Here is a 1,153,433-nt window from a genome sequence, read left to right on the forward strand (position 1 = left end):
CTACAGCTCCACTCATCTTCCCTCCGGATGTGAGCACAATGGGATTGTTGGAAGTAAAGGGGGAGGGATGCCATTTGGTAAAGACCTGTGCAGGAAACGGAACACAGTATGTGGAAAACATACTTAAGAAAGAAATTAGGATCAAGTGGCAAGTCTAGCATTTACCACAAAGCACCAAGCTGATTTTTCATAAAATAAAGAAGTCCCCGAATTGAGAAATATGTGTGTCTTTTAGATTGGATTGTGCAGTGAAGAGTATCAAGAACTAAGCAATAATAAATCATTGGGCTGTATGTCAGAGTAAATGGTACAAGATAAACCCCTGTTGGAATTGTCAAGAAGGTGACCTTAGGAGTTGCAACAGAGGTCCTAAAAAAAAGATAGAAAACAAAAGATCAATGTTTTCTTTTTAAACGCTGAAGGAAATCTATGTAGGCTTTGTCTTCACTCAGTTTTGTTTATTTTCTGTTTTAATTTTCTGTTTATTAAATGAATTATGGCCCTATCTAGGGAACACTGCATGACAAAATTATTGAAGATGCTGGTGGTGTAAAGCTATTTGTAGCAAATGAATTCCTGCTGTGTGCTATTCAGAACATTATATTGAACCGGCTAGAGAGGAGCATTTGAATATAGCTCTGAAGACTTCAGCACTGCCTCAGTTAGCTTGTTTTTCGTATTTTCTCCCCACTCCATGATATTGATTCAGAATGCATCATAAACTGGTGCAGAGACAGAATGACTTTATGGATGCTGGGTTCAGATTTGGAAACAGGTCAAGGAAAAGCAACAGGCATAAAATCTGCTGATTCTTTGAACGTATCAGCTCATCCCAGAAAGAGCTAGCAGAGATGAAGATCTCTCAGCACTAACACTTCCTTGAAATTTGCAGCATAAAGAGAGATACAGTGTATGTACTATAGATTGTGTTTCTTCTGAACAGGGACTAACATATTCATTTATTCAAAGCAGGTTGCCTATCCTATTCCTGAAGCCTTGGGGTAGGTGAATAATCAGAACACTAAAATCCACTGGTCATCACTGCCCTGCTCCCCCCAAATCCTTAGGTAAGTGGTTTCTGGAAAGTCAGGCATTTTTGAACTCCTAAAGAGAATGAGTTCCAAAATGGGGTGAGGTCAGAAAAAGAACAACTTTGATGTGGCATTCGCTTCCTCCCCACATACCCATTTGGTATATAGAGGGCAACACCAGAAGGCTGCTCTTGGCTAACTCTATAGATGGGATACAGGAAAGGAGGTCTTGTTTTATATCTTCTTGTATAATATCTAGAATGCTGCTGCAACATCAGGGGCAACCCCAGTTAAGACAAGAGAGTCTCCTTTGTATACACCACCAACATTCTGTCAAACTCTAGGGTGACCAAGAAGCTTAGAGAGCAACACTGAAATAGAATAAGGAGCCCCAGCCCATAGTTTCCTAGTTGCTGATTGAGCTCTCCAGGCTGTAAGGGCAGTATCCACTGTGAACATCTGCAAGAGGGAAGCCTGTATGCATGAAGGCTATACATGTGGATGTCAGGAACTAAGAAATTGATGTGTGTGACATCAGGAGTGAGACTAGTCAGTACAGCCTTGCTCCTCAATCCCACATAGCTTCAATGTATGAGTGGTTCTTCTGGTGGTAGTTATTGTTTCTCCATACAGTCCAATATGGTCTGAAGGTCTGATGATCAGGCAGAAGGTTTTCCTTATCACCTAATACCTGACCCTTTTAACTGGAGATCTGGGGTCTGAACTAAGGCTTTCTACATGCAAAACATGAGTATTACCACCGAACAGGAGTTCTTCTCAAAGAAGGAGAACCCAGGTTGGGTTCCTGTAGAATAAGAGGTAGGGCTAGTAGCATGCTAGATTCTCAATCGTGAGGGACACTGGAAGCAGGTAGCAGGTTTAGCTTTCATAGCGTTGGGTGCCCTGAGAGTGCATCTGTTAAGTATATCACTGTACTTGGTGACACTGTTGTCAGGAGAGCAAAACCTGCCCTCCACCTTCGGCACTGGTGGTCTGGTTAACTGCTTGTACACATAGCATGCAGACTTTTCACTTCATACCACATACCGTATTTTTCGCTCTATAAGACGCACCAGACCATAAGATGCACATAGTTTTTGGAGGAGGAAAACAATAAAATTTTATGCTGCTCTTCAAGAAAACCTTTCAAATCAGCTTACCATTTTATATATACTCACACAATAGAAGTATGAAAAAAATTACAAAATTTTCCCATGGAAGAAGACATGACATTTCTTTATAAGAAAATCACTGCTCCTTTAGTTGAAAAACAGCACAAAATGGGTTCTTCTCTTGGCTCCTGGGAAACCTTTGGTATAAAATAACACAATTTCCCAGGGATGGATAAATGTTGTATTTATTTATTTTTGAAAACCAAAACCACCATACAATAGCAGGATCCTCCCTCCAATGAGCTGTCCAAGCTATACAGGACCATGATGCCATACAATACCTGTTCCTTTTGTTGGGGTAAAAAGGTAAAGGTAAAGGTAAAGGGACCCCTGACTGTTAGGTCCAGTCACGAACGACTCTGGGGTTGTGGCGCTCGTCTTGCTTTACTGGCCGAGGGAGCCGGCGTACAGCTTCCAGGTCATGTGGCCAGCATGACTAAGCCGCTTTTGACAAACCAGAGCAGAGCACGAAAACGCCGTTTAAGACAACAATTTGAGCCTGAGAAGATATGATTGGGGGCAGGGGAAAGTTAAGTGCAAAAGCAACCGGGCAAAGTACATGGACCTCTCCATTAGCTAGTTGTTTCTTGGTTTCAGTAGCTGAGCAGCATGAAGGGACTAAGTGGGAGGGTAGCATATGGCTGATAGAAAGCATTGAGAAGAGAAGGCAGGGGGGACAACAGAAATGTGGAAGGAAATTTCCCTTCTAGTTAGCATCACCATCTTTTCTAACAAAGGCCCTGTGTTGTTAACAACTGCATGCCACACCACAGGCAGAATTTTAGTTGCTATAGCTCTCTCAATTCTGTCTGAAAATACCTTAACCTTGCTCAATGTCTGCCTGTCACACAGCTTTCAAAGACTGCTTCAGTCATGTCAAATTACACCCCGGTCAGTTACACACACCCACCCTCCAATCATGTGCACACACAACTTTCCTGAGTATTGCAAGCACAAACTCATTTATTGACACACAGTGTCTTTTCGAGTCTCAAAGTACGCTGGATGATTCTTCACTATTAAACAAGGCACAAAGGATGAGTAGTACTAGGAATGAACTGAGGAATTATAAGCATTTGTCTTACCAAGTGCATTTAATCTGGGGGGAAAAAGAAAGAATAGTCCGGTATTCAGAAAGCATTTGAATAAATGTTTTTAAAGAAACATAGGCCCCATTGCTTTAAAGCAATACTACTGAATGAGTTCTTTTGAAATCTGTACAATATGCGTTCCTCACAGTTTTGTGAAGTTTTTCTACTTGAATAGTAAAGGACTGGCAATTTGGTGAGCTGAAGGGCTCTCCTTCTCTCCAGTCCAGCTGGAGTGGAGACAGGTGCCGTTCAGCCTCTCAAATGGAATCTCTTTTTGGTCTCGTTCCTGTTCTCTCTGTCATGAATGCTCTCCACACCAGCTCACTCCAGCATCACATGACCACACAAGTGACTACTGGCTCACTGCAGCAAAGCCTCTCCATAACCAGTTCATTTTACATTGCAGAGCACACAAAGCAATGGCTGGAAGAGGAAAGACACCCAACAAACCTCTTAGCATTTGCACTGTGACTATTCTCTCAACAGTGGCTAGTCTCTCAACAGGAAAAAAAAAAGATAGATCAGGGAATTATAATTTATGTAATGCTTCCCTTTGCAAGTACTTATGCCAAGCCACACTGTTAGGGTCCTGAACATATAACCGCACTCAGTAAGCTAAATTTGTTCCCAGTCTGCAAAGAAGAGGAGAATCAGGTCCCCTCTGTACCATACATTAAAAGTTGAAACATAGCACTTTAAACAGTCACTGCTTTCCCCAAAGAATTCTGGGAGCTGTAGTTTGTCAAGAGTGCTGGGAATTTTTAGGAGAGTCCTAATCCCCTCACAGATCTACAGCTCTCAGAGTGGTTTAATAACCAATCCTTCACAGGGAACTCTGAATTGTAGCTCTCTGAAGGGAATAGGGGCCTCCTCATGAATATTCATCAAAATTTTAGTGCAAATTTCTCCTAATAACTACATTTTTACCAATGTACACATTTTTGCAAGCAATTTACTCATATATTGTATTTTTGTATATTTTCACTAGCATCTTCATTTTTATGCACACTTTCTCCTAGTATCTGCACTTTTGTAAACAGTCAATGGATAACCGCATTGCAAAATTTGGATAAGTGTGTTTTTGAAGGTTAGTGGTTTTGGTTTGCATTTTGATTTGGAACATGTGAATTTGATAGGTTTGACTTTAAATGCATACTGGGTCAAATTTCTCCTTCATCCCTACTCCAAACTGTCTTTAGTTATTCTCTTCAGTGTTTCCTCTAATCTCCTTTTCCCTTCTTCGATTCGTTCTATAAACCTTATCTTCAAAACTATGGACAATGGCACCAACTCGCCTTATGCATAGATCTGAACAATTCCTTTCTGCTATCTCCCCACCAGTCAGTATGCAGTATCTCCTGATATGTTTCCATTTGGTATGGTATAAACATGATAATAATGCCAATGTATTTTCTTTGTAAAGAATGTCATATGCATTTATGTACTTCTCAATAAAATGCACACATTCTCCAATAATGAAAGTGATAAGAATGTTGCTTGGTGTAGTGTGCCATTTAATCTTTTCTGTGTCATTTCTGACCCAAGTTGGTGAACAGCCAGCAAAAAAAGTAATCTACATTTCATTGTTTAGTTCATTCATCTTTCCACATCAGATTTAAATTGTTTGCATTAATTACTTCTAAACCTCATGGGATCCAAGTCTATGTTCTCCTCAGCAAAACCAGGAAAGATAGTGGCTTGTGCAGTCAACAAAGTCAAACGAGAAGCCTTTTTTTCCAGTCCGTTGTTTTTTAAAAAAACCTTCTTTGTTAAATACATTATAAATAACTATATAAATAAACCTTTCTTTTCTCATCACCACCTGGATATTGTGTTATCTTGCACTGAATGCTCAGAAAAAGTTTAAACTTCATTGTAGGAAGTGTGAAATCTTTTAGCAATATAATTCCCCATGTATCCTGAAGCTGAATAAAAGCAATTCCTTTGGCTAGAGCAGAAGATATAGATATATTGATTTTTGTTTCTAAACAATGCTAAATATATTTTAACAGACAGTAAGCACGTTTTGTGTTAGTGAAAGACTTAACAAATAAAGTTCGTTTGTTTTTAAAGCAATAACACACTCCAGGGTAGCAGAAATATAAATTAAAGTCAAAGCTGTTTTTAAGTCATAGAGGCCATTAGATTGGCTTGGCAGAGGTTTCCCAGGGTCTAAGGCCACTAGCTGAGGCTCCAGTACTTTGGCAACCTCATGAGAAGAGAAGACTCCCTGGAAAAGACTCTGATGTTGGGAAAGATGGAGGGCACAAGGAGAAGGGGACGACAGAGGATGAAATGGTTGGATAGTGTTCTCAAAGCTACCAACATGAGTCTGACCAAACTGCGGGAGGCAGTGGAAGACAGCTCTGGCGTGCTCTGGTCCATGGAGTCACGAAGAGTCGGACACGACTAAACAACTAAACAACAACAACAAATGTAGTCACATATCTAACCACCTATAACTTCTCCAGAATAAAGGATACAGATGTGTTTGAAGGTGGGTGAGCTACAACAGCGGGCAGTAGGGGTATGCAAGAGTTCCTCCTACCTTTTTATTCCACTTGTTTTTATGATTAAAGACTACTTTCATTAAATTATGTATTAGTTAAATCATATTCCTTTGATTATCCGTTCACTCAACTTGTATTTGTTTTGGTACTTACACTTGGTTGTATCCAATGTAGTGTCAAAGTGAAAATTCTGTGAGTGCAAGAATTTCTGCCAGCACAATGGAATTTTATCTGCTTCTCCTCCCCCTGTGTGCCCCTTAAATCAATTCTTGGGGGCCCCCTAATGCTCTGGAGCAAATTGAGGGAGGGCATGGAGTGTGCACATGGGTGGACAAGAGAGGGGGAAAGTCCCATTGTGCAAGTGGAAATCCTTGCACTGATGGGATGCATCTGTTGAATACCACCCATTCATTCTCTTTCTCCACTCCTTTCCCCTTCGGTTTCATTGGTGGTGGTTGTTTTGTCCATTTGTCCTTTTGTCACAATTGCAGAATGACTTGGACCTTGTGTTGCACAAGGACACATCTGGGAACAAAGGGCAGCCTCCAGAAAGGATGTTCCTTTTGTGTGTGCGGCACATGTCACCCCACCATGGCAAGCAGTGTAATACGCAAGAAGTTATGAGAAAACAAAATGGCAGCTGTGAGAAGCTTGGCTGAAATTTGCTCCACTGCCATCTGAAACAAGGAAGCCCCTTTCCCCAATTTTTTTACTCAATTCATTTCAGAAAGAATAAATCTCAACACACCCGATTTAGTTCTGTTCACTAATTCATTGTGAAATGATTGCACACATCTATGAGGCAAGAGTTTGCAGAGTCAGGGAACACTTCTTCACACAGCACATAGTCCAAACTAAAGAATTTGCTCCCTTAGAAGGTAATGATAGCCACCAACATGGAGAACTAAAAAAAAAAGGCTAGGACTATCAATGGCCGTAATGGCTATGTTGTCCACTGTCAGAGGCATTATGCATTTGAATACCAGTTGCTGGAATCACAGGTGGGAAGAGTGCCCTTCTGCTCCCTTTGTGCTTGCAGGCTTTCCAAAGGCATCTGGCTGACCACTGTGACAACAGTGCTGTACTAGATGGACCTTTTGCATGAACCAGCAGGACTCTTATGTTCAGTTTCCATCCCACTTTATCAGGTATTCCCCACCCACTTTGAAGCTTATCTTCGGAGCAAAATAATTGCTTTATTTTTAAATGAAAGTTGGCATTTTCAATGTGCCAAATTATGTGTCCGTTTCCAAATCCAGCACTCAGGCTGCAGCATAGTTAAAAAGCAGGCAGTCCCAGCTTGTAGTAGCCATTCCTTAGTGCTCAATATATTAGATTACTGAGGCTGCAACCCTATACACTCTTATCTGGGGGAAAGTCTCGCTGAATTTATTTCTGGGCAGACATGGATAGGATTGTCAGTCTCAACTTATGCCGTGTTTGCATTTCATCGTGAAAATTAATCTCAATGCAAAGTGGATTTAATCAGGGTTGCTAATGTGGAATAGATGGCAATTTTTTTTATTTATTGTTAAATGGTTTCCCAACCAGCCAGCCTAAAAGGTCCTTAAGATGGCTGACAATCATATTAAAGTTGTCTAAAATCCACTTTTAAAAACCACATTAAAATCGCCGATACAAAAGCAGCAAAAAAGAAACCATGCAAGCAGCATTAGTCAGTCAGCTAAATGCTTTATTGAACAGAGAGGTCCTGCCCTCCAGCTTCCTAAATCAGCAAGCTAGCCACCCAGTCTCTTTAGAGCAGGAAGACTGTTCCACAGAAAAAAGGCCCTGTTCCTTCATTGCCCCAAGGCTTCTTTATTTCCAAAGAATGGTCCTTGGAATGTAGCTTTGCTTGATTATCTTAAAGCTGAAGTATGGACACATATGGAGAAGTTGCACCTTCAGGCACTCTGGTCCCAAACCACTTTGTTGGGTCTACACCAAGGAAGCCAACATGGTGCCCTCCAGATGCTGCACACTGCAACTCCCAACAGTCCCAGCCAGAATTGGCCAATGGTCAGATGTGACTGATGTTGTTCAGGGTGGGAAATGGTGACTTGGACTCGGTTCTTCAACACAGCAACACCTCCCTAGCAGTGTACACTGCGCACTGAAGTTAGACAGGCTCTGACATTGTGCATATGGCATCCAATGTGAAAAACTTTTTTTATTTTTTATTTTACAGACTTTCCCGGAAGGATCAGTTGTGGGTTCAGCTCCTCCCTTGGGCACATGGCATAGCACCAATTCCATGCTAAGCATTCTCTTTGCAGTGGTTTTACTTTTCTGCAGTGACTCCCCATTCAAAAGTTTGTGAGATACAGCCAGAAGTATTGGGTTCAGAGGAAAATAGAAGGAAACAGAAGCAGGCCTAAAGTTGTAAGCCTTTGATCAGGATTGGAACTGCTAGATTCCCATACATGAGGAAGGTTTCTCCTTAATCCTCCCAACTGCAGCATCATTCAGACCCTATGTGCACATTCTGGGGACCAATCGTGTGAAGGGGTGCACCATACACCTCCCAGTCTGAACCTCCCAGCCTTATTGACTGACACTAGAAATGCAGCCAAGGAACAAAAATATCCACCAAGTGCTCAAAATAGTCTAAGTGAATCCAGTGTCTGATGCATTCAGAATCACTCTAGTTGTGACAGCTTTGTATTACCTGACAATTTTAGGTGTTTATTTTCATTTTTGTTCTCCCAGTTAGGAGACGGGAAAGAGGCAAACATAGAGGCTTTTGAAGTAAATTACTCCTCTGATTTATTTCTGCCTTGCTTCTACAGGAGGCAATGTTGTTGCTATTTTTCACCGTATTTTGAAACATTAGAGACTTAAACCAAGCATTTTAGCTCCAGAAAGCTTCACTCACAGAGAATCAAAGAGTCATTTATTTCCTGGACACTAAACTCCTTTCTTACCTGGCTAAGAATGAATGATCGCAAAATACCTCCCAGCTCACATGTGAGGGCTATGTGGCTAACATTTACCAGAAGATACAAGTGTCCTGAAAGCAAGTGTTTCATTTCTGCAATATAGCGGACCTATTCACACCAACCAAATTGGCAATTTGACAGCATGTTGACTGAATGAATCTAAGTGGCTTTGCAGAGTACAGTAAGGCTAAGGTGGCATTGCAAACTGGGTGTGTGGCAGATCAAACCCACACCCGCTTTGCTACATGTTTGAACTCTGCAAGGATCTAGTCAGCCCATATTTTCAACAGGTCGGTTGAGTGGTTGTGTGAATTAGCCAGAGTTGGCCCACCTCAGGCCAGTGGTGTGACAGGGATTTGCACCAGCTTCTCTTGAAGGGAGGAACCAATGCAAAGTGTCACTGGCAGGTAGGAGGTCAGATCCATAAAGGATTTCCTCCCCATGTCCAGTGGGGGAGACTAATTATGAAATTCGCGGCCACATTGTGTGGTGGCAGCAGGGAGTTTTGCCTCAAGTGCTGAAATGCCTTCCTGGGGAATTAGCTCATACAGCGTGCTAAAAAATACTGCTGTGCTCCTTTCCAGTGTATGAGACCACAGCCACACGCAAGCCACATAATTCTAGAAAAATGAAGATAAGACACTAGTTTTAAAAGATGAGAAACCCAGTGATAGGTTCCTAGAACCAGGCCTCCTTGTAGCGGATGGGAAGTCAGTGCAGTGCTCCCAGTATCTACCCAACAGAGCAAGTCTAGCAGGATACAGTGGTAACTCGGGTTAAGTACTTAATTCGTTCTGGAGGTCCGTACTTAACCTGAAACTGTTCTTAACCTGAAGCACCACTTTAGCTAATGGGGCCTCCTGCTGCTGCTGCACCGCTAGAGCACAATTTCTGTTCTCATCCTGAAGCAAAGTTCTTAACCTGAAGCACTATTTCTGGATTAGCGGAGTCTGTAACCTGAAGCGTATGTAACCTGAAGCGTATGTAACCCGAGGTACCACTGTACTGTGGTCAACGGCATTGAAAGCTGCCTAGAGATAGAACAGAAGCTGCAAGGGCAACCTCCCCATCTCTTTCCCATCTAGCAGGATGGCTGATTCAGCCCCCCTCACATCTGGAATACTCTGTCCAGTTCTGGGCACCACTGTTTAAGAAGGAAATTGACAAACTGGAACATGTGCAAAGGAAGGCAACCAAGATGATCAAGGGTCTGGAAACTAAGTCTTATGAAGAATGGTTGATCAAGTCGGGTATGTTCAGAATGGAAAAGGGAAGACTGAGAAGAGATATGACAGCCATCTTTAAATATCTAAAGGGCTGTCACATGGAAGATGGAGCAAGCTGGTTTTCTCTTGCTCTAGAGAGTAGGACTCAATCCAGTGGATTCAAGTTAAAAGAGATTCCCACTAAACACCAGGAAGAACTTTAAAGGGAAGAGCTGTTCAACAGTGGAACAGACTCCTATGAGATGTGGTGGACTCGCCTTCCTTGGAGGTTTTTAAACAGAGGTTGGATGGCCATCTGTCCAGTATGATTTAGTTGAGATTCCTGCACCTCTGAGTCCCTTCCAACTCTACAGTTCTATGGAGAGTATTCTCTGGAGCCATTATGTAGCTCCACATCTCACTATTCAACAGCAAAGCCCTCAGCACTATTCACTGGCTTGTTCTACTGAAAAAACTGACAGACCATTCAGGACTCTTTCAGAATCCCTTAGTCTCTAGAGGTCGGCTATCCTAAGTGGCCCCTCACCACTGCAAGAAGGTCTGCCACTACCTTTTGAAAATTGCCACCCTTTCACAGCAATTGGTTCCCCATCAATTCCACCTGTCCTGTTTTTATTTCCACCCTTGTTTGAATTGCACTGCACTGCGCTCACAAGCAAGGACAAACAATTCATGATTCAGGAGACCTGTGATCTGATTTTGGGTGGTTAATCCTACCCCCCCGCATCTTCCCCAGGCCACACAAACAAACAAACAATCAAATGTTTTATTATTTCTACCCCCCTCCCACCTGGCTGGGTTGCCCACACTAGGGATGTGCAGGGTGGGGTGGGGGAAGCTAATGGAAGCTTACTTGGGAGGGCTCTGATTTAAATCAAGGCTGTGAAATTGGGAAGAGGAGTTAAAACCATTTCCTCCAGCATCATAGCCACAGCCCAATTCAGGCATCCTATAGCTACTTTCAAATCTCAAAAAAGGTGGCTCTCTTGCATTTGGCCCTTGGTTATATTGGGATCTCCGCTGCGACTGAGCTGATAAAGCTCATTTTCCTCCAGAATCGCCCCCCGACGAATAATTAACGACCTGAGCCTTTGATGAGGCCTCAGGCACATTCCCGTTCAGCAGAGTTTCCAAAGCAGCAGAAGTGATGAGATTTATGGCTACATGCTATGCTTTATTACTAAGCTACGCAGAGAGCAAAGAAAAATACATCCTCTCTCTGTGAGAGCAGAGAGCAACTGAACAAAGGAACAGGAAACCACTAACGTCACATCCCGTCTTCCATGAGACTTCCAACAGCCTGGACTGTCTCTGGAATGTAAACAGAGTCATGTGACTCTAAGCAGCTGCACAGTGGCAAACAGAAACTAACAGGTTACACCATCACTTTTAATGTGTTAATGTTAAGGTATCTGACTGGTTATGTCAACTTCTTCAATATTATTAAATAATGACTGAGGTTGTCATCATGATATACATCACACCTTTACAGGGCAGGTACAGTAGACATTCTATTCAAAAGTAACTCCCACTGAGTTAAATGGAGCTTATTTCTAGGTAAGTAGGTGTAGGATAATAGACTCAATGGCAGCTTGTTTTCTACATGGAATTGGAAGGAGACACCCATGTTACCTGTGGATATTATTGTTAAAGATAGGAACATTTTATTTTTTAACGGTTTTAAGAAAATTACATTTTTGCATATTTTGACAGCAGGTTAGGGTTTGTTTTTTTTAAAAAATGTACCCTGTAAAAATGTACATTTTGATATGAAAGTCAAGAGCTGCAAAAAATTCAATACAGCTCTAAGGATTAATTATTGAGGTTTTGGAGCTGACTCTCATTTCTCACTCTGCATTTTTGTGTTGCTGCATAACCTCATACATATAATGCATTAAGCTGAAAGTAAAATTGTATTACATTATGTGTGACCCGAGTACAAAGGTTCATATCACATTTTTTCTTTAACACTGCATTTGTGATTATGTTTCTGATTATACAGTCTTTTAATAAAAGTCAAATTACTGATATGACACATTCAATGCAAAGGTTAGGTAATTAATTCCCACATCATGCCACTTTCCTTGGCAGCTTTCAAACATTACTATGAGTTTATTATATGTGCTGTTAAATGGCCAGTTCCACGATGACCTTTAAGTTTGTGAATAGTTGCGTTCAATAGGTCAGTATTTTTGTATACTCTAGTACAAATCCTGTTCCAGATTGTGTGGCTTGTGGCATTTTACCTTCTTATTACATATTCTCTCTCTCTCTCTCTCTCTGTGTGTATACACCAGCAATACGTATGTGAATGTAGTGCCTTTTACATAATTCAAAGAGTCAAGGATAAACAACCAAAAGAGCAACAAACAACTTATCCCTATTTCCCCCCTGCATTATGAAAACACTTAAGAAAGTAAGATGGACCACAAAGAAAATAACATGACAGGATCCAGTGAGGCAGCAATAGAAATAAAATGACTCGAAGATACCAGCAAATAAAATAATACATGATACATTCACAGAAGGACTGAGTATTGATATATTTAATGGATTTGATATATTTAATGAAAGGCCACCAAATGGTTGCCAAGACTTCCATGTCCATGGCTCCCCAAAGACCTTAAGATGGTGGGCTCCGCTCCCCCACTCCCCAAATAGCAATATACAAGGCTTTCTTCTACCAGCAGTCCAGTGTAATTGGCCCTTCCAGTCTTCAGGTATCACTAAACAGGCAGTTACAATATATCAATAGATATTTCAAAATTATATCAATAGATATTTCAAAATTAGATTAGCAGTAGCAGCTGAGAGAAGACAAAGTGTAGGATCTGATTCTACTTGTCGGCCACTAATTAAGCTGATTTTCTGCAATACTCTCTCCCAAATGTGTGCTTATCTCCCAAAGGCGCCAGTAAGGTCCAATCTCTCTGCACTCCCTCCAACATCGGGTGTTGCCTATGTTGTGAATACGCACCAATCAAATTGGATTATTAAACCATCAATGAGTAGTTCTGAGGGAGTTTTGCCCAATATTGGTGGAAACCAAGGGAAATTACCTGGTGAACCAAAGATTTTTCTACAAAGCTGGCTCTAGCTCCTCACCCAAGTCTCATTCCCAGATCAACCAGACCCACAGAAAAATCTATCATAGTTCATGTCTTCTCAGCTTTCCTGTGCTCATCATAATGATCCACGTGTCTTGGGATGACCTTTCCGTGGCAGCTCATAGGTTTGGGCTGCAGCACTGTGCAGAATTATATTTCGTACGTGTTATATAAAGGGTGTTTACCCTGTATTAACATTGGAATAAATATTTAAACTGTAATGCACACAGCCTGTTGAAAGTGAGCTACACTAGCAAAGTGACCAAAGGGTCACTTAGAACTGGCATTTTTCAAATGCATCTGGGAACATTTCTGCTATTCTGTTGTCTGCAAATTCAGGAAGGCATTGCTCAGACTCTAGGTGGTACAACACAAAACGTAAAACATTCATTCCTTTCCAAGTCATTCCAATAGTTACCCATTCAACCAGAAGAGCAGAAGTAGACTTTATTTTTAAATGAATATCATTATAATGAGGGAAACCAGGCAGCTATAAGGCAGGGCACTGATCAGTAAGACCCACTATTAATATACATAGGAAATGTATTTCCTGTTTAAATCATTGGTTCAAGGTCAACTCTAAGCTACCCTCAAGGTTGTTGTGGGGATAACATACAGGGGAAAACCTTGTAGAGCACCCTGAGCCCTTTGGGGACAGTGCTCCAGGTTATTAAACCTGTATCCACAACAGATTTTGTCTACCCATTGTACAGTGGTTATTGGTAATTATTTGTCTGTTCCAGATCCAGATATGACAATCATAAAAAGCCTGAAACTTCCCAATTCAGAATATTCTAATCTCCTTTGCTCAAGTCCTTCCAAAATCACTACCTGTGACCACCTTATGAAATGAACAAAATGCTCCCTACAATGGATACTTGAATCAGAATTTGGCAGAGGTCAAGGCCTAAACGCATAGGATATTATGCAGTTGACTAGTGAGTACACTGGCACACAGCCTGCCAAAACAAATTACTGGAACAAGGGTGTGAACAAAATTATCTGGCGAGTTACAGTATGGTATCTCCTTACACATTCTCAGTAGTGCTATATGGGGAGCAATATTAGAATTTTGGATCTGTATTTGTATTTGAGTGTTCATGCACTCCAATACAAGCATACATTGTGGAGGTACAGCTGCACATGACACATGGTAAAGAATCAGGTGGCAGTAGGAAAAAAAGGCAGAAACTATATGGAAATGGGACCCAGCAAGAACAGGAATTGACCCACTGGGACTGCATTGAGACTTATCCAAAGCTGTATGTTCAAATCCAGTGCAAAAGCAATTACGAGAGCCTTGTTCCTACAGTAGCATTTGTATTTCATTAGTAGAAGCCCACAGTCAACCAGCCATATGTTACACAAACAAGATGCATAACCCTACAGTTATGAATGTCAAACGACAAACTGCTAATCAGGGAACCATATTGCGAGTTCTGAATTTACCAAATACTGAATTAAAAAGTCATAAACACCTCTGCGAAAAGAAACAAGCATGCCTCTAAAGATAATTTATCAGGTCTGGGAAATTCATTGGTCATTGCAAATATTTGACTCAGCTTTTTGTTTTAACCCTGTTGAACAATGCAAGGTCAAAAACAAGTCATGAATGCCTTTTGGAGAAATGTTTAATAATCACCGAGATTAATGATTTTGCTCCAACCTACAGCATCCTTTGTCTACTCAGATTGTTAAAATCAAAAGTCACAACATGTGCTGTTCATCCATGCAATTAGAAATATCTGATGCTACCAGACCCATTTCCTTTGTGATATTTTTATAGAGCTGGAGTTAATGCTGAATATAATCGCCATCCAATCAATGGTATTGTGCTTTGTCCAATGAAAACCACATTCAACATAACTGCTGCTAGTTCCTGTTTAAAGTCCTAATCAGAGATGCTGCCAACATGTAATCACATTGCATAATAAATTGTTGTAATATAAAATGAGTAAAGCAGATTCTTCTTTGCACACCAAAAAATGTAGTGCTTTAAACACAGTTATCAAAGGGTTTATTTTTAAATGTCTCAAAGTAAGGGCCAAGTGGCTATAAATGTGAGGGCTGAGGAGAACCAGTAAACCCCACAGAGTCTTTAATGGATTTATATGGTTCATGTTGGGATAGTCTTCATCAGGAAAGAAGAACCAAGGTGGTGTCTGTTGAACTCTGTTACCAGAGATAATTGTTCTTGGTTAACAGCATAAACTCTCTCCTGTTGAAGAAATTATATTGCTTTTCCACCAGTTATAACCAGCAGCATTCTGTGAGGGTAGTGGAGTGGCTAATGGGAAGGGGTAAGATGGCAGTGAGGTTGGTGGCAAATGGTCTGCCACTGCCACTCCACCCTGTCACTCATGTATTCAGAATGTGGCTTGCAGATAATCTGGTCAAATAGCTGAGACTGACCTGGGTAGTTGCAGATTATCCTGTCATAGTCTCATTGCTGGGCATCAACGTGCAGAAGTCAGTGGAGTGGGAGGCCAGCCAACCAGAAGAGTCACTGAGGTGTATTTGTCTAGAGGCAGATTCAGCATCCAAAATCAGGTCCAGTCCCAGGGTTGGGCAAACAGCAATCTGCATAACCAGACAGTCCAGGGGTCAGGGAACCTGATGATCATGGGGTCAAGATGAGCAGGAAGCAACAAGGTAGAGCCAGGAACTACAAGCATTGTTATCAGCACCTGACTGCTGCTAGAAGCTGTGCTTAAGAAGGCTGAAGCCAGCTGGTTCTCATCAGTGCCTTCTCTGTGTCCTTGAAGGCTGATCAGCTGCAGGTGGAGTCACTCCACCTTCTCCCCTTTCAGACTGCTGTTCAGAAGGCAAAGCTGACTCCTGGCTCATATCCTTATTTTCCCACCATGAATTTTAATGTGCATTTTATTTGTTGTATACGGTATACGATCAGATCACTTGGTAGTTCCACCGCCCTCAGAAGTTCAGGAAGTTGTGAGCCAGGAGAGGGCATTCTCTGTGGCAGCCCCTAAGTGGTGCAACTCCTTCCCCACAGAGATGCATCTGTATTCCGCCGAAGGTTTTGTTTGACAAATGCAGCAGTTCTTCTGGATTCAGATAGGCAATGTAGACCAATAAAGTTGCTCTTTAATAGGTTTTATTTACAGGAAGAGGAAAATAAAGAGCAGAGAAAACAAATGGCCCCATCCCTTCTTTTTTTGGGCAGGCAACAGGTCAGACTTCCACCCCATCTATCATATGGTCTTACTATAATAAATGCTGATTTTAGCAAACTTATTGACGCCTTTACAGAACTCTAGTGCACAAGCAAGTCTAAGTAAGGCCTGTGACTGAGTACCTTTGAGGGCATCCAAAGGAGTTAACTGCACAGTATCACTTCTTACTCCTTGTGATACAAATATATTCTGGATTTGTTCCCAAACAATCTGACACCTTCATTATACAGTTATTGTCAAATGCTGAAGACACACTTCTTTAATCTGGCCTTTGACACTTGAGATGCATATTCTTGCGATTTATTTTAGACTGTTTTTAAAATATATTTTACATTGCTATGTTGTGCTTAAAGTGCTATGTTAGGACTTTAGGGTGAATACTAGTAAATAATACTAATACTAATAGTACCAATTATTATATTTTTATTGTTAGGAGCCAGCCTGAGTGGTGCATTGGCACTGGAATGGCGGGATAGATTTACAAAAAATATAAGTAAGTAAATAAAAATGAAATGTCATAGGACACAGGTTAATATCAAGGATTTGTTTTACAAGGGGAAACTGTAAAACAGGTCACATAGCAGCTGTTGTTTTCCTATTCTTCCCAACAGAGATTCTCTTTTGCATTGCTTGGGGAGGGAATGAAGCTCCCTGCTCATGAGGTGTATGAAGTTTGGGTGAGAGTATATTATTCGTTACCGAAACATCAGGAACAGATGTGGATTTTAGTCCTTATGGGTGGTATCCAACAAAGTCATACTCAGAGCAGACCCACTGATATTATGTAAGTAGACTAATTTCAATGGGTCTACCCTGAATTCAGTCAAATATCATCATATGACTTACTCCAAAAGCCTCATGTTGGCATCAATTTTGAAAATCCAGCTAAAATATATACACATTTCACGGTGTCTACAATCTAAGTATAACACTGGAGACCACAGGAGGTTTAACAAAGGAACAAGTAGATGTTCATTATGCATTACTTATCCTCCCTGTAAAGAGGTAGAGGCAGATTGTTACAGTCCAGCTCCACTTATGCTAGAAGTCTCTAGTCAGATCTTCAGCACAACTGATAAGATGGCTGCCACCTCACATAAGATAATTTTGAAGCAGCTGTGAACAGTATGATAACCAAGAGCCAGGACATGCCAGTTGCCTAGACACTATTGATTTCATTTCTTAAAACGCACAGCAGTACAGAGAAATCTAACACAAGTTGTTTCACAGAGCGGGGGTGGGGAGATTTGAAGTCTTTTCTGAAGCAATTTCAAATCAAACACAGGCAGAAGGATTGACTTTTGCTCAAATAAATTGTAAGACAATCCGATGGTATGGTGAGGCAGTTGTGACATGGCATGCCTTCTAGAGTGTACTAGGGTGATCTGACTAAGTACTGCCCTGGCCTTTGGCCTGGAGAATGCCAGGCTTTGTAGCTTCTCTGAATTCAGTCACATTAGGGACCTTCCTCTCCTTGTCAACAAGGGGCAGTTGGTGGGAAGTTCTATACATGCTCCTCACCAACCTTCCTTCCATGTTTCCCATTCCTGATCACATGAATTAACACAGTGAATTAACAGTGCCATTGTCCTGGAGGATGAAAGAGCTTTGAATTCTCCCTGGCATCTGCACCAACTCAAAAAGTCTCTGCAGGATTGAGCACCTTCAGGTAAGAGCTCTAATTAGTTCTGTTTTTGCTCTGCTGACAGGTGATGGAGTCATTAGTCAGCTAGTCTATGAGATGCAGAATCGATGCTATCAGATGAGTCCCATAGTGCAACATTTACTGGGTTGCACCAGTTTAAGCTGGAACTGGGGGCATCCCATGTGTTGATTCTTTCCCATATATAGAGAGATATTAAGAAAACCACCACATGTAAAACTAGCACATTGGATTTGATACCCCCCAGAATCTGGAGTGCTTCTCCCTCTCTCAATCTCTCTCTCTCTCTCCCACTTTTCCAATACCTGTTTAGGAAACCATGGAAAATTACAGTCAGCTTCATTTTATATGCCTGTTTCTACGAATACTGGGCCAAAGTATGTGGCTTGGACATTGTCATTGCTTGTCATTGCTTTTGGAGGAAGAGTGAAGCCGTGCAATGAAGATAGATTAATCTTTCAAGGTAGTCATCTTTTCCCAGCAAGAAAGTCCCTTAGAACACCACTGCGTCATGACATGGCATCATTCCCATGGGACTCTGTCCCAAATTATGAAGGGAATGCCTTTGGGTTGTTGTGTCAGCCAAGCTGTTGCCTGAAGTGGCAGCAAAGACTGTGCCTGTGCCTGTGTCTGTGCCTATGTCTTTCTGTCTCTGTCTCTGTCTCTGTCTCTGTCTCTCTCTCTCTCTGTGTGTGTGTGTGCGTGTGTGTAAAAGTCCTTAGCTGCCTCATCTTTAAGGTAAGCCGCCCCCCACAGTTCTTTGAATTCACCTGTTACCCTGAAAACGACCAATAATCCCCTTTTATTGAAGATGAATTATCCTGTGAAAGTGGTATTTGGCTTAACCTCAGTGACGGTCTGAAAAATCATTTAAATAAAACTATGTTTGCCTGAACACCTTTTCTGGATTTGTCTGGGTTGCAGAAGCATCCTACATCAGGAAAAGCAGTTTATGAATTACCCAGCACACTTCAGCTAACTATATAGGGGAGGGGGACTTTCGTAACATACAACCAGTATCCTACTGTAGTCCCATAGCAAAGATGTATTTAGTTCACAGAATCCATTAAATTCTGTAATCATGGCCTCTCAGCATTGCTGCATGCTTGTGTGTACAATAAAAAGTGTGTGAGATTAGGTTTAACATATCACATCCGGCCACGCCCCTGTGTGAGGGAAAGCATTTTTAGAGCATTGTTACTAATATGTGGGTCACTAGAAGAATTGTGATCTCCACAACTTTCCCTTGGAGGTAAGCTATTGCACAATTTTAAAATGAAATTTACAGCCTTTCCCAATCAGTTGTGTCAGCAGATTTAGTTCATCTTTGAGGCCCAGCAAACCTGACAGTCTATTTGTTATTAGGGTAATAAATAAACAAGAAACTTGTCAGAAGCAAAACTGGCCTGTGTGCCTATGTGAGATAAATGCTGCTGTTGAGGAGACAAATATTTATGAACTTGGAGGGCAGTGTTGTCAACCTAGCTAAAAATCTTACATTTGCCATTAAAAGCTAAATACATAAATAAGCTATTTTTGGCTTCCATACCCAAAAGGAGCAGAGATGAGTTGACTAATAAGAATTTATCTGTAAATTTCACAGTAGCAGGTGGAGCATAATTCAAATGCTACAACTCTGTAGTCTTGGCTCCATAATAAAATGCAATATAAATATTCCTGAGTAGATTCCAGCAGAGATTCTGTTTTAGCCGAGCAACTGAACACTGAGTTTTTGCATAAAAATAGGGTTTGTGCTGAATCTTTGAATCAGTATTTCAGGTAATTCTCACTATTCATTCACTACAGCTGCATGATAGGAAGAATAATGTGCACAGTATGAAAAGCCCAAGATGCAGAAGGATATCAGACATAGTGCTATTGTCCTCTCCTTGTCTTCTTATCATTGCTCCTGGACAAAGTACACCCTGGCATCAAGCTTCCAACATTCTCTCTATGGTAAGCTCATTGTTAGTTCCCTCTGTATGTTTTGGATTCCAGTCCCCAATATCCTTGCCCATTGTCCATGCTAGCTGGGGTTGGTGGGAGTTGGAGTCCAAAACATATACATGGCTCAATACTGGGGACAGCTGCTATACACATTTACTAGGAAGTAAGCCCCATTGAGTGGGATGCAGGTGGCGCTGTGGGTTAAACCACAGAGCCTAGGACTTGCCGATCAGAAAGTCGGCGGTTCGAATCCCCACGACGGGGTGAGCTCCCATTGTTCGGTCCCTGCTCCTGCCCACCTAGCAGCTTGAAAGCACGTCAAAGTGCAAGTAGATAAATAGGTACCACTCTGGTGGGAAGGTAAATGGCATTTCCGTGCGCTGCTCTGGTTTGCCAGAAGCGGCTTAGTCATGCTGGCCACATGACCCGGAAGCTGTACACCGGCTCCCTCGGACAATAAAGCGAGATGAGCGCCACAACCCGAGTTGTCCACAACTGGACCTAATGGCCAGGGGTCCCTTTACCTTTACCCTTTAAGCCCCATTGAACATAGTTGTCAGGGAACTGCCATCTGAGACTAAGGAGGTGAAAGGGCTCATGGAGGGTGAGAGAGACCATTCAGCGGAGGAGGGGACCAGCAGGGGGAGAAGTGGAGTTCCAAGGGAAAGTGAGTCGGAGGGAGGGCTCAGAGACACTTCAAGCGGGAGCAGCGGGGAGATTTCAGGACCTCCTGTAGGGACACCCACTCCTCGGCGGAAACTGTCACGCCGAGAGTCCAGAAGACGCGTTTCCGTTAAGGAGCTTTTATGCTGGAAGAAGTTCCGTAAACGCCCACTGTCCGATTCAACGAGCGATTGATGGAGTCATGTTTAAGGAGCTCCATCACAGACAGAGGTTTGGGGACTTAGCCAAACTCTGAGGGATTAGGATTTTACGCACAAGCAGCTCATCATCCCATCACAGCAATCGGACAGTCCCTGAAAGCAGCTTGTGCAGAGAGGCATCATGAGTAACCCAGCCGGAGCCGGAGGAGCAGCAGGAGCTGGAGAGGGTCCAAGCCTGGAAGAAAGGTACAGAGTGTTGGAACTCCAGCTAGCAATGCAAACGGCGAGGCTAGAAGAAAGGAGGGCGCAGGATGCAGAAAAGGCAAAAGGCGCTACACTAGCAAGAAAGATGCCAGGAATGGTGCAGAAGTTTGGGGGGGACCCCAGGAACTACCAAGCCTTTAGGACAGAGATGCAGTATGCTCTTGAACTGCAGTTTAATGACTTTCCCAACGAGGCATCGAGAGTGGCGTTTGTGATTGGCCATCTCGAAGGAGGGGCGAGAGATTGGGTCAGACCCCTGATGGCAGGGAATAGTGACATGCTGAAGGACGCGAGGAAGTTTTTTCGCGCCATGGATTTGATGTTTTCCAGCGAGATTGAACAGGGGCTGGTGCGCAGACAATTGATGGCGTGCAAACAGGGGAGCCGATCGGTTCGTGAGTACTGGACTGAGTTTACAATGTTGATACATAGATTGGGGTGGGACCTTTCGGCGGAACCCATTCAAATGCTCTTTGAAGAGGGGCTTTCTTCGGCGGTGAAAGATGAACTTTCCCGGGCGCCCAGGGCGGAGTCTATGGACCAGCTGACCAAATCAGCGCTGACCATTGGAGCACGCCAGGAGGCAAGAGCCTTGGAGAAGCGGGAGGGGAAAGGAGAGCGTTGGAGGGATTTCCGCATTCCAGAGATTCCAGAACCAAGTTTCCCGCCAGGAGAGCCGATGGAAGTTGGAACAGCGCGCGCGCGCGCAGTTTCAAATCCCAGTGAAGGGAGGAAGAAGGAGGGAAAGAGCGCCAAGAAATGTTATCTCTGCCAGCAGCCAGGTCACTTTGCCAGAGTCTGCCCGCAAAGAAAGGAATGGCAAGGGATGGCTGGAGCTGTTGGGGGGAAGGAGGAGGAAGTCCAGGAGCCAGTAAAAGCCAACGCCTGTCTGCCTCTGTCAGGGCACTGCAGACAGGCCAAGGAGCAGTAAAAGTGCCCACTCCGGAATCTCCAAGACCAGCCCTAGTAATAGAGGTGTTGCTAGAGCTGGCAAACGGATACCCACTAAAGACTAAGGCGCTGCTGGACTCAGGCAGCTCCTGTAATTTTATGAGCAAGGAGTTTGCAGCTGAACACCAGATACAGACACTCCCTTTAAGCAACCCCCTGCAGGTCACCACGATCGATGGGAGGGAGCTGCTGGGAGGAGAAGTCAGCCTACAAACCGTCCCAATGGTTATGAGGGTGGCCAGGCACACTGAGAGGATAGCGTTCAATGTAGCCACCCTGGGAGGGGCTCCAGTCATTTTGGGAATGAGCTGGCTAGCGTTGCATGACCCGCTAGTGGGCTGGCATCAGAGAGTGGTCTCCTTTGGGTCAGCACATTGTCTGGAACACTGCAGAGAGGGAAAGGTGCCAGAAGGGGCAAAAGCCTCTCTAGCAGGGACGGAAGTGGCGGACAAAGGGAAGGTGCCCAAACAATACGCTGACCTGAGCAAGGTCTTCAGTGAAAGGGAAGCAGATAAATTACCACCGCACAGAGACTTTGACTGCCAAATTAATCTGGTCCCTGGGGCTCAGCTCCCCGTGGGCAAGCTGTACGCCATGTCAGACAGGGAAATGCAGGAGTTAAGGGAGTTTATTGATAAAAACCTGAAGAGGGGCTTCATCAGAGAGTCCAGAGCGGTGGGGGGGAGCCCAGTGTTTTTTGTGGACAAAAAACACACGGATAAACCGAGATTGGTCGTGGACTACCAGGCCCTAAATGCCGTGTCAGAACCAGTGACTTTCCCCATGCCCAGGATTGATGACATTTTGACCAGGGTGAGGAAAGGAAAGATATTCACGAAACTGGACCTGAGAGGAGCATACAACCTGATACGAATAAAGAAGGGGGATGAATGGAAAACCACCATGTTCACCCCTTTGGGGGCGTTTGAATATCTCGTTATGCCATTCGGATTACAATCAGGCTCCGCCTGTTTTCAATCGCTCATGAACCACGTACTGGGACCTTTGCTCTACAAGAATTGCGTGGCCTTCCTCGATGACGTGCTGATATATTCAGAGAATGAGGAGCAGCATGTAAAGGATGTCAGGGAAGTGCTGAGCCAGCTGCAAGCAAACCAGTTGTGGGTGAAATTGGAGAAGTGTCAGTTCCACACCAAGGAGGTGGAATTCCTGGGGTACCGCTTATCAGACAAGGGATTAGCCATGGATCCAGGGAAGGTCCAGGCGGTGCTGGAATGGAAGACACCGAAAACGAAAAAAGATGTGCAAAGGTTCTTAGGGTTTGGGAACTTTTACCGTAAATTCATCAAGAACTTTGCCCACTTAACGGCTCCCATCACGGACTGTCTAAGCAGCAAGAAGAAATTCGTTTGGACGGCGGAGGCGGAGCATGCTTTTGAGGAATTGAAAAGGGCATTCGCTTCGGAAGAACAGCTCCTGCATGTGGATTTACAAAAACCCATGAGAGTGGAAACTGATGCCTCAGACCGGGCGGTGGGGGCGGTGCTGCTTCAGCCAGGGAGCAATAAGTCGGAATGGAGACCGTGTGCCTTCTTTTCGCGTAAGCTGAACAAATCCGAGAGGAACTACACGGTATATGACCGAGAACTACTCGCCATTCACGAAGCGTTCCGGAGATGGAGACACTTACTAATTGGCGCACAACATAAGGTGCAAGTGTGTACGGACCACAAGAATTTGGAGTATTGGAGAACGGCACGGGTGCTCAACCAACGACAAGTGAGATGGGCCCAGGAGTTCTCCAGATTCCATTTTGAAATTTGCTATGTGCCAGGTCCAGAAAACATCAGAGCGGACGCTCTCTCTCGCAAACCTGAATATTTGGAGGGGGAGGGAGCGCCGGAAGAGAGACATATTATCCCAGAGGACCACTGGGTGTGTGGTGCGGCCTGGGTGGGGCAAAGAGAACTGGTAGAGGGAACGGTAAATGATGAGTACGCCCAGGACAAGCTCAGAGGTCTAAGGAGAGAGGGAGAAGACCCCGGGGGTTTTGAAGAAAGAAACGGGGCATTGTATTACAGAGGGGCGCTATATATACCCGAAGGGGAATTGAGGGGGAGAGTACTCAAACAGCTGCACGACAATCCCACAGCGGGGCATTTTGGGCAACACAAGACCATGTGGTTGGTGACCAGGGAGTTTTGGTGGCCCAAGGTGAGGGAGGATGTACGGGAGTATGTGAGAAGGTGTGACCAATGCCAGAGAGCCAAAGGAGAAAGGCGGGCACCAGCGGGGTTATTAGAACCGTTACCCACACCAGAACGACCGTGGGAGGCGGTGTCGATAGATTTTATGACTGATCTGCCCAAATCCCAGGGGAAAACCGCCATACTAGTCGTAGTAGACCTGTTAACTAAGATGGGTCACTTTGTAGCTTGCTCACATGCAGTCACGGCGGAAGAAACAGCGAAATTGTTTGTAGAACATATTTTCAGACTGCATGGCGCCCCCTTGAGGGTGGTTTCCGACAGAGGGAAACAGTTCACGTCCAGATTCTGGAGGAAACTTATGAGCTTATTGCACGTAGAGGTCAACTTTTCGACTGCCAGGCACCCTGAGACCAATGGGCAGGCGGAGAGAGCAAACGGTATTCTCCAACAATACCTGAGGTGTTATGTCAATGACAGAGAGAACGATTGGGTCGAAAAGTTGGCACTAGCGGAATTTGCTTACAATAATGCTGAGAATGTGTCCACCGGGATGAGCCCCTTTTTGGCTAATTATGGGTGCCACCCCAGGGCGTTTCCAGGGGAAGGAGGGGAAAGATGGAGTGTTCCGGCCGCGGAACTTTTTGTAGAAGAAATGTAAACGATCCATCGTCAACTCCAACTCAACTTAGAAAGGGCCAAGGAAGAATATAAGAGGCAGGCAGACAAGAGCAGAAGGGAAGGTGAAACAATTAGGGTGGGGAGTCGGGTCTGGCTATCAACCCAAGGGTTGCCGTTCAAGGGGGGTTGCAAGAAATTGAGACCCAAAAGATTGGGACCATTTGAGGTCATCCAACAGGTCAACCCAGTGGCGTTCAGACTCCGGTTACCGAACCACATGAAACTGCACCCAGTATTCCACAGGTCATTACTGTCACCATACAGGGGGGAAGGTGAAGGGGTATCCACACGGGGGCCAGCCATAGAAGAAAGGGAAAGCCGCAACCATGTGGCGGAAATCATCGACTCCAGGTGGAAGGGTAATCAGGTGGAGTATTTGGTCGCGTGGGAAGGGGAACCGGAGTCGGAAAACACCTGGGTGAAGGCAGAGGAGGTCCGTGACGAGATCTTGATCGAAACGTTTCACCAAAGGTTCCCCAGGAAACCTCAGCCAGTAGCGAGGTTTCGGAGGGAGTACTTTGGCACCACCGACGACGAGGAGGAACTGGAGGGATTCAGGGAATCGGAGTTGGAAGGAGGAACAGACTCCGATGAGGAGGAGTACTTGGAAACCGGAGACAGCAAAAGGTGGAGGGAAGTGTTCGAAACTTCGGAAGATGAGGGAGGTTCCTTCAGGGGTTTTGCTCCCTCGCCTCCCGCAGAGGAGGGGAGGGAAGGGGGTGAAGGGGGCCCTGGAGGGGAGGTGGATGTCAGGGAACTGCCATCTGAGACTAAGGAGGTGAAAGGGCTCATGGAGGGTGAGAGAGACCATTCAGCGGAGGAGGGGACCAGCAGGGGGAGAAGTGGAGTTCCAAGGGAAAGTGAGTCGGAGGGAGGGCTCAGAGACACTTCAAGCGGGAGCAGCGGGGAGATTTCAGGACCTCCTGTAGGGACACCCACTCCTCGGCGGAAACTGTCACGCCGAGAGTCCAGAAGACGCGTTTCCGTTAAGGAGCTTTTATGCTGGAAGAAGTTCCGTAAACGCCCACTGTCCGATTCAACGAGCGATTGATGGAGTCATGTTTAAGGAGCTCCATCACAGACAGAGGTTTGGGGACTTAGCCAAACTCTGAGGGATTAGGATTTTACGCACAAGCAGCTCATCATCCCATCACAATAGTGGAACTAAATTCTAAACAAATGTGCATAGGATTGTAGTGCAGGACATTGCACTGCAATTGCATAATTCACCTAAATTAGTTTGCTGATATTTTCCCCTTCCTTCCTTCCTTTCTCTTCCCACTCATTCCCTTTTCTGAAGAAAATTCTAAAAGCTGAAATGATATTGAGATATCATTACACTGTATATTGAAACATTTTAAATTAAAACATCTTTTGACTTAATATCTCCCTGTTTCTAAAGCTGTTGCTTTTGAGAGAAACCTAAGGAGCTGCTGTATAAATCACTGCTGTCTTCCATATGGGATTGAGACCACCAAGATTAAACACCATCCAATTCTGCTTCTATTCTCACACATGGTAGACAGAACAAGATCTCAAAGGGGTTTGACTGAGCCACTGTCTGGCAGCCTGGGTGGTAGACAATATATTATTTATCATATTCAATGGAATGAGGTGGGCACGGAAGCTACTTAGTCGAGCAGCTGTGAACCTCCAGTCTCCTCCATTTCCCAAACAGGTAATTAACTAGAAAGTCATTTATAATAACTGCTGACATCTCTAGAGATCACAAAATGGTCAGTTAAATTTGCAGCATTGTTGTAGTGATATGTTTGATGACTACTCATCTTTTGAATTTGTTTGCATTGCAAAAAACACATATTTTTGTATTTCTGATGTTAAAAGTTTGATATGCAAGAGAAATGATTCATGGCTTGATGGTTTGGGATAAAAATAGGTAATGAAATGTCAGCTTTGGTGGCTGCTAAATGGAGATTATTTTCAAATAGTTTATTGTTCTAGTGAGTGGCCCTCACAGTTCTATAACTTGATCCTCTGAATCCGGGCTTAACTGAATCTTTGCAAATTTGCATGATAACAGGATTTAAAAGAATGCTTGCAGGACAACCATTGTATCTAACACCATAATAAGAGCCGTTAAAGTATGACCACTCCAGTATACTAAAAATTCTGATTATCTAATTATTTTGGATGTCCCACTTGACTGCTGATAAAGTTGTGGTATATTCAAATTTCAAAAGCAAAATTTGTGTATGTTCTTTCTACAAAACACAGTAACTAGTTTGAATGTAATAATTATTTACAGGAGGAATAGTCAGACCTCTGCTATACTTCAGTGAAGTATTATGTCTTTCAGGGGCGAAGCTAATTTGCTGATGTCAAAAGACACTACCAACTGTAATCTTAATTTTTTTTGAAGCATTGGCCTGTTACTATTTCCACAGAATTCACTATTAATAACTTCAACTAGGTCAGCCATTCAACAGTCTGTGCCCACCCACTACCACAGAATTATCAGGAGATCCCACAGCTATTTTCCAGATCTTCCAGATCTTCCAGATCTTCTAGATCTTCTAGCTTCAAATAACTCCAGAAAGCATAAATGCAACCCTATGCATATTTTCTCAGAAACAGATCCTATTCCATTTAACAGGATTGAGTTGCAGATAAGTAGGTATGGGATTGCATTCTTGATTTTGGTTCAGAACTGGAATAGTGTACTACATTCTGCTATCATCTTACTTCCCATGATGATCCCACCTTCATCATTCTCACAAAAGCCCCTCCAGCTCACTATGTGCAAGCAGAATGAAGCTCCTAAACTTCTTTTATGTACTAGAACATATTTTTTGTTTCCATGTTTTCAAGTTTGCCTAATTTAATTGGTTTTTGCCTATTGACACAGGAAGCACATCTTCCTTCTTTGCTGAACATAAAATTAGCTTTCACTGCTGATTCGTGTTTGTTTGGCTCTGTATAAACTCTGTCTAAATGAGTTTGTTCTTTCGAAAGCAAATATCGCTCACATATTTTGAAAGTGCAGGAAAAAATGGTAATCTCCTTTCTTCATTCTCCTTAGTATACATTAGCATGTATTTGCATGATTTATTCATTTAAAACTGTATGTGTTTATTTGTATAGTGGCTCAGCAAGCTTTATCACAAAAAGGAAAGACTAAGTTTCAGTACCATTCATGGATTATGGTCTTGGATTTTAGCCACAAAAAAGAAATGATTCTGAGGCTTTGTCATTGCAGTAAGAATGTTTCCAAGCAAGATGTTTTCACTCTTTTAGTAGTACTGAAGTTTAGCCCAATAAAAATGAGTCCCTAAGGTGAAACCACAAGGCAAAGGAACTCCTCCAGAGAGACTGTGAGTGCTTTCTCTACCAGTGATATGTAGGTCTTTATTTCAAATCAAGGCATGGGCTGAAGGTACATGATTCATGCAACTATTCCACCTGGGAACCCAAAATTTAGTGCCTTCAGCTCCATGGAGAAAGGGATGGAATCTAAATAAATAAATAAATAAATAAATAAATAAATAAATAAATACGATCTAATTAAATAACAAATTATGTCCCATCTACATAAAAACTAACAATAGATTGAATACCACTGATGCTATACATTACTACAATAGAGATGACGTTTGAGTTTTAATTGATTAGATAACACTAATTATGTTCATAATTTTAATAAAAATGGGCGTTGAGGCAAATGAATTAATAAATCTTATATCCATCGTTTTACTATTGTTGATTAGATTTCTTTTCTTCCAATAATGTACACTTAGGAGACTATCTAAAATTGACATTTTGCTCAATTCATCAAAGGGTACAGTCAGGGTAAGTTAGCTCACAAACCTTTCCCCCTCTGTCCCCATCTTCATATTTATGTTTACTTCCCCTTAGAGTTAACCATGCAATTTCTGGACTGATCTGTACATAATCTCTTTATAAATTGTTCAATTACCCCCACCTCCAGAAAGCTCCAGTGCTTCTATTGGTTCACCACCATTCTTGGCTCAGGACCCAAACACATCTTCCTCTTGCACATGTGTAATCACTGACGCATGTGTTTGTGAATATGCACTAACAAGATCAATAGTATGACATAATACAAGGCACCTCAGAGCACAATAGTGATCATGTCAGGTCAAACCAGTATCAATCTAGTTAAGTAGACCATGCCTGACAGCGGCCTTGAGACAATTTTGCAATGTCCACCATCTGTCATTCACAACTGAAGTCACAATTGTTTGGTATTCCATCCAATATTCTGAATTGAAAGCAATGCTTTGATTGACACAGTCATATAGCTACACATTCGTATTAATTCTATTCATTTTTAGGAATAGGCTAATGTGTTTAATGGGCTCCATGATCACTGCAGATGGTGAGAGCAGTCACGAAATTAAAAGACGCCTGCTCCTTGGGAGAAAGGCGATGGCAAACCTAGACAGGATCATTAAAAGCAGAGACATCACCATACCAACAAAGGTCCGTGTAGTTAAAGCCATGGTTTTCCCAGTAGTGATGTATGGAAGTGAGAGCTGGACCATAAAGAAGGCTGACCGCCGAAGAATTGATGCTTTTGAATTATGGTGCTGGAGGAGACTCTTGAGAGTCCCATGGACTGCAAGAAGATCAAACGTATCCATTCTTAAGGAAATCAGCCCTGAGTGCTCACTGGAAGGACAGATCGTGAAGCTGAGGCTCCAATACTTTGGCCACCTCATGAGAAGAGAAGACTCCCTGGAAAATACCCTGATGCTGGGAAAGATGGAGGGCACAAGGAATCATAGAATCATAGAGTTGGAAGAGACCACAAGGGCCATCGAGTCCAATCCCCTGCCAAGCAGGAAACACCATCAGAGCACTCCTGACATATGGTTGTCAAGCCTCTGCTTAAAAACCTCCAAAGAAGGAGACTCCACCACACTCCTTGGCAGCAAATTCCACTGTCGAACAGGAGAAGGGGACAACAGAGGACGAGATGGTTGGACAGTGTTCTCGAAGCTACAAACATGAGTCTGACCAAACTGCAGGAGGTAGTGGAAGATAGGAATGCCTGGCGTGCTCTAGTCCATGGGGTCACGAAGAGTCGGACATGACTAAATGACTAAACAACAACAATGTGTTTATCAGAAGCATATAAGAAGAACCCTGCTAGGTCCATCTATCTAGCATCCTGTTCTCACAGTGGCCAACCAGATGCCTATGCGAAGCTTGCAAGCAGGATCTAAGTACAACAGCATTCTCCCCAGCAACTGGTATTCAGAGACATAGTGCCCCTGGCACTGGCTGATTATATATATGTAACAGTTTTTCAGGAGTAAGACCACTATTCTGAATTTTCTCTTGCTAAAATCAGCAAGAGGGTCCTGGCTGGGCTCTCAGATGGCATATAACGTAAACAAATTTCGCCTCTAAAATGTGATTTTTTTAAAAAAATAAAAGGATGCCCACCCAGCCTCTTTTGTTTCTGCTCTGCTTTTCCTGCATAAATCTACTCCTCTAATGTGACTAGCGCCATATATTTAATATCCTAAAGAGCTATTACCACCTCAAGTCCATTCTGGAACTTCTTTCAAAGATTTGAAAAAGTGCCAAATGTGACATATACATAGTGAAGTTAAGTGGAAAATGGAAAAATCTGTAGCACTGCATGGCACTGTGTTGAATAATTGACATTAATTGCTGTTTGGAGCAGGAAATCAGTAATTTTCAATTGATGCTAAATGGAAAAAATCACTTAATGACAATTGCTATTAAATTGACACAATGGTAGAGAAATATAGTTTTAGAAAAAGAAAGATTTGGTGCATAGGAAAAATGGCATTAAGAAGGATTTTTCCAGTAAATGAATTGATGATAACCAGACTCACCAATATATCACAGTAGTATCTGATGTAGCTCAATAGCACAGTCATTGTTCTGGCCAATGTTTTAGTCTACTTTCAAAACTGAGCCAAGTGCTACAACAAAAGGTAACACTGGGCAGCTTTAATGGACACAGCACAAATTGCTATGAATCAGCCTTAAAGGGTTGGCCTTAATGGATGGAGTACAAGCTGCTGTTTGTGCCTTGGGAGCATTCCACCTATAACTGGGTTCAAAGCCAGCCCATCCATGAGGTAGACTGAAGCAGCCACCTCAAGAGGCGGAATCCAAGAGGCACCTCCATGGGCACACACATCCCACCAGAGAAGTGAAGAGAAGCGGCTGTGGTGACTTCTGGAGTCCTCCCCATGACCTTGTGGGGTTCTTGCGAGATCTCACTAGAACCTGGAAGACACACCTGCCCAACCCCAATAAGTGAGGCCGGCAGGGGCAGTAGCTGGTGGCAGGCGTGTGAAGGTCTGTTTTGCTTCAGCTGGTGAAATAGGATGGGTCGCCCCTGACTGGGTCACAGTACTTCAAAATGAGCCTATCATCCCTGTCAATCCCTGAGCATACCCCAGGCTGGAAGAATGAACAATTCATTTTCTATACAGTTGTACCTTGGTTTTTGAACAGAATGTGTTCTGGAAGTCCATTCAACTTCCGAAACGCTCAGAAACCAAGGCGTGACTTCCGATTGACTACAGTGTCTTGCAGCCAATTGGAAGCCATGGAAGCCGCGTCGGATGTTTGGCTTCTGAGGCAAAGTTTGCAAACTTCTGGGGTTTTTTGTGACGTTTGAGTTCCGAATTGTTCGTGAACTAAGTTGTTGAAAATCCAAGGTACGACTGAATACTGTAAGATTGGAAACTGTAACAACTCTTGCTTGGAGAAGGGGCACCTAAAATTAATATGCAAATCTATGGCAACCAAATGCCTGTGGAGAGAACTCCATGTCAGGCTGCATCACCAAGCTTTTTGGGCTTATAGGCACTTTAGAACTACACACATGCTCAAACCAAGCACACACCAAAACTTTTTTCAAGACTGATATCAGCAGGAGTGTGGAGAGGTCCCTGTGGGCAGCAGGGAAGGCCTCTGTGGATGCAAGTGTGCCTACAGCGGCCATGTCGGTGACCCTGCATTAGTGAATGCCCATTGTCTGATTGTGATGATAATATGCTGCAGTGCTCTTAAGTGAAGTCTAGCAGTAAATACTCCCACGCTTTATAGCAGATCTAATTCTCTATGTCAGTGTGCTACAATCTGTCTTCTGGCCTGCCTCTTCACAACATCTGCTGTAGTTTGTGGTAGCAGTTTGATTTCATTCCCATCTCCATGCTTTCCCCCCACTCTAATACAATATGCAAAAACAATACAAAAAGGTACTTTAAGATCACAATACTACAAGAAGGACATCACAAAGCAAAGCTATTTAACTGAGAGATTACAAACTTTTAAATAGAAGGCAAGACAAATGCTTGCCTAAAGAAAAACATGGAGCTCCTTTACAGAAATCCATGTCCAAAACATATGAATAGCACTAAGTCTGAACTGAACTCTCATTTGAAAAATGGAGGATGGGAATAAGAAAGGTGAGAATAATTTAAAAGGATACCCAAAATCAATCTGGTAAATAATACTGGAACTAATGTCTCAGTTATCCAACAGCAACCCCCCCCCATATATATTGGGCAGGAGGGTAGTGGAGTTGTTACTAGATTTGTTTAGGTACCTATAAAAAAGGTAAAGGACCCCTGACAGTTAAGTCCAGTCGCAGACAGCTCTGGGGTTGTGGCACTCATCTCACTTTGCAGGCCGAGGGAGCAGGTGTTTGTCTGCAGACAGTTTTTCCGGGTTATGTGGCCAGCATGACTAAGCCGCTTCTGGCGCAACGGAATACCAAAACCAGAGCAGCGCATGGATACTTACACTTTTTGGTGTGCTTTTGAACTGCTAGGTTGACAGGAGCTGGGACGAAGCAACGGGAGCGCACCCCGTCGTGGGGATTCAAACCGCTGACCTTCTGATCGGCAAGCCCAAGAGACTCAGTGGTTTAGACCACAGCACCACCCGCGTTCCTTTTAGGTACCTATATATGTGTACCTATAAACCTGTATTCTAAGGTGGAACAATCCCATTTTACTGTTTGAGGTGAAACAGGAAGTGCCATGCTCTCACTGCACTGCCACTCTGCCACCTCTGCCACCAGTGGAGAAGCAGCACTGACATTAGTGCCCATTTTGGGTCAGATGGTCCCAATTTCTGGTGCGAGCTCACCAAAATTACACAAGCTCTCATATGACTTTGATGAGATTGTACCCCAAACCAGCATGATCTTACTTGAAATCGGCACCAATGCAAGATCCTATGTAGATTGTGGTTTTGACATGTGGAAGGAAATGGTGAACTCCCTGACTAGCCCTTAAACCTAGCTGTGAAAATGTATCAACACATTATGGTGTAAATCCACACAATGCTTCTCCATGATCATTTTACTTCAGGCTGGATAGCTCAGTTGGTTAGAGCGTGGTGCTGAAAACACCAAGGGATAGCTGCATAGTCCTGCATTGCAAGGGATTGGACTAGATGATCCTCAGGGTCCCTTCCAACTCTACAAGTCCATGCTTCTGTCATTCTAAGACAAATAACCACTGTGTGCCAACCCTTTCACTTTTATTTACATTCCTTCTTTTATGGGTCTTGCTCACCTCTTGCTCCCATGAGAACTGGACATTGAACCTCAATTATTTGCACGTGAACTTTTCATCTTCTAATTCTCCTTTCAGTTTTGCTTGGTTTAAATGCCAACCCCAGAACGCCATATGAGGCTTGTGTCCACCTATCTTTACCTCTCTATTGGTTCATGTTGGAAGCATGTGGTCCAGCCAACCTGGGGTGTGTAGCCTTTGTCAGATGTACAAACTAGCTACGGCCTCTTTCATATTTGTGTAAGTGCAAAACCATCTTATTCTTCGTCAGCCATTTTTTGTGAATAAATATGATACTTATAACTATGTGTGTGATCATTGTAAATTCCCCTAAACAAATAAGATAGTGTTGTTGCTAAATTCCCCAAAAGTAAACAAGGTAACTTTGGATACGTCCCAAAAAGTAAGTGCTCAAGTTACTTGACAAAAGAAATTCATTCTCTCTCTCTCTCTCTCTCTCTCTCTCTCTCTCTCTCTCTCTCTCTCTCACACACACACACACACACAGTCTTGAATACTGAAGGACGCTTCAAGAATTTCATTTTAAACTGCACAGCTTGGAGTTCACACATGCCTACTCTCCTCATGCTCTTGATGTTCTGCAAATAAACAAAAGAACTACCCCAGTAGTGAGTGGGTGAACAGAAAGCCTTACATTGCATGGGAGTTATGTAGGCATAGAAACTTGGAAGGGGGTGGTCTGACAACATCTGGAAGATACTAGGTTGTGACAGGCTCACCTACAGGAGCATGGCTCCCATTGTTTTTATGCAGCTGTTTGCCCATGTTCCAACACCTGGAAGGTTTAAAAAATGTTATCTGAAAGAGCCCCTGCTATTTACAGATTTCTGCAAAATACACCCAGGGCTGCAGTCAAGGTTTTGTCTTTATTTTAAAACATTTTTAGGGAGTGATAAAAAAATTCCTGATTAAGCTTTCTAAATAAAATGTAAATGGCAATAGCTCCTTTAGGAGCACATGGGGGTTTGTTATTTCTCTTTTAATGTGCTTTCCCCCCCACAGCAGAGATGCCACAGCCATTTAGACTGTGCTATGAAACCCTCCCCCCCCAACTAATTTCTGCTTCCTTGTGCCTACATAGAGCTAGGTCCGCCACACCTTTAGATGCTTAATTAGTAATTTCTCCTGACAAGAAAGTGTGAGTTAGCTATATAATATTTCATCTCATATTCCACTTCTGAGAACATAAGGAGAGCCTACTGGATCAAGCCAATGGCCCATCTAGTCCAGCAAAATGCCCTCACAGTTGCCAACCAGATGCCTATGGGAAACCTGCAAGCAGGACATGCGTACAAGAGTACACTTCCCTTCTGTAGTGTCCAGCAACTGGTATTCAGAACCATACTGCCTCTGACTGTGGTGGCAGTAAAGGTAAAGGGACCCCTGACCATTAGGTCCAGTCGTGACCGACTCTGAGGTTGCGCACTCATCTTGCTTTATTGGCTGAGGGAGCCGGCGTACAGCTTCTGGGTCATGTGGCCAGCATGACTAAGCTGCTTCTGGCGAACCAGAGCAGCACACGGAAATGCTGTTTACCTTCCCGCCGGAGCAGTACCTATTTATCTACTTGCACTTTGACGTGCTTTCGAACTGCTAGGTGGGCAGGAGCAGGGACCGAGCAACGGGAGCTCACCCCATCACGGGGATTCAAACCGCTGACCTTCTGATCGGCAAGTCCTAGGGTTTGTGGTTTAACCCACAGCGCCACCCGCGTCAGTCTTGTGGTGGCAGAGTATATGCTTATTTTCTAATTTGGTGGGATTATTACTAACAGTTTCTATCTGATCTTTCCTCTGGTTACCCATTCCTTGGTTACATCTAGATGACGCAATTGTTACATACCTTCTGTAGGACTGCCTTTGATTATGCTCCAGAAGCAAAACAGGATTGGAAAACAAAACTAATCACAGGAGCTAGCGAATGAATGGAGTCTTAGCTCCAGCCCAAAGGAATGGGAGACAGTGTTTCACTCTTATCATTGCCCATTGCTACAAAGTGAAATTAAGTCAGTCCAACTTGGCTCTTGAGTTTCATGAGAAAAAGTGTGTAATGGGCATAGCTGTCAACTTTTCCCTTTTCTTGCGAGGAATCCTATTCGGAATAAGGGAATTTCCCTTAAAAAAGGGAAAATGTTGACAGCTATGGTAATGGGGAATGTGATACAGGTGTATAAGGTTATGTGTGATGTAAAAGGTAGAAATAGATTTTTCTCCCTAAATAGTAGAACCCAGGGCCATCCAGTGAAGATGACTGCTGGAAGGTTCAGGATAGGCAAAAGAAAATTCTCCACACAGTTAAGCTATGATATTTACTCCCTCAAGATGCAGTGGTGACCACAAAGTTAGATGTCTTTAAAAAAAAAGATTTAGACAAATTTATGGAGGATTATTAGGCTATCTGCAGCTACTAACTACAGTGGTGATGTTCTGTCTCCACTGTCAGAGGATCTGCAGGTATGGGGAGTGCTGTTGCACTCAGGTCTGTTTGTGAGCTTCCCATATGCATCTGGTTCAGAAGAAGATGCTGGGCCAGATGTGTGGCCTGATCCAGGAGGGCTCTTATGATGCTCTTCACTTTTTAAGATTTGGCCATCAACTTCTACCCCTCTTGGGCTTTGCTCCCCACTTTTCTTCCACCTCCACCCTGGAGATAATCTCTTCTACAGCATTTTCAAGCATTTCCTCCTCCAAATTGATTGAGGTCTCTAGGATCACATGCTAAAAGCTTAGCTCTGTTCAAAGTGCTATAAAATTACCGCAGCAGTAGCAGCAAATGACAACAAAGTGCCTTCCTGTTCTATCTGTTTCACCCTTGGCCCACATCATCCCTCACAGACTCCACCTCCACAATTCCCTGTTTCTGTCTCCATCGACTGGCACGCACTGCCCAAATTTTCTGTTCAATCCACCTTTCACAAGGTTTATCAAAAGTGGCGCTGCATTCCCTAGTTACTTTTACACATGACTATGCCAGCCCTAAGAGCTTGATTCTTATTAAGAAATCTAAAAGGGTGGGATTTATGTCCTCAATTTTAACTTTAATAATAAAAAACTGGTCAAAAGCCATTTCAGTCATTTGTTAAAGCTGCTCAAAACTGTGTCTGCCAGACAGACCCCTTAAAATGACTGCTTCCCTCTTTCTCCCATAATAGTTCCCATTTTCAAAGTTAAATCACGGGGGTATAGTATCATCCCAATGACAGAAGGGACAGTAAAAAGTGGATGATTCCCTCCCCCGCAAGGAGTGCTTCAGAAATGTAAAGTAACTGAAGATCAGTACCTTTTCACTGCTGGCCAGGGCTTTGATTTTGGAAATGCAGCATTTTGCTGCTTCTGTGCCCAGGATCAGAAGCCTAGAGCTTTCTATTTTCTCTGCTCTGACTCAGTGGCTTCCTTTATTTAAACCATGTCAGACTTCAGTTCAACAAATCTAAGATCTCTAGGCACAGGCTACGTGACATACAAGAAATGGAGCAACCTCTCGTTGCCATTTTGCACTGAGCACTTTCTGCATGTCCTCTGCTGAGATACTTCCCCAACAGTGGTGTTAGCCTTACTGTGGAGTCACAAATAAGCATATATTTCCATGAATTTGTAATTGTTGTTTGGCAAACTCTTTTGAGTTTCCTGATGCTCATATATTTTGCAACATACTCTGGTTTGGGATAGATGTTTAATTACTCTATTCTACTATACCTGGGACATTAACCATCATTTTACTTTGGACCCCAAACAACTAATTCTCCAGTTCTGACTACAAAGCATGGGGCCAATGTGGTTTGATCCATGCCTGCCCCGCTCATTATGAACTACAGCACTTCTATATATTCAAAGTTATAATGCAGCCTCAAAATGCCACTTCAGTACAGTGCGCTTTTGAAAAATTAACCTTTTCATTACACTTGGGTCTGAAGCAACCTGCAACCATTGATAGAAAACCTTTATGTCTTTTTAAGTGCATCGGAACTGAACTTTCTCTGGCTGGGATAGTCAAAGTAGTTACAATTTATTTCCTCATTATCGGATGTAATTGCTCTATTAATATGGAAATAAGGCTGTCCTCTATAGATTCATCAGGGTGTTTAATGCAGTAAAAGTAGGAGAATTGTTTAGGTTAAAGCAGAACAAATGAACATGTTATTCATTATTATATCTAGGGTAAAGATCAAAAGAAGATTTCTATCTGCAAGGGTGAAATTCTGGAAAAAGGGTTCTTTCATCAGCCATGGAAACAAAGGCTCCCATTTGTTTTAAATATGGATGGTATAAGTGCAGAAAAAAACATTTAAAGATGGGATAGGGTTTTATTTTGCTTCATTTATAGTTGGGAAGAGTAATTGTTGTCCTCAGATTCTGAGTTGTTTCTTGTGTCCTCAGAGGACTGCCTTATATGTTACTTTTTCTGACACTGAGGCTCAAACCAGTGTTTGAATAACACATGCAATCTGTAATGCATAAAAGGCAGCACATGTGCTTCTTCCAGCACTAAACTCTCAACCTCTCTCATGAGCATCACAGAACCATTCTGAGAACTTCCCATGTGTAGACTATGAACAGTTCAGTGAGTGTGAATTTCCATGTCTGCTCTAATGAATAGCAGTTTACCCTGTTGAAAAATCAGATCTCAAAACAAATGCCTGGTTATGAAAAACTTTTTGTCTTGAAGATGAAATGTTATTCAATATTAATGGGTGGAGGATTTGATCCTATATAAATCCTTATACAGGATGATGGATATTACATGGTCACCTTGGAATATAGTCCATGGTGACAACCACACCATACATTTAAAGCACTCTCTTACCACTTTAACAGTCATGCCCCCTCCCCCAGAATCCTGGGAACTGTAGTTTGTTAAAGGCGCTGAGAGTTGTTAGAAGACCCTCCACAGGGCTACAATTCCCAGCACCTCCTGTTCCGTCTGGGGATTTCTCTCTCTTTCTGGATAGGATTAACACAACTCCACAAAGCTCTCATACAAAGATTTATTGAAGAAAATCAAGGCACATGTAGAAATATTACTCACATTCCAATAGGCTGTTCTATGACTCTGAATGAAGATTGCTAGAAGCTTTTTATGAAGTTCTCTGTGGAGCTCTGTAAGGACAAAGTGAATTCGCCCTTTTTCTTGGGTTTGCCATAACTAGACTGCCACTAGATTGCAAGGGAGGAAGGGGGGTTTCTTTCCACTCTGGCCAGAGCCAATAGAAGGGAGGTCTTTTCCTGCTATCTGACAGAACCAATAAAAAGTAGAATATTGTGCCTACATTTCCCATTCTGCCTTGGGGTCTAAAAATGAGGAAAGGCACTATCTTTTCTTAAAGGAGCAGCAAGAGGCAGCATTGTGATTCCTTCTACCTAATACTAATACACAGATTTTCTATCACTAAATAACTAAACCCTGTGCGGGCAGAACACCCCCAACAAACTATATTTCCCAGAATTCTTTGGGGGAAGCCGTGACCATTAAAGTGATATAGGAGTGTTTCAAATGTATGGTGCAGATGTGATCCACATGATAGGTCCTCCAGTACTTGCAGCACCACTACAAGAAATGTAACATGAATTACCGGAGAGAAGAAGCAAATCCAAATATAGGAGTGCTGCCATTAGGCAGAGTGAGGTGCCCACCTTGAACAGCAGTTGCTTGGGAACAGGAAGTGGCAGTGAGGTGCTGATGAACATAGCTGGGTGTGCTACACAGCCTGTCCTGCAGCCCTTAAGCTAGTTGACTACCGTCACCTGCAGTGTGGAACATTGTCCCATCACTGGCGTTGACATAGGATTGACTTCTTTATGTGGAATAGAGCAGGAAAGCCATCCTGTTCTTTGCCTCAGGCGGCAAAATGCCCTGGTTCACTTTTTTGGTGTTAGATGTACAATATCATTTGCAAAAGCAGTATCTTCCTTCCAAGTATGACATCTACCTAATGGTAGTGTTGCTATAGACTAGGGTTTGGTTCACATCAAAAAGGCCTTCCCTTTAGTATTGGTTTCATTAACCAGAGATCCAGAAAGTTGTACTGCAGAAGAGGGATACAAAATTGTACAGGAGAGAGAGAGAGAGAGAGATTTTCAGCCACAAGGAAATGGCTCATTTGGATTGGATCACATATTGTAGCCTGGCAAGTCTTCTGGTCTGCATTTGGGACTGGGGATGGACACAGTCCTGTGTGGCAGGACAACTGAATCAGCACCCTTTGCCCCCATCTATATTTGGGGAACTGCTTCTGTGCTGACAGCACTTTTAAGCAAGCAGCCACTGCTTACATTTGCACACATCCTGAAGATGTTATATAGGCTCACTCATGGTTTCACAACAGCAGCTCATACTATTAGCGCATTAACATAACACCAAAGCTGTGAGGCTGGGTGAAGAGAACGAGAGAAGTATCAGCTTCACACTACAGCCTTGTTCCTCTGCTTCTTCAACTCTCTGTGACTCACATTTGAGTCCTGAAGTCAGACACATAGCTCTCGGCTGTCACTTTGCACCTATGAACAATCTCTGTGTATAATAATTTGTAAAATGCTTTGGGATTAGGCTGGATCGAATGTGTAATATAAACATCAACTAGAGTTTTTGCCTTTGGGACAGCAAAGGAATCTAAAAACAGAAACCTGAGGCCAATAAATTAAAAACTGAGTCAAGCACCTGAGCCTGTATTTAGATACCCAATGGTAATCTGAGAAGTGTTACATTGTGGGCTGGAGCAAAGAACTTCCAAATTTGTCCTTCTCCATCCTGCTGTACAGACAGGTTTTTAATTTGCTAATAAGGGTGATTTTCATCCCCCTCAGCGGCCATAATGCTTGCATGAGTTATCATATAGTGTCCCCAAGGAGCACTGGGAGCATTTGCTCTCTTTAGAACACTGTACAAAACAGAGGGGGGGGGGAGAAGTTCCTGTGTGATAAAAGGGTAGCTGGAAGAGCAAGGAAATCTACGTATGTGAATAATCAAGGGTAAACAAACCTTTTTGTCATGGTCACCACCTCAAATGCCTGCAAAGCTGTATCACCTTGGTGCTGGTATTTTTTTTTGGGGGGGGGATTGTTCCGATTCAGTAGAGCTGCTCTTACATCCATCATTCTCACTTGTTAGCCAAGCCTGGTTTGGTGTGTGTGCGTGCGCACGCCTCCCACTGTGAGCCCATAGCTTGCTTACAGGCAACAATGATTCCTTTCTGCCCATCCAACCATCCTTTTGGCATTCCCCACCATGTTCTCAGCTGCTGTCCCCTTATGACAGCCATGGGGAATTGGATCTGACTGGTGGGCTAGTTCCTGGGATCTCCCATTCTTGGCTGGCCTTTCTGATGGATGGGCGGGGCATTTCCCTAAGCTTATGGTCTGAACCTTCCTAAATCCCAAGCTCTGCTTTCACCATCTCTGCTAGCCTCTCACTTCCCCAGCTTCCTCAAAGTTATCAATTCCTGATTCCCATTCCCTCCATTTTCCTATCCTCCTTTTACCTTGCTTGTTGCGTCCCCTCTTCTTTCCTCCTTTAGAACAAGGTCCTTTATTCACCATGCAGCTTTAGCCAGTCTGGCTGCCTTGCCTTTGTATTTTCTCCTCTAGGCTTCTCTCATCACCATCTAGACAATTAGCAAGGGGATTTGCTTTATGGGATACCAAGAGAGGCAATCCTCACCTCACAATCTTCACAATCATCAGTCATATATTCACTCACTCACTCACTCACTCACTCACTCACTCACGGTAACCATGTGTCCTACTTTACAGAGGTCCTGTTTCCTCCTTCACCATCACCATCACCATCAACTGTTCCTATAGAACCCACACTATGATGCTGTGAAGTGAATTTTTTTTGTGACCCTCCCAAGCCCCTTCATTTGCTAGTTTATATATCGCTCTAGGCCCCCTGCTGTGATTCTGTGATGAAAAAAGGTATTTGTGGACCTCCCCCAAACTCTGCAAAATGTTCCATGTCTACTTTACACTTGAGCCTCTTCAAGCCTGACCACGAGTCAATGTGGCTCTTGGCCTGAAAGAGGTTAGCCACCCCATGTAAGGTCAGGCACAGTGAGAAGAAATCCCAATGGCCTCCTTTGGAGCCCAGCTCTCCTAGATTTATTTTACTATATTTTTTTTTGACAGATTGACAGCTAAAGCAATTTTCAACAACAAAAACACACACAATAAAAAGCTTCACGGCCACAATAAAACCACCACAAAACAACCATGAAATACTCTCACTGTGTAAACACTTGGTTATTGCAGGGCCAAGAGAGCAGGTTTATTTCTTTTTGGTTCTCTTTTGTACTGTGTTTCCTAGACAGCTGGTATAAAGGGCCCTTTAAGAGTCCTACATGCCTCTTTCAGTGCCATCCACACACCAAACGGTTGGCTGCATAGTTTAATTTGAAGTTCATTTCAGTTCAGTGAAGATCATTATGGTTTACTGAAATTCGTGGTCAGCAGGTGCAGGTCAGCAAATGGAGAAACAACAACTGGAACCATACCAGTGTGGGGAGGGTGGGCAAGCAGTGCTTTCTGTTAATATAGAAACATATATAGGAAGCTGCTCAGTATGCTAGGTCAGATCCTTGGTCCATCTAGCTCAGTATTTTCTGCAATGGCTGCCCAGAATTTCAGAGAAGGTCCTACATGAGGTCTCTGGGAATTGATCTCAAGACTGCCTGAAGGCAAAATTTGCGCTCTGCAACTGATCTACCACACTTTGCCTGAGCAAAATTTTTCCCGTCCTTTGACCTACAATAGCAGCAGCACATCTAAGTATAGGATAATTAAGGAACATTACTATTATCAGTGCTGTTTATGGGACTACAAATGAGACATTTCACTATGAAGGCATAGATGATGATAATAATAATAATAATAATAATAATAATAATAATAATAATAATAATAATTTATTATTTATACCCTGCCCATCTGGCTGAGTTTCCCCAGCCACTCTAGGAGGCTCCTAATCAAGTGTTAAAAACAGTACAGCGTTAAATATTAAAAATTTTCCTGAACAGGGTTGCCTTCAGATGTCTTTTAAAGATAGGATAGCTGCTTATTTCCTTCACATCTGAAGGGAGGGTGTTCCACAGGGTGGGCGCCACTACCGAGAAGGCCCTCTGTCTGGTTCCCTGTAACCTCACTTCTCGCAATGAGGGAACCACCAGAAGGCCCTTGGCGCTGGATCTCAGTGTCCGGGCTGAACGATGAGGGTGGAGACGCTCCTTCAGCTATACAGGACCGAGGCCGTTTAGGGCTTTAAAGGTCAGCACCAACACTTTGAATTGTGCTCGGAAACGTACTGGGAGCCAATGCAGATCTCTCAGAACCGGTGTTATGTGGTCCCGGCGGCCACTCCCAGTCACCAGTCTAGCTGCCGCATTCTGGATTAATTACAGTTTCCGGGTCACCTTCAAAGGTAGCCCCATGTAGAGCATCTTGCAGTAGTCCAAGCGGATTTGAGTTAAGATAAATTAAAAGGATAACCATGGGGGTGGAGACAGTAAGCAGTATAAAAATGCAGGGCTTGAGGGGTTTTTTTGGGGGGGGGAACTGTGTGCAAAATCAACACAAATAATGTTAACTATCTTATAAAATAAATTGATGTAAACAGTGCTTTTTTTCTTAAAAAATGTTTAGGGGTACTCTCATTTTGACTCAAGAAAATCACCACTTTATAGTTCAAATCGGGGAGAATAAATACAGTAAATGGACAAAAGTACAAAATGTTTAGGGGTATGGATCCCCCCTGAAAAAAGCACTGGATGCAAAAGCAAATGCCAAACACACCAGGATATCTGGTTGAGAGACAATGGGTTCTATTGTCATTATGGACCCAATAACAACGAAGGGTATTTTGGGTCCTAAGGTAAAGGTAAAGGGACCCCTGACCATTAGGTCCAGTCGTGACTGACTCTGGGGTTTCTGCGCTCATCTCGCTTTATTGGCTGAGGGAGCCGGCGTACAGCTTCTGGGTCATGTGGCCAGCATGACTAAGCTGCTTCTGGCTAACCAGAGCAGCACACAGAAATGCTGTTTACCTTCCCGCCGGAGCAGTACCTATTTATCTACTTGCACTTTGACGTGCTTTCGAACTGCTAGGTGGGCAGGAGCAGGGACCGAGCAACGGGAGCTCACCCCGTCACGGGGATTCAAACCGCTGACCTTCTGATTAGCAAGTCCTAGGGTTTGTGGTTTAACCCACAGCGCCACCCGCATCCTATATTTTGGGTCCTAGTTCTACAATAATATAGTTCTACAGCTTCTGTTGTCCAATGAAATTGTTGGGAGTTTATTGATTTTCCCTGGTTGTAACTGGAAGGCTGTTTGGTGGGCAGCACTTGTATCAACTCCAGATTCAATTTAGAGACTGAGCTTAACATGAATAACCCACTGGGTTCTCAACAATAAAGGGACTCAAATATTTACAACAGATAGGGACCCGGAAGTTTAAAGGATGCTTCAAAAGATGGAAATGCATTTTATGTTGTTTGAGATAGAGCCATCTCTGAATTGCACTTCAAAAAAATTGCAAGCATCTTTAAGGAGCATTTGCAAGGGCATAGATAATTGTGTGCAGTGTTTAAATGTAGACAGTGCATGCTCACTAGTAAACTTTCATCATCTTGAATAATTTAAGACAATATGTGCATTATTATCTCATTGCAAGTTAAAGAGAAAATTTGAGAAATGAGTAGATCCCTGCTTGGGGCTGATGACTGTGTAATGCTCTGAATGATTAGAGGTGTTCTTTGGGGAATCCGTGAGGAGTTATTCTTGTATATTTACCAGAAACTGGGGTTATTAAAGATGCTGCTTTCTCTCTCTAGAAAGCTGCAGAAAAACAGGAGCCCCGGAAAACGAATGCAGAAGTATTTGCTAATGTTTCAGAAAATGGAATTATTAACCATGACACACTGACACACAGAGGCTGCTGGATGTTGCCAACTGTTCAGTCCACCTTGAAATTATGTTTAGTTGCCTAAGTTGTTTTTTTGTTTCATATTCTTTGGAAGAGGGAATTTCTCTGTGCTTGAACCCAAAATTACTTAGGCTGTGTCTGTCCTTTTTACTGCTGTTTGTGATACCGCGGCAGCGGCAACAGCAGCACACACAGTTGCTAGCTAGGTAGCTTATTATTGTGGTCACACTCCAGCACACAGCTTACTTGTTGGAACTTTCCAGAAATATTGCACTGCAGTCATTTTCCTCGCCGTTATGCTAATGGAATCAGGAAAATCAATTGTCCTTAAGGAACAGGGGAATGAGATGTGCTGTAAATGCCACAGGATGAGTGATTGGTTGATTGCAGGGATGGTGATTCAAACGCGTCTCATCTCTACATTATCCTGATGAATTTTTATGGCCCTGCCTTTTCTCTCTCTTCTTCTTCTATAGCTGTGGAGGAAGGTTTATGGCTTGCAGCTTTTTAGTTGATTGAATGCAGCTGGCATTGTTGCAGTGCAGAACAAATAGGTGCTTTTTCTTTATGGCCTTAAAAAAATAGATGGAAGTAATTGCACACCAACATTTTTGCAACAAAAGCATTATTTTTTTCTTTTAAAAAAATTGCAGATATTTTATGAAATTATATGGGTTCTCTTTGCTGCTAGGAAAAAAAACATAGCAGAAGAAAAGGTAAAAATTCTAAAGGATCATGACACCATTATATATGGGAAAGATAGCTGATGTTATTTAATTAATTAATTTTCATGTGTTGTTTTCTACTAACAAACAAAGAAAGGTTCTCCAACCTTATCATGTGTGGGTTTGCCCTTAGTATTTTTCTGTAACTATTTCAGTCATTATAGGCAAGGTAGTAAAGATATGTGATTCAACTCAAATCATAATAATCCATATTGCATACTGTACCTGGTATTATAGGGTGGAATTAAATAACACAGGTGATTGACTTTATGAGGGCTGCTGACAGCTTAAGCAGGGCATCCAGGCTCCTTCTATTTGGGTCAAATTAAATTGCTGATAATTTATTCTTCTATTCATTTCTTTGTACACCACATGTGATGCTTGGGCTGCACATAAGAAATCTCTGTTTTTAGGAAGAAGACCTTATGTAAGAGGTCTTCTTCTCTGCTTCACATAGCATTCCTATCTGTAATAGCCTTTTTTTTTTTTTGAGGTGGCAGTATTTTCTGACCCAATTTCCAGCTGTGATGTGTTCATAGCTTTGGACTTCCTGTGGCAATATTTTGTCTTCACCTGAATTTATTATTATTATTTAGTAAATTTAAATACTGCCCTTCATCTGAGGATCACAATAGAAAAACACAAAAATACACAACAGAATAACAAACAAAACATTAACAATACTTCAGCATTATTTAAGTGAGAATCCAGAGGCTGGCACATTCCAGGATTGCCTCTCATACACACATGTACTGGATTCTAGGGCTTCTGATGGACCAAACTGCTAAGAAAGGTACTTACCACTATGTGGGCTAATATTATCAGTGGTTATTTCTCGTTCTGAGGTGCACAATGTGTTTTCTGTGATCCATGAGCATAGCTGCTTGCTTCCTCCCAGATTTAGAGGCATGAAAATCTCATGGCTGTACCCTCCTATAAAGTGAGAGAGCTTCCTGAGAATAAGGAATTATGTGGACACTGTACATCTTCTTTTTGTCAGTTGTTCAATAACAAGCAGAGGGGGTTTGTTTCCAATGGGCCCATCCTGCATATAAATCTTTCTCCCATGCGCCATTAATACATCCATAGCTTTGTGTGAGATAATTCTGGTTTGTGAGAGAGAAACCATTTACTTCTATAACAGTCATATCATGAATGATGATTGCAATGAGCATGGCACTCGGATTTCTGATCGAACCTGCAAATAACACTGTATTTATGTTTAGGTTGGAACTCTTTTTGGTCAACATTCATTCATTCATTCATTCATTTCAAATTATTTTGATCCTCCTTTTCACCTAAGTAAACTCTCTCTCTCTCTCTACACCCCCCCTCCAATATAGCAAATAAAAACACAGCAGCTCTAAAACTATTTACCTATGAAAAAGGTAGAGATCATTTTTATAATTCCTACCAGAACTAAAAGTAAAGAAATAACAAGGTGAGAGCTGTTTCAAGGAAGGCAAAGGATCATGGGAAGAAACCACTTAGGCCTTCTCCAGTCATATTAATCTCCTGCACACCTCTCATTAATTTGGATGAGGCTTGTGCAGGAGACATCTTTGGTGGAATGCTTCTGATATATTGAGTTCCAGTCTTTATTTCAACAAAATTCTACTATCATAAAACACGGGGAAGGGGGGAAGAAGCACTGAAATAGCTGTCCTAATTATCTACTCTCTAAATCAGTGGTGGCACCATTGACTTAATTTCTTCCTGGTGGTGGGTGAGGGAGACAGAGAGAGACACAGACAGAGAAGGTGTGGCCCACAAACTTTTGGTTCTGACTCCACCCAATTTAGCCCAAGCCCACCCACCTTTGGGTCTAGCAGATTCACCCTAGGGAGTGTGCCCCTTGACAGAAAAAAAAAATTGCCTGCCCCTGTTCTAAATAGTCCCAAAGCCAAATAGATTTGCACCATGATCCCAATTATGTTTACCCAGAAACAAGTCCCAGTAAATTCAGTAAGACTTCCTTCCAATTAAGTATACAGGATTGCATCCTTAAACTTGTAGAAGCATGCAAACAACAAGGTGTTAGGAGGCCCCCTCTTGCTTTGTCAACTGTTTCTCAATGACTTGTGGGGTTAGTAATTCACTACTTTTATAAATTAATGGTGATATAAGAATGTAAGCACTGCCTTGCTGGTCCATCTAGTTCAGCATATGGTTGCCAACAGCAACCAGAGAGATATTTCTGGAAGCTTAATTTCATAAGCAGATCATGAAGGTAACAGCCACACCGTATTCCTGGTTCCTAGTATCTGGTAACTCCAAAGGCTACAACATCCAAGTCTTGAGTTTTCATTTACCTATTGATGGGCCTATGCTCTATGAATTTGTCACCACTTGTGGCCTGACTGTGGCTGTATACAATGTTACCCACACCCCAATCTCTGAGGGTCGAGAGACTTATGGAGTACGAGCACATATCCTGAGTTTGGTTTCCTTGAATGAAACTGGTCTCATGCCTGAAGAGGAAAAGCCTGTCCTTTTCTTTTGGAAGCACCACTAGCTAGTCATTTCTCTGGCAACACATCTGGATTGGGTCAGCTTTTTAGCCATGCAAAAATATACTTAGCAAACTTGGCCAGAGTTTTGCCATTTCAGTAGTTCCTTCTACTACAGAATTTCATCTTACAAATTAAGCCACAGGCATGGATGAAATGGTTAGAAAAACACTGGGGCCTAATTTGAATAGTAGAATGTCTGGCATCTGGTGGGCGGGGCTTTTGTGTTCTGCTCCAGAATCAGCCCCTCCCTTCAAGTGTTCAGTTAAGTTCAGTTAGAGAGACCAACTGTCATTCTTGCTTCTTGCCTCATGATGTTGTTTTAGTTTCTCTCAGACAGTTTGTTATTGTGTTACAATTTTCTTTATTATTAAAGCTTTGTTTGACATACACATGAGCCACTTACTTTGCTGAAAGAAAAGAAACTCTGCTGGAAAATGGTGGAATATCCTAAACTCGGTAAGTGAGGGCATATTCCTAGTCTGACAGGAAGATTTATTTTTTAAATCACCCCACCCTCCACAACAGAAACCCATGGATGATATCCAGACTAACTGCCCAGGCCTATAAAACTTTTTTATTCTCAAGCCTCCCAGGCAGTAGGAAAAAACCTCAAATATTTCACATTTGTATATCTGAAAGCTGCAAATGTTTTGGATTGGTTTTACATGCATCGTTCAGATTTAAAACTGTATTCCAAGGACTGGACTTGATTCTTACTTCATAAAACATTTTAACTGTCGGCTTTTAATTTTGTATTATGGTATAATAAAAAAAAGAATTCCCTGGATGTCTAGACCCAGGTTTGGGGTAACGACTGTTTGTTGAGAGAGCCCCAGCAGAGATTTAAAATCATAAAACGTGCAGCAAAGTAAAGTGTGGAAATATAAGCTGTTAGACCTTTAAAACATTCCCTTCTAAATTGCTTCCAAAGTTTCCCACTTCCCTTAGCATAGAAAGGGACCACACGTTTGGTACTTTACTTACAAGCTTTGCTTACAAACTCTTCAAAAGTCAGATTAATGTGTTTTTCCATACAGCAGCAAGAAAAGACAGGCAGTTTAACTTATTTTTAAAAAGATAAGAGTTTCTAAATTATTTGTATAGAAACACAAAGATGGCTTGCTGAAGCCATGCAGTCTAAGCTTGGAGTATGCAGCTTAGACCACCTTATTGGTAGAGTTCATCTTGTGGAAGTGAGAGAACAAAGAGTTTGGTAGCCCTTCCTCCCAATGTAATGGGCTGTGACCTAGCTAAGCTTTGCAGGACTGGTTATTCTATGGTCTTAACCCCATTCATGCATTAATTAGATTAATCATGTTGGTTATACAGGGTGAGTCCTTAAAAAGAGGCCCTGTGAATACAGAGTACACATGTTCCACAGGGCCTCTTTTAAAAGATGCACCCTGTATAAGGCTGTATATGTCCTACAATAACTTTGAATCATGTTTTCTTTGCATAAAACATACACTGGGAAACTATCAACGTAGGTGAAATAAATGGCACACATAGCTTGTGCTTCTATGATTCTGAACCATCATCAGCAATTCTCTGGAAAGCAGCACAGGTGAATGCTCTTCAGGCTTACCTTAGGAGAGACAATAATATCATGCTTTTTATTCTGTCAGATCGGATGACACATAGGATATTGATGACACTAACAGTTGTAAGGATATGGGAAATGATTTTTTTCTCTCTTTCATTTTGCTATGCCTTCCCCAACACAATCTTATGTTTCTTCTGTTTTCTGTCATAAAATGATGCTAAGGGGAAAATAGTATTTTATATTTTATTTTCTAGATATTATTATTTGCTGGTTTTCAACCTTTGTTGTTGTTGTTGTTGCTGCTGCTGCTGTTGTTGTTGTGTGTATATAAAATCTACTTTGGACTATCAAGAAAAGTTTATGGTGGTGGTGAATTTAAAGAAATAAATATTTTTAAAATGTAAAATGTTCATTTAGACAAAGGCACCTTTTAAAAACAAAGCACATTACCCATCCAAAAGTTATGCGCTTTTGTATTTCATCAATTTCAATATTAAGAGTGAGGAAGATTTCAATATAACACGTGAGGAAGATACCTGCATGTGATTAATCTCTTCCATTGAAATATGTAGGTTTGGGCCAAACAACACATTCTGCAGGAGATCTACGGTTGATCTCCTAACTCCTCTGCCCCCAGCTCTCCCTGAAATGCTGTCATGGCAGGCTGTCAATTTGTTCAGAGCAGTGGTAGGCAGGAGGAGGGAAGAGGTATAATCTCTACCTCCAGAGGTGTTTCTCTGAACAAAATGGCATCCCTTCACTACTTTACTTTGTCAATGCAGCAAGCTGCTTCGCCTACAAGTCAGACAGTACCTTAACCTTGGATGGTTTGGACCCATATTTCCTATAGGTAAGACTGAGCAGTTAACCTCCCCCCCACCGGTAAAACAGTGGTTTCTGTACTCTAGGCTGCGGACTTTTGTAGGGATATTGTACCACACCAATGCTGTGTGTCAGGGAACTGCCATCGAAGGAGCAGGAGGTGAAAGGGCTCACAGAGGCTGAGAGAGAGTATTCAGCTGAGGAGGGAACCAGCAGGGGGAGAGGTGGAGTTCCAAGGGAAAGTGAGTCGGAGGGAGGGCTCAGAGACACTTCCAGCGAAAATAGTGGGGAGGTTTCAGGACCTCCCATAGGGACACCTACTCCTCGCCGGAAACTGTCACGCCGAGAGTCCAGAAGACGCGTTTCCGTTAAGGAGCTTTTATGCTGGAAGAAGTTCCGTAAACGCCCACTGTCCGATTCTACGAGCGACTGATGGAGCCATGCTTAAGGAGCTCCGTCACAGACAGAGGTTTGTGGACTTAGCCAAACTCTGAGGGACTAGGATTTTACGCACAAGCAGCTCACCATCCCATCACACTGTGTGATTAAGAATAGAGCAACTGATTATAACTGAGTTGTGCTGGTGCTAGGCAGCATCCTATGACATTTGAAAGTATCTCATTAGCAGTTTATGAGCAGAGGGCTGTATGTATCCAGTGTGCCTACATGTGGTGCCATTCAGCAGAGTATCTGAGAGAAAATCTTGTTTCCTGAGAATCTTTGTTTTCCTTTCTTTTTAAATCAAACATATGTCTGGCCCTCATTCCCATGAACAAAGGTTTTTAACTGTGAAAGACAAACGACACACCATGTGGTAACTTTTTTTTGTGTGTGGGATGCACCACTTCAGACAACAAGTGGAAGGATTGCCTGATCAAATGCTCCACCGTAGGAAAACTCCAAGCAACATCCTGCACAGAGAAAACCCAGCCAGAGGAAAGGAGTCTAGGTAATGAGGTTGACAAAACTCATTATTACTTGGTTCAGAATATGAATTATAGCTCATAATGCTTCCCTGTATTGCAAATTGAGCAGCATTCCCCCCAAAATTCATCCCAACCTCATGGTTTGAAGTGTGCAGGGTTCACAGTGGACTTTGGAAGCTTATTCCAATCATCCAAATCTTTATTACGGTCATAGATCAGCAGAAGGTAAAAGCACCTCCATATGTAAATAAAACATGTTAGAAGTGCAATAGAGTAACTGCAGAAGTAGAGGATACACATACTCATATTCTCACAGTAGACAAGCATAAGATAAAAGCACACAACACATGTAAATCAAACATTCAGTTTTAGAGCTGCTGTGTGGCACATACCACCCTCTGACGTATGTCAACCATAGCAATACAATATCTGGCCATTGAATGTGTTATATCAGGATTTATATCTTGGAGCAGTAAGGAGATATAAAGCTTATTGGAGGAAGCATTTGAATCTCATGTTCACAATCATGTAATAAAAAGTGCATTGAACTTTTCAAAGTTTTGAACGGACTCACAAGAAACGGGTTTGTTCATTTTGGAAAACAGCTTAAATTATCCGAGATCATTTTGAACTGAGCTGTGGGGAGTTTTTATATCTCTAGAACTAAGGCAGCCTCCCCCCCCCCCCCAAATGAGATGGACAAACATTCAAATATGCAACCCAAATATGTATTAATGGTTTACCATGCAATGAGCAAATTGTCTTGCCAAGGCCCACAGTTTAAGGCTAATCTTATAATGTACATAATTGATTCTTTAAAAAGGCATTATTGTTGTGGATTGCCAAGGGCTTGTGTTAGTGAGGTCGGTAAAGTATCATGCTTGATTTTGCAGACTTTTCATGTGGCTATTTTTACACAGAATGCAACCATTGTGTCTTGAAAGGCAAATGAACTAGATTCATGAGAGGGACATTGATTTTTTTTTTTGGGGGGGGTACTCAGTTTTAAAATACAACTAAATGCAAAAGATCAGCTAGATATCTACTTTCTTCTTCTTCTTCTTGTCACCCAGTATCTGAGATTGTTATGCATATCCTGGTACATTAAATCACAGTAGCAGAGAGAAGCATGGTGATAGATCTTGCTGTGCATATTTAATATAATACACCATGTCAGCAGAATTTGCATTAATTATCAAGGGGGTAACGACAACCGATTAGATTTCCTTCCCCCAAAAAGTTGCATAGACTTGGTCAATGTGTGTATTATAAATGTACAATAAACCTGATCATGTGATTTGTTGAATCAGGATTTACCATATGTAAAGCTAGGTGTATATTACTGTGGAGGAAGGGAATGTGCATGTGCAGAATCAATGCAATGGACAAAATGAAATCAGATTGGCTTTGCAGGCTTAAGGTGTCTGTTGTGCTCCGCTTAGCTGGAAACAATTGGCTTTTGCAATTGTATCCTACTCTTCTTCTCATGAGCTAACAGGGGCATTCACAGGGTGGCCTCCCATCCAGATATAGCAAGGCCTAAGCCACCAGAACTGAAGCAGGTGCCTTCAGACCATTCTTACAACTATTAGTGCAACTTCATCTGCACTTCGGAAGACATGGATTGGATCAAATTGACACTAAGAACACTACTGCTACTTCATCTTTTCACCTGTAAATATGGATAATGCATCACAGGGTAGAGGAGACAATTCATCCCCCAAAATATGACTCTTTGATTGGAATGTATTTGTGGATCTGCATTTTCCTGTTCTAGCCAGTCATGACCTACATGTGTGAATTATCAGTTGAGGTCACCTTTGCAAGCTTCAGAGGCTGGTTTATATGTGGCCTTTTCAATAGGTTCTGGTATAGCATTTTCCATATACATGAAAACATGGTAAATACATGACAATTGACATGATCTCAGATTTCCTATGGCTACATGTCATGTGTTTATATCATGGAAACCTGTCTGCTGCAGTGACATGTTAGAGACTTCACCATGCACAATGTTATATACCTCTGTTGTGTTTTTGTGTCTTTCCTTTCTCACTTTTTCTAAACTAAAAAGCCCCGAGCACTGCAATCTTTCCTCACAGGAGAGTTGCTTTAGCCCTTTGATTATTTCCTGGAATCTCTTCCAGCTCTACAATATACTTTCTGAAGTGTAGCAACCTGAACTGTACACAACATTCCCAGTATGACTGCACTGTAGTTTTGTGTAAAGGCATTGTAATCACAATAGTTTTACTTTTGATCCTTTCTCTAAAGATATCTAACATGAAGTTCGTCTTTTGGCCTTTTCCACAACTACTGCATACTGGGCCAACATTTTCACTGAGCTGTTCAAGGTAACCTCATGAACCATCTCCTAGCCAGTCACTGCTAACTCAGACCCCCATTAGCATGTTTGAAATTCGGATTCATGTATTTTTTTTATTTCAGGAGTTGATAGATTCCTTTCTATTTCCACTTCTCTTTCACCTTGCCTTCCTAGGAAACCACCTAAATAAAGAAAAAAAATAGGTGTGTCAGTTGTGGCTCTGCAAAATGACTTTCTTTTTGCTTGCTATATGCAATTCAGTTTTCCTGTGCCATTTCTATTGTCACTGTAGTCCAGCATAAGGGGCCCTGACTTTGGAAGAAAGCTTGAAGAAATTATAAGAGAACAAGCCAGGATTGTCACAAATGGCATTGAATTGATGTACTAAATGGCTGAATCTTTTTATTGCACTATGTGTTCCTTCCCCCTGTTTTTGTCTCTTTTCTTTCTCCTTTGTTATCTTCAGCTGCATCAATTTAATTGCTACTTTTTAAGCTAAAAGTCTGATAAATGGAAGTATTTTTTTTAAAAAAAATGAGAGTTCATCCTGTATATATTGCAGATGTCAACCAACATGGCAAAGCATAATAGCCACATGGCAATTAAGAAATAGTGGTGGAATGTTCAGACAAAAGTAAGAACAATTCTTTGTTAAAGGTATTTAAAGTGTTGCACTAGTAAGTCATTGTGAGTATGGCAGTGGTTTAACACAGACAAAAAAAAGGAGATTAAGAAGCAACCTTTCACACCGCTGACCACGTATAAAATCCACAGAAGTTAAAAAAACCAAAACACCACCTGCTCAAAACCAGTGGCAGAATTGCACCATGAAGCCTCTGAAGAAAAGGTACCGGTATTTGTATTAATCTAAAGGAATCCACTAGAGGGTGCAAGTGAGTAAATTATATTCTGCATGCAAATGTGCTAAAATGAAAAATTGCTTTTTGTCATAAAGCAGTTCCTAGAGTGAAATATGAAATGTACTAACCTTCTATACCTGAATTGCCTGGGGGCTCTCCAACATATTTGGATAATCAGAGGTTCGTGCAAAAGGAAAAGCTGTTTGCCCAGGGTTACATTAACATGGGTCTGCATAGAGGATGCATTGTGAGCACCCCTCTCACCTGTTAGTTCTGCTCACTTGCCAACTTTGGGTTGCAATCCTGCATGCAGCTCAACAACACATGTCAGTCCCATTGAAATAAATGAATCTTAAGCACATGCAGCTGTGTGGCAATTCCCCCCCAGGGGGGAGGATCTGGCAAAAAACCCAATCAATCAATCAATCAATCAATCAATCAATCAATCACATAAAGCGCAATCTGTACTGTTGCTCATAACATGGATGTCCACAACTGGAAAATGGAGCAGAACCATTGTATTGTGACAAAACCCATACTAGCTGATTTTTTAAAATGTCAGTGCTGGGATGGTGAAATAGCATGTAAGATCTACCCTACGGCATCAGTGCCATATCATGACAACACTTGCATAATATACTGGAGTCAGTGTGCAAGACTGGCAGAGCTGTAGCAATGCTGGTGCTGTTAGTGGGACTGCCCAAGTTGTGCTCTGAAGATTCAAAATATGTGTTGGTGTTGTTTTAAAAAAGTCGTATTATATCTGGACAAAGAGAGTTGCACTTAAAAAAAAAAAAGACCTACTCTAGATAATCAGTAGGCAAGATGCATCAAGGAAGATCATGTTGCCATTTTAACAGCATTCCCCTTTTCTGCATTTACAATGCTCAGTTTCTGTGCTATATTCTGATAGTAACTGTAGGTTACGTTTAGATCTTTATTTTAATATAGGGGAAATGATTCAACCGGATACTTCTTAATTAACAATAAAAACCCATCTATGAACAATCACAGTATAATGACATTCTTAGCTGAAGGAAATTTACAGATGTGTGCAGCTTCTGCCAATACAATAACAGCTAGCATTAAGCCAAAGAGTTTACTGTAGCAAGAGAAACCATTTTATGTAGAAATGCAGCAGATCACCCCCCCCACCTCCTGCTCCTAAAGCAGAGATGGGCAAACTGTGTCCCTCCAGATGTTCTGTACTACAGCTACAACAAGTTCCATCCAGCAGGGGGGAGGCCACTAGGTGGCGCATCGGAAGATGGCTGACAATAACATCTCTCCGACCCACACGAGGTAATTTGGAGGCTATGATGGGGGGTAATTAGCCTCCTTAACCCCCCCAGGATTGTGGGGGGGACGGCCCTTGCCTGCTGTGCCCTATACCACCCCCAAATTTGTGGGGGTGGGGGCACTAGGCACAAAGCCCTCCTGTGGGATTCCGGCACTCCTGGACGCCGTCCCTGATTCGCGCCGCTAGTTGCAATGATCTTTAAAAGAAACAATTTGGACGAGATTAATTGCACATGCTTCAAGGAAAAAGGGGAGTAAAGACTGCTGACAGAAGAGATCTCTGATAACAAGACAAGAATAAAATATGAGAAAATACGTCAAGATACGGTATGACAAATGACTGAGGGGGGAGGGGGGAGAAAACCTGCCTTCCTTTTTTTCATGTGATTTAACAAGAATCCCCTCCCCTAACGAGTCAGAAATTAAGGACTTAAGCTGTGGATTTAAGGCTGTGTGGAGATAAACTTTCGATCCAAAGCAATGTTTCAAGATGAAGCTGGAGAGCTAAGAGTTTTGGAATGACGCAGTTAAAAATGCCGTCGCCATTTTGGGAGGCATTGTTGGAGCTCTTGGGTCTGGGAGGAGAAAGAGAGAAATAGAGTTCTTTACATATCGTGGATCAACTCCTCGGTGGGACTTAAGAGCGACAAATGCCAAAATTTACGATGGAAAGAGTGATGTTATCTACGAAGGAGAGATATGGAAACCATCTGGACTTAGTGGAGGAACGGGAAATCCACACAGGATTATTATACTTGCTATCGGCTTAAGGAGACTAACAGAAGAGATCGTAAAGGAAAAAGAGAAATTATATGAATAAGATATGATGTGGAAACACCAAGATAAGACTGGATAGAATTATGAACTTTGTTTGGACTGATTGGGACTGATTTGGACATTAACGCAGTAATAAGAAGATGATCTGAATCCCCCTTTGGATCTTGAAGTATGGGTTCCCCCAACAAAATTTTAAAAATTGGCTTTGTAATTTGGAATTTATACGATGTGATTTAATTTGATGTGATTGGCCAGTTAATAAAAATTATTAAAAAAAAAAAAACAAGTTCCATCCAGCATGATCGACGGTCACTGATGATGGGAGTTGTAGTCCAGTAACATCCGGAATGCCACAAGTTCTCCATCTAAAAAACAATCCAGTCTTTGAAGAAACCAGGAAGGACACATTCACAATAAATTCACATAAAATGATTTTGCCTGTTTGAAAAGTCTTTGCTTAATGCTATTTATTATTGTTTTCAATGGACTTAAATGTGCCAAATGCTGTGTGCTGGATTAGGACCAATGAATTAGCTTTACCCTCTGATTTAGCTAGCCAATTCCATAACTAAGCATACAGTCATCTGGTCCATAACAAGCAGTCCTTGTTTAGCATAAGCCTTCTACCACTTTAACACCTATGGCTTCTCCCAAAGAATCCCAAAGTTTGCCCTTCACAGAGCTACAATTTCCAGCACTCATAACAAACTGCTGTTTCTAAGATTCGTTGGGGGGAAGCTATGACTGTTAAAAATGGTATAAGAGGAATTTAAATATTTGGTGCAGATGCTACCTGCGTCCATAGACAAAAACCTAGCATGTTTACTCAGAAGTAAGCCCTACTGTTTCTAACAGTCCTTACTCTCTAGTAAACATGCTTAGTGGGACTTTGGGGGTGTGTATGTTGTGGCTGATTTTATTATGCATGAATCGTGGTATACGGCACAAAGTGCATGGATTTAATTAATACGCTGTTAATACTAAGGCAGGTTTGATTAGTGTCAAGACAGGATAGAGATGACTATTGGACAAGACACACAACTTCCAGTCTCATGGCAATGCAGTCTGGTGCCTTCCACATGTTTGAGCTCCAACTTTCACAGTCCCAGTCAGTATATGCTGGCTAGGGTTGATGGGAAGGTTACTCACAATAAATAGAATAGATATTTTCCCTCCTGTGGTCATCTTGATGATGATGCTCAACCACTATGGTCTCATGCTTTAATAATACATCATCTTAGGCATCTGAGCTACTGAACAACCATTAAGAAGCTTTAAAACTTACAGACATCCCTGCTTGCTCCCCTGAATTGGCAGAGGAACAACAAAGCATAGCTAGCATGTTACATTACTTTTGTGTTATCTTTAGGTATGTGTAGATACTCTAGAGGTAAACTGGCTTTCAGTTACCACAAATAACCTCTTCTTTCTCCCTTTGGGCCATCACAAAGGCATGAAAACCATGAGTGGAAAGGTCATGGGTGGAAAAAAGGGGAGAGGGAAGAATGAATGAATGCTTTTATGCCATGTGATGGACCAAAGGAAGAAAGAAGTGGTTGTTATGTTGTGCATTCTAATATCATTTATTCTGTTGCCTTGCTTCCTTCAAGTTAATGAAGTTTCCTACAAAATATGATAGAAATTTGTTCCTGGTATGCTAATGGTATGGTAATGGTGGGTCAGTGATGCTTCAGTGAAATATTTGTTGTAGTGGTTTTGTTCCACCAGCTAATCCATCATGTGGTCCATTTTGGTTAAAATGGTTGAGATCTCTGTGGTTCAAGATAAGCTAGAGACAGGCCGGTCATTTATGGGTCTTTAACCTCCCTTAAATTGATTAGGTGACAGCTACCATATAGACTACTAGCCATTTATAGCACAACTGTTCCCTTCAGTTAACTATAGATTCAAGAAGAAAGATGTAGTGCAGACATTGGATGCCATGATAAGGACAGATCCTGCTCAGTTTTACAAATAGTGACCCATATGCTAGTGAGGCAAAGCAGCTGATAGGCACACCTTCTTCAGGGCTGTGGACTGCAGGGTTTGCACAAAGGAAAATGGCTTCTTTTCAAGCATCAACAGCACCAGATGGTGCCTTTTGTAGCACAGCCAGTATGGCCTGGGCTGAAACAATCAAGAGAATGAAAGCTGCTTGCAGCTCCTGGCACCTCAATTCCATGGTATTTGGATTTGTCTAAAATAAACTGACAATGAGACAAATAGACCCAATATTATGGAACACATTAATAATGTGTTCTGTTAAATATTTTTTTTTTGAAAAAGTGAATTGTTAAGCCTATTAATAACTGCTAAATGACAGGAAAAACCCAGCTCCAACTATTATGTGGCCATATGGCTATGTGGAGAAATTAACATTTGCCACCAAAATGTCATATATCTTTTGCCCATCCTGAGGCTAAATTTAATAAACTCACTGTCACCAGCCCTATCACGAAGTTTGTGAAGGAAGAACATGCTGCTTTTCTTTTGGTTGAAACTTGCAGTAGAAATGACTTTGTTGAGTGCTTCCATGTTGACGATCTCAGAGAAGCGCTCAAATGGGACAGGCCCAAGACCCACCAGACTCCACATCCTGTTTCCTACAGTGGACAATCTCTTATACTATTGCTCCCTAGCAGTTGGTATTCAGCGGCATACGCCTTCTAAACCTCAGAGCAGCCATGTCAGCTAGTTGCTGTCACCACATCTTCTGGTACCAAATTCCACACTTTTATTATGTGTTTTGTGAAGAAATCTTTCCTTTTATCCTTCATCTCTTGCTAATTTATTTCATTTGATGATCCTGAGTTATATGCTTCCCCGAAACTTGCTACATTCCCATCTCAGTGACCACACTGCTGCTGTAGTGACGGGGGCACCACTGCCTCAGAACCTCTCAAAAGCCACCACTGTTCTAAACTAATAATTCCCAAATACATTAGATTGTTCTGGGGTAAATTTTTGAATACAGAAAACAAAAATAAAAATGAGGAAAATATAGGAGTCTGAAACAGTTCAGCCTTTCTTTTTAGAACAATGTCATTCAGTCCTCTGAATAAATTGAGAGCCCCCCTAAACAGACTTAGGACTCAGCTATACAGCTTCAAATAAAAAGTTTTAAGTGTGTTGTGAAGGGCAATATACAAAAGTGACACTAGGTGATGATGGTGAGCTATGGCAAATGGTTCTGGAGGCGGGGACTCCTGTGCAGGCTGGGATTCCTCAGGTTCAGCCTCTGAGTCCGAATCCTAGGCCATCACAAGATGTCTTCTAAAAGTTTGGTAGTTATTTTTCTCTTTGACATCTGATGGGAGGGCGTTCCACAGGGTGGGTGCCACTACCGAGAAGGCCCTCTGCCTGGTTCCCTGTAACTTGGCTTCTTGCAGCGAGGGAACTGCCAGAAGGCCCTCGGCGCTGGACCTCAGTGTCTGGGCAGAAGCTTATGGGAGATGCTGCTCTGAGGAGTTTCACTAGAGCACTATCCTGTTATATTCCAGAACACATCATGGATTTATACCAACATCTTCAAATGAGCAGAGCATTCTGCTGCAGAGCATTGTGTTGCCAAGATACATAGGTTACATTATGTACATTACTGGTGAGAAAAGAAGGGTCATATAGCAGACTCTTCCATTGTAGTGCCTTGCTGAGATGGCATTTCAAAGTAGATGTTCATTGTAGGAGACTGACTGTGATTTTCAGGCAAAGCCAACATAGAGATGGGAGACAGATTTTGAACAAAATTCTGAGAATGAAGAAGCCATTTTGTCTGGAGTAAGCTAATTGGAAAGCTGTTTCTTGTGAGATAGGGCTCTGGAGAAATGGTGATTTTGTACCTTTGGGAACTTTTCTCTCACTTTGGTCTGCCTTTTCCAGTATTATTGAATGCTTTCTAGGCACTTTCCTCTTTAGGTAATGCACTTAGATTTGTAATTAGAAAAGAGAAGTTCATTATCAATTCATATGAAAATATTGTGTTTGTGCTGTTTTTTAAAAAGATATAATCACAGCATGACCATTTAGAGAAAACAAAGGATATGACAGTTCCCCACACAGATTACTCACCTATAAACAGATGGATCCTCATGGATCTTTCCCCCACTCACTAAAGATCAGTAAGAAGACATCAGTTTTTTTATTTGTCACATGCAGAGGTGTTTCCACTCCACTGCGGTTCGTCGTCTGCTGAAACCTTCTGTGTCAAAATTACTTGACTTACATAACTAATTATGTAAATTATGTCAGCATGACTCTATTCCACACTATTCATCTCAGTGTAAAGGAATGGGAAGGAAAAGGGGTGATGCAATCAATTACAAATTGTTTGCAGATGGAAAGCAAGAACATTAGTGAATACTGATCATATTCCTTGCATTGATTTCTGTTCTGAACAAGGGATAAATAAATGAACACTGGCAATTTCTGCTCCTATTTCTGTTTTCATTTGACTTATCCAAAATACCTACTCTTTACGTCCATGTGTGCACATGAGCACAGGCATCAGCAAGACAGTGTGGAGAATGGATGGCTATGTGCATCTCCTGTATTACACATCTTTCCCTTGGATGGCGCCTGCATAACTTTACTGAGCAGAAGAGGAGGGTCACATGAGGACTTGGGAAAAAGTGGCAACAGGGTTCAGTTGAGCCCCATGGGGTTTGCTCTGTGCAGGGACATGGGACGTACATAGCAATACCGTATTTACTCTAACGTAATGCACACCTTTTTTTGGCCAAATCACACCATGAAAATTAGGGTGTGCATTAGATTCGATGGCACATTTACATTGACCAGCAAATCCTTTTTTGGTTTCAAGGTTTTCAAAATGGAAGTGTGCATTAGATTCAATGGCACATTAGATTTGCGTAAATACTGTAGATTGCATCCCTGAATATCCCTTGAATGTAGATTTTTAAAAGAAACATTAGTTAGAACTTTTGAAAAAATAATATTGTCTTACTAATACAATTTAAGAGCATTTATATATATTTTCCACTTCACCATCTGCACTGTCTCTACCCCCTCCTTGCCCAGTGTCCAAATCCAAGCCTAAATTACTCATGCGTTTTCAGATTCTTTTGACAAAGGAGGAAAAACATTTTTGTATGTCAAAAAATGACATTTAAGGGCAATTTGTGACACACCCACCCACCCCTTGGCATTTGTGTACCTGTTTTGAATCATGAAGCCCTGTGCTTGTTCAAGTGACCTTGCCATGCCTCCCATCAGTACATGATAACATACAGTATACTATTTACTATAAAGCATTTTGTTGGCTTTTGCCATCTCATGCATCACAGTGCAACGTCAGCCCATTTGCTACATGGCATCTGATTTGGCACAGAGATCCATTTACAGAACTGTTGCCAAAGATGGAGGCAGAAGCAGCAACAGCTTTGGCAGCTCATGGGCAGCTTGACTGGAAATGTAGTTGGCGATGAGGGAAGGATCTGGCCTTTTTTGATAATTTGCTGAATGTGATCTGATGATGATGAAGTCTACCCAACTGAAATTGCAAATTTTAATATGACAAATGGAACCATGAAAATTTGGCACAGCCTCTTGAGTTTAGGCCACCATTTAAAGATTGTAGAGCATTTTAGAGAGCCGTTTAGAGACTTTAGACTGAACAACCTTCAGGAAATCTTTGGCTTGTGTGCAATTGGGGAGATAGAAGTGCTGCAGGAGACTCACCCTCTGAATCAGAGGATAGTTGCAAGACTGTGGCATCTGGCTGGAAGGGCCCTAACTGAGGTACTGGTGGTTCTCTCCCCACTCCCTGGAAGGATCCTGAACCTCATCCTCATCAGAGTCCTCTGCCATGTACTGCAGGGTCCCCAAATTGTAGATCATGACAGCATAAACTTGTTTACTAGGGACTGCATATCTACAATGTGTGTGTTCTGTGTATTTTTATGAATTGAATGTAGTTTTGTATGAATGTGTCAATTTTATCTACGTCAATGATTTTAAATGCAAGGTCACCTGGAGACTTTTGTTTAACAAGCTGCTAACAAGTCTATATAATAATAATAATAATAATAATAATAATAATAATAATAATAATAATGCATAAGAGCAGTTATCCAGCCTTCTGCTGTTCCTGCAACTTTTGAGTTTGGGGCAATTGCCTGTGGCAGTGAAAAGCAAGTGTTCTTTATGTTTTTGTTAGCAGGCCTTTGATACTGGGCATTTGTTGTGAAGACTTCCCCTGCTGTCATTTCCCAATGCTAGAATTATCTATTTCCTTTTGCTTTCTCTCATATAGCTTCCATTTTCTCCTTCCAGAATCCTGGATGGTGTTTGGACACATAGACATTTGATAATGCCCTGTAGACTCTTGTAATAAGGGATATATGGTTTATGTCATCAAGACAAAAGAACAAGAAGGAATTAAATTGGATCTAAGAAGTGATTTGTTTTGCCAGAAAGGCAGTGTGAATTGGCAAGCAAAGACAAAGACAGAGTGATTACCTATGAGGTTGGAAACATACTAATCAACCTGAGCAAAGCAGCCTCAGTTCAGGTTGATAATTATCAAGTGTTTGACCTCCTTGTTGACCTGGCCAAGGAAATAAATCTACACAAGTTGAAATCTACACAAGGGGTGCAAATAAGGAGATTACAACATGCAGCAGGAAAACAGGGCAGTTTGCAATTCAGAGGCACACAAGTAAAAGTGAATTGTTTAGAATAAATACTCCACAGTTAGAGGAATGAAAAAGTTAGGAATGGAGGGGGAGATGGAAGGAGGCAAAACAAGCAGCGGGAGGCAGGGAGGAGTGAAGGAGAAGTAGCGTTTATGCACATCTCCTTGAAGACGGGGCTTCTAGTAATGGGGTTCAAACAGAGGAAGGTCTGACAGATAACATTTGAATTAATTCAACATGGAACAAGCAGCTGCACTGAAAGAATATATTGGTCTCATGGAACTGACAGATTTGTCTGGAAACTGGAGGTAAAAAAAACCTACTACTCTCCATTGTGAAAAGATAATGGAATACAAAGCCGTTTCTTCAAAAGTGGCTTCAAAAGCTGCTCAAAAATACTGTTCATTATTATAGACATGCTCCTGTATTGTGAAAGAACAGTCTTTAAAAGACGTGAACTTTTTCTGGGCCAACAGGAGAGAGGAACTGAAAAACAAATGGGACTGTGCCTTTATTTTAAATGTGGACCCCAGGTCTACCTCTGCTTCCTGCTGCTGCTGTTGCAGCTCCTCTTCTTCATGACTGCAAGGGAGTTGCTATTCCTGCCCCTCCCTCTCTTGTCATCACCCCCAGGAATTGATCTGGCTGAGTGTAGGTGGCACATGGCAGATGCTCTGCATGGACCCCAAAAGCTTTCTTTTCTGCCTCTGCCAGGCCAGCTGTACCTTGACTCCAACAAGTCACAACTGGTGACTGAATTGGGCGGCCCCCCAGACTTGGCTACCGGTCCCCAGCGGTCTGGCAGAGTTTCCAAGCACCCAACTTATTTAAAGGATTATGTTGTCGGACATGTAACACTGTTGGTCTAATGGAAGTATGTGAAATGTAACCGATATGCTTTTGTGCCTAATTGAACCATTACATGTAGTGCTGTATATAAGGAAACCATTACAATTGTAACTAACGCCTTATCTTGGTGAGGAGAGGTGTTATGTATTGAAGTTCTCACCCTGGGACAGCAGGGGGATACTGTAGATAGTTATGCAAATAAGGGATCAAAAGTGACGTTCAGTGATTGGATAGTTTTAGAAAATTGTTACAGTTATGTTGTACTAAAGCTCTATATAAGCAGGCTGACTGAACCCTTCAGTTCAGTTCTGTTCTGGCCTCTGAATAAACAAGAGCTGTTTGAAGAATCGCTGTGTCGTCTGATATGTTCACCCACAACTTAACAGACTTAATAGACAGAAATGCAACCTGGACCATTGCTGCACTATCTCTGACATGGAGATCTCACAGGGAAAGCTACACTCAAAGAAGCTGAATATTTACAGGTGCCAGTAAATTATGTTTACAGGGTGCTACAACTCCAGGAAGAGCAGGTGACCCTGCTAGATTCTGTGATGTCTAATGGCTGGAAACTTGAGCAGCTACTAGCATCAGATCTTCCTGTCTCTGTGGGACTGAAGCCCAGGCTGAATTTCTGTGTGTCACCATCCCTAAGGAGATGCCTAATACTCCACATGGCATATGAGCCCAGTGAGAAGGGACAAGATCTTGAAGGTGTGAGGCTCAAAGGTGTAATTGCTCCCGTGCTGAACATTGGAAAGCTTTTCTTTCCAATTGTTGCACAAATAAGCTTGACAACATGATGAAGTCACCGGTGTTAATCTGGATTTTGAATCCTTTTGAGGTGATGTAGGTGGAGCAGGTTGCTTGTGAATGCCTGCTGTGAGAGGGTTTGTGTTGCCTCAGGTGTTGACCTGTGCTGATCTTAACCTGTCAGGGAACTGACATCGGAGCGAGAGGTGGAGGCAAGGCTCCCAAGCGATGCTGGAGAAGGGCCCAGCAGGGAGAGAGGCAACTCATCGGCTGGGGAAGGAAATCAACGTAACACCAGGGATAAAGGGGGGCAGATGGGGGAATCAGCGAGGGGGCTCCAGGACTCCTCACCGGAGACCAGCGGGGAGAGCACAGGTCCTCCGCTACCCACACCCACCCTGCGCAGAAGACTTCCGCGCAGGGAAAGTAGGCGTAGACTTGGCGTCAAAGAACTTCTTTGCTGGAAGAAGTTCAAGAAACGCCCACTGACGGATTCTGCTAGCGACTGAAACAGTCACGAAGTGAAGGGCTGTCCAGACAGAAAAGGTTTAACCAGGCAACCTAGCCAGGAGTGGCGGCAACTTACGCACGAGCAACCCCTATAACCATTACATAACCCTACAAAGAATCAGCCCCACTCCAGGTCCTCCTGCTGAAGAGATGAAGCCTTTGGGCATGCAAAGGTGGCAGTTGGCAAGCACAGTGCTTTAGGGATGCTCGATCATAGCAGCAGAGTCAGGCCATTGTGCCATCTAGGTCAGTATTGTCTACTTTAGGGATCTGCTTTGAGCATGCCCCAAACGTGGATCTTAGCGTGCAGGAATTCTTATTTTATACCATTTTTGTCATGTGACAAAGACACATTAGAGCAGAAGCAGCAAAGCAGGCTGGGAAGTGCTGGGACTGCACAATCATTTGGGCCTACTAAAGTTATTCAAGCCTAACTGCTAACTGTTGAGTCATTCTGACATGTGACGTAGTAGCCAGTTTCACTTTGTGCTCTCTGTAAGATTTCAGTGAGAGTCTGTCTGCCTCAGCTGTGAACAAAGTCAGTATGTAATCTCAGCCAAACTGTTTGGAACCATGTTGTTTATAAAGAAGTTTATTTTAACTCAGTAAAGCTTTTATTCTTTAAAACTCTGCATTATTAATTTACGCTGCGCGTCAATCCCCCCCCCCCGAACCAACAATGAATGCACCAACACATCTCGCATTGGTGGTTTATTCCGTTCTGTGTTCACACTTTCCCCCTCCTGAAGGCATTTTGGTGTATAGTTTAGACGTGTAGCCAGAGCCAGCTCTACCATTAGACAGAGTGAGGCAGGTGCATCAGGTGGATGATTCTAAGTGTCATGAAAGAGCAGCAAAAACTTATTAATTCATCATTACTCTGTTTTCTGCCAAGAAGCAGGAGATTTGTTTCATTTTTCATTTTTGGTTTTTTGCCTCAGGTGCCTAAATAACCTGGCTGGCCTTAGGTATTATTATGCAACCTGATTTGTGTGTGACATTTGCTTTTCCACATCAGGTAGCAAAATGTCTTGGGCCAGCTCTGTGAGCAGCATATATTTAAAACGTAGAAATCAGTATCCCAAAGCATATCCCTCTTGTACCAAAAGGCCTCCAGCAAGGATTGTAAAAGCATAGGTGGAGAATAATATTTTAAAAGCAAAGCCACATATACATTAATTATTAAAAGCAAATTAAAATATGGAACTCTTAAGACCTCAACATCCAGCTCAGCTCTGGCTATCAAGCGGCAGGGTGGAGAGGAAAACAATACTATGGCACATCTATTGTGGTGCAAGGCAAAATATTATAAAAACCAGAGTTTGGCACCCAGTATTATAAATGCCCCAAAGCAACTGAAACTGTAGAAGAAGCTCCTGGGAAATTGCAATGGCTAAGATACAGCCAAAGTATGTGGAGTATAAATAAGTAAATAAATAACCTTCTAAAATTCACTGGGGTATAGAGTCAAATATTTATTTCAATGATATTTGAAGTGGATATATATATATATATATATATATATATATATATATATATATGCACGCCTCTAGGGATAAAGCAAATAGCTCCATTTACTCTAACCGTTTGATTAAATTCCCAAAGTAGCAAAGTCACTGGGCAACACTAATAAAGTTTGTAGCTATGTAAGCTAAAATAATGATTAGCGTAATCAAGTCTAATGCTTCAAGGCATAAGTTGATCATCTGTGGAAATCAGGAAGAAAATTTTCTTTCCCCGTTCAGCAATGGATAATTTGCTTGGCATGTTCTGTAGCTTTTTATTTTACCGCCTTCCAAGCACCAGGTATTAGTTACCATTGTATTAATGTGGCTGCCTCCCACTGATAAGAATAACTACAACAGCAATATGTTGCATCAGAAATCATATTTAGCCTATGCTAATTGTGTTTCTAGAATGGGCAAACCAAAAGCTAACAAATGCTGTTGCTGCAAATGCAAGTAGGAAATAAGGCTCAGTGCACTGGAGGATATGAACAGAATTACCTAGTTAATGCTATCCTCATCCCCACCCATGATATGCTGATAAGAACTAGTCTTCCCCTGGCTGGTTCTCATACAGTATGCATCAGGGGAGTTGAGCCTGGTGCCTTCCAGACTCCAACTCCCATCATCCCTGACCATTGGTTATGCAAGCTGGGGCTGATAGGATTCCCTTCAGCGTCTGGCAGAGAGCAACAGACACAGTTTGTCACCGGCTGCCTCTCCTTGGCTATCAGAAAGGGTATAAAAGGTAAAGGTAAAGGGACCCCTGACCATTAGGTCCAGTCGTGACCAACTCTGGGGTTGCAGCGCTCATCTCACTTTATTGGCCGAGGGAGCCGGCCTACAGCTTCCGAGTCATGTGGCCAGCATGACTAAGCCACTTCTGGCGAACCAGAGCAGTGCACAGAAATGCCGTTTACCTTCTCGCTGGAGCAGTACCTATTTATCTACTTGCACTTTGACGTGCTTTCGAACTGCTAGGTTGGCAGGAGCAGGGACCAAGCAACGGGAGCTCACCCCATCATGGGGATTCGAACCACTGACCTTCTGATTAGCAAGTCCTAGGCTCTGTGGTTTAACCCACAGCAGCACCTGTCTCCCTTCAGAAAGGGTATAGCATTTATTAATTTGAAACATCTGCATAGCCATTGTTCAGCTCAGATTTCAGAGCAGTGTACAACAATATGCATGTTCTCACAAAATCAAATAACACTGGCAGCCCCACCAAAGTAGGGGACTGCATCTGATGTGCTTCCCAAAGGGCAGCGGTGTCAGATGGCCCTTTACTGCTTGAAGAGTTTTGGGATCAGATGGTACATCTCCAAAATCTCAGTATCTTTTGCTCCTCCTAAATCAGGCCACATTTAACACATTTGACTTTTGATCTCAAGTGTTCATGTTGAATACCAGCTGGGCTGTGTCTCACAGTATTATTCAGCTGACAGTAAAGCTTCTTTTAGCAAAAGGGGGAAGGAATTTCTGGCAGTTTCCCCTTCTGAGCCCTCCTATATCTTTGGCAGAGGACTGGGAGGTATGGGTGGGGGCTGCAATGGGAGAGGGAATCACTGGCAGTGGCTACCATCCTTCTACTGACAGAAGCCTTGTTGTCAGCTGAGCAACATCACTGGATATAACCCATTAACTGTAGTATGGATTTTTTTTTTACAAGGGTATTCAACATTATTTTAAAATATCAAGTAAGCTGGAGCTTGGGTCAGGGGTGGGAGAAATGTGGTTCCTCAATTGTTGAACCCCAGCTCTCAACAGCTACAGCCCAAACAACCCATGGTCAGGATGACAGGACTTGTAGTCCAACAAAATTTGGAAGGCCACATGCCTGGCTTAGACAATTTAAAGCATGTAGATAAATAAACATGCTTTGGAAAGGCAAGGATCTTGCCATCAGGCTTGCCATTGCGAGCCCCTTCCTTGTCATTAGGAAGGGGCTTGCAAAGCTGGGCTGCCACTACTGAAAAGCTGTCTCCCTTGTGGCTGAATAACCACAGAGAAGGCAATTGTAGAAAGACTTTGACAAAAGGTAGTATGACATGGGCATCTGCTGGTAGCGGCCACTGCCATTATTTTCTGAAACCAAGCAGGCATATTTTGCAGGTATGTTATTCAAGATAATTATTAGAATTGGGGAAAGTGCAATAAACCAGGCAAAAAACACGACGGGGGGAGGAGGAGGATCTGGATTGTGAATCTGCCATAAAGAGAAAGTTTGTATGGCTACATGCTATTTTCAAGATAGAGAAAATATTGTGAATAAACCTTAGTTTCTATAAGGACCTTTGAAAATTTAAATCTTTAGCCCTTTTCTTTTCTTTTCTTTTTTTCTTTTCTTTTCTTGGAAATACACAACATATGAGGCCAATGGCCCATCTAACCCAGCACCCTGTTTTTACAGTGGGCAACCAGTTGCCGATGTGAAGCCCTCATGAAGGAGCCTTGTGGAATGCACACTCCCCACTTGAATTCTAGCAAAATGGTATTCAGAGGCCACTTGTAAGTAAGAAAGGTTGCTTTCATTTTTCAGTGTGCAGAGTTGTTAGACCAAGGTTTGGCAGTAAATATAAAACTGCTGTATAATGATCGAAACAAATACCAGATCCTTCATTTTTTATTCTTATGTATGTGGTGTACACTAATGGACTAAATGCATTCTTAAATACTGCTGCCAATTCCTCCCCCCACTTTCAATGGGACGTTTATGACTGCCCTTTGTTTAAGTGCACATTAACAAATAATGATGTTTCAAGGGCTATTAAGATAATCATCTAAGTGCAGAAATGGCATTTGAGGCTATCGCATCTCAAAATGGCTGAACAGGATGTGATGGGTGCAGGCATCTTTGCACTCTAAAAGTTAGCAAGCATACCCAAAGGAAACAAAATGAGAACATTGGAAGCAATTTGTATGTTGTGCACAGAAGCTGTCTACACCCTCCTAAAAGAGAGTGGAAGAAAGGCAGAAGAGTAAAAAGAGCACTGCTTTTAAAAAGAGCAGGAATAAAGAGAAGAAAAGAGTCCAGCTGATCTAAAATGAAAGGTGCAAAATGAAGGGGATGCAGAAATGAACCAGCTTCATAATGAGGCAAACTAAGTTGCTTTCCTCAGGCAGCAGCAGAAGAGGTGGTGGCAGCAGCCCACCTGCCACTGCCCTTCCCACTGCCTCCTGCCCTTCCCTCTCCAAGCTACATTTTGGGGTCAGGGCTGTGCTCAGACTCCGAGCTAAGATGTGCAGTGTGTGGTCTATCCTTTCCTCCATTTTCTTCCACTGCACTGCTTTGCCCTTTTCCTGGCTTCTTCCAGTTGTTTGAAAGGAGAGAGGAAAAGTGGGGGGAGAGCAATATGGTGGTAACAAAACTAACAGCATGATTGCTGTGGCAAAAGAAGCATTATTGTTGGTGTGACGACATCCCCTATCTTGACTTACCTGGGGATGCTAGCTGCAGCAGAAATTGTGTGCCTGACTGCCCATCATCACCTGCACAGACCACACTGTGTTTTGGGCTGGCCAGCTGCAGTGGCAGGAGCTGTGGTTCTTGTCTAGTATGATTGGTTAGCAGTCACCTGGTGATAGTAGCAGTATGCTTTGTTGTTCTCCCTGTGCTGATGAGTCAGCCCATTTACACCAGAAGCAAGTTAGCTGGTTAAGCAACATTACTTTGGGTCAAATCAGGCCACAACTTTACTGATTACAGGTGTAAAGGTTTTGGCAAAGGCATTGGGTATGACCATTGACAACCATCCCACTTGCTGGATGTACACCTTGTAGACATCAATCAAAGGTGAGGGGGTCCTATGACATACATCAAGTAAGAACCCCAACTCTTTCCGGACCCCTTTAACGTGATACCCCAAAGTCTGGAGGGGCAGGCAACAGCTACAACATTTTGTGGCATTGTGGACAGTGCCAGTGAAAAGGCTCAGCAGCAGCAACCACCAACACTCCCTTTGGAAAAAAGAAATAAGCTGCACTATTGCCACCGCTGAAGGTGAGCATCATCTTTTAAGACACTGTTGGATAATTTTTCTTCCCCAGGATAAATCTGGTGAAACGGTACCTCTCCAACCCCATATTTTCTCTAACCAGAAATAGGTGGCTAATTTTGCGAGGCCACTTGCACAAGCTCTAGCGCCATACGACTTTTGCACAAGGAAGAAACCCCGGGGCCAAATCCATCCTTATTTTGACTGCCAAGCAACAAAAGAGTAAGCATGCAATCGTATAAACAGATAGCTGATAGTAATACTCACTGAAAATAGTGAAACTGAATTTTGAGTAGGCTTGTATAGGTAAGATTGCACTGTAGTCCCTCACTTGGCCAATGGTGATCACAAGCACCATTGTAAATGTTGTGTTTTGAGATTCTGATCATAAGATCTCTCTGATCATAAGTTCTCTCTCTCCCTCTATCACACACATCTTTCTCTCAACCTTCCACTCTAATATGTATATATTTCTCTCACTTGGTAAGGTACCAGGCACTCACTGCATGCCCCAAATTCTGCCAATATCTTATTACATGCACTAGGCAGCCCCCCAATACAGTTAGTTGTGATTTTTTAAAAATCGACACAAATACCAGGCATATGATTCTCTTCTTATCCACGGCATTTGTTTATACCATAGGAAATGAGCTGATGTTTTATTTTGTTCCCAGAACCCTTCAGTAGTAATCTGTATCAAGCGAAGTAACAAAATTCACAAGAAGCAAGACTGAGCTCAGTCAAAAAGTCATTTATGACTCAGTTCAATGCTTCAGCTTTCTAAGGGCAGCAGCAAATGTCAGCATGGTTACAGTCTGGAAACTCATCACTTGACATCAGGAAAGAATGGTGACCTGCCCAATAATGGAAGTTCTTTCTCGCCTTCCTTGATGGAATGGCACAAAGCAATGTGAGGAGTTTACTGGGCTTCACCTTGGCATTTGAAGAAAGAAAAGAAACGGTCTCTGCCCAAACTGTGTTAAATTAGGGGCCCCATACAGCCCTGCCTGCGAAAAGCAGAAGGTGCAGGAAAAAGGAGCGGCGTTCCTGACATAAAACAGGCCATCTTCTGGAGGGGGAAGGGTTAATGAAACATTGATGCCCTTTGTGGGAAAAGGAGGCCTGAAAGCTGGCAAAGCCACTTGTCAGGAAAACTGAAGAAATGAGAAAAGCTCTCATGGAGTGTGACTTTTTGTCACCATTAACCTCCTACCACATGCTAAAGCAGATGGGATTTCTCTGAGCTTTTGCCAAACACTGAGTTCATAAGAGACTGGAAATAAAAAGCTCAGCACCAAATGCAGCCAATGATAACAGCGAGCTTATTCTCGCACATTTCAGTGCTTGTAAAATAAAGGCAATTGCTCCCAAAGTAACTGCAAGTAGCAAGCCTCATATCAGCTTTGTTCTCACAATCTTTTTTCTTTCTTTCCCCTAGTCCACAATTCAGTTTTTAGCACTGTTCTCCACTGTCTAATGGTGCCCTCCATGTGTGTGTTTTTTTTAAAAAAAATGGACCCCAATTCCCATCATTCCCAACTATTAAACATGCTGGCTGTGGCTTATAGAAGTTTTTGTCCAATAACTTGTGAAGGGAACCACATCAGCTACCCCTGCTGTAAGGACCCATAGTGGGCTTATATTCAAAGTAGCACTAAGTCACTCATTCCATGAGCTCAAATATTTCTGCTTGCGCAATGGAACTTCCTCTCCTTTCTTTCCCCATGCATTCCCCAAAGCTATTTTGGGGGGTCCCCACGCAACTCTTCAGAGCAGATTTGGGAGAATGCAGGGCATGTGAAGGGGAAGAGAAAGGGACAAGTTCCTCTGTGCACACGGAAATCCTTTCACTAATGGAACAAGGGGATTGGATACCTCCAGCTGAGTCCTGCTAAACTTGTTGGTTGCCACACTGTAGTGGACTGTCTTTGGCTTTAAAGGTTGGGTAGGATGACACCCACACCGAAACATGGAAGGTTACATTCAGGGCACACAAACCTCAAACAAGGCATGCAAAACCTCAAGTACTGAAACTTATTAATGCAAAAGTGTGTAGCCTCATGTAACCAACATGCTTAGCTCTACTTAATGTACAAAGGGGTTAAGACTATAGAGTAAGCATTCATACCAGATCTAGATAGGTCACACACCCTCACCTTGAGAAGGGTTACCAAAGCCTTTGTTTATTCTCTTTCACCATGTTAATCCGGCCAGAAAGGACATCTGAGATAAATGCTCCAAGCCTAGACTGCATGGCTTTGTCAAGCCATCTTTGTGTTTCTATACAAATAATTAAGAAACTCTTACCTTTTTGAAACTAAGTTAAACTCCACGGCTTTTCTTGTTGCTGTATGGAAAAGCACAAGAATCTGACCTTCGAAGCATTTGTAAGTAAACAGTTTTAACTTACCACATGTGTGCTCTTTTTTTCTGTGCTAAAAGAAGAAGAACAAAATGGGAATTTTGGAAGGATATATAGAAGGCAATATTTTAAATGTCTAACACCCCATATTTCCACTCTTTACTTTGCTGAATGTTTTGTGATTTTAAATCTCTGCTGGAGCTTTCTCTCACTAAGAGAATATTTGCCCCAAACCTAGATCTTAGGGACCCTGGGATTTCTTCTTTTGTTCTTTTAATCCAGTTACAACCAAACATTAAAATAGCAACTAAAAGTGGGATTAAATGCTTGGCCATCTCAGTGGTGAACCACCAGTAAACTCAAGACAGGTAACTGGAACCAAAAATCCACACCTCTTCTAATGTTTTTCCCCAAAACAATTCTCCTAGGTCAATTCAGTCCCTCAAGGTCTCAGGAGGTAGGAACAAAATAGTAAATGTTAGCCATGCTCCCATGGTCAACGGATACTCAAAAGATCCTGTATTCAAGACAGGACACGTCATGTATAGAAGGCAGGATTAAAAAATAAACAGCAAAATGAATAAAACATGCAGTTGTAGTCATGGCATGATTTATCACATTAACTGTCCTGTAAATATGAGAATAAGTGGAATGAGCCAAATGCTGCTTCTTTATTACCCAGCTTCTGATAATTATACTTCACCATTAAGCAGACTAAAAACCAATTCATATGATCATTTTTTTAAGATGACAGAGTTGTCTAGCGTAGTAAGGATGTGGTAACTTGATTTATTATGATATAGGGTTACTTTTCTGAAACCAGTTTGCCATATGAATATAGATGTGGAAAATCATCTTGCCTCAAAATCTTGCCTGAATCTCTATGTACCGTAATTGCCTTAATTTAAATATTAAAAACTCAGTTTTTCTGATGTCCTCTCCAAAATCCCAGGGTTTACTTCCCCACAAAGTTTAATTTTACACAGTGTAAAATTAAACTCCTTCTTCTCTCCCATCTTTAGCTGCTGTCTTCATTTCATTCAGTCGCTTCCTGTTAAAAAATATACATATATAGAAAAATATTCACAAATACTTCATCCATGTGAATGCAAATAAAATCAATAAATGTGCTGCTCCCACATCAGTCAGAACATTTAGCTGTCTTTTTTTCTGACTCAAAGAACAGAAAGAGGAAGAATATCTAGAAACCCTGACCCAATGAGAATTGGCTGCTATAGAGATATCAGATGGCCACTGCAGTCTTCCAGCTATGCAGAGCTCTAATGATGCAATAAGTGGCTTGATTTAGCAACATACTTCGTAGGGCAAACCTGTCCTATCAATCCTAGTATCAAAGCTCACTGCAGGTATACAGATATGTAGATTGTTTATTTATTCCAGTTCTATACTGCCCAATAACTGGTGTTCTCTGGGCAGTTTACAACACACATTTTAAAACCCAAACTGTAAAACATCTGCATGTGAAATCTAAAACAAAATAAAACAGCAATGTTTAAAACTGATATAAAAATGTATGACAGAGGAAATGGCATTAAAAGCACTTTTTCTAAAAGGTCTGGGAGAATAAAAAGGTCTTCGCATGATGTTGAAAAGAATTCAAAATGGGCGCCAGGTGAGAATATCCAGGGAAAGCATTTCACAATGTCCCTCCTTTCATCTGTTCATTTGAAATATTTACAGCCTACCCTTTAGCCTAAGATTTCAAGGTGGGGAACAATAAAACTTTCATTTAAACAGCAAACTATTCCCCAATAAAAGCAGATAAATTCACACTTTAGTAGCCAGTGGCACCCGCTTCACTTCATTTAGTGGTGGCACCCGGAGAAGGACCCCAGAAGATGAATAGATATATGTGAGTAGGTCTATATTGGGAGAGAAATTCCTTCAACTTTTCTGGCCACTAGCCCCTTGTCCCAATCCTTCCTTTTTTGCTATTCCTACTTTCATGGGCACTAGTCTGAAAACTAGTCTGAAAACTGAAAACAAGGGACGCGGGTGGTGCTGTGGGTAAAACCTCAGTGCCTAGGACTTGCCGATCGTCAGGTCGGCGGTTCAAATCCCCGCGGCAGGGTGCGCTCCCGCTGCTCGGTCCCAGCGCCTGCCAACCTAGCAGTTCGAAAGCACCCCCGGGTGCAAGTAGATAAATAGGGACCGCTAACTAGCGGGAAGGTAAACGGCGTTCCGTGTGCTGCGCTGGCTCGCCAGATGCAGCTTGTCACGCTGGCCACGTGACCCGGAAGTGTCTCCGGACAGCGCTGGCTCCCGGCCTCTTGAGTGAGATGGGCGCACAACCCTAGAGTCTGGCAAGACTGGCCCGTACGGGCAGGGGTACCTTTACCTAGTCTGAAAACAGAACATCTTAAAGACTCGGACAAGTGTCTTGCTCGAGGAATCATTGGGTGTATCCACACTTCACTGACCAACTAATGCTGGGTCACAGCAAGTAACAACTTGATTGTTCCTGGACATAATTTTGTCTCATTACAAGAACTCATTGTGTGCAATTGGTTCCCAGAAAATTGTTTCCACAGACTCTCCTCCATCGCTGTTGCCTATCATCTTGGTTCCATTTGTTTGTTAAGAGTGCTGAGAGTTGTTAGGAGACCCCTATTCCCCTCACAGGCCTTCCATTCTTAAAGTGGTTTAACAGTCAATCTCTGGGGAACTCTAGAAATTGTAGCTCTGGGAGGGGAATCATACTTCTCACTGTTTAAAGTGAGATAGTGTATGACACTGTTTTAAATGTGCAGTGCAGATGGGGCCTAGTTCTCACTGGTGGCTTGTACTGCTCCAGATTTCAGGTATGACTAACCTGACTGAATCCTCCTCCAGACAAAATGTGTCCGCTTTTACCTATCAGTCCATTTCCACGTAGTTTGCTTCTCAGAATGTAATCACTGTGTAGATGGCAGCTTTATGCTTCTCATCTCCCTAGTAAATATTGCCTTTGGTCTTGTTCCAAAGGAGACATATTCTTGATCTGCTCATCCTAATCTAGCCAAAGCCCCCAACCACTCTGCCCACTTGTCTCCCACATACAGGCTGTATGTGACATCTTTGGTGATGATGGCTGTAATATTTGAAATGGCAAACTGTCCAAAATGACACGAAAGACAACTGAATCATGGAACAAGAACTGACGCTGTGCAACTCTTTTTTTTTTTTTTTTTACAAAATGGCTGCACCACTAGGTTTAACTGCCCTGCTGCCTGTGCCCATCCACCCAGTCATTAAATCACAATCAGCAGAGTAGTAGCGGTTGGCAGAGAGGTCAAGCCATAGTGAGATAATGGGCTAGCTCACAAGGCCACAGCAATGACCTGCTGGTGTCAGGGTCATTGTTCTTCCTCCCAAGTACTGCTTTACAGTACAATGGATGGTAGAATGAGGCTGTAAAACTGAACCTCCAATGGCCTCCATAAACCCATCCCCTTCAGAAGCTAAAATAAAGTGGACTAAATGATCACTTTCTTCCGGGCCTCACCTTATCACATCCCAGAGCCGAGAAAGTACTCTCTATACACAAATAACAATTTATTCACAGTTGTTTGTATAAAGTACAAAATAACCAGAGGAAGCTGATACATTAAAGAGCCCCAAATAAGTGAACAAGGCAACCAGGCAAATATAGGGCACAAGAGAATATGAAAGTTTTAGCTCCATATAGGCATAAGCCTATGCTCTCACTAAGATAATCATAAATAATAAACTTTTCATTTTAATAAAAAATGTACTTCCAGAGAGATAAGAATGCATTGATGTTGTTTCTACTAAACAGTGCTTGGAATATTAAGAAACTGTGTTTTATAATTTAACTACAATTGTATTTTACATCCACAGAATGTTCTTAGTTCCTGTTGTTAATTAACATACACACACACAAATTGAAATGAACTGCTGAATGAGAATTTGGTAAATTGCTTTGATGCTGATCTCTCACTAGGAAATGATTTAATTCCCAGGTATTTTGCAAATTCAGCCTAGTGCAATAATTCTTGGGAGCACTTAACATTTCTATATAGTTGGCCAAGGCTTCATTGCCAAAAACTCTTTCATATAGATGGTAATATTGAAATTCCATTAATATTCATTTCAATTATTTGGGAATACAGCTAATAAACTATTCTTCTACCTTGTCCTCAGATCCAGCTGCAGTCAACTATTGGGTAAGGATTTGGCATGGATTAAGGAGTCCACCAGAAAGGCCTGCCCATCTGCGCATAACTCTGCATCCAGCGTTTTGGACTTAAATCAGACAGGTGAATGAATATTAAACCATAGAATCATAGACTCGAAGAACTGTAGAGTTAAAAAAGGCCCCAAGGATAATCTAGTTCAGCCCCTGCAATGCAGGAATCTCAACTAGATCATACATGACAGATGGCCATCCAGCCTCTGCTTAAAAATCTCTAGTGAAGGAGACTCCACAACCTCCTGAGGGAGTCCATTCCACTGTTGAACAGCTCTTACTGTGAGAAACATCTTCCTGATGTTTAGTGGGAATCTTATTTTTTGTAACTTGAAGTCATTGGTTTGAGTCCTACCCTCTGGAGCAGGAGAAAACAAGCCTGCTTCATCTTCCATGTGGCAACCCTTTAGGGATTTGAAGATGGCTACCATATCTCTTCTCAGTCTCTTCTTTACCACGCTAAACATACCCAGCTTCCTCAACTGCTCCCCATTAAGGCTTGGTCATCTTGGTTGTCCTCCTCTGCACATGGTTCCAGCTTGTCTATATCCTTCTTAAATTGTGGTGCCCGGAACTGGACACAGTATTGCAGGTGTGGTCTGGCCAAGGCAGAATAGAGTGGGACTATTACTTCCCTTGATCTAGACACTATACTTCTGTTGATGCAGCCTAGAATAGCATTAGCCTTTTTTGCTGCTAAAACCTTTAGAACCTTTTCACATGTACTACTGGCAGTTCTGCTGTCCCCCATCTTATATTTGTGCAGCTGGTTCTTCCTGCCTAAGTGTAGAACTTTGCATTTGTCTCTATTGAATTTATTTTTAATACCTATATACCTGCCAGGAGGTAACGCCCATTGAATTTAGACTCACTTTTGAATAAACATACATAGGACTGGGCTACATGTCAGTAGTGGCAACAGGCAGAAATGTCAGTTCCCTTTCCATTTTTTCTGTTTCATGTTCCTTCATTTCTATCGTTTGAGTTCTCACCTGTGAATTCAGTACTTTTGCATGTATGGTAGCTGATCCAGTCAAAACTTTCCTTTCCTTGATGAAGCCAAACTGTAAGGCCATTAGCTGAACCCAAATGATATTGGATGCAGTATTTCAAGGCCTGTAGGGCATTATTTTTATATTTAAACACATAATTTCCATATATAGACACATTTCCATGGAGCTAACGTGCTCCATGATGGAAAAGTAATTGTTTTTATGGACATAATTTTTCATATGGTGAGCTGGAGTTACATGTAAAATCTGAAGAAAGCCCAAGTGGTTTATTGTATTGCCACAATGAGCAAAGTGAGATCATTTATAGAGCGAGTCACCATGACCTCTTTGGAAATGTACACTTTAGGGAAGCACCCTAACTTTTATTAAAGAACTGTCGTCCTACTCATCCTTATCAAACAATGTGTGTTTTTGCAATGAATCCGCAAACGGAGCTTTGGTGTTTTAATGACTAGAAATCATGAATATTAAACCCAAGAAAAGTTGACAGTATTTAAATGAGCATCATTAAGAGACACATAAATTAACAGGATTTTTAGTTCTTGTGGAACTGCCGTTTCAATGTTAATTAAACAACTGGAGTGCTCTTGTGCATTCCCAGCAAACTGTCCCTAATGTGCACTGCTGAATATCATTATGGGTGGCTGACTTGCTGTTTAATTATTTTCAAACTGATATTTTCCCCCCTGCTGCTGCAGTAGTTTTATGCTTGTCTTGCATTCAGAAGGTGATGGGGCTTATTCCCCAAGGAGTCTGTCAGTTTGATCTACATGTGGTGCTTATAGCGAAATACCCATTTTTGTAACTACTATAACATGCACATATAACATTGCTCCCTAACCCTACTGAAAAAAGGCTTGATTACTGACTGCACTATCTTTGTACATAACAGCCATTTGATGACTTACTGGGATTTAAGCAGACATCCTCCATCACAGTGGCAATCATTACTCATTCCATTCTCAACACACAGGTGATAAAGAATCTGAATTTAAGAAGTGGGAGGGAGAGGGAGAAGTGAAATAAGCTAGCATCAAACTGATTGATCTCCTCTTATTATTTCTCACATATGAGCTGAAATGGTATACTGACTGTTGAACCAAACCCAAGTAGCAGAACCCTTCATTGTTTGGATGCTCCCATTCGGTTAGCTATGTTATAAATGTGTATGAGCAAACATGTACAATGATCACCCATGTGCGATTTCACACATACTTGTCTGCACTCTTTAGACTTGCTTGCGAGTGATTGTGTACTGTAGGTGAACACATTAGCCTAATTTTGCAGGGGTTGTGGGGATTACCCTCATTTGAAGACCTCTAAAATGGTTGTGGGAATCATATGATTTGAGGGTGTGTATGTCTGTGTGATTTGATATGATGACCCAACAATGCCCACAAGTGACACCATCAGTTTCTATACTGGAATGGAGAGCATGGAGAGTGGAATAGGGGTATTTTAAAATGAAATATAGTTTCAGAAACTGAAACTGATCCCACAAAGTGCATTGGATGCTGTCTCAGACCTATCATAATAATGGCGAAGCTGGCATGGAAATGAGTGGTTTTATCCTCTGAGTGTCTTGCAAATCTGTCACAGCAGGCCTCTGGCTATAGAGTCCCAAATACTAAGCTAAAAAGGTAAAGGCAAAGGTACCCCTGACCATTATGTCCAGTCGCAGACGACTCTGGGGTTGCATGTTCATATCGCTCTATAGGCCGAGGGAGCTGGCGTTTGTCCGCAGACAGCTTCCGGGTCATGCGGCTAGCATGACTAAGCCGCTTCTGGTGAACCAGAGCAATGCATGGAAACACCGTTTACCTTCCCGCCGGAGTGGTACCTATTTATCTACTTGCACTTGACGTGCTTTTGAACTGCTAGATTTAATCAATTCTGAATCAATTCTGAACAACGCAGAATTGCTCTACTGGATGTCTTCTTGAGGACTCAAATTACAACTACAAAACTCTCATTTGGGTTAAGCTTTGATGCTAACTTTAAACCTGCTTTCAAACTCTGGTTAGAATACAAACTCTAGTTGGTAACAGCTGTGAGTTATATGCGTTCAGATGCCATGCTAAAGCATAGAGATTCAAATAAAGTTAAGGAAACCAACCAACGTTTCTGGAACCTTGCTATCAAGCTCAAGTTTTTTTGTGTGTATTTTAATATCTATGAATTACTCTCAGAAACATTTAAGTTGGATAAGAAGAGGGTTTTATGTCCAGAAACTTTTACCTACTTATAATTAATATGTTCCTTAAATATAGAAACACCTTGGGTAAAAAGGGCAAATTCGTGGGTGAATTTATGCAGGCTATAGAAGTGTGTAATGGAAAATTAATTACAAACACCTTGAACTAAATGACTCATATTTTTGTTGTGTTATAAGAATTACGGATTTTAATAATATGCAGTCACCCACAGCAATCACTTTTATCCTTGAGTAACCATTACAAAAGTAACTCACTGGCTATACTTAGACAAACTATAGTTTAACACAGTTTTAAGGAACCTTTGTGGCCTAGTATATACCACAGAGCAGAATGATAATATTCAGCTGATTGGGGTCTTATTGTGAGTGTGTTGTAATGGATGGATCATTCCCTAGTAAGGTTTGGGCTGAATTTCGCATTGCAGGGGTGGAGGATGTACTGAAGTGGTCCGCCCTTGGATAATTATGGTATATGATGGATTCCTGAATGCTCTGGGGGATTTTCTGGCTGATATGGATGGTGTTTCTGTTGAGACTGTGGTCATAATGTGAAATAGTAAGCGATAAGTCTTCAACACAATCACTCCTGAGTGTCCTCGTGTTCAATAAAACAGGAAGTTTGACAGGTAGAGTACAAACGGTGTAAATCTTGGTGTAAACCTGGCCAAACACATGTGAGGTTCCATAATTGTCCCTACCACGCGACAGTGATGGCAAAAACTTACTGCTCCATTACCATTGCATCTGCAGTTAACAGTCTGGAATAGTTTTTCTGCGTGGTGAATGGGCTTTTGTCACCTGGCCAAGAGAGAGTTGCTCGGATACCCTCAGCAGCTCACAAAAACAATGCTGAGAGGCACTTGGGGGCAAATTTGCTCAGATTCAAAGAGTTGGATTTCACAATTAGATCAAATTCAATGGATGTATCCAATATACTGTCTGTTCCATCTGTTCCATTGCACCCTGATAATGCAAACAAATTGCTTGAAGAAGGGCAGCTGACCACTTGCCCCCTTAATCGTTGCCTATGTTGGCTTCTTAAAGCTAACCATTAGGAACTGCCTGAGTAGATCCAGGGAATGATCAATTCTACATTGGAGGGGAGTCGAGGAGGCACCATCTGCCTTTAATGAGGCAACGGCTATGAGTGCCCATTTCTAGCTATGGCTGGTCTACCAGCTGTAGCTCCTTTTTGACAGAGATGGCTTGACAATGGTACTCCCTGTTGTGATAACTTCCAGATTGGCTTATTGCAATGTGCTCTTCACGGGGCTATCCTTGAAGACAACTTGGAAACCTCAACTGGTTCAAAATACAGCAGCCAGATTATGCCTCTTTATGCTAGCCTTTGACACCTGAAATGTGCATTTTCAGGACCCACCCTATTCCTGTGACTATAAATTGTTTTAACTATTTTTAGTATTGAATTTTAAATTGTTGCAGCCTGCCCTGGGACCTGATGGTGAAGAGTATATACAGTGGTACCTCGTGTTAAGAACTTAATTCATTCTGGAGGTCCGTTCTTAACCTGAAACTGTTCTTAACCTGAGGCACCACTTTAGCAAATAGGGCCTCCCACTGCCACCGCCACACAATTTCTGTTCTCATCCTGAAGGAAAGGTCTTAATCCGAGGTACTATTTTTGGGTTAGTGGAGTCTGTAACCTGAAGCATCTGTAACCCGAGGTACCACTGTAATAAATATAATGATAATATCATTATCTATGGTAGCAACAAAGAAAAGAACAAATCTTTTGTCTGTTGTTCTATGTACTTAATAGAGCTGAGATGCATTTCGCCTAATATATGAAGAATGTATATTGTGTGGATTCAAAATATTCTGGTCCTGTGGGCTTCAGGATTATCTTTCACTCAGAAATAAGACTGTGGAAAGTTTTAAAATGGTTGTCAAGGAGACATGATCAAGCATTTGTTGAGGTGGGAAAAATGTTTTGCAGGCATACATCAATTTAATTAACTAAAAAGTTGTTCCTGAATGTTCTTCCTTCCTACCTACTCATAGATGCCCATATTAATAGAAACAGTTGATAGATGTCTTTAGGGGAACTTCCTATCTAATTAGTGGATATTTCATACTGCATCTTGCCAATAGAAACAGAATTAAAATAATCTAACAAAACTAATTATGAGATACTATGAAACATCTATCATGTAGCAAAAGCAGTTTTTGCTCTTAATACAATATATTGATTAACATATATTTGCACATCTGTATTGTAGTGCATCAAAGCCTAAAATTATGGCAGAAATAACATTTTGTATACTTTTTCCTATCTGTGCTTAGGGGAATATTGCTGACCAATTTTGTCTCATAGTTCTAGAGCTTCAATTGTTGACTCAAACTAAATTTCATCAAAATGCTGAACGGGTCCTAGAAGTGCTTTTATGTTGGAGGTTCATATTCTTTCAAATCACAAAGTACCAATGCTCTATAGCAGGGGTAGGCAACCTAAGGTCTGTGGGCTGGCTACGGCCCAATCGGCTTCTAAATCTGGCCTGTAGACGTTTCGGAAATCAGCGTGTTTTTACATGGGCAGAATGTGTCCTTTTATTTAAAATGCATCTCTGGGTTATTTGTGGGGCCTCCCTGGTGTTTTTACATGAGTAGAATGTGTGCTTTTATTTAAAATGAATCTCTGGGTTATTTGTGGGGCATAGGAATTCATTCATTCCCCCCCCCCATATAGTCCGGCCCACCACATGGTCTGAGGGATGGTGGACCGGCCCATGGCTGAAAAAGGTTGCTGACCCCCTGCTCTATACAACCAGTTCTAAACTGGGAATTGAGCTGTTCTCGTCTCTGCCATGATGTCGTTCTCATTTCAGCTTTTCCATATGAAACTCATTGACCTTATTTTTGAACAAAGATTATGAAATTTGGGGAGCCTGTGGTGTTAGTTTTCTGGAAATTTGAATATTCCAACACTGCTTTTGCTTTCCAACCAGTATATTTAAGGACCTAAGTAGCTTTATCAACTTCTCTTTTGTTCCACTGTTCACTTTCCCCCTTGTACAGGGATGTGGCCTTACTTGTGAAGCTTGAAGCCCAAATCAATTGTGTGGCTTGCCCACACTGTCCGTGGTGCTGATCTGTTGCTCACGGAGCTGCTTGCCTGCAGTCAAAAGTCAACGTTAACTCATTCTTCCCCTAAATGGCAATCAGTTATATGACTGAGTGTGGAGTGAAAAGTACAACCAAACCACAAATAAGATGGGGGGTGGGCAGAGGAGCTCTAACTGGCCAGGGAGTGACCGACTGGCTGGACCCGCTTGCTGCAATGGGAAGATTTGAAGTGCACATGAAAGAAAGAGTAGGAAGGATGTCTCAATGAGTGACTACCAGCACCAGCTGAGAAGTGCTGGTGCTGCAGAGAAGTTCTGCAGAGAAAATTAAGAAAGGAAGAAGGAACAGAGCCGACTGATTTGCTGTGTGGTGCTAGTTGGTGTGTAGGATGATGAGGCAGGCCTGCAAAAAGTTCTGAGGGATATTATAAGTCTGATAAAGACCTCCAAGAGATACGGATACCTATGAAAGGCTTTAAGGTGCCGTTGGAAGATGGGAGGGGAAAGGAAGACCTCTAGTGGCTTGTGGCCATGAGAGGGGCCTGGGGAAGAGAGGGGAGCAGGTCTGCTAAAGGCCTTGTGTCCTCTTGTGGAGGTAGGGAGCAGAAGGTTGCCCAGGAGTGGCCCAAATTGCTGAATACTTAACTGGCCTGGTGACTTCATGGCTTTCCTTTATAGCTTCTCCCTTCCACCTTTTGAATAAGAAGGCAAGATTGTGTTTAAAAAAAAATCAAGGAGGAACAGTGAGGAAAACAGACACACCCCACAGCTCCCCTCCCTATTCTTCCTTTACCAACCTTCCTTTTCCAGGAGTGCAGATGTGGAAGGGACATGGGCTGATATTGTTGTTTTGGCCACTTTAGGATTTGAAAATCTGAAAGGATTTAGTAAGGTTTACTAAACTAATAGGATTTTTTTCTGCCTGATTTTTGTGATTGGGTCTCTCTGTGATTTTGCCCATTGTGATAGGTCAGGAATTTGAAACAATAGCAAAGCATTATTGTTATTGTTGTTAAACAACTACGAGGGTTTTTGGATGTGTGGATCTGAGATGAGTTTGGCACACTGGATTTGAACTGATTTCCTAGAATGGAACCTCTGGTTCATGGGCTACTTAGTATACTTGTTCTAATAAGCTGCCATGTCTAGGTCAGTGACTTCTGAAAAACAGGCCTTTGCTTGTTATTGGCTCTGATATCAGTGCCTGCTCAGAGCATGGAATCTTACACCTATAAAGATTTAAGTTGTACTCTCATCTGAGAACCCGGCCTGGCACGGCATGTATATACTCATACATGGAGGAATGAATCAGATGCAGGATAGAACCTAGGTATTTTTAGAGATCATTTGAATGTGATAAAATAGTAGCCATGATTGAAATGCTGACATTGATGAGTCTGAGCTATAAAGGAAAGACTGAGCTAATGATAAGATTGCATTATACATCCAACAACACAACTGTACTGATGATAATAATGTGTGAACAATCAGTCATAATCAGTGTGGCCTAAGATCTCTTGAAGCAAGAATGACAAGAGTGGTTCCAACTGAGTTAAGGGTGTGCTATAGACCTGCAATCTTGGACAATATACCAATCTGCATTATGTTATCATGAATGACTTTAATTTTCCTGATATAGATCTGGAAATAAATAAAAGCCACCAACAAAAGGAGACCCCAACTACTCATGTGTGTGATAACCAATCCTGTTCTCCATCATCTATCCTCCTACTCAACCAAGATGAGATGCTAAGTCAAAATTGGTTCCAGGAGAACAGCAAAATCATGAGAGAAAAGTGGTAAATTGGACATAACTTTGGCTCACATAATCATGAGTTGATCCAATTTCATTTAATAGAAAGGTCTCCTGGAACAGCTACCGAGTTCAATTTCTTAAAAGATATGCCTTCTGAAATATAAGAAGTCAACAAACAAAGTAAATTTAGATTAAAATCTGGCAGAAAAATGGATTTTTAAAGAGTATATCAGTACTGTACATAACACCCAAAATTTAGATATTGGGTTTAAAAGTATCTCCTAGAAAAAACTTCACTTATTACCAGACCATTGGTCCATCTGGCTATACATTATCTATACTGAGTAACCCTGGCTCTCCAGGATTTCTGACAGGCTACTCTCCTACCTGGAGATGCCAGAATTGAACCAGGGACATTCTGCATGCAAAGCAGATGCTTTGTCATTGATCAATTGCACTTCCCTTTCGGATTCTTATTTGTGCTTTTATGATATATAACACCTCGAGGTGGCTTGCACATAACAGTGTCCAAAGTGCACATTAAAAAAGAGGGGGGAAATGCTGTGATGCCTAAAAAATTATTTTGGCATGATCTTTTGTAGTCAACAACCTACTACATCAGATGGATGGAATAGACTCTGAAGATGCGAGGTGCATATAGACCAGACTTCCTCAACTTTGGCCCTCCAGATGTTTTTGGCCTACAACTCCCATGATCCCTAGCTAGCAGGATCAGTGGTCAGGGATGATGGGAACTATAGTCTCAAAACATCTGGAGGGCCGAGGTTGAGGAAGCCTGAAATAGACATTGGTTGATATACATAGACCCATAAAGTAAGACATGAATGTGAGATTTACAGATAACAGAAATGTAAAGCACATATGCACACCCATAGCTGGCATGCTAAAAGTGAATGCAACCCATTTGTTGGACTATGAAACATGAATTCTAAACAATTCCCAATTCCCTGAATAATGCCATTTATAACAAATGGGAAATTGTTATTTTGGAGGAGATGTTATTCCATCTTTCCTAAAAGTCATGAGTTAGCTTAGGAAAGAATATGTCAGGGATTGGGAACCTTTGCCACATTCCCTTCTGGGTAACCTTGCAGAATCAGATACAAAAGTAGGTGGAGCAAGAAATGTATAAGACATCAAAGGATGTCAAATACATTCTTCTGGGGATCCTCTGAAAATGGTGTAGTAGGTGCCACTGGAGTTTATAGAGGGTAGGGGTATCAGAAAAGTTGTCTACCCCATCTGCCACAGATCACAGATCACCAAGTACAGAAGAAGACTCTCCATCCATAAAATCTAGATCCAACCCAATGACCAAAAACATTGGAAGCAAAACAACTTGCAAATGACATAATAAAAACAGGCTGGTTGTTGCTCCAAATTATGGTTCATTCTTGATGTTGATAAACTCAAATTTGTATATAATGTCTTGAGTCCACTATTTTAGCTACAGATTAATAACTTACTCCTGAAACATCTATATTATAGTCTAGTGTATTTCTGACAAGCCAGTATTTTGATGGCACAGAGTGCTTCTAGACAATTTGATTATTGAGCATTCATCCTGATTTGTTTGCAGACAATGTTGGCTAACAATAACAATATTTAATGAGCAGTCATTTGAATTTGTTGCAGAGAGAATAGATGATGTTGCACCAAAGTGTTACCCCACAATTTGCAGTGTCACTTTCCTTACTGCAAAAAATTCCAATGTTTGGGAAGTGACTTTGTTGCACAAGACCTCTCAATCAACTATAACTGCTAGGGCTGGCCCAAGACATTTTTGCACCTGTGGTAGACCCCCAAATGGCATCCTACTTCCCACCAAGGAAGAAAGGGGTCAGAGGTGCTCTACATCAGGAACAAGGGGAAGAAAGATTGACATCTGCATCTACTGCCCCAGTTGCCTCACCTTGCTTCACCTTGCCTCATTGGCAAGGTAGAAATATGTAAAAATAAAGATTTACATTGGGATTTGCTGCCTCTGTGGATTCTGGCACCTGTGGATCCTTGCTGGTCCTGATAATTGCACAACCTCAATATGTTGGTATGTGACTGAATCCCACCCCAAAATAGCAACAGTCTATTGGCTTCTAGACTCAGAGACATTTTCCCCAGCTAGTGGTTTCATTTTAAGATTGACTTTTACCCCCCCCAAAAAAAACCCCCAATGACTTGTTTTTTGGTATATTTATTTTATACTATTCTGCCATTTGTCTTTTTGGTGTTTGTAATGTGTTTCCCCTCAAACAAATCAATTTCACAAAAATAATAGAAATACAAAAAGCAGCACAGTATAAAATGCATTTTAATCTGTGTTTTATTATTGTAAACTGCCCTTAAACAAAATGAATAATAAATAAAATTTCACATAAAAACCATGAAATAACTATATAACAGATATGTAAAGATGTTTTAATAGCTCTACTGAAGTGATGCTAATAATTTTGTATGGAAGTATCTTCATAATAGCATTTCTGATCACTATAGCTCCCATTGTTTTGCTGTTTTCATAACCACCGTTCACTAACTATATGGGTGCTGGTTATAAGAATCCAGTTTTGGTGTATATGCATTAATTATTTCAGCTAGTTATGTAAATATGCTGTTTATGCATTAATTATTTCAGCTAGATGCAGAAATATAGTGCTTGTTGAAAATATATTCCATCATCAAAACTACAGAATATGTCATTGCCTTTAATGCTGTTTTCCTGCCTGTCTGATAGGTATATCTATTAATTTCCATATATGCTTAGTAGAATATATGAATTTCAAACAATATGCCATTTCACGTATTACTCGGAATTTTATAGAACAGTGATTTGAGAGAAGAGGACTCTGGGAGTCTTGATTTGTCCTTCTCTGTGACAACGGAAACTCAGTATGACATCTGAAAGTGTCCTAAACTGCTGCTTTCTACAGTTCTGATTCTAGAAAGCAACCATCCACATACCTAAGCAAGCATGTTCATCAGACTCCTAGACATGCAATCAAATGTTGTTTTCAATTACTTTTCTTTCTTTAAATTTTCTAATGTTTGTTTCCCCCTGTTTTTAATGACAGGTCTAGTTAAAATAATATTGCATCATTTAGCTCAGGTTACTAGATAATTAGGGTGTCTTTAAAAGAGATTTCCACATCGAAGGTAATGGAGACAATTTATAGTAGAACAGATGGTTGGCCTTCATTTGCCTGTTGACAGGTAGCGTGTTGTCAGCACTTCAGGTTGTTATCATACAGAGAACAGCAGTTCAGTATCTTAATTGGGACCCTGAAGAATACACTGTGCAGCTATTGTTGGGCATTTTCAGACATAGGAATCTATGGAAAAGTTTATATATCTGTAAATATATAAATTTAACTTTTGAGATCCCCCCCCTTTCTTTTCACCTTAGTTTGACTTTGAACTTAGTAAAATTGTTTGCATTTGCCACAAGCAGCACTGTAGTTCAGATCTAGACGTGTCCAGAGTGCCCTTTGTTCAGATAATGTGGGATCAGTTTCAGTTTTAGTGGCCTGGTGAAGTGTACAGAGTGCTTGGGGGAGTTTAGCCTACCATATGTGTTCTCAACCCTTGTCTATCTTGGCTGGTAAGAGCCAGCTGGAGAGATTCACTTGGTGGGTCCAAAAAGCGCTGGCACAGTTCCTCCTCAACAAGCCTTCCATAGTCCTAGAGGTTTGTGACAACTATTGTCAAGTCACAAATATCCCCTTTCTGGCCAAGGTGTCCAACACTTTGATGGCCATTCAACTTCAGGTGTGCTTGGAGGAAGCTAATTATCTGGACCTATTTCAGTCTGGTCTCCTATAACCTGGTTTTCTTATATCCATGCCTTCAGAAAAAATTGTAACCCCCAAGGGCACATTAAGGCCTCCTTTACAAATGCAGCAGAATTAGGAGATAACATGAGGTGACATAATTATGGTATGTACCATTTCAAATTTCAGGTGGGAGATACCCTTTCTGAATAGTCCCTGGTATAAACAAACTTCCTGAAAGTTAAATAAAATAAAGAATTCCGCACCAGAGAATAATATACTAAAGACTTCTCCCTTATAACATGGTAAGGTAAAGGGACCCCTGACCATTAGGTCCAATTGCGGACAACTCTGGGGTTGCAGCGCTCATCTCGCTTTACTGGCCGAGGGAGCCGGCGTACAGCTTCCGGGTCATGTGGCCAGCATGACTAAGCCGCTTCTGGCAAACCAGAGCAGAGCACGGAAATGCCGTTTACCTTCCCGCCTTTGACGTGCTTTCGAACTGCTAGGTTGGCAGGAGCAGGGACTGAGCAACGGGAGCTCACTCTGTCCTTATAATATGGAGGAACATTTAAAAATAGGATTCTATGCCTGCCTTCTGAAGTGGACAGTGCATTCTGCCACCTCAGCAGCTCATTCCCACTTTCCTTTGCTACTTATGTAGGCCAGGCTTTGAGGACCTCATTCTGCTGAAAGAAAACATGAAACTCAAAAGAAGGACTTAACTTGGAAAGCAGCTATATAGCATACTTTATTCACATTTAACTGGCCATAGTAGGGGGAAGGCTATTTGGACATATTTTTTGTAACGTGGGTAATAATGTGCATGGCACTTGACTCTGACCTTCATCTCCTCTCTTCCCAGACTGGCACATGTGCTGTTTGTGGAGAGGCTTCATGGCTCAATACATGGAAGAGAATGTGCAGTGGATGGTTGTTAAGTGCAATATACAAAAGGCTAGTTTGAAAACGCATACATTTAAATATCATATTAAAGTCAGAGTGTGTTTGTTGTTATTTACTTCACTTATCAAGGCAATTTATACCGACTGGAAAAGACAGAGACAGCGGAGGTTAAATATTCAGGGTGGGGATTAAGCTGCATGAATCCCCATTAAGGTTAATGGGAGTCACACTGCTAAATCCCTAAACATAGCATGTTGAATAGTCTGCCACCCCTGTATGCCAGGATTTGGCAGGAACTAAGAAGTAAACATCAGTGACAGCACTGGAAAGGCAGCTCATTGGATGAGTTAAATGAAACTGCAATTTTGCAAGACAGTGAGAAACCGGTTTTAATAATGATTACATTTGGAATCTGAAGTACACTGAAAAATATACGAGAGATTAAGACAGAATCCTTTGCTTCTCTTCCTGCATATCTGTCGGCCTGCTTCTATGCCAGCCACTAGAAACAAATTGGCCAAGTGGGTTTAAAACTTTCCAGTTAGTAATTTTAAGTGCTGAAGAAGAAGAAGAAGAGTTTGGATTTGATATCCCGCCTTTCACTCCCCTTCAGGAGTCTCAAAGCGGCTAACAATCTCCTTTCCCTTCCTCCCCCACAACAAACACTCTGTGAGGTAAGTGGGGCTGAGAGACTTCAAAGAAGTATGACTGGCCCAAGGTCACCCAGCAGCTGCATGTGGAGGAGCGGAGACGCGAACCCGGTTCCCCAGATTAGGTGACTACCACTCTTAACCACTACACCACACTGGCTCTCCAATATGAGCTTCGAAGCACCAACAAAACATCATGTAGTTTGAAAGGAAGGGAAAACATTTTACTGACATAGATCATTCAGTTCAGGTTATAGAAAGTTAGCTAAAGAAAAGCAAACATTCCATTTTCATCATTAAACTCAATCCTTGGACTAGGTCAGGTAAAGTAATTGGATTAGAAAGTTGAAGTATGCAAGACTTTGAACAGACCAAGCCCATTGTGTCATTCAAAAGCTTGCATGCTCTTCCCCCAAATTCACTACAAATAGCTCTATCTATTCATAAGCACTCACAGTCTTTTGTCTGTATCACTCGATTCAAATAAAGATAGCATCTTACCAATTTTGTCTCTCGCATTTTCCAGAACCTACACAACCACGACCCTCCAGCTCAGAAATTTGGGCCTTCTGCTTTAGAGCTCAAGTGAGATCTCATTATGAAATAATTAAAGGAACACAAAGACACAAGGGGGGTAAAATGATACTTTTTATTGGACCGGCATCTGTTGGTGAGGGAATGAGCAAGCTTTTAAGTGCTATTCTTCATGCAGAGTTCACTGGGGTGAAAAGCTTGAACTCTCTCACTAACAGATGCTAGACCTATAAAAGCCATTTCCTTACCTTTCTGGTGTCCCTCATCCTCTGGGGTCAATGTAGCAACAGCATTCTATTTGAAGCCATTAAAGAAAGGCTCATATGGCCCAAAACACACCACTGGATTTCTGCTGCTTTTAAAATGCTATCTTTTTTGCAGCATATAAATGAAAAGAATTTGGAAGTTATGCTGTCCTCTATGGAAACAGATCAAATTCTTATTTACTTGAAAATAATCCCCATCTTAAATGGGATTTAGGGCCAAACTATAGTAGTTAGAGTGTCAGACAAGAATCTGGGAGACCAAGGTTCAAATCCCAACTCAGCTGTGAAGGTCACTGGGTGACCTTGGGCCAGCCACAGTGTCTCAGCCTGACTTACCTCACAGAGTTGTTGTGAGGATAAAATAGAGAGAGGGATGGCCACTTTGATCTCCTTGGAGGAAAGATGGAATATAAATTTAATAACAAATAAATAAAAAGAGCCACAAAGGAAGCCACTCAGAGTGGGACCACAGTCGGGGTAGAATGTGGTTCACCACACTCGGAATACTGCACTTCTAGTCATCACACTTTGGAAAGGATATTGTAGAGCTAGAAAAGGGCAACTAAATTATGATGAAGAGGGAGAGACTCCACAATGAGGAAAGATCACGACACCAGAGGTAGTGATGGACCCTCAACTGGACAGCTGCAAAAGTCAATTAGACCAATTCACAGATAAGACTATCAGTGGCTAGTAGTCATGATGTCTATATTACTTCCAGTATCAGAGAAGGTATGCATCTGAATACTAGATACTAGAGATTGTGACTGGGAGAATGCTCTTGTGTGCATGTCCTGTCTTTGGACTTCCCATAAGCTTCTGGTTGGCCATTGTGAGAACTGACTGCAAATGATGCAGCAGGGCTATTCTTATGGTCTTAACCTCCCTACTCCCCCAACTAGTTGCTCTTTGCCCTGGGAGAAAAACAGCTACTGCATGTGTGATAAGCAGCTGCTGGTGTGTGTGTGTGTGTGTGTGTGTGTGTGTGTGTGGTAATTTTCATTGCTACAATGGCAAGGTGTACCCACACAACCACACCCACAATCCCTGATTCAGTCAAGATCCAGACTAGGGCTCCTCTCCCTGTGGCAACTATTTGTTAAAGATGCTACATATATTTAACATAACATAAGATGAAGTTATGAATGCAGAAAGGGGGAAAGCGAGCCATTTAAAAGATATCAAAACAAAAATGGATATACAGGGTTTTTCACTAAATTTGGGTAAATGTCTCAATAGGGGTTGGGGCAGAGAGGTTTAACATAACTTGTGGAAAAATGGCCTTGGTATTTGTAATCTTAAATGGTGTCATGTTGGAAATTCGCTTCATAAGTGAACAAATTCAGGTAGCTGCAGCTGACAAAATAAAATGCCCACAAATTATTTTCATCATTGCCAAATGTTTAAAGGCGTTCTGCCTGTTTTCTCAGCAATGCTCCAAATCCCTAGATCCGTAATGTGTAGTAAGTAAGCTTTCCTTCCTTCCTCCTTTATTTTGCTTTGTGTATTGCAGTGCTCAGATATTGTGTTAATATTGATAAAAGGTGACAGCTGAGAAGTAAGTGCTACTCACAATTAGCAAGAAACAAGGAAGAGAATAGAGAGACTTCCGGGTTAGCGCCATCGGCTAATGGCGGATTCCCTCCGAGCTCCGGAGGGAATCGGCTCCGCAGGATTGGGTCTTGACCGCTCAGGCGACGAGGGGACCCTCAAAAATCACAGGTGGTGAAGCCTGTGAGCCTGGTGACTCGGCGGGCACCATTTGCGCCCCCCCGACCTGTGAAGGAGCCTTTTTAAAGGCTTCAGAACGGGGGATGGGGTGAGCGGCGCGGTGCTGAGAGTCGACTGCTTCTCCTGCGGAGTGAAGCCGCATTGCCATGGTCGGAGAGCGCTGACTTCTTCTTGTGAGCAATTGGACTTTAAAGCAACAACCCGTGAGTAGTACGGAAATTGGAAAGAAAAATTTTTCTTTTGAATTAGGCACGATCGGGGAAGGCGCAAACAGGAAGTCCGTCTCCCCGTCTTGTAAATAATCTAAAGCAAGGACCTGCTAACTAAGGTCGAGAGAACCCTTTCTTTTTTACTTGGTAAAAGACATTAATTTCACGATTTGGCAATATAAGAAATCTTACTGGAGGATAAAGAGCTAATTTTGGGAGCTGAAGTGCCACCCCCCCCGGACCCGGGAGTGCTCCGCGAGAGAGCCTGCTGATGAGGTATTGAAGAGTTTGACAGCTGTCAAATTAGCTGTCAAGACGGGAAAAGAGAACTTTGTTTTTGTTGCTTCTGCTGGCTATATTTGTTACAATTTGGTTACAATTTGTTGAAAACAAGGAAGAACTGTTACAAACTAACTTGATTTTTGGATTTGAACTGGAAAGAATACTAAGTTACCAAAATCCCTCTAGAGGGGGATTTGGGACATTACAAGAATGGCTGGAGGAGGGAAAATTCAGGCTGGGTTGGACAGAGTTTTTGTTCTCTTGGGAAAGCTACAAGGCCAAATTGATGTTTTGGCTACAAATGTTGCAACTCTGAACTTAACAGTAAATAACATCACTGAATTTGATAAGGATTTGACTCAGGAAGCCCATGCAGCTGGACAAAAAGAGAAACTTGAGAGTTTTGAGAGTGTGGAGAAGGAGATATATGTTGTTCCTGAGGAAAAGGAAGGAGGAGCTGTAATTTTGCAGATGACAAAGGAGAGCCAGAGGCCTGACATGATGGCTACAAAGGAAAATAAGAAATTGATGTTGAAAATCTGGTCTGAATTGGAGATTGAAGAATGGAGAGATCTCCTTATGTGGAGATCTGAAGACCCAAGGCTTACAAATTTGCTTAAGGTGGAAGTTGGAGCTTTGGGGACATTTGGACTTGAAAGGAGTAAGAAACATGATTCGGGCTCCACTTTTAAGTATGGAGGTCTGGCTGGAAGAAACATGGATCCCGTTGGGCCAGAGCTTCTCCGAGATCTGGTGTTTAATATTAAGGACTATCAAAAAAGCCGGCAGAGAGGAATTGAGAGAGAATTAAGAGCCTCGGACGTGAGATCTCCAGGCTGATAGTAGACTAAGACTGATGAACATTTGTTGGGGATTGAAACCGGGAAAGGGGGGGTGGAGTTTGGGAATCCAAAGGGTGCATAATTACAATCTGTTTTGTTTTTACTTTACTTTGTTATTTGTATGAAAATTGGGGAATTCGTTGAAGGGAATTTGGGTCGACGTTAGAAAAATGATTTAAGAATGAGTATTGATGTATAAGTATTGATGTTTAAGTTTGGATAAGGCAAAATTGGTTTTTAAAATGAACTAAATAGAAAAAGGTTAAAATTAGGGATAAGAACTTGCTGAATTAACATTTTGAATTGGAATATAAGAAGGGGAGGTGTGGGGAAGTCAGGGAAATAGGTTATAGAAAAATAAGGATTGTGAACGTTATGTGTTTTTAAACCTTTTTGTTTTTTCTTTTTTGATTCTTTTTTAATGTATTAAAGTTGAAAATTTAAATAAATATCTTTTAAAAAAAAAGAAACAAGGAAGAGAATAAGCAACAAAACAAAACCTTGCATTCACCTTTGGCAACATCTTATTTGATTGATGACTCTGTCACATTAAAGCAAGAAAAAAATGACACAAGTGAGGAAAGGTGAATAAATACGCAGACATTACTCAAGATGACCCAGGGTAACATAGATGAACATTCTGGAATCTAAATCTGTTACACTAGCATGCTCTGGGATGTTGCATACACATGTGTAACTTAAATATCTGTCCATTGGTGCCACTGTGCACATCAGGGCTTGCCTGTGACACTTTTCTGGCTGATGAAGAGCTTCAAGCACCCACCCCCACCCCCAATCAAGGGACATAGCACCCAAGACCAGCCAAGTTATTTTGGCATCTGAAAATTCTGCATGCACCTTTGCCATGACCCCATACCCCAAGTTCTCACATGCAGAGTCCTCCATGAAGGAAACAGACTACCTGAACCATACTGAGCAGATCCACTAGCACCAGCTTCTGTACCAAACCCTCCAAACCCTGAGGCTGCAGCTTTGCTGCTGATGTACTGAGGAATGGACTGACTTCTCTGATGGTCAAGAAAACACTGTACAACTCTCACACACCAACTCCCCACTGCCCTAAATCCCACTGCCAAGAAGAGCCAATGGCTGCACCAAAGGACACTAGCCTTCTAATAGGCAGTCGCCTCACTCTGCCTAATGGTAGAGCTGGTCCTGTGTGATTTTTGCTTATGGCGAATGACATATTTCCTGCAAACCTAATCTGGAATTTCTCACATCACTGCTCAAACCCACACTGTGAACATAGAGAGGAGTTGTGCTGGTATACAAAATCCTAGCTTCTGCTCAAGGGAAGCAAGTCAAATGCCTCCTATTCACCATGTGCAAAGAGTCACAGGGAATCACCAGGCATCACTGAGCAGGAATGAAAAAATGCTGCCACTCAGCAACAATGTTTAGGAGAACACACACACACACGCACACACTTTTCAAACCAGAAATTCTCATATAATTGGATATAAAAATGTGTATATTGGGAGAAATACTTCATGAGGCTTTTAAAAAAATGCAAAGTCATGTGCGAATATGGAGAAATGAGCTTAAGAATGGAAAAATGACAAACCAGAATTGTCAGATTTGCCCATCTCTATGAAAAAAAGAGAGCTTCTTCCGTAGTATAGCACCCCCAAATGGGGTGAAGTGGGGAGAAGCTTGCATCCTCCTTTCACTGCCTGCTACAGACCCTCCAAGTGTCCCTATTTTCCAGGGATGTCCCTGATTTAGAGAAGCTGTCTTGGTTTCTTATCCCGGAATGTCACACATTCCTTAGGATGTCCCTATTTTCATTAAAGAATTGTTGGGGGGTATGGAGTTATCCGCCCCCCCAAGCTGTCTGGAGGCAATCCTGCATAGGGAAGTTTTTTAAAAAAATGTTTAATGTTTTATTATGTTTTTATATATGTTGGAAGCCACCCAGAGTGGCTGGGGCAACCCAGTAAGATGTGTGGGGTATAAATAGTAAAATTATCATTATGGAATGGGATGTCCCTATTTTCATTGGAGAAATGTTGGAGGGTATGCTGGTATGCTCTGCTCAAGATCAGAACCAAACATCAGGTGGTGATACGGAAGACCAACAAACATGGCAAATGCCCCACACAAACTCAATGTGTGGTGCAGATCGAGTTGTAGAATCCTTGGCAACATGCTAACCTTTCTCAGCCGGGGAGCTGATCTCGAAAGGGATCCCTGAAAGTAAAGAGCTATTCATTTCAAATACCCAGGGGCATCTTAGGCATCATGATTTGTGAATATACCCTCAGTGACCTCGAAAAAGAAGCTGTTTTCAGTAAGCAAGAGGAAGACATGAAATCTACAAATATGCACAGCAAACGCCACAGGCTCTGCAAAGAGCAAGCTTGTGACTACCACATGTGTAGATTTTTTATCCCTTTAAGCTAATATGATGTAGCAAAGAAGATGTGAATGAGGGAACTCCAAGCCCAGGTAAATTCAGCTCACGTTTGAAAGGAGGTTTTGCTTGTTGATTAGGTAATCCTTCTCAAGGAAATGTGTGGCACCAACTGCTTTTCATGCTAGATTAGTGCTCCCGTGGTCAATTTGCTTTTACTAATGTCAGGGCCCTACGGTGCAGGTTCATCTGTCGCATAGCAACTGCATCAGCAGCAGTGGAGGTAGCCATGCATAAAAGATTACACATGATGGCAGGGCACAAGTGTGAAGATTTTCAAAATTAGATACAATCTCAGCATGAATATGAACTGCCGAATTGACATGGAAGGTTTTTTTCTCTCTCCAAGTCATCAAGTTTTCCATATTTATCAGTTAAAAGTCATTTAACTGCAGTGCACGTAAAACTGAGAAAATTCAGAGGGCAGTCATTTAGGTGGAGGAAAAACCAATAAGGGAATACAAATAAATGTAAACAGAAAGGGCCTATGCCTCTCCTGTAGCATGCTGTTGACAACAAGGTCTACTTGTGGTGCATTGCATTACAGATCTCCATGGCAGGGAAGATGTTTGAAAACATTTTCTCTCCCCTCCCTCCCCAAGAAGCTTGATCTCTTCAGCTGTTCCCAATGATTAGCAAGAGAGTAAGTTACTTAGATTACTTCAGTTACAAGCGGCACTTGACTTCAGTATGCAACTGCTCACACTGAAAACTGCATTAACATTGCAAGCTTTTTACCAGCATAGCTTTGAATACTCTCTTTTCCATGTTGTTGTTGTTTTTTTTGGGGGGGTGTATACACACACACACACACACACACACACACACACACACAAACACTATTGTTGGAGCACTCAGCCACAGATGTTACCTTGTTTATCTGCTGACACAGAGCACAGGATCTTCTTCCACTTGACTTGAAAGAAAAGAAACTATGGAATTGTGGCACAAACACGGATTACGTACTGTAAGTTGAAGCGACCACTCGATCTGGGACTTCTATAGTGTTCAAAGGTACTTCTCTTCAAATGCTGATTTATTATAAATATATAAAACAGGTTGCTTTACTATTTGGGTGGCCACATGTTCAGTACAGTGAACTTTTGGGGTATGCAGCCAACGATTTATGTGTATTCCAGTTCACCAGGATCAAGGATTGCTCCACTCCAGGTCTTACAAACTTTAAAGGCTAGGTGTTGAGGCAGCTGAGGGCATCGATTTCTGGTGGGCTTTATCTCATGCCGAATGTTTGAGCTTGTTACAAATAATGTATGTTGGCCATTTTAGTTTATTCCAAGAGTACATCTTACAAACTATAGCTTTGAGGCCCACCCTTTCTCATTTCTGTTTGCAAAAACAGTTGCTTGAAAAACAGCTACAACTGCAAAAAATGTAATAGTTTTGTGGACTTGGAAAAAAGATATAGAAAAGAGGTTGGCAACCAAAACCAGCAAGGTGCTGGAGTCCTTAGGAGGAAAAGCTGAAGTGTTTCGGGGGACCCTACAGCAGAGATCAGACTGAGGTAATTTTTTGAACTAGTCACTATGTATGGGGCCATCCAATGGAACTGACTGGCAGGACACTTGTTCGTTTGACGTGTAATTTATGTTCTTGCTATCACAAGATGAAGTAATGTCCACTAACTGAGTTGGCTTTAAAATGATTGGATATGTTTATGAAAAATAAATCTGTGAATATTTATTGATGGCTTAATAAAGTTTCCATTTTCAAGAGGAGCATAACTTTGAATAACAGGCCCTGGGGAGAAACAAGAGGAAGGCTGTTTTGGGAAGCCACAAAAAGAAAAAAGGGGGGGGGAGCTTGAAAATGAGGTTGATATCATTTGTATGTATATATATCCTAGCAGATACATATATTGAGTTTATAAGAATATAAATACTACCATATTGTTGTGTCCATGCTATATGAAAATATTGTGGTCAAATCTGTGCTTCCTCAACAATGTTATTTACCCTCCCCTTTTAATCATGTAAACTATATTTTAAGACAGCTGTCCTCAAACTGGTGCCCTCCTCCTGATTTGGACTACAACTCCCAACAGCCCAAGTCCCAGTTGGGGGAAGGTTGTTTTGATGGATACAATGGAAAGTCTGCTATTTCATACTAAACCATGAGCTACTGAACTCCTGAGACTTGGTTGTTTTTCTGTAGTAGAAAAATCAGTAGAATAGGCTTATTTTTTTTCTAAGAAAAGAATTCAGAATTATAGTGGGGTTGAATTTTAATGAACTTTGAAAAATAATAGAAATTGAATCTGAAAAGGTGGCCTTAAGAATGTGCTAGACCCATCACCAGTTGTTCTAAAAGAGTCTTATTTTTATTTTGGTGTGTTTGAGTTCCTCTATATTGGCTGCACATATTGCTTTGATTGGAAGGACAAAAGACTCTGATAACTCTGGAGGGAGATTGTGCCTGTTTCTCTCTCACACAAGAGCAGCAGACTGCTGAAAAAAGGAACCTGGGAGGTAAATCAGACTAATGAAGCAGCTCAGGTGGTGCAACTTGCGTGGCTTCGTTTGTCACAATGCCTTGAAAGCCGTGTTGCATATGGCAGTGAGAGTATGGAAGGCTAGGATACGTTGGGCGGGGGAATCTAAGAGAAAGCTGTTTCATCAGTTCCTCTGGGCTTTGGTTTAACTAGTAGTAAGTAATTAACTCCCTTTCTCATGAGTTAGAAAAGTAGCAGCCATTCCTGTCCCTGGACAAATTTGTATTTGGGCGAGAAATTATATTGTGACAGTTGCTGCTAAGGTACTTTTATTAGGACAATTAGAGCTGCTTTTACTCTGGGGTGAGGAAGGCATTGAGACAATGATGCTTGCGCAAAGAAAGCAGTTTGTTAAAAATGGTGTTTTACTGCAAAGAGAGGAGGGCTTTCTAGATTAATTTTTGGATTACACAGATTTCCCAAGGATAAGCAGCTAAATCATTCTCCATCTCAAAGGAGGGCAAGGCAGGATCTGATTTGGCTAATCTAAAACAGCTTTCCCCTGGGAAGGTGTCAGTAATCTTCATGATTGGTAGATAAAATAATTGAAGTTCTCAGGGGTTGTGTTTGAATGCTAGGGACATTTCTCTTTCGGAAGCGGTTTATTAAAGTGACAAAGTCGCACTTCAGTGTGGCTCAGCCCAACAGTCTCTCCAGCACAACTAACAAAAACATCATTTTCCCATTTGGATTTGAGCATGGAAAGTATGTGGGTTGTTTGACAAGGTGGAGGTAGTGTGGAGAGGCAGCAGAAAGGAATGTAAAAGCCACAGTTCTACAGTAAAGGGAAACTGTCTGAGCTCATTTGAAAAATAAGGAAGACACCAATCTGGAGACATGGGTTGGCCATGTGTCCTACTTTGTAGAATAGAGTCTTCCATTTGAACGTCTGGCTAATACAAGTTGGACTTAGGACAGCAGCAGCCTTGAAGTTCCCCATCAACGTGTTGCACCTGGAGAACAGAGCAGGCACACAGCTAAGTCTTCCCCACCATGAGGAGAAATACTGTATTTACATTTAAATTATAGTATATAATGTTGCTTCTGTGCATATATTTTAGCATATGCATATCTGTGCTGTTTCTTGTCCTTAAAAGATAACGCATGTGTCCATCCTAGGAAGTACACAAAATACTGTTTCTTTGGTCCAAGTTGGGGGGGGAAATAGCCCCCAGGACTACTGCAAAACAAAATACCGTGCTCCCAAAATAAAGCAATTATTTATTTATTTTTGCAGATGAAGAGTCATTTAGGAAAGAGTATTGCTGGGACAGGGCCCCATTTGAAAGAGACTGCTTGCTCTCTGCCTGCTCAACTAAGAGCAGGATGAATGGTCTAAATATCAATTTGCTCTGAGGAGGTACTGTGTGGAGTTTGCAGAAAAACAATTGTAGAAAATAACTTTTGGTTTGGATCCAAGAAAGTTCTACCAACTGGAATTAATAGACCTAAATTGATCTTGACAAAAAAAAAAATCCAAAGAAAAAGAAGCAATTATACCATAATTAGTGGTCAGTGTGGAATGGCCCTAAAATTGACATTGTACCAGAGTGCTGTTTGTTGTGTAGCATTCATATTTCTTGGGATCTCCTGGCTATTCTAATTTGTTGTTTCATTTGTTCTAAGCCCTAGACCAATCATGTTTTCTGTGAGTGATCCCCTCTTTGTAGGGGGTGTAATTTCCCCCCTTTCTTCTATCTCATGAAAAATGCCCGTGCTCTTGATATTTTCTTACTGCACTCTTAACTTTAACATCTATTGCATTATATGGGCTATCAGTTAAGAGAAATTTAAGTAAAAGGAAGTGTAGGGAACTTTTCACATTTCCAGTGTAATATGCTAAGGGGAATAAATGATCTCCCCACATGGAAAGCAGCCAGAAGATTGTGAAAAAAATGAAAAATGTTATGCCCATTTTGGTTACCCAATGTAAGTCAGTGGGTGGACTGAAGATCAAGATTTCTGAAATTTGATCCAGAAATTGGGGGCCAATCTAAAATACCACATTCAACTCTGGAGACACCACCAGGTGGCTGAATAGTGGTTTTCCCCCACACCTGTCAGAGTGTACCTGCAGGGGTGGAGAAATCTGGCCCACTGGGCAAAAGGGTTCACCAACACCATGATGATGTCTGCTTTCTTTTCAGTATCTTTCCTAATATTCCCTTAACATGCTATCTTCTGTTTATCCCTGCTATTGAATGCTGAGTAGATGTTTTCAATGAGCTGTCCTTCACATACCCCTAATACCTCTTTCCTCCTGGAGAATCTCAGCCAGTTCAGATCCAATCAGCATGTATACAAAACTGGATCATTTGCTTCTGGGTGCATCCCCTTAGACTTACCCCAGTGATGAGTTGCAGTGAAGCTTCACCATATATTGCATTATTAGTATACCTATATTGGGACTGCGATTCTTATCAAAGTATCTACATTTCAGCGAAGGTGCAGCTTACATGTGGGATTCAGCTCACAGCTAGCAGGATTTCATTATGATTTAGAGGGTTTTGGTTTTGGAGTGGAATTCATTTTAATTAAGTCCTCTGTGTCTTTTTCATCTTTTTACTGTGTTTTTCATAACAAATAATGTATTCTAGTTGTGTAATAAGTGGCAGTGGCATTGCTACTGTGATATTTCAAATCTAATGGGATGATTAGTGAATGCCAGTTACACAACCGGAACTGAACCTTGTGCATTTTAGGCAGCAAGCTGAATGCGACAAATGCATTATACTGGCTAAAGCTAAAGTATTTTCTTATGGCTTGTTTGCCATTACAAAGTTTTTCATATGAGGAACTGTGATGCATGATTGTGCTGCTAATCCTGGCCCCTGAACTTGTATGATACTGCATACAGGATGATTATAATCCCATGCTTGTTCATGGCAGAAGTAGAAAACCTTTGGACAGCATTAACATGGAACGCCGGTCCCAGTTTGAGAAAACAATTGTGCTTTCTTGGTAGTGCTAGCATCCTTAAACAATAGTCCCATCAGAATAGTTCCTAGGATTAGGCTTTATGGCCCAGGTGCTGAACCTATGGCAGGCTGTAGAACTGTAACAGATTTCAGAATTCCTACATTTGACCCTCTACGTTCAGAATGGAGAACCTGTGACGCTCCAGTTGATGTTCAACTCCCATCCCCATCATCTCTGAGCTATAGCAATGGTGCCTAGGACTGATGGGAGGACCACAGGTTCACCACCCCTGATCTACAGCCTTATTAACTTCTAAACATGTCAAACAATTCCATTTGAGAAACAGGCAAGAGACTATGCAGTGGTCAGTTGGCAACTTTTATGAAAGCCACAATTGTCTCTGGATATATGTTTTGTTCAATTCTCTTGGGAAAGACCTACACACTTTTAGACTTTTCTTTTCATCAGAGTATCCTGGACTAAGCGTGTGCCAAATCAGCTTTCTAGGGAAGGGCCCAGATTTGCCTAACAACAAAAGAATAATCAGCTAGCAGCTTTTATAACACGTACCTGTCTTTCTAGTTAAGCTCTAGTGAACTCTTCCAATGGCAATACCTCTGTTTGCACATAGCACAGAAAATGGCGTGTCTTCCTTCTCATGACATTTTTGTTACCTGCAAAAATAAATAAATTTTCTCTTAGGTTAAAAAGTGATGGTTTTGTGTATTTGGTTAAAAAAAGAAAAAGAGAATTTCTGGCAAGGACTTTGGTGAGAGAGCCCCAGCAGAGAATTAAAATCACAAAACATGCAGCAAAGTAAAGCATGGAAATATAAGCTGTTTGGCCTTTAAAATATCCCCTTCTGCATCGCTTTCAAAGTTCCCCACTACCCTTAGCATAGAAAGAGACCACACATTTGATAAATTAAAAATTGTTTACTTACAAATTCTTCAAAGGTCATGTGCTTTTCCATACAGCCGCAAGAAAAGACAGGCAGTACAACTTAGTTTCAAAATTGGCAAATGTTTCTAAATTATTTGCATAGAAACATAAATATGGATAGATAAAGTCATACAATATAAGCTTGGAGCATCCACTATAGACATCCTTACTTGTTGGGTTCACATGGTGGAAAAAATGAGAGAACAAAGAGCTTGGTAACTTTTCCTCCCAAGATGAGAGGGTATGACCTAGCTAAGCCTGGCAGGACAGTTTACTCTATGGTCTTAACTCCATCATACATTAGCTAGAGTTAAGCATGTTGGTTATATGAGGCTGGATATATCCCACAAAAAGTGGGAGATGGACACTCCTCACCTACCCATTGAAGTCAGTGTCTTGAATATATAGGCTATAGGCCAATTTATGAAGCCACATAGTAAAATGACACTTGTGTCCTGGACTTTAGGAAAATGTTATCTCTGGTCAGATTGGCACCCTGCACATTTTGATTCAAAACTTGCCATCTAGCAGGGCTAGATTCCTTTTTAAAAAAGAAAAGAAAGAAAGCTCAGGTTCTGGGCCCCCTTGTAGACATGGGTCCTTGTGAAATTGCTCCAGTTACACCATGGATAATCTGGCCTTGCCCATCACTCCGGATGATTGGCCATGTTGGCTGAGGCTCATGGCACTTTGAGTCCAACATCCTTGCTTGTAAAAATGGTTTGCTAAAGTTATTGGAATTCCATTTTGGTAACAAGGAAATGCGTACTATACTCTGCTTGTTTGCTGTTGTATTTTTCTTATGCTATTTGTGCATCTTCCACATCCTTCCTATAAGAGTGTATCCATTCTGAGTAGATTTCCCCCCTACTTCACTGAATTTCTTGATTTATCCAGCTGAATTGTCCAAATTATAATATATTTCTTTTTGAACTCATATGCAAATGGGAAATGAAACAAGAACATATTATGGATGCCTTATACAGAGTAGAAAGAAAAATAGCCTTCATTTATTTTTGTCAGGTAATAGCATTTTGCTGCTTGAAAGAACAATCATGCTTCCCTTTTTATCATGTTTTGTGTTTTTTGTCTATCGTACCTTTTCAGCATAAGAATACTTTGGTATCTTCTCTTACCACATGATATTTTGCTCTTGCACTGAATATTCCATTGTGCAATTAGCATTTGCTAATTAAACAATACAATTTTTCAGTATTAATAGCTCCTATATCTTTTTTCCTCAGTACAGATACCCTAACAGTACAATCCTATGCATGGTTGCTTGGAAGTAAGCCCAAGTGAGTTCAGTTGGATTTACTCCTAGGAAAGTGTATATAGGACTGCAGCCCTAATTTCTCATTAACAATTTCACTTTACACCAATGCAGAGTCCATAGCCTCTCCATCAATTAGATGTGGGAATTCTGATCATTCTGCTGCTAGTTTATGGAACAAAACCAACAAAATCCAGCTGTAATCTCTGACTGTGGCAATTATAAAAGTGTGCAATTTCATTCATCCAAATGGCTGGGACATCTAAAACATTAATATAACATTTTAGATAGCAGTGCTTCTAGGGACATAGTCATTTGTGGATACATGGGGAATCACAGAATTATAGAGTTGGAAGGGACCCCAAGGGTCATCTAGTCCAACCCCCTGCAATGCAGGAATCTCAGCTAAAGCATCCATGACAGATGGTCACCCAACCTCTGTTAAAAACCTCCAAGGAAGGAGAGCCCACCACCTCCCAAGGGAGTCTGTTCCACTGCCAAACAGCTCTTACTATCAGACTGTATAGAGATTCAATCCAGTTTTAGCTACATACAACAAAGACCCCTGAAAGGAAATTCACATTCCCTATGCAGATAAGCATTATGATGCAGATTGACACCTGTTGTTGCCGCCAGGTAAGCATGCATAGGATTGCAGCCTAAATCACCCAAGATGGTTCTGAATTTGTTTCCTCATTCTACCCTATGCTTTTATGGATTTGTAGATTTGCAGCATTTGGTGTGTGATGTAGATATTAATTTTCTTAGTAAGCGCAAGCTACATCTGTTTTTGAAACGAGATAAGCATAATTTAAGTGGCTGAAACAATGAGTGAATCATTGTGAATACTGCCACAGGAGAAAAGAAATAAGCAAAGCGGATTCAAATGCACAATTCATGGCAAATTGGTACTACGTAGACTCTCCACTGCATAGTAGTTTTGAAGTTCTCTCTAGTAACCTCTGATAGATTGATATTCCAGCTTGATATAGCTTTTTACATAGTTCGATAAGCTCAGCTCTTGATCCCTTTCTTTTCGGGTTCATCTCTGTATGAGCTTATGTCTCCTTCCATCTTATGGACCCCAACTGACTTTCCCCTCCTCCAGCTAAGGTGCCCCCGTAATCAAAACCATAATGGCAGTAGCTGAAAAAGCCTGTTATGTTCTAACCATAACACATGTATAGGGAAAGCAATTGCAACAAAAATATTCAAATATCACATAGTATTTTGGCATCAAGGGGCTATTCCATGTTCTCATACCAATATAGCAAGGGATGCACTCCTTCATGCATGTGCCTACATGCACCTATCAAAACCACCAACAAATACCAAGTGCTGAAAGAAGTGCCAATAGAAAAGACCAAAAACACAGAGCAAGGTGCCACAAACCCATCTAAAGACAGGTGGTCTAGACAAAACTGGCAAGATGAAGAAACAAAAACACAGGGCAGGCAGAATCTTGGGTGTGGTAATCGTGCAAGCAAGCATAGATGCAGAAGACATAATAAGGCACAGTAGGAGCACTGGGTGGCTGAGGGACTCGTGTAGCCAAGGCCCTCTTAATGAGTTTGCAAGGTTTGTACTTACTGCAAGTCAATCATATCAAAAGGGCATGATGCAAGTTTAATAAACCAACTCAAATAAAAAGTATTGCAGTTCCTATCTGTCACAAGGTCACCTTTGTTAATTCACGGTTGAATGGTACAGGGTGCCGCAGCAGCAGAGCGAGGGTCCATGCTCAAGATGTGTAGTGCTGACAAGAAACAACTGCACTTCATAATAACAAGCAATCCTGGCTGGGTAGTCAGAGATTGTTGCAGTCAATAGTGTTCATAAGAGGCCATGGTTACAGGGCCTGAATCGATGAAGGAGACTTGCTCAGCACAAAATAGTGTATGGGAATCAAACTCCTAAAGATTCTTACTGGCAGGAATAGAAAATTTGTAATCTAGACAGAAAATGTAAGTACCAGGTGAGCTGATGCTAAAGCAGCTTTTTTTAAAAGAGAGAGAGAGAGGAAAAAGATCCACAAAGGTATTTAAAATTTCCTGTCTAATGTTTCCAGTCCATTAGACTGTCTAAATCTGTCCATCTAAGGCACCAAGAATATTCTGTAATAAAACAGCTGCACCCTCCTTCATTCTAGCCACTGCAGTGTCATTTCATTATATCATCAGCAAATCTAATATAGTCATGTGTAAACCAAAGCAGGGGATGGAACGATGCAACTGACGTTGAAATTTCAGATGCTGTTGGTACACATACTTCTTGGAAAAATGATCTTAACCTTTAATAACAAGTTGCTATCTGATTAGTTCCAAAGAAAATCCTATTAAAGAGACATATGTACAAACCCCTTTTCTTGTTACAAACTAAAACGATTCTCCCCTTCTAATCGAATTCATGGGCATTTAAGCTTTCAAGGGCTTAATGGGGTCTCATGGCTAGATGGCACATTAGAGAGAGTAGAAGATATGCCATAAATGTATTATGGAAGCTTTTACTGGGAACCTCTCCCACGTCACAAATTAGTGCAGTTTTAATCTTCTCCTAATGCAGATAATAGAATCAAATGCTTTACCAGAAGAACATACAATGCATGTGTAGTATTGAATGACATTCCACCCATTTCCTATTTTATTGCATTTCCAAAAATAGGAAGTGACTTCTATAATTCTACAATGCAGAGAGAAATATAATAGATGTATATGTCTGCAAGGTAGCAGTCCTACACACACTTGCTTGTAAGTCCCAGTGAACCTAATGGGACTTGCTTCTGAGTAGACCTGCAGTTCCCAGAGTTGCCTGTAGAGATTGAATGGTTATAAAGGCTTTGGTCCTAAAAACTCTTGGAGTTGGTTTGCACGGTGTGGTGAGCGAAATGATGGCTTAATAAGATTATGTGAACCTGAAGCCTTTGCTCCTCCCTGCTTCTTTTTACTGCTGTGCTGTCCTGAGCAAAAGTTGGCTTAGCATGTCTTCTGAACTGGGACTTGTGGTTAAGCTCTCTTCTCACTAACTGCAAGCTGTAGCCAAGAACAAACCTTGGCTACAGCTCACAGCACATGAGAAGAGACCTCAATCACAAGTCTGGGTTCAGTCAACACTGAGTTCAATGTGGCGCAGGAGTGAAAGAGACCAGAGAGGAACAAAGCAGCAATAAGCTCTTCTCATGGTACCAGTAAACCATAGCTTGCATTATTGTATCAAGGAAACCAGCTCTTATTAAGGAGTAAGTCCCACTGAACACAGTGGAATTGGTTGGCATGTAAACCCGGACAGGATTGTTCTACACACCAGTTTAACTTTGTGGTATAGGAGAGTATATCCCCTAAGTGATATAAGATTATTTTATTCACTTTATGAACAATAATGAGAAGGGAATTGTGCTAGTAGTTGTTTTTTTTAAGCAGCATTTTAAGATTTTTGTTCTGAATATGTGAGTCATGAGACACATTTGAGACTTAATTTTTTTTTATTGTAAGGGGGGAAATTCAGGTTTTTGTTTTAAATTAGAACATAAGAACACAAGAGCAGCTCTGCTGGATCAGACCAAAGGTCCCTCCAATTCAGCATCTTTTCCTCACAGTGGCCAGCCAGATACCTATGGGGAGCCCACAAGCAGACTGCAGCCTACCTCATCTGTTTACCAGAAATCGAGTGACTGTTTCTATAGCCTTGTTGCTATAACTCCATTTTCTGGCATCCAATGAAGTAGACTCAACGTGTATGAAATCTTACTGCCTTATAATATGACATTTGTCTCTAAGGAGCTACACAAGCTATACATTTTTTAAATATATACAACCACTGCCACAGCTTACTACTAGCATTTTGATTGTGTTCTTAATGTTATATGTCCCGAGACTTCAGGGATAAGGCAGAATAAGATTCCATAAATAAATACTGCAATTTTATCCTCTTAGAATTCAATGAATGTTGTACTTTTAAGAGGGCAGGGGGAAAGAGGTGTAAAAATCGTCGTCCCATTGGATCCCAATAACTGTCACTGAATATGACATTTTAAATTTCAGCAACATTTTTGAATGTTTGTAATTATTTTTACCCTACTGATTTTTTGGGGTGGGGGTGGGGATGGGATTCCTTCTGGGATATTCTAGAATGGCGAAGTGCTCTCCTTCTACCTTAAAGTGCCCTAGGACTAAAACTGGGCCTGGTGTCTGGCATAACTGGATTGAATCTTAGCCTGACATACCATTGTTCCCTCTCTCACAGAAGAGGGATAGTGGTGGTTAAGCCTTGCTAGAGTGAACTGAGGCTTAGCACGTAAGCATAGCAAGCCTGGATAATTGCTGATGACCCATCAAGTTGAAGAGCATACCCTCCTTTCCATGGAGACAGTGGTAGAGGATTGGGCATGGAGCTAACAAGATGTAACAGGTAAGAAATACTCTAAAACACCAGAGAACATTCAGCAAAACAAAATAATACCCTTGATGCTACAGAGTGAAGTCTAATTTGTATGGCCTTTGATGCCTTCTGTCTGTGGGGACACACTGAATAACTGTTTGCAACCATGACAGAGTGCTTTGATAATTGCATTGCCAATGGGCCAGCCCAGAAAGTAAGTAAATGATGCTGCCAGAGGTCATGTGACTCAGATGTGTATGGTACCTAACCCCCCTTGGTAGGTATTCAGTCTTCTTGTGTGTAAACAAACACTGAGGAGAAGCTATGTTGTCACTCTCCAGGTTAGAGCTCTCCACAAGGCCAAATTCTGAAGTGGGGAGCCACCCTGAGTGATTTAAAACCTTGCACAATCAGCAAAGTTGGGGACTGTCCAGGAGGGGAATTGGGGACACTGTGCTCCAGTCATCACACTATTATCTGAACAGTCATTTCCATAGGGACTACTAGCTCAGTGATTTGATCCCATGACTCATGCTGTGGCATGCCATCAAACTGTTTTGTCTTGTAAGCTGTTTGACTCTCTACATGAAATGGCTCTATGAGGTCATCTGGGGAATTTTAGGTGAAGCAGTGTTAAACTGATGTTACTCTATTCCATCTCTCCTTTTTGTCTGCTTCAAGTGAGATGCTAAGTTTGTGTTTGGAAGCAGTAATGGGCTGGAACAGGGCCAAGGAACTGAAGCTTGCACTATAAAAGATTGAGCTATTGTTAGTGAGTGGTTTGTCTGATTTGAAAACTGGTGTTCAGCCTATCCTAGGCAGGACTCAAAGATCAAGCTCGTGGATTGTGGGTCCTTTTTGATTTAGCCTTATCTGGGGAGTCAAGTGGTTTCAATGGCATGATATACCTTCACTAGCACCAGTCACCTGAGACAGTTTCTGAATAGAGAATGCTAAGGCACATGCTCTGGCAATAGTTAATTTTAATTTAATTTAGATTACTGTAATGCATTGTATGTGGGCTATCTTTGAAGACCCCTTGATTGAGACAAAGTACAGAGGCAAGATCATACACTGGGACCAGTTGAAGGAAACATATCTCATCAGTCCTGAAACTAAAACACTGGCTACCACTGCATTTTTGAACACAAATGTTGGTTAAAGCCCTAAATAGCCCTTTAAAGCTGTAAATAGCTTGAGACCTGGGAGGCCGCCTGCTCTTGATGGGGTATTTCTGGATCCTTTGTTGTCGTTTGAGGCTCAGGTAGCCTCAGTGGTGCAGAGTGCCTTTCACCAGCTTAGGCTGGTGGCCCAGCTGTGCCCCATCTGGATAAGGATGGCCTAACTTCTTTTGTCTATGCTCTGGTAACCTCTAAATTAAACAAGGTAAAAGGTAAAGGACCCAAGGGAGCCGGTGTTTGTCTGCAGACAGTTTTTCCAGGTCATGTGGCCAGCATGACTAAGCCACTTCTGGTGCAACGGAACACCGAAACCATTTACATTCCCGCTGGAGCGGTACCTACTTATCTACTTGCACTTTGATGTGCTTTCAAACTTCTAGGTTGGCAGGAGCTGGGACCGAGCAACGGGAGCTCACCCCATCTCGGGGATTCGAACCGCCAACCTTCTGATCGGCAAGCCCAAGAGGCTCAGTGGTTTAGACCACAGCGCCACCCGCGTCCCTTAACCTCTAAATTAGATTACTGCAATGCATTATATGTAGAGCTGCCTTTGAAGATGGTTCAGAAACTTCAGCTGGTGCAGAATTTGGCAGCCAGGTTGCTCACCTGGGCAAGTTGGTTTGAACATATTACACCGATCCTGCCCTGGCTGTGCAGGACCAATTCAAAGAGCTGCTTTTGACCTATAGAGCCTTAAATGGCTCAGGACCACTATACCTCAATGACCGCCTCTTCCCATATAAACTGATCCAGACCCTATAATCACAATCTGAGGTCCTTCTTTGCATGCATCCTCCATGAGAGGTCCAGAGGGTGGCAACATGAGAGTGGGCCTTTTCTGCAGTGGCTCCCCAGTTGTGGAATGCCCTTCCTAGGGAGGTTTGTCTGGCACCTTCAATATACATCTTTAGGCACCAGAAAAAAATGTTACTCTTCAACCAGGCCTTGGGCTAATTAATAGTCTATGTCCTTATAAATATATTTGTGGGAGGTGTGATAATAATATTAATGATTATTTTCTATTACTTATACCCTGCCCATCTGCCCCAGCCACTGCAGGTGGCTTCCAACAGAATATAAAAAACATGACGAACCACCAGACATAAAAAACTTCCTGATACAGGGCTACCTTCAGATGTCTTCTGAAAGTTGTATAGTGGTTTATCTCTTTGACATCTGATGGAAGGGCATTCCACAGGCTGCGCTCTACTACTGAGAAGTAGTTTGTTTTATTTCTGTCCTTGTTTTTATTATATACTTTGTGGTTTTATTCTGTATTTTAATGCTGGGAACCACCCTGAGATCTTTGGATGAATTACAAATTTTAATAATATTAATAATGAATAAAGTGTTAAAATCATCACCATAGGCCCTTTTCTCAGCTTCTTAGATATTTGTTACCATCTCTTTCCTTTGTTTCTTTTTAATATTTGTCAGCTGCTCTGGAAATCTTTTGTCTGAGAAAAAGCTGCAGTAAATAAGGGAGGAGAAAGAAAGCAGTCTATTGATTACGTTGTCATTTGCTGAGATAGCTTCAGCGTTCATCCAGCTTTCATTTGACACTCAATAAAAGAAGTTTAAAAATGCATGTTTGCAAGTTTAATTAACTTGTTGTTCATAGAACAGAAATCCTGCAAACACTTTGCTATGTAGCCACCCGCCACACACCTTCACTCAATACTCCCAACAGCTATTCTGGAATTTGAGCCAAATGTCCTCAAATTTTGGATTTTAAATTGTTTTCCTACACTGCATTGAGCACCCGCTCAATTGGAAAGATGACTAAGAAGTGGTCTCAATAAATAAAAGAAAATATATAAAAAACAAGGTCTAGAAGACAATATTAGCGGATGCAGTGTTTTGTGCCTGTTTAGGGGAAATGTTAATAAGGCAGCATGCTTTTTCACTCATGCCTTGTTTATACTTCCTGCATCTCTAGCTTTAAAAAAGCATAGGCAATTGATCAGGAATATTTTTACCTACAGACATTTACTACCATTATTCGTATTTATTTTATACTACATGATTATTATTTTAACCTGCAGAGTATACCCTTTGTGGTCAAATAATAGCATGTATTTGCAATAAAACCCAGGCAGACAAAGACTCTCAGTACACATGTGATGAGCAAGTGCAATGAAGTGAGCCAACTGAAATTTAGGACATTGCTTACTAATATGAAAAGTCTCTAGAAAAATGAGCTGAGAGATAAATAGCAGGAATGAAGCGTGTCTGTGTGTTCATTGATATATGTGCAAAGTTTGAAATAGTTTCTGTACCTGATAATAGCCATTATCCTGAGCCGTGGCTGGCTGGCTTGATGGCTTCTTGGGGTAGCAATATGCATGCCCCCAAATGGTGGTAAGTAGAACTGGTGCTGCAGTAGAAACTCTGCGCTGTGGAGAGGTGGTTGAGTTGCACTGGCATAGAGTTTCATATGGGGCTTTCAAGAGGATAAGTGGTGAGTTGCTGAAAAGCAGAGGAAACTGGGCAGCTCTGCTCCAGCCACTGTCCTCCTCACACGACAAAGTATATACAGTGGTACCTCTAGTTACGGACTTAATTTGTTCCGGAGGTCTGTTCTTAACCTGAAACTGTTCTTAACTAGAGGTGCACTTTCACTAATGGGGCCTCTTGCTGCCACTGCGCCCCCGGCACACGATTTCCCTTCTCATCCTGGGGCAAAGTTCTCAATTCGAGGTAACTCTTCCAGGTTAGCAGAGTTTGTAACCTGAGGCATTTGTAACTCGAGGTACCACTGTATACATACAAGAGTAAATGTGTGTGGCATATATCTGTCTGTCTCTCTGTGTAAAAGGGTGCATTCAGACACCACACTAAACGGTAAATTAACATGGCATGAACAAGCTGCAACAGGTCTCAAACTCTTTGTGGCGATCACACACAGGCCCCCGGACGTTTGACGGTCTATTGACTCTGTGCCGCCACTGCGATTGCTTTTTCCGCTGCTACCACCCCGTATCTCATGGGGACCCACGGAGTCCAGTCAGTTGTTAACATAAACAAATAATCAAGTTTATTTTTAAATGCAGGAACAAGCTTATGGTTTCAGTTAGTTTTTCTTGACAGTTTCTTAATCATAGTTCCTAACAACTCCAAACTGATTATTCCAACTATCTATCTGACTCCACCTAACAATTCCTCTCACTCTCTCACAATACAACTCTACCAACCCACACCTAAACCTCCCTCTTCCTTCTTCAACTCCCAAACCTCAACTCAACTCAACTTTTATTCCCCCCTTGCATTCTCACTGGCCAATCACATCACACCCATTTTAACCCTTTCCTTATGACCCATTTGAGGAGGCAAACACCACACTCTTCTCTGCTTCTAACAATACCACAAGACATTCAGAAGTTTTTACTCCCATTTTTGCTTAACCACCACCTGTCATGTTGTCCAAACTGACAAACCATGGTTAATGGGACACAACCGTGAGCAAGTGTGAAGTGGGATGCGTGTGTTTGCATGTAATGTGTGTGAGAGAAAGAGGGAATGAATAGAGGAATAATATATTTGCATGGGCTTTGACTTCTCTCCATGGATTGCTTGACCTGAAGCTTGCAACTTGGTTCAGTTCCCTGGGAGATCTTCTTTACATAGGTTTTGAGTTCCTCAGTACTGACCGATTGTCCTTCAGACTTGAAATTCTCAGCTCCAGTGTTTCCTGTCTGTGAAATGAGTACATGGATTTCCAGAATTTCCTTTGAATGCTTAATTCCTTGATAACATGCTGCCAATATTTGTGTTATACATGTGGCTATGTAAGCTATGTATGCTTACTGGAGCAATGCAATTTTTGTTCTTGATTTGTTTGTGTGACATTGCTGCAAATTATGAGTGTTACAAACAGTATTTTGACCAGTCCACAAAGCCTGTTTGCAACAATTAAGATCTTTCTAACTTATTTCTGGCTAATATGGAATCACGTGACCTGATTGAACAGCTGTATAGGTCAACTAGATTTTGCCTTTCCATGGATATGCTTCAGCCATTTTGTTTGGTTTGTTCAGTGGTCAGTCATGAGGACCTGATAACTTCATTGGCTGGGTAAGTCTGCAATGTTTGATGGCGTTTCTATCAATTCAGATATTTAGTGAAATATTGTGATGGTAGTAGGATAAATGCCTGCTAATAAACTGCTCTTCACAGTAACCAAGAATGGAGCTGCCCAGGGAATAAAAGCTTAGCCGATGTCACTGTAGCAGAAACGCATTCTTGAAGCGTTAACAAAGGATTTTTGGGACCAGTTGCCAGGTTCTTTCAGCTTACACCAAAAATGCATTTTGTTGTAACGCTTTATATTTGGAAGTCAAACTCACAGCGTGAGCTCAGCTATTGCTCTGAGAGATATATGTGATTATCCAGTGTAAGATTAGAAAAGCTGATTTGGGGATTCATAGAAAGGAAGCATGTACCTTCTCTAAAGGTTAACTTTGAGTTATACAAAATGCATTAAAGATGAATGCTCTCTGCCAGTATTAGGACTCTTCAGAATTTCACAATGAATGAGCTACATGTCATCAATTATTTACGGAGGGCTTCATAGTGTAGCCGTTCCAAAGTAATATCGAGATCCATGTATCCTGAAGGTTGCTGGAATGGAAAGAATGTTGCCAGTGATATTTGGTGAAATAAGTACAGTAGAAAGGTCATCATGAGGAGGTGTAAAATTACAGGATATCTTGGTCATGAAATTCAGCTGAAACAAGATAAGAAATTATTAATCTGTCCTCGGAGTGAAACCATGCATTGGCAATTCTATAGTGAACTGAATTTCACTTTGGTTTTTGTTTTAAGGGGAAACCTGAAAGGGGAGGAGGATGGACTAAGATTTCAGAATTTCCCCACAGTATAAATGTTGTTTTGACAAGGTTTTAAGTTTGATCTGGCAGCAGCTCCTCAAAGAGTCCCCCCCCTTTTACTTATACAAATACAGAGTTTAGTTTTCTTTCTTGCTCCTTTCCTCTCTGTGTGTGTTTGCCTGGAGCAATCAGAAGTAGTACGTTTTCCTAATAGCTATTCACATTTAGTTTTCATATTATTGCTCTTCAAGGTTTGCAATGGTATTTTAGTTTTAATTTGACAGAAATTAATAAGTAGATGGGGAAAGAAATTGTACATCATGCCTGCATGGCAGTAACTGTCACACTTCCTAATTTGTTAGACAATAGGAATAATCTACCACTTCCAATTTAGGCTCAGCAAAATAAACACATGTATATTAATGATCTTCAAATATTTCTGTGCAGCCAAGCATGTTGCCTTTATATAGAACAGCATCAGATCAATAATTAGTGGCCGTACATTTTAATAATTCAAAGTTTTCATTAATATTGTTTTTGTTTTGTGCATTTTGCATTTTAATGTTTCACAAATTCAGGAAACTTATTGGATTTGAAGGGAAAACTATTAATAAATAAAAATCACTTCATTTTGTGTTAATGCCGCTTACCCAATGTACTATGCAAATACCCGGTAGAACCTCTTTTTATAGTAATGGGAAGAGGCTCACCGAAAGCTTGCAGAAGAAGTCCCATTTAGCACCACTTTGTTCAGCATATTAGTATTCTCTGTGGTACTTAATTATTCACTGTTTTAGATTTTAAATTAAAAATAAATACTATGCATGAATGATAATTTATGTTGAACAATGGGGATGCTCTCTTCAGTCCAACATAGAGTACATTTCCTTAAGGTGTGAATTCTGGTCAATGATATCTTCTCTTGACACATATTCTGATTGCTAGGGATTAAAATGTATTTCTAGGGATTAAAATGTATTTCTTAAAGCATTAAAACAGGAAAGATGGGGTAGGACAAGCTGCAATGGCTAGACTGTGAAAGTTGGCACAGACATTTTAATTCTAATTACATGTGGGGAAGACTTGTTTCCTTCCTTAGGTGGGCAGACAACAGTTCAGAGTTTCCGTGCTGTGTTGTTTGCTTTTTAAAATGGGTTTCTGTCCTGATAGAACATAATGCAAGCAAAATGTTTCACTACATTCTTGAAAACATCACCTGAATCAGCACACAAAGTGTCTCTGTAACAGTGAGAGCCATTCATATAACCACTTTTGAGCCGTGTTTTCCATTTGGCAATTAAAGTGACTCTTTATGCCAACTCAGAATTTAAAGGTGAGGTAGTAATGCAGTTGTCTGAATGTTTCATCCTGAGTCCAACCCTTAATAGTGAACCACTACAAACACTTCAAAAATATTGTGTCTAGCACTGCAATAAATCAGTGTTCCATGACCATGCTGGGATATTCAAACCATTGCTTCCACATTGGGTCCAGGATGACAAAAGAAATAAGACTGCAATCCTATACACATCCAGGAGTAAGCTCAAACAGAACTCAGTGGGGCTTACTTCTGAGCAGACATCTCTATACACTGTAAGTCTTAGAATTAAATATGTGAGTTAGTCCTTATTTTCTGTTTAGTAGAGAATTTTGACACTACCAGATTTCCCCAATAAAGGGCTGTGATTAGTAAATTTAACATTCGTTTACAAATAATAATAAAATATTTCCCAAAATGGGAAATAAACTTTCTAAGAAGTGTAACTATCTACAGCACAGTTTGTTACATGTACCAAAGGAGGCCACACAGATTACCAAGGATGCAATATAGAAAGCAAGTTATGTTCTGCAGCACTCGCTGCAGCACTTCCTGATGAAAATGGGGACATTCTATTCAACAACACCACCCCGCCCTTCTAACTTGGTTGCTCCAGCTACTCTGGGCAGCTTCCAGCATATATAAAAACATAATAAAACATTAAGCACTAAAAGCTTCCCTATACAGGGCTGCCTTCAGATGTCTACTAAAGGTTGTATAGTTATTTATCTCCTTGGCTCAAGGGTCGCATAACTCCATACCCTCCAATATTTCTCGATGAAATTAGGGACATCCTAAGGAAAAGCAGGACATTCCAGGATCAAATCAGAAATCAGGATGGCTTCTGGAAAATAGGGACACATGGAAGGTCTGCACATCTACACACACACACACACACACACACACACACACACACACACACCCTATACCTATCTCTCTACCCGATTTCTGTTCAGGTTACTTGGGAGCAATGTTTACTGGATTGCACTGCCGATGACTATTACAATGGCAACAAGGGACAGATTTGACAGAAAACTATGTGCAGGAGCTGTTATGTGATGGTTTCATTCTCTCCGTAAGGACAGCATGGTTGGGTTTATCCCCATTGCTTCACATTCAGAGAGTTTAAATAAAGGGGGGGAGGGAGGATAAAAATAATTCACTATTATCTCAGTAACATGGTCCTGTTAACTGGGGCACCAAATCTAGTGATCTGGTCTTAAATTAATAGCAGGGAACCAAAAATGTGGGACATTAATAATCCTCTTTATATATTAGGGTCATGGATAGCCTTTTCTCAGTGTCTCCAAAGTTTTATGCAAAGCAGTGAAAAACTTCAGTTGTATTTTTTAAGCTTCCTCCACTTTGAATTTTAAATAGTTTGTAAGCTGGTGATTTGCTAATATGAAAAAGAAATGAACTATAACACTAATAGATTGAAAACAGGGCCTTCTGAGTGAACTCCACATGTGAATATGCTTTCCCAGCCTGTTGGCTATTGCTATAACGCTTAGAATCTTGGGCTGCAATCCTATACCTGTTTACCTGGTTGTAAGCCTGGTTCTTGAACGTGTGTGAGAAATGGTTTTACACTGTATTTCTACTTACTTTGGCACCTTCTTGAGTTCTTTTCCTGCTGTTTACAAGGAAAAACATCTGAACAAGGCTTAAGGCACCTAGTTATTTGAAAATGTGTCATTCTTTGGAAAAGGGAGCAAACTATATTTCCCCAGGAGCTGTATGATTCCGGCCTTGGGTTGGGTGGTGGACCTAAACCCTGAACAGATGTCCTTGGAAGGGAGGGGCCACCAAGTAGCACTTACTACTTCTTGGGAATTTTGCTTGGGATCCCTGCACAAGTAACTAGTCCTGAGAATGACAATTGTTCCATCAGGGTTAATATGAAGTAGGCCACTTCTCCAAAGCTCTTCTGCTATGAACAGTGGTGTGACAGCTAGAAGTACACCAAGTGCAGGTTTCCCATTCACGATAAGCAAAAAAGTATTGCATATCTTTTTGTTCACCTGTAAAAGTTGAAATAACCTCTGCGAGAGACAAAACAGGAATCATTGTGACATTTACCATGCAGAATCCTGAGGAGAATGCAGCTCTTGGTACAAAGGAACGCAGTAAGCACTATTAATCGGGAGAACAGAATTGTCACTTTCCAATACAGTACTCATTTGCAGAACTTAATTAAGTTACGTACAAATTGTAAATAACGCTAAGGCTGATTTTTTAAGAAACTACCAATGTAAACAAAAAAATCCCAGTTCAGGTTGGTTTAGAACTGGCCAGGTGGCTCCTAACAACATCTTAATTTCATGCAATCTGTTCCAGTGCCAAATGGTCCAATGTTATATTTATAGCATCAAACACCACACTCAAAAAAGTCCTCATCATTCTCAAAGCTGAAGTATACTGTGTGTAAAGAATATGAGCAGTAAAATGGGATATTTTTTCCCTTATGGGAAAGTGTTCTCTTGTAATCTTTGCCGATCTGAGAAATGTAACAAGTACATGAAAATTACAAGCTGCTATCAAAATTACTGAGACTAAAACTGCCATTTTATCCTGCATTAGACCCATTTTACCATTGTTAGAGGAATACATCTCAGCAATTTTAAAATTATTTGAGTCATGACAGAAAGACTCATAACTGCAATATTTATCTTTCAATTTCAGATTAGGATGTTCCTTAAGGCTTGGAAAGATGACACACGATGGTGTTTTTTTGTAGGTATTGCAGAAAAGTTTCACTAGTAAGTAATGTATTGAGATTGGAGCTACTGATGATGTAGGATTTAATTTTATCTGTTTTGCATTCATAGTATAATAAATAAAAAAAGACTTTAGCTGTTGCTGAAGAGCTGTGCCAGCTACTAAGAGAAATTCAATTTATAGTTGCATATTTTTTAACAGTGAGCTTTAGAATGCATTTGATTAAATTCTGCTTTCCCGTGGACTTAATGAGAATTTTAATTCTCCAGAGGTTTTCAGCAGACCCAATGGTAAAATGAGACTATCGAGTCTCAGCGAGTGCAAGTAACTGACTTCTTTGAACATAAATAAAATCCATAAGTGTGCCTGCATATATTACAATATTGCTGTGATACATATTGGCAGAACAATAAATAGCACAAAGATTTACAATCTATTCACTCTTCCCCTTTCTCAATATAGAAAAAAACTCTATTGTGTATACTCTCCAGAGAGCCAACATGGCTCCTCCCCCCAGGAATCCATTATTAACAGAGTGGATTAGGTGAATTAGTTGGTTAAAAATATGCAAAAATCATAGAAGTTACTACCAGTGGCCTATCAAATGAGCTATCTCGGGTGCATGTTGTCAAGACTGCTTATCTTGGATTAGTATACCCTTGAATGTGATTTAATCATCATTAGCCATCTTTTGTTCACACAATCTGAGCAATTAAAGTGTGCAAGGAGGCTGATCCTTTCTTTCAAATTCTTTTCATGTATGTCAATTAAAGGATTTTCAAATTCCTAGGTTAATCATGGTATTTTGCCAGTGTTGTAGCATTGATTGATGATATTTTGGCATTCTACCAATTTAGGATTCAAATATCTACCTGAGTTCAGTGATTAACTCCGTTTGGTGCACCTGGCCTCGATTGCATCTCAAGTAATTGCCCCCTGCACCCTCAGCTGTACGCAGCTCCAATTTCTCCTCACCAATAAGACACAACAGACATGTTGGTTAACAATTGCCGTGCGAGTGCATGCTGCAATTAGGGTTTCCACCTTTCCCCCCTTATATGAGGAAAGCTTACCTCCATCTCCTTATTCTGCAGTTGTCAAAGGCAGAGAGAGCCACACAAGAAGAGTGTAGCAATCGTGTACAGTTTATGATTGCCAGAAATAAAAAAACGGAGAGCATGATTGTGACAGGGTGATCTTTGTTGTTGACTGACATGTGATTTGAACTCTCATTTAGCGGTGGCATGGTGGACCACCACAAAACAGAAAACATGATAAAACCCAGGAGTGCCTGTCTTCTAGCTCCTTTGCTAATTTCCCATAATAAGATAAATCCTTTAGACCAGTCTGCCCCAACCATTGGTCCTCAGATGTTGGACCGCACACACCACCATCCCTGGCCACTGGCCATGTTAGCTAGATGGGAGTCGGAGTCAAACAGCATCTGGCCACCTGCCAGGAGTGAACTAACAATAAATCGTCTGGAGTAAGTGAACTCTTTATTAGAAGAAACAGGATCTGCTTGGGAGTGCCAGGCCTAATGAACACAGCAACTCTTCTTCAAGAGGTCTTGCCTCTGTGAGGCAAGTTGTGGAGACTGCCTTCCTACAGCTACCTAAATCTCCTCCTGTAATGGGTTTTCCCCAGCGCAATCAGAGACTACATCATTGTGTCTGCCTTTGCTCTTACCACTTCATACCCCTCCTGGTCCTGGGAGACCAGAGGAGTGGGGAGCTTGTTGCAGCAGGAAGGGGAGACACCCTTGCTTCTTCACTAGCTTGACTCGTCTCTGCTTCTTGGCCTCCATTCTCTTCTGCTTCCACTTCTGATTTCTGCCACAGATTCTCCCTGCTCACTAAACCCTGTTGCCTCTGGTAAGATTCACCTTCTGTTGTGTGGGCGGGGCGGTCCCTCTCCTTACCTGGCCGATCCCCTGGCAACGCCTCCCAGGCGGGATTGGGCGATTGGCTGAGGTAAGCGGAGACCTCCAGATATCCAGCCTGGGGAGGGTGAAGCCAGCCTGAACTACTGGGAGCTGCACTGGGATCTGGGGGGCTGTGCGTGACCACGCAAAAGGCCCCCCATTTCATGGGGGGAGTGGTCATTCCCTCTAAAACTCATTGTCATCCTACCACCAGTCCCTGGGCTCTTGAGTCTTCTTCTCTTCAGCATTCCCCAGCTGGTGCCTCCCACCATTCTTCTGTCCAGCCAGTCCATGATACCACCCAATGTAACCATGTCAGCAAGTTGCCTCAAGCAAGCTCACTTAGTGTGGCTCTACACATCATATCCGCCATCCATGGCATATTTCTCACCCCCCAGCCATGCCGTCTATTAAAACTAATTGTGTGATCCAATATCGTCATGCATAGAGTTTCAGCTGCAGCAGAAAATTACTGTATAATTTTGTTCCAATAAACAGTGCTTCAGGATCCATCTTCACATGGCTTTAATCAGAAATGTATCACGCCAGTTCCAAATGGGAGGGCTTTTCCTAAGTGTGCATTTTTAGTTCCTGCAAGAGATTAAAAATAACTTTCCCAAGCAATAAATTGAGCAAGACAGTAACAGGACTACAATCATAGTGAATTCTAGGCAATGAAATATTAATGCTACAATGTTAAGCTGGGGGGAAATCATACAAAATCATTTTGCAGAGCTCTGTAGATCAGATTAACTAACATTTTAACTACATTTTAATGGTCAGTGTTTTCACCCACTGTCCTGCTCATGTCTATGTGTACGTTTCTTATTAGGAGCATGGGATTTTCCACCCAAATACATAACAGCTTCCGGAATCAGAGAAAATGAGAGTATATACGGCCATAACTGACTAAAACAAGGACTCATGTGGAGAACAATGCAAGAGAGCTGCTCTGCTCACATTGGAGTTTTTTGCAGAAATAGAGAGGGGAACTTTTATTTCTAAGGAGACAGCATTTCCCAGTGGAAGTGAAGTGAAATAAAAACAGGTGGGAGGGAAGGGATGTTGACATTGCAGTTAGTGCTTGATCTTTGCATACCCCAAGGACCTACTCCAAGCGTGGGGAATCTTTGGTTTTCCAATGTACTATAGTTCCCATCACCTTTGGCCATTAGCCATGCTGACTGGGGCTGAGGGGAGTTGTAGTTTCTCAACCTGGCCAAAACTATCCAGCGGAAGGGCTTTACTTCAGGCAAGGAAATACACCAAAGTCAGACCCAGTTTAAAATTTCTGTATGCCGTGGCTTAATATACGCTGTATGAAAGCTTGCTTGGTAAACAGGGAATGTATTTATAGATTTGTTATATTTTTATCTCTTCCTTTCCCCAAAGCATCCATAGTAGCATAGACTGTCCCCCCCCCCCATTTATCTTTACAACAGACTTGTTAGGCTGAGATATGGAGATCAGCCCCAGTTAACCTTCAGAGAGCCTTATGGCCTAGCAGAGATTTGAACACAGGTCTCCCCAGTGAAACTCCAAAATGTCTGCGCAGCTCAATTTTGTAGAGCTGGGTCAAATCAAATGTTAACAGGACAAAACATAGTTGTAACTGAAATACAAATTATGAACCTTAACGTTGACGCTGCTCAATGTGCACTTTGGAACTTTAACTTTGCCTACTAATCAATCTGGATAGGGTATCTAGATTATAAACTGTGTCTGTGAATGATCTTGTCTTTTTACATATGTGATTACATGTGTGGTTTTATGATTGCAAGCCACTTGGTGGTCATGTTTTTGTTAGGAAGCAGATGTACATATGGCGTATTTAAGAAATGTTACGTTTACTGAAGGTCTGACCTAATTGGGTGCTTCTTCATAATTATAATGGAGCAGTAGTGACATCTCAAAGAAACCACATGGGGTTAGTTGTTGCTGTTGTTTCTGCACAACATCTAATGGCATAACTACAATATTGACTCAACACCTGCATTGTCTGACTTACACATCCCCTTTATATTGACAGACAACCAGTGCCGTTATTTAAGCCCTGGGTTCAAATGCTTCATGCTTCTGGTCTCAGTTTGTAACCTCACAGCTGTATTCTGATCTAAGTGACATTTCTGGGCACTCTTCAGTTTTTGCTCAATGTGTGAACCATGCATGTTTTTATAACATATGTAAATATATTTATGATTGGGCTCATAGTTGGCAGGAATTGCCAGCATGTGAGCTCCTCATCTCTCTAATGGATTCCTAAACTTTGCAAGGAGAACTCTTATCATTTGTAGATGTTAGATTATCTACAAATAGTCTGGTTATTCTGCTTGATTGGTGGTGGAGGGTTGCTCTAAGCAAGTCTAGTCTGTCTTTTGGTCCCTTCCAAATCTATAATTCCTTGAAAACAATTCTTTATTCAGTATGTGTCTAGTGCTGCCTCCAAAAGGACTTGTGCAGATTTTGATGGAGCAATTTTAGCATAATCAATCTTAATGGGCACAAGCTACATCCAGAAATATATTATAATAGGAAAGTGTCATCTCACTTTCAAAGTTATAAAACTTCCTCATGCAGTTTCAATTACCCAAGATCCTGCTCTGCTCATACTTAGTTAAAAGTGACACTAATAGCAGCACCGTAAATTAATCCAGTTGGGAAATCTGAGTTTGAATTACAGAAAAGCTGTGTCGTACATAAATCTTTGCCATTGTCTTCAATGTTCTATATAATGGTGAATTTTGGGGTTTGTGGAAATGGAATGTAGAGTGTATCTCAGCTGCAAGTGTCACCTTTCAGGAAACTATGTTAGCTGGCAGTGCTTTCGATGTAATTTAAAAATAAAACAATTTTATGAATAAGTGGACAAATTATGACCTTGTCCTCCGGAATGCCTTCACTGGGCCAATCCTATGGTCCTGAGCCCCAGAGGCAGTGATGCTTGTTGCTAGATTTGGCTTGCAGGCTACCTTACCATGTTGCCTTCTCCCAGTGTGTTAAATACTTTGAAAGGCTCCTAAATCCTGACCGAGTGAGCAGGCAGAGAGCCTGCCAACTCTGGTCACACACTCCAGCAGCCGACTTGTGTGTGCATGTTCCACTCTGCTCACACAACGTGTTTGAGTAGGCAGCAAGCAGGTGTCAGGTGAAGCAGTGAGCAAAGTAAGTGTTGGGAGGATAGAGAGCTGTGTGTGCCATGGGGCCTGCTCTGCACCACTGAAGCTGCAGCTACCTTGCTGCCTTCAGGTGTTGGGGAGGGCACTGCCCTGCTGCACATGTTGAAATATGATCCAGCTGCCCATTCAGTTGCCTTCTATATGTAGAATGTGGCGGTGGCAGGGGGTACTGACTATCCTTCACTTCAGGCAGCAAAAAGCCTTGCCCATTTCTGCCTGCAGCAGTGGGGCAGAAGAGACCCGTCCCCCTCCAAATATCTGGTTAGGTTGGCCTGACAGAACACACATTTCTGAAAGGCTGAGAAACAGGTGGGTAGATCTTGATGCATGGCACCTTATACTAAGAGATGAGAGCCTGAATCCCATGTGAGGGCACTTTGGATTTGAGTATCTTGAACCACGGAGCCTCATGCTGCAAGTCAATTTGCTGTTGAAACTTGGGAGAATTTTACAAGTAATTGACACACGTGTTTGTTTGTGTGTGTGTGTGTGTGTGTGTGTGTGTGTGTGTGTGTATGTAAGAGAAAGTTTCAGAAACACAAGCTTTTTTTGCGCCTAAAATAAGCTCTTTGTATCTCGCCGTAGATATTGTGTAAATTTGAAATGCTATAAGTAAAAAGAGCAGTTGCACAAAACTTGGTGGGGAGAGGCCTGTTAAAAAAGCTCTGCTCCGGATGCATTTCAAGAGCAAACAGTTCCCTCAAATTGTGTGTAATAAATAAACCAAACATCCGAAGGACACACAGTGTGCTTGCTTGTTCCTGCTCTAGAGTGCTTGGCACTTTCAGAAAATGCTTGCTCAGTGTTTGCCTTTGAATAATGAAACAAAAACCTGATGGTCAGCAAAGTGAAGTCATTAAGAATAAATCAGCTCTGTTTCCATCCAGAAACAGCTTAACGTTACACTTTGCAGTACACCATTGCACCCGTTCTCAGCTCTCATATTGATTCCCCCCCACCCCTCCACAGCAGTGAACATACAGAATCAGCAGGCTCTCTCCTGCACTCAGCCACATTAAAAAACAAAACAAAGAAGCCCTCCACATCTCCCCCATCTCCTGGCTTCCGGTATGTGTACGTGCAGCTATGACACCTGGTCCTGACCAATGCATAAACATGCACAAGGAAGGCAGGAGCTTGCTGATTCTGCATGTTCATTGTGGGGAAGATAAAATCAGCAGGGAGCAATGACCCGCATCCTTTCTGCAATGCACAGTTGTACAGAATCCCAGTAGAGATTAAAAAAAAAAATCTCGATTTATTTTTTTTGCCAAGTACACATTGAAACTGGAAGGTCTGAATCCATCTCTGAAATTAAAAACAACCTCTCCATATTTTAAAATTAGCTGAAGTCGGAGAAAAGCATCTGTTTCCCAGAAAAATGCTGCTTTGGCTTTTTAGATTGATATATTTTGTGGCATTTCTGAGAAAATTCCTATGTAGATTCTGCAGTGCCTAATTTCCATTCAGTCTAATTTTGTTTGCCATGACTGAAGACTAGTGGTAATTCCATTTGCATTTGAGATTTCTGATAGACATAATCCATTAGGGTTTCAAATGTTTGAAAAGAGTCTTTACTTTCACACCTCTCAGCCAGCAGTGTTTTAACAGCAAATGACAATTCCTCTATCACTCCTTTAATTAGACACTCCAAAAAGTGAGGAATAGCAGTAATGAATGTGAAAGTCCCACTATTAATAACTCAGCAACTAGCTGTATATTTAGACTTTTAAATCTTACTAAGTTAAAGATCAGTAACAAGTGCTTTTCACAGCCAATGGTTTCTTCAGATTCCCAAGTAAGCTGGCAGCCTGGTATCTATAAGTGTTATGCTGACACAAATGCCTTTTAGAACTTTGCTAGTTCATAAACTCCAGATTAATATGCGTTCTAGGGACTCAGCTACATTGGTAAAGAAAAAGTGCTTGATATGTCTTGTTTATGCATTATAACACTGTGACACCTGATGGTGCTGTGGAGTTCCGTTTTTGCTAACCCGATTTCTCATACAAAGTTTGCAACGCGTTTAACTGGAATGCTTCTTTGATGTGTCTAGATCCAGTCTAGGTTACAGATGGAGCTCAAAAATTTAGAGCTCTTTCCTGCAATACTCTGAAAATTTTGCCCATTAAAAAGTAAATCACCATACATATACTCAAATCTGCAACCAGATTATTTGACTAGTCATTTCAAATCAAGGAACCAAATTCATCCTTCCTTTGGTCTCTTTTCTCCCCAGTGTTCCAGACCTACAAATCTGTGTGACTTATCTGCTCTTCAGTCAAAAAGCACATCTATCTCTGTTTCTAAGCACTGTGTGGAATTGTTCCTCCTACACAACAATTTCAACAACTCATCCTTCCTACAATTCCCTGCCTTCTCCTCACTATTTTTTCCTTCCTTCTCCCTTGATTCTCCCATTTGGTTCCTGCTTCAAAATTCAAGTGTCTATGTTTGTCCCATTTCATTGACCTATTGTGTGATCTGGGCCCTTGCTCCTCAGGTACCTTCCTCCAAGCTTTCCAGGTATGTGTTTCCACACCTTTCTGCATCCTGCCCGTGTTGCCACATTTTTCCCAACAATGAATTGCCAGTCTTCTGTGTCCAGTTTTGCCAGCCAGACTGATATACATTGTTTGCTTCATAATTTCCAAAGGAACTGGAAATTCCTTCCTTCATAGAATCTGTTCTGCTTGCTGATGTTCTATGATGGAAACTTTCCCCTTGGCAGTTAAAATGTTTGTGAACATTTCGGGACACCAGAAATTCAGAGACTGGCTGGATGGGTTTTACATGGGACAACCAGCTTTGAGCCAATTATGCAGAAGATTAATTGTGTATCATAAAGAATTATGATGCAGCTGTGGATAAGAGGCAGGATCCTCCTGCTGCCATCAGTAGCTCAACATTATAGTGTGCTCCTGGCAACATATACGATGCTGGAGGACAAAGGATTACCGTGAACAATTAATTAAGGGAAAAGCAAATGAACTGTTCCATAATATTAATTCTCAGAGTCAGGGAAGCATAGTGCCCCCCCAAATAGAATGCATTACCAATATATTTCAAGATTCTTTCAAGGCCCATGCATCAGACAATATGGTTCAGTATGAATCTTCTAGGTTTAAGGTGGAAAACATTTGTCATATAAAAAAGAAGCTCACAGTGTTGTAAACACGCTGTGAGATCTCTCTTTAGCATTAATATCCATCTCTAGCAACCCAGAGAATCAAACAAACTTGCCATTGGCACTCCTCACTCACTCTTTTACCCGGTTGCTGCTACTGGTATCACCCTCCGTCTGGGTAGCAGGGCACCCGTCAGCTGAATGCCTCTGACTGCAGGAGGCTGCACTGCTTCCGTCTTTGTCACCTAATTGCTTTATTTCCCAGTTGGATGAGGAGGTGGACAGCAGTAGGAGATGGGCGTGCATGAGAGAAAGTGGGGCAAAAATGACATAGTATTTGATTGGCTGATACACTAGACAGGTTTGGGGGAGTCCTTTGTCAACATGTCCTCAGTAGGTCCCTTTCTTGTTTGTCACAGTGACAACTGCTCATTTGTTTGTCCTCTCCCAAAGGGCCCAATTTGCACCAGCATTCAAAGGGCAAGGCATGTAGAAGCTGTTTCTCCTGTTTCTCCTTGATGTCACTGTTGCTCCCTCCCTCAGAAAGGCTGATGAACTGGCAGCAGCATCAGGGGCAGCAGTCCAGGAGTTAGAAGTTGGCTGCCCTGCTGTGGACTGGGCCTCGGTAGGTGCCCAGTGATGCTGACCTCTGATAGCAGCACAGATGCTCGAGGCAAAGCTGGCAGTGTGTTCATAGCACAACAAGCTCTTCTTTTTTGTATTTCAGTTGTCTTCTGATACTTCTCTAAGCATAAAAAGTGTTTAAGCAGCAGCAGGTGGAACCACTATTCTAACTTCCTGGCAGGTGGGTTGCTTCCCACCTCTCCCTTTCAGCAGGCAACAAGGACCCACCTGCTTGGAGGTTAGCATACTGGCCCTACATCACCGCTCCCCCCCAGGAAGCTACGTCTGGCATCAGGTAACAACTTGAAGGAGCCAATGCTCCACCAGACAACTTTTGTGATATCCATCAGTTTGAGGACAATAAACTTCATTGTCAGTGCACAATATCAGGTTCTTATTGACTTGTGTATCCTACTTTGATTTCTCTGTCTGTTTATTTTACAAGATTTATCTACCACTTGATTGTAACAAGACCTTGGGGTGGTTTACAAAAAAGGAGGTGGGGACAATAAAAATTTCAGTAAAAGCAATTCTTTACAACATTTGAAGTGTAACAGTGTATGTCTTAGTACCCCACACTGGCAGCTGTTGCTTTGCCCATACCTTGAGAATCAGTCATTTGGTTGTTTTATCATGTCCGCTTGAAAATATACTGGAAATCTCTAACCTTTGAACTAACAGCACTCTTCCGACATGCTTGATACTTGAATGGCAATGTTCATGCCACACCATTGTGATTAAACCAACTGAAGGGTGTCATAAGGTTTTGATGCTAAGAATAGGCTCTAGCTGCTCTCAGTAAATTTCACTGTCTGCTTTTTTAAAAAAACAACTTCAGAATAGTTTGACTGAAGCTAAAGGGACTACCCAAGTAAGGAATCCACTCATCCTGGGGGCGCTCTCATTTGGTAGAGCACGATACTCTTCAGGGTCTTTGGTTCAAGCCCCACACTGGATGAAAGATTCCTGTATTGCAGGGGTTGGATTATAATCCTTGTGGCCCCTTCCAACTCTACAAATCTATGATTCTATGAATACCCATAAGATTATGTTGTCCCATATAGGCTTAGCTTTCATGTCTCACAGTGCTTCTTGAACGTGGGTCCCCAGTTGCCATTGCACTACAACCCCCACCATCCCTAGCTAGCAGGACCAGTGGCAGGGATGATGTCCAACAACAGCTGGGGACCCAAGTGTGAGAAACACTGCCAGCCTTCCCCCAGAAATAATCCTGCAAAAGCTCTTCACATTTGATACTTTGGTTCTATCACTTGTGCTATGCATGTATCCTGTAATGTGTGACCTAGTAAACATATTTTTCTTTTTCCAATTGTATATCGTGTGTACCTGCATGAGTTCCACTGCAGTCCTGTGTAGTGTGTACACATTGCGTAAACATGGAGGAAAAGCAGCAGGAAATCTTCTCATGTGTTACAAGATAGTTCACACAGTGAACCTGCTAACGTTTGAATATGTGAAGAGGCTCTGCGATTATTCTAGGGCAATGGACTTGTTGACGTCAATCTTCATTTGCTTAGGTGGCTTAGTTTGAGATGGATGCTATTCTTCTTCGTAATGGTGCTGGAGAGCTAGTACTATTTCATTAGCTAAATCAGCACAATGGCCCTGCATACAGGCCAACTTAGAGTAAGAACTCATCAATACTTGTCCCATGCCTAGAAAGCATGGGTCCAAGTGGTTTTCTGCTTGACCCACAGTTTCTAGGCACAGGTCTGAGTGGTTTTCCCCTTGCCTGTTCCTTTGCCATGGAGAACCCACTCTTTAGTGCTAAATTGGAGCGAATGTGAATCTGGAAGAAACCTGTATTACTGTTTGCTCCTATTGAGTGTTAAAGAGCAGTTTTCCCTGGGCGGAAGCAGTGGGACAAGAGGAAGTGTGGATGAGCCCTTAGCAGATATTTTTGACCAGAGTGGAAGGACAGAAGGCTGTTGAGTTGAAAACTAGGTCTAAGACTTTCTTTATTGAGTTTTTTAAATTGCACCTCCTATTTCTACTCAAGGCAGTTTACAATATGCAATTTAAATCCCATATATAAGCCAGAGAACACAGATGATGTTAAGAGTATAGGAGGAATAGAGAAGCATTAGTTAATCCTACATGGAAAAAGGTTTATGCATTTGCTTACTATTTTTGTGAGGTGTTCTGTTTATTGCTGCTTTGCATTTATTTTGAAGCTGTCTTAAATAGTCACCCACACCATTCATTTTTGAAAACAAAACAGGTGAGATCATGAAGTGTTTAGAATTATGCCTGTCTTGGGATATTTAATAAATTAAACCATATTTCCATACATACTTTCAAACTGGCTACAACTTGTATTAGCATCTAAAATTTTTGAAACACATAATTTCATTTTATTTTATGATGTCCTTTTGCTAAGCTCATAAAAACATACACATACATACATACGCATGCATAACCCTCATAATCTTATTTATAATAATGTTAGAGAAGTAATCTTTTGCTGGAATTCTGTTTATACCTCAAAAATTTCCCCTTTAATATTTTTCCACCCCCTCTTCTGTCAGCATTCCTAATCAAACAGTTGCTTCACTATATTTATTTCCTGTGCAGTCAGAGCAAATATAAGTCCAGGATGATTTGGCATTGTGCAAGAAACTGAAGTGTCTGATTCTGATTAATGATGCTATCCATCTCAGAAGATAGTAATTCTCTCCTTCAGAGCTTAAGGGGGTGGGGGTGGGGAATGAGAAAACCATAGAATTCATACTTCACTGTTTTTCTGGAGCATTTTTAGCATTTCATAAGCTGCCGGACTGTCACTGTGACTGTGCCTTTTGTGCTAGAATATTTGGTGGCCATTCCCCAATGTTACTCCGGTCACCAAGAGCAATGAAGAAAAAACGATTCCAGACAACCGTAATCAAGCCTCAAAATGTCTACAAAACTCCTAGAACAGTAAGAGGCCTTCTAACTGCATGCCACATAAACACCTATTATTGTTCCTTCTTCCCTGCTCTATTATTGTTCCATACTGTCTGCTTGGATTGGCAGAAACTCTCCAAGGTCTCAAGCAGGCGTCTTTCACAGCCTTCCTACCAGAGATTATGGAAACTGTATAAAGTCTTAGGATATTGAAACTAGAACTTAGGGCAGGGAGGAAAAAACCATGTACTCTACCATTTGGCTTCAACCCTTCCTGCATCTGATTGCAATTTTCCCCCTAAAGATTGCTGATGTGTCCAAGCCAAACCACATGACACACAGGCACTGGTGTCCGACCCATAGATTCAGTCTGTGTGGGCTATCTGCCTCTCCTCCTGATAGGAGCAGGAACGCATCGTCATAGCCACACAATTTGAAAACAGTGACCCTGGCCACCTCTGTTGCCAGTTCTGGTTATTCATAGTATTATAGAGTTAGGAGAGATATTGGGAGACCATCTCTTGCTTGAATATCTTCATCTGAGAGCTTCCCACCTCACAAAGCTGTTTGTCCCACTGCTTTATCAGTAGTCATTGCCAAAAGTTTCTCTTAAACAGCTTTAAACAAGGTGTTGGACACTTGGGCCCTCCAAATGCTGCTGAACTACAACTCCCATCAGCCTCAGCAAGCATGGCCAACATCAGGGGAGAGCTGTACTTCAGTGACATCTGGTGGGCCAAAGGTTCCCCATGCCAACTTTAAACAATCCGAGTTTCATGTACCCTAGGGATTGCCCTTTTCCATCTGGCCATTCTTCAATGTTACTTCAGTCAACTAACCTTTAAAATCTGGGGAGAGGGCAGCAAACAAAGAGGGGCAGTTTGGCAGGGACTTGAGATACGGACTTCTCTATTGTTCCACCACCATGCAAAACAGATTACCTGCTGAGATCTGTGAAAGTTATTGCCTGTTATTTGTAAAGCATTTCAGTTTAGGCATGCTGTTAAACTCAGTTTTAATTAACATGTTTGATTTTGGGTAGCTTCAGATTTATTATTTTTTTGGTATGTTGGGAGTTAAGTTTTTTTTCCCTTTTAAAGAAATTAGTTGAGTTAAAAATGCTACAGACTCTGTCCATGTTGTCAGCTCTGGACTGCTCACCAGTGGCATAGGCACACTGTTGTTGTTTAGGCTCTCTCCCCCATCCATGCTTCAGTTTGTGGTGTATGTGGACATGTATTTGCAGGTACTAGTCACACTTCCCATCATTTATCTCAAATGCAGAAAAGCAAAAGTAGATGCTCCCCCATTAACACATGGCAAAGTCTAGGAATATTAGAGACTGAATCCTATGTTCTTTAACCAGTCTAAAAGGCATGTTCAGGGATGAAAACAGAATCAAAATAACTAAAACAGTTCTAATGGAAGTGTCTTCACAGAAGACAAATGTTTCTAAAGCAGGTGTTTTTACAGCAACCTTCTTAAAAGTGTGGAGAATAGAACTCTTAGGCTCCACCAGAAATTTTAATTGTTCCAAGCTTGTAGCCTTGCCCACTGCACTGCGGAAGCTACTAGTCTGGCTGGATATTTTCATGTTTGTGTCTGGGGAACAAGCGGTTGTCTCTATGTCGCTCTAAGAATTTTATGATAGTGGTTATTTTAATTCATTTGGTTTCCTACGCTGCAGCTGAAAATGAGGTGTGGCATGCATAGGAAACTAAAACAAAGGTGGATTGCTGGAAATAGTCACCTTTTCTTGCAGCCAGGAGACAACAAGATCAAAACAGAAAGGGTGGAGAAAAGCAGGCCTGCTGTTCCCCAAAACTGTCATCTTTGGGGCTGCTGGCTACCACTATTGGCAAGCAGTGATTGAGGTTTAGTTTTGAAATGCATTGATTTACAGACAGTTCCACTGTTTTCTGGTCCAAACAGGCAGAGTAGGGAGTTGCATTTCTTTGAGGTAGCCTATCTCACTTGGGAAACAATTGCCCTTGAGAAAAATAAAAGCAAAACTTAAGCTTCACCCCCAGTGCTTGTGTAACCATAGAGCCCTGAAGCCAGTGTAGTTTTGCACTGTTTTATATTTAACTTCCCTAAGCGCCTAAAACTAAATGGAGCAAGTTCATGGCTGGCACATCACATTGAATTACCTGTTTGGTTTATCTGGTCAAAAGAGCAGCAGAAATCCCTCTGCACCATTTGAAGGAATCTGTCAGCATTTCCGTTATGAAAAGTCCTGCCTCTCCTGTGCTTTTAATTACTTTGAAAGAATTTACATCTGCATATAAATGCAGTTTAATATATAGCACAAGCACATTTTATTTCTAATAATGAAAAGGAACAGTTTTGCAAGCTCAGACTTATGTTTGTTGCAACCACATTCATTTGAATGCCCAGGGGTGAGGGATGGAAACCCAAAACACTTGGATAATCTATGGTTCTTCTCTCTCTCAGGAGGACCACTGAAAATGAGAATTCATTAAAATGTTGGCAAATATTTAAAATTCCCATTGACTAGCTCTGAGGGAGAGCTGCAGTAAAGACTGTCTAGGGGAACAAAAGAATATTTCAGACTAGTTTAAAATCAGTAGAGTAGTAACCATACAACTGTAAGATGTTGCAACACATCCAGTTTTATTTACATCAATGCTTACATTACTGAAACAGAATGTGAACTCAGCAGAGGTTAGTGTATCTTTATTAACATTTATGAGCAGTGCCATGGGCTGGTGTGGTTGGGCACGGGTTGAGACCCAAGTTCCTGACTGAGGGCCAGCACAAGAACCCTGCCCGGGGTGATGATCCTTTACAGCATGGCTGCCTGCATTCTGGTCCAGAGGAGGCAAATGAGTGACCAACAGAGCAAGCAAGGCATGTGTTGCTAGGGATGATGGGAGTTGTAGTCCAAAACATCAGGAGAGCACCAGATTGGCAAAGGTTGAACTACACCATGCCATTATTCATATAACTGTCTTGGCCTAGGAATACAATAAAGACACATTTTTGATACCTGTGCAAATGTTCCTAGACCAAGGTCATCGCCAATGATCAGCCAACTGTTGCTGAGCAGGAGGCATTTCAGGTACCACCAAACAGCTGATCGGTGGTGCCTGCAAACCCAGCCAAGTGGCACTTTTATGCTGCCCTATACGGGCAATTAAGTGTGGTTGGGCCAAAATGGTCTGACGGGACCAGTTAAGCTTGTGGGTCAGAGATTCCCCACTACTGCTTTAAAATAAACATCCACAATTAAAAAGTACAACAATCCCATTAAAACAGTATAATCATTAAAACAGTTAATTAAAGCAGTTTCAAGTCATGAGATCAGTAGAATGGAGTTACAAGAGCCCCCGCTTAAGGGTGTTGAATTTTTTAACTTTTCAAATTCCGAAAATGAGGATCGCTAAAAAGTTGTAACATGATTTGAGAATCCGAAACATATATTGGTTAAATGGATATAATTTACTTTTGCTTGTAAGCAAAATGTGTGTAAAATTGCATAGAAATAATTTAAAATGATTTCCAAGTAATTGCTGTTATATTATATATATTAATATTTGTTATTGTTATTCAGCATTACCTGAGGTTTTCATAAGGTAAAATTAAACTTCTTTGCTTGTCTCAAAGCAGTTTATGTGCTTTTTTATCCAACGTAGACTTACCAAGATAAATGTCCAATCACAAAAACAGCAAATGTGACTTCATCACACCCAGAAACATATTTTGAAGACCGCCTCACTGAAATTTGCAAAAAAAAAAAAAAGTTCCAGCCTTTAAAATCACACCCCCTACCTGCAAGAACTAAATCTCCCTCCCCCACTATTGCATTGCATCCTGTCATGCTGTTAATCTGACCTTGGCGGGGGGGGGGGGGGGAGGAGGAAAGTAGTGGAGGCAGGTTGAGGGCAATTTCCCCTTGCAAACTGAGCCCATCCAAGGGCAGTCTCAGCAGCAATACCCATATTTCTCCTACCGTATTACCTGTTTTTATGCAGCCAAAATGGTACTCTCCATGCAAAATAGGAAACAAACAGGCCTGGGGAGACCACAATGTTTGCAGAGCTGCAGATGTAGGAGGGACTTCCACCAAATAGTGCAAAATGGACTGATCATACTAAATGGGCAAAGAATGCAGACTTATTGGAAGGAACAGAAAATGGAGTGGGTGGAAATATTCAGAAGCACCCTGCCTTCTACTGTGGAATCAGGGTTAGTAGCCATTGGTAGCCCTGTGCTCCATCAATTTGTCTAATCCTCTTGTAAAGCCATCCAAGTTGGTGACCATCATGCCCCTAGTTTAACTATACATTGTGTGGAAGTACTTTCTTTTGCCTGTACAGTCTCCCAACATTCAGCTTCATTGGTGGTCCATGAATTCTAGTGCTATAAGCATTCTCTCCATCTACTTTCCCTATACCATATATTACCATCTCTCTTACTTGCTTTTTCTCTGAACCTAAAAGCTCTAAAACAGCGGTTCTCAACCTGTGGGTCCCCAGATGTTGTTGGACTACAACTCCCATCTTCCCTGAGCTTTGGCCTTGTTAGCTAGGGGTGATGGGAGCTGTAGTTCAACATCTGGGGACCCACAGGTTAAGAAAGGCAGCTCTAAAGGCTGTTAACAGTCCCATTTAGTGGCGTAGTGTGGGAAGGGCCCTGGGTGCACAATCGGGGGGGGGGGGCACGAACCAGGAACAACCCAAGACCCCCCTCGCACCCTGCTGGCAGCGGGGGCTGCAGATCACCCTCTGTGTGTCCTCCCATGCCTGAAACGCCCAGCTGCTGCTTCCCCTTCCCAGGGTCAATCCTGATTCGGGGCAGAGTGGCTGCAGCACCCGGTTGCAACTCAAAAGCGACTGTGGCGCGCCCGGCTGAGGCTCCTCCTTCCCTGGGGGCGGAGAGCGGCTGCCACACACTCTCCTGGACTGGGTGCACCCCTGCCCAGGTGCCACAGCAAGCTCCCTCTGTGCCCCTTCCCCCAACCCGGGCACTATTTAGATATGTTCTGCCACTGGTCCCAATGAGCATTCTGGCAGCCCTTTTCTGACCCCATCCCAACCCTACAATATCCTTTTTGAGGTGAGGTGACCAGAACTGTTCATATAGCATTCCAAATGCAGTCACGCCATAGATTTGCATAATAGCATTATATTGGTGGTCTTATTTTCCACTCTTTTCCTAATGGTCCCTAGCACTGAATTTTCCTTTTCCACAGCTGCCACGCATGGGGCAACATCTTCATTGAGCGATCCACTACGACTCCAAGTTGCTGTTCCTAGTCAGTCACCGCCAGTTCAGACCCCATGAATGTAGATGTGAAATTAAAATTATTTTTGCCCTGACATGCATTACTTTACTTTTACATACATTTAATTGCACTTGCCAATTTATTGCCCAGCAATTTACTGCCCAGTTTGGAGAAGCCCCTTTGGAGCTCTTCACAATCTCTTGTTTAAGCCACCTTGAACACTTTATGAACAAGTTAAAAATCACAGGTCTTAATACTTACCTTGGGAGAATCCCCTTTCTACATCCCTGTTGGAAGAATTGTCCATTCGTTCCTATTCTCTGCTTCCTGTTTACTTAACCGGTTCCTGATCCACAAGATGATCTCTCCTCTTATTCCTTAACTTACTTGGGAGTCTTTGAGGAGGTACCTAGTTGAAAGATTTTTGAAAGTCCTAGTGTACTATGTCAGCTGGATCACGTCTGCTTGCTGACACTATTGAAGAACTCTGAACAGATCTGTGAGACAGGATTTACAATTTCCACATCTGCCAAATTTTCAGAGACAATCTCAACTTTAAAATTTGACAAGATGTTTCATTGATGATGTCTAATCCAGCTTAAATTGGTCTAATAGGCACAGGTACGGAAATTAAATGATACCCAGGTAACACTCAGAAGAATGGCTTAAAAATGACAACTTGGTTTTATGGTAAATAACTTTATTACTTTCTTGACTCTTCCTTACATTGCTGGGCTAATCATAGACTTAATATGTTTGAAAGCTTTGGCAAAAGCAAGGCAGTACAATCAGAAGCTGAAGCAAGAATTTTGCATATGGAAAATTAGCATCAAGTGCAAATGTTCTTGCAACAGAACCAGTATATGAAAAACCACTGTGAGAATGACTCACTGATGGACACATTTGTTGTTGTTTTCATGATCTTTTGCAATGTGTTTGCTGGTTTCCACAGCCTTGTTTAAATTCAAGCAAAGACCTTTTTGCACCAGCTCTGTAGGATTTCATTTGCGAGTTGTACATTTAATTCTCCACAGCAGATGGTGTTGAGTGGGTGAAGTGCTGTATATTTGCGACAGATTCCTTATCCTACAAAATTAATTAAGTGCTTCATACTGAGACTTAAAATCAGAATTGTATTATTTGTTAAAAGCTAATTCATGCTTGTGGTTTTTAAGGATGTACACAACACAAGATTTGGTGTTTCGAGTATTTCCTTTAATTAGTCAGTAAATGCAGCCATGTCTTCTAGACTGAAATGCTACTGCTGTTGTAAATTTGAAATTCACTTGTAAATAAGTGTCATATTTTTGGCTGGAGTATTAGTTTTTCCAGATGTTGCTATGCAGAAGGTTGCTAAGGAAATCAATCAGTGTTCAATTATACGCAGCACAATGGAGCTCTCAGAATGCTTGTTTTCCACAAGCTTCCATATCCTACAGAGTTCTTTGAAATAAGAAATGAAAATGTAAAAATATAACTTCTTGCTTTTTACAGAGAACTTACCGTAAGTCTGCTTGAAAATGTTTGGAAACGGTCAATACCAAATACATGGTTAAAGAGCACCACCATACTATTAGGCAAACAGGCAACTCATCTAGCCAAATGTATTGCCTACAATAGTGACAAATACCGAATCTCAGAAAAAGTTTAGGAACATGAAAAAGTAGCAGGATTTAGTTTTCATCACCCATTCTAATCTCTCCTCGTCCTTAAACATTAGCAAGACATCCTTATGCTCAAGATGTGACTATAGTAATCTTGGCTAACCATTCTTGGGAAATACACACACACACACACACACAATCTGGGTGCAGAGCTTCATATTAAATATACATTTTGGACAATCCTGCTCTAATAACTGAAGTAAATTATAGGCACTCACATTACTGCAAATATTTATTATAAATGTAGCAATTTATGTCAGAAATAGAGCACCAAAAGCTGACATCAGGGCCCTTAGATGAAACGGGTAGGCAGGAAGCACTGAATGAAGACAGGGAAGAGCTGATTGCAGAAAAACTGGTGGATGTGAAGTACTCTTATATTCACTGCAGAAGTTGTTGGAAGGATGCCCATATCCAAACTATTTTTTTTTTCCTGGTAGTGCAACTGAAGTTGTGTATCAAATACAAGTGACAGGATGAAATATCTGACAAGTTAACAGTATCCATTTTCTAGAGCTCTGTGGTCATGCAGATGTTGTTATTGAACTATGAACATACCTATGCATCATCACAATTAAAATCAGTCTCCTTACCTAAGGAAAGTGTCAGCTCCAGGCTGTGGCAAGAGCAGGTATCAACAGAAATCCAGCAAAGGTGAAGTCTAGAGTAGGCTAGTTATCACAAAGGAGTCAGCCTACATGAATTATTGACAGCTCAGTCATAGTAGTCATCAGAGAGCAATACCTAGTTTTGTTCCGATGCAATGGAAACTGGGACCACCAAGCAGCACTGATTAGACTGGAAGTAAGCAAGGTTGGGAAGTAAAAGAGAATAGTGAAGGGTACTTGTTCTCTGTCACATTTCTGTATCTAATGCTTGAAACTTCTAGACACTGAGGGTCAACAGGAAACAGTGAGTTTTCATGAGAGTAGCCAGATTTGATGTTCCCTCAGGAGGTTGTCTTCAGTGAAAGGTATCTTTGCCTCTTGAGCAACTATTGTAGCAATTCTTTTTTTTAAAAGATCTGAGAATGAGAGAAAGCTGACTAGAATCAGGGATTCCAGTAGTCATAGTCCAGAGGGCACACAATTATGTCTTCTTCATAAGGAAAAAAGATCAATATTTGGGGACAATATTGCAGTTCCCAACCTCTGGTGGACTTGTTTCCACTAATTAGCACCCATAAAATACAGTGGTACCTCGGGTTACATACGCTTCGTTACAGACTCCGCTAACCCAGAAATAGTACTTCAGGTTAAGAACTTTGCTTCAGGATGAGAACAGAAATCGTGCTCTGGCGGCGCGGCAGCAGCGGGAGGCCCCATTAGCTAAAGTGGTGCTTCAGCTTAAGAACAGTTTCAGGTTAAGAACGGACCTCCGGAACGAATCAAGTACTTTATCCATGTACAGTGGTACCTCAGGTTAAGAGTTTCTATATTCCACTCTCCCTGGAATACAAGCAACCTCCTTTCCACACATAATCCACAATCATCATTTGATCAGTGATCTACAATGCACACATAAAGTAACTTGATGCTCTTGCAATGTTATAATGAATACTCAAATTTATTTAAGACGGCCGTAAGCTGCAAAAACTCATCCCACAGCATGAAACTAATTATTGTCACCACTGTTAATCTCTTGCAAAAAAAGAGAAATATTTGTTATTAGTAAAAGTCCTGTATAACTGCACACCATCAAGCAGATAGCTGATATATTATTCCAAAGCTTGGCCATGAAGAGCAGTGCTGCAGTTTTATGTATTTCCAATTAGCAACAGAACCTGGAGAAAAGATAAATGTGGAGCAAATTTTTGTATTTATGAGATTCATATAAACCTCTAGGAGGCTGTCCGGGCTATAAACAAAGTGGAGAAATCTGTTTAAACTCCAAATGAATGTCAAAATATTGTGGTACTCTTTAAAGCAGAGAAGGGGAACCTGTGATACTCCATGTTGCTAGACTCCAACTTCAGTCGCCCCCGACAGTTGGTCAACTGATAGAAGTGGGAGTCCAAGCGTACTTTGAGGGCCATAGGTCTCTCATCTCTGCTCTAAAGGTATCCATGGGAAAGTGCTGAAATCTAGGACAACCTAGAGGATCATAATTCAGCAGACACTACTGCTATGCAAGTTCCAGTAGGGTTTAGAAGTATGAGGGAAATGAACTGATTTCACGCAGCCACAGTGTCCAATTATTTATGCGCATTAAGTAAAGGTAAAGGTACCCCTGCCTGTACGGGCCAGTCGTGTCCGACTCTAGGGTTGTGCGCCCATCTCACTTAAGAGGCCAGGGGCCAGCGCTGTCCGGAGACACTTCAAAGGTTGCTCAAGACAGTACTGTAGCAGAGATGCTGAACAGAGCGATTTCCCTCTGGACTCCAGATGCTTACAAAATATACAAACACTCGGGGATTCAAAATGGATGGCCAACTGGCAAATGGTCATTTAAACTATTTCATGCTATTTGAAGTGATTCATTGCTTCTTTATACAGGTTGGAGATTATCACTGAACTGTTAAGACGACTACATCATTTGAAACAGGAGTTCCAGGCGTTCTGGCGTTCCAGATTAAACTTGCTTTGGCTTGTTTGTTTTCTAGATCCCTCTACCAGTTTCTGTATACTAGAGCCAATGCATCTTGTGTGTATGGCCACTTAACCAAGGATACAAGGCAGGTGAGTCAAAAGTCTAAACGTTACCAAGTGCTCTTGATTCTTTCTAAAGAATTCTTTCTTGATTCTATCTGAAGAAGTGTGCATAGACACAAAAGCTCATACCAATAACAAACTTAGTTGGTCTCTAAGGTGCTACTGGAAGGAATTTTTTTATTTTGTTTTGATTCTTTCAGTAAGCTTAGAGACTGATTCACTCTTGAAATTCTAATTCCAGGCCATTTAAGGTGCTGTGATTATAGGTTGGTTGATCACTTAAGTGAGTTCTCTGATGCCATTCAAATCACCAGGTTTACTAAATCCTGTGAAATTGTTATCAGCAACATCTTCATTGAGCTATCCACTACAACTCCCAAGTTGTTGTTCCTAGTCAGTCAGTCAGTCAGTTATCAGATTTATGTTGTGGTTTCTCATTGTCAGGATATATACAAAGGAGGTAATAATCATCAGGGGCTCAGCCTGCATTCCCTTCAGCTTTGACGAAAAGAGAGAACTGCAGGAAAACCAGTGAGGTGGAAAAGAAGCCATTCAAGAGGCCCAAGTGGATCATGGATACTCTCTGATCCCTACAAACACTTAAAGGTTAGGAACAAGATTTGGCTGCTATGATTCCATTTTCACTGTTGTCCCTCCCACATTTTATTTTCCAGCTGCCACACAGTATATTTGTTTCTTCTGACTGGATTATTCAGTGGCACTCTCTCCAAAACTGTGATTACTAAGTAGGAAGTACTATTTTTCTATTCTGCACTAGCAATATAGTTAATCATTAACAAAAGCCATGAGAAATGCCTTTCACTGCTAGGGCTTCTATGGTTATGACCCGCCCTTTGCAGACAAGCATCACTCAGACAATAAACACCTACAGCTACATCATCACAGCTCCTGAGGAACAGACACTGTTCCACCTTATCCCAAAGAGAATCTGGTTTTGGTTGGCAGCTTATAATTATGAGACAAAAATGTATACATTCTAGATGAGGAAGAGAGACTTGGGCATTATGTAGGAAACTGGCTCTCTTTTAATTCCTATAAAAACATCCCTGGAACTATTTGTCTACAATTTGGGAGGCTAAGGCCACTCTGGAGAGACTTCCCTGTACCTGTAAATTTCATTCACTTTTTTTTAAAAAATGGTAAATTTGTTTAGATGTTTTTAGATTCTTGCATTACAGTTAAGGGGAAAACACACAACTTTGTTTTATACAGAATGGTTTGGATCTCAAAACACAGATTGAAGCAGAGCAAGTACAGAAACAGACAGATTCAAGGCAAATCTTAGTGCCTGCATACACCACTAGAAAGTGCATTGTTAACTGCATGCATGGAAAAGTTATAAGGGCTGGAAAGATGAAACCAGAATTTAAAAAATGGGATCTACAGGATTAAAAACTATTAAGATATATGGATGAAGCTGTGGTTATGAAAACAGCTGAACACTTTTAAAAATATGGCAAGTCCATAGCCATTCTACACACTTTCATTTATTGTCTGGACAATTTAAATACAAATAATTCAAACACAACAAGGTTATGAAAAAAAACATTTACAATACTTTCCCTCAGAAATGATCTAAACTAGCAAGTTAAACATGAAGTAATACATTATAACTAAAATATACAACTGCCTGGTCCTAAGAAAGATTTTTTTATTTTAAATTTCAGATAGTAAAACACATTGTAGAGAAAAGATTCTGACATGCCTTCCCCACTAATGCTTAGAAATTGCATCAAAACTTTCCCAGCAAACTGCGCTCATTCACAGCAGATGGTGTAGAAAGGTTTTCCCCAAACATTGAATGAGGGCATTTTCTGTTTTTTTGTTTTGTTTTGTTTGAAATTTAAAATCATTTCAAAATGTACATGAACTGATGACATTTAGGATGCACAGCCTTTGCTGTTAAATTATTCTTGTACTACAAAATGTTTGCTGCTTCAGTGTGGAAAATAAATAAATGAAATAAAACCAGTATGTAGTTTACATGCAGTTAGTGGGTATAAGCATGGGGCGGGGAGGGGGGGGGGAATGCACAAAATAAGCACAAGTTATAAAGAACCATAACGTTTTATTACCATTAAGACTAAACTGGTATTGAAAAAATTGTATATAACAAGACAAGAAAAGCAATAGCAAATTTAACTATCAACTAGATTATGCATAGCGAGTAACTGTTTCTAGTACTCAGGGAAGAGCATGACCTTTTTTTTCTTTTAAATATATAACCATACAAAGCACAAACATACGAAAAGGATCAGTGCACTGAACATGGGAGAGGACTCCCTCAGTCATTTTGTTCCCTTAGCTCTGTTTTCCCCAATCTGAATTACATTAAAATAAAGACCCAGTTGTTGTTGTTGTTTTCTACTGTGCAGTAAGAAAAAAAAATAATATTCACGACAAACATGACAATATATCAAACAATATTTCTACACAGATTACCTTGATACCTCTTGCCACTTAAGTATCATTAAGAAAACATTTTAAGACATATACAAACGAAACTAGCAAAGTGTTACAACTTAGAATAAGTTAACTAAAAGGAAAAAAATAACTTCTTTTTATATATATATATATATATTTATATTATATATACACATACACACACAACAAAATGACACAATAATATGCTTCTTCCCATAGTTTAAGTAAACAAATAAGTAGACTAGCCAAACTAGCAATATTTGATTTTGGCATATGCGTCACATCAGCAATTAAATAAATAAGTGTTTCAAGCAACGTAAAGAGTGTTTCAAATGTGCCAACACAGCCCAATTTATATCAGTATGGGCTAGAAAGTGAATCTGAAAATTCTTAACAAATTTAAAGCAAATGTACTTTTTCCCCTCTAAACACATTACATTTAACTATGATACTAAGATATGTAAATAATTTTGTAGCACCTACTGCTCAAAGAAAGGAACTTTTTGATTAAAATTAATTTTTTTCCAAAACTTTTGTTCTGCTGATATCCCATACTGATGACTTAAAGAAAAACCATCCTGCAACTCATCTCCTTGCTTTTGGGTTTTGACTGTGGGTAACTGTGTGCCTGGGAAGAACACTCTCCCGTTCTGTATTTAATATTTTTATTACATGCTATGAAAAGATACGAAGATCATCTGTTTGTAGCCCATCCTTCAAAAAACAATCTACTTAATCCAGTTTAAAACACACATCTTGATCTCTAAAAAGTTACCAGTGCAGTATGAACATGACAAAGTTGTCAATTTCCCCTAAATTAGCCAGTCAAAATATTTTTTTTTCTCAAATCCAGATTCTCTTGTAAAAATTCTTTATATTTTATAAAAATAGATTTTTCTTGAAACCCATTTTCAGCAAAGAGACCACCTCTTTGGCAACATTGTTAATGTTATTTAAACTGTTATGTCATCAGGTATCCCCCCCTTTTACCCTATCCCTAACAGAAGACTGTTTAGTTCACATGATATAAAATAAAAAAGGAAAAATAAAAAAGTTGCAAAATTATGTTTCTCTTTTTTTTTCATTTTGCAATTTTTATTGTTCCTCTTTAATTTATGTTGGGGGTTTACCAATCTGATTGGATCAAACATTTTGGAAAAAAAAGAGAGCAAAATCTGCTAATCCCATTAGTCTGTAAAAATGGTTTTAGATTTTTTTCATTTATTTATTTATTTTTCAAATGAGTGAATGGTCATCTTAAAAAGACCCACCTTCAAGGAAGGTAGTAAAACTAGCTGGCCGGGTAAAAATCCCTGCACATTGTTATCTATGTATATTATATTCAACAACGACAGCTATGAAAGAACATTCAATGCATCAAAGGTTTTTTGTGTTTTTTTTCTAAGCATTATAAAATCCTTTCCTGTTCACAGGATATCAACGTTTTAATACTTAGGCAACACTGGCTTATAAAAGTCCATGGTTGAGTATAAGCCTTGAAAGTTTTTTGTTTGTTTGTTCGTATATATATTTATATATATATATATTTATAATAATTATTAAGGATATGAAATTCAGGATTTATGGGTTTTATTGGTTTTAAAGGAAACTTGCAATACTCTGTCTCCTAAGCGATATCCGTTAAGGCTGGCAATTGCCATGGCAGCTTCATCGTAGTTGGTCATGGTGACAAAGCCAAATCCCTTGCACTTGTTGGTGTTGAAGTCGCGAATCACCTTGACGTTATTGACTGCCCCAAAGGGGCCAAAGAGCTGCCACAAGACACTTTCGTCGGAGTCAGGGGACAAGTTGTAGACAAAGATGCACCACCCAGTCCCAGTGTGGCCAGGGATGTTCATTCCTACAAGGCTCGTCATCCCATCAATTGTGATCGGAGAAAACCTATCAGATTAACAAAGACAAAAGACAAAAAAAGAGAGGAGGGCTAATCTACAGATCAGTTTTCAAGCATACGTTACATAAAACCAAGACCAAGAAAAGAAAAAGAGCCTGTTAAATTCTCTGCAGTGAAGAACGCACATTCAGCACACGGCGTAACGTTTGGTTTAAAATGCACTACTAAATGCCTCTGAAACAACAGCTGCTGAACTCAATATAAGGAACTGAAATTGAGTGTGTATTAGTGGTTCCCTTGGAGAACTTGGCTGCACCCTGCAATCAAATGAAGTCTCCTTTATGTTGTGATCTAGTACATGTAGAGTAGGTTGTAGCTACTACCTTTATTGCCTGATGAAAGCTTAATTGGTTTGATCAAAGGTATCTAAAGGGCTGCCACATGGCAGATGGAGCAAGCTTGTTTCCTCCTGCTCCAGAGGCTGGGACCCAAAGCAATGGCTTCAAGTTACAAGAAAGAAGATTCTGACTAAACATCAGGAAAAACTTTCTGACAGTAACAGCTGTTCAACGGTGGAACTAACTCCTTCGGAAGGCAGTGGACTCTCCTTCCTTGGAGATTTTTAAGCCGAGGTTGGATGGCCATCTGTTATGGATACTTTAGATGAGATTCCTGCATTGCAGACTTCTAGACAAAATGACCCTCGGGGTCCCTTCCAACTCTACAATTCTATTGTATTCACACAGGCACCAGTGAATTACCAAGTACCTTTATTTGAAACTACTGAGACCCTAGAAAAAGCATTGCTATCCTGTCTAAGATGTTGTGTGCAATATGAATGTGTATTACATGTGTGAGTTCTGTCTCTTTACATAGATATATTTAAATCTGTGTGCGGCTAGCTTAGCTGAACCACAACTGTTGACCCCCACAGAGGGCAGCAAGCACTTTTGTTTTCTGTAATTTACTAGACTTATTACTTGCTATACTATTAACATGACAAGTTATGAAAACTAAAGACTGCTTCATGCAAATCTTTGTCCTACATGGATATAATATCTAGGTCCTGGTAGTCAGCAGGACACCCTCCAATTGTTGTGGACTCTAGTATTTGGGAGGCCCAGCCATGGTGGTGAATGGTCAGGGATGATGGGAGTTTTAGTTCACATTAGCACCCTGATCTAGATGGATTCCAGTGTCCAGAAACTATATGGTAGCTGCTTAAAAACTTACCACATGGTCACCTGAAATCACATGGGGAGGTAGTATTCAGTAGCATGCAATTTAAGCCGATTTTAACTGGTGCGCCACAACCACCCCAGAAATCAAGGGAAGCGGGGAGGTAAAAAGGAACAAAGTTTAACGCTGAGATTATTCAAGCAAAACTGCTTAACCGCCCTAGTTTAAGTTCATCCTTTCAAGCACCAGGTGGTAAGTTCTGAAGTGACCACTCTCAACTGAATCTGTGCAGGAAAAATAGGTACTGTTACAGTGGTACCCCGCAAGACGAACGCCTCGGAAGACGAAAAACTCGCTAGACGAAGGAGTTTTTTGTTTTCTTAGCCGCTTCGCAAGACGCATTTCCCTATGGGCTTGCTTCGCAAAATGAAGCTTGCCCCGCAAGCTCTGGGGATAGCAGGGGAAGCGCAGCGCGTCTTCCCCGCTGTCCCCAGACCTCTTTTGAAGCAAGAAGCGGCGGGGAGAAGATCGCTTCTCCCCGTTGCCGCCCCCTTGGTTCAAAAGGGGTCCGGACCCATTTAAAGCAAGGGGCGGCGGGGAGAAGATTGCTTCTCCCCGTTGCCTGCCCCGCAATCTCCGGGGACAGAGGGGAAGGCGCGCGCCTTCCCCTCTGTCCCCGGACCCCTTTTGAACCAAGGGGCGGCAACGGGGAGAAGCGATTCTCCCCGCTGCCCATTCCCTTGCTTTAAAACAGGTCCGGGGACAGAGGGGAAGGCGCGCGGCGCTTCCCCTCTGTCCCCGGACAGTCTCCATAGGAACGCATTGATTGATTTTCAATGCATTCCTATGGGAAACCGTGCTTCGCAAGACGAAAAACTCGCAAGAAGAAAAAACTTGCGGAACGAATTAATTTCGTCTTGCGAGGCACCACTGTACTTCTAAAGTGCAGCAGGAATGTTTTTTACCCTGCCAGGAGTACAATGATCAGAAAGACTTGGGGAATGTATAAAACAGCTGAAAATCTCTAGATGTTGGGGAGCATGGCTGCCCCACCCTGTGTGATTTCATAAGGCAGACCAAGTGCTGGTTCAAAGCTACAATCCAGAAATATTGCGTGTGTGTGGTTGCACCTACACTGTGCGTATTGACATGCAGCATGAAATATTATACCTGCAGTCTGTGGGTGGCATCTATATTTCTGATACCTACACCCTGTAATAAAAAGCTAGACCCCAACCCACCTCACACTGTCCTTTTAAGAAAATATCTGCACCCAGAAATTTTCATGTCATTAACTAGGAGAGATCAATTCACATCCAAAGGAAGTCAAAATTTTATGTTATTTATGCCCCCCTCCGTTTTATTGTTGTCCTGATGTATCAATAAAATCTATTTTTTGAAAAAGCAAAAGCACATCCAAAGCATCTCCCTCCTTGGGCATGTCCCCTCCTGTGTCTGCCATCTGGAGGAGAATGGCCCCATTCACACCTCGCAGGAATGTTGGCAAATGCTAATGATCAAATTCTCTTCTGTGGATGTGACAAATGTGGTGTCAAGGAGAGGGGGCTTCCCCACTGGTGAATTTCTGTCCTACTTGGAAATCCACAGAGTGCCTTGCAGCCCACCCCATCTCAAAGACTGGAGTGGGTGGGCCTGTTTTGTCACACCCTACTTTTTCAACATGGATGGATCACAATTGGACATGTGTGCACACAGCTGTGTATGTTCCATGTCATGATACGGTGAGAGGCTATACATACAGCATTTTTGGATTATAAATGTAAGAAACAGTCCTTTAACCTCTGTGCTGATGTATGTGGATTATGAACAGAGAAGTCATACTAATGTAACAGTTTCATGCCATCAGGACAGTATTTTCAAATTTCCAGTAGTGACACTATGAAATAAAAATCAGAACAACCAATTTAACTTAAAAGAAGGCAAACCACAAGCTCCAAATTACTGGAAACACTTGTCAAACCTGCAACAAAGAAAATAAGAGGCCTGATTAAGGTGCACACAGTTACAGCGTTTTATGAAACTTGGGCAGCTCCCTTACCTTTCTAAACAATACTGGGTTTGAGTCACATTTTCAGTGACAATTTCACACTATAAGCCCAGTGACACCAAATCTTTGTTATAATAAACTCTGATTGAGTGAGACTTTTAAAGAGTCATTTAACAATACACTTAAGAAATCAGAATGCTTGTAGCTGTTGCACCTAAACCATCTTAGAAGACCTGTAACAAAAGAAAAAGTAGAACATGCACACAAAAATCACACACTATTTGTGTGTGTGTGTTTGTGCATGGTGTTAAAGAAAACGAACTGAAGTCCAAACGAAAAGACAGAAAACATTTGGCATGCTGGTGGGGGGGAAAAAAGGAAAGAATTAAAAACAAAATAAAGTTAGTGATTAAAAAAAAAATTATAGCACCAATCTGTGCCAACATGGACATCTGGCAATCTGTTCAATTCTAATTACCTCTTTACGCCATAGGCCATATTAAGCAAATTGTCCAGCCTGAAAAGAGAAGGAGGGTCTCTGGGTTAATGTCTCACAGATGGCAAGATTGCTCAATGGAACTTTTATTAATAATGCTCCATTTTCAAAGAAGAAATTCGTAACATCAACTCCTGTACATCTAGCGGGTCTAATGAATCAGCAGCCATAGAGCTGCTTTTACTTCCACAATAAACAAATGACATTTAAAAATGTGCTGGTAATGAAGAAAGGTAACATTCCACCACCTTACAATTTGATTCATCACAGAAGAATTCCCTTGCGGTTTTGCTTCTGCACACTATATTAGCCTGAAATTGTAACTTTTGCTATGATTTCCACTATTTACCTTTCCATTGTCATTAAACCTGTAAATAGAAATAATAATAAAAAATACGCTGGTGGCAGCCGTTTAGGATTGTACTAGTATTGTGAATTGTAGACATTTTTCTTTTGTTGGGAGAAATTATTTTTGATGCCTAAAAGCCAGAGCAGATTATCCTAACATTTTTCAGATCAGATCATTAAACAAAGTTGACAATGTTTAGTATGATGGGCAGTCACAATGTAGCATGTATAAAGGCCTCCCCAACTTTAAAAATACGGAGCTTTCCATATTAATGTATTAGGCAAATGGGTTTTTGTTTTCCAAGGGGTCAGGGTTGTAGGCAAAAAATAACGAACTGAAATTAGCTACATTGTTCAGAAGAATTAACTTTAAAATAAAAATGTAACATCCATCACACTTCATCAGAAAAACCAAGAAGTGTTCTGTAAATGCTTTAAATGTGAAACAATTTGTGAATATTCTGTTCAGAAATCTGTATCTGCACAGAATGCTAAACTGTGGTTTTGTTTTAACCTTGGTTAGTTTAAGCAGATATCAATTTGTCTCAACTGACAAGTAAACAAGGCATGGCTTGTTTCCCCAGAACTTGGGTTTACATTCCAGCTGCTCTTGCCTCCACAGTTCGGCAAGCATGTAGGAAAGGTGGCCAAACAAACCATCATTAGGCAAGACTGTTGAGAGAGAGGACATAACATTGAACCACAGTTAAAACAACCTAGGATTTGTGTAGTCAACAACAAACCATGGCTTCACATTGTGATGGTACCAGAAAAAAACCATGGGCTGACACTCAAACACATCCCACTTTGGTTAAACTAACCATGGTTTAGTATTATGTGTGAGGGAGGCCACTTTATATTTATTTCTATCTATATATGTATTATACTCAATGAACAGATACTGAAATAAAACTGTGTGTTCTTTGCACTTTATCTGAGCACTTCAAAAGCAGGCATTTAATGCCAATAGGTACTAATGCTTTCTCTATGGAAACCAATCCAAATGTAGAAACAAGTTTACGCAAAAGCCTGCCATGAATAGGGAAAGTCCCCATAACGGTAGTTCATAAGCAGGGCAACTATACTGTGTTAAAGACATCTAACAGGTGATCAGTACTGTCAACTTTGATTGCCAGAGGAAAAGATCTAGTATATAACCTGCTTCCTGCACCTTTTGCTTAACAAAATATGATTGCTGCATGCTAATCATATCCTGGGGCACATGGCAACAAGTACATAGGTTTTTTTTACTGTAACTCTAGTTCCCTCAACTGGGGCTTTTATTTTTTATTACCCAACTGCTATGTTAATCTTTTGTATCTTTTGTATCAATGCACCATGTATAAATGAAAAATGAATTCTGTTTCTCATTTTTATGTGGGGTAATAATTCACACATATTCAGTTTCTTGTTTACATGATTGTCCTATCATTCCTTTGCCCGACAAAATCTGGTCAAACCACAGTTCTGTCAACTCAGGAACCTGCAAAAAGATGGCCCACCGAACTCCCAGTCATAAGATACTGAAAATTAACCTATAACTTGGTAAACAACAATAAAATAAATTATTTGGAGAATGTTACCTGAATCTCTGAGCTTGGTGGTGGAGAGGTCCCGGATAGCGTCTGTTGGGAGACTGGTACAGCTGGGAAAGGAGGGCTTGGCTTGTTTTCTGACTGGGGTTATTAGCAAACTTCACAGTAATCGGTTCTGTAGCACCACTAGGCTTCTGGCCATTTAGTCCCTTTATGGCTTCTTCTGCCTCTATTCTCTTATCAAAACGGATAAATCCTACACCACGAGAAACACCTGTGAAAAGAATATTGCATTTAAATAAGCAAAAGAAGAAAGGGAAAAAAGTTTCAAGAACCTACTACACAAGGCCACAGGAAGTTACGTAACGCCACAGGAAATAAAGTGTTGCATGCATTGTTGTTGTTTAGTCGTGTCCAACTCTTCGTGACCCCATGGACCAGAGCATGCCAGGCACTCCTGTCTTCCACTGCCTCCCAGAGTTTGGTCAAACTCATGTTTGTAGCTTTGATAACACTGTCCAACCATCTCGTCCTCTGTCGTCCCCTTCTCCTTGTGCCCTCCATCTTTCCCAACATCAGAGTCTTTTCCAGGGAGTCTGCTCTTTTCATGAGGTGGCCAAAGTATTGGAGCCTCAGCTTCAGGATCTGTCCTTCCAGTGAGCACTCAGGGCTGATTTCCTTCAGAATGGATAGGTTTGATCTTCTTGCAGTCCATGGGACTCTCAAGAGTCTCCTCCAGCACCATAATTCAAAAGCATCAATTCTATGGTCCAGCTCTCACTTCCATACATCACTACTGGGAAAACCATACCTTTAACTATACAGACCTTTGTCGGCAAAGTGATGTCTCTGCTTTTAAAGATGCTATCTAGGTTTGTCATTGCTTTTCTCCCAAGAAGCAGGCGTCTTTTAATTTCGAGACTGCTGTTACCATCTGCAGTGATCATGGAACCCAAGAAAGTAAAATCTCTCACTGCCTCCATTTCTTCCCCTTCTATTTACCAGGAGGTGATGGGACCAGTGGCCATGATCTTAGTTTTTTTGATGCTGAGCTTCAGACCATATTTTGCACTCTCTTCTTTCACCCTCATTAAAAGGTTATTTAATTCCTCCTCACTTTCTGCCATCAAGGTTGTGTCATCAGGATATCTGAGGTTGTTGATATTTCTTCCGGCAATCTTGATTCCGGCTTGGGATTCATCCAGTCCCGCCTTTCGCATGATGAATTCTGCATATAAGTTAAATAAGCAGGGAGACAATATACAGCCTTGTCATACTCCTTTCCCAATTTTGAACCAATCAGTTGTTCCATATCCAGTTCTAACTGTAGCTTCTTGTCCCACATAGAGATTTTTCAGGAGACAGATGAGGTGATCAGGCACTCCCATTTCTTTGAGAACTTGCCATAGTTTGCTGTGGTCAACACAGTCAAATGCTTTTGCGTATTCAATGAAGCAGAAGTAGATGTTTTTCTGGAACTCTCTAGCTTTCTCCATAATCCAGCACATGTTTGCAATCTGGTCTCTGGTTCTTCTGCCCCTTCGAAATCCAGCTTGCACTTCTGGGAGTTCTTGGTCCACATACTGCTTAAGCCTGCCTTGTAGAATTTTAAGCATAACCTTTTTAGCATGTGAAATGAGTGCAATTGTGCACTCATTTTGAGCATTCTTTGGAACTGCCCTTTTTTGGGATTGGGATGTAGACTGATCTTCTCCAATCCTCTGGCCGCTGCTGAGTTTTCCAAACTTGCTGGCATAATGAGTGTAGCCCCTTAACAGCATCATCTTTTAAAATTTTAAATAGTTCAGCTGGAATACCGTCACTTCCACTGGCCTTGTTATTAGCAGTGCTTTCTAAGGCCCATTTGACTTCACTCTCCAGGATGTCTGGCTCAAGGTCAGCAACCACACTACCTGGGGTGTACGAGACATCCATTTCTTTCTGGTATAATTCCTCTGTGTATTCTTGCCACCTCTTCTTGGTGTCTTCTGCTTCTGTTAGGTCCTTACCACTTTTGTCCTTTATTATGGTAATCTTTGTACAAAATGTTCCTTTCATATCTCCAATTTTCTTGAACAGATCTCTGGTTTTTCCCATTCTGTTGTTTTCCTCTATTTCTTTGCATGCATTAAGTTGGCCTTTAAAGAAACCTATTGCAATTACAACCGTTTTATTTTGTTTAAATAATTCACACACTATTTATGTAATCTCTGCGCTGTTTACAAAGATACAGCCTTAATAACTCCACCTATATACGAACATTTATGGTCCTATACACAGTTAGGTAAAAAAAAAAAAAGTTTAAAAATTGATATAGTTGTAAACATATGGCTGTTTTCCCTCTTATAAATGTGGAATATCATATTTGTCGAAATGTTTTTATGATGAAACCATGTTTATTTCAGCCTGAACCAGAATTCCCTGCCCCAATTCCAACTGATCACACATTTACAAGACTTCCCCAAATTACTGATTTGTCCCCAACCCACCATTTGGAAATTACAGCTGAGTATCAACCTCCCCTCCCTTTGTCAGCAAATCTAAATATGCAATTTCCTTTATATATATTCCTGTGTAGAAAAAGTAGAGCGAAAGCACTTGAGAGCTTTAATTAAAACAGCAAATGAAGGACTTTCCAAACAAATTCAAGTTTAGAAATGTGCTTATAAATAAAACGTTTTTCAACCTGTGACTTGATCAACCAGAATTCTTGAGGTGATGATGCGCCCATATTGCGAGAAAAGCTGCTCTAGCTCTTTCTGGGTCATCGTTTTTGGAAGGCCGCTGACATACAGATTAGCATCTCTGATTGATGCCGAACTTGGACGGGCATAGGAAACCTAGGAGTTAAACAACACGTGGTTAAATAATGTATTATGTTTTAAACATAATAATCGCCTGCTGATCAGACCAGTGGCCCATCTAGTCAAGCATCCTGTTCTAACAGTGGCCAAAAACAGATGCCTGAAAGCAGACAAAAACACAACAGCACTCTGCCCATTCTCAGCAAGTGGTATTCAGAAGCAATGCCTCCGACAGTGAGGGAGGAACATCACCATAGTCCTCCATGAATATGTCTAATCCCGATTTAAAACCATCCAAGTTGGCCATTAAATGTGGGAATGAGTTCCATAGTTTATGTGCTTCATGAAGAAGCATTTTCTTTTGTCTGTCTTGAGCTTTCCAACATTACTGGATGTCCTAAGTTCTGGTACTATGAAAGAGGAAGAAAAAAAACTCCTCTCGACCCACCTTCTCCATGCCATAATTTTATAAACTCCAGCCATGTCACCTCTTAAATGCCGTTCCTCTAAACTAAAGGCTATAACCTTTCTTCATAGAGGAGTTGCTTGATCCCCTGAATAATTCTGGCTGCCCTTTTCTGAACTTTTCCCAACTCTACAATATCCTTTTTGAGGTGAGGAACCAGAACCGTTCACAGTCTTCCAAACGCAGTTGCACCAGGGATTAGTGCTTTTTCAAAGCTGCCACACACAGGTCGACTATCCACCATGACCCCAAGGTCTTGTACCTGGTCAGTCACTGAGTTTCTCGTGAGTTTTAAGAGAAATTAAGACCTTTTTGTCCCAACACGCATCACTTCACACTTGCTTACACTGAACTGCATTTGTTATTTTGCCACCCATCTTTTTTGTTTCAATGACCTTGAACAATTTACTGTTATCGGCAAACGTGGCTGCCTCACTACTCACCCCAATCCTAGATCATATGTGGACAAGCTTAAAAGCACAAATCCCACAAAGACCTTTACATCACACACTTGGTTAACAGACTGTTTTCAACCTTTTGAGTTCCGACAGCTCGTTTAAAATAACCTTCTCACTTGATTCTACCTGCTCTTACTATAGAAACTGAGAAGTAGAAAAAATGTTGAGAACAAAAGGAAAGCTGGAAATAATTTTAAAACACATGCAAGGATAAGGTCCTTAAATGCAGGAATAAAAACAGTGACTGAAGATAGGCAGATTAATGTGCAGCCTCCCACACATCAGCTTTGTAAATTTTCCCCTTTGGGCTGTGGGTGTATAAAATGATTTACTGTATCCAGCACAAGCTGAACGAACCTGGTATGTACAGGTTCAGTGTTGTTTTGCTTTAATGGTTAGAAACAGATGAGGCTTTCTACAGAGAGATATTTTCTCTTTATGAATTCATACTAAACTGGCAGGATCTGCCCTGATTGCATTACAGAATAACTAACGAAACATCTGCTTAGTGAACCCATTCTCAGCATCATGCTATTTTCAACTCAGTTCTAACTGCCCCTCAAACTGGAAAAACATCCAGCTGATGCTAGTCAATACATATTAAAATATTATGCAGAATTCTAATAATGCTTTAGGAAAATACAACACATTTCGGTGAAAGAATGATTTAATATTCATTTTAATAACTGCAGTCAACATACAATGTATGATTTATATATAGAGGTCTGTTTAATTTGTCAATGTTGTTTCCTATTTCCACCAGCTCCAGTTTGAAAATATGTATTTTTCATCTTACAAAAAGCCATTTTGCCAACCCATTCCTTGTACTGCTAGCAATTCCACACAGAGTATAAAGAGATTAAGCTTTCTGGCACACTATAATACTCGAATATACAAACCCAACAACTTTGTGAAGCTTTTCACTTTTGTCTAAAACTAAGTATTTAAAGTCTAGCTTATCCATAAATTGCTGTATTACATTCACGCAACAGCATGTGTGGAGGGGGTTCAAGTCAGTAACATGACAAGCAACACCTATCTCTCAAAAAGGCAACTGATAGATGCATGTATTTTCTCCACTTCTAAAAACAGATGAGTCAACAAAGAAAATATCGGAGAAAACTAATATTTGCCTCCATTAGAAGATAAACACGTTACACATGTTTACACTGCAAAGAATTTAAAACCACATTTCAATATTTAGGAGTCAGACATAACTTATTTTCTAAAGTATCCCAGTGCATATAAATATAAATGTTAAAAAGAATTGTGATAAAAGGGAACAAACAATTAGAGGGACTGGTTATAGTGTATGATAGTGGTCTTCAAATTTTAGGTTCAGGGAACATTGAGTCTTTCACAAAACTCTACAGAGGCATAGGATACTGAGACACAGTGTCTTCAAGCCCCATCAGCTATCATTCGTCATCAGCAAAGCCTGTGATGTGGCAAATGTACACTTATCCACAATGGGTTTGTGAAGATAACATTTCCTTACTTACACCTCATCCCAAATTGTTTTGGGGAAAGAGCTACTGCTCTCTTCTTTTATTTCCCCATGCAAGGTTGTAGGTGGATGTCAAAGATATATTGGCTATTCCTCTTGTAATACTTGCACAATATTATTACCCCAGTCAACAAGTCCTCATATGCTGGAAATGGGCATATCTGCATGTGAAACAGATTATAAGAGTTGGGTTGAGGGGCCATTAGGTAGCAAAGGTTTGGAAGTCAGCCTAACTTCAGCATTTTAAAAACACCTGTGTATGCATAAAACTAGCTGCAATAAACATAAACATAGCTTGTCAAAAACATGTTTATTTTTATCAAGTTAATTCCTATTTTGTTTCTGCAGTGATTACAATTTTTTTAAAGAGGCTTACATACAAAATACAGCCATCAGTTCTATTCCTTTGTGGGATGTAATCAAAAAATCCCAATATTTAGTCAGGCATCAGACATATGAAAGACTGCCTGCAGTGATCCTGTAACTGCCTACTCACTGGATTTTCTTCCTCTAATCTCACATGATCTTGGAGATAAGCACAAAAATGTACTAGGCCATGTATTGTGAGGAAGGATTGGGGAGCAAAAGGAGAATTAAAAACATACTGGTAAGGCGTATTAGCAGCAAAGTACTCACTATATTTTTTCTGGCAATAAAACAAATGAGCCTGGCTACTCACCACCACCACCAGTGTAGGAATATTGCCGGGGTACTATGATTTGCAACCTAGAGGCAATGGAGTGTCCAGGTAGAGTTTGATTTTATCTTGAAAAAAATTAGATTCGTCATAGCAATGTAGCAAACACCTACTGTTATCCCCTAACTGTAATGACTTTCTGGCTCTACTATATACAGACTTTTTCAAATCTTCTCAGCATTTGTGTGAATGTAGGATTACATGGCATGCATCTGATAAAGTGTGCTGTAATTCACAAAAACCGATGTCACAATAACATTGTCTAAGGAGGCAAAGGTTCTTTTTTATTTTAACTATACCATACCAACACAGGTGCCACTCAAAATTTCATAGCCTAAATAATACATGCTATTTTTTTTAAGTCCTAGTGTTTCTATATAAACTGTGTTTGTGAACATAATTTCATGCATTCATCTGTATATAGTAAAACTACTTGTTGCCATTGTAGTGTCTTCAAAATATGTGGATCATAAAGGTAATGGTACCCCTGACCGTTAGGCCCAGTCGCGGACGACTCTGGGGTTGTGGTGCTCATTGCGCTCTATTGGCCGAGGGATCCGGCGTTTGTCCGCAGACAGCTTATGGGTCATGTGGCCAGAATGACAGGACTGCTTCTGGCAAACCAGAGCAGCACACATAAATGCCGTTTACCTTCCCGCCAGAGCGGTACCTATTTATCTACTTGCACTTTGACATGCTTTCGAATTGCTAGGTGGTCAGGAGCAGGGACTGAACAACGGGAGCTCACCCTGTCGCGGGGATTCGAACCGCCGACCTTCTGATCGGCAAGTCCTAGGCTCTGTGGTTTAGACCACAGCGCCACCCGCATCCCTATATGTGGATCATAGGTTTGTCCTAATTCTGACTCCTAAGACACATATAAGACCGCAAGGAGTGGAGGGGGGGGGAGAATGGAAAGTACTCATTCAGGTGACATGCACAAATACATCAGATGTAAGACTTGAGAATGAAAACTACATGTATTCAAACTTCAATACCCAAGCAACCTGAGCTTTAACTTTCTTGGAAGCTGTCCTCTAAGTCTAATATTCTAATAATTATACGAAGCAGCTAATGTCTCTTTTACATTCAATGTTACTAGCCTCATGGTACTCTTCCTTTTCTCGTTTACCAAGACAAGTTGAACACTGGAAAAACAGGAAACCAGGAGAAAGCAAAATGGACAAATCTAACTTAAATAATACAACCTATGCTTTATATGAATGACAACAAAACATCCCAAAATCTTGGAATGTAAAGGACACATTCCTAACGCTGGAATTTTAAAGTTTTGTTTATGGTGGGTAAGCACCTTCCTATTCACATAACAAGATAATTGTAATGGCTAAAGTCAGGCATAGGCAAACTCCGGTCCTCCAGATGTTTGGGACTACAATTCCCATCATCCCTGACCACTAGTCCTGTTAGCTAGGGATGATGGGAATTGTAGTCCCGAACATCTGGAGGACCGGAGTTTGCCTATGCCTGGCTTAAGTGTTAAGTTACTACAGGAAAAGGGAAGGAGGCAGTAGCTCTGTCTCTTTTAGCCATACTGGTCACCATCCAACTTGTGGAGGGTGAATGTCTCAATTGCATAGCTTCCTATACTCATTGGGGTTCCCTGTCTGTTTCAGTACCCTGGAAAGTCAGGGTTCTAGAATGTGCAGGACAGTGTCTGATAAAGTGGTGGAAGCAGCAGCAGCACGCAGAGCTGCATGAATGTTCCTTGCTGCTCCCTTCACTTACTTGAAATGGGGGGGGGGGACATAACTGTGGAATTTAAACACAGTGGTAACTGGGTAGTTGTGTAGATCATATTAAAGGATGCAGATAAGAAACAGGGCTTCAAATAAGAGCAGGGTAGGTCAGAAGACCGCACTGTAGTTCAGCTGCAGAGACAGCAAATAGAAAGGTCTCAGGAGACAGCTGCAAATAAAATCTTTCACTCCAAAGAGAGGTGGGAATTATTTTCTAAGCCTTGTAGCCATGCAGCGTCTGTGTGTTTTGCGGCACCAGAAGACAGGGATAAACCTCCTCTCCCCACATGCTGCAATCCCAATAACAGAGCCCCCTGAGCATGCGGTTAAGGACAAACAAGCAATGTAGCTGCACACTATGTATTAAGCGCTAACATGCAGTTTGACCAATACATCACAACTGGAAAGAAGAGCCTAGAGTAGTAGTTTGACAAATCCTAAAATGAAGGCCAAAACACACATTTATTTACTAAGTGTGGTTAGCAACTGCATATTTTTTAAAAAAATATATTAGATACCAGGTGTGACGGTCATTTCCAAAAGGAGGGAAGATTTAGCCCTTCCTTCCCGAACCATGATTCCCAATGATAATCAGCCCCTCTTGCCCACAGAGTTACAAGGCATAGAAAAGTACAGTGGGAGCTGTTTTTCAGACAGAGCAATCCAAATACCTTTATGCTGGCATAGAACGCTCACTACTGCCCAGTGAATTTGTGTGTGTTAACGTCCTGCTGGAAGGATCCAAAATGAAGTGTTGCAGGGAGGGGCTCAGTAGGTAGTGCATTAAACTTTTAATCTTAGGATTGTGGGTTCAAGCCCCATGTTGGGCAAAAAGATTCCCACATTGCAGGGGGTTGGACTAGATGACCCTTGTGATCCTTTCCAACTCTACAATTCTTTGATTCCCTCCCGCATATATTGAAGCTTCTATATTTATAAAGCCACTTTTTAAGGCTCATTTTCAGTGGTCACTCTAGATGGCACAATTACTTCTGATCGTCATTCAATTTTCTGCCATTTTCTTATAACATCTATGCTCTATTCCAGATGTGGGAGGGATGTATAGATACGTGGATGTACTATTTAGTTAGAATCATGGGTCTGGAAAGTTTGTTGAAATGTCTTTTAAAAAACAAGAGGGATCTCTGGGAATGCACGCAGCCGGAGCCTTTTCAGGAGCTGCCCTAAATCCCTCCACAATCCATCCAGCAAGAACACAAATTATATAAGCTGTCTGCAAAGTAGGGATCGGAACAAATTTGGGTCAGGACACATTTAAAGGCGAATCTATCAAACCTGCGCTTTCCAAAACAATATGAGAACCAAAACACAACCATCCCTTGAAATTCACACTTAACCAAATTTTGTGATATAGTTACCCAATCAAACAATGGGTAGAAATCAATATAGTGCTAAAGAGACTATTCAGCTCAACTATTTCTGCTTTCTTGACAAAGCTAACTCCCCTCTCCTCTCCCTATATGCTGTTCTGGGGCTTCCTCTCTCTTCCCCTTCCCAAGCAACGGCTATCAGTTACACCCTTTGTATATTTATTCTGTATCTGTTAACTCTGAACTTCCACAGAGCGTAAGTACTAAATATGTTGGAGCTTAGTAAGTGTCTTGCTGTGGTACCCATGGAGGCAGCACAGAAAAAAACCGAATTCATGTGCAGACAGTACTTTCCAGAATGCTTTGTTTACCTTTCATAACAAGCTGCACAGGGGGATTATGTAATTCAAGTGAAATAGGAGCATCAATAACTATTAAGTCAAGATGTTCTAGGGGATACAGATAATGCTTCAGGATATACCTAAACCAGGAAGTTCAATGAAAAGGAAAAGAAATAGATCACTCCATTTGTCACCATTTGCTCTTGGGTTTCATCAACTGCTTGAGGTGAAATACGCTACAGGAGTTGGGCCATTTGATCACGTCACCTTTATCCTAATGTAATGTTTATTACCATGTTCATTATTAATATTTAAGTTGTGCCAGTCAGTAGCACAACTAGGTAATTTAATATGGAGGTGACTAAGTAGCTTCTGAGGGTGCACATTAAGGAGTGTAGGTAAGATGCAAGTGAGAGAGAAAGATTAGACTTGATGAAAAAGCAACAAGGAAGGAAGAAGGGAATGTGAAGCATTATGTACCTAAATGAATGGATGCACAACAGTTCAGGAAGGGTTCTACAGGGGAACACAGAGGAACCTAAAGAGATCTGCTCATGTTATGCATATTTTCGGGATTAAAGAACCCTAAAATCCAGGTGCTTGTTTTCATGCCTGAAACACCAAACTGGATGTGGCATTTATAGTTTCCTGCTTGGCAGGGGGTTGGACTCGATGGCCCTTGTGGTCTCTTCCAACTCTATGATTCTATGATATAATACACCATGAATATTCCTTCTTGTACAGCGTCTTTTTGGTAACACCGTTAACTCTTCCAAATGGGGAAATGTTATTGTTGGGGAAGCAAAGAATTCCCCACTTACCAGAGAGCTACTTTTGAGAAAAGTGAAGAAAAATGTGCTCTTAGCAATTTAAAAAAATGTGTGAATCCAAATATATGTGAGAAGCAAGATAATAATCAACTCACTCCTTTCCTAAGGAGAAAAAAAGACCAAACTGGATCCTATTAGGAACATCATTATCAGTATTACTTATTGCTAGGGGCTGTGTCCCTGCTTGCTTCATTCATCACCCCACCCTCAAGACCTCACCAACCCCCTCCACTAACCCCTTTAGGTCCACAAAGAAGGTCCTCAGATGATGAACACATGGTCTGGGTAGGTTCATGTGTGAGGAGCTGGTCCTTAAGGTACTGGAATCTTGACCAGCACTTTGAACTGAGTCTGGAACTTAATTAGCAGCCAACTGTGCCAGGATTAGTATGGTATCACCAGATCACCTAGTCTGCCCTCTGAATCCTGCACTATGTGCCGTTTCTGAACTGTATTCAAACGCAGCCCGAAGTATAACACATTGCAGTAATCTAAAGCAAGAAGTTAGTACAGTGTTTATAATAGAAGTTAGGCTACCCCTGTCAAGACAGCGTCATAACTGTGCCACCAGTGAAAGCTGATGGAAGGTACTCTGTGCCACTGAGGTCACTTGTGTCTCACAGACACCTGCTGTGTCCCTAAGCACCCCCAAACTGTATTCTTGCTCCTTTAGGAGAAGCTCAACTCTATCCAGAACAGGTAATGAAAAACAGATTTGTGTCTCATCTGATTATTGATGACAACACAGTCCAAATCCCTGGATGAGCCCAGCCAGTGGTTTCATGTAGATGCTAAACAGCCTGGGGGGACAAATCTGGTCCGTGTGGCATCCCACACTGGAGAATCCATGGGGCCAAGCAGCATCTCCCAACACCACTCTCTGGAAATGGGCATCTAAGTAGGGTAGGAACTATTTTAAAGTGGAACCACCCACTCCCAAATTGGACAGCCACTCTAAAAGAATACCATGGTCAATCAACACTCTCCCTGTTTCTCATCCATCCCTAACCCAACAAATACAGAGCGACCAAGGCAGTTTCTGTGTCAAAACAAGGCCTAAACCCCAATTTAAATGGATCTAGAAAACCAGACGGGATCCAAGAGAACCTGATTCTGGTTAGCAACCACCCGCTTAAGGACTTTGCTCAGTAACATCAGATGATTAGCTTTATATTGCTATTTTCACATTAATTTGCTATTCTAATTCAACATCAAATGGATTAGAATAACTGCTTGGCTGAAGTTATTCAGTTGGTCTGCCATCTGGTAATTCAGTCCTAGGGCTTAGAACATGGTAAGGAGGAGGCAAGAATTACATGAAGCCCTAAAGCAGGTGTGTCTGAGCTGAATTTATTTTAAGCTAGATATAAAACTATGATGCAGGATACTAGCATTATAATTATTTAGACATCGCAACTGTTTATAGGTTAAGAGATCACACTATCTTCAGGAGGGGCAGTTAACACTAATTCACATGGACCTCACACTGAGCCAGTGTAGTGTAGTGTATTAAATGCTGGTTTTGGCCCAGATCACTCTCAGGCTACCTACTTCACAGTAATGGTGTGAAGATGAAATGGGGAAACCCCATGTATGCTGCACTGCACTGAGATCCTCAAAGGAAGGATAGTGTGTTATTACTAGGATTCTTTTCATGTAAGAATCATTTACCACGAAACATGCCAAAGCAGTTAACAATAAATAAAAACAAACATACATCAACTATAAAAAGATATATAAATACAATTTCCAGTTCAATGCAGATAAAGATTAGGTAAAAACTTTCACTTGAAAGGCTTGTGACAAGAGGAATGCCTTTATTAGGCACCCAAACCACACTAAAGGTATGATTCCTATATCATACCTCCTGATGAGAAGACATGCGCAGGGTATAGTGTTCAATTGGGTATGTGTGGGTGAGTTAATCTTTTAGATACCCTAGCCTTAAAATCTCCCAGTGTTTGAAACTCCTATTGTTCTAGGCACATTTTGTGACTGGGAATTTCATTAGTATGAGCAGTTTCTGAGCTCTGGGTGCAGTACTGCACCTAAGGTATCAGATTAAAACTGCAGAGTGGAAGGAAAGGAGGACCATTTTCTGCCTCTCCACTTCTAGCTACTCTTTGAAGACTGGAAGAGACCCTCCTAAAAATTTAAGGGGGGTGGGCAGGAGAAGGACTAGACCATGTGAAAAATGAACACAGTATTTTAGCTGCAGTTCATTCATTTTCAGCTTTGCATTCTTGTTATTAAAAAAGTGCGCCTAGACATTCTGTTGTTCCACCCATAACCTAGGTTTAAGGTGCCATTTAGCTCCTAGCTTTCATATCTCAGTTTCTAACACGGGAATCTCCTAATGATAGCTCCCAATGGCTTCATACACGCTAAATGACACCGGGGGGGGGGCAGGATGGTACCTTGCAGCAACCCACTGCCAGGGGGCTGAAAAACCACCAGTCTATTCTCTGAAACTGACCTCAAAGAAAGGATCAGAACCACTGTAAAATAGTAATAATTTATTATTTATATGCCGCCTATCTGACTGGGTTTTCCCAGCCACTCTGGGCAGCTTCCAACAAATTAAAACACAATACAACATCAAACACTAAAAACACTGCTCATCTCATCAGTTCCGGACCACATCGTGTTCAATGGTATCACGCACCATTACAGGGTCACACATCCCTTGTACTCCTGATAAAAGCCATACGCTAGGGTGCTCACTGTTGATTCAGTCCCCAAACCAAGCCTGATTCTTGACTGGAATATGTCAATAACTCATATCGCTCAATAATACTTGTTACTGTCCTGTCATAGCCCCCTCAATCACCTTCCCTCAAGAATTGGTATTTGTGAAAGGGCAGTGACTGTCACAAACGAGGGGGTCCAATGTAGGCTTTTCCAGGAGTGGTTGAATCAAAGCATCTTTCAAAACTGCTAGGACTATTCCATCCTGCAATGATGTGCTGACCACACCCAGGGCCACCCGGTCAACCTCGCTTGGCGTGCTTTAATAAGCCAAGAGGGAACAAGGGCTGAGGAAGCAAATGGTTGGGTGCATTGTTCCAAGCATCTTGCACACATTTTAGGTGACATCAGCTGAAACCTATCCATGTCACAGCAGCCACTGCACTGGATGCCTCACTGGAGGCTGAAATAAATGTGGTGTGAAGATTGTGACAGAAGTGACAAATGTGATAGTTATATAGATCTCTGAGTACAAGGTGGACGACAACTTTGGGCATGCTGTTATTTTTCAGTGCATGGTTGGCACCTGACAGTTAAACTGTGAGACCTGACTTTGCAATCAGCTCGTGTGCACAATGGACATCTATCACGGCAGCAAAACAGACAGGTGCCAGCGGTCTCACATTGTGGACTCAGCCCCACCCCCACTCCAAAAGCTACAGCTTCCTCTCTGACAAAACTGTGTTTTAAGAAAATTTGAATTAATGCATTTCTTCCCTGGCCTGACCTCCCCGAGCCACTGCTTTTATACTGGTCAAAAATTCTGTCTGTGTTCAAACAAAAGGTTTATAACTTCTCCACTTGTTATGCCTCCAAAGATGAAGACCAAAAATTTAAATGTTGCCCAATGGCCAAGATGTTTGAAATTTGATTGGCATAACAGGGTGACCAACACCATGACACACACTATGTCAAAATAATTTCTGTAACAAGGGTATTTGAAATTTGTGTTGTCTCATGGGAATGTTCTTATATATGGTGATCATTATTCCATTAAAAGTGTGATTATTTGCTAGCATCTTCCTTTTTCTTAAATGCTTGTCATTGCAAGAGCTAGGGCTGCAGATAGATGCTCTGGTTATCTACAGTGGTCTCTGACATCATGTCAAAGATGACACATGAGAGAGTTTAAAAACCTAATTATACCGGACACTGGCAATGTATTTCCTTTTAATGACAACCATTTATGTGACAAAATTTAACTACTTGCCCTCGTGCAATTACTTGGCCTATTGCTGAAGTGGAAGGAACAAAATCACTCACTTAGGTCACCCAAAAGCAGTCACTTAAAAAAAAAGCAAGCAACAATACTGTTGATAGGCAAATGACATTAACTAATGCTAAAAATGTCAAGAATATTTATATAACTAAGCATCATAGCAACTATTACTGATTGTAAAAGCAACTGTGGTCCTGACAAGCAAAACTTACACAGTAACTTATTTTGGCAATACCATGGGAATAAAATTCGCAAGTGGGTTAAAGCAGCACAGCCAACAGAGCGCTTCCCATTGGTTATTGCAAGGCGGCAATCCACAGCCCTTATCATCAACTAAACTTTGCCATTAACTTCAGTGGGATGCGAATCACACCACTAAATCTGCAATTTTCTACTTCCACATCCTGAGACAAGTATGGTAGAACAGCTATGGTATTCAAACAGCAAAATAATAAAATTTATTTCCCTGCCCTCTCCCTTTAATAATAGGAAATGTTTGAGAAAGAGGATTCCCTCCTTCCCCCGACACTTTCTACCAATTACTTTTCCCTACATTGGTTTCTAGGGCTACAGTATGTCTCAAGAATTCAATTTTGTTTCCCCCCTGCTCCCAAGCCTTGTACTTCCCGTGTATTTTCTCACTTGACTGTTTGTGAACATTATTTCATTATTTCAAGTTTGATCTCTCGCTCTCACATCCCAATGCATTCCTGTTTGTGGTCTTTGCTCTTCAAGCTCCACCCATGTCAAGTGTGCAAACATCTTCTGCTCCCTCAAATGCTGTGCCCCTTTATCCACTGCTGCCCCTGAAGCCCGGAATGGTGCTAAATCCACTCTACTTCCCAGTGGGGAGGGGTTGCAGTGGACCACATGGCCACCCACTCCCCTCCGGGGGCGGGGGACGAAGTCCCACATCACCCAGAGGTTACCGGCCACGTTATTGTCCAGCCAGCCAATCTGTTGGCTGGGGGGGGGGGGCGTGGGACGTGGCCGGGCCCCATTTAAACTGGAGAGCTTCCTCTTGGCTCGCTTCCTCGATCTTCCACCTGCCCTCCCTAGTTTCAGGTTTCGAAATTGGCCTTGCTATGGACATCGGTTGGTTGCCGTTGAGGGGCCTGGTAGGAATTTTTCCACTTGGCAAATTGGCATGGGTCATTTGGTTTTTGCCTACCTTGTAGCAATTGTCACAACTTTGTTAGGGTTGCGGTTAGGCATTGGTTGGTCTTATGATGGGGGAGGTGAGGTGTGGCCATCACCTGCCCCTCTAAGCTTAAGGGTATTCTGTTAAAGGAATTCGGGGGGGGTGGATCTTGTCCAAAGCCCGGGGCAGGGCTAGGGCCATGCCACGACCCTGTCGGGAACCTAGGGGGAGCTTCAGTTGGTTTGCCTCAACAGGGCTCCTCCTACCAGTGGTTGACCCTTACAGACTCCCTGCGTGACGGGTAGGAGTCAGATATAGTCGGGTCAATTCCAATGCCTAAGCCAATACCGCTCACATTCTGTAGCCAATAAAGCTGTGGCCTAAATTTGCCCAATAACCATTAACCGAATATACATGTTCTTGTGTCTTATTCATCAACGAGGGGGTGGTTTTGGGGTCTCAACATGCAACATCTCATCTCCTTCAAATGACTTCTCAAAACCCAGCTTTTCCATTAAGCCTTCAGTGCAATATCCTACTGTAATTAAGACTAAGCATGTGCCACTGAAATGTAGACCCATTCCTTCTCTCTCTCTCTGCAGCTTGACCAGCATCAGATTTCACACCTTGGAGTAGAAACCTATCCTCTTATACTTAGAAGTGTTATGCACACTGTCAGTGCAATAAAATAAAAATAAAGATTTCAGATTCGTTGATGCCATTTGCGTTGTTTCATCTTCTAGCCAATCAACTTTGTAATTCAGTACCAGAAGTATGATAAAATGTAAACTTTATTAAAACTAAATAAACTGTCAGAAAATAGTGACAGTTGTGTAATTACACTTTTTATCGTGGTCATGGATGGACAGAAGGAGCCATCTTAAAACTAGACAATATTGTTCAGCGGCTGTATTTCTTCAGGAAGTATTTTCATTGTTTCATTCATTCATTCATTCATTCATTCATAATTTTACATGAAGTTTAAAATTATGAGGACACTGTAAACTTACAGCACTGAAATGCCTCTGAATACCAGTTGCTAGGAACCAGAGGTGGGCAGAGGGCTCTTGTGCTCAGATGCTGTTTGTGGGCTGCCCACAGGCATCTGGTTGGCTGCTGTGAGAACAGGATGCTGGTTTACAAAGGCCACTGGCCTGATCCAGCAATCTGCTCTTATGTACTATGATTATAACAAGATGACTAACTGTTATCTCATTATCTAGCACAATTTACATACAGATGTTTTATCCTGGTTCTGTAATTCTACATGCAGATCACTAACTACCCTTGTTTTGAGAGCAACTTTAGTTAATCAAACCCCACCACAGTTTAATCAAGCATTCTACCAATCAGAAGAAATTAAGCAAGCTCTATGTCCTTATTTCACACATCTATGGTGTTTTAAGTACCGGTAATTGTGGTGGTTCCCCCCCCCCCCGTTTTTTTAATTATATGATAACAAATATAATTCTTTGACATGATCTATATAAAATTGTATCACTTCAAACTGCAGTTAGGTGATCCTGCTGTCCCATTTTTATTTTTTTTAAAAAAACACAACCCTGCCCACAGAGTGTTAGTTTTTGAGGGAATTCTAGCATTCTTCACAATATATTTCCCCCCCATGTGCAGAGAGAGAGAGTTTAGGCTTTCTTTCATGTGAAGAAATGCAAAAACAAATCCCTGTCTATTTATTGTTTTCCATATTCAGTGCACATGTGTGGGAGGCACTTTAGTGTAGGAAACAAGAAGGTTTAAAACAAAGAAGCAGTAACATTTCTAGGCCATAATAATAAAATAAGTAATTGTTAAATTATTAAATTTCAAGGTGAAGGTGCCCCATTTAACACCAAGGAGAACAGCCTGTCATTTTACAAAGCAGATACTAAGAAGAAAAGAAAACCTTCAATGCTATAGGAAAAATTACGGATGAACATAATCCTCTCTAGTGTGTTTACACAGATCAGAACATATCACAATCGAAAAATAAACAAGGACACAGAACGAGTTATACATAAACAAATGAGTTGAAATGGCTGAACATTCTCTTTTACTTTCACACCCTAACCAGCAAAACAAACCTTTAGGGAAGAGATAGGATGTTTTTTAAAAAACTTATTTAATGCTTCTTACAGATTATTTCATACCTTTGCACAGCACAGTTCTATTGGGTTTTTCCTTTATTATTTCTTCGCTAACCACCTTGATGTACCCTGGACCAAAATCATACCCACAGTCTTTAAAAAACAATAACTATCCAAATTTGATATGGTAGACATATTTGAATTAAAAGAAGTTTAGTCTTTAGATCAAGACCACCCCTGCCCCTCAAAATACACATTTTACTTTAAAGAGTAAAACAAGAGATAAACACCATTAAAATATAATGTTTTTTTAGTCATTAACTGGTTAAGTATGAAAACCTATTTAAATGCGTGCATCTAAAAGTGGATACTAGAGTCCTAGTCAATAAATTCTGGGGTTCTAGGATCCTACTTATCATGGTTTCTCCCCACCCTGAATTTGAGTCTATAGCACTATGATAATAACACGAGAAAGCAACTTATAAAACAGCAAAGATGACCAAGCTTTCAAGCAGAAAAATAATACGGAAAGTGAACACGGCACTAAAAATCTCTACCTTGAGGGTAAATTTAATGCAAGTTGGACTATTTAAGACACATACAATCTATTTTTCTTTCTTTCTTATAAAAGTGGAGGACCCCCCTTTTTTTTTGCTTATGGGCTTTCAGGTGAAGCCAGCAATTTCTTCCTTTAATTTGGAAGCAGACAAGGAAGCTGCTGACTCAGTACTACACTGTAACGATAAGAATATTTTTGTTTTGTTTCCTCATATTAACTCACTGAAGCAAAATGTGTAGTAATTGCAGGGAATCCTATAGTAAGCATTTTCTTAGTGTAAAAGATATCAAATTTGATACTATGTTAAGTGGATTTAGAAGGAGTATGCTAAAAATAGAATATATATTAAATTACTACAACGTACATGTAGCTATATTATGAAAGAATTTGCATGGAGTTTTTCTCTCTGAAATCAGGAAGACATTACAGCCCAGTACTCTAGTTCCCCCCATAAAGAACTACAGTACCAAAAATGCTAACAGAATGCAGACAAATGCTTTAAGATCACTTGATCTTGAGTTTCCTTCAGAATGTTCTGCTTTCTGGAAAACAAACTTAATACTAAAAACTGGTACCTGATCATCATTTACTCTAGGGTAACTACAGGTGCATCTTGACAAGAGCATCAGTCGTATGCCCAGTTATCTCATGGCAAGATAATGATAGCCAAAATAAGCAACCAAACCCCATGTAGTAGCCATTTCGTAAAAAGCCTATTTCCCCCCCTAATTTGCTGCTATGATTTTTGTGGATGACTCTCTAAGCGCTGTGCTTTTGACATGCTGACTTGAAATCCTGTAATAGTCATTTAAAGATTTTCTGCTTGTTTTTTCTTTTCTTTTTATAAACAAAAACAATAGGCAGTTTGAAAAGAAGAAGAAAGTGCCATCTGCTATACACCTTTCTTTTGCTCCAAAGTAAGAGCTAGTTGCACCCTTTGGGCTGTGAAGAATGCAACATTGATGAGATAGCCAGACACTGTCTTAACTACACTCTTCCTCCTGAATTTAGCAAAATACTCTTTGTATTCTCTTACCTTTATGGTTTTGGTCTGGAGTCTGAGTCCATTTAAAGTGTTAATGGCTTTCTCTGCATCCTTTGGATCAATATAGTTAACAAATCCATACCCTAAACTCTGCCCTGTTGAAACATAAGAAACAAAAAAAAAAGGACTCAGTATTCTTTGCAGCACACGTGTACGATTTCCAAATGGGGGAATGAAATCCTTTTTCTCTTATAAACTTTTCCACCTAACACTTCCATTCCAATCCAGAAAGCATACCCATACAGCCAACACAGCTTTCAGGAGGACTGCTTAGAAATATTTTTATCCTGAGAGTCTGTGATTAACAGGTGCTGATTCTTCTAGATTCCATAGTGCCCTTAAAACTAGGAAAACTAAATGAATATATTAAGAATTTACTAGTGGCCACACTTCCTGAAGCTTTTCCCTACAGGAATCACATTAAGAGAATAAAAGACAAGAGAGAGGTAGCAGCAGGATTACATGCAGAATTTATAAACGATTTGTGTTATTTTAATCAACAGACAGAATTAAAAAAATAAAAATTAGTTGTACAAGCAACTCAACTGCAATTTAAAGTGAAATAAATGAAATGCTTAAACTAAAACACATATCAGTAGCTAACCAAATTCTTACAAATAAGAAACCTTTCTTTAGAAACCCTGCATTTATTTTACCTGATTTGGTTGAAAATAGTATTTATTTACAATATTTATATACTGCCTTTCAGCAGGGAAGGGCTCTTATTAATAAGAAGCTTAAAGAAACAGAAAGATATCTAAAAATCAGGATGAACTCTAAAAATGAACATGTAAAAGCCAATAAATTAGCTTCTATGTTACTGCCTTGTCTGTGACAGCACATACACCATCGGAAATGACATAATATCACATGGCAGGATAGATGATTACTTTGTGCTCTTTGCACTGTGCTCATGTGGTGATGCTAGGAAGAACAAAACAGTAAAACTGCTTCTGCATTCGGATGGCAGGAGCCCATTTTAGCAGCCAAAATTTCAACAGCTTCTGTTTTATTGTCGTGTTTCGTGTTTACGTTTCACAGATCAACTCAGGGATGATCTAGGCCTTGCAACGCAGTAAGAACATTTGACCAAGGAAAACTTTTGTCACCCCCCCTATAATCTATCAGAACCCACCCCTCGTTAATTCAAAGGTAATGAGTATAATTACAGTAAAAATGACAACCAACACCAGTCAACACCATGCACATGCAGCTTACAGGTTTGCCCAGGTTCATATTCCGTTCTTCTGCCTCAATATATACAGTTTTTCATTGTTTTACATATGCTATGTCCCCCCACAGGAGGCACACACCATCTAATTAAAGCGTACCCCCCCCCCGGTCAAAAAATATAGGAACTGCAGCTTAACCCTTATAGCTCCCATATCAAACTACGGTTCCCAAGGTTCTTGAGAGCAGTGGTGGCAAAGTGCTTTTAAATGTAGGGTGTGTACACAGACTAAATGCCCCTTTATCTCTATATATAGGATCCCCCCCCCAAATTTGATTTGATTCAACAGCTTTTGATACACACAACTGATTTCAATGTACATGGAGAAACTGGCTGACTAAACGATACGCGGAGGCAGCTTTCCTACATCTAGTGGGAGATCTCCATCTTTTTCCATTATGAGGCAAGAGAATGAGAGACTGAAATTCAGAAGGAGATGCCATGTTTTCTGCCTGTCTTAACACTCTGAATTTACAAAATGCCTAACAACCCACTGGGGACTAGATGCGGACAAGGCAGTGAAAACTGCACCCAGGCAAGATGAAAGGGCGAGTTTTCAGGTTCAAACTGAATTCGGACAGGGAACTTTAAAGCATGAACGAAAGGTAAGTGTGAAACAGCCCTGAGTTACAACCAAGGAAACCTGGATCAAATCTCACTAGGTGGCTAAACGTCCCTCTCCCCCCCCCCACCTTACTTCCTGCAATATGGAGTTAATACGAACCTACCTTGCAAGACTGTTTTAAAGGCTGCAACAAGATAATTTACGTGATTGACTCCCTGCTAGGATTTCTAAGCACTGCCACCGTCATGGGATGCATCACTGTCTCTTAGCAACCTCTCTTCTCTTCCTCATTCAGGGGAATTATGCTAAGGTACAAGGCAATGATACGTGACGGGTCTCATCATGCACCACAGATTTCCAGCTGATAACCACAATCAAGGTGTGAAGAACTTGAAGTACAAATTCAGAGGAAAGTAATCATGGTTAGAAAGTCCTGTCAATGGGAACGTCAGCAGCCAAAGCACTCTACATGCAGTGGGATGAAATTCAGTATCTACTTCCTTTGCTACTGCCGTCTCGGCGCAAGCAAAGAGGAACAGAAGCGCTGGTTCAACTTCCAATCAGCTGCAACATTTCTGCTGCAGCGGAAGGCAAATGACATTTCCCCTATGGTGACAGCTACTTAACTAATCTTTTAATTAAACTACGAAGTGAAGAATTTGTCACCTGCCTCCTTTAGAACATCTGTAGCATTCAGTAAAGGGTGAAGAAATAGTTTTCACACTTCTACGCACTCATGCCATAGTTTCCAGTGCAATGCTGTGTAGCAGAGAAGGGAAGATGGAAACATGGTAATTTTGCTGCCCATGAATCGGAAATGGTCAAACAAGGAGTGCACAACAGCTCAGTCCTCTATTAGTGTTCTCTATCACCAAACTTCAAACTTATTTTTAAGCATGCTCTCTTGTAAACTCCCAGGAAGAGAGAATGGACACGGGGAAGAGAAGAATTGATTGTCCAAGAAAACAGAAATAACAAGTGCCTGCCATTTGGTTTTTGATCTCCCGCAGCCTAATGAACTCGCATGGAAATCAAACAGTAGTGTTCATGTTTAAAATGGGCTTGAAAAGGCCTGGCTTTTGTTTTTCTTTTAAAATAAAGGAGTAATTTTTTTGTTTGCAAAGATACAATTAAAATTATTTAAAAATCGCCTGCCCTTCAATATTAATCCAATGGGGGTGGGAGGAGTGGGCAGCTTCAAAATATCTTGGACCTGCACTGGTCCCAATGAAATGTGCAAAAATTCCCAACCGGTGCTACAATGTAAACTCTCAAGAAGAAAGAATAGGAAGACTAATAGAAATAGCAAGAAAGGTCTTCTCAATATCCTGTGGTTTCTGCAGTTGGAACAATTTGGACAGTGCAATATTGAAGGAGTGTAAATACAAAAAAAATGGCTGCTTTCAGGAATAAAGTACATGTTAAGGTGAAGCCCACATTTCTTTTTTAAAGCAAAATCAGCTTAGACAAGCTGTGTAATAGGGAAAGGAAGCTTGCTTAATTCTTTCCCCTCTGGCTATTCTGTTTAAAACCACTGATTTCCTGGTGCTTTTCACCTACAAGAGGGGTGGGCAACCTGTGACCACCCAGATGTTGTTGGCCTACAACTTCCATCACCCCCAGCAGCCTACATCTATATTCTCTCTCTCTCTCACACACAGTCATATGAACAAAAAGATCAATTTGAGGAGGGTGATTTTGAGCTGAATTATCAATAATTAAGTAGGCCTATATCTTCCCTGCCTTGCAGCCCGATTCCTGAAAGTATCTTGTTTTAAAAAGACATCTAAAACTGCCAATGAAGTAGAGGCAGCAAGCATTTTGCACGGGGGTTCTGTTCCTGACCCCTGTGGGCATGGGCAGAGTGTGCATAAGCCCACAATGTCTTGGGGCCTCTTCTGGGTCGGCAGCAAGGAGCATGTGCACGATCAGACACATGTTAGATGGTCTCTGCCTGTAATATGTAATTTGAGCCTCAGTCCAACTTGGTCCACTTGGTTGCCATCTTAGATGACTAGTAATTTTTCTTTGGTGGTGAGTGAGCAAGAAAGCCGAAGTGGGATCAAGTATCCAGTCCCTTCTTCAGCTACTTCCAGCATTTTTATGCTGGGTGTGGAGGAAAGTACTTTGACTCCTCCATGCCTAATGCAGAAACTGAAAGGCCCCCAAAGGGAGGATGAAACAATTGGGGCCTTCTGTGGGTGGAATTCAATGTTGCACTGTAAAAATAATTCAGCTTGCAGATGGAATGATTCCCCCTCTCCTCCCTGCCCCCTAGCTGCTCTGGGGGTTCCCCTGACCTCCCCAGAGCCATTTCTGCAGGGGTGGTGGAAAGCCCTGTTGCACAAGAGGTCCTTGCATGGGACTTCCGCTGATAGGGCTCATTAGGTGAATCCTGCCCTGCGTTTCGAGAATGGAAAGATCCATGCTTTCTACCCAGCCTAGAAACCAAGCAGGCTGCTGGTGAAGCTATGAATCGTTCCATCCTTCTGCTGGCAGCCCTTTAATGCTTCTATACTGAAGACAGAAGAAGTGAAGCTCTTTCCTGTGTGATAAGAACAGAAAGCAAGAGGAAAAGAATGCGCCTTCGCTCCTCTGCCGGCTTGCTGTTTTCCTACGAAACCCAGAGGACTTACTGCGGACTGGGTGTGCAGGAAAGTTTCACTTCCTGCATATCCAGCACATAAATGCCAACTTAGGTTGATGGCAAAGGGATTGAGTGGTTTTGTGCCACCACTTGCCACATGATTGGTTTCTATGCTGGATGTACATCTAGCACAGGTGCACAGTGGGTGAAGGGGTACAGTAATCTATGCAGAGTTTTTTATGCTGAATGTGCGAGAGCTGAAGCCCTCTCCCGTAGAAATAAAATGGCATGGATCACTTCACCTCTCATCTGCTTCAAGGCTGGATGTGCAGGAAGCAAAGCCTCTTTCTGCACGGTCAGCACAGAAACCAAGTGGGCTGTCAAAAGAGGCACAGAGTGCTGCTCATTTCTAGCTTATAAAATGTTTTATTCATCCACTATTTACTCATAAGAGGGACTGGCAAAGGAGGAACAGAGTGATCTGTCCATCCTCCTCTGCCCTGTTATATAAAAAGCAGATGAGTAAAACATTTTGCTGGCTAGTAAACCTTAACAGAGGTTATTTTCCAAGGCTACCTTAGCTTCATACGACATGTCACAGGATTGACTGCCTTTAAGTATTACCAATTGTAAGGATGACCAGACACAGCCGTGTTTGGATCAGAAGTAAACAACTCGATTAAAAAGAGACCATATACTGAAACTTAAGCACATTAAGAGCCTGCTAGATCAGGAAAGTGGCCCATCTGATGAAGCATCCTGATCTCACAGTGGCCAGCCACGACCCCTATGAGAAACCTGCAAACTCCCCTGTGAGGAAAGGTTACAGCAATTGAGGCTTCAAGCCGAGAGAAAAGGCAACCAAGAGGCAACACAATAACTTTGGTTGCTCTTTTCTGAACCTTTTCCAACTCTACAATATCCTTTTTGAGGTGAAACAACCAGAAGTGTGCACAGTATTCCAAGTGTGGCTGTACTACAGATTTGCATAATGGCATTATGACATTGGCAGTTTTATTTTCAATTCCTTTCCTAATGATCCCTTAGCATGGAATTTGCCTTTTGCACAGTCACCACATATTGGGTTGACATCTCCTGCTCCAGAGGGTAGGACCCAAACCAGTGTATCCAAGTTACAAGAAAGGAGAATCTGACGAAACATCAAGAAGACGGCAAGAGCTGTTCAACAGTGGAACAGATTTCCTAGGAAGGTGGTGGTGCACTCTCCTTCATTGGAGGTTTATTAGCAGAGGTTGAATGGCCATCTGCCATGGATGCTTTAGTAGAGATTCCTGCACTGCAGACCGCAATTCTAGGCACTCATTTCTAATCAGTAGTGTCAGTTCAGACCGCAGGAATGTACATGTAAAATTAATACATTTTTGTCCTGACGTACATCACTTTATGGTTGCTTAGACTGAATTGAATTTTCAATTTCACCACCCATTCATTCAGCTTAGAAAAATCTTCTTGGGGCTCTTAGAAATCCCTTTTTGTTATAACCAACCTAACCATGTAGCCTCAACAGAAAACCTGGTTACCTCATTGCTCACCTCCATCTCTAAATCATTTTAAAAGCCCAGGTCCCAATTCTTTCCCCCTGTGACTGACTCCACTTTTTACACCCCTCCATTTGGACAACTCTCCATACAGTCCTACTCCACAAGAGGGCCTCTCCTCTTAGTCTATGACTGTTAAACTTAGTCATGGGTCTATGGTGATGCTGAAAGCTTTTTGAAAGTACAAGTACACTATGTCAACTGGATCGTTTGTACAACTATGACAGCATTAGTTTAAGAGGTAATGTTGTTTGGGACAGTCCTAGGGTGCAAATAGATAAGAATGTAGGAGTCCCCCGTTTTTCAAAAGTAAACACAGCTGGGGGAAATTAGATTGAAGCTTTCCTCCATCACTCCCCCATCTAAACTGCCGCTTACAAAGGTATTTGCTGCAAGTAAGAAAATACATTTTTTTGCAAGTAGGAAAACATCCACTGCACATTTTCCAGTTTCGTAACAGCTGTGGATATGGGGAAATTAACCAGTCCTCCCACACCAAAATGACCCCTCACACAGCAGTTCAACTATCACGCAAAAAGAGATAGGCCCCTTTAAAGTCATTTGGCTACTACAATTTAAGTGAATGTTAAATCTTTTCCTTGCCTAATTCCTTCCCCTCTCCTCTACTATTTCCCCTGTGGGGAGACTAAGTTCCTCAGGGTGTATTGGTGTGTTATAATATGTTGTACACTGCCCTGTGACTGTTTGGTGAAAGGCAATATAGAAATAGCCAAACAAGCAAACAGCTGATGTGGAAGAATCCAACCATAATAGCTGATGTGGAATGAATTGAGTTAGCTTCACTAGGAGCTCAATTTATATTCTTCACATAAAATTAAAACAGTATGGAGCTTGCTTCATGAAAAAGGACCTCTCAGTTGTTATCACTGAAGTGTTTCCATAACAGATAAAGTAACTACAGAATTTCAGCAAAATATTGCCATCCTTATGTTGCAGAACACTGTATCCTGCTAATTTTGATAAATGGAGTGGGGATCTTGGAATACATGACAGCATGAAGTTTGCACAGTATTCCCCTGAAGTGGGAAGCACCCTACCTTAAAGCAAGGCAGGCTGACAGCTACAGGAAGTCAGCAAGCATCAGTGATGATGACTAATAACTGATGATTCCCTATAAGAATCAGGAAAATCATCTTAGGTCAAAAATTGTAGTAAACTGTAAGTAAGATGGAAAAATATATTAAAGCTTTAAATGCAAGGAAATGTACTCCGGAAAGTTGCTTTTTGGCTGCCGAAAAACATTTCCTTCAGTAAATGAGAAAGGTCAGTAACAAATCTATAACAAATGCACCAACATTATCTTGCGAGTATAATGCCATTTACAGTTTCTGGTCCTGTGCTCTTCTCTCAAATCTGTTTTCCAGCCACAGCCCTAAACTGCTTTTGTAATATTCAAAAAACCAATAATGGATTGTGCTACCAAACTTGGCAGGTCTAGTGATGAAAGCAAATTGGTTTATATGGATATGTCATATCACTGAAATGCTGGAGTACTGGAGTGGTAATTGTGCTAGCAGGTGTAAAAACTGCCATTAAATACTTAAGCCAAGGCTTGAAAATATCACTGGGTATTTGAAGATGATTTAGGTTTTGGCTAGGAACAATTCTGCAGGACTGGTTACTAAGCCATGATTTAAAGGACATACTAATCCAGTGGTTCTCAAAGGGTGTGGCAGGATAGAATGGCAAGTGTGGTGGGAAGATTCAAGGACAATCAAAGAAACATTTAACCATTTCAGTGTAGTGTAGTATAATATATTTTTAGAATTATTATTTGCAGGATATATATTATCAAAACAACTGCAAGAGAATCACGTGATACTGCAAATTCACACCTCTCATTGAGTTTGTATACATACCTAAGGTACATATGTAAGAGGTTCATTTATAATTATATTTTGGGAATGATTCATGTTATTATGTAGCTGCATTGTTTTATACTTTCTGGATGTCCCATGATCGTAATATAAAGTAGTTGTGCTCTACATTATAAATCAAACACTGCTAGGAGTTGTTTCGTTTTCCAATGTGGAACAAGCAAATTTCTATTCTTAAAGTGTGGCCCAGAGAAAAAAGTTTGAGAACCACTGTCCTAGCCAATATAGGATAATATATCAAAACAGCTTTCCAGATACAATAAAAGAATGTCCCTTAGTTAAAGCATATTTTGTGAGATCTACAGATGAAGGGCGGTATACAAATTTAGCTAATCATCATCATCATCATCAGCTTATGTAGATATCCGGGCATTAAGTGGTAAATTAATAAATAATAATTAGTTGCGTGGTCAGCTGGAGACTAGAAGTGGCCAACTTCTGCCAACAAGAGTCTCATGTTAACACATTGCACTCCATGTAACACTATGCAGACACTGGAAGAAAATGTAAAAAATATGTTTGTGGAAAAGTTCTGTTTTGCAAAAACAGGACTGCTTCTGACCAATATAATAAAAGAACAGCATTGTAAGAGAAAGAATACTTTGAAAATAGAATGGGCCAGAGGACTCTAAGGGTAGCATTCAATGTTAGTTTAAAGTAAGTTGAACCCATGTATTTTAATGGGTGTGCTCTGAATTAGCTCTTACAGTGGGGCAGAGTCATCTATAAATAAGGAAAACAATGTTGGAAATTCTGAATACAACTATATAAATTATATATTTTGCTCCATTTGTTATAAACATTTAGAATGTACCATAATGCATGCCCTAGAAAAACATCAACAGGTTTGCCCGCCCCATATCTTCGTCTGTAGCAAAATAACAGCTAGCAAAACAGTTGCCTCCCTACACATCCGACTTCTTTCATGAAACCAGTGAGCTAGACAGACCTATCCTTGCCAGATGTTATTACTCCTAATCGCTTCTCCTTGATACTAAGAAACTAGACTACAATTCTATACACATTTACTACGGAACATGTTCCACTGAAATTAGATCATACTGTTGGGTAAACATGCACAGGACTGTGTTGCATATCTGCATCTAGGAATGCAGGAATACTCTTTGAGAACCCACCATGGCACTCCTACAATATAGCAGTATTATACAGAGAAAACAAGTGGGACAGGCTTGATATGTCAACAAATTGTAATAATGAACTGATGCTTTTAAACATCATGCAGGAATTCAACTGTTCATTTTCTTCTATCTGGACAGCCCATGAATAGAAGAAAATACAATGAGAAGAATCATGCAAACAATTCATGGTATGAAGAGATAGCAAAACATCTCAGGACCGCATCTCCCTATATGAACTGACCCAGACCCTGCGCTCATCAACTGAGGACCGTCTTCATATGTCCCCTCCATGAGAGGTCTGGAGGGTGGCAACACAACAGCAGGCCTTTTCTGTGGTGGCTCCCTGCTTGTAGAATGCTCACCCCAGGGAGGCTCGCCTGGCCCCTTCTTTACATATATTTAGGCGCCAGGCAAAAACATTCCTCTTCTCCCAGGCCTTTGGCTATTTAAACCACCTATGGTTTTTGAAACTGTGGGGAGGGTATGTTATGTATATGTTATGTAAAACACTATGTTATGTATTTTTATATTTTTATATTGTAGTAGTAGTAGTAGTAGTAATAATATAATAATAATAATAATAATAATAATAATAATAATAATAATAATAATAATAATAATAATAATATATTTGTACCCCGCCCATCTGGCTGGGTTTCCCCAGCCACTCTGGGCGGCTTCCAACAAAGACTAAAAATACATTAAAATGTCACACATTAAAAACTTCCCTAAACAGGGCTGCCTTCAGGTGTCTTCTAAAAGCCTAGTAGTTGTTTTTCTCTTTGACATCTGATCGGAGGGCGGTCCACAGGGTGGGCGCCACTACCAAGAAGGCCCTCTGCCTGGTTCCCTGTAGCTTTGCTTCCCGCAGTGAGGGAACTGTCAGAGTGCCCTTGGCGCTAGACCTCAGCGTCCGGGCAGAACGATGGGGGTGGAGACGCTCCTTCAGGTATACTGGGCTGAGGCCTTTTAGGGCTTTAAAGGTCAACACCAACACTTTGAATTGTGCTTGGAAACGTACTGGGAGCCAATGTAGGTCTTTCAAGACCGGTGTTATGTGGTCTCGGCGGCTGCCCCCAGTCACCAGTCTAGCTGATGCATTCTGGATTAGTTGTAATCCGCCCTGTGATCCTTGGATGAAGGGAGGTATAGAAATTTAATACACAAATAAATTACATAAATTGCCCACTCAAATGTTGATATTCTGGATACAAGAAATAGATCAGCAAATACCAAATACATTGGTTTATGCACCTTTTGAAAACACACTCAGTCATCTATCTTACACACATATATAGGCAACTCCTAACTTGTGCAGGAGTTCCGTTCCTGGCCCCTATGCACATCAGCAGAAAATGCATAAGCCCACCCTGGTCATCTTCCGGGTCAGAAATGACCTGTGTGTCTGTGGTTATGTGTCAACTGAACGCACACAAAATGGTCGCCACCTGGACTCACATTTATACTGAACCATAAAATCAGGACAGCAAGACTGCAATCCTAACCTCCCTTACCTGGGAGCAAGCCCAAATGTAAGTCTCAGAAGTGAACGTGCTTCTGAGTAGACATGGTTAGGATTGCAGCAACTGATGGTTTTGTAATGGGCCATCAGCCCCTTCATAAACATTGTCCTTAAGATGCCACAAACTCTTGTTTTTGCTGCAAAATAGTAACAGGGCTATCCCTCTGAAAATGCATCAACTTTGAAAGGGGATACAGTGGATGATGAAACAAAAGAAAAAGTTGCACAAAATAAACCAATTGCAGGGGAACAGAAAATGCCAGGTCAAAGTGCAAAATGTCGGAATGGATTGAGGAATATTCACACATCCTTAATACGTACACACACATGTGAGAGGCTACAGAATTATTTTTGGAAATGTACTAAAAGCCATAGCAGCCTACGTGTATTTGAATTCTGCAAATACTAATGGGGAACAATAGCAATTATTCTGCACTATAACTGGATATAGAAGACATAAGGATTCAAGTGGCATTTCTAATGGGAACTCTCCTCTTTGGGTTGCTTCTGCCAGCTACTTAAATTCTCTATAAACATCTGATCCATTTTGTGCATCGTTTGCTGAACAAACAAAACGCAACCATTTATAAAATATAAGCAACTTGCAGAATAGAAATTGGAAGGCAAGCTCCCTCTTCATCAAATCCTATAAAGGTAAAGGTACCCCTGCCTGTACGGGCCAGTTGTATCCGACTCTAGGGTTGTGCGCCCATCTCACTTAAGAGGCCGGGGGCCAGCGCTGTCCGGAGACACTTCCGGGTCACGTGGCCAGCGTGACGAAGCTGCTCTGGCGAACCGGCACCAGCGCAGCACACGGAAACGCCGTTTACCTTCCCGCTATAAAGCGGTACCTATTTATCTACTTGCACTTAGGGGTGCTTTCGAACTGCTAGGTGGGCAGGAGCTGGGACCGAGAGACGGGAGCTTACCCGTCGCGGGGATTTGAACCGCCGACCATACGACCGGCAAGTCCTAGTCACTGAGGTTTTACCCACAGCGCCACCCGCGTCCCTTATCAAATCCTATACAAATAGTTAAATAGATTTGGAACACGTATACCAAAAGCACTGTTTATGTAGACATCATGAATTGAAAGGTAAAAGCTGAACAGGTCTTTGTGCCCTATCTACTTCTACAACTTAAATGGACACAGTCCCCAAACTGGAAAAAGTAACTGGGGTGGGGTGGAAGCAACACAGACTCTACAGATACCTCAAAAATAATTGATAAGAGAAATCACATCTATCAATAATGCACCATCTTAACAGAAATAAAACTGCTATTTAGATGTCATTAAAAAATATTAAACTGCAGAACTTTAAGCAGTGCATGTTTTGGAAAACAGTGTTTATGTTTGTAGGAAGGGCAAGATGCATCTGCAGAAAACAATGAGGGCAACAGCAAAAGACACATTTATTTTGAAACATGAACAAAACCAAGTGCAAGCACCTGGTTTTCTTGAAGTCCATAGAGCTAGGTGTAATCTCACCCTCTGGTGCTTAGATTTTTAGAAAAGTGTTTGCAATTTGATCATTTGACAAAATCAAAACCAGAATTAAGTTCTTAACCCGAGGTACCACTGTATAAGTATATGCGATTTCACTGATGGGCATGGTGCCTTGGAATGTAATACCTGTGTAAACAGGGGGCTGCCTGTACTTCAATTCAGCTACTCAAGACATCAATTAAAGGCAAACCTAGGTAATATATATTAAACTCATAAAACATTACCCTTGGACAGATCTCCAAAGGGCAAATCCCCATCCCTACTTCCCCCCTGCCAGAATCCACCCTTCTTTAACTCAAGGCTAGTTAGTACCTCAAATAACTATCGATGTATTTCAAGATACTTGTTTTATAGTATACATTATTTGAAAACCTTCACAAGATACCTAAAGCCAAAAAGAGAGGCAAAATAATTTAAAAAGAAGTAGCTTCTGAAATTTATTTTTTATGTCCAGGAAGACTCTTGTCAGGTTCACACATTCACAGGAAGCTGTATCTACAAATTCAAATTTGTAAAGGATCTCATACTTGGAGCACTTTGAAAAACCTTTAAAGCTGTGCTGGTTGGTGGGGAGGGGGGAAGAATCAGCATAGGAACCCAATTCACAGAGCTAAGTAAAAAGGACACTAACAATTCCTCTTGTGTGGCTAGGTACAATAGAGAATCAGTTCATTTTAAACTATAGGCATCTGCCCTCAAAACTGTCGGGAGAAATCAAATGAGGAGAACTAGTGGAAAATTTAACTTTCTGAATACTTATTCATCCCCAGTCCACAGATTTTAATGTGCAACTGCAGATGTGGAATTTTGCACATTAATCTGCCCAACGGGTGGATGATGGTGGATGGGCAGAGAGGATATGGAAGATAATGGGGTTTCCTAAGGAGAGCCCAAGTTCAAAAAGTGAACTTTGTGACCAAAAGGTAACAGATCACAACTGTCAATGGATCAGGACTGCCATTGAGTCAACTATATCTGAAAGGTCGCCATGTACACGGAGCATGAGGTTCAGTGAAATTTCTGGAAGGGTCTGCTATCCTTATGAAGACAGCATTTTCTGAATTCTCCTTCACTTCTATTTAATACTGTTGTAGAAAATTAATGTTTAAGTACTTGGCTATTATTTGGTAATATTTCTGTAAGGTTTTTTTGGGTTTTTTTATACTGGTAAAATGCCAATCTTAGAAACACTATATGCCGAGCAGTATGTGAAGGCCATATGGGGTTGGCACTAGCACAAAATCTATCTCTAACAAATCAACAAATGGGAAGGAAAAACCTCATAAAAGGGGTATTTTTATATTTCCTGGTCCTCGTTTATAACACATTTTATTCTTATGAGCACACCTGGTATGCAATCAGAGCTACGTTTAATTACTTCCAAAAACAAAAAGAAGTGAGTTTCTAGGTGCATGTATTTGGCAAATATCTGGTATTTCTAGTATCTTGTTTACAAAATTGGAAGATGGGGAATGACACATGTAATGTGCCTAATAGTGATCAATTTGAAAGGGATTCAAGTTTCTATTTCCTAACTAGTCCCTGAGGAGAAGATAGCATGAGAGATAACCATCTGTATTTCAAAATGAGGCATTTAATCACTTCCCGCTAGTTCACATCAAATCTTACCCTTCTAAAAAAAGACAAGGGAAAAAAAGACTGTGTACAGCAGTTCAAAGTCTTAAGTATTCTTCCTCAATAAAGCTGACCATTCAGAGCAACTGGCAGTGAAATGACAGGGTGCAGGCAAAGGTGACAGAGAGATCCTCTTTTCAATCAAGCCCCTTTAGGAAAGTATTCCATAGAAAAGGGGCTACTACTGAAAAGGCTGATTACCTTGTTGCCACTGTCTGAACAGCCGCAATTCAGAACACAAACATAAAGGCCTCTGATGCTAATCGTTGGGCATGGGAAATGGGGTCCTGAGTCATAAAAGGCTTTATCAGCACAACTTAGAAACAAATTGACAGCCAGGTTTTCTTGATGGCATTAATTGATAAAATAAATGAGGACTGCACTGATTCTTTCTGATTAGAGGTTAGGGCACATCATCTTATCTGCTCAAAACACAAGGCACACGTTAAAAGAAAATGATAAAACAAATACTAGAAGGGCACTTAAAAGACTTCCACAAAGCTGAGTCTAAGCACCGCTAAAAACCTCTTCTTGTGAATGAAATACCTCTTGCCCTGTGCGGAGGGCTATCCCATCAATCTCAAGCAACGCAAGGGAGAGCGGTACTCAAAGCAAAACAAAAACGTATTTGAAGTAAGAAGTGGATAGGAAACAAACAAACAAACAAAAAAAGTTACTACAAAACCAGCAAATGAGTCCAACACTAACAAAGCAGCAATTAGCACAATCTGTTTGAGAAGGATTCATGTGACTATCCAGGGTGGGCAGATTGTTCTTTCCAAGCAAAGTACATAAATTCAGAAAATATTAATTTCCCCTCCTCCCATCACAATGAGAACATTGAAAATTAGAACAGAAAAAAAGCTACATCCTAAGGAAGGGTAGTAAATCCTACACACACAAATACCATGGTTCTAGATTCAGGTAGATAGCCGTGTTGGTCTGACGCAGTCAAAATATATTAAAAAATAAATAAATAAATTATCCAGTAGCACCTTAGAGACCATTTTTTTTTTATTTTTTAAAATACATTTCAACACAAATACCATGATAAGCCCTAGAGACTGGAGCAGACCCTGCAGTACAACAGTGAAGTGAAGGTGTCTGTCCTGTTAACACACTGAAACGCCATCCCAGAATTTTTATTTCTGGTGGAGGTAACAGGGAGCTTGTGGGGAACTATACTGGATCCGGCTGGGCTTTGCAAATGTGCTAGTGGTTTTATTTCTGCGCAAATATGGTACTGAATACACTGGGTTTTTAATATTCAGAATTAGGTTGGCGTGCATGTGACATTGGCTGGTTACAGGGGTCAGTAAACTTTTTCAGCAGGGGGCCGGTCCACTGACCCTCAGACAGTGGGGGGGGGGGGCGGACTATATTTTGAAAAAAATAATGAAAGAATTCCTATGCCCCACAATTAACCCAGAGATGCATTTTAAATGAAAGCACACATTCTACTCATGTAAAAACATCAGGCAGGCCCCACAAATAACCCAGAGATGCATTTTTAATAAGAGGGCACATTCTACTCATGTAAAAACACGCAGACTCCCGGACTGTCCACGGGCCAGATTTAGAAGGTGATTGGGCCAGATCCGGCCCTTGGCCCTTAGTTTGCCTACCCATGGGCTACTACCAATCCCTGGATAAGTGGAAGTTAAGTAGCCTTTCAAAGGTGTATTGGTACCCTAGGAGTTAGATGGGAGAAGAGGAAAGAGTGCTTATTGCTAAAATGCTGGATTCTGATATGAAACCTAAAGCCTCCCTGAAACTGCTGGGGGAGGTGTCCCTCCTCCTAGGAAGATGCTTTTAGCCATGCTTGTCTGGTTCCATGGAGGCAAGATCCACCCAATGAATAATGGTCTTTTACAGGAATATATTTTAACTCTCTGCAAATTTGCAAATCAGGTGTTAATCGCCACCACCCCAATTTCATATTTCACTTAACACTGGGATAGTTCTATGCAGTTTAAACCTATCAAACTACATGTTTAAATACATATAGTTAGAGAAAATGCACATTTCAATGCACATTGTGAAGCATTTTTCTAAAATAAAAAATTTATGCGGGAGAAAAGCAGGATTATGGGTAAAAAAAAATGTAATGACAATGCCTGGAAACAGACAGAGCAAACATCGTATCAACCAAATGTATTTTAAAAATCCAGGTATCAGAGAACTGTTCTTTTCTACTTCTTGGTGCTATATGACATACTACAAATATTGGGTTCAATGATTTACCAAATGATGGTAGAACACTGTATGGTCTATGTAAATGAATTTTATGACACACAGACGTGTATGACACACACACACACACACACACTTGAAGAAATAATAACTCTTCCCCCCAAAAACAAAAACAGTGGATTAAGTAGCAGAAATAATGCACCAAGCTAAAAACATATTTAGTAACTCTAAGCTTCACAGAACCAACATATCCATATTTCAGTGTCTCTTCTTTGAATTTCTGCTTCATGGCTATAGTGCAGCAAAAGGCAGGCACTGTTAAGAATGTAATAGCAGCCTGCTAGATCAGACCACTGGTATGTATCTAACAGTAGGTGGCCGGATGCCTTTGTGAAATCTACAAGTAGAGTAAAAGCGACATCACTCCCCAATTGTTTTGCTCCCTGGCAACTGGTATTCAAAGTTACGCTGCCTCCAAACAGGGAGGTTCCGATTAGTTATTACGGTTAGCAGCCACTGAAAAAACTAAGAAATTTGTCTCAATTCCCCTTAAAAGCTATTAAAGCCAGTGGTAGTCACAGTATCTTGTAGCAGCAAATTCCAGGAGACTTTCCTTTTCTCATCCTGACTCCACTGCTCATCAATTTAACTGGGTGACTCTGACTTCTATTATTACACCAGAGAATGAGAAATCAGATATACTCACTTCCTCTATGCATTCTTTAAAGGCCTCCTCTATCATGACCCCTCCTTAGATATAATTTCTAAAGTGAAAAGCTTCCAAGTGCTTTAGAAGCCCCCGTGGTAATTTTGGTTCTACTACATCCCCTTCGTGTTGGATGGCCTTCTGGCAGACATTTATTTGGTTGGTGGGACAAGGGAAAGGCATTTTTCAACACAGAATCCGAATTATGGAATACTCCCTTCAGAGAGGTCTGACTTGCCTCACCTTTGTTCACTTTTAAGCAGGCAATGAAAACCTTATAGTTCTTGTTGATTTCCTTCTCTCTCTTGATTTTTGACGACATTACTAAATATAATTTTTAAGATAATATTGTACACAATAGTCTAAATGTAGCTACACCATCCATTTGTTTTAATGTTTGACGCTTTATTATGTTTTTATATGTGTTGCAAACCACCCAGAGTGGCTGGGAAAACCCAGCCATATGGGTAGGGTATAAATAATAAAATTATTATTATTATTAACAGCAGCACTACAATACAGGTAGTATTAACTTCCATCCCTAACATGGAAATTTCCTAGTTCACTAAGTACGTATTTTCACTGAGCTATCTACCATGAACTCATGATCAATTTTTCCATGCAGTTAATTATTTAATTTAATTTACACAAATGGATTAATTCCTCACAATGACTCTTCGTGGCATTCTAACATCCAGTTACATAATGGGAAAATGTCCTTGTAGAACTCTTTACAGTAGGACTGGGAGTCCTGCCCAGCGACTCAAACCATTAAAAAAGAAAAAAATCTACCCACTGCTAGATGGAAGCTACTTCATCACATCATTCAGAATAAAATGATCTCTCCCCCATAGTTGAGGAAAACAGATGAAAACCAAAGCAGATATACCACTTTGCCCAAGGGTTTGAGAGAACCAAGTGGTGCTGAGCTCCAGACAAAGAATCATACTACACGTTGTACTTTTATGTGCCGCATCCAGGTCTCTGTCTCTTGTTTTTCTTAAATTACTATATTTTTCGCTCTATAAGACGCACCAGACCACAAGACGCACCTAGTTTTTGGAGGAGGAAAACAAGAAAAAATATATTCTGAATCTCAGAAGCCAGAACAGCAAGAGGGATCCTGCGCAGTGAAAGCGGCAATCCCTCTTGCTGTTCTAGCTTCTGGGAAAGCTGCACAGCCTGCATTCGCTCCATAAGACGCACACACATTTCCCCTTACTTTTTAGGAGGGGAAAAGTGAGTCTTATAGACTCACAGCTGCGAGAGCCCAATGTTATTAGGGTTACAGTTTACCCCTTCCTTCCCCACCACAATCCCCTGCAAACTGGTGCCTATTGGAACATTTTTTTCTAAGCCTGATATCCATGCTGAGGAAGAAGGATTTTCAGGTGTGCATGTGTGCCATGTCCAGAGAGGTCAGGAATCCATGCACTGTGACCTCAGCAATTCTCTCCCTTCCCCTATGGCTGTAATTAATTTAAAACAACAACACCACCACCACAAGAGACCTATCTGGATGCTGTGCATTAAGCACCATGCATGGTAAGGTGCACAGTTGCACAGATTTCCCCCTCTAATTCATGCCTCAGCCCTGTGTTTAAGCACTAGCCTGGTAGTTACAGGCAACTAGGAATTACATGTAGGTGACTGAGTGGACTGACAGCAGAGGAATGGTGCACCCTGTTCCTCTTCTGTGCCCAGCACAGAACAAAGAACTATCTCCTATATGTCCAGTATAAGAAGGGAAAGGAATATTACCAGAAGGATGAAGCTTTCTTTCTGTCTGTCCCTCTTCTGCCAGCCTCCAGCAGGCTATGGCTATTTATTTACTACAGGCCAGCAACTGTCATGGGTTTATCTACAAGGGTTCCATAGGTTTTCAATTGTTAAGATGGTACTACTTCGCAACTGATGCTTCAGGTTATATGGAAAAAATTAAAAAGTCCTGAATACAAGGAAACTAGATCAACACAGGCATAATATACTTCTTAGGAATGCACAGAAAACTGACTTGTATTTTAATTATTGGCCAAAATACTCTGGCACTATTGCTTATCTGTAGGAAGAATCATATCTTGTTTATCATACATGAAGAGTAATATAATTTAGGAAAATAATTTGCTTCAATTCGGTCTGTTTTTAAGCCCTAGGTTTCAAACCCCACCCCACCCAAATGAGAAAAGTATTTCCTCTTTCTGATATTGTACCTTCTCTGTGCAAGACAGTTCACTGACTCAAGGTTCCATTGTTTTGTTTTTGTTTTGGAAGAGCAGCTGATTAAAACTCACAACTGGGTTATTGGGCAAAATATGCTGCAGCTTTGAAATGATACAGCAGGGACCAGTTTCAGTGTTAATTTAAAATGCTAGAATTAATTAGGTAGTGTAAATGAAGAATTTAATAAGCACACTTTACAACTAGAAGTTATGCTTTTATTAAACATCTCTGCCAAACAAAGCTAAACATCTTTGACCTATCCTGACTTCCTTTTCTTATGGGCTCATTCTTTTAAAACTCTGAAATTAAGACATTTCCCCTATTGCAAACTCTGTCACAATTAAAGTTTGTCCCAAGTTATAGCAAATATAGATCACTAGCATTTTATGCCTGCTCCAGGAAGCTACTAAACACAATTGAAGTTTACAATTTTGGTTTTGAAGTCCAAATTAAAGGCTGTCTCAGAAGCTGTCATTCCCAGTCAACTTGGTTTGATATACTACCAAATTAGCATTTTTTCTGTAAAAGAATATGCTTGTTTAAAAGCATATTCAAAAGCAATGCGCAACATTATGAATTAGATTCTAAAGTCTACCTACCTAAAAGCCAGCATGAAGACTCTGAACATTATTATTAAGTTAACTGAAAGCTGGAAAAATATTTTAAATTCTGTTGTGTTAGCACCCCCATTTTAGGTACTCCAGCAGGTAGATATTTGGGATTTATTCAGCCCTACAATAGCCATTTAAATACTTGTCTAAAATATCAGAACTGCACACACCCTGAATTTATCATCAAATTATTTTGGATGTTAAGCGCTAGCCTATTAAAATCTACTTCCTTTGCAGAAGTGGAAGTACTGAGGTTTTCATTATGCCAGTCACTCTAGACTATAAATACTGTGGGTTATAAATATGAACAGTTTCATATAGTACAGGTGTGAAACCCACAATATAAACTAATTCCTCAAAGAGAATGCACATGGCCATTCCAACATAAAAGCCACTGCAAGTTGTTTTGACATAAGAAAGAAGTTACACGAATGCTTCCAGCACCTATCAATACATACCTTCAACACCTATCAATATATTACCCAAACATGTCAAACTGTGTGTGATGGGATGATGAGCTGCTTGTGCGTAAAATCCTAATCCCTCAGAGTTTGGCTAAGTCCCCAAACCTCTGTCTGTGATGGAGCTCCTTAAACATGACTCCATCAATCGCTCGTTGAATCGGACAGTGGGCGTTTATGGAACTTCTTCCAGCATAAAAGCTCCTTAACGGAAACGCGTCTTCTGGACTCTCGGCGTGACAGTTTCCGCCGAGGAGTGGGTGTCCCTACAGGAGGTCCTGAAATCTCCCCGCTGCTCCCGCTTGAAGTGTCTCTGAGCCCTCCCTCCGACTCACTTTCCCTTGGAACTCCACTTCTCCCCCTGCTGGTCCCCTCCTCCGCTGAATGGTCTCTCTCACCCTCCATGAGCCCTTTCACCTCCTTAGTCTCAGATGGCAGTTCCCTGACATCCACCTCCCCTCCAGGGCCCCCTTCACCCCCTTCCCTCCCCTCCTCTGCGGGAGGCGAGGGAGCAAAACCCCTGAAGGAACCTCCCTCATCTTCCGAAGTTTCGAACACTTCCCTCCACCCTTTGCTGTCTCCGGTTTCCAAGTACTCCTCCTCATCGGAGTCTGTTCCTCCTTCCAACTCCGATTCCCTGAATCCCTCCAGTTCCTCCTCATCGTCGGTGGTGCCAAAGTACTCCCTCCGAAACCTTGCTACTGGCTGAGGTTTCCTGGGGAACCTTTGGTGGAACGTTTCGATCAAGATCTCGTCACGGACCTCCTCTGCCTTCACCCAGGTGTTTTCCGACTCCGGTTCCCCTTCCCACGCGACCAAATACTCCACCTGATTACCCTTCCACCTGGAGTCGATGATTTCCGCCACATGGTTGCGGCTTTCCCTTTCTTCTATGGCTGGCCCCCGTGTGGATGCCCCTTCACCTTCCCCCCTGTATGGTGACAGTAATGACCTGTGGAATACTGGGTGCAGTTTCATGTGGTTCGGTAACCGGAGTCTGAACGCCACTGGGTTGACCTGTTGGATGACCTCAAATGGTCCCAATCTTTTGGGTCTCAATTTCTTGCAACCCCCCTTGAACGGCAACCCTTGGGTTGATAGCCAGACCCGACTCCCCACCCTAATTGTTTCACCTTCCCTTCTGCTCTTGTCTGCCTGCCTCTTATATTCTTCCTTGGCCCTTTCTAAGTTGAGTTGGAGTTGACGATGGATCGCTTCCATTTCTTCTACAAAAAGTTCCGCGGCCGGAACACTCCATCTTTCCCCTCCTTCCCCTGGAAACGCCCTGGGGTGGCACCCATAATTAGCCAAAAAGGGGCTCATCCCGGTGGACACATTCTCTGCATTATTGTAAGCAAATTCCGCTAGTGCCAACTTTTCGACCCAATCGTTCTCTCTGTCATTGACATAACACCTCAGGTATTGTTGGAGGATACCGTTTGCTCTCTCCGCCTGCCCATTGGTCTCAGGGTGCCTGGCAGTCGAAAAGTTGACCTCTACGTGCAACAAGCTCATAAGTTTCCTCCAGAATCTGGACGTGAACTGTTTCCCTCTGTCGGAAACCACCCTCAAGGGGGCGCCATGCAGCCTGAAAATATGTTCTACAAATAATTTCGCTGTTTCTTCCGCCGTGACTGCATGTGAGCAAGCTACAAAGTGACCCATCTTAGTTAACAGGTCTACTACGACTAGTATGGCGGTTTTCCCCTGGGATTTGGGCAGATCAGTCATAAAATCTATCGACACCGCCTCCCACGGTCGTTCTGGTGTGGGCAACGGTTCTAATAACCCCGCTGGTGCCCGCCTTTCTCCTTTGGCTCTCTGGCATTGGTCACACCTTCTCACATACTCCCGTACATCCTCCCTCACCTTGGGCCACCAAAACTCCCTGGTCACCAACCACATGGTCTTGTGTTGCCCAAAATGCCCCGCTGTGGGATTGTCGTGCAGCTGTTTGAGTACTCTCCCCCTCAATTCCCCTTCGGGTATATATAGCGCCCCTCTGTAATACAATGCCCCGTTTCTTTCTTCAAAACCCCCGGGGTCTTCTCCCTCTCTCCTTAGACCTCTGAGCTTATCCTGGGCGTACTCATCATTTACCGTTCCCTCTACCAGTTCTCTTTGCCCCACCCAGGCCGCACCACACACCCAGTGGTCCTCTGGGATAATATGTCTCTCTTCCGGCGCTCCCTCCCCCTCCAAATATTCAGGTTTGCGAGAGAGAGCGTCCGCTCTGATGTTTTCTGGACCTGGCACATAGCAAATTTCAAAATGGAATTTGGAGAACTCCTGGGCCCATCTCACTTGTCGTTGGTTGAGCACCCGTGCCGTTCTCCAATACTCCAAATTCTTGTGGTCCGTACACACTTGCACCTTATGTTGTGCGCCAATTAGTAAGTGTCTCCATCTCCGGAACGCTTCGTGAATGGCGAGTAGTTCTCCGTCATATACCGTGTAGTTCCTCTCGGACTTGTTCAGCTTACGCGAAAAGAAGGCACACGGTCTCCATTCCGACTTATTGCTCCCTGGCTGAAGCAGCACCGCCCCCACCGCCCGGTCTGAGGCATCAGTTTCCACTCTCATGGGTTTCTGTAAATCCACATGCAGGAGCTGTTCTTCCGAAGCGAACGCTTTTTTCAATTCCTCAAAAGCGTGCTCCGCCTCCGCCGTCCAAACGAATTTCTTCTTGCTGCTTAGACAGTCCGTGATGGGAGCCGTTAAGTGGGCAAAGTTCTTGATGAATTTACGGTAAAAGTTCCCAAACCCTAAGAACCTTTGCACATCTTTTTTCGTTTTCGGTGTCTTCCATTCCAGCACCGCCTGGACCTTGCCTGGATCCATGGCTAATCCCTTGTCTGATAAGCGGTACCCCAGGAATTCCACCTCCTTGGTGTGGAACTGACACTTCTCCAATTTCACCCACAACTGGTTTGCTTGCAGCTGGCTCAGCACTTCCCTGACATCCTTTACATGCTGCTCCTCATTCTCTGAATATATCAGCACGTCATCGAGGAAGGCCACGCAATTCTTGTAGAGCAAAGGTCCCAGTACGTGGTTCATGAGCGATTGAAAACAGGCGGAGCCTGATTGTAATCCGAATGGCATAACGAGATATTCAAACGCCCCCAAAGGGGTGAACATGGTGGTTTTCCATTCATCCCCCTTCTTTATTCGTATCAGGTTGTATGCTCCTCTCAGGTCCAGTTTCGTGAATATCTTTCCCTTCCTCACCCTGGTCAAAATGTCATCAATCCTGGGCATGGGGAAAGTCACTGGCTCTGACACGGCGTTTAGGGCCCGGTAGTCCACGACCAATCTCGGTTTATCCGTGTTTTTTTTGTCCACAAAAAACACTGGGCTCACCCCCACCGCTCTGGACTCTCTGAGGAAGCCCCTCTTCAGGTTTTTATCAATAAACTCCCTTAACTCCTGCATTTCCCTGTCTGACATGGCATACAGCTTGCCCACGGGGAGCTGGGCCCCAGGGACCAGGTTAATTTGGCAGTCAAAGTCTCTGTGCGGTGGTAATTTATCTGCTTCCCTTTCACTGAAGACCTTGCTCAGGTCAGCGTATTGTTTGGGCACCTTCCCTTTGTCCGCCACTTCCGTCCCTGCTAGAGAGGCTTTTGCCCCTTCTGGCACCTTTCCCTCTCTGCAGTGTTCCAGGCAATGTGCTGACCCAAAGGAGACCACTCTCTGATGCCAGCCCACTAGCGGGTCATGCAACGCTAGCCAGCTCATTCCCAAAATGACTGGAGCCCCTCCCAGGGTGGCCACATTGAACGCTATCCTCTCAGTGTGCCTGGCCACCCTCATAACCATTGGGACGGTTTGTAGGCTGACTTCTCCTCCCAGCAGCTCCCTCCCATCGATCGTGGTGACCTGCAGGGGGTTGCTTAAAGGGAGTGTCTGTATCTGGTGTTCAGCTGCAAACTCCTTGCTCATAAAATTACAGGAGCTGCCTGAGTCCAGCAGCGCCTTAGTCTTTAGTGGGTATCCGTTTGCCAGCTCTAGCAACACCTCTATTACTAGGGCTGGTCTTGGAGGTTCCGGAGTGGGCACCTTTACTGCTCCTTGGCCTGTCTGCAGTGCCCTGACAGAGGCAGACAGGCGTTGGCTTTTACTGGCTCCTGGACTTCCTCCTCCTTCCCCCCAACAGCTCCCGCCATCCCTTGCCATTCCTTTCTTTGCGGGCAGACTCTGGCAAAGTGACCTGGCTGCTGGCAGAGATAACATTTCTTGGCACTCTTTCCCTCCTTCTTCCTCCCTTCACTGGGATTTGAAACTGCGCGCGCGCGCGCTGTTCCAACTTCCATCGGCTCTCCTGGCGGGAAACTTGGTTCTGGAATCTCTGGAATGCGGAAATCCCTCCAACGCTCTCCTTTCCCCTCCCGCTTCTCCAAGGCTCTTGCCTCCTGGCGTGCTCCAATGGTCAGCGCTGATTTGGTCAGCTGGTCCATAGACTCCGCCCTGGGCGCCCGGGAAAGTTCGTCTTTCACCGCCGAAGAAAGCCCCTCTTCAAAGAGCATTTGAATGGGTTCCGCCGATAGGTCCCACCCCAATTTATGTATCAACATTGTAAACTCAGTCCAGTACTCACGAACCGATCGGCTCCCCTGTTTGCACGTCATCAATTGTCTGCGCACCAGCCCCTGTTCAATCTCGCTGGAAAACATCAAATCCATGGCGCGAAAAAACTTCCTCGCGTCCTTCAGCATGTCACTATTCCCTGCCATCAGGGGTCTGACCCAATCTCTCGCCCCTCCTTCGAGATGGCCAATCACAAACGCCACTCTCGATGCCTCGTCGGGAAAGTCGTTAAACTGCAGTTCGAGAGCATACTGCATCTCTGTCCTAAAGGCTTGGTAGTTCCTGGGGTCCCCCCCAAACTTCTGCACCATTCCTGGCATCTTTCTTGCTAGTGTAGCGCCTTTTGCCTTTTCTGCATCCTGCGCCCTCCTTTCTTCTAGCCTCGCCGTTTGCATTGCTAGCCGGAGTTCCAACACTCTGTACCTTTCTTCCAGGCTTGGACCCTCTCCAGCTCCTGCTGCTCCTCCGGCTCCGGCTGGGTTACTCATGATGCCTCTCTGCACAAGCTGCTTTCAGGGACTGTCCGATTGCTGTGATGGGATGATGAGCTGCTTGTGCGTAAAATCCTAATCCCTCAGAGTTTGGCTAAGTCCCCAAACCTCTGTCTGTGATGGAGCTCCTTAAACATGACTCCATCAATCGCTCGTTGAATCGGACAGTGGGCGTTTACGGAACTTCTTCCAGCATAAAAGCTCCTTAACGGAAACACGTCTTCTGGACTCTCGGCGTGACAGTTTCCGCCGAGGAGTGGGTGTCCCTACAGGAGGTCCTGAAATCTCCCCGCTGCTCCCGCTTGAAGTGTCTCTGAGCCCTCCCTCCGACTCACTTTCCCTTGGAACTCCACTTCTCCCCCTGCTGGTCCCCTCCTCCGCTGAATGGTCTCTCTCACCCTCCATGAGCCCTTTCACCTCCTTAGTCTCAGATGGCAGTTCCCTGACACTGTGTAATGCAAATCAGTCACAATTTATGAAACTGAACTAGAACTCAACGGCATCCTGGAAACCAAGTTTTGGGGTATAGGAATCTGGGTCAATACCTGCCCTGGAATGTCCCAATCTCCAGATATTGCATAGAGTATTTCCAAACTACAGGGGATCTCTATGGATATAGGCCAGCAGGTGCTTGCCTCAAGAATTTCAGACTCAAAGCCAGATTGAAATCTAAGGCAATGCAGAAGAAACATTGTAAGACCAGGGATTCTCTCGAAAAGAGAACAAAAATGTACAGCTCCACAACCTCAGTTACAGCCCAAGACCTATCATTCCTTCTAAATTGCTGGCAGAGAAGAGAGAACGCTCACATGGAGACTAGCAGGAAATGCTTGAGCATAGCTGTCAATGTTTTCCCTTTTTTAAGGGAAATTCCCTTATTCTGAATAGGATTCCTCACAAGAAAAGGGAAAAGTTGACAGCTATGTGCTTGAGTGAAAGGCTCTACCCGATTCACTGTCTGGTGGCTCTTTGCGAAAGAGAATGGATCTTGGGGCTCATGAGGCTGCTTTGCCATTTAGCTTATGAGCTCAGGCCCCCGCCAAAACAATGCCTGCTGGCTCTTCCAGAATCTTGAGCTCTCCATGCTATATGGAACTGGTTCCCAAGAATGTTGCTCAATGGCCCCTAATTGATACCATGCAACTCCAGCTCCAGCTGAACCTTGCTTGGCTCTTAGTACAGCTGGGACAGGAGAAGCATGGGCCAACAAGTACCAAAAAACAAAATTCTTATGAAGGCTCACTATCAAGAGGAGCAATGCAACTTAATAATTAGCAACTTGAGTCTACCTTGAATCTCTTCAGATTTATTCTGTCCACTGCTGCATTGCCTAAAATGTAGTGCAGCTGGTGACAGTGTCACCAGCTCAGTGGTACAGCACTTGAGATGCACGCAGAAGATCCCAAGCTCAATCTCTGACTTTGCCTGGTAGACAATACTAAGCTAGATGAACCGATGGTCTTATTTGGGATATAGCAGCTTCTTGTGTTCCTTCCAACAAAGTATCATTCACAAGGGAGACAATTCATATATAGCTCACATATGTAGAAGTAAACATCCTATCAGGAAGGATGCTGATGTTGCAATAATAATAATAATAATAATAATAATAATAATAATAATAATAATAATAATAAAAAATTTTATTTATATCCCGCCCTTCCCAGCCGAAGCCGGGCTCAGGGCGGCTAACAACAATAAAACAGTACAAAAGTACAACACAAACAACACTCTAAAATCATTCATTATAAAATTAATTAAATTCAAGCCACTGGCCACCATTGGGCCGGAGCTCCGCGAAGATTGCCGAGGGAGGGAGTCAGGCTGTGCCCTGGCCAAAGGCCTGGCGGAACAGCTCTGTCTTGCAGGCCCTGCGGAAAGATGTCAAGTCCCGCAGGGCCCTAGTCTCTTGTGACAGAGTGTTCCACCAGGTTGGAGCCACAGCCGAAAAAGCCCTGGCTCTAGTTGAGGCCAGCCTAACTTCTCTGTGGCCTGGGACCTTCAAGATGTTTTTATTTGAAGACCGTAAGTTTCTCTGTGGGGCATACCAGGAGAGGCGGTCCCGTAGGTACGAGGGTCCTAGGCCGTATAGGGCTTTAAAGGTTAAAACCAGCACCTTAAACCTGATCCTGTACTCCACCGGGAGCCAGTGCAGTTGATATAGCACCGGATGAATGTGATCTCGCAGTGAAGACCCCATAAGGAGTCTCGCTGCAGCATTCTGCACCCGCTGGAGTTTCTGGGTCAGTCTTAAGGGCAAGCCATCTCTCTGTCCACAGAACTGCACAGCGACTAACAAATGCAGTTCTTTCTTCACTAAGATGCTGATGAGAAGGCCAGGTGCCATACCGCTTGTGCCGCACATTATACTTTTTTGAATTCAGCACATTATATGGCAGGGCTTATTTGCTAAAATATATACTAAGCATTTAACATCTGAATCTCAATAGAAACACAAATGAGCACTGTTCACCTACTAGACCCATAAATTCATCTTCCATATAACATAAAACTTCCCTTTATCCCACAGGAAATGTTGTAGCCAAGCAGAAGTGTACACAATCCAGTTAAAATTTCTATCTACTGTACATTCCCCAATCCTCCATATGATCTTCTTCGGTCTCTATTTTCCAGCTCTTCCAGCTCTGAATCAGCTTCAGTTCCATTACCTCCATTACCTGCATCCCATCTCCTTTGGGGTTTTTTCAGCCCTGCTTCAATTTTCTCATCTACTTGCCTTCAGCCTTTTCTATCATCCTCTGCTTACTTCTTGTTAGCATGTCTACAGGTAGATGATATCCATTCTCATTGCTTTTCCCACTAACTCTATATAGATATTTTTGGTCACTCTTCGAGATACCAGTTATTCCTTGACTCCTTCTGCTTTTTTCTTTTCTTACACTCAAGCAGCCTCTAAATCTCTTTCAATGTCCTGTATTCAATTTCCTATTTATAGCTGGGATGGAGATTCCCACGGATAACCCCAATAAATTTTTGGCTCCAGCTTCAGTTTTTCATGGTATATATAGGATGACACTCTGAAGAGTCTCATGAGTTTTGGAATTGGGTTTTGAAATGATGTACAGGTCTATTAAATGTGGTAGAGGGAGGTTTAATCCCTAGTGTGCACATCTAAATTCCACGCACAGCTCTTTAGTCTCTAATTGTTCTTCATTCTCTGATCACCTCTCTCTTAGATAACCAAACTTCCCCTTTCCTAGTCCTCTTCAGCCACCTCTACTCTACTGTGTCACTTGAAGCCTTTACAGTGGTTCCTTATCATGTTCTATGCTTCTAGTTCTTACTTTTAAATCTTCTCAATTACTGCACTCTCAACTAGCTCTTCTCATCTGCATTTTCTTGCCTTCTCCATGATCATCTGAACCACCACTGTTCCCCTCTGCAGTCTCATCATTATTCCCTATGTCTACAGGTCTTCTGTGTTCCCCCTGAAGCTTCATCACTGTTCCCTTTGTCTACAAGTCTTCCCTGTTATTCAAGTCATATCCATTCCTGCTTCAGCTGATTTTATAATACCCATTCTTTCACCAAACCCTTTCCTGAACCTCCCTAACTTACCAGCCCCTCCCAAGACACCATTCATCCTTGACCACATGCTCCTGTCAATTTAATACAGTTCCTAAACCCTCTGGATTACAAGGCTTGCTTCTTCACAATGTGTTGTATATTATTATTGTTACCATGAAATAAAGAAACTAAAGCAGGAAGTTTGTTAACTCCTCTGCACATTTTGGGAGCAGTCATCTCTTCTCAATAACGAATGAAGCAAACAAGATGAGCTGTTTTACCAAGCCAATTGGGCAACCCTGTCTTGTTAACCCCAACAAACTATATTACCATACTGTATCTAAGCTGTACCAAACTGTCTATAGAAAACAATCCATAATGATGAACTAAACTAAACCAACATAAGAACCATATTTTAAAGTGGAGTAGGGAGAGGAACAGGATGATAACTTAAAAGAGAATACACATTTTGATTACAATAAAAGAAACTAAAATGGTCCTAATTTTGAAAGGGAGCTGAAATTATGAGTTAGTTGTGTGACCTACTTGCAAACAGGTTCACCTCCATGGTTCCAGCCCTTTCTGCGTTGATTTAGAAATTCAGTCCCCATGAGAACCCCTGCATCTACTTCCACCACCTAGGCCTCATGGTACTACATTCACAGTAAACATCTATACGTATTCATTGGGCAGTCTGTAGGCGTGTTGGTGGGAGCGCTGGACTGGCTCCACCGCTATATCCACATATTGCTGACATCCCCACTGTCTTACCCCTCACCCCCTTGGTAAGTAGCAGTGTAGCCTGGAGGTGAGGTGTGCAGCAGCGCCCCTCCTCGTGTGTTACATCAAAGCTATGGTTAATGCCTGGTCATATGCATGATACTACTTTCATCTAGGTCTAAGGCATCTCAGCTTCCTCATTTTGTAATTTCACACACAGGCACTTGTGCGATTTGCTCTTCTTCAGAATATCTAGCATACCTCATGTCACTGGTGTTGGATGACTGAGGGAAGTATCGTAATGAAACATGGACACATGATTTCTATATTGCTGGGCAATGTAAAGTGTTTTTATAAAAAAGATGCAGTAAACTTTGGCAACTTGTAAAGACCTTGTCAGAAGTCAAAAAGAAGTCCACGGCATGCAAGTCCCAATCTCAAGAAATAAGAAAACAATGAAGCACTTTACCTGTAATTTTGTCTCTCACAAGCTTGCAGGACTCTATTTCACCAATGCTCCCAAAAAGGCTCCTGAACTCTTCCTGGGTCATATTCTGGGGTAAATAGTTGACTATGAGGTTTGTTTTGCTGTCATCTGTAGCAGCCCCCGTCTGCATAGGGGAAGGGCAGTTCCTACTGTTACTGGCAGGTCCATTGGTTGTATTGGATGTTGGGCCATTTGACACCTGAGGCTCCATGGTGCTAATTATCTAGAACAGAAAGGAAAAGGGAGGGAAATACCATCTTAAAAGTCTGAGATACAGTTGCTATTTTTAAAAAGATACTTACAAATGAATACGTAGGTAGCATTCATGGCCAATTTAAGACAGTTAACAAAAAAACCCAGCTTGATTCTTCTGCTATTGTTGTAAAGTAGGTCATGCTAGTCTTTGGCAGAGAACACATACTAAGATGCAGAGGCAAATAAAACCTCCCCGTCTATTTTTTCTCCTCCTTTTTTTGTTAATGAAAAGCTAATTTCTCTTTTCCTGGTGTAACCTTTTTCACAAATGTGTATTTACACCACACCAATTTAATTGATTTAAGGTATAATGACTATGATTAAAATCATAGTTCCGTTTAAGAGGAAGAGTCCCATATAGAGGTAGAAACTGAAAAGGTAAAAATACATTAGCTATTTAATTACTGTTAACACCCAGCGCTGTGACAGGTTTATCTAGGGCATTCAAGCTACAGAAAGATGTGACTGTGATCAGCTTGAAGCAATAACCTCTCAAGTCTCTACCGAACACACTTACTTGTATCACTGAAAGGCCTGGATTCTTCAGTTACATTTATCACCAAGGGCTTCTTTTGATTTATTCTTACACTAAAGGCCTGAAACTGCAAATACTTAAATATTTGAGCTAATGTTGCACAAGTAAACAGCCCCACTTTAGCTGAAACCGGAAGAGCCTCTTCATTTTGTTTGTTTGTTTGTTTAAAAAGGGGGTACAAGATAGGGAATGTAAACTCTTATTAAGCCAACTTCTCTTCTTTTAAGGATACGCAAGCTTTAAAATCATATAGAATTATTCAACATGATTCATTAAGACATAATAAATTACCTGCTAGATCAGACCAAAGGCCTATCTAGCTCAGAATTCTGTTTCCCAGTGGCCAACCAGAAGCCTCTGGGAACTATGCAAGCAAGACGTGTGTGCACTAGCCCTCTGAATAAAATAGCCGGCGTGAAAAAGTACTTCTTGTTGTCTGTCCTGAATCTTCTATCATACACTTATGCTGATTGTAATCTAGGGATGTTTGCTTTTCATAACTTGAAAGAAGTGGGGATTGGAAAAAGGGAAATGCTATCATTATTTCCTTTTACCAACTGTGCAAAACCAGTGTCCTATCTTCCACAGCAGATGGGAAAAAGAAACTGAAAGAGGAGGGCAGAAAAGTTGTGCACTCTTTCAGTCTTTTAAAATGATTCAAATGGAGAGCTACCACCTCTAGACCTAGTGACCCCACCTGGTCCTAAAGATGCTTTAACTTTATTTCTAAGAACAATCTCTCACTGTTCCATCACACTATTATTGGGTATGCCATAGTGAGTTATGGAAGCAAACTGATGCATTTAACAGTTCTATTCTTATCATAGAAGAGAAAAAACAAAAACATGGTTCTGAGCATAACCTACAATTTTCAAATGCTACAGATTTCAAAGTTGTCTCCTTACATAGGCCAATAGCAATGAAAGTTTGGAAATAAATTTTACATATGAATAAATGAAAGGAAATTAGTTAGGCTTTAATTATGCAAGATATTGTGCAAAAGGAACATAAAATAGTTGGGGGCATACTATTGATGACACAAACTACTCTGCAACAACCAATTAACAAATTGTATTTGTTCATAGACAGGTTTGTGAATGTAAGGTGTAGGCTGCCTTGTGTGAAATTCTCACAAATATTCACCAGGACTGCAAATGTTAGGAAGCAGGAAGCTACAGCTCTGTCATCATCATCTTTTGATGCATGCATAGACACAACCTTTGCCTCATCAGAATCTTCTTGATGCATAGGAGTAGGAGAAAAATCATAATACTTATTGGGCTCCCAAGGAATCCTTAGTCATCAATGGATGGTTACCCTTTGAACTGGACGGCCACTTTACAGGAAGGTTCAATGCATCTTTTGAAATACAGAACTACCATCAGGAAGATGACACTTCCTCTTGCAAAAATGGCTAGGAGAACAATTTTCTTACAAGCCTTAGGGTCTTTGGGGGGGGGGGGGACTTGCAGACTTGGTAGAAAAAGTAAAGACACGGGGGTGGGGAAGTTAGGCAAGGCATGGGTCCCAATCTGCCCCTCCAAAATATACACACCTGCCTAATATGATATCATATGTGACATCAGGTTTGGGGCAGAGGCCCAATTGGGCCAGCTGTGTGACGGAGTTCCCTGTGGGGAACTTTATCATGCAGCCAGTATATGCACAAAGCAGGGTTGAAGTCACCACCTATCAGCTGGTGGGCAATGTCTTCAAGTCTGCCGGATAAAATATGCAAACTGGTTCCCTGTAGGAAACTCTAGCACAGCTGATCCTTGCAGAAAGTAGCTCTGCCAGCCGTGTGTTCAGCACTTGGAAAATGCCAAGCAGAGGGCTGGCACAAACCCTTACACTGCGGTTCCCAAGTGCCTGGCAACCAGCTGGCTGTTGGATGCTTGGGAAGCACTGGGCAAGGGACTTGGGCAGGTGGGCAAGCTGCCTCGCAGGGGTGGAGACCAATGTATAGTTATGGCAAACTCATTCTCAACCTGCCAACTGTTATGCAGCCAAAGCAACACCATTCATGCAAATAACATTGTCTAATGTCAATGGCTCAGCAGGCATGGAATGCTGACTGGCAGGGCGAGGATGGAAAAGGGAAAGGGGCTGAAACTGGGTGAGGACACAGCTGGCTGTGATCTTAGGCAGAAGCACTCCACATTGCAGTATTTTGTTTCATGCACCACTTGTAATCAAAAGCTTTTCTCAAGAGCTTTCTTGTTTCAGAAAGACCACATACATGATATTGGAAGTTGTGGAAGTAAGGGGGGATTTAGCCTACTGCTTAATACCCTGCTTCAAATTCTAAGCGTGCTAGCAAAATCAAAATACGATTATTCTCAGTGTTTAACTCGATGTTAGTTTTTGAATTTCTGGAATGCTATCTTTGCTTTGGTATTCTAGATATAAACACAGGAAGCACATATACCTCAAAGTGCAGTTCTGAGAACCAATTTGTAAAGACCACTTTGCAGACCTAAGCACAGTGGAGCTGGCGGTGCAGGAGCAGGTGGCAAATAATGACAGACACAAACTGTTATTGGATTAAATTGGGCCACAACTTCATGGACTACAGGGGAATCCTGGTTATGCAGGGGAGTCTGTTCCTGGACATGCTCAAGTCCATTCCGCCCCCACCCCCCTTTTGGCACTGAAAACAACACACGTGTCAGGAGTCACACGTGTGCTGATCATGTGCAAGTGGGGAGGTGTCTATACAGTGCAACAGGTATGGCAAAGGCACTGGACATATATCCTTATGATCTAGCAGTGCACGTTATAATAGCTGCAACAGGCATAAAAATCATTAAGTGCTCCACCAAGACCCTCAGTAATTTTCAAGCCATCTCTTGGTGGTGGTGGTGGTGTTTGTGTTGGGAGCCACTGATGTAGAAGATCAAGGTAATGGCTCCATCTTACTGTCAGTACACAACCAAAATACATAACCAACCTGAATAATTTCCACATAAATCAGAACAAGATCGAAAATAAAGACAAAGCCAACAGAAAGAACCTCCCTCAACAGAAAACGCCCACCCAAACAAAAGCCCAGCCTAAGAGTCTGTTCAGCAGCTTCAGCTTTTGTAGCTGAAATCAGTCAGGGTCACACCCTCCCAAGTCAGGTAAGAAAAGGCCTGAAATGCAGGGAACAGGTCTCCCAGGACTCACAGCCATTCAGGAAATTTCTGCCTTGGCTCTTCCTCCTACAACTGTATGTTCATGGAACATGGAAGATTCAGAAAAAGGCTATGGCAATGAGAGCTGCTGCTAAAGCAACATTCCCCGCCTGCTCCCACCCACATTTCAAACCTTAAATCTCCATTTGTATTCTAGAGTCCCAATTCAACTGAACATATCCCACCCACCCCAGTGCTCACACAGCTGCATCAAGCAGATTTCAAATCTAAATACTGATGGATGCTGTGGACCAGCAAAAACAATTCAAGAAGCAAAAATCCGCATTCCTTTAAATAAGACAGACAGGTCAACAGTCAGCCTGTATATACTTCATGTAGAGTTGCCACTTTTTGACCCATGTTTAAAGAGCTATCTGTGCAGAACATAAAGCTGTTCCTCTCCTATCCATTGTCCATCAACAAAAAGTTTGGACTAAAAGGTGAGAAGAGGAAATTGAGCTCCTTTTGCCTTATGCAAGTGCTGCACCTAAGCATTAGCCTCTAAATCTCTGCCCTTTCCTAGAACACCCTTCCTTTTTCTTCAAACAATGCTCAGCAATAAAATGGTGGGGCAGATGCAGCATGCTGTTCCACAGAGCATCAAGGACCAGAATATTGTAATTCAAAGCCTAACACCCAGACACACATAGAGCTCCTGATAAGTGGGCTTTCCTATTCCCAAACACACTTCATGTTGCACACTTGGTAGAGCCCATCCCTCTCTATTTAAGTTAGCAAGAAAGCCTTCAGGATGCACAAGCATCATGTGCATATTGGAGTTTCCAAACCTAGATGGAGCTGAATTGGGGCACTGCTGTGCACTTTGCAGTAGATGGAATCTTTCAGAGACAACACACCATTGCAAATATGCCTGAAATCTCACAGGATATAAAACTATATGTCTGGAACCCTGCAAGGGAAGAGTGGCTTGAGGAACAATCACTTGGAATAGTATAATGGCAGGTGGATAGGTGGTTCTCCCTGTTACTCTATATCCACCCTATTATTCTTGCCTCTTCTGTTTACATTCCCTCTTCCCGTTATCACAACTTATTTGGCAAAGTGGTGGTATCAACAAGGACAACTTAAATTACAATAACCTTTATTGCAGCTTCTAAACTCAGTTGCCCCATAGCCTAAAGAAGACGTTGCCAATGTGGCTTATTCCAGACGTTACTGGACTACAACTCCCACTGCCCCTGATCAATACAGGGAAATGTTCATTTTCTTTAAAAATGTTAATATTCCCAGATGTCAAGCAACATCTGGGTATTGAACTGGAAAGAACCTCACATTGTAGAAATAAAATCTATTAAATCCCAATCTGACTAGTGCATGTACATGAAAACATCTATTTTCAATAGGAAAATATGTCTGAATGAGCAACAAAAGTAACCCTCCCCCAAATTATTAAAACAAGTTTGACAAGCATTCACAAACTAGCAATTTCTAAGTGAGCGAAGGGAACTGGGAAATATGGTAATAAAATGGAATCACTTTCAAATTGGTTGGATGGGTTCTGAAATTAAAAGGGAGGGAAAATACTCAAAGGGACTCTGAAAGTTTATAATGGCAAGGAAAGTCACTGTGGTAAAATATAACTTATCAAAAATTCATTAACTATAATTTCATATTATTTCTAAATGTTAATTAATGAACAGACTTAGAAAATTATTTCATAAAATAAACACTGATAAATAATGCAGCATTCTGTTGTCAAAGGCAATTCTTTCATTATCATTCCAACATGCTTTTGCATGTCACAACAAAGTGTCAGAGGGGACCCATTGCAAACTTAAGACTTGTAGAAATGCACTCCTTTAAAAAAATTATTTTCAACACTGTGCTCTATTCTGCAATTGCAAACTACAGCATGTATAGCATCGTTTCAGAACCTGACTTGTAGCTGAAAGATTATGGTAGCTAGTCTACGCATTTAAAACAAAATACAAAACACAGTTATACTCCAAAATATATATTTAAAAAATTGTCCAGTAACACCTTAGAGACCAACAAAGTTTGCTCTTGGTATAAGCTTTCGTGTGCATGCACACAATACCATGCACACGAAAGCTTATACCAAGAACAAACTTAGTTGGTATCGAAGGTGCTACTGGACACAAAAAAAATATTTTTATTATTTATATATTCTGACTGTGTCAGACCAACACGGCTACCTATCTGAATCTACAGTTATACTCCTTTCTTGATTATCTGAATCCAGTCTGAATCCCTATATTAACTCAGTCCAAGTTACAGCTAATAGACAGAAAACCCATGTCCAATTAATCAAGTATTTTAAACACACACTAAGTAATTAAGTTAATATGATAAACTCAATCCAGGGGTATTAGTTCCACCGATCATGACTTTAGTAGTGTCAATTGCCGACCTGTGGCCCCCTGCATGTTCCTTTTACAAAAACACACACACACACACACACACACTTCCTTCTTGTTTGTACAACACCTGGCATCATAGAGGTCTCACTCCGACTATACTTCTAAAAAGCTGAAATGAACTTTGCCAATAATATTGCACTGGGAGATTGTATTCAGATTCCAGTAAATTAGGTGGTGAAATACTCCTAACTTTTTGTGCCACACACTTTGGCAGCTTCTTGATTCTTCCTTTGTGGCCGATAGGGATGTGGGAGAAAATGGATTCAGTTTGCATTTAAAAGCAAATTTACCCAATTCACATTTTTTGAAATAATATGCAAACTATAACACAGCCATCCTCCACAATTCACATCTCCAATGTTTACAATATTGTTCTCCAGTCGTGTAATATGTAAAATAATGCCTACAGTGGGGTACAGTGTGCATATAAATGCATTTATTAGTGAAAAATACAAATACTTTGCAAAAAATATGCATGTTAAAAAGAATCCATGCAAAAAATTGTATATTGGGAGAAATTTGCATTTTAAAAATCACAACCTGGTTTGAAAATGTGAAGAATCAAACTTAATATTGCAAAAAAAATAAGAAGCCAAAAATTAACATAGTCACCCATCCTCAGTTGCTGGTATAGGATTACTACTCCAGGAAAAGAAGAATTAAAAAGTGAGACCCCAAATCCTTCATCTTGTGCAGACATGATAAACCCTTATTTCCACTAGCCAAAATGTTAGAAGAATACTAGAAGAAAGCAAAAGGATATACTGATGATCCTTGTGATCAAATCACATCAGACAGTTAATGTCTTCCCTCTTACCTCCAGCCAATCTCTCATGTCACACTTGGACCAAAACACAAATGCCCCTCAAGTATAAGGGAACTCCAAATCCAAGGTTTTCATGAGTGTTGATTTGAAAGGGTGAGCTACAACACAATCTCATACATGCAAACTCAAAAGGAAGTCTCAATAAGATCACTGGGGCTTATTCCTAGAGAAGTGGGCATAAGGTTACAGCTTTAAACAAATACTTAATTTCTTCTATTTAAAACATTGGGATAAATGCTTAAATTTGTTTAGATTATGCAATCAACGTCTTCTTGTTATGCGTTAGCTATTGCATAGTTTTAGTATTTTATTGGAAGTAATCCTGATAATGTGCTTCAAGGACAGGGCATAACCTCTTAATAGATCAATCAATAAACTTATTCTTGTTTAAGTAGGCTGGTATCTGAAAAAACGCCATGGAAATAATATAAAAGCTTATCTGTGGGACCTTCAAAAGCACATTTTCTTCTCAATAACACAACTGCCAAGTTTCAATGTCAATTACTATTTTTTATTAAAGCTTCTGTACTGCACAACAAGACTTGCTATTATTTACTTAATAAATACATTATGAACTCAAAATAAAAGGGGAAAACGAAGTTTCAGAGTATCTCTGCCTCCAGGCAAATCCAATATCCCCGAAATAAATCTTTAACCCTCTGCATTTTGACACAACAACCTGCAAAAATGTATGAGGGTATCATCAACATTTTCCCAAAGAACCTTGGTGAAAAACAGAACTTCTTAGTTGCAGAAATAACTTGTCAAGAAAAATTAAAAGCTTCTGGTCTAACGGATGCTTATCAATGTCTAAATTTTTGAGTGACAAAACGTTACAACTTTTATATAAAACATAAGATTCAGCCTGTAACATGAGTAAGTTAAAAATTGGCACTTTTATGGTTTCATACTACTGGGCACCATAACAGGCAAAATACCTGCATAATAACTGAACTATAAATAACAAAAATATATTGAAGTTTATGTTTTAAACGTTTACAGGGTTTTATATTGTATTTTATGGGGAAGTATGCCTTCATATAATTGTAAATTGCTTTCTAAAATCATATATAATAGTGTCAAAGGCCAGGGCAAATAGGTGCATCTTCAGCCATGATATACACTGTGTAACAGATGCACCTATTCTAGGCAGAAATTCCACAATTTCAGGGATGCTAGAGAGAATCTTCTCTCCTAGGCTAACAACCCCCAAGATTTTGAGGGCATATGAACCACTTAAAATCCAAGAAGATCTGTAGGGAAAGAAGCCATCTTTCAGCTATTGGGACCTAAGTCATTTAGGGGTTTAAACATTAGCATGAGCATCTTAAACTGGGCCAGGAAACAGGCAATCAATGCAGCTGTTCTAAAATAGGGTTTATAAGCTCCAAATGGAAACCGAGCCAGTAATCTGGCTGCTACGTTTTAGACCAACTGAAGTTTCCAGGTCATCTTCAAAGGCAGCCCAAAGTAGGTAATACCAAGTGCCTTGAATTGGAGCAAGAAACAAAGGGGAAGCCAGTGTAATTTAAGCAAGACCAAAGTAATATGGTCAGGAAAGTGAGCAGTAGAAATTATTCTGGCCAAAACGTTTTGTACCAGCTGGAGTTTTTAAACACTTTTCAAGGACAACCCCACATGTAGTGTGTTTCCATAATCTAATATGGATATGATTAATGGCTGTGTAACAATGGATGATCTGCTTTCTTCAGGAATGTGTGCGCTTGTATGCTACCCAAAGCTGGGAAAAGGCATTCCTAGATATTGCAGCTGCCTGTACATCCAGAAACCCCTCTAAACTGATCCTTTAGAAAAAGTACCAGAACAGGTTGTATTTCTGATCCTGGACTCGCATTTCTACTTTTGCATTTCTACTTCTGTCTCAGTTACATTAGTTGGTTTTTGACATACTGCATGAGAGAAATGGACTGGTTTGCACATCATATTAAATCAAGAACAAACTGTATCTTAATGTACATGCTTTTGAAAAGTTATTGCTCTGCTTCTGCTGCGCTGCCAGAAACAAGCCAGAGTCTGGTTTGTCACAACAATCCAAATCCAGGCTCTTGGTTTGTTTCCATCAAACCGTTGGGTTATCACTTTTGGTTTGCAAGTCTGCCTGGCTTCAGATGCAACAAGCAAAGACAACAAGAGTAGGGTCCAGAGCAGAACGAGTGTGTTCCAGCAGCAGACTGCACACTCACATGAAATGACCGTTTGTTTTTACTATACTTTAATGTGGTGCATGAATTAGGCCAGTGATGGCCAAACTTGGCGCTCCAGCTGTTTTGGGACTACAATTCCCATCATCCCTGACCACTGGTCCTGTTAGCTAGGGATGATGGGAGCTGTAGTCCAAAAACAGCTGGCGGGCCAAGTTTGGCCATCACTGAATTAGGCCAATGTCAATTCCAAAAAAGGGAGAAGCATATGCTTATGGCTATGAGTTTCTTTAAAAAGCATCCTAGCATAACGTTAGGGCCAAAGAAGACTTGACGAGATCTCTTGCTGGTTTTTATTTTTCTGTAGTATAACACAAGTCATTGAAAAGGGAGAATCCAATCAGAGGGGCAGTAGCTCAATGGTACAGCCTGTGTTCTGCATTCAGAAAGTCCCAGAATTTTAAAGGATGGCTGTGCTTCAGTTTGAAAAGTGCAAATTAGGTAGGTCTGCCTTTAAATGAGAATCATAGATCAGTGTCCCAAGTGTCACTGGACTGCATTATCTAGAAAGATACAAGACTATAACTGTAAGGTATGTCCAACTTACTGTATGCTATTAGGGGCCTGCAACTATTACCTTCCAAGTGTGAAAAATCCAAGATTGCTCTTGATGTGTAAAATTTGTGAGAATTAGAAAGCAAAAATTATGTGCCTTCTGATAATCACCAGTGCTCCATAGCCATATGCAACCTATCCTTACATAAATGTTTCTGAGCATCAATAAACTTATTTTAGTCAAAATGCTGACAAAATTCACAATAAAAGCCTGATTTTTCACCAAGGTGTTGCTCACAGAAAAAGAATTATCCCAGAAACTATGTATGTGACAAAGATGTATTTGCCAAATTTACTCCAATATTTATTATAATTAAACAGTGTTAGCTATAAATCCCTACATAGACTGCACTCTTGAGCTAGTTCTAGCATAACCACAGAGCTTTGGCTTTTAAAGAGTTTGTTCCAAGACAAAAATAGCACACATATTTTTAATTAACCACAGCAAAAATGACCACTTTCTGTATAGTCTCTGTTCCTATTAGCAAACAGATATTCTTGAATTGTTGAGTTTGCTGCACTCATCATAGGTGAGAAACCCTTTTCTGTCCAAGGTCAACATTTCTTGGTGATTAACTTCTTGGGGGGTCACATGCCAATGATGAGTGGAACCATCTCTCTCTCTCTCTCACACACACACACACAGTCATGGGCTGGTCAAATCAGGACAATGCAGGTACAGTGGTACCTCAGGTTAAGAACTTAATTTGTTCTGGAGGTCCGTTCTTAACCTGAAACTGTTCTTAACCTGAGGTACCACTTTAGCTAATGGGGCCTCCCACTGCTGCCATGCCACTGGAGCACAATTTCTGTTCTCATCCTGAAGTAAAGTTCTTAACCTGAGGTACTATTTCTGGGCTAGGGAGTCTGTAACCTGAAGTGTCTGTAACCTGAAGCGTCTGTAACCCAAGGTACCACTGTAGATGGTTTGTGGGGACCCTGGGGAGGTGCCCGACTTGGGGGAGCCCGACAGTGAGGATACTGGGAAGGAGCCAAGTGGAGGATCCCTCAACCTGCCCGCCTTGTCTGTCCCTGAGACAAGAACCCCAAGCCCGCCCTCCCTCTTCAGCCCTGCTTTCATCTCCAACACTTCCTCTGTGCCTCTAATGCCACCCATCTCAGAGATGTCAGTCACTGGGCTGAGCCCTGCTTCTCTAGAGGGGTCACACACACCCATCACCTAGATTCTGAAAGTGGCCCAAGGAGGCATGAATAGATGGAGCAGAACCTATCTACCAAAAAACTATCCCAGAACTTCAGGCTTGGGGGGCGGGGATGGAGAGGACACCACAGAATGCAGGAAGAGTAAAATCTTCTCTTACTATCTGCTCCCTCAGAAATTCCAGTAGCAATTAAGTTTTTAAAACTGCCTGCCAATGGCAGCGTAAATGCCATGAGGGGGCGAAGCCAAGGAAGATACAGTGCAGGCATTAGCAATCGTGCCACTGCTCTCTCAATGTGGCTGCCCTACATGTGTTAGAAGCTGCTGGGAGTGTGCATGGGGTGAACCTTCTCACAGCTCACATACTTTTCTGCTGTGATCTAGTTTGCATTCAAAAATAAACTTGCCTTCTAGCCAAGAAATTCATTTTCTGTTTAAAATTACAGTGGTACCTCAGGTTAAGAACTTAATTTGTTCTGGAGGTCCGTTCTTAACCTGAGGCACCACTTTAGCTAATGGGACCTCCCGCTGCCACCGCGCCGCCGGAGCACAATTTCTGTTCTCATCCTGAAGCAAAGTTCTTAACCTGAGGTACTATTTCTGGGTTAGCGGAGTCTGTAACCGGAAGAGTCTATAACCTGAAGCGTCTGTAACCTGGGGTACCACTGTATTAAGCAATCTTTTGCTGTTTTTGTTTTGTTTAACTACAGTGTTCCTTATACTTCAAGCAAGTATCTGCAGAGATGAGAGGCTTAAGAATGACATATATGATCAGAATCACAATGCTGAGAACTTCTATCTTTAAAAATAGGATTTTATGCTTTGCTTCCAGTTTGAGGCAGTAATACTTCTGAATACCAGTGGCTGAAAATCACAGGAGGGAAGAGTGGTCCTGCGCTTGCTGGCATCCCATGGGCCCCTGGTTGGCTACTGTGAGAACAGGATGCTGGACTAGATGGGCCACTGGTCTGATCCAACAAGCTCTTCTTACGTTCTTATGATCAGATCTCTCATTGTTTTAACCTCATGACATCTCTCCAACAAACTATGCACAATGGGAAAGTGAGCTTTCAATTTCCGCCACCTATCTAAAAAAAAAAAAAATAAATAAATTTCAGAAATGTATGAATACATAGGCCATCTCTGCAAACACTTTGCAAATGGCTTAGCCTGTGACCAGCTAGAAAATGCTGGTTGCTAAGGAGGCAAGAGGCAATCTCGGTTGTGAGTCTTGGGGTTTTATTAAGTTATTTTTCGTTTTATATCTTTATGTTACTATCTTCAGATAGATAGAAAAGAGCAAGTAAGTAAGTTAATTTTATAATGGTTGCACCATAACCTATCCTCATACAGGGTCAGTGTTGCTTTCCTAAGTACTTGGGGGACGATAATTTAACTATCTGTTGTAATCTTCTACTGCTAGGAAATAAAGGACATAAGGGTCATACTTCAATGAGAAACAGTTTAATAGCAGAACATGTCATTCATATATTTAGATTTCAGATTTAATTCCTCCAGTGTAGTAGGCCAGGGGGAACACCTCCCTCCCACCTCCACCAGAATAACAACCCAACAAAATTCACCGTCACAGAATAAAGTGATGATTACGAGGCTAAGTATGTTTCAGAGGACATAATCAAGGGATATTTGCCGTCAAAGTCAGAAAGAAAATATACATGTGCCAAGGTGATAAACCTCTACTGCCAGTTGCTGGGGACAAATAAGAGGTTGACAATCATTCTGTCATGTTTGCAAACATCTTTGTGACACGAGACTGGCCACCATCACAGACAATGCTATTCTAAACAGACCTCTAGTCCAATTAAATTTTATCGGAGAAAATGGGTTTTCTTTATCCATAGTCAAGTATGAATGGGTGGTGAGCCCAACACCATGGATTGTATCCAAGTAAACTATGCTCAGAGAAGGCCATTACTTTCAATGGGTGTATTCTGAGTAGGACTGGATACAACCTTGAGGCAGTACACATCCACAAAGCAATGGGCAATGCTAATGATCTATTTCTGCTCCCCCGTTACCCAGTCCTAAAACACACTTTCATTTGATGACACTGAAAACAGTGTGATTAATGATAATGTATTTGATTCTGTACAAGTAACTATCTTGAGAGAGAAAAAGAAAAAGTAGTGCAGAACAACATCAGCAGTGATTTCTTAGGAAGGGAATTGGGGCTAGAGTAAAATTTGCAGAAAGCAGTGCAAGCGTATAATGTCCGGCCATCTAATGTTTGAGTCGCTCCTTTAGTGGGTACTTAATACTAAAAGCTGGAAATAAAAACATACTACTTTCTCTCACCAAATACCTGGAAATAAAAACATATAATCCTGTCTCACAAAATACATATCTTTTTATCTCCTATATCCAACCTTAGAATGGATTGTGGCCTTTAACAGGCAGGCACCAATTACCAGTTTGCAACAGAATAACAAACCGTTCCTTGGGAAAGTATTTACAACCAGTTTATCTGGCAGATCTAGGATGAAGATAGAAAGTATTTTAGCGTTTCCTACTTGTGGAAGAGGCATGGCCATCTAAAGTGCTAATTCACTGTAAAATAAATAAAGTCTCATGTATGGACTGATGTGAGCATGGTTGGAAGGGAATGAACAACTTTGCTGAAGCAGCATCTGATAATGCTCTGGGTGGGAGCTCACTTGAGACTCCCTTCAGTTCCACGATGAAAGGAAGGTAGGACATAAAAAGATATATTATTAAAACAGATCCTTAGAAATGAAACATTTGATAATACTGAAACGTTTGTTTTACATGTATGATTCTTTGGATATACAAGGGTGCACACTTTGACATGTAATCTAGGTCTGAAACAGGGGTCAGCAAACTTTTCCAGCAGGGGGCCGGTCCACTGTCCCTCAGAGCTTGTGGGGGGCCGGACTATATTTTGAAAAAAGAAGAACGAATTCCTATGCCCTACAAATAACCCATTTTAAATAAAAGCACACATTCTACTCATGTAAAAACACCAGACAGACCCCCAAAATAACCCAGAGATGTATTTTAAATAAAGGGGCACATTCTACTCATGTAAAAGCACGCTAATTCCTGGAGCATCTGCAGGCTGGATTTAGAAGGCGACTGGGCCGGATCCAGGCCCCGGGCCTTAGTTTACCTACCCATGGACTGAAACATATTCACAACTATTTTTAAAGGGGGTGGGGAGAGCTGAAATGATGGAAAGTTTAGAAATCAAAATTTAGAGGGAAAAGGTGTGCCAAAATGTTAAATTGTGGAAGAAGCTGAGAAGAGGGCACAAATGACACTAAACACTTCATGTAGTCAGATATTACTATCACTGATATTACCACTACCTGGATGAACACAAGGAGTATTTATTTTCTACTTCTATCAGTTGAACATCATGGCACTGTTACTCAAGTTCCCCCAGCAAAACTATACTACTAAATCAGTTTACATGTTTTGTTTACAATTAAGTAGTATTTTTTTGTTTTGTTTTTAAATGTATTTTTATTAAAGATTTATTGGTTTACAAAAGTATGTGCAATGTCTCTTTCCAAGTTACATTTTCTACAGATCAGTTGATATGTTACATGTTTTGCCTTTGAAAACATTTCTGGTGATATATGGTTATATTTAGAAGTTTTACACTATCACACCTGTAATTAAAGCTGCTCACTAAAATTCCAGCAATATTTATTTAATAGATGACATTTTTAAAATACAGTGCCTCAACTCCTTGAACAGAAAAACTAACAGTGACAAAAACCCCTTCGGGGAAACTGGTGGAGAGTGTTGTGATAGGGCAAGCTGCAAGCATTCTTGGATAGCACTTCTATTGAGATCCATTTCTATTTGGGTCATGGTCTGTCCATGGAACCTTTACAGAGAACACAACCGGGAGGTGGGGGTGGGATTGCGACCTGGTTCTCACTTCTAGACCTTGCTGTGGTGTTTGGTATCACTGAGCATGGTATCCTCAGCTTGGCTAGAGCAGCTGACAGAATGAGGCATACAAGGAGCCATCCAACCATCTTAGGGACTCTACTGTGGATTTGTGTAGGCTTCACTCCTTAGCCTTTTCGTCTCCCGAAGATATCCCGCAAGGCAGAGGAGTTTTAGGATTAGTTTTCCTTCTCCTAGGTGAGCTACCTTGCCAGGTTGACAATCCCCATCTACCACTCGCTTCCATCTACAGCACATGCGGAAACTGCTCTGATGGGATTTTATCAAACTTGACTGTCTCATTTTTACCTCTGAATCTAGTCTCAATGCTACTTTTTATTTCTTTATTAGACGTATCAAATAAATGCATCTACCCTCCAATATTAAAACATAAGATCTAACGCTTTTTAAAAAGGAAAACCCTCACATTAAATTCTAAAAAAAGAACTGCCAGCAAATAAAGGAAACTTTAAAACCAGGGATCAGTGCACTAATATTATATTATACTGCTTGGCAAATGCCTGCGGGGAAAGAACTGTCTTCAGCTGGTGGCACAAGACCAATAAAAAGAGGCTAAATGCATCTCCTGAGGTAAGGAGTTCTGCTATTTAGGTACACAAATGGAGAAGGATCTTTTCCATGTCCCATTGCAACCAACTGTGCCTAGGTCATTGCTGCGACATGGAGAATCCACTCTAGAAGGTCTGAAGGAATAGGCAGGATGGTATGGGAGGAGAAAACCTTTAGGTAACCAACATTCAAGTCACTTGGGGCTTTTAAAAGGTCATCATCAAGACTCTGAATTGCAGTTGCAGCAAAATGAAAACCACGTCCCAACAACAAACTCCTCCAATAAGTTTAGCTGCTGCATTTGAACAAATTGGAGCTTCTGTAGACTCTTTAAAGACAGCCCCATTTAAGGATGTGGCAGCTATCTAGTCCCGAGGTAACTAAGGCATTTCTCAGCAGTCTGAAATGCTCAGGAGCAGGTGCAGCTGAATAAAAGAACAATACATTTTTGGTGCTTTGAGGTGCACTGTGTACCATGGTGAAAAGAACACTAGCCAAAGCGATGGCATGGTATACACATGGTCTAAGGGTCATGACTCCAGCATAGCTCTAGGTATGAAAAGTATATTCCAAGGGCAAAAAATGCACAAGATCTGCACAGAGATACCAAACACCTACTGCTGCAAGTTTTCAGTTATTCTAAAGCTTTTGAAAGACAGACAAGATGGTATATTGCTAAACCAGCAAGTTTTGCAAAGATGAACTTAAGTTTGCACGTGAATAAAATACTTCATTGTTGTCAAATGTCAGCAGCATGTAACCACACAGGCGAATGCTACACTGAAGAACAAACAGCAGATGACATATTACAAATGGAATATACTTCCTGCATAAAACTCTAAATGACCGTTCAGTTACAGTCAGCTGGACATTTAAGGCAGTAATAAAGCCTTCTCATATATACTTTGACAGAGGAAAATAGGAGCACTTGTTATGTTATGTTATGTTATGTTATGTTATGTTATGCAAACAAGGTTTCATTATTGTGAACAAGTCAAGCCAATAAGAAACTATTTTCAAATATAGGTTATAAATGTGTATAGTAATTGCCATGCAAAATTTCACCCTGAAAATATTAAAGTATACAAAATTCATTATATTCTATCAAAGCCAATATCTGATTCCCAAGACAGCTGAAGTTGTGACAGTCAAATAGGTAAACTTGAGATATTCAAGTTTAAACTACAGTTGTATCCAATATAACCATACAATATAAATGGTGTTTCCTTTCTTCCTATGTGCACCTCATCCTACAAAGAAATCTCAGATTAAAATGGTAATATAGATTATAGGATTATTATTATTTTTAAAAACACAAATTGGTTACCCTAAATTAACTGAAGGTTCCTCACCTGAAGTTGATCATGGCACTGATTACTATAACAAATTAATTGTGTAGAGAACAATACAGATTAAATTCTGGTTACAAAACAGCTCTGCCCCTACAGGATTAGTAACACCTAGCAAATGGTGGATGATGTTCAATTACTGTCCACCTGCATTCATACTGTCTACTACTTTGTTCACAAATTGAGAATAATCTATCTGTTCATTTCAAGTGTATAGGACATGACAATGAAGTGATAATACAGAGAGCTAGCTATGCCGTTATGTGCAACTACAGCCACAGAAGGGCAGCTTAGGTCTGGTCTGCATATTCAGCAAAACGAGGTGACAGAGACAGGTCACAGGATGGGCTACAGGTATAAATCATTTTTTTTTAATATTAAAAATCCCCCTATGCAGAAGTTTCTCTGCAGGTGGAAAACTAGCATCTTAGGGCCTGGGACTCCCTATCACCTGCAGGTTTAAGTGGGTACTGCCTCATTCTACCATCTCATTCTGTTGCATGTGTATACCAGGACTTGGACCGCTGGGATGCAGACTGAAGCCTTTTAAAGACCAAAACTGTGGTGGAAAAATATTGCTTCCTCCTCCTTCACTAAAATGTGTTGCTAACTCACACCTCATGATTTCCACACCTAACTAAACTTCCAACTAAAGTTGTATAAGAAACACAGTGTTAATTTCAGCTTTTATTTTCCACTTCATCAAATATTCAACTTACAAATATTTTTTTCAGAACTAGTGCTGGCAAAGAAAAGATACTAAAAATATACTCATTTTACGGAAATAGCAGTTCTACTGTTAAATATATGCCACACTTTCTGAATGATCAAACATGATGTCAACTCATTAACCACATTCAAGATTCTCTGAGTAGGTTAAACTCGCAGTAAAGTTTTTGAAGTGTTCCAAACACATATGCTACTATGCAGAGCTACTGAATTGGTTCCTTCAAATGGGCACATTCAAAGCCGTTTTAGTTGCAATCCTAAATACACTTAGCTAGGAGTAAAGATGTAATCCAAACCCCTCTTATTTGGGACTAAGCCCCACTGAATTCAGTAGGACGTGTATTGATGTAGCCATGGCTAGGACTGTGCTGCAGGTCAAAATGATTTCAATGAAGCTTACTTCTGTATAGATATGAATAGGATTGCATTATAAGTTTGCCTTTACAATGCATGAATCTGTCTAGACCTGGCTAATTCGCTACAATAGCTGTTCTTACAGAAAGAACAACTGATGCTCCAAAGCTGTAGCCCTCCTTAAGTAGGATTAAGCCTCAATGAATTCAGTGGAGCTTGCTTCTTAAAAGACTCCTGCAATGTTTCACTCTAAAAGCTGCACCTTAACAGCACACCTGGCACACATTAGAAAGAGATATGGATATTTGTGTAATCAAAAATACATGCATTTCAACAGCAGCACAGCAATACAAGCCAAAAGAAAAAGGGGGGAAGAGAGACATCACTGTATATATTAATTATAAAATTATAAAATATAAATTATAAAATCTACAAGTTCAAAGTTAAAACTGAAAATGAGCTGTTAAAAACTGCTCACTGCATTCAAGCAACGTTTTGTCTGGATCCCATTTCTATTTCTGAAATACCACCTTTGTTTCAGACTAAATGTAAGAACAAAACCTGTAGATAAAGTTGGACCAATATGTTATACCATTGCTTCCCATGCCTTTTGTGTGGGATGCTGTTGTCTGGTGGATCGGCAGCTGCCAGGCTGCAGCCTCCCCAGCCAGTTCTTGCAAGGTCCCACAGGATCTGGCAAGAGTACTAGGTGGGCAGGATGGTCAAGGTCACTCTGTTACGCATTCTATACTTTGTGATGACCTTGGGTGGAATGGCATTGGGCAGGATCTAAACATAATGAAACCTCCATAAGAGGTCTTGGGATGGGGGGGGGGAATAATCAAGCCTAGATCAAAAGGGGCCCGCCCCCCCCCCCCCGCTGCCCAGTGGGAACCCAGATGCCTGGTCTACACCACATCAGAGTCTAATGCTGGCCAACTCTCATGGGTGCTTCCCAACTGTCTAGCAGCAGTATTTATTCCAACATTGATTCAAACAAAGACCAGATCCTTGCCCGACTGCCACGCCAACACTGCTTATCTGCTGAATAATCCAAAATAAATAAGTGGCCTGCTTCATCCCAAAAATATGTATTTGTTGCGCTCATTCCCACTGCACTAATGAGCCGCAACTGCTGCACTAGGATTACCTTCAGTTCAATAACTAATTCAGTACTAAGAAATGCTTACAGTTGGAGCATACATTGAAGGCAGCACCAAAAAAGTGCCAGTGTTAGATGGATGGTGGCAGAAGAAAAGACCACGTATGCTTCTTCTTTGACTTTATGAGCAGACAGTTAATGTAACACATTTTAGATGGTGGTTCAACCTTCAAAACACATGTCTCTTTCAACTCCCAATAGCTGGTGGGCATACCCTGTTCTAGCTTTTTTATTTTATATGGTTCAACCATCTCCCTTTCTATTCTACTTGAATGTTTCACCTTAGCTCAACTACTAGCACCTTTCAAAATATCCTAAAGGTTGCAGAAGATTTTGGAAAAGGTATCTGAATGTTTCAGTGGGCATTTCTATCTGACTCCAGAGGGAATTAAAATCTAGAGTCTAGGTCTGCAGGTAAACAGAATACTGTAATTCAACTGTCTTTAGGCCCTGATTTTGACAGGAAATTCTGCAGTTAGGCTTCTTAAATTTCACTGAGGTCACTAAGATTTAAGCAGCTTGAATGCAGAATCACAGCCTTTGTCTTTTAAGCTTGTGATAAACACCAGACTGATTTCCATTTTTATATGCACTGACAGGAAGCTTTCAAGGCCAAATGTATGTTAACACAATTCTCATATGAAATATGTCTAATCTTAATTATCAGCGTGCTTTAGTGATGATAAACATTAACAGAATAAGAATACCCTTGTATTCCACAAAAAGTAGAACACAAGTGTAGGGTGTTGTTTTTAATGGAAAAGCTGTTTTAGGGTTAGGTTTTTCTTACGACAACCAATATGTCTTGAAATCCATGGGGCAGAGGCTTCTGTAATTCTTATGTAAGCTGATAATACACTAGGGTCTTAGTCATTAAAAGGCCAGCTCCAGTTAGAACTAATTGGTGGGGAAAGTTATCCCACTACTACTTACTTCTATGTTAATTCCAAAATACCTTTGTTAGAGAAAGCGATGGAAAAGACAACACACTCCTTTATTAACTATAATTCAGCTTGGAGAGTTTTTAAACAAGTTTGACTGCTACACTTCATTTTTCACAGCTCTTTCCCACTGCTAAGTCTGCTTAAAGAGGGCACTTTATGAAGATGGAGCCAGTCTGCTATTTTTCAGGTGCAACCTGGAGAATAAATACACTAACCAGCAGAGTGAATATCAAAAAGGCTATTCTGCAAGGCCAACTTACATTACCAGCCAGAGTGAAGTACTGCTTATTGTTAAAATACAAGTGAATTTCTAACATTGCCTATAAAACTTCTAGGTTACAACGCAGGCGTATTTCTGGTCAATATTCCAATCTACAGGGAGTTAGAAATTATGAGTGTCTACGTATCATATCAATCAAAAAGCAAATATGCCAAGGGCAATGCAAAAGTGATCAGAATTTAAAGGTGTTGTCTACTGGAAAGGATCCAGTGGTATCACAGTCCAAAGCCAACACTCAGAAACACTTAAGCACACACAGAAGCGCTTTGCAAGGATTTTCCTTGAAGTGTTACAAATGACTACAACTTTTACATTCATGTGCATCAGTTTCAAGTAAACAGGCAAACAGAATATCCTCTGTATCATCAAGGTTTAGGATCACTGAAATGGCACACAACACATTGGATCAACACCCAATCCAGTGCTCCTGCATGTGCAGATAACCACATATGCCCACAGCATTGTCTCTGCTAGTTTTAATGATACAAGCTAATTTAAAATTAAGTACCTCTTAAGAGGCCAGACCAAGGACATCTCATCTGCCCATCACGGTAGAGTACTGGGCATAATTGTGTTCACCTTAGCAACAAAGGAACATTTCAGCATTTTATATATGTTCTCATTCCCAAATATAGCCCCAGCCAGCCTTGCATAGAGCATTTCTAAAAAGCATGTTCAGCCTTTAACTGACCTTGTTTCTTCAATGTTCTCTCTGCCTTTTTATCCAATTTAATTAAGGGTTTCTCGCTGCTTCTTGGTATTTCCTGGCTCTTCTAGATTACTACTTCATATTAAAAGGTACAGTTAAGGGAAGAATAATGGATGGGAATTATTCTCAGTTTCCTCTTTACTTCTACAGGGCCCCATGGGCACAAAAGCTGTGCCATGGCTAAAGCAAACTAATGTAGTTATTAGAGAAAATAAATAGCCCTGGCCATGGAGGTAATTCTTAACGAATTAATACATAAATGATTTCTAGTTGTGGGAACCCCATCAAATTATTACAAATATTAAATATATGTTCGCCATATACAGCTATACGGCTTTTTAAAAACACTGCTGCTCCAAAACTATTGTCAAAACAATTAATAAGGGATTGTTTTTGCTCCCCCATGCTATCATTTAAGAAGAAACATAGATAATAATTAAAGCAAAAAGCATATGAAGTCAAGCTATTGACACTTCTACTACACAAATTCAAAATTTGTCCATTATCTCTCGTACTGGATAGGTACATTCCCTCCTCTGTTTATCCCTTCATTTTTCCTTGACAGCTTAGTTTACACAATTTTTGCAATGGCATATAAATTTACTACCTCTGCTTTCTTTTCTTCAACTCTGAAGCTAGTGACCTATAAGTCTTCTACACTTTAAGGTGTTTAGGAGATCGCCTGAAGGAATAGCTAAGTAAATTTTGAACATTGCTGATAGCTCTCCTGTGCATAGTAAATCTGTGTTTAATGTAAACGAACATATTCTTCACTGGTTATAATAAACTAAAAATACAGGATAAGTTTAGCCAAAATACTTTTTAGAAAGGGGTGAAAAGAACAAATGTTTTCACTGAATTATGTATTTTTCTACCATAGGATTATGTACATCTCATGCATCCTTGTCTGTTCTCACAGAAGACCAAATGTGTTTCGCTTAACTAAACCAAAGCAATAGAAGCATAAGTGCGCACATGCTCACATGCATAAACACGCAGACACATACACCCCACTCACTCATCTACCTCTGAGAGAAGAGCAGAAATGGCACAAGATGGGTAATTGCCTTTCCAAAAGGTACTGGCCAATTTTACAAAATCTGATGCCATCAGTGATTCAGCCCTGCATAAAATTTCTTGCAATTCTTTTCTCCCTAAACCCCAATGACATTGAAAAAAATACTGCATTGCAGTATTTGCCAGTGTATCAGAGGGTATTCTGTCAGATGCCCCAAAGTCAAACCAAATAAGAAGGCATATAATCACATATAGTAAATGCCACACAACAGAGAAACTGAAAAGTGTGACAACGATGCGAGTGCAATTAAATATTCAAGCTGTACTCCATGCCCACTCTGTATCTTAAGGTCCTGGATTATGTACAAAAATATCAAGGATTTATATACTCCTGAAGTTACTTTATGTGGGTAATCATGCACAGCCTAGAACCATAACCTCTCCACAAGGTCATGCATACGCAAGGCTTAATATTGCATATGTAGTAACTCCTAACAAGCTTTCCCAGTGACATACTAGGCATTCAAAAGTTTTTAAAACATCACTTATGGGGAAAAACATGTGGAAGATTGAAAAAAGAAAAGAAAAGAAAAGGTATTAGCAAAAAACAATTTATTAAGATTCCATAACACTGAAAAAAATAATCCATTGAAGTTTGAACTCTTCTATGCCTATTAAGAACAGAATATAACCAAGCCCACCACTGGAAGCATCCTTTTGTTGTCATTCTTTTCTTGGTCACCCTTTTGTTGTGATTCTCTAATACAACATGTTAGTTCTTCCTTTACCAACGCAGCCAAAAGAGGCAACAAAAAGAAAGGAGTCAAAGGAAAGATGTCCACCTAGAAGAGCATCTTTCTACGTAACGTGCCAGTTTCATTAGTTATGTGCACTGCAATAAGAATAATTATAAATTAAAGGATGGAGTCAATATTTAAACAATCCATAAATTGGACTATTTGTCCTGATAGAATTTTGTAAACTATAGATATTTAAATAAAATGCTTCACACATCTCACCTGCTTTAGGTATCCAATTAAAGGTTCAGTGCAGAAACAATCATAAATAATCTGCTGGTTTTATATATTTTTCTTCTACAAAGGTTCTATTCATAAGCTTTCATGTTATCCAAGAAAATCTTATGTGTATAAGCTAACAGTAAATAAAGAGCCACATATACATAGAAGCTATGGATATTACATCCATCTCTGGCACCAAAAATCTAATAGCTCAATGCCAATGAGATATATGTAAGGAGGAAATGAAAATCTACACTAAAATTGTGTAGAGTAGATGAAAGGAGAACCCTAAAAAAACACCTACCAAAATGATTCAAGAAAACAATAGAGCTGTATGCCGATACTCTTTGAGAATGGGGAGGGAGACACTCAAGTCTGAATGTGGAATGAAGATTATGAACATAATACTGCATCTGAAAATGATTTTTTAAAATTCATCAGAGTTTCCATATATGAACCCATACAACTTTCTTTTCCTATATAGTGACATGGTCAATTTCGTCTACCCTGAAGTCTCCAAAAGAATTAGTTAAGGAATGAAATCCAAGCAGACTAAATTTCTCGTCTTTTAATCCTTCTAAACACTAGCATTTTCATTCTAACTGATCATTCAAATTATGTGCCAAAGAAAGGGAATGCGAAATTTGGCAAGCATAAAAGGTGTGCCCCTGTATTTCTGGTATGCTTCTCTTTTATCCTTGCCATACATTCCGGGCATGTGCATCCTTAGCCTTCTGTATTATATTTACCATCACCTGCCAACCAACAAAGTCTTCTAATGCTTTACATGCCTATTACTTTCTTTTAAGAGATGCTATGCTATTATTTTGTGCCCGACAACATATGGCACTATAAAAATTAGCAAGATACTTAAGTTTGTTCTTAACAACACCTAGCTTATATTTTTGTATTTTAAGTACTGCTTCACAAAAGACAGATAACGTATTGTGATAAAAGATCTGTAAGACTGTGGAAATTAAGTTGGGTAGGAAAAAGAGTAGTTTCATTATATTTGAAATCTGTGATTCCATGCATAAACTAAATGACAGGCTGTATTTGCATTAAATAATGATTCCACTACAGAACCATGGCATTTCATAAAACACACAACAAACAGCACTTCCACATAAAAACCTTTACTTAGGGTAAGTTTGTGCACAGTTCTCACCCTGACATTTGATGAATACTCTAAGAGAGCATTTGCAAGTCTGCTAGTTCCATTCAGCATCCTGTATCCTTATAGTGTTCTGCTTCCCTTGCGCCTTGTACTTTCTTGCACATGCAATTTCACATCAGAAATAAAATGGTTAAAGAGCCCCCACCCACCATATGCGGAAAAAGAACAGATGCAGAAAAAAAGGATTCTAGAAATCACTGTAAGCTTGAGCCAGAAATGTAATTAACACTTATTTATAAAGAATAATTAAAGTTGTGACTGCCACAAAGAACACCAAAGATAATTGAGGTAGCCCCAGAATTTTTTTACGCTGTTTGCAGTATTCCCACATGACTGCCACCTGCTCCCCCACTCAGCTTCCCCAATGCTCGTTTCCCCGGCAACCTTTCATTGGCTTTTCCTCCCAGCTATCGCTTTCAGTTCGGCTGCTCAGTCTAATCTTATTTGTTTTACACCCATCAAAACAAGCAGCTAGACAAAGAAATCCTATAAGAATAGGGAAAAGACCATAGCTTTGTTTCCCAGTTTATAATAAATATCCAGAGAGAGAAGAGGGAACGCCTGCAAAATGTTTAATTGAAACAAAAGTAGGAAGAATGAGGTGAATGTTAATGCCTTTTCCCTCCCTTCTGCTGCCCCCACCTCCGTGATTTGCTCTGTTCTGAAAGATTCAAAAGTCCATATTTGATAGAGCCATTTTGCACAATCTATAAGGAAAGCACAAGAAACAGCGAAGGGGGTGGTGGGGAGGGGGGGGAGTAGAGAGAACAAGTCATGTAGTTTCTGCTTTTTCTCTGCTGGAAGAATGCTCCAAAAATAGAAATACTACTATCACACCAATGGATTTAACTTCCTTCGGCAGAAAAGAAAGCACCCTTGTTTCACAATACCGTTTGGATTCTACGGCAACAGTACATGCAGTCATTAGATTTCAACTTAGCAATCGTGTAGCACAAATGAAGATTAAAAGGCGTCTTGTGCTGGGGACACACTACAAAAGCACCGCGACTGTCAGCGGAGATCATCCAAATGCATGCTCACTGGATTAAACACTCAGTGCCACGACACTTGACTATATTTATATAATAGTTGTACATACACATTACATACACAGGTGCCCCCATTAAAAGCCAAAACGACCTGTAATTTTATTTATGGCTCACAATCTGCCACCCTAAACAAGCATAATTCACAAGGCATACCAACTGCACCAAGCCTATATGGACAGTTTGCTGCCGGCATCCACTTACCATTTTCAAGCCATTCCACTCCATCTGTGATCACAAAGATGGACCCTTACAGCCCCGCACAGTGTCAAAAGCAAAAAGAACGTTATGTAAAAGCTGACATTCCTTCTTACAGAACTCCTGCCCAACGATGCAACAAATCGGCATATACTAGGCGCTGGTACACATACAAGCCGCCTCCTCTTTTTATGAGGTCATGACAGGAAACTCTTTGAAATACAATATGCAGCATTTACTGAAGCTCCTATAAATCACTCTCTTAAAAAAAAAGGAAGGAAGGAAGGAAGAAATACCATGCCTACTGCGCAATACACCAAACCAAAAAGTATCAGTCCCAAGGCAATTGCCTCCTTATTTTATTTTTTTTCAAGGATTCCATTTTGCGTGTGTGATGCCCGCGTGTGAATGTGGGGGAAATAACCACCCCAGCCCCCGCCTTCAGCATTTCTGTTGGCCACACGCAGCCTCGTGCTGGAAACCAGCCTTTTCTTTATTCCAAAAGAGAAATGATAATGACCTTAAAATGGCAAAGTACATCGCGGCTGCCCTTTATTAAAAGCGAGGCAAGTATATCAATGCGAGAGAGAGCAGGAGAGAGCGAGAAGGAAGATAAATGAAGGGAGAAAGACATTTAACAAGCGAGCCAGCGGGAGCAAACTAAACTCATGTGACAACACAGACTGATCAAAATGCAGACTTGGGGAAAGCTATATGTTCTATACACAGACTATGAAAGACTGCTGTAACAAACAGATTTTAAAAACTACTAATACCTACCATAACCATTCTTAATGGCAAATAATAGGTCTTGCAAGGCTTCAATTCCTCTAAGGATTTGATATGGTTTCAGGGAACTAAATGTGTTAGAATGGTATCTTTTTTTAGAAATTAAAAATCAAAATCAAAAATCCACAAAACACACAGTGCTGTTGTAGGGTGCAGCAAAATGAGGAAAACAAAACAAAAACCCAAGCACTGTGATGAAGCCCCCTGATTTTAAAACGTAGCTAACAACTGAATAGAGCCTTGATGAAATTGGCTAGCAGCTTCTCCTTTTTACATCCATTTATGGGACCATCTGTCAGCTGAAAGCAAGATCCGATTGGCTAGGGAAACTAAAGGAGGCGTTGCAACATCAGGTGCTATTGAAATTAGCTACTGCCAGATTGACAATGTTAATGATTTGGTGACCTCTACAACAACAGAGACCAGATTTCTGAACTGCTGCTTGTGTCTAGTAATTAAGGGCCAGTTTAGGAACATCACACATGCATGGATTTTACCCACACCTCTTTCCCCCTTCCTCCATCAGTCACTCAGAGAGAGGGGCAGTTTCAGGCCACACCTTAAGAGTTTCCAGCACTTTGACACTCAAGTGTTACACCTCAGCCATGCTCCACTGACTCCATCCTCTCACCTCTTCCATGCAAGGCTGTGAAGTCTAGACCATTTAAACCACCTTATCTTTCTCAACAGTTGCTTTCCAGAGAAATGCATATTTAATGATCTGCCTCTAGGCTTAAAAGATATGACAAAAACACTTTAATGCGCATCTTAACTGTATTTATTTATTGGTGCTATAGTGTTTAGTCTCTACGTAATTCCCGAAGATCTGCCCATAATAAAGGACGTTCGTGTATTTTGTAAATTTGATTTACAAAATTACAGTCACAGGATATTTCTCAGGACAAAAATTTAGTCAGAATGTTCAGGTAGAAAATGGGGGGGGGGGAGAGAGAGATTTTAGGGATTTGTTTTAGGGACTGTTCTGTTCTGGTTTAAGCCAAAAGACAATAATGCTTTTCTACACTATACAAGAGAGTATTTTTAAGTCTTGCTATGGTTGTGGAAATTTCTTTGCTTATTTGTATCTGAGAAAATAAAAATCACAAATGTGACACAAAATGTCTCAAACTTTTCACTGTCCACCCACTTAGTGAAAACACTTTCGATAAGGATATTTTCATTTACATTTGCAATAAAAAAGAGTTTGTTTCCAAACGCATTCACTATTCTTATGTTTGCTTCAAGAAGCCTAGTCTATAAACTAGAACCTGCTCATACTATAGCCAACTCAGATTAACAATTTTACACACACGCAAAATATGCTCTCACTGAATGTTCTGAGCAAAACTATTCTGTGTGCCATCTGAAATTGGCTAAAATGTTTCCAAGCTATTAGAAACTGATTTGTTTATCAGTTTCTAATGCAGCCACATCTGAGTAAAACACTACCATGGGCCATGCAGCATACACATCTTCCACTGAGACCACAATATTACTATACAATGAGCAAACATAACCCATAACGAAAATAAAGGAGTGAAAACTGAAATAAAAGCAACTCACTGAAAAAGAAAATTGTACACTGTTTAAATAACTGTAAGCTTCCCTTTTGCTTCTGGATCTGATTGCTACTTAAAACTAAGAGATTCAACTAACCCATTTCAAAACTTAAAAACATCAAGTAGTACGACCATAGAGTAAATGGCTGGGCAAGAGGATGGTGAACCCCAACTGTAACATGCAAGTTTCATTTGTAATAGTGATTTTGAATTAATTTCTGAGAGGTTAAAAAAAATTAAATGGGGTAAAGAAATCCTTTCTCCATCCTTTTCTCCGTCTCAACGCACTTCATTAGCCACCGTTTTTTAAGTGTCCAGAATCATTATTCAGCTCTTTGTCTTAAAATACAATTGCAGATACAAGCATAAATTGGCTGTCTTGCCACCCTAAAAATCCATGCATTTTGTACAATGTGCACCAACACTGAGAACCACATAAGAAAAATAATTAAGAGAATTGAAATAAATAAATAAATACTAAAGCAAGTGGGGGGAAAAACCACAAGGCAAATACACCAATGTCCACAGAGGCCTCTCTCTAAAGACAAAGGCAGAATCCTATTGTTGGGGCTGGGGGAGCAGTCTTATTATCAGATTTCCAATAGGACCATTCATCTTTTGGGGGGGGGGGCTGACCAGTGCATCACCAGCAGTGACACAATTTGTAAAGCATCAAAATTTTCAACAAAGTCTCTCAACCATAAACCGAGAGAAGCCTCCAAGTGGAGATGCTATTTTCATGAAACCCCCTTTATCTCCCCCTCCCCCCAAAAACTTGACTCAAAATGCAGCTAATCTATTTTCAAAATGAAACCACACGAGTCCTTTTGCCCTCCCTCTTCTTCCTTACCATAAATGAGCAGTTTCTTGACTCATTAATGACAGTTTCCCTTAAAAGAAGTGATCTCATAGCACTGTGTCCCTCTCCACCATGCATACATCCCAAAGGTTGCGGGTATCTTAGCATCAGGAACCGCCAGCAAGCTTTCTCATACAGAGTCCAGATGGACTATACTAGAAGCCAATTCAGCGTTAATAACTACCTACACTGTGCAGTTAAGAAGGCTTGCGTGGCATAATGTCCTAGGCAACAGCAGCTGATTAAAACCACAAATAAAAGAGAATCCTGTTATCCAAAATGATTGATGGGAGGTGTTGTTTAAAAAAAGAAAAAAGAAAAATAAAGCAAAGGATTTCTATTCCCCCCCTCTTTTTTCCCCTTTTAAATCTCTCACTTTTGAGGATGGAATCTTTTCTAAACATATGGAGAAGAAGAAGAAAAACCAAACACTGCCCAGAAGATGTGACAAAATATTACCTCATTATTTAACAAAGCAGCACTAAGCGTCCTGGTGATTTCAAACATCTTGCCACAGATTTTGGTTTTAGAGAAACGGAAAAGAGAATCCTTTGCAAATCCAGTCCTCTATCAGCACAGGGGAAGTCAAATTTCCTGCACGCAACAATGTTTTCTCCCTAGATTTAACACATTAAAACACCTAGTCAGTGAGCTGCATTTTCCCTCTTCGCATACAGAGCAGACTCACTCCTGTAACATGTACTGCTCTCTTTTGCCTGCTACTCCAAAGCATGGTTGTTACTTAAACTGTTCTTTAAAGTAACAGTTCACTCTCTAGCCACCAGGTGGGCAGCGTGGAATGATTCAAAATGAACATCTTGAGATTGCAACTGAACAGCTCCTAACTGTGGCTCCTTATACAAATAAAATGCCAAGTATTTATAAGGGATAAAGGTGTGGCTTGCATGATTGTATCATCTGCTTTGTCAATGAATCATGTACAGCTTTTGTGGGGGGGGGGAATAAATGAGCGATTTCAAAAATTACTTACCGGGGTTCCCCCACCCTCCTCTAAGAAAACAAGGCATCTTAAATGAAAAGCCCCAATTACCACTTTTGAAAGGGTTTAGTAAAATGTTCATTAAACTTCAGCACTGTCCCCTTTGCTCAGTTTAGAGGAATTCTACAACAATCCCATTTAACTCGTCTAGTTGCTTGGAATACAGTAACCCTGCAATTTATGTGCATTTTACCTTGTGCGCATTCAGCTTTACCTGGTTGGCAAGCAAATAAATAAATAAATAGGGAGCAGAAAGGGGGTGGACTTCCAGGAAAACAGACTTTGGCAATCCACCCACCATTGAATTCAATGTATTTTGACTACACACAATTTTGGCTTTAGATGCGATCACTGGAACATGACCCCCACGTAAATTGCAGGTTTAGTGTAATGTTTGGGTGAAAAATTTACAATGCCTACAGAAAAGCCGAGCATCCTAGCTTTTATGCCACTTGCAAGTTCTTGCTTGATGTTTATAGTCCTTGTGACTCAACGGATAAGCTAAAAGTGATGATTAAAAGTGATGATTAAAAAGCACCCTTGATTTTAGGTTGTGGTACTGGGAACAAAACAGTACCTTTTCTAAACAACTGCAAGGCTCCGTTCAGCTATCTGCAATTCAGATTTGTGTATGACATTTCATGGAGAATATAAAGAAGATACAGAAGACTACACGGATACTATATTTATTAGTAGCAGTAGTTGTAGTAGTAGCAGTAGTAGTACTCCATAAAGTTTAAAAGGACTGCTCTCTGTCCCAAGGAACTTAAAATCTAAACATGAGCTCAGAAAGACAGCAGATGGAATGAAGAGATATTGAGAATAACGTATGTTCATTCAGTTGCATATACTTCACCTTAGGCTGTGTACACATGCAACCCATTTGTAGCACCATTTCATTTTTCTCAATCCATAATTGTCCTCAACATGCTGTTTTTGATCTACATTTAGTCCTGCCTTCCACAAGGGTGGGTGTGGTTACTTGATACACATTGGTACCCATTTGAAAACCCACCATTGTATACGCCCACCCACAACATCACTAGGTAAGTGTGGATACAATCCCAGTGATGCAGATTCAATGATATTTTAATTTGGGCATGAAACAAGTTTTTCAAGAAGAGCTTTTCAAGGGCAAAAAATATGCAGTGGATCTAGACAGCATGTGGACTACGTAGAAAAAAGAAGAACTTCCATCTCCATTAATTCTAGAATGTCATGTGTATACAGCCTTAAGTTTCAGTAGGGGCTGGAGATTTCAGGAATTCTGTCAAAAGCTTAACAGAAAACATTATTTTTGGGGAAAGGACTAGGTAAGATTCAATACGAGAGTGTGCTGTAATGATCCAGTCCATATGCACTGGCAGACTCAACTGTGTGCTGTAATCTACACTTGGACAATTCATAGGAAGACAGCTTCTGAGTCCAATGAATGATTGCAAGACCTAGGGGACTGCTGAGCAAAAAAGTCTACAGGGCCTCTTCTTGGTACCTTAGGGATGCAGGAGTATGTGGCTTATTGCAACTAAACTATACCCCCTTAAGGAGAGACACTCCCCTTCCCTACTCAGCTATAACGAAGATTTCCATTTCCACCCCCATTCAGCAGGCACCTACCTAAGATGTAGCCTAGGTCGGTTGCCAATTTTAGAATGTGGCTTAATAAGCTGCAATATGAATGAGCCTCACACACATGCATCCACTTTGCTGCTTCTTTTGTGCAAGCAAGGAAACAAGACAGGGAGTATATATATATTGCCCATATGTCCATCTCTGGACTTACACTGATTCACCAATTTGGAGGTCCATATGGAACTCCTTGCCGTATTGATTTGGCTTTTCACTTTCCTGAATCATTTGGTGTCATCTGTAAACTTGGCCACATTGCTGATCACAGCTGACTACAGTGCATTTATAAATTAATTAAATATTTCTTAATCAGATAGGTCAAACAGGCAAGTCATTGTTTGTTTCTGTATTTCTCAAACATTAATATTGTTGTATGTAATAAAACAAAACAAGCAAAAATAACAATGGTCCTAATATAGATCATTGTGCAACCTTACCACTAATCAAGTTACCTCCATTATAAAAACTATCCCCATTTTCTCCTATTTTCTGCCTCTGGAAAACCAGCAACACAATGGCAATCTAAATTGGGCTACTGCTCTTTTCTCAATACTAATAAATCTACTCAGGTGACTTCGATTTTGAAAGCCTAAATATGAAGGTACAGAACATTGAAATCCAGGTATATAAAAGGCTGCATCCAATTAACTGTCCAAGCAGAACAACTTTCACTTGTGCAAGAGGATGCTCACTCACTCTTCCTGCCCCTGAGCCTCCACACTCACCCAGATCCGCTCTGGGTTTCTCTTCAATCCTCCAGAGCAGATTTGGTGGTAGGGATGGATACCTGGGAGAAGGCAAAGTTCCACTGTGCAAGCAAATTTAACTCCCCTCACATAGTGACTTAGTTAGATTCAACACAGAAAATTCCAGACTCAATTGTGGTGGTTGAAGAATATTTCTCCTAATGTTATCAAAATGTAGTGCAGTTTCCTTTGAGAGGCATACCCTCACCTGACACAATTAGTATTTCCCAATGAAATAAATGATGATCCCAATCATTTTTTCTTCACATAAACTTCATCACCTTTCTTCCTGCCTGCTATTACTATTTCCCCATATTTACATTGAAAATAAATATATCCCTTTTCCAAGGAAGTATTGATATACACATTTTCTTCTGTTCAATTAGGTCCCTCTGTTAACCTCCCAAACATTAATTTTAAAGTGTAACTTCAAAGCATAATTACTGTTTTGAATAAAATATTCATGGCTTCCTAGATTTTCAAGATTTTTATTATCCTGTTTGTTAAGAGCACTGTTTTATAATGGAGCCAAACAGCAAAGGGAAAGTGGAGGTGAGCAGACATAAGGCACATTTTTAAGAAGCCGAAATCCCCAGAGCGAAACGCAGCCAATCAATATCAAACAACTGACATACCACCATATGCCGTACTGCACACCAGACCAATGTGACTGAAACAGATCTCCAACAAAAAGAGCAGTACTCTCATTTTCAATCTATTAGTGAGGGAAGAAAGCTTTCATGTGCAAGGAGTCAACACTACAGATCAGAATACGACTACACACCTTTCTCAAACCCAATTCAGATGTTATACAGACCCATCAAATAGATCCTCAGCTTCAAAATATGCAGGCAAGTATGTGAACACACCTAAGGCGGGAGAAGGAAGGAATGTGTCAAATGCCATACTGTACCCCATTATGAAATAGAAATCCTGTTAAGATTCCAAGCTAATTGTAAGTTATTTTAAAGATGTACTGAAAACTATGAAAACCACTTTGAAACGACAAAATTATGCAGCAACCACATAAACTAGTACAGTGGACACTCGGGTTGTGAACGTGATCCGTGCGGGAGGCACGTTCGCAACTCGCAGTGCCACGTCTGTGCACGCATGGGTTGTGATTCAGCACTTCTGCGCATGCGCAAAGCGCGATTTAGTGCTTCTGTGTCGAAACCCGGAAGTAACCTGTTCCAGTACTTCCAGGTTTGGTGCAGTGCGCAACTCAAAAACACGCAACCTGAAGCGTCTGTAACCTGAGGTATGACTGTACAGTGGTACCTCCGGTTGCGGAAGAAGAGGAGGAGTTTGGACTTGATACCCCGCCTTTCACGTCCCTTAAGGAGTCTCAAAGCGGCTCACAATCTCCTTGCTCTTTCTCCCGCAGAAAGGGATCCGTTCCGGAGCTCCTGTTGGATCCCCAAGTTTCTGCAACCGGAGGGACTGCTTCTGCGCATGCGGCGGTAGAGCACTTCTGCGCATGTGCGCGTGGCGAAACCTGGAAAAATACTTCCAGGTTTGCCACGTTCGCATCCTGAAGGATATGCAACCGGAGGTGTGCATATCCAGAGGTACCACTGTACAATTAACGGACACTACTACAGAGCAGTCATTTGGAAGAGGAATATTTTTTAAGGCAATGATCTAGGTACAAAAAGTGGCTCAGAGGACCTCTTGTGTAACCAGTTTGTGACATAACACTATTAAAGCTTTAATTGTATAGTAAAGAGTCCTTTGAAGAAATTCTGCAACTTGCCTGCATCTCTGTTCCTCAGGAGTTCCAAGCTGGTTCTGCTCTAAATCTGGGACTCACACTCACATAACAGGACATAAAACTCAAATGGGAAGTCTTTTTCAAAACCCCTGAGAAGGATGAGCCTTTACCCACGTGGAAACAATACCATTTGGGTCAGAAGAAAGCAAGCAAGCAAGCAAGCAAGCAAGCAAGCTCTGATTTTCTTTTATCCTCCATTTATTGAAGTCGCTTTTATTCCGCCTTGAATAATAATTCTTTTCAAAGGCAGCTTACACAATTAAAACAATGGAACAGTAATAAAACTACGATTAAAACTGTATCGAGTAAAAATAATAAAGAAATCAACCACATATATCAACATTAAAAATTTATAGAGTCATTCACAAGTCACTCATTAAAAACCTTATGAAATAAAAATGTTGCCAGAGCCCTTCAAATGAAGAAGATAGTGGGCGTGGTAGATCTCCCTAAAAAGGGAATTCCTAAGCTGACCTTCTTTTCTCCACCTCCCCTCCCCGAGTATAAACATTTCACATTTTCAAACAAAGAGGTTTCTTAGAATATTCTAGCAATGAAAGACAATTGACATTAACTGTAGAAAAACTAGCAGCACAGAGATCTACGCTGCCATATGCTACTAACTTCCAATGGAACATATTCCAATCCAGAAACAGATTTATGGTTCTCCCCACCTGGCACTTCCCCTCACGTTTTTAAAGGATTCTTCAATGCAACAAGCCCTCTCTCTTAATATCACTACGTACTTTGTTTACCTGTGTCTAGAGACACCCTGCTCTGTTCAGATAAAACTTAATTGTTCTTCTGACACTGGACAATAAGGGACCTTTAAACTACCCTAATAAACTAGCAGTGCTTTGTTTTTAGAGTTGTTTCGGAACAAAAACAATTGCACCAGATTACCTGTTCCTACACTGCACTGGGCGAAAAATGCGGTATTTTTAAAATCCTGCCAATTTATAGTATGACAAGCATTAAGGAAATAAACATATAGTTTAGGCGAGGCAATCCTGACTGGCAGATTCACGAGCAGGAGGGGGTTAGGAAGAAACACAGCTGCTGGCAGAATACTTTTGCTAGCGGAGTCTATCAGGTACGAAAGAGCAAGACCTACTCACAGATAGGTCTGCAGGACAGATCTACTGCTGGCTTTCCTTTCACTGGGGCTTCCTAGTGTTAGGCCTTGAAACAGACCTTTCCAGAAAAGGGATAGGATCCCTTGGACCCAAGGCCCCTTCGTTCATTGCAGAAGCCCTAGGATAAGGTTCCTCCCTCTACAACACCTTGGAGTTGGCATAAAAAATAATGCCTGCCCCCACACCATTGGAGCCAACGTGGGAGGGGAATTTAAGAAAGAAAAATCGGCATAAAAGAAGAAAGTTAAGTGCTGTTAGACGAACACTATCCCTGAGGCCAATTTTTAGTTGCTGTTTTTAAATTAGGTCTCACTGTTCTAAAAACCAGCGAAAAATAAAAATAATTCAGTAATCCCAGGAAAATCCCATTTCAATTACACTCACATATATTACTACAAATCCTACTAAATGTGAGCCATTCTATTCTGATCCTGAATTACTGAGTTGCGTATAGCATGTAGTGATTTTAGCTCTAGTGAAGGGAAATTTGGAATGTTCATTTACACAACCCAACTGACTAAATTATAATCCTAAACAGTGATGTGGACTTTTAAGAATTTGAAACAGAAAATGTTATGATTTACATAATGATCTAATTTAAAATGTTTATTTTACCTGTATTTAATCAACAAAGCAAAAAAGCTCAGTCAGTAGGGCTATGAGGCTCGTAATCTCAGGGTTCTGGGTTTGAGCCCCACAAAGGGCAAAAGATTCCTGCATCGCAGGAGGTTGGACTAGATGACCCTCAGGCCCCTTCCAACTCTACCATTCTGATTCCATGAACTTTGCAACTGCCAGATATTTATCAGCAATTGGCATCCATTTTCCACAAAACAAAGCACTGGAAGAAGGATCACCTCCACATCACTGAAAAATTCAAAAATAGCAAATATAACAACAGGAATTAGAAATGAATTCACCATAATTTCATTCCAGATACTCAGCAACTCCTTTTTTAAAACAGTTATCCTTTTTTTTTTACATTATCACTACAGTCGAACCTCCGTTTATGTAACCCTCTGGTTACATAAACTTTGAGATGTGCGCGCAACAAACCCAGAAGTATTTTACCGGGTTTCACTGTGCATGCGCACAAGCAGTCCTCAGGTTGCGGAAACCTCGGGATCTGACCCGACCTCCGGAACGGATCCCGTCCGCAACTGGAGGTACCACTGTATACAACCATCTTGTTCAAAAAAACTTAAAATCAAAGTTGTAAAAAACTTGCTTTAAGTCGTTCTCTCTAGGAAACGCATACATTTGTTGCACAGGTCCTCAGGCATGCGAAAACTGGTATGTATGTTTTCAGTGCCTTTATATTCCTACCACCATCTGAATAATAGAAGGGATCTATATGCTATTGAATGATCTTGTCTTCAAATATTTACAAGTAATCCAATAAAAATAATTTCCAAGTAAAGCTTTGAATTTCTTATAATACATTTTTTATACCACTTTAAATGTGCTTCATTGATTTTTCCTAGTCTAATATTTCAGATCAACTACTTCTGGCTATTGGGGAAAAATGAGATATTTATACAGCACATAAAAAACAAAGATGGCATACTTTTTTAGTTTTGTTTGCTAAGGCTTCAATAGCACACACATGTAATAGGAATAAGCTCCATGGTGCTCAATGGGACATACTTCTGAATAGACATGCATAGGGTTGCACTGTCTGCTTAACTTCATTACATGTTAAATCAGATCTCAATCTATTTACTGCAAAACTGTATTAGCATCTTTATTTGCTATCTCCTCCATTTTTAAACTCTGTTTTCAATCATTTTATGGTTTTGTTTTTTACTGTTGTTTGATGTAAGTGCTTATGAATGTCTCCTTTGAGACACAATGTGCGCTATAATTGATATAAATGAATTAGAGAAAATGAAAACTTTCCAGTTCCAGTATTTTCTGGAAAACTTTCAAAGCTGGAAAAAAGCATGTTTGATGCAAAGCCCCATGAAAACAACCAATCTCAAATATTGTATGTGATAAATGCACACATGGAGAGGAGGCAACTGCAAAGTGTGGATAACTCAAACTGTGGGTTACAGTACCACAATAACTCTCCTGACTTTTTAAGAGAAGTAACAGAGGCACAAACCACTAAAAGCCATACGAAGATTACTTTTAGGCCATATTTTAAAACATGTTTTATTTTGTGAACTGCCCTGAGATCTACAGGTATAGGGTGGTATACTACCGTATTGGCTCGAATATAAGCCACACCAGAATATAAGACTCACCTTTAAAATTGGAGGGTGGGGGGGGAGAGAATGTAAGCCACTCCCTTCCTCGCTACTCCTGGCTGCATACTGGGGGGGGGGTGCTGTGTTACTGGTGGCCTTTTCCCTTCCTCGCTCTCTCCCTTCCCAGCCTTGGGGGAGGGGACGACGGACTTGGCGTGGGCTGGGCACCGCTTTGTCACACTCCTGCCACTGTTTGCCCCACGCTCCTGGCTGCATACTGTAAGGTTGCGAATATAAGTCGCACTTTAACTTTTCAGTCGGAATTTTTTTTTGGGGGGGGGAAATGTGGCTTATTTTGGAGCGTATACGGTACTACTACTACTACCTTATCCATAAAACTATATTGTATTTTAAAGGGCATTTCAAAACAACAGTGAAAATTTAAAATGTTGGCCTAAAATGTTGACACTCAGCTCTATCTGCTGATGGATGGCCACACCGACTCGGCCCTGAACACACTGACCAGATGCTTGGAAGCTGTGGCTGGATGGTTTCGTGGGAGCCGATTGAAACTAAATCCTTCGAAGACAGAGGTCCTATGGCTAGGTCGGGATGGCATGGGGATGAGGGACCAACTCCCTTCTCTTGCGGGGGCCCAATTAGTGCCATTGCCTTCTGTTAAGAGTTTGGGTGTAATCCTTCACGCCTCCCTTTCCATGGAGGCGCAAGTTACAGCAACAGCCAAGGCGACATTTTTCCACCTTCGCCGCATCAAGCAGTTGGTCCCTTACCTTTCCCGCCCCGACCTGGCCACAGTGATCCATGCGATGGTCATCTCCAGGCTTGACTACTGTAATTCGCTCTACGCGGGGCTGCCCTCGAAGCTGACCCAGAACTCCAGAGGGTGCAGAATGCTGCAGCGAGGCTCCTCACGGGGTCTCTGCCACGGGAGCATATTCATCCAGTGCTTTTTAAACTGCACTGGCTCCCGGTGGAGTACAGGGTCAGATTTAAGGTGCTGCTTTTGACCTTTAAAGCCCTTCACGGCCTAGGACCCTCGTACCTACGAGACCACCTCTCCCGGTATGCCCCACGGAGAGCCTCAAGGTCCATAAATAGCAACACCCTAGTGGTCCCGGGCCCTAAGGAAGTTAGATTGGCTTCAACCAGAGCCAGGGCCTTTTCAACTCTGGCTCCGACCTGGTGGAATGCTTTGCCTCATGACACCAGGGCCCTGCAGGATCTGATTTCTTTCAGCAGGGCCTGTAAGACAGAGTTGTTCCGCCTGGCCTTTGGCTTGGAGCCAATTTGATTCCCTCCCTCCCTTTCTTTCTTTTTCCCTTTCCTTCTCCTCCTGCGATGAGGCTACATTTTAATGTTTTAATGTTTCCATATTTTAATGTTGTATTTTAATGTTGTTTTTAAGTTGTAATCATTCAATTTGTTTTTATTATTGCTTGTAAGCCGCTCTGAGCACAGCCTTGGCTGGGGAGGGCGGGGTATAAATAAAAATTATTATTATTATTAAAATGTGGAAGGATTTCAAAATTGCCTGATGGCTGGAGGTCTGTCATTATAACTGCTCCCAATTCACCACCCCCACCCCATAAATGCTGGCCTTTGGTGGACCACTTAATGGGAGGGGGGATTGCTGCCATAGCAACTGTAATGCACTGTACTAGATACTGTGTGATTCTTAATTGCATTTTATTGCTTCTTTTATTCCTTATATTCTATTGTATTGCATGACAATTTGCATTCCCTCGAGTGTTATAAGATTGAGGGGTCAGTCTGGATAACATCCATGTGTCCCTTCCAGGACTGTGATGCTGTGTCCATGATGTTTGGAATCTAACAGAAGCTTATGAAGTAAGTGCATGAGAAAAACGACTCGGGAAGAAGAAAGCAGCCACAATCTGCTCTCCTGCACACCCACAGCTAAGCCATCGTTTGATTTAACATGCAAACTAAGGCTCAGTTTAATTTTGGTCAAATAAATATATTGGGCTAAATCCAATGGTGTCTCTCCAGGGACCATTCAGGGAAGATTTAGGGGAGAGACGGGGGGGGGGAGGCTAGGGAATTACCTCCCTCCACTTTCCGCTGACAGAAGGCTTCCACCAGCAAAACGACACAGCTGGGCACAATCCATTTACAGTGGAACCTCTACTTACAGATGTAATCAGTTCTGGAGGTCCGTCCATAAGTCGATCCAGGTCGCTGGTAGAAGCACTGCTGTGCGCAGACGCATTCGGCAGCAGTGCACTTCTGCACATGTGTAGACGGTGGCAGCCGCATCTGCACGTGCACAAACAGCAGAAGCCGCTTCTGCGCGAATTTACTTCCGGGTTTGCCACGGTCACAACTTGGATCGGGCCCAAGTAGAGGCAGTCGTAAGTAGAGGTTCTACTGTACTTCCATTCAAGTATTTCAAAGAATAGCATTCATTTATTTCTACTCAACCATACAGTGGTACCTCGGGTTAAGTACTTAATTCGTTCTGGAGGTCCGTTCTTAACCTGAAACTGTTCTTAACCTGAAGCACCACTTTAGCTAATGGGGCCTCCCGCTGCCGCTGGAGCACGATTACTGTTCTCATCCTGAAGCAAAGTTCTTAACCTGAGGTACTATTTCTGGGTTAGCGGAGTCTGTAACCTGAAGCGTATGTAACCCGAGGTACCACTGTACTTATAAACGTACTTACTTTCATAAGAGATGCCTGTAGAAAAAACAGAAATAACTCAATAGCATTTAATTCAATTTTTAAATACAGGATACTCATATAAACACAACAGTTCCGTTTCACCTTTTAGAAGAAAACTGCAAAATATTTTGCATAGCACTGTGGCGAAGGTAAGTAATCCAGGTAAGTAATGCCTCTGAGCAGCAAGGGAAGTTAAAGCTTTTTCCAGGGTTGTTATTCTGAGGCCTTCCATCCTTACTTTATCTGGCTGCAGAGGTTGCAATCCCAGGGTTATCATGAATTAGCACCTGTCTACATAAACAAGGGTGTTTCAGCCACACTTCCTCTCTAACATTCTTGGGTCACTGGCTTCACATTTTATAGTACTGTACAAGCAAGGTATTAATTAACACTTGCTCTGTATGCACTTATATGCTGTAACATATGAGAAAGTCACATACCTCCTATTATGAGAAAAATGTGGAAAAACTTAGAAATGTAGCCACGCCACATGTTAGAGTAGAAGTGGGCATGCATGACTTTAAACACCCTGCAAAAAAACTTCCAGAAATTCCAGTCCTGGGGATTACTTTCAGACACACAAATGCCCTTAAAAGCATTGCAGAAGATGGAGCAGCAATGGAAACACTAACTTTGCTGAAATGTATGACAAACTGGGGAACTGATCTTGTGAGGAACTGATTGATGATCCACTTTCAACTCATGTCAACTTTAGTCCCTGAATGTCCAAGTAAATCAGAGATTCAGTGAATGCACTCAATCTGACCTCAGCATTTTTTAAAGGAAATCAGCTACAAAGAGAAAAGAGAGCTCCAATTCTCTGTCTGCTTTAATTTTTATTACAAAATCATAATGTTTTACAAACATTGTCATCAACATTTATTATAGCAAATATGAGAAACAAACTTGGGTGTCTCCATGGATATGTTTTTCTGAGTCCTCTATGGACTCAGTTCTGTCTACTTTCCAAGGCACACTGAGGAACAAAATCTAGTCTACTGTATAAAACAAGTAAGTTTCAGATAAGAAGCCAGCTTCTCTGTTTTTATCCAATCTCATTCTCCCTCCGCAGACATTCAAAAAGAATGTGGAAGGGCTCAAACTGAGGAAGGAGATGTACACTCTGCCACTGCTCCCACTGTTCCTGCACATGGCAGACTTGCCTGCTCCATGCTCTACCTTCCTATGTTGAGCTTCTAAACAGGTTCAGCTAAACATACTTGGTAGCTTCCCCAAGATCTGAAACCCTAAGTGTTTCATATTGTGAAAAGCCTTTCTGCTTCATTTGGGGAGGCTGAGAGTGGAACAGGTACCTATGGTTTGAGCCCCGTAAGACTACAGATATTCTCAAAAGTGTTATGGGTTAAATCATTTGAAGAGAAATTTAAACGTGCCAATTTTATAGAAAAATTAATGGTGAATAGCATGGAGAAAGTGAAATTATTCATCACTTATTGTAATACCAGAGCTAAGATCACCTAGTAACACTGACCGAAATCTAGCAACAGCTTTAAATTATGAGAACTAAATGGAACGTTACGTTCGGAGGCAGTATAGTTCTCAGTACCTGATCCTGAGGACATATAGGGAATGGTCATTGCCAACATGCCCTGTTTGGCGCTAACTCCCTGCCTATTAACATTTAGCAGGCACCTTATTATCTTGCTTTAGATGCCAGCTAAAAACTTTATGTTATCAAGTAGCCTGGGACATATAATTTAGTTAAGTATACTTATTTTTAAATTCTGCAGATTTTATCTGTGTAGTATTGAAAAATATTTTCCTGTTTTATTAAATGTTCATTATAAGTACGTTCCATATATATATATATATATATATATATATATATATATACACACACACACACACACACGGTTTATAACATTTCCTAAATTAAAATATTAAGGTGAGGAACCTGAGGCCATTCGATGTTCGTTAAGTCCAAATCCCATCATAAGAGACAACTTTGGGATTGGATCTTCTGGACAGAACCCAGAAGGGATTTTCATTTAATTAGGAAATCCAGATTCTTACCATGGCTCTCATTTCTGAAAACAGCATTTCAGAGCATATTATTTGACCCAACTCATCCCTGGTGCCTTAAGACACGCCTTTATAGAGCTAAGATTCAAGGTGATGCCCATAGCGGTCTTGGATAGCCGCTATCCTAGGGTTCCATATGACAGACTCAGCATATGTGGTCAACCAAAGGTGGAAGACATCAATACCTTATATGTTAATCTGCCCTTTGTATAGGGATCAAAGAGATCGATTCCTGAAACTTTTGCTAATTCCTGGAAGCAGGTTTACTACGTCAGAAATGGTTTACTTTCTTTTGAGTGACACTTACAGATTTGTGACACATAAAGTGACTGTAAGAAATATAAGAAAGGGAGAGACAGACAATATTGCAATAAGTTGCATTGGAGATTTGGAGGTCTAACTGAAAGTAAGATAGGTATGAGCTAGCACATTACACTAATGAACTCTTGACTCCCTTTCCTTAAATCCTTGATGCCTTCTATTGATGTATGCTGTATGTTATGGTTTGTAGTTTGGCAAATTGTAATGAAATTGTCATTGCCTTTGGCTAATAAAATAAATTCTTTGGTTGGTTGCTATCTAGGGTAATTTGTCTTACTACAGTCCAAAAATGAATGCTGCAATAGACAGACTGATCTAACCCAGTAGGACAGTTCTTGTGCGCTTAGGTATTATCAACAAAATGTTAAGGTTTCATTCCTCAGCTGATCCACGTACTGTACAGATATATCCAATAACATAAGCGTGGGTTCAGGTTTGCAGTGGAAACTCTCATCTACTTCTAATGAAAGCAGTACTCTCACTACTACTTTTAATCGGCAATTAGGGGTAACTAGAAAATTGTAAGCTTCCATTAAACTGCAATTTGCAAAAGGAAAAACACTTTGTATGGGCACATATTTTGTAAAAGTAGAAAAGAATATTTTGCAAATGTTTATAGAGCGTGTATGCAGCTGCCCTTTTTTATACAATTGACTTGCAAATTATCCTTCCTTTAGATGTGTTATCTGTAACATTTTTCTGCGCCTTTTGTAAAGGGGGGGGGGAATAAGTAGCAGCTTCCAAATAAATATATATTCTTGGGAAACTGTCAATTGCGTTTTGATAGGTTTGTTGCTCTTTCATAGACAGAAGCCGCATGCCTTCAGCAGGTGAAGTTATTCCCATCACTGCAACAAGGAGCAGCTCCATCAGTTGATTTCCGGTATGCAGCTTTTAAAGGCACTGAGAAATTGTCCATAAACAGCAGTCCCTGATATTACCATCTATATTGCATATACTTGAAAACATCTGACATATATTAATTTAGTGAACATTTTAAGGATCCTGTAATGCAGATCTTGCAGATGGGAGGCCGAGACAGCATTTCCATTTGCAAAGGCCCCTGAAGATGCGAGATTCTAACCTGCTCAAATTCTTAGCCACCACACTACACTGAGATTTTCATTATCCACCCAGCATCGACAGAAACTTCAACAAAGCAAAAACCAGGTGCTAAACTGAAGAGCAAGGGAGGAATGGAGACCACAGAACTATAATCTATACCCCAAGCAGCAAATGTGGAGATTTCAAATACTATATGTTGTGCAACAGCAATGCCTTTATTTTAAAAGGGGGAACAGGGCTAACAAGGAAACGTCTCTTAAATGACACTTGGATTGAATTGTTTTCATATTTGATCTTGAAGTAAACTTTACACAGAATATTTCAGAGGGTTGTCTGAACTTCCCTCAGGAGCTGGGAAACACTGATTTACTCAGAAGGCCAGAATCCCAAACACACTTCCAGCGGTCTAAGCCACAACGTGCAGTGGAGTTTACCTGCGAGTAAACATGCTCTCACTTTAATATTGTAATCCTATGCTTACTTTCCTCGAAGCAAGCCTCACTAAATTCAATTCAAGGTTAGTTATAAACCTGAAATAAATCTTTGATCCGCCTAGGGAGTAACCTCCACTGAATTCAAATGGGACTTACTTTTGAGTAAGATACTTATGCTAGGGTTATCTCCAAAAGCAAAGGAAATCGCCAGCATGGAGCCCCCTCTGCTCCTGGCAGAAATTTGTGGGGGGGGGGGTTCCCGACCTACAAAGGGGGCTGTTCTAATCCGCAAATACCTGAGCGGATGAGATCCTGGCCGCATTCTGATCCCGGCAGAATCGGCCCTGCTGCACGAGGCGTGGAGGGGTGGCCGTTACTTTGCCTTTCAGGCGCATTTTCCCCTCTTTTTCTTGGAGCAACGGCCAGGAGAAAGAAAGCGAGGGACGCGCTCTCCCGCCCAGGAGAAGGCAACCCGCCCTGGGAAGAAGAAGCTGAGCTCCGAAGCCTCGGCGTCTCAGCAGCAACGCCCGAGCACGACGGAACGCTCCTTCGAAGGCGGCAGAACTTTCCAAAGCGCGCCACGTGACGGCGGCGTGCCAGTAAAGCGCAACGCAACGTTCCAAGCGCGCGCAGCTCGCCCAATGGCAATGCAGCGCTGAGCCTGGGGAAGCGGGAGTCGCTGACACGAGGCAGAACAGGCGGGCGTTGCAAGCACTTACGTATCTTTGGCAGGCGTTCTGAGCAATTGCTTTGGGCGTTAGATTTCGACTTGACGGGGCTGGATGCAGCGCGCGGCCTCTCTTTCTTTGTTTGTTTAGCTGGATCCAAAAGCCCTACAGCAGTATTATTATTTTTTATTAAATTTATATACTACCCTTCGCCCGAAGAAAATAGGGCGGTTTGCAATATTAAAAAATGTCAGAAACAGCAACTACTGCCCCGTGTCCCATCATGCCATTGCCACGCTGCTCAGAGGCACGGTATGTGCATGGAACTAAGGATACAGACGGAAAAACATCGGTACCAATAAAGCAGGGAACTTAGGTTGGCGAGGATCCCAATCAGGGCATGTTGTGAATTAACCCTGAAGGATCTACCAGAAAGCACGATCGGGGCAAAGCGGGTGGGAATGTGTGACTAGGGCTGCGCACTCAAGCAGACGGGATCTCGCGCAGGACAGTTCCACGACCAAAGCTTAAACATACAACGCAATTCGGGGATTTCGCCCCCGTTGCCGCCACGTAGATCGGCGATTGTGCAGAACTCCCAAAGAAGGCCAGACCTTTCCCGCGCTCCCCTGGCGCCCTTACTCCTGCTTGTGTGCTAAGAGGGATGGGGGAGTTTTCAGGCCAATCCAAAGGCTTTGCTTCTAGGTTTCTATAAATACTAGAACGTGGCTTTTGGGGAGGAGCTCCTCATAGCCGCAAAATACGAAATAAGCCCTTAAAATTCTCTCCCAGCAGCTAGAGCGCTTATATAGCACCGATGGGAGGACTTTCACACATGCAAAACACGGGGTTCTTCCATTTACAACAATTGGACAGATACTAGATAGTGGGGATAGAAAACGTTTGAATGCTGTTAGAACTTGTGAATTTGGAAAACAACATCTTTGCATATGGCACTCAAGGTGTGTGCTCGCTTACTTGGGTAGCAAACGTCACTGAACACACAGGAACTTATTTCTAGCTAATTTTGCCCAAGTACATTTGGGCTTGTCAGAAAATGCACGTTAAAAGGTGATTAAAGCAAAACATACCGAAGCTCCAGCTGTCAAGACAGCCTGTAATTCTAGCCCTTGTGTTTGAACAGAAAACATGGCTGCAATATACAGTATAGCCAGTTGGGAGAACAGAACAAATAAGAATGGGCAATATAAATATTTTTTTAAGTAAAGAAATGAAAAAAAAATATATATAAATTCATGGAACTTTGAAGTGTCAGGCATAGCACTAATGGCTTTAGCCCAAACGTAGCAGAGTTTTCCTGCACAGCGAAGAAGCTAGTTGAGGTGGAAATGACTAGTCAGCTAGACTCAGAATAACTATTTACAGGATTTATTAAAAGGAAAAATAAAACCAGCAGAGTTTCTGCATACAAAACAAAGCAAAATAAATCCTTTCTTTCTCTCTCTCTCTCTTAACCACACACAGCACTCCTACTCCTAACACACCCCACATCACACTGTGCTAGCAATCCCTAGATAACAGAGTTGAGTGCTGGTCGTTAACCAATCAGAGTAAGTAGCTTCTAGGTCAAGCTGACCTTGGCTTTCTGCCAAGAGTAAATTGACACTGCCTTGAGTTAATTGTGTGAAGCCAGAATCTGTAAGTTTCCCATGAGAACCAATTAACAGAAACTCAACACCCCCTCACAGATTCTGCTGGACAATTAACATCAAATACACCTATGTAGGAGATTATTTTTCCAGCAAACCTAAACCCTTACACATTCGTTTGTTCTTTACCTTTGCCAATGGTTTAGTTAACACATCTGCTACATTTTCTTCACTTGATACATAAGTACAGGTGATTACATTGTCTTGTACACAGCAACGCACATTTTGGTATTTTACAGAGATATGTTTGGAACGCGATTTGAAACCCTCTGTTTTACTTAAGGTTATACAAGCTTGATTATCAATGTAAACTTGTACTGGTTCTCCACAATTTACTTTTAAATCTGTTAACAAATGCTTGAAATAAATCACCTCGTTGCACAATTCACTCAACGCGGCGTACTCTGATTCCGTTGATGACACACTTACAACGTCTTGCTTGCGTGACCGCCAGCTGATTAAACCTCCACCGACCATTATGACTAGTCCTGTGACAGATTTTCTATCCGGCAAATTTCCCCAGTCACTATCACAGTAGCAACTCAACATTTCATCCTCTGAAGAATTTAATTGTAACATATAGCCAATTGTCTGTTTGAGGTATCTCAGAACTTGTTTTACCCCTTTCCAGGCATTTAGTGTGGGTTTTGAGACCAATCTACTTAATATGCCTACTGCATAGCTAATATCAGGTCTGGACCACTGTGCTAGATACAATAAACTTCCAATTACAGAATGATATACATCAGGATGTTCAAATTCAGGACTCTCGTCTGTATGAAGTGTTTTTATGAAACCTGGATCCATAGGCACCACTGCCCCTTTGCAATCCTGCATCCTGTATGTAGTCAGTAGTTGTTTAACTTTGTTCTGCTGACTAATTAGGCAGCTGCCATCTTGGGCCCAGCACACTTCCAACCCTAGATATGTCCTAACCGGGCCTAAGTCTTTCACTTTGAACTTACTGGACAATTGCTTGGCAAACCTTTTAGTTTGTTTATCTGTTTTGCAGGCATACAATACATCATCTACATAAATCAGACAAAACTCTTGATCACTGCCTGTACCACGTACATAAACACAATTGTCAGCTGTACTCTGCTTGAAACCAAATGACACTAAGGCCTCATGGAAACATTTGTTCCAAGATCTTGCAGCCTGTTTAAGACCATATAGAGCTTTGTTTAATTTCAACACTCTATTGGAACCTGTCTCATAACCAGGCGGTTCGGCTAGATACAGGTCTTCTGATATTGATGCATGTAAATATGCAGTCTGGATATCAAAATGGTTTAACAGGAGTTTTCTCTTTGCTCCAAGCGTTAAAATCAGCCTTACACTGTCCCCCTTAGCAGTAGGGGAAAAAGTCTCGTCATAATCTTTTCCAGGCCTCTGAGAGTATCCTTGAGCCACTAAACGAGCTTTGTATTTGTACTCTCCTGTCACCAGAGGTTTAAGTTTGTACACCCACCTGCAGCCTACAATCTTTGCCCCCTCAGGCGCTGCTACTGGTGTAAAAACCTTGTGCTCATTCAGAGAGGACATCTCTTCCTCCATTGCCTGCTTCCAGAGCTCTGCCTCCTCTTTTGGTAACTTTAACACCTCCTGAAAACTCTTGGGCTCTGCAATTACACTAAACACATTTGCAGTATCTGGAGAAAAACGCACCGGAGGCACTCCTTTGTTTTGTCTTTTAGATCTTCTGGGAGAAAATTTTTCTTCTGACCCACTTTCCTCCTCAGAACTACGACCTCTCTTTTGTTGCTTAGCAACTGGTCTCTGGCTAATTCCACTTTCTTGAGAGCTCTTATCTGAACTTTCCTCCCTCTCAGACTCTGATTCTCTATGTTTACCTTCAGAGTCATGAAGCTCCTGGGAAGGTTCAAACCAAACCTCAGTATTGGCATGTAGTCTCTCCCAGCCACTATGTTCACAAAAACTGGCATTCCTGGAGATCACAATGCCATTTGTCCCTTCAGCAAAGCGGAAACCTTTTCCCAGCTCCTGGTAACCCACAAACACTAACTGTTTGGTCTTAGGATCTCCCTTCTTCCTCATTTGTTTTGGAATTAACACCCAGGCTTTTGATCCAAACACATGCAAATGGTCAATTTTGGGTTTTTTCTGAAACAGTTTAAAGTACGGGGTTGTACCTATTGTTTGATGAAAGAGCCTATTTTGGAGATAACACGCAGTGAGCATGCTCTCCCCCCAATAAGACATGGGCAAATCAGCATCATCAAGCATGGCAAACATCATGTCTTGTAAAGATCTGTTTTTTCGCTCTGCAACGCCATTCTCCTCTGGGGAAAAAGCGTTCGTTTTTCTATGCCCAATGCCACGCTTTTGTAACCAATCTCTAAAAGCATTTGACATAAATTCGCCACCTCTGTCCGTCTGAATCCTTCTGAGTTTAGTGGACAGAAATCTTTCCACAGATGTCACCCAGCCTTTAAACTTAGTGAACACGTCACCCTTATTCTTCATGGGAAAAACCCAAGAATAACGCGTGGCGTCATCCACAATTGTTAATGAAAAACGCGATCCACCCCTGCTTACAGCAAATGGACCAATTACGTCCATGTGAACCAGCTGTAGCGGTGACTCACTAACTCTGTCACTTCTGGGGTAAGAGACTCTGTGGGTTTTAACCTTTTTACAAACGTTACAATCAAGGTACTTGTTACAACTCTTTAAATTACCCCCATCAGCCAATTCAGACATTTTTAGTACACTTTTCCAGCCAGCATGCCCCATTTTCCTATGCAATAAGTGCACACAGTTGTCATGTATAGCTTTGTTATTCACTGCAGGCTGAGATTTACTGACTACTGCTGCAACTTGAGATCCTGCTTTAAGCCAAAACAAGCCTCCCTCTGACTTAGCAGTGCCTAAAATCTCACCAGCCTTCTTAATAATGCAACTGTCTCCTTCAAAATACACTTTAAACCCAGCTTTTAGCAAACAATCTACAGACATCAGATTGCTCCTTAATGACGGCACACAAAGTACATTTTGCAGGCATTCACGAAGACAAGGAACAAAAACTGCACCCCCCGAAATCACTTCGGAAGTACTTCCGTCTGCTAGAGCCACCTGGCTGCGCTGTGCTGAGTTCTTGGAAACAAACAATTCATCTGAATTTACGATGTGCTGAGACGCTCCCGAATCGACCACCCAGACAGCTTGTTTCTCATCAGCAATCTTGACCTCCGCGGTCACCAGCTGAGCTGACTGTTTTTGTTTGAAGAATTTCTTTTTACACTGCTGCTGTTGCTGATCTCGCCTCTGCTCCTGCACCGGCCACTGAGACTTGACCAACTCCGGACATTGTCGTTTTAGATGCGCTGAAGACCCACATCGGAAACAACGCCTAACAGCAAACGCAGACTCCTCACCGGTACGCTGCTTTTGCTTCACCTCTGGCACGGCATGAGAACTCCTTCCAAACCGCCCACCTGTAGAAGCCTCTGCAGCCAACGACCTTTCTTGCCTCTTCTGCCATTCTTCAATCAAACGCCCAGTAACGTAACTGATTGATAAATCACGCTCCTGTATGCCTTCTAGAGACAAAACTAAATTATCCCAGCTTTCCGGGAGAGAACTCAAAATAATAGCCACCTTCTCCTGCTGGTCTAATGCACAGTCTCTTTCCTGTAGCGCAGCAAACTTTAACTGTAAACTGTGTAGGTGTTCCTGCATTGTAACCCCAGGCTGTAACATTGCCTTGTACAATGCCTTGCGAATGAACAGCTTGGAAACCGCTGTCTCACGCACATGGAGTTCTTTAAGTGCTTGCCACACACCTCTAGCTGACTTGATTCCCCTCACATACGGCAACTGGGAATCTTCCAGCCCCAAGACAATTGTGGCCCTTGCTCTTTGGTCTTTATCGAGGTCCTCATCATCAGGCTTCGCAGGAAACTTACTCACCACTTGCCAGAGATGATCCCTCTGCAGCACTGCCTGCATGCGTTCCGACCACAGCAAGTAATTGGAGTCATTCAGACGCTCAAAAGCCATCTGAACTGGTTGTGAGGCCATCTTGAGAGCGATGTCCCTGGAACCCGGAACCAGCTACTCACGACCACCGAGAGAGAAAACAGGAACCACAGCACCCAGCACTCACACGCTGCAGCTGTTGTCCTTGTGTCCGCTGCGTCACCAGCTCACCACAGTCAGGAACCAGCCAGTGTCCATCTGCTGCACCAACAGGAACAACAACTTCTGGAACTACTGGAACCAACGCCGTTGATGCTGACACCACCACAACTCAGGCTGGCAGCACAATACCCATAACCTCATGGAACTTTGAAGTGTCAGGCATAGCACTAATGGCTTTAGCCCAAACGTAGCAGAGTTTTCCTGCACAGCGAAGAAGCTAGTTGAGGTGGAAATGACTAGTCAGCTAGACTCAGAATAACTATTTACAGGATTTATTAAAAGGAAAAATAAAACCAGCAGAGTTTCTGCATACAAAACAAAGCAAAATAAATCCTTTCTTTCTCTCTCTCTCTCTCTTAACCACACACAGCACTCCTACTCCTAACACACCCCACATCACACTGTGCTAGCAATCCCTAGATAACAGAGTTGAGTGCTGGTCGTTAACCAATCAGAGTAAGTAGCTTCTAGGTCAAGCTGACCTTGGCTTTCTGCCAAGAGTAAATTGACACTGCCTTGAGTTAATTGTGTGAAGCCAGAATCTGTAAGTTTCCCATGAGAACCAATTAACAGAAACTCAACATAAATTACATTTGGAAACAGGTTGCAGCCCTCAATTTACCATGCAGAAACAAAATGCAATTCAAAGTTTCTGCAACAGAATAACTCTCACAATCTTTTCATCTTCATTTGAAACCTATGAAAATAATAAGAGTGGTGGATTCCCTACCCTTCTTCATTTTTCCTTAGACTTGAATATCTCTGCCCAACAATCAACAATATTGTAAAATGGGAAGTTGAGGTGTCAGACGCTTAGGCCTTCCCTAACAATTCCCAGAGAGTCTCACTGGAACCAGGACCCCAGAAGCATATACTAAAATACATGGCACTTATCCTATTAATATTTTCTTCTGAAGCCATTCTTTAGTTTTTCAACATTTACAAATACCAGATACTCCTGTGATTTCAATGTCTTTAACAGAACCCTGCTAGTACAAGTGATCTCTGAATTGTCTCTGAAAGCTAGAAAGTGGTAGAATTATCTCTACCAGTGTACCAATACTAAATTGCTACTTTGAGTGTTGCTATAATTCGTTTTAGTGGGGTTTCTATCACAAAGTGAAAATAATCTAACATTCATTAAGCTGTTTAAGATTTCCACAGGAAATTTCAACATTGATCTGATCTGTCTGGATGGGATTAGGTGGCACTACTGACACTTGATTCTGTTAATTGACTTTCACACTGCTCTGTATTATCATTGAAACTAAGGAAGGTACTAAAGACATTTTTACTCCCCATGCCCTGTACTTGAACAAAGGCAGATTAGCATTAAATTACACTCAGTGTGTATAATATGAAAACCCATCTGTTTCTAATATTAGCATATGGACGTCTGATCTTTGGCAAAACCTGTTCAGTCCAAATGGACTCAGCTTTTTTTATAATAAAAAAATAAGAACAATCCTGGTTGCATATGATTTATATGATGATAAAATACAAAAAGTGTCCAATTCATTATGTAGGCTGTTTTCAGTTCATTAATAAACACTTAAATACAAAAATTGGATTGTTATTAATAATATGGTTCTGATTGGTTAAGTGTGTACAAATAAAATACATGGTAAAAGTTTCTAACATGTGCAGAGCTGTTCAGTCAGTTTGAAGGAAATGTTCATTTCCCCTAGCTCTGTGAGAACTTCTAATAACTTTTTAAATATAAAAATACTCCCCAAAAGAAAGAAAGTGTCTAGAAGTGTTATAAAGCATTATCTTTGTCACCAAAACTGATGAACAGTCATCATAACACAATCTAAAACAATACTAAAAATAAGGAAATGTAAAACGAATTGTAAAGAAACAAGTAAAAATATCAAGAGTATCAACCGCCCATCACAACACCTTCCGGAACAGCCAGGTTTGTCCTGCTGAAGATACATCCCCAACCAATCACTGCTCTGCAGGAGAGAGCAACCTGCAGATATCAAAAGGGTATCAAGCCATGTGTTATGATGTTGGAATTGGGCTTTTAGTGTGATGACACCTGCCCTTTGGAACTCCCTCCCATTACATATCAGGCAGGTACCATCTCTGTAGTATTTTCAATGCCTGTTGAAGACTGCCCTTTCAACAAGTTGAGCTGTTTATCCCCATTAAACTATGTTTATCCCAGTTAAGCTGTGTTGCATTTTATTTTATTTTTAAATATGTAATGGTTTTAGCTGTCTGTATGTAAGCAATTGTTTTACACATGTTTTTATTGTATTGTGAAATTGCTTTGAGATGCTCATAAGAAGTGTTCATAACTTAAATAAATAAATAAATGACAAAACCCAACAGAGATTGAGCTTGCTAAATTGAGATGGGTGTTGATTGCCAGATGGGTGTTCCTCATGCATTCACATTTAATCAATTAGTCTGAATTCCATCATTTTTTTTTAACTTGGTAATTTCCTGTTTGCAATATCTTACTAAACCCCTGAAACAAATATACTTCAGTGACCAAAGCATTTCAGCATGTGGGCACCACTACTCTTAGCAGTTTTAATGACAGACATCAGACAGACACAGAACACACATGCATCTTCCTATGTTTTAGGGTAAGTGAAACACAAGATATGTAATTTTGTATACATTCAGTGTGGTTAGGATTTTGGACAACACTTACTGCCATGAGTTTGATATTAAATTTCCAGTCTAAAACCATTCCCACTCATAGTGTGTCTCACATGTAGGAATCTGATAGTTACCATTTCCCCCCGCCTTTCACTTGCTGAAACTATTTTTTAAAATTTAATATAGATTTGATGCTTTCACATTTCATTTCTTCTAGTACAGTAGTGTTTTCCATTCAAAACAATAATAACCACACACACCAATTATTAATAGAGCAACTCTTTCTACATAACCTATTTTGAAATATGTCCAATTCAAGATACATCCCTTTGACAATGCATCCTTCATATTTACTGCCTGAGCCATAATCCAGTTAAACCAAGGTTCATTGATTTGGGATTATAATGCGTCAAAAACTGTTGTTATTCTCAAACATCATTTCTGCAATAACCTATTTAAAATTATTGCAGAAGTAAGTATATCATACCAAAGTTGTTCACTGTTTAGAAATGAGTTACTATTCAAGTAGTAAACACTCATTAGCCCTCTAAATATAGTTATAACTTTCATTTAAAATAGAACAGGTTCTATTTTTTATTATCTTTTATTATCTTGTTGCTCCAGATTGAATGCTTCATATTAATAATTTTGGAAAATTAATGATTTTAATGTTAGAATAATTTTGCCACAAACAAAATAGCAATCTTCTTAAAATTAGTAGTAGAATGAAAACTTACATTGTTCGCAGGAAAAAGTCTTGTATGTGTTGTATGAAATTCTTAATCAGTTGCAAAGGTTCATTGTATATATGAACTGAAAAAAAACACCTGTTTTTACTTTGTCTATATAGCGTCCTCTGTACCTGAGCATGTAATTTGTGTTACTCCGCCCACAGACCGCCCTGTTTCTTTGTCCTCCAACAATAACAACCTCTGGAAGAAATGGATATGAATAGATCTGGCCCAATTTATAGAAAACTGCACACTCAGAACAAAAATCCAAAAGCAAAATATGAACTTTTGCTAATAGTATCTCCTGACTAAGTGTAGAATCTGAAATTTGACAGTGCTGTTAGAGTACAACAGGCAAATTATTTTGTGAACTTACACCCCAAATCATTTTGTCATTTAGATCTACTTCACATTTTTTAAAATTGAGACTAGACAACGGAGTCTTAAAATAGCTGTTTGGTAAGAAAAGAAAGAATACTATGCACATTTTTAAGATGTGCTAGGGAAGCTTTTATAATACTCTTTTTTAGACGACAACGATAGTACCATTACTGAATAAAAGGGATGGCAACACCTGTCTTTAAACATTCAGAATTTCCATTGATTCTGGTGTGGGTGCATTCATTTTTAGATAGCAGATCAAAACATATTTATTTGATCGGGTCTTTGGGCATGAGAGATGTTGAAATGTTGCAGTACAGTGGTACCTCGGGTTAAGAACTTAATTCGTTCTGGAGGTCCGTTCTTAACCTGAAACTGTTCTTAACCTAAAGCACCACTTTAGCTAATGGGGCCTCCCACTGCTGCCGCGCTGCCGGAGCACGATTTCTGTTCTCATCCTGAAGCAAAGTTCTTAACCTGAGGTACTATTTCTGGGTTAGTGGAGTCTGTAACCTGAAGCATCTGTAACCTGAAGCGTCTGTAACCCGAGGTACCACTGTATGGATTTTAACTCCTGCTGTTTCACATGTGGCTACGGGTTTTATAGTTTTAACATGTTTTATTGGTTTTTTATTATTATAATATTTTAGCCTGTAAATATCCCTGAGATTCTCCAGCAGTTTGGCTTCACTCTATTGTCTCTCGAGAAAGACAGAGGCTAAGAACTGTTGTGAGTTTAGATGGGGAAGGTAGACTGTATGCCTGAGTCCCTTCTAATTCCTGGATCCATCAAAGGTTAAACTTTAATGGGGGATCCCATTGCTGAAGTAGGCAGGCCAGCTTCTTGGCAGTGTCCTTAAGCATGGGTTGTTAGTATAATATAGGAAGTTGCCAAAGGACAAATGGGTGGGCCCCTTCCCTCACCTGTCTGGTAGTGAGAAGGTGAATAATGAGAGCTGAGTGTGTAAACTAAACTAGAAGCAAGCTTCAGGAAGGAGCTTGAGAGTGAAAGCCATGATTGATTTCTGCTTGAATCCAAGGCTGTGGCTATGGGGAAGCAAGATCTTCTGAGGTGTTAAAGCTGTGAGCCCTTAGGCAGTGGCGAAGCTTCATGCTCTGGCACGGGGGCAGGGGCGGAGAGCAGGCGGGGGGCTGGCACGCATCCTGGGGGTGTGCTGCGCCGGCCGCAGGGGAATGGTGCCCAGCGTGGGCAGGGGGCAGCCACGATGGCGCCCCACCGGTATCGCGCTGCCGGGGGCAGTGTGCTCCCCCTGCACTCCTCTTCCTCTGCCAGTGCCCTTAGGCTCAGCTTGTATATACAGTGATACCTCAGTTTTCAAACATAATCTGTTCCGGAAAACCGTTCGACTTCCAAAACGTTCGAAAACTGAAGCATTTAATTCCTGAAGCATTTACTTACAGAAAACTCAATACGGAAGCCGTGTGGCACGTTTGACTTCCAAAAAGCGTTTGAAAACCAAAGCAGTTACTTCTGGGTTTTCGGCGTTCAAAAACTGAAACGTTTGGCTTCCGAGACGTTCGAAAACCAAGGTACCACTGTATGTGTAAATAACCACATATCAAAAAGACACCACAGTTTCTGCTGTCCCTCATCCCAAGGAAACCAAATCCTGGGTTGGAATCCCTGGAATCTCATACCGCTCTGAGATTGGGATGATGTACAACAATACACATAAACAGCATCATAGTGAGAAACTATATCATGAAGGGGCGTAGACCCTTTAACTCTAAATACTCACCTGGGATTAAGTTCTGCTGAACTCAATGGAGCTTACTTCAGAGTAACTGCATAGGATTACATTGTAAGACTTGTATGATGATCTGATTCTCAAGAGCAGTTGTTGTGAGCAGTTGTTCTCAACAAAAGGGTTGTTGTGAGCAAAGCCAATACAGACCGAATGAACCTTTAAAACACTTTTAAACAACTGAAGGGGATAGCTTTTATTGGACATACTAGATTACTTTGTCTTCTAATGCCTCTTCTTTCAGACACATGCAACAATGCTTCGGTGGAGGATACTACCGTTTTCTATATTTATAGTCTTCACAACAGGAAACAGGAAACTAAATTTATCAATAGCTTTTATTAAATTGGCCCAGAAAATGAAATCCCTTTTATTGACAGCATTCTTCAAATTGCTCTACTAACACACCACCCTTTCATATAAATTAGTACCTTCAGTAGCTGTCCCATTGCTGCTACTGTCCATGCTGTGAAAAATCCTGGCTGAATAGTTCTCAAGTAGCAAGTGAGTCAGTCTGCAGCTGCAGTAATGCCTGTAATGAGCATCTGAACATATCTTAGAATAGCTGCAGAGGCACTTTCAGTTTGTGGCAGAGATAGCATTCTCTCCCCACATGTAATTATTCCTCTGAAATAACAATGCTTCTAGTCTCTCAGTTCTACACACAGAATAGCTAACCTGTGGTCACTGTTCTCCAACTCCCATGATCTCTAACACCATGCAGGCTGGGGCTGATGGGAGGTGGAGCTGAACCTCATCTGGAGGACTTCAAGTTCCCCCTCCTGTTCTACACACTTACTATTGATATAAATTAAATAGGCATATGAACAATAATCCATGTTTTTAAAGTGTGAGCTATTTGGCACGTGTTGATTAACACTGATAGTTATTATGAATTACAAGGGAGTGTCTTCAAACCTTGATGAGAATCTGTGCCTGCCCTTTCACACTGAAATAGCAAAAATGGTTTTTAGGCATACTAATTTGGAACTAGACTGAACAAAAAACTATTAGTGAGTGAAAATAAAAATAATGGGACGGAATTTTGCCAACATAAGTTTTTCATTCTTTCTAGCAATATGATAAAAATGGAACTGCGGAGGTAAGAATCATTCCAAACCTTTTGTGTGGTTGTGAAGCCTGATATTTAAGCTGTTCCTAATCAAACAGTATAACACCTGCTGAATGCTGCAAGACAGATTGTACTTAGTAGAAAATAAGCAGTTATTTGAAGTATAGGTGTGAAAGGTATCATAAGAATTGAATAGGGACCATATGTGAAATGTGTGCTAAAATGTCAACAGCAAAAACCATTCTAATCTGCTATTATAGGATCATGCATTTTAGTTGTTCAACAGAAGTAGGTCAAAATCCTTAGCAGATAAATGTCTAATCCAAGATAAACATTAATAAATCCAAAAATAAGATTAAGTCTTTACCTTAAATACCCAACAAGCCAACTGAAGCGAAAACCTTTGTCATTTCATAGTGTGCCACTGGCGCAAATATTTGGACCACTCTTTCAAAATATAGAAAATAGGTGTTGTAGAAATGAATTATGTTATGAAGACAGCCATTGAAAGACAAGCAACAGGAAAACAAATCTGGCACAACAGGTTTCACTAGACACCAGCCAGGATTGCTTTAGGTTTGTTCCAAAGTTATCTTCAGTCTCTGCAGAGTCACAATATGTGGTGACTGACTGTGCATGTCGTTGGTGTTAAGAGATGTATGCAGGCTCCCTTAGCCCCACAGATATGTCTGCCAATAACCTATCGGTCATGGTTATAATGTATGCAATAATAACACTTATGTTCTTTAGAGCATCCTTTGCCCTCCTGGTGGCTCCAGATATTTAGGATTACAACTCCCACCAGCCCCAGCCAGGAGTTGGTGAAGGTTCCTTTAAAGCAAGGGTAAGCAATCTAAGGCTCGGGGGCCGGATCTGGCCCAATTGCCTTCTAAATCCGGCCCGTGGACGGTCCGGGAATCAGTGTGTTTTTACATGAGTAGAATGTCCCCTTTTATTTAAAATGCAGCCCTGGGTTATTTGTGGGGCATAGGAATTCGTTCATCCCCCCCCCCATATTGTCTGGCACTCCACAAGGTCTGAGGGACAGTGGACCGGCCCCCTGCTGAAAAAGTTCGCTGACCCCTGTTTTAAAGCATTGGTTGCTTCTTTTGAAACCTGGCCTTTTGACTATATTGGACTACTACCTGCCCGTGGCTGCTTGTTTGCAGTCTCTGGATCTATGCCTGCCCTGGATTCATTCAGTCATCTCTAGTTCTTTGGACTGACAGCCAGTATCTCAATGCAGCACACACACACACACCAGGTTGCAATATCTGACCACTTGTGGTTATAACCACAATGGGAATAATAATAATAATAATAATAATAATAATAATACTGCAATAATAATATACCAAATCATAGTTTGGACTATTCCACTAGAGGCACAACCACTTCTGCTGTGTTGTTAATGTGAAAAGATGAACAGGAGATACACTGGGCAGTTATATGGACTTTTGTGTATACATTCAGGCTAGATACCAACACCTCAACCAAGTGTCATTTTGTTGGAAACTCTTATAAAACATAAGACTGTTGTTGTCCTGTTGTACTGCCTGGGATGAATTACTTTTTTGTATAACTGCAATCTGGTATAACTGCAAACTGGTAATTTCTGTGCTTACCCAGCCATGAATTTATATTTTTCTGACTTGTTTGGAGGCAATCTATATCAGGAGACCATTTTGCTGTTAGAGAGGAGCCACTAGAGAGGGTGTTGGTTTAATGTATCCATGCAGGTCGAACATAGCACCTCCCCTGTGTACACAGTTTACTTGGTTTTAATTATTTTTATCTTGGAAGGTTATGATCAGTCTTATGATTTTTGGAAGTTGATTTAGACTCTAAACATTAGAGTCTGACTCTTCAGAGTAAATATTTTTACAGTATTATTCTCTCAGAAGAAAATAAATGCAAAGGTAATCCTGGAATTTTTCATTTTTTTTGTTCCCTTTTGTGAAAATGCAGATTGTAGGTTGCTTCAAATACAGTAACATAGGAATATACAAAGCCATCTTATACCAAATCAGGCCATTGGTCCAGACACTACATTGTGTGGTAGCAGCTCTCCAGGTTTCAGGCAAGAACACTTTCCCAGTCCTACCTGGAGATGGTGGGGCTTGAATGAACCTGAGACCTTTTGCCTGCAGAGTAGATGCTCTACCACAGGGGTAGGCAACCTAAGGCCCATGGGCCACAAGTGGCCCACAGGGGTCGTTTAACTGGTCCACGAACCACCCATGAACTGAGCCGCCTGCTCGGCGAGTCCCCATGCTCTGCGCTAAACCGGCGCAGCACAGCGCGGTACGGGGACTCGCTTCCGCGGTACCGGAAATCGCATCTGTGCAGATACCAGAAATCGCGGATGGGCGCACTCACACACACATGATCCAGCCCATGGAGGGATCTCTGCTGGAGTGAACCAGCCCAGGCGAGGTAAACCTTGCTGACCCCTGCTCTACCAGCCCTTCCCACATGTCAGAACTGCTCTCTCTTTACCACAATACACTCCTACAGAAACATGATGCTGTATGATAATCTAAATTAATGGTGCTCTTGTTGTTGGTTTTAAAAAAGTGAACAGTGGACTCTCCTTCATTGGAGGTTTTTGAACAGAGGTTGGATGGCCACCTGTCAGGGATTCTTTAGTTGTGGTTCCTGGATTGCTAGGGGGATTGGACTAGATGACGTTTTGAGTCCCTTCCAACTTTATGATTCTGTGTTTATTGACCACTTTTGTAACTATACACAAATACTATTTCAAATAAGGATTCCCTTATAATAAATGAATCTATTTTAGTGCTTTTGATTTGCCTCTGAACAGAGCAATGTGTTTGTTTTTTCTTGTTTAGCCGTAAGATTCATGCTTGAAATCCTTCAACTCACTTGACCCACATGCTAAAATCCCAGCAGAGCTGACTCAGCTGTTCATCTTCCCCACATGGACGTCACTTTTATTGTGTGTGGAAATGTTTGTCAGATAAAAATCTAAAAAGAGAAGACCTACATGATCAGCAAGAAAATAAAATGCACGGTTTTGACGTTTATGTCCACGTGCCATGTTAAAATTTACTTTCTAGAAGGCTCAGTCTCCAATAGGACATTCCAACTGTGAGCTACGTGTGACAGAGCAGGAACAGGATAGGATAGCTTCTAGGCACTCTTGAGACAGTGGAGCACAGCGCTACACAGGTGGGGGAGATTAACATTAGAGGAGTTATATTCTTGTGCTACCAGAATGCCCATGAAGCATTCCCAATGCCAAAGCCAAAAAGGGCAAGAGCAGGGGAAGAATAGAGCTTAAGAAAAATTATTGGCTTATTTAAAGCTTGTTTCCAAGCTCTGCAATGTATAATATTACACTTGCAAAGGAGACAGTATTAAAACATTCCTATTGGAGTCAAAGGACAGGCCAAGATGGCTTCCCTCTACCCACTTTCTGCCCTCACATTGTGCAACAGAGGATGGGATCTTGGATAACTCCGAAGCCAATAAACTCACAAAGCTGTATAATTCAATAAGGTATATGGAAAGGGTCTACATCTGTCAGTCCACACATGTCCACAAACTTAGAGCACCTAAGCAGAAACCAGTTAAAGGGCATTTTGTACAAACAGCCAAGACTTCCAACGAAGAGGGAAGGACAGATTATCAAGATTTGTCATGTCAATTGTGCATAGCATATTCCTGCACCATGATTGCTAATCATAGCTATGTGACAGATATATAAGTATATAAATATTGAATGGCACTGCCCATCAACTTTGGCTGGGTAGCGACGGTGGCGATGGCAGGTGTGAGCAGGTGGGGGTAGCAGCATAGTGGGTGGGGTGTCCTGGATTTAAGGGGGCCCCAATGTGAGTCATGTGCATGGCTGTCACGCTCGGCCTCCTCTGCCCCCTCAAGAATGGGGGCTCAGGCCCATCCCAACAGAAATGGGGGGCTCATGGGAGGGGCTGAAGACACCTCAGCCCTATAGAGTTGATGCCTATGACTGGAGTTTAGTCCCCTAAACCCAGGGCCAGATTTAGGTTTCATGAGACCCTAAGCTACTGAAGGTAATGGGGCCCTTTTATGTCCAGCTGTCTTTTGTCAACAACAAATTTGTGTTGAATATATGCTATATGGTAATTTATGGACCTAATAGGTATCTAAAGCCATTTGCACCTGCGGAATGTAGGCACCCTATACATATATAGAAACGAGCAAACCAATGGTATTTTTAGGGAGCAGGCTAGCAGGTGGGGCCCATTACCAACATCATAGGAGTCTACACAACACAAAACACTATTGCTGTATGTAGGTTTTATTTTATTTTATTTTATCTTATATTTTGGAAATGTACATCCAGGTTTTTTTCCCTTTAAAATTTTTGGGGGCCCCCAAGAGAGCGGGGCCCTAAGCTATAGCTTGTTTAGCTTATACATAAATCCGGATTCCTCAGCCCTACAGAGTTGGCGCCTATGACTGGAGTTTCGTCCCTTAAACCCCAAGCACAGGGTGTATTCGGAAAGGGTTATCGTGCAGTTCGGGTGATGCGTGCGAAATTCCTGTTGAACTCAGTAGGGCTTAACGTCCGAGTAAGCCTGGCAAAGCTTAGGCACAGATATTTAACCATGCGGCTCGATCCTGTGGCATGTTTACTTGGAAGCAAAACCTCCACTGTGCCTCCCGTGCCAGCGTGCCTTTGGACATGAGCCTTCCTCAGAGAGGAACTGGAACTGGTCGCCGTCCCCTCTCTGGGCTCTTGCTAACCCCTTTCCCCTCCCTCGCGCCGCTCAGCTTTCCAGGAGGAGCAAAAGAAAAGGGGGACTCCCTTGGCTGTGACGTGCGTTGCCATGGTGACGTCCGGACAGCGTCTCGCGGAGGGAGGGGGAGGGAATGAAGGGATGAAAACAAACATGGCGGAGAGGAGCAAGACGGCAGAAACGGGTCAGTTATTATTCTAGCGGCAGTCCCGGGCGGCGTGGGGTTGAGGGGAGGGAGGCGAGGGAGGCGAAGGTGGTAAGAGCTGGCTGGAGTCTATGGAAGCGAGCCACGGGCGGTGGAAACAGCCCCCGTTTAGGCGGCAGGGAGGTGCGGCCTTGGCGGAGGGAACCACCGAGGGAATTTGGGGCCCCGCTGAGGCTTTGGCGGGGGACGACCTTGGGGGACAGGAGGAGCTGTGTGAGGCAGCCCTGCCCAGAAGGCAAGGGAAGCGTCGCCCTGCTGGAATGCGGAGGTCGGGAGGAAGCCTGCTCATAAAGGGGATATCTGAGGGGTCAGACCCCCACTTTGGTGAGGCAGAAAAGGAGGCCCCCACTAGCCTAGGCACAAACACCCAGCTGAGGAGAACGGAGGTTTAGGGCACAGGGAGGTTTAGGGCACATTTGACAAGGTATGAGGTAATGGTGGTGGGGAGTCGACGAGGGCCGGAAAACAGCCAGAAAAGCAATTCGAGGATCCGCTGGGATTGCAATCCTGTGCAGACGTACAGGGGAGCTGAGCAAACATGTTTAGGGTTGCTCCGTCCTTCAGAAATCGCAGCCCAGTCTGGAGGAGTTTGATATGTTTAACCCCAGAGGAAAGCGTTGCTGAAGGACTTGCTCCTTCCAGATGTGCATCAGATTGCAGTCGTTTTTAAAAGGGATCATGCTGACAGTTAAAGTATGTAAGAGGAAGGAGGTACTGAGAGGTTAAGGTTTGCCCTCTGAAAGGGTGCATGGCTCTTGGGGCTCTTATACTGATGTATAAATTTATGAAAATCCTACTGATGGGGATTAAGTTGCTTGCTATCAAGTAGGGTGTGAAGTTGCAAACTTTTATAGTGTCAGACTAGGGCATTTTGAATGAGAGAAAGACATCTTGCTCTGTTGGGTGCTGCATATAAATATGCAGAGAGGTGTGAAAATTAGTAAAAGCATGAGAGGGAGGAGAGCTGTTCACACAACTTTGTAAATCTCATATTTAGCATCAGATCTATTTTGCACCATCTTCACGCTTTGGGAGCAGTGCCTCCTAATCATACCTATGCTGCGATGAATAAAATGCATTTTGACCCTTCTGAATTCTAGTTTTTCTCAAAGGCCCCACGTATTTCACTAATTTAGTACAGTTTACATTTCTAGATGTATACTGTATTAGAATGTCAAACTGGCAATCCTTGACATGTCTATTTAGAAATAAGTCCTACTTTGTTCAAAGGTTAATGTCTGCAGGACTGCACCCTAAAGAGCTTTGTTCAGATCTTACCTCACTGTACATAAAATGGATTTTCATTTTTTGTAAAAAAATATCTGAAGCAAGGGGGAAGAGTTGGGCCCTTAAAAAAATTATATTGACATGTGCAGTAAATGTAGAGAGAGTCCCATATTCCAAGAGGATCTAATCTATTTTATCAAGATAACACTTCTTTTGTGGGGGTATTGCATTTTCCTTGCAACAGAATATTGTGTTTTGTGTGCGGGAATTATAGAGGTTTTTCCCCAATACCATGTAAATTGTGAAAGCTGTATATAGAATGCAGTTGTATGAGTGTCACTGGGACCTCTTTGACTGTGTCTAGGCCATTATTGTAGTGCAGTTTCCCCATTCATTGCTATTATGTGCTTTTAAATAATTTCCTTCTCATTCTACTGAGGTAAACATTGCCCTACAGTGCCCATTAAGCCTAGCAGTGTTAACATGACGCTTTGGCACTTTTTGTAGTTGCTATATAACAGGACTATTCTCCTTCACATCTGGAGGAATGTCTTAGAATTTCATTAACTTGAAGAGGGGGTAGAAGTTTAGTTATCTGCAGTTTCTTTAGATTTAAAAAAAAATTAAAGCGGAGAACAGTCTACCTGCAGTGCGGTCACACTCCACCTCAGTTATGCAGGGATGAGTTTCATGATGCTGTCTTTTAAAAGAGACTTGTGGGAGTACTGCTTGAAGCCTAAGTTTTTGGTAGCAGCTCACTTTCTTTTATCATATGGAAGAGGATTGACATTTTGCTTGTGGAATCAAGACTTTTATTTATTTATCTGAAGCATTTTTAACCTGCTCTTCAGCCAAAAAAGGTTTCCAGATAGACTTACAAAGATCAGTAATATGACAGTCCCTGCACTCAGGCTTATCATCCTAATGACATGACACAAATGTGTTTGGAAGGGAGGAGGAAAAAAGCAAAAGTCAGGCAGAAGGTTTTGTAAAGACCACTTGAAATGGAGATAATGTGAGGAGTGGGAAACTTCAGAGCAGAGCTAATGGAGTGAACCTTTTTATTTCTTTTGCATCATGGTGAAATGTCTGCTGCTAGATGACAATTGATAGAAATAGGAGCTGGCTTGTCAGCAGAGATGATGGTGGTGTGCTTTCTCTCCTCTCCGTCTCTGCTGCAGCCTTTATAGCAAGAATAGTGAATCTATGACTCTAGATGTGGTTGCACATCAACTCTCATCAGCACCAGCCAGCATATCTAATGGTCAAGGGTGGTGGGAGTTGTAATCCAACAACATTGGGGAGCCATAGGTTCTCCATCATTTCAGGAAGATCTAAAGAAGATCTTCTTGGTTTGATACGTTGTTAGGGGAGTCACCTTCTTTGTGTATTACTACTCTCAATGTCTACTACTGGTAGTCTCCTGGACACCATGTCTCCTTATGTGAAATTGTACCTTGTTACCTTCCTTAGATTTTGTGTCCATGTATTTTATAGTGTCCATGCATCACACAGAAACACAATACTAGCTGGTATCTGTATTGGAAATTGATTTTAAGTATATGCTGTTTTTATTTTAAGATAGATAGATAGACAGACAGACACACACACACAATTGTTTTTAACTATTTTTATATATGTATCTGTTTAAAATATTTTTATATATGTAAATATGCTTTATTATAGTGTAAATTTCTTTGAAATACCACATAGAAAGCATATAAGGAAATAAATAACAATAAAATGATAGCCAGAACTAGGATTTTGGAAACTAGTAGTGTAAACAGCACAGTGTGCAGGGATTATAGACTGGTGAGAAGAAGGGACAAAGTCTGGATTGTTGCCTATAGGGACTGACATTCTTATTTATCCCTCTCTTACTCAAAACAAAAAAGGCCTCTTGTGAGGCCAGTAACAGTCTGGGGATCTAATTTTCACCAAGTAAGTAACTTTTAAAACCAACTGATTTTGTAGTTGCAATAGGGGTAGTAACAACCATAGGAAATGTGGATTTCAAAGTAACTGACATCTGTCCTCTTGAGATGCTTTCCAAACCTGTTGGAACTTTTCAAGCCACACATTTACCCTCCCTTATCTTAACGTTTCATTGTTCCTTTGAAGTGGTAAATTCTGCTGGCTAGATTGTTTTGTTGTATAAAAACAACAGCAAAGAGTCTTGTGGCACATTAAGGACTAACAAATTTATTAAGGCATAAACTTTTATGGGTTGAAGTACACTTCATCAGCTGCATCAAATGGTATCTTTAGTTGGTAGGTTCTGTCCACATGGGTGTAGAAAAAAGTAACAAAACTTATACCACCATATTCAAGTGATATAATATAAATTATTGAATTTGGCTATTCAACAGTGGGATTCTAAACTGGAGGAAAAGGATTTTATACTACCTGAAGATTCTATTTTATTCTCAGAGGAACATTTTCTCCAACTTCTAGATAAAGCTACTGAATTCAGTTTTCTTTTATGTACTGGTATGTGGTGTTGCACGCCACCCCAATTGCTGAGTGGTGCAAGATTCCAGGGGTTCTCGGCCCTTACCCAGGGTTTGTGTTTCCTTTTGGAAATGAGGCACAGCAGAGACCATGGGTCTTTATGAGACATGGTTTATTACACCTTAAGCCTGTGATGGAGGTGTTCACAGCATTAACACCCCAAATGGGTCTTATTTCTTCCTTAGTCACAGCATGGCTCGCTCTCTGTGCTTGCTGCTTTGCTTCTGGCCCACATCGCTGCAAACTCATCTCTATACTCTGCCTTTTGTCCTTCTCACTAACTTCAGTCTGGGGGAGCAGCCCCACCCATTTGCTGTCTCTCATGGAGCTCCTTTCCTTTGTTTCCCTTGTTGACCCATCCCCCAGGCAGTCACCTCATGAGGAAGCTAACCTGGCTTGTATTTTAACACTTGCTGGATTCAGGGGTTCAGGAAGCTAGCCTAACTTCATTATCTTTTAACACTTGCGGGGTTCCAGGGATTAGAGGGGTCTGGCACATAGGCATAGGATTTTTGTTAGGATTTATTTTTTTTTTAAATCACAGGTAAAGATACCACCAAAGCGGTGACATTACAAGGGGCACGCTTGGGTTGGGAGGCTGGCTTCTGCTGTTGGGGGGGCATAGAACCTCAGTTAACTGAGTACTTTCAATGCTTTTCAATAATTTTTGTGGCTCGGGGGAGAGGGAAGCTGCCCCGCTGCACTCCCTTGGTTATGCCCATCATCTGGCACCCACAAACTCATAGCAATACACCCACCCACGAACACACACACACACACCCCTTTGTATATTTACCTGCCAACTGAGAACAGCATTACATGCATCTGATAAAGTGGGCTCTGATCCACAAAAGCATATGCCATAAAATTTAGTCTTTAATGTGAACTAACAAAATTGTTGTTGTGGCTACACTAATGCAGTTAGCCTGCTGGAAGTAATGTTATAAAGGAATCTAAACTGGATAATGCTTTGTACCTACTTTTAACATATTAAGGTTGAGATCATATTCATTGTACATGCGAGTAAGTTAAATTGACCTCTGGGATTTACTTCTGCTTGTATTGTTATCATTTGCTGATCCTAAACAACATCTTAAATTAGCTTAGGGCAAATACTAAATTCCTCCTTCCCTTGAAACCCTTCTCTTGAAAATATGACTATGGAAAAGGGAAGTGGACCTTCTTGCTGCTGGAAAGCAGGCCCTTACAGATTATCCAAAGGGAATACAGTGGTACCTCGGGTTAAGAACTTAATTCGTTCTGGAGGTCCGTTTTTAACCTGAAACTGTTCTTAACCTGAGGTACCACTTTAGCTAATGGGGCCACCCACTGCTGCCGCGCCACCAGAGCACAATTTCTGTTCTCATCCTGAAGCAAAGTTCTTAACCCGAGGTACTATTTCTGGGTTAGCAGAGTCTGCAACCTGAAGCGTCTGTAACCCGAGGTACCACTGTATAGTCCTTTACAGAAAAAAGATCTCCCACCCTTGAATTAGATGTGGGATGGTTCATAAGTCCTGCCCAGAAAAAATAACCTCTTCAACCATCTCTCCAATAGCCTTTTCTTTCCACTTTACTTTACAAGGATAGGTAGTCTACACAGGATTGGTGCTAGGTCTTAACCTCTGAGGCACAATCTGGAGGAATAGTGTTGGGTCAGACCCTGTAAAAAATATGAAGGGTTAACTTACTCAGAGGAACCCTACAACAACTGGCCCTTGAAACAGTTTCGTTCAGATTGTTAAAGAACACAGTGTTTCAAGCTCTGTTCCTGAATACCATGCAGACTTAAGCACTTCTCAGTGTTTTCAGTAAAGTACATTTTAGGATAATTTGCCCTGTCTTTTTGCTATTTTAAACCACTTTTCTTTTCCAAAGATTAAGGAAAAGACTGGCGATTGCAGACTTTGGCAAGAGTAATAGTTTAGCAATAGCAGTTCTTTCTGATTTAGTCCTATTAAAGTCTACTTTGCTGTACACTCTCTGTAGAAGGAAATGTTACATTCTTTGTCAGATTAGACTACTGTAGTTTGGATCTTTCTTTTACAGAAAAGTGCAGTGATGTTATAATAAGTATGAACTAGATAAAATAAAACACAAATGACCAATTTCTCATTAAAGAGGTGCTAGGTTTGTTGCAAAGAAACCATGCATTATATTTAACTAACTTGGTTAAACAAAAACTAACAGATATCAAAGTCTTTCCAAATTCTAATTTGAAGAGGATATAAAAGTAATCAGTCTCAGAAGTATTGAAAGTAATTGTGCTACACTCTTGCTTTTACTGATGTTGAAAAATAATTTTTGGTAGAGCAATTGATGTTGGCATCTTTGCATCAGGTTTGGTATTTGAGAGCAAGCAAGTAGGAAAATCACCACAGTTTTCTTAAAGGAAATGCTGTGCTTTCCATAGATATGAGCTCCCAGATAATTTGCCTGGGTTTAGGGATGCTTTCAGAATTGTCTTCATTTGGAGTTAGTTGTGCTAGCAAAGTGGAGCCAATGCATTAGAAATCCTGCTCTGTTTTGTTTGTTTCTATTTTTTTATTTTCTTACAAGCACCTGCTATGCATGCACTGTTTGCTGCAGCTTTCAGTTCCTTCATGTTTTATTACTGCTGTGCACACATGTATTGATAAAATATTGTGTGATTGTGTATATGATTAAACCAAGATTCTAGTTGTATAGTGTTTTACCTATGCACATGTGCACAAGGAGCATTTGTGAAACATTAGAGAAATGAATTAGGTAATCCTCTAATTTCTAACCAAAAGCATATGTGTTCATTTTAAATTAACAGTTGATTTTCCCACATAATTGAATATAAATGTAACTATATATTTACACGATAAAAGCAGTGTGTCAAATTAACCCAATATATGCTTTTCTGAAATCAACATTCCCAGTTAGGACACTGAATCATTTGAGAATGTGAGTTCTTGATTACAAAGGGAGAAGAAAATAGTAGTTAATGTAAGTAAGCAGAGGGCTGCATGCTGCAGCCATAGGATGGCTGACCAGCAGATGGAAAAAGAGGTCTCCCATGGCCTTACTTATTTGACCATGATTTGAATTCTAGCAATTTTATGCAGTGATATGGATGAACCCTATGTGTATTATTCCATTATCAGTGCATTTGGTTAGAACAAAATTCATAGGATTCCAGCATAGTGGTGCACAAATGCTTGGATCTATTCCCTTATTACAGTACACTAGCCACCATCAGCAGTCCATTGAAGCTACTGTGCATGGCAGCTGTTAATTTTAAAGCCCATTGTAGGAGCTCTGTTTTAATGTTTGTGTACCACCTTATCTAGTGCACAATTCACTGGTTGAATTTGCTGGCCATCTGATCTGGGAGATGGTGATCAGGTTACCACAGTGTCTTGCTGTGGAAAATGTTTATAATATATGATGTGACTGTCTCTTTAGGGAAAGCTCTGAACTTCATGCTCTGCAGTGCAACTGTGGGTCTATTCTAAATAATAATTAGCCTCACACATGCTGATGGGGTCCTATGCAAAATACAGTATCTAATAAGGCCTTGTTTCTGGACCACCTGTTATTGGGGGGTGTTGAGGCAAGGTAATTGCCATTGCCAGATCATTAGCTCCTGAAATCTCATTGCTACTGGGAAATGCTGTTTATCAGATACTATTATAGAATATACTTGGAAAACATCATAGCATATGAGTGAGTATTATGTTTCATCACCTGTACAAACTATTAAAATTGCAAAGGAGGATAATCTCTGTGTTCTATTTTGGTATCAAGTTTACAATAATATCTAATTAACTTATTTTTATTCCAACAGGTAGTGACATAGGAATAGATGAAATTATCACAGGAAACTTAAACAAATGCACCGCTGTTCCACCAGGGTATTTTGGACAACCAAAAAAGGGACATCTCATATTTGATGCCTGCTTTGAGAGTGGTAAGTAGAATGTTATTTATAAAACAATAAGATGTTGCAGACATCTATGAACTTGCCAGCTTACACCACAAAACGTTTATAAACAGTGATAACCAAGAATGTCATACTTTGTGAATTGATTTCAATTAGTCTATGTTTTGGATGTTGCCAATGTATACATCATGTGTTGAATGTTGCTTCAACATGCATAGACAGACTTGTACTACGGTGAACATAATCTAGAGATATGGAACACTGATGAATTATTCTGGCCACTGTCATCATCATTTCATTTCTATATACTTTTCTCTATCTGTTACTCTTAGGCCATGACAAAACTTCAAGAGAATAAATACATCAGCAATGCATTGCTATCCTTCATATGTCCATGTATATACAATTTAAAACAGTTTCATAATCACAAATAATACAATAACCTCAAAATAATTCTTTCATAATTCTTTACTAACAGGAAGAAAGTGAGATGCCATGTCACCCAGCAGGTTGTAGCAGCAGAGTAAATCTTTTTAAAGACCCACAGAAAAGGATGGGTCAATCCTTAGTCCTAGATGTTGGCAGGAACAAGATAAAATTGGTTTTGTCCAGAATGGTTTTATCCAGTCTTTTCTATATAAATATTCACAGGACAAGGAACATTGTTCGTGTTTTGTAAACAGAAAGTCCTAGGTTCAATCCATTATATTGTTGGTTTAAAAAAATCAGAGGTGAACTCTCTTTCCAGTTGCAGTACTCATTAGTGGTCTAGAATGACAAGTATAGTATAGGACAGATTTCTATGTCCACAGGGAGTAGTGTAGTTGACTGTTCTTCAGCTCTCTAGGTGTTATTTTGCAAGGTGTTTTCCATTTTGACTTCAGTTGACATCTTTGAGAGATATATGACTAAAATGTTTTGCAACTCTGAACACTTATTAGTGTTTTACTTGTGAGGTAGAGGTTTCATGAAATTATTTTTCTGACATTTAGTTTATTTCTTCCAGAAAACTCTTGCAGTTTTTAAAGTGGAATGTTGTCTCTTTGCCCTATTTGAACATAATGGATTGGGGGTCATAAATAAGTATTGGTTAGGTCATAAGTTTTAGTTTTGATACTTCTGCTCAGAACAAAGTGCTTTCAAAATACTCCATAATGATGTTGAAAATAGTTGGCCTTTGTAAAGGTTCATTTTTTTCCAGCTTGTTAACTTTAAAATGGTAAGTAACCTTCAATCATCTTCTAACTTGTATTTATCCATTTTATCTATATAATAGTAAAGTGATAAACAATGTTGCACATTTAAACTAGTTAATACAGCTAGATGCTGGTATAATCTCTAGAATATTTTTTGTTGGGCAGTACACATGACAAAGTTAACTAGCTATATTTTTGTTTTGAAAGCAATTATAATAGAAGCAAAGAATCTGAGGGACCAACAACAGCAAGTAAATGTTCAAAGTGCACCCTTTCCTCACCCATTGTGGGCAACAAAAATGTTATCCACTCCCCTTTTTGTACTTGCTCTAGATATCATTTGGTTCCTATCCTTTTTGAGAAGTAGCATTCTGTTACATGTGTTTGCATGCAATTTTTAGTCAGTATTAGAACTGTGGATTCTAGAATTGTGGGGTGTCTCTTGTTCATAGCTTTGAACTCACTAGACAATCTCAAGCACAGCCTTCCCACCCAGCATATGCAGAATTATTGCAGCTGTTTGAGGAGTGTTTATATAAATTATCCTGAGCACTCAGAAATACTGTATAAACATCATATGTTGTTTGAAATTTTCATGCAGGCACTACCATCCATATCTTAGTGGGCAACACTCGAAAAATAGTTTTGGACAAAATTGGTTATTTAGGTCTGAATAACTGCATAGACTTTTCTATGTATATATTCTCACACGTTGTTTAGTCGTTTAGTCGTGTCCGACTCTTCGTGACCCCATGGACCAGAGCACACCAGGCACTTCTGTCTTCTACTGCCTCCCGCAGTTTAGTCAAACTCATGCTGGTAGCTTTGAGAACACTGTCCAACCATCTCGTCCTCTGTCGTCCCCTTCTCCTTGTGCCCTCCATCTTTCCCAACATCAGGGCCTTTTCCAGGGAGATATTCACACATACACACATGAAAAAGAAGCTTATTGTGGGTAGCGTCACATCATTTTGACTGAGTGTGTCCTAACGATAATCATTTTTAGCTTAAAATGTTACATCAATGCCTTTGATAGATATCCTTATAGTAGTATGTTGAAGAAATTGTTATGATGGTTCACAAATATTGCAACTGCTACTCAAGGAAATTGTTTTATAACTACTTTTTTGTAGCATCTCATCCTGTTTCCAGATGCCTGATGTTTTATTATTTCAGTGTAAGATAGAACTTACACTGTTGTTATATAATCTCACTTTGTGTGTATCATAGAATCATAGAATTGTAGAGTTGGAAGCAATCTTAACTAAAGTATCCATGGCAGATGGACATCCGACCACCTGCTTAAAAACCTTCAATGAAGGAGATTCTACCATCTTCTGAGGGTGTCCATTCCACAGTCAAACAGCAGGATAGGATGTGGAGGATATAGATCTAAACTAGATATTTGTCATAGCCTGGTTCAATAAAATTTGAGACCAATGAAATTTAAAAGAGATTCCAACTAAACATTAGGAAAAACTTTCTGACAGTAAGAGCTGTTCAAGAGTGGAATGGGCTACCTCAGAAGGTGGTGGACACTCCTGCGTTGGAGGTTTCAAACAGAGTTTGTATGGTCATTTGCCAGGGATCTTTATCTTTGATTCCTGCATTTTAGGGGGTTGGGTTATATGGCCTTTGGGGGTCGTAAGTAATTCTCTAAGTGAAAACTGGGGCTCATGTAAGCACCATGAAGAAACACACATTTTGCATCAAGAAATCCATAACACACTTCACTTGAAAACACATACAATCACAGAAATAAATGTGCATGTGCAGTTATTGTTATTTTATTTGGACAATTTATATTCTACTTATAGTTAAACTCTTAAGTGGTTTGTGTGTATATTGATGGTGAATATTCCAATAAATATAGCAATGTTTATTTTGAATTGTTCATGTTCATTTGGACTGTGCAATATATTTGTGCCTATGTATAGCATAATAGATACGGTGGAAGCTAATTAAAAAACTGGAAATGGGGAAGGAAATGTAAAGATTGGTTGTGACTCAGTCTTCATTTAATTTTAGTAACTACCTGAAAGATGATAATATGCTATTAAAATCACTGCTCATAAGTATTTTATGAGACATATTCTGGCAACACTTGTGTAGGAATAAAAAGGGGGAAGAATAATGCTTTTATTTTAAAATTCCTAGATAATGAAAACATTTGTTCAGGAACTGCTTTTTGAAAAAAATGAATACTTTATAACCTTTTTGATATGTTAAACCATTTTCTCTTCTCCTGAAATTGCTATTTGTATCACCACAATCAGACCAGAGCACTGAATTTATTTACTCATTTATATTTTTTTATAATAAAAGCAATAGACCTTTCCCTCCCCCTAACCGTCCCCACAGGGGCATATGAAGGGCTATCTTTCCATGAGAGCAGGGGAGAAGAAGCAATGTGACAGCTTTTTCTTAACATGCAAGAATTATGCATGCTATGGTTATGTTCCGCTTGGTCTATTGCAATGCACTCTGTGGGGCTTTCTTTGAAGGTGACTCAGAAACTACAACTAATACAGAATGCGACTGCCAGACTGGTGACTGGGAGTGGCCTCCAGGACCATAAAACACGGGTCCTAAAAGATCTGCATTGACTCCCAATACGTTTCAGAGCACAGTTCAGTGTTCATGCTGACCTTTAAAGCCCCAGCAGGTAATACCCGTCCCACATAATCGATCACATGATGTGGCACATGCGCATCATTCAAATGGCAGTGCCCATGAACTGGGGGGTGGGGGTGGCCCCCTCAAATATATTATTGCGAGGGCTGAAGGGACCTTGTCCCCTAGGAGTTGGCTGCTGTGCCTGAAGGAGAGCTTCACTCCCATTGTTAAGTCTGCACATTGAAATCTAGCTCTAAGGACCTTCTGGTGGTTCCCTCACTGTGGGAATTGGAGTTACAGGGAACCAGGCAGAGGGCCTTCTTGGTAGTGGCGCCCGCCCTGTTGAACGCTGTCCCATCAGTTGTCAAACAGATTTAAAAAAACTACACAACTTTCTGAAGACATATGAAGGCAGCCTTTTATCAGGAAATTTTAAATGTTTGATGTTTCACTGTGTTTTTATATTATGTTGGAAACCGTTCAGAGTGTTGGGGCAACCCAGAAAGATGGGCAGGGAATAAGTAGTAGTGGTAGTAATAATAATAATAATAATAATAATAATAATAATAATTATTATTATTATTATTCTATTGTGGGTGATTCTTTTTTTAAAATGATGCTGGTGTAATAATTTTATGTAAACCATTTTGTGATGACTACCTGAAAAGTGCAATAGGAATTCTTCAAATAATGAATAATAGAAAAGCATACAAAACCATTAAAAGGCTGTATATAAGAATCATTAAAATGACTAGCTACTTAAGTAAATTTTAAATAGCCACTTAGACCTATCAACATAAAAAGTTTTTAAGAGATGTTCAAAAGTCAAAAGTGAGTAATTGGGACCCAGAGCATGACTTAGTTGTCTGCAGTCTACAGATACATTTTGGGCAGGTTTCATGAAATAAACAATGGTCCATATTTTCTATTTCTTTAAATTATATTGGTTAGAGAACCTATTTAGGAAGATTTGTTGCTGCAAAATCAGCAATTTTACTCTATTTCAAGATGAACATGCTCTGTAATGAGACTCAGAGGGAAATAATTTATTAACATCTTTCCTGATAAGCTCAAAATTCATTTGAATACAAAATGTTACCTTTGAAGCATAATATTCCACTGGTTAAGCACATAAAATTCCTCTGATTAGGCACATAACTCTTCACGTTTGCCTTTATTGATTCTGTTCAGTGGTCTAATTGCATTCTAGGTTTAGCCTTTACCATGCTAATTTTGATTTAGGGTTTGTATTTCTTAAAAACAAACTGGGTGCACACCATCTATTATAGCTGCATGGTCTTGCTAAAGCTAGTGGGAACTTTGGGATCAACTATAATGACACAAAGTGGAGGTAAATTACTACAATATATAAAGAGGTTTTTTTTATATGGTAGCATTTTGCAACAGATTAATAGTCTGAATTGCACCTAGGAAGAATTATTTGTTTTCTGTGGTGTCTGGTGTAATTGGACTTTTGGCATCACAAACACTGTGTATTTTAAAGAATTGTTTTTAGTGTGAATGTATTTACTTGGTAGTCAATCCACCATTCCTGCTCCCTGGAAGTACAGTTGGAAGCTTGCTCATGTTGAAGGTATTTTGTGTCCAAATTAAACATTATTATCACACTTGTTCATAAACCACAAGGTAATTTGTGTCATGTCTATTTCATTGTTGTGGTTTCATCTGCTATTGCACCATCAAGAACATTCTTTTTCTCTTCTTCAGTGCAAGTGTCATTCCATACTCTCCAACATTTCTCCGATGAAAATAGGGACATCCTATTCAATAATGATGACGACAATATTTATACCCTGCCCTTCTGACGGGGTTGCTCTAGCCACTCTGGGTGGCTTTCAACACATATAAAAACATAATAAAACATTAAACATTTTTTTAAAAAGTTCCCTGTACAGGCCTGCCTTCAGGTATCTTCTAAAAGTTCTATAGTTCCTTATCTCCATACCCTCCAACATTTCTCTGATGAAAAAGGGATGTCCTACCATACCCACCAATATTTCTCCACTGAAAATAGGGACATCCTAAAGAAAAGCATGACATTCTGGGATCAAATCAGAAACCAGGATAGCTTCCAGAAATCCGGGATTGTCCCTAGAAAATAGGGACACTTGGAGGATCTGCCATTCATGGGACTCAAGCAAAGCCATTCTTCGCATTAGTAACTGAGTCTTGTTATTTTTTTATCAGCAGCTGCTAAGCCTCTTTGCTGTTTCTCTGTAACTTCTCAGCAAATATGTTTGAAGTGTACAATCCATTTCCCATTTCCCATCACAGGTACTTATTCTTACAGCTTTTTAGTATAAAGGTGTTTCAGTGCTCAGATTCACAATATGAGTCTGGGGTTTTCTTGCAACTTGACAATTAAAAATAGTACAGGAAGTGACCACACATCGATTCCTGTATGATTCAATGCACAAAAGGGGTCTTGGGAGTGGGGGCGATGTGTGTTTGTGTGTGTGGCTTTGTGTTTGCAAGTATATAGGAAGTGCGGTAATTTTCTGCACCATTTAAAAATGCATTTTTACTTAATGTTGTGGAGGTACCATACTTTGAAGCTGTATGGTATTTACTTTGTTAAAGCAAGATAGCAGTATTTAGTTCACTGTATAAGTGCTACGTGTAGTCAAACTAGCTTTCTTGATAGCTCTGTAGAATAAACCACAAATCTAGGTTTTTTCCTGAGGTCTGGTTCAATTGGACAGATGAAAGTGCACTTCAGCAAATTGTGAACTGGACTGAAATCCGCTGACATTTCTACATGTGAGTGTTTAAATCATTAATATGTATTTACGGATGACACGACTAAACAAACATATAGGCACTTTGCAGTTAATAATAATAATAATAATAATAATTTATACCCTGCCCATCTGGCTCCAAGTGTCCCTATATTCCTGGGACATCCCTGATTTAGAGAAGACATTCTGGTTTCTGATTTGATCCCAAAACGTCCCGCTTTTCCTTAGGACGTTCCTATTTTCACCAGAGAAATATTGGAGGGTATGGAGTGATTTAACTCCCAAGCTGTCTGAAGGCAATCTTGTATAGGGAAGTTTTTTTAAAAAAATGTTTAATGTTTTATTATGTTATTATATATGTGGGAAGCTGCCCAGAGTGACTGGGGCAACCCAGTAAGATATGTGGGGTATAAATAAAAATTATCATTATGGAGCGGGATGTCCCTATTTTTATCGGAGAAATGTTGGAGGGTATGATAAGTAGGCCCCAGAAGCTGCTGCACAGTGATAGAATTCTACAAAGTTCTACCCTAGGCAAGTTTTGAAAGTGTTCTAAATTGAAAGTTGGTATTTAGGATTTCTGTTTAGCAAGATTTTGAAGCTAACATTGTAGCTGTTAAAAGACTGTTTATTTATCATTTTTAATTGGATTTTATATTTGTTTTATTATATTATTAGGCATCACAAGACTTTGGGGCAGGCTTTGCAGTAAATATGAACAGATTATTTTACCACTGTTGTTGTTGTTGTGCCCCACCTTTTCCCTTGACAGGCTGCTTCCTTGAACTTTTTTTGGAAATGTGTAATAATTTCCTGAAGATAGAAGTCAAGTTAAATGTAATCCCCTGTCTCCATGTTGTTGTTGTTGTTAAAATATAGGCACTCTGTTGTTTTTCCCTTTGCTATCCTTACATAATCTTGCCAGTCTTTCAGTATTTTCAGATATAATTCCTGTGTGCTCAGAATTGTTTGCATTTTTTCTTTGAGCAAATGTGGGTGCTTTTATCTTATCCTACCATGCTATCCCCTCTTTTCCTGTTTTATGTTTGGGATCAGCTGATGATAACAATGTTTTTCCTTCAAATACTAATGTACGGGATATATTGTGTTTCATTTTCTTTGTAAGAGCTTGTGTTCTCTGTTGATTATATTACTAGCTGCTACGCCAGTTCCCTACATGAGGTTGGTCAGCTCAGGTAACCTCATAACATAAATCTACAGTTCTCAGAATGATATAAACCTCATATGATATAAATCCATGGTCAAGACAGCCAAAACTGCTGCTGACATCAGCAAGGAACTCCATCAAGGTAGGAAGAGGATAACTAATTCAAGACTCTACCAGTTGCTATCAAGTCAGCTGTCTGTGCAAAGAAATATATGGCAGCTCTCAACATTACTACCTGCTCTTTTCCTAATTCTGAAATCACCCAAACTCAAGCACTTTATGCATAATTTTCTTAAAGTTAAATAATTAAATGGGGGTGGGGTGGGGGTGTGCCATGTAGCAATATGCCCTCATAGCTCTGTATGCTGGCCCAACTGCACTGGCTGCCAATTACTGGTAGTTTCTGGGCCCAATTCAAAGTGCTCATGTTGACCTATAAAGTCTTACATGGCTCAGGACTTCAATACATTAAGGACCACCTCTCTCCATACAAAACGACCTGTACCCTGCACACAAGTTTGAGGCCCTTCTCAATGTTCCCCCTCCCCAAGAGGTTCGGAGGGTGGCAACACAAGAGAGCCTGATTTCTGTTCTTATCCTGAAGCAAAATTCTTAACCTGAAGCAGTATTTCTGGGTTAGCGGAGTGTGTAACCTGAAGCGTATGTAACCTGAAGCGTATGTAACCCGAGGTACCACTGTAGTGCTAAGGCCAGAAGGGGTTCAAATTGACTAATGACCTGTCAAGTGATAGGAACATGGCAAAAGATTTTAAAATCTGCATAAGTAGCTTGTGGGAGACTGGCAAGTAATGTTATCACCATTAGATAATAAATTGTCAAGTAGTTCAATCACAGGTGGCAGGGATAGGAAACCAGCTAGTGAAGCTCTTGACTTCAGTCTCTACCATCATTTGAAAATGGTGACGAGGTGCAGATTCTTTGGGAGCAGCAGTAGAATAAATCCCACAGAGTCAATATTTGGGTCCAAGAGGTGCCTGAACTGGCTCCTCTTCTCTTGGACTGAAGGATACTAAAGGGGCTTGCAGATGTAATCTCAGAGCCTCTGTCTATAATCCTGGAGAATTCCTGGAGAACAGGTGAGGTCCCTGCAGACTGGAGGTCCCCCATGATATTCTTGCAAGGAAGCTGGTAAAATGTGGGCTGGACAAGGTAACTGTTAGTAGCTGGTTCACTGACTGAACTCAAAGAGTACTCATTAATGTTTCCTAATCATCCTGTAAAAAAGTTACAAGTTGAGTGCTGCAAGGTTCTGTCCTGGGCCTGTTGTTCAATGCCTTTATAAATGATTTGGACAAAGAAATTGAGGAGATGCTCATCAAATTTGCAGATGACACCAAACTGGGAAGAGTATCCAATGCTGCAGAAGACAGATTCAGGATTCAATATGACCTTAACAGATTGGAGAACTGGGCCCAAACTAACAAAATGAATTTCAATAGGGAGAAATGTAGGGTTCTGTACTAAGGCAGGAGGAATCAGCTGCACAAATATAAGATGGGGGGCACCTAAGCTTACTAGTAGCACATGTGAAAAGGATCTATGGGTCTTATCAGATCACAAGTTTAACATAAGTCAACAGTGTGATGCAGCAGGAAAAAAGCTAATGATATTCTAGACTGCATCAATAAAAGTATAGTGTCCAGATCGAGGGAAGTAATAAAAGGTAAAGGGACCCCTGACCATTACGTCCAGTCACGGACGATTCTGTGGTTGCGGCGCTCATCTCGCTTTATTGGCCGAGGGAGCCGGCGTACAGGTCATGTGGCCAGCATAACTAAGCTGCTTCTGGCGAACCAGAGCAGTGCATGGAAATGCCGTTTACCTTCCCGCTGGAGCGGTACCATTTTATCTACTTGCACTTTGATGTGCTTTCGAACTGCTAGGTTGGCAGGAGCCGGGACTAAGCAATGGGAGCTCACCCCGGCGCGGGGATTCGAGCCACCGACCACCTGATCGGCAAGCCCTAGGCTCTGTGGTTTAACCCACAGTGCCACCCACGTCCCTAAGGGAAGTAATAGTCCTGCTCTATTCTGCCTTGGTCAGACCACACTTGGAATACTGTGTCCAGTTCTGAGCACCACAGTTTAAGAAGGATATTGACTGACTGGAACATGTGCAGAGGACAGCAACCAAGATGATCAAGGGTATGGAAACCAATTGAAGGAGCTGGGTATGTTTAGACTGGAAAAGAGGAGACTGACAGAAGATATGATAGCCATCTTCAAATATCTTAATGGCTGCCACATGGAAGATGAAGCAAGCTTGTTTTCTCCTGCTCTGGAGGATAGGACTCGAACCAGTGGATTCAAGTTACAGGAAAGGAGATTCCCACTAAAAATCAGGAAGAACTTTCTGACAGTAAGAGCTGTTGGATAGTGGAACAGACTCCCTCAGAAGGTTGTGGACTCTCCTTCCTTGGAGGTTTGTAAGCAGATCCAACCTCTGCTTAAAAACCTCCAGTGGTTCTCGGCTCAAGTGATGGGCTAGGCAAGGAGACACAGACATTCTTGTGGGTGGACTGGGTCTACTTGCATCCTTGGATATTTCTGATGGGGATCATCCCATCTTGCAAGCTGAAATGCTTGCACTGACAGATCAATTGCCATTGCACTACATTAAACTTCTCCCAATGGGTTCTGCTTCCAACTAAATACAGCTATGGGATGTTTTATAAGTATTAATGTGAGCTTTACATGTATTTTATGACTTATTGCTATTATATGCTTTGTTCCATGGTCAGTGCAATTAAATAAAAATAAAATGTAAATTAATTTTGACTTTGCTTTGCTAAAGTTCATAGTACTACTTTCATAGCCTTTTGCCTTACTGTGTTGTCCTTGGTGCTGAAGTTGCTTTTGCCTCTAAACAGCAAATTGTATTTATAGGGCTATAGAATATGAGATAAATCTAGCCGGTCATAGAGATTGGAAAGGAAGATGGAGGTTACATAATTTTAAAAAAATTGATTATGACTACTAGGCTTCGCTTCTAAGCCTTGTGTATTTTTGGACTGTTTGCAGATCTATGAAGCTACTTCTGTTTTGATATATGACCTTGCTTGTATAGATTGTAGATCAGATTTTTTTTCTCATTTAGTACAACAGCAACTAATTATGAGAATGACAATGTGTCTTTCATTATTTTAAAGCAGTCACTGAATTACAAAAAAGAAGGTTTAAATTAAAGTGAACTTTACTAAGGCAATTTTGCTGTGAAAGTGATACATTCAATGTGGAAGCGAGACAGAATTTCACTTTTCTCCTTTCATGATATGAACACAGTTTTCTAAGACTGGCATTTCTTTCTTTCTTTTCCTTTCTGTTTTTTAACCTTTCATGCTAATGTGGACTGGATGGTAGACCAATGATTTTTTTTCCTATGGAACTGTTTTGACATTCTTAGTATTTTTGTAAATATCAAAGAAAGGACAAAAACTGCAATTTTATTGCATTAATATTAATAATAATTTATCTGCCAGGAAAACATTTAAATATCACTTGACATTTACAGAGAAAGATTAATGTTTAATTTGCCACAAACCCTGAAATACATTGAAATAAAAGAAACTGCTTCTGTATTTGGTAAAAGGAAATAACAGAAAAAAGCTAGTCACTTGAAAATAGTCTAATCATAAGGGAGGACCAAAATATCTTTCAAAATGTCAGTATTTTAAAAGTATATGGGTGGGATGGAGGGCAAGAGGATCTCACTAATGTGATAAGCATTTAGAAATAATGAAAAATATCACATAAGAAGACCAAAGGGGATACAACTAAGGAAATAAATTGTAAATATGATCTATTATGTAAAGAAACCAGCCAAATGTGACTATTCCAATGCCATATGATATTTTAAACTACAATGCAATATATCAAGCATCCAAACAAATTTAGCAAAACCAGCAAGAAAATATTCCATTATAAACTCCTGGAACAGAGACTAGGGTGCAGATAACAAGAAGGGTCCCTTATGCGTCTGTTATTTAGTCTGTGCTATGACACTTCACCCCTAGGTCACCTCATCAAATCCCATGGCTCTCTGTACCACCTGATACTTGGTACGCCCAGAACTTTAGTCTAATCCAGTTCTGTGTCTCTAGCTGCCTATTGGATAATTTTCCTTAGATATTTCATCACTTTGTCAAGTTCACTATGTTCAACAATGAAATTCTTATCTTTTCTCCCAAGCCTCCCTTCTCTTTATACTCTGTGTATCAATTAATATCATGACCCACTCTGCTAAACATGCACAAAGCCTTGGCTTTGCCCACAGTTCCTTTCTCTTCTTTGTTCGTTATATTCATAGAGTCATGTCACATCTTCCTTTTCAGCACTGCAAAAATACAGCCTCATGCACATGTCATCTTTCACATTGACTGGTGTCCTTCTGCTTTCTTCAGAGGAAGCTTGTCAGATGGTTAATGGGTGCCCCCATGTCCTGTGCACACCCAGCCAAGGAAGGCAAATGGCAGATAGTTAATTCTTTCTTGACAAAAACATGCACACCTATACAGCAGCTTCTAAGGTCTACCACATGCGTACACAATTTTAATGTCTATGTAGCTGTTTTCCAGGTTTGTGCCTGCTAGAGCAGTTGAAGCAACAGTGGGACCCTGCCCCCCTGCCCCAGGCTTCTGTACCCTTGTCTGATGGAGTGCACACATGCAGCCTGAGACTTCTGCACAGAAATCATTGCTGTGCTTCCCTCTTCAAGCCCCTCCTGGTTCTAAGAAACAACTGTCATGATCCATTCCAGATAAGGAAGACACTCGTCTGATAGTTAACTCTTCATTAGCAAGAGGAACACTGCAGCTTCCATGGTGCTCTGGATATACACACTCACACGCTTCTAGCCTGAATGCAGCTGTCCACAGGTCTGGGCCCTATGAAGCAGTTGCAGCAACAGTGTGGCACCACCTCCCCTCCTCTGGCTTATATACCCTTCTCTGACAGGTTGCGTGCCCACAACCTGAGACTTATCCTGCATTGAAGTCATCCATGCTCTTCCCTTTTCCAGTCCTTCCTGTTTCTAGGAGACAGTGGGGTGAGCGAAAATCTACTGACCCTCGCCTGAACCATCCCTTCTTCCTCTGCCACATTCTATGTGCCTTCTTCTGCCTCAGACTGCCCTGATTCTCTCTCCTTCCCCAGGCTCTTGTCTTGTGGGTTGTGTGACACCTCATAAATCACTGGTCTCCTCTCCTGGGTCACTCCCCTGGTCCCCTGCCTCCACCACACACTCTTTAGAACCCTGCCAGTCCCTGACAACAGTGGGGCTGGATACAGTTGAGATTTGACCGCCCTGCCCCTCACCTGAACGGCCTCTTCCTCTGCTTCCAACCCACCCTGTGCCCCTAGCTCCATCTTTGACTGCTTGACCTTTCCCCTTCCCTTCCCTGTCCCCTTCCCTGTCCCCTTCCCCAAGGGCATAAAATGGGAAAGCAGGAATGGTGGGAGACATGTTGAATGTCAGGGATGAGGGGGTAGTCCTACCCCTGCTTTGATGGTTGGGGTGAATGAGTAGTAGAGCTAAATCAGGGACCAAAAAGACAAATGAACTGGCAGCTGCTTTGCTTTCCTTGGTTGCTGCGGCCACAATTCTGTGGATCCATCCTTTCACATGTTTAATTTCCATCTGTAAGGATCATGGGCAGTGGGAACAGGGCTCCAGGAGGTAGTTGATGGTTTGGAGAGCTGGCATAGAGAATGGGCTACCCCATTCCTATAAAAGTCAGGGAGCCACATTCTTTTTTAAAAGTACCTCATTTATAATTCTCATCAAACAGTAAGAACAATAGGAGTGTAAGATAAAAACCAAGGGCCTTCAGCCATTTTCTCCAAAGGCCTGTGAAAACAGATAAACTTTAACTTGACAGAATACCCAAATCATAGTTGCTCCCTATACCTTCTGGCTGGGTGCCACAATTTTATTCATTTATTTATATAACAAATATAGTGCCTATAGTGAAAATCTTCAAGCAATTTCCAAGAAAACAGTCTGTTTTATCACACAATTGCAGCATTTGGAACAACTGGTCCCTTTTTTCAGCAACTTAGCTGCATGTTCTGTGAATACTTACTAATGTTTCCCCTCCCTTTTGTAGGAGTGTTGGTGGTGAAGCAGTTAGGCTTTTACTAGGAAAACAACACTTTGTAGGACCCCAGAGGGGGAAACAAAGTGGGATAGGAGCTTTTAGATGTTGACTTTCAAGATTTTGTCTCCATTACAGACTTGGCTGTACTTGGTTCATAAGAATGTTTTGTGACTTAAGAGCAACAGAAAGCTCCAAATATACTCTATGCATCTCAAGAGAGCATGGTGATAATGGTGACAGTATCTGCATCCCCCATAGGGGACAACGCCATCTACTTACGTACACCAAGAATAGCTTTTTTTTTTTGGTACAGATGCTTTCTGAATAGTGGTGTATATAGTGAATATGATTTTTTTAAAAAGTTGTATTCCTTTTTATAATTTTGTTGTCTGAAAAAATGGATTTGACTGCTTCCCATCACTGTATTTATCTTTTTTCATGAGTAAAAAAATGAAATGTGTCACATGGTTCTCTGGGAAATTTTTTTAAAAGACTTTTTTTGAGAAGTTTCCGCTTTCACTTAGAATATAATCTATATAATTGCTTCATTTTATCACCTCAGTTTTGTTATCTTTTCAGTAGCATTCAGCTGATGGCCCATTCTAGAATGAATATTAAAGTTCAATGCTTTTTTAAAAAGTTTATTTGAAAACATAGATTAATTCTGCTTGGCTATCTTGAGCACAATTTCAGACTCCGAGCTCTGTAAATGATGTATGTATTATGCAATTCTGCACATTTGTTCCCAGGTTGTTTTTATTTAAGGGTTTTGTATAGATTGAAATGCAGCTGCAAGTGTATTAATGATTTTCTATTGCCATCTTGTCCAGATTTTTATTGTTCAGATGAAAAATAGTATTTTGAGGCTTTGCAATGTATTGACAAAAACAGAGGAGTACTTTATATATTTCTTTTGAAAAACTACTCAAAATTGCCTTGGCTACTTCTATTCACGTGTATTTTAAAGAATGGATTAACTGTGAGCTTTCAGTTAAGGTTTAATTCTTTTTTCTTCTGTTCACCATGGTGCTCACTTTTCTCTATTTAGTCAAACCAGAATTATATTCCTGCAAGCAAGGCACACAATAGCCAAATGTTCTAGGTGCAAAAGAGGGCATCTGACCTTTTGTTACTAAGCTTTGACAGGTGCAACCTATTTTTGTCCAAATGGTGTTAATTTGCGTGTGCAAATTCATCCCCTGAAATCTGTATTCTGTATAGCAACCACAGGGGAATTGATCATAATCATGAATAGTGTAATGGACAGCTGAGAGAGATAATTACTGATATTTCAACACATTCATGCCTGCAAGTTGGATTTTTGAGTACACTCCTGTTTTCATTGCTTGTTAGGGAAGCTGAAGTTAGTTATTCATTGCTGGACAAAAAAAAATGGTGTCTGCAAAAGTTCATGTGCAAGGAATAGCACATTGTTACAAATTAGTTTCCTTTACCATTTCTGGCAAACTCATTACAAAGTAATCGTGACCTGTGTTGAAGTGCACTTCCTCTGGGACCAATAACTGTAAATAAGCAGGGCTGCAAGCTGGCTGATAAGTTGTTGTTCTGAAGATAACAGTCCTTTTTAGCAGTGTGTTTGACCTTTTTCCTTTATATTGCCTGAGGCTTGTCAAAGACCCTCAAGGTCTATTTTTCATCTTAAAATTCTCTGTAGAAAAGCACAATGTGTGGTTTAAGAAGATTTTAGGATTGCTTAACATATCTGTGTTTTCTTGCATTTTTATAATAATTGTTGGCATACTTAAAAACTCCAGCTAGCATTTACTGGAACAGGATTTCTTTTGTCCTGAAATGCAGCCTTTCTTATTGATCTAGGATGCACCCTGTTTTAGTATTTGATGAAGAGTTAAGTTCATATTGTAGGTTAAATAAAGTGGTAGTAATCATGTGTGTGTGTGTATTCCTAGTGACATTCATCTTTAGAATTAGTTTACAGTGTTTGTATTTTAAATATGTTACAGAACATTATTCTGAGGAAGTTGTACTTTTGAATTCCAATATGAACTGACCTGATCCACACCTCAGAGACTAATGTGCAAATCAGAGTGCAGTTATCCCTCATATTTCACATTTTCCAGAATTTTGTAGTGCAGTTATTGACTCAAAAAGTACCAAAATGCATATGAAATGCATATTATATGATAAAATACATTTAGAAATGTAAGAAATGTTCTTAAATATTTATTTAGACACAGACCTGTATGCAGTTAGGAGTAAAGTTGAACTTAGTCCTAAGTAAACATGCATAAAATAGTACTATAAATTATTAATCTCTTATTGCAGAACAGATTGATTTTTTTTTTTACAAAAAATTCTCCTCAATACAATAGACATATGGAATAAAATATTAATCTTTTAATACATATATAGTTTCTGTTCAATAGTTTTTAATGTATTTCAGTAAAATAACTGTATTTTATTCTGTTCCGGGTACCATTTTTTTTACAATTCTTTTAAAATTAAAAGATGAAAATTAAAACATAGTTTTAAAAATCCCACTATATGCTAAACAAGATTTTATTTAAAAACTACTTTCTAACTTTATATCATAAGCTTAGTATAGGTATTCGTGATCCTTTCAGTTAATTAATCTAAAGTTATTGGCCACTCTATTTCTGCCACCAGCAGAATGATTCTTTATTACGGGTGATGTTTATGGGCGCAGCCAAGGCGGGACAGGGGGCAATCAAGTAAAACAACAAACAAACTTTACTGAGGTTCTGCCCCCCAACATAAAGCCTGCCCCCCAACATAAATCCTGGCTATGCCCATGGCAATGTGCTGAACTTTGTCATTACTTTTCTTTTGAATATGAATTTACCTAACATAATGCTCAGATGTACTACAAATTAAATGTCATTTCCTTCAAAAGTAGTTCTGCTGCCCAGAATGTAAGACAAGGTTCTGCATGTATACAGAATTTGCTTTTAGTTCATCTATCTTGTCCAACTCTTGGACAGTAATAATAGTGTAAGCAAAACTAAGCACCAAATGATACTTTTATGACTGCGAAAATGTGAGTCAAATCCAGAGAAGAAGGAAGAAGGATCTGTGCAATCCTTGACTTTGTCTTGCCAATCATTGGGAAGTTTTACAATCCAAGTATGCCTTAGCTTATGTGAAGATGGAATAATTTTTAAAACCTTGTAGCTGACATGACATCTAAAGCTTTCCTCCCACAAGCCACCATGTTAAATGCCAAGTAGCTAACTATTTCAAGTGGTATTGGAATTGGAATTGCTGACCCAATTCTAAATCAGACTATGGGGAATTTCATTACAATTTATTATTGGGCATTCTGGAAACATGAGGCACAAATGGTAGTTTATTATTATGCTTAATTTTTTTACCATATGTCAGAAAGAGATGGTGCCCTAAGGATCCAAGCCTTCACGTTTTGTTCTGTTAGTGGCATATCCAGCCAAGGGAGGTGGATGTCCTTTGCTCAAAAGAGTAGACTAGAAATAACCCCAACTTTTGTTCACACCTACGCTCTGCCTTTCTTTCATATTCAAATCCAAACAGTGGCACTCCTGCCATTATCAAGAGTGAATTTACTCTACCTATTCATTACTTGAAGGAGACTCAGCAGGAATTCCCAAAGGGGAGGGGACAAGGAGGTTACCAGGATATAAGTGACCAATCACCAATCCCTGGGTGAACGCTTTGCTGCAGAGTCATGGTCTACATGCTCAGCCCCACTCCCCAATACCCCAAAGGATGGGGGAGAAGTACACCCAATCCTTGGCTAGGAAACTCCTATGTGAAGCAGCTGACATGGCCAGGAGGTACTCCCCTGTATACAATGAATAAACTCATCTGCCCTCACTTATTAATTGGCTCTTGATTTGCTGATCTTATTTTTCAATAAATATAACCATTTGCCAATATGTTGGCTCTAGAGGCTTCTTCAGGAATGTGTGGGCTGTCCTGAGTAAGGTATTGTGAACATTGTTATATCGTAAACAGCTCGTCTGGAAAGACAAATACACTTTATTTTATTTTTTAGAAATGAAATGTGCTCACAGCCAACAGTTGTGGATTAGAATTTTCCATATAACTTTATTGAGTCTTTTGGTAGAATATTTCTCTAAGAGAGGTATCACTGATCAAAGGGCTTTTCTGGAATGTGTTAACATAGCATTCTGTTTTCTAATATTTTTTTAGGTAACCTTGGACGTGTGGACTATATTACTGAATTTGAGTATGACCTGTTTATCAGACCAGATACATGTAATCCCCGTTTTCGAGTCTGGTTCAATTTCACAGTTGAAAATGTGAAAGAATCTCAGGTAAGTGCAATTTAAATGAGAATGAAGTAAACTTTTGCTTGACAACCAGAAATGTTCTGAATATTTAGATAGCTCTTATTTTCTGGCTGCTCTGTAGCTGAATTAGAGATGGCCTGTACTATATTGTTGCTATTTAGACATGTTAATTTGACAAGCAACTTGTTTCCCAGGTGGTAAAATGTGTCTCTCTCATATATCCTGGGCTGAGTAAGATATTTGACTAAAAGATACCTTAAACTGGGTCTGAAGATCTCATGCTATGGTTACTGCTAATCTGTCACTCCTAGCTGCTTGCCTCAAACCAGTGTACCAGCTGTCTAGGAGATAAGTTAACTGATCTACTTTTAAACCAGTTTTTCCTAATTATACTTCTGTCTGTTGGTAACTAGCTTGTTGTACTCCAATATTATAATGGGTTCCTTTTATGGTTCACCTCTTATCTCTGCCTTGGTTGTCCCCTAACGAACAGATATGTGAATTCACAAACAGCCAAAGTACATGGGCTGTACTCAGTTCCTTTGTGGGCGTGTTTGTGCTTGCCTCCAAGAGAGTTTTCATTTTGCTATGTTTAAGATTTAAGACACCATTTTAGCAGAGCACCTAGTTGAGCATTTTGCCGTTTGTTATTGAGCACAGATGAAATGTCATCTTGGTAAAAAATTCCAGTAATGTTTTTAGAAAGGAACTATAAACAATTCACATATGGATGCCTTTGTGAACTTTTTTTATAATGTTTTCTTTTTGTACAGTTACTGGTTGTTTTAGCTTGGGGGTTTTTTATTTAAAAAAACCAATATTTTAATAGAAAGACACCATTTTCCTTAAGCTTCCAAGACGTGTAAGACTATCCTTGCACAAATTCTTGTGAAAGATCAGTTGCATGTGGACAACCTTGCCTTCATGCTCATCTAGTAGCTATACATTATAGAAAGTGTTTCTGTGGTTAGTGGTGGAGGCAGATCATAGGGCACATGAGTTAAGGTTAAGAAATGTCTCCTTGGACTGCACAAGAGCCAAATGATTAATCACAATGTTGGCAAGACAGCTTATAAAATGTTTTGTTCCTGATGGACAACTAATTGTAAGGGGCGAAAATGGGAGAAAGATGTTTGATTAGAGAACAAGAGCAACACAGTGTGATAGCATAAATAAAACCCAGGAAAATGTGACAGATCTTAAATATTGTCATCTGCTTAGCTTGTAGAGGTCCTTCAGTTGGGAAAAATTCCTCCCTGGCCCTGAATGCGTCAACCATAAAACCATAGCAAAGTCAAGCAAAGCACAACACAAGTAAAAGGGGCGCCAACCATGAGATAAGGGAGGGTGGGTGGAAGATCCTAAAAGCCCATTGCGGTCGCTACCAAAGGTCAGGGCAATTTTTATGCCCAGGGAGCAGACCTGAATGAAGTCTTCTAGGAGTCTTTGTCAGACCTGCCCCCAGGCTCCACCCCTTCACCCACCTATGATTGGCCAGTTGTGCCCAGTGGGCAAATTTGAATCTAATAGGTGGTGGGAGAGGTTGTTGCTTCTCCCCTCAGCTGTTGGAGCCTGGGACTGAAGAGCCTGGGACCACTAGATCGCAGTGGGGCTGTGCCAGGCCATATATACCACTTCACCTTCAAGCAGGTGAGTGGATGTTGTCCAGATTTAACCCAGTGATACTACTTTGTTTTTATTCCACAGTTCTTTACTTAATGTACATTTTGTCAGTACTAATATGGCCCAGCTGTTTACAATATGTAGTTCTGTATACATGTATGTCTGTGCATGATTTTGTATCATTATGTCTTGCCTGAAAAAATCCCATAACTAAAATAACATTTTAATGGAAGAATTATTTAATAATAATTCCTCTTTTATATGACTATCCTATGTTACAAGAAAAAAATCATGAAATGTGTTATCAAAATTTGTGTTGCTGCATAGATGATTGGTCCCATTCCCCTGTTTTGTTCCTTAGTCAACAATGATGAGATTGTAAAGCCATGAGATGATTGAGTACCTGTCTCAATGAGCACCAAGATCTCATGTAGAGATACAATATATATCTAGAGTTCACAGGATATTTGTTTTCATGGTTGTATACATGAAAAAGAATGGGTTCACTATTAACTTTGACTTGTGAGGTCTGTTTTTATAATATGTCTTCCTGCAATCTGCTTTTTTTATCTCTAAAATTTCCGTTAAAATGAGTCCTACATGAATATAATGAAATCTTAAGCATCTCTCAGACTGGGCACCACCAGACACTGCAACCTTAGTGTATTAAATAAATGCTACAAATTGTTGTATCAAATGGATATGGTGTGTTTTTTATTAACTATATTGTGTCATATAAGAAACATATTGTAAAAGTCTCTTTGGTGTATTCTGAACAGGTTGTAAAATCATTTTAAGTGATTTATTTAAGATTATAAAATATAATTGCACCTTCTTCATAACCCCCTCCTTAATGGCATTAGAGCTGCAGTCCAGTTCATAGTTAAGCATGTTTAAATGTCATTATTTCAGTGTAGTAGGTCTTGATTAACTTGATATAACATATTTACGATAAACTAGCTTATTGATGTTACATTTATTATTGTTATTGAAGTGGCACAGAGAAGAATGTAAAGAAAGCAAACTATGTTTTCAATATCATTAATCCACCTGTGATACCCGTATACAATTGTATGGTCTGCTACAGTGATTTGATGAGATTCTATCATGAAGAGTTTGCAGTCCTTTGACAAGGATAGTTTTGCATAGATTTTTGTTTGTTGCAAAGGGCTCCACAAGATCCCTTTACAACTCCAAGTCTATAAGCGTTTAATTGCAAAATTAAACCTACAAAGAGATTACTTAAAAGAAAAACATTTTCACAAATATACTGCCCTGGGTTTTAACATAAGGAAGTTTCCTGCCCCCTCCTCCCCTCTGCATCTTATTTGTGCCCTTGAAACAGCTGGTAAACAAAGGTCTCTGTGCCTAAACTGACTTTTACAGTTATTCCTGGTGTGGCTAGAGAAAAGTGTTTCTCCCTCTCCCACAACAGTAGAACATGTGGACATCCAGTGAAGCAGAATGTTAGAAGACCTGAGATGGTCAATCTAGAGCATCATCTACTCTGATTGCCCATCACCAGCATGTGTCCTGACAGATTGCTCTAGATTTGTTTGCTTTGTTTTCTTACCAAAAATTTAAGCTGTTTCAAGCTGAAATTGAAAAGTGTTTGGGAATAGTTTCTGTATATTACATTCCTATATTATGAAAAACTGTCCTTTTATTACGTCTCAACACTGGAGGATGGACAAACAAACAAACAAACAAATGAATGAATGTAATTAGGTATTCATTATGAGCAGTTTTGTCCCTTGTAACCTTCTATTCCTGAATTTATAAATGTTGTATATGATTGCATTATTTGTTTGCTACTCTGTGTGAAATGTAAATTAAATGCAGAATGAAGCAGTGATATCTAAGAATCTTAGAGATGCCTCATATTTTATATAGAAATATCAGTTCCATACATACACCATTGTTGTAAAATGAGTAACTTTGCAGTTGTGGAAACTTTTGCCTATTAATATTCTTCCAAGTAGGATCCTTTCAAGTAGAGACATTTCTTTTGAATCATTACAATGTAATGCATAGTAAGCATTTTATGTAATGCTTCCTTAACATGTTCCAGCTTTTAGAATATAATTAATATGGATTGACATAGATAAAATTGTGTTAAATTTATACACTTAATTTCTAATGTCTATGAAACCATCTTAGTTGCCAATTTTTTGAAATTACAGCAAGCATATTCATACTTTTGATTGTTACACTGATGTTTCTTGAGTAGAATCTAAATAGCCAGGTGTGTTTACTTACTTAATATGATGACATCTGTCAATCAGAATGTCAAAATTCTAAATAGTACAAACAAGAAGGATGCTTTGTTGTAATTATCATTATATTAGTGATGTGACACATTTAGTTTTGCTTCTATTTAGGAACTTATTTGTAGCATGCTTTTCAAGTCACACTTGTTTTTGGCAACTGGCAGACCTCAGGACAAATCCAGCATACAGAAAATACTGCTACAATATCCCACTTTAAGTATTCACAATTTCTCTTTCTCTTTTCTTACTACTTCTCTCATATTCTTCTTTCTAGGGGTTTGGTACCACCTATATATGAGTTTTAGAGTCTTAATAATGGCTAAAGTTTTCTGAAGCATTGACCTTAACTATGGTTAATTCTAACCAGGCTTCATTATTATTCAAAGTTTGAAATCATGTTTGAAGAATAGAGAGTGGGAGTATGTAGCTATTACCCGTAAGTGCCTTACATTCACTTTGGATCAGAGGACAATTTTTAGTGGTGGGGAACCTTTCCTTTCCTTTTCCCCCTTGAATCTGCATTCGACTTTGGACAAGTCTCTGGGAGCTGTGAGCCAGCAGTGGGTAGAAGTGGGGCATATTCCAGGGGAAATTGCCTTGTGGGCCAAATTAGGACCCATACTAAGCTTAATTTGGCGCACTGGCCAAAGTTTTCTACACTTAGCAGATACATCTGCTGGGTCAAAAGTCCTTGCAATCATGGAAGGGCACCATTTGGATACAAGTCAGTGACTTCTTTTTGGGGTACAGCCCTCAGAAGAGGTTGTCTATTTATCAGTATAATTTTCAGTTCCCAAATGTATAATATTACTTATGAAATATTTAGTTTATTTAAAATGTAAAGTTTCTTACCATTTTAGAAGGATAACAGCTATCATGAATATATATATGCATTATTCTTATGCTGTAATACACTTTCAAGTAACACCTCTCCTAATGTACATATAGTCACAATATTCTAACTTTAAAATAACGTGGAGAAGCTTTCCCCTTTTTGGTAAATTGCAAGGGCTTATACAAAAGGGATGTATTTTATTGCAGAAAACTTAACATGGTATCACCACAGGGTTTTTATTTTTTATTTTTTTAATCATTTCTTTGACATTTTTGGCTTACACAACAGGGTGCCAAACATTTATGACAGCTTACAGTGGAAAAACAATATTGCTTTTAGTTAACAACGTTAGCTATGAATATATATTGACAGCATTTTCACTACAGATTTGTTACCAACATAATACAAAGCAAATAGCATTCAATATGTTGGAATACTCAAGGGAATTAAAGAGTTTCAAAAACAAATTTATGGTATTAGGTGCTGAATGTTGAAATCTAATGAAAATGCAAATCTAGAAGCATCAGCAGAACATACTTTATGCAAAGGAATATAGTTTATCCAACTGATAAAATTAAGATTAAGCTGAAAAGAATTACTTTAGAATATCTCTACTTGTTTTAGTAAACTAAAGAGTGAAAATCAGCATCAATGTCTGAAACTTTCTTGCTGACTTTTTAAACAGCCAAACCCAGGTGAGATGAAAACGACAGCCAAAACAAGCCCTCCCCCATTTTGTTTGCAAGGTCTTGCATCCCCCCCCCATTAATACCATAGGGCAGGCATCCTCAACCTCAGCCCTCCAGATGTTTTGAGACTACAATTCCCATCATCCCTGACCACTGGTCCTGCTAGCTAGGGATCATGGGAGTTGTAGGCCAAAAACATCTGGAGGGCCGAGGTTGAGGAAGCCTGCCATAGGGGAAGCAAAGCAACTACAGAGAGCCTAAAATGCCGAGTACTAGCCAAACATTCTGAATGATGCTCTGCCGAGGCATGGAATCCATATGTGGTACAAAGAAAGATACTGTGCTGCAGTATGTGGTGTGGTCTTAATTCTAAACTATCAAGTGATCTGTTCAAGATAGACCTTTTTCCAGACCCAAATATCAATATGACCATTAAGAAAAGCAGAAATTAATAGTTTCCTAAATCAACATGTTATTTGCTGGATAAGGTTGGAAGATATTCTGTTTACAGGATAATGCCTCCCTCTAGACTTGATTGACAGGGTCTTTTATCTCCTCTTCCAGGGGATAGTAGTGGTGCAGGGTATTTGTCCAGATATACCCTGCTTATGTGAGACGCGTTTGGTGCTGTGGGTTAAACCACAGAGCCCAGGACTTGCTGATCAGAAGGTCGGCGGTTCGAATCCCTGCAATGGGGTGAGCTCCCGTTGCTCTGTCCCTGCTCCTGCCAACCTAGCAGTTTGAAAGCACATCAAAGTGCAAGTAGATAAATAGGTGGTAAGGTAAACGGCGTTTCCGTGCGCTGCTCTGGTTCGCCAGATGTGGCTTAGTCATGCTGGCCACATGACCTGGAAGCTGTATGCCGGCTCCCTCGGCCAATAAAGCGAGATGAGCGCCGCAACCCCAGAGTCGTCCACGACTGGACCTAACGGTCAGGGGTCCCTTTACCCTTTACCTCTTTACCCTGCTTATGGTTATGTTTGGTCTGGTATTTTCTTTGGTGAAAATCCCTTTGTTTGAGCCAATATGTTGAATTTGTGCATGTGCCTCCTTAGTTTTTCTTTCTAGTGTTTTTCCTTCTCTTTTTTTGTGTATATTTGGGACCATATATGGTTATTTAACTACCATCTACCTTCCTCCTCGTCAGTTTCCTTAGGGGCTTTTCCTTGTCCTTCTCTGAACCTTTCTCTTAAAAGTAAAAAAGAGAAGTTAATTTCCTTTGGGGGGGCATTTTCTGTTAGCCTTGGTACCCTTTTCTTCCCCCTCTCTTTCTCAATACTGTTTTCCCAAGCCACTCCGCGACTGGCTAATGGAAGGCAGCTAGCGAAACTGATATTTCTTTTCCCTTCCTCCTCCTCTACAGCTCCTGCAAAAGACCTCCCAAGTCCTGAACAGTTTGAGTTGCATGGGTTCCTCTGCCCAATTTCAGGCACTTCCTCCTTTCCGCTGTAACCCCATGCAGCACAGCCAACATTAGTCAAGAGATCCCCCACAACCCCCTGGAAAGTTTTTTTAGGGGATGCAAATGAAAAGGCGAGAAGAGGAATACAGTATGTTTGTGCAAGTTGCTTTCCACTTGCATAACTGCTGGGTGCAATCCTTAAAATTTAAAATGTCTGGATCAATATCTATTTGGACACCCCAGTCTCCCCAATTATAGTTGATCAGAGACCCATCATGGAGCTTTCCTACCCACAACATCTTTGACATTTGCGCAGATGGATATGCTCTCATCCTTGAGTGTCAGTTGAGCAGTGTGCACACAGACGAAATCTGAGTGCACCTAATTATGTATGAACCTCTAGATTACTATAAAACAATATAGCCTATCAACCACTTTTCTTACACAATATGTACTTGATGTTAATTTGGTTTGTGTTTGTTCAAAACACTGTCCTCATATATATGGTACTTTACCAAGTAACATAAGCAAAATGCCATGTATTTGCTAAGCTAAATACAGACCAGGGAAAAGGCAAGAGGAAAAAGGAGGAGGATCAGAAGCAAAAGTAAGAAGGGATTGTGGAAGGGAAGGTTTAAAGCTCATCTGCTTGTGATTCCTCCACTCTGCTGCTTATCTGACAGGAGAACAGCTGACACTGAGGAAAAGGAGTCTGGGGTGCAGAAAAAAGTTAATATTTTTACCTGAAGCCCCACCTCTACTCCCTGCTGCTCAGTGGGAGGGTATGTGGTGGATCACATAAGATTAGGCTGGTCAGAAGCAGCTTGCAGAATGCAGATTGAACATTTCTAAATGACAGATAGAAAACGGGCATATTTCCTGATGGCTATGTATACTGAGTGTAGAATGTATAAAGCTCAAATGAGATACAGTGGTACCTCGGGTTAAGTACTTAATTCGTTCCGGAGGTCCGTTCTTAACCTGAAACTGATGGTGTTTCCTGCTTGGCAGGGGGTTGGACTCGATGGCCCTTGTGGTCTCTTCCAACTCTATGATTCTATTATTCTATGATTCTATGTTCATAACCTGAAGCACCACTTTAGCTAATGGGGCCTCTTGCTGCTTCTGCGCTGCTGGAGCATGATTTCTGTTCTCATCCTGAAGCAAAGTTCTTAACCCGAGGTACTATTTCTGGGTTAGCGGAGTCTGTAATCTGAAGCGTATGTAACCTGAAGCATATGTAACCCGAGGTACCACTGTATACATACTCTCTAAAACCTGCTAATGATTGTGCATATTGACTGGAGAATGTACAAAATGCAGTTGCGATGTGCAGATTCCTCAAGGCTTGTTGGAAATTATGTATATTGACTGAGAAATGTGACAAAATTCCTTCTTCATGGACAGATTATATGCATATTCCCTATGAGGCCTGGTGAATATGCACAGTGGTTGGATGTTGTGCAGATGAACTGTTCAACATACATTATATACCTTCCCTCATATTATCCAACCCATCATAATTATTGACACCTTTCTAGTTCATAAAATTCCTTAGTTCTGTTTAGTTCTGTGAGTTTTGGTACAGTAAGGTGATTTCTTTGTGAGCTACCCATAGGGAATTAATATTTTTTTAATAGTAAAACTATTTAATAATCCAACATCGGGAACCGGATTTAGGGCTGTTTGGGAGGTTCCACTGCACAGGGTGCCAAGCCAAGTGGGTGCAAAATAATAAAAACAAAAACACAAAACCCTGTATTTATACAGGTAGCTACTGAGAAGATCCATAAAAAACTGCACTTAAAGGAATTATTGTGAAAATAAGAAATATTTAGGGAAGGGCACCAAATTTTGTCATCGCTCAGGGTTCCATATTATCAAAGTCTGCCCTTGCAACATAGTCACTATAGTTTACTGGTACTATCCTCCCCCCACATACCATACTATGAACTACATTGGTATCTTCCTTTGTTTATGCTTCAAAATGTTGAGTTTATAAGTGAGGGAGGCTCTTTTTTCCTTGGAAGAATGAAGTCACAGAATTCAATAGGACTTTTGAGAAGGCTGTTTCTAGACTGTTGGAATTAAACTATTGGTACCGAGAAATATGCACTTAGGAAAGGCCTCCTCCCTGATGAGTTATCCCCCTTTTCAGCAGAAAACAATTACTTGGAATTGTCCCATGAGTGACTAATACAGAGGCTGAGAAGTGAATATAGTAAATAAGAAAGATAGTAAATATAGATCAAAACATCCTCATTTACTGTCAGAAATAAGATAGGAGCAGTATTAAGGCACATCGATGAAACAAACCAGCACTTATTCACGGTGAAATCTGTAAAGTGTCTTCGATTGCTCAAGGGATCTTTAGATATAGCATTATTTTCTCTGTCTTATGGATGACTTGACCACCTTTGCTATGAATTTTTCATGATTTTCCTGACCCAGCATCTCTTGCCTGTGGAGAGAGTAATACAGTATTGATTTGGGTGTTAGATTTCTACCTTTTTCTTTTCTTTTGCGACAACAAGATTTTGTAGCCTAGAAACCTCAATCCCTGATTACTCATTAGAGAATTGAGCAGTTCTTTTTAGATCTAGAATGAAAAAGAGAGGTTTGAGTGCTTGTGTTGTAGGCAGTCTTTACTGGAATTTCAAATGATCTCCGTGCTAAGGTTTAATGTTGTTAAAAGCTTCCTTAATTGAACCAGGAGTGCAAGGAATACAGATTAAAGAGACAAGACCTCTATCTGACAATTAGAATGTTGTGGGTGATGTTTGTGAACATGCTCATTTAAAAGCATACCACAAGCTAGAAAACTAGGGGGGAAAGGCTCAACTGCTGCATTTTTTCCAGTCAATGACTTCTGCTGGCTTATTTTCTGTGCCTCTCAGGCATATTAGAAAATTGAAAAGAGTCCATGATGCTGCCACTTTTCAGCTAAATTGTTTTGTAAGAGAAAAGGGAAAAAGCCGTATCTTACATCCCATGCAAACTTACTGTCAGCATTGCCATGGAAACAAGATTTTTAAAAAGGAGTTAACTGAAATTTAGCAGCATTTTCATTTCTTTGTGATTCATACTTCATAAAAATGCAAATCTCACACTAATACATGTTTTACCTTAATATTTTATACTACCATTTAGATTTAACTGATCTAATGTTTTGCTTAATTAAATTTTGAGCTTCTTTGAATGCTTTACATTTATATTTTTTAAAAGTACTCTGGTCCTATCAAGCTTCAGATTTTGACAGTGTGACACACTATTTAAAATACTGTCATTGAGAAAATCATTCGTTTCAACCTGTAATCATAAGCAGAACAAAGTATTGTAAAAGCATGACTGATTTTTTTTGCCATTATAGTCTTTATTTATGCTGTTTTATCAGATTAGAAAGTATTGTATTACTTCAGTTTCTTTCTCTTTTGTTTCATTCCATGCTAAAGAAGAAGAAGAAAAATAGTCAAACTTATTTTTCTTTTCTAGCAATCAAACCGTGTGTGTGTGTGTGTGTGAATGAATATTTGGGTGGGCACATAACGACTCTAGCAGATTGATAATATTTTGAACTGTTTTCTGATATCTTTTTCCACAGTGTGGCTGCTTGGTTTACCAGATGCTGTTCAAGGACATTCCTCATATGTAAACAGATTATCACAAATAAGGCAAACTTCATTTTTAATCATTGCCTTTGTGGTTATCTATAAATGGTGCCTTCAGGTGGATTGATGCTTCTGTTATGCCTGTAAAACAAGGGGGGGGCTATATGTAGCCCTTCAGCTATTGGACTACAACTCCCACCAGCCGCAGCAAGCATGGCCAGAGATCAGGGATGGTGAGGGTTGCAGCCCAAGAACTACTGGAGGGTCATAGTTTCCCAGTCTTGGTGTAAAAAATGTTGACCAAGTGTAATTTCCAACATCCTAAACTAGCCTAGCCAAACATTTTCTTTATGTGCTTTACTATTGTATGGAATGACCAAGGAATACTAGGGGAAGGTTGGGTTTGGTATCTAGAAAGATATAGTTTCATTGTTATGGCTCATATAGTCCCAGTGCAAGAGCATGAAGAATGACAGCAGAGACCATTATTTTAAAAGAGTAGTTAATCAGATAATTTCTTTTTAATGAATAATATAAACAGACAATTGGGAGCCCTTTAGTTCCATTACCTAACATTTAGTTCCATTACCTAACATCTTTACACTGTAGTAGCAATTTGGCAGCATTGATTCAAATATCATGTATAGACAGAGTGTTTATTTTCTAATATATTTTTGTAACCTCCTCTATAGAAAATATTCATCATGTTTTGTTGTGTATTTTATGCATTGTAATAACAATTTTCAAAATCTGTCTGCAGAACAAACTACCAGACTCCATCCTTCCTTTAAAAAACCCACACCAAACTGCCAATTATTCTGCCAAAAATGAAATTCAGAACTCAGGATCCAGTTAGATAGTGGCAGGGTACCCAACATGTTGCACTCCAGATGTTGCTAACTACAACTTCCATCATCCCTGATAATTGAACGTACTGGCTGGAGCTGATGGGAGTTGCAGTTTAACAACATGTGAAGGGCACAACACTGCTTACATCTGTTCTATGGCATTCAGACTTGAGATAAGTAGATAAAAAAATGTCAGATAGGCAGGTGAGAACATGGTTAGCATTGCACTGTTATACAGTCATACTTTGGAAGTCGAACGGAATCGGTTCCAGAAGTCCGTTTGACATCCAGAACATTTGGAAACCAAAGAGCAGCTTCTGATTGGTTTCAGGAAGCTCCTGCAGCCAATCAGAAGCCATGGAAGCCCTGTCGGGTTGTCAGGTTCTAAAGAACATTTGCAAACTGGCATATTCTATTCTGGGTTTGCAGTGTTCGGGAGCCAAAGCATCCGAGTACCAAGATGTTTGGGTTCCAAGGTATGACTGTATATCTAAGGAGCAGTGCTTTTTTTCTAAAAAAAAAATGTTTAGGGGTATTCTCATTTTCCTACTCATATTCCTACCCATATTTGGCCCCTCAATGAGGCCAAACTTAGATTCACAAAATGTTTAGGGGTATGCATCCCCCTGCATCCCCCCAGAAAAAAGCACTGCTAAGGAGTAAATACAAATAACTCCAGTGTATTTTATCAAACGCTTTATGAGCATCTAGTGAAGCAATCACACATGGATTCCACAACAGTTTTCCATAATATACTGCATTCAGCATCTTCTGTATGAGATCTGCTATATGTCTATGTTTAACAAAACCTACTTGTTCTGCATGGATTATACTACGTAATATATTTGCCAGTTGATATTAGCTAGAATACTAGTAAATGTTTTAGCATCCTGCCCAATGCATGAAATGTATCCAGAGTCTCTGAATCTTTATGTGGTTTCAATATTACCACTATTCTAGACTCTTTCAAGGATATCAGGACAATTGCCCCGTTAGAATGCTGTTAAACATCCTGCCCATATTGGGGTCCCCCCCCGCCCCAATATTTCAGAATTTTTTTAAAATAAAATTTATCTGTCAGATCATCTATATCAGGGGCTTTATGCAGTTTAAACTTTTCCATATATTTTCTAGTTGTATACTAGCTTTCACAGAAATTAAAAACCTTTTAAACATGGCTGCACTGTACATTTATATAATGACACTAAAAAAAAATATTTCTAGCCCATTTCCTAATCATTTGCAAAACTGAATTTTCCTGTTTCACTGGTATAGCAGTGAGCTCTGCACTATGCCTGCAACCTCTGTTTCTTTGTGTAGTAACAGCAAATTTAGACCTTATCAGTGTATATATGAAGAAGGGAAATTTTCTTGTCCCATGTGCATCACTCTTTATTTAAGGAAGGAAGAAGGCTGAAGCGTGTGATAGAAATTATGTAGATTAGCCACCATAATTAGCTCAGCATATTTGCATGTTATGCTAGTTATCTTGATTTAGGGGTTGGGTTATGGCAACCCTACTTCAGCTGATTAAATAGTGGTTCTTTCTTGAATAAAGAAGGCAACCATTTTGAAGTCTTGAACTAATTTAAATAAAATTACACTGTTTTACAATGTTTATCTTCCTAGTTTCTTTTCCTCTGAACATGTAAATTACGGCTCCTTTGGCAAAGTCTTCGTTGTTTTTGCTTTTATAAAGAAATGGGTGGGAGGAAGAAGAGTTAATTATGGGGTTATGTCCTCTTACTGAAAGGTTAAAAATTGTTCCTCACTTTCATTGGAATGACAGATTATAGAGCATGAGAACAGAAGACAATAATTTTAGCTAGGGGTTGTAATTCTCAGGAGAATGTAATTCCCAACACAGAAGGAAAACAAATTAGGATAATATTACAGTTGTGTGTATATTTTTGGGATCTTAGTATCCATTCTCAACATACACACCTCTCATATTGCTGAAAACAGAAACCAAGAAGATTTGACTATATCCTATATACTCCTACAAAGTTCCTAGCAGTAGTATTTATGTTTATAGTTTTTGTGGTTTTTAAATTATCCACCAATATTCCTAAAACTGGGAGTCTAAATGTTTCCAAACTGAGCCTCTACTTTAAGAATGCACAGACTGATGGAGACCCAAGCACCATGCCACTCATCTGAAAATCCTATAGCTAATCTACAAAGAGTTTTCTGGGTCCTTGGGAGAAGAGGTGGGAAAAAGCATGAATTGAAATGAATTGGCTGCTGTTGGCGACCAGATATATTTTGCCTTTGATACACCTCCATTATTTACTTATTTAAAATATTTTTATGCCACTCTTCTTCAAAGGTATGAGGGTTTCCCCCAATAGGCACAAAGAAACAATCATATCAAAAGTAAAATACAGTGAATCACTTAAACTACATTATTAAAATCCTATAGAGAGGCAGCTAAAAGAAGTGAATGCCTCTCTAAATGCCTGGACAAAAAAAAAAAGTTTGGATCTGGCACAATGATTCTAACATTGGTTCTAGCCATAATCCTTTGGGAAGGGCATCCCAGAGAATGGGCAGTAGCACAGTACAAGCTTCCTCTAACACATGGGAAAGTGTTTCCATTGAATTCACAGGTGTGTTGGTGTAGAGAAGGCACTTCTTCAGATATCTGAGTTCTTTTAAAGGTTATAATGGTAAGTACCAAGAGATTAAGAGTGCCTACTGATGATCCCATCCCATACATACAGTCTTGTGAATGATGAAAGAAATGGTTTGAGTTTGATTCTAAAGTTACACACTGGGGCTTTTCTACAATTCCTCTCCCATTTTTGTTGGTGAAAACAAGTCATAAACTTGCTTATAATTTTATTAATTGGATTGGTCCTATAAAAATAGTCTTCTGTTAGGAGCGAACCAGCAATAAATCATACGGAATAAGTTATCACTTTATTAGAAGAAGCAGGATCTGCTCAAGAATGCCAGACCTAATGAGCACAGTATCTCTCTTCGGCAGGTCTTGCCCCTATGAGGCAGTTGTGGAGACTGAAGGTTCTTGCCTTCCCACAGCTGCCTAAGTATCCTCTTCTTCTGGGTCTTTCCCAAGCAATCCGAGGCTACATCAGCATGTCTGCTTTTGCTCCTCCTGCTTCATACCAGGGAGACGGGAGGGAGGGGAGTTTGGTGCAGCAGAGCAGAGAAGACACTCGTGCTTCTTTATCTCTGCCTCATAACCTCTCTCCTCTCCTGCTTCCATTTCTGATTCTGATTCTGGACTTCTCTCTGCCATAGATCCCTGTTCACTAAAACCTGTTACCTCTTCAGGTTTTGACACCTCTTCCTCCCAGTCTTCTCTCTGACCACTCATCTTTGTCCCACCATCAATCCCTGGGCTCTAAGCCTTCCTTGAGAAGAATGGGGGTGCCTCCCACCATTCCTCTGTGTCCAGACAGTCTGTGACATCTTCTAATGGAATGACATGGCTGCAAACATTTGCTAAATAAACTAGTTCTCTTTAAAGCTTTTTTCTGGCTGTTTTCATTGCAAAGTCACGAGTTAGCTCCCCAAAGTCAATTTCTTATGAAAGTTCAACTCAATAGACAATATAATGATGAAGATGAAGATGATTTATATCACCTTTTCCCCAGGCCAGAACTCGACTTTCAGATAAAATAAAAACAACTAAAAACATAGAAAATAATAATTAAAAAGCAATTAAATATGAATAGAATTAAAACAAAATATACTTATTACAATAAAAACATAACAGTACCATCCCTTTCCTTCACAGGCGTTAGTTCCCAAAATAACTACTATAGTTGGCTTAGTAGTTCTTGCCCCGTAGTAAACTCCTGCAGTTTTTACAAGGAAACTTATCAGAAAAATCTGTAGGATACTTGTGAAGCTTCTTTCAGTTCTTCTGGAACATAAAACAAATGTTATTGATTACTCTGAATCTTTGCAACAGCTTTCTTTCCATTTGTGATTCCCACCAACTGGTATAAATAGATCATTTTGGTTTCTCAGTAGCCCATGCTTTTTTGCAAATATTTCGTTTTGTATTCTTTACTTTTCAAATTCTCTGTTGGTTGTTTACGATGTAATCTGTTCTTATTTGAACACATTGAAAAACAGATGGTTTGCTCTCTATATCGTGTATGGCTTGCTCATATGTTTTAAGTCATACCTAATTTTGATACAGATATAACCTGCTGGTTATCTATGTCTGGAAATTCCCTAGTTGTCCATTTCTATTTTGTTAATTTCTAGTTATAAAACTTTCTTATATCTATCTCAAGTTTTATACATACATTGATCACGTAACTGTGCCCATTTTAATGTTGTTTTTCTGGTGAGTTTAGACAACCATAATAGATTCCTGGTGTAGTTCTCAGTATAGACCCTTCTGTTGGTCTAAAATATTTATTTGCTTCTTTGAACAACTGATATTCACTACAGGACTCCAGCACTGTAGTAGCTAAATAAATCGGGAATGCCCAACGCCCTTTCTTTTCATGTCTTGTAGCTTACATTCTTGTCAGCTTTAGCTCTTTTCTCATCCCAAATGAATGAATTTGTTTCTGGTATTCCTCTGTATCTGTTTATGTCAGACATGTATATTACTATAGTATCTGCATATAGTCTCAACTTGTGTTCAGTATTCTGACTTGCTATTTCTGTAATGCCTTCATGTTACCTTATAACAGTAGTCACTGGCTCTAATGCACCCTTTCTGTGTGCCTCTTTCAAGTGTAGTTTCCTGGAAATTCTTCCATTAATTAGTAACCTGGCAGTTGGTTCCACATACATTAACACTATCTATCTGCAGAAACTGCTGCCAAACATCCGGGTTTGCCATACATCCGGGTTTTCCTTGACATTTTGCCGATTCAGCAAAATTTTCCCCATATACCATTTTTGAACCCCCAAACCAGGACATGTCAGGAATTTTCCTGATGTATGGCAAGTCTATTAATAACACAAAGTTTTACATAGCCCTATATACCTGGGGAGGGACGCGGGTGGCGCTGTGGGTAAAAGCCTCAGCGCCTGGGGCTTGCCGATTGAAAGGTCGGCGGTTCGAATCCCCGTGGCGGGGTGCGCTCCCGCTGCTCGGTCCCAGCGCCTGCCAACCTAGCAGTTCGAAAGCACCCCCGGGTGCAAGTAGATAAATAGGGACCGCTTACCAGCGGGAAGGTAAACGGCGTTCCGTGTGCTGCGCTGGCTTGCCAGATGCAGCTTTGTCACGCTGGCCACGTGACCCGGAAGTGTCTCCGGACAGCGCTGGCCCCCGGCCTCTTGAGTGAGATGGGCGCACAACCCCAGAGTCTGTCAAGACTGGCCCGTACGGGCAGGGGTACCTTTACCTTTACCTTTATATACCTGGGGACTAGTATACCTTAAAAAATATTCTCATATCTTAACTTATATAGCCTTTATAACCTCTATCACTGCAATATGCCGGATACCATGTTATCAGGGGTTCCATTGCATATGATATAGCAGTCGATCCCATAGAGTGGTGGCAGCAACCCATTGGAATTCACTCTTGTTACATATTGGACGGACACCATCTCTCTTGTGTTTTTGGCACCTGCTGAAGAGCTTCCTCTTTCAACAAGCATTCTAAGTTTCTGTTTGTATTCAAATTATTTTTAGATGTTCTGATTGTCTTATTGCTTGTGTGTTTGCCATACTGGACTCCTTTAGAAAGAAGGGCAGAAAATAAATAAATAAATAAATAGTTTTAGTCTTGCTGATTGTTGTATTTCCTACCTTAAAGAATAAATAAACAAAAAATCATTGTTCTCTCCCCCCCCATGTGGTCTTTGTGTTTTATATAATTTATATATTCACTGATCTCATCCCATCCTGTCAGGTTAATTAACCTATCTTCTTAGTAATCAACATATTTTTGTACGTTTTATTTATATGTATCTATACAATTTAGTTTATTCCATGCTTCTTTCACTTTAAATTTTACTTTGTATGATCACTTATCCTTACAAATCTTTTCTAATTTGCTTAGAAAATGTATCTAAAATTTAATCTGGGTTGCACATAAACCTATATTAGATGCAGGAGTTAGGAGGAGTTGCATCTCATTTGATAACATTTGATAACATGTCCTTGTAATTCTGTTGCTGCCAAACATTTTGGATGTCTAAGTGCAAGCAGATAAAAGTTTTTTGGCTTTGAGGGAACTGAAGTTTGTTTTCTTGGAAGGATAGGGGTATGGGTAATCTATTTTACTAACAGATAAATAAAATTTCTGATAATTAAATTAGTATCATTTTAGATCACTCAAGCAATTTGTTGGGAGTAATAAATTCTGTACTGTTTTTGAACAAAACCATCAGCCCAAAGTTGTAATTGATGTTCAAGGACATAACTTTATATCTTAAATTCTAAGGACATTGTCATATTCTGCAGAACTTGTCTTTTTGCCATTTTATTTGGAAATTTATTTCCCTCAAGGGAAGAGGCATTTAATTGACTGAGATGTCCAGGGTTGTTGTTGTTGTTGTTATGAAAGCTAAGGATCTAGACCTCCTGCTTGGTGTGTGTGGTGTGAACATGAAGATAGAAATCATTCAAATTGAATGATATAACTCAGTTCACCTTTAGTTCACCTGGGAACTTATGGGAACTTCTTTCTGGTGCAATTCAGAGATTTTTCAAAACATTTCAGTTTACTTCATTCAACTGAACTAGTTTGTTCCACTGTAAATATTTGCCAGCCCTACTCAGAGTAGACTCACTGAAATTAATGAACCTTATATAGTAATGTACATTAATTACAATGGGGTTTTTCTGAGTAGGACTAGGATTGGATACAACTTTTAATGAACCGTTGTGAACCATGCATATACAATAGATGACAATATAAAGTAACAGAGGGATATCTGCATTTATAAATACCCGTAGCATTAGTTTCATTCACATGCATTTTTTGCTATTGAATTTCCAGATTACATTGATAAAGCACAAGATTGTACATGCTACTATGTTAGAAGAAAGATAAAGTTTGCATCCATGCCTGCATATGTGTCAATTTAAATAGGTACTTAACTGCCAAGGTGATACAATTGAATTTGTCAGTATGGTAATAGAGTAGCTCAATAATAAAAAGTCAGTCCAAGGAGAATGGGACAAATTTTGCAATAAGTAAGCTGGTTTTAGTATTAGAGATTTATTTTTCTAAATGGTAAATGTGGAAAACACACTTTCTTGGTGTGTGCTTGGTGGCTGAATTTCTATACTCATGGGGATTTCTTTTATCAGACCTTCAGCACTTTGCTGCTGGGATCAGGTTTAAAGGAAAATTATTCCATCTATACGGTAATGTATTCCAAACCAACATTAAAAATAAATTAAACTGAGACAAGCAAACCCCTTGGGTAAGTTTTCTTCTAAGTCTAATGTCCCTTTCTACAGTCAACTTATGCCCTTCGGTAGCTGTACACACTTCCTGCACTGCTAGATGTGACTGTGCCCTCCCCATTTTTCCATTACACAGACTGCCGAGCTTAGCAGTTTGTGTTGACTCTGAAGTAACTTCGATCACCAATTGCATCTCTGCTTTGTGTTAACATTTTGACTGTGTGTGTTCGTCAATTTTCTATACTATGCGTGCGTTAGCAGGTTACACAGCTTTTAAAACCGCAGTGCTGTGGAACATAATTGGATTCTTCATAAATAGTGAAGAGAGAAAGTTCTAAGAAAAACTAGTTACCTTTGAACTACATTTTTAAAAACTTGAGTTATGTTATTGCTCACACAAAAATAGTGCAATCTTAGTGTATCATTTTTACCACTAGAGTGGAACTATTTTTATAACCTTTTTGTCTCCACTTTCCCCTTAAACTAAGATTTTGTTCTTACTGCATGGAACTGAAAGTATTAAACTACCATTGCCCTTGATTTAGTTTGCTGCTTCTTCATGGCAGAAATTGCCCTTCATGCATAGCTGAGCTTGTAATGTGTGCCCTAGATGCTGAGTAAACGCTTTTGCTCTCTGTCCCTGGCTTACTTATTCAGGCAGTCTGAGTCACCTTCAAAGCATCAAGATTATGTGTGTATACACTGTAATAAATAACCACCTGTACCAGACTAATGCAAATTGAATTCATTGAAATATAGCCTCTTACACAAAAATTTATGTTTCTATTATAATTTTTATTATATAAAACAAGTTGAGCAGTAAAAATAGAGATCTAAATTCATGTTTCAAAAACTGTTAAACAATATAATCCTACTAATCCTGTCTTTTTAACACACACATTTTTTAAAATTTTAAATATAAGTTGTAGAACATTTGCAGAACTACGAAGGGTATTCTTAAACATAATAGTTTAAGTATGTTCCAATAAACTGAGAGAAGATTGCTATCACATTTCTGCTTCTGTAACTTCAGATTTTTTTATTTTAAGTACCGTATTTTTCTGTGTATAAGACTAGGGTTTTTTTTACCAAACAATAGGGGCTTGTCTTATACATAGGCAGTGCTGAGGGGTGTTTTCTTAATTTGGAGTGCCCCAAAATAGGGGGCATCTTATACACGGAAAAATACGGTAGTTATTATTTGTTAAACTTTTATATTGTCTATCTACTGCATTGTCTAGGCAGTTCATAACATGAATTATTGAATAAGCACGAAGACTAAGGTAAACAGAACTATAGAGTATGGGATGGTTCAGTAGACTTCTACTTCCAAATGAATAAATGGGGGCTAAAGTAAAGGTCTTTGTTTGCATCTCAATATTTTGGTAAATGCAGAGGGAAAATAATTAGAGATTTTGTGAATTTTCTATAGATTGGCTCTGCTACACAAACTCCATCTGTCTTCCAACTTTACATGGACAGTTTCCGTAATTAATATTAGAAATCATGCATGTTCAGCTTTGATCTGAATCTTGCTGCACTTTCTGCTGTGTGATTTACTACTTTTGTTACATTTAGCTAAGCGATGTGCTGAAGCAATTTGGTTTATGGGGTATCCCCCCTCTATCCCCCCTCCTCTCGCATTATGCAGTGATTTGCACAAATGCATTAACAACATTCATTTTGGTTAATGAAAAGGTCCCCAACTGTAAGTAGTTAGGTGCCTGTATATACTTTTTATTTTAAATTGAATTTACTTGTTCTGATTCTAAGGAGCAGATTAGAAAATTTCTAAACTATAATATAAATAACATAGCAAAATGATACAACAAAGACAGGCATTAAACATGTTTTAAACACAGTGGTAAATATGCAGGCTTTGAATTAACCTTCATTTCATGCTAGTTCAGGATTATTGAATTAAACTACTCTTTAAAAAGCTGTTTCTCCTGTTCAAAGTAATATACAGTATATCCCAATTAGCATTCTTCCATTTTGGCTGCGAGACTAAAGCTGAAAAGATGATCAAAAGCAGTGGAACAAAAATGCTCAGAATCATAGAATTAAAAAATTGTAGAGTTAGGACAAAGCCCAAGTGCCATCTAGTCCAACCCCCTGCAATGCAGGAATCTCAACTAAAGCATTCATGACAGATGGCCATCCAGTCTCTACAATGTATTATAACACACGAATGCACTTGCATGTGTGAACAGTGCTGACTTTGTCCCTATAAATCTCAGACATTTCCCATCTTCCCTGCATCTTATTGTGATCACCAATCCTGAGAATGAATGACAAAGGTATTCCCAACCATGGTGAAGGGGATGCAGCCTAGACCAGTGAGACAGGTATATTGGTTGTTGAATAATATCCTCCGTGCATAAATCCTAACTTCCTGTCATTTTATTTATTTATGTTGCTGATGATATGATGCAAGATTGCCATTTTATTTTGCCTTTACAATCTAATTTCCACGTACCAGTGGGGAAGTGAAAGGTCATGCTTCCATTTCTCTCTCAAGAGTTCACTTTGAAAACTGCATGGGCATAAGAAAATGTATCCCTTTCATTTCCTACCGTCTTTCAGATGTCTAGAAGTCACAAAAGACAGTTTCAGTTACACTCCCAAAGCAGGTAGTACAGTCTGTATTATACTGTGCCCTTTGCTAGTATGTAAATATTTATTTTATTCAGTTCTCAGGGATAAGCAAGTTGTTGGATAAATTAATGATGAAAAATATTTCCACCAGAGTAACATACACAGAAATACAAATGTGCACACCTCCTTTCCTTTGAGCTGGTGTTACAGACACCTTTTGGAAAGCAAGGGCCTTCCAAGCCTTTGGCATATATAGATTTCTCTGCACCTGCAAAGGGACTGCTCATAGCGCCCATCAGCTAATCAGAGAGCAAACCCATTTAAAGTCTGATTGCAGGCATGGTTCAGATTCACTTCCTGCCTGTAAAGACACATTTATTTTCCTTCTGTACAGCAGCAGTTTGAATCAGCAACCTGTTGATTGATGCCAAGGGGCAGCCCCATCAGGTGCACTCGATCCCAGCCATGCCTTTGCCTGTCCCACACCTGACATCACATATGACAGGTGGGCATGCTTTGGGGGGGGAGCTTCAGGAGCTTAATACTGTAAGTTCCCCACTTCTGATTTAAAGCCCTGAACATATTGAGACCAAGTTGCCTAAGGATTGCCCTGCTCAGCTTGGATGGGGCACTGCTAAGAGTACCACATGCCCCGGAGGTACATCTCCAGCCTTCTGGAGCAGTTACCAGCCAAGATTAGACAAATCCCTACTGTTTTGATGTTTAGGCAGCCATTTAATATAGTTTTGTATAAGAATGCTTATTATTATGGAATAATAATTGAACTATTGTAGAAATTGTTTTAGTGCTTTAGTTCACTGTGTTTGTAATCTTATGATTTTGTTTGTATTTTGTTTTACTGTATAGCACTTCAGAAACTTTTGATTGTGAAGCAGTTTATATATCTGCAAATAAATAATATTTATTTATTTAGAAATATAGAGGGCTGCTCTCTTTCCCTCCTTTGCCAGCCCCCAGTGGTAATCTTTGTGTGCTTATTTATAAGCCTGACAATAAGCATGAGCCTATGACTTGCATTTTGACATGGGTGATCTGGTTCAGATCTGAACAAGCACATAGAAGTTTCTGCACAACTTCAGTGATTGGATGTGGCAAACTGGGGTTTCTTCCAGCTTTCTCTTTTCTGTTTGTGAATCAAGATCAATATCACAAGACACAGCAGCTGCAGAGCCATGGTCATAAAGAAATGGGCACTATTTGGAAGAACTCTTTGGCTTACCACTCCTTGGATTTTTCACTGACAATATACACAATTATCTTAAACTAGTTTTTAGGATTTAACAATTTACAATCCAGGTATTGACTTCTGGATTTGTATTTAACCACCTCAGATTATTTCAACGAAAGTAATTTACAATTCTTAACTACTACGATTTATTACTCTTCCAAAATAATTATCTCAAACTCTCTTTAGTCTAAGTACCAAACGCTTAATCAGGAGCCCTAAAAGAAGTCCTAAAATCATAAAAGAAGTAAATTGTATGCTTGAGAAGTATTATACACTTCTTGTGTTTCAGCCCAACATTAGCCCCATGCAGGTGTTACCAGTAGGTAGTATGGATGCATGAGGGGAGGATGGCATAGACAAGTGTGCAAGTTTCAGCTCATGGAAGGTGACATCTTTTGACATCTTTAACTCATGGAAAATTACTGAAGTGAGGAGCCTTTTGTATTCATGTAGGCTCCCATGTATTTTAGAACCCTGATTTTCCAGATTTCTAAAATCTTCAGAGAGCCTCCACAGATTTGGAATGTCATATTCCATGAGTTAAAATATGTCACACTGATGCGGGGTGGAACCCTTCACCTATTTATATTTTTCCTATTGGTAATTCTTGCATAGGGCTGTGATCTGGGATAAAAAAAGATTATAATATACTGCTGCAAGATTATCACCTAAATGAGCAAAGGAAGCACCCTGTAATGCAGTCTTTCAACTATTCCACATGGTTATTGATGGTTTTCATATGCGGAATTTTAGAATTATGCTTAGACAATATATTGTTATGAATTCATTTTAATGAACATAGTAGAGTGTGCTTATTTTAGATCCAAGAGGGGCATCACTTTTAGGCAAGCAATGCTCTGATAGTCCCTTTCAGAATGACTGACACCCATATGCCCCCAACTAAGAGAGTTTGTTCCTTAGTTTAGGAAGGTTTCAGGGCACTCTGACACTTGAAACTTATTGCTGTGAACTCTGTGTTGAATTGTGGTTATTTCAGTTCATGATGAGTGCTGTTGTTTAGTTTAATGTTGTTATTTGTTTATTAATTTATATTCTGCCTTATCAACAAGTGCTCAAGACAACTTACATTCAGTCACATTATAACCATGTGTGAAGCAGGCTGGGCTAACCTTGGGCAGGCTGCCCAAGGCTGCTAACTCAAGTATCAGAAGCATTAATTGTCCACATGCTTTAAAATAATGTTTCCTGTTTCTTTCTTGCATTTTCAATTATTTTAATGTTGCTGAAAATGACAGCATGCATATTGGAATATTTTCAAGGTTTTTCTATGTAGACCATGCCCTTTTTAAAACACAGCTTGCTCTTTCAGGCTATTGCTTTAAGTATACCTTAACAACCACAATACCATCCTTCAGTTCCTTGAGAATGATGCTTGTTGACTCACAAAAGTATGAGGAGTTTATATCAATATAGTATGATAAAAGCATATTCTTTATGGATGACATCTGCGGTTACCTCATCTTCTTTCATTAGGAGTGGGTATTCATTTAAAAGATCAGATACAAGCATTCAGGCTTATCAAAGAAAGTGTGTATAATTTCCTATTGAACTGCATCCTTTAGCTAAACATTCTACTAAATCATTTTAAATTTCATGTGATTATTCCCACTTAAAAGCTCAAACCTTAGTTTCATACTTAGATGTCTCAGCTATTGTTACCTTTTGATATTACTACCTCCATTGTGGTCATCTTCCAAAGGAAGTGTTTTAGTTCTGACCACTCTTGTCAAGTGGCAAAATAAATAATATCCTAGAGTTTTCTGTTTATCTTTTTTTTGCCAAGGCCTTGAGAAACATACTCTCAGAGTTAACATGAAAGGAAGATTTACCAAACAATTCTTCACTCTGGCATTTGGTCCAATCTAAATTTTGATGAGAACCTTTTCCAGGCTTTTTGTGGCAGCGCAGGCAAATTATGGCACGTTTCCCACCAAGAGCATACAATTTCTTTTTGTGATTCTTGAATCTAATTTTTCTTATAGTCTAGTAAATACCAATGAAACATCATGGAGGTAAATTTTTATTATAGGTTGTTGGATTTGTTATAAATTAAAGTTTTAGGCAGAATATAAGGAAGAAGCACAGTGTGCTCTGATTGAGGAGGGGCTCACTCGGATTGAGGTGGGTTCATCAGCTGCATTACTTCCACGGTCCTTAATACATACTTCTTGCTAGTTTTCTCAGTGTCTGGAAAGCACATGGGAAAGTGGGTTACATATCAGGGTATGAGAATCGCTGGTGCCCAAGTACTGACACTGGCTGTGGGATAATTCCCTTTGTTTGTTGTAATCTGACCATTTCCTAGACACAAAAGCATTTAAGGTGGATATAAACCAACTAACTAACTGTTTATTTTAAAACCATAAGGTTGAAGCTGGTCATTAATTGCATTTAAATTAAATCAGTTTTGCTGGAAGCCCAGTTTCTATAAAAACTGGATTCTATAAAAACAATAGCGTCAGATCCAAAGAAAATAGAGATAGTTCAGTATGGAAGATATGGAGTACAGTTGCTACTGTTCTGTTGTCAAATCTAATAATACCTGGTAATTCAGCCTTCCTGTTTCTTGTACCTTAGTTTGGTGGTCCATAGATGGAAAGCCAGTTTATATGTAGCCAAGGTTTGAGGGCTATACATATAGCAATATGCAGAAGCAAACCCACCATACATATACTCTTCAGTGTCAATGACCTATGCAAATAAATGTCCACATGAGAATGCTTTACTCATGCAGTCTATCCATCTTTTTTTTCTTGGTTCCTGGACTAACTCTTTAAAAGTCATTAATAGTTTTGATGGACTCAGCAACCATGGAAATTGCTTTCTCATTCGAGAAATGAATTATCTCATTTTAGACGTCAATACTATCTTCTTTTGCTGTGCTGATTTATCACCAATGACCACTAGGGAGTGTGTCACACCAAGTCATCTTTTCGCTGCACCTATGCATCCCCTTATGCAATACAAAATTAAAGTTAGCATCCCAGGTTTCCTTACAAGGACATAAATAACATTGAACTTAATGGGGTTTACTTCTGAGTAAACATGCATAGGAATGGGCTGTAAGGCTACACTGTTTTAAGTATGAGCCCGATTGAATGCTGTGGACTTACTCCTGGGTAAACATACGCAGGCCATGCCACATCAACTGGTGGATATTAGCAGTAAGGCCTAAAAGATTTAAAGTACAAACATGTATTTTAAAATAACCTACGAGGGGGGAAATCCCCTGAACCGTTCAACAAGGAGTGAACATGCTCAGTAGGCAAAGAACACTGAATCAGTTGGAAAAGAAAAAGGGAGAATGGCGTCAGCTGGCAGTCTGGCTGGCAGTGCCTGGTGAGGAGGAGAATATTGCTACAGCAACCTCAGAGACTTCAGAACACTGGCTGGAGAGGCTGGCTGGCTAGAGAAGCTATCTGACAGGAACACATAGTCAAGGAGTATGTTGGTGGTAAGGATGAGAGGACAAGGTCAGTGGTATCTCTTGTCTCTTCCTCTGTTGCCTCTTGTTCCATTTTCTTCTTCCTCTTTTTCCTCCTCCAAGAGGAAAAGTATTCTGAGAGCAAAAGAGAATGATTACTGTAGTTTACATTCTATTGTATGAGGGTCAGACTCTGAGTGGTTTACAGCACCCCATGCAGTATTGTCCAGAGGTACTAAACCCATGTTTCAGGTTAGAGGCTGGGCTGAATCTGATAGAATAGCTTCCCACAATTCTGCAATGCACCATGATGCAGGTCGGACTAAGAGAATAGTATGCTACAATCCTGCAGTGTAGTTCACAGTTTAAGCCCTGTTGTGGGTGGAGAGAGGGGAGGGGGGAGGGAGAGACTCCACTGTTGATCTTGCTGGTCACAGGTGGTCCTGTGTCTGGCCAGGGGCGTATGGGGGGTGGTGGTGACGGAAAAGTTGGTTCCACAAGTGTTTCTTTTTACTTTTTTCTCTTGCCAGCAAATGGTTAAAGAACGGCAGCCTCTGATTGGCTATGGTTCCAGGAGGGAGAGTTTAAAAGGAGAGGTTTTGTAGGGAGATAGAGTTAGTTGGGGAGTTTAAGGTGGTTGAGTTGAGGTGGTTGAGGAGGGAGGTTGGGAGTTAGGTAGGGAGATAGGATAGGAGTCAGGTTGGAATACAGAGTGTTAAGGAGGGAGAGTTGGTTCTGGAGAAAACATCTACTCCGAGTGTACAGTGAAGGACTGCGTGTAGTGTCCTGCAGGAGTAATAGGACCGGATCTTGCTGGGAGACTGAAGGTGAGACAGGAAAAGTAGGAGCTGAAAAAGATCAGTCTACTTAGGCTTCAAAGTAGTCTGGAGGAGAGAGACTTCTGAGGAAATAAGAGACTCCCAAAACCCAGTGAAGGAAGGGCTGTGTGGTGAGCCCTTAAGACTGTTACTGAAAGTACCTCAGGAGCGGGATTTGTTAAAGGGGTGGGTGGTGAAGGAAAGTACCGCCTTGGAAAGGAACCAACCTATAAAGTCGAAACCTCTGAAAACGAATTGAACTGAACTAGCATATTACAATGGTACCTTGAGTTACAAACGCCTCAGGTTACAAACTCCACTAACCTGGAACAGTTACCTTGAGCTGAGAACTTTGTCCCATGGTGAGAATGGAAATCGTGTGCCGGCGGTGCAGCGGCAGCAAGAGGCCCCATTAGCGAAAGCACGCCTCAGGTTAAGAACAGTTTCAGGTTCGTAACTAGAGGTACCACAGTATTATTGAAGTAACCTAAGTTTCTCCACTTGTATTATACTACTTTGTTTTAAAAATAAATATTTATTGTTTATTTAAAGAACACCTGCTTGGGACTCCCAACTTATTGGTTATCCCCCTCACAAAGATCCCTCACAGGATACTCTGGGATAGGTAGATTTTGTTTTTAGCCTTCGGGTAAAAGGTTGTTCAGTGAGGTGGGGGCAATATATTTACCGCTCACATTGGTGTGAGCGGTAACTGAGGTGCCTAGCCTGTTGCAGGGGGTGACCTGCCCCAGGTGCCACCCTTGGGGTGTAGAGTGGTCAAGGGCGCACGGTGCCCATACAGGCTGCCGCTCAAGCGCTGTCTGTACGGGCACTACGTGTGCACTGCCAGGCAGTTTGCCCCACCCCTTGGCGCTCCTATCCTGGGTGCAGGAGAGGCTTCCTTTGCCACTGTGTCTGGCTTCTGTGCCCCGTCAAAAATTTCCCACATCCTTTGTGTTGCAGTAAAGGTCAGTTTAATTTAACTGGTCCCTCAGACCACTCAGTACAAATTGAGGACTCAGTTGTATGCACCACTGACCTATGTTTAAACTGGTTGTACCTTAAATGTCCAAAAACAAATAGTAATTAAACTTTGCACATAAAGTGAGACCTGAGTTAGAGCATCCTGTCTTTGATGTCAATGTTTGTTTTTTCAGCTTTTTATCACTGGTTCAAGTGGCACATGCTCACCAGGGATATACTGCAGTGAAGGTGGAAAGAATGCAGTTGTTTTCATTTAAACTCTCTATTTTTCTTTGGGTTTTTTTTTTTTGCAATATATCTTAACTTCTATTTTAATGTCTCTGAGGCATTCATTTGTGACAGCTACAGAAGCATGCACCCCGATACCCACAAGTGCAGGTAAATCTGCTGTAGTAATATATTTTAATTACAGATGGTGAATCAGAAGTAATTAATGTTTTTTGTTCAAAGGATGGTGCAGAAATTCAAAATATGTGATTTTAGGCTTTTGGAGTGCAGAGTTTGTGACATGTTGCTATGCAAGATAACACTATACCCTTGGTGTTAGATAAATTAATACAAAGAAAATGAACTTAATGGGGCTGGAAAGGGGGGAAATGTGTGCCCCTCCCTTGTATATCACACAGATGGAATGATCATCCTGGGATTGTGATGGGGGACAGTAATTGCATTTTAATTACAATGCTGATGGCTTGTGCTTCCTACCAGATGGAAGGCCCTTCTAAAATAGCAACACAATAGCAACCCTCTGCTTATTTTCTCCTCTGATGCTGGCTAACATATACTGACACAGGACAAAAGCTATTATGTTATTATTTGATCAGAGAGACTGTCAAACTTCTAATACATTTCGTTTTGAAGCAAATATATTCTCAGCATAGAAATTAAAAGGGCATTTCTTCAATTTTCAGATTTTTTTTAAATCTAGGAATTATCTATTGCTTTTATTAGCAGCATCCCTATTTAATTACACTAGTTCTAGGTTGGTAATTTTTTTTAGATGGCAAGATTGATGATGGGGACTGCCTTTTTGAATGGAAAAGTAGTTTAATGATTCCAGTATACTGAGCAAGGTGATTATACTGGCTCAGAATTTTAACATGCCAGGTTTACTCATATAGCTGTTGTTTTGGGTGGTTTCATAATAGCATTTAGTTTATGTTTTTTTCATAATAAATGTGCATTTATTTCCTACATTCCACATATCTTGGTTTAACTAATTATTTGGATGTAGGAATGCACACTTTTTGAAGAGCCATGGTAAAGTAAGAATGGCCATTATAAAAAGCATTATATTTTATTCAAGTCTCCAAACTGAAAAGTGGGAGTAAAAATAACCTGGCTATCACAGATCATGTGAGGATAAAAAAAAGGGAGAGATTATGATTACGTGCCCTTTTTAGTAAGCTTTATTACCTACGTCTTCCTTCTGGGAACCTGTTATTTAGTCCAATGTAGCCTTTCGTCACAGTCTCTTTACTTCTGAATTGCCTGTTCCTTAATTTCCCTAAGTTTCAGGTTCTTTTTTCATTCATCAGCTGTGTGAGGTTTTAATCCTAGCAAACAACTTTTGTTAAGTGAAGCTAGACTAGTTTTGTTCCCTGGACATTGATCCAAGTGGGAGAAACTTGGATGCCACCACAACGGCTTAGCCAGTTGGTGCCAGAGGCTTCACAGCTGCAAATGCAATATCATAGAGATTTGGAGGTGGCAAGAAGAAGATATTTCACATGAAAGTTTGGTTTCCTAAAATAAGGCCTAGTACAGGCCTTGCAGACAACTTCGTTGTCCAGAAAGTGGGAGAAGCAACAAGAGGAACAGCCATTTTAGATCTGGTCCTAACCAATGTTGATGACCTGGTTAGTAGGGGAGAAGTGGAAGGATCATTAGGCGCGAGTGATCATGCTCTTCTGAAGTTTACTATACAGCGGAAAGGAGCTGCCAAGCATACTAGGACTCAATTTCTTGACTTTAAGAAAGCCAACTTCATAAAACTTAGGGAAGTGCTGGGTGAGATCCCATGGACAGTAATACTAAAAGGAAAGAGAGTTCATGATGGCTGGGAGTTTGTTAAGAGGGAGATAGTAAAAGCACAACTTCAGGCAATACCAATGAGACGGAAACATGGAAGGTGCCTAAAGAAGCCAGGGTGGCTATCTAAAGAACTTTTAACTGAGTTAAGATTAAAAAAGGATGTGTACAAAAAATGGAAAAGGGGGGAAACCACCAAAGAGGAATTCAAACAAATAGCCAGCATGTGTAGACACAAAGTCAGAAAAGCTAAAGCACAGAATGAACTCAGGCTTGCTAGAGAGGTTAAAAGCAACAAAAAAGGCTTTTATGGGTATGTTCGTAGCAAAAGGAAGAACAAAGAAACAGTGGGGTCACTCAGAGGAGAAGATGGTGAAATGCAAACAGGGGACACAGAAAGGGCTGAACTCCTCAATGCCTTCTTTGCCTCAGTCTTCTCCGATAAAGAAAACAATGCCCGACCTGAAGAATTTGGAGCAAATGATTCAGCAGAGGAAACACAGCCCAGAATAATCAAGGAGATAATACAAGAATACTTGGCTAGTTTAGATGTATTCAAGTCTCCAGGGCCAGATGAACTGCATCCAAGAGTATTAAAAGAACTGGCAGATGTGATCTCAGAACCACTGGCAGTCATCTTTGAGAATTCCTGGAGAACAGGCGAAGTCCCGGCAGACTGGAGGAGGGCAAATGTTGTCCCTATTTTCAAAAAGGGAAAAAGAGAGGACCCAAATAATTACCGCCCAGTCAGTCTGACATCAATACCAGGGAAGATTCTGGAGAAGATCGTTAAGCAAACAGTCTGTGAGCACCTAGAAAGGAATGCTGTGATCACCAATAGTCAGCATGGATTTCTGAAAAATAAGTCATGTCAGACTAACCTGATCTCGTTTTTTGACAGAATTACAACCCTGGTAGATGAAGGGAACGCAGTGGATGTAGCCTACCTTGATTTCAGCAAGGCATTTGACAAGGTGCCCCATGATACTCTTGTAAAGAAGCTGGTAAAATGCGGTCTTGACTATGCTACCACTCAGTGGATTTGTAACTGGCTGACTGACCGAACCCAAAGGGTGCTCATCAATGGTTCCTCTTCATCCTGGAGAAGAGTGACTAGTGGGGTGCCACAGGGTTCTGTCTTGGGCCCGGTCTTATTCAACATCTTTATCAACGACTTGGATGATGGACTCAAGGGCATCCTGATCAAATTTGCAGATGACACCAAACTGGGAGGGGTGGCTAACACCCCAGAGGACAGGATCACACTTCAAAACGACCTTGACAGATTAGAGAACTGGGCCAAAACAAACAAGATGAATTTTAACAGGGAGAAATGTAAAGTATTGCACTTGGGCAAAAAAAAAATGAGAGGCACAAATACAAAATGGGTGACACCTGGCTTGAGAGCAGTACATGTGAAAAGGATCTAGGAGTCTTGGTTGACCACAAACTTGACATGAGCCAACAGTGTGACACGGCAGCTAAAAAAGCCAATGCAATTCTGGGCTGCATCAATAGGAGTATAGCATCTAGATCAAGGGAAGTAATAGTGCCACTGTATTCTGCTCTGGTCAGACCTCACCTGGAGTACTGTGTCCAGTTCTGGGCACCACAGTTCAAGAAGGACACTGAGAAACTGGAACGTGTCCAGAGGAGGGCAACTAAAATGGTCAAAGGCCTGGAAACAATGCCTTATGAGGAACGGCTAAGGGAGCTGGGCATGTTTAGCCTGGAGAAGAGGAGGTTAAGGGGTGATATGATAGCCATGTTCAAATATATAAAAGGATGTCACATAGAGGAGGGAGAAAGGTTGTTTTCTGCTGCTCCAGAGAAGTGGACACAGAGCAATGGATCCAAACTACAAGAAAGAAGATTCCGCCTAAACATTAGGAAGAACTTCGTGACAGTAAGAGCTGTTCGACAGTGGAATTTGCTGCCAAGGAGTGTGGTGGAGTCTCCTTCTTTGGAGGTCTTTAAGCAGAGGCTTGACAACCATATGTCAGGAGTGCTCTGATGGTGTTTCCTGCTTGGCAGGGGGTTGGACTCGATGGCCCTTGTGGTCTCTTCCAACTCTATGATTCTACAATGTGGAAAGTAAGATATGATGTGGCTTTATGTGTCTGCAAGCAAACTGTGTGTGCACAACTGCTGATACTCTGGTGAAATTACCACCCAGTTCTTAGGAACAATGTTCAGGTGGACATACAACTTTTCCAACCATGCCACTACTGCACAACATGCTTAGACATCTCAGCGTTGTGCTCCGTGCTTAGCAGTCTCAGCTACAGCAATGATTTTGTGCTTTCTGGATTCCATCAGGAATGATAAGATCATGGCCTAAATTTCTATATTATATACAAATTTGTTAGCCAGGAACAGAAGAATATTGATTTTCCAGGAATGACCTTTCAGTCAAAATAAATTATAGTAGCAAGTACATTTATTTTCTTGTATACTTATTAGATTTGTATGTGGTTCAATAGTGTGATTCACACTAAGTAATATTATTGACATGAAAACAACACTTGTAGATTGAAACAAAAAAAGCTAGCTTTTCAGTATTAGGATGGTACTTGACAGAAAGGTAAGAGTTAAGATTATTAAAGCAAATTAATGGAACACATGATTCACTGAACATTTCTCTAATCATTCATGTTCAAATTGTTGAACTGTTGAAAGGTAGTCTGTTTATTTCATTGAATATTGAATATCTTGTTTGTGTAGAAAACCATTTATATCTTGATTCACTATGCATTGAAGAAAAATGTTTTAGGATTTATTGATTATTTTAAAAAGCACCAGCAAATTTCTAGGTAAATTTAGAGTATTGACTTTTCACAATAAAAATGGCAATTACCCAGTTAAAATAGAATTCATCCCTTTTGCAGCTTTGTGCAGTTGAAGAAGGCATGAGTGGAATGGTGATATGCATATAAAATAAACATCACTATCTACATGCTCCTGAGGTTAACACAAACAGCCTTTCCCAGACAACTTATATATGTTAATGAATTTATTCAAGTAAAAACCGATGATAAAGAGAACAGATGACTCAATTGTTAAGAAAGCTTTTGGTTCTTTAAATTAAGTGTGCACAACATATGGCACAGACTTGCATGGTGGCCCAACAAGTGCTGGATAACCCTTGCCTGTGCCTGTGTCATAGTGTGGGTTGTCAGCGCCCAGAGCAAGGCAAGTATTGTGCCTCCTCTGTGGCAACTCCCCCAACACACAAACACATCCCTCACACATCCCTACATATTGGGGTAGGGGGAAAGCCAGGCTCCCTTAAGGCTGCACACAAAGTTCTGGAGTTGTGGTGCTTCCCCTGAAAAAGTGCTGAAGGACTTTTCCTAGCCACATTGCCGGGGGATGGCCAAAGGGTGGGGGGAGAGGAGGGGTTGGGGCGAGCAGCAACCTGCCTCCACAAGAGGGTGTGAGAAGAGGAGAGGAAGTTAAAAAGGGGGGTTCCTTCTGCGCCACCTTATATGCTGTTCGGGTGCCACTGCACAGCTTCAATTCTGAGGCAGAAGCAGGTCTCCGTAGCCAGGGTGGGGCAGAGTGGAAGAGAGCACCCCCCACCAGAGAAGGAGGGTGTTGAGTGGCTTCTCTCTCCCCTCAACCCCTGCCCAGTCCATTAACTCCCCCCTCCAAAGAGAGTGAGGGGGCAACGGCTCCTACACCCCACACCCATTCAGCTAACTGAATGGGTGCCACAGCCTCTTCCATCTCTTAGGGATGGCAGTTTTGAGCGGGAGAAGCATAGCCTCAGCTCTCACCAGTCACTGCCACTGCCACCAGCTATTATTTCTCCCACTCTCCTCCCCACTTTTATATAAGCATAAGGCAAGGAGAACAAAATGAAAGATGGAGAAACAGAATGAATTGGCTGCGGTGAGCAAGGGCACATCTCTCCATCATGAGCCCCTTCTTGCTCTGTTTCACCCCTGTTACAATCCTTCCTGCCTACCGCTCCCAACTTTTGTTCTGTCCCCTATCTTTCTGAGCCTAACTAGCAGCTGCTTCCATTATAGAAGAACCTGCAGTCCCTTGCTTACAAGTACAAACCCAGGTCTAGGTCCTGGCCTTTCTGCCCTGCCATTGGCTGATGAAACCAGTGCTCTGCAGAACTGGCTGTGGGTGCTGCTGAGAAAATTTCTGAGGTACAGCTGCAGTTCAGAGGCTTTGAGGGCTCAGATGAGTGAGAAGCACCCTAAGAATTTTGTAACTGCGTCTGTGCCCCTCCCATGCTCTGCATGGAATGAGCAGTCTACATAGAACAGAGGAAATACTGATGCCTTGTACACAATCATACTTCTTGATATTCACAACAAAAAATAGTTCCTGGTTATCAGATTACCTGAAATTTTAGGTAATTGTGTTTGCTAATTGCTCTTGGGGGATTCTTAGAGGCAGTAAATCAGAGGTGGATAACCTTTGTTCTATGAAATCAATTGAGGGCTGGAATCAATGCCCGAGTTGTTGATCAGCAAAGCTACTCTCCTCCTCCTCCTCCTCTTCTTTTTTTATAATAAAGTTTTATTAACAACAGTTTTGCCAATTATACAGATGCCAATTAATATCAAAATAATTCCAATTATTTCCAAATTTATACAATGTAAACAAAGTGGTTTCCTGTGCTCCTTGATCAATGTTTTTTGTCCAGTTCTTATATTGCTGCAGCATATTTTTTATTATTATCTAATTACCTTTCAGTTGGTACATTGGTACCTCGGGTTACATACGCTTCAGGTTACATACACTTCAGGTTACAGACTCCGCTAACCCAGAAATAGTACCTCGGCTCAAGAAATTTGCTTCAGGGTGAGAACAGAAATCATGCTCTGGTGGCACAGCAGCAGCAGGAGACCCCATTAGCTAAAGTGGTACCTCAGGTTAAGAACAGTTTCAGGTTAAGAACAGACTTCCGGAACGAATTAAGTACGTAAACAGAGGTACCACTGTATATTAATCATTTAGATAACAGTTGCATTTTTAGTGATTATTAGGAGCGTGTCAGAATTCAAATGTTCACAGGCAGACTGCAGCCCCGCCCCCTTTCCTGAGGTGAGGTATGATGTAAGAGGGGCAAGTGCTTCCCCCTTCATTCCTTCCCTGGTTTTGTGCCTTTCCTTCACCTTCTCCCCGGCCTTCCTTCTTCTCTCTAGAACTTCTATTCATCTTTCTCTGTCTCAGCTTCTTCAGGAGCATCCCCTTTTCCTCTGGCCACCTTCCTAGAATTCCAGCTAGCTGGGAAGTTACGACAAGATGTAGCACAAGGTGCATATATATATATATATATAGAGAGAGAGAGAGAGAGGCCTCATTCCTCTTCCTGTTTCACTCTTATTGCCATTTAGTAGTCTGAAAAAAGGGCATATGACTGAAAACAATGAATATAAAAATAATGTCTCTGTTACGTAAGAGGAGGATAGTATTTAAGCAGTTCAAAGCTGACAGATCCCTTAATCAAAACAAATGGATTATTTTTATCCTGCAACTGCTCATCTAGGACAAATAGACTATTCTTAGTTGTGAATGTTAATTCATTATCTTTCTTTTCAAACTGTACATTGTAAGGAATGTTTGGAGAAGTTCCCATAGTATAATGAAAATAAATATTTTAAGGAGAAGGCAATTGTTTCCATTAATAGCATAAATATTATTATTATTATTATGTAGCCCCTGATAACCTGAATCATCAGCAATAGTTTATTTAGGCTATAATTCTGTATTATCCTGAAAGTAAGTCTTATGCTTTGTTAAGAGTACACTTTTTACACAGTTTTTTTTAGTCTGTAGTATATGTGCACACATATGGACAAGCAGGTATGTTTAACAGTTTACTGAATTGAAAAAAACTGTGATTCAGACATCAGTGATTACATAAATCAGTGAGTAAGTGGAATAATATTCTTGGTAGGCTTGTATTTCCAAGCAGACATATAACATATTTGGAATTTTGACTTCCTGAGGATTTAAAAAGGCCTTTATTTTATTTTATTTTATTTTCTAGTCACGTTTCTTACACTATGGAACCAAGACTACCTTGTGCTTCTGAGCAGGCAGGGGAAGCAATCTCAAAGGCTTACAATCACCATTAACTCCCATAGCCATTGCAGATATTAAATGTAGAAAATTCAGATTTTACTTTATTAGGATATAGCTACACTTCTTCGTCAGTGAAATTACGTTTAAAAATCCTATATCTTTTTAAAGAACAGATTTCCATCTCTTGAGTAAGTTTTTAAAATACCCCGCTTCTGTGCATATTTTATGCTGTCTTGCTTAACACCACATAATAATGGATTGCTTTCTTTGTTGAGTATAATTTGTTTCTTCCATACTTTATGAAATCTTGAGACAAATAGGAAAATGATGGGAAACAGTAAAGATACACTTGCAGTAAACTGATGTGTATTCTGACACCTAAAGTATTTTGTTTTACAGTAGGTTGGAATTTTTTATTGTAAGTAACATTGATATAATAAATTTGAAAGGGTATAAATCTAAAGAATAAGCAAATAATAAAATACATCTAGGGAATGGGGAAATGGATACATTTATATTGACTAGAGATACCTGATATGCTAAAATGGTTTTAATTGGGCTGTCTGCACTACTACATGTGCCACATAACACCTGTTTCACATTTGTGAGAAACCAATCATTTAATGTGGCAGCACCTACACTTTGGAACTCCCTTCCTATTGATATCCAGCAGGTGTCTTCACTGTAATTTTTGGTACCTGCTAAAAACATTATTGTATAGACAAGCCTACCCAGATGCTTAGTACTTTCAATCAAGTGGTGTATAATTTTTATGAAATAAATAACTAATATCAAGTTATGCTGAGTTCACTGATGCCATGAACTACATAAATAAATATAAGGCAGTGGCACCATCTTCACAGTACCACTGCCTTTAGCCATGCCGTTTCTTTTTGAATCTATATATATATCTGCATTTAAACACTTTAAATGGTTGGCATCCATTCTCTAAGAACAATCTCCTCCCAGGTTTAATGGAAAGGCCCTATTACCTCCTTCTGCTGGCAACAGTATGATTATATTTCAACCACAGCCTTTCCTAAAGCCTTGTAGCTTTCACAACCTGTTATAAACTCTCCAACACTGAGCCCCAGAGATTCTCGTCCTGAAGGTCAGTCCCTAAAGACAAATTTGTAGCACCCAAATCACTAAACCTATGAAAGAAAGGCCCTCTGTCTTCCACATACAGCAAACAATCCCATAGAACATAAGCAACCATTTAGAGTAAATTCTGCTTACCCTGTACAAACCACTCCAAGAAGCACAATGCTTCCTCAAAACTGAACAGACTAACTTGTCTCTGCTGGCCTTTCAGTTTAGAAAATCAAAAATCCTCTAGTTGTGAATAAAATAAGAGTATCATCCTACCTGTAGACCCTATCTCCCCCTGTCTTTGTTTTTCATCTGAGTCTGTTTAACACAACTTTAAATATTCAAACAGGACAGTGACGCCACAAGAAAAATGTCCCTCTGTCCAGAGACTTCCTGGCCAGAATAATCTGCCGTATATTTGCATTCTACATTTGTCACAGAATTGTTTACATTCAGTTATAAATTTCTGTTGCTAGCTATTTCAGCTAGGAGGAGCCCAGATTGTTGAAAAGATGCCATTTTGTGTTTGCCTGGCTGTGAACTAGAGCAGTCATAATTTTAGTTGTAAAAAGGACAAATTGGTGCTAAAAAGCATTGAGAGATAATAAACATTAGCTCCACAATTCTGTGTTGCTGTCATATTCTTAAAAATTGGTTATAGTTTGAAAATGCAGAACAAACTGATATGAATAAATAGTAGATACTAATCATTCATATACATGATGCATCTTATATTGCAGATACGTTTTAAATATTCAGCTCTTTCATTCTGTGAACAGAGTGGGTGGGAAGAAAGACAAAGTTTGTGTTGCTTCAAGTAGATTTCATAAAATGTCACATTTCAAATATATCAAACTGAAAAATATGTCACCAGTGGAAATAGAGGTAGCTGATTCTAAAGAGCTCCTCATAAATCATAGGACTGGAAAGAATCAACAGCAATCTGTTCTAGATAAAGGTATACCAAAAATGGCTCCCAGTTTTGCAGTCTATTCCTCACACAACATGGGGGGTGGCATTTTTTCCACATACACTTTTGTATGGAAGGAAAATAGGAAGGAGAGACTTTAATATCAGTTCATACACAGATGGCTTAGCACTATTTGTGCATGGTCCCAAGACCTCATGTGGAAGCTTATTCATATATAGCATGAGGAACATGTTGGCGAAGCACACCCCTGCACCCACAGCCAAACTGAGCAGGATTGCATTGTTCACTTACCAGCTGGTGAATGGAGGGTTCAGTCCTGCAGGGTTCTGCTTCACCAGTGCACTCCATGTGAGGAGCAAACTAGTGAAGTAGCTCCCTGCAACAAGCTGGTGAGCAGAGTGTTCAGTCCTGCTCAGTTTGACCGTGTGTGCAGTTTCCCTGCTGGGAAGAGGCATGTACAGCTAAAGGGCTACTAGAAAGCCCTCTTGTAAACAGTTTCATGCTGCTCCTTCTGTAGACTCCATGTGTCTTTCTTCCTTCCTGCTCACTGCCCTGCCCCTTGACTCTGGATTGTTCCTCGCTGCTTGATCAGGGGCAATCTGGTGAGGCACTTAAATAATATTTACATTGAAAAATTAAGTAACTTCATTATGTATTGGTGCAATAAATGGCAAGAACATGTAGAACTATATACACCTTTAAGAATACTGAAAACAAAAGAGGACAACAAATCTGTATTATGAAAATACCATAAATATATCTTTGAAAAACAATATTAATTGTGGCACATAAATGATCACATCACCTGATTAATCTGTTGGGTGTGTTTGTATTACCAGCACTGCTGGAAACTTTGACACAAATATAGATGATCAAGTTGTGATGCTAAAAGAAGAAAACAAATGAGCAATTTTAGATCAAAACTGATGCATTTGAGAAAGAGAACAAACAGATAGAACAAATATTCTGCAAAAATGAATTGATTGTTCCCTCCAATATCACCACTAGGATGGAAGCCAGCAATAACATTGATTTGTTTAATCTGGTCAGTCCCCTGTTATTCAGGATAAACCAGTTTTATTTCAGTGCATGTTGTTATTATTATTTTGTGAGTTGCTCTTAATGTTTTAGACCGTGCAGAGACCATGAAATCAAGAACAATAGCCATGATTATGACCGTCAAGCTTTTCCTTTTTTACTATATTCTTTTTCATTTTATTATTGCACTTTGACTGAGTTCCATTTCAGTGATCTCACCTGTAACAATGGACTTTCTTCACTGGGTTTCAAAATACGGAGAAAGATAATGGGTGAAAAATTACTGTGGCAAAGCAGTAGTATTGGCTTGTAAAATAGTAAAACAAATGCCTATGGTTCACAATCCAGATGTTTTGATCGTAACAAGGTTATGCACATGAATTCATCAATGGTAAAGTTTGTTAAATTCTCATTAAATTGTGGCATACTGTTCCGCCAAGGCTGATACATTAGTCCCCCCCCCAAAAAAATCCTGTTATATGCCTAGTTATATAAATTAAAAAATACAAGTAAAATGGGTGCAATCACTATATAATAAAGGAGGGGGAAGAAGGAAGTTATGAGGCAGGGCCCAGCAGCTCTGCATGGATTCATGTGTCTGCCTTCCTCATTCTCCACTCGTGGGCGTTTGAGAGGTGAAAGGCATGCTTTCACTCAATTTTCATGCCTCTCTGTGAAAAACTTGATATTCAGTAAGTGCTACAGTAGGGACTGATCATTGTTCTCTTTGCACATGTACAATCCAATAAATGGAATTCCCCAGGCAAGCACTCAAGGAGTAACATTTACAGGTAAGTGGAATCCTGCTTATTACATTACAGGGAAGAGTATTTTATCTGTCTGTTTGGACAGTTTGAGTTCCATAAATAAAAGGGGCCTGCTTCACAAAAAGAATGCATTTTTATTGCATTCTAAATGCCAGATCCAAAGTTCATTTTTGTTTGCAAATCTTGATTCTGGGCATATTGTTCGTTGTGTAATATACTGTGATAAGAGCCATATGCCTGTTCAGCACAAGTGCAGAGGTAGACCAAAATGTTTTTTTAAGAGACATAAACGATATAACAACTTACAGACCAATTCTTAAGATATTTAGTCAAAAAGAAACTCCATTGCATTCACTCTTTCTGTGTTAAGTATATTTCACATTTCTGCAACTATTTTAGATGAACTATTTTCATCTGGCAATACCTGTATTCAGAAAACCTTGTTCACACTCGTTAATGACATAAATGGGAACTAAAATACACATTTTTGTCCTGCTTTACATGTCAATAGTGTGTCATCACATAATTCTTGCAATAGGTATGCAGAGATGGGGTGGTTTGAACTTTCAACTAACATTAAACATGTTTATATTTCTAGTTATCATACATTGTGCAAATTCAGCAAAAGATTTTTTAGTTACCAAGTCAATAGGCAGTATAACAACAACAACAACAACAACAACAACAACAACAAACAAACAAACAAACAAACAAACAGCTACAATAGCTGCAATAAGTGTCACATTTTGGCCAGTGTGTCTTTATTCATTTTAGATTAGCATTTTACCTTTCAGTTTGCAATTCTGTATGTTTACTTGAGTACAAGTACCACTGAAATAAGTGAAATTACTTTTGAGTAAATGAGGATCAGGCTACATGCATGTGAATGTAATTCTCATTCTATCAATTCTGTATTAATTTTTAAGAAAAGAATTATTTTTTTATGAGAGCTCCCATAGATAATCTGTTCTTGCTGTACTTTGCTGTAGAATCATTAGATATTTGTTAGGAGAACAGAGAGCCACATAAGGCTGCTTGTGTGTTGCAGAAGGTAGAATGTTTGTTCATTTGTTCATTTGTTAAGCAAAACAATGCCTTTCCTGCCAGATGAACTATAATGCACACTCCCAGATTATTATTTTTTAAAATTACTTTTCTAGCATTTGTAAATCTAATATATGAAACAAAATGTATCCTCCCTATTTGCTTTGCAACAAATTAGCTTGTACCAGCCTTTGAGTGTTTTTGCCATTAAATGAAGTTTACTATATAGTTAAAGACTGCAGAAAGCTGAAAACAAGCACTTTTGCATTTCCCCCCTAGAGGCAGCAAATTGTTTCTGACATGGGGCTGTCGAGTGATTAGTCAAAGAATCTGGCTGCAGCTGTATCAGAGATGTTCTCCTGTCTTGTTGACACTTTGTGTTGCCTCAGGCTGGTGATTCTTTGCAGCTTTTCCATCATCTCCCACACTTCATTTAGGGAGGAAGCACTCAATTATTTCTGCTTTGTGCTTAGCATCTCCAGTCTCCATGTCTATTAACTCCTGGTGACAGCAGGAGCAATTCTAAGCAGTGACTGCATGGTTAGTTGCTGCAAAAGGAGTTGAAAATGTATTTTGCACTGCCATGTGAAAACAACTTAAGAACAACATACCCACTTGGCTTTTGGGCTCATTAGACATACTTTCTCGGGGGTATACTACCACAGAGGCTAACTTCATAATAAGGAAATACTATTGCCGCCGAAACTTAATTTTCATCATTTTTGTTAAATTCCATTCCAGTCAAACCAATTTAAGTTAACTCGTTTAGACAAATTTCACATGGAATTTCATTGAACTGGTAAGGATTTTGAAGGTCATCTAGTGCAATGTCCTGCTTGATGCAGGACCTGCAATACAATGTGCAACTACAGTATCCAGTATTCTGTAGAGAATATTGTTATGGGCTACTCTAATCTCTGCCAAGCTGTAGCAAAATTCCAGGGGTCTTGGTAGTTAACCAGGGTTTGCATTTCTTTGAAATAAAGCACAGCAGAGACTACTTTCTGTAGGAAATATGGTTTATTTTGCATATATTCTCCTTTTTTATTTTCATTTTCTCAATTTACAAATATTTTAACAAAGAAAAAAGAAATTACACAATCAATCCAAAAACATCTTTCGAACCCTCTTTCTGCAGTTAATTATGTTATATCTTTTACCACTGTATATCCAGTTCAAGCCTATTTACTAATTTTCCTTTTATATTCCTTTTAATTTATTTATACTGCACTTTTAATGTTAATCCTGCTAATGATTTGTTTACAATAATTTTTCAAATAGTCCATGATTTCCCCCCATTCTATATTAAATCATCTTTCTTCTTGATTTTTTATTCTTCCAGTAAGTTTCACCATTTCTGCGTACTCCATCAGTTTTAGTTGCTAGTCCTTAGTTGGAACTGCTGCTTCTTTCCAATTCTGGGCAGATATCATTTACTGCAGATATCATGTCACTGTTTCTACTACCTCCTCAAACCTCTTTAGTCTAATCTCACACTCCACCCCTGTTAACAAATCTCTATATGTTGCCCAATCATCTCTCATATTCCTTTTTTTCAACGATATGGTTTCTGTGAGTGAAATCCATAGTGGTATTCTCCTTTCCAGCAAGTTTTTGTATTTATCCCGCACTATATTTCCCCCCCCCTAACTGCATGATTTATGAAACCTTTATGAATTCCAGTTTTCCCATACTACAGATATGTATGCCAGCCAAATTTGTTATTGTGTCCCCTAGATGTAATACCTGTGTATTTTTCAATGTTAACCACTCATTTAACCAACAAAGATGATGCCTCATAGTATAATCTTAAATCTGGCAGGGAGAATCCACCTCTTTCTTTAACATCTATTTAAAGTTTATATTTTATCCTTGGCTTCTTCCCCTGCCAGATAAACCTAGAAATGCCCTTTATGACTGATATCCTTCCCATTGACAAAAGTTTCATCCTTCCCCATATTTCAAGATTTTTCTTAATTTCTCTACAAGTTTTAACATAGTTGTCTTGAAATAGGTTAATATTTCTTGCTGTTAACCATATTCCTAGGTATTTAACCTTTTTCTCTACTATTAGTCCAGTACTTATATGTAAATCATTCTTTACATTAGCTTTCTCATTCTTCACCAACATTTTAGTTTAACTCGTATTTATTCTGAAATCGGCTACTTCTCCAAATTTCTTAATATCTTCCAGTGCCTTTGGGATAGATGCCAATGGTTCCTCCGCAGATTGCATCATGTCATCTGCAAGAGCCTTCAGTTTGTAGGCTTGTTGCCCCACTGTTATCCCTATTTTACACATATTTACATCCTGGATTTGGAGTGAGTGAATTCAGAATGGTACACCTCAAGAGTGTCTCTTGTTGCTCCTCCCATAGCTTCAGCAAGCTTGGGTGCAAAGCAGCTGCCTGTCATGCCCCCCAATCTCTTGGTGCAGCCTCTTCCAACTACTGTGCATGTAGTTCTGACTTTAAAAGCCTCAGACACACTTTTCCTGTGGTGACATTACACCCCCTGTTACCCTGGCATCTGCCTCCTCCATGCCAGGATCCTGTTTGACTGATGGCTCCCATTATCAAACAAACCAAGACATCATAAGCCTTTCCGAGCCATCACCTGGGTGAACTTATGAGGAAGCTGGATGGTGTTTTTCATGAATTTAAGAGTTCAAATTCTGACCCTTCACTGAATGTAGAGATTATGGGGGGTCTGCCCCCCAACTCATAACCAGTGCTATTTTTCTAGAAAAATGAACATCTCCCTTGTTCTCTTATAATAGCAATGGCACCCACCTGAGATGTGCCAGAACTGAGTTCCAGTGAGTTCTAGCTGGAAAAATGCCCTGCTTATAGCAATATAATATGCATGTGCTGTAAGTGTGGTTCATGAAAGAATGCACTGAAAGCAGGAGAATTATATGGATCACTGACAGAAGGAACCACAGTATCCAACCTGGTTTATTTAAAATTTAGGCAACATTTCTGCTGTTGAAATAAAAACACAGTGGTTCTGTTGTGGATAACCAGAAAGTGCTTCTTCACCCAAAAGGTCTATATGAACTTTAATGTGCTTTGACAATGCTGCTGGCTTTAAAGCACTACCTACTATCCTGTCAAAGGAAAAGGAGGAGTTCACACATGAGTATCTTCCAGAACAAAGCACTATATTCCTCGTGCTTTGGATCAGTTAAATTTTCTTACACCTTTTCTTTGTATAAATAAAACATTTCAGATGTTCAATTAAGATAAGTACCCTTGATTTAAAACCTCAGCCAGTTATGTGCTATAATTATTCAGAGCACTGTGTTTGATATTTCTCACAATTACTTTCCTTTTGTGCTCCAAGTGAAATTACTGGTAATTTCTGGTTTCTCATTTATTTAAAGGACAAAAGCATGGCTTTGCAAAGCTGCCTTATAAAGAGACTAATGCTTTTACTTATTAACAACCACCTCCTGTTGAGTCCTCTGTTTGAGAATTGGAAAAAAGCACAAGACTTGTGTATCATTCATGTGATAAGCAGCACAAATGGGAAACGGTAGTATTTTGGTAGCCCATTCTGCATTAAATCTGACCAATTCACAAATAGTGCATTTGCATAAAGATTGACTGATATTTTACTTTTAAAAAAAAGGAAAAAGAATTAGCCATAGGAGCCTTTATTGATACAATTTCTTGCACTAGAACTAAAAAACCAGTAGAGGTTATTGCTGTGTCTAAAGTGTTGCAGAAATACACATTATGATTTCAAGATATACATTTATGTAATAAAAGAGAGTGATATGGCTGGCACCATGAAGTCCAAATCACCTGGATAGCTATTACAATGATTGTTTGGATTAAATGTGCTGCCTTTTATCTGGGGTAGGGTAGGAAGAGAATTGCTGGATATCCGGCTCCCATAATCAGCAGGGGAAGTTAGTCTTTTTGAAGAGTTTTTATTTTGTATTTTATTTTATTCATTTTTTAAAAACCTTTATATTATATATATTTAATTTAAAGTGCAGTAGCAGGGTATTGCATCATACCATATACAAAGCAAACTATTATAATAAATATATGTGGATACGTGCTTAATAAAAGAGTTTGAAATCAGAGAACTTGTAGATACACAAATAAGATTTTTCTTTCCTCTCATATACTGCCTTTTGGCTCAGGGAGGCCCTCAAGGTGGTATTCAGATATAAAGCAGTGTCATGTCTAATACAAGCAACACCCATAATTCACTGTCCACTGTTCCCTTGTTAGGAAATTGTTCCCAACTGTCAGGTACATGCTGTGCTAATTAAATGAAGTATCTTCTTTCTTTCTTTTTGCATTTCATGAGAATTCTCAAGTTTACCTCACTTAGAAGGCAAGAGCATCTTGCCAAAAATATAGATTGAAATGCCGCCATTTCAAACAGTGTTTAAGCTCTAGCCCTGCAGTGGGATAATTAACTTGATCACCGATGTTACAGAAACTCATGCCTATGTTATTGTCTTCTATAATGGCACCCAGGTCCATGCCTACACACTTTTGTGGAGGTCTGGTGGAGTCTTCCTATTTTTAATCATATGCATATGAACCACCCCAGCTCCTGCCAACCTAGCAGTTTGAAAGCACGTCAAAGTGCAAGTAGATAAATAGGTACTGCTCCGGCGGGAAGGTAAATGGCGTTTTGGTGCACTGGTCTGGTTTTGCCAGAAGCGGCTTAGTCATGCTGGCCACATGACCCAAAAAAACTGTCTGCACACAAACGCCGGCTCCCTTGACCAGTAAAGTAAGATGAGCGCCGCAACCCCAGAGTCGTTCACAACTGGACTTAACTGTCAGGGGTCCTTTACCTTTTTTTTTTATATCGGTCCACAGTATAAAACATCTGCAGGGGGGAAGTGTGCATGCCTAAGCCTTTTCAGCAATATTCATAAGGGTGGGTCTGCAACACAATATTGCTGTGTACCTCCATCCCCATGTTTTATAAGTCTGCAACTGAGATAAGGTAGTCCTTTCCTTGATAGAAATGGATGACTTGAACTGTAGGTGCTGCCATAGGATTTGGATTGTGATGGCCCATTCAGAATCTAAGGGCTGTCACCAGAGACTTCGTTGCCTCTTTAGCCTCCAGACAGTAGTGTAGCTGGGGGGGGGGCTTGCACCCCAGAGCCCAGCACGCTGTTCCCCAAAGCAGCGTGGCCTGGGACTGGTCTTGCAGTGCGCCAAACTGCAAAATTTGCAGTGCTCAGAAGCATGTTTGTTATTTTGGCTAGCTAGTTGGGTAGTTACAACGTTTGTAGAGAAGACTGGAGCAAGTTAGATTAAATAATATGGAGTATGAGGAGGTTGAAGTGGACATTAGTATTGTTGACCCAGAAATAAACATTGTAACGGTGAATGAAGAGTCCCCTCCAGGAATGCTGGAATAGAGGAGGGTAGACTCCGCCTGGGTAATGGCCAGAGAGGAAGCTGTGCACATCTGGACAGTGACTCAGAGGCAGAAAGAGAGTACTGTTTAGTGGGAGGTGCCAGGGGTTTGGTGGCAGGTGCTAGGGGACGCAGCCAAAGTAGAGGGCAGAGAGATGGAGAGGATTGGAGGCAGTGGCTAAAAACTTTAATATCAGCCCATCAGTTAATTAAGGACAATCAACTCAGTCCGACTGTAAATCTGGAGAGGAATGGGAGAGGAAAAAAATCCCTGAATTTCGTGCTGAAGAAGATGTTTGTGCATATTTGAATTGCTTTGAAGTGACTTGTGAAAAATACAATGTGCCTGAAAGGGAGTACAACCAGATCCTTCGCTTGCAGAAGTTCTGCGGGAGTTACCCCAAGAGGATGCACAGAACTATCACAAGTTTAAGCAGTTGGCGTTACATCAATTTGCTTTAGTCAAAGACCAACTGAAGTTCAAACTTTGAAGAGCATTCCCTAAGCTAAAAGAACCTATTACTGCCTATAAGGCAAGGATTAGAAAGACTGTGAATCTATGGACTCATACAGCTGGTGTAACAACTCTAGCTGAATTTCATGATTTGATAGTTAGAACAATTCTGTCAATCACTCCTAGAGGAGGTGGGTGAGTTAGTCCAGGCTCGAAACCCCCAGGATTTAGAGGAATTGGCCATTTTTACTGAGCAGATTATGGCCAAAAGGAGCAGGCAATACAAGTCTTGTTTTAGTAAATCCACAAATGAAAGTTATATTCCTCAAAAGGAAATCTGGGAGCTAAGCCAAAAAACTGCTTAGATGAGACCTGGTCCAGGGGCAGAGTTGGAAACTTTTCTTGGGGGGAAGAAAGGTTTTCAGCCAGTTCTTCTTCAGGTGCGGTGTGTTTTTATTGCTGTCAGATCAGTCATATAAAGAGAGACTGCCTTAAATTACAGCAGAGACAATTAATAAGGCCAAGAGTGTAACTCACAATGGAGGTGGTAGAGCTCAGAGTCCTGTTAATTCCCCAGGCAGCTTCGAAAGCTAGGAAGATGACTATTGAAGAGAAGAGCCTAATAATATGGTGATGAGAAAAATCACTGAACAGTCCCATATACAGTGATCTGATTGGGCCACAACGGCAGCAAGAACAAGGGTAAACTATGCATCTGGTACCGAAGTGGCCTAGCCTGATGCAGGTGGGGGAGTGTTAGAATTGCTTCAGCTGTAGTAATGAATCAAATGGATTGTGTGGATGTTTCACAACTTATTCCTCCTGAGCAGCAGGCCTGGTTTGATAAATTAAGAACTGAATCTGTTATTTTGGGCAGAAGTGTGATCATTAGGGGTTCTATGGACTCTGGGGCTGATATCAGCTTGGTTAATTGCAAAGTGCTTGAGGGTTTAAAGTGGGAACCAGCCAGCTTTATTAAAGTCGAGCCCTACAAAGGCCAACTTAAATGGGTGGCTTTTGGTAAAGTGCATGTGAAATTTAGAAATTGGGAGGGTGATCTCGTACTCTTGGTTCATCAGAAGTATGGATATGATTTTGTCATGGGGCAGATTTGTTAAAAGTTAGTAAAGTGATGCCAATTCGAACGTGTTCACGAGTCAAAGCGTCTCGGGGAATTCGGCAATAACTTAAAAGGGAGCAGATACTCAGCCACAAACAAGAGTTACCTGTAATCAGATTGTAACTTCTGAATTGTTTAAAGTTGCAGAGCAAGAGGGTCTCAATCCGATGACATGTAGAGAAAGGGCTGATGTGATGTTCCCTATTTCAATCCAAATTGTAAATAAAGAAGAACTTTCTGGATTGGTTCTACTGGTGAATGGTGGGGATGATATTGGTGAAATTTAAATGTCTGATAGCTGATTGTTTAACAACAAGGGGAATTTGGAAGGGAGTTACGATGTTTTAGTCATTATTTGCCACTGTGCCAGGTAAATCCAATTTGATTCCACATTATATTGGTAATTATCCTTCCATTAGAATGAATGTCTTTCTCTTTAAAAGAATTGGCAGTTTTGATCCTGTATAAAGCTATAATCGTGTCTATTGCCACTAATTATAGCCTTTAAAAAGGGGGGGAGGGGCTTGTGGTGATATCACCCCTTTAAGACTGGTTTATGGGAATAGGTTAGAACAGGCATAGGCAACCTTGGCCCTCCAGATGTTTTGGGACTACAACTCCCATGATCCCTAGCTAACAGGACCAGTGGTCAGGGATGATGGAAATTGTAGTCCCGAAACACCTGGAGGGCCAAGGTTGCCTATGCCTGGGCTAGAACCTCAGAAATAATGAGCTTACATGCAGCTGTGTCCCCTTAAGGCTTCAAAGCCGGTGTCACAATGTAATTTAGGTGGAAGAGGTTCATGCCCATGGTCTATATTCCCATAAAACCTGGGTTGGTGGGAGCTCTCAGCAGCCAGCCAACTGAAATGTCTATTTGGGCTTTTGACAACATTTGCTTCCATTGCTCAGCCTACTGAGATTTAAGTATAAGCGTTTATGTTAATTAGCGGGATAATTTAGTGTTTGTTGTTTTCTTACCTTCTGAGCCATTTTAATCTGTGTAATTATTGGGAATTTTTCTCTCTTGTAGAGTTTTGCTTTAGTAAAGTCTGTGTATGATTTTATACAATGTGGTTTGGTTCGAGTTCTTGAATGCTTTAATTTTCAGATCAAGGTTCATCCACCACACCCCGTTTCAGCATGCCCCGCCTCCATGGAGCAGTGCACACCTGCCCAGGTGGCAACCAGGGCTCCCTACGCCACTGCCTCCAGATATAGACATAGTTGAAACATTCGTCAACTAAGTGACGAGTGAAAGAACTCTGGATTCTGTCTTTCTGGTCACCTCACTCCCAAAGCATCACCATTAGTTATAAGATTGAGCATCAATGGAAAGAATTACTGAATCAGTCTTTTGGCATGATGAGGAGTTAATAAATTCTGTCTTTTCTCAGACATAGAGAACTGTGCTGACTTGACATGTGCATTGCATGCAAGATGGACACAAAGTAAAGGAAAAGTAGTATGATGAGATGGCCAGATCTATGTGTTCCGGGGTCATTCAAAGTTTTACTATAAGGACATTTGTAAACTTGATTTAAGAGACTTTCACATGAACAAATGGGAAATTCTGGCACGTAGAAGGGACATCTGGTGTTACAGACTCTAGGCTGGCAGACAAACCTATGATGAGAAATGAGTTCGTACAGCTCCACAAGAACTATGAGCATAAGAAGTAGAATGCTTTTGAACTTCCTAGTGAAGTTTATAAATACCATACTATAGCAGTTCCTGCACATCCAACATTAACTCTTTCAGCCACACGTGGAAATATGATACAAAAACTATCCAAAAAGGATGGTTGTCTTACATACCTGCCCCAGAGTGCCTGGGGCAACCTAGTCAGATGGGCAGGGTACAAATCATCATCACCATCATCTATGCAGTCCTAAAAACTGGACACTTACTGTGCAATCATATGCATGTTTATTCAAAAGCAAATACTATTTAGTTCCATGGAGATCATTTCCAATTACCGTATTTTTCACCCTATAGGGCGCACTGGCCCATAGGACGCACCTCGTTTTTTGGGGGGGGAATGAATAAAAAAAATTTATTCTCCTCCCCAGCCACGGGGCTGGGGCGGGGGAAGCCCGAGCTTCCCCCGACCCCAGCTCCCAAAACAGGCTGCTATCCGCAAGCCTTGCGAGCCCAGCGGCAACTCCCGCCGGGCTCGCAAGGCTTGCGGATAGCTTCCTGAAGCCTGGAGAGCGAGAGGGGTCAGTGCGCATCGACCCCTCTCACTCTCCAGGCTTCAGCGAAAGCCTGCATTCGCCCCATAGGACGCACACACATTTCCCCTTCATTTTTGGAGGGGGAAAAGTGCGTCCTATAGGGTGAAAAATATGGTAAGTGTGTTTAAGCCTGCAGGTTCAGTTAAGATAGTTTCCCAAGTTTAAATTTACTTTGACCCTCATTTATGTATATAGCTTTGTAGTGTGTACCTCCCCAGTATGTTCCCAATTAGCCTACTTCCACCATATAGCCATCCTATTTTCACCATATACTATGACTTCTAATGTGAATTAATATGTGCTTCTATGAATCACATATGGAGGGTAAGGCTTCCATTGGCTATTTGTCATAATGACTGTGTTCTGGCTCTATCATCGGGGCAGTATATTTCTGAATAACAGTTGCTGGGGATCATAAGTGGGGAGAGTGCAGTTGCACTTAGCTTCTGCTTGTGTGCTTCCTATAGGCGTCTGATTGGCAAGTACTACCACCTTACTGTACACTTGTGAAACATGGACCCCTTACAAACACCATCTCCAACTCCTTGAAAGATTACATCAATGGTGTCTCCAAAAAAATTTATGTATCTTTTGGGAAGACATGTGAACAAATGCCAGTGTACTGGAAGAAGCAAAGATCGCCAGTGTCGAATCAATGATTCTTCAACATCAGCTTTATCGGACTGGTCATGTTGTTCGGGTGCCTGATTATCGTCTTCCAAAGCAACTACTCTATTCCAAACTTAAAAATGGAAAGTGTAATGCTGGTGGTCAACAAAAGAGGTTTAAAGACTCTCAAGACAAATCTAAAAAAAAGTATAAACACCGACAATTGGGAAACACTGGCCTGTGAGTGCTCCAGTTGGAGAACGTTTACCAAAGGTGTCATGGACTTTGAAGACACTCAGACTCAGGATGAAAGGGAGAAGCGTGCTAAGAGGAAGACAAGTTTGGCAAACCCTCACTATGATTAACTCCTGCCTGGAAACCTATGTCCCCACTGTGGAAGAATGTGTGGATCCACAGAACTGGCCTCCACAGTCACTTATGGACTCACTGTTAAGACTGTGTTCATGGAAGACGATCTTACTTGGCAACGAGTGATCGCCAAAGGAGGAGGAGGATTGGCCACAGGGAAAGCAGATTGTTGGACTAGGTGGGCCTTTGGCCTGGCACAGCGTGGCTTTTTTGTGTTCTTATGAAAATGTGCCATGAAAATTATGCCTTGAAAATGTGATAAAATGTTTTGTTTTAAAAGCTTCCTCTTTGGAGAGCACTCCCTTTTTCTTAAAAGCCTAATAACTAATGAAACTGAAAACTATTGGGAGATTATTATTTTCTTGAGACTTCTGCAGAAGAATATTGTAGCTTTAATTTCTTAACATAAATTGTGCAGACTATAAATAGATGAATATTAATTAGTCTTATAGCACCCTAAATACTTCTATGGTATTGGAGATTTTAATAAAGGAGATATTTTTTATAGAAAAGGCAAAGTAACAAAGCTTCTTTAACAAATTATCCTTGGGAGATTGCTAGAGTTTTAATCGGTTTCTTCTACTTAAACTCATTTTCCCAGCATGATGTACACTATCTGTGGGAGCTTTTTATAAGAAACTCACACTATGATTACAGAACCAGTTATTTCAAGTGAAAACATTGTGAAATGTTACCATTGTTTGGGCAGTTGGAACTGAAATGATTGAGTGAAGGATGATCGTTATGCTGTAGGCTAATTACATGGCTAATGTCTTTGCTTTACATATCAATAGATACTTTCAGAGACAAGCAATATCTGTGGCTCCATTATCAGTCAAATACAATACACTTAAATTAGCTACCATTTAAGAACACTTAAAATAAGAGCTGGCTACTACTTAGTGATGATGTTGCACTTGACATGTTTTTTTTTGTTCTTGTTGTTGGTCTATAGATATAGCATATGGGATATGGAACAGTTTTGACATAAATAGAGGAAATACTTTAAAATATTTTGTGATTAGTTCAGTCTTTAGTTTTTTATAATAAAAATAATCATTCCTGGATATAAGTAGATATAAAAAGGTACCTAATATATATTCTATTTGGCCTTTCCTAATTGATTTTTGTATGATCTGTAAGGTTTATATCCAAATATACAATGAAATATACTGGAGATGTGTCGGAGATGTTCAGTAGTTAGGTTTTACTAGATATATGCTTTTTGTTTTAGCCAAGTAAACTCATACTAAAGGTATGAAAAAGGTAATATTTAGAGCCTTGTCCTAGTGTACATTCAGTTCCAGTACCATTTCCTTCATGGAGCTGCACTCATGTGATGCTCTTAACAGTTGATAATTAATTTGCAAAACACAAGAATATAAATTACCCCAGTTCAATGTATCAGTTCTCTGAGGAACAAACATCCAGATTATGTCAGAAGAGCAGTGATCACAGGCTACCGTTAAGACTGCAGTCCTGTGCTCACTTAAATGGGAATAAGTCCTATTAAACACAGTTGGGCCTACTATTGATCAGGGATGCTGTTAGGTATTCTAAAGACTCAGAATATAGGCCCACAAATTTGCATAAAATTTGCATATGCCAAAGTAAACATAGAGATACAAATTAGGCTGACTTTCGGGGAGAAAAGCATTAGCTCTTGATATCAGGGCTTACTCTGAGCCAGGGGTCAGCGACCTTTTTCAGCCGTGGGCTGGTCCACCACCCCTCAGAACATGTGGAGGGCCAGACTATATTTTGAAAAATAATAATAAACGAATTCCTATTCCCCACAAATAATCCAGAGATGCATTTTAAATAAAAGCACACATTCTACTCATGTAAAAACAGCAGACAGGCCCCACAAATAATCCAGAGATGCATTTTAAATAAAAGGACACATTCTACTCATGTAAAAACCACACTGATTCCAGGACCATCCGTGGGTCGGATTGAGAAGGCAATTGGGCCGCATCCAGCCCACGGGCCTTAGGTTGCCTACCCCTGCTGAGCTATGGGGTGCCAACAGGATTTTATGGGCCCAATACACTGTGTGTGGAATGGGCCCTCCACCCAATCTTATGGCAATAATTTTATGTACATATTAAAAGTAAGTATCTTACTTAAGAACAGCCTTGTCGGATCAGACCAGTAGTGTCCAAATTTTTTCCAAAGAGGGCCAGATTTGATGAAGTGAAGTCAGACCAAATATCATTTAGTATCTTATTCTCAGTGGCCAGCCAGAAGTCTGAGTGGAAGAGCACTCACTGCATTTGTGATTTCCCACAACTGGTATACAGAGGCATTGTACCTTTAACAGTGGAGGTAGAACAAAGCCTAATGGCTACTAGCCATTTATAGACCTATCTGGCATGAATTAGTCTAATGCTGTTTTAAAGCAATACAAGTTGGTGGCCATCAAATCTTGTGTAAGCAAATTCCAAAGTTTAGCTATGCACTGTGTGAAGAAGTACTTTCTTTTGTTTGTCTTGAATCTTCCAACATTCTGTTTATTTAGGTGGTTCTAGTATTATACTACCATGCATTATTTCATAAAATGTTTCTCTATAACTAGGTCTTTGGCTGATTAAACAATCTATGACTTTTAAAATGTGTTTGTGGGAGTGGGGTTATTGGTTTGTTTGTGAGGTCTTTTTGGTTATGTGTTTTGTGTTCTCATTTTGTATTTTTATGTTGTGAACCACCTTGTGATATTGATATGAGGGGTGGTACAATCAATCAATCAATCAATCAATTTCCTACATTATCATATCCCCCCCTTATTCCCCCCCCCCCGCCCATACCTGCCAGCCAGGATCACTTATGATACAGCTTAATTTACACAGGGGATACATTGGCATATCTGCCTGTTGTCAGTTATCCCAACATAGCTTTCTGTTTTCAGCTGTTAATGCTTCTTTCAGCAGTTTATCCTGCTTCTAGAAGTTGCATTGTCTTCACTTTGGCAAGTACCACTTTCATAACAATAATCTGAGGCTGCTTTTTTAGGACTACTCCAGAAGACTGTGCTATCATGATTACAATACCTCAATTACCTTTCAGATTGCAGTGTTGGTATTCTTTATAGCAATGTGGGTTATGCTAGCTGGGTTACAAAGTTTCACAAAGAGCTCTTGTGTTATAAATGAATGAGTAAATTTCTACAATAGTTTTTGTCATATTTGTTTCAATATCAGTACTAGCAAGAAACAGAAACTTGTTTATGCTTCGCCTTAATATTGCCTCTTGTTGCATCCTATCTGGGCTGTTTGTCGTGTTTATTTACTTATTCATTTTATTATATTTTGTCTATTAAAACTAAGGTCCTTAGAGCATGAATGTTCTTTTAGAAGTGTGTAATAATATATAAATTGCTGCTGTGAACAGTTTTCACTGTAGCAGCAGCAAAAATAAATAAATAAAGGCTTAGTTTTCAGGCAGACTGCTCTGAAAGATAGTATCTTGTTTTTCAAGCACATAAACACACTTAAAATACTTGACCATATGCCATCGACTATATTCTTCTAATTTTAAATGCCACATCATCCCTCTTTACCTGTAAAGGGTGTAGCCCCCAGAGGTTCTCAAGCAGATAAATGTTTCTCTTCACTCTGTGCACATAATGAAATGCTGAGGTAATATCCTCAAAGATTAAAGTTTCCTCAGTGAGTAACTGTTAGTTTAGAAGACTATAGAATTGCTGCAAACACACTTTTACTCCAAGTTTTGTCCGAGTGTGGCAAAGCATTTTCTTCTTTACTTTGAAGCAAGCTTAAATAGGAAAAGATTGGGATCTTGCTGCAAACCTCTAACAGGTTATTTTTTTTGTCTGATCAGTACCAAAGGGGATTCATTACTTAACTTTGAGGATTTCAACAAAATAAAAGCAATTATCCATTTAGTTTCCCCTTCACATAGGTCAAAGATGTTGGGTTGTCTTTTAAGTCTAATTTGATTTTGTTTTTATTCATTCAGCCAATTTAAAGTCCCCAATGACCCCAGGAGTTATTGGGAATTTGTATGTTAGTATTTTTGACAGAAAACACATTATTGATTTTCTGTTTCACAGCTGTTTTTCTTTAACACTCTTATATATTTGCCATCACCAGCACCAATATTTTAGAATACAAGCCTGTATTCAGGGCAATGCTTGATTTTTATTCCTGAATCACATCCAGTAAATTTCAGCACCTAAAAAATAATAGATAATTGTGCAGCTATCTTTATTGCCTTATACCATTACTAATAATTGAAACAACCATAGGCCATAGTTAAGACATGGCAGCATTTTCTGTGTAATTGAGCTGTATATTTGAAGATCTGATCATGTGAAAAAATGGTTAAAAATCATTTTTCACTATTTTGTTTTGCATTAAGATGACCTCACAGTGTATTTAAATATCTTTAGTCAGTGCTATCTTGACCATTCAAAGCAATAACCTATATCCATAAATAACAATGTGACTAATTTGCATGTATTTATTATCTGGTATACAATATTACTGTTAGTATTGATTTGCCTGAATAGCAATAGTCACATTGGCTTGTCTGGAAAGTTGGTTATTTTCAAAATCTTGAGAATAGTTCTGGTTACATTTCAAGCCAAGCCAATGATTCTCCCCCAAACCCCTTCCTGTTAAAGACTTACTGGCCATTTTTAGTAGAGAAGTAGAGGCATGAAGGAACATGTTGTGTAGTTGGGAGATGTGGTCCTCCTGGGCAAATGCAATGGTACTTCTGGTAGCTGGTAAGTCCCTCGCCCCATCCTCCATTTTTGACCTGTGCCCTGAGCCCCCCCCCAAGGGGTAGATCACTGCCAGTTTTTTATTTTGTGAGTAGATCACAGTCTCTTGGGAGTTGGATGTCCCTGTTCCAGACACACTGCTTCTCTTTTTTCCAACCATCTGGCCTCTTTTTCTAGTCCTCAACTGCTCTGCAAAACTACTTTATATTGTTAAGGAATGTTTGTGTTCCTTTCATCAAAGAAGTGAGACTGCAAAAAAATACTGACAGCTTTGTGTTTTGTTCATTTAGAATGTTTATGAAAATTCCATGCTATCTCAATAGCTTATCACAAGTGTAACACAATATAGATGTCTTATGTCTTTTTAAAATAAATTTTAGTTCCTAGGATGAAGTGTGATTAATAATTATATGGCTGTACTATTCTTTTAAATGATCAATTTACTTTATATTATTGTTACCTTAACTCTATACTCTGGATTGCTTAAATTCTTATTTTGTATCTTACGTTAAAGAAAAATAATATTTATAGCAACATGTATGTACTACTGAAAAGTATTTATTTCTGCCTATAAAATTCTGAAGTAGTGATAATGCTAAGACCCAGGTCCCTATCAGCCATTACACAGATATATAGCTCTTCCACCAGACTTACTGCTAAGAAAACAAAATTCATGGTAGATTTCATACATTGTTTTACACTAGCTGTATGATTGCCTGTGGGGGCCCTGAAGCTACTCACCCCCAAAATTCACCGTTTCTACTGATTTGCTGAGGAATCTTGGGCATTAGACTGACTGCTATCTCATGAGCTTTACTGGGGAAAATAACATGCTTTTAGAAAGCAGGAAGACTCTAAGACCTTTAGAGATAGTCAGTAAGTATTATTTACTATAAATTATTTTAAAAGTTGATTCAGATGTTTACTTACACAAGTGCAAACATGCAGAGGTATATATAAGCAACTTTCCATCACTGTTTTGCAAACTGATTTTAGTATATATGCTGCTAAAGCTAGCACTTGCAAACTGATTTCATAGAAACTCATTATCAAGAAATGAAGGACTGTATTCAACCAGTGGCAGAGAAAGCCTCTCGGGCACCGGGGGCGGAGTGCCCGGGGTGGGGCGAACCACCCATAGGGACGGGGCGAACAGCCAATAGGGGTAGGGCATGGTGCCCATAGGGGCAGGGTGCGCGGTGCCCATAGGGGCAGAATGGGGCGCCGCATGCTCTGTGCTGTGCCATCATGTGCTGTTTCTGTGGGTGCTGCGTGCCATCCCTATGGGTGCTGCACGCTATGGGTGTATGCATCCCATAAGCTCCTGCAATCTGCTCTGGCATGTTACACAGGTGACATACTTTGTCTGGGTAATATGAAAAATGCTGGTAGTGTCATCAACTGCATATGATTTTCTGTCAAAGTGTTACTAGGCTATTGTGAGTACAGAGCAGCAAATAGGTTTAGGTTGGTTTGCAGATAAATCATGTAATGGATTCCAAACAAATAAAACATGCTCACATTTGGTCTCAAAGTAAAAAGGTAGAGAATCACAAGTATACAGAATGATTAATAATAATTACAGTTTTATAAACTAGGTGGCTACATTTTTGCATCTGCATTTTCCATCTTTAACATATTCACTTCTAGTGCAGGGTATATTTTGTACCAGCTGTTACATTGCAACTGAAAAAATGCAAGTTTTTGTTTTTTAAAAAATATATATAAGATGTCTCAGTGACAGATCAACTGTTTTTATTTTGTTCATATAAAATGTGCATCTTACTTCTGATAAAGTACTTAGTTTTAATAAAAATAACATAACAATCACATTGAAATGTGGATCATATTTAAAAATGACTTGTTTTCCTTGCATAATTCCTTCTTCCATCCTGGCAAAGAATATTGAGGCAGATAGTCTTTATACTCCTTTTTACTATTAAAAATCCCTGAAGAAGACTCATCTATATTTTATACAGAAGCACAGAGAAACAAAGTGCTCACAATGAAGCATGAGTCAAAGAAAAACTGTTTGGGAAAATAAGTCAGCCCACAAGGTCCACCAGCAGCCTTGACCCTAAGGCACTCCCAGAGGCAATTGTGAAGATGCTAACTGCTCTGGAGCCAGTACACATTCAGCTAGAGACATAGTTTAGAAAGCCCCTAGAGACACAACTACCATTGCTGCTAGGGAAATATTTTCCAGGTGTTAATTCTGTAAAAGAGAAAAGACTATTAAAGCTGCAGTGTTCAGTGCAAGGATATGCCAAAACAAGATCTATACTCAATTTGTAGGCTTGTACTAATTTACCTTGTGCCTGTCAAGCTATTTCAAAAGGGTTCTGCATTCCAGTGCATGCCCATAGCTTTTATTGAGCTCAGATTTCTGTAGCTGTGGTTTGCATGTTCACTAAGCAGCAATATGTAGTGCTTAAATTAGACATTGTTCCATACTACTAAATATGTTTCAACAGTGTATATTTGTTTGAATATAAATAATAATTTCCTCTGTGTGAAGACTGTTTGACTTGTGTTGGAAAACTAGAAATTATTTTATTTGGTGCCTTTAAGATGAATCTAGAAGTCATCTATCAGGGGTATTTTAAGTTTTAAGTTTGTAGCTTTTCAAGTCTTTCCTTGGAAGAAATGCTTTCCTTTCCCTTCAGTTGCTTTCAGTTCACTGCTGGCATCTAGTGTCTCCCTACAAGGTTTATTCAACTTCCCATGGCCTGGCACACACACTTCAGACTCCCATCAATTTCACAGTTTCAGCTGTTCATTGTGTAGTATTTCCATTTTTCATGCACTTCTGTATTTGGTATGCAGCAGTTCTTTAGGTGTAAAAGATTTTGTCTACACAATGACCTCTGTACATATAATAGGATTTTGCACTCACTTCAATGTTGATGTAAGATCTTGGAATGAATGACCCATACTTACATGAAATTTTTCTCTCCCCCCCCCTCCCGCCGCCCCATAGTGAAGACTACCCAGGAGTTCCTATACCTTTGTTAGCTATATCTAGCTATAGCTGATGCATAGAGTGATTTTCAGTCTTGTGTTTTCTTTTTATTACATAACCAGTAATAGTTGAGAACTGACAGTGGAAGAGAGAGGATAAATACAGATGACCAACATCCTCAGTATTGAGAATTGATGCTGGTCTACTCCATCAGTGCAACTGAGAGACCAGCAACATTTGGCCTCTCTTTGAACTTTTCCATTCTACCTGGTCATTCAAGCGACTTGTAATTTAAAACTTATATTTGCTTATTTCTTCTCTGTCCCAATCCATTTTTCTTTTACGTCATGCCCTTTATTACTGTAAGCCTGAAGGGAAAGACTGTCTTGTTGGTAGTGATCTGGGAACCCTTTTTGTCTGAAAAGCTGGATAAATATTATTATTTTTTTGATAAAATTTTAAAAAATACAATGTGATAAGCTTTCTGTAGTTGCTAGGTCATCTGCATTAATACACATTTGGTGTGATTATTCATTTACTGTATTTATTTATTGCCCCACATTCTAATGAGTAGTATAGGGTTGCCATATTTCAAAAAGTAAAGCCCCCCAAAGTGTTGAGCTTTATTTATTTATTTTTACAAAAATGCCAAAAAAAACCCTGCGATTTTTTGATTGACTTGCCTAAAGTCCAGGACAAAGCGCTGGAAATCCCCCCCCATGTCAATTCTTCCATCGATCCCGGTGATGTCTGGGAAAATCCGGACATATGGCAGCCCTAGAATAGTAAAGGTTGGGCTTTACCAAGTGATAAAACTTTCCTACATTATTCAATGACATCTGTGTAAGTGAGCATTTGCTGATGATGTTGAGTCCTCTACGTTACAAAATTTCATAGCTAGATTCATCTTTTAAGAAACAGCTTGCCTTTTCTGGGTTTTCTCCATGGTTTTTAGATTTCAAAATAGCAAATGTTTCTTTTTTTGAAAAATACAAATACTTATCGTTTTTGTGAGATGTTCCAAAATTGTTTTTGTTTTTGTGCATTACTAAGAAACTATACTGTGATGTCTCTAAGCCTATTAGTTCACGTGGTGTGTGATGAAGCTGCTGGGTGGAGCATGGGTATCCAACTCAACTTGTACATTTAAATGCTTTCTGTCAAACACAGGTGTCTTAACTTAATTACGAAGGGGGAAAGAAGAAAGGGATCATCTATAAACTCCCAACCAGACAATCCCTTCAGGGAATGTATATAAATTCTATATAATACAGAATTTTTTATTATATTCTATATAATAGAGGTTAATAAAAACATCTCCTCCTTGAGACCCCGAGGGGCCACCATTTTTAACTTCAAGATCCATTATATTTCTTTTCTGAGTAGAGTTATGTGTGTGTATCAATAAACACCTTTTTGTCCTGGGTCTACAAAGTGAGCAACCTTGCCTTAGATTAAATAAGAACTTAACAACAAGAAGGGGCCCTCTGCCTTATTCCAGAATTCTGATTTTGAACCACTCCACACTTAACAAAATCCAAAGCTCTGGGCCCTCTGAAATATTTATAGAGTGGAACCAAGCTCCATTTAAACTTTCAGATCAGTCAGTGTTCCTACACTGGGTTTATATATTGACTTGACATTCAAAACACTCAACTTTTAATGATATTATTAATTTTTTGCATGTTAAATAGCTCCTATTTCGTCTGTGTCATTTGTAAAGTGAAAGCAGTTACAATTGTTAATGAGTAATATGAGCCTAGACTGGTATCATGAGTATTACATTACTAACTAGTGAAAATGTTTAGAGCATTTAAGAATTTCTCTAATTAGTTCCCAAGTAGCCAATTCCATTGTGAATTAGTGCTGAAACACAGGAAGATACAGCTTTGCTGTTGAGTAATCGACACAGTGAAGTGTAAATTTTTAAAAATGTAAATCCCATGAAGAAGAGCTGAAATATTTCTCTGTAATCCTGAAGAATGTAGTTAAAAGATTTTGTCAGATAAAAGTTTCCAAAACCAATGTCAGTGGCATTTGGTGACAGGATAAATAAATTCCTATATGTGATGGTGAATAATATATGTTCATGGTTCATTTCACTAGTGTATCTTTTGTGAACTTCATCCTAAAAATTATATCTTAAAACTAAAGAGAATCCAGTACTGAACAATTTCTTGTCAACCAAGTATTTGAGCTAGAAAATGAAATACGGTATTACATTACCATCTACATTTTGATGTAACAAGAAGCCAGGAATGTGTTGCTACTGTTTTCAAATCATGAAAACATTATAAAGTTCTCTGGAATATCAATTGCCATTTACAAAGACTAAGTAGAGTAAGAACAATAAATATTACACAATGATGGTAAACATTTTATTTTGAAGTATGATTTGTAATGTTTACAAGGGAAGTTTTAATGCCCCCACCCCACCCCATGAATGGCATTTAGGACACAAGTAAGTAGTATTTTTCACTGAAGCTCATTTTCAATAGGAAAAACATTATACAATATAAAATATATTACAGACATAGTATACCCTCCTGCAGATATCCACTGTACCTAACTGTGGATAAGGCAGAGTAGGCGAGGGTCTCCACTGATTATAAATACTCCTGCTCTTACAAATGAGGTTGGAATTATTAGATTAATTAGGTTGGAATTATCACTGCCTCCTTCAAACCTCTCAAACTGGTATGGGTCAAAGACTGTGGATGTGTGTGGTCCTTGTGTTGACAGGGGTAGCCTTCATAGCAAAGGGAGCCAGGTAGATGAGCAGTTCATTTTCCTTCAGTCTGGAATCTAAAGGTGGTGGGAGGATGTGGTGAGGCCTTACACCTCATCCAACAAATTTCCAAGGGCTCTTTCAGCATGAAGCAGAGCTGGTTGTTCATTCATGGGTAATTTCTTGTAAGAATATATTGTCCTGATGGTTTTACCTTCATTCATGATATACATAAATGTACTTTGTGTTTTATATTGTGATTTTATGTTGTAGCTGCCCTGAGACCTGTGGTTATAGGGTGGTATACAAATTTAATAATAAGAATAAGAATAATAGCAACAGCATTACCTTTAAAGAGACTGTTAAATGCTTGCTGGATAAAACAAGAACAAAAAATTATAGGTAATTATAGATCAGCTAAGTGGACCGGAATTCCTGGCAAGTCATATACATCAAACAAAATAGGAATTAGTTGTTCCTTCGTTTTGTTAAGATACTGCTCCAAACCAGTGTACACTGTCTTTAAGATTAATAGCCTAATCATATCTGGGTTTACATTAGTCTCATTTATTTAAATGCAACTTCAGTAAAATGAACTTAGTCATACTTGGAACTTTATTGAATAGATACCAGCATTATCATTACCCCCATGTTTTGTTTCATGTTTCTTATTCTTTCGCCTAGTGTTTGTACTGCTTTTGGTTCATTTCATTGTGCTTCTTCAGATACCATTCAAGTATTAAGGGGGAAAAGAAAAATAAATGTACTGGTTCAAAAAACAAGATGGGACACTTACAAATAAATTTACTTATGGATAGGCACTTCAACCAACTGTCTATCCAAGAATGGGCTTATTTATTGCACGGGAAATGGGGGTGCTGGAGCATGGACTCCAGTACTTGGACCTGTCACAAGTACTTGCATGTGGGAGCTGTAGCCTGCCACATGTGAGTGAAAAGAAGTGACAAACATATTGAATCAATGGTGCACTTACATACGTGTTGTACTGATGTTGATGCAAGTAGAAAGAGGAGTCTTACATTAGATCTTCCATAGAATGAAAGGCTAAGTGTTGTCTGTGGCCCCAAACATTGGATTTTTTCTTTTATCAATATGATGCTCAATTGATCATAATAGGAATGCCTAATGCCCCTGATATTCTTGCTTAATTTCTCATACTTCCCTCCCCTCCCATTCTCTCTTAACTATTATACGCTAGGAAAAGGCTGCATGAATGACCTTGTTGCAATATGTATGAGGTGCCCAAGTGGTTTAAATCATTGTATGTTGATCTTACATATAGCCATTGCATGGGAGTGTTCCCATACTGTTGTGCTCTACTCCATTCTATGATACTATATACTGTAAAATACAAACTTTTCTTGTTGCCATAAATTTGCAGACTGTTGACACTTTTTAATGAAATGTTACTAAGTACCATAATAAATGGACCATAACAGTTTAATGAATAAAAACTAATTATAATTTTGATTCCTTTGTGAGGGGAGGGTATTTTAGACTATCTGAAAGCAAATCAAGCTCTGAATACCTTTTACTTCACATAGAATAACTATATGAAGAAAAATCTCTTATCTGGGCAGGCTGGAGTCACTTGAACCTTCCCCCACTCTTACATATTTTTGTCTGTCATTGTAGTAGCAGTGACTTTTCACAGTGACATCCAACCATCTTTGCACACTGTAGCTGTCTGCAGTCACTGAAGTGTGCCTTGTCTGCTTTTCATGGCTTGATTTAAGAACTGACATACCTGAGTATTGTATTGATTTTAGCAGTCTACTTTAGTCTATATTTGGAACTTAAATACTTTCAAATATCTTTCTTTCTTTGATTACAATAATACTGAGTAAGTGCAAATTTGGGCAGTGGGGAGGAACAGAAAATGCAAAGCAGAAGCTAACATTCTATCATTAATTCACCCAATTTGTTTTCTTACAAAGTGTCAAATTCAGCTTCCTGGCTTTTGTCAGTGTCTGTCACAACTCTTTTGGATGCTCTTCTTGGAAATTCAATGCAAAAATAGAAAGCCAAAAGACTTGTCTAATCCCAAAGTGTTTTTGTAATTCAATGGAATTTATATATTACACTGGATATAGATAAGTCTTTCTTGCCTTGAGGAAACTTTCAAAATGAGGATATAATATTGAATGGAAAGACAACCAAATTAAACTTATTCTGCACCATTAAACTCTAATGATTAAGGCAGCAATCTTAATCCCATTTACCTGGGAGAAAGCCCTATTGAATTCAGTGGGACATACATCTGAGAAAACATTTTTAGGATTGCAGCCTTAGATGTCATTTTTTCAACGAGTCATTCCAGAGAAGGATCTAAAATACTGCCTAACCTGGTTTTGGGGAATGTGTTTCAGTTGTGACCTGAGGATGTGGATAAAGTGCTGTGGGAGTCTGGCGCACTAGTTGCGACTTCATAACTTCTTTTGTCTAGTGAGAGGGACTGACTGGCTGAGTTTCAGAGGTAACAAGTGCCCTGTTACCAGAGTGAGGAGTCCAAGTCACTTCAAAGGAAATAGTTGTAGGACCCCTCATGAAAAAAACTTCCTTGGACCTTCAGAATATTTTTAAAACAATTTTTAAAATAAGTTTTCAAATTATTACAGATTAAACCAGATTTAATTTAATATAATTTCTTAATAAAACTGGTTTCCCGCCCCATTACAAAATATGCCCAAGATTTTTCCCAATTTGCTGAGTCCATTGTCACTTCAGTCTCTAGGTGACATCATTTCACTTGCCGTTGTTTTCCATTCTTCAGCTGCCCTTTTTTTATCACCTTACAAACAGCAACTTCCATTTAATCCTTAATATATATAATCCATCATGCATGTGCAATCCTTTATTTTTTCCAGACATGGTGTGTTTTTACAAGTTCAGTTCCTTGTCTCATACATCCTTCCCTGGTTAGAGGTTTCACTGCAGTGTTATCTCTTCAAGGCTGCATTCCAGTCCGGTAATAGCAAACAAGCAGGCAAAACCAAATATAGAGTGAATTTTTCCAGGCTCTGTCTCTGCCATTAATTTCCCTTCTGTTCTTCATTCTCAGTCTTTCTCAAATTCAACTTTTTTTGCAGGTCCATACCAGTCCAGCTGGTGGTCACTTTACCACTGCATTTTTCCTCCGCCAGCACCATGTCTGGAGATGGCGATAAATAACACCCATTCACCTTCAGTGGGGGGGGGGTAGGCATAGCAAAACTATAGTAAATTCCTTGTAAAACATAAATCTGAAGCCCATCCCCCCTCTTTTTCAAAGTACCAGATAAAATAGAAACTGCACACGTCTCTTCATTATGTTGTTGTATAGGGGAGGGCAAAGGAAAATTGAACCATCCTGATAAGAAAAACACAAAGCACCCTGCCTTCCCCCTTTCCTTCATGGCTGTTGTAAGGATTTTAGAGCTTAGAAAAACCATTCGAGAATCCATCCAAATACCTTTACAAGTCCCAATTCTGTTGGCATCTGATTTATTGCAGCCCATTTGTATATCTTGCTTTGGGGCACCTCTGAGTTAATGCCAATTATCCAAATTGTGGAGGAACCTTCCACAAGTCATGCTGGTAATGGAGGCTTATCCACTGCAGGAGCCCAGGTCACTCCCGTTCTGCCTTCTGAAGTGACAGACACAGGATTGCATGGTGCTGCAGGATGTGGACTTCCCAGAACCCCTGGAGAGTTTAACAGGAGGATTTATGCCTCATTTCCTCCCTTCTTCACTGCCTGAACTCCTTCACAGTCCTGGAGGGGCTGCAAAAGGCATCTGGCATGAATTGGGGTTTTTAGCCGAAAACGGACCTTCAGAATTCTAACAACAATTGACTGGATGCCAGTGTCCCTTTACTAGGCAATATGGTGGAGTGAGTGCTTGCCAGCCAACTCCAAGCACTAATGAAACTGACTTATTTGAGCCATTTCAATCAGGATTTGGAACTAGAACTGCCTTGATTGTCCTGATTATCTGATGCCCTGATGAATGACATGTACCAGGGAGGAGAGAATGGTAATTTAACTCCATGATTTCTGCTGGATCTCTTGGCAGCATTCAGTACCACTGACAATGGTATTCCCTTGAATAAAGACTGTTTGGAATAGGGGCACAATTTTCCAGTGCTCTACTCCTACCTGGAAAGCAAATTCCAAAAGGTAGAATCTGGATACTTTACTTCTGCCCCATGACATTTATATTATTTTGTCCACCACATTGCTAAAAACTTATATGAAGCTTCTAAATGTGCTTCTCAGAGGATTTGCAATGGAGTGTCATCAGTATACAGCCAGCTCATTCTCTTGCAGCAGAGTCAGGCCATCCAGTGTTTTTCTATATAGAACCTGTATACAATTTGTTTTATGAAAGGTCAATTACATCTGTGCAGATGGAAGCCATTATAAATTACCACATTAGTTGGAAGCTTCACATCTTTTCATCCAGTGGCCTTATGTACACACTGAACATTGAGGGGGAAACAAAATGGAATTTCTTTAGAAGAAGATGAAATATCTGTGATCAGTGTGTATAAGAACTGCCTGCCAGGAAGTAATGGCATACCAGCCAAGTCCTGCATCAGATTGCTTGCATTGTGATGTAATAGTTTATGAGCATAAATGTAGAAGAGGAGATTATAAGAGGCAGTGGAAGACAGATTATTTTATTAAATGACCCTTTATATGGTTGGTCTATAGCACAATCATAAGGTCATTGTGAATTTGAGCATGTATATTTGCGCTGACACAGTGTTAAACTGTTTTATCCCATAATAGCTAAGGTGGGCAAAATTCAGTGTTGATTTGTTCTGTGTCTCAGGAAATCCTGTTGGTTTCAACAAGAGTCCCACAAGTTGTAAATCAATGCCAAATTTGGAGTAATTGGATGATTAAATAACTACTTGGAGTAACGTGTCATAGAGCCCCTTGTGCAGCCTTTCATGCAATGGCAAATTCCATGCATCTTGATTTATAACCATGGAAGACGCAGCAAGTTTATGGCAATGTGCATGCAGTAACAACAACATTTTATCCAAAGTGATGATCACTGCAGTATTAGGTATACTGTTGGTTGTTTTTTTTTATAAAAAAAAAATCTGATGTGCACTGAAATAAATTAGAATAGCTTTTAAAATGGAACAAAATTACATTTGTGAAAAACGGGTAAAAATATAATCAAGCACAGTAAAAGCCATAGGAAGTTGGAAGTTTTAAACCTTCCCTTTCACAATCATGATGGAAATCACCCCCTTAGGAAAAAAACCTATTAGCAGCAAAGGGGCAATCATCACAGAAATCCCAGGAGAGGGAAGAATGAGCCAAGTGAGGAAGCATAACCCAGCAGGAGAAAGAAAGGGGAAGACTAACACTTCTGGGTTGGTGCCTCCGGCAATGGCGGAGCTCATCCGATCGGGAGGGACTTGCTCCGTGAAAAGCAGGGTCTAACCGCCACGGCGAAGGCGGAGACCCATAGAAATCACAGGCGGGAGAAGCCTGTGAACTTGGGATTTGGCTGGCACCTTTTGCGCCTCCCCTACTCGCGGGGAAACCCTGTTTTGGGGATCCGGAGCGACGTGGGGTGAGTGGCGCGGTGCTTTGAATCGACCGCTTCTTTCACGGAGTGAAGCCGCATTGCTGCTGCCGGAGAGCGCTGACTTTTTCCTGTGGACATTTGGACCTTAAACAACTACCCGTGAGTAGACTGAAAAATTTGGATTTTCAAATATTTTAATTTGGCAACGAAGCGGGAAGGCTCAAAACAGGAAGTCCGCCTTCCGCTTTTGTAAACAGACTGAAGCAAAGACGTTACAAACTAAAGTCTCTGAAAGTTTTTGATAAAGGACTAAAATTCCATCGACTAAAAATACAAAACCCCCTTGGAAGCAGGAGAAGAGGGGGGAAGCCGTGAACCTAGGGAGAACCTGCAGGAGAGAGTGAAAAGCAAATTACCACTGCTCTGAACCTGGGAATGGTCTGCCTGATGACGTTTGGGGAAGATTCATTGACAGAACGGATTTGACAGTTACTTAAAATTGGAAAGATACTGTTTCCATTGATCTCTTCTGAGTTTATCAAAGGGAGGAAAAAAATAACTGAAAATCGAAACTGTTTCTGTGCTTGAAAGAATTGATACAAGTTGAGACTGTTTCCCTCTAGAGGGAGCATGTGAAACTGTTACAGGAGTGTAACAGGGTAAGCTCCAGCTGCAAGATAAAGTTTCTGAGAATCAGAGATTGACCTTGGACTATTCAAAATGCTGATAGGAGAAGGTATTGTGACTGTATTATATAAGATAAATCATTCACTTGAACAGCTGCACAAAAAGGCAGATGACATGATTTCCAAAATTGACAGCCGGGAACAGAAAGTGACCAATTTGAATCAAAAAGCAAGCAACAATACAGAAATAATTTAGGACTTGGAACAGGAATATACCTTGGTAGGACAAATGGTGGAGGAAAAGGAGAAGGATGCCATTGCGAAATCTAAGGTAGTTCAAGCAGGATCCTCAGTTCTACAGAAGCAAATTGAGGATTATAAATTGAGGCCTTGCATGATTGATTCTAGCAAAAGCCAGATTTTGAGGATTGGACCCTGGCTTGGACTAAAGAACGAAAGTTGGAAAGATCCCTATATTCAGGGACCAACTGACTTTTGGGACATGGGTTTGGGCCTGGAGGAACTTGAAGCTTTGGGGGCCTATGGATTTGGAGGAATCCTGAAATACGTCCTGAAATACCTTATGGACTTTAGTTTCAATTATGGAAACTTGGCTGAGCTGTTCAGAAGGAAGAAAAGTTTTGTTTGGTTGGAGTTTACCCGAGATTTACTCCTGAGTACTAAAGAATACAAAGAAGATCCGCAGAAGGGACTTGGAAAAGAATTAAGAGCCTCGGATATAAGATCTCCAGGTTGATGGACTACATGGATCTGACGGAAAGGACTGGCAGAATCCGAAACCAGGGAAAAGAGAGGGTGGAAGAAGACTGGGAAGTTAAAGTTCATATTTAGAAATTTTGTAAAATTAATGACTGTTAGAAAAACTGTGGAATGTTTAGGGATTTAGTGAAATGTTAGAAGAAGTTAAGTATAGATAAGTAATTTAGTCTTAAAGGGAAATAAGGTTAAAATATGTTATTTACAAGATGATAAAAAACAGAGAAAGATGGAAAGGATTTGCTAAAACAATTAGAAGAACTGGAATACAAAAAGGGAGGTGTGAGGAAGTCGAGGAAACAAGGAAATGAAGGGTAGAATATGGAAAAGGAGAGATGTATTTTAAACTCTTTTTGTTTTAAGTCATGTGTTTAATCTAATGGGTTTGGGGTAGGTTTTATAATATTTGTATACTGTATTGTATTGTGGTGTTTTTTCACTTTTTTCCCCTCTTTCTTTCTTGTCTTTATTTTTCTTTTTTCTTCTTTTTCTGTAATCTTCAAAAGTAATAAATATTATTTAAAAAAAAAAAGAAAAGGAAGGAGAAGGGAAGAGTATAAAGAACCTCTGGTCCCACCCATTGCCATTTGTGGCCTGGTTCACAGCTGGTAGATTACCACCAAGAGAATTTTGCTCATAATAGGAAAAGGTTCCCCAATCCTGCTGTCACTGCTGTAGTCTTTCCAAGGCTCTAGAAGTGGGTGTTGGCAGGTCAGAAACACAGGTTACATGTACAGTCCAGACCCTGACTGAGGAGCATTATGGCTTAACAAGGCAGTAGGGCCACAGCCTTATTTCTGCTGCTCACACCAGCTGGGGCGGAAGGTGAGTGGACAGATAAATGGCTGCATGTGCATGTAGACCTATTGGACCTGATGGCATCATGTGGTGGCAGTGAGGCTGGCTATGCTCCTTCCACGCACCCATCCCTAGGGATTTGCCTGCCCCAGCTGGCACTGAATGTTCTCGGATTCACTAAAGTGGTGTGGGAGTTAGTTACTATCTGTTAGTTTTTTCACAGTGGGATGTAAGCCATAAATCTATAATATTTTGCCCATTTTTAATCTGTTTTGTGGGATGTTAGAAATGTTCTCATATTGACTGGAAGATGAATTTTCCTTCTATCACATGACTTCAGAGATTAGGTATAGGGCCTGTGTCATTTTCTGGCAAGGCCCTTACATTTGCAGCCCTCCTGCTCATGCCAGCTGGGCAAAAGCTGACAGTGGGGGAAGCAGTTTGCTTTGAGGGTAGGGCTGAGCTGACTCCATTGCTGCTGCATGATGGCCTCAGATTTAAATGGGACAAGGAAACCTTGATAACGTAATAACATTTGAACCCTTACAAACCAAATTCACCAAATATTTTCACCAGTATGGGCTTTACTTTGCAAGAATATTTTTTTTATATGTCAGTAGTTTTCACCAAAATTAGAAAGAAATATATGATTTGCTGTCTTAATAACTTGAAAATAAGGGGTCAAAGTGTTTATTTTCAGCAGTTTTAAATTTGATGTATCTGTGACGATTCTTATATGCAGCAAAAAGCTCAGTGCCCATGATGGAGCAAACAGTTCAACTCCTCTGCAGAGTGATCAAACTGTTGGACTGGCAGCTCCAAGAGCTTGCTTTGCCTTACATTGGCAAATATAAGCATCTCCCAGAAACAGAAGCAGGAATGAGGGGCTACAATGCATGTATTCACTAATTAAAAAATAATAATGGGCAGGGCAGTTCAAACCTCTTGCTGGGAGCAGTGAAGCAGCATATTCAAAATCCTGCTGCTCACAGCCAAGGTGAAAGTTTCAATGTGAGTTTTCACCCTTTTTTGCAGCATCAGCACCAAGACCACACTCTTAACATCTGTGGTGGCTTTCAGTTGGGCTTATGGGGTGCTGCATCACATACCTGGAAGGAACTGTCTCCCGTGGATCTAAAGTTTCTGGTGCCCAACCCTGCCCTGAAACACCCCAGGTTGGGAGTAGTTTCCACTGATATCATCATCAGCAGAATCACTGGTGGTAGATTCCTATCTGTGTGGTTGGGGTCTCTGCTGTAGTGGAGCCTCCCCCCCATCCCACCATGGTACTTCTCTCTGCTGGGCAAAGTCAGCAAAGAGGGGCCTGTGCACTAGCCTCTCATCGAATGGTGAGGGGTTAATTATCTGCCCTTCATGCCAAGGCCCCAGGTTGGGTTGCAACAATAAATCACAGTATTAAAAATAGTGGTAGAATAAACCCCTCTGCCAGTCTTAGCACCCAAATGGGACTGTAGGGAAGGAGGAAGTCTTTCAGGTATTTGGTGCATGAGTTGCTTAGGCCTTTAGACGCTAACATGAGCACCTTGAATTGGGCCTGGAAATGAACTGTGTGTGTAAGTCCTGTGGGTGTTTGGAGAAGTTAGATTATATAAATGATCTTTCTTTGGGTGGAGAGCATAATTTGGCCTTCAATAAACCTCAAGCAGGGGCTGATTTAACTGATGTTATTCTTCAGTAAAATTTTAATTTCTGGTATTATTATGCTTGATACAACTGTCAGAGCCAATGACAATGCTATCCAGCTTTCCTTTGCACAAAATGCAACTAATTTCTGTATGAAAACAGCAGATGATACTTTCAATGCTGAAAAATATAGGATAAAACAAAGCCATTTTCTCTGTGAAAAGTAGCAATTATGACCTCTTTGACTTAGCACTTACTCTACAGAAATAAGCAATTGCCATTTGGCTCTATTCATTTTGTACTTGTTTCACACTTTCATAAGATGTATCAGCAGGCTTTTAATTATCCTGCAAATGATTCTATTAAGAATTCTCCTTGCATATTAAATGCAGGAGACATTGTTTTAAGCCTCCATTACCTCCAAGTATAATGTGTGGAGACACAGAAAAATGAAATTATTTTGCTAAATGAAAACAACCTAAGCAGAAGAAATCATTTTGAATAATGACAATTTGGGTTATAGTGTCACCATTCCCTATCTGTTTGCTCTGATGGAATGTTTAAAAAAATGTGTCTATTAAAAATAAGCAGCGACACTGTCTAAGTAAATGAAATAAATCAGGAAGATTTTCAAAGGGAATAAAAAGTGTCATTTATGATGGTTACAGCTTATACGCCCACTATGATTCTTGTACTGGTACATTTATATTCTCTCATGGTGGATAACATTATTACTTGATCTGTCAAAATGGAGTGACAGAATTTCTGAGTTTAGACAGCTTATTTAAGAACAGTAAAATTCTATTGTGTGTTTTCTAGCTTGCCTCAAAGTACTATTAGTAAGAAAACAAGAAATGAATAAAACCAGTAATTGTCCAGAACGTTGTTTTATAAAACTGAAAACAGAAAGCACTAGCAAAGAAAACTGAAAATCATAGTGTTACCCACAGGAATTTGCCAGGAAAGCAAACACACATTTTCATTTGACGTGATATTATTTCAGTGGCCCCTGAGATCTAAATTATAACACTTTTCCTGTGGTTGTAATGAATTCGTTAATGCTTGATGTATTTTTTAAAAAAAACCAACCACATTCTCTGGATTATGATATACCTACAGTATCAACAAGGGAAAGAGCCTAAAGTTGGGTATCTCTTGACTGGACCCGATTGACAGTTGACATGATTAGTCCCAAGAGCATGCCTCTGCTGAGCACAGCCCATGCAACTTCTTGGGTATACACTTGAGTTCAGGGCAATGAAGCAAGGTGTGTGGGTGGTGGGTAGGAGAAGTCTCTAATGCAGATGGAGGAAAATGTATGATGAATGAAGTCAAGATGAAATTAGACCCCAGTATCAGCCTACACCGTGATGTACAAAGGAGGTAAAATACTAATAATGATTTTTCTCCTTCACTGTTACATTATTTCAGGTTTGTGCAGTGGAGTATTTCTGAGTGGTCACAGAGGGGCATTCTTTGAGGGTAATGGAAAGTAAGTGGCCTGTCACTTGCTTTCCTTTTGTCTGAGACCTTAATGGGTGGGTATGATTAGCCTTGAAGGACACGTGTCTTAAACCTAATCCCCCCCCGCCCCCATGAATCCTTTACTTCATGAGGTGGACTGCCCTCTAGCACTCAGAAGTTAGTTCAAGTGAGGTGTAACTGGGAATAGGATTTTAGCCTAAAATACTATGGAGAACTTGATAGGACTCAGGGTACTTGCACCCTCAGACATTTGACCTCTAAGGTAATTTCCCTTCCCTACAAAGATGCTGCTGGGTTTCCTTCATAAGCAGGAAATCTAGCAGCATCTTCAACAGTTGGCCTCTGGAAGAAGAACATGGAACAGGAAAGAATGCTAGGCAAGTTGAAGTGGGAGGAGAAAATGTGAAGGTAGGACACGCTGAATTTTTCAACTTTCACATTCCAAAAATGAGGGGTCCTTAAAAGTTGCAACATGAATTGGGAATTCAAAAGATATTTTGGGTAAATTTATATAATTAGTTTTGCCTGGTAGGTAAAATGTGTGTGAAATTGCATAGAAATAATGAAAAATGATTGCCAAGTACTTGCAGTTATATATCATATATTAGCATTTCCTGACATTTTCAGAAAGTAAAATTAGAATTCTTTGGTTTTCCGAAAGTGGTTTATGTCCTTCTTCATCAAATGTAGACCTACAAAGCTAAATATTGTCCAATCACCAAAATAATAGCAGATTTGAATTCCTCATACCCAAAAACATATTTTAAGACCCCTCACTAAAGAAATCTTCAAAATTTAAGTTTCACACTCTAAAATGACATGCCCACATTGCGGGGGTGGGGAGTGTTTGTTGAAGGTATGAGTGAAGAAGGAGGGAAGATGAACAAGGGAGAAAATGAAGGTATGAGCTCTCAATCCAGTTCCTAAGTATACGTTGTGACTAAGGGTGTAAGAAGGCAGCCTTCCCATTCCACTCTGTATTTGCTGGGTGCAAAACTATTTCCGTTCTGCAGCACTTCATCTTCTACCCAAAACTATGTTATTCACCTCATTGCTTATTGTGGCAAATTTATGTAACTTAGGTAAGTTACATTGTCATCGCATTGCTCCACCCCATTCATTTCAATGCAAATTGTGCACAAATTGTTTGAGGACTGCTAGCAACAACAGTAAATACTAATCATACTCAGCTGATTGCCATTCCAGACATGGGACAACTGTGGCAAACATCAGCAATTTCTGTACTCATTTCTCGTTTCCTCAGAACTCTCCAACTTCCCAGCTGTGACTGGCATATGCTTGCATGTGGGTTTGCACTTATTTTCATTCATCTTAAACCAGTCCAAACCAATATGAGAAAACCCTGTCCTATATATTTACGGTGGACTCATTCTCCTAGCATGACTTCTATCAGCAAAATAAACAAGGTGGAAGTATCATCAGGCTCAGAAGAACCCCAATATTGTAAGTTCCTTTGAGCTGTCATGGCAAAACAAAAAAGCAACTAGTAAATTTAAATAATAATAATAATAATAATAATAATAATAATAATAATAATATCCTGGAGAAAGGTATGGGTAGCAGGCAGGAACCTGAGCAAAAGCAATCCAGACCACAGTTTTGTTGCAGGTCCCACACATTAAATATTTGGCTTATTTGGCTTCTGGTAAACTTGAAAATTAGAAATGAACATAAGTACACAGGAAGAATCTGCTGGATCAGGCCAATGGCCTACTAGTCCAGCATCCTGATCTCATGGTGGCCAACCAGATGTCTGTGGGAAACTGGCAAACAGGACCTGAGAACAAGAAGAATCTATGTTCCTTTGACTTCCTGCAACTGGTATTCAGAAGTATTACTGGCTCCCACCATGGAGGCAGAGCATTGTGATTAGTAGCCACTGGCAGCCTTATGCTCTATGAATTTGTCCAATACTCTTTTAAAGCCATCCAAGTTGGTGTCCATCACTGCCTTGTGTAGAATCAAGTTCCATAGTTTGATTACGGGCTGCTAGTTGGTATTCCACAACTTCAAGAGGGACCTATGAATCTGCATTAGCTTACTTAGCCCCCCATGTTGGGAACTAGGAGACATCAACAAAAAATAGTAGTACTTTGCATTTGCTAGTGGCATATTGGTTGCCTCATGTAATGGAAAAAGCATGAAGTCAAACAGACCTCTGCTATATTGAGTGAAGGCTGAAGTGTATGCCGCATTGTGCAGATTCACTGAGTCCTCTCTGACAATATGGTTATAAACAAAGCTGACCCCACTATGCATCAGGGTGAAGCAGTTTGTTTTGGGTGGCATCATGGGTTTGTATGGGTATAACAGGCAAAGTATCTGTTGCAGCTAGGCTTTTTAAAATGTTAGTCCAAGTTGCAGGAGGCAGGTAGTGCAATCTAGGCTCTGCTTTTGGCAGCGAAATGGCTTGGACTGGCCTAGGTTAATTTGTACCTCTCTCAGGTTGCTTTATCTGCATTGGTTTATCTGTATCTGTCTCAGCTTGCTTTACAGACTGCAGTATGGGTCATTCTTGTAAAGCTTATGTAAAGATTGTGTGTGTTGCTTTCCACAGAATGTGCTAGAAATATAAATGAATAAATAGAATCATGAGGACTCTTACGTTTTCAAACAACCATATCCTATCGGTTTGTTGAGTGTAGTTATTGAAACTTTCACTTCCTGGATTAGTCAACTGTGTGCATCATTCAATCACTGTTATCTGAGGAAAAGTGCCAGGGAAACAGTTAAGTCCACAATTTTGAAATCACTGTGTGGGATAAGCCAAAAGGTCATAACAGAGGAAAATGTTTTCCTGAGCTTTTACCCTGGCTCTGCTTCTGTTAGAATTCAGAATGTTTTTTTTTTCTTTGATGATTAGCTTGTTGTTGTTTATGGCAACTGTGCACAGACCTTGCCTTCTGTCATTGAAATAATGGACATTCTAAGGAAATGGGGGGGGGGGGAATCCAGTATCCATTAGCACAGCAGATAGTCTTACTTGGCGAATAACAGAATTCATGGTAAAAGTAAGCGACAACAAACATAGTATAGACTTTCTTTTTAAAAGCAGTGTCTTCTAAATATAGATTATAGTAATTTACTTTCAAACAACTCATTTTAAGCATGTGACATGTTCATTAACCCCAGGTAGAAAAATTATTGTGGTGCATTAATTTTTCACCAATGAAGACATTACTCATATTTGCAAGTATCATTAGTGTCTGCCACCGAGGTGGAAAAGTCTTACTGTCTCGGTCCAAATGAAGGAAGCATTTGAATGTTAATGAGAATCTGTTAAGTTCTGTGGGTTATCAGCTCTTGCACACTTTTATGCTTTGAATCTTAATTAGAGACCTCTAAAGCACATCATTAAAGGTATTATAAAGAACAAGGATAAATATGTAATCCTTTAGTGAAATAACATTTAAAAAATTAAAGGATTTGGTGCAGCCGTTCTTCTGTCCTTGTGACCATATTCAAAGTGGGGGTATGTAGATTTCTCCATGGAACAAATGTATTCTGCAGGTTTTTTATAAAAATAATAATCTGCCTCTCTTAGTTTTGATGGTGACTCCATCTGTAAAAGTAATCCAGCAAAAAGCAGAAGCATCATATGGCAGCAGTTTCTGACCCAGCCTGTTACTTGGAACAAAGAAGAACCAAAATACTCATTGGCTAATGCCATCAGAATGTAAACGCACACAAATGGTCAGATGCCCTTCTTGCTCTCACAACTAATTTAGCAGTGCCTCTGGTTATGGAAAGGATTCAGGAAGCTTTTAAAGCCCCTGTGAAACCCAACAGATCAAGGAGTTAATTTCTTTAAGTAGATTAGGGAATATTTAACCTGAATACTACAACAAACTTATGCCAAAACATTCCTAATGTTTAGTACTACGCTGTGTCCACAGTTTTAAGTTGCTTTAGTTTTTCCAAAAGCAAGTAAAAGATCTAGAGAGAATTCATCACAGTCACTTCAAAATACAAAAAGAGCAATGCGATAAATTAAAATATACAGAATTATATTCAGCATGATTATGTAGTTTAGTTTTGCACTTAAATGAGCCACACATTTGTTGGGGGAAGGAGGTATCAAATAAAAACTCCTAGATACTATAGTCTTTCCTAGTTGGTACTCCCAAGTTCTTGACTATTTTGCCAGGTGTCCACAATATCCTTCTTGATACAGTGGTACCTTGGTTCTCAAACTTAATCCTTTCCGAAAGTCCGTTCCAAAACCAAAGTCTTCCAAAACCAAGGCGCGCTTTCCCATAGAAAGTAATGCAAAATGGATTAACCCATTCCAGAGTTTTAAAAACAACCCCTAAAACAGCAATTTAACATGAATTTTTCTATCTAACAAGACCATTGTTCCATAAAATGAAAGCAATAAACAATGTACTGCAGTCACACAATCAATCAATCAATCAATCAATCAGTCAGTCAGTCAGTAGCTGAACTGGGTTCCACACAGTCACAAAAAAGAGCCACAAAAATGCAAAATAAATAGCAAAAACAGACAGACCTCAGCGTAACACTCAAAATAGGAGTGTGGCACTCAAATCGGAAGCACAACACTCAAAACGGAGCACGTTTGGCTTCCAAAAAAAGTTCACAAACCGGAACACTTACTTCCAGGTTTGTAGTGTTTGGGTTCCAAGTTGTTTTAGTACCAAGGCGCTTGAGAACCAAGGTACCACTGTACTGAGTAATCATTGGTAGCAGGGCAGCTGGTACACTAGCAGAGCTCCCAGTCTGTCCCTCATTCCCAATGTTACAAACATGTGTCAAAAATTGGACATAGTTTGCACAAGATAGTGGGTGAAGGAAAAAATGGTCTTGCTGAAGTTATAGAATAGGAATTAAAATGGAAGGTTGTTTGTTGGATAGGGGCTTTCCAACAGTGCTCAGGCAAACGTAGCTAAATGTTGAGTGAGGAGTCCACCACCGTGTATTAGACAGTGTTACTTCTTGTTGTAATCTTTGCCTTGTTTCATTAATTACATGCATAAACACCTTTTTTCCATTCTATTTGCATTGCCTTTTAAAAAAATTAACTGAATTAAAACATATTTTCCATGAACTTTCCACTATATCAGCCAAGTAACTTCTTTAAGAAGCAAAACCTTAGCTATAAATTTGCAACAATAATCTTGTTTAGTAGAAATAATGTTTTACTGATATTTACACAACACAAAAGTTGTGTATATCACTTTCATTTGTTTTTCTTTCAGTTCGGATGAAAAAATTATACCTCTCTCTAGACAGTTTTGTTGTATTATTTAAGCACTTTTTGTTTTTGCTGAAAATTACTTTGGTAGGATGAAATTTACCGCTTTGACTGTGATCAGGGCCACAGCTCAGTCTGTAGCATTCAGTGCTGACATGCCTATTTCCTACCTGTCAGAATGAAATACTAATGGTAGGTCCTATCAATTCTGACATTGCCTTCTTATATTTTATATCCAAGGTCACTTTCTTCATGTTTACATTTGACATGGAAATAGAAATGAAACTATACAAAATTTTAAAGCAATGTTATGCTGGTAGCTCTTATTGCAACAATTGCTGTTGTAGGCGATACAACCTTTGGAGAACACAGTGAAACTTTTGCTTGTAGGTAAACAACAGAAAACTTGAAGGATTTTAAAACATTATTATTTAATAGATATCCAATTTTGGACTTCTCCATCTATCATAGTATGTCAATAGCTAAATAAAATATTTGAAAAATTAATAATATTAATATTAATATACCACCCTATACCCAGAGGTCTCAGGGAGTTTCACAGAATAAAATCAAAATATAAAAAACACAAAATAAATAATCAAAATAAAAACAATCCAATAACCCCCCCAAAAAACTCCCCCCACATTTTAAAAGCGCATAGGATGCCAATCAAATGCTGAAAAGCATTTCCCAAGTAACGCCCTCTAGGAATGACCATCCAAGTAGGACTGGAACCACTGCAAAGCAGTGCCACCCACCCCTAGTTCTGACAGTCACTCCAGAAGGATACCATGGTTAATGGTATTGAAAGCTGCTGAGAGGTTGAGAAGAATTAACAGGGACATGTTTCACTTCTCTCTCTCTCTCTCTCTCTCTCTCTCTCTCTCTCTCTCTCTCTCATCAGAGATCATCATACAGGGTGGCCAAAGCAGTTTCTGTGCCAAAACCGGGCCTAAACCCCGCTTGAAATGGATCCAGAAAACCAATTTCTTCCAAAAGCACGTGGATCTGGACTGTGACCACTTGCTCCAGAACCTTGCTCAGGAAAGGGAGATTAGCAACTGGCCAGAAGTTAGTTAGGTTTTCCAAATCCAGGGAAGGTTCCTTAAGGAATGTTTTTACCACTGTCTCCTTCAAAGAGGCAGGGACCACCCCCTCTCCTAAAGAGGCACTGATGACCTCCCTGGCCCAGCCAACTGTTCCCTCCCTGCTGATTTTTATCCAGTGTATTGTGTTTTAAGTCCTCTAACAACAAATTATGCAAATATGAAGATGCTATATTTTTTTAGGTATAGAGAGGTCAGCCTCAGATATCTGAGATCTCAGAACCTTTGCTGTTTAATCATTTTTCATTATTGTTGTGTATCATGTAATATTTATTCTACATTTGGCCCAAATAAGGATGCATGTTTAACAGGAACAGCACAATTTCTTTCCTTTGCCTACTCAGGGGTATTACATAGAAAGCATTCTAACATTATACTATCAATAACCTTAGCTCTAAATTACAATGTCTTCCTCCTTTGCAGATCAAGATGTAATTTAGCATGGGTGCCAAGTTAGCCAAATCGTATTTGGGAAATGTCTAATAAGAATTGTTATTTGTTATGCATTTATTTAGTTTTGACATGAATTGACTGTCACCTACCTTCCTCCCTCTGAGCAGTTCACAGTTTTTCAAAAAAGCAGTAATATATAAGTAGTAAGTGATATATAAGTAGTAAGTAATATATAAGCTATCAAATAAATGTAAACAATAATATCTATAAACTATTGTTGGGGAAACTAGTGTTGGCTGAACCCACAGGGTATTGAGCATTGAACCCCAAATTTTCCCCAACACTAGCATTAAATTATTCCAAAACAGCATGAAAACCTAGCCAAGAATAATTTGTTCCAAGGATTAAAAAATACCAAAGCATAATTTTAATAAACCTGGAATAATTAAAAGATTTTCACATAAAACCTAAAAGATTTTAAGTGCCATGTAATCTTCAGTGGGGAGGGCATTCCATAACCAGGGTGCCAACACCAAAAAGGACCTCAATTTAGCCACCTGGCTCACCATACTTGGCAGTGGAATATAGAACAGGACCTCTGATTAAGATCTTAATGTTGACAGATGTACATAGGAGGAGGTGATCTTTCAGGTAACCTAGCCTCAAGTCATTTAGAGCATTAAAGGTTAATACCAAAACTTTGAAATGGGCCCAGAAATTGATTGGAAGCCAGTGCAGATAACAAAGGTTGAATCTGGCTAGTGCTGTTGTGTTTTAATCAAAATTATTTGCATGTTTTTAATAGATCGTATAATTAATGTGTGTGTGTGTTTAGTTGTTGTTTTTATTGCCCCCCAATGTTTTTCTTCTCCTTCTTCTTCTCCTTCTTCTTCTTCTTCTTCTTCTTCTTCTTCTTCTTCTTCTTCTTCTTCTTCCTTGATACATTAAACCAGTAGTATGATTCAGTGGGGTTCCTTCAGTGGGGTAAAGCAATAACATTCAGGAGATCAAGTCTTCCAAGTGTTTATATAGAATTATTGAGACCAAGATATTCCATCCCTTCACACATTGCTTCTTTGTTTTCTTTCTAATACACATCTTCCTTAACTTCGTATACAGCACTCAGTTTCTTCCTTCTCCCTCAATTCTACAGGCAAATCATGGTTCTCCCAAACATGCCATATGGGTTCACAGTCTAAGCTGAATGAGTGTAAAGACTGAGGCAGTACCTGCACAGAAGCATGGATCGTATTGCAGTGCACGTGCATGGAGTCTGTCCAAAGCAGCACAATTGCAGGTCTTCTAATAATAGCCTACAGTTATGGATCAGATTTTAATAGCCATATTTTTTTTAGTATAGGTCCTACTTAAACTCCCATCACTCCTATTTCAGTTATTCATGGTTTTCATTCAATTGTTCTTTTATGTCACTAATTTTGAGAAGGCTCTAATTATAGCTACTATTCTTCTTTTTCTTTTCTTTTTTTAAAGAAATGCCTAAATGCATACTCAAAGGGGCTTTGGAAGTGCACAAATGAGAATTAGTGATGTGATAAGCAGGCATCAAAAGCCTGCTGGGGCTTTTTCACTCACCAAATCTCAAATGAGAATTAGAATATTCAGATGCTAACTAGAGACCTGGGAAAGAAAATCAAATGAATAGGATTTTATATAAATAAAAGATAATAGAGATATTTAATTGTGTGGATCGATGCAGTGTGTCAAGTTATGCCACATTTTATCTTTGTTTCAACAGAGCTGTACTTTACTTGGAAACACTGTTTTTTATAGCACAAGGAGACTGGAAAATAAAAACGAGGAAGTGCTAATAATAGAATGTGTAGGAGTTAAATTGGTGAAGGTGCTGCAGAGAACTGCTTTGTTTTAAAACACACACATACAAACGCACAGTTTCGACCCTTGTTATATTGTAAAATAGTTATATTATAACAAATTACACTAATAATGTATTTATCAATTAAAGCAGTACAGATTATAGAGACACACAGTATATAAAAAGCCTGTTCTTTTCAAGCCTTGGTTTTCTTTTTCCTTTTTAAAACTTTTCAGTCTGCTGTATATTTTTAGTAGCTGCCTCATATTATTGTTAATGCTTTGATTTTATTGCATTAAAATAGATTAAAAAATAGTGGGGCAGTGATTCATGAGTGGCATTAATACACACACTTCATCTGAGTGGAATTGTGCAGGGCATACCTGTCTGTGCTTCAAGATGAGAGAGCTGGCAGGGTCTCAAGGTAAAGTTAGCTGTGGTTGCAGAATGTCTAACCTCTTAAGGGCAAACTCATTACCCTTGCCATTTCTGCACAAGCCTTCTTAAGGACCAGATATGTCACTGCTGTAGCGATTTTCAAGGCTAAGAATTTGCTGTAGGATGCTTTAAATCCCTGCCTGATAAAACATTTAAAGACTTAGATGCTTTTTTCTTTTTCTTTTTTGCTTCTTTGCTCCCTATAAAAGCATTTGTCCAATTCCCATTATTTACTATCCCTGTAATCTTTTTAATGCATTTTATGTGTTAGCATCACTTTCTACAACAGTATGAATAACGCCCTGTTTGGAGCGGCCTTAGGGCCAAACTACATACTACCTTAAGTGGGGCTAGCAGTGTCCTGGGGACAGGGTGCCGCAAATTTGCTTCAGGAGAAAATAACTTAGAGGAGGATTTTGGACAGAAAAACACAACAAGAAAAGGGTTAAAATCCTCATGGTGTGGTCCTGATCGGGAACACACACACTCATCATCAAAGCTGTAATTTAGGAATGAGGCATGGTGGGTCCTAATTGTGTTTTTAACATACAATATACTTTGTACCATCAATGTAGTCAGGATTTGGGGAAGGGGGGCAGAACCAAGTTATCTGTGATGCAATCGGTCAGTTAGTTAAACATTTTTATTTATTTTCTTGATGGGGGGGCAGCTTCCTCCCTGCGCCCCCAAGGCTATGCCCATGTTTTGTCCCTGAAGTTTGCATGTCTTAGGAACAGCACTCATCTTCTACTTTAAAATTGTTTTTAAAAGTTGAGTATGTTAATTAATGAAAGGAGAATACTGCTAAATGAAGTGCAAAAAACAGTGTTCAATAAAAGTTCCTAAAATTAAGTAAAGGAAGAAAACTGTATAAAAATGAGCAATGTTTTTAGAAGTACTTAAAGGTGGCACTGTGGTCTAAACCACTGAGCCTCTTGGGCTTGCCGATCAGAAGGTCGGCGGTTCGATTCCCCGCGAGGGGGTGAGCTCCTGTTGCTCGGTCCCAGCCCCTGCCAATATAGCAGTTCGAAAGCACGCCAAAAAGTGCAAGTAGATAAATAGGTACCGCTCTGGCGAGAAGGTAAACAGCATTTCCGTGCGCTGCTCTGGTTTCGCCAGAAATGGCTTAGTCATGCTGGCCACATGACCCCGAAAAACTGTCTGCAGACAAACGCCAGCTCCCTTGGCCTGTAAAGCGAGATGAGTGACGCAACCCCAGAGTCGTCTGCGACTGGACTTAACTGTCAAGGGTCCTTTACCTTTACCTTTTTAAAGGTCATTGCTTTCTCTGCCTGATGCATTTCCAAGTAAGAGGATTTCTCACCTTCTCCCCACTATAGGCCATAATGTCTTCAGGCAAATGCCTGAATAGGCCTTGTGTTGAGTGGAATTTGTTTCTAAGTAGGTGTGCATAGGATTGCAGAGTTAGCCATATAACTTTTTTCCTCCCTGCCTTTCCATATCACAAACATTTACACTCACATAATTCCTTATCTTTCTTTATCTTCTTTTTAGCTCTGCTTTTCTTATCCCAGTACACCTAATTTCTCCCTAATAATAATAATAATAATAATAATAATAATAATAATTTATTATTTATACCCCGCCCATCCGGCTGGGTTTCCTCAGCCACTCTGGGCGGCTCCCAACAGAGTATTAAAAACTATCTCCCTTCATTGTTTTTTATGTTTGAAATGCTTTGTACTGAGAAAACCCATCGGATATTTTGTTTATTTCTCCCTTAGTAATTTATGTGAATTGCTTGCAAAATGGTTACATCATTTATGATTGCACTAGCAGGGCTTTTTATCCATATATTTTAGGGCTTACCCCAATTCATTTTTGGTTTGTCTTGAGAAAAGTGGTTGCAATTCTCTATGGTAAATTTCTCTCAGATTTAGCTTATTAGAGAGAATAAACATTTTGTACATTCTCTTGTAACCATGAAAGTAGCTATTATGTAGACCAATATTATACTCAGCTGACTATCAAACAGAATTTGCAGTACTTGGTTGCTTACATATTAAAAGATTAAATCTGCAATACCTAAAATGTTGTGCTGATATCTTTGGACATAGTTTTCACTGGGACAGTTTGTTTGATGTCACAGCCTTAGGGTGATATCTGACTAAATCATACTTGGAGTAAACATGAGTAACCATCGTATGCAACTCTTAGTGTTAAATTAAACATAGGTCTTCATTCACAATTGCTGTGAAAGCTTCCTGTCAAGCAATCTGTGTGTACCAAATTATTATTTAAGTATTCCTGCCCTATGTACTGATTTAAAAGCATGGAGCATTAGTGTCACATAGCCCAGGGGGTAGCTCACACCAATGTGAAGCTGTTCAGACGCTAAACTGGCACATGCTGAAGAGGCATTTAAGCATTATCCTTGCTAAATGGATTGCATGGACCGGGAAGAGGTTTTTGGTGGGAGTCATGGTGGGAGTAGCATCTTATGTGTCTCTTTGTTACATCAAGCAGGCAGTGGCCTAATTACAAAATCTTTAGCACTTCAAACACCTAGAATTCAATACATTAAGCAGCAGGTAGTGACAGACTGCTGCAGTGATCCAAGATGCGATCATCACTTACAAGCAACAAGGGCTTGAAGTTTAACTCTTGGCCACTTCTTTGAAAGTGTTTCAGGATGAAGTCTTTATAGTAGGATGAACAGTTATGTTGGGAGAAAAGGTCCACTCTGTGTAGTCTTGTCTATAATAATGCTTTTGTATAATCATATAGCTATATAATATAATTTGAAATCAATTCACTATTACTCACATATTTGCCATTGGGATACAGTAATGGCTTGCAAAATGTATTTCTTTGTAAGTAGCCATACTCCTAAAACAGAAGGTTGCAATTTAAAAATAAATTATCATCAGTTGCCTGATGTGGGGAGTTGCTGCTATATAAACATTTTAAAAAACAAATATTTTAGTGGTTGAGTTTATGGATGGTCTTAGTAGCCTGTCTTCATATGCTTCAGAATGTTTTGGAAAATAAAAACACCTTTTATTCCAGGCAGAGGGCTCTATTGTTCATAATGCATTTTAAATGCACATGTAGCGTGCCTTCTACTACTTTTTACAATGAGACCCATGTGTAATTCAATGGCTATCAGAGCCAATGACTGTAATCAGTGGCTCAGCCAAGCCTCACAACAGAAAAGGATATAATGGGGAACAAAATATATTGAAAACATGGTTATTACATGCTTTCCACTGCCCCCCCCAGCTAAAATTCACTTGCTAAAAGAGTTCCTCTTTGATTTATAGTGATTAGATACAATTTAAGTTGTTTGGGATTAAGGATTCCCCTTCCCCCCCACTTCCTAGATTGACCTACCATTTGCCCATTCTAAAGGAAATGATAAGGATTGAATATTGCTCTCTTGCATATGACATGACAGCCTATATTCATTATGTGAATGATTAAAATTCACCCAGGTATACAATTTAAGACAGGGTAAGCTGACTTTTCCTGTGTACCATAATCATATGAAGACATTGTGCATACTTGGGAGCAGTGCCACAACGATAGAAGCTCAGTGCAACTTATAAGTCAGTGCTTGAGCTAGCAACTGATGTGTGTGGGGGTGTTTGGGTGTAAAAGGATCTAAGTAAGTGGTATCCCTGTAAAACAATTAGGAAGCTGGAATTTGAGAGGTGTCCATCTTCCAAGAGGGAAGGCATACATGCTGGGGCACTTAAGAGGGCATGAGGCTTCCAAGGGAATTGAGGAGTAGTTTAACTGAAGAGTAGTTCAATTGACTATTTAATTACTATTAAATTGACTTGTTTATTTAACAACATTAAGGTGCATGTTGCATTACAGGGTACAAGAAGTTAGATCTCTGCCTTGTGGAGCTTAAAATTTAGAAAAGTTCACTGGGTACACAACAGAGGAAGAGGAAGGAAGGAAGTTGAGGCAGAAACAAATGGAAAAAATATGTGATGGGTTTGTTTATATATTGTTATAGGCTACCCCAATCTCTGCCAAGTGGTACAAAATTCCAGGGGTCTTGGCACTTTACTATGTGTTGCATTTCCTTTGGAATGAGGCACAATGTAGACTGTGGTGTCTTTAAGATATATGGTTTCATTTACACATCTGAGTCTACTGTGCAGACAGGTCAGAGCATTCACATCTCAAGAGGGAGGGAGTGCAGCATTAGATTCCAGAGTAGCCAGAATGCCACCTCAGTGTCTCTGACCCAGCTTGTCTCAGCCAGCCATTCCAAGAGTTCTGCCTTACCCCCACTTTAAGCCTCTTGCCATGATTTTTCCTGCAGACTACGTCACTGTCCACTGCCAACCTGGAACTCCCCCTCCCAGTTTACACCATCCAAAGCTGAAATCCTAATCCCGGCTGTGGTCTCTGCTCAGCATTCCCTCATAGGAGGAGGGACTCACATTCCTCTGCTGCCCAACTTAGGGTAACTGTTTTGCCCATTATCTTTCTTTGTACTACATGATTCTTCTCTCCAGCTCTTCTTCTCAGCCTGCATTTTTACACTGTTAACCTGTCTGGCACCCAGGTGAAGACACCCAGCATTTAGTAATTCCAAATATTTAGTAATCTTTGCCATTTGCTAATTATGGATGCCTTTGCACCCACGGAATCCACAACCAGGCATCAAGGGCAGCAAGGGACAAAGGACTGTGTCTTTTGAGAGAGAAGGAGGTGCTGAGGGTGGTGCAGCTGAAGCAGGGAAGGCTATGTGCAAATAAATATTGGGAATTCAAGACCAGAGAGATGAAGGAAACAAGGCCATGGAGCGATTTGAAGCTAACAAGGAGCTTGTGTCGAATTCTAGGAGTGCACAAGAAGGCAGTGTAGGAGTTTTATTGGAATAAAGTGTTCCAGTTTTATGTTTCGTTTATCTGTGTAAGCCACCTTGGGATTACTTTGACCAAAAAGGTGGCACACAATTTCTTACATACACACTTTACTAAGATTTTGTTAAATGTTCTCTTATGTAATGGTAATTCTTTTCTAGGGGCTTCTATCCTCCTCTTCCTTCTGTGGGAAGAGATGAAGGGAGTGAATGCTTACTTCCCCCATTACTCTCCATGATGGAGGTGGCCTAAAAACCATTCTGTGCAGATCGCAGCACAATGAGAGGCTAAGTCTCTGTCATTTCTCACCACTTTTCTGAAGTGTGGGGAGAAGAGGAATAATAGCTTAGCTGAACACCCATCTGCTCAAGACACAAATGAGCCTCTAGGACCTCTCAGAAAACAGACAGAAAACATCCCCATCCCCATAAAACACCTTACTAAAAAAGAAGAAGAAAAAAAGTGAAACTGTACTTTTCCCTTGCAGACTTTAGTATGTGGTAACTGAGCAACTGAAATTTCTGTGACAACATCCTGGGATTTTCTTTCCTCCATTATGAGACTGGTTATAATTTGCCACCAAACTACAGTTTTAGCTACAAAGCACACTTTCTAGCATCATTATCTGAAAGCTAATAGCCTAGTTCACAAAAAGGAGACCAGCGATATAAGTTTTCTTAGCCATTAAAGTGCTATTCACAATCCTTTCAGAAATCACTATTTTATTTTCAGAGTGATACAATATTAATGCCTATCCGCAGAATGAAGAGAGCTATCCCAATTCACACAGAAACAATTTGCTTCATTAAATTTATATTACATAACTATATGGAGGAAGGAGATACACTAAGTTTCCATATCTACCTATACTACCTATGTCTGCTTACTGACATGCTCCTATTTATTTACTGGGTCTGACCTTGAAGAAAGTGGCCAGTGAGTTGTCCAATATACACTGAAGTAAATTTGTTCTTAGATTCTTGAATCAAAGGAAATAGCTTCCTGCCTGGAAGGCACTCATAAGATTAATTATGAATGAAAGTAAGAGATTCAAATGGTTCCTCTCTCACATGGGAAAGGATTTATGCCACTGCTGAATAGTAAATGATAATTATTGACTGACTTCACAACTGAGGTCAAAATCTTGAATAATATAATCCTTTTTTCAATCAACTATGCAAGGAAGTGGATGCTACCTTAATATTTCCTGAGAGACGTGATACAGCTAAATATTTCTGAGCCATATAAAAAGGTAGAAAGAATTGCAGAATTATCTAGGATACTTTGGGTTCATTTTTGCCTAATCAATTGTAATTTTGCAAGAATCACATGCCAAGGAGAGCGAAGTATGATTTATAGTTGTTTCTGTTCGACGATATGCAGGCAATTTGTTTGCTAGTGCACATGCTTTGTATTCAGAAGGTCTTAAATTCAATCCATGGAGAGTCACTACCAGTCAATGCAGACAGTACTGAGTTGGATGGATCAATGGTCTGATTCAGTGTTAGGCAGCTTTGTATGTCCCTATGTAATTATAATCCCATCTCCATCCATACCTCAGTTTCCCAACAATTTGAACATGTGATCTAAATGCGGTGCTTTCTTTGCATACTCTTTTGTTCTTTTCTTTATCCTCTCTGGTCTTATCCAGTCTGGCTTCCAACTTTTCTGAATAAAACTGTTGTTTACTCAGGTTTCCAGCTATCATCTTCTGAATATGGAATAGTTCTTACTAAAAGAACTAACCCCTTTTTGTTTTGGCAAGCCTACTCAGGCATGTAATTTTAACATGTAATTTTATTATGTATAATCATTTTTAAATTGTATTTTGTATTTATTTCTATTTTGATATAATTGTATGTCAACCTGCTTTTAATATTTGCTCTAATCTGTATCTAAAAAAATTGAAAATTTGTTTATTTTTATCTGTATTCTTAATGAATATTTTAAATTTGTTCTTTGTAAACCACTTGGAGGTTTTATATCAAGTGAGCAATATAAAAATGTAATTTAAAAATAAATGAAATAGTAAACTGTCTGTGGTCTGCACCACTTCAGACAGCTGTAGGGGCTGCAATTGCACATACCGAATGTTCTTCATGCAAAAATAATAATGAAAACCTGACACACGAAGAGCTAGATTTCAGGGGAAAGGTAAGTGCCATGTTCTTATAAAATAAGTTCTTTTTAAAGTTCTCTCACTCACATCATGCAGCACACATAATCAGTTGTTGGAAACTGATTTACTAAAATAACAATTGTATCCAACTGAATCATTGCATGCACAAAGTGACTTCTGCAAGTGCAACAGAACTTCCCCTCCTCCTCCTCCTTTCACATGCCTCCCCCCAAAAAAACTACTATGGGTTTCTTCCCAAGCAGATATAGGGACAGTGCGGGGGGCATAGGGGGTGGGGAATAAAGGGGAGGAAATTCTGTGGGGCTTTTGGAAATTGCTCCCCACGCAGAACAATTCAGTTCAGGGGTCCTCAAACTATGGTCCGCGGGCCAAATCCGGCCCGCCACGTCCTGAACCCGGTCCGCCCAGCAATTGCAGAGCCCGCTGCTGTCTTAATGGGTCTATGGCGAAAGGAAGTATGGCGTCCCGTGCATGAGTGCGACCTCTGTATCTGGTGTCCGTTGATACCATGAGTGGTTGGTTCATTGGTTGCGGGGTTGGGGGGCGATGCATGCGTAAGAGGAGGGATAATGCAATCCTGCACACGCGCAGCAGGCGGGCTGGCTGGCGCTTTTGCGTTCTCATCTCTCTGTGATCCATGACTGAGAGTTCCTTCAGCTGTGCTGCGTAAGGTGAGCGACTTGGGTGAGGCAACTGCGGGGGGGGGAGGTTGGCTGCCCCCCTTTTTCTTTTCAGCCGTTACGCTCTGAGGCCGGACAGGGAAGTGGCCATTTTGGGGCCAGGGAGCCTCATTCTACTGCCCAGCAGAGCAGATGGGAGGAGGCCCTGCCTCAGGATTGAGACTGGCAGGTGCTGAGGCATCTCTCCTCCAGCCTCCTTGGTCGGGGGTCATCCAGCAGTTGCAGGAAAAGCCAGCAGTTGCATTCCCAAACAAAACATGTTGATTTACTAGAAATGTTGCAAAAGGAGTTTCAAATCAGATTTTAAGAGCTTCATCTCCATGAACAGGACATACAGCTTTTCCGGAACCCATGTTCTGTTGATATTGAAATTGTTGATCCGATTTACCAAATGGAATTGGCCGAACTACAGAATTGTGACTCTCTGAAAGACGCATTCAAAACAAGCAGCCTCACTAATTTCTATGCATCTCTTCGCTCTTGAGACATAATCTCAATTCTTAATCTCAGGAACCATGCACTCAAAATTGCAACCATCTTTGGCAGCACCTATGTCTGTGAACAGACTTTTTCCTGAATGAAACATCTGAAATCTCCAACCACATCCAGACTAACTGGTGAACACTTGCATCACTTGCCACGACTAGCAGTGACAAATATGGAACTGGATATTGACCATCTCATTAGCCAAAAGCAGACATATACTTCCGATTGAAATACTTATAAGTTTATGTTGATTAAAATTGTTTTTCAATTTAAATATTGTATTGTTTTTCCTGTTTTTTGTGTGCTCCACAAATAAAATATGTGCAGTGTGCATAGGAATTCATTCATATTTTTTTCAAACTATAGTCAAGGCTCCAACAATGTCTGAGGGACAGTGAACTGGCCCCTTTTTAAAGAGTTTGAGGACCCCTGATTTAGTTGGATACAACCCATTGTTTATACAAGCGGGGCTGGCAAACAAATGTGTGAAGGGTTTTAGGCACTTCGCTCCACTCCCCCCCTTGTTTTATTCCCTCCCCAATATTCAGTCAGCATTCTATGCCAACTGAACATGCTCTCTGTTTTTAGGGGTTGGGGTACATTCTTTGGATTTCTCTCTGAAATTTTCTTTTACTTTTTGGTACTTCCAGAAACCTTGGGGTTCCCCCAAGCTCGCTGCTACCTTCATCTTGTGTGTGGTGCCATTTTAGGTACAGAGGGACCTGTACTCAGAGAACTTAGCTCTCTGTTAGTGAAGTATACATGATGAATCCACTTACTTCACATTGCCAGCTCTCCATTAAGAACAACTTTTTGACATAATATTATTTAATTTAACTGCTTTCAGTGGGCAGTAGTTCTCTGATCCCAGTCGCCAGAAATATTGTTAATAGCTGCTTCTACTGATATGTTTTTGGTCTGTGGTCAGAGAGCTTCACTTTTTTGGTGGTGGTGGGAGACCTAAAGCATTCTGAAATGATACTGAAAATCATTTGCTGAGCGATAAGAATTTTTCCTATCTATAGCCTACCCATATAGAAAATTCTGTAATTGTACTAGACATACTTTGGAAACTTTCCCAGAGGAATAATAGATAAGTTAACAGAGCACTTTTTAATTCTGCAAAGTGCACTCTTCCTTATAATTTACTTAATATAAAAATTTAATGTACTGCAGTTTACTGAACAAATTGCATTTAAAGTATTTTAGAGTTAGCAAGGGAGTTCTGCTTTGGTGCCCAGTTGGACTTTATGATTTGATTATCCAGATAACAACAAGCAGTAACAGAGTTCTCTCAATAAGTGGGTATGGAGATTGTCTCTCAGTGATGTTACTACTAAAGCAGAATTAGAATCCATAAAAGCAGGAAGAAAATTGTGCATGTCATGTGTGATTTCACACACTTTGGCTTAGATTCCTAAGGGAAATTCCATATGACTAAAGTCTTTTAGAGATATTCCCTTTGTTACCTCTTCCTCATCCTGGGACCAGATTTGAGGGAGGGGTTTCAACAGTAGTAATATATATAGTTTCATGCAGAGTGTGATATTCCAGTTCAGTCCCTGGCATCTCCATCTAAAATGCTCCTAGGTACCATAGCAGGCTAGGGGAGACCTCAGCCAGAGATTTTGAAACACTACTAACAATCAGTTAATGTATAGGCTAAGTAGATCAATGGGTGGAATTGGTATTAGACAGTTTCAAATATTTAAATAAATGGGTCAGTGATTAGGCACTTTGGCAATGTTTAAGATGGGGAAAGTACTGTAGGTTGTTGCATTATGAATGGATAAACCAGTTTTTCCCCACTGGTAATAACTATATTACTTAATACTTCATTCAGTGAGTATACTAGTATAATGTTGAATTTACTCCAGGGCAATGTTTCCCAACCTGTGGGCCATATTCCAATGCGGGTTGTGAAGCCTGTCTAAATGGCTCACAGGCTTTAGAAGTAAACCCCAAATAATTATTGGTTACAATCCTTAACTGGTATGATAAATACCAACTTTGTTTTGTTGGCATATTATAAAGCTGTATTGACACTTGTAACTGATCATCAAAAAGTCTGAATTTTAACATTTGCAAACTGTTCTCTGGAGGCTGGCAGCAGAGCTGGTCATAGTTCACCGCAAGTTGCTTACCATCAGAACTGAGCTGTAGTAGTAATTCAGAACAATACCCTGTACAAGCACCTTGTGGTGAACCATCACTGGATCTGCCAACGAGATTAGTTAATAGTTAAGCCAAGGGTGATGGAGCTTTGCTTAGTTGAAATAAGGAATAATATATCAACATTACATATCAATAATTATGTGAGACTATCTCTGACAACCATCAAATCCTGCATTGACTTCCCTATTGGCAAAATACAAGTTCAGGCACCCCATTGATACTTGCTAAAATGACTTTATCATGAATTAAACTATAAAAGATAGCCACAGTTAATTATATCTAACACTGCTCGTTTAAGCATTTGTTTTTTGAATACATTGTTATAGCTTATGAAGCAATATTCTGCAATCATATGGTTGGTGTACTTACATTCCCATAAACAAAACTGTGAATAACTTTGTAAGTACTATAAATATTTCAACAAATTCCACATGAATAGGGATGTTAAATATTTTTTTGTTTGGATGCCTCATGTAATGGCTGTGAAATAGGCAAACACATAGTTAAAAATTAAATGCAATGTCTACCAGAGACCCACGTTCCAAAATTCATGTGTCAATAAAGTGATGAATCATCATACCAAGTACATCTAGATTTGTGGGTCACCATCAAAAAAAGTTGGGAACTCTTGCTCTACAGAATGCCTTTGACAAAATAATTATTGGTGTTTGTGGCATTTGTCAAGTGTAAAAGGCCTCTACAAAGTACATGTGTGTCTTCGTTGACACTCAAATAATAGCAGTTCCATGTACAGACAGTTGTTTCAGTGTCTGTCATTTCCACTCCTAGTCACATAGCCTCCATCCTACATCAGACCTGTTCCTAATGCATATGCCCTAACCTGGTGGTTTAAGCATAACTGTAGGCCAAGAGCCCAACTTTGTATCCTCTTTCTTTTCCCCATATTCTATTCCCTTCCTTTCACTTGTCATTCATTCTCTGGCATCATTGATGTATAGAAATAGGCATTTGCACTTACCTCATTAACTGTAATAGATGGCCAAGGGATCTTTAGGCTGTTAAAACTTTAGGAAAGTCCTGTGCACATTTGCACACAGGGTTCTCTCCTGCAGATTCCCAGCTTGGCAGCATTTCCAGGAATGTGCATGACATCACATGTTACTGTCTGGTCCCATAGGCATGTCAGGAAGTTCTGCCACACTGGAGAGCCTCAGGCCACTTGAGCACTCATGGGGTTTTTCTAAAGCTTCAAGCGCCATAAAGACTTCTCAGTCACTTCATACACTTAATAGGGTAATTAACTCATATTAAATAAGTTAATTAATCTACAGTTAATAAGGCAAGCACAAACCTACCCTCTTCAAGGACATCTTCAATATCCCCCCATCCCAGTCCTGATCCAAAGGAAATTGATTGCCTAAGCAAGATGTAAATCAGTAGGCCTCAAGTTTCGGAACAGGGCTTATCCACAATTGCTATTTGTTGCGCTTCAGCTTTAAAGAGTGGCTTTTTGTGGGGAAAGCTCTGGGGTGAAAAAAATGGTACGGTACTCGGGCAGGAAACTTTAAAGCACAGCCCCCTGCCCAGAACCTGCAGGGCAAAAGCTAAGTGTGGATAAGCCCTAAGGCAAAGAGAGGTTATGGTCCTTGTCCAAGGTGCTGAATGCTTGTTCAGGACTGTAGTTAGCAGTCCTGCAGCTGAGGCAGAAGATAAAATTTGTCAGCTGAGTCTTGCAGCAATTTGCAGAGCTATACAATCTAGTTTGGGTATTCAGAATGGAAGACCCACCCCTGAGTGTTGCAACTGGCCATTTTCTAATAGTTCTTGACTGTTTTCTAGGCTCTGGCAACTGGTTTGAGGGACACTCATCAATGTTTTTTTTAATCCTCCACAAGGAGTCTATGACCGAGTCATAGAATCATTGAGTTGGAAGGTGCCCTGAGGATCATCTACATATTATTAATATTAATATTTCCTATTCCATGCTTTCTACCAAAGGAGTTCAGTGGCATAGATTTTTCCTCAGACTTCAAGAGACAGGATGCAGGCTTTTTTTTGTCAGTGGATCCACATGGGAAGGACAGCAGAGTGGATTCATCTTCTCAGGGCTGCCATCATAGGATTCTGTAGCTGAAGAATTCCTGTTTGGGGACCACGACCACCCCTTTCAAATGGGTGAAAAACATTAGTTGAAAGATTTGGCTGTGCTCTAGTTTCGTGAGTGTTGCTATAATCAGGCCCCAAACACGGTGCATAGGGGCTGTCATCTCCTAAACACCCCATTTGCCATTCACAAGCCTGGCAGTTATGGGGATAACTTAAAACTGCTAAATGTCTGTTCCATAAGTGGTAGTTATCCTGGCATGGCTCCATAGACTAATAGGTTTTGCTTTCAGAGTAGGATGTGGTTTGTCCTAGTTTTCAGCAAGCCTAAATGGTCTCTGTCTACCTAGGTATGCCTGAGCTCTCCACAATCTTGATGTGAAATGTGTGCTCCAGAATCAAATTTCAGATGTTATAACTTTTTTTTGTATGTATGGGTGCTTAGTGATTATGAAAATTCTTGTTTCAAATTAGATGCATTTATTATTTTTCAGTACATGTTGTGCTGATTGAGCAGTGTGCATTTGATTTCCAGAGGGCGAGTATAGCAGCCTTTACCAAATAAATAGCTGCACCAGGTTTAGAAATGGTTTTAGCTGTCCTCCAATGAGCAGCAGGATGGATAGCACTGAAGTGGGGCAAATTGCTTAAAATTCTTAAAAGTGACATTTTTGTCTCCGTTCTGTTCATAAAAGTTCAGGGTAGTGTGATGCAATTTTGCTGATATGGTAAATGTTTGACAACCTGCTGGTTTCATAGAATGCATCATTAATATACATTAAATTCTTCTGACATGCATTTTAAACACTTTCTCTCTTTTCTATACAGCTGCTTACTAACTGCAATGCATCCTTCTTTGCCCTCCTCCTTCCTTCCCCAGCCAATATTTTTCTCACTTATCTCCATTGGGAAATTAATATTTCTCAACTTCTGTACATTGAAGACAGCGCTCTGAAAAAAGACTTTCAGATGTTTAGAAATGTCACCCATTGCAAGAGCCTTTTGAATTAATATCTACGCAAAAGGTGGTGGAGTGAAGGGTGAACAGATTGGAGAGATCACAGCCCAGTAAATTCTAAAAATCTGTTCTCCCTTTGTTTTAATGGAAATTTCAAAGACTGGATAGCAGATCAACTGTGAGATAAATGTGAGGTGTGAGCTAGCTCAGTCTCTCCCCCACCCCATTCGTGCTTTTCTGCACATCTTCTGTACGTTATTCAGGTACCATTGCAGAGAAGCCTCTTATCAAATTTATGCTTACAGTTGAAAATGACACACCTGCCCAGTATCTATGGTAACAAAGGTTCTCTTCAGTCTCAGCTTTCTTACTCCTCTTTCATTAAAAAAAAAAATCATCCAGAAATAGTAGCATTTAATAGCAGTTTTAAATCTGTTTTCTTTTTTTTTAAAAAAAGTATTGCCATTTCTTAGTATCACTTCAAAAAGGATGGGATAATCTTTTCACTTAGAAGCATTTCAGTGCTGCTTAAAGAAGTTTGCATTTATCATCTAGATTGTTACAAAACAGAAATGTGCTCAGACATGCTCACCAATGCAAAACCTAGAGAATAAACCAAAATCTCTATAGGCCACCATCATAAAAAATCCATTAGAAATTGAACTTTTCTGCATAGTAGAAGCAACTTGAGTTGCTGCGAAATTTTGCCAACAGCAAATTTGCCAGGTAAAATTGGAGATTTCTCCAATTCTGATAAACCCTGGTAGGTGCAAGCTATCATTGCAATACCAGCTTCTGGGGAACAGTGCAGTTACATTTATGTTCCACTTACGGTCTTCCAAAGGGCATCTGTATTGGCCACAGTGGGAAAAGAATGCTGGACTAGATGGGGCTTTGGTTTTGTCCAGCTGGGCTCTTCTTACGTGTCTCTCTCCTGCGAGTCAGGAAGTAATCCTAAAAACAGTTCCTTGGCAAAAGCTGTAATTGTGTTGTTATTGTTCTTTTTTTGCAATACACTCTTTCAAGGATTTTTGTTATAAAGCTTAATATTCTTTAGTTCTGTAGTGATTTTTTACCGGAAACAAAAGCTTTTAAATGGTTTGATGTGTGTTCCAAAAGGGAAGCAGATATAAAATATTAGGGCAAAACAGAAACCTAAAGCATAACCTTATGATGATGGAGAGTGCTTCTGTCTTTGCTGTACATAGCTCCATTTCCATCAAATAACTGCAATTCTTGTTCTTCAGTAAACCCATTTCTTGGCACAGTCCTTGAGCGTAGAGTTAGAGCCAGAGGAAATAATGTCATATACTGATTCCTCCTGGTGATATAAGAGTCCTTGTAACTTTGTCTAGAATCTTTTTTTAAGGGGGGATTTAAATGGTCAGTTATCAATTTGCACCCCTGAGGTGTGGCATAATAGTTGTTCCAAGAAGTTATTTATTTATTTTATTTGTAAGTGCCTCAAAGTAACATACATTAAAACCAATTAAAACAAATTCAACCAGTAAAAGTCTCAAACGACATCTATACTGATAGAAGATGAGTCTTACTGATCTTGCCCAATATTATTCCTCTCACCTGTTACTTGAAGGGGGTTAATTCCTCACTTTGACAAAATGGTCTTTAGGCCAGATAAGGTCCTTGTCCACAACATTATTTTTTTTCTTCCATAGTGATCAGGAAATAATTTTACCCTCATGCTTAGCTAATTCTACTCATCCTCAAGAACACCTTTGGTATACCTTAGGTATACCTGTAGAGCACTTTGCTTTTGCTTTTGTTTAGTTTGCAGGAAGTCTGGGGTCCATTTATTTGTTTGGATGCAAATGTATAGGAAACAAATTCTCTAAAACAGGGATGTCCAGCAGGTCGATCGGGATTAACTGGTCGATCCCCAGGAGGTTGCAGTCGATTGCTGTTGATCACGGGCTCATTTTCCTTTGCTTTTGCCTAAGAGCACCTGGCCCTGGCCCCTGCTTGGATTTTCTCCTGATATCTGTAACGGAAGACAGAGTTTTTCACAGCGCTGATTTGGTGAGCGACTAATCATGTTCCCCCTTAAAAGTCCCCCCCAACTGAACCCCCCCAACAAAATGGGCATAAAATGGGGCATTCCCCCTCTTTAAAAAACTCTCAACAACTTTGACCCAGATTTTAATTCTGAAAGTAGATTGCAGTCCCTCGGGAGTTGGCCACCCCTGCTCTAAAACTACCATTTCTAGCTGGTTAAATGAGTGCATGTTTCAGATAGCATAGGCAACCAGCTACCAGGAAGTTACAACCCATAACAGGAAAGCCATCCAGAAGTCTTGGAGAACAAAAATTCATGGTAAAGCAATTTCCCTCTTGGGAACAACTGCAGTAGTTTTTTCAAATTCTATCCTCATTTTCTCTTTTGTTTTAGCAAGAATAATGGTACCTTGTCCACATTAAACACAGTGGGAGTGCTTGCCCATGACTTCATTGGAGACTAAAATGAAAGTTTTATTATAAACCAGAGGAAGCTTTTGTGTGGTGTTGTAATGTGAACAGCTGTTTAGGTTGAAGATAATTTAGGTCAACTGTTCTGTGGTGGGTTTTTGTTTGTTTGTTTGTTTCTTGGTATTGCAACACTTTCCCCCCACTGCAGAAATTTGTCAGAGAAATATATAATCTGTAAGTAAAAGTGTTATTTTGCTTGTTTGTCAAATTACACATTATGCTTAGCTATAATATTTCTTAGTAAAATTAACTTGAAGAAATACAATTAATTCTGTTTGGAAAATCCCCTAGGAAAAAGCTGTACACAGTTAACTATGATTTTTGATGAAGGTGACTTCCTTATCAAATTCTGTTATTGCACACTATATTAAATGTCCGCAGCTTTATAGGTATGTGTTTCAAATATTTTAATTATCACCCTTAAAGTGAAGAATAGTACAAACCTACAGTTCCATAAATATGGAGCCTGTTCTGATGTACTTCGTTTTGATATTGTTTTTACTTAATAATCATAATAGCACATTTGTGATCAAAAGAAAGTTAAAGCTCCTGGTGTTACTTTATTTTTTAATTGTAGGCTCACATTCTTCTAAGACCTGTGTTGCTTTGGTCCTTTGTTTATCTTGTTCATCCCTATTTTTCCATCCTAGGCACTAAAAGGCTATTTATATAAATCTGAGCATGCTTTCAGAGCATAGACTAAAAGCAATTTTGAACTTAAAATAATTTAGTGCTTTGACACTGGCCTGGTTCACATGTAACATAAAGCTGAAATATGCCTTGGGGCAAATGAGCAACTTGTGTGCATTCCTGGAGTGAAGATCATGACCACAGTGCTTTTTTCCTAATCCTGCTTCTATGTTATCCTGGACTAAGTTAAAAGTTTGGCTTCGCATGGCATATGAACCCAGGTTCATGGTTTGTCTCACTCTGGACGAGGTTTGTTCTTGGCTTAATGTGTGTGATTTATTGAAGGGAGACAAATCACAAGAAAAAAACTGAACCATTGTAGAACTGTGCTCCAAGCCCCATGGAAGTAAAACAAGGAACTGTAGCCACCTTGGAGGTTGTATCAACAGAATAGGGAGTGCGGGACATAAAGATTTTGATAACTAAATAATACTACTTCAAGGAAGTATGAGGAAACAGGAAAAGGCACTTCTGTTGAGGAGCAGAGGATCTATGGTTGTTTCTCAGTAGCCATCTCAGTTCAAGAAAAATGTAAATGGCAAACCTTCACTTATGAAAACAACAACTGCATGAGAATGACGTTATAAAATGAACATGAAAAATATGCTAATAAGGATAGTATGAGCAATAATATTGGAGGTGTAAAAGTTATTTAACTACATATTATGAAAAATTAAAATTCACATCGGCACTTAAATGACTGAAAGTGCACATGCTTCAACAATGTACAAAAATACACAACCTTGTTTTTCTTCTTCTTTCCTTTGCTTTGCCAGCAGACCTTCTTTCACCATGGGAAGAGAGGAGGAGACTGGGCAGCACAGACAGAAGGCACACCACCAAATTGATACTCTGGAGGAGCTAAGCAAAGGATCTGGCTGTTAGGATGGGCTAAGTGGAATAGACATTTGTTTCTAAAAAAAGAATGTCAAGAGATAATTCCTTATTTTTGCTAAAGGGAAGCACAACTTTTCTTGGCCAACTTTTGGCTGAAATGATAAGCATATTACAGATGTTTACTTTCTCATTTTTGTTTTCATGGTCAAAAATAAAGATCTCTCCTATTGATATTCTTCATTTTCTCATGTGGTTATTTTTAAAACTAACATACAATAAAAAAATAGACAAACAATGTCTATTTGTGGAAATCTTCATGGGACACATCTTCTTCAATGTCTTTTCCCTCAGGATTCTGTTCATGCTATTCTACACCAGAGACCTCTTTCAAACCCTACTCTTCCTCCTGCATTACAGGTGAGAAAAGAGACTGGGCATTTTATTTTTATTTATTTATCTATTAAATTTCTATAACACCCTTCATCCGAGGATCACAGGGCAGCTTACAATATAAAAACACAAAATTTCATAACATAGTAACAAACAAGCAAAATAATGCCCTCATCACCAGTTTAAAAGGCCATATATTGCTTAATTAGCCAGAGGCTTAGGAGAAGAGAAATGTTTTTGCCTGGCACCTAAAGATTTGCAATGAAGGTGACAGGCTTGCCTCAGGGTCATGTCATGCTACTGTTTCTTGTAAAAGCAAGCATCTCAACATTTGAAGGCAACAGACAAGTTTTCCTGGTCCCAACAACAAACCCAACTTCCAAACAGCCTCTCTGAAGAAAGTCTTGTTGGTAGGCAAGACAAATGGTAAATTTATAAAGACATTGAGCTGGCTTATTATCATTATTTTAAAACTTTTAAACTCCAGCATATCCAGATATGCTACAGCTCCATTTCAAGTACCTTAACATTGAATAGACCTTTCTCTTTTCCCTCCAAACCAGAGTGTAAAAGGTCAGAGACTTCAAACTGTGTCACCCCACTCCACTCTTTTCAGGCTTCCTGGGACTTCTTTTTTCATTTTCATAACTGTATTTTCAAGATTTCTTGTCAAGAGAGATAATATACGTAGTCCTTTATCCTTCTTGCTTTTCCTACAATGTCTCCAGGTGAGCAGACATCAAGGATGGTCTCTGAAGGATAAGGGATGGGTCAAGAAATGCAGCTGTGCAGTAGCTCAGACTCAGTCTGATTTATTGGAAGTGTTTTTGTTGAGGGTGTATGTAAGCAGTATATTAAGGCCCACATCTTTGTTGACCACCTCAAGCCTTGCAGCACTGTCTCTTACCTTGTGCCCACTCACTGTCAGGAGCAGAGTAATTTTCCCCACTGCTGTGCCGTCTCAAATAGCATAGCTGGCTGATCAGCACACATGCTATAATTATGGGTTGGATCTTAATATATGCTACATGAAGGAAATTTATGGAAGGAAAGTTTTGTATCCTTTTCTAGATCCAGCAAAACCCCTATTCTCAAAAAGCTGCTCTGAAAAGTTGGTTAGGCCTTCCTCAACAATGTTGGATGGGGTGCAGGAAGCTGTTGGGGGATAGATAGAGTTATCCAGAATTGGACTTGGGTCCTAATGATAATTAAACTCCCAGGCAGCCTCTTACACCTCATTTCAGAACTACCCTTTGACTTCCTGGGGAGGCCTTTTAAGCGGTCACAGGGAGCTACAGGGAAACAAGAGATTGAAAACTTTCATTCCTTGAACTTGCTTAAGTTACCTTATCCATTCCTGTACCTGCTTTTTTTCTTGCATTATTCATTACTTGCTAGATGCTGGCTGTGTAGCCTCCCAATCATATAAAATTATCGTTCCAATGGGTAGTTTTGTCTTGTAGAATTTCAGAGTAAGGCAAGTTTATGCTGTTCTGCAAGTACTTTGGGTCCTATGGTGCTTTTGCAGACCATCTGAACTGGGCACAAAGGTTACTAGCTGTTGTGATACTGTGTCTTCTTCTGCACCAACTGTCCTAAGGAAGGGGTTCACTGCTGGGTTTATGTGGTACAAGACGTGGCATCTGTTGAAGACCTAGATCCTGAAGTGTATTGTCACTTGGCTATGATGTAACCCAACTACTGTCAGCCATTTTCAAATTATCAAATGACTTCCAGCATGTCCTGCTATGTTAGTCCTTGGAAAAGTTGACAGGGACAAGACGGCTTCCTCACCTACAATCCTTGAGCCATGATCTGAGTCCATGTTTATGACCACTGACTAAATTCACTATTTGTGGGCTGGTCTACATGTAAGCTGTGATCTGCACCTCATTGGTCTTCAGTCGGGTCTTCAAGCCACCACAAAGGCCAGCTTAGCAAAGTTTTCCTGGAAAGGTAACAATGGGAAAATTCCTTCAAGGAAGATAGTGATAAACCAATGAAAATCAGAAACCTTCTCCTTCATTATACAAGCATAGGAGAATATCCACTGCATTGGAAGCATAGTGCATTGAGAATCTTCACTTTCCTGTCAAGTGGTTGCCACTCTCATGGCTGTTTCCAGTCTACCAATTTCTCCTGGTTATTGATATGTGGCTTTTTTCTCCTTCATCAGCTGAACATAACCCTCAGGCATTGACCAGCAAATATAGAGGCATCAAAACCACCAACCAACAGATAACAGCAAATATAAAGAAGGAACTATAACACAATTGCACGAAAGAAATATGCCAAAGGAGCATTAAAATACATCAGTATACGTAACTCTGCATAATTTATCAGCGGCTGTTAAATCAGCTGGACAAGACTACTCAAGTTATACCTTCAAAGGTTAATCGAAAGACAGTATTTTAGTATTTTAAAAGTAAACACTTTGAACTTCAAACTAATCGAAGTTTTCAACAGACTTCAAAGGCAGCCTCATCAACTCCAGCCTGGAGGTTGCCAAGACCTGAATGCCAGTGACCAATTTGACCTTCTCCAGGAGCAGCCACAGACTCACCAGTATATGTTGCTGAAAGGCATACCTTGTGATAGATGCCAGCCAGGTTTCAGGAACAGAGTTTAGGTCTAGGAGCAGCTCAAGAGTGTATATGGGAATACAATCTTCTACTGAAACTTCATCTTCTCCCGTGTTAACTAGAAGAACTGTCATCAAAATCTCCATTTTGTCTGGATCGAACCTTACTCATTCAGCTCCTCCCTGATTTCAAACTCTTGCAATTTCAAAATTGCAGTATGTATAAAACTGAGAAGTTCTAAACAGAACTCCACAAGCTCCTTGATTCCCCATAGCTGCACTAAAATAGAGCATGGTCTGTTGTAAATAGGATTTAATAAACCGAGGAGATGTCAACAATTCAAAGTTAGACTGTCTAAACTTCTTCTGAGGGCAAGATGTTGGTGCTCATAATGCACAGCCTTAGAACATAAGCAGTATCATTGCAAAGAAAGGATTTTCTCTAGTTCCCTGTAAATGTTTTGCTACCCACTGTATACATATGCCCTTCTCTATCCAGATATGCTCGCTTAAAACCTATTTAACTGAGTGTGTGATTGCAAACCTTAGGTTATACTGTCATGAACTCAAAATTATATGCCTCTCCTAGCTTTTAATAATAGCTGTTATGTGAATCTCAACTAATATTGTGTGTGTAAATGTATTGTTTCGTCTTTCTTCAGCTCTCCTTCATTCACCATATGTTTTTTCAGGCAGACTTGCACAGATAAGATCACTTTCATTCTCCCTTTCTAAGCATTCTTAAAACAGTACGATTGTTGTCATAGTGATACTGTAATATCATGAGAATGGGGATGAGTATTGTAGGAGGAGGAAGAAAGGAAGTGACTGACTTGTATTTAAATGCATACACAAACAGGATTACTGACAATTTCTAAATAAACTAAGATAACTTATGAACACATTAATGGTAAATTAATGTTTGATTAAATGTGCTTTTAATTTTTTCTCTTGTGAGAAAATTATTCTCTAGATAAAATGACATAAATCCTTATCTCTATGTGAAGACAGTGCAGTAATTTCCAATTAGAAGCACGCATGAGCTGCAGACAAACTCAGAAGCTTCTATAATGCCTTGTTAAATCTCTTCCACTGTAGTTATAGGTGTAATATCAATAGAGATAACATTTACAGGGTTAAAAGGTAAAGCAGGAAGCAGCTGGTTTATGATTGGTAAATGCAGCCACAACAGTTGGGATCTATAGAGACATGCAATTCCTTCTGCCCACGAACCAGAACTTCCTCATTTTTTGACTGCATCAGAGACGGTTGAATGTCACCTCTGAAACCTTATTGTTATCTTGCAAAGTTCCCTGAGCAATCTTCTGGATCCCCACCCTAAAAAAAGAAAGAAAGGTCATTTAATTTTCATTCTAGAACATCTGCTGTTAATTCAAAATTAGGTACAAAATATTTCAGGGGCTATACATGTAGGGGTTTCATAGCCAAGTACAGTGGTACCTCGGGTTAAGAACTTAATTTGTTCTGAAGGTCCGTTCTTAACCTGAAACTGTTCTTAACCTGAGGTATCACTTTAGCTAATGGGGCCTCCTGCTGCTGCTGCGCTGCCAGAGCACGATTTCTGTTCTCATCCTGAAGCAAAGTTCTTACCCCGAGGTACTATTTCTGGGTTAGCGGAGTCTGTAACCTGAAGTGTCTGTAACCTGAAGCGTCTGTAACCCGAGGTACCACTGTATTGGATTGTATAAGTGGGGAAGAAGCTAAGTGACCTATATACACTTGTTTATTTGTTGCATTTCTTCATGGCTTTCTTTACAAAAATGCAAGGATGCAGTGTACATTTTGGCTACTGCCCAGCAAGGCTTAACAGAATAACAGAGCCTCCACCACAAGCTGGGCCAGCTCGGCACCTGCTTGCTCCTGGAATGCCTGATTCCAGAACTTTCCACTGTCTCCTTCATTGGGGAACACACTGGCCGCACTTCCACTCACCTGCATGTTGGGTGCATGGAAGCAGAGCTATGTGTTATCAGAGTGACTCTGGCATCTCAGAGGCCAGTGGAGGGAAACCTCCACCCAATGCTGCAGTACCCCCAAACAACCTAGCACAAAGTGGGGTGGATTGTTCTGTAAACCATTGAGATGATTGGTCTATATTTTTCTGTTGATAAATACTTCTAATCTTGGATAAACCAGTAAATTTACCAAAGTACTTACGTATCTGTTACATGCAGATGTTTACTGTTTTCATTTTTTTGTCCTTTAAAAATATATACTGCATTGTTGATGAACAAAGGTTTGAAAGTGAACAAATAAGTATATTGCATCACAGATACTATTCATTCTTTTGAAAGTAGCATAGGATATGGAAAGATGAGACAAGGAGCATCATGGAATTGGCTTCTGCAGGGGCTGTTCTACAATGCAATATCTATGAATTTTCATTATAAACATTAATACATTTTTACCAGTTTTCATGTCTTAAGCCACCAAGGGGCAGCATGGTGCAGTGAATACTGTGTTTGGATTGGGTGTGAGAAATTTAGGTTCAAATACCTGATCAGAATATAGATGAGCAGATTACTATGGTCACAATCCAGAGTTGCATTACTGGTTTTACATGCCCACTGGAGTTTGGGGCTTGTGTTTCTCAGAAGCTAAATAGCAAACTGTGTTTTTAAAATTTGAGATAAGAATTGCAAATTACTTTGAATTTTTAATATTTTATTGGGAGCTGCCCAGAGTGACTGGGGCAATCCAGTTAGATGGGAGGCATATACATAATCCATTATTATTATTATTATTATTAGTAGTAGTAGTAGTAGAAATGGCATGTCTTGAAAATATTATCTGATGCACATCCCCATAGTACTGAGGCAGTGTAACTGCTGTACCTTTACCTAAGTAAGCATAGTTTGTTGTATAACAGTACATTCTACTCTGATTGGCAACAGCTTTCCAAAGACTCAGACAACTTTCTGTTCTAGTCCTACTATCTGAGATTTTTTTTAATCAAGTTTGAACTTGGGATCTTCTCCATGTGACATATACGCTCCATCACTGAGCTGTAAACCTTCCTTCTTCTTCAGCTTATTTAGTCCTTTTAACTGCATCAACATAAGTATAGTGTCCAGATCAAGGAAAATAATAGTATCATTCTATTTTGCCTTGGTCAGACTATTTTGCCTTGGTCAGGTTTGAGCAGGGTTTCCCTGAATTACATTCTGATTGGATCCCAGAATATCTCGTTTTTTTGTCCAGTGCTCTGGCGTGAGTTAGCTGGTTCACACCAGAGTACAAGACCAAAAGACACACATTTTTTGGTCTTGCACTCCTGCAAGAGCTCAGGACACTCCCCCCCCCTCCAAAGAGTGTCCTGATATTGAAAAATGGGATGATGGAGGATAAGCAATTCTGTGAGATCGGGGATTTAATCTGAGACCTCTATGCAGAGCATGCACTCTATCTACCACAGAGCTACAACCTTTCTGAAGCAGCTATGCTTACATTCCAGTCTACCGTTCTGCATATGGGAATGCATATCGAAAATCTGTTGCAGCTCATGGACCTTGGGAAACACAGATAAAAAGGAAAACAGAGAACTGTAAAGGGCAGAAACAACAGAGCAATATGAGGCTTTGCAAGGGCCTAATCCAATGTAGGCAGTTTGACACTGTGCTTCAGCGTGATGGGAGAGGCAGAAAACGCATCAAGTCACCCTGCTTTACCTCATTATACAGACCACACACTGAACTGCTGTACACTTTTATACAGTTTGTTCTGGAACAACAGAGTAACTTTTTTATTTTTTCCTGACAAATACAGATGTGGTCTTTTACTCTGCCCTGTGTTACAAATGCTGTACAACTTAATTGGGCATTGGCAGAACGCTTGCTTAAACGCTTGCAAGAAATTAGTAGAAATCTACAGGTTAAGAACAGTGAGAAATGAGAAGGCAATGTTTTATGTGAAAATTAGATACAAATAAATAAACTATGTGAGCATTGGTATAAAAGCAGGAAGCGATATCATTACTAATCAATCTTGAACATTCTCTCTCTTGCAGATGTCGATACAAAGTTATGTGCTACAATAATTGTAGTGTAGGCTCTCTGGTAATTACTGTTGTTCATTTGGCATGTTTGGAAAAAAGAAAGAACGAAATAAAAGAGTCTTGCAGTCAGCAGCTGCAAATCTCTAAGGAACAAGCAAAAAGATAGCAGAAGGGTGATAGTCATCCATCATTCCTGACAATTTCACAGCCTAGAATAACTTGACAGAGACCCAGAACAAAATGTTATTGAGAATTGAATGCTGCTAAGCTGAGTGAATTGACTTTCTGATGACGAAGTGGGACTTGCTTAAAGTGGCTGGTCACGTTTTTGTTTTATTTATTTATTCTGCGCTATACCTGTTCCTCTGTAGTGGACATTCTGGAATCTCTTTCTGGCCCAGGGTCATTTTGGGATGCCACATCTTTGCAGGGAATTACCTTCTAAAAAAAAGTAGGGCTGTCATGCTTAATCAATTGCATAGTTGATTAATGATCTCATTTCCACCAATTAATCATTCAATTAAATCTAAATAAATATGCATGTTAACACAAGCTTCAATTCACTGTTAGAAAGAAAAGCCTATACTGATTCTTAATACAACAGGAAACTGAAATAGACTCAAAAATAGAAAAAAGTGTTCTTAATTCATATCTTCACTGATTAACATTGACCCCACAACTCAGACAAACAACTCAGACAAACTATAATATGCTAGCCATTATTACAACAACATAGTCTAAATCTAAGACAGAAGTTAAGCATGATTAAGGCTAAACATTTCAATGGGTTAAGCAAGTTTAAGTCTGGGTTGAATTCACCCCAGTTTTTTTTGTTATTTACCATAATGGATAACCCTGGCTATTATTTGAAAAACACTTTAACGCAAGTATGAATATCCACTTTAGCCTTAGTTCTCCTCTGGTAAAAGGAAAATGGAGATTTTCAGGAAGATTATAGGGATAAAATGGAATTACAAGGCACTCTGTACGTTTAACTTGTATCTGTTAGTGCTATTGCAGTAGTGGAATTTTAGTCCACTACATGTGTTAATCACTTTGCCAATGCGTAATCGTATTTGCGTAATTGGCAATACTGCTTTATGAATGGTCACTCCAATTATTCTACATACATTTAGTATTACTGTATTTCTTTAATTTCATTTCTCTCTGGCATCACTGCTAGCATTTCTCTCTCTCACTGCCAAGTGTACCTGTGTCTACCAGCTGAGGATAATGCTGCATCAGATGAAGTGGACGATAATACACAAACGCTTATGCCATAATAAATCAGTTAGTCTTTAAGGCTTGAAAAGACTTTCTGTTGTTTTCACTTTGAGAGACTGACAAAGGTAGCCCTCTGGAAATTGCTTTTGAAACTTGTTTATTTCAGGCTTGGCCAACTTTCAAATTCTTGAGGGCCACTCTAGACCAGGTGGTGGAACAATCCAAATCCCTCACAGATGGTCAGGCTTTATAGCAACATTGGTTTGCTTGGTAGTAAGTGCTTCACAGGTATGTGCTCAGATAGCATTAAGTCATTGAAGGGAGGGTGGCTGCAAACCAATGAATTTAGCAAAATACACTTTCAAAAGGCAGAACTGACAGTGTTCTTTGCCTTTCATAATATGCATGAGAGGAAAACAATGGGTGGTATCCACTGTTACTCATACTCAGAGTAAACCCATTGAAGTCAATGTATTTATTGAAATGCACTTATAAACCACTTAATATTTCAAAAAGCTCCTAACAGTAGTTCTTTTATTTTAGTAACTCAACTCTGGTTATGATTTAGTTGGCTATCACCCAATAATGTAAAAAAATACACTGATCCATTGATTTTTGTACCATTGAAGCTGCTTAAAAAACCCCCAACTACTACTATATCTTGATTTGAAATTTGTTAGCATTACTTAGAGCCATATACATTTGTTTTAGGGGTTAGATCCAATGTAAGGCTCACCATCTGTCCATCTCTGATTTATTTAATACCAATAAGATGTTAGGTGCAGTGTTGTTGTTGTTTAGTCGCTTAGTCGTGTCTGACTCTTCGTGACCCCATGGACCAGAGCACGCCAGGCACTCCTGTCTTTCACTGCCTCCTGCAGTTTGGTCAAACTCATGCTGGTAGCTTTGAGAACACTGTCCAACCATCTTGTCCTCTGTCGTCCCCTTCTCCTTGTGCCCTCAATCTTTCCCAACATCAGGGTCTTTTCCAGGGAGTCTTCTCTTCTTATGAGGTGGCCAAAGTATTGCAGCCTCAGCTTCACGATCTGTCCTTCCAGTGAGCACTCAGGGCTGATTTCCTTAAGAAAGGAGAGGTTTGATCTTTTTGCAGTCCATGGGACTCTCAAGAGTCTCCTCCAACACCATAATTCAAAAGCATTAGGTGCAGTACAAAACATATAAATCCCTAGCTACAGTGATCATCATCCAACACACAGGACATTGTGTTTGTATACACAATATGTGTATTGGCACGTATATACATCATTAATACAGTTTTCTTCATATGTTTTAAATTCATTTTAGGAGGAAAGCACTTCCTCAGATGAAATAAAGTTGCTTTTGTGTTCATGCAGCTTTTAGGAAAGTTTACTGTTAAAAATTGCCATTCGTTCAGAAGCTCATGGTAGCTACACACATTTGTTTGAAGGCAATAACACATTTACTTATCATACCTCCAATAAAAGTGCACATTATTTTTATTACCCATCTATCTGAATGACTGGAAAATTTATGCCAAGCACTGCCCTATCTGAAATGACATATTTCATGAGTTTATAGTTCAAAAACTTGCACTGTAAAAAACTATTGTCTATTATAAATATATGGGAAAATATGGAATTTGATCAGGATGAATGGCAACTTAAGCTTAAATCCAAAGGACCGCAAGCAGAGTTATGCTCATTCAGTGGGCATTTCCTACCTTCTTCCCACTATTGAAGGTTGTGGAACCTTTTCTAACTGTGCATGACACATTGCAGGGGGCTGCAGGTGGTGGAGGAAATTGGCAGAAGTGGTCACACAAATGCATAAGTGGGATTGGTATCACAAGTTGCTCTTTGGATCCAAGTTGGAGGAAGCCTTGTGTTTAGCTGAATGTATTTATTAATATGCCTTTACACATTAGATTAGCAGCAAATGACTATGGAATGTGTATACTGTGTCAGAAATGTTCCCCAAAGCTCAGCTGAAAATTTGTACTTTTCTTTTCTTCAAAAAGGTTACTGAAATACATGAGATGTTGCCCTAACAGACTTTGACAACAGAAAGCTTTGAGACTGGTTCATTAAGTCCTTGACAAAGGCATTTGTGGCCAAATCGAGTTGGGCTTGTTACAAAAATAAAGAGCCCATCCTTTTTCTTGGCATCTGTGAGAAATGTATTTCTTTTTTGTATGCTACTCTTCAATGCTTCCCTTTTTCGGCGCGTTTTACTAAAATGTGTGTGCCTGATAAGTGTCCTAATCCAACTCTAGGCATATTTTAAAGATGTATTTATATATGACTAGTTGTACCAGAATGTGGATGGCTATTAAAATTCAAATATATACTCAGCTGAAAGCAATGCAGTAAGGATGAACAACATCCATATTCAGATGCATATGCCAATGCACACTTGAATCTGAATCAGATTGACGCCCCTAGTTCCTGATCCAGCAAGTGAAAAGCATATTGATTTCCTTAGCAGGATTGGGGTAAAGGGCTGCAATTTGCTGTAAACTCCTCTTGTGTACCCCCTGTGGAAATGAGTTGTAAATTGTGTGAGAATGTAACTTGTGCTTCTTGAGACATGTTCAAGAGGATTGTAGAATATGAAAAATTCCTTGATTCAGCAGAAGTGTCTCATACATGCATAGGTCCTAATCTGGGTTCACACATGCATTTCTGGCCACATAACTGGCAAGAGTGCAGATGAGATGTTAAGGGAAAACAGAATGGGGGCGGTCTAAACAATTACCTGACGAGGGCTATGCACATGCAACTGGTTTTGGATTGAGCTAGGGAAACTGTGTGAAATACCTACATATAGTTCCTCATACAACTGGGGTGTGTGTGTATATATGGAAACGTCATTCTACGAGTACAGAAACATGCCCCTTTCTGGACCATGTACACAACCTAATTATAACATACTTTCAAAATTTGGACTGAAATACTCCCATAAAAGGTAATCAGCATTTCAAACTGACATATAAACTAAAATGACAAATTAAATTGAGACATGAGCATTATTTTCAGAATGCCATTGCAAAACAGAACCCCCCCCCAAAAAAAAAACCCCAGCCAAAGGGTTATAATATATACAGTACTGCTTGCAAACTGTAGTTGTCAAATATCTCTGTTGAGGAAAATACAAACTGGTAATATAGAGTCAAAGATTAAGTGACCACATTTAATTTAAATTTCGAAAATAAGTTTAGAATCCACTACATTTAAGCATGAGTTTTCTATTTTTGCTTGTGTTTGTATGAAAATAGTAAAATACACTGGAGTTTGGGCCAATAAGAGTTAGGTTTTTGAAGCTGATTACAGTTTTCTGCTGTATGCAGTGCAATGTGATTACAAAGATAACTGTGTAAGTTGCCTCTATCCAGTTTCTCCCACTGCAGTTCCCTGTCCCACATCTCCATGATCCTCCAACTCTGTTTGGGAGTGCATTGGCTGGAGTGGAGAGGAGCAACTGGGGAATTCCCCTTATGTGAACATCCTTATGCTGCACAGCACTGGGTACCTTGCTATATTTGTGGAATGAATACAGTGATTTGAACTATGGCACTAAGTGTTATTCTACCTCAATACACGGAAATGGAAAAGACCTAGACATCCTTGTGGTATTTTGCAGTATTTTGCCTGTAAAGAATAGAAAACATAAGAATGGCCAAAACCTGTCCTCAGATATACATTGTATTTGACAAATATGGCTATACGTTTTCATTTCTCAAAATGAAATCAAAATTAATTAATTCCAAGGCTAATACATATCAAACACTGACACAAGCAAAGTTCCAAAAGAGCTCTACATTGCATACACATTTTTATCCTAGCAAAGAACAAGGGCAATTCAGTTGTCTTTGCTTCTTTACCCCTTGGGATGACCTTTCACAATAAGAATTGTCAGTGCCTTATTTATAATGGCAGATCTCAAGTTTGATTCTGGCAGGTTTTGATCACTTGATGGCCCAAAAGCTTTCAAACACAGAAGAATCTGATGCTTTTTTGGCATCCTGCAGTGTGTTTAAACCTCAAAAGCAACTTTTAGTCCCAGAAGTGAATTACTGAAGTGGTGTAAACAAAACACGAACGTCACAAAATGATGAAAATCTCATACAAAATATCTTTGTCAGATGGATGACAATTCCACATTGCCTGAAAGGCATCTGCAACAAATGTATATTCTGTAAATAAAATTCTGATTTACCAAAGAAAGCTGAAAACAAACAAGCAGAAACATCAATAATTTAAATGATTATTTGTTTATGAAACACAGAAAGCTGCACAAAACATCAAATATCAATTATTTATCACTGCTCATTGTTCTGTGACAGCAGAATTTTAGAAACATACTCTTGGGTCACATTAACATATGCAATATAACAGGTCACCTAGAATGACAGACTGCTTTCACAAGACTTGCTTGAGTTTGTTCTTGAATTCCCTGCACCTGCATTAAGCTTATTCAAACATTAATGTTCTGTTTCGCTTTTTAACAAAAGGTTATGCCTGCAATTATATAGACTGATATTGCTCAAATATTGTGCCCCTTTGTGTTCTGTTGCGTGTAAGGTTGTGCTGAATGTTCTCCACAAAGTATTTTCAGCATGAAAGGGAGGCTTTCCAGGACAGTGGAAAAGTTTCTCAGAATACAGAGCCCCATCCCCATGCAGAATACAGAGCTCCCTTCCTCCTTTCAGGCCTTTTTTCTCTAGCCATGACTTGACCAGCAGCACCAATTTTGACATGAAGGCATTTCGCCCATTTGCCATTCTTCCAAGTGAGATTGTCATTGTAGCAGCTCAGATGTGTTTACATGACAGCATTGCCAAGGGCAAACAAAGCTAGTTCAGAATGATGAAAATGTTTATTTATTTATGGTATCACAAACGAGAAATGGGGTGTTGAGCAGGGACAAACATTTGATCACCTTGTCGGACAAAGAATGCCAATTAAGATCATGTCTGTCAAGAATGCCATTCTACCTATCTTGTGCTGAGGACAGGGCTTAACATACTTTTAAAATGTATTGACTAGTAACTTCCACCATTTCCTTGATTCTATGTAGGTCTGGGTGAGGAAGTTTATTTACCTGAGAGGAGGGAAATAGCTTTTAGCAAGCTCTCTGGTTGCTGCTCAGACAGGGCCTGAGCCTGTTCGCTTTTTCTCTCCTTCTTAGCTTGTAAAGGTACCCCTGCCCTTACGGGCCAGTCTTGACAGACTCTAGGGTTGTGCGCTCATCTCACTCTAGAGGCCGAGAGCCAGCGCTGTCCGCAGACACTTCTGGGTCATGTGGCCAGCGTGACAAGCTGCATCTGACGAGCCAGCACAGCACACGGAAACGCCGTTTACCTTCCCGCTGGTAAGCGGTCCCCATTTATCTACTTGCACCCGGGGGTGCTTTCGAACTGCTAGGTTGGCAGGCGCTGAGACCGAACGACGGGAGTAACCCCGCCGCGGGGATTCGAACCGCCGACCCTGCGATCGGCAAGTCCTAGGCGCTGAGGTTTTACCCACAGCGCCACCCGCGTCCCTAGCTTCTTAGCTTGTAGCAGGCACCAAACAACTTGGCACATAGAGGGGACTATCAGCTAGATAAAATACCGTGTCAATTCCAGAACTCAAATCAAAAGATTTCACGTTGTCAAAATAAGAAATAGCAAATAAAGCGAATAAAACAGTTCTAAATAATTCTATCCTAGGCAGTCCTACAGACTATCGACAACTTGCCATGCTAGGCAAAGACACAGATCAACCTAGTAACCTTTATTTCCCTATGGTCAGGAGAAATAGATTGATGTGGGGCCAGGCAACTACAGATTAGCCTTGGGTGGACTTCTCTGGCAAGAGATCCTTGATTTGTATATCTTTGTGTTTGGAAGTAAATATATTGGGAGATAGTAGGAATATTTCCTCATTCCTTCCTGCTAGACTGAACTTTGATTGTGTACTTTGGGTGTGACCAGCCAACTCTTATGGAATGGAGTTCATAGTTTATTGACTCCATTCCACATATGGAAATAACATTAAAGAGGCAAGTCCTGTACCTCCACAATGACCAGTGATCAAAGCTTCTGAAAGCTGAATGGAAGTATCTGAGCTGGCAAGCACTTCCTCTCTTGCAGATTATTATAGCCTTCTATTTTGGTCATGAAACATTAACACAGTAGTACACTCCCTTTAGAGATCTGCCATCCTTTTTATTCTGCAAAAGTGTTAAAAACGCACAACAGATTGATCCTGCTCACACACAATTACCCAATACTAGCGTCCTCATTAAGCTGGTGGAGCAGGGGCACAGAAACACCTCCTTGCCAGAATAATAATAATAATAATAATAATAATAATAATAATAATAATAATATATGCCACTACCGAGAAGGCCCTCTGCCTGGTTCCCTGTAACTTGGCTTCTCGCAGAGAGGGAACCGCCAGAAGGCCCTCGGCACTGGACCTCAGTGTCCGGGCAGAATGATGGGGGTGGAGACGCTCCTTCAAGTATACTGGACCGAGGCCGTTTAGGGCTTTAAAGGTCAGCACCAACACTTTGAATTGTGCTTGGAAACATACTGGGAGCCAGTCTAGGTCTTTCAAGATCAGTGTTATGTGGTCTCGGCGGCCGTCCCCAGTCACCAGTCTAGCTGCCGCATTCTGGATTAGTTGTAGTTTCCGGGTCACCTTCAAAGGTAGCCCCACATAGAGCGCATTGCAGTAGTCCAAGCGAGAGATAACTAGAGCATGCCCGTGAGACAGTCTGCGGGCAGGTAGGGTCTCAGCCTGCTTACCAGACGGAGCTGATAAACAGCTGCCCTGGACACAGAATTGACCTGTGCCTCCATGGACAGCTGTGAGTCCAGAATTCAGCATCTTGGGTGCTTACTGGAGCCAGGCAGACCAGTAAGGTTGGGGGTACTTGTGCACACTGGCAAGAGCACCAGACTGGCTTCACTCATGTGTTCACAGAGTCTTGACCTCACCTCACTGCTGCCTGTCCCACCCCCATAGTGCAATCCTGCTGCCAGATGGCTGGCTCTGCACTCTCACCTCACTGCACCAGCCACTCCTGCCACTTGGCTTCCACATTAAGAGTCCTAAAATGGTGCTTACAGTACTACTTTTTTCAGACTTGAATGCATTATGCACAAGTCTTTTTCCCTGGGTGGGTGCTTTCTCCCTTGAACTCTTTTCCTTGGAAATCCCACCAAATATATCCCTTCAGAACTATAGTAAGTTGAGGTTGACTTCGTTGACTCAAAACTGGTTTTGGTGTGTTGATGCTGCGTTTGTGGCTTTCATACTGCAAATTCATCATTTGGGATTTCCTTTATTGCTTTGTTTTATCTAGTGTTGTACTTTACATTTTGCTGTTGTCATTGGCTGTATTGAAACCTTTTGGAAGGCCAAATAGCAGGTTACAAATATTTAAAATAATTCATTTAGCAGTCAAGCTTAAAGAATCAGATATCCACGTTTCTCTTATTTTCTTCTGAGCAGATGCATGCTCAAGACAGAAATTTTGCCAAAAAAACCACCCAGTAGTGACATTACAGTACATAAGAGATTTTAATTTTAGCACTTAGAAAGAATAAAATTGGCTCAATGCAGTTAGATTTTCCATTTTTATAAATCCCAGGGCTGCTCTAAGGTTACAACAGATACTATAAAGTACTGATTCTATGCCTTAATATAATAGGTATCATTTATTATTTGGGTGACAGATAGTGGGAGGGAATAGTATGGACAAATTGCTTGCTGCTATAATATTTTTATAAGGCTATAACTACATTAATATTCAAATTACAACTGGTATAATAGCATCATTTGGTGCTTAGGAGTTCTGAATATGTCAGCTTCACTTGCCAGTTTACTTTGGAAGCAAATTAGTAGTCAAGTTGAGCATCAATCAGTACCTATCGTCGCAATGCCTCCTTTCATCAGAAAAATATGGAAAACAGGGATATAAGAATAAACATTGACAGGTTGGGGGACATCATCAAAAGCAATTTGGTATGAACTTGGGTATCACAGGTGTGAAAATGAATGTGTGAAGCTTCTTATATTTAGGAATTCTGGTCATATGCTATATGTTTTACCCTATTTAAATACCAAATCTGAAAGGGGATAAATCTTTTGCTACACATTGACGGTGAGAGGGCATATTATTACCTTAGCGGTTTGCTCACCCACTGCCCCCTGCTTAAGCAAATGGACAAGTCCCATTGGTTCCTTTCCTGCTGCCTGGTGAGAGGAGTACAGTGGTACCTCAGGTTAAGTAATTAATTCGTTCCGGAGGTCCGTACTTAACCTGAAACTGTTCTTAACCTGAAGCACCACTTTAGCTAATGGGGCCTCCCGCTGCTGCTGCGACGCCGGAGCACGATTTCTGTTCTCATCCTGAAGCAAAGTTCTTAACCTGAAGCACTATTTCTGGGTTAGTGGAGTCTGTAACCTGAAGCGTATGTATGTAACCTGAAGCGTATGTAACCTGAGGTACCACTGTACAGGGGAAGAACGGGTACTCTTTTTTTCTTTAAAAATCAGGACGGCTGTACAAATGCCTGGTCATAGGAAACTAACCAGCTAATTAATACTACAATTATGCAGATAAAAAACTGTTGCTTGGTGACACCAGCTTCATTATCACCATTTATTACCAGCATTTTTGTCTCCAGTTAACAAAGCAGATGGAACCTGCTACTATCAATGGGAGTGAGGACTGCAGAGACAGACAGGCAGGGTAGCCAAGTGTCTATCACCATAACACCCTTTCTGAGGGTGACTAGGAGTGGATGTTGTGGTGGGAGGGTTTTTTATTTTTATTTTGCCACCATCATCGCCCCAGATAAAGGTCTGTGATAAGCTATAGCTGGTGTTCGACCATATTTGTCACAAATCTGCCACTATCACTTGAGTACTCTTCCCTGTCATTTCTTTGCCAGCATTCCTCAAATCACATAATAATTAACTTGGCTGAGCTCCACTTCCATGGAGAGAATGTTCAGGAGCAATCATGTAAATGTCCCTGGCTATTTCTCTGTTCCAGAAGTCGACCGCAGGTTTGACAGGATCAGCAGCTGGTGTGACAGGGAAATCCACAAGACCAATCAGAAAATCCTTCTGATCCTTTAGTCTTTTGGGTGGAGCCATCAGAACAGATCCCCTGCAAAGTTCTGGGATGCCAGTGATCCTAATTCTGACCGGATAACCATCTGTCCATGAAAACAGAACTGTATCTAAGCCTGTATCTAGATCACCCTCATCCTATCCAGCACCAAAAACCTAGTCCAGGCTGTGTCCAGCTGAATGTGTGGGGCCAGAAATCACCAATGCTGGCGAATCAACAACAATGAAAACCTTTGAATTTTGTTGTTGATCTTACAACTGAAACTAGTTTTCTGATATTAGAATAGTAATGCTATACAACAACAAAAATGCATTGTTCCACTACCATTATCAATGAAATTTGAAATTAAATCTTACTTTTTTTACTATTCTGTAGCATGAAAGAAGATTACAGGAGACCTAAACTTGAATAGCAAAGTCTGTGATTAACCTTGTAATAGCAATAAAAGCCATTCAAAATACAACAAAATATCACCAAAGGCCTTCTTGTCTACCGCTGAATTAAACCCAATCCTGTGTTTAATTATTGGAGACTCTCTTATTTCTTTTTCTTTTTTTAAAACGAAAGACATAATCCCTGTGATGCTACCAGTAATTTAGCTAATTTGCTTTTCTGGAGACCATCTGTTTTCCCCACATTCGGCAATATAGTAATAATTTTTTGTTCCTTCCTTATGTATCAAGTCTTCCTACTTCCTTCTTTCAACATTACACTATGTAGTGCTCAGTTTCTCAACAGTCATGCAACAAAGTGTCCATTGGCACCTTAAAAGCTAACACATTTATGATGGCATAAGCTTTTTTGAGATAGAGCCTACAGCATCAGATTTATAAAGGGATATCCTAGCTGGGAGAATTATATACACATTGATAACTGAAGAAACATACTATTTTGACATTCATTGTTTTAAGACCACACAACCATTATATATCTGCCTTCTGAGATGCATCTTATAGAAGGAGATGTGAAAAACCAGAGGATGTAGAGAGTCAAAGTTATAGCCTGCTCATCAGGGCAAAAAGTAGATAGGATCAAATGCAAGGGCCATACATTATTGCCCTGTTGCAAATCTTGGTGTTGCATGATGACTAAGGAGGCTGCAGTTTCATTGCAAAAAGGCTTTCACTAGTCAAATAGGGAAACAGTAGGAGATAGAATGAGGAAACAGGAACCGTAAGAGCAAATCTATTCTCATCACTATGTCTTGTTGTTGTAGTATAGTCATCTTAGTCGTGTTCGACTCTCCGTGACCCCAAGAACCAGAGCATGCCTTGGAAACTCTCACTTTCTTCTCCTTTTTTATGTCCATGGAGTTTTCTTGGCAGAATACTGGAGTGGTTTGCCAGTTCCTTCTCCAGGTGGATCACATTTAGTCTAAACTCTCGGCTATGATTTGTCCGTCTTGGGTGGCCCTGCACGGCATAGCTCATAGCTTCTCTGAATTATTCAAGCCCCTTCGCCACAACAAGGCGAAGGGGTCACTATGTCTAAGGGACCACAAAACGTTAACTGAAACAAACGTGTAAGCTCCAAGGCTGGCAGCCCAATTATTTTCACCCAACACAGGTAGATGCACAAATGGCTAATTTTGTAGCACACACTGACCACGTCACAAACAGACACAATTGGGCATTGTCAGATTCTATTTCCATACTTTGATTTACAAATCACAGGCATAGGCAACCTCGGCCCTCCAGATGTTTTGGGACTACAACTCCCATGATCCCTAGCTAACAGGACCAGTGGTCAGGGATGGTGGGAATTGTAGTCCTAAAACATCTGGAGGGCCGAGGTTGCCTATGCTTGACATATCACATCTGGTAACCTACCATAAAAGCATTGCTTCATTGGTAAAAAGACCAAAACTGTGAAACCTTGACTGATAAAAAGTAAATAGAGAGACTGCTGTTACAGTGTTGTCACTCAGTTGTAACAAGAGAACAGTTGTGAAGAATTCAAAGGGTTTGGCAGTTTTTATTGCATCAGATTATTATAAGAAACAAGGTTAGACCACTACAAATTCTCTGTAGGCCATGGATTTTCAGTTTGCAAATGAAGGTCCTGTAGCTAGAGTGTGGTAAGGCCAAAATTGCATAGGATGACATTCATTTTCATGTTCCAATAACTTCATGTGAGGAAGCACTACAGATTGCCTTATGGAACAATCCCCCCTCTCCTCCCAAAGGACAGTGTTCTGGAGGTTCTTCTGACCCCACTCCCTAGCCTATTTCAGGGTTGGGGTGCCAGGGTTAAAGCCCCACTGCACAAGGAGAAAGCCTTGCACACGGCTTCCATTGACAGGGCTGGTTAGGTGAATCCTGCCCATGCATTGAAAACTCTGTTTTTGTGCACAAAATTGATCTGGACTTCCTTTGTTGTATCTCTACACACAGTGGCACTGCACACATATATATTGTCACGTATTAGCAGCACATTATTTTTCCTAATACTTTTGGAACAGGACTCCCCTGATGCTGGTTATTGTGAAGGAAGGAGAATTTCATCAAAGACATATCAAAGCAATATTATAAAGAGGGGGGAAATGCCCGTGATGAAACATTCTGTCTGTACAACAGTTAATGCAACAGAAGTTCTGTCCCATGGAAGGTGAATCATGGAACCCTACCCAGTATACAGTTTCAATTGCAATGTTAACACTCCTGAATCTGTGGTAATTTCTTGCTAAACTTCATAGTGTTGCTTCTTTCTGCATAATAATGCTTACCCTTAAGAATGGAAACTTGAATCACTCAGCTGCCTTCTCTTGAGGATTAAGATATCAGCAGATTTTGCAAGTAAACTTCTAAAGCAGCCAGCTGTTACCACCCACCTGCAGCCATAATAGTGATTGAAAAGAACATGGATGCCTAAACATGGATAGCTTCTCTAATTATGTGGAAACTGAGAAGTTTAATGCATGACCATACTTAAAATACTACCAAGGTACGGAATGTGCATTGTGGAATTTAAAAGTTATAAACCAAAACAAACCACACATGGATTTTATACCAAGTATCTTTCAATTATTGCCAGAACAAAATAATCATTTCCAAATACTAATTCTCAAAAGTTTATACATAAGAATGCACAAAATACAATCATCTGGCTATATTTTGTTAAAGGAAAGATAGCTGCTTTTTGCCATGTTTACGTTATAATGTATTCAGCTAAATACAGTCATTCTTCCCTGTCTTATTTTTGGGTTTTTTCTCCTCTTAAAGCATCTTTAATAGGTAGTCCAAGAAGTAGGGGAAAACATGCAAATATGTAAGCTCTCCTCTTCATTGCCATTTTAAATGAGTTCAGTAGCTACCTGTGCTTTGACAACTTAAACATAACAAGGCACAGGTGCTCCTGATTAACAAATCAGCTAGGGCTCTGTACAGTTCCCTCCACAGGTGGGAATGAAATTTCTTGCCCTGACAGCAGACAGGCTTTAAATATTTGTTAACTGGTAGGGGAGGACTAAATGCCATAAATATTTAATTTTTTTTAAAAAAAGAAGCAGCAGCTATGTATTATGTGAAAGGAGTGATTCAACTGGATATTTAAAACTGTAAATATTGCTGGCTGAACTAAAACTGAAAGATGTAATGTTTACCAGTCTTTCTTGGCAGGTTTGTACAGAAGTTTGATTTATTTGCACAGTCACAAGTGGTACAAAAATTGGTTAGTGGCTGTTATTATTAATAGGCACCATGCTTTGAACACCCAGAAAGTACAGTAAGCCCGTAACCTATGCGGGGGTTATATTCCAGGGATCATTCCTAAAGCCAAAATTATGTATAGTCAAAGCACATTGGTTAATGGTGGGTAAGATTGCCAACGTCATTTTTCCTGGACATCTGCCCCCTTTCCATTTTTTTTAAAATAATTGTGAAGGTCATAAATCCAAATGCATCCAAGTGAAATGTGCCTAAGTTGCAGGCTGTATAAAAATGGTATTATCTACCTTTGACAAACGTTCACATGAAATTTAACACATACAGGATTACGTTAATAGCTCAGTTGTAGAGCACTTGCTTTTCACAGCATATCCAAACAAGACTGGAGAACACTCCTTTCTTAAACCCTGGGGAATCAATGCTAATTTATGCTGAATAGGGTGAAAGAACCATTTGTCCTCCAGATGTTGTGGAACTACAACTCCCATCTGCCTTAGTCAGCATGACTAATGACTGAGGATGATGGGAGACGCAGTTCAGCAACATTCTGAGGGCCAAAGGTTCCCCACACCTGAAATCAAGGGCTTTAACGTCCCTCTGCCCTCAAACATGAAATAATGTAGCACATGAAACACTATCTGCACTGCTTGGAATGGGATGGTGGTGCTTATCCTGGAAGATAGGGTAAGTAGTCGTTGGTACAGGGCAGGGGGGTTAATTCAGGAAGTTTGAGACATGCTACTTTATAACAGAATGTTTCATTATGTTTTTATATATGTTGGAAGTTGCCCAGAGTGACTGGGGCAACCCAATTCAATGGGTGGGGCATTGTTGTTGTTGTTAAGCTGGTTAGTATCACCAATATGATGCAAGTATTGTATTGCTGAAATAAATGCCAACTTTGTATTGCATGGTTTAGTATCAGACTGTCACAATTAACCAAAAAAAATGTAAAGAAGGAAAAAGTGCTTATGTAAAGGCAGCAGGAATATTTAAATTGCCTGCAAAAGGTGTGTGTGTGTATGTGTGTGTGTGTCAAATCTAGCAGCTATTTATTTTATTAATGTCAGCAAATGTTTCCTTACTATATCACAAACTTGTATTACACTATTTCACTTCAGGATATATTTGTATACTTTAGTGAGCAAGCTGCATATTTTCTGTTTCTGTTAAGATGTGCATTGACGTTATTACATTTTATATACCGGTACTTCACTTGATGGACTATCTAGTAGAGTTTTACATGTACTGATAATATGCCAAAGCTCCCTATTTTAATTTTAAACCTGGGGTTTATATGTTACATTAGACTAGGGGCATAGTTTGATAAAGTTAATCACTGCTATGAAATGATTTTAGGTAGCATAGCTTCCTGAAAGGACTGAAACTGCTTGCTAACTGCACTTTGAGAGAAAGTGGTTGAAGCTGTATAATTATACTTTTTCAAATATTTATAAATTCACTGCTTAACCTAGTTCGTTAAATTTACCCAAAACAAGTAGCAGAGATGTATGGGCACCCACTTGGTTGAGGTGAGACCATTCTTAGTGTCTGCCACCTGTCCTGTGTTAGTCATTATCCACTTCGTAGAATTAGAAAGTTCCTTCATGCCAACCTCAGCATAATTGCATTAAAGTAATAGAGGCACTTTGTTAGTTTAGATTATTCACCATGAACATCAGGTTTAACTAACCAATTTGCTCCAGCTTAATTTGGTTTTATAAACAGAAGTCAAATTAAACAGCTTCTATTTTATTTAAAATGCTTCTAGTTTACAGTTTGGAATGAACACATTTTTACTATTGAATATTAATATCAAAAACTGCCATATTGCTATTTTGGGAATGTAAACAGCAGAAACACAGCAATTGTACTACATGGACATCCTGCCCATTAAAAAGTCAGCTTGAATATAGCAAATTGAAAACCACAATTAGTTAGTACGTACATACCGTATTTTTCGCTCTATAACACGCACCCAACCATAACACGCACGTAGTTTTTAGAGGAGGAAAATCCGTAGGCATGCCACCCGTAGGCATTCCCTCCATAACACGCACAGACATTTCCCCTTACTTTCTAGGAGGAAAAAAGTGAGTGTTATGGTGCAAAAAATACGGTAATTAGTACATACATCAACCATGGGGAACCTGTGGCCCTCCTATGATGTTGGACTTCTAGTATCCCTAACCATTTGAAATGCTGGATGAAACTGATTTGGAGTTGGAGTCTAACATCATCTGGGTATATATGCTGGCTGTCCTCATCAGCAGTAAACAAACCTGTCCACTTGGGAAGGTGGAGCAAGAATTCCAGGTGTATGTGAATACTTAATTCAACAGACCCCCAAGAGCCCCAGTTTTGCCCTATTGGCAGTCCTTGTTTTTGGTCAGGTGCCCCAGGGTTTTGTTTGAATTTGGGGCACCCTGCTTTTGGGCTGCGACAGCAGCATCGGAAGGCGGCATGAGGGTTTATTCCCAAAGCTTCATTAGTGCTTAATAACCTTTGGGATGGAGAAGGTTGGATTCTAGCACCCTGCAGAGCCCTCAAGCTTACTGCCCTGTTGGTCTCTCCTCTTCCCTCTCCTGAGGCCACAAATGAATAAGGTTGCTTTGCTTTACTGACAATGCCAACATAGCCCCTTCACCTGGAGCCTTATTAGAAATGGACTAGAATAAACTTTGGGGAATGAGTGCGCTTCCTTTTTTTTTCTTATTCATAGCTTGAGACAGTTGTTGGCATTTAGCATATTCTCCATGGGCCATAGATACTTCATATTCTTCATCTTCTGGTTAGAACCAGGACACCTGACACAATATCTATGCCATCAGGTGTAAGGCTATGATTTGTTTTTTAACTGGAATGTCACACTGTGCCTGACATAGCCTGTGGTGTCTTATTAGGTAGGAAAGACTCCCCTCCCCCCCCCCAACTGGTGTTTTGGTTTTGTGGTAGATATTCCCTTGGGTTTTCTTTCATATCTTGTTTCTGGCAAGAAATACACTAGAGGCCGAGTAATAATAAATGTTCTATTTTTTTGCAGGTTTGCTCATAGCTCCTTTCTTGTCTTTCCGTTTTCTTTTCTCTTTCTTTTCCCAACTGCAATGATTACCAGTAGAATACAATTAGCAACTTTCAGCCGTGCAACGAGAATGCTGGGAAAATTAAATATATAAGCAAAAGCATTCCACATGCTCCTGAAGGATTTTTTAAATGATTGTCTTGTTTATATTTCAAAATTTGGCATCTGGTTACACAGCTCTGACATTGGTGATCTATGTGAAATATATTTAATAAACAACTGAGATTCTCCCTCACCTTGTGTCTTTCAGAGAGTCATTTTCAACATTGTAAACTTCAGTAAAACAAAAAGCCTCTATCGGGATGGAATGGCTCCAATGGTGAAATCCACAAGCAGGCCAAAATGGTAAGTTACCACACCAGTTAATAACTGTGGTTTTGGAAAAAGCTTTGGCAACAATATATCTTGGAACTGCTGCTCTTTGTTTTATTTGGTTAAGCTTGGATAATCTTTGTTTTCTTTGTATATACTTCAGCTATTGTGCTATTTCTCTCTCCACAACAGAAGCTAGTTGTTTTTATATTATGGCTTAACCTTGTGAGTGGCAGATTTGGCATAGGAAGGTAGTTATACAGCCCATACCAGAGTCAGAGACAATAAACAATTTTCCTTTGCACTTTTGCATATTATTTGGATGCTTTGCTGGTAAAGGTTGTTGCAAATTTTCACCAGTAGTCTCTTATAGTAAGATATGTGTATACAATTTACCTGATAAATGTGGAGGAGGCATTTGAGAGGTTAGACACAACAGAACAAGCCTGGAAAGCTAGATAAGATCAGGTTGCCTTGTTTTTGTTTTACTTCATGCCACCCAAGAAGAGCCCAATTAATTGGGATTTTAGATGTTGAGATCTTGCTACCAAAGATGTCCTTTGTAAATTATCCTCTTAGAACTATGAAACTACTAATTTTGGATGGAGTAAGACCAGTAAAGTACCACATATGCAGGCATATGAACTATTATTGTTCTCTCATCCATTCTGTTCCCCAAAATCTTATTTGTAACAGTTTCAAGCCAAATACATCAAGTACACCAAGCACCTTCTGAATCTTTCTATTTACAGAATTAATTTCTAATTTTTGCTGTTAATTAAGTCCCACTGATTTCCTCTTCATTATTCCCCTGATATGGTTTCACATTGAAACATCAAACTGTAAAAATCTATGTAAAATAGGCCTACAAATATACAGACTTTTCTGTTGTTTTAAGGGATATTCTTTCACATATTCTCCAGTAACTTAAATATTTCAGTGTTTCAAATTGTTGTTCATATGTACATTAAAACAAAGATTGCTGTGCTCCTGAGAAGGAACTTTTCCTTGTTCTTCTTCTTTGCCTTCAGGCATCTTTCCTACTATATACAAACAAGCTGACTAAATCAGACCAGTTACAATTTCATCAAACAGTGACAAGTATCAAATACTGCAGGGGAAAATAAAAATAAAAGGCAGAAGGGGTACCACTCAAATAAATAAAGCTATTTCTGCATGCACACAGAATGGCATAGCTTCATTTGGCAGCTATGTTGACTGTAATCTGTCTATAGACGCCATGTGCAGAATTTATTTTATTTCCTATATGGAAAGGGGTATGGCCATTTTCCTAGATTTGTCTGGAAATGGTTGGAGCATAACTAATGCCCCTACACTTCAACAGTCATGGAATATAAGATACATTTTAGAACTAGATTAAAGCATCTAGAATTATGTTATTATTTACTTACATAAAATATTTTAAAGCCACACTTTCATATAAACATCACAAGGGGGTATACAGACTAAAGACACACTATTATGATAACAACATTGAGCTTCCAGTGGTTCCACTCCTATAGGCATAGGAGCCAACTCCTAGGGGCTGAGGGGTTTTCGTCTTCCCCAATAAAATATTTAAGGGGGCTGGACCCCCTCCCAAGAGTTGATTAGCATTGCCATTCAAATGGTGTGCATTCACCACATAATATGATCAGTTATGTGGGGCAGGGCTTATCTGCACTCCTTACTCCAAAATTCAGGTTGGCACCCCTACCTCTGGGAGAGCTGTTTGCAATATTTAAAGCAGAGCTTTCCAAACTTGTAATGCTGGCGACACACTTTTTATACATGCATCATTTCATGACAGAGTAATTCAGTTTTACTAGCAAACTGGGGGTTAAGCAAACTCCTTTCCAGCCCCGGCGGGGAGCATTCGTGCGACACACCTACACGCTGCAGCCGACACACACAGTTTGGAAAGCTCTGATTTAAAGAGCCTGAACTGTAACCTTTTCTACAGTTCCAGTTTCCTGTGTGGTTCTGGAGAATGAAAAGGTACAGTGGAATCGTCCTCAGATTCTGAGGTGGATGGAAGAGCCATGTCAAAAGACTCCCATCAGGTTGAGGGGCTCCCTCGAGTTGGGGTGACTGCTGTAACATCTGTATCAGAGTCCTTCTTAGACCAACCGGGGACATGACAGCCCCAGGAACTTCTGTGGTCTCCTTGTGGTTGCTGGTTGCTTGTGCAGAGGTTGTATATGAGAAGCACAGGCTCAAGCTGTTTGACTTGTTGACATCTATTGTTAGTAATATATCAAATATATTGCAAGCCACTAAGTGACAAATACTAAATATCATTGTATGTTATCAGATGCCATCATATATATTCTGAAAACTCATTGTTAGGGGTTTTATGTCAATTATGTCAGTCAGAACTCATGGCACTAAACCACAACTTCTGTGAAATAACATAGTGTTGTGTCATATCAAGCTATATTGGTTGCATTTCACAGCAGATAAGAAAGACACAATGAAATGGGAAAGATGCTAATTTAAACCAATGAGATGTGATGTAACTTGTCAGGTAAAATTGATCAAAATGATTTGCTCATTAAATGGCAAAACCTTAGGTCTTTTTTTCTTGATGATTCCTCTTACAATTGTCAACAAACTCTTATTTTTCCTTTTTAAAGATGTGAATATGTTTTTTGGGGAAATGCGTTTATGCTTTTGTGGATCTCTTTTGTGAGTTGATACAATAGACCTGTGTATACTGCCCTTATTAGTGATGTGTGAGCTCACACTAGCTTACCATAGAAGGCACTCCCTTGTTCTTTCTAGGAAAATTATCAAAAAACTGTTAGGGTCTTATAGTACTTAATTTTTAAAAAAAATAAATCTAGAGATCAGCCCCAGTCCTCTATGCCATCTCCATACTTCCCAAGCAAGCTTGTTTTGCAAATGAGTTGAGAACTGGGAGTGGAGATAAAAAATTAAAGAATAGTCCAGTAGCACTTCTGAAGAAGTGTGCATGCACACGAAAGCTTATACAGTGGTACCTCGGGTTAAGAACTTAATTCATTCTGGAGGTCCATTCTTAACCTGAAACTGTTCTTAACCCGAGGTACCATTTTAGCTAATGGGGCCTCCTCCTGCTGCTGCGCTGCCGGAGCACGATTTCTGTTCTCATCCTGAAGCAAAGTTCTTAACCTGAGGCACTATTTCTGGGTTAGCGGAGTCTGTAACCTGAAGCATCTGTAACCCAAGGTACCACTGTACCCAGAACAAATTAGTTGGTCTCTAAGGTGTTACTGGACTATTTTTTTATTTTTTATTTTGACTGCATCAGACCAACACGACTACCTACCTGAATCTGGGGGTGGAGAGAATTTGCTGAAGATAGGAAATGTCTTAATAGTTCTCTTTTTAACTAGCCAGGTTGCTCCTGAGCTTGCTTAGGATCAGTAGTTCCTACTAGGATGCGTGCAACATGTAATTTTCAATGCTTTCTGTATGAATTGGGCAGAGACACATTCTGAACCAACAGTGTTCACATTTGCTGCCACTGCTAGTTACTGTTGGGTGTGGTTTTCCCGACTCACCTAAGTAGTTTGGCTTGTCTGAGCTTTCTCAAGATAATTTTCAGAAGAAGGTGGGGACTTTCACACAAGTTCCCTGAGAATGCTTGGAAGGTGTTGATGGGCGAGAGCTTGAGCCTAACTTCTTCTGCCATCTTCCACCCAAGGAAGCATACCATTGTGTGGAGTGCGGGGCAGGGGGTTGATTGTACAGAGATGAGAGAGATGGCAGCAAGAAACGAGCTGGGAACCAGGAGCTGCACCAGAAGATCAGAGTCAAGAGACAGAGCCAATAGTCAGGACCAAGGTGTAAGTAGCAGCAAGGAGAAAGTCAGAGGCTAGGACCAAAGGACAAACCAGGAGGCAGAATCAAAGGGCCCAAAGAATACAGGATAACAGTGTTGCTCCGGCAAGGCTCAACTAGAACTGTCATATATTCCTTCCTGTCCAGAAGAATCCAATGGCCAGCCTCACCAGACAGTTCAGGGCTTGAGGGCACTTTGCTGCCTAGGTAGATGCTGAATTTGATGGCTCAGCTCTTGAGGAAGCTACACACAGATCTAGCTTAAGTCCCAGTAGCTCCTCCGACAGGAGAATTGGCCAGTTTAAGAAAAATTAGATATTCCTGAGCATGTTCAGGAGCATCTTTTTGCACTTGCAATGCATAGGATTCAAAATTTTAGTTTCTTAAACCCCCAGCCCAATTCATTTGGCTGAGATGTATTAGAAACTACAACTGCTATACAACCTGGTGACAAAGGATGCTCCTAAGCATATTCAGGAACACATAGGATTTAAGAATAGGTCTACAATATGCATCCCTTATATTATCCCATTTCCCCTCCCTTGCTCTTCCGCCTTGTTTCAACACGCCCTCCTTCCCCCCTTGTTCATTTTAGTGTTTATTGTTGCTCCCTAATTTCATATACTAGTCTCCACTCTTCCAAACCATTAGTTTTACTTCATAGGCTCTAATACATTAAATTTTATGCGTTGCACACACATGCATTGCCATTCCCCTGATTCCACAAGGTTTTGCAACTTTTCAAAGTGAAACAGAAAAGTGACTTGTTCAGTAAGCAGCAGATTTTCTAAATGATGAAGTGAGCAAGCACTCTCTTTGGGTAGGCTAGCTATAACTCTTGATTATTCAGCAAGAGCATTGCCTCATTGGGGACATTAGTTTTCAAATTGCGCTAATCTTTTTAAAGTAACAACTGGCCACTCATCACCTTAGGTATTCCAGCAAAGATCCTGTGCAAAACTCTAATTAGTATTTATGAAACAGCAGCTCGTCCCTGTAGAATAATAGCTGTAGCTGGCAAATATCTATTTGACACCTGTTAAGTCTTCAAACATTCTGCATCTTAATGAGGAGAGAGTGCTAGGTGAAGTCCAGACAATTCAGAGGTAAGTGATAACAAAGAACAAATCAGCAGTGGTGATGGTTATTCTCTGCAGGTGACAATCTTGTAACAAGCCTAGCATTAGCAAGTGACATAGTCAGGCATATGCTGAGGCCCATTGACCAGTGGGGCCTCACAACTGCTTAGAGATGAGGATGAACTCCAATCTTCTGCCATGTTCTGCATGCTGTGGCCAGGCTAAGCTTTCTATGTGCTTCAGAAGCAGTGTGTGAAAATTGCTTCTCATGCAGCTGTTGTGTACCTATACAACTAGGAAACGGGAACTCATTCGAGAAGCATCTGCAAAGTGTAAGAGAATGAGAGATTTCCCTAGTGGAACGTGCAATGACATGAGGGCCACTGAGGCAATATCCAGTTTTCTGTTGGGAAAGCTGACCAGCTCAACTGTGGGCCACGTATGTTCACCTGAACTTCCTCTTAGGGGAAGGAGGCAGTGACTAAAGTCACCTCTGTACCTGCAGTATGACAAGGAAGGCGAAGGAGGGCCCTGCAGTTCTCTTGCCCAGGGTATTCAACTCTCTGAGAAGCTTCTCAGGTGTACATTTGTCAATAGTTATATCAGTCAGCAAATAATAGGACTTTAACTGCCTGAAGAGAGAATTTATAACTCTCTACTCTTTATATATAACATCAGGTTCCAGGCTTCTGGCCTTGACAAAATTGTCACTAGTGTTCCTTTTTTATATTTCATTCTTCAAAATGGCTGTTAAACGTGGACTTGTCTTTCTAGTCAAGCAGTGCTTTGACATCTATTACATCTACTACAAAATTATTTTAGACTCTGCTGTAGCATTTCTCCCTGTAGTGGTCTGGGTGCTGGAGAGCTTCCTGTGGAGTAACTTAAATGTTAATTTATATAGATGTCAGTAAACTTGTTTTCCTTTCACATCAGGAGGGTTACTGTTTGCATTGCTTTTCTATAAATCTATCAAATAAAATGCAAATGTAAAGAGCTGTATTTCATGTTTTATTGATCAGGAGGAGGCAGAGTTGTGACAGCATCTGAATTTTGATTAGCTGTAACTTCCCTGTTTTAAAGTTTATTTTTGGGTGTAGACTGCAGTCACCTCAGTTTCGTGGGCAGGTATGCCTTTGTCACTTGCATTCTGTAGAAGATGTTATTGGAGGTTAGGTCATTGTGCGTGGGAAAGTGAGAAGAAATCTAGTAGTTAGTGACCATTATGTTAGGGGGGAGAGGGGTTTCTTAACCATAGGGGTCTTCTGGCTTTCTCTTCTTCCTTCCACAACTCCCGTGCTCACACCAGCCAATGGAGTGAATGGGCAAAGAGGCCTGTACTCCCTTCTTCCTCAGCATGTGGAATATACTAGAGTAGAATGCACAGTGAACCCTGGGAGATGTGATTTCTGCAAGGCATTTGACGTTTCTCAGCCACTGGGGAGAAACAGCATCTCCCAAGATTCCATACATATACCTCCCTAGTAGCATTTCAGCTGCTGAGGAGGGAAAGAGACTGAAAAAGGGGAAACTGAGACCTCTTCTTCCCATTACAGCTGTTGCTAGAGCAGAAGCCTAGCAAGGTGGGTGGAGGGAGGAAGAGTGGGAGGGAGGATTAAAATGAGAATTGTAATGTTCATCTTCAGATTGAATACGCATTCCTACCTCTCATTCTTTCCAAACTCTTTGGAAAAAAATACAATTGTGAAAACTGGTTATTTGTATAATTAGCATTTGGTAACATAAGGGATTTTTCTCTAATAAATAAGAGGGATTCATAAAAGAATCACTGCCAAATTTCTGGGATGACTGATATGTGTTGGCAAAAGTTACTTCCTCTGATAGTGAAGTGGAAAAAGATAATAGGAATTTTTAAACTGCAGCAGTTTTTAATCACATTTTAATCACATGCCTAGGTACACAACCCTGTGAAAGTTAAGTATGTGCTTCGTTAAAGTGCAGGACCTTTAGCTAGAACCTGCCCTTATATTCTATTTTAAGTGAATGATTAAGTGTTCTTACCTGGGGGAACTGACCACTATGATTACTTCACCTGCTGGTTTCTGGAAATGGAAAAGTGGATGAATGTTAACAGTCTGGAATGATGAATGCAGTTCATTTAATTCAGTGGTCCTTCAATGTTTTTATTTGGATATTTTTTGTGGACCGTAGAGCAGGAAGTACGCAGTCCAGTGTGGGGCCAGCCAAGATAAAAATAATACACAGAATCAATATTGGATTGAAATAGCCCACAACTTTTATTGTTTACAGATGTAAGTAGGCTTAGAGGAAGGCGTTAGGTATGCATCAGGTGTCAGTCAGCCCATCTGCTGACTGATAAGAGGTTAGGTCAACCCTGGGTAGAGGGTCACCCTGTGATGCATCACATTGGGGTGAGCCCAGCAGGGTTGCCACTTGGAAGGGTGCTATCAGCCCCTGTGTGGACTCCCAGACAGAGATACCGCTTCCAGGATCCCTTTAGCGGGGTACCTAGTAAGCTAAATATGCAACTCAATGCTTTACCCACCAAAAGTTATGATGATTGCTATGAGGTAGGCGATGAACCTGTAGAGCAGCCCATTTGTCTAGAGGGAATGCGGCAACTGAGGCTTCCATAGTAAGGTCTGCCCACTGTTTGCCCACTCGCCTTTGGGCAGGACCTATAAGAAACAGGGCAAATGATCTGAGTGGGCCATGACCAGGTACGACATGGCTTTAAAGGAGATAGGCAGTGGTTTGTGCAACATATGTATATGAGAGGTAAGGAGCATGAGTGAATATGGATGTCAAAATGGTATGTGTTTGCATGAAGAATGTGAGTGGTGTTTATTCATGAAAGAAATGTGTGAGTACTGTACTCACGTGTGTGTAAATGTATACAGACTACGTATGACAAACAAAACATTTTCAGAGCCCTCTTCCTTCAAAATCTTCACATCCATTAAGTTGCACAAGGCATGATTTATAATAAGTATAAGCTGGGGTACTGAACAAAAAAACCCACAATGCTCCCCGCATATAATTTGTGCCTTCCAAATAGATATGAATGAATAGCTGAAATAATAGGAACTGTATGAGTAGGTTAAAAAGACTATTTTGCTAGTAATTGCAGTTGGCAACAGTGAGTGCAGAGCCAGTGCCCATGAATATACAAAAGGGGAGATCATATATGTTCAAGGAAACATTGTCTACTCAAGCCTTCCATTAGCTTCCCACTGGAGCATGAAGTAAGGACATTCTCTGCAGTAACATTGCAGCACATCCCTAGTTAACAAGGGCACCCCCCTTAAGATTACAGAAATGTGCATTAAGAGTAGAAAAGTCTCGGGGTAAGTGAAGGCAAGATACAGAGAACACACCATCGTTTTCACAAATATCAGTTTCACATCATGCCTTGAGCATGAATCAAATGCTTGGGAAATTTCTAAAAGCTGCTTTCATCTTTATCACTTATTTTCTTAAGCAACTGTTCTTCTAAGTAGCACTCAAATATAATTGTCCTGGTGCTTCCCTCAGTCTGTCCCCATATTCACTGTGCAGATTGATAGCAATAGAATTTTTGGCAGGGATTCTAGAACTTGACAATGATGTTCTAATTATCTAATCCAATATTTGTTTTTAACTTTCTTTTCTAAACCAATAGTTTTATTCATTTTGTAAACTGATTTGAGATTTTACTACAGTCAAGCAGTATATAAAAGTTGTGAAATAATAAAATGATAAAGATCTCCACTGTTCACTTCAATAGCCTTATTTTGGGGCCAGAATCCTTTTTGTGCATGGGTCCTGAAGATGTTATGGCTCAGTCTGGGTGTGGTGATCACTCCTGGTGTCCATCAGTGACTTGTGACTAAGTGAGGTTGGGGAGCCTGTAGTCATGTGCCAGAGAGGAAGTTTAGCCAGGTTCAAAATGGCTCTTGAAAATACCATGGCCATGAACTTGTGACACTGGGCCTCAAGCAACTGTAGGTTGGCCCAGCTACCTGCTTCTGCCTACCTACTGCCTCCACAGCTGCAAGGGCCTGACTACTCCATGCCTTTGACTGTGGTGAAAGTCTAGGTCACTGGAGACAGGGCTGCCATGTACAGAGAGCTGTTTAGGTTATCAGGTCCATGGTTACGTTTAAAGAACCATAATAATGGAGAGCAGAGGCCTTGAGGTTGCCCATCACCAACACCTGGACAGCAGACTGAGCAAGGTCTCCTGCACATAGTCTTGTGAGGCCAGCCTTTGTTGCATTGCAGTGCAATGGCAGGCAGGAGTGCTTTTGAATTATGCTGGGGGACTAGATTTGGGTTGATGCCAGAGGATATGTTATGCTTGTATGCACAGAACACCAAGCCTTTGTTCATATGTAATATTCCATACCATCCAATTTTTCTGATTGAAAACCAAGATGCATATCTTCTGGGATGTGCTTCCAGGAGAATCACATGACCTGCACCAGACTCTTGCCCCTCCACTTAAAATGCTTTTTTCGGGACACAATCTCACATTGTGTTCCCAAACAAGCATTTTGGGGTGCTGCATGAGATTGCGGCCACCCAAAAGTGCTTATTTCAGGGTCAGAGAGCAGCGCATGAGCATGTGAGATCGTAGCACCCAAAATGGCTGCCACAATCTGGTGTGAAAAATCAGGCAATTGGCAGGTATGATATTCTATTATTATTATTTTTCACTGCTTATTTAGCTGGTGATTCACTTGTTTTATGCTTTCATTATTCTAGTTATTGTTTAATTGCATGTGTTTTATTTTGACAATGTTTTAATAAACTGCTCTGAGGGTTGTTGTTTTACAATCAAGCTGTATATGATTTGTATGAAATAAATAAATCAGAATAGTATTTGTTGCTAGACAACTCTGGACATCAGTTGCTGGAAAAACAAGGTGTAGTATTTTTTTAAAAATCACCCTAACACAAAACAGGAATAATCAAGATTATGTAGTAGCACAGACTAAAACATTTACATGGGTGGCTGAAAAACCATGTAAAAGTTAGCAAAAATCCAGCAGAATATACGGTAGTCTCTTATGGTAGATCTTTTTCTTAATTTTTAAAAATCCTGCATGCATTCTTTGATGGGAGATAGTCCTAAAGCACGCCTGTAGTGAGAAGCATTAGATCAATGTAGTTCAGGTGTGATGGACGTAGCACCAAGTGCATTGCTCTCAGTGGACAATATTTCTGAGATCTAGAACTGCTGTATACTGAAATCCTCCTCTCCCCAATTAAAGCGTCTGAAATGTGGATTTTAAACTTTACAAGAACAAGAGAATCTGATCCATTGTTCATGCAATCCCCAAGGCCACTATTTCTCAAAAATGCCTGCATACATTTTACTTCCTCAACAACAATAAAAAAATCTATATAATTACCCAGCATATGAGTGAGGCTGGCTCAGAAAATCAAGCAACATGGGACCTACTTTATGCAAACACTGCATATTAATCATCTTAATATTTATAAGCAATTTAATTTGATATAAAATTGCAATTGTGATATATTCTGTATACAAACAAATGAGTCATTTCTACTGCTCAACTGAAGAACTATAGGCTTTACATACTAGAGAACAGTCACGGTGTGCAGGGAAATAATGACTTGCTTTGGAGAGTAAAACAAAATACATAAATCTATGCTAGTGCTCTGACAAAAAAGTGAAGAAGAAAGGAGGAGGAACAGAAATACTAAACTGGAAGAGGAAAAAAATATTTTTAATTATAAGCTGCCAGCACCTCAAATAATGCCAACATATCCTTTTCCTCCTCTTCCTCCTCCTCCTCCTCCTCCCATCTGACTGGGTTGCCCCAGCCACTCTGGGTGGCTTCCTACAGAATAAAAACACAGCAAAACATTAAACTTAAACAACTTTCTGAAGACATCTGAAGGGACGTTTTTTAATCTCCTTGACATCTGATGGGAGGCCATTCCATAGAACGTGTGCCACAACCGAGAAGGCCCTCTGCCTGGTTCCCTGTAACTTCACTTCTCACAGTGAGGGAACTGCCCAAAGGCGCTTGGAGCTGGACCTCAGTGTCCAGGCTGAATGATGGAGAGGCTCCTTCAGGTATACAGAGTTGCAGCTTTGTATATCTGCTACATAGATAGCATTTCAAAATTGCTACATGGGACAACAGTTACTAGACGGTGAGCTAGTTCTGTAAAGTGACTCATGACTTGGATGGGGGGATTTTCTATAACCTGCTACTGCTTTCCTGTTTGCAGGTGGGCAGGAAGGCTCTTGTTGTATGGATGAAATCCCTTGATGAAATCCCACAGTGAGCCAGTTCACCACTGATGCAATCTCCACAACGTGCACTAGTCCTTTGACCAACTGATTTAGAAACTGAAAAAAATTACAGGATAGTGGTAGCCACTTGGCAAGCAGTTATTGTGCAGTGCCTCTCCATCTGAATATGACTTCAGTATAAAGAAGTAGCATAAAATGAATAAACGTATTGGTATAGATCCACTGGCGGAGGAAGAGTGGGGCGGGGGGAGCGCACCGCCCCCGGCACCATGATCCTGGTGGGGTGCCATCGCGGCTGCCCCCCCTGCTCTGGGCACCATGCCCCACAGGAGGTGCGCCACACCCCCAGGACGGTGCGCCATGCCCCTGGGACTTGTGCCACGCCCCCGCCTGCTCTCCGCCCCCGGTGCCGGAGTATGAAGCTCCACCACTTTATAGATCCATGCCATTATTTTATTTATTTATTATTAAAAACTGCAGGTCGATGCACCACTTGAGGTGTGGGCAACTGGCATTGCTTTGCTGCTCCATCCTTGCATCAAGTAAGGCTGGTAGCGGCTAGAACAAGAGTCTTTATGGTAGTGACCCCTAAACTGTGGAGCCTTCCGCACAGCTACGTAGATTAATATCCCTGCCAGGATTCAGAAGGGAATGTGAGATTTTGCTTTTCCAGCCAGCTTTGGGTTGGTATTGTCTCATTTTCTCTGCTGACTATATTGCTTTCTTGTATGGTGCCTGTGTGTTTTCATCCCTTTGGTTAAGAACAGCTCCAGGAATGGGACAATGTATGTGAGGGAAAGGATGGAAATCATTTCACTCTCAAACCCCTGCACCATGGCCATGATCCATATCGCCCCCTCCTCATTTGCTTTAAGTGAATGATGACATCCAGCCACTGATCTTGCAATTTGTTCCCATGCGACCAGATGTCAAACTTTTTATGAAAAATATTGACTTGCTTTTGAGACCTTTAGGAAGCTATGAATGTCCTACCTTCAGGTTCACCATTTAGGGAAGATGGAGTGTAGTCACTGCCCCTGTGTTTCAAGCCATGATTGATTATTTCTCCAGCACCCATATTTTCAGCCGCCTACCTGTTTCTTGTATCATACAGCCAAATGCACAAATTCCTTTGCTTTATTTTTAAATGAGGGAAGTTCCTTTTGCTATGGCTTCACCACACTGTTTCTGAATCAGTGATTTAACTTTTCATCTTCTGAAGCATTTGCATCTGCTTTACAATGTGACTGTGGCCTCTTGCCCCTATTCCTCCGGTTCTTTCTTACACACATCCAATGTTAAGTCTTCTGTTGTAAGTAAATGAGGTTAGTACTGGGTTTAACACTTCTTGGAAACACTTTACTATTCTCTCTTTCCCTGTATAGAATGAAAAAAATAACCACAAGGAAAGACTGCTTGCCTCATCAATTTATATTTGAAAATAAGATAGTAATATGACAGAAGTTCATGTTCTGCAAATGTCACATTAAATTTGTTTCTGTGACATTGTGATTTGCTCTTTTAACCAATCTGAAAGCAAAGAGCTTAGCTTGCTTATGGATTCAGATACACAGAAGCTTTCTTATGTAATTTAAAGAACCTCTTTACATCTTTTCCTATATAGCAGCATCATCCACTGGTAACCATGGGCCACACTTAGATCAGAGTATTTTCTGATTATTTGATTTTCATACTTTCATGAATGCACTGCAAGTGTGTTATTTGCCTGTTCTGTAAATGTCTTAGTCTGGGTTTGGCCATCTGAGTTCTTTCCACAATTGCTCATAATAGCAAACGTCCGTTACAAACACATAATATGGGGTGCAGACCCTGATATTGGTGTAATTGTGCTCCTTCCTTTTATCGTCAATGTTATTGTGAAATTGTGATATAGAACATCACTGTGAATTTCTATAGCCACAACAAATGAATCCAGTAAAAATCAGACTAAATGAATACTTTTAAACAAGTCAGAGCACATTGTTTAGCCAAAGGTTTGACTAAACAAATAGGCCTTGTGATGATGAACATGGATACTTGATCAGAGCTTTAGAGGGTCTAAAGTTGTAATCCTGATGTCTGCTACTAGTGAGTAAACCTCATGAAATTCATTAGGACGTATTTATGAGCAGTCATTTCTGAGCCGTTCTCAGTTAACTTTCCCCATCAAAGCAGTCACCAAGGCAAATGTTTCTTACTGCTTTTCATAGTTTTGTTCTTTCTTTGAAGAGTTGCAGCTTGCAAAGCTGCTGCTCTGGGGCAAAAGAACACCACACTCCTGCTTCAGAAGGTGAGCTTCTGCACGCCCATCCAACAGCACTTTTAGCAAGGACAGCTCTTCAGTGTAGCACTTCAGCCCACAATCTTCTTTGGCTCCTATTTTAATCTGAGCTGGAAGAACTGGCTGTTTTCTAATGCTGGCTTCTGCTTTGAGGTAAATATTAGTAAACCCCCCCCCCCAAACTCCTCACTAGGCCCTGAAGCCAGTGACCTTCACCAGCATCTTTAATTGACATGAATGTGAGCAAAACACTCAGTGTCCCTATGTATTTAACAGTCTAAAAACCACTGTGCTGTAGAGGGAAATGAGAGGACCTACTGGGAAGGAGCTATTCAGACAATAGTTAGCCTTGAGAATCCACTAGGGATGTAATTTACTTTAACAGGAGAGAAATGTTCCTCTTCTATAGTTTATTTGCCAATTCAGCAAAGGCTCCTAATTGAACATGCCTATGTTTTGTTGCATGTTTATGATATGATGATCATTATTTGGTTTGACCTAGTAAAGTACTTAATAAAGAATAGCCATGAGCTCAAATTATATTCTCTAGTCCTGATGCAGCATACAGAGGAAAAAGTGTGGATTAAAAAAAAAAATTAAGCTGTGAGCATATCCACAGTTGAACAAAGAATGAGAGGGGTGGCATGGGTGAAAGTAAGCAAGAACAAGAAGAAGAAAAAAAGGGGGGATTTTAACATCCCATGTTTTCCATTAGGGGTGGGTGGGTGGGTGTGCTTGGATTCATTGCAACAAACTCTCAACTTCTGAGACTGGATGGGCTACAATCCTAGAAAAATCAAATCAGGGATCACAGTCAAGTTTTTAAGCAAAAATTATGATCTCTTTTAGCTGTGAAGGCTACTATTTTTCTATTTAGGATAGTACAGATTTCATGTGAGCAGAAAGGAGAAGAAAGGATACATTCTTATTACAGAAAATTGAGGGTATACTAAGGCTGGTAATGATATTTTATGAGGCATTTTTTCTATATGTAAAAAAATGAAAAATACACATGCTTTCATAAATATTCAGACTGAGGGTACTACAAAGATTTAACTATAAAAATATTATGTTCAAGATACTATTCAAAAACTTTAATAGTATAGGAGAACTGGAACTGGCTGAGAGTAGCTCTGAGACAAGTGCAAAGTTTTCCAGGAATGAAGCCAGACCATGTTTGTCTCATAATTAATATCTAGTTCCACGAGACAACAGAATTCTCACTCACTTTTACATCATCTCTGTTTATGTTGATCTAGATTTCAGTGGTGTTATCACATTACAGAAAGTGTTATCCCCACAATCACTAATGGGTTACCAAATCAAATGTGAGCTTTTCTGAAGCATTCTCCATGGCTATTTCACAGTGCTTGGCTTATTCCATCCATTCTGTGGTGGGTGCAGGCAAGATAATTCACTCATATTTAAATTCTGGACTGATTTGCTGCCAGGAGGTGCTCAATTTCAGTTTACAATAGATAATCAAGCTCATAAAACACAAACACAATTCAATTTAAATAATTTTATTCTGAAAGAAGCAGTCCAAAACAATGATAGAAAATATCTTACATTCTTCCCCAACCCTAAATATTGGCATTCCCCAGAACCCATTTTAATGTTCTCCCTTCAGCTCTATTAGAGGGCAGATATCATGACATCGCAGTTGAACAAAGATTATGCCCATGCAACTCTAATGACAGGCACAGACAATCTCAGCCCTCCAGATGTTTTGAGACTACAATTCCCATTATCCCTGACCACTGGTCCTGTTAGCTAGGAATGATAGGAGTTGTAGTCCCATAACATCTGGAGAGCCGAGTCTGCCTATGCCTGTCTAATGAGTTTGAATCCATTGGGCACGTTCTTCTATACTGCCCATTGTATTGTGATACCCAAAGAGAGCTAATTCAACCATTATTAAGGAAATTACCTAGCCGTTTAGAGGAAACTTACATTAAATACCTTCTTGCTGATTACGTTCTGGATATTATCAGGCATGTTGTGAAATTCTGTTTTATGGCAACAAGCACAATACAGGCTGTGGTGGGACAAACTCCTTTAAGCTCATTAAAATTTCCACAGCCATAAGAGATTGCTGCATTCATATATGTTGCCAAACTACATGTTGTCCATGTTTGCCAAATTTTGTCTGCAGTATTTCTTGTGCATATATACACTATTAACTGTACATTCACACCCATGGGGAGCATCTATATTTATTGCACAAGAACAGACCTTCTGCTCATGATTTGGGAGGAGTTTAAAATGATTAATGCAACTTTTAAGTAGCTAGGTGATAGGAATTTTCTTATATGAATCTAATAAGCCCTCTAGGGGAGGCAGGAGCTGATGATGCATAGAAAAATTGAGTTATTAAAATATGCTTACTTTAGTAGCTTATTTTCATTTGTCCCAATCCAGAGATAAACCTGCATAAGAGTGGGTTGTCCACACTCTATTGTGCTATTGTAAATTTGTACTTAGCCACCAACTGATGTTAAATTCCTATTTGAAAAGTTTCTGAGTCCAAGCTTCACTCCATCTTTCCCATTCTAACCCACTCCATAAAGTCTTGACCTCTGTCATCCTCTATTTTAAACCATGGGACCTTGTTGAGCCTTGTAAAATCAAAATAATATTGTGTGAGCGGAGTCTTTATACTATTTTAGGTTAGGCATTGCTATACCCCCTTCTTTCTTGAACCTGTAAAGGGTTTTATGAAGTAGCCAAGTTCTCTTGTTTGCATGAATAAAATTTAGTAGATCCTTCCCCCCCAATTATTAACATGAGAAATGGGTATGCTTATTGGTGAGACTCAGAATAAGTAAAAAAGGTGTATTAATAGCAACATTTTTGTTATAGAAATTGTCCAACCATGAGGATGTTAGCTTTGATAATTTTTTAATCTTAGTTGTTCAATCTTTTATCGAGGGAGTAAAGTTCCATTTTTCTAGTTTGGATGGATTCTTAGGTATATTCACTCCCATGTATTAAAAGTAGGCATTACAAAGTTTCAGGCCAGATGTTTCATGCCAATGCAGTTCTAGGTTTGGCAGGGTGAAGTTGACAGTGAATCCAAATACCTTGCCATCTATAGCAAGTTGGTGCATTAACAGCAGGTAACGAGGTTTCAGAAAGGAATACTAAGCATCATCTGTGAACATATTGATGAGTTTTTTCCAAATAATTCAAAACCTTTTACATCACCATCTGCTTTTAATACCTCAACTAAGGGTTCCATGGCCGGGGGCGGGGGGTGGAGCAACAGAGGAAACGATGGTCCCCCAGCCAATGGGAAATGCCGAAGAGTGTTCCTCATTCACCAGAACTTGGTCCAGTGTTCCATAGTATAAATTATGCAGCATATCAACCCAGGATGCACTAAAACCAAAGGAACATAGAATTGTAAAGAGATATTGCCGGTTTAAATGATCAGATGCCTTGACTGTGTCCAGCATCAGGAGAACAGTAGGTTCTAGATGTGATTGCCTCCAAAAAATTGTATTGATAACCCTTCTAATAGGGAAGGCTATTAGATCTTTGCTTTATGAATCCAACTAGGTCATGGTGGACATGGTTTGGCAAGGTTTTTTGAAAGCCTACTGGCCAGTATGCCTGTAAATAATTTAGTATCCACATTAATCAATGAACAGATCTATAATGGGTTCTCACCCCAACTGTTTGGCATATTCTTCTCCCTGTTGCTCTCATTTGCCTTCAGCATGACTGAAGACAGGGTGTGTATCCATTCAAGGAGTGACAGGGGGTCTGTTCAACTGTGGCAGGACAAAAGTGTAGTGAGTCCCTATCAAAGAGATACAGTTTGTAGATTATGCAGCCTTAACAGTGCACTCTGGGGAAGCCCAACAGAGGCTCATCAACTGTTTTGCCCAAGTCTGCAGGGAATTTGGACTTGCCATCAGCCTTATGAAGACCAACATCCTGGGTCAGAACATCACCAGCACTCCACACATCAAAATTGGTGATAGCATGCTTGAGGTGATGGATGATTTTGTGTACCTGGGTTCTATCATAATCAGCAACCTCTCCATCAATGCTGAACCAGACAATTGTATTGGCAAGACAGCTATAGCAATGGCTTGACTCTCTAAAAGTGTATGGGAGAATGCCTTGATGATGTCACCATTACCGATTTATTTCATTTTTAAAGGCTGTGAGCTGAAGCATCATGAACATAAACTGAACTTTGCATTCTGTAGTTGCCAAAGCAGGTGATAAATTAAACAAATATCCTAATGTATCTACTTGCTTTACAAACTGAATGGTTTTTCTATTGAGGGGCACTGTATAACTGATGAGCCAAATAGAAAATTTAATTTCTGTTTGAGTATCTTAAAGAGGTTGTGGTAGTACTCTACAACACCTTGTGAAAAAGCAGGTCAAATATTTTTGCCATTTTGCTACAAGCTTCCATAAGATCCAAGGTGAATGGTTTTAAATAAATTATGTGAAATATTTTCTTTTAAAGTTGAGTGGCTATGAGGGCACTTAAATAAAAAATGTTTGAATAATGTTTTTGAAATGTTGGATCTTATGGAAACTTGTAGCAAAAGGCAAAAATCTTTGACCTGCTTTTTCTTCAGGTTGTGTAGATTACTATAGTAACCACAGAAATTAATTTTTATCTCTGACTCTTCAGTTGTACAGTTAAATCTGGCCATCCTAAATCTTCCCTTCAGTTGGAAAAACCACTCAGTTTGTAATAAGTTTAAACTGATACATTGAGGACACATATGAGCCAATTTTACTTTACTACTATAACTTCAAATATAGAGTTTATATGTAATTATGAAAAATCAGATAGCATTGTCACATTTGATTGGTTTTCCTATGAAGATTTATTTTTATCCTAGCAAAGGAAGGATTTCTATTAAAACGAGGAGAGAGACTTACAATGAATAACTGTTATAGCTCCATTTGGTCTAGAACAATGAGTGTCTAATTCAAACTAGCAAGGAATGAGTGTTAACATTTTCAAAAGCACTTTAGTGACTTTGAAGTCTAAGTTCCATTGAAGTTCTGGCTTTCTGTCACACACTGAAAGCACTTTTGTTCTCTCAGTATTTACTTGAGGGTCAGGAGAGGAAATATAAGCAGTGCTTTTAATACTTCAAAATGAAAATGCCTCTTAATGCTTTCAATAAATAAAAGGAATGGACTGGTAAAGTGGTGGTATTCTTGTTGAGCCAAATTACAAAAGGCTCAACATTGTTCACTGTGGTTGTAAATGAGTAATATCACGCATTCTGTTGTTGCTTTCAGCATTGTTCATAGTGTATACCCTTCTGTGCTCACTACCCTTTTCAACACAGCTGTGACATGCAGCTGTTACTAGAAAAAGTATAACATGACAGCTGTGTAGGCAGATGTTGAGATGTGAAGGAAACATCTCAAATTCTTCAGGGCTCATCCTGGAAAGAATTGATATCTTTAGAGAGGATACATCAGAAAAGAGTGTGATTATTTAAAATGCTCAGGATTTTTAAAAATTCAGTATTAATGCAAATTATGGTTTCCAAATAAATAGTCAAATGAGTCACAGCATGAATCTTTCTCTACAACTAGTAACCTTTTAAATATTACTATTACTTGACTTCTCTTTCATTGTGTGTTTTGACTTGTACTTTCTTGGGCATTCTTGTTTGCTTTATTCTCTGGTCAGGAGTACCTTATTCACTCTTTGCAGTCTCCTTGTGATACATGGTCCCCAAAACATATAACAAAAACCTCCACATAGATGGCACAATGTGAAAAGATTTTGCCTTCAGGCAGTTGGCATCGATTATTGTGCTTTCTGATCCCTGAAAGTTCTCTGATGGTATGATTTATAAACGTTTAACATTAAAAAGTAAAATCTCATCTATTCAACTTGTATCCCATTTCTCTCCCCTATCTGGTGACCCAAAGCAGTAAATACATTACATAAAAGATGTGAAATAACCATAAAACTAACAAGATAGAATTATATAAGATCAGCAATTATGGCCTATGCAAAATCCAGTATGCTTCTATGCATGTTCCAAGCCCTCACAGATCTCGCTTTGAGCTAGGTAGAATAGGAATCAGAGCTTTGCCTGATGATCTCAGAGAGCAAGGAAATTAATACAGTATGACTCAGAGATAAAAGTAGATCTGTAGTTGATCTATGTTGACCTCATAAAAGGTGAGCGACATAAAACCTATAGTGTGAGATTCACCCTAGGAACCCTGTGGGTGGAAGTCCTACACAAAGACTTCCACATATGCAGTGTGGCTCTCTCCACTGCTCCCTCCCCCCACCAGTCCTCCCAAAATAGGATTGGGGAGGTTGAGAGAGCCCCAGAATAGTGCGCAGTGGGAGATGAGGGAGACTGTTCCATTTGATAAGCTGAAATGCTTGTGCAGGCAGAATGTTTGTAACAGCATGAAGTTGAGTTCCATGGATTGCTGTTCTTTGACTCAAACTTTCTTGCTTCAGTGAGCAACCTTGCCACTAAATTCTACCCCAACTGAAGTTTCTATATCATCTTCAGAGGCAGCCTCACGTAAAATGTGTTGCTGTAATCTAACCTAGAGGTTATCAGAGCATAGACAACATAAGTTAGGCTAGCTCTGTCCAGATAGGGGCCCAGCTGGGCCATCAGGCAAAGCTGATGGAAGGCACTCCATACCACTGAGGCCACCTGAGCCTCACGTAACATCAAAGAATCCAGAAGTAGCCCTGAGGTCCTTCAGAGGGAGTGTAACCCTACCAAGAGCAAGCAACCTCCCATCCATCCATCCATCCAATCTAGGGAACCACCCACTAACAGCACCCCAGTCTTATCTGGATTCAGCTTCAGTTTATTGCCCCTCATCCAGTCCATTGGTGAGGCAAGACAATGGTCTAGCATATCCACTGCCACATCAGCAGTTGTAAAGGAGAAGTAGAACTGTTTCCTTCAAAAGCCGCTTGATCTGGTCTGCAACCACCCACTCAAGAAGCTCCCAAGAAGGGGAGATTGCCCAAAAGGGCAAGATTTTCCAGTTCCAGGGAGGGCTTCTGCAGAGGAGAAAAAGTGCTGAGAGCCTAAATCTCAACAGGAAGTGATCTGGCCATGACAAGGGACAGATGTCAATATCCCCCGCTTTCAGATAACTACCGGTATATTCCTCTCCAGCTGAGAAAACAATGTCCAGAGTGTAACCTGCATTGGGTTGATGACACGTTGGGACAGCCCTATGGTTGTCATGGCGGCCATGAAGTCCTGAGCCACCCCAGAGCTGGTCACCTTGGCATGGAAGTTGAATTCCCCGAAACCAGTAGTCTGAGAGTCCTCAACATTGCCTTTGAGACCAGCTCTGTTGGCTCAGGCCGGGAGACTACTGGACAGTGAGGCAGCTGCTAAACCAGCAGAATCCCTAATCTGTCCTGAATATACAACTCCAGGAACACTCTAGACCTCCCCTCAACTGGACAGAGAGCCTGCTGCAATCTCACAATGTATCCTTCTTTGAGTCCAATTCTAATCCCTGCCACCTTACTCCCAACACAGTCATTATCTATATTATCCTGGAGTCCTGGCTGTCTATTAACCCTGCATTATATGGTAGCCCCCCCCATCCCGTGACCCCTATAACTGCCACCCTAGTTTTCTCACACAGTGGATAAACTGCTTTGAGAGAGGTCATATTTTCCTGCTTATTTAGTTTGTAAAGGATAGCATCTGCAACAACATCCATTTCTTGCCAAAGGGCAGCAGTGTGATTTTTCCCATATAGCTTTAATACGGACAAGGCTGACACGATGGAATCCCTACTTGTAGAGTTAGTATGTCCAGCTGTGCTGAGAATTGCAAACGTTGTGTAGCATTGCGAGAATATATTAAAAGACATATTGTACACTGTCTTTGAAATGTATCTGAGATTATGCATGACTCATCTTCCCGAGTTTTAAAAATAAGAACAGGAATAAATTATAACGGCATATGGTGCAAATGGATTTTGTAGTCCATAAGGGAAAGCTCAAGATCACAATGAACGAAAACAGTAACATTCAAAGTGTGTCGTTGAAAAAATGACTGCAAGTTAAATATAATTTCTCACTAAGTATATGAGAACCATACAAGCACAATATTGTGTCCTGTTGCTTATCTTGCCTGTTTTGCGGCTAAAGAATGCAATGGAGAAAACTTATCTTTTATCACAGTTGTATCCTATTGTCCTCTTAGAAGCAAAATGTGGTGTGAGGGAATGGTCTCCCATTTTACCTGGTGGTGGGTAGAGCACTTTGTTGCTCGGTTTTTCTTTTGACAGGCTGGCTTTGATTTCTCTCCGATTTACTTTCCTATTTGTTGAAGTTACCTGTTAAATTGTTAAATTGCAGTGGGAAACTTTGTCTGCATTTTACAAATTCCCAGGCACTCTGCTTAAATACAGTTTTCACCCACACAGTTTCATTTGCACAAAAGTCATAATGGCAGAATATCAGCAGTTCCTACATAGCTGACAATCCAAACTTGTAGTTCATAACTGGTGGCATTTCCCGAGAGAATGTCAGCAATTGGCATATATATCTTTTGGTCTCACCCACTGCCACCCATTTTAACCTCTTAGTACAGATGATTGCTTGTAGGACTTTAATAACTTGTTGATTTTTGTGGAAGCGGAACAAGAGAAACTATTCTAGAAGAGTATGATGGAAATTAAACTGCAAATTTAACTAATCCGTGTACGAAAGCAGCAGGGAATAATGAATCCCCAGTAAAAATATCTGAAGAATACCTAATTGAAAAGCAGGGTTACAGAATTAGATTTACCACTGAACATTCAAATGAATAGTGTTACAAGTTTTTTGGGGGGTGGGGTGGGTAGGGCGAATGCCTGGGCCCCTTCTAATTACTGGGCAAGCTGAGTTAAGTTCCTGGTAAGGTGATGGGCCATTAAGGAAGGAGCTCTGTGCAAGACAGAAAATGGGTGGGGCCCCCTCCCTCAGCTTGTGGGTAATTAGACATAAAAAGCCAGAGTTGTGAGCAGGTAGTGAAGTGATGTAAGCTAGAAGAAAAGTAGCAAGCTAGGAGAAGAGAGAGACAGAGTGATGTAGATTTTTGTTTGAATCCAGGGGAGCAAAGCTATTGGGGAAGCAAGGCGCTCTTGGGGTATTAATGTTGTGAGCTCCCCCCCTTCATTGTTGGTTCAGGTTATATATATGTGTAAGTAAAGCACATATCATAAAGACACCACAGTTTCCACTGTGCCTCATTCTGAAGGAAACATGAAACCTGGGTAAGTGTCTGGAACCCCTGGAACAAACTGCTCAGAGATTGGGGTGGCATGCAACAGTATTCTTGGGCAAATGATGGTAGTGGCTTCTTCAATGCTATTTCATTCTTCCTATTGCTGCTTTGTCCTGGAACAGCACTGCATTTAAACTTATCCAAAGACATATGTAATTGCTTATTTGTCTTAGCACATATGTTTTCATGCTTCAGAAAAGGCAGATTTTTTTTATAGCAGTGCTGCTAGTCCTTGGAGAAGTTTGATTGACAGTTAGAAAAATGAATAACTTTTAGGAGAAAATCAAAGAAATTTTGGTCCAGTTTGCACGCAGCATTAAACCAAACCACAGCTTACTTCAGACAAACCACGAACTGTAACCAAAGTTAGTTCTTGGTTTACTACTTGTGTTATGTCCAAATGTGGGTTCGTGGTTTGTTTCCCCCAAACAAATCATGAGCCCACATTTAGACACAACACATTTGCACTAAGCCATGGTTTGGTTTAGTGTTATATGTGAATCAGACCTTTGCAACATTTGCTTGTGTTTGTAACTACTCCCACCCTGAACCTGCCATACCATTTAAAGATCAACTAAGGTTTCCCCACCCCACCCCACCCCATTTAGTTAAGCAAAGGGAACTGCCCATATAATCAGCTGTTTTAGCTGTTACTTTCAAAATTATCCAGAAAGTATTGCCCCCAAAGCATTGGCTTATTAAGAAGGCATTTGAGATCCACTCAGTGACTATTTTCTGGTGTGCCTGCCAAATGCATGTTGAGTTTGTTTTCTTAAGCTTTTGGTGTATACCAGTGACGGTGTACACAAAATAGGGCTGTTAATTGTACAGTATGATCTTATTTAGCATGCTTGAGATGTAGTGATCTGAATTACGCTGTATTTATTATTTAAACATTTTGTGTTTTATACTCTGCACTCTGAATGCTGCAATATCAATGTCATACACACCCCTATGCATGGATTAGATCAGGATGGGAGAACCTGCGGCCATCCATGTGTTGTTGCACTACCAGTCTCTTCATTCTTCTGTTATTGTATCTGTTCATATAGTATACACTTGTTTAACCCCTTTTTGATTGGTTAAGGGGCCCTTGAAACACTAACTTAGTCACGTGGCAGCTGCTTTTTATTACCACGGAGGCTTGTAGGGGCTGCTGCCTATTGGGACTGTTACAGTAAAAGGCAGAGGGATTGACAGTAGGGAGAACTAGAGCCAATGGCCAATGGAGCTTCAGATGACTTGTTAAGCCAATCCTTGACTTGGTTTAGCATGGCAGGCAAAAAAGGACCAGGGAGGAGTAAGGTGCCTTTTCAGGAGCCTGCACATTCATGCAATCCGACTAAACTGAAGTTTGGCTTCTGCATATCATGTGAACCAACACAGTAATGTGTTTCTTCATCTGTGCTTAGTTTTGTTCATTCTTAACAAAAAAAGCAGCTGGGTGGTGGAGGATGGGGATTTTAAAAAAATGCTTTAAACCCCTCCTCCAATGCAGAGTTCCTTCTTAAAATTACTCTGTTCTCTCCCAAAGAAGTTGTTTGCAGCCCATTTTGGCATTTTTTGATGGCAAAACAGCATGGGAGGAAGGGGGTTAGCCTCAACACTGCAGTCCTCATGTGGATTCCTCCTCACCCCCACTGCCGTTGGTTAAGTAATAATGAGCTAAACATGTAAGACGTGCTACAATTAGTTTGGCCCAAAGGCACAACAGTGGTGCTGATCATCTAATTTGTTCTAAATAAAGCTACAGCTTGACTAAAAATATCCTTCTTTTTTCCTGAAGAATCATAATAGTATACACATCTCTCAACCAAATCCACAGTTTTAATTCCTAAAAATAAAGGGTAGCTCGCTGTTCATAACATAATCCATTAAATAGGTCTTGAACAATTTATTTTCATAAATGTTTAACTTCTTCAATATTATTGCCAATAGACAATGGTACATATATGAAAAGCTATATTCAGAATAACATTTTTTAATTAATTTCCATGAATGAGGCCCTATTAGATATTCATTCTTACAATGTTGTATTGTGTTGTGATGCACTTCGGCGAAATTAACTTGAAGAACTGCTCTTTGCAATTTTAATATTCCACTGGGTTTTCCATTCTAGAAAAACTCATTATTATACATGTACAAAGCTGAAAAGAAACAAGAGAGAGCCATATTGTGTGAATAACAGTCAAGGAAAAGAGACAGCTGGCATGATAATTTTCTAATAAAGCTTAGAAAAGGCTGCTGTGTCTTGGAGAAAAAAATGAAAGAGCTTTAATTTGAGTGTTCTCTTTGTTTGGATTTGCTTTGTACTAAAAAGTTTAGAATCTTATTCACACCTTTTATGAATGCTAACAAAAAACAAATATACCTTGTCAAAACTTTCCAGCAGCCGTGTGTACAGAAAAAAGGGTGGCGGCAAGATAAAACAAGTGTCTCTCTTTGTTTGTTTGCGTACATGCAGGGGATGGGGCCTTCCTTGTACTGTTTGGCTTTTAAAAGAAAGATATCTTCTTTAACTCATGTCTGTATCATGAAAGCCCTGTGCAGATGGCCCAAAAGGTAAAGAGGTATGAAATGAGACTATGTTGATTGGAACTTATGCATAGGGGCCTCTATACATACCACCCAGGCTCTAGTACAAACAAACAATCAGTGCTTTGCCAAATGACTGGGAGTTCAGAACTTACCAGTACGTTTGTAGGCACACATTTTCTGACCAATGAATGGAGATTAGGGGCGAAGCCAATCCAAACTGTGTGTGTCCCCATTTGTGTTTTGGGCTTTGGTGGCAGGTTTGTGGTCCCACTCTCCACTTTTTGTAGTCTTTCATTTGACTGCTTGTTCCCGAAACATAGCTAGAATGCAGCCTCCTCACCAACGAATAGGCTGTGCAATGATTTTAAGGTTCTGGAACCAGGATGTAAAGCGACACACACAGGCCTAATAAAATACAATCACTGCCAAAAAGAAGGGCAAGAATCTGGATGGCACCGTGTTGGCTACCTCTGCATTAGAGGTTGGTGCTTCCTCATTGCCACCTTCTCCCCCCACCCACCCTGAATGAAGACATATGCCAGTATTTGGATGCAAGGTCCTTAACTTTACATTATTACTTTTTAATTCAGTGAATTTGTTATTTTTTAAATACAATAGAATGTTATAAGAATACAAAAAACCCCAGATGTAAATTAAGTCATACTTGCAACTTTATTAATCAGTAAAGATCTGCAACAAGCATTGAATAACTAACACTCTCCAGAACCGCACGGGTACCCTGTAACTCACTGGTAGCCAAGAGGTTTCACCTCAAATGCTGTGGACTCCATCTCCCATAAGCTTTAGCCAGCATGGCCACTGGTAATAGACAGTACTTTTTCCCAAGGAGTACTCAACAGTACACAGTACCAGCACCTCTTTTTGTTAAAAAGAGTGGCGCTTACTGTAACAACTTCATGGTGAGTACTGACACCTATTCTAGGAAAAAGCGCTGGTCATGGACAGTGGGAGTCAAGAGTGCAAAGCATCTCAAGGCACCACATGGACTGTTGCTGCTGTAACTTGACGAGATATGCCACTCTCCCTCAGTGTACTGGATCACACTTTATTGATCCATGCTTTTCATCATTTGCTCACCTTAAAGGTGAGCTGAGGGAGCACTTGGCTGCTCCCCCTTCCCCCTGCTGGCCAGCAATTGAGATGTGAAGTTTGCTTCATACCATCAGACAAAATCCGAGGTACATGTGGGAGTCTCTTTTACATTTTCAAACATACAGCTTCAACCTTAAGATTTGTAAATGAAATCTGGGCTTCTCTGGATTTCATAATGGGAGCTGATGAACTAAACATGGAGCCTAAATGCGGTCCACGGCCACATGCAGTCCATGGCCACAGTTTTATGTATAGCATCCAGTTGTTTGTGTGTGTGTGTGCGCGCACTATTTGGCATCCATGGATATGCCAACACTTTGCTTTGTACGTTTGTACCTTCTGCTGATAGAGCTTTTATATTCTTCAGCATCCAAATAGTTAAATGATTTTTTTCTATTATTCCTGTTCAAAAAAATACGATGGTTATTTTTAAAATGATAACATAATGCTAATTATTGTGCGGTTGGGAGTGCACCTCACAATGTTCACTTGTTAATAGATAATAAATTGTAACATGTGAACCACAAACCATTAGTGGATTCAATAGATTATGAAGTACAGTTTAGAACCTTGTATTTACAAAATAGTGGTAGTTTCTATGGACCTTTTCAACACGATAACTTTGTAAAGAACATCTGAATTCCAGAAACTGCATTAAAGCATGCAGCCATCTGTGGAAGGAACCAGGACACTCAATTGAGGAGACAAATTAACCCATTAGTCCTAGTTTGATTTCCTGGAGTGTATTTGAGCAAAAAAACAGTGGAACTGACATTATCTCTGAGCCATCTCCTAGTGATGAATCTAATGAACCATCTTACACAGGAAGCTAAAATACACAGTTGGTATTGTATTGTCTTCTGTGACATCTAAAGTTTGAGTCATTTTTGTTACTGTAACTGTTTTCCTGAATTTCCTGAAATGATGGAACAAGGCTGTGAGATCGAGTCATTTATTTGAAATATGGGGGCTTCTAGCCTGAGGGATTCTGAATTCAGAAATATCTTTGACAAACTACAAGCATTCATCTGTCTTAAGGGTTCTACTTCAATAGAAGTGCATTGGCCTGGGCTGAAAGAGGCAAGTGATGTTCAGACATGAAATTGGGTTTGACGTTTCACAGAAACCACTTTTACTTGGAATAATAGCACAAATCCTTTCCCTGCACCTTTGCTTTTTGCCGTTGCCCTAAAATTTGTGCAGCTGTTACTGTGTTGTACACTGCTAAATCAATACTGTATATTTTTGCATCCAATTTTGAACTTTGACTTTGAATTGCTCTTTATGTTCAAGGCACAATCAAGTGAAAGCACTGCACTGACCGTAGACACTCTACCACTTGTTACAGTAACCTGCATGCTGGTAGCTGAGCTAAAAGGTCTAGCAGCCTGAGTCACTGAGTGAGAAAATTGGCTTGATTCCTGCTTCTCAAGGTTTTTATGAATTTTAGTTATTTAATGTATGTGTGTACACACACACACACATCACTTCATTGCTTTTTTAAAAAATCAACCCTCAAAGTAGTTTACAAAAAGATAAAACAATAAAATCACTATTGTAATTTTTAATGAGAGAATGTCCCCCATTTACATGAAATGTGAACCTTAAAATATGCAATATAATACAGAATACAACCCATTTAAACAGTTTTACAACATGTTTAAGACAGAAATTATGTCCTGAAAGTGAAAGTGACTGGCAGTCCCCTTCACTTTTGTGTAAGCCAGCCTTTCTCAACCTTGGGTTCCCAGGTGTTGTTGGACTACAACTTCCATCATTTCTAGCCAGCATGGCCAGTGGTCAGAGATGATGGGAGTTGTAGTTCAAGAATATCTAGGAACTCAAGGTTGTGAGATGCTTCTCTATGGCTTGAATTATTAAACTGTAAAATTTTCATCATATCACACAAGATTCCAGATTCTATTTTAAATTCTACATGTTGTTACTGCTTTAACACGCTATAAACATTTGCATACATGATGACCACTATCTTAAATAAAGCTGAATACATAAGTCTGCATTTGCAGGTGTTGTATTCCAAGAAGACGGTGGCTAGGAGACATGGTGGCCCCTTTGTGTTTCAGCTGCCATGTTGTGGGTGGACAACACTCTCATTTTGCAATGCCACATCTCACAAGTTGCACCAGCGTAGAGAGAATCAAAGTCCCCGCCCCCATCCTGGCATAAAGAAAACTATTCAGCCCATACAAACCACTGTACTAGTGTATCTGAAGAAGTGTGCATGCACACGAAAGCTCATACCAAGAACTAACTTAGTTGGTCTTTAAGGTGCTACTGGAAGGAAAAATTTTTTTTGTTTTGACTATGGCAGACCAACACGGCTACCTTTCTGTAACTGAAACCACTGTACATGAATGACATACCGTACAGTGGTACCTCAGGTTACATACGCTTCGGGTTACATATGCTTCAGGTTACACACTCTGCTAACCCAGAAATAGTGCTTCAGGTTAAGAACTTTGCTTCAGGATAAGAACAGAAATCAGGCTCCGGCGGCGCGGCAGCAGCAGGAGGTCCCATTAGCTAAAGTGGTGCTTCAGGTTAAGAACAGTTTCAGGTTAAGAACGGACCTCCGGAACGAATTAAGTAATTAACCTGAGGTACCACTGTATGGTAATAGCTTTCATGTGGAGTGATCTGAGAAATCCGAAGTGTGTGCTCATATGTTTTAGTTACTTACTGGCTGCAAGCTGTGTTGAGTACCTTGTGGCAGAAAAACAGGATATACATAGAAACATAAACTATATACATTTAAAATGTCTCTCATGTGATGATTGTAATGTGGGTATGTGACCATATGTGCTCTTTATGCCTGATGAGTTAGTTTCCTATGCTTTTGATGGCTGCTGCTTCTGCATGAGGTTGTGCTAGTATTATTAAAACTCTCTTGGCTTCTGTACAAATTACTCCGATGTTTCACTTGAGGAGGAGCCCCCTCTTTTGCTTTGAATTTAATTTTACACAGGATTTCAGTGGCAATTCTAATCTATATCCATATATCCCCATCACTTTGAACCTTGTGTACCAAGACCAGGTAAGAGCTAGTTGAGAGCTGCAATTTGTCTGCTGCAGCCAGGTACTGTGCCTTTTAAAATACGTTTTCGGGCCTCCCCTGCCCCCATCCACAAACACCTTATTTTGCTTCTGAGCCAGATATCTATGCAAGCGAAAGCTACAGCTTCATGACTGATAGAAAAAGTGGCAAAGATTAATAAACTTCATGGATGGCTTGCAGTATATCAAAAGAAAAATGTATACAGAACTGCACCCATATTTTATCGTTGTTTGAAGGTATCCTTTCCTTAAAATGGTTACAAATGATGTAATTTGCACCATTACTGCTGAAACTGCTGCTCCAGATATGTTTCTTGTGCATTAGATTTTTGAAACTGGCATATCAGGAATTTTGTTATTATCATTCTCAGGTAATACTAAGCATCAGTCACATCACAGTAAGGTATTGATAAAAATTGGAACCTGAAAATAGAATGTGGGGTTCTGCTTTGCTGGCTTTGATGGTAGATGTAGCGTCTCTCCGACAGATTATATAGTCAATTTTACTGCACTGGATTAGATGATTCAGTCACTCACAGCCACAGGCTTAATAGCATTTCTGTGGTGAAGGCAAACAATAACTGTTTTGAACTGGTGCTGGTAACATATATTAAAAAGCTCTGACATTTTTATCCTAAGAGGACTTATTAATAATTTAATACATATTTCATACAAAATGGACAATGGCTATGAAAATGCTTTCCCCATCAGTGATTGTATTTTGATTACATGCCATGTCATGGTTGACTTGAATAATATTTGGTTACGTTGTTTCTTCTTGATTTTAGCTTTAAAAATACTGCATCTTTTAGTTACATATAAGGGACCCAATATAAAACAATATAAACTTCAATAGCTAAGGATGGCACACCAATAAAGGATAGCGGAGGTGCAATAAAACAAGGATTATTTAAGATGCCTGAACACCTTTGCATTATGACTTGACAGAAGCCCTGGGCTCTTCAGCAAAGCTGTGAAGATCTGAAGGTAGCTAGTGCAAGGGTGGGGAAAACTGTGACCCTCTCGATGTTGCTAAACTACATTTTTCATCATCCATGACCATTTGCCAGGTTGTCTGGGGCCGATGGGAGCTGGAGTCCATTAACATCTGGAGAATGACAAAGTTTCCATTTCTGAACCAGTTTTATTTCAAGTAAACATTCCACACCAGCAACAGAAGGCATGGCTTCTGCCTTTTCCCTCAACTCTCCCTCTCTCGCTCCGCTTGCTATTGCTGTAAGAAGACACAGCGATTATGTTGTCAAACTGGTTACCATTTTGCATATTCTGCCTTGCCCCTGACTTAGCATCATTACAGGGCACTGTGAGGAAAAAATGGTGGCCATCATGGGAGCCAACTCCTAGAGGCCATGAGGGCTTCAGCCCCCAAAACAAGATATTTGAGGGGGCAGGGACCCCACAAAGTTGATGGGCATTCCTATTTAAATGGTGTGTGCGCACTGCGTCATGAGATCGATTATGTGGGGCTGGGCTTACCTGGTCCCCCACAATATTTTATTCAAGTTGGCACCCCTTGTGGCAATCACCAAAGTGAGCAGGCCAGGGGGAGGCAAAAATATTTTATTTTTTTCAGCATTTGATGGCACACCATAAAATGAAATTCTCTGGACAACTTACAATCAAACAAACAATGCTACTTAAATGTAGCAGAAACAAACAAAACCAAATGAAAATACTTTGCAAAATGATCTTTTTTTCAGATGTGGGGTATAAAATTCTCAGAAATAGTATAAGAAAATATCTTCTCTGGCAAATTTCAGCTCAGTTCTAATTGGAGCATTCATTTATGATCATTTTAAGAATAGCACAAGATGCATAACTGAGAAAAGGCAAGAATATTCAATAGCAATAGTAGTATAGCGAAACCCTACCCTTTCCCTCACCACAACCAACCAACCAATAAAGCCAGCCATAGTTGTTAAAGAGCATTGAAGCCGGGACTGGGGAACTTGCGGCCCTCCCAAAGTTCATTGGACTCCAACTTCATCAGCTCCAGCTAGCATAGCCAATGGTCAGGGATGATTGAAGTTGTAGTCCAGCTACAACTTGGGAGCCACAGATTCCTTATCCCTGATCTAAGCAAACACAAAAAGCAAAGGATGCTATGTAGGTTCTTAAGAAAAACGGCAAAATCTATCATTGGGTCATGCCTTTGTTTGATGTCACAAAGTAGTAAGCAAGCTTTTGAGTTCTCTAGAAAAATTCCTCATGTTGGATGCTTAGCAACTGTGTGGGCAGAGGTGAAAATGGTTTGATATTGAAACTATAGCCTTTTTGTTTTTTTGTTACAGTCCTAAAATGAAGTGTACAAGAGAATAGCAAACCTGATTGGGTGAAACTTTAGTAGGTCATATGCAGATTCCAGGTTTCATCTAGCATTCATGATACAGAGAAATATGGTCATTTTTATATTGACAAATCTGGAGATTAACTTATTAGGTGGTGAATTAGTTAGAAAAAAAGGCAGTGAAAGCCAAATTGGATAGCATTACCTAATGGATAGGGAAACTATAACCATAGCGTTGCCATATTTCAAAAAGTAAAATTTCTGACACCCATTTTTATACCCCCAAACCAGGACATGTTAGGAATTTTCCTGACATATGGCAAGCCTACTATAACCATCAGAAAACAAAGCCCATTTTCAAATGGCAAAAATTAATTTTCCTCTGGTTAGCAAAATTTCTCTGCCCACAATCACCTGTAAAAGGTTGTATATTATGTAATTGCCAGGAAGTTGGTCATAGATTAGGAGATTTGAATGTTCATTTTAGATTATATTGCACTGCAATGTTTGATTAAGAGTATGCAAGTGCTTACATGGTACAAGTTGAATTTTACTACAAAGCAGCATTGTTAAATACAGCTAGAGCCAAACTTAATATGATTGCATTCCGAAGTAATTCTGTACTCAGTGCATATAACAAGAGTTTAAAAATTGGACTGTAAAACACATTTAGCTACATTTTAATTAATGCCAGTCTGCATAACACTAAGCAGTACTTGCTATGGTTTACACTGGCCAAAGAATGAAAGTAAATTGGTGCACATAAAAAATACCCTGTTTTGCTTCGGGAGCAGGAAGGTAAGAGTACTGGAAAAAAATTCTTTTAAATTAATTGCACTCTTCACATATCAGTCTCTGTTTGAAGAGTGGAATACACATTTAAATAGGAGATTTTTAAAATACCTTGTTATGAAGGCTCTTCTATGGTTAAGAAATATGCATAGATACTCCTAGAGGAGTTGGTGGTGATCAAATGTAGTTTGTATGTGTAGCTTGCCTAATGAGACTAGTGCTTGTAGGATCCATTTCAAAATTGTCCCCCTTTTCCTGAAGGCCTTTCTGGGTTTTAATTACAGTATCACATATTTAGAAATTGAGTTTGTAGGTGCTGAAACACTTGGAGTGAAACATTTTTTGTGGCATACAACTGTTTCCTTGAATGATAATGAATGTGTTGTATATAATTTTTTTAAGTGTCTTAATCTTACACTTTCTTACACTTGCATTCATACCTTGTAGGGGGTATAATCAAACTTTATGAAAACCGGGATAATTTAAAAGAATACATACAGCTTTCTACTCCCCCACCTCTGTCTTTATACATTAAGCCTTTTTAATGAATTCCCATGGTATTTGTAGCTCTATAAAAATAAACCTTTCAATTTTGCCATACAAAGATATTTAATATAATGGCCTCAAAGTATATAATATACTTAACATTAAGAGAACTCTTACTGTAAACTGTCATCATGGAACTGTATGCCAAGAACCCAGCTGGGCTCTCTTCCAGAGTAGACAAACTGGAAATAATGTTAGCAGGACAGGAGTAAGATAGTTTAGGCATTTTGGTGAGGGGCTTGATGCATATAGTTGTGTTGAATTGTCAGAGCCCTGAGTAAAATTTGTGAGGCTCATGGGAAACTTGAGAAGATCTAGCTATTTAACACTTCTCAGTGCAGTTTACGGAGACATCTACAGTCTGCAACTGTATTCATTTTAGATGCAAAAGAATTATGTTAGTAAAGGAACCTGCTGAGAATCACTTCCTGAGTCCCTCCAAATTGTGCCAGATGACAGCAGCTCACCTTTCTTCTCACTGCTTTGGCTCAAAGAGGAACCAGTCTGGTGGTAGCAAGGGAGCTGCTGTGGCTACATTTGCTCACTAGCTTACTGCAGAAGCAACTTGCCTTGTAGGGTGGACTCACCACAATAGTCTCCTGGCACCAGGGTCGCTGCCCCTTACAGACAGTGGGGGTGGAGTTACACATGGAACTGGATTGGCTCACCCACACAGCCCCAATCTTACCCCTCCCAGTATGTGGCTGCAGCACTGCTGAAGGGAAGCTATTGCTATGGCTCCACCATACTGGCCAAGTCCCTCTTGACTCACCCTCTAGCATTTGTTTCCCATTGTATGGCAGCTTCTGCTATGGTGGAGCCAAAAGTTATTTCCAGAACTTTTTAAAATTGAAGTTGGGAGCTTCACAAAACTGCTCCTCACAAGTCTTTCTCAGCAGCTACCACTCGAATGTGTGCACTCCCAAGTACTGTCTGTGAAAATGCAATCATTTTTTTCCTTTTGAGACCCCCGAGTAAGGGCAGGAAGCACAGCTCTCAATTGGATTTGACCTCACAATGATGGCTCCTGCCAGCAACCAAGGGCGTTCTTTCTTTACTTTCATTCCTTTTATGGTTCTCCCCTTCTAAATCACTGAAATGTATCCCCAACTCTGCATCCAGTAAACAAGGTGGTGTTTTGGCGTGGTGGATTTTAGACCTTCCCTAGTTCATGCTCATACTCCTTGCTTCTGCTGTCCCATTGACTCTAGGAGGCGGAAGCAGGCAGATAAAGCAGCAATGATAGCAACTGCTTCTACTCCTCAGTGCCACTAGTGTGGGTCCAAGGAGCAAGTAAGTAAATGTAGGAAGCTGCCTTATACTGACTCAGACTTGGTCCCTATAGCTCAGTATTGCCTACACTGACTAGCTATGACTCTCCAAGGTTTCAGACAGGGTTCTCCCTCTGCCCTACCTGGAGATGCCAGGGATTGAATCCGGGACCTTCTGAGTGCAAAGTAGATGCTCTACCAATGAGCCCTTCCCCGTAAAGTGGAAATGGCAAAGTGGAGCAGGAGCAACAGCAGCAATCACTGCCAACCTAGGAGAGAAGACCATCTCATCCATTCAGTTGCCCCAGTGTGTGTAACAGTGTATGTTCAGGACCCACAATAACCTGAAATTGGGCCTGTCATTTTGCTAGTCAAGTTTATCACAGAGTTTATGAATATATGACATTTCAGGGCTGGGAGCCAACGAAATAGACCCAAAGAGTCCCCTGAATATATGTCACCTTAACAATTATATAGCAGTCCCTTCTGCTATTATTATTACAATTTCTCTGAGGAGGAGAGCTGACCTTGCATAGCTAGGGAATAATTTCAGATTCAGGATGTCAAGTGTAGTAAATTCCACACAGGTGATTTTGGTTCAAAGACTTAAAGCACTGATGTGAGTTTTCCAAGTCCCCATAGTAGTTCTCTGTCAGAAGTGATCTGGTGATTGCTGCTAACCCATCATACAGTATTTCTCAGTCTGGAATCAGTGTAAAATTTATGTCCAGTTACTTCCTAGTGATATCCAGATGCAAAAAATAATAGACACTCAGATGTGATTCATTTTCTCTACATCCCTACATGAATTTAAAAACACTTTCATAATAAAGTTGAACTAATGCTGTTAGGCAGCTCTGTGATTCTCATCTTCTCTGCTTCCTTCTTCCTGTTATCCTTTATGCTGCATTGGCAAGGTTACACTTGCATATAAAAGGACAAATTCTCACCTTGACAGCACAGTACCTACTGAGGGATGCTTGAGGAATTGGATCTTTGCAAATTCCTATATGAAATAAGACCTGACCCACAGCTTTTGGACTACTGTGCAGTTCAGACCACAGCTATTCACTGTTTTTCACAGTTCTCTTTGAATATTTATAAACCATCAAAACTTGCAAATTACCATAGTGTTGTACAACAACAGATAAAAACAGTTTTCCAAAGAAAAATATAAGATTGTCAACTTATCCTTCTGGTAAAGCCTGTAGAAAATAGGAGAGTTTTAAAACATCCAGCAAAATCTGTGAAATGGTGGAGCCTATCTAACTTCAAGGGGCAGCATGTTCCACAAGGCAGATGACATGGCAATACAGTTCTCAGCAGTTTAAACATAGCAAAATAAATCATTTAAATATATATTGGCAGGGTGGTGGATTTTTTAAAATAACAGATCAGTACTGAATGGTTGCAACCGCTCTACCAGCTAGAACTAATAAAAGGTGCTTCTAGCCACTGGGGGCACCTGGCCTTCCAGTGACAAATTTGGACCCCTAGGCTGCATACCTGCTGCTTTACCAGGAGTGAAACTTCTTTAAAAGTTCTTTAGGCTTCTTTAGGAGTAGCCGTCCACCCCTTCACACAGTGAAAAATTAGCCATGCTCAGGACCCAACCAGTCAAAACTCTTCTAGGCTTAATAAGCCCAAAGGGACAGAGATCAATGGGGCATGTGGTGAGCCATAGGGATTCAAGCACCTTATTTACACAATCAGGTTGCATAAACTGAAAGTGATCCCATAGCACATCACAGGCGGTGGCATTAGACGCTGGTGGGGACATCAGTAACAAGGTCTCTCAGTGTGCCGCCAGTTGGTCATAGTGGTTCTTCACGGGTTCCAGGGGTCATTTCCTCACAGTCAGAATTGAGCAGGTTGCCTTGTCAATTCTACTTGCATGCACACACCTACCCCTTGATTTATTCCTTAAGAATATAATTTTTACCTTGGGGACCAGGCAAGGGCCTAGAGCCAGGGACCCCTGAATCAGGTTTTTGTCCCTTGCACCCCCAGAAAAAACTGTTGGTTTCCTGTACAACCAGGAACAGTGCCAGGCTATTAACCAGCAGCCTTTCTACATATCCTTCACTTTTTGATGAAGCAATTTGTTTCCTCGGAGCTCTCTCCACTCCTGCCTTGTGCCCTGTGGACTTCTCATCAGGAGCAACACACACTTTTCCTCTTGGGCACTGAGCGGGAAGGGATGTTGATGATTTTTCTGAAACTCTCAATGGGGCGGGATCCCCCCCCCCAGGTTATTCATTAATTACTAGTCCTGAGGTGCTTACTTTCTCCCTACTGAAATATCACTTCAACTCACATTCCGAAACTATAGAACTGCTATGGATACTTTGATCAGAGTGGTATGGTACAATGAGTATATGCAAAACCTTGTTGCAGTTAGAGGAGCTGTGTTTCAGCATCTCCCTTTTAAAACTTTCCCAAATATATACCATCTGTTCCACACTAGATACATACTGGTTTGATCAAATTAAAAGGCATGCCGAAAAGGAAAATAAAGGTTTCTTCAAGCTGTAGCACTGCTGTATTATGCTGTGAGTATTATCACCAGTTAAGTACTATGAGGGTGAAGGTGAATATAGTGGAAAAAAATCATATAAAAATTCAAATTAAGGGTGAGGAAAGCACTTGAAGCAGGTGTGCTCAACTATGAAATCCAAGCAGGGCTTCTCACAGAGAACAAAATCAAAACAGGCATGGCCCTGGCTTTGGGGAGTAGCAGATTTTAACCCTTCATTCCCCACTGTTGGCCAAATATAAAACTCCCAAAGGAAAAAATAAATACAGATTAATTATTGTATATAGAGATAAAAATGTAGCTTTCTATCTTCAAAATGGATTATCTAGGAATGGAAGAGGTATAAAATCACAGAATCATAGAACTGTAGAGTCTAAAAGGAGCCACAGGGTAATCTAGTCCAACCCCCAACAATGCAGGGATCTCTTCTAAATCATCCGCAGTAGATCGTCATCCTCTGCTTAAAAACCTCCAAGGGAGGAGAGACCATCGCCTTCCATGGGAGTCTGTTCCACTTACAAACAGCTCTTACTGTCAGAAAGTTCTTTCTGATGTTTCATTGGAATCTTCTTTTTGTAACATGAATCCTTTGATTCAGGTCCTATCCTCTGGAGTAGGAGAAGCCAAGCTTACTCTGTCCTCCATGCAACAGCCCTTTAAATATTTGAAGGTGGGTATCAAGTCTCCTCTTTTCCAGGCTAAACATACCCAACTCTCTCAGCCATTCCTAATAAACCATGGTTTTCAGACTCTTTAAATCATCTTGGTTGCCATCCTGTGCACACGCTCCAGCTTGTCAATACCCTTCTTAAATTGTGGTACCCAGAATTGGGCACAATACTCCACATGTACTGTGACTAAGGTAGAATAGAGCAGCACTATTATTTCTCTTGATCTGGACACTTATGGTAGTGCCCAGGTCAAGGTAGCTTATGCCTACTTGCACCTCTTTGTGCACCTATTAGTTCTGGTGATGCATTTTGCTAACAGGCAAGTCTAATCATAGTTACTATCTCCTTGAGTTTAGAACAAGTACAAAATTCAAAATGTAATGTGAGAAAATATCCTAACCTTTAGTTTGAATATGGTAGGATTATTTTAGATTCTACACCTCAGGCATACTTCTTAAGAACATATGCTCCAAAGTATCTTGTTTTCAAGTCGATTTTTTAAGGACCAATCTAAAATAGAGCTTTAGGCATATGAAACATTGTCAAACTAATGGGAGAGGCTATGAATATTGTTACCAAGACACCTAAAAACAGGGTCTACTGGAAAAGCTAAAGTTTCATTGCAGTTTTCTCTATAAATATGTTGCATGCCATATCTAACTTAGATTCTACTTCCCGTTAATTTCTGTTCTAATGGTATTTTCCACATATTTCAGTTGGATAAGAAATTCCTGACCTAATACAGGTATACTGAGAACATAATTTCTCCTTGCCTTCTACGTGATTGTATTTTCAGTGGTCTCATCTTGGTTTAGTCCACAGTATCTAAATGCAGGAGAATGGATTGGCAAGGAAATGGAAACATCTGTCAAATTTTTATCTCTGCCTTGAATTATTTTTGTGTTAATCATTCTTCTAATCTTGAGACAGCTTGCTTGAGGCTAAAGTCTTTACCTTTAAAAATTCCATCTGCCTTACTTCAGGACTTTTATATCAATTGACATTCTTAGAGAAAAGCACAGTTTTGGAAGATTTTGTCAGGAACTTCAACAATAAGGAGCTATAATTACATAAATTCAATGTCACTGTATTCTGAGTGATGGACAGAGCAATTGTAAGCATATTTACTCAGAAGTAAGTTACAGGGATGCAGGTGGTGCTGTGGTCTAAACAACTGAGCCTAGGGCTTGCCGATCAGAAGGTTGACGGTTCAAATCCCCGCAACGGGGTGAGCTCCCGTTGTTCAGTCCCAGCTCTTGCCAACCTAGCAGTTTGAAAGCACGTCAAATTGCAAGTAGATAAATAGGTACCACTCCAGCAGGAAGGTAAATGGTGTTTCCGTGCGCTGTTCTGGTTTGCCAGAAGCAGCTTAGTTATGCTGGCCACATGACCCGGAATCTGTATGCCGGCTCCCTCGGCAAATAAAGCGAGATGAGCGCTGCAACCCCAGAGTCGTTTTCTGGGCTTAACAGTCAGGGGTCCTTTTACCTTTACCTTTAAGTTACATTACATTCAATAGGATTTCTCCACTAGTAAGTGTGCTAAGGATTATTGGCATCCGTCTTTTGGGAGACCAGGGAGGCATGCACATTTTGGGGGTGAAGTCAAACTGTTGAAAGATTGCAATGCCTGCTGTGACTGTAGAGACCAATACGAGAGAGACATGTTTTGTTGCAGGTGGGGCAGATGAAGGCATCTGGTTGTGCTGATGCAGATGCACCATGACATTTTTTCTCTCTGCGCTCCTGGAGAGGAGAGGTCACCTAGGTGCTGCAAATGCAGTAAGAATTCTAGCCATAATAATTAAACAATTTCCATTCAAGAACAGGAAATATTTAAGCCTGAAGAGAACCTCACCCCCAACTTGGGAAACACTCATTAAGCCTCCAGTAGTTGGCCATTTGTGAAGTAATACCTCTGAAGCAATTTTTAAAATACTGTATGTTTTATGCAAAACAATAATATATACAGTTGCCACCTTTTGTATCTTTCGAAAAGCATATGGGCACAAAACTGGACATGACTTGAGAAAAGTGTGATTGGAATCTCTGGTGTCAGATCTCCTAAACCAGGCTTCCTCAACCCCGGCCCTCCAGATGTTTTTGGCCTACAACGCCCATGATCCCTAGCTAGCAGGACCAGTGGTCAGGGATGATGGGAGTTGTAGTCCCAAAACATCTGGAGGGCTGAGGTTGAGGAAGCCTGCCCTAAACCATCACTATAACCTAGGATTCAAATGAACTGCAGATCCAGAAGCACCCAATGACTATAAGCATGGGAGGTCTGTCTTTGGGGGTAAACCCCAATCTACAATGGAAGTGTCAAGCTCTTCCAGCTCACATAGCCAGTTGACCACCATTACTTTTGTCTTGTAAAGATTTAGCTTCAGCCAGCTCGCTATGAACATGCATTGGATAAAATACCAGTGCCTGAATCATGAAAAAATAGAAGCACAGTTAAGAATCATCAGCATTTGGGTGAAAACTAACAGCATACCTTGTAGGAATTTCACAGGCAGTTTGTAGAAGAGAAGGGACAAGGTGGATCTTTTGCGGGACCAAGAGGGAATTTTATAGGAAGATGACAAGCCATTTGGGACCTGCTAGCAATGAACAAGTAGTGTCAAGAGCCATCCAAGAGCCTCAAGCTCCTGCAGTTATAACACCCATACATGAGGAATCAACAACACCAAGAGCAACAAAATGGTTTGGGAAGATTGGTTGGCATTAAAATAAAATAAAATAAATAAGACAAGACAAGCAGCCAGTAGTGCAGTATCCATTCCATGTCTGAGACACCTGTAGAATTTGATCTTTACAAGTTCTAATATCAACTGATCTGATTTGCACCTCAGGGAATGATTTGCAGGACAGAACTTAAAGTACAATCCTAGCCTAAAGTGCATTGTCTACTCAGAAGTAAGCCCTAATTAATTCAGTGGGCCTTAATCCCAGGTAAGTGAAGGTGGGATTAAAGTCTTAGTTAATCACTGCACTTCTCAGTTGTTCTCATTTATTTCTCAGCTCATAGTCTAAATACAGGAGGATAAAATAATATAAGTATTTTAAGGTGGATTTTCATGCTTTTATGTGTATGTTTTAATAAACAGTAGATTATTACAAAAATGGAACAGAATGAAATCATGGCTGAGCACAAGCACTAGTGACACAGACTGAAAAAGGACTGATTCAGCCATGGCTAGACTGGTTGATTTATAGCAGGGATGTCCAACAGGTAGATCACGATCTACTGGTAGATTCCTGTGAGGTTTTGGTAGATCGCGGTCGATCTCTTGCTCCCTTTCCTTAGTGCTCCATCACCCCGCCCTCCATTGTTGTTTGATCTGTTTTCATCCATAGTGATCTTTTTGTGAGTGACTTTACCCCTTTGTCCCTTGCCTTTAACTCCCCCCAAAAAATGGAAGTCCCCCCCAAAGTTTTTTCCCCACCCTACAAAAGCTCAACAACTTTGAGCTGATCCCCAAAAATGGGGGTAGAAAGTAGTTCACAGTCTCTCCCCTGATTTATAGATTATCTATGAATGCCTAAAGCTGCTAGGCAGCCACCTGCTAAACTACTTTGTCCCAAAAAGGAAGTTTGGGAATTGACAATATCTGACTAGGGAATCCATATCCAAGTTCAATTTTTAAAAAATAAAAAAATAAAAAGAACAGAAGCTGAACAAATCATTGGGAGTGTTTTCCTATCAAAATATACAGCCAAATGTCACTCAATCTTGACCCTACCTGCTATTTCAAAGAGGAGGTGCATTCCATCAGTCAGAGCATATCTCTAAGCAGGAGACAGACTGGAAACCAAGTCCAAATTTCATTCCCTCTTCACAGTGCACAGTATAGAATATTGTAGTTCAGAATAGAAATCAGGTTTGTTCTTTCTTTCTTTCTTTCTTTCTTTCTTTCTTTCTTTCTTTCTTTCTTTCTAGACTTTGGCTAGTTCATAAAATATGTTTTTGAAAGTTAACCCACCTATTGAGTGGCATATGCTGCTTGGGTTTTGAAAGAAGTGCCTATCACTGGAATTGTCACATATATTAGTGTTAGTTGGCATGATGTTCATACATATCTTATTAAGCTCTTTGCTTAAAGTCTTTAGATTTCAGGGATATACTTGACAGCCCCCAACTGTTGGACATTCTTGAGGGTTTCACATCAGTGGAGAACATAGTGTTACATGACAGCTGCATCTGACTAGGAAATTTAAAAGTAGTTTACTCTCCTTGCCTCTTTTGTAATGGCCACTGCTGGGTGGCTTTTGTGAATGCCGGGATATATAATTTCCCAAAAAGTCGGCAAATATTTATATTCGTTAACCTGAATGATGCTTAAATGTTTTTCTTTTTCCTCTTTCCTGCTGTTTGACAGCCAAAATCCAAATAAATAATATTTGGCTATAATGTAAAGCATGAATTGTTGACTTGAAAGTGGTGTGCTGTGCTAAGTTAAGCCTTCTGCCCCACTCTCAATAATGAAAGTTGAATCAAGAATGGAAACATTGTATATTCCTTCCTTAAAGTTGTAGCTAGTTGGTTGCAGTGTGTCCTCAAATGTCCCAGAGGTCCGTCCCCACAGTTGGAGTCAGTAAGCTCTGGGGCAATCAAAATAACTTTGCTGGCGGACTACTAGAGGTTGCAAGGTAAGCTGCAAAATTAACCTCCTTTGCGGCTTGCACTGTCACATGGTAGGCACAATTATATGTGCTAACCAGTGTTCTGTTGGCTTTGTCGGTGTGAGACCATTTATGCTTTAGTCTTCATCTAGCTTGCATCATATCCCAAAGCTCACCAGAATACCAAGGAGCCAATCTCAATCCACAATGCTGGAGAACAGACTGGAAGCAATCTTTATCAGTTGCCTGCTTCATCTTGCTATTTCCAAGCAAAACCAGATCAGATCATCAGCTTTCTCTGCTGAAAAATACCCAGAGCATTCAGGAACACATTATTTTCCCTCAATCTCCAAGAGAAGGCTATTCAAATGGGCCCACCACCCTTACAAGGTATTTATTCAGGATGTCTTCCAGCTCATCCTGAAACTGGTCCGTCAATGTAGCCTCACTGAGACATGTAGGTGACACTTATTAATAACATAGTGACCAGCCTTTAAAACTAGAGAGCCAATAAATTAGAGTGGGGAAGTTTTTATAGAATTCCCAGCTTATGGTGTATCTATTTTTCAGTCTGATATATTGTATGTATTTTAAACATTCCAAGACAGAAAACGTAACACTCAAAGAATTATTTAATTATTCTCACAAACACATGACTATTTCAGAATATCACTAAATCAAATATGCTTGCCATTCAAAAGAGAAAATCTGAAAAGGCTACAGAATTATGTACATATACATGATTTTTGTTTAACTTAAAGTATGAAGTCTGTTTGAAAGGAAATCCCGATAACAAGGCACCCTAATTGTTTGCATCTTGTGGACTTTAAAAGTGTCAGAGCAATTTAGCCTTTAAAGAACTACATAAAATATTTTATCACATCTTTGCCTCAGTAAGTTTAATAAACTACACAGCCTTCAGGGACTAAGCTCCTTATAAATTAACTGCCTTCAGCTTACTGAACAAGGGTCTTTATCTCCTGTCAGCTTAATTATGTGTTTAATTTTATTTTTAACATTTTTAAAAATGACCCACACAAAGAGAAGCCTAGATTGTTTAATTAAACAAATGAATATAGTTATATCTAGCATGATCAAGGTACTAATTTGTCATAGCTATGTTTTATTCAAAGCTGAAATGCCAGCCCATCCTATCCTGTCCTATCCAGTTCACCCAGTCCAGTCCAGAGTGGCTACACCAGTCCGTTGTAAAGTTTATCTATGCTCCATTACAACAGTATGTTAGAATTTTAAATTAATTTCATGGCCTTCTTAATGATAATTATCTGCAGGTTTTCCCATATGACTTTACATTATGGTTTACATATGACTTTACATTATGGTTATTTCAGATTACCACATCAGTTTAGTGATATTTTTTAAAAAGGTCCTCATCAAACTTTGTCATAATTTTATTGCATGTTTCTTCCAATAAACACATTTTATGCAATTTTGCCACTATATATTTTAAAAGTGATTTCCTCCCAATAATTGTTATTTTCATTAATACATGTCTTTTAGATACCCATATTTAAACACATATTTTGGTTGGACAATTGCACCACTAAATTCAGATTGCTCTATACTTCCCTTGACACAAGGTAAAGGGACCCCTAACCGTTAGGTTCAGTCACAGATGACTCTGGGGTTGCGGCGCTTATCTCACTTTATTGGCCGGGGGAGCCGGCGTACAGCTTCCGGGTCATGTGGCCAGTATGACTAAGCCGCTTCTGGTGAACCAGAGCAGCGCACGGAAACGCTGTTTTTCTTCCCGCTGGAGTGGTACCTATTTATCTACTTGCACTTTGACGTGCTTTTGAACTGCTAGGTTGGCAGGAGCAGGGACCCAGCAATGGGAGCTCACCCCATTGCGGGGATTCGAATCGCTGACCTTCTAATCGGCAAGTCCTAGGCTCTGTGGTTTAGACCACAGTGCCACCCGCGTCCCTTGACACAAGGTAGTTTACAGCAAAATAAGGCAATCCAAAAACATGATACACAATAAGGAAAAATATTAACAAAAATGCTTAAATAATAAGTGAAATTTAGTGGCACACTGTTACAGGTGTTCTGTCTGCGCAAGCATTGCAGCTTGCCAGATGGGATGAATCTCCCCTCTCCTCCCCTGTGTGCTGTTCTGCCGGTTCTCCTGATCCCCCTCCCCCAAGACAAATTCTGGAAAAGAGGAAGGGGAAGCCCCATCACACAAGCTGATGTCCTTCCATAGGACTCCTGGTGATGGCGCTGGTTATGTGAATCCTGCCCAATATAGTTAGTAGTATCAAACTTAAAAATGACCTCCCATCAACTTCTAATAACCTGATATGAAAGATCTGGGTTTATCCCATGTAGAGCCAGCAGGGCTCTGCTGCTGTGGTGGGACTTCTGCTTCTTCTCCCTTTCCTATTTCTCCCAAATCTGTTCCAGATGCTTCCTTTCCCCTCCAGAATTGCTTTTGAATGTGTCCAGGTGGCTGAAGGGGAAAGAAGAGGACAAGGGAGCCTTGTTGCATGCATGGAAGTCCATTGTACCAGTGGAACTACAATGCTGGATAGCTCCATTGATTACAGCATAGTGCTGATAACGACAAGGTTGCATACAGTACATCCCAAGTTTTTACCTAGCATCCAAGTAAAGAGGCTCTTCCATGGAGCCTCACACCAAGCCCTTCATTTAACCCAGGAACCAGCAGGACAACCTCATCTGCTGATCTTAATATATGCACAAGTTTATATGAGAGAAGCTTCTTTCTCACATATTTGGGTGTCAGGTAATTCAGGGCTTTAGACATCAATAGAAACTCATTGAATAAGGCCAGGAAGATAAGTAGCAACCAGTGCAATGGTTTGAGAATAGGAGTTATAATGTGAACCGAACCTAGTTTATACCCCATCCCTAATTGTAGACCTGCTAATTACCTGGCTTAGAAATCCTTACAAGTCCCAAGTAATCTGCTCAGCACTTTTACAACATGTTTAAGGCAAAAATTATGTACTGAAAGTGAAAGTGTCTGGCAGTCCCAAATAATCTGCTCAGCACTTTCCAGAGGAAGGGGGTATGCAGATATAATAAATAATAGTACTTATGAAGTAGCAAAATGGGCATGAGGAGGTCACATATTGTTGGAATCAAGATCTCATCTACAAATAACTAATTTCATTCCTTTGTCTCTGGTCCAAAGCAGACTGCTTATTGTACTTAAAATATTTATGTGCTTTTGAATTATTAATTTCACCAAGGACATCTGCATTTTTTAGCTACTAAAATAAGTACTTTATCTCAACAGAACAGAGTATTATAATAAATCTATAATGTAAATAATGTTTGACTGAGGAGAGCAGGGATATTGGTGTGAACAAAGACCTCAGCCATTATTCCTTTCTCAGAAAGTGTGTGACTGAAGAATAGAGATCAAACTGCAATTGTTTCAATCCTGCTTCTTTCTTTTTTATCATTATATTATTACCGTCTGTTGTTAAAATAAGGTGGAATATGACTTAGATAATTTCCCCAACGCCCACCTTAGGAAAAGCTGCTGCTGCTGCATCATCATCACTGTTGTCATATTTTCTTCTTTGTTTAAATTAGACTTTTTTTTTGTTTGGTTGCTGAAATTAGACCACCTTCTTTGTCTTTTCCTCTGCATGTGAGTCTTTGGTGATGTGACCTTGAAGCTGTCATCCAGCCTTAGTATGCATAGCAAATCTGTAGGTAGCAGCTATTTTATTTCCCAAACAGAAAGATAATCAGAATCAGTCAAGTGCATAGCATTTAGGCATTCCTTACTAGAGACAGAAGCTAAAAAGAGGCTGATGTCCCCATGAATAAACTAGAGAACAAAAGAATTAAGATTATTCTGAATTGCAGACAATGAAATATATAAACACAAAATAATAAATATGATCAAGTATAAAGCAAATAAGTTCAAAAATATGAAAAATCTAGAATGACTATATAGCCTTTCTTTCTGTCTAATATTGTTGCATATGCATCCATAGGGATACTGCAGATCCTGTATAATGAAAGATGCTGTTGATTCAATCTGGCTTGGTTTCTTGGGGATATGATGGATTCTCTAAAGTAGTAAGCAACTGACAAAAATAAAAGCATCTCATTGGTTTTGAATATATTTGTTCTCAGTGACCACAGAAACTGTGGCGGGATTTTCCTATCAATTGATTTTTGTAACTTTGTGGCTTTGGTACTTTTGGAAATATTGCCATTTTTCAATCACCCTGAAATAGAATTGGGAATTAATTGTAACAATGGGATATATTGTCTCTGTTTATTGACTTATGAACACACTGATATCATGCGTTTCCATCTTGTATTTTTGGTAGTGGTTAGAATGTTGGACTAGGACCAGGGAGACACAAATTCAAAAATCTTTCTTAGGTGACCTTGAATCAGTCACTATCTCTTAACCCAGCCTACCTTACAGGATTGTTGTGAGAGTACAGTGGTACCTCGGGTTAAGTACTTAATTCGTTCCGGAGGTCCGTTCTTAACCTGAAACTGTTCTTAACCTGAAGCACCACTTTAGCTAATGGGGCCTCCTAATGCCGCCGTGCCGCTGGAGCCCGATTTCTGTTCTTATCCTGAAGCAAAGTTCTTAACCTGAAGCACTATTTCTGGGTTAGCGGAGTGTGTAACCTGAAGCATATGTAACCCGAGGTACCACTGTACAAATGTGTGAGGAGGGGAGAAGAACCATGTAGCCACCTGAGATAAGGCTTTTGAGCGGCGTGGGTTGTTTTTTTAAAATAACTTTTATTACATTTATAAATCCTGATTATTATGTGTTGATATATTGTTTGCTTTTCAGAGTGATCCTAACTTTTGTCCCCTAGTTGCTTATTACTATTTATCACCATTATTAATTTACTAATCACCTTCTACATAATTACCTCAAGGTAATATACAATAAAAACAGCAAAAATACAGTTAAAAACATAAAAAGCAGATATATTTAAAACAATAAAAAATAGACACTCGTGGCAAAGACCCATTTATCCAGTTGTGAAAGCCTGTAGGAACAAAAATTTCTCCAGTTGTTTCTGGAAAGTGCAGGTCGTGGGTGCCTGTTGTATCTTGAAGGGTATGCAGAACACAGAACAGAGACAGCCACCCAGAAAGCCCTACTCCAAGTAGGTTTCTGATATTTTTGGGCCTTAAGGAGAAACACTCCTGCAGACTACAGTGATCTACTGGCTATATAAGAAACCTGCTGGCTTCTATCCTCTTGGGTTAATTTCTACTGGAGGCCATGTTGTGTAGACAATATTGTAGACAATAAGTAGTCAGTGTGGTATGTATGGTGGAGCCGCCACCCAAACACCAGCATTGCTGACTTTGCTGGGTGGTTTCACCAGCAGAAGATGTGGTTTGGCTCCATCAGTGCTTCTGCAAAGCCCCAACCTCACTGCCCTCCTACCCCACCCAGGTATTCTGCAGTGACACGTGTCAGGACTCAAGAGAACAGCTCTGCCCCACCACTCTACTTGCTACTGATTGTAGAGATTCCTAAAGACAATGGGCCTGCTTGTTTCTCAAATGTAATCATTTGTTTCAAGCTGCCGTTTTATATTCACTATGCCAACAATGAGGAACTGGATTATGGATTTCCAGTAGAGGCTTCCTATTTAGAACTCTTCTCACTGTCTTGTTGTTGGTTGTTTCAGTCATTACATTGCTTTCTCTCATTAATTTTATGTTTGATTTACACACGTCAGTATCTTGGGCACCTGATCTTTATTGCTGGACTATCTGCCAACAGTTGGACTTATTACCCCTTTCCTTGCAGATGTTCACTGCCTTTACCTGACCTTCTCATGGCTGTGCTATATACAAAAGCAAACTCATTCTCTGAGTGTGGATCCTTATGTAGCCAAAACAGCATCATCCACATACAAAAGAGTGCAAGAAATATTTAGAAGAAGAAAAGAAAATCTGAAGGGGAGGAGAAAAACCCATGGTGATTGAAGATGCTTAGTTGCCATAAGAAAACAACTGGATGTCAGGGAGATGGAAGAGTAAAGGAAACGGGAAATGTAATAGAATATCTTCAAAAAGGGCATGGCTGACTTACTGAACCGCTAAACAATAACACTTCACACTGCAACAGTTTGCTGTGGGTCCCCCTTGTTGCATCTATCTAAATTATTTCATTCATCTTGTATTACCCACTTTCTACTACTGCCTCATGTCTGGCCCAATTTCATCCACATCTTCTCTTCTTTTTGCTTCCATGCATTTGGGGAGGCTGTCCTAAAGGCCAGTCAGGGACTCAAGGAACCCTTTGCATTAGGCTTGCTCATGCACTTCAGTTTTGCTACTCTACCATTGCAGACCAAGGGATTGGGGCTCATCCTCATGGTTATATGGGGAAAATATACTCTGACCTCAACTAGAAATGCTTTTTAAAAGTCTGCCAGGAATATGTATAATGTCTTCATGGAAGAAATTTAGCAAAAGTGGTGATTATGATAATTGTTACGCAGGTTTGGGAGATGTTTTTGTTTAAATTGAAAAATGATTTATGTCCTAAATGGATTAGCATATAATGAAACAAAATTAGCTTTCTGTTTAGCATCTACAGTAATCGTGTGTGTGTTTAAAATGTGAATGTCAATTTTGTTTGTATAATATCGGACACATCTTAGACCATATTGGTTAGATTTGTCATATCAAGTTATGCTCACGATGTGAAAGAAATAGTAGTTTACTTCTTGCTTGTAGGTAGGAAGCTATATTACTTCCTTTGCTATGCCGCACACTCCCATTCTTTTAGCAGACTAATGTTGAAATCCTATTTGTACATATGTGACAGCCAGCCAAATTGAATCCATTGGAGCTTGCTTTTGAGCAAACATGCACAACATCAAGTTGCACTCCTGCCACTTGCTGTTGATTGTAAATATTTAAGCTCTTTTTACCTGGTTTGAAAACATGTATAAGGAATACATGAAAGATGAACAGAGTCACATGTGTCTGCTGCCCCTGTCTTACATATGTTGGTCACTTCTATGTTCACAAAACCAGTAAGCCCATGGAAATCAAAAGTAAGGCAAGGATGTTACCTTGTTCTTTCTGCATGCATTCCGTATACATAATTTCACAAGCCGTGAAAAGTTTTGAAGATTCAGATATGAGCACTCAGAAAGTGAGTATTCCTACTGGAATGCTCACAGTTGTGTGAGAAGGACTGTTAGCCCAAATCCTGGAAACACCAACGGCCTTTAGGACACAGAAATGTGAAGGTACCTTTGAGCACCCACAAGCCTAAATAGTAGGGATGGGGCTCTCTGCTATGTGTCTGCCTGTTTGCAGGTCTGCTTGTTGTCATCATGCAGGTTCAGTTCCTGTCAATACTTAGTCGGTATAGGTTCGGCCCATATTGGAAATGTTGACCATGAACTTGACTTGTCAAGATTTAGACCATTGAACCAAAAATGTTGATCTCTAGCTCAAAAAAGGCTTGACTGATGTTGACTCTAATGCAAATCATTTGCCCCCAAGGCACACAAGAGCGACACAGAGAAAAATGGTGTGCTTTGAAACTTCTTTCTGTCTACTATATATTTTGGAAAGTGCTTTGTCTGTTTGTCCATCTGTTCAGCTGCCTCTTGAGATGTCATTGCCCAGGGGTCAGCAATTTTTTTCAGCAGGGGGCTGGTCCAGTGTCCCTCAGACCTTGTGGGGGGCTGGACTATATATTTTTTTTGGGGGGTGAACGAATCCCTATGCCCCACAAATAACCCAGAGATGCATTTTAAATAAAAGCACACATTCTACTCATGCAAAAACACCAGGCAGGCCCCACAAATAACCCAGAGATGCATTTTAAATAAAAGGACACATTCTACTCATGTAAAAACACGCTGATTCCTGGACTGTCCACGGGCTGGATTTAGAAGGCAATTGGGCTGGATCCTACCCATGTCATTGCCAAACAATGCACACGGGTTTCTGAGGTGGAGGCAGCAGTCACCATTAATGTCTGGATGGCGGCTGTCATTTTGAAACAAGGTGGTGGACCAAAACATCACTTTGGCATGACTTTATCTGTTGTTGTTTTTTTGGCATAGGTTTGATTACTTCTCAAGATGTTGCCAAACTCTGCATGAGTGTTCCTGAGGTGGGGGCAGCAATCTTCATTGATGTTTGGTGGCTGCAGGCCAGTTTGATTCAAGATCAAGTGGACCACACTTTGGTGTGACTTCATCTGTTTTGGGGTATAAACCTGGCTGTCTTTTGAGATAGCATTGCCAAACTTGGCACAAAAGTTCCTGAGTGGGGGCAGTCTTCAATGGCGTTTTGATGCTAGCTGCCATTTTGAGCCAAGATCATGACTTTGGCATGGCTTTATCTTATATTTGGTGTGAGGGGTCTAAACTCATAAATTACACTATCCATTTAAAAATCACAATATTTTTTGCTTTTAACAAATTTCTGGGCCACCCCAGGCACTTACTACTAATGCTGTATATTCTGTAATATGATATGTACTGTACTTGCTTTAACTCTATGAATGTCACCTCCACAAAATAAATAGTATTGCTCCCGCCATATCTGCATTATTATAAACATTCCTTCACCCTCCAGTCCTCTTCACTTCAAGCAGCCACCTCCTCAGTGCCCACTTCTTTGTTTGCCTGCAGGGCAGAGACAGCCAAACAAGCAGCATTCATTGTTCTTCAACTTAGCCTTCTATTATTTGAAAGGATTACCTAAAGTACCAACTACATCCACTGCCCCATCAACTGCCCATGCCTCATTTCCCCTGCTCAGAGGTGCACCATTAACCCTTTAATTGTTGGATCACTTCTGTAAAAAATATTTTATTGTCTTGGACTGCAACTATGTCTGGCTGGCTTTCCAAGTCTGCGTCCGCCATCTCCTTCCTGCTGCACTGAAAGTGTTCCATCCTACCAGAAATACAATATTTCTAAGCAGATTTAATGTTAGTGTAACGTTTTTAGTTTACCAAGCTGCACTGACAAAACAACCGCTTCCCAAAAACAAAGTGTATTCAGTTATTTCCTCTTTTTTTTTTTTTTGGCTTTGGCAAATGCATCTTGCTGATGGCTGACAGTCACATCAGCAGTGGAGAGAATCTGCATTAAAGGAAACAGAACAGACAGTTTCCAATACACATTGTAATCACGTCAGATCCAGCGGGAACCACAAGAACAATGACAGCAAGTCATGCATAATTGTGAGCTTAGGCTTGGCTATTGAGAACAGCAACAACAGCTTTGGGGTGAAAAGTATATCTGAAGATTGGTATCAAATCATGAGGTATTGTGTGTGAGGTATGAAACCAGTTTGTGTATAAGTGTGCAAGCTTTGATGGAGCTTACTCTTCTGCTCACCTGCTAAGTACTCACAAAGGGTGTGAGCTTTTGTGAGTGCTCAGTAATATGCTTGCAAAAACTCAACTCTTTGGGGGTCATACATCAGGCAGCTTGCGTATCCATAATGAGAAGGGCTTTAGGGAACCAGAAAGCTTGTTCACCAAGCAAGGAGCATATGAACTTGGCTTTAACTGCTATCTCTATGTTAGTGGGACTCCCTGTGTTCTTATAGACAAATTCCTGGAGCATAAGTACTGGTCATGATGGCTGTATTACCTTCAGTATCAGGGCTGGCATGCAGCTAAATACCAGTTGCTAGGGATCACAGGCTAGAGTGCTACTATACTTACATCCGACTGTGGGCTCCCATAGGCATCTGGTTGGCCACTTTGAAAACTGAGTTCTAGACTTGAAGGCAGGAGAGCTTTGGCTGTTCTTAACACCACCAGTCCACTGCTGTACCACAGTAAAAGGCTGCTTACTATTGTTTACTATCAAAAAGGCCTTTTGAATAATGAATTTTGGAAAGGACCCTCTTTTTCTTTAAATGAAGACTGGACCTTCTTTAGATAACAGGGTATGTGAATGGTGCTGAAGGAGAAATTTGGACCCAGGGGTCAACTGCTCCTATTGGCCTTTTGTCATTGTAAAAAAACCCAAAACTTTTAGAAACACCAATAAAAAAAATAGTTACCATCAAATGCAATATTAGCAATGAAACCAGCATACTCTGCACACTATGCTCACACCAAATCTCTTTTTTAACATTATATATTTAACCATCAAAACCTTGTGGGTTTGATGAAGCAAAACTGATAGTCTGAAATATGTTATCCCTTTTAGATTTGAATTCTTATAAAGACCAAAGGGATTCTGAGCTCCCCGTCAATTTCAGAACAGCAAGGCCACCTGGAGCTTCTAATTAACCAATCCTGTTGGGGACTAAATTTGGGAGACGAGGAACCTGCTCAGCAATGGCCTGGGTGGGATATACCAATGTACTGATGCATTTCTGCCGGGCATCTCAAGCATACTTAAGTTTAACAGATACCAATGTATATTTTCCAGTTGTTAATAAGAACAAGAAGCAAGGAACCTTGGAGCAGTGGGAGTTATTTGTCAGGATCTATTAACAAGAGCTGAGACTTTATAGAGAAATCATTTGAGAAGGAAGCCATTGGTCCCCTGCAGAGAGGCCAATTATAGAACACCACAGCAGCAGCAGAATAACAGGGGAAAAGAACACGGAGTCCAGAATCCATCATTGTTGTTAACATTACGGTTAAGTGTTGCTCCTATTAACAAATGTAAAATACATGTGAGTGTTAAGGGCTGCCAGCAGGGTGCCAAGCACTGGGAGAAAAAAGATGCAATGTCACCTGTATTTTCAAATACATTTTCTCCAAAGTGCAAGTAGAGTTATGCATCAAGTCGTGTTAATAGGCAACTATGATGGATTTGTGATAATCTTTGCTGGAATGCACTGTGTACAGCCCTCATATATTTTTTTCAGAATTTCAAACAGACTTCCATTGAGTCGTTCACTTTCCCATTAACTGAAGGCTTTGTGTCTATGAGATTTCATCTGAAGTTTGCTAGACCTGGTAGTGGATTAGTAGCTCTGTATTTAAAAACATGGAGATGAGCATAGTAGCTGCATCTTCACATTAGTTTTACTCAAGAAAACTAACCCATTTCCCCTGTTCAAAAAATAATATGAGTTGGTTCATATTAGTTGGTTCATATCAAAAGACCCTAGTCTTTTTCTTGGCTTCACTGCTGATTTTATTTTAATGTATTCAGCATAAAGCATTTTTTGGGCCACATTAAAATAGAAGATGTCCAAAGCGGCATTTAAAATAATAAAAACACATCAAATCCATTAAGGAAGAAAATTTGGGGGATGCGGACAATTTGGATCCCTTCCAATTGGGATTCAGGCCTCATCATGGGACTGAAACTGTCTTGGTCATGCTGGTCGATGATCTCCGGCGGGCTAGGGACAAAGGTGAGAGCTGTTTCCTAGTTCTGCTGGATCACTCAGTTGCTTTTGATAACATCAATCATGACATCCTTCTGGACCATCTGGAGGAGCTGGGAGCTGGGGGCACTGTTATACAGTGGTTCTGCTCCTTTCTCCTGAGCTGTGTCCAGAAAGTGGTGGTGAGAGATGAGTGTTCAGACCCCTGGGCTCTCACTTGTGGGGTGCTTCAGCATTCCATCCTCTCCCTCATGCTTTTTAACATTTATATGAAGCCGCTGGGAGAGATCATTAGGGGGCTTGGGCTGGGTGTTCATCAGTATGCAGATGAAACCCAGCTCTACTTCTCTTTCAAATCAGAACCAGTGAAGGCGGTGAAGGTCCTGTGTGAGTGTCTGGAGGTGGTTGGAGGATGGATGGTGGCTAACAGATTGAGGTTGAATCCTGACAAGACAGAAGTACAGTTTTGGGGGGACAGGGGGCGGGTGGGTGTGGGGGACTCCCTGTTCCTGACTGGGGCAACTGTACCCCTGAAGGAGCAGGTGCACAGCCTGAGAGTCATTTTGGACTCACAGCTGTCCATGGAGGTGCAGGTCACTTCCAGGGCAGCTGTCTACCAGCTCCATCTGGTATGCAGGCTGAGACCCTACCTGCCTGCAGACTGTGTTTCCAGAGTGGTGCATGCTCTAGTTATCTCCCGCTTGGACTTATGCAACACAATCTACATGGGGCTACTTTGAAGGTGACCTGGAATCTGCAGCTAACCCAGAATGCGGTAGCTAGACTGGTGAATGGGAGTGACCGCCAAGACCACATAACACTGGTCCTGAAAGACCTACATTGGCTCCCAGTACGTTTCCGAGCACACTTCAAAGTGTTGTTGCTGACCTTTAAAGCCCTAAATGGTCTCGGTCCTGTATACTTGAAGGAGCATCTCCACCCCCACTGAGGTCCAGGGCCAAGGGCCTTCTGGCAGTTCCCTCACTGTGAGAAGTGAGGTTACAGGGAACTAGGCAGAGGGCCTTCTCGGTAGTGGCACCCTCCCCTTGGAATGCCCTCCCATCAGATGTCAAGGAAATAAACAACTACCTGACTTTTAGAAGACATCTGAAGGCAGCCCTGTTTAGAGAAGTTTTTAATGTTTGAAGTTTTATTTTGTTTTTAATGTTCTGTTGAAAGCCACCCAGAGTGGCTGGAGAAATCCAGCTAGTTGGGCGGGCTAGAAATAATAAATTATTGTTGTTGTTATTACTATTAGAGACAGTAGTAAAAGTAATGTTTTTCTTACTCTGAAATTTATTGATGGCTCCAATTATTTCTTGACTATCTGTTACCACAGATTTGATGGTTCAGAGTTTCCAGCCGGTAGGTTGCCACATTCCAAGCTAGCATGAAACCAAAAGAGATGTGTGATTTCCAGTGAGCGGCTATTTCTAATCTCTCAGCCACTGAGAGCAAGACAATAAATCCTTATGCAATACTTCTTCTGCAGAGTTCTCAAATACTGAGCAGGGTAATTTAGAACTGTGAATTGCTCATAGCTTTCCTCTGAAAACTCCTGCACAAATAGGCACCATACCATATTCAGTAATATGATCATGTGAAGTTCAAATATACGAGAAAAATATTGATGGTTAGTCTTAAAGAATTCAGGAGAGTGTGGCACAAAAGTAGTTTCAAATTGTCTCAATCTGATTGCCAATATCTATGATTTGGGGGAAAACTCTTTAGATCAAGTTTATAGTTAAATACAGCAGAATGGGAATATTTAATCTTCATAAAGTTTTTGAAAATCAGAACTCTCATTGCACATCACTTTACTCCACATTGATTTTAGACACATTGCCTTCTTTAAGTCTCTCTCTGTCTCTGTTTCTCCCCCCCCCCCAATTTATTCTATTAAAATAAAAACCAACTAACAACAAAGTTAGTGCCTGAAGTGTGCCAATCTAACTGTGGCTTGGGGCCAACTCTTTCCACCCAATAAGCATCATATCTATATATTCATTTCGTGGTATTGTTTTTATTCTTCTTGATAGATCTAAATTATCCCACTTATATATACTAGATGTAAATAATATTAGCAAAAGGAGTATTGCTTTTTTTGTTTTAATCCTAGAATATTGCATGCAAACATGGCGTCCTATTTTTATTTCAATTTTATCCCATTTTTGCTTGATGGTGAATATTGCTTGATGAGGAATATTAATATTTTCCTATTTTTGATTGATGATGAATTGGATTTGTAAGATCCATTTGTATATATGCCTAACCCAGTGCTTTTTTTTCTTAAAAAACCCATTTTGACTCAAGAAAACCACCGTTTTATAGTTCAAATTGGGAAAAATAAATTCAGTAAATGGACAAAAGTACAAAGATTCACAAAATGTTTAGGAGTATGCGTACCCCTGCGTACCCCCCAGAAAAAAAGCACCAGCTTAGCCTATGGCAATTTTATCCATGTTGGGGGAATGCATGGAAAATATACCTTGATTTTTAAACATGCTATTTCTTACGTTTAACAGAATCAGCGCTCTGAAAATTAGACTACCTGTTCCCTAACATAACTGCTGGCACATTACTGAGTCACTCAACCTTCTTACCTTGGACTCTTTGATATGCCACCACCCTCCAATATTATGCATCAATGAGCTAACTAAAAGACAAAAGGGCTATTTCTGATCTTTGAATATATTGAATATAAAGTTGCCTGTTTAGCATAGAATGAAATGAGGAAAATGTCCAAGAAAGGCCACATCAGATCAGTTTAAACCATAACTCTGGCACCACAGCAGTCTTAGCAATACAATCCCTGCTTCCTGGTTTAATAAATATGTTTGCAGTTCTTCTGTTCTCCAGGTCACTCATGCCTAGATATTTGGTCCCTCATGCTATTCCAGGTTCCATAGTTACAGTGTGGGACTTTGAAGAAACTGCATATTGGCTCAGAAGGCCACAAAAGGTCTTTGATTCTTCTACTGAACAGCAAAGACCAAATCACAGTCTTTCTCCCCAATAGCTGTCAGATGTTGGAAGTGCTTAGCTACATTCTTCCTTACTTTTAAAAGCTAGTCTGTGCCTTGCTAATGCAACTACTGAGTTCTTGCTTTCTGGCCCAGACTCTTACATTGATTTTACCATGACCTGCTTCCCCTTGGTTTACAAAGCAAAAATGCTCCCTAAATGGGGTTTTTCAAAAGCCCCAAGCTCTTTGTAACTATAATTGCCTCATAATATAATTAATGTAACTTAATTGTTCAGAATGTTCTTGAGCACATAGTCATCTTTTTAATCTCTAATGCATTGAGTCACAATGCTGATTTCACAGGAAATCATTCTTTGTCTAATAATAGACAGGTGGGGGGGTGAAGGATTCCATGCTTTACAGGGAGATGGAAAACTGTCTCTTCATGTCTACCCAAATGATTAGATTGGTGTCTGCTGTAAATTAAGCAAAAACAGATTTTCATTCATTGGCTCCAGTCTGAGCTATATCTGGCAGACAAATTCCAGAGACTACCATTACTTTCTATCTATAAAGACTGCGATAAAGACCGGATATTGTCCTATTAGCACACAGTAGCATGTTTGTGATACCAGTAAAGTGCTGATATAGTCAATTTAGATTTGTATTATTGTACTAATAGAACTTTGCTCCACCTTTCTTATTTTTATATATCATTGTGGTCTTTTCTTTTTAGATTTATAAAGCACCTATTCTCAGGGCAAATTGCAACCCTACCCAAACCAATTTACAGCTTAAAATATCACAAAACATAACCTTCACATGAAAAAAAAGATACATCTTTCTACGTACAGATTCTTCCATATTCATCCATTAAATGCTTATTCAAATAAAAGAAGCATCACTGCCAGCAGATGCTCCGATCACACATCATGCAACAGTGAGGTTTTAAATACACATTTGGAAAATGAGAAACTAATGTATCTTGCAAGAGACTTTTCAGGGAAAATGGTGAGAGTAAATATATCATCATAAGGAGCATGGTGCATGATGGGGAACCTTATAAGTTACAAAGCCAACAAATGCTTTCTCCATCACACCCACCAGCAATACAGATTATTACAGGGATATGGGAGCTGGCATTTTAGCAAGAATGTAGATGTGGAATTTATCATTTTAAGTGTAAAGCATGATATGCCATTCGGTACTTAAATGCAAAGCTGGGCATTGATGGCATCGTACCAGATTACTCTGTGCATCCTTCTTTATATACACTTTAATTACATAAGAGACAAAGAAAAGTTCTTTGGAGATTAGGTAACTTGTCATCTGTTCAGTGTACAATGCTAGCAAATTTCAAATGCTACAGTTTTAGGTTTGTGAATTTCATGGTTTTTGAAAGAAGGAACATAGTTATGTGAACGAGCACATGTTTTGCATGGAGAAGATCCCATATTTAACCACTGGCATTTTCAGCTAAAAGAAACTCCAAAGTGCCAGTTCAACAGACCTCTGTGTGAAACCTTTGAGAGCCACTGCCAGGCCGGATTAAACCCTGTGGAGGCCCTTAGGCAGTCAAAATCTTGGGGTGGGGGGCTCACAGATTATCTCCTATTCTGTTTTTGACTTTACCAACCAACAATTTTAATAAACCAAGTGGTGGGGGCCCTAAAAGGCATGGGGCCCGTAGGCTGGCACCTACTTTGCCTATTTGGTAATCTGTCACTGGCCACTGCCAGTTGGAATAGCCCATACTCTGCTGGCTAGAATTGATCAGGTTCTTTGTATTCAGATAATAAAATATATTTAACTGATCAGCTTCTGTGCATTCTGGGTTATCATTCGGTTTTCAAATACTGAGTCAGTGATCAAATACTAGATCATTGCAATGCTTGATTTAGCTGAGTTACCATATGCCTTACCTGGAGATCCTGAAAGAATGTTAGGTGAGAGCCTTCCACAGGAATAGTTAGTTTCTCTTAGAAGATTATGACCACTAGTCACCAGTTTTCTCTTGCCAGAGTTTGAGATCTTGGTTGTGATGTGTCAGTCGCCAGTTAATCATATAGTTCTGAAGTGACAACCCAGGGCTTAAGAGATGTTGCTATTTACTAAGTCCAAATCTTAGAAGTAGTTGCTAGAGATGAAAGTATATTTGGGTTATGTAGTGAGCTTCTTCCATAAAGAAGGCTGATCGCCGAAGAATTGATGCTTTTGAATTATGGTGCTGGAGGAGACTTGAGAGTCCCATGGACTTCAAGAAGTTCAAACCTGTCCATTCTTAAGGAAATCAGCCCTGAGTGCTCACTGGAAGGACAGATCGTGAAGCTGAGGCTCCAATACTTTGGCCACCTCATGAGAAGAGAAGACTCCCTGGAAAAGACCCTGATGACAAGGGGATGACAGAGGATGAGATGGTTGGATAGTGTTATCGAAGCAACCAGAATGAGTTTGACCAAACTGCGGGAGGCAGTGGAAGACAGGAGTGCCTGGCCTGCTCTGGTCCATGGGGTCACGAAGAGTTGGACACAACTAAACGACTAAACAACAACAGCAACAACAACAGGGAGCTTCTTGGTTTGCACTGTAATAAATCCCAAATAGTCTTGTACTTCTGTTAATAATGTATTTAACGTACTACTCTTTTGTAGTACCTAGTTTACCTCTTGACAATTTGACCCTCTCTTGGACTCTCTCTACAAAGTTATTTTAAACTTTCCCTTATGGTACTTGTTGACTATCGGTCTCATGCTGGTATTTAGCCTTTGGTGAAGTTTACCACTTGCTTTGGACTGCATGATATAATATATACCGTATTTTTCACTCCTTAAGGCGCACCTGACCATAAGGCACACCTAATTTTTAGAGGGGGAATTCAAGAAAAAAAAATTATTTAAAGGGAGTGCTGAGCAGAGCCTGTATGCATCCCAGGCTCTGCTCAGCGCTCCCTTTCACGAGCCGTGAGGAGCGTGTGTGCGGCGCTTGCAGGCTTTTCCCCGAGGAGGGAGAAGGGCAGCCAAACTTAATCGATTCTGGAAGTCCATTTCACTTCCAAAATGTTCAAAAACCAAGGCGCAGGTTCTGATTGGTGCAGGTGCCCTGGAAACAGTAGCTGACAGCGGCATCGGATGTTCAGCTTCCGAAAAACGTTCGAAAACCGGAACACTTATGTAATGGCTTTAGGGGTTGCTTGTGCGTAAGTTACCGCCGCTCTGGGTTAGGTTGCCTGGTTAAACCGTTTCTCTCTGGACAGCCATCCACTCCGTGGCTGTTCAGTCGCTAGCAGAATCCGTCAGTGGGCGTTTCTTGAACCTCTTCCAGCATAAAAGTTCTTTGACGCCAAGTCGCCACCTACTCTCCCTGCGCGGAAGTCTTCTGCGCAGGATGGGTGTGGGCAGCGGAGGACCTGTGCTCTCCTCGCTGGTCTCCTGTGAAGAGTCCTGGAGCCTGCTCTCTGCTTCCCCCATCGGCCCCCCTCTATCCCTGGTGTTGCGCTGTTTTTCTTCCCCAGCCAGAGACCTGCCTCTCTCCCTGCTTGGCCCCTCTCCAGCATCGCTGTGGAGCCTCGCCTCCTCCTCTAGTTCCGATGGCAGTTCCCTGACAACTTACTTCCAGGTTTTCGGCGTTTGAGAACCAAGATGTTCGAGAACCAAGGTACCACTGTACATAATCTGAAAGTATGTTAATTTATTTCATGGTCTGGTTATCAGTAGTATTTGAACAAAGAACTACTAGCCCAGAAATGTATAGAATTTCAATGAAACTAAATTTTGATTGTTTCCCTTATCTATCATTTTTGTTCAAACAGACTAAATAGAATTTTGTGTCTATAGACAATTTGGGTATCACATCAGCCATCAGTAATGAGGCATCTGAGTAAAATAGCTGATAATATACTAGATTCACTTGCTGATGTATTTCTATTTACAGCCTGCTAACCTCAATAGGAAGGTTGTAGCTGTTTCTGTCTACTCCCTGGTGAGCATTAGTGAAGCAAATTTGCTACCTTAGTTTGACACACAAGATATTCCTTGATGCACAGTTGACTATTTTATTTTATTTAATGATTGTGAAGTTTAAAGGGTATATATATTTACTTTCTCCCCCACTCTTCGCAGACCCTAGGTATACATGCAGGCATGGCATTGCACCAGAAACTTTAAGGAGGGTTTTTGGTGGAAATACTTCTACTACTAATGCAGGATGAGAATGATGACAGGCAACTGCTCTGACTAAAGAAATACATTCAGTGTACAGTAGCTTTTTAAAAAACCCCAACACCTTGTAAGGTTCTATCCTGTAAAATCAGACAGAAAGCAATTTTCCATTATTAACTTAGTAAACACTTGCAGTATTGCAGTATCACAGTATAATCTTATTAAGATAGTATCTGATTTAATTATAAGCACACCATAAATATGTAAAGCACAGTGTAACCTTTACTAGAGCAGATGTCTGCTGTTTTTAACAGTAATTTAATCGAACGGCACGTGCTTGCCCATTGTTCTGTATGTGGTCTAATAACACAGAAGGTCACACCACAAATTCCCTTAACCCCGAGGAACAGATGGCTTGAAGGGAAGTCCTTTCTCTTAGCCTGACAAAACCTTGCATTGAGTAGTTTCCATTGTCTGATTTCCTGTCCTTGATCCATTCATCTGAATACTCTTATATGTCCAGATTTAATTGACTGAATTGATGGGGCTTTTACTATATGTGTGAGCAAAAACATCTAGTATTGGAACAATTGTGCACTCTAATGGTGCTTACTTATAGGAAGGTTTTGGCTTGTCTATTTGTCTTCTTTGTTCCTTAAGTTGGGGTTTTTGAAATTTTAAGATCTTTCATGACTCTAGGCTATAGTTACAGCATAACAGTACTAGTACACATAAACAAATAATCACAAATAATATTTTTGCTATAATTCAACCGCATATGGATTATAGGGCAGTGTCCATTAGAACTTTATTTCTCTATTTATTTATATGTTGCCTATGCAAGAAGCCTCTAGACTGCTTACAATGAAAACAAAACATGTAGAATACCATTTTTAAAAATACCTAAATTGAAACATCAACCAACAGCAAACCCCTCCTTTAAGGACAAGTTTGAATAAAACACAGGATTGCCTTTCAGAAATAAACAATGTGAAATAAACACTAATAACTGTTAATAGCTGCTAAAAGCCTGGAGAAGAAGAAAAGTCTTTGCCTGGTGCCAAGTGAACTTCTCTGGGGTGGGGGTGAGGAGAGCATTACAGAGGCAAGGTGCCATTGTTGCTGTTTTACAAATTGCAGCAATTGCAGCAGTAGAGGGCAATCTGAAGAGACCCTCCATAGATGATCTCAAGGCCCAAGTAAGCTCAAATGGGAAAAGCCACTCTGTTAGCTAATGGAGTCCCAAGTAATATAAGGCATTGAAGGTTAGAAATCCTCTTTGAAAACCATCCAAGTTGGTGGCCAAAATTGCCTCCCATGAGAGTGTATTCTATAGTTTAACTATGCACTGTGTGACTTCTTTTTGTATCTTGCTTTGCTGCTCAGGAGCCCTTTATATTTGCAACAGCCCTGTGAGGTAGGCTTGGCTAAATTAATTAACCTACAGGACTGGTTATTCAAGTAGGTGCAAAATCACCCTGTCCCTAATTTGGACATCTATCCCAGAAATATTCAGTGATTGATGATAGTGAAAGCCACTGAGAGATCTAGGAAAACCAATAGGTCACAGTTCCTCTGTCTCTGTCCTGGCACAATTATCCTACTGAGCAACTAAGGTGGTCTGAAATCCCAGTTAGAATGGATCCCAAAAATAATGTTTCATTCGAAACCACATGTATCTGATCTGCAACCACACACTTCAGATCTATTCCTAGGAAGGAAATATTTGCTATTTGTTTATCATTTCTTTTCTGGGTCCAAGGAAAATTTATTTAGTAGTGGCCTTAACACCCCAACTATGAAGCAACATCAGAACAATACCACTCACAGTGAGGCATTTAAAACCACATTGGCCCAATGAGCTGTTCCTTCACTGCTAGATTTCATAAGCCAAAAGGGACAAGAATTCAGAACACATGCATTTCTTTCTTTCTTTGATTAATTCATTTCCTGCCCTTCCTCAGAAAGGAGCCCATGGCAGAAAAAAAAGTGGTGAAACAATAAAAATACATATAAAACAATTCCAGTACAGATGCTGACTGGGAAAGATCTCAAGTTAAAAGGCTTGTTCGAAGAGGAAGATCTTTACTAGCACCAAAAAGACAACAGATGGTAATTGTCTAGTATTTAAGGGGAGGGCATTCCAGAGGGTAGGTGCCACAACAAACGGACTGCTTTCTGTATTGTGTGGAATGGACCTTCTGAATAAAATGTTATCTGCAAGAGGACCTCATCTGCAGAACACAGTGATTGACTCGGTATGTAAGGGCTTAGACCTGTGGTTTTCAACCAGTGTGCCGTGGCACCCTGGGGTGATTTGAGTGATGGTCAGGGGTGCTGCGGGCAGCACTGGCCTCCATCCCTTTTCCTTCCCTGCCTCCTCTGATGTCATGGCAGTGGCAGCGGCTGCCCAGAGAACTACCCAGGAGAGGAGAGGAGGCAGAGGGAACACTCCACAAGGGAGGGTGTTTGAAAAGGGATGAGGGGTTGCTGGCTCTGCAGGCAAGGGGTGACATAACTGGGCTGCTGAAGCTTGGAGCGCTTTTCCCCACAGGGGAGGCACAGAAAAAAAGTAGTTAGTCAAGGGAACCATGGACTCAAAAAGGTTCAAAACCTCTATCTTAGACAGTCCTGGTCCCAAGCTGTATAGGGTTTTATATACCCAAACTAGCAACCTGAATTTAGCTTGATAGCTAATTGGCAGTCACACACACATACACTTTTAATTTATTCTATGCTGCATCTCATTCTTGAGATTTATTATGACGGTAGTATGTGTGTGTTTTATGTGTTTAAATACACATGCTCGTGAACAATAAAGAGAATCATTCAAACCTACAACATTTGCCATTTAGATATGCATTTGGTACAAACATAAATTCCAGAACTGTTTGCAAATGGCAAACAATAGTGCACAAGCTATTAAACACTGCAGAACTATAACAGCAGCATACACTTACTAGGAAAATGCATCTAAAACAATAAACTTCATTCAATAAATTAGTTTGTAATATCTCTAAGCACTAGAATATTTAATTTCCATGTTGGTGTTTTGATGGGGGAAAGTAAATTAACTTGTGGAATTAATCATTTTATGTTTAATGAAAAAATATAAATACAGAAACACTGCTGTACCTATAATATGACTAGAGGAGATAATGATTCATATTGAAAATACGATTTTACTGGAATTTATTCTGCTATTTGAGATAATTTAATTTGTGTGATTTCCATATGAAAATAGGCAGAACCTAGCAACCAGAAAGACCCTTTCACAATTCTACTGCACTATAACATACAGGACATTACACCTATTGGTAAGATTAAAAGTAAACATTAATTTTACAAAGAAAACATTTAAAGTTTAGGTATCATAATCTTATCCATGCATTATAGTGTGCAGTATATTTTGTATGTGGCTTATTCTGTATGCTCTCTTTTATTATTGATGCAAAATTGCACGTACTATTTTTATGCACTGACTCAGTGGTTTTGCAACAGCAAATGTCTTATTGGTTAGAAACCTCTATGGATGGACAAAAAACACATAAGCTGAAATTTAGCAGTGTAAGAGTGACATTTATATATTAGGTGACTTTTGCTGTGAGGTTTGTGTTGGAAACTGCCTATGGATGTCAGGACTAACAGCATCATCCCATGTGCATAGGAATGACACTTACTGTACGTGGGAATTAGCCTGACTGAATACAGTAGGATTTACGTCCATACAACCACACATGGTGTAATGCTAATAGAATGAGCTCCATGTTTTACGTGTTCCAGTTCACCAGGAGGAGTGCCATTCCAGGTGGTGTTGTTGTTTTAAGAGCTCTAGAGAGGACTTTTTTTTCCAGCCGGAACTCACCAGAACACTGCCATATTTTGTTGCAAGTCTCATTTGTCAATCTTTATTTTTATCAATGGTGTACCTTGGAGTCTCAAATTTCAGTGGCACCCTGTGCGATGCCAAAATTCAGTGCCCCCTGTCTCTTGCCTTCCATTCTACACCATACTTGTGGCACCCCCAAGGCTCCGCTCCCAGTGCAGCCAAACCAGTCATGCACCCCTAAATCAACCTCTGGTTTTTTAATATCTCTTCCTCTGTCTGAGAATCATCTGATTTTGCATACACTCTTTATAGGCCCTGTGATGGAAACTACTATGAGAAAATAGCCTCCTAATCAAATTGCAGATAGTACATGGTATTCAACTAAGTTTTAATCAGAGCAGACCCATTGAAATTAACGGACCTAACTTAGTCATGTTCATTCATTTCAACAGATCTACTCTGAGTAAAGCTTAGTTGAATGCCACCCAATATCCCTACAGTTAGCGGTTTATGAATGGTTAATTAATTCAACAATTCTCCCTGTTGGCCTATCACTGGTTCGTTTAGGCTGCCTGTACTAACTTTCTGCAGCCTGAATCTTATGAACAGAATGAATTATTCTGGCCATCTGTATTTATTTACGCCCGTGCCATAATCTGTCCTCTGCAAGCTCTTGTACTGCTTACACATGCAGTTCTTTAATGTGGGCATTTGCCAAGCCAGTTTTTAATGAACTACATTCCCCGTATTTAAATGAGTAAGATACTAATAGCAGTTAAAAAAAAAAAAAGCCTCTGTGAATACCGCTTTTGCAAATAGCACATCAACATACAGCAGAAGCTAATTTCATTAAACTACTTGTTAGTTCAGATGTCTTCCCATACCTACCATAAGTGTATGTTTAATTTATCTCTAAAGTATGTGATTTGTTTCTTGGCATTGTCTTTAAGTAAAAAAAAGAGTTGCTTTTCTTTTTTTGCAGCTGTTCAAAGTAACAGCAAGTAGCTCGTATGATGCGGCAAGGGGCTTTTGCTTTTAATTCTCAGATTGATTGGGACAATTGAATGATAATGAAAAACAGCTTGTTCCTCTGTTCCAGAGGTGACACTTTCCACATAATACTACAGAATATAACAAGAAGGATTTCTTGGACACGACTTAAAGTTAATTGACAACATCTGGCATTTGGAAAAGCTAGTAAGAAATACCCCTTTTTGCCCTGAAATATTGTTGCATGTTACCCTAATCTCCAAGCGGTGCAAGATTCCAGGGGTTCAAGGTGCTTACCCAGCGTTTGTGTTTCCTTTTGGAAATGAGGCACAGTGGAGACTGTGGTGTCTTTAGGATATATGGTTTATTTACACACATATACAACCCAAGCCTACGATGGAGGGGTTCACAGCATCAGCACCCCTAAAGTGTCTGCATTATTTATACATGGTGTCGAATTGAAACAGGTTATCCAGTCCCCAGCTGTCATGTTACTGCTTCAGTGCAAGGACAGACTTGATATTCAAAAGCAAGCAGTCACTCCCATGTGAGGCATCCATGCAATTTTGCTTCATTTGCCATTTCATAGCCCTTGCTGCCTCTCTATTCCCTTATTACAGTATTTTACTGGGGTGATGTTATAGCAGTGCTATGGACACAGGACTGCTCCATTGCTCTTGGGAGGCAATACAAAATACATTTAATACATTACCATGAGTTACATGACTCGGTTCTTCTCCTGAGATGGTCCAGCCTTCTAACCCCTGCACTGGTTAATGCTAACACTGCTTCTGCATAGCCAAACATAACTAGTTTCTAAATAAAATGGCATGCTTGAGACAGAATATATCATTGCTTTGAAGAAAACTGATAAAGCATCCTTGTATACTGGTCAGTTCTGCACGAATCATAGGTGTCTGATTGTTTCATCTTTTGCAAATCTACTGCCTTCGTTGCTGATTTTTAATCAAGTGTGCATTTCTTTTGATTTAATATTTTCTTTTTTAAGTCATTGATAAACTGTTCAGAGTGTGTGGGGGGGATAAATCAATGGAAGTTTTTGATTGGCTGAAATGACTGGCAGTTGCTGCAGCAGGTTGCAGAGAAAAACGATGATTAGAATGGTAGCTCCTCCTGCCCCATTGTTATAAAGAGGCATCTCCTAGATTTGTCATTGTCTATAATATGAGCAGGTAAGACTTAAAAGTGCTGTTTTAAAAATGATGAGTACATATGGTACTGCACAAATCTACATAAATTGTTTCCTTTGGAATTTTACCACAAAGGGTATATACATAAATTAAAAGTGCTTATCTTGGAATTCAAAGCTGAAGTCAGTGTGTGAGATGCTTTTATGATACAAAATCTTGCCATTAAGATTAATGTTGAGATCAACTGATTATCAATTAATGCATCTTAATCCACTCATTTATGCTTGCAATTTTGATGGCTTTTATTATATTAATGAAATATTGATCATGAATACATTTGATAGTTTAGAAATTGAGAATAATCATTGACACTTGAAATATTTAACATTGATTTATATGCTGCAAATGCAAATGATTTTGTTTGAAGGGGGAAATGTATTAGGAACGGCTTTTCCTCTTATGTTATAATGATTAGCTATGTATATTTTAACCTGTATTTTGAATAGTAAAAGATTTCGGGTGAAACAGTGAAAGACCTGAGAAAGGTCTTCGATTTGTGCAACAGGGCTTTACTTAGATAGCTTTAAAAGAGGATTAGCCAAATTATGGAAGATAAGGCTACAGATTTACAGATCTGCGTTCTACCTCCACCGTCAGAGGCAGTGTGCTTCTGAAAACCAGTTGCCGGAAATTGCAGGCTAGGAAAGTGCTGTTGTGCTCAGGCTTCTGTAGGCCTCTAGTTGGCCACTATGAGTGCAGGATGCTGGAGTAGGTGGGTAGTGACTCTAATGCAGCAGACCTTTTACCCCTCTTCTTCCCTTGCATGTCCTGCCCCGCCAACTGGCTGGGGGTGGAGCTGTCAGGAGAACCTTAAGAGCTGTGAGGCAGCAGAGGAACAAACCCCCACCTCAGGTTGCCAGGAATGGACAAGGGAAAAGTCCTTACCATCGACTTTTATTCAATATTCACAGAAAGAGGCTTGGGAATGTGGCCCTTCTGAATAATGGCGTTGCTCTGAGTGAGTCTCCACCCCTCCCTCTCTCCTCTTCATGTGTCATCACTACAGGTGCTGAGCAGTGCCTTCTGCATCTGAGCTGTCTGCTGTCCTACTTTCAATGCTTGCCGGGTTCTGGGAGAGGGGGGTCTGGAATGCTTTCTAAAGACACTGTGTCCCTCTGGTGCTTTTTCTTCCTCCTCTCTCATTATTTCCCAGCTTTCTCCCTCATCTGCCCCTGAGCTGTGACCTCCCTCAAACTCCTGTTGTGATTCCAAACTGTCTTCTTCTTCTATAGAAGGGTCAGGCTGGGGAGGCACGGTCTCCACCTCCTCTGCCCAGTCCCTGACATTAGCAGTGCATAGAGGAATGAGAAGGGGTATCATTCCATCTGACAAGCTGGAATTTATGTGTAAACAGAATGGATGGAAGAGTGCTACACTGAATTCCACCCTCAAGTTTAATATCCAGTGTGGTGTAATGGTTAAGAGTGGTAGACTCGTAATCTGGGGAACCGGGTTCGCGTCTCCGCTCCTCCACATGCAGCTGCTGGGTGACCTTGGGCCAGTCACACTTCTTTGAAGTCTCTCAGCCCCACTCACCTCACAGAGTGTTTGTTGTGGGGGAGGAAGGGAAAGGAGAATGTTAGCCGCTTTGAGGCTCCTTCGGGTAGTGATAAAGCGGGATATCAAATCCAAACTCTTCTTCTTCTTCTATCCTATAGAATACATATTCAATAGTATCTCTAATTTGTTGTTTATTTTTCATTTACTTTAAATACCTGTATGCTATACGCAAGTCATTGTGAAAATGTGTGTTCAGGAATTAGAAGTATGTCATTCAGTGTATCATCACCACAAATTTTATATATATTATTTACATGATAAAGGACTTCTAAAAATACAGTATTGCTCTTGGCCTTTAGCTTTTGAGTATAGGATGGGGCAAAATCTACACACTGTACATGCATAAATAATACTACCTCAGAATTTAATTTAAAGGAAAGTCTTTCACAGATTAAATTCAATGCACACTTACTTGAAAGTAAGTTTGGTTATAATTTGTGGACTTGCTTCCAAATGAACATGTGTAGGATTGGACTGCATTCACTCTGTGGAGTTATTACCCAAAGTTCTTGTTAAGGTACAAGTCAATATGCCGTATTTCTACTCAGAAATAAGCTGCATTATGTTCAGTGGCACTTAACTTCCAGGTAAGTTTGTATAGATCTGCAGCCTTCAATCATGAGTGCCAAAATCATGCCATTAATATCAACTGGGTGGTGGCAGTTAAGGTAAAATGATGCAGTAATATATATGAAAAACCATCAAGATCTTAAATATTAATGGCATGCAAATCATACTATGAAAATTGTTCCATGGCACATATTTAGGGCGATGCGATTTTAAAAGAAATTCTTAATGTTATTGTAATACATTAAAAGCCTGCTTCTATATATACTAACACAGGAGTTCAGGAAATCCATCCGTCCCATAATATTTTTTCTGTTCCCTTCTGGATTGGTTAGGGCTGATCTCAGCAGTGTCAGTAATTATTATTCTGATGACTTGCCCCTGAAAGGCACTAGCTTGTACCTGTGGGGACAGCAAATCCATTTGCCTGGCGCCGGGGAGTCGGAGGCACAGGCTGGCGCCAGAGAAGAGAAGGGAAAGATGATTAATATGTCTTATAGATTCACTGCCTCTTCACTTGTCCTAGACCTGCCAGTAATTCCACTCCCCTGTGGTTCCACCTTGATCACAGATAATGGAGGCAGATTGAAAGTTTGAAGACAGAAGCCTCTCTCTTTTCCTGAACTGACATTACTCACCCAGGCTAAATGAGCTGTACAGCCACCTGCACCTGCCTATGGGAAGGCATCTCAGCACACTTCACAGTAATGCTACAATAAAGCAGCAACTGCGCTCTAATTAAACAGTGTTTTCTTTTTTTCCCCCTTTTGAAACTGGATAGCAGGCTGCCATTAGCAAACATATGATAATGCCACAGAGAAAAGTAACTTAGGGTGACTGGGTTTCCCCCCTGTTTTTCTTTTTAACCTTTCTCATTTCTTTCTACCTTTCTCTGGCAATGATATTCTTCAAGGTTATTTTGAAGCAGTGCTGTAGTTATTACATATTTAAAGATACAAGTGGCAACTATAAATAAAACAGTAGAAGAAAACGTTATTTAAGTATGCCTATAGTTATGTCCTTATAAAGATAAGAATTTGTTTTTGAAAAAAAGTTTGACTGAAGCAGATCTCAGTCAATACATCAAAGACAAATAGTCTTGGGACTCACTTTGTAAAACAAATCTTAACAGCCACTGTGAGCATGTAAATTAAGATGATATGAAACAAGGCAAGAAAGTGCTATTTACTTGTTATTTATTGTGTGTAAAAGGAAAACAGTGTATGTGAATGCAACAATAGACACAGAATGGTAAAATATCTATTTTGCACCTATCAGTGAACCACCTTAAAGGAAAAATAAGCTTTAAAGGAGCAGAAAACTGTTCTGAATGCTGAGTCAGACCACTGGTCTGTGTAGCTGAGTAGTGCCTGCACTGATGTTATCCAGGGTCTTAGCAGGGCTGTCTTTCCCAGCAGTCCCTGAAGATGTGACATGGGATGCAATGACTACCCAGGGTTGGATCCAATGCTAGTCAACAGGTTTAGCTTTCCCCTTAATTGCACTTTTATTCTTGAAAAGGCTTACTCCACTTAATTTCTGCCTGCCCCACAGCTGGGTTGCTCTCCCCCCATGCCAACCACAAACCATTTAAAGAACTAAAAGCAACAACAGCACATTCAGAGTAAAAACAGCAGTTGGGCAACTCTCTTGTGTGGATCAGGGTAGGGGTGGGAGCCTAACTTTGGGGTGCAATGGGGAAGGGGAGCGTGTTACTCTGGCTTGCTCCTGGCCCAGGACCCCTGTCTCCTTCCCTGCCATTCCCTAGCTGGGCATTTCTCCCCCTCCTTTCCCTCATCTCCTCCCACCCCCTTGAGATAGAGCAGGGGTCAGCAAACTTTTTCAGCGGGGGGCCAGTCTACTGTCCCTCAGACCTTGTGGGGGGCCAGACTATATTTTGAAGAGAGAAAAAAATGAACGAATTCCTATGCCCCACAAATAGCCCAGAGATGCATTTTAAATAAAAGCACACATTCTACTCATGTAAAAACATGCTGAGTCTTGGACCATCCGCGGGCCGGATTTAGAAGGCTATTGGGCCGGATCTGGCCCACGGGCCTTAGTTTGCCTACCCATGAGATAGAGGATAGAGGGCAGGGTAGGAAGGCAGATCAGATATCTCCCTCCTTCCCCTTCTCTCTGAACCCTTCCAAGGTCAAGCAGCATCTTTACTGTCCTCCAAGCAGGAGCTCAGGGAGGGAAAACTTGGATCGGCATGATGCCAGTGGGGGCAGGCGCTTATTTGGGGGAGGGGGACCTCTGAAATTTATCTACTGTGATGAAGGCAAAGGGATCAAGTCTGGGGTTTTTGTTCTTCTTTTCTGCCACCCTTTCTTTCTGCAACTTTCCTTCTCTGCCACCCCCTTTACACCTCCCTCTTTGCGGGTTCCTTCTTCCCCCTCTTCCTCCTCCCCCCTCCACTCACACTGGTGCTACTGTAATGCACACAAACACAAGCTCCTCCTCCTCTTTTAAATATGTGTCATGGCAATCCTCCATAACTTATTGACACACTGGAATGTCAACTGAAAACTGCCCTTCCTTCTTTTGCCCCCCTTCCTGCCCCACCCCCCTGATCCAAATAGCACTATAACATTTATTTTCCTGGCTGAGTAGAATCTTGAACAAGAGCACTCCTAGTATTCCACTTGGAGTTTAATCCTAATTTGCTTTTACGTTTATTAAGTTGCTTCATATATGATAAGGCCTGGTTGGGGCAAGAGGTCTCATTAAATACAGGTTGCATATTTTAGATGATATTAATTATTTTAGTGAGTGGTTGTTGACTTCGGCTGAAGTGAAAAGTAAAGAGCAACTGCTGAGTTATTTGGAACATAATAAAAGCACTAGGAAAATACAACATTTGGAAATCAAGTCAGCTGATGAGATAGAACGGTGGGGGGTGGGATAAATGTATGTTGTGCAAAGATATTAAATCACAAATTTCTGTACCTGACTCAGAAATGAATAACTGTGTTCTATTTTTGAAATAAGGTACGATTGCAATAAAGGCCAAGCTGCCTACGCTGAGTGTCATGTTTGAAGCTCAAGGAAGCATAAATTCCCAACTGTTGTGAGTAAAGGTAGATTTTGAAGGTCAGGACCTTCTGTGTACTTAGCAATTAAATCAACCTTGTGAACTTCATTGTCCCTCCATACTATTTCTGCTACAGCACTCATGGTCTGGAAATGAGGGTGATAACAGGTGTAACATTTATTTCAGGACAGCAAATGTGTGTTAAAACCACACCTAACACTGTTAAATTGTGGTCTTTACCAGAGAAAACAATTTATTTATTTATTTATTTATTTAGCATAGTAGCTTAATATCTAAGAGACAGCTAACTTTCACACTCTTTCTGTCCATACGTTTTATGGAGAAGGGGAACATATGGCCTGTCTCCCCTACGCATTAGGAGATGAATATTAAAACTGAAAATGTAAGCTGTTTCAAGTCATAGCCTTTCATAATATAAGGCTTTTTGTTTTAAATTCCTTGCTGGTATAATGTGTGTGTTCTCTCTCTCTTTCTGTGTGTGTGTTTAGTGTATTTGGCTGTTACATTCTAGAGTGGTGACATTTATGGGAAGTGAATCTATTAAATTCTTTATAATGAATAGCATGTAACAGTGAAACATATACGTTTTACTCATTTTACCTTCCTCTGGGAGACTAAGGCAACATTTTGGCAAGTAGGAGTAAACAGCTTTGTGTTGGCATGCAGTAAATTAAACCAAGTAATTAAAATCAATAGCAAAACAGTAGCTAGGCAGAAAGGTCATATAGCACAGCAGAAAATGTTGGGTAGCATATTGCTCCAAAATCAAAATAAATTCCTCAACTTTTAATTTTTCTTTACATGTCTAAAATAATTCTTAAGATTCACGAGGGAAATTGACACATCACAGGGCTTCCTTTCTAAATCCACACTGCCCATATGAGTGCCCTTTTTGTGGTGGCACCCTGGTTTTGAGGAGTGTCACTATAGATGACTTGTGTAGTAACCAGCGTTGTAGCTAGCCACTAGGGTGCCCAGTATGTGCGCGTCCTGCAACCGGGGGTGGGGCGAGCTGTCCATGGGGGCGGGACGAGCCAATGCAGGGTGCGCTGTGTGGAGCCTCTCCGCAGCCTCCCCCTCAGCTATAGGGTGGCTGAGGCGGTGGGCAGACGCAAGCCCCATGCTGCTTGAAAAAGCAGCTGACTTCGAGTATATTTCAGCACAGTGCTTGCAGGCAGTCCGCCCGCTACCTCCCCTCAGGAGAGACACGTGGCTCAGGCACGCTGCAGGCGTGGTGCCTGCTGCCTCACCTAGCTACCAGTGATGTAGGAAGGGGGGGGTACAGTGGGTGCGGGAGTTGTTGTTTTTTTTAAAGTGTCATGAGCCCTTTTTTTTTTAACCTTTAAAACACATATTTTTGCCATTTTGTCACCCCCCTCAGTGATGACACCCGGGGTAGTCCGCACCCACCACACCTCTATTCCTACACCACTGGTGGTAAACACTTGTCTTTTCAGTGTCAGATGAAGGCCTTTTTCTTTTCAGATAAAAACTTTTGTTGATGGTTTTACCTGAAACCCACAGAAGGGGCTTCCATCCTGCAAATTCCATCAACTTCAGGATTACCAATGATGTGCTTTACAGGGAGCTGGATTTAGGTACTGGGCCTATTGGCAGACCAACTCTGCTTTCTAAAAATGTCTGCAAACATAACATGAAGGCTGGAAACATTAACCCTTCTGTGTGGGAATCCTCACCTGGAGACAGTCAGGTTGTGTATCCACAGCAGTGACCAGAGGAGAATTGACTGCTGGGAGGAGCGCAGAGAGAAGAAACACCATGATGCACCTATAGCATCAAAGCAGGATGCCTTCATCTGCCCCAATTGCAACAAAACATGTCTCTCCCATATTGGTCTCCACAGCCACAGCAGGTGCTGTAACTCTCCAACAGTTTGACTTTAGCCTTGATGGCACACTCTTCCCTTGTCTCTCAGAAGAGGCGGATGCCAACATGGGACAGCAAAGAAAGCAACTAGAGTACTGCATTATAAACCTGTGTAGCCATCATTGAAATTCCATCTTGGTAGTTAGCACAGAAAATATTTCAACAAAATCTTGTCACAATACAAGACTGAGAGAACATTTGATATACACAGTGTAGCCCACAACAGCAACAAATATGGAACTTTGTATGGTGTTGGAAGCTTTCACATACATATATTACAGCCCACATTTTAGACATTTGTATATTTAACTTGATAGCTGCATGAATTATACATCAGGTACTTTCTCAAACATTTTATGTAAGTGTATTGACAAATGTCCTTTAGTTCTTGATGAGATGCATGGTAGTGTTGCAACATTTTAAGACAATTTGCTTATAAGTTTTCTCCCATATGTTGCTTTTCCTTGATTACATCTGCCTCTTTATTTGGTTAAACAAAAACAGCTATGGATCTTTCCCACAATCCCACAGAACAATATTGAAATGCTCTCTTTACTACTCATAGAATTGCTGTATCAGTACAGTTCGGAAACGGGCCAGCAGGATGCATATGGTCCCTGAAATGCTCGTTTTCAACCCATAGAATGTCAGCTTCTGAGTGAGACTGATTTCATTCCATTTTCTGAGGATCCAAAGATAGGCCAGCAGAAGAAATTCTGTTGAGGTTTTGCAAAGCGCTGCACAAGAGCTAGCAGAATACTTTGTACAGCATAGACTTAGCACAAATCCATATACTGAGACATTGTGGAAGAACCTCTGCATGCCTTTTGACTTGCAGAAGAGGCCATCCCCTTTCCTGCCCTCAACCCCTGGGCAACCAGTGGAATGGGAAAAGCTCACATCAGGTGTCACAGAGCATCCTGGTCAGCAATCACACAGTTCAGAGTTGGAGTTAACTATTTGCAAAAACACAGTCTCCACAGTCTTGACTGTCAGGCCTAACGAGCACAGCAGGTCCTGCTCCAAATCAGTTGCCGAGATTGAACGTCTCCACCTCTCCACAGGCGTCCCCTCCTCTCCAGGGCTTCCCCTAAGCAGTTGGAGACTTCGCCTGCAATCAGCCTATTGCTGCTCTGCTTGTTTCTGGGACATGGGAGGGGAAGGGGAGCTTCTTGTAGCAGGAGGGGGAGACACCCATGACTCTTCACCAGCCTGACTCATCTCTGCCTCTTGGCCTTCCTCCCCCAATCACCTACTTCACCTTCTGCCTCTTATTCTGGACTTCTGTCTGCCGTAGACTGTCTCAGCTTGCTAAACCCTGTTACCTCTTCAGCTTCTGACACCTCCTCTTCCCCTTCTCCCTCTGACCACTCATCATTTCCCCACCACCACTGCCTGGGCTCTGAGCCTTCTTCCCTTGGTGGTTCCCCAGCTGGCACCTCCCACAGTCATCCACGTCCAACCATCAGGTTGCCAAGAAAAGACAAGGGCGACAAATGCAGTGCTGAGTTGAAAGAGGTCACAATCTTGTTTCCAGGTTCCATGGAATTTGGCATAAAGCATGTAGGAATACTGCATTGTAGTTGACAATCAAACTGCTTGTAGGGGGCACTAAACTGACTCTTCCTGCTGGGTAACCCTGGGGATTTATGCTGTGGGGTACTGCAAGGTTCCATTGTGTTCCTCATACTTTTTTTTGTATTCCTCATACTTTTAAACATCTATATAAAGCCATTGGGAGAGATCATCAGAGATCTGGAATGAGGCTCTCAGTTAAGAATTTAAGAAGAGCCTGTAGGATTATGCCAGTGGTCTATTTAGTCCAGCATCCTGTTTTCACAGTGGCCAACCAGATCCATATAGGAAAGCCTGAGTAAGACCACAAGAGCATTCTGCCACTTGTGATTCTTAGCAAGTGTTATTCACTGCCTATGGCAGTGGAGGCAGAACATAGTCATCATGGCTAGTAGTCCATGATAGCCGTATCCCCCATGAATTTGCCTAATCCTCTTTTAAAGGCATCCAAGTTGGTGGTCTTCACTACTTCTTGTGGCGCTAACTCCATAGTTTAATTGTACACTGTGTGAAAGAAGTACTTTTTTTGTCAGTTCTGAATCTTCCAGCATTCAGCTTTATTGGATATTCCTGAGTTCTAGTGTTACAAGAGAGGATTAAACTTTCCTCTGTTAACTTTCTCAACAACATGAATAATTTTATACATCTCTTATGCCTTCTCTTACACACTAATGCCCCCCTGCCATTGTTGCAATGTTTCCTTATAAGGGTGTTGCTCCACCTTGCTTTATAATTTTGCTTGCTCTTTTATGAACTGCTTCCAGTTCTATAGTAGCTCTGACATGGCTGGCAACCAGTGACTATAGTATTCTGTCCTAGTTAGTACTCACAGTTCATTGAGACTACTTAAAGAGTTCTAAGAACTATGTAAATAATACTGCTCCTGCTTACTCTTGCGCTAAGCTTTGCCCATATTAAAACTCTAGACACAGGCTGCGGAGGAGCAATTTTCATCTTGGTAGCCCTGCTCCTTAGCTATCCAGTTCTAAAATGATTGGCTGGGTGCAGTGGGCCTCTCCAGCTGCAGGCAGAACCAGCCACAAGCCCTATAGCAAAGTAAATATATGAAGACACTGAGTGAGCATGCTACCTTCTAAGTATTTGCCATTTGAGGCCTGAATATATAGAGCAAGGTCCTTTGCTAGAATATATAGAGCAAGGTCTAATCAAGGTCCTTTGCTAGTAACAGAGAACTGTTAATTGTAGTGGGAGTAAGATTTGACCATAACTCTGGGAGACAAATAAAAAATGTATGTTAAGTACAATGCAGGGCAATTCTTGTTTAACTAAAAAGCCCATGGGAACATCCAAATTGAAAAGTGAGAGTAAGTTAAGAGAATGGCAGGTAATTGCATCCCCGTCTCCCTCTGCAATGTTTTATCACTGTATGAAAGGGAATCTGATGGAGCGAGAGATTGTTTTACATGCTAGAGGGAAATGTGAATCTGTAAAACAGGATGCATCAGTAAATATTCATGCAACATCTTTGCTTTTGTGAAGCTGTTAATACAGAAGAAAATCTCCCTTCTAAACTGTTGTGCTCTTGTTTTACAAATTACCAACCTCTTGATGTTAATGGGCAGAGATGGGGGAGGGTGTTATTATGCAATGTAAGTACCTCTTTGTCACCCTCCACTGACAGAGAATATGTTGGTGGTAGAGGTTGTTCTGTGCTGTGATGGAGGTCCAAGCTGCACCCAATCAGGTGGGTAGCTATCACTGGTGGTCCTTTTGTCAGCAGTAGCCCTGAAGTGGTGTGGTACGGTGCGGCAGGTGAGGGCAGCTGGATACACTTGCTCCAGGCCTCAGAGGGCTAAACTGGCCCCACCAGGGACAGGCTATTTGTTTTGTTTTGTTTTTTGCATTTAACACTATATTCTAACAAGACATCTACCCTGGGCCTCAGTCAAACTCTGCATGGGCCTATGTGGCACCAACAAATCCAGAGCTCTGTTGATCCCCCAAGAGACCCAATTCTCAGGTCCCTCAGCTGTGTCAGTCCTAGTGCTGGTGCAGTAAGAAGCAACAAAAAACCACCACCACACCTTCCATCCTGACTGGAAGGAGCTAGCAGGGTTTTGAATACAGTTGTGATTCTGCTACTCTGATATTCCCTCATCCAGTTACGATTGTTCTGCTCCATTGTTTTTTAAATCTTTGCAGTCTTTTTGGTACCAGGTTATAGGGCAGCATACAAATGTCATAAACATCATATCTGGTTAATACCACATCTACCAGTTTGAAGAGCAATGCAAACTTATCATTATGGACAATTTAGACTGGAATCCTAAACACACACAAACTGTGGTCATTTGTTTGCTCAGGGGTATTTTTTACCTTTGGTAGAGGATAGTGTTAACTCAGGTTATTTGTGAACCATATTCTACTCTAGATCAGTGTTTCCCAGATTTGGGTCTCCAGCTGTTTTTTTGGACTCCCTTCATCCCTGATCTAGAGACCCAAGTCTGTGAAAGCTGCTCTGGTTGAAGGGAACTGTAGAAAAAACCCAACAAGAATCAGAGCTGTCTGAAAGACATCCCCCATCACTTATAGTTTTGTCATTTCGTCCCATTTCAGTATACCCTTTCATTTTGCATTGCTTTCAATGGGAGACCCTGCTGCATTTCTGCTGTCTATACTTCTGCATGAATTTTTTAAATCAGCATGAATTTTTCAGGCATTCTTGTTCCTCCTAGGAATTATACTTGCCAAATTTCAAATCAATAGGGAAAAGGGGTCCGTTTTAAAGCAGTGTTCAGATCAGTGTAACTAATAAATCAGAGTTGATCAGAGTAACTAATATTGCTCTCTCAAGTACGAACTACAAGTAATTAACCAAAGGGAATGTGAAAGTTAGGTTAGCACAAAGTGGAATGGTTTGCAAATGCTTAAATAAATGCAAGAAGCATTTGAGTGTGAACTCTTCTTTCACAAAGACAAAAAGCAGACGAGAGAAACCTGTAAACGCTCACTCTCCAAGGAGAAAGAGTTCACAGAAATCAAAGCCAACCTCCTCACCTCTTGTTTATACTTTCCCAAGTTCTCCCTCACTCACAACTGTGATTCGAGGTTTCCATATGGAAATAAGGTATATCAGAATGTTGGACACTTGTTAAAATGTGTTCCAAATTACATTGTTAATCTTCCTTTCTCCAAATATGCTTTCTCCCCAGTCCCTGTATAATAGATTCGTCTGACCTATTCTTGATGAGGGGATGACTTTGAATGAGTATAAAATGAGCAATGAATGAATATATGGCATTAAATAATCATAGAATACATCCAATTGTGCACCACCAGAAAGAGGTATTGGGTGATGGGGTCAGCGTGCTCATCTGCAGAACATCTGGGGTCAATGGAAGTCATGGGAGTGGCAGGGATACAGTTCAGCAAGGGCTACAAGATGGTAGGGGGTTTACAGAGTCCAATGTCTTACTGAGAATCTTTTTTAAAAAATGCATGTGCTGTCAGAAAATCATTTCTTGGGAAAAGAAAGTGGTGAGAATTCAAAGCTCTTAAACACAGAGAAACATATTGTAAATGTTTTCTATTGAGATTATGCAGTTTAGTTTATTCTGAAAGTGCATCTGAAAATGTTTGCCCACTTGAATCACACATTCCACAGTAAAAGTAAAAATCAACGAATATATGCAATACTATTATAAACCCAAAGAAGACTCAACAAATTCTGTTTGATATTCTGTCTACATCATATTTGTATTGCAGCTACTTTAATTTCATATTAATAATTTACGTTGTGACCAAACAACAACAAAAACAACAAAAACCCATTTTGTTTGTAGTTTGGATGCAGATGTGTGTGAAAACAGCATCTGAAATTCAGACATCACCAAATTACTGCTGTAGTTTTTTGCATTCTTGGGAGGTTTTTAAAGTTAGTCTTGTGTGCAAGATATGCCACCCAAGAGTACCCTAAATGAAGTTCACATGGATTTTAAAAATTATTTCTGCAGAAAGGAGGGGAATGGGAATAGATGAACAGATGGGAAAGGGAGATGGGAAATAGAGGAAAAGTCTAATTGGCTAATTGAAGCTAAGAGGCTATTAAAGCTGACCGTGTGGTCTACTGACAATGTACCATAGAGACTGGGGTGTGAGACTGAGGCTGGTTTCTTGTTCCCAGGCTGCTATGGACTGCAAAAAATAAAGTCAAAACATTCTATACCATAATGATAAGTTCTAGTCAATTAGACTGAAAACTGAAGAATAACATAAAGTGAAAAGACTAAAGGAGGAAAGGACAAGGAATCTTCTCTTACCCTTCTTTTTAACTAAAAGCAGCCTTGTGAAGCTATGAGTTGAAGAGGAAGAATGGCAGAGTAGAAGGAGTGCTTAGCTTTTTCACTTCCAGCCATGTTGTTGCTCAAAACCCACCCTACAACCTGCTTTTCTAGCTATGGGTGGTATCAGGATTCCTGCCTGGTGCAACAACCTGGGCTCTGATCAGGAGGGTCCAGTCACATTCAGCAGCACACAGATGCAGAGACAGTTATCCAGGCCCCCAACTTCAGAAGCAGCCAAGGTTTTGGTTTGGAGGGGCTGGCCCAGACCTTCAGCATAGCAGCACCAGAGAACAACCCAGGCGACATCATGGCTAGGCCTGAGCCACAGCCCAAGCCCAAGTGGACCACGGGCTCTTCATCCAAATTGGGACTTTTTAAGTTCTTACTCATGGAGCATGCAATCCTCACAGAACTGGATTCATCCACTGTAGGGACTCATGTCTCCATCTCAACCTGGCAACATGCTCAAATGAATTTCTCAGACTGGAGGAATGTTAGGCTCCAAGCCAGAGATTTTACTCTTTAAGCCTTTTATTCCTCGAGGAAGAGGTAGAGCCTGAGGGCAGGGGGTGGATTTGTTTCCAGAAGCATAAAAGTGGCTTGTTTTGCCCAATCCTGCACTGTACATATAACACATTCATATTATTCCTATACAAAAAAAAAAAAAAAGAGCGAGCTTTTAGTAGGTGCCAGAAACAGTACAGTGAAAACAGTAAGTTTCAAAGTGTAGATGCTGCCACGCTGAAGGATTGATCCATTACAAGTGTGGAATGGATGTTGTATGGCACTTGTGCTAGTTCTGCAGACAAAACTGGTCAAGCAGCCATGTATGGGGTAATGTGGTTAGACCACACCTGGAATACTGTGTCCAGTTCTGGGCACCACAATTTAAGAAAGATATTGACAAACTGGAGCATGTGCAGAGGTGGGAGACGAAGGTGATAAAGGGTCTGGAAACCAAGCCTTATGAAGAACAGTTGAAGGGATTGGGTTTAGTAAAGAGGAGACTAAGAGGAGATATGATAGGCATCTTCAGATATCTAAACGGCTGTTGCATGGAGGATGGAGCAAGATTGTTTTCTCCTGCTCTGGAGGTTGAGACCCGAACCAACAGCTTCAAGTTACAAGAAAGGAGATTCCAACTAAACATCAGAAAAAACTTTATGGCACTAATAGCTGATCGACAGTGGAACAGACTCCTGTGAGAGGTGTTAGACATATAAGCAGAGGCTGGATGTCCCTCTGTCCTGTATCATCTTGCAGTTGAGATTCCTGCATTCCAACGGGTTCAACTATATGTCCCTAGGGATCCCTTCCAACTCTATCATTCTACGATTCTATGTGTTTTGTGTTTTGAGAGGTTGTTTAAAGTCAGATTGGCAGGTAAAGAAGCACTGTCTTTGCAGTGTGTGTTTCTCCCTTTTCCTAATTAGCACACAATGTAAATGTACATTGCATTATTCCAGTTACCAAGAAATCTGTGTACAGCATATGCTTTGGGTGCATAAGGTCCCAGGTTCAGTCCCCGGCATCTCAAGGCAGGGTAGGGAAAGAGTCTTGCCTGGCACTCTGGAGAACTGCTGCCAGTCAGTATAGAACAATAGTGAGCTTGATGGACCAATGGTCTGACTCAGTGTAAGGCAGCTTCTTATGTTCATATCACAGTCAATATATTCATGAAAGGTGATCAATATTCGTATTCAATAATAAATATGTTTAGAGTGCCGATTTCTTAACTTTTAACTAAAACACTGAAGGTTATGATATTTCACTTTATTTTTCTTCTGTGCAGAGAGAAACAGCCAGATGTTCTAAAAGGTATAAAAGCTATGGGGACTGCAATCAGGTGGTTAAAGAGGAGAGATATATGCAGAAGTGTTTCTAATTAATTGCATCTAGAATAAAAGCAATTATATCACAGTATCTGAAACTGCTTTGGAAAATGGTTTCAAAATGTTTTTGTGGTTACCCTTCCGCCTGGTAAGGGCTGTTCAGTTCCATGTCAAACAGGCAACCCCTTCTTAACTCTAAATTATTTGGGCAGTGTTAGGTAAAGTGTTGGTCAGCGTCATGTTTCCATTTCTAGAAGGAAAGAACAGCAATGTTGATTGAAAGCTGCCATCTCTCGAGTGACTCCAAGGCAGCAGTCCTGAGTGAGGGAAGGCCAATTTATTTATTTATTATGTGACGACTCATGTAAATGTGGACATGCATGAGTGGAATGCATGTCAAGGTGTCTGTACATCATATGGTTAAAATCTATTCAGGGGACAGTAGTGTTGCTCGTCTAGACAGGAAATTGCTGCTTCCAAACATTTTACACCTTGCCCCTCAATGCCCTCCATCAGGAACTTGTGTACAAGCTTTCCCATCAGTTTGTGCAACTGGTTTGTGCATGTGTGTTTTGAAATCCAAACAGCCAACACTAGATAGGAATTCCTAACTAGTGTTGTTTCAGTATCATGCTGAAGCCAATGGAGTGGGAGATGATGGCTGTTGTTATGAATGGACTTTGGACATATTTTCATCAAATCGCCATTCAGAACTTTAGTTAGTTCGACAGTGCACATAAGTATTAGTTAGCACTGTACATTTGTAGTCCTAACTAAGGCTCTTGGAGGATATATGTAACTGGAAATATGCTCCAGTATGGCTTCCTCGCTTTAGCTGTCACGTACTGCATGGCCTATAGCATGAAAGGGTGGAGCATTTCTACAGATCTGTGATAAGATATATATTTTCCCCTGTCTATTTAGAAATGCAGCTAAATTTCACATTCTGAATCTGTTCCTGCCAGGCCTAGGTCACATTAGTATTCTACTGGCAGTTGCCTATAGGTAGTAATATTGTTTTGTCCATAACCAGAGGGAACAATCAGACTCAGCCATTCTCCGGCTATAAACCAGCCAAAGTAATTGGGTTTAATTTTAATTTTTGTAATAGCTTTAAATTAATAGAAGCAGCTGCTGCTACAGTGTGTGGGTGTCCTTTTCCAGCAGGCGTAGAACAAAAAGAGGGAAAGACTAAACAATGGTATGTCTAGGACACAGAGGTTAATGCAAGAACTGAGCAATGTCTTTTCCTTATCAAAACCCCCGATTGGCCATATCTAGCACCTTGTCTCTTGTGCTCCTCTGTCTCTCTCCCTTCCTCCCTTTTTAATTCCCAGATAAAATCTAATCTGATTAGGCTCCTGTATGTAAAGATGTTTTGTTGGTATTGAAACACCCAGTCTCCTTTTCCCTTTGACATGGGAACAGATTAGCACTGACGAAGTGTTAAAAGTGATAAGAATAGATTAACAGCCCCATGAGTCCCATTACAATTATATTTAGGGGGGACATGCTTTGTATTAAGAGTTTGAACCTTTTCTGAGACTTTGGATTTTTATCGCTCAAGTAAGGGTAGGTTTTCCTCCAGTGAAAGGCACTGGGTTGTGAAATTGACTTATGACTTATCCTAAATTATAAGTTTCACTATAATATCCAAGCATGTAGATAAATAATTTTCGTTAAAACTGTTGACACCCAGATGTTTGACTTCTTCGGACCAGAATGGAAGACAGCAATAACACCAAAGCATGATTGCAGAAACACACAAGCATGTTAGATTAAGAGATTAAAAATAAAATAAAATAGAAGCAACCTGTACTGTGTGCCATCTAAACTAGTAGCAAACTAGTATCAAACAAATCTCAAGTAGATTTTCCTAGCATTATGAATTGTTTCATTATAATGAATGCAGCTTCTCCTGTTGCCAGCGGAGAAACAAAGGTTCTGCACTTGCCAATGCACTGTTTGAACTTGCATTGTATTTTGAGGTCTGGGGGCTTCAGTTTATTTACTCACAACCGTATAATCTGTTTGATCTTATATACAGTGAGAGATACCTGATAGCATACCAGAGTAATGTTGGATGATAGAAATATGTTAAGATATTTCAGGAAGCTATTTGCTTAGCTGGTTGTATTCTAAACCACTGAGCCTCTTGGGCTTGTTGACTGGAAGGTCAGCAGTTCGAATTCGTGCAACAGGATGAACCTAGCAATTCAAAAGCACACACCAGTGCAAGTAGATAAATAGGTACTGCTGTGGCAGGAAGGTAAACGGCGTTACCGTGCGCTCTGGCACTCGTCACGGTGTCCTGTTTTGCCAGAAGTGGTTTAGTCACACGACCCAGAAAACTGTCTGTAGACAAATGCTGGCTCCCTCGGCTGAAGCGAGATGAGCGCCACAACCCCATAGTTGCCTTTGACTGGACTTAACCGTCCAGGGGTCATTTACCTTTACCTTTGCCTATTCCCCCACCTTCACTGCTATTTATATCAGATTGAAAACTATAACCCTCTGCCCTTTTGTCTTTGCGGTCTGCAAATAATAATAATAATAATAATAATAATAATAATAATAATAATAATAGTAGTAGTAGTAGTAGTAGTAGTAGTAGTAGTAGTTTGTGGCTGGTTAACATCAGGATCTTTAGTCAGCACAATGTAAATAAAACAAAGAGCAACAATCAAGAGTGGTCCCCTTTATTCACTGGAGTTTAAAAGCCAAAGCAATACGAAGGACAAATAATTTTTATGTCATCTCTAATTAACTGCAGCATTGAGTCTTCATTGTATTTTGCCAGGAAGATGTCCGTTTTTCTTTGCATACTCCTTAACAGCCGCTAATTGGAAAGACTCTTCTATCATGGGAACTTTCTGTCCTCCGTTTCATATTAACAATGAAAGGCCAAAACTGATCCTCTCCAGTTGTCTCATTTCTCAGAACTATTACCGTAGGACACATTACTACTGCTATGTCTGTAAATCATATTACGTTTTCTTCGCCATCATTGCCTGACGGTAGCTGACTTCTGCTACAAGCATTAGATAGGACCTGTTTATGATATTCCTTAATTGAATAAGCTACTGTCTGCGGGATGATAGTATGCTTTTGCCAAATAGGATTGGAAAATTTGTTGTATTTAATTGCAAGACCCTTGTGGAGTCTGTCCAGGCAGATAAAGGTGTAAAGCCAGTACCCACAGCCTGCCTGCCTAGGGAATGGGTCTTTTACTCACCCTTCCAAGATTGCTACATAATCATATTGAATTATTGTGCTACTGCATAGATGCTGCACAGAACAAGGTTCTCTCATTCAAATTAAATAAAAAATCTACTGTGTTCCTCCCCTTACTTCCAGAGCCAACACCTGCATTGCCTTATGATGTGGTTTTATTCTATTTATTCTAACTATTAAGATTTTTCATATAATATTGACAATAAATGCAAAAAAACAAGAACAGCAGCAATATAGAAGGAAAGGCTGCAGTCCTATAGCCACTTGACTTAATACCCCACTGAAGACCCCCCTGAACTTAATAGGTCTGTCTTCTGAGTAGACATACCTAGAATTGTGACGTATGGTAAAGCAGAGGCGAAGTTTTTCAAAGAACTAGAATGAGCCAGATCTCAGTTGTCAGAATTTTAACTTCATCTGCATTAAGCTTGGAAGGTGGTGGATGATTACGTGGAAAATGGAGGTGGATTATCTACATACGAAACCTGATTCAGATTTGTTCCTCTGCAGTCAGAGCCATAGAGCCATTATGTCAGGGAAGAGAGACTCCCCATTCTCCATATATGTACAACTTCACTGTTGCATTTAATTTAGCCAATGGATTTTGATTGTGGCATTTGTCTTATCTTTTAGGCAAAGGCTGCCACCCAAAAATGTGTATTATTATCGCTGCCCTGATCACAGGAAGAACTACGTTATGTCATTTGCTTTCTGCTTTGATCGAGAAGATGACATATACCAGTTCGCTTACTGCTACCCCTACACTTACACACGGCTTCAGCATTATCTTGATAATTTACAGAAGAGGAGCATGGACTACTACTGCAGAGAACTTCTGGGACTTAGTGTGGTGAGTAATAAATGCATTTGCCACTTGTAATATTTCCTTATCAATCCCTGGACCATAATGGCAATTCAGTAGCATTCATCATCTAAGCTGATGTACCCACACATGTTTTTGTTTTGTTGCTATCAAGGACACAATAGAGCTTAGCTGCACTGTGAAATATAGGCAAATACAGGTTCATATAAAGCATTATGATTGTGACATGGAGAAATTGCCACATAGTTTGAATTTGCCTCCAAAGATATTAAAAGAAAAATGTAAACAAGAAGAAAAACATTCTGACATGGATTTTATTGCTAACACCTTTACTCTCCCATCCTCTCCCTCCACATTCACCATGATTCTGTTCCCAAAGTAATGTGCTTCTCCAAAATGGGATGTTACTTTGTGTGGGCATATGTAAAACATGCCCATGTTGTGTCCAGCATTTATACTTCCTGTTGCAACTACCGCTGTTGTTAACAACAAAACTATTTAGGGTGGCCTCTGCTTAGTTTTGCCAGAGCTAGCTACATAATTCTAGTATCAAAAAGTATGGCCTGCATTACTACTGGTGGCCACCAAGATCAGGCACTGATCTATACCAAGACTGGTTAGGGCCAACCAATGAGGTGCAGAGGACTCTGGAAGTATGGTATTACAATTGAACTGTCAAGTCAAAGGGAGGGAGCCCATTGATGATATTCCACTCAGGTTCCCATGAAACCTGAAGTTGGGTCTGAATAAGGAAAATCCCAGGCATACATATGGATGTGGACATTACCCCTCATGAATCCTGCCCAGTCTGTCCCTTTTCCATGTCAAAATGTTACTTCTCTTACTATAAAGTAATGCAGGGCTTGTATTAGGTAGGGTTGGTCAGGTTGAAGATCAATATTGTCCGAAAGCTGTAAATGCTATAAATGGTCTATAAATTCTATTCCATGCTTCCCTACACGAGAATCAAAATTTAAAAGTGGGAGGGAAGGAGAGGGCAAATTACATAAAAGGAAAATGAAGTTGCTATTGTGATACTGACAGTGTTTAAATGTCCATCTTGGAGGATGCATATATCTGTAGTCTTTGTCTTTTCTTTTCTTTTCTTTTCTTTCTTGACTGAGCACAAACATTGGCATAATGTTCAAAACAATCATGAAACTCCTTATAACGGAGGCACAAAGATTTTATTTTTTCTCTTTCTACATAGCTACATACGTTGAAATAATGGTTTTAGAGTACATTTGGTCATACCCAATTATTTGTGATATAGCTACAATGCAAAAATAGCTTGTGTTCAAAATATGGTATAAGAATTTACTAAGTTATCATTCTAAATATTGACTTTGAGTCAGATATTTTTAAGCTGATGCGGTGGGATTCTGCTAGGCTAGTGGATTTTTTTTTAAACAAAACTTTTGTTCTTCAAGCAGGTTTCCCCCCCTCCCTTCCACCATCATATCGCAAACATCTTTTTAAGCTTGCTTTTCCTTAGCAGTTGGCCATATGGCATTGTGGAGTGGGGAGTTATATGGTAGATTTTTAATTGTGGACTTATAGAGCTAATTTCACGGTTCTTTGGGTTATGGTCATTATAGCTTGGTTTTTCTGTAACAGGCATATTGAGTGATGGAGGATTTGCAACAGAACTACTCCATTTTTTATCACAAAAAAACCAACATCTACTACTGCACAACTGTTGAACCTTGCTCTGTCAAAGCTTGGCAAATAATGTAGTACTTTTTAAATAATCCTAGCTTTTCTTCATGTGACATTTTCCTAGAAAGCTTGAAAATGTGAGTTAAAGATTTTACAGTGTTTGTTGCTCATGCTCAGTTTTAAGAGGTTGAGAAAAGGTGAACTGCCCACCTACTCCCTTGGTTATCTTGGAACAACTTAAATTATCAGTGTTTTAGAGAGTTCATTGAAAGCAGATGCTTTCTGTTGGGTAATAGATTAAAGTTGCAGCATACAAAGGAGACAGAATAAGGTTATTATACCCAGAGATTGGTGAGTCACTCATCATGCTGCATTAATATTTTGACACTAATCACATTTATACTTTTTCTCCTCTGAAAACTTCCACAATTAAATCCATAAATGCTTCCTGAAATTCTTTGAAAATTAAAACTGGAACAGCAGTACAGGACATGCAATTTCCATTAGATTACCAAAGTTCACAGTGGTTATAGAGCCAAATGGCACATGTTCTTTTTGCTAGCATGAAGATAAGCAGATCTGATTCTACTTTTTATGTCTGAGAGCTTTTGAGCATTAAAATTCTGTGAAATGATCTCAAGAATATGCAATCCTACAAGCTTGGTACCATGGCAGATACCCATTTGGTACCATTTATACTGACATGATTGTTCTGCCGTAGAGTGGTTAGTTTTTTAAAAAGAAAAAAAATCAGCCAGGTAATTAGTGGCAAATCAGTTATTATAGCTTTGGCATAGTATTATAACTATGCTAAATGATATTTTTTAAAACAATATTTATATAGAGCTTGGTTGTAAAAACAAACAAATCTCTAAGGGGTTTACAAAAATATAATATAAAACTTTTTAAAATTATCGATAAAAACAGTTAAAAACAGGTGTTTAAAAACATTCAAAATACGATTAAAATAAACAGTAGCTTAAAAAGAGATAAAATACACATAACTTCTACATTTCTGAATATGCTTGCCTTAAAAAACAACAATGTATTAAGCAGCTCTGAAAAGAATACGGAGTATAGGAAATCATAATCTTACAGCAATCAAAATACTGTGCAGTGATGACCCTGTCTCCTATGCAGTGATTGCACTGAAATTTTATCCTCAGTCATTTGGGGGCTACTTAATTTCAGAAAGATGCAACATTGATGTTGCTTCAGAAACAGCAATATGTGAATAGCTAAGCAAAATAGAAGCAGCATGACATTCTTTATGTTGTAATCCACTGTATAGTCATGAAAACATGAAGCATTTTTAAATTCTTCTGTTGGGTCCTTTCTGGGAGTTTCCAGGTGTTCAGATGGCGTCTTCAAATACAGTAATGGGCAGTAATAGTTTTCTAGGCGTATTAATGGTGAGAAGGAAGCCAACTACAAGTTATTGACAGATCCATTTCAGTTTTTTGATTCAGATATTATCTACCTGTTGCTTAATTCTGCTGTAAGACTAGATGGCCTTTTAAATTTAAATGAAGGGTGAGGAACCTATGGACTTCCATATATTGTTGGGTAACAACTCCCATCATCCCTGAGCACTGGCTTTGCTGGTGGTGGCTGAAGGGAGTTGTAGTCCAATATCTGGATGGTCACATTTTCCCCATCCTTCTTTTAAATCCTTCCACCGTTTGGTTTGTGATTGCCAAATACATAAGTGCATAGTGTTAATTAATTCTTGTACTGTGCATAGAGACATGAACATAAGATTGCTCTATCCATTGAAGCAGCTCAGTCGGTAGAGCATGAGACTCTTAATCTCAGGGTCATGATTCAAACCCCACATTGGGCAAAAGATTCCTGCATTGCAGGGGGTTGGACTAGATGACCCTTGTGGTCCCTTCCAACTTTATAGTTCTATGAAACAGCTATGAAATATAGAAATACATACATCTGTATGCACTATAACATCATTGGAGCTCTGGTTTGGGGCAGACTTCCTCCTCCTCCTCCTCCTCCTCCTCCTCCTCCTTCTCCTCCTCCTTTTTCTTCTTCACAAACTCTTCACCATAAGGTTCCAGAGCAACTTACAACATTAAAGCACAATATTAAAAGCAGTTTGAAACAGCTTAAAATTATAAAAAATAAAATATCCCCTTATCCTAATTTTTTAAAAAATAAAATTATATTTTATAAGAATTATGGGAATGGAACGTTGTTTGAATTTTATTTGATTTTACTATCTAAGCATATATTGGGGATACTGACCTATCTGGTGATCTCTACCTATGTTTTTCTGTAGTCATAAAAATGGGAGAGTTACTAAATGTTCAAGTAGAGTCTAGCATGCTTTCATTATCCCAATAAATAAATAAAAATTGGGTGATCAAAGGTGTAACAAAATTACAAGAACTGTGTCATGGTTCTTCAAGTGATAGTCTTATGCCAAATGATCACAGAATGAAGTCTGTTTAGTGACTTCTCCTTTCCCCCCAGTAGGCTTTGTTGTACAGAGATCAGAGTGAAGAAATTGTATACAGCGGAACCTCGTGTTATGTACCATCCTCCTTGCAAACGCTGCAGGTTACGAGCTCCGCTAACCCGGAAGTACATGCTCCTGGTTGTGAACTTTGCCCGGGATGCGAGCGGATGTCGCGCGCCGGCAGCGCGGCAGCAGCGGGAGGTGCTATTAGCGAAAGCGTGTCTCATGTTACAAGTGGTTTCGGCTTAAGAATGGACCTCCGGAATGAATTAAGTTCGTAACTGGAGGTACCACTGTATTGCTAATACCCCCAAAGCACTTCCAGGTTCGTCACCACTAACTCCTGGTGCTCTGCAAACATCATCAAAGTGGCTATAAAGAAATAATATGGCCACAGTCTGTCATTCACAAAACCTTGGGTTATTTTATATATGAAAATCACTCCTCTAGGGATTGTTCTGTGTTTGATTAGCTATTGTATAAAAAAAGGGAAAGTCCTTCAGTCACAATTTATGGTTCGTTTAGAAACACAGGTTTGTTTGTTTGTTTGTTTGTTTGTTTGTTTCAAAAATTAAAATTATCAGTAAAGTTTGCAGGTCATCCCTGCCCCCTCCCTCAAATTCGCACTTTCCCTGTTCTGAACTCATTGAAAAAAAGCATGGAAATGGGTGAAGTTTCAGGGAAGTTTGAACTTAATGGCTCTGCTGGGATGAGAAAGCAGAATCAACTGCAGATTGTTATAACCCATTTTATGGCAGGAAAACCTGCTGGAGGGAATAATGATCAATGGACTGTGTGTTATGCTGTTTACTGTCAATCTATACAAGCCTATTTTGTATAAGCCTATTAAAAGAACCGGCTGTGATGCTGTTTCTACATTAGTATAAGATAGTTAACTACTTCTTTCTTTTGCTTACTATTTGCTTGACTGTACTCAAGGACAAACAAATGATGCACGGTTGGTAAAGAAAAGAATGAGCAACAGATGCCGTGTCCTAGAATGCCTTGAAACCATCTAAACTGCACCTTTCAGGAATTTGATGTCCATGTTTTTCTCTTGAATATTGAGCAATAATTTGTTGACTATCAGATTGGAAAGAAAGGTTAAATCAAAATTTCAGAAATAATGGGCATTGCAAAATTTTGCTAATTCAGATTATTTTAATCTATTTTTCCTCCTTGGAAATATTGAACTGTTATAGTCTGTGGGATTGTGATATTCTGGAACTAGGAACCATTATATAAACTATCAGTAGAGGACTCCTGACACGCTAGGACTGTAGCAAACAAGTTCACCTTTGATTTGCCAGATGTCCTCTATTTGTGAGGTGTATTTGGGAATGGATTATAGAATTTGGACTAATGGTGCTGGTGGAGAAGGTTTGACGTGGGAACTTGAAGTATGAAAAGTCTTACTCCACTATGAGTGAATTCAGGCCCTCCAGAATTTTGGTTTGGGCTTGATTTTTTTCATGGTTCACATTCCCCAACCATCACTGCCTGCAAGTCAGCTATCCCTCTCTGGTTTCCTTTCTCCAAACTTACTTGGAAAACACTCCCTAGCAAGGGCAGTGGCAACAGCAAACTCTCTCCCCCCCCCCCGTTAATCATTCTCCATCTACCAAAGCACAACTGGATTCAGGAGCCATAGAGAACTATATTTCTCAGTCTGGGAGGCTGTTCTTCCATCTATCTGTTAGGTATCCTGGCAGAATGAGGTACAAAAGAGGAGAGAAAGTTGCTGGTGTTCTTGACACTCTCCCTTTGCCAAGTGAGTTCATAAAAATGAAAGGGGAATTTGTAGGGTCTTGGTGTTCATAGAGTGGGGTAATCATGGAGGGTTAGTACAAGGCTCATCCACATGCTTTTTGCAAGCTCTTTGAAAAGCCTTTGTGTGGGGTTTCAGTTCTTCAGAAAAAGCTAATCCACTGAAGTGAGTCAGGAAAAGTTTGCCCATCAGCGAGCAGTAATCCATGTCCCAGTGCATATATTTGTATGCCAGTTGTGTTTTCTTCTAAAGGATTGCAGGGTAAAGGTAAAGGGACCCCTGACTATTAGGTCCAGTCGTGACCAACTCTGGGGTTGTGGCACTCATTTTGCTTTATTGGCTGAGGGAGCCGGCGTACAGCTTCCGGGTCATGTGGTCAGCATGACTAAGCCGCTTCTGGCAAACCAGAGCAGCACACGGAAACACCGTTTACCTTCCCGCTGGAGCGGTACCTATTTATCTACTTGCACTTGACGTGCTTTCAAACTGCTAGGTTGGCAGGAGCAGGGACCGAGCAACGGGAGCTCACCCTGTCGCAGGGATTCGAACCGCTGACCTTCTGATCAGCAAGTCCTAGGCTCTGTGGTTTAACCCACGGTGCCACCTGCGTCCCTCTGATTGCAGGGTAGATTTTACCAAAAACATGAAGGAGATGTTTGTTTGTTCAGCTTGGTACTAATTTTATTAGTAAAGGAGGCCACCTCCAGTGATATCTGTGATCTTAACTCAATCTTTCACTCTGCAAAATATTAGGGAGATGATTCTTTTGGGTAGTGACTGAGAGACTGAAAGACTACCTGAAAGACTACATAGAACTTTTAACACCAAATGTATGTGACCTGAATAATTTCTGTGTAGAAGGCAAGTTAATAAGAGCTAAAGACCTGGTGGTTTAGAAGTGAGAGAATTATCTCTGAGTGTAGCACAGTCTGGTTTCAGGTTAGGTGCAGCCTTGAAATATCAGAACAGCATGTGATCTGTTAAATTGAATGGAACTCCACTGCCTTCCACATGTGCTTTAATGATTATGCTTCCATTTTAAGGATCAGTCTTGCCAACCCTAAATATTTAAAACAAATCACTGACTCCATGTTTCCATTATACCAATGTTACCCTTGCAGCAGTCACTCTCATCCTGAAAACTAGAAATCTTTTTTATTTGTAAGGAAAACAGGATTCTCAGGCTTTTGTTAGCTGATGATTGAGATAAAATAGCCCCCCAAAGCAAGGTGCGAGTTACATTTTACAAGAGAAAGATAGTACAAATGGAATTTTATTAGAGCATTTTTTCTTACTTTAAGAAAGTATGTTTTTTATTTCTTATACATTTCTCAGGTTCACATTTTACAAAGTGCTTAATAAAATGTTATTTGCTTTATAATATTCTAAAGGTTGTTTTATAGCTTATAAATTTCTACTTGACCTCAATTTCCTGTATGTAAGTAGATTATACTACTGCCTTAATATACATCATGCAGTTTTAAAACGAAATCTGTTTCAGCTACAGTTCCACATAGCTGAGGATGACATTTAAATATTAATCAGCTTTGTTTATAACAGTACAAGCTGTATAGCTTTACAGTGTACAAACTATTATTTTTTATAATTTTAAAAATGATAGAATCTTCTATTTGGTGCCCAGAAAGTATCTGATAAACATTCATAACCTCAGAGCTAAACAAGTTTCAGGTTTGTGTTGAATGTAAATAGCAACTGTGGGGGATTGGGGCTAGCAGTATTGGAACCATGGAGATGGGAGAGAGGGTTAACCATTTCCTTACCTGCTATGGTCCCAATGAAAATCAGGCCGATTAGCATTAATGGAGGTATCACTCTTAATGCAAATAGTAGCTCTGCTAGAGGATTTTATCAGAACCACAGCTGGGGATAAGAGTTAAATTCTTCTACCCCCTTGCATGGTGTGATATTGTGTGATAGTCCTTTAAGAAACACACAGCTCCTGAGTTAATAGCAGATCTAGTTGTCCTTGGGTGAGTTCCAGCAATCGTCTGCCACACTGACCTGTCCAGGGTCCTGTGCCTTGTCTTGCTTTCTGTGATCTGTTATAGCCTACCTATGTCTGCTCATCCAGTAAGGGTGACTGCTTCAACCTGACCACCAGGACACGGGTGGCGCTGTGGTCTAAACCATAGAGCCTAGGGCTTGCCAATCAGAAGGTCGGCGGTTCGAATCCCTGCGATGAGGTGAGCTCCCATTGTTCGGTCCCAGCTCCTGCCCACCTAGCAGTTTGAAAGCACATCAAAGTGCAAGTAGATAAATAGGTACAGCTCCGGCAGGAAGGTAAACGGCGTTTCCATGCGCTGCTCTGGTTCGCCAGAAGCAGCTTAGTCATGCTGGCCACATGACCCGGAAGCTGTCTGTGGACAAACGCCGGCTCCCTCGGCCTATAGAGTGAGATGAGTGCCTCAACCCCAGAGTTGTCCGCGACTGGACCTAACAGTCAGGGGTACCTTTACCTTTATGTCTGCTCATCCAGTAAGGGTGACTGATTCAACCTGATCACCAGGAGCTTAGTTGAGACAGAACACCTGAGCAGTAGTGGGAGAAGAGTAGCTACAAATCTTTCAGTGTGCTGATTGTTTATAAGCTATGTAGGAAGATTGACACTAGTAGAAAATTCTACTAGCTTTTTAAAAAATTCAATGCCAGAAACGTAGAGAAGTTGAAAGTTTATTTTAAATTAATATGTATAGTAGATAATGATATGTGGGTGAACTCAAAATGTCCATGGGGGCAGAGCGAAACAGACAGTGATGCAATTAGGTCACACAGAAACAGGCCAGATTTCAAAGGTTGCTGCCAGATGAAGGACACAAACCTTTCGGCATGATTCAAGAACAATATTTCTCACTGTGCAATCAGCATGGATTTGAGTTTTGGCGTGTCTGACAAGTGCTTCAACATGTGTCTGATCATGACTTATAGGACTTCTATGCATGTTTAGTCAGAAGTAAGCCTCACTAAGTCCCACAGGACTTACTAAATAGTGTGTTTAGGATTATAGCCATAGGGTTGGATCCAAAGGTACCCTTCCATTTAGTGTTGAGGCTCTCACTAATGGAAAGGGGGAGGCATCTCCCCCCCAATTCTCAATTTCAGACCAACCCCTGTCTTGAATGGGTGCATGTTAATCTCAAATAGGTAGGCAAATTACTACATTTTTGCCTTGCCACTGCCCAGTTAGGCTGCAACTTCATAACTTGTCCAAGGATTAAGCACACTACACCACACTGACTCATTCCCCTTTGAATTGACACTTGAAGGAATTTATTCTCACATTCATGAAAGTGCAGAAAGAATTCCCTCAATATGAGTTACACAAACGCAGCAATTAGAAGACATCCATTTGTATCAACAAACTTGTGTAGGTCTTCATTCAATATAATATCCCACAGTGAAATACATTCAATGTCCTCTTTCCCCCTTTTTCAGTTTCAAGATCCTGGAATGATTGACTGGATAAGGACTAAATATTTAATGTGTGGAGTTACGTTAACTGGGTCTTTGATCTGAACCTTCTCAAAAGCATCTTAAAAGCTCTTCAAAAACTAGTTTGTATTTCATTCTAGTCACCTAAAATGGATCTATTTTATGAAAGCATCCTGTCAGAAAGCAAAGATCTATGATTAAAACCTATAGCCTTTTGACCAGAGTGTCTCAATTGGTCAACCACTGTGGGTGGGCAGTGGGAAATTCCTCTGCATTGCTTCTGATATCCTCTCCAACATATTCTGGTCCCACATCCTTTTCCCTACAAAGAAGCCCACAAACAGGAAATGAAGGCAGTAGCCTTCTGCCACTGTTGATCCCCATTGACTGGTATTCAGATGCAGGCTGCCTTGAGGTAGCGTATATGCACCACGACTAGTGCCTACTAACAGTTTTATCCACTATGATTTAGTCTAATACCCTTTTAAAGCCATCTAAGTTGGTGGCCATCGCTGCATATTGTGGTGGTAAGTTTCATAGTTTTAACTATGTACTTCTTTTCTTTGTCCTGAAACCCCCACCATTCAGCTTCTCTTGTTATGAAGGGAGGGGGATGTTGCTCTTGCCCGTTTTTCCACACTGTGTAATTTTATACACCTCTGCAATGCGTGCATTTTCTTTTCATAAAACAAATAATGTTTCTAGCCAGGTCTTTGTCTGATTAAATAATCTGTATGACCTTTTATGGGGAGCAGCGGCTTGTTTTTGTTGTGTATTTTGTGGTCTTTTTTGTATTTTTATGTTGTGAACTGCCCTGTGATCTTTGGATGAAGGGTGGTATAAAAATAAAATAAAATCTGTAGCTAAGCATTATAATATTAGTAGGGTTTAGAAAACAAAACAAAACATTCCTAGCATGAAATTCCTACCATGAAATTCACCTTTTTCACAGCTGCCACACATGAGTCCATGGATCATAAAATCGGTCAGTTTGGACCAGAATTCACAAAAATTAACCCCCTCAATTTCCTTATCACGTGTCTACATATAGACAAAGCATCTCCTCTCAATCTGCAGGAAATGGGTTGGGAAGGGTGGAATCTGACTTGAGTTAAAAATACAGACTAATCACTCTAAAGGGAAAAAAAAAGAAAAGCATTATAGTGGCTGCTAAGAAATTGTTCCTTCTGCTCCAAGGTTGTCCTCAGGCTCTCAGACTCTGCTGGCCATATATATACCACAGGAGAAAAATGGAACTCATCCCTCAAATGTGACTTCCTGTGCGGTAGCGTGGGTCTCTGTTAAATTAGGAGCCCACTGGAATCTGCCTATTACCATCATATAATAATAGCTCAGTCTGATGGCATTTAGAAATCAACAATCACCACTCTGGAACGAAAAAGAAAATGACTTAGTTTGAATGTGTACATATAAGTGTGTGTGTGTGTGTGTGTGTGTGTGTGTGTGATCTCTTCCATGGTATTAGTGAGAGAAATATGACTAAACTCTCATGCTCTACTTTGGAAATGTATCTCCCAGTTCTGAAAGGGAATTCTCTTCTGTCAGTGCTTAGCTTGTGTCAAGAGCCGTTTGCATATAAAAGGGCTTGGGGATGGAATCTAGTTATATAAAGCAAGACTTCTTTGTGTGGAGTCCTTTTGTAGTACCAACATTAAAAGGCTTTTTATAAATAAAAGTGGAATATAATTATAAATGCCCTTCTAGGGGAAAATCCTTGATTACCTTTGAATTTTTCTGCCCTTTGAAAAGGTTATACTTAACGGGTTCAGTTTCTTACTTGATGTTGCTGTTCCCAAGGGAAATCAGCCTCCCATACAAACTGTTTCAATTGGGTTACATGGCTTTACTTTGTGTCATGCATTTGTTAACTGACAGGTTATATAACACTGCAGGCTAAATATATTTTGCTCTGTATTCAGGTACTGTTGCTGTCCTGTATTTGAGGATTAACCTGAATTGGTGATAAGGTGGGTGTAGAGGCAGGAAGACTAGCTCTCAGAAGGTGATTTTTTGTGTGAAAATCACGTTGCAAGATTATGCCTCCTGAAAAATTACTTATATCTTCTACTGAGGAGCTGAAGTAAATCCAAAACTAATGTGGAAAGATCCGTCTAACATGTATGCGACATCAGCTCAGCATCATACATGCTGCACTGGTTTCAATCTGAAGAAATTGGGAAGTTAGATTCCCAGCACTTTAACATTCACAGAAAGCAAGAATCTCAGTGGAATTTCAGGGATTGAATTTCTAAGTAATTTTCTATCTTGTTAGTTTAAAATGCCTTTAGGATTATTTAGCTAGTTAAATCACCTGCCCTCCCAATGAGGGAAAAAGGTGAGAAACATCTCCCTCAAGTTAAAAATGAAACTTTCAGCCCAGAACTGTGTCCTTGGAGAGAACAAGCTAGAAAGATTCTTATCTAATTAGCAAGGGGGGGAGGAAACATTGTACCAGTGTTTTGTGATATCACAGGGAAACATTTATATGGACTAATATTATACACAGGAAGACACTTTAACCCCTTGTCTTTTTTGCTCCATCAATTTTCCTGCTGCATACAGGTTTCAAAGACAAGTTCAGCTTGATTTACGGATTGTGTAATAGAAATTGGATGCAGACCAGATAAAAATATCAATGAAAAATGTTATGTGAATCCTGGCCACAATCCTGTGCATGCTTTCTTAGGTATAAACCTGATTACACACAGTGAGGCTATCAGCAGGAACTTACTTGGAAGTGATGTGTATGCCTCTCCCACTTTAAGTAACACATACAAAGAATCCACAGTAGTTCTTACTGTGCACTCAGTTTGAGAGCGCCTTGGGCAAGGTGCCCTCCAGGCCCTCCTGTACCATCTTGGTGGCCCACCCAGAAAATCAAGTGCTTTTCTGGTTGTTGCCAGGCTAACTACCAGCACCCATCCCTGCCTGCAGCTTGTCCTCCCTTAATAGTTTTTTTACTTGTGTCCAGACTTCTGCAGTGAGGTGGATGGGTGCATTTTTGGAAATATAGAACAGGAGGCATATAGGCAATGACCAATTTAGCCATGGCCGAATGATGTGTGATCACACACACATGCATGGTGCCGAACCTGGTAGTAGCCCTAAGAAGTCATTAGTATGTCATGAAAAGGGGTGGAACGGGCTTACAGATGCCCCACTGGCACGCACAGGGGTCTGGAATAGAACCCCTGTGCAAAACAAGGATTGACTGTGCTACAGATAGCATGGATATGCTGAGAAGTTTGAAACAAATATATTAGCTATTCTCCCCAAAAGCAACTTTTAAGGCATAGATTGTATTTTGACCGTTGTATTTCTTTTGATTTTTTTTATTAAAAAAACACAGGGTGGTTTTTTTGGTAAAATGATTTCACCTCATGCGAAAGGCTGGGCTGGATGAATCCCAAACCAGAATTAAGATTGCCAGAAGAAATATTAACAACCTCAGATATGCAGATGACACAACCTTGATGGCAGAAAGTGAGGAGGAATTAAAGAACCCTTTAATGAGGGTGAAACAGGAGAGCACAAAATATGGTCTGAAGCTCAACATCAAAAAAATGAAGTTCATGGCTACTGGGCCCATCACCTCCTGGCAAATAGAAGGGGAAGAAATAGAGGCAGTGAGAGATTTTAGTTTCTTGGGCTCCATGATAACTACAGATGGTGACAGCAGCCACGAAATTAAAAGACGCCTGCTTCTTGGGAGAAAAGCGATGACAAACTTAGACAGCATCTTAAAAAGCAGAGATATCACCTTGCCAACAAAGGTCCGTATAGCTAAAGCCATGGTTTTCCCATTAGTGATGTATGGAAGTGAGAGCTGGACCATAAAGAAGGCTGATCGCCAAAGAATTGATGCTTTTGAATTATGGTGCTGGAGGAGACTCCTGAGAGTCCCATGGACTGCAAGAAGATCAAACCTATCCATTCTGAAGGAAATCAGCTCTGAGTGCTCACTGGAAGGACAGATTGTGAAGCTGAGGCTCCAATACTTTGGCCACCTCATGAGAAGAGAAGACTCCCTGGAAAAGACCCTGATGTTGGGAAAGATGGAGGGCACAAGGAGAAGGGGACGACAGAGGACGAGATGGTTGGATAGTGTTCTCAAAGCTACCAGCATGAGTTTGACCAAACTGCGGGAGGCAGTGGAGGACAGGAGTGCCTGGCGTGCTCTGGTCCATGGGGTCACAAAGAGTTGGACATAACTAAACGACTGAACAAGAACAAAACAGACTTGGCGAATGGGCAACAAAATAACAAATGAGATTGAATATAAGGAAGTGAAAGTAAGGGATGTTACAATGTTAGGCACAGAATCCTAACTTCACATGTGTGCCTGGCATGCTCTGGTCCATGGGGTCACGAAGAGTCGGACACGACTAAACGACTAAACAACAACAACAACATAATGTGTGTGACATCTTAAGGGTCAGGGGATTTTGCTCCCTGTAATCACTTGGTCAGCTGGCAGACAGAGGGAACTGCTGGTCTCCATTCTCTGCAGTGTCACTTCTTCAGATGGCCATAGAGCAGAAGATACTTTTCTCTTCTGGTCAGGCAGCTGTTTGAGGAGCTAATAGGCTCCCATTTGGCTCTATAAAACACTGTTTCTGGCATGTGCTCCTCAATCTAAGCATGCGACTTCTTGGTGAAGTTTGAGGTACCACAGATTGCTCGGACCACCATTAGTCTCGACATTATGAAAGCTCTTGAATGCAGTGTCTGCATCTTACAGTCCCTTAAATTCTGTCATGAAATCTCTGGTGCGTCTTTCCTCCAGTCTTTTAAAATGCGTGTATACAATAAATTTGCGTAGATTACCGTATGTCTTAAATAGTCATTATTCACTGGTCAACAACAAATTTGTTGCCTGCGTTTTTTTCAGTTGATTTAGGACAAATCTGATGCGCTGAATCAAAAAATCACATTGGTTTTGCTCAATCAGGTCAAGTTTTTGAGCTATGGCCACATGTCTTTTTTTACGTTTTTGTTCACATGTACGCTTGTGTGGAGCATTTTAGAAGAAGTTGGTGGGGGTAAAATGCCATGTCGAATAATTGTTTTGACTGGAAATGATTATTTTAATGACAAGAAGTATTCAGGTCCAATAGTTCTGGGTGATTATGTCGAAAAGGGATCAGTTTGAAGTCATAAAACCTCGAAATCTTCCATAAATTGGTGCGGCAAAGCATAAAGTTATTTTGGTATTAAACTTGGTGAGCAAGATAAAGCTTGGGCGCCACACATGGTGTGCAAGGCATGCACCGAGACTCTACATGGGTGGACCAATGGCAAGAGGAGTCTGAACTTTGGAATTCCCATGGTTTGGAGGGAGCCGACAAACCATGTCACTGACTGCTACTTCTGCGCTGTTGATGTGACTGGGATCAACAGAAAGAACCGGAGCAGCCTCAAGTATCCTGATCTTCAATCAGCACGTCGTCCTGTAGCTCATTGTGATGAAATTCCAGTGCCTATCTTCGGAGAACTTTCTGACTTTAGTGACGAAGATGCCTCCAGTGTTGAAGGACATGAAGAAGAAGAAGTGGTTCTTGAAGATGATGCTCCACATCCATTTTCCCAAAAGGAGTTGAATGATCTAGTTTGTGACCTCAGCTTGTCAAAGGACTCTGCCGAACTGTTGGCATCCGGATTGAAGGGGAAAACCTCCTCTGACAGTGCTCGCATCAGCTTCTTCCGCAACAGGCATCAAGAGTACCTCCATTTTTTCTTGGAAGAGAAGTACTTGGTGTACTGTGCAGATATTGCGCAGCTTCTGCTCAAGCTTGGAGTGCCACAGTACGAACCCAAAGACTGGAGACTGTTCATTGACAGCAGCAAGCGATCACTGAAATGTGTTCTGCTACACAACGGCAACCAGTTTGCCTCTATACCCCTGGCTCACTCGACTACACTGAAGGAGAACTATGAAGCGGTGAAGTATGTGCTGGAGAAAATTGGTTATGATCAGCATAAGTGGTTTATTTGTGTTGACCTGAAGATGGTCAACTTTTTGTTGGGACAACAGTCTGGCTTCACCAAGTACCCATGTTTTCTGTGCATGTGGGATAGTAGGGACCGTGCTCAGCATTACACAAAGAAGGACTGGCCTGTGCAGGAGGAATTGGTGCCTTGCAAAGAAAGGAACGTCATCAACGACCCTCTGGTGGACAGAGACAGAATACTCTTCCCACCGCTGCACATCAAGCTCGGCTTAATCAAGCAGTTCACCAAGGCTCTGGACAAGGATGGTGACTGCTTCACTTACTTGTGCCAGGCTTTTCCAGGATTGACCATGGAGAAGTTGAAAGCTGGCATCTTTGACGGTCCTCAGATCCGTCAGCTCATCAGAGATCCAGAGTTCGGAAACTCAATGAATGAAGTGGAACTGGAAGCGTGGAAGGCATTTGTTCTGGTACTGAAGAACTTTCTTGGCAACAATAAGGCCAGAAACTACGCAGAACTTGTCAACAACATGCTGACTGCTTTAAGAAACCTGGGCTGCAACATGAGCATCAAGATGCATTACCTATTTTCACATATGGACCGGTTTCCTGAGAACCTGGGTTCAATGAGTGACGAGCAGGGGGAGAGATTCCATCAGGACATGAAAGAGATGGAGACCAGGTATCAGGGTCGCTAGGACGCAATCATGATGGCTGACTACTGTTGGACTCTGAAGAGAGACCTCCCTGCCACTGAGCATTCCAGGAGTTCCAAGAAATGGAAGTTCAAGCCCTGAAGTTTGAAAAATGGTGAAGCAACATGCAATTTACGTGTACTTACCTTTATCAATGCCCACCATTCAGTTTACAAAAAAACCTGACCTGATGGAGAGAAACGGATGCCATTTCCTGATTCAGCAGTGCAAAAATACCCTAAATCAGTTGTCGTAATCTAGACAACATTCAAAAAGTAAAAAATTGCTGCCCAGTGTTATGGAATCCATTCAACTGCATAAGAACTAAACTCTACCTCTAGAAAATGTTCCCTATCTTAGCCTATTTTTTGCATAGATATTTTAATCAATAGTTGAATAATGGCAATTCCCAAAGCTTCACATTTCTAGCACGGATCCTTTATTTATAGAAACACTTTGTGATCTACTTGCAAGGGCCCTGAAGTTCATCAGCAGCATCCAGAATCCATCCAACTAAATCATTGCCATGAACACCCAGTCAGACCACCTGCCCAAAATATTTATTGTACAGTTGCTGAAGCCAGCATCCTCCCAACTAATTTTAAGCCCTTCTCTTGCTGTTTTAATTCTGCACTAAGATGTGAAGAAACTGTTGATCTGACTAGGCAAAATATTTCATTTTTACCTTCCATTTTTCTCTTGAAACCTTCTCTTTATTTTTAGATCATTATAGCTATCCTTGGAAACAGGTAATATGTATTCAGTAGTTCTGTAATGGAAGTTGTAAAATGCTACTGTCACTTTTCATTACTCCATGCTGTCATAGCCAAAACAGCTATTAAAATGAGGTCCTGTTTCTCGTACAAGATCCAGTTTCTCACAACCTTCATTAATTCTTCAGCTGCTATTAACCACAATTGACAAATGTACAGTTGGCACTGTAAAGTCAATGTCTTCATGAGAAGTTCTGCCACTTTTTTATTGAGGTAAACAGATGCTAAATGTTTGCTGTACATTGAACTCACACAATTCGTGCTTCTTGGAAGAAAACGTACAACTATTAGAGAGCACGCTAGTGATGACTGAGTATGCTGCTTACACTCAGGTCTGGCTGGATTCTGCACCAAATTAGTCTGCATTCTGTGCTTAGAATAAATGATAGAATCACAGAATTGTAAAGTTGGGAGGGACACTGAGGGTCATCTCGTCCAACCCCCTGCAATGCAGGAATCTCAGCTAGAGCATACAGGACAAATGGCCACCCAACCTCTGATTAAAAATGAACTTGATGTGCTTAAGTTTGCATGTTGGATAAGATCACCAAATTTAAGTTGGGAGTGCAATGAAGAAAAAACAGACAAAGGACAGGTACAAATGTGTGTGAGAAGAAATGGGGTAGTTGACCTCCAGACCCCTGAAGCATTGGCCAATGTTCCCCTATGATTCCAAGCCCTTAACCCTATTCCATGAATGGCTTACATCAGAGGGCTAGTAGGATCATCTCCCCGCCCCCAGGGTCTTGCATTACCTTTCTTCTGGTCTTCTAAAATAAAAGGTTTTAGGTAAAGGTAAAGGGACCCTTGACCATTAGGTCCAGTCGTGACCGACTCTGGGGTTGCAGCGCTCATCTCGCTTTATTGGCTGAGGGAGCCGGCGTTTGTCCGCAGACAGCTTCCGGGTCATGTGGCCAGCATGACTAAGCTGCTTCTGGCTAACCAGAGCAGCGCACAGAAATACCGTTTACCTTTCCGCCAGGGCGGTACCTATTTATCTACTTGCACTTTGTGCTTTCGAACTGCTAGGTTTTCTACAACCATTAATTAAAGCATTCAATGCTCCTAGGTGAATGCTGATTAATTTGAATTTTGTGATTCCTTTTGTGGAATTTTGGGGGAATTTGACTGAAATGCCTAACAAATCTTTTGACATCTCAAAGGTCTTTAAAAGAAGCATGAAATATTAGTCAGTGACATTGATGGGAGTTTGCAATGGTATTTCCATGATCTCTAATGCAACCAGTATTGTTTGCCAGATTTTATTAAAATCTGGCAAATAAAAATGTTCCACATATTAGGAAGGAGAGCTAAGGGGGTACACACAAAGAAAATACAGATGATAATTAAAAATCTGATATTATTTGTAGTTTGCATAATGCCATGATATTTTTTCTATGTTTTGAATTTGTAATAACTTAGTGCTGGATTCTAGGTCTGGTTTTCATTCCAGCAGAAAGACAGGAATGCAAGAATCAAGGAATTATGGTCACTCTATCTGCTTGGGACCATTGCCGTGATGCCTCAGTCAGTTAGGTGTTATATGTTTTATTACCTTTGTTATGGATCAAAAAGTAGTATGACATGAAAATGCTGTGGACTCCTTTAGGAGGAAAGATAAAATTGAACAAAATAAACAAAAAACCTAATACACCAAATAAATGTTGGTGCAGTTATTATTTTAAAAGTATTCAGTTATTGTTTTCCTTGACATTTTCACTTTTATTATAGGTGTTTCTTTCCCCTTCACCAAAGGGGTGCAGTGCATTTTGAATGCAGTGTTTTTCATATTAAATAATGGAGAATGGTCAAAAATGCAAAAAAGATTTTCAACACAGCACTATTCTAGGTTGTGAGAAAGAAAGGCAGATTTTCTGGCAAGCGTCTCCCTTTGTTTCTTGCAAGAAACATTATTTAGAGAGTGGCATGAACGTGTCTCTTGTCATGTTTTATTATTTTAGATTTTATTTTGTTTCACTTCATGCAGCTACAACACTGCTTCTGCAATAAGATTATTGACCATTGATTACACTGCATTTATAAGACAAAAGGTGTATTTGTATCTGTGTGCATACGCACACATATGGAGTTGGTACTACTATAAAAATATTATCCTCTGTCAGTAAAATAATACATGCTGTGGTATATAAATAATGTCTAAAAGGTTTCCTTTCCCTAAGAGTCTCTTAGTCCATCAGCCAAATGAAATGAAAAATTGCTGCACTTGAGTGAAATTTCCCTTGGGAGAGTAAATTATAGACAAACTTCCAAGGACACCCCCCCCAAAAAAAAGAAATTGGATTGATGCTCATCCAACCTCTCACATGCTCTCTTTTATCCCACAAGGAAACACTCCTATTACAACCTCCTTGCAAAATTGAATCTTCCTCCTTATTGTTTTTCTATGTATTGCAAGCCTGAAATTTTTATATCAATAACTGGCACTAGTTTTGTTTCCCCCCAAGTGCTACCCAGAAAAGAATGAGGTTGAAAACCCTCACTTAAATACAGATTACTCATTTTAATGTCCAGTATGTTTTATTCATTTTTTTAAAAAAGGAAACACCTGCTATATATTGTTGTTGTTGTTGTTGTTGTTGTTGTTGTTGTTGTTGTTGTTGTTGTTGTTGTTATAATACTGGACCCATCCAGCTGACATATAGAAGGTAAAATTCTTTGTAAAAGGCCTGATTTAAATGCCTGATTAATTAGAAAACCTATTTAGCTTCACATTCAATGTCATGTCGTCACATCTGAAATCTTGAAGTTTTTTAAAAAAACATCTAAACATGGTGTTTCTTGTGTATTTGTGTTTTTAATACTTGTTTATGGCAATCTTTGCACTGATTTGTACTTCCATGGAAGATGGAGCCCATAGAATGGGGGGGGGGGAGATTCAACTAGTACTCAGCATATGAATCAAAATGAATCTACAATCCGCTGAAAGGTTGAGATAAATGTGGCAAATCATTACTGTCAGTTTGCCTAAAAGTACCCTTTTGAAGTGCTTTAGCCCTTTCAAGTCACATATGTAAATTGCATAGTGTACAAATGAACAAGACAAAATCTTGTTTCTATTCTAGCCCTCATGTGATGAGGGTAAAATGGGGACATCCCTGCTCCTTGCATTGCATCCCCATTGCCTGGCCCTACCACCCTCCATGCATTGGAGGGAGTCTGTTCTAGGCATGCAGTCTCCCTGCACAAGTTAGAACTCTGCACAATCAGGATTCTAAGTTACATGGGGAGCATGCATGCACAGAACAGACTGCCTGCTGCATACCACTGCCCTCCAGTGTGGATGCTATGGAGGGTAGAGGCCCAGTCCGTGCACCCCAAGTCTTCCCTCATTGCATGAGAGCTGAACAGATCTAAGCAGAGCAATTTTTAAAACACCTTTTAAAAGAAATAGACATATGGCAGTTGTGATTTGTTACTTTTATCCAGGCAGCTCCTGTGCTTCTTGCTGTAATGCCATAATAACAGGAGATAACTTCAAGGCTTCCTTAGGACAGAACTTCTAAGAAAAGATCCATATTGCACAGTAAAGGTCAGGTGTTGGGCAAGAAAGGAGGCTTCTGCCTTCTCTGCCACTCACTCTGCTATATCATTGTATAACAACTGGGGGCTTACAGTAGTTTCTTTAAAAAATTGCATTAGTGAAAAGAAGTGAACTCTCCTATTCTCTGTGAAAATCATAATACTGGAAACATAAATAATAGCTTTCTAATTTGTGCTCCCATGTAGTTATTTTGGTGTAACATCTGCATGCAATTGGCACTATCTTGTCAAGAATGTATCCTGAACCCCCGTCAGGAGATAACTGGGAGAATATAATCATACATATATTGCTCATGTTGTGGGAAAAGAAGACCTAGCAGACTGCCAATTAAAATATAGGGGAAGAATATTCCCCAGTCCTTAAGCATGTGCATGGGGGTTGGAGAGTGTAGGAGGGAAAGCTGTTAGAAGATTTTCTAGACTACAAACTAATGCAGTGGGCTAATGATATCTCTCCAGGAAACTTGTTTTTGCTCCTGCTTGCCAAGACATCTTTCCTTCACAGCTCCCTGCCAAAGCTCAGTTCTGGCCTTTCAACAGAGTAGCGGAGGTGGAGTTGCAATTCTACATACATTAGATGATGCACAGTCAGAGCCCAAGCTGGCAGCAGTAAGAACAGCCTCCCAGCAGTCAGGGATGCTATCAGGCTGGGCTGTCTTGTGGTGGTTCGCCTTTGTTTCTGAGTGGCAGCAGGCTGGGCCCACACAGCTTAAAATCAGCAGAAGCCTTTTAAAAAATAATCTCTGATCCCATGCCTATATTGCATTGTCTTCTTGCCTTTTTAGTAAGGCAAGTTCAAACATTTTGATTTCTCAGGCCATTCCGTAAGCATTATTTGTTTCTCTATTTCTTCTATTCAAATTGCTTTCAACCCTTCAGGCAGGGTGGTATATGGTAGGCCATTTCTGGCAATATTTTTCTCAGAGACTTTCTCCTGCATGGAAAGCATTCCCTCAGAACCCTTATCAGAGTTCTTGCTCTTCTCTCTCTGCAGGAGCATATCTGCATGGAGCTCTCCTTATATGGGTTTTTGGATGGTGACTGATCCAATTCAGTAAACTCTTTGAAGCTGTTCATACAGACTTCTGCAGGCCCATTAATGCACTGACTGTGAAAGCTGCTGGCCATTCTGATCTTCCAGCACAAAGATGCAGTCAAAATGTGGAAGAAACCCAGGGTGGCTACACTTTTAGGAAACAGTCTAGCAGCACACTTTGGGATCTCCATGTTAATGCTGTTAGGATGCTTCTTTTGGCTAGTCTGCTATCAGCGCCTTACACAAATTTTCAGGCACCTAACAGTTTGAGACATACGGGTGTGCTGGCAAAAGGACCCAGGTCTCTACTCTTTTCCAATTGACACCTGAAGGTTCTCAACAGTTTTCTCAAGTAAGTGAAAATATTCTCTTGGAGCACATACTACGAATATTACCTATGCATAACTGTTCCATAATAAATAACTACATTTAACCACCAGTGAAATGAAGGCACATAAGCTTTCTATGAAATAGTTTCACATAGTTTTCTATTTAAAAAATGCTTCATGTTTGGTAGGCTATGCCAGGAGGACACAGAGGCCTAGAGACTGACGGTTTTTAAACGGCAATGTTACTCCAGGTCAAAGGGGTGCTTGAATCACAGCGACAGATCATTAATAGTAATTTCCTCTCTTATACCTTTCTGCTGTAAATGATGACTTCTTCATATTTGGATCACATCCCCCACTTTTTTTCTGAATGAAGCAATTTTTTCTGCATGGCTTCAAGACACATTTTAAATTTAACTTCATTTGACATTTATAGAAGAGGTCTAATTAGACTGTTAGCTCTTCACAGGCACAGGTAGTTACTGATTTATATTATTTACATTTGCAGTGTTGTGATAAAATTAAGAGGATTTTAATTCATTTTTGTTTCAGTGTATAATGTAAATAGGGTCCAATATTAAATAATAACTTACCCAGTAATATGCACTCAAAAAAAGTGTGCACTTGCCTTTCTCGTACACTCACCCAGTAGTGCTGTCGCTGCTGCTCACTGGAAAGGGCAAGACGACAATGAGTTTGGGGTTGTGTAGGAGCACCAGCAAAACTAATCTGGTACTCCTGCAGGTGCACCCACATAGGCCTGACCTTGCCACTGCCTCACACCTCCTGGTAAATGACAGCAACTCCACTGCCAGGTTGGTTATTGCTGTGGCTCCACCTCATTGGGTGAGGCATTCTTGCAGTGCACATGTTCAGCGGGCTTCAGAAAAGTAAACTTAAGCTTATGCCATGTTAGCCCTGAGCATCTTGTATTCTTCCTTCATCCTTTTAGGTAAACTTCAGTTGGTAAAATACATTCCAATGATAATCTCGGTCTGCAGTGGCACATGTAAAAGCACAAATATGATCACCCCAAAGTGTCACGACAGTAATGGAAGAGGTGTCATCTGCATTCGTTTACTTTGATGCTATTATGGTCTTGTTCTCAGCAACTTTTTAAAAAATCTGACTTGAAAATTATGCTCCACACAGTAACCCATAGGGGCAGCCTTACAACGAAGCAATGTGAAACTGTCACTTTGAGCAGACACAACACACAGGAGCTATTTTCCTCCCTTCAGCCTCATCTCTGATTGTCACTAAAAATAGGAAATGGGGGAGAGACATCATTTTGACTTTGCTTCAAAGGCTACACTAGCTTGCTCTTCTTTATGAGACACATTCACACAATCAGACAGTGTGTCGCAACTTTAAAAAAGCATAACCCTGAGTTCCTTTTAAAATATTTAATAAATTGACCATAACACAATTAATCCATCATAGTGAAATATTCAGCAGAAATTGTCATTTCTTATTCAAGGACCTAAGTTTACTGTATAGTTGTGATGGCATATTACAACTGTTAACTTTTTGGCTAGATAATATATCTGGTTCCTAAAGAATCACAATTTTAAGTTTTTTAAACACACCCACATTTATATCCCTCACAACTGGAAGATGCATTTAAAATGTGACATACAGGGAAATAGGGATTCATAAATGTGTGTGTAAAAGTATGGATTGAAACAGAGATAAGGACACATTTCAATGATCTTTTTAGCACATTCTTGCTCAAAGGAGCTCAGGGTGGCATACATAGGTTTCCTATGTATTTTATTCGTACAGCAACTCTGTGTGGGAGGTTCAAGTGAGAAATAGTGACTGGCCAAATGTGACCTTGTGAGTTTCATAGCTACACAGAGATTTGACATCAGCTAATGTCACTCATAGTTCTACACTCTATTTACTTACAACATATGGGATGTTTTACAATGTTAGTGATAAGAGATATATTTATTATTATTGTTATATCATTTTAAATAAAACATCATAAAGCACCTTAGAAAATATTAAACTACAGAACAATGTCTCAAATATTTAAAATCCAAAACACAGAATAAAACATAAGAATAATAAGTGTTCCTCCATCAACAAGAATGAAAGGACAAATCCTTCCCTATCCCTTCTAAAAAACGGACAACAAAACAGTCCAGTATCAAAACAGAGATCAGGGATCAGCTGGAACTTTATTTAAATTTTGTTTCCTCAAAAAGAGATGCCTGGGTTCAAATACACCTATGAGCCCTGAGGGCTAATTCCAGATGTGTAGAGGCTGGCTGTGGTTCCATATGGGTGATATAAGTTCACTATTTCATTTACTGTTACTATGAAGTGCTCCAGGACTGAGCCAGGAAACAGCTCCCTTATATTAGCCACTGCAGATCTGTTGCCCTATTAGTCAATACCTAGGCAGGCTCTTTCTGTGACTGCTGCACAGCAAGGGGGTTATGGAAGAGCAAACCAACTGTTTGCAAATGGAGTATAATATTCTCCTCAATGCAACAATTTATGAAAAGACTATATTTGCAAAATCCATTGGGGATTTTGTCTTAGTGTTTGTCTGTTTTTGCCTTAAGGATCCAAATTCAGATTTCTGATTGGTCATCAATTAAATGATGGAGGATTTATATCCAACTGCTCTCCTCACTCCTCACCCAAATGTTTTGCTTCAGGGCACGCTTGGCATGCATAGCCGATCAATGGCAAAAAAGATCAATTTTAATTAAGCACTATGCCAATGGTATGCCAGTGGTATTAAACATTCATTGTCATAGGATAATGGTCCCCTGCTGCTGCATAAATGTTGGTGGGGGGGGGAGGGAGCTGTGACATTTATGAAATGTAAATGTGGAAGCAAAGCAAGAAATAGCATTTTATTTTAAAGGTGGAGAAATTGATCCTACGGCAATGTCCTTGCAAAATAATTATGTGGTTCTTATACTATTAAGCGAAATATCAATTCACATGACCACTGGAGTTGTATTAGGCGCTTGCAGTTCATAGACATGGACTGCTGGATTTGGGCAGCTACTGACACATGCAAGATTGCGTATTCCACTTGGTACCATAGTTTAGACCCTGGATATCTGCTTACCCCATGGTGTCAGCAGGGTGGAGAGCAAGATGGATCCTCCTCCAGGTGTGGTCAGCAGATTACTGAGTGTATGTGTAGCCCAGATCCTATCCCCGGAGGCAACCACCTGATTCTGATGGCTTCTGGGGATGGGCTGGGATGTTGCTGGGTAATAAAAGGAGGTCCTGACTCTTGGCCTTGGCACTGGCCTTGTTGATTGCCCCCACTTCCAGACCTCTGGTTATTTCTTACCTGACCGCGGATGAAAATGCCACCTTGGGGCTATGAATGTTTATCCACAGTTGCGACTGTCCTCTGAGATGCTGGTTCTCCCCACCCCCCGCATAGAATATGTATAGAAACATTTCTAAAACAGCATTGTATAGAAGAATTTATTTACCTTTCTGTGACAACATTTCATTGCAGGTGTTGAAGGCATACATAGCAGGGTTAATGTTGTGGCTCCTCATGCCTCACTGGGGATTCCATTAAGATATCTTGGAGGTTGCTTCAAGGCTGCAGTCTCTATTGGAAGGAGTAATAATTGTGCCATTTCTTTCCATCAGAACAGAATCAGGGCCTTAAGAAATATAATTTTGCAGTTCTTTCAAGAACATCACATGTTAATTGATAATTACTCTTTTCTCTGGCTGGTTGACACTGTACATTCCAAGCATCAGCAAAGAATGAAATTATATTCCTTCAGATATTCATTAAGGACAAGAATATCAAGTGCAATTTGCTGAGACACTCAGAGAATGTATCCTCATGCTTGAGATTTTAATTAGATTACCGGTAACTTGGAGTGATTAGTAAGGAATAGAGGAAACCATTGTTCCTGTTTTCCATTATGCATATTGATTCTGATGCACAGCCCCATGCACCCATGGGGATCCCACATGTGTTACAGCAGATGGAGTTCCACAAATGTACAGGTGCTTTTCTTTGTCATCGCCTAGAGTGGGAGATTCCAGCTTGTATACACACAGGGACAAATCACTGGTGCATGGTCTTTTTTGTAGCGTTTGACTCAAGGCGCTGTAATTGATAAAGGATGATATTGGTGAATTTTAGGTCTGACCAATAAGGGGTTCACACTTCATACATTATTAGGTCACTTTGTTTCAATGGAAGTCCCGGTGTCACAGTTCTCCATGCAAATCTGAGGGCTTTGGGGGAAGGGTTGTCAGGGGAAAATGGTGCAAGGCTCTCTCCAGTTTCCTGCTGACGGCATTTCCTGGTGAGACCCTGTAAAGCAATTGGCAACATGCTCCCGAAGCTTTTGGAGATATTCCTCCTTCCTCAGCAAAGCTGCATCAAATCAGCCCCTGTTTTTGAAGGGGAGAATATTTTCAGGAAACCTGAGGAAGGGGAAATTTGGGCCAGCCTTTGAATTGGCCCCCATTTCACATGCAAGCAAAGTAGGCCAATCTTAATAGATTTGGGGAAAGAGGAGGGATATAAAACTGGTGCCCAGAAGGGAACAAATCTAATAACCATTCAAATATATGTGTTGCTCCTCTAAAATTCTAATCCTAGAGAATCCCTGGGGTCTTGCATCACTTCTAGAAAGAGAATTGATGGCTAGTTTTACAATAGTCTGATTAACCTACAGGGATTCTAGTTGGCACTTGCCTCTGTTTGATTGGGAGCCATAATAGCTGTATTTCAGACATATTCATAAATAAGGGTGATTCACTTCCTTATCATTTCTGTGAGACCTCTTGAGAAAAATCACTTGTCATGATTTGTATACACATTTATTTCTCTATTCTCCCCCAAAAAAATTCTGTATCAGGACAAAAGGCCAGAGTTTAGCCTCTAGATGGTTAGATATTTAATGGCTATTCTATAAAGCCCCTAACTAATAGTAATTTCCATAATATTTCTTTGTCCTTGGTCTGTGCTCTGTTTTAATTCCAATAAATCACTGGGTAGAAGTGAAATGAATTACAAAAATCAGCCACTGCTGATACTTTTATTCTCTGACATCCAAGTTATTATAACTTTGTTTGGTTTTCTTGCACAGCAGGCAATTTGTCAACCCAGTAGCATTAATAGATTGTGGTTTTAAGACATTTCTGATTGTAATCCATTTGGCTAGAGTTGGGGAAAAGTTTTAAATTGCCAGTTTGTGCTGACTGTAATTTTAATATTCAAGATTGGAAAGTGTACTGTAAAGGAAAGAAATTCAGTCAATGGGAAAGCTTGTACAATCTGGCTTGGGAAAGGAGAGAAATGAAGAGATGGAACTTGAGCCAAGTGTGAAAGCTGTGAAACTAGTCAAGCTTGATAGGATTACCCGCCCCCCCCATTTCACCTGTTCTCTCCAGTTCCCCTGTTTTTAGTACTTTGATTATTCTTGTTTTTATGATATGCATATTTTGAATCTCTAGACATTCTTGACATCTAAATTGCCAGTCCATCCCAGCATTGATTCTTCACTCAATAGAGATAGATCTCTTTGGGTGGTATCCACGGGTGACCATCTCCTAGTGGAAGGGAATCTGCCAGCAGAACAGGAATAGAGGCAATTTCAGTTGTACCCCCGTTTTCTCCCTCTGGTGGAGAAACTTGTGACTCCAGATGATATCGGACTCCAGTTCTCATCAATCCAAGGCAGCATGGCCAATAGTAATCAATGATGGGAATTGGTAGTCCAACAACACTTGAGGGCCACAGGCTTCCCGGTCCCTGGCAAATACCTTTCTGTCACCTGCAATACATAGAAATTTGAAGTGATCAAAAACATTTAGAACTTTTAACTCAGATCAGTGGATTAGCTGCTCATTTTTGGTAGGAAGTAGCTGTCAAGTGTGAGAATGACTCCAAGCCACAACATTCCTTGATATACGTAGCTGCCCTGCTTAGATGTTATGCCGATTAGCTATATAACATGGTGAAAAAGCCACAGGCTTCGTTTTTGCATCTAAATTTGGACCTCCCACAGTCCTTGCTTCATTGAAAACTGATCTGGTCTATTGCCACTCTTGAAAATGGAAAATCATGGCAAAGTTTTTTCTAGTTTCTTCGTACTGTGAACACAGTGGAATATTTGGAAGCCAATTCTTCCCTCTGAGCAAGCCCTTTGCTGGTCATGTGTTTAATTTTACTGAGGTGAATCCAAAGCTCTTCAAACTCTATAGCATATTGTGTGTATGGTATTCTGCATAACCTGGCAAATTTTTGTGAGTTCAGTAGCAGTAATGACATGTAACCATCTGTGATTTTGCACCTGCAGAAGCCTGTGTCAGCTGTTGAAGTTCAGCATCCCTCACTTTGTGTCAATTCAATGCCAAAAAATTGCTCACTAACCTTGAAAAGAGCTTAACTCTTTCAAGGCAATTAGAAGAAAGCTGTTTCTTTAAAATAAATTAATCTACAATTTTTTTCTCTATATATGAAATGTACTGTAGTATTTTTAGTGCTCTAAATCACATATTTTGAGTAAATAGCATGCAATGCCTTGTCTTGCAAGCTAAAACCCAGTACTGTTTTGTGCTGCACTTTCCACACAGTTGGTGCTAAATGCTGAATTGTAAAACAGAAATTATCCTTGGCATCATGCGATCATATATGTAGCAGTTTGGAGCAGTTGTCCTCCTGAGAGCATAGGGCCAGCTCTTTATTTTGCTCATCACACAATGGCTCATCAGCTGATTCCAAACCAATCAGAAGCAAGCAAGCTTGGCATGAAAGTTTCAAAATGTTGAATGTAATGATTCATTAATCAGGAGAAATGAAGCCAGTGGGTTGAATCCAACCAAATTACGGTGCAATTGGAATAACTTCAAGTTGCGCAACAGAACCCCCTCCACTGTTGGTGTCACTGTACTGGAGCAGTTAAGTGCATGTATACAGTTTCTGAGAAGTTCAGTGGAGTCATCATGTTCCAAATGATTTATCTATTTCTGAAAACTTACTATTGTTAAAAGTGGGATCTGCAAATCTTCCTCATCAGGATTCCAGCCAGCAATACTCTTTGCCTGGATAATGTGATTCATTTCTCTTCCCCTGCCCCAGTTTTTTTCTTTTTTTTTCTTAACAACCAGTCATCATTCTAAGTCCTAGGTCTTCACTGGGCTATTTTGTATCCCCTCTTATAATACTATCCCCTAAAGATTTCTTGCATCTGCATATCTTGGGGTTCTTCTGAGCTTGTAGATATCTGCCTCTTCTCTTGGTTGGTACTGCTTTGGCTACATAAGAAGCCACACACTGAACATGAAATCACTTTTTCTCTTTATAATTCACATTTAAATCACCTTCTTTCAAGGAGTTCAGAACAGTATACATGAATCATTCTATTTTATTCTCCAAACAACCATGCAAGTGATCTGGCTGAGAGATAATGGATGGTCTAAAGTGACAGAATGAACTTCATAGCCAACTTGTTATCTGCAGAGGTGCTCTCCCAGCAGAGGTGCTGCCATATGCCAAGACAGGGACAGGATGGGGTGAGTTGGTGGCAAGGTAAATGGATTTCCAGGTTGGTGTACACCTGCTGGGCTGCCACTGCTGCCAACCCATACCCCTCCTGACCTTTCTGCTGCCCCAGCAAGCACAGCAAGATCCCTCTGCTCCTCATGCACCGCTGCTGGGTATTTGAGCCCACATTCCCAGGCCAGACTCAATGCTCTATCTGCTATATCAACAGTCCTCAGAGATGTGTACTGAAAGAGCTTAATTTCTAGAATGCCATAAACCCTTATTTCAACTGGAGGGTGAAATAAGGAGTCAACACCCAGTGGCTGGGTTGAAGTACACCACTTTGGTACCACCTTCCTGGAATTTTGCATTGCCATGTGTGCACCATTCACAATGACCTCAGTGCAGACTACCGGGGATAAGAGTTGGACACTACTGGCTTTTGCTTGGCTTTCAGCGAATGGATGCACTGAATCAGCATACCTACTTCTCCAAAAATCCTCTGTGAACATACCCTCTTCTGCCTGTAGTAAACCAATGAGAAGACTAGAGAAAAGTGGAGAAGACAGAAGACTGCAAAGAGGAGTTAAGATTTTCCTCATTGCTTGTGGATTCCCTTCCACGCTGATTGCTATGTAGATCGCATTTTGCCAAAGGTTTATGTCCATAACATGGGATTTATCCCTTAGCCATTCTTTTAAAACTACTGCTTGCACGTTTCTGGTTTACAACTGTGAGAGCAGGATATTGGACTTAATGGGTCTTTGGTCTGATCCAGAAGGGCTTTCCTTATGTTCTTACCCAGCATTCGCTGGAGACAATATCATCCATCTGGATATTGTACCAAGTTAATAACTGTAAGGCCACCTATGGCTTGATAAGTGTGTTGTGCATTATCAGTAGTGTGTCCTGCGTTCAACTCAGCTTTGTTTGCTTTTTTTGGTAAATATTTGCCAAAAGGTGTTTTCTAAGTTCCTAGCAAAGACATATGATTCAAATCAGCCACAAAAACCACCCCCTCCACAGAAAAAAGCTTTCTTCCACTATACTGTCAACATGCACATCCAATGAGATCCAAAATAAATAGTTTTCTGAAACCTTTCAATTTTTTAATAAGTCAAAATACACTTTTCTGACAGCATAATTGCTTTTCATAGTGGGTCCTAAATCTGCAGCACTATAAAAGAATAATGCTACAGTAGATCATTTGTGAAAACTTAATGAAAACTGAGTTAGTGAACCTCGGAGTCGCTAGACCTTGAAATTCACTTTCAAAAACTAATTTGCAGTAAATGTATGAGAAACATATTTAGACATGATAAACTTTCAGTCCTGTGTTCGCCAGGTGCAGAAGTTTATCTTGATTAACTCTTTTTTCCTTTTAATTAATCACTTGCAAAAAAAGAGAGAAAAAGCCTGGTCGTTGTTACTTCCCGCTGTGTTGACAAAAGTAATCTAACCATAGTGAAATTATTTATTTTTTCCCTAGCTTGTGAATGCAATATAATATATCAAAATGTAATGTTTCTCCTGCATTAACCAAGGACATCTTATCTTGTGGGAGATGCATACTTCACTTTTTTATATATAATTGGCCAATGGGAGAAAATCTATGAAAGCTGTAATAGTTTTATATGCCCTAGAAGCATTATGTAATATTCTAATATTACATAATACCCATGTCTGAAAAGCACATGATGTGCACACCTTACTGAAGCTAAGCAGGATTTGGGCTAGTTAGTGCCTGGATAGGTGACCACCTGGAACTACATCTACACTCGCTAGAGTTACATGATGAAAGAAAAGTAGGATATAAATATAAGAACATAAACTCAATAATAATAATAATATATGCATGTAATCTGGACCTGTATATAGGTGCCTTCATATATTATGGTAGTTGTATGGTGGATGGTGGATGCTTCCATGTAACTGTGGCTGTAGATTGGGGCTGTAATGTTTGAAACCTGTGGACCAGTTGTTTAATATGTACAGCTACCACCAGCACCAGTGGCATAGACAGCAATCAGGCTGGTTGAGTGCCTTATACCCACCCTGCAGCAGCATTTCTTTCCTAATATGTGAAGCAGTCATAAAGGTGCTTATCTGAGGACCCAGCATTGCTGATGCTTTCAAGGGACCTGCTTTGTCATGTAGGTATGATAACAACCATACTAAGTGTTTTAGGACTAAAAGGTAGAATTATGCCACATCATATTTTCCCAGTGGGTGGTTTTAGGTATAGTAATCATCACCATCAGAATTTAATACGTGTAACAAATGCTATCATTTAATATGTCTGATATATTAGTTTGAACCTAAATTCCTGCTGTAAGGCTGGGCTAGTAAATGGTTGTTCTGCCTCTTGACTTCTGTGAGGATGCTGTTGAGCTATTTTAGCATTTAAGTTATCAGTCCTGTCAGATAAAAGTCAACAATAAAGCCCAGTGGAGTTCTCCTGAATATTTAGACTTTGTGCAAATAATCTGTTTGGCATAGCTTTTGAATATTTGCAGAGGCAAGGCAGAACTTACCTGTGAGCAGAAAGACCTGTGTATATATACCTGCACTATGAATGTAGAGTGGAAGCCCCAAGTATTAACTGGCTTGCTGTAGTATATACTACATCATCTGGCTGATGGCTTTTTAAAAAAAGTTTATGTAGCCCTGTCAGTAGCTATTAGCCATTATGGCTAAATGGAACCTACTTCTTCAGACAGAGACAGTATATAATGTGGACAAAAGAAGATCCTGGATGAGAAGGCTCCTTAATCAGATAACACAGGAGTCATTATGTGATGAATATAAGGATCAATTAATGCCCTTAGGGCTGCAATCCTCTATCTGCTTATGCTCTGAACTGCTGCATAACTTACAGGGCAGTATTGTTGTGGATGTTAACACCAAGATGTTCAGTTTGGTATCTACCAATGTTGACTGAGGAAACAAACCAGTGAATATTTTTGCATATGAACTAGTTTACAGCAAAAACCTGAGAGCCAACCCATGCAAATTGCATCTGGGTGTGTTGGTGTGGGTATGAAAAGATAAACAAGTGTGGAGAGGGAATTTAACCTTTTCTCCCCTCCCCTGCTGCAGTCCTGAAGCAAGTATTGCTTGGCAATGGGGATTTCACCCCTTTATGAATTAGCCCCTTACCTAATGTGCAGTTTGGCCTTGAATCTCAGGCTCTTTACATTTTTACTCTTATGACTGCCCTGATCTCTAAGGAAACAAAATTCAGTATTTTTGATATGGAAGGTTTTCAGTTAGTAATTCAGTACCTACATGGTGACTAATTGTCTTTAAGCCTAAAATCCTACTCAGAAGTAAATCTTATTGCATTTTTGCAGCACATATTCCTTATTTATCACTGCATCGTAGAGTGTAAGTTTTGTTCCAGTAGTTCAGTTATAAAGCAAAGACAGTTTAAATCCATAGATTATAGGTCTTTGGTTCTTATTCAGATGAATTCTTGAAAAATTTCTGCTTCTGTTGAAAATGCTACTGTGTGTGTGTGTGTGTAATTGGTGGCTAATTAATATGATGTCACTTATGTAGCTTTTCTTGTATCCATGTTACGTCTTCATATAATTTTGTGTTTAGCCCAATACATCATAGCTACTGTTGTGCCATAAATCTTAAATTTACTTATTTACCTTTGGAACACTTTATGTTTGACATTTTGAGACTTTGCCCAGATTAGACTTGTTTATCAAGAGAGAAGACACATTTCTACCTTAAGGCAAGGCAGAAACAGTGCAGGCCTTCATAGTGACAATGTCTTGGTGTCCTCTCCCCACCAGCTGAGGAACCTGGCGGCCTGCCACTTCTATACCTACTATTGCCTTTGGAAATAATGGACTCTTAAGGTGTGTTGTTTTAGGATAAAGCAAATTGCTTTTATCAAGATATGCACTCACTTTGCCTACTGGAACTTCTCATGTATTGGGTTATCCTTGGTCTAATATAATCTGCAGAGGCCCTCTCTAAAGAGGCTCAACTGGCATCTATTTTAATGTCTCTCCAGCACTAAGTAAGGACCTTCTTTTTCTCCCATGCCTTTTAACATCATAATGTTATTTTAACAAGTCTAATTTTAGTCTGTGTTTAATCTGATGGCAATTAGTTTTCACTTGCATTTGGGGTTTTTAGTTTTTTATATGATTGTGCCGGTGCCAATTACTTGCTTTTTCTTGTTGATCATTTGGATTATTTTTGAATTGTTTATATTTTGTTTCAGTGTTTTATATTGTTTGCCATATAGAGGCAACTAATTGATATAACAACTAAATATGGATTCCTAAGAAAAAGATGGTTCCCAAAGGAGATCTCATTTGTCCCCAGACTGCCTTGTAAAAATTCCCTGCAACTTCCCTTCTGCCTCACTACTCCCCCACCTTCTTCCTGTCTATTCATGGACACTGCTCCTGCATCAAGAGACCTCTGCAACTTAGAACTTTTACACTGGGAATGTTAGAGGCCAAGGATGTCCCAGGAGCCATAGGATACAGGTGGACCTTGCCTTCCATGGGTGGTAAGGGCAAAAGGGGGGCATTAAAAGGGCATGGCAGGTGCATCTCTAGGGTGAGGGACTACCCTCACCCTAGAGATGCACCTGCCATGCCCTTTTGGAACTGGCATATTTTATCTCCCATTATAACTCATGGAAGGCAGGAGGAACAGTGTTAAAAAGGGAACCAAATTTAGTAAGTCCAGTAGTGATGTATGGAAGTGAGAGCTGGACCATAAAGAAGGCTGATCGCCAAAGAATTGATGCTTTTGAATTATGGTGTTGGAGGAGACTCTTGAGAGTCCCATGGACTGCAAGAAGATCAAACCTCTCCATTCTTAAGGAAATAAGCCCTGAGTGCTCACTGGAAGGACAGATCGTGAAGCTGAGGCTCCAATACTTTGGCCACCTCATGAGAAGAGAAGACTCCCTGGAAAAGACCCTAATGTTGGGAAAGATGGAGGGCACAAGGAGAAGGGGACGACAGAGGACGAGATGGTTGGACAGTGTTCTCGAAGCTACCAGCATGAGTCTGACCAAACTGCGGAAGGCAGTGGAAGACAGGAGTGCCTGGCGTGCTCTGGTCCATGGGGTCACAAAGAGTTGGACACGACTAAACGACTAAACAACAACAACAGTTCCTGCTCCATGGAATCTTCCTACTCCAACACACACCCCATACACTTGATCTGCCCATAACAAGGAACAATAAATTTAGAGGGGAGGAGGATTAATAATTTACTGTCAGTGGTGGTAAATTGTATTGTCTCTAGACTGAGTACATGACCTGCAAAGATCCTTTCTTCTTACAGTTGCTATCTCCTTCATAAGGATGTTAGTAAATATAGACTGTTAGTTAATCTGTGATACAGTGGCCTCTAAGTGGGCCGCTGGATGTATGACCCAAAATGCTAATATTATTTTATGCCGCTCCATGATTGTTTTATGCTGATTTTGTGTTGGTGTAGTTATTACATTTATATTGACCATGCTTTAGTTTTGTTTGTATTTTATTAATTTTCAAAATTTGGTGCACTGTCCAGAAGGCCTGCTAAATTGGCTGATATTTATATGTTAAATAAATAAATAAATAAATAAATAAAGTCAGTCCAATCTAGGAAAGCAAACTCACATTAAGAGATTTAGACTGCAATCCTGTACATTTCCAGATAAGTAAGACTTAATTCAGAATAAACATCTTTTTAAGGTCAGGCTAGTATCCATCTGACCACAAATGGAAACATTTTCGAATCAGAAATTTGGGTTTGTTTCATCACAATGGTTTGGCTACCCCCTTCCTCATACAAGTTACATAAGCAGGGCAAACTTGTTATTGAGATTCAGTTTGATTGACAGATGGCTCCTTTCTAGTGTCTTGCTGATAAAAGAGATGGAGGCAGGGAGAGAAAAAAAATAGGAGGGTGAGAAGAAGAGGAAGCTAAGTGGCTGCTATGGTCTGGTGGCTCGATGTTACCTTGTGACTGCCAGCATATTGATTGAACTGGCTGTCTTTGCCAACTAGGAGGTAGACAGAACAGAGAAAGGGCAAGCTTTTAGTTCTTGTAGCTTCAAGGCAAAGAAATAGTGTTGTGATAATTTGATGGGGATAAAAAAAGATAACACTGCATAACTGACTCTGGGCTACTGATGTAGACATTCAAAGAAACACATCTGGATTCCCACTTGCTTATCTTCATTTCTTTAGTACCATAGAGATTCTGTAATGAGAAATAAATCTTCAAACTAGGTAAGTGTTAAAATTAATAATTTTACAGGCACACAAATTACTGTGGATATTACTGGTGGTGTAGGAATTCATTTACACATGTGTTCCTGATGATCATGTTCAATTTAAGTTTGCGTCTTAACATGCCTTTCTATGTAAGGGCCAGTTATCTGGTTGCAACAGCCACAGATCACACCATATTATGAAAACAGCTTCTGCTCTGATGGACCCAAAATGGTCTTTGAACTCTGAATTGCATTTCAGACAGCAGTTATTATAAAATACCAGCCTGTGTGCATGGAAGTTGGAAAGGCACTGTTTTACACACACACACACACACACACACACACACCCGTCTGACTCATTTATCCTTTAGTCAGCCCTCATTTCATATACGTATATATCTAAAGAAGCTTTCAAATTATAAGATTCTAGTTGACTGATAAAACTGACATTTGCTCAGAAAGCTCACTTTGACACAAAATAGTTTTACTGTTTGTAACTGTATTAATGAAAGGAAATTTTGTTATGTTCTGTTTTTTTAAAGACTGATGTATTAGTTCACTTGACACAATGCCATCACCACTAGCTTACATCTTATAATTGAGCCTGGCAACATGCTGCAAAAAAATTGGGCTGCTATTCAAATGTCTGCCCTTGGATTTCATTCCCATCAGGGTCAGTCCTGTGCCCCTAACTTCTGCTAGTTGACTGTATCTGTCTAGTATGGATGCCAGATTCTGTGAACCAGAAAACAGCTCATACTTATCTCTCATGCTGTTATGGGTGGGAATGGCGGTGGCCAAATTTTCTTAGGCTGCATCTAGATAGCAGATTCTCACAGTATAATGTAGCAGAGAAAGAAAGAGAAAGTTCAAGGTTGCATAGGGATTTGTTCAACTATCTTGACATAATCTGTTATTTACCTGTGTTTACCCATTTATCCCATGGTGTTGAAACTGTGTTGCCATCAAAAAAAAATCCCATCTGGAATACACTAATGTATCACATGCATTGAATCATATACTGTGCTCTGTGCAATTAAACTTTTTAGCTGTATTTTGCCTAAATCAAGAACACATTGGGTCAAACAAAGGGTCCATCTAGTCTAGCATCCTATATACATCAATGATCAGCCAGATGCCTCCAGAAGACCCACAAGAAAGGCATGAAAGTGATGTCCTTCCCATACCACTTGTTGTCGGCATCCTGTATGCAGAAGCATACTGTCATTCTCTAAACAATATAGTATGCATAGAGATTGAGGGAGACTTGAGGTTTGTCAGCGAACAGTGAGAACCAACTGCTGTCATGCTTCCAAAGACATCAAGGCCCCTGCTCATTTTATTTTTAATTCCTTTCTAAGAATCTCTAGCATTGAATCTACCTTTTTCACTGCCACTTCAGTCATGCATTCAATTATTTCATTAAACTATCCACATAAATTCTTACCAAGGTCACTTTCTTGGATAATCACAGCCAGTATACACACATGAAGTTAGGATTCTGTGCCTAACATTGTAACATCCCTTACTTTCACTTCCTTACATTCAATCTCATTTGCTATTTTGTTGCCCATTCACCAAGTCTGTTTAGGTTTTACCTAATTCCATTGATTTTAGTGGGTCTAAGAGCAGATAACTAATGTTGGATATCACAAATGTTTACCATATTGTCTCTGTTCATATATTTGTTGGCCCTGATGACTGGAGGTTGGTGAAGTAAGTTTGAGTTTCTATTTGTTTGATCATCCAAACTTGAATAATGGTGCCTACCAAACTGTTTGGCAATCAAGTTGCAGGCTGAGCTATTATACTCACCAATTACCCTGGGTGGAGTGGGGTGGGCAGAAGATGCTGCTAACTATGCCAGAATAATGTCCATCAAATCCTATACTCACCCAGAACAGGAGGAAGAAAACACACCACTCCAAACAACACACAGCAGAGCAAAAATGACAGGCACCACCCAACACTCATGGCAACACTTGTGGTACCACTCAAGCACAGGCCTTTGCAGCAATGATGCCCCTGTGCCCCTTAGACATGGAAGGAGCCAGTGCACTGGCACTGATGTGAGTTCACTCCCATGCCAACTTCCTGCCCTAACTTATTTCATGACTATGTACAGAAGGAAATATAACAGAGTTAGTTGGAACCCTATGGTGATGGCTGATGCAGGAGTACCCCAACCTGCCCTTCTGTGCTACAAAGGGCATGATGCATTTTGTGGCTTGATTAGATCTAAGTTATAGCATACAGTAAGCATAATTGCATATCACTAGCCTTCCCTTAAAATGAGCTGGCAATTTTCATATAAAGAAACATACATTCCATTATTTCTTTAAATAAGGAGATTGAACTCTCAACAGAAGTGAAAACAGACCATATGCCTTCTCTTTGAGTATCCCTTGGCACTGAGGTTCTGGCATTGCGCTACTTGGCGTCAGAGCCAGCAAAAGATGTTTAATGGCTTTCAGACTCCAAAATGAGCTCTGCAGCCATGTGTGTCCCTCTCCAGTTGTCGGAGGAGATGAGCTTGAATTACAGCTCAGCCTCTGCTGCCAAATGCTCTCCATTATTCCAGCAGACCAGGTTGCCAAGGAGGATTTATGGTCCTTTTAACTCAATATCTGTTGATGGAGCAGCAGCGGATGATCCAGACTGTATACCAGAGATTCTTATCAATGGAGCAAGGCTCTTGAAAATTAGGAAGATAATCAAGTCTGTGACTAACTCATTGGTAATTGGCATCACTTGGAACATAGTTAAACAGAAAAATATGAACTGTATAGCTGGAAGAAATGGCTTTCTTTCCCATGTAGATTAATGCTTCCCACTGATCAGAAACTTATTTTCTCATTCAGATTTTGCTCTTAATTCTAGGGGATCTGCCCCCCCATCTGAAATATTTTTGCAGTACAATAGTTCTTACAGTTGGGGATGGTACAGCTAATTACAATTTAGTATTTTATAAATCAGTTGCTAGCTGAAGTGAAGTGGATTTGCCTGTTGCCAATAGCAATGAACTAGCTCTTGAATATATTAGGCTTTATATTCTTGTGAGTAAAGGGAAGTAAACATTTTAATTCCCATCGAACATAACCACTCTTTTACATAGTGGCAGGGGATACAGTATTTTTTTCATTTTAACATTTAGTGAAGAAATGTAGTGTGTTAGCATAATGGGGCAACCAAGATTCACATTCAAAAAGATTTCTTCTTCTTCTTCCAGTGTTTTAGTTATACCCAGTGAAAGAAGCTTGATTTTTAGGGGGGAAATGGTTATGTGGAGCAACCCACTAATGAATGCATAATTCCAGGTGCAAGTCTATTTGCTAGCCCTGAGCCACTCCCACTTCTTGGCATAATTAGATCATTTGTAATCACCTTTAGCCATTGATTTCTTTGAGTATTGATTGCACCTCAAGCAATTCTAAGGCCACCTCAGCCTGGTTTTGTAGTCATTTGTGAAGCAGGACTGTCCCATATGAGCAGTTAGTGCATCCAGGAGGAACACTTGCACCATGGGAGAGAAAGCTGTGCATCCTCAGCTCAGCTCATGTGGAGAATCAGACATGCCAGAAGCAGAGCCCAGAGAACTTCAAGTGAGGGAGGTGGCCTTTCAGTTATGCTAGACAGCTGTTTGACCTCATGCAATTAAGTACATTTTGCTGCATGCCAGTGTAGTCAATCAGAGCCCTTGTGATATGAATGAAAACATGTTATGGAATTATGGGCAGATGCTCAGTTCACTTCTGGTACTCATGTTCTATGTTTGAGGCTGGCATTGAAAGGTTGCCATGAGAAGGCTTGGAAAGTACAGGTTGTATAGTCATATATAGTAGTATAATCTCTTGCCCACGTTTGTCATTACTGGTTTTACTGAAACAAATGAATAAATAAACAAATGAGTTGAGATTTCAAAACCTATTGGTGGATTTATCAGCAGCATCACCCCATCCCAAGTGTAACTGGGCAAATCTCTGACTGTATTTTTAGATCCAAAGGCATGTAAGTAGAACTAGAACAGGGAGAGTTGCAATACAGAGGCAAGGATGTCATTTTCGGAAAGGAATACCACCAAAAGCAGCAGCATTAATTTGTGTTGCCAGATTAAATGGAGGATTGTAGTATAAAGATACAAATAGTCCTGCTGACCTTTAACCAAAGGACAAACATGATCATAATAAAATAATAATAGGGAACTGACAGCATTGCCTATGTTAACACACTAATTTTTACAATCCAGTAAAAAGATAGGTAAAGGTAAAGGGACCCCTGACCTTTAGGTCCAGTTGTGACCGACTCTGGGGTTGCGGTGCTCATCTCGCTTTATTGGCCAAGGGAGCCGGCGTACAGCTTCCGGGTCATGTGGCCAGCATGACTAAGCCACTTCTGGTGAACCAGAGCAGCACACGGAAACACCATTTATCTTCCCGCCGGAGCGGTACCTATTTATCTACTTATACTTTGATATGCTTTCGAGCTGCTAGGTTGGCAGAAGCAGGGACCGAGCAACAGGAGCTCACTCCATCGTGGGGATTTGAACCGCCGACCTTCTGATTGGCAAGTCCTAGGCTCTGTGGTTTAACCCACAGCGCCACACGCGTCCCTTCAGTAAAAAGATAGAAAGTAATAAAATTGAGCTCTGTATTCATTTGTCTTTACCCACCCACAAGAGAGTCTGAAGAATTAAAAAAATATTCCTCTGAGTAAGGGTGACTGGAAATACCTGAACACTAGTTTCAATATCAGAAATTGCTCAAAATAACTGATTGTTTAACATGCATGCTTCCTAGTAAAACGGATGTCCCAACCTTTGTAAGAAGAAAACAACAACTATTCATGTGGAAAGATGTTTGCAGCCAGATCTGTGTGTGTTGTTGTTGTTGTTGTTGTTGTTTTTTAAAAACACTCTGAAGTCTTAGGGAAGCAATATTGCTTTCAAGGTATAAGGAATCCTATCACAGAATATGTGTGCTTTTTCTTAGCAATCTAATAAAGTCACATAGGGAATTTGCATTCATACTTCCTGTTCCTACTAGAGTTTTGAATGCTTCAGAGAGTCCTTTATGATGCTGAAATAATGACATATTCGATCCCCTTCTGCTTTTCTGTGATTTAATAATGGCAGCCTTGTAAGAAGGCGTCATTTATAAATAATTCAGCATCACCATGAAAAATGTATTTTAATCCAAACTTGATTGTTTGATAATAGGAGCATCGTTATAGGAGCAACATACAACAACTCTAAAGTATATCTTAATTGGGGGCTCATGTGAGCTTGGAAGGCCAAAGGAGAACCAGCAAAGTTCTGCAATTGGGCTGGGGTAGAAGAGCACAGACTTTGCAAATCAGAGGGAGCTGTCCAGTGCAAGGCACATAACTGTCCTCTCCAGATGCACAGACTGTAGGTGAGAATTCGTATAGCAGAGTTCACTCCAAAAATCACAAAGGTGTTGGAACAGCAGGAATCAGATCCAGACCGAGCCATTTTACATCTGGCTACAGGACCATATCTCTGACCTTCTTTTTCTGAAGCACTTTCTGATAGTGATGGGTGAAGTCCCCTTAGCTTGAATTGGATGGTGGTTGATTTGTGAGTGTTTGGGGAGAAGTTCAGCTGTCTCTCCAGAGTTCTCGGGATTATGGTGCTTGAATCACAGTAGAGCTTAGCATTTCCAGTCTAGAAAGATACATATTTCAGCTGAGGCAATTAATTTTTTGGCAACTAGGGATGGAGGAGAAATTCAGTTTGGCTTTTATTTCATGACGAATCTTTCAAATTTGCACATTCTGAATCAATAATAATAATAATAATAATAATAATAATAATAATATATTATTTGTACCCCGCCCATCTGGCTGGGCTTTCCCAGCCACTCTGGGCGGCTTCCAAAAAAAATATTAAAATACTCTAATACATCAAACATTAAAAGCTTCCCTGAACAGGGCTGCCTTCAGATGTCTTCTAAAAGTCTGGTAGCTGTTGTTCTCTTTGACATCTGGTGGGAGGGCATTCCACAGGGAGGGCGCCACCACCGAGAAGGCCCTCTGCCTGGTTCCCTGTAACTTGGCTTCTCGCAGTGAGGGAACCGCCAGAAGGCCCTCGGTGCTGGACCTCAGTGTCTGGGTAGAATGATGGGGGTGGAGACGCTCCTTCAGGTATACAGGACCGAGGCCATTTAGGGCTTGAAAGGTCAGCACCAATACTTTGAATTGTGCTCGGAAATGTACTGGGGGCCAATGTAGGTCTTTTAAGACCGGTGTTATGTGGTCTCGGTGGCCGCTCCCAGTCACCAGTCTAGCTGCCGTGTTCTGGATTAGTTGTAGTTTCCGGGTCACCTTCAAAGGTAGCCCCACGTAGAGTGCATTGAGAACCAAAACATAGCCATCCCAATTTTTCAATGCAGTTTTGCAACCAAACAGGGTTTTTTTTTAAAAAAAATGCATATATGAGGGCAAAGGATGCATAAATATGAATATATTGGTGAAATGGAACACACAGAAATCCATTATATGTGGGGAAATTGCTTCCAACTGCATTTAAAAATATGTTATTAGGAGATATTTGCACTAAAATGCTGGTGGGTTTTCATGAGGATTAAAAAAAAAACATTTCACAAATTGTGGAGAACTAAATTTAACATTAGAAAAATGAGAAGATGAGAGAACTCAAACTTGCAAATAAGCCTGCACAGCACTAGAGTTATTCTCCCTGGGGAACATCACAGCCATAGACTGATCAATTTGTCTTTGCTGTTCCTGGCATACAAAGGGGTGAGTCTGGATCTTGGCGGCAGTGTCACCCTAGGAATGGTGAGAGTGTTTGGATTAAAACTCTTGTTGGCAAACTAGGCTCATTCTGGGCTAAGTGTATTAGCAGTACCTCATTATCATTATCAAGGAAAGGTTGGTGGATACTGCTCTGGGGTGGAGGGGGGCGGGGACAGAGGATCCTGCAGGGCTGTTGAGTTGACTAGTGGCTTCCCTAAGCTTGTTGAAATGTTGGCTCTTAAATACAGAAGTTTCTCCAGCTCCTCATGAAAAACCTCTGAATATTATTTAGACTCACAGAAGATGTGCCCACACATTTTATTATTCCTTTGGTATGTTCTGAATTTGTATAACTTTACAAACTATTGAACTACAATCTTTTTATACATTTCTTTTTAAAAAAAACCCCACAATCCAAGTGCTGAGGATTAAAAAGGCACTTTTACATGGTTCCAAATTTCCATAATACATTATAATATTATTTGACTGTAGTTTTGTTATTATGAATCCATTAACACATATTAATAAATGCCATTGTTAATAATCATTACAACGTATAGAGTTTTTACTCCAGTTTACTGCATGTTGTGAATGTATATGAAAAAACAGTACAGAAACCCAATTTTAACTGCTGTGAATGTATATACATAATATCAGCTGTGAAGTAACCCTCATGGCATATGAATGACAACATGAATAACTGATTAACATACAATCTTTAACACTGCCTGAGTGTGTGCTATTTAGTGGGCACCACTTTGTGTCAGCAGTTCAACTGCATTTTGCATTTAAGGTGAAACCTTGGCTTCCTAGGTACTGTATTTAACAGGTTGAGCAACATTCAGTACTCAGGACACATTGAAACCATATTTCAAGCTGCAGTTCTCAAGATAACATGCTCATCCAAATGTACATATGATTAACCTAACTTGCATACAGTTTGCATGCATTCTGTATTTAGTCAAAATGCCAGAAGAATCTAACTTCTACTTTTCTTGTGTTCACTTTGTTGCTATGGCTCAGAAGGTATCATTGTTCACAACTTGCTTGTATGCCCATTCTGGAAAGATTGACAATCTTTCAGACTGGTATTTTTGCTTTGGCAATCATGAGTAGTAATTCTATCCCCGCTTCCAGAAACCTAGCAGTTGTGCAGGTGTACCTGGGTGATTGTTTTAAGAAGCTCGCCGTGCTTCCTGATTTCACCAGCATTGGTAAACAAAACAACAACATATCCCAAACACCAGAGCTTCGTTGCTGGTGTGTTTTTCAGTAGAGTGTTGTTGTTGTTTTTGCAACACAGCAGCAGCAGCAAAACACAGGCTGTGCATATGGTGGACAGGCAGCAGTGGATGAGGGAAGGAGGCTGCTGGGCCCACTACAGGTAGTGAAAGCAGCTCCTCTGCTGGAGGTGTGCGACCAGGATTTGAAACAAGGTGTCTGTGGCTATCAGCCCCTCTGTACCTGCATAGTGTCAAACACTAAATGCAATTACCGCAACCCATCTCATTCATGCAAAAGCAACAGTAGTGATCTTCTGCCTCTAAGTTATCTGACCCAAACTGCATAGAAAGATTTGAGAAGTGGTTACCACAAATTGAGAACTTTTTCTATGTGAGGACAGAGTTGTCCTGGGAGGAAAGTGGCAGCTATACTGGGGGCTGCCATTTTTTTTAGGGCTGCTATTTTAACCAAGGATATCCTGGAATTATACAATTGTATAATTGTGTGTGTGGGGAGGTGCTGGCTGACTCTTAGCAGCCGCTGAGAGTTCTGTTATGGTTGTTAAACCCCAATGACAATGCTGAGGCGAACCCCAAACTCTTTAAAGATTTACCTTCTGAAAAATTCCCTCAATTTGCTGCCTGCAAATGGGATTGCAAATCACGGGCACATTTTTTCAGTTAGTCCTCGTTGAGTAGCAACCACAGGGAACCATTCAGGTTCAATAAATTGTTCATAATGTCATGTGATGAAGTTTTTATTTGTAGGATTTAACAAGTGGCATCTGCAACAAAATATTCCTCTTCATGATTAGCTGGCTGGAATCCTGCCCCCTTTCAGTATACCTCATTTCACTCCTCCCCCCATTTTTCTTTAATCTTCCATCAGGCAGCGTTCTGTAGTCACTGAACATGTTCAGTCCTCATTGGGGGTTTTTTTGTTTTCATCCTCCTCTGAAGACTTTTCTTTCTAAAGATTATTATTTTTTGTCATTCTGCAAACCTTGGGGTGCCCTTGAGCCCGCTGATATGTCTCCTTTTGTGTACAAATGGATGGCACCATTTTGGCTATATACAAACTAACACTTGGAGAATCAAATCACTATTAGTTTCTATGATTAATGATTGATAAATTAGCCAAAAAAAAAAAATATTTTCTATCATCCTAGATGATTATTTGCAAAGATGGGAAACCTATACTGAGAAAAGAAATCATTCACTGTATAATATATCTGAACCTTGGGAATCATTTCATGCCTCTGAAATCCTACATGATAGCTATGTGGCAAATTTGTTCTTAGTGATCTATCCATTAGATCAATAGTGCAGTAAAAGTTGTCTCAATACACCCTTTCAATTCCATATAAAAGTGTCAAAAACTATTCCCCCAGTGTTCAGTGTGGCAGTAAATATTATATTATAGGAGGCATAAAGATTTATTCTCCTGCCCAGCACAATACTGTATTAGTATTACACATGGTGATCATTGAAGGAAGTGAGAGAGTTGAGATTCCACTCATATGAATCCATTCAGTCTGGGCCAACCATGGCAGTCTGGAAAGAAACTTTATTATCACCACTTTTGTCTCCAACAATTCTTATCCATTGTGGGAATGGGATAGTTTTGCACCAAGCATCTGGCTTAGACTCAATGCAGCATCCTTCTGCTGCAAAGCACAAGAGCAAGCACACTGCCTGAGAAGCACCATGTCACCCTCTTGGGCTAGGTAAAGTACTCTAAATGAGTGGGTTACAGGTAAGTTGGGGCTGTGAGTATTTGCTTAAGGAATTGATGGTTTATTGGTGGTACAGATAAAGACGGTATTGGAATGGGTGTGTATATTTGGACTGTCTTTCCATGCATATGGTCATACCCAGCTTCCAACAAGAACCAAATGGTTCAGCTTAGTAAGTTGAAGTATGGTGGTTTGTGCCTTAGAGGCCAACTGCCCTTAAAAGGAACTTTTCCAGCTCTCTTAATATATTCCCCTCAATTAATAGCTGAAGTGTGGAGAGAGGACAGCCAATTATCTCTAGTAGAAACTAAAATTCCAAAAATTTTAAATTGCATTTATAGCACTAGCATAGTAGAGAAAAGGAAATAGAGAATGCTAGATCAGCAGGATCCAATGGATCACTTCAAATATGTAAGGGAGGCCAGTTAGGAACATAGGAAATTGCTTCATATCAGTTGAGATCATTGGTGCATCTTGCTCAGGATTGTCTACAAGGACCAGTTGTGGCTCTCCAGAGTTCCAGAAGGGGCCTTTTCCATCGCTGCCTGGAGATACCAGGGATAAAACCTGGACGTTTCTGCTTCTAGTGGTCTGCCACTGAACTATACTGTAGGCTTTCTCCAGATAGTTCATTCTTACAATTCATTACAGTGGAGGAATATTACTGTTTTGGTGGTTTTTTTAGCTTTGCCTTCCATGTGTTTGCCTAGTAAAAATTAATAATTTTGCTTGCAGGGTGCCATCCTTGTCTTTCAAGACGTAATATCTGTAGTTTCTTTTTACATGCCTTTTCTAAGTAAGCAGTTTTAACCAGTATGGTTTTCTTGACAAATAGCAAGGTAGTATCACTGCCTCTTTGAATTATGGGGTACTTTTAATTGTTTCTTGTCTTCAATCAAGCTTTACTTGAAAGAAGCTAGCAATTGCTTAAAGGTTTATTTTTAAAGCCCATCACCTTTAATTAGGTCCTGTACACTTCTTTTTCTTTTATATCACCTCTAAATTGTATTCTAAATTGTCAGCACTTTTCAAGTGGAGAGATGCAACCCCTTTGGAATGCTACTTTCTTGTTTGAATTAGATTTATTGTTCCTCTTAAAAAAAACAGAATTAAATAATGCAATTATGGTCTGTGCTGGTGGTGTGTATAGAATAGGGATGAGTATCCAGAAACAGACTTGAAAAAGATAGTTCTGGTTATCCTGTTGCAGGGGCTTATTTTGCACACATGAATAGTCTAGAATGTAGCATGGAAGGAAGGAGCTCACAGAATATTGTAGAAGCAACTTCTGTGAACAATCATTTCTGTTTTTCTAGGCTGTGTTGGTGTTAGTTCTCTCCTAATGCATAAGACTGCTCATACAAGTAGACTGCTTATGGGAGCTATTAAATTTGCAAATGCGTGTGAATCAGTGTGAATCAGCTATAGAGTTTCTTTCTTTCATTTCTTTCTGTAGTTTATATTAAGAGGCGCAGCTGCAGAATGCCTAGCAAGAACCACAATATTTCCACTATTTTTTTAGTTGACTTTTTTTTCAGGAAAGGCATTCTAGAACTGGCTCTTATTTCTTGTCACAGTTCCCATCTAGGCTCCTTGGAATATCCATAAAACACAGTTGACTGCCAGCTGACCAAATACCCAGAGCACCAGATAAAGAGCCATGACTCTTGGATTCAAGTCCCAGCTAAAAAAAAAAGACTTAATTGGTCTGAGGGCCAGTTTCTTTTTACAGCCTTAGTTCTTTATTATAGGGATTTTGATGTCTGAGGATGAAAAGATAAAAGATATCCTTAATTCCTGCATTCAAAGACCTGTATAAATAATCCACAATAACTGTAGGTGAATAAACCCATAATCAAATCTGCAAACTGGTACTGGTTCCTAGAGTTCTTCACATTTATCAGTAAAATATCACAACTCTCAACTAGGTAAACATAAGAGCAATAGGTGGAACACATATCAGTCACTTTGAACCAGGGTTCAGCTTTCGAAATATTTATTTGCACTGCAACAAAATATTTTGAAAACTACACCCTATGTGTTCTCTCTATTGTTATTATGTCAGAATACAAGCTAGCTATCTGCACTCTTTTTGTTGCTTGAGGCTCCCTTCTTGCAAGCAAAGAAGGTGGTACAATGATGCCTGCGATAGTATTGACACATTTCTAGCCTTGTAACATGACTGTGCCCTTCAGATATCTGGAAGTGCAGCATTCCATAAAGGGAAGTTGAAGAAAATTAATGCTGTGACTGCTCCCTGTTTTATATTGGCTAAGAAGGATGACAGGACACATACCTTTTTGCAACTAACAAGTACAGTGTTTGTTCAGAATCAGAGAGCTCCATATAATAACTGTGCAAGGGGTTTAGCTTTAAACACAGTTTGTTTATTTTCTCAACCATACTCATAAAGATGCTATCAACATGCCAGAGTGTTCAAAACCTTTAATTTATTGTCTCCATGGATCTGCTTGGGGCTTTATTATGCTCTCTGACTGAACTGATGTAAGTTACATAGCGGTGTGTTGCAGCAAGTTCCTACTGGGCGTATAAACTACTGGATTTGTCTCCTGATTCCCAAATATCCAAGCTCTTATTTCCATTAACTATTTATTCATATAATTTAAAAACTTAATGTCCAGATGAGAAAGATATCCCCTCAGAGCAAGTTAATTCATGCTAGATTAAATCCTCCATTTCTAGTATCTAAGATACATTTCTTTGCAAAATTTAGCAGGTATTGCTATGGGAGCAAGAAGTTGAGCTACTGCAATAATTCAGCACAGCCAAATTTTGGATTTTAGTCTTATTGACATTTGAGTTTGGAAGTCCCCTAGTTTTGCTAAAGAACCATTGAGAGGTGTGTGTGTGTGTGTGTGTGTGTGTGTGTGTGTGTATTGCTCACAATATTTTTTTCCTTAGTAGCGTGATTCTGAATACTTTTTGTTGCTTTGCATGAGGCTGTCTTTTTGCAAGGATTTGTACCAAAACTGTAACAGTTCTCTCACAATTATATTTCCGTGTTAGCTGGTACCTTGTATAGGATTGAAACTTTTGGAGTTCGTGTCTAAACAAATGAATACTGGATTGCGTTGCTCACGTGGAAATCTATGAAATGATTGTGTTGCCACATATTTATGGACTGTTCAGTAAACTCTTGGATTTATATTTTAAACCTCAAATGATAATATTAAGAAGTTTCAATTAGAAGGGGAACATTGCCTCAGAACTTCTACTAGGGCCATTTCACTGAGCAGATTTTGTAATTAAGAACCAGATTCTAAGTTCAAAATGCATGTGGCATGTTAAGGGTGCTCCTGTATAAAGGAAGTGCTGGAGTACATGCTTTGGATGAAGAAGGTATCAGTTCCAGTCTGCGGCATCTCCATTTAAGAGGATCTCAGGTAGCCAGCCTGGAAAAGACCTGCTGCCTGAGTCCTTAGACAAAGGCCACAGTTAAGTGATAGAACACATGATTTGCACGCAGGAGGTCTCAAGCTTAATCCCTGGCATCTCCTGGTAGGACTGGTGGCCGAAACCCTTGAAACCTACTGCCAGTCAGTGGGTTGCTGTCTTGCAGATGGAAAGACTCTTTAAAGTCATGGTAGGTAATGACATCCAGGAGACATTCCCCACTGCGGGAAACGGGTGTCCTTTTTTGTTGATCCCCTGCTTTTTCCTGTAGGCCCCTACACCACCTCTCTAGTTGCTCCCAACATGGGCGTCTTCCAGCCTTCCAAAGCATATTTGCAGTGGCCACAGGGTTGTAGGGGAATGATGAATTGGTAAAATTTGGTGGAAGTCACCCTCAACCTACCACTTCCTCTAGCGTGAGCAGAGGACAGGTTCAGCATTGTTTTATTTCATTCCAGATTTGGGAAAAAGCAGACTCTTCTTGTCAGTTCTACCATTCTTTGAGACTTTCAATAGCAGATTCTAAGCACTGTGGTTTTCTTAAGAGCAAGCTCAAAACAATGTCCTTGTTGATTAGCACAGTATGCATCATGACATTTAATTGGGTAATGATCTCTGCTCAGTGAATGTTCCAAATAGCAGACCGCTTAGAAAAGAGGTACAGCAGTAATCATGTTTCCATTGATATTGTCAACTGAAAATCACAAGTGATAAACATTAGATCCCAATATGTAAACTATTTTCTCCCCATGGAGTTTGGTCTCAGACCAATCACTTGTCTCTTTTAATATGATTTATCCTGACTATTCAAAAGAAGGGCTCCTCCCTCTCTCCATATCTCTGCTAATGTAATTAGCATCTAGTCAATAATGTTCAGCATTTCATTTTACCACGTTAATTAACAAATTCAATTTGTTCAAACCGCTGTGAAAACAAATTAAAAGCCCACTGAAAAAAACAAACAAACCTCCAGTGCTTTTGAACTATCAAAAATGCTCACCCAGTCTACTCTTTTCTTTCTGATAAAAAAATTCACGTTTTGAACCATTGAGTACATCTCTGTTACACTGTGGTACAAACCTAGAGAAATACTATTGGATCAGTAAAATGTATATTGTTTGTGTTCATGATTATCTTACTCAGGTGAATGGGCAGGGAATACCAAATCCTATAGCACAGGAAAAAGAATTATGTACCTCATCAATACCTCAATGGGAGACTTTTGGGAACCACATATTAGCAGCTCTGAGCTTTCAGAAAGAAGAGAAGTATGATAAAGAATTGGAAAGAAGAATATAATATTTTCATTTTGGTGTTTCTACTGATAAAGTATGTTTTTAATTATGATCTCTGGCCTGCAGAAATAAAAACATTTAGCATCCATTTTCAAACAAATTCTCATATTTAGGATATGCTTACTGAATTCCTTTTTGAAAAAGACTTTTTCCAAGAAATGGTTGCCACTGCAGCCTCTCCCCACCCACAAATTGGAGCCATAAAACTGTTAGCTCAGCACTGATCATGGACATCACCAATGATATCATAATCTAGGGTGGAAATAGCAACTGGGAATAAAACTTCCCCTGGATGTTATTTTCTGTTCACTGGGGATCATCTCCCTTTAGCTATTTGTGCTATATCTGATATAATAATTAACTGCTTAAATTATCATAATTCCTGAGGTTTTCCCTCAGGATTTTAGTGATTTTGTCTAATTACAGTTTTTTTTCTGTGATTTTCTTTCCTTCCCCAAAAGCCTTTCAATCGCTTATCAAAATAATAATAATTAATAATGAGGGGCGGGATTTGCCTCATGACTCAATTTGCAGTTTAAGAATCCTCCATTTCCCTTTTTGTCTTATGTCTCTTTTGAACATCTATGCCTCACATATTCCCTAGCCTCTCTGTTCATGAGTTGTCATCTGAGAATCAAATGCTAATTGAAACGGAATCTGTTTGTCAGTGCCTCACAACTGTGGCACCCTCTGGTCTCATTAGCTGGCTGGTTCCTAAGAGGGAAACTTTAGTATTTAGTTTAGGAGCTCAAGGGTATATGTACCAGCCCTGCAGCAGCATATTCTTTTTTTATTCTGAGCTGCTGGATAGCCAAGCACCAATGGGAACTATCCAAAACAACATGGATGTTCAGCTGCACTTTCCCAGGTGTCTTCTCCTTTCATTGGTACATACAAATGCTGCTTCAGAGGTAGTTGTTTTTAACACAGATTTCAGGACTAGTGCCCTAGATCAGTGCCAATGGGTGGTTAAACAGTTAAATTTGTGCCAGTTTCTGCTGTCCTTTTATCTGGTAACGGTCAGTGGGGCAGGGTGGAAGCGCTCTCCTGACCTCCTGTTGCCCATGTTGCTGGGTGGAGTCAATGATCTCTGTGCGCCTATCCTAACTTTGTCAATTTATTGAAGAACTGATAGAACTATGAAATGCATAAAGCATACAGGTTAACATCGTGCTAAGAAAAATATATATGGGATACTCATAGTTGTAACATTAGTTCAGTTTGCATAGAATTATATAGTTGCGACACTGAGGGTCATTTAGTTCAACACTCAACCAGATCGTACATGACAGGTGGTCATCCAACATGTGCTAAAAAACCTCCAAGGAAGGACAGTTCACCACCTCCCAAGGGAGTCCGTTCCACTGTCAAATAGCTTTTACTGTCAGAAAGTTCTTCCTGATGTTAAGTCGAAATCTCCTTTCTTGAAGCCATAGAAACCATAATCATGGAAATGTGGTATTCACACTTTTGAAACTTAAGTTTCTTTTATATTTATTGCAGAAATTGTAGGAGAAAGCTCACTTTTCAGTTGAAGAATTCTGTTACGTTAAGGTCACTATGTTTTCCTATGGATGATCTCTATTCTGAATCACTTTTGATGCCAATTTAAGAATTCACTTTTAGCACATGTACCTACATTAACTTTGGTACTTGGTTGTCCTGGCAACAATGCAATTGCATGAAACAATAGCTTTCTCCTGTGTAACATTTATGTCAAGTTTAAAAACACACACACACCAAACAAAAAACACATGCAAAAAACCCTTTCCTGTCATCAAAGCAGAATATGTACTCTTTTGACAGCTGAGGGAATGTTTGGGGCCATTATTCATTTCCATTTCCCCTTGTAATTTTAATAGGTTACCATCACCTTTCATTTTATTGGCATTCTTTTCCCCCTCCCCTCCTTCTATAATACCAGCTGTTTTACATGAAAATTCTAAAGTAGGCAGGGAAAGCTGGGGGTTTTCCGAAAAAAAATAGCTGAAGGAAAATGCTCCAAGCCCCATTCTTCCCGCTTGTAGTCTGTGAAATTGCCAGCATTTAATTGATCTTCTATAAGCTTATCTTTCCAGTGAGATGTACCATTATTGTACATTAATCAGTGCCTCCAGACATTATCACTGTGGTAACCAAAAGCTAATCAAGCAAGAATGGAGCTGGCAGGCGCCAAGATGTCACGGATGCCTTGCTGTGTGCAAAGTCTGTCAGAGCCTGTGCTTCCAAAGGATCCTGTTCTTGCAGGGCAGCAGACTTTGTATAACCTTGTGATGACAATTGAATGGGGAGAGGCCTCCTGAACGTCATGTTGGTGGGCCACACAGGGAGCTCACAGTCCAAGAGCAAATGATAGCAACAACAATATAATATAATAATAATATAATAAAATGTGACCAATACTGTTGACAAGTTATGCCATTTTTACTAAATAGCCTTTTTTCACACAGAGGTACTAAGAATAAGTGGAGACCATTTTAACTGGCCACAGTAATCGCTTCCAAAATGGTTGTGGAATTACTTTTTCCATGCAGCAAGTGTTGTGCATTTTCTTCACTCCCTGCTGACCAGGAACCCTTTAATGATATATGATCTGCATGTTCAATAAACATGCAGGGGCAGCAGGATATATATGCTTTAATCAAACTCCTGAATGGGGCTCCCACAAATATAAGCAGGGTTCTTTTCAGATGTTCAGTTAAAGATCAGTAGAGTGGGTGCTGGTTGCTGCTCCAGTGATGCTGCCGTATTTATTGAATGTATGGATTATATTGCATGGGGAGGGGAATATCATCCTTGGGATATATGTGAATTGCCTATTTATGGAAGTAGGTGATCCTTCTACCAAACCAAGAGCTGTCCAGTTAATAAAGCCACAAAGGACTCCAAGCTAAAACATTATGTGAACATGGAAAAGTAACGTTGGCTGCTGCTCCTGACTCCCAAAGAGTTAGTGTAGCCTGTTGGTTATGAATGTTAACTCTATGAGCTAGATACCAACTTGCCTTTCATATCCAAGCTCAGCCATGAACTCACTGTCCCTCAGTCCAATCTCATTTCCTGATCTGTGATTCAGTTGTAAGGATTACTGGGAATATATGTGAATGGCATCATTCTATGAGTCAACATTACTCACTTTTTCAATTAAAAAACTGCAGTAAAGAAATAAAAAACTGATTTTCTCCTTTCCAGTTATTGCCCTGTGGACTGGCTCTGTCCTGAGTTCTATTCCTCCTGAATTACAATTTAATGGTGTGAATTTCTAAAATGATTCCAGAATTGGAGCATGAAGTTTACTGCAGATTTCATTTCCTTCTATTTCATTTCCTTCTATCTTCTCCTTATGCTTTGTTTCTGGTGCTCATTAACAAACTCAGACTCAGAACTTGACCTGTTGCCACAACTTGAAGTTTTAAAAGCTTCTGATGAAATCAGAACAGTGTCCCAACATGAGGTTATAGGTTAGACAGCTAAAGCACAACAGAGGCCTGGCTAGCCTCAGCTAAGACATTTTTCCAACAATTGACATGTCCCCTGTGCTCTCCTTTTGAAGAGCATGACAGACACAGCTATTTGCATGGGTCATATCCAAATAAGTGGGCAATGCTCTGTAGAGGCTGGGCATGCATGACTTGCTTGTGCTGGAGCTATTGCCTCCATGTCCTTGGAGCAAGAGGGAGTCAACAAACCTGGGTTACTGTCAGATTTATTCTTAGATGCCTCCCCTAAAGGGAAGGGCTCTTCAATGACAGGGGACTATAGAGCCATCTCTGACAACTGATGATACAGCACTTGAGGTGTCCAGTATTCCAGAGGTAGGCTGCTCCTCTAACAGGCCACTAGACCTCAAATCCGTCTCCCTCTTATCTACTGGGACCCTCATCCAGATCACATGCCTCCTGGAGTCCCAATTTCTTATCCCCCAACCCACTAGGACCTCCTCCCCAAGTCTCCGAGCTCCTCCCAACCATCATCATCTGATCACCCTCTCCACAATATCTCCATGGGATATCACTTAATGTGATTACATGATTCAAGTTTTCTTTTGCAAGTCACATTTTTTGACTGCACAAACTAGAAAACCCTTTGTCCATTTGTCCATTGGCTACCTTAACCTTCTCCCTATACGAGGCACTTAGGAGTGAATAACAACCCATGCTTTTACTTGTGAGATTTAGTAAAGCAACAAGCCAAACATTTTTTGAGAACATTATTATAGACAAAATATATAATTTTATAGTTTTGGTCATCACCCATAAGAGCAAATAAATGCATACAGCTATACCTATTCTAGATAGTTTACATCAGTGTTCCCCAACCTTGGGCCTCCAGCTGTTTTTTTTTAAAAATAATATTTATTAAAGTTTTAAAGGTTACAGAAAGAAAAAGCAAAAAACACCATTTTAAACAAAAACAATACAACACATCACAATAAAGAAAAAACAAGAATGAGAAAAAGAAAGAAAAAACAAAAAATAAATAAAATCCATTAAAAAAGCAAAAAAGAAAAATACAGCGAATCTTCCCATAACTTATTTTTCATTAGCTTATTTCCTTGACCTCCTCACACCTCCCTTTTTTGTATTCTAGTTCGATTATCTGTTTCAGCAAATCCTTTCCATCTTTTCAAATTTTTGTCCTGTAATTTATCTGAATATAATGTAACTTTACTTTCCCTCCTTTCACCAATTAACAGTCAGTTTTTCCCAAATCCTTTATAACATTTCTGCTAAGGCCACATAACATCATTCCAACATCCTTCTAACATTCATTAATTTTGCCATGTTTCTGTAAATAGTCTTTAAATTTCTTCCAATCTTCCTCCACTGACTCTTCTCCCTGGTCTCGGATTCTGCCAGTCATTTCTGCCAGTTCCATGTAGTCCATCACCTTCATCTGCCATTCTTCCCAGGTGGGTAGATCTTGTGTCTTCCAGTACTTTGCAATAAGTATTCTTGCTGCTGTTGTGGCATACATAAAGAAAGTTCTATCCTTCTTTGGCACCAATTGGCCGACCATGCCCAGGAGAAAGGCCTCTGGTTTCTTCAGAAAGGTATATTTAAATACCTTTTTCATTTCATTATAGATCATCTCCCAGAAAGTCTTAATCCTTGGGCATGTCCACCAAAGGTGAAAGAATGTACCATCAATCTCTTTACATTTCCAACATTTATTATCGGGCAACTGGTAGATTTTTGCAAGCTTGACTGGTGTCATGTACCACCTGTATATGATTTTCATTATATTCTCTCTTAAGGCATTGCATGCCGTGAACTTCATACCTGTGGTCATTACTGTTCCCAGTCAGCCATCATAATATTATGTCCAACATCCTGTGCCTGTTTAATCATAGCAGATTTCACCGTTTCATCCTGAGTATTCCATTTCAACAGCAAGTTATACATTCTTGACAAATTCTTAATTTTAGGATCTAGCAGTTCTGTTTCCAATTTTGATTTTTCCACCTGGAAGCCATTTTTTTTGTCCAAGTTATATGCCTCCATTATCTGGTAATAATGAAGCCAATCTCGCACTCTATTTTTTAATTTTTTCAAAACTCTGCAGTTTTAATCTGTCTCCCTCTTGTTCCAAAATTTCCCAATTTGGCCTCCATATTGAGCTTTTTCTGAGCCTTCGCTTCCATTGGTGACAAACACCTTGGGGTTTTATTTTCAAGCAAGTCCTTATATCTTATCCAAACATTAAACAGTGCTTTTCTGACAATATGGTTTTTGAACGCTTTATGTGCTTTAACCTTGTCATACCACAGATATGCATGCCACCCAAATACATTGTTAAAACCTTCTAAATCCAGCACGTCAGTGTTTTCAAGAAGCATCCATTCTTTCAGCCAACAAAAAGCAGTTGATTCATAATAAAGTTTTAAGTCTGGCAGGGCAAATCCACCTCTTTCTTTAGCATCAGTTAATATCTTAAATTTTATTCGAGGCTTCACACAGAGGTACTAAGAGTTTTGGTCATCACCCGTAAGAGCAAATAAATACATACAGCTATACCTATTCTAGATAGTTTACATAATCAAGCCAATACTTGTCCATTTGCATTCCTCATTTCAGCTTCTGGGATCCTTTGGAGCTTTCTCTTAGTCCTTTTCTGTATACTTTAACCTTCCTGAAAACCTTTACCCTCCTTTGTAAAAAAAAAGCCTCTAAAACCAATAGCAATCATTGCAAAATACAAGATGGTGGAAGATTTTCATTCCTTCACAATTTTCAAAGAGAATCTTGATATAATCATATCATGATAACTATTTGTGATGTTTTATCAATGTGCTTATTTGTGTAAGTAAGAAAGAGCACAGTGAAATGTGACAGAATTGAAAGCTGTGGCAAACCACATGATTGGCACTCTATATGAGATTCAGAAAGTAGAACAATGGAGGATTTCTAATGCATAATTTTCACTTAGGAATTTAGAATTCCAACGTCCATGTATAAATGTAGATGAAGAGAATTTTGGCAGCATTTCTACAATAACTGAATCCAGGGTATCACAAATGCATTTAGCTTAAGCTTCTGCATATCTGAATCCAACAGGTATTCCCAAGGATATTGAGGCAGTATGTAAAAAGCCCGTCAGTTTTTCTGAACTGAATGCCCAAATGATTTTCATTCCACGGTGGCCAATCTACTATATTAATATGTATGCTAGTGAACACTGAGTTTCTCCTTTATTTCAACCATAATTTAGTATAAAAGAAAAAGGCAAAATCAAGTCTGCTAAATGAGAAACATTTCTGCTAAAAATGTAAACAACAACAAACATGACACACAGCAAACTGATGAAAGAAATTTAAAACAAAAATACCGCTATTAGAAAAAACCAAAACATTTTCCCATTTGGAACATCTTGGCAACACCTCACTATTTACTTTCACAAACCACGTAAGTTTTGCTTCTGCATTTATCTCACAGCAGGAGTTCATTATCCTGTGACAAAGTTCTATTCCACTGATATATCTCTTAATTAGAATCCATTCTTTTCTGGTGTTACATTGCCATGCTATAAATCTCTACAGTCTCATAAACTAATGTGCATTTTCAAAGAAGAGATGATGGGTGAGAGGGGGGTTACTAAAGCATATAGAGATCAGTCTAATTAATTATTTCTCTTGTATCTCCCTCCCCTTTTAGCCTTTTAACCTTTCTTTTTCTGTTTACTTTCTCTTCAGGCTTTTCTCCATTGTTTTTTCCTGTATGTTGGAATAGGATCAGTAGTTTAGACACAATAAAAAGGTTGAGTTTTGCTAAAGAGAAGATAAATTGGGATAACCATCCCATTTTAAGAAGACTGGGTTTTGCTAAATAAAAATATGGAATTGGGATAACAGTTTTTCACATTCTCTCCCTCTCTCATGTATGTATTTATGTATTACTGCATTCATATTCATATTCCACCTTTTTTGTGCAAGGAGCTCAAGGTTCTCCCTATCTCATTCAATCTCCACAACAACCAGGTGAGATAGGTTAGGCTGAGAGGCAGTGAGCAAAGAAAAAGATGGAATTCAGTTGCCCTTTCTCACATTGTCTCTCACTTCTGAGTCTTGCTCACTTCACACGGAAGGATTTTCTGCTGGGTGAGCAGATTTGCTTCGTTGTGGCCTTTGCTAAAGGCTACACTAGTATATTTTGAGCCTATTTTGTGTTTTATTACCTAAACATTATCTCAATAGCCCTAAAGGTAAATCCAAAGGAACATACTTATACTTGGAGGGAAATCTGAACAAAATATTGAAGACTGCATACTGATCATGGAACTTACCACATATGACAACCTTGCACAACCTATAACTTATCTGGTTGAATGCAGCCCCATCAGTCATCTGATCCAGGCAACTGGGCATTTGATAAACCTTCTGCTTGGGATTGCAAGCCACAATACTTGGTTGGCTGAAGTGTTGGCCAGGGCTTGCGTTCTGCTATACAAAGTCTTCCAGTAATGGTAATTTAACCAGATAATCTAGATGTACATTTGTGGATCACAATTCTATTTGTAATGAATGACCCCATGGTCCTCTATACACAGAGAGAGAATTTATATGTTCATATCTGTTACACCTCCATTCTTAAGGAAATCAGCCCTGAGTGCTCACTGGAAGGACAGATTCTGAAGCTGAGGCTCCAATACTTTGGCCACCTCATGAGAAGAGAAGACTCCTTGGAAAAGACCCTGATGCTGGGAAAGATGGAGGGCACAAGGAGAAGGGGACGACAGAGGACGAGATGGTTGGATACTGTTCTCGAAGCTACCAGCATGAGTTTGCCCAAACTGTGGGAGGCAGTGGAAGACAGGAGTGCCTGGCGTGCTCTGGTCCATGGGGTCACGAAGAGTCGGACACGACTAAACAACAACAACATCTGTTACACCAAGAAAACCAGACTATTTTTAAATGACTTGCAAGCAGTGAGGTTGTGTTGACCTGGAGAAACGAACAGGAACTTCAGCTTTGCCATTCATATATTCTTCTCAATCCTTCTTCCATACTGAGCTAGGAAACCTCAGTAGGTAGTAAGCAATGGTTTCATAGGCTCCCATTACTTCAAATAAGATTTCAAAGATTCCTCAATGTGCCAGCTGTCAGTTAATAAAGTTCACAGTTTTAATTGCATCACCAAGGACACTCCTCAGTTTCTGGAGAATCTTCTTGGCAGCCATACCTGTCTCTGTAGCATGTAATGAGTCCACCACAATGCTCTGGATGGCACAGGCTTGTTGCAAGATAGCTATGTTGTTGTGCCCCAGCCTTCATCATAACAAATTCCAAAGCAATGTGGCCAATCAAATCTCCCCTTTTTAATATAATTATTTTATAATATGAAAACAACTCTTTTCCAGTTGTTTGCACTGGCAGCAAAGATAGAGAAATGTACTTGTTTTCTCTCTCTCTCTGTTTCTCTCCAACTACAACCGTTACCAATAAATAAAATAGAAAATTAAAAATGCACCAATACATGTGCAGCACACCAACAGCTACTTAGGGTATTTGCACACCAGATGTTTTAATGTGGAATTTGCAGTCTTTGCCCTGTAGTTTATGGAACAAGATAGGAGGAAGGTATATCTTCTGAAGGATGAAAAGTTACTTAGCTTACAATAGTAGAACAATGAGTGGGTGGTGCTAAATATTCTCAGCCTGGAAGCACCTTTGGATATATATTTTTTAGCTAAATGAAATAGCTTGGCCCTGACAATCTTATATGAAATTAAGATTTTTCATGCTTGGGTAGATCAAAGGGCATGGACATATTATCCAGATTCACCAGGCCCCTTCTCTTTCACTACCAAGTAAGGAGGATATGTATTTTTATTTCATAGTTTTGAACTACTGAGACATGATGTGAATGGGGTTTAGGCAGCTGTGGCTCTTGTAGTTACAGTGTTTTTTATAATTCTAGTTTATTTAATTTTTGTCTCTTTTCATTTTAGATTTATGTGTGATCACATGGTCTGAAATCCTCCCCTACTCTGACCTCTCTATACACAACATAACTCTCACAACTCCAGGTACATCCTCTACATCCCCCCAGTGTTTCATACCAATTGGAGACAGGCCTATCTGTTTCAGACATCCCATTCCAATGTCCATGACCCTTAAATGTTCTCTCTCTCTCTCTCTCTCTCTCTTTCTCTTGGTAAAGTGCACATGTTTTGTTTAAAAATATCCAAAGCAGCTATTAGGTATATAAAGTGGTTTCTAATTGAAAAGTTGGTCAGGTTTACATTATAAAATGCAGCTATTAGAGCTGTTAAAACTTTATTGTACTGAATTATGCAACGTTGTCCTCCATTGCAGAATGATTCCTTGGCTCTCATTAAGTGCTTGATTCATTTTACCATTACATCATTTAGACAGGATCCTCAAACATTATTTTATTTGCTAATTTATAGAGTGTAGCTTCAGTGTAATATAGCACTTCACTATACTAAAGCAATATAACGTATTAAGCAATCTAAACAAACACTGATATATAAGGAGATCTTATAGATAATATAAATGAAGTAAATGTGCTAGCACTGATTAAGATTGTGCTGAACTTTTATGAGGCTTTATTTTTTGAACAACAAAAACTCGCTTTTCAATGATGTAAAATGTTGCTCAAAGCCTCTTCTTCTTCTTCTTCTTTAGATGATCTTTATTGAATTTTTAGTTACATACTATACATACACAAACATTATATTGCAGTAGGCTTTCAGTCCTCTTCACAAGCCAGGTAGGGTGCTGCTTCAGTGCTATTTTTAATTTTTTGTTTCTTCTGTGCTGTACAGTCCCAACCAATAAGGGGCCACTTAAGCGTTATGACATCATGATGCCATGTAACCAATCCGAAATTGATTATTTGATACAGTGGTGCTGTAAGGGCAAGTCTTTGAGACAGGGCCTACTCAATAGAATGAGGAAGAAGACCCCCAAGTGCAACAGGGCTAGGTAAAGGTAAAGGTACCCTTGCCCGAACAGGCCAGTCTTGCCAGACTCTAGGGTTGTGCGCTCATCTCACTCTATAGGCCGGGAGCCAGCGCTGTCCGCAGACACTTCCAGGTCACGTGGCCAGCGTGACAAGCTGCATCTGGCGAGCCAGCGCAGCACATGGAACGCTGTTTACCTTCCCGCTAGTAAGTGGTCCCTATTTATCTACTTGCACCCGGGGGTGCTTTCGAACTGCTAGGTTGGCAGGCGCTGGGACCGAGCGACGGGAGCGCACCCTGCCGCGGGGATTCGAACCGCCAACCTTTCGATCGGCAAGTCCTAGGCGCTGAGGCTTTTACCCACAGCGCCACCCGCGTCCCTTACCTTGCTGTAATTTGAGGCAAGTGAAGTAATACACATTACAACCTAAAGAGTTCCCAAGTCTGAAATTACCTAATCACATCACTGCATTGATGCTGTTAACATGGACAGATTACATAACTATCATGTGATTGTGTGAAGCTGTCATAAAAGTGGGTGAGCTATCCTAAAAGGATCTGATCTTGCAAATGGCTACATGAATGTCACTGATAAAAGTGCACAGAGCATCCAACTGATTATATGACAAAATATATTTTACTTTATCACGAGACTGCATGTTTAGGCTTAATGGTGGAAATGTACATAGTGCAGAAAGCAGTATCTCTTCTGATGTGTCTTTGATTGCATGTGGTTTCATGCATTTTAGACTAAAAATCACATAAGGTATTACAGGTGATTGTATAATGAAAAATATTACTCCTATATATCCAAAGCACTGTTCAATTTCCTCTGAAAACTAAGCATCTCCTGTATTTAAAATTTCATGAAAATCCTCCTATTATCTGGATGCTTGCTGGCTTTTTTCATATCTCTTCAGATTTTAGGAAGGACTAACAGGACTAGCCATTCAAAACCCCAGAGTTTTTCCACTGTTCTCAGGTTCTCCATTAGTGGTCATTATTTTCTTGCCTTTGTCCTTTTTTCTCCCTCTTACAATTCTGCTGTGTGAGTGATTCTCTCTGTCATCTTGCTATAAATTGATTAATACTGCCCACTGATGCAGTGCACCACATGGCTAATATATCAGTTAAATGGAAACAGCAAACACCACCTGCTCCTTCAGGCAAATGGCACTTTGGAAATGGAATGTGTAATCAATAGAATTAAACCTTAAGCAAAGCGCTGCAAACAAATCCAGGGGCAAGGTCTTCCAAGCTGGTACAGTAAATTAGATTTCTCTTTTCTTTTAAAGCAAATCTGTTTGACTGTGTACCAACAAAGTGTCTATTCCGTGTATAATATTGGGTATTCACACTGTTCTTCTCTGTGCAACTTTTGTTTAATATTAAAAGTTGCATTGATAATACGGACTTAAAGAATTGGATAAATGCCACATATGGATGACTCAGTTTTTAAATTTTTGCTTTTCAACTGCGTTAGAAAGTCGTGAGCCTTCAGAAATTTGCCTGGTTAAACATTTTAACAGATTTATGCTTTACTCCAGTGTACAGTTATGTACATTTAAATAACATGAAAACAAACAAGTCTTATTGAGCAGTGCACCAAACTGTAGCCAGGGTAAGCAATTCTATAAACCAATTATGCTGGGAGTGAAATATGCTGTAGCTATGGGAACCAGGAAGTGAAATTTCCAAATGCACCAGGGGCAAGTGAGTGGGAACAGCCACACTCATTTTTTGCAGGCCTGGCCAACAGCAGTCAGGCCCAGGAGAGTTTTCTCTGCAAATACCACAATGCAGTTTAGCCACAGCAACAGATAGGCAGCACACACATCATGGGGCATTTGCCTTCCCACCCACAACCCACTCCCTCCCTCAAGATCCAATTCTATATTCCTGGATCATGTGGGCAACAATAAGAGCACTAGCTTGGTGGAACACCCAATGTTCCTCATGCTGGGGAGACCACATTTTCCATTCCGCTAGCATGTTTTCTCTGGTGTAGCAGGAACACTGGTGGAGTGTTCCGCAGCTGTATCCAAGAAGTTGGGCCAGCATATCTAGCATTGCACTGGCTTATAACACTTTCCACTGTTGCCCCTCAGCTAGCGTATCTTCATAAAATGGTTGCTTCCATATGTTCTTAAGAAAGTATGACTGGTAACAAAATATTTATGGTTGTTAAATGATATTGGGCCAATTTGTTGGGAGTTGTGTTGGTAATGAAATGAAATGTGTTGGATAGCTCACATGTCTTGACCTCAGACCAGCCCAGCAGTGTCCAGGACACAAGTATTCAGGATGTTGTTCAATTAAAAATATGCAGACTTTGGTAAAAACAAACCAACCAAAAACCCATTTGTCATATGGATGCTCTAAAAAGATAATGAAAAGAAACTCTCTCTCTCTCTCTCTCTCTCTCTCTCTCTCTCTCTCTCTCTCTTTCTGGAACATCAAAGATTACTATACACACGTGTGTGTGTGTGTGTGTGTGTGTGTGGTTTGATGTTCTAAAAAGATAAAAAGACACTATGCACACATATGTAAATATATATTGGACAGAGTTTAATGTATATATAGTGTAATATGTCAAGTGTTTCAGAAGCATCATTTTTCAGACTGGGTGCTGCTTTAAAACTTGGCTGGTGGCTCCGAATTCATCATAAATCTATACATAAGGATACATTTGTTAAAAAATAAAATCCTGGCCATAAATAGTTACAAGTGCTATCCCTGGCAGATCTGTGAGGTTTGTTTGGAAGTACATTTTGCACCTGATAAACCTTGTTAAAAATGAATGAGCTTCATCATTAATATCTACCAACCAACAAATAACTGGCCAGCTACAGTTACAGGAAAATAGCAAGGGTCTCTCTTCATTTCTGTTTCTAACAACTCACAGCAGACTCCGTCCCCTGTTTGCAGCGTACTAGTAATTATGGTCTTGCTGGCAGGATTTAGAGTTTGGTTGCCAGGGCTCAAGCGCTATGTAGCAAGTGTTTTGGTAATGAATAAAGACGGCAATCAGCAGCAACCTGAGAGTTAGCTGAATGAGACAGTCTGGCGGGCACTGGGGGGGGGGTCCTGCTGGCTTGCTCAGATGGGCAGCAGGCAGAGATGAGATAATTGACAGGAAAGGGTAAAGAAAGGAAAAGAATAGCAGTGTAGAGAGTAGGAACAGAAAACTGAAAATGATACTGATCTTCTAGGTAATATGCTACTTAGGCTAATACCTTCTAACGATCAGAATAGCAATAGAATGTCAGAATAAAACTAAACCTATATGATTGTACAAAATCCCCATGTGCAGATTTAGATTTGTTCTGAGACGATGGCTTGTAATAACTGAAAAGTCTCTCTCCTTCAAAGGCTGCATCGCACCACTTAGAGAAATGGGCTGCAATCCTAAGCGCACTTACCAAGGAGTCAGGCCCATTCAGTTCTGTGGGACTTAATTTTGAGTGAATATATTTTGGACTGCAATGATGGTGATCTCTCTGTCTGTTTGTCTCTGTCTTCAGGATGCAAGCAATCGTGCACAGAAACACATCTACATATAAGCCCAGTTCAGGCACTCAATCTCATGTGTAAATAGACACATAAGAATTAGGGGGTGCTGCTATGTCCCACCTTCTCCAGTGCAGAATCTCTACACACTTAGAATATGAGGGTGAAGATCCAAAGCAGGGAGCTTCCTCTATTCACTGAGACTCCCAGCATCTAGTGCAGAGCTTTAAATCACACAGGAAGGCTCCGCCAGTGGAAGAGGTTTCCCACTTCAGCCCTTCACCTTCAAACTCATGGAGGGTTCTAAATTGTGTAGAGCTGACACCCTGGCTTGGTAGCACACTTCCATTCTTCCTCTTGTGTTTGTTTGCCCACCCAAAGCCCAAATGAAGCTATAGATATATGTGAATGAGTGCTAGACAAAAAAGAAGCTTAAAATTGCTTTGCTGAACATTCAGCAGTGACATATTTACATTTCAAACAAGTTACCGTCATACCTTGGGTTACGAACGCTGAGGGTTGCGCGTTTTCTGGTTGCGGACCGCGCCGAACCCGGAAGTACCGGAACGGGTTACTTCCGGGTTTCAGTGCTCGTGCATGTGCAGAAGCACAAAATGACATCATGTGCATGCGCAGAAGCGCTGAATCGCGGCACGTGTGCGCAGATGCGGCGCTGCGAGTTGCGAACACCTCGGGTTGTGAACGTGCCTCCTGCACGATCACGTTCACAACCTGAGGTATGAATGTACTGAGAGAGCAGTTGACCATTCTAAGAAAGCTGAGGAAGTATTCCTCCCCCCCACACACAGCCCAAAGGGGCCACGTGGTCGGGGGGGAGGCCAAAGGCCCCAAGCCTACTTTATCCACCGAGGAAGTCCAGCGATGTCCTCCCTGTAGAAGCTCTGGAGCCAACTGATGCTTCACAGGTAAGATTCACCTTCTGTTGTGTGGGCAGGGTGGTCCCTCCCCTTACCTGGCCAATCCCCTGGCAACGCCTCCCCAGGCGGGATTGAGCGATTGGTTGAGGTAGGCGGAGACCTCCAGGTATCCAGCCTGGGGAGGATGAAGCCAGGCTGAACTGCCAGGAGCCGCACTGGGATCTGGGGGGCTGCGCGCGACCACGCAAAAGGCACCCCCCCATTTGATGTGGGGAGTGGTCACTCTAAGAAAGCTGAGGAAGAATTCTCAAGAAGGTGGCATTAGCTATGTATAAGTGCACTAGGTAAAAGTTAAGTCTAAATAGTGTTTGGGGGTATGTACAATTTGCTTTGTATATCCTTGTATATCCTGAAGTTTTCTCTTGCTTCTTATACCCCAAAATTGGATCCCTTCCCTTACTGGAAATCATTCCAAATTAGAAAGATGGTGGCTATTTAAATAAAATGTATTGAGCAGGCATGTGGACACTGATATGTCTTTGGTGGCTTTCTGGCAGCAATTGGTTCATATTTTTGTTGGGTTTTATTACTGATGTTTGTTGATGACCTTTTAAATAATAGATAAAATAAAAAAATAAAATAAAAAGCCTATCAGCATTTGCAACCCCACCATTGAGGGGTCCAAACTCACAAATTACATTACATTCAAACCCAGGTGCAAGGTGTCTTCTAACACCAGAGAGATAATGTCTAAGCTAAGAGTTTCCTTTCTGTACAAAAGCCAGAACTGGATTTAGATAAAATATTACTTTGTTTCCACAGAAATATTTCATAATTCTGGTTTTGGTGGTTAGCGTGAACTTTGAATGGTTTCTGACATCCAAAGGCATGGGAAATCCTACATATCAGTTGGGTAATTTGCCTTTTCCAGCGCTGCGCATACTGGAGGACGCTTGGAGTTTGGGGGCTGCAGGGGCACCCCAGGGCGTTTTCCAACATCACGGACTCTGAGGATTGTAGGAGTATCTCAAATATTTACTGTTCACCATCTTGATGAAGTATTTTGGCTTCTCGCGAAGTTGGTGGATATTTGTATAACGTCTTGGGTTCTGACTTCACCAACATAGTGGTTTTCTTCCCTTAAATTTTCTGTGAATCGCCTTGCATTTTATCAGCTTCTCAGGATGTTCATATGCAATACTCATTTTGTACCTATTTATGGTTTGGAGCAGAGAGGGAAGCAGACCTAAGCGGTGTGCATGCTTGATGTTTGACTTTTTATTTGCTTCTCTTTGAGTTTGTTCTCTTAATGGACTTCCATAGCGCACTGACGTCTTCTTTACCATTAGTTTATCGGGTAATTTTAGAAATGAATTTGAAGGCTTGTCTGTGGATAGCCTTTTGGAAAACAGTGATTCCATCTTCCCTAAATCATTGGGGTGACTCATGCTAAGCACTGAGTCATTTTTATTGAAGTAGTAGATGATTATTAATTGTCTATTCGGAGGAAGTCATGTTCTGATCGTCAATCTTGGAATGTCATTTTTAGTGATTGAATCATCTGTATTAGATAGAAATTTGAACATACAGGTGATATTATAAATTCAAGGAAACACGTCTTCTTTGCAGAGCTTCTAGCTAACAACTAAAAAGCAAAATATTCAATCAAATGACATTTAGTGCTTGTTTGGGTCACTGTGACTCTTCATAGAAAATAACAAATGTGGAGCGGCAATAGTGCACAGAGTGCTTTGCCGTGATGTCAATAGATGTGTCTTCTGAAATCCTCCATAAACCTCAGATCCATCCTGTTATGATACATGTGCATTGTAGCCCTTTTCTACCATTTATTTCCTTTCGGGGGGTGGCTAGGATGCTGCCAAAATCACAGTCAGCCATTCTATGCATTTCTTTAGATTGTTGTTGGATTGTCTGGGAAATGTTGATGTTTTCTATTTAGATGAGTTAGACATGGCCTTGAAAGAAAATCTGATAGAATTCGGATTAATAAATGAGAAGGACAAATAGAATCAAAGCACAGTTGAAAGTGTTTGGTGTACCAGACCACACTAGAAAGAATCCTCCTGGCCTATTCTGAAATTCTCGTTAGCAGGGTCTGTAAGCCTCTGTGGGATTTTCAGCCCTTTAGATACTGCTCTGAAATTCTTAGTAGGGTTATGCTGAAAGAAGCAAAGTCTCCCTCCTTTCCTGTGTGATCACAGTCATTTTCTCCACTGAAGAGCACCATAGGGGGAATCCTTGGGAGAAAGTCTGTGGCAGTCTGTTGTCAAGTGTGGAGAGGGCTTGGCAGTTTCCACCATAGTCTCTCTATTAAGCATTGTAGTATAGCATTTTGAAAGTGATATTGATTAGGGTGGTTAAAAGACAGGAGACTGAATGCCTAGATTAGCCTCCTTATTCTCCAATTTGATTCCCTCGGATTTTGAGACCTGGGCAACAGGAACAAACATTTAAAAATATGTATGTCACTTTGACTGTTATCTTAGAGAACACCTTTTCCACATGTTCCTTGTGATTTAAAATAATCTGATGAAACAGCTCTTCAGGTGCCACTCTTATCAGTTGTGAGGCTCTCTGAACTATGAACATGGCTTTTTCCAACAGTGGCACTCTTTTCAAGTGAGATCTGTCCAATCCAATCATAACTTTTAAATGACACAGGGGACCTGCAACAAATGTTGCTGTGTGAAGTGCTCTATTTCAGTTTACAAACAGCCAGGAAACTTGTCTCCTGTTATCCCTACACCAAGAATACTCAATTCCAGTCCCCACCAATGCACTGAGCTGATTTGGAGGGTCTCCACGCCCCCCCACCAAAAAATGAGTTATGCTTCTTCAAACCTGGGGGTTCTTTAAGCTTACTGACACCTTCCTTGTTTGTGTATGCCACCATTTTGGCTACGTTAAGATTAGTGCTTGGAGAATGAGCTCACTACTTGTGAACCTGGAGCTGGTCTAGAAAGAGGAGGTGAGGAATCTCACCAGACAGTTTCCCAGTCAGCAGTTGCCCAGCAGATGATACAATTTAGAAGCATAAAGAGGAAGAGGTGATATAATCATTCCTGAAGAAAATGCCTGGGTAGCAAAACTGTGTGTGTGTGTATTTGTGTGGCCTGCTAGGGTCTGACAACATAAAGATGGGATGATGGGATTCTGGTGATAGATGCCTTATTAATTTATTAATTAATGTACTGCATTTATAGTCCAAGGAGCTCAAGGTGTACATGGTCTTCCCCTTTTCTCATTCAGTCTCCACAACCGCCCTGTAAGGCTGGTTAGCCTGAGAGACAGCGGCTGGCCCAAGGTCACCCAGTGAGCTTCATGGCTGAATGAGAATTTGAATCCTGGTCTCCCAAGGTGGTCCCCTAGTTCCCCATTCCGTCAGAGGTCACCCTGAATATTTAAAACGTGTACCTGTATGATATGGGTGACAATTAGACATCACCCTGTCTAAGCCTGTGTCAAAGAAACCCAGAGCCAGCTTTTTACAGATAAAAACAGCAGTACAATATAATGCTTACAAAGAATTCGACTCACCAGGGTACTGGACTCTTTTGGCAACCATAAATGGCCCAGTGAAACTGTTGCAGCTACCACTTCCTTCTTTAGTGGCTTTTTATCCAGCTGCTAAAACAAACAAACAAACAAACAAACAAAATTGTTGGGCTGAGTGAGGAGGCCCATGGTACAGAGACCCCTTGTATGCCCCCTTGGCAAGTGTCACAGTGGCCTCTAGTGGCTGCAAGGAACAACTGCAAAGTTGAGACTAGAGTGCTTTTCAAGTGCTACTGTGCCATATAAAATCAGAATTATGAGCAGGCTTGATTTGCCCAGTTTCAGAATGTCATTTGGAAGCATGTTTTGGCTTAAAGAGAAAATAAAATTTGAAAATGCACATGAGAAAATATTAAGATGGAAATTCGTTTTTACAAAAGTTATTCAAGTTTTTCAAGCAGGTCCGAGTGTGGGTAGCATCTAGCATATACAAATATAATTTTAATCTGATTTGCTGTAGATCAGGGGTACTAGCACAAAACTCGCATAGTGGCCGCTAAAGCTGCACAAAGAGCTAGTCACAAGTAGCCAATACTCATATTTTACAGGAAAGGTACACTGAGGTTAACGACATAAGTGATTAGCACAGGGCCAGCCGTGGCAGAGATTTTTCTATTTTACTTGCTATAGTTAAACTATTGGGAGTAGGAGAACCTTGCCAATCTACTGCAAACCACTCAGAGATTATTTTTTATTTATTTTAAAAACCTATACCCTGCTTTCCCTCCACATCTGAGATCTGCCAGTAGCTTCCGAATCTGCCGTCCCTGGATATACTTAATAAGGATAACATTTTTTTAGTAATGTGAATTTTTAATGTACAAGGTTTTTTTAAAAAAAGATCACTGCGTGCTGTCAAAAGATAGTAAGAATTAAAAACTATATAAATGAGCACCAGTGTTTTGTAGATAACTGGAAGAAAGTCCACAGGAATTCACTATATAACAGAACAATCCATGGACTTAATGATTAGCCACTGACTGCTCAGATAAGACATCTTTGTGATCATGGGCACCCACTTCACAGTTTTTGAGGTGTGTTGTGGAAGGGACTGGCACCCATGCCCATTATGCAACAATAGCTGCTGCTTCTCACCTGAACTCATATTGGTGAAACATTGCCAGGAGAGAGACAGACAGAGACAGAAAGGGTCAGGGATGTGAGGGTGAGACCCCAAATAAGAGCAGATTGTGCATACTGGAATGTACCAGCCTTAACATTGCTGCAGGCTTCTGGTATTTGTGTTGTTGTTCCATATTCCTTGTGGTTCAATTGCTTTGCCTCTCGGTATGTTGTGCATCAGTTCTAATAGGACACGATGAAGGCAGATGCTAGTTTTTAAAAATTCAAATCCTTCCATGCTTCCACATGCTTCTGTGTTGAGATATTATCTCCTGTTTTCCTTAGGATGCAAGTATTGTTGTAAATTGTATTTTCTTCCGTCTTTCCTAGATGGTTATATCTGTGGCCAAAATAGATGGACATTTCCATTAGTGTCTATTGTTAGAAAGTCACAAGGCCTCCACATGACAATGATTGTGTCTGAGCTGTCCTTGAAGGTTGATTGGATTTTGAAATTAAATTCATTCATGTGGCTTCCAAACAAAAGAGCAGCCTTCTCTTTTTGTTGGGGGGGGGGGCAAAACAAAGTAGGAGAGCACTGCATGTGTGTGCACATATACAGAATATATAGTGTATACAGGGATGTGAGAATATCTTTAGTTTTTTCTTTATCTATAATATACGGCTAATAGGTTTCCCTCAATGTAAACATCAGCATATATATTTGCAACTCAACAGAGTATTCTATCTGAGTTATAATTTTAAAATTAGTGGTTGGAGGAAGAGATAAGCACCATCAATAAATTAAACTGTAACCCAGCAGTTTAGTCATGAAAGGTTAAAATAAACTTGCTTGATTGATTATGAATTTTAAACAGTTTTTCTTCATGGTAATCAGTGCTCCACCAATGTCATTTCTCATTAAAGAAAAGATTTTCATTCCAACATTTGATTGAGGATGTTATTTCTCATTTGCATTTTGCTTTCTACCGAGTAAGCATCTTGCCTTCAGAATTATTAGGTCCCCCCCCCCCCCCGGCTTTCCTTCATCTGGCTATAAAAACCATACACTAGGAGAGAGAGCAGTGATTTAGAGGGACAGTACATAAAGATTAAATGAAGATATTGACTGCTGGGTCCTAATGCAAATAGTTGCTGCCTGATGGACTGCCTTTGACAGGATGATGGAAAGGGGCCTTGTGGCCTACTTAGCTGCCCTTCTAATTGGCCTTTATGAATATTTAATGAAATCAAGATGAAATTCAATCAGAGCTTTTACCTGCTGGATCTTCGCGTAAAAGCAGCCTATTATTAGATTCACCCCCCCCCCGCAAGCCTTTCCACTTCCATACAATAAAACTGTTCCGAAATGTCTTTGTGTTAGTGAGCTGGCTGAGAAGGGCTTCTGATGAAGAGACTTGGTTTCTTACGATGGAATTTTGCCTTTGTTTATCAGGGGAAAGCAGTGTACCTACCACCGCCACATCCACACACATTTGCATGTATCGGTGGCACATTATGAACAACATAATAGAGATGGTTATGTGGCCTCAGCTTAATGTCATTTAAGAAGGCGGTGTCTTTACCAAACAGTAAGTCTGGTGTGATTGTGAAGATCTTTTCAGCACCCACAGCCACCTAAGCGTGCTTCAGGCGAACCTTAGAATATTTCGTGTTTTCAATCATGTTGGTTGGCTTATGATGAGATCTATTCAAGAATTTGTCCCCCCCCCCCAAATATAATCTGGGTTGTATCCATGCCCTTATGCTTTCACAACAACAGGGCCTGATATACAGTAGTAGCCTTTTACATCCATTTAAATGTAGATAGGGTGGGGGGCTACTTACTCCCTGGCAGAATGCTGCAAAAGGTTTCCATTGAAGGATAAGACAGATTAATCTATAAGTGGCAAATTCAGCAGCAAAGGTTTCTCCTTCCTTAATGTTGTCCATTTTATCTTTCTCTCCCAAGATAAGCTGTTTATTTACACTATATTCCTTTTATGTTTGCCTGATATTCTTTTCTGGTCTACAAAGGGGTTTGGAATTTAGAGATAAATTGCAGCATATTATTAAGCAGTGCATGAGTAAAACGTTCACATTGCTGCCTGAACCAGGAGAATTCTGTGCCATTTTAAAGGTTTGATTTATTTTCTTTTAAAATTATCTGTGTAGTTTCAGTAAGTATCCCACAGGTCTTTAGCACTATATCTAAAGCAGTTTGGATCAGGTCTCATCTGATCATTGTAGCCACCCTTGTGGGCAGTTTATGATTATCCACGAAATGCCAGAGTAGAACTGGTGGCTCCTTCCAAACATACAATACTTGTATGTATGTACCTAGGAACATGTGTTTGGGAACCTTGGCCTAGTTGGCTTCTCCAAATTCATGCATAATTGTACTTGGGTATTTAAAAGTATACACATATGCACCATATAAGATGTGTTTCCTGCAGAACTCATGGCTCACTAAGCTGGTTGCTCATTAGTTCTTCAAGAATTTTCTTTTTTAATTTCAAGGGAGACACTGTACACCCATTTTTTTTAAAAGGGTGGCACGTGGGTTTTGGTTCCTCTCGCTTTCTTGTTTTCCCAATCTTAAATTCAGTTTGTCACTTTTCCACATCAGTTTGTGATTCTTCTTAAGTCCTCATGAAAAATAATCACATTTCTCCCAATTCACACATTTTATATGCAATTTTGCCTAATCTACAGAAGTTTGCAAGCTGGGAGGGAAAAGTCAGTAGAAGATTGGTGGGGAGGGGGCATGCTGTTAATTTTGTAGGGACACATTCCAAAAGTATTTTCAGCAAATTGACTGTTGTGATACACAAAAACCCAAAGCAGCTGTGCTTTGATGAGCATCAGACTAATTCTTCCACCAGTGCTGATGCCCCATAAGCCCAGAGTTCATTTCCTACTACCAATATGTTTTATGATTCTCAAGTGGAACACAAGTATCATTCTTCTTTCTCCCAGAGCACATAAATAGGCCAAGACCAATACTAACAGAAGCTTGTTGCTGCCCTTGCTCTGCACTAGATTTATTGGCGTCATATCTTTCAAAATAATGGAAGGTGGCACAAAGCTGCCCTTTCTGTCTGCTGCTGTATGAAACTTCTTTCCTGCGTTTGCCTTCCTATTTTTAATCCCTTATCAGCTCAATTGGGAGGAAGAACACTGAAGAAAATAGAGAATCCCATAGACAGCACTGGGATGGAGAGCCGATTAAATGCCCTTCATCTATAGTCGATACTATTGACATTTTGTCTAAAGCTATCACAACTCCAATTCTCTGCCTCCTTCCCAAGCTAAATCCTCATTTAATTTTTCAAATGCACCCGTGGATCCAGCACTATAACACATTCTGATATTCTGTCCCAAAGGATTCATATTGTGAGTGAGTGAGAGTGTTGCCATTAACTGTCTTGGAGAATTATAATCCTGTTTTCAGAGTGCTATTCCAGGTGAATGGAAAAGACTCATTTGAAGGTCTGACTTCAATGTATTTAAAATATTAATTATAGTACTATATACCAGCTGGGCAAAAGGAAGTGTGGAGGAGCCCTCAGTTTGGTGCCACATTAAGGCCACCCACTACTTTAAGACTGCTACACATACTTATGTGAGAGTAAGTCTCACTGAACTCAGCAGAGCTTATTTCTGGGTAGGAATTTGTTTATCTTTAAACTATTTGCTGTTGATATTTCTGTATCATAATTTTTCTCAATGTCCTGAGCTAACTAGATTTTTGCCATTTTTCACATCTCTACTATATTAGGATTATACACCCCCACCCCAAATCACACTATTATCCACATAATAGTTGGGATAATTATATTGTTATGGAGTTCTCATCAGTAATATCAAATGTACAGGTATTTGAATTACTGGTGTTTAAGATTTTTTTTTTTTTAATTCGACTCTAAATAGTGGGATGGAATAAAAGAAAAATAATAATTATATGAACTTCCATTGAATGCAATTTTTATGTATGGCAGTCTTCCCTTTTCCTTTATACATCCTTAACTGGTTTGTTTGCTTGTTTTTTGGCTTTCCCCACAACACTTGTTTTCTTAGGGTGGGGCAAGTGAAAAATGAATGGCATCCTCTTTATTGCTCAAGAGATTCACATGTCTGATCTTTTCAAGAATTCAATAGCATCTTCTCCAGCCAAATAAGACCTATGAAGGAAGCAGAAGAAAACCGTCAAATCCTATTTCTTCACATAGAGCTTCAAAGTTGCCCTGACAAATCCATAACTACATCTTGGTATCCAAAGGACACAACATCAGACAGGATATGTTGTTTTTATCTGTTCAGGCAGTATCCGATTAGAGCCTGGTGGATGACTTCATTAAATAGATGGAACTTTCCCCCTCTCCCTCCCCTCAAAAATAGCTCGAGCAACATGAAAGGTTTGGCTTAAGCCTATAAAGGCAAAGAAATTTGGGCATAAATGTGATAGGCTGTCCTTGACAAACGGAACTTTGGTTCTAGGGGCTTCTGCTTGTAGCTATTATTTAATGACCAAACTATGCATCAACCAAATACGTGGTTAGAATCCCATGCAGTTAGAAAATAACTGATCAGTAGGGAAGAGGACAATTGAATCAAGTCTATTGTCCCCTTAGATGACAAATAGTAGGAAGAGCCTACTGAATGGTTCACCTAGGCCAGCATCCTGTTTTCTCATTGGCAAACCAGGTGCCTATGGGAAGCATGCAAGAAGGACCTGAGTGCACCAGTACTCTTCTCTCCTGTGGTTTCCAGCAACTGGTACTCAGATGCATAAAGCCTAGCAGAAGATACTGAACCATTAGCAACAAGCTTATTCTCTGTGAAGGTATCCCAACCCCTAAGCTCCTTTAGCAAATGTCTGGCTCTTGGATCCATGGATTTGATTAATTGTGTCCAGTTTACTCTCTGTATTTCAGTAAACATACAGGAGTTCAGAGCAGAATATTTCTGTTCTGATCATTGGATTTCATTTTGACAGTCAATCATAAACAGAATTGTTTTGCTGCCTGGAGATAGAGAGTGAAAAATGAAGCGACGCCCACAGAAAATCAAAGATTGATGAACTGGACCCTAATAGTCACAACTATTATTGTCAGATTAATTTAAGGAGAGCTTTTCTCTTGTCTGAAAGGTGTGCACATCAAGGACTAATTTGTTAAAATGTATAGGTGACAAGCTCTGAGGCTTGTAACTGAATTTAACTTTGGATAAATATTTTGCAATTGTTACTAAGGCAACTTTTCATCAGCTCTAACACTGTTAGTCTGAGATTCTCTGCTCAACAACACAGAGACACCAGTCAATGTATGTGCCATCCTTGAGATTTATTTGAGATTTATTGAATGCATAATTCTCAGACATATTAGGAATGTAGTTCAGGCAGAGGGCAGTTTGCAATCAAATGCCACAGTGTTGGCAGGTAATAAACATTCAAGGAAGGAAAAGAAGTATGCCTGAAGGCACTTATTGTTTCTTTTTAATGCTCTTTTTAGATTATTAGGATGCATGTACACTGTTGCCCATCACTAAAAATGTTAATTTACGCTGAAAATGAAGAGTGAAAAGATTTCCCAAGATACTGTCCGGTTGGCAATATATTTTCATTTTGTTCCAAGGAAAATAAGGATGGTATGTTTTCTGAGGGAAGGGGTGGGGAATGTGTAACCCTCCAGATATTGGACTACAACTCCCATCATCCCTGACCTCTGGTCATGCTGATTGGGGTTGATGAGAGTTGGAGTCCAGGAACACCTGGAGGTCCATAGGTTCTTTAAATTTGTCTTAGAGTAAGCATGTCTGCTGGAGGCTTTCCAACCAAATGCCAGGCTCAGTGATTCAGTAATATTGACTTGCAGCACAAGGACAGGACAAACAACAGAATGCTGAAGTTTTATTTAAATGTGCTGACCCAGTTATAACATGCCCTCCCCAGGGAAGCTCACCTGGTGCTGGCACTATCCTCTTTTCAGTGCCAAGTGAAGACACATTTATTTCCAAGGCATTTGGACAGCACTAGCAGCCTGGTTTGGGGTGGTTCTTCTGGTGTTCTTTCCTGTGCTTTGTGGGGATGCATCTTATTCCATATTGTAATCTGGTATTTTATAGTGATGTATGGAAGTGAGAGCTGGACCATAAAGAAGGCTGATCGCCGAAGAATTGATGCTTTTGAATTATGGTGCTGGAGGAGACTCTTGAGAGTCCCATGGACTGCAAGAAGATCAAACCTCTCCATTCTGAAGGAAATCAGCCCTGAGTGCTCACTGGAAGGACAGATCCTGAAGCTGAGGCTCCAATACTTTGGCCACCTCATGAGAAGAGAAGACTCCCTGGAAAAGACCCTGATGTTGGGAAAGATGGAGGGCACAAGGAGAAGGGGACGACAGAGGATGAGGTGGTTGGACAGTGTTCTTGAAGCTACGAACATGAGTTTGACCAAACTGCGGGAGGCAGTGGAAGACTGGAGTGCCTGGCGTGCTCTAGTCCATGGGGTCACGAAGAGTCGGACACGACTAAATGACTAAACAACAACAACAATCTGGTATTTTTATTCTCTTGTGAAGCACTTTGGGGCGATCTTTGGTTGTGGGAACCCTTCCGCAAATTTAATAAATTCAACTAACTAACCAAAGAGAAGACTTGTAGTTAGTGTGAAACAAAGGCTGTTTGTGAGCTCCAATTAAATTTCCATTGCTTTTTAATGGTTACTCATACAGTTTTACAGGGTCATTACTTATGACTAAACTTCCCTTCATTATCCATGCTGTCATGTGTCAGAGCCCACACATCCTTCAGAAACAAAATAAAAAGAACGGAGTAAGGTCAGTTTAAACTGAATGGGTACACATAACAATTTCTTCATCTAGTCAATACATTTCTCTATGTAAGGTCTCTTTCTCTTCTCCTTGTGAATTGTATTTTCCCTCTTCTTTGTTCTTTCTCTTTATATCACCTTTTTATTTTATGAGCACACTACATAGGCTACTTTGTGCTATGCTGAATGTGTGTGCATGGGTATATTTGTTTTGCCAACTTAGGCCTTATATCTGAGCTGAAATAAAGGAATCAGTACCATCTTCCTTATTAACCAACTAAGAAACATCCGATAAAAAATGTTTTAGCTGGGGAAACTTGTTACCTTTTTATTTAAGAGCTGCTACCAAATTGCACTCATTTGGATACTAAGCTTTGTTTGTTTCTCCAAGGTTTACTCCAAAATAGCTGTATAAAACAGTTGGCAATCTAGCTTCATCTTGTTACTTGTTTCTACACAAACTATGTATCAAAATTGAGAATTCAAGGCGAAAGTTGATCATTCCATCAGGACAAGCATCTCAGCTTGGCTCTCCTCCCCCTGTGCTTTGTTCTGCTGGTTCTCCCCTGCCCCATAGCTGTCAACCTTCCCTTTTTTGCGGGAAATTCCCTTATTCCAGCGCCGTTTCCTGCTGCTTCCCGCTGCTATCCCGGATTGTTAGATATCCTGTAGACTGTCCCCAGGACAGGTGAGGCTGCTGATCCCTTATTTTCGAGGTTGCTGATCCCTTATTTTCAAATCTGAAAGTTGACAGCTATGCCTGTCCCCATAAGCCAGTTTTGGAGGGCATGGGGGCACATGGGGGAAGGAGAGGAGGGAAAGCCTCCTTGATCAAGCAGACGTGCTTACATAGTCTCCTACTGATGGGACTCATTTGTTGACGCTCACCCTCAGTTTATTCATCCTGTTCGATTCATCCTATAGAAAATATCTGAAGGCAGCCCTGTACAATGAAGTGTTTAAAGGTTGCTGTTCTGTTGTATTTTTATTATTTTATTGGGAGCTGCCCAGAGCGGCTGGGGCAACCCAGTCAGATGTGTGGCATATTATTATTATTATTATTGTTAGACTAGGTTTTCTGTTTCACCTCAATCTCTTCAGATCAGCTTCTCTTTTTATTCTTTCTTAGCTCTTGGATAGCTCAGTTGGAAAAGCATGATGTTATTAATTTTAGCGTCGTGAGTTTGAGCCCCACATTGAGCAAAAGATTGCCGGGGGGGTTGGACTAGATGATCCCAGTAGCAGCGGCGGAGCATATGCCCGTGCTGCCCAGGACGGGCGCGCTTCCAAGGGGGGCATGGCGTGGAGGGTGCCCTCCCAGGCCCGGGATAGCTGCTCGGGTGCCCGCAAAAGTCCCAAGCCTCCCCGAAGCTGTCAAAACAAAGGGGGAAGCAGGGAATGCCACCAGCAAAGCGGCGCAGCTCCCCCCCTACCCCGACGGCTTGGTGTAGTCTTGGGAGTCGTGGGTGGGCGGTGTGCCGAATGTCACTATCCTCAGTGAGGGCACTTGGGGAGGTCTGCCCCCACCGCACCCCATTCCTCCACCCCTGTCTAGTAGTCCCTTCCAACTCTACAGTTCTATGATTCTACATACATTATCATTCCTGAGACATCTTTAAGTCAGAAAGAATGAATTGTTATAGTGAGGGATATAATAAAAGTCCCACTAGCTCAGGGAACAGTCCATCCAGTTCAATCTGCTATTTTCCATGGTAGCCAGCCAGATGTTTCTGTGAAGTCCACAGCAGGGCATGAAGTCAGCGGCCCCCTGAGGCAAAATGCCTTTGCATTGCATTATCATGGCTAATATTATGGCAATACCTTCCAAATATTGTTTAGCTGTCTTCTACATGAGTTTGACCAAACTGCAGGAGGCAGTGGAAGACAGGAGTGCCTGGCATGCTCTGGTCCATGGGGTCACGAAGAGTCGGACACAACTAAATGACTAAACAACAACAACAACATCCCTCCAAGCCAGTGCCAATTGCCACAGCTTGTGGCACAAGTTTATACATTAATTACTAGATTTTTCCAATTGGGCCCAGTCTGAGGATATCTAGTTTTCTTCCTCTTAGACATCCCCCTCCCCTCACTCCTTTCTAATACAAGTGCTTTAACAGCCAAGGTCTTGTGTGAGGGAAGGTTCAGCTGTTGAAAGGTTGTAGTGGCTAATGACTAAACAATAAAAAACAACTGAACTGAAGAGCTATTTCGGAAGTGCTGACAGAGAACGCACCAGTGATTTCTGCTTCTTCTTTTGGGCTGCTTGTGTAACATGCAGCACAATAACCTGTAAGGTGCTTGGCCAATTCAGGTATGTGGAGTTCACATGCCTCATTGCTGAGGAAATGTGCCTACCATGTAAATTACAATGGGGGGGGGGGAGTTTGTCATACTTCTTTCAGTGTTCAGACCTGCATTCAGACCTACATCAGCTGCAGTGAAAAAAGGGCCACATTCACACTATACATTTAAAGACACCACTTTAAACTTCCCAGAGTTCCCTGGGGAGAGGGAATGAGTGTTAAATGACTCTGGGAATTGTAGTTCTGTGAGGAGAAGATAGGTATCTCCTAACAACTCTTGGCACCCTTAACATACTACAGCTCCCAGAATTCTTTGGGGGAAGCCACAATAGTTTAAAGGGTAATCATGGTGCTTTAAATGTGTGCTGTGAATGTGACAATAAGGCAGCTTCCTGTGTTCTCATGTGGAACAGAGGCACAGAGGAATTCTGTACACTGCTTTCTTCAGCTTCCAGAAAAAGATTAGTGCGATTTCTACGATCAACGGCTTTTTCTTTCTCTGCAAAGGATTTCTTTAATATCTGAGGTTCAGAAATCAGGAAAGTGGTGCCAGAATTTCTGAAGAAAGAGAGGGAGAACCATATGCAATCCTACTGTCTTTTTCTACAAGCTTCATCAAAACTGATGGTCTCTGCTGTATTTATTCCACAAGATCAAAAAGAACCCCTGATTAGCTTCAGTTAAGATTGTGAAACATTTTTGTTGTTGTTAAAATGGGGAGTCTTAATAGAATTCTGTATATTCAGTTGAATACTTCTCTGGTAATTATTTCTCCATAAGACAAACAAAAGAGTTTAACTGAACATGCTGTCATTCCTTTATTTACAGTAGTGCCTTAATAGCTTTTTTAGGGCGCAAAACATTTGAGATGCAAAATTGCTTGAGAAGAGAGTATTGTGATATGATTCTCAGAAATGTTAATTGGGGTGAAGCTTAGTGCCAAAAGCAATACTGATGATAGCAAGGCAGCCAGACATATCTATGGACCCCCTTAACTAGGAATAGGGGCAGCATTGCTTGTTGTTGATGCCAATTCAGTATATTTTGTCATAATTCTTTTATCGCAGGTGCTAGAGCTTGTGGCTGGATCCATAGCATGGATAAGCATGTGGCAGGCAACCCATACAGGGCTGGCCAAGGACATTTTGTACTTCAGGCAAAAACAGAAAATGCCGGCCACCCCACAGCAGCTGCTGCCTCTGTGCCTGACCACCTCCTCCGCCACTGCCCTCTGCCGCCACACCCTCCTGCCACTGCCTCCTCTGTGCCTTCCCAGTGCCATGGCTAGGTGCAGATTAGGTGGCCAGTTGAGTGTGGCGGCCGGATACAGAGGAAGCTGGATCTGCCACCTAAAGTTACTGCCTCAATTCGCCTCAAGGGCCCTGATACCATTTCACATTTGGGGGTGTTGTTTCAAGGTCTCAGCCTTAGCTTGGGGGACTGGCATGGCCACCACATGCCCAAGTTGCTTGATATTTATCAGTTTTTTTCATGGTGGGCCTGAGGTTCATGCAACTCCGAGAAACCCAGGTCGGCTGGTGTATTGGGCAAAAGTCAAGTAGTCCAAGGAGCAGATCTCTGTCCTATGCCAAGCCAAACTCTGTGAGATATAACTAATAAAAGTTGTGGACATTTTAACTCCTCCTCAGCCTATGCATAATTATTTGCTCCTTTACCCAACGCCACCACTCTGTGTTGCAGACACAATGTCCTCTTCTAGAAAGTTGGCTAAGTTATATTGGAGTGGAGGAGTTGAATGATGCTTATATATATAGCTGACAAATGAAGAATTGGAAGTTATTTGGTTTCTTAACTTTCTTTTCTCTCACTTTGAAACCTTCTATCTCTCCCTCTCTTTCTCTCTTTCTCTCTCCTTTTTTCTTCCTTGCTTTCTTTTTCTTTCTCCTCCCCCCTTCTTTTTCTCTTCTATTCCTTGGGATCAATGTTTTTATTTTATCTAGATTAGCATTTTAGTTTAAAAGAATATTAATCTTTGTAACTCATTATTAATATCTAATAAATTTTATTTTATAAAAAAATAGAAAGTTTTGCCAAGGCTGAGGTGACTCAGCCTTGGAGGGTAAGCATAAATCCTGTTTGGATAGTCTTCCCTTCTTCAGTGAGCAACATGGAAACAAGGAGCAGTGCTTTGCTGAGTAGCCCTAGCCCTGGTGTCCATGTGTACAAAGTAGAGACCTGCAGCAAGGGGGCATTTGCACATATAAGTTGTGCAGATGAAAGTTTCCCCAGAATTTGCAATCATAAAGAAGGCCACTTGGCAAAATTTTCTCTTGAGTATTTGCTATCAGTTTGTTTGTTTGTTTGTTTGTTTTGTGGCGCCCTTGATTTAACACACGATGTATCGGAATGATGCTAGATCTGGGGCAAAGTGAAGAATACAATTTTTTCCAGTTTGCACACATTTGTGGGCCTGCCTCCACTTGGAGCAGTGAAAAAGGAAAAAAACAACACCAACCATAGGGGGGGGAAAGGAGATGTGCTATTCCTGATGGTGAGTCCCACTCCTATACACCCTGAGAAATTCAATTCAATGGTTTCCCCTCCCCAATTTCTAAATAAGGTGGCAAATTTTGAGAGTCCATTTGCACAAACCTTTAGTGTGCAATTATTTTGTTGAAGACAAACACATATGCAACACACCCCAACACAACACACATAATAAATCTACATCTGTTTGCCAGCATTTGACACTCGTGGCTTCCTGGAAAGTATAGCCACATAAAAAACTTGTCATGTGTCAATCAGCCTGTAGGTTGATTTCAATTAAACTGGCTCATACTGCTTATGCTGGAGTGGGTGATAAGGAGAAGGCAGAGCTCCCCTCAGTGGACGCTAGGGTCCTTGCAGTTGCCAGACCAAACATCTGCCATGGGAAATGTCTGCCATGTCATTTACCTCTGGGAGAGTAGCCAGAGAAACTATGAATAGCTCGGCACTTTGCTCTTGAATATTTTTAGCTAATAACAAATGTATATATAAGTAGTCATCATTCTTTCCTGAATGATATTCATCAAAAAAGCAGTTCCCATGTTGACCATTCTGCAAACTAGATAACTGGATGGTGCTTCATGGTTATGGACTCATAAATCATTGCTGGTTTCGCATGTCCACAAAGTTCCTATGTTTGGACCCATAACTACTCAGCAGCATTCTGTATAAAACCACCCTGGTGAAAGTCTCTTGCAGGAGTCCAATCATGCTTGTGTGAAGATATCCATATATTTTAGTAAGTTTCTAATTCTTCATGGTTATCATTTGTGGTGATATTACTGTACTACTGCTGTGACATTGTCAATAGAAGGGGCAGACTTTCCAGTAATCTCTGAAACACAGCCTAGTGATTTTGATGTTCTTGTTCCTTTAGTCTATGACATTAATGCATTGACCCCTGTTTCCAGCACCCACAATTTATAGCCTAAGGTAGTACGCTGGAGCTACATTTCACAAGAAAATCAATCTTTCTCTTTAGTACCCAGAAGAGCAATTTAAGCTTGATGAGGAGACAAAGAAATCTGATACTTACTTTTATCCTATAAATTGAAACATTTACATTTGTGTTCCTGTGTTCTTATGTTCTACTTCTCCCTCCCTTCCATAAAACCCCAAATATAGCTGTCTGGTATAATGGAATTCACAATCGAAATGAGGATAAATTTTCCTTGCTCATTCACGTATGGAAACTTTGTTCACCTTTCCTGCAACTGTGAAATTGGTTTGAAACAATGGACTGATATTTCTTCATGAGTTACTCTTTACATACCAGAGCCATTCAAATGACTACAAAATGTGTTATCTGCAGGGAATCAAAGACAGGCATTTCCCGTATAAAATCGTGAATGTTGGTGTTGCTAAATATGCAAGGAGAGCAGAATTCTGTGCTGAGAATTTACAGGATCCTAGCTTAGCACTTAGAAACCTAAACAATTATGAACAGAGATGTTTTGGTTTTGAACCATTTTAGCCTAAGATGCTAGACTTTCGTAGCAGGACACATTTAATTTTGTGATTAAATGCATCTTGACTTGCCCACTTCAATGATTGGCTTGGAAACATAAAAATCTATTAAGGGTAAATATTTTATGTTTTCTATCTCCTTTGAGATCTGGTACTGACAAAGGAAGAAGCCTTTAGAGCTTAGGGAAACACTTCCCTTAGAACTTGATTGTCCATAGTATATATTTACATAAAGACTACTGTCTGACATGGTTTCCTGTAAAGATGAACCATGAGACGTTTGTGAGAATCTGAAAGGCTAGATGTTTCTTATTTTCAAGTGGGACTACAGGGTGTACTGCTTTAATTATCATCATTCAGTGCAGCAAAATGTTTTGAACATATGACCAGTTTGCTGATGCAAACATTTAAACTCTGAACCAGATTTTTCTTTTCTTTTTGGCTTTCCTTTGGCTCATGTCGTAGATGGAGCTGTTGTGTTTCTGGCTTATTTTGTCCCAACCATCCTATGAATAATGTACTAAGCTGTGACGCATTTCCCCCAGAATGAATTCTGTGGGAGCATTTAAGTATGAACATGAGAAATCTAACCCAGCTTTAAGAACAATATGTTCTGTCTAATTTGGGTATAACTTCCAGAGCGCAGCTGCTGGGATTATTTAATTATGTTGATATTTAATTTGTAATAAAAGAATTGAATATTAGAATTTGAAAGGTTAGAATGTGCTTTAAAAACAATACAATGATTAAACACATCTAGGGCAACAATTGGGGCTATTGCAACTGATCTCCAGGGAACATTTTCAGCATGTAAAGGGGCTGGGGTATGTGATAAAGTATTTATTCAGGCTCCTCGTGGTGTATATTTCCACCTACTGGTTCATTGCCCCATCCCAGTCATCTGGAACATGGGCAATTTTTTGTTAGATGAAGAGAAAAAAATGCATTTCTAGCAGCAATGATATCCTCATGCAGTTACCCATATTTTACTTCATGGTGATGTACATCACTAAGAACAAACGAAGCTAGTGTTGAGCAAAGGCATTGCTCTCACTTTGAATTTGCTTTATTTGCCCGTGGTTTTATCTTGAAGCCAAATCTTGTTTGACGGCATGTTGATGCCACTGCTATTCAAGAAGAGGACCTGTTTTGAACAAAACAAAAATAGCACTGAAGCTGCCAAAAATAAAATGGAGCACTACGGTGGTAGTGGGGTTGGTTGCCTCAGAGCATGTTTTGGATGCACCTTTCCTCTGTAGTGGCTTTTGTGAAAAATCTTACCTTAAAGTTCCCTTTAAAGGAGGAGCTGAATTTCATGCAGAAGACTGTTTACAAAAGCCACCTAATTCCAAATTCATTGTCTCATAGTTTTGGAAGTATCCTCATGATATCATAATCAGTTATAGTAATTTCAGGATTATGAAGTATATGCACAACCATTTGTACTGATTGTGAAACCATAATAATGCAATCTCTGCTAGGATCTTAGCGGTTACGACTATGATTTCCAAATGGCATTTTTAGAACAGAAACTTCAAGTTGAAATTAGTATTAGCTAAGATAGTAGAAAATAATAAAACATAGAAAGCTCCCTTATACCAATACAGACCATTGGTTCAGCACAGTATTGTTGACACTGACTTGACAGTGACTCTCCAGGGTTTCAGACAGGGAATATTTCCCAGCCCTGCCTGGGATCAAACCTAGGACTTTGTACATGAAAAGCATATACTCCATCACTGACTTGTAGTTCTTCCCCAGTGTCATACATTTGTCCCTAAACCTTGGTTTGTATCATAAGAACCACAAGTGGGTTTTTATTAATTGACTAGTGCTTTTTTGCCTTCTCCCTACTGCAACTCACTGAGCTCCCAAAAAGCAACTCCTGTGGGTCAAAGCAGGCTGCAGCTACAAGAGGAATAAAAAAATATCAGAGACTCACTCCACAAGTACCTTCTAGTGCTGGGATCTCTTGGATCAAAGCCATTAGATTTTCTTTTGTGGTTATTTTGAGCACGTCATCATCCACACAGATTAGAAGCTACGCATGGAGTGAATAAATGTCATGACAAAATGGTACAAGGAAAGATTGCTCAATAGATTAATCCCTCAAAATTAAAAAGCAGGAACACTATGTAGCTGTGTTCCCTTTGAGGCATCCTGATTAACTGGATACATTGTTACCTTTTAGAGCAAATTACTGAAAGGAGGCTTGGAGAGATTGAACTAGCTGCCCCCTTTCTGTCAAGACACAAATGTTTGCTTCCTCCTTTTTCATTAAACAGTATCTACTGGGATCTGTTATTTTCCCATCTGTTTATTCCGTTTTGAATAATTTAAATAGAATGGAGATTTCTGTTTGACACATGCATATGATTTTCAGAAAGTTAAATGGTGACATCAAGATAGGTCAAATTAAAACGTGTCAGATATCAAATGTACCAAATTCATGATGCAATTATTGAAGCGTGGAATATACACAGCCTTGTCAGTAGGCACTGGACACACAAACAGACCCCTTGAGACAAATGTTTTGATGGCCTTCATCTCAACAATGATGCCATTAAAATGGAAACACCAGGTAAGAAAGCAGGCTGGTAGTGCACAGGATGGAGCGAAACCTGATTTCAATGAAGATTTTGAATTTATTCAGGATAAGTTGGCTGAATAGGACCCCAAAATTACATAGAAAAATTGGGATGGGGAAAATAGGTATTACAGCTTTTAGTTTAAAAAATGGTTCAACAGACTGATTTTATAGCATGAAGCTCTTAATCTCCGAGTTGTGGGTTGAGCCCCACATAAGGCAAAAGATTTCTGCATTGCAGGGGTTGGACTAGATGTGGTCACTTCCAACTCTACAATTCTATGAAACTTGGCAGTGTATGAGAGGTTAGGATGAGTATGGTCCATACCACATTTGAGATGGAAAGGATAATAAATGGTGTCTTATGAATGAGCTAAATGTGTGGTGATCAAGTTTGAGAAGTATGCTGATTTCTTACACAAACTTTGCTGGAGTAGTTTTGAAGGAAAAATTCTCTATTTATACTGTGTCCTTTTGGAAATCGTGCTAGGTCAAGGGGAACATCTAGTATGTGTCATTGCCCATGAATTGTGTAACATGTTTACAGATTTAAAGGCATTTTTTGTGGCCACTGTTATTAAATGGGGGTTTATAAGAAAGACCCTGCAAGTGCCTGTTGTGACAGAAGGTTATGTTCAGGGGAGAGGGATGAATGAAATGTTGAGTGAACGACAAGCAGAGAGGGTTGGTTGGAATATGACCATTAGTGTAGCTCTTTGAAGGACAGAAAAACACTGGTGGGGAGAGGGACAGATGAGAGAGAGAGATGGACATAGTCACAGACTAGGCCTATCAGCCTTGCAGTGTTTACAGTTCAGGTAGTCAAGAGGTTAGAAATTACAGGTGTGAAAATATACTGGGCGAAGAAACCACAGGTGATAAGTAAAAAATAGTTTGTAAGGCAAGAGGGGAGTGGAAAAAATAACCGAGATGCATTACAGCTGCACTCCTGACAGCAGCTTTTGAAGGCAAAGAAAAGCCTTCAAACTAAAATGGAGGGAAGGGAGATTTAGGGGTCAACTGTGTGGCTCTGTATGTGTACCTGCTGAATATCCTCTTTTTTGAGTGCAACCTGTAAGGTTAGGTATGACAATTGACCTAAACAAGAACAACAATCACCTAGCCACCATGCTCCTGGACCTTTCACATTCATAGAAGGTGCAGAAATCTGCCTGGATGATTGCAAGGCACATGAACCTGCATGACCCCTTGTCCAGTGAACTAATTGTTACAGGTAGAGAAGTAGTGGCCTGTAAAAGTTGGCAACCCCAATAAAGACATAGGAGCCTAGTTAAGAAAAAATATTGGCAACCCTTATTTATAACTTCTTCTTAAAAAAAGGAGCTGGTTGTTACAGGCAGAAAGGCAGCAGGAGTCATTAGAGGTTTGCAGCCCATTAAACATAGGAGGCTGGTGGGGATGGGGGAAGTTGGCAACCCATATTTCCAATCTTTCCCCCTTGTTTAAAAAAGGAGGCAGCTGTTATAGGTGGAGAAGTAGTGGCAACCAGTAAAAGCTTTTAAAGAACTAATCACATGATGCGATACCATACAGTACCATATCAGTATTGCCTAAATAATATGTCTGTTAACAGCTGTCTTTTCGCAGCATTTTGGGGAGTGAACACGAAAAGCCCTTAATACGACGTGTTAAACTGAAAGGTTTTTTGTTAATTGAATTTATCCATTGCCTCTGCTGTTCTTTCTGACAGCAGCAAAGTAAGAGATTAACAGAGTCATTCTAAACTTGAATTCTGCCAGCTGAATGGTTGTAGGTTTCAGCACAAGTCCTGCTATAGAGGCTGAGGAGCAGATAAACTGTCTCCACACAAAAAATGTGGTGATATGCTGCTGGCATGGTTGTTCTGCAGGCAAAGATAAAGTGAAACAGGATGGATTTGAGGGCAGGATGTGGACAGCACAGGGTAGGAGCATGCTCACACTGCATCAATGGTACCAGGAAATGGTGGGGGAACTGAGTGAATTTGAGCTAGCAATCTCCTGCTCTACATTGTGTCCGCTTTGCAGACGATACCACAGAGCTCTCTTGCTGCTGCTTTTGCCTAGTTTGAAGGTGGCTTATTGTGAAATTTACTTGAGCTTGTTTGAAACCATAACCTCTGATTCATATATAATGATAAGCCAAGTTTCGTTAAAAGTGTAACTAAATTTGCTAAATTCCTCTTTCTGGCCATTTGGGAGAAGAGTTGGGCAGGGGAACATGTGAGCCTAAGACTTTCAGCAGCCCTTTGCTGTTTGTGTTTATAGCACTACTAAACCATGGTTTCATAGCTCCTTTATGGACAGGGAATTGTTCTAGGAATGTAATTTGATGGTTATTGTAGGCCTGAGGTTAGACATCTATGAGCCAAGGTACTTCAATTGGTTCTTCCAGGTCCTCAGTTATGCTGGATTTCTTCACAGGGTCCCAAGCCTCTTCCTCAGAGGAAGTCTTCTCAAAGTCTGGGTCAGGTGGGAACTGGACCGTTGGAAGCCGATTTGGATCCATAGGTTCCAAACATTTGGAAGGCCATAGGTTCCCATTGCCTGTCTTAGAGTAGGAATGTCCCATTTGACACAATTTCAAAAAAAAGTTATTTGCATGGCTTGACACTAATTTCCAACACAAGAAAAGGATTGCCCTACCCTGGCTTCAAGAAAACACCCAATTGGTATTAGATAAATTGATCTGTGTTTTTGGTTTGAAAATTGTGTAAACCTTATTTCTGCTATCAATAATACTCCCATAAACAAACAGTGGTTGATCAATATCCTATTACTGCTATAGGCAGATGCACTTTGTTTCTAATTAGAAATTCATTGAATTGCAAAGCCCACCTTCCCAACAAATCGCAGGCCCTAAATGTTAATAATTGCTTTCCCTAATCTATACATTTTTCTGTCTGAATGCTTTTCCTGTTATTTAGTATTACTTAATATTACACAGAGGCTAAGTCTGACAACGAAGAAGCAGTTCTTCCAGGCTGAAGTTGTAATCCATATCCTATATAGATTCTTTTTCTAATGTTAATAGCACCACATGTGGCCCTTATTGTTTTTATTCTGTTTATTCTTTCTTTGAAATAAATAGCTGTTTAACACAGATTTTATTAGCTCCTGCTGCTTATTTCTCACATTCAGGCCTAATTCTCTGTTTGTGGCACTAGGGTGATCTGTATTGGTATTATAGTAATTGATGTCACAAACACAGCAATAAGGCTATGGCTTTGTAATTTTACCAAATAAAAACTCCAGGCCACAGGAAAATCTCCATGTTATATGTGCACCAAAACAAAGCTTTTAACATTTTTAAAGCAACTTCAGGAGGAGTAGAACTTCAATTTGCACAGGCCTGCCAGATGGTTAAAGGTTGTTTCTAAATGGATGGCCTTGATTTTAACTGGTTCACACCATTTTTAAAAAGATGATAGTAACTCAGTTCAGTTAATATTTGAGATCTCTTAAGGGAAGTAACATTTTTTTTATTGATCAAGTAGTATAGAGAGGAAGATACGGAAGCCATTTTACACATATTGAGTCCAATTGGGGAACTGCAACTCAATTTAGTTCATATTTAAAGGCGAACCTACCCAATTTTCACTTTTCAAAACAAGATGAGCGCTGAAACCTATCCATCCTTCAAAATCCACATTTATCCAAATTTAGGAATACTATTCTCTAGGGAAATAATGTGTATGAAATGCATATACTAGGGCAAACTGTACATAAGCTGCATATGCTAGTAAAAAAATAGCATACAAAAATGAGCAGTGTAGGAGAAATTGTTCTGCAGGATAGATAAAATTGCATACAAACATGTGTTAGGAGAAAATCACATTAAAATGCTGGTGAATTTTCAACTCTTCAATTTTTATTTTTATTTACAAACTGATGAGGTAGTGTGGAGAGCTGAACTTTAGATTGGAAAAATGAGAAACAGAGAAACAAAAACTGACACAGTTGCCCATGCCCAGTGCTTTTTTCCAGGGAGTACTATGGGTATGCAGTAATGACACCTCTTTTTTGTTGGTGTTAAAAAGTGTGGCACTTTCATGGTGACTACTGGACCTCTTTTTTTTTCTAGAAAAAAAAGCACTACCCGTGCATAGGTCCAATCTCATGACAGGAGTGTGCTTAGTCCTATTGAAAACATCTGTAATTAGGGCTGCAGTCCTATATCTATGGCACATACCTGGGAGTAAACTCTGTTGTAATCAATGGAGCTTGCTTCTGAATAGATATACATAGGATTGTATTGTAACAGTGTCTTTCCCCCCTGATATCAGTGGGACTTCATTAGCCTGCTCCAGACTGTGCCAACTCTGTAATGCAAGAGATGTAGAAACCTTACCTTCTACATTACCATCAGCATGAAATAGTCTTTCCCAAAATAATGCATCAGTTTAAATGCAATTACAACCCCAGTTTTAATATTTTCAAATATTAATCACACTCACCAGTTTTCCAAACATTTTGATTTCTGAATAACTGGACCACTATCCTACTCTAAATGAATAAAATGAGAGTCAGGATTACTAAACCACAGAGGTTACAGGGTATAGTCAGGTTTTTTTTCCCCTTGATAAAGCAGGAATGGCCTCACAGTACATATTTAATCATGTAGCAAGAATCATTAAAAGAAGTGTGGCTTTCAAAGCCTTAAGAGCACAGTTTCTTGCTCCGTACTGCCTGTCTGAGAAAGAAAGTGTTGAATTTGATAGTGATATTTCTTTTCATTTAAGCTCCATCCATTATTCCTGGAAGCGGACTTGTAGGACTGTGCATTTATGTTTGAACTAAAAAAACCCCACCAATCTTCCTTGGGGGAGTAAGTACCATTCAGATTTGAGAAGTCTGCTTTTATGATTTCCTATTCCTTAATCATTTCTTTGCCAACCTGTACTTCCTCAGCTATTTTAATCTTTCTTCTTGAATTGATCTTGTAGCACCTGATACCTTTCAACACTTTTCACTGAACTGATTTCTAATTTGTCATATTGGAATCGATTTAAGTGTTTTCCTGTGCTCTTAACAAGTAGTGAGAGTCACCATATTCCTCCAGTTCAGGGTCATCACAGCAGAGGAAGCCTTTAAACATTTGCTACTGCTCTCAAGAGAAAAAACACTGAAGAGTTTTCTCTCAATGTGCTTATGAGATAAAGCAGATTATCACAGCTCCACATTCCACAATATGTCCAAAATTACTATTATTGCTTGAAAAACTTGCCTTGTGAGTATTCAGGGCCTCCACCATGGTAATCATTCCCAGTGTGACCTCACTTCAGATATGCTGTCCCAGCCAAGGGGTTTCATAAATTGGATTTCTTCCATGTTGTTTATTTTTATCTTGACCTTACTGTTGGGTTGACCAGAAAGAAAGTAGTCATATCCAGCAGATACATGGATGGTGAGTCTATGGCCCTTCAGATGTGGGACCAACTCCCTTCAGTCAGGAATGATGCAAGTTGTGTGATAAGAGTGATAAACAATTTTTCAACATTCCACCCTGAGCAAGTGGATGAAATTTTGAGCATGGGGAGACCTCACTGGTGGGGAGACCTCACTTGGCTGTTCTGAAAAACAAGATCTCATTCTTCAAATGGAAGCTGTTGTGTCACAAATTAGAGTGCCTTTAAAAAAAACACTTTATCGGGGGGATGAGTCGTTGCATGGGCATGCTAGCACATTCACTGCTTCAACCCTGAATACTAAAACATCTAAGACTACAGCCATATGCAAATAGCATCTTGAAATGTTCTATTGTATTTGTGGGCAGAAAAAGTAGGAGAGGGCATTTCTCTTGTGGGGGAGTAATTCAACAATTTCTTGTGGGTTTGGGTGCCCACCAGTAGCAGCAGCACAGCTTCTTATTTGTCCCTGAGTTTTTTTAGTTGCTACTATTTTTGCTGCCATTGTAAAGGGCAGGAGGAGCACCAACTATGTTGGCAGCCAAACCACAACCTTGCATCTGCCCTAGGTCTAGCATCCTTCTGGGGTATTGTGGGGTGGTGGTGGTGGCTGCCACCCCCCCCCAAAATGGTGGTGAATTTTCAGAGAAATGAATTTTCAGGTTTTTTGGGGGGTGAGCAAAAGGAAAATGACTGAGAAATTTCAGCTCAGCTCTAAGGCCAACCTTCTGATGTGCAAAATTTGCAAGGGTGAGCAGGGATGGAGGCAGAGTATAAGTAAAGAATGGGAGAAAGAGATCATTTCATTTTTATGTGCTTCCAAAACTCAGTCATTGCCCAATTATTGCTTTCTACCTTGCTAATGGATATTATACACTGAGGAATTGGTGATAAGAATCTTTATAATCAGGATTAATCCTACCATCGGTCACACTGAGCCACATGGCTCAGATGGTGGGCTATGCACCTCTTATCTGCTGCCTACAGGGACAAATACTACCCTGGCTGGACAACTAGCCACTGGCACTACTGCCACCAATGATTGTTCCTTCCTCCCAGCTGCCACTCTTCCCTCCTACCTACTCACTGTTGCTGCTGCCCACAACCCAATTCTCTCTGGGGAGTCTATCTTATGCATTTCTCTGAGTGCACAGCCCATCCTCAGAGTGATGCATTGTTGATGAGGTCACACCAGAGACTGCTATGCTGCCGCCATATTGCAACGATGCTAAAAAGTATCTGTTAGTTCATCTCTGATTTTAACATTTTTGTATGGTTTTTGTTGTATGGCTTTATGTATGATTGCTTCAAACCACTCTGATATATTTTATGGATAGTGCTAAATAAATAAATAAATAAATCATACTGCTTTATGTATCTTTGCATTTTAAACTTAAAGTAACTTTAAACAGTATTTGCTACCATCCTGGCAAAGTGACAGTGGTGAAGGCACATTCTGGAGTGACTTCACCCATAATGCCTTACCTTGAGGAAAGACATCTTTCCCAAGCGAGGCATTGAGTTCACCCTGTGCTCCAATTCCTTATGCATCAGCAAAAGGGAAGCAATAAGAAAGAGCTGGGATTCTGCCACATGTAGAGTTTGACTTTTATATTGCATGTTTGTGCGAGCTTTGCCATTATACTGTGGAAATAGCAGGAATGTATAGGGATAGTTTTGTTTCCATGCATGGTACTCCCCCCCCATACCTTTGCAATAGTCATTAAACTGCCCATATGTGTTCTTTTGTATTATTCATATTGGCCTCTGCTTTTGAAACACGACTGGAAATACAAAGATATAGAAAGTGTATAGGAAGATGACTGACCAGATGCTTCAGGAAATTCACAAAAACTCGTACAAAGAGTGTTCACATTTTATTGGAGTCCACCTACACACCTGCATTATTGATAATAAAATTCACACAAAGTAATAGGCATGGGTAGTTGAGTTTTACTAAGATCCCTGCCAAGTGTCAACAAGATGAGTGGCACATTTTATCATGATCCAATGATACATTTGCAACTCATAATAGAGGGCAAAGGAAGTATGAGATTGTGCTATATTACATGAATAAAGATCTGTTGGAGGGGTCAGTTGAAAGAATTTATTATTTAGTGCTTGAATGTGATAACATTTTATGTTTTTAATTATCAGATATCTGCTTTAAAAGGAACAGAAATAGCATTTTTGTCTTGATCAGAGGGTATACCCAAATTGTACTGCAGGGTGTTGTGGCACTCCAACTAAGGAATATCCAACCAGAGAAAAAATGTAGAAACTTCATCAAGAGAACTTAATTTCTCCAAGTTTGATAGCTTAACATTTTGGGGAAAACATGCTACACTTCCTTGTCTGGATCAAGAACTGATTGCAGTCAGATGTAATTTGATGATGGTGTTAATGAGGAAACAGTTCTAGGTGTCAGTATCACTAGGCATCTTTGTACTGGGCTTCTTTTCACAAAATGTATGATAAAGGAAAGAACTGAACAATCTGTGACACCTTTACACGTGGGTAGTGAGAGTTGGGTAATGTACCAAGAAGAAATAAGAGTGGTGCAGGAGAACATCTTGCAGATAATCTAGCCTTAAATGAATTAGTTAATTTACACAAAAAATAATTCCTTCTTTGCACTCTTCCAACTCACCCTGAGTTAATTAAGGTTAGAATTAAATAGAAAAAAGTCAGCAAATATCTCCAAGGGCATCAATACTAAGGAAAAGAAGTAAGTGCTGAGAGAGAGAAAGAGAGGGAATATATGCCAGTATAAAAGGTTAAAAGAACGCTGAAAGTTTAAAGTCTTAAGTCAGGAAAAGTTAGTGAAGAAGTAAGCAATGAAGAAATTTTAAGGTCAGCTTAGAATTGCATTTTAGAACTATTCAGCAACAAATCTAATAAAGACAGTTTTAGAGTCTAATAAAAGTTTGGCTACCATACTGAAATGAACAGTGCTCGATGGCATGTGTTGGTGGGTTGTGTCTGTATAATGGGTTCAACTCATATATTCTGAGGGGTTAGAACAGCTCAACATTCTGGCTCAATTGGAGAAAGGTGGCTCCCATGGTAGTAGAAAGATAAATTGAAGTGTTGAGGAGATTTGTTTTAGTTTTTGTTCTAAATGCTGGTTCATATGGTGTGAGGATAAAAAAAGTACATGATACAACATGAATTATTTTGGTTCTAAAAATGTCCCTTTGTTAAAGGCAACCACCTAATTTTCCACATGATAAGAGTCTGGGGGTGTTATATCGTAGCCCATATAACTCATTATGATTAAAAAATAGTTCAGTTCTTTCTTAATAGGTATGTTTTGGTTTAGGAATGTATTTGTAAGAAGTCAGATAGCTTGGCATCGTATGAATCTGGCCTCCCACCCCAAGGTAACTTGGGTTTAAATATTGTTGTACCCTGAGTCCTGCAGTGGGAGGGGACCTGTTGGAAGACATAGAAAAAGGCTGACCTAAGTAAACCAATGCTCAGAACTGTCCACAATGCTCTTCTTGTACAATAACACTCCCAAGGAAACAGGAGATGGCCAACCTTGCACCTTTAGTGCCCTTTCATGGACATGAATTATATCTTATGTTCAGTTGCAAGTAGGAACTAAACACACTTGACTGTCAGTAAAGTTCATATACCATCGAATGAATTTCATTCAGCATTTCGACTGCACAGACATAAGTTTCAATCTTTTTGATGAGGCCTTGAAAGAGCAAGATTTTGGGAAAGGCAAACTTTTCAGTTTAGTGTTCATGCAGGCGTGCTTCCATTTTCAAGGACTTCCAAGTGTCACCAAAAGAATAGAGACAGCGTAATGATGAGAATTAGATTAGAAGTGGATCAATAGGCCTGACAATAAATGAAAGCAACACAGACATTATTGAGCAGATTAGGAGAGATAAATTAAAGTGGACAGTATATTCTGCAATGCCAGTGCTACACAAATGTTGGACGAAGAGAGTTTAGAAGAATAACAACTATTAGGAAGTGTAAGGAAAAAGAAGTAAATGGCTGTAACATTTGAATGATGAAGGGGGAAAAAACTCTCTGTGCTGTAGTGAATGTCAAACGAATGCTAGATGCACCAAAACAAATGAATTGTCAATGTGAATAGCACTAGTACTTTCTTAGAATTTAGTTACCTACCATTGATGGGTGACGAGTGCACAGTGACATGCTTAAAGATTAAAATAATTATAAGATAACTTGTTCGGAACATACTTAGTCTAAACACCTTTGTTAGTGATTCTGCGAACCAGAAATACGAGGATTTGCAAAAAAAATTAAACAAAACATTATATGTATGTGAGATCTGCAGAAATAAGGCTTATCTTTTCAGAGCTCATTAGTTGTTCTACTATGAGTTCCAGATCCAGACTGCTCATTTTTCAAATTCATTGTACTGTTTTTATAATGTTTCACCTGAGCCAACCTATTCTGAACAAATTCTGTAAATGGTTTTGGACAGGTAAGCTCACCTTTCAGATGTGTGGGTAGATCATCACATCACAGTGACATGTGCACTCTTAAGTACACAATTATACAAATATGCTTGGAATTCATATCAAATATATGCGAGCAAAGCCAATATCGCAGCTTCTTAACCAAGATATCAAAACTGTATTTTAGTCAGTATTTTAGTGGAAGAGGATAAAATATTGTAGGAATTTCTACTTTCCCTAATCACAGTACAGCTCCAATGCCAATTTGAAGAAATGATCACATTCATTTACTTATACAGATGAAGTTACAGGTAGGTAGTTGTGTTGGTCTGCTGTAGTCAAAACAAAATAAAAAAATTCCTTCCAGTAGCACCTTAGAGACCAACTAAGTCTCTAAGGTGCTACTGGAAAGGTTTTTTTTTATTCTACAGATGAAGACAGTGGAAAGTTTCCAAGTGATTTGACTAGAGAGCAGTGGACTTCAAAGTGTGTTCCTACAACCCTGGGCAGCTTGCAAACTATTACTTATTTCTCCTTGATCTGACATTTGTACCAGCAAGGGGGAGTAGGGGACATTTTAGGGCAGTTTGTCAATTTGCTAGGGATGTCAAACAGGTAGGCCACCATGCTTTGCTGGTGGCCAAGGCAAACCGAGAGGCCCTGTAGAACAAATATGCCCCACTCCAATTATCAGGTTTTAACAGTACATAGCACCATGACTGTCAAATCAATGTGGAAAGGCTTCCCTGAATGTAGGATATCTGAAATTTACTGGACCATCTAACAAAGTTTTGGAAAACTGTATCTCAGAAAAGCATTGAAACAATTCTTGCTTTTCCTCACTGAAAATTTGTGCATATATTTCCTGAATCCAAGGGCTGACATTTTCAGAGGTGATGTGAGAACAGCTTCCATGTGGTTAGATTCCACACCTCTCTAGAACCATGTGACTTAATTCCTGCCCCCTTTTCTCCTCCAAGCTTTCCCAGTTGGATGAATAGGTCTCTGCTGTTTGGTGTTTGTTTTTTATTGTTTCTTAACACTAAACATGTGGGTGGCGCTGTGGGTAAAACCTCAGTGCCTAGGACTTGCCGATCGTATGGTCGGCGGTTCGAATCCCCGCGGCGGGTGAGCTCCCGTCTTTCTGTCCCAGCTCCTGCCCACCTAGCAGTTCGAAAGCACCCCTAAGTGCAAGTAGATAAATAGGTACCGCTTTATAGCGGGAAGGTAAACGGCGTTTCCGTGTGCTGCGCTGGTGCTGGCTTGCCAGAGCAGCTTCATCACGCTGGCCACGTGACCCGGAAGTGTCTCTGGACAGTGCTGGCTCCCGGCCTCTTAAGTGAGATGAGTGCACAACCCTAGAGTCAGACATGACTGGCCCGCACGGGCAGGGGTACCTTTACCTTTACCTAACACTAAACACTACTGTTTTAGTTTATTATGTTTTGTACATTGCCTTGAGATATATATGTGAAAGGTGACTGACTGACTGACTGACTGACTGATTGATATATGTTGCCAGAATGGTAATGGGAGCCGTGCAAAAGTAACTTCAATGCTGTTCTGGTCATGAAGTGGGCCTCAATGTTTATAGTTCTACTTCCTGGTTCTCTGTATTGTTTTCCTGCAAGTGCTGGTATTGTGTCCAATGGCATGAAGCTTCTGGGAGGATAGTTACAGGATCAGTTATTTGTGGTAACAACAAAGCCCTTGATTATCCAAGGCCTCTTTCTCTCACTTTTAATTAACTTCTATCTCATTTACTCCTCCACTGTGAAAATAAGGTGTTGTTTTATTTTTATAAAAAAAAACCAAGGATGCTAATTTGTGCCACAGAATCCTGCACATCAGTACCACACTTTAAATCATATAATAGCCTTTGCCGATGTGTTAAATGCTTCCTTGGTTTGACAAAGGTTGTTAAATCTAAGCAGACATGCATATGTGCATTTTTACCACTAAATTAATTACCAACACTCTAACAGAGTGCAAGAGAGAAGGCATTCAAAGGGCTGGGCACAGTGCACATGGCTTCCATCCAAAAGAGTAACATTGAGCCATGTAAGTCATAATTAATTCTATTGCAAATGTCAGAACACTTGCTTGGCATGTCTAAGCTGACCTACGAAAATTAGTCATCTTTCAGCAACTCCTTTTATCATTTGTTTTTCAGCAACAGCGGCAACTTGACCTCTTGACTATAACCAACCCTGGTGAGTAAGCCACAAGGCTCAGCTCTTTTTATGTTTTCTTAAAGAGATGGTTGTCTGAATGTGTCTCTTTCTCCCCTCCCTGACATGCAAAATGAAGAACACTGTTCACCAGAAAATCTTTAACATAATAACAACTGACAGCTATATTGTGCTTGGTAAAGCCGCGGGCAGTTATCCGTTCACAGAGCTGCCTCTTCAGACCTTTACTCTGTGAATTTGAGTGCTGATATTTCTTTAAGCCTCCTGGGGTTACTGTTAGTGGTATGTCTGCAGGGTAGATATGCTATAATTCACAATGTATGTTCAAGTATCACAGAAGCATTCCATTTAACTCTCTGCAGTGGTAAACTTAGATATTTACTAAAGAACAGAGGAAGCCGATATTATCATTGCTCACTGCTGGAAAGAGAGAATGTGTTTGTCATCTTGAAAAATATATTATTAAAAAATACTACATTAAAATAAAATGTTTCTGAAAACCGCTTTCTGAAGAACATACTAGCATGGCTATTATTAAGTGCCACTTGTCCGTTTAGTACGGTGGCGATTAATCATGCCAATAATGTTCATACTAGTTTTGTTTGTTTCCTGCTAAGTGCTCAAAACAACAGAATTGGCCGTGTGGGGTGAAGGCTGGATGACTCTGCTTAGCAGACACGGGATATTGCAGTAGCTGCATGGCACACCCCGTTCTGTGTCGTCGTAGCTAAGCATTGGAGTAAGTCTGAGTTGTGGGTAATAAATAGAAAAAAACTGAAAGCTGATACCATGTAGCATTAATGGCAAGGATCCAAATCCAAAGCATTTGGCTTCTTCTGTTCTACTCTGAGAGCATGGTGATCATGGTGCATTGGAGGATTAGAGCTGAAGAAGGCTAATGTAGCCCAAGGGAGATCCCTTGAGACCTTGTATTGTCTTGTGCAAAGCTTCTGGCATATATTGCTGCCACCTCACCAAAAAGAAAACTCCAGCATAGAACACAGAGGCAGTGTGATGTTACCAAGCCTACACATATCTCAGGTTACACCTTATGTTTTAACAGATCGCTATATAGGTGTAATATTTTGAGATCTTGGGTCTAGAGAGATAGTGTGTCATGAAGAAGTTGTACTGTAGTCCTATTACTAGGGGGAATTAGCAAGGACCACTGAATAACAATTTAGGTTTTAAAAAAAGTTTATTATAACAAGTACCAAAAGAATCAGAAGGTAAAATGCTGATGCTGCTTGAGACTCCAAAATGGGATAATCACAAAACTTAAAATGGTAACAGGGCTATATACAGACTGAACAACTCCCATGTGGGCTGGGTCAACAGCTTATTTGCTGCTATAAATGAGATAGATGGAGGCAGGGAGCGTTATGGTTGACGTGTGAGAGTGGAGAGTGGTACTAGGGGTCTTGTAAACTGCATGGGAGCCTTAGATGTACCAGACTGAACAAAAATGATGGGGTTTGGGCCTCGTGAGGGAAGAATAATCAGTGTCATTTGTGAAATAGAAGAGAGAGAAGTAAACAAGAGTTACAGATATGACTACAATTCCAAATGGCCCCACCCAAGCCTGTATGTCGGGGGGAGGGATAGCTCATTGCACTCAAAAACTTGAACATACAAAATTGCCTTGGTATATCCAATACTCTATGCTCTGTCTTTAAAAACTCATTTAAACATGAAAATGTAAGATTATCTCCATTTCATTAATTTGTGACTCACACATGGATAATTTTCAGGTGGCTTTCATTTCTGCTAGAGCTGTTTTATTGTGTCAAATTATAGATGCAGTTCTGCATTGCTCAGTTAATTTTTCACTGGTTAGAAAATAATATGTTAACCTTCCTAGAGTTAAATGGGATGATATGTGAGATTTACTGTATTTCTCCTTTGATTGAGGCTTGCTTTCCTCCATACCACTGCCTAGGAAACCGCCGTGCAAAATTAGATGAAAAGAAAGGCTTCAGGATGTGTTTTGGGGGGAAAGTTGCTTAAGAACAAATTCCACTATTAAAACTCTCTGAAAAGCCATTCCTATTACAGTCCTGAACATTCTGGACGCTTCTGACTAATTGAAGCATGAAAATAATATGAACTCAAAGTCATGAAGCTATAATACACCTATTAGTAAAAATGATACAGGGTAATAAAATGTGACAGAAAGTTGTTCACCACTGAAACTCATGCTCCAACTATTCTTAATAGGCCATGCTAATTATTACTACATTGATTCTGATCAAAGTACACGTCAAGGGATCCTGGCTGAGTTTTCAAACAACCACACATAATTACTCTTCATGTTTGTTGGTGAGAGCTTCATAGGCTGTTGTATTTTAAAATGAATTCTTACATATCTTCCTATTAATGACAGTCTGCGCTGAAGAAAATATAATAATGCTCAGAAGAAGAGGGCAAATAAATTAGCAGGTAGGGAAGTACGTTAATCTGTTTGCGAGGTTAAATAGTAATTCTGGAGATAATGTTTACACAACTCTATGGATGCTGGGAAGAGGGATTAGTTTTCAAGGCTAGTAGATGAGACCTTGGTCTTATGCATGTGTCAGGGAACTGCCATCGGAGAAACAGGAGGTGAAAGGGCTCACAGAGGCTGAGAGAGACTTATCAGCTGAGGAGGGAACCAGCAGGGGGAGAGGAGGAGCTCCAAGGGAAAGTGAGTCGGAGGGAGGGCTCAGAGACACTTCCAGCGAAAATAGTGGGGAGGTTTCAGGACCTCCCATAGGGACACCCACTCCTCGCCGGAAACTGTCACGCCGAGAGTCCAGAAGACGCGTTTCCGTTAAGGAACTTTTATGCTGGAAGAAGTTCCGTAAACGCCCACTGTCTGATTCTACGAGCGACTGACGGAGCCATGCTTAAGGAGCTCCGTCACAGACAGAGGTTTGTGGACTTAGCCAAACTCTGAGGGACTAGGACTTTATGCACAAGCAGCTCATCATCCCATCACAGCATGTATTTTCTCGGACGTACATTCCACCAATATCAAGGGGATTGCAGCCCTAAGCCATTACTGCTCATGTAATCATTACATCTTAGTTTTCCTGTTTTTAATCAGCAATGGTCTGCTTTGCACAAACCGCTGCTGGGGTGGTAGACCTGTGTTTGGACTATACCAATTCAGACTGCTGGTGAGGAGCTGAATGCTTCTTTACTGGGGTGGGGATAATCCCTACACTTAGAAAGTCTAGCCTTCTTCCTGACATTCTACATTTCTTTGGGTAGTGTGTGTGTGTATGCGTGAATATGAGAGCATTTTATAAAATTAGCTCCCACTTGCAGTCTGAAATGGTATTGTCCAGCTATAGATTTACAATGGGTTCTCCCAGCTTTGCATTCTACAGTTACTACAGTACTGACGTGTTGGATTTGCACATCCAGTGCACTCAATTGCAACATTCTCTAATCTGGCACCCTCCATATGTTGTTTGACTACAGCTCCCCTCATTCCCAGCCAGCATGGCCAATGGGCAGGAGGATTATGGGAATTGTAATCCAAAACATCTTGAGGGCATCAGTTTCGGGAGGGCTGCTCCATTGGTTCTTGGTCTGTGCAGGTCTCATATAGCACGAATGGCACAGCTGGAACAGCTGGGATAATGCCATCATGGAGTTTTCTAATATCATATAATTTCTGAGATAGCAAAAGTAACTTCTGATACTGTGCCTCATCCGATTTACCTAATTCCATGACCAGATAAAGTAGTAGCAGTGGGACATGGAGAAGTATCCTAATAAATCCCAACAGACTACAAAAATAGCATCTCAGTAACTTAGTTCAGCAAAATACTTAAACCTGCTCTGAAATATTGATTCTGGCATTTTTATCATCCACGGGATACGAAAAGATCCTGGGCCTTTTCAAGGGAAACCTCAACCATGTAAGAGAATTCACAATAGTATTTATTTATTTATTGCGTTAATATCCTGCCTTTCCTCCACAGAGCCCAAGGCAGCATACATGAGTCCTCCACACACACCCTCCCATTCATTCTCATAACAACCCTGTGATATATGCTAGGCTGAGAGATAGCAACTGGTTCAGAGACATGGCTGAGGAACAAGATACAGCAATCCCAGTTGTTCTTTTTCCAAGCTTGCCTCCTATCATGATCCAATATTTATGTGTCCTTCAAATGAATCCTGGCTGCCTGCAGAAGAATATTTTCACAGTAGAAAATCAGCAGGCAGGTGTACAGAGGGGGTGGAACAGCAATACCTGGGGAGCAGAGGTTAGGCTTCTTTTTTAAAGCCATAAACGGAATGATTTATTGTGTGACAGCTTCCCAGTTTCAGGTGCAGAAATGGCCTTTTCAATCCTTGTAGCCTCTGTTCCTCATAGTTTTGTATCATTTTGTATATGTCCACCTAAACTTCTAAAACCGCTGCCAAATTATAAGTGTACTCTGTTTACACAGCAGAGAAATATCCTATGCGAAAAGAGCTGTGTGGGGGCTATTGCCAGGTTCTCCTATGCCATTGCTTGTTTGTCCCCTCATGCAGGATATTCATATAAATTCTCCTCCTAGCAGCCATTCCGTTCTGTCACAATCAATTGAGCAAAATGGAGATCCAACAGCTATGGACTCCCACCCTATTCTTCCATCTTGTTTGTGCTCTACTGCATTATCATGCTTCATTGCCTCTGTTCTTCAGACCAGCTTTTGCATCTTCCAAATCATGATTCCAGAATAAGTCTTTGCTGTTTACATAAGCTCCCTTCACTGGACTCATATTCGAAACAGGAGTTTGATTTTATTTGGGGGTCTGAGGCTGAAACCTGACAATATGTTGTATGAATATTCACATCTTGAAGTACTTGACCTTCATCTACTTTTGTCTATCCAGCCTAAATTATCTTTTCTCTTGTATCATCAGTCTTTCTCCAAAATAATCTGTATGCTTAGATGACTGGATGATACTTACAATTTTGCAGCAGTTTTAAAAACTAGATGGTCATATACAAAGTGATGCAAGCCTTGCTAACGATACAATCCAGTATTTTGCTGTGGTAGGCAGACAAATCAGCTACTCTGGAAAGGAGCTTCTATGCATCCCCACAGAATATATAGGGATATTATATTTTCTCCTCAGCCCCCCCATCTTTGTTTTCTGACTAAATATGGGACTCTTCTTTAACCCAATTTCTAGCATAGCGACTTTCGTTGCTAGGTGTTATTTTAAAAATAGGAATTATAGCAGAGCTGCTTGTAACACTGTAAGATTGGTCTTTTTGCTTGCTTAACATTTAGTTTTGGTGCACACACACAGTATATAGGAAACCTGAATATTAAGTGTGTGCGAGTGTGTTTTTTTCTGTCGGGAAATGGTTTTTCATCAAGTTAAATAAAAACCATAGAGAAGGCATTTGAAAAGCCAACACCATTACTTTTGAAATCTTTCTGCAACACCTTATTATTATTCTAGGTCACTGTGATGTTTCCATGCACCTTGGCATGTCCCTTTAATTGGATCCTTGCCTACGAAGGTCCAGCATAGTTGCATTGAAAGCTGACATTTCCAACTAACTGACCTTTTCAGGCCCAGTGATACTTCTATAATGATTATCCCCTTGCATTGTTTGGACACAATACCACATACTTCACAGCACATAAAGAATATGGTCTTTGAAAACTATTCAAAATTTCCAATCTCAAGTTAGCAAAATGAGAAAATTGGGTACAAACATTCATCAGAAGTGTTATTGTGCAGGTATCGATTTGAATGCCCTTTCATTTCTCTGGGAAAAAGTGTTGTAGTATAGAGTTCTAAATTAACTTTTGTTCTGTTTTTTTTTTTTCTCCCACTAACTATAAAAAGGTCAAATTCATTCATAAGCCTGAATAGATTTGCTGGATATAAGCAATAAGATAACAATCAACCTTCAAATAACCTTTAAAGAGACAGTATCTTCCTCTATGAACAATAATTGATCTACTCATTAAGCAGGAGGGAATTCTTTCAGGCTCACCTAAGCAAAAAAAAATGTATAGGAAAAGGACACTATCTAAAACAACAAGGAAATGAAGTTTTAATATCAGAAATGGTTTAATTCTGCACATGTCAGTGACGTCAAAGGCCTGTTCAGACCTTTACATATTAGAAATAAAAGCCTATATTGCTGGGTCATGGATGGAGATATTACATGTTGAGAAAATATAGAATCTCTTAGTATAGAGATAGTTGTTACTGTCTACACACTTCATGAAAGACCAAAGGAATGTATAAGCCTTTGACTCATTTCCTGATCTGAATATGCCTCCAGGGGAAGAAATGGTATCTGAACAGGCCACTAAACAACAAAAGGTCACGGTTGTTGTGGTGCACATATTGCCTTTTCAATAGGACAACAAAATAATGAGAATCCTCTGACTATCGAGTGTTTTGGAGAAGGAAATGGGCTCATTTCTCCTTTCATTCAGGTCCATGGTGGCAGGAAGGTGCTAAGATAGTGGCACATTGTCACTTTCTTTTTTTTTAAGATTTTTATTAAAGTTTCAAAAATTATATAAAAACAAAACAAAACAAAAATACAAACAGACAAGAGTAAAAAACAAGTATACTTTCAATCCCTTATTTTCTTGTAACTTACTTCCCCGACTTCCTCATACCTCCCCTTTCTGTATTCCAATTTCTAATTTATTGATTCAGCAAATCCTTTCCCTTAATTTTCATTTAATTTTTGACCTTTCTTTTCTTTTTACTTATCCATTACAGCTGGAAACCACGTAAATTCTAAACCAGCGTCATACTAACATTCATTCATTTTGCAATGTTTCTTAAGATAGTCCTTAAATTTCTTCCAATCTTCCTCCGCTGTCTCGCTCCCCTGGTCTCGGATTCTGCCAGTCATTTCTGCCAGTCCCATGTAGTCTATCACCTTCATCTGCCATTCTTCCAGGGTGGGTAGGTCTTGTGTCTTCCAATACTTCGCGATAAGTATTCTTGCTGCTGTTGTAGCGTACATAAAGAATGTTGTATCCTTCTTTGGCACCAATTGGCCGACGATACCCAAGAGAAAGGCCTCTGGTTTCTTCAGAAAGGTATGAAATATTGTCACTTTCTTTTCACACTTAATGGCTAACTTTTAAAAGTGACCACTCCTTTCTTCTGATAGTACTCACCTTTGTCTAGTCATGGTAGATCAAAACTCCTTAAGATTTGTAGACATCAGATCAGTGATACCATGATAGGATCTCATGAAGCTTCCTTGATAGAATACATTGTGTTCATCTAGTCCAGTATTGCCTCCACTGTCAGTGACTCTTCAGGGTCGTGGGTCTCTAATGTCTTTTTACTGAAGCACTGTAACAGCCCACAGGCATAATTTCAGGATTTCTGTTTTAATGTTCGGCTTAACGTTTTACTGTATTTTTATTGCATTTGGATGCTATGTACTGACCTTTTGCTTGTGTTTCTATTGTTATAATTTGTGTGAACCACTTAGAGATTTTGTTATATTAAGCAGTATATGAATTATTAAAATGAATGCAGATAAGCTGGTAATGGAACAAATGAGGAACTGCATTTTGGGGGGCAAAGGCAGCTAAAGGTAGCTGAGATGGATGGATTAATGTGGGCAGCTGTGGCTGTGCTACATTATCTTTTCCAAACATACGGTATGGAAAGTTCTGATCACTGTTCTGATCACTAGGTTCATGAAAGCTACTCTTCTTACTATTTTGTATCCTTCATAAGTAAAAGGACCATTTTTAACCTCATAAAGGAATAAGTTGACTAAAGGAATAAGATGACTAAAATGTTCCCGTTCCTTGATGAAGTATATTTATGCATTTGCAAGGCTCTCTATAAAGTACTAATAATTAATATAAAAGCTTTAGTGTCCACTTATAAATTTTGCCAGGAAATTTTAAGAATTATGCTCTGTCAGCCCTTTCTTCTTTTTTTACAAAATGAATACTTAGCATTACCATATTCCATCTTCGACAAATAAGTGTGACATTTTTAATGATTCATTTAAGTTGCCGGCGGGGGTGGGGTGGAGAGAAAATGAAACCTTTGAGGTACCAAGAGATGTAAATGTTGTTTTTCCACATTTTATGATTCCCAGATGCCTCCTCTAATTGCTTTGCTAACCCCAAGTTTATGAAGTTATTTTCCAGAGTCAAACTCATTTGTATACATGTCAGAATATAAGCTGAATTTTAAAAATAAGACCTCTGGATTAGAATTCAGGAATGATAAACAAATTCATTTTGAATGTATTTGCATGCAATTTACATGTGACAAAATGCACCAATATGCGCCTTTCACATACAGGTCCAGCATCTGTTTAACATGATGGAATAGCATGAGGGGATTTTGTGTTGCTTTATAAAATCAAATAAAATGATGGATGCTAAAATTCAATGAGTAAAAAAGACTGGTGAGGGTAGATAAGAGTGTAGGGAATCTATGAATACTAGTTGCATCATCTGCAGCTTTCAGAATAGAGATTTTTGTACCAGTTCTATACCTCTCTATTGCCATAGAATCACAAGGCACTTATTATTTATTTCCTAGAAGTAAATAATACTTCTCATGCCTCATACACTTTAAAAAATGGGCCTCTTTTTCTCTTTGAATTAATATATATGAAAAGATGAAATGATGGCTTCTGTTTGGAATAGCTCTAGAAATCTACAAACTTTGGGATGGATGGATGGATGGATGGACAGAATTTACTCTTTGCAAAATAGGATTAAAATGCATCATGTGCTTAAAGTAGGGTTGCCATATTTCAAAAAGTGAAAATCCATACAGAAAAGTTTTTGAGGGTTTTTTTTGGGGGGGGGAGCTTTTTTTAGTTTTGCACTAGCTTCACTTAATTTTTAAATACCACTGTGTGTATTTGAAATGTTTACATAGTGCAGATCCAAAAGCAATTTGAGATTATTTTCTCCGTACTGAAACTCTACAAGGTCCAAATGTAAATTGATGGTACTTTAAGAAATAAAGAATTATAAAGAATTAATAATCACAAGTGACAGTGGGAATTTGGATACAGATTTTGTAGGCCCATAGAATTTATATGCCTAGAAACTAGTCTGCTAAAGCAGACTTCGCATAAACGAAGTTTAAAAATAATTATTTCCTATCCCCCCCACCAAATATGTCTCTTGCTCAATTCAGGTCTGGTGACATACGTACAGCTACATAGTGTTCTTCAAAGCTGTATTTAAACAGTTGATTGGTCACATAATATCAGTAAGTTACCAGGTTGTGAAGAGATTCACAGGTTCTAACCCCAAAGGCTGAGGCAGTTTGTGCTTCATGTTTCATTCAGTGCCACACCAACACAGTGTGAAGCCTGCATAGTGCCTTCCCCTCCTGCTAGGGCCATCACTTTAAAATAATAATAATAATTAGTAATTATTTTACTATTTTTTCAATTATTATTTTTTTGCTCTTCTGATAAGATTCCATATCAACAAAATATGAACAAAAATAATACAATAAAGAAAAATATATGAAATAAAGAAAAGAGATCTTTCTTTTTTAAAAGATTTCTAAGAATAGACAAAAAATCAGAAAACATTCCTTGACCTATCAGCTTCCTCACCTCTCCTTCCGTGGTTCTGTTTATCCCCTCTTTTCCACATGTTTTCTTAGTTCACCCTGTCTGTCGCAACAACTTTTATATACTTTATTATTTCTTACTCTGCTGAAAACCTTACCATCCTGCTAGGTAAATTGTTTGCTTATAGTACTTCTCCATATATTCCATAAACAATATCCAGTCCTCTTTATATCTTTTGTCATTTTGGTTTCTTCTTCTAGTAGTCATCCTTGTTAGGTTCACATATTCTAACAGTTTAATATGCCATTCTTCTTTTGTTGGTACTTTAGCGGTTTTCCATTTTGGGGCTAATGGTACACTGGCAGCTGCTGTTATGTATAGGAACAAATTTCTCTCTCTTTTTTTGTGACTTCTGTTGTTATTAATTCCAGGAGCAATGCTTCTGGATTTTTAGAAAATGATTTTGTAAACTTTTTTTTAGTTCAGTATAAAATCATTTTCCAATAATTTTTGATTATGCCACATGACCGCCACATGCAGTAGAAGGTTCCTTCTGCTATTTTACATTTCCAATAGTTACCCTTTACTGATTTTGACATTTTTGCTAATCTGTTAAGTGTTAAATGCTACCTATGTTAAAACGTGTAGTATGCTGTAAATCTTATATTTACTCTCCAAAGTTGTTCCCATAATATAAAATCAATATTGTGTCCAATGTCTCTAGCCCAATTTATCACTGAAGACTTTACTGTTTCCTCCATTGCCTCCCACTCAAGTAATAAGTTGCATATTTTTTATAATTTGGATCCTAACACCTTGGATCCTAACAGCTCCTTTTCAAACTGAGTTTTTTTCAGCAAATCCATATTTTTTGTCTATCTTAAATGTCCGCCTCAACTGGTAGTAACAAAACCAGTCTGTCACTTGGTATTTTATCTTTTCATACTCTATTTACATTCCTCCCCAGTGATGTTTAGAAGGTCTTTGTATGTACTCCAGTTTGTCTCTATGTTGATTTTTTTTTCATGCCAGGGCTTATGTAGTTTTCTATATTTCCCCCATACCCTATAAAGATTTTTTTTCTGATTATACGGTTTGAAAAGCTCTCATATACCTTTGCCTTTCTGTACTACAGGCACGCATGCCATCCAAATTTTAAATCATGCCCTTCCTGGTCTAACAGATGGCTGTTCTTTAGTAAAATCCAGTCTTTCAACCAACATAAGCATGATGCTTCAAAATATAATTGTAGGTCAGGGAGAACAAAACGACCTCTCTCTTGGGTATCATTCATAATTTTATGTTTTATCCTGGGTTTTCTCCCCTGCCAAATAAACTTAGAAAGATCTTTCTGCAATGCTGCTTTTGATGGATAGGAAAGCTAGTGATGTGAGCCTGTCATGGTAGACTGCAAGTGTGTTTTGATGAGCTTCAGTTTTGAAAAGATAGGCTCACCAATGGCAACTGTCACTTGAAGTATCAGGGGAATTTGTAGCGCTATCCAGACATTTTGGAAGCCACATGGATGTACTGCAGGGTGTCTTGTGGTGAGCCTTTTCCATGAGCTAAAATGTGAAAGAGGTTGCTTCACTGAACACAACGATCTGTACCACCATTGTCAGAGTGGTGGCCATCGGTGATGGCTATGGATAGATCAATACCTTGGGTGTTAAGCATCTGTTGTGGAAGGTTTTCAAGGTTGTATGAAAATCCTCATATATGTGAGATTCAAGTTGCTCAAATAACACTGCTACACTGTTAGTCTGTAATCCAATGTTGTTTACTTGGAAACAAGTCTATATAATATTTACTCCCAATTAAATTTGGGGTAGGGTTGTTAGACTTCAATCTACAATCACTTGCTGTAGAAAAGCCTAATAGATCAGTAAGGCAATGCTAAAATAAGTTGGCTGTAAATTTCTGCTGTATTTAAGTTAATTTTAAACAATACTATTTTGCATAAAATAAAGTTATGCCCTTTGTCAGGCACACTTATTGTTCTAGCTCCATAACATTCACACATTTAGGGTAAATGAACCACCTTGAGATCTTTGGCCTTCTGGAGTGTGTCAGATTAGTTCATGCTTATTGAACAGTGTCTTTGACTCTTGTGAATTACAGTAATACCATTGGATGTAGTCCATTAATAACAACACAAGTGAGACTGCAATTTACATTAAAAGCATAAGAAGTAAAGGTAAAAGTCAATTATATTTAGAGATGGGATAAAATTACTATATATGTACGGAATCCAGAGTTGATTATCTATCTTTGTGGTAACTTGTTACAAAAGACATTTTCCATAAAATATTTAGCTGGCTGGCCCTCAATTTCTGTTGCAATTGGCTTTCCTTCATAGCATATATGCATACATATATAATTGCTCTTGCCTGGCAACAAATGCTACTTCCAGTTATCTGTTTTTAGATACTTGGGTTGTAGTCTTATACACACTATATAGTCCCATACACATTTAGTTGAGAAGAAGCTTTTAGGCCATAGTGGGACAAAAGCCTGAGCAGGCTCAAGGTGAAGTGTGTGGATAACCAAAATAAATTGTTCCCAATTAAGCACAAGAGTGTCTTAGAAAGTTCTGCGCCTCTCAAAATGCAAAAACATTCATATGGTTTTCTCTGGAAGCAATTTGTTGCCAGACCCATTATACCTCACTTTAGAAACTTCTTCCTAGTTTCCTTTCTATCTTTACTTCTTCCAAATAGTATTGCTGTAACTAGAGTTAGTGACACTGCCTAGTTCCAGGTATGAGGCCAAGGCATTTAAGCACCTTTGAGAGTGAATGCTAAGGCTTGAACCTAAAATATTTGAAATAAAAGGGGAAGACTGTATATCCTTACCTGGTGTCAAATGAACTTTGCTCTCCTGTCACCACAATGGATGAGTTTAGAGCAAATGATCCCACTTGCCCACGATGTCCCACTTGGGTGATCTCCCTCCCTCTGTAGCTCTCCTGTGCCCCTGAAACAAGAAAATGATAATTGCTACAAGCAAGTGAAAACTTGGGTCTAAATCATGGTTTGTTTGTTTGTTTGTTAGTTTGTTACATTTCTATCCTACCTTTCTTCAGGGAGCTCAAGGTGATGTGCATAGTTCTCTGTCTCCCCATTTTATCCTCAAAGCAACCCTGTGAAATTGGTTAGGCTAAGATAGTGACTGGACAACCAGTGGGCTTCATGGTTGAGCAGGGACTAGAATCTCCCACATCTTAGTCCAACACTCTAACCACTACAACACAATGGCTCACACTGTATTAGAGGAAAGGAGTTGTGATGAGAGGGTGTATAATGAGTAATGCCAAATTTACAAGTTTATGCATCTTATCATTCCCTGTTTCTGGTTGTTGTTGTTTTAAATACAAATCCTGATCAGAATGAAGTTCACTTATCCCTCTAACAAGACAAGAAGCCATTATTAAGCTCTGTATTATTTTAGATATAAGCTGTTTGAGTGCCTTTAGTCTTACTTGATGAGAAAAGTGACATCTTGAGGAAATATACAATAAATTAAAAACAAAAGTCTTATTAGTCTTGGCAGTTACCTATGTAGCACAATTGATTTAGAATCCCCTGGATGGGCAGCATTCTCCTCAAGCAGCTAACTTGACAAAGGGAATGCATTTATTATTATTTTTTAGAATTAATGTTTGGATTTCTTTGGTGGTAATAGCATTTTGCTCTTGAATGCAAAACAATTAAATCAAGACACTCTCGCTACACTGAGATTTAAAGTGCTTCACTCAGGCTGCAATCCTCAGTGCCACAAAGTCACTGGCCAAAATCCAACACAGAGTTAAGTGTGTTTAAGCCCTTTAAAATGAGAAGCAAGCCACACATTACATTAAATGTGTATTCATCACATTTGCATGTTTATGCATTTTTAGTAGCAGCCAAGGGAACACAGTAGCAGTTCCCCTCCTGGGCCAATAACAGATTTAGAGGTAGTGATTTTTGCTGCAGTTGTGATATGGAAGAAGTGGGTTAAACTACCCTCCACCTGTTCTATAGTACTGATTCTGTCTGAAACCTGCACAGCTGCTATTTTAAATACACACACTCACCTGAATGTGAATGTGGTTTTACCATAATATGTGGTTTGGCATTAAATGGATTTAAATATGCTGGATTGTGGCCAAGGTGTTACTTACATCTTGGTTTTAATCCAGCAGTCTGCATACATTTTCCTCTAGGTATGTATGATACAATTATTGGGCTTGCATCTGGGAAGCACACTTGTGGAGATACCATTTGTATGAACTTCAGCTGTAAATAATTCACACAATTGTCATAGCGGCTGCATGGACAGCCCCCATTTGCAGGTTCATAAAAACTTGCCTCCATATTAATAGGCTCATCCGTCAAAGCCTATAAATATACAAAGCAACTCTATGCATATCTTGAAGTAAAATGAATTACAGACAATGCTGTGTAGCTAGAGATGCTAAGAGTCACACTCTCTCCTTAAGAGTTGGTGGATTGCATGCTCTTGTGTATACCACCCTGATTTTACAATCCGTGCATTTCAGAATCCATGAGGTAAAACTCTCCCATAAAAAATATATCTGATGATGGGATGTGTCAGCACAATGTTACAAGCCAGGATGTCAGGTTGTTCTGGTATCACAATGTGTACTTTTCATTGTAGTACCATACTATGTTGCTACATCTGTATCTAAAGCAGCCACCACCATATCACAATCAGGATCTAATTAGACAGAGGTAGGATGAGTCAGCTGCTAGGCACAATCTCAAGATGATTTCTGCCACTAAAGGTTACATCACTTCTGCATCATTGTACGCCTTTAGGTCTGGTACAGAATTGTAAGCCTGAGAGTGACCCTTGCTAGAGCCTTCTCTCAAAGCAAAGAATGAGTGGGAACAACTTTTTAAAATCCTTGTTTTTCTGAACACTTGAGTATAATGAACAAAAACTGTGTTCCTCTCTCTTCCCCCATTTGTTGTGGAAAATATGGTATGCATATATACCCATGAGCTGTTGTTTTTCACCTCTGCTGTTGTGCTCTGATGTTGTGCATAGCCTGAGAGTCATTTTGGACTCACAGCTGTCCATGGAGGCACTGGTCAATTCTGTGTCCAGAGTGGCTGTCTATCAGCTCCATCTGGTACGCAGGCTGAGACCCTACCTGTCCACAGACTGTCTTGCCAGTGTGGTGCATGCTGTAGTTATCTCCCACTTGGACTACTGCAACACGCTCTACGTGGGGCTACCTTTGAAGGTGACCCGGAAACTACAACTAATCCAGAATGTGGCAGCTAGACTGGTGACTGGGAGCTGCCGCTGACACCACATAATACCGGTCTTGAAAGACCTACATTGGCTCTCAGTATGTTCCAAGCACAATTCAAAGTGTTGGTGCTGACCTTTAAAGCCCTAAACAGCCTCGGCCCAGTATACCTAAAGGCTCATCTCCACCCCCATCATTCAACCAGGACACTGAGGTCCAGTGCTGAGAGCCTTCTGGCAGTTTCCTTACTGCAACAAGTGAAGTTACAGGGAACCAGGCAGAGGGCCTTCTCGGTAGTGGCGCCAGCCCTGTGGAATGCCCTCCCATCAGATGTCAAAGAAATAAACAACTATATGACATTTAGAAGACATCTGAAGGCAGCCCTGTTTAGGGAAGTTTTTAATGACGGATGTTTTAATGTATTTTAAATCTTTTGTTGGAAGCCGCCCAGAGTGGCTGGGGAAACCCAGCCAGATGGGCAGGGTAGAAATATATTGTTGTTGTTGTTTGGCTGAACAGTGTAAGAGATTCACAGTTCCATGTCTGAAGAAGTTGATCAACTATAACTTGCAGCTGAGTAGGCACAACTCTCAAATTTTAACCTTAAGCCTCTGCATCTTGATGAAGAAAGCAAAATGTCAGCCCATTAGTCATACTTGGAGTGCCATTTCCCTACTTTATGTGTAGAAAACATGGTTTACTTTCATCTCAAGGAGTGGAAGTTGAGTTCTGCAGCTCTTTAGAAATCTCTTATTTTGGCACACTGAAGGTATCTAGTTACATAGAGGGCAGGAGTGGCCCTGGGGCAGTTCATCACATCAACCTGACAGTGTGTCTCAACTCTCATTTGGGCAAAATGAACAAGTAGGTAATTTAATCTCATCAGTGGCATTTCACAGATCGAGTAACAGTTGTAGCAGTTCAGTTTGCAAAGGAAAAAGAAATGAAATATTGCACATAGTTGATAACAATGGTCCTATTTTAAGCTTCTAGAGGACAATGGCGTGCTTAAGCCTTACTTACATTTGACCTGTGGGTAAAAGAAAGTGCAATGCCCATTTTCTTCTCATGCTGGTGTGTTGAGTTAGTGTACCTATGTGAAATCAAATTATTAATTCATAAGCATCAAAGGAACTATTTATATAACAGAGGCAAGCATCAAAGTGAGATGCTCTAAGGGCAACCTGTGTGCATCCACTCAGCCTTTCATTCTCTTCACAAATGCACTTGATAGAGCTGAATTCCTCACACTTGTGTAAGGGTCAAGAGACACTGTATCTAGAAGGCAAACAGACTAACCTCGGCAAAGCAAAACTGACCCAGACAAAACAGGCAGCTCTGCCAAGAACCTTTAGACTCAGACCTCAAAATGCCTCTGCTGGAAAACAGGAGGGGGAAAGCTTTGCATCTGTCTAGTTCAGTTGCCAAATGCATCTCAAAAGCAAGAGAGGAAAACAATGAGAAGGAATGCCAAGGGTGGAGGATATATTTCTGCCATAGAAAGATGCTCAGGCTGCCATATCTGCATCTTTGAAAACGGGAGGATTGCTTATGAAAGTTCTGGACTGCAGGAAAGGAGTCCTTGGATGAGCATCAGTTTTTACAACTTGCCAGACATTGATTCAAAGTGACTGGAGCTACAAGAGATGCAGAGGTAAGCTCTGCCCCTGCCAGCTCATCAAATGGAGTCAAGTCAAATTTGCAGTAGAGCCAGTGAGGGTCCAAGTTTCATAACAATGTGGCATGGCTCATCACTTGGGATCGACGGCTGCCATTTAAACAGGTGGCAAATGGAGTAATCTGAATCCACAGAGCCATCTAAATTGGAAGCCAAAGAGTTTTGGGGTGATTATGACATGGGGAAAGATGTGTGGACAATCAAAAGCTGGGAGAGAGCATAAAAATTTGAAATGATTGGGGATTCGGCTCATATAATAGGCAGTTATATTTAGAGGAATCTCCTTGTGAAAAATCAGTGTGGTTTTAACTTACCTACAACTGAGATGCTATGGATATAACTTCTTTGAGGCATGTGACATGGTGTACAACTGAGCTTCAACAATAAGTGACAATTTAGAAGGTGCATCTAAAACAAAGAGCCAGTGGCACTTCTGTGACAGGAGTAACTTGAAACTGAATCCTGATTGGACAGAGGTTTTCGTTTTCTGAAGTCTTGGGCCCAAGAGATGGTAGAAGCTACCTATTCTGGAAGGGGCTACACTTCCCTGGAAGGAGCAGGTCTGTAACTTGGGGGGTATTCCCAGATCCAGCATTGCCACTGAGAGCTCTGGAGACCTTGTGGCTAGGAGTGACACTTCTAGTTCCAGCTGGTTTGCCAGCTATGAACCCTTTTGGAAAGAGATGACTTGGCCACAGTATTCCATGTGCTGTATAACTACCAGACTGGATTACTGCAATATGCCATACAGGGACTGCCCTAGAAGCACAACTTGGAAGCTTCAATGATCCAAAACTGAGCAGTCCTATTATGGGCTGGAGTTTCATTTAGAATGCATGTAACCCCTGTTTTGAACCAGCTGCATTGGTTGCCAGTTCATTTCTGGACCCAGTTCAAAGTGCTCACATTAGTGTTTAAAGCCCTAAATGACTTAGGCCCCAAATCCATGACTCCCTCTGCCTCTACAGATCCTCAGTGTTGAGATCAGCAAAAGGGCCCCCCTTGAGAGTTCTACCACCATCAGAATTATGGAGTGTGTAGCCCTGAAGAGAGCATTCTCTGTGGCAGCACCCTAACTGTGGAATTTCTTCCCCACAGAGGTGTGTCTGGCACCTTCATTGTATACCTTTTATCACACACTGAAGATGCACCTCTTTACACTGTCTTTTGACACCTGGATGCAGGTGGCACTGTGGTCTAAACCACAGAGCTTGGGGCTTGCTGATCAGAAGGTCGGCGGTTCGCATCCCCATGACGGGGTGAGCTCCCGTTGTTCGCTCCTAGCTCCTGCCCACCTAGGAGTTTGAAAGCACGTCACAGTGCAAGTAGATAAATAGGTACTGCTCCAGCAGGAAGGTAAACAGCGTTTCCGTTCCCTGCTCTGGTTCGCCAGAAGCAGCTTAGTCATGCTGGTCACATGACCTGGAAGCTGTCTGCGGACAAATGCCGGCTCCCTTGGCCTATAGAGCGAGTGAGCGCGCAACCCCAGAGTCTTCCACGACTTAACAGTCAGGGGCCCCTTTACCTTTATATATGTTTTAGAACCCCCTTCTTCCACCTCTTTATTGTAGATTGTTTCAATCGAGTTTAATGTTGTATTTTTACATTGCTGTAACCCACCCTGGGACATTATGGTGAAGAGCGGGTAAAAAATAATAAATCATAATGCAATATACTAGGCAATTGGGAATAGAAATGCTCTTTTCTTTGTGTGCCAAACTTGATATGTGATCAAACATGACTCACTGTTTTCCATATACTTCAAATAAGACTCCTTTAAACATATCTTGGTTAATAGTAAGGTGTATATATGGATATAGTTTTCTTTCACTAGTAAAAAGATTAAAAATACCTGGGGCTTCTTGGGAAATTCTTGAACAAACTGAAGGATTTTGTGGCTTGGATCTTTTGCTTCAGGCCATTAATTCATAATTAAGTAAGTGGAGGTGGGGAGGAATACTTTCTTCACTTATTATTGGTATGAATATGGAATTGAACTATGGGAGGTTAAAATGTATCTTGTGAAGAACTCCATAAACAGAGTTGTCTTGTACGGTCTTTTACCATAAGGCAACTTCTTAACTTGTTTCACCTTCGATTTCTGCACCATCAAGAGGCATGTCTCAGGTTGAAGCAAGGTAGATATGAGCACTTGAATAATGTAGACTTTTCTCCTTCTGCCATTTATATTTATAGACTGTACTATTCAAATGGCCTAGAGAAGGTTCTGTAAGTTTCTGCATTTGCATTCTAACAGGGTATGTCTGTTCCAAAGCACCCACAAATCCTAAAAATTTCTAGTTCGGTGGCTGAGATGCTCAAGATTTCTTCTTTCCATTTCCTCGGTGCATTTAGTCCTTTTCTTTCATCCCTTAAGAACCATGTTCACTACTTTAAGAAACTCATCTAATCTGCTGAGGATAATTATGTTTCTGCACTTAGTATATATGACTGAACAAAAAAGACCACCTCGGCACTCTGTAGAGTTTTTCTCTTAACCTGCTCACTGTCAGTTAGTTCCACTGATGTAGTTAACCCAGGATGTTCATAGAGCAGTTTTGTTTGTTTGTTTGTTTTGATTATACCTTACCTTTTGTCTATATAAGACACCCAACTTGTGTTAAAGCTGTTGGTTTTGAAGCCTCTCACAACCTTGGGCCACTCAAGCATATAAACAAACATTTTCTTTAGTTCTATAGAGTTGTACCAACAGCCTAGAAAGAAAGCTGTACCACAGCAGCCTGACGTTGAGATTATTGACAAGGGGTGTATCTAAAATCTAGACCTTCAGTTCACCCCTGCAACTACACTTTCTGTCACAGACAGCTCAGAGAACAGGCACCATTTTCTTTTGTCCATCAGTTCAAAGTATGTTTTCTGTGCCATTTCACCAGGGCAGGTATTTATTAAGGACAGTCACGCATAAAACATACTGAAATGGGGGGGGGGGGATTCTGGTCACTTGGCTTTGTTTTTACTAAATGTGGCAGAAGTGATACCATGTATTACTTACACTAGTGTTGCACCATTAACTTCAGTGCAATTACATTATTGTAGGTAGTCCATGAATTGTCCCCTATGGTGGTTTAAAACTAGTGGAGCAGGTCTGTCCCAGGTCTGAAGAACTAGCAGATTCAGTTTAGATATAGCATCATAATAAAGGATTTGTATAAAGAGTTTGAAATGGATTGTCACTGATTTTTTACTTTCTGTTTCTTCTGTCAGTGGTTAGACTGTGGTGGGATGAGGGAGATAGGACCAGCTGTCCCAAGACTTGTAGAGTTGGAAGGGATCCCGAGGGTCATCTAGTCCAACCCCCTGCAAAGCTATTGCAGCTGGAAGAACCAGTATGGCTATTTTACGTGTTTCCCTCCAACTTCTACTACAAGAATACCTTTGAGTTCTTACCTCTTCCTGCTTCTTCGCCCAAGTAAAGGGTACTTTTAGTTGAAGGAATTGAGTGATATGAACATAATATATATTATTCATCCTTTTGAGTGGAGCTGATGGAATACTGGGGCTTATATCCACATTAGATGTACTTTCACAAAAATGGGAATTGATAGGCACAGTTGTATCAGTAAAAGGTAAAAAGAACTGTTGTACCTAAATATGAACTGGTTAATGAATTTAAAAAAAAACAAACACTTTTTGCCTGTAACCAAAGACCACCACAGTAATGAATTAGTTTGCTGCAGAATAATCGATCACATGATGCGGTGCATGTACACCATTTGAATGGCAATGCCCATCAACGGGGGGGGGGGCTCCTCAAATATTTTATTGAGGGATCTGTAGACCCCTTGGCCCCAAGAAGTTAGCTCCTATGCCAGTGCCCTTCCTCTCATCTGACTTTAGATATGCTTAGTGATTTGCCCTATGTGATCCTGTTCATCCTACATGGATTATAGTATGATGTTACCTAATGGCATGAGATGGAGCCAAGGAGAACTGATAGTCACACCACTGTCACAGTGAAACCATTGACCCACATTATTATGTGTGTAAAACACAAGTAATATATATGGGTCATATTCAACTAACCCATTCTTCTAGCAGAAACCAACAGAAGGACTTTCTTTAGAGCAGTGGGTCTTTGCCTTTCCTCTCTTACCCCCACGCCCCTGTGCCTCCCTCCTATCTGGAGTAGACTGTAGATTTTTTTCCATTGGGCAAGCAGAAATAGTTGTGTTGAAGCAAGAATTTCCTTAGCACTGGAATTCCACCCGATATTTCCAGAAAATAAGAAAAAGCAACAACCCCAGTACAGTACTGTTATGCCATTCTTATTCTGTGCTTCTGCACAATCCTTTCATTTCTATAGTTTGCTATAAGGCTTACAAAGTTCTTGTATTTCCCATAGTAATGAAGATTTAGATCGCTTTTTGCATGCTCGGCATCCTCTCTGTGCCTATACTGCTCTATTACTGTTGGCAGCCTAATGTAGAATAACACTTGATTCCCTCTCCTTGCCTCTCTCTCAAATGCCTCTCTGTCTCTCTAAAAATATTTGAGTAACAATTTCTAGATTTATTTTGTGATCTATTGTTGCTCCCTTTTTTGTAGCAAATGATGGGTATCATTCAGCAGGGACAGCTTAGAAAATGATAGCAGCCAAGTAAATCTCACTCAGAATTAAACATTGTAGATCAAATGGGATTTGTTCCAGATCTTCCCACTGGATTTAATGTAAGACTTTGACCCTTATGATTTTACAAAAGTGGGTCAAATTTCCTCTTCATGTTTGCCTGGTCTTCTGACATTTTGCCCAATGCCTGTAGTAGCAAGCAAGGTTTTATCAGCTGCTGCCAAAGAGATAACTACAGCTTTTGAATTCCAATAAAGAGTGTAATTGAATGGACTGTGTCTCCAGAAAATAACATTTCATGCCAGCTGCTCTGTTTTGTGGTACTGGAACCCTGAACTTTCCCTGTAAAACAGGCTTGGCTCAGAGAAAGCACACCTTTAAAACCTTTTGACAAACCACCAGTCAGTGTATGTGTGCCCTAAACACATTGTTTTCCTTTAGCTATCTCCACTTTCAGAATGACAGATGCAGAATTCTGTTCAAGATCTATACTTTCATACATCAAATTTATCTCATGTCAGTACCATAATAAATTACCTCATCATGTTCACTTCATGTTAACTCCTCCCCTTCTTTATAGCTGACATGAACCCCTTTTAATCTGGTGGATATTGTTGTGCAGGAGCTGGGGATAGCTAGCTAGCAAGTGTCTATGCACCAACACCTGTCTTCTGCAAGTGAATTTTTCCTCAGAACATCTTCCTTTGCTGGTTCTGGTACATTTCCCTGTTTTCCCCAGAAAGTGTTACTTGTTTATATGGCTGTCTCCACACTGAGCAGCTGTTCTCTGCAGGTACAAGTCATATCTAGTGCTGGAAGAGTGAATTGTGTCGGTGGCTAGACACACAAATTCGCTGTGTGTGAGAGGAGAATGGGTTTTAAATTAATGTCATGACTGCCAATGCCTTAAAGCCACTGCAGCCTCACAATATTCAAAGCTAGTTGCAACTCAGCTGTAAGTGGCAGAAAAGTTAATTGTTTCTTTAAATGCTTTTTACAAGTAACATCAGAAAACACATAAATAAACAGTACAGTAAAGTTTGCCAACAGAGGCTGGTAATTAATTAATTAGGGATAATTTGTTTTCAGATACATGTTTTGTAATTTCAAGGTTGTTTTTTTGAAAAAAAGCAAGATAAATTGTCTGAGAGATTTAGGATGTGTCTTCTATGCTGACTGATTGCCCCAAATTTTGGTTTACCTCATCCAGTTCGAGGGTTTGAAAACAGATTAAATAGAGATAATGAAGCACTTATTTGTGCTCTAGCTGTATTTTTAAGACAGGTGCTTTCCCCTCTTCTCTCTCCTACAAAACCTGGGCTGCTGCCACAGTTCAGATCTTGACCTTTTCAAAAGAGAAATGTCTTTGAGAATTGCAAATTCTTGTCAGAAGTTAATGAACAAATTGCAGTGCTAATCGAAGGCTGGCCTCTTCCAGGCCTTTGCCTGATAGTCACGCCACAAAGGTCACTGTCTAACTAATGAGGGCTTTGGGTGATACTGACACAACATGTGGGCATTTGTGAAAGGCCAAAATTTATGGGTGCCACTTGGGGACCATCCTGCTCTTGCAGGCATCTTAGAACTACAAGAACGGATCACCCATCCATCACCCCTCCTTGATGATTAGACTTAAACACTCAGTTCATATGCATAATTGCTAGACCTTAGGCTCCTCCAAAGGCCCCAATGTCATTATGATAGATCCTCCTCCATGTTTATCAAGGAGAATGAACGTTAGATGGCCCATTCTGACATTTAGCATTTCAGCCTATCAAGGTTTTAGGGTGATTTGCAGATATCAAGTCACAGAGCGGGTGATTTAAATGGATGGAACATTTGCAGAACCATAAATTTACCTGATGAAATCTCTTATGCTGGTGCTATTTTGCAGTTGGCAAATGGGGAAAAAAATATGTCTTAGGCTTACATTTTCTCCCAATTTTATGCTCACCTTTTGTATTTAAAGATTTTTTTAAAAAAAAAATTTTTTTTGAAAGTTATTATTTAAACCAGCATGTCCTCTAGCTGCCAAAGACTCTTCAAATTACCAAAAGTAACTTCCAGGCTCCCATTTTGATTTTCTATAGTACTATTTACCTGTTGCTGTTGTTTTAAAAAACACTTTCATGTGATTGCAATACATAAGCAGTAAGATAACTACTTCCTTGTGTAGTTATGAAGATAGGACGAGGTGGTATTTCAGGCAATCAGAGCAAAACCTGTTTTTTGTGATTCTACAGTAACAACTAATAAAGATAGGTAGGATGCTGCTTATTGTATAATGCAAATTGCTCTCTGCAATTTGATTTGTTTATAAAACCATATAAACCCAGAATGAAAAAACCCTGTAAGTGGTATCTCTAAAACAGTTATCAAAACAACACACATAAAAGCATAATGCCTGCATTCATTTTCACTATAGCTTTGTAAGGTATATCACTTATTATTCACATTTTACATCTGTGAAACTGAGGCTGAGTTAGGGTAAGATATGTCCCAAGGCCATATAGAGAGACTACATCAGCTGTGGGGCTTGAACCCATATCTTCAAGATTCAAGACCAACTGTGCATTCAGTGGACATCACTGTTTCTAGATACCAGATTTCTCCTTAGCCTTCTTCAGGCATTCTTCCATTCCACTTCCCGCAAGCAATTCCAGTGCCCCCACATTACTGTCACAGTTCAGAGACACATGTTGTTGTTGTTTATTGGACTTGCAACCCACCCTTCATCATAAGGACCCAAGTCAGTTTACAACAATATAAAAATACAATATTAAAATCAATTACAACAATTTACCATCAGCGCTCTCTCTCTCTCTCTCTCTCTCTCTCTCTCTCTCTCTCTCATCACAAGTGTCAAAGGCCAGGTAAAGAGAGGTGTCTTCAGCATACAGTGGAAGCTATGCTCATGATAGATGCATCTCTGAGGGAGAGAATTCCATTATTTAGGGGTTGCCACAAAGCATTGGGGGTTATATTTACAGAGATAGGGAATCAGCCATTATGTGTTTTCTTTTTTCTATGATGCCTAGATGCAACCTGGCTCTTGCAAAGAACTTGAAAGAGTCTCATTTAAATGTCTGCTTCTTTCTCCCATACTCCATCTTAAGACTCTTACAAGATACAAACAAGGGTGGCTTGAATACTGCCCCTTGCCCCAGACATAGACAGGATTTATGTGTTTTTTTTGGGGGGGGCAGAACCGAGCTATCTGCAATTGTGATTGGTCAGTTAAGTATTTTTATTTATTTACTTGATTTGAGGGGGGGGTAGCTGCCCCTGCTTGGCTATACCCCCCCCCCCCCCCAGTTTTTAACTATCTAACCTAATGCAGAATTCCAGGGAACTCAAAAACTTGTGCACCATTTTGTGACATTTTGGTTGGCATAATAAAAGCATTGCCCTAACATGTATTTTGGAATGTTACATTATGTTTTTAAAGAGCTTTTTTGACAGCTGTGTTATTTAATAGCTGAGATTTAATTACCTCAAACTGTCATTTATTCAAAGGAGGAGACATGAAACCCTTTTATTAAAAACAACATAGGAGACCCTAAAAGGTGAAAAACTTCATAGTTAAAACGGTAAAAAAAAAAAAAAGAAATTATAAGCTAAGAGGCTGATAATGTTAGTAGGAAACTGTATGTGTGAGTTTTGCTGAAACACCATCTCAGGTTTCTCACTCTTCTGCCGCTATGTGGTTATTTGATCCTGGTTTAAATGTATTTCCCCACCAAATCTTCTAAATGCTGCAAACCAAATAGAGCCTTGCTTATGACCCAAGTTACCTCCTCGCCTTTAGCTTACCTGTACTTCGGATGGTTTGAATGGAATAGATCTAGTAATAATAACATAGCATGAAATTGGCATTGGCACTGAGAGAATATCAAAAGTAATCTTATTCCCTTATATTTGCTTGTGTTCTTTTGGGGTCCTTTTCTTTATCCTATCTTTATGATAAATGATTTTCATACAGCGTAATTTTTATGATAGGCATGAAAACTGAGAACCTCTGGGTTTATCAGTTTCAGGAACCAAAAGTATATCACATTTCATGAACAGAGTACATGCATTTTGCCTGTTTGTAGTTATGAATATAAATGAAACCACATTTTATCTACATCCCCTAATGGCAGAGTGGGAAATTATTGTTATGAGATGGAATCTACCTTCACACTTCAAGCATGGTTATCTGTTGCTGCAAAGCACCAAAGGATACCTGCGAACTCTCACCATATCAAGGTGTTAAGCCTCATCAAATGGACTGTTCTTTGGCCTCTTAGAATCCTGCTGGTATCCATTATAGCAGAAATAATTTCCATCTGGTTTTTCAGAGCACTGAAGAGCTTGTTAACATTGCCTGCTGATCATATGTCACCTCTCCTTTTCTTCCATTTTTAGCTGCGCTGAAGAGCCACAGTCTATATAGTTTCAGAAAGTTGAGTTTTATCAGCTGATTAGTTTTTGCACAACTTTGAGTACCTCACTTACAAACTAAACTCAAAGTGTTGCTGTTCACACACACACACACACACACACACACACACACACCACTGCCAATAGTGGATTATTTATTTACATAGTTACAGTTGTACACTTGAAAATGTAGTGAAAAAGGTAATAGGTGTTTTCCATTAGGGCTGAATGGAAACATCCAAACATATCAGCAATTGGATATCATGAAGATTTCAGAATAAAGTTTCCACTTGTTTGGTATCAGTGATGTTGAGATGCCCCAGTTCAAATATATACAAATATTTTATTTGTGCATTTATTCATTTCTTGGAATTTATCATTGCTCATATCTGCTTCCTAAATACTTCATTGATTTTTTTAAACTCAGCATTGATACTTAGATGTTGATCAATCTTTGTGTTGTCTAGAATTTTTGCGGTTTCTGCTATATTTCTGCATGCCTCACGCTTGGTTGCTTCTCTCTCTCTCTCTCTCTCTCTCTCTCTCTCTGTGTGTGTGTGTGTGTGTGTGTTTGTTAGTGTGTGTCTTTCACAAACACACACCACTCCCCTCTAAAGTGCCAGTGGTTCCTTGAAAAGCATTGTTCTATTCCTGATGCAAGATGGCTGGAGCTCTGCTATCACTATGGATATTGTGATAGAATACTAGTAGAGTTGGTCTTATCATGGAGGCATTATAAGATCTGGGGAGGGATTTGCATTTATCTTTACTGGATGTAGAATGAGTATTTCTGTCAACTTAATTTCCACTGTAAATTTTAAAACTCTTCTTTGGAAGTAGGCTTGCCATCTACTTATGTGCTAATAACTTTTAAGGCCCCAGACATGGCACAACATGAACAATATGATCTATGTAAATACAGTGGTACCTCGGGTTACAGACGCTTCAGGTTACAGACTCCACTAACCCAGAAATAGTACCTCAGGTTAAGAACTTTGCTTCAGGATGAGAACAGAAATCGTGCGGCGGCAGCAGGAGGCCCCATTAGCTAAAGTGGTACCTCAGGTTAAGAACAGCTTCAGGTTAAGAACGGACCTCCAGAACGAATTAAGTTCTTAACCCGAGGTACCACTGTATAGGGTTTGGTATTCTGCCATTCCTTATAGAGGGAGTTGGGACTATCTTCAGCTTGATACTTTTAAGGAATCATATATCTCCCTGTTTCCTCTTTCTTGTAATAAAAATCTTGTGCCAGCCATTCAGTTTCAAATTCATGGTTTTTCCTTTAGGCTTCCTCGATCGTTCTACAGTGGTCTTACATGATTATTCTCATAGATAAGACATCTTGTTGAAAGGTGATTATAATAACAATTACCCCTACTTTGACCACTAAAGCCTAATCTTCATCTTAATATAAAAAAGCTAAAAAGGACAAAAAAAAATACCACAAACCGTTACAAAGTTCTGCTTGAGTTACTTTTCAATTACAGTGGGTGAAGCAGAACGAAATTGTTACAGCCACTTATTGATTGTGTTGCTATCCGTTAAGGTACAACAGAAGAAGTCCATCATATTGTGTAACAACTCAACTATTTAAAATAACAAAGACTTCCTTTTGTTTTACTTTCTTTTGCCTTTCTTTTGCCATTATCCTGACAAATACATTTTGCTTCAGTGCCACAATCAAATTCAAGAATCATAATGAAGAAATTTTGTATTAGAGTTGACATTTCTTCTTCTTACTTAGCTGACAAAATCCTTCTGTGTTTGCATTCAATTTGAGCAGCTGAAGCAGAACAAAGGTAATGAAATATATTAATTACATTAATGATGTTTTAGTGAAACTGGCTGCCTCCTAAAGAGACTGCATATATGAACTATAAGTGCAGATCCTATCTGTAGGCAAGTGATTAAAAGCCACCATGTTGTAGTTATAATTATAGCTTCTTTTAATAGTTAAACTATGTCACTGGGATCCTTGAAGATTTGATAACAAAGAGCAAAATCTCAGCCCTTGAGCTGGGGAAATGTTCAACCTCTGTGAAACCTCAGGGTTGCACTGAGTAAGATCTGAGCTATATAGAATTAAACATACTCTTTGACTTCCAGTTGCTTAGGACTCATTGCCTGCATTCTTCATTAGATCTCTTACTCATATGGGACACTATGGAAAAAAACAAAAACATTCATTGTGAACTGGGCTGTCCATGGATACAGTCCATTAAAGTCAGCAAATGTTGTCATAGATATTGCTATCTAGCATGCTTAATCTTGAAGTGATGTGGGAGACACACACAAATTGAACATATCAAGTGGCGTGCTTTCAAGCTGCTAGGTTGGCAGGGGACATATCAACAGTAGAGCTGTTCACAAGATTCACCCAACGTCCAAGTTATATAGGACATATTCAGACAGCATTAGATGAGATGGGTATACAGAGACATAGACTGCTGAAAGTCAGGTTTGATTGGCCCAGAGCAATCCATGGCTCTCAGGGGTGAGGGTGGAGGTGCATCTGTGAGAAAGAAGAATCAGGCAAGATGGCGGGGGGAGGGTGAGACCTGCCAGACCAATGACTGTGTCTTCCCAGGAGAAACAAGGCCCAATTGATCCCATGGGATGCGGGTACTGGGATGCAAGTGGATTGCGGTGGCCAGCACCATGCAGGATTGGATCCTCCCACTTTTAAAGAGGAGGATTCAATATTTTGTTGTGCCAGTACACCGCACGCTTTTAAAAACCCTATTTTAACTGTATGTTGAGTCTCCATCTGCAGATTATGTATATTTGCCAGGAAATGTATGAAAGAAGTCAATGAATTTATATTCTCCAGCATTTGAAATATTTATATACTGTCCTTCATCAGAAATTTATTCCAGGCTGGTTCACAATAATGCTGCAGTTGAAAATGCCCAGATATTGATTGGACTATGCACAAAAATCCCTATTTATGGTTTCTATTTTTTATACCTATTCTTCATGCCTTAATGTAAATGTGCACAATTGCTGGTGTTAGTGCATTTTTCTCAATTCAACTCACAAACGCAGTAGGTTTGCACAGCTTGTGAAATCAATGACCAGCTGAATACACATAAGCCCCCAAAAGTCTTAGGTATGAGCTTGTTTGACACATACAATGATATGTTCATTGGAAATGATTACTAAGTGCCCTGATTCCTAAAATATTTGGGTTCATATTCTGTTTTCACTTTTATGTCCACATATCTTATTTTTGAGTCATTTAAATAAGAGACATATTATGGAGCTCTGTCATTTAAGCAAAATTGCTATTCTGCCATCCATAAAATTGCTTGCATCTCATGGACACCTCTGACTTATTCCAATTGGTTATTACATATGTTTGCTTCTGTTTCAAAAAATATGAAAGTGGAAAAAATGCTTTAAAATTCAGGTCACAGAATCTGGCAGAGAAACACATTTTCAAAATGATGTTTTACTTAGTGGTCTTTCTCTGTCTCTCAATTATTGGCTGAGTAACAAAAAATACTTGACAATTCTTCACCAATCTCTGGGACAATTCAGATGCTTGAATTAGCCAGTAGGTTAAAAAAGGGGGGGGGGGATTAAACATCAAGGCTTCTCTGTTAATCTAGCCATTTGAATATATTTTCATAGCAGCCAATGCCAGACCTGCCAATATACAGAAATGGAACTAGGAAAAAAATTGACAGAACTCCAAATTCTAAAATTAAAGTTGCACAGTCTGATTTACATTTCAAATGCAAATAAAAAAGACCCAAGCAATTGAACACCTATTGCTCTTACTGTTATCAGTTTAAGCAGATAATTAACTATCTGATAAATATTGCTAACTTATGGAATTCAGTGTCAATATAAAACCATATGTTTGGAAACAGTGGGTGATATCCTGCTAAACCATACTTACAGTAGACCCATTGAAAATAATTAACTTAATTGGTCAAGTCTATTCATCTCAATGAATACTCTTAGTACAACTTAGTTGGATTTTTAGGCTGCAATCCTATGCAAGTTTGCCAGAGAGCACACACCATTGAACATAATGGGACTTCTTCTGATTGAAACAAGCATAGGATTGCACTGTAACTCAGTAAAATCATATAATTTAAATCTCTAGAAACAAAGCTTTCCAAACATTTCATGTTGGTGACACCCTTTGTAGACATACATCATTTCACAACACAGTAATTCAGTTTTATTAGCAAACTGGAGGTTAAACTAACCCCTTTCCAGCCCCAGGAAGAGTGTGGGGAGTGTTTGCATGACACACCTACACACTGCACCCAAGATAATAACGTGTCATAACACACAGTTTAGAAAACTCTGCTTTAGTATGTAATCTCTAAGCATTTTTGCCGTCGCCTCATAGGACCAAAATCAGCTCCAGTTCTGCCTAATATAGGCCATAGTATATTTTATTTATTTACAAAATATGTTTATATACCATGATCTGACTCTGGTTTTTAGCTTGAAAGAAATGTGGACAGAGTTGAAAGATAAATAAATAGCTAGTCCAGCTTTTTCACTACGCAATTATTAAACAGTATGTCTATGTCCTATGTCCTTTATGATCCATCCTTATTTTCTCAACAGTTTACTGGCTCTTGACCAAAATGAATGGGAGCATATGTATCTGTACAGATTCTGTCTGTTAACATATATTTAGTTGTTGAGCCTTTGGCATTTAGTTGCATTCTTCCCCCCATTTGTAGTATCAAATTTCCCTAGGTAGCATGGTTACTATTGTACCCGAGGAAGTGCAGCTAGCAGTTGAGTTTATTTCAGAACACTTCCTTGCGTGTTCTTGAAAATAGGTCATTTTTCTCCAGTGGGAATTGCAGTAGGTTTCTCTAACACGGCAAACATTCAGCACATGGTCCACAGGCAGAAAGAAAGATGTTTCTACTAGCTTTTCCTCTGATTAAAATGTGTCCCAAGTTGGGGGTCAGCCAAGTTGCTAAACTTGTCGGAAGAGTATTTCTCAGATGAAACTACAGTTTTTAAAAAATCATAAACTATGATTATGATGGCCATGTCATAAAGACTTTGCCTACAACCAAGCAAGTAATTATTCAGAACTGTCTGTTACATTGAAGAGACCATAGATTGCTCCATTGCCTGTCTTTCTGAACAGATATTAGTTCTAAACCATTGAGTACTATCACAAATTAACCACTGTACCAGAAGGGCAAAGTTAAGAGATGTTGATCCCAATGGGAAAAGATTGACTAGTTTCTGTGTTGATGTGGAATGTTAGCCTCCTGCTTTTTAGCCAGAAAGAAGAGTGGGAATAACTTTCTACTTGAAAGTCAGAAAGGAACTTGAGTATGAACAGGAGAGTCTTGTATACTGATGTTATGCCTATTTCGATGATTTTTAGATATTTGCTAGGGGGGGGGATGTGTGCCCCTTTGTGATTAAAACCCTGGGATAGAGTGGAACAGACTGTCACATTTGTCCAAACACCTCTAGGTTGCTGTCCACCAACCCCCTTTCTCTCATTCAAATAAACTTCTAAGCTTGTCAATTATGCTGAGTTAATTCTAATATTTGGAAGAAATAGTCAAAAGGTTGGATCCAACCAAGTTCTACTTGCAGTAGGCCCACTGAAATTAATGGACTTGAATACCTTACGTCCATTAATTTCAATGGGTCTACACCGAGTAGAACACAGCCCAACGTGCACAATACTTAAATACAAAAGTATTACAAAAATGGAGAATGTGTAAGTCAGGGATAGCCAGAATGCTTCCCTCCAGAGATTGTTGGACCCCAAATCCCAGCAGCCCCAGCCAGCATGGTCCTGGAGGGCACTACATTGACTGCCTCTAGTGTAAGTCATTAACAGAGACTTCGCTACCACTCACATTCTCTTTTGTACAGTTTATTTCCTTCCTAGTCCCACCTGCCTATTTTTGTATGCATAGCAGTCTTCCCCAGCCACAAGGGATGGGGGTGGTAAAACTTGAATTCATGCTAATTTTTAAATATCAGATTTGAAATTCAGAATACAAAGTCATATAACAGTTAGTTCCACCTATTTTAAAAGAACGTTGGGTTCATTAAGGAAAATCTTTGGGTACCATTTACTTGTCCTAATTTTGTTTACATTGAATAGGATTTTGTTTGTTTATTGTTGATAGCAATTGCAGAGCTTTAATCTTCCAAACTGATGTTCCTGTACCTCTTATTTCATATGGGGTGTTGAGATATAGTAGTTTTCATTAAAATAAAATTGTTGACAGACGTTGCCTGTAATTTAAGTTAGGAAGGGTATGTAGGCTTTTTGTACAGCCTAAATAAACTTTATTTTGTATCTGTACTCTAAAATATGAAATGACAGGCAACACATGGTCTGTAAATTATAGGACACAATGGTGCAAGGACATATGGTGATAAAATTGAAGCAATTTCAAAGTACAGCCATATCAACCATTTCCCAATTCACCCTCGTAATCACAAGCATGTTGCTTGCTTTGGAATGGCATCCTTAGTTATATTGCTTTCACATGCTTCATGTGGTCTCTGTTAAAAATCTGTCTATGTGGGAGACTCACTATATTAATTTGCTTTGTTTTAAATCTTTATTTTTATTTCATGTCTTGTCTCTAGAGAGAGATTATTCTGTGCCTTGATCCTCCAGCGATTTAAATATGTGTAATGCAGGGCATGTACTACCATCCTTAGGAAGCTTAAACCACTTTTATTACTCTTCCCTTCCTAACAGTAATGTCAAATGCAAAGTTCTGTAGCATGCCTGTGGGTATTCTAGGTGCTGTGACACTTCCCTTGAATTTTGCTTAGATCCTAATGAAGTCTTTTCAAGTTTTTCTCCTATGTGTGTTCTAATTATTGGATGTTTCATAAGGGATCAAAAAACTTGCACAGAAAGATCATTTGTTGCAAAGTGTATGTGTGTGTGGTGTATTTTCACTTCTTTGGGAGATTTAATTTAATCAGGATAAAGGCACTCACATCTTCTAGCTATCCAGAGACCCTAAAGTTTCAGCTATTCATGGTAAATTCAGATGAGCTGCCATTAATCCCTGTTGTTATTTCCTATCAGAAACATATATTTCCACTCACTTTTGTGATACTGCAAGAACATCATTCAGTTGTCTCCTATTTTTTCTGCCATTTGACCTCTGTCTACCTTCCCAGTCATTAGGTCTTATTCACAATTAGAGAGAAGAGAGAGATGCTTCTTAAACACCTCTCTCTTCTCTCTAATTGTTAATCATGATAACAAGTTAGGTGTATAGGTACAAAAGCTACTGTATTTTTTATTATCCCAATAGGATGGTTTTCGTCAAAGAATCAGATGAACAGCTATGAATAGCTATACCAAGAATTTATATTGTTCATGCTGTTAACTCTAGGATAGTGTCAGAATATCTTTGATCCATATATCTTAATTTGCATAATATAAAGACTGATTCTTCTGAGAAGAATCAGTCACAACAGAAGGTCACCTGGAAATATATAAAAGCTTCACAACCTGGTTCTTTTACAACGCTCTGTGCAACTTTCACAGCCTTGAAGGATTGATGAACAGAACTCGAAATATATTAAAATTAAAATTCCATCAAGGTATTCTACCTAATTATATATGAAGTATCACCTTGATTGATTGATTGACAAGTGGTAAATGAGCACAGAAGAAAGCCCAGAGACATTTCCCCCTGGAAAACATAATGTGAACTAATATATCAGCTGGTGGCATTAGTTTTACTAGTTTTTTTCCTGGTCATTTCATTTGCTTCTGCCAGAATTCTGGGATCTTTATAGTACAGACTGTTCAGTTTATTTTCATAATAGTTCTTTCAAAGTCTTTTGAATGATCAAAAGAAATAAGGAAGGTCAAACTGCATTAAGTCACAACTATGAAAGGGAAAAGATAGGATGTGAAGCTAGGAAAACTTCATCACCTAATCCTGTGAATTACGGTGTTTGGGTTCCAGTGTACCAGTAAAGGCGGTTGTTACCAATGGCACTGCTGTACAAGGTTACATCCATAACTTTTGCAAATTGAAGCTGAGATTTAGGATGGGACAAGGGACATTTAGCACAAGGATGGTCCAGCAGCAGCAGGTAACGCTAGAAAGAGACAACAGCAGGTACAACATCTGAAATAAGAAAGGAGAGAGTTAGAGCACAGTAGTTGAAACCTGAAAGGGGAGGAAAGGTAGAGCAGGGAATGTATGCTGCAGAATGTATGCTCAAGTGTGGGTATGTGTGTGTATATACTGTGGCAGAACATTTGTCCATCTAGCTCTGTAATATCTACATAGGTAAACTGATGTAGTACAACTCCCATCAGCCTCAGGTAGCATAGCCCAGTAGTCAGGGCTGCTAGTTGTTGTAGTCCAGCCTATATGGAGGATACCCGGTTGCCTACTCCTGGTCTACACTGACTGGCAACAGCTTTCCAAGGTTCCACAGTTTTTCCTGACCCCAGCTGGAGATACCAGAGATTGAACATGCAATCTCTTGCATATGAAACATGCACACTATAACTGAGCTCTGTCCACAACCGACACCATTTAGTTGCACTCAGTACAATTGTGAAATGCCATTATTTATTATGATTTTCACTGCACAATTTTACTAAAAAGTAGAGGTAAGCTACCCTGCTTTGGGCAGCAAAATGCCCTGCATTGGCCCAAGTGCAATACTGTGGAAGGAATTGGACAATTGAATTGTACAGTGCCTGGCCCTAAAATAGGATGTCAGTATATCCAAGAGATCTTTGGCACCTGTTATTTAGAGGAGTAGATGCATTCTAGAGTACAACTAAGATTTACTGCCATGCCAATTTGCAAAGCCTGGATTCTGCAGTTCAGAATGATCTGGTTAGCTGGTGTCACTAAAGGTTCAACATTGTATCCTAATTAGGTTAGAAATAGGATGTCTGCATCAAACCTTACTCCTACACATGCTTATTAAGATTCTATTCACACACCTACAGAGATGATTCCATAATTTGCTATAGCAAAAATTTACACAGCCCTTCTTCTTTCTGGAGTGACAGTGGTGTGTCTGTGACTGAGCTTTTGCTGGCCAACTTAATCTGCCTGGTTGCAGTTTAAAGCTATATTTTTGTTTTGTTTTTTCCTTTAGTAGACCTGATAAAGTACTGTTCTGCCTCCTCTTACAGCTAAACTACATGTGTCACCAGTGCATCACTGCAAGTACTAGGAATCTTTAAAAACAAACAAAAAACCTATCCACCAATCCACATGAAGGTGACACAAAAACTCCGTACAAACACTATGCAAAAGAATGAAAGATCATTACCCCCTTCTTTCTCCCACCTCTTTCTCCCCACTTCTCCCTCCCCACAACCTCATAATGCCTATGATAGCAGTGTCTCACACCCAATGTAACTGACCTGTAGAAAGGACTCTATGAACTGAAAACAGAGACGTTTGTATGTTCCCTTTCATTCTCTTCATTCTTCTGGCAACTGTCTCCTTATTAAGCCAACCACACTGTGCACTTTCTCATTTCCCCTCTTTGTTATCAATTTGTAACTCCTTGAATTATCTTCTTACTGATGTTTGTTCTGCCACTTCTTTATTTATGCTCACATAACTAATTTTTCCCCTCAGGCTTTCTCTGACTTATTTGCTCTTTTGTTGCTGTGCTTTGTAACTTCCTGCTCCTCCCATTACCTACTGAAAGACAAACCTAGATGGGAGTTAAGCCTGTTACACTGTCCGTAGCTACCAGCGCAGTCCTTTAGAATCAAGTCTGCTCCTATCTGCATTGTTTCATTCTGGACTCTGTTTCTTGGTCAAGCTTATGCATGGTAGACTGTTGAAAGACTAAGGCAGAATTATTATTTCATTGTATTATCTGCCCTTCACTGTAAGGTCCCATGGCAGATTACAACAATTTAAGACAGAATATATCAACACAACAGATTGTGGTTTGGAGTCATGGTCTCACCAGCAAGATAGGGGAGCTGTCCAGCTGAGAATGAAGGCAAGTGCCAGATCTTAGTACAAGACATGACTGCTGAAACACAGCAGTGGTGTTGTCTATAAGACAGCTATAACAAGGAGCTGAGTGGAAGGGAGCCTGAGGATCATCAAGGCAGGAATATGCAGTTTCCCATATGGGGATCAAACCTGCAACCTTGGCATTATCAGCACCATACCCTAACCAACTGAGCTACTCATGTATTGCACCAGCCAGGCGGAAACTGAGGGCTCTTTTGCAGATTTTGTGGAGCCACATTTTCTGCATCAGTGTAAACTATGCTCTGGAAGCACTTAACTTTCCAGGAACTAAGTTTGAAAAGGGGAAACTTTTTGCTGCAAAGTGAGCACCCCCAACTTGTAACTGGCTCTTTCTGGGTTCACAGCTTCCTTTGCCTTTGGTGTGTGGGACACCCTCTGACAAAAGAAAGTCCCAAGTTATGGCACTTATGTACCTGAGTCCATGTTTTTGACGAAGTCCAACGGTAGGCCATTCTTCATAAGGGCTGACCTGGAGACCTGGCTATTAAAATCACATTGCTCCTGGTACCAGCACATAACCCAGTCTGGGCTGGTGGGGCTCCCCGTCCTTTTCTAAGGTTTGTCCTATATGACTCAGGCTCTAGGAGCTGTCACATCCTGAAAGGAACTTTTATTTATAGAGAGAAGTGATCAGTCCTTAAACAGTTGCATCAACTCACTCATAACAGATAGTAATTAGCATGAGTCTTATACGTGATACTATGGTTTCCATGAGTTTGTTGGGATGATGTATGCTGCACAGTGTGTTTCATGTTAAGATTGTATAATACATTTCTTACATTATGTAAGATTTTATGTATTGAAGTACACTGCCCTGAAATTGTCAGATGAAGAGTAGCTTAGAAATAAAATGACAATAAGAATAAAAGTTTAGATGAGAGAAACTAGAAATTAGAAAATGCAAGCCATCAATAAATACTTCACACATCAGAATATTCCAAGGTTTAAATAAGTAATCAGCAAACAACTAGAAACCAACGTGTAAATTTATATTGAATTTAAATACTCAGCCTCTCTTCACACTTCAGCTGTTACAGTGAAAAAGGTAATACACTATCTCCTTTCTCAAAATCATGAAGATGGCAAGGATGCCTTTCACAAAGTCAACATGTCTGCAACATTGCCTTCCTCCCCTGCCCTCCTCATTGACTCTTATTTTCTCACCAGTTTGGACAAAGCTGTAGCTTAAGACTGTATGTGCTTCAAAATATCTGAGTGCTGTGTTTTGCATACAACATTATAAAGGAATGGTTATACCAAGAGTCTGTGTAGAGGCATCAGAATTTGATTATATGTAGAATGTAATCTCAGTACTGCACTATCCTCACAGAACAGTGTATTGCAAGAATATTCCAATTGATATTCTGAGTGGTGTATTTCTCTTCAATCATCCTCCTGAATACTATTCCAACCAGGAGATGATCAGAATACTGAACTGAATCAAAATGTATACATTAAATTGCTTATTCAAATGTCTGGCTTTGATGTTTGTAGAGAATTTAAATAGCGGGCAGCATATTCTGAGTTTTGTTTGATGAGTAAGAGATGTTACTAACAGCAGAGATTATAAATGCACATAACATGCTGCAAATGTGGAAAAATGCAGATTTTTGCTATTAGTTTTCACAGCTGCATTTGCATAATATCACTCTAAAGGCTGCATGCCATCCCATGTAGGAGCCATCATAAAACATATTAATGTTAGCATCACTTTTTAAAGATATCTTTAAAAATTCTGTTTTGGGTTTGTGAAAAAATAAATGCCAGTGTTATTAAAAACTTGCAGAGGTCCCCCCCTCTTCTTTTAGAAACCAATAAAGGCACACAATAATGCTCAATTTTTGAAAAGGCGATGCTGGGTCTGTATAAATCACACCCTTCTACCTATAAATTATTTTCTCAATCCTAGTGATGATGTGGCTATTTGCAATTCAGTACTGAACAAAAGGCTCCCCCTTCTTTATTGTTACTGCACATTTTCCAGAGTTGAGCTCTATAACTGAAAACAGGATTTAATAGAAATTGGTCCTGGTGATCTCTGACTCATGTTAAGATTTCTCATGGACCTAATTTTAGTGTCACTTCAGGAATTGCTGGTAGCCCCTCAGAGTGGTGATCCTAAAAGCCTAAAAGCACCTTCCACTTGGCTTTCTGGTTCTGCTCGTCCAAGCACCTCCCCAGCTTCTGAGCTCTGTCTATCATAAGAGTGACTGGCTAATCAATGTAAACATCTGCAAAGGCCTGCCAGCATAAACATGTCAAGAGACACCTGGAAGTCAAGAGTGAGGATGCCTGCCAAATCCCTGCTGGCAGAGTGTTCCATGGCATGGGACTGGCGAGAGTAAATGCTCAACTTCTCCTGGAGGCTCTGTAACATGGAGGACAACTCCAGAGAGAATGCATGCCAACAATAAATTCTCTGTAGGGATGAGCAGTTTTGCTCTGTCCTGTTCTGTGTTTTGTTGTCGTTTAGTCGTTTAGTCGTGTCCGACTCTTCGTGACCCCATGGACCAGAGCACGCCAGGCACTTCTGTCTTCCACTGCCTCCCGCAGTTTGGTCAAACTCATGCTGGTAGCTTCGAGAACACCATCCAACCATCTCGTCCTCTGTCGCCCCCTTCTCCTTGTGCCCTCCATCTTTCCCAACATCAGGGTCTTTTCCAGGGAGTCTTCTCTTCTCATGAGGTGGCCAAAGTACTGGAGCCTCAGCTTCACGATCTGTCCTTCCAGAGAGCACTCAGGGCTGATTTCCTTCAGAATGGATAGGTTTGATCGTCTTGCAGAGACTCTCAAGAGTCTCCTCCAGCACCATAATTCAAAAGAATCAATTCTTCGGCAATCAGCCTTCTTTATGGTCCAGCTCTGTGTTTTACACCTCCCAAATTCTGCTTTAATTTGCTGTGGGTTTCAACTACCTATTGGGGTAAGTTCAAAGCACTGGTTTTAGTGTATAAAAGCCCTATTCAGCTTGGGACCAGGATACTTGAAAGATGGTTATCACCCCATATATGGATCACTCTGCTTTGCAGGTTAGAGCCCCCTGCAGATCCCATCTTATCAGTACATTCATACTGCACAATGCAGGAACCAAATCTTAGTGTTGTGGCACCTACCCTTTGGAAGTTCCTCTCCTTAAATATTAGACAACTATCTTTTCTGTCATCCTTTCAACCTACCTCTTTCAACAAGCCAGGACGCTGCTGCCTCAGGTGGTGTAACCCCAAGAGGCAGTGTACCCATAAGCAGTGCACCCATAAGCACCCTGCCCACTCTGCCACTGCTGGTGGGGAAGCAGCAGCGACTTCCAGTGAGATCTTGTGCACTCTACAACATCTCACAATGCCTCCACAAGGCTTTTTTTTCCAGCTAGAACTCACTGAAACTCAGTTCTGACACCTCTCAGGTGAGTGCCATTGCCATTATAAGAGAACAAGAAAACTAGCACTGCCAGAATCCACTACTGGCATCACTGCTTTGTGGGTGCTCCCACACTTCCCAGGTAAGGGAGGCTTCATGGGTTGGGGAGCTTTGGCAGAAGTGGGACCTTGCCGTTTCACCTTAGGCAGTGAAATGGGACAGGTTGCCACTGCAACAAGACTTTTGAGATCTTTCCCAGTGTGCATCTGTACCTGAATTTTTTTTTATCTTCCTAGAATCATAGAACTGTAGTTGGAATGGACACTGGGGGTCCTCTAGTCCAATCTCCTGCAATGCAGGAATCTCAATGCATGGTCCCCCATCTAATTTGAAACCATACACAACCCTTAGCTTTGCATTGGGCTAGCAGTTTTATTGCTGCACCACTAGGAGGACTTTTTAAATTTCTCTTTGTTTGCCATCCTGGGCTCCTGTGTGAGGAAGTGCAGGATATACATTTAATAAACAAGAATATTCTCCCCTTCCTTTTTTTTTTTAAAAAATGAGATTGTTCCCGCTGGGTGACTGGAAAAATAAGAGGCCTGATGGAGCTGGTCTTTCAGCACTGTTGTGTTGGTTGGTGTGTAAGGCATTTTGCAAGAAAAGTAGGAAACATTTTTCTAAATAAATCTTTGTTGCTCCGTGTCCCCTCTTAATGGTATGAATTGCATTTCAACATGGAGTGCTTGTTCAGTCAGATTGCATTTGATAGCTCTTTGAATCATGTACAAGGGACCACTCTCTCTCTCTCTGCTTGCTGTGTATCCTGAAACAGGCTGCCTGAAACAGTTTCCCAATGCAGGTGTGTGAAGTAGCTGCCACTGGATGGGATTTGGGGTGGGTGGGTCAGATCTTAGTGGCAAACAAAGGGATGTGATGTGCCCTTGCACCAGCTCAGAGCAGTAAATGTGTTAGTGTTTGCTTCCTTTGTTCCTTACACTTTCCCTGACCTGCAAAGGTTTTTTGACTTCACATTCGCCATCACAGTAAATCTATGCAATGTTTGGATGGGTGGCATTTGTTGGTATTTAAGTTTAGCCCACCGAACTTGCTTATTAGTAGACATGTATAGGATTGCACTGTAAAGCAGCCAGAGCAGGTGCAATGCTTTTATTAAAATTAGTAAGAAAACTCTCATTTACTTTAAGATGGTAGCATCTTGCAACCCTTAATCATGCAACTGAACATACTGTATCTACCATTTCAGATTTTACTATGTTACCTATTGCCACAATTGCACAAACCCAGATGTCCCCCTCTGCTTTTCCATATGCTGTATATGTATATTGTCTTCCTTAGACCTGTAAAGTATGTTTGCTTAAATTATGTGGTGCAAGTCTACTATGAAACATTACTTTATTACATTTGGCTGCAATAATGCTTTAGGATGGGTATGATTCTCCACAATGTCTTGCATTATAGTTTTTTGCTATATTCATGTTGAATAATTCTGAGACACAAGTATAGCCTCCCCCAACCCCTACAGACATAGGAATGTGCATTGTTATTATTTCTTGTTCTGAATGGCCATGATGATTTTGCCTATGTTCATAAATTGTATTCCTTTTATATTTTATCCATTTTACAGATCCACAGAGTATCACAAAGCTTTGTTTGCAGAGCTGATACTGGATGGTTACAATGCATATTCACCCAGGCATTCTCTACAGCAGAAATGTATTACTCCTTTCATAGAATCTCATCCCTTCCCTAAGGAGCCCAGAGCAAGATCCCTGGGGTGTGTGATAGGTTAGCCTGAGAAAATGTGACTGGCCAAAGGTTGCACAGTGAACAGTGATTTGAATCCAGATCTCCCAAGTCTGAGACCAAGACTGTTAAATACTTTACCACACTAGTTATAGCCATATAACTAGTGTGGTGTGTGGTGTGTGTATAAAATTTCATACACCCACTAACATAATCAGAGGGAGTTACAAGCATATTCTATGTAATACAGAGAATGGAGGTTTTAAAATGGTTGGTGCATTCATAACACAAAAAGGTGCCAGGAGCAAGAGCAAAAGACCCTTCTCTATCAAATACCCGCAGAGAAAATTATACTCAAGGGTCTGTGTGGCAGCTCAAGGTGCTGACATGTTGTGAAGACTTCATAGCAGAATGTCCCAAAGGGTTCATATTATCACTGTGTAATAATACATACATATGACCATTTGGAAGATACACTATTTTCCAAAGGCAATTCTGAATGAATTTGTACATTTCTGTGATCACTCAAGAGTTGCTTTCTAGGTGCTGTCTTCTGTGTAAGTGGGAGGGGTGTTGAGGGAACTTCAAGATTCCCATGCCTTTAAGAGCTGCCTCAGGGAGGAGTGAAGAATGCTGAAGTGCCTGGAGGGGCCACAGGAGTGTGTCACCTGTGAGGGCAGCATTGGCACCTCCTCCTCTCTCCTCTTCCCACTCAGAGGGCGCCACATAGTTTTTGCCTGCGCTTCCACCAAGATGGGCAAATGAAAGGAGTAGCTATTGCTGCCTGCATGCCACTCACTCATCTCTAGCTGGTGGAATAAGGCGGCTGGGGACCCAGAGAACACTGGCTCCCTCTCTGAACTCCAAAGTCCACAGCGGCCAATTGAAGCCTGCATGTGTCATGTCATTTGACTGGGACAAGCAAGGCTACTAATAGAGCAAGATCGAACAACAAGAGAGAACAGTTTGATCCCTACGGGAGCAGCTGCTCCATACTTGTGCTCTTAACCGGATAGAGCACAATCGGGATCCCCCGGACTCTTGCACTAGCAGTCAGGGTTACTCTCCTTTTCCAAGTATCTCTGCTGGGCCCAATCCTCCATGCTACGTCTCTGAGACGAAGCGTGGGAGGCAGCTCTTTCCGGGAAGCGTCCCTGCCTGCCCGCCGCCTTTCTGGAGGTGGCGCGACAGGAAGGATCCGCCTGGGCGGCTGGTGGGGCCCTGCGGCTGCTGTTACTTGTGCAGGGAGCTGCCGCCTTTGCACGCTCTTCTGTAGCCCTCTGGGAGCTGGAGGGCGTGCAAGGCACAGCTCGCTTCCTCTCGCCTCGGCGGGTGGGAGAGAGAGAGGCCAAGTTAACAATAGGCACTGGCCCGCTCGCCTATCCCCTCTGGGTGGCTCACAACCTTCCCACCGGGAGAGGAAGCAGCCGCCGCCGAGGGGGCACCCAGCGGGCCGCCGGGGGAGACGTTTAAACTGTGGCAGAACTTCGCCAAGGGCAACCCAAAGCTTGCTCGCCTCCTCATGGGGATCGGCGATGGGGAGCCTGCGGGAAAGGCGCTTCCTCCGCAGCAAACGTGCGATCTCGTTGGGCAGCCCCGCCCGGGAGCCCCCCGCTTCCCCCGCCGCGCGTGGCACGGAGGATCGGGGCCGCCGCGCCCCAGTCCCCGGAGAGAGCACGGACTCGCAGCTGGCATCTCGCACTCTCTCTCTCTGGCTGATGGGAGGCATGCTCCCGAAAGTCGCCCATAACTTGGGAATTCCCTCTTACCCCTCCTGCCCTCCCCTGGCAGGCAGCGAGCGGCACTTTCCCCCGCCGCACGCGCCGGGCCGATTCTCTCTGAGACGCGCGCCAGGCTGAGGTTCGCTCCGCTCGGCGCTCGACTCGTGCTGCTTGCTCGCAGCCCGAGCCCGAGGCTGCCTTGGCAAAGAGAAGCCTGTGCAACCTAGACCGGCTCAGCCGAGCGCCGAGCCGGATTTTCAGGAACAATAACAGAAAGCGCTGGGGCTGAGGGAGCCGAGCCGCGCGGCCCCCTCCCTCCCTCGCTCGCCCGCCCGTCGCCGGGCCGCCTCCCCCCTCGTCGCCGGGCCGCCTCCCCCCCCCCACTCGCCCCCCGCTCGCGCCACAATAATGTACGCCTTCGTGCGGTTCCTGGAGGACAACGTGTGCTATGCGCTGCCCGTGTCGTGCGTGCAGGGCTTCAGCCCCAAATCCCGGCTCGACTTCGACAACCAGAAGGTCTACACCGTCTACCGCAGCCCTGCCCACGACCCCGAGGACGGCGACGAGAGCCCCCGCGAGCTGGGCGAGCGGCCGCTGCTGCACAAGGCCCAGATCCTGGCGCTGGCAGGTGAGGCAACCGGGGGGCGCGCGGGGACGGCGGGAGGAGGGGAGGGGGTGCAATCCGGAGGCCAGACCAGTTAAAAAACCTCCCTGCTCCTGGAAGGAAAGGGTCGAGGAGAAGCTGCTGCTCCTACTGCTGCTCCTGCTCCCCCACCCGGGGAAATGGGTGGGAGGGAAGAGGCCCGACTGCAGCCCCGCTATTTGTAGGGCCTGCCCGTCTCCGTGTGTGTGTGTGTGTGTTATTGAGGGAGGGGTTTCATGCGTCTCCAGGGGTCTCTGCTGCAGAGGCCTAGGATGGGGCTTCTCAGAGGCACAGGGATGCTCATTCGTATGAGAATAGCAACAGTAATAATCTGGGGTTTCGTTTTTTTGTTTGTTTATTTTTAAGAGAGTATTTTCCCAAGGTGCTCAAGAGTGCTTGAATGAATGTTTCTGGCCGAAGAAGGAATGGCTACAGGAAAGGATGAGGGCGTTTAGGTCAGGGGTAGCATGCCGAAATGGGCATAATGGCAAGGACTGGGAAGTTTGTGAGATCCTAGAAAACGAAGGTCGAGAAGGAACTGTTGCAGCAATTCTGTGCATGGAATGAGGAGGCCTTTGGTTATTTGGCCACGTGTGATAGGCATGGAAACCAAAGGATGAACATGGGCAGATTGGTCATGAGGAAGTTGAGGATGTAGTCACCACAGAAAAAGTCATAAAAAGAGCCCTGCTGAATAAAACAGAAGGATCATTCTGCTTTCAAAAGTAGTGTGCCAGATGATTCCAGGAATCCCACAAGCAAAGTGTGAATGCAACAGTCCTCTGTTGTTTGCAGCCAAACAGCTGCTATTCAAAGGAATGCTGCTCTTGAATGTGGATGATCTAGGGAATTACCATGGCTAAAGTCATTGATCAATCGGTTTTTCTTTACATCATCATAACATCTTGGAGCAGCGAGTTCCATAAGTTAGCTATATTACATGGTGGGATATTTTCCCCTGTATTTGTTCTCATTCAATTCCATTGAGCAAATGTAATAGCATTTTGTGAGAATTAGTTCTAGTATTAAGTGAGCTTGTATGGACTTTCTTCAAAATGTGTGTCATCTTAAAAACCTCCATGAGCATATAGAGGCCATATTATTACAAGAATTGCTCCTTCCTGTGATCCATTTGCAAAGGTGACCTACATGCATAATAGCACAGCTTACCAAAAAATCAGAGGCTGAAGAAGATAGATGGTAGAAAATACATTTTCTTGGTAGTATATACCAGGCTAGAAATACAGTGAGTCCCAGCCCCCAGATTGCAGACAAATGAACTGTCATTAGCCATGAGTGCTAAATGGAACTTTCATATTCAGAAACCATATACTTCTGAGTACCAGATATTGTTGACAATAACTATGGCTATCCATTGTTTTCTGTCCTTTCTGTTCATGAACTGCCAGATGCGGTGCAACAAGGTTTTTCATATGGCTGGTATTTTTACAAATTAACAGTGTAGTCCTATAAACGTCTACTGCTAGGTGAGTATGTATAGGATTGCACTCTTAAGTCCACAGAAGTACACACAGGAAGTATGCCTCACTGCACATAATGGGCACCTTCTTTTATTCACAGAGTCCATCCCCCCCCATCCACATGAATTAAGGGAGCCATGCTGGAGATAGGTGGACTTTATCCCAGGTAATCTTATCCCCTTCTAGCCCCAGCATATAGATACAGCTTCACTATTTGAACCTAAATTCTGGCTAATACCGCCATACATTGTTTCAACAGTGCACAAGGAGAAGTAGGCACCTAGGCATATACCTCTCTCCTTTCCTACTGAGGTGTGGAGAGCAATTCAGACCTCTGGTCTGCAGCAACATGGCTTAACAGAGCAGAGCAACAACTTTCACACATCCACACCTCTTGTACCAGCCTGGTTCATTTTGTTAGCCAACACCTAAGCTGGTGCACCGAAGAGGCCCAGATCGTGTCCATTGCTGTCATGTGACAGAAGCAGGGTCTGCTGAAGAGCCAGTGATTCATTTACTTGCTCCCTCTCCACCTTCCAGAACGTCCCATTTTGTAGGTTTATGCTTATCACCGGTGAGTGGGGTAACTGCTGGTGATGGCTCAAAGTGTTCTGTGGCTTAAAGTGTTCTGTGCCAGTGGAGCCACACAAGGCTGGGCAGAGGTACACGTCTGCTGCATACACACACACACACATCCTGGCAGTTCAGAGAGTTGGATCACAGTGATATTTTATGTGTAACATTGCAGACCTATTAAGATGGCCATAGAGGCTGATGGATTCTGAATAATTCCTGAGAGTCTTTGAGATTTTGTTGTTGTAGCTGCTGGTCCTCTTGAAGCCCTGATCACATTATGGAGTTCTGAAATGATGTGGACTGTAAATTCACTCCTCTTATTCTTGAGCTGAGGCTGTGCATTGCCTTAGCTTATCCAATAGCTGATGAAGAAGGTGGGGGCAATGTCTAGCATACAAATATGACTGGACAAAAGTGAGAGCTCATATTTGAGACCACTCTCTGGCAGCGATACTGCCCAACGAGTATACTGTTCTACCACTATTGTATCATCTCAGTGCCATATACTGATGTGTCTTTGAATGATGAGATGTCCCCAAATGAGTCCACAGAAAGATCTTAAGGAAACCTTGAAGGCCTATTGTGACTTGGGGATAAAATTGCTGACATTCATCACAGCCTGAACAGCACAATTAAAACAATTTAGTCACAGATTTAGGGTGTTGCCTAATTATTTTCATAGTACATGCTCAGGAAGTGGTTATTAGTGTCAACTACTGGCTGGTCAGGGACACTGGTGGCGCTGTGGGTTAAACCACAGAGCCTAGGACTTGCTGATCAGAAGGTCGGCGGTTCGAATCCCTGTGACGGGATGAGCTCCCGTTGCTCTGTCCCAGCTCCTGCCAACCTAGCAGTTTGAAAGCACGTCAAAGTGCAAGTAGATAAATAGGTACCGCTCCAGCGGGAAGGTAAACGGTGTTTCCGTGCACTGCTCTGGTTCGCCAGAATGACCTGGAAGCTGTACACCGGCTCCCTCGGCCAATAAAGCGAGATGAGCGCCGCAACCCCAGAGTTGACCACGACTGGACCTAATGGCCAGGGGTCCCTTTACCTTTACCTTACTGGCTGATCACTAATATTACTTCCAGTACCAGATATCAGTCAGATGGTAGCTGGAGAATTACACATTCCTAAATACAGTGGTACCTCAGGTTAAATACTTAATTTGTTCCGGAGGTCTGTTCTTAACCTGAAACTGTTTTTAACCTGAAGCATCACTTTAGCTAATGGGGCCTCCTGCTGCCGCCGCACCACCGGAGCACGATTTCTTTTTTCATCCTGAAGCGAAGTTCTTAACCTGAAGCACTATGTCTGGGTTAGCGGAGTCTGTAACCTGAAGCGTATGTAACCTGAGGTACCACTGTAATGTTGATTATTTAGATCAGGGTTTATGCTTAGGTTTGACACAGAAACTGATTTGTTGGTTCTGATAACCTGCTGTGGAAGGACAGAAGAAGTGTGATACTGATAATTTTCTGGATACCTCGGTGGTATTTGATACCATCCTGGACCAGGTTATTGGAATGTAAGCACTTGGTGGATTCCAGAAGGTTGTCCTGGGGTCCTTTGGCTGTGGTTAAGGACAAAGGTCCAGCTGTAAAATGGAGCTCAGTCCAAACAAGATGGGATTTTTATTTATTTAAATATTTTAAAGTTACACTTCCAAGGTGGGATGCAACCTAAAGCAGGTTCTGTAAGTAAGTAGTCTGCCTGACTGAGGATCTGTTCTGCTTAGGGTTGCATGCCCTCTTAAGTCTGCAGTACTGTTAGACCCATCCTTTGCTATGAACACCCAAGTCGTGTTGGTGGCATGCAGCACTTTTCACAAAGTGCTTCAGACTAGAGTGCCAATTGCTACTCCTTCTGAGCAGACGTAGCCTGGCCATGTTTATCCTTGTACCATTCAGGCTTGACAACTACAATACATTAGGAACAATACACTAGGAACATAGGAAACTGCCTTATACCAAGTCATGTTATTGGTCCATCTTGCTTATTGACTGTATTGATCTGTATTGACTGGCAGATGCTCACCACCATTTCAGGTAGGGAACCTTGCATCCCTACCTGAAGATTCCAGGGACTGAACCTGCATTCAAGGCAGGTGCTGAACTACTGAGCTATACAGTGGTACCTAAGGTTACATACGCTTCAGGTTACATACGCTTCAGGTTACAGACTCCGCTAAACCAGAAATAGTACCTCGGGTTAAGAACTTTGCTTCAGGATGAGAACAGAAATTGTGTTTCGGCGGTGCGGCGGCAGCAGGAGGCCCCATTAGCTAAAGTGGTGCTTCAGGTTAAGAACAGTTTCAGGTTAAGAATGGACCTCCGGAACGAATTAAGTACTTAACCCAAGGTACCACTGTAGTTCTTTTTCAGAAGTGTCTCATATTGAGAACATATCTACCATGCTGATGATGGGCATGCGTTATCTTGCCATCTTAATTGACTTCCTGTATGTTTCCAGATGGTGCTGTTGCCTTGATCCCAGGATTTATAGGTTATGCCAAAGACCACCGGTTCTGATTATCTCTTAAGAGATTTTTTTCAGTCTTTTGCTTGTTGAGGTTAGGTGATGTGCCTTCTCTATAGTAGTTTCCAGTCTGTGGAATGATTTCCACTAGGCACATGCTGGATGATTATTTTATTTTATTTTTTACTAATTTCTTCTATGCCATGCAAAAATGGCTTTAGTTTATTGTTGCTTTTTCAGTTCTGCTGCTTTTATACCTGAAATTTCAACTTGATTGCTTCCTGTGCTGCCACATGTTATTTTGAACTTGCTTATTCATATTAGTTTGTTTTGTTTTTATTGTTAAGCTACATGTTGCTAGAAAATACCTTTCTGAAGTGGGATAATACAAGTCTATCAGATAAATAAACAAATCCTTTCTATATGTGCTATGTAAAGTTACAATCTTCTATCTGCGAAACAGCACCCCCCGCCCACTGCCATACAGGTCTTGCAGAATTATAGAAAAGTGCTTACATCAAGGATAAGAAGGAAGGCAAAAGGGGAAGGGGGGGAAAAGCTAGCCTTTAAAAGGCCTGAGCTATTGAACTATGATTCAAAGACTGGAAAGAGTAAATTAATGTCATCACTGCTCCTTAGTTAGTTGCCCCCCCCCCCGCAAATGCAAGTTAGTTTGTAGCTTTAAAATATTATTTTTTAGTATATCTCCAGAGTGAGAAAACTACTTGCAGCACACAAGAATCCCAAGGGCATTGTTATCTGAGAAAGGTACACATTGAGCAGAACATTCTGGGGGCATGCATAGAGAAGAGACTCTTCTTTCTAAGTATCCATTCTCAAGTTTGGGCATTATGAGCTGGCAGTTGAGGTGCCTTTTTTAAAAAACAAACAAACCCCAAACACCTCTGTTTTACAGAGTTCAAAACCAAAATGTTCTTTACCCTTTTAGGATTGTTTGATCCCAAAGACATGCTGAAAAGTTGGGGGTGTGGTGACCCTGTTGGCAGGACTGAGAATTAACAATCCTCTGTGCCGCAAGAGGAAAACCTTATATAATCTAGAATAACGCTCTGTATTCAAAATGCCAAAGAGCAGGATTTGTGCTAAACACACTTAGGGGGCAAGAAGCATTTCAGGTCACAGGATTATTTATGCAATCAGTAACATTAAAAATCCCCATATCTGTGTTAAAATATGAGGTGAATATCATATCTGTTGCAAGACAGGAAGTGAAGCTGTAGCTTGTAAAAGGTACCTGTTGTTCTATAAATCATTATATATGCTGAGTACAAAATACCTAGATGCTAAGTTCAATCAGTGCAGAACAAATGGTAGTTAACAACAGTGACAATTCCTGATTAGTATCAATTATTTAATCAGGGTGGCCCACTGCAAAGTTTTCACTGCCAGACTGTAGTTCAAACATTTGCTGTAATTTCCCCCAGGGTTGTGACTTTGATTTTATCATGTATATTTTACTGAAAGAACAACACCCTTCTATGACTACAGCATAACAATTAATTATTCGTATCCAAAATATAGGTAATTCAGTGGTGATATTGATGCAAAAATTAGGTTTTTTTATTGTCAGAAACTTCAAGCAAGTGCTTCATACAGTCTTTTAAAAACTCTTCCCTTCCTGGTTGGCTGGAGGTGATTTTTACCTGCTGCATGCCTGGTTACAAACGTGATGAAGGAAAATAAGAATTCTCTGTATGGAGAATGATGACTCTCTATTGAGAATGCCTGATTTGGGGAAGACCCTACTCTTCTGAGGGGTTCCCCACCTCAAAAGCAGTAATACAGAATATCCAACATTCATTAGACTCATAGAATTGTAGAGTTGGAAGGGACCCTGAGGGTTTATCTCGTCCAATTCCCTGTAATACAGGAATGACAAGGATGACAGCAGTTTGGACTAGTGAAGTGAAGGTTCTTGGAGTAGGCTGAGTTAGCTGTCTACCACTTGCTCATAATCTTGCTCTTCATTCATTTATTTCATGATTGTAAATATTGAACTTGTACAAGGTGTGGTCCATTCTGGCTGAGTTTTGTGAGCTAGGAAATTACATATTGCAGTGTGTATTTGAATATCTTGATAGGTATTCTGCCTGTGACTGAGGTGGGTAATCTGTGGCTCTGACATTGGTCAGTGATCAGAAATGATACACTGATGGGGTTTGAACTTAGATTGCCTGACAAAGAAAGAGAGGTGGGGCAGCTCTATGAAAAGGATGAATTTCATGTGATGGATCATTAGGAGTGAAATATGCCTTGATACATATATATAGTAAAAACTGTGCTTGGAATACTTTATCTAGTTCTGGTTGTCACATTCAAAAGTGTAGAGCCAGAAAACCACAGCTAAAATTATTGAGGGGAAATATTGGAATGTTTTGATGACTAAAGGGGGACATGATAGTCAAAAAAACCATGCATGGCTTGAAGAAAGTGAATATGGAGCTCCCCCCCCCCCCAAATATATATATATATATACGAATTGTTGTCACTCAGTGAAGCTGAATGGTGCAAGATTCAGGACAGACAAGAGGAAGTATAGCACAGAGTTAAATTATGGAAGTTGCTACTACAAGATGTAGTGATGATCAACTTGGATGAATTTAGACATATTCATGCAGGATAAGACTATCATTGGCTACTAGACACCACAGCTGTTATAACTCTTTCGAATCAGACACAGGATGCCTCTGAATACAACTTGCTGGGTAACATGAATGGGAGAGAAATATTGTGCTAATGTCCTGCTTGTGGACTTTCATAGGCACCTGGGAACAAAATACTGACTTGTTGGGTCTTTGGAATGATCCAGCAGGCCAGGTTTTGCATTATTATAATTGGAATTGTAGTCCAACAACATCTGGAGGACCACAGCTTCCCAACCCTAGTTCCTAGCCTACAAGGTTTGGATTCGCTGATGTCATCCAGCTGATATGTTGAAGCTGTTCTGTGTAAAAATTGGTATATAGTAAAGTCTTGAGATTGCTTCATCATCTATCTGTTACAATTGACTTCATGCTTGTTATTCTATTGCCCTATCGGCTTTTGACAGCTTTATGATAATATGCTAGCTTGATTATCAGCTGTCTATTTTGCTTTGCCATGTATTGGGCTGTGCATGAATCCACACATATCTAATTGAACATGGAGAACCTGCTTCCTTCTGTTTTCTTCTTTTAGTATTAGTAATATTTTCTTTGGGTTTCAGAAGGATTTCAGGAGCTATCAGATACCAAAGAAGGCTACAAGCACTAACAGATTCTTGAAACATCCCTGTGTGGAGTGTTCATGGGAAGCTGACAAAGAAAAATAGGGCGTTGTTGAGCAGTTATAGTAACAGCCAGCTTAAAAATTCTCTAAAGTTCAGTAGACCATGATGTTCTGCAGCTTCATTTTCTCTAATATCAGGTTCTCTTAATTTGTTTGTTTGTAAGGCTTAGTAGGTGTTGACGGGAATGGGTTGGTTAACGATAATATAGATTGAGCCATTGCTTTCTTCTGATGTTACTTTACAACATTTTGCTTTCAACATTATCCAAAGCAACCAAAATAAATAAAACAAGTCAGTTTTAACACTGGCAGGATCTTTATATGGTCCCAGAATACTTGTACTTCCTTGGTTTGTGCTCCATGTTGCAAAAATCTCCCAATAGTTGCTTGCCTGTCAGAACTGCTTCCAGGTGCCCAGACAAAGAAATCTTTAAATTTGAGGGATTTCTTTACCTTCCTTTCCGGCTGTTGAAAACATGACTGACACTTTTACATATAGATAGACAGGTCCATGAAAATTTTGTGAGCCAGTAACTCTTTTTACACCAATCCAAGGCGTAAAAAAGCTGACTTGCACTTCTGCTTCATCACTATTTGCTTTCAGGATCAATAGACAGTCAATGAGAATTATGTTATTAATATTTATTTAAAGTCTTTTTCATAAATCTATTTTGAATTACCCTTTTTTTTCTTATATCCGTAAGCCAGGACTGGACATGTCAACAGGGTTTATCTCCACCTCCCCACTGTTAAACCACAGATATTCCTCTTCCCTCATCACAAACTGCTCTTGATTTTTCTTTCTTTTAAAGGCAGTTTTCCTTGCAAAACCCAGGGTTACCTGGTGTTTGAGAAACACATCCAAGGCTTATGTGGGTTTGCAGAAGTAGTCACACACTTATTTCAAACCTAACCTATTTTGTGTCATAGAATGTAGCTATGCTGTGTTGCAAGAATGTATTTGTTGATACAACAAGGACTGGAGATTGGGCATTAGCTTCCAACACTCTCTTTAAAATTCAGAAGCTGAAAGGTTGTCCAGTTTTTTGCCAGTTAAGTAGTATTTTTCCAAGACATGCCATGCCTAATATAGTCTAATGCAGCCTTCCCCCAACCTGGTGCCCTCCAGATGTTTTGGTTTACAGCCCCCTTTCAGCTGCAACTAATCAGGCGTGATGGGAGTTCTAGTTCAAAACTTCTGGAGGACACCAGTTGGGGAAGGCTGGTTTAGTGAACATCAAATTTCAAAGCAGAAAAGATGCTATATTACTGATAAAGTGAGGTTAGAATGTTTATGCTGTAAGAGATGCTGGTTTTTCCACAACATACTGTAAACACATGATTTAATATATCTTTAGGAGTTGCTGATTAGGAAAAGAACATGCACGGACACACTGTATTCTAAGAAAAAATTCCATGAAGCTCTCTGAAACACTTCCATGTGGATGCTGCTAGTACCGTATGTACTTAGTTTCATTTTCCTGAAGCAGCAGCTTTCAATGGGCTCACAAATGGTTAGTGTTGACAGTGCAGAAAAGGAAAACAAAGGTAAATCAGGGTTTAATGAGGAGCACAGCATTCATTAGGTATGAGTTACACAGATGAATGCAATTCCTTTTTGTCAAAGACAGAAATGGATCTCTCAACTAGTGAAATTGTAGCCTGAGGCAGAGTAAAGAAAATACATACAAAAGATGCAAAAAAAAGGGAACCAAGACAAGCTAAAATGAACTGCAGATAGTCATAAGAAATACCAAGCCAGATGCAAGAAGTAGTGATGAAATAAAATTCTAAACAGCAATCCTCAGAGTCCTCTTCTTAGTGCATTTTATAAGTCTGCCATTTTTAACAACACATCAGTCTGACTGCTAGGTCTGGATAATCGCATTTTCATTTCCACAGAGAAAAAATGTAAAGGAGTCATCAGATTGATGTTGTCATAAGGAGCAGGAGATTAAAAATGAGAGAGTGGGGTGGGAAAGTTAGGTTTACATAGAAGAAAGGAAATTACAGATAAATATTGATCAGAATTTTAAGTTTGTCTCACTCATATATTACGAAATAATCATAGGTAAATATATTAAAATTTGCAGGGGTACACCAAAGCAAACTTCCTTTCTTTACAAGATTTATTAGACACCTTTCGAAAGATCAAAGATGCATACAATAAAAACATTGTCAAGTAAAGTCAGCCCATTAAAAAAATAATAATTAGAATTGATCCAAAAATCAAGAGCAGCAGAGCAATAGATAATATAATCCCTTGATAAAAGCTGAAAGAGCATGAGAACAAAAAAGCATTAACAAATGAAAATATATTAACCATCTTGCAGAAAGCAGCAGGAGATTATGCATCTCAGTAAGCAGAAACATCAACCCTGTTTGATTTCTTGGATGTCTTGATAATATCTGCCTTGGTCCCAAATTATGTGTTGCTTGCCAGGAGCTGAGTGACAAATGAAAGGTATAGGAAGGAAACTATCAGGGGTGATAGGGGTTCTGAACAGTCTGCCTGGAAATTGCACCTGAAGGCTCCAGAGTTCTGCAAATAAACCTGCACACTCCTGTCTTGGTTCTCAAGCCACTGGACTCCAGTGGTGGCCACTGCTTCAAAAAGCAGTAAACAGAGATAGGATTGGAAGGTCCCATTCAGGCCTCTCCCTGTCCCTGGGATCCAGAAAGGACAGTGCTGCTTGTTGTTGCCACTTAATCTTTTCCTTAATCTTGCCAGAGCAAAGGAAATGGCATATTTATATATAATGAAAATTTTGACAGTTTTATTTTGAATTGGGCACAGTAAAACAAGGTCTAACTCCTTTCCACAGCAAGCCCACTTGCCCGGATATTTATCAGTTTGTTATATATTCACGAAATGGCTCGTCCTCCTATTGGAAGACCGGACAAATGCTAGAACATTAGCAGTGGCCAAGTTTTTATTGGTGGTTGCAAGAACCAATGATCCCTATATTCTGAACGAAATGCTTGTTTAACCTGGAGGTAGGCTGTATGAATTGTGTATTGCTTTGTAACGATTTATTGGGTCTCTGGACCATAATAAAGGTTGATGATAATGGTTCAGTTTGTATGGCACATTAAACCAAAGTGTAATACACACTGCACAGACATTCCCACAGCACCTTTCCCTTGCACTTCCTGCTGCCACACGCCAGATAAAACAACCCAGATTCTGTGTTGTCATGTCATCTGAACCTAGGCTCATGGTTTTTCCTCCAAACAAACCATGAGCTGTAAGCCAGTTACAAACCTTAGTTACGGTTCATGGTTTGTTTGGAGGAAACACATCACAATCCAGACTCTGGCTTGCTTTGTCCACAGTGCAGCGGGGGAGAAGAAGAGTGCTGTGGGAGCTTTTGAGCACTATGCACTAGTACATTAATGTAGAGAGCAAACTGGGCAAGTGACAGTGGCAGTGACAGCTTTTTTTTTAGCAATGCTATAGTGGTAATGTTGGGAGAGTGGTCTCTGTTTTTCTCCACCTGACTCTTGTAAGTTATGCTGCTACCTGCTGCAGGTGTCAACAGTGCTGAAAGAACTTCATTTCACAGTATGCCAGCTGCTTGGGAATTTGCTATAACTGTTCTGATAGATAGGGGAGAGGTATTCTTAATGCATATATGCTGGAGGAACGCCAGCATATCTTCTTTAAACATTGCCTCTTCCTCTTTTTTTGGGTAAAAGAATTGTCCTTTTGTAATAGGAAGTTTAAAATTTTCATACATTTAAATGAAACAACACAAATACAAATGTGGTGATTGTATTTTTTCTGTCTTGGAAAATACAGAATTAAAAAAATGTAGAATTATATGTGGCAATCTTCATTTTGGTGTTAATGTTTAGAGTCTGTGGAGCAATTGAATTCCACTGCACACTGAAGACAGTCGAGCATGGGAAACTTTAAGTGGTCTGGCCTCAGTGATACAGCATTTGAATGATAAGTTTGATGAAAAGTTTGATGAATTTGACCATTTTTATTTTTATGTAAATTTTACAGAAGATAAAACTGATCTTGAAAACAGTGTGATGCAGAAGAAAATTAAAATCCCCAAGCTTTCTCTCAATCACCTAGAAGAAATAGGAGAAATTACAGATTATGGGGATGAAGATATGGAACTTAGACACTGTAAGGTATTGGAAGTTTTTTTGTTGCTCTTTTTTAAACTTTGTGGCTTCAGACCTTAAAGGAAAGCATACCAAGCATTGTATTACTGGCTATGACTGATGGGAGTGTGAATGTGATCAAGACTCCTGAATTGCTTTAAATGTCTCTTTTGTAAATGCATGGGGCTTTTTCATTCTATTTGCTCAAGTTCCTTTCTTTAGTCATTGTTGGACACTGTTTCAAGAGTTGTTTTGCTAGTTTTTTAATTGAAGGTCAGCTACAGGGTTTTGTGAATATGAGTTTTCAGCGTTGTTACTCATTTTGTGTTGTAAATTTAAAAGAAAGTTTTACGACACTTCATGAAAGAAACTTCCCTTTCACATTCATGTCTGTTGCAGAACTCCTTCACTGGTTGCCTTTTCTTCCCTTTGGTTACTGGTGTTAACTGGTTAACACCAGCAAATAACTTCATAGTGGACTGGCATTCTCTAAAGTGTGGCCTGTGGATGAAGTATGATACATGTATAATCCATGTGTTTATGGGTTTGAGAGTATCAGCACCTGCCTTTTCTAGATATTTAAAAGGTCTAATATTAACACAAAAAAACACCCCACAATGAAATATATACAACATAATTCATTCTGCTATTGAAGGGGAACATCCAACTCCCTCATCCTATCAGAAAACGATTTCCGCTCATGCAACGGGCCTCTCCCCTCTCTCCTCCCTCAATATGCTGTGGCCAAATCTGCTCTAGAGAGTTGGGGGAATCCCCCAGAACAGATTTAGAGTGTGCATGAGGGTGGGAAATATTAAACCACTCAGGGTTGTTAAAGGAGCATCGAAGAGCTACAAAAGGACCTCTCCAGACTGGGTATTCACCCAGTGTGGCAAAATGGCAAATGCATTTAAGTGCAAACTAGTGTAAGGTGATGCCTGTAGGGACAAAAAAAAAGCGTAATTCCACATATATACTCTGAACTGGAGGTGAATGACCAGGAGTGAGAAACCTTGGAGTTGTAGTAGATACAGTGGTGCCTTGCAAGACGAAAAGAATCCGTTCTGCGAGTCTCTTCGTCTAGCGGTTTTTCCGTCTTGCGAAGCAAGCCCATTGACGGATTAGCGCTTTTAGCGGCTTTTAGTGGCTTTTAGCGGCTTATCGGCTTACGGATAAGCGGCTTAGCGGCTTAGAAAAAGGGGGGGGAGGAAAAAAAACCCGCAGGAACTCGCAAGACATTTTCGTCTTGCAAAGCAAGCCCATAGGAAATTCGTTTTGCGAAGCACCTCCAAAACGGAAAACTCTTTTGTCTAGCGAGTTTTCCGTCTTGCGAGGCATTCGTCTTGCGGGGCACCACTGTAGCTAAGTGAAGATGCTGACCCAGTGTACAACAGCTGTGAGAAAGGCAAATTCCATGCTGGGGATCATTAGGGAAGGAATTGATAATAAAAGTGCTGATACCCAAATTCATGTGATCGATGAGGTTACCGTGACAGCTTTGGGGCTTCATCCTATGTTTTCGTTGCTAGATGGAACTTATAGTAGCCTACTTCACAAGAAGCACATGGTAAACTGAAAGTGTCACATAAAAATATCACTATGAAACATAAAACAATACACAGTGTGCTTGTCTTTTTAAGTGACTGGCTGAGCAGGAAAATGTGCTCAGTGATTTTAGTCTCACCATCTGGAAACTATTTTTTCCTCAGTGGATTTAGGTAACGAAATACACTGACCTTGAGCTAAAAGTTCTCAGGAAAATTCCTTCCTGATTTTTGTCAGGATGCATCTAAAGACATGTACCCTACAAACAGTTCTCGAACTCATCTGGATTAAAAGTAAATGGAGTGAATAAATGCTCAAAATGAAGAGATCTGTGATGCATTGAAGAAGCATCATACAAAAAGTACACAACAGACATGCAAAAATGGTCTAATATATGTTTGTATTCCAGGTTTTGCTTATGTGATAAAACGGTTTGTGGGACACATAGTTCTGGGTCATATTATTTGCCAAAGCTTTCCCTCTTTAGCCTGCTACCAGGTACTGTGTAGTAATCAGCCTTTTATATACTGAAAAAAACATTACCTGGCTCTCCTTTGCCAATACATACCAGTACTCAAGCCTGCTTGTGGAGGTGTACTTCATTTTAATTCTAGGAAAATCAGATAGGGAGCATATTCATGCGCATTTTGACTATTTTAGATTCATGATGACTGCCAATGTTTTCACTAGAGTCAGGGAATAGGTGTTTGGCTTAGTGACAACGTTATAGAGAAACAGCATATACAAAAGCTATTACGTGCGTATGCCACAGGCATACTGTTTGTGTTTTAATGTTGCAGTGTAAGTTTATTTTATTTGTTTAACAAGTAAAAATGGTAGAAGCATGATAACCACACCATATGATCAATGTATAAGAATTGTAGATCGGTATGATGTGATGCACACATGCAAGCAACTATTAATTTACTGCTGGGTAGCTTTCTGGGAATAGCTCATGCTAAGGCAAAACCGTGTGAGATTGCCAGTGTATTTTTTCCTCAATGCCTGTCCCCGTCCCTCACCCTTTTTATTTTTTATTTTTTAAGTTTGCCAAGCACATAAAGCTGAATGCGCACAAGTTAAATGTGCCCAAGTTGCAAGTTCCCTGTATTTACATTCTGCTTTTACATTGGACTTCATGGAGTAACCAGGTCTCCGATCTTATTGCCACCAATACTGCCACATGCCAGGCCCAGGAAAGCACATTTTGATTCCCTTCAACCAAACTCAAAAGGCAATCTCACCAGATATGTATTTTTCTGAATTATGGGAACAGTTGCTGCTCATTCATTCTCTCACACACATTTCTTAAATCTATATGTAGGATAATCCAATAGCAATACATGGAAAGTTCCATGCTAGTTAGTTCATTTGCTTGTTGCTGTAGTACACAGTATTCAGTGTGCTATGAAATGCTATACCTCCAGGTATGGCAAGTACCGTATTGGCCTGAATATAAGCCGCACCTGAATATAAGCCACACCTTTAAAATTGAGGGGGGGGGAATACCCAAATATAAGCCACTCCATTCCTTGCTGCTCCTGGCTGCATACTTGGGGGGAGGGGGGAGCCACACTGCGTTGCCAGCGGCTTTTCCCTTTCCTCACTCTTTCCCTTCCCGGCCTTTGGGAAGAGGACGGGGGACTACACACAGGGCAGGCGCAGCTTTGCTGCGCTCCTGCCACTGTTTGCCCCACGCTCCTGACTGCATACCGTAAGGTCACGTTTATAAGCTGCACTTTAACTTTTCACGGTCGGAATTTGGGGGAAAAGTGAGGCTTATATTCAGGCCAATACGGTATGTTTTCTCATAAATGCTAGCTATAGTCAACATGGGGAGGAACACACCCAGTTACCCAGGCTGTCAAGCTGTTTTGAAAATAGCTTAGTGGCTCGGTTTTGTCAAGATCTTGCTGCAATCTCGTCTCTCAGAGTCCAAATGCCTGCAAGTTCACAGTAAGATGTTGCTTGATTTAGAGTGACTTTCGAACCCAGCCAATATCTGCCTGTCTTTTAAGGCAAAAGGTTATTTTCCATCTGTATTATGCATTCTGCTGTATTATTTTATTACTGCTCCATAATGTGTTTCATGTACAGTTATGGTAGTTATTTTGTCATCATTGTTGTAGCAGTTGTTTTTGTTGCTTATTTTATGATTAAGTTGTAAATTAGTTTTGTCAACAGCTTAGGTATGTAGGATATGTTGTATTTCTTATTTTGGACATCTTGATGTGAAAAAAAATAAGGTCTTATACATAAAAAGTTTAAGAAAAGCAGCTTGATTTGGTGTGACAGGTATAATGATGACCTTTTCTGCATAAATAGTATTCTTAAAAGTTTGAGGTGCTTGATGCCCATGAAGTACTGTCCTTATATCACATTTGTCATGGTTGCATCTTAGTTCTGGTTGTCAGTGAAAACTGATGCAGCAATATGGTAGACTATAGCCTGCAAACTTTCATCCTTCCCCGCAGTAAAGTTTGCTAAAGTGGTTCTTTATTTTTGCCATAAAAGAGAAACATTTTCCTCTGAATTGTAGTTTGGTGCTCCTTTCCAAATATTTTAATAAGATGAGAATGACCAGCTGCTCAGTGGCACTATTTCACATACTGTACTGTGCCCACAATCCATATAGGTATAGTTATATTTTGCTGAAAGTTGAGACCTCGTCACTAAATTGTGCTAACGAGCTCAACCGCCATTAAAGGAACATCCTGTAGTTCTTAGATATAAACTGTGCCATTGAATATTGTTGCACCATTTCCTATAAAATTATCAACCGGGCAACATTTCAAGAAAGTCAAGAGATGTTGTGATTCACCAGAGAACTTTAGAGCACTATCAAGAGGATTCAAAACAACCCCCAAATAACAGGATAAGATTGCCTTCAAATAATTCTCCCCCTGTGGCCTATTAAAAGTATTGGCAGAGAATTTCTGGATGCAGTGAAGAACAGTGTATTATCAGAAAATACTGTTTTTCTTTTGATTAGATCAGTGGATGTTCTGGCATTTGGGCTTTTTGACTGGAGGGACTGACTCCTTTAAGCATTCAGCACACTTATTATTCAGCAGATAGTTAATAATTTTGGAAATGCACTTGAGCAAATACCTGAACTTAAATACACTGGACCATCTCAAAGAACTGATAATGCTTTCAGTAGCGGACAAAAATGTTAATTATGGCTCTTCATCTTTCAGAATTAATATGCTGTCAATATCTTTCTATTTGCATGCACTTGGAGTCACACCTGCTATTTTCTTAGACTCATCATCATGGTTTCCTTTTGTTGTGACAAGATCAACTGTGGAACAGTAGAAGAATCATTTCAGTTGATGCATGTTTCAGTTTTGAATTTTGCATGATTCTTCAAATTCTATAGCTAATTGGAATTCAGACCTGGAATTTCTACCCTTTTCAGAAACTGATCTCCTTGTTAAATCCTGGATTTTATACTTCACAATTACATTCTTATTTTTATTTTACAAAAACAGTTACCCACTCTTCATTACTGCAGGCACTGCCAGAGTGGACTACAAAACTTGAAATAAGACAAGTCGCGCGCGCGCTCTCTCTCTCTCTCTCCTCCTCCTCCTCTCTCCCTAACTCTCCCTCCCCCCCCCATTTTAAACTTGCAAGAGAAGTTACAAAATTCTAAAACAATAGACAAAACACTATTGTTTGGTATACACTTGTGTAAAAAGATATGTCTTCAGAAAACATTTGAAGTTCAGAGCTGTATGTTCTTTAAAAATAGGTGTGGCATTCAGAAAAAAGTGCACTAATGGCTTTTGAACGGGTTTGCTGTTTTTATGTTGCAAGTATACTCAGGGATCCCATATTTCATACAGTGAAAAACTGGACATAAAAGTTGTTGAGCTTTCCCCCAAAAAAATCGCAAAAATGAAGTTTTTGAGCTTATTTTAAAAGGAAAATCGTATGGGTTGCTCTACGTCTGGATTCTGACTGCAGTGTTCTGGATATGTCCAGGAAATTCCAGACGTAGGGCAACCCTAAGTATGAGTATAGTTTGTTATACTTGAGTATTTCTCATTTAAGTTCAGGCTGGTCTTCTGTATGTTTTCTTTCAGAATTTTAGATCTCTGTTGGTGATGACTAGAAAATAAGGAAAAGTAAATTTTGCAGCCCTGACATGCTTCTCACTCAAGAACTGTTCACTGGCTATTACTGTTAACATGTATAAAAATGTGCCGTTTATTGTTCATGCACATACTATATCCAAATACAAATTTAACATTTGATACATCCATGATTTACGATACTGATAAACTCTTTAGTGCTATTGTGACAGTATATTGACATTGTTTTTATTCTGCATTTATTGCCACATTCTCATTTTGTTATGATTTAAAATAAACTTCGAATTCAACATGAAAACATGGGCTATTTGATATTTTTGCATTTACTAGCTACATATGTAGTGTTTCTCTATAATGTTGCCCTAAGCCAAAATAATGTAGTTTTATCATGAAAACAGTTATTATTTTAAAGCAAACTATTTCAGTTACACATCTGCTTTGCTTGATGCTAAAATGGGGCACAAAGTAGCTGTAAGAAAGCTTAAGTACTAATACTGAGAGTCAAAGGAAGGGCAGATAAATTTGCCTTGGAGACATTACCTCAGTTGAGATATGGCTGATTATTGCACAGTACTGGATAGCCTGATGCCGAATGAAATTATTTCATTAATAATTTTGTTATATTGTGGAATTATTCCACTCAGTCACTTGGTTTGAGCTTTGATGCCCCCCAATTAGGTTAATGGTGTGAAAGTTGTGGCCACACCAGTAGCGTACAAAAATTTCTTTTAAGTATGTATGTATGTATGTATGTATGTATGTATGTTTGTATGTATGTATTTCCCACCTTTTACTCCAAGGAACTCAAGCTGGTATACATGCTTCTTTCTCCCAATTTTTTCCCTCACAACAACCCTGTGAGGTAGGGTTGAGAAACAGTGACTGGACCAAGGTCACCCAGTGAACTTCATGGCTAAGTGAGGATTTGAACTGTGCTCTCCCAAGTCCTAGTCTGACACTAACCATTACATAAATGCATACTGCCAGGAAATTTTGCAGAGAACTATTAGCTAACCTTCAGCAAATCTGTTTTGTCACCTCAGTGCACTAAGAAAAATATAGTTTTCAGCTGATGGAATGAAAGAACACAATATCTATGCCTATTTTTTCCCCTGGGAGCACTCAACAGTTAATAGTGTTGTTGAAAAATATCTAGGTGCTAACAACTTTCTTAGTTTGTGTGTTGAAAAAATAAATTTCATACAAAAGGCACAATTGCAAACCTGCAAAGGAGTTCATGTAAACCAGTGTGCTCCCATTCTCTTCAGCATACTAAGGACTCTCTGAGCATTGTGGAGAATTCCCACTGCCAATTGTCTGCAACTTTTGACTAGCTTTGGTAGGCAGCCCAAATTGGGGTTACCATCAGCCCTGCCTTCTCCAAGTGCTAACTTGAAAAGATTGTGATTATTTATTATTATTATGGTTCAATAAAAAAGAATGACTTCATATTTAGTATAGTTCATTGTAAGCACATCGTTTACTTGAGGACTCTGGTGAATTCCTGTTTTAATTAACTATAGATCTCTGTAGCATGCTACGTATTGTATGTTAACACAATGTTTGTTGTAACACACAGAGACAAGACGGAAGGAAACAAAATGAAGGTACGCACAAAAGCATTGAAGCAGTTGTTGCGCGCCTTGAGAAACAAAATGGAATGAGTCTCAGTAGCAATTCCAGTCCTGAAGCAACATTTATGGAAACTTCAGAAAGGATGAACAATATGGACGATGCTGTAGTTCCTCGAGTTCTTTATGAAGAATTGCTGCGAAGCTATCAGCAGCAGCAGGAAGAAATGAGACACATTCAACAAGAACTTGAGCGAACAAGAAGGCAGCTTGTTCAGCAAGCAAAAAAGCTAAAGGAGTATGGGACATTAGTGTCAGAAATGAAGGAGCTCAGAGACTTGAACAGACGGCTACAGGATGTACTGCTTCTCAGACTAGGCAGTGGTAAGTACTTGGATATATGTGGGACAAGTTCTTAAATAATTTAATTTTAAATTAGAATGGCTGAAATAATCACAATATAATCTGCTTCATTGCATATGCCAATCTTCCATTTCATACATTGAAAATTCTGTATTCATGTTCCTTTTTTCATTCTTTTTATTAATAGAAATTTTCATCCTGGTAATATTGGCATGCTTTTCCAGGGCTGCACACAGCCATGCTGTGCTGCAGCTGTGGAAACATACTCTTTTTGAAAACCACTTTGAGGTTTTATTATAATCAGGCAGTATATAAATGTTTTGAAATGAATACATCTAGGTATCTCTTCCCACCCAAACCAGAAAAAAGGATGCAGAAATATAAGAATCTTTCATAGCACACTGGTCCTTGTAACATGTCTGCGACACCATTTATTGCAGCTTAAGTATTGTGGCCAAAGTTCTTGGTAGAATGAGAAAAGGAATCCAATAAATATCTTGAATAAATATAAGAGTTCCATCTTACAGCATGATCCTTTGCATGTATACTTGGAATCTCACTATTTATCAGGACTTGCTTTCAGATAAGTGTTCATAGGATTGGAGAACCATAAGCCGAACCTTCAAAGTGCTCTTTTTGAGCAAACAACATTTGCTCCAATTTATTTTTCAGTTCCATATCTGTAAATTCCATTGATTTTTAAAATTCAATTTAGATTTTCTCAAAATGTATACTATCTAAAACTTTGTTTGGTTTACACAAAACCAAAGACACTTTTGCCACATTTGGACAATCAGGTACTGGCTTGACAAACAAGGCTTGTGGCACTATCATGAGTGTGTTTCCAATGTTTCAAAGTCTCCAGATAGGGGTACAGTCATACCTTGGTTATCAAACGTAATCCATTCCTGAAGTCCGTTTGACTTCCGAAAACCTTTGAAAACCAAGGCGTGGCTTCCAGTTGGCTGCAGGAGCTTCCCGCTCTCACAGTCGGAAGCTGCGTCGGATGTTTGGCTGTTCGCAAACTGGAACACGCACTTCCGGGTTTGCAGTGTTTGGCAGCCAAAACGGACGAGTAGCAAGGCGTTTTAGAACCAAGTTGCGACTGTATAAGGAAAGGTGCTCCTTTAGGTAACCTCATCTCAAGATATCCAGGGCTTTATAGGCTAATAGGAAGACCTAAAACCTGGCTCAATAGCAAAATGGCAGCCAGTGAAACTCAGCCCAGGTGTTATGCACAGTTGATAGGTGCCCTCTTCCACAGCCTTGCTGTGGCATTATGCACTAGCAACAGCTGCTAGTTCAACCTTAAGGGAAGCTCCACAAAGAGTTCATTGCGGTAATCTAATTTGGAGACTTTCCGGGCTTTGACCACTTTACCTAGGCTATTCCAATAAAGGGATGGTCATATCTGTTGTAGCAGCCAAACTAGCAGAAGGTGCTCCTTATCCACTTGTTCTCCAGTGACAAAGATGGATTCAGGAGCACCGGCAAACTACTTACTTGCTACTTCAGAGAGTGAAACCCCATTTAGAACAGTCAGTTGATCTGTTCCTGGGCCTGGGAAGTGCTCCTAAACAGAACCCTAATCCTAACCAGAATTCAAGCTCAGTTTATTGACCCTCATCCAGCCCATCATGGTACCTAAGCACTTACCCAATTCCTGCATAGTCACTTGATTCAGAAAAAGAGTTGAGTTATGTTTTGTCTCTCACGTGATGTGACAGAAAATACATAATAAAAGCAAAAACAACCCAATAACACACACACACCCCGTCATATTTTAAAAGTGCATCAGATGTCCTGGTTAAAGGGGTGTGTTTTCATCTGGTGCCTTAAAGGGGTATAATGAAAGTGCCAGCTGAACCTCCCTGGGGAGAGCATTCTGCAAATGGGGAGCCACTGCAGAAAAGGCCCATTCTCGTGTTGCCACCCTCCGGACCTGCCATTGGAGGTGACACAAAGAAGAGCGTCAGAGGGTGATCTCAGGGTCTGGGTAGGTTCATATGGAGAGAAGCAGTCCAATAAACTGTTTAATCTATAGGCTTTCTGCTAGACCACTGCTAAGCCACTGCCACAACATATTGGATCTGTGCATACATATGCCATGCTCATTTTTCAGTCGTGTTACTCTACAAATACCTCTTATTGTCAGTGTTCAGTCCTTCTCTGTGCAACTTTTTTTGGTTACTTTTCTGTTTTGGAAGTTGTGACAAATCTCTTTCTTAGCATCTGACATCTTTTCCACTGGGAAGTATTATGAAAAGGTTCTGTTCAGTTCCCTCTTCTAAGCATGATGTCGTAATTTTCTACTTGATATTCCCCTGCTTATTCTTCTTTGAAATTTCATTTAGCTCATTGAAATATAGGGATGGCTGGGTGGCTTCTCTTACATTCTCCAGTACTCTGTGAATGGGTATTTGAAGAAAATATGAAAGCGTTAGATTATTTTTTTCCTCCAGTGTCTTGGAGTGTGCTGTCACTGAAGATGTGATAGCCCTATATTTTGACAAATCGTATTTCTTAATTATAGTAGCCAGTTACATTTAAAACAAGGAAGATAAATGTTGTGTTTCTTGCTAAGAGATAAGATGCAGTAATAAACAATATTTAGACTTGAAGTTTAATATTTAAAGAAAGTTATTACAGTTTTTTCAGATATTTAATTAGCTACAAATTTTTTCTTCTTTTACTAAGCTGGTTTTCATGCACTCAAAGTAAGCTGAACTCTCAAAATGTTTGCACTTCCCTTTAGATTACCCTTCTAAATACCACCATTTTATTTTATTTTTACTATCCCACTAAGAGGCTAGTGGCCATTGAAATGCAGTTTGTTAGCAGGCTGGTAAAAACTGCCCTACCAAATAGGCTGGCACAGGAGGGGCAGAGCTAAGGGATGAGTTTCCCTTCCTCCACAGCTAGCCTGCGAACTGAATGGGCAGGCGGAAGAGGAACGAGATACCTGTCCATTCTCTGCCAGTTCACTGACCTTCATGGTCACCTATGGCTATTCAGCTAAATACAGGTCTGATTTAGGAAAAGGACTGGCGAGAAGGTACTTTTCTATTTTTACTACAAATACCTTTCAGAATCAAAGCATTGAGAAGCAAACATACTTCCTTGTGTGAGTGCATAGGTAGTACTCTTTCCCTAAGTGATCTAATGTCAAGTGTGTCAGGAGATAAAAACTAGTTTCCATAAATTTTTAGAAGGCATAAGCAGGCAGAAGTGAAGCAGGGAAGCAGAAAGGATTAATTTCTGCATATTTCATTTTGTTTCCTTTTGATAGAGAAACATTCTAAGAGCTGAGAATCCCAGTTCATATTTTTTGCACACACTCTAAAATCCCAAGCATGTGCTCTTTTGATCTCTTAAATATTGTATGTTGGACTCTTACCACTTCAAATACATCTCAGAAAGTGTGAATCTACATTCAAGGCTTTCCCCGCTATCTTTTTGAAAGAAAACTTAGGCTGTGCTCTTATGTTGTAGTGTGTACTGGAATTAAAGCAACAAATCAGTGGGTCCCTGTCCACGCAGAAGTCCCAGTTGTGCCTGCTGCCTGGGAAGGCAGCAGGAGAGCAAGGCATTGGCAGCAGCTGGATTGTAGTCTGGCTCACCCAGCATCTGGCTGTGCTGCAGCCCAGGGCCTACCATGGGAGCTGTAAGTCTAATTAAAGGCCTGGCCCAGATTTCGATGTTGCTGTTTTCAACCGCTGGTGAAACTGCCATCGCACTCTGCCCCGCCAGAGGGAGAATCGAGCTGAATCGGCAAGGGGCTGATACCGCTCCTTTCTTCCTACGCTCCTTTAAACTGCTTGGCTGAGGAGTGAGCTGCTGCCCTTCCCTTAAGGAACCCCTGACCCGCCACCGGCTCACAGGAGCCAAGGATGGGAGCTCCATTAAAGTGCTCCCCCTCTCCAGCTGAGAGAGCCCCGCCCCAACTCCTGCTTGCACATGAGTAGGAGCGGGATCAAGGCTGCTCAGCTGGGGAGCCCAAAGTCTTTTCTTCCCAGCTGAGAGATCCCCGACCCTGCTGCTGTTTGCACCCAAGTAGGAGTGGGATTGGGGCTGCTCAGCTGAGAAGCCTGTAGCCCGCCCTTCCCAACTGAGAGAGCCCCAACCGTGCTTGGCTCCCTCTGGGAGGGTGTGTTGCACCTTTCCTCCCAGAAAGATGGAAGGCAGACCAGGCAGTGTAGGGGCTCTTGGATGCTGCTGGCGGGCCCAGTGCTCACCAGCAGCTTCCAGCAGCCCTTCCCCACAAGGCATGGATACAGTAGCTTTGCACCCCGTGCCTTGCAGACTTCGCCCAGGAGTGTGGGCTGCATCATTCCTCCTGGGGTGAATGACCCCACACCAGAGGAGAGAGACAGCGCACCCGCACAGGTAAAAGCAGTCAAACACATGGAGCCTGACAGGTTCCGTGCGCTTGGCTACTGCCGCTTGGTCTGACTTCGGGGAGTGGGGGGCAAGCTGGCAAGGTAGCTGCCCCCCCCCCCGTGCCAGCGAAGTCATAGGGAGCTTGGCCAAGGAGCCCCAAGGTCCTGGCTGCTCCAGTGTGAGCGGCAGGGGACTTGGGGCTGGGTCCGCTGGGAGCAGGAACTCTCCCGCTGCCAGCGGAGCCTGGCCAAGGGATCTTGGGGCTTGCTTAGCTGGGCGCAGGAGCCTTCCCGCCCCCCAGCTGAGCAGCAGGCTTGGGCCAGCTGTATTGGCCACAGCCTGTGAGGCGCTGGGGTGAAAGCACCTGAGCTCCCACGTTGAGAGCTACAGGAGTTTCACCCAGTATCTTGCCAGCTGGGGCCAATGCAGCTCTTTTCAACATAGCTGTATATCATCAACCGCGATGTTTGGCTGGCGATACACCATGATGTTGAAAACCCAACATCGTCCATCCCTTGTGTGAGGTACAGCCACAAGCTTTTAGTGGCCTCATATGCAGGCAGCAGCTTTTAGGTGCCTCTGGGCAGAAATGTGACTGCATTGTGAAAAACAGTCTGCTACTAGTCCCCTCCCTTTAGCCAATAGATTCATATATCCGCCTTGGCTGTCTGTTAGTGAAGGTAGCCAAGAATATCAGTTTGCAGTGTCCCACAGGGCCAAGGCTAGACACCGTCTTTGCCATGAGTTAAATGTATCATCTGAAAGTTATCTTACTGTATAACCTGGTAATATTTTATTCCAGAATGCTACATTTGGGGACTTTGAAACAACAAAAATGATGCACAAGAAACTTAGGAAGCAAAACTATGGAAAAAATATCTAACACTGTTGTATTTATTTTCTAATTCTAGTTCTGGATGTTCTACACCTCACAAATGAAAAGATTTTTTCACTGATACAGGGATTTTCCTTACTCCACACTTGTGTTTGCTAGGTTAAGATAATTTTGTTGACTTTCAGAAACCTCCCATTACTGCACAATTTCTTTCTTGCTTACCGAAGCACAAAAGCCACAAAGAGAGAGAAACTTTAAAAGTAGGCATGGTGCATGGCAAATTAGGCACGCAACACCAATTAGCAAAAACACAGTAAAAGGAATTGCATGTCTAATTCACAACACGCTGTGCTGTAAATGCAACTCTTAGTAGTTTGTGAAATCACTGTGAAGTTTATCTAGTTAGAAGAGGCTTTGATTTTGGAAAGAAAACTATCCAGAGATACAGACTCTTAATTTTACTGCTTTCTGTCAGTGGCTCCTAAGTAATAGAACCTCATTTATATATTTATTTTCTAGGGGTACTGTGGATTCCTGTTTTGGTAGAGGTTACTAGTCATGCTATGTTAGGAAGAGTTTAATTTCACACGTACAAATATATAGATTATCAGCACACAGCAGAAGGCCACCAAATAGAAATAGCATAATGCTTTCTGGTGAGGTAACCTTTTCTTTTTACAAATAAATATTTAGCGTCCGCATTTTTGGTTGTTCTCTGTATTATTTCTCCATGCTGCAAGAATTGTATGTAGCTAAGGGGAGTGCTGTTCACACTCCTGTTATGAGATAGAAATAGGTCTTGCCCGTCCCTTGAATTGTTGATACAGGAGTGAGCTATTCTCTTCTCAGGTTCTCCAGTTATGGAATTTCTACATTCAGCCAGGGAAGGATTGAAGAGAAAGCCCTGGCTTAGCATCATTACGGTAGCTGAGTTGGAAGCAAGCACTTCCTGCTCAGCTTACAGAAAGGGATAGATAGGCAGGACAACTCTGCACAAGCTGCTGCTGTGTCCAAGAGCTCTTGGCTGCAGTGCAGACTTCCTCAAGGTTCTCCCGTGCACCCAGTCTCCTGCCCTAAAACCACTTGCTCTTTGGGGGGCAAAGGGAGACTCAGTCTTGCCCTCTGCTTTTGAAGCAACCAGGATAAGTGAAGGGGAATTGGGCTTGGAGATGGCACATACCTTTTGACATGTTGCCTCTGGGCCCATTTTCTACCCTCCCCACCATACATAGCTTTGGAGATACATTGTGTTTCCTTCCCTTCCTCTGTCTGCACTGCAGAGAGCAGGAAGGTTCAGTCCTGCTGCATGCTGCTTCACCAGCACATTCCATGTAGGGAACACACTAGTGAAGAGGACCCCTTGCAGTCAGCAGTATTGAAGCCTCCACTTGCTACCACCCCTTTGGGGAATATGCTTATGAAGCAGCACCCAGCAGGATTGCAAGCTAGGTTCTATCCTGCTAGCTGCAAGGTGCTGCTTTGCAAGCATGTTCCCCGCAGGGAAGGCACTTGCAAAGCAGCACCCAGCAGGATTGCGCACTCTGCTTGTTTAAGCCTGCTGGGTACAGGGCAAATCACTCAGCTGGATCAAACCTTCCTGTTCTCCACAGTGTGATCAGGGGCAGTGGAAGGAGGCACAGTGTCTCCTCACCCTCACACCTGACCAGGGGTCAGCAGACTTTTTTCAGCTGTGGGCCGGTCCACCGTCCCTCAGACCTTGTGGAGGGCCGGACTCTCTCTCTCTCTCTCTCTCTCTCTCTCATGAATTCCTATGCCCCACAAATAACCCAGAGATGCATTTTAAATAAAAGCACACATTCTACTCATGTAAAAACATGCTGATTCCAGGACCGTCTGCGGGCCGGATTGAGAAGGCGATTGGCTGCACCCGGCCCCCGGGCCTTAGTTTGCCTACCCATGCTCCTGACCATATGTTGACTTTACCCCTGCATGTGCACTCCTCCATTGTCTCTCAAGACAGACCGATGCCAACAACAATTGGATGTTGCCCATATCTGGATTAATCTGGGATAGAGTTGGGCTTTCCTTGTACTGAATGTGGATTACATGTTTTGAGCTCTGGGATTTTGAGTTAGATCCAGTTTTTTATAGAATCAGTGTAATCTGTTTAAATTAATGCTGTTTGATATACTCAAATGCTGTTTTCTGGACTGTGTAGGTCCTGCGCTAGACCTTGAAAAAGTTCAGCCAGAATCCATTGAGCCTGAGCCTGAAGTACAGAATGCTTTCAGTGAGGAAGCAAATACATCAACATACTATCCTGCTGCTGTTCCAGTAATGGACAAATATATTCTTGAGAATGGAAAGGTAATTTAGGCGGCTACTTCATAAATATTTGTCATGTGGAATTTAGGTGGATTTCATGTCACTATATCAGGTCAAGAGAAATCTAGAAGACCTTTACAGACATTTCTTGAGTTGTGGTTTCCTTTCCTAGTGGTTTTTGCATTTGTTTGGCAAAATGTACTCACATACCACACACCTGATGAAAATCATAGCTTTAGAAGAGATGGAATGTCTTCCCATGTGTTAGACACAGTTATGTGAGAGATTTTGAAAGTAACTTGGAACTCCTAGATCTGATTCATAGATATCTATGTGTGTATTTGTCTTTTGGAGACTAGTATTTCAATCATCGTTGAGCCTATATGGTTGTATGAATTCACTTTCTGCTATAATTGTTTGTAGAACAGCTTGCTTTCAGTTTACATGAATGTACACAGAACTCAGTTTCAAGTTAATTCTAACATTTCATACCTTGAGATATTGCAGGAGTATTATTTTTTAAGATCAGTGGCTGGTTCTTATGAAATATTAAACAAATCACTACTAATCTGGATGCTCTTTGCTTTTTGAAAACTCACTGCATTTCCCTCCCTTTACACTTCAGGTCCATCTTGGCAGCGGCATCTGGGTAGATGAGGAGAAATGGCACCAACTGCAAGTAACGCAAGGGGATTCAAAGTATACAAAAAACTTAGCGGTTATGATCTGGGGAACAGATGTTCTTAAGAACAGAAGCGTCACAGGAGTCGCCACCAAAAAAAAGAAAGACGCCGTTCCCAAACCACCTCTGTCCCCTCACAAATTAAGCATTGTCAGAGGTACGTGACTAGGAGCATGCAATACTGCTGTGATGAAATGGGAGAATCTTTCTTCCTCTTTTTTTTTTATAAAAAATTACTCAAATATGCAGCACAATTCCACATTCCAGTTACACTGTTGTGGGCAGGAGAGATATGCTATTGCTACACCAACAGAAAAGCCCATATATCCTATGCATGCTCAACCCAGGAGAAGAGGTGGGAAACACATAACCAGTTTTTTCTTTAATGGTGGGAAAGCAACAGACATGCCCCTAGCATACATTGAAAACTGACCATTGCTATCCCTACTCACAAATGGAGAGAGTCAGTGAACTCACAATGCCAGGGTCGTACTCCAACACACAACGTTAGAGCACCTCACTCCACCAGCCCCATTAGCATAGCCATCAATGACCACAATACTGCAAGTCCCCAGGTATCTCCTGGCAGGGGTTTGACTTGAGTTACTCTATTCACAACCACCATTTGGAGCACCACACACAGAAGAAAAGGAGAGTCCAGATAATGCTGCCACCATCCACAGCCATAGATACCAGGAGCATAAGGAATGGAGGAGGAGCCATAGCTGGGTGGAACAGCTCACATTTTACATGGCAGGAGTGCCAGTTTAAAATTCAGGGTACAACTAGGAAAGATGGGAAGCCCCCCTCCTCCCACTTGACACACCTTAGCAAATCAGGAGGAGCACTGCATGAAGCAATAGCCTGGCTGCTGCATGGGCCAACCAGACCATTTGGCCCACCCTTTCCCCTAGCACCCCATGTGACCAGTCACCTTCCTTGCTATCTTGCCTGATAGTCCAGCGCTGCTGAGTAGAATCTCAGTAGGCCTCTGCCTCTCTCTTTTCCTTGCCAAATGACTGCCTACTACACGCAGTCACCATCAAACTTGTGCAACCTGATAGGCCTGCCCACTCATAAGTGAACAACCACTGAAAGCATCACTTCAAGCTTCCTTCCTTCCCCTCTCAGAGTCCCATCCTGAGGCCAGATCCTACTTGAGTACAACCCTACGAACGGCAACAAAACAAACAAACAAACAAAAACATGTTGCAGAATCATAGCCTTTATTCAACTCAGTGCATCTGGGATAGTGGACCCTGAAAGAGAAAAACACTTTTCAGGGATGGCCAAAGCAGGTTCTTTATGACAGTTGCTCAATAGTCAGAAGAGCAGGTTCTCCTTGTGGCACCAGCTTCATCCTAGGGACACCTTCATCTGTTTTGTGTCTGTGATGAATCTTCCAAGGATGTATGCACATGCTTAGAACAAGTAGGATGCTATGAGCAAAAGCTGGAAATGTCCTAGTCTCTACTGCTTGTCATGCATTGGACCTTTCTCATGGTCTGTGCAGAATGAGGTTTCAAGTGGATCCTGTATCTTTTAAGAGAAGGGAGTCACTGACAGGGAAGAATGAGCAATAGTCAGCAGCCCATGGCCGCTGAAGCTGGAGCAGGTGTTTTGGGGTGAGTGAGAAGTGAGAAGACAGGGTCTCATGACGTCTGTATAGAACACTGTATAGAACTGTATAGAACACTTGAATTGTAGAGTTGGAAGGGACCCTGAGGGTTATCTAGTCAAACCCCCTGTGATGCAGGAATCTCATCTAAATCATACATGACAGGTGGCTATTCAACCTCTGCTTAAAAACCTTCAAGGACGGAAAGTCCATCACCTTTCATTGGAGTCTGTTCCTCTGTGGGACAGCTCTTACTGTCAGAAAGTTCTTCCTGATGTTTAGTCGGAATCTCCTTTCTTGTAACATGAAGTTATTGGTTTGAGTCCTCTGGAGCAGGAGAAAAGAAGCTTGCTCCATCTGCCATGTGACATCTGTTCAGATATTTGAAGATGGATACCATGTCTCCTCTTTAGCAGGCTAAACATACCCAATTCCCCCAACCATTCCTCCTAAGGCTTGGTTTCCAGACCAAGTTGTGCTCCCCCTGTGTTGGGTTTATATGCTAGTGGTAGTGTGCTGTGATTGGGTGCTGAGTTACACTGTGTCATATGGCCTGTCATTTGACGAGAAAAGGGATGCAGGTGGCACTGTGGTCTAAACCACTGAGCCTCTTGGGCTTGCCGATCGGAAGGTTGGCAGTTCGAATCCCTGCGACGGGGTGAGTTCCTGTTGCTCTGTCCCAGCTCCTGTTAACCTAGCTGTTCGAAAGCTTGCCAGTGCAAGTAGATAAATAGGTGTGGCAGGAAGGAAAACGGCGTTTCCATGCGCTCTGGCACTCATCACGGTCCTCCGTGCACCAGTAGCTGTTTAGTCATGCTGTCTGTGGACAAATGCTGGCTCCCTCGGCCTGAAAGTGAGATGAGCGTCACAACCCCTTAGTCGCCTTTGACTGGACTTAACCGTCCAGGGTCCTTTACCTTACCTTTACCTTCATGGAATATTTTTTGTTTCCCACCCCTTCCCATCTAAGTCAGTGGGAGGAAAATTGCATCATGGCTGGGCATGATACAATGTTCAGCTGTTGATGGGGCCATGTCTGTAGTCTGGAGAATTGTAGGTCGTAGTGTCTCCTGCCCATAGCTCTGCCCTGTTTTGGCCATTCTGTTGATGTATTTGATATTTTCACTAGGGTGTCTGTCATGGTAGTGATGTGTTCTACTAGCACTTGTACCATATTCTCTGGCCCTCAACCAGTGGATCTTGAGCGTATGAGGACACCTTTAATCAATCATTGCACTGAGACTTTGTTAAGATATTCTCTCTCACACAAAAAAGAGTATAGCTACATACATACAAAAATATATGTCGATATAAAGCCTTCCACTTCTCTAATCTCCAAATTTTCATTCAAAATGCAGACAGAGGATCTGCAATCCATTTTAAAGAGGAAAATAGACACCTTAAAGCAGTTTGATAAGTAGAAAGGCATTGCCATACTTAATCTGGCATTTGAATGAAAATCCCTGCTTCTGAAAATAAAACTAATATGAAATTTTGTTTGACAGCACCTTTAGAAATGGTAAGAGAGTATGCATGTCTGACTATCTTTTTCAATCAAGGAACTATGTTTCAAAGCTTCTTCAAATTTGGTTGCAATCCAGAAAAAATAAACCCAGGTTTAAAATTCATTGAAATAGATGCAACTTAAGTAATTAATGTTCTTATTCGTACGATTAATGTGCTTAATTGTACAATCCTATGTATGCTTACTCAGAAGCAAATCCTATTGTTTTCAGTGAAGTTTACTCCTTAAAGTGTATGCCTAGGATTGAATATGTAGGGTCTAATTTCAATGGGATTTAGGTGTACCTTATATATTCTGACCTGCATACTTTATATTAGGGATAGGAAACCTGTGACCCTCCAGATGTTGCTGGACTACAGCTCCCATCATCTCTGACCATTGATCGCGCTGCCTGGGCCTATCATGGGAATCGTAGTCTGGCAACATTTGGAGGGCATCTCTACTAAATGTATTCAGATTTCTCCTTGGCCGTGCCAAATTGACTTTTTATGTCAGCCTTGTTCCCACGTACCATGTCTTGATGTGTATCCATGTATAGCATGATCACTTCTTTATATCACTGAAAGACAATACATAATCACAAGGAACCCTCAAACATTCTTTTCACATCATCTAAGTCTGGTACTATCTAAATGATGCATAAGGATATAAATATCAGTTCTCCGTAGCTTAAGAAAACAAGTGGATTCACTAAGTATTATGCACATCCAATTCAATGCATAGTGCAAGAGAGGGTAAGCCCCACTTCATCTGTTAACCAGGGACACAAATATATGTGCATGGCAACTCCTCGTAGCACTTGAAGAAACCACGTGGACAAGGCTGGTCCTCACACCAGCACTGCAAGACTGTAAGCCAGGTTATCATTGGCATGGAAACCAATGATGCTACTGGAGCAGCTCTTATGAATAGGAAGTTAACTTGGAGTGGTGCAGAAACTGCTTTCAATCAAGGAAAGAAAACAATTGAGATGCTCCAAGTGCTACTGAGAAAGAGCAGAAATGAGCATGGAGAAGGGCTGTAGCACAGTGGCATAGCAAATGCTTTGAACGCAGGTTGAAAAGCCCAGGTTGACTCTCTGCTATCTTAGGGTAGGCCTGGAAAAGACATCCGTCTGACTGGCAGCAGCTCAGCAGTGTTCACTGTGAAGAGTACTGAGCTATATGAACTCACTGTCTCACTTGGTAGACTATAAGACATCTTCCTGTGCTGCTAGAGATAATCCTGTTGTGCCCAATAGCTGGGAGCTCTTTCCTTTCTCCCAAAATATTTTTAGTTATGGGGCGGCATCAGGCTTAGTTAATCAGCTGTCTTGTGTTTCTGGGCTCTCGAGCCAATGTTCTGGGAATGAGTAAAATTAGTAGTGTTCAGGGAAGCTGACTTTGTGGCTCCTTAAACCCTAGGAACAGCTGAAGTCTGCAGAGTAAGCTGAGTTGTAGCTCAACATTCTGCAACAGCTTAACAACTCCATTCTAAACTTATGATCCTGCACAGGCTATATTGTGTCTATGAAATTTTAGTGAAATCAGTGGAACTTTCACACTCATTGCTAATCATCAGGGTTATGTTTGTAGGCAGTGATGCCACAATGCACTTAGACCAGATCTGTGTGCACATCAAGGTTTATTGTACTGGTTTTCCCCCCTCACTGGCAAGACTGTGAGATGGATTTTAACGTTGGGATGATGGTTCATCTGGGAATCATGCTGGAAATAAAACAGCAACAGCCGGCATGGGTAGATTTCAATAATGCACAGTAATAACTTGAATTTCCCTCTCTGTGTGTTTGTGCCTTGTTTTTCAGTTCAAATATTCAGTGTTCTGGTACTGAAGAAGGGGTGGGAGGTAGTTTTCCTTGATCACAGTTCATCCGTCAGTGTTTAAATTAGAACACCATTTTTAGCCACGGTTCTTCCCCCAGCTCTTTCAGACCTCATTTTAATGCATATTGGCAGCTACACTTTTCAGCTTAGATTATAACTAGGATTTTAAATATATTTTTCATTGTCCAATAATTTTTGCATTTCAAGATGAGAGCTCATAAAAATCATGTTTGATGTGGTTTTTACTTTTATTCTCTGGTCCTAGAATAGCTTCCTTAAAATACATCTTTTTTTAAAATGGAGTAAAGCCTTAATGGGGCTAATATGTCTTGCTCTTTAGTAGTCCCTGTTGTGCAGTTTATTTTAAGGAAGTTATTAAAAAGTATGGTATGCAAACATTGTGAACCCTGTCACTGAAAAATAACCTTTTCTAAAACTTCTGAAAGGTGTCAGAGGAAACTGAAAAGGGTATAGAATATTTAATTGTCATAACTTTAATATGGTACATTAACAATGCTATAAAACTTGTTAATTAAGTGAATCTCCATGGTTTTCTACCATGTGAAGCAATAAATTGCTGGTGGGGAAAATACTAGGCAGAGCAGAAGTTGTTTAATCAGTTTGGAAGCCATTAAAGCAATAGTAAGGACCAGCGGACACAATGGCTATATTTTTTTGCCACTTTGCCACCATGTGTGTGTGTGTGTGTGTGTTTAGAGAGAGAGAGAGTATATGGAGTTCTAAGAGTAGCAGGGCTCACCCTCTTAAAGTTGTGCCTTTGTAACCAGGCTATTCACAGCCCATTTATTCCTTCCAAAATCTGGAACAAAGATTACAATGACTTTATAGTTTCTGGATTAGATCCTCATCTCTTTCAGCCTGCTGCCTTCAACTATCCTTGGGCATTAAGGATGCAGCTACATTGCTTGGAAGTATCTCTTGACTACACCTTTCTTGTGTGCTCTTTTTCCAATAGAATATGTTGGCCAATGTAACCCTACTTCAATTAATGCTTTTAGAGCACCTCAAAAGTCCACCAGAGGAGGCTTCATAGTTCTTTGTCACAGAAGTATGCTGCTGCTGGAATAATGCATCACTTTTATGTTCAGCATAGGTCAGCTTCCACGTCTTCAGACTACCAATGTTAGTGTGATTCAGGAAAACAAAATCTGAAAAAGTGGGAACCTTTGTTGGAAATGACTAGGGAACCTGCTATCTGCAGCAGCAAAGGGAACATTGAGAAACATAGATTTTTCTCTGGAGTTTGTTCATGTGACCATGGTTGTGTGATATAGTAGAAATGTTTAGCCTGGAAAACAAGACTTCAGAGGTAGAAAGTGTAAATATGTGCTAGATAATGGTCAAATAATGCTATATACATTCCTTTTTGGTGTAATCCTAAACCTGTTTACTCAAAAGTGTTCTATGGAGAAGTGTGCATATGATTATAGCCTTTAATTTTAATGGAGTTAAATGTTGGGTTGTGATTAGTAGCCTATGATCCAAACTACAAATCAACCAGAAACATTTCACACTGCAGTATTAAAATGTAGCCGAAAGTGTTATTGTACATTATTTTGTTCATGATCCAGAGATCTGCATGCACAAAACCATGTGCATAAGCCAAATTTTTTGAAGTCTGTCAACAAACTGCTGCCCTCTTGCTATCTCTTGCGTGTGCCTGTTACCTTGCTCAATCACATCGGCTGTGTTTTACATTTGTTGAGGTGTCATTCTTAATGCCATTTTTTTTCCATTTCAGAATGTTTGTATGACAGGATAGCACAAGAAACCGTGGACGAAACTGAAATTGCACAGAGACTCTCCAAAGTCAACAAGTACATTTGTGAAAAAATCATGGATATCAATAAATCATGTAAAAATGAAGAAAGGAGAGAAGCAAAATATAATTTGCAATAAATTTTGAATTTTTAATAAAGTATTAGTGTTTTACTCTGGTGGTGGTCTTGATTTCATGGTGTTGGGGTGATGGGCTAAAGTGACCTTTTGGTGTGGATTGTATTATGAAATACTGGCTTATTTTTAAACAGTTTTGAGAAACTACACATCTAAGTACTACAGCAAAATAGAACCAAATTCCCTAGTTTTTCAGGGAAAGTGACATGCTGACTGTGGTTCAGCCTGTGGCAGATCATTTTGCAAGTCCCAGACCTATATACTACATTGTCATTCTATGGCTCCGTGGAATAAAGATACTTCATTCACAAAGTACTTTTCAAACAGCTTTCTTTTTCATTGACTTGTTTCCTTTAATGAACTAAACATCTTCATGCTTTTTCATAATGTTTTATTGGAATGCAAGCTTTTTAGAGTAGATACCATGAAAGTCAGTATGATTGTTCAGAGCACGTATGATCTAGATTGTGCCCAAAATTGATTTGTTCAGTTTAAAAGAGGGAAAAACTATTTTTTAGCTGCAAAATGTTGTATTTGAGCTGTGGTTCCTGTTTAGTACGTATGTTGCAGTTATTCCTGGAGGCCATGTAGTCTAATGGCTTTGTGTTTTTTCAGAGAACAGCTGGCTGAATTACAAGAAAATTAAGTAATGGTGTTTTCAAGAAACTATAGGACCCATAGATGGTATATGGATAATTAGTTGATCAAACAAGTTAAAGTCTTTATTTAAAGGGACCCCTGACCGTTAGGTCCAGTCGTGGATGACAGTCGTGGACGACTCTGGGGTTGCTGCGCTCATCTTGCTTTACTGGCCGAGGGAGCTGGCGTACAGCTTCCGGGTCATGTGGCCAGCATGACTAAGCTGCTTCTGGCAAACCAGAGCAGCGCACGGAAATGCCGTTTACCTTCCCACTGGAGCGGTACCTATTTATCTACTTGCATTTTGACATGCTTTCGTACTGCTAGGTTGGCAGGAGCAGGGACCAAGCAACGGGAGCTCACCCCGTCACGGGGATTCGAACCGCCAACCTTCTGATTGGCAAGCCCTAGGCTCTGTGGTTTAACCCACAGCGCCACCCGTGTCCCTAAGTCTTTAAATACCTCGTCCTTATTTTCCAGTCAGCAGGGTCATGGGGAGCACATCAGAAATATGCGAAGGAAAAACCATCTCAAAGTGCCAACATTCTGACATGCTTTTTCCATACAAAAAGTGGCGATCACATACCGTCAGCACTTGTGTTTAAAACTAAACCCCTAGCACAGTTATTATATGGGGCTCAGATTTGGACAGGCACTTGCCTTGTATCTACAGAAGCTGTTCAATCTAAGTTCCTAAGGCAATTTTTTCCCTCTTCCATCCTGTGTTCCAAATGCTTCATTGTGCTTAGAGGCTAATCTTCCCTCTGTTGAATTACAGATTTTGTGTAGGACGTTTAATTATTGGCTTCACCTAAATTTAAACCCCACTGGTATACTATATCCTTAGTATTGGAAGATTGTCATGAGAGCGCTTGGACTAAAATTGTCAACCAAAAGCTTTACTTTTCTGGTTTATCACAACAGTTATTAACACTGGGCTTCAGTAAAGCAAATAATTTAATTAGACAGTGCCTATATGATATCGAATGACAGAATAATTTGGCCACAATAAGGACATTTTGTCCATAGTATGATTATTTTCCACTTAGTCACTTTGACACTTTGGCACCCTATTTGCAAAGTGTAACAATTCCAAAAGACAGTTACGCTTTCACTTTCACAAGATTGACTGTACTGCCTTCAGCTGTACTTGAGCGTCTGTTTCAAAAAGTTCCACTGGAAAAATGGTTCTGTCCATGTGGAGATGGCAGTATTGAATCAGTGGCTCATGTCTTCTGGCTTGCACTCTTTATAAAGATTTGAGGAGTGAGGTTACTACCCCTGTATTATTGTCCATGCTGGGTCACTCAACCATTGCTACTGTGTCCTTTCTTTTAGCAGATCAAGATGATCAGGTGACAGCAAAAACTGCAAGGTTTTTAGCGGAGGCAATTACAATAAGATCTATTATTTTATTATTGATGTAAGCCTCCAAAATGTATTTTGTATAGTTAAGTTTTTACCTCTATCTTCAGTACATTTTATTTTATTTTATTGCTATGGCTAGTGGCTGATGCAAATAAAGATTCTTCTGATTCTGATTCTAATGTAGTGTAATAGAAAAAGCTAAGATGTGGTACTATTAATCTCTATAAAGCAACTATGGAACTATAAGCGATGGAAACACTGGCTTTCTCATTAGAGCTTTAGAAAAGTGAAGGAGTGTGTGTTGGTCCTATTTGTCATTGATGAAAGCATAATTTTTTAAAACTTCTGTGTCTTATTTTATAAAGCAACTATTGACAATACAACCCTATGCATATCGACTGAAAAGTGAGTCCTGTCAACTTTGGTAAGACAGTCATAGTTAAGTGTTCATAAGAACAGGATTTCCACAGGAGGACATACGCATTCTAAATTTGTAAAACTAGGCAATTCAAATTATTTGATAACTAACATATAGATCACTTTTCTTTATTGTGTGTATTTTACAAAGAAGGTTTGAGTAAGCATCTTTTCTTCTCATCTGTTGTACTTCCAAGTTGTGTGCACTTTGTATTTTTAAAGATTATATTTGGGGAAGGTGTGCATTTTCATAATAGTGTAAACAAAACTACAGGATTGGGATGGAATAATTTGATGGGCAGAGAGAGAAGCAAACAAATCCCTTTAATGAGGGCACTGGACTATACTCGTATATAATCTGCATTTAATCTATTTGAAAAACAATCCAAACTCTGATAAAAAATGTTATTAAAAAATGTGTTGAAAATACAGGTTGAATCTATTGCAAGGAGGATGAGTGAGTTGCTTTGCAGGCAGCCCTGTTCAGGGAAGTTTTTAATCTGTGATATTTTAGTGCATTTTTGGTTTCTATGGAAGCCGCCCAGAGTGGCTGGGGAAACCCAGCCAGATGGGCGGGGTACAAATAATAAATTATTATTATTATTATTATTATTATTATTATTATTATTATTATTATTATTATTATTTGCCTTCCCTTTCTGTTAGCAGAGGCGTCATCTGAAGCAAATAAATCCACAACTTAACCCTTTACATTAATAGCTTATGGCAGCTATCTTAAGTACACTTACTATAGAGTAAGCCATGTAAGTGGAGCTTCTTGTGAATAACCTTCCATAGGATTGTATATACTTTTTCTATATACTAGGGACTGAAAATGAGAATTTGTGGGTCAGGAGATTAAACCACAGTTTCCTGGAATGACTAGAACAGAAAACCACAGTAGAACTGGAGCGCACAGGCACCACACTAATTTGTGGCTTAATACACCACTCATAATTCATGGTTTAACTAGTGTGTTGTTGTCTGTGAATGTATTTACCTTCTTGATTTCTGCCACCTGCAACAGTACAAACAATACAAAGAGTGGTTTTGAGGTATCAACAGTGCAGCCCTATGCAAGTTTGTCTACTTCCAGGAAATTGTTTGCAGGGTTGAGCACCTTAAAATTCTGAGAAATGGCCTGCCCTGGACAGGGTTGCACTTCCCCGAAGGAGCAGGCGCACAGTTTGGTGGTGCTCTGGATCTAGTGCCATAATTAGAGGCCCTAGTAGCCTCAATAGCTAGGAGCACCTTTTTTCAGCTTCGGTTTGTACGACAATTGCAGCCACTTCTGGACTAGAATAGCTTGGTCACAGTGGTCTAGGAACTGGTCACTAGATTGGATTGGGCACCTGCTACAGATTCATGTGAGCCAACCCAAACAAGTAATATTTACATATAATTTCTAACAACTACCGGTTTTATATTTTGATAAATTTTTCAGTTAACATGGTTTTGATGTTCAGTTCATCAATTTTTTTGATACAACGAATGAATCTTTTTACATTCTATGTAAGCAGTTTAGAGCTAATGAATGATTAAGCAGTATATAAATCTTATTAAATAAGTAAAACAAGCCATTTTTGTGAAAGGCGTTTAAAAATGTATTTTAGATTAATGTGTAAAAGTTTAGACATGTTGAGATACACATTCCTGCTCTTCCTGTCCCCACCCCCCACCCCTACCTCCTTATTTCTAGATGATTAGAGCATGTGGAAGAATAGAAAGTGTGCAATGGAAGAGGATTTCTGATATGTCTTTGTCCACAGTTGCTGCCATTCTGGTTCCAACAGGCAGCGTACCCACTGGAGAATGCTTTCTGTCAGCTAGATGGCGCAATCAGGTTCTTTTTTTAAAAAAACATTGCATATTTGGGCAACTGATAGCTGACAGTCTGGGTGCTTGAATTTGCATTTACTATTAAATAAAAACCCAGTGAAGTTTTGTCCAGATTGAAGTTGGGCCATCTTCAAGGTTGGCCACCTTCTATTATGATAATTTTTCCATATTGTATTTACTTTCTGGACCTAGTTGTCCCTACTATATGCCTCATGTGCGTTAAAACTGTCGCATATAGCATCTGTGCATGGATGGTGAAATATATAAAGAAGCTTTTCTTAATAGGTTTGGTCAGGATTCATCGGTATCTTTCTCAGTTATTACAGGCAAATGTTTTAGCTGAATGTAGGGAAGTTAGGGTAATAATGTATTTTGATACTGATTTTCTAAAAGTTGCTATATGTTGGAAGTTCCTTGCTGGAAGGCTGTTCTGGGTTGACTGGATTTCTGCAAAATGTTCAAGCTTTTCTGAAGTTTATATAAGCCTATTAAAATTGCTGTGCTGCATTCTGCTTCAGCACTTGGAATAAAAGTACAGTTGTGTCTTGCTTAGTCACCTACATCTTATCTCTTTAAAAGGAAAGCAAATGTTTTAACCAAGCTTTCTGAATGCATAGAATTACCTTAATCATCTTTGCCACAATTCTGTAAGTTCAATGGGAAAATAATGCTTAGATTGGTGGTGGCACGAAGTGATTTTTAGCAGAGCAGGAGCATTGAATGTGGGCTTCTCAGGTCCCAAATATTAGACAACACCCGTTCTTCAAAAGCTTGACTAGTTCCTGCTCAATTTCATATATTTACTTTAAAGATTTATATGCCACCACTTTAGGGTGTTACCTTCCCGAGATAACTTGGGATTACAATGCTGCAAATGTGTGATTTACAATCAGGGAATGGGCCTGTGGAATCCCACATCCCAGTGGCAAATAACTTGTTCTGTTTAGGCTGGGAATCATGGGCTTATGCAAGTACTGAGTTGATTTTTCAAAATGCAAGTCCGGATCTGTTAATATGTAAGGAAAGAGATATTGCTGGATATCAGTGGGGTACTAGATGTCAGATATACTGGATATCATTGGGGTCTCTTTATTTCCCATGAACATGAGGAGCATTATGGTTGCAGAAGAGTTGTTGAGCCTGATATTTTAAACATTGTAAAACAAAGTGGGTTTTTTCCTGGTGGTGGGTGGTGATATAGAAAATTGCAAAAAGGGCTTCTTTAGACTATGATGTTGCTGGTATATTTGGTGGATTTCTGGCATGGGGTTTGACATCTTCACTTTCACACCATGGACATTAATCATTATAACATTGAATTTCCATTTGGTGTCTTCGTTTTTCTCCCATTTGGGTGTCCATTTATAAGAAAGAGGAATTGTGAAAGAACTAGAGAGAAATACAGCCTAACAATGAGTTTTTCCGTAAACAATGATGCTAATATATATTTTGCCATTGGAGCTATTCAGGGTTGTATCTTGGTTCCTGTTTGTAAGTGGTAGTATGTTGTTCCTCATGCTTCTATACAGGGGTAAGCCACATGACCCCTGGACCACATTGGATTCCTAGTACGCCTTTCAGTACAGTGCAATTGCTCTTTAGAGTGTCAGCTTGCATATTTTTAAATACTGTAGTCCATGAGAAGTCCATAATCAAAACACTCCTGGAAGTAATGTGTGTAGGCAGGCATTAGGATCCCGTGTGTGTGTGTGTGTGTGTGTACACCTCTAGCAAGGTGGGGGCCACTTTCCAGTCATTTCTTTACTCCCATGCCACTGAATTGACCTCATGTTGAGAGCTGTGTGAATTTCTTACCCATAACTAATATATGTTAAATAAGTATTTAAGAATTCATTAACTGTTTTTTTGGCAAAGATTCAGTGTTTACTTTCAGTAAGAATGTAAGACACTGTGCATAACATCTTAGAAGCAAAGTAATTCTTAAAACTCAAACTGCATATATAATGGCACGCAAAATCATAGGATGTATGGATTTCGATGTGGGCATAACCACTTGCCCAAAACACCCTGGTAAATGAAATGCGTGGGTATCATTATTGCTATGAATTAAGAAGAAATGTCATGAAAAATGGTTTTACTTTGGCATGCCTCCGATTTTCATAGTCTTAAAGTGATAAAATCTTAACATCAATCACACATACTTTATTGATACCATTTTTTTCATCGTAATGGCACAGCGCAGTTTAAAGCAATAATTCAAAGAATGTAGAGGCAATAAAAATGTTATGAAGAGCAATTATTGCATACTTCATGCTCAGTAGCTAATTTTTAAATTTTACCATCTCAGATATTTCAAAAGACTCTTCTCCCCAGGCTTTCTAATAGGAAGAAAAATGACTTAGATTTTAAAATTGGAACAATTATTCAACAAGAAATTTTACATGGCTGGTCACTGACTTCTTTCCTTTGAGAAATGGATGTGCCGCTTGCTTTGAATGAGAGTTTTCCTTCTACTTGATCAAATTCTACTTCCGCTTAACTCTGCAGAGGACACAATCCTACAGAGAGGCTGCTGCTATGGCAGCCTTTCAGTTAGTGTGTCACAGCAAAATTGTGGCAGTTCTTTCCACTCTTCAGTGAACTTCCACATAGACACTGCTACACATACCCAAATTTCCAGGAGCTGGAATTTGCTGTGTGATGATACTTAGAGTGAGCAGGATGTACTCTTAGGCTACTTACATATGTAGGTCTGATTTTGCGTAGATGGTGAGATGTGATGGAGGACTAGCTGCTTCTTACAGTTTTATTTATTGTATTTTTGTCTGGCCCTTCAATTATCTTTCCGTCACAGTTTAGAAAAAAATGTAAAAACAAAAATATAAAAAAACCTAATATAAAATATAAAAACCTAAAAGCCACAGAAGTATAAAAAGGATAAAACAATAGGAATAATGTAAATTTTTGTTTGACCAAGCTGCGGGAGGCAGTGGAAGACAGGAATGCCTGGTGTGCTCTGGTCCAGGGGTTCATGAAGAGTCGGACTCGACTAAATGACTAAACAACAACAATGTAAATTTCAAGTTATTTGTAAGCTGTGGAAACACATCAATGCCACCACCACCTCTTTCTAGGAACCACTTCCTTCACATCAGAAGGTGGGGATACCCCAGGAAGCCCTCTATGGAAGATAATCTCTAGTAGCTACCCAAGGAGGCAGATTTTTTATCAGTTACCTTAGTCCTAAGCTATAAAGGGCTTTAAAAATCAAAATGAGCATTTTTTAATTAGACGTGGAAACAGACTGGAAGCCAGTGCAGTTGCAGTAGCACCTTCCAGCAGTACCTCCGCCTTGTCTAGATTTGAGTTTCAGTTTGTTCGTCTCCATGCAATTGGTAACCATGATGAAGCAGTAATTATAGCACTGCAACTGAAACAGAGTTGTGTTTGATCCACGTATCAATAACACTTCTCCCTAAAGTTGCATGATCTCAAACAGCGGTTTCATATAGATATTAAATAGCATGGGGGATAAAATAGATCCCTGTAGCAAAAATTCTATAGCAAAAATGCTAGGGATTCTAGCAGGTAAAAATGGAATTGCTGTTTCAGTGCCAGAGCATGCTCTGAACTCAGTCTTAACTATCTAAGAGTGTAAAGTTGTATGCTGCAGTGCAGTTGTGTCCTTCGTCTTTGTAATTTTAAAATGTCATTCTCACAGACTGGCTACGACTTAAATCTTTAGTTAGTTAAACTATCAGAACTGTATTATTTATTGATTAATTCCTTTTTATATAAGAGCTTTTACCCTGCTTTCTATTGTGTATGCCCTCTCAAGGCAGCCTAATATCAGCTGTCTGGTTTAATCCAATCTAGACTTAACCGCAGAGATGTGCTGGCTTGCACTTTGCTCAAAGCTGAAACAAACTTTTGGGGCGTGGTCTGAGGGCACATGCTGGAGCTACCTTGCTAAAGCTAAGCAGGTCTTTGCTTGGCCAATACCTGGATGGGAGACCGCATGGAAACCCTATGTATACTACCATGAGCTCTGTGATCTAAGAAAGGTAAGATGCAAATGTACTAAAATAAGTAAGACTCCAAGCAGGTATCTGTTCCTCAGCACAGCACCTATATACCCACCCTCTCCTTTCAAGCCAAGTGACTTTTAAGTACAAAACAATAGCAACAAAATGGTCTATGACTGCTGAAGCTGTTCTTTGACCTCAATGAAACGTTTTGCATGTTCGAACTGATTATGACTTGACAGTGTTGGTTGATTTCCTATCTCTGAGGAATTATGCTAATTAAGAAGGAGAATTCATTTTGGAATGATTTGCTAAAATTCTGAAGGAGAAAGTTGATCTAAATATGTAGATGGGGGAAAACCTAAACTTGTAATCCTTTTTCATTAAAAAAGGGAAGAAAATGAAGTATTTCCTTAGAGATTACTGAATGATGTCAAAGAAAGATGCCTTCATCTTCTCTGTGATGATTGACTGTTAATTAATTTAGCAATTTAGAAACATGGTGAAACCACTGTCTCAGCTTGTTCCTATTTGTAAGGGCATCAGAAAATTAATTATGAATGTTGCTTTTTGAAATGTAATTAATGTCCCTTTGCTGGATGCCTGATTATTATTTTCCCTTTAATTTGTAATTTGTTGCCATCATCCATCTTCCCAAGTTGATTTTCCTCATTCTTCTTGCATTGGGTCACACAGCTGCTGTTGTAGAAAGCAGTTCTGGGTGATTCATCCCAAAACTGGGGGTGCAGTAATCCCTGTTCATCCTGTCCAGTCCCACCACACTTCCCTTACAGCTCCACCCATCTCTTCTCTGTTCCATCCCAGACTTGTCACTGGAAGCCTCTCCTGTTAGTCATGCTATCTAAATTAAACTTCCATGCTCAGAGACATTGTCTCGGAATTCTAGATGCTCAGGACTGCATCAGTGGTATGTTGGTGACCTCATGCCTACCTCATAAGCTTGCCAGGTAAATTTGGCTGGCCTCTTTTGTACTGGAAACAAAATGTTGGCCTAGATGAAGACATGCTGCTTGATCAAGGCAACAAACTTGGAAGGTAAAAAAATGGATCTAAGCACCAAACACAATTGCCCAAAGCAACAAAATGAATACCGAGCAGAAGTGGGATCTGAACCCCCAAACCTATGAGTTCAAAGCTGACATGAGGAACCTGTGGTCCTCCAGATGTGGTTAGACTCCAGTGTCCATCAACCCCAGCCAACTTGGCTAATGGTCAGTGATGATGCGAGCTGTAGTCTATTGACACCTGCAGGGCCACATATCCCCCCTCTGTCCTTTAAGCCAACATTAAGCAATGCCCTGCTCTGCATTGCTCCCTTCCCTGAGTCTCATTTGCAGAGATAAAAATAAATCCAAGGAGCCTCACAAAGCAAAGCTACACATAACCTAATTATGAGTTGGGTGAAAGTAGTAATCTAATTCATTTGTTGTGATGACATTTTGTTAAAGGATTAGAGAAATTTAGGGAACTTAGATCTGCCAACAGCTATTAGCTATGAGAGCTAATAATTGCCCCTCTCCCAAATGTTCTGGCGCACTTTACCTCTGAGCTGCAGTTGCCGAGGGGTGGTGGGAAACAATGGGAAATGCTCTCATGCTCATACCCTGCTTGTGAGCTGACAGGGGCACTTGGAGATGGAATGCTAGGACAGATGGGAGTTTGGACTGACTCAGCAAGGATCATATCAAATTCTTACAAAACAACTGCACCCAGTCTGTCCTCCGCCCCACATGCACTGAAATAAAAACACTTTCTACAGTTCCCCCAATCACTCATTGGTGCAAATGCAAATAGCAGCTTCACAGGAGTGATTATTGTCACAGCCACCATAGGGAAGGAAATGGAAATGGCAACCTCCCCTTCTCCTACTACTGTGGTCCTGAAAATTGCTAGCTTTCTCCCAGTCAGCAGCTATTTGTATCCCCCCCCAAAAAAATGTATGTTAAGTCCAAAGACACACTTGAAGTTATGTTCAGTTAAATGAAGCTGCCTTAGAAGAGCATGAGGCCACTGATGTGCCGCTTCACCATGCTGCAATACTGCGGTTATAGGATTACAACCCTCAGCAGGGGATTTGAGGGCACTGTTTGCCATGAATAACTTTTAAGGGTTTGGTTCTCTCTCTTTCTGCCAGTCACTTGCCAGCTAAGCAATTGTTCCTGAAGCTAAAAAGGTAAAGGATCTACTAGATAGCACCCCACCATGCATGTCTTATATGAGAGTTGGTGGCAGCAGGCATCTATCCTTATGGTAATGCAATCATAGTGCTGTTGAACCAAGGCCAGCTCCAGGTTTGCAGGGCTGCTTGGCCTGGCTGTTCCACCCTGCCAAGCTTCTCTTGTGTTCTTGCGCCCCGCACAGCAGAAAGGAAGAGGAAGTGCAAGTGGCAGGAAGAGGAGACAGTGGCAAGCAAGCAGCACCAGCAATAGGGGTTTGAGAGCCAGTGTGGTGTAGTGGTTAAGAGCGGTAGACTCGTAATCTGGTGAACCGGGTTCGCGTCTCCGCTCCTCCACATGCAGCTGCTGGGTGACCTTGGGCTAGTCATACTTCTTTGAAGTCTCTCAGCCCCACTCACCTCACAGAGTATTTGTTGTGGGGGAGGAAGGGAAAGGAGAACGTTAGCCACTTTGAGACTCCTTCAGGTAGTGATAAAGTGGGATATCAAATCCAAAGTCGTCTTCTTCTGCTGCTCAGTGCCATTGGGCCTGTACTGGGCTGACTAGCCTTGCTTTTTTTAGGGTGAGAAGCAGGTGACAACCTCAGATTATGAGACAGATTATGATGAGCATTGTTTTTATCTTGTATGGAAGAGAATAGTTCAAGGCAACTAAAATAGACATGATCATGGTCCTGTTGTGGCTGTTTGACGAGATTACAAAACCTCAGCTCCCAACTTCCTCTGTGGCACAGCTGGCCAACCACCATAGCAGGATGGGCAAGAAGAAAAATGGTGGTCAGCAGCATTACCTTATAGTTATGGAAAGGCTGGTTTAATAGAAGCGCTTTCCCCCACAATAGGATGCTTATATCAATGTGCTTGTAAGGCCCAGTGCTGCAACCCTGGAGGCTGTTACAGGCCCATTTGGCCAGGGTTGGGCAACACTGGTTTTTCAAGAGAGATAAGAACAGCTCTGGATTCTTGCCTCCTCTTGCTGTGTTCTGAGCAAATACACCATATTCTCCCTCCATGTATCCTATGAGTGGATGTATGGCAGGTGCCAAAAAAACTAAGGCAGTAATCTTTATAAGCTGCTTAATGGACTTCCACAGCTTTTATCCAACTTGGCGCTTGGATGCTGTCCCTCTTGCAGTGTACTGAACCACACACAAGAAACAATGGATTTTGACTTTAATAATCAAAACAAACTGAAATTGCATTAGACCATTCCTATTTGCCTGGATTTGTTGTTCAAGTACCCACTTACCCTGAGTATACTCTTGGCATGTTTTCTGCAGGAACGCTACACACCTCAGACTGCATACCTAACATCTGCAAAACAAGCATCCATGCAAAAGCTTTTTAAAAAATGCTATAATGACGCCTTACGTGCTCTTTCACTCTCCCCCTCTTTTCCTTCTGCTATGGTGCTAATTTTATGTGCAGATTAAATTTCAATCTTGCTGTAATGGTTGTTAAGTTTAAGTAATAACTCAGGGAGAAATCTCCTAAGCAACATAGGTATCGAATAGGCAGCCAAGCAGAAATCACCACTGCTCTTCGCTTCCTGGCTATTTAACCTGGCATCTCTGTGGCAGATGGGATTAGCAAAGCTGGAACTCTCTGGCCTTGGCAATGTCTTTGGTTTATAACTTTTTCTCTGCTTACAGAATCCAGAGCCACTGCCCCCCCCTTTCAGCAGGTGCTTCAGGGACCATCTCACCTAGGAAAGAAGGTTAAACAAGTGAAGTAGAATGATTCCTTATGAGACAGGCTGGGGAAAGTTTCCCCTCTCCTTTATTTCTTACAGATATTTGCTAAACAAACTGCATACAGTCGACTCACAACTTGCGCACGTTTAGCTTGTGTGCGATCGCAGCCTTATGCGCTTGGCAGCCAGCTGGCACGCAATCACGAAAAGGAAACGCACACAAGGCGTAGAGCTCAAAAGCTTTTCATGCAGGGGGGAGACGTAGCAATGGAAAGAGCTTCTCAGCTCTCTTCTTGCTTACCAGGCTCTGGGATGGTCTTTCAACCTAATAGGCAGCATTGTGCCTTGGAGTGTGTCCCAATATCTGGGGAGAACAATGACTTTGTGGCACTTCACAGTTGGGGCCGGCCTTAGGGGTGGGTGAGCCTGGCCGTTGGATCAGAGCTTTGAGCTGGGGGAGCCACCAAGCTGAGCTCAGTGGCTGCGTCTTTGGAATGTACTGGTAGCAGGGAGCTGGGGTGGCAAAAAATATGTGCCGTGACCCTTTATTCAACAGAATGTTCAGGTGCTAACTACAAATATCTTCAATTAGAGTCAAAATATGTTCCTTTTTCAGTTTTTCCACTCTGATGTCCTATGTACTTTACTGCGAGACAATGTTACTGAATGCTTAGCACTTCAAATCCTATAAACACTGCAAGCACTATAAAAAATAAAATAAAGTCATAATCTGTAAGAGGTCAGCTGGATACCTTTTTTATTCATAACTTTTATTTTTAAAGGGAAAAATAATTGTTGCTCTAAAATAATGAATGCTTGCTGAAAGACAGGAACTGTTACGAAACAAAAAGCTGTGATAGTGGAGGAGTGTGTGTGTGTGTGTTTTGAAGGCATGTCTCACCCAGGGCACTAGTTATCCTAGGGGAGGCCCTGTTCACAGTGCATGTCATAGAAGCCTTAAAAGACATACTGTACCAGAACTTTATTTTTCTCTCTTAAGCAAGAACAAAACAGTAACAATAACTCACATTCTCTCTGGATACAACTTAGTTCATTGCTAGCTGATGGGTAAACTAGTCCATATAGTGCACATGGTATATAAAAATGAATTACGATGGCATTCAGATACACTGTCTTGCTTAAAGAGTGCAGAGCAATTATTCTGGCATAAAGAACAGTGTTTGGATGGAGTCGGGTTTGCTCAGAGTCTTCCCTCTTATGCCCATGCACGATGTGCTATATATCAAGTCAGCCTTGAGAAAGTTATTTGAAATACATGAATGTGAAATTTTAGGATGGTGACTGTTGAAATGATTACATATAGGAGTAACAAATAAGTTTGGTCTATTATTATCGCTTTTGTTCACTGGAATGATTTTGTTAGACGTTTTGTGAGATATATTCTTAGAAGCTGCAAAGAAAAGTATAAGAAAGCCTAGCTGCCGAAAATAAGAGGCACTATGAATTTGCAAATGTTCAAGAGGTCAAATAATTAGCCAGTAAAATAATTTACCAAGGGCTACTGGATTTTCCAACCACTGAGAGTTCTTAAATCAAGACTGGATGTCTTTCCAATAGACAAGCTCAAGCTCAGACAAAAGTTTATGGCCTTCATGTATAGTAATTATTCAGGCTATCTCCGTGGGATCTTTTATGCTGGAAGCCAGAGTGGGGATTATAATGACCCCTTTTGGCATTGGAAATCTATCTGTCTGTAAATCATGATGGAAGTTAATTTGTCTTCTATCTGAAATTAATATTCCCGAGTAGGGGAGGTCATTGGGCTTAGATCCTGATAATAAACTTTCCTGCAAATATGCTAGAAGCTCTGGACAGTTTATTAACAAAACAAGAATTATGTTGTTGTTGGTTTGGGGCTAGATGTTTTTGCTCAGTTTATGGCAATTCCATCCAGAACACAATTCTCCTGAAGCGGGATGACCCAGAAAGCAAAATGTTGCTGTTCAGACAAGTAGAAAAGAGAGCACAAAGGCTGAGAGATCACAGAACATGGAAGGACCTCCAAGCGCATCATAAACCAATGCAAGAAGAAATAGAATAAGGCATCTTTTGCTGGATGTTGCTCCCATGTCTTGCTGTAAACCATGTATGAAAAGTGCCAATTACTTCCTTGAACAATTTCTCTCTTGCTCAAGCAATGTTAGATTTTCTTAATATTGAAAATATCTCTACATTGTGGCACTTTAAGTTGCCTTGGTACAGATTTGGAAGCACAGTGTGCACTCGGGCCAGGAACGGGGGCTGGAGTCTTCAGAGGGTGGCTGTAGACATGCACCCTGCATTATGCATGACACCTAACTTAGCTGCAGTGGCTTCTTGTGCTTGTGATAGTAGCAAGCTCCACGCAGATCTCTCTGGCACTTGTTCAGGGTAACTGCCTCCTGTTCTGTTAAGGTGCAAACTGGCTAGGGCAGAGAGCTTGGTTCGAAGATAGAACTTCATATATTCAATATGTTGATTTTCTTCATGGCAGTATTTAAAAATTGTGCTTATCCATGTTTTTCCTTCCTCCTCATTTTCTGCAAATAAATATAGTTACTCCTCCCTTTCTTCATGACGTCATGTTAACGCTTGGACTATGTACACATCAGACATTTAATGCACATGTCTTCCTCAAACGAATTATGGAAACTGTAGCTTCTCACAGAGCTGCAATTTCCAACTATAATTTATATTTTAGTCATGGTATGGTTTGTTTGAACTTTTTTTTTAGCAAGCAGTTTATAAATTTTCTAAATAATTTTGCCCTAACACGACTGATTGTAATTCAATAGAAGGTCCAGCAGCAGTCTTTAATGGATTGCTCCCTCTCATCTTTTTTGGCTACCGATCAGAGAATAGTGCCTGCTCATCACATTACCATGGTGAACACACACATTCCTGGAGTGACACTCTGACCTTGGTGAATGGGTGGCTCTGGAAGGACACTGTGGCAGCAATGGTTTAATATTTGTTCACCTGTCTAAAGTTTCACACCATCCCTATGTGACTGGGGAGTGTCACTTTAATATCCTTCTCTTTTAATAAACTCTGATGTTATTGCAAACACATCTGAGGAAATTTGTTGGCTTTTATATGATTTTAATCTCAGTTGTCGCCCCTTTGAAACAAGTCTTCTTTAGTTGTGAAGATAGGAATTCATCTGCTGATTATCAGATCATGGAAGGACAATGCCGTTATGTTTGCCATTTTAAACAAGTCTAAACAAAGATACAGGATGGGGGGAGCTCTTACCTTTTGATCTTTGTGTATCCTCTTTGTTATTAGCTCCTGACGTATTCGGCTGCCATTTCTTTGGGTGTTATCTGCTTTGTATGTGCCATTTTAATCTCTTTTGTATATGACAACAGAGGAAGGCTTTTGTTGTATATCTTTCTTTTTCTTTTTAATGAAAAATGAAAGGATCCTCCTGTTTTTTGTTTTGTTTTTTAAATTAGAAACTAAAGCGGATATTACTTTTCTCCTGGAACCTGCATTTCTTTTTAAGGGCCTGGTTACCAGAGTCTAAGCACGTTTGTTTGGAAGGAGTCCTTTGCAGCTGATGGATGCTCCGAATCCCCAACACCAGTCTCTTGGAATGATCTGTACATGCTAATTCCAATGCTGATTGCTGCCCATCTGGATCAACTGACAAAATCAGCACCATACTGCTGCCATATGCAAGAGCAAGAAAGAGTCACTCTGATGTTCTTGTTTTGCTGCAACACTTCTAAGCCCACAACAGATCCTGAACCCATGTTCTGAAGGACACCAGGAAGGGACTTAACCTGTGTACCTATTCAGTTCTAACTAAAGGATTAACCTGACAAGGACGAGCCCCATCAGTCAAAAGTGATGGTTGTTGACCTATAGATGAGATGATGATCCAGTCTTACTCAACTTTGCCTCCCTCTATCTTGGCTGCATAGGAACTCAGCCACATATTCCATACTGGACGTGAGGTGTGGAAATGTCCTTAGTTTAAGATAGGTAGCTCTCAATAGGTGCTTCACCCAGTAACATGAATCATAACCCAAAATCTTTTCATAAAGGTCTTGCTGAAGATAAGCCAGTCTGGGTCTGGTCAATGACTTGATGGGAATTGCAAGTATGCCACCTTGGATTTAATTTTGAAGAAAGACAGACTGTAAATTTGAGAAAATAAATAAAGGCAATGCAATGATACCCTTTCAACTAGACAGCACAGTTGCTGAAATAATTGTCCATAAAAATGTTTTCTTTACTTCAGCATAGGAGCTTAAATATTGAGGTAGTAACATTGATTGGCGTATATCCATAGAGAGCTTTGGAATTTTATTTATGTATTCAGTGCTTTTTTCTAGAAAAAAGGTGTCGGTACTTACCATGAAGTTGTTACAATAAGTGCCACAATTTTAACCAGTGCTTTTCTTCTAGAAAAAAACAAAATCTGCCAGTGCTCCATACCCTTGAGTACCGCCAGAAAAAAAGCCCTTTGTACTGAGCTGCAAAAGAGCAGCCACAAAATACCACATTAGGGAGCAGCCTGGAAACAAAGGTAGGTCCTGCTGTAAAATAGTTTTATACTATTTACCTGCAAAATTACTGCAGAGAAATGCTGTGCACATTCACTTATTAAGAACCTTTGAAGGTGCGATGTGCTGAATATTGTTACATTTTTATCTAAAAATGCTTTATGCCATAAACTTTAGAGAAGGATCTGCATAAATTAGCTCTTCTGTAGATTGTGTTCTATCTTCCCTTTTAATCTGGCTGTATTAAAAGGGGCCGTATGAATTTGTAATCTAATTTGAACATCAAAAACAAAGGCAAATTTTCTTTCTACTCCACCCTGCAGATCATTCCACATCAGAGAGAGATTTCTTGCATGTCTCCAGTTCAAGTAATGAAGTTGCATATGTAGATTTAAAGGAAACTTTGATTTATTTTTTTAAATGCACATTTCCCTAAAGCAGAAAATGAAATGCAAAAACTCAATTAAAAGACACTGGGACACAAATATAAAAGTTTAGAAGACAGATGTATGAAATAAGAGTCAATGAGTGTGTATGGTGTTTTATTTTCTGCAAGAAGCCAATACTTGATTCATCTATAATACACACATACACATCTGTCTGTTAAACTCCTAGTAAACCAGAAGAGGGAAATAAGAAAAGTGATGGTGGTTAGGCAAAGATGACTATCGTTATTATCCTGTTCTACCTCTTTATTATCCTGTTCATCCCAACTCTCCAAACCAACAAATGCCAGCTCTAAAATGGTGTTAGTGGCAATGACCTTTGCTTAACTTCATTGGTTAATTTTTTAAAAAGAGAAAACTTGCCAAGAGAACAGTAAACATCAAGAACATTCTATCTGCTCTGCTAAGTGGAAGGTAACACCATGAGCATGCGCTCAAATAGAGCATTTTCTGTGAAGAAATCAACACATCCGTTTGACTGAGGGGCAATCTCACCCTGATCTGTGTTTCAGGAAGCCTACTGTTCTGTTGGCAGGAAGTGGGGAGCAAGGCGAGAAAGCTGAGCTAAAAAAGCCTGTAACTGTGAAGTGAACCCAGAAACAGAGGGCTGAAGGAAAGGGGAGAGAATAGAAGGAGAGAGAGAAAGCGTGTGGAGGGACTAAGGCCAAGAGTATAGGAGGGGACAAGGGGAAATTGGTGGAGGGATGGCAAAGAAGTGGGAAAGTAAGGGCACTGTGGATGTAGAAGATGTAGGGTGCAAGTGTTTGTGTTCTCTGCCTTTCTGAGGGAGACAGAGAGATGAAGGGGAGCAATTCAATTCAGTTTAAAGGCAAACCGGCTTAGTTCAGACTTTCTGAAACATAACTATCCCAGTGGCTTGTGAAGGTGGTTTTCTTGGTGGGTTTCTGGATTCTCTTTCCCTCCCTTTCGCTGTTCTTTATATTTGCTGGTCATCACTGAAGGTAAAGAAGTTAAATATACTGGCAGTGTGAATACTGTTGCAGGGTGATTCATTTCACGGGAAACTGGTACTGTATGCTCCTGCCAGCTCCTGTCAAGGCCTTCCCTTTAGCCAGAAATGGAGTCAGTATTACACCATGGAGTCTGGGGTTTGTAATACCGGTTCTTGGCAGCAATAATTGCTCTATTGGGTTCTAGAGTGCCCCCCTGCCACGACCCTGAGGTCAGAGGCCCCTTCATCAGGGCATGTACTTGAGGGCTTGGGATCAGAAGGGGGATGGCACCCAGCGTCAGCCTCAGAAGCACTTCCACCAGGCAAGTCTGTGATGCTAGTGCCCCTCCCACCCAAATATGTCACATTTCCACCCTCTAACTAAGAGGACTCCCATTGCAGGAGCCCTGGGTAACCAGAATCTCTTCCACTCTTTCAGAACAGAAGACTTATGGAGAGGCCCTTGTAACTGGAGAGGCACATATTAGTGAAGGCAGATCTTGCAACTGGTTCAGAACTGTTGCTCAGTCAATGTTCGCTGTTGCTACAGCAACATCCAAGCGCTGTTCTCCTTTAGCAATCAACCATAGCCCCCTGCACAAGGCAATTTAGCCTTGGCTTCAAGGTCCCCACCACCCTTGAGGCCAGAAGCAGATTTAGGGCAGTGTGACAGCTTCCCCTGTACAGGGTGCAGGGGTCAAGGCGGTGCCTTCCCGCCTCCTTTCCAAAGCCTTGGCTTTGGGAAGGAGGGATGAGGAATCTAGCAGGGTCCTGAAGTCATCCCATTGCCTTTCCAAAGCCTAGTTAGTGTTTGCCCAGCTTTGGGAAGGAGGTGAGAGGGCTCTAGGTCCCTGCCAGAGCTTTGCGCTTCCTCCCCAAAGCCCAGTGCTTCCCTTTCCTGGCTTTGGGGAGGTGACTTTGAGCTAGGGGAAGGTGTCCAATTTTGGCCTTGCACAGGGTGCCATCCACCCCTGCTTGAGGCCCTTGCTTTGCTGGAGATCAGCACCTGCAGTAGCATCTTCTGCCCTGCCTCTGCGTTCCCTTGTCTCATGGTAAGCTGCTTGTTCTTGGAGAAGGCAGCACAAACTTTTATAATGCACCCGAGCCTTTTCAAATGTCTGCTTGGAACATAGGCAAAGCGTTAAGCCATTGTGAGTAGCGGGATGCAATATTGCCACCCACTAAAAGTGGTATTACTCCCCACCCCCCAAAAATAAACTATGCTTCAGTGGACAAGTGGAAATGGAATGCTTGCACTCATACGAAGAGGAATCTTTGGTGCCATATCCCCTTTTGTAAGGAAGTGGAGGAATCCCCAGTAGCCACCAGAGGAGTCTGATACTTTTAAGCCCTTCTATTAGTCACATTTCTGTCTGCAAGTAATTAAAGAGGCTGGATACCAAATATCCTGTATACCTGGAGCCTTGCCAAGTGCTTTGTCCCATCTCTTATCATGCTTGTCCATTTGGGATTCTTCCGTAAGCTTTGTTATATTCATCATGTAGATTAACAGCGCTTAACTGCGAACACCAAACTTTGATGCTACAAAGTGGGAATTGCTTGAGTAAACAAAATCAAAAGTAAATGGAGCCACGGCATTGAATCAAAGTGCACTCCAAACTTGTTTTAATTTACAAAGGTTAAAAGCAAATGCGGCTGTTGCCTGGGGACAGAACTTCAGGAAGGCATCGTACACTGATTTATAACAAAGGCAAGAAGGATAACTGGGGAGAGGGAAATTTGATTTCCTACTGCTGCATTCAGCTTTTTTAATTGACTTCAATTTCTCCATCCCTAACAAGATGGCTGTGCCACAAAGGTGGCAAGTTATTAGAGGAAGGGTCTTTCCAGGTGATAACACGGTTCCAGTTTTTCTGTGAATGTGTGTGCTCATGTCCATATTCTTCCGTGCTACCCTGTCACAACTAGAGTGAAATGGGGGCAGCTTTGCCCCAGGAGCTAGCCTTGCTGCTGTGGGGGAATTGCATTATCCTTTTTTGCTTCTTTAAAAAAAAATTGAGAGGGGGACTTCATGGTTAAAATTTCATAGGAAACATAGTGGTGAAATATGCAAAAATAGGCACTACTGTAGAAGCAGGAGGGTAAAGGATAGTAATCTCACTTGTGTTTACCCCACTTTGTATGTTTAAGTACCGTATGCATGTGTTACCTTTTAGTTTGAGAGCTCTCAGAATGGCTCACAAATAAAAAGTGCCCTGCAACAAGAAAAAGTCAATTAGAATAATAAATATGGAATCAGTTACCAGCTGAAATTAGAGAAGCACCTAATGCTTTGATATTTAGGCAGCTATCGATGGTATTTTTGGTTAAAGAGGCCTTTCCCTGGTGTTTGATCCAGTCATTACATGGAATAATAATTGCAGAAATGCACCAATAATTATATAAACTAAACACAACAAAGGATTGTTTTATTCAGATTGATAAAAGCCAGCAGAGACCTGTAAAAGGGTGGCAGCAGCTACCCAGGCCCAGGCTGTGTCTGTTGTACTGGGAAAATATCAAGTTTGGTACCAGAGAGCTTTCAGAGAAGGGCACTGACCATATGGAGAGACACAAGTAGAAAGGCCCATCTGATTATCACTTCCCCAACTTCAGAAGGTGCAGGGCAGAGAAGCATCCCCAATTATAAATGTAACATCGGTGCAGGCTTACATTAGAGATGGTATCCCTGATACCCAGGCCCCAAGCTCTTGAGGGCTTTAAAAATAAGCATGTGCACTTTGAATTGTGGCCAGAAATGGACTGTCAGTCAATGAAATTGTCTAAGAACTAGCAGTGTATAGCAGCCCCCTGAGAGTAGCCTAGAAGTTGCATTCTGCACAAACAGAAAATTCTGAGAAGTCTTTGAAACATGCAACATCTGTTTTGTTTTAAGGGCTGCAACTGAGCATTCCCATATTTGATTGTTTTAGCAGAGGAGACTTCAGCATCTAAGGGATTTTAAAACATTCAGTTTTTTAAAATGGCATGTGTGTGTAGTGTGTGCATGTTGCAGGAAAGGAAGCCTTGTAGCTCATCAGTAGGGATGTCATAGGCACTGAACAATAGGTGCCTGTGATCCCTGGCTAATTCCACAGAACACTCACTAACACAATGAAAGTATTCCAGAGGGAGGAAAATGATCCACTCATCCTAGTGATAGATTATTTCATTTTGAGCAGTGTAATAGAGCATCAGTAGAATTGTCTTCTTTGGAGCAACTTTAACAACTAACAGCTGTGCATTTGTTTGTGTGGGAAAGCCATACAGAAATATTTTATGTCTAAGCAAAGGTCTGCATGGGATAGCAAAAGAACATTCCTGTAGCTAGTGTGGGTACTTTTTTACTAATTCAAATCCGCCCGATATGGATTCATTGGCTGCCCATTCTCATCCCCAATAGAATAAGCAGGTTTCAGATCACTTATTAAAAAAACTTGTTCTGGTGTTTCAAAGCTGATACTTAGTTTGGGATTTTACTAATCCCTGGATTGTTTCATGTTCAACAAAAAATCCAATCCTCCGCAGTTCAGTTGCTAGAGCATCTCAGGGCCATGGGTTTGAGCCTGTCATGAGCTGGCAGGACTATGAAGAGGAGGGAGAGGATCCAGGCGAGGGGTGTAGCAAGGACTGGGAAACCTCAGGGCCAGCTGGGAATGGGGAAGGAGACATTGGTGTAGGAAATACTCATGGGGTGATGGAGGAGGAGGAGGATGGGGCAGGGGTCAGTGCACAGGAACCAGAGCAGCAGAACCCATCACCAGAACCAGAAGGGCCCCTGTCCCCATGAACACAGCAAGCTCTGAGGCATAGGGAGCAGTGGGAGAGGCGCTCTAGGAGGCTGAGGCAGGCAAGGGCCCACAGCCCAGCTCCCTAGCTGGCCAGGTGGGGCTCGCTAGCTCTGGAGGAGGCATTGATTCCTCAGCTAGAGTAGGCTTGGAACAGGTGAGGGTCGCCTGCCTCATCAAGCCCAGGTGCTGCAATCAGCATGCAAAGTACAAAAGGGAAGCAGAGCAGAGGTGCTGTGTCTGCTCAACTGCCTATGTTGATGGACCTCAGCTTGGATGTTCCAGGATCTCTACGGGACACTGCTTTTGTTTGGATTTTGGACACATGGATTGATCCTGGACTGGAGACTTGGCACACTCACTTGCTGCCAGGTAGGCCAGGTGTTCAAGACACCATTTAAGAAATCCAATCCCCCATGCTACAAAAGTATTAGAGAGTCACATGGAAGTTACAGGATTCATGTTGCTATACTCCACTACTTTTGGTAGGAAATCAAAGCTGCAGTTTGTACAAGCTGTTTATTTTTTGCAGATAGGGATCCTCTCTCTGTGTTTATTTTTGCAGATAGGAACTCTTCTAAGAAATCCTCAATGTCACTTATTCTGAGATCAATTAAGTGTCCCGAGAAAGGGGTGTGGTGCTGTGTTAGTGATTGCAGGCTGATTTCTGAATGAGGGGTGAAGTGTAGTACAGTGGTACCTCGGGTTACATATGCTTCAGGTTACATACACTTCAGGTTACAGACTCCACTAACCCAGAAATAGTACCTCGGGTTAAGAACTTTGCTTCAGGATGAGAACAGAAATTGCATGGTGGCGGCACGGCAGCAGTGGGAGGCCCCATTAGCTAAAGTGGTGCTTCAGGTTAAGAATAGTTTCAGGTTGAGAACGGACCTCCGGAACGAATTAAGTATGTAACCAGAGGTACCACTGTGTATGCTTTTTGTCTGAGTAATTAAGGGAAACACAGAGGCAGGGAAGCACCCAGTTTTCTTTAAGTCTGTGCACATAATCAAAACATGAAGGGCTTGTTCTATGCTACAGCACTCACAGCTTCAGGTGTTTGCTTAATATTCAGCCTTTGTAGGCTGCTGAAGCCAGTACATGCGTTAAAATGTCACACTATGGCTGTGTATCATTGCACATTTTTTTCAAGGCCCTGACAGATGGCAATGCTTGTTTAAAACTAATTTCTCTATTAAACCAAGCCCCATGTTGTCAATAACTTTTAATATGTGTATAGTTTATTGTAATAGGACATTTGCATCATTGGAATGCATGGGGAAGAAGATCAGGAGCTGAGCAGGCATACAGATTTGCCTAGTTCCACTCCTCACCACTACGGTGAGGTGCACTGCAATTCTATTTAAATTGCAGCCATTTCAAAAGTTGCAACTCTGTGTAAATTAGTCTGGTGAGGGGAGTCATTGTAGATGTGTGATCGATAAGGATTGCCATGGAATAGCCCGACTGGTGTTACTAAGGCAACGGAGCCATAATGGAGCAAACGTGTCAGGGCGGGGCCAGGTTTTAGGAGAAGTTCCTTGACACCCAGGACTTGCATAAAGAGTGGGTATTGGCGGGTGGGGTTAAAACTGGCTCAGAGTGGTACAGGATGGGCTTGGAAGCAAAGAGGCTACATTAGGAAGGATGCTGTGAGATTGATTAGGAAAGGGGAAGAAAGGGGAGAAACAAAAGGACTGGAGATGGATATAGAAGACAGTGGAGACAAACCTTTACAGAAAACTGGTCAGGAAGCCTAGTGGTGAGCCAGAACTTACACAAATTGAGAGGGGTGCAAGGAGTCCTATGATGAGACAGACCTCTGGGCTACTGAGGCAAGGAGACCTAGAGAAAGGCTTCTGGTTATTGGAATGAAGCAACTGATTTGTATGGGAGAAGACAGACCTTCAAATCTCCTTATGAATTCATAGATTAAAACTAGCACTTTGAATTGAACTTAGAAACAGTCCGGAAGCCGCTGTAAATCTTGTGAAAACCACATTATCACGGTGTGACTGAGACTTAGTGGTGAAAAGAAAATCAGATATATTATTTAGTTGCTGAAAAACCTGTCTTTCTGGTTCTCCGTATTTTTAAGAGCTCTCACAGGAACTTCAAAAACTGAATATATGCTTTCTCAAAAATTATTTGGCTCTTGGGATCACACTTTAATCAAAACTGTAGCTGCCTTTGGGAAGAAAAATAAAACTTCTTTAATGGCTAAACAAACCTAAATGGTCTGTTTTGAACTGTGTGGTCTCACCTGTCATTTGTTTCATAATGTGTCCAAATCAAATTTTGTGATAGGGGCACTCTCCATTAAAATGTCATTTATCATAGCAAGAATAAAGACACATCCTTTCTCTCCACTCCCACCCCGAAATTGTGGCAGAGGAAATAGTATCATTAACTGCTTTCAACTAAATGGAAAGCTCTCTTTTCAAACTACGTAACTCTAAAATATTTAAATAAATTTATTTTGGATTTATTACGCTGCCAACCAGCACGAATAAAAGCCCATTAAATTATCCTAAATGCACATGATAGAGAGGAATTTGTTTTGGTTTTTAATATCTTTTGCAGATGAAGAACGAGGTCATTTAAATGTAACATTTTAATGTAGGCCTGAAATTATGTCACAAAAAAAATCCTAGTTTAATTTCAGATACAAATGGAGGGCATGATCCAACCAAAGTCAAGCACTTTCCTCTGAGTAATTTCAATGACAAATTAAGCATGTGCTTAGCTCTCTTCCAGTGGATTCACTAGGACATAACAGTGCTTACTTTTGCTCTAGTTTGTTAAGGTGCATGATCAAGGTTTAATTAAAGTACTTGAAGCTTAACCAGTGTTGGGTTCTTAGATCACATTTGTAATAATGGATATCTGAAAACTATGTGTGAAATACAGGATGTGTATTCATAATGTTATATAACATAGTTATATATATTCTAGAGCATAATTTTAAATTGACAGCATTAGATTTTCCTGTGAAAGTTAGTCTATGCTCTCCTCCTGTATCGTTTTTCTGGCACAGATGGGAGAGGTACCCACTGAAAGCTGAAAAAGATGAGAGTTTCCCCCTTGAAGACTTTCCCCCTTGAAGAAAGTCCCAAATAACATTTCTCACTCGAAACTATAGATGCCCACTCTGTTTGCTTAAGGTGCCTTTGTGACCTCAGAAACCATTGCACCTGCTCTTATGTCAGTCTTGGAATGAGTTCTTGAATTCTGATAATGCCTCATGCTTGTCTGCTTGGAGGGAAGATAGAGAGAATATGTAGAAAGCATCCTCCGGTATAAAGGCAACGTTTTAATTGGCGCTCCTCCCACTTTTGCCTCTGAACCCACTCACAACTAACATTTGTCCCTCAGAAGGTTGGCATTGGTGGAAAATGGTTCCCGACTCCAGCATATGGCTGACTAGGCAGGTGCCTTAAGCCAAGATAAAATGATTACACCCAGAGGCTGCCTGATTCATAGCTCAGTCTCTTAGCCACTATGCTGCACTAGCTCTGCGCTGTTTCAGCACTTTAATTCCTTCAGCATGCATTTCCAGCACAGAGAGTTCCTGTACAGCGACAGGCTGGTAAGAATGGTGCAGGTACCACTACTGTCTGCCCCCCCCAGCTTCTGTGTTTTGAGGGCCTCCACCTTTCAATAACAATAGGCACTTTCCCTTGTATGCCACGTTACCTCAGCCATGAGCACAAGGAGTTGCCATGCCTACATCTGTGAGGCTGGTATTGTTTTACTGGCTATAGCTCCAGTCTAGGGGGAAAAATTGTCCCCCCCCCTTATAAAGATCCTTATTTAGAAAATCTGCATGTGAAAATGACCTTTAGATCAGCCACAAGAGGTGGACCAGTGAGCTCTATAGCCCAACATAGTCTTAAACTGTCAATGGGCAATACTGGAGCATTCATTCAATACTAGAACAGAATCATTTGGAGATGATGCACTGTGTAGTTGTAAATAGTGTTCATTTTCAGCTTTGGGGTAAGTGTTGAGTGGAGACAGCAGGATGAACATTAGATTGGGTATAACTTTCCTGGTAGTAGATTTCTACAAACATCTTAAAATGTGGATGTTCATTCTCTGGTCACATCTGCACTGTACATTAAAAACACTCTTATGCTACTTTAGCAGTCATTGCTACTGCCCTCCCCCCTGGGGAAATAAATAAATCCTGGGAACTGTAGCTCTGTGAAGGGTATACTAACAGCTCTTGGCACCCCTACTAACTCTCAGCATAGAATCATAGACGCGTAGAGTTGGAAGGGACTACAAGGGTCATCTAGTCCCAAGATACAATGAATGGGAATAATGTGGTCTTTACACTTCTGCTGACTTATTCTGGGAGGAAGAAAGACTCATGAAGCTGTAACTCAGGCTTCCTCAACCTTGGCCCTCCAGATGTTTTGAGTCTACAATTCCCATCATCCCTGACCACTGGTCCTGCTAGCGAGGGATCATGGGAGTTGTAGGCCAAAAACATCTGGAGGGCCGAGGTTGAGGAAGCCTGTTGTAACTGAAATGCATGCGCCCTAAGGCTACAACCTTACACTACTAGCTTATTTTTTCCCATAAGCACATTGAACTTCATGGGACTCAGGTCTGAGTAGATATGTTCAGGAATATGCTGTAAATGGAATATTTTGCATGCATTTGCAGTGTGTACTGCTAGATCTCTATTAGTTGTGATTTTCTTTCTCTTGTTTTCCATGTATACAAAGCATATAAATATAGATACAGTATATAAACTTAGATGGGAGGGCCTGAGGAAGAGAGGCCAAGTGAGAAAACACCCTGGAAGCTGCAGTCATTTACAAGGATGTGCTTCAGTCAGACAGAAAGAACACACTACTTTTGCAGGAATAGTGCTGAGCTGATGGATTCTGAATGGTGGTTGCTTCTGAACTCAGGATGAGACTTGTAAATAAGAAAAGCTGGTAAAATGATAATACAGAGAAATGATCAAGTGGACAGTGTGTCCCAGACTCAAATGTCTTGAATGCTATCACCTACACTTGCAAATGTGAAGGCAGGGTCATTACAAAGACGAAGCAATAATTTGATTAGTGTTTCAACATGCACCTTGTTCTCCAGTGCCACTGGCACTCCAAGAGCAATTGGCACCCACACAAAAAGGGGTGGGTGGGTCTCTAAGCTTCGTGCAGGTATAATCAGAAGTGCAGATGCAGCGCTGGGTTGTTTGTTGTCTTTGTTTCTATCCATTCTAGAATGACACAACAACAATAATTCAACTTGGGTAGGGTTGTGCAAATGAAAGGGTGGAATTACACAAACAGGGCATGTATGGGAAAACAATGACTCCAGATGTTGCTGGACTCCAGTTTCCATCATCTCTGACCCCTGGCCATGCTTGCTGAGGATTATGGGAGCTGGAGTCCAGGACTATCTGGACACAGGTCCGCCATCTCTGAAATTGGGCTAGTTCCATTCTCAAGGTTACGAGACAAAGTAAATAGCTTGCAATATAGGACACAGCTGAATGTCAGCCTGTCCCAGACATGGAGTGGCATGGCTTTCATTGCCGGAGGTCCCATGAGGGAAGCAATGTGTCTGCCGGCACAGAGCAATCAAAGACAAATTGCACCCCATATGCAGGCTCCTGTTATAATGCCAGCCATTTCTTGCATATTTAATTCCCCATGACTATTCTTTTCAGATGTAGGATTCCTGTAATGACAGGTGCCTTACAGAGTGATTTGTAGTAGATCTATGAGGAGTTTTTTCCCCCTGTCAAGATTTCTGAGAACTAGGGCTCTTTCTTAATGTGAGGAACTGCTCCTAGCATCTGTGTGTTTTATACATTGTTTTGGAAACTCTTGCTTCTGGCATTTTGAGGTGTTTTGTTAGGATTTGATTGGAAGCTGCTTTTGAGAGCAACTGGAGGCCAAAAGGTGGCCCCTAAATTTAAATAAAGACCATGGCTAAGGAGATAAACAGGTCATTGATGCAATCTATCAAACATTCTTCCCTCCTTCAATATGTGCAATCAGCTAAATGTATTTTCTCAAAAGCAAATAACCCTTTACAGCAGAATGCCTGTCTTGCCACAAGTTGTACATTTAGAAACTTAAAAGGGAAATATTTTACTCGATCAAGATTTTTTTGCTATAATAGATAGAATAACAAAAATAAAATAAAAACCACCCCACATTCCCCTGATGAAATCATTCTGGACTGAATCAAGGTGGTGTTGATATTTTATCTGAAATCACTTTAATTTGGGTGACTGACAGATACAGAACACTAAGTGACAGTGGATTGCTTTGTGATGTAGTTTAAGAGGCATCAGGTTGGATTGTACACAATCATTTCCTTCTAAATTGGAAGTAGTTCCCTTTCAAATTGTCAGAAAAGCTTTCTTCTGCCTGGTTGCTCTTGAGAAACAGGTGGATGGCAAACTGCTCAACCTTGTTTGATCCACATGCTTCTGTTCAATGGCTATGGCAAATCAAACTTGAAAACCACTCTGATACAGTTGTAATGTTGGCTATCTCAGTGGCCAAATTAACAAGAAAAGTTGCTTGGAATTTGAACAGAAGGAATACATTCACCAGTGCCATCTTATGTTGCCTCAGACAAGTGAATTGTAAAGGTAATTTTGAGAGGCACAAAAGCCTTGGATATTTACCATGGCACCAGTTGAAAAAAGCACACTGCAGCTGAGTCTTAAACACCTTGCTTTGAAGAAATCCTCCTTGATTTCAGAAGCTGTTTCCTAGTAAGTGTTCATAAGTTCACAACATGAAAGCCAAAGCAAGAGACACATCGGTGCTGCTGCTCCATGTCCCTCCTTCTGCTCTTCCTTGTAACACCTAGCAGTGACTCCTCATTTGTGCAATGCTTTTCACAGGGAGGTTTGTCTGGTAGCTTCATTATATATCTTTAGATGCTAGGCAAAAATGTTCCTCTTCAAACAGGCCTCTTGCTGTTTAATATTTTAACCCTTTTAAATGTGTTTGTGGGAGGGGTTTTTTTGTTGTTTTGTTTGTGTCCTAACTACTTATTTGTATTTTTATCTTGTGAACTGCCCTGAGATCTTTTGATGAAGGGCAATATATAAATATAATAAGTAATAATAATAATAATAATAATAATAATTAACAATAAAGGCATGGGCTGCCAGCAACTTCTTGATGGTGCCAACTGCTGACACCAGCTTGTACCAATAGACTTTGCCAAATTCATGATAACTTAACTCTGAACAGGATGAATCGTTTAGTCTGCTGTTAAACATTGTTGCAGGCTTGGGAGTAGTCTTCTAAATTTTCATAAATTTCTCATATATCGCCCCCCCATGCTATCTAATAATATACAGTGTTTAATTCCAATAGTTAGAAAGAAGCTATTCTTAGAGGTAATGTTTGGACTGAAGGAAAGAAGGTAGTTGAGAATGAAGTCAGATGTATGAGCTTGATTGACAACATCATTGAGGATAATCAGCATAAATTGGAGCACTTGCTTGGTTTTCTAATTGACAACTCCTGTTTCTGAGATCAGTGTATAGAGACTCATATGTGAAGCAGGCATAGCTTTAAATCAGTCTATGGAAGAACTGTCCATTAGGGAAACCATCACTCAGTTTTCCCTGTGGCAACAGCGCTGAACGTCAGAGGAATGAATCGTTGATAGGAAAGGCCTGGAGCTCAGACTAAAGAGAAAAGGAGACATGGAAGAGATTGGAGAAAGCACAGGAAGTGATAAAGTATGAACCAAAAAACAAACTGAAATTTCATAAGAAACCGTGAAGACTAGTACTTGAAAGGCAGCCTTAAAATGCAATAATTTCCTTGCTGATTTGTTTTACGGCTTTTTGTTTGAGCCAAGTGTTAGTAGGTTTAAGGAATAAGATTCAGTGTAATGTTGAAGTTAGTCTTTTGCTTGAAGTATCTTTGCTTGAAGTTGATGTTTTTCTAGGCTAAATAGGAATGTACAATTGGAAAAACCAAAAAGTGACACACAGGTATTGACACCAAATAGGATGTGGCTTAATTTTATTTTAAAACCCTCTTACCCACAGATACTGTGACTTGGGATGGCATAAAATTGCTGTACATTTGGGAAGCCTGAGTTCATAGAAAAATATTGGCTAGCCAGTTATTTATGTATAGCAGGCTTGATACCTCTCTTTGGAACTCACCCTTCCTACAATCACGTGAGCTAAGATTCCAAAGAAAACCCAAGAGTGTCAGACAACGTAGCCTTTTCTCCTGCAACTTAAATAACTTACAAAGAGAGAGACAAAAAAAGAAGAGGAAAATGCTTTTCTGCCTCTACTATTAGAGGGTTATATATTGCACATTGGCAACTGTTTCCCTTCTTATCTGTCCTTTCTTGTTACTTCAAAAATATTGTCTCTCACGAAAAGGAACAAGAAAGGGGAGAAATAAGCTTGAGAAATGGGGGGACATCTTGTGATTTTAGTCCCACCTAGATGTTTCCTGCCATGTTGGGATGAATATTTTTAAAAAGCCACATTCACAGACATGAATAGTATAGCATGGCAACAAAGTTGGCTTGCGAAGACAGAGGGTGGGATTCAGACTGATTTAGTCCTTCCAAAACTTGAGAAACATCATCTGCTATCTGCTGAGAAAGATTAGTATTCAAACCCTGCTGTTTTTTAATTAAAAAAGCCATTTAAATACAAGAGTTAGGGAATCTGCCAGCAACCATTAAAAATACCTGTCTTGTAATTATCCCCCAAACTCTCTTTCCATTAAATTCTTTCCTTCTGTGTTTTCTGCGTATGCAGTCTCTTGACAGATTCCTCCCCCCGCCGTCCCTGGTTTCATCTACCTGCAGTGGTGACATTGTACCTCCTCTTAGGGTTAGCAGCTGGCTGTTTATCTCCTGCCAGCTCTGCTGGATGCAGCTGTCGGGAAGTGCTGGGAAAGAATGTGCTCGGCATTGGATTACTGAGGACACCCGCAGGTGGTTTTGTACAAGTTCACTTCCAGGTTTTGGAGACGAGGGATTCTGGGGCGGATGCCTCTACAGGGATATGGGTGCACTTTGTCAGGCTGTAATGAGAGCTTTGAATAATTTGGAGCAGAATCATGGTTTATAAAAGAGTCTATTGGAATAGAAAAGTCTCACTGGCTTCAACTAAGCTTGGGGGGGGGGGGCGGATAGAATAATAGAATCACGGAATTGTAGTGTTAGAAGGGACCATACCTTAAATATCAAGGTACGGTAATTTTGTCAATGCTTTTAAAAAAAAACATGTTTCCATCATGCTTCAGCATTCCCACAGATCTGGACATTTTGCTGGTCTATTTTTGTGTTGGTAGTGATTTTATATATGAATGTTCTGGGAGAAACTGGGATTGTTCTGCTCAAGGCTATATAAGCCTTCTTTGTTGTTGCTCTTGCTGGCTTCATAAATCGCCTCAAGACTATTCTTAGTAGTAGGCCTAACACAGGCTTCCTCAACCTTGGCCCTCCAGATGTTTTTGGCCTACAACTCCCATGATCCCTAGCTAGCAGGACAGGGGTGATGGGAACTGTAGTCTCAAAACATCTGGAGGGCTGAGGTTGAGGAAGCCTGGTCTAACAAATGTAATTAATTAATTTAATAAACCACATACCCTTTTGCTAAAAAGAGGGGAGAGAGAGCCCATGAGAGGAGTATGAAATTGGGCTTATGTAGGAAACTGTTAAGATTCCTGCTCCGTGATTGCAGTCATGAGATTGTTGTCTATCACATGATGGTGTATGTTTTCATTCCACAGAGTGGGAAGTGACAGAGACAGGATGTTTTGTACTGCTGTGTTCCGTGAAGTGGGACTATTGTCCATTGTTCTCTCTCTTTGCTGTCTGATGAGAAAGAGGAAGGAGCTAAGTCAGAATGCTCCAAGTGTTTTATATGTAAATAAAGTAGATTAGCCATAATGCTGAGTTGCTGAGGTCTGTTATGCAAGCTGCGAAGACTCTGCGGGTCCCTGAGTGTCCCAATGTCTGTTGGCATCGGTCGCTGTGATGTTCAGGCAGAAGAAAGCCTTTGAAGCTCCCGAATGATTGACCAGGAGGGAGAGAACATGCCAGTCGGGCATGTGTCTCTACCTAGGTCCTACTTGAGAATAGGATGGCTCCTGACAGAAACTTTGGCCGTCTAGATGTTGCTGAACTACCTTTCCTTTCAGTCCCAGCAAGCATGATCCATGGGCAGTGATAATAGCAGTTGTAGTTCAGCAACATGTGGAGGGTCAAAGATTGCCCACACCTGGGATTGGGGAATACTTTCTAGGTGTTTGGAGTAATTTCTACAATGCAACTAGGGAGACTTCAGCCAATACAATGTAGTGTGCAAGATGAGGGATCTATAAATTGTGTTGGCTGAATAGTCCTTCAACTGTGATTCACTGGCAACTGGAGATCCACAGCACACCTTGAGATAGTGCCAAAACCAGAGGTTCAGTGTACAGATTCAGTGGCAAGATTGTTGGGCTAGGGCTTGGGAGACCTGGGTTCAAAACCTCACTCAGTCACAAAGCTCACTACATGACACTGGGCTAATTGCTATAATTTTATTTTGGCAAATGATATATACTGCCTGCAGTCATCTGTCCATTTGCATGATAGTATGCTGCATTGAGCTCCTCCCTTAAAAGAACAAGGAAACAGGCTGCCAAGTGGTTGACTTAGTATCACAACATCCTCCTCACAAGGGAGGAGATTGGGGACCTACGCGCCACCCACGTGACTTCCTACGCACCCACCACATCTAGGTTCCACCAGCCTCCACTGTTCTCATCACCATCCCCCTCTAAGTTGGCGGGATAACTTCTGAAGTGTGAAGTCTTTTCTATTTACTTAACTTCCTGTGGAATTAAGAAATATCACCTTCCAGGGTCCTATACCAGGCTTCCTCAACCTCGGCCCTCCAGATGTTTTGAGACTACAATTCCCATCATCCCTGACCACTGGTCCTGCTAGCTAGGGATCATGGGAGTTGTAGGCCAAAAACATCTGGAGGGCCGAGGTTGAGGAAGCCTGTTCTATACCATTCATGTAGCCTACACAATTAGAGCAGGCTCTCCATTGCAGACATTTCCCTCCAACTCGTGAAAGGTTCTAAGGACATTCAAACAAGGCTCTTGTGTATTCTGGTACACCTGCATGAGACACACTTAAGGACACTTTAATATAGAAGAAACGGGGGTTTACTTTGAAAGCTTTTCAAGTGGTCTCCTCTGGTGCACATAATGTAAGTGTGTGGGTCTGCAATGAACAAGTAAACCAGAATTCTGCTTTCAAGCACCATAAAGTATAAAAATATGTCACATATCTCATAGGCCAGGATAGGCACCATGGTGCCCTCCAGATGTTGGTGGACTACAACTCCCATCATCCTTGACTGCTAGCCATGCTGGCTGGGGCTGATGGGGAGGCCAACAACATCTGGCATTGATAAGAATTGTTTTGTTGGCCATGTGCAACAGACAGCTCTGGAAGATTGCCAGTGTTTTTAATATGTGCATTTTCAGAGAAGGTTTATATTTAATTCTATGTGCAGACTGATTTGAAACCTTATGTACTTTTGAGCTGAGACAGAAAAGGGAAAGAGGGAAAATGGAATTCTTCAGAAAAGCTTTATTGAATAATATTTTTCAAAGAATGAAAACATAACTGGCATAATATTTTCAGCAGTAGAATTCCAAAGGAAGCTGGGAACAGTGGTGCAGTCTGCTAAGGATTCCCTTGTCACTGTCAAAATAGTTTCAGAAGGCAAAATTAATGCACAACGCTGCATTTATTAAAATGTGAAATAATCATAAATTTTTCATTCTTTGTACACTTAAGCTAATTTTCACATAAATGAAGCACTGTCAGTTGAAATTCACATATAGTTGACACTGATGTTTGATGTCAGAACAATGCCCTGAGCTCCATGCAAATTAAACATATTTTAATTATTCTGATGATCCATTCTTCTTGCACTGTGTATCGTAGTGGAATATTAATAGGAATTCTAAGTGCAACATAGCGACGCTAAGTTCCTCAGCTTGAATGACTGGTCTTGTAGTGTGGCACTGACTTTTAAAATAGTTCATTATTATCCAAACAATTGCAAACTTTTCTCAGTTTTCAGATGAAGCTAAAGCACAAGCTAACATCAGCTCCAACTCCTGCATCGGAATACCTTTCCCATACTGGTGAATTAAACTCTCAAGGAAGATATCAAAATAAATGTTGTCACTCTTATTACAGTTCACGAGGAATGTAAACGAGAGCACTTGCAATTCCTTCCCACGTATTCATCCATTTTATCGTTTCATTTTGAAAATGATACAAATATCATTTATGAAGCAGTCACCACCTCTAATCTTGTTACCAGCACTGCTTATTGCGTATGCTCTTTTAGGGTTGACCCTGTTATCTGGCTTGGCTGCTGGAAGCTGCACCCTACTTTTCATTCTTTCTCATGCGCATACACACACAAACACTGCTGATTTTATACCATTTAGTGCACTGCTTCTATGTCCAATAAATTATTTGCAGTTTTATTGTTTGCAGTGTGTCTTCCATATATTTGTTTTATTCATTTATAGAGGCATTTATATACCACCCACTCACATAAAATATCAAAGTGACACACAATATAAAATATTGTTAACCAATAGAAAATAACAAACGAATGACTAGCTCATCTAAAAAAGAAAAATAAGCAAGCAAATAGGCCTGTCACCATTAAAAGATATTCATGAGATGTCTGAAGCTTGACACCCAGGATGTCTACTGAATTTCCACTGGAGGGTGTTCCACAGCATGGGACCAGCTACACTAAATGCCCAATTCTAGGTGAGCCAGTCAGACTTCTGAGACAGGGGACAACTTACAGCATTTCTCCTGATGACCTCAGTGATGGGGCTTAAGTGGGCCCTTATTCTGGGCCCACGTTGTTCAAGTCATTGTATATTAATACAAAAACCTTGAATCTGGCCTGGTAACATGCTGACTGCCCCCATCAGCAGCCTAGCTGCTACATTCTGCACAATTTGGCATTTCTAGACCATACCCAAGGGCAGCCCTACAGAGAATCTAGTCTTGAGGTTACCAGTGCATGGACTGCAGTGTCCAGTCTCTCCCATTCCACATGTAGCTGGCATACCAGATGTTAAAATGCACTCCTACTCATGGAGGTCACTTGGGCCTCTAATAAAAGACGTATTAGGAAGTACCATGAAGCTATGCACTGGGAGTAATATAGGGCAGAGGAATAGCATCTGAATTCAAATGCGCCTTCAGAAATAAATTAGAATGCAGATTTTCATTTCATTGTCATTTCCCTTTTCATCTGTATACCAGGTTTCTGTACTGCTATACAGTACACAAGGTAGCTTACAAGCTGATGAAACCACAAAATATATAGCAAAGATCACACTTAACTGGATCCAATACAAATAAGTCATAATAAAATAAACAACTTGTATCAAATAAATATTCAATAATAGTTCACAATAAGATTAACTCTCAAAATATCAGCAAATAATAATTAAACAGAAAATCACTCACAATATTTACAATAAATCATGACTAAACTATAATCTGCCCCCCTCCTGAGATCTTTTATATCGACTTGGTGACAGGATTCACCATTTTGGACCCCATGCTTCAACCATAGCAAAGTCCAAAGAGAATATTAATGTGTGGGCTTTGGAGGTTTGTTTTGTTTGCAATCTGAAAGCTCATTGTAGGTGAAACAGAGCGGAAATGCTCTTTCTCACACCTTGTGTCAAAAAGACTTGCTTCAGGTTTCAGATCTGGTCTGCAGGCGCTCCTGACTGGAAATCTTATATCGGTTTGTTCAGTATTGGCAAGTAAAAAATGGATGAGTTTTTTCTTCCTCACCAGGCGCCTTTTAGACTACACTTCACTTAGGATTGTAATTTTTGGGACTGTTCTCAGGACTGAATTGCTGTCTGGCAGTAATGTGGTACTCGTTACACAAATCTGAGGGAAAGTTAAGGCTTGTGGATTTAGATCTGAATCAAAAGGAAAAGAAAACTTGAACCAGGATGCCAGTTGAGAAGGACTTAAAAGGCATTAGAAAACCCTAGCTCGCTTGCTCAAGCGATCATCAGGTTGTGCATAAACCATCCTCCAACTCTGCACATAGCTGTAGCAGGATTAGCAAGAGACAGGATTTGGGAAGGTATTTATTTCTTACAGCAAAATTCACTTCCACAGTGTTATCAGTGAAATCCAAAGTAGACGCTTAAGCAAATAAAATGTCCCTCCACTGTGCATAGAGGTTAATAAGGTTAATGCAGAAAAACAATGGAATCCAAGAAAAATAGGTTTCCATCGATTGGCTACCGTGTAGGTTTGTGACAAGTCGCTTTCTGCAATGAGTTGGGAGGGCAGAGTACTGCTGGCTGTTACTTAGTAGATTACATTAGTGTAATGAATCAGTAGCAGCAGCAGATGTTGAGGTGGTGGAATGTTTAAGATGGATGGTGCTGAATCAGCAGATGTCCATGGCTGCAACTATTTTCTCTCTCTCCTCTCCACCTTCTTTCTTTGCCATGTTATCATTCGTTTCATTAACATGCAAGAATACACCCTTGAAATAAAAATGTGCATAAATGTGGCAAAATGAAATAATTCTGTGCCATAGGTAATCGTTTTTATGATGAAAACTGGTATAAGAGGTGTTGAGAAAGTATCTTCCCCCCAAATGGATGGATGGATGGATTTATTTATTTATACATACATACATACATACATACATACATACATACCCCACCCACCTGGCTGGGTTTCCCCAGCCACTCTGGGTGGCTCCCAACAGAACATTAAAAACACGATAAAACAGCAAATATTAAAAACTTCCCTAAACAGGGCTGCCTTCAGATGTCTTCTAAAAGTCAGATAGTTGTTTATTTCTTTGACATCTGATGGGAGGGCGTTCCACAGGGCAGGTGCCACTACCGAGAAGGCCCTCTGCCTGGTTATGTCAGACTTTAACCTGACACTCCGGAATGGAGCCTGAAATAAAATTATTACATATAGAGGACACTGAAGGCTGTAATCTGTTGTCCATCTGTGTCAGCTTGTGGGGGGGGATGTGGTTGCTTGCTTGGAAACTACAATAAAGCTTATGATTCAGCAAATACGTTATTTTGTGCACTCTGTTATCCAAGCTTCATTTCTATGTGCCCTAAGTAATTGTCATACTTCACCTTTCATTTACTTATTGCTATTATTTCTAATCCCAAAATGTCATGTTTATATGAAACCAATCTTAGTTGTTGTTGTTGTTTTGTTCTGTCCCAGTTAGTCAAATACTCCCTACCTCCCTTTACTCCAGTTGCTGTCTGAAAAGCTCTGACTGGTTATAGATCCACATGAGCTTACATGTATTTATTTATTTTTATTTTGAAGATTTCTGTGCCAGCTTTTAGTAAAAACCTCCAGGGTAAAGAGGATCAATAATAAGCTTATGATAAGCCTAGTTTTACATGTGAATGTTAAAGTAACAGCGAAGCAATTTTTAATGACATGTGAACCAGAGGATCAGGATAGCTTAATGGGATTTTGCAAATTTATTATCCTAATGAATGCATTCCTCTTCACATTATTCCAGTCACACCAATGGGGAGAATGGAACTGCACTTGCTGGTATTGGTCCACGGTCAGGTTGTAAGCTGCCTTGAGCATGGATTTAACTGGGGGAAGGCGACATACAAATAAAAGTGTGTCCCCACCACAATGCCCATTGTCCTCTTTGGGCAGCAGCAGTAGTGGTTTTGCTTGTGGAGTCTTCCTGTGGAGTTTAGAACCTTGGTTGTGTCATTTTCTAAATCTTGTGGGGAACCTCTATGGGCAAAGATGCAGATATTCAGCCTCGTATATAGAGTCTGGCTGTGCCAGAAACCCATCACAGCGAATTTCTATCTCTGTTCACTTGCATTAAACACTGCATTATAACTAATAATTGGTTTTTTAAAAAAAACAAAACAAAACATCATTTTAACTGCTAAAATAATGTAAAGAAAAATCTATAGCTGTTTATTAATTTAGTCCAATGTCTTGAGAGTAAATAGAAAGTCCTAAATAAAATTGCTTTTGAAAGCCCAATGATGTTTATAGTGCACTTGGGATTTTTCCAGTCCTGACTTTATAACTGTTTCAACATTTGAGACTGGCAAACTTGAATATAGGTAAATTCAAATTGACGGCCTCCTGAAGCTTCAAGAATGGGCTTACATTACATGAGACAAATTCCTTTTGATTATTCCCATTTTAAGAACCCTTTAGAGATCAGTAAAGGGGTTATTAACATACAGGAGAGAAGAACCTACAGGTTCAACTCCAAAGTGCCTGAAAGGTCATTGGAGGATTTCATCTGGCTCCAGTGTGTTTGGATTAGACCAAATTTGAAACTGACTATTGAATAGGAAAGGAGGATGAACCAACAATATTGGATATGTTGGGTTAGCAATGAAATAATAAAGCTTATTTCTTGAACTTCCACATTTCAAAATGTGCTTGCCGATATTACTATATTTGTATAGTTAAACAAACATTTCTTCCTATCCTCTTCACACAATATGTATGTTACAAAATCAACCTCATTGTCATTGGTATTTGGTCAGACCAGTGCTGAAAACAAGCACAGAATCAAATCTTCCTATTTTAGGAAGCCATAGCAGATTGTGACTATTCTAGTCCTATAATTAACAGGAATGTATAATAGGAAAGTGTTTTCTTCCCATTTTGAGATTTTCAGTTTTGTCTTTATGCAGAGAATTTAAGTCAGCCTTTCTGCTAGCTTTTAATGTTCCACCTAGGAAATGTAAGGCATGTACAAAACATTAACATGTTATTAGAATGCCAAAGAACCAAGCATGATTAATCATAGCATGATGCACAAAATATCCATGCCTGTGATATTCAGAGCTCCATGTGTGCTGTGATATATAATTTCAGAGTTGACTTTGATGTAATGTACAATTTGCAAAGGCCTCTGTAATTAAATAAGTCAGCATTCAATTAGTAAAAAATGCAATCAATAAGCATACAATGAAACCTAACCAGTAAGAAAACAATTAAGACAGTGTAGTTAGAGCAATGACCAGTGCTAAATCTATTTTCTTAGATAGTATTGCATGTTAATCACAAGAGGGACTTTGGATATAGGATGTAGGTTGTCTTTTCCTATGGCCCACCCCTTTGCCATCCATAAAGATTGTTGGTTCTGAACTGCTATCAAAGGCAACTCCCTCTCCAGTGAAACCAGGTAGTTGTCATTGTCCTCCCAGCCCGCACAACTACACTAATTCAGAGTAGAATGCTATGGTATTTGCAGACTACACCAGTTTTAGTAAACAATGCTTTACTGGGGACTGTTGTGGAAAATACCTGCTGGGCTGCTCCACTTTCCTCCACTAAGCAGTGCCTACCATGCATAGCATGCATTTACAATCCCTCTTCAAGCATTATTAAATTGTAAGTGTGTAGGAGGGGAAAGACTGCATGCCTGGCCAACCCCTTCCGCCCCTCATCTTGCCGCATTGAACAAGGTCTGAAAGGGATTTGTCAATATGCCCACAGGGAGGCTTGTAAGTACTTTTGCATACTTGTCAACCTTGAAGGGGGCTACAGTTTTTGTCATTCCATTTTGAGTCCTACATCTGATCATTAAAAATGATTGACCCTGCAAAAATGTGGAGCTATTCCCGTGGCTTGTTCTCTATGGTTAGTAGGCACCTGCAAAGTACATTCTGGGATACTGTCCAAGTATTTGTGTTTGGAGATAAATGTGCTTTCCAATAAATGACTGCCAGATTATCATTGGATTAAAACAAAACAAAAAAACCCTGAGATTAAACCCCCTTTCACTTAGTGTCATAACCCTACCAAATCAGCCCCTCCCCATGGTTGCATTTAGGAGAAGAAAATTATGCAAGGAAATCCAATCATAGTTTGCCTGTGCAATGGCTGGGTTGTCCAGGTAGGGATGAATCTTATCATATCTTCAGGAATGTGACCAAATTTTACAGAATGGAAGCCAGTGGTTCACAGCCCATATATAGTTTCTCCATGTGGAAGGTGATTTTCTTTTTGCTGCTGAAGAAAGGAAAGAATTAACATGACCGCCAAGCAGCAGAAGACTGAACTGATGCAAATACATGAGCAGGAAACAGTGTGTTGGAAATTTTGTTCAGTCCATATTGTTAAGCAGGTTGACCTCATTTGCAGTTCCCTGAGTAATGTTGGGGTAGTTATCTTTGGGATTGCACATGTCCCTGAATTTTGCTGTGCCATTCTCAGTTCATCAAAAGGATACAAAACGCATATTTTAAGGGAAACTGTACAAAGATGCATATTTTATGGGGAAATGTGTACAATTTGAATTTATTTTTTTAATCATAGAAAATGAGAAAGAACAGACTTATGCCTTATCCATCCCTATGCAGAAAGGTATCCGCAAATGGAGTTTCCTGTGTGTGTATCCATATACGTATGTGTGTGTCCAGTTTTTAGTAGCACGTGGGTTTGAAATGCTGCTTTTTCCTACACAGGAATTAATGAGTATCGGAGGTGGGCAGCGGGGTGGGGTGGAGAGAGATGTATTTTGTAATGTTTGCATGGTATCACAAGCAGCTTTTGGTTGTGCGAACGTAGATTAGAAAAGCAGTCTGCACAGCAGCTGCCTTGATGGAAAAAGTAATATGTAAAGCATGATACTCACATGAGGTTTTCCAGTGCTGTCAGAAACACCTTCACATATGTGTACAAGTCGTGGTGTGGTTGGACATTATTTGAATGTGTGACATGTAAAAATTTGGTCCAATGCTTTTGTTGTATTATAGAGACCTAGCATTATGCCCATTTCATGTGATGGGCAGAGGCTTATCACTGAATTTTGTGCAACTATTGGTTAAAACAGGAAAAGTGAGTAGGGAACCAGAGCTGAAGACCCCTTGCATTTGAGGGAAATCAGCACTGAAGTCCTGGGAACATTATGTTAATGGCACTGCTCAATTTCTGGAAGCAATGCTGATTAAATATTCATTGACTTTGATTATACTGAAATTAGGATGAAAGCGTGAACTCAAATTGAGTGGAATAATGGCAGTGTAAATAATGCATAGTTTCTAAATTGAAAACACCAGCTTGCAGAGTTCTCTCCCACCTCCCTCGCCGGTTTGTCATTGTGCCATTTGTTTAGGAGAAGACTACACTTGTGCACACATCTAGCTTTTAGTTTTACCAGCTGGGGGAAAAATGTGAAATTAAAGGTTTTCTGCATTGTTTGCTTTTCCTTTAGTATTGGGAAAAGCAGGCGTGGCATACTACAGCATAGTTGTTTTAGGTTTGCTTCACAAATGAAGGCTAAAAATGATTAAAGGTTCTTAATTATATTGCTTTTAACTGGGCAATTGAGTAAAATAAATCATACCATATTTCACTATCAAATGGTATTTTTATGGATGTTCTGATTAGGACCATATCCAAGAGAGTAACCCCCCTTAGGAAAAAAATACACAACTAGAGAGATGCAAAGAGATGGGTTAAAATAATGCTGTTCCCAGGACAGCTCAGATTTTGAATCCATTTTTAAATGTCTGATTGTTTAATCGATCCATCACATTGATTACATTAATGCTTTCAGTCCTAATTAGAAACTTTAAAAGGCATTAAAGAGCTGTCTGTAACATTTAGAGGCTGAGGTTATACTTCACTGACAGCTCCTATGATACAAATATAATACCATGTCTTGGGTCTCACATAGCCTTTGTATTTTAAAGGATTTTAAATATATTTTAAAAAATCTATCTATTACTGTTTTATCTTTTATATAAACTGCCCTGACAAGGTTTTTAACTTTAAAGGTATTTTTTAAAGAAAATATTAATAATAAAGGCCTTCAAAGGTAGAAGACTTTACATGGTTTAATTGCATTGTATGGTGAAGGGTGGCTATAATTGTCTGTAAATAATGCATTTTAAAAATGTAGCTAGTCCTTTCAGAGGGCTTTCTAGAGCAGAATTTTACTTATATGCTCTCTGGAGTTCATTTTAATAGGGTTCTGTGGAACAATATGTTGAATAACAAGAACATTTGCAGTGAGGGATGCCGCTTAAAATCAGGGGCATTAGCCAGATCTACTGCTTAGTAACCTTATCGTGTGGCTATAGGATAATAGGCTAGATGCTGTAGGAAAATACTTCTTTGAGGTCATACAACATGTGCTGCCTCCTGTCTCTAAACCAAACCAAAGCTCACCTGCTGATTCACAGATGAAAAGCTTATTAAAGAGCAAATTGTTTAAGGCTCAAGATTCTTTTCAAACCCCAGGAAGCTTGTTCCTTTGACAGGGTGATGAAAGGGTTTCTTATTCATACTCCTCTGTTGCTTTATACACATCAGGGCTTTCTTGCTGTTTCTAGTTTACTCTACCATGAATCTCATGCTGGAAGATGGAAAAGAATACCCTCCAATCCTGACCTTTTTAATGCTATTTTTCCAGCCCCACAGAGCGGTGCCTCAGAAAAACTGTGGTATGTACACAATGGCCTATGTCAGTGGCAGTTCTACAAGCCAATCCTTCTTAGGGCATATATTTACCCACAAGACTTAAAACATCTCAAGTGTCATCCAAGCCTTCTTCACACTCTAAATGAGAAAGACATTTCTCTGTTTGAGTGATAGGTAACGGTTGCTTCATGGACAATACAAATAAGTCACATAATGGTACATTATGTCTTTCACATACCCATCAACAGTCCTGATTTGATTGGGATATCCCCGAATTACAGAAGCCATCTTGGCTTCTTGTTGGATGTACCATTTTTGGTGCCAAGCTCTCGCATGAGTCAGCTGGCTCCAACAAGAGCTCGCCACCCAAAGATGTGTGTCTTTGATGTGAAAAAGGCACCTGAGCTGGAGCCCATGGAAGAGAAGAAGGGGGCTGGGAGAAGCCAACGAGGATGAGAACAATGGGGAAGAGGAAGAAGAGGAGCTGGAGGTGCCAGTGTGGCCCTTGCTGAGGGAGCTTCTTCCAGTAATGGAGACTGGGGAGTGGGGAAGCTGGCTTATTTGGGACCGCGGCCCCAAAAGATGTGTGGCCCAATTTTAATTGGCAGGATGTTGGAGGGCTTGCGTTCACAATGTTTAATAGAACTGCAAGGAATTTCTAAGTCTGCTGTAGGAAAATATGACCAAGGCTTTCAAATTGAACTCTGCCACCCACTCAGACACTGAGAAAGTGTCTTTGTGGTTCACAGGAGTTGCATTACAGTTTAAATCTTTGAATGCACATCAACACATTTCCACATGAACTGTGGTCATTCTAAAGTTTAAATACTGATGTGAATGTATCTGGCAAAGCAAGTAAACTGTAGTATATCCTTTTGTGCATATTACTTGACTATAGTCCAGTAGGCCAGTACAGTGGTACCTCGGGTTGCATACGCTTCAGGTTACGGATGCTTCAGGTTACAGACTCCGCTAACCCACAAATAGTACTTCAGGTTAAGAACTTGGTTTCAGTATGAGAACAGAAATCGTGCTCTGGCGGCACGGCAGCAGCGGGAGGCCCCATTAGCTAAAGTGGCGCTTCAGGTTAAGAACAGTTTCAGGTTAAGAACGGACCTCCAGAACGAATTAAGTATTTAATCCGAGGTACCACTGTAGCATGTTGAATTGTTGGTGGAGGAACCTCTGCCATAGTGCCTGCTTCCTGTAACAACCATGCAATATGCTCATGTTGGGGCAATCGTGAGATTGGGGCAGCTCACAACCAGGTGGAGCCCCTACACATGAGCAGGGACTCACCTGTTGGCAATTGGCTGACGTGTGTGGTTGCTGCAAGAAGCAGCCATGACACCGGGGGCAGGGCTTAAAAACATGACCCCACTTCTGACTCAACATGCCGCTTCACTACATGTGACTGATGCATGCATAGGTCTAAGAAGTAGATCCAGGTCCAATTCATGTCACCATTTCTAGCATGAAATGAGTTGGCCTTGCAAAAGAACCAACATATCCATAAGTATACATGGCGGCCATGAAAATTTATGGGCAAGTAATTTTGGGGAAAGGGGGACTCAGAGGAAGCAAGTTCTCTGGGACCCATGACCTTTTGTGAATCATGTCTGTGAATCCTTGGCAATGTCTGTGAGGAAATGACCTTGAAAGATCAACACTACACAAGAAACAAAAGGTGCACTCCCACCACCCAGGATGTGTGATGGGAGCATGCTTTGCTTTGTGTGGGGGTGGGGTGGGGAGAGGTTTTCATTGAAACCACCGTTCAAACGGAGAAGGGAATATTCATTTTATTTACTGTTTCAATTCCCACCGCAACTCTGTGAGCTTTTAAAAAGCAGGCGTTCAAAGAACAACATGAGGCTGTTTACAAAAGGGCTTTCAAATAGCCCTGCACTGCTCTTTGAAACCCTGGTTTTCATTCTAGTAACTCGGATGAAATGGCTCGGAAAGTAATGGAATCGCTGTTCTATTCTGTTTTCAATGAATCGGCAGAAGCATCTGTCAGAAATGCTTTAGACATACATTATTATTGTTGTTGTTATTTGTTTATTTACTTATACCCTGCCTTTTTACATGACAGGGACTCGTGATCTTGCCCTATATCTGGAAGTTGGAATAAGTGATCTATTCTCCTTTGTTACTGGGCAGTATTTCCATATTGATATTTCTTTCCAGAGCTTTAAGTTCTGTGTTTTCCACACACTTTTCTCTCATCTTTGCTCTCTGCAATACAGCGGGGCTCACAGATACTTAATAACCCAGGCTTGTCTCTGTGTAAATAATTAATCAGAAAGAGAAAATAATATAAATCCCAGCTTTCATACTGCTATTAAAATTGCAGAAGCATTAATGCAGCCAATAAGTATTTTTTTTTTAGTAATTAGATAACTTTCATGGTGTTGTGGAAGCACACAGGAAGAAAAAGAAATCACAGGATAGGCAGCTGGCAGAAACTAACGTGACTTCCGTTGCGAAAGAGAAGTGTCTGTTAACTTATTTTCAGTCCTCTAATCATAATATATAGCATTCTTGTACAGTTAACAGGATCCAGAGAGAACTGCCTATATTGACATTGACCTGTGAACATACTACTGATTCTGCAAGAGGCTCCAACATTAGGTGACTAACAAATTTAAATTGTAGCAACAGTAATCCATGCATTATGTTTATTTATTTTATTTTATGAATATAAAAGACTTGTGTGCCACCCTTCAGCGGAGCTTCCAGGGTAGTTTATTCAAAAAACTGACAAGATAAAATACAAATAAAACAACATTTTAAAAATGTTAATATATTAAAATACATTAAAATCCCTGGGAGGAAATAATGCCTTCACCTAGCACCAAAAAGATAAAAATGCTGGTGCCTTTCTGGGGAGAAGATACAACAAATGGGTCCCATTGCTAAGAAGGCTCTCTGTGTGGTCAAAAGAGAGAGCTTCAAATGGTGTGGGAGCAGGCATTCCTCTCAGATACCTGGACCCTAAGCTGTGCTGGGCTTTGAAGATAAGCAACCACAGTTTGAATTGTGCTCAGAAATAAACCAGAATCTAGTAACATTCTTTCGTTCTGTCATAGGCTCCTCTGAGAGGAGGGATGGGATACAAATTGAGATGATAATAATATGAATAGACCCTCTCATTTCCTCTGCCCTACGTCCAGTCTTCCTGAAGCCCAGTTTAACCAGCTGGATGTCTAAAAATAAATTATGGAATTGCCTCATGCTCAGTTTGCAGTAGTTTTCAATTCCTTCAGTTCATTTGCATCTCTTCTCTTTGGTCTACCCCAAACTTACCAATGAGTGCACTGGGATTTCCCAGTGTTTTATCACAGCAGTCTAGGGGTGATTGTATCTAGATTCTTTTTTATTCAGCGTAAAATGGTGCAGTCCTGCACAATATATAAACATCACATGAAAGAACTGTATGTTTAATGACATAACTGCATGTGATATGAAATGTGACATTTGCGATAAGACGCGTCAATTTTATTTATTTAATGGTACAGGCAGGACCATCTCTTCAGGGGCATAGCATGGGCACGGCTGGGGGGCCCATTGCCCCTGGCAGTTTTGGGGGGGCTGGGGGCACATTCCTCCTCATGCTCTGCCAGCCCACTGGAGGGCAGCTTGACAAGGACACAACAGGCATTCACTTCTTTTGCCCCTCCAGCTTGCAAAACTGATTCTTTCCCCACCTGCTCACTTACCTCATCCCCCACTGCAATTCTGCCTCTCCCTCCTGAAACTCTGACCTTTTTTTCCTGTAAACTATCTCTCACCTCAGGAGCTTTACTCATTTTCTGTCCACACCAGAGAGTCTCTGTTAATGGCCATTTTAATGGGTTAATGACACAGCCATTCCAGTGATTACCTGCTGTTGCTTCTTCCTCAGGCAGTTTTCCGGACATGGAAAAACTGGTTTAAATTCCAGCCCCACTAGGCTCCCTAGGAATTTAGGGGTTTGCTCAAATTCCAACCCTTTACTGAATCCAGATATTTTAGAGGAGTCTTGCACCCAAAAAACCTGTATAACAATATAATTATTTTGTTATTTTAAATCTTGGTTTCAAAATGTAACAATTCACTTGTAGAAATAGTAGCCTAGCTATTAAAAGCAAAACACTTTCCTTTAGAAATTTAGAGTTATGCCCTCTCGTAGAGAGAAGGGAGCCACTTTGTTTTTATTTCTTCCTTGTACTTCTTCCAAAGCCTTTTACATGATCAGACAAAAGAGTGCAAATGAGAAAGCAGCTAAGAATGAAAGTAAATTCACAAGAAAAAGGAGAAAAATGACAATTTTGAATAATTTATGTTTATGAAATAAGTGCCTGGCATCTGGAATTACACTTTTAGAGTTAAAATGTCTGAAAAATGATTTCTCCACTCAGAGTTAATGTTCAAATTTGTGGTCTTAAATGTAAGGACAATCCATGCAATGTTTTAAGACTCCTCAGTGCAGTAGATTTACAGCTGGCACATCTGCATCTTGGACATTTTAACTTGCCCATCTTTTGCCTGAGAAAACCTCTCTCTTTATCTTCTATTTTTCTAATTGTTCTAAATATTACTTAAAGGTAAAGGACCCCTGGCAGTTAAGTCCAGTCGCAGACGACTCTGGGGTTGCGGCGCTCATCTCACTTTACTGGCCAAGGGAGCCGACATTTGTCCTCAGACAGTTTTTCCGGGTCATGTGGCCAGCATGACTAAGCTGCTTCTGGCAAAACCAGAGCAGTGCATGGAAACGCCATTTACCTTCCTGCCAGAGTGGTACCTATTTATCTACTTGCACTTTGCTTGGACCGAGCAACGGGAGCTCACCCCGTCGTGGGGATTCAAACTGCCGACCTTCTGATCGGCAAGCCCTAGGCTCAGTGGTTTATACCACAGTGCCACCCGTGTCCCAAAATATTACTTACTGTGGTCTAAACCATGGAGCCTCTTGGGCTTGCTGATTGGAAGATTGGAGGTTCGAATCCCCACGACGGGGTGAGCTCCTGTTCCTCTCCCTCAGCTTCTGTCAGCCTAGCAGTTTGAAAGCATACCAGTGCAAGTAGATAAATAGGTACCACTGCGGCAGGAAGGTAAACAGCATTTCCGTGTGCTCTGATTTCTGTCATGGTGTTCTGTTGCACCAGAAATGGTTTCATCATGCTGGGCACATGACCCGGAAAGCTGTCTGTGGACAAACGCCAGCTCCTTCGGCCTGAAAATAAGATGAGTGCCACACCCCATAGTTGCCTTTGACTGGACTTAACCATCCAGGGATCCTTTACCTTTTACCTTACCTTTACATATTTTATTAGTGCTATATTTTTAATAGTAAAGTGGTGAGCCTTCAAATTCGAATAATTTCTCTTCCATTCAGGAACCTGAATTAGGGGTGTGTTTCCAGTAGGAATCCAGCTTGAATGGTCTCACCCAGGATATTGTAGGAGCTGCTGATTTCTCTTGATGTCTGGCTGATTTGTGGAACAGCAGGCTGCACCCAGTCCTTCATCTGGTTGCCCCTGGGTGACCTCCACTGTTACATGTTTTTACCACACTGCACAATCCCCCTTTGAGAGAATATGGAGAGAGAGAGAAAAGGCTAGTAGGTTTCAGTTCTCAGAACACTAAAGCTGACAGAATACTAAAGTGATGCCATGGCAGTGGCAGCAAAGAATATGTCGTTTTTCTCAGCAGTAATAGCACCTGCAAAGTACCATCTAGTGTCTGTTGCTCGTTGCAGTGTATTTGACATCTACTTTTCAGGTAAAATCATTCATCAGCATGGAAACCTTAGCTATTGCAGAATCTGAGATATCAAAAGTTCAATTTGTTCTCCCTGTGTTTGGTTGTGGCCATCCGTAGTAGAACACAGCAAGGCATGAGATGGTTTCTATTGATGGTAAAAGTGGGAAGAGGGAGTCCTATCCAAAGTTAGTCATCCTCAGAGCAGACCCACTGATTTTAATGGAAGTCACTAACTCAATTGCTTTCAATGGGCCTACTCTGTGTGTCTTAGTGGTGTCATATTGACAGCCCCATCTTGAAAGTGCATCCCAAATTGGTGGGACCTGTAATTTGCACATATGTTATATCCTTATGCTGCTAAGAGAGAAGTGTGCTAGAGCTGTGTCTGGGACTGGGAGTTTGTGCAGCTGAAGGGAAGCAAGCACCCCACCTCTTGATTCCCTGCAGCCTAGGCCCAAAGAGAGGTTTAGTCATTTTCTCACGAAGGAGACATTTCCCCCCAAACCATTCCGTGATGTTGCCACATTGCATGAGGGTTGTTGTTTTCTCAACACATAAATGAATGAAAATTTTGAAATGCCATCAAATACAATACCTATACACAATTTGTTTTTGGATGCCCTCTTTTCATAGTTCAAACCATCCTCATGGTGGCTTACAACATGGGGGGGGGGGAATACGGCATAACAAAAATAGTCATAAACATATGATGCAATGTGGCCCATGTGCTGCTTCAATAGAATCTCTATATCTACCTGTGTGCCTTGGCTGATGGGGAACATGAAGTAACGGGAGCCTACAAGGCAAGAGAAACAAAGATTTGATGGAATATGAAAGATCAATTTACTGGAAGTATTCAAAACCCCAGTCTCCAGGCCAATTCTAAAATAAATACAGGCAAACTGAACTTCAGGCTTGGTTTGTATTCACCACTGCTACTGTAACTTCCTTACATTTCTCTTAAAGCTACCGTTTGCCAGCTGCATTGAAGAGATCTTGCTTTGGAGCTCCCACTGAAATTGCCGGAACAGTGTCTGAATGCAAGGATGATGAGGAACCGCCATTCTCATAGTTCCTGATTTACCAGTACAGTGGTACCTCGGGTTAAGTACTTAATTCGTTCCGGAGGTCTGTTCTTAACCTGAAACTGTTGTTAACCTGAAGCACCACTTTAGCTAATGGGGCCTCCTGCTGCTGCTGCGTCGTGCCTCTGGAGCACAATTTCTGTTCTCATCCTGAAGCAAAGTTCTTAACATGAAGCAATATTTCTGGGTTAGCGGAGTCTATAACCTGAAGCGTATGTAACCTGAGGTACCTCTGTATTTAGAGGGAACATATTTCCCATGGATCTTTCACCTAAGACTGTTGTAAACATGCACAGCACTGTCCCAGGTGCAAAGGTCATTGGAATGAGCACTTACAATGAAATAATTTATTTACCATTTTTTTGAAAAAAAATTACATACATTGTTACCTGAGCCTATTACAGATTGGGTTAGAAAGGGCTCACCTACCATCATTATTTTTATTTGCAGCTTTTAGAATCTTATCAATTCTGTTTTCTCTCAGTTTCTGATGTTTTTATCTTAAGTTCAGTTCTCCACGTTTCCACATGTTTGCAGTTTTTTAAAGGGTCTCACGAGAATTCATCAGCATTTTCGTGTGAATCGCTCCTAATTGTACACATTTTTTCATATGCAGTTTTGCATAATATATACATGTTTGCAAGACAATTTCCTCCTCGTACATGCATTTCTGTACACGTTGCTGGACTGGATTGCAAAATTCTGAGAAATGTGGATTTCAAAGAATAGCTATGTTTCAGTTCACATTATTCTGAAGGTGTAAATTAGGTATGTATACCTATAAATGTGAACCAACTTGAATTTCTCCCCAATCTCAAGCAACTATTTGAGAAAGGGCTGAGAAAAACACATGTCTTTTATGGGTCAGAGGAAGGAGAGATTACTGGATATGGTTGAGCAAAAGGCTGTTTTGAATCGCACTCTGCACACTTAGATTAAAATTATATTTCTGTATAACATCATTAAATGTATATCAGTAAACATATTTTTAAAGTTAGATACAGAAGTTGGTAGTACCTTTCTACCTTATGTTTTTCCTGATAAATATTCTTGCTGCAAATACATAAAGAAGAATTTTATTTTTTTTGATGAAAGATACAATAATAGGAAGTGTTATCAACAAGAGAAATGTGCTACTTTGCTCCGCACCTTCTTTGCTACAAATTCACTCTCTATCTGTGGGAAGGAAAAGAAAGGAAAGGCTATACATTTTCAAATATGGCTTTAAAGAAAAGGTTTCTGTTTTAATGTGGACCAGTGCATATCTCTCTGTAAAGCAGCCAAACTGTTGACAAACACACTGTGATGTTCAGCTTCTTTGTGAAATTTATTTCTGAAAATCCTGTTGCTCTCAGATAAATGTGTTGTTGTGTTTCTTGTGCTTTATCTTTTAATGCACTGGATGGTGCACAGTTTAAATTCTAGGGGGGATTGTGAAGAGTAATTCTTTTAACTATTTGAAGTGTGTAGAAGAATGGCAGGTTTGTAGCAGGGACAGGGCAGAGCTGTTCCATGGCTAAAGTCACCGAAACTATTCAGATACTTTGTGTGTGTGTGTGTGTTTGAAGAATTCAGCCAGGTGCTTTTTCCGATAACTTAGAAAACCATTGCCAAAGGTTTCTTCCCCACATAGATAATGAGCAATCAATTCTACTTTATTGAGTTAGCTCTAAATTACCCTTGTGGGCTAGATCTTAAGGTTTTCATTGATACCCTAACACTGAAATAACTGAAAATCTCTTCTGTATTGGGGGCTATCTAATTATTTAAGTTCATGAGAGTACATGATGTTTTATAGAGGAACTTACAATTTTATAGAGGAACTTACCATTTGAATTTCAACAGCAGGCAAAACAATAAAGGGCTGAGATGGAGGCTAAAGCAAGGCTAACAGAAAGACAAAAGGTGGATGAAAGAGAGGCAAGGGTAATAATGTAAAGGTAAAGATAAAGGATCTCAGGACGGTTAAGTCCAGTTGAATTTGACTATGGAGTGCGGCACTCATCCCCTCTTTTAGGCTGAGGGAGCTGGCATTTGTCCGCAGACAGCTTTCCAGGTTATGTGACCAGCAAGACTATACTGCTTCTGGTGCACGGAACACCATGATGAGTGCCAGAGCACATGGAAATGCTGTTTACCTTCCCACCACAGCGGTACCTATTTATCTAGTTGCACTGGTATGCCTTTGAACTGCTAGGTTGGCAGGAGCTGGGAAAGAGCAACAGGAGCTCACCTCACCACACAGATTTAAACTGCTGACCTTACAATTGTCAAGCCCAAGAGGCTCAGTGGTTTAGACCACAGTGCTACCTGCATCCCTCTGGTAACAATGTAGTTACACCTACGCAGGTGTAGTTTTTCTGATAGGGATAGGATGAAGCGGTTAATCCACCCAAAAGGTGGATTTTGAAAAGGAATTTCGGACAGAACGTCCATGCACAACAATCGGCAAAAAAAGAATGTAGTCAGAGCCTTTTAGCAGGTCAAGAGATTTGGGGGACACAAATTGTAGCCTTTGAAGTGTGATGTACCATAGACAGGAATATATTGAGATATAATGGCAGAAATATAGGGTTGGCAAGGTTGTATAAGACTTCCCATACAAGGGCTGTGGACGTGGAAAGGTATGGAAAGATGGTTTGAGAACATTTAGGAAGCAGAGGTGAATGGTTTTGGTAGCAAAGACTAATTGTTTCAATGATACTGGTGGTGGTGGTGTCACTATGCTTACAAAGTGTTCCAAAGTGACTTACATCATCATCATCATCATCATCATCATCATCATCATCATCATTATTAATTTAAAAGAACTATAGGACCTAAAAATACAGCTATACAAATAGAACGTGGAACCTACAAATCCTGCCCTATTGAGAGGCCACAATGCCACCCTTCAGATTGAGGGCCAAAAGCCTGCATAAAGAGAAGTCTTCGCCTGGCACCTAAAGAAAGATGGAGAGAGCATTTCACAGGCCTGGGGGCCACCACTGAAAAGGCCCATTCTCTTGCTGCCATCCTTCAAACCTCACATGGAGGGGAACACACAAAGAAAGGATTCAAAGATTTTCAGATATAGTTTTAATTTGTGTTCTTTCATTGGATTGCACCCTGAGTTGTTCTGCAGAACTGTTGTTTCAGGACATCATAAAAACATGTATGTCAAAGTCACATCACTTGTGATTACTCTTGGTTTTGTTCCATCTCTTGACAATCCAACCATATGAGCCTTGCAGGCAGCTTTAGGTTTCCAGTGAACAGCCTCCAACCCACTCCTAGTCTTGCGTCTGCAAACTGGCCAAGGGATTCCTTGGGACAATATACCGGTACTTCACCCTGCGGCTGCCTCAGTCAAGTCATGTTGTGATGCCTTTGTATCACATGATGTGGACAGGACCTATTGCTAAAGAGTGAAGGCATCAAAAGCTACTATTTTGCTAAGGCTCAAAGCTGCATATCATATGATGCTGGCAGGGGCAGGCCAGTAGGCAGGCAAGTGTAGCACAACCTGAATTCCTGGTTCAGAATTCAGTTTATCAGAATCCATATTATATAGTACTCACAATGTACTGGATCATATTGCAGTTGTAGATTTAATCTTTTGTTGTACTTTTGAGATCAGTTGTCAGCAGAGTCCATTCTGAAGAAATAATGGGATGGAAGCATAAAACCAGCACAAAACACTCTCTGTAGATCCCCCCCCCCAATAGTTGCCATTTCTTTTTGAGAAGAGAGCCAAAGAGTAAAATTGTGGTGTGAAGTTATAGCCTCTCTTTTTTAAAGTAATGACCAGGCTAGTACTTCCCAAAGCTGCTCTCTGATTTACTGTTGCTCCTTTGAATGTGAAATACACACTTGTAATACTGGAAACATTAACCAAACTTATTTTGGATTTCATTTTTGGGCACTGCACAGTGCATAGTTATCCTAGTTGGTCCCAATATCCCTATAACATTCAGCTAGATTCCCCCCACCCCACCCCACCCTGGTTTATCAGATCACAGGCATACTAGGCTCTTTGGGTGGTTTTTTATTTTTTGGCTAAATATTGTGATTTGTGCAAGTGGCATTAAAGCACTTTTGATCTTTCAATTAAAAAAAGGGAGCTATTTGAAGGGATAGGCCCGGCTGCTATTTCTTGATAAGGAATGAAAAGATTTGCAATTCAACATTAAGCTCTCTTTTCCCTTCTCCCACACATTACACTGCTGCCAAAAGTAAAGAGAAATGCAGAAAGAAAAAGAAAAAAAAACCCCAGCAGTTTTTGCCTTTTTAAAGTTATCTTGTCTGGCAGTGTGTCTTTTGAAGATAGACGTTTCCAACCTGCAAAGCTCACCTCAGATGGCTAATGTGACTTTGCTGCTGTTCTGGGTCTTCACCGTGACCCCTGGCGTGGTCTTATGGCCTAAAATCCCCTCTGTGGTGGTTTACTAAAAACTGCAGGCTGAATAGGAAATAAAGTCCCTAAGCCTACAACTTCCCCTGTTAATCCCAAACATTTCTGTGTTTGGGCATCAAAAAGCTTAATCATCTATCATGTATGCGACTGCTGGGAGAAGACAGTGCATACGTTGGCAACGGCGGACTAATTCCTACAGATGTTCTAGCGTTTGTTTCCTTAACGTAAGCATTTGGCTTGAGAGAAAATAACTGCCTAAAGGTTAGGGGTAAGGTGGTGTTGGTGGTGGGGAACCAAACTTCTTCAAAGCCCCAGGCTTTCCGGGAAAGGGATTGGTATGTGAACAGCAATGTGTCTAATCAGCTGAAATAGAAAGAACATTATTTTAGGATTATTTTAGGTAATGAACATTATGTTTGGCGATAACACTGATTTCTCACTTATTAAATTGTTGCTGGAAAATGTGTCTGAGGAAATTATTTCTCTCCTTGAGTGTTTTGTTCAGAACAGAATTTGTGCTAAGCCTTCTTTTAAGCTGTTGGTTATCCTTTAAGAATGGTGTTCATTGACAGAAAGGGAGGGTATTGATGTGCTTTTCACCGAAAGCAAAGGAAGGAAGTGCTGGTGTTAAAACAGCTTCCCTTGCTTCCCCAAGGGGGTATTTGTGTGTATGCTTTATAGGCAAAGCAACAGTAAGGTTGCCAAACACCTTTCAATATGAGATATAAAAAGAAATGGCCATTCCTTCTCCCGTATTGTCCTTTTCACAGAACATTAACTCTCAGCTACACTTGTGTATTTGTGCCCTTCAGGTCAGAACCGTAATAGTCACTTATTTCTTTAATTCTTTATTGATGTTTACTCCACCAAGGAATCCACAACAGACACATGAAAATATTGTTTCTATAGCCCAGCCTCCTCCAACAGATTCGAAAATGCAGTCAACTCCTGTTAATCAGAAAAACCTTGGAGGATACATTTTTGCCATGCTACATTTTTACCCTTGGGTACCTGTAACTAAGTTCAAAACTTGTATACTGTATCTGTTTGGAAGTGTGGGCATATGTATGGATTGCTGCTTTGCTCTTTAAAATACCATATTTGTCCATGTATAAGACTAGGTTCCCCCCCTAAAAAATAATGTCCAAAATTAGGGAGCGGTCTTATACACAGATAGTGCCAAGGGTGGATTTTCTTAAATCTGTCTTATAGATGGAAAAATATGGTAATAATAATAATAATAATAATAATTAATAATAATAATAAATTATTTATACCCCACCCATCTGGCTGGGCTTCCCCAGCCACTCTGGGCAACTTCCAACAAAATATTAAAATACAGTAATGCATCAAACATTAAAAGCTTCCCTAAACAGGGCTGCCTTCAGATGTGTTCTAAAAGTCTGGTAGTTGTTCTTCTCTTTGACATCTGGTGGGAGGGCATTCCACAGGGCGGGTGCTACTACCGAGAAGGTCCTCTGCCCTGGTTCCCTGTAACTTGCCTTCTCACAGTGAGGGAACTGCCAGAAGGCCCTCAGCGCTGGACTTCAGTGTCCGGGTAGAACGATGGGGGTGGAGATGCTCCTTCAGATAGAATGGAAAACAGCAGAAACAATGCTTCTTTAAAAAAGCTTGTTACCTTTCAGAGTATAAAAATATGGAACTTTTGTTTTTGCTGCTGTTCTAACTCTATTCTCTCATGTTGTATTTTCATTATCTTTGCTCTTATAACTATCTTTGTGTTGTTGTTTTTTGTTAGATCGTTTATTAACTATCTTTGTGATATATTTTAGTTTGCTGTTTCATGGTATTTGTCTTTTTTCAAGTTTTTTTTAAGCAAGATAAAATATTTGAAAATATTTAAAGTTATGTACTTCGTCTTGTTTCCTATAAATACTGTAATCTCTCATAGTACAGTGGTACCTCAGGTTACATACGCTTCAGATTAAAGACTCCACTATCCCAGAAATAGTGCTTCAGGTTAAGAACTTTGCTTCAGGGTGAGAACAGAAATCGTGCTCCAGTGGCGTGGCAGCAGCAGGAGGCCCCATTAGCTAAAGTGGTGTTTCAGGTTAAGAACAATTTCAGGTTAAGTACGGACCTCCGGAACGAATTAAGTACTTAACCTGAGGTACCACTGTACCATTAAGTGTTTTTTTCTCAATAACAGAACAAGTGTTTATTTTTTTTAATCAATGGAGCTGTTATGAGCTATGGAACAAGATACTCAAGAAACAGGAACAATTTTTGTCTTCAGAAGGCTTTCGGTCCAGGGCTATCCAGTGGGCTGCAAAGAGAGGGTATCATGGCTGATTTGTACATTTAAAGGGATATTGTAGAGAATTTTTTCTCATTTTCTTTCCCTATTTGTTAGAAATACATACAAGAAGAGTTAACTTGGCCAAGGTCAAAGACAGCGTCTGAGGACAGAAATGGAACATTTGTCCCTTGCATCTCAGCCTCTTCCTCTGTTTCCTACAGCAGCCAGATCCCTTTCTCTGAGCAGTGTGATGGGACTAATTTTATTAATGCCTGCAAGGGAATCAGTTATTACACTGTGGAATGCCTGTAAATAAGCCAGCTCTCCCTCCCTTCTCTTCTCTGTGTGGCTGGTTTTTAATAATCTCAGCTACCAATTCACAATGCCTGACCCACTGCACAGATGTTGATTTCTTTGAGCAGCTGGGAAGTACAGGGTTGTTGCTGCCAAGTAAATATCTCCTGCTTTTACATCCTCAAAGATGAGAAGAAGAGACTCATTTTCTTGAAGTCATTAGACATTTATCTCCCCCTGCCTTTCTTCAGCTATTGTCATTTCTGGTGTTTGTTTGGAGAAGCAGCCAGGGCTGCCTGTCATTGTGTGTGTGTTGAATGCCTTGTATTTTTGTGCCAGCTTATATTTTGAAGAACGGCAAAGTGGCACTGGCTCTGCCTGTCTCACAGCAGGCATATATCATATTTATTGACACATGGAGAGTGACTGACTTATACTAACATAAAAACAATCCTGATAGAACCAAGGGCTTGATGTAAGGAGAGGGGAGAAATCTATATCTATCCTATATCTCTATCATCTATCTATGTATCTATCTGGAAACAGAATGTATTCTACAGATGTGAAAGCCTTTGAGTGAAAGGTTTTCATTTGTGATAAATATTCATTTTTAAATGTTTGTTTTGACTGAAGTATAAAAATGAACAGAGCAGAATTTAAAAAGCAGCGTGGACAAATGGTATCTACTAGAACTCCCAGCTTCCCATTAACAAAGATCTCAAAGAGTGACTCACTCATTATTAGTGGGGCAGTAGACCTAGAGCAAACTGATGAAAGATAACAATAGTATTCCCAAAGATACAAAATTTGGTGATGAAATATGGGAGACCAACATCTCATACCTAGGGAATGCTACCAAGCATGTACTTCTGGGTTTGGAAGCATGAGTTTTAGGCAGCTTGTAATGCTTGACTCAAAGAGGAGCCAAGCATTCGTACATCCACATTCTTCCCCAGCTCAGCTTTTAATATGAGCCAGAGAAGAATTCACCTCCCACACCTTTTCACAACCAGCAGTACTCCAAACCCCATGTTTCCCCCCCTCCTGTTTCATGTGGGCAAGACACTTAAGGAAGCGAGGAAATATCTAATTCTTCAACAGCTGGCACTTTGCAATGGAGTATAGTAGTTAATGGTTAAGTAGCCCCTGGAAATAGGGGTCTACTTGGGGTTGAAGGGATTTGCTTTTCATTTTGTGAGTTTCTATAGAATTGTGATGCTCTAAAATTAAAAGTACTACATACTCTACATTTCTGTAAATAGTTCGCATCAATTTCATCTCTCTTATAGTTCTCTGGTGAGGTGTTTTGGTTATAAACATTGTATATCACTGACCGGGCTTGAATCATGAGCAAACTTGAGTCATATCAGCTTTGATCTTCAGGACTGCTGAATTCTGTAAGTGCATGAGAAGGGGAAACCAGAATAAGAATACTGGGCTGAATCCATAGTTTATTTCTTCCAGTGGTACTATCCTGAGTTTTGCTTAGGGCAATCCTGCTGGTGGAAGAGCAGGATGCATTTTTTCCCAATTTCATCTTTTCCCTGCAGCCCCCAGCATCACCCCAGTGCTGTTTTGGAAGGTTTTCCAACCCTAAAGAGCAGATTTTGAAGGGTTTAGGGACTGCAGTAGAATGTGGCAATCAGTGACTACCACCTTCCCCTTTTCCTTCCACAAACAAAAGGGCTCCTTCCATTCCAGCAGAGGAAAAGTCAGAATCCAACCCAAAATGTTTACTTTTAAATCTTAAGGGGTTTGAGTACTAAAGTGGGAGTGAAGCATCTGTCCATTCTAAATCTTGCTCTTAGTGAAGTTAATAACTTTTTTTTTTGAAGTTTGCATCTTTTTAAATGTCGATAGTTGCTTTGTTCTTCTGAAAGGGATCAGTAGTCTGTTTATAAGCAGATTTTATTCATTCAACTAGCAGAACCAGAGACACATGCAGAAAAGAGAATTATTATCTGTATATCTCAGCTATTCATTCTTCCAGCTGCCTTTATCTCCCAGAATGTTCTCTTTCCTTAAAGCAATATTTAATGTAAAAATAAAAACCTTCCTGGCAGGTGCACACTTTGTCAGTATATCAGGCTGCTGGCTTTCCCTATGACAGATGGAGTTGTCTTCCTTGTTAAAATTTGGGGCTTTAATACAGCAGGTCCGTCCCGTCCCGTCCCCCCCCCACTTATTGTTTATGTCCTGGCAGAAAGACGCCACACAAAGAACTGCAAGTAGAGAAAACTGCTGGGTCAAAATACCAGCTCTGGGAAATGCCAGCTCTGAGTCCTGTAATCCTTACGTGATTGCCCTTCCTCCAAGGAAGTTAGCATGCCATTTTTGCACTGTATCATTCCTGAGAGATAAGTTCTGCAAATTGAAACTAATTTGTCCAAGGCTATCCACTGAGCACCATTGCAGAGAACAGGTTTGTACTTGTATTGTCTACATTCTGAATACTTGCCACATCACATTCTCTCCCTGCCTCCCGTGTTTATTGTATTTCCAGTTTCAAAATAAAGAAACTGTATGTTCTAGGAAGGCAGCTTTCTCTAACATAGCAATCTTCTCAAAGTCATCATGCATGCAAGGGAGCAGGATGTTGACCAGCAGTCTCCTCCCGTACTAACTAGACTTGTTGCATGGTCCCAGCACATGTACAAACTGCACACATGTAGACCCTGTATGCTCACAAGCTCGTTGCAAGTACTGTATATTTCTAAAGTAGCTAATCTGCAGAAAATGCAAAATTGTTCCAAGCATAGATCCATAAAATATAAAGTTCAGGTAAATGATTCCTCTTCCCTGGATAAGTTAAAGTCTTAACTTTTAGTTGATAATGGACATTTCAAGTGATGTTTTTGGAGAACTTTAAGACAGCATAATGAGCTATAGAAATGATAGCAGCTGCTTCAGATTAGGAAGCTGCAATTTGAGGAGGGGACTTATAATATGACAGAGGCTTCTTACCTTCTTTAACCTTAAAAGAAACCAAGTTTTTAATAGGTTCTGGGTTCTAGCAGCATAGCTGCCAACATTCTTCTATTCCAGTCACTGGAAAGGAAGGAAATATCATAGTGGTAGCCAGAGCACTGGTGCCACACTACTGAAGCCACTGGCAGTGCTAGCAACTTCAAAAAAGGGGTTGGTTTTGTTTTTAAGAGAAAAGATAAGAAGCCTTTGTTATTGTTGCAGTGGAATAAATCAGGGATCACCAACCTCTTCCCTGCATTGCCCTGTTTTGGGATTTGCACAAATACTTCCCCCAAAAGATCAGCCAAATCCAAAAACAGGGAGAAAGGAAGCAATCTTATAATGAACATAATACAGCTGAAAGCATGGCATATTCCCAAGGGAGGGAGAGAGTTATTTTTTCATTACCAAAAGGTAAAAAGGCCATTTTCTTCAAGTGGAGAGAAAGATGAAATACTTGCCAATTGTATTTGTTCTTGTTAAGATTGTTCTTGTTAAACACACATACACCTTCTACAGTTTTATTACCACCCATAAGTAGTTCACCAGAGTCTTAGTTTTTGGACTGTTACATTCTTCTTATTAGCTATAGCTGGTTGATGCACCAAGCCATTAGCACAATCGGAGGTAATTATGCCATTCATAGAACCGTTCTTACTGCATCTAGTTTTTCCTTCAAGTCCTGTACTTTGTTCAGGTAGCCCTCAAGTGTTTTGCCTCTGAGGTCTAACAAGCTAACAGGCTGGAATACTTTTGATGGTAAAGGAGAACAAGCACATTGAATGTTAGTTTTTCACAAAGCAGATCTTGCCATTGTAGATAATTAAACAGGACTTGTCTGTGCTTATTCCAGAATGGTGAGTTGCAGAGAAGCACTTTACTGTGCTTCATAGTGCCCCTAATTGTGTATTGGACTGATGAGAATGAAAACCCTGGCAGATTGGTTGCTCAGAGGCCATCTTGAAAATAACAAAAAAAAAAATATTATATAAAAAAGCGTGATTCACACTGATTGCACCAAATTCTTAAAAGTAAGAACACTGGAGTGGACTATTAAACTTTCACCTCTATGGAAATGAAGCTATCTGTGTAAAGTCGAGGGTCTGACAAATGATTATTACTTTCTGTGCCTATGTAATGGCACTGAAGTACAAATGGGAAAAAGCTAATGCTCCGTTAGATCTAATGGGACATGTTAAGTGCTTCTATAAGAATATCTACATGTTGGTGGCTAGCTCATAATCATTCTATTTTGCATTAGCAATAGTTTATGCAAAAGATAGGAACACATTGCAGTAACCATTGTAAATGGTATTTTGTGAAATGGAAGTAAATACTTGGCAACAAATTAGACATGACATGCTGTTGTGTATCTTTCCCCTTTTGAAAAAAAAAGGAATAAAAAGTAGTCTCAGAAGGTTGTGAGTGGATTGGGGGGGAGGGGCTTGACCCTTTAATCTCTGGGTGTTTTCATACTCAAAATTGCACGCACACCCATGTTTTTCTCTCCATAGCAGAAAAGATGCTGGGGGGGTTTTAAGGGGGAAAGTGAACAAAGGGGTTAAACAGTCCCTCCATTTCACCACTCAAAACCCTTGCCTTCTGTAGCTGTGTTTGATAAGGGGAGGGGGGAATTGGGCACCACCTCCAAATGAGGCAGAGTCCATGGGGTTCCAGGCACTCACCCAGGGTCTGTGTTCTTTTGGAGAATGGAGTCACAGCTGACACTGTCATAGCTTTAAGAAATGTCTTTTATTCACCTATTTACACCTTCAGTCTGCATGGAGGGAGTCCAGATCTTACAGCATGGCAATTCCAAGATGAACTTGTCCCCCACAGCAGTGCATCCCCGGAGTCAAAGGCATCTCTCCTAGCCAGTCTTCGGCTTGCCTGCCCAAGATCAATCCCAGTCTTCATTCTTTCCTTTCTTCCTCCTAGCACACCTTGCTAAAAAGTACTGTAACCTCAAACACACATCTTGGCAACTTCTGTCTGCAAAGGCCCAGGATTCCTCTTAGATGGGCCAATAACACCTTTTGTCATGTTAATGCCTGTATCCCAGGTGAAGCCCTGGCTTGGAAAGAAAACTCAGCCTGTATTTTTCCACCGACTTCCAAGCTTCCCTTTAATACCCCAAATAATCAAAATCCTACAATTTATTAATTTCTAGGGTTTAGGAGAGGTCCCCACCAAAATCTGTTAACATTATGTAATGTCTCATTGGAATTTATAGACTGAGGGCAGTATCCACCTAACTAGGTCCTCTAGTACAAGGATTTCAATTTTCACAATGGCACTTTCCCTCCCTCTTCCCTGCCTGTGTCCCCACCAAACCTGCTCTGGAAGGTTGGTGCTTAGAGGCCATGGGGCGTGGGCAGGGAGAGGAATGGGAGGGGAATTTCCTTTGTGCAGCCAAAAGTCCTTGCACCAGCATACTTATTTAGCTGGATACTGACCAGTGTTCAAGTCTTTAGTCTAGCATCTTAACTGGTAGACAAGAATACCAATTCTGAGCTTTAGCCAGCCTGACTTTCCCCCTGCAACTGTTGGCTACTCGTGTATACTCCTCCTTTGTGACTTCCCCTTTCTTCCATTTCTTATGTATGCCCTTCTTAACTTTCAGCCACACCAGTTTCCTTAGATGCCTCCTACTTTTCTTTCTTGTTGGTATTGTCTGCATTTCTCCTTTTAGAAACTCCCATCCTTCTTGGGCTTCTTTCTCCTTGAGTAATTCTGACCACGGGATCACACCCAGTAGCTTTTCAAAATTGGCCTTCTTAAAGTCCAGAATGTGTGTCTGACTACACTCAGTTTTCCCTTCCCTCTGTATCCTGAAACCCGGGAGAACATGATCACTTCCTCCCAAGTCTCCAATCACTTCCACTTCATCAATCACTTCCTCCCTATTGGTGAGGACCAGGTCCAAGACAGATGACACCCTTGTTGGTTCTTCCACCTTCTGGGAAATGAAATTGTCAGCGAGGCAATGGAGGAATTTGCCAGACCTTACACTCTTGGCAGAGTTTGAGTCCTAACTTGGGAGAATGTGACTGCTGTTCATTATGGCAAAGTGCTGAACTTCTTCCTTGCTGCCTTCATAAGGTGATACTATAATAAGGTTCCAGACCAACAAACCAAGGAGTTCATAAGACCAGATGTGAGGGCTTTTTGTTTTTGTTTTGCTTTTTAACATTTCTGACACTAAGACCACGGTCATTGGCAGTGGCTTGAAGTAACAAGCTCTGCTGTAAATACATGGTCCCCAGCTGTCTGCTTCTGTTAGACGGTCCTGGGTATTTTATAGCAAATTAATCATGCATTCTGACAGTTGCTAGAGTGGCATTTTCTGCTAAACTTATCCCTTTAATTAAACGTGGATGCTCCATCTTTAGGCTGACAATCTCTGGACACCTGTTTAATTTTTTAATTGAGGCCGTGGGTTTGCTTGCTCACTGTGCCTTTACTTTTTTACATCTTCCCCTCCCTGCACATGTTCACATAATGTTCCAAGCTGAGCTGCGGATATTGAAGAGGACAGCCTATGCTGACAGCTAAGGTCAATTCAATGCAAAACTTGAGCACTCATGGGCTTGAACTGAGTAGGTTGCTGTGTTTGCTAAATGCAGATTGACAGAAGTGTCCAAGGGACAACCTCTCTCCTCTATACAAAAAGCATCTAATTACTGCTGTGCTTAGCAACTTCTCTCCATTTATTCCCCATCCTGGTTCAGGAGACTATATATATATACATATATATATATATATATATATATATATATATATATATATATGCATAAAACACTGTAAAATTACACACACATGCACACACACACATGGGGTTTGGAACATTAAAAAATAAACCAAAAATACAACGTTTACAAACTGCATTCTAATATATTTGTAATTCAGATTTCATCACACAGGGCAGCAGCTTTTCCCACAATGAAAATGGATACTTTCATGTTTTGATATTAGGTTTTACCTTTTTCATAATAGGCTTGCCAGCCCCACAAGATGCAAAGCTTCTATGCATACATAATTCTGGGCTGCTTCAAATATGCACATACCACGTCCAAGTCTGTAGCTCTTTTTTTCTGTCGTTTCTGACATTTTTTCTGTTACTGGATGCAAGTTAATGGATGCAGATGTTGCATAGTGAGCATCACACATATAGCTATGGTATAGCACAGTGATGGTTGAAGAAGCCCCCATGTACCTGATTTTCTCCATTTTCTTGTTGCGGGTGGTCAGTTCATTTTGGAGAGAAATGGAATTGCTGGGGAGTGGGAGGCAAGGAAGGTAAAAGTGATACCTATACACCAGTAGAGACAGGATAGTGGACTGAGTAGACCTTTTGGACTTCTGCTGTTGGCTTACACGTATCTGAAATGTAAAATAGGTATTTGTCTGATTTTGTTGACTACATCTGACATCAGTTTGAGAAAGAGGCTGCAATTGAATGTAGCATGTCTGACAGATAGACTAGTAAGTTTCTTGATCCTAATTATTATTGTTGTCTCCTCTTACTGATCTTCACCCTTTTTGTGAGTGGTGCCCTACAGAGCTATATACCACTGTGCAGTACAGTTCACACTAAGAGAGAGGCTTTCAAACACTATTTTATATGTTAGTGTGTGCCCCCTAGGTAGAAAATGTGCTACTAACCTCCTGGGGTATGTGATACCCTTTTTGCACTGTGCAGTGCCAGGCCTAATTTATTTATAGTTGGCATATATGGGAAGATGGAAAGGGTTGCCCTGTAAGTTTGTTTCGTTAAAACTGTCAACTGCTCTGAAATTTGGGCTGGGTGTTATGCCTTCCAGAAAGATGCTTGACAAGGAAACTGAGTTTATTTTACCAACATTTAACTTACCACATACATGTATTCCTCCGTTTCTCCTTTTAGAATATGGCCTGAGATGGCTTTTTGGAGAGGTGGTTGCAGGTAACAGCCCTGGAAATAGCATCTTTTGTGTTCTCCTAATGCTTTAATCTGATTTATCAACATTGTTATGAGGATTGAAACTTGAGCTGCAGAGAGTAATAGCAAAATGAAGTGTTTCAATCTGTAGGTTACTAGGTTAATTCTAGAAGTAACAGAGTGAGATTGGGTTGCATTTAGGCAATTTCTGCTGCATGGAGGAAAGACAGTTGATATTAGGAGTGTGCACCAGCCACAATATTCAGCTTCTTTTTGTATCTTTGGTTTTGGAAAGCAGCCCAGACTATTTTGGAGCTGCTCTGTGTCTTTCTAATTCAACTCAGTATAAATTGGGACCAAATTAAATTTGTGAAGCTCTGTCCTTCCCCCCTTTCCCAATTTACTATAGTGCAAAACCTAAAAATAGCTGTACTTCTCCCCCGACAGAAATGGGTGAAATTTGCAGGCATAGCAGCTCCTTCAGAGAGGATTAAACCTGCAACATTGTGGGAAGATACATCCAGGGAATTTCATGCAGGGCATTTGTGGGATTTCTTGAAACAAATAAATGAATATTACTTTTCATTTTCTGCAGCTTGGATGCAATTTTCAAGCATGATCTGAGGGTATGAGGCATGGCAAATTTCAGAATACTACCTACAGTGGTTCTCCCTCAACAGCAGACTATAACAATTTGGGATGGATACTATAGGAAACATAGAGGGGTTAGAGGTGGTGGTGGAAAAAAGAGAATAGATACCCAGGAAAGACTGGTGTGGGGAAAATGCCACCCCTCCAACAAAGAACCCTGTTACTGCAAGCATTGTTGGTAGCAGTGGACATTTCCTTGCCTCCCCATGAAATTATAGAGATACAGCGTCTCCCTGGGAAAGAGTTCTCCATTCACTTGTATCAGGGAAGGGGTGTAGTGAAGAAAATAGTATAAAATCCTCGGAAAGACAGGGGTGGGAAAAATGTCACTCACATGCTCAGCAAGAATCCTGTTACCTCAAGGGTCATTGGTGGAGTGGAGCTTATCCCCCACCAATTTATTTCTGTGGATGCAACGGAGATATCTTCATTGACTTAACTGGAGAAGACAAAAATCCATGTGTAAAACAATATCTCTCCCCCCAGCTTCAAATCGCTGAGATTTGGAATGTAATTCATTGCGATTAAAAGCTAGAGCTGCCTGTCAAAATGAGAGGTCATCCCACCTCTCCATCCATACCACTCTTGAACTCTGTCAAAACTCCAGTGACAGTTTTGTTTCTTAGGGGCAGAGGTATTTCTTTTAAAAACCACACGCACACACACAGCTGAGAGGCCATGGAGCCACCCAGAAGCTCATCTGACTTGAGCTTCCTTTTGTTAACTGCTTGATATGAGTCAGAAATGCGAGGACCTTCCATTAGATCCGTGTGATTTTCCTCACAAATTGGGGCACAAATGAAGTAATTGCACACCTCTAGTTAATACCGTTGAGAGATTTTATGACTCTAAATAACCATACATTTAATACAAGTGAATTACAATTTAAAAGCCCCAAGATGTGTTCCCTTTATCTTTGCTTATGTTTTGATTCGTTTATATTGGCTGAGTTTCCTTTGCGCATTTCCAAATTTGTATTTCTATTGCATACCACATCTTTAACACAGCTATAAGCAGTGTCTGTTAACAGCAATCTCTTCTTATATAAATCTAACAATGGCCTTTTGCATTTCCCCCTTCTGCCTTGCGTCAACTCATGCTTCCCAAAGATGCAATTTGAAATCCGTTTCTTCCCTATTTATTCTCCATCAGTGACTTCCATATCAGATTTGTTCAGTTTTAAAGTCAAAACAAGGTTTTTGTACCTGCCAGCCAGCCCTGCAAGCTCATTGTGGCATCTCAAATTCAAGCTGTGTTCTTTATGCTTCATGCACCAGCATCATCATCAACAGTTAAGATTCTGGGACTGGAATTTAGCAGGCAGGTTTGTTGGGGAAGCATGAGATGGAACATAATTTTGATGCTTTATGTATAATTTTATTGCTGACAGTAAACTCAGCACACATGAAGCTTGATTCTCTACACTGGAATTCAGCTGTGTAACTTGAATTCATATTGCTGTGAAGAGGAACCAGTCTTGTACATGATACATGGGGAGCAGTTAAGGATTGTAGAAAGATGATCCTTTGTATAATCTCGTGTTTGTCCTGAAAATCCACTTTAATGGGTAGTTTCCTCCCTCCACTTGTTAAACCCTATTCAGAATAACAGATTTTTTTTATGACAGCCCAGAATGTGGTTCAAAATGTCATCTGTGGCTGACAGATTGACAACTTCCTATGTGTGCAGACTTATTTTTAAAGTCCAGTTCTCTTGTGGCTTCCATATGACTGCACAAGTGTAAACACTGACTTCCTTTTCTCAATTTCTCAACATTTAGAGTCAATGTTTTTCAGCAGATATGGGTTTGTTTTCCAAAAAAAGATTGCTAGTGTGAATTGATTAGTATTAATGCAGGTGACACTGTGAAAACTTAATCAGAGTGGGATGCAAGCAAGGCAGTTCTAAGTGGCTATTTTATTCAGCAAAGTGCATATCATAGGAAAGTAAGGAAAGGTAAGAAAATGGAAATATCTAACAAATGAATAATACGTGCCGATGACGTAGTCTTGACTGTGGAAAACCCACTAGAAAGTGGGTTTATTTCTTCCAATACCAGCAGTATTGGAAGAAATAATGGAGTTTGGTAATTTGGCAGGTTTGAAATTGAACAAACAAAAAACGATAGTCAGAAACATGGATGGTCAACTCATGAAAGATTTAGAAAGACTTAGTGGTAAGTACCTGGGAATATGATTAATGGTGGATAATCATAACATCTTTAATGATGACGATGTAATTTGGAAAGAAATCAAAAAAGATCTGCAAATTTGGAGTAGAATGCAATTGTCGTTGCTGGGGGAAAATTTGGTCATAAAAACGAATATACTCCCAAAGATGCTATTCCTATTTCAGACAGTACCTAGAGTTAATGACATCCAAAATTTTAATGAATGGCAAAAAGATCTATCTAAGTCTATTTGGCAGGGGAGAAAACCCAGGATAAAACATAAAATCATGATTGACACTGAAGAGAGAGGTGGTTTCCCCCCTCCTGACTTACAATTATATTTTGATGCATCATGTTTAAGTTGGTTGAAAGAATGGATTTTACTAAAGAACAGTTACCTATTGGACTTGGAAAGGCATGACCTAAAATTTCGGTGGCATGTGTGCCTGTGGTATGGGAAGGGCAAGATATATAAGTTTCTCAAACCACATAATTAGGAAAAACCTTCATAGGGTATGGGGGAAATGCAAAAACTTATTAGAAAGGAAAACACTGATGTGGCATGCTGACGTCACACAGTTCTGGCTTCGGCCCCCTCAATCATGGGGACAAGGTGGCTCTAAATAGAGCATCACCCTACTGCCATGGTAGTGCTGATTTCTTCTTATCCAAGCCTAAACTTTACTGTGGCAATAATAGGGTCTGAGGATGTTGCTCCAAACCTCTTTCAAATATCATGATATATTAACAACACAGGTATGTTAGCCCAAGACTGTTTCTTTCTCATGCTAGAAATATGCTACTCCCGTGCCCAAGAGATAATAAATAAAAGGATAACAGCTCTAAATTTGCATACATCCTCCCAAGGTGATATCTTACAATTCCAGTCAAAGGGAAACGTGAAAATAATCATATTAAGCCAGAGACAAATTTAGGCCAATAGCTGACTACAGTAAGTTCTGTTTATCTGTAAAAATGTTTAACTAACTTGTCTTCTGCTAGCCACACAATTTTGTTTTAAAGTAAGATGTTCCATCCAATTACATTTAACCTAAAGTTGTTTAAAACTGGCAGCCCAGCACATACAGTACTTTTTTTAAAAAAAAATCCTTTTGTTTTATTGTCAGACAGGACAAAGTGTGAATTTATTTATTTTTTAATTTGGAGAATGTATCAATCACTAGCGTTACTAGTGTTTGGAATTCATGGCAAAGCCAAGAGGGAGACTGTCCTCTTTCTATGAGCTGCCTATCAACGGTGACATTACATGCTCTTAGTCTGTACATTTTCAAAAGTGTTGTGAAATTTCTCAAAGTGAATGGCAACAGGTGATTCCTTTGTTTCCTGAACTGTGTGCATGCCAAAATCTTGACAAGGTGAAGCCCTTTATAGCAAGGTTGATAACATATTTTCCTGCCTTTCAAAAGTCTGCTTTGATTTTGTTGCTTCTCTGTTTAAGTTCTGTTAGCTACACTTCAGCTTTAAAAATATATAAAAATCTTCAGCAAAACTACCATCACCACAGGGAGCTATTTACACATGTCCTGGTTTTCTTAGAAGAATAGCTTTAAAAGAATCGTATACTTTCCTCCTCATCTATTAGACTTGCGCTTTATTCCACAGGCATTTTTGTTCACAGTAGTTTAATGTCAGATCTACAGGAGATTGCACCAGAGACATGCTCCCTGTTCCCATCCCTATCCCAGATCAGGCTATTATGCCAAGGCCCAAACAGACAGTTTCTAGAGAGATAAGGTGTGAATCTTCAAAGTGCAAGTCATAAAATTGGAGTCTGCTAGCTGAGCTGTGGATGACGAGCACAGGCTCTGCATATTAGGAGGCAAGCAGGATGGATTTAACTCCTCCACATGAGCTCATTGAAAATAAACAGAAAATGAGCAATTTGGGATGCAAGCATATATCTGCATTGCAGACCTATGGTTCTGTTTTATGGTTTTATTTGGCTGTTCAGTTGGGGTTCATTGGCAAGTTGCAAAGCCCAGGCAGCAAGCCAGTGAAGTGAGCATGAGCAAACTGGGCATGCTGACTCTGCTGTACTTACGCAGGAAGGGAAACAAGTTATTATTGCTGAGTGTTCTGTTCTCGAATGGAAAGGGAGCCAGTTGCTGTTGGCCCACCCAGATGAGTGTTCTCCTAGGAACACTCAGAAGAGCTTAAAGTAGACTGCATTTAGGGAATGGATCTAATTCCTCGTGAGAGATGCCTGGTTTTACACAGGAGAGCCATACTTTTAGGCACAAGTCCTGAAAGCTTATTGCAGGCACAGCAAGTGGATATCTTGGGAATTCTCTTCAAGGTTCATTGAGGGAGAACAGGAAAGAAGCTGGATGTCTTACTGGTTGTGACTGGAACCCAGAGGAACAAAGGGAAAATAGGACTTAGCTAGTGAAAAAAACTAGTATTCTGTCTGAGGTACAGAAAATGGTAACTGTACCTCAGTAACAGCTATGGTAGGACCCTGTTATATGAGCCGTAATATTTAAAACATAAGAATTGGTCTATATATGACTAGCACACTCCTTCTTTTTGTTGATGCTTATGTAGCACAAACTGCACTACTCGTGCACAAGAGAGATACATTAGCAGGATGAGGGCAACCCATGAGGCGCAGAATGACAAAAAAGACAACAAATCCTAAGTGGTGGAACCATGTCCTAAAGCAGCCCAGTGAGGACTCAGCATGATTAGTTGCCATGGGGTGCTGGGGGACTATTGGGGGTGGGAAGGGGCAAGAAATGGATGGAACAGAATCCTGGAAGTGGGCTCACATAGTCAGCTTGAACCCTGGGCAAGAGCACCTCACACTGTAACACTTTGTTGTAGGTCCCATTTACCTCCAAGTTACTCAGTGATTTTATTTGATCCTTGTTTCCTTACAATACCCCATTATTCATATTTGTCTTGTTAGATGCAGAGTGGTATTTAACTACATTTTTTTGGTAGCGCAAGGGGGGGAGGTTGCCCCTCTCCTCCCCCTGCCTGCACCCATGCCATCCCCAAATCTATTCCGGAGGATTGGGGGAAACCCCAAACAGATTTAGAGGGTGTGCAGGGGGAGGAGAGGAGGAGATCATTCAGTTGTGTGAGGAAAAAACTGATACACTTTATGTTATGTCGAAAGCATTCTAGTTTCATTACTGGCTGTGTAGCTGACATGCTGCAGCTGGCATTGGACTCCGACTCCTATCATCCCAAGCCAATGTGGTCAATGGTCAGTGATGATGGGAATTGTAATCCTGCAACTAGGGGCCATTGCTTGCCATCTCCTGTATATGGTTCAGGGAACTGGCAGATAGCCCTGCTTCTCAGGGTCCTGGTGTGAGACCCATAACATCCGCCAGCTATCTTGACATAATGGCTTTATAAAGTTCTCCACCCCAAACTTCAAATGTTCCTCCTCATGTTTTATTTTTTTTGGGGGGGGGGTATGTTGTCTGTATTTAAAACATTTAAATACAAAGGTTGGATCCAAATCGAGTCAAGCTTAGATCAGGTCCACTGAAATCAATGGGATTTAAGTTTTCAGGGACTCAGTCTGGATTAGTGTTTTCTCCTTCCCAACCCAGCCAGAGTCCCAAACCACAGTCCTAATGAAGAACAATATTTTCCTAATAATGTAGGCCAAAAATATCCTTGGTATGACAACTGAACTTCTAATTTTTAGTCAGTGTCATGTTTTAGAAGTAATTTAGTGTGAAGATGATTACTGCCATATCTCCTTGGAGATACTTCAAAGAGCTTTACATGAGTATTCCATCCCTTTCATTTAGGTAACTTGTTCATTTTTCACTTGGACATTGCAGAAACAGTCACTAGAAATGAACTGTAATATAATGTTGGCATGTTTGCCCATCACACAAAAATGATAATATCTGGACGTCATATTTTTTCTTGATTTGTCCAGGCTATTTGTAATGAGAGTCTTGATTGTATAGGACAAAATGATATAACATGCAATGAAGCTTTTCAGATTATTTCATGTTGCAACTTTCCCATGAGTCACAAAGCACTTTAAAGGCAGGTACACCAGAGGATTTCTGTTTCAGGCAGAATGTGGGATTATAAGGAGAATGGCATTCCTGTTAAGCAACACTTGTTGTCTCTGATCTTCAGCTCTTGCCATTTGGCATGACCGTTTGGATGTAGGAGACACTGAGTAGTCATAGAAGATGAAATAAAGTTTTCAGTTTTTACAATGTGATGAGCACCTCTGTCCCCAAACTCGAGAGATGAAAAGCCCCTGAGTGAAAAATGTTGACAAAAGTGAAATGAGCAGGCACTTGGGGCCAAATGACCATGTTACATTAATTGCATTATAGCATTTAATATAAATGTAGTTAAAAAAATAATTGCTGCTCCAGGGTGGTGGCAATGGCTGATGTGTGGTTCAGCTGGTAACTTTTCCCTCCCCTGTTGAGATCATAACAAAATCAATTTGGATTTTTTTGTTCTCAGCATCTGACATGGCATAGAGCTGCTTTTAAATTCAACTGCCCCAACTACCAGAGCAAAAGCACCTCGGGATAAAGAGGATTTTGAGACCTGGATGAAGGACAGCAGCCACATAAGCATTTACAGGAGAGAATTAAGGGAACTGACTAAATTGGGCTCCTTTGGTATAAAATTGGAGAAGTTGCGCACAATTAAAAAGCTGTTGGGTCAGATCACATGGTTCACAGCAACCAGTGAGTTTTGAGAGTAAGGGGTTAATGTTAAGGTCTGCATAGTACAGGGTAAAGGACCCCTGACAGTTAAGTCTAGTTGTGAACAACTCTGGGGTTGCGGCGCTCATCTCGCTTTACTGGCCGAGGGAGCCGGCGTTTGTCCACAGACAGTTTTTCCGGGTCATGTGGCCAGCATAACTAAGCCATTTCTGGCGAAACCAGAGCAGTGCACGGAAACGGTACCTACTGGAGCGGTACCTGTTTATTTACTTGCACTTTTTGGTGTGCTTTTGAATTGCTAGGTTGGCAGGAGCTGGGACCGAGCCACTGGAGCTCACCCCATCATGGGGATTCGAACCACCGACCTTCTGATTGGCAAGCCCAAGAGGCTCAGTGGTTTAGACCACAGTGCCACCTGCGTCTGCCTATCCGCCTACAAATCACTTATGTCATGCCTTTCCAAAAAGTTCCAGATGGCTCCCAAGAAAGGTAGACCAAGAGAAAACTAAAAAATACAATAAGAACATATAAAACACTGAAATACAGTTACTTACAAAAGAAACATAAAACCAGAAAGATAAAATCACATGAAAACCATCACTACAAACACATTAGCCAAAGTTCACTAAAATCAGTGTTGGTTGGCATCTGTCTGTCTCAGGAAACAATGGAAGAGTGCATCTTCAGAGTTGAAGGCAAACTGTTGGAGAGTTACAGTGCCTGCTGTGGCTGTAGAAACTGATACAGGAGAGACACTTTTACTGCCAAAGCAGTCAAAAATACAAAGTTCTCCACACTGCTCTGAAAGACCATCAGGGAAGGAGTGAAGTGGGTCTCTCTGGGCTGAGAATTCCAATGTCTAGATGAAGCCACTGAAAAGGCCACTGAGAGCTTATCATCCACAACTCCTAAAATAACGCTCCCTGTTCAGACTTAGCACACGGTTGTCATGTTATGTTTCTTAACACTATTCCTGTTGTTTGTTCTGCCTCACCTTTGCCTTTCCTCATTTGCTTCTCACTTGGCAGGGGTCATGTCTGGCAAAACCTTGAGTTTTGATTGGACCCGTTTGCATAAAGTCAACACCAAACCTGTTTGTTGCCATGACACATACACGGTCTCACCACAACGCGGGAACCTTGGAAGTTGCTTTATAGTGAGTCTGATCAATGATCCCTCTAGCTCAAGGATCGCTTCTGAAGCATCTCTCCCAGCACTACTCGGAGATGCTGGTGAATGAACCTGGGACCTTGTGTGTGCAAAATGCTGGCTGTTTGGAAGTCAGTTTATGAAGGATTTTCCTGTGGCTGTCACATTCACACACGGTGATGTGGCTTTGAAGAAGAGGCCCTGAATCTTTGAACAATGCCTAACGTGTCTGTCATTCTTGAGGGAGACTAAAATATCTATTCATCTCCAGGGATCAAGGGCACTTGTCGAATTGCTAGCTATTGTTATAGCCCAGATAGTTGGAGTAAATCTTTAGTTTATGACTAAACAGTAAATGTAGTATAGCCATAAATCAGCACTATGAACACTGGCACAGTGCATGCTGGAATATGCTTCCAACTCCTCTCAGAACACATCATTTTCTTTTGTTAACACCAGAGATGCCTTTTCTTCACATAACTCTGGCTTTTAGGAGTTGCTAACACTTCCTGCACTTAGTGTAACTGAGAGGCATCCACAGGGAAGAGATGTTGAGATTATTGCAGAAACATGTACAGTCCTTCACACTGCAAATCTCTCTCTGTGTCTGCAAGTCTCTCCCTGTGTGTTTCTAACACATTTTTTGTTCAGTAAACAAGAAGTCTGGAGTAGAAGTTTTAATATTTCTTCATGTTTTGTTGGCAAATAAAGCCCATAAGCTACCAAATAAAATAAAAGTGCATTTAACCAAATATTCAGGCAATCCAAACACTAAATAATAATAATAATAATAATAATAATAATAATAATAATAATAATATAGTAATAATTTGTTATTTATACCCCACCCATTCTGCTGGGTTTCCCCAGCCACTCTGGGCAGCTCCCAACAGATTAAAAACAGAATAAAACATCAAACATTAAAAACTTCCCTAAACAGGGCTGCCTTCCGATGGCTTCTAAAAATCAGATAGTTGTTTATTTCCTTGACATCTGATGGGAGGGCATTCTACAGGGCGGGCGCCACCACTGAGAAGGCCCTCTGCCTGGTTCCCTGCAACCTCACTTCTTGCAGTGAGGGAACTGCCAGAAGGCCCTCAGCGCTGGACCTCAGTGTCTGGGCAGAATGATGGGGGTGGAGACGCGCCTTCAGATACACTGGGCTGAGGCCGTTTAGGGCTTTCAAGGTCAGCACCAACACTTTGAATTGTGCCTGGAAACATACTGGGAGCCAATGGAGGTCTTTCAGGACCGGTGTTATATGTTCTCGGCGGCCACTCCCAGTCACCAGTCTAGCTGCCGCATTCTGGATTAGTTGTAGTTTCCGGGTCACCTTCAAAGGTAGCCCAACGTGGAGCGTGTTGCAGTACTCCAAGCGGGAGATAACTAGAGCATGCACCACTTGCAGCATGGGCTTTTTAATTCCAGTGCTTCTGCTTATGAAAACTAATGTATTAACTAACTAGCAAATAAATTAGTTTTTAATGTCCCTCTGAATCCTACTGTCACCCATTTTACTCTTCTGGAAAACAACAACTTGAAAGTGTCTTCCATATGTACAGATTAGAAATTAACTCCTTTCTCATAATAGATTTCCACAAGGCATTTTGTAGTAAAAGAACTATCCACCTGTTGACTAAAGTCATGATGAATTCCTGAGTGACTTTCATGGTTTACATTCATTGCTGCCATATATTGTTTGCCATCAGCATCACATGCTTAATGCATGCTATTTGCAAAACACTGATTTCATAAAGGATTCCTCTTGATCATTGTGGTTTTTAGAGCCTATTTTTCACATATTAGCCCTGAAGGCCTCTGACAATAACTTTGAATGCAGACCCTTAGATATATGAATTCAAAGCAAAAACCGAAATGCTATTTTGTTCTTCTTTAGCATCAAATTGCAGCATCAAGTGCTTTGTCTCACATTAATGGAATACCCACAGTGGAAATTTAAAATTTGGGTTCTAATAAAAAAAAGGCAACCTTGCTGCAGCCTTGCTTACCAATTTGGATAGCAAGTGTCATCACTTAAATTCTGCTGCAGCCAATTTTGGCCACAGTTCATGACTTGGATAAATAGTTTTCTACGTATTACAGCCAGGAATGCTGCCTCTTAAAATTAATCACATGGAAATTGGAGGTGGAATCTTAGCTGATATCACACTTGTTGGAGTTCATAATTTCATTGGATAGGCTACTTTAATTGTCATTTATGTAGAGCTCCCAAAGTGCTGGACTGTGCTTGCAAATAGCCAACAGCGGTCAGGAGGGAATTTAACTTATGATCTCATTAATCTTCTGCCAGGCAGCATACAATCCAGTTGAGCTAAAGTACCTGGAATTAAGCTGATTTAATCATGCTTAAATCTCTCTTAATACCATTTTAAGTTAATGGAACTAATGTCCCATGCTGTAAAGCATGTTGCAAAAGGCAAAAAATGGATAAGGTTGAATGCAAGAGTCATTGCACGAACACAGCACTGTGAGTTATGAGTTCACTAGTTGGGAAAATCGCCTAGGAATTTCCATGCAGTGAAGTTACACTGTGCATGGACGGTCTGGTTGAGCCAGATGTGGGTAGAGAGGGGCAATGACAAGCCCAGGCGAGGGTGTGGTGACCCTAAGCACAAGGCTGCTTACATGCAAATTGAAAGTGGGAGTCAGATTGTTAGCCCTGCCCCCTCCTGCATGTGAGCATAGCCTTTCTGGCAACACTCCATGTGTTTGGGCTCTGAATTTCTTCTGAGTACAGAAAGTAGTGTCCTCATTCAATTTGTTTGTTGTTGTTGTTTAGTCGTGTCCGACTCTTCATGACCCCATGGACCAGAGCACGCCAGGCACTCCTGTCTTCCACTGCCTCCCGCAGTTTGGTCAAACTCATGCTGGTAGCTTCGAGAACACTATCCAACCATCTCGTCCTCTGTCGTCCCTTTCTCCTTGTGCCCTCCATCTTTCCCAGCATCAGGGTCTTTTCCAGGGAGTCTTCTCTTCTCATGAGGTGGCCAAAGTATTGGAGTCTCAGCTTCAGGATCTGTCATTCCAGGGAGCACTCAGGGCTGATTTCCTTAAGAATGGATAGGTTTGATCTAGCAGTCCATGGGACTCTCAAGAGTCTCCTCCAGCACCATAATTCAAAAGCATCAATTCTTTGGCGATCGGCCTTCTTTATGGTCCAGCTCTCACTTCCATACATCACTACTGGGGAAACCATAGCTTTAACTTTGTTGGCAAGGTGATGTCTCTGCTTTTAAAGATGCTGTCTAGGTTTGTCATTGCTTTTCTCCCAAGAAGCAGGCGTCTTTTAATTTCATGACTGCTGTCACCATCTGCAGTGATCATGGAGCCCAAGAAAGTAAAATCTCTCACTGCCTCCATTTCTTCCCCTTCTATTTGTCAGGAGGTGATGGGCCCAGTGGCCATGATCTTCGTTTTTTTGATGTTGAGTTTCAGACCATATTTTGCGCTCTCTTCTTTCACCCTCATTAAAAGGTTCTTTAATTCCTCCTCACTTTCTGCCATCAAGGTTGTGTCATCTGCATATCTGAGGTTGTTGATATTTCTTCTGGCAATCTTAATTCCGGCTAGGGATTCATCCAGCACAGCCTTTTGCATGATGAGCATACTCAAATATGGGAGGAGCGTTTTTAGGAAACTATGAACTCCCTTTTGATTTTTGCTATTGGATGTTGCATGTTGTTTAATCTTGTTATATTTATAGTATTGAAATGTAGCTTCTTGCATACCCTCCAACATTTCTCTGATGAAAATGAGGACATCCCATGATGATGATGATTATATTTATATCTCACCCATCTAATTAGGTTGCCCCAGCCACTATGGGTGACTTCCAACATATATAAAAGCTTAATAAAGCATTAGACATTAAAAAGCTTCCCTCTACAGGGCTGCCTTCTAAAGGTTATATAATTACTTATCTCCTTGGCTCAGTGGTCACATAACTCCATACCCTCCAATATTTCTCCAATGAAAATAGGGTTGTCCTAAGGAAAAGCAGGACATTCTGGGATCAAATCAGAAACTGGGATGTCTTCTGTAAATCTGGGACTATCCCTGGGAAATAGGGACACTTGGAGGGTCTGTTTCTGTGTGTTATTATATTTTTGTTTCACTACGCTATTATGAAATTGTTTTTGTACTGTTTGCTTGCAATGCATCCCTGTTTCTTGGTTGTATTTTTGTGTGTGTGGAAAAGTGGCATCTAAAGAGAATGAATGAATGAACAAAATGTAAATAAAGCAGGCTCTTTGGTGCAGATGTTCAGCCCCCAACACATGGGAGGCTGCAGGAACAGCAACAGATGTGGCCAGTGGGTTCCTCCCCACTCCCCATCCTGTCCACATGATGGAAATCATGTCAGGAGGCAGAATGGCTGAGCAGAGCTCCTAAAAAGAAGTAGACGGAGACCCAGGAAACAGAAATAATCTTTAACAAAGGACCAACCATAGGATTGAGTTGCAGATCATTTGAGCAGCCATCATATTGATGCTTCTGGTTTCCACATTCAAAATTTTTGCATACGCTGCTCTCATTTAGATTTCTTCTTTCATGGAGAACAATTATGGAACTGGTTATTGTATTCCAATTTGAGGGTAATGGAGTGAGAACATGTTCTTCCAAACATTTTGTTTTCGCTAAAATAATTTTATTAGTTTAATGTTTCCCACTTTTAAAACAAAAACATAAATGGCACATACAGTGGAACCTCGATTTTTGAGTGTCTTGGAAGCTGGACATTTTGGTTTTCGAACGCGCCTCAAAAGTTGAATGGCTTCTGAGGCATGTTTCTCCATTATCCCAAATGATTTTGCTGAGAGCCCATTGCACCTTGGTTGTCGAACGTTTCAGAAGTCAAACGGTCTTCTGGAATGGATTACGTTCGACAACCGAGGTTCCACTGTACTTACCAAAAATACAGTACCTCAAAGGGGTTTTTCCATTTCACAGATGTAATTTGTGATCTCACAATAAAGGCTGCAATCCTGTAGCTGCTTACCTGATAGTAATGCCAACTAAGCTTCCTTCTGCATAAAAATATATAGGATTCTGCTGCACAATACTTAAAAAAAAATGTTTCTGACTCTTAGAATCTGTTTCCAATTTTTCTAGAAAAAACAAAATTGCCTGAAAACAAATTGAAAGCAGCAGTTATATACCATGCCTTCCTTGAAGACAACACTAAAACTAATAGACACATCACACACAGGGGCGAGGAAAAAGAGAGAGAGAGAGAGAGAGAGAGAGAGAGAGAGAGAGAGAGAGGGGGGGGGGGGCAATGTAGTCATGTACTTGCATCAGTACCCTAAAAGCTATACTAGAGAAGTCAAGCATGGAGAATGATATTTTATTTGCAATGGCCGCAGTAAATGATTGATAAATAAAATATAGGGAGTGAGAGAAAGAGAAGAACATATCTGTCAACTACTGGAGAAAAACCTACTTGAATTTAAACCCTTGGAGAATTTGTTCAGGAACACTGTAGTTCAGCTGTGTGAAAATATGCCCCTCAGATGTTGCCAAGGTCAGTGCAACCCGTGGAGCATTGGGAGAGATGTGTTGGTCACACAACATAAACCAGGCAAGGAATTTCTGTCTGCTGATTTCATGCCATTCACCCCTCTGGCTTTTGCAGTCATTGAGTGATCCAAGCATGTGATCCGGGGCATGTGATTTGGGGTACTGAGGTTTCCTTGTTTTACCTTTTTGTAAACCACTTTGAGGTTTGTTTTTTATTTTTTTGAAAAAGAACAACAATCAAGTCGAGTGTAAGTTTTATGAAATAAATAAAAAAAAATCATCATAACTCCATGTAACTAATTCATAGCAAGGGCAATACTTTTGTCCTCATTCTGAATGGGCAATTTATACAGGCAATTTGATTTGGTTACTTGACAACATCCTTAGCTAATTCAGAATAAAGGCAGCTTTTACCTATTCAGAGTGAAAATAGGAAACTTTTGCTACCCCTCTACCTTATCCTCATAAAGAGAGCAGGACTTTTCATAGCTGGAAACAGCTTGGCAAAAAGTCTCTTGGCGGGGCAGTCCTAATTCGAGTTCCTCAAATGTTACATCTAATTTGATCATGCTGTGGATAAGAAAGTGGCAAACTGGCTAACAATATATTCTGGTGGGGTTTGTTTTGAATTGTAAGCTTGCAAAGTTTGAGATCAGCCATTATGGTTTCTTCTATTTTTGTTTCAGAAGTGTAGTTATTCTGATTTGCAGTTAGTCCTGCATTAAGGATCAGTTTACATGATGACTGGCTAGAATTCTTTAACTTCAAGACTGTGCTCTTCCGCTGCACATAGAGGGCTGAATCCAGTGAAATCATACTCTGAGGAGAAGTGTTGAAAGCATAGCGTTAGTTGAATACAGCCCATGGTGTTTCTATTTAACAGCTGTGTGTGAATAATTTTTTCCGTGGAACCCATAGTTCTGTAGTAGAGTACATACCTTGTATGCTGATGTCTGATTAAGATCCTGGAGAGCCACTGCAAGCCACCATAAACAACACTGGACTAGCTGGGCAAGTAGTATGACCTGGCATAAAAGAGCTTTCTAATGTAACATGCCACCCCATCGCCACAGCAGTGCACAATTCTAGGGGTCCAGGTGCTTACCCAAGCTTTGTGTTTCCTTCATAAATGAGGCACAGCAGAGACTGTGGTGTCTTTATGATATATGGTTTCATTTATGCATACATACAACCTGAATCTAGGATGGAGGAGTGCACAGCATTACACCCCAATATGGTCCCTTGAGTCTAAAGACAGAGATATCCACCATGTTGTCAGCCTCTTTGTTATAGCTTTTAAACCAGCCCACATGGTGTTCTGCCCTCCCTTTCCTCCAACTTGCCACTCTTAGACTGGAAATATTTTTGCACATTATAGTTGGCACATCAGGCCAAATATAATCCTACACCCAAATCTACTGGCTTTGTCTTTAATAACTACCCCCCCCCCATTTGCTGATGGCAAGTCTTGATGGGTTAACGACTTGTCCACCATCTTCTTTGGTCCTCTTAACAACCCACACTCAGTGAGCTCTGCCAGGCTGGCCTAGCTCATTAGGATTTCTGTGTTTGGCACAGTTTAATCAAACCCTGATTAATCCAAGAATCATGGGTGACCGACACTCACAAACTCTGGCACTCAGAACTTATAACATGATGCTCCTTTAGCCTGGTGAAAAACACAATATGCTTATATAATCTCATTATAGGAAACATCTGTTTCAATCCAAAATTGTGAATTCTTATATGATGAGCCTTTGTGCAAGAACTTTCTTTTGTCTGAATGGAAGTCACTGATCCATGCACAGAGTAGAACCATTGCAATCAATGGACTTGTTAGTCCATTTATTTCAATGGGTCTTCTCTTAGTACGACTTACCAGTAGTTGGATGCCACCATATGAAGGAATGTGCCCATGAGTTGACTTTGCATTTAAATTAGGAGGGAAGCCACTGTGGTTGAAGGAGGTCTTGTTCATATTAATTCTCCTGTGTCTGGAATAGATAATTGAATTATGGTGCACCATGCATTTTGAAAAGAGCTAACTGACATGATCTCAATTTCTTGCTAAGCAGCTTTAGCACATGTAATTGGTTACAGCCTGATATTTGCACACAAACCACCTAGGGCTCTCAGTAGATGTTATACATGGCATACTTCTAGAATCAAGGCAGCACATGCATCCACATTTGCCTTCTTTGCACAATTCCTATTACAGTACTTTGTGCAAAACTACAGTCATGTGATTCCCCTCCCAAAAAAAATTCAAAGGGCTTTCCTTTTTGTGTGTGCTGAGATCACTTTTTTAAAAGTGTGATCATTTAAAGAATATCAAAATTATATTTTCATTGATTTTCAAAGTATTTATGTTTTGTTTTCCATTAGCCTAGATCAATGGTAAAAATAGTTTTTAAGCAATTTTTAGAAATAGTGGACTATATCTACCAAAAACAGGAAAGGACAACTAGACATTATAACCCTCACTTGTCCTTCAAAAGGCTAATTTTAATCTTGACATCACTAATAACAGTCCCCTTCACCTATAAGGAGAAATATAGTATGGTCTTGAAAGTTTCTCTCTCTCTCTCTCTCTCTCTCTCTAACAAAAAACAAAAATAAAACCCTTGATTGAACTGGCAGAATATGTGTTTATAGCTTTTCTATCAGTGCTGTAATCTACATTCATTTCTCCCTAGCTGCAAAGCATTCTACACCCTTCTCTTAAAAGCATTTGAATGATTACTTGCCCATGTCAGAGTGTGCACTGGAGCAAAAGAAAACTTTCCTTTACTAAATAATATCCCTTGAGAGTAAATATTGCTTAAAATATCTGCTGCTTTCCATGATCTACTTCATGCATGTACAATAATTTCATTAGATCGATGGATGGGTGATCTCCTTTTAAATCTTCTTTGCAACCCCACAGTGAATTTATGAGTTGGGTATAGTTCACAAAGGTGCAAAAGAACTTTATATTTGGTTATTTCCTATTAGATTATTTTTGAAGTGTGTAAGAGTGTGCCTTGTTACAGGAATATGCCTATTTGGAGAAGTTGCTTAAAGACCTTTATTCTTAAAAGATGTTAGCTTTCATTTGGAAGTAAAAAGAGATATCATAGTAATACTTGATCTGCAACATTGAAGCTCTTATCTAGCGTGCAATAGAGTCTTTCCATGTTTAAGAAGAATGTTGACAAATTCAAGAACAGTCATGTTCAATCAAAACATTAAGAATACTGGAATCATAAAAAAGAAACTTCAGAAGTTTGGATGATGGCAGGTCCAGTTCAGGCTAACAAACAGAATTGTAGGAATGAGGCATACAAGCAGTCTTCAGATTCTCTGTTTAAAATTAGAGGTCACATCTTGCATTAAAGACTACAGTGGATTTGTTGTTTGAAGATTGTTTAACATACTATATACAGCTTTTAGTGGCTCGTCATAAATACAGATATTTATTCAAATAAAATAAACACACAGTAGCAGTTTAGTCAGGTCAGGAGTTCCCTAGCTTCGATGTTCAACGCTGGTAGTTTTGTCTGAATTCTTAAGAATTGCAAAAGTGAACAAAAACACTTAAAAACCCTCCATCGTTATCTAGATAATTCCTTAGAAGCAAACATCTTATTTAATCAGGGAGACATGAACTATGTATCTGTCAAGAAGTGGGAAATCCAAGTATTCAAAAACAGGCCAACCCATTTGAAAGCCATACCCTTTTTAAAGCTTAACCTTTTTAAAAAAAGAAACCTCTTTGATCCAGAGTGATATCATAGCTTCCGTGTCAGAGAGTGCTGCTTTATTTCAAATTATCCAGCTTGGCCAACACTGAATTCTCCTTCCATTGCAAATAGCAGGTGATGAGGGGGTGCTTCTGACTGAGACTGCACTGAGTGCAAAGGGTTAAAGCTCCCATCCCTCACTTCAGGGTCCTAATTCAACTCCTGCTCTCCACACCAGCAATTTCTTTTAAATAGGTCAGCCATGAATGGGCCCTAGTTTGACCCTTAGAGTGACTTGTATTAGGCGAGCATTCCATCTGACACTTATATTCCCAGTCCTTGTCAGAGATGTCAAACTCTTGCTTTTCTTTGTATGAGATGTTCAGGATTACTCTCTTAATACTCCATTGGCTGGTTGTTAAAGAGGCATTGAATTATGCTGAAAGAGCTGAGCTATCTTCCCATTAAATAAGCAATGCCAAATCTAGATTAAGCAGAGGAGGAATATAAAGTAAACAATGAATAACAAATTGAATTATTGTACTTTTATTCTTCTTGGACATATTTTTTTAGACATCTACTAAAATGCTTCAGATGTTACAAAAGAAATTGTTCTCTCTCTCTCTTTCTTTTCTTTTTTGCTGAATTGGGATGACAAGGGGAGTCCATGGGGTGTTCCAATTAAGAAACCACCACAGCATCTGTTTAAACAAACTCTGTTTTGAGTTACCACAAGGAATAATTATGTCCCCACTAATTTCCCCCCTGAAGATTTCTTTTTATTACTTGCTATAACTAAATCATGCAGCAACCTAGCTAGGCACTTTAAAATTAATCTAAATCTGATCAACTGTCAAAATACAAGATGATGAAAACAGAAAAATGGGTTGGAGAAACCGAACACAGAAAAAAAGCAACAGAAGGACACATTTTTGGCAAACACTTTAAATTTCCCTAAGACTTTGTCATTACTGACAAAGCACCTCTCTTTGATGTTCTAGGTCTGTCCTTCAATATTTTCTTATATAATCGTGAAACTCTTGAAGTTCCATGATTATATGAGTTTGTAAAGTTTCATCCCTTTCCTCCTCCCATTTGCTTGTGTCCATGTAAGCTGACATAGCTCAATTGGTTAGAGTGTGGTGCTGATAATGCCAAGTTTGCAGGTTTGATCCCTGCATGGGACAGCTCCTCAGGTCCCTTCCAACTTTCCAATTCCATGATTCTATATTTTGCACTACTTCTTTGGCACAACATTCATGCATGTGGCAAAGGCATTATAACTTAATAAAGTTTCATTAGGTAATGGCTCTTTTTGCATTCTAAATAGTGCTATTATAAGTTGGCCCTTACAAGTCAATGAGAGTGTGGCTGCTCCTTTGTACACAACACACCCTTTTTTCGTTTACAACTCCTACTGTCTCTGGAACCTGAGTTTCTCTTCTTAGTTTCTACAGTCATACCTTGGAAGTCGAACGGAATCCATTCCGGAAGTCAGTTTGACTTCCAAAGCGTTCGACTTCCAAAGTGTGGCTTCTGATTGGTTGCAGGAAGCTCCTGCAGCCAATCAGAAGCTGTGGAAGCCCCGTCGGACGTTCGGCTTACCAAAGAACGTTCGAAAACTGGAACAGTCACTTCCAGATTTTGATCGTTTGGGAGCCAAAACGTTCGAGAACTAGGCTGTTCAAAAACCAAGATATGACTGTATAGTCCTGAAAGGGCATGATCTATATCCTTGACCCTTATGTTGGGGTGAAAATGCTCACCTTTTATGGGACTATTTGTCTCCTGAAAAAGTGTGTGTGTGTGTGTGAATACAAACTGATTGGTAGGGTGTGAATTATGCTGTGTTTAGCAACATTTAGCAACATTAGCTTTGGACCATTCTGTTTGCAATGAGGAATGCCACCATGTTGCTGCTTTTTACGACTCAACTGCTGTTGGAAGCAGCAGAAAGCTTCTTTCAAAAAAGAAAGGATGCAATACTCTGCCACCTTGGCTCTCTCTTTAGTAAGCAACCATGCTGTTGAAAAACATTGGTTTTGTCCAAACCTCCGAAATTGCTAAACTAATCTTGTCTGTCTTTGTATAGAAAAGGCAGCTATTTGGGATTTCTGAATATGGCAGTTTTAACTTGAAATAGCAATAGAAGAAAGCCTGCCCACATGGATTTCCAGCTATACTAGTCTGTGGCAGGAGACTGTGGGCACCCTACTGGTATGTACATGCTTTCCTTGAGTTGTCTTTTGGTTCACTCACGTACAGAAATCAGAAAGTGCTATTTGTGGTAGGTTGTCACAAACTGATCTGGGCTGTGTATTGTGTCAGGTTGGAAACAAAAGACTTGAAGGGGTGATAATATCACCAAGTGATTAAACGTGTTCCCCAAAATTACTGAATCACTAGCTTCTGGCAGAGTATCCAAGATAATAATAATAATAATAATAATAATAATAATAATAATAATGTTCCCGTGTTGCACATGCACTGAAATGAATCAATGGCCACGTCCATTATGGAGTAAAAAAGGTGATACAGTTATCATTGATTTGAATGCCTTTGTGTCTGCAAGTATACTCATGTACCATAACCTAGCTTTAGAACAGGAGCAGGAGCAAAGTGATTGCAGTTAGTGATGCCTTAGCTTATTTCTACATTGCCACTCAGATGGATCCATGAACTAGATTCCTGTTTGCTTCTACAAGAAAAAACAAGTTCTTAAGCAAGCAATACACTTTGTGTTAAATAAGAAAAAACAAACTATTTTCAGAAATGGTGCTTGCCATCTGCAGTTTTTTTACAAGCACTTGTATTTATTTATTTATTTTTAAAAAAGAATCTGCTACTCTGTTTATTAGGGTCATGATGAGCAAATATTTGACAATTCTGGATTTAAATCATCATTCTTTTGATTGCTGTTAATTAGTTGTTTCGATACATGAAGAGCAGATAAATCTAACTTTATCTTTGGGAAGTCAAAATTAGTAGGAGTTTGGAAAGAACACTGGGAGGGTTTTCATTAGTACTTTTGAATGCTTCTGTGTTCTTGATTTTCTTTTCTTTTCTATGCACTGCTGTGATTGCTGATGACAACATTCTTCTTGAAGCCTCCTGTGTGAGTAATCAGCACAGGAGTCAATGGTACACAGTTGACTGTGCTTTCCAGCAGAGATCTGTGAAACATTATTGTCTACAAATTATTGAATTGCTGTAGACAAAATGCAGCCAGGCCAACATCATTTGTGATCATTTGTAGGGGGGGACTGTCCTAGGAGATGAAAGGAAACTTGCTTGAAACCACCTAACTGCCAAAGTTCTTGTTATCACTGCAGACAATTCAGGGTGATAACATATGGAAATTTAGTCTGGATTCATTACTATTCATGCAAGTTTTTTTGCTGTGTCCACATGATGCCGTCATATTAATTTACAAAATCTGGAACAATCCAGGTGCAGGGTACCTTAGGGACTGCCTGAACTCCTATATCCTCGCTAAATCTCTGAGAACATCCGCAGGAGCACCATTGGCCGTTCCCCTTATTAGTGAGGCTCATCTGATCACAACGAGAAAGTGAGCCTTCAGGGTCGTCAGCCCAGTCCTGTGGATACTCTGGCAACAGAGATTCAGCAGGCGCCTTTTGTTTCAACTTTTAAACACCTGCTCAAAACTTCTGTATCCTGCCAGGCCTATGCAGGCAATTAATGCATCTTTCCACAATATTTGATTGATGTCTGGGTTTTAACTTTTTAATATGGTTTTTACTGTATGATTTTATGTTTTTTTGTTATAAACTGCTGTGATATTGTTATGAAATAGCAGTTTACAACAAAAATACATTAAAAATAAATTTTCATTGAAATTCAGTTTAATACTACTACTACTACTACTACTACTACTACTACTACTTTGTTATTTATACCCCACCCATCTGGCTGGGCTTCCCCAGCCACTCTGGGTGGCTCCCAAGAGAATTAATAATAATAATAACGTGATATAGCATCAAACATTAAAACTTCCCTAAACAGGGCTGCCTTCAGATGTCTTCTAAAAGCCTTTCCTTGACATCTGATGCCACTACTGAGAAGGCCTCCCTTCCTATAGTTTAATCTGGATTTACAATTTGTGTAGAAATACCCCCACCCTATTTATATCAAACCACACGCAGCTCAAATTTGGACTAATTGTAGTGCCACGTAATATCATGTTTTTGTGGTGGTTCTTCACATTTTCAACAGGTGTTTTCTTTTACCACACCCCCTCACTTCCCTTTCATCATCACTCACGGAGACCTGAGCCATGGATCTCAGGTGTCACGTGTGTGTTTGGCTTTGCTTCTTGGAGCAATTGGTGGGAAATGATCCTGCAGGTGGTGGTTTCAATATCTGTGGTATTTCATGGCAGACCAAATAAACCTTGGATCTTCCGGACATTTGGGAGAAACAAAGCATTCAAAAGCAGCTACACAGCTGTCACTGGAACACAGAAATGCCTGAGCGTGTTTCTTGTCAGATGCCCATCTGCTGACATGACTGTCCTGTGGCAGTCCAAGGTTTTCAAAACCAAGGTAATGAAATTAGAGTATGTTGTAGGGCACAGTTCCAGGTCTGGGAACAATGGAAAAGCTTGTCCTTTCTGGATTGCTTGATGATCATGTCAAGTACCTCTAAAAGCACCTCTAGGTAAAATTTGACCAAGAGGAAAAGTGACCATGTGTCACCTAAAGTCAGGATCTAGCACAGCACCTTCTGCATCACTGGGGCTTAGTAGCAAACCTCTCCTATCCAGTTGGAATTACTGGAGGATGAATTCATGCTGTGAGTATTGTTCGCCTCCCAAAATGTGATCAATTTCCAACTTCACTAGACATGAAACGCTGGATAATTTTTCAGTAGTGATCTTTTATAATGTATTTATTCTTGAATGAATAAATAGGAAATATACTTCACCTGAACATATTTAAGGAATACATATCTAGAGGTACTTGGGATGTGTCCTTAATTCTTTGCTAAATTGCAAGTCTCCCTGCTGATGCGTGGCATAGGTGACTCATCAAACAAGACTCCCATCTGACAGGTAACATAATGCAGTGTGACTAATTTAGCCAGCTCTGATGCACTGAGGTGAGAAGTTAAATCTTCAAACTTCAGATGCAAGAACTTCCCACTGAATAGCCACAAAACCAAGTTCTAAACACTTCAGAGCTTAAAATCTTGTCTTTAATGCAGAGTTTGACTTTTGTGTTTTTGTAAGAAAGAGGCCTGTGTTCAATAATTATGGCTAAGGGTTGACATTTTTAACTTAACCTATCTTTCAGAAAACATTGCCACGTGGGATCCCTTTACGGCATCACAAATTTTAGGAAATAACAACAAACATTTGTATGCCCTCAGAATCCTGCAAACAGAAGCCCACTGAAAATGGACAAAGACCTCTGTCGTTTAAAGGGCAGACATTACATTGTGCTCTCAAAAAGCAATTTGTGATAAATGAGGTTCTCTTTATGTGGATTATTCTGCCATCTTTATTGGCAAAGGGCCAGGTATTTTTGTATTCTGGGTGAAAATATGTCAGTGCAAAAATGTATTCATTTAACAAGTTCTTCCACAGCCACCATTATTTCAGAAAATACTCATGATTTATATTATTATATTCATGTGGTGAATATTTCTTAAGCTGGTGGTGGCTGGAAGTTACCACATCAGGGACAAATTTTGTAAGTTAAGAAGCTCTCTGATGTGGTTCACATTTGCTGTTTGGAGATATAGTCATGGAATACATTTGCTATATCAACAAAAGGAGGCAAAGTTGACTTTCTGTACCTTCACCATGTTAATAAGTACTGTGTGTATTGGTCCTTAATTAGCTAATATAGGTACAATGCACAACGTAAGCACAAGTTGCATTGGGAAAATTAACAAGACTGAAATTACAGTGAATACTATTGAATCTCCCAACCAATGTCATACTTTTTGGTAGACCAGTCAAGGTCACATGACTGCTGCACTGTTCTATTGTCATGTACACAATCCTCTTTTCTAGAGCAAGCAATATTTCTATCATGGTATCTGGATGTTGAAGTTGGAGGTGTCACCTTTGTTCAAAGACAAATCTTACATATATTTATTCCCCATCTACTAACACTTTTCAGGGAAGTGAAGGGACTTGTAGAATCTGCATGTTCATATTTGTTCTACTAGTCAGTCTTTCCAGTGTGTGTGTGAAGGATGAGAGGCAAAGATCATTTGCTAATGTGCATAAATATTCTGTTGACGAAGGAAGACTATATTACTCACGTTGTGTCTTCTGATTAATATGCATATAGCACCCAACAAACCCGTGCAGAAATACCACTGTTCTACAAAGAGTGGATGAATATCAGATATGTGCATACACTCAGGAATTGGGGTGAGTTGGGTAAAATCATGTGACATATGCCTATTCAGGAAAGGCATTGCCTAAACATCAGGCTTTGAGAAGGAATTTGTGGGAAGAAACTTAGCAACTGAAAAAGAGGGGAAGCTATTCTGGACAAAGGGGTGGGCATAGCTGAAAGGAACCAGAATTACGCTGCAGCTCTCATGTTAAGCCAAAGGGACCCACTCCATTATTCTTTCAGTTTTCAGACCTAAGAGAGACTCTGAGGGTGAGCTTGAGAAGTAAGACACCTTTGCAGTATGCATGGTTTGCTGAGGTCTAGATATGAATTGGTTGATTTGTGGGAGGCTTGTGGATGGACGGATGAACCTCCTATCTAAATGAGTGGACTTTGGTCCTTTCAGCTATTTTATTCCATTTATTTTAGCCTCACAGATGAACAAGAAACCAGAGAGTCTTTCCCCCAATCAGTAAAATATGTCTAGTCCCTCTTTTTTTACCATTAAGAAAGCTCAGTAGCATCACCCTTCGTTCTCCTGGTAGTTTAACTCTCATTCATTTTGACACTTCTCTATAAATAAGTTTTCCCTCTAGCTTATCTGTGATTAGAGTGAATGGCTGATTTAGGAGCTTCTTACTATGGATTGTATTTTTGCTGTCATTCTTTTGATCGCATTGCAAGGGTAGTCCCTGTATATATTTTTCTGCTCTTAAGGAAAGAGACACAATGAAGGAAATAGCTTGGCTTGGCTATTGCTTTCAATATATTCTGACTGTGATCTGTTTCTGAAGCTAAAAAATCAATCCCCATCCCCAGGCCCAACAGAGAACATCCTAAGAGACTGCAGCTGATTTTCAGTTTTCTAATATTGCCAGGAGTTTTGATTTGAAGCAGGATATTTCATCCTCAAAGACTTAGGTAAGAATTGTATTTCACCAAGAAAGTCATCGCTTTTCATACACAGGAAAGAGGAAAACTGCATTAAACCCATGTAGAACTTTTTAATATTTTCTGTTTGAATGATACATCTGTTTACTTTCACTTCTCCCTCAAACACATCATTCACATCATTTAAAAAAAGAAGTCTCTTTCCTTATGCTGCACTGAAAGAACTAAGTGCAGTTTCTGATGTTTTCAAGTAGGTTGTAAACCGCTTTGAGATTTCCCCCCTTATTCATAGCATTGAAATGAATAATAATAATAATAATAATAATAATAATAATAGTAACACTGCTCTGTGGTTTTAAAGGGTGTGCCATAAAGTAGCTAGAAAGAGCTACTGGTTTTACTTAGTTAAGCAGGATGAGACTATAAAGGCTGATAGTATGACTGTTGTGCTCTTCTGGTCTTAAGAGCAACTGCTCCTTATCATAAAAACCGAATGAATCATGGGTAATCATCTCCAGTCAGTCCAAGATACTCTGCTACCCTAAGTGGTTTCAGCACATGATTCTAGAGTTGCATTCCGACATCCTCTACAATGCTGCAGGAGACCATGAACCTCACATGCTCTACATAACTGTCACCTTAATTGATCCCCTGAGTGCCCAAGCAGTCATGGCACCTAATAATTATTGCAATGTCAGTTTTGCTGAAAAATCAAATGTGATGTGGAAAACTTTCCTGTTTCCTAGAAAGCGTTTCTTTCACCATTAACTCACATCAGCCCCAGGATGGAATTATACACATGAATGTACCGTATTTTTCGCCCCATAGGACACACCGGCCCATAGGATGCACCTAGTTTTTTGGGAGGGAAATAACGGAAATTTTTTTTATCCCCCCCCCCAGGTGCGCTGCACTAATTCCGAAGCTTGGGGCGTGCTGAGCTCAGTGCGCCCCAAGCTTCTGGGTGCCGGCAAGGTCTCCGCTAGCCATGGGAGAGCTGGGTCTCCCACGGTTAGCAGATAGCTTCCTGAAAGCCTGCATTCGCCCCATAGGACGCACACACATTTCCCCTTCATTTTTGGAGGGGAAAAAGTGCGTCCTATAGGGCGAAAAATACGGTATGTAGCAAAATCCTGACAGCTTCCTCTTCTGTAGCTTTGGGAAGAGGTAATTTGAGCAGAGAAGCAGAGGGAGAGAGGAGTATTTCCTGGCCTTCCTCCCTCCCCCCTCCCCCCCCGCTTCAATTACCCCACATGGTATTAGATGTGTGATTAAGAGTATCTGGCACCCTTAAGGAGAACAACAATTTGGGGAAACCTACAGCACAAAACGGTCAGTAGGTGAGCATCCCTTCCCTCCTCAGTGGCGAATTCTGGGGTCTCAAATTTCAGTGGCAACCTGGTGCTATGCCAAAATTCAGCACCCCCACCTCTCACCTTCCATCCTACAACATAGCTGTGGCACCCTCGGGGGTCCACACTCAGTGCAACCAAACCAGTAGTGCTCTCCTAAATCCACCTCTGCCCCCCCTACTTTGTCTTCTCCTGGAGCTGCTTTTCCTTAGAGAAAAGTAGCTCCTGCCATTTGATTACATGTGTAGCAAAATCCCTTTTGTTTTGCCTAGTAGAATACATTATTCCATGAAACATTTAGTTTTCTAGCTAAATAAATAAATGGCACGTTCCAATTTGATGCCAATACAAAGCAATGTGTCTTGTGAAGGAGGTGGAGATCACATTTACCGTCAAAATATTTTACAAACAATCCACAGTGGGCTGCCATAGGGCCCACCATCTCCTTTGGGCTAAAGTGTAAAAGATCCCTTTTAGATAAGCTCCGCTAAATGGAACAATGAGGATAATGGAGCGGCAAAGGAGGTAGGAACATTGTAGGGAAAGCTGTATTACTATGTAGCTTTTATCTGTGCAATGTGTATGCGCGCACACACACTCTTTTGTAGAACCTTCCTTGAAGGAAGTCTGTAGTGCCTGCAGATTGTCCCCACTCGGCAAACCTAAAATGCTTGCTACAAGAGTCTTTGCATGCAGTATTCATTTAAAGGGAGTGCAAGGAAGGTCCTCTTGACTGTAATGCCATACTGGGTTCTTCTAGCAGTATTGCTAGTCATAAAGTATGTAACATAATTTCCAAGATGCTTTACAGTCTTTATTGTGCTCACCCTCAATGGTGATTCATTTAAATACATTTTGCCTTCCTTTTGCCATTCATTGCCATTTACTCTCATTTTCTATGCACACTGTATGCCGGCTGCCTGCTAACTGCTCTTCAATGTCTCTGCCGCATAGCAGTGCTGGAAAAGGACGTCTTTTTAATTTGGTTATGCCAGTATGATTGAGGAGTCCTTTGAGTATTATGCAGTTTGAACTTGGGTTGCTCCAAGCATCTGGATAATAGATGGTGAAAGATTTCAGGTACAATAGGGTAAATGGCCCGGAGGTGCATCATATTGAAATGAAAGACTACAACAGACATCAAATATTCAGCAGCAAGTATTTTCACAGCATAATGGCTTCCTCAAGCCTTGTTAACACTTTCTTTTTTACTCATTCCACTTCTCATTAAGGCCTGCACCCACTGCCTATTCAGGATGATGATGATGATCAGACTAGACAGGACCTATTGCTCTGAATATAGAAAGGCTTGCAGGAGCCAAGTGTGAATGGTCCTGTCAGTGAATAAAAGTTGCTATGGTGGACTTTGGAGTAGTGTTGCAATGGCCGACTGTAAAAGCACATATAGGGTGCTTTGACAACATGCTAAAATAACTTTCCTCCCATTGCAAATAGCAGGCTCAGAAGGAGAGTGGTTTCAGCTGGGAGAATCTGGCTAGTTGTTCAAAATAAATCAGCCAAGCAAGGCCAAATCATGTGATTAGGATTGCATCTAGTTAGTAGTGTGGCCCTTCCATTGCTTTAAAATGGGGGCTAGAGGAATTCATGGAGGACAGGGTCCATCAGTTATTCTTGCAGCACACAAATCCATGTCTGCCAAGAACTACGTCCAATGGGACTTAGGGCAAGTGTGTATAGGATTTCAGCCTTAGTTGTGACGGCTTTGTGAATGGAGGCAGTATGATTTGAAGGATAACTTGTTTCAAGTACACCTTGTATGCTTCCTGGGTACGTCTGACTGGTTATTGTGGGAAGCTGGGGTTTCAAATCAAGCAGAATTAGTCCTCTGTGCATGCAGCTGTATGTGGATGTCTCTATGTGTAATCAGCAAGCACATCTTGACCTCTTTACACATTTATTATCTCTTAAGAGGGCTTTGGTAGCAATACTGTGGCTCCTCTGTGAAATGTGAAGAATACCCCAAAATACCCATTTGGAGAAAAGTAATTTGATACCCTTAAAAAACCCATACAAGCCTTTGGGAGGAAAATACGATTGGTTCTGCTTATTTATCTGTATTAATCAATACATTTTTCTCTGATGCTTTGATATGCAAGAGAGAAACTTCAGCCTTATGGATTTTGACAGCTTTTTTACATTCACAGGGCATCTAAAAGCTCTTCTCCTCTCTGATTTGAACTATGTGACCAGCACGCAAGGCTTCCTGTAAGGGAAAGAAAGTCATTCCATACAGAGAATTCAGGGGTTGTGAGCAAAGATCCTGATATTGCTTTCCTTTTCTTTGAGCCTTTTCACAGCTTGACAGTTTTCTGACTAGAGATTATTCCCTTTATAGCTAGCATGACTCATAAAATTAAGATCCGACTTCCAGCTACCACACTGTTTTAGAGAAGAATCTAGGACTGTGAAAATGCCCCCCACGCCATCCCAGAGATGCCACCTCATTCACAGGGAGTGAATTTTAGGGTTTATTTTAGTTGGATGAGATACCACTCTCTCTCACACACACATTCATGGGACCATTTGTGCCTTGTGAGTTAGTATTTTTTTAAAAAAAATGAAACTAAAGCTTTGGTCTGCCTTGAGCAACCTAGTCTTACTTTTTTTCTAAATGGAAAAGAATGGCTCAATGGAAAAAACAATACTGGTTGGCTGGCACTGCCTAGATACAGACAAAGTGGATTCGACCCACCCTGAGGGTGTGTTTCAGGATGGAGAGAGAAAAGCCAGGTATGCTTCAAGCAGTGGGCTGCCCCATGATGGGCCACTGTTAGGGGAGTCTTCTTGACAGGGAGATACCATAGAGAATTACCCCTCTGGTGTCTCCCACTCTGGGCTTCCATTGGGAGCCAAGGGCTTTACCCACAGAAGAAGTGGCAGATAGTTTGTGGAAGGACCTTGAGTGAGAGACAAGGAAGTAAAGATCTGCCGAGTAAGAACTAGGAGGGTCCATCTTTTTCCGTGGGTGGCCAGAATTAAGTGCTACATTTGAGAGATGGTTCTGTATTTGTGCACTATCTGTTTATTTTAGATACCCTGATGCTGATTTTCTGTTTATGCTGTTACTGTTACCAGAATCTGCGTCTTATTCTGCATTCCTTATCATAATTATATTCATAGGGGTTTTGGTTTTGTTTGTTTTTAAGTTATGTTCTGGCATCTGCACTGTACGTTGTAAGCTGCCCTGTGGTCTTTTGATGAAGGGTGCTGTATAAATTATTATTATTATTATTATTATTATTATTATTATTAATTATACAGAATCTTTTCAAACTGAAATTTGAAGTTCAGTCCAGCAATGTGGTGTCTTCTAGGAGCTTCAACATATTTACCGGTAACTATAGTATTATAACCTGAAGACTAGTTTTAGAAAGTGTTCTTTGGAATGTTGCTAAATATAAATATGAACACACAAATTCACAAGTCACTTTCGTAATAGGAAAATATCTAGGAGAAACTGCCACGTGGATGATTTGAGGTTCATAATAAGGCGAAACACATACACGCTTCATTGTTATTTTTGCCCATTGGAAAGGAATTATCAACGGCCAGGATGTGCACAATTTGAGCATGCCCCATCATAATGAAAGTGAAGGCAGTCTGTGGTTACATTTCCATTTTCTTTGAATGGGAAATCTATAAGGCGAAGGAAAGGCAGAGCAGAAGTTATGACCCAGACCATCGGGAAGAGGAAGGAACAGTGGCTACAGAAAGCAATCATTATGAATTGGGGCTGGTTTTTGTCCACCTTTGGTTAGAAAATCTTGGCAGTTATAATAATTGCACCAATGAAGCTTTTATTAATTTTTTAAAAAAACTTTTGACTATTGTATACACAGACCTAAAGGCATGGAGGGAGGACCAAATCTATTTTTAGACACCAATTAAGTAGTGTTTGCACACAGCTTTGAAAAACAGGAGCACTTTCCAGTCCATGCATTCTAGGGTCTTAATAAGAAGTGATTAAAACACACACACACACACACACACACACCAGGCTTGCTTTTCTCTTTGAGTTTTGCTGCTTACCACGGTGTCAGCTGCTTCAATTATTTCTATTTAATTACATCCTAGCATTTGAACTATCCTCATTAACCTTCATCAGAGAGTCATCCAGGATAACACAGTTCATGGAGCCAACATCTTGTGTGAATCTCCCCCCGCCCCCTTCCTCCCTTTCCCTTTCCCTGTATCCCTCAGATTCATTAGCTGAATGTTAGAGCACTGAGCCACTTAGGTATTCAAATCATGAAGCAATATGAGTAGTGGGAGGCTGCAATGGCTCAGTAGCCCTCACGTTCTCTTCTTCATGGTTCATTTGCATTTTGCAGAAGAGACTACAGAAAAGGAGGCGCTGAGAAAAACGCTTCAGCTAACATCAGCAGGACGTGAAGGACAAATGTTTACTCTGAGCAAGTTGTTAATATGTCACTGTTATTCTGCCAGTTGAAGTGGTAGCATTTGGGACAGATGAATAGCAAAGAGGCCTTCCCGGTATCACAGTCAACCACTGTGATATCTGTTTATGCAATGATATGCAGCAATCGTACACTTTCAGGGCAAATATAGATTTGACTAAGGTTTAGAGTGGTAGAGAATTGTGAACTTGTGACCCTACAACTGCAGCTTCCAGTTTCCTTGACCATTAGCCATTCTAGCCGGGGTTGATGGCAGTTCTGGTTCCCCATTGCTGGATGAGAGTGTCAAATGAGTGCTATTTTTCTAGAAAAAGAGGAGCCAGAACTCACCATGAATGCCTCCCTCTTTCTCTTAGAATGGCAATGGCACTCACCTCAGAGATGCCAAAACTCATCTGAGAGGTGTTGGAACTGAGTTCCAGAGAGTTCCCCCTGAAAAAAGCCCTGGACCTAACCAACCTTACAATTAAAATTGGGCATGTGTGGAACAACAGTGTATCTTGGCATGTGGTCCTTGAAGGACAGGTGGGATATAAATGCAGTAGTAGTAATGCCCATTCAGAAATATACCCAGGGGTGTACTGAGTGGTTGGGCACAGGACCAGGGGCGCAGGACCAGGATGGTGGTGCAAAAATCACCCCAGGAAGGACTCAAACTCCAGGCAGGACTTAGCAGACATGGCTCTCTGTGCATGCCCTCCTCCTCCCCACTGGTCTCAGCCACTCAGCATCACCCTGGTGCCAGGGGAGGAAGCACTTGTCGCCTATGGGAGCCCAGCCAGGGAGGGATTCAACTGTGCAGGCTTTCGCTGGGGTTGCCCCTGCCAGCTGCCTGATTCCAAGGGAAGGCTGCTCAATTTGGGGGCAGCAGCGAGGTTTGAGGAGAGAAGCACATCCCTAGCGCCTCCTGGGTCGCTGAGGAGAGGAGGCAGCTGCAGAGTCTGTGCGGGGTGGTGAGCGGGCAAGGCAGGGCCACTGCAGGTGGCAGCACTGCTATGGCCATGGTGGCATGTGTGAGAGAGTAGGGATAAGAAAATGGGAAGGAAGGAAGTTGATTGAAATAGCAGGGGGAGAGCAGGAGAATGAAGTGGGGACAGAGAAGAGGATAGAGGAGAGAACCAGCCACAAAAAAGAGGTATGCAAAAAAAAAAAAGAAAAAGGCGGTGAAACAGAAAATGGGCCTCTGGGAAAGTTGGTGGGGCAAAACCTTTCTTGAACTGGAGGAACCATGTGATGCTCCTTACTTAATTTTTTTAGACATGAATCTGTTAAATTTGCCAGTGGTGCAGCTAAGTGGTTTTAGAACCTGGACTTAATATTCTTAATACTCCGCCAATGGCTGCATGTATTGTTTTAGTTGTGCAGTAAAGTGCAGAAATAACACTTCTTATCTTCTCCTCCCCCTGCCTTGTGATTCCAAACCAAACCAGAATAAAGGGGGGAAGAAATACTCTGTGGCTTCTTTGCAAGGGAGCAAGAGATGGGGAGGGCACTGATGCAGCTCCTCAGCAAGAGCACAATATATCATATATTGTGAAACGATTTTTCAGGGAACCTGGAAAAGCCTAATAAAGTATTCATGGTCACACCATGGTTTTGGTAGAACCAAATATATGGAAGAAGCAGGCTGGCTAGAATCTCACATGGCTTAAGCAGGTGTAGCATGGTGAAAGAGAAGTTGAGTCTTGAATTATAACTGGTCCAGATTCTGGTGTTGAAAAGCATGGAGTGGACTTCTAGACACCCGATGGAACAATCCCATCTCTTCTCCTGTGCTCTGTTCTGGGGCTTCTCCTGACTCTCCAGAGAAGATTGGGGGAAAGAGTGGAGTGTGCCTGGCGGTTGGGAGCTCCATTGCACAGGTGGAGTCTTTGCCCTGGTTTCCACAAGTGGAACAGGTTAGTTAAATCTGACCCATGATATAACTGAACTTAGGTGTAAAAGCAGCCCAAAGCCATAGGTGTTCTAATGCAAACATTATTGCCTAGAGCTTGTGCACATGAATAGGCTTTACACAGTGTTTTTGAACTCCAGTTTTAATTTGCCTGCCACTGTTATCTCTACGAGGTTTGCTGTATGGTACAATATGGCTCATGCAGTCGCTCTCCTATCTCCTCCTATTATAGGGTGCTATTTTTCTCTTGTCACGTTTTGATGGCAAAGTCTTTTATAACCCGATCATCAGAGAAAAATGGTTTTGTCATTCTCCTCAACGTTTGGGAAAGTGAAGTAGATAATATCTGCAATTCTGAAGCTATGTGCTCTGGTGTAAAGCCATTGAACCCAATGTAACTACTCTGGGTAAATGGGTAAACAATGGCAGACTGTCACCTGAGATGGGGGAGTCATTCCTTCTGTAGATTACATTACACTCTCTGCTGCACACTTCTGTATGTTTCATTTTGGCTTCCGCACAAGTGAAGTGTAACCTGTGACCCTTCCTCTATGCAAAGCCTTTGGACAATTTCAAGTGGCTAAATCAAAGCTGTCTTCGCTACCTTTCTCCCCTTCTTCCCTTTCTGGTGTTGAGAACTGGTGTCATTTCTCTCTCTCTCACACACACACACACCAACCCCCGCATCAGAAACTATCAGAAAATAGTTATTCTTGCAGTTGGAAGCAAAAGTGGCAAGGAGAAATGAAGGAGCCGTAAATAGTGTAAAGAAAATGACAGCCTGCTTTGTGTCACTAACGCTGGAAAACAGGTCACCAGTCTGAGACGCTTCTTGCGTCTTTATTGCTGCTGCTCAGTATTTCATACTTTTGATTTGTGTTTACCTTGATTTAGCTGATGTAGCAACACCCCCCCTCCCCCAGCAATCACCGTCCAATAATGCCACATTTATCTGAGAGAAAATGAGATAATCATCATATGGCTCAGTATTATAGGAAGGGTAAATTAGATTTGCTCTTACCCAATGGCATTTTATTGCTACTTTTTATGCTCTGTAAATAGAAAAGGGGCAGATTGGAGCGATTACTTTACAAAAATAAAACCTTCTACCACCAAATGCAATTTTAAGTCACTGGGGAAGTAGGTAACCTTGAAAACTGAACTTTGCATAAGAATGCAGTGGAAAAACAGGGAAGCATCAAGATTTCTTACTGAAGAATGTAATTACCCATGCCTTTTCCTCTGTCACATTCATTCTCCACCTTGGTCACATGGCTCCTCTCTTAAATATGATTCTGTGCACATCTACTTAGACTCACATTTCATTTGAATGTGTTGTTTTATTTACTCATGTATTCAGATTAGTTGTCCTGCCTGCCCTGTGCCAAAGGCTCAGGGTGGGTTTATAGCACTTTTCAATCAAACACATAAAATCCCTCTAAAAACAAGATTGATAAAATGCTGTGATACAAATATGCTCAGGCTTTGCCTTAAACAAGCACACATGGTAACAACTCAAGGCCAGCTTATCTGCCACAAAGACTGATTGCCTGTCGGGGCACTTAGTTCATGAGGGTACCAAATAGCCTTTTGCTGGTAGGATGGGAAAGGAAGCGGGCATATTTTCAGAGAGGGAAAAAGGAGGATGGAAACAAGGGGAAAGGATAAGGGAAAGGGTCAGAGCTCAAGTTTGTAAGGACTGTGATATAAGAGAGCGTGAAGATTCACACCAAGGGAAAAGGTTCACGTACAAGTTATTTCTAACCACTGCTCCTACTTGAGATGCTAAGGAGAAGCAGCTGCATCTCCTCAGTATATTGATAATGCACTCAAAAGCACCAGCTGACACCACTCAGCAGTTTTGTGTCAATGTTAAACACAACCAGGGACAAAATCAACTTCTGCAGAACCCCACATTGGAAGCTCCACAAGACTGAGGAGCACTCTTCAAGCACCACCTTCTGGGGGCAGCTCTCCGAGTAGAATGGAATCCACCTTCCCCCAAGAAAACTTCCTCAATGGCATGGTTGATGGTGTCAAAAACTGCCGAGAGAGCAAAGAGAACCAACCTGGTCACAATCCCTCTGTCTCTCCTCACAAAGCAGCAGAGTGGCCAAGGCAGTTTCTGGGTCTTAACCCCAGTTGAAATGGACACAGAAAATTAGACAATAGATTTTCAGGTATTTCTGGTCCAGGGAGGATTTCTTAATGAGCGGCTTTACCACCATCTCCATCAGGAAGAACTAAAGTAGCAAGAGTTGATGCTGTAGACATTTCAACTTATCCTGATCTACCCAAAATCAGGCTAGTAAAAGAAAAGATTTAATTATTTATTTTTAAAAAGCAGGCTCTAAATCAGTCTGTGAAATATTCGGAATGAATTCTATATTCATGGTCAACTACCAATAAGAAGCCCTCTCCTACCTATCCTCAGTTCTCAGTGAAAAGTCAGGCACATACGAAACTTGCAGGAAGAACTGTAACTTGTGATTCTGTTCTCAAATACTTTGCAGAAGATTTTTTGCAGAAAAACTGACCGCCTGTCTGAATTTTGAGTGATTCCATATTTGTAGCCATTTCTTCAGGGCAATGTAGCTTCTCAATATGATGTCCCACATGCTTTCACAAATGTTTCACTCATCCATGATTGAACTGCATTGTGGGCTTTGTACTCCTAAGGGTACGTAAGCAGTTAGTTTTTCATATGCGGGCATGTTTTGCATGTGGATACAGAGATGGGCTCCAAGTGAATGACATTGTGAGATTAGAGATTGTTTAGCATGGTTGTTCACACTCTTGGTACATGCTTGGAGGAGTAGTGCTGGCACAACTAGTCCAGATCTTATGCTGCCAGCTATATATCGTATTTTTTACTCTATAAGACTCACTTTTTCCCTCCTAAAAAGTAAGGGGAAATGTGTGTGCGTCTTATGGAGCGAATGCAGGCTGCGCAGCTATCCCAGAAGCCAGAACAGCAGGAGGGATTGCTGCTTTCATTGCGCAGCGATCCCTCTTGCTGTTCTGGCTTCTGAGATTCAGAATATTTTTTCCTTGTTTTCCTCCTCCAAAAACTAGGTGCGTCTTGTGGTCTGGTGCATCTTATATAGCGAAAAATACGGTAATTGCTATAAGGAAAGAGTACTTTCCTTTGATCTGCTCCCAAACTTCCTCATCTTCTTTGTATGGATACATGCAGTCAAACATCAGGAAATGAGCCACTAGAAAGTCTCTAGTGCAGTGAGGCTCTAAAAAAGAAATGAGGCAGGGCTTCTTCAGAAGCAAAAGCTTGGCATTTTTAGCAATTCATCTGGATTTGAGGGTCCCTTATCCTGCACCTTGCAGGCCCAGCCCCTGTTAAGCTTTCTTTGTGATGAAGCAGCTCTGAAAGGGCACAGGGCAGCCAGTTTTTGAAAACTTGAAATAATCCCAGTTTCTCTGGCTTCTCTAAAGATGTTGTGTTGTTGAAAAAATATATACACTTTAATAGAAATACTTTTCCTTCATTAAATTAAATCTCTAAAGCCCAATAGCATTTCTAGTGCTTATATGAAAATGCCAGTGGGGATTGGAGATTAAAAGCGGTGTTTTTATACAAGCCAATGAAGATCTCAATAGGAAAGAACACTCTTCAAATATAAATTGCTCCAGTGTTGGAAAAGACAGCTTGTTATATACTTAGCTCCTTGATAATGCAGTTCCCAGCTTTGTTATGATAATGTCTGTTTACATGTATCTGATAGGAGAGTGTTACACATTAACTCTCCATTTAATGATATCTTATTAATTGTGCCAGTTTTATTACACAGATGTGCCGATATACTCGGATTTCACAATAATCATGAGCTGTTGACCTATTTGCATGCAGCTCAAGAGCTTTATTCTCAGCTGAAGGATAGGAAAGTGGAATGTTTTTCATGCACTGTTTTATGTAGACTTCATTCTATGACATACTGGCACCAAATCATCAAATGCATCTTTTTTTCCTTTTTGCATGACCTTCAGGGGGTAACCCACCATCATTTATGTGGAAAACAATGGGACTTGTCTCCTCAGCAAACTTACGTTCTTTTCTCTAATGCCTCCTGTCTTCTTAGGGAACAAATCTTGATGTCTGATTTTTAAAGCTAACTCTACAACAGGAAGGTTGTCATATGAATGTGAATAGATACTTAGTGTTCATACCTTCCTCCTAATCGGATTAAGAAAAGTTTCAAAAATATGTATTTTTTAAAATCAAGTTACACACTATATACATTTATGTCCCCTTGGTTATGATTGTTGCATTTGCAATATTCAGCTCCTTATGGGTGAATTTAATTGCATTCTGCATCTCTCAAGGTTTCATTAGCTTTCCTGTTCCTCTTCTGCGTTGTACTTATTCCCTTCTTTCTCTTCCCCACTACACATGCACTACCCTCCTCAGATCTGTACATGGTCAGATGGCAAAGAGCTTTACGGTGATCTTCTAATGTAATGTGTTCTTTATAGAAAGAATTAAACTGGTTGATTGCTAAAGCTGCAGTGGACCTGAGGTTGGCTGTTATGTCTGACTGTGAAAAGGGAAGCTTTTCATGGATTTAAGCTGTGCTGAGAAACCATTAACATTCTTCCGCTGTATTGTATTGCATGCAGATCTCCTTAGCTCACAAGAACGGCTTTACAAAGTGAGAACAAAATTAACAAGACGAGAAACACTTATGTCCACACAGCTGAAGTGTAATAGATTTATTAGAAGGTCTATATATGTAGGCACAATAGGACAATGGATTCTGCAAGCCAAAGACAATGCTAAACTAAATCAATATTCCTTTGGCTATTATTTTAAACTCAGGTTTTTGGGTTGAGATTGTATGCCCTCCTCCCAGTAAAATCCTTACTTTGGCACAAAACCTGCTATCTGTGGAATTGGGGTGTTTGTGAACCCTGCTTTATTGGGGTTTCACCTGTCTTCACAGGATAGATTTCAGATTTGTAGTCTTAGTTCATTAAAGCCAATGGATATCAGAAAAGAAAATTGGTATAGAGATGTATGAACACCATTATTTATTTTTAAATTCCTTTTTTTTATTTCACACTTTCTCCAAGGAGCCCAGGACAGCATACATGGCTCTTCCCCTCCCCATGCATTTTATCCTTACAACAGTCCTGTGAGCTAGTTTAGTCCAAGAGTGAGACGGGCTCACAATCACCCATTGAGCTTCATGGGTAATTGGTGAGTTGAACTCTGGTCCCCTGGGTCCTAGTCCAACATTTTAACCCCTACATCATGGCTCTTGGGATCTCCTGAAAATGCTTCCATATCAGCACAACATAAACCAAGACAGTTTTATGCTGGCCCTGGTGTTTTAAAAGGAACTCTGCCAAGAATTCCAACTAAGAATCTGTCCTAGGATAACACATCATGGGCAATGTCTTCTGCTGTCTGCTGGTCAGCATACAACAGCTGCCCCAACACACACACACACACACAGAGAGAGAGAGAGAGAGAGAGAGAGAGAGAGAGAGAGAGAATGAGACACAAGCAGCAGAAGCATAGATTGGAATAAAAGCCACAGCCTTAGCTAGGGTGGCCATATGACCAGCTTCTGAAGGGCTGTCAGAGAACAGTCCTTTATTTAGAGCTATAGTTTGGTTTAAAGATAACCATAAGAAGGGAGAGCAGGAGGAGGGGCTCTTGAAATTGCCCATCAATATTTAGCACTGGGACAGCAGACTGAGCAGGTGCACAGGTCACTTTGTCAGCCTTCCACACTATGGTGAGATGTATTGTATTTCTGTTTAAATTATAGTAATTACTTTTATGCTTGAATCAATGTATGGAATGTGCAAATTTAATGCAAAACTGTCTTTCCCCTCTTTTCTGGTGATGCATTTTCTTTGTGTGTGCGATACTTAAATGGCCACTCTACCGTTAGCTAGACAGCTAGGTTTATTATATGTTGCTGGTCCTTAACTTGCACCAGGAAAAAAGTTCCTCTCGTGGTCAAGAGCAGTAGTAGTGGCAGGGGAGGAACATGAAGTGGCCTTGTATGCTAACAGCATATTACTACTTTTGTCACAAACCCAGAGAGAGCCATCCCTGATTTGACATTAGAACATACGATCTGGTCTTGTCCTGTGGTGGTTCTCTGAAATTTTTGGATGTTCACCTCACACTCCATTATATCCTAATATCCTGGAATTTGAAGGAGGGGCACCACAGTGGGACCCTGCATGCTTTATGTGGGGCCAAATGACTGTGGGTTTTTGTTTCTTTGTTTTTCCAAAACTGGAAAGACTGAACAGCTCCCCTGATACCTCCTTGTTTGGAGGGCCTTTCCTCTCTTGCATATGGAAAAGCTACTTTGTCCCAGAGGTGCAAAGAGCATAACTATTCTGAGATCTGGGAACCCTGTTTAGAGATATTTTCATGATATGTCATAGGAGCTCTGCCAGAGGCTCCCCCCTCCCCTTCTGTATCCGACCCTCCTCTGTCATTTTCTCTTTTTTCCCCTCTTGGCGTTGACCACATGTGCCTGATTTTGTAAAATGGTATTATGAATGGTCATGTTCTGCTAATGTGTTTTCTTTTTCCTTTATTTATTGCCTATTATACGTTTTTATAAAACAAACAAACAAACACACACCCAATAAACTATGCATTAAAAAAGAGAATACTAGTGCTAGTGCTAGTAAATATGTCTGGCTAGATTCTGCCTTGACAAAATCAGGCATCCAGTTTTCCATTGCTTTTTTTCTCCTTTCTTTCACAGCATCTCTCCACTGACATATCCCATCCTTTAAATAAATGATGGCTGTGAACAAGGCCCTTGGGCTTCAGCATGCTGCATTTATTTTATTAATTTAGTTCTTGCTGTGCTAGATTATTTCCCCCCCAGACTATTAAAGCTGCCTTTGACGTTAATTAAAAGCTCTCCCTAGGCTGGTAGACTTGGGTTTTTCCTTTCCCTTTTTTAAACACATTTTGCTGGGTAGGCTTTTTAAAATATTTTTTTAGACACATAATTTAATATTCTGCATAGCCTGTTTGTGTGTTTTGTGTGTTTGTGAGTGATAGAGTGTGCACAATAATCTGCATTTTTATAGCTTCATTTATCTGGACATTCGTCCTGTAATTATAACCCCTTGACATTTTGTATTGGATTTTACTATATGACCAAACTCTAAGGCTGAAATGAATTTAAAATAAAAAAGAGCTCCAGAGTAATCAAAATCTCCTTGCTTGTTCATGTTGTCATCGCATAGTAATAGTTATTTAGGTAGGTCACTAAACAGGCAGTGACAGCATTAGGCATGCTATAAAGGCAAAAGAGATGTTCCTAGTGAATTGATACCCTTTATTATCTTTCTTGATGACCACTCTGAAGACCACAGGACACCAGTAAGAAGTTCCATGAAGTCCAGGACCCTGTGACCCACAGTGGCTCATCCATATGCCTACAGGCTTGACCTGAAGGCAATTGTCATCTTCTATGTTTGCTTTCCATCATCTGGGATTCAGTAGCAAATCGCCTCTGGGTGTGGAGGTTCCATCTAGCTATCCTGTGTGCTAATAGTGAACTCATTCTCTCAGTTTCAATCTCTGTGGAGCCGAATTGTCATCATCCATGCACAAGAGGGAGGTATCAGCAGGCTCCAGGAAGCCATAAAGTTTGCATCAGTGGTCAGTGCAAAAAAGAGTCACCATGGCTATTGGAAGGGGGGACGGACAGAAAGGGGAATTGGGAATGGAGTTTCCCTGAAAAGAGCCTGGTTGACTGACACCTGAAACAGAAGCATTCCCCACTGCAACATTTTCTGACAGATTTCTTGATATGAATTTGTCTAAACCCAATTTTCCTGGCACAACTCATACCTGGCAATGTATTTCTTCTGTCTGCATTTTTCCCCATGTACAATTACTGGCAAAACTGTTGTTTTTTGCCCCAGACTGCACTGCAAACTCCCCCAGGGCTGAACTTCCCTCATAGCACCTTGCACTCCCTATTGGTATGATACACTATCAGGGAAAACCTATTATAATAACGCGACGTATGCTGTGCATTAGCAAGCACTGCATACTTGGCTGGAATATAAATCCTCTGCCCCCTTGCAGGACCATGTTTCATCTTCAATATTTCATTAAGTGTGTGCCCTGCAAAAGTTCAAGCCATTCAACATGATCTGATTGATCTCTGAAACACAACTGATAGTGGCAGTGAGAGGAAAATCTAATTATGTTAGTGTAACTGCAGCATAATGAAAATATGCTGCTCTGCCATGGCTTCTGTGATGTCATTTTTAGGGTTGCCATATGTCTTCTTTTCCCAAGACACACCTTCTTTTTCATGGGTCTGTAACATGAGAGTCGTCATAGCGATTCATAGTTAAAAGTAGAAGTCGGAAAATGTGTCCTCTTTTTTACTCTTCGAAATATGGCAACCCTAATTTATCTAGACAAAACCAATACAGCTTATGACCTTCTAAGCTGAAGGAAACCCCCTAGCTACGCAATGTGTTTTGTTAGGGGCTGGACAACTGCCCCATAATTGCAGTTCTAGGTGACCGGGCACACAAGGAGGGAGGAGAAGAGCTTTATCAAATCTTTGATTCATGCAATCCAACTGGATGGGTTTTCATATAGGACTGGTCTAGACCAGGTATCAAAGTTTTGCTGGTGTCAGACTATTAACATTATAAAAATCTGATTAAATTGAGCATCTGTCCTGGAAGTGAAAGCCTTTTGTACTGCATGACAAGCCCTAGTACCAGCTGGTGAACCCATGGTGACCCACCCATCAATATAATAAAACCTACTAACTGGGGGATCATAATGCAAATGGAACAATCCTGTACATGGAACACACATTGTTTATTTATGTATTGTAACTGGTGCCTACAGTACTTTCTCGAAATTCCAGATGTGCCCACTGCTCCAAAAAGGTTGACGACCCTTGCAAGTTAGGAACCCCTTATTATGTATTGGCTGGGAAAGCTCATGGGGCTTCATCAAGTTGCTCTGCATTAGGCAGAGCATGGCTGACAATAAAGCCCAATGTTGCTCAGTGCTGGGGAGAAACTCTGGGATCAAGCCCTCCTTCTTTTCTTGGCGCTGCAGTCTATTTTCTCCTGTTTCCAATAGTACCAAACTACAACGATCGAGGCTGGAGAAGAAAGCACAAGACAGATCAGTCACCCTTCAGACCTGTCACTGCAAATGTTGGTGATACCTGGTTCCAGAATTCATCATTATGTGGTGTTAAGTGTACCAATACTATGTGACATGATGTGGCAGCCAACTAGACTCAACCATTTTCTTGGGGTGGTGGTGGTAAAGTTAAGTTAATCTGAAGTCAAATCGGCCTAGTAGTAGATATTGCTGACCCATCTGTGTTTACCAATCCATATTTTAATCACATATAACAACTAGTTGCCCAAGATGGTGATGCACATCTGCATCCAAAAATGAGCACAGATACTTTCATGGGTCTTGAGCAAGCATTATGATGCACATCTGCACCTATATGCACACCATATGTGGACTTGCCATCCATGTTGATGGCACATGCAAAAGCCTGATTCCACAACATAATCTCTTTGCTGGAATAGACCATGGTATTTAGTATTCAAGGGAACAGAAGACACATACCCAAAACACCTTTCTTTGGAAAATATCATCTAAATAATTATGCTTTGGAAAAGAAATGGCTTGAATTGTATGTCCTGAATATTATTTCCCCTCCCACTCTTGCTCTAGTACTACATCAGATGACATTTTGAGGATATTGGGATTGGTTTTTTGGAATTTTGGGATTATACATCAAATGCAAGCAGATGATCTATGCCTTTGGGGAGGCATGTTTTTAATGTACCACTTATCTTTAGCATCAGAAGCTGCCTTTCTTTCATCTCTGAGGGGCATGGGGGTTTATCTGTTCTATGGTCTTATAAATAGCAAAGCTGGAAAGGGGGAAAGAGAGCAAGCAAAGGACTTGTCTGCTGAACTATTATGCTTACAGTGAGGATGCAGGCAGGTGACAATAAATGCTGTGTGCTGCACCCTTAATTGCACAGTACTATAATCTTGGCTGTTGGAATAAAATAACATGCCACTCATACTCCTCTTTTTTCTATTCCATTCCATGGGAAACTACATTCCAAAAATGCAGATGCTTGTGAATAATCTAAATGCAAAATCCTGTCCAGAGGAAGAGGGGGGTGGGAGGAAAAGCATAAACCTAGCAGCTTTTGTGTGCTAGTTAATTTCCTTTCCTTGCAGGGGCATTGAGCATGACAGTGTCAGAAAGCACAGATGCAGAAATGTTTGCTTCCAAGACTTCATGCAGATTAAAAACAAACAAATAAGAAGTGGGGAGGGCAAAAATCCCCTCTCTCAAAATTGCTTTGCCATTTCTGACATTCTGTATTTGGAAATAATTTTACCAGAAGATATTGCTGGCCTTTTGCTTGACAAGAACATTCCCTTGCTGGGCTATTAAGTTGAAAATGCAGTCAAGTATTAACACTGAAACAGTTTGCATAATTTCGCCCTCTGTATGGAACACCTTCAATGAGGAAAGTGTGAGGGAGAAGTACACTATTTCCATTAAAGGGGGTGGGGGGAATGGGGGGGAGTGGTATTGAGTAGTTCAAGGGCTGGCTTGTTCCTCTTGGATCTAAGCAGATCAGCTGATTTTGGTCTAGAGATCTCAGGCTGCTGATCGGCTGCCTGCCAAAACTGCCATCGCAGTTCACTTTCTCGCAATCCATTGGAAACTCTTATCTTTCAGATGGTGCAAAAAGAAAAGAAGAAAAATAACAGCTAAGTAAAGAGATCACACAAAATATATTTACACTTCCAAAATCCCAGTGTCACAAAGATTAGTGGCAAGTGGCTTCAGCCTATGACTTCCAAATGTCTTTATAAGATTTATTTGTGTTTACCTGTCCCTAGTGGATTCTCTCTCTGTCTCTCTCCTCTCTCTCTCTCTCTCTCTCTCTCTCTCTCTCTCTCTCTCTCTCTCTCTCTCTCTGTGTGTGTGTGTGTGTGTGTGTGTGTGTGTGAGAGAGAGAGAGAGAGAGAGAGAGAGAGAGAGAGAGAGAGCGCGCGCGAATGTGTAAGATGGTTTATGTGGGATTCAGCCCCACAAAATTTAGTGGGACTTACTTCTGAGTAAGCAAGTCTAGGACAGCACTGTAAATGCTCCATTTCTCTTGTTTGATCATGTTTGTCTCTATGCTTTTCCTCTGACCGCTCACCAGGGCTTAATAAACTGCATATGTGGATGGGAATGAGGCAACAGATGTGCTAATTTCCTGTCACTCTGTCTTAGAAATGCTGCACTACATTAAAGTGATTTTGCAAATGAAAGCTAAAAGCTAAGCAAAAGCCCCTATCTATTTTCCCTAAAGATGATTATAGCGTTCTTTATGTTCCCCTAAATGACAAACCAATTTGTTACCTGCCTGCATAAACATTTCCTTGCATTAGGACCAGAAATGTTTTATTTTTATTAGCCCAAACTTTACCTTTTTATGAAGACACAAGGGCGCAATAAAATTAGCGTGCAAATATAATGCCCAATTTGCATTTTCCCCCTATGGTCAGCAGAAAAAAGCGGAAGAAAATCAATTGTCTATTAGGTCAACAGCATACACATCAAGAGCTCAAATTAGATCATTGTAATGGCTCTAATTTTCAGACTGCCAGATTAATATGAAATGGTTGGAATCCACCTCACTTTCACAGGAACATTTGAATTTCAGCAGGGAACACAAACCGCCATGGGTTTTCTGTTTTGAATGCCTATCCTCAAATATCTGGGATGGCAGATTCAATGACATGTTCTGAATGCATAATGAGTATTAGCATTGTTAGTGCAACCAGACAATATTATTTTTCTGATTGGATTGAAAGCCCGTCAGCTCTATCTTTTGGCTAGCTCTCAGTGTGATAACAACACAGCAGAGAAATGAAACTAAATGAAAACAAACACCCGGTAATTCTACATATTTCTATCTGTAATGAAAGGTCATTTCTGCAACTGTGTCACCATTTCACTTTGGCAGATGGATAACCCGATCTTCTCAGTACATCTGCATAGCATGGGTTGCCAGTGCCCGGGGCTGTGCAGCGGGTGGGGAGGGAAATGGTGTGTGCACATTCAACAGCCTAACGGGCGTCTGCATCACTCAGGAAATCACAACCACAGAGATAAGAAAAGAAGAGCTGTTACGTTGTCTAGAGAGGTCACTTCCTGGTTTGCATGGAGAAGCTGTTTTCAACGGAGCCCAGCAACAGAAGTGTGCAGCTGCATTGAGGCAGCACCGGGTGTTACGCCCCTAACAATGTTGGGGCCCCTAACAATGTTGCACCCAGGGCAGCCACCCCTGTGCCCCTCCCCCATGCTATTGCATCTGAAGGCCCCGTGGCATGAAGGAGGCAGATTCAGGCAGTCAGCAGAGCAGTCTGAGGGTCAACCTGTTATTGATGTGTCATCTTTCTTGAAGAGCGGAGCTGAATTGTGTGTGTGTGTGTGTGTGTGTGTGTGTGTGTGTGTTGTTCTGTGCTGACAAGTGGCACAAAACAAAAACATTTCCTTTCTGCCTTTTCTCTCTCGTCCACATCTCCTTCCACATTTATAAATATCTTGTACATTCCAGCATCTACCTATCACATTTCTTATCTTCCTTCATTTTCTCGCAGCCTGGCTACTGTCCCAAAATAGAAAGGATGTGTTATCTTACACTGAAGTCAATAAAAGAGACGATTCCCCCACCTGCCCCAACAGATATACCACTAACAGTAAAGACAAGACTATATACAGTATCGTTTATTTTATCCTGAGTTCTGTTTCTTGGTAGCAACATTGTCGCTTCCTCATTTTTTTCATTCAAAGGTGTTATAGCCAGTGAGAAATGTTGTTGCTTCATATATAAGAATAGTGAACACACACACACACACACACACACACACACACACACACACACTGTTTTGACATTTAAAACACATGGCAGAGGAAAAGGTTAGAGAAGATGCATAACATGCTAAAACACTTCAATACTTGGAAATGTGTATAATTGGGCGTGAAGTTGTAAAATATGTTTTATTAACTGAGTGACTGATTTCCCCAAAAAAATCTGGTAGTGTGTATTCGCTAATGCTACTTGAACTGCCCCACCATGTTAATGAGGGAAAAGATGCATAAACTTCATACCCGATATTTTCTAGTTTCTGTTTATTTTTACATGTTTTTTGGCCTTGAATGTTCCCGCCACACTTGCCATACCCCTCCTGCCACACCACTGTGGTGTGCCACACCCTTTGAGAACCACTGCTTATCTACCCTGGTGCAGCACTGAAAGCCAGGTGGGCACAGCTGGGTAAGGTCAGGCCCACTCAGTTCACCCACCCAAGTCTCAGTAATGCAAGCCAGATCCCATATCTATCCAGGTGTGGTAATATTTGTCTTCCCTGGTTGCTATTTTCTTCCATCTTATATTGTTTAAGAAGAGCAGATATTTCCCCTTTTAAAGTTACCGTTAAAGGGGATGTGCTAAAGGAAATGTGTTTTGAGAAATCCATTATTAGACTGCCCCAGATCTTCCCTGCCCCCCCCCCGCAAACATCAAAGCTGCAAAGCAGAGATCCAATCCAATCACTAGAGCAGTGCCTATGGCAGGGTCCATGCTCCTACACCATTTTCCTGATCACATAGGTCTCATCTTATTAGCCCTGTATTACAGTTTGGCAGCTATATAATGCACACCTATATCACGGTTTCCATACTAACTGTAAATTAATAGAATGATATACATTATTTAATGGAGTACAGCAGAAAACATAATAAAAAGTAAGAGAAACAAAAACTGTGGCACATGTTACCAACTGATGGTTATTTAACATAATATTCTCTCTCTCTCTCTCTCTCCCTCTCTCTCTCTCTCTCTCTCTCTCTCTCTCTCTCTCTCTCTCTAACAGTTTGTAGCTTCAGAAACTACAGTTTCTACCTCTCACCTTGTATAGTTCATGGCTAATTTATCTCCACCCTTCTTCATCACTCTGTGCTAATCCTGATGACACTGGTTGATCATCAGTTTTTTGCTGATATTATTATGTTCCTTTCTGCTGCTTCTCATTTTTCTTCTAGAGACAGGGTTGACCCCACCAGCTGCTGCTTTTGTCAGAAACATTCTCTTGAAAGATTTCTCTGCCTCTAGGGCTCAAATTTGCACCAGAGATGTGTGATGTTAGCACATCAAAGACCAAATAAATGGTTGGACTACAGGCTAAGCAGTTGTAGGACTTCCTAAGAGACTAAAAGAATACAAGAGAAGAGAATATTTCCAGGGCTGTTTGGCTAATTGCTTCTGGAGAAGAACTGAAAATGTATTGATAAGTGTTGTTGTTTTCTTTCGGATTTTCAGGCTTCTGACTGACAGAGGCTGGAACAACCATTTCTATTAAAAATAAAAATAATTAAATATGACTTTCCTTTCATAGTTCTGTGAATACGACTATCCAGTAGGTTGCCTTGCGGCAATATCTGGCCAGAGCCTAGGACTTAACAGAAGAGTGTTAATAGCCCACAAAATGTTTCTATGAGAACTAATTGTTAGCTAGGGCTTGCTTTCTTTTTTCCATCTGGAACTCAGTTCTGCCACCTCTCAGATGGGCACCATTGCCATTATAAGAGAACATTGGAGGTGAGTTCCAGCTCCTCTTTTTCTAGAAAAATAGTGCTGTTGTTAGCCATTCCCTTTTTAATGGCTTAGAAATATCTGGATTTTTTTCTACTCACATTTATTGTCCAGCAGCTAAAATCATGTTTGAATTGGTAAAAACAGAATATAAGGCCAGTGCAATTATTTGATGTACACTATGTGCTGTAACTCTCCAATGGTTTAACTTTACCACCCCCCCCCCGCGCGCCATGGCACACTCTTCTATTGTCTCTTGAGACAGAAGGATGCCAACTCAGTATGCATGGAGGAAAGGGGGATAATTGGCGTGTCTGCCTGTGCCTGCCCCCCCCCAGCACACTTCATCTCCATCAATTAGTGACCTATGTGTGTAGACTCCAACTGTGCAAGAAAAAAATAGGGACAGTCAAGATTTTTCTTTCCAAATTTGAATCTCTTACACATCTAATGGTTCTGAAACTACAATTTATTAAGATAAAATAAATAATGGGGGGAAACTATGCCCTGCATACAAGTACAAAATTTCAGAGTTCTTACTATTAATTTTTTGTCTCTTTGTTTTCCTCAACAGTAAACCTTCGTCCTGGAACAGAGCAGAAAGTTGTGTTTATTACAGCCCGTGTGCACCCTGGTGAAACACCATCATCTTTTGTGTGCCAAGGTAAGTAGCTTCATATGATGGTGTTTGAAATGAAAGCTGGGAATGGGAACTTCTCATCCCTGCATTTGATACGTCCATGGCCTTTAAGGTCCTTAGAGCATCTCCAACCCCTAATGCAGGTGTTCCTTGATTTTAAATTTTAAACAAAGTCTTAATAAGCACATTAATTAGCTGGAGGAATGATAAAACTCACATTTGTTCATACTTGAGAGCTTCCAGAAGCATCTGGCTGTCTGGATCTGCATGTAAACCAGCAAGGCTGTTATAATCTAGCACTGGATATTAACTGGCATGAAATAATTAAACATGTAGAAGAGTAACCTGACCAAAAGGCCCCGAAGGAAGCTATGGTCTGTTTTCCAAGTTTTAACTCTGAAAGCATCAAAACTCTTTGTAAGACAATAAAAGAACGAGTGCTGGAAATGTATATTGGAAATTTTCCTGTCTGCAGTTATGGCGCATGCTTGACTTATTTGGGAATTCATGGATTGGAACTTGGTGAATTTCTATGTTCACTGAGCCATTCTACTTAATGCCCCTTGCGAAACTGCCTCTTGTGTACCCTTAGTATTGTAAGGGCTGATAAGGAATCAGAGTACCCCAACCCCTCTGGAAAAGTAGACTTAGATGCTGCTGTACCATTGATGACACAAAATGAAGGGCACAACTGTATATTCAGAGGACTTAGTGACATACTTCTGAGAGCCTGTGACTGAAATGACATTGAACTGAATAAGAATTTCTACTGATTGCATTTTCAACTTTGCTTTGGGTTTAACTGATATAATGACAGAGGTTTTGCTATATCCATTCTATGTCTTACAGTTGATCAGAGATGCACACAAAATTACCTGAGAACTGTAATAGATCTTATCTATAGATCATCTCTTCTCTGAGCAAATCTGGCTGAACAGCTGCCCAGTTATTATTGGTTACATACACCTAACAAATTAGACTCTCTCACACACAGCCTCAGCATAATTAGGAAAGAGCTTTAGTCTGCTATCCTAGGCACATTTTCCTGTGAGCAAAGCCTGTTGAGGGGTGTATGGGGTGTTAGGGAAGTGGTAGTATCTCTGGTGGGGACTCGTCGTGGTCCCTCTGGGGTAGTTGGTCCAACTTTGGTCCCCACCCAGCACTAAAGCTCTCACCTGTGGCTCCTAGAAGCTGTCAAAATGTGACAGCAGTCACACCCTGAGAATGGGTTCAACTGGCTTGCTAAACCAGGTGAGGTTTGCAGATGGATCTCAAACCCTCAAACCCCTGCATGCGAAGACAGGCTCTGGCAGACGAGACCAGTAGTGGGTCCAGTTGTCAAGAAGGTGGTTACGGCATGTGCTATAGAAGTAAATGAGGGGCAGATGGGGCTCATGAACCTGGGAAGGTAGCATATTTGGGAGAAGGAAAACTCTTACGCTAAACCTCCACTGTCATTCAGGAGAAAGGTTTGGGAGCAAATCCCAAGGAATAATTCATACCTGCTGCTTTGCAGGACATCTTGAAGAGAACAAAAGGCTAAGGAATAATAATAATAATAATAATAATAATAATAATAATAATATAAATAAATTATACACCACCCATCTGGCTGGGTTTCCCCAGCCACTCTAGGTGGCTTCCAACAGAACACTAAAATACAATAACCTATTAAACATTAAAAGCTTCCCTAAACAGGGCTGCCTTCAGATGTCTTCTAAAAGTTTGGTAGTCATTTTTCTCTTTGACATCTGGTGGGAGGGCGTTCCATAGGGCGGGTGCCACTACCAAGGAAGGCCCTCTGCCTGGTTTCCTGTAACTTGGCTTCTCGTAGCGAGGGAACTGCCAGAAGGCCCTCAGCGCTAGACCTCAGTGTCCAGGCAGAATGATGGAGGTGGAAACGCTTCTTCAGGTATACTGGACTGAGTAAACCCTGCACAAACCCAGAGTGGAGTCAGTTGGATGGTATCTTATATTCCTCCTTCCTAGAACCCATCTGGTGCAAAATGTATTGCTCTGCTTTCCTTTGGACCACATCAGTCAGGCTGAGGGTGTGTGTGTGTGTGTGTGTGTGTGTGTGTGTTGTTTTCTGGGCAGCCCAGGACCTCCATACACACTTCCCAGCCTTGCGCTCTAAAGAGATCTCTTTGCTAATGCAATAGATTACCCAGCATTGGATGAAGTCTGCCTCTGAATGCCTGTTGCTGTGAAGCACAACCAGGAGAGGGCTATTGTACTCCTGTACTGCTGGTGGGCATAGGAATCTGGGAGCTGAGTGCTGGATTAGATGGGTCTTTTGTCTGATCCAGCAGGACTCTTCGTACATTCTCTGTATTTTTATTCCAATATTTAACACCAAATTTCCAATACTAACCCAGGTTACACCCAGGTATGTTCTCTGCGATGTTAGTTGCTCCATTGCCTGACCTTAAGTGAAGTAGTCACATAGGAAATGTCCTCAGTTATCTTGATATTTGACCCATGGATCATCTCCTTGCCTTGAGATCACTGCAATTATTTATTTATTTATTTCTTGTGTAAACAAAGCTCAGTCAGGAGTTAAAGATCTGATTATATAATAAGTCCACTCTTTGGCTGTGTTCTTAAAGGCTTCTGTTTCTTCACATTTTCATGGCATGTAAATGAGGTCTCAACCCTTGTAAATCACAGCCTGCCGAAGAGCTTCACAGAATTACTAAATCTACTTAAGCAATTTCCCATTTCTAGTTTCATTGTTCCAGGCATTTTGTGTGTGAGAGAGAATACCACTTTTGCACCCTGGTCTTTTTACTGTAATATATTCTGCATGGTTGTAATGCCCTCCCTACAACCTTGGAACATTTCTTTATTGGGGGGGGGGGCAGGAGAGACAGAATATCCAATGGCTGGACACATATAGTTCATCTTCAGCTAAGCATAGTTTGACCTCCAAGAGACCTTGACGTTTTGTAAACTGCAAAATGAGCATGTATTCCGATGAGCAAGAGGGCAACAGCAAAACTGACATCTGGGATTGTAATATCTTAAAAGAGTGGAGCCAAAACGTGGCTTTTAGATCTCTTCTCATTACACAATTTAAGTGAATGTTCTCTCTCGCCAAACCAAGTTAAATCAAGTGGCGTGAAATGAAAATCTATTCAGTGCCAAACAGCAGGTTGAGCCTAATGTCTTTACTTTTAGCACATATCCTCTTTCCGTTATGGTGGAGAAAGAACCTGAAACTTTCTAAGTAAGTTTGGATCCACTGGGGCTATGGATTTGGGAGTTGGGCACAGCATCTATTTAATGCATCTCATGCTAGGTGACCTGGATGTTCCATCATATACAGATGCTCACTCTTCCAACATGTAATGGAACGTCTAGTGATTACAATGTTTCTTTGTGTTCTGATGGTCTTGGGAATTTATTCCCTGGAAGAGTCCAATGTAGCCCCTCCAAATGGGTGATGGTTTTCCAGCTCACTTCTCAGAGACATCATCCAAGGGACTTAACCAATAAAAAGATATTCCCATGAGCATAAATATAAGATACCATTACTTTTCTCTACTATAGTCACAAGAGATCTTTCTCTCTCTCAGCCCCCAATAATGTGACCTTAGGGAAATTGTAATACACGCAACTATGAACCATAGTTGCATATGCCTGAGTTTGGGAACTTAGGAAACTTGTAGTGAAAATAGCAAATTTCTTTAAAATGTCATTTTGCCTTTTTTTCAGGTAATTTGAATGGTTTTAATTACCTGTTTATTCTCCAATAAATTTTCAGGCAATATACATATATGGATATATAAAAAACACTAGCTTATGAAAATATTTATTTAAGAGTTGAATTTAATTTTAGGGAGTAATTAAGGAGCAGAGATGCCCAGAGTTTTGTTCAATTGTGTGTGTGTGTGTGTGTGTGTGTGTGTGTACATACATACACATCTATATGATCAATCCAATCACATTCTGTCGTTCTATTTCCTCCACCTTTAGCTACTTAAAAAAAAAGTCTTTTATCTGTGTTCAGCAGCAGAAATAGCACTAGGATTTAATAGTAAGTTCTAAAACAGACCAATAGCTTCCTATCTATGAGTAAACCCAGCAAATAGGCCAGACAAAAGATGGCAATAGGTGATGGGGCCTTGACTGAAGAGATAGGATCATTGCAGATTTAGATTTCATTTTTGTGAAACATTTCCATTTCTCTAGCGGATTAGACAGTCCCCTATGGGGAAAAAGAACTGAATTAACTATTTTTCTACCTGTGGGCCTGCTGTAATCTCAAAATGATGGTATCTGCGGATTGAGATATGAAAGTAAATTTGGCTCAATACCCTCTGTGCAGCTGTCTGACCTGAAACACCCACAAAGATGCAGACACTATGCTTCTTGCTATAATCCAGTGATACCACCACCGGGAGATGTTGCTTAAACAGCATTTCAAATATTCAGTAGCAGATAAGTCTACGTACTGTTCACCCATATGAACTCCTGCTATGAAAGTTTGTTAGAACTGTTCCATGATCCTTCATTTCCAACTATAAGAGACCCAACTGAAGTAACCTCTACTGCTGTATGGCAATGTGTTCCAGCATGCATACTCTATAGCAAGCCATTGTAAAGCCATTTTCAACAATATTAGATTCACATAATATTAGCATTAAAAACCAGTATAGCAGCGTCCTTGATTGTGCTCAACGGCCTCTTAGTCCGGGTAAATTTGTTGGGAAGGTAGATAGCAGAGCTACTTGAGAAAGGCACTTTATATTCATGGCACCCCACTGAAAAAGGCTCTCTCTGAGACCTCATGATATATACCACCCTTTATAGGATGGGACCTGGAGCAAGTCTTCCCTAGGTGAATTCAACCGCTAGGAGGGATGTTTGGGACAAGGTACTTGCTAAGGTATGCTCCAGTATCACCATGTATGAGGGTAATCATTGAGGGCTCATATTCTCAATATTCTCAGGCCCTTTAGAACACCATACCAGGGGTGCCCAAACTTTTTTCAAAGAGGGCCAGATTTGATGAAGTCAACGTGTGTGAGGGCCAACCAAATTTTTTTTAGGATTGAGCTGGTTGAGATTTTTTTTTAGGATTTGACCGCAATAAATAAACTGCCACAGCGGCCAGATAAAACCCTCAAAACAGACTTTGGACATGCCTGCTCCCATACACCTGGGAGCAAAAGACTTGAGATTCATTTCACATGCTCCTTTGACGTAGTAAAAGTATCATGCCTCCATGATAGCATACCAAATTTGCATGGTGAATATGTTTGAGTGCAGCCTCACTGGTGAGAGCAGATATTAACCACATCACTTCAGATGTTCCAGATTTTCACCATAGGGTATGCCCCCAATTCTGGTGCAAGATATTTTGCTGCTGGAAATAACACCCAACATGGCACACATACACATACACACACCCGCCTCCAGGCTGCTGGGGCAAATATTACATAAAACCTTGCTACCCCATTCTTGCATTAGTTTGTGCCCAGGGAGTTACTTGAAGCAATTTGCTTCACTTTACTACATGGCAGGGTTGCCCCCATTGGGGGGGGGGTGCATTTGCTTGGAAACTGTAGCATGCAACCTTTTTATCTAGAGGGGGGGGAATCAGCTTCCCGGTTGATATGTCAAGCTCATGGCACCCTACCTTTCAGCTACCATGATCATGAGACTTGCTTCTGGGAAGCTGTAGCTATCTCCATGGAAACCACACTTTATACTTTCCATGGGAATGCCACCTGATGACATTCATAGAAGACCTTGAATGTCTGAACCAGCAAGGTATGTCAGTACTGTGGGTTACTAAGATTATTATTTTTTTGCTAAAGATTAGGAACTTTCCCTTTCTTTCCAAGCTATTTATTTGGCCTCACAAAGAAAAAGAAATCTCTCTTAACCTTGAACAAGAAGGCTAAAATGGTCCCCCCCCCTCATTGTGAGGTCAAAGTTTGCACCATTCAGCATGCCCACTTGGTGTCTGTCCACTGTGGTACCCCTTAAATTGGTATATATTCTTGATTTTCTTTTACCACAACGGCTGATGCACAACTTTAAAAGCTGCCATTGGTTCCTCCTTTCTTTATTTTTTGAAGCAACTAATATAAATAATACTAATTTCCACAGTAGCTATCATTAATATGAGCTCAGTTTCATAATGAGAAAATGGTTTCAGGGTGGGGTTGTTCCCAGATTTGACATATGGTGGGGTAGAGTGATATGAGCTGGGTTAATGATTTTGGTGTCCAGCGATGGTTACCTTCTGAAAAAGCCTTTTTTCCATTTACCTTCAATAGTTTTCGAGATTTCCCCTGCAACTGATATTAATCTTGCTAGTCTATAGTTTCCTGCTTTGTCTGTTGACCCTTTGTTCTTTGCCTGCCCTGGCACAGTTCAGCTGAATTGATTTTTATTTTTATTTGGTTTCAGTTCTTTTCTTTCTAAATTGCCCTCCACTTGCTTCCTGCTCTCCCTGGATATCTCCACACAGTGCTGTGAGAAGTGGCATTCATGTGTGACTGTGACCCAGCCACTGGAAACGGTTCCTGGTTGGGAGGCCATAGCTGTGTAATGTCTCCATTTATAAACTGGTAAAGAACTCTTGTAGCAGCGGTGATGAAAACAGCCTTACAGACAGGCAGCCTTGAGTTGCTGTCTGGCACAAATGGTGTATATATCAGGCATGGATTTATGCTTCGCTTGAGTGTTCCTAGTCTTTTATATTTCCTTACATCATCATCATTATCATCATTTTATTATTTATATGCTGCCCATCTGACTGGGTTGCCCCAGCCACTCTGGGCAGCTTCCAACAAAATACTAAAAGCACAAAAAACCTCAAACATTAAAAACATCTCTAGCCTTCAGATACCTTCTCAAAGTCAGATAGTTGTTTATTTCCTTGACACCTGATGGGAGGGCATTACACAAGGCAGGCGTCAATACCGAGAAGGCTAGATCTGATTTCTCATTCATCATTGTGTTCCTACTTTCTTTCTTCTTTGCCCTCGCTCATCGGTTTTTAGCCTTCTTTGCTCCTTTCTAAGACCAAACCAGACCTAATACTAAATGTGTAACTTGCTGGTGCATGTTTTGTTTTTCATTAGGGTTTTTCAATAGGGTTTTATCAAAGTTGCAGCATTTGATCTTTTCTTGTTTTACTGTTGTATTAACTGTTTTGATTCATTGTATGGATTATATACCACTTTGTGATGTGATTGCCCCCTAAATGATACAGAAATCTTTTGAATAAAGAAAAAGAGGTGAGAGTCAAGTGTAACCTGAGGTTCAGTTAAAATTATCCTTGTGGCTGCTTTAATAACACATATTTGTGAAATAGCACTGAAATGAAAGCACTTTAATGCAAATTTTAAAATTTGATTTAAAATAGGCATTCTACTAAATCTATTTACTTTATTTTTTATTTATTAGATATATATATATATACCACCCTTCCTCAAAAGGTTTCAGAGTGGTTCACAAGATAAAAATACAATATAAAACCACAAATAAGTAATCAAACCAAAAACACCGAAACAATAGCCCCCCAAAAAACATATTTAAAAAGCTGTAGAATATTAATCACCCAAAGGCCTTGTTGAAGAGGAACATTTTTGCCTGGTGCCCAAAGATATATAACAAAGGTGTCAGATGAACCACCCTGGGGAGAACATTCCACAAAAACACTAAATGGTGTGGTATAGTGCATCACAACTCCCTCACCCACATGACTCACTATGTGAGTGGAACACAGCAGGCTGCATACACACAAAAAGAGCTGCACCCAAAAGTGTGGGAAGCCTGGTACAATTCTGCCTGTTGCATACAGTGGAAGACAAATGGCTGGATAGTACTAAAACAATCTGGACCCACCTCTGGCCTACTGAACTGAGAAAGCAGCAGCTGCTCAACATGCAAGATGTGACAGAATCGTAAGCTTGATTTTTTTTTTTTACTTAAAAGGTTTTTTAGATCACCTTTCAGGTGACGCTTCCAAGGTAGCTAACGATCACGGCAACAGTTAAAAATAAAAAATAAAATTCACACTCACAATTAAACTATAGCTAACAAACACATATAAAAGCATTAATAAAGCAAGATAGATAGAAATGAATGTATTAATTAAAACCCCATGAGAATAAAATCACCTTGAGCAGGTGCTGAAAAGTTAATAAAGTCAGCACCAGCTAAGTCTCACTGGAGCTATTCTGTTACAGCCAGGCCTGGGGGGCAAATCAAATCAAATCCCTTTATTGGCATCACAGTATAAAACATTTCAAGTCACTGGGATAATTAAAACAACAAGGGTGAAGCTGTCGAGGGTCATAAGGTCATACCGGGGGTCTTTCTTGCCCCTGTCCACTTTTAGCATCCATGTACTGGATTGACTTCTCAAGACATAAGCATAAGGAAACATCTGTTGCTATATATTGTGTGAGACAAGTCCATTTTGTAAAGCAAACAAACAAAACCTCTATTTTCTCCATCAGCTATTATCATGAGCTTTACAGTCCCTGACATACCACTGCTTCTACAGTGAAATATATATATTTGCTATATAAAGCTTGTAGCATAATATTTGTGCTCCGTTGCAGCCATCAGAAATGGGCAACCAAGTCTTCATTTCTATGAAACTCAGTCGGGCCATGTGAATAAAAGAACAAACTCAACCTTGCTGATAAGGGGCATAGCTGATCGGCAGCAGTACTTTATTCTAATGCACATCTTAGACTGGGGCGGAGGGTGGCTGGAAACCTTTCCTATGTAGGAGTCCAGTTGATATGGCAACCAGCAAACTCTCTCAGCAGCAGAGTAACCTCCGTGTGTGACTTTCATCTCAAATTCAGAGATTTCTGAATTTGAAGAGATTTCTGATGCATGCAGGATTCTGTGGACATAGGATTCCCCAGGAGGTTTAGCCTTTCATCATATAAATCACTTCTTTTCTTCTTCTCTTGTCTGAAATACTCATGATCCATCCTGAAGAAATGTGGGTTCTTCTACTCTCATTGATTGCCAGATATTCATTATCAGACTTTGTCAGGCAATTTCAGCATTTTCTACTCACTGTGCTCTGGAGCTTTTTTTCAGGAGCCAAACTCACTCACCCCCAGGATGATAACGCCCAGAGGTTCATATTCCTCCAAGAATCAGCAGGATTTGTGGAAGCAGCATTTTGCAAGGCACAAACCTAGATATTTAATTAATGTACTTGCCACGCTGTAATTTTTAGCTTACCAAACATGTGCTCTCTTTTTCTAGGCTGGAGAAAGAGGGAAGATTTGTAACTCACTTTAAAGGGCACATTGTAAGGCTTTGCAGCCTATATTTCTTTGCTTTATTTCATAGCAAAAGTTGTGATGTTAAATCTCCGCTGGGGTTCTCTCACCAAAGAGTACTTGCCCCAAACATGGATCTTGGCATCCAGGAATTCTCCTTTTATACATATCTGTTCCTTAAACCAACATTATCTTCAAAATATATAAACTGAAAATGAAATTATATTTAGTGAACTTTCCAAATAAAGTCATCCATAGGTCATATCCCTACCTACAGTGACTCAGTATGGCACATTACTTTGCAAAAAAGGCCCAGCAGTATTTTGGCAGAGATGGATGAGAAGCATTCAGAACACACTTAAAAGCTATAGGTTGTTGACATTGTTCTTTGCACAATATTTGATGTTTTTGATTCTTTACTTCTAAGGTCATTGTTGGGGAGGAAAAGGTCTCACATTGTGGGGTCAGCTATAGTGCTTACATTAATTCTGCCTATAATTGTGTCAATTTAACTATTGTCCTTTCACTCAGAACTTATGTCTCACCCCTGAAATGCAGTAATCGATTTTTTCAAGGTTGTGACCCTTTCATATTAGACATCACAAAAAGCCATATTCTTATTCATTTCTACGGCGTTAACATTTCGGCTGCATTTAACACTAGCTAATTCTCTTAAAATGAGCACCATAATCCGGCAAAAATTTACTGCTGTCTGAAGCACACCAAGTCACAAGAGGGACTAACTTTGAATAATAATGAACAAGCTTGCCATTCTTTTGCAGAATGTCTTCAAAATGATTCAGATAAATCCAGCATCGTTCATTAAGAAAACCTATATCATATGGTCCCGGCATGGTCCTCCAGGGATCCCTCTTTTGTTTGCTCTGCAGTGAGAAAAGACAAGCTACCTCACGGAAAGGGCAGCAACAAATTTCATTTGGGGGGCAAGAAATTCTCTAAGTGCCTTACTGTGTGCATTAGGAAAATTAAAGAAAACAAAAGCCAAGCAACAAAACCACCCACTCAGCTCAGGATACGCAAGTGAATTTATGAATCCCTGGGGCAATGTGAGAGCAGCTGCACTCTCCCTCAGATATGTCCTCTTACTGATGGGTCTGACACGATATTCCAAACTATAATTTTACAGGCTGTTCCTGTAGCATAAATTAAACTCCTATAGATAATTTTTATAGCTCCTAAAACATTTGGTTGCTAAGCAAGTTAAATGAGCTGCAAGGGTGATCCGTTACCAAGTGCTGGAGCTGTGGGTTAAACCACAGAGCCTAGGACTTGCCGATCAGAAGGTCGGCGGTTCGAATCCCCATGACGGGGTGAGCTCCTGTTGCTCAGTCCCTGCTCCTGCCAACCTAGCAGTTCGAAAGCATGTCAAAGTGCAAGTAGATAAATAGGTACCGCTCTGGCGGGAAGGTAAACGGCGTTTCCGTGCACTGCTCTGGTTCGCCAGAAGTGGCTTAGTCATGCTGCCCACATCACTTGGAAGCTGTACGCCGGCTCCCTCGGCCAATAAAGCGAGATGAGTGCCGCAACCCCAGAGTCGGTCATGACTGGACCTAATGGTCAGGGGTCCCTTTACCTTTACCTATGTATACAGTAATTAACTCTATTGTCTGTCCCATCCTGAGGATTTTTACTAAGGGAATATTTAGTAAGAGAATAAAAAAATACATGTTAATTTGTTTAAAATCCAGGACAAACCCCAGCACCGATTGATTGAGACCTAGCTCCAAAAAGGCATTCTTTCAATAGGATCTTTCAAAAGAAACCAGGGACTCAGCTATACAGCTGCAAATAAAGCGTTTTAAGTGTGTTTTAAGTGCAATACACAATGCGACGCTAGATGGCGATGGTGAGCCTTATGGAAAATTTTGTGTATTTTTTAAAACGCTTTTTAAAAAAGCATTTTCAGAATGTTTTTAATATGTGTGCAGATTCCACCCAGGTGTCTTGGGAGCAGGGTGCAATAGTGGAGTAATCTAACTACAAATACCTTATGCAGATTTTGTGTGTGTGTGTGTGGACCCTTCTATTTTGAACCTGGTGCATGGATAAAGGATATTTATCCTTTAAAACATGTTAAAAGGATGATCTGAGTTTATCTTGGAGTTCATCATCTCACTGGGACAACGTTATATTGGGTTCAAATCATTTACAGGTCACAAACAAGATCCTTAAATTGTAATTTGAAAACAATTTGGTATTGTATAAAATGCTAGAACATGAATGTATGACATGCTAAAACATAAGAAAAACTAGAATTAATAAGATACAGCAAAGGATGACTTTGTCTATGGTGAATATGCTTGTGTATGCCTTAACTCTAGTTCCAGAGAGCCCAGCAAATCCAATAAAACATATTTAAATATGAAATTCTAAATAAGATATTGGCAAGTGATAAATGCCCTTAAAAAAAAGAAAAGAAGAAGCCCAAAATGAATTTTGTTTCAGCTTACTCCATCTAGATACTGCCAGCAGCTTCATATCATATCATATCATATCATATCATATCATATATCCTATCATCATATTATATCATAATCATATCATTTCATCATATCATATCTCTAATATAATATTCTTGACTATCAGATGATACATATGAGGAATCTTCTGTCACAGCATCTCAGCCAGAGTTTTTGCGGACGCTGTACTGTTGCTGTATTTTGTTACTGGGATTGCTGCTCATAATCTTATTTCCCAAACCAGGAGCTTTTTTTACAGCTTGAGGTTTTTTCCTACTACAAGTCTACATACATCGCATCAAAATGGGGCCTGAGGCTATGATTTGATGGTTTGCAACAAAATGAGTGATAGAAGTTCAAACCACCATGTTTCTAGGAATCTTGGAAGATAACTGGTCACCCAGACAACAGAGTGAGCTGGAAGAAATGCCAGGAGACTATTTTATTTTTACCACATTACATAAAATCACACGCACAGAGTCAAGATCTGGTGTGATTCTGCAGCAGCTCTTTTATTCTTGAGTCACTGCTTCTCGTGCTCTGTTTGCCAATCTCATTTTCAAGGTAATCCCAGTAAAATAAAAAGAAGGCTTCCAAGCAGCCAGCAGAAGTATCTTCTATTGCTTAGGACTACTCTGCATTTCAAAACCTTAAGATATAGTTGCCTAGTAGTTATTCCAGTTGTGTTGATACTGTGAGCTGTTTTCACATCTCCAGACCTGTCTCTGCGCTCTATGAGGGGCTGCCCTGAGGTTGGCCAGGAAGTTGTGCAAAATGCAGCAGCTCTACTACTCACCAGGGGCAGACTATTGCCGTATGTTATCACATTGCTGAAGGAACTGCACTGCTTGCCAATTAGCTACCGAGCCAAGTTTGTGTTGGTAAGAGTGTACAAAACCTTACACAGCTTGGCATTAGGTTATCTAAACTTTAATCTCACCATTTAAATTATGGTTACCAGACGTCCCCGTTTCCCGGGGACAGTCACCGGATTTACAAATCTGTCTCCGGACAAAATCTGTCCCTGGAATGTCCCCAGATTTCATCTAATGTCCCTGGATTTATATTTTAAGTGTTGCAGATTTATTAGTAGGGATTGAATGTTGTGTGATTGGTTCAACGGCACAAGACACATCATATGGGGACTTCTGGTGATGCAAAATGGCAGATGCCATGGCAGCAAGCAGCTCCTAAAGCCAGCCAGAGCCAACTGCGCTACCAGGCTGGCTCCGGGCTGCTGAGACTGCTGCTGCCACCGCCACTGCCAAGGGGGAACTGGGGACACCCGGTGCGTCAACTGGAGGAACTGCTGATCCTCCCCCCATGACCCAAATTGAGCCAGGAGCGAGGAGGAGGAGGAGGAGGAGGAGGAGGAGGAGGAGGAGGAGGAGGAGGAGGAGTTTGGAGGATCTATCTTGGGAGAGGAACAGCTTACCCATTTGTAATCATTTCAGCCTGCACAACCCCAGAAGGGGCACGTACACACACATGGGAACAGAAGAAGAAGAAGAAGAAGAAGAAGAAGAAGAAGAAGAAGAAGAAGAAGAAGAGGAGGAGGAGTTTGGATTTGATATCCCGCTTTATCACTACCTGAAGGAGTCTCAAAGCAGCTAACATTCTCCTTTCCCTTCCTCCCCCACAACAAACACTCTGTGAGGTGAGTGGGGCTGAGAGACTTCAAAGAAGTGTGACTAGCCCAAGGTCACCCGGCAGCTGCATGTGGAGGAGTGGAGATGCGAACCCGGTTCACCAAATTACGAGTCTACCGCTCTTAACCACTACACCACACTGGCTCTCCAGCCACCCTGCCAACTGCCCAGCAGGTTCTGGGGCCAGGAAAACCCCGGAGCTGACGCAGGGAGGAGGAGAGGTGAAGGAGAAGGAAGAGAGAGAAAGAGGAAGGAGGAAAAAGAGGGGAGCCCCGACATTGCCGCACTGCTGCCACCGCTGAGGAAGAGATGTAGGAGAGCCCTGGGAGGGCAAGGACATGTGGCCAAGCCCAAGCCCAATCCGAGCCTACTCCACAGCGGCTAGCACTCCAAGAGAGCAGGCTTGGGTCCAGAGGAAGGCTGCATGACAGAAGAGACCACAGAAGAGAAGATATTACTTCTTAATTATTATTTTTTAAATTTAATAATTTTTTCCTCTTTTTTTTTTTTAAAAAGTGTCCCTGGATTCTTTGGAAAAAATCTGGTAACCTTAATTTAAATGCCCAGCTGATCACCAGGCTCTTCAGGTGAAGGTCTCTTGCAGATGTCAACTCATCAGCATGTCAGGATCCCTGTCACGAGTATCCACTCTGACTCAACTCGGATAGGGTGGTCAAATCATTCATTCATTTTCTGTACTGCCCTTCATCTGAAGTTCACAAGGCAGTGTACAATACAAACACACCAAAATACATGCCGTAATAGCAAACAAAAACAACACTGCCCCCCCCCAACACACACAGATTAAAAGCCCATAGATGAAGCAGCAAAAATTGGCTTGGAAACTTTGGGCCAGGGCAATGAACTTGGTGCCAGTCAGATGTTGTTGGGACTCCAGTTCCCATTGGTCCAAGCCAACGTGGCTTAAGGTTGGGAATGATGGTGAGTCACAGTTCAACAATATCTGGAGGGCATCATGGTAGCTCTTGCTGTATTAGGCAAAGTGAGGCAGCTGATTCTGGGTGTCATGAAAAGGCAGTAAACTGTGAGTTACTTGAGTGGCTGTCGTTGCATTGTTACTGCTTGGAAGAGGGAGAGGCAGTTGTAGAATATTCTGATTCAGGTGCCAAAATAACTTGAGCAGCCTTGGGTACTATATACCATGACTGGATTGCTGCCTCAGGCAGCAAAAAGTGTTAGGCTGGCATTGGAACCAAACCTGTAATGCTGCGTGTTTTTAGGACTCTGTGTGGTTTACTCTCTTTTTTTTATTATTTATTTATTTATTTTATATAAATTTTTATTAAGTTTTTCTTTTACAAATAATTCGTACAACCATAATTACATATTTACTGTTTTTTGAACTTCCATCGGCACCTCCCTCAATCATCCATTTTTCTTATTTTCCCGCATTTTCTTTATAATATTGCCAATTTAGCATTAACCTTCCATATCTATTTCTTTTTTACAATATACCTTGTATTTTCACAAAGCCTCCTTAAAACCCACTAGCGTTATCTGTTCGTCACATATGGTTTTCAGATAATCCGTAAACTTTCCCCAGTCCTCGATGAATTTGTGATCTTTCTGGTATCTAATTTTCCCAGTCATTTTATCCAATTCTGCATAGTCCATAAGTTTCATTCTCCACTCATTCAATGTCGGTAGTTCCTCTTGTTTCCATTTTTGGGCCATCAATATTCTTGCCGCTGTTACTGCATACTGAAAAAGTTTATAATCACTTCTATTTATCTCTCTTCCTGTTATTCCTAGCAAAAAGGCTTCTGGTTTTTTAACAAATGTATATTTAAACATCTTTTTCAATTCATTGTAAATCATTTCCCAGAAACCCTTTACCTTCTTCTGTGTGGTTTACTCTCATGTTGTTCTATTAGACAACAGGGCTGTATTGACTGGTGCGACATACTGCAGAATATGCGAACTGCTGATTTGAGAATGTGGGCATTTTCTCATTTTAGTGGAGCACCAAATTACCCAGATGCCTTGCATTTTGTAGTGGAATCCACTCTGTTCCATCCACTGTAATCTAATTCAGTCACTTATTTTCTACACACTCGTTTTATCCCATTATTTGAGATTTCCTTTGCTTTTAATCCTGTACTTCAGGGAGCCCCTTAGTTCCACTGGAAATGCAGAGAACTCCGATATGGTAAATAAAAGAACAAATCTGCTGTAATAAAGCTCAGCATTCCTCTAAATCAATCAGCTTTCTTTCCCCCAGTGGACAGCATAAAGCCAGGCAAGTGACTCTTCTTTCATCTGTTGATTAAAAATGGTTCCTTCAGCTTAGCTAAAATTGGAGCCCTTGCAGGTAATGCTTTCCATAGGGCTGCCATTCTAGAAGCACATTAACCAAAAGAAGTGCATCAAAAGACACAGTAGATATCTGTGAACTGAAGAAGTGGTTAATTTTATTCTATCTCTCTAACTGCCCCCCCATAAGAAATGAAAGAAGAAATTGCACATTATGCATTGTCCATAGGAATTAACGGGGGGGGGGAGGACTTTTTCTGAACACATCTTGTAATTGGAGTATATAGCTGGATTTAATGTATTCAGAATATTTATAATGTTTAATTGAGCAGGTTTTTAAAGCTGAAGAAGCAACGAGGAACCAGCCCCAGCCAGCATGGCCAATGATCAGGGACAACAGGAGTTTGGAATGCAACGATTTATGGAGGGCACCAGGTTAGCTACTCCTGCCTTAGCTTCTGTCCAGATTTAGCATGTTTGAGTCATATGGGATTCAGTAGAAGAAATCTGAAATGTGTTTAACTTTTCCATTTAGGTTAGTGACTCAGTTTTGACTGGGCCATGTTTATGATAATCATGTTGTATTTCATAATGGTATAAGATTTCCTGCTAGTTAGTCATTGTTTTTTATTTTTTCTATTTTTATTTTTGAAATGTGTACCTTTTAAAGAGTTATACTTAAAAGGGCCTCCAGGGAAGCTTATCTTTCATCATGCCAATCACTAAGATAGCACATAGGATCTATAAAATCAAACCCTAAATTTTAAGCACAGTTGCTGAAGAATGCTATGACAGCAACCAATAGCATCTGCATTTGTTTTTATTTTGTGTTATTCTTCACAAAATAAGTGATGCCCAACCTGGTGATAACAGAATAAATGATGTAAGAAGGGAGCTGCAGCCCAAGATAGGAAAAGAGGTGGTAAGGTCCATGAGCATTTAGAAAAGGATGCTGTGATTACTAAGACCCAGCATGGGTTTCTCAAAAATAAGTCATGCCAGACCAATCTGATTTCTTTTTTTGATGGAATTACAAACTTGGTAGATCAGGGAAATGCTGTGGGCATCGTGTATCTTGATTTCAGTAAGGCTTTTGACAAAGTCCCCCATGGTATTCTCACGAGGAAACTGGTAAAATGTGGGTTGAACAAGGTAACTGTTAGGTGGATTTGTAGCCAGTTGACCAAACCCAAAGAGTACTCATTAATGGTTCCTCATCATCCTGGAAAAAAGTGACAAGTGGGGTGCCACAGGGTTCTGACCTGAGCCCATTGTTGTTCAGTGCCTACCAAGTTATGTGTCCAAACGTATTATAAGAAAACAGCATCAGCATGTATCTGAACAAAATTTGGGGAAAGCATTTTACTAATATTTATATTAAAATGTAAGCATTGGGAGACTCTTGAGAGTCCCATGGACTGCAAGAAGATCAAACCTCTCCATTCTGAAGGAAATCAGCCCTGAGTGCTCACTGGAAGGACAGATTGTGAAGCTGAGGCTCCAGTACTTTGGCCACCTCATGAGAAGAGAAGACTCCCTGGAAAAGACCCTGATGTTGGGAAAGATGGAGGGCACAAGGAGAAGGGTACAACAGACGACGAGATGGTTGGACAGTGTTCTCAAAGCTATCAGCATGAATTTAACCAAACTACGGGAGGCAGTGGAAGACAGGAGTCCCTGGCGTGCTCTGGTCCATGGGTCATGAAGAGTCGGACACGACTAAACAACTAAACAACAACAACATAAGCATTGGGATTTTTATTAAGCTGCCTTTTAGTTAAGAGATAAGTAGTGCACCATGCGTAGCAGTAAGTCTTCTAACAGTTTCAGTTGGTTCATGTTTCTTTTTTTTTTTTTAATCATTAAGTTGAAATTAAGTCATGAGTGGCTATATATCATGAAGCATATGTACCTGTCTTTGCTGCTCGATATGCCCTTGATTGACTGCCATCCTTTCTGTCATATGTAATTATCTTATCCAGCTGGTTTTCTCTTGCCGTGAGATTAAAACTCTTTAAGATACTTATTTTCTGTGGGCTTAAAAGAGTTCTCTCTCCAGTACTGAAAGTTTGTCTACCACCTGTCACTACTGAAGTAGTGCGAGAGTTGAATGTGATTCCTGCTTCTGAGAATTGTGCATTTAAAGGCAAGATGCAGTCAAGGCAGATACATGTCATTAGCTTCAGGGAACTCAAGTTCAGTATCCAGTGTGGTGGCTCAGGATGCATTTATTTATTATTTATATTTTAGGTTAGTTTTCTGCCAAAAAGCCTTCATCAAAATCATCTGATAAGGACAGGAAAGACTGCTGGATCAGGCCAATGGCCCAACAGCATACTGTTTTTCACAATGGCTAACCAGATGCCTGTATCCAGAAGAACATGTGTGCAATGGCACTCCATCAGAATACCCCAAAATGATACCAGTCAATAACAGTTAAAGGTACAAGAGCAGCAAAAAGCTCCAAACTGCAGCTGCAGAATTTTGAAACAGCTAAACCATGTGAAAGAAATACTGCATTAAAACGCATGATCATCTGCAGTATGGAATGAATGGTCCTCCAAGGAAACAGATATATAGCTTACCCTATACCTACCTCCCATGAATTGATATGATGAAATACGGACACTGCCCCTGAAAGTAATGTACAGGCATCCCATCCCCTCACACGGAGGTTATGTTCCTATGCGCATAAGTGAAATCATGTAAAGTTGGGGAACACCCGGCTTTAATGGGGAGGGTGCACAGGGAGGAGAGAGGGAGAAAGAGACTCACCCTAGAAATCGCTTGGGCCCAGCCTTTCCCTGCCTGCCTGAGGGGAGTCAGTGCACACAGCTGGCCACAGAGGGTGAGAAGGTGCCCAGCGGAAATGGTGCCAGGATGGGAGTGCAGATACACGGCGCAGCAGCGGAGGTGGAGAAAAGGTCCCCCCCCCCCCGCATCACTAGTCGATCGGAGGCTACCTTCCCTCATTTGGGTAGCAGCTCAGAGTGAGGGAAAGTCTGTCTGTCTGTCTGTCTGTCTGTCTGTCTGTCTGTCTGTCTGTCTATCATCTATCTATATCTATCATCTATCTATATCTATCATCTATCTATCTATCTATCTATCTATCTATCTATCTATCTATCATCTATCTATCTATCTATCTATCATCTATATCTATCTACCGGTATATTTATCTATATCTATCTATCTATCTATCTATCTATCTATCTATCTATCTATCATCTATCATCTATCTATCTATTTTGCGGTGACCTACGTAAATGCAGTCACACATGACACATGGGCCTTACTTTCTTTGCCTGGGAGCACACTAGACACTTACAGTGATTTTGTGATAATTGCTTCCCCGCCCCCAGCAAATATAGAAGCAGAGTAAAAGTGGAAGCAAATACCAGGTACTCCTATAAAGTAGCAGAGCAGTTACCCAACACTGGATCCTGAGATATGCACAGCACCCCCCCCCCGAAAATGCTACGCTTCAAACCAATATGCACTATGGTCTCCTCCAAATTATTTCCACTCCCCCCTCATACACCCCTCTGTTTAGCTGGAGGAGTGTCATCTTCTTAAGCTCTGGTGGCTTTCTCCTTAAAAATACTTAGAGAGAGAGAGAGAAAGAGAGGGAGAGGGAGAGAGAATACCAGTTGTGAAAAGACCCATTCCTTTTATTACCTCCCATCGAGAAATCATCAACCAGCCATCATGGGCTATTAGCTTAAAACCAGATCTGTCATCCATGTAACAGCCCAGCTGTAGACTCAGTAGCTTCCTAGAAAATCAGTGTGGTATGGGGATCAGAACATTGGACTAGGATTGGGAAAACAGCTTCAAATATCACATTAAACTATGAAGCTGATTGGGTGACCTTTGTCCAGTCACCACCTTTCAGCCAAATCTACCTCGATAAATGAACTGGGGGAATAGGAATATGCATACCACTCTGCACTCCTTGGATATAACCACTGGGCAACCCCTTGATCATTTGATGGAAGAATGTTTTTAACTGTAATTAAGCTAATCTTTCAAACTCTAATAATGATTGAAGTTGGAGCTTTTCAATTAATAGGGTCCTCTCTCTCTGCTTTTCTGCTCTTTTCTTCTTCTAGGTTATCTAGTTTATTGATGCCTTTGATCTAGCACTGGCAACTTACATTAGTTTAACCCAAAGGATGTATCACAATATGATACATTGTGCGGTTTATATAATGGACTTAGGGCTATCGCCTGAATAAAGAAATCTATAGCCAATTGATCATATGGGTTTTAATCAATTAGTCAGTGCATTTGAGTAAAAATATTAGTTCTGAAGGGACTGCTTGATCCTACCTTGTTCAGATGATGTGCACATGGGCTACTGGAATCACCACCTTAGAAAATAGATTTCCTTCTGTGTGGCAAATAAGAGGGGGATACCTCTTCTAAGATGGCACCTGACATCTACTGGTTTTGTAAATGCTGTTGTTAAAAAGTAATTAACTTTTTTTAAAAAAAGAAAAGCCTTCTCCTTGATTAATTTTAACTGTTCAAAAGTTTTTAATTAAATCTAACTGATTAATTGATTAAATGTTACAGCCTTAAATGAACCTGATGACCTTAGAGGTCACATTCCTGTGATTCCACAATGTTGGCTTGGTAATTATTGAATTTGTCTAATGATATTGTTCACTGCATACCTGCTTCGGCAGAGGAACCACAAAACCAGAACACAGCTGCTAGCTTGACTGGCAGATTCTATTTTTGTGAGAGTTTTCTGAATGTAGAATACATGATGATGACATAAATCAAGACTTTGCTTTCCTCACGGGGTGGACTGAATTTACTATCTTCTTCCTTCTTTCCAGTGCATAGTCAGTTCTGTCAGTGACTTATCTGAAAAGGTATTAAAGATTTCTTCCTTAACAGTGCATACTGTATACTGATGATAATTTTGCTTAAAGAATGGGAGGCCTTGACCCAAGGAGCTTACGATCTGAAAACAGATGCATGTTTATATTAATTTTGCATGTCAGCAAAAACCCACTAATAGAAAGGCAGGCTAGACAACACATGTCCTCTGAAATATTAAAGAGTAGTGTTGTGTAATAAAACAACCCTTGGTAAAATATTTAAAAATAAACATTGAACTTCACCTTTCCTCACAAATTTTTCTACAACTTGTCTCTCACACAACTAAACTCTTTTTTAAAAAATAAAAACTTGGTAGCAGGACCCCCCCATGCCTAAAATAAGTAGTGTTAGCATTCACATTGACCTTCCATTATGGATTCTTTGGGGCAATCATCCTTTCTAGAGAAAATTCCCATGACAGCACAATGCTTGATCTTGTCGATATCTATTATACGAGCCAACATGGGTCATTTATCAACATATCAGAAAAACTTCAGGACAGGGGCTTCAATGAGTAATTCCGGTGAACAGCGCTGTGGTGAATATGCATTGTGCACAGAAATGTGTTTAATACTGGCATTACCCATATATTTGGTTTTGATTTTCCAAATAATTAAGGTGAAAATAGAGGATGTTGTTATTGTAGTGGTTCACACATGGAATATTTATTTATATTTATTTATTTATATTTCTTAGATTTGTATGCCGCCCTTTATCCAAAGTTCACAGTGCACAACATAAAAATACAAAATGAGAACACAAAATGCATAATGAAACAAAAACAAACCAATAAACTCCCCTCCCACAAACACATTTTTAAAAACATTTAGAATGTTAATCAGCCGAAGTTTCTATATGAACTAAGAGCATGGTCTCTATCCTGAGAAATGTACTGTGTACAGTAGAGCACAGTTAAAGTACCTTAGTAGGACCAAAGGAGAAAGAAGATATAATAGCTGAAGCATATATATATATATATATATATATATATATATATATATATATATATGAAGAAATGCTCCTCTCCACAGCACATAGCTTAAGTGCAGTGTATGAAAAGTTTTCTGGAATATTTTAAGAGGCACTTGAAAGAGAGGGCATGCCAGCATTATATATATTTTTTAATTAAATATTTTCTTGTTTTACAGAAGTATGTGTAATGTCTCTCATATTTTTTCCATGTAACATTTTTACAAATCAGTTTCATTTGATGAGACATTAGGAAGAAAAGGGGTGTAGGGGGGGAAGATGGGTGGGGTCGCTATTTTGCTGAATGTATGTAGGGTTTGGTGTCAGCATTGCTCGTGCAGGTTCTCTGCTGTTCACTTGTGTTCCTTGGTGGTGAGAGAGGGTGGGGTTGGCCTAGGGTGTGGTTGTTTGTTTGTGATTGGCTTTGGCGATCTTTGTTTGTGAGTGGGGTAGATGGGTGGGCATGCCAGCATTATATGAAGGAATTCAATGTGTTAGGAGCATACAGAAGGAATGGTGAAACCATGGGATACGTTTAGTGTGAGCAATCTGAATAGGCAAGTTGTATAATTTTTATAACAACGTTTTGGTCATAGATCAAGGAAGCTTAAAGGAACACTACAAAGGGAAATACGAAAGATCAACAGGCGATATCACACGTCTGACACCAAAGTTGTAGAGAAGCCTGAATCTGTTTGAAGCATTAGGAGAGTAAAACTATGTCTGTGTGTCTCTCCCCCCCCCCCACTTTTTTGTGTACAGTTAGTAGACTGTGTTTGAAGAAGGAGGGCAGCAAAGAAATAAAGCGTATTCATTTTGGTACTGCCCATTGCCTCTGTAATAAATCAGACTATTGGCTTACAAAATTTGCAAAGCTTGCTGTGAATTTGACTGAAATACCACTTCTATGTTAGCTCTAATAAATTATTCTATGTATATTTGTTTATTACAGTAACAATGGAGTCTGAAGCTGCATTTGAATCTGTGCCTATATTATTACTATTGTATGTTGTGCCAGCCTATAACACAATATGGTTTTCAGTAGTTGTGGCTCAAGCATATCTAATACGCTCACTTTTTGCCTCTAAACCTTTTTCTGAGTCCATGGATTTGGGATAGGCATGAGTGTGATGTGGAGGTGCCATAAAAAAAGACTGTATTGAGCACTGCTTTGAAAATCCTCACTATTTAATTCTGGTCTTAGGCGAAAGGTAAATCTCCTAGAAGACTAGCTGGCTATCCACAACATTTTTCAGTATCTTACCGTATCTTATAGTTCTTATGCAATAAGAAGAGGGCAATTTTGAATTTAGTACTGGCAGTAACTTTATGTCCTGAGAAGCAACTCATGCATTCTTTTACATATGCAACCAGACAGTAATATAACTGAGATTATCCTAATTGATCCTGTCTGAGCTGAAAGAATGATGGTTATTTATGCTTGAGTCTAGCAATGCAATGGAGAGCTGTTTTCTTTTTGAATTTCCATTGGTTTCTTCCAAGTTTTATTTGGATACTACCAAAAGAACAGCTGTGGTGTTATTATATTTTATTTTTGCATGTGATTTTCCATTCAGTCTAATGGAGAAAGCAAATATATGTTCATAAAAATATGTGAGTTATAGCCAGTTATGTCTCCCTGCAAGTGGAATAGATATCCATGAGTGGAATGACCTCCCTCTCAATTCCTTTCCTTTCCCCTCCAGCTGCCCATGTGCCCCCCAAATATTCTTTGGGGGGTTGGGAAATGCTCCTGAGCAGATGTGGGGCACATGGGGGAGGAGAGGAAAGGGGTCCAGTCACCTGAGTGGAAGTCCATTCAAGTGATGTTGTATATCACATTCCACATATAGATACAGTTCTTTTACTGACATAAATAAAGAAGTATCCAGCAGAGCTATGCATATGTATCAGAGCAGTACAAGCCCAATATATTTTGTTCCCGTAAGCAGAGCACAAATAGTGCTCTCAATCCATATTGGGGCCACCATTTTGTTCTACCCAAACAACAGTTCCTACCCCCCATGGCACCACCTGAAGCAGGGCACTCAACCCTGCTGCATGGGAGGGTTGGACCTGTATAAATTCATCCAGAACTGAATGCTAGTTTGAGGAATTGATCTTTTAGCCATCAAGACATCTTTTCCCCCTCCTTCTTTCAAAACTAACTTACTTATATTTCATGTTTGGTTTGCTGATTCAAACTGGATCACACCATTTGACCAGGAGCAGCGTAATAATTCCAAAATCCAAACAAATATATGGGAATACATTTATTATTATTTTTTTAAAAAATAGGGCACTAATTGGCAACCTAATTAATCTGCTCATCTGTGAAGAGAAAATATATTGCAACAAGTAGTTCCATTTCCAGAAGTCATCCTCAGAGGTAACATTATAGTGGTCTTGTTTTCTTCCAGCACTGCAACACGGTCCAACGCCTCAACAGTAGCATAGGTCAATTAGTGGACAAATTAAGCAATTATTAGCCACTAACAAGGGTGACTGGCATCATTAGTCTTCCTGTTTACCAGCAAACTGTTATTCTAATAGAAGGACCAACAAATAAATTAGGGCATCTGTTCTATCACAGAGTCTGTCTTCAAGTAAATTATATTAAATGGACCTGGTTTCTGCCAGATTCTTCACCTTGGTTTAACGAAATACAAGATATGTTTCTTGCTGATTATAGAAGATGTAAGTTTTAGTTTGCATTGATTAATTAACACAACAAGCAAATTATTTTAGTTTTAAACCTTCTTGATCTGAAGGCTATCATCTTCATCTGAAAGAAAAGCTTTGAGATAATAATACTGACTGAGTCCTCACTATAATTTGATTTTGGGGTATTAACATACATATAAGGAAGGTTTCATTTGCATCTTTGTCATGATGATCAATAGACCATTTCTTTCTTGTCTTTAGAACTGAGATTTGCCTTTGACTTTTGCTATAAAGGTTTTAAGATACAATCTTCATTGAAGGCTGTCATAATGTTTGTTTTTGTTTTTCTTGAAGCTGGATATATATATATATATATATATATATATATATATATATATATGCCTATTTCCCCATCCTCTCAGCAATTTCTTTTGTCTCAAAACCTCTCAGTAAAAAAGGAAAACATAATGGGAAAAACATTTGGGAAATGTAGTTCAAATAAGGCAGCTGTATACGGTCCCAGTTTTTAACACAGAATAATTGGAAACACAGAAACAGCATGTTTAATGGATACTTGTATTGTTGAGGAAAGTGATGCATCTGTAACATCATGTTTACCCCACAATACTTGCACTGAAATGGTTTTCTCCATTTCTGCCACTGTAACCGCTTAGATCTGTTGTGTATAAAGCAAACACTCATTATGCCAAAATTGGTCAGTTTTGAGAGAGCATTGCTTTGAATCCTTCCCATCGCCATGTGCCTCAGTTCTGCCAAATGGATTTTTAATGTCCTTTCATGCAGTGCATATTAGTTTAACACCAAATGTTGACTGTATTATAAAAAAACAAAAAAGAGAGAAGGCTTTCCAAGGCATCCAATTAGTCTATACCAACCCATTTTGGAAGTACAGTGAGAAGCTATATTTCTTTCGTATTCCATAGATCTTTTTCCTCTCCTATTTTAAACTATTCATATGCCTTTCTTTACTTCCCAAGAGAGATTATTCCAAAGTGTAACATCACATTAGAGAAGTTATGCTGATCAGATTTGATTCTCATTTCCAGTTTGCTTTAATCCAACCTGTTACAGAAATTAAATGACAGACATGTTGGTAGGTGACAATTCAGTACAAATGTTCAGCTTCACAGAGTAGCCCTTGCAATATATAGAGTAATTTGCCACATTTTCACCCCACTTTCCCTCTAAATAGCCCAGTGCAGCTTAGATGGGGTTATCTGATTTTATCATTGCATAAAGCCTCGATGGTAAGTTAGGATGAGAGATTGTGATAGACGCAAATCTACTCACTTTGTGAGACACATGGCAGAAAGAAAATTTAGTTCCCCTGGTTCAAGTTCAGTATTAGAGACTCAAGACTGCATTTGCTCTTGATTAGAAAACTTCTGTGCCTTTAATGAGTTATGTTGAAATTCCACATTCTCATTTAGGACCAAACTAGATGTGATACTAATTGTGTGAATGTAATTCATAGGTATTCTAGTGTAACTATATTCAGGGCCCCATACAAAGTGGCCTTGCAGTATAAAATTGGAATACCTGTTGAAGAATTCACTATAGCGAAGCACAACTTGCTGCCTTGCAGATACCCTAGACTGGGGCATTCACAAGAGGTCCTGTGTAGGCCATCCCACCGCACCACCCTGAGCTCATGAGTCATCTTACCAACTATAGCTATATACCCAATGAATCAGTAGTTCTTCCCAGCAGTGAATCTCAAGACATGATAACCTAGAGTCCCCTAGCAAACACAAAGGAACTCATATCATCTCAAATCCTATTTGTATAGAAGTTCCCTTCTGTTTAGTTGGTAGGAAAGCAGGAAAACCTTCTTGAGAGCTGAAGAATTCAGCGGTGGGAGGTATGGCTTGTGTTTGCACAGCTCTCCTACCTTCTAGGAGACCTCCTGTGTTTATCAGCTTTCTGCTTTTCTTATTCATTTCTTTCTTTCCTTCCCTATGGTGACATTCTCTTGCAGTTAGTTTTAGCTGCTAAATTGTTCTCCAAGAAATGAGAGCTGGCTCAGGCCAATGGCCCATTTAGTCAGGCATCTTGTTCTCACAATGACCACCTTGGACCTGAGCACAAGAGCACTCTCCCCTCCTGCAACTGATATTCAAAATAATAATAATAAGTGCCTTCGACTATGGAGACCAAACATAGGTGCTCCTCTCTATAAGTTTTTCTAGAATTTTAATTTGTGCTTTCAGAGCAACTAAACAAAAAGGATAGTGTGACTAACTTCCCTTGATATCAAATGATAGTGATGATTTTATTTGTACCCCATCCATCAGACTGGGTTGCTCCAGCAACTATGGGTTGCTTCCAACATATATAAAAGCATAATAAAACATCACACATCAAAAAAGCATAATATAAATGCTAGGTAGCAGACTCCCTCAGACCCTGAGCAAGTTCTATTTTTTGCAGACTGGAATAGAAAAGGCAATGAAAATTTCATAGCTCACATGACTCCACCCATAGCTCTCTGGAGTGCTTAAGGACCAACAGTGGCAAAAGCAGGCGGCCCCATGTGGGCAGATGCAGACAGTGGGTGGGCTAAATCAGTCTCTTCAGTGGGAAACGTCTGGCCATGGCCTAGCCCTACCACTGCAATATCAAGTTAGCTATGTCAAACTAGGTTAAGATGAATATTTTGAGTATCGACAGTATCTAGTCTTTGACAAGACTTCAATTGCCTTCATTATTGGACTTGCTGGATTGTATAGGCTGCAAAAGAGTATTTTTGAGCTAAGTAATGCCTAAGTTGAGAAGAGAATACTCCCTGGAAAAGACCCTGATGTTGGGAAAGATGGAGGGCACAAGGAGAAGGGGACGACAGAGGACAAGATGGTTGGATAGTGTTCTCAAAGCTACCACCCTGAGTTTGACTAAACTGCGGGGTGCAGTGGAAGACAGAAGTGCCTGGCGTGCTCTGGTCCATGGGGTCACGAAGAGTCGGACACGACTAAACGACTAAACAACAACAATGCCTAAGTAACTCTTAAGTAACTTAAATTTATTCGATTCAAGAAACATATCTCTTCTGTACCAACTTCAGTAAGTAGTACAAAGCTTTTAGAGAGGCAGTGACCATAAAGCACCCTAGTTGACTCATGCATACAGCATGTGGAAGAAATCTATATTGTTGTCAGATATGTGCATACTGATTTTTGTACTGCTGAAATGTTTAATTGCATTTTATTTTTAATGTATTTTTATATCTTTTCATTGGATTGATTTTGATATATTATAAGCTGTGGTGTGACCATACTGAAATTGAAATACTTTATTGTCACTTGTACAACTTGTATACGATGAGATTACATGAGCACCCCCCACTCAGCTCTCTTAGTCTTAATTCCCCTCATTTACTGACACACACACACCAAACCTGAAAGTCATTTGCCCTGTTGTTATCTTTTCGTTCAGCAGCCTAACAGCCCACAGATAGAAGCTGTTCTTTACCCTGTTGGTGCGACTAACCATGCTTCTATATCTTCTGCCTGATGGCAGGAGATCAAGAAAGTGACGGCCAGGGTGTGAATCATCCCTGAGACTTTTCCTCACTCTCCTGAGGCAACATTCTTCCGCTATTTCATCCAGTGGATTCACGGGACAGCCCATAATATCTTGTACTGTATTCGCCACCCTCTGTAGGCACTTCCTATCAGATGATGTCAAACCAGCATACCACACCGTGATGCAGTATGAAAGGACACTTTCTATTGTTGACCAGTAGAAGGAGATCATCAGATGTTGATTGACATCGTTCTTCTGCAATACTCTGACTCCATCTCTGAGGAGATGGAGTCTCTGTTGGGCTTTCTTAACCACCTGGGTTGTATTTAGTTTCCAAGTAAGGTCTTCACTGAGATAAACTCCTAGGAATTTAAAGGAAGAGATTCTCTCCACACAGCCCTCCCCGATGTACAGCAGGGCTAGTTCTCCTCTCTTCCTCCGAAAGTCCAACACCATCTCCTTTGTCTTGCTGATATTAAGGTGCAAGTTGTTCCCTAGGCACCATGTAGATATTTTTTGGACCTCCCCTCTATACGCTGATTCGTCTCCACCTGTTATTAAATCCATTATGGTGGTGTCATCTGCAAACTTAATAATTGCAGTAGATGGGTTAGATGATACACAATTGTATGTATACAGTGAATACAGGTAGGGACTTAGCACACATCCTTGTGGTGTGCCAGTGCTGATTTGTAAGGAATTAGATGTTACATGTCCAATCCTCACTGTTTGTGTGATGGGCGGGATATACATTTACACATAAATAGATAAATTATCTGTTGTCCATTCAGAGCAGCATCCTGGGTATTCTGTTTTAATTTTAGAATTTTAGTTTTATTATAATGCAACAATTTTCATGTAAATATTTATTATGTAATTTGGAATGTGTTTTGTTTTTCTAGTCTAGATAGGAAAATCTGCCTTGAGACATTTAACTTTGGGTTGAATGAGAAGGATGGTGTGTAAACTGTACATAGGAAGGGGATGGGAACTGAAGCAGTACTAATCACCATTTCTACACATGTACAATCAAACCAAAGTCTACTCATTTCTTTCATAACTTCATATTAACATGCGGAATCTATGTTCTTATTAAATTAGTGTCTGGGTAATGGAAAGCCTTTGTGAAATCTAGTCAGCCAAATGCCAGAATTAAATATATATTGTATAACATATTTTGAATTTCTGATTTATAATAATGGCAAATTAATATTCTTTCCCCTGTTTCTCCCAGGTATCATTGATTTTCTTGTGAGTCCACATCCAATTGCCAAAGTGTTGCGTGATCATTTGGTCTTCAAGATTGCGCCGATGCTTAATCCAGATGGAGTTTATCTTGGCAATTATAGGTATGAGTTTTCATTCCAAGACTGTGGAAGTTTGCTTATAATGTGTATTTTAATTAAAGCAAATATTGTATGTTGCCAGATAATAGGGGTGAGAGGTTAAAATGGCGGCACAAGGTTCCATCAATTCAACTTTATTCAGAATAATAGATTGATGATGAAATGTTGTTTTTAATACTGCATACTTTCTTGAATGCAGGAGTCAAATTTCACTATACTTTGTTCATCTTTGTTTCATTTTGCCAAAAACTAAATAAAAAATATCCCAACCAGCCAACCTTTACACAATTTAACTGGAGTTTTCCTTCCTCTTTTGGAGTTACTCAACAAAAACTGAGTGCATTCCTCCCAATTAATACTTTACTTTTATAGCTTTGGATGCTCTGAGGAAAGTAGTAATGTTATCTTGTGTTACTTTTGCTCCATTTTTCATACCTGAAATTCCTCTTACCCTTCTCAGTAACTCTCAGGCCAAATCAGGTGTTCAACCAAAGCACATGGTATGTCCTGGGACCATACCACTTAAGAATCCAGGGTGGAAGAATAATGTTGTAAGCCTCCCTGCATTTTGAAATCAAACAATTCAGGGAGAAGCTTTCAATATGGAAGCATTCATGTGAAGCATCATTCAGGCTTCCATTTTGAAGTATCATGAGGCCTTCTGTGGGGAAGGAGAGATTAATGCTCAGAAATTGGTGCTATAGGTCAGATTTTCTATCTGTGAAGCACACAAGTTCTGTTGTAAATGCTTGGATGCTGCTGAGAAGGCCCCATGATTCAAGAATTGTTTTGCCTCTGTAGTAGAAATTTGAGGTAGGGGTAAGATTATGTTGTAGCAATAACTGTAATAACTACAGTGAAGTAACTTTTGTTACCTGCATGCATTCCTCCACCCTTCATTGATTTATTTTATTTTGATTTTTTATGAGCAGGGTTATGATAATTTATGGTGACTACAACTGAGGTGCCCAATATTTCTTAGACACATCTGGCCCATCATTTTCAGTGTCCCCTGAGAAGCTAGGTATTATTACAAAAAGAAAATTATATTTCGTTCCTTAATTGCTGAACTGATAGCACATTATAATTTTAGCCTTTTCATCAGATGCAGGAAATTTAGCTATTCTGAAGTAAAAGGACTGCTAATGAGGTGGATGGAAAAGCATTAGATTTGCTTGCATTTCACCACACCATTTACAAAAATGCCTAATGTAACTAATAACTTAAAAATGAATATAGTAAGCAGAATGCTGCCTATTATTGGAAGAAGGATATTAAAATCTTGATAATGTGAATACTTGATGGCTATTGAATAATTCACAGCAAGAGTTTCATTTGCTGAAGTTTACTGAATGACCTTTTATCAGTCCCATTTGAAATCTGAATTCTGGTACTCCAGTAAAATGTAGTTTCAGTGTGATCCACCAATTAATTAAGTCAGTGTTTCTGGACTTAAGTTAATTTTGCTGAGAGAAGTACCCTGCCTAAACTGAATTACACTCCACACCAGTAGCTGCCTGTGACAAGGTACTTAGTACCTTATTTCTAGCAGTTATGGGATGTATACAATATCCTTTAAATGTTAGTCTAGCATGGTCAGCATTAATCAATGTCATTTATTGTTGGGCAGCAAACCAGAATAATTTCCCTATGTTGCCACTATGCTGTTGAAGATAAGGCTGTATTGGCCTTATTAGTTATTAGCCATTTTGCCAGGTCTTAGATAGAAGCAGTATGCTGGCTCTATGCATCCTGTGCTCTTGACCCTGAATATATTTGTTTGAGCACTTCATATCATGCTGATTTGTTGTTGTTGCTGCTGCTGTTATATTTATAACCCACCCTTTATTAGCAGGTCCCAGATACATTTCCCAATGCAAACTAATTATCCCACTTCCTAAACATTTATTACTTATCTGTATTGTTTGATCTGTATTGTTGGGACGTGGGTGGCGCTGTGGGTTAAACCACAGAGCCTAGAACTTGCCGATCAGAAGGTCGGTGGTTCGAATCTCTGCGACGGGGTGAGCTCCTGTTGCTTGGTCTCTGCTCCTGCCAACCTAGCAGTTCGAAAACACATCAAAGTGCAAGTAGATAAATAGGTACCACTCCAGCGGGAAGGTAAACAGCGTTTCCGTGCGCTGCTCTGGTTCGCCAGAAGCGGCTTAGTCATGCTGGCCACATGACCTGGAAGCTGTACGCCGGCTCCCTCGGCCAATAAAGCGAGATGAGCACCGCAACCCCAGAGTCGGTCATGACTGGACCTAATGGTCAGGGGTCCCTTTACCTTTACCTATTGTTTGATCAAATTGTACAAAGTGCAATCCACAGGAACTTAGACAATACTAGTAGTACCTAGAACTGGTTGATGCCCAGACACTTTATTGTTCAAGAGGATGCAGCAGAAAACTTGTGATTTTGTTACCCAGTCAACATACTTCTGTCCTGTTTCTGCATCCATGTTCAACTTTTCTGAAAAGCACAAAAATCTTTTGAACATTTATTTCTCTTCACAAAATACACTGTTTCCTACAAATTTTCCTAAAGCATACATTTTTATACTCATTTTATCTTCTCTATACATTTCAACCTAAAATATGCTTCAGGGGTGATTTTTTGAGCCAATAAATATTTCACAAGATTCTGCAGAGTGTGAAACCAAAGGATAAATGCATTCTGATATACATACTCATCCTGAAAGTGAGAATCAGGTCCGTTTGCTTAACAATGTGGACCAAATGAAATCTTCACGCATTCTCCCTGAGAAACATTCAGATAAATACGATGCCATAATCTTTAATGCTTGGCAACTTCTGAGCAAGATCCTTTTTTGGATTTTGGAGATGTCTTTCCGTCTTTCCCAGCAGTTTACCATTAACACCTTCTGGATATATTCCGATACCTACGGCAACAATAGACAGGCCAAGGAAAGGCAACATAGTAGTCTTGATTTAAAAGCTGCACCTCCTGAGGCCTGTGCTGAACTTTCCTTTATCCCAAGCTTGCTCTAAACTTGTCACTGTGTAGCTGAACGAGTGAAATCTGTTCCTGCAGGCGAGACGGCTGTAATTGTGCCATCTTCAGCTTAGATTAGTTCCAATTTGTCATTCTCACCTTGCCGAGATGAGAGACCCCAAGATGGCATGGAAGGGAATATGTTTTTTAATAGTGGCAGATCTCTGCTGAAGCACCCTTGAAATGCAGTGACAAGGCAGCGGCAAAAGATGCCTACACTCCCTCTGAAAGCTTTGTAGTCTCTGAATCGGGAGCTAGCAGGTAGCAGCTGCTGTTCTCTATTCCACACCCTTTCATTATTGCTTTCACTTATTTGCTGTGACAGTGACACACGTTGGGCAAGGAAAGTATACATGCTAATTAAAACATGCAGACCTGTCACATCTCAAACCTGAAATCTTTGCAGTGTCTGTGCTGGTAGGGAAAGGTCTTTCTGCTGCTCTCTCTCTATACTAGCATGGTGTTAAGGGTCAGAAGTGATAGAGAGCTGTCTAACTTTTATAAGCACCTTCCTATTTCACTTCAGCGCTTCCCATAGGATGTTCTGAAGCCCAAACTGAACATTACATACAAATGTCTGTAACAATAACCCAATAAGCATATAATAATAATAATAATAATAATAATAATAATAATAATAATAATAATTTATTATTTATGCCTCGCCCATCTGGCTGGGTTTCCCCAGCCACTCTGGGCGGCTTCCAACAGAATATTAAAATACAATAACCAATTAAACATTAAAAGCTTCCCTAAACAGGTCTGCCTTCAGATGTCTTCTAAAGGTCCCCAATAAAATATTTGAGCTCCCCCCCAAAGTTGATGGACATTGCCATTCAAATGGTGTGCATGCACCACATCATGTGATCGATTCTGTGGGGCAATGCTTCCCTGCTTCCCTCTCCCCCCAATATTTTATTCAAGATGGCACCCCTGGTGATGAGCAACATGGTTAAGTGACCCCTTTCCCCACAGCTTTTCCTTTCCTGATCACCCTCACCTCACTGGAAGATGTGAGATGGATGGGATCTTCTCAGTGATCTAGTCATTCGCAAATGTTTAGGTATGCCTTATGAGGATGTGGAAACAAGTACATATTATTCTTATCTCAGCACATCAGTTCAGTCCCTCTAGAATCCAAAATGTTTTGCTTCTCAGCTCTGCTTGTTGTTCAACTCTTTTGGACAGGATTGACTCCAACAGACAGGAAGGGATCGTGGAGGGGTATCATTTTCCCCATTCATATCCCTTAGCTTTCAGTCATCATATATTCATATTTAATGTATATATATCTTCTTTCCCCCCCCCAGAAGAATTGGCCTTACTACTCCTTCACACCCCCAAATTAGTTTTTTTCCTATGGAGTCACTCTTGTTTTTCACCCCAACTCATGTCATCCCCCTCCCACCCAATGTATATTGAGGAACACCCACCGGCAAATCAATGTTCCTCAAAATGCATTCTGAACTGGCTTTAGAAAAAGAGCAATATAATTGCCCATTAGTATTCCTAGTATCCTACTAATAATGAGGCCATGCAAAGCCCAAAGGGAGGCTTTTAATAATAGGACAGGATGACTTACACCAACAGCATTTCGGCATAGCGATTCCTTCCCCTGCATTTATTGAATTTTGTGTTGCATAACCCTAAAATGTTTAATTCTGAATTTAATGCAATCACAGTTTAAAACTGTATATAAAGCTGCACCTGCCACCATTTTAAAACAAAGGAAGTCTGGTGGCAACTTAAAGCCTTACAAATTTGTTATGTAGTTTGCAAACTATAGTTTGCTTCATAAAATGCAAGTTCCTGAACTATATGCCTTCATAAATTTGTTAATTTTGTTACTAAGCTGCTAAGATTCTAAGCTGCAAGAGGCTAACATGGCTACTCTTCTCTAAATTTTGAAGCTGAACAAATTGGGTTGGATCCAAAGTTGTGCGAGCAGGAAGTGCTTTTTTGTAGAACTGTCTCCCACGATGACACCACCCACCAAATAGGCTTTTCTGAGAGTGCAAGAGACTTTAGTGAAGCAAAAGCAACAGAAAATATTTGTTACATGAGCGGTCTTCTACTTGTGGAATTTTAGATCCTACCAATTAATGTTATTAACCTCAGACTAGTACATTTTTGCCAGGTAGGAAAAAAAACTAGCTTTTCCCAAGGTAGCAAAACAAAACAAAAACCATTCCAGGCATGCATGGGAGATAAGCTGGTAAATAAATCTTTCAAACCCAAGAGCACACACAAGCATGCAATGGTTACTTAGAGATTTGTTCCTCTGAAGGCCATCTCACAAAGGGAGAATAATAGTGTCCCCAGTGGATGCTGCCCAACCTGAAATCATCACTCAGTGCAAAAACCAAAAAGCCCAAACTTTCTCCTTCCCAGCTGGCATCGAACTGAAATTATACTAAGACCTGCTAGGAAGAGATAATAAGGAATCACAATCTTGTTGTTTATATGTGGAAGTAGCACAATCCTTAGGTGAGGAATCTGCAAGAAAGATGGCAAAAAGAAAACCTTCTGTGGAGTTGAGAGCCTTTCCTTTCTTTCTGAGTCACTATTCCCCCTTTTATCTCCTCTTCACATGCTCCTGGGAGAATGTGCTTTTCCCCTCCTTTGCACTCTGGTGAAGATAGTGAATGCTGATGAGAGAATGCCCTGCTAGGGGGATGCTCCAGGCAGTCATTTGCTAGACTTATTCTTAGGAAGTTCGCAATGTGCCCAATTAGTTGGGGGAAGCGGTGGGGAGCCAGCGTTAACAAATTCAGTTACACCCACCTACTTTAGAAGAGGAATGCCACAAAGCGCCACTCTTTCTCTGTTTTCACCTCTGTTGAATGGGGCTGGATACATTTTTATTTTTGTTATTTGCAAAATATAGTGCCTGTGATACCTGAAAGAGGATTCAGTATTATTTCTACTTTCAAATGGAATAACATGGGGAAATGTGAGGACTGCCTACTCTATTGTCCTATTTCCCCTAACCATCCACAGCATTTTTTTAATTGGCTCTCATTGTTGGTTGATTTATCTGACCCTCTAGGATATTATTGTAAAATTTATGGCATTCATATCTGTATAACCTGCCTTGGAATTTAGGATGAGATAGATTTTTTTAAATAAATAAAACAAAACAAAACACACAAAGATTGTGATTGGGTGAATGGGAACATGGGAATGGCTTGTATATTTCATTATTCCCCCCCCCCCAAATTCCCCTCTACCTTTCCTCTAAAGTTAACATTGTATCTTATGGGCCTTGCCACAAACCATTGTTAGCTCCAAACCAAGCTCCCTGTTCTTTATTGTTTCACCTACTCAATGACTGGCCCTGATGCTGAAAACAGGTTTCAGGATTGAGATCAAACATTTGAGGGCTGAACACTGTCTCAAGGCAAGAGCCCCTGTCCCCTAGTCCATACCCAGTGTTACACCTACTATTACCAAAGCATTCGGGAGTGCCGTTTCAATGCACCACCAGATGAACATGACATGTTAGCATTGCAACAGTGGTTTCCCACCGCCATCTTCCTTTGGCTTGAAGAAGAATTCACTCTCACATGGAAACTTGTTTCCACATTTACAGTATCATCCTATAAATTTCTACTCAAAAGTAAGTTTGTGTGAATTCAATGTGGCTTGCTTCCAGGTACATGGGTAGCATATTAAAGGTTCTGTATGACACCCCAGTCCTCTTCAGGGATTCAGACTGAAAACATAAAGGCAAATGTGTGTAGGGGGCAAGGGGCATTTTGCCAAACACACCCCCAGCAGTGCATTTTTCAGGGGGTACTCAAGGGTACACAGTACCGGCACCTTTTTCCCCCTAGAAGAAAAGCACTGGTGTGGCACTTACTGTAACAAATTTATGGTGAGTACCAGTAATGACCCCAGCCATGTTCCCATACTTACTAGGCTCATCCCCAGGGCTGCCATACATCCAAATTTTCCTGGACATTACTGGAATTCCAAAGGCAGAATAGATGTCCAGGGGGTTTCCTTAAAAAAGCTCAACAACAACTTTCGAGGTGTTGAAATATGGTGACCCTACTCATCCCTGACCTCCTGACATTTTCATGTTTAGTGTGGCAGTCTGGAGGGGACTTGTGAGCAGGGCCGTCTTAAGCATATCCGGCCCCGTGGTGCAAAGCTCCCTCCGGCACCCACCCACCCCATTTCCCAGAGTTGTCCACCTTTTTCTAGGGAGGATGGCGCTGCCAGCGGGGCTGGAGGAGGTGGGCAGTGGCTGGAGGGTGGCTCCTCTGGCGGGGAAGAGGCAGAGGCTGGACACGGCACCTCCCAGTTCAGCTGGACGCTTCATGCTGTGGTGGCCACAGCAGATGAAGGTGACGGACGTGGCACTGCTTCGGTGCAGCATGGCTGAGGGGGGTTAGGGTGGCGAGGCGCCGCGGCCAGCCTTCACCTCTTCCCTGGCGCCCTCCAGAACTTGGCGCCCTGGCACCCCGCGGCACTAGCCTCTATGGGTAAGACGCTCCTGCTTGTGAGCATATCTGGCTGAACATTCTTAGGATCTTCCTAAAACTGAGAGCTCTGTCTTAATGTGAGCTCCCAGTCAGGGCCAGCCCACCCATGAAGCCTACCCACTTCAGATAGCAGAATCCCATGAGGCGCCACTCCACCTTCTAAACTCATTAATCCAAATGTATTAAGAAACCCCTTCAGACTTTCCTGCTGAATGTGGGGATTTGGGAGCCCCTGCGTCACTGAGGGTGGGCTGGTGCATGTGCTCCTTTGTGTTCCTAATTCAATCCCAGACACATTCATTCTCATGAGATCAACACTCACTATCATGTCGTAAGGGCAGATTTGATAGTTTTGTAATAAACACACTGCCTCTTTCTCTGTTGAGCCCAAGTCTTAGTTTTAGTTTCATTTCATGTATGTGTAATTTATAAATTACTTCAAGTTGTAACGGGGAATATCCATCTCAGGATGACAAAACAAAGCTCTTCAAGGGGCTTATTTTTCCTAATTAGGCATTTGTCATTGCAAGTGCTATATAGTATCATTATTATTTATATAGCACCTAAAAGTGTATATAAGTAAACAATCATAAACCTACGAATAAATGTATTGGTTTATTTATGTTTCTAGGCGTAAAAAAATCTATAATTACCAGGTACAGCCACAGCATAACTGCTATTTAATGACAATTCCTTTTTGTTACCATAGAAATGGGTCTGGAATAGTTACCTATAATTTCTCATTCCGATACCTCACACATGTTGTATTGCAGAATTACCATAGTAATTGCCTATTAGTCATCATAAAATAAGCAGTTATCCTAAAGATATCTGGATACTGTGAAATTTCTCTTCAGTTTCTTCAAAACTTACCACTGCATGCATTCATTTTCCTCTTGCAGAGTCTGAATGACAAAATCAACAGTACAATTATCTCAGTGAAAGGCAAAGCTGTGGGGGCATCTCTGTGGGCTCAGCATTGTGTTCAGATGTGGGAAGCGCACTAACGGGATTCCACTCAGTCATGAAATTTGGATTGCTCCCAGTTTCTCATCCTAATCTCTCTACATCATACCCTTGTGGTTATGTCTATAAACTAATAATTGAACAGTATTCTGTCTATTAAAATGTATTTACTTACATATTTTAAATATTTCTTAACTGCCCTTTGGAAGAAGATTCTAGGGCAGTGAACAAAAGTGCAAAAGCAATTCACACAGTATAGATATAATCTTTTTAAAAAACCTAAACAACAATAAATAATAAACTAAAAATACTAAAGCTAAGTAACAAAAGCATAGGCTCACAGAATTGTAGAGTTGGAAGGGACCACAAGGGTCATCTAGTTCAACCCCCTGCAGTGCAGGAATCTTTTGCCCAACATGAGGCGCGAACCGATGATCATGCGATCTAAGAGTCTGATGCTCTAGCGACTGAGCTGTCACAGCAGTTCTAAGCAAAATTCCATCTCAAAATGCCCAGACAAACAGGAAAGGTTTAACTTTGCTCCAGAAAGATTGTAATGTTGCCACTAGACATGTCTTTCTAGGGAGGACATTCCAAAGTTGGGCTGCCACCACAGAAAAGGCCCTCTCCTGTGTGACAGTATCAACGACCTTTGTCCTTGAGAAAGCACAGAGTACAGTATCTACTACCTTTGTACCTCTGCAAAAGATCCTAAGACATAAGCAGACTGGAATGGGAAGAGACACTCCCTCAGATACTGGGTCCCAAGTGGATTATTTGTTTATTTGATTTCTATACTGCCCTTATTCATAAGTGATCTCAGCACCTACACAAATATTTATACATTAAAATTGTAAAAGAGTTACACCAACATAGATAAGAGACTCCTCCACCTTCTTATGGAAATTCATAATGACATATCGGCCAGAGTAAAATTTGGCCCTCTGGGAGCTCTTTCTGATTCTTTCCCTCTGAATAAAGGGGTCAAACAGGGCTGCCTCTTGGCCCCTTTTCTATTTAATTTCTACATTAATGACATTGTTACAATCATGAAGGCCCTAAACCAATCTGCCCCCTCTTTACAACAGCGCAAGATCCCCATATTACTCTATGCGGACGACATGGTGATACTGTCTTTAACCAAGCAGGGCTTAAACGACATGCTCAGAGGGCTCATGACATATTGTGATACCAACTCCCTCCAAATCAATTTCGCCAAAACCAAAATTCTTACTTTTGGCACGAAAACTCGGAAGCCATTCTGGAATTTTGAGGGCCACTCTATTGAATATTGTTCAGCATTCAAGTATTTGGGCATCACTTTTCAGCATGGGCTTAGTTGGTCAGCTCACCTAAATATGACCATCCTGGCTGCCCGTAGAACCATCAAAGCCTTGGAGAAATTCTTCTATGCAAAAGGCGGCCAGTTGGTTCCTCCAATAAGAAAAGCATTTATCAGCAAAGTCCTCCCGATGTTACTGTATGGGGTTGAAATCTGGGGGTGGAATTTAAAAACACTACAACGGCTCGAGATTCTACAAAACTCTTTTGCACGAAAGTTACTGGGCCTCCCCAAGGGCTCGGTTGCTGCACAGTTAAGAACAGAACTGGGCCTCCCCTCTATTGTTGCGAGAGCCCACATTAGAATAATTAGTTTTTATTGTAAATTAATCAAAGCCCCAGGCTCCCTACTAGCCAGGCAAGCCTTTTTAACTTGTGCTTATAACAACAAATGGTCCAAGGCCATGGAGATTATCACGGCACGATACTCCCTCCCAGATCTTGACACGCTGTCATCTTGGGACCATCATAATATCCGGGCCTGGATTCTTACAAGAGACGAGGCCATGGACCGGGCACAGTCCGCCACAGCTCGCCTCTCTAAGTGGCTCCCTAAAGTGAAAGTAGTAAGATCACTTGCCAACTACTTGATAGACCTGACGGAGCCCAATTTGAGAAGAGCATTTACCATGGCCCGTTTCCATTCTATACCCACGGCCTTCTTGCAGGGGATTTACTTTAAGACCCCCATTACTCAGCGTCTATGTCCATGCACAATGAATGAAGTAGAGGACTTCATACACTTCTTTTTCTACTGCCCTATTTATGAGCTAATAAGAACTAAGCTCCTCCTCTTGATCCCACCCACCATCACATCTAAGGAAGACTGTTTGAAATTCCTTCTTGTGGACGCAAATCCCCAAATTTCACGTGGGGTGGCAATCTTTATAGTGCAGGCGTTGAAACTTAGGGCTACACTGACTGGGTAGTGTGTCCCAGACCTGGACCTGTTTTAATTCTTTGTATTACCTTTTTAACCTAATGAGCCGAGCCTATTTTGGGGCCATTATATGTTTTATATACATCTGCATTTTAGATTCCCGGCGCTGGCAACTAAATTTTTATATTATTGTTTTAGGGTAATTTAAATGTCACAATGCCAGTAATATCGTTTGAATTCTGTTTTATCAGGTTGCTTCTCTCTAGCATTTTTGTCTTATCTTGCTATGGCTGTATGCTAATGCAATAAAGGTTTGATTTGATTTTGATTTCTATACTGCCCTTATTCATAAGTGATCTCAGCACCTACACAAATATTTATACATTAAAATTGTAAAAGAGAGTATAAAAAAATAAAAACAAATCTGAACTCCGTACCAAATCAACAGCAGAAAGGTAGTCCTCAATTACAAATGGGCAACACTGGCTTTGTCTTCAGCTGGCACTAAAACTCATACAGTATTGGTGCCAGCCATATTTCTGGCAGGAGAGTGTTCCACAATTGGCGTGCCACTACAGACAATGCTCTGTCTTGAGTCACCATCCACTGTACCACAGTTCCTGATGGGACTTCCAAAAAGACCTCCCCTGCAGATCTAAGGACCCAGGCAGGTTGATATAGGGAGAGATGTTCCTTCACATATTTGTCCCCCAATTTATTCACAGCTTTACATGTCAGCAGCAACCTTGAAGTAGACTGGTAGCATATAGGCAACCAATGTAGATTTTACAGGTCTCTGCTATTCAAAGCAACAACCAATGTGACCTCTGTTGCATTGGTAAGATTGGCAGGGTATGCAACCGATGTCTTTCTTTTGGGGTGGTACAGCTGATCAGGGCAGTGGTGTATCATGGAGGCTACAGGGGTGGTTGCCCCAGGTGCAAAATCATTAGGGATGCAAAATTTCAACAACCAGGGCTGCCTCAACACAACTGCACACTTCTGTTGCAGGGCTCCGTTGAAAACCGCTTCTCCATGCAAACCAGAAAGTGACCTCTGCAGAAAACAGAATGGCTCTCCCCCGTTCCCCTTATTTCTGTGCTTAAATGCATAGGCCATCTGTTTTCCTTCCTCCCTCCCACTAACCCACTCCATGCAGCCCCAGGCACTGGCAACCCACTCTATGTCACTGGATGAGGAACAGGTAGTTTTTCACTTACTGTGAAAAATTATCAGAAATTCACTCCCCAGGACACCCAAAGATTAAAACAAAAACAAACAAACAAACAAACAAACAAAAATCCCACATGTTTTAAACAGCTTTGGCACAACCCAAAATTATATGTAAGAAGCCATTCCCTTACTTGTAATTAGTTACATTAAAGGGGCTGAGAATGAGGTAAAGAACTCCTTGACTTCTTTTATCACCCTTTGGTCAAGGTGTACTAACAGGAACTGCCTTAGAGATAAGTACCATCTTTTGCATGAAAATTGTGGTTCAAACATGTGTGTATCATACACATGTTTATGCATATATATGCATGTATATATATCCATTCTGATTTCACTGTTCATTTTGCTGACAGTTTTAAGACAGTTTTTCAGTCATTTTGAGATTTTTCTTGCCGTTGCTTTAAAAAACTCCCTTGTAAAATGGTTGTCATCTCTTATCTTAAAACAAATACCAGCTTGCAAAAGGGTTTCTACTGCCTGATGCTGAAAATGCTCTTTATATTGATGTGGTAACTGCTCATTTAAACCATATTACAGCTCCTGAGTATTTTTCAGTTGCTATTGATGTGACAAATTCTCTTGCACAGAGGATTGCACCAATCAATAGCGTGTGCGTAAGCGCTTTAGCAACAAAACCTCACACTTTGGGATGTCAATTGAATCTGAACCTTTTTAGCAACATTGAATAAAGCATCCTTTACTTTTCTTTTGGTGCAGAAATGTCTAATTTAATCCGGCATGTATAAAAGGCTGGGCAATTTTGTGGTGGCAGTCTTAATAATGTGTCATATTGTAGCTAGTTTGAGTGTGACTGCTCTGTCCTTCACCTTCTAGTAACATTGATCTGAAAATACAAAGTAACCCATTTCCTCTCTTGAGAAGATGGCAAAAGGAGACCTAATGTGAGAGAATTGAAACCATAGTTCTTTTTATAACTGCCATTATTCCTCCAGGAATGAGCCATGCCCCCTTAAAGCAACAAATCTATTTATTTTCCATTTAAACAGCCTTGATCCTGATTGCTGCTTTAGTCATAGCCAATTTCTAATCAACTGAAACTGGAGGTTTATTTTGCTTAAACTCCATTGAAATATGGAAATACGTTTTTAGATTTCCTTCTTGGTCTTTCCTTGACCCTTTTCTGGGCTTGTTTCCACTTTCTGAATGGCTTACAGCTCCTCTTTGTATTAATTAAAGGATATGTGTTTTAATGAACCTTTGTTAGGTTTTCTTTTGTTCTGATACTTGTGCATTCATCTTAGATATGGAGCTCAGCTCTCTCTGGGCTTCATAGTGGCAAAGCCTAGTCCAGAGCCAAGCCATTTTATAGGCCTTTTCTCCATCTAGCAAAACTTGCAGCTATTTACCTATCATGCCCAGGCACTGGTTCCTATCCCATCATTGCTTGCCTACCAAATATAACTCTCTAGATCAGTTGCTATACAGTAAATTCATTTCTGCCATGATAGATAGCCTCACTGCTGTTATCCATGCTCTGGTGGTTAATTCCCAGGCTGGCATTTGTGGGGCTACCTTTGAAGACAGGCTGGAAGCTCCAAATAGTTCAAAATGTAACTTTCAGACTGCTAACAGGTACCAAGAGTTGGAAGAGTTTATTACCCCAGTTTTGAAACAACTTTATTGTCTTCCCTGTTCTCTTCTGAGTTCAGTTCAGTGTACTGATACTTGACTTTAAGGTTCCATATGGCCCTTCGCTTGTGTAAGGTAAACCATACCCTCCTGCCCACAAAACCATTCATTGAGGTTTGCCCACTCTCTCCCACCTTAGGATCTCCAGGCAGTGTCTAACCAGAGAAAAAAAGCCTGGATCCTTGCCTATGAAATGCCCACCCCAGAGATGCTCACCTGGTGCCTTTTTGCTTTCATTCCAGTGCCAGATGAGGCTCTTCCTGTTTTTCCAGACTTTTAAAAAATGGTTAATTTTCAAAATATTACCTCTTGTGAGTCCTTATGAACTGGAGTTTTGCTCTGCTGTTGTATTATTATTGTTTGTTGTTGTTGTCGTCGTCAATACTTGCATTGATCACTTTTGAAAGATGTCCACTGACCACTGGAGGGCAGGGTAAAAAGTTTTGCTAATTCAATCACCATCTTCTAAATTCCATAATTACAAAAAAAAAATTTGTATTGAATGCTCCTTGGACAAGGAGCTTGCCCCTTTCACTCCACTCTGTTGTTACATACAAATAGAAATCATGGCCATCAAATGGGCATGATTAGAAATTGCAGACAAATTTGCCCAAATTAAAATGCTCTTGGATTCATCTAGGATGTGTCTTAGGGGTTTTTTCCCCCCCAGTGCCATGGTAACAAGCATTCTTTTCTCTCACAGTTTCCGTAGTCTTGCTCCAACTGAGGTGAGATTAGATACTGCATCAATATGAGTTTGTTGGATTTCTCAATGTGACTGGAGGAACTTCCTATTCAGGGTTTCTGATAGTGTGGGCATGCATAGGCTATTTCAGACATTCCTCTGAATGCTTGTAGGGCTAGAACCAGTGTATGTGGATGGACATGCTCCTCCTCTGTCTTTTAAGCATGTTGTTGTTGTTGTTTAGTCGTTTAGTCGTGTCCAACCCTTCGTGATCCAATGGACCAGAGAACGCCAGGCACTCCTGTCTTCCACTGCCTCCCGCAGTTTGGTCAGACTCATGTTTGTAGCTTCGAGAACACTGTCCAACCATCTCGTCCTCTGTCGTCCCCTTCTCCTTGTGCCCTCAATCTTTCCCAACATCAGGGTCTTTTCCAGGGAGTCTTCTCTTCTCATGAGGTGGCCAAAGTATTGGAGCCTCAGCTTCACGATCTGTCCTTCCAGTGAGCATGTTAGGGGTAATATTACTCAGAATCTTCTTTGGTTGTTTTGTTGTTGATTTATTATTATTTCTCACATTTCCTCCAAAAGGAACCCAGGGTAGCTAAAAATGATCTGGAATTTGATAGCTAGGATTCTTACTTATTCCTTGAAAGACATTAGGCAAAATACATGCATGCATACATAATTTTATTTTTATGCCGCCTTTCAACAGTTCAAACCACGCTCTAGGCAGCTTACAACCTGAGAAAATTACATCACTACAACATAACAAAAGTGGTCATAAAAATAAATAAAGCATGGGAAAAGACAGAAGCAAACTGAACAATTTCCACATAAATCACAAGAAGATCTGAAATAGATGCAATCGAACAACACCCCCCTCAAAACACACACACACACACACACACACACAAAAACACCCAACCCAAGAGTCTGTTCAGCTGCTTCAGCTTTTGTAGCTGGAGTCAGTCAGGGCCTCACCTTTACAGGCCAGGTGGAAATAAAGCCTGAAATGCGGGGAGTAGGCCCTCCCTGACTCACAGTCAATATGGACTCACAGCCAAACATCACAGCAGCAGCTTTTGGTTATTTAATTTGTATTTTTAGGTGTTAGGGCAGTGTCAGTAGCAGAACATGAAAGCAACCCCATTATAGTCCCCGCACAGCTCCATCTGCAGCACAACTGTACAATCAAATCAAAGGAAAGTGAATAGTAAAAGTTGATCACTTTTAAGAGACAGCAGAAAAGTGACTAGACCGTGCTTCATCTTGTTGTCATTTATTATAGGCTGTGGTGCTTAGGACTAGCAGGGCAGGTCCACCCCATCAAAATGCGGAACTGGGGCAAAACTTGGAACTAGCAGAAGAGATGTGGGATTCTGATCAGGGCAAAGGTCCTGCCTGGTGTCCATTTTTGCACAGATTTAAATTTGGGCAACATTTCTATTTGTGTCTTGTGAAAGAGCTGAGATGGTTTGTGATGGATTGTAGGATTGCACAGAAACATTGGAAGCTGCCTTCTGCTGCCCATTGGTCCATTCAACTAAGTATTGTGTATACAGTGACTGGCAGTGGTCCTCCAGGATTTCAGAAAGAGGTGGATCCCATTCCTACCTGGAGGTGCTAGGGATTGAACCTGGGACCTTCTGCTGGCAAAGAAGATGCTCTGCCATGGGGAAAAAGCTTCCCCAATGGAAAACGATGCAACCATATTAGTGAAAGGTCGGTAAAGAGAAAATATGCAAATAATAGATAAATAATAATCTTGCAGCCGGGTCTGCTAAGAGATCAATGGACAATAAGTCAGTTTATTTAATATTGCAGGTGAGCTCTTGCAAGAGCAGATCACTTTGATTTCTGCTCATTTGTTTGATCTTGCAACTGAACTCTTCTTACATTGGCAGCCACTTAGCTTTCGCTGCTTTGCTTAAGGTTGTTCCCGATCTGCTCTTGCAACATGGCAGTTCAGATTGCTTTTCCAAATGTGATGTACTGAGATTCTGACCATGTTTATAAAACAGGCGAGAACTTATCTTTTGATTCAATACAATTTGACTTAAGCCTAGCTATAAGCTGTGTGTAAAGCGATTACTTGACCTAGGACAAAGAGACACTCTTGAAAGTGGTCCCCAAATCACTGAGAGGAATAGCACATTAGAAACTGTTGGTATGCAGAAGATGTGGGATAACTATGGATCCAGGAGAGGGAAGCATTTTATTTTATGTCTCCCTCATCCTCCTAACAAGCCGGAAGGGATGTGTATTAATAAAACCGTAAGCGAATTAACTTGCAGCTACTCAGTGTTAACCTAAGTCCCCAGGGAAAAAGAAGAAGCATTTATTTCAGGTTGTGCAGATCATAAACCTTCTGCCTTGTATAACATCCGTGCTCTGGTTACTAATGGACTCTTCCCCCTTTCATTCCTGATGTGGCCATTGAGCTGATGAATTGCACAGATTATACAGTGATAATGGATGGGGAAGGGGGATTTCAGCAGTCACTTTAAGCAAAACACGAACAGTAAATTTTGCTGATTCCCTCAAGCGCACCTGGAGGAGTAATGCTGTGTTGATGCAGAGGTGAGAGGAATTCAGGCATTTTAGGGGAAACGTGCTTTATGTGTGGGTCCTGCTTGAACCTGTTGAAGAAGCATTTAGTTCTGGCCTCATCAGCTGAGCTGCAATGGTTCCTCTTTCTACAAACCGTTCTCATAAATGTGTGTGGGCAAAATAAACAAGCAGTTACTTACTAATTTATTGCATAGGATCCAGGCATCTTCCCTCAAGACAGAACTACGGTTGTAGGGATTTTGAGTTTTCTGAACATTGCAATGTAGAGAAGCTGCTTGTCAACATTTCTGAGCACCGCAGTGGGGAGAAGGTGGCTATCAATGATGCATGCCTTTCTAGTGAGTGGAAGGTGTTTTTTCTTAAAGGTTTCTACATGTTGTTTGCTCCAGTATACCTGGTGAAGAAGATTTCAAAGTGCAATCAAAGCCTGTAACGCTTGCTTACCAAAGACAGATAGGGGGATGAGTATTCATATCACAGGAACTGCTGTCTCAGACATCTACTTCTGACATCCTTCTTGCACCATTGCTATTATGACTGGAGTGTTTTTAAGTGAGCATCACAATAATGTATTTTTTATAGAGGCACATGTCAGAAATCCAGAGGGAGAGCTTCAGTGGTGGGGTCTGACCAGGAACTTGACCAGGAGGGCTCTGATCCATGGCCTCTTCCTCCCCCTCATCATCCTTTTCAAGGTCCTCAGTGTTGGAGGTCCTATGATACATAAGGGAGAAGACCTGAAAAACACTGAAGTTATCTGAACCAGCAGCCAGTCACCTCAGAAGAACATCCGTGTCATTTAGAACTGTGCCAATTGGATACAGCATTTTCTGAAGTTATGAATTTCACGTCATGACAAATATCTGGCTCATCTTTCAACAAAAGCTTAAATAGAGAACAATGCAAATGGATGCTGAGAATCGAATATCTGTTGGGAATATACGAGTTTATGTATTTATTAGCTAAGCTCTTGCATAACAGGGGAACGAATAACAAGGCAAATATTGATATTCATGTCTACTTGATGCAACAAAATAAAAGCAGGATTAACAAATTATGTTAAAATAAATTCACGTACATGTTGCACAGTGGCACCTTACAGTGATGTACTCAATCTGGGAGAACAACAACCCCCAAATGCACATAATCATTATTGGTTCAGATATAATATCAAGTGTGCTGCTGGGCATCTGTATTGTAGCTTTTTGGATTAGAGATTTCATTAAACTCTTTTGTCGGAAGTCTTTTCATGCAAAGTTTTTCTCCCCCCTTTTCTCCTCTAACTTTCATTCCATCCAATTAATTTTTCCACATCTTTGAAGCTGAGCCAGGACCACTGAGACTTTGCCTGGACTCTCTGAGAAGCCACTGATAGTGGTACAGACGTCACACTGGGCAACAGGGCTCCTTTAACTGCAGCAGGAAAAGGCAGGAAGGATATGAGAGCCCTTAAGCTCTTGGAGTTCATTGATTAGAATTGAAGAACTGGGAGAGACGATTGATGCAGGCCTTTCATTTTCATTCCATCCCCACACACCCTGGGAACACCCCATAAGCACATACATTTATTCAGCAGCTCTGCACATATTAATATCTGTTTGCTGTGTAGCTGATGCCTAAATAAAATGAAGGAAAATATTGCGGAAGAACAACCATTCTCCCCTGCTGTTTGGTGGCTATTGTACAAAAGACTGGGAGAAAGTACGGCAGCAAAACTTTTACCCAGTAGCATGAAAATAATATTCCAAAGGATGGGTAAAGTAGCAATATCATACAGCTAACATCTGTTTTGCAGGCTACAACAAATGCCCTAGAAGCTGAAATTAGAGTTTGTTTTAGGTTTCTTCTTCTTGTGTCTGATGACACAAAACTGCATTGTATGGACGCGCCTGACACTTGGAGCTGGTTTGCCTGCAATGTTAAACTACATTTTAAAATGTCCTATGGTTTAGTGAGCATGAGCTGCTGCTCCCTCACTCCTGACTGTTCTTTGTGGGAGTGGGGGGGGAAAGACAAACATGCCGGAGTCTGGTGTGGCTTAACATGTGGATCCAGGATCATGGTTTGTTGCACTCAAACAAATCATGAGTGGTAATCATAGCTTGGCTTCTGCCCATGATTTGTTTCAAGAGAAACAAACCATAAGCCCAGGTTTGCACATCACAGCATGCCCACAGGCAGATTTAGGAGAACGTGCCCAGTTTTGGTTGTGCTGGGTGGAGAGCCTTCTGGGTACTGCAGGGGACGCCACAACTGTGATGTAGAATGGAAGGCAAGAGCAGGGGGTGCCAAACTTTGGCATTGCACAGGGCACCGCTGAAATTTCAGACCCCAGGGTCTACCACTGGCATGCCAGGTGCTGGCTTGTTTGGACTTGTTTACGCTGGCCAGAGAACCCCTCCAGGAACCGGCTGCTTTTTTTGTTTGCGTTTATAGCAATGAGATGCTGAGAGAAACCAAAATCATTAGATCTGCCCATCCCTGGTTACTAGTTGATTAAACCATGGTATTTTGGCTTCAGCCAGCACCATATGGCTCATCTATTTTTTGAAGCAAGCAAAATCCATTTTAATTTCAGCATCCCTGTTTCATCTGTTAGTTCCAAAAGTGAAACATTAAACTCTGTTCCTGCAGCAGCACTTTTGAAAGATTCCTGCTGGGAGAGTCCCGACAGCCTAATCAGAGACACTGTTAATGAGGTTCACCCTTAAGCAAACTGTGATTACACATGCAGCTTTTCCGGAGACTGTCTTGATAGCTGCTCTTCACTATTTTTTTTTTTTTTGCATCACCTTGCATGGTGTTAGACCATTCAATGACTTTGAATATTTCTGCTTATCTGCAGTTTGTAAGCCACCTCTCCAAATTATTTTAAGGTGTGGGTTTGCTGACTGGTGAAAGCAAAGTACCTTTTCTAATTAAGATTTCATTCTTCCGCCACCTAATCTGAGGACTAAATCTCTCCTCTACCCACAATATGCCAATCTGAAACATCCTTAAAGATGCCCCCACTTTCTTTAAATACTATTCTTTCCTGGTTTTCTCTCCTCCCCACCACTGATAGCCTAATATATCTTTAATGTTGCTTTCTGTCACTTAATATTGAATATTAAAGATGACTTTAACGAAAACCTTTGGGGCATCTATTTGCAAAATGCACATGCATCTGCCTCTTAATTAAGGTTTGGATAGCCAATCTGGGAGGGCAGACTGCATCACCACTGTGATAGTGGTGCACATATGCAGAAACAGATAGGCAAAACTGTCCTGCTGATCTTCATCAGATTCCCCTGATATCTTTATGCACTTATGGAAGACGTGTTACATTGTTTCTTTTATGGAACTGTGGCAATGTCTAACAGTTTTTCCTAATGTGCATCATCATCATTGTACACAGATTAAGACTGCTATATTGGGTCAATTTCCTTTTCCCTTGGTAGAAAGGAGAAAAACTTGTTCTTCATGTTCTGGTAGATTTTCAAGCATTTAAGAGTACTCTTCATGCTAGCTCAGTATTCTTTTGCTTAAGACATACAGCTTTTTTTTAAAAAAAAAAAATCATATATGCCGATCTGTCTCCTGTGCTGTTCTATTCCATGCTTGACTGGAAATAGGAAAATCAGTAGTAGCATTGTTTTTCAGCAACAAAGTTCAGCAACTCCTCCAACAAAGACAATTGCAACAAAAGCAAGAAAAATAAATTTTATTGAATTATTTTGAAACCATGCTGCTTGGTATTGAAAATGTCAGCATTTCCCCTTCTCCTAAACAGTTCAACCATCTCCGTTTTCTACCCATTGCAAATACTATGTTTGGTGTCACAAAGTCAGCTCTAGCACATGCTTATCTGAATGAGCAATCCGTGTGAAATGAAGCTATATAAATGATTCAGTCTTGCTGCTGCATCTCAAATGCTGTTCCTTCCTTCTTTTGTTTTTAAAGGACTCTATCAATGTTCTCTTCCTATGCCCTGTATTTCTATATTTTTTAAAAATGCTTTTTTTATGTTATGCCCTTGGAAGCTTGAAATTGAAATCTGTTCCTTACTTACCCAGAAATATATTTTGACTTTTCCGTCAGCAGACAGTGATAGTGGTTTGCTGTAATTCAGTAACTCATGAGAGCCCAGTTGTGGAGAGACTGTGCAAATTATTATGAAAATAGCAAATAGAAGTTAGGTGTTGTGCTGGCTTTCCTCCAATGAGATACAAAATAGGCGATACCTTTTATTGATCAGACGTCAGTTGGCAATAGGGTACGCGTTTTCAGGATCACAAATCCACACTGAGCATAACTGAACTATATTCAAGGGATGCCCGAAAATTATGCAGGGCATTCTTAACATTCAAAATAGCCCTTGGGGTATCTGTATTCATAGAAATATTGTTGTGTGAATGTGTGTCTTATGCATCTCTGCTACCACCACCAGTTTCAGTGCTCTGAATATATGTATAAAATAGAATAGGAGAAATTGCTGCTGCTGAGATCTGGGGTGTTTTGGTTGGCATATGCACTGCTCATGCATATACAGATATCAGACTGACTACTGTGAGTGCAAAAAGCACCCCAATGTGATCAGAATCAACTAGGTAGAAGAAAAGGTTTTTTATCAATGCAGAGACCTCTTGCTATGCAATATAGATACTGGCCTGATATTTAAATATATTTATGTGTGTGTAAAAAGAAAAGAAAGCGCAGTAGTGTCCTCCAAATGTTATGTTTGTGCTGTGCAACACTGTGATATGCAGCCCCGATCCTATGTTTGTCTGTTGGGATGTAAGTCCTACTGATTTCAGTGGTAGGGTTGAGGGTGGGACTAGCACAGTAGTGGTGCCTAGCTTGTTAACAGCATTCCAACTATTTTTGGGATTGAGTATGCAAATAGTTGCCTGATTTTTTGTAATCCCAGTATTTATTTTTGTGTATATTAAGTGATTAATTAATGGATTTGAAACCCACTCCCTTTTTTAGGGCATAGCTCTCCAGAGGTAGCTTATTGACATCAGGATAAAACAATTAAGTACAAAATAAGCAACCCCGCCTCACACTAAAACAGCAGCAGCTAAAATGTCCAGCATGCAGCATTTCGGCAAAAAACAGTTTGAAACAGAAATATCTTCATGTTTAAAGGCTAATGCAGATGCCACATGTGCCTTTCAAAGGAGACGGTTTGAAACATATAGAGCCATCAGTGAAAAGTTCTTGTCTATGGGGACTAGCTACCAGTTTGGTGGATCTTACTGCCAGACCAGAGAGCAGGACTGAAGACTCTGGCAGGCTCGTATGGGTGCAGGTAATCCTCCAAAAATCTGGCAAACAATTTAGGGACTTCTCTCAATCAACTGTGCAAGGTTCCCAATTGCACGGAGTTCCAACACACATAAAGTGGTACCTCGGGTTACAAACACTTCAGGTTACAGACTCCGCTAACCCGGAAGTAGTACCTCGGGTTAAGAACTTTACCTCAGGATGAGAACAGAAATTGTGCAGCAGTGGTGCAGTGGCAGCAGGAGGCCCCATTAGCTAAAGTGATACCTCAGGTTAAGAATGGTTTCAGGTTAAGAACGGGCCTCCGGAATGAATTAAGTTCATAACCAGAGATACCACTGTACAGCTATATGTATGTGAATGCCCCTTTGCAGACATCCAGCTGCATAGGCAGGCATGGTTCTCTTCCCACCTCCAGAATGAGAAATGCGGGTCTATATTAGAAAATAAGACTAGTGTCTCTTAACTAGTGATTTACGTAGCCAGTGGCGGAATGTTTGATAACTATTAAAACCAGGCTACTTTTTAAAATAGCTGTATGTGTGATGAAGACTACTTAAGCCTACCCACCCCCCAAAAATCTCAGCCATTGGTGCATTTTCTTTTTCATTTCATTTCTTGCCCACTTAGCTATTTATAGTGGAGGCTTGTGTTAGTTAGGCAAAGCACCATTTATACATTGTGTATATTTAAATGAAGCCACACATGCAGCTATGCACAGACTGGTGCTTTCTCCCTCTGGCCTTACTGAGATTTGTGTGAAAGAGAAGAAAATAAACATTGAATCAAGGTATTTCTTGCTGATCTTAGAGGAATGCAGTGCATGCTGTGGAATGCCCCAGTTCTTCCTTGATGTTCGTGCCAGGAAGTAGCACTCCCACAAGTTAGGAGGGGGGAATGGGTGGGCACATGGGAAGGAGACATGTATCACTGCACATTTATTTTTATTTAACAAGAGAAAATGGAGGAGTGCTTTGTTAACTATCACTCGCTGTTTAAAATTGTGTCACTCATTCCACAAACGTCGACTCCACCATGTGGCCTTCAGCAGCTAATGCTGATCTGCCCACTCTGTCTGTGCTAAGAAACTCATTATTAAATATTCTTTTGTGAGTTCTCTTAGAGCTATAAGTCCACATAAGCAAAACGGTGCAGAAAGCTGGCTGGGTGGAAATGCAGCCAAATGCCATGCCTCATTACCAAATTGCCCTGTGGGTTTGGAATGAATAAAAGCAAAATGAGAAATCTAATCAGGATGCCCTGCTCCTACAAAGCCACTAACTGCTGTGGTGCAAACTGCTGTTCATGCCATATCTGCTAACCCAGAATCCTGCATTGGCATGTGGAGCCGAGCTAACGAACTTGTATCACTTGCCATTTAAAAAGCCCTTAGCAATGCACTAGGTTTTGCTAATGATGTTGGCTCCTTTGGGGCTTTAGATGGCCTTGAGGATGCCACATAATGTTGGCACCATCTGGCCCACTTCTGCAAGTGGAGCTCAAGCACTTTTGCACCGAATGCATAAGACGCAAGCATTGGCTTAGCAACAGAAGTGGCTGTCACTGGAGTCAGGTCCCAATAGTGTCAGGCCACCAGAAAAGTCCTTCCTCAAGCACAGTGATCCAGTCCTATATATAACTTGCATTGACATGAATGCTACAATTTCATGGCCAAAGTATAAAATAAAAAGACACCGCATGGGAGGGAAATGACATTTGAATTTCACCTAAGAGAAAAAATAGCATGTCAAGCCCTGGTCTGGAGTGCCATCAGGGGGGTCCCATTCACAACTCTCCTAATTTATGCTTCCAAAATTTTCATGAAAACTTTTTTATTATTTTTAATGCAAACCAATGAGGAAAAGTAGCAAACCGAATTTAAGATTGGGGAAACTGGGAATTAAATTGGACACGTTTTTCCCATCTCTAAGTGCAGCTGATTTTGAAATTTGACAACCTCAGATAAGTTAAGTAGTGCTTAAATAATTCTTTTAATATAGGAAGCAAAGTGTTGATGTACAGTTTTAAGACTTTGGTTTTGTGGTTGTTGCATGCACGAGACTTTTCCTGCTACATGCTACAGACTCAGAAGAGTTCCAGCCAGCATTCATGCCTTAAAGTAAAGTGGCAACACAGTCCAATTATGCCCGCTCTCAACTCTAATGGGGAGGGGCAGAGAGAAAGAGAGATAGTACTTTTATGCTCCCCTTCCCTTTTTCATTTTCAAATCCTGACCCTTCCCACTAGTGCCATTTGTGGATTTGCACTGGCAGGCTTTGTGTGGGGTATTATCTGTACATTCACCCAGTACTGATTCAGTGAACCAGCATTTCCTCACAAAGCAGACGGGAAGTGTGTGCAGTTCTTTTTGTAATAAATCATGGGCATGAAAAAGGATTTCTTTAACTCCTTTAGCTCATTCTTCTCCATTTCTCTCACCTTCTGGGAATAGGCCTGTAAGAGACTCTGCAGGCATATAGTGGGTGCAGGAAATAAAAGACAGGGGAAATCAAAGGAAGAAAAGTCAGAGGTCCCAGCGATTTTCTATAGATTGAACACTCTTGAAAGCAAGGAAGGACTGTAAGAAAAATAAGCAAACCAAAAATAACACACATCTTCAGGCATGTTATTAAATCTTCCTTGACAATAGCAGGCAGCCAAGAGCTCTTTCAAGGGATAAATTATATGCCCAGGGTGAATCAGAGCTGCTTCTCACAAGATTTTTTCCCTAAGTACAAATCATACATGCATCACATCAGGGTGCATGCTTGTTTCAAACACAACCTCCAAAATACTTGAAAGTGGGGGTCCAGTCTTTTCTTGGCCACTTGCAAGTATTTGAAGGGAATCCCCCCTCCCCATCTGAAGCAACTGTATATCTGAGTGAGGAAGGGAGGTTAGATTTTTCAATTGAAAAAGGACAGCCTTTCAGCTTGCTCAGGCCAAGATACCTGGGGAGAAGGGAACTGAAGAAACTGTTGGGTTCCCTACAGTGTGTTTTGCCGTGGGCTGATTCTCTCTCATCTTAATGCTGTCCCATTAGTACATTTCCCTTCCAAAAGACCAAGAAATGGTCTGATTTAAAGGCAAGGTTTTTGGCACATGGGCCACAGTTAAAATCTAGAATATGGACAGAGCCATTCTGGTGGCATTCCAGTGCAGAATGCATTCCCCACTTCCTGTGCTTTGACGTGGCATCTTGCAGTTCTGGAGAGCCAAGCTGGAGTGTTGCCCTGACTGTCTACCACATGCCACAGCTGGGTTTCATGGCCTCCCAGCTCCTTTCAGGGTTACCAGATGGATATCTGTGCTGCTTATGACATTTATACTACAGATTGCCCCCCCCCATGTTTTAAAATGCTAATATGCAATCTTACATATGCCTCCTCAAAAGTAAGTCCCATTCAGTTCAATGGAGCTCCCTCCCTTATAACACTGCAGCCCTAAGACAACTGAATAGGAAATAAACTATTGTGCAAAACACATTCAGTTCAGGATGTACAGCTTAATTAGTTTGTGGATTACAAACTGTTTAATTTCTATTTCAGCTTCCCTCTCCTTTACTTTCTCCCCATTTTTAGCTGGAGAATGTGTGGCTTAGTATTTATGAATGTTCTTTCTCTCTCCTTATTCCTTCTCAGACATTGGGGATTTTCATCAGACAGCTTTACAAGAACAAATCTCAGCTGTTTCCATAGATATGTTTAAATAATAGATTGTAATAGCCATTCACCTAGTATCAAGTGAAAGCTCTTTGCTTCTCTAGAAGCTCTAGAGTATAGTAGCAAAATGGCTTTTTTATTGTTTCATTTTACATATAGCAAAAGTTGTGACTTTGTGTGGTTCCTCCTTATTTTCAGGAATTTCTATATTGTACCCTTTGATATAAAACCCAAATCCATAATTAGGGCAGTACTTTTATGAAAGGATACAAAACAGTGGGCAAGCTTTCGTGCCCCCAGATCTCTGCATCGGGGTGTTAAAACCACAAGGTGGGGAAGAGAGAGAGGCTGCTGGTGTTAATCAAACTATCTTGGTCTTCCTTTGCTGAAAGTCTTGATGCAGTGTCTGGGAGGAGGTAGAAGACAATCAGATGAGACCCTTTTGGGCATATTAGGTTTCAAGCTGCGCACCAGCCTTATGGGAAGGAGAAGCACAAAACGTGCACCTATTACAACCAAAGTTGATTGTTAGAAGCCTTTAGTGTGACTCCCCCTATCCATCCCAAGAACACAGAAATACATGGAGTGAGATGAGTGACGGACTTTCAGCCTGCAATTGGTGTCAGTTTGGCAAGGCAGGAGTTCACCTGGAGTGGTGGGCGGCTGAAAGAAAAGTAGGTAGTGTGAGAAACCAAACTTCCATCACCACACACTCAAACTGGCCTCTTGAGTCCTGACGACTTGTCCTGTCTTTGTTTTTACAGGTGCTCCCTAATGGGCTTTGATTTAAACAGGCACTGGGCAGATCCCTCGCCTTGGGCTCATCCCACTCTCCACGGTGTCAAGCAGCTCATTGTTCAGATGTACAACAATCCGGTGAGTGAGCAACCTCACACTGAAATAGTAGCTAAGCATCTATCTAAAACTGTTCTTTTATCTTCCACATGCACCATCACTCAGTGTCTTGATGATTCAAGAGCACATTGAGACATTGTGGCAATAATCTAGCACGGGCAATAATTCAGTAGGGTTTTACTCAAACATGCTACTACAGCGCCCTGTCTTCTACTTCCTTGGTTCTTCTGCATATAACCTTTAGCTACATGACCAGTTCCACGTTGCACAGGTCTGATCAAGTCTCTTTTGCAATTCATCTGCTGTCTGGGAGAATATCTATTGCAGCCTTTCCCAACTTGGTGTCCTCCAGATGTTTGGGGCTACACATCTCATCAGGGTGACTCTTTTAGTCCAAAATAACTGTAGGGTACCAGGTTTGTGAAGGCTGATCTGTTGGAAAACACCTCCTGTGATTAGCATTGTAAAACTTCTGAAATGTCTCTTTCTATGGGACTACCAATGGTAATAAAGCCAAAGAACCTACCTATTTCATCAAGAGTTTGAAGCAACCTTTGTGATCACTCTATGCTGAATACATGGTCTGAATTGAACATGCTTGTTTTTGTAATGTTCTAGCTGCAAAAAAGGAGAGTGTTGCTCTAATAGACATAGCCCCAAATGCAAATTTTGAAATGGTGTTGCTGTTTAATGCAGTGCGGAGGCAGGTGTTGCTATGTGAAACTCAGAGCAGAATGGAAATAACATTTGCAAATGTTACATAAACAGAAAATCAGTCAGATGCTTGGCCGGAGAAGCAGGGGTGTTTTGAAGGTGAAATTGCTGCTAATCAGGGGAGATGGATTAAGGAGCAAAGAAGAGTGGAAGACAGACAATTATTGAATATGTGACATCAAAGTGTGGAAGGATTATTGAGTATGTGACCTAAGAAAAACCTCTCAGCACAGATGGAGGTGGATTTGAAAATATAAAATAAATAACAGGCATTTTCTGAGAAGTGTAATGGGATTTTATAGATGGCTCTTGTTGAGTAAAATTCCTGATGCTCCATCTCACACTGACAGCTTCCCTTTCAGGGAATAGTAGTGTATTAAAGCAAATATTTCTACTATTCCTTTTTGTGGGGTGGGGGATAGGTTGTATCAGATCGCGCATGTATCCCTTCCTTCAAGGACTGAAAGCAGCTAGTGGATCACTATTACAGTTCATTGACTAATTCCTCATTCTGCTCCAACATGGGATGGATTAACATGACAACATATTTTGGATTGAAATGGCCACAACTTGAAACTATGAAAAATAGTGAAAAAATGAGTCCACTGTTGGTTCCGAATCCCCACCTTGGTATACAAAAAATAGTCTTAGCTGGACGGTAGCTTTACATATTTATTCTAAGAAACATTGCAAGGTGGCTCTGCCATTTGCAGTAGGATGCTTTATCTGATTAAAAAAGAGAGAGGAAAGGTCTTATTTTCAGGAGACACGTTACATTCTATTGGGAAAAAACTAATCCACTAACTTGCATTCAAGTGGCCTGCAGTTTGCAGCCAATCCATATCTCACAACCTGAGCCCATTTCAAATGATAGCATTGCTTAAATTACCTCCCACTTTTGCACCACTTCTGTGATTCCTGTTCATCACCAAATAACTCATATGCAAGAATAACACTCTGGTCTCATGAATGCACAGACCCTGCTGGTGCCTGACATAAATTTCCCTTTTGTCAGGGCAGCAAATTGTGTCCATTTTCAGGCTCTGCTTCCACTCTTGAAATGATGCTATTAGCATAGTCATCAATGTGAAACTGTGCAGTGGACGAATAAAATATAATAATAGACTTGGCAGGGGTTTTGTGTCTAAATTGCACACTTGAGCTCTCTATACTATGAGTCTACAAGTGGTATCATCTCATCTAACATTTGGATGGTTGGAAGCAATTGTTTTCTGCTCAGTATACCTCCTTCCCCTCCCCCATTTCCACTCCAAATAATTCCATATCTCTCAATAGTAAAGATCTTGTGGCCATTTTGAATATGAATAAATGAAGCAGACTAGGTTTGCATTTTGCCCTAGATAACCATTAAATAGATGGTGTCTCCTTTTTCTCTGAGGGCCTTAACCACACATGACACTGATGATGTGACTGGCAATTATGTTTTAAAATTAAATACCAGATGTGGGAGAGAGCCATTGTTACCAAGTCTGCAGTGTATGTAGTTGTGTATCTGCAAGGCAATCAAACATTTGGATGGTAATGGAGGTGGAAGTTGCAGGTGCCTTCCCCTGCCCATGACTGGCAACCCTTTACATTTCCACATGTTCTTGACAGCCATAATGCCAGATTCCCTGCAAACCAAGTAGTACTGGGGGCTGTAACCTAGTGGTAGCATTTCCCCACCCTCCACAGGGACCAGTGCTCCTGAGTGCTGCAGGGCAGCTTGGAGTGCTCTGCCAGCCTCTGTTAGGTGTGTTTGTGGTTGCTGCTGGTCCTCCACATATGAGATGGGGGTATTATTGGGGCTTCTAACCATCCCAAACTGACTCTGTGGCTGCTTCTCCCTGTAGGTCAATGCTTCTACTGCTCCTTATTTTCCAGGGTGCAGCTTCTACTGTGTTCACATTCGTTTTGACTCAGACAGCTGAGCCCCTAGCTGAGTTGGGATGGGGGGCCTATGATGGTGAGCTAGGTTTGAGGCCACTGTGTGGCCCAGAACCAGCTGGCTGAGCCAGAGATCTGCTTACGATTGTGCCCTAAGTTAGTTGTGTTGAAATCAGTGGGTCAAGTTGTGTCTTGAGTAGTTTACCCCATTACTTTTAATGGCATCTAAGTCTGGATCCAACCCATAGTGCACCTCCTTTTCTTTCCTTTCCTTTCCTTTCCTTTCAAGATAAACAAGTGTGACAACAATAAGCAAGGGTTCAACAATTGTTCATGCAAATCATGTTTCTCATTTGACTGTCTGCTAATCACACAATGTATGCATACAAAATAGGTTCATGAAAAAGTAACTATCAAAGCACATATAAATTTATACTTAAAAAGGTAAAGGACCCCAGTCAAAGGCGACTATGGGGTTGTGGCGTTCATCTCACTTTTCAGGCTGAGAGAGCTGGTGTTTGCCCACAGACAGCTTTCCAAGTCGTGTGGCCAGCATGACTAAACCACTTCTGGCGCAATGGGACATAGTAATGAGTTCCAGAACGCATGGAAATCACCGTTTACCTTCCCACCGCAGTGGAACTTATTTATCTACTCACACTGGTATGCTTTCAAACTGCTAGGTTGACAGAAGCTAGGACAGAGCAACAGGAGCTCACCCTGTCATGCAGATTTGAACCGCTAAGGTTCTAATCAGTAAGCCCAAGAGGCTCAGTGGTTTAGACCACAGCACCACCCACATCCCTTACCTTTTACCTATACTTAAAGAACACCCCCCCGATATGGAAGTCTTCCAGGTTCCTCTGGGTTGGAATTAAACAATGAAAAAAGGCATCCTAATTTCTTGAAATGTGTCATGCTTAATGTCTTCCCTAGCTAGACTGCATTGGTACATAAGCTTGTCAACCAGTGCTAGCTGCCAGACCCTTTAGGATAAATCCTCATCACCTTTCCAATATCATGCTATTTCCACGTGGGCAGCTATAACAAAGTAAGTGGTTAATTCCTTGTGGGGTAAGGATTTATTTTGACCATAGAGCAAATAAAACAGAGCAAAATCTGAATCCATATTCTTGGTGCAGTGCACTCTGTACAACCATGAAACTAGTTTGCCAAAATTCTCTCACACTAGATATATAATAACAACCCTCATTCCTGGCATTTTAAATGTGGCTAACATAAAAAAGAGTAATAGACAAGTGGATGAAAGCATGACAACAGAAGGTTGTAGCTGTAGAGGGGCTGTATATGAAAGGGGAATGGCTACAAGGCAGTTAATATATATAACTTTTTTTTCAATACACCTTGTCTCTAGATGTGCCCTGTTCTCACAGTATGTTCCCCTGCATGCAAACAGCCCTTATGAGCCATCCTTTGAACACATTCATAGGGAGAAATGTAACTTTGAAGTGGACTGTGCATCTACCTACATAGCTATGTTATATATTGTTATGATGTTGCTATTGTGTTCTTTGGGGGGGGGGTAGGCTGTAGGCCAAGACCCTTCTTTGCAAGTACAGTGGTACCTCAGGTTACAGACGCTTCAGGTTACAGATGCTTCAGGTTACAGACTCCGCTAACCCAGAAATAATACCTCAGGTTAAGACCTTTGCTTCAGGATGAGAACAGAAATCGTGCTCCGGCGGCGCAGCAGCAGCAGGAGGCCCCATTAGCTAAACTGGTGCTTCAGGTTAAGAACAGTTTCAGGTTAAGGATAGACCTCCAGTTCTTAACCCGAGATACCACTGTAGTGATTTTTTGTTCTAGAAATATGAGATAACTTTCTTTTTAGACTAATGGTTCAATAGTAGAACAGGAATTCAACAACTTGGAACTGCCAATGAAAGACTTATATTTCATTTACATATATGGTGGATATATCACTCTGCTAAAAAGTATTGAGGTAGAATTATGGAATATGATCCTGTATTGTTTTTATTGACAACTAAATCCAGACATATGGCAACCCTACTTAAACCAAGTCAGCGGCAGTCTCAGACATGGGCGGTCTTATCCAATTCTGTTAAGTTCCTTTCTAGGTACCACAAAACTAAACACAAACAAGCCAACCCACCACAGGGTAACAGAGTGGCACCAATCTGTTGTACACCATTTCATTTCTGGCATATACAGGAGCCCCACTGCACATAATAGGAATCACTGAAACCTGGTGGGATAAGTCCCACGATTGGAATGTAATAATGGAGGGATACAATCTATTTCAGAGAAACAGACCAGACAAGAAAGGAGGAGGAGTGGCGTTATATGTCAGGGATGTGTATACCTGTGAAGAGATCCAAGATTTAGAACCTCAAAGCCAAAGTGAGAGCATTTGGGTCAAAATTAAGGGAGAGAAGAATAACAGTGACCTCATTGTGGGAGTTTACTATAGGTCCCCAAGCCAAACGGAGGACATAGATGATGCCTTCCTGGAACAGATGGCCAAGCATGCAAAAGGAAGGGAGATAGTAGTAATGGGGGACTTCAATTACCCGGATATTTGTTGGATGTCAAACTCAGCCAAGAGCATAAGGTCAAACAGATTCCTCACTGGCCTTGCAGACAACTTCATTGTCCAGAAAGTGGGAGAAGCAACAAGAGGAACAGCCATTTTAGATCTGGTCCTAACCAATGTTGATGACCTGGTTAGTGGGGTAGAAGTGGAAGGATCATTAGGCGCGAGTGATCATGCTCTTCTGAAGTTTACTATACAGCGGAAAGGAGCAGCCAAGCATACTAGGACTCAATTTCTTGACTTTAAGAAAGCCAACTTCATAAAACTTAGGGAAGTGCTGGGTGAGATCCCATGGACAGTAATACTAAAAGGAAAGGGAGTTCATGATGGCTGGGAGTTTGTTAAGAGGGAGATAGTAAAAGCACAACTTCAGGCAATACCAATGAGACGGAAACATGGAAGGTGCCTAAAGAAGCCAGGGTGGCTATCTAAAGAACTTTTAACTGAGTTAAGATTAAAAAAGGATGTGTACAAAAAATGGAAAAGGGGGGAAACCACCAAAGAGGAATTAAAACAAATAGCCAGCACGTGTAGACACAAAGTCAGAAAAGCTAAAGTACAGAATGAACTCAGGCTTGCTAGAGAGGTTAAAAGCAACAAAAAAGGCTTTTATGGGTATGTTCGTAGCAAAAGGAAGAACAAAGAAACAGTGGGGTCACTCAGAGGAGAAGATGGTGAAATGCAAACAGGGGACACAGAAAGGGCTGAACTCCTCAATGCCTTCTTTGCCTCAGTCTTCTCCGATAAAGAAAACAATGCCCGACCTGAAGAATTTGGAGCAAAGGATTCAGCAGAGGAAACACAGCCCAGAATAACTAAGGAGATAGTACAAGAATACTTGGCTAGTCTAGATGTATTCAAGTCTCCAGGGCCAGATGAACTGCATCCAAGAGTATTAAAAGAACTGGCAGATGTGATTTCAGAACCACTGGCAGTCATCTTTGAGAATTCCTGGAGAACAGACGAAGTCCCGGCAGACTGGAGGAGGGCAAATGTTGTCCCTATTTTCAAAAAGGGGAAAAGAGAGGACCCAAATAATTACCGCCCAGTCAGTCTGACATCAATACCAGGGAAGATTCTGGAGCAGATCATTAAGCAAACAGTCTGTGAGCACCTAGAAAGGAATGCTGTGATCACCAATAGTCAGCATGGATTTCTGAAAAATAAGTCATGTCAGACTAACCTGATCTCGTTTTTTGACAGAATTACAAGCCTGGTAGATGAAGGGAACGCAGTGGATGTAGCCTACCTTGATTTCAGCAAGGCATTTGACAAGGTGCCCCATGATATTCTTGTAAAGAAGCTGGTAAAATGCGGTCTTGACTATGCTACCACTCAGTGGATTTGTAACTGGCTGACTGACCTAACCCAAAGGGTGCTCATCAATGGTTCCTCTTCATCCTGGAGAAGAGTGACTAGTGGGGTGCCACAGGGTTCTGTCTTGGGCCCGGTCTTATTCAACATCTTTATCAACGACTTGGATGATGGACTCAAGGGCATCCTGATCAAATTTGCAGATGACACCAAACTGGGAGGGGTGGCTAACACCCCAGAGGACAGGATCACACTTCAAAACGACCTTGACAGATTAGAGAACTGGGTCAAAATAAACAAGATGAATTTTAACAGGGAGAAATGTAAAGTATTGCACTTGGGCAAAAAAAATGAGAGGCACAAATACAAGATGGGTGACACCTGGCTTGAGAGCACTACATGTGAAAAGGATCTAGGAGTCTTGGTTGACCACAAACTTGACATGAGCCAACAGTGTGACGCGGCAGCTAAAAAAGCCAATGCAATTCTGGGCTGCATCAATAGGAGTATAGCATCTAGATCAAGGGAAGTAATAGTGCCACTGTATTCTGCTCTGGTCAGACCTCACCTGGAGTACTGTGTCCAGTTCTGGGCACCACAGTTCAAGAAGGACACTGACAAACTGGAACGTGTCCAGAGGAGGGCAACCAAAATGGTCAAAGGCCTGGAAACGATGCCTTATGAGGAACAGCTAAGGGAGCTGGGCATGTTTAGCCTGGAGAAGAGGAGGTTAAGGGGTGATATGATAGCCATGTTCAAATATATAAAAGGATGTCACATAGAGGAGGGAGAAAGGTTGTTTTCTGCTGCTCCAGAGAAGCGGACACGGAGCAATGGATCCAAACTACAAGAAAGAAGATTCCACCTAAACATTAGGAAGAACTTCCTGACAGTAAGAGCTGTTCGACAGTGGAATTTGCTGCCAAGGAGTGTGGTGGAGTCTCCTTCTTTGGAGGTCTTTAAGCAGAGGCTTGACAACCATATGTCAGGAGTGCTCTGATGGTGTTTCCTGCCTGGCAGGGGGTTGGACTCGATGGCCCTTGTGGTCATTTCCAACTCTATGATTCTATGATTCTATGATTTTTAGTATCACTTATAGCTTGGTAGGAGTGCCATGTCCTTTCCTGATCCTGATCTTGAACAGAAGCCCACAGGGCATCGGGGAACAAGACAGGCTGAAATTGCAGTAACACAGAGAGCTCTGTTAGAGTGAGTGAGTGTGACCGAACTGATGCCTTTTATCCCTACGGGGTCAGATCTTAACCTGCTTTGGACAAATTAATTTCTGATACACTGTCTCCAGTGTATCCAAAAAACACACCTTTGTGGCAAAAAGCAATCTAATAGAAGCTTAGTGTAACAATTAGAAATTGTTTTCCGTTCCCCCTCCAAATTCTTGTACTTCCCTTGCCGAGAGAAAAATACTAGAATTAATATATTTCTGGGGCAAGGTCTGAATGCAAAGAATCATAAAATGTATTATTATATCAGCCACAGTGTATCAGGAATTGTATTATAGCATAAGAAGTATGGTGAGTAAGGAAATAGATACTATAACATAAAAACATTGTTAGGGTATAAACTGGAGCTGCGCACCAGATTCATCCAAGCTCCAAGTCATATCAGGCATATTCAGAGGGGCTCAGGAGTTGGACAAGTCAGGTACAGACATCCATGGTTTGCTACAGGTCGGGTTGGACGGCCCAGAGCTATCCATGGCTGTCAACAGGTGGGGCATCAGACAGAAAGGAGAGGCAGGCATTGGGCAGGAAGCCCCAGCACAAGGGGTTAAAGCTACCCTGACTACCAGCTGCGTCTTCCCTGGAGAAGGTAGGAACTGCCTGACTCTAACTCTCCTCCCTCTCTAGAACAGCACCATGCAGAATGTCAACAGAGGCATCAGTCCTGTCAGGTACAGGGTGGCTTCCCATTCAGCAAAATTGACCTTCCTCTCTACTCTTGGTTGGGAGCCAGGGGAAAGGAGATGCAACATCTATTTCCCCCTTCCCTTCCCAGGCTAAATATTTAATTAGGAGTTTTTGTAATTTAAATAATCATATTAAACATTAGTCATACCTCCAGACTAATTCAGAACGGCATCCATGGTGGGGCAGGTTGTCCACAGGTTGCGTCAACCTGTTAGGGCCCCCCAGATCAGGGCCACAAGGCAGATAACAGCTTGCACAATTCAAAAAGTTCATCTGGATCTCTGGCCACTTTCTCATATAGTAGGGGTGCCATATTTCAAACAGTGAAAAGTTGTTAAGCTTATTTGGCAAAATCATCAAAAAAGTAGTTCCCAGGACATTTCTGCCCGTACACTGCTTCTGACTGCAGTGTTCTGGATATGTCCGGGCAGTGCTTTTTTTCCCCTAAAATTTTTTTTTAGGGGTACTCTCATTTTGACTCAAGAAAATCAACATTTTATAGTTCAAATCGGGAAAAATAAATACAGTAAATGGACAAAAGTACAAAGATTCACAAAATGTTTAGGGGTATGCGTACCCCCAGAAAAAAGCACTGTGTCTGGGAAATTCTGGGTGTATGGCTCATCCACTAGATCAGAAACAACCCTTCCATAAGTGGAAAACATATTCTGCCAATGGAGCCAAGCTACATTGCTCACATAGCTGGACTGTATAGGTGGCAAGGGGTCCTTTACTCTCCTCTCCCCCTCCCCCCACTGATTCTTTCCTACAAATCTCAAACTCTGCAGTTTTAAGGTTTTCCTGCTACCTGGATTCTGAACCAAAAAGTAGGGGGAGAAATAAATCACCCTTTGCACCTGCCAGCCCCCCTTCAGGAATGTCACCTCACCTCTGTGTTCCCTCTTGACTCAGCAAATGTGGGGCTGGGACCATATTACCAAGATAATGCCTGGCTTGGCTTTTAGACAGTGAAGAATTCGATCTTCTACGTCTTGAAATCACTTCTATACACCAATCCCAGATGGTCACCATGCTTTCTAACAAATGGGTTCTCTGCTATTGCAGTGGTTTTAAATCATAAAGCAGAAATGGTCTTTTTATGTTGTTTACATCCCTTTGATAAGAACTCTATTGATCTGGCTGCAGTTGAGCTGGAGTTCAGCATTTACCAAATATTGTTAAGGGCACCAAGCTTTCATTGCAAGTGGTAGGCATATTCTATCAAGAGTTGGCAGGAAAACTAAAGTAAAAAACCAAGCCAGATCACCTCCTCTTGGAATGCCCCCCCCCCAATTCTAATTATCAAATTCAGGAAGAACAGGTAACAACTGATATAACAACAGGGTTACCACTTGACGACAGTTTGTTTTTTAAAGTCAAATATCATGAGACCTTTTAAAGAAATAGTTTTAATTTTTAGGATGTAATTGAGAGTGGCTATCCTTACATCCTGGACAGTGAGAAGCCCCTCTTAATATTGGTGCTTTGTGTGTTCATTTCACCCTGTTACTTTGAACAGATTAAGTAGAATGTGGTGTTATATTGTGTGCAACTGCTGGATATCCCTTCCATCACTCCTCTCTCGTGGCAGCCCCCAAATGTTTCCAAGAGATCAATCCACCTCATGTTGTTTGTGGAGAGTTATAAGCAGAGAATATGTACATAATGTACCAGTTAGAATGAATACATTTACAGTACAATCCCATGCAGGTTTGCTCAGAAGAAAGTCATATCATGGTCAAGGGGGCTTACTCCCTCCTAGTAAGTGTGTTTAGCTTTGCAGTATTAGACTGCACAGTGGGACTGACCTTTTAGTAAACACACACAGGTTGCATGGTTGGGCTGCAGCAGAGGGTCTTGCTTCTAAATAAACTTGCATGGAATTGCACTGCATGTTAATCAAAAAGGTATCCACAGGATGGGCAGTCAGAAGCTGTAGCAAGTCAGATGCATCTGTACTAGGCCCTATATTTCCAAAGCTCCAGTCCCCAAAACCTCCTAACAAGATGCCCAGATGTTACTGACAACTGAAGGAAGAAAAGATGAGGCCAAACCTTAGTCCTTATTTCCCTGTAGCAATCCTAAAACTCTTTCTGCCAGAATTTTAAAAGTATCTTGCTGGGGCACAAGGACATATGCATCTTTATTTTCCATGCTATCTCATTACACTTCCATATACAACATGATACAAAAGCACGTCCATGTCCTTAATGGAAATGTTTGTTTTTCTGACAGTAGCTGAACAGACCAATATGAGAATGTTGATCACCCCCCCAGATATTCTGTTGGAGAGAAGGAGCCAACTGCATATTCAGCTCCAGGGACCATGGTGTGCCAAGTAGTCTTTTGGGTATCCAGACCAATTGCCAACTTCCTCATCTCTCTGCTCTTGAAGGAAAGTTAGGATTATGTGCAAAAGATAGATAAGAGTGCTGAGAAAGAAATGGCATTTATTCTATACAAAGCTGGATCTACAGCTTCCCTAGTGAGATATAATCCTCTCAATGCTGGGGTTATTTTAATCAACCTTAAAAGGCCCCCTATAAATCTGGCTACCATTCAAATTGATTCACCAACAGAAGCAGCAAAAGTTGAGAAAATTAAATCCAGGAGATTCTTGATACCCTGCCGGAAAAGGATGTGATTCACCATTTGCCGTTTAATAATCAGCTAAGACTCAATGTGGGGTGTACATGGGGTGGAATGCTGCTCCTCTTATTCCGCGGGCAGCGGGTGGTTAAGGCAAGCAAGACTGGGTGGAGAGGCCCCAATCCATCTGTCCCCTTCCAGTGCAAAGGAGAGGGGTTGAATTGTAGCCATAGCCGCCAAGCATTTTCTTATATTTGACTTTAAGGATGTGGGCGCGCAGCTATTTTTGATGGATGTCAGTGTGGTGTTTTCACATATCAAATCATCATCACAGTGCACAAACAAAATGCCCATATGCCGTCTTGGAGTGTTTGGAGAATGGAATCTTTGTGAAACTGCACACAAAATGGGTTACTCCACACCTTTTAGCGCAGATCGGAATTTAGCAATCCATCAGATTTCACACTTCCCTGCATGTTGCAAAACAGTTCTCGACAGTTTAAACATATAAAATAATGCATTTGCATATGTATTTTGAGAGGATTTTTTTAAAAAAGAAAAATCTCAGATTGATGCAGGAAAGGAACTGTTATGGGTAAAACCAGGGGCAGAGATGCCATAGACTAGAAATGGATTTGTCCACCCCCTGCTCAACTACGGAGCAAACAGGGATAATCTGCAGTCCCTTTGGCTAACTTCCCACTTCTGATCCAATAAGGAAAACTGGCAGGGTAAAAGTACCTGCTTTTTCCCAAAGTCTTGGCTATGTTCTGCAGCAGATAACTAGGAGTGAAGGAAGCCACTAGATAAACATGTCATAAGAGTCATGGTTTAAGAGAATTGAAAAATTCAGTGGATATATTCCCCTAAGGAATATTCTGGGGCCATAAATAACTTCAACTCTTACAACATAGCTGTATGCCAGATCTTGACTTCAACCATAGAATCTGAATGAACAGATGTCTAATTAGTGTAATATTTACCACAGTTGACTTTACTGAATTTATTATGATTCTGTGATTATTAGGCTGACTTTAATAATTGATTCTTGACATGAAGTACTAAGCTGCTTAACTTGTGATAAATAAAATTCTCCCTGTATTCTCAGTTGTAAATGTTGACAACTGTCCTCTTTCTGATCACTCAGTGAAGCACTCTCTTTTGAACTGAATCTTGGAGCCCAGAGTTGTTGTTTTTCCCTTAGTCCTGAAAGTGTGCTTAATATTACATGGCTGGAGTTAGGAGTGTATATATTCTTACATACCCCCCAGTGCATTTTAGTAATTTGTAGACCAGGCTAGATGGACACAGCAGTAGATGTTACTCTTAAGATTTGGAGGGCCATTTTGGCTTTTGCCTTGGGCGTTTTGAATCCGAGTAACTAAGCTGGAAACCTCATAAGAACAGGCTTACAAGATTTCCTCTGCTTCCTGTCTGCAGCTGAGCCTGGATTATTGCTAAACCTAGCTACTCGTGCTGCGAACCTACTTCTTCTGGAAATATATATATTTTTTAACTCTTCCATTTCTGTTTTTCCACTCTTCTGAACACCTTATTCCTGAAATGTTCTGCAATATAGCAGCCAGCAGATTCCATAATGTTACTTGCACCAGGGATAGTCTGGGCATGTGGGGACTGAGCAAACTACTCTTGGGTGGTTTCCTCCTTCAGCACTGGGCTCTGGTAGTTTACCTCGTGGTGTGGCTAGGTTGCAGTAGTGCTTTGAACAGCACTGGGCAACAGGGGCTAGTTTCCATTTATATTTCTTATAGTGTCCAGAAAAATACCATGCCAGGTGCATTTGTGGAAAATTAAAATGCTGGCTAGACTCAGCCCACTGGGGCTGATTAGAGATGCCTGCCTCTTGCAAGAACTTAAACATCTTGGGTTGGAAAAAATTTTGGTCAAATTTGAGCCCCGGGGCAGGTGTCAGTCATGGCCCTGCTATAATACTGGAGCTCCAGCAGCTGACCAAGGATAACAAATGCTGAGGCTAGCCCTTCTTGCACTGGATATCCTTCCAAATCACATATTCTTTCTCCTCCTGTGATGAGGCTGCATTTTAATATTTTAATGTTTCAATATTTTAATGTTGTATTTTAATCTTGTTTTTAAGTTGTATTCATTCAACTTGTTTTTATTATTGCTTGTTAGCCGCCCTGGCTGGGGAGGGCAGGGTATAAATAAATATTATTATTATTATTATTATTATTATTATTATTATTATTATTATTATTTCACTTAAAAGTCTATGTGGCACCCAGTGAAGGCAAAAACTCTTCACAATGGAACGGTTGGAATAGGCAGCAACCTCTCTTGAGGGCAGAGGACGATTGTACCATGAGTGAGATCTTAAGGCTTTGGACCCTATTTCATTGCTGTTTGATTTGTTCGTAATGTTATGGGCCGGCCACCCCAACTGAGGCACGGCGGCATCTGCAGTGTCTTTGAAATACGATTGAAATATGATTTATTTGCACAGATTTACACTGGAAGCTTTCAGCAGAGATAGATTTCACAGCATTCACATCTCAGGAGAAGCTCGTGCTTTATAGCAGCCCACCACTGGATTCCTAGACATCTCTGTGACTCTCTCCCTGCCTTGCCTTCATCCTGCCTGCCATGATAGTTCTGCCCTCAGCCTGGAGTTCTGGCTCCACCCTTCTCATTCCCAAGAATCCTTGCTCCAAGCAGCTTCTCCCCATCAGTCTGCTCACCCCCCTTATCCAGACCTGCAAAAGGGCCACATTTTTCCTGTGTAACATTATGCTTCTTCTAACCTCCCCCTCCCAACTCTGATGTTTCTTCTGCTAACTAGCACACAGCTGGGGGAGAACAGCATCTGCATGGTCAGTTGCTCTTTAATGGCCTGGAATTGAATAATTGGAAGGGACCATGAGTAGGGCTGCCAAAGGTGGAATTGATGTTTGGGGTGGGGATTTCTGAAAGGCGGTGCTTTGTCCTGGATTTTAGGCAAGTCAATCAATTGGGGTTTTTTTGCAGTTTTTGTTAAAAAAGGGGGGGAGCTCAACAATTTTGGTGGTTTTGTTAAAAAAAAAAACCCTCAACAATTTTGGTCTCTTCCACTTTCGGGGTGTCCTGGTTTTTTCTTTTGGAAATATGGCAACCCTAACCATGAGGGTTATCTGATGGTTCTCCTTGTGTTCTTAATGGCAACTCTATCAGTGATCTCTTGAGCAGGATCACTGCTTCAGGCTGTCTTTTAAATCTAGTGTCTGGCAACTTCCCATCAATACTCCAAATATTATCTAAATTCTATCATTTCTTAATTTCTAATATCCACTGACTCTAGCAGTTACGAGTGCCCTGGTAACCCCGAACTCTGTTACCCCAGATCTGTTACAATAATATTGGTCTAGCATGCTTATATCTGTATATCAAATACCACATTCAGAAGCAGCCTTGATATTATATATTCATGTGCTGCCCTTCTGCTGTGCCTGATTTGTTCCATTTCTGGATTTGGGCCCTATGCTTTGCATAGGTAGGTTACTAGCTTCTCAGGTATCCATCAGTACCATATTTGGCCAGTGATGCTTGAGAATACGGCTTTTTGATGAGCTTTGTTTTGTTTCCGTGGCTACTAACCATGATGGCGTGATCTACCTCCCCTGTCAGAGGCAATATGCTTCTGAATACCTGTTGCTGGAAACGGCAGGAAGGGAAAGTGCTGCTGTGCTCAGGTGCTGCTTGGAGGCTTCCTGCAGACATCTGGTCGACCACTGTGAAAACAGGATGGTGGACTAGATGGGTCATTTCTCCACAAAATAAATCATTATGACTCAAATTGGCTTTTTAAAAGAAAAGCCAGGTTAGGGAGGACTGTAGATATTGAATGGAATTAGAGGGGAGGGGCTGTTGTGGTTGTGAGCTAAAAAATTCCGGTTATGAATTACTTCCATACTTACTGAGATGCAGTTGCTTTCCTGTGGGACGTAACTCAGACAAAGAGCAACTAGGCAAGTTTATTTAGTTGTAGCACATGTATCCTAAGATTTTTTGTGTGTTATATTGCAAGGATTTTCAATGTGATATAGACTTTTGCTAAAGGGTATGGGAAACTATCAGGGAGGTGCAAGCTTCCTTCCCTATCAGTCTCTCGAATGTGTTTCATGACTAAGCCAGACATACAGCCTACTTTCTCAGTGTAAAATTGTGTTGTTGATAACAATGTACACAATATATCCTAAGTCATTCTAGAGACATCATTGTTGTTTTCACACACACACATACACACACTGTCGTACCTTGGTTCTCGAATGGAATCCGTTCCAGAAGTCCATTCGACTTCCGAAAACATTTGAAAACCAAGGCGCAGCTTCCGATTGGCTGCAGGAGCTTTCTGCACTCAATTGGAAGCTGCATAAGTTGCATCGGACATTCGGCTTCCAAAAAAAGTTTGAAAACTGGAACACTTCCGGGTTTGTGGCGTTCGGGAGCCAAAATGGACAAGTAGCAAGGCGTTCGAGAACCAAGGTACAACTGTATATAAATGCGTTGTCACCAGCCCTGGAACCTTCGGATGAAGGCTGGAAAACACTTTTCAAAACTAAATAAATATATTAAAATCATATTCATGGACCTGGTTTTATTCATTTATTTAGAACTGTTGTAATCTAACCTTCACCCAAAGATCTCAGGGCAGCAAATACATACAGTATTAAAATAAAATAGTAATACATTAAAAATAACACTACACTGACAATATAATTCATCACGAAAAGTAGTAAATAGCAGTAGCAAAAATATGCACTTAGCTTGATCTTCTGAGAGTGAGGTTTACCCTCTTTTTCCTGGGATCTTTGCTGGGTTTTATCTCACCTACTAATAGATACACCATAACATTTAAAATAGTGTAAGTGTTTTCCCCCCTAACATCACATGTAAGAGCATTTGTATTACTTTGCAGCACTCTGCAGTACCAAACCCCAAAGCTGCGTTAAGTTGGCTTCACATCTTCCCCCACCTTTTATGACTGCATTATATTCTGCCTTCTTTTCTAATTAGACGTCAATAGGATGCTAACAGCCTTGCCCATTCATGATTAGCATGTTCCATAAGATCTTCAGATTCCGCAGCTACAAATGGACTGGGATTTGGGGCAGCTAGATGGACTGGAGTTTGGGAAAGGAATGTTATTGTGTTCCTGTCTACTACCATGTGGATCTGAGGACTTTTATCTGTGGTTTAGCTCTCAAAGAAACTGACCTTGCAGGAAGTGCAAAACATCATTAAGAAGCTACCTAGGTTTGTTTGTTTTTATTGTTAAGAGATCTGTGTGGTTGTTTGAGAAAGCAGAGAGAGTAAGAAACAGTGGAGGTTGGTCTCTTAGGGTATGTGGGGCACTGACCCACCAAGCTCAGCCTGCCTTGGCCAGTCCCCACTTTCCTGCCTTCCCCCCTTAAATCTAGCCCAGGGGTGGCACTGCCTATCATCTTCCTCCTCCCTCAGTGTTGCCCTTACAGAACTTGGCAGAGAAGAGGATAGAAAGAAAACCAGAGTTAGTTGGCTCTGACTTTCCTTGTTTCTTGCTCCACCAGCCATTTGCTCTGCTCCATCTACTCTTGGCCTTCTGCCCCACCGGTTCCGATGGGCTTCAGCCTCTATTAGTGACAATATGGGGTGGGCTGAGGGGGCTGGGGAAGACCAGAAACAGCTGCAGACCCATACCTTGCAAGGGTCCCGGGAAAACTGGGAGGGACATACCTTTTTATCATGAGAGAATGACAGTCATTTTGGTTGACATGATCTCTAATGATTTTGTGGCATGATCCCCCCAGGAATCTGGGGGGAGATTCCATGACGTGTAATCACGGCAACCATGATAAATAAAAGGGAAGATGGCATCCCAGTTTTTGCTTCAAAGTGTTAGAGGGTATGCAGACCTCACCCTGTTGAGGCATCTTTGATGTTCTTAGATGTCCATTTTGTTTGCAGCAAGAAAAAAAAACCCTGCAGGTGTTATTTTATCTACAGACACAAAATCCTTGTAGATGTATTTCATGTCATGTATTTCATGCTGTTTCCTGTCATAATCATGTCTATACCTATGTAATCCACCACACCTCACTGCCTGCCTCTTGGAGTAACCATCTGTGCCTATAGCATATAATAACATCATAAACCAGTGAAGTGATCAACTAGAAGCAGTCAGTGGCAAATTAGCAACTGAGTAACCTGAGAACACCTGAGTAGTATCCAAAAGCAGAATAACTCTTGAAGTTTTGTGCTTTTCAGGGCTATGGGAGGATGTTGTGGTTTGCTCTTTGTTCTGTATGATAAATGGCATATTCTGTGTAATGCCGATGATGGATGTTGCATTGAAAGGTCAGGAGGAATTCCCAGCACAGAGCCTGACCTTTGTTTAACTCACTTCTACACTATGGATTTGGAATAATTTCACCAAGTTGTGAGAACCTCTCCTTTCCTTGTGTTTCTAAATTATTTCTTTCACTTTAAACTTTTTTTAAACATAGGAAAGAAAAAAAACGGCTGGAAATTTACCCTGGGCCATTTTCTTGGTTGAACAAAGAAGAGATTATTTTTATTGGTGATTACAAACTGATCACATTCTTATGGACAGGCTGGTTTCTTTGTCCTTTTAGGCCCTTTTTGAGTTGATTTAGTATTTCTGCCTCCATTTTCTCAATGAGATTTCTGGGCCATGAAAATTATAGGAGCAGGGTTGGGCATTTTGAGATGCAGAGGGGAGAGGAGGAAGTAGAAGAGCTTCATTCTTCTCTTTCAGACCCCTTTTAGCAGCACCCAAAAGAGAGCATAAGCATCTTATTCTCATGTGTGAAGCCTTCACCACATTGGAAACTCACACTTTTATTGTGAGGGGAAAATGTGAAAGTTAAGCATGGACAGCATACAATCTAAAACATGTGCTTTCCTCTCCCCAACTCTGAACATCCAAAACTATGATAGGACTATGGCTTCCACCACTGCTAATACTGTGTACTTTATTGTACTGCATGGGTTCACAATGGGAACTGTTACTGAAACATATAATTGAGAGAGCCTGGGATCCAGTAGTTAGAATGCTAAACTTGGACAAGGAAGCTTTGGGTTTAGTTTCATATTCAGCCAGAATCCAACTATGGCCTTTGGCAAAGCATTGTCTCTCAGTCCCAGTTCGCCATCCACACAACTGCAGAATATAGAAAAATAAATGTTGCCCAAAACAGAAATGGAATGAATCTTGTTTTATTTGCCTTTTTAAAAATTTGAAAAGAGACATGGTCTCATCTCATTAACTGACAATTGTTTCCTCCCCACCCTCAGTCTCTTTCCTAGAACTTGTCTGTCAAAATAGATTTCTATCCGCAGACCGTTTAAGCCACATTACTGATATGAGACGTTTGGTCTCATTCCCTCTAATTGATGTCAGCCTCCCAAAACACAACCCTGTAAATCTGGTTGCAAAAAGGCCAAACTGCAAATAAGTGAGGGGGGGGATTAAATCAATGGATCTGTGCCTTCCAGATATATCCACTTCCTGGAAAGAATTAACTTTGACCAGCTAGTAAGTATGAACATTTATTACTCAAAATGTTATCCCTTCTGATCTGACAGAGCTGTTTTGGATAATTTGTTAAAGATGACAAAAAGGCTCATATTGCTCTAGTTCATTTTTGACCTTTCTTACTATTAGAAAATTAATTTAAGGAGTGAAACAAATGTATTAGTGTTGTCATAAAAAGATGAATACCTTACCTTCAAGCTGTTTCTTCATATTTATCCATCACACCTTGTAACATGATTGCTTTTTGAAACATAACATCTTGCAAAGATATTTTCTACCGTCACACCAACTTTTATTAAATATTGCTCATGCATTTCTGTTTTTTAAAAGTTATGGATGGAATAAATTACTAAAGCCATTGAAACTGCAAATACATTTCTCTTGTCCACCGTTTTGGCAAAGTTCTACCAGCTGTGGACATAGTTAGGAGATTAGCTAGTTAAAAAAAAAAGAAACCCAAGCAAATCCTCAGGGTTTTTTAATCCTTCTGTTATGTAGCTAAAAAAACCCCCACCTCTCATAAGTATATGTAGTTTGCTGGCAATTTATTTGCCTGGTTTTGTACCTTGTTCCTTCAGGTTTTCTTAGGTGATATATGTCAAGAGATAGAACACAGCAATATTCTGCTACTATGGCAGATGTGTCTGTTTTAAAAATAATATTTGAAACATTCGCTGAAAAATGCCCAGCCCTGATATTGTCAAGTGCCTCCAACTCCTATACCGGGATAGCCAACATGGTGCACTTCAGATGTTGCTAGACCACAGCTTTGTCCCATGCTATTTATGTCCCCTGTCTCAAATGCATGTTGTCTGCCTTAACTTGTAGGTCCCGGTGAAACCTTTTAAACAGAGCTGCCACCGAATGTATCCTTCGGTGAAAAATTGGTGTTTCGTGCTTGGGAAAACACAAATGAGGAAGGGAAGTTAAGAAAAATTGAGGTTATGATGAAATCAACAAAACATCTTGAACTCACTACTGCCAAATTTCATTTAGAATTCAAGAACTGGTGCTTTCTGTTTAGACAGAATATCAAAAGAATTTCAAGACCAGTAAATGCTGACACCTGCAATCCTAAACACACTTATTACCGAATAAGTCCGTTCATAAACAGTGGGTGATACTAGGCACAGAAGAAAGCCATTGAAATCAGTGGACCCAAGTTAGGTTACTGATTTCAGTGAGTCTCCTCTGAGTATGACTGAGTTGGCTACCATCCAATGGAACTTGCTTCCAAGTAGGTATAGGCTTGCATACTTATGTGGGAGAGGGGTTTGCACCCTGCCACTCTAAAGGCACAAAAGACCTGGGACCCACTTTGATGGCCCTCTATTCCAATCCCAGCATATATTTGAAAGAATGTTAATAAAACCCCAAAACCTGAAAACTCTGAGACTGTAGAATCCTCTCTAACAGACCAAAAAAGGGGGTAGGGGGTTGAAGGCAGACAAATTGCCTTGTCCTGTGCCTTATCAGGCATGCACCAGCAGAACACAAGGCATTTCTCTGTTCTCTGTGTCTTTAAAAAAACAGCATACAGTTTCACTACCATTGGAGTCAATGGGATGCAAATGAACTGTATTTGTCCCATTCCAGGGGTATGTTAGGGAGGACTCTCAAATGTAGACACACCATTCACACCCCTCAGAATGCCTCCTTTTTGTTCTCTCCAAGTTAGAGGAACACCTGCTGAGGACCTTTCTGCAGCTTCACGTAGGGAGCAAAGGAGGTCAGATCTCTCTGGGTGCGGGCCTGTCGCTCCACCAGTGGCAGAGAGATCCAGTGACTCCAGGGGCACCCTCTCCTACAACCCGAAAAATGTTTGGTCTATAGCATCTTCCAAAGTGAAATTTGTGTTTGGGGGACTGGAAAGAAATATGAGTGTTGTCTCCTGGCTTCCTGCTCCCAACCTACTGCCTGCTGTGCACTCAGGCAGAGAAAATGGGAAGCTGCAAATATTTCTTGAATTGTATTTGAGCTGCAAGGCAGCATTTGAGAAACGCATTAGAAAATCACATTAAATCATGAAGACACACAATAAGGAAGTGTATCCAAATAGGTGTCTACAAATAATATTGGCTGTGCACACAGCTTGCATTGTGAGGGCATAAATTAAATCACAAAAGACAGTGATAGTTACAAAGTTAAAGCTGGGGAGAGATTTTTACTGTTTCGGGTTGCAGGGCGAGAGATTGATCAGTGCATTCAGAGACAATGGAAGGCAAGGCAGGCATCTGAACTCTCCCACTCCAGCCTAGAATCTCCCTGAAAACAAATAATATTCAGGTTTTGTCACCAGCTCCAGATCATCCAGCTCCAACAGTTTGGCTTTGCATTTAGGCTTTAAACAGGGTGCTCTGCTCCTGTTTTTCAGCAGATTAAATGGTGCCTAGTGCTGATTAGAACATTAGTTTTTAGGGTGCTAGAATATGAATGTCTTGATTACCCTCTGCATTTTCACATAGAGAGACAAGCTATAGTTAGAGGAAACCCAGATAGGAAGTACAGTGGTACCTTGGGTTACATACACTTCAGGTTACAGACTCCGCTAACCCAGAAATAGTACCTCGGGTTAAGAACTTTGCTTCAGGATGAGAACAGAAATCGTGCTCCGGTGGCGCGGTGGCAGCAGGAGGCCCCATTAGCTAAAGTGGTGCTTCAGGTTAAGAACAGTTTCAGGTTAAGACCAGACCTCTGAAACGAATTAAGTTCTTAACCCAAGGTACCACTGTACTGGATTGGAGCAGCATCTGAATGGAGACAGGATGTTGGGGCTGCCTGCCTTTAACTATCAGTGCAGCAGAAAAAAGAAGATTGGCAGGTGGATCTGAAGGTTAAAGCCCTGAGCAGATAACCCAGTGTGGGAATTCAAGTCCCAGGGCATGGTTTCAGCATGATGAGGCAACCTTCTGAGATGCAACATTGTACCAGAAGAATCCTGCTGGGATAGCTCAGCCGGTTGAGCAATAGACTCTAAATCTCTGGGTCGTGGGTTGGAGTTCCATGTTGAGCAAAAAGATTCCTGCATTGCAGGGGGTGGGCTAGATGAACATTGTGGTCCCTTCCAACTCTACAATTCTATGATTCTATAAAATGTAACCAACTGTAATAATAAAGGGGATTGCTCTAGCTGGTCCTAATCCCACCTCACCCTCCACCCCTAGTTCAGCTCCTCTGCACAGAGCCATTGGTCATGCCTGGTGCCAGCACACAGCTCTGGTTAAGCATGGTGCATCTTAAACTTCTTTATTACACTGCTACAGTTATGGACATATGGGCAGGGGTGGGGGCTGATGTACTTAAACTGGCAATGCTAGCAAGATCACTTGTGGGAGCCCTGAGCACTGCTCAGCAGCATTTCCAGGCCAGAACCACTGTGCAGCTAAGGGTAGCCCAGTGGTTACACTGAGGAGGATTCCAGGGCTGCATGCATTCTCCACCCCACCCCATGGTGCTGTCCTTGCCTTGATGTATGTTGCATCATGCAAGCCTGGAGGTCTGCTCAGTGCTGCCACCATTGGTGGGCAGGAAGGCAGCGAGCCTGAACAATAATTGGTGAGGGATCTGCACCTGGCAGAGAGCCCACTGTGCCAGCAGGGGTGGTCCATTGAGGGCAATGTATCTGGGAGACCCATAACCTGTAACCTACAAGCTCTTTGTTTAATAGCCACCAGCATGTGAATGTTGGGGTGGGACCAGTGCTCCTTCCCCAGGCCTTGATGACTCCATACTAGCGGTTTGCAAAGGGCTATAAGATGGACTGTCAGAGCCCCTGTCCTAGATCCTTCTCGGCTGAAAGCAAAGAGTCATAACTATTATAGACAGCTGCAAAAACAAACAAGCCCCATAGAAAAGTTGTGTTTTCCCATCAAAAAATCTGCTCAGGGAACCTTTCTTTTGTGGCAAGCAAATAAAGCCCCTGGATGCTGCTATTTTCTTAACAAGGGAGTAGTTACCAAATGAATTGTTATCATTCTTTCTGGCAGTGACTCGGCTGACAGCTCTGTCTGTATGTAAATTAACTTTTTTTTTCTCCAGGAGCCTTTCATTTTGGCAGCCTCATCAAAAAATCATATTCTACTTTAAATTATTCCCGCTTCTCCAAAATATCTCCCCTGCCACCCTTAAAAATCATTCTTTCTATCTCTGATTGGGAATTTCTGCTGCACTGAAGTCTTAAAATAAATGGGTTGTTTGTAGCTGGATTCTGTCCCATGTGAATGTGTTAGCAATGCTTATTTATTTGCTTATTTATTTGATTTCCCATGTAAAAAAAAAAATGTACAGTATCTACAGTGCGAAACACAAAAGCTTTGTCAAAACACGGTGTGGAAAGTCTTTTTAATACACTTTGCATTCATTTGGCAGTGATCCAGGGTCATTTATTTATCATAAATTGTCATCCTCATCAGATTTTTATAGTAGCCGATTAATCAACAGGAATGGAGAGGGGTGTATTCTGGGCTTTTGAAAGGAAGGCAGAAATCTAAGAAGCCATCTATGCTCCCCACATATAGATGTTCTGCCAGTGCTTAGATTCACGCTTTGTTATCTGTTCTTTAAAAAACAATAAAAAAACCTTCTTTGCATACCATGGAGCAAATTTAGTGGGTATAAGGCTTGGTACTTATTATAATGCTGGTAGCAGCAAAGTATCAGGATGTAAAACCCAGAGGACCCTTACAGCATCATCCTATTGATCAGCAATCTGACTCCAGACAACAAAGGATCAAGGTTGAGGGACTTCTCTCATGCATAGCATCCTACAGACCTTTACAGCCCACAACAGAATGAGAAGCAAACTGGCTGCAGTTGTGATTAATCACTACTTGTACTGCACTGGTGGCCAGTAACTCCAGTATGAAGAACTGGATCTCCCCTTTTTAAAGAAATTAGGGACCCCATCCCACTGCATTCTTAGCCCTTCCCCTAAGGAGCTTTTTAGGATGACAAAGCCCTTTCAGACTGAAGGATCCACAAAGGACCCCTGCTTTCTACTCTTAAGTGTACTTTTTTGTTTTGCAATTTGTATTTGTAGAAGAGCTTTGATGTCTCTTTTGCTGTCTGAACTCTGCATTGAGGTGGGTGGTAAGCAGGGAGAAGGGCTTTTCAGTGGTGGCACCTGCACTATGGTTTGCTTGTTCTCTCAAATCAGGCTTTTTCATTACAATAAATCTGGTGCATCTGTTTCTCCATGTTGGTTTATTCTGACTTTAACTGGTTTTGACTACAGTGTATTATTCTGGTTTTAGTTTTTGCTGTGCCCCCCCCCCCCGTTGCGGTCTCTTTTGTTCTGGTTTTAGTGTTTTATTATGAATTTTTATCTTATACGTTAGGGGTTTTTGGACACCACCCAGAGAACTTATTACAAATATAATACATAAAAAATTAAATGCAAATCAGTCATGTCAGTTTAAATCCATTGTTCATTGCTAGGGGTAGGGGCTGTTGCAAGAAGGGAAATGAAATGCAAGGCCCTTGGCCTCAGGCTGACAAACTGAAAATAAGACAAGCAAAGAAACTGAAGTTGAGGATAAAGTTACAGGAGAGAGTTCAGTATGACAAGAGCTAGACTGAAACAAAGTGGTGAGTTTTTAACAGGGCTTTATATCCAGTTGGAGCCAGGTTGCTCTCTCTTGGCTGCTGATCATGCCCTTAGTCTTCTGGTTGGTGACAGAGTGACCTTGTTACTACTGAAGTAGCAGGACAAGTGATGACTGGAGCAGAGTTCCTTCTGATAAGGAAGAGAAAAGCAATGGAGCCACTTCCCAGGCTCTGAACCAGACTGGCCTTCTGCTCGCTACAACAGTCTTCCTGGAGAAAACTGGTGCAAGCAAATGCATAGAGATGGCATACGTCAGAATGTCCTCCCCCTCTTGCCACAGTATGGTGGTGGAGGTGGGAGACCTAACCCTGCCCTATAGGGTTTCTGCAAGGAATAATTAGATCATGTACATGAATGGCTTTCAACAATGTTTGTTTTTATAGCCCATTCTAAAATAGGTTTAGTCCACCTGAAGGAAGAAAAATGGGGTGGGGTTGGTGCCATGTCATAAGAATTTGAGTGCAGAAACATACCATATACATATATGTCCATGGAACAAGGAAAGAGCATGAGAGAGAGAGAGAGAGAGAGAGAGAGATTGGCTTTCCCCCTCCTTGCATTGTGTTCCTAGCTCAGGTCTTTCATCCCCATCCCTTTTATTTCCTTGGCGATCGCAGCTGGAAATTTTGTCCGATTAGTAGAGAGTTTTCCCTCTATTAAGCCCCTGAATCTCCTTCAAGAGGCTGATAGACTGGGCCCTAACGGCAGCCGCTTTACTTCTTTTCAGGCGCCATCCATCAGGCTGACAGTGGCTGCCGATGGGCCAGTCATATTGTCTATATTTCATACACAAACATCAGGCCTGCTGACAGCACTTTGCACACTCGGAAATTGCTTTTGCTGTGAGTTGAATTTCAACGAGAGCATTTCCTCCAGCTCCCCCCCCCCTTCTCTCCCTGGCTCCGTCTCTCTGTGTTTATGACCCTCAGGAGGAGGAGAGCTGTTGTGAATAGATAATGCTGAAAGCGCTCTTGTATCGCGCAGAAGGTTTTGTGTCTGAAGTATTTAATGTTTACAGCAAATTTGGTGTTTGTTAATTTGCACTTTGATTCATTCTTTAAAAGAACTGTCATTCCACTCTTCCACTTGTCCTTTGTACAGATGTGCAATGACTCCTGCTGTGGTGTGTGTGTGTGTGTGTGTGTGCGTGTGCGTGCTGAATGAGCAGGATGGTAGGGGGCTGGGGCAGAAAGAAGACTGTGCAGAATTCCACTGTGCCCCGTGGCCTAAACAGCAACTGTGAGCAGCCGCCTGAAATTACTCTGCTAGGAAGGATGTAAAATATAGGCTTGCAATTGGATAAAAGCTGCCCCTTTGGCTTGGAGGCTGAGCAGATATGTAATATTGTATGTGAGGCATATTGGGCGTCTTGTGCATGACTAGGTACAAGGCGAGGGAAAGAGGACCACCGAAGACCAGACGAATCGCTTTTGGCCCAGTCCATTGCACTGCATTAATGGCAGGGCCACTGCTTGAAAACAGAATCATGAAAAAGAGGTTTTGCCAGCAGGAAATCAGCCAAACCACATAGGAAGTTGTCTTGCATTTAATAGCTCCCCGTGTGGCATGGTGTTCATCTGGCACAATTTACAGCTGGATGCATTGCTGCTAGGATTATATACAGATCAAGCCTAGTCCTCAAGGACAGGAAAAGATTGCATAATAACCAATCATTCCCATTCTTCATGGTTGCACTGGGGCAAAGAGAAAGAGGGATGCTGCCCTTCTGCCTTTTCCAATGATTCTCTGAGATACCACTTAAGTTGTTTTCCTGCGAGCCCTGGAGAAAATGGATGTAGGAAAACAAAGGTAAGCACAAGAGGTTTTGTTTCTGGATGGATGGATGGATTTTTGGGTGCCAGAACACTCCAGGTTCGTGCATAGATACCAATCTGGAGAATTTCTCTGAAACCCCTAATTTAGGCACATGGTACAATCTTTCTTTGTCATGAGTAAACACCAGTCCAAGCAGGTATACACTCAGTCAAGCACCATATAGGTGCTCCTCAATGCATGGAACAGAAGTGGGACCACCCATGCTTGCCAGCCACCAATCCTATGTGCCCTATATGACCAGCCACCTACTGTTCCCCCAGTGGGGCATCTGCAAAGGGGAAGCTGTGTGTGCGCATGACTGAAGCTCTCACTTGCAAGCAACACCTACCTGCCTTTGCCTGCAGGTCCTTTGCAGATGTCCTGCTGAACACATGGATGTCTGTAACAGGGTTGGGGGAATGGTCCCCCTCCCCCTGCATATATGCAGTGGGGGAGGTAACATCTAAATATGTCTCCTGGGACAATATGAAGTTGCACTCGGCCAGCCTTCATATAACAATGGAATGTTTTCAGCCGTATTGGACCATTTTTCTGATGTATTTAAAATGTTAAATGGCTGGTGATTAATTATGCCACTTGATATCTGAAGTGATTAGCACTCTGGTCCTATAGATCCATGCAACTGTGACTGGCCCTTAAGTGCTATCTGCCTGTGATGCATCTTCAGAGGCATCCTAGCTGAAGCAAATAGCGCAGATCCTTCTTGCTAGGCTGAAATCCCAGCCCAGCTAGTCACTAATTGTGAGGTATAGAATCTGATATTCAAGCAGTGTTTCAAAGAAATAATGCAATATATACAGAAAGACAGATTTGTTTCCTCTGCTCTCAGTGCCAACATTTTATAGATGAGTGAAACGGAAAAAACGTTTAAGCTCAAACATTAAGCTTCTTAATGCTTTTTTATATTGTTTTTGTTTTACAGTTTTGCCAGCTGAGTAAGTGAATATATTTGCATAAAGTTGTTCAGCTGTTTGTAATCTTGAATTTTTCAAAACCTTATCATGAGCTTCATGCTTCTTTCGTCAAGTGTCAGCTGCACAGCTAGAACCTTCTTATTTTATGAGAAACTCTGCATGATTTTTCTCCCCAGTGAAGTTGCCTATTTTTGTGTGTTTTGTGGTGAAGCAGAATGTCAGTTAAGCAGTACATTTTGTGCGACAACAATTATTGCAAATAATCTGACAGAAATAAAGTTCTGCTGAAATATCTGTAACCTTATCCCCAATCATTCTGATATCCTGTTGTATATGTACTTTCTAAGGAGTATCTCTTTTAACTGGGTAGTAAAAAGCTCAGATTGAGTTGAATGAGTTTGCCCTACAGTGCATAATAGGATTCTGTATTAGCATCAGTTTTACCTTTAGAAATCTTCTCTTTAAATGCCAGCATTTCAAAAGGTAAATGGGAGATGCTGATAACATAAGCAGCTTGTTTTGAGTAAAGTGTTTGGTTATTTGATTTGAGAACAAAAAAACAAACAAGCCAGTGGATAACAAGACTCTGTTTTAATCCTGAAACTTTTTCATTGTTTCCCAGTTTGTGCTAGGTTATCTCTTCTGTTGAGATTGACATTATTGACTCCCCTCATTTAGAGATCTCCTGACTTCATGAATTTGCAGGTCTTTCTTACTTTGAGGTTTTTCATCTGTTTCTAAATTCCTAAACTGTAACTGTGAAATGGTTTGTTTGATGATCATTTGCTGCACACTGGCTAGTGGTTTATGGTTTCTAATCTAACAGGCTGTGAGACAACCACTTTTGAAAAACACACACACCTAGGGCATGATGCATGAATATCTCCAAGAGGATTTCTTTAAAAATGTAAATATCTAATTATCTGCTCCTGGTGCCACTGGTATAGATTTGGAAACCGACTGAGATCTTGGAAGGAAAGGCTGGACATCAACCATTTACAATTAGGCTGGTAGCCATTCAAAGCAATTGGATTAGCCTGCTGGCTTTCTCTTTTCAAATGGTTGTCTTAATTAAATGTTTGAGATAATGCTTGAATAATGAGAGACTCAAGTCAAACAGCCTCACACTATTTCACTGTAATTTTGTTGTGATTAGATACTTACATTCTAAACTATACAACTTTAGCAATATATGAGTTGCACTAATTATTCTGTTTATAAGGAATTATTTTTTTAAAATAATTTGGATATTAAGCACTAGGAAGAGTCCATTAATTTATGCAGCAATGAAACAGGATGCCTGGGGTGGTTGGAGAATTTCCATCTTTGGAGATTGTAGGGGAAGGTTGGCCGGGCATGTGTCAAGATGCTTAGTCTACAAAATGTTTGGCTTCAGGGTAAAGACTTGAACTGAGACAGGTCACCTATTGGTTCCCTTCCAAGTATTGAATTCTGTAGCAACTGGTAATCCATTTTTTTGCATTGGCTGCAGTTCCCAGACTGATTAATCCAAAGTAGCAGGCCTGATAGTTAAGAGAGGAACCAATAGCCAAACTGTATAGGCCAGATGGGTCACGGGTGATCAGATTTTACATTCCCTCCATTTTACATACCACCATGTTTCTCTCCTGCCAGACTCCCTGTAACATACCTGTTGATATGGAAACATAGTTTAAGAAATGTAATTCATAGGAGAAGCCTAATTATATGTGACATTTCATACATCATGGACAAAGCTTCTCCCGAGGAAAGTAGCAATGTTCTGTCTCCTTGACAGCAAAGAAACATGACACCCTGATGAACCAGAGGTAGCAAACATATATATTCTGCTATACTTCAAACAACAGCATTGTAGAGTAAAAAAGCAAATACAAAAGAGCAAGATCTGACATGAGTAGGAATTGAAGCTTGGAGAGCTTCCTAAAAGCTCTTTTCAGTTAAAAAACAAATTGTCCTTCAGGGGGGAAAAAAAGATTTTAAAAATAGCAGTACTCTGCCAAGCAATTCATTACATAGATGTTGTAGCAACAATGCTTAACCCCAGTGGCTCCTTCTCTACTTTGCTTCTTCCACAAGTAAAAATGTTATTTCCAGGTGCAGGCCTTCTGATGCATTCCAACAGGGAATAAGAGAGGCTGATTTTGTTTCATCTGTTTCTTCCCTCTCTTTTGTTTCCTCTTTTGGATTCTCCCTAAATTTTCATTTGTAAACTTATGACTTCTGCTTGTGCATAGCAAGTTGGTTTCAGAAGGACTCATTCTGTTTTCGGAAGGACTTGAAGTCCAGTGAAGGCTGGAAGATACAGAGTAGTATTCCATGCTAGTCCTTCTCAGAGTAGACCCACTGAAGTTAATAAATGTGACTAAGGTTTGCTCATTTCATTGCATCTATACCAAATAAAAGCTTATTTGAATACAACCCTGGAGCCTATTCTGAAGGGTCCCAAATCTGTTGCGAGCTGGTAGAGTATAATGTTTAAAATGTATGAGCTGTGATGTCCTTGATTCAAAACATACATCAAATGTGAATCTAACAGTTCTCCAGCTTCAACCTCCCAGCTGCAATGTTGAGATAACAATATTGACTTATTTTGCAGGGCTGTTGTAAGAATTGTTCAGATAATGTCTGTAGAGCACTTTGAATACTCTAAATGAATGCTAAAACATTTTGTTGTAACTGAATAAATTCCCACTCATTAGTGGAAATGTGCATGTAAATGGTGCCATAACGATGGACTATTAACTTAGTGGATTGGCAAGTCTTCGTTGCTGCTCAACACTCTATTGCCACACTCAGTGCTTTTTTTCTGGGGGGATGCAGGGGTATGCATACCCATAAACATTTCGTGAATCTTTGTACTTTTGTCCATTTACTGTATTTCTTTTTCCTGATTTGAACTATAAAATGGTGATCTTCTTGAGTCAAAATGAGAGTACTCTTAAACATTTGAGGGGGGGAGGAGCACTGGCCACACTCATTCCTGACTCTTCATTTTCAAGCCTTTTCAGCATGGCAAAATATATTTTGCCTGAATTGTGATAAAAGGTTACAATAAGAACTTTGATAGCTACAAGGACATGGTGAACATTACCGTGCTAGGTGGGAGGCACACTGGCCGTGCATAGAAACACTTCTTTTTCTTCCAGACTTGGTTTGGCTTATTACTCACCATGGTTTGGCTTATTATTATTATTATTATTATTATTATTATTATTATTATTATTCTTTTGCGGCATGACGGAAAGTGATCTGAAATCATCTGGAATTTGTCACCCTGGGCTCCTTTGGGAGAAAGGTCTAGGTAGGATATAAATTTAATAAATAAATGTGAAGATTTAGGCTGTTTTCACAAGTAATGCTTAACATTTTTGTGTGTGTGTTCACTACATGTCTGATTTGAATGTGACTCTTACATTTGCTAGAATGTGTTGCATGTGATTTAAAAATGGCTCCCATTTTATTCTGCGCTACTAGAACAGATGCTACACCCCAACCCAGCAGGAGAAAACTGATGCACAATTGGAGATTGTGTGCATATTTCCCTGGCTGAAAAGCTGGAACATGAGCTTACACGCATGCAGCCCACAATAAAATAGTGTCAATCATTTGCAAGGAATGGCAAAGACTAAATCCAGACCTCTGCACCCAAACATGTAATCTTCTCTACCAAGGGCTGTGCTTGGCTTCTGGAAACATTCTCACAGTTTCTACTTAAGGATGTGAGCTTTCTTTTGTTGAATCAGAGCATTAGCATCACTTGCAAAATCTGACATTTAAGCAAAGAATATAGCATGCATTTGAACAGTTTAGGCTTCTGCCATTGTGTGTCAGATACCAAGCCATCATTACCTCCCACTCCAGAAACTCATCAAGGGTGTATGCTGCCTCTGCTGAAAGCTTGTGACACTTTAAATAGCTGTTTGGTCCAATAAAAGATATTGTTTGAGAAATTCTACGGTCCTCTGAGATAACGTATCACATGATCACCTTGTGCTGGGTGTCAGTCAGACTTCCAGCTTCAATCATTGAATCAAACAGGCTTAAGTTAAAAATGCACACACTAAAATACCCAAATGGCAGATCAATTGATCTTTCTTATTTCCCCACCCCTGAATATCTTATCCAGAATGCCAGTGAAAGAAGAAATGTTGGCACTTTCTAACTGCTTCCCCTCCTCTTGACCTTTTAGTTAGGAAGCGCCTGGAGTGGAATGAAATGCTGAGGCACATTTTCTTTAATTGTTTTCTATTTTGTAAACAAACAAACAAACAAACAAACTGTCATTATCTGAGAACACTTCCTGGTCGCAGTGGTGTGCAAAACTGCATGTTTGGTTCTACAGTTCCTTATCACATGTAGCTCTGCCCCCTCTTTTTGCTAATCACACACATAATCCCAGAAACATACATCATAAGCAACGTGGTATCTTGCATTTCTTTTCTATCAGGTTACCAATAGTAATGGTGTGAGAAGAAGTGAAGCGTTATGTAAAATCCTGCATTGCAGATCTTGGGGCTGATGCAAAGAACTCAATAAAGTCTTCTACTTTAATCATGGAGATAAAAATCACAAAAGTGGTTTCCAAGATGCAGAGCCTTAAAGACAAAATAGAAGGGGAAGAGATAAGATGATGGAGGAGGGGCAAGACAGAAGCACTTTGTTCCACAAAGTTAACAAAGAAAACAGAGCTGGGGGTGGGGATCTTTCTTTTCCACTGGAGCCTCCTTTTAGACTTTGTATTCATGGAAGGAAGGCCCGAACTTGGTTGCACATGAATCTTTTCCTACACTTTAAAAGACCCAAATGCCATAGCTTTATGAATGAATCAATGACATTTACAAGGACTTGGGTAGCTACTAATAAAATCAGCAGGGTGCTACAGTAGCTGCTTCTAAAGTGTGCACAGAAGCACAACATTTATCACACTGTGCTTACCCTGACAACTGATCCCATATGACTGTCAGCATTGGTGTCTAGTGTGGGCCGATCAGGGCAGAGTGTGATCAGAGCTAGTCTACATCAGAGGCGGAGCTGAGGGATCATTAACTGGGTGGGTGGGGAATCTAAGCAATGGGGCTTGATGAAAAAAGCATCGAGATTTGGGATAAGAGTGGAGAAGGTGATTCTGGGCACAGAACAGAAAGCATGAAGCTCGTGCAGGGCAATTCGTCCACTATCTTATGCCGCACTACATCAGAGCTACAAGCACTGACGTGTAGCGTTTTGTGAGAAGGATTACACTGTGCCGCAGAGGGCCTTCGCACAGCATAGGAGATGCAGACAGACCACCAGTGTGGAATGTGTGTGGACTGCAAATAGTTTGCCACTGGGTTGCAATATTAACATGTACCAGTGTGGATCATGTGATTGCAGGGGGTGAGGAGGTCATGGGGGTAATGATATTGGAGATGGGAACAGAGAAACAGCCATAGGCAAAGCAACAAGAGGCTGGTTAGCTCTAGGACGTGGCTCAACCCAAACTTAAGCTCTAGAGTCTCAAGGCTGCTGAGGCAAGAAGAGAATGTAGAACTAAACTGGATGCAATGTCTTCTCTAGCAGTGGATAAGCTCCCTCAAACTTGATTTGAGCTGGCAGTTACAAAGAAAAATGGTGAATGCTCAGAAAAATGCCTCCCTCCCCACATTCTAAGTGTGCCCATAATTGTTCTCCCTTCTCATGAGTCCCAATGCCTCTTGTCTGGGGTCACTCCTACTCCCTCTCCAGCTGCCCATCTCTCTCTTTCAAATATTGTGGGAAGTAGAACGGAGGGGTAGGAATAGGCTCAGGGTGCATGAGACACACAAATGGACAAAAGTTCAGAAATCCCCGCCCCCATAATCTGTTGATTGGTGACGAAGGTGAGGTCTATGAACCTATTTGATTTAGTGATTTGATTTGTACCCTGCACCTTCCTCCAAAATAACCTAGGACAGCAAACGTACACAATTAAAAGTTTCTTTTAAAAAACAAAACCAAATTGAAACAGTTTAAAACAGCTTTCTCAAAAACATTTTGGAACTCCTAAAAGCAATCACCTACTCTCAAACTAATAATTTCAGGGTTGGCAGGGACAGAACTTTCAGCCATCAAATGCCTGGGTAAACAGGAATGTTTTTAAATCTCACCTAAAAGTTAATAGTGAGGGAGACAGATGCACTTCACTGGTTGCAGGCCTCTGGTGAAAATAAATATAAAAATAAATGTTGGTTTGTTTATTTATTTGCTTATTTGTAAATATTTATTTATTTATTAAAAAGAAGTCCACATCCTTCATTTTTTGACCAGATCAATCTCTTCCAAACCTTGTTCCCATAAATTCGTAAGCTTTGCCTTCAATGGAGCTTGTTTTGTGAAAATTGTGTAATACCTTGATTCAGCTTAATTTTAAGGGCAAGCATTCTCCAATTTAAGTATATGTTAGATTGCAGTGAGACTTAGCAGGCTTTATGTTATAAGGCAGCAATTTCTGTTTCTTGCATTAACTTCTTGTGTCTGCACAGCTTGTTTTCTTTTTTAAAAAATCTGAACCAACTTCAGAACCGGATGAATTGCAATTGCAGAATTGGATGAATTGCAAAATAAACAAATTAGGTTGGTTGAAAGCATTTTTGAGGCATATTTAAATCTGATGAGGAAAGTACCTTCATTCCTTCCATGCTGTTAAATATCTACTGTGTATTTGTATATTTCAAACTTAGAGCTTTTAAAAATAATATCTAATATTACAGGCTGGTGATTTAAATTAATATTCTCATGCTTCACACTGCAGTGCTCTCTCTCTCTCTCTCTCTCTCTCACAGACACACACACACACACACACACACACACCTTTATTCTGTAGATATCTTCGGAGAGGATAGCAAACACAATAGCACAATGGAATGCTCAAAAGATTTCTTGTTGACTATGTGGACACGGTCTTAGCTGCAGATAAGCACACCATTGCTCCATTTATTGTCGAATGATTAAAGAGACTGTAAACAATGAGAAGGCTGGAACTTCCAAAATATTGAGGGGGAAATGCTATATATATTCATGTTCTTTTTTTAAAAAAAACAGAAAGCTTCTAGACAACAGGAAGGGTCTGGAGAGGCATGCAGGAACTATTGTGTTCTCCAGCTCGGAGGACAAACTACCACACTGCATACATACATCAGCCCATCTGACCAACAATTATCAGTTTTCTAGCTTTTTTTAAAAGTAGCTGTGCTCTGCTTAATCTGGAGAAAAAACTACTCTCCTGTAACACACAAAAGTGGCTGCCTTCTGAGAAAACACAGAACGGCAGTTTTCCAAAAGCTAGTTGCTATGGTTGCCAGATTAGAATGAATCTATGTGTGTGGGAGGGATTCATGAGTTCCCCATATCTTGCCCCAGTGGAAGATTCACAAAGCATCCACCCCTACTGTCGCCCTTTCTCTGTCCCAAGGTCAAAAACCTGCATGGAGGCAAGTGTCCCCAGATCCCAGTAGAGCATATTTTACCACCAGGAGCTGGAACCTTTTGGAAGCACTGTTGTTTGCACATGACACCTCTAGAGTGCAATGGGGATTAATTCTGCTTGTCTTCAGTGTGGAATGAACTGGAATATCCTGGAAGAAGGCATGGCTGGCTTGTTCCCTGAACAAGGGCACTCCACACTACAGCATTTTGTTGCAGGCCCTGTTGCAATATATTGCTATGAGCTTGTGGGTGCCAGGCTCCCCTAAATTCCTGGACCCAGTAAGTGTTCGAATTTAATCAAACCTCTTGAACTCCTGGATTCATCAAGGGTTAAAAAATAAGACAGACTAGTTTCCTCATGAGGTAATCGCCTGGGAGATGAGCCATTAAGAGAGAGCAAAAGGAAAGGTGATGGACCATTAACAAAGCTAAAGAGAGGAGGCTCTGGGCCAGATGGCAAATGGATAGGGCTTTCCTATAGCTCTCAGATAGTTAGTTAGAAGACACAGCCAGAGTCTGAATTAGAGTTGGCTGTGATGTTACCTAGAGGAAGAAAAGTTTGCAGACTGGTAAAGGCAGCAAGCTTGAGAGAGGGTCAGAGCATGATGGTTGCCTTTGAATTCAAGGCTGCAGCTATGAGAAAAACAAACCCTTTTGGGGTGTTGATGCGGTGAACCCCTTCATCATAGGCTCAGGTTGTACATATGTGTGAATAAACCATATATCCTGAAGACACTACAGTCTCCACTGTGCCTCATGTCCAAAAGGAAAAACAAACCCCTGGGTAGGTGCTTGGAACCCCTGGAATCTCACACTGCTTGGAGTGGTATGCAACAATATTATTCCTAATATCCTTTACTTATCAAGTAGAAAGTTCATGCAAGCCAACATAGGAATTGTTATTTGCTTGTCGTTTTTTTACTGCAATATCTCCATTGGGCCGATTCTTACCATCATTTTTGTTGCAGCGAACATGATATTTACCATGGTTGCATTGGAGTCCATTCAGGAGAAATGATTACCACATGAAAACAACAGAGCAAGCCAACTCATTGAGAAGGTCATTGTGTCCTAGGGGGCCCTTCCAAATAATGATCAGCATAGTATCTTCATAAACTTTATTCTACTCCTGTTTTAAGGGTGATTTTGTTTCATTTCTGTTCAAGCATCAGCTCTTACGTAAAGTAATATTAAACACTGGACAACTGGCAAAGCACAAAGTCATTTTGCAAGGAGATCAGCGGCACTGCCAGGCTTGAGGGGATTCTGGGTGTGTATTCGTTCCTTTACCCCATCACCTGGTCCAGAAGGAGCTGAATAGATGAAGCTAAGGAAGAAGGTTTTCTAAGGCCAGATTCATTGGTAGCTTAAGATTCTGGCAGGGTCTGGCTTGCATGCCAAACTGCACTGCTTTGTTTTATTAAAAGATTTTCCTTTTGCAGTGGACACTTTTACCATGGTTTCTGAACATGGCACACATGTTTCTTGGCCAGGGACACTTTTTTGAGCATCAGGATTGTACTTCATTATGGTAGGTTTTGATTGGTGATCTTTATGTTCCCCCAGCTCTTCATCTCTAAGGTTCTGAGAGGCATTCAGAAACAGTGCTGTTGGGTTTACAGATCACAAAAATTTGGGGAGAGGAGATGAGGGAGTACTATTTAAACCCTCAATAACATTCTAAAATCAAAGTGAAGTCTTTCCAGCTGTTGTTGTTGTTGTGATCTGCCTGTTTGTTTCCTCCTCCCAAATAGAAGCCATCTCATAGTATGAGCAAGGGTTGACTTGAGGCTGTGTTGGCCCCTAGGCACTGACTGGGGAAGTAACATACTTGTGGGGAAAATGTTCACGGCAGTTGCTAGACCAGAAACTGTCACATTCAATCAAACACCACCACAAGTTAGCATTGCACAATGCAGAACACTCTTTGGAATAATATGGACATTTTTCTGAAAGTACCAATAGCAGAGTCTGTTATCAGTTACCTAAATCACTGGAAACATCAGTCTCAGTTTACAGTGTAACCACCAATTTATATTTTTGTACAGGGGACTTAATAGCAATTAGATGGTGCACTTTTCATTTCAGTCTTGGCTGATCCCAAATTAGTAAACTAATAATGCAACCCTATGCATGCAGGATGCGGGTGGCGCTGTGGTGTAAACCACTGAGCCTTGGACTTGCCGATTGGAAGGTCGGCGGTTCGAATCCCTGCAACAGGGTGAGCTCCCATTGCTTGGACCCAGCTCCTGCCAACCTAGCAGTTTGAAAGCACATCAAAATGCATGTAGATAAATAGGTACCGCTCCAGCGGGAAGGTAAACGGCGTTTCTGTGCGCTGCTCTGGTTTCACCAGAAGCGGCTTAGTCATTCTGGCTGCATGACCGAGAAAAACTGTCTGAGGACAAATGTCGGCTCCCTCGGCCAGTAAAGTGAGATGAGTGCCGCAACCCCAGAGTCGTTTGCGACTGGACTTAACTGTCAGGGGGCCTTTACCTTTACCTTTACGCATGTCTACCTGGAAATAAAAGCTCCCCCCCCCATGCAATTCCCCTTGGGAGTGACAGAATATCATCATCCCATCACTCTCAGAGGGACCAGTTCTATGTGCATTGAAAGTGTGTGGCAGCAAGAAAACTGTAACGTGCTCCTTTTCCTCTATGGCCATCTGCGGCATCAGCCATTTTGCTGCCTTACTTTTAGAAAAAAACCACACACAAATACTTGGAGAAAGACATGAGGAGGCACTTCAATTAGCTGCATCTTTTAAAAGTCAAAGCATGTGGTAACATTGTTCTTGTTTTCCAGCTGAAGGCGCAGTTCTGGGAAGCGTGCCACTGTCTGTCTATGGGCCTTGTTTGTTTTATGAAGGTTACAGGCACCTGGAAGGGTTGGTAGAACTGTCTCCTTAATAACATACACAAATAAAAACAAGGTTCAGATGGTGTAATAAACCCAGCAGCCGACTGACAGCAGAGCTTTCTTGGCAGCTTGGGATAGGAAGAAGTTTCAGAAAGGATATAAGAAAAGATGCCAGGAAGGTGTGGAGTTGTCAGGGCGATAATTGGACTGGCGTGGTTACTTCCATTCCGGGTTAAAAGGTTGGAAAACCCACAATTTTACTCAGCAGCTGCAAACTTGCCTCAGAATTGTTATTCAGTGGTCAAAACACAGGCTGGTTTAAGACCTGGGTTAAAGCTATCTCACGTTGGCTCGTGATCCAAACAGCCTGGAAATTAGAAGCTGAGGCTCATGCCTTTACAGAAACGCACTCTGATCAGTAATGATATTGTGCAAGGTCACAAATTCTGCTTGCTTACAATTTATCCTCCATGCAGCCACAATTTCCCTTGGCCTTTCAGAGCCAAATCCAGGTCAGGAGGACGTGCCTGGGACCAGCAGAGATGCCTCATGTTGTTCTGGACCTGTAATGTCTTACAATGTCTCTGAGCCTTATTGTGTTGCTTGAGAAATCTTCCTGTTGTGGATGGGCACAGTGGCAGTATGTGCAGAATTAGAGCCCCCCTGTGGTTGAGGGACCCTCAAGTTATTCATTTAAATTGCTAACTGAGTCGAAACATTGGAAACAGGACTGCAAACAATTGCCATTGTTGCCATCCTAGTGTTTCAGTTTCAGCTTTTTCAAGTTGCTGTACTTGTAGCAGTTTTCATCCTATTGTTGCCTGCCAGCCCAACCTCTGAGTGCTACAAGGTTCCAGGAGTTCCAGGCACTTACCCTGGAGTCCATGATTCTGTTGGAATAAGCCACATTGGAGACTGTGATGTCTATAGGATATATGGTTTATTTACACATATATACATCCTGAGCCTACTTTTTCCACTTGAAGATATTTTGGACCACGAGGCCCCAACTATCAGGCTTCATCTGATAGGTTCACAGCATTAACACTTCAAGAGATGTTAATTCCGGCAGAATTCCAGCAGAAATTGGGCATGGTTCTGTTTCTTAGCTGCATCTTTTCTTCCCCTGAAGACATGCCACAAGGCAACAGAGGTTTAGGACCAGAGTTTTCCTTCTCCTAGATGGGCTACCTTCCCAGGTGGATAAGCCCCACCTCCTCCTCACTTCCCTCTACAGGAAAGCTTTCAGAACTTCATGTTGGTGACACATTTTTTAGACATGCATCATTTCATGACACACTAATTCATTGTTACTATCAAACTGGAGGTTAAACTTACCCCTTATAAGAGATACGGACACATGTCATGTAACACACCTACACGCTGCAGCCGACACGTTTCCATGTCGCAGCCCACAGTTTGGAAAGTTCTACTCTACAGAATCTGCAGAAACCGCCTTCTTGACCATTTGCCCCACTATTGGTCTTGTCTGCTCAATCCTCTGGAGCTTGTCTTCACATGCAGGGTAAGGGCCTAACTCACTGGATACCTTCACCTGGTTTAGCTAGCCAATCAAAGCCATCTCCTATGGTGTGGCCACTGTTGCATGCTAACAGCTTCTAGGAGCCACAGGTGAGAGCTGAGTGCAGGGTGGGGACCAAAGGTGGACAGCATGAGGTGTCCCTCACTAGAGGTACTACCCCTCCCCTAACACCCCTGGTGGAAAGTTATGCAAGTGATTTCTAGCTAGGAAGAGGCTTAGACTGGTCGGTGTTGGAGTTCAACAACATCTGAAGGGCCACAGTTTCCCCATCCCTGCTCCTGAGCCTGGTCTGATGGGTGCAGATCAGGTCATCTGATGTAGGAAATCCACACAAACTGGATTCTGCAGATCATTGTAAGGATGCCTGCAGAATCCAGTCTGTGTGCATTCCTATATTATATGACCTGATCTTCATCTCTCAGACTCGTGTGGATTGGAACTATAAAATACCAGATTCTGCACTTTCCTGCCATGCAGTTCTTGGTAGTTTAAATGTATAAAAATATTCATTGAAATAATATTTTGAGGGGAAATATGCATTTAAATACTTTCTTTGAGAGGAAATGAACATTTACATATTTACTGGTAAATATGTATTTAAATGCATAGTTTGAAATGGGTTTTTTATTTAAAAAATGCAGATTAATGCAGATATGGAACAGAACTATGAGTGAAAACCATGCAGAAGTGATATGGATAGAAATAGACAGATTTCCCATCCCTATCTGACAGTTTCAGCATCATGAAATGTCTGTTGAAACAGGTTAGCAACTGTTAAGTAGCCTGTGAATCATCTGGGCACTTCTTATGCTTGCCAGTTTGAACCCTATGTGTAGTCAGTGAAAGGCGAACCTCTTTGCTGTACTTCCATTTGTGAGAATTGAGAGATCTAGTAGTTTGTGTTCTGCACTTGAGAGAGAAGTGAGGGGGTGGGTAGGTAGCCCAAATTACCTCAATTTAAATGCAAATTTTGACTTTTCACGTCTGACTAGAATGTCTATTTGTTTTTGTTTTATAAAGACTCAAACCTGAAGCAATGAAAAAATCAAATCTCTTTCTTGCTGATATTGATATATTTTCCACACAGTAATCTTTGCTTTCCTTGTGTTTCCCCCTCTCCACTTAAAAATTAATTTTCTTGAGAGAAAAAGGTCATTAGGAGAAGGTACTCCATTCTAAGCTAAACAGAGAAAAGATGCTGTCTGCTTAATATGTTTCATCATTTCTTAGTTGAAGATTTCCTATTTGGGGATTTTAAACCCCAGTCACTAACTTACAAAGGGACACTTGAGGGATGACATAATGGTAAGTTAAGGGTTTCAAATTGTTCTCAGAATTTTAGATCAGTCACCTATAACTGAAGGGAATAATACATACATCAGAGCCCCTGAGATTTTTAATGACATTTCTTCCCCTCCTAAACACCTCTGTTAAACACGTCCTGTTAAAAACCTCCCAAACTCAAACTGAAGCAAAATAGAAACAGCTCCATTGTGGAACTAGTTGTTACAAGAACCATGAACCAATCCTTATGTCACATTTCTGCAACATGATAGAGTATACCAAGCCATGTGACGTCACCCTTCTCTGTGTCCCTTCCACGCATTGAGCCTTTATTTATATGAAGTGGGAGCACAAAACCCACAGATCATGTCACATATGAATTATATTACAGAGGTCACATGACGAGAGTAGAATATAGAGCAATGGGAAAGTGCTGTTTTCCTTTATAACATTAAGTTACACCATGGTATACCAAAGCTGTGATCCAGCAAGCCCCTTTGTGTGTACACACACACACACTTACAACAGCCCTTGTCAGTCATTCTTCCTCCTGCCCCTACAATAACCAACATGTGAGGGGGTAAGCCGGGACAGTCCTGTTCATCTTGTTGCCTCTCTGTCACCAGCTTCAGCACATTCTGTAATGATTTCGCCATGACTTCCGTTTTGTATATTTCTTGTGAAGCATCCTGAATTTTTTCCAGCTTATCTGAGTTTTACAGCTTTGACCACAGCCTTTTGAAATGATATATATACAATATGTGCTTGTGCAGGGTAAACTAGCCATAATTTGTCATACGGTCTGCAATAAAAACTTTTACTTATTTTTTTTATTGACACAGAAAATACTTACAGTTGCCTCATGAGATTCATCTAAGGACACCCCCACCACTGAAAAACAAATACTCAACCTGAATTTTGTAGATAACTTGTTTTCATTGAGAGAGAGAGAGAGAGAATCTCAAAAGTTTTTTTTTTCCAAGGTTGATAATAAAAATAATGAATGCTGGGCTTTTGAAACTGGTGTCTGGAGACATAGACAGTTGTGGGATTTGAAGGGCTGAAGAGCTGAAAATCTCTTGGCAGGTAGTTTCTGTGAAATGACTAGCCAAGCCGCCTTCTGCCGTACAACTGTGTTGGCACAGGAAAAGTATCTCTTTGGAAGTAATGATGACAGAATCAGACTCAAAATATCAGTAAAACCTCTTGCCTCACTTCTGATAAGTGCAAAGGTAAAGGAAAGCAATTTGAGGGATAGCTCTTGGCATTTTCAAAACTTGGAAATTTAAGTTGCAGGGGCCGCTGCCTGCAAGTGTATGATGACTTGCTCCAGGGATCATTGGGTAGATGAGAATTACAATTAAAACACACACACCCAAAAAACTTTTTTAAAAAAGCATTATAGTGTCTTCTTTTTGTTTTTTAAAGAAACTGACATAAAATGAAGCCGTATCTCCAGCTGACATTAGGGCTCCAGGGCTGGTAGGGCCAGGGCTGCAGAGGCTTTTGTGGTGATGAGGCAGGGGGCAGGGTACAACAACAGATCTCCTCTCAAAGACTGGGGCTCTTGTCTGAGAGGGTGATCCAATGGGATGCCTCCAGATTCCTTAAAATTGAATGGTAAGTATCAAATAGATTATGTTCAAAGTAGTGCTCCATTCAGCACTCTTCTCCCACAATGTGGATCCTCATGCCATGGCAGATGGTCTTTGGGTTAGGTTGGCCCGCTCAAAATGGCAACCTTCTAAGGCTGCACTTCATTTTAGAAACAAACAAACAATGCTCCTAGCTCTGGCATTGCTGTTGCTTACTGAGAGGCTGAGGGGAGAGACTTTAGTGAGGATGGGGCTGCATGAGTGCATTGGCAGGAGGGCCAGGTTGGCTGCACTGATGCCCCCACAGAGCTTGACCACACTACAGCCTTGGCTCACCTACTCCTGGTAAGTGACAGGGATTCTGGTGCTGGGAGGCTATTGCTGCTGTCTGCTCTTGAGAAGAAGCATGGGAAGGTATAATTCTAAAAAAAGAAATACACAACCATATTTAGCTCTGAGCTTCTGTTCTGCAGCAAAGTCCTTGGGAGAAAAAGAAGAAATGCTTTCAAATGAGCACTGGTGTTAACTCCATGAATTAAATCCTCCATAAAGTAAAGTAGGAGTGATGATTCCATTCTTTTCTTGTACAATATCTGAGTAAAGGAAGCCCTTCAATTCCTTCTTAGTTCAGGGTTATAGCAGAAAATTAATAAAATCTATATTGAAGTGACAGCTGGTTTGCAGCACTACCTTTTCCCTACATTGCTTTCCTCTCCAGTGACTTGTGTTTGGGGCTAAATACACATTTATCCCTTTTTGTTTTATAGCTTTTATTGATTTTTTTTTAAAAAAGAAATCTCTGTGCTTAAGAATCATAATTGCATTGGGATATCAACTGTGGTCCTAGCAGCCCAGGCTGTTCGTATCAATTTTCCTTGGGCTGTTTAATTAATGGTCTTCCAAAGTCATCAAGATTATGAAATGAAAATGCAGAATGAACACACTTTCCTCCAATACTTCATGGAATGCACAAGGAAAGGTTGGGAAAGTATGAAGGATGATTATTGGGTTTTGTAACATCTTAAAATTCAACATTTTTGTTGTTGTTTCTAGATTGCTGCCTTCGATAATTAATTCTTGATCCCCATCCTCCTTTGGTTGAGGATAGTTATAAGAACAGACATGCTCAAAGAGACTTTGGCTTGGAAAAAACTGGCTTATAATAATGAAATGAAATATACCTTTAATTATCTAGGAAATCTGGAACATCTATGCAACCAATGTTTACTTTATCTTGATAATACCTGTAAGGTATGGTTATTATCGCTAAACATTGCATAGTGTTTTCTATTATCATTTGTTGGTTGATTTTAAATTCAAAGCTTCACAGTCTGATTTGCTTCCACATATTTTTGGCTTTTAGTTACAGAAAGCTCTAGGCAGTGTGATTTTGGCAACTAATGTTTCTTCAAGTGCTGGAGAACTCTAAAACTTTTTTTTTTTTAGCATAATTATCAGCAAAATTGTGTCTGTCAGTGAAATGTGGTCTAGCAATCTTTAAGCTGTGAGAGTACACACCTGCCACTCAGTGCAAGAGGCAGGAAGGGGCGGGGTGTCAAATGGCTGAAGGGGAATGTGCAGGACACACCATGGTGGTTTCATTTCCTGTTTCTTAGATTGGGTTAAAGGGACAATTTGCAACTTGGCAATTGAGGTTACATTTCATCAGCCAATTAAGACATGGTATTTTGATTTTGGGTGCTTTGAGGAGGGGTTTTTATTACAGGATCGCTGCTGCTTATGCATGCAAACCTTTCACAGCATCCACACAATGCCATTAGCACCAAAATGCTAGCCACATTCCCCTCTGCATTTAATCCAGATCTATCCTTTCTGAGCAAAATCTAAAGAGTAAAAAAACCTTAAGAAACCTTTGCTGATAACCTGTTTACAATATCTGAATCAGCCTTTTGGGATATTAAACTCTGCCTGGAAGCCCCTTTGAGCCAACATACTCTTGACTTTGGGCCAGGTGCTCAGTTTCATTTGGTTGGAGATTGGCATTAATATTCTGTATATATCAACAGCCCAATGTCAAAGCACATTCACAAAGATACTGTGTTGTATCCAGAGGTGTCCTTCATTTCTGAAAGGCTGTCTGAGCCAGTGGAGGGATCAGTGAATGAAAGGTGAAGGGAGGGGATACTAACAAATTTCCCTTTTCCATGCAACTTCCTCTGTCATCCCCACACATATCCTTTTCAGTTCTGCAGAGTCAGAACAACTGGATCAGATTGGGGTACACAGAGTACAGTGGTTACTCAGGTTAAGCACTTAATTCATTCCGGAGGTCCGTTCTTAACCTGAAACTGTTCTTAACCTGAAGCACCACTTTAGCTAATGGGGCCTCCTGCTGCTGCTGCGCCGCTGGAGCCCGATTTCTATTCTTATCCTTAAGCAAAGTTCTTAACCTGAAGCACTATTTCTGAGTTAGCTGAGTCTGTAACCTGAAGCATATGTAACCTGAAGTGTATGTAACCCGAGGTACCACTGTGCTGCAGAGGGAAAGGCACCTTCCATTTATGGAAGCTGTCACCCGATCAGAGACATTTTCATGATCAGCAGGGCATTCATGGACCTTGGAACAGGGTTACCAATCCTTTGTGATAATTAGACCTGGCAAATCACCATGCTTTCTATAAATCACTGCTTGTTGGGTTCTTCCCCACCCATGAAAGTCTATAAACCAGAGAGTAATTCCTGTGATTAACTTTGGCAGCAGACAAATGTAGCTGACATGCCATTGGATCTTGCACCCTCCATTTTGAGTAACATTGCTGTAGCCTTTATTTCCTTTTGTATCATAGATGCCTTCTATTCCAGAAAAAATTATACAAGAAACAATTGCATTATGAAGTGAGATTGTTGTTTTCTTTGAAAAAATAGAGTACGTACCTTAATTCAACTGTGGTACCATGCTCCAAAACAGCTCTCCATAGTCATATTCCGTAACACAATGAATACCAGCAAAATGAAGTGGAGAGCTGAAGTGTAGCAGTAGAATAACTCTGCAAGTGCTGGCCATTATAAGGCCAGGAAGCCTTCTTTGTACTTCCAAACAAAGAGAATCTTTCTGCTACAAATATTTGTGTTACATTAACAATGAATCCATTGCTGGGCAAATGAATGGGAAGGATGTTTCATTTTTTTTTTATCATTAACAAATGTGACTCATAAAAAAAGAACATGTATAATACTAAAATGCCATTCTCCTAACTGGTAGAGCTGCCTGGCAACTGGACCTCTAAGAGGTAATTACGAGTGCAAAGTTGGCCATGTTACTGAGAGGGGTTGAGCTAATGTGTAATGAGAAGAATAGTGAAGGGTTATTTGATTGTTGGTTGATTTTCACTCTTCTAATTGAGTTCTGGCTACAGCTTACAAAGCATTGAAAATATACTCTTAAGACAGCCTTCCCCAACCTGGTACCATACAGATGTTCTTGGACTACAGTTCCCATTGGTCAACATGGCCAATTGTCAAGGGTGATGGGGGTTGTAATTCAAAACACCTAGAGGTATATATTTTGGAAAGTTTTGTTCAGTATGCATTTGGACACCTCTTGAGATGCTGTGAGCAAATTTTGCACGATGGTTCGCGAGATTCATCTAAGGTTGGAAACAACAACACCATTTGGATTCAAGGTAGTGGACTGAAGCTTTCAAAACTGCATTGATTTTAACCAAATATTTAATGATGGTTCCAGGGATCAAGGGGCAGGTTTTCACCTGTGTTTGGATACAATTAGATGCCATTTTGAATCAAGATGGAAGGCTCACCCTTTTAATACTGCGTTGATTATAACCATCAGTTTTATTCTTCTTTCCCATGTTTTGGTTTTATACTCTTAATGTTTTTTATTCATTTATTTATATGGTACATATCCTGCTTCTTAATCACAAGGATTTCCAAGGCCTTCAGAATCTTCACTGTAGTTTGCGTGTCGAGGTCTCCAAGACATCCCCCAATAAAACACAAGTGACACATTATTTTTGTTTAAGGTTTTTGGCATAATTTTGGCCGCAACTTTATTAAATTACAAGCAATGTGAGTGGTTGCTTAGGCATTGGTTGCAACTATCTGACCCCGCACGGGGACAGTCTGACATTCGCACGCCTGCGAAGTCAGAAAAGGGTAAGACACCCGGGGAGAGAGACGGGACTGGGAACCATGCCTCACCTCTACCCAAATGCTCCCAGGGGCTCTTGCGTGGCCCTAGCCCCTTAACAGGGTTCGGACAAAAGCATGGCGAGCCCCTGGGTTCCTCTAATGGAAAACCCTTGCAGCAGCAGCACTTTTGGAGGGGCAGGCACAGCCAAATCCATACCCCTCCAGCAACCAATTTCCAAACCAATGGCTAACCGCAACCTTACAAGTTGTGACGATTTGCTGCGCAGTAGGCCAAAACCAAATGGCACCAGCCAATCAGCCAAATGGACAAAATTCCTACCAGGCCCCTCCCCCAAAAGCAGATGACCCCATGACAGGCATAGCAAGGTCAACCAAAAGGCTAAAATAGGGAGGGAGGGCGGGTGATCCGATGTACACAGCGAAAAGAGGAAGCTCAACGCTGCTTGTAGGGCATTTAAAGACTAGGGCTGTCAATCAAAAAATGGCAACATATAATTCTCCCCAGCAACAGCCAGCCCTCTGATAATGGTGGCCAAACTCTTTCCCGCCCAGCAACAGCGGGGTGTCTTGCTAGCCCCCACCGCAACACGTGCTCTCCATGGAGGAGAACACGCTTTATAAAATTGACAGTGCTACCCTATACATGTCTACTCAGAAATAAGTCCCATTGAGTTTAACGAGGCTTACTCCCAGTTGAGCAGGTATAGGATTACAGCCTAAAATATTTTTCTCACTCTCTTTACATGTCCATCTACCAGATTTCACCTTTTCAAGTGCTCAGAATGTCTTTTGTATAAGGAAATGTCACCATGAGGTGAGAAATTCCTACAAGCATTCACTACACAAGGAAACAGTTTTAGGTACAAATGTACAGAAGCTTTATAATGATTTATCATCCGTAGTAACTTCTTCCTGAAAGAATGATTCTATGAAATAACCTGTAGACTGTTTGTAATTGTTTGGCATGGATAATCAATGGACTCCACCATTCTCTTTTTCTTACAGAGATGTAAACTGAATACTTCTTTTTCTCTTCAGTTCAGATCTTTAGGTCTGGGTAAAACCAGCAATTTCCATATGGATGAGTGGAAAATTTCCATTCAAGAGTGGGCCGAGATGTGTGAGCATCTCAAAGAGAAACATCTGCACAGGAATGTCAACTTTAGGGCTGTGTGTGCCACTTTGGGAAAGACCTGAAGCAGCTCTAATTGGTACACTGTCTTCATTCTGGCACAACACTTCCTACTGCTATATGTTTTGATTTTCAGGGATGACATTGTTGCTTTTATAGCTGAGTTCCCTTTTGAAATATGCTTTCAATTTATCTTTTGTTTGCATGTATATATTTTCTATACAGAAAGTTACCCTGGAATTCTATATCGACATCCATGCTCACTCCACGATGATGAATGGCTTTATGTATGGGAACATTTTTGAAGACGAGGAAAGATTTCAGAGACAGGCTATTTTCCCCAAGCTACTCTGCCAGAATGCTGAAGACTTCTCCTTTGTAAGCAACTCTCTCTCTCTCTCTCTCTCTCTCTCTCTCTCTCCTACTGTATTTCCTCCCCCTTCCCTTCCCTTCAATTTTTTTTTTGTATTATTAAATAGGTGTCTATTCATACAACTCATTCAGCCTTTGGCAGTGCCAGAGTCTTCAGGCAGCCCGTGGTCCATACAAGCCATGATGGCTGAGATATGTGTGTGGCTGCTACTTGGTGGATTCACTTTTGTTTTGGCAGCATTCTCACAACCAGTAGAGCCTGGTCACATTTGCAACTAACTGCATACTGGGTTTATGAGACGGGCGAGGAACATATGCGTTCAGACAGGGCCGGATTTAGATTTGATGAGGCCCTAAGCTACTGAAGGTAATGGGGCCCTTTATATGTCCAGCTGTCCTTTGTCAACAACAAAGTGTCACTGTTTTTTGCTATATGGTAATTTATGGACCTGATAGGTACCTAAAGCCATTTGCACATAACAAAATATGTATTTTATCAAAGTAATTTGTTTTTTATCTTATATTTTGGAAATGTACATCCAGTTTTTTTCTTTAAACTTTTTTGGAGCCCCCAAGAAGGTGGGGCCCTAAGCTATAGCTTGTTTAGCTTATACGTAAATCCAGCACTGCCTTCAGATGTTGCTAGACTGGAACTGCCATCATTGCTGACCCTTGGGTCATGCTGGCTGGGGCTGATGGCAGAGGACAGAGTTAGAATAGATTTTTGCCCTCAATGGAAGTGCCATGTTCAGAGGCAATATAGCTTATCCTTGACTACCAGGAGTCGGACTTCAGGGGTAGGCTGTGAGCTGCCAGAGACACATGGCAAGTCACTTTTGGAAGTATTGTGCTGAACTAGATGGAACAGTGGTCTGATCCAGCAAGGTGGTTAACTGAAAAAAATGTACTTGATACAAAAACTTTTGTTTGTTTGTCAAAATGGGATGTTATGTTGTATCCCTTAAATGCTATATTGGACTGATATTTCACTCCCCTCCCACCCCCCACCCCACCCCCCGCAACCTGACCTGGGCTTTATTTTTCCCCCTTTTCCTTTCTCCTCAGTGCTTAATTTTTTTCTGAGGCTAGCCAACCAGCCAGCCAGTCAGAATATGCCATCAATGGATGTTCCAGCTGCTGAGTTGTGTTTAATCTTGCATTATTCCAGTCACAGCCAATATCATCCTAATAACCCATATTTTGAAGGTGCAGGAAGAGGGAACATGCTATAAAGGGCCTCCCTGGCTTTTCCTGCACAGAAACAACGTAAAGCAGCTGAGTCTGCATATTGGAAACAAAGCAATCAACAGAGTCCCATTTGTCTACTAGCAATAATGCTAGCCTGAAGGGTTTTCCCCATCTCACAGTACTGTATAGAAATTGTTTGCATCTCATGGTTTCACTTAATAAAAATTGGCCAAAAAAAAAAGAAAAAACTTTGCAATGCAGAGCTGATAAACAAACTAAGGTAAGACATGCACTTGGATTTGGTGACAGTGCTTGGGTATCTATCTGCAGAAAGTGTAGGCCAAGGGTCAAAAGTGTCAAGCCCACTTTTGAGGTCAAGATCTTCAGTATGTTACTAATAGCTTAAGGTCCTGCTGCTGAGAAATGCTTTCACTACAGTGGTAAGGTTGCCATAAGGCCCACTGGGATAGATTTTCCATGAATTCTGGATCATTACCCGGCCCAAATTCCAATTCCATTTTTCTAAGCCTCTAGGAAATATAAGGCAAAAGATGCAGCCAGCATTATGCCCTGCCATGTAGTGCTCCCACCTTTTATTCAATGCAGGAAGTTGTGTCCGTGATTGACATTACTGGCTTAAAATGCAGCTAGGTCATTTTTCTTCTCAGTTAGTATCAAAACTGGGGTTTTTTGGGTGGGTAGGGATGTGTGCACATTAAAGCCGTAATTTAATTGTCCAGGGATCAAACCTCTTTGATTCTTTTGATGGCCTACCTTGAGTCAGAATCTTAGAAAATGATGGAGGAATCCAGGATTCTAGTATAGTTTTGACTGGGAAGCAGTGTGCCCAGTCCCAAACACACACAAAAAGCATCTTGGTCTTTTTAGGGGTCCAAATAGATGTGAAGTCAGTAGAGTGATTGCAATTAGTGTGTCTGGTTTTAAACTTTTAAATAGCACCTACGGTGCCTTTGGGGGTAGAAGCAAGATGGTGCCATTGAGGGTGGGAGTTTGAACAATGGACACATAAATAACGATGCATCGTGGGGCAAATAGCAGCTCTAGAGAGGGAGGTTTTCATCGTGAACTTAGCCCAAGGGAGATGGTGGGTTTTACAAAAAGGCCACCCGTGTTCTGCAGTTCTAATGCTGTGGTTTCATATTTACTTGTAAAGCTGCCAGTCTGTGTGACCAATATTGCATTAACAAGATTGCTATATTTTATCCTTGTGGAAATTTACCAAATTATGTGCATATGACTGAATGTGATCAAATCAGTGCAGGCAAACATATTGTCTTATATGACAAAGATAAAACAGGCTTGCAGATTGTGCATGGAAATAATGAACTAGGCTACAAATGTAAAAAATGAAAAAAATGCAAGTTTTTAAAAACTTGAACAAATGGAGTGGGAGCCAGACATTTTCCTTGCCTAGATCACCATTTGGTTCAGGACTAGCTGGAACAACTTACTTGACCCTTTAAGACTGTTATTATATGCCAGGCTTGAATTGTTAAACTGCTGCTACTATGTATCTTCTCATATTGGATAAAATACAAACTAAATTAATTCTATTTTGGAAGGAAGGGTGCATATCCTTGTCATTTGGTAGTGATGGTTGTTGTTGTTGTTTATAGAGGAAGAGAAGCCTTTTAGGAAGAGAGAAAGTAGGTGCCAACAATCAAATAAACATTGTTTGCCTCCTGCTCCGGGTCACTTCCAGAGGCAACTGGCAGGTTTCAGCACATGCTGGCAGCCAGCATATTTGAGATTATTCTGGGAGCTGCTGGCTCACAGCTTCTCACACTGACTCAGCAGTTTTGGTGTGTGACCTTGTACAGGGAGGAATTCACTTGGAGCAAGACTCAAATGCCAGTTATCGCTGGACAAAATAGCAGGCCCCAAACTAATAGCCTCACTGTCTTGTTGATCCACATATTTAAACTGGCAGCTCACATTTCTTCTGTTGTACTTGGATGTGTTTTTTTTTTTAAAAAAAAGAAATCTCGTTTAAAAATAAAGATCTGCAAATGTTTAACCAGAGGGATGCAAGATCCGTGATGTGCTTTATTATGCATACCCCTTCTCCACCTGGTACTACTGGTGGCCATTACTGTTCTCTATTGCTGACAAGCTACTATAATTTGGATGACATGAGCTAATCTTTGGGCACTTCCCAACCTGTAACAGGGATGCCCCTGTTGCATATCTCTGCCTTAGTGTCAGAAACCCTTGTCATGTTGAGGTCTGTACAATCCTGTGACCGTCCCACATGGTTGCAAAACTCTCAACTCTTTCTAAATAAACAAGCCCTAGTAGTGTCTTGAGCTATAGTAGTAAGAACAGCAGGGAATACAGTTGGCCAGGCTACCAGGATTTCTTTGTTAAGAGATATGTGCAGATATGACACTCTCGATATAAGCCTTTGTGGGTGTGAGGAACAAAGCGGTGACAATTAGAAAGCTGTGTATATAAATACACAGCAGGCACCGAACGCTCCAGAAGGACAGAAAACTGCACAGTAAACGTTATCATGCCCATGTTTGAGAAGTGTGGGAATGGGCCACTGTTGTAGCTAATTATTTTTCTGAAGCTTCAGGAGGTCTCATTTACATTGTATGCTACAGCAGACATTTGTAAGGATTAGAATACTTCCCTAGAATTGCTTCAAGTGAAAGCTGGCGGCTGCATGAAGTGTTGTCTGTAATTGACTAGCTTCATGTCTTCACACAGCATCAAGACAATGTTCCATTATGTTATCCATTGACAGTATCATTGAAAAGATTACTCTCCTTAAAGTATCTGTCAAGCTTGATTGATTTACAAGGGACAAAAGCACCGAGAGGACTTGAAATGCAGGTCCTTCTTTTCTCTCACACCACCGTTTAGCATACATAATGGATCCCCTTTGATGTCAAAAGCTCATATTCCATTAATAATGAACAGGCTTTTTGAATGCAGGCTCCTTGTACAGAGTCCCACACTAATAACCTGTTTGCTGCAAAATGGGAATCACTGGCAAAGCAATCATTTGTCTGGATTTTACATGCTATCTGTGAGTCTACACTCAAAGGGATTTCTTTCAGCACTCTGCATGACTGAAGCTCAGGCAAATCCTGGTCTTCCGCTTCAAAAACAACATCCTGAAGATGGTCACTTGAATGGTTTACTTTAATTAGGCTGGGAAAAATTAGCATTGCTATATTGTGGAGTGTATTTCATGCACAAGGAGCTTATTCCCATTGGTGAGTGATACTCTAAATATCTGGTTGTGCAAATGCTCCATCTACATGTTTGATATGGTGAGTCCCCAGATACAGCTATTGCTGCCTTGGGTAATTCTTATAAATAAAATGGGGCATTCTTCTATCAGTGGGAAAATGGCTGTTCTGTCTAGGGATGTGCTTGGTCAGAAGCTGCTCCCTCCAAACAGCTGGGTCTCCAGGGAAGTTTTAGAACAACTTTGTAAATCCCTGAACTGTTCTTTTGCTAATTTCATCTGCTATTTTTTTCTACCACAAACTAAGTCTGATGAATTCAGGATCCATCCTACATAAGAACACATAATCCCCTTTTCAAAGCCATCCAGGTTAGTGATCATCATTACATCCTTTAGATTCTCTATCTCAAGATCACCCCGGGCATTTTTGTGAGGGGGACCATAGTAGCAGTCAATTAAATGAAGGACAAAACAAATGATGACATATGACGTGTTTGCTAATTTGCACATAGCCTTACTTTCTTTATAACCAGAATGGTTCTCATCCATTCTATCTGAGGGAGGAATTTGAAACTCAAAGTTTTACCTGCAAACATTTTTCAGTAAATGATCATACCTTACTTATTTATATTTTCATGGACAAAAGTTAAAAGTCACTAGTACAAAGGCTGAGTCACCAGATTTTATGAGTATCTGCTGATTTAATTACCAATGCATCTGATGTCATTCATAATAAAAAGCTAAAGCTGGATTTGGAGTGTGCTGCTTTGCTAGGCATCACTTATTTTACTTAGCAGATTAGTCATCAAAAGCAGCTGAGCATTTCAAGAAGCTATTAGAGCTTCGGGGTGACTAATTGTGCTCTTTGCAATGGGATCAGAGAAGCCTATTTGCTCTTCTTTTTCCAGGAAAAGGAAATGGACAAAGTCAATCAGAGAGGGCTTCATTCCCCATCCATCCACCCACCTCAGGTGGATGCTAGGTCTAGCTGTAATCATTGAGATGTCTTGATTAGGCCCCATATTGTTGACCCCTTCCTTTTACTCTTTTCACCCAAAGTGGGCCAATTGTTGACTCCTGCAGTTTTTCAACCAAGTTCAGATGACAGAAGCAGTTAGTCAACAACCAGCTCCTGGGCATCGTTCCTTCTGCCGAGGGTAGCAATCTTAAAGGGACAGGTTGGGCAGAGCAGAACTGTGCCAAAGGCATTTTCTCACCTTCCTTTTGTCCAGGTTGTTGTTGTTTAGTCGTTTAGACGTGTCCGACTCTTCGTGACCCCATGGACCAGAGCATGCCAGGCACTCCTGTCTTCCATTGCCTCCTGCAGTTTGGTCAAACTCATGTCCGTAGCTTTGAGAACACTGTCCAACCATCTTGTTCTCTGTTGTCCCCTTCTCCTTGTGCCCTCAATCTTTCCCAACATCAGGGTCTTTTCCAGGGAGTCTTCTCTTCTCATGAGGTGCCCAAAGTATTGGAGCCTCAGCTTCATGATCTGTCCTTCCAGTGAGGACTCAGGGCTGATTTCCTTCAGAATGGATAGGTTTGATCTTCTTGCAGTCCATGGGACTCTCAAGAGTCTCCTCCAGCACCATAATTCAAAAGCATCAATTTTTCGGTGATCAGCCTTCTTTATGGTCCAGCTCTCACTTCCATACTTCCATACATCACTACTGGTAGTCCAGGTTAGCTGACTGGTACTTTCTCAGAATTGTGCTGCCTAGAGCTGCTACTGCCCAGTCATGGATCTTGGATAGTCACTCTCCCAAATGTCTTCTCTTTGCCTATTGTGCTGCATTCCTTGCAATTCTGCATGAAAACCATGCAGAATAAAACTTTGCAAAGGCTTGAAAGACTTTGACATAGTTGATCTGTTGGGAAACTATTTCTGGCTACTTACATTAATCCTCTGAATCCCTAACAGTTATGGACACTTATTATTTCTGAGAAAATGTCACTCGGTTTGAAATACCACCACTTTCTAATCTAGGTATTTACATAATTTCTTATCAGAAATCCCTAGCATATGTAAGCAGGGCTGGGAAAGGTCCATATCTGAAATTCGAGAGAGCCACTGCCCACCAGTACTGTATAATAAACAGTGCTGAGTTAGATGCATAAGTCAGTTAAGTCTGCCTCAGTATATGACAACTTCCCATACTCCTACCTAAATTTCAGAGAATTGCCATGTCTTCAAATTAGCCATGGAATTAGCCCAAAGCAATCTCTGTAATTGATTTCAATGGGAGAGAAAGTTAAGTACATAATTAAATATCCCTCCTTTGAAATAATGGGACTTAAGCTCTTGGAATCCATTCATCCTTATTCAGAGATACAGATTCTCAAACTGACCACTGGGTCTTCATGTGGAAGAAGGAGTATAAAATTATTTATGTTTCAGTTAAGCCTTGCTTGAGCAGCAAGGTCTTCCCAAGCACTGTATTCCTGTACCCTGACTTGCTCTTTGGCCCCAAATAATCCTTTAGTCTTGAATACTGGTTTTCCTGGAGTTCATGGCTCCTCTCAATGTACTGGCTCTGACCCTGACACTGCCATAGCAAATTTGATAGCGACACTTAAAATTGAGATAGCTGGCATTAAAACCAGCTACATTTTCCTCCTCATCAGAAAACTGGATTCTGCTTGCATGTGAAATAACAGATAAATTTATTGCAGTAGCTCTGCAATAGAAACTCTCCTATTCCCTTTTTTTCCTAAGAAGACAAATGGAACTATTATTTTATTTTTGTTCCTTTTGGAATACATTTCTGTACATTGGACATGCCATAGGAATTTTGGTGTTCATTTTGGAGGCAAACAAAAAAATAGGATGGGAACTGTATGTGTTTTAAGACTGCAAATGCTGGTTGCTCAGGAACGAGGACCCTCTGGATATTCCTGGCTAAATGAAACCAATCTGTCACATGATGTTAAACCAATCTGCTCGTGTTAGCCACAGGGCCATCTTCAAATTAATTTATAGCCCCCAAAAATAGCAGAAAGGAAGAAATATCCACACAACTGTTTCTTGTTTTCTTCTTGCCACTTCTTGTCCACATACATTGTTTTAAAGGCCCAGGGGGAAGAAATCCCATGTGCTTAGGGATGAAACCAATTTTCTAAGCAAACATACCAGTAAAAGTTACACTCATAAAAACCACCAGCAGGGACCTAGTTTTTGTTATATTTATATAGGAGGAGGTTTCTGGAGAACTTGGCAGTTCTACTGATACGAGAGGAATGATGAAAGTACTTTTGCCCCCAGAACTTGCAAGGCTTGACTATACAAAAGAGTTTGGGCTTGTTGTAGTAGTATTTTAGTTCTTCTCTAGCTCAGTAAACAAAAACAAAGCACCTCTTGAAAGGCACCTAACATGGAAAGTGTTATCTCAGTGCAAATATATGTATCCTATTGATCCTGATATCCAACTTCTTGCTTCTCACCCCCAAGGTAACAGGGACCTATAGAAAACTATGGTAAAATAATACTGGAATTGACCACCAAGATTATCACCTTCCAACCTGGAAACCAGTTCCATTTCCTGATGAATGACTGATACAGAATATCTTGCTTCACTCAGTGCAAACACAGCATTAATCGTGTGGTGATGTAGCACCCACCTATAATCTCTTTTTGTGTATGTCTGGGTAGGAGGCATTGGAAGAGATGAAAAGGGTATTGCAATGGGGTCTGAGGCCTTTCTGACCCATCTCTACTTCTATGTCTCAAAGTCCAAGGTCATCGATGTAGGTCTGGTTGTTAGATTTTACTCTTAATCAAATCTGATGCAGGAAACTAGATATTCTTATGGTGTGGCCATTTCAGGGTGTTCTGAGCTCTACTTTGCCTCCTTTAGAAGGCTTCTGCCACTTATCATGGCTGTTGGAAATGTGGCAAAACAGTAGCTTGACCTACCTGAGTTTTTCATCTCATATGGGTCTCCATTCTCCAGCTACACTGTATGGAATGTGAATAAGACTCCTTCTATCATCAGAAGATGATGTGAGATTGCATGCGGTGAGTTTTGCCTATGATCCATTGGGCAATTAGATCTGTGTGCCTGCAGCTTTTATTGGTGTTTGTTTGTACCTCGAGCCTGAAATGAAAATCCTCTCTTAAAATTAGCTCTCCTACATGTTCCTGCACATATGATTCAGAGCCATCTACTTAAAAGACTCCATACAAAAGAAAGGAGTAATGGAAATTCATAGGTTTAACTGTTGCTTGCCTGCATTGGTAAGGAGCTGATAGGATGTATAACAGGTTTAATTTTCCCTAATCCTCTATTTTCTGTTCTGCTTAGGGAACATATAAATGTAGTGAACTATAGATGGAAATGGTGTATATTGGCTTCTACCCTTAGATTTTCTTGCTATATCTTTGAGGTGTTTTTGTTTGTGCATAATCCTAATGGTCAGGGGTCCCTTTACCTTTAATCCTTCATAACATGAGAATAGTTTCGCCCATGTCTGTTAAATACAACTGGCAAAGTCCCTCAAAGCAGGAGTCAAACCCATTTTCAGCCCATGGACCACTTTCCATCATGGGCAACCTTCCCAGGCTGGGTAACAGTACTGGACAGAGCAATATATGTTGCTCTTTTAAGAGGAGGCTACACTCTAGTCATACAGCAGCCTCCACATGCACCTCTCTATCCAGGCAAGCACTTCAGTGATACATTCCACCACAGCAAAGACATTTAAGGAGGGCACAGAATAGATCCAGTAGGGTGTGTGGCCTGGTGAGAGTCCTGAAGGCCGAATAGAGAGGCCTGGAGGGTTGCATGCAGCCTGCAGTCTTGGTCACTTGCAAGATTAAAGGGCATTCAAAATTCTTACGCTCCTCCCAAAGTTGCCAGCATAAATCAGACAGACACTTAAGGCTTTGAGAGGATTGTTTCATGACCACACCATGAGCTTTTGCCCTGGGCTCAGGCTCTGACCTACATGGGGAGGAGCCAGCCAATTTAGAGGGGAGGGCAGGGGACTACTGGCTAGGATTGCAGAGGGTTTAGATTGAGATACAAGCCCTAACCCTGAGATTGAGCCCAAACCTCTCAGCCATGAACAGGGACCCCAGAGACTGCAACCTGTGAGCCTGATGTTCCTAAGGGAACATCTACCCACCTGGGGCCCCAAGTTCTCCATTGCTAGTTCACAAGGGCAGGCTATGAACCAGGGAAAACTAATGGAGAAGAGATAGAATGCTATGTTCTGGGCCAGGAGACAAGCTCTTTCAGCTCATCCATTTCCAAGACAGAGCCTGAGAGGAGTAGTCTGAACTGAGAAGTAAGAAAGTTCTCATTTGGATTTTTAGGCCTTGTTGGAGCAAGTGTGCAATTGTCTTGCTTGGAGCTCTCCAAGGTCCTGCAACTCAGGTTTTAAACTAAGCTGTGCTCTGTCAAGCAATCTGACTACAGTTTGAACTATTTTTTTATTTCCAACATGTAGAACTTTGTTTCCTATACCCATGTCTGATTGTCTATAGTGTAGCAGTTCCCTTTACCTGCCTTTGCTTTTCTGCAATTTTCACTTACTTGTTCTGTACTGGAGTTACTCCCCACCCCCGACTTAATTTCCCTCCTTTCTCACTCTAACTGAAGCCACTTCCTTGGTCTAGCCCTTTTCCCTCTTCCAGTGTCTGTTCTCCACCATTAATAAATTTCCTGGGACCTCTATCCAAACACTCCCACACCTTGCCTTTTATGCAGCCACCCTGGGTATCTGATTAATGTTCTGCAGCTGCTGACCTCCAGCTGTCCCTCCCCTGGCTCACCTGTGTTTTCATTTGAGTGAGCCAGGATAGGAATGTTGTGGGAGGCAGCTGAAGCTCCTGTGTCCTCCTGACACCAGGATGTGTTTTGTGTGTGTGTGTGTGTGTGTGTGTGTGTGTGTGTGTGTGGCTGCTGCTGTTAGTCGTATCAAACTAGGATGATAGGAGAGAATTTTCTGTTGAAGATAAAATGTGGAGCTTCTCATATGACATTGCAGCCATTTCATTACAGAAGTATTACTTAGGGCAGTGGTGAGGAACATCCAGATTACAATGGAACTACAACATCCATCATCCCTGACAATTGACAATGCTGGCTAAAACTAATGGGAGTTGGAATCCAACATCATCTTGGAAGACCACAGTTTTTCCTATCCCTGGCTTAGGGCAAAAGTATTTGCCACATTATTTTTGAGATTTCATCTGCAATCTTAAGGACTAAGAACTTGCCTTTTATAGATAAGTAGTCTCAGGAGACTATGGATTTGCATCTCTACTTTAAGGAAGCACTACTCCATGCCAAATTTGTGATAATTTCATAGCTATATCTGTACGTAGACATTCTTCTATCTGCATTCCTTCCTTGTGGACATTTTAAGAGCATAAATGCATATGATGCATCGTCTTTGGACTTGGATATGTCTAAGGCTTGGATTTCCAAATGGTGAGTTTCACCATTAGTAGTCACAGAAGGTAGAAGATGTGGCGACTCTACTGATTCCAGCCATACATGGCCAGCGGAGCAAACCTGCAGTTGCTATTGCTGCAGTGAATGTGATATGCGGCCCATTGCCAGTTCTAACCAGTGGTTGACACAGCAGGACCTCCAATGCTGAACTTCGGGTTCATATGGGTGCAGGTAGTTGCTCTGAGAGTCTGATCCAAAACCATTTTCTGCTTTAAAGGTTAATAATCAGTCCATTAAATTGGGCCTGAAAACAGATTGTCACCAGATAAGTATAATGTGATCTGAATGCCTAGCTGCTACAGTTAAGGCATTGAAGGACTGCCATGTGTACCTCATAAGTTGCTAGTGAAAACCTTTCTAAAATGAAGCCTTCTTCTCCAATAGTTCCTATTTCTGCTCCTTCACCATTTCTACAGCCCTGTCCTACTTTTCTCTTCTTTAAGGTTCCACTTGTCAACCCTTCTTTCATAATAAGATGGTCCACTCTGCTGCTACAGAGACTGAAAATCAGTACTTTGGATCTCATTAGAGAGGATGCATTGGAGTACTGCTTGGCACAAAACAGTGGGAATGTTACTATCATAAAGCATTAGTGAAACAGCTAAAGCTTCCTACATTTAATGCTAATAGGAAACTGGGTTCCATCTACTTCTAATTAGCCACAAAGACTTGCCTTTTTATAACATGAGAAGCTTTAAAACATATCAAATGCTGATAGAGCAGCGGGTATTTTTTGAACTGCAGTCTCCCTGTATACCTCATTTATCATGAGTTGCCATGAATTCCTACGTATCTGTTAGCTCTCAAGTCCTAGTTACAAGGAGCTAAGGAAATCAAGCAGCGGGATGTGTGTGTGTGTGTGTTTAAAAAACCATTTTTATACTCTCATTTTCTCAGGTACTGGTTCCTGGCAGTCCTGGTATTGCATGGAGTGAATGAGCATATGTTCTAGGCTGACAAGACAGCTGGCTTCAGGGGCTTGTGGTGGGCATGGGAAGTCTTTTATTGCTTTGTCAGTAGCTCACCTGCAGTCCAGGCAAAGAGTTCGCTCCACCTAGTGGCTGTTACACTTTCATGGTAGGATACAAATTCATTCTGGATTTTGTGACAGAACACTGCATTGCCCAAGGTTGAGTGCAGAAAAGAAGGGTTAGATGTTGCACGCATTTGTTGACCAACAAAGAGACTTTGCTGCTGCAGTAAATTAAAATGGCTACTCAGTGGAAATAGTTCTAGCTGTAAAATAAGATGTTGTCCCACCCTGCAGAACACAGAGCACTGCATGAAAATAAGAGAGGGGTGGGGTGGGCAAGAAGATTCTGGCAGCACTGGGACAGGGATAAAAAAAATTATCTTTGCAATCTCTCAGGGTAGTGAAGCCCATCCAGAGAGCCAGAAGCGTAGGAACATCTACAGAAACATCCCCCCAGAGTTCCTTCTTTGCATAGAGAAAATAAAATTTATTTAAAATTTATATGGTGATGCTGAGTGTTAAAGCAGAAGTGAGATTTGAACTTGCAGTATCCCAGGATACAATTCAACCTTTTGACCAGTGTGGTGTGCTTGAACCTCCTGTCTACATAAAGGTACATTGGGGTGAGGGGAGCTGAACATTCCAAGAACTATGGGAACACCTATATATGTGAATGTGTGAACAAAATTGTGTTTTGAATAGACTATGTTTGAATGAATTCTCTCTTTAGAACCAGACTTAACTAGATAAGTTGACAGAGATCTCTGATTACATCTCCTGTTTCTTTAAAATTTAGGGAAGAGCAGATGTTTGGGGTGGGGAGAGATTTAGATGTAAGTAGAGCCCTTCTGGATCAAACCAAAGGCCCATTTAGATCTGCATCCTGTTTTCACAGTAGCCAACCAAGCAAGGCAGGAGCCCACAATAATTTTCTCCCCAGCAACTGGTATCCAGAGGCAGACTGCATCATTCGGTTTGGATTGAGACTGAAGTGCTGGGGCAGAGGAACTTAACCCTTTCCTCAAGTGTTGAATTCTCAAGGCAAAGCTTCCGCCCTCTAATTGATATCTGCCATATTATGGGAAACTTACAAACAGCAGCTTCTTCATTCTACTGAGGTAGCATGCATATACATGAGAACAACTGGCACTGGTGTTCTCTTTAGATGCAGGAGTTTGGACTCAAATATGTGGTTTGCATGTGCGTGTCTTTCAGTAGTATGGCCTCAGCCCTGCTCCAGCTGATTCCTCACCTTCTCTTTCTTACAGTCCAGCACCTCCTTCAACCGAGATGCTGTTAAGGCAGGGACAGGCCGTCGGTTCCTTGGCGGGCTACTTGATGACACCTCTTACTGCTACACCCTGGAAGTCTCCTTCTACAGTTACATAGTTGGAGGGACTACTTCTACAGTCCCGTACACAGAAGAAACGTGTATCCTTTGTGATGCTTTAGTTTTTGTTTTCGCTCTACCACGACCTGGGAATCTAAGGTAAGCAAAGACTTGGAATAACAGCAGCTCAAAAAAATACATTCTTTGCTCAAGCACACTGTTATATCATCTTTTCAAGGTTTCTCAGAAGTTTCTGTTAGGATATGGCTTGGATCCTGAAGTAATTTAGTATCAGAAAATTCATGGGAGGAACGTTTCCCATCCCCTCGTTCCCCTTCAGCATTTGTGTCACATTTGCCAAAGTATCTGGGAATAATGTGGGATGGGACATGAGGGAGCTGTTGGGTGAGAAGAGAACCAGGCTAAATTGGGTAGCTTTCTGCCTGACCTGGGGTGAACCCCCCATTTCCCCCTCAGTCTTTTGTTCCCCATCACATGCTGTTCTGAGGGCCCTTCCATACTCTTGAGGTTTTATGAGGGGTGCAGGTGGCTGCAGGATGGAGGAGGCGATAGCAAGCTTTCCTTCCAAGAACTTCTTCAAGTAAAATAAGCATAGAATCAAAGACTATGTCTATATACCTGTCTTCTCCCCCCTCTTTTAGGGCTGTATATTGTATAACCTCATTAATGTGCACCTTTTCTGTTTATTCATACTATTCTATAATATTCTAAAGGTTTGCCAGAAGTTTCTATTAGCTTTTATATCCAGTGGCAAGTGTTAAATTTGTTCTGTCGTCAACCTCTTCTGAATTCTGGTCTAAGCTGTCAAAAGCAATTTTAGCCCCTGTGAGAAAATGCCAGTCACTATTCAAAAAAGACTGTGCTGTCCTTGATTATGCATTCCCTCCGTGATTTACATCTCCCACTTCCTCAGCTCCCTGCTAAAAGTCATCCTTCCTTTTTATTTCCCTTTTTGGGGAATGGGGCTCTTTATATCTCTGCAGGATCAACTTGTCTTATGCAGATGGAGCTATATCACTCTTGCTTCATACATCATTGCCATCAGCCAGCCAGAGCAGAAAATAAGTTGTAGATAGCAGTGATTATCTTTGGTGATGAGGTACAGAAAAGCTGAGACTGCAGTTTGATTTCCATAAGCATGGCTGACCCTGCTGTGCTAAAAGTAGCACAAGCTGGTTTGAACAGGCAAACATGGAAAATGTTAGCATAACCTGTGTATTAATGTGGAAAATCTTACCCTGCTTGGATGTAACTTCCTCTCCTTCCTCCTTTGCTGATGTTAGATCTCTCAAAGAAGAGATGCCCTACCTTTCCCTGAATTCCATTGCACTCATTCCCTGCCACCTTCTGATGTTACATTTCACTTTCTGTGACCCTGGCCAAGAATGATTGTGGTTGGGAAGTTAGGAGGGCTAGCAAGCTTCTTGAAAATCATCACTGCAGAAGCTAAATTAATTGGCACAAGAATGATTAATTGAATACTATTTCATTATAATTGAATACTGTTTCATTATAAATTCCAAGATCCTTTAGAGTGCCCAAGCTTGGATATAAAGAAATTTGTTGAAGATTATGTTGTGGAGCTATTGAGGCATGTTAGGAAAGCATAAAAAGACAGCCTTATCATGGGAATGGGGATAAGAGTTCCTGTCTCAGCCAGGGATTGTACTCAAAACACCAGCTTTTTATCTAAGAAATCACTCTTGTCAAATCATCCTAATTTACCAGAGAGACTTGGTGATTGTGATTTCTAGTTAGCTGCATTTCTTAAGTAGAAGACAAAGCAGAGTTCTTTAATGTATTGTGCGGAGCACTGTTTTTCTAATTTATAAATGATCAAGCTTAAGAAGACAACACGTCAGCGCTGAAAATCACCCTCTTTAATGTCAAGATGTGTCCTGGTAACCGACGTATTCGCAGCTAAAATGAAACCATGCTAGTTAGGTTGCAGCAGCTCTTTATGGGCATGTTTGCAAATTGGTAATTAAATAACATGGTTGAGGTTTTTTTTAATGACCTTGGAGTTCATTAATGACTGCAGGGAAAACATTTTTTTCTACTGAACTGTGTTGAGATGAACCCTTCTGTAGCTAATTGTACTTTTTAAGAGGAGAATTTAAAAGTGTAATTTGATTATGTTAATTCAAACAATATGTTAATTTTATTAATATGGCCCACAGTGAAATCTGTGGATTGGATCCAGAACAAGTTGGTAGCACTTAGGTTCGATTGAAAGTAGTATGAAATATTAGTTACGACTAATGGATGTCCAATTAATTTCAATAGGACCTAAGCTGGTCAAACCTGGGCTGGATCCAACCCAATAGAATGTATTCTACTGAAGATGTTGGAAGAGGAAGAAGTAACCATTTCTGGTAGCAGTGAACAGAGATAACCCTCCATGTGTTGTTGGACTAGAATTCCCATCAGCCCCAGCATCTCCAATTATTAGGAATGATGGGAGTTGTAGTCCAGCAATATCTGGAAAGTACCACAGTGACTACACATGGGCTACAAATAGGACCACAACATTTATTAAGGCTGTGGTGTACATTTCTGCATTTCACCATTGAGGCTGAAAATAGCTTTCCTCTGTCTGAAACTGTTTCAGCGTATTTTTTTTCCTATTTAGGGTTTTCCTCACTTTCTTAAGAGAGATCTATCAGTCAATAGTCATGTAGTGTGTGATGACATCCAGGTGCAATGTAGCCAATCAGATTTGACTGTGTGATGACATCACTTAAAGGAAACAAAGCCAACTGATAGGGCTTGCTGCATTAGTTATGTGAATAATTCCAATCAGTTGTATCATTCATTGCCCTCACTCTGTATGGGCAAGCATTTTTACACTCCCTTTTATGTTGTCCTCTCAAAGTGCTAAAAGGGTAGTGTTATGTTTCCAAGGGGTTGCTCGAGAGCAAGCAGGAAAATATCTCCCTGCTTGGCTGTGAAGCCTTGTTTTGCTGCCAAAATAAACCTTATCTGTCCGGAGCCCCACTCTCCCGTGGCTGGCTCAATCGCTGGCAGAATCCGTGAGTGGGCGGTTCCTAAACTTTCCCCAGCAAAGCAGCTTCTTGACGCCCAGTCTGCGCCTCCCCTCTCTGCGCGGATACTTTCTGCGCAAGGAAGGCGTGGGTAGCGGAGGACCCCTCTCCTCCCTGCTTTTCCCAGGCAAGGAGTCCTGGGACCACCTCACCACTTCCAACTCCTGCAGCTCCTGTCCACTGGAGGCCTGTTTACTCTCCTCCGTTGAAGAGGAGATGCTTCCCCCGATCCCTGAAGGCTCTCTATAATCCATTCGGCTTTTGCTCTCTCCCTCCTGAGCTGATGGCAGTTCCCTGACAGGTAGCTTTTGATGCTGCTGGAAATGTTGCAAAAATGCCTCACCTCTGATGCATGTGTAACCCTTGTGCCACCCATGTGATATGCTCATAAATTTCAATGGGGTTTCACTAGTGTCAGGGTGGAAGTTCAGGTTGGGGGTTTTGGGTGGGGGGGGGAGGAGGAGAGGAATCCGGATGCAAAACAGGAGCTGAAAATGTCTCCTATGCTTTACATTTCAATAAGAGCACAGAATAAATCAACTCTGTGCCCCCCCCCCCAGTTCACTTCTTTCAACTTCTTAGTTTGGTTATTTAAACAGAAATGGACAATGGTTATGATTTATGGTGTTTTTTCAGAGAAACAAAAAAATTACAAGGAGAAAAGTGTTTAAATGGGAAACATATTTAAATGGGAGCACCACAATTTCTTTTCTTTTCCTTCTTTAAGCTTGTCCTTATTCTTTTCTCTTACATATAAGCAAATTGGAAGGAAGTGAAGCAGATGGAACTGATAGCTAAACTCTTGGCTGTTCAGAGAACCATAAAAATGCTATTAAACCTATAGTTGAAATAATTCTTTGGTAAATGTTAAATTCCTATTAGTTATACTTGCAAAACTTAGGTGCAACAGAAAGGGCAATACTAAGCTGAAAGGCAGTGGAGGTAATGAAGGGCTTAAAAACTATGAACAGTCTACAAAAATTATCTGAAGAGAGTAAAGTTGATAGCAACAGTGTCAGATTGGAGATTTAGTTTGGCAACTGACTTGGTACCTGTGTGTGTGTATGTATCTGTCTGAAGTACAAATAAGACGGGGCAATGAACACTTCGAATGACCCCCGGGGCATAGATTAATTACAAAAATCTGTGTATCACATGTTTCATGTTTGTCAGTGTAGCTTCTAAAAGAAAGTATTAATACAACGTGTGCGCGCGCGTGGGTGTATGGACTGCTCAGATTAAATGATAATATAGGTACAAACAGATGCATGTATGGTGCATATTGCTAAATTTAAAATAAGATTTCTTTCTATTACCTGAATAGAAATTCTGAGAATGTCTTCTCTAGAGCTGCCATGTTGCTAGTCTTCAAACTGAATGCATTTTTAACTTCACACCCCACCTTGATGTCGAATCTTATGTGTGCGTATGGCACAATGAATGTGCTAAACATGTTGGATCTCATCCATTTGCTTCCTCCTTGGTTGGTCTTGCCTCTACAAAATTGACCTAACATCCACACATCCCTGATCTTTCCCACCCAATTGTGTGGGATAACTATTGCATATTATTGGGCTAGACTTTATGGGTTGAATCCAACTAAGTCATGCTCAGAGCAAACCCACTGAAATAAATGAAAGCAACTAGTTTAAATTCCTTCCAGTAGCACCTTAGAGACCAACTAAGTTAGTTATTGGTATGAGCTTTTGTGTGCATGCATAGGTATCTGAAGAAGTGTGTATGCACACACGAAAGCTCATACCAATAACTAACTTAGTTGGTCTCTAAGGTGCTATTGGAAGGAATTTTTTTATTTTGTTTCGACTACAGCAGACCAACACGCCTACCTACCTGTAACTAGTTTAAGTTCATTACAGTGATTTTAATGGTTCTATTCTAACACTGCTGGGTACAGCCCTATATACACACATGTACCACTTACAGATTATGCAGAGCAAGGCAGAAGCTGACCATGTTCCTGATTTTACAGTCTTCTGTTTGAAAGGCTATCGGAAGACAGCCCTCTATTTGAAAATGTGTCCAGAAGAGTAGTATTCAACTAAGACCGCTCAGAGATGACTCACTGAAATTAATGACCCTAAGTTAGTCAAGCCTGTTCTCTTCAGTGAGTCTACTCTGAGTTGGACTAGCATTGGATGTGGTGATGCATACCCTCCTTTTCAGCAATATGTGAAGGCAGGTTTCTGCTGTTCCACCACGCACTGCCATACCCTGTTCCCTTGCCTTCTCCATTAGCAACATTTGTTTTAACTCAGAACTCAGCTCCCTGGCCCCTGCCTCCCCCCAAGTTCTTTTTCTTCACATTCCAATGTGCTTGGTATCAAGAGGTAGATTTTTTTTTTTTTAAGTGTGCTCCCTTATAATGAGAAAATGAAATGCTAGTTGCATATCTTCTGCCAGTTCTCTTCTGGAAAAAAGTAAGTGTCAGCAGGAATCTAGTTATCAATTAATTGCAGCAAAAGCAAATGCTACAGTACACTAGTAGCTTCCACATGCACCATTTGCCAAGTTTATAATAGTATCAGCCTAGCAAGCCATTAGTAAGATCCTGGTCCTCGGTACCATCTGAGAAATACTGCTTTATCGCCACACTAAAACAAAAGCCATTTTCAATTATTGCACACATACTTCCTCACTCCATATAAGTTCCTGTTTGCCTGCAATAAGCTTACAAGTTCACTGTACTGTATTGTGCTTCTAGACTTCTTGCAGGAATGTCTCTGGGAAATTCCTTTTCTAGCCAGAGATTCAATGGGGCTCTTTACAATAGAAGTGGAGCTTCTACGTTTCATAGAATTGTAGAGTTGGAAGGGACCCTGAGGATCAGCTGGTCCAACCCCTGACAATATAGGAATTGAAACTAAATCATACATAGATGACCATCCAACCTCTACTTAAAAACGTCCAAGGAAGGAGAGTCCACACAGTACTCCTGGTGTGGTCTGACCAAGGCACAATGTGTGTGTGTGTGTGTGTGTGTGTGTGTGTGTAATACAGTCATCAGACCCTATCTGATATATCCCAATGCCACAAATGGTATACAGGGAAGCCAGAGAGATTGTTTTGATGGGCAATGCAAGGAGGCAAAGAAAGACCTTTTAAGAGTTACTAGGATTATTATTTTTGGAGGGGGGGCTCTGTAATTAATAAGGGGGATATGAGTAGGATTAGAGTAACATATAAGAAAATCCTTACAAATAAAATAGCGAATTTTGTAAAATAGCGAATGTTGTGAGATGACAGTGGCAAGAACTAGGGCTGGTGGTGTCTGAGCAAAGGGGAGATAAATTCTGGGACCTGGCAGCTTGGAGCATGAACAAAACAAGATCAACATTAGATGCCACCATATTGGTGCAAAGCTGGAATATAATAATTAATAATTATTAATTATAAGAATTTGCACCTTGCACATCTGACTGGATTGACCCAGCTTCCAGCATATATAAATCATAATAAATCCTGAAACCTTAAACGCTTCCCTATACAGGATTGCCTTCAGATGTTTCCTAAATGTTACATAATTACTCATCTCCTTAATATCGGATGAGAGGGCATTCCGCAGGGTGGGTGTCACTACCAAGAAGGCCCTCTGCCTGATTCCCTGTAGTAGGAGTAATAATAAGGGCAACCAGCAACTGCCAAAGTGACCACTGATTGGTCAAAACTACTGGAATGGTAGTATCCCCTAGGGCATCCCCTACAGAAATAAAATCTCTCATAGACTACTACATCTCACCTTTTTGAATGCTTGGTAATCTGCTCTAGGAAGGCATCATATTATTTATGCCATTCAAATTCCAGAGACCATGGGAAGCCTGCATGCCTATTTTGTATTTATGTCACAAGAGAATGCAGCCAATATTGATTTAATTTAGCAATAATACTTTCATTTTTTGCTTTTGCCTTTGTACTCTCTAGAGACTTTAATTAATGACAATGCACAGCATCCTGCTAGGTACGGATTTTTTCTCCCTGCCCTACATTTTAAAAAAGTGACTGGAGAAGCTAAGAAAGAAATTGAATCCACCTTTAGTATAGCAAACAAAGTTCCAGTGAATTCAGCAAATCTGGCACACTTTCCTGTTGCTGAACAGCCCTAAGAGCAGGACCTTCGTTACAGGCATCTTCGTTTCTGTGTTAAATGTAGTTTGTTTTTTACTTTGGCTGCCATGTACAAAATGGCATGATTTGTCCTAAGGAGTAAAATCTAGCCCTCCTCATAAACAATGAACACCCACTCTTCAAATCTTATTTAAGCAGTTTCTAAGATAGCACGGGTCACCACCACTACTACTCAAAAGCTATTTTTTCTAGAAAAAGAGGTGCCAGAACTCACCACGGACACCTCCCTTGTTCTCTTACAATGGCAATGGCGCCCACCTGAGAGGTGCTGAAACTGAGTTCCAGTGAGTTCTGGCTGGAAAAAAAAGCCCTGGCAGTGACAGATCTTGGATTTGGGGGTGTGTGTGGAAATGAATGCCCATTGTTTAGAATTCCCTGGTCCTTGTATCTGGGACATTGTGGTGGCAGCATCCTCAGGCATAATTAGGAGAACAGTACCAGCCCTTCTCAAGAGTTCCCCGTGTGGTGGTAGTGCTGCCGCCACCGCCAAATATGTTTTGGGAACAGGAAAGAGGCTGTGCGTGTGTTGTCTTACAAGCACAGACTTATTCCTGTTGATGTCTGCAAGACCATGTTGAAGCTTAAAATTTGGAATGGACTTAGAAATGAGCTATTTTTCCAAGAGGTGTTTTTTTTTAACACTGTTACTTTAGATGACTCCATTCTGTACTGCAACTGTGGCGTCAGACATCCATATTCATTTGTGTTGCTGCTGCTTTTATATTAACAAATTCTGTGCTATTTCTCAGCTCACTTTACCAATAATTTAAGTGGAACTATCTTCCGGGGTTGATCATCTCTTCACATGTAAGAGATCTCCACACTAGCGCTACTTTATTCCATCGCTTGCCAGGTGTCCTGCATATGTCCATAGAGTTAAAATGGACATGTGCGGGATATGTGGCAAGAGATGACTCAGGCCAATGGAATATGCTTGTGTAGGACCCTACCATTTTAAAAGCCACCTATGTGATGAGTGCATTATCTAAGATTAACAGTAGGACTTACGTGGGTGCAGGAAGCAAACAACCAAGAACACTGGAGAGGGGTATATGCAAAGATGAATGTGAGATGCAGAAGAAGAAGAAGAAGAAGAAGAAGAAGAAGAAGAAGAAGAAGAAGAAGAAGAAGAAGAAGTGGTGCAGGATCTGTCTATCATTGCTCCATCTCATACTTGTCACCAACCAGAACTCATGGTATCATTGTGATTGTATATTTTTCTGACTTGTGCCTTAATCCCCTGGACATGAGATTTAGAAGCTGACCCAGAGAACAAGCAGCAGTAAGGTGCCTAAATCCCCATGGAGATACAACTAGATCTCTCAGGCTCCTTAGAAATCCTTGCATTTCAGCAGAATAACAAATCCTAGACTAACTACAGTTCTTGCTTTTCTTCTCCTTCACATACAATCCACTCTGCCATACTTAAGCAAGTCAGCAAAGAAACAGTTGTGGATACACTTCCCCACAAATTTAACTACTAACTACTACCTATAACTAGCATATATGTTTCTCCATTCAAAGTGACTCAGTACTTCTCAGCTGGGCATGGCTAGTTCTCGCTTTATGATTTCCACCCCTCATCATGGGTAAGCCGGCGCCATCCAGAGGCAATAGGGAAGGGCACAGGAAATTGCTAGGGAACCCAGATGTGCATCCTCACCCACTTGCCCTCTTATGCCAAGGGTAAGACCTTAAACCCAGCTCAATGTGTCACCTTAGCAGGAGCCCTGCTCAGAACTCCTTGCCACTGACCAGTGGCTCCACAAACCAGGAATGCAGCGCTCATAACGCTCCGTCCTTGGCCCTTGCCCTTAAGTTATTGGTTTAAGAAAGGCTAGACAAACAGTGTGCTAAAATCCTTTTCTGAGACATACAGCTTATTTCTGAGCCCGCCATCCTGGAATGACATTAGTTAAGTTGTGGCACAGGTGTGTGTGGTCGACACATCTACATTTACAGGAGCAAAGACATAATGGTTCAGCTATTGTCCGAAGCAACTTCTGCAGTATGCAGCTACTAGAGATGAATGAATGAATGAATGAATCTTTATTTGCATCAGCCACTGGCCATAGCAATAAAAAAACAATATGATATACAAAGAATAAAGATAAAAAGTCAATTATATAAAATACATTTTTGGGTTTTGAATCAATAGTCAAATAGTGGATCTTATTCTAATTGCCCCGGCTAAAAACCTTGCAATCTTTGCTGTCACCTGCTCATCTTGATCTGCCAAAAGAAAGGACACTGTGACAGTGGCTGGGTGACCCGGAATGGACAATAAAAGAGGTGTGATAACATTCCTCAAGTCTTTATAAAGAGTGCAAGCCAGAAGGGCATGCGCCACCAAGTCGAAATGGGTAGGTGGAAAATAGTTGTATCATGGGCAAAATTTCCTTATTATGGCCAAGTTGTTCTCTCGCTTGATATCATTTAGGCGCTTACTAATTAGACTGTTTGCTTTACTAAAACCCTGTGTGAGTAGCTGTTGTGGTGATAAACCACAAGAGTGAAGTTTTCAATAGACAATTTTGGTCTAGGCGCTTTTGTGACAATCTTGCGGCACATGGGATATTAGACCAGGGGGATTTCAGTTTAGGCGAAGCCAATAGTTAAGTGTCCTATGCCATACCCGTAATTCTACCAAGGGAAGATTAGCCTCTAGGTGCAATGAGTTGGTACAGAGAAAATTTGCCTTAAGAACTTTGATTGGACAGCTTCTGTAGATCCAAGCTGAGTGCCTGTCCAGATCTGAGCCCCATATAATAACTGTCCTAGGGGTTTAGCTTGGAACACTTCTAGGACTGATAGTGCATGTTTACCACCTTTTGTGTAGAAAAAGCGTGTCAGAATTTTGGCGCTTTGGGATGCTTTTTCTTTTGAACATTTCTGATGTGCTCCCCATGACCCTGTAGATTGGAAAATAAGGCCAAGAAATTTGACCTGTTCAATTAGCTGGTTGTCCATGCACCATCTATGGGCTCTATAGTTTCTTGAGAAAACCATGACTTTGGTTTTCCTGTAATTCACGGCCAGCTGTTCTCTCTGGCAATATCCTGAAAATTCCCTCATCAGTCTTTTTAGGCCTACTTTTGTTGGGATAGAAGAATGGAATCTACTAGAAATGTATTCCCAGTGCCTGGCACCAGTGTTATCCTTTTGTAGCCAGCTTTTCACACAAGAAGTCTTCCCGCTTTCCTCTGCTTGCTTAATACAATGCCCTCCCTTTCTTTTTGAGGCACAGTTCCTTGATTTGGTTCCATTTTCAAAGCCTTCCTGGAAGACAGCATTTCTTCAGCCCAGGGCCAGGGTAAGTGTGAATCTTGTGAACCGTCAATATTTTTCTTGAGATGATAAATGGCCTGCCGATAAACGAAGGCAGCTGCCAGCTCTGTCTGAGAAACACACCTTCATCCCCAGTTTGTCCGTGCCTGGCTTATTTATGTGCCTGCTAACTTTAAAGACTTACACCAGACAAACTTAAAAGAGCCTTCTGAGTTATTCCAAAACCGTAATCGCCGTCGTGTGTGAGGCAGATACCAGTCACAAGATTTCTGCAGCTCCAGTGCACACAGAAAGACTCATGTTCACACGGAGCTCTGTGAAATCAGGTAGCTGTGCAGGTAAGGGGCTGCAAATGGGGAGTTTATTTGGGAGGGGTTGGCTTTCAAGCCTCAAATGGACATGATTTCACCGTATAAAAATGTGTTCTGCTAGTAAAGTTTGTGGATATATCTGCAAAGGTCCCCTAATGGTTTCCCTCTCCATGCAGAGTGCAAGTAAAGAGAAAGATACCTAGAAAGGGCATCAGAAATAGTATGGGGAGTTAAGGAGCACCTATAGTGACAGGCCAGCCCAACTTGTGACCACCAAGCCAGATTTAGCTTCCCATCCCTGTATTGTGGCCTCCCATATATATGCATAGCAATCTCTGCATTCTGTTTGGCAGTTCCAGGCAAAGGGCAAAAGAAAGGATCCCAATAGGTTTCTCAAACCCCTATGAACAGTCCTGTCCTGCATGGCTGGCGATCTGCACTTGGGTTGGTGGGTCATGCACGTCCGATCTAGGAGACTGATTTGGACCCATGGGCTTTGACGTTCTTGTGGCTTTTCATGTTAAAAGCAATGCCATGTGTCCTGCATCTGGTCAATACGATCTTCGTTTTTCCTTACAATTTGCCCCTTTTGCAGTATATATGGGTTAGCCCATATGACTTTAAAAAAGAAAAAGAAAACAACAACAACAAACAGGCAAATAGGGAATTCTGTTGCAAACTACTGGCTTGGTGCATCTTTCTGTATCTCTGCAGTCAAATGCCATCATCCTACAAGCTAGGAGATAACTAAGCAGTTTCCCTCTTCCTCCATCACCTTCTTTCCTGGGTGATTCCTAAACAGCATAGATTGCATTTGTCTGTAGTTAAAGTGCCCTCTTGTGGCACAAATGAGATTTTCCTCCTTCCTCCAAATGTCCTTACAGGAGAAATATTTGGATGTTTTCTTTGTTGCTGTGAAATAAAGTCAAGCCACTGCCCCTGCTTTTAAAATCTTTATAGCTTCAGTTTCACTTGGCAGGCAGCGATGGTGGCCAGTAGTTATCATCATGGTGATTCAAGCATGTCTGTAATAGCTGGGGGAAAGAAATTATCCACATTGTAGCTATAATAGGTTGAGATTCATCCTTTTCTTACATACAGAAGACAGCAAATAATCATATTTAGGGTTACAGATGCTGCTGTAAATAGATGAAAGACATTTGTCTCTGCTCCATTCTTCTCTTTGGGTTATATCCTCATCAGGCATAAACTGGAGCACTAGCCTGTCAGACCATGCCAGGATCAGCCTAGTATGTGCATCAGCCTCAATTCATCCCCTTGCTGCAGTGTGCTATGCCAAACCATCCCCCATTAACATCAAGAGTAATTTTGCCAATGATTTCAGTAGCTTCACGGCTTATTGGCTAGGAAAGAGGTGACTGAAGAACAGGCAGACATTTGTCTTAAATGTTCTCAAAAGTGATCCACACAGAAAGCCAGTTGCGGACACACTTGCCAATGTGAATTCAAGGTTAGCAGTCACTGTAGAAGTATGTAGCTGGATTTAAAAGAGGCTTTAATAAAAGGAAGGAGTTAATTGCTTGCTGTTGCAGGTGTTTTCGCATTCTCACAATATTTATGGAACGTTTCACACTGCCATTGATTGTAGCTGAAGTTTGTGAGTCAAGTTAGGGATCAGTTTATCTGGACATTTACTTTGTTGTTGTTATAGGAGGCAAAGCTTGCTTTACATTTGGGTTTTTGTTGTATCGAAGAAGGGCATTCTTAAAAGATAACTTCATACTACAAAGTTGTTCTGCAAACCTGATGCAATATTTCTTTCAGTGTCATCATCTCATTATAGTGGGAAGTTCAGGAACAATCTTTACAGGGTGTGTTTCCGCCATAGGAGGTACAAGAGTTATAGGGTATTTTTTTAAAAAAAACAGCAACCCATTTGTTTATAAATGTGCATCATGAACCACCACCTGTACATATGAGGGTGCAGGGGCAAGTGCATAGGCAGCAACAGATGATGTTAATCAACTCCAAAGCCAGCCTAGCTCTTGTCACATCAAAATAAAAAAATGAAAAAACTGCTGCTGCTTCCCAATCAGCATGTTGAGGGAAAACTGGATGGTGACTCAACTCAGGCAGGTGTTTTTGTCCTCAGCTTTTGCATTGCAGCCAGGTTCCTATTAGAGCCTGTTTTAGGGAAACAGGGTATACCATACCAAATGTCTCTCTACCTTGTATAGTTGGGCAGTGTAATTCCCAACAATATTGTTGTATATTGCATTAGTTCACATTCCAGGAACATTCTTTAGATTGGTATAATAGGATCATGTTTACAGATGACCTGATTGCCACTCAGACTTGTTTACATTTGAACAAGTCCATGATGAGATCAGGGAGTCTTAACTTCTCTTTCATCTGCCTGTGGCTTGTGAACAGGTGTAGCATATGGAAATAAGCCACCAGCACTAAGTCACAACCTTGGAGGAGTGGGGAGCAAGGGCAGAGGTGGATCTGAAGCAACAACATTCTGGCGTAGAGTTGCTGACTAGACAGAATGCCCATCAGACTGGAGATTTCACACAGAAATACAAGGATCTGTGACTGGTCTAGGGATTTTTAACTGGAAAATCATCATTAAAGATTAACAGTCCTAGGATGAAACCTGGGCATGGCAACGTCTAAATCTTAATGCTGTAAACAGGCATTGAGTCTTTATGCAGCATGGATATATGTTTCCTTGTATCCTATAGGGAATATATGTTCCTCATCACCCATTGCAGCACACATGTAATGGACATACTGTCTGTCAGTCCTTGGAGAAATGGTCCGCCCTTTTTTTTGTATTTTCTGTTTCAAAATCCTCCAGTGCTGCAATCTGTTCAGTAACTCCCTTCTGGGATTATTTATTGTCAAAACAGCAATCAACAGAGTTTTAAAACCGGCTCAAAAGCTCTCTTGGCGTCCCTTTAGGATAGTTTCCAGGCACCACATTTGTTTGATACCAAAGCTGTTGTAAATCACTCCAAAATGTTCACTGATGTCATCTATTCATCCATAGGTGTTCTTTGGGCCTCCTTCTAACATTGCAGGAGTTGTTTAGGATTTTGTGTGGAAGTGTAACTGAGGTACCAGTGGTGGGTCTCACGATCGTTAGGTGCCGGGAGCCATGTTGTTAAATGATTGTGTTGCAGGGGCATTTCTGAAACACTGCAGACAAAAAAAAGAAAGAAAGAAAGAAATAAAAAAGCAACATTGTAGAGCATAAAATGGTTGAGCATGGAATACTGAAGAACCAATCCCTCCAAGTCATTCTTAGGCAAGACATTTGTCCCTCAGTCTAACAAGGTTGAGTGGTTAAATAAAATAGGATATTTTGCCAACTGCTTTGAAAACAGGGTGCAAAAGAAACCTAAGAAAGGCATTGAGGGAATGCTTATTCTTGGCTATGGTCTTTACACTGTAGTAGAGGGAAAGGTGACACACTATTCTTTCACAGAGCTGATAGGCCAACAAAGAACTGCTACAGTTAAATAGGCTAATTCACCTGGGATTGGTTCTGCTGTCTGTTGTGGTTGCTTTTCTACCAGTGGGGCAATGTTAATTAGCCAGAGTACAACACAAGATCAGCATAATTAAAATCATGTCATTTCATTTCTAGAGAACAGTTCAGTGGAAAAGTAGACCCCCCCCCACTACTGCCCTGCTGTAGGTTAATGGGCAAATTCATTTCAACCGCCTTCCACCTCTTGTTTAGTCTTTCATACCCTTTCATTTGGTATGGTGTTCATTGTGATAGACATGCTGAAATCATGTTGGCTGTGCAAAGTGTTAAACAGCCCTTTGGCAGTCAGCATCCATACCACAGAAGCACTGGCAAAACAGGACGCTGGGAGAGCGACACAAACCCCTCCCTTCTTCCATGTAGAAAACTCTTGCCAGTGTGAGCTCAGTCACATGCCGGTCCAGTTCACAGACCCCCTTCCCTGAAAGAATCAAGTGAAGCAGGCCTCTGCATCCTCCAGGCATCCCCCCATAGGGCCTGGCTCAGATGGGAGGTTATTTGCAAAGAGGGACCCTATGCCCCACTATTTCATGCAAATGTATGAACCAGAGCTGAGTTGCTTACATACCCTGTTTCCTCACAATGCATACATAAGGTGTGAATAAATAAAAAAATTGGTTGGGTGAGATTTGAGCAGGTGAACGATGCAAGCATATTGTCAAACCAATAGGAGTCCTTCATTTTTAGAAGCTACTCCTGCTGGTGCCATTTTTAATAAAGGAAACTTACTGGAATAGAACATAAATCAATGGGCCTCTTACTGGGATGGCTCCTTTCAAACACCTGCTTGTAAATTAAAAATGAATAGAAACAAAATGCAGCCACCCAGTGTCAGGAAACCAAAAGCAGCCACGCAGTTTGGATGTGTTGTTTCTCGAAAGAGTAAAACCAGAGAATTCTGTAGAAATGTAGCAATAATGATATTTTTAAAAACCCACCAAAAACCAGAGCTCAGGCCAATGTTTTAAGAATGCTGAGCGCATGTTGTTTTTGTGAGCCTGTAATAGCACTACTTATATCTAAAACAGTATGTGTTCCATAAAAAGGGCTGAGTAAATACTGATATAAAGCAGTGCATGGTAAGCTCCAGCCAAAGAAGGGAACAGGGGAATGTGAGCAAGCAGTAGGCTACTTTTCAGATAGTCTGCTCTTGGAACCCCATGGAGCCAATCACTAGTGCCTGGCACATCTTAAATCTATATTAAAATTTTGATGAAGAAAATTGGGTTGGGGTTCATACATAACACATTTGTACCCTGTGGGGACAGACCTTTATCATTGCTGGTGCAGTTGCCCACCCGCCTCAAATGATGTCTAAATTGATATCCATGCATGCTGTAACTAGTGGATTAGCAGGGTCATTCCCCAATTGTGGTTCCAGGGTATGGTGTGAAATCTCGCTGCCTCTGCTTCTCGCATGGAAGGAAGATGGGATGTAAATTGTTTAAAATAAATTTATAATGACACATATTCCTATAGGCTTGGAGGTTAATCTGAGCCTGTTGAGACAGAAGGTCACACAACACCTTCTGCCAAAATAAAGGTTTCTTCCCCTTCCCTTCCATCAAAAAATGGCAAAACGTCTTTCTGACATTCTCTTAAAAGTATCCTGCTAAATTTAGCAAATAAGTGTCCTTTTCAGAAAAAAAGTGGTCCCATCATCATTTTCAAACTGAGTTATTTTAGATTTCTTCATTGAATAGGAGGGTAAATGGTTATGTGCTCCTGGGGGCAAATGCAGTCATATCTAATAGGTTTAAAGGAGGGGTGTGTGTGTCATGCTGAATAATGAAGTTAACAGACACCAGGTTTCCATCTTGAGCTGCACAGTGCTTTGTCCATCTTAAACTGTTTCCTGAAAGTCCCAGCTTCTGTTTAATGCAATCACTTTTATGCTTTATGTTCTGTTCTGAAGCAGTTTAAGAATTACAACTTCATAGATATCAGCAGTGAGCTGAGGCTTCCTCATACCAACTCACTTAATGGCCGGTTGTATTTCTTGACATGATCTAGTCATTTGGCCTGTGAAAAACAAAACAGCCCCCCTCACCTTAACCCACTGCAGGGAACAAAGTGGTCCCTCTTGGTGAAACTGAGAACAATCCCTAGGGCTGTTTTTATTTATGGTTGCCTTAGCTGGGCTGACGAGACCAAGATGTCCTGATCTGCTGAGACCTCTAGACCATCTTGCTCTGCTCGGCGAGAGTCTAAATAGTGTCGCTTCAATGAATTACCTGTGCTCTTTCACGGTGGCAAGAACTTTTCTGCAGCTGCAGGTCACACTTTTGCGACTGTGTGGTATAAACTAGGCCTCATCGTGGAATTGTAATAAATCGCCTGCATGTTGAGCTGGCAGTGTAACCCTTTCAGGAGCCAACTGTTCATTGCAAACTGGACAGCAAGCAGTGATAAAAGGAAATCGGTTAGGGGGCAGAGACATTCCTTTTCCCCCTGCTGGGTCTGCCAGTTAACCCTGCCAGGAAGCAGAAAACCAGGCTAGAGGTGTCAATGGAAAATGAGCTAGAGGAGGAGGGAAAACATTGCAGAAGTCAGAACAGTTTCCTAGCAAATCTACTTGACTCTTGCTCTGACTGGGGATGAGGACCCTCAACAGCCTGAGCTGCATTAACAGGAACAGCATGATACAATTTGCAAACTCTTCTACACTTTGGAAACTGCTGGGGTGGGGGGGAGACACAAATACAGAAGAGCCCCTGATGGAATCTGGATTGTATTTTGTATGGATGCAGTGTTTGTTTCTTAAGAGTCCCGTGGATTTATGTGGCATGCTTATAAGAAACTAAGGATCTGTGTGTTGGTGCTACTCAAGTGGGGTCAGAATGTGAGCAAAATCCCTGCTCTCCCTTATCGCAACCTGCAAAAAAGATTTGGGCATCGTCTTCCCTCCTCATTCTGGTACTCGTTTCTTTCTGGAATTACCTTGTTTCTAAGAGGTGTTGTTTCTAGCTCCATACCGCAAAGTGTTTAACGTATTACCACTTCCCATCACAGAAGTGTGTGAATGGCATCAGGGCATGCATGCTTATTTGTTGGGATGTAGTACAGTGGGTTTGTCATGTGAGAGAACTTTTGCTTTGATTTCCACTTAATATGGAACTGGGTTCATCAGGGCCTATGGGGAGTCCATAGAAACTGCAGGGGAAGTGCTGTGCAAGATATTTGTGTTTGACCTTGACATTTACAAGGGAGTGCATCTCTAGCCTGTATGAAGTATCTCAGATGCAGCCACAAGCATGTGTGAAATGGGCAAGGACTAATGTACAGATTTAACATTAAAAGCCCTAAGACGTACTACTGTGTTTCACTGTGTTTAAAGAATATAATGAACCTGGTCCCTAATATTCTGTTAGTATTTTTCCTGTTAATCTATAGCACAAGTAATCATAGGCCTGTAACCAGGGCTTCCAGAAAACTCTTATTCTTAGGTGGCATTCCATCATATCTCCCTAAAACATAAAGAGCAGCTCTTGTTTCAAAGCACCCCGGGCCCATTAAACTACCTGGAACTAATGCTGCTGCTACAGGGTGATTTGTTTCTGAGATTTTCTTCTGACAGGCCCCTAACTTGGATCATATACTGGCTGATCTTGATGACCTTTGATGCAAAGACTCCAGATCTAAAGAGCAGTGAAAGCCCAGAGCGAAGTACACCTTCAGACTCCAGCCATAGACAGTTAATGTTCCTTCTAGGAGGCCGTGAAATCAATCTTCCAGGTCAATATGTGGCCTGCCTCAGCATTATGTTTATGCATTTCTGACAGAGCTGGTTGCAGCCTCACTTGCATTGGTGAACCTTTCATTGTTTTAGCTGATTTCAGCTCATACCTCTTTGAACATTTCATTGCCAATATGCAGTCTTCTGTCACCCAGCTGCAGCAACAGTGAAACCAACACTCTCTTCTACAGATTTCAAGGGCACAATGTTCTACTGCTTACTCTTAGACCAGAAAAGGAGTAGTAACTATCAATCTGTCTTTCTTCCCTGTAGTGCACTAGGAAATTATCACAGTGTTTGTTAAGCGCAATGACTCAAATGAATCAGGAAGCTCAGCCCTTAACAGCCTTTGGCTTCATCTGGTATCCTCTGCCGAGCCCACAGTAGTGGTCCAGCCTTCATCATGTCCTCCACAATTGCTAGTCTGCTACACTACCTCATATTAATGAGAAGCAGAATCTGTGCCCCAGAGTTAAGGGGGCAGTAGGAATCCAGGCATTTCGAACCACCAAAAGTTTGGTTGCTGGTCAGAACCAGAAATACAGACATTCATCAAGATGTTGCTAATTGTCAACCACTGCATTTTGAGCTTCCAAATTGTTGAAAGCGAAGGTGGTTCTATCTTTTGTTATCTAGTGCTGCCGAGAACTCAGTTAAACTGAAACTCTGCACTTGCCCGGAGACTGTGTGTGCATTTTAGCTTTGCTCTGAGCAGCGCACCTGGTGCCATTGTGGTGAATCAGAGAAAGTGATTATTGTTCAAATTTAAGCACATCCCAGTTTAGCAGTAAGCTAAAGAAAGTCCCCAACAACAACAGTACTTGAGATTGAACTGTGCAAGGGTCTGAAAGACATATGCTCAAGCCTAATTAGTTCCTGGAACTTTTGCCACTAAACTCTTATTCAATTATCAATTAACTCTAGGAAAGTAACAATAGGGCATCCTCCAGCAAGCATCTTCTCCCACTAATTGGATTATATTCCTTTGGAAACATCCCCACCTTTCCCAATGAGGGACATCTCAGTCACCTGGCTGTGAGTTTTGATTAACCAGAGCTCTCTCATGACCTCCCTGCCTCTCTCTGGCAGGAAAATTGTATTGTGATGTTTATTGACAGCTATATCCTTGGCATTCAATGCCCCTTCCTTCCAGCCCTGTCCTTAATGAGATCACTCTTTGTGTTACAGCTCATGCCCATCAAGAAGTTTCTTACAACTAACTGGACACTTCTCATTCTCCACTATGACCAATCTTTCTCCACTGAAGCTGTCCTATGTCTCTCTCCTATTCATTCAGCTTTTTGAAATCCTCCAGGATGCTCTTCCGCATCATCCTGTTCCAGCTCTCGGACACCATGGATGCCGTTGGGAGTCAGACTACTTCTTCAGCTCACCTGGATCACAAATCTTGCCTCCTTTCTGCTTCCCGGCTTCTTAGCCATGCCCATTTCCTCCTCTTACATTAGTCAAGACCCTTGCGGGAAGCACAAGCCAGTGTTGCCCTGAAAGGATGCCTTTTCATGGAACCTGGGGTAGGGAGAGGATTTATCTCAGTGGGAATTTATGAAACCTAGCCTACCTTGAGACATCCCATCAACACTTGAGACTAGAAAATGTTTTTCTGCTCGTTTACTGAAAGCTCACAAGCTTGCTGTTAATGATGTCCAGGCGGATTAGCCTCAAATAATTTGTGCTTAGTTTTTGCTGAGAGTCCGAGACCCAGGCCTGACCTTGCACCCGCAGGTCACACTAAAACTCTGAAAGCAATAAAACTCTTTACTCTCCCTTCCTTGGGACAGGTAATTATTAATGTCTTCCTCCTACCTCTATCTTGCTCATTCCCATAATCTCGCTGTCTCTGAACTCTAGTGCTGCTCCAAAGACCAGTGATCTGCATTTGAGCTTTTCCCCATAGTACCTTTTCCCTGCCCATCTTCACCCGATATAAGGCACTTTCTCTGCTTCTTTTTAGCTTTGTAACAGGGAATGTTTACACTTATGGTTTGGGCAATGCGAGTTTGAGTAGCTTCTGTGACAACATGGATAAGATACAGATTTGTGAGTTGTATGTATGCATAGGAACATGAGCAAATCTAGTAGCACAAGTGTTTGCTTGAATCTTGTCATGATTTTGATCTTCTGTGTGTCATGAATTTGGTCCCAAAAGTTAAATACGTTCTATACAATTAATATTGTAATGATTTAAGAGGTGACTTTCAATGTGACTGTCAGTCCTCTCTCTCTCTCTCTCTCTCTCTCTCTCTCTCTCTCTCTCTCTCTCTCTCTCTCTCTTAAATTTCCTATGAACTTCTCCACCAGAGGGGTCCACTATCATTAGCAATCAAACTTTAATAATCAGGCGATAATTTCCTAAATACCTTCTTATTAGTTATAGTTAACGGGTACTGAAAATAACCGCCATGAGATTGCCTCGCAAAGTGAAAATTTCATATTTGTAGTTGTAGATGTGTGTGAGGAATAAATAGAGGATTAAATAGACTCATAGATATACAGGTTCAGTTCCAGACCAGCACAATAAAGTGAATATTGTACTAAAGTGAGTTACAATGGTTTCCCAGTGCATTTAGAAGTTATGTTGACACTACAGAGTTGCTTATTAAGCCATGACCCGCTGGCTGCAGGAATGGGAAGGGAAAACCTACCTCCATCCCTAGCCAGCTCCACTCCTGTGGCAAGAAGAGGGACGGCAGGAGCAGGGGGCTTCCTTCTCCTGGAAGCAGCTGGGCTGCCTGCAGCTGCACCCGCAACCTCCTCCTGAGCAGCAATGTAGGTGAAATACAATAAAACAGGGTGTTCCTGTAATAAGTTTCCAAGCAGTTATTGTTGATTCAAATACGCAAAAGAAGTGATGACTTGTCCAAAGTATTGACAGTTAAACCAATTGCATAGAATGAGGCATGATGGGGAAGAATATGTTCTGATTACAGAGTAGTTAAACAAGAATGCAAATGACCTTTGCAGCAACGGTATGACATATTACTCTAATGAACATAATCACCCTGGGCATGCAATATCACTGTTCCACAAGGTGGATATATCCATAGAACTAAACGGGTAGGTTTCATACATCCCTGATTTTAAATACCTTAAAATTTCATTGTATAATTTGGATAAAACTGAAGATAGGTTTTTTCCTGTGCTAGTACAGAAACCACTTGTGCTATTTACCACCTGCTCTCTAGGTTAGCAATTTATGACCTGCTCTCTAGGTGTACTTTCCATTGTTTCTTTCTTTATCAAGGTGTTAAGCAAGTCTCTTGAAATCTGCCAATGGCCACCTGCCCTTGGACTAGTAGGATTACTGGGGGTGGGAATTCGGATTCAACACTGAGTTAACAGTGGTCTTGCAGAGATCTCTGTACTATTTGACTTGTGCTTCAAGTGGCTTAATGCACACAGAAGGTCTGAAAGCTTGAGTTGATTTGTTTTTAAAGGGGTCACGCACTGGGATTTTATTTGATACAGTACATCTGTGTCTAGCCCTTTATATTACCTTTCCTTTCACAGGTCTTCTTTACAGTGGCTTAGGACTTTTTATTCATTTAGTCACTCTAATGCTGGTGTCAACAGATGCTTCTTGCTTCACTGGAACTTACAGAACGAATGTTGTTTTAAATGGAGACACCCTTTAATTGTGCTATAAAGTTGGTGGTCAAGGTAGGACCTTGCATTTTATCCTCAATGTCCTCCTTTTTTACTCAGTTTAGACATTGCTTTTTCTCCTTTTGTAGTTGCAACTATTCCTTGTGGCTTCTATGGTAATTCTGGTGTGCGTTGTGCTTCCCAATGTCTGTATCATTAACCTGGACCCGGGATGAAGAACCGCAGGCCTGCAGGGCTTCTCTATCTGGCCCTTTGTACTCCCAGGACACACACCCCTCCCCAACCTTGCTTTCCATTCTTCTTGAGTGTTTATGCTTTCCTAAATGGATGGAGAGGGTGTGGCTGTGTGCGTGTGTAGAAACTAGCCTACAGAAAACAGGTAACATTCATATTCATTCCTCTGCCCACCTTTGCCTTTGGCTCTACCTACCCCTGGCATTTGGGTTCTGGAAGGTTCCTCGGAAAGAAAAGCAGGTCTTAGGTTGAAAAACATCCCCACTCCTTTTCTATACCATGCTGTTATGGATGCTGTCTGGTCAAACCCTTTTTTGCTTGACATTGCTTGCTAATGTGCCGAATGTCTGACAGGTGTTTCCTAATGGAGCCAATGGCTAGGAAGCAGAGCCAGCCCAAGGCATTCACCGTTTAGAGCAGAAGCAGATGGTGCCCCTGTCCCCTCCATTCACGCAAACAAATGGAGACAGCAGGTAACAAGAATAGGAAGGCGAATGCCAACTTTAGCTTCCCCAACTCATCTTTACTGCATCTGCTTCTGCACCTGTGGAGAACAGCAGCTTGTTGAGGAGCCAGAAGGTGGAGCCATCTAGCCTCACCTGTGGAGAGCAAAAGTGAGAACTTGGCCACACCTTAGCTGTTTCTAAGGAGGTTTATTTGGAGGTGTCTGTGGGCTGATTGAGGCAGCGCTAAAGAGGGAGCTGATGCTAAAGGTGAAGGTTACTCTTTGGGTTGGTCCTTTGGGTTAGGATGAGGGCGAGGAAACTCCCCATTGGCAATTGTTTCTGAATGGGCTTGCTCCTAGGTCAAAGATGGAGGGGTGAGTCAACCTGACTTCTAAGTGAGAGGTAGATGTTGGGGAACTGCCTTTGTGGTGAGAGCATGCATGTAGCTCACTAGTGCACAAAGTGTGGATGATGGGGCACCTGATGTTTGCTATTTTATATTATATTCGCTTTTGTATTAATCTGTTCACTGCTTGGGGGACCTTTGAGCCAAAAAGTGGAATATAGACAAACCAATGAATGAATGAAAGCCAAAGTGTGTAATAACCAAGGCCAGTCAAGTTATTTAGTACCTGAGTCAGAAAATCCCACAGGTACCTCCCTCCCTCCCTGGTAGTAAAAGTAAAATAGAAACAAATTAAATAGCAAACCATTTATTGCCCTTTCATGACACCTGAAATCAGATGTCTGACATGGCTCTCTCATTCAGCCTAACGGCAGTGTTTCTTCTTTTGCATTTTGAATGGGAAAGACCACTCTGGAATGTCTGGAATATGAAAAGCATCAGAGTTTAGGGGAAATGACCCCTACACATGGCCCAGCTAAGGAGGCCCAATTAACTGGCAGACCTGTAGGTTATACTTTCCCTTTCCCACCTCTAAGATACATGCTAAATAAACCCAGAAGCATAAATTAAGCACAAAGGATATCCATCCATCAGCAATCATCATGGTGGGAATGAAACCCCCTCAACCTGGTCTCCAGCTAATCTCTGGCTATTCATGCCATTTTATTTAGGGGTCCCCAGTATGGAACCTAAGGGCACCGCAACACCCTCAGACATTCTCCTTGACACCCACCAAGGCATCCTGTCACTTCCTCTCCCCTCCCCTTTTTAGTTGAGGCTTATGGGCTTTTTATTGTTGCTTGTTTGGGGGTGCTCTCTGCTTTTTAAAATTTGTGTGACATTTGTCTGGGGAAGGTATAGGTATTTTGCCTGTTTACAGGAGGGGTAGTTCTGAGCAGGATAGTAATGGAGTTTTTACTATTCAAATACATCTATTTGCAGATATATTTTCCAATTCATTCCTTTTTACTTAGAAGAAAAGTTGAGCAGGTGAAAGTTATTTCTGCAGTTCTGCTTTCTTATTCCTTATGTGAAAATGCATCTCTTGGTTGTGCTATGTGAAGAAAGAGCCTCTTCCCCTCCTTCCCCCTTTATCTGCTCTGGATGTTGCAAACTTACTCCTGCTGAGATCCCAGGAAAGTCCTATTCTGTCATCTGCTTTTGTTAAGAAATAAAATGCATTGCTTTTGCATTTGTCAACATTAAGCCTCATTTGCTGCGCATCAGCCAAGCAACATGGCTGGGAGAAAGAGACTCTAACATTTCTATGCTGGCTTTTCTTTCTTCTTCTGGTCTCCCCCCTCCTGCTGCATCCACTCGGATGCCCAATTCCATGTTGTCAGCAGACTTAACCAGTTTTCAGTCAGCTTCTCAGAGCCATTTATATAAATTAGGCCTAGCAGGGGCTCCCAGAATCGCACAGCAACAAACATTACTTTGCATTTGTTGACTTTAATTTTCACATTGCCGTATGTTGACCCAATTCCGGAGTAGCTGTAAATCGTGGGTTGCTTTTTGGCTGTGTTTTCTCAGCCCTGCCAGTGAATTTGGGAAGCCTAAAAATTCTGTCTCCCCGAGTCATTTGCATAACCTAAAAACGGCAGCGGGAAAGTCATATGCACTGACCTAATTTAGCTACTTCGGCCATTTCATCTCCTTTCTGTTCCACTGCCTGATCTGTAGCCATTCTTATTTTGTAACCCTGACTCATTGCTGCTTTCCACTAAATTTGTCACTTTCTCTGGGGAATTTAGCTAAGCTGCCTACAAAACCTGGCTGGGTTGCTATAAGGGCAAATAGTACTTTAGCAGTTTAAATGGGAGAGAAGGAACAGAGACTTAACAGAATTTCTGGAATATTTGCTTTATTTACAAATCTACAAGTAGATAAAGGGAGGCAAAGAGGCAAGTGGGAGATCTCCCAGAGAGGATCAGGACAACCCTCCAGCTTTGTGCTTCCTCTAAGCAGCTTGGTTATGGATCATTCATCATGATTTGTTTTCAGGAAGATTAGATGACACTGGTTACTTACTAAGAATTCATTCTGATTTGTTTTCAGGGAGGGTAGATGATATTATGTCAAGCAAATGATATTCCACACTTTCCAGTGCATCACCTTTCTTATCGCAAAAAGTCTGATTTTTTGAGGTGTGTAGCTTGCTCCCCCCCCCATATCCATTTTAATTGCACAGCCTTAATTTTCCAGTATGTGACTGAATCCCACCTGAAAATAGTGGCAGTTTGGAATCACTCTTGTTAGTAACTCTCATTTCTCTCCCCCCCCCCCATTTCCAACAGCAAATATTACTGTTTCTCTTAGATTTATTCATATTTTCTTTTTTAAAAAAATATACATTGTCTTATTGCAAACCAAACATCAAGTGGGGGTATTGGTGGATGTGTATGCATGCTGGATACTATTTCTGCAAACCCAGGTGTACACACAAGCTTGCTGATACCTCTTGGACATGTCTTGTGCCATTACATAAGCTTTGACAGTCACCTCTGTCAAATATCAGAAAGATCTCTGCCATATATCATGTATGTGTGTGCACATATACAAAGTGCTTCTATGTTTTAGGGAGAGGTCCTGAGATTTTTTTCTCCCCCACTCCTCCACTGTTTTCCCCAATGCTTCACCCAAATTAAAGCTTTGATTTGGAGCTGGGTTTCTGCGATTCAGTTTGACTAGTTCATTTCTCCTGGGAAAGGCAGGTTTGGTTGCCTTTCAGTACAGGAGAAAAGGTGAGGTCTTTTCTGTTAGCGTGAATATGAAAGAAAAGCCTAAAGAGAAGAAATGCCCATTCGAAGGGCAGAAAGTCACAGCATTTCTGCTGCTACTTTCCGGGAACAAAAATAGCAAGAGCTGGTCCCAGCTGCTGGCCACTGTGGGTTTGAAAAGGTTATCAAGACATTATAGCATATAAACAGCAGAGCTATTAGCTCTGAGCTGTGAAAAGTTTCTAACCTTCACAGCGAAAACCTTAAATTATTTTTGAAGTGTTAATGAAAGTCAGCTCTCCAAAGATGGATGTGGAGCAAGGAATTGCATCAGACAAATGGCAAGCAATGTATTAATAGTTATTGCTTCAGAAGGCCCTGAGGGGGGGGGGGTCTGAGGTGGCTGAAAGTCAGCCACCTTCATATGAATCTCTCCCATGAAAAAAAGAAAATCCTGGGTGTAATATTGATCATGCCCAACCCACTAGGAGGTATTCCTCCTCCAATGGTTCCAGGCAAGGAAATCATAAAAGAGCTCCAACTTTCTGGCTGTGATGTTACATTATGTCCCATGGCGTCTTGGCTCCTCCTGCAAGCTGCAGCAAAAGGGGGAGGAGGGCAGAAGGAGAAGGAGTTCAGCACAGTCAAAGGAAAAACAAGATTGACTCAATTTCTCTTCACTGGAAACCACACATTCAGATTTCATTTCTCCACAGGATTGGTCTCAGCGAAAAATCATAGATGGGGGGGGGGTCAGTGGTTTATTCCCCCAGGGTTAGGGGAGACTTCATGTTCCAATAACTACAGTGGTACCTCAGGTTACAGACGTTTCAGGCTACAGACTCAGAACCCAGAAATAGTACCTCAGGTTAAGAACTTTACTTCAGGATGAGAACAGAAATCGCACGGCGGCAGCGGGAGGCCCCATTAGCTAAAGTGGTACCTCAGGTTAAGAACACTTTCAGGTTAAGAACGGACCTCCAGAACGAGTTAAGTTATTAACCCGAAGTACCACTGTACTGTTTTGGTCCACTGCTAATAACCCCATGGAGAAATATTATCAGGTATAGCTCAGTACAGCACAAGACTCTTACCCTCAGGTTTGTGGGTTCAAGCCTCATGTTGGTCAAAAGATTCCTGCATTGCAGATGGCCCTCATAGTCCCTTTCAGCTTTACGATTCTGTGATTCTGTTATCTGAACGACGCCATGAGCTAATCACAGGCTTTGCTTTTAGCAAGCATTTGGATAAAGTATATGCATCATTATTGAGCATTTGAGTCTGTCTTGGCACTGTCCTTTCCCAAGACAGTGTAATATAGCGGCTAAAGTGCTGGACTTAGACCAAACTTATCTGGATTCAAATTCCTGCTCAGCCTGAAATTTCTTGTTAACTTTGGGCCAATCTTTACATCTCAGTCTAGCATACTGAACTTTTAGTTCGGGGGTTGCCAAACTGGTGCCATGATGCCTGCGTAGATAGGGTCCCAAAACTTCCTAGAAAAAAGTTATGCAGCAAAATGTGCAAGTACCCTTTATGAGGTTCATATTGCCTCATACTTCAGAGCAGTTCCTGGCCTTGGAAGAATCCACCCCCTTTTATTCCAATTGGTTGGGCAGTCAACAGCTCCCCTCCTTTGGGGGACAGATAAGAAGCAGGGAAGAATTTCTAACTCCCCTCATGGTTTGCCTTCTTACTTTTCTAGCATAGGAAGGCATTTTTATTTGCGGGGTAGTGGTGAGGGGACTGTCTTCCCCCTTTTATTGCCCCAGAGGGCATTTTGGTGAAGGTGGAGAAGCAGGGAGGGGTCTACCTTTCCTCTTTTTTTAGACCTGGAGGCCATTTTGATGGGGGGGTAGAGAGAAGAGGCAATGGGGATGCCTGCCCAGCTTGCTTCATCTTAGAATCAGTGAGCTTTCTAAGGGCCCCAGAAAGTGACAGTAAAACCTGTTGATTTTTAGGAGTGTTGTATTAGCCATTTATACATGCCTTCCCCTCCCTTGCTTCATAGACTGCCTTCCTGCTCTTTTATGCATTTTGATTTAGAGTGGGGGAAGGAGCGGCAAGTGGGATGCCTCCCCCCCGCCGCCTTGAGTCTTGTCTCTTTGCTTTTCCTTGCCCTGAAGGACATTTCTATTTGGGGCTTTATGCCCTTGGTGTCAGGTGCATCATGTACCCATTCAAAGCAGTCCACAGTCAGCTACCCAAGGTGAGTCACTCTGGGTACATGAGCTGCACAGCACTTGATTTCCTTTTCTGTCCCCTTTCTGCCGTTTGTTTGGCTAGCTCTTTCTAGTGAAATTCTCCTCCCACTTTCAATCTCTGTAGCAACAAATGGAATATGGTTCAACTGGTAGCTTACGCCCAATGCAGACTGGGTTCCTCTTTCTGCAGATTGGGTTCCTCCTCCCATCCTTTTATTTGCTGGCTGCAATATGTTTTGTGTCATATAGGGGAGGAAAGTAACCTATTTGCCTCTGTAGTGGAAAATGCCTGTATATTCATGGCTGTATATTCAACTCCTTTCGATGTTGTGGCCACTGCAGCAGGTTGAAATGTTCTTTCTTAGTTAACAAGATCCAAATAACACAGGACTTAATGCAAATGAGCATCAGGGTGGGATGGGGGCAGGGATGTAGGTGGCTACATTAGCCAGGCTGGGTAAGTTCAGTTATATATATAATCATTAAAGTGGCTTCATTAAGAATGTATCTTAAGAGACAGCAACACTACTTGGTGTGGAGTCAGCAATCCAGAAGGAATGGCTTCACAATGTGAGCCTATGCATGTTTATACAAAAGCAAGTCCCACTGTATTTAGTGATGCTTACTCCCAAGAAGGTGTGTTTAGGATTTCAGTCATTGGAGAGGAGACCTTTTAGGCTCCAATCCTATACCCAATTACCAGGGACTAAGACCCACTAAACTAAACAGGGCTTGTTTCTGAGTAGGCATGTCTAGGAGTCCAGATAGAGATTGTAGTTATGCTAGCCCTTGGAACATAATGTGGAGAAATTAAATTAGATAGACTAAACATTTGGGGCTGGCTGTTGCAGTTGTTTTATCTTCCAGGCAGCTGAAATATATCCTGTGAGGTAAGTTAGACTGCATGACAGTGACTGATGCAAAATTGGCCAGTCATCTTTGTGAATGCGTAGGGATTTATACTCTGGTTTTTCAGGTCAACCAATCACTTGTGGCTTTTTATATAGGAATACGAGTATTATCAATTTTCTTTCAAGTCACACTCCCTTGTGGCAGCCATTTTGTGACTGGAGCCCACAACATACTCTCAACATTTCAAATGTGCCCCTGGGCCCAAAAAGGTTGGCAGGCACTATTCTAGTCTGTGTATCAAAGCTTATTTCTTTAGCCCAACACATTCCCAAACACACAGTGTTTCTTCTGAACTTGTGCTTCTATACATATTTGCCTCCTGTTCAGTGCATGAAGCACTGAGGCATAGATTTGAAAGAGTTCTCTCATCTCTTACTATAGATAGCAGGAGCTCAGGGAACTCATACAGTATCTTGCTTCTTCCCCCAGAGAGCTTGGAACTGCTTAAATATGGTTCCTATGCTGTTTCTCAGTGATGCAGCTTACATGGCCAGGCCAAACCTGCTTAACTTCATCAGCAGAATTGTATCATGTGCTTTTCACATGTTCTTTCAATGCATGAATGGACAGGGACTGGGATAGTGCCTGCTGATCTCGCTCCTGACCTCCAGTTGTCCATCAGAAATGTGAATAAGGCAGTGGAAATTCAAATTGTCCATGTGTAATATGTCTCTACTCAGTTGAGAAGTTTGAGGGAGTAGAGAGGGAGGGACAATGGTGGTGCAAACACACTGGCAGAGCAAATCTAGCTCTCCAGCCCATGTGTTTGCACCATGCTAATCTGCCCACTGCCTCATCTCCTAGCTCTGCCTCTGAGAAAGCAGTAGTATCATGGCCAGCCAGAGGTTGAGTGACTGGTGGTGTCCGACCAAGCCATCTACTACTGGAAATGATGCATTTGAACATCTGAACTAAAGTGAAACCCCTTTCAACATGCATCTAAAGAGCAACATTTTTAAAAGTGGAAAATTCATGAGCTATTATGTGGTCTGAAGATACTGGCTGTGCCGAAATGACTTCTTAATTTAACTGACCCAATAGTGTGTGGCTTTACTTCACCTAAAGTGGTTTCTGCACTGTTAATTGACTACTTCCAGTTCACATTACTTATATTCTCTTGGATTTTAACCAGTACTGTTATTTTTACGGCTTTGTAGGGGGGCAGTTTTGGCCTACCCAGTTACTGTTGTTCAATTAATATTAGCTCTAAGAAGCAACTCGTTTTCTCTGTTTATTTGGTTGCACCTACCATTATTGCCTTACCTGGTGGGAACCATAAACGGATGTAATTATGCTTCATTAAAATGGTGATTGATAATGGCCTGACTCTACAAGGTGCATTATGAGACTTCCTTTCCCCCCTGCTAGCTGGGCTTATTAATTGTAATGTATAGCATTTTGCATATCCATTAAGTCACAATTAAAATGCACACAAATGAAGTTCAGATTAAGTTTAGTCACTGGTGTAAATTCACAAAAGGTAGACTTTGTGGAACTTGGGTGGAGGCTGCAATGCCTGATGTGAAACTAAAACTTAAGAGATTGCAATTTCTCTTCGTTCTCACAGAGATAAGCTCTCCAGAATAAAACATAGTTGGAGCCAAAACCTATGGTTTGATCTACCCAAAGATGTTCTTTACAGTGCTAGCTGAAACCACTAGAACAGAACAGCACTATTTTCTATGGTTAATGACTCTAAGTAAGTGAACAATAAGTAAATAACTATGGATGACTCAGACCGCATCCTCCTGACTTGTCTGACTGGCAGATTTTGCACAGAAATACTTTTAGAACTAAAGGATAAACAGGGCAAAACACAGCAGTCTTCATGCTGTAAGATGTGGCTTTGAGTCCCTAAGTTGGCTAAACAAGTACATTGTGCTGAATCTCATGTTCTGGGAGGTGGGAGATGAGCTACATCAGATACATAATAAATAGGATGATTGTTGGGCCTTCAACTTCATCTTGTTGATTACGATCTGACCTTTACAGCTGCCTCTGTCTTTCACTACCAGAATTGATAGCACATTCACATAAAGCACATGACTTTTAATAAATGCCCATTATTTAAGCATTTTATCAAAAATCTGCAACATGATATGAAAATCTCTTTCTATATAGGATGAAAGAAGCAGCTAATGCACTCCTTTATGCTAAGGATGATTGAGTGGGCAAGAGCGGCCAGAGCTTAATAAAAAGGAGGCAGGGATTCAAACCGTGACTTCAGGAGATTGAGTCTATAGATCTTCATTAGAGCTTTATGCCTTAAAAAGTGGTAATAGTCCCAAGGATTTACAGAAAACCACTCTGAGCTGCATGTTAACTTTTTTCACTACTGTTTCTCTGTATAATAGAAATAGAACCATGATTATTGTTGCTGTTGCTGTCTGTTAATAATATAGTATCATCCATGTACTTTGTACTTTACAACCTAGTGAATGAAAAACCAGTTTCCTGACTGAGGAGCTTATTATCTAAAATTGGAGGGAGGGAAGCAGGGACACAAGGAGACAATACATTCAGTTGAGCAACCAGTATGGTGAAAGAGAGCCATGTCCCTATAGTTTACCTGGATGGGATTGGAGAAGAGCAGGGTTGTCGTGGTGACAAGGTGGTGGGGGCCCACTGGCAGTAATGGCAAAGGGCCGTGGTGGAAGTTTCCATGCAGCCCCATTTCCATCTTGATAAGCTATAGCAGTGCCAGCATTGGCAAAGTGATTCTGCAGCTCTGCCCCCACCAGACTGGCTGCCACTGGCAACCAGGCTTCGGTTTGGTTAAGCAGAGTACAGTCGTATCTTGGAAGTCAAACAGAATCCGTTCTGGAAGTCCGTTCGACTTCCAAAACATTCGGAAACCAAAGCGCAGCTTCTGATTGGCTGCAAGAAGCTCCTGCAGCCAATTGGAAGCCATGCCGGACGTTTGGCTTCCGAAAATTGTTCAAAAACCAGAACACTCACTTCCGGGTTTTGATAGTTTGGGAGCTAATTTGTTTGGGAGCCAAGGCGTTCGAGATCCAAGGTACGACTGTATGAGAAACTGGTAAAAGTTCTCCAACCTCAGACTTAGAAGGAAATTCTAGAAACTCAGCGAAGTCCATTTCAAAGAAAGAAAGAAAGAAGGAAGGAAGGAAGGAAGGAAGGAAGGAAGGAAGGAAGGAAAGAAAGAAAAGATGATCTAGGAGAATAGTTTACTGGAAGAGAGGAGTAAACTTCTCAAGTGTTGAGGACAGGGATGGGTTGCTGGTAGAATCTTCAAAATCTAAAGAGTGGGCAGATGTGACAGAAAACACAAGAAATGGCTGTTTTTAAGCAAGATGGCAGCACCAGTGCACTGTGCGCATGGAAGAAGCAAGAGGCAGAGTGTCTGGATGATGAGGATGTGTGCAGTGTTGAAAGCAATGGCAAGAGAGAATTTCACAACAGAAGTTACAATATCCTTTCCTGGATATTCTTGGCCATGTTCACTACAGGCATTTTGTGTCCAAAAGATACCAAGATGCTAGGGGCAAATCATGATATCCTCTGACAGTCTTTATTTTGCTAGTAATTTGCAATCCTGTACACACCTACTTGGGAGTAAGTTCCATTGAACTCAGTGGGATTTACATCTGAGCAGACATGTCTGTGTCTGCAAACTTCTTAAGGAATGATTTCAAAAATGTCCTAGGATTCTTTGACCCTGTTGTGCCATATTTCATATTCTGAACGCCCTAGAGGGAAGAAAAACAAACTCTGTATGCCAGTACACTTTAAAGAAGGACAATTTGTTCTTCACAATCATTTCCAGCTACGGTATAAATTATTTGGAAAAATTGATACTGCATACATTAAGGAGTGTTATTTCTCCCCCTCTCTTTTTCGTCCCTTTTTTTGTTCTGATTAGACAAATGAATCATGCGAGTGAGCATTCCCTGTGATGCTGCTAATTGATGGTACACTATAAAATTGTATTGCAATAAGCAAACACTTTCAACCTCCCTGTGCTTAGCTGCATTGGCCCACGATCAGCAAAGCTTTGAAATCCTGAATTTAAATTACCATTCTTTTGACTGCTGTTCATGACGTTAATTAGCTGTGTTAATTGGTTGTTTTGATACATGAAGAGCAGAATAATCCAACTTTATTTTTTATTTTTTGGAAAGCCAAAATTATTAGGAGTTTGGCAAGAGCACGGGGAGGGTTTTCTTTAGTACTTTTGAATGCTTCCACCTTCCTGTTTTCTGTGTGCACTGTTGTGTTTGCTGATGACTGCATTCTTTTTTAAGCCCCCTGTGTGAGTAATCAACACAGGAGTCAATGGTACATGTTTGAATATGCTTTCCAGCAGAGATCTGTGAGACATTGTTGTCTCCAAATTATTGAATTGCTGTAGACAAAATGCAGCCATGCCAACATCATTTGTATTGTAGGGGGGTCTGGCAGATGAAAGGATACGTGCTTTAAACCATTTAGCTGCCAAAGTTGCTGCTATAGCCACACAGCAGGTGACTCAGAATTGAGATAATGGTTCTGAAGTCATGATGCGCCAACTCATCAGAACAGGGCAGGCTCTCGGTTTTATCACACTAAAGCAAGCAGGAGGAAGTGGTGCTCATGGACACATGACCTTTAGCATTCCAGCTTATAGGTGGTGTCCAGCTCTGCGAGATAAATGGTAGGTAGCTATCTGCTTTTGTAAACAGTTGATAGGGAATGTGCTTGCTGTTGTTTTGCCCTGTGCTGAGCACACTTCACAATATCAACATGTGGGGTCACTTAAATAAGCAACTACTCTATATCTTGTGGACCTCCTATATTCCAGCTCCACCTTTTATTGCTCCTTTTGCCTTTGAATTTGCCCGTGGGTGAGGTGGAAAGGAGACAGGGAAAAGGAAGTTCTGGGAAACTGCAGGTCAAGTTTATATTTGATACAAGGGGAGACACTACAACAGATTATAAAAAGAGTTCATTTGTGTTTTGTTTAAAATGCAATGATTAGTAAGAGCCAGCATGACTTTGTCAAGAATAAATCCTGCCGGGCTAATTTTATCTCTCCCTCTTTTACTTCAATGACTAGCTTAATGGGTTGTGGGAATGCCGCACATGTAATTTATCTTGATTTCAGCAAAGCATTTGACAAAGTTGTCCATGTTTTTTGGTTAGCAAACGAGTTAAATGTGGGCTAGACGGCAATACTCTCAAGTGGATTCACAATTGGTTGGAAAGCCATACTAAAAAGAGTGCTCATCAATAGTTACACATCAAACTAGGGCTGGTCCAAAACGAGAAGAAGCTGTTCATTTCTATTTCACCCACCTTAACATTTGCTGTCTGGATTCATCTTTCTTTCCTGAGGATGTTGAATGCTGCAAAGAAAAAGGCAGCCACAATGAGCCATTGCTGCTCACTGGAAAGTGGGGGCGGTTAGCCAGCTTTCACCCTGATTCTATCCATGCCACCCACTGCCTGTTTCTACCATTCATTAGCCTGGAGTCCTTGTGCCCTTGTAGAATCAGAGATACATGGCAAAATGTGCAGCTCCTTTTCTTCACTGATGACACTAGCGTCCACAAGTCTGCCTCCATGGAGGACATTGCAAAATATTTTGTCTCTTGAACTCTCTTGTGCAAAGAGAAGCAGTAAGGACACTGAGCGGCGTTTCAGCGTTCTTGAACGGACCTTTTCCTGTGCTGCTTGCTAGAGACTAGGTAACCAGACAAAGCCGCAAGCCCTTGGCCATGCCCTCAAGCACTCATTGTTTGCTGGGATGGAAACAGAGGAAAACAATAGCATAAAACAAATAGTGAAATAAAAGTAGGTCTGAAATTACAGATTATTCTGATGTACCATATGTTACTTATATATAATGACAGTCAAAGGGCTACAGCTTTTTGTCCGGTTCAGTTGCATTTCCCTTTATACATTTAAAAGGAAAAGAAGCAGTAAAGTGGTGGGTGTTTGCAAAATGCATCTATTTTGGCTGCAGCCCTAAACCTGCTTACCTGGGGACCATCAATTCAATGGGCTTATATCCGAGTAGATCTATATAGAATTTCACTATGTGTTTGTGCACATGTGTGGCACACTCTTCTCTGTGGAATTTTATTGATTTGCAGAGCAGGGCTTTTTTGCTGTCAAGATTGTGGAGGCTTTAGCCTGTAAATTTTATTTCCAGCGAAGTGTCAAGCAATGTAATCCAGCAAAGCTACCATGATGGCTGCCATTGGAGGAAAGTGACAGTTTCTCTGCCATTTTCCAAGCTCTTCCCATCCTCCCAACATTTTCTGTTTTACCGTGTGGGCGGATTGATTGGCAGGTACCTCAGTAAATAGGTTGTGAAAATATCAATTAAATGACTTGATATTGCAGGTGACTTGAAGGGACTTGTGAAAACAGCGTCAATTAAGCCATGTGCATGTGTGTATGTGTGTGCTTGAATATGGCTTCTGAATGCTTTTGAAAGTAAAAGCACCTATCGTTCAAAGTGTTACGCAAGAGGCACTTAGCAGGTGAAGCAACACACTGAAAGTGCAGTGTAATCAGTTGCTACTGAGAATCCTCACTTGAAAAGGAGAAACTGCCAGGTGCTGATCTCTTTAACTCCATGTGGTTAGTCTGTCCAAGTTGAGAAGTGATCTGAACACAAACTGGTGTGTGGCTTGCTGCCATATTTAAACCAAGGCAGGGAGGAGGAACCTCAGACTCTCCAGATGTTGTTGGATTCCTTCTTCTATCCACTCCAGCCAGCTTGTCCTATTCTTAAGGATGCTGTGAGTTGTAGTCCAGCAACATCTGGATGCCCAAAGCCTCCCCGCCATGTTTTGGCTTTAAAAAATGAAAGTGGTTTGGGGTTTCTGTTTCATTACTGCAAGTCAGTGGATCAGGCAACTGACTCTGTGCATTCTAAAGGATAACTAAGCCATGGAATCTGCTACAAGAAGATGTAGTAGTGATGGCCACTAACTTGGATGGCTTTAAAATGGGCTTAGATAAATTCAAAGCTAAGGCTATCATTGGCTACTAATGGCTACCTATTATCTATGCTATCAGGGACAGAATGCCTCTGGATTCCATTTTCTTGGGATCATGAGGAGGGAGTGCTATCACACAGCTATCTGGTTAGCCACTGTGGGAGCAGGATGCTGGACTGGTTGGTGTTGTGTGTGATGCAGCAGAGCTCTTATGTTCTTGTAGGAAATGAATCACGTGTGAACTGGCCCTACAGCCCTTAGACCTCAGGTCCAAGTAGCTACAGCTACTCTGCTGCTTAAGTACAGTCTGATATTAATCTTCCCATTGCCACCACTACCACTAAGTTTAGCTGCTGCAATATTTGCTCTTAAAGAGTGCTGGGCTGGCATAGCCTGATTACTGACGCTTATGAGATCCTGCAGTTTTTCTGGGTATGTCTCTTTTCTTTCATTTTTTCTTTAAAAAGAAAAGAAAGGACTTGATAAGAAAATCCAATTCTAGATGCAATATCAGTCCTGGTCCAATCTTACCTCGGTAGCCTAAGCTTGCTTCAGACACCAGTGGACAGTTGACTCATCCTAGGAAATGTAACACAATTTAGTGCAATTTTCCACAGTTGACATATGTTGATCAATATAGGACTTGGAATTTAACAAGCGTGGCATTTCAGTTAAATTGAATTACTGAAGAGTATAGTCATCATCGTACCAGGAGAAAGGTGTTTTAGCAAATGAAACGGCCAACCCCCCACTCTCTCCTCATGCTGTGTTGCAGCTGGTCTGTGAATTAAAAAGTAAGCTTTAGCTTTCAACTTTCATCAACACTTAATTCTTAAGCAAACCATGTCATTAAGGTAAATTGTTTCTCTTCCCTCCCCTCTTTCCCTCGGGCTACTGCTACATTTTTATTTTTTTGAAAGCATAAAAGAAGGATGCTTGCTACAGAACAGGCACATATACTGTCCATTAGATGATGCATTACTAAACACCCAGCTACGCTGTCCTCAATTAATAATTCCACATTGTTCATATAATGGCTGAACTGCAACGCAAAAACTCTTCTACACACAACCATATTCTCAAAGAACAGCTACTGTGTTTGTGTAACATTTGATCTGCTTACCTACGAGTCTGCCTTACCCCATACATGCCCACACAACTACTTCTGGTGGAAATGGCACTGTTACTTCTTATTTAGACAATCCTACCCAGATGTTTAGAAAGTTGATGTGAGTTTTAATCAGTTTTTAGTTTATTGTTATTTCAACTTCTTGAAAGTTTTAAATTGTTGTTAATTTTTATAATGGAAATTTTATTGTTTTATCTTTTTTTGTAAACTGCTTTGAGGGGTTTTATTTACACTGTATAAATTTTATGAAATAAAATCAAAATAGGGCAGGGAGAGAAACGTTTTCATCCCAAAGGCCACGTTTTCTCTTGGCTACACACCAGTGACAAGCACAGCTAGATGCAGCCAGTGAGTGTAGTCAGAGGCAAAAGTGGGTGAATAAACAGATGTGGAAAAGATCAGCCATATAAAAACCAGAGGTTTCTACACACACATACACACATATCTTTGCATCCTCCATCTAGGTAATCAAGAGACACTTTCACAATTTGGATATACTTCTAATATAAAATATGCCCCTTGCAATTATATCCCATCCTTTGTCCAAGGAGTTCAGAACATTGTACATGGAAGGAGTTATCTCACTTTGTTTTCATTACAACAACCCTAGGCTAAAAAACAGTGTTTGGTTCAAAGCAACCCAGTGATCTTCATGGTCCAAATGGGGTTTTGACCATAGGGCTCCTAAATCCAAATCTTCTAACCCAGTATTCATCCATGTGTAGCCAATGCAGTGCCCTCTGATATTGTTTGCCTTCAGCCCCAGCATCCTTGACCACTGGCCATGCTGCCTGAGGCTGATGTCCAACAATAGCTGGAAAGAACCAGACTGACTCCCTGTACATCCACCATATGAAGAATGAGTGCCTTCTCACCTGTTTTAAACTGATCTAGCCTAGGAGGGCTAGTGGATGAACACTGCACACATTAGCAACTGCATATGAAACCACATATGCGGGTGAATGTTAGGCAATTTTTTTTTTAGTTCACTTGAAGCCAAGTTTGTTTGCAGTCCCTTCTGCTCTTCCTTTTACCATGCTAACAGACACTGTAAATTCAAGTGTGAAGGAACCATGCCTGCACAATTATCTTCTGTCACAGGAGTTGCAATCTGCATCATTAGCCAGGCATTAATGTTGGCAGAAGAACAAGACAGGAAGAGGCAGTGTTTAATATAAACACCAGTAAATGACAGCAAGCCTGCGTGCACAGTTTAACATCCTTTGGTTTTTTTTATCATTTCCACATTGGGCTTTACTTATTACAGTTAAATAAAACATGTAGCACAATTAGAGGAATGTAATAAAGATCACTCTATCTATCTTATAAGTGCATATGTCTGTTGCGGTATAAGCATTTAGGAGGCAAGCTTTTTTAGATAAGAGTGTTGAAGGTGGTTTAATACAGGTGCTATTTCCTGTGGAGCATACAGTCAACTGGCTTATGAAGGTTTTTTTAAAAACAACAACAAAAAAATAAGTACTGCAGAAATCTGAGAATGACAATGGGGTTGTATTGGGAAAACACATACAACACCTCTATCATTTTATTCTCAGCTATCTGAAAAGAACTGCCAATGGCAATTATAGGATTGGAGTATGTTTCTCTTTTTAGGAAATCTGAAATTCCTGGTTACCATAGTGTGGGAGGTTGATTGGAGGCAGACTTTGGTAATCTTTCAAAATATGGCACCCTTTGCAAGGCCAACATTTGGCACCCCAAAATCTTCACCATTATGGATCATCTCAATTGTGTGCCCCCATGGCTCAGCTCCCTGTATGGCAGAACGGCTCACACCACCTTAAATCCTGCACTGGGTTGATATTAAAGTAATGAGAAGATCAGTTCTGCAGCAGTATAACTTTGTCACTGCCACCCTTGTCACACACACCCTTCTTTCCCAAGCAAAAATGCTAGGGAATCTGGAATGGGGTACTCTACATTAATGACACATTGTTGACATGTTCTACAAGAATTTGGCTCTTATTTAATGTGCAGACATAGAGACGGCACTCATGTGGCATCTGAATTCTGTACCTACTTTAAAAATTGCAGTGGATATGTCTGTTAGATGGGGAAGCCATATAGGGGGGCAACTAAGTAACAGTGCAGTCAATTACCTGCCCAGATGTGGTGGGTGCAAAGCATTTTCCAAGTCAAAGAAAATGTTTGATGAGATAAAGGGAAGCAGTTCATGGCAAATGGCAAATGTGTGGTGGAGGTGGAGGAGGAGAGAGATTAATTCCCCTCTTGAATGAGAAGTGTGTTTGAGACTGACAGATGGGCTGTAAATACTCAGAACCAAGGACAGGAGCTGAGAAAGAGACAGTCTGGTGATTGAAGTGTGATTGTGATTGAGGTAGTATGTTTCCTAGCCAAGGTGACAGGTTTTTTTGTGCTGGGGTTGAAGCGAGAAAGGGGAAAGAACTCAAGCCAAGGGTGCTGCACTTCACATCAGCCTAGACTAGGGGACAATCTTTAGACTCGATAAGTGATATCCGGGTCCCATAGGGGTTATCCTTGCAGGTCAAATTCACTGCCTGCATTTTAAGTGAGTTGTTGAAGGTGCAAGAAAGGTGAAAAAACTCTTTGTTCCTTGCTAAAATCATTGAGCTCTCTAGCAGCGTTGACTGTGGCAGCCATGTGACTGGAAGTTAATCACGCAGTGGTGAAATGTGGCCGATGTTGATCATGAGAACAGCCACTACACATCAGTAGCAATTCGGCCCCCAAAGTAGGCATTACCTAAGAAAGAGAAAGTGAGAGGGGCATTTCAGATCTAGAAGAATTTCTGTACATATTCCCTCCATATGTGTTGCTTTGCTGTGCAGATGTAAACTTATCATAATGGCTTTGTTCAACACCATACATTATTCATTCATTCATTCATTCTACTACTACTTCTACTACTACTACCTGGCAAACCCTCTATTGTTACTTTTAATACATATTATAAAATGTTTGAAATGCTAATTCACCAGTTCAGGATTTGAGAAATGGCTACACAGATTTATCTCAGCCATTTAAATAAGATTCTGGGCAAACCCCTGTAAATATAACCCATGGGTCAAAGAGCAGGGACAGGTTCAGCATTTAGAGATGATTTTCTTCTTTTATATTTGGTTCTAGCTTGAAGACCCCCCCCAAAAAAAAACAACAACAACCACACACACCTGGAACCCCAATCTGGATGTCTGGATAGCTGCTTCTGCAACCTCTCTCACACACCTGAGAGATGGCTAAACAACCATATTTTTAAAAAGTTCTTTAAAAACCCAGCAGTATTAGCAGCCAGAAGATTGTAGATACATAGATATTCTGAACTTCAAAACTTCCCATTTCCTCCCAAGGTCTAAATGTACAGTTGAAAGTCTGTTTCCTTTGGCCCGTCTCATGGAGTTGGAGTCCCTTGCTTGCTCTGCCAATATGCAAAAATTGAGAGTGTAGAATGGGGGTAGGTGGGAATCAAGAGCATTGGAAAATGGAAACATTTGGAGCGCTGCAATCGATCCTGGTCCAGCAGGTGGCAGCAGAAGGCTCTAATAATTCCTCCAAAAAAATTTAGAAACTTGCAGTTCCTGATTTTGCCAATAGAAAATTGAGAAAATGAATCCAGCTGCTAGGATATCTCAACACTTCCCTTCCGGCCTGAGTAGAGTCTTGGATTTCAGTGTATGTGATTCCCAAAGGAGAACTATTAATCATGTGACTATTCATCACGTTAATGGGAAATTGTGACCAGTGGAAGCCAGTCCCCCTTCTTAAGACAGAGTTTAACTTGGACCTATGGCAAACTAAGCTCCATTTCTTATGCACCTGTTGAAGGGAGCCAAACATAAATTTATCTAGATAAGTTTCCACCTTCTTCATGCTTCTGAACCAAACATTTCAGAGGATCAAGCTGGGAAAGTGGACTGGAGACAAAGCAATGGATTTTCATTCCCCAGCAGGAGTTCAGAGTCCCAGAAACGCTTAGCCTCTTTCAACCTTGGTTCCCTATATGTTGTTGGACTGCAACTCCCATCACCCTGGAACACTGGTCCTACTAGCTAAGGATGATGGGAGTTGTATTACAACAATAGCTGGGGACCCATGGTTGAAAAAGGCTGTTCTAAATGGTGCTGTTTGTCCTGCAGGGATTATACTCTCTGTATTAACTCCCTGTACATAGAGCAATGAAAGATGCTCACCTGTCAGCAGCACCCCCCTCCCCCATACACACACACACCTTAGAAAAGTCAACCCAGAATTCCCGTTAAATCTCCCTATAGTCGTGGCCCAGCAAAAGCTCCCTGTTTCCTGACACTGAGCAACTTAGTGACCTGGAATGTCTGCCTGATATCTTGCTAGACTTTCTACCGCATCTATCATATCATATGGTTTATTTATTTTATGCATTGTACCTCTCTCTGGTATCTGTACAGGTGGTGGGCAGTATATTTATATTTTTAAGACAATTGTGTGGGCTTTGTCCTACTTGCCATGTCTATAATTCTGCATCAGCTGCAGGAGGGCAAACTGACTCTCTCACTCTGGCTTTTATTCCTCTCCCATTCCAGCTCAAAACAGTACTTTAGTTCAGCTTGCTTATGCTTCTTCCTTCCCCTTGATTGCTTTCTGCACTTTCTTTATTTGCCCATACTGGCTTGCTTTGCCGCAAAGTGTATTTATTGCTAGCTAGCACACATAAATGCTCAGACATACATTCAATTACCTTTGAACAATTTCCATTTACTTTCTATTTTTTGCTTTCCCCCTGTTCAATTTCACCAAGCTCCTGCATTCTCCTGAGTGTGTTCAACTGACATGCACTCTTCTTCTAGTTCTTCTTTAATTAAGGACTTGCACTAAATTCTCATCAGTGGGATTCAGTGGCTATCTTGTTTATACATCTTGGGCTGGGATTGTAAGCTTACCCCCCAAAACAGAGCAAGCGGTGCTGGTGTTTCATTTTGTTTTTTCCATCTACCATTGCAAATTATGCATAAAATCACTTTCCTGCCATGCATCTTTAGAATTGTTTTTGTCCAGACATGATTTCCAGTAGTAGGGTCTAGGAAACAGACTATTTTGGCAATGTTTTCTGGCCCATGTATTTGCTCCAGCACTCCTTTCCTTCTTCACTCATTCAGTCTAGGCCTAGACCTCAAAATATCCTTGCCGGTGGATATGACAACACTGTTTTGATCATTTGCTCTTGACTGTATCTGAACTCTGTCCATAGTCACATCTTCCTTAAGGCAGATGATGGCCCAGGAATTCCTCGGGAGACTTGACACAATTTGAGAGGAGCAAGAGGATTCCTGGAGAGAATGAACTATAAAAATATTACTGGCCAGGAAATTATAACGACTTGGGGCGGGGGAGACAGGATTTAACAACTGCTTAGGAAGTCTATCAGGTCATGACAGGGGTGGGAATATAAGGGGTGGGGCTGAATCAGGACATCGGTTTGTTTAGCTTATTCTGAGTGAGGGCATGACAACTTGGCACAACTTGTGATCTACCAAACTGAACGCAGCTGATCTGCAATGTACTTTAGTCTGCATTTGGTGACAGTTAGTACTGATACCTCACAACGGATTACTGTGCTGTTTATTTTTGTTGTTTGATACTATTTTATTTAACTCGTTGATTTTAATAGGATTTTGTATAGTTTTAATACACTGGAAACCATTTTGGTATTTTCCTATAAATGAAAAGTGGTGTGGTAAGTACCGTATTTTTCGCCCTATAGGACACACTTTTCCCCCTCCAAAAATGAAGGGGAAATGTGTGTGCGTCCTATGGGGCGAATGCAGGCTTTCGCTGAAGCCTGGAGAGCGAGAGGGGTCGGTGCACACCGACCCCTCTCGCTCTCCAGGCTTCAGGAAAGCCCCAGCCCCAGCCCCACAAGGTCGGGGGACAGCGGGGAGGCGGAACGCCGCCATCCCACTGTCTCCCAATGTGGTTTGGAGGCTGATGGCGGGGAGACGCGTGCTTCTCCTCGCTGCCAGCCCCGCAAGCTCCGGGGACAGCAGGGAGGTGCAGCGCGTCTTCCCGCCGTCCCTGGACCTGGTCTGCAGGCGGGCGGTGGGGAGAAGAGCGCATCTCCCCGCTGCCGGCCCCACAAGCGCCTGAGGGGGAAATAAATTTTTTTTCTTTATTTCCCCCCCCAAAAACTTGGTGCGTCCTATGGGCCGGTGCGTCCTATGGGACGAAAAATATGGTATGCGTTCTCTCTCTCGTTATAGTCTGCCTCTCAACCCCATGCTCCATCTTTCCTTGTTAATGGGCACAATCAGAACTACAATTGTGCTTGGTCAATATGTAGCTCTTCAGATTGCTTACTTGGCAGGTGCCCAGGATCGAAGCAGGGAATGGAAGCTGAGGCTGGGGAAATCTATGGGCCTTGAGGGATTGGAGCTGACAGTGTTACGTCTTCTCCTCCAGTCAATTATTTTCCTCCAGCCCCTTCTAATACCCCATTTTTATAATAAATTATGGATTACTTATATAAAAGCTTTTTAGAAAAAACAGGGCTGTTGTACCAGGATTTTATCCTATGAAATTCTAATCTACGATAACTCATGAGGCAAGCATCCCTCAGCAGGTTCCTTCTCTCTTCCTAGCAACACAATGCATTTAGTGTGGGGGGAACCAACACACCTGAGGACAAAAACAACACCTAGAACCCATTGGTAGAGATGGTTACAGTGCTTTAACATTTGCAGCTGGATCTTAATCAAAACTAAATCATGCTGCAGTCTTATATACCAACACCTGTATGATCTATGAGGTGCATGGGTATCTTCAGGAATTTTTCGAGGGGTGAGCAAAGAGAAAACCTGGGGGGGGGGTTCCCAGGGATGCGCAGGGTAGTTTTCATGGCCGGGAAGCTTCAGTCCCAGAAGCCAAATGTGCCCCTTCAGGCCTCTACTTTTGCCTTTGGCTACAATCACCATAGGAGACTCTTGAGAGTCCCATGGACTGCAAGAAGATCAAACGCATCCATTCTTAAGGAAATCAGCCCTGAGTGCTCACTGGAAGGACAGATCATGAAGCTGAGGCTCCAGTACTTTGGCCACCTCATGAGAAGAGAAGACTCCCTGGAGAAGACACTGATGCTGGGAAAGATGGAGGGCACAAGGAGAAGGGGGCGACAGAGGACGAGATGGTTGGATAGTGTTTTCGAGGTTACCAGCATGAGTCTGACCAAACTGCGGGAGGTAGTGGAGGACAGAGGTGCCTGGCGTGCTCTGGTCCATGGGGTCACGAAGAGTCGGACACGACTAAACGACTAAACAACAACAACAATCACCATTGGCATTCAGGTCCCATAAACTTGCCCACACGAAAATGTGGCCCTCAGACCCTCAGAGGACTAAACCCCCTTGGTTTAATCCTCTGACTTTTTCATTATTGCCTCTTCCTCATTTTGCTCGTCTCCTCTTTCCCCAATAACTCTACTCTGACTAACCTTGCAGATCACCCCATGTAATTTCTCCATTTGCCCTTTGCCCATTCTAGTTTGAATATCATGAATACTGCTGTCTATTCCCCTCTTCACCTTTAAAGGTGTCTAGAGTAATATTTTAACCTACTGCAGTCCTGATAAGCACCTAATAATTTTGTTCGGGGCTATAAAATAGGTTTTGCCAAGTTCCCATTTGCTTCTTAATTCATTGGAACTGTGTTGAGTAGAACTTTCAGCTGAATTCCAGCTATCCATTGCATACAGAAGCACTGCATTTATGTAAGTGATTAAGATGCAATATCAGTTGTTGTTGTTGTTGTTTTAAAAAAGTCTAAACTGGCACTATTACTGAGATGCCTGAATGCAACTAATGTTCCTAAAAAACGCTGAACTCCCTCAGATAAAAGATGCAGCACCTTAAATTAGGCTGAAAAATCCTGACCTCTGCAAACCTTGTTTTCATCCCCCTCATCACATACATTGATGCTATATGAATAATATCACTAGATCTCATTCAGATGCAACGTATGGTGCTGTGGACTGAAACAGCTCTCTGATTGTAATTAATCCCCAGAACAATTCCTTGCTCCCAATAAATATTAGCAGACATCAGAGATAACAGAGGAGGAGAGATAACATGAATGTTGTGAAGGAGAGAACAGTAATGCTGGTAGGTTCTTCCCCATTTTAATTTTGACCTTCCCTTGAAAAATAAAGTTTCCTTAGTCCCCCTTCCCTTTGGCCCCTATTTGCAGCCAGAGAATTACCAGAGCTTCTGCCTCTTTGAGTTATTTTCTTCTCACTGATAAAACCTTAAATCTTTTTAAAAGACTGCTTGTTTTAATTGAAAAATTTCAATCAATCTACAACCCCCCCATCCTAAATAGCCCCACATGCAGTAAATAATCCGTAGTGAGGCTTTCTGCAGTAAAGAAATAAATAATTCTGAATCTGCTGTATCCTACTTGATCTCCAAGCTTTAAATCACTGTGGTTTGCACTGAGCTCAGCCAAAATACTAAACACACTGGAGCATGACTATTACTTAGGGACTGCAAGTCTTTTTTTAAAGGTACAGCATCAGAGGCTGTCAACCTTTCCCCCAGGGGAGCTCTATCATGATAGAGCCTGCTGGTTCTGTGCAAGCAAATTGGCTTCCATGCCACTTCATCTGCTCTTAACGTTAGGGGTGAAGAAAATGCTTTAGACATAAGAACAGGTGGGCTGTAGAGCAAATACCTCAGGGAAGTTGCAGAACAGCCTTCCCAAAAGGTCTCCAAGAATGGATGGCTGTTAATCAGGTATTGTACAGTATAAGGCTGGGAATCCTGATTTGGCAGGGGGTCAAACGGGATAAGTTATGGGAGCCCTTCCCTTGCTGTGATTGCATGACAGCAATATCCAACATCCAACGAGAAGACTGAAAACCTTTCTACTTAATTCAGCCCAGGTCCTCGGACATCAGATTTCCTTACTCTTTTCCAGTAAATCTGATCCATTTCAATTTGGCGTGCCAAGTAGCGTTTATAAGGTAATTCCTCTCGTTTCTTTGTGATGCATTGTACCAGGCAAGACATTTGAACATTGCCCATGGTTTGCATGGAATGTTCGTATTTGTTTCTTCTGTGTTCAGAGGCCGCACCCAAACTGACATGTGCAATATGAGTTCTGCTTAAGGTAATATCAAAGTCCCGCATCCTGTCAGTGCAAGGATTTCCACATGCGCATTAGGGCTCCCCCTCCCCCAATGCATGTGACCTGCATTCTTTCTATATCTGTTCTGGAGCATTGGAGAAAACCCCATAATAGATTTAGGGGATGGATGGGGAGAGGAGACGGAATGGGGAGGGGGGGAGTCCCCTAGTGCAAGTGGAAATCTTTGCGCTGACAGGAGGCTTACTTAACGCCTCACTGGATACGAGCTTAAGTATGCCATTCCCATGATTTCCACTGCACGTGTTGGACCAGATTACCACTGACCAGGTTGTGGTAGCTAATTTTAGTCGCTTAGAGGACATGCTCATCTGAAAGTAATCCTATTAAATTCAATGAGATGGTCTTCTAAACAGGTACAGTATGTATAGGAATGTGCTGTAAAGGGATCCATTTCTGATTCAGCTTGTAGACAAGTAGTTGGAAAGCAGTCTGTGCCACCATCTTGACAGAACATAATTTTTGAAGTACAATTTATAACGCTTTAAAATACGTTGTGGGAACAGCTTATATTCTTTTAGAAAGAATCTGTATTAAATCACTGGGCAGTGAATTGTATCTCCTTTCACATAGATATAGAGCTATTGATGCTGGCAGTGCTTTTTCTGAGGGGTACTCAAAGGTACACAGTACTGGCACCTTCATACCCCCCCCCCATGTTAAAAGTGTGTCATTTCCTATAACAACTTCATGGTGAGTACTGGCACCTTTTTTCTAAAAAAGAGAGAGAGAAAGCACTTGATGTTGCTGAGTTTTCTCTGCTTGCTAATGTATATGCTGAGAAGAAGAATAAAGTACAGTCTTTCTTGGATAGCACCACTGCAGACTACTGGTGCAGGACCACATGTTTGAGTACAGCCCACTATTGAAAACAAACAAGCTATATCCGGATGCTTCTGTCGTTGTCCATATCAGTTGCAAATTTCCTTTCTTTAAAGGGTCATTGTGAAAATCCATTAGCATTTATGTAATGCATTGATGTTGTCTTCACAAATCTATGCATTTTGATGCACACTTTACTCAAGTAGATGCATTTTTTTGTACACATTTTCTGGAGAACTGCATTGCAAAATTCAGAGAAGTGCAAATAGCTGTCCTCCAGTTCACTTTTTGCTTTGGGCAGAGCAAATTACGGTAGGCAATTGAGTTCAAATGTGAACTCAACCAATTTTGTCCCCCATCCCTACAAACAACTATCTGCAAAGAGAAAATTAGCACTACACAGAGAAGGCTAAGCTCATTCACAACATGCAGCTTTTCTACATGCAAGTATATTGGGAGATATTTATATATACATTCTCATTATTCTTTTAAACATGCAACTCAGCTCAAAATCTCATATGGAGTGTCCAACCTGCAACCACTACAACAGACTTATGGTAACTGTTAATTACCATGTCTATTATTCTGTTTTTAAAAATCCATGTACATAGTAAACTAGCACATCAGGAAGTTGACTAGCTTGGACCATTCTCTTTGATATTCTAAATTTCTACATGCATTCCCAAGTGTAGGTGACCATTAAAGGGGGGGGGATTGCATTTTGAAGCTGACAAAATATTCAGCCAGATAGTGGGGAGAATTGTTTGGTTTGCTAGATGGGGTGTGTGAGAAGAGAGGATGATTTATAATGCTCATTTAGTGCAACTGTGATGAAAGAGACGTACATGACAAGAGTTTCAACTCAGGAAAAGCTTCCATAGTCTTGAACATCAGTACCCACACACCTAAGGACCTATTTCTTAATGAAACCGACAAAAATATATTCCTAGGCCATAGTTACATGAAAGAAAGGAAATTCTCTTCTTGATAAATGCCACAATTTCTGTAATGGAAAACTGACTTTCTAGCAAAGTTGGCATACTCAGCAGAGCTGTATCCTGTTGTTGGCTTTTTACTCTGTATGCATCTCCCTCCCTCTTCCTCCTCTTTTTTCATAATTTAACTGCTTGCATAAAACAAAGAAGCACACAGGTCTGTCAAATGATACCTCCAGTCTAGAAGGTCATAGTTCTTAATCCTCTTAGGGGGATAGACTTGGACGAGTTCCATAACTAATAACCCAGCCAATAGCATTTCAGGCTGATGGAGGTGCTGTCCTCTAGAAGAGACATAAAAGTTAAGATCCAATCCATTTGATGGAGACCCCCAAAGGACTTATCAAATATTGAACGGCGCTGCTAACTGGCTTTGCCCTTGTCAAATCCTTATCGCGGCAGAAGCCTCACTCACTGTGGCATAGAAATGACACAACAGATCTTATTAAAATGAGATTGTGGCTTTGAAAGGAGTCTTATTATTTCCAATAATTGCCACTGCTTTGCAAAACGGGGGGGTGGAAAGTCAACCCACAATCTTGAAAGCAAAATGACCCCACATTTTAAGAAGTAAAACAAGCGCAAGGATGGATCATAGTGCGACTGGTCTCTGCAGTGGCAACATTATTAAATGATCAGTGAGCTATTAAAGCTACAGTGCTTAGTATCTCCCCTAAAGACTCATAGCGCTAACAGGTTTCCAAATTGAGGTTTTTATTGCTGGAAGAAGGCTCTGTGTGCAGTTCTTGAAGCTGCGATTACAGGGAATGGTTGTGAGCAGACTGACACTAAACAGGAGCAACAAATCTTCTTGAGTGAAAACTGGCAATGGATGACTCCCCAAAGTGTTTCAATATGACAGCAAAGAGGACTATAGAAGTGGAAAGGATACTGCATAATAAGAAACTGAAACTAATCAGAAATATGGTGTTTTACTTGGATTTAAATAAAGAGCAAGGTTTTATGCGCCTTTATCTGACCAGTTGGGATGGGTAAAAATGGGTAATTGATAGCGTTGCAGGAAATTTCACCCACCATTAACTTCAAATGATATCCTTTCCTAGGGGGCTAAGGTTTCTTATATTCCTTCCAAAGGTATTGAAATGTAGCCACTAGCAGAGGAGAAACTGCTGCCACTTCTGTTTTTCCAAGAGCAGGTCTTTCACCATGTCATTTGGGCCAGAAAAGAGGAAGGAATACTAATCCAATAGCCATCACAAGGATGGTAATGACAGCAGGAACCAATGTTCTGGGGAACACCTCTGGAAAATTGAAATCCAGGGAAGCAGCCATTGTTAGTTCCACTGGGTCAAGTAAGTTTTTTTCCCCCTCTCTCTCTCCTGTGGCATAATTTTATAGATTGCAAATGCAGGATAGTGTAAGAGGAAAAACTGAAAATAAAAGTCACGCAAAAGAAAGAAAAAGGAACCAGTTGAAGACATTGCTGCGATTATAGAGGACAAAGAGTCCCGTACAGTGGATTTTAAGAACCAGCCCGCCTTTTTCAGCACCCTTATTTCATTTGTTACCAGCTCAACTGATTAGAGGACAAAGACACGTGGAGCACATCTGAAGTTGAGATAAGAGAATCATTACAATAGTAAAAGTGCAAAGCCTTTATCTCCTTTGCATGTGAGCGATGCAATTGTCTGCAAAAAGTGACTGAGAAACATCCCAAGATCAAGCTTTTTCAGACTACCAATGCAGCTTTCTGCAGGAGATCTATGAAGTACTAAACACCTGGAGCCAATGATAGATGAAACAATTGACATCTCATATGCACCTACATCAAATGTAGTTAAGCTGAAATCCGGAGAAAGAATAAATGAAACAGGTGCTGCACAGTATATCTGCAGGACTTTAGAAAAGGTATTGGTCACTGAGACTTGTGCTACATTAAGAAGCAGAGTAATAATACCTTCTGAATGATATCATGAATGTTTTCTTTCTTTTTTAAAAACTTTCCCATCAGACCCAGCAAGCATGTTCAAGGATGATGGAACAATAGTTTTGTAACATCTGGAGGGCCACAGGTTCTCTACCCCTCCCTAGATCTTGGGTTAGGTCCCTCATGACAAACAGTGGTTGGTTCTGAGCTGACATCAAACATTACTTGAAGTGATTAGTGTCCTTGTTTTAAATGAAAGCTCAGTTATTTCCAAGAGTGTGAAGTCTTGTTCTTACAGATTTCCATGATGTGATTCCCCCACCTACAGTCAGAAGTGGAACAATCCAGACTCAGGTTTACCCCCCTTATGAGAAATAGCTTGATTCAAGGTGAAACCCGGCACATTCGTGCTAATAAAAGTTGGTTCTGAATATATATATATATATAAATGTATTTCTACTACTTTGTCTCCCTTTGCCCCAGTTGAATAATAATCCTGCATGGGCTTCAGGGTCATTTCTACAATTAGACTGTAGCTCATTTACAAACCTCTTGGATTAGTTTCTCTGTATAATACTTCCAGCTTTCAGCCACAGAGCTAAGACTTTACATGATTTCACATTAGTCATCTTCTCCATTTGAAGAAAAAATAATGAGCAGAGATATTTCCCCCCACAGAGTGTGAACTCTGCATCTTAAATTCATTTGTTTTGATATCCCTAATGTGAGTAGGCGGGTAATAACAAATGCTTCATTTAGAAGTTGGCATCTTTACATAAGATGCCTGGAAACCCTGAAATGTTATACTTCTGGAATTTCCCACTGCTGGAAATTGTATCAGGTAATTACTGATAACTGCATTTGTACAAGACACAAATAGATTTAAGTTTCAGAATGGACGAAAAGCTAATCATATAATGTATGTGTGCATAAAATGGAAGTGCATACAAAATCATGGACAATCATTGGTGTTTGCTGAAGGGACAGGGTGTTTGGTTCAGTAGGTTATGTAAAGGTGATACATAATCAAGCTGTACGTAACATTCCCTTTCAGGAGTTGAGAATCCTCTTTAGAGTAGCCAAGTCGCATGAGTGTGCGTGAGGTAATTCAAGTGGGAGCATACGTTACAATTTTAGCAACATATTATTGTTTGGTTTGAACAAAAGTGATACCCAGTTATGACACTTGTAAATCTGTTAATAAATATTAAGGTCAGATCTATTGGAGTATTAAACTCAAATTTGCTTATGCATCGTATCTCTGTAATTTACCTTTGCAGCTGGTTTGGATTTTAAAAACCCCTTTTAAGCATTCTCCTTAATTAGACACTCACAGATATGAAACTAGGAAGGAATGTGGCCAGAACCTTTTTGGATTACTACAGGCTAAACAGCATCACAGAGAGACCATTGGCACCAATCTCAAGTACATGGTAGGTTTCAAAATGCATCTGGCTGCTTTTTTGAAAAAGAATTACCTTTTTTAATGTAATTACAGTAAACTTGGTCAGTTGTGTACCTAGCAAAGCCATCCTGATTTAGCATGAAATCTCCAGAATGTGGTATCTATGTTCCTGAATGGCAGTGATACAGTGGTGTGTATGTGATGGAATCATTGATGAGCTTGCTTTCCACAATTTTTTAAAAAAATCTTGCTAGTATTATTAAAAACTCAGTTTGACTCCCTGGGTAACAGCTTCTTCAGGAAGAGCTCCTTAAAAACCTCCAGGGATACATGCACCTGCCTCCCTAATAACAAATTACTTTCCTAAACTTTTTGAGTTCAGTAAAAGGTAAAGGGACCCCTGACCATTAGGTCCTGTTGTGGACGACTCTGGAGTTGCGGCACTCATCTCGCTTTATTGGCCGAGGGAGCCGGCGTACAGCTTCCGGGTCATGTGGCCAGCATGACTAAGCCACTTCTGGAGAACCAGAACAGCACATGGAAACACTGTTTACCTTCCTGCCAGAGCGGTACCTATTTATCTACTTGCACTTTGACGTGCTTTTGAACTGCTAGGTTGGCAGGAGCAGGGACTGAAAAACGGGCGCTCACCCCATCATGGGGATTCGAACCATCGACCTTCTGATCAGCAAGCCCTAGTATGTGTATTAAAATGACATAACTGAGAGGGTGAAGGCTATGCTCTCACACAAGCACTAATGATTTAAAAGCATTATTGGGAAGTGGTAGGCCAGGGGTGGGCAATCAGTAGAGCCACATGTGGAACTCAGCCAGCTTGGTCCTTTTCATGCATGGTCAGGGATGATGTTCTCTAGCAACGTATGGAGTGCCACAAGTTCTCCACCCCTGAAGGCATGTAGACAAATAAGAATGAAGGTATCTCACTTGAAATAAGTAGATCTGGATCTGGAAACCCCACCTACATCACCATGAGCTCAATGATGGAAGAAATGCAAAATATAAACATACATTATTTATATAAATATAAATAATAAGTGTTTCTTTGCTACTACAATTTAGACCCTGCTTTTCTGTAAGCTGATATCTGAGGAAGTTTGCCATAAAAAGACTCTACTCCTGCAAAGAGGGGAGGGGTTGTGGGCGGGAGCCGATCTCCGCCTCAAGCAGGGGGCGTTAGCCCCCTGCCACCCACTCATCTGGCTGGCGCACCAAGCCCACGGGCAAGCGCCCAACCAGGTGGCTTGGAAGGGGCGTGGACGGCAGCTTAACTTGCTGCTGCACCAGCCACGCGGCCTCGCTTGCCACAAAACTATAAAACAGTACAAAAACATATCTTCCAAGAAAAAACTGCAACAGACAGAAACAGTGACATAAGGTCACAATTGCTTACAAATTTGCTGGAATGATGTAAGCTTGACTGCCTACCTAAAAGAGGGCTGTGATGGGGCAGGAATACCATTCTTGGGGCACTGTTCCACAGTCTAGGCACCATATAAAAAGATCTTGTCTCTTGTGCACCCTCACCACACCTCTGAAGACAGCAGGTCACACAGAAGGGGCTCTACCATTGAGAGGGATTCACAGACAAACTCATATGGAATGAGGTGCTTATTGAGACTGATGAAACAAAACTACCAGAGTGCGAGAATGTGGGGTGGATTATTGAGTCTCCAGCTTTTGTGCATTTTCATGATGCCACTATCGTTTCTTTCACTGAACCTGCACTCGGGCTGCGACACCTCTGCACCTTTTACTTTGCCCCACCTCGCAGCCCAGAGTGATCACATATGCATTGTGAAGCAGCAGAATTTGACAAAACAAAATGCATTTCTCTCGGCTACACAATCTTTGATGTGTTTGTATTACATGCAGCTCATAGTCCATCCATATGCAGTCAGCGACTACAGAAATACTGAGCAAATCATATTTCGCCTGTAAACAGATAATTCTGAAATCTTTCAGTGATTATATCAGCTGTATTTCTTACACTAGAATCGGCAAGATAAGATCAGAGCATGTCCCTCTTTCTATTTTAGCTTCTGGCACAGTGCTTCGAGAAGGGCCTGGCCTTGGTAAATCTTTGAGCCTGAGCACCATGCCTGCGCTGTTAAGACACCACAGCAGGTAGAGAAATAGCCTGCCTGTGAAACGCTTCAGTTAATTGGAAAACAGGCTTTCTGAACCATTTAGTAAATCCAATTTAATTAAATGTCATCACAGACTGAGAGTATTTTCATAAAATACACATTCTTCTACTTCTGATGATAAGGAAGTGACTCGAGTATTAAGGTTTACATTTCAGCAACATAAGATGCCACACATATTTTTTTTAAGAAGCTATTTGTGTGAGGTAGAAAGGGGAAAGTCTATTGCTTGAGTGTCATAATTTTGTCATTTTGCCCCTAGTTAGTCAATACGAAGTGATACCGGCGTGTGAGATCAAGGGAAGTATTTGGGCTTTGGGGGAACCTTCCTTCAGATTCCATAACCTGGATCTGAAACCCATTCCCCAAATCACAAGTGCCATGTCCTGTGAAAAACATCTGTACATTCCTCTAGGACCATCATGAGTGCCTTTTTAACAATATCTGTGATATCACTGAGGATTAGGCACAATCCTGTGACCCATCTCCATCGCTACAGTTTATATCAGTGAGTGAGTGCTGACTTGATTTATCACACAAGTTCTCATGCAGGCTTTTAAAAACAAAGAAGGGCAAGATTGCCTCTCCATCAAGAGCAATGCTGTATCATTTCGGGGATTTTAAAAAATCTGTTCATTGTAAGATATGCACTGCACCCTCACATTACCAACGGAGCTATCCTCAGGTCCATCATCATTCTTTATTCCTAAGCATTTCTTCTGTTGAAAGTTTATCCCTCTATTACATTTATAAAATTTACATTGCATTTTTTTAAGATTACATTTGTATAGCAATTGCACTGCTCTTGCAGGAGTGAGGCCCGTGCCATTCAGCATGATGAGAAAAGCAGTTCCAATTGATCTAAAACACACACACACACACACACACACACACACACACACACACACACTACAAGCCTATAGAAAACTGCCTCACACACATGGCACTGTCCCCCCACCCTATTCAAAGCAAGTGTTGCTATCTGAGATGCTCCCTTGCATTGCATTATCCCACCCCTCCAGAACAGATTATCAGAAACCTTTGGGGCTGCAGAGGGGAGAGGTAATTGTAAGATACTTTCCCTTCACCCCCATTAGCAGATTCTCCAGTTACAACACTACTAGGACCACCAGTTGGATTGCACCCATAGCCTCTGCTGTCTGCTATCTTTGCATTTTCATATACTGTCCACTGACATCCACTTGAAAGCCCACAACACACTCCCATAGGTCAATGTAATTTGGGGCAGGGGAGAGATGCTGGAATCCCAAACAACTTAAGTCTGATTTTGTCGAGCCGTAAATTGCATGAGGAATGGAATAGCTATTACCGTTTAAAGGCAAATTATATGTTTTGCCTCAGAAATTAATTTTTGTTTCCCCCCTTGTCTATTGATAATTATAATCTGTCAGTTTTACTCCTACATGCGTCTGCACATTTTAATTGCAGATCTCAATGCTTGTAGCTGCTGCTGGAGGCAGAAAAATAAAACCCTTTCAGTTTTAAACTGTGACACATTTGCGTGGGCTCGGTGAAAGGGATCCATTTACAGAAATCTGAGAGATTTGCATTGCTTGGACAGCCTCAAGCAGAGGGCTCACCAAAATACCCTATTACAACAATTACCCTGTCAAAGGCTTTAGAAATCAAAATGCCGTCTGGAACAATGCAGCCCCATATTTTGCGCACAGGCTGCATGGATGCAGATGCAGCAAACACACAAATTCACAAATTGAGGCTGTGCCTTTCGGCAGAAGCACAAGAGAAGGAAAAGTTGGGCAGTTAACCTCTTCATCTCAGCAGGAGGAGCACCAGGAACTGTTCTGACCCATGCATAGCCCTCTATGTAATGACAATGCCTCTCTCTTTGAGATGAATAATCTTTGGCTGACAGGCAATGAAATCTCTGCTTTGCACCGTAAGGTTAAAGTCCCAGGTGTCTCAGTTTAGCAGGGATAACCTACATGTTCTGATCTCTTCCCCAAGAAAATTTCCACCCACCCATCAACTCGATTTTAAATATGTCACTGTGTTTTCCCCTCTTCTTTCGTACTCTGCATGCCTATGTTATCTGATGCTGCGAGATCATACATAATGAAGGAGCAACCTTTTAGGAAGTGTCCTTCATGTGTTTATCTTAAGCCATAAGGCTTATGGTGCTACCAAGAAATATCACCTCACTAATCATATCACTTTAAGTTCTTACTGTGGCAAGCAAAGAAACTGGTACAAAATATTGGTACAAGGCCAATGAGGGGTGTGGTCTGGAGAGAGTCTCAGATTCTAAATATAGAGGCCTGGAAGGCCGTTCCCTGCCCCTCTTCAGGATGGAATCAATATAAACTGGGAGGATTTCATTTGCAATATTACAGAAGTTAAAGCTGCCCTTTGGGAATCTAAGGCAGGGTTAGCGGACTAGGTTCATCCTTTACGGGTGTTGATTTGCTTCTAGCTTGCTGTGGTATTCTATTTGCAAATAAGACAAGTATTACAAAGACACCGCAAGTCTTCTGTGTTGTGCTGTGTTGTGTTGTCTTGTTAAAAGAAAACTGTGAGTGCTATCCCTGTAACAAGAGACAGAAGGAATAAATTGTATAGCTAGAATAGCTTTCTCTCTGTTTGTTCAGTGCCTGAATAGGACTCATTTTGAGCTTTTTAAACAAATTATATCTTTCTTTGGGATTTTCCTGGCAGCAAACAATTGTGCTCTGAGATGCTTCCCAAGTATTTTCATAGGATCATTCCACATATGCAGCACTGTCAACACTGGAATGTATTTTACCAGTATATCTTGTTGTCTTCACTTGTTGGCAGGAAGGACAAAGCATCTTCCAATAGATGTTCCTACCATCGGGCTCAAGGGAATAACCAACCTTCCACTAAGACCGAGAAGAGAACTCAGGGAACTCTTAAGGAACCCACGCACTCATCATAAAGCACTAAAGCGATAAACCCTTCAGAGAAGCTGGGACAACAAAACTGGATTCAAAATGGCTTCCCCCTTTCTCTTTCCAGCCAATCATTTTTGAAGGGGGGGGGGAGATGCTACTTTACTTGCAAATGCTACTGTTGATTTTGTTATTGGTTGATTAATCACTAGCCTTTTCTCTCAAAAGCAAACCAACAGATTACTTCCTGCCATGTTAAGAGCTTTTCAAAGCACTCAGCAAACCGAAGAAAGCTTTCCATGATGCTGGGTAATTTCTACATTTATTGCATAAGACATATATCATTTGCAAGTGTTAAAGGGGTTAATTCACATGGATACAGGTCCTGGCAATATTCCCTAGGACACTGTGATGTGTCATCTTTAATATCTAAAGAGTGGATGATATCCAAGTTTGTGTGGACAGGAGTAAATGAATCCCTCCCCTCCTTTCCTGTTCCCTTCAGTACCAGCACCATGCCCCTTCGATCTGCTCTGGAGCATCCCTGAAACCTCCAGAAAAGATTGAGGAATCAGGTGCAGAATTTTCAGGGGGAATAGGGGAAAGAGAAATCCTTGTGGGAAAAGGGAAACTCCTGTAATACATCCACTGAATGCCAATGTATCTACTCCTGGCTCCTCTAGAATATATGCAAAGTAATGACTCGCAAAGACAGTTTGATAATCAAAATGACCTCTTACCAGTATGGATTAAAAAGCAGACAGAGGGAGCCTTGTGCGTGAAACTACTGATACTATGTTTGAATTTTGTAAGGTTTCAGTTGAATATTTTCAAAGTTGGTTGATGTGTGTATGTGTGTGTGTGTCCATTCAACATGTTGATGGAATCAAAATACTTGCAAAGTTTGCTGCTGCTGCTTTCTGAATGGAGTGTTGTTATGTTATGTTATGTTATGTTATGTTACTTACTTTATGCTTTGTTATGCTATGTCATGTCAGTCTTCAATTTGGTGCCCTCCAAATGTTTTGGATTAAAACAATTGTACTGCCTCAAGCTGATGGGAGTTGCAGGACAAAGCATTTGGAAGGCACCAGGTTGAGGAAATCTGTGCTATGCTATACACAAGACCAGGTGAAATCTGGTCACTTGCTCTTGGAGCACTTAATAAAGAGTTAATTGCAACTGTTGCTTTTATTTTTTTATTTTGGTCCATGCTCATGTTTCTTCATTGGCATGTTTCTTCACTTAGTTACCAAAGGCAAAAAAAAAAAAAAAGCCAATGCAATTCTGGGCTGCATCAATAGGAGTATAGCATCTAGATCAAGGGAAGTAATAGTGCCACTGTATTCTGCTCTGGTCAGACCTCACCTGGAGTACTGTGTCCAGTTCTGGGCACCACAGTTCAAGAAGGACACTGAGAAACTGGAACGTGTCCAGAGGAGGGCAACCAAAATGGTCAAAGGTCTGGAAATGATGCCTTATGAGGAACGGCTAAGGGAGCTGGGCATGTTTAGCCTGGAGAAGAGGAGGTTAAGGGGTGATATGATAGCCATGTTCAAATATATAAAAGGATGTCACATAGAGGAGGGAGAAAGGTTGTTTTCTGCTGCTCCAGAGAAGCGGACACAGAGCAATGGATCCAAACTGCAGGAAAGAAGATTCCACCTAAACATTAGGAAGAACTTCCTGACAGTAAGAGCTGTTCGACAGTGGAATTTGCTGCCAAGGAGTGTGGTGGAGTCTCCTTCTTTGGAGGTCTTTAAGCAGAGGCTTGACAACCATATGTCAGGAGTGCTCTGATGGTGTTTCCTGCTTGGCAGGGGGTTGGACTCGATGGCCCTTGTGGTCTCTTCCAACTCTATGATTCTATGATTCTATGAAATAAGAGCTTTACTGCTGCTGCTTTTCACTTGGTTAGATGAGATTTTATTCAGTGTATGTATGACTTCACACGAAAGTAGTCCCGAAATAATTTACAGAGAATATCCATAATATATAATAAAAAATCCACTAAAACCAAACAAATATGATAAAAGTGTTCACCCAGCAGCATAAAATAACTTCCCACCCACATTAAGGATGAACACCAGAAGAAATGGCCAAACCATTGGTGCTGTCCAAATGCCCAAGAAAAGAAAACTGAGTTTTCCAGGTGCCAGGAGGATAACACCGTCAATGCCAGGTAAGTCTCCCTGGGGAGGGAATTCCGGAATCAAGGGGCCACCACAGAGCACATCTCTTGGGAGGTGGACACAGAGAAGGGCCTCAGATGTTGATCTCAAGGTCCAGGTTGGTTCATATGGGGGAAAGGGATCCTAAGGGTCTGATTATAGGTCAGACCCCACACCATAACCTCAGCTAAATTGTACACAGAAGCCATGTTGTGTAATGTCTTCTTATCTGCTTCCTTAACACACCTTTGTTATTCTGTCTTAATATATTTAGAATCACTTAATGCCAGCTTTAATTCAGCATAGCTATGTCTGCTCTGTTGAAAAACCAGCTCCATCAGGCTCTTCCCTCAATTGTCATTTGCAGTCATTCCTACAGGCTAGTAAGAGGACTAGTACCTCAGGGCCTCTGAGCCAGCTCTTCTCTTTCAGCATTGTGTCTTTTAGATTATGAACCTGAGGTAGAATCTGAGTCTTGGGAGACTCTTGGTGTGCAAGAGCAGTATAAAAAGACTTTAAATAAATAAAATTCTATTTTTTCTTCTTCCCTTGTATCTTCTACCCTAACTTGTTTGAGTGTAACCACCATCCCTCCTCATTACAGGCTGGGTGCCATTTTTCAGTTTTCTTCTCCTTCACGCCTTCAAAATTCTTCTTTCAATCAATTGAAATGCTTCTACCACTTCTAACTTCTTCTTTACATCAAGGGAACAGCACAGATTGAGATCTGTGGGAACTACTATACTACATCTCCATTCCACAGAACTTTATTTCCTTCCCCCAACTGTTTTTGCAGTCTTCTTCGCAAATGTTTCTACTAACATTTTGCCTTGAAAATATACTATGCAGAATCTGCTTCTTGCTCCGAGTGTGGATTCCTGAGAAATATTGAAAGTTGGCTTTCATTATTATAATTTTTTCAAAAATTGTTTCTAGTCCTCATCAGTGTTAAAAGTTGCAGGTGATCATATAGCATCTATTGGAAAAGTAAAAGAAGCGTAGGACAGGAAATTCATTGCTTAGAGAGAATGACTTCTATATGCACAGTTCTTTACCATGGCTCTGTGCTATTTGCTCAAGACTTTGTCCATGTTCAGAGACCTAGACTTTTTCTCTTTTTTTTGTAACAGTAATGGCAAAAAATGCTGAACTTCCAACAAAGCCCAAATAGTCCATTCAAAATACAGTGGTACCTCAGGTTACATACGCTTCAGGTTACAGACTCCGCCAACCCAGAAATAGTGCTTCAGGTTAAGAACTTTGCTTCAGGAAGAGAACAGAAATCGGGCTCTGGCGGCGCGGCGGCAGCAGGAAGCCCCATTAGCTAAAGTGGTGCTTCAGGTTAAGAACAGTTTCAGGTTAAGTACAGAGCTCTGGAACGAATTAAGTACTTAACCTGAGGTACCACTGTACGTGATGCAAAATAAGCAAGGTTATGCTATATAGCAGCATAATTTGTTAAATTGCATAGGGGTCAATAGCACTGGTAAACTCAGGACTCAATTTGAACCAACCCTTGGCCCTGGAAGGAACTTCCTGTCTGTAGTAGCATGCCATGACACCTATCCAAACTTTCAAAGTGCCTCTGAATATAGGCAGAGCTGCTAGATTTAATTTCAGACAAAAGCTCTGAGTCCTGGAATTAGTTTTCAGTACTACTGCTGAACATGTGTTGTGAAGCAAAAAAAAAAAAGTGTCTCTGAACATGTGCATGACTACTTTCCCTCATTACTGAATGAATTCATGGGTCACCTTGCAATGAAAGCAGATCCCTGGACTGTCAACAACTGCAATATAGGCAAAAGCATGATATCCTGAACGAGTATGCAGTTCCCTTTACATCTTCTGATCGACAAGTTCTGCAGGAAGTTTCAATTCTATACAGGCAACGTAGGTAAGCCCATTATTTCATTTTTCCTTGATGCATGTATTGAGTTGTTTCCCAGCATATGCCACTAGAACTTGAAACTCACTGTCAGAAATGGTAACACTGTGTGCATGTGAAAACAACTGTATTTAAGTGTAATACAGGCCATATGGTGGGGAATTTTATGGAAATGTAGCTTCAAAGCAGGGCTGTAGTTGAGGGGGTTGCTTAGCTAAAATTCCCTTTCCAATCGATTGCTCCCTCCTTTCTTTCTGAAGTCCCTTGGCTCTTCTTGCTCTGAGTACCTTTGGGTCCTCACTTCTGCCCCTGCTCTCCTCTGCACCCTTCCCTCATTCCCATTTCTCCCTTGTATCCTGTGCCTTCAGTCATGCTATCGCACAACTTCTGAGCTTTATCACGGTCTGTTTCTTGGTTGTTAAAGCAGCTCACCATTTGCAGTGAAGACTGCAGATCACTCATAGCAAAACCGTCCAAAAATGCAAAAAGGAACTTTGCTGTCTACCAACTGGCATTAATTTGCAGTGTGGACTAGCTTCTTATTTAAATGGGACATTTCCAGGTTGAAGATCACAAGTCCCTCAAAATCAATATTCTTCCATCCATCTCTTTTGGCTTCCTGGTGGTACTTCTCCCGTGCTTGCTGGTGAAAGATCTCACAAAAAGGAAAGCTGATTAAGGTACTCTGACATGTACGTGTGCGGCACTGTGTTATAAAGGTCTGACTGGCCACAACTAGAAGTTGGACATTTAGTTCCCATGCTGTGGAACGCTGTTCCAGAAGAGATTCTGCAAACAAACTCGCTTTTGACTTTCAGGTATCTCTTGAACACTTTTTCATGCCAACAGGCCTTGGCAGCTTTTAAATTCACAACTTGCTTTCATGATTATTTATATTGTTTTTAATTGTGTGCTTGTGTTTTTAATTGTGTTGTACATTGCTCTGATATTTTGTGAGATAGGTAAAGGTAAAGGGACCCCTGACCATTAGGTCCAGTCGTGACCGACTCTGGGGTTGCAGCGCTCATCTCGCTTTATTGGCTGAGGGAGCCGGCGTACAGCTTCCGGGTCATGTGGCCAGCATGACTAAGCAGCTTCTGGCGAACCAGAGCAGCGCATGGAAACGCCGTTTACCTTCCCGCCGGAGCGGCACCTATTTATCTACTTGCACTTTGATGTGCTTTCAAACTGCTAGGTTGGCAGGAGCAGGGACTGAGCAACAGGAGCTCACCCCGTCACGGGGATTCAAACCGCCGACCTTCTGATCGGCAAGTCCTAGGCTCTGTGGTTTAACCCACAGCGCCACCCGTGTCCCATTTTCTGAGATGGTGATACAGAAATACACATTTTCTCTTAGGTACTGTTATGAGTTGGGGGTGGGCTTAATCTGGAAAGAACCCTGGTTCCCCTTTCTGAGCCTGCAATCCTCTATCTGTGAGCGTAAAATATACAAAGGGAACTTTGCCAAATCAGTTCCTTTGTCAAGGTAATGGCTTTGGCTGGCTAGCTAAGGACCTGGATTTTGCATAACCAAATAAGTTGCTCTGTGCCATAGAACTAATGGGTGGGTCTTTCCTCACCCCACCCCACCCAGCTGCTACATAGGGGAACAAAAGGCAGAGTGTTAGGGGTTATATTTGGGCAGTAAAATGAGGTACCTAGCAAGGCTGTAGAATCTTCACCAATAAAGAGTTTCTAAGAAAAAGCAAGATACATTTTAGGAACAGTATAGGGGTAAATAAATAAGCATCTGAGGTCCCTCTTAATTTTACAACTCGATTGTTCCACTGGTGTTATTATTGATGAAGGGGTTAAGCAAACCCTGAACCACTAAAGATGACCTTTCACCATATTTTTTTTAAAAAAAGAATAAAATTACTTTGTTTTCTGCGCATTCTGCTCTTCTGACAAAAAAATCCTACCATAACCCCCAGATAGTCTTAGGTTGAATTGGACTCTCTCTGATGGTGGAATTAGGCACTTTTCAGTGACAGGGTGGGGTGGGCTTCATTTAAAATTATTCTTTTTGTCCTGTCACACTATCAAGCACCTTTACCGCCAAGCTGCAAACCTGTTACAGAAACACAAAATGAGTTGACTCTTTTGCTAGGGGAACATTAATGCAATCTCAGGTTGTGTCCATTACGGCTCCGACAATATTGTATATGGAATTCCCGGGAGAAGGTTCTGCAGACAGAAAAGGAATCTTTCTATAACCATTTTATGAAATTTACTGGTGTGGATAAAATGAACAGTTTCAAATTGCCAGTCTGGCTATCTCTAAAAGACAGGTGAAGTCTTCTGGCTATCACTGCTCCATACTATTACAAATGGAAAAGCCCTGAAGTAATTGAATAGTTCATCTGCTGGAAACCACTGTGAACTGCTATAACCTAAAAAGAAACAATATATATACAGCTGCAAGTTCAAAAATAAAAAAGCATGCCTGCTGCCTTACCTGGAGATAGTGCAAACACAACATTGTTCAGAGATCGTTTTCTCTCACTCGCTCGCTCCACATGTAATGGGAAACTATGGCTTTCTACTATGTGAGCAAGCTGCTGCAAATCTACTGTTCATTAATGAGAACAAGCCAGGATTAAACCATGTTTTCAGGACCTGACTTGATTCTCAAATCATAGTTCAAAGAAGCCAGTCTCCCCAGTTTGGGTTTTTGGTTTAACCAGGGGCAACAGTAGGAAAAGAACCAGGAATCAAAAAAATCATAGGCAGCCAACTAAGGACACTGATATCTAAACCAGAGAAAGCTAGGTTTCATTTTCCTCTTTTGATCAACTAACCTAGGCATTACTGAAACCTGGTGGGATGAGACCCATGACTGGAATCTAGGTATAACCTGCTCAAAAGATACAGATCAAACAGGAAGGGAGGAGGAGTAGCATTATATGTAAAGGATGTGTTCACGTGTGACGAGATCCATGACCTGGAGCATGGAAGATACTTAGGCAGGGAGAATCAGCTGCATAAGTATAAGATGGGGGACACTTGGCTGGCCAGTAGTACATGTGAAAAGGACATGGGGTCTCAGTAGACCACAAGCTTAACATGAGTCAACAGTGTGATACAACAGCAAAAACAGCTAATGCTATTCTAGGCTGCATCAATAGAAGAAAAGTGTCTAGATCAAGGGAAGTAATAGTCCCACTCTATTCTGCCTTGGCCAGACCACACCTGCAATACTGTGTCCAGTTCTGGGCACCGCAATTTAAGAAGGATATAGACAAGCTGGAACCATGTGCAGAGGAGGACAACCAAGATGATCAGGGGTCTGAAAACCAAGCCTTAATGGGGAGCAGTTGAGGAAGCTGGGTATGTTTAGCCTGATAAAGAGGAGATTGAAGAGATATGGTAGCCATCTTCAAATATCTAAAGGGCTGCCACATGGAAAATGAAGCAAATTTAATGGGTTCAAGTTACAAGAAATGAAATTCTGACTAGACATCAGGAAGAATTTTCTGACAGTAAGAGCTGTGAGACAGTGGAACAGATTCCCTTGGGAGGTTATGGATTCTCCTTCCTTGAAAGTTCTTGGAGGGCCATCTGTCGTGTATGATCCAGTTGAGATTCTTGCTTTGAGGGGTTGGACTAGATGACCCTTGGGGTAGACTCCAACTGTGCAATTCTATTATTCTAGGATTTGTAGAATTTTCTGATTCTAATTCACTGGGTTGAACATTGCAACACTGTGCAATAAACTGATGATCTTTTAAATCAGTTCACTCTTTTGCATTTTATCTTTTTAATTGGGCAAATTGATAGCACAATCAAGATTACAGCATCTCTTATTTGCAACCCTGCTCACCATTTCAACATGGGGCTATGTGTAACTGATAGCAGAACAGGATCCTCTTAGCGTAGATTAGTTTACCTTTACTTAAATAACCCTGGCAGCTCCTTGTTTAGAACATCATCAAAACACATGGCTTAATTCAAGAGATCACAGATTCATCACAATGATGCTATCAGCACTGCAACCCCTGGGGATAGCTCTCATTGAAAAGGCTCCTTGAATTTGTGATTAATCAACTGGTTAATCACATGGACTAATCAATGAAGACTTTCAGCTTTCCCTAACATGTCAATACTATCAGCAGCTGAATGGAGACCCAGATCGTTAATACTTGACTTTGCATAGTTTGATGATGTTGTGATTTATAATACTGTTTGAGTGTGCATCTGAATAAAATACCTGATATTTGTTGAATTTCATATTTCTGGCTAATAAAAGCAATATGCTTGCCACTCTTTGGGGGTCTGTATGTGAGCTGCATTTGTATGAAAAGCAGGAAGCAGGCAGTGACCATTTTAAGATTGATTAATCACAGACATGTCTCTTTCTTTCTTCTCATCTTTATTTCTTATTTATGGATGATATAGCAGGATGAATTTTAATCAGCTCTTACCCTCTTGCTGTGTTCATCACGTTTCTCTCTCTGGAAACCGCAGATGTTAACCATTTAGGAACACCTGGTGGAAACAAATCAGCTAAAGTAATATCAGGATCAGAAGCTGACTGACTTTGTGCTCGGACTGATTTATTTAATGCCTGTAGGGTGTGTGGGGGGGGTAGGGAACTGAGCAAAGGTCACACCCTGAAGGGCTGTGGGGAGTGATGATGTATGTTTGATTAATGATATTGCAAGAGTGCAATGGATTTCCTAACTACGTTTACTGGCAGTTTCTCCAAAAATCTATATCTTTGAAAGAAGTGAAGACACCATAAAGTGCACGTCAAGATGCCATTAGTGGAAATGAAATGGAAGGAACCAAAGTGAGCTTTAGACTGATGCAAACTATCTACCTACCGTGCGAAGATCATAATCGAGCATGACCAGCTATGCAGCTAAAGGACCTGAGCTATGGGAATACTCCCTGCTCCTCATTGCCACTGCAGTGACAGGACCGGTTTGGATTGAGGTGCAAAGGCTGAAAAGGTAAGGAAGACACCCTGTGTTGGCAAGTGAAGCTGTTGCCACATTAGCTGAGCCATCCAAATCTCCCACTTCTACTCCTGAGAATAGGAGTGAGGAATACACCCATTTTGAAGATGTACATGGTACTGTCAAAACCTCTCCTTCAATATAAATAGCCTCAGAATGACTTACACAATGTAAAACGCAAAAAATAAATAAATATGAAAGCCAAACCAGTAGGCAAACAACTTGAAGTAATAATATTTTGGTTTTAAAATTAAAACCATGGAGAATGTTTAATGGTCTTCACTTGGTGACAGAATGATAGCAAGAATAGGCATAAGGCAATCCTCTCTGGGGAAAGCATTCCATAAACAGGGCCCACCACCAAAAAGGCTCTCTCCCAGTCTTAGGGATTGTGTGTCCAACACTTCATGCAGGATGTCGCCTTGTCCACTTGCCTGATCCACTCTTTTGCTCTCCCTCACCTGTTAACCCTTTCCCCAAGGCAATATTTCCCTCCTGTGGAAGATGGGGGGGGGGGCTGGCAGGAAGGGTGGGAAAGGCAGATGCAAGAGTAAGGTAAAAGGTAAAGGAATCCTGAATGGTTAAGTCCAGTCAAAGGTGACTATGGGGTTGCAGCACTCATCTTCCTTTCTTGCTTTCAGGCCGAGGGAGCCGGTATTTGTCCACAGACCAGGTGTGTGGCCAGAATGACTAAACCGCTTCTGGTGCAATGGAACACCGTGAAGGAAACCAGAGTGCATGAAAACGCCGTTTACCTTCCCGCCACAGCGGTACCTATTTATCTACCTGCACTGGTGTGCTTTCGAACTGCTAGGTTGGCAGGAGCTGAGACCAAGCAACGGGAGCTCACCCCATTGTGGGGATTCGAACCGTCAACCTTTTGATCATCAAGCCCAAGAGGCTCAGTGGTTTAGACCACAGCACCATCTGCATCCCTACGCAAGAGTAAGACCTCGGGATGACAAGCAGTAGCATGCATGTTGAACATTTTAATAAATGCACTTAACCTGAATACTGCTCAGTTAATGTTTGCGACCTTTAGGAGAGTGCTTTCCTATATTTAAATATATGTGAACTACTCTGAATACTCCAAAGTGGCCAAGCTTTATTATTTTCAAATTCTTGTTCAATTCCTCCTCACAATTAATTTGTACTGTAGGCCAATGTTGGCTACTATTTCTTCACCCAGGGAATATATTTCATATTGTGAGCACTTTGAAGGTATATAATGGAAAACAAGATAGCTGTATAAATTGGAGTGTGTATGTTTCTATATACTCCCAGAAGAACTGGAACTCTAGGAAGGAAGGTTGCTCCTCAAATTAAAAAATGAAGGGGGAAATGGTTTCCTGTGCACAAAATGCAGTTGTGCAGGACAACGAGAAGGAAGATTGTTAACATCTCGGGTCATCTCAGAAACTGGTGCTGGAAAATGACTTGGCAGCCTTGGACTAGATGACCTACCTGAGGACCAGCGTATGATGAGATACTTTTCCAGGCATTTAAGACTTTGCTGGCCTAGCCTAAAATAGGAGATCAAATGAAAGGCATTACTTTATAGTAGATAACGCTGCCATTTCCAGATAGCTGCGCTTCAGTTAAACCCACTGAACCAAAATCCTCTGTGCATTTCAGCCTGGAAAATTAGCCTGCTGAAAGATATGATACAGGACAAGCAAAGTGACTGGACTGCATACGTTTTACGCTCATTACCATAGATGCAGCCAGCTGATCCATTTTCTAACCATGCTTCTTTTTAATTTGAGAGGCTGATTTTGAAGCGGCAGAGATTCTCCGGCTCAAATAACAATCCCTCCCTCCCCCCGAAAGGATACAGAAAGAAAGAAAAAATGCTGGGATTTGGGATCAGTGGCATGTGCTCCCCTGTATCCATGTGCCTGTTTTATTGAGAGTCCCTGTGGAACGCCCTCCCATCAGATGTCAAGGAGACAGATAACTATACAACTTTTAGAAGGCATCTGAAGGCAGTCTTGTATAATAAAGTTTTTAATCTTCGATGTTTTATCATGCTTTTATATTTGTTGGAAGACGCCCAGAGTGGGATACAGATAGGTGGGATACAAATAATAAAATCATCATCATCATCATCATCACATATTTGGAACCAACTACCTGCAGGTGGCGCTGTGGGTTAAACCACAGAGCCTAGGATTTGCTGATCAGAAGGTTGGTGGCTCGAATCCCTGTGACGGGGTGAGCTCCCGTTGCTCGGTCCCTGCTCCTGCCAACCTAGCAGTTCGAAAGCACGCCAAAGTGCAAGTAGATAAATAGGTACCACTCTGGCGGGAAGGTAAACGGAATTTCCATGCGCTGCTCTGGTTCGCCAGAAGCGACTTAGTCATGCTGGCCACATGACCCAGAAGCTGTACGCTGGCTCCCTTGGCCAATAAAGCGAGATGAGTGCCACAACCCCAGAGTCGGCCACGACTGGACCTAATGGTCAGGGGTCCCTTTACCTTTACCTTTTACCTGCTACCCAATGCAAGTGCCTTCTGATTCTGCCTCCCCTTGACCTCCCAGCCACCACCATGTTTCATTTCTGCTATGAGCATTTTTAGGTTTGATCTTCTGAACAGAGCCTGATATGCATAAAATAAAAATGGCATCGACAGTTAGCAAGCGAGTACAGGCACTTTGGCAATGGCAAAGTCTACAGTGACTGTAGGGATGGAAACAGCTCAGTGGCACAGCACACACTCTGCATGCAGAAAACCCCAGCTTTGATCCCTGACCTCTCCAGCTATCAAATAGCAAGTGATGGGAAATGGAACTCATAAGAGATTTCTGAGTCTGTCTTGAGTTATTTAGAGGTTTCTGAAAGTATAAGCAACGTTTTAGCCTAATCTAAGCTATACTCACTAGCTCTTTGGAACCTACTGCGACAGGATCCCTGATAAGACTGTCCAGACTCTGCTTAGAAACTTCTAATGAAAGAGAGTTAGCTTATTTATTGGTTTAATTTCAACAGCTTGCATACTGCTTAATTATAGTCAGTGTGCAGGAGACTAAAAATGAGTTAAAACTATAAAATCAGTTCAAATACCTGCTGCAATAAAAGGCCCAGGAAATTCAGCAGGGAGAGGGTCTGTCTGACCTCAGCTGGAAAAAAGTTCCATCAAACTGGGCCCACAACACCGAACACAAGCAACTGGTGGATATAAACTGTGCCTCCGAGCCATGGGGGACCACTAACAGGCAGTCCCAAGTTGGACCCAAGTTGTTAAGGGCCTTGTAAAATAATATAAGAGCCTTGAATTTGGCCCAGCAGCATATGTGCAGCCAGTGGAAGCTTTTGAGCACCTGAGTTATCAGCTGGCAATAGTCTGTCTCCATCAACAGCTTAGCTGCAGCATTTTGCCCCAGCTGGAGCCTCTGGATCAGGCCTTCTGGGATTAATAAATATTGGCTTGCCTGTGAAAATTTCAAGGTTTGCTGAGAATATGTATGCAAAGCACTGTGAAGTGCAATATAAATGCTAAGTTTTCACTCTTCATAGAGTTTCTTCATAAAGTCCCACAGTTCTCTCGATTACTGCTCAGTGGGCTCCGTCAGTGGCCCACAAAACATTCAGCGCTTAACTCTATCAACCACCAAAAAAATTAAGGAATAAAATTAACAACTCCACTGAAATTGCACAGGAGTTTGCTGCACACGAAGAGTCATATTAAGAAAGTTGAAACATCTCATTGTAACCACTCATTGCAAACCACTTGATATTGAGGCTACATATAAAGGCAGTGCTTATGCAACTTAAACTCTACTGGCACAATTGTACTTCAGTAATACTTGTTTATTAGCCAAATGCATCTGATCTCAGAGGCCTGCATGACAAGTTCATTACATATCAATTTAATTAGCCAATTTACATTTAATTTACATTTCAATTAATGTCTTTAGCAACAAAACGTTGCATTAATAGGGTAATTGCCTGTTAGGCAATATGTAAAAGAATAAATAGCCACATTCTGAGGAAGCATTCCTATTTTCTACATTTTATTACCATAAATAACCTAAATAATTATTGCTCTTAAGGGGCCATGTCCCAGTTCCCTTCTGGGCCTAATTATAAAGACTTAGTACCTCATTAAGCAAAATGGTTTTGAAGTCACAGAAAAGCATTACTCTAATCGTGACTCATTAGTTTCAACAAAAGGGGGTGTAGAAACTGCAAAACAGCACATTTAGACATAGTATATTTGGTGGTAGAGAAGCAGAAACCCACTTATGAGGTGGCTTTCAGAGTTCTGCAGGTGTTTCCATTGAAACCCAGCTTTCCAAAGGCTTTGTGCAACTTTGATGAATGAAAAAGATAAGCCCAGAAGAAAAATTAGGTCAGACGAAGCCCTGTCATGGCAAGGTCTATCATGTTCCAATAGCTTTGTTCCCATAAAGCTGCAGTCAGTCTGTTTGAGCTTCAAATTACTATAGACTTAAAACACATCAAAGATCAATTCTGCTTCCGAAACTTAAAAGTCAGACAATGCAGAGCAGCAATAATCTTATGTTAAAGTAATCTCCTGCAGACTTAAGAGGCATGATCAATAATAGATGGGCTGAAAACCTAGTTAGCCACCAAGCTCTGTGGGCAGGATCAGTTCAAAGGAATGTTACAGCATATATTTAGAAAACATTCTAGAACCCGCTACCACGGAGAATCCCATTGGTGCAGCCAATGCTCTATAGCAGCAAGAGCACCCAGATCCATGCACTGTTCCAGCATGCTGGCTTCCCACAGGAAATGTGCAACCTACCCCATAATCCGCTTTTGTGGCATTACAGGGAGTTGTGAAGCACACTTTCAGCTTACACAGGTTGCTGGTTATACTGAAAGAACTGCAAAAATCTGCAGTTGCATGCTGATTCTGACATACTGAATGGTCCTTGAATTGTCCTCTTCCTATATGCTTGATCTAGCCAGTTCTCCTTGTGGAATAAGGTGGAGAACATGTTGAGATTCACCAAGGAGGAACCAAGAGGTAATGCTTAGTGTGAGTCGGCGGTGTAGCGTTGGCAGGGTAATGGGGTGGGGATGGGTGGGGATTGCCTCGGGGATGATTGGAAGGGTGTGTGCCTGCCCTGTTGCATCCTCCTCACATCACCTTGTGGGCCCACTCTGGACACTGGGAAGATACGCTCCACCGCTGGTTGAAGAAAGCATCATAGGCCACCTACTCCACTCACCTACATACTCTGATCTCAAGACAGGAAATCCAGAACTGGAGCATCTGCAAAAGTTGACTGTCCGGTTCCTTCTCTGAAGACCTTCAACAAGGGAGGACTACCATCAATTTGTTCCACTGTCGGACCATTTGCTTGTCTCCAGCTCATTCGCCAGGATTTCTCGCAGTTTATGGACAGAAGTTGTAAAAGCAGGCAGAACTGATTTCAATCAAGGTAACTTAAAGAAATGTTTTAAATTGGCAGGGGCAGGGGAAGTGAGAAACCTATTTAAATCAAGTTTCTCATGGAAACTTCTTCATATGCTTGATGAACAATGGTACAAATTTGAGCAATGACCTGTGTTCAGTTCCAAGTAAATGGTGCATTTTTTACACTGTTCATTTTTACAACCAGGTGTAGCATTTATTTGTTGAACTGAATGTGTTTTCCTTTTTTACCTACCTATATATTCCCATATATAGGGCCTGCCTTATGGCATCTGCCATGGTATTTGTGAAGCGCAACGTGAGTACAGTATATAAGAAACCTGCACACAGCACATTGCCTCCTTTTCTTTCCAGCATCGCTCCTTTCTGCTTTACTCGGCTTTGGACCAGCCCCACACTCACAAAAACAAAGTAGCAAAATGAAAAGCTCATAACTGACAGGTTGAAGAAAAGTGTGATAATTACTGGATGAACTGGAGCAGTTTATTTTCACTATAAAGTGAATATGAAGTGCCTGTGCTTGGTAGGTAGAGTGGAAAAGAATCCTGAGAAATGATCAAATTGGTTCATTTACATAGAAGAGCCTCCTTTAGCTCAATGCATCTGGAAGGAGGCATTAATTCAGTTCTGAAATTAAGTGTAAGGCTTGCATACTTGTACTCAGATTAATTACTATTAAATAAGTTATTATTCTAAAGAAACTTGGTGTTTACTTTTTAAAAAGTTTTCTTTTATTATTTTATAAATCACAATTTTTAATTCACTCTGTATGAGAGTATGTCCAGCAGGGCACTATTCCACCCCCAATGCGGCATTTCCATGCGCTCTGGCACTCATGACAGTGTCCTGTTGTGCCAGAAGTGGTTTAGTCATTCTGGCCACATAACCCGGAAAGCTGTCTGTGGACAAACACCAGCTCCCTCGGCCTGAAGCAAGATGAGGTCTGCACCCCCTAGTCAGGTTTGACTGGACTTAACTGCCCAGGGGTCCTTTCCCTTTAATGTATATATGAAGCTATTGGGAATAGTTATTAGGCTTGGGGCACAATGATGACACCCAACTTTTAAGCTGGTGCCTGGATGCAGTGCTGGGACTGGGTGGTTTGAGGTTGGAGAGAAAGGTATATGCTAATGTTAGCTGGGAAAGCCTTTCTTACTTTAGTGTGTACTGGTTCTATACTCCAAGGGTCCCTGAACTTCTAATTTCTTTTACTCATTTATATTGCATTGGACTATAGGATCTTTTTCTGTTGTTACTTAAATAACCCCAGTAAAGTTTGCTTCTATAAAGAATTGATGTGTGTCATTAAGGAGAACTCAGATTCTAAATTCAGTGCCTAGGCTGCACTGAATGAATGAATGAATGAATGAATGAATGAATGCAGTGCCTAGGCTGCTGGGTCATTGAGGCTGCTGGGTGCTCACCAGTAATGTTACTTATGTGAGACAGTGTTATGTATAATGTAGGGGAGGGATTGCTGTGGTTCAGCGTTAGTGCTCTTGATCACTTGAGTTCCCTTAGTTGTTTCCTGCAGTGCATCACAGGTGGAATTTCTCCCAAATGTGTTATGTGGCGCTGTGGGTTAAACAACAGAGCATAGGACTTGCCGATCAGAAGGTCGGTGGTTTGAATCCCCATGACGGGGTGAGCTCCCGTTGCTCGGTCCCTGCTTCTGCCCACCTAGCAGTTTGAAAGCACGTCAAAGTGCAAGTAGATAAATAGGTACCGCTCCGGCGGGAAGGTAAACGGCGTTTCCGTGCGCTGCTCTGGTTCACCAGAAGCGGCTAAGTCATGCTGGCCACATGGCCCGGAAGCTGTACGCTGGCTCCCTCGGCCAATAAAGCAAGATGAGCGCCGCAACCCCAGAGTCGGTCACAACTGGACCTAATGGTCAGGGGTCCCTTTACCTTTATGTTTGGAAGGGCCTGATTAATGCCTGTTTTCCTGCTATCCCAACACAAAAGAAGGCTTAGTAATACTTGTCCACTGTAAAGAGTTCCATCTCTGCTTTGTGTGGCAGCCCCAATCTCTTCTCTTGCTCCTTCTCCATTATCTCCATTCTGGCCCTGATGTCTAGCTCTGCTTTTGGTTTTCATCTCTTACTGCTATTGATACTGAGCATATTATGATTTAGAATATTTGCTAAAGCATTTCACTTGTTTAAGTCATTTCCTATATTTGTCTCTACTTTTGTTCCTGACTCTTGCTTCTTAGTAGTAGTAGTAGTAGTAGTAGTAGTAGTAGTAGTAGTAGTAGTAGCAGCAGTAGCTGGATGATAAGGTTTACTCTGGGATTTCTGAAAATTCACCATTGTCCAGAGCTAAACTGTCCAGCAAAGGGCCAGTCCTATCGACTGCTTGATTGTAAAATAATTTCAGGGAAGATTTTACCAAAAATCAAAGAATATATAGAGCAACCAAAGTTTTAGCTTTTTCATTTCCTCACTATCCATACTCTGGATGTTGCCTTAGCCAGTCCAACAATGTCTTTCCCCCTGCTTTTCAAATACAAAATGGTGCATACATAAGAAATAAAAAGCTCTAATTTATTCTACAAAAGTGTTCATCAAGTAATAGATGGGACTCGAGGAAAAGATTAAGAGCTTACATTTTTCATTTGACTTATTTCACATAAAATTTTATAGAGGATAAAATGATGGGAGGCAAAGAAGCAATGATATTTCTGTTTTATCTCCGTCTGAGGCCCATAAATCTTCCTGAAGTATCATTAATTATAGCAGCGTCTTTCATGACGCTATTGTTAAAGGTCTAGCTGCCTTCGCATTATAAGCCCCCTATTTTCATGGGTTTATAATGTGAGTAGAAGAATTGTTTTAGGCTAAACTTTGCTTAGGCAGCATAGCTGCTGAGGAAAATTATTAATTTTATTTAGAGAGACTGAGCTTTTGAACAAAAGCAATCACCTACTGGGCATTCTAATTTAATACAATAGCACACACGTACTGTTTCAGTGCAGGGAACTAAGCACAGTTTTGATGTGTTTAGCAGCATCATTTCATGTGTCTCTGGGATAAATTTGCTTGAAGCACCTGATCTACATCAACGTTGGAAGATGTGAATCAGTAACAGAAACAATGACGTCTTAGGCTGGAAACACTGATCTGGATCTCTGCTATCATAAACCTAGGTTGGCTATATAAAGACAGTGCAGCTTGCTCAGGCTCACCTGCCACTTTCAAGACTGGTCCACATACTTCTGGGTAACTTCCAATGATGTACCCCCACTTGCGTAACAATATAGTAGTACCTTGGTTCTCAAACGCCTTGGTACTCAAACAACTTGGAACCCAAACACTGAAAACCTAGAAGTAAGTGTTCCGGTTTGCGAACTCTTTTTGGAAGTCAAACATGCTCCGTTTTGTGTGTTACGCTTCCGATTTGAGTGGCACACTTCCATTTGGAGTGTTATGCTGAGGTCTGTCTATTTTTGCTATTTATTTTGTGTTTTTGTTTTTGCGGCTCTTTTTGTTTTATTTTTGTAACTGTGTGGAACCCAGTTCAGCTACTGAGTGATTGATTGTGTGACTGCAGTACATTGTTTATTGCTTTCATTTTCTGGATCAATAGTCTCGTTCGATAGTAAAATTAATGTTAAATTGCTGTTTTAGGGGGTGTTTTTAAAAGTCTGGAACAGATTAATCCATTTTGCATTACTTACTATGGGAAAGCGCACTTTGGTTTTGGAACGGACTTCCGGAACAGATTAAGTTAAGAACCAAGGTACCACTGTACTTCCATTACAAGTCCCATTGCACAAGAAGATGCCCTCTCACATTACCTTTGATCTCACACATCAAGTCAACATGTGCTTTTTCTACTTCTCTCATATTTTGCCTCACAATGTCCTCAACTCCTGGTTCACTCATGACCTGATTTTCCTTCTTTTAACTGCTGCTCATCCACTTAATGACATTACACAGTAACAAGTAATATGGTCAAGCTACATATTACCATAAGGGAAAGGGCGGTGGAAGGCATCTCTACAGAGGTTCAACATAGATATGAAGAGAAAATATTTCTGTTCTACTAATTTTGCAAGCTGGTTCTTGAGCGGTTAAGATTTTAAGAATAAGATGTTTTGGGGATTTTTAAGAACTCACAAGCTTTTCAGGCCCCTGTAGAAGTGTTTTACTCTGAAACACACTGAGGCACAAAGGGTTTTGCATCAGTGAGCACTGGAGCCTGCTCTCTCTTTTATTTCAAACTACACATTATGCAAGAGAAAAACAACTGAGCATTTTTATTCCTACTTTAAAGCAGCTGTAAATAAGTCTGAATTTTATTAGAACAGTGCTTAGCCCTTCCCCCTTTGTCTTTTACTATTCTAAATCTCCTTTCCTAAGGCCTCTTGTGAAGTAGGGAAAGAACAAGCATACTTCAGAATGCCACTTTCATCCCCTACAGTTTTCTCCCCATGGGGAAAGGCTATAGCTCATTGGCAGAGCATCCATTTTCCACGCAGAAGGTCTCTGGTTCATTTCCCACCATTTCCATATGGGCTGGGAATATTGTCTGAAATCATGGCAATCCACTGCTGGTCAGTGTAAACAATAGTATAAGGCAGCTTTTATACGTTTCAAATCTAAAAAGCTTCTAGTCCACCCTTGAAGATTCTCGAAATGACACATGGTGGTGGAATTATAAAGGGTGGGAAAGAAATACCATAAACAAATAAATCTTCCACAGCTATTGGGCAGTATACTTGCCCTTCCTTATTGCAATGCCAATTCTGTTCCCTTAACTACTTTAGTACACCAGGGAATTTGCATGGAAACCAAAATGCTTGTTTATAAAGCTGTTGTGCTACCAACTTTACTGTGAAACATGGACCATTTATAAACACCTCCAACTCCTCAAAAAATTCTATCAACAGTTTTTCTGGAAAAAATTACATATCACTTGGGAAGACAGGCAAATTAATGTTAGAATACTGGAAGAAGCAAAGATCACCACTGTCGAAGCAATGATTCTTCAACATCAACTTCATTGGACTGGTCATGTGGTTTGGATGCCTGATTATCGTCTTCCAAAGCAACTACTCTATTCCCAACTTAAGAATGTAAAGTGTAATGTCAGTGGATAACAAAAGAGGTTTAAAGACGCTCTCAAGGCCAAAATAATAATAAAGTAGTATAAACACCAGCAACTGGGAAACACTAGCCTCCGAGCGCTCCAATTGAGAACAGCCTTCACCAAAGGCATCATGGACTTTGAAGAAGCATGAACTCAGGAAGAGCTAAGAGGAAGGCACATTTGGCAAATCTTCAGTGTGATCAACTCCCACCCAGAAACCTATGACCCCACTGTGGAGGGATGTGGGGATCCAGCACTGGCCTCCAAAGTCACTTACAGACACACTGTTAAGACCACATTCATGGAAGACAATCTTACATGGCTACAAGTGATCACCAAAGAAGAAAGGAGTACCACCAGAGGACCAGGCACCATCAGATAATATTGAGGGCTCATTTGCCTAAACATCTTCTAATGGCATGAAGAAGCCATTGTCCAACAATCTCCTTTTCCTATTTAAACAAGCCAGGAATAGGAAACTGTGATCCTCCAGATGTTGTACGCCTGTGACTCCCATCATCCTGACTATTGACCATATTGTCTGGTGCTGGTGGGAGTTAGGACCTGCCAACAGGTTCCATTCCCTGGCATAGGTTGGGTCAAGTTCCCATTGATAACATAGGTCAAAGGCATTTAAAATAGAAACACTCGGGAATAAGTGAAGTCCAACTTTCCTGGACATTTGTAACAGACCTTATAATCACTTTTCTCCAACATTTTCCCTATCTGCTCCCCCCCCCCCACTTCAACATGAAGCTGCTGAATTGGAATTAATAAGCAAATTTGATATTATAGTATCTGGTCTCTAGCTGACTGCAGAAAGTAATTTCCCCTCTTTAGGCATTTGTATATATTATCGATCTCGCTCTTTCTAGCTGGAAATGGGTCTCTCTCACACACAGATTGAATCTTACTCATATGCTTGGACGCCATATTCATTTGTGTTCTGCTCCACACAGTACTGTAGCACACCTACTACTGTCTTTTGGATTGCTTCACTGTTGTTTTTTTAACCCACTTCTCCCCCCCCCCCTTCCTGATATGGAAATTGGTAAGAGGATATATTAGTTATATTTAAAACTCTAGAGACCCACGTGTGTGGATGAACACAAAGGAAAACGGCTGGTCCCTGTTTTCAAAATACAGGGCTTTGCAATTTTTCTGGTGGGAGAAAGCCCACAGCAGAATTTAATTCCCATCATTAAGCAGTTTAGTGAAGTGTAGGAATACAGGTTATTAAACCTTACTTATTGTGTTCAGCTGTGTGAAGCAGCTAACTCCCTTTTTATGCCCTTTTCAATAAACAAACCACATACCAACAAAGTAAGTTTAAAATACTTACAGTTTCTGGCATGCATTTTCCTTCTGCAGCAGCAATAAAATAATGCAGGTAAAATACTTGGGAAGAACTACAACAATGTGCCTGAGGTTGGGAACCAAGATGAGACACACCCACCTGCACGGCACACAGTGAAGAGAGGTGAGAAGGAAGGGACAGGAAACAGTCTTTACTTCCTCCCTTTCAGGAGAAAAGGGGGCGTGGCCTAACTAGCCTACTCTTTCAATTAGAACCCTGTGGTCCTTAACCCCATCATATAAGGTAAAGGTAAAGGGACCCCTGACCATTAGATCCAGTCGTGGCCCTTCATATACCAGCTAGCAAATATGCATTGTTAGGTTTGACTGCTTAAATCTCCCACACTTTCTTCTCTTTATACTCAGTGTATATTCAGTGCCCTAGGCACACCAGTCCAAACCCTCAGTCTGCCATACTGGAAGGGGCTGGATGCAGCAGAGGCACCGCTTAGCCTTGTCTGGATCCACCATTTGCTGCCATCAAGGGAGCTCTGTCCCATGAAAACTGGGTCTCTCTGTGATTTTATTGTAATATTTTCAACCCAGTACCTTCATTCATTCCCCACCCCAAAGCTGGTCTTAAAATGCATTTGAAACTATGTATACTAAAGTCCATATATCACTGGACCAGTCTACCAATAGGTATGATGAAGAGTCACTAACATAAAAACAAGACTAATAAAAAAGAGATCTGTGGTGTCATAAAGGCAAGCAGATATATTATGGTGGACTAGAGCTCACTTCAGAATAAACCTATTAGTTTCCAAGGTGCCACATGACTCCCATTATGGGTAATTTTAAATGGAACTTCTCCACCCCCACCCCATTGTAGCAAGAAAACTGCTTTGCACTAATAGAGTATGCAGATTTGAAAGCTGATTGGCAGGGGGAGCGTGCCTTCAAAGACGCATGCTCCGTTCGTGTGGTTTGCTTTGAAAATGTTTGCTGAAATTAATATATTTTTCCTTTGCAGAGTTTCTGATGTAGCAAGCACTTTCAATGCAAATTGCTTCAAAACAGAGCTCTCTCAATTGCACTGGGGAATTCCCAAGCAGGAATTCACTAGTGCAGCTGATCTATGTGCGTCTCTCCATCGGAGCTGATCAGCTGATTGGCACTGACATAGAGCCGCTCTTGCAAAGGGACCATTGGGAGCTCACATAGGCTCCTGATCGTTCCACTGTACCTGCCCCACATATGGTAGAATGAGGCTACTAAGCATGTTTTGGTAAAAATAGTTTGCAGGCTAAATTAGGGCCTCTGCTGGGCCAAATTACCGTAAGCCTGCCAGTCAGAGTTTTATGACCCCCAATATTACAGGGGGACCACATCCTAATGGTGTGTCCTTGAGTTCACCTCTTTACTTTTTTGCATGCAAGTGAAAAGCTGCTATGTCTATGGGGAAAAGGAAAAGTAGTAAAATAGGTTCAATATTCTTGACACATGTGATTGAGTTCTCTCTAACAAGGGTCCTGCAGTAGGCTCCAATATGTCTTTGTGGCGAGTCTGTACAGATGACAATTATATATAATAAAATCCAGAGAAACATCACCCATCATAACGTTGAGCATTTGGCAAGTATAAAGTCAATCCAGGAATGCTTTTGCCTGTGCAGAGCAGAACCCCCATTGCAAAAAAACTGGTTATCTGATAAGTTCATATACTCTACTTTTAGAGGGAAATACTGTAATATCATGAGGTGACATTTCCCTGATATTGTTCCATAAACTCACAAATGCATTCCAAGTGGCAAAACCAAGATGCAACCATAGGAAGCGACAGCTCAATCTCAGTGATTGAACTTTCATTGGTGGTGTCTTGATTTTGCCTTGCCTGGCTCACTTAACGAGGAACCACTGAAAAATTACAGGGAAATGTCATATTGTGATGAATCTTCTGTTAGTTTCAATTTACTGTCTGTCCTCCAAGAACCTTCATCTGAATATAAATAGGACTCAAATTTCCAGATATGTGATGATCAAAATATTGAATGCTTTTGTCGCTTTCCCTCCCCTTCTCCATTATACTATATTATGTAAATGCAGTAAATAGATGACAGATAGTGCAAATGAGTGATAATGGCTGAATAACTGTGTTTTTCATTAATTCACACAGTATGTGTGATTACCCAGCCAACACACATTCATGTCTCATGTTTATGGCTTCGATGCTTTACAACAGAAAAGGGGAACCTGTGGACCTCTGGGTTTTGCTGAACTATAACACCCATCAGCTGCAGTCACCATGGCCAAAGGTAAGGGCTTCTTGGAATTGGAGTCCAATAACATCTGGAGGGCCACATCTGGATTGCTTTATAATATTAATCACCCTCATGGTTGAATACATTCTGCTGAACCTGAAGCATTTATGAAGTGAAAATATGTGCATAGACTGCTGCTCACAACAGTTTTAAGATATACGTAGTCCAATATGGGGGGCTGATGTCCCTTCAGCCGGGTGATGAATGTATAATATAATATGCGAATGTGGAACACAACGTGAACATGGTCTCTATGTGAGCAAAGAATATCAGTGTATTCTAAAACATGAGTTCTTTCCTTTTGTGCTAAAGCAAAAAGATTGTGTAAAAATACAGTTTGTGAATTCTTCTAAAACCCTTAGGTAATCTCCGTCCTCTAATCTCATCTATAATCTATCATTCTACCTTCCCTGTTTCATTACGCTTTGATAATGTGATTCATTTTGCTCCCACTAGAGCTAGTTATAATCTCTTTTCTTATAACATTCTGCCTGTCTTTGTTGGATTGTTTCATTTTAATGTTTTTGGCTTCTTCCCTTGACTAAACAAATTTGTACAAATTGCAGTTTGGTTACTGTGAAATGTACTATTAATCCGGTAATTAATTAATCAGGGATGAACAGATGAAATGCCATCCAAGATAAGACAAATGGTCCATCAAGTCTCATAGATTTTTGCTTTCTGTTGAGGGCTTTAGCACTTACAAAGAAATGTACTAAACTACAAGTAAACAGGCAAACATGGAGTTTAAACCGACAGGAATCATTTTTCACTTTTGTACCAGCATCTAAGGAAAATTGATATGCACATTTTTGCATATTTGCAGGTTTAGGAATGTTGGATTATACAAATAATTCAAAATGTAGGATGTAGTGGATGATCAGCACTCAGCTAAATCTCATTGAGTGCAGTATTCACTATTAGTAAAGACAGCAGTATGTAGGGCACAATAATTAACGTATTCTCCACTACTTCATTTCTTATTATTTAGACCAACCTCCAGATGCGTTGGAATACAACTCTCATAAGCCAGCATTGCCAATGGTCAAGAATGTCAATTTATTTATTTATTGTATTTATATCCCACCTTCTTCTCCAAGCTCACAGTGGTGGTTCTCCCCCTCCTCATATAATTCTCACAACAATCCTGTGTGGTAGGTTAGGCTGAAAGGCAGTCACTGGTCCAAGGTCACTGGTCCAAGTGACCTTCATGACCAAGTGGGGATTTGAATGCTGGTCCACCAGGTCCTAGTTCAATAATGGGGAGTTGTAGTCCAAACATCTGGAGGACTTTGGTTTGGGGAAAAGCTGATTTAGCCACTTGATGGAACATAAGAGCACAGTTTATTTGCGAGATATGAATAAACAGAATGGAGCTCAAACTCAGTGCAAGGTAGTGAGGAACAGGTAGCAGCAATATTGAAGCTTTCAGCAGCCACCATTGCCAGATATTACACAGTAGTGGCACACAAAGCATAGGTGTAAAAGAAATGCATGGACAGGTGTGGGAGAAGAAATGTTGACAACTTACTTCTTATATAAAAGGTATTTTTGGCACCAGAGGCTGCTTCATTTGAAAATAGTGAAGCATTTCTGTTTCAACTAGTGCAGTAAGCAGTTTTCATGAGAATGCTAATGAGTAATGGGAAATAGAGGGCTGGACCTGGGCCCCACAATTGCTACCATGTCAGTATAGTAAGGTACACATCATGTTTTGTGCTTACCTGACCTGTGAGGTGACTTCCCCTAAACTATTGGTCCTCCTCATGTTTTTGATCTCCTACTCCCATCAACCCCAGCCAATGATGAGAGTCCAATTCCCCTAAAGGATCCAATTTGCAGCTTAAGAGTGCAGTTTAGAGCTACCTCTCTCTTGATTACCAATATGCATCTGAGGCACCATGTGCCTTTTGCCAACATCAGCCCTGACCCCTTGGCAAGTTATCCCAGACAACATCCAGATTAGTCTGCTCCAATGTGTTGTATGTAGGGATGCCTCTGATATTTCAAAGAAATTTCAGTTGGCCCAAATGCAGCTGTTAATCCACCCAAAAGACTCCCTGCTCCCACACCAACCTGTTTGACTATTAAGGTAATAATCTGAGGCTCTTGGGTACTACTGCCCTTAGGCTAGGTGAGCAATCCGGGGAAAGGGTCTTTGCAGTTGCGATTCAAAGGCACTAAAATGTGACAGAGGTTGGATGGCCATCTGTCATGGATGCTTTAGCTGAGATTCCTGCACTGCAAGAGTTTGGACTAGATGACCCTTGAGATCCCTTCCAACTCTACAATTAGAGATTTTATTAGTAAATTTATGGTTTTTTCAGATATCTTCCTTGTTTCCTGGTTGTATTTTATGACCTTTTAAAATATAATTTATCTATTGTGAGTGTAGGATACTTTGAAAATTCATATTCGGAGACGGAATAATTACTTTGATAATTAAAAGCCCAAAGTGTTGTGCCAACTCCAAGAGATTTCTTCCTGCATATGTAGCGCCTCTACCTCAGCATCTGCCACACAGCAAGAGTGCCAGCTGTTTGTAACGCAGGTCTGCATAACTCAGCGGATAGATTTGATTAACAACCGGTGAGCAGCAGTTTTCGTGAGGTCTGCAAGCTTATTTATTTATTGACATCCCACCGGAACTCCATCTCTTTAATGATTTTTAATCCCTGCTTTTAACTGGTTTTATAATCATTAATTTTAATAATAATAATAATAATTTTTTATTTATACCCCGCCCTCCCCTGCCAAGGCCGGGCTCAGAGCGGCTTACAAGCAATAATAAAAACAAGTTGAATGATTACAACTTAAAAACAAAATTAAAATACAACATTAAAATATTACAACATTAAAATAAAATGTAGCCTCAACGCAGGAGAAGGAAAGAAAAAAAGAGAGGGAGGGAATCAAATTGGCTCCAAGCGAAAGGCCAGGCGGAACAACTCTGTCTTACAGGCCCTGCGGAAAGAAATCAGATCCTGCAGGGCCCTGGTCTCATGAGGCAGAGCGTTCCACCAGGTCAGAGCCAGAGTTGAAGAGGCCCTGGCTCTGGTTGAAGCCAATCTAACTTCCTTAGGGCCCGGGACCACTAGGGTGTTGCTATTTATGGACCTTGAGGCTCTCCGTGGGGCATACCGGGAGAGGCGGTCCCGTAGGTACGAGGGTCCTAGGCCGTGAAGGGCTTTAAAGGTCAAAAGCAGCACCTTAAATCTGACCCTGTACTCTACCGGGAGCCAGTGAAGTTTGAAAAGCACTGGGTGAATATGCTCCCATGGCAGAGACCCCATGAGGAGCCTCGCTGCAGCATTCTGCACCCGCTGGAGTTTCTGGGACAGCTTCAAGGGCAGCCCCGCGTAGAGCGAATTACAGTAGTCAAGCCTGGAGATGACCATCGCATGGATCACTGTGGTCAGGTCGGGGCGGGAAAGGTAAGGGACCAACTGCTTGATGCGGCGAAGGTGGAAAAATGTCACCTTGGCTGTTGCTGTAACTTGCGCCTCCATGGAAAGGGAGGCGTCAAGGATTACACCCAAACTCTTAACGGAAGGCAATGGCACTAATTGGGCCCCCGCAAGAGAAGGGAGTTGGTCCTTCATCCCCATGCCATCCCGACCCAGCCATAGGACCTCTGTCTTCGAAGGATTTAGTTTCAATTGGCTCCCACGAAACCATCTAGCCACAGCTTCCAAGCATCTGATCAGTGTGTTCGGGGCCGAGTCAGTGTGGCCATCCATCAGCAGATAGAGCTGAGTGTCATCAGCATACTGGTGACAGCCCAGCCCAAAGCTCCGGATAATCTGGGCAAGGGGGTGCATAAAGATGTTAAAAAGCATCGGGGAGAGAATTGCGCCCTGCGGCACTCCACACACCAAGGAATGGAGCGGCGACATTTCCCTCCCAGTGCCACCCTCTGTCCCCGACCAGAGATAAAAGAGCACAGCCAGTTACGGGCTATGCCCAGTATCCCCACATCTGCGAGGCGGTGGTCCAGAAGATCATGATCGACCATGTCAAAGGCCGCTGACAAATCTAAAAGGATCAGCAGTCCTGACCCGCCTCGATCCAGTTGTCTACGGAGATCATCTGTTAGGGCAACCAGAGCCGTCTCGGTCCCAAAACCAGGACGGAAACCGGACTGAAATGGATCTAAAGCCGATGTTTCCTCCAGAAACCTACCAAGCTGTTCAGCAACCGCTCTCTCAATTACCTTACCCAGATATGGAAGATTTGAAACTGGGCGGTAATTGGATAGGTCTAAGGGATCTAATGAAGTTTTCTTTAAGAGTGGACACACTACTGCTTCCTTCAGTTCCCCTGGGAATGTCCCCGTGTCAAGGGACAAATTGATAATTTCAACCAGGGGGGGTCCGCACAACATCTGGACACTCCCTAATCAGCCAAGATGGGCACGGATCAAGGAGGCAGGTGGTGGGTCTACCAACTTGGAGGAATCTATCCACATTTTAGTACTTTTATTTTATATTCCTGTAGTCCACTTAGAGGTTTTATTACAAGCAAGTCGTATACTAATTTTGTTAAATAAATGAAATAAAGAAGTAAAACAGTGGGGGCTACAGGACAACCCTGTAGACGTTGCTGGCCATGGACTATGCTGGATGGGCAAGATGGGAGTTGGTTTAGAAGCCACAGGTTAGCCACGGGATTAGGCACAATTTTCTGGTCCACCTCAGGTTTTTTTAAAAAAAGAACGTTCTGCACAGGCCCTGCAGAAGATTCACTACGCAAAACGTTTTAAAGCGCTTCTATGCAGGGGAACCCAATAAACTGATCAATCTCGGCCTTTGTTTCCTTCGGGTATTTACAATCCTTCCATCACCCAAAAGTCCCAAGACAGTTACAAGAACACACGTTTAAAAGGTAGATAATGGATTCAAAACGTCGCCCTCAATGAAATACAGGTGTTTCGACCTTCCCTTGTCACACACATCTGCCATGGGAGCTTTTCCTTAAAAATAATAATAAGAAATAATCCCTCTTTACTTCACCACTCTCGCCCCCTACATGGAGGAAGCCAAGCGCTGCAATCGGAACCGGAAGTGACGGTCGCCGGGGGCTCTGAATTAATTTTTTCCCCTTTTCAAAATCCCTCTTTGCTTTTCAAAGCAGCGAGGGTTCCGTTAGCCACGCCCCCTCCCCACCCTCAGGGGCCCCGTTAGCGTTCCGGCTGCCATAGTTACCGAGTCCGTCCAGGGCGGCCGGCGGGCGGGGCCTAGTTGTGCAGCACGTCCTGTGTGGGGACCGAAAGGTCCCCTTCTCCGACCTCTCCACCCCGTGCCTCCCCACCCGGCGGGTGGGACAGTAGGGCCGCCTCCGCCGCCCTCCTCTTCCTTCCCTATAATGTCGCCAAGCAAGGGCTTCCTCTGCGTTCTGGAGCTGCAGATCCGCTCGGTGAGGCGAAATAGGCGGCGGGGAAAGGGTTAAGCGCGCGCGGCGGGGGCAAGATGGTGACCTCTGGGTGGGACACGGGGGGATGCGAGAGGGGAAAGGGGGCAGAGAATGGGGGCCAAGATGCCAGGGCGGAGGGGGCGCCTCGGTGTCTACGGGAGAGACCTGGAGGAAGCGATTTGGGGGAGTCGTCAAAGTTTTCTTCCTTTGTGGGGCTGCTCTTTCGCCTTCAGGTTCTTCCACTCTTGCTTTAAAACTAAATAAAAACCCTCCCCCCAATAATGAGAGTGGGGCGCACTCTTGACTTAATCCTGGCAGGGGTTTTTTAATTCCTCCTAACGGTGTTGGCGGAAATCGGGAGGGTGGTGGACCCGGTGCATGAATCTTTGTTAAGACTGATGCGCCTGGTCTGTGACCCACTTGCTGCCGCTGATGGATTTGTTACAAGCAAAGCTGCCCAATCAGAAAACGTGGTTTTATTTGATTTGTTTCTAAAATCCTGCCCCATCCAACTTTTTCTTTCCCCCTTTCTACTGACTGACGTTCTCGAGTACATCTGGAAACTTCATTTTGCCTCTTCATCCCTCCCCACCCCCCAAACTTCCTGAAATGCTTCAGTAACCGTTAGATTAAATCTCCTCCTCTCCATTTCCTCCTGACCAATTAGACGCCAGCGTTTTGCCTTTTTCGCAAACTCTGCACCAATCCCTGTGTGGAATGTGAGTTGGGCACATCTGGTGCTGAATGCAGTTAATCAGCTGCTAAAATGCTTGCAGGAGTGACAAGTTTTGCATGTAACACTTGGGTAAATCATGGCTTAGTGTGAACGTGCAGGTTCCCCAGAGAAAAGATCATGGTTGCTTTGCTCTTTCTCCTGTCCTCCAGCGGTTGTACTGCTGTGAGCTAAGCCATGGTTTGACTTAGTGTGCTGTTCAAACCTGGGCATGTGGCTTGTCTCACTCCAGACAAACCACAAGCTGTAACTTTGTTCATGATGATGGTTACTTGTTTCCTGTTCTTTATTTGCTGAAAATCTTGGAACACGAAAAAAAGAAGTGGAGTTCATCTTTCTCTGAACTCCAAAGTAAAGTTTATATGACCCTGAATCCCCAAATAAATGTTGGGATGCCCCATGTCATATGTCTCCATGATCCTGGGGGACTTTCCCCCTTCAAGCCCAACAATAATGGTTTTCATGTCTGAGAACTGGGGAGAGAACCAGTTGTAGATGGAGTCTCTTTCTACCTGAAGCAGCAGGTACTAACTTCAGGCCCAGGTGGCTTCAGTGCTTAGGAGTGTCAGGGATAGGCTGACCGCAGTGACCTGTGCTCTGATACGATGCCATTTGAACCACTGTAATATGTTATATGTGGGACTTCCTCTGAGGACAATGTAGAAGCTGCAGCCAGCACAAAATGTGACTGCATGGGTTGGGAGTTGTTTGTGGATAAACAATCATTTAACACTCTAGTACCAGCTCCCTTTCTGCCGGTCAGCCCAATTCAAGGTGTTGACTCTTAATGTGTAAATAGGTTAGGGCCCAATTACTTGATGGAACATCTCACCCATATCTGCCAAGTTGAATTCTGCAATTTGGTGGTGTAGGATCTTGCAGTTTCACTGGTTGAAAGGGCCTTTTTACAGTGATGCAGGGGGGATCCACAGCCTTCTTTGTGGTGGCAATCTGCTGGTGGAACTTCCACACCCCCCCGGGCATACAGCTGTCCCCATCCTGACCCCCCCGTAATTGAGGACTTTTAGAAAACTGCTTAAACACTTCTTTTCACCCAGTCATTTGAAAGGTCTGTGAGTGGAATTGATGATTCTAATGCAGCTGCTGAGCTGCTGTATTGGTGTAATGTGATGCTTTAATTAAGCTGAAATTGTTTTATTGTTTTATCTTGTGTGTTCATTGCCCTGGGATCCTATTGGATGAAGGGTGATCTATAAATGTAAATAATAAATAAACACGCATTTCAATATTGGTTTCATTTTTCTCCTAGCTTGAACTAAAAATTCAATACAGACTGCACTCTTTGATACAGGGCTGCTCCTGAAAATAGCATCACCATATCTAGTTTCCCCCCTCTCCTATAACATGTAGAAATATGTTTTTCTTTCTTTTTTAATTGAAACAAAACTATATGAAATTACTGCATTATCATATCGATAGAAGTTTGTGTAGACATACTTAATGTTGTGACATTATGATATGCTTCATTTCCTTGCCTGTGGCAGCTGCAGCCAAAGATGCTGAGCAGGGCTCAGACAGAGAATTCAATATAGGAATGCAGTTTTTTTAGCATCAACCCCATGTTGGCATCAAGTAGCTATACAAATTTTGTGACACAATTGAACATTGATCTTCCAGATAACATGTCCGGGAGTTACCCTGAAAGCCAAAGATGACCTTTACATCAGTGCCCGCATTCTAGGACAATATAAGAAGACATCGTCTGTTCGTGCAATATTTCCCCTTCTATTTAATGAAAAACTGATATTTGAAAAGGTAAATGTTCACCGTGTCCTGGGTATTACATTCAATGCATTACTGGCATTTTGATCTAAGCACTACTTACATGGATGGAAAATGCAATGTACATACAGTCGCATGAACAAAGGTTTCCTCTTTGCCTTAACTGTTTATTGTTAGCCCTGTGCACAGTTTCCTGTTATTCATACATGTCTGACTTCACATTGAAGTCAACAGGGAAGCCCACCCACATGGGAACTCAGTTCCTGTGTTCAAGTGTTAATTGATATTTAGGTTGGAAACTGTGTGTATTTTACAGTTAATAAGTTGATTCAATAATGGTTGTAGGGCAGGAGTGTGACCCCTACATGTTTTTGGGGTGCAACTTCCAACATCACCAGTTAGCATGACCAAGTGACCAGGGATGATGAGAGTTGTAGTCCAACATCAGAACAGCTGCAAGTTCACAACTCTGTTGTAGGGTGCATATGTGAGTCCTTCCCAGTCTAGCATTATCCATATTCTCCTGGCCTGTTTGCTGTTCAGTGAAGGTAGCTATTCACAGGCAGTTTTTCAGACTCATGAGGTTGTACAGTGTCATGGCTTATGCCACCACCCGCCCACACGGGTCTTTGTAGCCCATACAGCCTAGCTTGCTAGAATTAACACCACTTTCAGTCAGTTCTCACAAGTGTATCTTATCATGCACTCTAAAAGTGAGTTGATACTCTCATTACTCTTCATTAGTAAGTGCCTAATAAAGTAACCAATAAAGAATACCAGCTCCCATTTGGTAGTAAGCAGTGGGCTTTTCCATTGTGTTGAAAGCAACACATATTTACATTCCTGTTATTTATGGTTGAATATATGACTAAAGTAATACTGGAAAGGGCAAAAATCAGAGAAGAAAATGGGTTATTTCTGTGAAAAAGCTTTTGTCTCTGTGCCAAATTATGAATCTTGGTTTTTGCTTTCTCTTTGAAAGAAATGAGTGCAGTTTTCCTTGCCTTTTAAAATTATGGTGGCCATATTCTATGTCCTTGTTATAGCTGAGGCCAACTTGTTCCATTTCATTTTCTTAAATTTTCATTTTAGGTATATACTGATGTAGTTGACCCAGGAGACCTTGTTGAACTGTTTGAACGTAGGTTTTAAAAAACTTTTTATCTCTATTATATTCTTTGCATGAAATTACTTTAAAGTGTAGAATATGAAAAGCCAATGGGAGATTAGGAAAAAAGCCAGAATACACTGGTACCTCAGGTTAAGTACTTAATTCGTTCCAGAGGTCCGTTCTTAACCTGAAAATATTCTTAACCTGAAACACCACTTTAGCTAATGGGGCCTCCTGCTGCTGCCGTGCCGCCGGTGCACGATTTCTGTTCTCATCCTGAAGCAAAGTTCTTAACCCAAGGTACTATTTCTGGGTTAGCGGAGTCTGTAACCTGAAACGTATGTAACCTGAAGCGTATGTAACCTGAGGTACCACTGTATGGTTTTTTTTTATGATTGATGAGAAAACGACAGTTGCAATATACTATAAAGTCACCTTCACTTTCTCAAAAAATAAAATAAAGTTTCAAAGTAAGGTGTGCCAAGGAAACAAAAAACACCCTAAGTTAAGATGAGAATGTGTTTGTGTTCATTGGAATATCTCACTAAGTTTTAGACGAAAACCCATAGAATTAGTTTAATTATGGATTGCTATGTATTCAGTTGGGAATATTTTTGATAATCTTTTGAATAACTGGTGCTTTTGTAATTTTAAAATTCAGTGAACCTTTGCTCATTATCACACTTGCAGAGATTTGTCATAAGTCTAATCTCTGCCCCCTCCCCCGAAAAACACAAAATATTACTAGTCACTATTGAATATGAGAGAGAAAGAGAGTGAAAATAGGATAGCAAAGAGATTAAAGACAATACAAGAAAGCAAGTTAACAAAAGCTCAAGTTATCTTTTAATTCTGGGGAAACATAAAATGGTCATTTTGATGAAGCTGTGCAGATCATGGTCTGACCCATACCTGGGCCAAGACCACCTAGGAAACCCATGTATGCTTCATTAAGTTTCATAGAATCTTAGAATTGTAGAGTAGGAAGGGATCCGGAGGATCATCTAGCCCAACCCCCTGCAATGCAGGAATATGCAATCCCATATGGCAGAGCTTTCCAAACTGTGTGTCGGGACCTGTTAGTGTATCGGCTGCAGTGTGTAGGTGTGCCATGTGAACGTTCTCCACGCTCCTCCCGGGGTTGGGAAGGGGTTAGTTTAACCTCCGGTTTGCTAATAGAACTGAATTATTGTGTCACAAACTGATGCATGATGTGTCACCAACATGAAAAGTTTGGAGAGCTCTGCCATACGGGGATCAAACCTGCAACCTTGGTGTTATCAGCACCACACTCTAACCAACTGAGCTATCCATGATTGAAGAAAGGTGGGGTATGTTAAATAAACAAGGGAGAAAGATTTAGGCTAAATCTTGACTTGAAGGCTGCAATTTAATACTACTACTTGGTAGCTCTGTCCCAGCTTCTGCCAACCTAGCAGTTCAAAAGCACATCAGTACAAGTAGATAAATAGGTAGTGCTGTGGTGGAAAGGTAAATGGCATTTCCATGCGCTCTGGCACTTGACACGGTGCCTCGTTGTGCCAGCAGTTTAGTCATGCTGGCCACATGACCCAGAAAGCTGTCTATGGACAAACACTGGCTCCCTCAGCCTGAAAAGCTAGATGAGCGCCGGAACCCCATAGTCGCCTTTGACTGGACCTAACCGTCCAGGGGTCCTTTACCTGTACCTTTAATTGAGCAGGTGTCAACTTTATGAATTAAATGTCACTAAATATGGAAATTATCTATGCCATATGCTTATGATAGCAAAACATATTGTAATCAGAACACTAGAGGATTTGAGCCTACCTTCACACTTCAAGGGTGTTATACTGCCACAGCGTCTCAAATATTAGTCTTAGGGATGCAGGAGGTTTTGACTGTCTGCCACATGCCATGACATCTACATATGTTATTCTTCAGGTAGTGCATGTCCAGTGTCTGCTTCAGTACTGTCTAACTGGTGGAAAACAGCAGCCAACTGAACAACCAGCAAAGGGCGTTCTTCCTGTTACCCCTCCAAAAGGGCAGGAATAAAGACTTCACTTAAACAGCCTCAGGAAGCAGCTGTTGTACCATATGTATCTGGATTATCTGATGTATGATAAGCTCTAAAAGTATATTAAGTGTCAGAGCAGTCAACCCATCTGCTCTTACAAGCTAAAAACTAGTATCTTCACTACTATTTCACACTTAATGTGTCCACTATCCATCTCTGCTAATCATTGCCTCATCAAAATTGTTCAAACCTTTTCTGTTCAGGTAAAGCTTTTCATTTGCATCTCAAAACAACTTCTGACTATAGTTTTCTTCTTTTTTTCTAGGTGACACAACAGTACTTGAATTAATACAAACTGTTCCTCCAGGTATTGATAAATTCATAAATTATGGAGCTTTTTAGAGAAATTTTCATGAATGCCTAACATATCGCAGAGGACTCTGGTTCTTAGGTTGCAAGCAGCATGGTTCTCAAGTATAATTATCAGAGTCAGCATAATAAACCTTCCTTAGCTGTGGATCTTCCACTGTTGCATAGAATCACAATACACACTATCCTTACGCCAGGGAAGATGATGGCCTCTTCCCTGCTACCTCACTGTGTTTGTCCATATGATAGCTCAGTTGGAGCGTAGTGCTGATAATGCCAAGGTTGCAGGTTTGATTGCCATATAGGATAGTTGCAACTCTACAATTATATGATTCTATGATCTGCACCCTGCAGTTTCCTCACGTGCAGAGCCTACACAGGTGCATTTATATTTTAGACCACAGATATACTAGAAACTGCCTTTCTAAACCACTTTTGTAAAATGTCTGATGAATCTCCATCCTGAGTGTCTTGACCACCTGAGCCTTGGCACGTGGGCAAGGGGGAGCAATGTTCTCCCTCATAAGCTCCCTATGGCTAATACTCTCCAGGGTTTCAGGAAGGCTATAAAAGCCTTTCTCCTTCAAAAGTCTGTTTTGTTGGTGGGTTAATTTTTTTATGGCAATCACTAGTTTACATTTGGTTGGATCCAGAATATTTTCGGTGGAACCCGATATCTAAATGTTCCCATGGGGTGCAGCCCTCTATGTCCAGGTGGATGGAGGATGGAGGATTCTCTTGCGGGACCTGGTGCAGGGGGGTAGAGATTGAAAAGGGGACCACTGAAAATCTCCTCGCCCTTCTGCCTCTGGTAGAATTCAATTAGCAGACTAGGAGCCTGTGGTTGACAAACAGGAGTCGCTTCCATTTTCAGATGTCTGAGATGTCATTCTGCTGCATCCCGGTTATTTTTATTGGCACTTTTAATTGAAAGATTGTTTCAAACTTGATTTATTGTGGAATTTTGTTTCATATTTTAAATTCTTGATAGTCTATTTTGTAGTTGTAAGGTTGGTTAAACTGATAAAAAATTTTTTTACATAGATAACTGAACTGCCAATCATGCAGCTGTTGTCTATTTATGTAATTATCCAATCATGCACTGGGAATTAATCTTATTTTTCAGTATCTACTTACAAGCAACATTCCTTCTCAGGCACAGACATTGCTAATAACCAATTATGTTCAATACACAACATAACCTTCTATCACTTTTGCTCTGGATTGTTTTGACAAGGTGCTCTTTTTTGCTGATGTGTTAAAATTTGAGACCATAAATTTTAAACAGGGGACTTTCTTGAATGGATTAAAAAAAAATCAGTTTAGATTTATATTTTTTGCTTTTTCCTGATAGCTCTGATCTGCTTTTTAAAATGCCTTTATCAGCCAGAAAACCTATATGCCTATGTAAATCTATGTGTTTATATGTGTAATATGTTTTGAAGGCATGTATCTTTGCAAAGAAAAAAACACCACACCTGGTTTTTAGATGATTCTTTTCTCTTATGAGGTCTCACAGTGTTCGTTTCTAGAATTTATTTTTTTGTGATATAGTAACTTAAACTTAAACCCCATCCCTAAATCTGACTTATACCCCCAGCACACAAACACACACACAGAGCTCAGGCTCTGGAAAGAATCAAGTTTCTAATACTGTTCCCAACCCATCATCTAGAAACATTGCTGCAACAGGTTTTCTAGTTCTTGTATGGTGTTGCTGTTGTATGGGCTCAGAAGGCAAAAGCACAACTAGTAGAATTGCTTAAATGGTCTTTAGGATAATTTTCCATGTTAATCATATTGGGAGTAGACCTGTTGAAGACAGAACTTGATAATCCATCGATTTCAGTGGGTATGTATAAAGTTGAATATAACCCATTGGTTTTAGTTGGAAAAAATGGGTCTGTATTTAATTCTTCTATTGAAATTAGTAGGATTCAAAAATGCTTAACTTCGATTGGGCTATCCTTTTTGTATACAGTCTGGCTTGCCTATATTTGATAAAAAAGAGAAAGCAGGTGATATCTGCCCCCCCAATCATATGTATAACTATTATTTTCAGTTGGAGAAATTCTAGCCACTTACGAGGAAAATACAAGAGATTTCCTTTTCCCTGCTCCTAAATCAATCACTGGACAACGAGGGTCAGTTCGTGAAATTTTAATGAAGAAGGCCTTTGGTTTTACAGTAAGTGGTGAAATTGTTCTTTGCTCTGAAATATTGCTCAGTACTTTGATATGCTCCATATACAATGTGGATTATTTAAGATCCAAATTATCACAATACAGTATATGATTCAGTGTCCAGGCTTTGGGGATATTTGTTTAAGAGATGTGCTGAATTAAGGCCTGATCCATTTGTACTGTTCTATACAGTACATTTTGTTTCACAGGGCGTAAACTTCCTCTTGCTTATTTGAATTGAATTTTTCTGACATTTTGTTGCTATGCGACTTGGTTAGGTGATATGCTTTTGACTATTGCCACCACATGCTATAAACAAGAATGATCTGTGAAGGAACCATAGTTCAGTTGCAGAATGCATGCTTTAGATTAATCTGGTATCTCCATATAGAAATATAGAAAATCCCTCTGCCCAAGAACATGGAAAGCTTCTGTTGGTCAAATATTTTATTTGTTTATCTATCTAATATATTTATTGGCTGCCATTCAAAAGACAGTATTTTCCCATGACAGCTTACAATGTTGAAATGTATTTAAATCCATATAAAATAACAACATAATCACAGTTATGTCAACATTTCAGTCAATGTACCACAGCAAGCCATAGCAGTATATAAGACTATATTCAACACACTAATTAAAAGCAATCCTGAACAAAAATATTTTTAAAACCCACCTAAACACTAAGGAGTGGACAGTACTGAGCTAGATGAATAAGTAGTCTGAACCAGTATGAACTTCCCATAATAGTGAGGAATGACTCCTATTATAGAAGCCAAGCTGCTGCTGCTTAACAAAACTTGTTTTTTTCTATTCCATTCCTACCTTTTGCAATTATTTCCATTACTGTACTTGGAACAAAATATATATTGACAGATCTATAATTACATAGATTTCACTTTATTGTATCTTTTTAAAAATGGCATTTCATTGGCTACCTACAGATCCTTTGGTGAATGGCTGCTTTTAGCAAACATTTTTATTAGTTCAGCAGATTCCTATTTGAGTTGTGAGTGTGCTACGAAATTCCATGTTAACACCCATTTCTTCATATGGGGTCATTTGGTGCAGTTCGTTTCACATGATATCAGTGCAAGTTGCCTGCAATAAGTCTAGTTAGGGCAAGGACACAATATAGGCTGAGGATAAAGACTGGACACAAATAACAGGAACGGAATAGCAGGAAACATTTTCCCCACATATGGCAAATCCTATGCTACTTCCCCTGTATTCCTTGTGCCACATATTTCTTCCAGTGACTACACCCTCTGCCTGCTACAGGGAGGAAAATGCAAAAATCTGCAGCTTTTCATTCTGGTTGACAGGCATTGCCTGATATTCTCTTTTATAACCATGATGTTGCCCTCACTGCTGGTGGGGCGGGGTGTTTACTTTTGGAAAAGTAAAAGGAGTTTGTTAAAATTTGTTTTCCTTTGTCCAGCATTAAGATGTGGCAAACAAACATAGGGGAAATGTAGGTTTTGTGTAAACAAAGGATATCATAATGTCTCCATTGTCCATATCAAAAAGTTTGAAAGTGATGTGAGTAAAGGTTGTACAGCAATACTTGACTTTTAATTAGTGATATGTAACATGCCATGAAAATCTTTTTAAATGCTTTTGACAAAGCAGTGTGTTGAAATAAACGGCAGACCTTAATTGTAGTACAAAAGCAATATAATCATCAGTAATTGAATTGTCAGAAATGCAAATGTTATCTTCTTGACATTTACCATTGCTGTTCTGTCTTTTCTAATTATCTTTATTAAAGGCTGAAATTAACAAAGGAAACTGTTAAAATTAGGAATGGTTTGTTGCAGTAGGTGACATTTACTTCTTTGATACCCTTTATCTCTCTAGTTGGAGCTTGATGTTCAATTATTGTCTCTCTTCTAGGGAATTGCACCAAAATTGAAGTTTTTCACAAGTTGTCTTATTTCTGAAAACCTGTTACGTTCAGAAAAAGCTCAAAAGCAGGTTAGCATAACTTAATTATCTGCACTTTAATTTTTAGATTGAGTATTTATAGCTAGATTGTTTCTTTTGGTGAAATTCCTCTTATGAAAGTTTCTCAGAAATCTTGATTTGCATCTTCAATCAAGTTCAGTAAAAGGCAGCCTGAACATTGCAAATAAGTGAATCTAAAAGTGGCAGCTACAAGAATCTTTGTTTACCCAAGAATTTAGTAGTTAGCAATGAAAGATAGGCAAGTAATATTTAATAATAATAATAATAATAATAATAATAATAATAATAATAATAATGGATAAATGCATTAGACACCCTACTCCAAGGGTAACCTGCTGGCACTAGTACCCCCTATGATGCCTGCAAAAGATCCTGGGTCTCATGCCTCCTCAAAAGTCCACCATTCACAAGACACTGTTTGCTGTTCCTGTTTGCTTCTTGTTGGCGCTGCCTTAACTTCTTCTGCACTGAACACGTTGCCTTGAACATGCTCATATTTCATAGATAGGAAGGACTGGACATCCATCTTTCCATTTGTTCTGAACAGAGGAGAGATGCAGATAGGTTCTCTGAGAGTGAGTGCAGCAGTGTTTGATTTGGGTGCTTTTTAAACCCATTAATGGAGTGGCATGCCCTCACCATTCTGTGGGCTAGTCTCTTTATCTGCAATTTTTAGGCCCCCCAAATGTTTGACAACTCCTGTGTATGCAACCCCTGTATATGCAAGCAAGGCAAAATATTACTGCTTGGACCACCACTCTTTCACCATACACTGTTCTTGATAGAGTAGGCCAATGCCGGTAATGGTGGAGGAAACTCCTCTGAAAGGAGCATCAGAGTGTTTCTTTTTCTAGGCAGTGGAAGATGGTTCAGTGTTCTTGTAGGGCAGGTGAACCTAAGAATAGAAGAGAAGCAGAGAGTGGGAAGAATGAGACACCTCCAAGAATGAAGCTGTGTGATCTTGAGGTTTTGAAGTTTGTTCTGGAGACTTTGTGTGTTAAAAGCAATATAATTGTTGAATGCTGTGTTATTGATAGTGTGGACATATTCTCTGAAGCCGTTCATTCTTTCTTATTGACTCTCTTCAATTCAGGATAACTTAGACCAGCAGCAACGTTCATCCAAAGATGGAACGCCACAGATAAGGTCACCAAAAAAGAATCCTCCCTCACTTGAGAGAAACAGGCAGGGCCTAGCAGCAAAAACATATGAGCAGCCCACAGTAGCCTCTCTTTCTCGATCTCCATCTCCTTACACCAAAAGGCGAATGTGTGAGCTTCAGCAACTTAGACAACGCCTGGCCCATCTAGACCTAGGACCTTTTGATTTCAGAAAAGAATCGGATAGACCTCCATTTGTAGTTCGACGTGTATGTATGCCCTACAGCAATTCCAATTTAAGCCAGGAGCAAATCTTGCTGTTCACAGTTACTCTAAGAAGCCTTTCATTCAGCTCTTTCTCTTTGTGGCTGCTTATTTTCTCCTAAGCGCTCTAAATGTAAAATAAAGCACTACTCAAGTTCTTTTGTTGATGCTGGCAGTTGACAAAGAACCTGTTATTTCATGAGTGCCATGTTGAATTATTTGTGTGTCTATTTTCCCACTGCACTGGATAGCACAATGGTTGTATAAATTCTACTTGATAGTAGCTGAAAGTTCTAAAAGGGCTAAAGCCCTTATGTTTATGTGTGTGTGTTTTAATTAGGCTACTTTTGTAAAACAAGGAAAACTAAAAAAAAAAATATTGTGGAGAAATATCTAATGTCATGATTTTGTTGACCAGGAGTATGATGTGCATGGCCAAATGAAGTCCTCAGGCCACACATATTTCTGGGTTTGAAAGTGTATCCAATGGATTTCCAACTATTTTTTTCCTAAATATCACGTTATGTATAAATAGTAATGTCTTTGTTTCTTTCAATAGACACTTTAAAAAGGCATTATTCAGACATAATGTCAAACAAGTGTGTATGACAAACTGAGGTAATGATAATTTGGCAGAGCTGGGAATTTGGAAGTCTAATAGCTTGCACTTCTGTTTTTAGCTAATCATAATTATGTGATATGTCTGAACCTAGACAAACTGTGGTTGGTCTTAACTGCAGCTTATGGAAACAAGCCAACTTCAAACCAGGAAGCTGGCTTGTTTCCATAAACCATACTTTAGATTAATCATAGTTTAGAATTCAGATGTAAAACTAAGCTGCAATTAAACAGCAATGGAAGCATAAAGCGACTAACCTTATGGCAAGGCTGTGGGGTAGGGAGGAGTGCATGAGTCCAGCACTTATGCATGGAACAATAAAACATTGTTTGTATGTCCAAACTGGGTCACTGCATACAGACACACATTTTGCACTATAAATAAAACACTTAAGAAATTATTTAATTTTCAGCCAGAACAGCTGTCTGCTTCACCTGATGTTTTTACTTGGTGCCGTCCTAAAGACAATATAAAAGATGCTTGGCCTGAGACAACCTATGGTAAGTACTTTTTTGTATACAAAAGATGTGTGCAATTATAGACATAAACATGTTTATATTTTACAATGTGTAATTGCTACAGTGGCCTGAATTTTGTCTGTGTTCTAGTTCATAAAAAATTTCGGTTTTTAACACAGTATCTGATTCCTTACATTCTTGGTAACAGCATAACACATTTTTGTAAATATTGCTAGTGATGAGATAATTCTAAAAGATCTTAGTGTTTTAACAGGAACAAATACTACTTGTCTATTCCTTGCTGATATGTACCATCTTCCTGACTGGGGAGTCTACAAGTCTTTTTGCCTCATTCCTTACAATCTAGACATTTTGTGTTTCATATCTCTCACTTGACTTTAAAAATACAACCCCATACTCCTATAAAGTCAGCCTTCACTGCTGACTGTGTTTTCAGGAAGTCTCACTGAGCTTATGATCTCTTATTTCCCATTTACACCCCTTGGATTATCTGCTCTGTTGCTTCCAGTAATCCATGGATTAGAGTTGGAACCTGTTAGAGAAAAGCCGTGTTGAAAGCCATTGCAATTCCATATAGCGTTCTCTTGCGGTGTTACCACCTGTCATGTTCATTTGCAATTAAGGCACTATACTGCTTTGAAACATTTTTGTTAGGTTTTTGGCATTTGTGCATACTTTTATATGGATTTTTGTTTGTGTGTCATAGTCTCTAGGGATCAAAAACGAGGTCTCAATTATTGTTTAAGAGTCTCAGGGTAGAGCATCAGATAAGAGAGCCCTTTTCTTTGTAGATCATCCCCGGGGTGGAACGTAATTTCCCTCTGTGAACTGTTCCGCTTGAGAGAAGAACCTTTCCACGTAAGATAATATTATCCACATCCTTGTTTGCAGTGTGGCTTGAACTTTGGTGTATCACATCATTCTCATGTTAACTCTCCTAGTACCCAGAATTTCTGTCTCTCCCTGTTCTGCTGAGTGGTATGGAGGCTGCCCAGCAAGGCTTTTTCCCATGTCACAAGCTTGCAGTCATGCCAGAGGAGTTCATGCAGCAAGGTTTATATCTTTTAAAAATGTCAGAGTTACTTTATTGTATACCAGTTGCTGGGACAGGAATTTCTCCCACACGTCCACAGGCTTTCAGTGTTAACCTAGTGGCCCATGAACCTAACAGTAACATGAAAAAGAGGTCCTATGTAATTCTTTTTGCAGTGCAGTCCTTTACAGCAGTGGTTCCCAACCTTTTTTGTTTGTTGATCCACAAGTCCAAATTTACTTGATATGGTGACCCATTATTTTATTGATACATACATTTCAGACCTTAGGACTAAGGCAGCCAATTGGTTTCATGCATTTTAACTGCAAGTTTGCCTTTTCTATCCAAGTCAATTAATACCACCTATTAATGTGGGGGCGGGGAGTGTGGTGTTGATACAGTCCCAAGGATCAGAGGTTCCCTACCTCAGGTGTATAGAATTGCAGCCTAATACTGTGACTCCTGTTAATAGGTGTTACAGTAGAGACCCAATCCATTGCTATTTGTTGTGAACTTACTTCTTTATCTCTATGCTGTGTTAAGTGATAATTACCAATGAATGAGGTTTTTTTAATTTAAAAAAAATGAACATTTTTTCTAATATTTTTGTATATGTGGTTTTTTACATGTAAGCAGCATATTGGTCAGAAAATTGGATGGAAATACATATAAATGCTAATAATAATGTAAGCTAATAAATAAAGCTGTTCTTGATGGTTAGTACTGTATTGGCTTTAGGTTGCTTCCAGTGAGATTTTAGTAATATGCTGCTGATGTCTTATAGCAGGCATAGGCAAACTCAGCCCTCCAGATGTTTTGGGACTACAACTCCCATCAGCCCTAGCCAACAGGACCAGTGGTCAGGGATGATGGGAGTTGTAATCCCAAAACATCTGGAGGGCCGAGTTTGCCTATGCCTGTCTTATAGGACTGGCTCATTTCTGCTGCTGCCTCCCAGCTGCTCCAGTGTGGAGGCTCAGTTGTGGCTCCTGGTGTTAACAAATGAGGTCACCTAGAAGTTGGGGTACCTGGGGGAAAAGAAGGAGAATAAATCTTCTGTAGATTTTTAGGAGGCCTGGGGAGAGTTGGTGAGGCTAGGGAAATAGAAATTGATTCTCTCTCTGCATGTACATGCAAAAGAGTAGGACTTGGCCTTGCAGTGAGACTATAAGGGAGAAGGGTTGTTACTTAAAAGGACCCAGAGTGGGAAAGAAAAGATGACAGGGATTTTTTTTCCCTTCTGTGAGGGAATAGAGATGACAACAGCCTGTAGGAGAGCATGGAGCGGGGTGGGGCGGAAGAAGACAGAATCCTTCTCTCCACTGGGGAGACAGACCTGCCATGGGGTGAAAAACTCTTAAGAAGATCCCATGACAGTAAAAGGGAAGGCTTAGATACTAGAACAAACATTATTGTGCTTATTTTTCCTATTAATTTTCTGGGACCCTTTTGTGGAGTTGCTTCCTGTTGGTCCTGAAAAATCATTATAAGAGAATATTTAGTCCATTTCCCAAATGATGCTCTTTTGTAAGGAGCTTCATTTGAAGAATGGAAGGAAGATTAACACATCCCAGAAAAATTGAACCAGAAAAGCTGTTGTCTTATGTGGAAAATCTATTCAGCAGAGATATTTCAATGGAAGTATATTGTTTTATCCCAAGTGTTTTACACTGCTGAAGCATTCACGCATCCAGAGACTGATACATTGGTTTGAATAACTAATTATGCCCCAAACTCTAAATTATTTCACTGTCCAAACAGTTTATGTGCTCAGTTACCATTAATACTGTGTGGTAATCAAACAAGCCACTGTTCTCAGAGGTTGCAGTTGAAGGTAGTGAGTGCAGTAGGACTAATACTTTGGGGACTTTTTGAACATTGGTATTATAAATGTGCACTCTAAAAGCAAAAACTCGTATTTGCAAATTAGTCATTATCTTTTTTATTTTTTAGATCCTACCCTTCTTGGCAGTTATAGACCCAAGAATCGAAAAGTAAGTACTGAAAAGGAGGTTGCATAATTAAAGCTGAATGTGATGAGCTGAGTAAAACTATCTTCGCTGAGTGGCTTCCTGCTGTATAATGTTATTTCCTTCCCATTGACAATTCTATATTTTGCGTTGTTAAAATATGACAGCCTCACAAATTTTGAGGAAAAATTGACTGCCACAATGAACACGTAAAATCTGAAGCTGCCTAGATGAATCTATGTAGCCAAGTATTGTCAGCTGCAACTTTCCAAGTCCTAACTCAAAGGACTGTCCCAGCTCTCCTCAAGATAAATGTCATTGCATACATTGATTGTTGGAAACTGACTTATGCTAGTGTCAGTGACCTCTTTATAAATGAGGATTCTGATGATGATTCACAACTAAGGCTGCAATCCTAACTCTACTTGTTGGGGACTAAGCCCCAATGAATTCAGTAGGAGTTACTTCTGAGTAGACTTGGTTAGGCTTGCTGCCTAAATGATCTATTAGACACAATCAATTCACCATTATGCATAGTAGCTCTTAGGACAGCCTTGTGAATAAGCCTGCAAAAATATTTACTCCCTGCTAAGAGGCTTATCACTTGTGTTTCCTTGGTGGCAATGGAGGAGGAGAAATCCTGTTCTCTATGGCCAGCATGAAAACACAGGTTACTAGTCCTCTAACAGACTAATAAAAACAAAAACCCCTGTGCCTTCTACCAAGTGAACAGGCACAAAAGTGATGGACTGATCCTTCCTCCTGCTATCCTGCTGCATTTCCATGCTGGTTTCGGAGAACTGCTCCATCAACTGCAGCTTGTGAAGGTGTCGTGAAAGCTGCTCCCCTCATTTATTGTAAAAATATTGTGTAGTTGGAGGAGTTTGGCAGGGATGATTGGACTAAAGTGAGTATCTGCCTAAACTTCAATCTCCTTAACAGTTGAGTCATTTCTGTGCTCAATTTTAAGGGTCGGTTATCACCTCTAAAGACCTGAGCAGCTTGGACCCAAAATATTTAAGGAATTGTTTCTTCCCATACGTTCTTGTCCTCTGTCCTAGGACAATGGAAGAGGCCATTTTACTGTGTTCCAGCGCCATCCAAATTTCAGTAGGCAGTAACACAGGCAAGGGGCTTCACTTCCATAGGGCTGTGGAACTTCAGGAGATCCTTCTGTCTGGCTTCCTCTCTGATGGATGCCAGCTCAAAATGTTTACATTCTGGCATGCCTGTGGCCTGAGAGGTTTCTGCTTTGTTTTTGTTTTTTCTAAACTGTTTTTATAATGTGTTTATTTTAGATATATGTTGAAGTTAGGCACCTTGAGACAAGCACACTGTTTTAAAATTTATATTCTATCTTGACTTGGGCAATCCTACCATTCATTGCTTAAATCTCAAAAAAGGGTTTTATTTAAAGGCATGTTATTTCATTTTCATTGCATCTAAATCTTGGTAGAATCTCATTTACTGTGACATTTTACTAAATATGGCCAACACTTTTGTCTTAGGGTTGCATCCAACAGTCATCCCATTAGCACAATTCTGCCTATGCAGTGGAACTTCCCCTCTCTCTTCTATCCCTGCTTGCTCTCAATCTGTTCAGGAAGGCCTGTTGTGCAAATGGAAGTCCTTGCACTAATAAGACAAATATGCTGGGAACAACCCCTTACCTTGAAGAAATTAAATATAACATCCTTCAGGCAGTCACCAGAATTTTCAAAATCTGAAGTGGAAATTTCAAATATGTGGATGACCTGAGAAATGGCATTTAGGATGCAAAGGACATTCCTTTGTTGTAGTGTTCTAGCTATTTCTGCTGCTTCAGAGTTTTAATATACAAAAACAATGTTTTCATTGTACTACAATACTCAGTACTGTAGTACTCAAGTATAGCCAAGATGTTAAACATACTATGTATCGTTCTTAAAAATTATGCTCCTCTTTTTTTTGTTTCCGGCAGGCTACCAGGTCACATTCTGATAAAGACCTTCATAGTTTTTCTCACAGTTATGATGAGCACTTGATTTCGAGTATACCTGGTAGGCAGCTCCATTCAACTCAACTGCTAATGCATTCAGCACCTCCACAACTGCAGAAGTATTACTCAACTCCTATGTTTAATTGCTTGTCTCTTAGAGAAAGGTAATGTCATTTATTCACAAAATCTGAACAAATGTGCTGTCTTCTCAGTGTTACCTGTATTTTTAGTATTTCAGGTGGTTGGTTCTTTTACCGATAGGTTAACAACTTAAGGTTTGTTGGCGTATTGGCACATTTCTGGTATGGTGATAATTAACATCTTGGGATGAAGTGTCTCTAGCAGTATGCCCATGTAGTGATATATAAGCCATGCGGCAACTTTGGCTTTAAATATATTAATTTGGCATTGAAGGCAGATATTCCAGAGTTGAGATGCAAAGCAGCTGACCCTATTCAAGTACTCCTACTGGTACAGTCCAGCTGGGGAACTTTGCTACCTTCATTTCATAAATGCCTTTAATTCCCATTGTATGTACAGTACTATTCAGTTCACTGTTGAGGGTTAAAACAGTCAGCCACTTTCAGCAGGTCAATTATATGTCATCTGTCACATTCCAAATTTCCCCTCAGCTTTGTCAGTGACTTGCATTTCTGACTGCAAGAGGCTGGTGGGGAGGGTACACCAAGGGGAAACACCTTGACACTGGAAGCTGTGTTTGCCTGTCTTGCCTCTCCCACCTTGCAAGTATTTTATTCACTTGAGAGCTACTTGAGCTAGGGGCATGAGCCAAAGTGCTCTTGTTCTGTCACTCTTTCTCTGTTGTTGATGCTATGGCACCAAGGTCTGCAGTGTCAGCTACAGTCGTATTAATCCTGACTCTTTGGAGTGGATGGCAATGTGCTCTCTGTATGGAAGTGGTCTGAGTGGCATGGGCACCTTGTTGTGAGTGGGCAGATTCCATTGGATAGTGGAATGTTTGTTTTGCATTTGGTCTCTGACGTTTTGTATTATTGTATTTTTGTTGATGTTGTCTTGGTAGTTTGTAACAGATGATGTGACATTATGTTACATTGTTGATATTATCTTACATGCAAAACAGATTCTTTAGTTTTGTTTTTAAAAATTGTCATTCGGTAACCATTCAAAATATTACAATGTGACTTTTTCCGTACATTTTGTCATTTCTATGGTTGTCAAGTGCCCTGGGTACTGTAATGTAGAAAGGTGTTATATAAGTTAATCTGAACTGAATTGCTATGATTGTGTTGCAGATATCTGATACAGACTGCAGAGGAGTTAGGAATGGTGGAAGCACTTGGTTCTGTTCCAAAACAGTTTTGCAGAATCTATTCATCTCTCTTTGTCAAAACTCCCGAATGATTGTGAGATTTACAATAGATTCTGCTATTCATTCTGGACATGTATGCATGTCTGGAGCTTCAGATGTGGCAAGTGAAAGGTGACAAGTGCTACTTCTTCATCACTCCTGAGGTCTCAGGGTGAATGTTGTGCTTCCTGGGGAAGTGTCTACACTGCCTGCAGTGTGCCTCATGCCAATTTTGGAACAGGCCCAGATCCCACTGCAAAGAGACATATCCTGGAGACATTTTAGAAATGTTTCCATCTCAGCTGGTACCTGAGGTTCTGGCTGAGACTATAGGTTGGAACATAACTTCTACCAAGAAGGGACAACTACCCCCAGCTCACCTGTAAAAATACAAAACCTTTTTTTCCCCAAGCTCTCCACCAGGAACTCCCTCCTCCAAATAAACACATTTAAGAACAAAGCAGGAAGGTAACTAGCAACAGGCAACACTTTTCTTGTATCTCCATTAACTAGAAATGACTTGGAAGCATTGGCTTTTTTGTCAGGGATGGTGAAACTTGTAGTTTTCTTTGCTTCTTGAACTAACTAAGAGACGGGAGAAATGACAAACGAAATCCCACATTCCTTGACCTCTGAGTCATTTCCAGTTAAGGAGAGGCTAGAAAGGTCCCTACTGATGATTCTGGGCTGTGTTTGAAATGGGACTAAAAGGAGTCCTGCCTCAAGATTTTCCCACAACAAGCATGCAATGCTCTTCTCTGTTTCGTGATGATTCTGAATAGCAGCAACTGAGGTGAAGATGTGGCCTTAGAAGACAATAAGAGCCTGAGCTACAAATAAGGCAGTCTGTTACAGATATCCATCTTACGTATAGACATCTCAGTAAGCTAGAAAATGGATTCTCTCGGCTACAGATCTCAGTCATTGAGATGGAGCTGTGAGCAGAGTGCCAATGATTCTACGAGGTGATACAAGCATAGAGAGAGGCTTACAGTTTCCTGTCGTTATAGGGGACTGCATATCTTGGGGATTGATTCACCCAGCGTGATGTGACCTTGTCTGTTCTGCAGTTGACAGGTATCAAAAACTGCCTGGCTGGCCTAGAGAAACAGAAAGGTGCAGCTCATCACGAGCAGTTACTCTTGGCCCCTGTAGCTTGTCTGATATGGTTCATCAAGACTTGATCTTGTCTGCTGTAGGTCAGAACAATAGATTTCCAAAGTGTTTCTTGAGAAGGTTGGTTATTGTAATGCTCACCACATCATTCTTTGTATGCCAGATGCTCTAACCTACTTCCTTTCATATTCAGACTACTGTGAAATATTTGTCAAAACAGATGGAGTGATTTTACTTGAAATGACAGTAGGTTTGGCAGCCTCCATTTGTGTTTTTAATGCTTTCCAGAGGTGATCTGTTCATACAACTTTCCAAGAGCTGGTATGGTAGCGCAGGATATCCACAAACACTTGGGAACATTTTTTCCACCATAGTGTCCATTGTTCTGTGGGCAAGGGGAGGCATTGGCTACCTTCCTCCTCACTGGGTGTGGTGTGGCAGTGCCTTCTGGATGAGTAGTTTGGTGGGGAGGCCCAGTATCCAAGCCATGAGCAACTCTTTTAAATACAGGTGTTCAGGCTGGTAAACATTTTGTACTTAACTTGGAAAGCTGTAGTGTGCTGTTGATAGGGAGACAGAAAGCTGTAGAAAAGCTTTTCTTTTTAGCAGCACTCTTTTCACCGCACACCCAACTGCATTTACCTCCAGAAAGAAAATTACAAGCAGTACAAACACATCCCTTTTTCTGGCAAGAATGACCAGGGTGAACCTGAAACGGTATCTGAATCTCTTTCCTTTCTAGGATTATGGAACAAAGTGAAGGATGGGAGGCCCCTGAGCAGGCACAGGGAGTCTTCATTTTCTGTGTTCCCTCCTTAAGCCCAGCCTAATGTGTAAATCAGGCCTAAATTCACTGGGAGGGGGAATCATAAGCAACCTCATTTTATCTAATCTCTGTTTGATTTAATTAATTCTTGTTGCATTGTTGCTGATTTCGTATGGTTTGATATAGCTGTCTTCTGTTGGATTATTCCAGGGCTAATTTTTTGGCATCTAAAAGTACTCCATGTGTACTGAATGACTCTTGCTAGGCCATATTACGTTTAAATTAAATCTGGTTTGGTTAATGAGCATAATTGCATTGGTAAGCTCTCAGAGATTCGCTGTTGCAGTTGTAGTTATCCATGGAGCAATTTCTCCCCTTCTCTCCCCCGCCCTTTCTACAATAGTTGCTTGCTCAGTAGATGTGCATCTGCTACTATAGTACTTTATTGATTTTTACCCTGTGATAGTTTGTCCTTGTATGTTTTTTCCTCCTTCTCCTCTCAGCACAAATCCTCTGCCTTTTGAAACTGATAAATTCTTCATGGAAGCCACAGAAGTGCAATTGCACTTCTTGTTGTGATACACTATTGCAGGGGGAAAGCGCTACATTAAGAGCCACAAATGATTTTTGCAGAATGTGCCTATAATAACTTTGTTGATATGAGATGCATTAGTATTCCTTGCTAATAGAGGATTTGAGCATTTATTGCTAGAAATGCTGTCTCTGAAAATACGTACCCATTGCAAACAATAGAGTGGTAAGCTTCTATTTAAACAGTCCATGTGGACAAATCTTATTTTTTGTACATCAGAAGCTGCGGTCATATAGGCACTTACCTGCAAGTAAGACTCATTTTGAATTTACTTCAGAGTAGACATGAATAGGATTTCACTTAAATTGTCTACCTTATCCTGATGAATATGTAAAACTTAGATTGGCCACATTGATAAGATTTCTGGATTTGTTCCTTGATTCTTTTTGCTGAAAAATACAACTCTGCTTATCATTTTTTAAAAGTCCTTATAAAAGAGGGAAAATGCTTTTAGCTACATTACAAAAGAAAATAATTTGTTCTGTTGATTGCTCTCGACATAGCATCTTTGAAATGAATTATGAGTAGTTCTATATTGATCTGGCTTACTCTAGGTCACCGAGCTATATATCCAAAGTGTTTATACAATCTATTGGAATCGATAAACAATTTAAACTGATGTAACTGCAGAATGTTTGCTAGTCCCGAGGAAAATTGGAAGTATGACAAAGAATACAGTTGTAGAAGTTTATTTGGTTTTGTCAGAGTAAAATAATACGACCATTCTGGCAGCACTGCAAGAAACTACCAACACCTTAATCCCATATGTAAGAAGTTGGTGGTTTTGTACAAGCATTATTTGAGTCTTTATGCTTTAGAAATTCTGTTTATTTATAGTTTTAAGAAATTGCTTTTTGAAAATGAGCTTCAGAGAATAACTCCAGTAGGAGTTGCACATCATAAAATGGTTTCAATTTAGATTATGGGTGTTAAATTTTAGCTTTAGCTTTGTTGTATGGTGACTTTGGGTGGTGTAAATATTAATGTAATGGCTTAAAGTGTGGATTAGGTTTTATAGTTATGTCTAAAATTAGACAATTAAAAAGGAGCTGATACTGTTTTTATTAATACCTAAATTTTTGAATGTAGAAAATTGAGGTGTGTGTGATGAGTGAACATTTCTTATGCCACAGCGCACACTAGTGGATTATTTTGTCATTTCACTAAAGAAATGTCCATAGGGATTTACAGGGTTTTTTTTGTTTTAAGGGGCGATATTAGTCCTCACTTTGTCCCTCTCAGGGCTAATATTGTGACAATTACAGGAAGCTTCAGTTTGTGACAAATACAATGCATCAGATAATTGGAAAATGAAGCACACTTGGCTTCAAAGTCATGTTGAAATCATGCTTCGTAACCATGTTTAGCATTGTGCTGTACATCTCTTTGCCCCATCATTTAGTAAACATCAATACTTATATATATTTTCTTTTTTGAATATTTTAGAAATTTAGATAATGAATATGCAGAAATCAATATTTGCTTAATATATTCCTCTAATGTAGCATATATTGCAGAATATATGCTATACGTTACTGGAATTAACAGTAAGTTTTACATTTGATAAAATGAGGCCATCATAAGAGAGAACCATTTGACCTTGTATCCATTTCTAAAGATCAAACGGTGTCCATAACTTAAAATCTTCCCTTTTTCTCTTTTGATTATAGGTTTCGTTCTGGCTGGAGTGCAACAGTAAATGGAGAAGAGATCCATAAACGAGTGAGAAATATTTTAAGGACTCACAGTGCAAGGCAAAGGCTAACTTTTGTACGTTTTCCCCTAAAGTGGTATGGAGAAAATACCCACCCACCCCCGCTTTTAAAAAAATTATTTCCTTTCATTAGTACATGAGGAGAACTTTTATAACATATATGAACAATTTTTGCCATTGAACATTGTATCTGTCATGGAACTATTCATGACATTATGTCTTTATGTACAAATTGCTTTGTGAAACCCATTGTATCTTTGAGTCCTCAACAGGATCACATGGTGACCTCTGGCCACCCATTTCCAGATGCTCCCTTTTCTTCCTTACCTTTCTTTTTTCTTGTTCCCATCCCTTCCTCACATGTCAATGGAAGAGCCAGTAGTTTGCTTACCTTATGCTGCATTGCCACTGTTTTCATGTCTCTGATGGCTGTTAAGTGTTCGTTTTGATCAAGATTTTTTTTTTTTAATAAAATAAAAATACATATAATTATGTTTATTTTTGTAAAGGACTACATTTTTCAGTCACATGAGATTATCATCTTTGTATTGATTCCTTAGGACGAGAGTTGTTTGTCAAAAGATGATTCTGCTAAGTCAAGAGACTCTAGTAAGACAGAAGATTCCAATAAGAAGAAAGACATTTCAGACAGAGACCGTTTAAGCCACAGTGATCTTCAGAGCAGGTAAAGCTCCTATTCCTATTATACCCCCTTGTCCTAGTCCACTCTTAGCTTTTCCATTCACTGCTGTCTCTGCAATTGTTACCAAAATACTCCTTATCTATGCCTGTTGCAGTTGGAATAAATTATACAAGTGAACTAGACTTGTATAACTTTCTAAACAATCCATGCACAGACTTGGTTTACACTTGAAACACAGCCCCCATAACCTTAGGCACTCTTAAGTCTATTGATTTAATCTGCCGCTATTCTCTTCCTTTTCATGTTGCCAGAATAATATGAGAAGCCAGGGCTGCTTCTCTTACTATCCTGTCAACACCTCCCCTGCCTCTCATACTCTAAGCCTCGTCTTGTCAGCTGATGCAAGCAAAGCTATGTGCATATGTCTGGTGATAGTTTGGGACACGGGGATCATTTTGGGACCTACAGGCATGAATAAAGAATCTGCAACAACTACTGCCACAGCATTAGCGAAAATGATGGACTTTGAAATGTCATATGCAAGTAGGGCCTGGGCATTGATGGGTTCATCACATTCTGTAGAGCAGTCGTGAGAGTTGGGGATAAAGAAAGGGACTCAAGGACATTCTGACAGCTTGAAGTCTGCCAGCGTCCTCATAAATAACCGTACCAAGGCAGAGTTCAGAGGAGAATGCAGTTTTGCTGACCAAATGTTCACACTAAAGTAAATGATTGAAAACCATTGGGACTGCACAGAAGGTCCGTGATGCTGAAATATTTAAAGTGCAAGTGACTTTGAAAGGAACTTGTGGGACTCTAAAGGAGATGGAACAAAAGCATGTGACAGGTATATGACAGGTATTTCCAAAAGTGGAGCTGAGTGCAGCTACCCTGCTCTTAATATGATTTGTGCATGTAATCCCCAGATCACTTCAGCTCAGCTTGTCAGGATAGTTTCCAGTTAAGGCAGCAGACTGACGTTTTTCTAACATGGATGTAGCTATGTCCGTTCCACTGTTGAATTTCTTATGAGGAAGGGATGACTAATGGCCATGCACCAAAAGTGAGCACACTCAAAAAGTGTGACATTGTCAGTATGTTGATGTGGAACTCACAGGAAGTGCTGCCGCTTTTCATGAGCATATCTCAGACTGTCATGATGACTGTGGTTCTAGGTGAAAAAGTCTGGATTTTATGGAACCAGAGTTATGGGTGCTATTCCTCATACTGTGCTCCTGTTCTGCCTCCATTCAGTGCATTTTATAAGTAGTACATGGTCAGCTGGGCTTCAAATATAAAGATAAAGCCTGCAAGTTTTATCATGGTCTTCTTTAAAAGGACCATTACATGGCTATATAGCACTGATAAACAGTTCCTTTTTCTCATCCACTTTAGCATCCACAAAATATGTATATATGTGTGTGTGTTTTATTTATGGTATTAATATACCTTAAATAGGTGGACCTCACATAAGACTATTGGCACAATAAGCAATAATTAAAAGGTTACAATAAAATAGACAATACAAGAGTTTAGAAGCAGCAGTATCGGCTTCTTCTCTGCTCCCCTCAGGGCAAAATGAAACTAATCTGCTGGTCAATCCAGTTGTCTCTCATCTAAAGGATAAATCATATGCTGCCTGCTGTGATGCAAGTTATCATCTACATTTAAAAATTATCTGCATTCAGCCGGACTTAAGTTCCAAGCTGCTTCTTAGATTAGAGGTCAGGACAGAATTATGGAAAACTTGGTATTTGAATCAAGCAGTGGGTCTTGCACTCAAATGCTGACAATGTGCTTAGGGCACAATCAACTCTCAAGCAGGTATGATATTTATCTTGACCAGTGAAAGCCATCCAGGAGATGCTGACTCATCTACTAGTTGAAATGACCAGTATCTCTTTTTATGAGAGCAGTGTAGAAAACTGTGACTTGGGAGCCACTATTTGTATGGTAGCATTCCATACTATTAGGGTAGGTGACTATAGCAGGCATGTGGCTAGGGTCTATCAGAGTGCTTGTTGTGGAAGACCAATATAATCGGCCCTGTCCAAATAGTAACTTAATTCAGTGGTGCAGTATCTCACCATGAAGAAAAAGCTCAGAAGCCACCAGGTGCGTGTTGGAGACTGGGTGGATCAAAACCTATAAAAATAATCTTGGGCTCATAGATATTGAGGTGATTGACAAAGTGACTGTATCAGAAACTAATCAAGTGAATACAAACATATCTGCACATAGAAAGAAATGACACTGAACAGTCATTTCCATATTTATGAAACTATAGAAGGATCCAGTATATTTCTGAGGTGAGACATCTGTAGAGTATACTCAGAAAGTGCAATCAGGACAGGTTTTCTTTAATACTGTCTATTTTGGAAATAGCTGTGTAAACAAACCTTGTAGGCTTCACTCAAGTGCCTATGCTACTTAAAGAGTAATCAAATAATAAATGTCCTTCACTCTTTTCCTTTTTCAAGAGATCACATTTTAATAGATGTGTGTTTGGGGGTTTTTTGGGTATTGCTAGTTCATCTATACGGCAGAGCATCATGGTTCAGCTGGATGATGATGACTATTGGACTAGTCAAGCTGCAGAATATAAAAGCAAACCCCACAGAGCAATCTTTGAAGACAGTCTGCAGAAGATCTATCGAAATATGTACCGAAAAGCTTCTGGATCAAAATCAAAGAATAAATAAATTCCTGATAGTGATGCAGGTGAAAATGAACAGTATAAAAGATCAATATTTTTAATGAAAATGTTGTGTGTCTAACAAATGTTTGTTTGTTTCTCTCTCTCTCTCTCTCTCTCTCTCTCTCTGTTTTTATATGAGTTTGTGAAATTCTGAGGCTGGGACTCTCACCAGGAAAATAAATAAAATCTGGAGGGTTTTAAGTAGGGTACATTGTTTGTTTATGGGATTTATAGGCATATTAGTAGTTTTGGCTCCCCATTTCTAAAGCATCTGGCTTCCGATTGAATTAGGATAAATTGCACACATCTCCACTACATTGCTGTCCATGTAGGTATGTGTCTTGCCTAGAGCACTGATAGAGGCACATGTGGAAACAGTTGTTCTATGGTTGCAATGTGTTTCCAATACTTTGCTACTGAAAAGTATCTGTTGGGCTCTTTTTCAGGGGTGTTATATCAATCAGCATGTCACCGAAAATCTGTGGATCTTGCAAGGGTATCTGGGCAAGTGGTGGGGAAGCCATGGACCTTTGTGTACTGGATGATTGTGTAAGTTCACTGTTGTGAATAGTGAGGAAGTTGCTATCGGGAACAGAGATTGCATTCATTATCAATACAAACAGCCAATAATAATGATAGTGCCTACTTGGAATCACCACCACCACCTACAGGACTTATGAGAGTTGGGGATGAGGGAGAGTGAACATAAGAAGCCTAATACAGTATTCAGAATTGTTTTATAAGACCTGAAATATTGTCATGTGAACAATAGACCTTCCATATTTTGTTGTAAAAATCATGTGGTTTTTGTGTGTGTTTTTGTCTGCGAAATTGTTGTTATTGTTGTTGTCAGGCATGGGTGAAGTAAGCCAACTGTGGCAGTCTTCTGCACACTGATGGACTACATCTTCCTCCTTTCTCTCTGCTATTTTTAATCATTATGCTTCTATTTGTAATCCTCTTTTAGCTTAATTAGGTTAGCAGTATATCACTTCCCTTATATTTGCTCCCAATCACCCCTTAATCAAACAGGACCCAGTGTCCTTTCAGACTGCATCAGAGATATATCAGTGCATTGTTGGATATGAAAAAGAGCAAGACTTCCAGCACATCATCTAGTGCACCCACCCAAATGCAAATATTATGAATGTTCTGCACCTCAAACTGATCAAATTTGGAGTCTGTTCTTACAGGCTCAAGGGATATATTGGCAGAGCGGCATTGGCAGAGCGGGCATCTCTCTTCTAAAGGCCACCAAATGTTCACCAGCAGTTTTGAAACATCCCCTGAGAAGAAACCTTTCCAGCCTTCCACTGAGTATATCCCATGCTAACAAATAAGGGCAGGCTGCTTGCTCTTTAGGCATTCAGAAATTTATAGAGGCAGGGGTGTTTGGCTTCTGCTTCTTTTCAGAAAGGAAAGAAGTAAACATACTCCTTTTGGAATACTTATATCATTAGAGCATAGAAATAATAGATGCCCAAAGGTGGTTTCAGATGTATCTGAAAACAGTGTGAGGGGTACGCAGTGCACAAGATTACCGCCTGCCTATCTCCATTTTATATTGTGTCTTTCAGAAAGTCTCCTATCTCTGCCAGCTCTGTACAGACATCTACATTTTGTCAGATGTCGATTTATTTATTTAAAGCATGGGCAGGTAACGTACAGGCCTGAAAGTGTTGTTGGATTGGAACTCTCATCATTCTTGACCATTGGCCAGCCAGCGGAGTCCAACCCGTTAGAAGTATTTTTATACCACCCTTCAGCAAAACTGATAGGCTGCATGTAGTGGAAATCACGGGGCACTATTATTATTTATTTTCCAAATCTTTTATAGAGCTCAACATAAGAATACGTGGTGCCAGGCAAGCCTTCCTGGAGATGGCATTCCATAAGCCGAATGCCACAACTCAGAAGGGCCCTCTCTGGTCATCACTCATCTCATGCTGGATGGTGGTGGGATCCAGAAAGGTACCTAAAATAACAAATGCAGTATTGAAGCAGGATCCTGTGTTAGAAGGTGGTCCTTCAGTTTTCCAGGTCTGAAGTCATCTACGTAAGTACCATCACTTTGAATTGTTCCTGCAGATGGACCAACTGTGTTGTGGACACAGAAAAGTTGTAATTCTAGCATATGGATGAATTTACAGAAAGGTGGATGAAACCCAGCAAAACATTATAGCCAACAATTATTTATGATCCATACAGGTCATGTAGTGTACTTTTGGAATATCGGGTTGGGATGCATATGTTGGGGTGCATATGAGCCACCCAGAGTGGCTGGGGAAACCCAGCCAGATGGGTGGGGAATAAATGATAAAATTATTATTAAAATTATTATGTGAACAGAAAAGCCCTGAGTGTCAAATTAGACAAATTAATGCCAAGAGGTGGGAAGGAATCGTGAGTACAGTGGTACCTCGGGTTACATACGCTTCAGGTTACACACACCGCTAACCCAGAAATAGTGCTTCAGGATAAGAACAGAAATCGGGCTCCAGCGGCGTGGCGGCAGCAGGAGGCCCCATTAGCTAAAGTGGTGTTAAGAACAGTTTCAGGTTAAGAACGGATCTCCGGAACGAATTAAGTACTTAACCCGAGGTACCATTGTACCTTGTTTGGTGGCTTGCCCTCTCTGTATGACCCTTTAATTCTTTGCCTTTTGCTTTCAGGCCTGTTGAGCATGGTGGTCTTCCCTTAGTATGAGGTATAGCTAGAGCTGAGATGAGAGTGAGTTATTAGTATCACAGGGTGTTGATTTCCCTGTAGCAAGGCAAAGCTGTGGCTTTTCGCCTATGCAATTGAAGCATTGGAGAGGTAGCGCTGTTAATACCTTCTCCTTCCTCCTTGGCTTTTACACAACTCCTCCTCCACACCAGCAACGCAATTCAGAATTTAAGCAGAATGACTTACACACAGAGGTGTAGGTCATTATTATAGCACAGGCATAGGCAAACTCGGCCCTCCAGATGTTTTGGGACTACAACGCCCATGATCCCTAGCTAACAGGCCCGGTGATCAGGGATGATGGGAATTGTAGTCCCAAAACATCTGGAGGGCCGAGTTTGCCTATGCCTGTTATAGAATATTGCCACAGCACAATCCTATTCCTAGAGATATTTACTCAGAAGTAAGCCCTAATGTGTTGAATGGGGCTTACTCTCTAGTAAGTGTATTTAGAATTGCAGCCTTTGAGTGGTCATTTACATCAATAGCACAAACCCATGTGTGGTCTATTTCAGAGCTAAGTCCCACTTAATTCAATGGTACTCGCTCTCTGGTCACTCTTTTTCCAGTAGTTCCGTAAGAATCACTTTGCGCAATAGGTTGAGTTCCTAGTGATAGATGTCAAGACAAAAGAGGAGCGTCACCAAACATCCAGGAATAGATCTTTCCCCTTGTATTTTTATCACCGCAGGAGCTGATGGAACACTTGGACTGTTTCACAATTTTGGGGTGAAGTTGCACCTGTTTCTGCCCATAATATTTGGCCCCACAAATATCCCTTTTTATCCTAAATGCCTCACTTTTCTGCTTCACCTGTCTCTGCCTACAAGTCCTGGGCATGTTAATTATATAATTCTAAAAGTTGTAGAATAATACAGTCTGTTGAATGTTAGTGATTATTTGAGATATGAAAGCAGGTAGAAATTCCTCATCCTTACCCACGTATAATCCCCAAATCACTTTCTGTGGTTGGCTAACCTTCTGTTAGCTGGCAAACAGCAGTGTGCATAGGGCAGACTCTGTCTCCTCTTTGACTTGCAGGGTGTGATAAGTAACATTTCAGGCAATGAACCAACATAGTAATAAACAGTAATTGTTTAGTGCACCTTGCCTTCTAATACAATTTAAATCCCTTCTATCAAATGCAAATGTCTAAGTTCCCCAGCAGTGCTTTAAATAACATTTTTCTGTGCTTGTTCCTTATCTTTTGTCATCCACAAAGTGGTGTGTTGGTGGCATGAGATGGCACAATTCCACCAGCTTCATTTTGCATCTTAAAAAGAGCTGTCTACTCAAGTGCAGAAAAAAAACTGGTTCAATGAAGAGCGAGCTGGAATTTAGAGAAGAAATCTTTTCTTTCCAAAATAAATAAGTAGTGTTGCAGCCTGCGAAAATTCCTGCCAGGCATGGTATTTTCTGCAAACATATAAAAATGTAATCAGCATAAAGCAGCAATTTCTTCTATTGAAAAAGTGTTGACAATGTGCCCCGTGAGCTCAGAAATTGTAAGGAATGTAAAAGGAATCCCAAATGATTTGTGGATTTAAGTATCTTAAAATTTCTAAACACGCGTGGTGTGCAGTGATGAACAAGTTAGCCACTTTTGATGCAGTTTTCATATAAGTGCAACAGAGGGTGGATGTAGAGAACAATTTACCAAATGGAAATTTAGCATTATAGTATAGAATCATAATATCCCTTCAAATCACAAGATCTTTATCACAGATGAACACTAAATCACAGCCACAAAATAATGGTGAAATTCTCAATGGCTAGTTTAAGATATGTTGGCTGAAGTCACCCTGAGTGGTTAATTCCTTGGGCAGAAGCTTCTAGTGATCAGCAGTGAGATATGCCCCAATATTGGCATATTAATTGTATTTCAAGGATATGTTTTCATAGGAACCAACCCTTAGGGGCCGTGGGGGCTTCGGCCCCCACAAAATATATTTATGGGCATTCCCATTCAAATAGTGTATATGCACTGTGTCATGTGGTTGATTATGCAGGGCAGGGCTTAGCTGGACCCCTGCAATCTTTTATTCAATTTGGCACCTCTGGTTGTTTTATCCAGTCAATCTGGATTTAGCTCAGCCCGTTTGGAAATTGGGTTTGTATTGGGTTCATTTTGAAAATAATTTTAAGAATGCTGTGGGATTTCCAAAAATGCATGGAGATTTGTTATAGTCTGGAAGTTCCATATGCTGATCCAAAAATCCATGTGTGGTTGGACAGCTGCAAATCTGTCAGATGAGGGTGCTTCCTATTCATTTCAGTGGAGGACTCTGGTCCAGACACATGGAAATGCAAGATGAAGTTGTAGCAGAAAGGGGGCACTGAGTTAAATCACATTCCCTCATCTGGAACAAACTGGCTGGATTAGTGCAATACGGGTTTCACTATTCACACAACGTTACCCATTTGGAATATTCCTGATGAATCAAGGGTTCTAGATGCTTCAGATCTTATATGGTTTTGTTTTGTTCTTTGTATATAGAAGTGAATTTTGTAGGTATGATGTTATGCTGCAGTGTGAGCTTTTAACCTGTAAAGTATTCCTTCTATTTGTGTTGTTAGAACCCTGTGGATCAAACCTTGTGCCTTCTTACCACACAGTGATACAGAAATGAATGTTTGTGAACCTTTGACAGATTTTGTCAGAAACGTGATTTATCATTGTGTTAAAAACATGCACCTCTTTTTAAGAAGCCCAACATCTAAAAAAAAAGAAAAAAAGACTTTGCTGTAGCCTTCCTGGTTTACTGGTTTTTAATCATGTAGCTGTCAGAAATAAACAACCACTGTTCTTTGTGTGATGGAGCCTAATGTTAAAGCTGTCAGAGTCCACTGAGAGAGTGCAAGTGTAATATTTATGTCTATAGGGCCTGCCATTCATGCTGTTCTCAACTTTCACTGATTTAGGGCTCAGCTGGTGTAAACTGGGTCTTGTTTCTGCACACCTGAAGTCAGTGAGGGCTTTTAAAATGACTTTTTGATGTGCAAAATGACACTGTAATGGCTTCCACTCAGTTGCTGTGTGTTTCTAATCTTTCAAAGGTATACCTGTTCCACCATGTTCAAGATTTCTTTCCTTGAGTATTGGAATAATTGGTGGTATTTTAAGATAGTGAACTGTGCTGAAATAAAGCTGCTTACAAAGCTAAATATGTCACAGTTAATAATAAAACTACTTTGTTATTATGTAGATCCCTCATTTTAGTGGGCCTTCTGAGGGGGAATTTATCTGAATTGTGCCTTGCTCTTCTCCAGAATCCTTTGCCATATATTCACTTATCTTATGCACATAAAACCTGGTTGAGTTACAGATGGGAAGAAATTCAGCTTTGCTCATCCTAATTGATATTGAGTGGTTTTTCATTCCTTGGAGGCAGAAACAAATACATACCAGAGTCTGAAATCTGATAAATTTATACCTTGGTAACTTGTGATTGTGTGAAAAAATATTCCAGCGTGAAGTGTCTTTTGATAATTACTGTATTCATGTAATATATATTTGGTCTGTGTAAAAATATAATTTCCTGTGTATACTGTACTAACAATATATACAGTGGTACCTCCGGTTGCAGACGGGATCCGTTCTGGAGGTCCAGCTGGATCCCAAGGTTTTCACAACCGGAGAGACCGCTTCTGCGCACATGGCGGTAGAGCGCTTCTATGCATGCACAGAAGTGGTCTACCACTTCTGCGCTGCGCGCTGGGCAAAAAGCCGGAAATATACTTCTGGGTTTGCCGCTTACGTATCCTGAAGTTTACGTAACTGGAGGGATATGTAAGCGGAGGTACAACTGTATTGGCCTTGGTCTTGAGTGAGCTAGACTTTTAAAATATTGATTGGTTCTCTTTAAATCTGATGACCAGATTCAATTGCTTACTTGCTTTTTCTGGCTCAAGAATAATGTATCATAGTGGCCATGATAATTGCTAGAACATCTGATGATATGCTAGCAAACATTTAAAGTATGGATAGTTAAAGACTATCACAATTTTGGAGAGTCCCTGCATTTCTGAGTGACTTACCTGACGTATGTTAAAGCAATGTGGTGCTCCTCTAGCAATTGTAAATGCATTAGACAGCTGTGAAGTTGTTAGAATGTTTTTGTACTGCAAGCAACAAAAGGTTTTTTTAATAATGTTAGGAAGGAAAAAGGTTTTTAGTAAAGTTAGGAAGGAAAAGTTATGCAGAACTCTTAAAATGCCTTAGACATTAATTACTTGAGCATTGACTTTCAGTTAATGGAGACAAAAGTGTGAAGTCCTCTCCTAAAGCACAAAGACGCTGAAATCTTACCTAGTAACAGAAGTGGGGAGAGGTTTAGGCTATTCATCACAATAAATAAATGAGCCAAAGATTCCCAAGTTTCCTTTTATTAGTTCTTTCAGTTTGAAACTTACATGGTCTGCTTGTACTGATGGTTTGAGTTTAACTTTGCGCAGCTCCTATTGGAAGAGAAAATTGGGCATGCACATTCTATTATATTCTGGAGAGGTAGGAAAGCAGTGCTCTTGTTAAGTGCTAGGAAGATTTTTACTGGAACACTGTTAAGAAGCTGGAACTTTGAGCATGGCATGCGAACCTCAGGCCCTGGGTCAAATGCAGCTCTTGAAGCCTCTCTATAAGGCTCTCAGGACCCTGCCCCAGGCTACTGACCAACTTTATACTGTGCTGTCCTTGAACACTTTTGATAGGCTGGAATGTGTCCTTGAATTGTGACAGTGCTCCTTTCTTGTCTTAATGGAGGATGGATGTGTGTTGTGTGTGAAACCTCCGATATTCATGTGGCAGAAATGTAGCCTAATATACAAAGGTAAGTGTTAGATCAATTTCTCCACCAACTTTTGCCATTGGTATGCAACTCTGAAAAGGTTGCCCATGAAGGAATGTAAACCACAGGCTGATTTTCTTTTCCTCACTCCTGATTCTAAACACTGGCATATTTCTCCCCTATTTCTCCCCTTAGTCAACCTTGGTTTTTTTCTGTGGTGCACCAAGACTCTTGATTTTTCTTTGACCCTCTCATTGTCAGAGATTGAAAGAGCAGTATGGAGCTGTTTGCAAAAGGACTTTCAAACAAACCATGCTGTGCTTTGAAACCCCAACAATTGTGGCTTCAAAGCATAGCATCATCTGATGTCATTGTGCTGGCAGGTGACTGCCCACCAATCGAATTTGGCTTGGCAGGATTGGGGAAATAAGAATCTGGCCTGCCAACCGAAAAAGTTTCCCCACCCCAGTGATAAAATATCAGATAAATGATTCTTTTCCTGAAGCCAAAATATCTTCAAGTTAAAGTAATTACTAAGTAAATAAATGCTAAGACAGTTCACAGTCTGATAATTGACTTTAAAAGGTAAAGGTAAAGGTACCCCTGCCCGTACGGGCCAGTCGTGTCCGACTCTAGGGTTGTGCGCCCATCTCACTTAAGAGGCCGGGGGCCAGCGCTGTCCGGAGACACTTCCGGGTCACGTGGCCAGCGTGACAAAGCTGCATTTGGCGAGCTAGCGCAGCACACGGAAACGCCATTTACCTTCCCACTATAAAGCGGTAGCTATTTATCTACTTGCACTTAGGCGTGCTTTCGAACTGCTAGGTGGGCAGGAGCTGGGACCGAAAGACAGGAGCTCACCCGGCCGCAGGGATTCGAACCGCCGACCATGCGATCGGCAAGTCCTAGGCACTGAGGTTTTACCCACAGCGCCACCCACGTCCCTTGAGAATTGACTTACATAGTTCCAATTTAGTACAGTGGAAATTGTTAAATTACATTTTCTGATCTGGGATTGGCCTGATATAAAATAATAGAGTGGGGGTTTATGACGCAGGAATTTGGTTTCTATCAAGTGGTACCTGTTTCAGCCGTGTAGCAGTTGTGTACATTAACAGTCCCTATTTCCCCTTTTTGGAGGCATTTCATCCTTGTTTTTTTCTTTCCTTTTTTTATTATAGATCTATACCCATTGATCTAAAAATAGTTTATTTTTTAAAGAAACCCAACTAAATCAGTGTCAGATTGGTAGTTTGAAATTGTGTTTGTGATTCCCCAACAGATACAGGTTGTTTCATCCATGTACCTTCTTGATGTAATAATTACTTGTTCCACAAAGGGAGTTGGAGAGGCTGTTACCAACTAGACACCCCAGTGGTTTCTCATTAGATTGAAAGTTTTGGGAATGCCATGACTTTTGTAAGATGTCTAGATACCCATACCTTTTGTGACGTGTGTTTTTTGACCCTACCTCTTGAACCATTACTCCTGAGCTCTCTTAAAGCTCCATCCTTCCTTGTTAAGTTTTTTTCACACTTTACTTTTTGTGCAGATTGCTATCCAGAAAGAAACGTATTTGGTGTTTGTACCTCAGGAATCATGAATTTTAGGTTGCAACAGTAGCGTTCTTTCCATATACATCACTCTTAAGGAAACAGGTAAATATACCCATTTCAGCGAGGTTGAGAATAAGTTTCTAGATAGTATCAAACAAGAAATTAAACTGAATTGGTTCAATGTTAATATTGAAGATTCTGTATTTTTACAGTTCTGAACTCAGTCTTCATAGGCAGATATATTTTAATTTGTCAGCTGCCATTTTAATCTATGTGGCATAAAATTAATACAGGGCAGTTGTCAGTTGGTCCTCTCCTGGGGTGGGGAAAGACTTCAGCAGGATGAAAGTATTCAAAGGCTGCAATTGTGTGAACTGGCTTTCTCCACTCTCCAGCAGTAAACATTTGACAGAAGATTGCTTTCCTTGCCTGCCTTGTTTTCTGCACAATCATCTAGTGTTTACATACATCTTAGCCTCTGTGGCATTTTTGAAGACTTTATTTGTCTCATTTACTTTTTCGGTGCGGATAATACTTAAAATACGAAATCCATCTGTGAAGCATATTGCCTAGTCACGTTGAAGGGTGAAACCAGTTTTTAATTAAAATTTTATGCAGCACTTGTATTTCACTTTGTCCTTTTCTATTATGAAACACTTCAATCTTTTCCCTAAAACACATATGTCTTGTGTGCTTCAAGATGTTCCTCGCTGCTCATGCAGAACTGGTTTCTTAGCTCTGTCAGCAGAGCACCATATGCTCGGGGTTCATTTAGCTTCTCTCCCTGGCATTTGTGTAGGCAGTATCTTGGCTGCAATGCAACTCGACTGTACTGTACCCCATTCTTCTATTTTGGGAAACTTGTCAGAAGATAAAATAGCAAAGAAACACAAAAACTGCTGGAGGATGCTCCAGGGTCTTGCATTCTAAATAATCTAAGATAATTTGGCCAATCAAGGCAGGGGCTTAGCATACACACGAGAGTTGCTTTCTTAATTATGCCTTGTGCTTAGTGTATAAAAGTGAATGAATGTTCTATTGTTAACACCAGAAATAAGGGCTGGAGATTAAGATACTATTTGGAAAGTTGCATGGATTCTAAATTGCTGTGCTGCTCTATATACCTTGATGAGATTTAAACAGAGAAGATAGCAGATGTCTTTTGTCTTTGTGAAAGTTAAGTTTCCCTTGCTGAAATTTTCACCATTGGAGGCAGTTTATTTATCATCATGGCTTTGATCATGTTCCATCTGCTGATTAAAAATCCATTCCTAAACAAAGCCATTGAAAGGACAGCATAGCCTTTGGTGCAGGAATGAAACCACCACTCAGCACCACTAATTTTGGAGACTGAATGCTATGTTTCAGTGCTTCTAATCCACAGCCCTTTTACCTCGGGTGTTCCCAATGATGCTCATCTTTGTTAGTCCACATGGCTGAGAAAGCTTCAAGGCCTTTGGAAGCCATACACTAAAAAACCCAAGATCTGCCTTTCCAGGGTTCTTCCTTTGCTACATATTGAGCACTACAGTAACCATCAAGAAAAATGTGGGATATCTGGATGAGCTTTTAGAAGGCCTGGAATATGGTATACTCATGTTGCATTCTGCTTTGGCTACCTTTGGTCTCCTCCCAGAGATGCTGGTAATGGTGGCCCATTTGGCTTCTTCCAGTGCAGACTCTGAGATCTCAAGATGTGCATACACTGCACAAAAGCATGATGCAGAGCTAATACTGCCTAAACACATTCCCATTCCACTGAATTTGGAGGATCAAATAGCAAGGCACTTAAACGTGTGGCCAGTGTGGTGTAGTGGTTAAGAGCGGTAGTCACGTAATCTGGGGAACCGGGTTCGTGTCTCTGCTCCTCCACATGCAGCTGCTGGGTGACCTTGGGCCAGTCACACTTCTTGGAAGTCTCTCAGCCCCACTCACCTCACAAAGTGTTTGTTGTGGGGGAGGAAGGGAAAGGAGAATGTTAGCCGCTTTGAGACTCCTTAAAGGGAGTGAAAGGCGGGATATCAAATCCAAACTCTTCTTCTTCTTCTTCGCTGCAAATGAATGTCAGAAGACAACTAGAAAAACAGAGCTTTTAAAGTTAAAAGAACTTCCGGTTAGCGCCAGCGCTTAATGGCGGATTTCTCCCGGAGCTCCGGGAGAGATCTGCTTCGTGGGTTTGGGTCCTGCAGCCACGGCGGAGCGAGGACCCCTAAAAATCACAGGCGCGTGGCCTGTGAACTGGAGACTCGGCGGGCACCTTTGCGCCCCCCCGACGTTGTGAAATAGCCTTTTTAAAGGCTACGGATCAGCGGAGGGTGTTTGGAGCGGTGCTGAGAGTCGCTTTCACCCAGCCTGCGAAGCGAAGCCGCGTCGCCATTAGCGGAGAGCGCTGACTTCTTCCGGTGAATTTGGATTAAAAGAGCAACTTTCCGTGAGTAGGATTGAGCTTTTAAATATAATTGGACGCTAAAATTAAAGAAATTGGGCACCGAGACGGATAAGCATCAAAAAGGAAGTCTGCTTTCCGTTCTGTAGCAAGATCAAAGCGAAAGGCATTTCAGCTGTAACTTTTGACAGGAGAGTTTGCGAACTAAGAAATCCACCACCAAGCAAAGAACTCCCTCCCCCGAAGGCAGGAGGGGGGGAAAAGAAGATTTTAATGTGATTTCCTGCCTGTTTTAAAAGAAATTGAACTGCTTACCGCTGCTCCTCTGCCTGGGGGTCGGACTGCCGGGGAAAAGGCACCGGCTAGAGACTGTCGCTACATGAAGGTTAAAAAGTAACTGTAATATTGACTTTGGCTACTCTCAACTTGAAACATCTTATTTTGTTGCACAGTAAGCTATCTGCAGGATACTATTGATCTGGATCTTTTACAAAGAAAGGAACTAGGAGGGCTTTTGTTTTTTGGAAGGTGTGGGAATAATTTGAAGTTAAAGAACTGACTTTACGCCCTCTAGAGGACTTGTGAATAGTTTCAGCAATAAGTGGAATTTAAAGCCTGAGAATCTTTTTTTTCTGACAGCTTATGAGTGTGGGAATGACCTTGAGTGAAAGACTTTGTTATGGCAGATGGTAAACAGAAAGAGGACTTACAAGAAACAACTTTGAGATCTGGTAGACAATACAAAGTCGATCTTTCTATGCAAAGAAGGGCCTCTGTATCAGGGGCTTCTGGAACTGCAGCTGTCACAAAGGCAAAAGTGAAAATAATGTCTTCAGAAGAAGCATTTGCAAAGGCATTGGGGAAAATAAATGACTCTTTGGAGGAATTAAAGAAGCAAGGTGCTGAAACAAATAAGAAAATTGAAGAAATCTCTGGGAAAATTGATTTAAATACTAAAAGTATAACTGACCTTGGGAACAAAGTGAACTCTAACGCAGAAGCAATTGGGAAACTACTGGAAGATTCATCCACAACACGAAAGATAGCTGAGGAAGCTAAGGAAATTGCAACTGCTGCTGAGGAAAAATTTCCACCGGTGTACAGGAAACTAGATGAGTATGAGCTGGCACTTTCTATGCAGGATATGCAACGCAAGGAGAAAAATTTAAGGATCAGACTTGTGCCGGAAAAGGAAGGAGATAACTTGGTGGATTATTTGACAAAAGAATTTTCTGACTTTTGGAAGCAGGAGCTGAACAAAGAAGAATTTAAGATAGAGAGTGCATTTAGGTTGGGAACAAGGCAGAGGAAGAACAGACCCAGAGATTGCTTGATAACTTTAAGATCAAAGGAGGAGAGAGATAAAATACTGAACCTGCACTATCAAACAACCCTTCGAATTGAAGATTTTCATATTGAGATTTTTAAAGACATTCCTAAAAGTATTTTGGATGCAAGAGGTCCTTACAAGGATTTGGTGACACTGCTGAAAAGGAACTACATACTATTCAGGTGGGAGTTTCCCCAAGGCTTGTCTTTTAAATACAAGGGGAAGAAAAGAAGAATAAAGACAGTGAGTGATAAAGACAAGTTCTTGGGAGAACACGAAGAAGACCTACAGAAAGAGACGTTTCCAGGACAAGGACACCCTTCAAGCAAGGGATCACTAGATACGGACACAGAACCACCGACAAAAGACGAACAACAACTGGGAGCTGTAGGAGGAAGCAAATAACCCCATCATGGCTTTGCAACTTCTAACCTGGAATTGTAACGGCTTAAATAATCCTAGAAAAAGGAAAAATATATTTCATGCTTTAAAGAAAGACCAATTGGACTTGATTTGTCTACAAGAGACTCATGTGACAAGAGCACACAGAAAATTATTAATAAACAAGAGATTGGGACAAGAATTTATATCTTCAGACAGAGTAAAAAAGAGAGGAGTGGTGATCTATGCAAAGGAAAATCTGCAACCGAAACAAATCTTTAAAGATGATCAAGGAAGATATTTGGCAATTGAAATTCAATTCCAAGGAGAAAAATTTTTGATAGTGGGAATATATGCACCAAATGAAGGGAAAGCAGAATTTTTTAAGAAGTTGCATGAGACTTTGATGGACTATATGGATTACAAATTAATCATGATGGGGGACATGAATGGAGTAGTTTCAACAAATATGGACAAAGCACAAAGACAGGTAGTCACAAAAGATGGAAGACTACCAAAAACTTTTTTTGAAATGACTGACAATATGGACTTGATTGACATTTGGAGAACAAAACACCCATTAGAGAGAGAGGGAACCTTCTTTTCTGAGGCCAAAATGACATGGACACGGATTGACCAAATTTGGGTGACTAGCAGTATGGCGTCGAACATAAAGAAAGCGGAAATCTGCCCAAAAACCTTCTCCGACCATAACGCAGTAAAGATGGTGATGAAACAAACAACAACTGGTTCCTTCAGATGGAGAATGAATGACACCTTACTTAGAGACGAGGAGATTTGCAAAAAGGCCCAAAAAACCCTGAAAGATTATTTTGAAATCAATTTAAGGACTAAAGTAGAAAAAAGAATAGTATGGGACGCAAGTAAAGCCGTGATGAGAGGGTTTTTGATACAACAAAATACATTAAAGAAAAGAAAGCAAAACGAGAGGAAAGAGAAAATTTTGGAAAAGATAAAAGAAGGGGAAAGGAAATTAAGACTGAAGCCAAAATCGCAAGAGATTCTAAGAGAAATTAAATTGTACCAAACACAATATATGGAACTGATGAATCAAGAAATAGAATGGAAAATTAAACAAATGAGACAAAAGACTTTCGAATCTGCAGATAAATGTGGTAAGTTATTGGCTTGGCAATTAAAGAAGAGACAAAAACTCAACACGGTAACAAACCTAGAAGTGGAGGGAAAGAACATATGCAACCCAGTGGAAATTAGGAACTGCTTTCAGAGCTACTTTAGACAACTATATACACAAGGGCCGCAGAAAGAAACAGACATACAACAATTCCTCGAGAAAAATGGGCTGAAAAAGATTTCGCAGGAAAGTAAGACAATTTTGAACCAGGAGATATCAGCACAGGAAATAGAAGATGCTATTCAAAACATGACATTGGGCAAATCACCTGGACCGGATGGACTGACTTCCAAATATTACAAAGTTTTGAAGGAAGGGCTCATACAACCTTTAAAGGAAGTCTGCAACGAGATCATTGAGGGGAGGAAGGCACCCGATACGTGGAGGGAGGCCTACATTACACTTATACCAAAGACAGAGACTGAAAAGACCCAACTTAAGAACTACCGACCCATCTCGCTATTAAATGTGGATTACAAAATCTTTGCTGATATTTTAGCAAAGAGGCTGAAAAGAGTTTTGATGGAGGAGATTCATGGGGACCAAGCGGGCTTTCTCCCGAAAAGGCATTTGTCGGACAATGTAAGGAATATAATTGACATTTTGGAGAAGCTGGAAGTGAACATAAACACTAAGGCTGTTTTGATATTTGTGGACGCCGAGAAAGCCTTTGACAATATATCTTGGAGTTTCATGTTGAAGAACCTCCGGGGGATGGGGGTAGGCCAAGGGTTTGAAAATGGTATAGGTGCAATATACTCTGAACAGAAAGCAAAATTAATTGTAAATAATGTGGTAACAGAAGAGTTCAAGATTGAAAAAGGGACACGTCAGGGGTGCCCTATCTCCCCATTACTTTTTATATCGGTCCTGGAGGTTTTGCTTAATATGATTAGGAAGGACCAGTTGGTTAAAGGGGTTCAGGTCGGAGCTAAACAATACAAACTGAGAGCATTTGCAGATGACCTAGTACTTACTTTACAAGAGCCAGAAGCTAGTACGAAAAGAGTTTTGGAAATAATTCAAGAGTTTGGTCAAATGGCAGGATTTAAATTGAATAAGTTAAAGACTAAGGTACTGGAGAAAAATTTAACACAGATTGAAAAAGAAAGGTTTCAGAATGAGACGGGGTTGACTGTGGTTAAAAAAGTGAAATACTTGGGCGTAAATATGACAGCTAAGAATGTGAACTTATTTAAAGACAATTATGAAAAAACTTGGACAGAAGTGAAAAAAGATCTGGAGATTTGGTCAAACTTGAAGCTTTCCTTGTTAGGTCGAATCGCAGTTATAAAAATGAATGTATTGCCAAGAATGTTGTTTTTGTTTCAAGCATTACAAATAATGGATAAAATGGACTGTTTCAAGAAGTGGCAGAAAGACATATCTAAATTTGTCTGGCAGGGCAAGAAGCCCAGAATAAAATTTAAGATATTAACGGATTCAAAGGAAAGAGGGGGGTTTGCCCTGCCAGACTTTAAACTGTACTATGAAGCGGCAGCTTTCTGCTGGCTAAAAGATTGGCTGCTTCTTGAAAACATAGACATTTTGGATTTGGAAGGTTTTAACAATATTTTTGGGTGGCATGCATATCTGTGGTATGACAAGGTTAAAGCGCATAAAAGCTTTAAAAACCATATTGTCAGAAAAGCACTACTAAATGTCTGGGTTAGATATAAAGATTTGCTGGAAAGTAAAACTCCAAGGTGGCTGTCGCCAATGGAAGCTAAGGCAGTTAAAAAGTTAAATATGGAGTCGAAGTGGCCAAGATACTGGGAAATTCTGGAAAAGGAAGGGGACAAACTGAGATTGCAGAGTTTTGAGAAATTAAAAGAGAAGGTGAGAGACTGGTTGCATTATCATCAAATAAATGAAGTGTTTAAACTAGACAGTAAAATTGGCTTCCAGGTGGAAAAATCAAAATTAGAAACTGAATTGTTAGAATCCAGTACTAAGAATTTGTCAAAAATGTACAATTTGCTGCTGAAATGGAATACACAAGATGAAATGGTTAAATCAACTATGATTAAATGGGCTCAGGACATTGGTCATAATATTTTGTTTGCTGACTGGGAAAAGTTGTGGACCACCGGGATGAAATTCACGGCATGTAATGCCTTAAGAGAAAATATTATGAAAATGATTTATAGGTGGTACATAACCCCAGTCAAGCTTGCAAAGATCTACCATTTGCCTGACAATAAATGTTGGAAATGTAAGGAAAAGGAAGGTACATTCTTTCACCTCTGGTGGACGTGCCCGAAGATTAAGGCATTCTGGGAAATGATTTATAATGAACTGAAAAAGGTATTTAAATATACCTTTCCCAAGAAACCAGAGGCCTTTCTCTTGGGCATTGTCGGCCAAGGGGTGTTAAAGACAGATATAACTTTTTTTATGTACGCTACAACAGCAGCTAGAATATTGATTGCAAAGTACTGGAAGACACAGGATCTACCCACACTGGAAGAATGGCAGACGAAGGTGATGGACTATATGGGCTTGGCAGAAATGACGAGCAGAATCCGAGACCAGGGAAGAGAAGCGGCGGAAGAAGAATGGAAAAAATTTAAGGACTATCTAAAGAAATACTACAAAATTAATGACAGTTAGAATGATGTTGGACTAAAGTAAATGGTTACTATTAGTAGTGGTCAAGACAAGGAGAATAAGGATGATTAGTTTAAATTTATAGTAAAATAAGGGAAGATTTGCTGAGAAATTGATTAGAATTTGGAATACAGAAATGGGAGGCATGAGGAAGTCAAGGAAGAAAGGTTTAAGAAATTAGGATATGAAATGGTACTTGTTTTTTGTTCTGTTTTTGTTTTTTGTTCGTTTATGTATGTTTTGTTTGTATGGTTATAAAAACTGTTTAATAAAAATACTTTAAAAAAAATAAATAAATAAAAGCTGAGCTTCTGCCACCTCCCTTTTCTCAATATTAAACAAAGCTTCAGTTCATTCTCTCTCAAATAACCTTTAAAGTTCTCCAAACTTTTTAGCCCTGCAGGCGCTAAGAAATTGTAACAGTAATCTGTTTTATGCCTGTTTGTAAATCTTCAGAGATGATGGCTGCAGGATAACAAAAAAAACTAAAATGGTGGTTTGCTGGCGCGTCCAACACAGTGCTTCTGTCCCCATCAGTTGTAAACGGTTGCACCAACAGAAACGATTACAAGTCCCATGTGTAAGTGATCAGGACTCATTGCTGAAGGTTCCCTTATGACTCCCATTTTAAGCAACAATTAAAAAGGCGTAACAGTAATTACGTTATTCCAAAGAAGTGGCTTGAGTTTCCATTAATTTGCTAACAAGGGAGCTCCACCAATTCACAGCAAAAACTGGAATAAAATATCTTGAGATATTTCTAGCGGTATTTTTCTCCACATTCAAGCTGTAATTTTTATTTTTATTTTTTTTAAAAAAATATTTTATTTAGGATTTTCTTGTTTTACAGAAGTGTAATGCCTCGTATTCCCCCCCCCCCCATGTAACATTTTTACAAATCCGTTTCATTTGTTGAGGCATTAGGGGGAGAAGAAAGAAAGGGGGAAAAAAGGAAAAAGAAAGGGGGTGGAGGGAGGGAAGATGGATGGGGGTGGGGTCAGGTGGTGGTGTTTCTATTATGCTTAGTGTATGTAGAGTTTGGTGTCAGCGTTGTTTGTGTTGTTCACTTGTGTTCCTTTGGTGGTGAGAGAGTTTGGGGTTGGCGTAGGGTGTGATTGTTTGTTTGTGATTGGCTGTGGTGATCTTTGTTTTCGTGTGTGAGTGGGGTGGGTGGGTGTTTTGGATCAGGTTAGCCATATTGATTTGTATGCTGTTGGTGGATTATTGTCATTGTCTTGTTGGGCTGTGTATGTGATAAAGGGGAGCCATACCGGGGTGAAGGTGTCTTCTTCTGTTTGTCCCCGTGTCAGTTTCAGTTTGTTAGTTAATTTTTCCAGTAGGGCTGTTTCCCATACTATTTGGTACCATTGGTCCATGCTTACTCAAGCTGTAATTTTTAAAAGAAAGTTGTCTTTGTTTCTTCCCATTTCCTGTGCCTCTAGATAGCAAAGGATAAGCCTTCCTCCTTTCTGTACTTTTGAAAAATTAATAAACATCTATTAAACATACTCTCCTAAAAAGTGTTGGAGACATAACTTCCCTTTCCCACACCACTGTTAAGTCTCTGTGCAATTACATGACTCTAGCTAGTGAGTCTCTCTTTGAAAAAAAGTGCAGCTTTGGGCAATATATTTGCTTAGCAACTTGATTTGCTGCAGGTCTCAGCACTGCAGAAAATTATGTGGTTTATTTGTATGAAGAGTAGAATATCTTCAGAAGCCTCTAAAGAGTACTGCAATTGTTTGTTACATTACATGCAGAATATTATTATCATCATTAGATTTATTACCTGCCCTTCACTAGAAGATCCCAGGGCAGTTACAGCAATATAAACAGTTTAAAATTTTTTAATTGGTGTGGGTTGTTTTGTGCTTTCTCTTATGCCCTCTGTGTAAAAAGCCCCAACATCTCTGAAATCTGCTTGCTACTTCAGTGGTAACACATGTGTAGGGTAGCTTTTTTCCAACTGAGTTTTAAACCCAGTCTTATTGTGATAAGATGAATGACCCAGTGGACAATGAAGTCTTGCCCAGACACAATACAAAATGGCTTGAACAGAACCCACAGGCAACAGAGAAAGAGTGAAAAATGCTTTTGCCTCTGTTGATGAGGAACCACCTCTTGGAATCAATTCCATTGGCAGCTATCATACACATTCTTCACCATCTCCTTGCTTAAATGCAGACTATGGTAGATGGGAATCACCATCTCACCAGGGACCATCTTTTCGCTTCTACAGAGGTTGATTTTCTCTTCTTCTGGGCAATGAGAACTCTAGCGTAACAGTTTTCAGTGTGGCCGATACTTAAGGACAGTGCTGCCTGCCCCACCATATTGTGCTAAACTGTTTCAGCAGCACTGAGTTACTGAAATGTGACTGCCTCTGTCCCACTAGTGCTTCCATTGCTCTGCAAAAGCTACATAGCATTTTGTCACCTCTCAGTTCACTCAGTAATATCGCTCATGTTAACAGACCACTTGTGGGAACTGCCCTTTAAACAACAGTGAGAGACTCTGCCACTCACTTCCAGCTCCTTAGCTGTGCCAAACTGAGAAGATGACACTTCTGCACTTGAGAACTCTTGCCTTAGCAGAGTGCTACACTTTCCAAAACAATAATGGTGGCCGCGTGTAAAAGGTAAAGGACCCCTGGACAGTTAAGTCCAGTCAAAGGGGACCACCGGGTCCGGGACTCATCTTACTTCAGGCTGAGGGAGCAGGCTTTGGCTACAGACAGCTTTCTGGGTGAGGTGGCCAGCATGACTAAACCGCTTCTGGCACAACGGAACGCCATGACGGAAGCCAGAGTACACGGAAACGCCGTTTACCTTCCCTCTGCAGAGATACTTATTTATCTAATTGCACTGGTGTGCTTTTGAACTGCTAGGTTGGCAGGAGCTGGGACAGAGCAATAGGAGCTCACCCTGTTGGGTGGATTCGAACTACCAACCTTCTGATCGGCAAGCCAAAGAGGCTCAGTGGTTTGGACCACAGCACCACCAGCATCTCCTTTCAGCTGCATTTACACTGGTGTTACTACCACAAACCCATACAGTGTGTAAGATGAAAATATGTACATTTTTGAACACCCATACAGGTTTCACAAACCTGACTGGGCCAGGGTTCCTAGGTATATGATTGTGTGACATCACCTGACATAAGGTGGTGGTGTAGCGCTGCCACACACACACCCCAGTTGTGTTTGCATAGCAAAGGAACTGTTCTTACAAAAGAGGTTTTCAACTGTTTTATGAAAACTACTGCCGTATACTATTTAGTGCTTGCTAACATTGTAAGAAAACATCCCAGAATACTGTGTTGTTTTTAATGTGCCATTGTAGTTTGCCAGTATAACAATCTGAACAAAGTTTAGGATTTCAGGCTGGAAATGGAAGGTAATTATCTGATCTGAATGGTCTCTAGCAGCTGAAAGTCTTTTTAAATTTGAATGAACGAGCATGGAAGGATTTTCTTGGTGTTGGACAAAATGGATTGCAGTGTAATAAAGATGAATGCCTTAATTGGTGAGAAAGTCATCTTATTAACTCCTCTATATATTTAGAATTTATAGGGAGTAGTGCATAAAAGATGAAAAGTGATTTGCAAATCTGATGCCCATCTTCCTCAAATTTGTAGAGGTTTTTTTTTGCTTACAGTACTAAAAATGTGCCATAGAAGCAGGTTTTCTTTTTAAACCCACTATATTTCAGATAACATTTTAAAATATTTCCCCAATAAATTAGTGTAGTGACATGTTTGTAGGGGTTCATTGTTAATTTCATTTCCTCTTGCTCAGCCAGCCTGACAACAAAACAGCAAGTCATTAATCTTAGTTTAAAAGAAGATTCTTTTTTTGTGTGTGGAACAATAATGAATGACCTTGATAGATTTGTCAGGAAAATGAATGATAATCATTTGCTGATCGACACAGCCCTAGCAAGGAAGATTAATAAGAAAGTATGCATTGACATCATTAAAAATGTCTGCTGCCAAGGGACTTACACGTCAATTACAATTGAGGCAACGTACTGCTCCTAGGATAGTGCTGTTATATCACAATCTGTTTACAATACACACACACATGTATGAATTCTATAGTGCTAACAACTCATTTCTTGAAATGTCCCAGCATGAAAAAAATCATTCTTTAGTGATTTATCTGAAGAAGTGTGCATGCTCATACCAATAACAAACTTAGTTGGTCTCTAAGGTGCTACCGGAAGGATTTTTTTGTTTTGTTTCTTTAGTAAGTCAGAGCCTCTGACCCATGCATGTCTGTACAGTATGAGACTGCATATAGGTCTTCTAAACAGTTCTACTCGGTTGAACTGATGCCTAGTTCTGGTGCTGCTGGTTCTGATGGTGCCCATCAGTGGTTGGGAACAGAATGGAAATCTGGATTTTATTTTCCATTGTTTCCAACGACCCCACCTGAATGCATTCAGAAACCCATTATGTTTCTCAGCACAATTCATGCAGCACATCTTGGCCGGACCTTTGAATTAAACACTGCATAGGCAGCTGCCAAAGGAGCACAATGAATGCACTCTTGGTATTAGCTGCCTCCTGTTCTGAGGCTTACCTGTGGAAAGGAACATAGGAAGCTTCCTTATACCCAGTCACATAATTGCCCCATCTAGCTTAGTTTTGTCTACACTGACTGGTAGCCTGAGTACATGCCATTCAAGAAATAAGACTGACCGGAAGGTATGTTAATTGCATCTCTTGCTTTAAAAATTACCCTGTAGTTCTTCTCCCCACTTTATATATAAATAAAGAAGATGTCTTTCCATTTTCAGAAGCATGGAACTTTGGAGGAAAGTAACAGCTATTAATAATACATATTTCTTAGACTTGTGGTGTGTAAATCACTTTATCGTCTGTCTTCACAACAACCCAATGAGGTAGGTCAAGGTATCACCGATAGCGGTGGAGACTGAGAGAAGGGGACCAGCTAAAGCCACCGTGTAGGCCCACAGCTGAATGAATTGCAACTTGTAGCTTCCGGTTGATGCCTGTGCTTGTTCTAACTGGAGCAAGGCAATCCTGGGCTCATCCAAAGTATCCCCATAAGAAGATGTTAATAGCCAGGAGAGCTACAGCATTGGCATTGCAAACAGCCTTCCACACTGGCTCTTCCTTGATGCTGGTGAGTTTCTTTTCAAGCGCCGCTTCCTCCTCTCTGGTTAAAGTGGGCTTGGGGTCAGTGGAAATCCCACAGAACCAGAAAAACACTTTCTTCCAGCAAGGATGCTTCACTCCTGAATGGGAAAAAAATGAGGAAAATGGTGTGGGCTTTTTAAAATGTTTTGTGTGTTTATATGAACCACTACTAGTATTTTACAGTTTTAGCAGGATGAGGTAACTTTATGACAGAGACAGATGAAGTATGGGAAAGTCACAAACTCACACAGGTTCCCCAACTCCGACGTACATCATGGCTACTGCACTGGTTACCGGAGCCAAGAGGACATTATACTGCTGGTCAACGTACTACCCCAATCCCCAGGTGGCTTGAATCCCCTGAACTCCAGCATTGGCTCCCGCTTCTAGACTATAGCCCACTGATGACCAAACTTGGCCCTCCAGCTGTTTTGGGACTACAATTCCCATCATCCCTGACCATTGGTCCTGTTAGCTAGGGATGATGCGAGTTGTGGTCCAAAAACAGCTGGAGGGCCAAGTTTGGCCATCACTGCTATAGCCTAACTATTGAGGCTACCAGGAAGCAGCATTTAGATCCCATGGATACTTCATAATGAATGGGAACCAATACTATTGGCTGCACGGTTGGAAGGACCTTATTAGTGAACACAGATAAAGCCCTTGCTCCTGGATGCTAAGCTAGGTACAGAGGCTCTTGCTTTGTTGTCCTGCTTTCATTCTGTGAAGTCCCTCCAGCAAATGAGATCTGTTGGTTAATATGACGTGTGTGTGCATAGCATTGTTGCCCTGTCTTTCTCAGCTCCTGTGCCTTTAATAACATCTGCCTGCTAGGGAAAGCTTCACTTCACCTGTTGAACCTCTTCATCTCTCATGGTAGAACAGACCAGATATAAAACAGAAGGAAACCCTTATATCTTATATCTTTCCCACTTATTTTTCCAAATGCAGCCCTTTGAGGTACTAAAATGGCATAAACACACACACGCACAGAGCCTCATTATGCTTTTGCATGAAGGATGTTACATTTCCTTTGCCGTCAGTGCTAATAACCTCATCTTCAGGATAGCTGTTTACAAACAGATGCAAGGACAGATGAGTTTAGTTCATGTGAAAACAAAGGTGGCAAATAATTAACAACATTAGGCTGAACAGCTGCTTCGAATGTGAATCAAACTACCTGTCAGACCCACAGATAAAAGTCTGGTCTCCTCGTTTTACAGTGGTTTCCAGACCTGTTTCCTTTGGACCTCTCCACAATAAGGAGTTTCAGAGGATAATAGTGCCCCCGTCTCCTGATTCCCTGATTCCCTGCCTTTTTTTCTCAGTTCTGGACTTAACATGTGGGCTAGCATAGCTGTTATTCCATAGGCACCAAGCAGGGCTAGGGAACCTGTGGTCCTCCAGATGTTGCTCCCATCATCTCTGACTATTGGCCATGATGTCTGGGGCTGATGGTAGTTGGAGCTCGACAGCATATGCATGACCACAGTTTCCCTATCTTTGTACAAAGATATAGGACAATGAGCTCTGAAAGGAACACTTTGATGAAGGTAAATCCAACAGCTCTGAGCAAAGGATGGGAAGTCAGCCAAGTTAGAAAATCCAAGGATTTGGGGAGGGGGCTTTGTAAACGTCCCATTTTACTTGCTATGCAACAATTTTCAGAAGTGTAGATATGTGCTGCAGCAAAAACAACAAAGTGTTGTGGCACCTTAAAGGCCACAGGCTTTCTCCAATGTTCTGTCTGCTAGTGCAAGTGTGAGTTTAAATGTTGTGCAGAAGAAGAATCCAATGCAACAGATTGCATAAGCAAATTTTTGTGCAATCTGCTATGCATTCTCTCTTGCAACAATGTTCCACTGGTACAAAACATTTCACCAGTGGAGCAAGTATACTGCTAAGTGACTTTTAGCTGTGCTGGATACAACCCCATACATTTAAAGCACACGGCGCCCCCACAATGAACCTGGGAACTGCAGTTTACTCCTCACGGAGCTTGGATTTCCAGCACCCTTAAGAGATCACAGTTCTCGGGGTTCCTTGTGGGAATCAGTGTGTCTTAAATGCATGTTAAATGTGCTTTAAATGTATGGTGTGGATGTGACCAAACTAATTTATTATGCTTTGGTTTATAATTTAGTGGATTGCAGTCTATTTTGTCAGAAGTTCATGTCATAATACATTTATTGGTTTTTAAGCTGCTTTGTTGTTCTTTCCCATTATACCTGCGGATTAGACTGAGAGGCAAGGAGAATGGCTTTAATCCTAAACAAATATTTGTGGCATCTCCTCTCTGAGCTGACTCTCGCATTCTGTATGAAAATGACTAAAACATTTTATGCAAGATCTTTTTGTGATAATGAATGATGATTATTCCAGCTAAACACAACACTTTACATCCGCCCAACTTTCAAGTTGCAACCACTGGGTTTCCCTTTTCTGCTCTCAAATTCTTGCCAGAAGATAACATTGCAGTGCTGTGAGCTTGTAAAAGAGTATGGTAACTCCTCTGACTAAAAGTGCAATTAAGCTTTCCAATCTTTGGTTTCCCTCATTTTAGTGGAGAAATGTTACACATCAAAGGAAATTGTTTCAAAATAGGCCTCTTAAAGAACAACAGTCATGGGGCGGGGGGGTTATAAAAATGTAACTTATTGGATGCTACACTGATCAGTTTTTGTAGAATTTGGCACATGTTGCTGCAAAAAACAAAACCTACGATGCTAATAGATTCGGCTAATTTCTAGGAACATTTCTCTCTCTATTTATTTCATAAAATTTATACACTGCTTGATTTTAAAACCCTCAAAGCAGGTTACAAAAAGATACAACCATAAAATCAGGAAAAAGTACTATACATTATAACATGAGCAGAAAGTTGCACCTATCTACCATGGCGTGTCTAGTCTGGCAAACCACTTATACTAAGCAGATGACACAAGGTTATGGAGCAAGCTTTCTAGTCATCTATTGGCTTTGATGGACCCTGGATGTTCTATGTATATTGTGCACACACAAAAATACACAACTGGCAGGAGAAAACAGGTAACATACCTCCATGCTCTTTACATACTAAATCTCCATTCTCTGACTGAACAGTATCTACATCATTCTCTCTCTTGGAGGAAATCATCTCTGGGCTTGGGCAGGTGTGGCTCTCCAAGTCTTTTTCATCTGTTTTGCTGTGTCTAGTCCACCATGTCAGTCGGGCAAGCTGGGTAATTTGCAAATCAAAAACAAAGGTGTAAAAGCTGCAGAATATTTGTGTGTCATTTAGCGTCTGCTTGCTTTAGATCTACCCAGATTGACATAGAAGGGCTTAAAGGAGCATGGCTTTAGCCACACGAACTGTGTGGGGATAGGTTGTCCTGCAACTCGTACTAAAAAGGCACATCACAATCTGATGTATGTCTACTCAAAAGTAAGTACCTTGTGATTTGCTGTCTCCCAGAATCACAATAATATAAAATCATAGAACCGTAGAGTGGCACACAGAACCTTTATATATACAAAACAGAAGAGAGAACCGGAACCTCCTGGGTATTTTGAAGAGGATGGCGACATGTGAACACTGAAAAACTTGCATGTGGAAGCAGCACCAGTTCATGTGGAAGCCACCCATCTCTCTTGTGTTGAAGCATTAAGCACACACACACCACTTCTCTGCTCCAAACTGACCCCTCCTAAAGTTGCTTTTCTAAAAAACAAAAATGTTGTAGGGAGTTCTAATACAGACACATTTGCACATAGCATGCTATTAGCATACTACTCTACTTGGAAAGTAACTCTCAAAAGGTCACTTATAAATGAACAGTAGTTTTAATACTTTGAATTTCAGGCACAAAATCTGGAAGGCAGTTTCCAGCTGACACAAAAAGTTGTATAATCTCTGGAAGATTTATAGCTTTATTTAAATTATTTTCAACCAAGATGAGCATCAGGCAAGGCTAATCTTTCTTGTCACATTGTGCTAAATTGCTTTGATTTGATGATCCTCATCTTTCCTGAAGAATCCTTTTAGGGGCTTCTTTCTTTCTTTTTTACGTTCCTTTCCTTTTTTCCCCTTTTGGTTACTCATTAAATCTAACTAGAATGTAATGAAATTGGAGGACACAAAAGGATCCAGGAGACATTTCCCTCTTCCTCTGAACACAAATGGCTTGTTGGTGAGTGAAGGGGAAGAGATACATTAGGATGAAATAAAATAGTTTTAGCAGTAACGACAAAAACACTTAAACTAATTTAAGTGCAGGCGTGATTCATGCTTGTAACTCTAAAATGCAATTATTGGATAGGAAACAGATTCATGGGCAAGGCTCATCATGACTTTGGCTTGTGTAGGACACTTATTTCTGACATGCTAGAGTTCCTATGCATTCACCTGGAGAGAGACCATGTGTCTTTGAAAGGCCCATCATGCCAACCTGAGACCCCATTACTCCACCAGTTGCTTAGTTTGTCTTCTCTTGTTTTTTTCAAGCACATACTAGAGTTCTACAAACTACACTGAGCAGGTAAACCTACAAGCTGGGAGGTACAGTGGCTGCAGGACCTTCTTATCTGATGAATGAATGATAACCATTCATTCATTCAAATAACCATAAGGGTTGAGGGAGAATCCCACAAAATTGAGTGGAAGCAACATGGTAAATGTTTCCGCCTAATTTGGGGGGATCTTTCTTCTCCCTCGCTCCCCATGCTCCAGCCTACCCCATTTAAAGCCCCCAATGTCTTGGCTCGACCTGTCCATGCTCTAAGATCAGCAGATGAAACCCACCTGGTAGTCTCTCTGTGGAATGAGGTACATGGTGTGATAACCTTGAAAAGGGTCTTTTCAGTGGTGGCTCCTGATACACTGCTAAGGTGCATTTGGTTCCATCTATAGTTTTAGGAGGCTAGCTATGACTCATCTTTTTCAGTGCACATTTGGAGGAGGGGAGATGTGATTGCTGCTGCTGTTGCTGCTATTAGTTACTTGTTATTCACTAATTAGTTGTTATGTGCTGTTAAAGGATTGTTCTGTTTTTATGGATTTTGATCTGGGTGCTTTGCTGTAAACCACCCTGGGCATATAAATCATCTAAAGAAATAAATTCAGTAGGGTTCACAATCCCTCAGTAGAATAGTTTCAGTATTCGGGGGGGGGGGGAGGAAGCTGCTGTAAGGAGAAAGAATTCTGTGGACTATATGGAATTGGCGGAAATGACTGGCAGAATCTGAGACCAGGGAGAAGAGTTGGTGGAAGAAGATTGGAAGAAATTTAAAGACTATCTACAGAAATATTGTAAAATTAATGAATGTTAAAATGATGATTGGATTGAATATGGGGTATTAGCAACGAAGTTAATAAGAATATGCAAAAATGAATTGATAATGGATGAAAATATAGTGTTATAATATGTTAAGATATAGAGTTAAGATAAATGAAAGAGGGTAAGGATTTGCTGATTTGATTATCTAAATGGGAATACAAAAAGGGGAGGTGTGAGGAGGTCAAGGAAACAAGTTAATGAGTATAAAGTTATAAAAAATGGATTTGTTTTTAATTCTCTTTTACCTATTCGTTTTTTGTATTTTGTATTTTTATTTGTATTTCTTCTTTTTTATGTATTTTTTTTAGGTTTTCTTTTTTTCTTTTGTTCTTTTTATATGTTCTTTTTTGTATTTTGTAAACTGATGTTTTTGTAAAATTCCAATAAATATTATATGAAAAAAAGAGGAGAAAGAATTCTGACTCCCATTGTCTTTTTAGACATTTTAATATTTTTGCAATCTATTCTGAGTTTATTTTATAAATAAAAGTGGGACATAGTTTTTAATTGAATTAATACAGTACCACTATCCTCTTGTGACCTCACTTCCTCCTCTGCCACTCCCCACTTCCTCGTGTCTGACAAACCTTAAAAGAAACTTTGTCAAGATTGTTTTAAAAAGTTTTCCCTCCCCCCTTTTCCTCTGTCGAACTAGAATAAATCCTTCTCTTCCAAAATGCCATCTGGCATCTGGCAGTTGTGTTTCAGCTTCACAGTCTCAAATTTAATTGTAAGCTCCTTTGCAGAGTTTTCAAGGACGACATGACACAATATGGGCTATGTACAATGAAGACATATGAACTCTGAGGCATACCAAACAAATTCTTTGCATATTTGTTTTGCAGTACAGCATCCATCACCACAGGGATGGGAGAGTGTCCAAAACAGCAGGGAAAAATGCTTCTGCTTGCTGTTTTTAGGCTGTAATTCATTTAAAGCTTGGTGCATTAACGGTACTACTCAAACACCAGATACAAATCTCTCCTTCCTCTTCTGTCCATTTGCTACTGTCAGAGGAGAAGGTCATCAGAGAAAGTTTTGCGAGGCCATGTGTAGTCACTCTTTCCCAGATAAAACTCCAGGAGGATTGTACTCAACTCTGCACCAATGAGCCAGTGTCCTTATCCATTCAAGAGCATAGGTTCAAGAGATCATTCAAGAGATCATTTCAGCCTGAGGTTCGCTAATCACTCCTTTGTGGCCATGCTAGGGTGAATGGCCCATTCTCTTTTCAGTCCTTGTCAGTTTTGCATGTATTTCATTACATATTTACATTTTTTTTAATCTGTCTGAAAATTCATATTTAAGTACACGTTTTATCACAAAATAAATTGTGCATTCTAAAATTTGGACCAGTTCAAAATCTGAAGGATAATTATGCTTCAGGTTATATATTAGTCCAGCTCACTGAAAAATGCAGCCTGAACAAATCTCTTCACCATTCCTAGGCAATACAGTTCTGAGAGCCTCACTCTGATATGGGAAGTTAAGTGGAGTTGAAGCTGTCTGCCATCTGGAAGGAAGGCTACATGGGAAAGCCAAGGGCTACAGGCACTCTGAACCCATGGATTATTGTCTATTCACATCAGTTGAGAATATGATCCATACTTTTGTTCATTGAGGAAAACTCTTTCCATTATTCACTAAGCTGACCCAGCAAAACCAGGATTGGACTGCTTTTGGGAAAACCAGAGTTGTGAGAAAGTATTCAAAGCATCTCTTCAAGAACTCACTGAAAGAAAACTTTTTTTTTTACCAGTTTTATGCAGCAAATGAAATAAAGTTCTTTGCTACCAAACCTCAGTCGTTCAATGTAATTGAGATCACTTTGGGATGGAATGTTCTTTCTAAATGCCAAGGCTCCAACAATATTAATCTTGTTAGCTTACAAGATTGATGCCGTCTCTTCTGAAATACGAGAGAGGGTTCAATTAGAGCCATTACATCCCCTCCTCAGCAGCCCATTCTAATATGATTTCTTCCCCACTGTCTGCCTCTCTACTTGATAGGATGTGCCAGTAGTGTCCTCACAGCATGGAAGCCTGCTCTCCATTTCCAGTGCTCACTGAGTCTAAATGATTTTTTAACCCTATAATACCTTGGAAGCAAGATCATTCAGAAGGGCTTTCCAGTTTACAGTAGTACTGAGGGGTCCAAGGTACAACAAGGAAAACTAAGCAAGTGTTTTGGTGTTTTGTTTTGTTTTAAAAAGAATAGTCATCCTTGAAAGCCACTTACATTTTCCTCTGGGACTGGTGGTGTGCAGAGGCTAACAGTGATGATGACAGCTGCTGTTAGCACACACAGGAGGATAGCAAAGTACAGATAGTGCACATCTTTCAACAGAGCTGGCCTCTGGTCCTCCTCACCACAGGAGGGCGCCATGTAGATAAACTCCATAACCATCCGAACGAGTCCGACTGCTAACCCAAACATCAGTCCCCAGAAAGCTCCCTGAGAAGAAAACATAGGGAGATGTGATGAAATTTGAGTGGAGGAGTTGGAAACATGGGGTGGGATTCAAAGCAGTGCTTGGGAGATTGCTCCATCAGTGCTTGCCCAAGGGAGGTGTCTCCGCTACCAACACATGGTGTTCTGCAGGTTCTCCTGTCCCTTCAGAGTGGAGGTTAGAGTGTGCGGGGGGGGGGGGGAGAGAGAGAGTTGGGGGAAGCCCTGTTATGCTAGTGGGATTACTTGGGCTGGCTTCCACTGGTGGAATGAGTTAGTTAAATCCAGTCCTTGCTTACTGATTTTGTTAAAACATCCCAGTTTGGAAATGAACATGATCCAATTTCGTTCCTTATTGAGAGAAGGGCTAAAAACATATTTAGTTATAATTTAAACATATGTACTACATTTAAATGTTAACAGGTATTTATTTATGACAGTCATTGTCACCTAATATATAAGATTGCCATACCTAGACTTAGAAAGCCTTATTTCAAATCTTAACTTAGTTATCTTGGTTCTGGTAACAAAAAAACCCACATCCCTAGACCAATAAGTGTTTGGCCACTCTGCCTCTGAGCCAATGTATTTACCTTTTTAAAGTAATGCCTTCAGAACAGCTTTTTGGACAGTTTATCCTACAGCACTAGTTTAATGTTTAAAGGCATACAAAGAGTGGGACCAACCGCATGAATCCTTAACACAAAACTGGGGTCCCTAATTCCATCCTGGCAGAGATTTTCAAGATAAGAACCCACCTCGTTACAAGCCTTTAATTACTGCAGAAGCACAGTGGAAACTTCTAGAGAGGCTCCCGTGGGACTAATTACATTGAAAAGACAGCAAAGACTAATGAGTGAACTGATTATAGTGTTGCACTGCTACAGCGTTGGAGAGGATGGCTTTCAGATCAGGAAGAGAAGTTAGGATTAGGCTGACAGCATTGGGGCATGAACTCAGGATCAGATATCAAGTTAGTGCCCAGGACATAGGACTGAAATTGCAAGGATACATTAAAGCAAGCCAGAAATGATAAAACAGCATGCCTGGTTGGAACCCAGATTAAAAAGCAACCATATTATCAGGTGGAGTTTCTCCAGGACCCCTCTGGCTTTGACCATCAGTCTCCCTAGGAACATTGATAGGTCCCAAACTAGCTCTTCAGCATTAAGGGAAAATGGTCCCCTCCAAGTTCCTGTAAATTTCATCAGTCAAGCTATACAATGAGCTGGAATACGAACAGAATTAATGCAGCCATTGCCCAAACCACACTGGGTAAACAACAGACCTATGTAAATGACATTTATGTAGCTGCGTATGTTTGTGTGGGTTCATTTATGGAGTGGTTGGAGTTACAATGATGTAAAGAGCAGTGGAACTCTACTGAGCTAGAGAAAGAGTGCCCATGGGAAGGGGAGGGGAGGGAGAGCAAGCAAGGGGGACTGAATGGATAGAAAAACCTAAGTTTGCATGAAATGTATGGCTTTCACTGGGAGGGGGGTGGGAATCTAGAACAAAGCTGGTGTTGGAAACTGATGAAAGAACTATGGGTTCCTATGGGTTAAAAGGCCGGGAAATTATATTGCACATCTACAAGTAGCCTAGAATAACAGATCTCTGTTTTTGTTTGGTTTTACATCATGCTGCTTCTTTTTATTCCTTGAAATTCCCTTTAAACAAAAACAAAGCCCTTTCCTTCCACTCCCGACCCCAAAACCCTTAACTGGCTTTGAAGGGGCAAAGACCTGAAGTGAGTTGGTCAATGTTTGGGTTGCCCCATTGCCTTTGAAGGGAGTGTAAAAAAGTAAAGGGACCCCTGACTGTAAGGTCCAGTCGTGGCCGACTCTGGGGTTGCGGCGCTCATCTCGCTTTATTGGCCGAGGGAGCCGGCGTGCAGCTTCCGGGTCATGTGGCCAGCATGACTAAGCCGCTTCTGGCGAACCAGAGCAGCGCACGGAAATGCCATTTACCTTCCCACCAGAGCGGTACCTATTTATCTACTTGCACTTTGATGTGCTTTCGAACTGCTACGTTGGCAGGAGCTGGGACTGAGCAACGGGAGCTCACCCTGTCATGGGGATTCAAACTGCCAACCTTCTGATCGACAAGTCCTAGGCTCTGTAGTTTAACCCACAGTGCCACCCGCGTCCCTTTGAAGGGAGTATACCTATTCAAATTATCCTCTTAAATGCTATGGGTTTGGGACAGGCACAGTCCCCAAGGTCCTCAGGAAGTCAAGTCCTAACTGGTATTCCTTGCACACTGGGGCACCTGGGGTTTGAGTCCTGAGCCCCAGAAGATGGTTACTGAATGCTCACTTGTGTGGGTTTAGAGAAAAATGGTGTCCCCCTCAACTTGAGGTGCTGGTGTTATACCAGGACATACAGTTCTGCAGAAATGGGTCTATTTAGCAAGTTTGTCAAAAAGAAACAAGTGAAACTTGGCTTGATTTCACAATGTGGCTAGATCTCCCACATAATTATATACGGCTCAGTTCTCTTGAAGTCTCAAACCAAAGGAGATTTGATGACTGGAAGATTAAAGCTAGGGAAATTCAGTTTCTGAATAAGAATTACTTTCTAAGCAGTGAGGGGGGGGAGAGAATAAGTTTTGGTGAATCTTTATGAAGTCCCTTCTTTTCTCCCTGCTCCCCCCTCTCACTTCCTGTGCCTTATCACTTCTTTCAGTTAAACCAGTAATCAAAGCCCTGAGAATCTTTTTTAAAGTGATGCTGTCCTCTAATGGGCCTAAATTCCACAGTTGTTGCATTCAAGGGAAAGTCAGTCAATATAATCGTAATGAATGGTCTTGTCTGCCCTGAAAAACTATGAAACGATGACATTTGGGAGATGCTATTATTCATATGCACCTCCTCATTGATTCTGTACTTACTGGCTCATTGATCCTCTTGCAGAAGATTGCTAGGATGAAGAGGGCAGTGATGGGTGGCGCTAGGTAACTGGTTATTGACTGAATGTAGTCAAAGAGCTGACCGCTGTTGGCTAGCTGGATGATGGGGATCCAGAGGATGCTAATGGCAACGAGAATGAGGACAAACACCCTGCAAGAGCAGGACAAAGCATGTTACTTCTGCACAACTTGACAAATCTAACTTTTGATGTTCTCTGTGGAGCCATGGAAAGGGGGGTGGGGATTTCCCCCCTCACGGCACAACGGGGTTTGGGGAAAACTCAGCAAGTGCTGCTTTGTCAAGACTTCAAACAGAGAGTACATTTCATTGACCAAAAGGACGTTAAGGGAAAGCTGCAAACATGCTGCTGCTGCAATGATCGTGGACAGCTCCCATCTCTGGCGGCCATGATTTTTTACAGGCAGAAGTCACTTGAACAGCTGCAGAGCAATCCCAGAAATGGGGAGAGCACACAGCCAACAGCACAAGCTGCAGAGTTGGGTATGGAGACAGGAGGACACCAGCTGTGGAGGGCAATGACATGAGCGTTTGGTCCAACCAAATCTGCTTTGGGATCAGGTTCAGTGATTTGGATCAGAGACTTTCGTGGCTCAGTTTGAGTTGCTTTCAGTTCTTAACTGAAGCAGAATATGCGGCCCTGGAAATGGAATATACACCGTGGAATGTTTCCTATGACTTTTGCAGCATCTCACAAGTTCTTGGCCCAGTTCACGCATTGCTTGGGCTCCAGCTGAACCTTAACAGGAGGGCACACAAGGAAGTTTGATCATCGTGGGCATGAAACCTCTTCGGAAACTGCACTAGGTGCACCTGCAGATAAGGGGCAACTGAGGGCACTAGGCAGTTTGTGGGCAGTGTCTGCTCAGGGAGCATTTTTGATAAGCAAATGAAGGTGTGGGGAAGAAAAAAGACCTTCCGACGATCATGAGTTCCTGTTCAGTGGCCGTCTTGCGGAGTCGCTGCCAGATATCTATGGCAAAAAGGGTGCTGCTACTATTGAAGATAGAGGTGAGGGAGCTCATCAAGGCAGCCATGATCACGGCAATCATCAAGCCACGGAGTCCTAAGAAGTCAATAAGGAAAGCCTAGTTAACTTTCACCAGCGAACTCTCACCAGCCCACCCAGGCACTAGCCCACTTCACCAGCAGGCCAACGCTTGCCCATGTGGTCCCCCTCACTCTCGACGAGAATAGAATTACCTTACCTACAGGCATGAGCTCCATTACTAGCTTAGGGTAGGCAATGTTTGAGCAACCCACTTTCGCTCCACAGACCTTTTCACAGATTTCTGGGTCTACACATCCCACTTCATCTGGAGAGAGCAAGTAAATAAAGAAATGCAGGTTTTAGTTATAGGAGATATAGAGGAAGCAGTTGCTGTTTACATTTATGGGTGATTAAGGGTGCAGCAGACATATGCTTTTCAGGTTGTGTTTGAGATTCATGCCATGTGTTTCCTGTCCCAAATGTTATTACTTCTGACAGTGCCACCCATACATATATAGGGTGACAGCAGATGACTGTGTTTACCTTGTGAACGCTGCTTATAAATTTACTGCAGATTGCTTGCAAACACAATATTATTGCCTATCCAATGACCAGTTGGGAAAGTTTGTCTCCCCATATAGCTGGATGAGTTCCTACTGTAGGTGGTTGCATGTTTACAGCTGTCCACCCTCCTTGTAAATGACCACCTGTGGGCACTTGTAGTCTTAGTACAGCCAGCAGAAGCTTACCTGGATAGAGAGCTCTGCTAATCATGCCCGGCATGACAATGAAAAACATTGGGAAGATTTTCAAATATCCGCCTAGCACAGACCCGCCTTTAGCATGAGAGAGACTCTTCGCAGAGAGTGACCTTTGCACAATTACCTGAAAGGAGAACCAGTTAGCTTTAAGGAAACTTTGCACAGGTTGTTTCACATTTTCTTGGAAACAGAAGAGAACCAAGATAGTCAAAGCAATCTTTTGGCCAAATTGTTAAGAAATGGCAGTCGCTAAAAACTGAAGGCTAGGCTAGAGGGTTTGTAAAGAATCTTCAAGAGATAACCTTTCTCAAATTAAGAGACAATATCTGCATAAATACACGTGAAACATACGTATCCTGTTAAAATGTATACTTTTAATCAATGATTTTTTAAAAACCGTTTGTGAGCTTTAAATGTACTATACAATTAATGCATGGTTAATTGGACTGGCTATTAGGAAAGTTTCTACAGTGATACCTCGGGTTAAGAACTTAATTCGTTCTGGAGGTCCATTCTTAACCTGAAACTGTTTTTAACCTGAAGCACCACTTTAGCTAATGGGGCCTCCCGCTGCCGCCGCTGCGCGATTTCTGTTCTCATCCTGAAGCAAAGTTCTTAACCTGAGGTACTATTTCTGGTTTAGCAGAGTCTGTAACCTGAAGTGTCTGTAACCTGAAGCCTATGTAACCTGAGGTATCACTGTATTCCATCCCATTACCTCAAGTAACAGGGCTGAGTTAGGGCTGTTTCTTCAGTTTGCTGAAATTAGTGAGCCTAAGTTAGCTGTGTCTATTAACTTTAATGGGCCTACTCTAAGTGCAACTAGCACTGAAGGCACCCATTGTTTTTTCTCGTAACAGTAGGCTTTAACTCTGTCTCTGAATTTTTTAGTGCGTGCTCAGAATCTGAGTAATGCAAATGATTCCTACGTGCTGTAAGTACAAGGAAACAGAGATCTCATATGCTGATTTTGACTGAAATAATTCAATGGGTTTTTGATCCCAGCACAATAAATTTGTCCTAAAACTCTCCTGTAGAGGGCAGTGATAAATCTATCAAACATGCAGCAAGAAAGACATATTTACTTTACCTGATCTGTGCACCAGCACCAAAGAGCAAGCACTGAGAGGCCAAATATAAGTCCAGGCCATGGAATATCTCCATTGATAGGGTCCCTCATCATATGGAAGGCATCTTCCCGTGGCAAGTGGCAAGTAGTGTTTGGCACAATGACACTGGGGATGGCTCTACTATACTTCTCTTGCAGTCCTTCGTACCACCCAACTTTATCAAAGCCTAAAATAAAAGAGGCCACAGTCCAGTCAGCAAGCTAATGTCATCCATCCATATTTTTCCCCAGCCATGCATCGTCCCCTCCAGCCACATTTTGCAGGGTCAAACCAGATGTGAAGTTTGTAATGTGAATTGTTGATGGTTTCCTTTGTGTTGGGGGATAGTATTGCGGGGAGGGGCAATGGACCATGGCGTTTGGAAGGAAGGGCTTTAAGCTTTTGACTCCATGGATTACCAATAATTACTCCCTCCCCCATGGAAGGCACTTTAAGTGGCCAGACAAACCCAAAATAAGCAAGATTGTTGGGTTCAGGCACGACACCAAACTATAGTCAAAACAAGCCACATTTTGCAAGCCAACAACAAACCATATCTTTGCATTGTAGTTGGTTGCCAGAATACAAAATAGTTAAATCTGCTAGGCTTGGTTCAGATGCTCAAACAAACCACACATTGGTTAAACAAGCCATATTAATTGTGCAGAGCTTTTGCAGATATTAGATGAGACATAATAAACATATAACTAAACTTAAGTCCAGTTTTCTCTTCTCATAAAAAAAAGTTTGATGTAGAAGTTGAGATGACATCAACCCAGATGGTTTTTGGTGTTTCTCCCCCCAAGATGTGTCATTCTATTAGCCAAAGAAATAAAGCAACACAATCCCATCTTCATCTCACCGATAAACATAAGAACCAATGCTCCAAGCACCATGATCACAGTCTGCAAAGCATCTGTGTATATCACTGCAGTTAAACCACCTGTGAAAAAGATTAGAAAGAACTGATTCAAAGACCAATATTTCTACATTTTGGTGATTTCCCCTACTCTGTTACAAAATGGAATGTGATTCTAATAAATGAATCGATGAAAAGAATGGGATTTTAACACATGAGCAAGAGCCTGGATAGCTCAGTTGGTTAGACCGTGGTGCTGATAACGCCTATGGGGCAGCTGCATATTCCTGCATTGCAGGGGGTTGGATCAGATCAGGGTCTCTTTCAACCTTACAATTCTATGATTCTACAAAAACTAAGGTTTTAAATGCATAAAATGAATCATGGAATCATAGAATTGTGGAGTTGGAAGGGAACCCAAAGGCCATCTAACCAAACCCCTGCAATGCAGGAATGGAATAATGAAATCACTGTTTCTTCAAACTTTGCACATTCCGGACCAAATTTGCGACAAATCAGTTGAGGGAAACTGCAGTCAGGATCAGAAAGGGAAAGGGGCCATTTCTCAGTCTTTCCCCTTAGGCTATTTTTCTTTTCCAAATTGCCTACTCTAAGCTGACGTTTTGCCTCTTGGGGAGGGAATATGCCTGCCTGGCCTTTGGCGGCCATATTCTGAAGAGCAAAAAAGAGGACACATTTGCAGACTTCCACTTTTAACTATGGATCACTGTGACGACTCTACCCATGAAAAAGAAGACATGTCCTGGAAAAAGAGGGCATATGACAACCTGGCCTTGAAAATGGTGTTTTTTTAAAGAAGAAGAAGAAGAAGAAGAAGAAGAAGAAGAAGAGGAGGAGGAGGAGGAGGAGGAGGAAGGGGGGAAAATGGTCTGCAGGGCAGGAGAGAAACACCCTCTGCCCTCCTCATAAATTCCTGCTCTAGATACTAGCTCCTCACAGCTGCTTTAACTTAAGCACACACTTCAGAGAAGACAGTCGCACAGCTGAGCACCTTAAGTAGCTTGATCCTCAAATCCAGCAAAGTTGCTTTGAAAACACAAGTCTGAATGCAGCACATTAGAGATATGTGAAGTTTACAACATTCCCCACCCACCAACTAGACTACAGGTGCTATACTTTTAAGTCCATTGTAGGTAGCTTGGTTGGTATCAGTTGAAATCCCCACCTACTGGATGCCCCTTCACTGGTATCCATGAACCATGACCTGAAACTGTCCATACTATCTGGCTATATCTGGCTTTTCATAGCGACATTATTATACAGCATAGTTACCAGCTATAGTGTAGACGGCTGTCACAACCAACAAGATCACTGTAGAAAGGTAAAGGTTCCAACCAAGGGAGACTTGGATGAAAAGTGCACCAGAGAAAATATCTGTCTGGAACAAATACAAGAAAAAGGACCTTGATACCAGTAGCATTGGATTATGACATCTCTAATAAATATTCTACCTGGAAAATCACAATAAAATTACTCTTGAAAATAATCAAACCAGGCATCAGAAATGCCAGAATCTCAACTAATGCATGTGTTGACAAAAGCTAGCAGAATCCATACCTGGTATCTTAAATATAAGGACTTGCTGGAAAATAAGACTCCAAGATGGTTATCACCAATGGAAGCTAAGGCAGTTAAAAAGCTAAATATGGAGTCGAAATGGCCAAGATATTGGGAAATCTTGGAAAAGGAAGGGGACAAACTGAGATTGCAGAGTTTTGAAAAATTAAAAGGGAAGGTGAGAGATTGGTTACATTATCACCAAATAAATGAAGTGTTTAAACTAGACAGAAAAATAGGCTTCCAGGTGGAAAAATCAAAATTAGAGACTGAACTGTTAGATTCCAGTACTAAGAATTTGTCAAAAATGTATGATCTGCTGCTGAAATGGAATACACAAGATGAAATGGTAAAATCAAGTATGATTAAATGGGCTCAGGACATTGGTCATAACATCATGTTTGCTGATTGGGAAAAGTTGTGGACCACCGGGTTGAAGTTTACGGCGTGTAACGCCTTAAGAGAAAATATAATGAAAATGATTTATAGGTGGTACATAACCCCAGTCAAGCTTGCAAAGATCTACTATTTGCCTGATAACAAATGTTGGAAATGTAAAGAAAAGGAAGGTACCTTCTTTCACCTCTGGTGGACGTGCCCGAAGATTAAGGCATTCTGGGAAATGATTTATAATGAACTGAAAAAGGTATTTAAATATACTTTCCCCAAGAAACCAGAGGCCTTTCTCTTGGGTATTGTCGGCCAGGGGGTGTTAAAGACAGATACAATTTTTTTTATGTATGCTACAACAGCAGCTAGAATACTTATTGCAAAGTACTGGAAGACACAGGATTTACCCACACTGGAAGAATGGCAGATGAAGGTGATGGACTATATGAGCTTGGCAGAGATGACGAGCAGAATCCGAGACCAGGGAAGAGAAGCGGCGGAAGAAGAATGGAAAAAGTTCAAGGATTATCTAAAGAAATATTATAAAATTGGTGACAGTTAGAATGATGTTGGATTAAAACAAATGGTTACTATCAGTAATGGTTATGACAAAGAGAATAAGGGTGATTAGCATAAATTTATAATAAAATAAGGCAAGATTTCGCTGAATAACTGTAAGAACTTGGAATACAGAAACGGGAAGTAAGAGGAGGTCGAGGAAGTAAGGTTTAGAAATTGGGTTATGAAATGGTACTTGTTTTATGTTTTATTATTGTTGAATGTTTGTTCATGTATGTTTTGTTTCTGTTATATAAAAAATTGTTCAATAAAAATATTATAAAAAAAAATATATCTTTGGACACCTGTCAAAACTCCATCACCCCAACAGGGCCTATGGCTGACACTTGCTCTGCCCCACCTATTAAACAAAATCCTGGGCTGGTTGTCCAAGCTGCATCAGGCAGCTAGGTCTCATTGCATTTAAATTTCTCATAAGACCCTGGAGTAATGAGGGTTTTGGGGAGAACATTACAATGGCAGGTAGATCCAACCATTGCTTACTATCACATAAGCCCACCAGGGCCTATTGATGGAAGAGGGAGACCACCACAGGTTGAAGTGAAGGCCCAAGACAGGTGTTGATCATCATGTGAGCTGCGCACAGGTGGGCTGAAGCAAGCTGCTGCCATTCCTGTGGAGCCTCCTTTTATTGAGACAAATATGCAAGCTAGGCAAATACATTTTTGGGCTGTGACCTTTACACATCTTCCGTCCCGAGATTGTGGGATGGTACAAAGCTATTTTGGCACCTGTTTCCACAGCGTCATTTTCCCCCTGCACAGTGTATGATGAAGGAGACAAAAGGTCTCAGGGACAAAGGTTACAGACAGGACACCGCTGACTGCTGAGACCACAAAAGGTCAGACCGAGGTGGAACGATGTACAGCAGACAGCTGTGGCTTGTCTGGGGGGGGGGGTTCCTGCACCCCAGGGTCACACGTGCGGGCAGACTGTGGCTGCCTGCTGGTGGAGAGTGTGCTCCCTCCGGACCTCACTGTCCACTCCGCGATATCCCTACAACAGGTCTCCTCCAACATGGAGTGGTAGCCCTGAAAGCTTGTATATAATGTATAGTGAAGGGACTGATCCAGTATTTAGGGCTAGTTCAGTGAGGATAGTGGAATGACTTGTCCACATTAATGACCCATTACCTCCCTGTGAAAGTGCTGTGCTCTACAAGCTACAACTCTATTTCCCCGAGATACATACTGATATCTTGGTGAATATATACAGGATGAGGGACAGTACAGACAGGTAGATTTGAATCCTCTGCCCTCCAAATCTTTTCCTCAGGTATTCAGGCATGGTGACCACTCCCGAAGAGATGTAAACTGGCACAAAGATCCAGCCGAGGACCAGCAATGCCCAGGTGGCCTAACAAGGAAGAAGAACACATGCAGTGGATGCCCAGACTTTGTGCAGTGCTACACAGTCAATTCCATGCAACCAATAGTTTATCTAAAAATTGGAAAGGCAAATTGCCAGTATTTCTAATGAACAAGAATGGCAGATTCAACATGTGCTACACAACTGGAATGCCTTGCTTGGTTCCCAACTACGTGAAGGCAGGGATAAATAGATGCTCGAAGGCCATGGGATTAATGTAAGAATGGAGAAGGAATCTGCCCTGCTCAGATTCCAGTGTGAACTCACCTGATCAGCCTGGCCAGATTAGAAGAATGATCCACTTCAGAATCAGCAGGTTGGCAGATTCTATTAGTGGTCCAGTCCCGTCTCCCCCTTTAAGCGTTGGAGGCAGTTGTGGGGGGTTTTTCTGTACAATTCCCCCCAGGAGCAATGGAACATCATTAAGCATTGTCACTGCAAGGGAGACTTGCTCTGTCTTCACTCAAGGCACGTGACAGCAAAAAGAGCCATATGCTACCTGCTCCGGCTATGGAAGGCTAGCAACACACTTTCAGAAAATGAGGGAAGTGAATGCAATGCTCAGACTACTTCATAAGATGCTTCTAAACACATATTCCTAATGTGTGCTTGCAGGTGGAATTTAAAAATACACCTGGAAATGGAACAGAATATACTTAGTCTTGTCACTTCTGAGAACTGGGATGGAGTGGGCTTCTGTGAGTCCACCCATCCCTAGACAGATTGGAGTAAAGATGAGAATGGATACAATCTTTGATCAGTACTTTTCAAAAGACAAGGGTGAATCACAAAAGCCATGGGTGTGGGCTGCCAGAAATAGATCCTGGGCAAAATGAGATCTCAGGGTTTGGAACGTGATCACTCCCGAATGAAATGGGTTGACAACACTGTGGTAGTGTTGAAAAGGTTATGACTGCTGGAAGGCATCACTGTATTGTGTTCAAGTTCACAAATTATGATGTGATTCTGTGAACTGCTGTACTGAGGCAGGAGAGCCAGCCATAGGATAGAGCACTATGGCCCCACACTATCTGGTATTATTATTATTTCATTTATTATTTATTTATTTATTTATTTATTTATTTAATATACTGCCATTCATCCCAAGATCTCAGGGCAGTTCACAAGATAAAAATACCAGAGAAAAGCACAACAAATGGTGTTTTTGGCAGCATTGGGAGCAGACACAAACCATGCACCAGCCATTGTATCTCCTCTATCGGCAGCTCTCTCCTGCCCTTGAAAAGGTACAGATCGGCCAGAAAAGGAGAATTACATCCTTCTTTGTCAGAGCATATGAATGGGGTATCGACCTTTCTCATTCTGTGAATATTTTTGACCAGCATATGTCATGAAGGCCAGCACAAATATATAACTGTGAAAACAGAACCAGTATGGTGTTGTGGTTAGATTCCACTAGGATCCGGAAGACCAGGGTTCAAATCCTCACCCAGCCATAAAGCTCACTGGGTGGCCTTGGGCCAGTTACTGTCTGCCAGCCTGAACTACCTCACAAGATTGTTTGTGAGGATGAAATGAGGAGGTGGGGTAAAGGTTGGGATATAAATGTAAGAGAAAAGAAAGCCAGGAGTAAGGCAAGGGATAGAAGTTTCTGGCAGATGGGCAAAATAAACGAACTCCAAGCTACTTGCCAGGCATAGGATAAGGTCAGCCTTTGCCATCTTGGTGCCCTCCAGATGGTTTGGACCACACTGTAGTCTAAAACATCTGGTGGGGTGTTTTAAAACATTTTAAAGTGAAGGCTGGATTCAGATTTAACATGGGGGTGAGGAGACTATGGTCCTCCAGATGTTGTTAAGACCAGGCAAAGGCAAAGCAGCCCTCCAGATGTTTTAGGACTACAATTCCCATCATCCCTGACCCCTGGTCCTGTTAGCTAGGGATCATGGGAGTTGTAGGCCAAAAACATCTGGAGGGCTGAGTTTGCCTGTGCCTGCTTTAGACTCTGACATCTGGAACTCCATGGGTCCCCCACCTCTGCTGAAACGATGTACATCAGGGCTCACACTGCTGTGGTTAAAGCCAAGCAATGGGATCAGGCTGATTGAAGGTGAACACTGCTGACAGCTCAGACGAATGCTGCCTTATTTTGGAGCCCTCTCTTTCATCCCACATCATTGTTGTTCTAGCCAGAGTGAACTTTGTTGCAACAGGAGGTATATTACTGGGTGACCTTTTGCACCAAGGGGAGTCATTCATCTTAGAGACAGCCAACCTGCCGGTTTTGTTGGCAGCAGAGAAGCTCACACATCCCTCAGGACAGCTGCAGACCTGCGCTGTGAGTGAAGCATTGTCACTGCATGCAGCACCAGCTCCTCCAGTAGCGGCATAGCCATGATCTTCAAACAATGCTAGCACAGAGCTAGCCTCTTTCAGTTCACTTCTCCTGCCTTCTCCTGCTTTCTGCACACCCTCTTGAAATATATAGAAGTGGGAACCACATTACCTCTCAACTACCATAAATACTATATTATCATCATGATAATAACGTGAATTTGATGAAAGTTAAAAGGCACTTGTCATTTAAAACATTTTTTTCCACAAGATAATCCTCTTATTTTAGAAACTCTATAGGAGTTTATTGCAGGAATGTATTAATACAACTGACGTTTGCTGCAAGTGACTCTTATGAATCAACATTTGCTTGAAGACAGTTTCACATTTAGGAGTAGAATACTGCCATTAGTAGTGTTCATGTTAGCATCCTTTTCAATTTTGAAACAAATTTGCCCCAATGCTCTCTAAAATCCATAGCGGTGAACTAGAGAATAACTTATCCACTAAACATTTGTTTTTAATCCTTGGCACCAACCCTTTACTTGACATTCCTCATTTGGCAACTCTGGGAGAGAGTACAAATAGCTAGAACAATTCCTACCAACAAGAAATGACCAACGGTACATGGTAAAAACTAGGGACTCATTCTCCCATCTGGCTAACTAGGGGCTCATTCTCCCATATCCAGCTCCCATATCCAGCATAAGGTTGCCAGATTCAGACCAAGAAACTTGTTTTAAGAGTTCCAAGATTGCAAGTGACACCAGCCAATGAAACAGTGGCACCACACACCTAGATGGCACTGCAGGCTAAAGAAGACGGGGCAGTGGTCAAATAGCCTCTTTCAATACCATGATGCTATATACAATCTTTATGACTCAGTGCTCTTAAAGCTATAGGCACTGTTTCAAGAACTAGAACAGGCAATCCTACATCTAATTCATTCATTCATTCTTGCTAGATAGAATTATCTCCCCTTTCTCCATGCCCCCATGTGCTGTTCTGGGGGTTCTCCTGATCCTCTTGAGCAGATTTGGGGAGGTCATGTGGGTCTTGTTGCCCTAGCTTTGGCTAGCACAAATGAATCCAGCCCAATGTTTCAAAAAATAAAATAAAAAATAAATCTGAAGCTACAGAGGTTTCCAAGTTTCAGACTGTTGTTTGTTCTAGGAAAATGTGCTCTAGCATTAATTTTATCCTGCTTATTTACATTGGAATGTGCCACACGAGCCTACTAATGTTTCTGCTGAAATCAGTTATGCATTTCCAATTGTCTTGTTGGAGATACAATAAAACTCAGGCATTGGGGAGTACCAAATAACCTCTTCACTTGACTAAGCTGATGCCCACATCCACATCCCTTGTCAAGAGCAAGTTGAATCCTTCAAGGATATCTTACATTCCACTCAAAGCCCCCAACGGCCAAGCCTCCTGCAGCTCCTGTGCCCGCCAGGCCGATAAATAAGCCACTCCCCACATTGCTTGACATCAGAGATGCTCCAATCTAAAACACAAAATGCTGCTGTTAGTTGATAGAAAAAGGTCAGCTGTATGTTCTATCTGTGGCGAGAAAGCATAGAGTTCACACCTCAAAATCTAATTTCCCTGTTTAAAAACAAAGACTGCATGATTCATCCTAAGATCATCAGTGATGGAGATTCCTACTTTACTGCTCTGAGTGTTTGGCTGCCAATACTTGGACTACTCAAATGCCATAATCTTTTAATCTGCATAATTAAGCATAAATTGGAAGAGCTGACTGCATGTTTTTCTCTGTTTATTTCTCTGCTCTATATTTTGGAAAGTTGTCTGTTTGCTACACATCTGGGCAGCTCCTATGATATCGTAACCAAATTTACACGATGGTTCCTGAGAACAAGGAGTGGATTTTTGTTTTTGTTTGGGTACAATTGGACACCATTTTAAATCAAGATGGTGGACTGACCCTTTCAAAACCATGCTGATATTTTGGCTTCCTAATTTTTCAGAATTCCTGAGCAATGTCAGGTATTAGGCTGCTAGCTTGTATCTATATACGCCTCATTTCTCCCCAAGGTGAATTTCTATCTTGGTTTGTCTCCACTTCCTTATTCCTCCTTGTTCCAAGAAGCAAAATGTCTTAGGATGGCTCCAGATCCCACTAGTGGTTGTATGTGTGCACTTTTAAAAGGCACACATAGCTACTACAGGCCAGGCACACCCCAAACAACTAGTCTCAACGTGGGAGTGATAATGTCAGATCAATCAGCTGGCCTGGTCACTTGAAAACTGATCAGGCCATTCCAGTATCTTCTGGGTGACCAATCATTGAGGATGTCACACAAAGCCTCATTCAACTGTGCTAATTCCTACACTTCAGGTTAATCATTGCTAATTGGCCAAACCAGCTGATTATGAAGCTCCCAACCAGCCAAACTTTTAAGTTTGCTACATGTACAAATATAAATACACAGATTTGGATAATGTGCATAAATAGTGGCACTGCCAAGAGGAACAAGGTTGCACAGCATGTAATGATGTTTTAAGAATGTTGTAACTGTGTTAAAAATGAAAATGGTGGTGCAAATTTTGAGACTGAAGGTGTCAATCTACGCTTTTCAGATGGTTAATGGCTGAGCAGCGTGATCCGCCATGCCACCAATGGCGATCATGTATTTTAGCCACTTAACATCTGCAAAGGACAAATGCTTTTCAAAGTAAATATATAAAATAAACACATTTAAATATTTATCATGCAATAATCAATTTTTCATTATAATATATTCATTGCAATGAAGGAGCCCTTCAAGGATTCACCAGTTACATGAATTGATGTTTTCTGCAATGTAAAGACAACTTGATTCAAGCCAAGCGTCACAGCCAATCCGGAGCATCTCAAAGCAGGGACTCTGGAGCAGGGGCAGGGTGGAACTGGATCATGTCTTACATGAAAGAATGCAGGACATAACTGCGGGCAAATATTTATAATGCATGTTGGAAGCTTCAGCTTGGCCTGCCATGAAGGAAAATATTGCCTTCCATGAAGGAAAAAATGGGGCACCCAGCCCAGCAGTGTGTGTTCAAAGTAGGTGGCTCTGTTTGGTTAAAAATATACAGAGTGTAAACTGTGAAAGGTGAAATACCTTGGGTTTATTTTAACAGTGCAGCTACTGAGGAGAAGATATGAAAATGTAGACGTAAGTTATGAGGCACACCTCAGGTTGTATCCAGTACATACTGGCTGTGTACTGTTATTTCCTGATGTGATTGCAAGAATTTTTTTTTTGTTATTTTCTTTTTTAAAAAAAGGAAAGCCCTTGATGACTAGAGATAACTTATGGCTTTTGACCCCATAGGTTTATATCACAGAAATGTAGGTGCTTCGTCCGTTCCAGATGTCTCTGGACAATATTCCTGAATGCTTACTCCTTATGTATATGTGAAAATAAGAAGACCCAACAACCTAACAAAATACTAGGGGAAAGGATTCCAGACTAGTCTGCTCCATTTTTCTAATTTTCTACCTGTTACTGGACCAATGTGACATTACTCCCTTGTTGCTGTTTGCTTTCAACACTTACACTTTCATTTTTTGTAATCCAGCATTTTCAACATTACTGGGTTCCCACCCCCCATAAAAGGTATTGCCTCACTTGCTCTGTGATTTTCCTTTTCCAAGTAGCAGGTCTTTCTGCCTCTTGCGCTGCTGAGCCCTAAGCAAAGATTAATGGAATCTGACCTGCTCCTCACCTTTGGGATAGTTAAAATATTAATACGAGATAAGACTGAAAACCTTTCCTGAAGCAAACACTTGCAAACATCTCATCTGGGAAGCCTCTGATTGAAAGACTAACGGCTACAATACGCATTCATATCTTGGGTAAACAGAAAGGCTCCCAAGAAATGTAAACACTTTCCTTAAGACACATGTCCTTATTGTAGTAGACAGTATAAAAGAGGCGACGTAAAGCCATGTAATACAATGCCACAGTGGCCTTAAGTAACCATTTTATCATTTTCCTAGAAGCAGTTGGGTCTAAACCCATAATGCGCTCCCTATATCCTGGAACACAGAGGCAGTAAAAGGATGTTGTGTGGCGATTCATCCTCTACCAACATTTCCTCCAGGTTTGGGAGAGAAAAAGTCACACTAATCAGCCTGAGGCGGAGTTAAGAGTTAAGGAAACATTACTTCCTATCCCAAGCCAAGGCCTGTTACGATTTAGGTAATGGTCCTCTCAGCTCCAAAGTGAAACCCTGGAAAGGGAATTGCTTCATGACTGAGGCCTCATGGGCACAATACATGTCACTTTAGACAGTCATGGCTTTCCCAAAATAACCCTGGGATCTGTAGTTTGTTACGGGTGCTAAGACTTGTTAGGTGATCCCTATTACTCCACTGCCAGAGAGCTACAATTCCCAAGGTAGTTTAACAGCCAATCCCTCTTCTCTGGGAACTCTGTATGCTGCCTTTCCACATTATTGAACCCAAACTCTGCTAACCCGCAGTGTAGGTGATCTGCAAAAAGTTGAAGGTAGTTATAATGTGAGATTTCCTGCAACATGAGCAGGATTATTAGATCAGGTCTTCATTTAGAAAGGACACTTAGGAGGCATCCCAAATTAAAGGCTCCATGTTGCTAGATATTTTAATCATTGTTTTATTATATTTTGTTGCTGTTAGCTGCCCTGGGCTTCCATGGGATACCAAAACAAGAAATAAATAAAATGAAGAAAGCTAATCAGCCATCTTACTCAGGGTAATGGGAAGTTTTGTTCTTCCTGAAAAAACTAAGTCCAGCAGGAATGATGATGGGGACACTTGACTTCTTGGCAGCCCCTTAAATTTCCTGCAATGAAACTGTAGAGGCTACAGGTAAGCCAATGCTTACATGTCACCTGGGAGAAAGTGAATCACAAAGCGCATTAGAACAATAACCAGGTGCGAGTGTGTGTCTCCAGGGGAGAAAACGTAGCCTATGGAATTTTCAGCTTGCAGTTAAACACTTGCAAGATCTACAGCCTTGTGTTCTTTTGTGACAGGGCAAAAAGGATATTTACTCCTCTGACACTTATTTCTCTGGGTCTTTAAATTATTGTTATATTACCTTTCTGCTCCAAAGAAAATGTGTCCTTCAAAAGGTTTATGCCTTTCCAGTGAATCATTTTGGAGATTTATATCTGGGTGGTTTAGTGTGGAGAGTTGCAGTCCTAACACAGTTGCTCAATAAATGAAGAAGTTACTAGACAGTGCAAAAGAGACTCCTGCCATTGTTTCATGAGAGGAATGGGAACTGCTCTTGAACTTGAGTTAATTTTCATTTTTATTTGAAAAAGGCCTTGTTTTTGTTTTTATCTTTAGGGTTGTTCAATGTGCTAGATTTTTTAAAAAAAGAAATTGGCTCTCTTATTTGCAACAACAATGCCACTTTGCAAAAGCCTGATGTTACCTGATATATATTAAATTCCAGTATTGATACGCTTCATATGCTTCCAGCAATATGGCTGCTTGAAATAGAGAAGAGCTCCTCCCTTATTTATTGCTGTTCCTAAAGACTTTGCACCAGGGATGGGGAACCCAAGGCCTTCACATGTTAGTAGACTCCAGCTCCCATCTTTCCTGACCATTGCCCATGCTGGCTGGGACTGATGGGAATTGAACAGCACTTGGAGGGCCATAGGTTCCTTATCCCTGCTTTACATCACTGGTGGTTCATTTGGGTGCATGAGCATTTAACAGTGCAATCCTGTGCATGAATTGAGTTTCAGGGTGTCCACTAGGACTTCCCTTGAAACAGTGTTTTGGCTTCAGTTGCCATATTCACATCCATATTCACTCACAAACACATACTCCTGCAAAACTATGTACCGGTATTTTAAAAACTGCCCTAAAGTTTTAAATCTTCAGTATGTATTTCCTTCAGTGCTTACTGTACTAATTGCTTTGCAACCGTGCAGCAAGGCTATGATTTGTGATGCTGAGAGTGCAGCAGTTGGCACAACCTTCCTAGCTACATATTTGTTACAGCAGGAAAGATACGCCACATTCTTCCTTTCTTATCACCCCCACCCTCGCCACTTTCCTCCTACAACTAGTGTAGCATTCTTTCATTCGTTTTTCACCACAGCAAGGATCATCCCAGTTTCATCTTCCCTCTTTCTGAGCCTTCAACTATCCCTTGACATCTGTATATATGTCAATTGCTTAAACCACACTAAGGAGAGCTGCTTTTTAAACAGAGATAGCCTACATGGTGCCCTCAATATGCTGATGGATTCCAGCAGTACTTTTCTTCTAGGGGAAAAAGGTGCTAGTACTGTGTACCCTTGAATACCCCCTGGGAAAAAAAGCACTGGATTCCAGCTCCCATCAGCTCAGACAACATGCCCAATGGTGATTTGGTGATGGGAGTTTTACTCCAGCAACATCTGGAAGGCTGGCCACCTCTGATCAAGAGTCATGCAACCAACTTGGCACCCCCAGATGTTCTTGGACTCAGTGCCCATCAGTTCCCACCATTACACTGCCTGGGACTAATGGGAGCTGCAGTCATCAGCAACATCTGGCAAAGGCTGTTCTCAACAAGGTGTGGGTTATTACATACTTACCGGCCACCATGTCATGGATCTTCCAGCCAAGAAATAGCCTCCGACTGTTCCCCGACTGGCTCGAAAAGAAGACTGAAATGAAGAGGGGGAAAATAATGGCTTTGCAGCTCTGAAATGCACAGCTGAACACAGATTTATGCCCACCTAGGACCTTATGTGGATAAAAGGAAGGAAACGTGGCTCTGTTCTATGCGGCCAAAAGGAAACAATATGTTGTTAAATAGGAGCATCACTTATATACTACAGTGCTATGTTGTTCGGTGAAGAGGCCTTTCTCAAAAACAAGAGACATCTAGCACCACTAGTTATTGCAAAATGACTGACTTACCCATATTCCAACAGCAAGGACAAAGGCGAAATAAAGGACAACAACAATGATGTCTGGTACTTCAAAGGCAAGTTTCTTCTCTTCAGGCCTGGCAGTGGGTGGCTCAGTAGTGGCTGGTGTTTGGCTCATGACTGCCCCAAAAGGTGTCGCCTGTTGCCTCTTTATCTCACAATGGACTTCGGCACACGTTTCTCTTCATTACTCCCTTTTAATAATAATTAACCGGGTTGAGAAAGTGAGAATGCTGATGAAGAAGCAGGCAGGTTCATCAAAACAGACAATTCTCACGTTGCAGCTTTTGTACACTGTATGGTTCTGTGCTGTTCAGCTGTAATGTTTGAACCAGCTAAACAACTTTTTCGTCATAGCTGTTTCTCACATATATGCATTGTGTGCTGGAATTTTTAAAGAGAGTTGTGGCCAATTCAAATATTTCAGCCGTAGCAGGTACATAACATGAGTCCATAAACCAAGCCTGCATAACCTGGCTTGATATGTCATTAGTTGTGTGGATGAGACCAAGTTTCTAACCCCATTTCAGTTCAGGCTCCTGATAAATGAATAACCTTTGTTGATAGAGAGGACCCCCCTTTGTTGATCAACATGCATGCAACCCTGCTGATTCTTCTTGACCTCTCAGTGGCAGAACATTGTGTGACTTTTGCTTGGCCCCATGGGCTTCTGAATGGCGTCCCATAAGCCATCTTGAAGTGATTTACAGTATAAACAGGTCACCTGGTAGCAATTTCTAGCTTAACGTTTTGAAGAGAAGAACATATTAGAAATAAAGGCAGAATTTCTACAGAATTTCCTCCTGGCTGATCCCTCCAGTTAAGGCACAAACAGAGATTAGGAGAAGAAAAGTCTTGTAGTAGAGGTTTGCTATACCCAGAAGTGTATCATTTGTTGGGGCTTCCTGGCAAGTTTGTTGCTGCTGCTTAGTGGGAGTTGGGTTGGAAAGGACCCTGAGAGTCATCTAGTCCAATTTCTTGCAGGAATCTCCACTAAAGCATCCATGACAGATGACCAACCTCTGGTTAAAAACCTCCAATGAAGGAGGCAAGGAGATCAGAGCAGTGAGGGCGTTTTGGTGGGAGCAGCAGATTGTCTCTGCTGGTATGCCCACACACCCTGGCCTCTCAGCCATCTTTCCTCTCTCCTGGTAGGTGGCAGAGGCTGGGAAGCTAGCTTTGCAGCTCTGCCTCACAGAGTGAGCCACTTCTGGCTGTAGCTCTTGGGCTCAGGGCTGCTGCTCTAGAGCTAGATACCAGCTCAGTACTAAGATCTTTTAAATAGGTAAGTAGAAAGGGATAAAGCAGGATCAATACTGGGCAATGAAATAACCCAAGTTATTTGAAGGTGGTGGTGGGGGAACTGACTTCAGATTTGGTTATCTCTAATATTACCCAAAGCAGTGGTCTCCATTAGACAAGCTATCTCTCTTCCATGACACTCTGACATTGGATGCATCTTCTTAGAAACAGCAAGCTTTCTCCAGCCCCCTTCCTTGGCATTTAAATACTGACAGCTGCAGCATCTCGTCGCAAAGCACATTTGCTGACGTGGCTGTACCACAGCTCGTGAGTCAGGGCAGGAAGGGGAATGCAGTTTAGCTCTGTGTGTCAGAAGGCTGAATTGCGCCATAATTACTTTATTGATAATTGTTATGGAAACAGCTGTTATGCGGGCTTGACTGGTACACAGAACTACAGAAGATAGTGAAACTGAAACGAGGCTTGCCACATATAATGCTAACCCTGTCCCCAAAGTCTGGTTGTCAGAGCTTCCTCTTTGGCATAGATTCTCCCATTTTCAGACGGGGAGCCATTTTATGCCGCAATTTAGATGGCTTCCTTGGTTCTTACAGACACAGGGTGAGTCGTTTCTCCTTCAAGTGGGATGGAGGCGATGACAACCCTCCCAGCTAGCTAGCCAGCCTTCCGTCACGCACAGAAACAGAACTTAGAGATGTTATGCTTACTGAACTCAGTGGGATTTAATTCTCAGTAAATGGTCACAGGCGCTAGCTACAACACTGTTTCACCAATCCTAATAAAATAGTTTCTCAAATGGCAATTTAGGAACCGTAAAGACAATGGTATCTATGCATTCATGGGTAGCACAGCACCATCTTGTGGGTAAAGTGGTAAAAAATAAAATCTGCTCTAACATTCAGTCTGGATTATTTTTCTTCATTGGGGCCATCTACGTTTTCCCGCCGCTTTCATGTTCTCTGTGAACAGAGTACCGGTATATGCACTCTGTACCTTGAAGTAGGTTGGCGAGGATTGTTTGCACGTCACACTTGTAAAGGACTTCCAGTTAACCTTTCACAATAGCAACACATTTCTTCATTAAACAAACACTGGTAGCGTCACAAAAAAATGAACAAGGACAATTGTGGAAGAGCAGAAAGTGTACCAGCTGAGCAAGGTAGAATAGGAGAAAGCTCGTCCTGTTAATGGAGTGTTTCTGCAGCCTAGCACCGGTTAAAATGAAAAAGAAAAAAGCATCTAAGGGGATGCTTCCTACCTTTATAATAAATAAATTCCCACTGGCAGTCCTACTCACAGTCACAGGATTCTCTCCTTGTGGAGGTCTTAATATGTAGTCAGATAACAGCAACAGAGATGCTGGCAGGTGGGCAACCTGAGGATTTCATATAGCCTTGACATGACCTCCTGGGCATCTCCTAATGTTGCCCAGTCTTCCATTCTCTCATAGTTCCCTCCTCCTTTCCTTTTTGCTTTTCAAAAAGTGTTCCCTCATCTTTCTATGCATTTTCAGGACAATTGAAAGGGGCAATATTGTCTGACTTGGGGGGGTGGGGATGATTTTTTCTCCTGCTGTCTGAGAATAAATTGGTAGACTTCTGCCATTTGTGTGTATAACACACTAAAATCAAAACCGAAGTACTTTCCCTAGATTTCTAGATCAGGAGCTGTATTGGTCTGCTGTACTAACTGTTCTGCGTTCCTATTACAGGGCTTACTTCTGAGCAGACCTGCATGGGATTAGGAATTCTGATCTGGCATAGACATGGTGACAACTGAATCAGGAATGTCATTTTTTTGAAATTAGTTAGGCCAGCATCTTTTTGTCTCTGCCAGCTTTGGTTCAACCCACCACTGGCAAGCAAACATCCAACAGATTTTTCCCCAAAACATTGCAGCAAAAATAAGGTTCTGAATAGATTTTGATAGAATAAAACCAAAGGGCTCCATCCCAAGAACAGGAAAAGGAAGCAAAGATCAGCAGTTTAGACACAAATTTCCCACATTGTTACTAAATCACACAAGTCAGCATTTAGGTTACTTATTAAGATTGCATAGGTGAGCTTGCAGGAATGGAAGCCACCATCAAATAATGAAGCAGCATTTTCTTGAACAAGGAGCCCAAACCATTTTTTTTTTTTGCTGAACAACCTATTTAAACATTAACTTAATGTCGTGAAAGAGTCGCCATCCCATTTCTTTAAGCAGCTGAAAGAGAGGTTTTAGGGAAATAGTTTCATGATGCCTTTCCAGAAATATTATTTGAACCACTGTGTAACTTACAGGCAACCTTTGCTTTTCCACTACAATGATTTCTGCAAGAACCATTAGCAAACTGTAAAATCTTGTCTACGTGATGCACCTTGAGCATAGGAAAGCTTTGAAATACTATCGTGTTAAATAGTAACTCCAGCATCCCACAGGTCTTTCAAGAAGCACGTCTACAAACATCTGTCTACAGGTAAGATATAGGACACTCAGGTCAGGAGATCACAATCCTTGAAGATCACACAATGTGAATATATGGCAAAAGGATACAGACCTATATTCATACTGCTTTAGCAATGGGGGGGGGGAATCAGGAAAAATCAAAGGATACATAGCTGCAGACCAGCACCAATGGAGTCTGTGCCTAATCTGAAAACAAACAAACAATGACTGCATACCTACCATACATTTAAAGCACCAACCCCCCAAATCCTGGAAACTGTAGCTTATCCCTCGCAGTGCTACAATTATCAGCATTCTCGAACTACCATTCCCAGGATTCTTGGGGGGGGGGGCATGTATGCTGTGCACAAAATGTATGCTGTGCACAAAGCCAACAGCAGCAGCTGGTATCATTAGGTATTGCTAATGTGAGGAAATGACATTAAAGTAGCCATGTGTTCTACTTTGCAGAACACGAACCGAAGAACCTTCTAATAGAGGATCAACACTGGTTCAAAGATAAAGACCCCTAAGAAATGAGAACAGGGGCCTTAAAGTAACCCATCTTCAGTTAGCAGCTGGATGGCACATACATCAGGTCACAGTCTTCCTCATGATGTTGAGATACATTGCATTTTTATTTAACTTTTAGTATTACAATGGTACCTTGGTTCTCAAACTTAATCCATTCCAGGAGTCCGTTCAACTCCCGAAACTGTTCAAAAACCAAGGCACGGCTTCCAGTTGGCTGCAGGATCTTCCTGCACTCAAGCAGAAGCCATGTCGGATGTTCGGCTTCCAAAAAATGTTCGCAAACCAGAACACTTACTTCCAGGTTTGCAGCAATTGGAAGCCAATTTGTTCAGCAACTAAGCTGTTCGGAAATCAAGGTTCCACTGTTTTTATTTCCTTAAATTTACATATATGCATGTGCATACATATATGGTGGGGGGGGGATAAATGACGTCCCTACACATCACAGACTGAAAACCTCAGAATCATAGCTGTCAACTTACAGATTTGAAAATAAGGGACCAGCAGCCTTGAAAATAAGGGACCAGCAGCCAAAATAAGGGACCTGCAGCCTCACCTGTTCCAGGCACTCCAGTCTTCCTGTCCTCCTGCAGTCTGGTCAAACTCATGCTGGTAGCTTTGAGAACACTGTCCAACCAACTTTGTAACCAGAGGTTTAACTGAATAGAATCTGAATCACATGCACCACAAGGCCTATGCAGCCTCAACTTAAGATGGCTCCCCGGCCTGGCTTTGCACTGCAAAGTTTGCAGCAGCACGTGCAACAAAATGGCGTCCAGCATTCAAAAAACCCCTCAGCTTGCATTAACTAGCCACACACAAGGCATGCAAGCTCCACCCCCCAGTCATTCTTAGACTTCTTATTGGGTGAGCAACACAGCCAAGCAACACAGTTGGAGCCTCCCTCCTCCCTGGCCGGCAGGGAGGGAGGGAGAGGAGCTACTTCCTTTGAAATTTAAGGGACATCATTTAAGGGACATTTAAGGGACATCCATCAATAAGGGACAGCAGCAGGACATGGCGCTGGAATAAGGGACTGTCCCTTCAAATAAGGGACACTTGACAGCTATGCTCAGAATCCAGCTCAGTCTTTGCTCAATGAATGAGGCCTTTCTGCTCCCCTTTCCTCCAAATTGCACCAGAGGCTGACGGAAGGGGTGGCTTGCCCATCTCCATTCAAGACACAAAGGCTTCTGTTTCACTGAACTCTTGAATATCACTACATGTAAGTAGAAGCTGGGTACCATACGAACGACAATTTCCTAGCATTTCTAGTCTTCTGGCATGCATTGCACGTTCAAGGGACTGCTTGCTACAAAGCCTCACAGAAGCATGTAGTGCTGGCAATCACACCCTCCTGGCCATGCCATCACTCTCCGTAAGTACTGGGAAGTGGGCCAGGTAGGTACCTATTCACAAGATGACAGCTACAGGATTTGTGAGCTGGTAAAGCACTCCCATCCATGTGTGGTGCATCTGGGAAAATTGGGTGCCATGGAAAATGCAATTCTGCCAGCTTCACCTGGCTGTCTACCAGCTCCACCTGGTATGCAGGCTGAGACCCTACCTGCCTGCAGACTGTCTTGCCAGAGTGGTGCATGCTCTAGTTATCTTATGGTGCATGCTTTAGTTATCTCCTACTTGGACTATGGCAATGCGCTCTACATGGGGTTACCTTTGAAGGTGACCTGGAAACTGCAATTAATCCAGAATGCGGCAGCTAGACTGGTGACAGGGAGTGGCCGCTGGGACCACATAACCCTGGTCCTGAGAGATCTGCATTGGCTCCCAGTACGTTTCCGAGCATAATTCAAAGTGTTGGTGCTGACCTTTAAAGCCCTAAACAGCATCGGTCCTGTATACCTGAAGGAGCGTCTCCACCCCCATCGTTCAGCCCAGACACTGAGATCCAGCGCTGAGGGCCTTCTGGTGGTTTCCTCATTGCGAGAAGTGAGGTGACAGGGAACCAGACAGAGGGCCTTCTCGGTAGTGGCACCCGCTCTGTGGAACGCCCTCCCTTCAGATGTGAAGGAAATAAGCAGCTATCATCTCTTTAAAAGACATCTGAAGGCAGCCCTGTTCAGGGGAGTTTTTAATATTTAATGCTGTATTGTTTTTAACACTTGTCTGGAAGCCGCCCAGAGTGGCTGGGGAAACTCAGCCAGATGGGCGGGCTATAAATAATAAATTCTTCTTCTTCTTCTTCTTCTTCTTCTTCTTCTTCTTCTTCTTCTTCTTCTTCTTCTTCTTCTTCTTCTTCTTCTTCTTCAACAGGTGCCCCACTTCAACCAGAAAGGAGATCTGGGGCACGTGGGACAAGATATTAATAACTCTCAGATATTTAATGGCAAGAAACAATGTATTGCCATTTTGGTGACATTCTTATTGTTCCGTAATAATTGTAGCAATGTTGTCAACAGAGTTCAGACTGTGCTAGCAGTCTACAACAGGACCATGGGTAAAACCATTCATTTTTATTTCATTTTATTTCTTCATTCATTAAAATATACCAATATAAATATAAATATAAAAAAAATATAAAATATATACCATCTACTACCTCAGCTTCAAGGTGGCGGTCAACGGCGTCAGTATTAAACTGCATCAGTACGGAAAGCATTATACAGAATAAAACACAGCTGATAACTCAAGCAGAGCTAAAATAAAGTAAAATAAACTAACCTATTGAAATAAAGCAGCAACCAAGTTCCGGGAAAATAAATGCAATGGTTACACAAGAGCTTGGGTTGGTGGAAATGTGGTAGAATTTGCTTTTCTTTTCTGTACAAATTGTACATATGAATACAAGCTGTCAAGCTGCAGAACCCCTTGCACAAGAGGAGACACTTGAACAGGACAGTCTGCAAGGATGGGGAACCTGTGGCCCACCAGATGCCATTGGACTCCAGTTCCCAGCAGCCCCTGCTAGCTTGGGCAATGATAAAAAATGGTGGGAGCTGTAGTCTACAAAACTCATGGAGGACCGCAGGTTCCTTATTCCTGTGTGAGTGGAACAAGTTCATTGCCAATCTTTTAAAACAGCACCACATTGGATGCAACCCAAAGAAATTGCAGGGGGTTGGACTAGATGATCCTCGGGATCCCTTCCCACTCTACAATTCTATGATTTTATATGCTACAGGGCTTCCCAAGCAGTGGTGTAGGGTGGGTTGTCAGCACCCGGGGCAAGGCAAGTAATTTGCGCCCCCTAACCCGTGGATTTTAGCACTCGAGTCTCTTCCACTAGATTAGTTAGTGCGAGCACGCCCCCCCAGATGTTGCGCCCGGTGCGGCCGGCCCCCCCTGCACCCCCACGCTACGCCACTGTTCCCAAGCCAGCATTCTTCTTTCCCTTACTTATGTCCTGCTTGCCCTGCCCTTCCACAGCTCCTGAGTCACTCGCAACTCCTGTTGCAGATTGAAAGCAAAGTGCACCTCACAAACAACAACATAGCCATTTCATGATTCATAAGTGCTCCTTTCAAAATAATAGCTGAGAAAGATGTATTTTTATCTTGCAAGATACTAATAGCAAAGCTATTAGGGGAGAAGAGCCATACATCCAGAGCTTTTATAATTGGAAAACATCAATACTGCATAGTGGCTTTATAAAATTTTGTTACAAATGTTCCATAGGATGGGTTCTATTGTTAGAATGCCTATTTCTTCCCAACTAGCAACTGATAAATTCAACCCTGCTATGGTATCTTTAGGATAATCCTGGCCCCTTGAATGATGCCGAGTTCTACAATACCTTGAGTTTCTGTCTCCTTCTCTCTTGCCCTTTTCCTCCTTCTATTGCCTCACCTTACTTTTGGCTCATCTCAAAGTGGAGGCTGGCTTGGACACTCCTTGCTAGCACTCCTTGATGTGTGCTTGAGGCAGCCTACATTTCTCCTCCCTCTCTCTCTCCCCTGTGTCTGATAACTTGAAGTCGGGGCTGAATGACATTTGTTTTGGCTTGGATTATTTACATACACTGTGGTAGTTTCATTCAAAACCACCTGACCAGAAAAACCGCTCACAGTTGATCAGACTCCACCCAAGACCAGTTGCAGATTATCACAGATTACCTAGCTCAGTGTCTATCAGATGAGCACCTGCATCGACTTCCTGAATGTGTGTTTGCCCCATGACACCTTAAAAAAGTGAATAGGCATTTTTCTCAAGGAGAGGTTTTGCCACTGCCTCCTTCAAGCAGGCAGGGACCAACCCCTATCTAGCAGCAGATTTAGGGCAGTGTGGGTGCTTCCCCCATGCAGGGCACTGAGCTGAAGGGGCACAAAAATGAGAACATCCATAATTGAGAAGATCCATTTAGGGGTGCTAAATTTTGACGTTGCACAGGGAGCCATATTACAAAAGATTGCCAAACTCTACCCCTGAAACATTCGAGCCTTACGGTGGTGCTGTGGGTTAAACCACAGAGCCTAGGACTTGCCAATCAGAAGGTTGGCGGTTCGAATCCCCGCAATGGGGTGAGCTCCCGTTGCACAGTCCCAGCTCCTGCCAACCTAGCAGTTCGAAAGCACGTCAAAGTGCAAGTAGATAAATAGGTACCGCTCCAGCGGGAAGGTAAACTGCGTTTCCGTGCACTGCTCTGGTTTGCCAGAAGTGGCTTAGTCATGCTGGCCACATAACTCGGAAGCTGTACACCGGCTCCCTCGGCCAATAAAGCAAGATGAGCGCCACAACCCCAGAGTCGGTCACGACTGGACCTAATGGTCAGGGGTCCCTTTACCTTTACCTTTTTAAACTGCTGGAGAAGTCCTTCTGGGAAGTGGCCCATGCCTGTTGGTTGCTTACATTAGTGATTTGCATTACAGAAGAAGAGGATTACTTCCTCTTTTCTGGTGCTAAACATCAAGAAAGCAGAGAAACAGGAGTGACTTGCTCTGGTGCTCTTCCAACAAAAGGTGCTTGTTCCCCAGCCAAATACCTGGGCAATCCCTTTTGGCAAGTGAATTATTAGTAGACATTAATAATCATCATACTTCACCCTGCGTCTCTAAGTCTTAGAGTAAATGTCAGGGTGGAAGGAAGGAAGGAAGGAAGGAAAGAAAGAAAGAGCAGGCCAGATCAGTGCTGAGACTAAACCACTCCTGGTGACAAATACAGTGGTACCTCAGGTTACATATGCTTCATGTTACATACGCTTCAGGTTACAGACTCCGCTAACCCAGAAATAGTGCTTCAGGTTAAGAACTTTGCTTCAGGATGAGAACAGAAATTGTGCTCCGGCAGCGTGGCAGCAGGAGGAGGCCCCATTAGCTAAAGTGAATTAAGTACTTAACTCAAGGTACCACTGTATACTCATCTGACAAATAAAAGACAACCCATGGATTGACTTACCATTACATGCAAAATGGGTCACTGTATGTAAAATACAATAAATGGCATGGCAGTACTATGAAGTATGTAAGGTTAGAAAGTGGCGCCGCTTTCCAGGTGACCACAGTTACTCTGAAAATCAACCCCCTTGAGTTGTTATTTAAAGCTCACAAGTATAAGAAAGCAAATACTTAGTAGAATTTAAGATCAGGTGACACTCTCACACCAAGACTGTTGTGTTGGCTTGATTAAACAAATGCACTCAGGGCTCATGACAAAGCAATCAGCATCTTTCAAAAAACTAATTTTTGGATATGAGTACTTGTGGGGGTGGCAGTGGAGAAAACCTTTTATAGCAGTGATTTTATCAAAAGCTCCAAATGCATTGGGTATCTCATACAAACACACATAATTTTATTTGTCACATTTCAAACCATGTTCAAAGCAGGTTACAACATGACCACAACTTGACAAAGGTAGTCACAAACAATAAATAAAACATTTAAAAGTACACATCGAAACTGAACAACTTACACAGAAATCACAAGATCTAAAATAAAGATGCCAAAACAACCCCTTCAAAAGCCCCCCCCAACTCTACCCTGCCCCAGAGTTTGTTCAGCAGCTTCAGCTTTTGTAGCTGGAGTCAGTCAGGGCCCTGCCCTCCCAGGCCAGGTAGAAAAGGCTTGCAAGGTAGGGAACAGGTCTCCCAGGACTCACAGCCAAAATGGCCATTAAAACTGGCTTTTTCCTTTTAGTTCAAGGTAGATAATATCCCATCCTCCTTCTGTGTGAGGGACTGCTGGGATTCTGCCTACTGCACATGGCTTTCTTGCAGTATATCCCTTTAAGATGGCCATGGTTGGTCCCACAAGGAGGCACCACAGTCGGGCCTTTCAGAGTCCATGCTGGTGAGAGCCTGCACCCTGAACAATAAATCAGGCAGGCTCTCACTTGTCAGCCCAATAAGTGAAAGGAGGGAAAGCTGGTTGAGATCAGGCTAAAGGAGGAACAGGATCAGAAGAAGGGCTTAAACAGTCCCAGAACAGAGTGGAGGGAGGAGGAAGATGGAGAAGTTGAGCCAGGAATGCGCCCAAAGATAGGATCTACAAGACCCAAAACTGGCAATTCCTAGCGGTCCCAGGCAGTGGATCTCATTTCTAAAATCTCAGGGAGATGTTTGGGCACTGTCTCCTGAGTCCTATAAGGAGATGCTTAGAGATCCACTGAATCTTTCTCTTATTTTCTTTGCAGAACCACCTGGAGTCATAAGAAAAGGATCTCTCCTCCCAAGTGGCAGTCCTAGCCTGAGAAGGCAAAAAATGTTACCGCCCACTTCCTGAAAGGAAACCAAAGGGCGTGAGTCAGCCACCAGAAGGAGCCCCAGTTTAGCTCGCCAAATGATTTAGCTTGATCCTTGATGCTGAAAACTCGCCATTTTCAGGAATTGTATGGGTCTACCCAGAAAGGAAGGCAAATTAGAGCTCACCATGAAGGAAAGCCAGCACTTTTAGGTTTACAAAAGCTTCATTTAACTAGACATGTCTTGCCCCGTTCCAGACAGGTCTGTTATACATTTCCTAATGGAATTGTAGGGTTCATGTGTCATAATATAGTCCCAATAATGACCCCTAGGTTGAATTTTGATTTTTCTGGGTTATTTGTTTTGTAGCCAGATGCTGAAGGAGACAAGAAGGGAAAGCATGGAGTTGGTGGCCATGAGGCATTTGATGTAGGAACATACAAAACTGCCTTCTACTGTGGCCATCTTGCTCAGTACTGCCTACACCGACTGTATGAGACTCTCCAGGGTTTCAGACAGAAGCTTCTCCTAGCCCTACCAAGAGATGCCGAGGATTCAGCCTGGGAGCTTCTGGAGGCAAAACAGATGCTCCTCCACTGAGTGTCCCCTCACCCACAACTCTCCAACACTGCCCCTAAAGAAAACCAACATTCTCTTATGTTTGTGGTTAAATGGACTTACTTGGGCTGCAACCATATATATACTCACTTACTTGCAATCATCTACGCATACACCTTCTGTAGCTAAGTGTAGAATTGTACTGCTAAAGAAACTCCACACAGACTTGACACAGAATGGAAGAGTCTGCACTTGTCTTTGGACAGGGCAGAAGGTTTCACATTCATCCTCCTGCAGAAAATGTTACGAATCGCCAGGTTTTACAAGTGATAAGTGTTCACCATTATCTTTTACCTGATTATGAAGGACAGCTCCCCTCTAGCAATGTCATCTGCCATAAAACACTGCCATAGCAATCCATCATTTTCTGTCTTATTCTCCCCCCTAATGGCCATTTTGAGGAAGTGTGCTTCTAATCGCCTTTCTTCATTTCTGAAACTGTGTTGGAAATCATTATGCTAGGGTTGTTGTGTGTGTGTGTGTAAAAAGCAGACAAGGGCAATTTCCCAGACTTTGATTTTCCATCTCACAATACAGGAAACTTTTTGCTGACACACTGATTGGAAATTATTTATGCAAAACAACCACCACCTACCATTCACTAGAAGGTCTCAGGGCAGGCTATATCAATGTAAAATACAACATTAAAAACAATTTAAAACAAATTACAGTTGCAGGAATAGGGTGGAACCTCCTTCTGTCTCAGCGTCAAAGGCCAAGGAGAGGGAATTCCACAACTTAGGAGCTGCCACTGAGAATTACTTCTCCCGTGCCGCCACCAACTTGAATGTCTGAGGTGACTTGAACTGTCAAGAGGTCCCCCTCTGCTGATCCTAACATGCAAGAGAGTCTGTAGGGAAGGAGGCAGTCTTTCAAATATTTGTGGCCTAAGACATTTGGGATTTTAAACACTAGCATGAGCACCTTTAATTGGACTTGGAAACAAACTGGCAAGCAGTGCAGCTCTTTTAAAATAGGGGTTATATTAATTCTAAGTGGAAGGCCAGCTAGTAACCTGGCTGCTATATTGTGGACTGGTTGAAGTTTCCAATTTGCCTTCAAGGGCAGCCAACCCTCGTATGTGTGTGTTGCTTACTTTAATACAAGAACCACAGCTATTATTATTATTATTATTATTATTATTATTATTAGTAGTAGTAGTAGTAGTAGGGCTCCCAAAAAGTTATGCTTTGAAATAAATAGCTGTGCTTCATTCTAAATTAATGGCAAATATCTCACACACTTTCATGGGGGATAAATAGCTCTGTATATTCTGTCTGTTTAAGGGATATTTCAGTCCAGTCTTAATGCCAGTCAGAGATGCCTCACCATACACTTAGACAGATCAGTTTTGCCCCCTGTGAAAGTGTGTGGGGTATTTGGCAACTTTTGGAAGGTAGCCTCCCTTTTAAAGTTGAGGAGGTAAGAAGTTTTCCCTTTTCCTTTCTCAGAGTGTCTATGTGGGTTTTGGCCTTTTCCTCTCCAGAGGTGGAACAAAGCAGAAAAGGATGAGGGTAGTTCTTTCCTCCTGCAACCCCACTGCAAGGGGGAGCAGATAGTGAAGAGAACCAGCAACTCCACTGGTGCTTTGAATTAGGTTCCTCCACTTTTCCCTGTCACTTCATACTCAGGAAATTCCAGGGTTCTCGTTTTGTTGCCAGAAGGTGGTGCTAACGTTGCATTAAGCACATTATATCAGTCGAACGTGTCGAAAAGCTCAGCTTCTGGGTCATGTTGTAGGAAGAGAAATGTTCCACTAGCACGCTCTGAGCCGTTTGCTCTAATGCAATGTGCAGGCCTGTTTTTCAATAGTCGGAGAGAATGATTCACTAGCAAATGAAGAGAACATTTATGAGTCTGCCTGTCCCCTGCCAAACACTAGGGGATGTGGGGGAAGAGGAACGGGAGGAAGGAGTTGTGTCATCTGGGAGAAAGAGCAAAGGGGCAAGGCAGGTGCAGCTTGCTTGGAGACAATCTAAACAAGAGGGGAAACCATCCCTTTTTGCACATATTTTAATATCCTTTCCCCTGAACTGAGCCAGCAGACAGTAGGGAGCAAAGTTAGTTGTGCTCTGGAGCTGGGACAAATAGAAACGTTACACTCCGTTAGTTGCAGCCAGAGTTATTAAAAAGGTTGCACAGCAGTTCGGAAAGATGGTCGCCTAGAAAATAAAGGAATTCAAGCTTTCCTGTAATATTGCCTGGCGAAATATATGTTGTAGCAATCTTTTTTTTTTAAAAAAGCAAGTGTTGCTAAGCTTTTTGAGGATGAGGGCTGCATCACCCCTCTAGCGGTCAGTGAGTAGTTTGGACTGGCCTGAGACATTTTGGACCCTGGCCCCAACAACGAAATGGTGCCCCCCTCCCCACCAGGGAAGAAGCAGGGAATGAAGATCATAGAATCATAGAATCATAGAGTTGGAAGAGACCACAAGGGCCATCGAGTCCAACCCCCTGCCAAGCAGGAAACACCATCTACATCCAGAACAAGGGGTGGATAAAGATCTGCAAGGAGAAGGGGACTACAGAGGACGAGATCGTTGGACAGTGTTCTTGAAGCTATGAACATGAGTTTGACCAAACTGCGGGAGGCAGTGGAAGACAGGAGTGCCTGGCATGCTCTGGTCCATGGGGTCACAAAGAGTCGGACACGACTAAACAACAACAACAACAACAAAGATCTTCGGGATCTGCTGCCCCTCTGGAGCCTACGGCCTGAGGTGGTCACCTCACCATGCCTCATGGATGGGCCGGCATTGGCAGCAGTGGTGTGAAGGGCAGCAAGACAGTGATGCCCTTCTGGTGCCAATGCTATATTCATCAGGGCAGGGATGGAATGGTGGCAAGGGTCAGACAGCTCCAGGTTGGCAGTGTACTGCAGGGGTGTACACAACCCCTGCAATATTTCTGAGAAATTTTCTTTAACCCCCCATGACCTTTTTTGAGGTGGTGGTGGAGGAATTTTGAAAGGACTGGTTCAGTGGTCAAATGCACAGGGGTGTATGGGGGGTGGCACTGTGATCCAAAATATAAGATAAAAAAACAAATAAAATGGCTCTAGATACCTATTAGGTGCATAAATTACCACACAGCATATATTCAACACAAAAACCAGTGACAATTTGTTGTTGACAAAGGACAGCTTGATATATAAAGGGCCCCATTACCTTCAGTAGCTTAGGGCCTCATCAAACCTCAATCCGGCCCTGCCTGGGGGTTAGAAGTTTGGGATGCACTGATATAGGACATGGCAAATAGACTTTGTCAAGTGTCATGATCACTCGACAATTGTTTTAAAAATTTGCACTCCAATGCAAATGACTTGCCAGGGTAAGAGTTCAGCTCATTTGAAAAGGAATGATGGGAAATCCTCAGCTCCTATCATTTCACTCAGTTGGACCTTCCTCTATCAGGTTATTTCTGTTGGGGGAGCAGCAGTGAGTCACAGATGCCACAAGCAAGACTGGTGTCTCCCCCCCCCTCCCCATTTTGAGGCTGCAATGAACTGAAAGGACTGTCTCTTCTCAGGCTGATTCTTTTTGAAAGCAAGCCACATAGCCCTGGCCTGTGTTTATTTTCCCCTCAAATTAGGGCAGCCTGATTTTAATTGTGAGATCTACTATACTAAGTCATGTTTGTGCAGCTGTCATCAGAAGTCTATGTTTGGGTATTTGCTCAAGACCCGGCTGCATCCCCCCCACCCCCACCCCAAGAAAGGGATTTTTATTCACACAAGAAGTCTCTATATTTTACTAACTCATCACACCAAGATATGCCCTTGTTTGACATCTGTTTATGCATGCTGCCATGTGCTGTAGGGTTGAACCGCGTCAACTGGAAAGATTGGGTCTATCACATGGAGTGTTTGTGGTGGGCAAAAGCTAGAGAGGGAGCTGCTAGCAGATCTGGGGGTGGTGATCTTCAATAGATGGGCAAGGATTTCTGGTTCACAATTGTACATTAAAATCACTACCCCCCCCATTCTGCCCTAAATTATATTTCTGAAATTAATTGGAAGTGGAATTTTTTTTTTTTTTGAGTGTGGAAGGACTGAGTTCTGTTCAGTTATGGCATTTGAAACAAATTCTTGGTGTAATGATTTCAGCACCTGCTTCTGATTAGTGGATTTTGGGGTTCTGGGAAAAAACCAAAGTAGATCCTGCAAGCCTGAAGTCTACAATACCCAATATATTGATTGCAAGGAAGATTGCAAGGCAGAGGGTCCCAAACTCTATTCCCCCCTATAAACCATTTGAAAATTGATGAGCATCTGGGCAGACCATCCTGCTGTGCAATATACTGTATGATTTTTAATTGTATTGTTATTGCTTCTTTTATTTCTTGTATTATTCCATAATTCCAATCTACTGGAATAATTGGGGGGGAAAACCAATTATTGAATTCCATGTAATTGTTATTGTATGTAATAAAAATACAATCTAATAAATAAAAGAAGCAATAAAAATACAATTAGAAATCAACATGTTTAATGTGGACTTGCCATAGACCATCTGAAATAAGCTTGTAGACTACTTTTTTAAAAAATAAATAAATCAACAACACCTAGAAATGATCATCTTGTTACAAATCTCATGGTAGAACAACAGAGCCTAGCTAAAGCTTACAAGAGAAAGTAATTAAAATAACTTAATTGTATTATCCTGGTTATCCAAAAACTAGATCCAATACAAATTGCATTTCACCTACTCTGCAGATAATTAGCAATTCTAATCAGAATGCTTCTGATTCTCAAAAAATGAGCAGGACCCCAACGTTTATTGCACGATAGTTCATAATGTATACTTCCTCAGGGAATCAGTAGATCATTTTCTGCTTTCTAAGGGTCTGTGCCTACTTGTGGTTTATGGCTCTCCTACTAAGTGACTCTAGAGAGCCTCAAGAGCAGCACTGCTGGATGTGTGAGAATTCAGGAGGACACACAAGAATAACGGGCCTCTGTACAAGTAGAAAGCCCTTCCATTCTCAAACAGAAATGCACAAGACTTCAGGGTTGCTCAGTGCAGCTCTAATATGGGTAGTGCTGAAAATGCTAATCAGCTCATTAATACAAATTTGCAGAATATTCCTTAGAGGTGTATTGTATCTGTCCGTATCGGGAGGGGACAATTAGCTTGTTGTCTAGGTTCATGTCTAGTGCATCCTCTAAACCAGGGGTGGCAAACTGGATCTAGCCAGTGGGCCAGATCATTATCTCCGCTCCCCACACTCCTGCAGGCCATGTTTGACATGTGGGTGGGGCTACCTGCCCATCAATCACCTGATATTACAAATGACATCAGGTGAACCTTTTGCCTACATAGTTTGAAATCAAATAATATGAACTAAAGCACAGCCCACAAAACTCCTTTCAAAGAGTTCTATAAGACCCAACAATCAGCTTATTGTCATTTCTCGGTGAAGCTCATTGCAAAATGTTCTGTAAGACCAAATAATCGGCTGAGAGTGTGGTCTTACAGAGCACTTTGCAAAGGATTGCACAGTGCTTTGCAGGTCCTTACCTGCCCCACACCTGATATCACATATGACAAAAGGCGCAGGGTGTGGTTTGGCCAGAGTAGGAGGCCTTGTGGGCCTAAATAGGTTCATGGACTGGAGGTTTCACACTCCTGCTCCAAACCTTCCTGTCCTGAACCCCTGGCCTACTTGGCAGTAAGTCAGTATGCAAAGTTCAAAGTCCAAGGGTTGATCTACACAAGCAAAGTCCAAAGGTCAGGAAATGAGGTTCAGGGTCAATCCAAGTAGCCAAGTCCAAAGTCCAGCCATCAGGATACAGTCCAGAGTCAAACCCAAAGCACAGTCTCAAAGAGGTCCAGGAGCATGCAGATCAAGGTCCATTAAAGTGGACAGTTGAGCAGAAACAGCACCTCACCCCTGCTTCCCTTTTGTATATTGTATGCTGATTTCAGCACCTGGGCTTGATGAGGCAGGTGACTCTCACCTGTTCCGAACCTACTCCAGCTGAGGAATCACACATCTCCTCCCAGAGCTAGCGAGCCCCACCTGGCCAGCTAGGGAGCTGGGCTGTGGGCCCTTCCCTGCCTCAGCCTCCTAGAGCGCCCCTCCCACTGCTCCCAGAGCCTGCTGTGTTTATGGAGACAGGGCCCCTCTGGCTGTGGTGATGGGTCCTGCTGCTCTGGTTCCTATGTGCTGCTGCTCTGGTTCCTCTCACTACACCAACCTCTCCTTCCCCACCCCCAACTTGCCCTGGTGTATCTCAGTGCTGGCTACATCCCTCACCAGGATCCTCTTCCTCCTCCCCATTGTCCTGCCAGTTCATGACACTTCCTGAACAGGAAGCAGGTGTGTTGACTTACCAGCCACCCGCATGGCAGAAGTAGAGGGAGTTTTCCCTCCCTTCTCCCAGCCTTAAAAAAAAAAGTGACTCTGGCTGTTACAAATAGCAGATGAGGTGGTAAACCTATATCTGGGTTGCACCTCTTCAGAGTTCAATTAGAACAGCTCCTTATGAGTTTATATGAATTATAAATGTGAGACAAGCAGCTATGAGCATCACGAGGGCAAGGAACAATGCATTCCCACAGGGTAGTGCCTAAAAGCAAAGGGCACAGCAGAAAAGTTTATCACTGCACACAGTGCCAAGACACATGTCATGATCTATCTTGAATCACTTGGGAGTCCCCCTGTTTTTTAATGAGAGAGAGTTATGCTGCAGTCACATACCCACTTACTTAAGCTCCACGGCCTTAATGGGACTTCAGAGATGGCATGCATTAGAGTGTGCTATTAAGCACATACTAAAGTCTCCCACTGAAATAAAACAGAGTTCCAATGTGCATAACCTTGGCTGGGCTATTTTGCAAATCACTTTGTATATTATGCAAAATATAGACCTTCATTTGGGACTGTTAACTTTATAATCTTGCATAAAGCCAATATTTCTTTTTTTAAAAAATAACAGATTTTAAAGAACTTTTGACATATTACCCCTTTCAAATTCCCAAGGGACACTGAATTGCAGATACTTCCAAATTGTTTTTGAATCATGGAAGATATCAGAGATGCTGGAGGAGACATTCCATGGGGAGTTTCTGATCCATTTGCTTATATCTTCTCCCTTTGCACTGCTGTTCCTCATGCTTAATCGTCAGCCCAAAGGTAAACTGTGGGAGGCTACTGTGGTATTTCAGGCACATCAGTGAGATACCAATGCACTCTTTCTCTCCCCCCCTTTTAAAAAAGATATATTTTCTTTGCATTCTGATAACTAAAATTTGAATTAATAATCAGATCAGCCAAAGTTACAGGTCAGACATGCTGAAATATAAAACAGATGTCCCACTGTAACAGAGGATGGATACATTATTGGACAAGAATCTGTCATCAGAAGCTCACAAGCACATTTTGGCTTTCGTATTGGAATTACTTATTGCAAATGATGGACTGTCATCTCAAAGAGCTCACTCCCTGATTTGCCATATCCCATATGCTTATATCTATTTGCTGGTAGCATTAACAGTTGGGCATATATTCTGGATCTATTTGCCTAAAGGCAAGAAGAGGAAAAGCTGAACTATGCTTGTGTTCCTCCCAACTATACCTCTCTGTTAAGCCTAACACCAACAGGAGGATCATTTGATCAGCACTGCTGAAGGGGTTTGTATAAGATGCCTAATATGGTGTCTGCTCAGCACCCACAGAAAACACAGGCACTTGTGAAGTTACCACTTCCAGTGCTTCCACTTGAGGTAGTCTGCATAAAGACTCAAACTAGTGTGAGTCTCCCTTCTAATTCCTGAATCCAGGCAGGAATTCAATTGCTGGACTAGCCAAGCCAGCCTGGTAATCACCTGCTAAGTATGGGTTGCCAGAGAACAAATAGGTGGACCTCCCTCCCTCAACTGTCTGCTAGTTAGAAAGACAAAAGGCCAGAGTGAAGAGTTGAATGAGCTAGATGCTGGATACAAAGGCACCAGGCTGGAAAGGAAGAGAGAGAGAGAGAGAGAGAGAGAGAGAGGGGGGGGGGGGGGAGAGAGCGCCATCCTGATTTCTGCTGAAATCCAAAGATTTGGCTATAGAAGAAGCAAGACCCTCTTGGGGTGCTAATATTGTGAACAGGCTCAGGTTGTATAGATGTATAAATAAACCATATATCATAAAGACACCACAGTCTCTACTGTGCCTCATTCCAAAGGAAACACGAACCCTGGGCAAGCATCTGGAATCTCGCACCGCTTAGAGGTTTGGGTGGCATGCAATATTGTTAAGAAGTCCACTCTGTATTTTCAGAGCAGTTATCTAGAGTCAAAACGTATTTCAATGCTGACCCGCCTGGTGATTGTGAAGTCATAATAAAAAAATAATAACAAACAACAATATATATTACACAATGAGAAATTGTTTCATCTGCATTAACCTTTTCTCCCTGTAAGGTGTTATTATATGTTGTCAAAATGATTGGCTGCTGTGGTGTTTATAGTTTCAGGCGACTTCTTCACGTGGTACATCTGAAGAGCTGGATATTTAATATTTCTGATTTGAAGTGCTTCCCTTTTCGCCATTATTATTGTTATCCCCCCCAATCAAATAAATAAGCTTCCCCCCAAAAGAATGGTCGTTATGGCTATTTGAAACAAACAGGGAGCAGTTGTCAAGCGTGGAGAAGTGTGCACCAGTCATAATCATAACCATGCTCAGAAGCCTTTGTTGGTTTCAATGGAACCTAATAATAACTCAAGTGTTGCAACATGGCTAAACAAAATTGCTTCCTGGCAGTGACATCCTTTCCCCCTATTTGCCTAGCTGTAACACTGTTAATAAACTGTTGAGAAAAAACAGCTTTGCTGACAGAACCCAGAAGCCAGGCCTGTATATAGTGTGCCATGCACATAGATATTATTAGTACTGGCAAAGAAAATTGAAACTGGTGCTGGAAATAAAAAAGGTGGGGGGAAAGAAGGAACCAGAGTCCTTGTCATGTGGAATAGTGGCTAAGTGAGAATGGCTATTTGAGTGACTCAGCAGAATTGGGCAGATTAAGTCAAATGAAATCGACCCACTAGAAGAAATGGCCCAAGGAAAACATGCCTGAGATGAGACCAAAATAGATCATGTGATCAACAGCAGGAAACACACACAATGTACTGTACTTCGTCAATGTCCTGAATACAAATATGGGTTGGCTTTGGTTATGAAGAATGAGAACCCTCTGTGGTGAATTGTAGCTGAAGAAGAAGGACAAGGCATCTCTGGGGTCTGGCTCAATGCCATTAAACTTGGAAGAAGGATTCTGATGATTTGCTTCTGTTTTGATGGGGCCCCTTGAAGTTAAGAGAACAAACGTACTCCAGAGGCATCTTTTGAGAATGCTACCATTGATTTCAATAACTCCAAGAGAGAGGGTCAATTTATTTGTTGGAAACAACGATTTTTCTGGGTGGAATCCCATTGGTCTGGGAGCATTTGTCCCCTGGAAGAACCACAACTGCATATGTTAAGTGCGCCTGATGCAGGAACAGGGACTTACATGCAGGGGCGTCTTGCCCATAGAGGCAAGTGGCGAGGGGCCCCAGGGTGCCAAGTTCTGGCGGGTGCCAGGGAAGAGGCAGGGGCTGGCTGCAGCACCTCCCAGCATCAGCTCGCTGCCTTCACCCCCCTCCACCATGCTGCACAGAAGCAGTGCCGCACCTGGAGCCTCTGCCTGCCATGGCGCTGGAGGGATCTTTGCACTGCAGTGCTGGATATACTTAAGACGGCCCTGCTTACATGCACTGAAAGAAAAAGCTGAATCATTCTTTTTTTAATGTTAATGATCAGTACTCTAGTGTTGAAGTTAATAATGTTCTAATCCCTGTAAGAGTTTCTGCAACGGAATCCCTGATCTTTAAGATGCATATTTGGCATAGGCTAGAAGACATCACCCCCCAAAAAAACCCCCTCTGTTTATTCATATACCTTGCAGATGGCAATGACCAGATTTATCCCATGAGTGAAATTTGTGCAGTCAACATTTCATAATAGAACTAAAACACCTGCCACTGGATCTGATGTGTGGTGCCTGGAGGACTTGTGTTTTAGGGGAAACACTCTGAATAGAAAACTGATTGCTAGTTGTTATGAAACCTCATGAAAGGTTTGAGAAAAATGAAAACATATCCACACTGACCAACAGCTGACAAAGGTTCCAGAAAAAAAACATTTATCATAATCCCACCCCTGGGAAGACAAGAGTTCAGGTATGTACTCGGACACCGGTTCAGCAAGGGTTTTCCATCCTAACCTCAGTTCACTATTTGCAAAGCAGAGAGTTGCAAAGATTGCATCCTTTTTTATGTCCTTTTATGATATCATGAATCTACTCAAAATGTCCTCTCAATGGAATTACAGAATGGAATAATCAGTGTGTTGCATTATTTGGAAACCAGTAACACAGAGAGAAACATTTCATATATGTTTTACTGTATCGGACAAAAAGGGGAAACAAAATAATTTGCAAAGCATACACAGTGCAGATAGATGGAACACACATATTTTTAATAAGTTGGATCGAAAGGTATCAAACTTACCAACTGTATAGGAAAAGTGCAATAACATGGAAAATGACACGACTGAGAAAAAATATATTTCCCTTGTATTCTGTAATATTAATTTACTCTCCACTGCAACCCCTTCCCCCATTATGTGTATTTTAGGAGACGTGACTGTGGGTCAAGACTTCATTTAGTGCTATAATGAAAGTCTGTTTTAATAGACAATAGAATGCACAAAAGTGCTGTGCTGTATAATAAAGGTTGCATTAACAATAAGCTGGATGGATTGGCCTAAAAATGACCATTCAAAAAAACACCTTCCAAAGGTGTTTTTTTGCGAAGCATCACCATGACAACACACAAAATTGTACTGAGAACATTCTGTTGCTGCCACAGGCATGGAGCCACTTTATGAATGATTCCCCTTGTACTGAACACTCACAACAAAGAGAATCTCTAACAAAATTATCTGGGTAACAAATTGAGAAGCAGTTGGACATGATGGACATAAAAGGAATTCCTTTTTTTGGTGACTCACCAACACCCACCCAAATCAAGTGCTATAATTAGTACTGTGCTAAATCTTTGCCTATTTTAATTTACTCTGATTTCACGGACTTTTGGTAAATAGGTCTAAAATATTAGTAGTTTTGGCACACACTTTATTTAGTCTGGAGCTATTAAGGTATTATGTGTTTCAAGTAGCGCTGAGTTTCTAGTAGTGCTGAGCTTAAAGGGGGTACCTTTTTACTGTACTGTGAAAAAGTTCTTTCTTTTAGGGGTGAAAATTGAGGTGAAATTATCCACCCATTCAGAGTGGGAGCAAAAAGCAGCAGCCTCAGTCTGACTCCATATAATGCATTGCTAAGCCAAACTATGAGTTAGCATGAATCAGCAAGTTTACTGGTTCATAGTTAGAACATCATGGACACCTCATTCCTCCCCTGCTTCTACTGCCATGAGTGAAGTATCATGGTTTGCCTCATTCCAAACAAACCAAGAGCTGTAACCAAGGTGTTTGCTCTTGGCTTATGATTTGTGGTTCTAGGCTTACCACTCCTGGGAGGCAAACCACAAACCTGGATCTACACATAGAATGGATAATTAAGATGATGGATTATGCCGAAATGGCAAAACTTACCATGAAGATCAGACACCAGGACGAGAAGAAATTTGAGAGAGATTGGGAAAAAAATTATAGACTACGTTAAAGAACACTGTAAATATGTCAAAACATTAGCAGGATTGGTGTAACATTTATGAACTAATTTGATATTTTAGTTAAACATGAAGAAGTGAAAATTAATTGGAAAAGTAATTATATGAAAGAGGAAGAAATGAAAAAAATTGGAAACCGGGGGGTGGAGTGGGGAGGAAGTCAAACAAGATGAATTTGGTGTTAAGATGAATGGGAAAATGTTGTTACTTTAAAAAATCTTGGAAAATAAAATATTTTTTAAAAACCTGGGTCTATGCATAGTGCTAAGCCAAACCGTGGCTTACCTCCTGGTAGCATGGCAGTCACAAAAGTGCTTAGTCAAAGTTTGGCTTAATGTTACAAAGAGTTACACATAGTGCTGTAGCAAAATCATGTTTGTTAAAGAGCAATGTGTTACTTTGTATTTTTGTAACATTTATTTGTAACTATTTTAAGGCCATTCTGCAGTAAAGCTCGTTCTTGGGTTGGAGAGCAAATTCATGTCTACTTTACACAAGGTCGAGATCAGGGATTCTGCTTGCAGAAACTCTAACAATGTTTTCATAGCACTGAATTATCACCGAGATGACTATGTGGTCCCTGATAGGCTAGGATCATGGAGTCAATATATTAAAAAAGCAAATTTAAAAAGTTTTTCTAAACCATTAGCAAGTTAAGGGGAGTTATATAAAATATAGCAGGCGTAGACGGACAGATCAAATAAACAAATCCCTCAAGATGCATGGTCAGTGATGGGTGATTTCAACATATGTGAACGAGTTGCTTTGTCTGCCTAAAGAATCCACTGAGCTCATGAAATGGCTTTGGAACTCGAAGAATAACTGCCTCATTATGGAAGCATGCCAGAGGAATCTTCCTGGTATTGTGAAGAAGTAGCCCCATGTTTTTCTCTGATGAATTGAATTATTAATTGGTTACAACAGGGCAGTTAATGGACTAACAAATTGGTTGACAGGCTTAATAATTTCATGTCAAAGGGCAGGAAAAGAAAACATAGATCAGCATTTCCCACCAAATAGTTTTGCCCCTTCCAGTCAGCTTGTGCAAAGAAAGACAAAACTTCTTTGATGAACAGAATATCTGAGCTGATTTATTTCATTCTAAACTGAACTGATAACATGGTGTGATAACGTCTCCACATACCTTCACTCAGACCCATTACCAAATGACGAAGCAATCTCCTGGGCATGCTTGCACCATTTTTTTTGCCAGCTTTCCAGGTCACTTGCAAGGACACTCAGAATCCCAGAGTGAGATCAGAGACCTTGCCTTGCCTGCTGCTTAAAAAAAAGGTAAAGGACCCCTGACAGTTAAGTCCAGTCGCAGACGACTCTGGGGTTGCGGTGCTCATCTCATTTTACAGGCTGAGGGAGCTGGCGTTTGTCTGCAGACAGTTTTTCCGGGTCATGTGGCCAGCATGACTAAGCCACTTCTGATGCAATGGAACTCTGAAGCCAGAGCAGCGCACGGAAACGCGGTTTACCTTCCTGCCAGAGTGGTACCTATTTATCTACTTGCACTTTTTGGTGTGCTTTTGAACTGCTAGGTTGGCAGGAGCTGGGACTGAGTAATGGGAGCTCACCCCTTCTGATTGGCAAGCCCAAGAGGTTTAGACCACAGCGTCCCCCGCGTCCTGCCTGCAGCTTACTTTGCTGCAAATGTGATCACAAGAATAGAACATATGCTTGGCAGTGCCGGTGCCAAACTTGCAGCACATTTCTTGTGGAGTTCAGACCACCATTGTTCAATCATTTTGGGAAACAAATCATCTTAGACCTTCTGCTTATTAAACAAGTCTTGTCTTTCTTGCATAAATTGTTGTTGTAGTTGTAGTAGTTGTTGTTGTTAACTACTGCCCCCCTTCACTCTAAGTCTGAGGGCAGATTACAGCAATTAAAACACAACGTCATACCCTCCAAGATTCCGCATGAATTGTGTACATTGAATTGTGTCTGGAAACAAACTGGCAACCAATGCAGCTGTTTTAAAACAGGGGTGAGATCTACGTAGATAGGAATGCAGTGTCAAGCTTTTTTCCTTTCTCAAGAGTGGGGAAAGGATGGGCCACCTTATCTGTTGGCACTCTGAAGCAACAAGACTCCCCACTCCCCTATCATGTAGCAAAGTAAAGGAAGCTCTTTGGCGAGGTGGCATTTGGGGGGTGGGGTTAGATGAAGGCAAGATCTGATGTCCAAATAGTTGAGTATGTGGCAGCTAGACTGGTGACTGGGAGCGGCCTCCGAGACCACATAACACCGGTCCTGAAAGACCTACATTGGCTCCCAGTACGTTTCTGAGCACAATTCAAAGTGTTGGTGCTGACCTTTAAAGTCCAAAATTGCCTTGGCCCAGTATACCTGAAGGAGCATCTCCACCCCCATCGTTCAGCCTGGACACTGAGGTCCAGCTCAGAGGGCCTTCTGGCGGTTCCCTCATTGCGAGAAGTGAAGTTACAGGGAACCAGGCAGAGGGCCTTCTTGGTGGTGGCACCTGCCCTGTGGAACACCCTCCCATCAGATGTCAAGGAAATAAACAACTATCCGACTTTTAGAAGACATCTGAAGGCAGCCCTGTTTAGGGAAGTTTTTAATGTTTGATGTTTTATTCTGTTTAATATTCTATTGGCAGCTGCCTAGAGTGACTGGGGAAACCCAGCCAGATGGGCGGGGCATAATAATAATAATAATAATAATAATAATAATAATAATAATAATAGCTGGCCCTAGCAGAGAGATGGGACAGCATTTGATGCTCCACTTCAGGCAGGGAAATGTCTTTCTTCAGCGCTGGCTGCTGCTTCTGAGTGACTTGACCTTGAGAAATCACTCCTTCCTTGAATTTCGAAGCAGGATGATTGGTTCCCATCACCCATTTTGCTGCAAGTGAGGCTTGCCAAAATTTTCTGCACCCCTCCTCATGGGTGCTGTGTGACTCCAGTGGCCATGGAGTGGATCATTTGAAGGTTCTGACCTTGAACATAATCAGAAAAGGAAACCATCTGAGGACCAAGTTGTTGGAGATAAATAGATTTATCCTCCCTCTCACGCAGTTTGAGTGGAATGATTTAGATCTGCAAAGTGTAAGGGCAAAGATTAATTGTATTTATTTATGTAAAATATTTGTATATTGCCCTTCACCCAATAGATTCCAATGCAATGAGCTCTATAATGCACTAAAATAGGCAATAAAGTCATAGCCTGAAGCAGCAGCTAAAAAATAGACAGCAAACTAAGGCATTGCACAAATTAAAACCCCTAGGAAAATAAGTATGTTTTAATGTGGGGCTCCAGCACATCTTTTGAGGTGTTCTATAACTGCGGTGCCACCACTGAAAAGCCCTCTCCTGTGTTGTTACATAGTACTCTACTAATAATGAAGGTGCTGGGGGAAGTTTTAGCAAAAACATGGCACCCTGCTCCAGCCATCACTACTACGCTTGGTAAATTACCAAGACCCCTTCATGGCTGCTCTTCATGACCAAAAGAAACTCTCTCACACACACACCCAATGATCCCATCACAAACCTCCTGCATAATGCATAGTTTGTTCCCGAGGACATTCGTTTTTACAGGTATGAGTCTAAGTGTTTGTTTAGTTCTAGTGGAAAATCATGTCTAACATGATTAATGCTGTGGAACCCTTTCCCCTTACAACCAGACTGCTTTCGTGAACACAAAGCAGTCAATCAACAACTCCCCCCATCCTGCCCTCAGCCCTCATAAATCATACTTGAGCGCAAATATAACTAAACAAGCATTTTATAATCAGAAAGTAGAGGACTGAGTGGATCCAGTAACAAGCTGGCTAGGTAACAGCAGACTGCTTTTGAGATTGATAAGACTTTTGGGTGTGATCATGACTGATTTTCTTTTTTCCTTTAAAACAAAGAGGGGGGAGACATCTTTCACACTGCAATAATAATAATAATAATAATAATAATAATAATAATAATAATAATAATCTGATGCATTTGTTGCAGAGTGTTTAATATTTTTGTTAAGTGTGACATGGCACTCTCTAACTATGTGCATTGTTTTGTTTTACTATGGAATGTGTGCTGCAAATAAATGAATAAATTTAATTGGGATGAAAAGAGGGAATTAAGCAGAACATAGAGGAGGGGAGCAATGTAACTCTGGTTGCTGACCCATGTCTCATACTTGCATATCAGCCTTCAGGATAAACTGTTAAAATACTTCAGAACAGCCTTGTCAGTAAGTCCACAAAAATGATTAGCCTGAATGTTTTTGTGGTGTACTGGGGGATGACAGAGGAGGGGTGGAAATAGCTGCCCCTTCTGAGCTGCCTTTTGCATTATTGTGCTGGGCTTCCTTCCTTTGGCAGCCTGCTTGGTTCTGTGCTAGATGTAGAGGAGGGATGGGGTTTGCTATCTCTCCCATGTCTTATGCCTTACAGCTTACAACTTTGGATCATGGGCTTTTGATCTGTCTGGACCATGTTAACATGGTGATTTATGAATGCATATGTCCAGTGCTTTTTTCTGGAGGGACGCAGAGATATGGATACCCCTAAACATTTTGTGAATCTTTGTACTTTTGTCCATTTACTGTATTTATTTTTCCTGATTTGAACTATAAAATGGTGGTTTTCTTGAGTCAAAATGAGAATACCCCTAAACTTTTTTTAAAAAGAAAAGAAAAAAAGGACTGAATATTTCTACACACCTTTTGAATATATGCCACTCCTAAATTTGTCCTCTAAGAAGCCTTCAAAATGACAACGGATCAACAGAAGTCAATTGCCACTTGCTTCTTCTTAAGTCTCTGATAAACTTTCTTTGCTTATTTTCTACATTTCCTTTCATTATTCAAAAGCAGCTGTTGGTTTTAATTGATTCTGAATTCTAACTTACTCACTGGTTTAGATATAGACTGTTCAGCTGGGTGTGTGTATTCGAAATATACAGAATAACTGCTGGGTGACAGCTTTTTTTGATTTTGTAATAAATCATTTTTGCTGGATTAGTGTTTCCATAACATTAACATTCCTTTTGCATGATATTAAATGGCAAATATGAAAGACTTCTATAGAAGAAAGATGAGACTTGCATCCGAACCCCTAGCTTTCTAGCTCCTAGCTTTCTATAGCATTATGACTTCTTATGGATAGAAATATTGGGCAGGATTCGCCTTACCAGCCCCATCAGCTGAAGTCTTGCAGAAGGACTTCCATTTGTGCAATGGGACTTTCTTCTCCTCCCCACCCACCCCACCCCTGAAATTTGGTTCTGGGCAGTCAGGACAACTGGTGAGGGTGGGGAGAGGGAGGGCCATTCCATCTGGCTAGCGGGGGTGCTTGCACTGATGGAACCATTGGAAGGGTACAATATTGAATTCCACCCAATATTTAAATGAAGCATGCATCTATTCATAAACTGAACAAACCAATTTGTTAAGCCTTACAAGAAGAGTTTCTTTTGAAGAAAAGCACAGTACTGGTAATTAAGTCACAACTATAGTACAATGTCTTGGGGGATGTGCTACTATGCATTTAGTCAGCATCAGCAGAATTAATGCCAGAGATATATAGCAATAATTGAAAGAAGTGATCTCGCAGCCTACTCTCCCTGTAACTGTATGTCCAAGGTTGTAAACAGGATTTAGCAGATTTCTAATACTAACCATTGTGCAGCTACCTCTCTAGCTATAGCATGTTTCTGTTGCATGAGGCTCTGAATTATGTATGTTTAAAGCATCGTAGGTTGGAATTGTCATTTTTTAGAGTTCAGCACTATGTTCTTCCAATAGCTAAAGCAGTCTTCCAAATGTAGCCAAAATCTAAAACATATTTGGAGAAAATCTAAAACATATTTACTTGATTATTAAGAGGGCTCTGGATTCCGTCACATTCACTCTTAATTTAGAGCACATTCCAGGGGTTTCTCCCTTCCTTTTGCGCCCTGTACTAATCTGCTACAGAAATACAACCCCGATGATGTGGAAGGAAAATAGAAATGATTTTTGCAAGGAATGCCATGTTAGGTATGTACTGTGAATGCTCCATTTAAGAGAGATCCTCTCTGTTAAAAAGTAGCAAGCTGACTTGTTAGCATTTTATAGGCAACTTCTCCTAGGTAATGCAATACAAAATGTGTGATATACAGATCACAAATACCAGATATATAATGAATTAGGAATTTGACTTTCAGGTTTCTTTCTGTACTGCCCATTTCTGCTGGAAATTGGAATGATGCTTCTCATGGTTTTTACTATGCAGTCTATTTGAAAGTTCTCTGTCTGTCTGTCTGTCTGTCTGTCTGTCTGTCTGTCTGTCTCTCTCTCTCTCTGTGTGTGTGTGGAATCACTAATTGAGGAGAGGGGAACAGAGTACACCAGGGCGCACTAGTTTGAAATCATATTCACCTCTGCGTACAGACAACACAGAGAGTAGCAGCTGCTTTTGGTGATGGTACCACACAGAGGTGTGCACAACTGCAAACTGCTATGTACAGAAGCACCCTGAAAAAATGACCCCACTGTGTTCCAAATGCTACACAGCCATATAAATACCCCACAAGCAAATGAAAGCTCATTGTCATATAACTTCCCGGCAAACAAATCAGAGTCAATGCCCAATAAAGTTTGGACATAGTCCAATCACTTGTAAGCAGATGAGGAAGAATAAATAGGTCATCTGAACAAGCCCTTAAATAAACAACAACATTAAGCATGACGTTAAATCATGTGTTCCAAATACATATTTGGAGCCTCATGGGAGTTTGGACCAGAGAGGTGGCAAGTGAAGAAAGGGTTAAGGACTGCATTTCTCCCTGCCCCCCATTCCTCAGCTAAAGTTATTTCCTCCTGAAAACAACTTCACCTATGGAATTAGGGAATGTATGTAACATTGAGCAGTGAATAAGGGAGGGAAGAGAAACATCAAGATAGTGGGGTGGGAAGTCAACTTTTAAATTTGTATTAAATTTGAACTAATTTGATGTTAATTTGTTAAATTTTTTGAAAAGCAATAAAATTAATTGGCAAAAACCCCCAACGACTTTACTCGAAAGTCATTGGTACTTCATGTTATGATCTGATTTTCAGTTTCCTAGTTGTAAACTCCATTGAACTTACTCCAAATGAACTTACTCACAAGTAACACACAGAATTCCACTCAGTTACTTGCATTTCTTCTGAAATGTACATGTATTGTTGTAGGTTTGAGTCTGAATGATGCCCTGAGACCCTTCCAGTTCTTGGGGGTCCTGGACCAAGCGAGTGTTAGCAAGGCTAACTTTGTAACAAGGCTTCTTTTTAGGACTTGTGAGTGGGGCAGATATTTTAAGTTTCTGAAGCAATTTTGTTTTTTTATTGTTGGAAGCTGCAGTCAAAGGAATCTTTTCAGCAGAACCAGGAGTAATGTGGGAGAAGAACATTCCTCAATGCCCACTGTTCTGATCCTACAATTTTCTTTCCCCAACTAAACTGCAGGACACTATACCAAAAGCAGGAATCAGGTGAATATTTTAGTTTGACTATCAGCACCTCAGATTTCCAATCACGCAACTGAAGTGATTCCTCTTGAATATAGCATATGTGTATAAAAGGTGCCATGTATAAACTACACTGGTTTGTTCTTCTCAAAAATAAATATATAACTAACTAATGATCTGGTTGTGAGTGGCCACAATTTTGTTCCCGTAAAAAATTCTGTATCATCAAATTGTCCCCACAAAAGTGGAACAAAAACTTGTATTTATTCCCAGGAGAATTTTACTAATGACACCACATCCTTTGTATTTGTGGTGCTATTCCCAGAAGAGACTGAGGTTGGTTGTGTTCTTCCAAAGGTTTCAGTTCTTCAGTATGGATTTAATGAGTGAATTCATGGGCCAAAGCGGAAGATTGCTGCAAATTACATCCCTTAAATGTCTCTATTTTGAGATTATCCCATATGCCAAAAATCTAATTTCGTTGAACATTAACAACACTGTGTGCTTTCAGAAATTCCATCTGCTTCCTTGAAAGAAACATTATTTTTTACCATCCACTGCACCCCATTGTTTATAGACAACACTAAAGTGGTTCTAACAGAGCAAACTGACTCTACTCTGAGACATTGTGTAGTCCATAATAATCTGTATTTGCTCTTCTGCAGACTACAGTGGTACCTCAGGTTAAGTACTTAATTCGTTTGGGAGGTCTGTACTTAACCTGAAACTGTTCTTAACCTGAAGCACCACTTTAGCTAATGGGGTCTCCTGCTGCTGCTCCACCCACATTTAAAGCACATGACTTCTCTAAATGTATACTGGGAACTGTTGATCTGAGAGGGGAAACTCGAGTTCCTACGAATCTTTGGGGGAAATCATGTGGTTCAAATGTGTGTTGGATGTGTTTTAAATGCATGATGTGGATCTCCCCATATTCTCCATCTAGATATATGTAGCCAGAACTCAGTTAATAACAACAGAAGAACCAGCTTCAGTGCTGAATCTGAATTGCTTAAAAATGATCCCCCCCCCCCACATATCTCATACCCTGTGCTGGAAAATTAGTATCCTTACAAATGATGTGAATATCTGTTATCAACTTAAATCATTATTCTTTGCACAGGAAGTTATGGGCGGCGGCGGGGAAGGGGAGCTTCAAGTCATGTGCAGAATGCCTTTTCTTAATTGCTGGTTCCAAAGGCCATCTCCTCCCCAAGTCCTGTTTCTGGAATTGCAACTGAATTCTGACAAGATGGAGACCCTATGGATGAGTGGTTCCCAGCTTAGGGAATTGGGTTTTATAGCTGCTCTGGATGAGGTTGCACTCATTCTGAAGGAGCAGGTGAGTAGTTTGGAAGTACTCTTAGATCCAGTGACTAAGACCACCCTTAGATGGTCTAAATAAAAAGAAAAAGGTGCATCAACCATCCTGGACAGGGATAGCCTTAGCATGGTGGTCCATACATTGGTAACATGGGTGGCGCTGTGGTCTAAACCACTGAGCCTCTTGGGCTTGCTGATCACAAGGTCGGCAGTTCGAATCTGTGCGACAGGCTGAGCTCCTGTTGCTCTGTCCCAGCTTCTGCCAACCTAGCAGTTCAAAAGCATGCCAGTGCAAGTAGATAAACAGGTACTGCTGCGGCGGGAAAGGTAAATGGCGTTTCTGTGTGCTCTGGCTTCCGTCATGGTGTTCTGTTGCACCAGAAGCGGTTTAGTCATGCTGACCACATGACCTGGAAAGCTGCCTGTGGACAAACGCCAGCTCCCTTGGCCTGAAGTGAGATGAGCACTGCACCCCATAGTTGCCTTTAACTGGATTTAACTGCCCATGGGACATTTACCTTTACCTTAACATCATGATTAGACTGCTGTAATACACTGTACATTGTGCCTAGTTCAGAAACTTCAGCTAGTGCAAAAGGGAGCTGCTGTGTTTCTTGGTGGGAAACCCACTTATTTACCCAGTGTTGAAAGATCTGCCCTGGTTGTCTATTAGCTTTCAACCCAAGTTCAAGGTTTCGTTGTAGACACTTAAAGTCCTAACCAACATGGGACCAGGATACTTGGCCTCTCCCACTACAGATCAAGTTGTTCTTTTAAGATCTTCTGAGAAACCCCAGCTGGTCCTTCCACGACCAGTGGATTGTCATTGGTGACAATGCAGAAGTGAGCCGCTGCAATAATAACCCTCTAGAATACCCTTCCTCAGGTAATTTGTGAGGTGGGTGTAGTAATTACCTTTAAACATTTCTTAAAACCATATATGTTTGCCCAAGCTTTTTTACTTCTCTGCTTTGTGCCCTTCTTCGTTTTATTTCTGATATATACATTCCTTTTGTTTCTATTAATTTTTAAAGGATCTTTTACCTATGTGATGTGTTGGTTTTATCTAAACAGCTTACATGAGAAAGCAAGAAGTTTTCAATTGAAATGATGAAATAGGAGCGCAAATCTCAAAGATGCTGAAGAGTGACATGCCATTCCATGCATTTATTTATTAGTAATCAAATATTTTTCCATGGTAATGTTTCCTTAGCCACCACAGCAGCTGAACATGGAGGGCAAGGTTGGGCTGCTTGCTGTTCATCTCAAATTAAATCAAACATTTGTTGGTGTGTGGATCAGGCTTGATAGCTGTGCTTGAACTTGGGCATATGTATCATGTCTGTTCAAAGTTGTCTTCCCCTTACCACCTCCCTCATCTTGTCCACTTTTTAGACTATTTTGAAAGAAATAGCAATAGAGCTGGAACAGATCTGCACAAACATCTAGGGCATGGTAATAATAAATAAATAAATTTTAAAATCCCCCCGACCTCTGGGACTTTTAATCTATTGCAGGTGGAAAGAAATGTTTAGGAGAGTTCTGGAAGAATGATGATCCTAGTGCCTTTTGTGGTGGTGTCCTTCCCATCCCTGGGGCTTCCTCTGTTGCTAATGATTCCTAGGTGTCTATATGTAAGAATAAGCCAAGATATTTCTTAGTGGGCCCCTGTGAAATGAAATTCTGCCTTTCCACCACCTCTTTCTGTCACAGTAAATGGCATAATAATCACAGTGTGCAATGTTTCAGCTTGGGGCTGGTATGCAAGGGACAGCAGGATGGTGGAAAGCCTGTGTTTTTCATCTGCCTTTCCATCTGTGGAAATAACCATCACTTTCCATGTGTTAGGACCCCTCCCCTTTGAAATGGCCCATCAGGGACCTGCGGTCTGTTGAAGTAATTTGGTAAATCCTGTCAGGTTTCATCTCTTTATTCTTGTTCCAAGTGGCCTGGTTTTGAGAAGTATCTCCCTTCTCTCCCAGTTTCAGTCCAGCGGTGAAGTCCATGGTTGGGATGGATATTTATGAGCAGGGAGAAAGGAGAATCTTTCCCTCTATATCATTTTTCTTTACAGCTGCAGGTGTCACACAAGTAGCCTATCCATACTGGGGGAGTAGAAGGACAAAACAATATTGAGTAGGTTTTGGGAAAGGACTCTGGCACCCACCCCCACAGTCAGAGGATGCCTAAGAACTTCTTTCGATGTGTGTGTGTGTGTGTGTGTGTGAAAATACAGTTGGATGAATTTCCAGTCAAGTGCCTGCTATGCCTTGTTCCCATGTAGTATTATCTTTGCTTCCAGAATTCCTTGGATACAATGCTACTCACAGTTTTGTGCAGGTAAGCCCCGTTAAAATGAGTTGGACTTTCCTGTGCATAACTGCAGTAGGACTGCTGTCGCAGATAGCAGCAAGATGGCCCAAATATGTGTGGAAAATTCATTGGTAACAAATGCTGGGGCAGAATATCAGCTTGCAACAGAACACCATAGTTGGTGCTGCAATGACAACAGCAAACAAATTACTGCAATAAGGCATAGAAATAGCTATATTGCTTGCAGAGGGAGCAGCAGCATTAGAATGCTATAGATGAAACAAAGCGCGTGGGGATATGCGACCCATTGCAGAAATTCATACTTCATGCTGAATTTACCTTCGTGTCAAAAGCTTTGGCGGCCACTGCCATCCCCCAGTCTCATTTATCCATCAAAGCTGTTGCCACCAGCAGTGAGCCTTCTATGAGGTAGCGTCTCTCCAGCATTTAGACATGTTTTGTTTCATTAAACAGATTCTAATTTACAGCAAGGGTTTTTTATTTTTAGTTCTTAATACTCAGCTTGCTTGATTTTTGAAAGCAGCTAAAAACTTTTGAGTCTAAGGCAGCCCAGCGCACTTAATAAATCCTCAAATCTTAAAAAAGTCCACTTAAACTGAACAGCAGCATGCCTGCCTTTGTAGAAGTGGATTCAAAAATTATAATTCAAATTTTTAGAAGGGTAGCATGTGTAGGGAGACTAAAATGCAACTGAAGAGCCGAGAACCATTTTTCTTTAATTTGGTGGATGTTATCACCGTTTGGACTAAATGAACGCACAAGGCTTCTTAAACTTTTTGGGGTGAGCACCAGAGTTGTTCCATTTTGTGGAGCACATTTTCTTACCTTATGGCTAACATGTGGATGGATGCTTGGAAGTTTTCAAATTAAAACAATGAAGTTGTATGGACATATGGGAAAGAGGTGTGCACACAGTGTACACATGCTCTGCTGAAGAGACAAGCTGTTTTCAATTTACACTGTAAAACCTAAACTTAAAAGCACTTGTCTCTTCAGCATGTGGTAAAATGTTAAGGAAACCCGTGTTTCTTCAGCATTTTCCTCTTTTTGATTTCATTAGTGTTTCTCGGACCTCCTGAAGTACATCAAGATTTGGAGGGTCCTATATCACAGTCCACAATAAATTCTGAGTGGGGTGTGTTGTTGTGTGCTCTTATATCTCCTCATTTGTGGAAATTCTCAGTATTCTGCTCATATTTGTGCGGATGGACACAAGAAAGAGTACTCTGTGGGATGCTATTGATACAAGGTTCTTACAAAACAAAACTCAGCTAAACCATTAACTGAAAAGAGACCTTTAGAAACCACCTGGATCTCTCTAAAACTTTTGATGACTCATGAGACTGTGTTTATCTTCCAATATATAGGCTTTGAAAACTTCTAACATTTCAGAATCAACAACAATCCTAACAATTTCAGTTCCTAGGGTTTTACAACCAATATTTTTTAGGTCTTTGATACAATTTGGGGGATAGGCACTGATATCCAGATTCTGATAAATACCCAGTACCTTTGGCAATTTGTCCTTCCAAAGTAATGAGGAAAGGACCACCCTTTTCCACATTGTTCTCTTCATCCTTGAATAAGCTCAGAGAAATAAAAATGATCCTCCCATTTGTAACCTGAGAAATGGAGTCAACACTGTATGAATGTGGTCTCTAACCCGATGCCAATGTTGTCCTGGAACCACCAGTGGAGACCTGGAATGGAAAAACCTCCTTGACAAAGTGCTATTTCATCAACGACACCATTTATCATGGAGATGGGCTGGGCGAAACTGAAAGGAAAAGCAAACATTCATCTTGTTTTTATTAAAAGGCACAAAAGGTTTGCAGTGTAGTTGACAGAGGCCATATGTGACCTGCTTAGTGTTTGGCAGGGATCATTCCAGATAAAAAGTGAAAGGAGTGTCCTGTGAGGTAAAGTTATACCTCACCTTAATGAGCAGTAAAAACAGGGAGGAAAATGATTGGATTTCTAATGACCTGAGGTTCAACTTCCTACTTCATCAGATTTATATGTGAGTTGTTGAGGAAAGCAGAGATAGCTTGACCAACAGAGCAGCTTTTAAAAATATAGACTCTTGAGTGCCATTTTTCATCCCAATGAGGGACAAGTCCCACATCATCTTTCAAGCTGCTTCCAGCTGGTTGTCCAGTGCTATAAGGAAGGATTTTATTATTTCAGAGCTCTCTACTGAGTCTGATTATTTGAAGGGAATGAGAGAAAGATGTAAAATTGTAGCAGCTAAATGTGGAAGATGAATATTATAATTATTTACAGGTCTTTTTGGAGTACTCATGACTGTCCATCCCAAATATCTAACGTTGTGTGTGTGTGTGTAATCTAGGAGAGGTGTTTGGACTTGGATCTAGCAGATATGGATTCAAATTTCAATTACACTTTGGAATTTTTGATTCATTTCTGACAATCAACTATGTCACAAGGTGAATTCAGATGACTACTTAACCAAACCATGATCTGCTCACATGCTAGTTTTTCTCCCACTGATGATTACTGCCACCTTTAGACAAAAGGGCCATTGAGAAGAGTGGAGTGCCAGCTTCTAATTAAATCTTCAAAGGGACCTGGTTGTGATAACTGCGGCCATCATGCAAATAACATTGCTATCTGAATCCATTCTTAATTTCAGCTTCCTCTTCTGAATCATTTTGTCATGCAGATGTATGATGCTGGAATTAATTTTTATACACAAGCAAGCACCCTCATGTTATATCAATCCTCTCCTCTCTGCAGGACTGTAGGCAGAGTTTTCATTTGGTGCAAAGAAGTTTCATTGTTAAATGATGAAATGATACCACTTTAGGATAGCACAGAATAATTTCAATATTTTTGTCCTTGAGTTTTTCCTTGTCCTGGTATTAAGACCTGCATGTACAAAGTTATGGATTACTTTCAGTTGTGGTAACTGAACCATGGTAGTTGTAATTGTGATGGATAGTTAATCATCACATATGTAATGATTCCAAACCCAATTTAAAGCAGGAAAAAAATTGCAAATCCAAACAAGTGGAGTACACCAATATTTGTAGGAAACAAACTACTAGACAAAACCTGGGAAACTAGTATTGTGCTAACTAGGGAATTATCTGATCATGTGGAATCTACTGACTTCTTATAATTCTCTGTATATCTATAGAAGACTTTCCCTTTTTTCTCACAGATACTAATAATAGTAGATTTTAAGAAATATAAAAGTGCCGGGGGGAATGCTTCACCTTTTGTAAAAATTTGGAGAACATTCCCCGCCACATCTTAAACACTCATTTTACTTAGTTCTCTCAGGTTCCAATCAAAACCCCAGCCTTAAGGCTTACAAGGATGCATATGCATAGACCCAAAAGTCTCCTTCCCCTCAGAGGGACTAATACAAATGAGGCTGTCAAATGTTCTTTGGGTTATTTATTGTTTCCTCAAGTAGCAGCTTTTACACAGCTCTGTAACTTGTTGGCCCTGAATATTATTTCACATAATTCATATGGACACTTATATAAGCGCAGTTGAGGGGGGCGGGGATACTTGAATATTGCAAAGGCTTATCGTTGTATATTACATGTTAGTTATGCCACCCCCTACAAATCAGCTTGCAAACGGAGTAGCCATGAGACTGTGCCAGTGATTAATTACTTGAAGATAAACAGAGTTAATTTTCTTCCTTGATAGAAGTAATTACTACTGTGTTTATTTTTATAAGCCATGGATTTACTGTCTCTGTGACAAATATTTCTAATTGGGGAATCTGCTTGGGTATTGCGGGGGGTGGGAATCAAGAAGTTTTCTCTAATGTTTTTGAGTATGTGTTAACAAAGGAGACAGGGGTGTACCAGAATTTGATTTTCTCCATTCTTGCCCATCCTCCTATAAAAAGAAAAAGCACCTGTTTTAAGTGGAGTTCTTCTGCTTTCCATCAAGCATTAACTATTTAACTGAGATCACATCACAGGTACATTGTTTGGGTCTGGTATAGTCAACATTTTTGTTCCCAAATGAGTACCTTGTTAGTACTGGAATCCATATTTCTTTGTTTAGTTAATGAAAATATATAGTGCCTTTCAGTAAATGTTTTTAGGGTGGTTCATAAGCAAGCAAATAAATACATCAAACCAAGTAAAAACCAGCAACATAGAAAATCTCATTGCATTCAAATAAAATAAAAAAGTAATTATGTGGCACAGAAATGACCTTCATGGGGCACTGAAATTGAGAAGGTCCTCTCCTCAATCACACCTTACTTCAGCGGGCAGGAGTACATGGAAGAGGCCCTCTGACATTTATTTCAGAACTTGGGAACTGGAAGTTTCCAAGTCACAGGAAGTAACAACTGCCATTTATTCTGCACTAGTTGCACTTCATGTAGAGTACTGTGTCCAGTTATAAGCACCACAGGCAATCTGGGATGGGTTGGCAATGGACTGCTTGGCAATGGAACCAATTAGCTAGAAGGGTGGTAGATTGCCCTTCACTGGAGACCTTCAAACAAAGCGTGGCTGGTCATCTATTCTAGCTCTCTATGTTCTGCCTTGAGCAGGGCGCTGGGATAGATGGACTACAAGAGCCCCTGCAACTCTAGGGCCCCAGGACTCTCTATAGACAAACACCAGCGCTTTAAAGAGCTGCCTGGTTCCCATTCTATTTAAGCACCAATGAGCTATATTCCCAATGCCTTATCCCAATTAGTAGTCTAGTTAGGCACCTGTGAGTTCTCTTAAATGAATCCATAGAGCAAGGAGCATTAGGTCTCCAGGTTTCTTTATCAGGTCCTCAGGACTCTCCCCAGGCCAATCCTCACCAGATGTCTTTGCTTGCCTGGATGGAGGATAGAGAAGTGTTTGTACGCTACTGTACAAAGATAAATTTTGCATTCATTGCTTCACCTAGTTTTGCATCAGGGTGCACACCCCTGGCATGTGGCCCCCAATATATCTTGCCCATAAGGCAATGTGATCCCACCCACCCCTGCTACATGGAGTTTAATATTTTTATTCTGTCATTATGTAGAATTGAGTTCTGTCCTTCTAGTTGCAAGAGCCAATAGCTGTTGGCAAATTTCTCCTCATGTCAATGTATCATGGACACAACTGTCTTGTGATATGATGAGAAAAGGCAACTAAAAATATCAAACTGGAGAAAAGTCAAGAGCCCTTGAAGTTTGTGGCTTGTTCATTTATAGATAATATGCTGGCTTATTTGATAATAATAGGCATTTAAAAAATTATGTACCATGTAGAGTAACAGAGAATTCCCTGCCCGCAAATGCTTATTACACTCAAGGTCACCCACAACGAAACTTATTGGCAGTTTGACAGACAAACAAAAGTATCCCTTCTCATATTATTAACTTGGGAAATTCTCTGCCCCAAGATGGTCATTGGCTTATGGAACTTTAAAACAGGGATATGCAAGTTTGTGAAGGAAAATTCTTACATATGGCAATTCCCGGCTCATGGACAGCATAGAAGCATCCGATTGGTCAGTATGGGAAACCAAGATCCAGGACTAGATGGTCCTTTCATCTGATCCAGCAGGGCTAGTCTGACAACTAAATTTGGCCTGAAAATACTTGAATAATAATAATAATCACAATCATAGTGCCATATTTATGAAGCAGAGGAGTTATTATAAACTGTGCCTGGGAAAGATGAAATAACCCCTCAGCTAGGCTATCAGCAGAAGAATTCTTTTCCAGCAATAAGCATAGTGATACTTAAAACTTGAGCATGATGCCTCTCAGCCAAGCGGACCCAAGAGGCCCAGAGAATTTTGCATTGGCTTAAGAGGCATTCAGATTTGCTTAGTGGTTGAAACGTATCGAGGTCCATTCTACCTGAGGAAAAGAGACAAGCCTTCCCTTGCACTTTGAAGGCATCCAGCTTAATGCAATCAAGATGTCTTTTACATGACTGATAGCAGCAAACAGCAAGTAAATCCACACGCTGGATGCCGGGCTTGTGTACTCCGGCAGAGCCCATACTTTGACGTATGATGAGAAAGCCCATTGGCAGTTTGTAAATCCCCTCTAGCGCTGACAGCATCTGTTTGTGCCAGATTGTTCCCTGGGCCTTCGCCGGGTGAAAACAGAGCTCTGCAATAGACGCTCCTCCCTCCCTGACATATGCTTCCTGTTCTCACCCCCGGATCTCCACCAGCTCTTTTCTCTTTCTCAACAACCTCTGGGATCCTAGGATAACTCTGTGCCCCACCAACAGAGGATTTCCTTAAGGATTTCCTCCAAAGGTTATTTTCCAAATCTCACCCGTCCCTTTAGCCATCCCCACCCCCTTCCCTTTGTTCTGTGTGAGTTACACCATAATAAATATGCTCAGTAGTCTTTCCTCACTTCACTGCCAGAGCCTGTGTGCATGTAAGGGTGCGCACACCCATACTCTAGGAAGAAATGGAAAGTGAGAAAGGAAGTTCAATGTTGAATGAGAGAAGGAGAAAATTATCTGAAATAGAATCTCTTTTTACAATGGCTGAGGGTCTGAAAGGGCCCCCTCCTCCCTTTCCCCTCCCTACATAGAAGGCTGAATAATTTTCGCTGAATTGCTTGGGTGTTTGATGATCTGACAAAATGTTCCTGCAATAACAGGTTCTCTGGTTTCCAGCAATGATTACCTAGAGGTTTGGAGGTGAGGCCATGGAATATGAAACCTTTGATCAGGCCCCCTTGTTATTGGCAGGCTTTTTCCAGCCAAGCCTATAATGACACTTTATTGAGACACTTTATTGATGTAACCAAAGACATCCCCTTTCTCTCCCACATCACTTTCTATTACGTGCCCTGTTTATTTGGACGGCGCTGCCGAGGCATTAGGGGACATAAACGATGGGAAGCAATAATAGCTCACCTAGCTATTGGTAACCATTGCCCATTTTGGTGAGAAATGGGATGGGACAGAGCTACACATTGTAGTCTGCTCGGGTATGATAACACTGGAAACGGATGGTGTCTCTGTGATTTATTTATTTTTAATTACGAAAAGGAAAGCAGGTCAGAAGGAATAGGCACCCAGAGCAAGCAACCATACTTCTGATCCTTCAGAAGATTCCCAGATACATTGCCCACTTGGATCCTGGCTGCATCTTCCTCGTCTGCCTCCAAGCAAGTTAAACTCAAAGCTTTCCACCTCTGCCTATCTCTCTAGTTTCAAACTTGCTGCAACTTCTTTCTGTTCCATCTCACTGGCTCAGATGTCATATTCCAAAGGCAGAAGAAAGAGATTTCTAGGCTATTAAGCAAAGGATCCCCATTAAGTAAAACATTAACCAGCCTTAATGGTATTTTGTTAAATTTCTAATTACCCCATTAGTCTGGCAGGTGAAAACATAGTGCTAGGTCTCTCCGTGCTAATCAAGACAGCAAAACTCATAACCGTATCAAAGCAGATTTTCAATAACTCTTGAATGAAGCCATTTAACCTGCTCACTAGTGTTCACCCTCCTACCACCTCCCCACAGTCTGTTGCCAAAGAGCCTTTCATTTTTTCAGAACAGTTAAGAGACTGAAGTTTTACAGTGCAACCCATGTCTGCTCAAGAAGTAAGTCCCACTGAGTTCACTGGAAACTAACTCCCAAGTTAGGGGGTAATCCAAAATGCTGGCTGGCAGCAGGAGGGCTTGTTGTGTAGCCACTGCCCATATCCACAGCCCCACCACTCACACTGGCCAGGGCAGAAGGTGAGGAGCTGGAAAAAAATGCCTTCTTGGTTTGCCAGTTCTGAGGCTGGGGCAGCAAAGAAGCTCAGATTGGGTCCATTGCCAACATGGCTGCAGAACTGGCTCAGGATCCTATGCTTGCCCTCCCCCAGCCCCAAACACCCTAATTCAGGAATTCAAATGGGCTAGTGCTGGTGAGGACAGAGCCAGCAGTAGCTTCCACCCATTGCACATTGGGGTGCTCCTCTCCAGCAAGCCTCCCCTGACCCTGCCTGGTGGTGGATTCAGGGAGGGCTGGGTGGAAAGGCACTTCTGCTTCATCTAAACCCCTCCAGCATGGCAGAGGGGGCATTTAGACTGCTCTGCCAAGGTGTATAATATTGTGGCCTTAGGTGATACAACATATAATGCCTCTAAACTTCTAATTCATAGTTGCTGGGGAGCACCCAGGTGATGGTGGTGGTGGTGGTAAATGCCTGCATGCCAAGATTGTGGACTTAGGGAAACTGGGTGCTGGATTAGATGGGCCTTGGGACTGATCCAGCAGAGATCTCCAGGTGTTATTGAAGATCTTTCTGACTTTACTTAGTTTGCACCTTCCATTCCTCGAGACAAACACATGGCAAGAGGAATCTTATTGGCAGCCAAGAATATCCTTCAAGCCTTTTAAAGAATGCACATGCTTAAAAAAGAAGAAGCAAGGGGTGAAAGCAATGAAGGTAGCAGACCTGATAAATGTGGAGAGAAGCAGGGAACAAGGCAGGCGGACAGTACCAAGACTGGCTGGGTGGCAAATAGAAGCAGTGAGTGGTTTTTAACTTCCAGCCTCTTTGGCTAGTTAAGTTGTGACCCCAAACCCAAATCAGCCAGAGATGAATCTTATTGGAAGCTGTTTGTACAGCTTAAAAATAAGTCAATAAAAGGGCAGAGAACATTAGAGAGCCACTCCTCTGCATTGTGTATCTCCAGTTACGTTACTGGCAAGGAAGCAGAAGAAGAGTACTTTGGTTAATGCTGGATGCTTTCTTTGTAGTTCTACAATATGGAATGGAAAGTGCCTGGATTTATTCCCAGTGAAATTCCAGCGACTGCACAGAAGCTACGCCAGGGAAGAATCTGACCCAACACTTGGACATTTCCTGCAGTGGTTTCTTTCTCCCGCCAAGCCTGCAAGCTTTTTGGAGTCTTGTACTCTGGCTGCCAGCACCACAGACACACGGTCCAAATGGCCAGAAACGCTGGAACTTTCAATCCACTTCACTTGTTTGGAGTTTAGGAAGTTCCATTTGAACAGTGGCCATCAGGCTTCTTAAAGTTTATTTTGCATACGTCACACAATTATGTTTTTGTTCATTGAAAGGGGGAGCCTCAGGAGCAAGCTGCTCCCCCCCCCCCACCTTCACACTCTGTGAATTTAAGCAGGATGCTGATGGGAGAGGAAAGAATGTGTAATAAAGAACATCCACTATTTCCAATGGCAAGGACCTTTCCCCACCTGCATAAATAGAGCTTTCTAGAATACCGGCCTTCCATGATTATAGTGGTATTGTCTCCCCAGAAATATGTGCATCCAGCTGTTATCCAAGCCATTGTTTTCTTTGCTCTTGGGGAGGATAGATTGCTCTCCTCAGAGTGATTTAAACTGGCATCCGAATGACTATATTGTGTGTGCGTGAGGGGAGACAGTCTGTGTTCACATCTCACAGATTTATGATACTAAAAAGGTTGTCAGAAGAGCAACAAGGCCTTCCAGTAAATCAGTTCTCTGCTGAACCTCAACCATGCCTGCCAAAGACGTGAAAAAGGAATTGTGTGTTAACTCTCGATACTGGGCAGCAATCTCACGGTCAACTGTTGGCACAATGGATTCTATATTTTATTAATTGCCATTTTATTACTTCTATGTTCAGGGCCGTCAACTGACTTTAGCACTCTACAGTGGCACCAATGGCCCCCACAACAGTCTGTCCCCTCATGACCATGATTGTACAATATGTTTTTCTTTTCCTGTCACAGCAACACTGTCTCTGCTGGCCTCCGTTGTTTCTGGTGTCATTAAGTGGTATGTGGTCGTTACCGTTTTTGAATGGAAGCTTGGCTCCCATCCAGGGCAGCTACCCACCATGTTAATATACCCAAAATGCAATTCCCCTTCCTATTGATCTATGACACATACAGATTTCATTCCCAGATCTATAGGCTGGGTTTTATAGATCTTTTAGAACTGTAGGTCAGGGTATTGTACTCTGAGTAAATTAAGATGGTGAGCAGCCACCACAAATCAAAAAATGACACTCTTGTCTTTTCGCCACTATAGTAGCTGTCCTGGGTGGAGTCCTTTTGAGTCCCTGGGGTCCTCAGGATAAGCCTACCATTAGGTAAGGGCCCAACTTAACATGGCGTTCATTGTGCAAATGTATGTCTCTAAAAATATAAATGAGCAGCTGGGGGCAGGGGATGTTGTTAAACTCTTATTTCTCCACCCCTGCAGTCCTGCTGCTGTTCTGTAAGATCTGCTCCCACTTCCTGAGCTTAAATCACCTAAAACAATAACAACAACATTATTTTATTATTTATACCCCACCCATTTGGCTGGGTTTCCTCAGCTACTCTGGGCGGCTTCCAACAAAAGATTAAAAATACATTAAAACACCAGTCATTAAAAACTTCCCTAAACAGGGCTGCCTTCAGATGTCTTCTAAAAGTCAGAAACAGCCACATATATTAATTGCATTCATGCAATTAAAGCCACATTATTTTTGACCTTAAGATAAGGTTGCTTCCCTCACAGCTAAGAAATTTTGGTAGTCCTGAGATATTTGGTGTTTGCCAATTATTTCACTTGAACAGGGAACTTCCATGTCAACTTTGAATTTCTTTTCTAGGTAAAGTTCTCTTAACATCCTAAGGATGTGTAAAAAAAATTAAAAATCTCTCTGAGAAATGTTGCTCATTTTGCAGAAACACTTTCCTTGTAAATGGTTTGGATGGTTTGCCCATGCAGGGACCTCTGAATTCTTCTTGCACCTAGCTTTGGATAAAACTTGGTGGCAGCTTCAAAAATGGATATGCATTGGAACCAGTTACATAAAGGAGGGTGTTCTGTGCAGCTGTCCGTAGCACCGTTTGACAAAGCCCAGTCCAGAAAGAGCTGCAATGATTTTCAATTTCAGCTGGCATGCAGTGGCTGAGGAAATGTAGGGTTTTTAAAATAGCAGTCTTATTAAAATACACACTTGATTCAATACCCTTGACCTCATTCAAAGGAAACAGAACTTGAGTACACACTGCACCCTTGGTGCTCTCCCTGCTCAGAGAATTGAGGCACAGGTAACAAAGAGGGCTGATTTCATGAAAGCAGAATGCATGTGCCTGAAACATGATGGCTATGATATAAGAATATGGTTTCAACTTCCCCCTCATACTAATTATATGCAACATCAGAGGTTGGGTGAACTTCCCTTGAGAGGCAGTCCTATTCTCAAAGAAGACCCTTTCCCACACACATCACTGCACCACAGCTAGGTGGAATTTGGACCATGGCCTTGCCTCAGACAGACAGGACAGGAGGTTCCGAAAAGCGCAAGGCGGAAGTCCAAAGCTTGCTCCCCATGCACGAAGACTCACCAACACAGGAATGGTTTCAGTAGTACAACCATTCTTTACAGCTGCCCGCCACTACGGTAAACCTGCATCTTACGCACATTTAACATATGCAATCTCAACCACACACAGTTGAAGGTGAGCTGGTGAGGAGGAGGATCAGAGTTGGGAGGAAGCTGGAGTGAAAAGAGCTTTTAAGCTCTCATCTTTTCTCCCAGGTAAGTCCTGTTTGGCATACCGTACAAGTAGGGTGAGGGATGCGGGTGGCGCTGTGGGTTAAACCACAGAGCCTAGGACTTGCCAATCACAATGTCGGTGGTTCCAATCCCCGTGCCGGGGTGAGCTCCCATTGCTCGGTCCCTGCTCCTGCCAACCTAGCAGTTCGAAAGCATGTCAAAGTGCAAGTAGATAAATAGGTACCGCTCTGGCGGGAAGGTAAATGGCATTTCCGTGCACTGCTCTGGTTCGCCAGAAGCGGCTTAGTCATGCTGGCCACATGACCCGGAAGCTATGCGCCGGCTCCCTCGGCCAGTAAAGCGAGATGAGCCCCGCAACCCCGGAGTCAGTCACGACTGGACCTAATGGTCAGGGGTCCCTTTACAAGTAGGGTGCCCTTGGCTGATGGCATGTTTGGCTTTGGGAGTGGTGGAGATGCTGTCATGAGATTTTGCAGGACAATCTGACTTTCTGCGAGATCTCAGGTGAACATCCCCACCACTCCCAGACCCACTGCACAGGACACAGGCAGGCTGGCTAGCAGTAGCATGGCTCCAGAGATAATTTTGGTGATGTGTGATTTTTGTATATACACATAACCATTGGAACTGAACCCCTATGTATGAGGCAAGTTGCCTGAACTTCTCAGGGACCCTCGAGGAACATCTTTTTTTTTTTAATTGTGCATTCATGATGAGTTGTACTCATGAAGGTACTCACAGGGTGGTTATACACAACACTGCTTTCAATAATGTTTGTGCCTGCTAAAGTTCTGGGACTGTGACCCTGCTTCATTTTGAATAGGAGCAAGTCTTGTAGTTTCCTGCTGAAATCCTGTAAATTTTTATGCTTTGAATGTTCCAGGTTTGTTTGTTTGTTTGTTATATCACTTGTGTTGCACTATAGTGCAAGAGTGCTCCTCTAAATGGCAATAATGCAGTAACATTGGGAAAATATTTCAGAGCAACTAATAAAGCAGAATGATGTTCATTGGTCCAGGGTAAATCGACCACTAATGCACTATGATTGTATCAGTGACATGTTGCAGAATACTACTGCAAAAAACCACCAATTTGGAAGGGGAAATAGTTTCCAACCCTTCTTTAGTCCTATTAAGTATGCATATCAGACAAAAATATGTAGAGAAGGGAGCAAGCTTGCACTGTTGCCACATCTCTGCTACCCCATCCACACCTGCATGTTGTGTGAACACCTGAACATGCAATCTGACAAGGGTTGGAGGCGCAAGGGCAGGCCTTGCCCCATTCTTCCTGAGCAAAATTCTCTGCATGTTAATGCATGAACTGAGCTTTCATGGTGGCTTTTTAGAAATCCGAATACTTCTCTTGTACCCTTCACTCCTTTTCTCAAACTGAACATTGCCTAGATCAGGGTGGTGCAACGCATGACCCAAGGGCCGCACGTGGACCTCGAGGCCTTTTTCGGTGAGCTTCAGCAACATTCATGTCCCCTCCCAGCCCTCGTGCCACCTTCCGCAAGTCGGGTAAGTGAGGCTGTGGGCTTTGGGAAGGAGATGTGAGGGCTCTGACAGGTGCTCCCACCTTCTTCCCAAAGCCCAGTAAGCACTTTCCCCAACTTTGGGAAGAAGGTGGGAGGGCTCTAGGACCCTGCCAGAGGTCTCCTTCCCAAAGCCCAGCATCTCACTTACCGGACTTTGGGAAGGTAGCACAAGGGCTGGGGCAGGGGGGAGGGGGAGGGAGACATCAAATTCTGCGCAACAAGCGAATGTACAGCCCATGGGTTCCATGTTGAAATATGCTTGAGGCCCACTTGGTATGAAAAGTTGGACAGCTCTAGCCTAGAAGATCCTTCTTTCAGCAATTATTTTATTATATGTTCTGATCTGAAGGAAAACAAACATTGGGGTGGCACCTTCCAGATCAATTTATTATGGCATATATTTTCATGGACTGTAAGCCACTTCATCAGTTGCACAAAGTATTATCCGGAGTTACAGGTATGCACATGGTTGTGGTGTGTGTATTCCAAAGAGTGAGGTCAGAGGGAAATGAAATGCAGAAAGTACAGATGGTGATAATTATGGATGGTAATTATGTTTACTCAGAAGTAAGTCCCACTGTGTTCATTGGAGTTTACTCCCTAGTAAGTGTGTTTAGGATTGCAGCCTAAATAATGACTCAAACAGGGCACAGAACTCCAGCTGAGGCCTCACTAGTGCCAAACAATGTGGATTATTGACTCAAATGTCTTGCATATGATCCTTTGGTTAATGTGAGAAAAAATTAGAAAGATATCTGTAAAGCAGGTTAGGTCCATTTGAAACTAAATGCAAGAATGTGACATATGGGTGAGGCAGCCATGCTGTGTAATAAAATTCATCCTGAATATAAAAATCTTGGATGATGGAAGGCTTTGAAACCCAGCCCTAAACTCGTCCTATTTTTAGTGATTGGCTCAATAAGACAAAGTTATTCATACAACCAGCTGTACACACACACACACACACACACACACACACACAAAGGGGGGGGGATGAAAGTGTAACTTTTCTAAAAGTCACCACATGCACAACATTTCAGTACAGCTGGATAAAAGCGCTCCACAAGGCTCTTTGCTTTAATTTGTCGATCAAACAAATTCCAGTATTTAAAACAGATTTTATTTTTTTTTACACCAGATGAAAGGTCAGCTGTAGAATACAGCCAATGTTAATTGCTTGAAATGGTGCATAGAACAGGTCCTTTAATTGGAAGCCCTTTCGGAAACTTGTTAGGTTTTCAAATGTTTGATTACCTGCCAGCACTGGCACCCTTGGAGTCGCAGGGCCCGTGGAGCTCCATGGACATTAAAAACACTTTTCATCTCATGGAATCTGCATGTTTTTGAACTGAAAATGTTTCCGGCATGGCTTTTATACTGATAAGAGACATTTGGTAGGCAACCTTGTTTTGTTCAAGCCTGCCAGTTGAAGAACAGCTGCCACTGCAGCAGCAGGGAGGGCCACAGCCTTTTGCATAATGCTAGCCTTGCAGTAAAAAGACAACTTCTAGTCATCATGATTAAAAAGTTAGACAATCATGAGGCAACAGCATGTTCTAAACAGTTTACTGCATGCAAATAGTTACTTATCTGATAAATAACTATTTACGTACAGCAAACTGTTTAGAACATGCAAGGCTAGCAGCCTGGGCCACCATTACTTGAACTCAGCTACATTAGTAAAGAAACAGTGATTTGAATGCCCTATAAAAATGCAGCACCAGATGGCGCCAGAGAGCATAAAATTTTCAAACACCATTTTCCATGGAGATTTTTTCCCCCTTTTGTTATGTTGTTGTTTAGTCGTTTAGTCGTGTCCGTCTCTTCGTGACCCCATGGACCAGAGCACGCCAGGCACTCCTTTTGTTATAACAAGCAAATATCTGACTTATTTATAACGTTTTTTCCTGTGTTTATATCCACTCCAGGTCCCAGTATCATTTGCAACCTATTTGCAAAGCCATTCTGAAATATGAACCTGCAATGTCTTGAGCTGTGATCCTCATATATAATCTTCCTTGCATGTTTAGCCCAGAGATTGCCAATATGGCAACTGTGCACCCGCAGTGGCCTTTCCTGGTACCCTGCTGAAACGAGGCTTGAGAGAACCATTTCATCGTGGCTAATAGGACAGGCTGTGGTGTGTGCTTGGCTGGGGTGTGAGTGTGCATTCCCACAACAGTTTCTCCAATTTGCAAACTACTCCACGGCCCCAGAAAGGCTGCTGATTCCTGATGTCGCCTATCTTGCAGGGCTGCCAACTTCTAAAACGCTCTTTATAGCTGTCCGTTTTGCGATCTGTTGCATTTAGCAGGAGATATTGTTTAGCTCCATGCCACAAAAGCTCCATGCTTGATTTCTGAATATCAGAGGCAAAAGAACTCCCCCGCCTGGCTGGCAGCCTTCGTCTCCTGACATTTATTGCATGACTCTATTGTGGGAAAGTGTCCATATGTGGGCATGAGCTGCCATTCTTGTGTGCCATGGACTGCATTCACAATGTAATTCTGAAATTCCACTGTGGCCTGTAAAACAGGAGAAGACAGGCTGTGTTTGCCAGATGGACTGCAAATTGCCAATTCCTGGGACAAGGAGATAAAAAAGCCCAGATTATAGTCCTTTCAGTCATGAATTTCTAAACTTGTTGCCTAATTTTGAAGGAGCGAATTAAAAGTTTCTTCACATATTTGAAGCTAGTGTTCATCAAGAGCTTTCCTGGAAAAGTTCAATATCTACCCGTATCTGCCTGTTTTGGTTTTGAAGCCATATTATATAGTATATTCATGTAATCTTAATTATATGTAACCGAAGTATGTCCATTGACCACTAGCTGTTTTTGTAGAGAAGGTGATTACCTCTGAATATACACAACAGAACACAAGCTTATACATTGTCCTTACTAATATGCGTCCATCATGTGAACCCTGAAATTATGAGCCTAATATCTATTGGTGGTCTTTTCTGCTGTGAGCACAATATTTGTTTAGCAGGGAAATAAGAATATTGGACATAAGAGGAATTATTTGCAAACAGCTGCACTATTATCATAGTTGGGGACCAAATGGAAAAGTATGTTTCCAATTTCTATTTGATTAATTATATTGGGCATAGCTTTTATAATTTGGCCTCAATACAAGCTTATGGGTCTGGTTGTAAACAAACAAGCAAACACATTCATGTAAACCACCAAAAGACTGCCTTCCTTAAATAGACCACATGCCCATATCCTCAAAAGCCAAGTGGAAGAGGGGGAAAGTGCTTGGAGTTGTTGTTTTTGGATCTCAGTGTGAGATCCAAACACTGTTCTCATGTGTTCTGCTTCCTAACAGTCAGGATCTGGTAATAGGCCCTATAAGGCAATTTGATTAAGGCTGCAGTCCTATAATCACCTAGGAGTAAGCCCAATTGAACTCAATGGGATTTACTTCTGAGTAGGCATATATAGGATTGCACTGCAAGCCATCTTTATATTGCAGCAAACCCCCGGCACATGTGCACATATTTTACATCATTTTGACAACATTGTTCATCTTTACATCATACCTAAAAGTGCAATCCAAACAAGGTCACGTATTTCTGAATCTCAGTTATTTCCATGGAAGAGATGTAATACGAACTTTCCCCAATGAAACCAGTAGGATGCAAAGCAGCTTAGCTTGGCTTGGCTTGTGACTATGTGGCACAGTCAGCATGTATTTGATCTGCTGGGGGAATGAAAATTCATCCATGTCATAATAACTAGAAGCTAGTAACTACACAGAAACTGGGGCAGGGAATGGCAAACGTGTCAGGTTCCTCCTGTGAGGTCAGTTGTCTTTGAAAAACTGTTGGCTGACCTAATCTCACTGAAAAGGTTATTTTTCACTTATTAAAATTGATGGTTTGAAAGTTGACATTGCCTGGGGACAAATGGCCTCCCTGGAAAGCTTGTCTTAATGTGGATGAAAACCAGCAATGAGATCCTGAACTTCTGATATGAATGCTATTTCCATCTGGGTCATTAGTAAATATTTCGACAATAGAAAACTGCCAAACGTGATTGAAACACCCCAGTTTGGCACCAGTTATATTTCCTGCATTCTATTGTATTCCTAAACACACTGCTAGGAGCTCATGTACAATCTAAGACTTAATGGAATAGAGAAATAGCTGAGCGCGCAACACATGCTGTTAGAGTTTATATTGTTCCTCTGTGCTCACAGGGCATGAGGTACATATTTCTTAAATCTGGGGGCAGCCTGCCTTGCCAAACGGATAGCTAAATAAATGTAACATGAAAGGGGAGGTAATTGTTTCATTGCACCCGTCCTGTTCAGAGATTTGGAGAGGAGAGATAAGTGTTTATTCTTGCATTTATGTCAACCCAACTGCAAACTTTTTCAGGGTTGGAAAATTAATCTGCAAGCTCATTCTAGGGCTATCTTGATGGGACACCTTGACAGTGTGAGTTTTCTCTTAAGTAGGTGGAGCTGAACGTAGAGGCTTATAGTACAATCCTATGGCCGTTCCTTCAGAAGCAAGACCCATTGGGTTCCCATTGGGCTTACTCCCAGGTAAGTGTGATTACAGGGTTAATTGCCATTTTCTTCAAGTTGCAAATGGGTTTCAGTGGGTTGCAACAAGGCAGATCAAGAAGCATCCTGTTAGTGAGGTGCCTTAGAAACGGTGCCAGTGCTGTGACCCATGCAGATGGTGTGAATTATTTAAGCATATGCACACACATAACACACACACACACACACACACTAAAAAAATTCCTTCCAGTAGCACACTTCTGTTATCTGAAGAAGTGTGCATGCACATGAAAGCTCATATCAATAACAAATTTAGTTGGTCTCTAAGGTGCTACTATGAGACGCAGGTGGTGCTGTGGGTTAAACCACAGAGCCTAGGACTTGCCAATCAGAAGGTTGGCGGTTCGAATCCCTGTGACGGGGTGAGCTCCCATTGCTCGGTCCCTGCTCCTGCCAACCTAGCAGTTCGAAAGCACATCAAAGTGCAAGTAGATAAATAGGTACCACTCCAGCGGGAAGGTAAACGGCGTTTCCGTGCGCTGCTCTGGTTCGCCAGAAGCTGCTTAGTCATGCTGGCCACATGACCCGGAAGCTGTACGCCAGCTCCCTCGGCCAATAAAGCGAGATGAGCGCCACAACCCCAGAATCGGTCACGACTGGACCTAATGGTCAGGGGTCCCTTTACCTTTAAGGTGCTACTGGAACAAATTTTTTATTTTGTTTCGACTATGGCAGACCAACACGGCTACCTACCTGTAACACACACACACACACACACACACACATGCACACACACAGTGCTTTTTTCTAAAAAAAAAGTTTAAGGGTACTCGCATTATCCTACTCATATTGAAATAGTACCCCTCAATGAGGCCAAATTTAATTTCACAAAATGTTAAGGGGTATGCATATCCCTGCGTCCCCCCAGAAAAAAAGCATTAATTATATATATGCATATCAAATCAATGTGAATTTAGCCAGCAGATTAATGGCCTATCTAATTATTAACTGATTGGCATTTCTTTTACTAGGCTGCATTCCTAATTTTTAGGCAGACATCCAGGGGAGCATCAGTCTGTTACAGATCAGTTGACCAGAGCAAGGGCTTGATCAAAGCTTCCTAGGATCCTCGAGAATCTCTTTTCCTGCTCCCTCCCTCCAGATGTGGAGGGCACCTTTGGCAATCTCTGGGTGGCTCCATTCCTGTGCCCCACCCTGCCAACTGCTGAGTGATAACCTGCAGAGGGGGAGCTGCCACGATGGGGATGGGCAGGTCTTTTTCTTTCCTGCTTTTCATAACTTATTGCTTTTTCTCTCCTGGCCTCAGCACGATTCGTTGTTTCTTTCTTCTTTTTTTATCAAGTTGGCTGCTGACTCCTTCCAGTCTACTGGGTCTTCGTGTTCCCTGCCAAAACCAATATTCCTGCAGCTGCCAGAGGCAGCTTTGACTGGCGCTTCATTAAAGGCAGTGGGGACCGTGGCTCCGAAATAAAATAAACCCAGCCATTTCAGATCTTTCTGACAATGTTATTTGACTTCATGATGTTACTCCACAGAGCTCCCTTGCCACCCCGGACCACTTGAAGCCAGCCACGGGAAATGGGTGGGTCCGCAGGTTTTTATCCACAGTGTGATATAAAGGAGAGTGAGAGGAAATCAGGTTAGGGGCTCCAGCCAACCATTGCTGGCATCGTCACATTTAGGAATTTGACCAGATTCTCTTCAGATCAAGAGGACATGATGAGAGTACAAACCACCACACTGACTGCCACCACTGTCCCCAGTGAAATGTTCTTAATTAGATGTTTTCAGAACTTATTTCTTGATTTGTGGATACCGCCATTTATTACATTTATATGCCACCTTTATCTTCCAAGGACCTCAAGGTGGTGTCCATGGTTCTCCTCTCCATTTATCCTCACAACAATCCTGTGAAGTAGGGTAGGGTAAGAGATGGTGACTGACCCAGTGAGCTTCGTGGCTGAGTAGGGAGTCAAACCCTGCTCTCCCAAGTCCTAGTCCAACACTCTAACCATTATGCCACACATTAAAGAGATAAAGCATTGGATTGGCTCTGTTGCTGTGCCAGCACCATGCAGAGCACCTTGCTGCCTTGCCCCTCTCTGCCCCACTCTTGGTACTGGCAGGAACACACAATTTTGGGGAAATAGCAGATTGCTGCAGCTCTGACCCCACCGCGTCCCCCCTCTGTCACAATCACATCTATGGCCAGAGGATGGTTTTGCAGGACACCTTCCTCCATACAGTGGTACCTCAGGTTACATACACTTCAGGTTACAGACTCCGCTAACCCGGAAGTAGTACCTCGGGTTAAGAACTTTGCTTCAGGATGAGAACAGAAATTGCGCAGCAGCAGTGCGGTGGCAGTGGGAGGACCCATTAGCTAAAGTGGTACCTCAGGTTAAGAACAGTTTCAGGTTAAGAATGGACCTCCAGACAGATGGAACCCCTATCGTCAATGGATAAAAACTACTGGAACAAAAGACATTCGGTGGAAACTAAAGACGCCATGCCCGTGGCTGAGGATAATTGTTTGAACCCTTCCAATGGATATGGGGGAAGGGAGGGAAAGGAAAAAATTGTACGGGGAATTTAAAAATTGGAAGGAGATAATGTAATGTATGTAAAAATCCCGATCTCAAATAAATCATTTTTTTTTTTATAAAAAAGAACGGACCTCCAGAACGAATTAAGTTCTTTACCTGAGGTACCACTGTACTTCCATGTGCCGGGAATTGAACTGGCTACCTACCCTCAAAGGTCATAGTAACATTTGCCACACAATATTCTGTGATAGCTCAGTTGTCAGAGCCTGAGACTCGATCTCAGCGTTGTGGGTTCAGTGCCCATGTTGGGCAAAAGATACCTGAATTGCAGGGGGTTGGACTAGATGACCCTCGTGGTCCCTTCCAGCCCTACAATTCTATGATTCACAAAAAAATGGTAAGAAGCTTTAGTGGTATTGTATAACAGGTCTCCTTTCGAGGCCGTGGTTGGAACAGACAACCAGACACGATTGTCACAGATGATAAAACAGGGAGAGGTGACCACCGAGGCAACTCATAGCACTGAAACTACTTTGGAGTATTGCTGTAACTGATAATATATAAGAGGAGATACAAAGAAGCTGATTCTCCTCCACTGCCACCCTGTCTAGGGCTCATATGATCAATGTGTGATAGCATACACGTGCCTAAACACTACTCCAAAGGATGGTGATGAAGAGGAACCCTAATACTGTGCTTTCTCATAGTAGATTGACTACTGTGCATCATTGTAATCCTTGCTGAAATCAGGCAAAACACACCTCTGTAATCTCTTTCTTCAGGTAAGCTTGTCTTTAACACTGTCAAATGCTGGGACCAGGCCAAGCGGCCTAGGGGAAAGACCTCAAAATATGCCTTTCCAATCCCTATTTTTGTCGAATTTGATGGATGTTATCACTGATTGTTTTACATTTGTAATGGTTTCTATTTCTACAGTTGTAGGGAACGCGAGAGTCAGACAGGAATTATTTAATCACATTAGATGCTAAGACTTTAAATTGTCATGTTTCCATAATTGTTACAAATGGCTGAAGCAAAGAATGTTAAATTGACATGTGAAAATATACTAAAGAAATATACCAATTTTTGAAAGAACCCCCCCCCCCAAATTTGTTGTTGCTGTTAATTCCTGGGTAGTACTGTAAATTCTTTGGTATTACAATGTCTTCCTTTATAATAGTTATAGGCAGGAGATACACAGAATAGGGAGGAAATGGGATAAACCAAAAGAGGCTTTTTCTCCAAAGCCCATGTTATCACACCAGCCCAAATGATTCCCCCAATTCCATGAGTTGAAGGGAGTCTATGAAGGGAGTCACAGGACAGTGTGGTCTAATTTTCTGCTGCCGCCACTCACAACCACATCCATCTGGTATGTGGAGAGGGTCTATTCACATACTGATGCACATGCGTAGACCTCCTCCTTGCAAGGTGTGAGTGAACTTGATTGGGCTTGGGGCTACCATCCCTCTTGCATACAAAATTTCTTAGTGCTCTCCAGTACTTGCATAGCACACCTGCACATGCCAGGCCTGCTAAACATATGAACATCAGGACATGGGGCTAGTCCATGTGACCTTGCAGGCTTATCATGCATTTTTGGTGCATTTTTTTGGGGGGGGTCATTTGAACACACACACCTCAACTCAATTTTAAGTAAGCAAAGAAATGGGGGTGAATGTGTCTCTTAAGCAGCTCCCTGCATAGCAGGGTCAAAATTGCCTGAACCACATGGGCTTCAAACGCCCAGTTTCCAATACCATATGGCTCCATACAAACTTGACTGCACACAGTTGTGTTTTCAGCTATGAATTGGGCATCAGGGGGCATTCAAAGCATAAGCCAGGGGTGTGGTTGTGCTGAGAGTGGATTAATGTGGAGCAAGTGCAAACCATCTGAAACAAAACATTTGCAAGAATCTAATATCTGAAAAGCATGCAGACCAATGAGGTCACTAGGATTTTATTTAAACTAATATATTTAATGATAAATTTAGGTTATTGGAGATGTTTTGGTCCACAGCGTTTGACTCTGAATTTCTCCTAAGGCTTTTTGTTATTTCAATCTTGGGTTTAGACCTGATTTATTGCAAACACCAGATAGGCAAGTGCCGGTTCAACTCCAATTCCAGTTATGTCTCAGTGTGTTCATATCCGAGAATTTGGCTTCAACACACGATCTCTGTGTAACCTGTCCAGCCACCAAAGTACTTTTAACATCTTGTGGGGATCTCTGCCGAAGGACTGCAACCTTTTATGGTGCAGATGTTTGATTTATATTTCCATAGTTTGTAATATTTGCAGAGTGTTTTACAATCCCCTGGACTGAAATGGAGCCATGCATAGCTTTAGGAGCTCACATACTGGAAAGGTGAGGACCATAAAGGTGACTAGTAAGTAGTCAGTGATAGAAAGAGGGAGCCTAGAGCCTATAATGCAACCACCCATTTGGGCTTCTAGGTAATGAAAAATTCTATGGGAAGATATGGACTCATTACCAGTGTAGTGTCATTTCCTATGGCAGAAAGAAACTATTGGTTGGGCCAAAATTCCATGGCTCTTAATTAAACTAACTCTCCCCTTGGGAGGGCCCTGAACTTTTCATCAAGGTCTAGACCACCACTGCCTTGAAATCTTACATGTGTATGTCACTCACGCCTGAGAACATCACCATCACCATCATAACTTTTAATTCATATACTGTCTTTCTATCTTACAATACTCAAGGTGGTTTACAAGCTGAAGAAACAAAGAATGTACACCTTATAACAAAATACAAAAATGTGATAATAAAACATAGCTTTAAAATAAGCAACCTACATCAAATAAAGTAACATTCAACCATCATTCGAATGGTATAGAATAATAATATCAGCATATAAAAATTAAACAGAAACCCACTCTTAACTATTACAATAAATAATTTCAAAACTACAATCAATAAAAGAACGGCAAGCCATAGTGCATAAAATAATACAATACAAATTGAGAAGCAGAGACTGGAGGGTGGGGCAAGGCAGGTAGAAGAAGGCCTTGCCTGATCAAGTCTCTCCCCTCACAGTTCTTCCTCCAGGACCAGCTCCCTTATGAGGACTCCCAGGGCCAAGCGGTGGGGCAAGGCAGGTAGAAGAAGGCCTTGCCTGATCAAGTCTCTCCCCTCACAGTTCTTCCTCCAGGACCAGCTCCCTTATGAGGACTCCCAGGGCCAAGCGGTGGGGCAAGGCAGGTAGAAGAAGGCCTTGCCTGATCAAGTCTCTCCCCTCACAGTTCTTCCTCCAGGACCAGCTCCCTTATGAGGACTCCCAGGGCCAAGCGGTGGGGCAAGGCAGGTAGAAGAAGGCCTTGCCTGATCAAGTCTCTCCCCTCACAGTTCTTCCTCCAGGACCAGCTCCCTTATGAGGACTCCCAGGGCCAAGCGGTGGGGCAAGGCAGGTAGAAGAAGGCCTTGCCTGATCAAGTCTCTCCCCTCACAGTTCTTCCTCCAGGACCAGCTCCCTTATGAGGACTCCCAGGCCAAGCGGTGGGGCAAGGCAGGTAGAAGAAGGACTTGCCTGATGAAGTCTCTCCAAGAGGCAGCATTATATTTTCACTTCAGCAGATAAAGCAACTTCTCTGGGGTGCTCTGTATCTGCAACCTACAGGGTTTAGTTCATGCTTCCTCAACCTCGCCCCTCCAGATGTTCTGAGACTACAATTCCCATCATCCCTGACCACTGGTCCTGCTAGCTGGGGATCATGGGAGTTGTAGGCCAAAAACATCTGGAGGGTCGAGGTTGAGGAAGCCTGGTTTAGTTGCTCCAGGGAGGGGGTCCTCAGTTTGTGTTTCCAGTGACCTCTGTGATATTCACTTACAGACCGGACTCAGCTTTAGAATATTTTACTTTTAAATAAATCAAATTCCTCTTGCCTTTCGTTACACATTTATTTAGAAAATAGTTCAACCTACCCTTCAGCAAAGAGTCACGGGGTTGTTGTGTTCTTCCAATGTACCCAAAATAACAAGAAGAGGGTGAAACTGAACAAAAGAAGTGCCAAATTCTGGAAATCTCAGTCTCAGATTCCATCAGGAGCTGTGACAACTCAAGATACAGAGGACACACAGCTTCATTAGGTTTGAAAAGTGTGGTTGCAGGATATGAGCATGCTGATTTATGCCCTACTAAAGCACAATTCAGTAGACCACACTAAGAGAGGCCCCAATAAGCTGTTTATAAGTTGTTTCAGTGGTACACAAACGTAATAAATTTTATTGTGAAAACATTGGGTTAAAAAAAAAATTAACTACTTCAGACCAGAGTGATTATCATAATCACTGCCTCAACTGGCTATTTTATTTCTTTTCTAGTTTTCCAAGTTAAGTGTAAATGAATTGTGGTGATTGTGGGGCCCCCAAAGTTGAAGAGCATTGTAGCCCCACTGCACTGCCCATTGCCGGAGACAACAGAATCCCTGGCTTCAGGCTTACAATCTAAAAGGACACCACACAAAAGGAAAAGGGGATTGAGAGGGAAGAGAAAAGCAAGCAAATTCTTACAAAGTTCCATTATAAAATGCTTGGAAATGGGCTGCTCTGAGAAATGGCGGGGCAACCCAACCTTCTTGCAGAGTAGCTGTAGAGGCTGGAACAGAACTGGAAGTTCTTGAACTTACAGGGTAGACCCTCAGCCTTCTAAGCTGGAATTTGTCAGTTCCTTGTCACTTCCAGTTGACACCCTTAGCCCCAGAGCAGATGGTCCAACTGCTTTTCCTCACAGGTCAAGTGGAGCTGATGGCTTCTGTGAGATGAGAGGCCAACCAGGGGCATTGCTAGATATTTAAACCAGTGTGTAAAGGGTTAAAAAAATCAATTGACTCTAACTTCCAATGCCTCAGTGGTGGGGCTTATGCTATTTCTCCTGCCTCATCCAATTCCACATACACTTGTAAAAAGGGACAAGAATATCACCTAACAGAACAATTCAGTATTTGGGGGGGTCATTCTGTTGGCAGAACTCAAGCAATGACACCAAATCCATATTCCCTGGCTCCCTCCATCCCCACACGTTGGTGTTTTTCTTCCTTTCCCCATCTTCCTTGTTAAAAACCTAACTCAGAGTTGGACCACTATTTTATTTCCTGCTTTATGGTCCTTTCAGCATAAATCTTCCCAAGCAAGCTACTTAAAAAGCAGTGGGGCATCCCACTGAATATTTCCTGTTCTTTGCTTTCCAAATATTCCAGTTTTAATTATAGACGGGAAAGTCTGGGTGATGCTATTCAATATACAGGTGCTACAACTAAATCAGAGAACAGAAAAGATATCAGAGGCATGTTTAAAATTCTCACTGGTCATATATAAGATGCATGGCAGTGAGGGCATTCCAGAGAGATACCGTACTTTTCCATGTATAAGACGAGGGTTTTTTTACTCTAAAATAATGTTCAAAATCGGGGCTCGTCTCGGATAGTGCAGAGTGATTTTTGGCATCCCACCCAAAAAAGCTTAACAACTCTGGTCCATCTCCCCCTATTTTCTTAAATTGGAGTCCCACAAAATAGGGGGCATCCTATACATGGAAAAATATGGTATTTCCCATAAGCTCAAAACCCCACCCTAACCAAAATTTAAAAGAAAATTTAAAGTTCCCTGAGAATGAAGCAAAAAAATGGAAGCCTCTTTTCACAAAGACAGAACACCTTAAAGAAGCTGAAGGTCAGATTCTGGCACAACATTTAATTTAGATGTCTCATGCCACAGGGAAGATGAAGACAGCAAAACATTTTAAAAAATGGTTTCACCTTTTCTCTCTCCGCAGTAATGAGGTTTTCCATTTGTAAACACACCTCACCCCCCCCCCTCAGAGATTTGGTATATGAGTGAAGGGAGTCTTTTTAAAAAAATAAATGAATTAATCTAATCCTTTTAAAAAGTTAGCATCTGCCACCATATGCTATGGCAGTAAATTCCATGTTAATTATGTGCTGCGTGTGGAGTCTTTTCTTTTGTCTGAACATACAACCCAAAATGCCCCCGCATCCCATGACAGCATCTCAAAGCTGGCGGAAGATATTGCATTCCCAGGCTCCCAAATATGCTTTTGATGACATATATTTTGAGCTGAAGCTCCTGTTTTGTTTTATGGTGCCAATGCCATATGCCTCATACCAAATCAAGGGCTATCTTCCAATATTTGCCTACAGGGAAGTTACATTCAAGGTCGAAGCAGGGGAAAAAGAGGCCTCCCAGTTCATTTTAATAGATTTTATCCACAGGAGGTCCAGGGCAGCAAGGGGAATCTAGTAATCAATTTTCCCTGGTTAATTTTCTGAAGCAGTCTAGGGCACCACAGGATGCTGCATACATCTGGGAGGTTCAGTTCCATATTGAGAGTGGTTTGTGCTACCATTTCTTTTCTTTTTTTATGCTGAGAGAGAGAAACTCATGAATATGAAACCACAAACATAACCTGAAGCTGAACCCTAATCATCTTCTGCATTCATTTCCATTGGTTAGACTAGATCTACAGTGCCACTCTTAGAGAGTCCCTAGGAACACCTGTTGGTTGTCACAGCAATCCAGTAGCATAGCATGGGTTTTTGGTGCCCGGGGCAGGCATGTAGGCACCAAGGGCGTGGTCACACTGGAGGCAGGGAGTGCTGGCGTGTGGGGTGCAGAGGGCGAATGGACCCCACTGTGCCTGTTGTTGGGATGCCTGGTTGTGCCCTCCAGAATTATGCGCCTGGGGCAGCCACACACACCCCATGCAGCTATCCAAGAATTTGTATCTACTCATAAGGAAGCAAACTTTGAGCAGGTTTTAGCTTTCAGATGTGCACTCTAGCCCATGGCCACTGCTTGGTCCTGCACCTTCATGTGCTGGCTCTCTCTCAGGCTTCTGCCTCTGAGCCTGGGCTCTCTGTAGAAGATAGCTGTGTTAGAATATTCCATTCCACCTTAAGTACAGGCATGACTGTTGTGTGTCACATGCCTGTTTACATTCCAGCACAGATTGCTGGGAACTTCCGTTTGTATATAGCTTTTGCTTATGCTTCTTGCTTGGACATGAAGGAGAGCAGACATGTTTTCTTTGTCCTGATATACGCTGAATAAACTGCTTGTAAATATGCTTTACACAGCCTCTATCTGCCCTTCTGTTGTGAAGAGTTTTTTTTTTACTCTGCTGGCTTGCGTGCTCATCTTCTGAAGGCTTCTGAAGCTCGAGTCGCAGTTACATGCTGATCCAAGGACCAGAGATCGCCCGGCTACCAGCCGGTGAGCTGGGGCCAGCTGGGGGGCCTGCCAATTGCCCCCGTTTCCTTGGAAGCATACCAACAAGATGCAGCAGCTGGGATGCCATAAGGCCTGACAGTCCTGGTTTGGCCCCACCCTTTCCCCTCTATGGTCACCTTCACGGAATAACAGGCCCTCCTCTGACTCCTCTAGTGGGGCCTTGGCAGTTAAGAGCCTGCACCTATCAAGGTCTGGGTGCATGGGTGTAGCCAGGATTTTTGTTGGGGGGAGGTAGACCTTTTTTGGGGGGATCTCAGCTATGTATTTTTATTGATTTTTATTGATTAAGGGGGACAGCTGCCCCTTCCTGCCCCCCTTGGCTACGCCCATGGCTAGGTACCACAGCCACTAGGGTCAATTGCTGTGTGTCCATTAACTTTATTAATTCAAGTGCAAGCCTTGCACTTACAGAGGTGGGTGGAATCCTTTGATGTAGTACTGTTTAGGACCCAACAGATATCACAAGAAGACTGATATAGCTATCAAACCCAGGGGGTTCAAAAGCGAAGAGCTGCTGCTCTTGTTGCTATTGCAGCACTTTGTGCTCTTAAGTATGGATGCAGCTGGGATTCAAAAAGAATGGGTTCAGGATACAAGCTTTGCCAGTGTTTAATACCTGGGAATATTCCAGGGAGAGCTCTTGTGCTGAAATTCTTCATCTTGGTTGACATTTGAAATTGAGATTATTCCAAGTTTATGTGCCGATTTGGCTCTGCATTCATCAACTTGACGTGCCACTAAAATCTGGCAGCCACCGTTAGCACATGCTCACAAGTTGATTACCTTAACCCAATGAAACTGTGCTGAGTTGCCGAAACTGCCTTGAGCTTTCTTCCTCTTTCTTTCTTTCTTTTTTTTGTAATGGAAATCTCATTTACAGAACATCACCTTTCTACCAACAATAAAGTTTGAAAAAGCCAGGTATGCCTCGAGGGCACCTAGCATGCAAATGTGACTTTTAAAGCAGTGCGCACATCCAATCATTGTTTTGGTTCTGTTATTTATTTTAAAAAATGCTTCTGAATTACACAGCCTTTGCACACTGCTGCGCTTCAATTCCCAAGGAGCTGTGTACAAGTGCACATGCATCCCAGAACCTTAGTATGGTTGCAGAAGAATTACAAGCCGACAAAAGCACACACAACAACAGCAGCAACAAATAAGAACAAACTCTTGATAATACTGATGATCTCCCAAGCATTCTCCAATGATGCTCACAATAGCTGGTCCATTTCTGAACTGAGCTTCAGTGAGTTTGTCCATAACTAACAATGACTGCAACAATATCTGCTCATGTGCCAGAGCCATTTCTCAGCTCCATTTACGGATGCAGGTGACATACAATTCCCAAGAGGGTGAGGAACTACAGTTCTGTTAGGATCAACTGAAAATGGCACCAGACAAAGCAGGAGCAGGGGGTTAGAAGCACGGAGGGGCACGGGACAGTATTTGGGGACAGGAAACAACTGCCCCCCAATATAAACAAACCACACTGCAACCAACAGATTGCAACAAACCAAGCTCTTGACCTTTCAATCTCTTTCAACACCAACATGTGTGTGTGTGTGTAGGACCTACCCCCGTGATGCTGACACACCACCCCTGCAAACATTATGCAATAGAACCAAAAATTATTATTCCCCATCTCTCCCCCCTCTCTTTCGTCCAACTGCATAACGTCTATGACAACAGTGTCTCATACCGAATGTAAACAAACTGTGAAAAAGACTCAATGAATTGAAAGTGGAGAGACAATATCGACTTTTCTTTGTATGTTTGTTTGTTTTCTTACACAATAAAATATGTAATAAAAACTAATTTTAAAAAAATCAGATGCTCTGCCACTGAGCTGTGGTGCTTTCCCTGGTACAGAAAAAAGTGAAATAAGTAAAACAGAAAGACAGGCAGATATATACAGTGAACAAACTGGCTCACATTACTGAATGTTAGAATTAAAAATCAGCCCTGGGTCTGAAAAGGTTAAACTTCACGGATGTAATGGTTGTATGTTGCGTTTTTCAGTTAGCCACTGGGTGGTGCTCAACTGCAATTCAAATGTTTCTACTGGCAGGCAGTAATAGTTCAAATCACACACACACACAGAGGGAGGGAGGGAGGGATCGCCAGGCACAGCATATAGAAAAGCCTGCAACTCCTTCAAGCCTCTGCAACCAGAAATCTAGATCCAGACCATTTACAGCTCTTCCTTTTCCCTTCCTCTCACATCAGTGTGACTTCTACCAGGGAATTTCTACAGAAAAAGGTGATCCAAGCTGTCCACAATTTCGAAAAATGAGGCACAATTGTGAGAAAGCAAATCTTAACTCCTTCAGCCACTTGATACTATTATTGAAGTTGACTTCACAGCGGCATTCCTAAAATTCTGCCTGTTACATTTCCCCCTTATCTGTTTGCAGCTTTTCGAAGGGTTTGGAAGACTGAATGGTATTGACAGGACTGATACGCCTCACTCCTGGTTTTCAAAGGGATTTCGCTGTCTGTCTCTCTTTGAAGAATCTGAAGAAGTGTGCATGCACACAAAAGCTCATACCAATAACAAACTTAGTTGGTCTCTAAGGTGTTACTGGAATGAATTTTTTTATTCTTTTTCTCTCTGTTTCACTCCCGGCTTTCTGGTGAGATTTTTTAATAAAATGAATTTTACCAGCCTTTCTTTCTTTCTTTCTTTCTTTCTTTCTTTCTTTCTTTCTTTCTTTCTTTCTTAAAATAAGCAAAATAAGCAAAATAATTCACAGTGCCTGTGAACTGGAGTACACAAGAAGAGCCCGCATGGACCAGACCAAAGGGCCATTCTGCCCAGCATCTTGTTCTCACAATGACAAACCAGATGCCTTTATGGTTTTGAACCATAAAGCTTATGCAGCTCAGAAGCACAACACCTCACGAACTACCTCTCTCCATATGAACCAGCCCAGCCCCTGCAGTCTTCATTAGTGGCTCTTCTCTGCATCTCTCACTCAAGGGAGGTGTGGAGGATGATCATGAAAAAGGGCCTTTCAGTGGTGGCTCCCCCATCTGTAGAATGCTGTGAAAACACAAGTGGCACCAACATTATCAGTTTTTAAGTGCCAGGCTAAGACATTATATTAACTCAGGCCTTGGGTAAGTAAGCTGGGCTTAATGGTGGTACTCATCTTTTAGTGGGATGTGTAAGATTTTCCCCTATTATGTTACTGAACAAGCTGTCATAATCATCACCATAATCTTATTGCACATATATTGCTAGCAGGTAAAAAAAAAAGTCCTGTTAACACATACATGAGCTGAGCTTCCATTCATTTTTAATTTTTATTATCTTATATTGCAGTTTTATTTATTTATTTATTTTTAAATACTCTCCCCTCACCATTCATTTCTTTAAATTGAGGTCAATATGGGTTTAGGCTAAAGCAGCCATTTTACTCATGAGGCAAAACGAGTAATTTAAAACAAAGGACCAGGTTTTGTTGAGTTTACATACACACTAAAAATGTAAAATGAGACAAACAATAAAAATGGGGTACTTATTTTAACTACGCTTAACTAGAGATGGAACTTGCAGACAGGTCAATAATTATGTTATAATAAGACTTGCAGAATCTGCCTTCATGACCATTGGACCCACTGTTGGTCTTGTCTGCTCAATCTGCTAGACCCTGTTTTCTCATGCACTGGATGTCCCTAACTCACCCAGGGTTTGAGACCCATTGGCTACCCTGACCTGGTTTAGCTAACCGGTTGATGCTGTTTCCCAGGGTGTGGCTGCTGTTGCATACTGACAGCTTCTAGGAGCCACAGGTGAGAACTGAATGCAGGGTGGGGACCGAAGGTAGACCAACTACCCCAGAAGAAGTATGACTTGTCCCCCACCAGAGGTTCTACCCATCCCCTAACACCCCACACACCCCTATACCTAATGAGCTAGCATTATTATAAAGTTTGGGGCCATTAAGATTTGCAGAACAGTCAACACTGCTTGAAGCACTCAGAGTCCATGTTAAATGTTCGATTGAGAAAGGTGGGCTGGAGCAGGCCCACTCTTCCCTGTGATTTCCCGGTGATCCATGAATGTTTATTGGGATATCATGTCTCTGACCCAGCAGTGGGACTGAAGCCAACTTATATAAAAAGATACCCTTATACCCTGACAAAGTTTGCAGAGACCGGATCCTGCTGTATGTATGCTTTACATTTCAAATTGCAGGGCTCTTTGTGGGAGTTGTATGTAATGCAGTTCAATATTTATTTGCCTTAGTTTTACAATTATGATGCAGAAACAAAAAGATCCTCAGACTCAGGAACTAGTCTCAATAATTTGAATTTGTATTCCTATATACACACACATTCACGTTTATGCATACAACCCACATTGCTCCTTGAGTAGCTTTGCTAAACTGTGCATTTTATTCCTATATCAGCAAACTGTTGAACAACTGCTTCTGTCATATCATTCAGCTGAACACCCTGGATTTCGGCAAATGTATTCTCACTGAAATCCATTGAAATAAACTGATTAAGCAGAATCAGCAGGATTTAAGCTAAGCATGGGTTGTATTCAACTACCTTCTCTTCAAATTACACCCTTTGAAATTAATGGTCCTAAGCTAGTCATGGCCAGTAACACCACTGAGTTTGCTCTGAGTGGCAGTTAGCTGAATAAAGCCCTAGAGAATTCGTGATTGAGATTGAGACAGCCTTTCACCTACCTAAAGAACCTTTATGGATGATGGCTGATGTCTCTTCTGAGTCATGCAATGCTTTCACAGGGGGAGGATGGACAGAGAGCAAGTTGTGCCTAGTCATATAGATAGTATCTCACATTCATTCCAAAATGCTGGCAGGTGTGCCAGGGAAAGCTCCTTGAGGCTCATTGGCACTATCTGAAAAGGCAACATCAATCAAAGTTTTCAGTTCCTGCATAGGAAGTAAAAATAATTGCCCTGTTATTTATTACTTTTGAAAAGTTTCATTTCAGCCAACAGGACCTTTAGAAAAAGTTTTTGTATTTGTGGATACTGGATCTGCGGCTTGAGATGTGTGTGTGTGTGTGTGTGTGTGTTGCAGGGGTTGGGGAGAGAATGGCAGAGCTATTTTTGTATTAAATATTGGGCCAAGCCAATCTTGTATTTTTATTTTCACCAGACTGTGAATGTGCTTCAGATTGGAGCAGATTCCCATGTAATAATACATCTACAGCCCAGGAGAAATTGCAGGTGTGGGTTTCTTAAGCCACACATCCCATAACTGTGAGGTGGCCTGTATTAAAATATTGGAAAAGACCTCACAGTGCATATGGCCACATCTATTGCTAATGCAGAAAATCCATTGTGCTGCATCCCTGATAGATGGCTATGCAATCTCTTCCTAAAAACGAACTTAATAAAAATGAAGGATAGTTCATCACATTTTGAGTCAGTCCCCTTGTTAAGCAAGCTTGTACCATTAGGCAGTTCTTATTGTTTAGTCTAAATTCTTTTTCCTGTAATTAAAACCCATTGCTACATATCCTACCCTCTGTTGCAATGAAAAAGCAGTTCTTTTTCATCGATTCATGTGACAGCCCTGCAACTCATCTTCTGTACTTTTACATTGTTACATCTCCATTATTGATTATTCCTAATTCTGTTGTATTACACATTACTAGTGCTGTAAATAGGTAATTGAGCAAATGGTTGGCTTGCACCAGTAGTGTCCTGTCAGAAAAAGGGCCATCTATGAGATTGTGGATTCCTACCCCCACAAGACTAGAAACACGGGAAGATGTGACTCTTCTGGCAATGGAAAAATAGTTGCAATCTTTCATGCAGTGAGACTTTCCCCACCCCACTCTGGTTAATGTTGAAGACATGAATTGGTAAATCAAATTTGCACAAGTCTGAACTTCTTCTGCCTGGCAGAAGAGAGTTGTACAGCTGGCAATAAGCTTTTGTGCAAGAGCCTTCAAATGTATCCCGAGGCTTTCCAGAGTAGCTGCAGTGGGTCATTTCTGTGAAGCCATGCTGAGCTCTGGAGGTGCTCTGAGCAACTTCCAGGGATCTGCATGACCGTGAAGGTAAACCCTCACTTCCCTCTCCTGCTTGGAAATGGGTGCAGCAGGTGGGACTTCTGAAATACATCTTGTTGTTTTCCAAATCCCACAAGTGCAGTATTGCATCTAGGAGAGGGTTCATTAGGTGAATCCTTCTCTGATACTTGTGCATGTTAATGTGCCATGCATACATACCTCAATTTTTGAAGGCCAAATCCATAGGAAAACCCCAAGTTGAAACTCACAGGTGGTACCTAACACCAAGGAAACTAATGCTAATGCTGGAGAGGCTGCACCTTCACAGGCACATACCTCCCCATGTGGTGGGAATGCCCCAAAATCCAACTATTCTGGACAACAACCATATGAGAAATATGCAAAATAACTAAGCAAGTATTAGAAGTCACCCCAGAACTGGCCCTACTAAACATCTTCCAAGATAATAATGCCTACTCACATCATAAAGAGCTCATAACCCACCTACTCTCAGCAGCCAAAAACATCATAGCCTGACACTGGAGAGACCTATCAGAAATAAGCATGGACCAATGGCACAAAATAGTATGGAAAACAGTCTTATTAGAAAAACTAACCAATAAACTGAAACTGACACGGGGACAAATAGAAGAAGAGGCTCCCCTTTATCACATACACGGCCCAACAAGACAACGACAAGTATCCACCAACAGCATACGAATCAATATGGCTAACCTGATACAAAAACACCCACCCACCCCACTCACACATGAAAACAAAGTTCACCACAGCCAATCACAAACAAACCACCACACCCTAGGCCAACCCCAATCTCTCTCACCACCAAAGGAACACAAGCGAATAGTAAAGAGAACCTGCACAAGTGACGTGGACACAAAACCCCACACATACATTAAGTAGCATAGAAGCATTGCCACCCAACCCCAATCCCACCTCTTCCCCCCTTTCTTCCTAATGTAACATTAATGTCCCAACAAATGAAGCTGATCTGTATAAAATGTAACTTGAAAGAAGAGACATTGCAATACTTTTGTAAATCAAGAAATCTTTAATAAAAAATACGGTTAAAAAAGAGGAAAACCCCAAGTGAGAACAATCTAAAAGTCCAGGGGCTCATGATACACCCAAGGGCTATGAAGTTGTGGTGTATGTGGTGGAATGAAGCCCTGGAGCCACCTACCAACACCTGCATCACTGCAACTTTCCTGGATATAACTGGGGTGGGGTAGTGATGAGGCCAGGGCATCATAAGTGCAACGGTGGGACCATCTGGAGCTTCCATTGCTGTACCCATGCAGCCCCAATCTGCCCCACCTGAGCACTGACTAGGTAAGCAATAGCAACACCAGCATCTGGAGGGCAGCTCCACAGCATTACCTTACCACACATGCCGCTACCTGTAAACTCCCTGACATCACATTGAGCTCTGGTGGTGAGCTGGCAGGCACTTGCCTTCAAGCATGCCTTGTTTTGCAGCAGAAATGTGGCATAAATGCCTTGTTTGGCAGCGGTAGGCTAATCTCTCTTCCTCCTCCCACCCTGTACAATGGTGGCAACTTCTAAACACGTCGACACCGTGTGGTCCACATACATACCGCAACCCGATAAAAACTGATTGAACTTAACTACTTCAATAAATAGTCCCTTGCATTTTTTTTTTTATTAAAAAAAGGGCAGCAATGAAATGTTGTATCATCCTGCTTGCTTTCTCCAGGTTATTAATAGTAGAATCCTGTGCCTGGCTTACGATGTGAGAAGAGAAATTCTATCATCCCAGGACCAATCATATCATTTTCGAGGCCATTAAAGCCACGTTACAAATGAAGGAAGTTTTTTTTTTAAAAAAAGAGGCTTGGCCTTCTGCATGCAGTACATTTTTGTATAAACCACGATCTGCGTTAAATCTTCTTGACACATCCAGAGTGCCTTAAGACACATTTCTGACAATAGGCATCAACTTGTTATAAATCACATGATTAGAGACAACATTTGTGGTTTGGAAAGAGCTGGGGGGCAAGGATATTCAGATCTTGAGTGATAGCTCTGCAACTCAATATAAGGCAAACAAGTCAACCCTCCCTCTTAATTAATTTATGTATTACACTTCTATTCTCCTGATTTTCTTTTTTGGAGGTCAAAGAGCTTTATCGGTTGCAGGGGGCTTCTAAAACATTTGCTATTGTTACAGAAACACAGCTTGCTCAAAACTATGGAACATATTTTTTTTTCCTGGCTTGCAGGGAGAACTTGAAACCTGTCAAAAACTAAGTTGCATTATTTTTGCATTACCTCAGAGAAGAATGAATTCTTAGAAAACCCAGTCTTGGAGCAAACAGGCATCTTTTTTTTCCACCTCAGAGGAGAGAATTTCTTAAACTTCAGGAAGTAATATCCATTTGGGGTAAATGAAAATATAGAACAAGAGCCTCAAAGACATGTTTATGAAGTATTTCTACAATACAGGTTATAAGTTAGCCACAGAGTAAGTTTTACTTTTAGGGAGTTCGATCATCAAGTGGTTTTGAAACTGAGGTCAGGGTATTTGACAACAGAGCTTGGAAGTGTGAAGCTATTCTTACTTGAAGAGACTGACCCAGTTGGAGTTGAGAGCCAAAATTTGCACCCTGAAGCAGGCTGGATTGCCGGGTTCAAAAAAGAAAGGAAGAAAATGTGTCAAAACTTTTCACTGGGGATGAACTGGCCACTCTTCAGCATTGTGCATCTTTGTTTTCTGCATAACACCAGTCACAGGCTCTTGTGGCACCTCTGACCAGCACTGCTCAACCAGCCATCTCCCTTTGGTCTTTTCTGAGGGAAACACGGCTGTGGTGTGTGAGTTTCATGATGGTGGTCAGAGGCAGCTGGGGCATTTCCCACCAGCATCATACCTCTAACCACTGTCACACGGGTTTCTCAGTCTGGAAATGTATGTTGTGAAACACTGGCCAGAGGCATTCCAGTTTTGCATATCCAAATGAAATGGCCTAAAGTGCCTGGCGCGCTCTGGTCCATGGGGTCACGAAGAGTCGGACACGACTAGACGACTAAACAACAACAACAAAGTGGCTGGTGAGGGAGAGGTCTACCCCACATTCCAAGGACCTTTGGGGCAACAGGGTCCTTGCCATTTTGGGTGTGTGGCCTTTCTTTCCTCCCTATGCAAACTGTTGGCGATAGCTACAACCACTTGCAATTCATTTCCCCTTCCACAGGTTAATGCCTTTTAGACCTGGAGAAGGAGAGGATTCCCATAAAGGAGAAGCAGAGGCTAAATTGATATTTTCGAGTGTTCGTATTAAACATTCACAAGGCTTTATTTATTTGGGGGACGTGTAGAGATATGACCACCCATTCCTACTGAACTTTGCTCCAAGTTGTATTTGGTGACAGGTTTCCATAAAGTCAGTAGCAGATGGGTGTGTGGGGCGGCAGCGCTTAACCTGTCCTCCCAGCAGTGCAGTCACTGTTGGATGGAGAATATGAACGGCAAGGTGGTGGAGAGGTTGGTGCTGTGTGAACGCATCAGCAAAGCCAATGCGACACTCCCGCTGGTGCGTTTGCACAGTGCTGACCTTCCCACTATCTTGCTCCTCCCACTCTTCTTCCCAGTTAGCAGCAGTGATTCTGCATTGGGAGGCCCCAACCTCATAATCCACTACTGCATTCGGTGGAAATGAACTGGAACAGAACCTGTCCTTACAAGAATCCAGCATGTCCTACTACCATTCAAGGAGGTTTCTCAATGATGCAGTTTTTGTTGCACTTATGCAGGACCCATGTCACCACATGGGTGTGACATGGTGATAGAATTGCAGTACACCGGGGTAGAAGTCTTTTGCCAATGGCAGTCTATAAGGCAGAAGGGTCCCCAGAATGCTTTGGAACCTTAAAATGTATTGACGTGCAGTTTAATCAGGGACTCCCTTAGGAAGTGCAGGTATTCAAACTATAGTGGTTGCCCTCTCAAGCAGAATGTCGAGATGTGCCTCAGCAAATAGCTTATGTAGACATTTCCAAGTATAATGCGTTTTCCACATTTGGAAACACAGCGCCAAGGAACAGACCCATTAACATCCACGCCTTGTTTCAAAAGTGGTCGGATAGAACTTTGTGCTCCTGTGTTTCTCCATAGTCTCAGTTTTCATAGGTGATTATTGTTTCATAATGAAAGAAAAAGAAAGTGACGGTATCTCTCAAAATTCTGTTCGGAAGCACAGCCAAGTGCCAAGATTTTGAACTTCATTAGCAGCTTGTTTATAGAAATGGGTTACTTAACCACAAAATAAATTGCTGTGCTGATAATTTGTTAAACTGTTTAGGGAGCCATGAGTGCGGTCAAGCACACGGCATCCTGGAGCTGTTAATCACCTGTCATCAGGTTCTTCTGCAGCTAAGGCTCTTGTTGATGGGGAGAGCAATAAAACAAGGAACATTAATAGACCTTTAAAAAGCATCAGTCAGGACAAGGGAGCTGCAGAAATCTGCTCTTTGAATTAAACCAGGTCTCGTTCATACCAAATCAAATTGTTGTCAATAATAAGGCAGAATCTTCACTTATATAACTTTCAGACTACTGTGTTGTTGTTGTTGTTTTAAAAATATGTTTTTTGTTTGACACAGTAAATGATATTGATGGTTAATTCACATCAAAGCATCACAAATAAAATAATGACTGAGCTGATTCTGCATTTCTTTAGATTTATTTCTCAGCCTATCCCAAAAGATGGAGAAACTTGGTGTTGCTTTTCATTTTGATACTCCAACAGGGACACAGGAAGCTGTGTCAGACTATTGGTCCATCTAGTTCAGTGTTGCCTGTCTGCACTGACTGACAGTGGGTCTCCAGGGTTACAGACAAGGTGTCTCCCCCAAACCTATCTGGAGATGCCAGGGACCTTAGGCATGCAAGAGAGATGCTCTGTTGCTGAGCTTCAGCCTTATAATTTACTGCAAATTTAAATCAATCCTAATGGTGGCATGAGAGCATCCCGGATTGCTTACATTCCAGGTAATGGCGCATGGGATGTATCTCATACCCATTGTTTCTGCCTACATGTCCTGCCCATTTAGCAAGGCCACAAACTGTTAAAGGCTCTAGCTAGTCTTGATTGTGTTGAGAAATCCTCTTTTAAAGTCATCACCAACATTTTCTGGCAGCACATTCCAGAAATCCATTATTCCTCCACCCCACCCCCATGTGTCAATTTTTGTGTGGTGGGTGCTTGGCACCCACTCTGTATTTCTTCACCCCTGTGGCTATAAACCGATGTGCAAGAAGGTCCGCTGCCAGAGTAAAGCCATGCAAATATATGTTATTTCATCGAGTTGTTAAGTGTTATGTTGTTAAGTGAAGCTAAATCCCCACTGCAGCCTTGACAGAGGAAATGAGGCACATTCATTTTATGTTACAGGGATAAGATCATTTTAGTATGGTTACCCCATCCTGAGAATGGAGGCTAGCATGTGAGCAATTTCTTTGAAGGTTGATGATAAAATTACTGCAACATTTTCTTCAGAAGACATTTCCCCTGTATCACTGAAAGCACACACACACACACATATATTTATCCCCATTTTTTGTGCCCGATTTGAATTACTTGAAGGTCACTCTGAGAATCTGTATAAATACCTGGTCATTAAAAATAACATAAACCCAATGCCAACACACAATGAAAACTGTGCACAAAAGCATGGTTTTATAAACTTTGTCACCAGCCTTGGGGAGAGGAGGGGAATGTACAGTTTGTTGTACTTCGCCTCGAGATGGGAGACTGAAAGGGCTTTAAAAAATAATAATAAAAGTCTTGTGTCTAGCAATATTTTTCTGCAAAAGCACCAGACTGGTTGTCAAAAGTGTGAACTTCATTAATTGACCCTATTTAAAGGAATTGGTCAGTTAGCCACAGAACTGCTTTGCTGATTTTTTTCTTTTTCTTTTAATTACACAACTGCTTTGGGGGTGGAAGTGTGGTCAAGCACACAGCATCCTGGAACTATTAATCAGCCATCACCAGGCTCCTTTGAGTGTCTGTCAGCAAAAGCAATAAATGCAATAATATTAGCAAAGCTTTAAAACCCTACAGGTGAGAAGGCAGGTCTGAGAAAATCACTGAGGGTCACTTGTGTAGATCAGCATGAAGCAAGCCATGTGGGCTAAATATTAACTGTGCATATTGCATTGATCAGATGCATCAATAAAAATAACTTTTACAATAAATTAGCAATTAAAATCGTGCTGACCTGAAATGCCTTCAGTAAAGCATGGAAACCATAGAACTGTGTTTCTGAGAAAAGGAATCAGAGAAGGGGAGCAGAGCAGTAGACTGTGGTGCCCTTGTTGCTACCAGGCTGAAGGTTTCTTGTGACAAAACAGGATGAAAACAAACATGTCTTAGCTAGCCTGTCACAACATTATTGTGGATTCATGGTGTTCTTTAGAACGTATTGTTCTAGGTGTTAACATTTGGGATGGGTTCACGTACAACTTGCAAAATCACATAGCTATTTTGAGGATCTGGTTTGAAGCTCATTTGATGGGTTCTTGATACAAGCAACTCCTGTGTCACAGACAAATTGACTTTAAGAACTCCAGGGAGTTCTTTCTAATCAAGAAAACCTGGCATCCCACATAACAAATGCTTTAGAGTTTCACCCAGTGATTCTTGAAAGGAGTCCAATAACTTTATGGCTGAACTAGAGCATGCCGTTTAGAAAGACATCCAGTTTTGATTTAAAGGCTCCAAGTGGTGGAGAATTTACCACATCCCTCGCTAAATGACTGCAGTGTTTGATTAACCCCCATTAAAATGTGTATGCTATTTCCACCCACAGGTGATGGATTGCACAAATGGGGGTGGGTGGGTGCTTATAATTGCTAAAAGCGAATTACATGAAACTGCGGAAGTCCTCCTTAATTTAGATCTGAAAAGTCATCACAAGCTTGATCTATGAAGTTCTTCATGCATCGGCTTTCTAGAGATGTATACTTTAAGAACATAAGACAAGCCCTGCTGGCTCAGACCAAGGATTCCTCTAGTCCAGCATTCTGTTACAGTGGCCAAGCAGATGCTTCTGGGAAGCCCACAAAATCTGCTTTAAAATCTGCCAGCTTTTTAATTTCTTCCAATGCTAAAAGCACGCTCTTAAATGGAATGGCACCAATGGTACATACCAGTTTGGTGTGCATCAGCTCACAGGGGGACTTTGCATTGTCAAATGTGATGTTGTTTATGGTTGTGTGTTTGTTTTTAATGGCCAGGTTCTCAGGGTAACTTTTTTTGGAAAAAGTGATCTGTCAAGTTCTACTCATGTAGCCAATCAGTCCTCCAAGTGGGATAGATTGAAATGTGACCCCTCCGCTCTTCAGGTGGGCCTAACACCATCCCATTTTTTACAATGGATGTAAAACCATTCTGAGATGCTAACACAGAACAGAGTTATTGTAAAAAAATCAATTGATCTAAAGCAGAGCAGTTTGCAGAGCTATGGGATGCAGTCGAACCAACAGCTTCCTCTTTCCCCAACAACTGAAGCCCCGAGGGTCCTTGAAGGAAAAGGAAGCTGTCTATCCAAGTGGCTTCCTCTCCCACATCCGCAAATGGTTCTGGCTTCAGCAAGACGAGATAATGGAAACAGGCCTCAGAGGCACAAGTAGTTCAAAGGGTTATAAAGATGGTGAATGGACCGTAGCCTAATTTTAGTATCACCTAATTTGCAACAAAACCTTAATACTTTCTTTCATCCCCGGTACAAGAATTGGTTAAATCTGTAATATTATGGCTGCTTTTCACCCCAGTCCTAAACATCTCATTCATTCATTTATATGTTTAGAATCAGTGAATAAGTTTGCATAAATGTAGCCAGTGCAAAGACATTAGAAAATTGCTATTTTCTGTACCCCATACTAAGCAAGCTAGTATTTGCTATACAGGAAAGCTTATTTTTGTAATGTATACAACAATCCCGTCCTGTTATGGATCATCATGGCTTTGTATGTGCTGGTTTGGACTGTTAATCGATACACTGGGCCAAAACTTTGACCTTTTATCCAACATGCAGACTAGTTTTCTGATTGCTCCCCTGGACTGGGAAGCAGTAAATCTCAGCAGTCAATGCATTGCAAGTCATGTATTTTTTATTAAAGGGATTTTTCTCTTTCTCTTTTGGACAGACAGCTATTTCTACAGTACCTTGTAACTGAGTACTAATATCCAGTGATGGTGTGTATAACAGTCATCATGCAACCAATAAAAACTCCAGCCTTATTGCTGTGTATTTTCACTATGTACAGACCTACAGTTCTCAAAGGACACTGGAGCTGTTCTTGGCGTCGCCATTGCTGCACGTCTTTACAGGAGAGTGCCATCTGGTGTCAATTCTAAAAATACATGCTTCAATTTTTGACATTTTTTCACCAGTGCTAGAGTTGTTTCTCGATGTTATTACTATTATTACTCATCAAATTTATTAAATCAGCTGTGTGAGTGGTGTGTTTGAGACCTGAAAATACTTATTTCACAATTGCAGCAAACATTTTCTTGTAATGGGATTATCAGGAGACTGTGTTGTGTGAGATACCGTCTGGGATGTTCTTGTGTATATTGTGCTCCACTTGCTACTCCACTCATCTTGTTGTGACCCAGATGCGATTCCATTTCATAGTGATAACCAGGTCTCACCAATGTTGACTACAGTTAGTTGTGTGCCTATGTGTGTGAGATACAAATTCATGGAATGTAGGTTTTTATATCAACACCTATTAGCAATGACAGCTAAATGGACCCTCCATGGTCAGAGGGATTACACCTCTGGTATCAGGTGTTGCAGACAAACAACAGGGGAAGTGCATCACCTACAAATCCTGCTTTTGTAAGCTTCCAAAAATGTTGATTGCCAGAGAGTGCTGGACCAGAAGCAACATGAGAAGCTGTCTTATCACAAGTCAGACCACTGGCTCATCTAATTCAGTATTGTCTATACCAGGGCCAGAAGTGCAAGCTGGATTTCGAAGGGGCAGAGGAACCAGAGACCAAATTGCAAACATGTGCTGGATTATGGAGAAAGCTAGAGAGTTCCAGAAAGACATCTACTTCTGCTTCATTGACTATGCAAAAGCCTTTGACTGTGTCGACCACAGCAAACTATGGCAAGTTCTTAAAGAAATGGGAGTGCCTGATCACCTCATCTGTCTCCTGAGAAATCTCTATGTGGGACAAGAAGCTACAGTTAGAACTGGATATGGAACAACTGATTGGTTCAAAATTGGGAAAGGAGTACGACAAGGCTGTATAATGTCTCCCTGCTTATTTAACTTATATGCAGAATTCATCATACGAAAGGCTGGGCTGGATGAATCCGAAGCCAGAATTAAGATTGCTGGAAGAAATATCAACAACCTCAGATATGCAGATGACACAACCTTGATGGCAGAAAGTGAGGAGGAATTAAAGAACCTTTTATTGAGGGTGAAAGAGGAGAGCGCAAAATATGGTCTGAAGCTCAACATCAAAAAAACGAAGATCATGGCCACTGGTCCCATCAGCTCCTGGCAAATAGAAGGGGAAGAAATGGAGGCAGTAAGAGATTTTACTTTCTTGGGCTCCATGATCACTGCAGATGGTGACAGCAGTCACGAAATTAAAAGACGCCTGCTTCTTGGGAGAAAAGCAATGACAAACCTAGACAGCATCTTAAAAAGTAGAGACATCACCTTGCCAACAAAGGTCCGTATAGTTAAAGCTATGGTTTTCCCAGTAGTGATGTATGGAAGTGAGAGCTGGACCATAAAGAAGGCTGATCACCGAAGAATTGATGCTTTTGAATTATGGTGCTGGAGGAGACTCTTGAGAGTCCCATGGACTGCAAGATCAAACCTATCCATTCTTAAGGAAATCAGCCCTGAGTGCTCCCTGGAATGACAGATCCTGAAGCTGAGGCTCCAATACTTTGGCCACCTCATGAGAAGAGAAGACTCCCTGGAAAAGACCCTGATGTTGGGGAAGATGGAGGACACAAGGAGAAGGGGACGACAGAGGATGAGATGGTTGGATGGTGTTCTTGAAGCTACCAGCATGAGTTTGATCAAACTGCGGGAGGCAGTGGAGGACAGAAGTGCCTGGCATGCTCTGGTCCATGGGGTCACAAAGAGTCGGACACGACTAAACGACTAAACAACAACAATACCAGGGCCTGAGGACCACATTCACCTTTGGCCAATCCTCCATCAGTTGCATGTCAATGGTTAGTCCACCGCACACTCTTACGTGCACACATCCACATAACACATATGCAGATCAGCTGAGGAGGGGGGCTATCACTTCTCTCTGCACATTAAATGATTGATCCAATTACCAGGAATGGAATGGTTTGCATTCCTGTCAAGGTGCTGGGGGTTTAATCCTCTCTGTTCACCCCAGTGCCATGTCTACTTTTTTCTTTTTGGAAAAAAACACACCTTTTGCTCCTGCTGCCAAATTCAGTAAGATTTTTTTTGGGGGGGGTAGTAAAAGATCCCAGGCACTTCAGGTTACAGACGCTTCAGGTTACAGACTCCGCTAACCCAGAAATAGTACCTGAGGTTAAGAACTGTGCTTCAGGATGAGAACAGAAATCGCATGGCAGTGGCGCAGTGGCAGTGGGAGGCCCCATTAGCTAAAGTGGTACCTCAGGTTAAGAACAGTTTCAGGTTAAGAATGGACCGCCAGAACGAATTAAGTTCTTAACCCAAGGTACCACTGTAAATGGTTCTGTTGTTATACAGTATCAGTGATTGGCAGTTCCACTATGCTCCGTTTAGAATTGCCCGGGTATTTGTGAGCTTTCTGTGTGGGTGGGTGGGTGGGGGGGCATTTGATGAAAGGTTATCTGGGTTCCCACCTATTGCACTGCATGTCTGCCTATTCATTGCATTGATTTCTGGGAACTGTAGTTTGGTTTAGTATTGCCACTTAGAAACGCCAGCACCTTATTCCTTAACTCAACTTAGTATAGTTTTGTAAATAGCAGTCGTATTTTAAAAGTGACTACCTGCAGAGTTTTGGTGTGCATAAGGGGTTAGCATTAAATAACTTTGTGCCTGTACCTGGAAAGCAGTTGGTTTTGATACCTGGTCTGCTGGTTGAGCCAGCTCAAAATCTCAGTTAGCTTTTCAAGCCAGAGGACTTCTGTGGGGACAATGGCACTTGATTGGTGATACAGGAGGTAATCAAGCTCAGAGTATCAATATGGAGTGAGACTCTACACTTCCAAAATGGTGTTCTTAGACTATGTATGTTCATGTTAGCCACTCCTTCACAGTGGGCTGGGTTTTGCTCCCATCCCAGTGGATTTCCTAGGTGGCAGTGCTACCCAGGAGCATCTGCCCGCAGCTGTGGCTTGCTCTCAGGGGCAGGGCATGGACAGGGAGCGTGCAATGCAATAACTACTTGACAGGCCAAATGCCTGTCAAAATCAAAGGGTCTTTCCAAAGTGGCAACGAAAAAAAGAGCCAATGAGAGAACAGCAATTCCTAGGCAGTGTTGACCATTGAGAAGGTCTCTCCCATGGCCCAACCAAATGTACTTCTGATCCTAGGACAGAAACAAAGAGTATAGCTACCATCAAATACACATGAAACTTCAGATGGGAGGAGGTAGTCCCTTATATAATCAGGGCCTAAGCTGTTTAAAGGGACTAGTCAGCACTTTGTACTGCCCTGAGAAACATATCAGAAGACAATGTAGCCAATGCAACAAGGGAGTCCCAACCTTTATCCTGATGATGAGCTGTAATCAACATTCTAGCTGCACTGTTGAGTTTCTGAGCACTCTTCAAAGCAAGCCCACCTAGATAGCATTACAGTAGTCCAACCAGGGCACAACTAAGGCTGTAATCCTATAGACAGTTTTCTCAAGGTAAGCCCCGTTGAAGGCATTGGGAATTACTTCCGCAGAGACATAGATAGGATTGCACTGTAACATGGTCAGATGGTTTTCCTCCCTCCAAGAGCTGGCGTACCATTATCAGCCTAAGCTTGTCAAACAGCCTTCCTGGCCGTAACTATATATCAAGATAGCAGTTTAACAAGCATTGTTATGTTTTCTCCATCCCGAGGGGCTTTGCGTATTTGTAACTGTTGCTTTATTCGTGGGAACATGGATAACCATTTTCCGTATAAAAGCTTCCACAAGGCGAAGCACAAAACAAGTCTGACAAGCTTTTGGTTTTACAACTTTCTTTTGTAGGAAAGGATGTAAGCAGACTTAAATTATGGCAGATTTTTTTTTGTTTTTAAGAACTTGTAATTACTTGGCAAATAATCTTGCCAGAGGGTGATTGCTGTGTTCTGAACTGGATATTAATTCCCCACCCCCCTGTTTCAAGTTGAGTCATTACTTTATGATGGTATTCCCCTCCCCCCTTCTTTCTATTTTATTTGGCATAGTCTCCTTTTGGGGCTTTTACAAAGGAGGACACTTCCCTACAGTGAATCAAAGCTGCCTCATCCAGTCTGGAAATGAACTCCACCATAAGCAGGAGATGAAAAAAGTTTGCGGCGCCTTCTGCCCCAAACTGTTGTAAATCAATGCTCAAATTATCAGAAGACCCCCTGTCCCTTGCCTTTGGTGCCTGCCCATCCCCTTAGCTACTGTCTTTAGAAGACTGGGAGAGAGACATGATTTAACTAAAATGGGTGGGGGGAGTCATGGCGTGTAGATTTCATTAGGGGTTCTCTTACATCTTCTCCTTCTCTCTCCCCCCCACAACTTAAGCATTGCTGTGAACACCACAAAATAGCATTCAACTACGGCCAAAATATAGCTAGATAAATTAATAATGCTATTTACAGCAAGCTATATGGTGCTATCAAAGCACTCTGGAAATGTTAAGTGAGCATAGGAGTGATATGATCTGATGTTCACACCAGTGCTGGCTGTAATAGAATAAAATTAAAGTCTTCCTTTATATCATGAAGGGAATTTGCTGATTAGCCGGAGAGAAATGATATGGCTTCAGAGCAAAGACAAAAGCCTTTTAGCATTTCCAGCTGTGGATTAAGGCACAGCCAGTCAGAGGAGAGGTCTTCTTGCTGCTCAGCCAATGCTGCATCCATACAGCACCGATAACAATGGCAACAATTCCCACAGACCTCAATTCCTGAATGGATTTTTTTTTTGGCATCTCTCCCAAGTCAAGTCCACTGAAAAATTGGTGCCTGAGTGCTGCTGCTTCTCCCTCTGATTCTGTTTAGTCAGAATCTCTTTTCTTGCAACTTGAAGCCATTGGTTCGAGTCCCACCCTCCAGAGCAGGAGAAAACAAGCTTGCTCCATCTTCCATGTGGCAGCCCATGTGGCAGCTATCATATCTTCATTGGCTCCCAGTACGTTTCCGAGCACAATTCAAAGTGTTGGTGCTGACCTTTAAAGTCCTAAAGAGCTTCGGTCCTGTATACCTGAAGGAGCGTCTCCACCCCCATCGTCCAGCCCGGACACTGAGGTCCAGCGCCGAGGGCCTTCTGGAGGTTCCCTCGCTGCGACAAGTGAGGTTACAGGGAACCAGGCAGAGGGCCTTCTTGGTAGTGGCACCTGCCCTGTGGAACGCCCTTCCAGCAGATGTCAAGGCAAAAAGCTACTATTTTTATTTTAAAAGACAACTGAAGGCGGTCCTGTTTAGGGAAGTTTTTAATGTTTGATGGTGTATTGTTTTTAATATTCAGTTGGAAGCCACCCAGATGGGCGGGGTATAAAAAAATTATTATTATTATTATTATTATTATTATTATTATTATTATTATTATTATCTCCTCTCAGTCTCCTCTTTACCAGACTAAACGTACCCAGCTCCTTCAAGCGCTCCTCATAAGGCTTGGGTTTCCAGACCCTCTCCACATGCAGCCGAAAAATTTAGGAAGTGATGTAGGAAATGAGAAACCAAAAATTACCCTTTGAGCTGTGAGTGATAGGGTAGCTGGCTGTTTTCACACAGCCGTCATGCCTAGAACCCACACATGGAGGTGTAAACAGAATCATGCTACTGGGCATGCTCACTTCCATGCAATCGAGGGGTGGGGGTGGGCAGTGCCAGTGCCATGGACTTAGCCTCCCTGCAGCAGTATTGTTGCCACTGCTGAATACTGGAGAGGGTAGGGTGTGGAACAAGAAAAATCAGTGCACCCCTCAGTGCACCAAACTACTCTGCTCTTGCTGCCACCTGCCCTGCCCCCTCTCTGTCCTGGCATGTGGCAGTGACACTGCTGCTAGGAGGCCAGCTCCACAGAAATGCCCGCCTCCCTGCCAGGTGCTCTTGCCATGCATTGATCCTGAGGTTGGAACAGAGCTTATAAACTGGACATGCATGGGCTCTGCACATATGACCAGGAGGCCTGCAAAACAATATGCTCTGACCTTAGGATCACTGCTTGGAGGTCAAGGGTGGAGCCACTAAACGTGATCCTGCTCATCCCTCCCCACACTGATTCTGCATGTGTTCGTGCTGCCACAGTCATTGCCATTCCTTCCTTCTTGACGTATTTGATTCCATTTATCAATTGCTCCTCACAAAATATCTCAAAGCGGTTTCGCAGCGTAAGACAATACAAAAACAATTCCATATAATTTCATATGTATAACTAAATCCAGTGCAGGTACAGACTGAGATAAAGACTTTTCACTTGTTGGAAAAGGAAGGGCTGCAATAGGCACTGAAAGAACAATAAAGATAGTGACTTCTCTATTGTCTTCTGGTATTAATTGTGTTAAGTATCTTGCACTCCTGTTGTGGCCTCTAACCAAAATGCAAGCAAAACTGAGTGTGTCAGTGTTGCGCAGAAATGGCTTCTGTGCATCTGAAGGAGAGAAACACAGGCAAGTCATGTGCCAAATTAACAGGATGAATTCAGCCCAACATTGTTCCTTTGCACTAGCTTGGACAAATGCATTTCCATGCTGATTCTTCCATACACTAATATTTTCCGTTATGGTTTATTTTATTTATATTCTGCCTTACCAGAAAGCTCCAGGCAGCTTTCAAACTATTGCCTGTCATATTTTATATTTTAAAGCACTGGGTGTTTTTGTGCATTGTGTGGTTAGGGTTTATGTGAGGAAGTGAGTAGAAGCTTACATAGCCAAATTGTCTTTTTTGGGAGTTTTTTTTTAAAAAAAGCAAAAATAAGGAAGAATGTAGTGTTTGCCTTGAGTGGGTCTCCCACATCAACAAGGTTTGCACGCGCGCGCACACACATGCACACACACACACACATACACAAACTTGTTTTCTCCTGTTCAAAGTCTCCTTCTATGCAAGGGGTGGGGAACCTCAGGTACTCCTAGCCTCTCTAACCAGCTCTTGGCTCTCTGCCCATGACATACCATTCACAGGCCACACTTTTCACCAGGTAAAAGAATATTGGGAAATGATTTACAATGAGTTGGGGGGGGGAATGTTTAAAATCACCTTCCCCCAAAGACCAGAGTCCTCCTTATTGGGAATAACCCAGACAGAAATTCCCAGGTGCCAGAAAAACCTGCTTATGTATGCAACAACAATGGCTCTTGTTTTGTTAGACCCCAAATGGAAAGTGAGCGAGGTCCCAGATAAAGAGGACTGGCAACTCAAGATGTTAGAATATGCAGAACTTGCAGGTTTAACACATAGAATAAGAGAGCAAGAAGAACATATATTTAAAGAAGAGTGAAAATTATTTATTGAATATATGGAAAATAATCATACACAGCTGAAAACGCTGGCAGCATTAAGATAAATTCAACAGTGTAAATAATGTCTGAGTGGTGTAAAAATGGAAAATTGATGTGAATGGTTATAGTAAAATATGCAGGAATGGAAGCTATGCAAAATGAACCATGGAAGGAGAAGGAGAGAAGTCACTGGATAGTTAAAAGTTTGTAAAATGTTTGTTTTGATTGTAAAATTGAAAATTTAATAAAAATTAATATACAATCTTGAAAGCCTAAGTGCTCCCCCTTATTAATGGCTGCATGACATTCCCATGGTGTGCAAAGCTCTGTATTGCAAAACTATGAGTTTTGACACTTAAAGCATTAAAACTTGCAAAATCCCACGGCATCTCTACAAACTTTCTTGAACTTTGATGTCATTACTTTTCACTGGAAAAGCATCAGCGCAGACAGGAGTGGCCGGGACAGCTTGGATCTTTCCCAAAGAACATAAACCATAACCCATTTTATACTGCATCTTTGCAGAGATGTCTCCCACACACGCCTGTTTTGAATCTATTTGGTGTAATTCTAGATTTCCTCTGCTATACCTGAGCTGAAGATTTGCCCTACAGAGTTTCATTTCTATTCTCAGCTTGGAAAATGGGGAGGTGGTGGTGGGGAGCGATTCCTGAGTTTTCATTTAGCAGTGGGACAAATCTTACACTGAACGTAAGGTACTGATTAGGCTGTTGTAAGGAAAACAGGGTAGCGATGTTGGCACAAACTGGATACACAAAAGGGGTCTAATTAACTAGCAGAGGCTTTCAAACATTACCTATTCTTTATAAAAACAGTACAACCGATAGCGGACAAGTTCTATTCCTCACTATCATCCCCCCATCTCCTCCCACTCATTCTGTTGCTACTGCTTGGCTACAGTTGAAACATTTTAGAGCCACACAAAATAATCTACTGCCATGGCAGCAAAGCATTGCCATATAAACAGCTTAATTCTCTGTAAGGAAAACAAAGGTTTTACAAGACTTGGGTTCCCCTCACCACCCCGCACTCTTTCAAGCTGCCCCTTGAACATTACAGCTCAAATAAAACACAACAAGAGAAAATAGACCTTAAATAAACAGAAATGTGAGTGTTATTTACTATCCCTTGGTTATTTGCCAAGGCGACATTGGCCACGCAGACATAAGGGAAATATTTATGCAAGCTTTAATATATTCTTTGCACATGACACATAGCACATCGTTTATTTAGTTGGGCTGATAACGTGGGTGCCTTGCTTGCTTGCATATTTCTCTCCAGCCTTAGAAGTTCTGAAAGCATTTTTAGCTTTGCTGGTAAATCACATCGGTGAGCTCTGATAGGGTTTGTATATGCATCCACTTTCCCCACAGCACTGGTGGCAAATGATATAGCTTCAAGGTGCTGTGTCAGCAGGGACAACACAATAGCCCTGAGGGTTACTTTTACCTTCTTTTATAGGTGCTCTCTCTCAATTTTATTTAGAAACATTTCGAAACCACTTAATATTTTTAATATGGCCTTTACAACATTGCAAGGACAAACCTAGACAGCTAAAAAGTAGAGACATCACCTTGCCAACAAAGGCCCGTATAGTAAAGCTATGGTTTTCCCAGTAGTGATGTATGGAAGTGAGAGCTGGATCATAAAGAAGGCTGATCGCCGAAGAATTGATGCTTTTGAATTATGGTGCTGGAGGAGACTCTTGAGAGTCCCATGGACTGCAAGAAGATCAAACCTATCCATTCTTAAGGAAATCAGCCCTGAGTGCTCACTGGAAGGACAGATCCTGAAGCTGAGGCTCCAATACTTTGGACACCTCATGAGAAGAGAAGACTCCCTGGAAAAGACCCTGATGTTGGGAAAGATGGAGGGCACAAGGAGAAGGGGACGACAGAGGACGAGATGGTTGGACAGTGTTCTCGAAGCTACCAGCATGAGTTTGACCAAACTGCGGGAGGCAGTGGAAGACAGGAGTGCCTGGCATGCTCTGGTCCATGGGGTCACAAAGAGTCAGGCACGACTAAACAACAATTACAACATTGCCCATGCACTTTAAAGGGGTGTCCGGACACTGAGCTTTAAAGCATGGAAAGCATGGAGGAAGTGTGGAGTTGATCTGTCATGGTAACAAGACCAAACAAAACACATTTTAGACTGTCCATCACATACCAGCTTGACTTCTGGCCCAGACTCAGCCATCATCCCATTCTTTGTGTCCCTTGTGCTGGACCCTCTGAAAATTCCTCCTTACAGGACATGGCAAATGGAGATTAGGTTGAACCAGAACACAGTGAAACCAATTTAACAGGCCACTTGGTGAAAGGTGAAAGGTGAAATGGAGAAAGACCTTTGTCCTGCTAAGTTTAAAACTTGTTAACCACCTTAAGATCTACAGATGAAGGGTGGTATACAAATTTAATAATAATAATAAAAACAATTGTTCCACTGGTGTGGTAGCTTTCCTCAAATGTAAGCCAGTTGGAAAAGACAGTATAAGTCGCATTGCAGTGATGCAAAATTGAGCTAGGAGTGATGAAAGTCAGGAGTCTATATTACTTGATTATCAAAACACTGCTCTCCACATTGTTCTGGATTTGGAATGAATGAAGCAAAGAAAGCAACAGTGTGATTTTGCATGATATGCCTAAATTATTCTTTGGACTTTGGACTATTTGGGTGTATCTGTGACAGAGCAGAGAGATGTAATGGAGGAGAAAGTCTGAGACTCCCAGAGTATTACTGAAGATGAAATATGGAAGGCAGGAAAGAAATATGGTTTTAGAAGTAAGTGATTCAGCATAGGAAGCGAGCAGAGTTCATTCCAGCAGCAAATTTCATGGGCACTGGAGGGTGTCTCTGTCCATTAGATTTGACCATCGGCAGGTCTCAGACTGCTTATTATTTAGAGGGCTATGTTCAGAGGAGATGGGACAGTACAGCTAAAGAGGTTATCAGCTATGGCAGCATTTGCCAGAAAAACTAAAGGGAATGGGAGTGGAGGAGCACAGGGTTTGGGTTTTTTGTTTTTTGTTTTGCCAAGAAGCTGTAGCCAGTGAGCACAGCAATGGATGATGACTGTGGACAATTTATAACACAGAAGGATGCATATTTGAGAGTATTCCGCCTGCAGGCACTAAAGCATTAAAACAGTTCTGTAACTAGCATTAGCTTTTGTTTCCAATTCTGCTGAAATTACATCTGTAAAATGAAAGTGAGCATTGCTTTGAAAGCACTGTCTTCCCTTATCCCACTCTACCATTCACAAGCAGAAATGTGAAAATACATATGTATAAAAACAAATAAAGGAGCAGATTAGAACTTTCAAAGAAGAGGACGTTTTTGTGTGGTTGTCAAGGCTGGTTCTTACGACTGATCCAGTTGTGATATCAGCAATGATACAATTGTACTGCCTTCCATTTTATATTCCATTAGACCAGTATCTTAAATCCCAACATTTTAAGAAGGTTTCTGAACAATTCTAGCCTCACTTTACCTGCAGTCCGCATGACCTGTTCCCAGTGTTTATTGTCCACTTCTGAACTTTTCTTTGCCTTCTTGAGTCCATTACCTGTTGAGAAAAATATGTTTAATGTCACTTTGATGTCCTGTGTTCATAACATTTAGCAATCTGTTAGTGCTGTATGTAAAATTTATAACAATAGAATCCCACTGTCCAGAGTGTGAGCAAGAAACACACCCATCACAATCATTGCTTTGATTAGTTTTGTACCGAAAGTCTTGCATTCGGAAAAAAAGGTAAAAGGTAAAGGACCCCTGACAGTTAAGTCCAGTCGCAGACGACTTTGGGGTTGCAGCACTCATCTCGCTTTACAGGCCGAGGGAGCTGGCGTTTGTCCACAGACAGTTTTTCTGGGTCATGTGGCCAGCATGACTAAGCCGCTTCTGGCATAAAAGAACACTGAAACCAGAGCAGCACACAGAAACACCATTTACCTTCCCGTCGCAGCGGTACGGTACCTATTTATCTACTTGCACTTTTTGGCGTGCTTTTGAACTGCTAGGTTGGCAGGAGCTGGGACCAAGGAACTGGAGCTCACCCCGTCGCAGGGTTTCGAACTGCCGATCTTCTGATCAGCAAGCCCAAGAGACTCAGTGGTTTAAACCACAGAGCCACCCGCGTCTCCTTGCATTCAGAACCAAGAGCTAGAAAACCAGATGCCAGATGTGGCTTGCTTATACATACACCAAGCATGTATGGTGCTGAACTGCAGTAGGACACGGATTCCGTTAATACCAGAGAGAGATTCCATTTATACCGGGTGAGATTAGACTGAAGGCGATTGTAGATGGAGATTTGACTTGAGTTAACAATTTCCTTTTACCATTTCCCTACTTAATGTGGTAAGTTGATAGAACATTATTTCACCAGCCCTTTCAAAAAGGATGACAAATCCCTCAACAAAGGAAAGAATGACTCAATGGCACCAACTAGCCCAGAGCCTGAATGTTGTAAAGAAATGAAACATTAGGGTTTTGTGTGTGTGATATATTTGCAAAATTGGATTAACGGGAAGCCATGTGTTGGGAACCATAAGTTACACCTTATCTTGGAAAGGATTTAAATTTCTGCTCTTGCATGCCTATGCAGTTTGAAAAGAGGCTTTAATTTTACGAGCCTCCGTGGATTCCTACACAAATCTGCAGCTGAAAAGACAGTTCAAGTTATTTGATGTGGAGCTAAGAGTTAGACCAGGCCTAGAAGAATAAGGATTTATGGTTTCTGGCTATAGTGTTGCAAGTACATTTTGGAATGTTGCTACAGTTCTCCACCCTCATCCACTACTTGCTTCGGTTCTCCATAATACTGATACAACTTGAAATCTTGCACTTATATGCAACTATATGGATGAACATGTATATCTGGATTACTGCGACATTCTCAATGTGAGGTTGCCTTTGGAAAGTGTTTGGAAACTTCAGCAGGTCCTAGGTGCTGCAGCCAGATTGCTGAATGAAACCGGGTACAGGGAAAGCAGAAACTCATTTTCATAGCAGCTTCCCTGGTTACCGGTTTGTTTCCAGGCACAATTCAAATTGCTGGTTATGACCTACAAAGCCATATATGTCTTGGATCCAGGCTGTCTGAAGCACTGTATCTCTTTATATGAGCTGGCTCAGCCATTAGGCAGACTGAGGAGACTGCTTCAGGAGGCAGAAGCCCCCAAGGCAGCAGTCCCATAGGCTGGTGGTATGGTGGCAGCAGCAGTGGCAGCAGAAGGCAGGACTTTCTGTTTCACCTCAAGCGATGAAACAGGACATGCCACCCCTGCTGCCCGGGATTTGAGATCCTCTGGGGAGGCCTTTCTCTCAGTCCTTCCCCCTTCACAGGCACATTTGGTGAGTGCATGAGAAAGAGCCTTCTTGGTGGCTGCACCCAGATTGTGGAACTCCCTTCCATAATCTGGGTGCAGAAGCTAAGCTGGCCCCCTCTCTACTTTCCATATGCTATCAGCCAAAAACTTTTTTTTATTCAGACAGGCCTTTGTCTGCTAACCAGCTGTTGTTGCGGCAGGGTCTTCCGGGAGTGGGGTGTGTTGTACATTCCCTTTTCTTTTTTGAACTTTATTTTTTTTCTACATTTCTGATGATCCTCATTGATATCTGAGATAAGGAGCATGGCTGCAGAAAGCCCCAATGCTAGGAAACTGGAGAGCATGTATGACTGATGCTGAAGGAAGGAAGGGATCCCTCTGGTCATTGTTACAGTCCAAAGGGTTGTATGAATCAGTTACCACTCTCAGACCTGCAAAAACTGTAGCACGTAAATATAATGATTAGGCAGCACCGTGCTGTGCCTCTGTGTCTCCAGATGAACTCTGGAATAAGAGATCATGGGCAGGTGTGTGTGCTGTGGGGTGGGGGGTGGGGAATGGTCTTGCAGGCCAACCTGGATGCCCTGGTTGGCCCAGATTAGCCCATGGACCAGAGGTTCCTGAGCCCTGATCTACACTGACTGGCAACAGTTTTCCAGGGTTTCGGACTTGAGTTTTTCCCAACGCTAACTGGAGATACCAGGATTGAACCTGTGACTTTTATATGCAAAGCCTCTGCCTCCAGATTTCTCCACTATTGAGTTTCCTGAACCAGTCTGAAGGCTAGAAACGTCTTTTGAAAACTGAGTTTTTCAGCATTCCTAAGATGCACAGAAATCCTGATGTCTCCTGTGCTGCCCACCTCTGGGATAACATGTGCACCAATTACCATTGTCACATGTGTGTTGATAGTCATCAATCAAGCACATTCCATATATTTTAAATCCCTAAGTTTTCTGTCTGTAGTCTAATTGGTGGGAAATTGGTTGCTGATGATCAGGAAATAGCCAATTTTCTATCTATTACACTGAACCATCACTACTTTTCTTTTTTAAAAATGCACATTAATAATATGTAAACTGCAGATTAAGGTTTTGAGCTAATTCCTGCATTCTCTCCCCCCCCCCCCAGGCAACTGCCTTACAAAGTTGTGATTAACTACTAGGGAGGACCAATTTTGCTGGGAGTATTTTTAAAATGTAGCCCAGATCTCTTCTACATAAATGTTGCTATTCATTAGGCACTTGTGGGGTTAAAGGGGGGGGGAGTGGCAGGCTGCCAGATACGTAAAACAAGTCTATAAGCTGGCAGAGTAGTTTATAATTACTGCTATTAAAATACATATAGTTACAATGTGTTGAGAAAATGCCAACATTCACCTGAGGGCAATATTTTGAGTATGATTTCACTCTATGATTAAGGATTTCGGAAGGAAGAGACAAGATATTAATTAAAGCAGGAGGAGAAAATACCTCCTTAATGAGCTGGTGAAATACAAGTTGTACGAAAGCAGGATCTTTTTAATAACTGCCTCCTGAGTCACTCCCTTCACAGAGTGGCCCTTTTCCTTCTGTTATTCTTGAATATTTTGACATAAACATTCAGGGCCTCATCCTCAGCATTTGTCCTGCGATGCTCATATTCATTCTTTTCATGTGGTTATACCTGAATTAATCGCCATAAGAACATTAGGTTTAAAGGTTAAGGAATATTATATATAGATAGGTAATAATAAACACTAACACCTATTAAAGATGAGTTGTTGCAGACCTAAAAAGCACTATAAAAATGATTAGCAAACGTGTGTTCTGTTTTCCCTGTGATGCTCATTTCTTCAACTTGTATGACTGGTTTAAAGCAGTTCTTGACGAAGTTTAAAGACTTGTGGTCAGACCATAGCACTGGAACTCATGTAAACTATTTTTCAGGCCTGTTTTTGTCACATGGTGTATGTAAACTTGGGCAGGTCACTTGAACTTGGGTGTGTCCCAATTCTCCTCTGAAAAATCAGGACAGCATCATATCCTGCCCAAGTTGTCTCTGGCTTATTTCATGAACTCCACTTTTAGATATGATAGCCATCATCAAATATCTCAAGGGCTGCCACATGGAAGATGGAGTTGGCTTGATTTCTCCTGCTCTGGAGGGTAAGATCCAAACCAACGGCTTCAAGTTACAAGAAAGGAGATTCTCACTAAACATCAGGAAGAAATTTCTGACAGGAAGATCTGTTCGATAGTGGAACAGAATCCCTCAGAAGGGAGTGGACTCTCCTTCCTTGGAGGTTTTTAATGAGAGGTTGGATGGCCACCTGTCAAGGATGCTTTAGTTGAGATTCTTGCATTGCATGGGATTTGGATTTGACGACGCTCAGGGTCCCTTCCAACTCTACAATTCCATGACTCTAGGGTAATTAGAAGTTAGTTGCTTTGAAGCAAACAGAAATGGCTTCTGAAAGTAGGCTTTCAATAGTTTGCAAAGTCCTGGATTCTAGTATTTGTTGCTTTGTAAAAGAACATAAATATATATGAAGGAGATTGTGCCATGCCAGCTACCATCTGTCTCACACTGGCCACAAAGTCCCCCTGGTATCGCAGTGCTTTAAATTATGGTGTGAATGTGGCCTACGTGGTGGTGGTTCACCCCTCACTACTAGGACACAAAAACCACAAAAAGTGCTTAAATGTACTTTTTTTTAGTACCACAGGAGAAACTGACCCAAGCCTTTTCAAAGTCCTTAACTTCAAAATGAATAGTTCTGTAGCTATGGCAGGCCACTTCACACATTCAGCTGGCCTGGGAGATGCTTAGTGAAGAAGTGGTGCCCAAGTAGTGACTATATCAAACATAAGCTTATATGTGAACAAAAGAGAGGCCTTCAGAGGTCTCAGTCTAAGTATATTGACTACTTTGCACTATTTATGTCAACTTCCAAATACAGGTTTCTTCTTCTTCTTCTTCTTCTTCTTCTTCTTCTTCTTCTTCTTCTTCTTTGCAGAATGGGACTGGAGAAAGGTGAATGTTGTTCTAAAGCCAATGCCGTTAAAAGCAGAATGGAAATGATGATGGAAGAATTGGAATTTTCTTCAGACACCAGATTAACCACTCGTGTGTGTGCATACACAAACACACACACACAGAACCCTGGAATCTTTAACAGCCAGAGGTGGACCTTAGTTTGATACCTCTTCTAAAGAATCTTGCAGATCGTCTCTCTGGGAAATCATGGACTGCAAAACTTTAATTCTTGCCAGGGAGTCCAGTGCATGATTTTTACAAAGAAAAATGTGATTCTTTTAATGCCAGCACCTTTTATTTGTAGAACTTGAAAGAAAGTTATAAACTACTTTGGGGTTCTGTGCGAGCCACTTGGACAAGTGCCCAACAGTTGGTTTCACTTATTCTCAACATTTTTGACTGCTCTCACTGAAACAAAAATGAGATAAAGTAGCAGAAAGAAAATAAACTTCTCATCTCTTTTGCCCCCATTTCTCTCTCTCCTGGAGTTGCTATTCTGGCTCATTTCAAACTGCTTGGTGTAGAATAGGCAATGCAAATATGTGTTGCTAATTGAAAAATATAAATGTACCTGCATTCCTGTGTTAAAATCTTACAGCCAGCAGCCCGTTCATGAGGGTCAGTTTATAGTTGTAGAGGAGCAAACCAAAGTTTAAGTCTAGGCATGTGAGCTACAGCCCAGCTACGATGACCTTTTTGACATAAGCAGTGCGCCGCAGAACCTGCAGTAGCAACCCTAAACACATATACTCATGAGTAAGCCCTACTGAACACAGTGGACTTCTGCAAAAACATGCTCGACCAGAACCACTCTGGGTAGATCAAAGCAAGCCTTAACTTATATCTCCTCAAAGCTCAATTAATCATCTTTTAAAGTCTGATAATAGCGTATTTGAAGTAACAATATCTGAAAGTACCTTTGAGCACGAATATAGTGCTTTTTCCTGACCCTAGAGCAAAGGTAGATGATTCTCCATATATTAGGGATTAAGAGAAGAGCTTCCAGACCTTTGGTGGGGTTGCACCTGGAATGAGGCTTATACTTTAAAATGATATAATGCCAAACCATATATTTAAAATAACCTAAAATTTGGCCTTAGTCATTTCCAGTCTCAGCCAATGGCACAATCTGCAATCTGCTCTTGTGTAATCCACTGTCCACAAAGAGCCAGTGGTCTAAAATAGGTTTACTAAATCTTCACTATTGTTACACTGAGCCTTTCATCTTTCCCATTGTCTACTTCCACCTCCTTAGTGCCTCTCAAAGGGTCACACACACTCTCCCCACTTCCTAAAGTTGTGTTATTTTATGACAGTGAGCCTGACACAAATCTTTTCAGCAGGCATCTGATTTCTTCACCAAAGAACTAGACCAGCATCAGTCATCCTACGTGGGCTGAGCAAAAACATGTCTTCATCATGCACCCGGATTGCTGGTGAGCCTATAATGGGCTAAGAAGGAAAAAATACTCAACCACATCAAACGTTGTGTGTCATAAGGGCAGTTGCTTAACCCGGATGTATGTCTCCTTTCACTGACTCTTGACTAGGAATTTGTAGGTCTCAAGGGATGCCCATGACATGCTTGCAGCTGCTCAGTTGCCTAAAGGCTAACACATCCACACACCCAGAAGCACATGGCAGCAGTACTGCACCATGGGATGTCTGTCTATACCATGTGTGTGTGTGTGTGTGTGTGTGAGAGAGAGAGAGAGAGAGAGAGAGAGAGAGAGAGAGAGAGCACACTATCCCTGTTTATTAGAAGGTATCTCCTTTGCAATAAGAAGAGTTTGGATTTGAAGGAGTCTCAAAGAGGCTTTCCCTTCCGCCCCCACAAAAAAAACACTCTGTGAGGTGAATGGGGCTGAGAGACTTCAGAGAAGTGTAACTAGCCCAAGGTCACCCAGCAGCTGCATGTGGAGGAGCGGGGAAGCGAACCCGGTTCACCAGATTATGAGTCTACCGCTCTTAACCACTACACCACACTGTAAATGCCAGAAAAAGTGAATCAAATGTAGGTGGACCCTCCTACTTACCGGTACATCATATCCCTACAGCTGTCCCACTCCCAAGCAACTGTTCTTGTTGTTCCCAAGCATTGGAGGATGACGACGTAAAAGTCCAAGGGTAGTTGAGTTAAGGTTACTCCTAGCAACCCTTGCGCTATGGTAACTCCCCACTGCAGCCTAATAATTATTGTAACAACAACAACAACTTATTTATATGCTGTCCATCTAACTGGGTTGCCCCAGCCACTCTGGGTGGCTTCTGGCAAATTAAAACATCAAAGACAGTAAACAGCAAGCATTTAAAACTAAAAGTCAGATAGTTCTTCATTTCCTTGACATCTGATGGGAGGGCATTACACAGGGTGGGTGTGACTACTGAGAAGGCCCCCTGCCCAATTCCCTGTAACCTCACTTCTTGCAATGGGGGAGCAGCCATAAGGCCCTCGGAGGAGGACCTCACTGTGTGGGCTGAAGGGTGGGGTTGGAGGTATATAGGGTAGAAGCCTTGCAATGAGCAGAAAACATACACCATCATCTCAAATCGAAACCCTGGAACATCCGGGAAGGAGACTGAGAAGTTCAGGGCCCCTTAGATCAATCTGGCTGTTTGGCTGTTTTGATGTGTTGTAGGAGCTGTACACAGTAAAATCCAACTCAGCTTAATATCTAGGCATGTTGAATGGTCTGTGACCCTTGTTGAAAGACTCTGAGAAGTACCTTCTGCATTCCTATCTATTTCCCTGCTGTTTTATTTCTTCTTACTTGTGGGGCTTGTTCAGTCTAACACAAGTAAACAATCCTAATCGCTGGCAGTTCATTTCACATACATATGAACATGAGTCATTTTGTGTTTTGACTATTTCTTGCCCATTTGCGTTTCCTGACCTTTTCCCAAACTGCTAGAGCTGGTGCACATAAAACAGTTGCCATGCTGAGGTCACTTTGAGCGGTTCCCTACAGAGTGGAGTTGAGCTCTCTATGCTGCAAGCTATTGGCATGAAGAGGTTGTTTGAGTAGGCTTTTAAAAATAGGCGGATTTTTGATCACACAGATTTCGCCTTGTTTTAAAGAGCCAATTCTAAGCACATCTCCAGTGCAAAAAGAGAAAAGCGGGACTCCACATTCCTGGATTCAGTGGAACATTAGTGGTGTGTGTGTGAACATGGGTTCTCCACACCAGTGGAAACCCTCCTTGATCAGGGTTCCCAATGGTATGGGAAAATTGGGCATGGAAAGCACCAGACATGTAGCTCCCACCACCTGACATTCTCCTCAACATGTGGCCATCAGGTGACAGGCAGGGAGGCACACAGATGTTCAGATGGGTGCAGGAGGTACAGTCCCAGTTCCCCTTACATGTGTG

At 40.9% G+C, this 1,153,433-nt stretch overlaps 4 protein-coding genes and 4 long non-coding RNA genes across 26 annotated transcripts; 4 read left to right on the forward strand and 4 right to left on the reverse strand.

Moving 5' to 3' along the window:
* The first annotated feature begins 47,710 nt into the window (after positions 1-47,710).
* On the forward strand, positions 47,711-141,446 carry LOC128415793 (uncharacterized). Of its 2 annotated transcripts, XR_008331068.1 has the most exons (5): positions 47,711-47,949; positions 68,727-68,824; positions 118,617-118,693; positions 139,818-140,000; positions 140,648-141,446. It is a non-coding gene; the product is annotated as an uncharacterized LOC128415793 (long non-coding RNA). The 2 variants fall into 2 exon arrangements; XR_008331069.1 differs by lacking the exon at positions 118,617-118,693 and having other exon boundaries at positions 47,717-47,949.
* Positions 141,447-143,491: 2,045 nt separating this feature from the next.
* ELAVL4 (ELAV like RNA binding protein 4) lies at positions 143,492-242,918 on the reverse strand. 7 transcript variants are annotated; one of them, XM_053392484.1, is made up of 7 exons: positions 242,650-242,918; positions 198,459-198,699; positions 168,818-168,921; positions 152,526-152,679; positions 149,888-150,113; positions 147,939-147,977; positions 143,492-144,320 (listed from the first exon to the last, which is right to left on the reverse strand). In XM_053392484.1, the coding sequence occupies exons 1-7, from the start codon at positions 242,746-242,748 to the stop codon at positions 143,993-143,995; spliced, it is 1,191 nt and encodes a 396-aa protein (XP_053248459.1). In that variant the 5' UTR covers positions 242,749-242,918; the 3' UTR covers positions 143,492-143,992. The 7 variants fall into 7 exon arrangements, with proteins under 7 accessions (XP_053248459.1, XP_053248462.1, XP_053248458.1 ...); XM_053392487.1 differs by lacking the exon at positions 242,650-242,918 and adding an exon at positions 227,769-228,022; XM_053392483.1 differs by lacking the exon at positions 242,650-242,918 and adding an exon at positions 227,301-227,444.
* Positions 242,919-260,230: 17,312 nt separating this feature from the next.
* On the forward strand, positions 260,231-954,886 carry BEND5 (BEN domain containing 5). 6 transcript variants are annotated; one of them, XM_053392494.1, is made up of 13 exons: positions 260,231-260,353; positions 267,926-268,048; positions 286,064-286,188; positions 409,043-409,137; positions 494,432-494,648; positions 591,701-591,740; positions 781,472-781,561; positions 810,516-810,630; positions 837,153-837,264; positions 884,370-884,522; positions 897,624-897,786; positions 948,583-948,679; positions 953,631-954,886. In XM_053392494.1, the coding sequence occupies exons 1-13, from the start codon at positions 260,260-260,262 to the stop codon at positions 953,749-953,751; spliced, it is 1,545 nt and encodes a 514-aa protein (XP_053248469.1). In that variant the 5' UTR covers positions 260,231-260,259; the 3' UTR covers positions 953,752-954,886. The 6 variants fall into 6 exon arrangements, with proteins under 6 accessions (XP_053248469.1, XP_053248467.1, XP_053248468.1 ...); XM_053392493.1 differs by lacking the exon at positions 260,231-260,353 and adding an exon at positions 260,591-260,698; XM_053392492.1 differs by lacking the exons at positions 781,472-781,561; positions 810,516-810,630; positions 837,153-837,264; ... (2 more) ...; positions 948,583-948,679; positions 953,631-954,886 and adding exons at positions 646,560-646,693; positions 653,891-654,266; positions 661,640-661,788; positions 662,372-662,585; positions 669,157-669,347.
* Positions 382,517-384,959, forward strand: LOC128415797 (uncharacterized). Its single transcript, XR_008331070.1, has 2 exons — positions 382,517-382,747; positions 384,664-384,959. It is a non-coding gene; the product is annotated as an uncharacterized LOC128415797 (long non-coding RNA).
* On the reverse strand, positions 922,881-934,381 carry LOC128415799 (uncharacterized). Of its 2 annotated transcripts, none has more exons than XR_008331074.1 (3): positions 933,954-934,381; positions 931,590-931,639; positions 922,881-923,774 (listed from the first exon to the last, which is right to left on the reverse strand). It is a non-coding gene; the product is annotated as an uncharacterized LOC128415799 (long non-coding RNA). The 2 variants fall into 2 exon arrangements; XR_008331073.1 differs by lacking the exon at positions 922,881-923,774 and adding an exon at positions 929,461-930,563.
* A 19,034-nt stretch (positions 954,887-973,920) lies between the features above and the next one.
* On the reverse strand, positions 973,921-981,990 carry LOC128415798 (uncharacterized). 2 transcript variants are annotated; one of them, XR_008331072.1, is made up of 3 exons: positions 981,714-981,822; positions 976,312-976,434; positions 973,921-974,678 (listed from the first exon to the last, which is right to left on the reverse strand). It is a non-coding gene; the product is annotated as an uncharacterized LOC128415798 (long non-coding RNA). The 2 variants fall into 2 exon arrangements; XR_008331071.1 differs by lacking the exon at positions 981,714-981,822 and adding an exon at positions 981,846-981,990 and having other exon boundaries at positions 973,922-974,678.
* An 82-nt stretch (positions 981,991-982,072) lies between these two features.
* On the forward strand, positions 982,073-1,008,859 carry SPATA6 (spermatogenesis associated 6). 4 transcript variants are annotated; one of them, XM_053392497.1, is made up of 13 exons: positions 982,075-982,253; positions 984,622-984,759; positions 985,819-985,867; positions 988,162-988,203; positions 990,268-990,392; positions 992,285-992,365; positions 993,450-993,725; positions 994,752-994,839; positions 997,805-997,845; positions 999,782-999,963; positions 1,005,274-1,005,373; positions 1,005,878-1,006,002; positions 1,008,491-1,008,859. In XM_053392497.1, exons 1-13 carry the CDS (start codon positions 982,203-982,205, stop codon positions 1,008,660-1,008,662), a joined length of 1,470 nt encoding a protein of 489 aa, XP_053248472.1. In that variant the 5' UTR covers positions 982,075-982,202; the 3' UTR covers positions 1,008,663-1,008,859. The 4 variants fall into 4 exon arrangements, with proteins under 4 accessions (XP_053248475.1, XP_053248474.1, XP_053248473.1 ...); XM_053392499.1 differs by lacking the exon at positions 992,285-992,365 and having other exon boundaries at positions 982,074-982,253; XM_053392498.1 differs by lacking the exon at positions 988,162-988,203 and having other exon boundaries at positions 982,074-982,253.
* Positions 1,008,860-1,030,442: 21,583 nt separating this feature from the next.
* Positions 1,030,443-1,058,469, reverse strand: SLC5A9 (solute carrier family 5 member 9). Of its 2 annotated transcripts, XM_053392502.1 has the most exons (14): positions 1,058,293-1,058,469; positions 1,057,965-1,058,036; positions 1,052,776-1,052,880; positions 1,048,902-1,049,066; positions 1,046,457-1,046,562; positions 1,045,167-1,045,247; positions 1,044,286-1,044,491; positions 1,043,184-1,043,319; positions 1,042,652-1,042,759; positions 1,042,359-1,042,509; positions 1,041,407-1,041,575; positions 1,038,305-1,038,520; positions 1,033,809-1,033,968; positions 1,030,443-1,030,849 (listed from the first exon to the last, which is right to left on the reverse strand). In XM_053392502.1, exons 1-14 carry the CDS (start codon positions 1,058,419-1,058,421, stop codon positions 1,030,641-1,030,643), a joined length of 2,013 nt encoding a protein of 670 aa, XP_053248477.1. In that variant the 5' UTR covers positions 1,058,422-1,058,469; the 3' UTR covers positions 1,030,443-1,030,640. The 2 variants fall into 2 exon arrangements, with proteins under 2 accessions (XP_053248477.1, XP_053248478.1); XM_053392503.1 differs by lacking the exon at positions 1,052,776-1,052,880 and having other exon boundaries at positions 1,058,293-1,058,467.
* Positions 1,058,470-1,153,433: the final 94,964 nt, after the last annotated feature.

The sequence above is a fragment of the Podarcis raffonei genome, chromosome 6 (assembly GCF_027172205.1).
Source record: "Podarcis raffonei isolate rPodRaf1 chromosome 6, rPodRaf1.pri, whole genome shotgun sequence".
NCBI lineage: Eukaryota > Metazoa > Chordata > Lepidosauria > Squamata > Lacertidae > Podarcis > Podarcis raffonei.

Coding starts and splice junctions, on each gene's coding strand:
- BEND5 (XM_053392492.1), top strand. CDS start 260,260: ATGGTGACGTCCGGACAGCGTCTCGCGGAGGGAGGGGGAGGGAATGAA. Junction 646,694..653,890: donor TGGAACTTAGACACTGTAAG/GTATTGGAAGTT, acceptor TGTAACACACAG/AGACAAGACGGAAGGAAACA. Junction 661,789..662,371: donor ATATTCTTGAGAATGGAAAG/GTAATTTAGGCG, acceptor TTTACACTTCAG/GTCCATCTTGGCAGCGGCAT.
- ELAVL4 (XM_053392483.1), bottom strand. CDS start 227,417: ATGCTAAGATACCCGCAACCTTTGGGATGTATGCATGGTGGAGAGGGA. Junction 198,700..227,300: donor CAAGAAACTGCTCATTTATG/GTAAGGAAGAAG, acceptor TTTCTGTTCTAG/ATAATTAGCACCATGGAGCC. Junction 152,680..168,817: donor TCCAGACCAAAACCATAAAG/GTAAGAGAATAC, acceptor TTTAACTCCTAG/GTTTCCTATGCCCGTCCAAG.
- SLC5A9 (XM_053392502.1), bottom strand. CDS start 1,058,421: ATGAGCCAAACACCAGCCACTACTGAGCCACCCACTGCCAGGCCTGAA. Junction 1,033,969..1,038,304: donor CACCAGTCCCAGAGGAAAAT/GTAAGTGGCTTT, acceptor CAAATTACCCAG/CTTGCCCGACTGACATGGTG. Junction 1,030,850..1,033,808: donor AGTATGTAAAGAGCATGGAG/GTATGTTACCTG, acceptor TTTCCCATTCAG/GAGTGAAGCATCCTTGCTGG.
- SPATA6 (XM_053392497.1), top strand. CDS start 982,203: ATGTCGCCAAGCAAGGGCTTCCTCTGCGTTCTGGAGCTGCAGATCCGC. Junction 990,393..992,284: donor AGAAGGCCTTTGGTTTTACA/GTAAGTGGTGAA, acceptor TCTCTCTTCTAG/GGAATTGCACCAAAATTGAA. Junction 1,005,374..1,005,877: donor CAAGGCAAAGGCTAACTTTT/GTACGTTTTCCC, acceptor TTGATTCCTTAG/GACGAGAGTTGTTTGTCAAA.